Source organism: Pleurodeles waltl, chromosome 5 (genome assembly GCF_031143425.1).
Source record: "Pleurodeles waltl isolate 20211129_DDA chromosome 5, aPleWal1.hap1.20221129, whole genome shotgun sequence".
Classification (NCBI taxonomy): domain Eukaryota; kingdom Metazoa; phylum Chordata; class Amphibia; order Caudata; family Salamandridae; genus Pleurodeles; species Pleurodeles waltl.
In genome coordinates this window covers 95126145-96279577 of record NC_090444.1, presented here as the reverse complement: position 1 = coordinate 96279577, position 1153433 = coordinate 95126145, and the positions used below count along the sequence as shown (strand labels likewise).

The 1153433-nt window shown below is 47.1% G+C and overlaps 2 protein-coding genes across 3 annotated transcripts; one reads left to right on the top strand and one right to left on the bottom strand.

Moving 5' to 3' along the window:
• Nucleotides 1-248867: 248867 nt before the first annotated feature.
• On the bottom strand, nt 248868-845920 carry DRC1 (dynein regulatory complex subunit 1). Its single transcript, XM_069236516.1, has 17 exons — nt 845784-845920; nt 772268-772355; nt 740094-740206; nt 656149-656332; nt 645761-645898; nt 597946-598032; nt 528025-528147; nt 526941-527080; nt 463007-463141; nt 330198-330435; nt 321294-321308; nt 315861-315878; nt 313689-313706; nt 313272-313322; nt 291109-291198; nt 249339-249425; nt 248868-248966 (listed from the first exon to the last, which is right to left on the bottom strand). Exons 1-17 carry the CDS (start codon nt 845918-845920, stop codon nt 248868-248870), a joined length of 1761 nt encoding a protein of 586 aa, XP_069092617.1.
• Nucleotides 845921-1044836: 198916 nt separating this feature from the next.
• LOC138295407 (fucolectin-like) lies at nt 1044837-1150063 on the top strand. 2 transcript variants are annotated; one of them, XM_069233679.1, is made up of 5 exons: nt 1044837-1044985; nt 1047890-1047928; nt 1049552-1049619; nt 1087280-1087580; nt 1149569-1150063. In XM_069233679.1, exons 3-5 carry the CDS (start codon nt 1049553-1049555, stop codon nt 1149738-1149740), a joined length of 540 nt encoding a protein of 179 aa, XP_069089780.1. In that variant the 5' UTR covers nt 1044837-1044985; nt 1047890-1047928; nt 1049552; the 3' UTR covers nt 1149741-1150063. The 2 variants fall into 2 exon arrangements, with proteins under 2 accessions (XP_069089780.1, XP_069089779.1); XM_069233678.1 differs by having other exon boundaries at nt 1044838-1044985; nt 1087277-1087580.
• Nucleotides 1150064-1153433: the final 3370 nt, after the last annotated feature.

The window sequence follows — 1153433 nt, the reverse complement described above, 5'->3', positions numbered from 1 at the left end:
GTTTTGTTGGCCACATACAGGATGCGCTACAACGTGGCATCTTTAATGCTCTGTAACGGAAACATATCCAAATATGTTAATGGAGACCTGGGTGTATTCAGGTCTTTTGGGTCAACGCTGAGCTATTATGACCTGTGTATTTGTTTATCAGGTGATTTTATTCGCTTGTTGGTAATGGGGGCGCACTTAACGGTCTTACAGAATGTGCTGCAGACGCAAAACCTTTTTCTTACCTTGAGGGATGAGCGACGTAATGTAGCAAGGCTAATGCTGGAAATAAGTTTTGAGGAGAGGGTATGTGCACTGACGTTATCGTAATGCTTAGTATTGAAATAAATGAATTCCCTTTGCTGCCAGCCCCTGTCCAAATTCTTTCCGAGAGTTAGCCAGTACAAGGCTACATTGGTGACGAGATATAAAACTGTAGGCAGAACGGTGGTGAAAAAGAAGCTATATGCAGGGCTTTAAGTGGGATTCAAAAGGTGGAGGTCTCTAAAAGCGACATGGACCATGTAAATAATGACGTGGTTTAAATATGTAAACTCAATTTCTGGTATTCCCATGGTGTGCCAACCTTCCGGTATTTTAGTTCCTCTGAAAGTGTTGTTTTTCATCCAAGTACATAACAAAGCAACTGATATACACCTAAAATCAGACAGGACTATTGGCTTTGTCAAAGATTAAGATAACAGAGTAACAACCATGACATTTCGTCAAACTGAATTAAAAATTACGGAGGCCTGTGGAAGGGGGAGTGGTCTTCGGGGTGTCTCAACCACCCCCATTATGTTCACTCGGTTACACATCCACGCCCCTTTTCTCTCCACATGTCGCCCATCTTCCTTCACCCGCTTCATATTTCCTCTCTAGCACCCTCTTTTCACACACTCCTCGAAGCATTTCTTACATCCCCTTCACTTCGCCACCCTAAACAACACACCCACTCCGCTGTAAGAGTTGTATTTTCTTGGGCTTCTGTGTTGTTGATATTTTGGTGACCGTGTACCTCCTTCATACAAATTTGCATAGAATCACAGTTAAAACTAGAATACATGGCCATTGCTGTATGTACTCTGTAAATGACGCACAGACAAGCACTGTGAGAAACTCGTTTCAATGTCTGTTTTTAGGTCGAGCATAACAGTGCGCAAGGTTGCTTTTCTGACTTGTTACCTGTTTGGGTTTTTAACCACGCCCACCTCACACTCATCACTAACACTCGTTCATGGGTGTGCCCTTCAAAAATCCTTTGTTATCATTGATAAATGCTTTATGTTTGTCCCTGCTTGGGGAGGTTTGTTACCGCCTTGTCCATCGACCCTCTTACATGGATAATTGGACGATTGCTGATACATTTAACTGCGAGCAAACTTCTTTTTCCTTTTGTGTGTCTCCTTCATGCTGATGCTCATGGCGGCCGTGGCTCTTTGAATCGACTCTCTTATGTCAACTTTTTTACTTTTAATTTTCAATTTATGTGGCAAGAAAAGTCTGGTTAGGAGTTTACAAAGCTAATAGCGCCATCTTGAGCAAATGCAAGACCCACTGCATTGCAAATGCTTGTTTCTTTTGTCTCTCCCCTTCACGCTCCATGGGGCAATGGAAAATAAAAGATTTCAGGCACACTGCTTTGCCCCGAGCGAGGGACTTTATTTAATTGGGACTTGTGAAGTATAGATATTGGACTTATGAGACATAGATATATGATCAGTACACCCAGGCCATTCTTATGGCTATGGGTGACCTAGATTATTCCAAATTGTTACATTTGTCAGAGTGTGAGGAGTAGTGGGTAGCATTGATTTTTGGCATTTTGGGACAGTGCTTGGTGCAAAAAGCAATGGTTCTTTCGAGGTACATATTGGGCCAAGTGCATATTTTTTCACAAATTAAGCAGTGTTGTAGTATTTCTGGTGATCCAGCCTTTTTTAGTAGCTGATCCTCAGACTCATACTAGATTTATGTTGCTTCCATTACTTATTCAAATTGTGTTTGCCTGTGCCCTCTCTTGACTCACCTTTATTCAGTGCCTTCAGATGCCAAACTTTGGGTGCTTAGAAACCCAATGACCATCCCGATTAGGCTCTGCATGAAATTTTTGACATATTAAATTTCCTCGATCTGCTCTTAGTTGTTGCCTGCACTGGAAGAACCTGTTGTCTGAATTTCCCTTCAGAGATGTGCATATTTTAGTGCACGTATTTCCACGTATTTTGCTTTTCCCTCATACAGTTTTTTAGGATCGAGCCTGTGTCGCATTTGCTTGCGCATGCGTATAGCTCACAAGACGCTTTAGTAGTTATAAAAGGGCTCGGAGCCCCTTCCATGTTACGTCAGTGTCTTTCATTGGTACGTGGGCTTGCCTTTTAAAATCTGCTTCCTTTCATTAGTGGAAGGCATGAATACGTCATGCCTTTTCCGGTGGTTAGCCCTCCTTGAGAGCAGCAACCAAGTACTGAAAACATACGAGGCTCGCTGTTTTCCATCAGGTTTGTGGACTACTTTTTATCTTTATTTCACAGCGCGATCGCGCTTGGCAGAAGTCGAGCGCCTTGCATAGCATCGCCCCTGTTACAGAGTTAATTGCACTTTTGCGGGTTACGTAGATAATTGCACTTTTGCAGATAGGTTTCACTACGAGTGAACTGTGGCAGCACAATCGCGCTCTTTTTTTTCCATTTAATGTGGCAAGAAAAGTGCTAATAGCTCTAACTCGGAGGAATGCGAGACCCGTTGCATTCATGTCTAGCACTTCAATCACCCTGTACCCACCATTCATCTTCCTTTCAGGTTCCCCAGCAGCGTTTTTACTCTTTGTCTGAGAGTGAAAGAGTACCGTCTTGTTTCTTTATTTGTTTTTATGCCTTTATCATCGATGTGTGTCATTCGCATTGCAGCACAGCTTGCCCGGGGCTAAACACATCTGCTGCCCCCCAGGGAAACAACATCCTGCATGCTTCATCCCCAGGCCCAGGCCGCTCCCAAGCAGCACTCTACCAGTCCGGCCCCACATTCAGTATTTCTTCCATGGAGATCAGCCCTCCAGGATCGGGGGCTGTGTGTCCACACTGAAGGCTTCACCCACCGCTCTTCTCACGAGTGAGCAGGTCACCCACTGGGCTTCATCTTGCTTTCTGTGCCATTAGCCAGGGGCCATTTTCACCACGCCAGTACCTGATACCTCCACCTCACTCTGCGATTCTGTGCTCTTATGCAGTCCGTCACTCTCTGCTCAGTGGTAGTGGTGGATTGGAAGACAGTGCCCTGCAAACAGGCCAGGGGTGAATGAAACAGTGAGCTCAGAGGAGAGCAGCAGCTCTACATGCTGTCTGGCCTCAACCCCATTTTAAAACGTTTTAATTTTAAAATTATTTTTATTAAACAATATGCAGCATGCATTGAATCATTTGATTGAAATACAGCCATCATCATGTGTGCATGTGGTCTAAAACACAGAACACCCTTGAAAATAGCTGTAAGGATAAACAGTTGAGGTGTCATTTCTAGTCCATAGTGTACATTGAGAGTCTGATACGGCGTCACCCCCTTCTGAAACAGGAACCATCCATTCTCTCTCCCCCCCAACCCACCCTTCATAATAGCCTGTGTAGGGCGTTCCATGGGCCCCACACCCTTTCCCACTTCTTGGGGCAGCCTCTACTTTGATAGACCGCTCTATCCACCCTCTGGCACTGATCCATGTCTGCGTCCCACTCCGCCACACTTGGAGGTTGGGGAGCATCCCATGCCCTGGCCACGTTTCGCTTGGCCATTTCTGCTGCACCCGTTTTAAAACGTAAACTTTTTAAAATTGTATCTGATTTCTTCTGTAGTTCTAACTAGTGTGACTGATGCACGCTGTTCTGTTACTGGCTCTATTCTGTGGGCTTTAGCCATGCTCATCTCCCACCCATCACTTTATTCATTCCTGGGCCTGTCTTTCAAAAATCCCTAGGTGTCTTTGGTCAATGCTTTACGTTTGTCTCACCTTGAGGCTGTTTTGTTACACCTTGCTCTGTGGTTTCCCAAGGGCCATTTCTGTTGACAATGTGATGTTCAAATTTTTTCATTTTTATAACAATAGCCTTAGGATTACGAAGGCTAACTCTTGAATGGAAGGAACCAAATTATAAGGCAGGGTTGACCAATTTATGTGGCAAGAAAAGTCCAATTAGGCATTTACAACACTAATAGCTCTAACTCTCGCAAATGCGACACCTACTGCACTGCAAATGCTTGTTTGACAATGCAGTGTCAAAGTCTGTTTGAGAGGTCTGCTGGGTGTACAGATAATACTTTGGGGTGCACTTAAAGGGAAACCACACAGGATGGCATGACAATTCTTGTGTATCCATTTTCTGGTTACTGATGAACCCTGAGTTGTCTTACCAGACTTCTGTCTCAAGGTCTTACATATAACCCTTGGGGCACACTTGAAAGGGAGGAGAAGAGGATGCCAAGGCAGTTCTTGGGAATCCACAGTTTAGATGATGAAGGGCTCTGCTTTTGTCCTACCAGACGTCTGTCTCTGGGCTTATTGTGGATACAGTGACAGTCTCAAACTAGATTTTAGTGTTAGATGTGGGAGGACACTAGGATTATCATACTATACTCCTCACACACATTCACAGCCCTTAGAGCCCAAATTGAGTGCAGCTGAAGACTTTTGCCATCTTTAAAATGCCCATAGTGGGAAAGGGTCTGCCCCAGGAACTTTTACCCCATTGGTAGGGCATACCCAGGGGTTATTCCCAACCACTAGCTCATGGCAGCATAAATGTGGCATCTCAAGGCACCCACTTCAGAACACTGCTGGACCTGAGGAAGAGCAGAAGAGAAATTAACATGCTGTCTGTGACCTAAAAGGAGCCATAAAGGAAAGGACCTACTCCCTCTTGTACCAAGGGCAAAGAAGTGGACTCTAAGGGTCAGTTGCTTAGCCTTCCTTTAATGGTGGACAGTAAGGCCTTCAATGTCAAGCGAACTGCCTGCAACTCCAACTGCCTGCCGAGGGCCAAATCACTTCTCCAGCCCAAAAGTGATACATCTACAACCACTCAGCTCTGGCTGGTGTAAGTTGGGGTCTGCCACTAACACAGTTGCAGTCCAGCAATTACCCCTACGGATCTTTTGCAGTCTTCTCTAAAATCTGGACATAATCTGAAAGACACCCCTGGTGCTGTGCCGACTGGGGCTTCAGATCCCACTGCAAAGCCTGCATGTGCCATCTGGCTTGGTTTTCCAGAAGGATACGAAAGGCCAGCAATTTCAGCAGCATCAGAGCTATCCTTACCGACATGAAGGCCAGAGTCTTAAACATTAGGATTATAGCTCGAATGTCCTGGACTCTGCTGCGGTGGAAAAGCATAAAACTGTACTGTGCCTAGAAGAGTTCCAATGAATTGGAGCATCTGGGAATGGAAGCTTCTAGTTTTTCTCCTATGCTGGAGCTTTTTGGGCCTGTGTGCATAAGAGCCTTTTTCATGCTACATCAATCAATCCCTGATGCTCTCAATCAAGGGTGGACTTTTCATGTTTCGCTGGACATCAGAAGCATTATCATTAACATAGAGGATCCGTGTACCCGTTTGAGAAGTAAAAGGAGATTGCTTCCTATAAAGTATCTTATTATACAGCATTTGGGGTCTATCTCCCTCCAGGTGCCCTTCCGAAGTTGGGCACTCTTGGTCCTGTTCAAGTGGCTAAAGAATGTTATGTGGCCTGCCCATTCACCCCCGCTCAATGGGGATTTAATCTATCTCTGATGCATCTGGCTGTGCCCTGAACAAGTTGTACGATTGGCTGACCACTGTACACCAAAAAGTGTGTCGGCACCTACAGTTGAGTCTTATAGTCACCCCCAAAGCAATTTGTCATCGTATTGAAATTCTCTTTTTGTATACTACATTGGTCAATGCATTGGTTTTTGCTGAAACAATTCAGTATTGTAACACTTTGAAATTAATCATATTTTTCTATGAAATGTAGGTTTAATAAACCGTGACATCATGATTATGCTACCTTGAGAATATATCTACTCTTTTGAGAATAGAGGGTTGAATAGAGTGTGAAATGTGTGAATGGTTTGTGTGGAGGTTGTGAGCATGAGAAGTAAAATTTCTTAAATGTGTTTATGTCTGGGGGGATTGGGCAATCTAAAATATTTTTGATATGCGTATCCATGCTTTAAATAAGCTAAAGAAACAGTATTGTTGTTTACATCATATTGAGTTGCCAATTGTCATTTATGACTCCTGTAAGAGCGGATATTTGAAGGTGGGGTGTTTTATTTATGATTATGTGACACTTTCCCTGTCCCGTTCCAATATCAGTTTTACCTGTGGGGACCCCCTATTGTGTTTCTGAGCATTTGCAAAGGAGTAAGAAGTACAGTGGGACTTTTATAGTGAACCCCAGTGATATTAGGAGGTTCACCGTTGTCCAGAGGTGGTCTGTGACTACCTGGGTCAAGCCCACCTTCAACAGCCTTCAACAGCCAATCATTAAGGTAGGTTAAGACTGGAACACCCAACTTCTGAAGCTATGCAACGACCAACACCATCACCTTTGTGAATACCAGAGAGGCAATGGTGAGGCCAAAGAGGAGCACCATGAACTGAAAATGCTTCTGGACCACTCTGAACCAGAGATAGCACCTGTGTGCCTGCAGAACTGGGATGTGGAAATTCAGCGTCTTGCAGGTCCAAAGCTAGCATCTGGTCTCCTGAGTCCAGGGCAGACCTGACCTGGGCTAGAGGGAGCATCTTGAATTTGTACTTTCACAGGAAGCCTTTGAGAGGGTAAAGATCTAAACTAGGATGATGGCCTCTATCCATCCAGATCCTGCCTCTGTCGATGGAACCCCCTGTATGACCACTTTGGCTAGAAGGGCCTGCATTTCCTGCCACAAGATATATAAGTGGTCTTCCACTAGACACTCTGGTGGTGGTGAAAGGTGTGGTGGAGTGAACAGGAACGGAAGAGTGTAGCTCCAATGGACCAGTTGAAAGACCAATTTGTTTGAAGTGATTGCGTTCCACCCTGTGAGAAAATGTCAAATTCTGGCTCACTCAGGACACACTAATGTGGTATTTTGGCTGTGGTGGCTGCGGATTCCAGAGGACTGAGCTGCACATTCCTCCTGATTTTCCTGGCATTGCCTTTATGAACCACAGTCTTGGCCCAAAAAAACGGGAAAGGATGCTGCATCAGCAGTGTGGTCTGGCATTGACTATATTGAGAACACTTTCCATAGCCTAGGAGGGGTGAAATTGCTGGTGAAACTGTCTGACTGGGGAACACAGGCCCAAGGAACATGCTGTGACCCTGCTATCCTTAAACCTTTCCATGGCAGAGTCCACACTGTTGCAAAAATGCTAGAGCCATTAAAGGGAATTTCCATTAAGGATACTTAGACATCCCCAGAGAAGCCCATATACCCCATCCATGTGTAACTTCTTAGTGCCATATCAGCACAGATTTCCAGTCTTATGCAAACAGTGGGGTCCAGAACACAAAGAATAACAGATTTTGCCACATCACAGCCACCTTTTGTGGATGGCTTGAGTCATGGACACCCAGAGGCAAAACTTGGGACACTGTGCCAAAAGTACTCACAAGTAGGGACTTAGCAGCAGCTGATATTTCAGAGCGCAAGGAAAAACTGGCGGGAGAGAACATGTGCTTGCCAAATGTTTTGATGCACTTAGCCTCACAATCACATGGACTTATAGATACCCGTACCACCAAGCTCTCAGGTGTAGGGTGTTGAGTCAAAAATTATGAGTCCCCAAGTGGTGTGCAATGTTAACAGGCTATTTGCCAGTCAACTGCAGGCCCAGAGCATGGTTTTGCCCATGTGTCAAAAGAGTGTCTCTCAGAGCCTTGTTAAAAGGCAACAGAGGTTCCGTGTGGATCAGCCCTGACTGGAGGACTTCTGTAAGGACATTTATTTTTACTTTCATTGAGGGCAATTGGAAATGAAGCACATCTGCTGCTCTTCGTATAACTACAGCAAAGGAGGCAATTCCTCTGTCGCATTGCCAGGATGAGAGACCAGGCTTGTGTCTGGAGAAGTGTCCAGGCGACTAGTGTCTTGTAATTCCTCATACTAATTATTGTCTATATATTAAAGAGCACATTCATCTCCATGATCAAAACTGCTGCTGTACTAGTACGTGGCAAACATTTTACGGAGTTCTTGGGACCTGGTATGTGGTAAGGGCAGTGTCGCCAAATCTGATGGTTTGCCAGAGGGCTATGCCCTGGTAGGATGGGTGTACAGCCTCAGTTCAGGTCAAGATGAGTTTGGCTTGGAGTGGGAGAGCATGCTGGGGTGTGCTTCCTCCTCCGGCAGTGTCGATGTGAAAGCAACTGGTACAGACTGTGATTCCAGAACCAAACTTGTCGCCAGATGGAATCCGATGCGGGTTCAGAGGGTCCACATGGCACCGAAAATGAACTTCATGGCAGAAGTCCTACTGGAGGCCCTCTTGGATCCTTGGCATCCAAAGAAACACCAGAGGGAGCTGGTGGTGCCAAAAAGGGCAAGCAGTGTTTCATGGAAAGCCTCCACATATTGTGGCATCCTGTTGCACCTAGGCTGGATTTGGACTAAGCTTGGAATCCACTCTGATGGAGGTCAAGATCAGGAGCGAGACCGAGAGGAATGTTGATGCCCTCTGAGCCTTCTCTGGAGTTCAAGAGTGGTGGGAAGAGGTCAAGTCCCACTTTGACTTTTTATGCTTCTTTGTGGAATTACCTAATGACTTCAGCTGCCACAAAGACCTGCTGCGATAATGACTTCGGGAACAGGAAAGGGATCTTCCTTTTGACATTGATCAATTACAACATTGAGGGCCTGATTTAGAACTAGGCGGACGGGTTACTCCATCACAACAGTGACGGAAATTTAGTCAGTCGAAATCTAAATCCCATTATAGCCTATGGGATTTAGATTTTGGCGGAAGGGATATCTGCCACCATTGTAACGGAGTAATCCATCCGCCAAGTTCTAAATCGGGCCCTGAGTCGTAAAGTTTCACCTCAAAGTCCCTTAAAGCCTTCAAAGGTTTAGTCTTTAGAGTCTTTCGCTGTCATTTTCGGACAGAAAATATTTTTCTATTTTGCAAAAATGCACTTTCATTTTGCAAAGTGCTGTACTTGTGGCAGGAACATGGCAATACCAGATGCTCTTAGCAGGTCAGATTCTCGCATTCCTGACAGGTGTAAACACTGCAGGACATTCGCCTGCACTCCTAGTGCATTTTGAGGGACCGGGAAATGATTTATCTTCATTGTCAAGAACAGACATGAAGGAAGCAAGAGTCCATGTCTGAAAGAACTGGGAGCTCAGAGAAGCGAGCATACCTAAAGGCTTCAGCATGAGTAGCGTGTGGTCTGGATTGCTGCTGGTGCCCCTACAGGAAACATCTCCAGCACCAATTGAACCCCGCAGCAGTAAGTGTGGCCAAAAGACCTACATGTCCTTGAGAGATTCCCTGTCCTGCTGGGACGCTTCATCCCCTAGCAGCGGATAGAATGCTTTTTGCAATCCCCTGACTGCTGCTGCAAAGGGCTCCTCAGATGGTTTTCTGCCATTTGTTTAAGGTGCACTAGCAACCAATTGTCCCACTGATGCCTTTGGGGCCGTCCAGAAATGCAGAAATACTGTTTTACTTACTATTCTTTAACCTGTTTTCAACACCATCTTTCAAGTGCGGGCTGTGGAGAGGATGATTTCCTATTTCCCAACCTTGGGTGTCAAAAACACCCCTGCCAGTAAACTTACATAGATCACTCCTTAGTGCAGCACTAGATCAAAGCACTTGCACACTCAGTTTTCAAGCCTGCTTGCCAACATGTCATTTATGGAAAAGGGCAAGAGTGTGTGGAAGTAAAGATAGAAAAGGGGAAAAGGATGGCCCCTCCCATGGAAAAGGCTGGCAATGGAATGGACGAAAGCTGGCCTCACACTATCTAGTGATATATGGGGATGTCCCACTCATTGACTTTATTGTGATTTGAAGGTGGCTTTTAGGGCTGTTTTCTTAAACACTAAGAGAGAACGTCAAGGCTGGCCTCAATTTGAATCAATAAACACATACTGCGTGGTACCCTCTCACAATTACCCTAGACCTCTTCTTTTAAGTTAAGAGTTTTCCAGACATCCCTAAAATGTGGACGAGATGGGCTCACTCACCTGATGTGATATGTTTCATCCTCGGCTACCTTGTCCCACCCTGGTAAGATTATACTACCAGGGGGGACTCATCCTCAAGGGGTGCTCTGTTGAGGGAGTCCTAAGATATTATCTAACAGGACAAAGAACTCTGGTCCAGATGAAATTTTAAATGTCTCTGGCTAAACCACAAAAAGTATCCCTTTTATTAGGGTGGTATCCTTGATATGATTAAAACACTATGAAGGTATTACACTGGGGTCATTAGTTGGGTATTATGCCCGATTAAACCCCTAACTGTTCGAGTAGCTGTGCTTTACAAATACTGATTGATTGATTTAACTTTTGCCTGCCAACATGTTTCTGCCCGTTTATTAGCAGCCTAAAAAGGCCTAAGGCTTTCATGAGGGCTACAATATAAAATCTTAACCCAAACAATTATTCAGGAAGGTGAAAACACTGAGTGCAAGTGGTGGACCTACCTTACAAAATATTTTTGCTAATGTTTTGGTAGCACACCCCTGTAACATTAGAATAAAAAATAAAGGATAAAGAATAGGAAGGGTCGATAACTAAGTTAGTGACATATTGGTAGCCCTGCAATGGGGCAGAACTGCTCAGAAATACCCCCCCCTTTTTTGGGGGGGTACATTGATTTATTTGTACAAATAGTGATGGCACACATGCTCTAAGAGACACACGAATATGCATGGCACACGTAAAACAAGACACGTGTGAGTGAAAAAAAAAAACATAAAACTTTTAAACTGTATGTAAAATGAGAGAGAATTAACAATACTTTATGGCCTACGCGCCACATGGTCTATTCTGAGGGGACATCTCTTATAGTCACACACTGGACATAACCCACCCACAAGAGAGTCCCTAAATAGCCCAAAAAAGGGGCCTATCAGAGGGGGTCACTGACGTTATCTGCCTAACCTAACCAGTCAGATGCTCCCAGGGGCCTCCACCCATCTTTTTTTCAAGATGGCATAATCAATTGCCCACCTGGAGGAGCTCTGGGCACCGCTACTGGGGTGGTCACTCCCCTTTCCTATTTCCAGTTTATGCCAGAGGAGGGACCGGGGGCACACCGGATTATGCAAGGAGGGCACCAAATGTGCCCTTCAAAGCAAACTGGTGGCTTGGGGAGGCAACCCCCACCCCCAGAATTGTAGCACCTATTTCAAAGGAGGAGGAGGTTGCACCCTTCTCCCACAGGAAATTCTCTGTTCTGCCTTCCCCTGCTTGAGCTGGGCTGCTCACAGACCCTGGAAGACTGGTAGGAGCAATACTGGGAGGGTCCTCTAAGGAGCCCCAAGAGTGCATGAAATCATGCCACCAATACTGGCATCAGTATTGGGGTATGAATCTGACATGTTTGATACCAAACATGCATAGGTTCGGAGTTACCATTATGTAGCTGGACCATAGGTGGTGACCTATGGCCAGTAAATAGCTAAAATGGCTTCCCCACAATTATGAAGTCCAGGTAATTGGAGCTGGAGTTTGTAGAGGCAACTCTGCTCCTCTGCTCTTGCAGGGGTGCCCACACATGCAAGGACCTGCACCTTGTCCTTAGGGTTGGAAGGGCCTACCATAGGGGCGACTTACAGTGACCTGGTGCAGTGACCAGCAGTGAAAGGGTGCATGTACCTTTTAACACAGACTGCAAATGGCAGGCCTGCAGATGCAGTTTGCATGGTTTCCCATAGGTGACATAATACATTCTGCAGCCCCTGGGGAACCCCTGGTGTACCAATGCCCTAGATACCTAATTACCATACACTAGAGACTTACAGGGGTACACAAGTATGCCAATTGCGGGGTGTGAAGGGTACCAAGACAATAAAATTTAGAGGAGAGAGCACAATCACTGGGGTCCTGTTAGCAGGATCCCAGTGAAAACAGTCTAAGCACACTGACAACAGGCAAAAAATGGGGGTAACTGTGCCAAAAAGAGGGACTTTCCAAAATAATAAATTCATTAATTTCTAATAGAGCTACTTCTGTGTCAAATCCAGAACGGAAACCAGATTGGGAAATCACATATAGGAAAAAGTTACCTACCTTGAGTACAACCTTTCTGGTGAATATTCTATACACCTGTAGATTCCTCACCTTATTCCTCACCTTTCAATACTTCCAGGTGCAGGTTTAGTACGGAAACTTTTGCAATAGCTCTCTGATGCTGGTAGATGGATGCAACTCTGCTGTGACGTCAGATGACATCAGTGAACTGATAAAGCCTTGAGACCGGCATTATAATGGTAGTTCTGCTCTGTTTTTGCTGCAACTTTCGCAATATTTAGTTGCATAACTAATTTGGTTAAATATTAATATCTTCTATTATTTTAGAAGTAATTATTTTATCTCCATTAGCGGGGATTGTAGGCAGGGTCAACGAGGAATGTGCAGGTAGAGGATTGTAGTAAATACATTTACTATTTAATCTTAAACCATCTGTGACCTCTAAGTAATTTTCAGAAAACCCAATGTACTCTTCCCATTCAATTGAAGGTGAATCAGCTTGCAGCAAAAACATTGTAGGAGCTGTTACTGTTTGACTGCTTGCCATAATTACTTTCTAAATACCCAATGATAACACTTTAAAAATTCTATGTCAGGACCGGAGGCTTCTGATTATGCTTCCTCTCTCTTTACTATTCCAAACAGCAACCAATCAAAAACCAGTAAATACAACTACATTTCCCACATTGCTTTGAACCACTCCCCAATAATGCATCAATAACATATATTTTCCTTATATAAAACAGAAAGACACCATCTTGATTTCCTCTTTCTTTGTTGCTCCGAAGTCAAGATAAGTCTCTCTGCTTATAGCGTTTAAATATACATCTGTTTTATGTTGACGCTTTGTGCTTGGAGTGGGGTTTCAATACCACTGTTCGCACAATTGCTCTATTTCTCTGTCTAGGTGCCACTTGCTTCATAACATAGTTTGATGCCCGTAAGTTGTGTCTGTTCCTCAACACGTGTTCCACCTTTTTTTTCAGGTTCCTCGAAGAGCCCATGTTGCGCTTGCTTCCCCTGCTGCCTCAAGGTGTGCGTTCTAGTCTTCAAGGTCCTACTTTCTTCAGCGCTGCCGCTCAGGCAGTGACCCCTCCTGGGAGCAAGGACGAGTGCATAGCCCGATTGAGCTATACACGCGTATCTCAACAAATAAAATTATCACCGCACTCGGCTTTTGGAGACTGTAGAAGCTATGGGCATATTTACAAAATCCTAGCGCCTCCTTGCACCACATTAGCGTAATTTTGTTTTATACTAATGTGGCGTTCAGAGGGCCTTTTTGGGCACCAGATTTACAAAGTGGCGGAATTCATGCATTGCGCCACTTTGCACCCCCTTGCACCACATTATACCTGCGCCAGGCATAATACATGCAAAGAGGGTGTTCCGGCACAGGGAGGCCCAAAAAAATGGCACAGTGAAACCTACAAGATTTCAAGGACCATTGTTTCCCTCATTTTAACGCCTGCACTTTGCTGCACTAGTGTCAATATTTTTGATGCTAGTGCAGCAAAGCGGCACAATAGCGTCAAAACTTTTGATGCTATTGACCTAACAACTGCCATGGTGCACCGTATTGAAAATATGGCACACCCTTGGTGTAGTTAGGTTGGGCAGGGGCGAGGCAAGAAAACTGGTGCCTTAGTGCTGATGCGCCACTTTCTTGTAAATCTGCCCCTATTGATGGTGTTGTCTTTCCCACTTACTTACATATATTTATAGATTTTCCAGACTTTCCTGAAATTTCTGATATTTCAAGCCTAATTTAGGTGGACAGAGTCCCAATTAATTTTTGGAACGGCCTCACCTATTTACCATCCCTTTGGCTCCCACTGATGCCTTGTCTGGCCTAGTCCTCCTGGACTGCAATAATTATAATTTGAACTTTGGGTCATGTTGCCTTGCTTGATTGCTGACCTATGCTTCCCTCTGGAGATTTGGGAACTAAGTCTAAGCTCCTCCATCAAAATGTCTGACTACAAGCCCTTAGATCAAAGCTATGAGGCCTACGGGGCCTGCTGAAGATGAAGACTACGACTCGTCGGTCCAGCGCTCTTTGGATAAGGCACTTTCTTTTGCCCTACAACCCATTTCTAAGTGCCTCAAAGAACTTCCTAGCTGTGCTGATTCTGTTCCTACCCCTTCCCCACCTTCTGGCTCCTTCCCATGCTCTTCTGATCCCAAACCTTCCCAATGGCCTCATTCGGAAGCTATGTCCAAACTGTCCCAAGGTATTATTGGGGAGCATATTTATAGTGCCAACAAATGCCTGTGCTCCCATGCACAGGATTCCTGTTCCGACTCTGATACAGATTCCTAGCCTCCCCTGTATCAGATAGTAACAAACCCCGCACCTCCTAAGAATAAGAAGAAAAAGTGTTTTCCTTCCTCCCGCCAAGGTTGTTTCTGATCCCTCCCTCAAACTCCTTTTAATTTTGACCCTGATCACATTGTGCACACCAGATCCCCCAATCGGGACCCAGCCCCTACTGTGGCAGATTATTTGCAAGCACATCTTTGTAAGAGTATTGAAAAAGAAGTTCGCTCCAGATTGATGGTGGAATGCCTCAGGCCAGACCTCCCCAACAAAACAGCGCAAACCCCAGATATTGACCCTAGCAGCCTTACTTTCTTGAAGAAATATGCAAGAGATCCTAAGAAAGGCATTGACAGGGCGCGTCGAGCATGTCAAGACAAGTTGCTAGATGTATCTGGGCCTTTAGCAAAAATCCTAGGATTGGCCCATGATGCCCTAGATACAGGCTGCCCTATCAACCTGGAGATTCTGGCGGGTGGGCACAACAGGCATTTTGTCTTCTGAGCAATGCGAAATGTGCCTTGGCTTCTGAACGCCGCAAATCAGTGCTCATGCGGATTGACCCTAAACTGATGGAATAAACTACTTCAGAAGCTGGCCCGCTGGCTGATGGGAAATTATTTGGTGATCACTTTGTCAAAGACATTGGCAGATTGTGAACACTTTCGCATCTTTACAAAAATCCCAGACATCTTTAAAAAATATCTTTAACAAGCTTTTTGGATGGTCCGACCATGGTTGAGGATGACCGATTGGCTGTTTCAACCCTCAAGGTCCTCAAAGAGGCTATGGCCTCGGTCACAGAGAGGATGGCAAGATACCTCGCAGGTGGGCTTCTTCCCCTCAATATCTAGGGTCTTCAGAGGATGCTATAACAGGGGCTTCAAAGGAGGTAGACAAGCCTTCAGTATCCATTCCACAGGTAACACCTCCTTTTTCTGGCATTTCATTGGGGGCAGACTGCGTTGTTTTGCACAAATTTGGGCAAAGACATATTCAGATGCAAGGGTTGTGGAAACTGTACAAGGCTATCACATGGAACTTTCACAGGTACCGATCCAGACAGACCATTCCTCTCCTCTCCATTTTTCCCTACAAGACATGAGGTTTATACAAGCAGAAATTCAGAAACTCCTGATCACAAATGCTATTGGCCCTGTGAATCCACATTCCTAAGGTTTTTGCAGCACAATTTTTCTGGTTCAGAAAAAAGGTGGGGGTCAGAGGCTTGTGCTCAATCTTTGGCAATTCAATCAGTGGGTGGTGTCCCACCATTTCAAAATGGAAGGTATTCATCTGCTGCAAGATCTACTTCTAGAGAACGATTGTATGGTGTGCCTGGATCTCAAAGACGCCTATCTGACAGTTCCCATTCCCCCACCCTCATCGAAAATTTCTTCACTTCCAATGACAGAACAAATGGTCCTTCGGCCTGTCTTCAGCTCTTTGGATGTTCACAAAACTTCTCAAACCAGTGGTCAAACGTCTCAGGGAAATGGGTGTATGGATGATCGTTTACTTAGACAACATGATTTTGATGGCACAAGCGAAAGAACTTCTCACGCATTTGTCCTTGACAATGAGTCTTCTGAAACTTTTAGGCTTTGTGATTAATTCCAAAAAATATATGATGATTCCATCTCAACAGATGGAGTTCTTAGGTTTTCATGTCGATTCTGTCAAGACGCAGTTACTTCTTCCAACCTCAAAAATGAAATTGATCAAGAGAGAAATGAAGACAGCCATGTGCAAGCAGACGGTATCTTTGAGATCCCTAGCTCGGATTGTGGGTCTGCAAGCTTCTATTCAGGGGATATTTCTAGGCCATCTCCATTACAGGGCTTTGCAGAGATTGAAGATACACTATCTTCCGAAAGTTCTGATGTACGATTGCCTAGTTCTTCTGCCCCCCGAGGCGCAAGAAGAACTCTAGTGGTGGCTTCAACACATGAAAGTATGGAACAGCAGAGTGATTTTCGGTGCCGTCCTGGATATCGTCATAGAATCTGATGCCAGATGTTGGGGGACAAAGTGCGGGGACTTTTCCCAACCAGAGGTCGATGGTCCTCAGATGAACTCGGCATACACATAAATTGCTTGAAGATCATTGTGGGATCCTTCACAATAAAGTCCCTGTTGCCCAAGAAAAGCAACTGTTGCATCCGCCTTCAAATGGACAATGTGTCTGCACTCAGATATGTCAACTTTCTGGGAGGAAGCAGGTCACGTTTCCTGGCAAACATTGCCAAGGAATTTTGGCATTTCTATCTTGAGATTACAGTCATGGCAGAATACCTTCTGGGCAAAGACAACATTGTGGCGGATTACAAGTTTTCCAGATGACTCTGCAACTGTTTGGCCCTTGTCAGTTGGATCTCTTTGTGTCCAGACTGATTTGTCCATTGAACAAGTTTTACAGCTGTAGACTGGATCCAGTGGCCTTGGCGAGAGATGCCTTCCTACAGGATTGGTCTCAACAGGTAAATCATGCCTTTCTTCTGTTCGCTATGATTCCCAGAGTGGCAGCACAAATCAGGAGCCAGCTGGTGACAATTGTACCAGTCACCCCGTTTGGAAGACTCAGCCGTGGTTCTTGGCCCTTTTGGAGTTGTCTGTCTCTCCACCTCTTCTTCCTGTGTTTCCTCTTCTTCTAGTAATCAGATGGGCTCTCCACACCTCCTTCTTCTTCAAGGGCAATTGGTACTGATGGCCTGAAAAATATTGGGAGACATGGACAAATCGATGGCATTTCGCTGTCAGCTGCCAGTTTTATACAACAAGCTTGTGCCCCAGCCACCCACCAATGATACTCTTCTCCTTAGAAGAAGTCGGTGGGTTGGTGCCATCAAAGGAATGTGGATTCTGTAGGTTTAGCCCTAAAAGATATATTGAATTTCCTTTCCAAATGTGCAGAAGCAGGATTATGTGACAGGTAAGTAAATAATTTTCGATCAGCTTTATCGGCAGGTCATGTGCAAACTGATGGCAAATCAAGAAGGTATGCATCCTTTAGTGTGCAAACTACTCCGAGCAGGGGCATAGGAGACACTAAATTTCTGGGGGAGACAGGGACAACCTTGAGGTGGGCCCACTGCACAAGGTCTGCACCTAGAAGGGTTGCCGCGGGTGGGGTGAGGAGGGCACAGGGGTGGGAGGATACCCTCCATTATGGAGGGACCTACCCCAGGGCCACTTAGCCAGAGGGGTGGATCCGGGTCTGGGACTCATCGGGCCAGTCATGATCTCATCCGCAGTCACTGAAGTCGTTACGCAGCAACTGAATTTAGATAATATTAGGAAATCAGATTTATTAGCACCTGTGTTAAGGGTAGACATCTACACATGTAAATTAAGCTGAATATATGATCGGGTTACTACGTATAAATGTTTTAAGTGATTATTGATCTTAATTTGCTGTTTCACAAATAAAATACTGCCAGGGGTTTATGACACCTAACCCAAGAAGTATGTTTTATTGACTAAAACGTTGTAATGTGACATGTGGAAGGGAATACTCTGGGATGGGTGGGAGTCCTCAGCAGTACCTGGCCATATTAGGAGAGAGAGAGAGGGTTGAGAGTTGACAGCCAGACTAACTCTGCATCAGTAAAAAAAGATTGCGTCAAGACGCACCCTGTGTCACTGGTGAAGCCATTTGTTGTGCCAGAGTCTGTGTGACCCTATGTTGTTTATCAGGCCCCATTCTGCCTGCAAGCATTAGGACTTCTGTAAGGTATAAGGCAGTGTGCCCGGCACAGTGCCACTGACTTTAATGTCCTTAGTTGAATGCCAGGTAGTGTCAGGCTGCCTTGTACCACCTGCCTGTGAAACCCTCTATGTCCTGTACTGCCTGCGAAGTAATGTGCATCTTCCCTGTTAACTGCTGCTTAGCAGGCATTGCCTGGTAGGCGTGTTTCCACTTGTTGGGCCCTTCCTACTTGTCAGGCGGTGGCAGGCTGTGTTCTGGAGCCTGGCTATGATGTCCTTAAAAGGCTTCGCGGCCTGTCGGGCCCAGCGCTTCCAGTCGAGTCCTGTGAGGCCTGCAATTCCGTCTGCTGGGCCCTTTGCTGCCTGTTAGGCTGTGACAAGCTCTGAGTTGCTGTCCGGCTGTGAAGTCCTAATAGGCCTGTGCTGCCTGCTAGGCGCAGTGCTTCCTGTCGATTCCTGTGCTGCCTGCCAAGCACTGTGCTGCCTGTTGGGAGCTTTCTTTCTAGTCAGGCGGTGTCAGTCTCTGGGTCCCCGTCTTCCTATGAAGTCCAGTAAGGCCTATGATTGATGCTAGGTCCTTGTCTGACTGTCAAGTGGCAGTCTCTGTGCTGACGTCTTCCTGTGAACTGCTGTGCTGTGTGACAGGGCCGGCCTTAGTGCTGGTGGCGTCCTGTGCGACATTGTTTGTTGGCGCCCCTCCCCCCAATGACCACCTCCGCCACGGATTACCTCACTACCATCTCTCTCTCAGATGCATTTCATTAGCTTTGTAGCACCAGTCATACCAAGAAACATCACTTACAAGGCGATCAATGCAATGCAATGCATTGACCACGCTGCCATTACCACACATATGGGTCTAGCACGCATGCCTTTACCACACCTGTCTTTACTATGCATATGCGTGGTTACAGCATAGAGAGCGGTCTAGCTGTCCGGGTGGAACATGAAGGAGCAGAGGAGAGACAGGCAAGTAGGGCTGGGGCTGGGTTTAGGGTGGGAGATTAGGGTAGTTTTTAGGACAGGGTAAGGTTGGGATCGTTTTTAGGATAGGGTGGGTTAAGTTTTAGGGTTCAGAACAAGGGCGTGGGGGTCGGGGTAGTTTTTAGGACAGTGCAGGGTAGGTTTTAGGATACGGGGCAGGGGGTCATGTACTTTTTAGGACAGAGCGGGTAGGTTTTAGGGTTCAGGGTGGGGGCAGGGGTGTCAAGGTAGTTTTTAGGGCAGTTCAGGGTAGGTTTTAGGGTTCAGGGTGTGGTGGGGGCCAGGGTAGTTTTTAGGACAGGGCAGGGTTACTTTTAGGGCTCAGGGCGGGGGGGCTTAGGGCTTAGGGTAGGGGGTGCCACGGTCAGTTTTAAGTGCTTGAGTGGGGTGGAGTATGGTATTAGGTGTAAGGGGGCAGGGCGTGGAGAATTTACCACACATGTTCCTTTACCAAACATGCTTTTCCAACAAAATTTGTTGTAAAGGCATGTGTTGTAAAGGCATGCGTGGTAGAGACGCAGTCGTTGTTGAGACCGCGTTGTTAAGTCATGCATGATATACGCATGTGTTGTTCCATCTTACATCCCTCATACCAGTCTAAGGTGTCAGAGCACTTTACATCACACAGACATTACAGAGACAATCATCATATGTGTGTAGATCAGTGTATAGCAAATGTTACATAAGACAGAGGCCTACAATGTGTAGGAGTCACAGGTCATCCATACTGATAGCAGGTATAGTTTAAGAGTGCTTTGTCTGGAGAAGTGCAAACTCAGAATTTAAAACATAACACCATGGTTGGGGGCTCTCTTTAATAAAAGGAATTGGTTTGCACTCAAATGAACCTGCTTTGCAACATTAAGTCTATACCTTGAAGTTTGCATGCAGCTATTTGATGAGTTAATTGTTCACTGTTCTATATTAGGTTTTAATTTATAAACTGCAGGAGACAACAAAAGAGATCTCTGATGTAGGAAGCTGGCCTGATGTGTGGTGAGTACCTATAGTATTATCACCTTATACCAGGTCCAGGTATCCCCTTATTAGTGAAGTGTAGGGAGTGTCTACAAGCCAGGCTCTCTAGAGGTAGCTGTGGATGAGCAGCCAAAATGTATCTAGGAGACGTGCAAAGCTCATGCAATACCACTGTAGTCACACAGCACTTGCACACATGAAAGAAGCACTCAGAGTTGCGAAAATAAAGGTTCTTTATTACAATAACACAAACACTAAAGCACTAGATAGGTAATACTCCAATAGGAGGTAAGGAACATACTTTTATATGTAAAGCAGCAATCAGATATTGGCATAAAAAGCAATAGAAAACAGTGAAAAGCAGTAGGCAATACTGAAGGCCTGGGGGGACCAAACCATATACTAAGAAAGTGGAATGCGAAAGTCGGGTCCCACCCAAGGAAGTGGACTCGGTAGAGGGGAGCTGGAGGAACTAGGAAAACCCAAAGGTAAGTACCAGAGTGCCCCGCAAGCGACCAGGAGAAATGAGGTAAGTTACTTCAGAGAGGTAAGGACTTCAGAGAAGGATATTGTAAGACCCAGACAAGACTGCAAGAAACCAGAGGTGGATCCTGGAAGAGGAAGACTTGGAAAAGAAGGGGCCAAGTCCAGTTCACGTTAGCGTGTCCGGTCGTGGCAGGAGCCACCACCCACCCTATGTGCAAGAGTTGGTTGACGGGGAGACGAAGACAGTCAGCAATGCAGCACTGGAGCAGATGAAGAGTTCCTGTGTGATGCAGTTGATGTCCCACGCCGGATGAAGAGTTGCAGTCAGTCTGTGGTGTGAAAAAACCCCGAACAAGCCTTGGCAAAAGCAAATGTTGCCGTAGGAGAAAAGTGAAGCTGCGGGAACCAGCAAGGTCCAGGGGGACTCAACCCATGGAGGGGAGTCCCAGGTGACCCTCAGCAGTGCAGAGAGTCTGGAGAAGGAGAGGCAGCCCCCACAGTAGACCCACAGGCAAGGAGACCAGGAGTCACAGAGAGGCCCATGCAGCACACCTAAAGAAAGGTCCTACGTCGCAGGAGAAGCATGCAGAGGGCTGTGCCTCACAGGGAAGAGTGCTAGGGGATGTGGCTACACAGAGCTTGAAGATCCCTTGGAGGAGATGCCAACAAGCCTCTGTAGCTGGAAGAGATGCAGTGCCTGGGGGTAGTGTCCTGGTAGAAAGACAAGGGCCTACCTTCTCCAAAGTTTGACAGCTGGTAGAGAGGAACAAGGAAACCACTCAGACTACCACCTCTGATGCAGAATCCATGCAGCTCAGGAGGAGAGGAGATCCAGGCAGCCAGTCTTCATTGCAGTTGGTGCCTGAGGATGCAGGGAAGTGACTCCTTCACTCCAAAGGAGATTCCTTCTTTCTTCTCGTGCAGACTGAAGACTTGCCACCCTCAGAGGAAGCACAGCTGGGGAATTGTTGCAATTGCTGGAAGGAGCCGGAGAAACAATGTTGCAGGGTGAAGTCGTCACTGGAGCTGCAGCTTGAAGGTTCCTGTGAAGTCCATTTGTGGTTCCAGAGGCCAGAAGTCAAAGTAAACATTGCAGAGGAGTCCTGCTGGAATCTTGCACATCGAATCTGAGGACCCACCCAAGAGGGAGACCCTAAATAGCCCAGAAAGTGGGATTGGTCACCTAGCAAGGTGACCACCTATCAGGAAGGGGCTGTGAAGTCACCTGTCTGACCTGGGCACTCACATGCTCCCAGAGGCCTCTGCCCACCTTGGATTCAAGATGGTAGAATCAAATGGCCACCTGGAGGAGCTCTGGGCACCACCCCTGGGGTAGTGTTGGACAGTGGAGTGGTTACGGCCCTTTCCATTGTCCAGTTTCATGCCAGAGCAGGGACTGAAGTCCCTGACCTGATACAGACTGGTTTATGCAAGGAGGGCACCAAATGTGCCCTTCAAAGCATAACAGTGGCTTGGGGAGGCTACCCCTCCTAAGCCTTGTAACACTTATTTCCAAAGGGAGAGGGTGTTGCTTCCTTCTCCCAAAGGAAATCCTTTGTTCTGCCTTCCTGGGCTTGAGCTGCTGAAGCAGCAGGAGGGCAGAAATCTGTCTGAGGGGTGACAGCAGCTTGGGCTGCCTGGATAACCTCAGAAGGCTGCAGGAGCAATGATGGGGGTCCTTTAAGGAGCCTCCAGAGTGCACGGAATCATACAACCAATACTTGCTAAAGTTTTCCGGTATGATTCCAACATGTTTGATACCAAACATGCCTATGTTTGGAGTTACCATTATGTAGCTGGACATAGGTAGTGACCTATGTCCAGTACACATAAAATGGCGTCCCCGCACTCACGAATTCCAGGAATATGGAGCTGGAGTTCGTAGGGGCACCTCTGCTCCTACAGGGGTGCCCTCACACACAGGTACCTGCACACTGCCCTCTGGGCTAGGAGGGCCTACCATTGGGGTGACTTACAGTGATCTGGTGCAGTGACCTGAAGTTAAAGGGTGCATGCACCTTTTCCCGCAGGCTGCAATGGGAGGGCTGCAGACACATTTTACATGGGCTCCTATGGGTGACATAATACATGCTGCAGCCCATGGGGAACCCCTGGTCCCCCAATGCCCTGGGTACCTGGGTACCATATACTAGGGACTTATAAGGGGGCACCCATATTGCAAATGTGGGGTGTGTGTGGTGCAAGTAACCAAATTTAAAGGGAGAGAGCACAGTCACTGGGGTCCTGGTTAGCAGGATCCCAGTAAACACATTCAAAACATACGGACCACAGGTAAAAAGTGGGGGTAACCCTGCCAAAAAGAGGGTGCTTTCTTACATCTGACAAAAGCAGTAACCCACTGACCTAGTCACATTATATGCACTTTGTGATCTGCATGTAGACGTTTTTTGCAGCAGACATATTAACCCTGTACGTTATGATTAGTCAAAACTTCCACTAGACAAAACTTCATTCTCTCTCCAGGAAGACCCTTAATCACCGGAATTATCTTGAGATTTTTATTGTTGCCTGAAAACTGTTGGTGGAAAGGAATACCCAGCAGGTGCTTTTAAAGCCACAATATACTAGCAAACACAGCACCCCCATCCCAAGTCAGCACCCTGTGCGGTGGCACCGGTCACACCGCCCTAGAGACGGTCCTGCTGCCTTACCTGGCCCTGTTCATCTCTTAGGCCCTCTGATTCTTCCTGGGACCTTTGCTGTGTGCTGGTCTCTCCACTGTCAATCCGGAAGTGTCAGGCTCTGGTCCACAGCGGCCTGTGAAGTTCTGTAAAGCCTGTGAGTTGCCACAGTGCTGGCTTTGCATCCACAGGCCATGGGCAGGAAATTAGATTTACAGACAGCCCTTGGCCTTCAGAGCGGGCTGTCACAAATGCCAGGATGGCTGATGGAGAGACAGGAGTGTTGGGGGGCAGGATGTCTCCTTAGGGGGACAATAATCAGCACTGGGGCAGGCAAGCTCTATACAGATAAGAGGCGAGAGTGTTGACAGAAACGGGGGCCCTAACAAACATTGTCGCACAGGGTGCCACCAGCGCGCTAAAGCCTCCCCTGCTCATATCTCACAGTACCTCAACAATACTGTATTTAAAAAAGGAGAGACTTGGCAACAAAGCACCCTATTTAAAAAGAAAGGGAGATACTTGGCAATACCTTATTAATTATCCAAACCTCCTTGCCTTCCTCAAATCTTGCTGCTGTCTTCAGGGTTCGCTCTTCAAGGGACGGAAAGGGTAGGGCTCAGGAGGGACGGGATGCAGACAGCAATCAACAAAGGGCCTCTCTCGTCCCCCTTTGTTCTCAGAAGTGCAGACTGGCGGCAAGGTGTGAAAGAATTCCTTGTGTGCTGCAGCACAACAAAAGGGCAGAGGGTGAGTGTCCTGGAGGCAGGTCACAGGTCAAGTGCAGGGCCAGTATAGGTAGCGCTTTCACTGGCTAATGGCCCTGCAAATCACAGAAGAGAAGCGCTCCCCCCCACCCTTGTTCCCCGTGTCCCCCCCACTCCAAAATCTGGGGGGGACATATCCCCCGTGTCCCCCACACTTCCTACGCCCATGACTCCGAGGTATTAGTCACTAATTCACCCAAGCCTAATATGCTGAACTGTGGGACGTAAGCTGTGTGCTGTCCCTTTTTGATTGCAACCCGCATTATGTGACTTTAGCCATGAAACTACTTTCAGCAAAATTCACCATACTCTTTGCTTAGTCTCCTGCAAGAGGATTTCAGATGTTAAAGCTCTGGATTTAGCAGGTAGGTTATTTTCACCTGAAGGTGTTTCTTTTTTTATATATATGCAGGAGCACTAAGGCCATGTTAAGATCCACTGAATATCCGGCTTTTGCTCAAAATTAGAAACTATGTGTAGCTAAATGCTTAAAAACGTATGAAGCTCCTATTTTGTCATTTTCAACAGATCTTTTGGGTCCTTTGCCCATTGTAGGAGACTGGCCTGGTTTGCAGTGGGTACCTTGTGTACTTACACCTTAATCCAGGTCCAGTTATCCCTTATTAGTGAAGTAGTAGTGTTCTAGCAGCTGAGGCTGATAGAGGTAGCTATCGCAGAACAGCTTTGGCTGAACTAGGAGACATGTAAAGCTCATGCAATACCACTTATAGTTACACAGTACTTATACACAAGTAAAGACAATACTCAGTGTTACCAAAAATAAAGGTATTTATTTGGGTGACACAAGGCCAAAAATATCTTAGAGGCAATACTCCTTCTGGAGGTAAGTATTATTCACAATATATACACTAGGCACCAAAATTAGACAAGTAAATAGTCATAGAACAATGCAAACAGTAGGAAATCCTATAGAATGCAATGGGACAAAATGGGTCTAGGGGCAACACAAACCATATACTAAGAAAGTGGAATATGAATCACGAATACCCCCCCTAGACAAGTGTAGTGTGTGAAGAATTGCTGGGAGAGTAAGAATACAGTAAAGTTAAATAAATTACCCCACCCCAGAGCCCAGAAAATCAGGAGTAAAGTACTGCAAGTTTCCTTAGGACACACTACACCTTGTTTTGGGGATTTTGCAGCAGCCAACCAAGTCTACAAAGAACAACTGCTGGATTATTGGACCTGAAGACCTGCAAAGGAAGGGGACCAAGTCCAGAAGTCGAAAGAAGTTCCAGGAAGGACAGGAGCCCCTGCCAACCCAGAAGAAGGTGCAAACGAAGAGTCCCTGGTTAGTCAAAGATTGCAGAAATGCACCCTAAGAAGATGCCAGCAGGTTCCTGTGTAATGCAAAAGATGTCCCATGGCGTGAAGATTGTTGCAGATGAGATTGTGTTGGAAGGCGCCAACAAGCCTTGGCTACGACAAAAGTAAGTTTTGCAACAAAATGGTGCTGGATGGACCCAGGAGGGACCTGGGGGACTCAACTCTATGTGAGGAGGAGAGGGGGCTCTTAGCACTTTAGGGAGCCCTCAGGGTGCCAGCCTGCACCCCCGTGAGTCGCAGGATCTGGGGATAAAGGAGGTGCAAAATGTGGTTGATGCAGCACAACAAACGAAGGTCCCACACAGCCGGATAACAACTCAGCGAGTTGAGCATCGCAGGGTAGAGTGCTGGGGACCCGGGCCAGGCGGGGCATGAAGGAATTTTGCAAATGGTGCACAGAGGCCTCAGGAGGTGAAGAAGACGCAGTACACAGGGGTACCATCGCTCCCAGGGAAGGCAAGGTCTAACCTCCTCCAAATTGCGTCAGCAGGACCTCAGGACAGTCTGTCGATGATGTCCACCCTCTGTGTCCTTAGGAGCACACTCGTCGCCGTGAGAGGAGTCCAAGAGTACCGGTTGTCGTTTTGGAAGGTGCCTGCTTGGAGCAGGGGAGCGACTCCGCCACTCCACAGGAGATTTCTTTGGCCCTTCTGGTGCAGGATGAAGACAGGGAGTCCCCAGAGCGTGCACACCCTGGAAACTGTTGCAGTTTCTCGGAGAAGGCTGCGGTTGATCCGAGGTCAGAAGAGTCTGAAGTTGTTGCAGAGGATTCCTGAAGGAAACTTGCAAGCAGAATCTGAAGAGAACCCACAGGAGAGTCCCTAAATAGCCCTGAGAGGGGGATTGGCTACCTTATCAGGTATGGACCTATCAGGAGGGGTCTCTGACATCACCTGCTGGCACTGGCCACTCAGAGACTTCCAGAGTGCCCCCACACCTTGCAAAGCAAAATGGCTGAAGTCTGGAATACACTGGAGGAGCTCTGGGCACCATCTCTGTGCGCCAGAGCAGGGAACAAAGGGTCCCTGAGCCGGTGTAGACTGGTTTATGCAAGGAGGGCCCCATCTGTGCCCTTCAAAGCATTCCCAGAGGCTGGGGGAGGCTACCCCTCCCCAGCCTGTAACACCTATGTCCAAAGAGAGAGGGTGTAACACCCTGCTCTCAGAGGAAATGCTTTGTTCTGCCTTCCTGGGACTGGGCTGCCCAGACCCAAGGAGGGCAGAACCCTGTCTGTGAGGTGGCAGCAGCTGTAGCTGCAGTGCAAGCCTCAGAGAGCTGGTTTGGCAGTATTGGGGGTCCATGGTGGAGCCCCCAGGATGCATGGAAGTGGCTCCCCAATACCAGATTTGGAATGGGGGGGACAATTCCATGATCTTAGACATTTTATATGGCCATATTCGGAGTTACCATTGTGACGCTACATATAGGTATTGACCTATATGTAGTGCACGCATGTAATGGCGTCCCTGCACTCACAAAGTCCAGGGAAATGGCCTTGAACTATGTGGGCACACCTTTGCTAGTGCAAGGGTGCCCTCACACTTAGTAACTTTGCACCTAACCTTCAGCAAGTTAAGGTTAGACATATAGGTGTCTTATAAGTTACTTAAGTGCAGTGAAAATGGCTGTGAAATAGATTGTGCACTATTTCACTCAGGCTGCAGTGGCAGTCCTGTGTAAGGGTTTGTCTGAGCTCCTTATGGGTGGCAAAAGAAATGCTGCAGCCCATATGGATCTCCTGGAACCCCAATGCCCTGGGTACCTAGGTACCATATACTAGGGACTTATAAGGAGGGTCCAGTATGCCAATTAAAATTGGTAAATGAAGTCACTGGCCTACAGTGACAAATTTAAAAGCAGAGAGAGCATAAGCACTGAGGTTCTGATTAGCAGAGCCTCAGTGACACAGTTAAGCACTACACAGGCATGCACATTAGGCTATAAACTATGAGCACTGGGGTCCTGGCTAGCAGGATCCGAGTGAGACAGGCAAAACACACTGACATATTGTAAGGAAATGCCTCCTTGGCATGGTTACCCCCTGACTTTTTGCCTTTGCTGATGCTAAGTTATGATTTGAAAGTGTGCTGGGACCCTGCTAACCAGGCCCCAGCACCAGTGTTCTTTCCCTAAACTGTACCTTTGTCTCCACAATTGGCACAACCCTTGCACTCAGGTAAGTCCCTTGTAACTGGTACCCCTGGTACCAAGGGCCCTGATGCCAGGGAAGGTCTCTAAGGACTGCAGCATGTCTTATGCCACCCTAGGGTCCCCTCACTCAGCACATACACTCTGCTTGCCAGCTTGTGTGTGCTGGTGGGGAGAAAATGACTAAGTCGACATGGCACTCCCCTCAGAGTGCCATGCCAACCTCACACTGCCTGTGGCATAGGTAAGTCACCCCTCTAGCAGGCCTTACAGCCCCAAGGCAGGGTGCACTATACCACAGGTGAGGGCATATGTGCATGAGCACTATGCCCCTACAGTGTCTAAGCAAAACCGTAGACGTTGTAAGTGCAGGGTAGCCATAAGAGTATATGGTCTGGGAGTCTGTCAAACACGAACTCCCCAGCACCATAATGGCTACACTGAAAACTGGGAAGTTTGGTATCAAACTTCTCAGCACAATAAATGCACACTGATGCCAGTGTGCACTTTATTGTAAAATACACCAAGAGGGCATCTTAGAGATGCCCCCTGAAAACATACCCGACTTCCAGTGTGGGCTGACTAGTTTTTGCCAGCCTGCCACACACCAGACATGTTGCTGGCCACATGGGGAGAGTGCCTTTGTCACTCTGTGGCCAGGAACAAAGCCTGACCTGGGTGGATGTGCTTCTCACCTCCCCCTGCAGGAACTGTAACATCTGACGGTGAACCTCAAAGGCTCACCCCCTTTGTTACAGTGTCACAGGGCATCCCAGCTAGTGGAGATGCCTGCCCCTCCAGCCCCTACCCCCACTTTTGGCGGCAAGGCTGGACGAGATAATAAGGAAACAAGGAGGAGTCACCCACCAGTCAGGACAGGCCCTAAGGTGTCTTGAGCTGAGGTTACTCTTACTTTTAGAAATCCTCCATCTTGTAGAAGGAGGATTCCCCCAATAGGATTAAGGACGTGCCTCCCTCCCCACAGTGAGGAGGCACCAAGAGGGTGTAGCCACCCTCAAGGACAGGAGCCATTGGCTACTGCCCTCCCAGACCTAAACACATCCTTAAATCCAGGATTTAGGGCCCCCCAGAACCGAGGAAGATAGATTCCTGCAACCTAAAGAAGAAGAAGGACTGCTGACCTGAAGCCCTGCAGTGAAGACAGAGATGACAACTGATTTGGCCCCAGCCCCACCACCTGTCTCCCTACTTCGACAAAAACTGCAACAGCAACGCATCCAACAGGGACCAGCGACCTCTGAAGCCTCAGAGGACTGCCCTGCATCTAAAGGACCAAGAAGCTCCAGAGAACAGCGGCCCTTTTCAACAAACTACAACTTTCTGCAACAAAGAAGCAACTTTAAAGACCCCACATTTCCCGCCGGAAGCGTGAGACTTTCCACTCTGCACCCGATGCCCCCGGCTCTACCTGCGGAAAACAAACACCTCAGGGAGGACTCCCCGGCGACTGTGAGCCCGTGAGTAGCCAGAGTTGACCCCCCTGAGGCCCCACGGCGACGCCTGCAGAGGAAATCCAGAGGCTCCCCCTGACCGCGACTGCCTGTAAAAAGGGACCTGACGCCTGGAAACAACACTGCACCCGCAGCCCCCAGGACCTGAAGGAACTGAACTCCAGTGCAGGAGCAACCCCCAGGCGACCCTCTGCCTAACCCAGGTGGTGGCTACCCCGAGGAGCCCCCCCCTGTGCCTGCCTGCATCGTTGAAGAGACCCCCGGGTCTCCCCATTGCTTTCTACACAAAACCCTGACGCCTGTTTGCACTCTGCACCCTGTGCCCCTGTGCCGCTGAGGGTGTACTTTCTGTGTCTGCTTGTGTCCCCCCCCCGGTGCCCTACAAAACCCCCCTGGTCTGCCCTCCGAGGACGCGGGTACTTACCTGCTGGATGACTGGAACCGGGGCACCCCTGTTTCCTTTGAAGCCTAAGTGTTTAGGGCACCTCTTTGACCTCTGCACCTAACCTGCCCTGAGCTGCTGGTGTGGTAACTTTGGGGTTGCCTTGAACCCCCAACGGTGGGCTTCCTTGGACCCAACTTTGAACCCTGTAAGTGTTTTACTTACCTGTGAACTTAACATTTACTTACCTCCCCCAGGAACTGTTGATTTTTGCAGTGTCCACTTTTAAAATAGCTTATTGCCGTTTGTGTCAAAACTGTACATGCTGTTGTGATTATTCAAAGTTCCTAGAATACCTGAGTGAAATACCTTTCATTTGAAGAATTACTTGTAAATATTGAACCTGTGGTTCTTAAAATAAACTAAGAAAATATATTTTTCTATATAAAAACCTATTGGCCTGGAGTAAGTCTTTGAGTGTGTGTTCCTCATTTATTGCCTGTGTGTGTACAACAAATGCTTAACACTACCCTCTGATAAGCCTACTGCTCGACCACACTACCACAAAATAGAGCATTAGACTTATCTCTTTTTGCCACTATCTTACCTCTAAGGGGAACCCTTGGACTCTGTGCACACTATTTCTTACTTTCAGAGCGGGCTGTCACAAATGCCAGGATGGCTGATGGAGAGACAGGAGTGTTGGGGGGCAGGATGTCTCCTTAGGGGGACAATAATCAGCACTGGGGCAGGCAAGCTCCATACAGATAAGAGGCGAGAGTGTTGACAGAAACGGGGGCCCTAACAAACATTGTCGCACAGGGTGCCACCAGCGCGCTAAAGCCTCCCCTGCTCATATCTCCCAGTACCTCAACAATACTGTATTTAAAAAAGGAGAGACTTGGCAACAAAGCACCCTATTTAAAAAGAAAGGGAGATACTTGGCAATACCTTATTAATTACCCAAACCTCCTTGCCTTTCTCAAATCTTGCTGCTGTCTTCAGGGTTCGCTCTTAAAGGGACGGAAAGGGTAGGGCTCAGGGGGGACGGGATGCAGACAGCAATCAACAAAGGGCCTCTCTCGTCCCCCTTTGTTCTCAGAAGTGCAGACTGGCGGCAAGGTGTGAAAGAATTCCTTGTGTGCTGCAGCACAACAAAAGGGCAGAGGGTGAGTGTCCTGGAGGCAGGTCACAGGTCAAGTGCAGGGCCAGTATAGGTAGCGCTTTCACGGGCTAATGGCCATGCAAATCACAGAAGAGAAGCGCTCCCCCCCACCCTTGTTCCCCGTGTCCCCCCCACTCCAAAATCTGGGGGGGACATATCCCCGTGTCCCCCACACTTCCTACGCCCATGACTCCGAGGTATTAGTCACTAATTCACCCAAGCCTAATATGCTGAACTGTGGGACGTAAGCTGTGTGCTGTCCCTTTTTGATTGCAACCCGCATTATGTGACTTTAGCCATGAAACTACTTTCAGCAAAATTCACCATACTCTTTGCTTAGTCTCCTGCAAGAGGATTTCAGATGTTAAAGCTCTGGATTTAGCAGGTAGGTTATTTTCACCTGAAGGTGTTTCTTTTTTTATATATATGCAGGAGCACTAAGGCCATGTTAAGATCCACTGAATATCCGGCTTTTGCTCAAAATTAGAAACTATGTGTAGCTAAATGCTTAAAAACGTATGAAGCTCCTATTTTGTCATTTTCAACAGATCTTTTGGGTCCTTTGCCCATTGTAGGAGACTGGCCTGGTTTGCAGTGGGTACCTTGTGTACTTACACCTTAATCCAGGTCCAGTTATCCCTTATTAGTGAAGTAGTAGTGTTCTAGCAGCTGAGGCTGATAGAGGTAGCTATCGCAGAACAGCTTTGGCTGAACTAGGAGACATGTAAAGCTCATGCAATACCACTTATAGTTACACAGTACTTATACACAAGTAAAGACAATACTCAGTGTTACCAAAAATAAAGGTATTTATTTGGGTGACACAAGGCCAAAAATATCTTAGAGGCAATACTCCTTCTGGAGGTAAGTATTATTCACAATATATACACTAGGCACCAAAATTAGACAAGTAAATAGTCATAGAACAATGCAAACAGTAGGAAATCCTATAGAATGCAATGGGACAAAATGGGTCTAGGGGCAACACAAACCATATACTAAGAAAGTGGAATATGAATCACGAATACCCCCCCTAGACAAGTGTAGTGTGTGAAGAATTGCTGGGAGAGTAAGAATACAGTAAAGTTAAATAAATTACCCCACCCCAGAGCCCAGAAAATCAGGAGTAAAGTACTGCAAGTTTCCTTAGGACACACTACACCTTGTTTTGGGGATTTTGCAGCAGCCAACCAAGTCTACAAAGAACAACTGCTGGATTATTGGACCTGAAGACCTGCAAAGGAAGGGGACCAAGTCCAGAAGTCGAAAGAAGTTCCAGGAAGGACAGGAGCCCCTGCCAACCCAGAAGAAGGTGCAAACGAAGAGTCCCTGGTTAGTCAAAGATTGCAGAAATGCACCCTAAGAAGATGCCAGCAGGTTCCTGTGTAATGCAAAAGATGTCCCATGGCGTGAAGATTGTTGCAGATGAGATTGTGTTGGAAGGCGCCAACAAGCTTTGGCTACGACAAAAGTAAGTTTTGCAACAAAATGGTGCTGGATGGACCCAGGAGGGACCTGGGGGACTCAACTCTATGTGAGGAGGAGAGGGGGCTCTTAGCACTTTAGGGAGCCCTCAGGGTGCCAGCCTGCACCCCCGTGAGTCACAGGATCTGGGGATAAAGGAGGTGCAAAATGTGGTTGATGCAGCACAACAAACGAAGGTCCCACACAGCCGGATAACAACTCAGCGAGTTGAGCATCGCAGGGTAGAGTGCTGGGGACCCGGGCCAGGCGGGGCATGAAGGAATTTTGCAAATGGTGCACAGAGGCCTCAGGAGGGGAAGAAGACGCAGTACACAGGGGTACCATCGCTCCCAGGGAAGGCAAGGTCTAACCTCCTCCAAATTGCGTCAGCAGGACCTCAGGACAGTCTGTCGATGATGTCCACCCTCTGTGTCCTTAGGAGCACACTCGTCGCCGTGAGAGGAGTCCAAGAGTACCGGTTGTCGTTTTGGAAGGTGCCTGCTTGGAGCAGGGGAGCGACTCCGCCACTCCACAGGAGATTTCTTTGGCCCTTCTGGTGCAGGATGAAGACAGGGAGTCCCCAGAGCGTGCACACCCTGGAAACTGTTGCAGTTTCTCGGAGAAGGCTGCGGTTGATCCGAGGTCAGAAGAGTCTGAAGTTGTTGCAGAGGATTCCTGAAGGAAACTTGCAAGCAGAATCTGAAGAGAACCCACAGGAGAGTCCCTAAATAGCCCTGAGAGGGGGATTGGCTACCTTATCAGGTATGGACCTATCAGGAGGGGTCTCTGACATCACCTGCTGGCACTGGCCACTCAGAGACTTCCAGAGTGCCCCCACACCTTGCAAAGCAAAATGGCTGAAGTCTGGAATACACTGGAGGAGCTCTGGGCACCATCTCTGTGCGCCAGAGCAGGGAACAAAGGGTCCCTGAGCCGGTGTAGACTGGTTTATGCAAGGAGGGCCCCATCTGTGCCCTTCAAAGCATTCCCAGAGGCTGGGGGAGGCTACCCCTCCCCAGCCTGTAACACCTATGTCCAAAGAGAGAGGGTGTAACACCCTGCTCTCAGAGGAAATGCTTTGTTCTGCCTTCCTGGGACTGGGCTGCCCAGACCCAAGGAGGGCAGAACCCTGTCTGTGAGGTGGCAGCAGCTGTAGCTGCAGTGCAAGCCTCAGAGAGCTGGTTTGGCAGTATTGGGGGTCCATGGTGGAGCCCCCAGGATGCATGTAAGTGGCTCCCCAATACCAGATTTGGAATGGGGGGGACAATTCCATGATCTTAGACATTTTATATGGCCATATTCGGAGTTACCATTGTGACGCTACATATAGGTATTGACCTATATGTAGTGCACGCATGTAATGGCGTCCCTGCACTCACAAAGTCCAGGGAAATGGCCTTGAACTATGTGGGCACACCTTTGCTAGTGCAAGGGTGCCCTCACACTTAGTAACTTTGCACCTAACCTTCAGCAAGTTAAGGTTAGACATATAGGTGTCTTATAAGTTACTTAAGTGCAGTGAAAATGGCTGTGAAATAGATTGTGCACTATTTCACTCAGGCTGCAGTGGCAGTCCTGTGTAAGGGTTTGTCTGAGCTCCTTATGGGTGGCAAAAGAAATGCTGCAGCCCATATGGATCTCCTGGAACCCCAATGCCCTGGGTACCTAGGTACCATATACTAGGGACTTATAAGGAGGGTCCAGTATGCCAATTAAAATTGGTAAATGAAGTCACTGGCCTACAGTGACAAATTTAAAAGCAGAGAGAGCATAAGCACTGAGGTTCTGATTAGCAGAGCCTCAGTGACACAGTTAAGCACTACACAGGCATGCACATTAGGCTATAAACTATGAGCACTGGGGTCCTGGCTAGCAGGATCCGAGTGAGACAGGCAAAACACACTGACATATTGTAAGGAAATGCCTCCTTGGCATGGTTACCCCCTGACTTTTTGCCTTTGCTGATGCTAAGTTATGATTTGAAAGTGTGCTGGGACCCTGCTAACCAGGCCCCAGCACCAGTGTTCTTTCCCTAAACTGTACCTTTGTCTCCACAATTGGCACAACCCTGGCACTCAGGTAAGTCCCTTGTAACTGGTACCCCTGGTACCAAGGGCCCTGATGCCAGGGAAGGTCTCTAAGGACTGCAGCATGTCTTATGCCACCCTAGGGTCCCCTCACTCAGCACATACACTCTGCTTGCCAGCTTGTGTGTGCTGGTGGGGAGAAAATGACTAAGTCGACATGGCACTCCCCTCAGAGTGCCATGCCAACCTCACACTGCCTGTGGCATAGGTAAGTCACCCCTCTAGCAGGCCTTACAGCCCCAAGGCAGGGTGCACTATACCACAGGTGAGGGCATATGTGCATGAGCACTATGCCCCTACAGTGTCTAAGCAAAACCGTAGACGTTGTAAGTGCAGGGTAGCCATAAGAGTATATGGTCTGGGAGTCTGTCAAACACGAACTCCCCAGCACCATAATGGCTACACTGAAAACTGGGAAGTTTGGTATCAAACTTCTCAGCACAATAAATGCACACTGATGCCAGTGTGCACTTTATTGTAAAATACACCAAGAGGGCATCTTAGAGATGCCCCTTGAAAACATACCCGACTTCCAGTGTGGGCTGACTAGTTTTTGCCAGCCTGCCACACACCAGACATGTTGCTGGCCACATGGGGAGAGTGCCTTTGTCACTCTGTGGCCAGGAACAAAGCCTGACCTGGGTGGATGTGCTTCTCACCTCCCCCTGCAGGAACTGTAACATCTGACGGTGAACCTCAAAGGCTCACCCCCTTTGTTACAGTGTCACAGGGCATCCCAGCTAGTGGAGATGCCTGCCCCTCCAGCCCCTACCCCCACTTTTGGCGGCAAGGCTGGACGAGATAATAAGGAAACAAGGAGGAGTCACCCACCAGTCAGGACAGGCCCTAAGGTGTCTTGAGCTGAGGTTACTCTTACTTTTAGAAATCCTCCATCTTGTAGAAGGAGGATTCCCCCAATAGGATTAAGGACGTGCCTCCCTCCCCACAGTGAGGAGGCACCAAGAGGGTGTAGCCACCCTCAAGGACAGGAGCCATTGGCTACTGCCCTCCCAGACCTAAACACATCCTTAAATCCAGGATTTAGGGCCCCCCAGAACCGAGGAAGATAGATTCCTGCAACCTAAAGAAGAAGAAGGACTGCTGACCTGAAGCCCTGCAGTGAAGACAGAGATGACAACTGATTTGGCCCCAGCCCCACCACCTGTCTCCCTACTTCGACAAAAACTGAAACAGCAACGCATCCAACAGGGACCAGCGACCTCTGAAGCCTCAGAGGACTGCCCTGCATCTAAAGGACCAAGAAGCTCCAGAGAACAGCGGCCCTTTTCAACAAACTACAACTTTCTGCAACAAAGAAGCAACTTTAAAGACCCCACATTTCCCGCCGGAAGCGTGAGACTTTCCACTCTGCACCCGATGCCCCCGGCTCTACCTGCGGAAAACAAACACCTCAGGGAGGACTCCCCGGCGACTGTGAGCCCGTGAGTAGCCAGAGTTGACCCCCCTGAGGCCCCACGGCGACGCCTGCAGAGGAAATCCAGAGGCTCCCCCTGACCGCGACTGCCTGTAAAAAGGGACCTGACGCCTGGAACCAACACTGCACCCGCAGCCCCCAGGACCTGAAGGAACTGAACTCCAGTGCAGGAGCAACCCCCAGGCGACCCTCTGCCTAACCCAGGTGGTGGCTACCCCGAGGAGCCCCTGTAGGAAGATGGCTCTGTATGTGCTATTTCAAAGTAAGGAATAGCATGCACAGAGTCCAAGGGTTCCCCTTAGAGGTAAAATAGTGGTAAAAAGAGATAATACTAATGCTCTATTTTGTGGTAGTGTGGTCGAGCAGTAGGCTTATCCAAGGAGTAGTGTTAAGCATTTGTTGTACATACACATAGACAATAAATGAGGTACACACACTCAGAGACAAATCCAGCCAATAGGTTTTGTTATAGAAAAATATCTTTTCTTAATTTATTTTAAGAACCACAGGTTCAAATTTTACATGTAATAGCTCATTTGAAAGGTATTGCAGGTAAGTACTCTAGGAACTTTGAATCATTACTTTAGCATGTATACTTTTTACATACAACACAATAAGCTGTTTTAAAAGTGGACACAGTGCAATTTTCACAGTTCCTGGGGGAGGTAAGTTATTGTTAGTTTCAACAGGTAAGTAAGGCACTTACAGGTTTCAGTTTTTGGTCCAAGGTAGCCCACCGTTGGAGGTTCAGAGCAACCCCAAAGTTATCACACCAGCAGCTCAGGGCCGGTCAGGTGCAAAGGTCAAAGAGGTGCCCAAAACACATAGGCTATAATGGAGAGAAGGGGGTGCCCCGGTTCCAGTCTGCCAGCAGGTAAGTATCCGCGTCTTCGGAGGGCAGACCAGGGGGGTTTTGTAGGGCACCGGGGGGGACACAAAGTAGCACAGAAAGTACACCCTCAGCAGCGCGGGGGCGGCCGGGTGCAGTGTGCAAACACGCGTCGGGTTTCCTTCAGTTTTCAATGGGAGACCAAGGGGTCTCTTCAGCGATGCAGGCAGGCAAGGGGGGGGCTCCTCGGGGTAGCCACCACCTGGGCAAGGGAGAGGGCCTCCTGGGTGTCACTCCTGCACAGAAGTTCTGTTTCTTTAGGGGCTGGGGGCTGCGGGTGCAGGGTCTTTCCCAGCCGTCGGGAAATGGAGTTCAGACAGTCGCGGTCAGGGGGAGCCTGGGGATTCCCTCTGCAGGCGTTGCTGTGGAGGCTCAGGGGGGACAACTTTGGTTACTCACAGTCGGAGAGTCGCCGGAGGGTCCTCCCTGAGTTGGTTGTTCTCCACCAGTCGAGTCGGGGTCGCCGGGTGCAGTGTTGCAAGTCTCACGCTTCTTGCGGGGAGTTGCAGGGGTCTTTAAATCTGCTCCTTGTAACAAAGTTGCAGTTCTTTTGGAGCAGTGCCGCTGTCCTCTGGAGTTTCTTGTCTTTTTCGAAGCAGGGCAGTCCTCGGAGGATTCAGAGGTCGCTGGTCCCTTGGAAAGCGTCGCTGGAGCAGGGTTCTTTGGAAGGCAGGAGACAGGCCGGTAAGTCTGGGGCCAAGGCAGTTGGTGTCTTCTGTTCTTCCTCTGCAGGGGTTTGTCAGCTCGGCAGTCCTTCTTCTTGTAGTTGCAGGAATCTCATTTCTAGGTTCAGGGAGAGCCCTTAAATACTAAATTTAAGGGCGTGTTTAGGTCTGGGGGGTTAGTAGCCAATGGCTACTAGCCCTGAGGGTGGGTACACCCTCTTTGTGCCTCCTCCCAAGGGGAGGGGGTCACATCCCTAATCCTATTCGGGGAATCCTCCATCTGCAAGATGGAGGATTTCTAAAAGTTGGAGTCACTTCAGCTCAGGACACCTTAGGGGCTGTCCTGACTGGCCAGTGACTCCTCCTTGTTGCTTTCTTTGTTCCCTCCAGCCTTGCTGCCAAAAGTGGGGGCCGTGGCCGGAGGGGGCGGGCAACTCCACTAAGCTGGAGTGCCCTGCTGTGCTGTGACAAAGGGGTGAGCCTTTGAGGCTCACCGCCAGGTGTTACAGCTCCTGCCTGGGGGAGGTGTTAGCATCTCCACCCAGTGCAGGCTTTGTTACTGGCCTCAGAGTGACAAAGGCACTCTCCCCATGAGGCCAGGAACATGTCTCTAGTGTGGCAGGCTGCTGGAACCAGTCAGCCTACACAGATCAATTGGGTAAAATACAGGGGGTATTTCTAAGATGCCCTCTGTGTGCATTTTTTAATAAATCCAACACTGGCATCAGTGTGGGTTTATTATTCTGAGAAGTTTGATACCAAACTTCCCAGTATTCAGTGTAGCCATTATGGAGCTGTGGAGTTCGTTTTTGACAGACTCCCAGACCATATACTCTTATGGCTACCCTGCACTTACAATGTCTAATGTTTTGCTTAAACACTGTAGGGGCATAGTGCTCATGCACTGGTGCCCTCACCTATGGTATAGTGCACCCTGCCTTAGGGCTGTAAGGCCTACTAGAGGGGTGACTTATCTATACTGCATAGGCAGTGTGAGGTTGGCATGGCACCCTGAGGGGAGTGCCATGTCGACTTACTCGTTTTGTTCTCATCAGCACACACAAGCTGGCAAGCAGTGTGTCTGTGCTGAGTGAGGGGTCCCCAGGGTGGCATAAGATATGCTGCAGCCCTTAGAGACCTTTCCTGGCATCAGGGCCCTTGGTACCAGGGGTACCAGTTACAAGGGACTTACCTGGATGCCAGGGTGTGCCAATTGTGGAGACAATGGTACATTTTAGGTGAAAGAACACTGGTGCTAGGGCCTGGTTAGCAGGGTCCCAGCACACTTCTCAGTCAAGTCAGCATCAGTATCAGGCAAAAAGTGGGGGGGTAACTGCAACAGGGAGCCATTTCTTTACACAAGCCCCCCCCAGCCCACAGGCCAGGAGACTCAGCCAAAGCTGGGAGAGTCTTCCTAGTCTGTCAGGCGAGGAAGAGTAGAGGAAATAGGCTGGTTTGTTGCAGGGCCTACTCTGCCTTACATCCTCCTGTTCAGGTCATTCCCTCTGGGGAACTGACCCACTTCCACAGTGATAGGACCTAGTCTGAACTGCCTCTTGTATGTGCTTTTTATGTCTTCACCCATTCTCTCTATTTTGGGGTTAGAGGTATCCACCTCTGCTAATCTTATCTTAGCCAGGGTCACCCCTAGCTTACCCAAAGAGGTTACCCAGAGCTGGAGTAACCCCACCATGACCAACAGGGTCAGGGGGCCTAACTTGCTATTTGGCATGGGGTCAGACCACCATGCCAAGGATAGTGCAGCCATAAAGGCTAACACCCAGCAGAGGCCACTGACAGCTGTCAGTGCCCAGAACCACACCTTTAGCTCTTCACCTACAAGGGAAGGGGCTAAGTTACAGGCTTCTTTGGGTTCAGGGTGCCTGTCTGCTGTATTAGAGTGGGGGGTTACCACATCTTGTAGTAAACACCCTTCTTCCACTCTTTCTTCTGTTAGCTGAGGAGCCACCCACTCAGGCTGAACAGTTGCCTGACTAGCCAGGACTTCTTGTGGGTCAGGTTGGACTTTACCAGTGCCACTTTTGGAGTTCTCCCCTACTGGAGCAGAATCTCCTTGGCTTGCTGGAACCTTGGCTAAAGGTTGTCCACCCTTCCTACACTGTTTTCTTTTCTTTTTCTTCTGGGGCCTACTTGCATTTACTGCAGAGGCAGTAACTCCAGAATCCTTGGGAGAGGACTGGCACTGGACCAGCTCCTCTCTTGGGCTCTGACTAACCTCTGGGTAGTCATTTCCAAGGAGACAATCAAGGGGGAGGTCTGTACTGACTACCACCCTTCTCCAGCTAAAAGTCCCACCCACTTCTATGGGCACAAAGGCCACAGGCCTATCAGTGACCCTGTCTGGGCTAACTCTTACTCTGGCCATCTCACCTGGGATGTACTGGTTTGAGAATACCAGCCTGTCATGCACAATAGTGTGACTGGCACAAGTGTCTCTCAGGGCAGTGGCTGGGATTCCATTCACCTGTAGGTGGTGGAAGTGTCTACTTCCCTCTGGAATCTCCAACTCACCTGTTGGGCCCTTTTTCCAGTTGAAGGCTATGAAGACCTCCTCATCGGAGGAGTCATCTCCAATGGCTACACTGGTTACCCCTGGGATTTTGCTAGGGGGTTTGTTTTTGGGACAAGAAGTGTCCTTGGTGTGGTGCCCTGTCTGTTTACAGTTATGGCACCATGCCTTAGTGGCATCCCAGCTCTTACCCTGGTACCCACCTTTGTTTTGGGTTGTGTCTCTGGGCCCACCCACCTGGTCTGGTTTTTGGGGGCCTACAGGGGACTCTTTTTCTTTGTTTCTAGTGTCACCCACTTTCTCCTGGGGAGGCTTTGTAACCCCTTTCTTTTGGTCACCCCGAGTGGAAGTTTTGGTTACCCTAGTCTTGATCCAGTGGTCTGCCTTCTTTCCCAATTCTTGAGGAGAAATTGGACCTAGGTCTACCAGATACTGATGCAACTTTTCATTGAAGCAGTTACTTAAAATGTGTTCTTTCATAAACAAATTATAAAGCCCAACATAGTCATACACTTCATTTCCAGTTACCCAACCATCCAGTGTTTTCACTGAGTAGTCAACATAATCAACCCAGGTCTGGCTCGAGGATTTTTGAGCCCCCCTGAATCTAATTCTATACTCCTCAGTGGAGAATCCAAAGCCCTCAATCAGGGTACCCTTCATGAGGTCATAAGATTCTGCATCTTTTTTAGAGAGTGTGAGGAGTCTATCCCTACACTTTCCTGTGAACATTTCCCAAAGGAGAGCACCCCAGTGAGATTTGTTCACTTTTCTGGTTTCACAAGCCCTCTCAAAAGCTGTGAACCATTTGGTGATGTCATCACCATCTTCATATTTAGTTACAATCCCTTTGGGGATTTTCAACATGTCAGGAGAATCTCTGACCCTATTTATGTTGCTGCCACCATTGATGGGTCCTAGGCCCATCTCTTGTCTTTCCCTTTTTATGGCTAGGATTTGTCTTTCCAAAGCCAATCTTTTGGCCATCCTGGCTAACTGGATGTCCTCTTCACTGGAGTTATCCTCAGTGATTTCAGAGGTGCTGGTCTCTCCTGTGAGGGAACCAGCATCTCTGACTATTATTGTTGGAGTCAGGGCTTGAGAGGCCCTGTTCTCCCTAGATAGGACTGGGGGTGGGGAATCAACCTCCAAGTCACTATCATCATCATCTGTGTTGCCACCTACAGATGGGTTGGCTCTATCATACTCTGCCAACAGCTCCTGGAGCTGTAGTTTGGAAGGTCTGGAGCCCATTGTTATTTTTCTTATTGTACAGAGTGACCTTAGCTCTTTCATCTGGAGATGGAGGTAAGGTGTGGTGTCGGGTTCCACCACATTCATATCTGTACTAGACATTATTTTTCTAAAAGTTGGAATGCTTTTTAAGAATCTAAAACTATTTCTAGAATCTAATTCAAACATTACAAACTTTTAAACTCTAAAAGAAATGCTAACAGGGACTAACACAAGGCCCTAGCAGGACTTTAAAGAATTTAGAAAACTTTTCAAATTGCAAAAATCAATTTCTAATGACAATTTTGGAATTTGTCGTGTGATCAGGTATTGGCTGAGTAGTCCAGCAAATGCAAAGTCTTGTACCCCACCGCTGATCCACCAATGTAGGAAGTTGGCTCTGTATGTGCTATTTCAAAGTAAGGAATAGCATGCACAGAGTCCAAGGGTTCCCCTTAGAGGTAAAATAGTGGTAAAAAGAGATAATACTAATGCTCTATTTTGTGGTAGTGTGGTCGAGCAGTAGGCTTATCCAAGGAGTAGTGTTAAGCATTTGTTGTACATACACATAGACAATAAATGAGGTACACACTCTCAGAGACACTTCTCAGTCAAGTCAGCATCAGTATCAGGCAAAAAGTGGGGGAGTAACTGCAACAGGGAGCCATTTCTTTACAGCCCCCCCCTGTGCCTGCCTGCATCGTTGAAGAGACCCCCGGGTCTCCCCATTGCTTTCTACACAAAACCCCAACGCCTGTTTGCACTCTGCACCCTGTGCCCCTGTGCCGCTGAGGGTGTACTTTCTGTGTCTGCTTGTGTCCCCCCCCGGTGCCCTACAAAACCCCCCTGGTCTGCCCTCCGAGGACACGGGTACTTACCTGCTGGAAGACTGGAACCGGGGCACCCCTGTTTCCATTGAAGCCTAAGTGTTTAGGGCACCTCTTTGACCTCTGCACCTAACCTGCCCTGAGCTGCTGGTGTGGTAACTTTGGGGTTGCCTTGAACCCCCAACGGTGGGCTTCCTTGGACCCAACTTTGAACCCTGTAAGTGTTTTACTTACCTGTGAACTTAACATTTACTTACCTCCCCCAGGAACTGTTGATTTTTGCAGTGTCCACTTTTAAAATAGCTTATTGCCGTTTGTGTCAAAACTGTACATGCTGTTGTGATTATTCAAAGTTCCTAGAATACCTGAGTGAAATACCTTTCATTTGAAGAATTACTTGTAAATATTGAACCTGTGGTTCTTAAAATAAACTAAGAAAATATATTTTTCTATATAAAAACCTATTGGCCTGGAGTAAGTCTTTGAGTGTGTGTTCCTCATTTATTGCCTGTGTGTGTACAACAAATGCTTAAATCTACCCTCTGATAAGCCTACTGCTCGACCACACTACCACAAAATAGAGCATTAGACTTATCTCTTTTTGCCACTATCTTACCTCTAAGGGGAACCCTTGGACTCTGTGCACACTATTTCTTACTTTGAAATAGTATATACAGAGCCAACATCCTACACATATAGATTTTTATCTATGAGCACTGGGGTCCTGGCTAGCAGGATCCCAGTGACACAGTAAAAACACACTGACAGACACTCACAAACAGGCCAAAAGTGGGCGTAACCATTCTAGAAAGAGGTTAATTTCTCAAACCAATTGCTCTTCAAAAACCATTTAAACCATTCTCAGCAGCGACTCTTGCTTGTTGGGTCCAGTTGGGTAATAGCAGAAGCTGGTATTGATGCTTTTATAGATGGCGGTCACTCTGCTTGTGGTGCTATGGTGCCTAATGCTTTTGTATTAGGTTCCAGGTTAGATGATATTTTACATGCTGCTGACTGGTCCTCTGACTGTATTTAAAGTGTTTTATTATAAACCTACTGTGCATGCTTCTTCTGTTGATAAAAGTCAGCTTTGAACCAGCATTATTAGAAGCTTCCGGTCCTGACATAGAATAGAAAACGTTCTAGCCTTTACAACAGGAATTTTTGATTCTATTAAGGACATGGAGGCGAGGATTATCCCACCCATTGGGAAAAGTGTCTGTTATGTCATCTTGATGATGTGGTTTGTTTTAATGCAGTCTTTTTCGCATGCATTGCCCCACTCCCCCGTTTTGTTCCTTTTCATTAGCAAAGACATTGGGCTTATATTTCTTGTCTATTGCAGGCTCGGATCAGAAGCAAGAATGATGGCTTATGAGAAATCCTTTTCCAGATGATGCTGGTTGGCCTCTGATAAGTTACATTATTCCAGATAGTTTGGTTCAGTTCCTGTTGTTTTGTGGACTTTGTTCCGAGTATTTAGGTCTGCTATGTTGCAAAGAAAGAGGCAAAGAAGAGGGTGTCTCTCTATTTTACATAAGGAAAGTGCTATTGGTACATTATTGGGGCAGGGTCCAAAGTATTGTGGGACATGTAGTTGTATGTACTGTTTTTTGATTGGCGTAGTAAAGATAAAGAAAGTATAATCCTTGGCTCCATATCCTTAACAGAATCTAAAATCGAAAATGCTAGAAATGTTTCTACCCCTCTTTAGTGTTGTTATTATTTTTATTTCTTTATAAATTCAGTACTCTACGTAGTCCCTCTTCAGTGTTTACAGTACAGCACTCTGTAGTCCTTCGTCAGTTTCTACTACACTTGGCTCCGTCTTTCAGGGTGAGTCTGCCAATTTCTTCACCACAGCTCTGATAGCAGAGGTGCGGCGTAGAGGCTTGAATTTCTTGCGCCATGCGAGGACACAATGGGGCATATTTATACTCCGTTTGTGCCGAAATTGCGTTGTTTTTTTGACGCAATTTCTACGCAAAACTAACTCCATATTTATACTTTGGCGTTAGACGCGTCTAGCGCCAAAGTTCATGGAGTTAGCGTAATTTTTTTGCGTGAACACCTTCCTTGCGTTAATGATATGCAAGGTAGGCGTTCCCGTCTTAAAAAATGACTGCGATGCATATGCGTCGTATTTATACTCCCGGGCAAAAATGACGCCCGGGAGTGGGCGGGTCTAAAAAACCCGCATTTGCGCTGGATTTTAGCGCCTGGGTCAGGGCAGGCGTTAAGGGACCTGTGGGCTCAGAATGAGCCCAGAGGTGCCCTCCCAAGCCCCCAGGGACACCCCCTGCCACCCCTGCCCACCCCAGGAGGACACCCAAGGATGGAGGGACCCACCCCAGGGACATTAAGGTAAGTTCAGGTAAGTATTTTTTTTTTAAAAAAATTGTGGCATAGGGGGGCCTGATTTGTGCCCCCCTACATGCCACTATGCCCAATGACCATGACCAGGGGACAGAGGTCCCCTGGGCATGGCCATTGGGCAAGGGGGCATGACTCCTGTCTTTGCTAAGACAGGAGTCATTTCAATGGGGGATGGGCGTCGTAAAAAAATGGCGCAAATTGGGTTGTGGCGAATTTTTTGCCTCAGCCTGACTTGCACCATTTCTGGACGCCCATACGCCATTTTCCCCCTACGCCGGCGCTGCCTGGTGTATGTCGTTTTTTTTAACGCACACCAGACAGCGCCGGCAGCTAACGCCGGCTAACGTCATTCAATAAATACGGCGCCCGCATGGCGCTTTAGAATGGCGTTAGCCGGCGCTAATTTTTTTGACGCAAAACTGCGTTGGCGCAGTTTTGCGTCAAAAAGTATAAATATGGGCCAATGTGCCCTACGTTTCCGTTCCTGCCTATGTCACGCGCAGCTTCACTGTCTCCTCTGGCCGTGTTGCTTGGATTGCGCAGCCAGACGATGCTGCAGTGAGTGGAGCCACGCGCTATATCAGCCGCCTCTCCCCGCGCTCCTCTCCTCACCACGCGCTTTGAAGGAACGGAGCCCCACATGCTCACCGTGGGCGCCTTAGTAGCGTGCCAATAAATGGGCCTTGGGAATAGAAGCAGTACTTAACATCACACCACTGCCGAGCCCCGCTCATGCGCTATATCTGCCACTTCCCTTGGCCAGGTCGTGCTTAGTGATGAAACTTCATACAACGCTGCAGCGCTTCACCGCACAATGGTCGGATACACCCCGGACTTGGAACACTGCTGCTGTCTCATAACGCTGAAACCCTGCTAAGATCTTCACGGGTCTTCGCACCCTGTAGAAACCGGGCTCTTCACACGGCGTTGATGCAATCATTTTTTCACCAATGTCATAATGCCTCTGCTTTAGGTTCGGCTTTAGTGTGGCTGAACAGGCGCTCTTCGCCAAATTGTAGTAAATCCGCTTACTATTGCTTGATATCAAGGTATAGTTTATTCCCCATCAACCACAACATGAAGCTTCCTCGCCAGCTCATGTATAACTGTCACCACAACCGCTCGTGGAATTCCCATCCTGGTGGATTCCATTAAGCGCCATAGTAACTCACTAAAAGTATCCACCAGAAAGATTATTTCCGAAGGTAATTCACTTCTTCGTCTGATGGATACTTCTACCAGTCGGTTCCCCACTTTTTAATAGATTCCCAAGCAATATGCTGTTTGGGGATGGGGTGGAGAAACATACTTCTGTATCAGAAAATCCTGAAGTACAGAGCAGGTAATTGTCCATCTCTTTGTACTTCAGCATCCAGACGGTAATGTTTAACAAAAGTATGTAGAGAAGACCGAGTAGCACCTCTGCGTATGTCTGCTCAGGTACCCACCTCATTAATTCAGCTGTAGAAGATTTAGCTTTGGTAGAAAGAGCTCCCACACCTTCAGGTTGGCTCTTTTTTTTATCTAAAGCATAACAAATCTTGATACACAGATTAATCTATCTTGAAATTGTGCATTTTTGTATTGCTTTACCTTTTTTGGATCTCATATAACCAATAAAAAGTTAGTCATCTGATCTATGATCTTTTATACAGTTGATGTAATAATTCACAGCCCTTCTATGGTCTAATCTGTGCAGCCTTTCTCTCTCTTTAGAAGATGTGGAGGAGGATAGATGCTCAGTAGTGTAATGGATTACCCTAGAGCATGGGTACTCACAAACATTTTCCCAGGGGCCACAAAGTTTGGTTGGTGATGTGACCGGGGGCCGCATTGATGGTAGGTGGAAGGCGGAGGGTGCAGTATGGTGGGTGAACTGCATAATGTGAAACCAGAAAACCTGGTATGAATCCTGGCTTCCCCATTTTAGCAAAATGTGTGATCCTAGACAATTCTTTTATTTCACTTCTGCCCTTTTTCTTCATTAGTGCCTATAAGGGAACCTCAAAGTACTTGACTTTAGGATGTGCCCTGTGCAAAACCTTCTCCTGTGTTTAATTTAATAAACTATACTGTTCATGTGTAATAAGAACCCAGGCCACCCAAAGAGTGCCCATAACAACTGACGTGCCTATTAGTTTACTATTGGCATAGTTTTCAGGGTGGCGGGGTGAATGTTTCCGGATTTATGTTTGAAAACCATCACTTAAAAAGCAAATACTTCTCAATGCACTGATATAATCTGATGTACTAAGTTGAAACAACTCTGTATGTTAATGAAATACAGTTTTGATTTTTGAAGTGACCTTATTATATTTATACAATTTTGCTGCAGTAGGTCTTTAAAAATGAAAGCTTTCCTAAAGGTGCAGGACAACCTAGTTACTTCCTTTTTTTGCCTCCAATTAACATTTAAATAAGAGGTTTCCTTTAATTTAACATATTTTTAATCATTGTGCAGAGTTGAGTAAACAGCAGCCCAGTCCTGCTGTTAAGCAGAGGGCCGCATGTAAAGGTCAGGAGGGCCGCATGCGGCCCCCGGGCCGTACTTTGAGTATCACTGCCCTAGAGCAAACGAGAACGCCACCTTAGGCAAAAAAGGAGTCTTAGATCTTAGCACTATACTTGCCTGGGAAGAACCACATAAAAAGGAAAACCAACAGAAAGGGCTTGAAGCTCAGTAACATATCGAGCTGAACTACTTGCTACTAAGTAAACAGTTTTAAAAGTTACTACCATTAGGTTATATTTTTGTAAAGGTCTAAAAGGAGTACCCACAATAAACATTTGAACTAGACTAAGGCCCTCGTTACAACCCTGGCGGTTGGTGATAAAGCGGCGGTAACACCACCAACAGGCCAGCGGTAAAAAAAAATGGAATCATGACCACAGCGTAAGCCGCCAACACAGCCACTTTAACACTCTGACCACCACGGCGGTAGCAACAAACACCGCAGCGGTTACCACCAACACCCAGGCGGAAGACAATGTACCGCCCACTGCATTACAATCCGCCAATCCGCCAGTTTTTCTGGGGCGGTACCAACGCCATCAAAAGCACAGCAGAAACAGAACACAGAAGGGAAACGACTCACCTCTCGACACTCAAGGAAGAACCAGGATGCCATGGAGCCCGAGCTGCAGGTGTTCCCCATGCTCGTGTAGCTTCTCATACACCAGGAACATAAACGCCGGCAACGACGACCACGGTGAGTACTGCACCTAGCACACAAGGAAGGCGGGGGAGGAAAAAGAGAGTGACACGCAGCACCCCCACCTTCACTCCCAACACCCTACACATGCAACAACCTTACATATACACCCCGTAACCCTCTGGAAAAACGTAAGGACAAAAGGAATGGAGTAAAATGAGTGTAATATTTAGAAATATGTTCATAAAGAAAAAACTGTATGTACAATATATATACAAAAGGCGGGATAATGCCCACTCAAAAATTGTCCGTGGCCCACTGGGCCAAAACACATAGGCCAAGGGCTGACGGGTGCCTCCTTGGAGCCTCTCACAGCTGCAGAAACCACAGTGGCTGTGGACTGGGTGGCTGGGTTCTGGCCACCCTGGCCCGAGGCGAAGGACAGGGTAGGGAATAGGTCAATGGTGGCGAGGAAAAGCTTCTTAGGGACACTGGGGTGGGAAGAGGGTGAAGGTTTGGTAGTGGAGGAAGAGGTAGGGGTTGTAGGAGGTGTCAGTCTGCTGTGTTTGGGTGCAGGTGCATGGGCTGGATGCTGTTGTGAGGTGGATGCCTGTTGGGTGGGTGTGTGCTCGCGTTTGTGTACTTTGGGAGGAGGGGTCACAGACACAGTGGGAGAGGACACAGGGTCGTGTGCATGGATGTGGGGGTGGTGACTGCCAGTGAGGGGCGTGTAGTGATAGGCATGCTTGTGATGTAGGTAGTGGATGAGGATGTAGTGCATGCAGGTGTGAGTGGAGATGCTACTGGGAGGGGGGTGGACGAGGAGGAGGAGGGGGACACAGTGGAGGTAGTGGATGTTGGTGTGTCTGCATGGGGATGGTGCTTGTGTGAGTGCCTGTGAGATGAAGTGTGGTGCTTATGTTTGCCTGAGCCACTTCTGTGTGTCGATTTGGGTGATTGCTGGTCTGAAGGTGTGTTTGAGATAGGCTGGGGTTGAGGGGGTTGGGACTGGGTAGAGGAAGTTGTAGGGGGGATGCAGGGAGACAGGGACAATGGTTGCCATCAGTGCTGAGGCCAGAGCCTGGAATGCTCTCTGTTGGGCAGCCACGCCAGAGTGAATGCCCTCCAGGTATGCATTTGTTTGTTGCAAATGCCCTGCTACACCCTGGATGGCATTCAGTATGGTTGACTGCCCAACAGTGAGGGATCTCAGGAGGTCAATAGCCTCCTCACTGAGGGCAGCAGGGTTGACTGGGGCAGGGCCAGATGTGCCTGGGGCGAAGGAGATGCCACCCTCCTGGGTGAGCGGGCACGGGAAACACGCTGGAAGGCTGCTGGGAGGGGGTGGTGGCTGTACCTGTTGTTGGGGTGGGCACAGAGGTGTCTGCCACCGCCAGGGAGCTTCCATCGGAGAAGGAGTCGCTGTCAGTAGTGTCCCCTCCTGTCTCCGTTGTGGTGCTCCCCTCGCCCTCCGTCCCACTGGTGCTCTCACCGTCGGTGGATTCGGCCTCCAGGCCCATGTGGGATGCAGCTCCCTCAGACACCGGTGCCTCTGCTCCTCCGCCAAATGATTCTAATGCACATAAGGACAGGGTGACAAAACAAGAAGGGAGGGGAGAGACAGAGGATACACTTGGTTAATGCCAGCAACAACACTACCGTTGGCGTACACAACACACAGGGAACAGCCCTATGCACTAGGCCATGCACTACCAGTTACAATGCTAGTCACCAGCCCATGGGGTACAATGCCTAACACCATTAGCTGCACACCTGAAACCCACAGGACCCTCCCCAGTAGTAGATGCCCACTAACACTATTGAGGTCGGAGTGCTTCAGAGCCTGCCGAACAAGGGACCTACCCTGCCATGTTCGTCCTGGCCTAGGGGCACCCACAAGCCCACATCCGCAACCGAGGTAAAAACCTTAACACGCACAAAGTCATGATTCTGAATCTGTACTCACCCCCTTGTGGCTTCTGTGATGCCTTCAAGCGCCCATCCAACTCTGGACAGGCCACCGCCAGGTTGCGGGACATCAGGGGGGTCAGGGTACCATGGGCACCCCTTCCTCGTTGGGATGCCAGCCCCAGCTGGGCCTCCCCCGTCTTCCTTGCCCAGCGGTGCATATCCTCCCACCGTTTGGGGCAGTGGGTGCTCCGCCTATCAAGGACCCCCAGGGTCTTCACCTCCTTGGCGATGGCACGCCAAATACCCTTTTTCTGATGGGTGCTGACCTGCAGAAAAATATGCATAGAAAAAGGTATGAGTCATACCGTCCGGCCTGTTACACTCATGGCCCACCATATACCTCCCATCCCCTTACGCACAGGCATTGACCACCAGACATGCAGCACTCTGCCCAGGACCCCTCACCCCCCCACACAAGGCTTACACACACAACAAGCAATCCCTACATTCATGGCCCAAACATCATGCTCACAGTGTACTTACCTGTTTGTCTGGAGGACCATAGAGTAAAGTGTATTGGGGTAGGACCCCATCCAACAGTCTCTCCACCTCCTCCGAAGTGAAGGCGGGGGCCCTTGCCCCAGACACTGGAGCCATTGTCGCTTCCAGACACAGGTCACAGCAGCACTTGCAGTGTAGGTCCTCTCCTGTTGAAGGTCAGGTAGCAAGTGAGTGAACAGATAGAAAATGGCGTCCTGCAGCAGTGCGTACCGTTACCGCCGCCGTACATCGCCATTGGCTCCTGGAACCCATACGGCCCAATGCGAAGTTGCGCGGCACAGCATCGGCGCACAACGCCAGCGGAATTACCTCATTTCCACTTGTCTCTCTTCAAAGGTCAGGCAGCCGCCATTTCAGGGGGCCACAGGCCATGGCACCTAACTGCGTCACAACAGACATTGGCACATCAACTGACTCTCGAGTTCACATACTGTTTCTGTAAAGGAAGAAATACATATTTATTTTAAAATATTTGTGAGTATGACCCTCTGCTCACTGTTTTTCACCCTAGAGTTCAACCGCTGAGGATGACTAGGAGATGGAGACATCCCCCCCGTGTACAGACCCCTGGTGGACCTGGCGACAATGGAGATAACCATTCACTGTATCCACTATACAGCTTTGTTGAGCTAAGGACAGCACAAATTGTTATATATTGGAGAGTGATGCTTTCAGAGGATGTATCCCTAGATCAACGCACCAAGAAAAACATTTTTCCCTAAGCATACAGATTTTGTAGGCAGATAACGTGCAGAAAGGATTGTATCCACCACTTCTGGTGGAAGTTGAAAGGTACTCAGATTGCTTCGCTCAATCTCCACACACAAAGGTGTAATCTCTGAAGATTGGGGTACAGAATCTGCCACTTAAACAACTTCTCTCTGACCGGCAGACAAAGAGAGGCTGTTACAGCGAGGTGCCATAGGTCTATGTACCACACTGTTCTCAGCCAATTTGGGACAGTTAGAATGACTTGAGCCCCACATTTGCGAGTCTTTCTCAGAACTCAGAGAATCAAGGAGCTTATTTACAAGCCTCCTGTGCTACTGGTACATTGTGCAGGCCCATATCTTCAAGGCCACCTTACGTGTCTTTTCACAGCCTTGTAGATATGGTGTACAGCAATGCAGCAGAAGTCTCTGTGTTGCCTTACACTGAGTCAGGGAGGCATAATATCTTAATTTCTACTTGTTTTTCCTCTTTCTATGTGTGCTGCATCCTGCAGCACACATAGAAAGAGGAAAACACCTCCATGGATTGTTGTGAACTATCCTGTCTGCATTGCAGGCATCCATGCACCATGGTGCAAGGGTGCCTGCGTTGGTGCTAGGCAGCCCATTATGCACCAGCACAGGGGGAGAGGACAGAAATGCACTGTATCATGTAGATATGCCGCATTTCTGTCCTTTCGGCGCAGGACAGCGTAGCAAGGACACTTAGCTTATAAATAAGCCCCCAAGGGTATGGGAGAAAATGCATAGTGAATCCACAGAAACACATCCCCCAATGCTGCAACAAACACTGAAGGGCAGAGAACTTTAGGCAGTGAGCATTGCTCTGTGTTGCAAATAGGTCCAACCAGGGTGTGCTCACAGAGTGAGGATGTCTTGGATTACCTCTGGGTGAAAACGCCTCTCGTAGTCCGTCAGATGTTGCAAACTGAGTCTGTCAGCTGTGGTATTCAAGGAGCCCATGAAATGATTGGCTACCAGCCTGTGCATAATTTGTAAAATAATAGGTGCAGGTGCCGAAAATCTTTCTTCGGAGGCCAAACCCACTCCCCCTTCTCCACTCACTATCTCCATTGGCTCCACCCACATCCACCACTGGCACGGCTGAAAACCAGGTGTAATACCCAAATTGAATTTCAGCGAGTGAATCTTCCTCAAGAAAGGATCTTTCCTGAGAACATTTTGAAAAAAAAAACTGAAATCAAAAAGTGAATTCACATCACAGTGTTCACATAAATGTACTAAAAAGACACATGCACTGAAAGGGGACACATTTATTATTCCAGGACTCCATGTGCCGGTTTGGGAAAAGGGCAATACTGAGGTACTGGAAAAGTGATTTGACTTGTAATTTTTAGTAGAGTCTAATTGTGTGTAGTAAACTTGAATGAGGCACTTGTCACTTCCAGCAACTAGAGAGGTTTGGTTGATAATAAGTTGAGTATTCCCTCAAAGTGATTAATTTTACAGAAACAATTAAAAAAGTTTATTATCAGTTGTGCTTGTTACTACTACGGAGTCGCCCTGGAGCAAAATCTCTGTGTTTATTAGAAATTCAGACTAGAACTTCCAATTGAACTTAGTCTGCTTTTCTAAATGAAGTTCTGTATCATACAGAGATGACAAAAGAGGCACATGTCAAAGCTATTACTTTTTAATTAAAAGATTTTTGCACAGAATAATGTCATCAGTCAAAAGAAATCCTAGAACTTGGTCCAAAAATGAGGTAGCTGCTGAGCAGTTTGACTTTTTGACTTTGACCTGAGCTTAAGTCATACCTGTTAGTGCAAAATGACCAAAGAGCCATACAAAATAAATATATGGTGGCAAAACAAAACATAGCAAGTATATGGAAATCTTCCACCCCGCCCTTGATGTCTCAGTGGCGTAGTGGGGTGAACTGGTGCGCCCAGCAGGAAAACCCAGAGTATGATGCCAGGGTGCCCCAAGAAATATGCAAAGATCTGGTGTAAATTGTGGGACCACTTTGAGCTGGGCTTATTATGATAATTGTGTGGGAGACATCTCCCCCTTAGGGTTTATTGTGGACATGTTGCCTTGTCTGTAATAGTGATGGTATAATTTCTTCTGCTGATGACCAACGACAGCTGGAAGTGGTGTGGATAGTTTTGTTGTAAAGAAAACAATAAAGTTGTTTATAAAAAATATAAAGACAAATAACTAAAAATACAAGTACAGCAGTTTTGTATATATATATATATATATATATATATATATATTTGTATACACGTTCTAAAATAAAAAAGAAAAGGCAAATAAAGTATTATAACTAAAAAATAAATAGAATATATAATATAAAACAATAAATACAACATACCAACAGGGAAGACAAATTAAATAAACTGAAACTGTAAATAAGGTGATATAAATACAAAAGAATAACCTATATAAACTAGAATAATAAATATAATATCCAAACGAGAAAAAAAGTAACTTTTTAACTTAACCAGTTGGACTGGACTTGCATAAATTTTTCCAGAAAAGCCCACCGTGTCTTAATTGCTTGTGCATTCCAAGGCTTCCTCGTTCTTTGCTTTACTGCTAGATGCATATTTATTAAATATTCACACGATACAGCAAGCCAGCTTGCTAAATGAAAAGGAGAGGGCAGGAATGTGCTGTATTCTTCCTCTCTGCCTGTGCTTGCGCTGAAACTGCTGCCTAGCACCAACGCAGGCACCCTTACACCATGGTGCTAGAGTGCCTGCATTGTAGGTAGTTTTGTTTTTGTACAGGAAGGATTCCTTCCTGTACAAAACAATCCTCTGAGACTTCTTCCTCTTCCTACATGTGCTGACTAATGCAACACAGGTCGAAAGAGGAAAAAAATTATAAATAAGAATATTTCTCATCCTTATGCTTCCACTGGGAAGATGTGGCATTTTGACGCATTCCCAGGTCTTCTACTAAAGGCAAACCTGGGTATGCGCCTAAATCCATTGGTGGATATGTGTGAACATCCACGATCCTCCAGTGGAATGCCTCCCTGGAGCAGAGTAACACAAGGCAGCGACTTACGCTGCCTTGTATTACTCCATATTTACCAAGCCACGCAGGGCCACACAAGGTGTCCTTGCGTGACTTGGTAAATGTCATTCTAGGTTTTGTGTTGCCCTCACGCCCCCTTGCGTGGCTCAAGGGCAACACAAAACCATGATAAATATGCCCCTAGTGTCATCAGCCACTCTTTGTACTTTCACAAGCAATGACTAAACATAGGGGATATGGCTGAATCTCTTAAATGGTGGGCCAACAAGATTTAAAAACATTAAAGAAGATATTGTTTCAGTCAGCAGTAATGCTTTTGTAGACGTGCATATAAGATTCATTTGAGAGAAGCCTCACTCGCATTCTACAGTAGTGATAGAGAGTCAAAAGCTCCCTGAGCTGCCTTTTAATTTATTTCCCCCCAGATTCTTTATTGTGAGAAATTGTGATGTTGGTTGACTGGGGTGTGAGCCCTACTTAATCAGTAGCCACAATCCCTTGCAGGGTGAACTACAAAAAGACAGTAATTTAACCTGTGCTTAATCCTGGGTAGCTTGGCACAAAAAGCAGTCAGGCTAAACTTAGAGGCAATATGTTATGCATTAATACAGTACACCAACAGCAATATAGTGAAAAGGCAATGCAATGAAAGTCCCAAACCAAATTAGAAAAACAGAGAAACTTTTAACAGATAATTTGACAGTAAAACTACCAAATTCTAATTAGCAGAACTGGAGTTATGATTTTTTTATGTTTTAAGGGTAAAATAGCGCTTTATAACAAAAATCGCTAACCCGGGGACATCTGGTAACGCTAGATGGGTGCAAAGTCAAAGGTTAAGGCCGACCGCGATAGAGCGTGGGTCAGATACACAAAGTTGATTGGGCCCAGCCAGCGCTTACCTTCGGACTTAGAAAATGTTTGAAGAAAAAGTTTCTGAGAAGGTAGATGTTCTGCTTGGCAAGGCTGCAGGAGTGTCCGAGGAGGGCAATGTAGTCGGATAGCCGTGGAGTGAAGCCACAGTGAAAATCTTTACCATTGACTTAGCCGTCGAGATGGAAGTTGAAAATCTTCAATCTTGAGGCAGAAGGCTGTATCCAAAGGTAGTTCCACAGGGTCAGGCACCACTTTCATGAGGGGCCCCTGAAGAGGATTTGCTGCTGCGGAGAAGAACATACTGGGAGATGCTGTAATGTCAATCCGACCATGTTGGTCCCAGCCTCCTCCTGGGTCTCAGATGACTTTTGAGCAAAATTTTGTCTCAAGTTCTCACTTTTGGGAATGGGTCATCTGGGCACCTTTAGCACCACAACCAAGGGTCCAGGTTTGGGTGCAGACCTCTTGGGTGTCCAGGACTCACACAGGCCGGGTCCAGGTGCAGATTTAGAATAAGATACCAGCTGAACTAGCCCTTGGAGTCACTTCTGAAGTCATGGGTGCAGGTGGAGATGCAAGGCTCTACAGAAGGGCTGGCCTCTAAAGTGTCCAAGCAGGCTACAGGCAATAAAGAAGTCCTTCCAGGTAAAGCAGCAGTCTGGCAGAGTGCACAGCAAGTCACAGTATCAGGCAGTCCTCTGACAGGTCCTTCCGCATGCCTAGCAGTGAACTAATGAGCAGGTCTCAGAGCCTTATTTTTTATACCCTGATTCCCTGCTCCTAGAAGTTGGGTGAAGTTTCGAGAAAGGTTTTCGAAAGTTCCAGGAATTTCCCACCTCCCTACCCTGGCTCCTAGCTGGCTGCACTGACAATGCAGGGTTGGTAAGCTTATTGTGTAGCAGCAGAGCTCAGCCCATTAGATGTGAGTGGGGCTGTGCTCAGCTCTGCCCTCTTCCCCCCCGCCCCCATCCTGTGAGCTGGCTGCACTGACAATGCCGGGTTGTTAAGCCTATTGTGTAGCAGCAGAGCTCAGCCCATTAGATGTGAGTGGGGCTGTATCCAGCTCTGCCCTCTTCCCCCTCCCCCCCATCCTGTGAGCTGGCTGCACTGACAATGCAGGGTTGTTAAGCCTATTGTGTAGCAGCAGAGCTCAGCCCATTAGATGTGAGTGGGGCTGTGCTCAGCTCTGCCCCCCCATCCTGCGAGTAGAAAGGCCTTCAGGCTTTGCTAATCCCACTATTGTGTGACAAGTCCCAACTGTCAGTTACACCCAGTCATGTGTCCTAGGCAGCCTGCAGGCACAGAGGTCTAAGGTCAGGAAAATGCCAACTTTCTAAGAGTGTATCTGCAACAATGTCTCAACGGGAATCATTTAAAAGTTAATAAAGAAAACAAACCATGAATCAAATTATCAAGAAGAAAGTGAAACAAAATATATGACAATAGCCACATTTCTCAAAACAAAAATGGTGACAGTGAATTCAGTGCTCGTGAACGCCGCAGTAAAACAATAAATATATATACAATATATACAAAAAACAGCCTATGGGCTATCGTTGTGACCAATATTTTGAAAATGTCTTTGTTAAAATATTGCAATTGGAGGTCCAACCTAAAATAGCCCCATTTGGCTGTAGAATAGTCAACATTTCGACCCTTGCCTTATTTAAGGGTCATCATCAGGAGAGGAGACTAAAGAGTACATGGTGCTTAATCTAAACCTTCAACTACTTAGTTATGCTGTAGCCTGGATAAATGGTCAGATCAGCCTGCTTTCAGAATACATCAATAAGATGAATTAGCCAGAAAAAAGGCCGGCGGACAGGTGAAGAATAAACACGAGTCCTGATAGTGAGTTCAAGTGCACGTCATCCAGACTGAATTAATCAAAATCACTGCACAACGAACACCGGATGGCTGAATCGTGCTCGCTGTCCACAGGCACGATTCAGCCATCTGGCATTCATTATGCAGCATGTATTTTAAGGGAAAAAAGATGACAGCTGTTAATAGCAGCGAGTAGGTTACATTACTGGTGTAGTCCAGGTTGCAGAAGAGCGACCTGACAATATTTCACAATAGCATTCTAAAATCATGGTCTGCATGATGGCTGACAATAATGGATCAATTATTTCACAGTGGTGTTTTCCTTTTTTTTGTGGACCTGCAAAATGAATTTTCATTAACTAAATACAATGTTTTTAAGTATGGTGCAGGATTATTTCCATAAGCATAACAACAATATAACAAACATTTGCAATGCAATGGGTCTCGCGTTTGCTCGAGTTAGAGCTATTAGTGTTGTAAATTCCTAACTGGACTTTTCCTGCCACTTAAATTGAAAATGAAAAGTAATGCAGTTGACATAAGTGAGCCAATTCAAAGAGCCATGGCTGCCATGAGCATGAGCGCGAAAGAGAGACTCAAAAAGAAGTTTGTTCGCAATCAAACGTATCGGTAATCGTGCAGTTATCCATGTAACAGGGGCAGCGTGCAAGGCGGTAACAAAACCGTCCCAAGGAGGGACAAACATAAAGCTTTTACCAATGATAACAAAGGATTTTTGAAAGGCAAGCCCAGGAACGAGTGAAAGTGATGGGCGTGGGTTGGGTGTGTTTAAAAGCCTCAATACTTACAAAAAGGTCAAAGCGCTTCCGAGCTCGACCTAAAAAGGATCAAATATAAGATCTACTATACACAAGAATTTCTCTATTGATCAAGCAGAGGACGAAATAGAAATTACTGCACACAAATGGGCAAATATACGTGGACTGAATGTTAGTATCATTGAGATAGAAATTTTTTTCATAATGGGATATGGATATATTCAAAATACCAGGACTTTGACTTCAACAAGATATTAAACAGAACATATTACACACCAGACAAACTTTTTAAACATAAATGTTGTGAAGACTCTGAGGGCCAGATGTATGAAAAGTGGCACTACTTTACATGTACCTCCAATTTTCTTGCGGCCCCTTGAGCTCCCCCTACTGCCACCATGTGTGCGCCGTATTTAAAATACGGTGCACCATGGCGCAGGGTAGGGGGCAATGGCGTCAGAATTTCTGACTCTATTGATGTACTGTTCAGAGTTCGCTCCAAAATGTTGGCGCTAACCCTGAACAGTACACAGGGGCCCATTATAAACAATGGTGTGTCCCCTTTTAATGCCTGCTCTGAGCAGGTGTTAAATGTGGCAAAAAAAATGACGCAAACAAATCCCTTACATTTCTTTGTGCCATTTTTTCGCCCTCTCCCTAATGGGGGAACACCCCCTTTGCATACATTATGCTTGGAGCAGGCATAATGTAGCGCAAAGGGTTACAAAGTGGTGCAATGCAAGGATTATGCCACTTTGTAAATATGGCAATGGGAAAAGGCCACTTTAGCGTAAAAAAAAATGACACTATGGCGGCACTAAAGTGTCGCTAGGCCCTCTTAAATCAGGGCCTAAGTGCTCATGCTGCAATATGGAAGGAACAGACACTCTTCATATTCATATGACAGTGTAGAGGACTACAAATATTCTGGTCACAGATTACACGGGTAATAGCTGATCTATTGAAGAATGATCTTATTTTAACTGCTAAATAATCATTCTTGGCTTTGAGAATTAACATACTGGAAACCATATCTCATGTATTTATATGATGCGATTGTTGTTCCTGAACTATGTAGTGTGTAAGAATGGACTACCCTCAATGCCCTTAGTACTGAAAAATGGGAGAAATGAATGTACCAAACATATGAAATTTAAGCTCCTGTGCAAGAGATGAAAGAGGAACAGAGGAAAGAGACATCTGTCAAAAAATGGGGACCACTGAATTATGATTTATGATTTGCGGTGAAGCGGGTATATAACTTCATCAAATGCAGCTGTATAATTTCATGTATGCTTTTGTGTCCATGTAATTGATGTATTATAGCCTTCTTGTTGGACAAAAATATAAATGACTGTGCCCTTCTGCCACAAATAAATACATTTTAGACAAACCAGTATATTCATCCAGTAAAAGACTTACTTTTGAAGAAAGTTAAATTGTTTTTGGCAAATATCTTCCTCTTCATTTCTGAGGATATTTAGCGCTGTGTATTTTAGCGAGCCACATTGGACTACAAACAAAATTCTCCTTGTTTCAAGTCCATTTAACTGGTGGCAGTCTGTCTCTGTTTCAAAACCATATGCCGCCCTGTTCCGCCTTGCTAGTTTATAAACTATACCAAATATTCTGGCTGATACTGGCAGTTGTACTGCTTGCGCTTTTGCAGTTACTTGTAATAAAACATTTTTTTGAGTTGTCTAAGATCTTTAAAACTGCAACAAGGGCTTTGGTTTGTGCATGTTCCATTATCCTTTTCCTCAGTAGTTTTTGCTGTTGGTCTTTATTGATGTCATATGCCTTACAGTAGGCTCAGTCAACTCTTTGAACAATTTTACTACTCTGGATTTCTCAGCGCCTTGACCATGGACTTGGTGATAAGTAGTACAGTTGAGGTTAGGGCCTTTAACAATTAGCTATGTATGCTTACGTTACAAATACATTTTTGGTCATGTTTCCAACCTCTGGGAAGAACAGCATTCCTAAAAAGTTGTGGTAGCACGTGGTTTGATAATGTGTCAGACTGTTTCTAGTGCTTGATGCGCCCTTGTCTCTATATCAATCTCCATACTACATGCTGCTCATCTCTAAGGAGACCCCCTTGTGTCTTTCCTTCTGTAGGGATAATTACATTGTTGCTGGCAGCAGTATCACTCTCATCTAGTGCCTTCTCTTGCACTTCATAATCCTTGTTACCTTCATCTGTTATATGAAAGTAACTTTTTTGAGCAAATTTGAAGGTAGGCTACTCCTTATCTTTGGACTTAGATTTTGTGGTGGCTTGAAATACTGCTCTTTACAGTGTGTGACATTCTAGGATAGCAAATTGAAACAAAAACACTAGATATGTGTGAAGTGTTTTGTCAATCCATCTCAATCAGTCAATCTGTATTTGTAGAGCACACTATTCACCGATGAGTGTATCCAGGTGCTGAGGTGCTGCTGAAGGGCTCAGTCAAACAACCAGGTCTTGAGTCTTTTTCTGAATTCCAGCAGAGAGGGTGAGGCCTGTAGGTGAAGTGGCAGAGGTAAGAGAAAGTGTCCCCCACTGTTGCTGTGGCAGATGCGGGGGGGTGTTGGCGAAGCAGAGGGAGGCAGAGCGCAGGTGTCTGGAAGGAAGGTGGAAGTTCAGTCAGTGGTTGATGTATGCTGGTCCTTGGTTGTGGAGGGCTTTGAAGGCGTGGATCAGTATCTTGAACTGGCATCTCTTCTGGATGGGGAGCCAGTTGAACTTCTTGAGGTGGGAGGTGATGAGGGTCCCCTTGGGGAGGCCCAGGATGACAGTTCTGCACCTGTACCTCTACTGTCATGGCAGTGCCTTTTGGCATCCAGTATTAGTACAAAAGGAAAGTGGGATCCCATCTGGATGCTCACCGTTCAGTATGGCACAAGAAAGGGTTGAGGATAGCTTCCTCCAGACAGTGGAAGATAATTGCCTGTGTTCCTGTAGCTGGAGGGCAGAGAACCAGACATGGAAGTGAAGGGTTTCCCTTAGAAATTCATTGAGGGCCCCAGCCAGGTTAGCAAAGGGCAGCTTATTTGTTGTTCCTGAGAACTGCCATTTGGTGATTGATATGGGGAGATGTGAGACTGTTATGTATAGTTCAAGATGAGGATGTTTCTATGCCAACCTTGCCCTTTTGTCTCCCCTAATTGTTGCTTCAGGGAGGTTGATGGCAAGCAGGGGCAGAAATCTCATAAATCACTGTGCGCATGTAGTGGTTACTCCTCCTTTGAACCATCCCCAGTTTTACCAGCTTAACAAACATATGTTCCTGGAGGGCAACCTGAAAAGGACACTTAAAAAAGAACCAAACCAGTTCTGTAGAATGAGATAGTGAATGGACTCTCTATAGTGGACTTTGTTGTACTGTGACATGGGCTGCCGTGACTTTCCTTTGTGGTGGTTAATGGATCCGCTAAAAAAGAACACACAAGCACGGGGGAAGAGACAACATTTCACTCAAGGTGCAGCCAATTTGACTTCATGCAGCAAGTCATAACTTATTACTATAGGAATCAATAGACAGGTTGCCTGCAAGCCTGTTGACGCGCAGCTAGAAAAAAAAACATGGGCCCATGGGTTGGAAGGCAAGATAAGCAGCGCAGAGTCACCACTAGATGCTTCACAGAACAAAAATCAAGTCTTGCATATCAGTAACAAGATAATCGACAAGGAAATCATTTGATGTCATCGTATGTCAAGACCGTGCGCTCGCTCATGATTGCTCATTGCAGTCATAGACATTAGTGGGAGATCCAAACAAACCCCAGTGGTGTAATTTTTTTGGGAATCAGGTGGATTGGGATGTATTTCAGATTTCTTAAGTTACACCAGCTCACACACTCCCTACCATGTACCTTGGCGGTACATTTTGGAATACTAAGAAATAGACTAGACCCTGCATTAAGTGATCTGTATTTATCTGGGGTGCCACTCTTCTTCCAGAAAGTGCATCTCTTACTCTTGCATCATGCAGGTTGCTTACTTGCTTCATAGGATTATATGTCTGGCTGTTCAGTGTGTATGAAAAATAGTATTTGCATGGAAGATTGGTTATGCTTTTCACCCACACTGAGATAGCCAATCCAAACTATCAAAACCTTACGAAGTGACAGATAGTTTTTTTAAAGACAAATAATTTACTAATGTATACTACGATATACCTGATATAGTTCACAACTGCCTCTCTATCGCCATTTGACACTCATGCGGCCTTTTAGGAAATAAAGTTGGAAAACTACAGTAAAATGAAACATATAGTCAAAATAAATGTATCAGGGGAAAAAAGTGCTTAAACCCACCAGCTGGGGGTAGGGTCACCTGGTAATAGCCAGGTCTCGTTTTACACTATTTTTATGGTTCGCTTTGTGGATTGTGTCCACCTCTCAATTACATCGACAAAACAAATTATTATTTGTAAGGACACCGGATTTACAAAGGTGACACCACAATCAACAGAATGAAATTAATAGTGGATAAAATAAAATCTGCCATCAAGCCTAGTTTTAGTGGAAAGCACAATCAGGTGGAAAACGCCACCATTGGAGGCAACGATATCACTTGGGGCAAACACGACCCTAGGCCATCTCAAAGTATATCACTGCACCTTTCAGTCAAGCAAAAACAAATGTCTAATACAAAAATCAATTCTTTCCTGACCTGACAAACAAATTCTGAAGCAATTTTTAGCAAATACTACAGTTTTCAAGTTCACAGAAATGTAACCCTTTCTGTTAAAAAAAAATTCACTCCTCTGGTGCTCTTTTGCCAATACTATATTTGTATGTAACACATGTACAAAGAATCTGAATACAAATACTGTTCAATCCAGGACAGCCAAAGTTTTTCTCAATGTGCAATATATGTGATGGTTGTCGCATGTAAGGGGATAATGTAGCTCTGGGCCTGCCTTAAAGGGCTCTGTGAAGGGCACTGGCCCTTATACTTAGAGCGAAAGCTCAATGGACTGATTAGTAAGTGTAAGGAAATGCCTCTTTTTGTATGGTCACCCCCAGGTTTCTCGACTGATGCTACTGTTGTTTTTGACTCTACGAGTGCACTGAGGCCTGCTAACCAAACCTCAGTGCCGGTGCCCTGACCCCAAAGTGTATGCTGAGTTGGCTATACCCATTTGGGAATGGCTAATTTACCTGTAATTCCCTAGTAAATGGTACCCTTGTACTTAGGGCAAGTAAGTTAGATTGGTACCTCAGGGCTTGCAGAACTAATTGTGCCACCCTGTAGGTCCCCCAAGTAAAATAAGTCTCCCAGTCTGCCATTGCAGACTGGTAGAACAGTAGTGCACTGCTAATCTGACTTTGCCATTGAAAGTAATGGTAAAGCCCCCACTTCCCCTGGACATGTGTGTAAGTCACTTCTCTAGCAGGCCTACCTAGACCTAAAAGTCAGGATGCAAACATATGACAGAGGTAGGACATATACTTTGCACGTTCTGATAGTAAAACCTGCAAAACTGGCATTTCTTTTACTATGGAAAGAGTTGGTCGCCCAATTGGTGAGTACAGGGTTACAGGCTGACCCCTCCACTCTGTTAACTTTTGAATGGTGCGACCAAAGTAGGCACTCCAGGGTATTAAACAACTTGTTATATTAAGCCCGACTTGTATCTCAAGTCAAAAATTAAGGTAATTTGTTGAAGTGTGCCACTTTGTTGCCTTCAAAAGTCCTGTGCCTTCCCGGGCACCCATTGAGCCTGCTCCACAAGACAGCTTTTTGCCTTCTGGAAGAGACATTCCAACAACTCTCAGGAATGAGAAAAATTATGAACTGCAGGCCAGGGAGGTGTCACCTCCCTCCTGCAGGAAGCCACTTGAGTGTTGGCCCTAAAAGACAGGCTTCAAAGGTGAAACTGCCTTTTAAGGGAAGATGCATAACGCCAGGAGGAAGGGCTGCCCATTGTTGAGGCCTGCAGGCTAGCACATGAAGCAGAGAGGGGAAAACAGTTGCCTAACCGGTTTCATCATGGGTGTGTAGACCTGAGGTAGTCACACCTCAGCTAGGGAGGTCTGAACACCAAAGAAGGGGTCTCACCATCTTGGGAGTGTGCAGAATAGTGCACCCTGGGATAGCCAGATGCCACACTCCACAGGAAGTTGTCATCAGGTGGGAGGAAACCTGGTAGCCCATTTGCTGCCAACCGCATCCTGCCCTGAGGGAACTTTTCTAGCATAAAGTGGGCAACCATGGCACCAGACCTCAGATCTCAACCGACTTGGAAGAAGGACTGCCCTGCTGTACCACGGGACCACCAAAAAGAGGCTGCACTGACGAGGATTGCACCTGCCTCACCTGGTGGCTAGTGAAGAGAGTGATTGTGTCTGCCGTGTCCTGCTCTAGGAGAAGCTGTCTTCAGAGCCCAGTCAAACCAAAAGCCCTCAGAAGGTGAGTTATTGACCCAGGAAGGATTGGCCTGTGACCACGACACTGGGCGACTGGTAGACCAGTAGCTACTGGGCTTTGGCCAGACCGAAGAGGACTTTGTCGGATGTCACACCTGCAACTAGGACCCCCTCACCATCTTCGTGGACCAAGTAATCCTTGCATGAAGACCCCCATTGACTGCATCCTATCGACAGCATCCTTAAATCATCCTCAACATCCTTCATCCCTTGCATCAGGACAACTCCATAGGAATCCACTGCCACGCGGATAAGGTGCCTGGAACTGCTGAAGGACTGCTTCTTCTGTGAAGGTAACTGTCCTTGAGGACCTTGCTGGACCCAAAGACTAGTTCCCTGCCGGAGGTAATCGCCCAAAGGACTTCTAACCGACCACATTGACACTCATCTAATTCTTTTTTTTTTTAAAGGTTTCTGTGTCCTTTTTGTTGACTTTGCCAAGGCTTGTCCGCAAGGGAGTAAAATTGCTTTAATTATTATTGCTTGAAAAATCTGTATCTCCGGAACCCTCCGGTGGATCTTTTTAATTCTAGTGCCAAAATTCTTATACAAATACAGTCTATTTTTATAAATTAGTGTTGAATTTCTTGAGTGTTGTGTCAATGCCTTCTTCCATTGTTTTGGTGCTGTTTAAATGCTTAACACTTGTACCTCTGTGTAAGCCCTGATGCTCAGTGCAACAGCTACCCAGGGTTGAGATGAGGGTTTTTGCAGAGAAAACCTACTAGACCTAAAGGGGTTGATAAGTGTATTTCACTGTTAGGTTGCCCAACCATACCATAAAATACACTTTCCTCACAGGAAGCTATTAAATTTGTCAGTATGGCCAACAAAATGCTTTCTCTTTCAAATAAACAATAGTTTGAGTCTGTTATTCTATCTCACTTTTCACAATTTATTCTGTACAATAAAGGTTGTCCAGTTGCTCAGCTCTACATTAAACGGTGCATCAATTAAGGATGGATGAAAGCCAGAGTTGAACCCCAACCTGCAGCTTACACTACAGATCTCATTGAAGTATATAAAAAAGGATGGATTGAATGCTTGAATTAATCTCAGCCACTGGTAATTACGGAGATCTGCATCCCAGTCCATTGTTATTTTGCACACCATTCCACCTCAGTTTGGACCCAACCATATGTAAATCAGAATTGACCCTGCTCCAACAGAAGCAATTTAGTCCGAACTGCCAGTCCAAGTCCTTCCTATACATAGATCTCAGCAAAAGTACAAATCAGTTCTGAGTTACATTGATATTCAAAATTAACATTATTCCTTTGATTTAATTTTATCCTGGCAGCTGCAACAGTCTAGCACAAGCGGGTCTAAAAACAGTTCTGCAGGTTTATATACGTGCCAAATGCTCAGGAAAAACACCATGCAACAGAGCCCCACTGCTTTCATTGTAATGCTCTTTATAGGGCTGTCCTCAAAATCTGATCTGGAATGACCCAGATGGGCCTTTATGGAATACGCTTGCTGTAGGGTATGGAGATCTGAAGAACAAGTTACTTACTTTAAGTAATGTCTTATCTGGTAGTGACTCTGCCTAGCCGCAGATTCCTTACCTTATATATTGCCCAGGTGACAGACTTCACCCGGAGATTTTCGAGGAGTACCCTTGCATGCTGGTAGGTGGCGTCATTCGGCTCCATGTCAATGGTGGAAGTGGTGCCTATATAGGCACCACCCATCCATGCCTGCTGATGTCAGTTTCTTTCTGCGACTTTCCACGCCAAAAGCGTAGAGCTAAGAGAAACACTGACAAACTGCGGTGCATTTCTAAGGCCCTTAGAAGGGTGACCCCTACACTGTAATCAGTTCGCAGAATGGGGAGGATGGGAGGGTTGTTAAGGAATCTGCAGCTAAATATCATCTCTACCAGATAAGGTATTACTGAAGGTAAGTAACTTGTTCATCTAATAGAATCTCACAACCACAGATTCCTTACCTTAGAATAGATACCCAAGCAGTACCTCTCCGGAGGTGGGTCTGAGAAACAGTTTTTAGACCACTGAGTCCAGCAGGACTGAATGTGCCCATCACAATGGACCTGGCTATCCAGGTAGCAATGTTTGCTGAACATGTGCAATGAAGCCCATGTTGCTGCCTGAAATGTCCAGGACAGAGACTCAGCAAGGTAACACAGTGGTTGCAGCCTTGGCTCTGGTGGAATGAAGACGCAAGCCCCTCGGGGGTTGCTTCTTAGCCAGTACGTAGCAGATCTTTATGTAGAGCACTATCCTTCTTGAGATGGTCCATTTCTGCAAGGCCTTCCCTGTCTTGGCTCCTACATACTGTACGAAGAGTTCATTATCCATCTGGAACTCTTTTGGTGGTCAAGATGGAACAACATGCTCTTTTTGGGTCTAGGCGGTAGAGTCTCTCCTCTTCTTTAGAAGGATGACGTGAAGGACAAAAAGGTAGTGTAGGGAAGTACCATCTTGCCTGGCATGTTACCCCCATTTTCACTGTATGTATGTTTGTTTTGCCCATGTGTCACTGGGATCCTGCTAGGCAGCACACCAGTGCTCATAATGTATGCCCTGTATGTATTCCCTGTGTGGTGCCTAACTCTATCACTGAGGCTCTGCTAACCAGAACCTCGGTGTTTATGCTCTCTCTGCTTTCTAAAATTGTCACTGCAGGCTAGTGACTAATTTTACCAATTCTCATTGGCACACTGGAGCACCCATATAATTCCCTTGTGTATGGTACCTAGGTACCCAGGGTATTGGGGTTTCAGTAGATCCCTATGGGCTGCAGCATTTCTTTTGCCACCCATAGGAAGCTCAGACAATTCTTACACAGGACTAACACTGCAGCCTGGGCGAAATAACGTCCACGTTATTTCACAGCCATTTTTCCCAGCACATAAGTAACTTATAAGTCACCTATATGTCTAACCCTCACTTGGTGAAGGTTAGGTGCCAAGTTACTTAGTGTATGGGCACCCTGGCACTAGCCAAGGTGCCCCCACATTGTTCAGGGCAAATTCCCCGAACTTTCTGAGTGCAGGGACACCATTACACGCGTGCACTACACATAGGTCACTACCTATGTATAGCGTCACAATGGTAACTCCGAACATGGCCATATAATATGTCTAAGATCATGGAATTGTCACCCCAATACCATTCTGGTATTGGGGGTGACAATTCCATGATCCCCCTGGTCTCTAGCACAGAACCCGGGTACTGCCAAACTGCCTTTCCGGGGTTTCCACTGCAGCTGCTGCTGCTGCCAACCCCTCAGACAGGTTTCTGCCCCCCTGGGGTCTGGGCAGCCTGGTCCCAGGAAGGCAGAACAAAGGATTTTCTCTGAGAGAGGGTGTTACACCCTCACCCTTTGGAAATAGGTGCGAAGGGCTGGGGAGGAGTAGCCTCCCCCAGCTTCTGGAAATGCTTTGATGGGCACAGATGGTGCCTATCTCTGCATAAGCCAGTCTACACCGGTTCAGGGATCCCCCAGCCCTGCTCTGGCGCGAAACTGGACAAAGGAAAGGAGAGTGACCACTCCCCTGACCAGTACCTCCCAGGGGAGATGCCCAGAGCTCCTCCAGTCTGTCCCAGACCTCTGCTATCTTGGATTTAGAGGTGTTGGGGCACAATGAACTGCTCTGAGTGGCCAGTGCCAGCAGGTGACATCAGAGACCCCTCCTGATAGGTGCTTACCTCTTTCAGTAGCCAAGGCTCCTTTCTTAGTAGCCAAACCTCCTTTTCTGGCTATTTAGGGTCTCTCCTCTGGGCTATTCCTCAGATAACGAATGCAAGATCTCACCAGAGTTCCTCTGCACTTCCCTCTTCGACTTCTGCCAAGGATCGACCGCTGACTGCTCCAGGACGCCTGCAAAACCGCAACAAAGTAGCAAGACGACTACCAGCAACATTGTAGCGCCTCATCCTGCCGGCTTTCTCAACTGTTTCCTGGTGGTACATGCTCTGAGGGCTGTCTGCCTACACCCTGCACTGGAAGCCAAGAAGAAATCTACCATGGGTCGACGGAATCTTCACCCTGCCAACGCAGGCACCAAACTTCTGCATTACCGGTCCTCTGGGTCCCCTCTCATCCTGACGAGCGTGGTCCCTGGAACACAGGAGCTGGGTCCAGGTGTCTCCCACAGTCCAGTGGCCCTTCTGTCCAAATTTGGTGGAGGTAAGTCCTTGACTCCCCACGCCAGACAGCAAACCTGTGTACTGCGTGATTTGCAGCTGCTCCGGCTTCTGTGCTCTTCTCCAAGGATTCCTTTGTGCAAAGCCTAGCCTGGGTCCCCAGCACTGCGTCCTGCGTCCTGCATTGCCCAACTCGCTGAGTTGGAATCCGACGTCGTGGGACCCTCCTTTTGTGACTCTGAGTTCACAGATCTTCTAAGTGCCTGTTCCGGTACTTCTGCGGGTGCTGCCTGCTTCTGCGGGGACATCCTGATCCTTCCTGATCCCCAGCAGCGGCAAAAATCCTCAACCGTGACTCTTGCAGCTAGCAAGTCTTGTTTGCGGTATCTCTGCCTGGAAACACTTCTGCAACCTCCAGCACGCCGTGGGACATCTTCCATCCAAAGGAGAAGTTCCTAGCCCTTTTCGTGGTTGCAGAATCTTCTGCTTCCACCCGGAGGCAGCCCTTTTGCACCTTTATCCGGGATTTAGTGGGCTCTTGCTCCCCCCCACCCCCCCGGACACTTTTGTGACTCTTGGACTTTGTCCCCTTCCTTTACAGGTCCTCAGGTCCAGGAATCCGTCTTCAGTGTTTTGCTAGTGCTTGTGGTTCTTGCAGAATCCCCTATCACAACTATTGTGTCTTTCTGGGGTAGTAGGGTAACTTTACTCCTACTTTTCAGGGTCTTGGGGTGGGGTATTTTGGACACCCTTACTGTTTTCTCACAGTCCCAGCAACCCTCTACAATCTCCCATAGGCCTAGGGTCCATTCATGATTCGCATTCCACTTTTGGAGTATGTGGTTTGTGTTGCCCCTAGGCCTATGTCTACCTATTGCATCCTATTGTGATTCTACATTGTTTGCACCACTTTTCTAATTGTTACTTACCTGTTTTGGGTTTGTGTACATATAATTTGTGTATATTACTTACCTCCTAAGTGAGGGTATCCTCTGAGATACTTTTGGCATATTGTCACTAAAATAAAGTACCTTTATTTTTAGTAACTCTGAGTATTGTGTTTTCTTATGATATTGTGCTATATGATATTAGTGGTATAGTAGGAGCTTTGCATGTCTCCTAGTTCAGCCTAAGCTGCTTTGCCATAGCTACCTTCTGTCAGCCTAAGCTGCTAGAAACACCTCTATTTTACTAATAAGGGATAACTGGACCTGGCACAGGGGGTGTAAGTACCACAAGGTACCCACTATAAGCCAGGCCAGCCTCCTACAGGTAGGCAAGGTGATATTTTGGCCTACATGGAAGGGCATAAGAACCTTCGGAAGGAAGGAGGCATGTGTTTGAAGAACCAGTTTGGCTGGGTAGAAGGTGGTATAAGGAGGGTGCGCAGAAAGCGCTTGTAGCTAGCTGACCCACCTGGCTTATGTTATGGCCTCTAGGAAAGCCATATTGATGGTTAGCAAGAGAGTGGGCGGTTGTGCAGCGGCTTGAAGGACGCGCACATCAAAAAGCTCAAGACCAGGTTTAAATCCTACTGTGCCATAATGAATGGCCTGGGAGGAAACATGTATTGGAGACCTTTGAGGAACCTAGTCACAACGGGTGGCTTGAACAAAGAAGGTTGGTCCGGCCAACACAAAAATGCTGAAATGACTCATAAGTAACGTTTAACTGTGCAGAATGCAGAGCCCTGTTAGGCCAAAGATAGACCAAATAACACTTGAGAGAGAGTTGCAGAGAAAGGGTCAATGTCTTTGGATGCACACCATGCCACAAATTTGCCCCAACAGCAGGCGTATGCTGAGTTACTGGAGAATGCCTGGCTGCCAGAATAATGTCACATACTTTGGGAGGAAGGTCGAAAGCTGTCAACTGTCACACGAATGAAGGCAGAGGTGCACAACCTTCCCCTGTTGCTACAACAGAATATCCTCAAGGAAGAGGGTGTATCTCTGACCACAGAGCCAATGCTCTTGCTCAATAGCTCTGGATACCAGACCCTTGGTGCCCAGTCCGGATCCACAGAATGTCTTGGACCCAGTTGTCCTTGATCTTCTTAAGAACTCTGGGCAGGAGTGGTATCATGGAAAGGCTTACAGGAGGTCGGACCTCCAGTCAAGACGAAAAGCATCTCAGAACGAGAGCCGCCTAGGAAAATCCAGTGCACTTAACTGCTGACATTGCGTGTTCTCTGTGGTGGCAAACAGGTATAACCAAGGCTCTCCCCACTCTTGAAAGAGACCGTGCACCACCTCCGAATGGAGATGCCATTCATGATACACTAGACATTGATAGATGAGTTTTGACTGTCTTGGTGTTCAGACAGCCTGCCAGGTGTTGAGCCACCAGGGAAATTACCTGACATTGCAGCCATGTCCAGAGATGCAGGGCTCTTGGCAAAGGGTCCACAACCCCACCCCACCCTGTTTGTTGCAATACCACATGCCGGTGTTGTTGTCTGTGAACACCAGCACCAGCCTTCCTCTTGAGGAGAAAAAAGGCTTCCAATGCCAATCAGATCGCTTGAAGATCCAGCAGGTTGATGTGGAACCTAGACTTCGCCAGAGACCAGAGTCCTGTGATCTCCACCTCTCCCAGATGACCGCCTCAGCCCATGGGTGATGTATCTGTCACTACGGTTAGCTGTGATTAAGGAAGGGAAAGGGGTCTACCACTGATCTAAACGTGGTTTGTAGTCCACCACTACAGGTCTTTTGCAGGTCCCTCCAAGATCTAGAGCATGTTGGATAGATTATCCTGATACTGTGCCCATTGGAACTTCAGGTCCCACTGCAGAGCTTGCATATACCAACGGGCATGTGCTACTAGAAGGATGCAGGAAGCCATGAGGCCCAACAGCCTGAGTCACTCTCTCTGAAGTCCAGGAGACAGGCAGAAACATCAGTATCATATTCTGGATATCAGGACTTGCCACTGGAGGAATAGGCCAGAAACTGCACAGTGTCCAGAACGGCTCTGACAAAAGGAAGCATATGAGAAGGAATCAGGTGTAACTTCAGTGTGTTGATAGTGAACCCCAGCGAGTACAGAAGGTTTGCTGTACTCTGGAGGTGGTAGACTGGAAGCTCCAACCTCCTCAGGTGTGCGGCAACCACCACCACTGTCACCTTGGTGAACACCAGAGGGGCACTGGTAAGGCCACAATGGAGCACTGAAAACAGAGGTGCTCCTGGCTCACCGTGAACCACAGGTAATGTCAGTGGACAGGCAAGACTGGGATGTGGAAATACATATCCTGCAAGTCCAACGCCACCATCCAGTCTCCAAGGTCCATGGCAGACTGGATCTGAGCTAAGGGTGAGTATCTTGAAGTTCTTCTTTCTCAGGAAGAAGTTTAGAAGGCACAGATCTCTAGGGCAGGATAGAAGCCTCCTTCCTTCTTGTGCACCATAGAGTAGTTGGAGTAGCAACCAACACCTATTTCTGATGCCATCACCAAGGGATCCATCTTGTTGCCATCTTGGGAGCCATCTTGGTGGTTCCCTTGGCCAGGAAAGCCAAAGCTTCCTGACAGAGTAATGCTAGATGGTCCTCTGTCAGCTAGTACATGAGTAGCATGGGTGGAGGGGTGTCCAACAAAGAGAGGAATCTTCCCTTTGGCCTGTTTGTAAAACCCACTTGTCGGATGTTATTGATGCCAGTGGTGCAGTAGTGCAGGTGATGGCGTAGCCAGTCCCCCACTGGATTCCCATGATGGTAAGAGAGTAAACTAAAGGGATTTAGAAGCTGCCAGGGGAGTGGTGGACTGGGCCAACCTCTGGCTAGTGGCCTCACGTGTTCTGTGTGAACTGCATCCTGGGCCACAAAAAGGCTGGGAAGCCGGCTGATCGTGGAGGCTGGGAGGGAAAGAACGTGGCTGGGAGCCCCCTTCCACAGCCACAAAAAGAGCAGAAGGTGAACTGAGGTTGGCAAGGGGCCATGGATAGACCCCACGACCTGGCCATTCCTCTGCTATCCGTAAAGGGCTTCAGGACTAAGTTCACCTTCTCTCCATAAAGAAGAGAGCTATCAAAGGGCATGTCCATGAACGAAGTTTCGACATTCCCAGAAAAGCCAGTGGTCTCAGCCAGCCGTGGCACCTAAGGGCCACCAATGATGAAATCGCTCTGCCCAGCTAGTCAGTCATATCCAGGACACATCTTATGGTGAACTTTACTGCGTCCCTTCATCTGCAATTGCCTGTAACTCGGGACTCCTCTGAGACCATGAGCAGCATTTGCACAACCGAATCCCACATCGTATGGGTGTGTCAGCCTCAGAGGCACGTGGTGTCGATCTACCACATTGCTAGGCTGGAGGATGGGAACATCCTGTTTCCGAAGGTATCCAGCCTCTTGGATTCCATATAAGGGGGGAGTGGTAGAGAATGCACCAGGGTTGACTCAGGAAGTGGAGACTTGGACCACCAAGCTCTCTAGTGTGGGGTGCTGGGTGTAGGAACTAGAGTCCCCATGAGTTGGGTGATAGCAGAAGGCCATTGTCCTATGCACAGGGCTTGGACCAGGCCAGAGTAGGACATTTGTAATGGCTTCTCTAAGTGGGAGTAGGGGTTTGTAGGGGGCCACTGCTGGTTGAAGCACCTCTGTCAAGACATTCGTCTTGTCTTGACTACATGAGGGCAACTGAAGGTCTAAGACCTCAGCCTCCCTCTGCACCACCATTGCAAAGGAGGCTTCCTCCTCCTTAGTCAGGTAGGATGAGAGACCAAGCCAGTGTCCGGTGACATGTCTAATCCATTGCCATTCACATATTCTTCATAAAAGTTATAGGGGATGCTGGTGTCCATAAGGGTCATTAGATCACTCCCTCCTGTCACCCTCTCCAGGCCTGTCAAATGAAAAAGCACTGGCTCCAGCTGGGATGGCATGGTCCTTTTCGGTGTCAGAATCGTGTCTCACGACGGGGATTGCGCTGCGCTGGGAAAGGTCACAGTCTTGCAGCCAGTACCAGAGCCAAAAGGCCTGGCTGGCACCGAGAGAGAACCTGTCATTGGCAATCTAGTGAGGACCTATCCCAAACCCGTGTGGCCTGAAGGTGCTCCATAGGGATTGGGCCACTCAAATATGAGGTGCATGACCTTATAAAACTCTTTGAGCTGGGTGGCAGTTGCTCTGGTAAAATCAAGGCAGCGCAGAGCAGAGCCTGGCACGGGCTCTGCAGACGAGTGAGACCTAGAGTGCCATCACGCCTGTGCCTTGTCCGAGGACTTGGATGGGCGCTGTAAAGTCTAAGACCTCTTTTACTTTTTCCTCCTATGTGACTTACCAAACAAATTGGATTGAGATGACAATCATTGGGCGCGACTCCACGAGCAGTCCCCAAACCTTCCACTTAACCAGTATTGTGAATGTTGTGGGGTCGTCCACCGTCGGACGGTGAGGAGCTTGAGGGAACACTCCCTCAGCACCTTTGGGTTCATGGCATGGCAACCCTTGCAGGTCTTGGAATTGCAGTCCTACTCAAAGCACCAAAGATATACCAAGTGTGGGACTGTCACAGACAGCTGCCTGTGACTGGCACCACATGACTTGAAACCCATAGGTTTCTTAGGGGACATCCCTAGCACACCAGGAGATGAAAAATCTTGAAAAAAAGCATCAAGAGTTGAGAAAAGATTGATCAAAAATTGATTGGGAATATCTCTCTCGGATCTGCACTGACTGGCATGGACAGAAAAGAACTGACATCAGCCCGCAGGAGTGGCAACTATATAGGCACTGCACGTCACTTCCGGCACAGACGATGATACAGACACGGAGCCGAATGACCTCACATACCTGCACACAGGGGTACTGCTTAAAATCTCCCGATCCAGTCAGACACCTGGGGAATATTCTAAGGTAAGGAATCTGCGGCTAGAACTCTATCTGATGCACTGGACAATAAAGCCTTATGACTTTCATCTACTGCATACACTGCATCAAGATCTGGGCTGTGCCTGCAGTCTGTCTCACTGGAGAATGTGAAACACCCACCTTTACAAAGAACTTCACAGAAAAGAGTGACCTGGAGAAGGGAAAGGAAAGAGAGAAGGCAATGCTGAGATGAGAGAGTGGTCGGGAGAGGGAGGTGGGAAAAGAAGGCAATACTGAGACCAGAGCAGTCAGGGAAAGGGATAGTGAAAGAACAGGCACTGCTAAGGAGAGAAGGGCCAAGGGGTAAAAAAGGGACGAAAGCAGAGGGTTTGTCAGCAAGAGGGATTGGAGGAAGAGAGGGATCAAGACTTCAGAGGAAAGAATATCTAGACCAGGGAGGGAATAGGAAGAGAACAAGCACTGCTGAGGAGAAGGGGACCAGAGTAAGGAATGGAGAAAAAGTAGGTACTGCTCAGGAGAGTTTGGAACTCACAGTGGGGCATGCACGCGCCCCCCCGACCATGGCCTTTCCATCCTCTGATATCCAAAGACAGAGTCATTTATGCCACTAGGAGCTAATGAGTGAAGTCTCAATGTCTTTTTTACAATGTCGACATGTACCACAAACAGCAGCACTTGCCAGGTTCCAGCATTTATCATAGTGCTAAGGGATTTCAGACTTTCCAGTGCTCACCCTCACTGCTTACCTCAAACCTTCATTAAATGAGCTGCCAGCTTTTGGGAGAAGGAGGAGAGGTGTTCAATCTTTTTCATCCAGGGCTCTCATGTTTCTGAGGTCCAGGCAGCAGGATCTCATCCTGACCTTTTTCTTTACCATTGGTTACTTGTAATATTGCTTTCATAACAGATAGCGACAGCACTACAAAATCCCCTGTTCATCAGTGGCCAGTACTGAGTTAGGCCTTTGTCAGTCTCTAGTTGTCTTACATGTGAAGTATTTCTTCACACTGCTTTTACTGTGCTCAGCAGCAGTTCCTCCATAACAGAGGAGGAGCGTCACCTCCCACACACTCCTGCAAAAAGAGTGAAAAATAAAATGCTAATAAAATTATTTAATTACAATTTTATTTTTTACTCTGTCGAACGGAGTGTGGGGGCGGGACTAGTGCATCATTGGTGTTGATTGGCAGCAGTGAGGAGTGGCCACTTCAATTTGAAGTGCACATGTAGGTTTGGCCGGCTATCTTACCATGACCAGCCTGACTTGCACAATTCAAACCTCTCCAACCTGGCTGTCATAGACAGCTGGATGGTAGAGCAGACACAGCCCTCCAGTGCCTTTCGGAGTACTCAGGTACCCTGCTCCAACCAATCCAGATGCTTCACTCATGCTGCTTAACATTGTTAACAGCATGAGAGCAGCGTCTGGATTGGATAAGGTAGTTGGCTGTGTGACATCAGCTTGCGCTCTGAGGAGTCTGGAGCCAGGAACTGGAGAACATCAATGACGTGTTGCAGGATACGGTAAGTGAAACGTTTATTTTTTCTTTCTTAGATGTTTGTTTTAATGTACATCTTAATGAATGTATGTTTTAATGTATGTAGTGCCCCACCGTTTTTTTATGTGAACAACCGTCACTGGCTGTGCTGATTCTTCTCTTGACTGTGGTGGGTTCAGAGACGTCCGGGCCTGGACGATAATCATGTACTAGAATCCTTGCAAGCGAAATGTGAGCAAGCCGACAAATTAAAAGAGAAATCCGTGCATGTGCCAGCTCTGGCTCTAAGGGGCAGATTTATGAAAAGCGGTGCTGCACCTAGTGTAGCGCCACTTTTCTTGTGCCCTTTGGCTCCCCCCTAAAGTCGCCATGTGTGCACCATATGTCAGTAGTTAGGGGACTAGCGTCTGAATTTTTGACGCTAGATGGCGCTTTGCAGGATTAGCGTAAAAAATGTTGACGCTAAGCCTGCAAAGCACCCAGAGGTCCATTAAAACCAATTGGAGCGTCCTTTTAACGCCTTCTCTGTGCAGGCATTAAAAGTGCAGAAAATATGGCGCAAGGAAATCTCAGCTTTCCTGGCGCCATTTTTTGGCCCTCCGAACGGGATAACAACCCCTTTACATACTTTATGCCTGGTGCAGGCAAAACGTGGTGCAAAGGGTTACAAAGTGGCGTAATGCATGCATTGTGCCACTTTGTAAATATGGTGCAGCGTTTTTGGACTTCAAACGCCCCATTAGCATAAAAAAAATACGCTAAAGTGGTATTAGAATGCCCTTTTAAATCTGGTCCTAGGTGCCTTTTCAAGAACCAGGCCTTGGAAATATTTGGGATGTAAATCATGCAACAAATATTCTGATAAAATAGGATAAGCTATCTTCAAAAAACAAAAAAGTGTTTTTTTCTCTTTTTTGCTTCACATTAATACATTAGATTATTTGAAAAGTACTTATTAAAAGTGAGCGTTATTAACACGAAGTGAGAAACATTCAAGCCCCTGTGCCGATGACAGTTGTAATATGTACCCTGTATTTGGCCCAGATGCTTATTATAGACTAAGCAGTTTTCCAGACTATTAAATCAAAGACAAGAGACGTTTTTGTGCAGCATACATCCAGAAGTCATAAGGAAGGAAAGTTATCCCCTATGTGATAATGAACAAAAAGGTAGCATGGTGAAATAAAATATTTGCCTAGGATCATGTGCTTTGGTCAAGCAGAGGAGCCGGGATTGACCCCCAGGTTCTCTAGTTTCACACTGTACAATTCAGCCAACATGATGAGATGGCTATCTCTTCCTGACATCAAATGTTAAGGCTGTTTCCCCAATTCATATCAGATGAGATCAGAACAGCGATGACAAGCAGAATCCACATTCTATTTTTGACAGTATTGCATGACACAAACCCAGACCAAGGGCAGGCAAGAACTTCACAACTGACACAGACTAGCTTGTACTTTTTCAGGCAAAGGGAGAGTTGTCGGATCCACAGGGTGCAGAGTCCAGGGATTCAAGGCCAGTTCCCTATGGCTCAGGGTCGGCAGCTGCAGTCACTAGGCCACATGATTGCCTCTTGTGAAAGCTCAGCTGGTTTTCTTTGGGCATGTGGCTCTAGCTTCCAGAGGCATCAACCACCTCTATCACAAGGCAAGCACACACACAAGACAGAGTCAGCAAGGGCCCAGTGGTGGCAATGATCTGCTCCACTTACCCTCTTTGTGAGGGGTGATGGCTGGCCACAGCAGGTGACTATTGCTCTGGTCAAGCTGGTGATCTGATTAATTTGTGGAGGCCAGCCAGGCGCCTCAGTTAGCTTGCCCTGCCATCCCTGCTGCCGAGTGGCTTCATGTAATGCTGACAGGCTCAAGCCTGCTTCCAATTTGTAGACAGTGCAGAGCAGCACAAGCTCTCTAACAGGAGTGGCCGGACAGTGATTGCAGGGGGTGGTGGGTCACAAGCATGTCAAAGGCAGAATTATGGCCAGTTCCAGCTAGTTTCAGTTCAGTGTGAGCTGATCATAAAATACACATTTTCAATGTGCTCTACTCTTGAAAAGTGTCGTGAAAAGTTAGTTCTGTATTTTCCCAGCCTGACCTGTCCCGGCCACAAACATCCAATGGGACTCAGTAAATGTTGATGGTCTTTGTGACAGGCTGGTGTTCTTACATCACTGACTTGGTGATGCACATTCATCATGGCTGGATGAGGGGGGGCTAGCCTGTGAAGACATACCCGGCAGATACCATGAAGGACATGTACATTTCTTTTTAATAATTACCATGTCCACCGCCCATGGGACAAAAATTCTGTAGACCTGACCCTGTGGAATTAGTGCCGGTGCTGAGCACCAGAAAAAAAAAGGCACTGCTACCAGCCACTGACCATGTTAATGCACTCATTTACATACCTCACGGCTTCTCCACAGGCAGTCACAGATACCATTCCTCTCTGCTTGTTTGGCAGTGGTGTTGTCTTTTAAGATCTGAATTGTATGCCCTTGAATGAAAGGGAGAAAGGCATTGACAGTGCTTAATTTGAGCCAGTGGTTTCCAGTGCTCAGCACTAGCTCTTAATTGTCAATACCAGCACTTATGACAGTCTGCCACTTGGTGGTGCTATTTACAAAATACATTATGACAGTCTGCCACCTGGTGGTGCTGTTTACAATACTCATCAATAAAAATAACTAATACCTGCCGCCAAAGCCATTCTTATAGCTTTAGGGGCCTGGAATATTCAGAATTGTCACAATTGTAGGTGTGTGATGGTTCGAAGTTGTGTTGTTACTGTAACTGGCAGCGCTGACAGCGGCAATGGGTGGTGCAAGATTAAGTGGCCTCTTGAGAAGGACCCAGGCACTTATAGTTATACAAATTAAATACTGGGCCTTGAGTGTCAACCGGACAGCCTTCAATTCCAGAAGATCGATGCGTAAACTCTGTTCTTCTGGAGACCTCAAGCTCTGATCTCCAGGTCCTCCAGATGTTCACCCCACCCTAACAGGGATGCGTCCTTTACCACTGTGGTCACTGCTGAGGAAGGCCAAAAGGATCTTCATCCAATGAGGTTTTCCTCTTTTCCCTACCAGCCTAACTCACTACACTATCCCTGGAGATCGTAATCTGTTCCGTCAAGTCTCTGTGATGTTGGAATCACTGACTGAGGAAGTACCACTAAAAAGACCTGATGTTGCAGCATGCATGAGTGATCTGGAGGATGCAGAAAGCAAACAGACCAAGCAAACGTATGATCTTCAGGAATGGAACTCGAGCTCCCAGTCAAAAATTTGTAAGCATGTCCTGAATGTCTCAGATCCTCTGTGGAGGAGGGAAGGCTCCAAGTTTGGTGGTATTCTGTACTGCCCCATTGAACAGTAGGCATTGCGAGGGCTCGAGGTGAGATTTGGGACAATTCATAAAAAATGGTCAGGGGAGAAAACGAAAAACCATAGAAGAGACCAGCTTCTATATAGAAAACAGCCAAGTTTTCAGCGGTTTCTGAAATGTGGTTAATACAGATGTTGAATGAAGGTTGAGAGGAAGAGCATTCCAGTAAGTGGCTGCCAGATAAGTGAAAGTGTATCATCCCATGCAAGTCCTCATAACGTCTCTCCAGAAAATGGTGGCCTGATTTGCTGACTTGAGAGCTCTAGAGCACTTGTAAACAAAGAGTCACTTCCTAAAAGCCAGACAACCAGTAAGATAAACTTCCCAATTCACATGGCAAAGGAGTTTGAAGGTACCTCTGTTGCACACAGGTAGCCAGTGGAGAGAAGTTAGGTCAGCGGACAAAGGAGTTCTGGCAGGAAAGTTACAAGCCATATGCGCAGCCATATTTTGAATGCTTTGCAGGCATATAAAAAGATAGCCAGGGTGAGAAACTGGGTTGTTGACTGACAGGGGTGTGACCCCTGGTCAAGCAACAGCCACAATCCCCTGCAGGGTGGACCACAAAAAGTCACAAATTCAACATGTGCTTAACCCTGGGTAGCCTGGGACAAAAAACAGTTAGGCAAAACTTCAGTATTTATACATCACACAAACAGCAATACAGTTAAAACACAACACAAGAAATATCCCAAGCCAATTTAGAAAATTGGAGAACATGATAACAAAATATTTGACACCAAAACCATCAACATCCACGTAGTAAAACTAGAGTTATGAATTTTTAAAGTTTAGCATTCAGATAGAAAGTCCTCAGTTTTACAAAATGTGGCTACCTGGGCACCTTTAACACCGCATACGAAGGTCCAGGAATGGATGGAGACCTCTTGGCGATTCACTCAGGCTGGGTCCAGGTGCAGGTTTAAGATGGTGGGAGCCTGGTATGTCCCTGAGGCTCAGAACAGGAGACCAGCTAAACTAGCCTATGGAGTCCCTTCTGAAGCCCTGGGTGTAAGTGGTGATGCAGGACTCTACACAGGGCTGGCGTCTGAAAGTTCAATGCAGACTCCAGGCATCATAGCAGTCCTTCCATGTCCAGCAGCAGTCTGGCAGAGTACACAGCAGGTCACAGCAGTAGTCAGTCCTATGAGAGTCCTTCCTCAGGTCCAGTAGTGAACTGAGGATTAGACCTAAGAGCCCTATTGTTATACCCTGGTGCCCTGCTCCTAGAAGCTGGGAGAAGTTTCCAGAAGGGTTCTCTGAAGTTACAGCAATTTCCTGCCCTGGCTCCTAGCTTGCTGCACTGACAATAGTGGGTTGTTGAGCCTAATGTGTGGCAACAGAGATCAGCCCATTCAGATTTAAGTGGGGCTGTACTTAGCACCCCCCCCCCATCAACTCAGTTAATGGCCCATTAAGGCTCTGATAATCCCACTATTGTGTGACTGTCTGAAATGAATTCACAAAGTCTCAACTGTCAGTTAACCCCAGTCATGTGACTGAAGGTGGGCTACAGACACAGAGGGCAAAGGACAGGACAATGACAACTTTCTATAAGTGGCATTCTCAAACGTGTAATGATAAATCAGATTTTACCATTAAAGAGGGTTTATCATTACAAATTCATAGATATCGAAACATGACATATACCACCTCTGGTTTAGGAATTACAGCTTATTAAATATATTAAGGAATCCCCTATATTATTCTATGGGAGGGGTAGGCCTCACAGTAGTGAAAAAACGAATTTGGAGGTTTTACACTACTAGGACATGTATAACTAAAAGGTACATGTCCTACCTTTTCATTACACAGCACCCTGCCAAATGGGCTACCTGGGGCCTACCTTAGGGGTGACTTATGTGTAATAAAAGGGGACTTTAAGGCTTGGCAGAGTTTTAATTGGCAAGTCAACATGGGAGTGGGACACTGCCTTCAGGCTGCAATGGCAGGCCTGGGACAGGTTTTTACGGTGGCTCTATTAAGTGAGTGGCACAATAAGTGATGCGGCCCACTGGTAGCATATAATTTACAGGCCCTTGGTATATAAATGTAAATTAAATATGCTAATCAGGAGGATGCCAATCATATCATGTTTTAGGGAGCACAAGCACTCTAGCACTGGTTATCAGTGGTAAAGTGCACATAGTCCTAAGGCCAACCACCAAAAACTCCAGCAAAAAGTAGGAGGAGAAAGGCAAAATATTTAGGGGTGACCCTGTAGAGAGGGCTATTTACAACAGCCTGCCATTCCAACATATAAAGCATTACCATAATCAAGCCAATTAGTAATAGGTGCATGCATTATAGTTGTACACTAATGGATCGGAATCCAATTGGAAAGTCTGCAAAGTAGTCAGATAAGGCCAAAACAGCTCTCACAGACAGCAATGATTTGGCCTTTCATAGAAAGGAAATCACCAGTTAGAAAGCCTAGTTATTAGTTGCTTTTTTTAGGCTCCAGGGCAGGTCCTAGCAATACTGACCACCAAGAGTCATTCCAGATAGAATTAGCCTTCCCAAATAATAAGATCTCAGTTTTGTCACCAATGAGCTTCAAGCAATGGGATTGCATCCTGTGAGCCACACCCGTGAGACATCCCAGAAGATTCCTACGTTGATTCACAATTTTCATTGATGGAGACAATTAACTGGGTGTCATCTGCAAAAGATGTAAAATCTAAACCTCAATTTCTATGACTACTTGCCAAAGGAGCCATATAGACATTGAGCAGAGTAGAGATCAGCGACAATCCCTGTGGGACTCCACAGTTAACCACCACTGGCTTAGACATGAAGGGAGGAAGGTGAATAGACTGGGACCAGTTGTTCAAAAAGGAGTGGAACAATTTGAGAGTAGTTAAATGCAGTCCAATCCCATGTAATCTTGGCACCAGTGAATAATGGGGAACTGTATCAAAATCCGCGGACAGGCCCAGGAGGACGGGGGAGGCTGATTTCCTTTAATCTATAAGGAGCCTTATACTGTCCATCAACCCCAACAATGTTTTTTAGTGCTGTTAGTATTTCTGAATTCCAACTGGGAGAAATCGAGCAGATTGTTGTCTTTCAATTATTGTGTAAGCTGGATAGTAATAAGTTTGCACTTACTCAAGAGAACTGACTTTGGTGACCCACTCATGTAGATATGGGTATATTGCTATCCCCTCTCTTCTGAGATGTGCCACTACCATCACCTTTGTGAAGACTGGTCATCCTGAAGTCAACCCAAAAGCAAGCATAATAAATTAGTCATGCCAAAAATTCCTGAGCTAGGGACAACATCCTGAATTCATCCTTTCTTAGCAACCAATTCAGGCATCTGAGATTAAGGATCAGAAGAAGACCACCATCCTTTTTGGGAATCAGGAAATTTGCTGAATAGCACCTCTGTCCTTTTTCTTGCCCTGACACTTCACCCACTGCCCCTTTCTTCAGCAGGACTGCCACTTTCTTCCGCTGGATCCACTGCTTTTCCTCAAAACTGTGTAAAGGAGAAAGGGGCAACAGGGCAGATACCAGCAGGACAGCAGAGGGTATGTACCCCTTTTCCATATCTGAAGGACCCAACAGTCTGAAGTGATTGCCTTCCATGTTTGAGAATAAGGGATAGCCTTCATCTCACCAGAATGAAGTGCTCCTTCACAGTCAGACTACTGCTGCTTCCCTGGTGTTGCTTGAGAATAAGGGATACCCTTCATCTCACCAGAATGAAGTGCTCCTTCACAGTCAGACTACTGCTGCTTCCCTTGTGGTGCTGGGGACAATGAAGAGAAGGAAGATGGTTGCAGTTGGGTGGCTCATCCTTTTCCACTTCCTCTGTATTGACAAATGAAGAGATTTTGTTGCTACTGATGTTGTGATTGTTGCATTTGCTTGGGAAACCTCTCACAAAAGATCAGGGGTTTTGAAAGGTTGAAATGACCCAGAGGACTGTAGTCCTGAAATTCTAGCTGCTACTCCACCCGCTTTAAACCTTTTGTACCTGTGAACAATCTTGCCGCCCAAAAATCCAGTAGTCTCATTAGGATAATGAGAGCCTACGCGACATGGCGCCGCCAACGATTGGTCTGGCTCTAATTTTCGGGTCCACCAGTCTCTCTCAGTCTCATATACTATAATGATCCCTCAGTTCCTTTAACGGAGACGTCCGTGGCACTGAGGACTTCCACCACCACGGTATAGGTAACCCTAATTATAGCGGATGGTTGTTCAAGCTTGAACCTTAAAAGGAAAGACCCGTCTTGGTGTGCCTTCTCTGAACTGTCGCTGTTTTTCTAATGGCGAATCCCCAGGTAATACAAATAGCTCTCAATATGAGACAACCGCTCAGAGCACATTTGCTTGTGCATGGTCTTACGATCCAGGGTGGTCCAGTCACGTTTGTGGTGGCCGCCCACGCAGCCTATAGAACTGAACGTTTTTACTCTTGAGTTACATTTCCAGCAGCTGATGGGAATACAAATACATTTCACACATATACGGTTGCGAACGCACCTGGCCAGTACAGGGCGTACGTATACCTAGAGATACCTCTATCTTATTAAGAACATAATAATTGGCTTGATTGCGCCCTACCCCATACGATATTGCCAGTAAGGTTAGGTCCACTGAGTAATGATGGTCTGACCTGGCCTTTATTGGCCACATATACGCCACAACCGCAGTATCCCATAAAACATGAAGCAAAGGCACCGGTGAGAGAAATACTTACGCAATTAGAATACCAGTGGGTGATTGAACCCTGTGTCTCACCGATGAATAATCCCTTATTCCCTGTAGCTAAACCGAACCATTCATATAGAATAGTCTTAGACTACAGACATTTGAACGGACATACACGTACATACGCTATACAAAATTCACATAGCGCCGCACTGATGAATAACATTGTACGAAAAAAATATAAAACGACTTTAGACATCTCGAATGGATTCTTCTGCTTGAATATAGCACCCGAGAGCAGCGTTAGGCTCCCAGAAAAAATTCTGTTGTTTGCCTCAGGGGTATAAGAATAGCCCGGGACTGTTTGCGGCTTGTGTGACTGCAATTTTACACGAGTTGGACCCTGAAGCTTTGTCATATGTAGATTATATATATCTCACGGATGACGAGTTACTACAACATTTGAGACGGGTAGCCCGCATTGTTGTAGGGTTTGCCAAAATTGGCTACAAATTTAACTTCAAGAAATCTAAAATTGCCTTCCTCAGCGTCATATTCCTGGGATATGAGCTGTCGAATAAAGGTAAGAGCCTAGCGCCACAATTTTTAGAAAAGTGTGCACAATTGCAACCACCTAATACGATTAAGAAACTCCAATCATTGTTGGGCTTTTTAAATTTTGGCAGAACATACATTCCTGATTATGCTACACGCATAAAACCTTTATACAAATTAATCCGTCCTGATTTTTCAAGCAAACTTTGGACAATTGAACATACACATACTCTTCGGGAGTTACAAGCAGATCTAGCTGCAAAACATTTACATAATAAGACAATAAGACGCATTTGGTCATCAGGGTGATAGCTGGGGCCATTGGGTTTATGTATGTAACATTTAATGAAGGTGTGACAGCCCTGATTGGATACAAGTCCCACTTGTATTCGGCTGCTGAACAATGATTTGCACCCACAGAGAAAATTCTCACTGCTGTGCAGATGGCTGTTATTAAAGAACGACCTCTTGCCCAGGGTAAACGCATTATTGTCGTTTCCCCTATTCCGGCCCTGGAGGCTGTTACAAAAGCTAGCGTTCCGAATGCAAAAGCACTGCACCCGCGATGGATACAATGGGCTACGTCTTTGACAGCCACTGATGTAGATTACATTTTTGACCCAAAATTACAAACTCAAGAATTTCTGCAATGTGAAGTTGAATATCCTGTTCCCTCTGACACGTTGCCTATTGATCAATATCAAGTAGTCATGTACACCGATGGCTCTGCGCACCCGGCGGTAGGAACAAAACACCAATATTCTGCTGCATGTGCGGTAGTGAGCGGCCATATGGTGGGGGAGAAATTCTGCCCCAACATACTTATACACAAACCTTAGGGGATTGTACGGCACAATTGGCTGAGCTGAAAGCTCTATTGATGGCATTAGAACATACAGATCCGACACAGTTCCCACTGATTGTTTGTGATTCGTATTATTGTGTCCAGTCTTTTAATGAATACCTACATTACTGGCGTTTGAATGGGTTCAGAGATTCAAAAGGCAACACCATAAAACACAGACTACTGTGGGGGAAGGTAGCAGACCTGAAGGAGACGCTACCCAAAGTCCATGTTGTACATACTCTTGGATACCAGCGCGTTGGAATACACGTTGCTGGGAATACTTTGGCTGATGAAGCCGCAAAGTCGGCAGTGGCAGTTGCCACTGTGGCTGCAGTGACTCGTTCGAGTTCCAAACCAGACACAGAGATTCAGGCTGCCATAAAAGCTACGGGTGATGGCACGCCCTGTCCTAAAGGATTTCCTACTAAATATCAATACTTCATGGGAAGTAGGCTCAACGCTGAGGTTAAAATACCTAGTGTAGGCATACGCGAGATCCCCAATAAAGTAATAAGACCACAATTGATTAATGCAGCGCATGAGGGAGTGGCATCTGCACATGCTGACGTGGCCGCCACAATTTTGCTATTACAGGCCCGTTACTGGTGGCCTGGTCTCTATAAAGACACTAAGCAGAATGTCCTTTGTTGTGACATCTGTCAACAAATTAAAGTTTCAACAGCTAAGCGCCCGCGGCAGACACCCCTCTTAATATCCAACAGATCATTACAATGTGTGTACTTGGATCATTGCGGTCCACTCACACCGGATAGTGCATACAAATATATACTAATCGCTGTTGATTCTTGCTCCAAATTTGTGTGGGTGTGGCCACAGCGCTCGGCTGACGGTCGGACTGTTATTAAAGATTTGCGTGTCTTTGTCGGTACATATGCAGTTGCGGCATTCCATTCGGACCAGGGTCCTGCTTTTGCCTCAAGGGCATTCAGGGACACAATGGCTTCATTGGGGGTCCAGCTCCAGTTCTCGTCTCCATTTTATCCCGAGGGAAATTCTGTTGTGGATCGATTAAACCGCAACAGCCAGAGTCTTAGGTACGGGTCGTAGTTGGCTAACCGACCTGTATGGAGTTCAGAGAGCACTGAATAACCTGCCCAGAAGGTCCCTTGGGGGTCGTACTTCATATGAGTGCCTGTTCGGAACACAAATGTTTGTTCCAGATCTTGATGGTCCTGGTGTGGAGGCGGCGGAAACGCCTTTTGACATAAATTATTGTGTCACTGTTTTGCAGGAATTACAACAGTTGCGTGAAGATAACTCTTCTAAAAGTGTTGCCTCCACAGGAATTAAGGATGTGCCAGTAACACCTACTGGTTGGATTCCCAGAGTTGGGGATCTTGTGCGTGAAAAGGTCGCAGTGAAAAAATAATTTTGCCCTTCTTATCGAGCACCAGTCCCTGTGTTGGGGATACACGGAACGAGAACTGTTATTTTACCACCGTTGCCAGGGGCCAAAGAAATTCGTTTTGTTTCTATTGACAATGTCAAGTGACAACATGTGGCTGATTCTGCATAGCAGACCAAGAGGAACGTCCAGTAGTTCCCGAATCCCTCTCACTACGGGGGAAGATGTTCCGCTTCAAGTTATCTATACCAACACTGTTGCCTCTCCGAGTTTGGGGAGGGTGGATAATGATCTCGCATTAGTTCCACTGACAACAAATAACTAGGAAACGTCTGATCGAGTCACCATAACTACTGACGTGACGGATGGTGCTATCTACAGTGTACCACCGCGAGAAACACCAACTCCTCCATTGAATACGGCGACACCTTTTGCACAAACTGCCTCTGGGTACTTTACTAACAACAACGATGGTCTATCGGACTCGTTTGCCTCTTCAACTACTGACCCAGCTCCACGTAAGCTGATGTGTTGGCTTAAAGATACGTATTTTGTTTTTCCTTGGAACTATCTGTGGCTCTTATTGACTATGTCAGCATTTTTTCTCTGGATAGGGTTTGTCATTACCTTTTTTCTGTTAATACATGGTCATTGTCTTCCTGAGAGATCAGCTGTTGAACAGGTGGAGGAGGTGTTGAAGCCACATTTTTCATCACATAAGGTTCGAAGAGACTTGTCCTTTGTGAACATTTCTGCAGTGCCAATTCCGGATGGGATTGTGTGGGATAAAGTAATGTTTGATATATACGGTGCCACTGAGATAATTCAAATACCGTATGTCGTAAAGTTATCTATGAATGATATAGTAATACCAGGCATTGTATCTGATGATTGGGATGTAAAGACAGTTGATTCCATGATGACTGAATTACAATATTATACTGTCTATGAAAATGAAGATGTTTACTAGTTTAAAGACAATTATGGTGACATGTTTTGCTATAATTATTATGGGCACCATTTTATACATAAAGCAAGTAGTCCAAAAACGATATTTGACTATACGCAATGGGAGCATTGCCCAACTCCCCCGCAAGGGAGTTCCAAAACGTATTCTGACAAATTTACGTATTTTTCTGGGCATCATCAAATGAATGCTAAGTCATATTATTTTAACTCCGTCTAGAGACAAGCAAATGTGTTGACTAATACCAAATTCATATACTCAGATTCTTTTGTTTCCCGACTGTCGATTGAAGGTTATGAATATTTGTCAAATAATGTTGATTTGAAAAGTGTTTGGGGAACAAAACATTGGCAAGACAAAAGGTAGAGAAAAATAGTTTAGAGCATGTCTCATTCCCGTCCAAATTATTTTTTTAAATGAAACAGTACAACAGACTAGCTGTTTGGGCTTAGCAACGATTAGAGAATTAAACATGCCCAGTATACCTGTCCCTGCAAAAATTAATAACTGGCAGAAATACATAAATGCCACTTTTAGTGAGCTTACAGACTGGGTCCAGAATGGTACATTTAACACTTCATTGACATGTCCAGGCGGGTGGTTATTGTGGCCTATCGACACCAATGGGTGTCATCAACGCTTTGTCACCTCCTCGGGGGGTTTCAGGATGAGTCGGGCAGACCCTCGCTATATATCACCAGAACATGCTGAAATAATTACTACATATAGTGTTGGAAAATTGTGCCAACAATGGTTAAAATCGTCCTCGCAAGATGCAGTCAAGACACATCTCACTCTCCTGTCTAATAACACTGACTTGCAAGATTTTTTGTCAGGCCCGAAGACACCACGTAGGAAGCGTTTCTTGTACGAAGTATATAATGAAATATGGAAACTTTCCCAACAGGAGGCTGCAGCCCGATTAAGGCAGATAGATCAGGAAAATTTGAAAAAGGCATTAGCTGTTGTGGATAATGGAATTCACACCTTGTCCGACCGCATATATACGATTAACAACATTGTTTCTTCCGCTATAGACATTATCTGATCTAATATGTCTTCTTTATATCATGGACAAAGTCAGACCGGTCAATTATGCAGTTGGGTTGGACACTTCAAACACTGAAGGCGGGTTGCGTTCTGTGGCAGCACATCAGTGCCAGGGAGATATTTTTTTCCTTTAATTTAACGCGACAACAACAAATAATGGCTAAGAAGGAGGCGACTTATGTCATGCTTAACACTGAAAAATTAGAAAGATTACCTTTTACCGTGGCCGAAATACCGTCTGCTGAGTGGTTGTTACACGGGGTTATTAATCTGCCTATTTCTACGTTACAATTCACTTCTTGTTTGAAACATGTTCCAGTAGGCAGAAATGAGAAGTTGGGGGATAGTTATATGCATGAGGTGTGGGAGCTTCCCTTCTTGTACAAGTGTCTCAATGGCATGAAAGAGGTCTTTCTTAGCGGTAGTGAATGCAAGACTTCAGTCAGCCATGCGATGATTTGTAAGCAGCTGTCCTTGCATGGGGCATGTAATGCCTCGGTTGCGAACTTGCCTTGCTATCTGAAGGGAGTTCCGGTTCCCTTGATTAAACGCACATTCCAGGTGCTTTCAAACGGCAGCTACGTCCTCCTTAATAGTGATGACTGTTGTGGCATGCGGGCCGGAATAGTTTACGTTGTTTCGGTCACTGAGGTCGTTACTTGCTGCAGGAATGTGTTGTTTCCCCCCACTAAATTAAGGGAGGTAGCCGATATCTGGCCTCACATTGCAACTTCCAAGGTGAATTTTGACAAGTTAAGTAGACTAAAGGCTTTATTGTTTCAGAAGCATGTGGCCCTTACATCTGCACGCGAGACCTACGCACTTCAGGTGGCAAGGTTATCAGCAGAAATACAGTCCCTGTTAAATACCAACTTTCCGAGCCACTTTGGTGAACTCGTGGGATGTATATTTAATGCGTCCAGCACAGCTGGATTAGCAAATTTTTTCAAAGCCGTTGGTGTTGGTTTCGTTCACACCTTCTCTTCCATATTCGGTTTAATACCTTCGGCTATTCATTCAATTTTCGGAAGCATTTTTGGGGGATTTCCAATAACTTTGGCTTTATTAGCCGGCATTTTGCTGTTGCTGTTGTTTTTCCGCAATGGCTGTCCCACCGCAACAAGGACGAATGTGGGCGCTCCCATCAGCGCAGCTGTGTCGTGAACGCATGATGCAGCACTTTGGAGCAACACTCCTAGAACATTTGGGGTGTGACTGGTCTCTGTCATTCAGACCGGTTTTGGATTGTGTGCAGCCCGTGTTTCGGTGCCATTGGTGCGATTTGGAATATGCACTAGACGTCTGTCTCTCACAGCAACGCCCCCCAGTGGTTGATGCTGATCTGTTGATGTTCCCGATGAGGGATCATTCCCAGACATGCGCGCTGCGGCTGCGTTTGCGTGGTGAGGCTGATTACGAGATACCCTTCTTGGAGGAAGTTGATATTAACTCGTTCACAGGCTCTGTATGGGATGCCGCCTTGGTTGACACTGGGGCTTTGGAACACACCTGCTCCTTGATAGTCTTTGGCGTGGATTTTCCGGTTTTGTCATCTGCCGAAGTGGAGAACCTCCTGCTTTCCATGACCACTGTTTAAATTGGATTTGGTCTCAATTAACACTGTTACATGAATTTGGCTCTTAGCCGCATGCTTATTTTTAAATTGAGGATTAATGTGCTTTGGTGTCCTCTTGACTTGTTGAAATTCTGTAGGATTTTAATTATCTTTTAGCTTAGGGCATTTTTAGCTGCGGCTTAAACCACTTTCTACCGACAAGGGGAGGGTGTAGTGTAGCCATTTTTAATGTAGCTTTCTGCGCGTTTGCTTAAAGTATTAGGCCTCTGTGCACTTTGCCCCAGATGATTTTTTATTTAGCCTCACACTGTTATTTTACAATAACCAGTTTCACGGTCTTGTTTTATTTTCTTCTATCACACTGTTTAGCTTACTTCAGCACTGAAGTTCTCAAACAATATATTCTTGCTCGCTCTGTGCTTCAGTCAAGGATACAGTCTGGTACATTGCTGATAGACGTGGTAGAAGTTTAGTCTTTAGGGTTCATAGAAAGTACACATTCTTACGTAGGGACGTTTCTTAGAACACCGGCTTGTCAGTTATAAAAACACTTCCTAGTCCTGGTACACGTAAGAGGGAGATTCCGACCAGGAACCCACAACTAGATGCTGACTGCCCTGTTGCAGATGCTGATCCCGATAACAGGCCTTTGCTCAGGTATGAGGGTCGATGTCCTCCCGGGTGAACCTGAAAGGCAGGCTTAGAGCTTAACATGCTGTGCTCAAAATATAACTTAGAGAGAGAACGTAATCTAGTTGCACTATGATAGCATTATTCTTATATTTCACTCTCCTCGTTACTATTTCAATCCTACTGTGTTGTATGGTTCTGGTTATTGCGGCTCACGCCTTGTTATCTAAAATGCAGTAGTTTTATTAAACGAATCTTTAAAACTCAAAATGCCTTTCTCATTTATATATGAGACCACACTGTGTATGAGAGAACTGGTTGGGAACTGAGTGGCCACGACTTCCCTGGGAAGTACTAAGATGTCATGTGCTCGGCTGCCCAATTGTCTCTTCCCTTTGGGAGAGATTAGGCACTGCTAGTTAGCCGGAGCTCAACCCGGATTTGGGGTGACAAAGGTCCTTCGCCGTGGGTCAGACTTAGTCCCCCACACTGTGAACGATCTTGCCGGCCAAAAATCCAGTAGTCTCATTAGGATAATGAGAGCCTACGCGACAATGCAACATCCGCTTTCTGTCCAAAAAAACATTCCCTATTAAAATGACATATCCATTAAAGTATTCTCAACATCTGAGGAGAACAACATAGATTTGAGTCAGGCATGTCTTCTCAGAGTCAAAGTGGAACACATGGCTCTAGCTACAAAGTTGGTAGCATCCAAGCCAGGCTTAAATATATGTGTTGATGTGTCATGTTCATTCTTTACCACTTCCATAAAACGGTCTGTGACATGGTTCTATCAATTAGGTGCCACACACCATGACTGTTTTGATGCCTCCTTAAACGGAAGCAGTATTTCTGTGATAGGAGGAGTCCTCTATAAAATATCTGTTAGCCTGCTAAGTTGGTGCTCTACTGTTGGTGGAGGTAATTACAGGGCTTTTGCTGCTTTTCTTAGCACTGCATGGAATATGTCATCTCGGGTGGTGCAGGAACTGGTGTTGGCGATGCCAGTGTGTCACAACATGGACCATCAGCATCGACTGCTTGTTGATCTCCTGAACCTAAGTTTAGAAAAGATCTTTCTCCAAGTAATCATCCCTCCTGGATCTGCCTTTTCACTCCTAGAAAGAGTCTGACACAATCTACAGTGTCATAGGTGGAGCTGAAAGTGGCATGGTACACAGTGCCAGATATAAATGTATTTGATGGGGAGCGTCATCTGGTGCTTTCTTGGAGGAGTTGAAGGCTGACCTCGAATTATAGACATTAGCTCCAGAATCGCCAGCATCAGCACTGAAAAATCTCCTCCAATTCTGGCTCTGAAGTGGGTGGAACCAGACGTGACTTACCTTTTGACTTTTGTCAATGAGAAGAAGCAATTTCATTTTTTCTTTTTGTCACGTCCTCTTTTTTCTTTTGTAGACTTAGTTGATTTCACTACACAGATCACATGATGAGATGTCATGTCTAAATCCAAACACCGTAGACAATTGACATGTGGCTCTGCAATGGACATATGTTGATCACAAAACTATCAGGGCTTAAAGCCTAACTTTTTAGGAGGGTACATCGTTGTATGCACTAAATGTTTTTACATCTTGGATGAATGTGAAAAATCTAAAAGAGAGAGTGAAGCTCTGGAATTTGTAGTTAGGTGTGGAAGAAACAGAATTACCATTATGATGCCACTCTTGAGGCTATATATATCCACTGACCATGAGGACTCTACGTCTGATATCATAGATGTCATAATGTCATAACAGAGTCCCTTCCATTTACTGGCGTCAGAGAAGAAAAAGAGTTACTTACCTGTAACTGTAGCTCTCCAGTATTGGTATCATTCATAGATTCACATGCTTGAATCATTGCCCGTCGTCAAAGTAGGAGTCCCATGGTACAACCTGAAAGCAGTCTCTAATGATACACAGACTATACTGGTTAGAAAACATTCACTTCCATAACGTATCCACTGACGGAAATACTTTTTAATTGTGAAGGCTTGTATCTTTCTAACCCTTCTTGCAGATGTAAGAGCCAATAATAATGCTATTTTCCACGCTAAAAATGTAATATCTGCCTTGTGGATAGGTTCCAAAGGAGCCTTCATGAGTTGTGCAAGCACTGTATTGAGCTGCCAAGCTAAAAGAGGTGCCTTAATTGGAGGGAAGACTCTGAAAAGGCATTTAAGAAACTGCTTAATAATCCTACTAGACCAAAAAGATGGTGAACCCGTTGATCCTCCGTATCGTGAAATTGCTGCCAAATGCACCATAATGGAAGCACTGACCAAACCTGACTTTGCCAATAGTAAGAGGTAAGGTAAACAAAATTCTGGTGGTGCTAATACGGGATGGATGTCCGGTTTCTAGCACCATGAACAGTAAGATTTCCATTTCACTTAATACGTCCTACTAGTGGAATCAGCTTTGGCTTTCGCAAGAATGTCTCTGCAGTCTTGAGGGATGTGCATACTTGAAAACTCATTGTATTCAGGAACCAGACCGCTAAGAGGAAGGAGGTTGAAGAACCTGGTTGCGGTCCACTGCTAAAAGTTTCAGGAAAGGTTTTAGCTGAATGTGAGACCTTTCTGACAGAAGCAAGAGCTATGTGAACCAATGCTGTCTGGGCCATCTTGGAGCAACCAGAATTATCTGGCACAGTTCCCTCTTCATTTTGCTGAGAAGTCTTGGAATCAGGGGAATTGGGGGAAAGGCATAGGCAAAGATCCCTAACCATCTTATCGAAAATTCATTCCTCCACAACCCCTGCTGTGGGTGCCAACTTGCACAGAATAGGCACTTTTGATTCTCTTTTGTGGCAAAAAAGATCCAGTGTTGGCATGCCCCACAGAAGGAAGATCTTGTCCAAAATTGCCTGATTGAGCTCCCATTCATGGCAGCTGTTTTGGGGTTTGCTCAATGTCTCTGCCAGGATATTGTTTGTGCATGCAATGTGTTCCACTCTTATTATTATATGGTTCTTCAGCGCCCATTCCAAATGTGTTGTGCTGCCTGCGATAGGGACAGGGATCTTGTGCCTGGTTTCTTTACATAATGCATGCTGGTCCTGTTGTCTGTGCGGACCAACACTGACAAGCCATTTATCCATGGCAAGAAAGCTTGGAGGCTCAATCAAATGGCCTTGAGTTCTAGCAAATTTATATGCATTTTCATTTGTTGCTGAGACCATCTCCCACTTATTTTCAAGTCCTGCAGAGGAGCGCCCCATCTCTCTAAGGAAGCATCCACGGTGATTACGAATTCAGGAATGTGAGGCAAGAATGCTAGTTCCATTGACAGACTGCAATCAGTTGTCCACCAAGTTAGAGTTGCTGTTATGGTTGGAGTGATCTGGATTAAGTCACTGAATGATTCTTGGGTTGGAATCCATTGCTTGTCTAATTCTTCCTGTAAGGGCCTCATTCTGAGGCAGCAAAACTGAAGTAGGGAGATGTCAGGGAACATTGTCCCTAGAAGTGATTTGAGCAGGCGTACTGAAAAATACTTTCTTTTTAGTAGCCTTTGCGACAAACAGTTTGATTCTGGTTTGCTCTTCCTGTGATAAAAATGGTTTGTTTCTCATTATATCCAGAACTGCTTAGAGAAACGTTATCCTTGTTGAAGGATTTATCAATGGTTTTTGATGATTGACGGTAAGACCTAAATCTTTGAACATTGCTAGACAAGCTCTTGTTGAATTGATAATGAGTGCCGGCTACTCTGAATTTTAAGAATTTACGATGTTTTGGATGTATGGGTATATGAATGTAAGCATCCCGTAGATCCAAGGTTGAAATCTAATCTCCATGATTAAGGAGATGCAGGATGTCTTGAAGAGCTACCATGCAAAAAAAATTGTTTTTATGTACTTGTTGAGCTACCGCAGGTCCAAAATGGGTCACCATTCTCCTGTTTTCTCTCTTATTAAGAAGAATCAGGAATAGAAACCCACTCTTTTCTGGAAACGAGATACTTTCTCTATTACTCCCTTTTGTAGCGTGGTCAGAACTTCTCATTGGGGCAGATGAGGTGGAGTTTCGTTGAGTGTTTGGTGGCCTCCAGGTGAATTCTAAAGTATGACCGTAGGCAATCTAACATCCATCTTTCTGAACTTTTCTGATGTTATCCATTGCCAGTGGTGTATACATTTTGAAGTGTTTGCTCCAGTAGGTTGATGGGATGGAAAGGATATATATATAATAACACACAAAAGGAGAGCTCTGGGAGTGTTGTTCACCCACACCACCTCCCAAAGGAAACTATATCATCACTAAAGGTGTGGGGTAGTAGGAACTGAGGGTAGGAGTGGGTCGATATTCCCTCAGCGTACAGTGTTAGAATCGCTTTAGATTCTGAAGCAGGGAAGTCATGGTTGGAAAATGTCCAAGCATGGGGGTGCTGTGTTGTTCTACAGGTGGAGGGGGGAGTTCCCTTACGGACTAGGTGGTCTCACACACATAATAGTGTCTTGCTTCATCATTTGACCACCTAGCCCCACCCAAGTAAGATGAAACTACTTGGGCGGACTCAACCTCTTGGTTAAAAGAACCAGAGGGAGTGCTGAAATTAGACTGACTGGATAATTACAGAGATCCAGATGGGGTGAAAAATAAAATTACCAAGCAAGTCACCAATTGCTCCTGCTAGTTTTAATGAGGGTGCATGCTGGTAAGGATTAGAACAAGGGGGGAAAAAGGCTTGTTAGAGGATAATGTCTCTTGGAGTCTAAAAAGGAATACGTATGACCAACATGTTTCTGCCCTCGCAAAGTGCTGGTAGGTCAGGGGCATTCGTCAGGGTCGGAGCACAAGCAATAAGTGAAGTGCTCAAAGTGAAAAATGTATGGCCTACCTGAACAAGTAGTTCACGGTGGGGTAGGTCTAAAATATCTAATAAATAAACCACAAATTATTAGGAGTGAAAAAGTGGCAAACCACTGCACACAACACAGCAAAAGGTGATAATGTATTGGAAAAAAATCACACACACATGCAAACGTGACTTACCCCGGAGTTGGGGGCGATTTGCCTCTGGTCTGGCTAGTGCCTGGGGGTTTTTCCCTTGTAGTCACACTCTGAGGAGATTAAGGGTTTAACGTAGAGGAAGAGAAAGAAAAGCAACAAAAAGAAATAGAGCCAGGGAGGAAAAAAACCCGGGGGAAGGAGAAGAGGGGAGGGGGGCAAAAGAAAAGAAAAGGAAAGCCAAGCTTGAAAGAAGTACAGAAAGAAAGAAAGAGAGACCACGCTTGAGAAGAGAAAAGGAAAGGAAGAAAATATACAATGAAAAAGGGTGGGGAGAAAAAGAGGAGGAGGAACCAAAAAGGTGAAAGCCAAGCCAGGGGGGAACTGGAAGCAGGTTACAGGGAGAAAGAAAGAGATCCAAAGGGCACGGGGGCCCAGACTTACCACTCCAAAGGGAATACCATGGGGGGTACCTACATGCCGGAGCCAGGCCGCTCTGGTACTGACTGGAGGACTTGTCTGGTACTTATGGTGGACGATAGCCAATCGGTGTGAGGCTGGGGGCGGAGTCGAACCCCATCACAAAAGTGAATCAGGTGTACATGGTGTTGTTTTTCGGTAGGCGTACCGACTCGCGGAAGGTTTTCCGGCCCGCCCTTACCCCGGCCGCACCCTCTGTGGGGGTTGCGCCGGGTCGGGGACCAAGGACGGCCCTAATAGGCCCGGTGTGAGGAGACCAGCCACGGGACCCATGGGGAATGGAGTCCCGCGGGGTAGGCCGCGCCTGGACGTGACGTGGTAGAGAGAGGTGCTTCCTCCACGGTGCAGCTGGCACGCGTGGGAGAGCGTCCTGCGCTGACGCATCGCCGCTAGCGCGGCGCGTCACTAAAAACCACGAGACTCTGGGAAATGGAGTCCCGTGGAGGGCGCCCGGTCATCCGAGGAGGATGCCCGGGGAAGGAAGAAACAAAAAAGGGGGGGCGGGGTGGAGGGTCGGGGGGGGGAGGGAGGGATAAGGGGAGGGAAGGAGGAAAGGGGAAGGGGAGAAAGAAACAAGAAAAACGGGGAAAAGGAGAAAAAGAGAAAGAAAGACGCGGACAAATTAGTAAAAGGGGAAAAGAACGGGGAAAAGAACGGGGGAAAAAGGAAAAAAGGGAAAACACGAGAGATGAGAATAAGAGGGGGGGTAAGGGGGGGATAGTAACCAAGAGGGGGGGGTGAATTAGGATGGGGATGATGAAGGGAAGGGGATGCAGCCCGGGGGGGCTAAATAGTTAAAAGGAAAGATAATTGAAAGGGAAGAAAAAGAAAAAGAGAAAGAGCAAGAAAGCAAAAGGAGAAGAAAAAGAAAAAGGAAAAGCAAAAAAGGGGGGGAAGAGGGGTATTGGGCCACGAGGGACAGATTGGGAAAAAGGATATAAATAGAAGCAGGGATAGAAGAAAGAAAAGATGGGGGGGGGTTTAGTGAGGCGGGGGGCAATCAGTAAGAGCGGGGGAAGAGAGAAGAAAAAACTGGAGAGAAGTGAGAGACATACTAGAGGAGACTGAAGTGGTGTGTGCAAAACAGGGAAACGAGAAGGGAACAGAAAAGGTGTAAGAAGGTGGGGGGGGAAAGGGAAATTAAAGACAGGGAATGCAACAATAGCTATACTATCAGGGGAGGTGGGGAAACTACTCAGGTAAGCAGGGATGCTGTGCTGAGACAAGGACAAAAAGGATGCTAGGTCGTGATTACCATCATGGTGCATATCAGGGCACATGGAATAAGGGATCGTCAAGGAAGTTATCTGATACAGGTTAAGTGCTTGGTGGGGATTGTACGGGGTCTCTCATTGCAGGGAGGAAACCATATTGGTGTCTGGTGGTCAACCTAAGGCTGACCATTGAATGTTGTCATTCAATCCTATAGTATCCGTTCGCAGCCTCCATATCCATCTCTGTTCGTATAGTAGGAGTTTCTGTTTGGCATTGGTTGTTGTAGGTTTCAATTGGTCCAATACCACCCACTGCATGTGATCGGGATGGTGATTATTAGAGATGTAATGCTCTGTGAGTCTCGTGGCATCTCTTTTGCAACGAATGGTGCTCCTATGCTCGCAGATACGTCTGCCCACTCTTCTTGTCGTCATCTCAATGTACTTTTTGTCACAGGGGCATGTGATCATGTACACCACATTTTTGCTGTTACAATTCGTTAGTTGTCTGAGTTCCCAGGGTGTTCGTAATCCCAAGTCTAATGTGAGGTTTTTTTTGGTAAAGGCGCAAACACTACAGCTGCCGCATGGGAAGTGTCCTTTTGGGGGAGGAAGGTCCCAGAGGGTCTTTTGTCTGTTTGTGGCGGGGCTTACCCGTGGGTGGGTATGTACGATCATATCCCGGATACTTTTTGCCTTTCTGTAGGCATTCATTGGGACCTGAAAGGGAAGACCCCCTGAGGTGAGGATTTTCCAGTCTTTGTTTATTATTTTTTTGATTATATTGGACGCTGGGTTGAAAGTGGTTACACAGATCAATGGGTCTCCCTTATTGGTTCTGCTCCTAGACTGCAGGAGCGTCTCCCTAGGGCTCACGCGGGCACGCTTGTCGGCTCTCCTCAATAGGTGATCCGGGTATCCTCTTGCTCGAAGTTTGTCGGTGAGTTGTTGTGCATGTTTTTTGTAGTCCGTTAGTTTGGTACAGTTCCGCCGAAGGCAGAGAAACTGGCCCACTGGGAGGTTTTCCCTAAGAGGGCGTGGATGGAAACTCTGAAACTGAAGGAGAGTGTTTCGGTCAGTGGGTTTGTAATATACCTCTGTTATAAGTGAGCCATTCCTTTCAGTTATTAGTAGGTCGAGAAAGGAGACCGCCGGGTCACCCAGTGTGGCTGTGAATCTCAAAAAGGGATTCAGGGTGTTTAACCAAGTGATAAAAGTGGTTGCTTCTTCCTTTGTGCCTCTCCAGATGATCAGAATATCATCGATGTATCTTTTCCATAACCTGATATGGTTGACATATGAGTTCTCTTCAGTGAGGACCATTTCTTTCTCGAAGTGATCCACATACAGGCATGCCAGGCTCGGTGCGAAGGTACTCCCCATCGAGGTACCCTGGATCTGTAGGAAAAAGTTTTTATCGAACTCAAAGAAATTTCTGGTAAGAGCCAGATGGGCTAGGTCCGGGAAAAATTCTGGAGGGGTGATGTAGTTCCAGACACCCCTGTTTAGTAGGTCATTGACCACTTCTAAGGTTGCCTCCTGTGGAATATTGGTATATAGTGATTCCACATCCAGGGTCATGAGATGTTCTTTTTCTTTGTCAAATTCAAGGGTGTTTAGTAGCGCTAGCACATCTGTCGTGTCTTTGAGGTATGTGGGAATCTGTTTCACGAATGGTTGAAGGAACCAGTCGCAGAATTGGGACAATGGTTCCAGGATAGAGCCGATCCCGGAGACTATTGGTCTTCCCGGGGGTGGATGCTTATTCTTATGGATTTTGGGCAGGATATAGAAATACTGAGTTTTTGGGTCGGGTTGAGTGAGGAAGGAGGCCTCATGTTTGGTGATCCAACCGCTATTCATGCCCTTATCAATAAGGAAGGTGATCTCTTCCCTGACCTCTTCCGTTGGGTCCCTTGATAGTCTCTTATAGTGATGGTCATTGTTTAATAGACGTAAGCATTCAGCATTGTACATTGCCGTGGGCATTATCACTATGGCCCGCCTTTGTCGGCGGGTTTGATAGGGATGGAGGAGTCATTGCTAAGATTATGGAGGGCTGTGAGTTCTTCGGCGCTGATGTTGTGTAAGATCTCCCTCTGTGTATTCTGTAGATCGTCGATTCTCCTACTCACTGATTTTTCAAATGCCAATACTTCGGGTGGCATTAGGTGGGAGGTGGGGGTGAACTTAGATTTGGGACGTAGCCCGGTGTTCTTTTTTCGTTCAGTGTTGATTCGGGGTTCTGGAGAAAGAAGGTTCTCAGCCTGATCTTACGAAAGAACTCTGCTAGTTCAATCCTTAGTTTAAAGACGTCAAGTTTCGGGGTGGGGACGAAACCCAGACCTTTCTCTAGGGCTTGGAGCTCACTATTATTTAATACTTTTGAGCTTAAGTTAACAACGATGGTGGACCCCTTATTTATGTTCTGCTTGTGCTGGGGGATTCGTCGTCTGTTGGTCCTTCCTTTAGGTTCCAACTGACTCCCTTTTTCCTGCCCCTTCCCCGTCCGGGGCCTCTCCCAAAAAAAGGAACATTGGGGTAAGACCAGGTCGTTTGTGGCTGGGGATACAGAGGGGTTTGGAATTGGTTAGGTGGCCCGTAGGGAGAGGGCCAGGCCCAGGGAGGCATATTGAGCAGCGGGGGCGGAGGGCCTGTGAATGGCGCAGGCCAATTATTCTGAGTATTCCCCCTCCTGCTCCGCCTTGGCCGTGTTGGTTGTATCCGGCTGGTGTCGGAGTCCGAGCTGGAATAGCCCCCGGAGGACGTATCGGAGGGCAAAGAGGGTTGGGCTGCAAAGTCTTCCCTAGAGTAGGGATGTACTCTCTCTAGGGAGAACCTATCCAGGTCTTTCTGGAATTTTGCAATTTTTCGGTGAGTCAGGTAATCTTTGAACTCACCAATTGTTTTATTTGTTTCCTCTAGTTTCTTTTTGAATGCTGCGGCTGTAAGACCAGTTTTTAGGTTACTTTCTGCCGCTTTAATTTGGATCACCAGGGAATCTGATAGTCTGGAGGCTGTCTTAATGATTAAGATTAACCAGTCACGTGTGCACTTCCAGGCTATCAGTGACCAGTACTTCCTAAATTCTTTATCTTCTAGGAAGATACGTGGTTCAGTGGTAATGATCAGACCGTTCGGAGCTGCATTTTTTCTCAGATATTCGGTTAGGACAGCCCCGTGTAATATTGTTTTAACTTGTGTCCTTTTTAATTCAATCAATGTGTCCCAATCCCCTAATTGGGCTATTGTCTTGGAAAGTGAAGAATTTCCTAAGAGTGAAGGTGCGGCGAGGATGCCCTGGAGCTCCTCCTCGCTGAAGGCAAACCCTTCAGCCATGCTCGGAAAGTGTAAAAGGGGCTTCTAATACTCCTGTACGTGTGTCACAGGGTTAAGGCATATATAACAAGACTCTCGCAGCTGGCTGCTGCGCTAACTAATAACACACAAAAGGAGAGCGCTGGGAGTGTTGCTCACCCACACCACCTCCCAAAGGAAACTATATCATCACTAAAGGTGTGGGGTAGTAGGAACTGAGGGTAGGACTGGGTCGATATTCCCTCAGCGTACAGTGTTAGAATCACTTTAGATTCTGAAGCGGGGAAGTCATGGTTGGAAAATGTCCAAGCATGGGGGTGCTGTGTTGTTCTACAGGTGGAGGGGTGAGTTCCCTTACGGACTAGGTGGTCTCACACACATAATAGTGTCTTGCTTCATCATTTGACCACCTAGCCCCACCCAAGTAAGATGATACTACTTGGGCGGACTCAACCTCTTGGTTAAAAGAACCAGAGGGAGTGCTGAAATTAGACTGACTGGATAATTACAGAGATCCAGATGGGGTGAAAAATAAAATTACCAAGCAAGTCACCAATTGCTACTGCTAGTTTTAATGAGGGTGCATGCTGGTAAGGCTAAGAACAAGGGGGGAAAAAGGCTTGTTAGAGGATAATGTCTCTTGGAGTCTAAAAAGGAATACGTATGACCAACATGTTTCTGCCTTCGCAAAGTGCTGGTAGGTCAGGGGCATTTGTCAGGGTCGGAGCACACGCAATAAGTGAAGTGCTCAAAGTGAAAAATGTATGGCCTACCTGAACAAGTAGTTCACGGTGGGGTAGGTCTAAAATAGCTAATAAATAAACCACAAATTATTAGGAGTGAAAAAGTGGCAAACCACTGCACACAACACAGCAAAAGGTGATAATGTATGGGAAAAAAATCACACACACATGCAAACGTGACTTACCCCGGAGTTGGGGGCGATTTGCCTCTGGTCTGGCTAGTGCCGGGGTGTTTTTCCCTTGTAGTCACACTCTGAGGAGATTAAGGGTTTAACGTAGAGGAAGAGAAAGAAAAGCAACAAAAAGAAATAGAGCCAGGGAGGAAAAAAAAAACCCGGGGGAAGGAGAAGCGGGGAGGGGCGGAGGGGGCAAAAGAAAAGAAAAGGAAAGCCAAGCTTGAAAGAAGTACAGAAAGAAAGAAAGAGAGACCACGCTTGAGAAGAGAAAAGGAAAGGAAGAAAATATACAATGAAAAAGGGTGGGGATTAGGGGAGAAAAAGAGGAGGAGGAACCAAAAAGGTGAAAGCCAAGCCAGGGGGGAACTGGAAGCAGGTTACAGGGAGAAAGAAAGAGATCCAAAGGGCACGGGGGCCCAGACTTACCACTCCAAAGGGAATACCATGGGGGGTACCTACATGCCGGAGCCAGGCCGCCCGTGGTTTTTAGTGACGCGCCGCGCTAGCGGCGACGCGTCAGCGCAGGACGCTCTCCCACGCATGCCAGCTGCACCGTGGAGGAAGCACCTCTCTCTACCACGTCACGTCCAGGCGCGGCCTACCCCGCGGGACTCCATTCCCCATGGGTCCCGCGGCTGGTCGCGTCACACCGGGCCTATTAGGGCCGTCCTTGGTCCCCGACCCGGCGCAACCCCCACAGAGGGTGCGGCCGGGGTAAGGGCGGGCCGGAAAACCTTCCGCGAGTCGGTACGCCTACCGAAAAACGACGCCATGCACACCTGATTCACTTTTGTGATGGGGTTCGACTCCGCCCCCAGCCTCACACCGATTGGCTATCGTCCACCATAAGTACCAGACAAGTCCTCCAGTCAGTACCAGAGCGGCCTGGCTCCGGCATGTAGGTACCCCCATGGTATTCCCTTTGGAGTGGTAAGTCTGGGCCCCCATGCCCTTTGGATCTCTTTCTTTCTCCCTGTAACCTGCTTCCAGTTCCCCCCTGGCTTGGCTTTCACCTTTTTGATTCCTCCTCCTCTTTTTCTCCCCTTCTCCCCACCCTTTTTCATTGTAAATTTTCTTTCTTTCCTTTTCTCTTCTCAAGCGTGGTCTCTCTTTCTTTCTTTCTGTACTTCTTTCAAGCTTGGCTTTCCTTTTCTTTTCTTTTGCCCCCCTCCTCCCCTCCCCGCTTCTCCTTCCCCCGGGTTTTTTTCCTCCCTGGCTCTATTTCTTTTTGTTGCTTTTCTTTCTCTTCCTCTACGTTAAACCCTTAATCTCCTCAGAGTGTGACTACAAGGGAAAACACCCCCCGGCACTAGCCAGACCAGAGGCAAATCGCCCCCAACTCCGGGGTAAGTCACGTTTGCATGTGTGTGTGATTTTTTTCCCATACATTATCACCTTTTGCTGTGTTGTGTGCAGTGGTTTGCCACTTTTTCACTCCTAATAATTTTTGGTTTATTTATTAGCTATTTTAGACCTACCCCACCGTGAACTACTTGTTCAGGTAGGCCATACATTTTTCACTTTGAGCACTTCACTTATTGCGTGTGCTCCGACCCTCACGAATGCCCCTGACCTACCAGCACTTTGCGAGGGCAGAAACATGTTGGTCATACGTATTCCTTTTTAGACTCCAAGAGACATTATCCTCTAACGAGCCTTTTTCCCTCCTTGTTCTTAGCCTTACCAGCATGCACCCTCATTAAAACTAGCAGTAGCAATTGGTGACTTGCTTGGTAATTTTATTTTTCACCCCATCTGGATCTCTGTAATTATCCAGTCAGTCTAATTTCAGCACTCCCTCTGGTTCTTTTAACCAAGTGGTTGAGTCCGCCCAAGTAGTATCATCTTACTTGGGTGGGGCTAGGTGGTCAAATGATGAAGCAAGACACTATTATGGGGGTCATTCTGACCCACGCCGGCGGCGGATGCCGCCGGTCTGGCGGGATCCGGCAGAAGACCATACCGCGGTCGAAAGACCGCAGCGGTCATTCTGAGTTTCCCGCTGGGCTGGCGGGCGACCGCCAGAAGGCCGCCCGCCCGCCCAGCGGGAAACCCCCTTCCACGAGGATGCCGGCTCCGAATGGAGCCGGCGGAGTGGAAGGGGTGCGACGGGTGCAGTTGCACCCGTCGCGATTTTCAGTGTCTGCCACGCAGACACTGAAAATCTATGTGGGGCCCTGTTAGGGGGCCCCTGCAGTGCCCATGCCAATGGCATGGGCACTGCAGAGGCCCCCAGGGGCCCCACAACACCCGTTCCCTCCAGCCAGGTTCTGGCGGTGGAAACCACCAGAACCAGGCTGGCGGGAAGGGGGTCGGAATCCCCATGGCGACGCTGCTTGCAGCGCCGCCGTGGAGGATTCCCAGGGGCAGCGGGAAACCGGCGGGACACCGCCGGTTTCCCGTTTCTGACTGCGGCTGTACCGCCGCGGTCAGAATGCCCATGGAAGCACCGCCAGCCTGTTGGCGGTGCTTCCGCGGTCGTTGGCCCTGGCGGTCCATGACCGCCAGGGTCAGAATGACCCCCTATGTGTGTGAGACCACCTAGTCCGTAAGGGAACTCCCCCCTCCACCTGTAGAACAACACAGCACCCCCATGCTTGGACATTTTCCAACCATGACTTCCCCGCTTCAGAATCTAAAGCGATTCTAACACTGTACGCTGAGGGAATATCGACCCAGTCCTATCCTCACTTCCTACTACCCCACACCTTTAGTGATGATATGGAAAGGATATAGCCGGCACTTTAAAAGCGTCACTGTTTTCTGCAGTGTCCCTTTCTTGTGAGGTTTGTTTCCTTCATGGCACTTGCTTCATATAGGCTGCTGCTGGTGGTGATCCTAATTGCTGTTGTTGATAGGAACGGTGATATTGCTGCTGTCAGGGACATGGCTTCAGGTGGAGTGTCTGGGGTGTTACACCTGGTAAGGTGACGGTTCAGATTTCACCTGGGATTTTTAAATACTCACTCAGACAAAAACATACACACCACACACACTTTGAGGGTCGTAAAGCATTGTTATTTGACAAAATACTGTGTTTTAAGTACCCCTCACAATCTGCACTCTTTTACCTTTCCACTGGCTTCTAAGCCTCCCTCATGTACGGCTTCTTGTATAATGATTAATATGATGTGCCAGTGCAATTGTTGGAAAATCTGTAGCTCACCCCTCCCTTCCCAAGTCTTACTGTTCAAGCTAAAACCTTAATAGAACATTTAAAGTCTTGGGTTGCGGAAAACTCTGTCCTTCCTGTAGAACAGGCTGGTTTTAGGAAGGAGCACAACACTCAACAATATCTCAGTAGCGACAATATGGACAGATTAGGGGTGGTGGTGTCTATGCCGCATTTATAGACTTCTCCACTGTCTTCGAGAGAGTTGATCGCAAGATCCTGTGGAGAAAGCTATTTAACTTAGGCATCCTTGTAAATCTTCTATGCCTGATTATTGCTTTGCATTCCTCCACATGGTGTAAAATATTATTAGGTGGGTCAGGGCTTGTCTGCAGAATTCCCTACAAATAAATGGATTGAAGCAGGGGTGTCTTCTGGCACCGCTGCTCTTTTCACTGTACATCCATGACTTTCCATCCGCCCTAAGGAAAAAAGCAAGGGCTTTGCACCCAAAATTGGAGTCAGATATCTTGCCTATTGTATGCTGATGACATAGTGGTGATTGATCTCACTCCGAAAGGATTAAATAATTGTCTGGCAGCTCTTAACTGCTATACTGACAAGCATTGTTTTAAAGTTAATGTTTTGAAATAACAAGTAGTTTGCTTTCTAGGGAACAAAATATCTAAGAAAATAAACTTCTCTTGGTCAGTGGGTCATCACAAGCTTGAGCGGGTGAAGTCTTATTGTTTTCTGGGGAAACTTTTGTCAAGTTCACTTAGTGACCAGGAACATATATGTAATAGTGACAGAAAGGCACATTCTCAAGCACAAGGACTTGGGGGGTCATTCTGCCCCCCACCGGCGGCGGATGCCGCCGGCCTGGCGGGAACCGCCAGAAGACCGTACCGCGGTCAAAAGACCGCAGCGGTCATTCTGAGTTTCCCGCTGGGCTGGCGGGCGACCACCAGAAGGCCGCCCACCCGCCCAGCGGGAAACCCCCTTCCACGAGGATGCCGGCTCCGAATGGAGCCGGTGGAGTGGAAGGGGTGCCACGGGTGCAGTTGCACCCGTCGCGGTTTTCAGTGTCTGCCACGCAGACACTGAAAATCTATGTGGGGCCCTGTTAGGGGGCCCCTGCACTGCCCATGTCAGTGGCATGGGCACTGCAGGGGCCCCCAGGGGCCCCACGACACCCGTTCCCGCCAGCCAGGTTCTGGCGGTGAAAACCGCCAGAACCAGGCTGGCGGGAAGGGGGTCGGAATCCCCATGGCGGCGCTGCTTGCAGCGCCGCGGTGGAGGATTCCCTGGGGCAGCGGGAAGCCGGCGGGAAACCGCCGGCTTCCCTTTTCTGACCGCAGCTTTACCGCCGCGGTCAGAATGCCCCCGGACACACCGCCATTCTGTTGGCGGTGCTTCCACGGTCGTTGGCCCTGGCGGTCCATGACCGCCAGGGTCAGAATGACCCCCTAAGTGCTTTTTATAAAGCAGTTGATCTATGACATTTTACGCACCTATTGTTTGTCTTTCAAGCAAAGATTCCAGCCACATTATTATATGCAATAGAATGTATGAAAATTGCAAATTGGGAGTTTTTAGATAAACCAGAAGGGCACATTTTAATGTGCCTGATTCCCTGTAACATCTTGGCACCTACTGCAGCCTTATGACTTGAATTTGGCATTAAGAGTGCATTTGTGCAAGGTCTAGCTGCAGAGATCCGGAGGACATTTAGCCTATTCCATAGTGATGTATCTACCTTAAGGCATCTTGTGTATAAAGACGTCTTTGGTGTGCTAAGAGAGAAATCTCAGTTTTTTAGATGTTACAGTCATGCCTTAAAAATATTGGAGCTTGCCTCTGATCTAATCTTGGCTTCACCACCTCTTCAATTTAAACAGAGTTTGAAAGAGGCCACAATGCATAAACGTTTTCTGTTAGACATAGAGTTATGTTATCAAAAGAGGATTTTTGATGTTTTGATTAAGACAGCTATTCTGAAAATACCTCAGCCTTATCTATTTTGGAATATTCTGCAAGGGGTGAGGCGGTTTTACATACTGTTACGATTGAGTATGCTGCCTCCAAAAGATTTAGGGCCATATTTATACTTTTTTAGCACCGCATTTGTGCTGCTTTTTTACGCAAAAGCAGCGCACACTTACAAAATACAATTGTATTTTGTAAGTGTGCGCTGCTTTTGCGTCAAAAAGCAGCGCAAATGTGGCGCTAAAAAAGTATAAATATGGGCCTTAACCTCTAAATGGGATGATACTTCTAACGTGTGTGATTTTTGTTGTGCAGACATTCAGGATTGTAAGCATGTTATATTTGTTTGTCCCTCTTTAATTTTATTAAGGAAAAAATGGCTGAAAACCCTCTTTTTGAAACTCAATATTCACTCAGTAATTGAAGCTCTTGAAGCTTTGTTTAATCCTCCAAATGAAATATTCTGTTTTAAGGTTTTTCAATTTTTTATAAGGCATTTTTTATTTTACATTGACTTTCTTTTATAGGAGGATCTATTTTAGAAAATACTTATTTAAATGGATGTATGTAGTTTATCAGTTGTCCATGTGAACAGGAAATGTACTGTAACGTAAAATTAGTGGGCTGTGATATGGATGCATTTTATTTTGTAAATAATATGAATTATGATGCAGATTTTATGTAATTGTTTTTATACTGTGTTTAATTAATTATATTGTCTATATGGACCTCTTAGGAGTTCCAAAACATAAATAAATAGATTGAAGCATTATTGTTCAAACTACGCCCTGGGGGTTGATACTATTGATATTTTATGGTTAACAGCCTCCTCTGTTTGTGAACAATCTTCTCCCTCTTGCACCTCGAAAATGCATTTTTTTATCTGCAGGGTACCTAAGGCTTATGCGGTATCCATGTACAAAATCCATGTACCTGTAAGGCGTCATCGACGTGTTTTCCAAACAATGCCTCTCCATCATATGGCATGTGTAAGATCTTGCTCTAAATTTCCAGCCTATACAAAGTGGCCTTCAACCAACTGCCAAACCCTATTGACTCTATATCCATAGCGGAATCTGTTATTTTCGAAGAAGTTCTTTCACCTTCCTGAAGGATTTTCTTTGCTTCACCTTTTACCTTGTCAGGCAGGAAATCAATGTAAGTGGCGATGTCCAAACACATTTGCCTCTCACACTGGCCTAGTATGGCTAGTGATTTGGCAGCAGGAACCATTGTTAGTTACACAGATGAGAAATGTTTCCCAATGTTATCTAAGCATCTGCCCTCTCTATCCGGTGATGTGGAGATGGGCATTGAAGGATGCTTGGACAAGTGCTGAGCCATTTGTGTCACCACTGAATCTGGTCTTGGTTACCTACCAGACATGCAGGTGAGTTTTCTGGTGCTTTGTAATTTTTATCTAGCCTGGGCAAAACGGCAGAGACTGTTGCAGGGTTCTTCAATATCTTCATCCCTTCTTCTCCAATAAAAACTACTATTGGGATTACTCTAACTGATTTCTTAGTAGGCAGCTCTTTGAGCAGTCTGACTGGTAGTTAAAGGTAACTGAAACCTTTTTGCAGCTCTTCCCATGAGGTTATCGGAAACTCCGACATCATTGGGTAGAGAGGCCACCAGTTGGAGATGGTGTTGGAATCAAATAATCATCCCATTCATTGGAAGTAAATTTGTTGTTGGGGATTTTCCCTTCCTCTCTGTTTTACCCCTGAGGAGGCTGGTTTATCCTCAGGAGGCACTGCTATATTTGCAGCTGAAGTCGTCTTGGGTGTTGGAGGTGTAGCTACAGGACGCAGAGTTCTTGGGGTATGAGGCGGAGGCATTCATGAGGATTTTGGCTGCGAAGGTTCTGGAAATCTTTTGTAATAGTCTTGCAGCATGACTTGGAGGTCTTGAACAAAAGCTAATGGAACTTGAACTACACCTTCCTGAACTGGAGATTTACAATAATGTTGCAACTTTTCTGAATACTGTAAAGGCTTTTCTGCATATTGCTGTGGTCTTGAGGAACAATAATACTCATCGTAATATTCTTTATCATTCTCTTGGTATTTAACATTCAACTCTGAAGGACTGTGGGCTGCTCCAAATGGGCCTTCATCGTCTGAATCTTCTTCATCAAGCAAGTGACTTTGTGGAAGAGGAGAGATGTTGATTGGAGATGTATGTTTTGATCTCAGATATCTTGATAGTGTAGTTTTCTATTGTCAATGGCTCCAATGTTATCTTTGTTGATGGCAAGATCTCTTTTCCACCATGGAGAGCGCGTCAATGATTTTGTAGTTGCACGCTCCACCGCTGATGACAGTGTCCTCATCAGCGGTCCTTTCATGGATGGTACTTCTGTTAATGGTGTCCTAGTCAGCGTTGCCTTTGTCAATTGTGTTGTTGTGATTAGTCATCACTGTAGTTATCAGCGACGGTGTCATTGTCGTCAACCTAGTTGTTGACATTGCTGTCTTGGGTGTTCTGCTGATGCCATCGTCAGTATGGTTGATGGCAATATTGTCATCATCAACATTTTCAAGGTCGATTTAGAAGTTATCATTGAAGGTACTGAGGAAGATTTCTTCCAATGTAAAGCCAATCTGAGGAGACGTGGCTGGCTCAGACATCACTTTTTCTGTGGAGGTTTTTTCTTTGTTCTCTCTGTGAGAGCACACTGAGGGGGTCATTCTGACTTTGGCGGGCGGCGGTGGCCGCCCGCCAATGTCCCGCCGTCAGAATACCGCTGCGCGGTCAAAAGACCGCTGCGGTAATTCTGAGTTTCCCGCTGGACTGGCGGGCGACCGCCAGAAGGCCGCCCGCCAGCCCAGCGGGAAACCCCCTTCCATGAGGATGCCGGCTCCGAATGGAGCCGGCGGAGTGGAAGGGGTGCGACGGGTGCAGTTGCACCCGTCGCGATTTTTAGTGTCTGCTTGGCAGACACTGAAAATCTTGGTGGGGCCCTGTTAGGGGGCCCCTGCAGTGCCCATGCCATTGCCATTGGCACTGCAGGGGCATGGGCCATTGGCATGGGCACTGCAGGGGCCCCCAGGGGCCCCACAACACCCGTTACCGCCAGCCAGGTTCTGGCGGTCAAAACCGCCAGAACCAGGCTGGCGGTAAGGGGCCGGAATCCCCATGGAGGATTCCCTAGGGCAGCGGGAAACCGGCGGGACACCGCCGGTTTCCCGTTTCTGACCACGGCTGTACCGCCGCGGTCAGAATGCCCATGGATGCACCGCCAGCCTGTTGGCGGTGCATCCGCGGTCCCCGGCCCTGGCGGTAGTCAACCGCCAGGATCAGAATGACCGCCTGAGTCTCTTTCTAAGCCTTTCCTGTTGCCCCTGATGACCCATGGTCATGCGACCAGTCCCTTTTCCTCACCTCAGAATGACAAGAATAATCAATATCCTCTGGGAGAGATGGTCTCTTTTTGACAAGGTTATCCCCCCACTTTTTGTTTGATGTTGATGTGTCCTAGAAATTGCAGTGCCCAGAGACCCTGCTTACCGGGTTCCCTGGGCCAGGAATCTTTCCCTAAATCTGTTGTGATGCATTGGCACAATTGGATAACCCTTAACTGCCACTACAAGTCCCTAGTAAGTGGGTACCTATGTACCCGGGGCTCAGGGTACTAGGGGTAGGACCCTGAGGACAGCAGCACTGATTGTGCCACCCTCTAGGGCCATGCATCCAGATGCACCCAGCACTGCCATTGCAGGCTGAGTGTTCTGGTACAAATCTAAAACTCAAACTCTACATGGCACACCATGTGTGCCTGTCCACCATACACTGAATTTACTATAGGTAAGACTCCACCCTGGCAGGCCTCATAACCCTAAGGCAGGGTGCCCCATTTTGTATGTGAGAGCCTAGCTGAATGAACAATATGCCCCCACTGTGTCCTTGCCAAACCTGGGACATAGTGAGTGAACAGAGCAGACATACTTGACATACAGAATACATGTGCTGGACTCTGGTCAACACGAGTTTCCCAGCTACATGAATCCTGGGTTGTTTGGTATCAAACAACTCAGAATGATAAATCCAAACTAGTGCCAGTCTTCAATATACCCTAAATGTACCCAGGGGCCACCTTAGAGGTACCCCCTGCAAAAGCTAACTATCCTGGCATAGTTGCTGACTGTTCTTATCCAGCTGCCACCTCCAGACAGCCAATATACAAACCTTGGGGGAGAGCCCTGCCTCTCCGGTTTGTAAGACAATGCTCTTCAGGGTGGAGGAGCTAACACTCCCTCCCTCAGGAATGTGCACTGTCCTGGCAGTAAGCTTCAAAGGGCTTACTGCCCTTGAAACTCAACCCCAACCCTGCTGCTAGTAGCAGCTGGCATTTCCGCTTGCAAAGCCCCTCTTTTGGCAGAGCAAGGGAGGGAAACCTAACAAAGGTTAGGAGGAGTGGCTTCACCTGGCATGCACCACTCCTAAGGTGTTGCCTGCAAGGTGGACCCTCTTTTTCAGTTTCCTCTATCTTGGAATAGAGGAAAATAGCCAATGAAGTTTAGGGTAGTGACCAGCACCAAAGAAGATCCAAAGCAAGAGAACTGTAGAACTGCTGCACCAAGAAAAGGTGCCAAACCCTGCCTGCTGCACCCAGGACCCGAAAGTCTCCGCTGCAGAAGAGTTGGACACTGTACTGACCCCAAGAAACCCAAGGGACCACCAGGCTTCACAAATCGCCCCAGATCTCCCTTCTGAGTGGAGGCACCACTCTAACAAAGCAAGAACCAACAAGCCAGTGAGGGTCACTTCACTGACTGGCCAATATCTCCTGTACTGGAAGTCGCAGCCAGACCAGACCATACACTGATGACCGCCAGGACAAACCCCGCAAGTGTGCCAAATTTGGTGGCACTGCACCCTCCAGTGGCCAAGTCGTGCCAATATCCCAGGTACTGGTCAGTGGATGTTGGAAACCAAGTACAACAGCTCCCCCCGAGCTGCAACTGGACCAGAAAGAAGCCCCAGCCGAGGGACCTCAGGAACACCCCAGCCTTCCCGCCAGAGTACCCCTGTTGTCCTGCAAGTGACCCTGACCGCGACCTGCATCTGGACCAGAGAGACATCTTTGCGTCCAGCCCTTGGATCAACAACTCGCCCTGCACCAAGCAGGCCTGCGCCCTGCAACAAGAATCCAGCTGTGCCCCAAGGGCCCCTCATCCCTTGCGACCTTGACACCACAAGGGGATCCCAAGGCACCACCTTAAAACTTGCCCCTGCAGACCTTTTACAAGTGGACCCTCGCAGTGGCCCTGCAACAGCTCCAAGAGTTTTTCCAACGCTGCTCCCGCCAGGACGGGGAGCCACCCAAACTTCTCCTGCTGGCACAGCGTGCCCACTGACGAGTGCGACCAACTTGCCAAAGCTGAACTTGGTAAAGTGAACGCATGATTTTATATGCATTTTTCCAGATGGCCTTCCATTGATTCCTATGGTGCGTAATTACGCACAGAAAGACTGCATTTATTAAACCTTAAAAAATTAATAACTAAAGAAGTACTTAATCAATTTTGATAATCTTGGGCTCAAAAGTTAAATAAAAATCTGAAGTATTTTTTATAAAGGTCTTGAGTTATTCCTTTGAGTGTGTGAGGTGCATGATTAATACTGTAAGTACAACACATGCTTGAAACTTCTCCAAGATTAGCCTAACTGCTCAACCAAACTACCTAAAAAATTAGAGCATTAGATGATCTAGTTTTTGCATCTGGTAACCAACGTGTGGTTGCCTGGACCCCCTACACCATGTGCCTAGTTTGTACACTACATAGAGGGCCAGCCTCCTACTTCCTCCTCCTACGAAACCACAGCCTCCTTAGTTTTTAATTTCCAGAGCCATGTCAGAAGCCTCCCCTCTCTAACCTTAAGAATTTTAGAGGAAAGGTGCAGCAGATTTTCCACTCTTTTACCTTGTAAGAAGGGTGTAGGTAGTAAATACTCTTATGTGGATCTTCTGTATGAAGTTCCTTTTTTTCACAGGTTCTACAAAGTCTGAAGTCTTTTCTTTGCTGATTCTGACATCTTAGATTGTCAGATATTGGTAGATGTAGGTTAAAGTTGTCCTTTTTGATGACACAAGGGTTGAAATGAGAAATATTGTTGATCAACTGAGTTAAGCTCAGGGCGACTTCCTTCACAGGGCGTGCAGTAGAAAATCTGAGGGAGTGAAGCCTCTGTGGAGAGTGTCCTAGTGGTTGCTGATACCTGATTGGCTGAAGTTTGGTTTTTAGTAAATGATATGGATAAGTTATGAAAGTGAATGTCTTCTAACAATTATAGTCAATGTGTATCTTTATAGACTGCTTTCCGATTGTTCCATAGGACTTCAAATTCGACGACAGGGAATGATTCAAGCATGTGAATCTGTGAAAGATCCAATACTGGAGAACTAATGTGAAATTTTATGGATCCAGTCTGTGACTGGGAGGATTCAAAGGTGAGGAATCTTCAGGTAGAAGTATCTATCTGAAATAAATGCAGTTCCTTTTTCACCTCCCATAAAATAGAAAAGGGACATTATGTCAATAGATCCTGCATGGTCTTCAGCAAAACACCAACAGACCATGAAGGCCTGCAACAGGGTTTATCGAAACCTCAGAAGGGATACTGATTACGCAAAGTAGTATATCACCACTGATGAAGCTGCCCAAAGCACAGATCTCATCGGTACTCTAGTGATTGACATAGGTAAACCCATGTCGTCCATCGTTCAAAATACTGGTCGCCTCTTCTGATACTGTCTCAGGACAGGCATGGCAACTTTTTCATTCTCTGTCATGTTGAACACAAAATATAGCCCCATAATAGGCTATGCTGGGGACGCTCCAAAAAACTTCCATAAAATCTATCTTCAATGTGGTCAAAATGGTCCTGGAACAAGTGTAGAAATTAATTCCAATGCTACAGACCACATCCCATCAGAGGATATTAGTCTACATGACAGCCCATACAACATACCATTCTTGGTTAGAATTTACAAGTCTTAGTAAATAGTGTTAGGTTGCTGGGTCACTTTCATTGGCACTGGGTACCGCCAGCCATCTCAGCTGCTCCAATATGAACTTGAAGAAACAGTAAAGGATCTCAACCAACTCAAATTGTTTTAGAAATATGTATCATAGAACATTTACACTGAAATTAGTACAGCATTTTTTTTTCATAAAGACCTGTTAGTGATCCAAGGTGAGAGCTATGATATTTTACTAGATAGAATTGAAACCAATGTTGACAAATGGATTAAACCACCCATAACAATGGCAGGCCGTATTGCACTATTCAAAATGGGTTTGCAACCCCCAGCTCCCCTACCTTTTTCAAAATATCCCAATACCGCTGAACCAGGGTTTTTTCAGCCACTTTCAATCCTCATTAATCAAATTCACAGGGGCAGATAAGCAGCCCAGAGTCAGTCGGGCAACATTGCAGAGACCGTATGATCAAATGAGATTTGCTGCACCTCATTTAAAATTATACTATTACATTTCTCAGGCACAATTTGCCATACATTGGTTCTATAACCATAGACAAGCACCACACTGAAAGTTAGAACTGGGCTAAGCAAAATCCCATAGGGTTATTAATGATATTGTGCAACCCCTGACGAGACCGGGCCTGATATTCATATGGTACATTGCACGGTATGGGCATGGGCACGACTGGCTTTACTGGGCATACCATGACAGGCAGCTATTTCTGCTCTATTTAGACCATAACAGGTAAACTGTGCAATAATCACAGGAAAACTGTTTCTGCTTATCAGCATGCTTTGTGCTCCACATGCTAAAAACCGACCAGAGATGTGTCTGATAATTACTGACCTACCGCCCAGTGTTGCAGCTACAACAAAAACACCAGAGATCTTTGTTATTGAATAGTTTTCATATTATGCATTTTCAATGCTTATTGCTCTGATAGCTTTTTACCAAATACGCTACTTTACCCATATTGCATTTCAGTAACAGGAAATCAAGTTAGCACCAATCCTATTTAGCTACAAAAGGACCCCTCATCATAAGCCTCCACTTTATTTGCTGCTTGAACTATAAGAATATATACCTGCAATGCTGGAGTGTGGTCATGTTTTGTGGCTTTTTGAAGCATTTCTTATTTCTTTGGCTTAGTGAAAACATGAGACTGCCATCTATTACCTCCTGCTGTTTTCTTATCGTACACTAGCAGAGCTGAGTGAAAGACTAAGGGCCTGATTTATATATTGGCGGACAAGTTACTCTGTCACAACGGTTACAAATATCCCATCCGCCGAAATCTAAATCCCAAAGGATATAATGAGATTTAGATTTCGGGGGACAGGATAACCGTCACCGTTGTGAGGAGTAACTCGTCCGCCAATAGGGGCGCTCCTCCATTATGGCGGAGGAGCGTCGCCCCACTAATGAAAATGCCCCAGATGAAAAATAATATGGTAATAAGCATTATTACCATTTTATTTTTCATTAACTCTGCAAACCTGCATCCTGAGCTGAGGGTCAGGATGGGGCGGGCCTGCTGAGTTGCGTGACAGCAGCAGGCGTGGTGGGCTGCCTATGCGCTTGTGTAAACTGTACATGTCTCATTGGCTGGCTGTCTTGCGACGGCAAGCCCGACATGCACCCGTTAAACCTCTCAGCCCAGCTGTTTTGGACAGATGGGTTGAGAGCAAGCACAGGCCTCAAGCGCCCTTTGGAGCGCTGAGGGAGCCCGCTCCAGCCAATCTTGGTCCAGTTTTCATGCTGTGAGAGCAGTGCCAGGATTGGTTACGGAAGCTGGCTCTGCCCAGGCTGGAGAGAACACCGGTAACGGAGCGAGGACGTGCAGCAAGGTAACTTACTTTTATTTTCATTTTTTAATGTATTTCATATGTGCTTATATAATTGGTATGTATGCCCTTAATCGCCAACATGCTTTATATTACCTGGCAGCCGCTACTGTATGCCAATATCTAAATCAGACCCTTTGTTTTTTAACCGCGGGGATATCCATCCCTTTCAGAGGCACAACAAGGTTTGTTTATTGTTCCCAGCAGGGACGTTAGTTTTGGCCTAGCACGACTTCTGTTTACACTGCGTCTTCATTGCAGATGCGTGTATGGTTTCCTTTGTTTCCAGCAGAGAAGTCAATTTCAGTCCTGTCCCTCGCGTCTTAAATCCCAGCTGGTTCAATCCTATGCTCTTTTCCCTTTCACTCTTTGTCAGTGATCTTGTGCACCTGCGTGCAAGAGTGGTTGTTTCTGAGGCTTTCATTTTATGTTTTTCCCTTGCGATTACATATGGCTAAATCTTTTCTCTAGATGTTTTTGTGTATGCTCACTACTTTGTTGTGCACTGCTCTTGGTTTTCACTTGACTACGTTATTATTAAAGTAAAAAGAATATCCATAAGATATGAGTTTGTGTTTAGTTCCCTGGTTCATTTAGCTCCGTTTACACATGTGCAAATCTTTAAAAAATGTCAAATGCACTAACATGATTCTAATGTTAAGAAGGATTTATTTAGAATAAACCTTATTGACTTTCTTGATTCATCTGTATCCAAAGTGGTTGCTGCCTCCTTTAAGGGGGTAGCATCAAATCTAGGCCAGACAGTTGCCTATGTTAAAAGCCCTCCCAAGTACCACGCATCAGGCGATAGTTTAACGCATTTCAGTGTGGTGGTCTGCATCAACTGCACTGAAATGCAAAATCACTCTTTATTGCACCTCTGAGCTGTCAAGCCAGAGTGCTGCTATATTGCACCAAAAGCTGTAGTGCCAGTGCAAGGTGAGTGCTGCTGCCTGCAGGCTTGGGGGTTACTGGCACCACTGCTCGCTAGCTACTAGTGTGCAATAATGTAACACACACAACACACCATGCATCATGGAATGTCAGGAGTCGCAGCTGTCAGTGCCCAACAGCTGGCTACTACGGAGACAGAGTGAGTTTGTCAGACTCACATCAACAGGGTGGTGTCGGTCTGTCTGAGCACCCGCAGCACGAGAGGGCGGTATTTCAAATTAATTGCTAGCTGCTGCCTGCAGTGTGTTTGGGCTGTGGGCAATCTCAGCTGAGAGCATACTTGTAGGAAGTTGCCTCTGTATGTACTATTTCAAAGTAAGAAATAGCATGCACAGAGTCCAAGCGTTCCCCTTAGAGGTAAGATAGTGGCAAAAAGAGATAATTCTAATGCTCTATTTTGCAGTAGTGTGGTCGAGCAGTAGGCTTATCAGAGGGTAGTGTTAAGCATTTGTTGTACACACACAGGCAATAAATGAGGAACACACACTCAAAGACAATTCCAGGCCAATAGGTTTTTATATAGAAAAATGTATTTTCTTAGTTTATTTTAAGAACCACAGGTTCAAGATTTACAAACAATACTTTAAATGAAAGGTATTTCACTCAGGTATCTTAGGAACTTTGAATTATCATAATAGCATGTACAGTTTTGGCAAAAAATGGCAATAAGTTTTTTTGAAAGTGGACACTGCAAAAATCAACAGTTCCTGGTGTAGGTAAGTAAATGTTAAGTTCACAAGTAAGTAAAACACTTACAGGGTTCAAAGTTGGGTCCAAGGTAGCCCACCGTTGGGGGTTCAAGGCAACCCCAAAGTTACCACACCAGCAGCTCAGGGCCGGTCAGGTGCAGAGGTCAAAGTGGTGCCCAAAACTCATAGGCTTCAATGCCAGCAGGTAAGTACCCGCGACTTCGGAGGCAGACCAGGGGGGTTTTGTAGGGCACCGGGGGGGACACAAGCAGGCACAGAAAGTACACCCTCAGCGGCACAGGGGCAGCCGGGTGCAGAGTGCAAACAGGCGTAGGGTTTTCAATGGAGATCAATGGGGATACCCGGGGGTCTTTTCAACGATTCAGGTAGGCACAGGGGGGGCTCCTCAGGGTAGCCACCACCTGGGCTAGGCAGAGGGCCGCCTGGGAGTCGCTCCTGCACTGAAGTTCGGTTCCTTCAGGTCCTGGGGGCTGCGGGTGCAGTGTGGTTTCCAGGCGTCGGGTTCCTTGAAGCAGGCAGTCGAGGTCAGGGGGAGCCTCTGGATTTCCTCCTCAGGTGTCGCTGTGGGGGCTTAGGAGGGTCAACTCTGGCTACTCACAGGCTCGCAGTCGCCGGGGAGTCCTCCCTGTAGAGTTAGTTTTCCGCAGGTCGCGCCGGTGGCGTCGGGTGCAGAGTGGAAAGTCTCACGCTTCTGGCGGGAAACGTGTGGTCTTTAAAAGTTGCTTCTTTGTTGCAAAGTTGCAGGTTTGTTGAACAGGGCCACTGTTCTCTGGAGCTTCTTTGTCCTTTTAGATGCAGGGTAGTCCTCTGAGGCTTCAGAGGTCGCTGGACCCTGGGGGATGCGTCGCTGTTGCAGTTTTTCTTGAAGTGGGGAGACAGGTCGGTAGGGCTGGGGCCAAAGCAGTTGGTGTCTCCGTCTTCTCTGCAGGGCTTCAGGTCAGCAGTCCTTCTTCGTCTTCAGGTTGCAGGAATCTATCATCCTAGGTTCTGGGTGCCCCTAAATACTCAATTTAGGGGTGTGTTTAGGTCTGGGAGGTTAGTAGCCAATGGCTACTAGCCCTGAGGGTGGCTACACCCTCTTTGTGCCTCCTCCCTGTGGGGAGGGGGCACATCCCTAATCCTATTGGGGTAATCCTCCACCTGCAAGATGGAGGATTTCTAAAAGTCAGTCACCTCAGCTCAGGACACCTTAGGGGCTGTCCTGACTGGGGAGTGACTCCTCCTTGTTTTTCTCATTATCTCCTCCAGCCTTGCCGCCAAAAGTGGGGGCAGTGGCCGGAGGGGCGGGTATCTCCACTAGCCGGGATGCCCCGTGGCGCTGTAACAAACGGGGTGAGACTTTGAGGCTCACCACCAGGTGTTACAGTTCCTGCAGGGGGAGGTGAGAAGCTCCTCCACCCAGTACAGGCTTTGTTCCTGACCACAGAGTCAGCAACATGTCTGGTGTGTGGCAGGCTGGCAAAACTAGTCAGCCCACACTGGAAGTCGGGTATGTTTTCAGGGGGCATCTCTAAGATGCCCTCTGGGTGTATTTCACAATAAAATGTACACTGGCATCAGTGTGCATTTATTGTGCTGAGAAGTTTGATACCAAACTTCACAGTTTTCAGTTTAGCCATTATGGTCCTGTGGAGTTCGTGTATGACAGACTCCCAGACCATATACTCTTATGGCTACCCTGCACTTACAATGTCTAAGGTCTTGCTTAGACACTGTAGGGGCATAGTGCTCATGCACCTATGCCCTCACCTGTGGTATAGTGCACCCTGCCTTAGGGCTGTAAGGCCTGCTAGAGGGGTGACTTATCTATGCCATAGGCAGTGTGAGGTTGGCATGGCACCCTGAGGGGAGTGCCATGTCGACTTAGTCATTTTCTCCCCACCAGCACACACAAGCTGGCAAACCCTTAGAGACCTTCCCTGGCATCAGGGCCCTTGGTACCAGGGGTACCAGTTACAAGGGACTTACCTGGGTGCCAGGGTTGTGCCAATTGTGGAGACAAAGGTACAGTTTAGGGAAAGAACACTGGTGCTGGGGTCTGGTTACCAGGGTCCCAGCACACTTTCAAATCATAACTTGGCATCAGCAAAGGCAAAAATTGGGGGGGTAACCACGCCAAGGAGGCATTTCCTTACACAACCCTCCTCCCCCAAACGAAAGAGGATGAGACTAACCTTTCCCAAGAGAGTCTTCATTTTCTAAGTGGAAGAACCTGGAAAGGCCATCTGCATTGGCATGGGCAGTCCCAGGTCTGTGTTCCACTATAAACTCCATTCCCTGTAAGGAGATGGACCACCTCAACAGTTTTGGATTTTCACCACTCATTTGCATTAGCCATCCGAGAGGTCTGTGGTCAGTTTGAACTACAAAGTGAGTACCAAAGAGGTATGGTCTCAGCTTCTTCAGGGACCAAACCACAGCAAAGGCCTCCCTCTCAATGGCACTCCAACGCTGCTTCCTGGGGAGTAACCTCCTGCTAATAAAAGCAACAGGCTGGTCAAGTCCATCATCATTTGTTTGGGACAAAACTGCCCCTATCCCATGTTCAGAGGCATCAGTCTGCACAATGAACTGCTTGGAGTAATCTGGAGCTTTTAGAACTGGTGCTGTGCACATAGCTTGTTTCAGGGTGTCGAAGGCCGGTTGGCATTCTATAGCCCATTTTACCTTCTTGGGCATTTTCTTAGAGGTACGTTCTGTGAGGGGTGTCACTATGGATCCATATCCCTTCACAAACCTCCTGTAGTAACCAGTCAATCCAAGGAAGGCCCTGGCTTGAGTCTGGGTTTTTGGAGCTACCCAGTCCAGAATAGTCTGTATCTTGGGTTGGAGTGGCTGAACTTGGCCTCCAACTACAAGGTGTCCAAAGTAAACCACAGTTCCCTGACCTATCTGACATTTGGATGCCTTGATAGAGAGGCCTGCTGCTTGCAGGGCCTGCAAAAACTTCTTCAGGTGGACCAGGTGATCCTGCCAGCTGGAGCTAAAGACAGCAATATCGTCAAGATAAGCTGCACTAAAGGACTCCAAGCCAGCAAGGACTTGATTCACCAACCTTTGGAAGGTGGCAGGGGCATTCTTTAAGCCAAAGGGCATTACAGTAAACTGATAATGCCCATCAGGTGTGGAGAATGCTGTCTTTTCGTTTGCTCCTGGTGCCATTTTGATTTGTCAGTACCCTGCTGTCAAGTCAAAGGTACTCAAGTATCTGGCAGCACCCAATTTATCAATTAATTCATCTGCCCTTGGAATGGGATGGGCATATGTCTTGGTGACAGAATTAATTCCTCTGTAGTCCACACAAAACCTCATCTCTCTCTTGCCATCCTTGGTGTGAGGTTTGGGGACTAAGACCACTGGGCTAGCCCAGGGGCTGTCAGAGTGCTCAATGACTCCCAATTCCAGCATCTTGTGGACTTCCACTTTGATGTTTTCCCTAACTTGGTCAGACTGTCTAAAAATGATGTTTTTGACAGGCATGCTGTCTCCTGTGTCCACATCATGGGTACACAGGTGTGTTGGCCAGGGGTAGGGAAAAGAGCTCAGCAAACTGTTGTAAGTCTTTCCTACAGTCAGCTTGCTGTTGGCCAGAGAGGGTGTCTGAATAGATCACTCCATCTACTGAGCCATCTTTAGGGTCAGTGGAGAGGAGATCAGGGAGAGGTTCACTCTCAGCTTCCTGGTCCTCATCTGTAACCATTAACATGTTTACATCTGCCCTGTCATGAAAGAGTTTGAGGCGGTTCACATGGATCACCCTTTTGGGGGTCCTGCTAGTGCCTAGGTCTACCAGGCAGGTGACCTGACTCTTTCTCTCTAGAACTGGGTAAGGGCCACTAGATCTGTCCTGAAGTGCCCTGGGAGCCACAGGCTCCAGAACCCAGACTTTCTGCCCTGGCTGAAACTCAACCATAGCAGCCTTTTGGTCATACCACATCTTCTGGAGTTGTTGGCTGGCCTCAAGGTTTTTACTGGCCTTTTCCATGTACTCTGCCATCCTGGAACGTAGGCCTAGTACATAGTCCACTATAGCTTGTTTAGGCTCATGAAGAGGTCTCTCCCAGCCTTCTTTTACAAGAGCTACTGGTCCCCTTACAGGATGGCCAAACAGAAGTTCAAAGGGGGAAAACCCTACTCCCTTCTGAGGCACCTCTCTGTAGGTGAAAAGCAGACATGGCAAGTGGGCATCCCATCTCCTTTTGAGCTTTTCAGGGAGCCCCATGATCATGCCCTTCAATGTCTTGTTAAATCTTTCCACAAGACCATTGGTTTGTGGATGGTATGGTGTGGTGAATTTGTAAATCACCCCACACTCATTCCACATGTGTTTTAGGTATGCTGACATGAAGTTGGTACCCATGTCAGACACCGCCTCCTTAGGAAATCCCACTCTGGTAAAGATACCAATGAGTGCTTTAGCTACTGCAGGGTCAGTAGTGGACCTAAGGGGAATTGCTTCAGGGTACCTAGTAGCATGATCCACTACTACTAGGATATACTGGTTCCCTGAGGCTGTGGGAGGTTCAAGTGGACCCACTATGTCCACTCCCACTCTTTCATAGGGGACACCCACCACTGGAAGCGGAATGAGGGGGGGCTTTAGATGGCCACCTGTATTACCACTGGCTTGACAGGTGGCACAGGAGGCACAAAACTCCTTTACTTTCTGGGACATGTTGGGCCAATAGAAATGGTTGACTAACCTCTCCCAAGTCTTGGTTTGTCCCAAATGCCCAGCAAGTGGAATATCATGGGCTAAGGTCAGGATGAACTCTCTAAACTCCTGAGGCACTACTACTCTCCTAGTGGCACCAGGTTTGTGATCTCTTGCCTCAGTGTATAGGAGTCCATCTTCCCAATAGACCCTATGTGTTCCACTGATTTTTCCTTTGGTCTCTTCAGCAGCTTGCTGCCTAAGGCCTTCAAGAGAGGGACAGGTTTCTTGCCCCTTACACAGCTGTTCCCTTGTGGGTCCCCCTGGGCCTCAGAGTTCAACCTGATAAGGTTCCAACTCCATGGGCTCAGTTCCCTCAGAGGGCAGAACTTCTTCCTGGGAAGAGAGGTTCTTTTTCTTTTGCTGTGTTGAAGCTGGTTCCCCAGTCTTCTTTCCTTTTCTCTTGGAGGGTTGGGCCACGTCTTCACCCTGAGGTTTGCACTGTGCCCTTCTCTTGACACACACCAGTTCAGGGATACCCAGCATGGCTGCATGGGTTTGGAGTTCCACCTTAGCCCATGCTGAGGACTCCAGGTCATTTCAAAGCAAACAGTCTACTGGGATATTAGAGGAGACTACCACCTGTTCCAGGCCAGTGACCCCTCCCCACTCTAAAGTTACAATAGCCATGGGATGTACTTTAGTCTGATTGTCAGCGTTGGTGACTGGATAAGTTTGTCCAGTCAGGTATTATCCTGGGGAAAGCAGTTTGTCTGTCACCATTGTGACACTGGCACCTGTATCCCTCAGGCCTTCTACACTAGTCCCATTAATTAAGAGTTGCTGCCTGTATTTTTGCATATTAGGGGGCCAGGCAGCCAGTGTGGCTAAGTCCACCCCACCCTCAGAAACTAATGTAGCTTCAGTGTGAACCCTGATTTGCTCTGGGCACACTGTTGATCCCACCTGGAAACTGGCTATTCCAGTGCTAACAGCTACGACACCAGGCCTTTTTGGGATCAAAGTTTTTACCCTTGTACCCAAAATTGGATTGTGAAGAGGCTTTGGACCCTCCCTCCTGAGCAGGTTTTTGGGGCCCTGTAGAAGACTCTTTACTTTTACCCTTGGATGTCTCAACACTCTTCCCCTGGAGAGTCTTTGTGACCCCTTTCTTTTGGTCACCCCCTGTGGAAGTCTTGGTCACGCTAGTCTTGACCCAATGGTCTGCCTTCTTTCCCAATTCTTGGGGAGAAAGTGGACCTAGGTCTACCAGAATCTGATGCAGTTTATCATTGAAACAATTACTTAAAAGGTGTTCTTTCATAAACAGATTGTACAGCCCATCATAATCATTTACACCACTGCCATTAATCCAACAATTCAGTGTATTGACTGAGAAGTCAACAAAATCAACCCAGGTCTGGCTCGAGGATTTTTGAGCCCCCCTGAACCTAATCCTGTACTCCTCAGTTGAGAATCCAAAGCCCTCAATCAGGGTAGCCTTCATGAGGTCATAGGATTCTGCATCTTTTCCAGAGGGTGTGAGGAGTCTATCCCTACACTTTCCAGTGAACATTTCCCAAAGGAGAGCACCCCAGTGAGAATTCTTTACTTTTCTGGTTGCACAAGCCCTCTCAAAAGGCTGTGAACCATTTGGTGATGTCATCACCATCTTCATATTTAGTTACAATCCCTTTGGGGATTTTTAGTATGTCAGGAGTATCTCTGACCCTACTTAAATTGCTGCCACCATTAATGGGATCTAAGCCCATCTCTTGTCTGTCCCTTTCTATGGCTAGGAGCTGTCTCTCCAAAGCCAATCTTTTGGCCATACTGGCTAACAGGAGGTCATCTTCATTGAGGCTGCCCTCAATGCTTCCAGAGTTGCTGGACTCCCCTGTGGGAGAAGCAGCATCTCTGACTATCACTTGTGGAGTCAGGGTTGGAGGAGCCCTGTTCTCCCTAACTAGGTGTGGAGGTGGGAAATTTTCCTCCCCATCACTAGCTTCCCCCTCTGTAAGGGTATCTTCAGAGGGGTTGTCTCTAGCAAACTCTGCCAAGAGCTCCTAGAGCTGTACTTTGTTAGGGTTTGATCCAGTTTTTATCTTTTTGATTTTGCAGAGTCCTTAACTCTGACATCCTAAGATGCAGGTAAGGGGTGAGGTTGAGCTCCACCACCATCTCTTCTGCAGTAGACATTATTTCTCTAAAAGTTGGGATACTTTTAAGAATCTAAAACTATCTCTAGAACTTAATCCAACCTTTTACAAAACTTTTAAACTCTAAAAGAAATGCTAACAGGGACTAACACAAGGCCCTAGCAGGACTTTTAAAAATTTAGAAAAATAGCTCAAATTTCAAAAATCAGTTTCTAATGAAAATTTTTGGAATTTAATCCTGTGATCAGGTATTGGCTGAGTAGTCCAGCAAATGCAAAGTGTTGTACCCCACCGCTGATCCACCAATGTAGGAAGGTGGCTCTGTATGTACTGTTTCAAAGTAAGAAATAGCATGCACAGAGTCCAAGGGTTCCCCTTAGAGGTAAGATAGTGGCAAAAATAGATAATTCTAATGCTCTATTTTGTGGTAGTGTGGTCGAGCAGTAGGCTTATCAGAGGGTAGTGTTAAGCATTTGTTGTACACACACAGGCAATAAATGAGGAACACACACTCAAAGACAATTCCAGGCCAATAGGTTTTTATATAGAAAAATATATTTTCTTAGTTTATTTTAAGAACCACAGGTTAAAGATTTACAAACAATACTTTAAATGAAAGGTATTTTACTCAAGCATCTTAGGAACTTTGAATTATCACAATAGCATGTACAGTTTTGGAAACAAATGGCAATAAGCTATTTTGAAAGTGGACACTGTGCAAAAATCAACAGTTCCTGAGGGAGATAAGTAAATGTTAAGTTCACAGGTAAGTAAAACACTTACAGGGTTCAAAGTTGGGTCCAGGGTAGCCCACCGTTAGGTTCAAGGCAACCCCAAAGTTACCACACCAGCAGCTCAGGGCCGGTCAGGTGCAGAGGTCAAAGTGGTGCCCAAAACACATAGGCTTCAATGGAAATAGGTGTGCCCCGGTTCCAGTCTGCCAGCAGGTAAGTACCTGCGACTTCGGAGGGAAGACCAGGGGGGTTTTGTAGGGCACCGGGGGGGACACAAGCAGGCACAGAAAGTGCACCCTCAGCGGCATAGGGGTGGCCGGGGGCAGTGTGCAAACAGGCGTCGGGTTTTCAATAGAGATCAATGGGGAGATCTAGGGGTCTCTTCAACGATGCAGGCAGGCATGGGGGGGGCTCCTCAGGGTAGCCACCACGTGGGCTAGGCAGAGGGTCGCCTGGGGGTCGCTCCTGCACTGGAGTTTGGTTCCTTCAGGTCCTGGGGGCTGCGAGTGCAGTGTGGTTTCCAGGCGTCGGGTTCCTTGAAGCTGGCAGTCGCGGTCAGGGGGAGCCTCTGGATTTCCTCTGCAGGCGTCGCTGTGAGGGGTCAGGGGGGTCAACTCTGGCTACTCACGGGCTCGCAGTCGCCGGGGAGTCCTCCCTGTAGAGTTAGTTTTCCACAGGTCGAGCCGCGGGCGTCGGGTGAAGAGTGGAAAGTCTCACGCTTCCGGCCGGAAACGTGTGGTCTTTAAAAGTTGCTTCTTTGTTGCAAAGTTGCAGGTTTGTTGAACAGGGCCGCTGTTCTCGGGAGCCTCTTGGTCCTTTTAGATGCAGGGTAGTCCTCTGAGGCTTCAGAGGTCGCTGGACCCTGGGGGATGCGTCGCTGTTGCAGTTTTTCTTGAAGTGGGGAGACAGGCCGGTAGGGCTGGGGCCAAAGCAGTTGGTGTCTCCGTCTTCTCTGCAGGGCTTCAGGTCAGCAGTCCTTCTTCATCTTCAGGTTGCAGGAATCTATCTTCCTAGGTTCTGGGTGCCCCTAAATACTCAATTTAGGGGTGTGTTTAGGTCTGGGAGGTTAGTAGCCAATGGCTACTAGCCCTGAGGGTGGCTACACCCTCTTTGTGCCTCCTCCCTGTGGGGAGGGGGCACATCCCTAATCCTAGTGGGGGAATCCTCCATCTGCAAGATGGAGGATTTCTAAAAGTCAGAGTCACCTCAGCGCAGGACACCTTAGGGGCTGTCCTGACTGGGGAGTGACTCCTCCTTGTTTTTCTCATTATCTCCTCCAGCCTTGCCACCAAAAGTGGGGGCAGTGGCCAGAGGGGCGGGCATCTCCACTAGCTGGGATGCCCTGTGGAGCTGTAACAAAGGGGGTGAGCCTTTGAGGCTCACCGCCAGGTGTTACAGTTCCTGCAGGGGGAGGTGAGAAGAACCTCCACTCGGTACAGGCTTTGTTCCTGGCCACAGAGTGACAAAGGCACTCTCCCCATGTGGCTAACAACATGTCAGGTGTGTGGCAGGCTGGCAAAACTAATCAGCCCACACTGGAAGTCGAGTATGTTTTCAGGGGGCATCTCTAAGATGCCCTCTGGGTGTATTTTACAATAAAATGTACACTGGCATCAGTGTGCATTTATTGTGCTGAGAAGTTTGATACTAAACTTCACAGCTTTCATTGTAGCCATTATGGTGCTGTGGAGTTCATGTATGACAGACTCCCAGACCATATACTCTTATGGCTACCCTGCACTTACAATGTCTGAGGTTTTGCTTAGACACTGTAGGGGCATAGTGCTCATGCACCTATGCCCTCACCTGTGGTATAGTGCACCCTGCCTTAGGGCTGTAAGGCCTGCTAGAGGTGTGACTTATCTATGCCATAGGCAGTGTGAGGTTGGCATGGCACCCTGAGGGGAGTGCCATGTCGATTTAGTCATTTTCTCCCCACCAGCACACACAACCTGGCAAGCAGTGTGCATGTGCTGAGTGAGGGGTCCCCAGGGTGGCATAAGACATGCTGCAGCCCTTAGAGACCTTCCCTGGCATCAGGGCCCTTGGTACCGGGGTACCAGTTACAAGGGACTTACCTGGGTGCCAGGGTTGTGCCAATTGTGGAGACAAAGGTACAGTTTAGGGAAAGAACACTGGTGCTGGGGTCTGGTTAGCAGGGTCCCAGCACACTTTCAAATCATAACTTGGCATCAGCAAAGGCCAAAAGGCAGGGGGTAACCACGCCAAGGAGGCATTTCCTTACAATACTGCTCGCACCATGACCACCGGCATAGATCCCCACGGGCGGGCAGGGCAACCCTCAGGCTCACCTGATGTCACCCCATAGCTAACAGCCATTGTGATCCTCCTGCTGGCAACCTGTGAGGCCACCGCTTTTACTACAGCAGCATGATCCAGTGAGCTGCTGGCTGACCGACTCTAACCCGACCACAATGGTGCTGCTGGCCTGGCTGCTGGAGTGTGAAGGAGTGCTTTTGCAGCCATCCAGAGAGCACTGTCTCACGAGTGAGTCCACATTGAGGCAGTTGTTGTGTGCTACCAGAATGTGCGGTGGTGGCGGTGCTGTGCCGTAGGCCTCCGTCTCCTCCAGTAGTAGCAGGCCAGCCATGGGGGGCCCACCTGAGTGTTGCCTCGAGTGGAGCCGGCTCTCAGAGAAGTAAGTGCCTCAACTCGGTGTAATCATCTATTGCACTTTATAATGCTTTGAAATTTGCTTTTTTGCTGGTACGCAGTCATGATATCACTCATGAACTTCTGAGTTGAGCCTGCCTGCCCGATTGTCATGACCACGCTCCAACATACTGAGAACTGCAGTCACAGAGTCTATGTCCCTTCGCAGCTGAGCTCACTAGTTCGTTAGGTTATTTATATGTTTTCTGCGTCTTCAGTGCATGATTTTGCTTGCAAGAAAGTGTCACTTATACTTGTTGAAATGTCACTCATAATTACACTGACATTTTGAAAATGTCACACATAGCAATCAGAAACCTTGGCAGCTATGGCTACATCTGATACCTTCACAAGCAGGAGGGAAAAAGCACGCTAAAACAAAGCACTGTGACTTACAGACAGGCGTGACAGGTCACGCTGACGGATGCAGTGCTGATCTGCTAGTGGGTGTGGACTTTAATTCCGCACAAGTTGGTTAATTTATGAATCCTATGATAGGTCAACTGAAAAGGCCACTTGATTTGTCCAATAATATATGTATTGTGATGATGATAATATGTATATTATGCTGCTTTTCATAATGATGGAACCGTTTTGGATGCTGAAGGTAATACTATGCTCAATCCAGGCCTTTGTTCAGCACCCTAATTCCAATGAGTAGTTTCCTCCTACATTCATTGATAAATGTGTTAGTTCTAAGATCAAATCATCACTTGATATATCTACCAGAAAGAAAATGAGGGCCGAAGAACAAGCTACATTCCTTCTATCAGGCCTTATCTGGTAGATACTCTATCTAGCCACAGATTACTTACCTTAGAATATTTTCCAGGCATCAGACTGGATCCAGAAACTTGTAGGCAGTCCTCTTGTGCGGTGGTCGGTGGCATCATTTGGCTCTGCGTGGCTTCGTAACTCACCAGAATTGACATGCACGGTGCCTATATAGGCACCACCTCCGTGCCCTGACCTCAGTTTGTGACTATTTTTCCTGTGCCAGAAGCACAAACCCATACTGAGGTGGTGTGGCCAGTGTGCCAATATTAGGTCCTGAAGGATCTCTTGAAGGTGAAATGTACAGTTTGCAGAACAGGGAGTATGGGGTTGTCAATAAGGACTCTGCAATGAGATAGAGGTGGTCATTCTGACCCTGGCGGTCTTTGACCGCCAGGGCGGAGGACCGCGGGAGCACCGCCGACAGGCCGGCGGTGCTCCAATGGGGATTCCGACCGCGGCGGTAAAGCCGCGGTCGGACCGGCACCACTGGCGGGGTCCCGCCAGTGTACCGCGGCCCCATTGAATCCTCCGCGGCGGCGCAGCTTGCTGCACCGCCGCGGGGATTCCGACCCCCCCTACCGCCATCCAGATCCCGGCGGTCGGACCGCCGAGATCCGGATGGCGGTAGGGGGGGTCGCGGGGCCCCTGGGGGCCCCTGCAGTGCCCATGCCACTGGCATGGGCATTGCAGGGGCCCCCGTAAGAGGGCCCCTACAAGTATTTCACTGTCTGCTGCGCAGACAGTGAAATACGCGACGGGTGCAACTGCACCCGTCGCACAGCTTCCACTCCGCCGGCTCGATTCCGAGCCGGCTTCCTCGTGGAAGCCTCTTTCCCGCTGGGCTGGCTGGCGGTCTGAAGGCGACCGCCCGCCAGCCCAGCGGGAAAGTCAGAATTACCGCCGCGGTCTTTCGACCGCGGAACGGTAACCTGACGGCGGGACTTTGGCGGGCGGCCTCCGCCGCCCGCCAAGGTCAGAATGAGGGCCAGAGTCTCTACCAGATAAGGCGTTACCAAAGGTAAGTAACTTGTTCATCTGATAGAGACTTCTAGTGGCAGATTCCTTACCTTAAAATAGATATCAAAGCAATAATACCCTGTGGGTGGATCTGTGAATCTGTTGAACCAAATATTCCTGGCACACCAGACTGTCAAGGCAATAATGCTCAAATGTGTGGAGATGATCACGTAGCTGCCTTACAGATGTCCATGACTGTGACTCCTTGACCTAACACAGCGGTCGCTGGTTTGACTCTGTTAAAGTGAGCCCGCAAGCCAGGGAGTTTCTTCTTGACCATTGTGTAGTAGATTCTTATACAAAGGACAATCCACCTGGAGATGGTTCTCTTCTGTACTGCCTTTCTTTCTTCACACCCACAAATCCAATGACGAGTTTATCGTCCATCCAGAATTCTCTGATACGATCAATGTAGAATAACAACGTTCTTGTTGGATCGGGACAGTGGAGTTTCTCCTCTTCCCTGGTAAGATGAGGGGGTAAAGAAAGTAGGCAGCATAATGCTTTCCCTGAAGTGAAAAGGTCTGACCACCTTGGGTAAAGAGGCATGGGTCCTATAGAAAAAAGGCAAAATACAGGTGTTGATAGAAATCGCCTGCAGTTCACTAACCCTCCTGGCAGATGTTATGTTTTGATGGTAAGCAGTCTAAGAGGACAGATGTGCATGAGCTCAAAGGGTGAACATATTAAAAAAGTGAGAACTACATTTTGATCCCATTGGGGCATAATGAAAAGTGTAGGGGGAAATGTGCTCCAAATCTTTCAGGAAGCGAGTCAAACGGTTGACTTAAATAGGGAGGGTTGATCCTGCAACTTGAAGAAAGCCGAGATAGCCAAAAGATTCTCTTTAACTGTGCCCAAAGCAAGGCCTTGCTGGGCAAGAGATAAGGCAAACAAAAAGACTTTCGGCACAGGTGGAGACAGGGAATTAATGGACTTGGCAGCTCACCAAACCACAAATCTGTCCCATTGGCAGACGTACACCATTTTTGTTGTGGAATGTCTGGATGCCAGAATGGGGGATCACTGACACAATATCGGTAACAAAAATATTGTGTGGATAGAGTACTGTGTCAAAAATATAGAGGAACAAAATATTCAGAAGGTAAGTGCAAATAGGTAAGCATAGATTTACTATTCTTAACTCTACATCTATGCACCTTGAAGATATTTATATATTGTCAAGGCACATATATGAGGAGTTATATATAGTACAACATTGCTTACTTTCACAATATTTTTGTCCTCGATATTCCTGGCACAATATTTTGGCCATACAATATTTTATCTAAACACTCAGAATAACTTCACACACTTTTGAAGGGAGGTCAAAACTCTCAACTGTCACCACTCAATCTCCAGGCATTCAGATGAAGAGTGTGCAGGTTTGGATGCAGGATGCTGCCCTTTTGCTACAACAGAAGATCCTCTAGAAGAAGCAGATTGACCAGAGGACAGATGCTCATGCTTAGGAGATCAGGCTGCCAGACTCTGCACGCACAGTCCGGGGCCACTAAGAAGACTTGGGCCCGGTCGTTCCTGATCTTATTGAGAACTTCGAGCACAAGTAGTATTGCCAGAAAGGAGTCCTGAGCTCTACTCAAGATGATAGGCGGTGGCAAATATATCTAACCAAAGTTCTCCCTATTCTCTGAAGAGACCTTGCACCACCTCCGGATGGAGATGCTATTTGGGATTTGCAAGGAATCAATGGCTGAATTCTTCTGCCATGATGTTCAGAGAGCCTGCCAGATGATGAACCATCAGAAATACGTCCTGGCATTCTAACCTTGTCGAGAGAGGCAGGGAATCTTGACAGAGGGTCCACTACCCCACCCAGTTTGCTTGTTGCAATATCACATGGTGGTGGTGTTGTCTGTGAACACTCGAACTAGCCTCCCTTTCATTGAAGGAAGGAAGGCTTTCAATGCCAGGCAAATCAATCTCAGTTCAACAGTTTTATGTAGAGCTGAGATTTAGCTGGAGATCGGAATCCTCTGATCTCCACCTCTCCCAGATGGCCACTCCAACCCAGAAGTGACACATTTGTCACCACCGTGAGCTCTTGGTGGCAAAGGGAGAGGGGTCTGCCACTGACCTAATTTTGGTTCCTCAGCCACCACTGCAGATCTTTTGCAGTTCTCATCAATATCTGGACCAAGTTGGAGAGATTCCCCTGGTGCTGCACCCTTTGAGAGTTCAGATCCCACTGAAGAGCCAGCATATACCAATAGACATGTCTTCCAGTAGGATGCATGAGGCCATGAGATCCAGCAGCCTCAGAGTCAGTCTCACCAAAATCCAGGATAGAGGCTAAAACATCGGAATCATAGCCCGAATATCCTGGACTGTCCATTCTGGAAGATATACCCGAAACTGCATTGTGTCCAGAACAGCTCCGATGAAAGAAAACATCTAAGAGGGAGGGGCGTGTGACTTTGTTAGGTTTATAGTGAACCACAGCAAATGCAGGTCTGCTGTAGTCTGGAGGTGGGAGATGAATGCCTGCCTTCAACAGCCAGTCGTCAATGTAGGGGAAGACTGGAACCCATGATCTCCTCAGATGTGCTGCAACCATCACCATGACCTTGGTGAACACCTGAGGGATGCTGGTAAGGTCAAAGGGGATCACATCAGTGGGTAGGCAGGATGGGGATATGGAAGTAAGTGCCCTGCAAGTCCAGTGGTACCATTCAGACTACATGGCTAAGGGCAGACAGAACCTGAGCCAGAGTGAGCATCTTGAATGTTTCCTTCTTAAAGAAGTAATTGAGAGGGTATAGGTCTAGTGAAGGACAGAGACCCCATCTTTGTTTGTCACCAGAAAGTAGCAAGAACAGCAACCACAACCTCCTTCTGATGCCGGCACCCTTTCAATGGCTCCTTTGGCCAGAACAGCCAGTACATCTTGTCACAAGAGCGAAAGGTGGTCCTCGTTCAGCTGATCAGGGGACGGTGGCAAAGGTGGGTGGTACATGTTAGAATGCTAGAGCATAATACCCCCAGACAATCTGAAGCACTCAAGAACAGCAACCACGACCTCCTTCTGATGCCAGCACCGTCTCGATGGCTCCTTTGGCCAGAAAAGCCAGTATGTCCTGTCACAAGAGCGAAAGGTGGTCCTCGGTCGGCTGATCAGGGTCGGAGGCAAAGGTGGGGGGGCATGTTGAAATGGTAGGGCATAATCCCCCCCAGACAATCTGAAGCACCCATTTGTCAGATGTAATCTCCTGCCATTAGGACAGGTAGTGCTGAATCCTGCCACCAACTGGGTACCCATGATGGTGTGCGGGCAATGGTCCTGTGCACTGGAATGCCTTGGCGCAGGCTCCAGGCTCTGATCAGCACATCAGTCAGGGCTTTGTTGAAAGAGAGCAGGCGTTATGAAGTGGACACTGCAGGTTGAAGGACCTCTGTCAAGATGCTGATCTTGACGTCTACCACAGGCAGCATCAGGTCCAAGACCTCAGCCACCCCCTAGATCACCATCACAAAGTAGGCCCCTTCCTTCATAGCAACTATGGGAGGAGAGAGGAGGCCAGTGTCTGGTAAGGGGTCCAGGTCCTTCTACCAGTTGTCGTTTGCCATGGACTCTCCTAGGGGTTCAGAATAACCATAGGAATCCTCAGATCTCCTCCACTGTATTCCTCAGAGGGCCTGTCAGGAAAAAAGAGCTCCAATTCAGGCTGTGTGGGCCTGTTCAGCGCCAGAACCAACATCATGTGACACTGTTGAGGGTCCATATCGGAGTCAGGAATCACAATGAGTTTGGCACTGCCAAAGCGTGTTGACGGTGCCAGGAACAGTGCCACTGGAGCGGACTCCGTAGGAGGTCACAAAGTCATGGCCAGGTCTGAATCCGAATCCACCAATGGATCAAAAGGGCTCAACTAGCACCGAGGGCAAACCAGCCCACAGAACAGCAGTCAGTGTCCCTCCAGAACCTATGGGCCCGAAGGTGCTCTAAAGGGGTTGGGCTTCCCAAAAATGAGGCACATTGCCTCATAAAAAGTCTCTAAGTTGGGTGTGAGGGCGCTCTGTTTCTTGGACACTTAGGGAAGCGTGAATCAGACTCAGGCGCAGGCTCCACGGGTATGACCTGGGGGCAGGGCCTGGACTTGTGGAATTGTCCCCCCCACCTTTTCTGATAAATGAGAGTGCCATGGAGAAAACGAAGAACGCTTTGACTTTTTGGACTTCGTCTGAGGTTGCTATGATGACCAGTGCAAGCGACTCCGACCCTGACCTTGTGGCATTGTTCCTCCACCTTTTCTGATGAATAAGAGTGTCATGGAGAAAACAAAGAATGCTTTGTCTTTTTGGACTTCTTCTGAGATCGCAATGATGGCCAGCGCAAGCAATGATGACCAGTGCAAGTGACTCCGAAAGGGGTTCTGTGATCTCCCTTGCAAACAGGATCTGGAGAGGTGAGGAGTCGCGTTGCAAGCGGCCAGAAACATTTTGGCCTGCAAGTGAATGGTCTTTGGATTCCAAGTCCTGCAGCCTGGGTGGGCTTTAGAGTCGTGGTCCCGCTATTGCACCACATACACACCAAGTTGGGGTCTGTTACAGACATTTGCCTGTGATAGGCACCACAAGGTTTGAAACCAGTTGGTTTACTGGGAGACATTTTCAAAAAAGAGAGTGAAAAAGGCACACTGGTCAAGTGAAGTTGACAAACCGGTCAAAAAAGTAATCCATAAAGCAACTAAGGGGAGCTTGATTCGGATCCATGCTAATAGCGAGGAAAAGACGGAACTGAGGTCAGCGTGCTGGGGGGGCACTTATATAGGCACCGAACACATCACTTCAGGCATGGACAACTCAGCCGACGCCACAAGGAGCTGAATGAGACCACCTACCGGCGCACAAGGGGACTGCTCAGAAAATTCCAAATTCAGTCTGATGCCTGGGGAATATTCTAAGGTAAGGAATCTGATAGAAGTCTGATCGTCTGATTGTACTCCTAGATGGGATGATTTAATCTGGTTGGGACTTGCTTTACTTCTGTTATTTCAGTTGGTTAGTTTTATGGATGGACTTTGAGTGACCTTCTCGCATCAAGAAAAGACGTGGAGCTTATAATGAGGGGTTATTTATAATCACGGGATAGGTGATAATTTAGTCCCTCTTACCGAAATGCACTATGGGTAATGTAGTTTTGTTAAACTGCTATCATTAAAACAGATGAGAGAATGCACAATATTACTCTTGTCCTTAATAAAATCAGGACTCTCCTTCACAACTGGCTAGCGAATCTGCAAATAATCAAGAGCGGAAAACATTCTATTAACCAAATTACTGGACATCTTTTCTCTCTGCACATTTATTACCTAGTTCTGAATGAGAGTTGCATAGTTAGGAAATATGTACCTTTATAAAAGATAATATTATATTTCTAAATCAGAAATATGCAAGCTTATTTAGGAAGAATGGTTCCACAATGCGTTCTATTTACTTTTACTGGTTATTAGGAACATCAAATGTAACTTTATATAGTAGGCTCAAAGTTCCACGGGAATCCCTTCTGGGATTTCATGGAAGCACTTCCTCATGGGAAGACATCTGCCTGCTCTCACCTTGGAGTTGAGATACTGATGAAGTAGAAGCCGAAGCTCATTATTTTGCTGTCCCAGGCTCGCCGTCTCATCCAGCAATCGCGACCTCGCCAACAAGACGTTACTTTGTGGTTTAAATGAGCAAAAGGTTTAATTACATTACATTTTAATACGAAAAGAAGGAAAATATCACTCAACAAGATCATATCATAACAATTATCTCAATGCTGTTTAAAGAAGAAACTACAATAGTTTGGTCAGGTCATGGTTAGAGTTTAATGAGTGCAAAAGAACAAGTTACTTACCTTCGGTAACGCTTTTTCTGGTGGATACAATAGCTACCTGTGGATTCCTCACCTTATGAATTCGTCCTTGCGCCAGCATCCAACGGAAAGTCTTCTTCCTAGCTGTCCACGTCGACGAGGACGTCATAATGGCACGGCTCCACGTGACTCCGTCTGATGTCACGGTGCCAATAAGAGGTCCTCGTCGGCGTGCTGACGTCAGTTTCACCCCATTTTTTTACGTGCCTTTGAGGCGAACAGGTGAGAACCGACCCATAAAAAACTTAAAAATACATATACACAAGAACACTTCCCATTATTGCATATACTCACATGAAATATAAATATCAAATTATACACATATATACATATATATATATATATGTATATATATATATATATAAACCTTTGCAACAATAACTGTGCAATCAGGCAGGCAACGGGGAGGCGGGAGGGACTGTGAGGAATCCACAGGTAGCTATTGTATCCACCAGAAAAAGCGTTACCAAAGGTAAGTAACTTGTTCTTCTGATGGATACAAATACCTGTGGATTCCTCACCTTATGAATAGAGTCCCAAAGCAGTACCGCACTCGGTTCACCAAGAAATCCTGCAATACCGAGCGTGCCAAGTGGCCGTCCCTCCTCACCTCAGAGTCCAAACAGTAATGTTTTGTGAAGGTATGGAGGGACGCCCAAGTTGCCGCCTTACAAATGTCCACTATTGGAACCCCTCTTGCCAGAGCCAAAGTGGCCGACTTAGCTCTGGTGGAATGGGCCCTGATACCCTCCGGGGGAACTTTCTTCGCCAGTGAGTAGCAAACGTCTATACAAAGGATGACCCACCTGGAGATAGTTCGCTTCTGGACCGCTCTGCCCTTCCGCTGTCCAACATACCCCACGAACAGCTGATCATCCAGACAAAAGTCTTTTGTTCTCTCCAAGTAGAAACTAAGAGCCCTTTTAGGGTCCAACCGATGGAGTCTCTCTTCATCTTTAGAGGGGTGTGGAGGAGGGTAGAAAGAGGGAAGGGTAATAGTCTGTCCCATATGAAAAGGAGAGACAACTTTTGGCAGGAAAGCTGCCCTGGTTTTCATCACCAATTTATCAGGGAAAAACATGGCTAAAGGGAGGTTTAATGGAAAGGGATTGAAGCTCCCCAACCCTTCTAGCAGAGGTGATTGCAATCAAGAAAACAGTCTTAAGGACTAAGGGCCAGATGTAGGAAATCCATGAATTGCGACTCGCAAATTGCGAGTCAGTGAGACTCGCAATTTGCGAGTCGCAATTCAGGATGCAGAACGGTGTCTCAGACACCGTCTGCGACTCGCTATCGGGTCGCAAAGACCCACCTCATCAATATTCATGAGGTGGGTCGCATTTTGCGACCCCATAGCGAGTCCCTGCACTCACAGGGATGGTGGCCTGCTGTAGTCAGCAGACCTCCATGTCTGTGACTGCTTTATAAATAAAGCAGTTTTTTTTCCTTCATTTTGCAGCCCGTTTTCCTTAAAGGAAAACGAGTTGCATAATGAAAAATAAACCGAAACCATTTGGTTTTGTTTTTTTCAGAGCCCCATAGATTAAAGCAGAGTCTTGGTGAAAGAAAACAATACAGGTGAAAATGTCACTACTCAACCGAGGTGCCAAGAATAAGCCATGAGAACAACCAGAGTTTAATAAAACAGTGAAACTCCAACAATGAGCCTAATAAATGGAAACCGAAACATGATAACAGGTAACAATAGAGCTGACAAGTGTCAGTGCTCTACCGAAGTACCAAGTGTAAGTAAGCAATAAAAAAGGATTGCAGGAGTCTCGCAGAACTTGGGGCCAGATGTAGATAGAGATGATTTTGCGACTCGGAAACTGCAAAATCATATGCAGAATGGTGTCCATGACACCATCTGCGAATCGCAAGGGGGTCGCAAAGACCCACCTCATTAATATTAATGAGGTGGGTCGCAATTTGCGACCCCCTTGCGATTCCCTGCACTCACAGGGATGGTGGCCTGCTGGAGACAGCAGACCTCCATGTCTGTGACTGCTTTTTTAATAAAGCAGCTTTTTTTTTGTATTGCAGCCCGTTTTCCTGGAAGGAAAACGAGTTGCAATACAAAAGAAAAAATGAAACCATTTGGTTTCATTTTTTCAGAGTAGGCAGTGGTCCATTGGACCACTGCCTGCTCTGAAAAAATATTTTTGTCGACATTCACAAAGGGGAAGGGGTCCCATGGGGACTGAGTAGTGACGACTGAGACCGCCCGCACGCACATTCAGAACTCCGGCCAAATGATTTGCTATTAAGCAAATCTGATGGTCCTGAGCCCAGGACCAGAGTCGCAGAGCCTCTCTGCAGAGAAGGTACGACCCTACCCCTCCCTGCTTGTTTATGTACCACATCACGGTAGTGTTGTCCGTCAGGACCTCAACCGACTGACCGCGAAGGGAAGGGAGGAAGGCCTTGAGTGCCAAACGTATTGCCCGCAATTCCAACAGATTGATGTGCAACATCTGTTCCGCTGGAGACCAATGACCCTTGATCTCCAGGTCCCCCAGATGAGCTCCCCACCCTAGAGTGGAAGCATTCGATACCACTGTGGGTACTGGCGGTGGTAGCGAAAACGGTCTTCCTTGGGAAAGGTTGCCGTCCACCAATGAAGATCCACTGCAGTGTCCCTGGAGATCCTTATTGAATCCTCGAGATCTCCTTTGTGCTGGAACCACTGCCTGAGGAGGCACCACTGAAGAGCCCTCATATGCCAGCGTGCATGAGTGACCAACAGAATGCAAGAAGCAAACAGACCGAGTAGGCGTAAGACTTTGAGGACTGGAACAGCCGCTCCATTCTGAAACATTGGAATCAGCGCCTGAATGTCCCGAATCCGCTGAGGCGGGGGTAGGCCCGAAACAATGTTGTGTCCACTACTGCCCCTATGAACAGGAGGCGTTGAGAGGGCTCCAGGTGAGATTTGGGTACGTTTATCGAAAAACCCAGATCAAACAACAACTGGGTTGTCATCCGCAGATGAGACAGCACAAGCTCTGGAGACATGGCTTTGATTAACCAATCGTCCAGGTAGGGGAATACCACTATTCCCTTCCTTCTGAGATGTGCTGCAACCACTGTCATTACCTTCGTAAAAACTCGAGGTGCTGAAGTAAGTCCAAACGGAAGGACCGCAAACTGGTAGTGTTGCAACCCCACCACAAGCCGGAGATACTACCTGTGCGACTTGAGTATCGGAATATGAAAGTACGCATCCTGCAAGTCGACAGACACCATCCAGTCTCCTTCGTTCAACGCCAATAGCACCTGCGCTAGGGTCAGCATCTTGAATTTTTCCTGTTTGAGGAACAAATTCAAAATCCTCAAGTCCAGGATCGGTCTTAGACGACCGTCCTTTTTGGGGATCAGGAAATATCTTGAATAACAACCCTGACCCCATTCCTGCACCGGCACCAACTCTATTGCGCCCTTTGATAACATGGCCTGAACTTCCTGTTGCAGCAACAGAAGATGGTCTTCTGAACAAAATGAGGGACGGGGGGGAAGGGAGGAGGGGACTCCTGAAAGGGGAGAGCATATCCTTTTCCCACAATCTTTAACACCCAAGAGTCCGTTGTTATCGACTCCCACTTGTGGAGAAAAAGACTCAGCCTTCTCCCTACAGGAGAGGTATGAACGATAAAGTGGGGAAAACTAGGGCTGCCTCTGCTGTTGTCCACCAGAGGAAGAGGATGAGGATGAAGGCTGCTGGACTGGCCCTCTAGCTATACCCCTACCCCGCCCTCTAAGGGAACGATAGGGTGGTTTGGCAGGTTGCTGGGCTGAGTACTGGGGCCTCCGAAAAGCAGAACCACATGCAAACCCCCTGAACCTGCGAAAAGGTCTATAAGGAGTAGCAATGGTAGTCTGTAAGCCCAAAGACTTAGCTGTAGCCCGACTGTCTTTAAACCTCTCAAGGGCAGAATCTGCCTTTTCTCCAAACAACTTCTCTCCATCGAATGAAAGATCCAACAAGGTGGTTTGAACGTCCGAGGAAAACCCGGAGGACCTCAACCAGGCATGCTTCCTAGTAGCCACAGATGTTCCCATGGCCCTGGCTACCGAATCTGTTGTGTCCAGGCCAGACTGTATGATCTGCTGCGCAGCCGCCTGGATGGCGTGACAGGAAACCCGGATCCCCGGGTGCGACCCTATGTCTCCTCCCTACTGCCCTGTTCACCGCTGGAGTCGTAACCGGCTTCCTCCACAGGTCCAGAATGGGCTCCGTCAATGCCTCGTTGAAGGGCAGTAAAGGATCGGCAGTGGACATAGAGGGATGCAACACCTCAGTCAACAGGTTGGTTTTCACCTCCGCCACAGACAAAGGCAAGTCTAAAAACTCTGCTGCTTTTCTGATCACTGTATGAAAAGATGCTGCCTCCTCTGTAAACTCCACCGGAGATGCAATGTCCCATTCCGGGGAAGAGTCCAGTTCCCAAGCCTTGGTACTCATCCAAAGGCCCAATCTCACCTTCTTCTAACTGCCTGTACTCTTCCTCCTCCAGGAGTCGTAATGCCTTTCTCCGGGACCTAAGGCGTGACTCCAAAGTCGGCGTCGATAATGAATTTACCGACGCCGAAGACTTCGAATCCCGGTAGGGCACAGGAAGAGATGGATGACTTCTAGCATCACCCGGCGCCGGCGTCGACACGGACTCCAATGACGTCTTCCACGTAGTCGGCTGGCATGAAATCGATGGGGCCGGCCGGGAAGGAGACAACATAGACGTCGAATGACGTGGCGATGGTGTCGGCTGACGCGATGATGGAGCCACAGACCCAGCTGGTGAAGATCTTCCACGAGGCGACATCCTTGACGCCGAACCGACACCTTCAACTGGGCAAAACGGCATAAACGGAGCTGCCTTAAACGGCGCCGGGGAGCCCAAATCAAACGCCAATGGCCCGTGGGACCCACCGGTGCACCAGCAGGAGCCATGGACTGGAAAATGACATATATTGCATTTAAAAATGCTGCCGGATCCACTCCTGGAGCCAGGAAAGCAGGATATTGCTGTTCTTGAGCCTGCTGCACATCAGGCTCCTGTGGTGCCGGTGAAAACTGTAGGCTATGAGGAGTCACCTCATAGACCGACGGCGCCGGAGATAACTCCGGACTCTTGGGCTGAGGCGTCACAGTAGGTCTCACCTCCCATGTACTTTGGCGTCGAGTAGAAGAAGACCTCGACCGGCTCCGCTCCGACCGGCGCCGAGAGTCATGACGGCGCTGTGAATCATGGTGACGCCGTTTCTTATGCTTCTTTGGCAAAGCATTTGACGAAACCCTCTTATGGCCCTTCTTCTTGGCTTTTGCCATGAAAAGCTTAGCCTCTCGTTCTTTTAGAGCCTTAGGGTTCATGCTCTGGCACGACCTACACCCTTTGACATCGTGCTCAGAGGTAAGACACCAGATACAATGCAAATGTGGCTCGGTTACAGACATCCGACCTCCACATTCTTTACAGGGCTTAAAACCCGATTTCTTTGGGGGAGACATTGTAACCACCAAAAACGCAACAGTAATCAACGAGCCTGGAAAGAAATACCGTTGGCGTCGAAGGCACAGAAAAAAGGAAACTGACGTCAGCACGCCGCCGAGGACCTCTTATTGGCACGGTGACATCAGACGGAGTCACGTGGAGCCGTGCCATTATGACGTCCTCTTCGACGTGGACAGCTAGGAAGAAGACTTTCCGTTGGATGCTGGCGCAAGGACGAATTCATAAGGTGAGGAATCCACAGCTATTTGTATCCATCAGAAACACTTTTTTATGCCACACATTCACATGCTCCTGGCAACCTGCATCCAAAGTGTCCGTTTAAGAGCCTCCAGCAGTCTTTTGAGACAGAAGGCCAGAACTGCTAACGATTTTGGGGCTGTCTCCTGCGAATCACAAAAAAACAGGGTTTGCGACACCAACGTACTAAGGGCCAGATGTACCAAAGGATTTTACCCATTCTGTGTCTATAGGAAAAAGCTTTCGTACATATGGCCCTAAACTCCTTTTGCGTTTCAGAAAGCCTCTCCAAATCGCAGAATTTATGCCCACTATTTGTACATCTCTTACTACAGGTGGCCCAAACAGCATTGTAAAGTGCTCTGCTGCCCTGGGGAAGAGGTCTATTTCACGCTATATAAAACTGCAAATAAAAATAGAAAATCCTCAGTCTAAGTCAAGGGTCATTAGTAGTAACTAGTGAACCCTGAAATTGAGGAGGTGTAAAATCTTCAACAAATTGAACTGAGAGGAGTGAGCGAACCCAACTCCCTTGAGATGGCCACATGGGGGAAAACAACTGTTACTTACCTGTAACTCTTGTTCTCCAATATTAGTATATTTCATAGATTTGTATGCTTGAATCATTTCCCGTTGTCGAGGTGGGAGTACCACAGTACCTTCTAAAGCAGTAGACCCAGTATACATACCTTTCACTCAGAGACAAGTATTTGCAATGCAATATGTCTCACATTTGTGAGAGTTAAAGCTGTTGGTGTTGTAAATGACAGTGTCTTTTACCTATGTGTTTTAGTTTGGAGTAAAGTAGATGTATGCCAGGTGCCACAGCAAGCCTTCCAGGCCTGTCACTGCAGGAGAGAGGACACAACAAGGCTGCCATCTTGGGAGTGTTTTTGCCTCATTCCTACAGACTGACTGTGATATTATACAGAGGAGTCCAGAGGGTGATGGGGAAGAGCTCTGCGCCTGTGACAGTGACTGTGGGGAGTATTCCAGGTGGGGCCTCTTCAAACAGGATGCAGTGCTATTCGAGCGCTGTTTTAGAAATCGCTTCCACAAAGTGCATCTGCAAGGTCACATTAGCTGTGAGGGGGACTGTCAAAGCAATGACATCAGTGAATTCTGAGAGGGGGAAGTGAAGGAGTGTGCTCCACTTTTGTTCCCTATGATACGTTGCTCCTCTCACTGTGGCGCCCTTGTTTTAGCTTTTGTGTGCTACAGGGTTAGGAAAAGGCTGTAACTGTACTCTACCCGAAGAGGCCCAATTTACATCCAAAAGTTAGATGTTTTTTGCTATTAAGCTTGAGGCCGTGACTCGCTTTGGCCTGGACACATGACTCCTTTTCCACCATTTTGGAGACAATACCTTTTGCCAACTCGTTGCCTAGAAGTAACCTATGTACTTGGTTGGTGACCCTCAGGAGGTTGTCAACAGCACGTGCTATTGCCTAGTGTTAAGCTCTTCTCGAGTCAGTTGGTTAATGCACACACTGCAGAGGTCTTGACAGAACAAGAATGTCACAGATTACAATCCTGACATAGCTTTTTCACTTCTTCATCTCTGCAAGATCAATGCAAATTAATTATGGAGATTTTGTTAAGAATGGCACCTGCTTTGCAGTGCTATAAAATGGGAGAACCTGTATAACACTGCTACATTAAAAAAACTAGGTATTTTCAGACTGCCCCAACACACACCTGACGTAGAACACTAGGGAAGAGGATGTGGCGCAAGGGCCACAGCTGCCGAATTTGGATTTTGGTTCAAGTCTCGGTGCTGGCTCAACATCCTGTGATTCTGGACAAATCACTTAATCTCCCCTTTCTACCAAAAATGAATGTAACCAGTGCTCATGTAAAGCGCTATAATAACTTTGTATCGGGGTCGCACTATACAAACTACAAAAAAATTAAAATAAATAAAGCACTTCAATAACTTCATGTCGAGTTTGAGCTACATAAAACTGCAAAAAATAAAAATAAATAAAAGACCCTGCAGACATCACAAAGAAACAGCAAGATGCCCGAAAAAGAAGGGAGAGGAAGAAACAACATAAGGCCACGCAGTGCAAAATGACGAGGCAAAAGAGAAAAATAGTGCGCCACACTAAGGGCCAGATGTAGGTAGCCTTTTGCGCCTCGCAAACGGCGAAAAACGCAGTTTGCGAGGCGCAAAAGGCCTCACGCGATGCAGAAACACATTTTGCAAGTCGGTACCGACTCGCAAAATGTGTTTCCGAATCGCAAATAGGAAGGGGTGTTCCCTTCCTATTTGCGATTCGCACCGCGATGTAGAGTTGATTTGTGACTGCGAAAGTGGTCACAAATCAACTCGCAGTTACCATCCACCTGAAGTGGATGGTAACTCATTGGCAAACGGGAAGGGGTCCCCGTGGGACCCCTTCCCCTTTGTGAATGCTCACAAAATTATTTTTTCTGAGCAGGCAGTGGTCCTATGGACCACTGCCTACTCTGAAAAAGAACGAAACAAAAAGGTTTCATTATTTTTTCTATTTGCAGCTCATTTTCCTTTAAGGAAAACGGGCTGCAAAGAGAAAAAAAAAACTGCTTTATTGAAAAGCAGTCACGTACATGGTGGCCTGCTGTCTCCAGCAGGCCACCATCCCCGTGAGTGCCTAGACTCGCTATGGGGTCGCAAACTGCGACCCACCTCATAAATATTTATGAGGTGGGTCTTTGCGACCCCATAGCGAGTCGCAGAAGGTGTCTGAGACACCTTTCTGCATCGCGAATTGCGAGTTGCAATTTTCGAGTCGCTATGACTCGCAAATTGCAAGTCGCAATTTGTGACTTACCTACATCTGGCCCTTAGTTACATGGCTGATCGTGCAATAATCCATGTAACAGGGTCAGTCTCCAAGGTACGGACAGCTTATGCAGAAAAGTACCAAAGCACACACTATGCAGTGTTTACAAAAACTCCTTGTTAAGTAAGTACACGTAATCACGGGATCAAGTTGCTAAAGTTAATCTGTTTATTTATCCCAATCTTTTATAATGCACAGAGCTTTCTCCATGGAAGCAGCCAACACATGTTTCGTCCACAGGACTTTTTCAAGGCTGCAAAAATATATAGGAGGAATTCAACATGTGGTAAGGGTAATCTAAGACTACAGACACCCTACAGCCAACTGGCTGCAGTAATGTGGAAGTTACAAAGAAATGAGAGCAAATGTGGAGGACACTATAAGAAACAGTGCAGTGACAAAGTAGTCATCAGAAAAACAAAGCAAAAGCAGAATCTTGCCATATAATAAGAGATCGAGGTGTTTAAAAACTATCACCCACAGCGTAAGAGAAGCTGGCATTAATGATATACAAGAACCATGTATGAATAGAAAGAGAGTCATACCCCACAACAAGGTACCCCATCCACCCATGCTGTGGGCCAACCAAGTATCAGACCAAAGAGAGCTGTATAAGTATGGTAGTAAAACGAGAATAGGGTTACCTAATGATGTTACAGTGCCAAATACAAGACAATTCGGAGAAGCACAAACTGGTAAACTTAAAAAAAATCGTGTAATCCTACCAGTGTCAGCCAAGCGTATACCATATGGGTTAAAAAGTCACAGAGGCAACCCCAGCCCTCGCAAATGCTGTAAAAGATGTTAAATGTTTAAAAATGTGAACTCATAACCTACACAGGTAAAGAAAAAAAAGTAGAAGAAACGATGTGGGTGTCATGGCAAAGTGATACCCAAAAGTGAGCCCCATAGATTAAAGCAGAGTCTTGGTGAAAGAAAACAATACAGGTGAAAATGTCACTACTCAACCGAGGTGCCAAGAATAAGCCATGAGAACAACCAGAGTTTAATAAAACAGTGAAACTCCAACAATGAGCCTAATAAATGGAAACCGAAACATGATAACAGGTAACAATAGAGCTGACAAGTGTCAGTGCTCTACCGAAGTACCAAGTGTAAGTAAGCAATAAAAAAGGATTGCAGGAGTCTCGCAGAACTTGGGGCCAGATGTAGGTAGAGATGATTTTGCAACTCGGAAACTGCAAAATCATATGCAGAATGGTGTCCATGACACCATCTGCGAATCGCAAGGGGGTCGCAAAGACCCACCTCATTAATATTAATGAGGTGGGTCGCAATTTGCGAACCCCTTGCGATTCCCTGTACTCACAGGGATGGTGGCCTGCTGGAGACAGCAGACCTCCATGTCTGTGACTGCTTTTTTAATAAAGCAGCTTTTTTTTTGTATTGCAGCCCGTTTTCCTGGAAGGAAAACGAGTTGCAATACAAAAGAAAAAATGAAACCATTTGGTTAAATTTTTTCAGAGTAGGCAGTGGTCCATTTGACCACTGCCTGCTCTGCAAAAATAGTTTTCGCGACATTCACAAAGGGGAAGGGGTCCCATGGGGACCCCTTCCCTTTTGCGAATGAGTTAGCACCCACTTGACATGGGTGCTAACTGCGAATTGCTTTGCAACCGGGGTCTCAAAGCAATTCTGCATCACGGTGCGAATCGCATCCCATTTTGCGAGTAGGTACCGACTCGCAAAATGGGAATGTGCATCGCGATGCCCGTTTTGCATGGCGCAAACTGCGAATTTCGCAGTTTTCGCCATGCAAAACGGTTGCTACATCTGGCCCATAGAAACAAAGTTGCAGTAGGAGCCCTCCTACTGATTACAGTCTTGCTCTTAGTTCCAGCGAAGAACAGCAGCTGTTCCGGTGTCCATGTTGCAGAAGTGTGTTGCCGAGGAGACCTGCAGATGGATTCCTGAAGTCTTGCAGACAAACCTAGAGTCCCACCCTCAGTAGAGCCCCTAAGTATCTCAGGAAGGGGGTTGGACACTTACTGCAGTGACCCACCAATCAGAGGGGGGTCTGGGACGTTACCCAGCTAGACTAACCAGTCAGATGCTTCCAGGGGTCTCTGCTCATCCTATTTCCGAGATGGCAGAATCAAATAGCCACCTGGCAGAGGTCTGTGCACCTCCCTAGGGGAGGATCTGGACAGGAGGATGGTCACTCCCCTGTTTTTTGTGTGGTTTCGTACCAGAGCGGGAACCGCTGGTTTTTGCACTGGTGCAAACAGGTTTATGCAAGGAGGGCACCAAATGTGCTCTTCAAAGCAATCTGGTGGCACTCAGAGGCACCCCCACCCCAGCCAAGAGCACCTATTTCCAAGGGAGAGGTGTTGCATCCCCTCTCCCACAGGAAATCCTTTGTTCTGCCTTCCTCTGCTTGAGCTGGTCAAGCAGCAGGAGGGCAGAAACCTGTCTGAGGGGCCGCAGCAGCATGGGCTGCCCACAAAACTCTGGATGACTGGTAGGAGCAATACATTGGGGCCCTTTAAGGAGCCCCCAGAGTGTATGGAATCATGCAACCAATACTGGCAACCCTATTGGGGTATGATTCCAACATGTTTGACACCAAACATGACCAGGTTCTGAGTTACCATTCTGTAGCTGGACATAGGTAGAGACCTGTGGCCAGTACACTGGTAAAATGGCTTCCCCACGCTAACAAAGTCCAGTGCATTGGAACTGGAGTTCATAGGGGCACCTCTGCTCATGCAGGGGTGCCATCACACACACAGGCCTGCACCCTGCCCTTTAAGCTAGAAAGACCTACCATAGGGGTGACTTTCAGTGACCTGGTGTAGTGACCTGTGGTGAACTCCATATACTAGGAGCTTACAGGATAACACCAATGTGCCAATTGGGGAGTGTAATGGGTACCAAAGCAACCACATCTGGAGGAGAGCACAATCACTGGGGTCCTGGTTAGCAGGTCCCAGTGAACACACTGATAAACAGGCAAAAAGTGGGGGTAACCATGCCAAAAAGAGTGACTTTCCTACACCTTCAACAGCCAATCGTCGAGGTAGGGGAAGACTGAGACCCCTAGCCTGCGCAGATGAGCTATGACAACCGCCATCACCTTGGTGAACACCCGAGGGGCAGTGGTGAGGCCGAAGGGGAGCACGATAAACTGAAAGTGCTCATGGCCCACTTTGAGCCGCAGGTGACGCCTGTGGGCAGGCAGAATGGGAATAGGGAAATACGCATCATGCAAGTCCAATGCTACCATCCAGCCTCCTTGGTCTAGGGCAGACCAGACCTGAGCTAGAGTAAGCATTTGGAATTTCCTCTTTTTGAGAAAGAGATTGACATCCTGCAAATCCAGAATAGGGCGATGGCCCTTGTTCTTTTTGGGTATCAGAAAGTTGTGGGAATAACAACCACTGCCTACTTCTGATATCAGGACCCTTTCTATGGCTCCCTTGGCCAAGAAAGCCGCAATTTTCTCCCAGAGCAAAACCAAGTGATCCTCCACCAGCCATTCTTTTGAGGGAGGCACTGGGAGAGGGGAAGACTGGAAGGGGAGAAAATAGCCCTTCTGAATGATCTGCAAGACCCATTTGTCCAAGGTTATGGACCGCCAGTGAGGAAGATAAAACTGAATCCTCCCTCCAACTGGACATACTTGGTCTTGCAGAATCACACTAAGAGGGCTTGGATGCTGTAGAGGTCGGGGCAGGGTGGTGGACAACTTCTGGCCAGACCCTCTGGGTCTGAAGGCAGCACGACTGCGTCCCCACAGAAGATGTTGGCCTGGCGGAGGACGGTGGCTGATCTGTGGATGGGGTCGTGCCATGTCCCTTCCAATGCCTCGAAAGGGGCAATAGACAGACTGTTGGGGAGGAGTTGCTGAGAGTCCCAAGGACTTGGCCGTAGCCTGGGAGTCCTTGAAGCGCTTGAGTGCCAAGTCTGCCTTTTCGGCAAAAAGGCAGGTCCCGTCGAAGGGCATGTCCATAAGGTTTGACTGGACATCCCTCAAAAAGCCAGAGGTACGTAGCTAAGTATGGCATCGAAGGGCCACTGTCGAGGACATCGCCCTACCCAGCGAGACCCTTGTGCCCAAACCACACCTGATGGTAAACTTAGCTGCATCTCTCTCATCTTTGACTGAGACAAAAGAGAGTGGCCCACACATATGAGAAAAACAGCCCAATAGGCATGAGATGTTTACTGACCTCAATGCCAGGCTGGAGGAAGAAAACATCTTCCCCGAGTGCAGGCCATGTGCTCCCTCTCTTTGAAACTGTCATTTTGACCGCTTCCTTGAGTCACGGCTGACGAGCCTTGGGAGGCACCTGTGCGTCATGAGCGGTACTTAAACCTGAGAAGACATTTGGCGGCATTCCAAGCAAGCCCCTAGTCCACGCTGCTCCCTGCTGATGGCGGGCTAAACCCAGAAACACGTGTACGGGGATATACAGCACTTGCTGCACCTACGGAGGTGAAAGACTCTTTTTACTTTTTGAATGGACTACGAATTGACTGCATTTACCATGATGCTTTTGGGGTTATACTTTGTTGCTGGACTGCAGGCAGTGTGCTCCCTCTCTTTGAAGCTGTCTTCCCCAATTGGTACAGCCTTTTGGATTCCCTATCCGGGGGAGCAGAAGGGAAGACACCATGGGAAGTGGAGTCCTGGACCACCAGGCTCTCCGGGGTGGGGTGTTGCGTGAGAAAGCTAGGGTCGTCTGGAGTCGGGAGATGGTGATGGAAAATTGTCCTGTTTACAGGCGCCCCTGTGCAGGGTTTGGCCCACGTCCCCAGCAGGACATGTATGAGTGCATCATTAAGGGGCAACATTAGTTCCGATGACAAAGCCCCCGGCTGAAGAACCTCTGTCAAGATATTCGTTTTGACCTGCACCAAGGGTACCTCAAGGTCCAGGATGTCAGCTGCCCTTCGTACCACCATTGCATACAATGCACCCTCCTCCCTATCCTCAGACGAGGTGAAAGCATGCCAGAATCTGGAGAGGTGTCTAGTTCACTGGCCTCTCCTCATACTAGTCCATAGGTTCAAACTGGGACTCTAGAGGGTCCTGAGACCCCTCCCATTTCGCACCAGTGCATGGCTGTTCGTAGAAATGCTCAGGCAAAGATCTGGCACCTGTGGGCACCGTCGGCGCAGGAATCAGCATTGTGTAACGCTGTTCCATTTCCGGATCATCGGTAATAAGAACGGGGCTCGTGCCACTGGTGGGTGCCAGTGGGGTCGGGAGCATTGACGTCAGGAGCGATGCCAGAGGAGGTTCGACTATGTGGACCTGGCATCATTCAGGATCCTATATCAGATCCAAGAGACCTCATCAGCGCCAAGGCTGAAGCCGCCGATTGGAACCTGATGGGGCCTCTGCCGTCCCAGCCGGGCCCAAAGGCGCTCCAGGAGGGCCAGCCTGCTCGCATACGAGACGCATGGCCTCATAAAACTCTTTAAGTTGAGAGGGGGTCACTCCGGCTTCTGGAAAATGAGGAATTCACAGAATCAGCCCTGGCAATGGTTCTGCAGAGCTGTGCATGGAACATTGACATTCCTGACTCACCTTGTCGGCCGACGGGCAAGGTGAAGTCAAAGTCCGCTTGGGCTTCTTCTTTTTGTGCCTCTTCCCCGAGTGCCCAGAGGGCATTGAGTGGGATGAAGAGGACTTGGGGCGCGGTCCCGTGACTTCCTCCTCGACCAGGACTGTGACCTCCAAGGAGTCGTGCCCGCTGACGTTGACCCAGCAGTCCAAACATGACTTCGAGTCGTGGTCTCATTCTAGGCACCAGAGACATACCTGGTGGGGGTCCATCACTGACATGGCTCAGTGGCAGGTGCCACACGGCTTGAACCCCATCTTCCTCAAAGTCAACCTGCACAGACGAAAAAAGGGTCTCGACAAAAAGGCTGAAACAGGTCTGTCAAAAAAGAAAGAGGGTAGCTCGGTTCCAGATCTGCACTTTAACTGTCGCAGAAGGAAAACAACTGATGTACGCGTGCCTGGGTGGTGCCTTTATAGGCGACCTTGACATCACAGATGGCTCCAACGATGCGGATGATGCCACATGGATCCGAACAACGCCACCCGACGGCGCGCGCAACGGTATTGCTCTGCAAAAGTTCCGGATTACAAGCTGACGCCAGGAAATTCTAAAGGTAAGGAATCTGCAGCTGTAAGTCTCTATCAGATGAAAAAGATTCATGGATGTAGAAGCCAGTGGTTCATCTGAGAAATTAGAGTCCCCACTCATAGGACTGTTAATGTGGGAGACATCAGATGTACTATTCGGGGTAGCGAAGCCTGCCCCTTATCACTAGGGTCGAGTGTATCAGGCGGTGTGTGTGTTTTGATGTTATAAAATATACATCCTTAGGTATAAACCCTACCATTCTTATAGTGCCTTTCATACCTCATCGTGTGCATCGCTTTATCCTTAATATATAGTTGGAATTTAATGAGTACGTCCTTCAGAATCTTGTAATTCGTTCAGTAGCCTCACTTAAATTCATGTCCTGTATCTCATTCTCAAATGACTGTATCTCTAGTAATAGTTTACCCCCTTTTCAGTCCAGCATCCCTGATAAGGATGTCCATCATCCCAACTGAAGAAGTAAGAAGTTATTTCCATTCCTTCAAATGATTTTCATCTAGATTTTCAAAAGTGGGAAAAATGAGTATACGTAAACCCCTGCAGACTTGTTTTTTTTCAATAAATTTACGTAATACAGTGGTATCCCACCATCTGGACAATTCCTACTTTTTTAGTCTGATGAATTTCAGTTTAAGCCCCTCATTTTCACTACTGTGTGTGACCGCTGGTGTGGGTACAGAATTACACTTGAACAGTTCCTCAACTAATGAATCACGATTGTCTTCAAAGGTAGACATAATGTAATAAGAGAACTCAAACAGTATATATAAAGTCAAATATCCCCAAAGCGGAGTGCAGAACAGCATATACAAACGTTCATTCAGAAAAAAGGGTGGCTATGCTAAGTGCTCATACATCCCAATACCATGGCAAATGGTAACAATAATTCACATGAGTGAATGATTCCAAACAGCCACAAAGGAGATTCCCTGGAGTGGTGCTCACCTAGGGTGCGAGATTCCATTCTGTGAGACAGTCCAGACAGTTTATGCAGAAGGTACCGTAGGATACACTATGCAGTGTTTACAAAAACTCCTTGATATGAACACATAGTCACAGGATCAAGTTGCTAAAGTTAATCTTTATTCATCCCAGTCTTTTATAATACACAGAGGTTTCTACATAGAAGCAGCTGACACGTGCTTCGTCCACAGGACTTTTACTTGGCTCACTGTTGGAGTTCCACTGTTTTTTTAAACTCTGGTTGTTGTCATGTCTTCTACCTGACACCTCGGTTGAGTGGTGACATTTTCAACATTATCGTTACCTTTCACCAAGACTCAGCTTTAATCTATGTGGCTCACCATATGGAGTATCACTTTGCCATGACACCTGGGTCTTTTCTTCTACTTTTTTTTTTACCTCTGTAGGTTCGGAGTTCACATTTTTAAACATTTACCATCTTTTACAGCGTTCACAAGGGCTGGGGTTGCCTCTGTCACTTTTTAACCCACATGGTATACGCTTAGCTGACCCTGGTCCATGATTTAATTATTTTTTGGAAGCTTACCAATTGGTGCTTCTCCACTTGTCTTGCATTTGGCACTGTAGCATCATTAGGTAACTCTATTTATGTTTTACTACCATACTTATACAGCTCTCTTTTGTCTGATACTTGGTTGGCCCACAGCACGAGTGGATGGGGTACCTCATTGTGAGGTATGACTCTCTTTCTATTCATACATAGTTCTTGTACCACATTACTGTCAGTTTCTCTCACACTGTGGGTGATAGTTTTTGAACACCTCGAACTCTTATTATCTAAAGAGATTCTGCTTTTGCTTGGATTTCTTCTGATGATTTTACTTTGCCACACTGCATGGTTTCTTATGGTTTCCTGCACATTTGCTCTCATTTCTTCGCAACTTCCACATTAGTGCAACTACTTGGTTGTAGGGTGTCAGTAGTTTCAGATTACCCAACCATATGTTGTTGTCTCATACGTTTTTGCAGCCTTGAAAAAGTCCTGTGGACGAAACACATGTTGACTGCTTCTATGGAGAAAGGTCTGTGTATTATAACAGAAGATTGAGATGAATAAACAGATGAACTTTAGCAACTTGATCCTGTGACTACATGTACTTACTTATCACGGACATTTTGTAAACACTGCATACTATGTGCTTCTGTACCTTCTGCATAAGCTGTATACATAGCTTACAGTGGTAAAAAGACATTGGGGGTTATTCCAACTTTGGAGGAAGTGGTAATCCGTCCCAAAAGTGACAGTAAAGTGACGGATATACCACCAGCCGTATTACGAGTCCATTATCTCCTATGGAACTCGTAATACAGCTGGTGGTAAATCCGTCACATTTGGGACGGATTACCACCTCCTCCAAAGTTGGAATAACCCCCATTGACTTTAAAAGCTTACCTACATTGTTTATGAAGAACAAAACTCCAGGCAATCAGGCCAAAGCACCCTCTAGAACACTCCCTGCAGAGGCATCTTCCTTCAGATTTTCAAGTACTTGTGGGAATAGTCATCACTTACAAGAAGGAGAGCCTCTATAGGGAGGAGGGTGGGTTGCATGTGGATCTATGAAATATACCAATACTGAACAACAAGAGTTACAGGTAAGTTACACATATTTTATCCAGTATTAGATCTTTCATAGATTCACATGCTTGAATCAGAGTAGTAAGCAGTTCCATCATATATGATGTAATGTCATGTGTATTATACATTACAATAGCAGATGGTGGGTACAAACATACATGTATCATTATGCAAGGCTCACCTTATTGGAAAAGATGGCGCAGTGCCATTTGTCCCACAGCTGCATCACCGCATTGTGATGAATCTAAGCAGTAATGTTGAGTGAACATATACCTGTTTTTCCAAGTTGCTGAATGGCATATACTTTCAATAGGCACCCCAGCGAATTGGGTTGCCTCTGTAGAAATTGCCCTTACAATGCGCATTAGCCTTTTCCCTTAAAGGCCTACCAGCTCTAGTATAACAGAACTGAATAACTGTTTGTTGGACCTGTCCCTTTTTACAGGGTCATTCCCCAAACTTTTTGCCTTCCTCCTCCTAATTTGTCTGACCCTTTTTGCTGATGTTATGACTCTGGTCACTTTATTACTGCTGATCAGTGCTAAAGTGCATGTGCTCTCCCTTGTAAACTTGGTATGATGCGCTTATACTTCACTGGCACATTTAATTTACCTGTAAGTCCCTCGTACAGTGGTATCCCTATACCCAGGGCCTGTAAATGACATGCTATTAGTGAGCCTGCAGCGCTGCTTGCGCCACCCACTGAAGTAGCCTTTCAAACCTGTCTCAGGCCTGCTGGCGCAGGACCTGCGTGCGCAGTTTGCTGCCACAGGGACCTGGCATCAAAATTGATAAGCCAGGCTTGCAACTCCCCTTTTACTACGTATAAATCACCCGTAAGGTAGGCCCTAGCTAGGTCCACGGGCAGAGTGCTATGTATGTAAAAGGTAGGACATGTGCCTAGTTGTGTGGCCTGTCCTGGTAGTGACAAACAGCCTATTTTGTTCTCACTGCTGTGAGTGCTGCCTTGCTCATAGGATTGTATCGTAAATGTCCTCCTTATATCTGGGTGATATTGTCTGATCTATGAGGGATAGCATAGGCATGTTTGGTATGGTTGTAATGGTAGTGAGAAATGCTGCTTACCACGGTGTAGGTGGATTTTTTTTTACCATTCTCGAAATACCACTTCTAGAAAGGGGGCAGTTCTCTGTGCTTATAACTCTGGTGTTTCGCAGCTTGACTCCAATCCACGTCTGGGGCAAAGTGACAGCTGGGCTTTGTGCAGCAGTTACAACTGGTTGTATCCCGTTCTCCCCCTTTTGTGGAGACTGCGCAAAATGAATATAAGTACAGGGGGCTTTCCCCCACATTGAGGGACACTAATGAACTGAACTGGATGCTGGATGCTGCTGGAAGGACTCACCACAAACCGGCTTGGGACTGCTGCTGTTGCGTGACCTGGGACCTGCTAGGTCCGTGAGAAGGATTGCCACTGCCTACTCTGACCCCTGGTGCTGGCCTGATTGCTGGGTCCTGAAGCACTGTGGCACTCCACAAACTGTCCCCAGGGGCTGGGTGGTGTACCTCCCTGGTTTTCCCCTTGCAATCCTCTAAAAAGCCTCCTTCCAGCACGAGGAGAGCGCTATATGCTACTTTCACTTTTGGAGCGTGTGAAGAGCGCTCCCTTTGTTCTTCTGGGGATGTCAGTATTGACGGGAGCGGGGGCGCCACCTGCCTGGAGACTCCTTTATGCCCCCCCTACCGTGGAGAAGGACGAGTGCAGTGGTGTCCGGGGATGCGTGAACCAAGCGTGCACTACTTCGTGACCCCCGGGCACAAGCGGCAGCTGCTGACTGGCAACTGAAGTGCAGCTCTATGCGGGAGGCCTAGTAAGGTCTCCCCGCTGGGATGAGTGCTGCATCATTGTCCGTACGCTGGATCTTACGCCCAGGATCACTTCTCCATGATGCGGGAGTTGGGGTTGTCTCTCTGTTGGCCGTGCAGCCCCTCAACGGATGGGAAGGGAGCCTCGACGGAGGCCCTGCCGGGCTGGTGTCTATTATTTTTTAGAGGGGGGCCACCTCCCTTTATGGTACAGAATGGTGGATTCACGGGCAGCACCCCCCCATCACCTTTTGCCAGGTTACCTTGGACAGCTCCAGAGGGCCCCAGGCAGGCTGCCCCAGAGTAGTCTTTGGGGGCAGATAGCAGCCGTTCCACAGGCATTCAGGCGGCTGCGGGACGATTGCTTTTCTCCCTTGGCAAGGAGGGTCAGGGCTGGCAGGAGCTGGCACCCCCTACTTATGTTGCAGGATAACCAGTAAACTATGGCCCAGATTTATACTCTGTTTGCGCTGAATTAGCATAATTTTTTACACTAACTCAGTTAAAACTTAACTCCATATTTATATTTTGATGCTAGACTAGTCTAACGTTAAAATATTGGAGTTAAAGTCATTTTTTGGATGCGTGAAGCCACCTTGCGTCAATGAGATGCAGGGTGGGCGTTCCCATCCAAAAAATAACTCGAAGGCCCTAGCGCCTTATTTATCCTCCCGTGCAAAAATGGTGCACGGAAGGGAGGCGGCCCTAAATGATGGCGCTAAGCCTGCTTAGCACCATTATTCAATGCCTGGGCCAGGGCAGGCATTAGGGGACCTGTGGACCCATTTCCATGGTCAAACACCATGGAAAGAGCCCACAGGGGCCCTCCCCAAACCCCAGGAACACCCCCACCCACACCAGAGGGACACCAGAGAATGGGGGACCCCATCCCAGGTAAGTAGGGTAAGTATTTTACATTTTTTTCAAAGTGCCATTGGGGGCCCTGAAATGGCCCCCCCTACATGGCACCGGGTGCAATGGCAATGCCCAGGGGACCCTTGTCCCCTGTACTGGCCATTAGGGTGGTTTTTTTAAACTCTAACTAGCCTAATGTCCTTTTTTGGTGCAAAACCCCCTTCTCCCATGCTGCCACCCCGACCCCGATAACGTCATATTTTTTTACGTTAGCCCACCCTTTGCGCCGGATTGCGCCATTCCATTAATATGGCGCCCAGCTGGCTTCCTGGAATGGCACAAGCCGGCGCTATACTTTTTGACGCAAAACTGAGTAAACGCAGTTTTGCGTCAAAAAGTATAAATATGGGCCTATGCGTTTTATGCAACTACTGCTGGCTTTTGCAGAGTAATAGAACTGTGTAATGTTCTGACAACTGCTTGGGTAGCAGGGTATTACTAACATGCTGCGTTTTGTCTAATAATGTTGTGTACAATACAGTTTATTTTTATATATCTTGGTGTTGTGTTCCCTTTGTGGTGTATTTATTGCTTCGCGTGTGTTGTGCAATCGCTTTACACATTGCCTCCGGGTTAGGCCTATCTGCTCTTGCCAAGCTACCAAGGGGGTGAGCAGGGGTTATCCTGGGTGTGTAACCCCCCTCACCCTGCCAAGAGTGGGTGGCTTATGCCTGGCTTAGGTGCATACCCTAGCCAACCAGAAAACCAATTTCTAGCACTATTGATATTCATCTTGCTATGCTTGCCTTGGGCACCGGACTTCCTTTGTTGTGGTTTCCATATGCAACTAATATCTGATCTGTAGACCGTAAGTGCTTTGTATGATGCAAATAGAACTTCAAGCATCTGTTTACATCTGGGGTGTGCAGAGTTCTCTCCGCAGGTGTCAGCGGATTTGGCTTAAGTACAACAGGTTTGTAGAGATAGAAATATGTTGGAACTTTAGGAATTAACTTGGGATTATTTCTGAGAATCGCAGTATTATTCTTTAATTGTAAGAAAGGGTCCTTTATAGTCAATGCCTGGAGCTCACTTACTCTTCTGGTGGATGCCAGAGCTAAAAGTAAGGCTACTCTCCATGTTAGGAATTTGAGTTCTCCCTTTTGAATAGGCTCGCAGGGGCTGTTCATCAGCTGTGACAGTACTGTGTTAAGTTGCCAGGCTGGCGGAGGCGACTTTATTGGAGAGAATACTCTGAATATCCTTTTAAGAAATTGTGGTATGAGTCTGTTAGGCCATAACAAAGGGGACCCAGAAGTTCTTCTGTATCTTGAAATGGCCAGCAAGTGCACTTTAATCAAAGATTGAACAAGGCCTGATCTTGCCAGAGAGAGTAGGTCTGGTAAACCAGTTCTGGAGGTGATAATATACGATGGATCTTTGACTTCTAGCACCATAAGCAAACGCACTTCCATTTTAGTTTATATGTTTGGTTAGTGGTATCAGCTTTGGCTTTTGCAAGGATATCTCTGCAGTCCTCTGAGATGTCTAAGTGTTGAAGCTCATGGTATTCTGGAGCCAGGCTGAGTTCAGGTGAAGGACCTGCTTGCTGTCATGCACTCACCTGGTTACAAATGCAGGGACGATGCTGGACCTCCAATCCCAAATGGGGCTACACAATGTAACAAGCAACGACTGGTTCCACCAGCAGCCCCCAGTAGGAAAGGGGGATAGGATAAAACAAGAAAAAGAAGAACCCACAATACTGCAGAATAGCTCAACTGTCTCATACACTGTCTAGGCAACAGGGATTCTCTATGCAGATGCGATACAGTACAAACAACACAAAACAATGTTACTGACTATTCCTATTTGGAACCCATGAAAGATTATTTACATTTATGGTAAACTTACAGGTAGAATCATAAGTATTTCAGGAAAAAGAAAAGAGTAGTCAATTCAAAATTAACTTAATTACTTTTGGAACGCCAGAAAATTCAGAAATTCAGACTCTGAACAATTACAACAATAGTCTTTTGGAACCTATTCCTAGGTGAAAGATACAACTTATCCAGAACACAACGACAAACTTTCAGTTCAAATATGAAGAGTTCAGAGTGCTACAAAAGAGACTGAAGCGCTGGGCGGCCAGTGAAGAAGTCGATAATCCAACATTATTCAGGGTTCCAAAACAGGATCCCCTCGCAGGAAGAAAGTCTTGAAATATAGCAGGTCTAAGAATTAGTGCACACTAACCTGAGAGTTAAGTACTTAGCCTTAACAATACTGGAATTGGAGTCCAAAATTACAGGAAAAGACTTGGTGCTGGAATCTCAGCAGAAGCGGAGATGCAACTCGTGGAGGAAAACACTGGAAGCGTCGAAGACTCCAGAATCATAGAATCATCAGGTGGGCTTGGAAAATTAAAGCGCTGGAAACACTCTGCAGATCAGGAGACGATCGCAGGAAAGAGACTTGCGCTTGACTGGACTCTGGAAGATGAGTGCAGGAATGATGTTGGTGTACATGGGAACAGGTTTGAGGCCAAGCGCTGATGCAGATTCAAGGAGTATATTTATACAGGGAGCCAGGAGTGTTCTAGAAGGGCATGTGGCCCATGTGAAGGTGTAGAATATTCCAATGAATCTAAGAAGGGGGAAATACATGTGTTGCATACAAGGAAAATGTCAGGGGCAAAAAAGAGCAAACAGTTACTGACATATGACCATTACAAGAAAACTCAAGTGCATGATGGTAAAAAATAGTGTTCTTCAGAGGAAACATGGTTATTCTAACTGAGAATGTGATATATGCAAGTGCAAACGGGAAGAAACTTGCATAGCAGCACAACAGGAGGGGCAATGGTTCATACTTCAGCAGAAAACATAGAAAGAGCACAAGTCTGAGAGGCGCCACTAAGGAAGCCAGCTTGGCCGGAATTATTCAGGTTAGGGTGACGCCATAAAGGAAGGGTGACCCACAGTACAAAGGGCACAAGATGGAGTTGTGACACATGCAGCTTATTGATAGCAAACCTTTCCAACGCTCCAGCTGAATATGGTTCATAGCAGTATAAGTTCCTTGAACCAGTGTTGCCTGGGCCATCGTGTGGCAATCAATATCAGTCAGCACAGTACTCTCTTCATTTTTCTGAGGAGCCTGGGAATAAGAGGTATTGGGGGGAAAGCATATGCAAAGATCCCTGAGCATCTGATTAAAAACATATTCTCCTTCAACCCTTCTTGAGAGTGCCAGCTTGCATGAAACTGGCATTTCCAGTTTTCTTGAGACGCAAAGAGATCTAGTTTTGGCTTGCCCCATTGTTGGAATATTGTGTTCAGAATCAATTGATTTAATTCCCATTCAGGGCAGCTCTGACTTGTTCTGCTAGGAGAGTTCACCAAATTGTTGCTCACTCCTGGCAGATGTTCAACTTGTAGTGTATTTGATGCTCTAAGGCCCATCTCCATATCTCTGGTAGCTTGGCACTGAGCAGTCAGGCTTAACTTAGAAGGCAATGTGTAAAGTATTTGTGCAATAAATCATACAATAACACCATGTAACACCACAAAAATACACCACACAGTGTTTAGAAAAATATATAATATTTATCTGCTAAGGTGCAGGTCAAAACGATTAAAATGCAATAACAATATATATGTTGAGATATCACTGAAAAGTGATGTGAAGTGTCTTAAGTCTTTTTAAAAGCAAAAAAAGTATCTTTCAAGCACAAAGTACCTGGTTTGCGTGAAAAATCTCTGCAAAGAACCGCAGAGGAGGAGATGCGTGGAAACAAAGGGGTGTGCGTCGATTTCTCGGGCCGCACACGGCGTTGCGTCATTTAGTTTTCACGCAGGGGCGGCTGTGCGTCAATTTCCAGCGCTTGGTCATGTGTCCTCTTCGTGTTGCGGGGTTTTCAGATGCCCCGGGGATGATGCGTGGATTTCCAGTGCTGGCAGGACAAAGTCACAAGAGCTGCATCGATCCGATAGGCGGTGCGTCGAATTTTCTACCGCACGGCAGGCGCTGCATCGATTCCTCTCGGGTCGCCACACTGGGGCTGAGTCGATCTTCTCGTTGCGAAGTCAGGCTGCGTTGTTCCGGTTCGGCGTGCGGTGAAATGTCACTGCGGTGCAGGCTGCGCGTCATTCCTGGCAGGCTGTGTGTCGAATTTCGCCACACAAGGAATCCTTCTTGTAGAGATGAAGTCTTTTTGGTCCTGAGACCAAAAAGGCAAGGCAGCAGGGCAACAGCAAGGCAGCAGTCCTTCACAGAAAGCAAACAGGTGAGTCCTTTGAGCAGCCAGGCAGGTCTTCTTTGCAGGATGCAGGTTCTGGTTCAGGTTCTCTTCTCCAGGAAGTGTCTGAGTTGGTAGGGGCAGAGGCCCTGTTTAAATACCCAAATGTGCCTTTGAAGTGGGGGAGACTTCAAAGAGTGGCTTAGAAGTGTACAAGGTCCCCTTTCAGTTCAATCCTGTCTGCCAGGGTCCCAGTAGGGGTGTGGCAGTCCTCTGTGTGAGGGCAGGCTACTGTCCTTTGACATGCAAGTGTCAGGCCCTCCACCCTCCCAGCCCAGGAAGACCCATTCAAAATGCAGATGTATGCAAGTGAGGCTGAGTATCCTGTGTTTGGGATGTGTCCGAGTGAATGCACAAAGGAGCTGTCACTGAGCCCAGCCAGATTTAAGTGCAGAAAAAGGCCCACTTTCTAAAAGTGGCATTTCAAAATAGTAATATCAAATCCAACTTCACCAGTCAGCAGGATTTTGTATTACCATTCTGGCCATACTAAATATGACTTTCCTATCCTTTTAGATCAGAAGTTACCACTCAAACAATATATGAGGGTAGATATAATGTTAGCCTATGAAGGAGCAGGCCTCACAGCAGTGTAAAAACGAATTTAGGAGTTTTACACTACCAGGACATGTAAACTACACAGGTACATGTCCTGCCTTTTGTCTACACAGCACCCTGCCCTGCGGGTTACCTAGGGCATACCTTAGGGGTGACTTATATGTAAAAAAAAGTGGGAGTTTTAGGTTTGGCAAGTACTTTTAAATGCCAAGTCGAAGTGGAAGTGTAAACTGCACACACAGGCCTTGCAATGGCAGGCCTGAAGCATGGTTAAGGGACTACTTATGTGGGTGGCACAATCAGTGCTGCAGGCCCACTCGTAGCATTTAATCTACAGGCCCTGGCACATGTAGTGCACTTTACTGGGGACTTATAAGTAGATTAAATAAGCCAATTGGGTGTGAACCAATGTTACATGTTTGAAGGGAGAGAGCATATGCACTTTAGCACTGAGTAGCAGTGGTAAAGTGCGCAGAGTCCTAAAACGAGCAAAAACAGTGCCCAAAAAGTGAAGGGAGGCAGGCAAAAATTTAGGGGTGACCACCCTAAGGCTGTCAGGTCTAACAGAGAAGAAGTGATTTTAGAAGGCGAACAGAAACACTTTCTTTTTGACAAATTCTGTGCCAACATCATGAGTTTCTTTTGTCCTTCTTCTGACAAGAATGCCTTGTTTGTAGTCAGCATTGCTTCTAGGAAATTTATCTTTGTTGAGGGACAAAGGAGAGACTTTTGGTAATCGACTGCTAGGCCTAAGGGTATGAACGTCTGTAGACAGGTTATTGTAGTCTACAATGCTTGATGGGCAGATGGCACTTTTATGAGCCAGTCGTCGAGATACAGGAAAACCTTTAGGCCTTTTTGTCATAAGTGGGTAGCCAATAGGGCAAGTCACTTTGTAACAATCAGAAGGAGGTGACCTGAGACCAAATGGGAGTACTTTGAATTGGTAGTGAGTGCCAGTTACCGTTAATCTGAGAAATGTGTGATGTTTCGGATGAATAGGGATATGGAAATAGGCATCCTGCTAATCTAGGCTTGCCATGTAATCTCTGTGATTGAGGAGGTGCAGGATTTCTTGCAGGAGGGTGATCGCAGAAAAAGATTGCTTTTTCAGGTGTTTGTTTTATTTCCTGAGGTCCAGAATGGTTTGCCATTCTCCTGATTTCTTCTTGATGAGTAAAAAACGAAAATAGAGGGAATGTTTGACCTTTTCTATAGCAGCCTCGCGTACCAAAGCTAGCACTTCCTTCCGGAGTAGATATAGAGGAAGAGGAGGCGCTCGCTTTGCGGGAGTGGTAAGCAGAATCTGGGTGAACTCCAAAGTATGGCCAAATGCAATGAGATCCAGGTCCCATTTGTCTGATATTATCTCAGCCATTGATGGGAAAATTGTGACACTTTTGATCCCACAGTACGGTGTGCTGTAGTTGATATAACCAGCACTATAATGTTGTCATTGTTTTCTGCCAGTTTCTCTTGCCTGCGCTGTCTGCTACCTCCTTGGTGGTTGCTTGGAGTAAGCTGTCGCTGGCGGTGTCCTATATGGTTGGTGCTACTGGTAAGTTGGCCGAAAAGGCTGCTGAAAAGGTTGGTAAGACTGATACCTGTGGTATTTTCATCAATACAAATAAGTACCTCTTTTCTGCAGGCCACTCTAAAAGGTTTTTTTTTTCCTCAAAACTGTAAGGTGTGCAAAGATCTAGCGGTGTCAGTGTCCCCCTTGACTGCCTGCAAGGCATCGTTGACATGCTTGCCAAACAAAGCAGAAAATCAAGATATGTGGAGAAGTCTGACCACATCTGGCAGTCATACCTGTCCAGTATTGCCAGCGAATTAGCCATGCGTACAGTGCCTGTCTGACATAGTTGAGAACCTCTTATCAATGTATCAAGGACACCTTCTTTGTCATGGGTGTTGAAGTTGGGGTTGCTCTAATAGTTTTCCTAGATTGCTCTTGAAAAACATATCGGAAACAACTGAATTGTTTTACTGTGATTAGAACCTGGAAACACTTGGCCGCACTCTCCATAAGGTTATGGAAGCCACGGATATAATCTGGTGGGGTGTCCACCGACTGTGGTGCTGGAGGTGAAGGTGTTTGCGATAATGTAATCGTCCCATTCATTGGACACAGATTGATTATCATGAATTTCACCTTCCTCTACATCGTCGTCTGATGAGGATGGGTCTCCTCGAGGGGGCATAGCAATATTTGATAGCGGGGTCATTCTTGGAGTGGCTGATGGTGGCATAGGTTCAGGTGGTGTTGGTATAGGAGGTTGTGGACCATTGGAGATGATATTGTCCTTGCAGGTTCAGGAAAACATTTATAATAGTTCCCAACATTCCCTGTAATTCTTGTACCAGAACTACATGAATCTGAACCTTGCCCTATGGAGTTGGAGGAGGAGCAAAATGGTGAAATTGCTCTGCATATTGTTAAGGCTTCTCTTTAAATGGCTGCCTTTGATATACATGTTAATATTAGTCCCCTTCATCCTCTTCCTCTTGGTACTTCACATTAAGCTCTGAAGGACTATGAACTGTACCAAAAGGTCCATAATCATCTTCATCAGACTCCTCTACATCCAATAAATGGCTAGGTGGCAAGGAAGAACCTTGCTAGGTGATATATGTTCTGGGCACAAAATGTCCTGCACTGGTTTGTCCATCGTCAATGGTTTCGTCCACAAGGTCGTCGTTGGTTCCGGTGTAAGGCGTAACATGGGCTGTTTATTTGACAGTGGTTTTGTCGTAGATGACGGTGTTTTCTCTGCTGGTTGTGCCTTTGATGGACTCGTCAACGAGGTCTTCGACAACAGTGTCATCGTCAACAGTATTGTCAAAGTGGTCATCAACGAGATTGTCGTCATCAACGCAGTTGTTATCGACGGGGCTGTAGTAGTCGATGTGGTCATCGTTGATGTCGTTGTCACTGCCGTCAATGATGTTTTTGATAGTGGTGTCATCTTCTATGAGACTTTCATTGCCGGTTTAGATTTTGCCATGACAGGCTCTGAAGAGGATTTCTCAGGAGGTAATGCCCGAGCTAAGAAGGGGGTTGAAGGCTCTGATCTAGTGACCGTTGAGGAAACTTCTCCCTTTTTCTCTCTAAGGAAAGTACCTTTTGAAGACTCATGGTAAGTGTTTTTTATGGCTTTCCGGTGCCGCTCTGATTAGGTACCAGAATCCTCACTATCCTCTTCATCAAAAACACTAGTTGCTTTACATTTAAGTTTCTGTAGCCACAATAACAGCCTCCCCTCTCTATCCTCAAGAGTTTTAAAGGAAAGGTACTACAGATCTTAAATTTCTTTACCTTGTAGGCAGGATGAAGGCAGTAGATATACTCCTTATGACGATTACCAGAGTTCAGCCTCTTCTTTCCAAAGGACCCACAAGGTCTAAAAAGTCATTTCTTTAAGGGTTCTGACATGTTAGTACCAGGTGTTGAGAAATGAAACAGCAGAAGTCGTCTGGATGATCCAGATCTGGGTATAAGCTGAAGAACTGAGCAGAGCTGAGGGCGACTCCCTTTCACATGACGTGCAGTAGAAAATCTGAGGGAAGATACCTCTGCAGGGAGTGTCCAAGAAGGTGCTGTCACCTAATTGGCTTGCATTTGGTTCTTCATAATTGATGGAGATAAGCTGATTAAGTCAATATAGTTTTACCATTGCAATATATGTATACTGCTTTTAGTGCTTTGTGAGGTTCTGTGGGACTCCCACTTCGATGACCGGGAATGATTCAAGCATGTGAATCAATGAAAGATCCAATACTGGAGAAGAGGGTCTTCCTTTCACCATTTTGGAACAAGCATTGCTTAAACTAGTTGTTTTGGTAGTTGCATCATTTTTGTGTATGGATACCAATAATTTAACGCTCTGATTACTTACTGGTAATTTTCATTACTCTGTTCATCCTTTCTCATACCTGTTCTTACATAACAAGGAAAGTCCTGTCTCTCTTTGAGCAGTATCCCATACAAAAGCTTTCGTTATAGACATAATCACTTAAAACATGAGCTCACCCACCATTCCTTAATGAGTCTTACACAATCCCTGAACAGAACTGGCTTAATGTACAAGTTACTTACCTTCAGTAATGAAATATCTGGTAGAGACGTATTCTAGGTTGCAGATTCCTTACCTTTGAATTTGACGCCTGGGGAAATTCAAAGGTAAGGAATCTGCAACTAGAAGTCTCTATCAGATAAGCACTTCCGGGTAATGCTAAGTAAAAGAGCCCTAGATGGCAAATAAATCCTCACGTAGGAGGATGGGTGATTTGTAAGTACTGAGACGAGGAAGGACAAATCAGAATTAACAGTAGGCAATCTAAATATTACCTGCTGGTCTCTTTCCTTGTCCTATTCCTTATGTGATGAGGATTTACCAAACGAACGAGTTACTTACCTTCGGTAACAACTTTTCTGGTGGATACATTAGCTACCTGTGGATTCTTCACCTAATGAATTCCTCACCTAATGAATACTCCCATGGCGCCAGCATTCGACGGAAATCTTCTTACTAGTCTCTGCACGTCGACGAGGACGTCACTCTAGCCCACGCGACGCCGTCTGACGTCATACAGGCAATAAGAGGTCCTCGACGACGTGCGGACGTCAGTACCAATCATTTTTTTTACGTGCATGAGAACAACCAGGCAATGCAATGAAAGAGCAAGGCAACATCCCATTACATTGTAAAAATACACAAAATTGCATGAATAACTGTAAATCTTTCATATATATATATATATAACTCTCTCTTTTTAAAATATATATACACATCAAGTATATACACAAAGATATATACATATATACATATATATAAATATAATATATACAATATCTATTGCACCCTCAAAGACCAAGAGGAGCGTACTCAAGGATTACTTGGTAAGACCAGAAAGGCAACGGGGAGGCGGGTGGGACCGTGAGGAATCCACAGGTAGCTAATGTATCCACCAGAAAAGTCGTTACCGAAGGTAAGTAACTCGTTCTTCTGATGGATACAACTACCTGTGGATTCCTCACCTAATGAATAGAGTCCCAAAGCAGTACCACGCCCGGCGGTGGGTGCCTAAATGGTCAAACCAAGAAATCCTGCAGCACTGACCGTGCAAAATGGCCGTCCCTTCTAACCTCAGAATCCAAACAGTAATGTTTTGCAAAAGTGTGAAGGGACGACCAAGTTGCGGCCTTGCAGATGTCGACCACAGGAACACCTCTGGCCAAGGCCGAAGTGGCCGACTTAGCTCTGGTGGAATGAGCTCTAATGCCCTCAGGAGGATCCTTCTTTGCCAAAGAGTAACAGATTTTAATGCAAAGAACAACCCACCTGGATAGTGTTCTCTTGTGGACTGCCTTTCCTCTCCTCTTGCCCACGTATCCAATAAACAGCTGATCCTCCAGCCTGAAATCCTTTGTTCTATCAATAAAGAAGCTCAACGCTCTCTTTGGGTCCAGACGGTGCAGTCTTTCTTCCTCTTTGGAAGGATGAGGCGGAGGATAGAACGTGGACAAAGTAATTGCCTGAGCCAAATGGAAGGGTGAAACAACCTTCGGGAGGAAAGCAGCCTTGGTCCTCAACACCACCTTATCCCCATAAAAAGTTGTATAAGGGGGCTTTACTGATAAGGCCTGCAACTCACTCACTCTCCTTGCTGATGTTATAGCTATCAGGAAGACTGTTTTTAAAACCAAATACCTTAAGGGGCAAGAATGCATAGGTTCAAAAGGGGACCCCATAAGGAAAGTCAGGACCAAGGACAAATCCCATTGCGGCATAACGAATGGCTTTGGAGGATATTTATTTAGAAGACCTTTCAAGAATCTGATAACAATAGGGGATTTAAATAAAGATGGTTGGTCTGGAAGACATATGAAGGCTGACAAGGCCGATAAATAAGCCTTAATGGTAGCCACTGCACAACCTTTCTGCGCTATAGACAGAGCAAAAGACAAAACGTCCGATAGATGAGCATGCAAAGGATCAATCTGCCTCTCTCCACACCACGCAACAAATTTAGACCATCTATTAGCGTAGATAGATTTAGTGGAGTGTCGCCTGGCCGCTAATATAACATCCACTTCCTCAGGTGGGAGAGAGAAGGAACTCAGGTTGCCCCGTTCAATCTCCAGGCATGTAGGTGCAGACTCTGGAGGTTGGGGTGTAGAACCTGCCCCTGCGACTGCGAGAGGAGGTCTGCCCTGAAAGGGAGACGGAGCGGAGGGCACAATGAGAGTTGGAGAAGGTCGGAGTACCATACCCTCCTTGGCCAATCCGGAGCTATTAGGATGACTAGAGCCCGGTCCTGGCGTATCTTTCTCAATACTCGAGGAATCAAGGGTATGGGAGGAAACGCGTAAAGTAACTGGCTGCACCAGGTTATTTGAAACGCGTCCCCCAACGCTCCCTGCATCGGATACTGGAGGCTGCAGAATAACGGACAATGCGCGTTCTCTCGAGTGGCAAACAGATCTACCCGAGGAAACCCCCACCTCTGGAAGATTAAACGGACTTGATCTGGATGGAGACGCCACTCGTGGTCTGCCGAGAAATGGCGACTGAGACTGTCCGCACGCACGTTCAAGACTCCGGCCAGATGGTTTGCTATCAAGCAAATCTGATGGTCCTTTGCCCAGGACCATAGTCGAAGAGCTTCTCTGCAGAGAAGGTACGACCCCACTCCTCCCTGCTTGTTTATGTACCACATCGTGGTAGTATTGTCCGTTAGGACCTGTACCGACTGACCACGAAGGGAAGGGAGGAAGGCCTTGAGAGCCAGACGTACAGCCCGTAACTCTAACAGATTGATGTGAAACATCTGTTCCTCTGGAGACCAAAGACCTTTGATCTCCAGATCCCCCAGATGAGCTCCCCACCCTAGAATGGAAGCATCCGTTATGACTGTGGCCACTGGTGGCGACTGCTGGAACGGCTTTCCTTGTGAAAGATTGTTGCTTGCAATCCACCACTTCAAATCCACAGCAGCATCTCTGGAGATCTTGACAGTACCCTCTAGATCCCCTTTGTGTTGAGACCACTGCCTTCGGAGGCACCACTGAAGAGCCCTCATGTGCCAGCGAGCATGCGTGACCAACAGAATGCAGGAGGCAAACAGACCGAGCAGACGAAGGACCTTGAGGACTGGAACTACCGCTCCATTTCGAAACATTGGAACCAAATCCTGAATATCTTGAATCCGCTGAGGCGGAGGAAAGGCCCGACCCAATGTTGTATCCAGTACTGCCCCTATGAACAGGAGGCGCTGAGAGGGCTCTAGGTGAGATTTGGGCTCGTTCACCGAAAAACCCAGGTCGAACAACAACTGGGTTGTTGACTGCAGATGATGCGACACAAGCTCCGGGGACTTGGCTTTGATCAACCAGTCGTCCAAATAAGGGAATACTGCTATCCCCTTCCTTCTGAGTTCTGCCGCAACCACCGACATCACCTTCGTGAAGACTCGAGGTGCTGAAGTAAGACCAAACGGAAGGACCGCAAACTGATAGTGTTGCGATCCCACCACAAACCGGAGATACTTCCTGTGTGACTTGAGTATCGGGATATGAAAGTAAGCATCCTGCAAGTCGACAGACACCATCCAGTCTTCCTTGTTCAACGCCAAAAGCACCTGTGCTAGGGTCAGCATCTTGAACTTTTCCTGCTTGAGGAACCAATTCAAGATCCTCAGGTCCAGAATTGGTCTCAAACGACCAACCTTCTTGGGAATCAGGAAATACCTTGAGTAACATCCTCGACCCCTTTCCTGCTCTGGGACCAACTCCACCGCGCCCTTGGAAAGGAGGGCTTGTACCTCCTGTTCTAGCAACAGGAGGTGTTCTTCTGAACAATAAGAAGGGCGGGGCGGGATGAGGGTCGGGAACTCCCGAAAGGGAAGGGTGTAGCCTTTTCCCACAATACTGAGAACCCAAGTGTCCGTTGTAACAGTCTTCAATTTGGTGAGAAAATGCTGTAATCTTCCCCCTACAGGAGAGGAGTGAGTGGGAAATGGTGGAAGCCTAAGGCTGCTTCCCCTGCTGCACCCCACCAGAGGATGAGGAAGAGGCAGAGTGCTGCTGAGAGGCTCCTCTGGTGCGGACCCTACCTCTCCCCCTAAAAGATCTATAGGGATGGGAAGAGGCAGGTTGTTGATATCTTCCCCGAAAGGAAGAGGAGGAAGAGCCACGCCCAAATCCACGAAACCTCCTGAAAAATCTGGAAGAGGCCGTGGAAGAAGGAGCTTGGAGCCCTAACGACTTAGCCGTGGCCCTGCTTTCCTTAAAACGTTCCAAGGCCGAATCAGCCTTGGCTCCAAACAGTTTGTCCCCATCAAACGGGAGATCCAACAATGTGGACTGTACATCTGCAGAAAAGCCCGAGTTACGGAGCCAGGCCTGTCTCCTTGCCACCACAGTTGTGCCCATTGCTCTGGCTACCGAGTCGGTGGTATCCAGTCCCGTCTGGATAATCTGGGTCGCAGCAGCCTGGGCATTTGAAACAAGATCCAAAAGACCCTGGGGAAGCTCTGTAAACGATGAGGAAATGTCATCCATAAGAGCATGAATATACCTCCCCAGGATACAGGTTGCATTGGTGGCTTTTAACGCCAGACTGCAGGACGAAAAAATCTTCTTGGACTGCGCCTCTAGCTTCTTTGAATCTCTGTCCCCAGGCACCGTCGGGAAAGAACCAGGCGCTGACTTGGATGAACAGGAGGCCTGCACCACCAAGCTCTCCGGCGTAGGGTGCCTAGATAGAAAACCAGGGTCAGTCGGAGCCGCCCGATACCTCCTGGCCACGGCTCTGTGAACTGCTGGGGAAGATGCCGGCCTCTTCCACACCTCTAACACCGGATCCAGCAGAGCGTCATTAAATGGCAACAGAGGCTCCGCCGCAGCTGAGGCCGGATGTAGCACCTCTGTTAAAAGGTTTTGTTTAGCCTCCACCACCGGCAAAGGCAGGTCCAAAAAACTAGCTGCCTTCCGTACCACTGCATGAAAGGAAGCAGCCTCCTCAGTATATTCCCCCGGGGACGAAAGATCCCACTCAGGGGAAGTGTCCAGCCCACTGGCCGACTCCAGTCCATGCAGCCCATCACCCGAGTCCTCTAGCTCTCCTTCCTCCAGGGCTCGTTGGTGCTCCTGCTCTTCTAATACACGGAGAGCACGTCTCCTGGAATGAAGTCGTTGTTCAATACGCGGAGTCGACAATGCCTCCGCCAAAGTCGAAGATCGGCGCCGATCTTCAGAAGCCACCGACGCCGCGTCCGGCGCCACAGGTAACTTCGGCGCCGACGAAAGAGCAGCTGAAGCAGATGGACCCACCGGAGTCACAGGCCGAAATCCCGACGTCGATGGGATGGAAATCCCCGGGGCCAATCCTTCTGAAGCCACCGGAGCGGCCACCGGCGCCGACACTGGCGCCGAGCCCACGTTCACAAAAGGGAGAAAGGGCATAAAGGATGCCGGCCGAAGAGGCGCAGGATCACCCAAAGAAAAGGCCAAAGGCCCAGCCGGAGCACCCCCTGGAGCCATCTGTTGGAAGATGGCATACATCGCATTCAAGAATGCGGAACTATCGGCTCCAGGGGTGGGAAAAGCCGGATACTGAGGTGCCTGTCTCGGAGGCGACCCCGACGCCGGCCTCGACGTCTGCGCCGGAGAAAACACCTGAGGCTCCAATACCTCAATCACCGACGCCTGTCCAGGTGAAGTTGGAGACGCCGGAGAGGGCAACGGCGTCGAAGGATGCGGCGTAACCGTGGGACTGATCTCCCATGTCCTTCGGCGCCGATCCGAAAGAGCTGGAACGAGTCTCCTTCGAATGACGCCGAGATTCTCTACGGCGCCGGGAGTCTCGATGACGCCGATGTCTTGGAGAAGAAGACTTCTTGTGATGCTTCTCCTTCGATTTTGCCATAAACAGCTTCGCCTCACGTTCCTTGAGGGCCTTTGGATTCATGTGCTGGCATGAATCACAAGTCGAGACGTCGTGGTCGGAGCTCAAACACCAAAGGCAATCGGAATGAGGATCCGTCACCAACATCTTGCCTCCACACTCACGACAAGGCTTAAATCCAGACTTTCTCTGCGACATTATTACCACAGCGAAAGACTACGCAGCAAAAATACACTGTAACCAAAAAAGTAACAGTTGCTCCCTCGAAGATAACCGTTTCGAATGCACGGAAAAAAGGGAACTGACGTCCGCACGTCGTCGAGGACCTCTTATTGCCTGTATGACGTCAGACGGCGTCGCGTGGGCTAGAGTGACGTCCTCGTCGACGTGCAGAGACTAGTAAGAAGATTTCCGTTGAATGCTGGCGCCATGGGAGTATTCATTAGGTGAGGAATTCATTAGGTGAGGAATCCACAGGTAGTTGTATCCATCAGAAAGTATGCCTTTGTTGCACTCAACCAACCTGATCATAAAATATACTGAAATCCTGTGTGCTATAGTGCAGTATCATATCTGCACTATAGCATTACCAAAGATAAAGAGTGTTCAGATTAAGAAACACCCTATTAGAGTTGCTAGTGAAAAAGCTACTTCCAAAGCTACAAGTTATGTTGTGGCCAAATTAGCAGTCTCATGGGCACATTGATGCTGCTTTCATGTTCATTTTCCACCATGTGACCACCCCCCTGTCCAGCTCCTCCCCTAGGAAGGTGCACAGAGCCCTGCCAGGTGGCTACTTGATTCTGCCATCTTGGAACTAAGATGAGCAGAGGCCCTTTGGAGCATCTGACTGGTTAGTCTAGCTGGGTGATGTCCCTGACCCCCTCTGATAGGTGGGTCATTGCAGTTAGTGTCCAACCCCCTTCTTGGGTTACTTAAGGGCTTCCCTAAGGGTGGGACCCCAGATTGTCTGCAAGACCTCAGGAGCCATCTGCAAGTCTCCTCTTCAAGACACTTTTTCAACCTGGACACCGGAACCGCTGCTGCTCTTAGCTGGAACCCCAGCTGTAACCAGTAGGAGGGCTCATACTGCAACTTTGTTTCCAGGTTCTGTAAATACTTCTGCAACCCCAGAGCAGTGCATCCACCAGAGCCACTGGGACTCTGCCTGCACTAGGAAAGCAAGAAGGAATCTCCCTTGGAGTGAAGGAGTCACTCCCCTGCATCCGTAGGCACCTCAACAACAACGACCAGCTTATGGATCCTGCTGTCCCACTGACTCTCCAAGCCTCTGGAACACAGGTGGTGGTTCTGTGGTTCTCTAGAGGTCTGATCTATCTTCTTTGCAAATGGGAAGTTTGTGGTCCCTCGCTGGAGCGGCTTGGCCGGAACCCCTGTGCACTGCATCTGCTTGTCGTTGCCAAGGCTTGTTTGCTGTTCAGTTCAAAGGCCTCCTAGCTCCACAAAGCCCCAGCACTCTTCAGCTCCAAGAACAACATCCTCTCTGCAACTTCTGCGACGTGGGTATTCTTCTTTACTGTGCTGCTGAGGCCTCCTTGTACCTGCTGCCAGAGGTCCCTGCTGGGGGAGCTTCAACAATACCTGCTGGCTCTCCTGCTTCCTGAGGGTGGGCCCTAACCTACCTGCCAAGGTTGGATCGCCTGGACCTTGCTGGTCCTCACAAATCCTGTAAACTCCATGCAACGCTCCTCTGTATTTGCCAAGGCTTGTTGGTGGTCCCTCTGACCTCTCTGCAATTCGACGACTGGTGTGGGACAGCTTGTGGATGACTTCTGGGATCCTTGTGCAGTGTCTGGGCTCCACAGCTGCACTCCATTGTCCACCGTCCTACAAGACGCATCACTGAGACGGGTGGGCATTGCCCTCCTGCGCCGCCTGCGCACCTCCTGTGGTCTGGACTCTGTCCTCTCTCGCCTTAGGTGCTCTTCTTCCAGAATCCATGTCTGGGTTCCACCGACCTGGTCCATGGGTACAGCAGCTGGACAACTGAGATCCGCATTGACTTCAGTGGGATGTTCCAACACAACTTCACCCCTAGGCACCTGGGCTTCCTGGGCACTGTTCTGGGTATCCACAGGTGGGGGCACTATCCAACCTCCCTTGTCCCAACGAGTTTCCTCCCGGTCCTTTGGGAAGGGTCCTAAAACGCGAAAACTCCAACTGCGACTTCCCCCTGTTAGCCTATGGACACAGACCTGAGATATCTGCTTTGCACACGGGTGCCTGGGGAATCCTACCTACTTACCTTTGGGGTTTTAGTACTTCCCCAGTCCTAAGGGTCTTTGGGTAGCAGTGTTAGTTGGGAGTGAGCTTTGCATTCCTCTTTTGCATTATACGGTTTGCCCCTTCCCCCATAGGGGCCGAAGTTATTTTATGCCTTTACTTACCTGTTGGTAAGTATATTTTTGTATGATCATATCTCTGTTTAGGAGATAGACCAAAGTTAGTTCTAGAGTGTGTGTTATAATAAATATTACATATTTTTCGAACACTCGTGTGGTTCTTTCCTGTGTGTACTTCACTGACTAACCTGTGTAGTAATTGCAACTACTTTACACCCTCCTGGATAAGCCTTAGCTGCTCTCTACAGCCACCCTTATGAGAGCTCTGGTTATCTAGAGCTGCCTACACTATCGCTAAGGGTCGCCTGGACTCAGTACTGGGTCCTACACCTATAGGTGTACACCATATACTAAGCAAGCTTCCTACACTGGGCAGCTGTGGGTTGACTTTACCCGGCATCCTGGCCAGAGCCTGCAGTCTGTTTCTGAAAGTGATCTCCTTCATTGAATATCATTGGGCGTCCAATGCTGTATTGGCACTCTGCAAGCAGCCGCCCCTTTGCCGCTGAGGGTGTACGTTTGGTGCTCCCTTGAGGCCCCCCTTGTACTTACCTCAACTCAAGGAGATCAACCCCTGACCCCGCTTTTCTCACCTGTAAGCAGCACTTCAGTGGATACCCCGTCTCCATTGGATAGCATTGGGTCCTGACGCTGTGTTGGCACTCTCTCTGTACCCGGCTGCCCCTGTGCTGCTGATGGTGTAAGTTTGGTGCTGCCTTGTGGCCCACCCGGTGCTCACCTCAGCCCCCAGAGACCAACCTCTGACACCGCTTGTACTTACCTGGGAACAGCGCGTCTTCATTACCCCTAGTCTCCATTGATCAACATAGGGCACAGATTCCGACTTTGACCTGTGCACCTAGCCGCTCCCTTGCCACTGTGGGTGCACTTTTGGTACCAACCTGAACCTTGCCCGGTGCTAGTCTAAAAACAAGACTGGGATTGTAAGTTGTGTACTTACCTGTGAAACTGCATTCTTGTTTACCTCCCATAGGTTAACATTGAAGACTCTGAAAATTGCACTGTGTTGTGTTTTGAAATAGCAAAGTATTTTTTAAGATAAAAACTCTTATCTTATAACAAAGTTCTTTGGTTCAAAGGATATATAAAAGTGGCTGCTATTTTTCTAAATTCGTCTTGGATTTAATCTTTGAAAATGTGTGTCTCATTTATTGCCTTTGTGAGTACAACAAATGCTTAACACAACTCCTTGATAAGGCTAACTGCTTGCCCACACTACCACAAAAAAGCACTAGACCTATCCATTTCTGCCTCTGTAAGCCTTTGGAGATCCACTTTTTCCAAAACGGATCTCCCCCATTGACTTACATTGGGCGCTCGATAATGTGTTGGCACTCAGCACCCAGCCGTCCATGTGCCACTGAGCGTGTAAGTTTGGTGCTGTATCTTCGTTCACCCCCAGTCTCCTTTGGTTAACGTTGGGCACCCGAATCAGAATTTGACCTCTGCACCTGGCCGCCCCTGTGCCGCTGTGGGTGCACTCTTGGTACTGATTTGAAACTTGCCTGGTGTTGACCTTAAACCCCGGAAACTGGATTTGTAAGTTGTGAACTTACCTGCAAAACTGCAGTCTTGTTTTCCTCCCATAGGTTAACATTGCTGAACTGTAAAATTGCACTGTGTTGATTTTTGAAACTTGAAAGTATTTATTATTGAAAATCTACTTACCTGATTACGTAGTACTTGGGTTTGAAACATATATAAAAAGAATTGTTATTTTTCTAAATTTAGATTTATTATTTGAGTGTGTGTCTTATAGTGTGTGATATAGAGAGCCAGCTTCCTACTGTCTTCTTGACACTTTATGTGTAGCACAGAAGGACTGTGTTCTACCCCAAAGGGACCTTCATCCTCTGAGTCATCCTCGTTAAGTAAATGCATTGGTGGGAAAGGTGAAACTTTGTTTGAGGATGTACGAGTAGGAAGAATTGCATCTGTGTGCAATTTCTCAGTAAGGGTCATAATAGAGACAGTCATCAAAGATATTAATGGGGCCTTTAATGGTGGTAGTGTTGCCAGTAATGTAGATGTCTTCATCGATGGGAGTTCCATCCGTGTTGTCGTCAACAAGGCCTTCGTCGGCGTTGTCGTTGTTGTATGTGTCTTTGTTGATGGGGTAGTTGTTGGCAGTGTCTTCATGGATGGGGCTGTCATCGGCGGTGTCTTTGTCAACTGTGCCTCGTCGACAACATCCTTGTTAATAGTCTCATGGCTGGTGTTTTTGAAATCTTCACAAGCCCCCTTTTTAATGACAGTGCCACCGTTGACAGTAGTTTAGATGTTATTATCGTTGTTGACGCCATTGGAGACGGTGAGATTATCATTGGCAATGCTGCTGAAGTGGACGCTGTCATCAATGATGTCATCTTCAACTGTGATATTGTCGATGAAAATTATAATTTTTGTACAGAAACTATTTTTTAAATCTTTGTTGTAGATGGAAGGGATTTAGAAGACTTTTTCAGAGGTACTTCTTTCATTCAGTGATGGAGTTGTGGGTTAAGGTGGGTCATTTTGTGAGGAATTGTTTTTGGGGGGGGAATTTGTGAATGCGCCTCACATTTTTTAGACTGTCCTGATGGCTCAAGGTTGGTCTTCTTGAGAGCCTTTTTAGGTGGTTCTGGAGGTTCCTTCTCATGGGGTCTATCCCTCTAATGGGACATTTCTGTTTTAGAGGAGTTGTCACTATCCTCCTCAGGGAGAGGATGTTCTTTAGACTTCAGTTTCTGTCATAACAATAATCTTTGCTCTCTGTCCTTCAGAGTTTTTTGGGAGAAGGCGCAGCATATCTTGTAGTCTTTGACTGTATGCTCAGGCTGGAGACAGTAAATGCACTCCTTAAGGGGGTCTTCTGTGTGCAATCTCTTTTTGCCACAGGTCCTACATGGCCTAAATAGAGCTTTTTTAGGTTGTTCTGACATAGCCAGGTAGTCTAAGCCTAGATAATATAAATATATATTCGACCTCAAAAGAAATCTTTTTGAATATACATCTACTGAAGAAGAAACTGAGCAGAGCTCAGGGAGACTCCCATCACACGACATGTGGTAGAAAATCTGCGGGACTGGAGTCTCCTTGGTGAGGATTCCAAAGGTTGCTGCCGCCTGACTGGTTGGACTTTGGATCTTTTTAAATGATGTTAATAAGCTATTAAACTGAATGACCTAACGTTGCCTTCTATGTAGGTCTTTCACTACTGCGTTCTATGGTATCGTGCTACTCCCACTTCGAGGATAGGGAATGTTTCAAGCATGTTAATCCATGAAAGGTCCAATACTCGAGAAAAGATGTTAAGGTTGAATTAGTTCCTACTTTTCCTTACATGTGGGTTCTTTTAGATACATCGTCCAGTTGAGACCATTAGAATGTGTAAAATGTATTAACTTTGCTAGGAGTGTTGAGGCATTTTTCAGCCTTGCCTCTAAACTGGGGATAAAAACTTCCAAGGTATTGGTGTCAGTATACAAATTGAAATGCCTGTTAATTGCTCCCTATGAAGCAGGGTTCTAAGGGGTGCAAGACTACCCGCATTTACAGAAAATAGTGAACCTCCTGAAGAGGTTGTTAGCAGTGCCTTGCAGTGCCTCAAGATATGTTGTGCCATGCAGAAGTGGTATTAGACTACATTTCATATTACATCAAATTGTGACCTCTCATGCTATGGCTATCAGTGTGGGTCAAGCAAGATACTAATTTTAATTGATCAGAATTTAACTTTAGCATCAAACTAAATAGGGCCACACACATCCCATACCTTTGTTACATATAAAAGGTTTTTCTAGTCTGGATATGCCAGAGGTGTTCACCAACCTACAGGCTCTGACTTCTGCTTGCAAGGTCATTGTAAAGGCTTGTTTCTATGCAGTGTCGGTAATGTTAGGGAACAGAAGGAATTTTGTGAAACATATGGTACCATGTCAGCTATCTGGTTTACAAATGTGCAACATAGACATTTGCTTAGGAGTTTCAGGCTTGCAATAAATAGGTGATTACTTGAGTATTAGGGGTTACTAACTGAGTATTAATAAGGACTTCTGCTATAGGATCACTTACTGATAAGGACTTCTGGTATAGGATCACTTACTGATACTTGAGCATTGCTGCTTCCAGTGCGTCCCATTCCTTTAACCTTGACTCAGGAATAACATTTGCCATTGCTTCCCAGAATCCGGCATCGCGACTGCAATCTCGTGCTTCCACCTGTGGCAGGTTCAACTGGGACCGCTTTTCACTGGGTGATAAATTGTGAAATATTAGATCATATAATCTGAACAGATTATGCCTAAACTCGAAAAGAAAGAGCAACCATTACTAATAACCGCATGCTATTGTTCAAATATGGTGTCATAAAAGCATACCAGGTCAATTTAAGAAATAAAATGCAGGACTTTGTAGTGATGTGGTTTGTCCTGGGTGTTAGGCGTGGGAATGGTGTAATGACGTGATATATCTGTGTATGCATGGGTGGAGTGGCACTCTGTAGAAGGTTGAGTTTGGATGCTTTGAGAATCTGATAATTTGTGGAGTGTTGGTGTTTGTGTGCTGAGTGAAGCCTGGGAGTTGATAACAGGTGGGGGGAGAATGGAGCCCAGAAGAGATCATATCAGCCTGTGACTGTAACCTAAAGATCCAACATGAAATAAATAAATAATACAAAGAATTTGCCTCCTACCTGAGTGGCTCCGAACTCTTGGACAACAATCCTTCCCTCCAACTACAATGGACGTCTGTACTAGTCCAGAAAAACTCAAAATGTGGTGCTAATGTGGCTACAAATGCTCTTACACCATTAGGAACTCACTGAAAAGTTGTAATCACGTTTCTTGGAGACACACAAAATAAGGTTTTATTGAGAGATGTGATAATATGTAGATTAGACTGCACTAATGCAGTCTCCACTGGGCTTTCTGTCTGTTGAATCTGCAGGAAGAACTGCACAGCCAGAGCTTTGTAAAATGAAAATGTCAAGCATACTACCCTAGCACTAGTTAAGCTGCACTTGTCAGCAGTCAAAAGCAGAGTTAACTGTAACATGCAATCTTGTGTTTACATTGCCCCCTCTGAGGCACAGTCCCATACTATCTAGAGTTGCTTGTCAGATGCAAGCTTGCATTATACCTCAGGACAAGCACCGGTTGCAGCTGAAGAATGTCTGCACAAGACAACCATCTCCTGCAGACTGGGCCTACGTCTAGGAGAAAGGCAGAGGCACCTTGCTCAGGTGACCTGTGTAGAATACGAAGGCACACCTGTCTCCCGGAGGACTTGTACTGTGCCTGCCGGAAAAGTCAACGTGATACATAAGAAGAGCTAATAAAGCCCAGCTAACTGGAATGGTTGTATGACTTGAGACGGTTAGGATGTAGTGGATGCAATATTATTGTCATGTGGTTTGGTGGTGGTATGTAACTAGAGAACTAATGCCAAATACAGAGGATAAAAGTATCAGTCTGACAAAATATAATGCCCAATATTTTGACTAGCATTATCACTAGGGTAGGTTTATGCGGGTAGGTGTATGCAGGTAGGTGCAGGGTCACTCTTCGTTACTGGACATCAACAAACCTTGGTGGCCTATATATCGACATACATGTTTATACAGACCACACTGACCATCTTAGAATGGTCTAACAATAAATGTAGAAAATTACACTTTTGTTCCAAGATGGCTGTCACAATGAGTCTAGATGCAGCATGAAGGTCATCTTAGAAGTGAGCAAAGTAGCATTGCTCCACAATTTTACAAGCAAAGCCAGTACCAACTGCACCAGACAGTTTTGTGGGGTGGTCGTGGGGGGAGGAGGCAAATGCAAAGTCATATACCCCACCACTGATCCACCAATGTAGGAAGTTCGCTCTGTATTTACTATTTTAAAGTAAGAAAATAGTGTGCAGGGAGTCCAAGGGTTCCCATTAGAGGTAAGACAGTGGCAAAATTAGATAATTCTGATGCTCTATTTTGTGTTAGTGTGGGCGAGCAGTAGGCTTATGAGAGGGTAGTGTTAAGCATTTGTTGTACACACACAGGCAATAAACGAGGAACACACACTCAAAGACTTTACTCCAGGCCAATAGTTTTTATATAGAAAAAAATATTTTCTTCATTTATTTTTAGAACCACAAGTTCAAGATTCGAAGTAAATACATAAAGTGCAAGCTACTCCACACAGGTAAGTTAGAAACTTTGAATTAGAGCAATAACATTGACAGTTTCTGTTAAAATGGCAATAAACTATTTTAAAAGTAGAAAGTGCAAAAATCAACAGTTCCTGGGGGAGGTAAGTATTGGTTAGATTGTGAGGTAAGTAAGACACTTACAAACCTCAGTTCCTGGGCATTGGCAGCCCACCGTTGGGGGTTCAAGGCAACACCAAAGTTACCACACCAGCAACTCAGGGCCGGTCAGGTGCAGCGGTCAAAGAGGTGCCAAATACACATAGGTGCCTATGGCGAACAGGGGTGCTCCGGTTCCAGTCTGCCAGCAGGTAAGTACCCGTGTCCTCGGGGGGGGCAGACCAGGGGGGTTTTGTAGAGCACTGGGGGGGGACAGAAGTAGGCACACAAAGCACACCCTCAGCGGCACAGGGGCGGCCGGGTGCAGTGTGCAAAGCAGGCTTCTGGTTTTGTATTGGTTTCAATGGAGGGACCCGGGGGTCACTCTAGCGGTGCAGGCAGGGCACAGGTGGGCTTCTCGGGCCAGCCACCACCTGGGCTAGGCAGAGGATCACCTGGGGGTCACTCCTGCACTGAAGTTCGGTTCCTTCTGGTCCTGGGGCTGCAGGTGTAGTGCTTGGTACAGGCAGTCGCGGTCAGGGGGAGCTTCTGGATTCTCTCTGCAGGTGTTGCTGTGGGGGCTCAGGGGGGTCGTCTCGGGCTACTCACGGGGACGCAGTCACCAGAGAGTCCTCCCTGTGGTGTTGGTTCTCTGGATCTCGAGCCGGGCGCGTCAGGTGCAGAGTGTGAAGTCTCACGCTTCCGGCGGGAAGAGTAAAGTTCTTTAAAGTTTTAAGAAAGTTGCAAAGTTGTTGTTGAAGTTGAGCAGAGCCGCTGCTCATGGGTGTTTCCTGGTCCTTATGTTCACGGAAGTCCTCTGAGGCGTCAGAGGCCGCTGGTCCCTGTCAGATGCGTCACTGCTTGCAGGTTTTCGAGTCAGGAGACATGCCGGTAGTGCTGGGGCCAAGGCAGTTGTCATCTTCCATCTTCTTTGCAGGGATTGTAGGTCAGCAGTCCTTCTTGTTTCTTCAAGTTGCAGGAATCTGATTTCCTGGGTTCTTGGGTGCCCCTAAATACTAAATTTAGGGGTGTGTTTAGGTCTGGGAGGGCAGTAGCCAATGGCTACTGTCCTGGAGGGTGGCTACACCCTCTTTGTGCCTCCTCCCTGTGGGGAGGGGGCACATCCCTAATCCTATTGGAGAATCCTCCAAAACTAAGATGGAGGCTTTCTAAAGGCAGGGGTCACCTCAGCTCAGGGCACCTTAGGGGCTGTCCTGACTGGTGGGTGACTCTTCCTTGTTTTCCTAATTATCTCCTCCAGCCTTGCCACCAAAAGTGGGGGCAGTGGCCGGAGGGGCGGGCATCTCCACTAGCTGTGATGCCCTGTGGCGCTATAACAAAGGGGGTGAGCCTTTGAGGCTCACAGCCAGGTGTTACAGTTCCTGCAGGGGGGTGTGAAGCACGTACACCCAGTACAGGCTTTGTTCCTGGCCACAGAGTGACAAAGGCACTCTCCCCATGTGGCCAGCAACTCGTCTGGTTGTACCAGGCTGGCAGAAACTGGTCAGCCCCACACTAGAAGTCGAATTGGTATTTAGGGGGCATCTCTAAGATGCCCTCTGGGTGCATGTTACAATAAATTCCAAACTGGCATCAGTGTGCATTTATTGTGCTGAGACGTTTGATACCAAACTTCCCAGATTTCAGTGTAGCCAGTATGGAACTGTGGAGTTTGTGTTTGACAAACTCCCAGACCATATACTCTTTCTGGCTACCCTGCACTTACAGTGTCTAAGGTTTTGCTTAGACACTGTAGGGGCATAGTGCTCATGCACATATGCCCTCACCTGTGGTATAGTGCACCCTGTCTTAGGGCTGTAAGGCCTGCTAGGGGGTGACTTACCTAAGCCACAGCCAGTGTGAGGTTGGCATGGCACTCTGAGGGGAGTGCCATGTCGACTTAGTCATTTTCCCCCCACCAGCACACACAAGCTGTGAGGCAGTGAGCATGTGCTGAGTGTGGGGTCCCCAGGGTGGCATAAGGCATGCTGGAGCCCTTAGAGACCTTCCCTGGCATCAGGGCCCTTGGTACCAGGGGTACCCCTTACATGGGACTTATCTGAGTGCCAGGGCTGTGCCAATTGTGGAAGCAGAGGTACAGTTTAGGGAAAGAACACTGGTGCTGGGGCCTGGTTAGCACGGTCCCAGCACACTTTCAGTCAAAACTTGGCAACAGCACAGGCAAAAAGTCAGGGGGTAACCATGCCAAAGAGGCATTTCCTTACAGGGGTCCAGCAGGGAAGAGAGACTCAGAGAGGGGGAGAGAGAAACTGATTCAGAGCAGTGCTTTGTATCAACAGAGTAGAATGAGATGAGGAGGGAGGGGAAAGAGTAATACAACGGCACTGAAAATGGCAAGTGAGGGAAGGGAGGTGAAATGACATATAGGGGGTCATTCTAACTTCGGCGGGCGGCGGAGGCCGCCCGCCAAAGTACCCCCGCTAGAACACCGCAGCGCGGTCAAATGACCGCCGCGGTGATTCTGACTTTCCCGCTGGGCGGGCGGGCGACCGCCAAAAAGCCACCCGCCCAGCGGGAAAGCACCAGCAACGAGGAAGCCGGCTCCGAATGGAGCCGGCGGAGTTGCTGGTGTGCGACGGGTGCAGTTGCACCCATCGCGATTTTCAGTGTCTGCCACGCAGACACTGAAAATCAATGTGGGGCCCTGTTAGGGGGCCCCTGCAGTGCCCATGCCAGTGGCATGGGCACTGCAGGGGCCCCCAGGGGCCCCATGACACCCGTTCCCGCCAGCCAGGTTCTGGCGGTGAAAACCGCCAGAACCAGGCTGGCGGGAAGGGGGTCGGAATCCCCATGGCGGCGCTGCTTGCAGCCCCGCCGTGGAGGATTCCCTGGGGCAGCGGGAAGCCGGCGGGAAACCGCCGGCTTCCCTTTTCTGACCGCCGCGGTCAGAATGCCCCCGGAAGCACCGCCAGCCTATTGGCGGTGCTTCCTCCGTCACCTACCCTGGCGGTCTATGACTGCCAGGGTAGGAATGACCCCCATAGTGTGCACAGAGTCCAGGGGTTCCCCAGAGGCTTAACAGAGGCTAAAGTAGATATTACTAATGCTCTCTTTAGTGGTAGTGTGGTCGGTGCAGAGTGGGCAGGACTCGCAGTGTTGTTTCTTCTTGGACAGGGCTGCTGTCCACGGCAGTTCTTGGTCCTCTATGATACAGGCAGTCCTCTGGAAGCTTGGCAGAGGTCACTGGACCCGAAGCACACGTCGCCTTCTTTTGCAGGGCTTTTGATGCAGAAGACAGGCCAGTAGGGCCGGGGCCAAGTCTGTTTTCGTCTTCCTTCTTCTCTGCTGGGGTTTCAGCTTAGCAGTCCTTCTTCTTTCTTCTTGTGAGGTCACCAGGAATCTGACGACTTGGGTTCAGGGGAGCCCTTAAATCCTGGATTTAGGGGCGCTACAGGGGTTAGAGGGCAGTAGCCAATGGCTACTGGACCAGAGGGTGGGTACCTTGTGCCCACTCCCTTTGGGGAGGGGGGCACAACCCTAATCCTATTGGTCCCTGTTCTCCAAACCAAGAAGGAGGATTCTGCAGGGAAGGGGTCATCTCAGCTCTGGACACCTTTGGGGTGGCCCTGGCTTGGGTGGTCACTCCTTGTGTTTTCCCTAATTTTCCCATCTGACTTGCTAACAAAAGTGGGTGTCAGAGGCTGGCTGGTAAGTAAAACAGTCAGAAAGTAGTGCAAACACTGTAGAATACAATAGGATGCAATAGGCCTAGGGGCAACACAAACAATATACTAAGAAATTGGAATACGAACCACGATTGGACCCCTAGGCTAGTGTAGTGTGTAGAGGGTCGCCGGGAGTGTAAGAAAACACTAAGGATGTCCAAGATACCCCACCCCAAGACCCTGAAAATTAGGAATAAAGTGTTACTACTTCCCCAGAATCACACTAAACTCATGATAGAGGATTCTGCAAAGACCACAACAGACTGCAAAGTACTGAAGACGGATTCCTGGACCTGAGGACCTGCAAAGGAAGGGGACCAAGTCCAAGAGTCGTGAAAGTGTCCGGGGGGGCAGGAGCCCACTAAACCCCGGATGAAGGTGCAAAATGGCTGCCTCCGGATGGAAGAAGCTGAAGATTCTGTGACAACAAAAGGTGCTAGGAACTTCTCCTTTGTGCAGAAGATGTCCCACGGAGTGCTAGAGGATGCAGAGTTGGTTCTTTGGAGAAAGACCGCAAACAAGCCTTGCTAGCTGCAAAGGTCACAGATGAAGAAAAAGGGGGCTGTCCGGGCCCAGGAAGGACCAGGATGTTGCCACTTGGGAGAGGAGACAGAGGGGGCCCTCAGCAACACAGAGAGCCCAAGCACAAGAAGGCAGCACCCGTAGAAGTCCTTGAACACGGGTTCAAGAAGACTGATCATGGCTGTCGTCTCAACACTACAAAAGAGGGTCCCACGAAGCCAGAGGTCAACTCAGGGAGTTGAGCAATGCAGGACGGAGTGCTGGGGACCTGGGCTAGGCTGTGCATGAAGGATTCCTTGCAAAAGTGCACAGAAGCCCTAGCAGCTGGAGTTCACGTGGTGCACAGGATTACTTTCTGGAGAGGGGAGGCAAGGACTTACCTCCTCCAAATTTGGACAGTTGGACCACTGGACAGTCTGGGTCACTTGGGTCCATCACCTGTGTTCCAGGGGCCACGCTCGTCAGGATGAGAGGGGTCCCAGAGTACCGGTGACTCTGAAGTTTGGTGCCTGCTGAAGCAGGGGGAAGATTCCATCAAACCACGGGAGATTTATTTGTGGCTTCCAGTGCAGGATGAAGGCAGACAGCCCCCAAAGCATGCCTCTCCAGGAAACAGTTGAGAAAGCCGGCAGGATTAGGCACTACAATGTCGCTGGTAGTGTTCTTGCTACTTTGTTGCAGTTTTGCAGGCGTCCTGGAGCAGTCAGCGGTCGATCCTTGGCAGAAGTCGAAGAAGGAGATGCAGAGGAACTCTGGTGAATTCTTGCAAGTCGTTATCTGAGGAAAAGCCCATTGGAGAGACCATAAATAGCCATCAGGATTGGCCATCTAGTCAGGTAAGCACCTATCAGGAAGGGTCTCTGACGACACCTTCTGGCATGGCCACTCAGAGGCCTCCAGTGTGCCCTAACACCTCTGGATTCAAGATGGCAGAGGTCTGAGACACACTAGAGGAGCTCTGGGCACCACCCCTGGGGTGGTGATGGACAGGGGAGTGGTCACTCCCCTTTCCTTTGTCCAGTTTCGTGCCAGAGCAGGGACTGGGGGGTTCCTGAACCAGTGTAGACTGGCTTATGCAAGGAGGGCACCATCTGTGCCCTTCAAAGCATTTCCAGAGGCTGGGGGAGGCTACTCCTCCCCAGCCCTTAACACCTATTTCCAAAGGGAAAGGGTGGCAGCAGCGGTAGCTGCAAAGAAAACCCCAGAGAGCTGGTTAGGCAGTACCCGGGGTCCATAGTGGAGCCCCGGGGATGCATGGGATTGGCACCACAATACCAGATTTGGCATGGGGGGTCAATTCCATGATCTTAGACATGTTACATGGCCGTATTCGGAGTTACCATTGTGAAGCTACATATAGGTATTGACCTATATGTAGCACGCGCTTTTAATGGTGTCCCCGCACTCACAAAGTCCGGGGAAATTGCCCTGAACTATGTGGGGGCACCTGTGCTAGTGCAAGGGTGCCCTCACACTTAGTAACTTTGCACCTAATCTTCAGCTAAGTGAGGTTTAGACATATAGGTGACTTATAAGTTACTTAAGTGCAGTGTAAAATGGCTGTGAAATAACGTGTGTGTTATTTCACTCAGGCTGCAGTGGCAGTCCTGTGTAAGATTTGTCTGAGCTCCCTATGGGTGTCAAGAGAAATGCTGCAGCCCAGAGGGATCTCCTGGAACCCCAATACCCTGGGTACCTAGGTACTATATACTAGGGAATTATAACGGTGTTCCAGTGTGCCAATTAGAATTGGTGAAAATGGTCACTAACCTATAGTGACAATTTTAAAGGCAGAGAGAGCATAAGCACTGAGGTTCTGATTAGCAGAGCCTCAGTGACACAGTTAGACACTACACAGGTACACACATTCAGGCCACAAACTATGAGCACTGGGGTCCTGGGTAGCAGGATCCCAGTGAGACAGGCAAAAACAAACTTACATACATGTAAAAATGGGGGTAACATGCCAGGCAAGATGGTACTTTCCTACAGTGGGGCTTTATCCAGGGGGCGGGTAACTCTACTAGCTGGAGTGCCCTGGGGCACTGTAATCTGAGGCTTGACCCTTTGAGGCTCACCACAAGGTGTTACGGTTCCTGTAGGGGGGAGGTGTGAAGCTCTTCCACCCAGGACAGGCTTTGTTTCTGACCACAGAGTGCACAAAGGCTCTCACCCCATGTGGTCAGAAACTTGTCTGAAAGTGGCAGGCTGGCCAGTCCTACACTAGCATTTTGGCTAACATACAGGGGGCATCTCTAAGATGCCATCTGTGTGCATTTTGTAATAAATCCCACATTGGCATCAGTGGAGGTTTATTGTGCTGAGAAGTTTGATATCAAACTTCCCAGTTTTCAGTGAAACCATTATGGAGCTGTGGAGTTTGTAATGACAAATTCCCAGACCATATACTCAATATGGTGTCACTGCACTTACAATTTCTAAGAATTGACTTAGACACTCTAGGGGCATATTGTTCATGCAGCTATGCCTTTACCTGTGTTATAGTGCACCCTGTTTTAGGGCTGTAAGGCCTGCTAGAGGAGTGACTTACTTATTCCACAGGCAGTGGTTTGTGGGCATGGCACTCTGAGAGGGATTCCATGTTGACTTTGCTTTTTGTGCATGTGCTTGGTGAAGGGTCCCGCAGGGTGGCATGATACATGTTGAAGCCCTTGGGGACATTCCCTGGCCACAGGGCCCTTGGTACCATGGGTACCTTTCACAAGGGACTTATCTGGGTGCCTGTGCTATGCCAATTCTGTAAACAAAGGTACAGATTTTGGGAAATAACACTGGTGCTGGAGCCTGGTTAGCAGCATCCCAGCACACTCTCAATCAAAGTTGGCATCAATACCAGCAAAAAAGTGGGCGGTGACCATGCCAACAAGGGCACTTTCCTACAGGCTTGAACTACTCTGATGTTGATTATTCGCTTGGCAATAGAGTCTTTAATCACTTTGTTGCCTACAGTAAGATCATCATTGGGAAATAGGTACTCAGAGAGGCTAGCACGCTTAATCGCTTCCCCATAAAATGTTGCTGCTGTCAAGACATACACAGTGTCAAAAAATGTTTCATCAGAAGAAGAAAGAGTGCTAAATTGAACGATCAGGAGGATGGCACACAAAAATATGCATGATTGAGGTGAAGTGTAGATTCAAATTCCACTGAGAAGAAAGAACATTATAACAAGCATTTGCAATACATCAGATCTCGCATTTGCGAGAGTTAGAGCTACTGGTATTGTAAATGACAGTGTCTTTTACCTAAGTGTTTTGGTTTGGAGTGTAGTGGATGTGTATAACGCGGAGTGGAATTATATGGGTTGAATTAGGATTGTTACATGGACTCCTCTTGACTGGTCTAACCTCCATGCTTGCTCACCACATCAAATGCAATTACATGAAATAACACCACTGATAAAGTCAATAGACCTTGTCTTCTTCAGGAAGCTTTTTTATTAGCACATTTCATCTCAGCTAGTAATGCAATCAGTTCAGAATGTAAAACCTGGCACGCTTGCAAACACCTGCTTATTGTGGACACACAGAGTAAATTATGTACAATTTGTGTGACATATTCTGGGAAGTCAGACAGCGACACAGACAGAATGTAAACAATGCATCTATAGCAGTCGTCAGCCAGACTGTAAACACTGAATTATATGCATCATGCACCTGATACAAGCAGACTGTAGACATTTAGCGATTTATATCATGTGTGAAGAACAGGCACACTGTGTAGATTGCACCTTTTACTCCACGTGCTTATTGCAACCAGATTCTGGCTTTAAACAACATACACACACAGATTGAACGTAAACACTATGCTATTTCTATCAGGTGCTGAACATAGGCACGCCATCCATAGAAACATAAACCTAGCCTATAACTGAAGAGAATCTTATCTGAAAAAATCCTGCATTACTTCGTCCCTTCTTTGAAGTCCCATTATTACTGCATCGTTAAAATGTGTGATGAAGCCAGCACCTCCTCAAGGCAGACACAGTACAATTGCAAATTGTGGCTAGTGAAATTACCTATCTAGCATTTTTTTCATTTCAAATTTAGGGCAAGTTTGGGATCTGTGGTGGGCAAGATTTACCCAAGTCATCCATAGATGGCCAGATTTGGAAAGATGCACAGTTCTTGCAGTGTAGACAAAAAAAAAAACACTGCACTGGAAGAGGAAGTCTCCACTGAGGTTTAAAAATGAAATTGGAGTGCGAAGAACATCCTTCTCAGACCAGGGATGAGCGCTTTCCTATTACCCGTGTCACACGCTTGTGTCCTGTGAGTGCACAAAAGGTAAGGGAAAGCACGTTGGTCAAAAAAAATAAAAATTCAAGCATTCAGCCCATCTCAGGCTTTAGTCAAACAGAAATAAGCAACCCATAGATTTTCTTAAAATTCTTCTTCCAAATCAAAATGTAAATACCAAAATACGCTTTAACTAAAAAATAAAAAAAAATAAAAGCAAAACTCACCAATATAAGAAAAAGAGACAGACTGTTAGGCTTTATTGTCTGACAAAAACAGGTGACGTAATGCTGTGTTAAATGCAGGTAAGAACTAGACTTTCAAGTCAAGTAGGTGAGTTGTTATGAAGGGCCATTGGAATTATGTGGCAGTGGAGGATCAACTTATGCTGAACAGTTGACTAAATTATGCAACGAAGAAAGGCAAAATAAAAGAAAGTTATGCCGCCCTAGCGTTCAATAAAACAGCTCTGCAGAACAGTTTAGTACATTCATACAAACATCTCTCTGTAAGAGAGTTAGGGCAACCAGAGAGAAAAAAGAATTCGGAAAAATGGCCTGAACAAAGCAACGCGGCGTGCCCTGACCAAAGGAAACGCAGGTACCGTTGTCCCCGCTGATCTATGTTCCTAATGTTGCCAGCTGAGCCCCCCAAAAAACACAATCTCAAAAGAAATAAAACTAGCAATATTTAGAGAGAGGATGTGGTGTAACATCCGGAGCTGCTGACTTTGGAACTGGGGAGTTGCGTTTGAGTCTTGGTGTCAGTTCTCGCATGCCAAAAACGAAGATTTTAAATACATTGTAATTGTTAAGGAAACGGAAACAAAATGACAAATGCACACAATGCCTGCAAACAAACTCCTGTCGGGGTAGAGAAAAAAAAAGCACCTTTCGAAAACAGGGCAGGCGTACCTAACGAGTTGAGGCAGGAAATAATTAAAAAAGAGTTCCCCCAAACAACAGATAAACAATTCAAAGCGTAATGAAACTGTACTTGGACGGTGCTCCTCAGCCAAGCATGGAAGTGAGGTATTGGCTACCTGAACCAGTTAGGAGGCAGGAAAGAAGAGCAACACTTCAGTCAACCTATGGTAAGCTGCAGGCGAGATCAAAGTCCTTTTACTGAATACAGCAGGTCTAGGCTCGACCTAAAAATAAATGGTGCCTTACAATCTCATTCTGAAAAGAAGTAGTTTCAGTTAGTTTATTTACAGGATGTCACAGAGATTAACAATATTTACAGCACTCAGCTTTAATAGTAGCTGAAGCCAAGTGTCAAACTAAAGTCATAACATTATTTAATGATGCCATCAGAAGGTATGTGTCTGTAGCTTTGGGGCAGTTTTGTGTCAGCATGTTTTTGTGCATGTGAGTATGTGCCTGTCAGTGCCTATGTCATGGTGCCTCTGTGTCCCTGTCTGAGTCCCTCTGTACAGCTTTAGGAGCACGTGCCTCTTTGTGTCGGCTCAATTGCTTGTCTTTGCACCTTTGTGTAATTGTGGGTCAGTCTATTGCCTGCATGTTGTGTGCCAGTCTTTAAGCTTACATTTGTTGCCTGTTTGTGCCTCCACGCATGTCCTGCCTCGAGTCCCCGTCTGTGTGTGTACATTTCAAAGCTGCACTGAAAAAGGGCGTTGTATACACTGTGCATTACAAATTCACCGATGGATAAAGGATAGTATGTCCCTTATTGGAGCATTGTGAAAACTTGGTCAAAAGTGCACTTCTGCAACATCATGAACACTTCACAAATATGTGGATTACTGCTGTGTTGGGATTACTGAGTTACAGCCCTACTGCCTCGTTGTGAAACATGAGGAGATATGCGCACCTCATAGCAGCACTTGAGAATTGAACTTCTATGTGCATCACTGTGAAAATGGGGACAGCGAACACATATATATACATTACTGGCATTGGGCAGAGTAGTAATGTGCAAATCTAGCTTTGGGGCTGTTATTATGTTTCCTGTTGGCTGAGATTATTAATATTAATAATGTGTCAAACATAAGTGATTACATCTACAGGGAGTGCAGAATTATTAGGCAAGTTGTAATTTTGAGGATTAATTTTATTATTGAACAACAACCATGTTCTCAATGAACCCAAAAAACTCATTAATATCAAAGCTGAATATTTTTGGAAGTAGTTTTTAGTTTGTTTTTAGTTTTAGCTATGTTAGGGGGATATCTGTGTGTGCAGGTGACTATTACTGTGCATAATTATTAGGCAACTTAACAAAAAAAAAATATATACCCATTTCAATTATTTATTATTACCAGTGAAACCAATATAACATCTCAACATTCACAAATATACATTTCTGACATTCAAAAACAAAACAAAAACAAATCAGTGACCAATATAGCCACCTTTCTTTGCAAGGACACTCAAAAGCCTGCCATCCATGGATTCTGTCAGTGTTTTGATCTGTTCACCATCAACATTGCGTGCAGCAGCAACCACAGCCTCCCAGACACTGTTCAGAGAGGTGTACTGTTTTCCCTCCTTGTAAATCTCACATTTGATGATGGACCACAGGTTCTCAATGGGGTTCAGATCAGGTGAACAAGGAGGCCATGTCATTAGATTTCCTTCTTTTATACCCTTTCTTGCCAGCCACGCTGTGGAGTACTTGGACGCGTGTGATGGAGCATTGTCCTGCATGAAAATCATGTTTTTCTTGAAGGATGCAGACTTCTTCCTGTACCACTGCTTGAAGAAGGTGTCTTCCAGGAACTGGCAGTAGGACTGGGAGCTGAGCTTGACTCCATCCTCAACCCGAAAAGGCCCCACAAGCTCATCTTTGATGATACCAGCCCAAACCAGTACTCCACCTCCACCTTGCTGGCGTCTGAGTCGGACTGGAGCTCTCTGCCCTTTACCAATCCAGCCACGGGCCCATCCATCTGGCCCATCAAGACTCAATCTCATTTCATCAGTCCATAAAACCTTAGAAAAATCAGTCTTGAGATATTTCTTGGCCCAGTCTTGACGTTTCAGCTTGTGTGTCTTGTTCAGTGGTGGTCGTCTTTCAGCCTTTCTTACCTTGGCCATGTCTCTGAGTATTGCACACCTTTTGCTTTTGGGCACTCCAGTGATGTTGCAGCTCTGAAATATGGCCAAACTGGTGGCAAGTGGCATCGTGGCAGCTGCACGCTTGACTTTTCTCAGTTCATGGGCAGTTGTTTTGCGCCTTGGTTTTTCCACACGCTTCTTGCGACCCTGTTGACTATTTTGAATGAAACGCTTGATTGTTCGATGATCACGCTTCAGAAGCTTTGCAATTTTAAGAGTGCTGCATCCCTCTGCAAGATATCTCACTATTTTTGACTTTTCGGAGCCTGTCAAGTCCTTCTTTTGACCCATTTTGCCAAAGGAAAGGAAGTTGCCTAATAATTATGCACACCTGATATAGGGTGTTGATGTCATTAGACCACACCCCTTCTCATTACAGAGATGTACATCACCTAATATGCTTAATTGGTAGTAGGCTTTCGAGCCTATACAGCTTGGAGTAAGACAACATGCATAAAGAGGATGATGTGGTCAAAATACTCATTTGCCTAATAATTCTGCACTCCCTGTATACTTATGATTGGTTATGTGCATGAGCAAAGGTGGAGCCTTGGGGTGTTTTGGTCAAACAAAGGGCACTGTGTCTGCGCTGTATTTTTTGGGGCGGCGGCGGGTGGTTACAAGAGAACTAGAATGGGTTGGCTAATGTAGATTTCTAGCAAAGCTGCTGGTGGTCACTAGAAGTAACTATTGCACTCGTATAAGAAACTGCTGCAATGGCTACCAGTTGCAAACATTGTTTAACCTCCATTCTGCTTTATTAATATTTTTGCTTCCACAAAATTTGTCACTAAAGTTTCCAATGCGCTTGTGTGTGTGTGTGTGTGTGTGTGTGTGTGTGTGTGTGTGTGATGCAGTCCTCACTGTCGAGTTCTAAAGAGATCATGTTAATGTTGATCAATGATACAGCCTAATCAGCTTAAATTTTGTTTTATGCTTATATATTTGAATGATTTTATTTTGTAGATGTATTTAATGTGAACCAGTCCCCACAGTGTACAGGCCATAGGAAACCGAGCTATGGACCATAAAAGGTACCGATGGTGTACAGTAAACTGCAAATATTCTAACCCAAAAGGCAGCATTTCAAGTAGCCATCAGATTCTAAACACATTATTAAATATTTTAGACAGTGCATAGAACAAATATATGTAACTAAGCACTAGGAAACTAGATTATCAAGGAATGAGCTTAGTGCAGAGTCATTATTTCATCATTACAGGGAAGAATCGATAGAACAGTGAGTGCAATCATGCCCTTTGTGAAGATCTAAACAAGGGCAGGAGTCAGAATGCTGGGGAAAAGATCTCCAGGCCCCCGAGGACACCCCCATGCACAACTGATCAGAGGTTTGCTGCTTTTTCAAATGTGAACATGCCTGTCTTAGTACCGCAGCAATGGAGAGGGATACCTACTCCCAAAGAATCATAAATCATTTCCCACAACCTTGGCTAAATCTTGTGGAAATCCTCAAATATGGTGAAATACCTGTGTCCTTGCAAATCAAAAGCTAAGCTAAAGTTCACTAAATGAGACCCACAACAACTCTCCACCTTTCCATGAAATTGTCTTTTCTTCTTTGACCAATGGCAGTGACTTTCTGAGCCTTAAAATGCACTTTTTACAAACAAATATTTCCAAGCATGAGAGCTTCAGGCATCACCCACACAGTGTAGCACAGATCACAATTTGAGAATGTAGACTTTTACAGGTCTAGAGTTAGCCAACAACCTTTGCTTCCTTAAAAAATACAAAATATTAATAATGGGCTTTGGGTCAGGGTGCTTTAGCCATTGGCTTCTTTGATTCAGTAACCTTCAACCATTGGTTTGCTACATTCTTATTCACATTTTCCATCAGCTCATTAGAGTATTTTGATACCAATGTCTTTGGCATTTTGGGTGTATCCTTCGACCTCCAAGGGGATTTCACAGTTTTACTATTCCAAAATGGCCACCACATTTAGAAAGAACGCGGCATCCATCTGGGATGGTGCTCACCACACTGGATCATTGTTTTCGGGGGCCCAAAATGGCCACCACAATTATAATCAACTTGGCAGCTATGTAATTTCTCTTTGTTTGCAGCAGCTCAGCAACAAGCACTTTGTTACTGCTTTCATTCCCAAACCCAATTACGCAGGAAGTGGATGCAGCCTTGGAGCGGCAGTTCGCAAACAGAACGGTACTCCAGGACATCATGGAAATAAAAAAAAGAGTTACTTATCTGTAACAACAGTTCTCTAGCCACTGTATCTTCCATAGATTTACACGACATAATCAATATTAGCAAAGCAGTCCAGCAGTGGAAGGTGCGAAGGAGGCTCCCCAAATAAGAAATGATTCCAGAGCACTTGTCTCTCTGCTGAATCGTTTTAGGGCTCAGCATCAATGCAAAAATGTTTCATGGCATCATACGTCGTTATGAGGCTCGGGCAGAGAGCGTCATGGTTGCTCTGCTTCATGTTGAATGACCCTTAACATTTCTAGAAAGTGGTCTGGACTGCTCATCGAGGCGTGAGCCCGGCTTATGCATGCGACAACCCATCCAGCTCTTGTTTTGTGAAAGGGGCACCTTCTTTCCAGAGCCATAAACTATAAACATCTGGTACATCTGAACAAAATTCTTCTCTTTGTGCAGATAAAACTTGAGACATATTTTATTGTCCAGAGTATGAACTGCCCTCTCTGCTACAGTGGTAGGACCTGCAAAGAATGTTGATAAAGACATATTCTGATTCATGTAAAACTGCCGTAGGAACTTTAGGTATGAACCCAGAATTTATCGCCCAAAGAATCTGAAGTATGGTGCTTTATAAGGTAGTGCTTCTAATACACTCAGTCCCTAACAGATGATATAGCTAAGAAAACACGTGTTTTCCATTAAAGATCCTGTGTAGACGCTCTATGGATTGGCTCAAAGAATGTCTCGTTATCGCTTTTAAGACAGTGTTGAGCGTATATTGTGAGTATTCATCAATTCTGTAATTAAACTCATGATATGACTTATGAAAACTCCCTGACACTGTAAACAATGCTCGGTAAATTAATCCATGTTTTATCTTTGAATTAAGGACTGGATGATAAAAAAAAAAAATGTTTTTAGAATATCAGTACAAAACAAATTAATTTGTTTTCCTCTTCAAAAGATTTGCTTTTAGGTGGGCAACTGCTATGTCAATATGCTGAAACTGTGAAATTACTTCCGTCCCCAACTAATGTGTTACCTTTGTGGGATCCACACATTTAATATAAAGTTATTGTAATAAGGCAATAGAGTTAAACCACCTGGGAGAGTTTGAGTATTAGCATAATTTAACCATCAATAAAGATATAACTTATAAAACTTATAAGGTTGACGATTCTGTAGCGATCTCAAGGACCTCACCACTTCCATACCAGTCTTGCTTGAAAAGCTACATCAACATTTTTGCCAAAGACATTCTGTCAAAGAGAGGCATATCCAAATTCGTAGACTGTAATTCCAGCCTAAAAGCCATACTCTTCAGCCTCTCACAGACTCAGGACTGTAGAGTTTTTGATCTATCGAAACGCACCACAGATGTGACAATCATCGAAGTGAGGCCTGTTTGCCTTCTCTCAAAACTGCTCTTGTCTGTATCATATATTTATTCTGGAGCTTCTTAATAAATGGGACATTATCACTCCATAGTTGGCAGTCATATCTACCCACAACTGTAAAGGCACTGAAAATCTAGAGAGTCAATGTAGTACCATTTTTGACTCTCAATATCAGGAGGCACTGTACAAGATGTTAAAGTATTCATCTATATATGGTAAGCGGCGGTCAACACCTCTAAATCCACTTTAACTTGGTTAAGTATGCAGACAGGAGCGGTACTCGTTGCTTTATATTTCTTTCAAATGCAAGATAAATTCACCAAAGCTGTAGCAGGGTTTTTCATCATCAGCAAGTCATCTTCCCATATGTAGTCAAGGTTAGGAATTGCTCTAATGCTGCTCCGAGATTTCTCTTTGAATACGAAGAGAAAACATAGCTTCAATACAGACTGGGGACTGATTTGTTAAGAAACGTTCTCAATAAATGCAAGAAATTTCCCTATATCGTCAGGCAGAGTGTACCCTGGCACAGGCTCCAGACTTGATCCCATTTAGAATCTTTATTAGGTAAATATGCAAGGTCTGCAGATCTGTCAGTAGCATCACTGCCATTGTCATCACCTGCAGCCCTATCATTGTCTTTAATATCTCCAATTAAACCATCTTCACACTGACTGTCACTGTCATCTCCATCTTCATCACTCTCTACTTGCCTTGGGGATGGCAGTGCATGGGCTGATGGTACAGTCTTAGGCGGATGATTGGTTTGAATCCGCTGTCCCTAAGATGTTGGAGGAACAGGATGCAGAGTAGGATGTTATGCAGTAGACACCAGATCATACTGCAGTGGAACAGGGGCTACAGGGGGTAACCTCTGATAGCTATATTGAATTATGTTCTGTAGGATAATCAACAGATCACGAGGCACCTGTACCAGTAGCATCACAGGTGAACCTGCACACAATGAAGCATTCTTGGAGTCATATGTCTGATGACATAAAACCTCTCTTATTCATCTTCTTACTCTTCTGAATTTACACATTAGACATGCAGATATGCAGGGTTTGTGGCCCTCTGATCCTCAATGGAATCTTCCTATTCATTAATGAATACTTCAGTGTGATCAGGGTCCAGATCATTGTCCCTGTAATCTCTCTCCTGTGCGAAGACGCAAATTACATGATTACAGCAATGGAACGGGTGAAACTAGTGAAGATTAACGATGCTTAATGGAAGGCACAAGCAAGATTTCCAAAGCGGTCAAAATCAGTGGACCAGCAGATGCTGATAAAGAAGATATCGTGAATGCTTGGAAAGTCTACACAAAATCCATTGTCGCAGGTAAGGCAGTTGACAAATGAACAAGCAGCAACTGTTAGTCTACCACTATAGGTGGATGGTATGCTTACAAGGGAACCTTCTCTGTGAACAAATACAACATTGTCGACATTGGTATCACCGACCATGGAGTGAAGGTTTTCGACAAATTTCTTGTCAAAGATGGAGTTCTCTTTGCTGTCAACAATTATGTTGATTTCAACAACTGCTGACTCATTGACAGAGCTAGCGTCATGGGTGATCCTTCGTCATGGGGGCTGGTGGGCTAACTTGCCTACCATTGTCAATGCCACCTAGTCAACTTCATAGTCATCGATGTAGCCGTCTTACTTGTCATCCCTGACAGCTTGAGGTATGTCAAACCCACCTGTTAAGAAATTATTTTTTTCTGTCAATTAAGATGGTTTTATTTTCTTCTGCGGTAATTCTGAGTTTGTAGGCATTGACCTTTTTGTTTTTTGCGTATGTTTTCTGAAAGCCTTGTTGTCTGTCTGCTTCTGCTTTGATGATGGCAGCTGGCCATTTGACCCTTTTTGGGAGAGTTAGGGGGTCCTTTAACTGGTGCAGAAGTCTTAGGTGTTGAGGCAGGCAGGTATCAATCCCTGCATCTACAAAACAGTAGTGCATACCTCTACCTCCTTTTCCTGTCTCCCCGTGTATATGTAGAGAAAGTTCTGCATATTTCACACAGTTTAGGGTAATTATCTGGATGTAAGTAGTAGAGACATTTAGTACTACGATCATTCATGTAAATCTTCCTCTTTCCACTGGCCTTACAAGCCTTAGGTAGCGCTTTTCTCTCTGTAGCATCTGCCATCTCAGATGTCAAAAATTGGAAAAGTCTTAGAGAAAAAAAGACAGTACTTCTCTACCCCTACGGTTCTTGTTAAAAACACAATTGAACAGCTCCAGAAGATTCTTTATCAGTGAACATATGGTACAGTATCTGGCACCTGGAAGCCTGAGCCAGGGAATGAGTTATGAGTCCTGCACCTTATTGACTGAAGAGTGAGGCACATAATGAGTTTGACTGATGTAGTATATGCCTGTGTTCAATGGTATTGAGTGTGAAGGTACACTGATATATTAACATTGATTATTAGGATTTCTCAGCCTCACAGGAAAAATCAAGCATGTGAATCTGTAAAAATCCAGTGCTGAAAAACATAGTGTGGTGGGTTTGTTTGATTGTGTCATTGTGTAAATAACTTTTTATAGGGACTGAAAAATATTTTGATTTAAAAATATAGAACTTGATGACAGGCAACCCGAATGTTTCTAGCCTGGTCCGATTATGAAACTTTCTTTAAATCACTTATATTTACTTTCCTCATAAAACATAACTCAGCTGACTATATTTCATTAATGTATGGGCTGCGCTTGAATCTTGTACCATCGATTGCAACGTTTCACATGCGTGAGGGCAACAAAGTGTACTAATGTGCATATATTCATAGAGAGCTCTAATGCTAGTTCTGTTTTACCAGAGTCCATTCTTCTAGCACTGGCAGAACACTAGAAGTACTGCAAGCACTTGCCCCCAGTACAATCTGTGGCTCCTCATGAGTCATCTCAGGACAGACAATGGCTCAGGAGTGACTACTACAGCAACTGCAAAACACATTTATAACCCCTGAACACATCTACAGAGAAGAAAGGTCCGTGGCAACAGTGTCCCATCAAAAAGTGCTGGGGGCAGAGTGGTGCTGTCAAGGAGGGGGCGGGGTGTCTAGTCATAGCAGAGGGGGACAGGGAGGGGGAGTTATCTTGTAGAGGAATTGGCTTGTTGAAAGCTGAAAATAGGTCTGGTTCAGTTTTTAGAGCAGACCTGAAAAACAACAGTATAAGGTTGCTGAAAGATTACTGCAGAGCTCTGCCTGGGGACTTTCCTGACACACAATGTGCAGTAGAAATCTGAGCTATGGTGGCCTTCAGGGGTAGTGGGAGAGCTGGCACTTCCACCTCATGGGCTGAAGTTGAGGTTGCTTCAAATGAGGTGAATGTGCTACTAAACAAACACTGTTGTTGAGGCATATTGCCATTTTAATAATGTTTAGTACTATTTACGTTTACTGGGGACTCCCAGCCTGACCACAGGGAATAATTGAAGCATATGAAAAATCAAGTGCTGGAGAACTTACCTATTAATCCAAGTTATACCTCATTCATCAGTTTTTGCACTCACACATTGTAGGAAGTTGGCTCTGTATGTACTATTTCAAAGTAAGAAATAGCATGCACAGAGTCCAAGGGTTCCCCTTAGAGGTAAGATAGTGGCAAAAAGAGATAATTCTAATGCTCTATTTTGTGGTAGTATGGTCGAGCAGTAGGCTTATCAGAGGGTAGTGTTAAGCATTTGTTGTACACACACAGGCAATAAATTAGGAACACACACTCAAAGACAATTCCAGGCCAATAGTTTTTTTTTATAGAAAAATGTATTTTCTTAGTTTATTTTAAGAACCACAAGTTCAAGATTTACAATCAATACTTCAAATGAAAGGTACTTCACTCAGGTATCATAGGAACTTTGAATCAGAAAAATAGCATGTACAGTTTTGGCACAAATGGCAATAAGCTATTTTAAAACTAGACACTGCAAATTTCAACAGTTCCTGGGGGAGGTAAGTATTTGTTAGTTATGCAGGTAAGTAAACCACCTACAGGGTTCAAAGTTGCGTCCAAAGTAGCCCACCGTTGGGGGTTCAGGGCAACCCTAAAGTTACCACACCAGCAGCTCAGGGCCGGTCAGGTGCAGAGGTCAAAGTGGTGCCCAAAACGAATGGGCTTCAAAGGAGAAGGGGGTGCCCCGGTTCCAGTCTGCCAGCAGGTAAGTACCCGCGACTTCGGAGGGCAGACCAGGGGGGTTTTGTAGGGCACCGGGGGGACCCAAGTCAGCACAAAAAGTACACCCTCAGCGACATGGGGGCGGCCGGGTGCAGAGTGCAAGCAGGCATCGGGTTTGCAATAGATTTCAATGGGAGACCCAGGGGTCTCTTCAGCGAAGCAGGCAGGCAATTGGGGGGGAGGGCTCCTCGGGGTAGCCACCACCTGGGCAAGGGAGAGGGCCACCTGGGGGTCGCTCCTGCACTGGAGGTCGGATTCTTGAGGTCCTGGGGGCTGCAGGTGCAGTGTCTTTACCAGGCGTCGGGTTCTTGGAAGCAGGCAGTCGCGGTCAGGGGGAGCCTCTGGATTCCCTCTGCAGGAGTCGCTGGGGGGGCTCAGGGGGGTCAACTCTGGCTACTCACAGGGTCGCAGTCACCGGGGAGTCCTCCCTGTAGTGTTGTTTCTCCGCAGGTCGAGCCGGGGGCATCGGGTGCAGAGTGAAAAGTCTCACTCTTCCGGCGGGAAACGTGCAGTCCTTTAAAAGATGTTTCTTTGTTGCAGGTTGTAGTTTCTTGGGAACAGGGCCGCTGTCCTCGGGAGTTCTTGGTCCTTTTAGATGCAGGGTAGTCCTCTGAGGCTTCAGAGGTCGCTGGACCCTGGGGAGCGCGTCGCTGTTGCAGTTTCTCTCGAAGTGGGGAGACAGGCCGGTAGGGCTGGGGCCAAAGCAGTTGGTGTCTCCGTCTTCTCTGCAGGGCTTCAGGTCAGCAGTCCTTCTTCGTCTTAGGTTGCAGGAATCTGTCTTCCTGGGTTCTGGGGGCCCCTAAATACTCAATTTAGGGGTGTGTATAGGTCTGGGGGTTAGTAGCCAATGGCTACTAGCCCTGAGGGTGGCTACACCCTCTTTGTGCCTCCTCCCTGAGGGGAGGGGGGCACATCCCTAATCCTATTGGGGGAATCCTCCATCTGCAAGATGGAGGATTTCTAAAAATCAGAGTCATCTCAGCTCAGGACACCTTAGGGGTTGTCCTGACTGGCCAGTGACTCCTCCTTGTTTTTCTCATTATCTCCTCCGGCCTTGCCGCCAAAAGTGGGGCCGTGGCCGGAGGGGGCGGGCATCTTCACTAGCTGGGATGCCCTGTGGTGCTGTAACAAAGGGGGTGAGCCTTTGAGGCTCACCACCAGGTGTTACAGTTCCTGCAGGGGGAGGTGAGAAGCACCTCCACCCAGTACAGGCTTTGTTACTAGCCACAGAGTGACAAAGGCACTCTCCCCATGTGGCCAGCAACATGTCTGGTGTGTGGCAGGCTGGCAAAACTAGTCAGCCCACACTGGAAGTCGGGTATGTTTTCAGGGGGCATCTCTAAGATGCCCTCTGGGGTGTATTTCACAAAAAAATGTACACTGGCATCAGTGTGCATTTATTGTGCTGAGAAGTTTGATACCAATCTTCCCAGTTTTCAGTGTATCCATTATGGTGCTGTGGAGTTCGTGTATGACAGATTCCCAGACCATATACTCTTATGGCTACCCTGCACTTACAATGACTAAGGTTTTGCTTAGACACTGTAGGGGCATAGTGCTCATGCACTGATGCCCTCACCTATGGTATAGTGCACCCTGCCTTAGGGCTGTAAGGCCTGCTAGAGGGGTGACTTATCTATGCCATGGGCAGTATGAGGTTGGCATGGCACCCTGATGGGAGTGCCATGTCGACTTAGTCATTTTCTCCTCACCAGCACACACAAGCTGGTAAGCAGTGTGTTTGTGCTGAGTGAGGGGTCCCCAGGGTGGCATAAGACATGCTGCAGCCCTTAGAGACCTTCCCTGGCATCAGGGCCCTTGGTACCAGGGGTACCAGTTACAAGGGACTTACCTGGATGCCAGGGTGTGCCAATTGTGGAAACAAAGGTACAGTTTTAGGGAAAGAACACTGGTGCTGGGCCTCGGTAGCAGGCCTCAGCACACTTTCAAATCATAACTTGGCATCTGCAAAGGCAAAAAGTCAGGGGGTAACCATGCCAAGGAGGCATTTCCTTACACACATGCACTTATTTCTGTACTCATTCTTTCATGCAGTCATCGATTCATACACTCACCATGCCACTTCTCTACCATGCAAGTATCCACTCTCCCATGCATTCATTAGTCCATCTGTGCACAACACTGCACACTCATCCATCCAACTATGCACTCCCCAATCCACATCCACTGGCTGTTCTCTCCTTCACTCACTCCCCACTGACACAACTACAGAGACACTTGTCAATCAGTGAACACTCACATTCGCTGAAAAATTAGCCTGACCGTAATACATTGCCAATGTTTCATTTGGCTGGAATCCACGTCTACTTTTTGTCCCATCCAGAATTCTATAAAGATCTTGGTTAAGAATAAAGAAGGTGTTCCTGGCTTAAGTATCTAGATACAGTAGATATAGATACTCTGATGGATAGGTATTCAGGCAGATCTATGGACGTCATTTGGGGTCGCCAGGAGTCGCAGCTGCGACCCCTGGCTTGTCATTTGTGACCTCTGGCACTGTCTTTGCGACTCCTGGCCTCAGAGGTGGCAAAATCAATGCCAGGAAAACAGGAGCAGCTCCTCCTCCATATGGACGTCGGTTGGGGCTCCTTTCTCGTTGTTTTCTCTAATTTTTTATTATACTTATAGTAAATAATATTTAATTATTGTCTATTAGTGTAATAAAAATGGAGTTGATTAGCTTGATGGGCTATGGCCCTCCCTGGTAGCTGAGGTAAGTAAAAAACAGATGATTTTTAAATGTATGTTGTGTGCGTGCTTGAGGGTGAGTGTGTGTTTATGTGAGAGAGTGTGTGAATGTGTGTGTATGTAGGCATGAGTGTGTGTGAATGTAATTGAAGGTCAAAGGGCGTGTGATGTCAGCACTGGCATTTTGGTGAATTGACGTTCATGGGCAGACCCCCCCACCATATCGCGATTTCGTGACTCACACATTTTCAACAATATTTGTGAAGTCCTGCAACGCTCGCGTGAATAAATACCACGCTGTGAAAAATGGCAACAGTCTTTTTAGGGTCGAGCCTGCGTCGCATGTGCTTGGGCATGCGTATCGCTAGGAAGACGCGTTAGGTATTAGAAAAGGGCTCAGAGCCCCGTCGACGTCAGGTCAGTGTCTTTCTTTGGCACGTTGGCTTGCCTGTTAGAATCTGCTTGCTTTGATTAGTGGAAGGCACGCATACGTCATGCCTTTTCCGATGATTAGCCCTCCTCGAGCGCAGCGACCAAGTACAGAAAACATGTGAGGCTCGCTGTTTCCCGTCAGGTTTGTGGACTACTTTTTCTCTATTTTCACAGCGCGATCTCGCTGGGCAGAAGTCCAGCGCTTGGCATACTATCGACCTTGTTACACAGTTAATTGCACTTTTTCCGGTTACGTTTAGAAGAACAAGTTACTTACCTTCGGTAACGAGGTATCTGGTAGAGACTCTATCTAGCTGCAGATTCCTTACCTTAGAATTCCCTGGCGTCAGCTTCGAATCTGGAGTTTTTTCTGAGCAGTACCCTGTGCGCGCGCCTTCGGGCGGCGTCGTTCGGATCCACGTGCGCCGACCAGCTCCGCGTGCGTCGTTGGAGCCATCTATGACGTCACGGTTGTCTATATAGATGCCGTCTCGCTGCGCGTACGTCAGTTCTTTTCCACAACTTCCCATGCCAGAAGCGCAGAGTCATGGAAGAACTAACAATTATGGATTTTACCTCTTTGACTGCTTGAAGCAAAAATTCTTTCATGCTTTAAAAAAAGGCAAAAATGGCAAAATCATATATATACATATGTATATATAAAAAAAATATATATATATATCTGTATAAAAAATATCCGCAGAGCGGGGAGGCGTGGGTGGATGTAAGGAATCTGCAGCTAGATAGAGGTGGTCATTCCAACCTCAGCGGTAAAAGGCGCTTACCGCCAGACAGAAGACCGCCATAACACCGCCACGGTCGCGGTAAACCGCCACGGTCATTCTGACCCACACTAGGCAAACCGCTAAAATACCGCCATCCACAAAAGTCCGCCACACCAAAGGTCAGCGAGAAACTGGCGATGACCAAACCTCCACCGTCACGCCAACAGAAATACGCCCATGCCATTACGACCCACGAATCCACGCGGCGGTCTTTCAACCGCGGTATTCTATTGGCGGTACACACCGCCGCGGTCGAAATACACATACACCTACAAAACACTACCACATTGGACAATTCGAAATACACACACCTGATACACATACACACACCACTCCCACACACCCAATACATTATAAAACACACACCCACATCACCCACAAACCCTTGCGACCAGAAATATCGAACGAAGACCAGAGAGAGACACCACAATCTACAAACAAGCATCCACAGGCAAACAATATCAATACCCACAGAACTTCCACGCACCGCACACAACACACCACTAAATAGCACCCCACCTATCACTACACACTCCACCCCACACATCATCCACACCACCCCATGGCACCTCAAAGACACCCCAGGTTCTCAGATGCTGAACTCAGGGTCATGGTGGAGGAAATCCTACGAGTAGAGCCCCAGCTGTTCGGGACACAGGTGCAGCACACCACCATTGCCAGGAAGATGGAGCTATGGCAAAGAATAGTCGACAGGGTCAACGCTGTGGGACAGCACCCAAGAAATCGGGATGACATCAGGAAGAGGTGGAACGACCTACGGGGGAAGGTGCGTTCCATGGTATCAAGGCACAACATCGCGGTACAGCGGACTGGCGGCGGACCCCCACCTCCCCCCCCAGAATTTACAACATGGGAGGAGCAAGTCTTGAACATCCTGCATCCTGAGGGCCTCGCTGGAGTAGGCGGAGGAATGGACTCTGGTAAGTCTCATCTTTACTACTTCATCCCCCCCACCCCACCTGCATGCCAACTCATACCCCCACCCTCACCCTCTTCACAACTACCCCTTGCAAATGTCTCACCATCACAACCCACCCATCCCAAAACTTAGCCCTGCATGCGGCCCCAAAGCATGGACACCCATCACCAAAGCATGCCCAATGCACGTACCCATCACCCCCCCCCCAAAACACCGTCACAACAGCCCCCACAAAGGAATGCCAGCACTGGGGTACACGGCCACCCACCCATTGCACGCCATTGGCACACACAGAAGCAATAACCATACTTTTATACCCCTGCAGGACCCGAACGCCAGGTCACCGCGCAGGAGGGTCCACAAATGTCCCCTCCACCCCCAGAAGAGGCCCACAGTGATGACAGCAGCTCTGTCTCCCTGGATCTAGATGACCAGCCCGGTCCATCGGGGACCTCTGGACAGTCGGTTCCCCTCAGACAGGCACAGGCCACAGTAGACCTTCCCCCCTCTGGGAACACCAGCACAGCACCCACCCAGCGGGCCCATACCTCTGTCCCCAGGACACGTCAATCAGCGGTGTGTCCACCACTACAGAGAACCCAGGCTAACCCACCACCCCAACAACAACAGGGACCTGGGGGCAGTGGTAGTGGGCACACGGTCCAGGGGACGGAGGCCCAAGGAAACAGGGGAACTGGGAGGGCAGCTGTGCGACAGGGGGGGACAGGCCTAGGGAACCCACTCTCCACGAGGCCCTCTCCTCCATCATGGGAGCATACCACCACTCCCAGGAGACGATGGCGACGGTCCTGACCAGGTTTCAGGAAATCCAGCTTCTGAAGGAACAACAGTATATGGGGTTCAGGGAGGAACTGAGAAACATCAGTACCGCCATGGGTACCATCGTAGTGGCCCTGAATGAGTTAATCTCCACATTGCGGACCACTCTGGCACCTCAAAGGGCCCCTGACACTAGCATGGACCAAGAACTGGCTACCACCTCCGCCGGCGCTAGTGGACAGGAGGCCCCGACAGAAGACCAACAGGCCACCAGAACCCCACCCCCTGCAGAAGGAGAACCACCCCGCAAGCGGGCCCTGAGATCCAGGAAGAAGACAGAGTAACATGTCAAGACCCCCGCCAGCAAAGGATACCGCCCTGATTGTCATCCCACTGTCCCACATTGTCACCCTGTCCAACCTTAAACTGCCCCTGCTCCACTTCCCACAGGCATTTGGACAATGCACCTGTGAACCTGATAGTCTGGACTCTGCCATGGACAATCCTCCACCATCACCCCTCACCGATTTGCAACCACCCATCCAAATTAGAGCACTTGAATAAACACACTTATTGCACATAAACAATCAGGAGTCTGTCTGTGATTTTAACAAATGTATTAGACATGACAGTGCCACAATTGTTATTCACATAGTGATGCCAAAAAACCACTGTCACACAGCTGTAGTCCATGGGGAAACTAAGCAGATGTCACGCAGTGGGGCCCACAGCTCTGAAAACGGAAGGGAAAGTCACAACACAGTTACCATACACTGGGGGAAAAAGTCAGACAGTAGAGAGGTAGGAGTCTTTAAGTAAATGTAATATGCCGGTGTGTACTCTTACCTGTGTGTCACTGAAAGTATTGCTGTATTACTGTGTTCCTGTTGTCTATGTCGTCCTCTTCGGCTTCCTCTTCTTCACTCTCCACAGCTGCTACAACACCACCATCTGGACCATCCTCCGGCAGAAAAGGCACCTGGCGGCGCAAAGCCAGGTTGTGAAGCATACAGCAGGCCACGATGATCTGGCACACCTTCTTTGGTGAGTACATTAGGGAACCACCTGTCATATGGAGGCACCTGAACCTGGCCTTCAGGAGGCCGAAGGTGCGTTCTATCACCCTCATAGTCCGCCCATGGGCCTCATTGTAGCGTTCCTCTGCCCTGGTCCTGGGATTCCTCACTGGGGTCAATAGCCAGGAAAGGTTGGGGTAACCAGAGTCCCCTAATAGCCACACACGGTGCTTCTGGAGTTGCCCCATCACATACGGGATGCTGCTATTGCGCAGGATGTAGGCGTCATGCACAGAGCCAGGGAACTTGGCATTAACATGGGAGATGTTCTGGTCTGCCAAACAGACCATCTGTACATTCATCGAATGATAACTTTTCCTGTTCCTGTACACCTGTTCACTTTCTCTGGGGGGTACCAAAGCCACATGGGTCCCATCAATGGCACCTATGATGTTGGGGATATGTCCAAGGGCATAGAAGTCACCCTTCACTGTAGACAAATCCCCCACCTCTGGGAAAACGATGTAGCTCCGCATGTGTTTGAGCAGGGCAGACAACACTCTGGACAACACCTTGGAAAACATAGGTTGAGACATCCCTGATGATATGGCCACTGTTGTTTGAAATGACCCACTTGCTAAGAAATGGAGTACTGACAGCACCTGCACTAGAGGGGGGATCCCTGTGGGTTGGCGGATGGGTGACATCAGGTCTGCCTCCAGCTGGGCACACAGTTCATGTATAGTGGCTCGGTCAAGCCTGTATGTCAGAATGACATGTCGTTCCTCCATTGTCGACAGGTCCACCAGCGGTCTGTACACGGGAAGATTCCTCCATCTCCTCGCATTGCCAAGCGGACGGTGCCTAGGAAGGACAACAGCGAGCACAGAGTCAATCAACCCAAAGGTACGTTCCCACAGCTTGCACACAACACGATTCACTATGCATTGAATGGTGTGTATGAGTGTTGAGGAAAGGCCTAGGTATGTGTGACGCATGAGGAATTAAACCATGTGGGCCCTTGAAATGGCAGCTGCCTGACCTGTGAAGTGTGACAATGGGATGTGAGGTCAATGCGCTGGCGTGGCACACCGTGGCGGTAGGCGGTCGAAGACCGCGGCGCAAAGCTGCATTGATTCACATTGAATCCTTTGGGTTTCAGGAGCCAATGACGATGTGCGCCGGCGGTCGCGGTACGCACCGCCGCGGGCGTGACCACCATTTTCTATCAGCTTAATCACTCGATACCTGATCTTCCATAGGAGAGGACTTACACTACAAGTGCTGCTGTGACCTCGGTCTGGAAGAGACAATGGCTGCTGCGACTGGGGAAAGGGCCCCTGCCTTCACTTCTGAAGAATTGGAGAAACTCGTGGATGGGGTCCTCCCCCAGTATGCGCTACTCTACGGTCCTCCAGACCAACAGGTAAGTACACTGGGACCATGCTTTGGGGGCAATGCCTGGGTTGAGTCGGGTGGATGAAAGATGGTGGGGAGGGGAGCGATTGAGGCAGCATCAGACGACAGATGAGAGCATGTGCCACATGGCAAGGGTGGGCCACTCACATTGAGCATGCAGAAGGTGATGACAATTTTTCTCTCCCTGTACATGTCACATAGGTCAGCGCCCACAAGAAAATCGCGATTTGGCGTGCCATCGCCAAGGACGTCCGGACCCTGGGGGTCCACAACAGACGGGGCACCCACTGCCGGAAGCGGTGGGAGGACATCCGCCGCGGGAGCAGGAAGACGGCGGAGGCTCTGCTGGGGATGGCCACCCAACGTAGGAGGGGTGCCAGTCGTCAATTGACCCCCCTGATGTCCCGGATCCTGGCGGTGGCCTACCTCGATTTGGATGGGCGCGTGAGGACATCACAGCAGACACAAGGGGGTGAGTACAGTCTTATTCTGGTGACTTTGCGCGCAGTGGAGGTGTCTGGGTGGGGGAGGCGGGCTGTGGGTCTCCCTAGGCCAGGGCGAATTCTGTAGGCTAGGCCCCTCCGTAAGGCATGGCCCTGTGCCCCCGCCCCCCACCTCTGTAGGGTGCCAAGTTCAGGTATCCATGGCCCTGTGTCAACTATGTGTGCAGTGTCGTCCATAGGCTTGTAGGCCATGTCCCACGGATTGAATAGTCGACATCAAGTGCGCGGCAAAGTGCAGGGGGCTTCTGTGTCTGTCTTGTCCACCAACGGTAGCGGTAATCCATGCACTCAACATGTCTTTATTTCTCCCCCCCCCTTTTTTGTGGCCTTCCTGTTCATGTGTGCATCAGCATCATCAGGCGGAGGAGAAGTGGCATCGGAGCACGAGGGAGCTGCATCTCACATGGCCATGGCGGGCCATGCAGCTGAGTCGGATTTCACCAGTGAGACGGAGGGCAAGGGGAGCTCCACAGCGGGGACCCGTGCTGATGTCAGTGTCAGCGACTCGTCCTCTGAAGGGAGATCCCTTGTGGTGGCGGCAACATCCGTGCCCCCCCAACAACAGGTACAGCCGCCACCCAGTGCACCAGCACCGCCCTCCCAGCAGCCCCTTAGCCTTCGCCCCGTGCCCGCTCACCCAGGAAGGTGGGCAGCTCCTTCGCCCCAGGCACCTCAGGCCCTGCCTCAGTCACCCCTGCTGCCCTCAGTGAGGAGGTCATTGACCTCCTGCGGACACTCATTGTTGGGCAGTCTACCCTTTTGAATGCCATCCAGGGTGTAGAAAGGGAGGTGCACTGGAATAATGCATACCTGGAGGGCATTCATTCGGGTCAGGCTGCCCATCAGCGATCGTTCAATGCTCTGGCCTCAGCACTGACGGCAGCAATTGTCCCTGTCTCTAGCCTCCCCCCTCCAACTTCCTCCACCCAGACCCAGACCCAATCCCCAGTACCTCTGCCTATCCCAGACACACCTACAGACCAGCCTGCACACACCTCAACACCCAAGGGAAGCTCATCCAGACATAAGCACCACACATCACACAAGCATTCACACAAGCAACATCCACATGCAGACATACCAACAGCCACTGCCTCCACTGTGTCCCCCTCCTCCTCGTCTCCCTCCTCCCTCCCTGTGACGTCTCCACTCACACTTGCATGCACAACATCTTCAGCCACTACGTCCATCACCAGCTCACACACCAGAACACTCCACACACGTGCAGTCACCAACCCCACTACCATGTACACGTCCCCTGTGTCCTCTCCCAGTGTGTCTGTCACCCCCTCATCCAAACCACACAAACGCAAGCAGCCACCCACCCAACAGCCATCCACCTCACGACAGCCTCCAGCCCAAGCACCTGCACCCAAAGACACCAGACTTCACACTCCTACAACCACATCCTCTTCCTCTTCCTCCACTCCCATACCCACTACACCTACCCGTCACTCTCTTTCCAAATTGCTTTTCCTTGCCAACCTTAACCTCTTTCCAACAACTCCCCCACCCCGTCCATCTCATAAGACTGCTATCAGCACCTCAGCCACCACCAAACCAGGACCTATCAGGACTGTTGTCCAAGGACTGTGGAGTCCCCCACCCTCAAGGGCAACAACTCCGGCGAGGAGCCAAGGCACTCCCAGCCCACCCCCAGAAAAGCACCCAAAAGTGAGCAGTGCCCGGCGCGAGAGGCCACGGACACCAGGGACCAAAATCCCTACCCTGGCTCCGTCTGGAAGTGGGGTGCCACCTGGCACACCGCCAAAGGGGTCAAAGGGCCACAGACGACCAGGGAAGGGTGGGAAGGGCAGCACGCCCGACAACTCCGGCAGCAGGCCAGCTGCCCAGGAGTGCCCAACCAGCCCCCTCCCAGGTGTGCAGGAGGGCACCCAGAGGCCCGGTACGGCAGCCCAGGAGGGCCCCGCAAGCCAACGGACAGATGGGCAGGAAGTCCCTGCCAGCCACATGCCAGGTGGCGAGTGACACCCATGCCTGGGCCTGAACCGCTGAACTGGGCCCTTTCAAACAAGCACCGCTGAACTGGGCCCTTTCAATCAAACACCGCTGAACTGGGCACCGCCGTCTCAAGCACCGCTGAACAGGGCACCGCCGTCTCAAGCACCGCTGAATTGGGCCCTTCATCTCAAGCACCGCTGAACTGGGCCCTTCATCTCAAGCACCACTCCGCTGGGCACCGCCGTCTCAAGCACCACTGAACAGGGCACCGCCGTCTCAAGCACCGCTGAACAGGGCACCGCCGTCTCCAGCACCGCTGAACTGGGCCCTTCATCTCAAGCACCGCTCCGCTGGGCACCGCCGTCTCAAGCACCGCTGAACAGGGCACCGCCGTCTCAAGCACCGCTGAACTGGGCCCTTCATCTCAAGCACCGCTCCGCTGGGCACCGCCGTCTCAAGCACCGCTGAACTGGGCACCGCCGTCTCAAGCACCGCTGAACAGGGCACCGCCGTCTCAAGCACCGCTGAAGTGGGCCCTCCGTCTCAAGCACCGCTGAACTGGGCCCTTCATCTCAAGCACCGCTCCACTGGGCACCGCTCCGCTGGGCACCGCCGTCTCAAGCACCGCTGAACAGGGCACCGCCGTCTCAAGCACTGCTGAACTGGGCCCTTCATCTCAAGCACCGCTCCGCTGGGCACCGCCGTCTCAAGCACCGCTGAACAGGGCACCGCCGTCTCAAGGACCGCTGAACAGGGCACCGTCGTCTCAAGCACCGCTGAACAGGGCACCGCCGTCTCAAGCACCGCTGAACAGGGCACCGCCGTCTCAAGCACCGCTGAACAGGGCACCGCTGTCTCAAGCACCGCTGAACAGGGCACCGCCGTCTCAAGCACCGCTGAATTGGGCCCTTCATCTCAAGCACCGCTGAACTTGGCCCTTCATCTCAAGCACCGCTCCGCTGGGCACCGCCGTCTCAAGCACCGCTGAACAGGGCACCGCCGTCTCAAGCACTGCTGAACAGGGCACCGCCGTCTCAAGCACCGCTGAACAGGGCACTGCCGTCTCAAGCACCGCTGAACAGGGCACCGCCGTCTCAAGCACCGCTGAATTGGGCCCTTCATCTCAAGCACCGCTGAACTGGGCCCTTCATCTCAAGCACCGCTGAACTGGGCCCTTCATCTCAAGCACCGCTCCGCTGGGCACCGCCGTCTCAAGCACCGCTGAACAGGGCACCGCCGTCTCAAGCACCGCTGAACTGGGCCCTTCATCTCAAGCACCGCTCCGCTGGGCACCGCCGTCTCAAGCACCGCTGAACTGGGCACCGCCGTCTCAAACACCGCTGAACAGGGCACCGCCGTCTCAAGCACAGCTGAACTGGGCCCTCCGTCTCAAGCACTGCTGAACTGGGCCCTTCATCTCAAGCACCGCTGAACAGGGCACCGCCGTCTCAAGCACCGCTGAACAGGGCACCGCCGTCTCAAGCACCGCTGAATTGGGCCCTTCATCTCAAGCACCGCTGAACTGGGCCCTTCATCTCAAGCACCGCTCCGCTGGACCCTTCATCTCAAGCACGGCTCCGCTGGGCACCGCCGTCTCAAGCACCGCTGAACAGGGCCCTTCATCTCAAGCACCGCTGAATTGGGCCCTTCATCTCAAGCACCGCTCCGCTGGGCACCGCCGTCTCATGCACCGCTGAACAGGGCACCGCCGTCTCAAGCACCGCTGAACTGGGCCCTTCATCTCAAGCACCGCTGGCCAATTGGCGGAAGGGGCAGGCCCGCATCTGTGTCGGGCAGGGCTGCACGAAGCACTCTGGGCACTAGTCCCCCTCCAGTACCAGTGGAGACTGTTATCCACTTGAGAGACTGTGGCTTTGCACTCCCCAGGATTGGACAGTGGGCAAGCCACCCACTGTAGAGACTTGAGAGACTGTGGCTTTGCACTCCCCAGGATATGGCAGTGGGCAACCCACCCAGTGTGGAGACTTGTGAGACTGTGGCTTTGCACTCCCCAGGATGGAACAGTGGGCAACCCACCCACTGTAGAGACTTGTGAGACTGTCGCTTTGCACTCCCCAGGATGGAACAGTGTGCAACCCACCCACTGTGGAGACTTGTGAGACTGTGGCTTTGCACTCCCCAGGATGGAACAGTGGGCAACCCACCCACTGTAGAGACTTGTGAGACTGTGGCTTTGCACTCCCCAGGATGGAACAGTGGGCAACCCACCCACTGTAGAGACTCGTGAGACTGTGGCTTTGCACTCCCCAGGATGGGACAGTGGCCATGGAGGCCCCTTGTGGATCTGGCATCGTGTACTCATGTGGCTGAGGTGCCCCCCCTTCCCTTACCCCTGAGGTGCCTGTAGTTTTTCTATCTGATGCCCCTGCAGTGTTCTCTCCGTTTAGGTCAGGTATCTTGTGTGGGCCTTGCCCATGTGATTTGGGCCCAGTGGTCCACGGACAATGACAGCTAGAATTATCGGACTTTTAATATTTATGTATATATTAGTTTTAAATGTGTGATATTTTTATAAGGCAATAATCCAATATATTCGACTGTTTATGATCTATTCCTTTTGTCTTTGCATTCTTTCGGGGGGGCTTGGGGGTTGTAACAGTGATGTATTGCTATGCATTGATGTGTGTGTTGTAGTGGGTGGGGGTGGGGGTGGGTGTGTCGCGTATGTGTGTCCCCGTAATATTTTCTCCTCCCCCCTCCCCTGTGTCGTAGGTGCAGTACTCACCGTTGTCTTCTGCACCGGCGTTCGTGCTCCTGGTAGAGGAGCAGGAATACAATAGCTGGTAGGATGTGTAATTCGGGTTCCATGCTGTCCAGATTCCTCGTGGGGTGTATGGAGGTGAGCGTTTTCGGTTTGAAATGTCTGTTTCCGCCGTGTTTTTATCGGCGGGGCTACCGCCCCGGAAAAGGTGGCGGATTGGTGGGTTGTGATAGGGTGGGCGGTACATTGTCTCCGCCTGTCTGTTGGCGGTGACCGCTGCGCTGTTTGTTTGTCCCGCCGTGGCGGTCGGAGTGTTAAAGTGGCGGTCTCTGTTAGCGGTTTCCGCCAGGGTCAGAATTCCATTTTTTTAACCGCCAGCCTGTTGGCGGGTTAGCCGCCGCTTTAACACCGACCGCCAGGATTGGAATGAGGGCCAGAGTCTCTACCAGATACCTCATTACCGAAGGTAAGTAACTTGTTCATCTGATAGAGACTTATAGCTGCAGCTTCCTTACCTTAGAATAGATACCCAAGCTATAACCACTGGCGGTGGGTCTGAAGGAGATTTTTACACTAGGAAGTTCTGCAAAACAGACCCGGCAAAATGCCCCTCGCTTCTGACCTGGCTATCCAGGAAGTAGTGTTTTGCAAACATGTGCAAAGAAGCCCACGTTGCAGCCTGACAGATGTCCACCAGCGGTACGCCACGTGCTAACGCAGTGGTAGCAGCTTTCCCCCAGTAGAATGAGCTCTCAAGCCCTCGGGAGGCTGCTTCTTTGCCAAAGCAGAGCAGATCTTTATACAGAGAATGACCCAGCGCAAAATGGATCGTTTCTGCACTGCCCGACCCTTCTTTGCACCAACGTACCCCACAAAGAGTTGGTTGTCCACCCGGAACTCTTTAGTGCGGTCAAGGTAGAACGATAATTCTCTTTTTGGGTCTAGCCGATGGAGACGCTCCTCTTCCTTAGAGGGATGCGGAGGTGCAAAGAAGGTGGGCAGGGTGATATTTTGACCCAGATGGAAAAGGGTCACCACCTTGGGGAGGAAAGAGGCACGAGTTCTTAACACTACCTTGTCAGGATATATCATGAGATAAGGTGGCTTTGAAGATAAAGCCTGCAGCTCACTCACTCTCCTGGCATATGTAATAGCCAACAAAAATGGGCTGTTTTAATAGTGAGCAGCCGGAGAGGACAGTTATGCAAGGACTCGAAGGGAGCACACATAAGGAAGGTAAGAACCAAATTAAGATCCCACTGGGGCATAACGAAAGGCACAGGCGGGAACAGATGCACAAGCCCTTTCAAAAACCTCTGTACTATAGGTGATTTAAACAGAGATGGTTGATCGGGCAACTGAAGAAAAGCCGATAAGGCTGCAAGATAGCCCTTGAGAGTCCCCAAGGAGGAAACCTGCTGGGCAAGAGACAATATAAACAAAGGATGTTAGACAAAGAAGAAGAAAGAGGATCAATAGACCTCTCTGTACAATATGAAACAAAGCGTTTCCAACGGCAGGCGTAGATCGACTTAGTACAGGGACGCCTGGCTGCCAGAATGACCTCACAGACCTTGGGAGGGAGGTCATAAACCATCAACCATCAACCAGCTCAATCTCCATGCATGAAGGCGCAGAGTTGACAGGTTCGGGTGGAGAACCTTCCCCTGCTGCTGCGACAGAAGATCCTCCCGAAGAGGCAGCTTGATTGGAGGACCGATGCTCATTTTGAGAAGCTCTGGATACCAAACTCTCCGTGCCCAATCCGGAGCCACTAGGATTACTTGGGCCCGGTCGTTCTTGATTTTCTTGAGAACTCTGGGCAGAAGTGGTGTAGACGGAAAGGTGTACAGGAGGCCTGAACTCCACTCGCAACGAAAAGCGTTGCCTAGCGATAGCCCCCTTGGAAACTCCAACGCGCAAAACTGCTGACATTGCGCGTTTTCTACAGAGGTGAACAGATCTAACCAAGGCTCTCCCCACTGCTGAATGAGTCCTTGCGCCACCTCCGGATGGAGACACCCTTCGTGATCCTCTAAGCCTTTTCGGCTGAGCTCGTCTGCCCTGGCGTTCAGAGAACCTGCCCGGTGTTATACCACCAGGGTCATGCCCTGCTGTTCCAGCCATGTCCAGAGACGTAAAGCCTCATGACACAGGGTCCACGACCCCACACCGCCCTGCTTGTTGCAGTACCACATTGCAGTAGTGTTGTCCGTGAACACCTGCACCACCTTCCCTTTCACAACAGGAAGAAATGCTTTTAATGCTAGCCGGATCTCCCGAAGCTCCAGCAAGTTGATGTGGAGCCCGTATTCCACCGGAGACTAGTTGTAAGGAAATGGCTACCTGTTGCAGTTACCCCCCACTTTTTGCCTGATACTGATGCTGACTTGACTGAGAAGTGTGCTGGGACCCTGCTAACCAGGCCCCAGCATCAGTGTTCTTTCACCTAAAATGTACCATTGTTTCCACATTTGGCACACCCCTGGCACACAGATAAGTCCCTTGTAAAAGGTACCAGTGGTACCAAGGGCCCTGTGACCAGGGAAGGTCCCTAAGGGCTGCAGCATATGTTGTGCCACCCTAAGGGACCCCTCACCTAACACATGCACACTGCCATTGCAGATTGTGTATGTTGGTGACGCATCTGTCACTACCGTTAGATCTGGTTGGGGAAGGGAGAGGAGTCTGCCTTTGACCCAATCGCAGTTCACTAACCACCACTACAGATCTTTTGCAGTCCCCTCCTAGATCTGAACCAGTCAGTAAGATTTCCCTGATGCTGTGCCCATTGGAACTTCAGGTCCCACTGCAGAGCCCTCATGCGCCATCTGGCATGCTTGACCAAGAGGATGCAGGAAGCCATGAGTCCCAACAGCCTCAGAGTCTGTCTCACCGAAATCCAGGATAGAGGCCGAAACATCGGTATCATAACCTGAATATCCTGGACCCGCTGTTCGGGAGGATAAGCCAGATACTGCAGTGTGTCCAGAACAGCTCTGATGAAAGTGAGCTTCTGAGAGGGAGTCAGGTGTAACTTCGGCACATTTATAGTGAACCCCAGCGATTGCAGGAGGTCCGCCGTCGTCTGGAGGTGGGTGACGAGAGCCTGGGGCGTAGAAGCCTTCAACAGCCAATCGTCCAGGTAGGGGAAGACTGAAATCCCTGACCTGCGCAGAAGAGCTGCCACCACCGCCCTCACCTTTGTGAACACCTGAGGGGCACTGGTGAGACCGAAAGGAAGCACTGTAAACTGAAAGTGCTCGTGGCCCACCTTGAACCGCAGGTAACACCTGTGGGCTGGCAGCATAGGAATGTGGAAATACGCATCCTGCAAATCCAAAGCTACCATCCAGTCTCCTTGGTCTAGGGCAGACAAAACCTGAGCAAGAGTGAGCATCTTGAATTTCTCCTTCTTGAGGAAGAGATTGACGTCCCTTAAATCTAAGATAGGGTGAAGGCCTTTGTTCTTTTTGGGAATCAGAAAGTAGCGGGAATAACAACCACTGCCTACTTCTGATATTGGGACTCTTTCTATGGCTCCCTTGGCCAAGAGAGCCGTAACTTCCTCACGGAGCAAAGCCAGATGGTCCTCCATCAGCCATTTCTTTGTCGGAGGGATAGAAGGAGGGAAAGACTGGAAGGGAGTAGCCCTTCCGTATGATCTGCGGACCCACTTGTCCGTGGTGATGGAAAGCCAGTGAGGGAGATGAAAACGAATCCTCCCTCCAACTGGACGGACGTGATCCCCCAGAACCATACTAGGAGGGCTTGGGCGCAGTGGAGGGGGGCTGTGTGGCGGCCGACCTCTGGCCAGACCCTCTGTGTCTGATGGTACCACGACCACGTCCTCTTCCAGGATTCTGTGAAGCCTGAGGACGGTGGCTAAACTGTGGCTGGCGTGTTACCACGCCCCTTCCGAAGCCTCAAAAGGGGCGAAAGACAGACTGCTGTCGTGCTGGCGCTGAAAGGCCCAAGGATCTGGCCATGGCTCGAGAATCCTTGAACCTCTCAAGCACGGAGTCTGCCTTTTCGCCAAGAAAGGCGAGAGCCATCAAAAGGCATGTCCATCAAGCTGGACTGGACATCCCCTGAGAAGCCAGTAGAACGTAGCCAGGCGTGGCGACGTAGGGCCACTGACGATGAAATCACTCTGCCCAGTGAGTCGGTCGTGTCCAAACCACACCGCATCGTAAACTTGGCTACATCTCTCCCATCCTTGACAGCCTGGGTGAGAGTGTCCCGTACGCCCTCCGGGACCTGGGGCAGCACCTGTGCCACTGTATCCCATAAAGTATGGGAATAATGGCCCAATAGGCAAGAGGTGTTTACGGACCTCAATGCCAGGCTGGTGGAAGAAAACATCTTCTTCCCAAGCTGATCCAGCCTCTTGGATTCCCTATCCGGGGGAGTGGAAGGGAAGGCACCACGGGAAGTAGAGGCTTGGACAACCAAGCTCTCAGGAAACTAGTCAGGAAACTAGGGTCACTCGGAGCAGGCCTATGGCGGCAGCCGACCATCCTATTCACAGGAGCCCCTGTGCTGGGTTTGGACCACGTACCCAGAAGGACGTCTGTAAGAGCCTCATTGAAGGCCAACATCGGCTTTGATGTTGTCACCCCCGGCTGAAGCACTTCTGTCAGGATATTCGTCCTGACTGGCACTGTAGGCAAATCTAGGTCCAAGACCTCAAGTGCCCTATGCACCACCATAGCGAAAGAAGCACCCTCCTCCATAGCCACATTAGGAGGAGAGAGCATACCAGTTTCTGGAGACGTGTCCAGTCCACTGGCCTCCCCTAGTAATCCACATTCTAAAGGGTCCTCAGACCTCTCCCATTCCTCTCCTGCGTCTGGCTGATATAAATAATGCTCAGACAATGATCTGGGACGAATTGGCTCCGGTCCGGATCCAGTATCGGATCCTAGGGTCCCCAACGGCACCAAGGCCGAAGCCGCCGGCGTTGAATCCAAAGGGGCCACTGCTGACCCTGCGGGGCCCAAAGACCCACCCGAGGGTGCAGCCCGCTCAAAAACGAGACGCATGGCCTCGTAAAACTCTTTTATTTGATCAGGGGTCGATCCGGTCCCCGGAAAGGGGGGAAGACGTGGAGTTGACCCCGGCAACGGCTCTGCAGAACCGCGCTCGGAACGCCGACGTTCCCTAGACGCCTCGTTGGCCGACGGGCATGGCAAAGACAAAGTCCGCTTGGACTTCTTCTTCTTCGTGTGCCTCTTACCTTCGGATGACCTCGAATGCGAGGAAGAGGACTTGAGGCTCCGGGAGCGGTGCCGCAACCTCCTCCTGCTGCGGGACCGTGACCTCCGCAGAGTCGCGCCGACCGAAGACGAATGTCGGCCCGCAAGAAGCTTAAGGGATCTCTCCCTCAAGGCCTTCGGCGCCATGGCCCGACAGTCGGAGCACAAGGTGGAATCGTGGTCCTTCTCCAGGCACCAAAGACAAACACGGTGCGGATCCGTCACCGACATGGTGCAGTGACACGCACCACACGGCTTAAATTTAAATCCTGTCTTTCTCGAAGACATGACTTCAAACAGTCAAAAAAGCGTCGACAAACCGTCGAAGCAAGGTAGCTCTTTCCGGAACTGCGCTTAACCGGCGCGGAAGGAAAATAACTGACGTACGTACGCCGAGACGGCATCTCTATAAACAACCATGACGCCATAGACGGCTCCAACGACGCACGCAGAGCTGGTCGACGCACGCGGATCCGAACGCCGCCGCCCGACGGCACGCGCGCAGCGTACTGCTTAGAAAAAACTCCGGATTCGTAGCTGACGCCAGGGAATTCTAAGGTAAGGAAGCTGCAGCTAGAAGTCTCTATCAGATTTGCACTTTTGCCGATAGGCATTATTATGAGTGAACTGTAGCAGTGCGTTTTTTCCTTTTAATGCAAGAAAAATCCGGTTGGGAGTTTCCAACTGTGAATAGCTGTAACTCCGACAAATGCGAGACCCTAGTGCATTGCAAATGCTTGTTTTTTCTTCCCGTTGTATTTATATTGTTGTTCCCTTGTTTCCGTAGTGTAAAGATGGCACCTTGCCGCTGACTGACAAGTTGCATGCCATTAAGTGCCTCTGGGAGTCTTCAGTAAACCTTTCTGCGGGCATGACAGCACTGTTTCTTTTTACCTGCAGCATTTTGCCGCTGCCTAGCTGGGGAGTCGGCGGATGGGCAATCAGACAGAGACACTCAGCAGTGAGACAGCAGGTAAGGATGGAATTTATATGATGCCATCAATGACGGGTTTAAGCTGAAACCATGCATGTTTCTATAATCATCAGGAAGCGAGGATCTCGATGTAGAATTTGTCCTTGACTCCTGAAAAGCAAAATTAGCTCTTTCTTGAATTGAATTCGCCTGCCCACTGACCTGTTTCACAGCTCTGGAAACCATTGCTGCCTGTGCCATGCTCCCTGCCCAGCTTCCAGCTTTCACAGCAATCTGAAAATCACTGGGTTATGTAGAAACGCATGAAGCATCTTTCCAAACAATTTTGTTGAGAATAAATCTGATTGAAAGCCTGGGCACAGCCACCTGCTCTTGTAATGCATTAGGAATAGGTCCCATTCTGATCTTCCCCATCGTTAAAACACCATTTTAAATTGTTGTGGCTCAGCTCTCATTCATAACTCACTGCTCGAGGCATGCAGTGATATATTGGCCCATATGTTGTCTGTTCCAGGCACATTGTCTACAGTGATGTTCAACTTGTGCTTCAGTACCCATAGGCATAGGCGTTATGCTTCCTGAGATAGAGGAAGGGACCTTGATCTACCTTGCATCTGTATGTATTACACTATTGTTATGCTTTCTGTGTGTATTAGAACTTGTGTGTTTTGTATCTAAAGCAGAAGCCTGTCCACACTTTTGTTAACTCCTGCAAGTTTTTATGCATGGTTACCTTTATTGGGGACCAATGCCTGCTTCAGTAGAGGTCCTGAAGACTTGTTCTCCAACCTACGAGGTGCATGTATGTTCTTATTATATTTGTTTAACAGTAGGTATCAAGGAAAGACCTACAATGATGTTGCTTTTTTCCACTACATCTGAATTGTGTTCTCCCAATGTCCTGAGGTTTGAACCACTACTTGTGTGGCTCCTTCCGTGTTGGTCTCTTATAGAGACAGTATTGCAGTAAAGCTAGGTACAAGAAGCATGCAACCTGAGAGTCTTTTAAGATGTCCTAAAGACATGATATTTTCTGATCGAATAAGAGATGCCAAAGCCATTCGTTTTCACCCACTTTCCCTGAATGAATGCCTCTTCCATTTCTGGGTTATAACTCTTACACGTACAAAAGTCATGTTTGTTAAAGGTCAAACTAAGGGCATGACAACAATCCCAGTAAAGTTTTTAACTGCTGAGTTTGACTGACTAATGGTGCTTTTATAAACTAGTCATCTAAATATGGAGACACTGTGCAGCCTCTCTGCCAAGGGTATGCTGCTATTGTTCCCATGCATTTCATGAACAACTGAGGAGCAGGATTGAGACTGAATGGAAGGGATTTGAACTGTTAATGCTCCCCATACACCAAGGACCTCAGCAACTGACAATACTTTGGCCGTGCAGGGATGATGAAATAAGCATTTTCCAATTCCAATGAAATTAGATATTCAGCCTCATTAGTGAAAGGGTGGATCTCTTGGAGGGTCCTTGTTTCTTCATAAACTTGTTCAAACCTCTAAACAATAAGGATGACTCTCCATCTGTTTTTTTTTTTTTTTAAGTGAAGACAATTCTCGAATAATACCCCAGATTTCTGTGGAGTTTTGTCACTCTTTCTATGGTTTCCTTATGAAGAAGTTGCAAAATTTGTTCTTTGCGTTCTGTCAGATGTTTGTGTTTCTCTCCACTTGGTGGATGAATAGGAGGTTTCCCCAAAAATTCTGAAACATGTCCTTGGTGGACACCGTCCAGTAGCGAGGCAATCAATGATAGATATCCTGCCATTCCTGCTGGAAAACGTGAGTGTGCCTTCTCACCATCAGAGTAGATGAAGGGGCTACTTGAGTCCTGGAGTTCTGTTCGTGTGTTTTGAACCCCTTGAAGGCTAAAATGATATCCATGGCTTTTGGGATCTGCTCGTCCATGTCTTTTTCTCATCTTTGCTGACCTGATAATCTTTTTGCCCTTTTCATTTTTCTTGTGAGTGGTTGTATGTGTATGGTGTATAACCTTGTGCAGTTGATCTGTAATTTCGAAAATTAAACTGTGCTGTAGTAGCCTCCAAACTGAATGCGATGTCTGTAGGCAAATTAATCTTGTTCTTGTTTTCAATGACCCTAAAGATCTCACAATATCTGTATCAGATTTGTTTGCCTGAAGGGGGTTAATTGACCTACTTGTTGCAGTCAAATGGCACATCCAGACTCTTTGCTTGAACCTCTGGCTCAAAAGATGTTTAGCCAACTATACTGCCTTATAAAACCTGAATTAACAATCTACCAAAATCAGCTGAATGGAATGAAGAAAAAATTAAGTCAGTTGATGCCTTTTCTCCCTTTGGTCAGAATTGCCAAACTTGTGTTTTACCTTTATTTGACCATTTTTGGAGAAATTGGGCTATATTATTCCATAACTGCCTATAGTGTCTTGCAATAACTGCATAAGCACTGACCACTTTAATGGTTTTCACTGCCCTGGCATTAACGTTCTGCCCCATAGTGTCCAATTTGCAACCATCCTTATCCAGGGTTGCAGTGCAAGGAGCTAAGGGATTGCTCTAAGTCTGTCGGCCGCTGTGGAAATAACAGTCTGTCTTAGTTTTAATTTCACAAACATGTTGATGGAGCTTTACATTTCTTATCCAATCATGCAATATTTACAGAAGAACTGTGATTTGTTTATCTGGGTGAGTCTTTCATCTGCAAATGGTCTAAGGTCAGTATAGAACATATCATTCTCCAAGGCTTGCCTTTGAAATCATAAAGAAAGTATGATTTTCCCATTGCTGCAGTTGGAAGGCTAAATTTGCTTGAATCCAGTAAGGTGCGATAATGGCCAATATCATATGTCGATGAGTCCTGTGTGGACTACTTGTCATCCGGAGTTTTAAAGTCATCATCTGACAAGTGATTGGCATTCAGAAAATGAGAAGCATCCACATCTTGATCTTCTTTATTACGTGTATCATCATTCTTAGTGCAACTATCAGACACGTCAGAATCATTATAGGTTTCCTTACATACTCTGTGTGAGGAATGGATTCCAACCCATTCAGCTCCCTTTAAGACATTTAGGGGGTCATTCTGACCCTGGCGGTCATCGACCGCCAGGGTCGACGACCACGGAAGCACCGCCAACAGGCTGGCGGTGCTTCCTTAGGTATTCCGACAGCCGCGGTCGCCCAGCCGGGTCCGGCGGTTTCCCACCGGATTTCCCCCTGCTGTGGGAAATCCTCCATGGCGGCGCTGCTTGCAGCGCCTCCATGGGGATTCCGACCCCCTTCCCGCCAGCCTGTTTCTGGCGGTTTTCACCGCCAGAAACAGGATGGCGGGAACGGGTGTCGTGGGCCCCCTAACAGGGCCCCATAAAGATTTTCACTGTCTGCATAGCAGACAGTGAAAATCGCGACGGGTGCAACTGCACCCGTCGCACCCCTGCAACTCCGCCGGCTACATTCGGAGCCGGCTTCATTGTTGCAGGGCCTTTCCCGCTGGGCCGGCGGGCGCTCCTTTGGCGGGCGCCCGCCGGCCCAGCAGGAAAGCCAGAATGGCCTCCGCGGTCTTTTGACGAAGTTAGAATGAGGGGCTTAGGGCCTTATTACAACTTTGGAGGAGGTGTTAATCCCTCCCAAAAGTGACGGTAAAGTGACGGATATACCACCAGCCGTATTACGAGTCCATTATATCCTATGGAACTCGTAATACGGCTGGTGGTATATCCGTCACTTTACCGTCACTTTTGGGACGGATTAACACCTCCTCCAAAGTTGTAATAAGGCCCTTAGCTTTTTAGAGCACTTGGTTTTTGGATCTCTGACTCTCTCTGGGTATCACTCACTGTAAGCGCCGGTAAAATGCTTTTGAGTGCTGAACCCTAGTGCCTGCCTTTTAAAATAAGGCCCAGTGCTGCACAGCTGGGGTAAGAGTCTCTGGGCTGGTGGTACATGATCATGTATACACACGTGTAGGCTGAGCGAATGGGACTACTGTATACTATATGACTTTACCCGGGATCTGCACACAAGTAGCCTGTGCAGGCCTTATTTTTTAATTAGGCATTCAAAAATAAATTATCCCATTTCTTTTTGACTATAGTTTATCTATAATAATTCACTGAAAGTGGAGAAAGTGGAGTGTTTACCTATATTTACACTGTAGGTGAAAGCTACATCAGTGTATAATTTCAATTTGTTGTGGCCCATATAGAAGAACGTGTTTATCTAGGTAAGCAAGGGCCCGGAGGTCAAATATAATATTAGTTTAGTCATATTTTCATTCTTTCATGTACTTTTTCATAATTCTGTGAGTTACCCCTTAATTAGAATTGGGATTTGAGCTACACTGATGCGTTAAGGTAATCTCTCTGCTAGCTAGCAGGAAGCTCTAAGCCTTCCCCACAAAATAGGCCCACCCACAAGGGAAAGCCTTCCCCAAAAAACAGGAAAAATAGGTCCACCTACAAGCGAAAGCCTTCCCCACATAACAGGCAAAATAGGCCCACCCACAAGGGAAAGCCTTCCCCACAAAATAGGTCCATCCACAAGGGATTAAGCATCCTCTGAGGAGAGAAAGAGGGAGGAGACAGAATATGTATGAGCCACTTACACTCACACTGTTTGACAAGCCTGGGCATACTTGTCTCAGCAAACAATATAAGAGAAGCAAAACTGTCTTCAGCCTCACAAAGAGACATGTTTGTGGGAGAGAATTGGTTTGCCCGTGGCTGTTAGCAGTGGGGCTTAGAGCTCCCAGAGAGCTGTGACCACTTGAAATCACCATTTTGGAAAGTCTCAAGATGCTGTACAGTAGGAATGGTCAGCGGTGGAGTGAGGATGTATTACCTTTGGATTGGGAAGAGATACCCACTTTGTAGATCTTTCCACTTCCACATAAAAACTACTTCACAATGAAGACGCTTTCAGAAAGCACTGGATTATACATGAAACCAAGGACGGGCAAAGACTTCATGAATATACTCCTATCTGGAGTGGTGGGATATTCTGGACTTGTACTGACTTGGTCTGTGTGAGTCTGTCTCTCCAGGGCCAGTGGCAAAGGTCTCCCCTAACATGAAAACAAAGACTGTTGGCTTCAGTGCTGTTACAGGAACCAGCCACTTTTATGTGTTCAGTCTAATTCTCCTGTGGGAGTGAATTCATGATCCAAGGGGAGTTCTGTTTGCTGTTTCAAGCATTCCCAGAGTTAGTCCCTTTATTTTATGTTTTTGGAGTGCAGAAATCTGTGTTTGTAGGTCCTATACTGGTGTGAAAGTAGAAGAAGATCACGTACACTGTACATTATTAAATACTGAGGGGGTCATTAATGACGGAAGCACCGCCAACAGGCTGGCGGTGCTTCCTTGCCCATTCTGACCGCGGCGGTAAAGCCGCGGTCAGAAAACCGGGGCCGGCGGTTTCCCGCTGATTTAGCCCCAGTTGGGCGACTCCGCCAGGAAGAGGCCGGCGGGAACGGGTGTCCTGGGGCCCCTGGGGGCCCCTGCACTGCCCATGCCCCCGGCATGGCAGTGCAGGGGTCCCCTAACAGGGCCCAGGGCGGCTTTTTCACTGTCTGCTTAGCAGACAGTGAAAAGCGCGGCGGGTGCAACTGCACCCGTCGCACCGCCGCAACACCGCCGGCTCCATTCGGAGCCGGCTCCTGTGTTGCGGCCCCCATTCCCGCTGGGCCGGCTGGCGCTACCTTGGGTAGCGCCCGCCGGCCCAGCGGGAATGTTGGCATGCCGCCAGCGGTCTTTTGACCGCATGGCGGCAGATTGGAGGTTCCCGCATGGCGGGCGGCAACCGCCGCCCGCCAATGTAGGAATGAGGGCCTGAATGTTTTATTGACATAGTATCAACAGTGAATAATAGCAAATACTGATGAATGTGATTGAACGTGGTACCAATCTGCAATGTTTTAATACTGACAACATTTTGTTTTCTTTTACCTTAGCCTCTTGCTATTACAGCCTAACCTGTATTGACTGCACCCTCTGGCCCTCATTCTGACCCTGGCGGTTTGTAACCACCAGGGCAGAGGGCAGAGGAAGCACCGCCAACAGGCTGGCGGTGCTTCCGGGGCAATTCTGACCGCGGCGGTAAAGCCGCGGTCAGAAAAGGGGAACCAGCGGTTTCCCGATGGTTTTCCCCTGCCCCAGGGAATCCTCCATGGCGGCGGTGCATGCAGCGCCGCCATGGGGATTCCGACCCCCTTCCCGCCAGCCTGTTCCTGGCGGTGTAGGCTGGCGGGAACGGGTGTCGTGGGGCCCCTGGGGGCCCCTGCAGTGCCCATGCCACTGGCATGGGCACTGCAGGGACCCCCTAACAGGGCCCCATTAAGATTTTCAGTGTCTGCAAAGCAGACACTGAAAATCGCGACGGGTGCCACTGCACCCGTCGCACCCCAGCAAATCCGCCGGCTCCATTCGGAGCCGGCTTCATCTTTGCTGGGGCTTTCCCGCTGGGCCGGCGGGCAATCTGCTTGAGATCGCCCGCCGGCCCAGCGGGAAAGTTGTGATCACCGCCGCGGTCATTTGACCGCAGTGCGGTGTTTGGGCGGTTTCCGCCCGGCGGGCGGTGCCCGCCGCCCGCCGGGGTCGGAATGACCCCCTCTGTATTTTGTTAAGTACTTAAAGAGGGTATCGTGGTTTTTAGGGATCAGGGCTTGCTTCTGCACAGACCATTAGAGGACCCAACAGCGCAAAGAGATTCAAGGCACATCTAATTCCTCAAAATCCGGATCATGTGACAGAATTTCACCTTCTTTCAGGTCAGCATCTTGCTGTAAGCAGAAATACTGTTCTTCCTCCAGAAGCCATTGAACTTCTCTATGGGATCTATGCCTTGACTCCAGCAGCAGCCCTGTTGAAGACTGAATAGGTGCCAGCGACGCTTGTATTGGCATTGAGGATTTGGGCACTTGAACAGTGGAATTCACAGGGACCTGAGTCGAACAATGTGACGAAGGCATGAAGCCTTCCAACATCAACAAGGGAGCAATTTACACCGATGACTCCTGCCGAGCGTTGGCGAAGAAGTCATCTTCCTCGGTACCAGAGAAGGCTGCGACATCACCTGGCCACTCAGATGCTCCCAGGAGCCTCTGCCCACCATTGGATTCAAGATGGCGGAATCAAGAGGCCACCTGGAGGAGCTCTGGGCACCACTCCTGGGGTGGTGATGGACAGGGGAGTGGTCACTCCCCTTTGCATTGTCCAGTTTCGTGCCAGAGCAGGGACTGGGGCCCTGGACTGGTGCAAACCGGTTTATGCAAGGAGGGCATCAAATGTGCACTTCAAAGCATACCAGTGGCTTGGGGAGGCTACCCCTCCCAAGCCATGTAACACCTATTTCCAAAAGGAAATCTTTTGTTCTGCCTTCCTCTGCTCGAGCAGGCTAAGCAGCAGGAGGGCAGAAACCTGTCTGTGGGTTGGCAGCAGCGCAGGCTGCCTGGAAACCCCCAGAAAACTTGTAGGAGCATTGCTGTGGGTCCTCTAAGGAGCCCCCAGAGTGTATGGAATCATACAACTAATAGTGGCAACAGTATTGGGGTATGATTCTGACATGTTTGATACCAAACATGTCCAGGTTTGGAGTTACCATTATGTAGCAGGACCTGTGTCCAGTACACAGGTAAAATGGCTTCCCCGCACTTACAAAGTCCAGGAAAATGGAGCTGGAGTTTGTGGGGGCACCTCTGCTAGTGCAGGGGTGCCCTCACACACAGGTACCTGCACCCTGCCCTCTGGGCTAGGAGGGCCTACCACAGGGGTGACTTACAGTGACCTGGTGCAGTAACCTGAAGTGAAAGGGTGCATGCACCCTTTCACTCAGGCTGCAATGGCAGGCCTGCAGACACATTTTGCATGGGCTCCCAAGGGTGGCACAATACATGCTGCAGACCATGGGCAACCCCTGGTGCCCCAATGCCCTGGGTACATAGGTACCATATACTAGGGACTTACATGGGGGAACCAGTATGCCAGTTGTGGGGTGTACTAAGTAAGGAACAACCAAATGTAGAGGGAGATAGCACAGTCAGTGGGGTCCTGATTAGCAGGATCCCAGTGAACACAGTTAAAACACTGTGATAGCAGGCAATAAGTGGGGGTAACCATGCCAAAAAGAGGGAACGTTCCTACACTGTGTAATGCTGGCGCATTGGGGATATTCAAAAGTTGAGGAATCCACAGGTAGATGTAGCCATCAGAAACATGAAATGTCGGTTACACTGTTTTGTCTGTTCGCTTAGACATTGTAACTATATTGCCAGTTTTTGTAGGAACAGTAGATAGACCACTTAAAGGATCTTTTTAAGTCCTATTGCTGGCCACCATCTATCCATGCTTGGTAAACATCCATTCCATTTTCAGAGGCTAAGCTGTGGCAAATGCACGGTCATCTATTGTAGTCATGCTAGCAAGTCCACTGGTACTTGCATCACCAGGTGTAAAACCTGGTGGGATAAAGGCCTATCAAATTCAAATCTCGCACCAGCAGAAGAGCACATATAGCAAGTCTGATATTTCCTATATCTTATAGCAGTTGGTTTTGTTCATGCCTTAACGGATTTAAAAATTCAATGTGCAGCTGCCCCAGACTCTTCCCTGTCATGCTGTTTCTTTTCTTCCTTTTCCTCTAATTTAAACAATTCTTACACCTGTTCCTCTTCATCTTTCTCTTTGTTCTAACTTTTCCCATTCCCTCTGATCACTGTCTCTTGCAATAGGTGATGATGGATGCTGAAAAGACACATCCAGTGAGCGATAGCCACAGGCTGTACTGACAACATAAATGACCAGTAACTGATAGGTTGTGAAATTAGAAAAGGTTGTTTGCACAACTGAGAAGATGATTTCTCTGTTATCAAGGTACCATCAGTTGGGTGGAAACAGAGGGTTTATCTTTGGGAGGGCAACCATTACAACCTTCATCATCATGTTGATGAGGTTGTCATTAGTGACTCCTCTACATGAAGTAGAAGGCTAATCAGGTGACTAAACCATAGCAGGAGTCTCAAGTGAGGTGCTCTTTTGATGTTGTGTGGCCTCTTGATGAGGCTTGAAAATCCCAACTCCAGTTTCTGTATTCTTGGATAGCAATGGGCTTGAATGTGCAGATGTCCTCAACCAGCAGAGATTATGCCAGGCGTCTGTTGTGATGCTTCAAGTTCTTCTTTGGAAATGTGCAACAAGTATAACATTTATTGGAGTAATGGTCAGGTTGAAGGTAAGCTAGCCATAGTGTATGCCTATCCTATTAGTCTTTTGCCACAAGCAGCACACTTTTTAAACAGAGACTGCTTCCTCTTCTTCTCAGCCATTGTTGGAAATTGCCTTTCTGCAGGGTCACCACCAAACTTTTTGCCTTCCTCCTCTTCTTTTTCTGACCTCATTTTTGCCGGCTTTAGGACTCTGGACACTTTACCACTGCTAACCGGTGCTAAAGTGCATGGTCACTCTCCGTAAAAACATGGCAACATTGGCTCATACCCAATTGCCATATTTAATTTACTTGTAACGCCCTAGTAAAGTGCACTAAATGTGCCCAGGGCACTGATTGTGCCACCCACATAAGTAGCCCCTTAACCATGTCTCAGGCCTGCCATTGCAAGGCCTGTGAGTGCAGTTGTACTGCCACCTGGACTTGGCATATTAAAGTACTTGCCAAGGCCTAAAACTCCCCTTTTTCTACATATAAGTCACCCTTAAGTTAGGTCTTAGGTAACCCATAGGACAGGGTGCTATGCAGTTAAATGGCAGAACATGTACACGTGTTGCTTGTATGCCCTGGTAGGGGAAAACTCCTACTTGTGTTTTCCACTACTGTGAGGCTTGCTTCTTTCATAGGATAGCATTAGTGATAACCTCAAATACTGTTTGAGTGGTAGATTCTGATCAGAACGGGGTAGCCAGGTCAAACTTAGTATGGACAGAATGGTAATAGAAAATCCTGCTTATTGGTGAGTTTGGATTTTATATTACTATTTTAGAAATGCACTTTTAGAAAGTGGGCATTTGTCTGCACTTAAATCCATCTGTGCCTTACAGCCTGTCTCCAATCAACATCTGAGCTGGGCTGGTTGACAGCTCCCTTGTGCATTTCACCCAGAGAGACACAAACACAGGATGCTCAGTCACACCTGCACTTATCTGCATACTGAATGGGTCTTCCTGGGCTTGGAGGGTGGAGGGCCTGACACTTACATTTCAAAGACTAGTGGCCTGCCCTCACACAATGAACTGCCAAACCCACTACTGGGACCCTGGTAGACAGACCTGTACTGAAAGGGGACCTTATGCACTTCAAAACCACTCTTTGAAGTATCACCCACTTCAAAGGCATTTTTGGGTATATAAACTAGGTCCCTGAACTCAGACGCTTCTGGACCTGAACCTGCAACCTGTCAAGAGGAACTGCCTGGCTGCCCAAAGTACTCATCTGGACTGCTTTGCTGTGAAAGACTGCTGCCCTCGGACTCTGCTGAGAAGTGCTCTCCAAGGCCTTGGATTGAGCTTGCCTCCTGTTTTCTGACGTCTCAGGGCCAAAAAGACTTCATCTCTTCAAGGAACTCCTCGTGCGGCCTGACTTCTGAGTGAAAAATCGATGCAGTGCCTGCCTTGTGGCTGGAAATTTGACGCACAGCCCTACTGGATCGATGCACAGCTGAACCGTAACGAAGCAGCCCAACTGCCCGAGTGACTAATTGATGCAGCGCCTGCTGTGCAATAGAAAATTCTACGTATCGCCACACCAGATCGACGCATCGAACAAGTTACTTACCTTCAGTAACGCATTATCTGGTACATACTCTTTGTAGGAAGTTGCCTCTGTATATACTATCTCAAAGTGAGAGATAGTGTGCACAGAGTCCAAGGGTTCCCCTTAGCGATTGATAGTGGCAAAATTAGATAATACTAATGCTCCATTTTGCAGTAGTGTGGTCGAGCAGTAAGCTTATCAGAGGGTAGTGTTAAGCATTTGTTGTACACACACAGGCAATAAATGAGGAACACACCCTCAAAGACTTAACTCCAGGCCAATAGGTTTTTATATAGAAAAATATATTTTCTTAATTTATTTTTAGAACCACAAGATTCAAATTTCAGGTAAGTACAATAATTGTACCTGGGGGAGGTAAGTTTTGGTTAGTTTCTCAGGTAAGTAAAGCACTTACAAAGTCAGTGCCTTGGCATAGGCAGCCCCCTGTTGGGGATTCAAGGCAACCCCAAAGCCACCGCACCAGCAACACAGGGCCAGGCAGGTGCAGAGGTCAAAGAAGGGCCCAAAACACATAGGCGCCTATGGAGAACAGGGGTGCTCCGATTGCAGTCTGCTAGCAGGTAAGTACCTGCATCCTAGGGGAGCAGACCAGGGGAGTTTTGTAGAGTACTGGGGACACACACACAAGCACAAAAAACACACCCTCAGCGGCCCAGGGACAGCCGGGTGCAGTGTGCAAAGTAGGCGTCGGGTTTTGTATTGAAAACAATGGAAGGACCCGGGGGTCACTCTGGCGATGCAGGCAGGGCACAGGGGGGCTTCTCGGGCCAGCCACCGACTGGGCTAGGATGAGGGCCACCTGCTGGTCACTCCTGCACTGTTAGGTGGTTCCTCTTGGTCCTGGTGGCTGCAGGTGCAGTGCTTGGTCCAGGCGTCATGTTCCTTTGTTACCAGGCAGTCGCAGTCAGTGGGAGCCTCTTGATCCTCTCTGTAGGCGTCGCTGTGGTGGTGCAGGGAGGTCGACTCAGGGTGTCCACGTCGTTGAAGTCCTGGGAGTCCTCTCTTTAGTGTTGATTTCTCCAAACTTGAACCGGGGGTGTCGGGTCAGAGTGTGAAGACTCACGCTTCTGGCGGGAAGTTAGAGTCTCTTTAAAGTTGGTTTCTTGTTGCTGTTTTTGAACAGAGCCACTGTTCTCGGGAGGTTCTTGGTCAATTAGGTGCAGGGCAGTCCTCTGAGTCCTCAGATGCTGCTGGTCCCACTGGATGCGTCGCTGTGCAGGTTCTTTGAGTCTGGAGACAGGCCGGTAAGTCAGTTGTCGTCTCCGTCGTCTCTGCGGGGCTTTCAGGTCAACAGTCCTTCTTCTGTTGTTGGTTGCAGGAATCTGATTTCATGGGTTCAGGGTCGCCCTTAAATACTAAATTTAGGGGTGTGTTAGGGCTGGAGGGTAGTAACCAATGGCTACTGTCCCTGAGGGTGGCTACACCCTCCTTGTGCCTCCTCCCTGTGGGGAGGGGAGCACATCCCTAATCTTATTTGGGGGAATCCTCCAAAACAAGATGGAGGATTTCCTAAGGCAGGGGTCACCTCAGCTCAGGACACCTTAGGGGCTGTCCTGACTGGTGGGTGACTCCTCCTTGTTTTTCTCATTATCTCCTCTGGACTTGCCGCCAAAAGTGGAGGCTGTGTCCGGAGGGGTGGGCATCTCCACTAGCTGGAGTGCCCTGGGGCATTGTAACACAAAGCCTGAGCCTTTGAGGCTCACTGCTAGGTGTTACAGTTCCTGCAGGGGGGAGGTATGAAGCACCTCCACCCAGAGCAGGCTTTGTTTCTGGCCTAGGAGAGCACAAAGGCTCTCACCCCATGGGGTCAGAAAGTCGTCTCAGTGGCAGGCTGGCACAGACCAGTCAGTCTTGCACTGAAAGATTAGGTAAAATACAGGGGTGCATTTTTTAATAAATTCAGCACTGGCATTAGTGTTGGTTTATTATTCTGAGAAGTTGGATATCAGACTTGCCAGTGTTCAGTGTAGCCATTATGGAACTGTGGAGTTTGTTTTGACAAACTCCCAGACCATACACTTAATGTGGCCACACTGCACTTACAATGTCTAAGAATTGGTTTAGACACTGTAGGGGAATATTGCTCATGCAGCTATGCCCTCACCTGTGTTATAGTGCACCCTGCCTTAGGGCTTTTAGGCTTGCTAGAGGGGTGACTTATCTGTGCCACAGGCAGTATTTTGTGTGCATGGCATTCTTAGGGGCATGCCATGTCGACTTTGCCTTTTTCTCCTCACCAACACACACAACCTGCAATGGCAGTGGTCATGTGTTAGGGGAGGGGTCCTTTAGGGTGGCACAACATATGCTGCAGGCTTTAGGGACCTTCCCTGGTCACAGGGCCCTTGGTACCACTGGTACCTTTTACAAGGGACTTAGTTGTGTGCCAGGGGTGTGCCAATTGTGGAAACAATGGTAAATTTTTAGTGAAAGAACACTGGTGCTGGGGCCTGGTTAGCAGGGTCCCAGCACACTTCTTAGTCAAGTCAGCATCAATATCAGGCAAAAAGGTGGGGGTAACTGCAACAGCGAGCCACTCCTACACTCTTTCTAGCTGCAGATTCCTTACCTATGAATTTCCTGGCGTCAACTTAGAATCTTTTGTGAGCAATACCCTGGGCACTTCGTCGGGTGGCATCTTTCAGATCTGCATGCGTCACCTGGCTCTGCGTGGCTTTGTCAGCGTTGTTGTAGCCGTCTGTGACGTCACGGTCGCCTCTAAGGGCAACACCCTGGTGCGTGTACGCCAGTTCTTTTATCCACAGAATTTCCACGGCAGAAGCGCAGAGTCATGGATAGAACCAACATTTTGTCTGTGCAATACTAGCGCCCTGAAAAGAGATAAACCTTAACCCTGCTAGACATATTCGCAGAGCGAGTAGGCATGGGTGGGCTTAAGGAATCTTCATCTAGATAGAGTTGCTACCAGATAATGCGTTACCAAAGGTAAGTAACTTGTTAATCTGAGAGACTTCTAGCTCAGATTCCTTACCTTTGAATAGATACCCAAGCCATAACCTCCTGGCAGTGAGCTGCGGATACCTCTACTTACACTAAAAAGTCCTGTAGGACTGAACGGGCAAAGTGTTCGTCTCTCCGTACCTGTCTGTCCAGGCAGTAATGCTTTGCAAACGTTTACAAAGATGCCTAAGTTGCTGCCTGACAAATCTCCATAACTGGAACACCCCGAGCTAACGTACTGGTAGCAGCTTTGCCCCTAGCAGAATGAGCCTTCAGGAGGCTGCTTCCTGGCCAGCGCGTAGCAAACACAAATGATGGATGGAATGCGGAACCAATCAAACATTCAACCCCAGTCACAGATCTGGGTTTAATCCATCAATTCTTTTGCTTATCATGCCACCCCAGTTTGAACCCAGCCATGTGCAAATCAGTCTTGACCCTGTTCCCCATGGGAACAGTCCAGCCCGAACTGCCAGACCAGGTTCTCCCTGGACCGGAAACAAGCATCCTGGGACCGGTTTCAGGGTATCACCCTTCATCAGCCAGGCTATCTTGAATCCAGTGGCACAGTGAGCCCGGGACCCACGTCTGGGCATACCCGGCGCACTTATGGCGACAAAAGCAAAGCAAACACAAATGATGGACGGAATGAGGAACCAATCAAACATTCACCCCCAGTCCCAGATCTGGGTTTAATCCATCAATTCTTTTGCTCACCATGCCACCCCAGTTTGAACCCAGCCATATGCAAATCAGTCTTGACCCTATTCCCCATGGGAACAGTCCAGCCCAAACTGCCAGGTCAGGTTCTGCTGAACGTAGATGCACCAGGTGTCAGGTTCTCCAAAGCTGGGGGCTGCGGGTGCAGTGTGTCCTTAGGCACTGGTTATCTTCGCCCGGAGCTTTGCGGTCAGGGGGGTGCTTGGGATTCACTCTGCATGCGTTGTCGTGGAGGGGTAGAGAGGTCAACCCAGGGTGGGCACTTACTTGTAATCGCCTTGGGACCCGCTCTTGCTGCGTGGACCACCTGGACACGGGCCGGAGGCGTTGGGTGCACAGAGGTCAGGACTCCGGAATGAGGAGAGAGTCCTTGGTTGTGGGATTTTCTTAGACACAGCCACTGTCCTTGGGAGTTCTTGGTCCTTTTGGGTCCAGGGCAGTCCTCTAGAGTAGGGCAGAGGTCACTGGTCCTGCAGGAAGCGTGGCTGGTCTTTTGCGGGTACTTTGAAGCAGGAGGCAGGCCAGTAGGGCTGGGGCCAGAGCAGTTGTCGTCTTCCTTCTTCTCTGCTGGGGGTTTCCGCTTAACAGTCCTTCTTCTTCTTGTAGGTCACCAGGAATCTGGTGAGCTGGGTTCAGGGAGGCCCTTAAATCCTAGATTTATGGGTGTTTTTAGAGGTCAGAGGTCAACAGCCAATGACTACTGTCCCTGAGAGCGGCTACACCCTCCTTCTGCCCACTCCATTAGGGGAGGGGGCGCAAACCCCTTAGGGGTGGTCCTGGCTGGGGTGATCACTCCTCCCCATTTTCCCTAATTTTCCCACCAGACTTGCTGCCAAAAGTGGGGCTTTACCCAGGGGGCGAGCATCTCCACTAGCTGGAGTGCCCCGAGGCACTGTAACCCAAGGTTGTAAGGGGGAGGTGTGAAGCACCTCCACCCAGGACAGACTTTGTTTCTGACCACAGAGTGTACAAAGGCACTCAACCCATGTGGTCAGAAACTTGTCTGAGAGTGGCAGGATGGCACGGACCGGTCAGTCCTACACCAGCAGTTTGGCTAACATACAGGGGGCGTCCCTAATATGCCCTCTGTGTGCATTTTTCAATAAATCCCACAATGGCATGAAGTGGGTATATTGTGCTGAGAAGTTTGATACCAAACCAATGCCAATACCAATGGTATTCAGTGAAGCCATTATGGAGCTGTGGAGTTCGTAATGACAAACTCCCAGACCACATACTCAATGTGGCTACACTGCACTTACAATGTCTAAGAATGGACATAGACACTGTAGGGGCATATTACTCATGCAGGTATGCCCTCACCTGTCGTATAGTCCACCCTGTCTTAGGGCTGTAAGGCCTGCTAGAGGGGTAACCTATCTATGCCACAGACAGTGATTTGTGGGCATGGCACCCTGAGGGGGTGCCATGTCGACTTTGTCTTTTTCTCCTCATCAGCACACACAAGCTACAAGGCAGTGCATATGTGCTTGGTGAGGGGTCCCATAGGGTGGCATAATACATGCTACAGCCCTGAGAGACCTTGGGTACCTTTTGCAAGGGACTTAACTGTGTGCCAGGGCTGTGCCAATTGTGGATACAAAGGTACAGTTTTAGGGAAAGAACAATGAGGCTGGGGCTTGGTTAGCAGGGTTCCAGACCACTTTCAAACGTTCAAAGTTGGCTCCAACACCAGGCAAAAAGTGTGGGGTAACCATGCCAACAGTGGCACTTTCCTACTTAACCATGTTCAGAGGCATCTGTCTGCACAATGAACTGCCTAGAATAATCTGGAGCTGTAAGAACTGGTGCTGAGCACATTGCTTCTTTCAGGGTATCAAAGGCCTTTTGACAGTCAAGGGTCCAGTTTACTTACTTTGGCATCTTCTTTGAGGTCAGTTCAGTGAGGGGTGTTACAATGGACCTATATCCCTTCACAAATCTCCTGTAGTACCCGGTCAAGCCAAGGAATGCCCTGACTTGAGTCTGGGTTTTTGCAGCTTCCCAGTCCAGAATTGGCTGGATCTTTGGTTGTAAGGGTTGCACTTGGCCTCCACCTACAGGGTGGCCCAAGTATACAACTGTGCCCTGCCTTTTTGGCACTTAGATGCTTTAATAGAGAGCCCTGCTGTTTGCAAGGCCTGCAAAATCTTGCCCAGGTGGACCAGGTGACCCTGCTAACTGGTGCTAAAGACAGCAATATCATCTAGATATGCTGCACTAAAGGACTCCAAACCAGCAAGGACTTGATTCACCAACCCTTGGAAGGTGGCAGCATTCTTTAAGCCAAAGGGCATAACAGTAAACTGATAATGCCCATCAGGTGTACAGAATGCTGTATTTTCTTTGGCTCCAGGTGCCATCCTAATTTGCCAGCACCCTGCAGTTAAGTCAAAGGTACTCAGAAATTTGACTGCACCTAACTTGTCAATTAATTCATCTGCTCTGGGTCTGGGGTGTGCATCAAGTCTTAGTGACAGAGTTGAGTCCTCTGTAGTCCACACAGAACCTCATTTCTCATTTGCTATCTTTGGTATGAGGTTTGGGGACCAAGACCACTGGGCTAGCCCAGGGATTGTCAGAGTGCTCTATTACCCGTAACTCCAGCATCTTGTGGACTTCCATTTTGATGCTCTCTTTGACTTGGTCAGACTGTCTATAAATTTTGTTTCTGACAGTTAAGCTGTGTACTGTCCCCACATCATGGGTACACAGGTGTGTCTGACCAGGGATCAAAGGGAAAAGTTCAGCATACTGCTGTAGGACTTGCCTGCAGTCAGCTTACTGTTGGGCAGAGAGTGTGTCTGAATAGATAGCTCCATCTACTGACCCATCCATAGGGTCAGTTGAGAGGAGATCAGGGTGAGGTTCACTCTCTGCTTCCTGATCCTCATCGGTGACCATCAGCATGGTTATGTCTGCCCTGTCATTTTAGAGGTTCAGGTGATTAACATGATCACCCTCTTGGGTGTCCTGCTAGTGCCCAGGTCCACTAAGTAAGTGATCTGACTCTTCTTTTCTAGGACTGGGTAAGGGTCACTCCACAGGCTCCAGAACCTAGACTTTCTGCCCTGACTGGAATGTAACCATTGCAGCCTTTTGGTCATACCACAACTTCTGGAGTTGTTGGCTGGCCTCAAGGTTTTTGGATGCCTTTTCCATGTACTCAGCCATCCTGGAGCAGAGGCCAAGCACATAGTCCACCACATCTTGTTTAGGCTCATGGAGAGTTCTCTCCCAGCCTAGTTTAACAAGTGCCAGTAGTCCCCTTACAGGATGGCCAAACTGAAGTTCAAAGGGTGAAATCCTACACTCTTCTGAGGCACCTCTCTATAGGCGAAACGCAGGCATGGCAGAAGGACATCTCATCTCCTTTTGAGTTTTTCGGGGAGCCCAATGATCATGCCCTTCAATGTCTTGTTGAATCTCTCAACAAGTCCATTGGTTTGTGGATGGTACGGTGTGGTGATTCATAAGTCACCCTATACACATTCCACGTGTGTTTCAGGTAAGCTAATGTGAAGTTTGTACCTCTGTCAGAAACCACCTCCTTAGGGAAACCCACTCTGGCAAAATACCAATAAGGGCTTTGGCTACTGCAGGGGCAGTAGTTGACCTAAGGGGAATGATCCACTACCACCAGTATGTACTGATTCCCTCAGACTGTAGGTGGTTCAAGTGGACCCACAATGTCCACACCACCCCTCTCAAAGGGTACCCCTACCACTGGAAGTGGAATGAGGGGGGGCTTTGGGTGGACACCTGTCTTGCCACTGGCTTGACAGGTGACACTGGAGCTACAAAACTCCCTTACTTTCTGGGACATGTTGAGCCAATAGAAATGGTTTACAAGTCTGCTCCATGTTTTGGTTTGTCCCAAATGCCCAGCTAGGGGGATTTCATGGGGGAATGATACGCTCTCTAAACTCCTGAGGCACAACCACTCTCCTAGGTTTGGGATCTCTGGCCTCAGTTAAAGGAGTCCCTCATCCCAAAAGACCCCGTGGGTGCCACTGACATCTCCCTTCTCCTGTTCAGCACCTTGCTGCCTCGGGCTTTCAATAGTGGGACAAGTCTTTTGTCCCTGGCACAGCTGTTCCCTTGTGGGTCCCCCTGGGCTCATGAACTCTACCTGATAAGGCTCCAGCTCCATGGACTCAGTTCCCTCAGGGGATAAGACATCTTCCTGGGAAGAGATGTCTTGTTTCTTTTGCTGTTCAGAGGCTAGGCCCCTAGTCCTCTTAACTTTTCTCTTGGGAGGTCGGGCCATTATTCCAGGCTCAAACACTTATTTTTCATCCTGTGCTCTGCTCTGTGCTCTGGTTTTCACTCACACCAGTTCAGGGATTCCCAGCATGGCTGCATGGGTTTTGAGCTCTACCTCAGCCCATGCTGAGACTCAAGATAATTTACTACCAAACACTCCACTGGGATTACAGAAGAGACCACTATCTGTTTCAGGCCAGTAACCCCTCCCTATTCTAAAGTCACCATAGCCATGGGGTGGACCTTAGTTACATTGTCAGCATTGGTGACTGGATAAGTTTGTCCAGCCAAATACTGTCCTGAAGAAACCAGTTTCTCTGTCACCATGGTGACTCTGGCACCTGTATCCCTCAGGGCTTCTACCTTTGGCCCATTGATTAAGAGCTGCTGCCTGTATTTTTGCATGTTAGGCGGCCAGGCAGCTAGTGTGGCTATATCCACTCCACCCTCAGAGACTAGAGTAGCTTCAGTGTGAACCCTGATTTGCTCTGGGCACACCCCACCTGGAGACTGGCTATTCCAGTACTAACTGGAGTAGTGCTAGTGGGATTTTTCTTTGGACAGGCCATGTCTCCAGTTTGGTGTCCATGCTGTTTACAGTCGTGAAACCAGGCCTTTTTCGGATCAAAGCTTTTACCTTTGTACCCATTGGTGGACTGTGAAGAGGCTCGGGCTCACCCTCCTAAGCAGGTTTTTGGGGCCCTTGAGAAGACTATTTGTTTTTGTCCTTAGGTGTCTCACCACCCTTCCACTGGGGAGGCTTTGTGACTCCTTTCTTTTGGTCACTCCCTGCGAATGTCTTGGTCACCCTAGTCTTGACCCAGTGGTTTGCCTTCTTTCCCAATTCTTGGGGAGAAATTGGACCTAGATGTTGATGGAACTTGTCATTGAAGCAGTTACTTACCAGGTGTTCCTTCATAAACATATTATAAAGCCCATCATAGTCTTGCACTCCACTGCCAGTTATCCAACATCTAGTGTTTTCACTGAGTAGTCAACAAAATCAACCCAGGTCTGGCTCGAGGTTTTGTAAGACCCCAATACTCCTCAGTGGAGAATCCAAAGCCCTCAATCAGGGTAGCCTTCATGTGGTAATGGGATTCTGCATCTTTATCAGAGAGTGTAAGGGGTCTATCCCTGCACTTACCAGTGAACAGTTCCCAAAGGAGAGCTCCCTAGTGAGATGTGTTTAACTTTTTGGTTGCACAAGCCCTCTCAAAAGCTGTGAACCACTTGGTGATACCATCACCTTCTTCATATTTTGAGACAATCCCTTTGGGGATTTTTAGGAAATCAGTATTCTCTCTGACCCTATTTAGATTGCTGCACCATTATTGGGTGCTAAGCCCATTTATGCTCTCTCCATTTCTAGCTAGGAGTTGTTGCTCCAAAGCTAACCTTTTGGCCATCCTTGCTAAAAGGATGTCCTCTTCATTGAGGCTGCCCTCAATGTTCCCAGAGGAGCTGGACTCCCCTGTGGAAAATCCAGATCCAGTGAGTTCTATCCTTGGAGAGAGGGGTCTGGGGACCCTGGTCTCCCTAGTTACCAGGAGGGGGGAGGTTATCCTCCTCATCTCTAACATCTTCCTTGTCTGAGTGGAGTTCTTCCTCCTCAGCAGGGTGGTCCCAAGTGTACTCTGCCAAGCGCTCCTGGAGCTTGACCTTGGTAGGGTTAGAACCTGTTCTAGTCTTTTTCAGCTTACAGAGGGTCCTTAACTCTCCCGTCCCTAGATGGAGGTGAGGGGCGAGGTTGAGTTCCACAACAATGTCCTCTGAGCTGCTCATTATCTTACTAAAAGTTGTGATTACTTTTTGGAAACTAAAAACTACTTCTAGTAACTAAACCCTAACTTAAAAATAACTTTTAAACTTAAAAAGTGATGCTAAGGGGACTTAACAAAGGCCCTAGCCGGTCAAATTCAAAAATCAGTTTTCTAAGGGCAATTTTAGAATTTATTTGTGTGATCAGGTATTGGCTGAGTAGTCCAACAAATGCAAAGTCGTATTCCCCACCGCTGATCCACCAATGTAGGAAGCTGGCTCTGTATATACTATATCAAAGTGAGATATAGTGTGCACAGAGTCCAGGGGTTCCCCAAGGCATGACAGAGGCTAAAGTAGATAATACTAATGCTTTCTTTTGTGGTAGTGTGGTCGAGCAGCTTGGCCTTATCAGAGGGTAGTGCAAAGCATTTGTTGTACACATACAGACAATAGAAGAAGCACACACTCAATGACTGAACTCCAGACCAATGTTTTTTATGTATCAAAAATATATTTTCAGAACCATAAGATTCAAGTTGCAGGTAAGGACTTCAATAGATTTGTATTTCACCTATGTATCAACATTACTTTGTTTGAAATCAATAAGTTATACGGTTTTTGAATTATTGGCAATAATCTTTTTTAAAAATGGACACTGCACTTTTCAGAAAAAGTTCCTGGGGGGAAGAAATGTTAGATCGTTTTACAGGTAAATACAACACTTACAGTTTCAGTCTCCGGGTTTTAAGAAGTCCACTGGTTGGGGTTCAAGTTAACACCAAACATCCACCACCAGCAACAAGGGCCGGCCAGGTGCAGAAGTCAAAGTTTAGCAATTTTAACATAGACTCCTATGGAGACAGGGAGTACTTGGAATCAGGTCGGCCAGCAGGTAGGTACCCGCCTAGGTAAGTAAATCGTGTAGAGGGGAGCTGGGAGTACTAGGAAACCACACAGGTAAGTAATGCAGCACCCCCCAGCGACCAGTAATGCTGGTATAAAACACTAGATTTCCCAAAAACCACCCCAAAGGATGAAAAGAAGACACCAATAACAGCCTGCAAGGAACCATCAGTGGAAAACCGAAAATGGAGACCTGTGGAGAGAGGGGACCAAGTCCAGAAGTGTCTGTGGAGTCCAGGGGAAGTAGGAGATACGAGCCACCCAGAGGTACCTTTTGGAGTTGGTCGACGAAGAAGGAAAACAAGTCAGCACTGCAGCACAGAGGCTGGTGAAGAGTTCCTGATGCATGCAAAAGGTGTCCCATGCTGGAAGCTGGATTGCAGATGAGTATCGGATAAGGATTTCCACCAACAAGCCTTGGCAAAGGCAAATTCACGGTTGGAGGTAAAGAGGTGCTGCCGGGGACCAGTCCAGAAGGACTCTACCCAAGACGGGGAGTCACAGGGTACCCTTCGCCTCACAGAAGGGCCACAGGAGCAGAGGCAGCACCCAGAAGTGGCCCACAGGACGGGGACACAGAAGTCGCTGAAGCAGCCCACGCAGCACCACAGAAGTTGCTCCCATGTCACCGGAGGACCACACAGAGGACCAGGAGTTGCAGGAGGGAGTGCTGGGGGCTGGAGCTACACTTCGCCTGAAGTTCCCCTTGGAGGTGAAGCAAGCAAGCCTTGGCAGGTGCAAAGGACGCGGTGCATGGGAGTGTTGTCTTGCGTGGAGTGGAAAGGACTTACCACTACCAAAGTGTGACAGCTGGTAGAGACTCTCCAGACCACCACCCGTGATGCAGGACTCACGCCACTCAGGATGAGGGGAGATCCACGCAGCCGGTCGTCGATGCAGCCAGGTACCTGTAGTTACAGGGGAGTGATGCCTTCACCTCAAGGGAGATTCCTTCTTCTTCTTGTCCAGGCTGAAGAGTTGCAGTCTTCTGAGGGTGTACAGCCGGGGAAATGGGGCAAAGCTGGCAGGAATTCTGGATACAATGTTGCAGAAGAGTCTTCCTCTTGGATCTGCAGCTTGTAGGTTTCTGGAGGGTCCAGTCAAGGTTCCGGAGACCAGGAGTCGAAGCAGAGGTTGCAGAGGAGTCCTGCTGGAATCTTGCAAGTCAAATCGCAGGACCCACCACAGAGGAAGATCCTAAATAGCCCATAGAGGGAGCATGGTCACCTAACCAGGTAACTACCTATCAGAGGGTGCTCCTGATGTCACCTGCTTGGCCTGGCCACTTAGATTCTCCCAGAGTTCCCTGCCAACTTTGGAATCAAGATGGCAGAACCCAGGGACCCCTCTGGAGGAGCTCTGAGCACCACCACTGGGGTGTTGATGGACAGGGGAGTGGTCACTTCCCTTTCTATTGTCCAGTTTTGTGCCAGAGCAGGGACTGGGGTCCCTGAACTGGTGTAGACTGGTTTGTGCAAAGAGGGCTCCAAATGTGCCCTTCAGAGCATTACCAGTGGCTTGGGAGGCTACCCCTCCCAAGCCTGTAACACCTATTTCCAAGGGGAGAGGGTATAATACCCCTCTCCCAAAGGAAATCCTTTGTTCTGCCTTCCTGGACTTGAGCTTCTCAAGCACCAGGAGGGCAGAAACCTGTCTGAGGGGTGGCAGCAGTTGGGCTGCCTGGGAAAACCCGGTAAGACTGGTGGTAGCAATGCTGGGGGTCCTCTAAGGAGCCCCCAGAGTGCATGGAATCATATTTCCAATACTTGCAGCAGCATTGGGGTATGATTCTGACATGTTTGATACCAAACATGCCCAGGTTCGGAGTTACCATTATGTAGCTGGACATAGGTAGTGACCTTTGTCTACTACATATATAAGATGGCATCCATGCACTCACGAAGTCCAGTACAATGGGGCTGGAATTCGTGGGGTCACCTCTGCTAGTGCAGGGGTGCCCTCACACACAGGTACCTGCACCCTGCCCTCTGGGCTGAGAAGGCCTACCATAGGGGTGACTTACAGAGACCTGGTGCAGTGACCTGTAGTGAAACCAGGTGCGTACATGCGGTTCCCGCAGACTGCAATGGCAGGCCTGCAGAACCCTTTGCATGGGCACCCTATGGGTGGCATAATAACTGCTGCAGCCCATAGGGATTCCCTGGAACCCCAATGCCCTGGGTACCAAGGTACCACTAACTAGGGACTTACATGGGGCGACCAGTATGCCAATTGTGGAGAGAAAAAGGTACAGTTTGGAGGGAAGAGCAAAGTTACTGGAGTCCTGGTTAGCAGGAACCCAGTAAACACAGTCAAACATACTGACAACAGGCAGAAAATGAGGGTAACCATGACAAGAAAGAGGGCACTTTCCTACACCCTCATTAAAGGGTAACATTGGCTCTGATGTAGCAACCCCTGGCTTAAGCACCTCTGTCAGGATGTTAGTTATAGGAAGTTGGCTCTGTATACACTATCTCAAAGTGAGAGATAGTGTACACAGAGTCCAAGGGTTCCCCTTAGAGGTTGATAGTGGCAATAATAGATAATACTACTGCTCTATTTGTGGAAGTGTGGTCGAGCACTTAGGCTTATCAGAGGGCTGTGTTAAGCATTTGTTGTATACACACAGGCAATAAATGAGAACACACACTCAAAGACTTAACTCCAGGCCAATAGAACTTTATATAGAAAAATATTGTTTTCTTAATTTATTTTAGAACCACAAGATTCAGAATTCAAGTAAATGCATAAATTGTAAGGTACTTGACATAGGTAATTGTAGAACTTTCCAATAAAACAGTAATGTACACAGTTTTGGCAAAAATGGCATTAAGCTATTTTAAAAGTGGACACTGTGCAAAATTCAAGAGTTCCTGGGGGAGGTAAGTGTTAGTTAGTTTTTCAGGTAAGTAAAGCACCTACAAGTTCAGTCTCCGGGGAATAGGCAGCCCACTGTTGGGGTTCAAAGCAACCCTAAACACCCAGCACCAGCAACACAGGGCCAGTCAGGTGCAGAGGTCAAAGTAGGGCCCAAACAACATAGGCGCCTATGGAGATGGGGTGCTCTGGTTCCGGTCTGCTGGCAGGTAAGTACCTGCATCCTCGGGGAGCAGACCAGGGGTGTTTAGTAGAGCACTGGGGGGTCCCAAACAGGCACACACAGTACACCCTCAGCAGCACAGGGGCGGCCAGGTGCAGTGTGTGAAGTAGGTGTCGGGTTTTGTATTAAAAACAATTGAGGGACCCGGGGGTCACTCTGGTGATGCAGGCAGGGCACAGGAGGCGCTTCTCGGGTAAGCCACTGACTGGGCCTGAAGGAAGGTCGCCTACTGGTCACTCCTGCACCGGTAGCTGGGTTCTCTCGGACCTGGGGGCTGCTGGTGCAGTGCTTTTTCCAGGCGTCGGGTTCTTTATTACCAGGCAGTCGCAGTCAGGGGGATCCTCTGGATTCTCTCTGCAGGCGTCACTGTGGGGGTAGAGGGAGATCGTCTCAGTGTGTCCACATCGCCTGGGGGTCCTCGCTGTGGTGTTGGTTCCTCTGGACATGGGCCGGGGGCATCAGGTGCAGAGTGGTGGGGACTCCCGCTTCAGGAGTGAGACTGGAGTCCCTTTGAAGATGGTTTAGTTGTTTCTGTTTTGGACAGAGCCAATGTGCACGAGAGTTTCTTGGTCCTTTGGTTGCAGGTCAGTCCTCTGAGTCCTCAGAGGTCTCTGGTCCCGCTGGATGTGTCGCTGTGCAGGTTCTTTGAGTCTGGAGACAGGCCGGTAGGGCTGGGGCCAAGTCAGTTATCGTCTCCGTCACCTCTGCGGGGCTTTCAGGACAGCAGTCCTACTTCTTCTTTAGGTCATCAGGAATCTGTTTTCCTGGGTTCAGTGTCGCCCCTAAATACTAGATTTAGGGGTGTGTTTAGGGCTGGAGCGCAGTAGCCAATGGCTACTGTCCCTAATGGTGGCTACACCCTCCTTGTGCCTCCTCCCTCTGGGGAGGGGGGCACATCCCTAATCCTATTGGGGGAAATCCTCCAAAGCAAGGTGGAGGATTTTCTAAGGCAGGGGTCACCTCAGCTCAGGACACCTTAGGGGCTGTCCTGGCTGGAGCGTGACTCCTCCTTGTTTTTCTCATTATCCCCCCTGGACTTGCCGCCAAAAGTGGGGGCTTGTCTGGGGGGGCGGGCATCTCCTCTAGCTGGAGTGCCCTGGGGCATTGTAACACGAAACCTGAGCCTTTGAGGCTCACTGCTAGGTGTTTCAGTTCCTGCAAGTGGAGGGGGGGTGAAGCACCTCCACCCAGTGCAGGCTTTGTTTCTGGCCTCAGAGAACACAAATGGTCTCACCCCATGGGGTCAGAAACTCATCTCAGTGGCAGGCTGGCACAGACCAGTCAGTCCTGCACTAAAGGATTGGGTAAAATACAGGGGGCATCCTGCATTTTTTAATAAATCCAATACTGGCATCAGTGTGGGTTTATTATTCTGAGAAGTTTGATACCAAACTTCACAGTATTCAGTGTAGCCATTATGGAACTGTGGAGTTCATTTTGACAATCTCCCAGACCAAATACTTAATATGGCCACACTGTACTTACATTGTCTAAGAATGGACTTAGACACTGTAGGGGCATATTTCTCATGCAGCTATGCCCTCACCTGTGGTATAGTGCATCCTGCCTTAGGGCTGTAAGGCCTGCTAGACTGGGGTGACTTACCTATGCCGCAGTCAGTATTTTGTGTGCATGGCATCCTGAGGGGAATGCTATGTCGACTTTGCCTTTTTCTCCCCACCAGCACACACAATCTGCAATGGCAGTGTGCATGTGTTAGGTGAGGGGTCCCTTAGGGTGGCACAACACAGGCTGCAGCCCTTAGGGTCCTTCCCTGGTCACAGGGCCCTTGGTACCACTGGTACCTTTTACAAGGGATTTATCTGTGTGCCAGGGGTGTGCCAATTGTGGAAACAATGGTACATTTTTAGTGAAAGAGCACTGGTGCTGGGGCCTGGTTAGCAGGATCCCAGCACACTTTCAAGTCAAGTCAGCATCAACATCAGGAAAAAAGGTGGGGGGGGGGGGGGTTAACTGCAACAAGGAGCCATTTTCCTACATTAGTCCATACCAGCACCATAGGCAAGTCCAGGTCCAAGACCTCAGCTGCCTTACGCACCACCATGGCATATGATGCTCCCTCCTCTGTAGCCACAGAAGGAGGTGAGAGCATGCCAGCATCTGGAGAAGTATCCAGTCTGCTGGCTTCCCCTAGATCCTCATACTAGTCCTGCTCCTCTAATCCATACCTGTGCCTGGCTGATCAGAATAAGCATCAGGTATTGATCTGGGCCGTGTCGGCGCCGAAGTCGGAATCAGCGGCAGAGGAGGCCGACTGTGTGGAACTGGTGCCGGTCCGGATCCGATAGTAGATCCCTGGGTCCCCAACGGCGCCGAGGCCAAAGCCGCCAGCGTCGAACCAGATAGGGTCCCGTGGGGGCAGGCCACTAAAAAACGAGGCACATGGCTTTGTAGAAGTCTTTAAATTGAGCGGGGGTCACTCCGGTTCCCGGATAAGGGGGGGAGACGCAAAGTCGGCCCTGGCATCGGCTCCGCCAAACTGTGCTCAGAACATCGACTTTCCCGTGATGCCTTATCAGCCAACAGGCATGGCGAAATCGAAGACCGCTTGGACTTCTTCTTCTTGTGCCTCTTCCCCGAGTGCCCGGAGGACCTCGAGTGCGAAGAAGAGGACTTGGGGATCCTGAAGCAGTCCTGCGACCTCCTCCTCGAGCGGAACCATGACCTACTAGGAGTCGCGCCAACCAAAGACGACTGCCGGGCCGCCATGAGACCGCTCTCTCAAAGCCAAAGACTTTGCGTTGTGGTCTCTGTCGAGGCACCAAACACATACCTGGTGGGAGTCCGTCACCAACACGATGTGATGGCAGGCGCCACACGGCTTAAACTCCGTCTTTCTAGATGACTTCCTCACACAGACACGAAAAAATCTTTGACAAAACAGTAAAAAAAAGGCTTGCCAAAAAAGGCAAAGGGCGATCCCGGACCTGCGCTTAACCTGCGCAGAAGGAAAAGAACTTCATGTACGTGCGCCAGGGTGGTGCCTTTATAGGCGACCGTGACGTCACAGACGGCTCCATTGACGCTGACGAAGCCACACGGAGCCGGATGACGCACGTGGATCCGAACAACGTCACCCCATGGTGCGCACAGGGTATTGCTCAGCAAAAAATCCAGATTCGAAGCTGACACCAGGGAATTCAAAGATAAGAAATCTACAGCTAGAAGTCTCTATCAGATGCCTGTGACTTCATCCTGCACGCCCAGGATTTCCACACATCGTCCCTGGGCGTCAAAAAGATTGAGGAACCAAGCCTGTGCGCCAGAAATCAACGCATTTTAAGCAAACCTGGTACTTCGAAAAACCAAGAGACAACTGTTGATTTCTAAGATTTAAGACTCTTTTTAATTTTGAAAAAGTTATATCTCAACTTGTGCTTAATGAATGTATATCGTTTTGACCTTAATTTAGTCTCAGAGCCAAAAGGACTTAGGGCCAGATGTACCAAACAGTTTTGCCCATTCTGTGTCTATGGGAAAATGTGTTCGTACATATGGCCCCAAATCTCTTAAAGGAACTCCTTGTGCACCGAAAATAGACACACAGCCTGCTGGAAACGACGCACAGTCTGCCTTGCGACGATAAAATCAATGCACAGCTGAACCGCAACGACGCAGCCTGACTTCCGAGTGAAGAATCGATGCAGCGCCTGCGTTGCGGACAGAAATTCGCCGCACAGCCCTACCGGATAGGCGCACAGCCGAACCGGAACGACGCAGCCCGACTTCCCGAGTGAAGAATCGATGCAGCGCCTGACATGCAACAGAAAATTCGAAGCATCACCACACCGGATCGATGCAACACCTGTGACTTCGTCCCGCACACCCAGGATTTCCACCCCCTGGACGTCAAAAAGATCCCCACATCGCAGTGAGGAACCAAGCCTGCACACCGGAAATCGATGTAAAGCCCCTTGCAGCCTGGAAACGCATCATCTGTGCTGCGCTGGAAAATCCAATGCACACCCTATTTTTCCACGCATCTCCTCCTCTGCGGTCTCCGTGCATGTTATTTTTTACACAAACCAGCTACTTTGGGAAACCAAGAGACACCTGTTGATTTCTAAGATTTAAGACTCTTTTAAATCTTGCAAAAGTGATATCTCAACTTGTGCTTATTGAATCTATAGCGTTTTGACCTTAATTTATAAATATCTTATATTTTTCTAAACCTGTGTGGTGTATTTTTGTGGTGTTTTCACTGTGTTACCATTTGGTTTATGGCACAAATACTTCACACATTGCCTTCTAAGTTAAGCCTGACTGCTCAATGCCAAGCTACCATAGGGTGGGCGCAGGATAATTTGGACTGCGTGTGACTTACGCTGACTTGGACTGTGGTCCCTATTTGGACAGAGGTGAATACCTCTGCCAACTACAGACCCCATTTCTAATATTTGTGATCAGCGGTGAGGATAGGGCTTGTATTTGTGTAGTGACATACAATAGCTACGTGTACACTATTCACCAATATTTAAAGGCCATTATGAATTGTTTTCGCCTTTTTTCTCTCTATTGGTAATTTTTCCAAATTTGAATCCTACCTCTCCTTCATAAACTTGGGACTTTGTGTTGCGCCTATGATACCTTAATGGATTGGAAATGGATTCCAACTTCCCAGAGGACTACAATGAGATGGACCTTGTTCCCATTAAAGCCATCAACAAGGCTAAGCTGAGGCAGTTCTGCAAGGAAGAGGGCTGTCTGTGACAAAGAGGTCCACCAAGCAGGACCTGCAGGATGCCCTATATGTTTGTGCGGAAGCACGCTAGCTAAGGGAGGTGGCAGGGGACCAAAAGTGTGATGGCCCTGAGAAGGATAATGAGGAGGAGGAGGGGGAAAATGACTTAGCAGTGGCTCCACAGGAGAGAGGGGAGCCCACTGAGAGGGGTTCTGCTACTGGATCATATGCAGGAAGCAGTGTCTCCTCCCACATCCTGTCCCCTGAGGAACTGCCTCACACAATGGACTGCCAAACCCCCTACTGGGACCCTGGCAGACAGACCTGTACTGAAGGGGGGCCTTGTGCACTTCAAAACTATTCTTTGAAGTCTCCCCCACTTCAAAGGCATTTTTGGGTACATAAACTGGGTCCCAGACCCCACCAACTCAGACACCTCTGGACCTAAACCTGCAGCCTGTCAAGAGGAACTGCCTGGCTGCCCAAAGGACTCATCTGGACTGCTTTGCAGTGAAGGACAGCTGCCCTGTTGTTGCCCTGCTGCCCTCTGACTTTGCTGAGAAGTGCTCTCCAAGAGCTTGTATTGAGTTTGCCTCCTATTTTCTGAAGTCTCAGAGCCAAAAGGACTTAGGGCCAGATGTACCAAACAGTTTTGCCCATTCTGTGTCTATGGGAAAATGTGTTCGTACATATGGCCCCAAATCTCTTCAAGGAACTCCTTGTGTGCCGAAAATAGACGCACAGCCTGCTGGAAACGATGCACAGTCTGCCTTGTGACGATAAAATCGACGCACAGCCGAACCGGAACGACGCAGCCTGACTTCCGAGTAAGGAATCGATGCAGCGCCTGCGTTGCGGACAGAAATTCGACGCACAGCCCTACCGGATAGGCGCACAGCCGAACCGGAACGACGCAGCCCGACTTCCCGCGTGAAGAATCGATGCAGCGGCTGACATGCAACAGAAAATTAGAAGCATCACCACACCGGATCGACGCAACACCTGTGACTTCGTCCCGCACACACAGGATGCTGTGCTGGAAAATCCAATGCACACCCTATTTTTCCACGCATCTCCTCCTCTGCGGTCTCCGTGCATGTTATTTTTTACACAAACCAGGTACTTTGGGAAACCAAGAGACACCTGTTGATTTCAAAAATTTAAGACTCGTTTAAATCTTGCAAAAGTGATATCTCAACTTGTGCTTATTGAATCTATAGCGTTTTGACCTTAATTTATAAATATCTTATATTTTTCTAAACCTGTGTGGTGTATTTTTGTGGCGTTTTCACTGTGTTACTGTATGGTTTATTGCAAAAATACTTTACACATTGCCTTCTAAGTTAAGCCTGACTGCTCAGTGCTAAGCTACCAGAGGGTGGGCACAGGATAATTAGGATTGTGGTCCCTATTTTGACAAAGGTGAATACCTCTGTCAGCTAGAGACCCCATTTCTAACAGCCATTGTATCATCTTAATTTTTAATAAAAAAAATACAGAGAGTAATGCTAGATTTCACTATGTCTGAAGTCAAGCTGAGTTGAAAGTCAATAAAACTTAAAATACTGGAGTTAAGCTCCAGAGGAGTCCCTTACACAGATGTGTGTTAGAAAATCTGGTACTCTGAGCTTAAGGGGACATAAAATGATCTGTTACTCCACCACATTAGCCAGTTTTCGTATAACATATTGAGGTGAACAGACCCTACGTAGTTTATGGAGTTGATCTAATAGAAAAACTCCTATTTAACATTATTTTACCAAGGATTCCCAGCCTAGCAACGGGGAATATCCAAACATGTGAATCTATGAAAGATCCAGTGCTGGAGAATAGTGGTGTTACTGGTGTAGTATTTTGGTTATGGTAATGGTGTTGTGGTAGTGGTATTGTTACGCATGGTGTTAGAGCTGGCAATGGTATTGGTGGTAGTACTGTTGATGGTGGTATTTTTGGTATCAGTGGTGGTGGTATCCATAATGGTATTGCTAGTGGTATTGGTGGGCATAATGGTAGTGTTGTATTAGTGGTCCTTTTGTTGTTGTTGGTGGAATTGGAGGTGGTATTGGCATTGGTAGTTGTGGTGTTATTGGTAATGGTGAGGCTATTCATGGTGGGTCCAGTGGTAGGGGTGGTATTGTTGGTATTGGTTGTGGAAATGTTAGTAGTGTTGTACTTGTACTGCTGTGGGTAGTGTTGGTGATGACAGTAGTAATGGTTGGAAAGGGTGGTACTGATACTAGTGGTCAAATTGGTTGTATCAGTGATTGAATGGCTGGTCATATTGAGGTAGTGGTAGAGGTCACATATCTGTTTAAACACCACTGTGGTGATCTTTTTGCTGAATGACCTCCATTTGCGAATAAGGCTAAGTACTTTTCCAACCCACACTCATCTTTTTATTGGGAGAAATAACATACCCTTGTGAGTATTTATAATACCTATTCATGACGTTTCTAAATAAAAGTGGATGCCTTAAAAACAACCGTTATTTTGTTTGTTCCCAACAGTATAATGCATTCAGTCCTATAGTACTGATGTGTTGCACGTTTTGCAAGGCTTTCACATTATTATTAACTTTCTTTATCACTCTCTGGCCTCATAGTGAAGAGCAGCTCAGCAACTCCAACAAAGTCCACTAACCAGACATCCAGGTCACCTCCCTTCAAACTCTCTTCCTAACCTTTGTGTCCTGTAGTCCTTGACAAAGTCCCGAAGAGCACGTAGCACATCGTTTGGGTGGATGAGCTCGTCAGAGCTTGATTTTCCCAATTTTCTAGACTGGCTCTCACTTGCTTCTTGAACAATTTCCTTTATTTCTTCTTCACCCTATCAAAACCAATGGTAATTAAAGTCAAAGAAAAACAGACCATTCAATGTAGAATACTTATGTTCATCATCACTGTTGACACATGTGAATCACTGGGCTTCATATTGCTTTTTTAACAGGAGCAATAAGGATAGTTCTCAGTGTTAGCAATATTGCCCATATGGGAAACTGTTTAACCCTTTAAAGTAGGTCTAAAATATATCTATGTATTACCAACATTTGAGTTCTCAGTTTTTTTACTTTTTATATTTGTACATTTTTGATACAGTTCAGATCTAGCGTCAAAGCCAAAAAAAAACGTTTTACAGTGACTGCTGTCTGTTATTGTAGGAGTATTTCAAACTTCAAGTTCTATACATAAATATACAGATACATTAGTTTAGTTGCCTCAAATTGTTCAATTGAGCAGGGTCAGCTGCTGAAGCAGAGATTCAGATCTCCAGATTTTAATGTCAGCAACCTAACCACCGGATCACATTTGCTTCCCAAAAGGATAAACTTGCTAATCTTCTAGGGACAATGGCAAAAAGCAATCAGGTGACAACAGCACAAGACATACATAGAAGTGGGTCTTTCCGCCATTGCACCAGCCTGCCTGCATCATGATAACCTTATGTAAATACTTTTCAACGCTATCTTATTGTATACAATATTATTCAAAGTGTGTGATATCACACACGTTCAACAAGGCATTCTCTTTGGTGTACTAAAGAACTAACTTGATAGTCAATGCACACTGCTCTATCACCTTTCAGGAGCACTAGTAAAGTACATGTTTGTGACACATAGATGCTCTGTATGTGCTCTAGTCTCTAGAACGTAATTTGAACTTCTAATCAGATACATTGGGCACATCCCTCCTTGGAGACCTGCTCATCTTACCTGGTCTGGTGGTAAATGTTCAGCTCGGTACTTGAGGAAGAAGTCCACAAGCTTGTATACCTCATCTTCGTTTTCGATGCCCAGGGCCTGGAGGAAGTAAAATGTTTATGCAATCTTAGATTACATATAGTCAAGCAAAAAAAGTGCCCACCTTTGTCTGTAAACATGGGCTTAACATACAACTAAGCACTTGCGATTGATACCTTTTTAAAAAAAACAGTCTTAATGCTTTTGTTGTATATCTTTTACTTTTATTAACTCTTACAATAAGTCACACAATTTAAATCACAATAAAATGTCACATTTCAAATGATTAGCTGAAGGGCCTAGGTTCATTTGGGACAAAGTATCCTTAACACATGACATAGTTAATTAACCATCTTTCTTTGTACTTGAGCAGCACTTCAAGCATACTTTCGTAACTATAATCTCCACAGTAGATATGTATAACAACCATGTTATGACTACACTTAAGCCTGTATCATGATGATAGAACACACAGCAACATACATACCAGTTCTTACAAGAACGTCTCCATGGTGAAGGTTGAGTCATCTTTCTATGGGAAATCCCATTTTTGGACCTTAATTAGCATTGCCCCACAACCACCCCGACCCACCACCCAAAAACTTAAACCAAGCTAGAGTAACAGGCATATAAAACTACAACCAGATTTGGTGACAACGGCCAAAAGGGGGTTATCCACGTTTTAATACCAATCGAACAGTCTGCAAACATTAGTAGCCCCGAACATCGCCGTACACAAACACAACAACTGAAAACACTCTTAAAGTTGCATTGGGGAGATGTTCATAGCCTAGGAAAAGCTTATGCTTAAAGAACGAGTTACTTACCTTCGGTAACGACTTTTCTGGTGGATACATTAGCTACCTGTGGATTCCTCACCTCATGAATACTCCCATGGCGCCAGCATTCGACGGAAATCTTCTTACTAGTCTCTGCACGTCGACGAGGACGTCACTGTCTCGCACGCGACGCCGTCTGACGTCATACAGGCAATAAGAGGTCCTCGACGACGTGCGGACGTCAGTACCAATCATTTTTTACGTGCATGAGAACAACCAGGCAATGCAATGAAAGAACAAAGCAACATCCATTATATTGTAAAAATACACCACATTGTATGAATAACTGTAAATCTTTTTTATGTACATATATATATATATATATATACAAAACCTTTCTTTTAAAAATATATACACACACCAAGTATATACATAAAGATATATACACATATACCCATATATATATAAATATATTATATATATACATCTATTGCACCCTCAAAGATCAAGAGGAGCGCACTCAAGGATTACTTGGCAAGACCATAAAGGCAACGGGGAGGCGGGTGGGACGTGAGGAATCCACAGGTAGCTAATGTATCCACCAGAAAAGTCGTTACCGAAGGTAAGTAACTCGTTCTTCTGATGGATACAACTACCTGTGGATTCCTCACCTCATGAATAGAGTCCCAAAGCAGTACCACGCCCGGCGGTGGGTGCCTAAATGGTCAAACCAAGAAATCCTGCAGCACTGACCGTGCAAAATGGCCGTCCCTTCTAACCTCAGAATCTAAACAGTAATGTTTTGCAAAAGTGTGAAGGGACGACCAAGTTGCGGCCTTGCAGATGTCGACCACAGGAACACCTCTGGCTAAGGCCGAAGTGGCCGACTTAGCTCTGGTGGAATGAGCTCTAATGCCCTCAGGAGGATCCTTCTTTGCCAAAGAGTAACATATTTTAATGCAAAGAACAACCCACCTGGATAGTGTTCTCTTGTGGACTGCCTTTCCTCTCCTCTTGCCCACGTATCCAATAAACAGCTGATCCTCCAGCCTGAAATCCTTTGTTCTATCGATAAAGAAGCTCAACGCTCTCTTTGGATCCAGACGGTGCAGTCTTTCTTCCTCTTTGGAAGGATGAGGCGGAGGATAGAACGTGGACAAAGTAATTGCCTGAGCCAAATGGAAGGGTGAAACAACCTTCGGGAGGAAAGCAGCCTTGGTCCTCAACACCACCTTATCCCCATAAAAAGTTGTATAAGGGGGTTTTACTGATAAGGCCTGCAACTCACTCACTCTCCTTGCTGATGTTATAGCTATCAGGAAGACTGTTTTTAAAAACAAATACCTCAAGGGGCAAGAATGCATAGGTTCAAAAGGGGACCCCATAAGGAAAGTCAGGACTAAGGACAAATCCCATTGCGGCATAACGAATGGCTTTGGAGGATATTGATTTAGAAGACCTTTCAAGAATCTGATAACAATAGGGGATTTAAATAAAGATGGTTGGTCTGGAAGACATATGAAGGCTGACAAGGCCGATAAATAACCTTTAATGGTAGCCACTGCACAACCTTTCTGCGCCAGAGATAGAGCAAAAGACAAAACGTCCGATAGATGAGCTTGTAAAGGATCAATCTGCCTCTCTCCACACCACGCAACAAATTTAGACCACCTATTAGCGTAGATAGATTTAGTGGAGTGTCGCCTGGCCGCTAATATAACATCCACTACCTCAGGCGGGAGAGAGAAGGAACTCAGGTTGCCCCGTTCAATCTCCAGGCATGTAGGTGCAGACTCTGGAGGTTGGGGTGTAGAACCTGCCCCTGCGACTGCGAGAGGAGGTCTGCCCTGAAAGGGAGACGGAGCGGCGGGCACGTTGAGAGTTGGAGAAGGTCGGAGTACCACACCCTCCTTGGCCAATCCGGAGCTATTACGATTACTAGAGCCCGGTCTTGGCGAATCTTCCTCAATACTCGAGGAATCAAGGGTATGGGAGGAAACGCGTAAAGCAACTGGCCGCACCAGGTCATTTGAAACGCGTCCCCCAACGCTTCCTGCATCGGATACTGAAGGCTGCAGAACAACGGACAATGCGCGTTCTCTCGAGTGGCGAACAGATCTACCCGAGGAAACCCCCACTTCTGGAAGATTAAACGGACTTGATCTGGATGGAGACGCCACTCGTGGTCTGCCGAGAAGTGGCGACTGAGACTGTCCGCACGCACGTTCAAGACTCCGGCCAGATGGCTTGCTATCAAGCAAATCCGATGGTCCTTTGCCCAGGACCATAGTCGAAGAGCTTCTCTGCAGAGAAGGTACGACCCCACTCCTCCCTGCTTGTTTATGTACCACATCGTGGTAGTATTGTCCGTTAGGACCTGTACCGACTGACCACGAAGGGAAGGGAGGAAGGCCTTGAGAGCCAGACGTACAGCCCATAACTCTAACAGATTGATGTGAAAAATCTGTTCCTCTGGAGACCAAAGACCTTTGATCTCCAGATCCCCCAGATGAGCTCCCCACCCTAGAGTGGAAGCATCCGTTATGACTGTGGCCACTGGTGGCGACTGCTGGAACGGTTTTCCTTGTGAAAGATTGTTGCTTGCAATCCACCACTTCAAATCCACAGCAGCATCTCTGGAGATCTTGACAGTACCCTCTAGATCCCCTCTGTGTTGAGACCACTGCCTTCGGAGGCACCACTGAAGAGCCCTCATGTGCCAGCGAGCATGCGTGACCAACAGAATGCAGGAGGCAAAAAGACCGAGCAGACGAAGGACCTTGAGGACTGGAACTACCGCTCCATTTCGAAACATTGGAACCAAATCCTGAATATCTTGAATCCGCTGAGGCGGAGGAAAGGCCCGACCCAATGTCGTATCCAGTACTGCCCCTATGAACAGGAGGCGCTGAGAGGGCTCCAGGTGAGATTTGGGCTCGTTCACCGAAAAGCCCAGGTCGAACAACAACTGGGTTGTTGACTGCAGATGACGCAACACAAGCTCCGGGGACTTGGCTTTGATCAACCAATCGTCCAAGTAAGGGAATACTGCTATCCCCTTCCTTCTGAGCTCTGCCGCAACCACCGACATCACCTTCGTGAAGACTCGAGGTGCTGAAGTAAGACCAAACGGAAGGACCGCAAACTGGTAGTGTTGCGATCCCACCACAAACCGGAGATACTTCCTGTGTGACTTGAGTATCGGGACATGAAAGTAAGCATCCTGCAAGTCGACAGACACCATCCAGTCTTCCATGTTCAACGCCAAAAGCACCTGTGCTAGGGTCAGCATCTTGAACTTTTCCTGCTTGAGGAACCAATTCAAGATCCTCAGGTCCAGAATTGGTCTCAAACGACCATCCTTCTTGGGAATCAGGAAATACCTTGAGTAAACTCCTTGACCCCTTTCCTGCTCTGGGACCAACTCCACCGCGCCCTTTAAAAGGAGGACTTCTACCTCCTGTTCTAGCAACAGGAGGTGTTCTTGTGAACAATACGAAGGGCGGGGCGGGATGAGGGGCGGAAACTCCCGAAAGGGAAGGGTGTAGCCTTTTCCCACAACACTGAGAACCCAAGTGTCCGACGTAACAGTCTCCCATTTGGTGAGAAAATGCTGTAATCTTCCCCCTACAGGAGAGGAGTGAGTGGGAAATGGTGGAAGCCTAAGGCTGCTTCCCCTGCTGCACCCCGCCAGAGGATGAGGAAGAGGCAGAGTGCTGCTGAGAGGCTCCCCTGGTGCGGACCCTACCCCTCCCCCTAAAAGATCTATAGGGGTGGGAAGAGGCAGGTTGCTGATATCTTCCCCGAAAGGAAGAGGAGGAAGAGCCACGCCCAAATCCACGAAACCTCCTGAAGAATCTGGAAGAGGCCATGGAAGAAGGAGCTTGGAGTCCCAACGACTTAGCCGTGGCCCTGCTCTCCTTAAAACGTTCCAAGGCCGAATCAGCCTTAGCCCCAAACAGTTTGTCCCCATCAAACGGGAGATCCAACAATGTGGACTGTACATCTGCCGAAAAGCCCGAGTTACGTAGCCAGGCCTGTCTCCTTTCCACCACAGTTGTGCCCATTGCTCTGGCTACCGAGTCGGTGGTATCCAGTCCCGTCTGGATAATTTGGGTCGCAGCAGCCTGGGCATCAGAGACAAGATCCAAAAGAGCCTGGGGAAGCTCTGTAAACGAAGAGGAGATGTCATCCATTAGAGCATGAATATACCTCCCCAGGATACAGGTCGCATTAGTGGCTTTTAACGCCAGACTGCAGGACGAAAAAATCTTCTTCGACTGCGCCTCTAGCTTTTTTGAGTCTCTGTCCCCAGGCACCGTCGGGAAAGAACCAGGCGCTGATTTGGACGAACAGGAGGCCTGCACAACCAAGCTCTCCGGCGTAGGGTGCCTAGATAGGAAACCAGGATCAGTTGGAGCCGTCCGATACCTCCTGGCCACGGCTCTGTGAACTGCTGGGGAAGATGCCGGCTTCTTCCACACCTCTAAAACCGGATCCAGCAGAGCGTCATTAAAAGGTAATAGAGGCTCCGCCACGGCTGAGGCCGGATGCAACACCTCTGTCAAAAGGTTTTGTTTCGCCTCCACCACCGGCAAAGGCAGGTCCAAAAAACTAGCTGCCTTCCGTACCACTGTATGAAAGGAAGCAGCTTCCTCGGTATATTCCCCCGGGGACGAAAGGTCCCACTCAGGGGAAGTGTCCAGCCCACTGGCCGACTCCAGTCCACGCAGCCCATCACCCGAGTCCTCTAGCTCTCCTTCCTCTAGGGCTCGTTGGTACTCCTGCTCCTCTAGTACCCGGAGAGCACGCCTCCTTGAATGCAGTCGTTGCTCAATCCGCGGAGTCGACAACACCTCCGCCGAAGTCGGAGATCGGCGCCGATCTTCCGAAGCCACCGACGCCGCATCCGGCGCCACAGGTAACTTCGGCGCCGACTGAAGAGCAGATGAAATGGATGGACCCACCGGAGTCACAGGCCGAAATCTCGACGTCGACGGGATGGAAATCCCTGGGGCCAATCCCTCCGAAGCCATCGGAGCGGCCACCGGCGCCGACACTGGCGTCGAGCCCACGTTCCCAAACGGGAGAAAGGGCATAAAGGGTGCCGGCCGAAGAGGCGCAAGATCACCCAAAGAAAAGGCCAAAGGCCCAGCCGGAGCACCCCCTGGAGCCATCTGTTGGAAGATGGCATACATCGCATTCAAGAATGCGGAACTATCGGCTCCAGGGGTGGGAAAAGCCGGATACTGGGGTGCCTGACTCGGAGGCGACCCCAACGCCGGCCTCGGCGTCTGCGCCGGAGAAAACACCTGAGGCTCCAATACCTCAATCACCGACGCCTGTCCAGGCGAAGTTGGAGACGTCGGAGAGAGCAACGGCGTCGAAGGATGCGGCGTCACCGTGGGGCTGACCTCCCATGTCCTCCGGCGCCGATCCGGAGACCTGGAACGAGCCTCCCTTGAATGACGCCGAGATTCTCTACGGCGCCGGGAGTCTCGATGACGCCGATGTCTTGGAGAAGACTTTTTCTTGTGATGCTTCTCCTTTGACTTGGCCATAAACAGCTTCGCCTCGCGTTCTTTAATGGCCTTCGGATTCATGTGCTGACACGAATCACAAGTCGAGACGTCGTGGTCGGAGCTCAAACACCAAAGGCAATCGGAATGAGGATCCGTCACCGACATCTTGCCTCCACACTCACGACAAGGCTTAAATCCAGACTTTCTCTGCGACATTATTTCCACAGAGAAGAAGTACGCAGCAAGATATACACTGTAACCGCAAGAGTAACAGTTGCTCCCTCGAAGATAACCGTTTCGAATGCACGGAAAAAAGGGAACTGACGTCCGCACGTCGTCGAGGACCTCTTATTGCCTGTATGACGTCAGACGGCGTCGCGTGCGAGACAGTGACGTCCTCGTCGACGTGCAGAGACTAGTAAGAAGATTTCCGTCGAATGCTGGCGCCATGGGAGTATTCATGAGGTGAGGAATCCACAGGTAGTTGTATCCATCAGAAACATCCAATAAAATGCTTAAACAAACTCTCTCCATGATCAAAGATCCTGCCCTTGTGGACTCCAACTCTCAGAGTTACCCTTCCGCCCCCACCCATCCACACATATATTTTAGGTTGGATTAAAAAAAAAAACATAGACTATTGGTTACAAACATCCAACAATGAACATTAACAAACTTGTGGTGGAAGAAGTTCTTGCCCTAACATATCATACATACATGTTCCAATCATTGCAAATATTGAACTAAACCGTACACACCTTTACTATGGGAAAAGCTCTCACTTTTAACGGCCAATTGCCATTCCCACCAATTACACTAACATACAGCTGGTGATGCTGGATTATAAAAGTAAACATACTCAATGTTTGTGAACATCAAAGTAAAAACATCAATAAACTCAGCTTTATTGCAGACCTGGCCTTAGCTGGCCCAGTTATCATACTAATCACGTGTGCATGAACTACTCTTTTATGTACATAAACATCAAGCAAAGCCCTAAACCTAGCAAATTCATTATCAGGCCTTTACAACCCTCTCCTCCACTCTATTGTACCACACTCCGCTTAATGACACCACACTCAATGACAATAACTCTACGTTTTCCAAAACGTTTTATTCAAAATATTCATAAAACTCTTCCTTTTCAGAGGATACATCTTGATCGTGGATGGCACTCTAGCTGCGCCAAGTACACGTTTACAATTGTCAGGTAAATCTAGATGATTGAATTTTAAGTCTTGATAAGCAGTGCAGTCAATCACAGGGACTATGGATTGGAGGGAAAGTATTTGTCCCTTGTTCCTGGACAGAAGACTGGTGTCTAATTTGAACCACGCAGGGGGCGAAATAGACCTGTTCCACAACTCCGTTAACCAATGCTGTCTCTGCCAGGCAGGGACTGCCATAATCACTATGCCCCTCCCTTTTTGATCCTGCAGAAAACTCTTGGCATCAGGGTAGTTGGAGCAAATGCATAAATTAAGTTTCCAGGTCAGCACCATTTGCCAGCACCAGAGCCTTGCTTTTGGATCCTGATTAGTACCACTTGCACACAACCAGAGGACATTTTTTATTCTGATCAATTGGCAACATGTCCTAATGTGGTTTTCCCCACCTGTGAAAGATCAAATTCAACTGTTTGTCATCTACTTCCGTTTGTGTATGTCTGAATTATTTCTGCTGAAATATTTTAATCCAGATCGTGCTACATGGACAGTTCTATTTTGTGCTCGAACACCCGCATCCCTGGCTTTTGGGCTTCTTGTGACAATACAAGGACCTTGGGCCAGATTTACAAAGTCAGTTTGTATTTCTTAACAGTCTGAATCTCTATTTTGGACCATTAAGAAATGCAAAATGGGCTTTTCTGATGTACAAAGCCCTTTAGGGAATCACAATTAGGGATTACCTATCTGTGATTCCTATGCAGAAGTACAAAGCATTTAGAAAATGCAATTCCCATTGACTTCAAGTCAATGGTAACCATGTGCAATTAAAAAAAAAGCACCCCAACGAACAAGTTACTTACCTTTGGTAACACATTATCTGGTAGAGAATCTATCTAGCTGCAGACTCCTAACAATTAAATTCCCTGGCGTCAGCTTCGAATCTGGATTTTTTTGCTGAGCAGTACCCTGCGCGTGCTGTTGGGTGGCATTGTTCGGATCCGCTTGCATCGTTTGGCTTCGCATGGCGTCATCAGCGTCGTTGGAGCCATTTGTGATGTCACGGTCACCTATAAAGGCACCACCCCGGTGCGCGTACGTCAGTTCTTTCACACCAGAAGCGCAAAGTCATGGATAGAACCAACAGTTCGTCTCTGCAAAACTAGGGCCCTAAAAGGGATAAACCCTAACCCTACTAGACATATCCACAGAGCTGGGAGGCATGGATGGGTGTAAGGAATCTGCAGCTATATAGAGTCTCTACCTGATAATGTGTTATTGAAGGAAAGTAAATTGTTCATCTGATATAGACTTCTAGCTGCAGATTCCTTACCTTTGAATAGATACCCAAGCCATAACCTCCTGGCGACGGGCTGTCGATACCTCTACTTACACTAAAAAGTCCTGTAGGACCGAACGGGCAAAGCGTCTGTCTCTCCGTGCCTGATTGTCCAGGCAGTAATGTTTTGCAAACGTGTGCAAGGATGTCCAAGTTGCTGCCTGACAGATATCCAGGACTGGTATGCCAGAGCTAGCGCAGTGTTAGTAGCTTTGCCCCTGGTAGGCTTCCTCCTGGCCAATGCGTAGCAGATCTTGATGCAGAGACTGACCCAGCGCAAAATGGTTTGTTTCTGCACTGTCCGACTCTTCTTTGCTCCCATGTACCCCACAAACAGTTGGTCATCCACCCGGAACTCTTTTGTGCGGTCAAGGTAGAACGACAATGCTCTTTTTGATCCAGCCAGTGAAGTCGCTCCTCTTCCTTAGAGGGATGCAGTGGAGCAAAGAAGGTGGGCAGGGTGATATTCTGACCCTGATGAAATGGGTTCACCACCTTGGGGAGGAAAGAGCCATGATTTTTTAGAACCACCTTGTCTGAAAACATGGTGAGATACGGTGGCTTGGATGAAAGAGCCTGCATCTCACTCACCCTCCTGGCAGATGTTATTGCCACTAAGAAGGCTGTCTTGATTGTGAGCATCCGGAGGGGACAGTTGTGTAAGGGCTCGAATGGAGCACATATAAGAAATGTAAGGACCAGATTTAAGTCCCACTGGGGCATAACTAAGGGCGTAGTGGGAAACATATGTACAAGCACTTTGAGGAATCTATGTACAATGGGAGATTTGGAAAGTGAATGCCGATAAGGCAGAAAGATAGTCCCTGAGAGTACCCAAGGCAGAACCCTGCTGGGCAAGGGATACTATAAAGAGAAGGATATCAGAAAGAGAAGCAGAAAGAGGATCAATAGACCTTTATGTGCAATAATATACTAAATTTCCAACTGCAGGCGTATACCGTTTTAGTGGAGGGACGCATGGCTGCCAAAATAACTCTACAGACTTCAGGAGGAAGGTCAAAATCCATCAACTGCCACTGCTTAATCTCCACGCTTGAAGGTGCAGAGTTGACAGGTTCAGGTGGAGAACCCTCCCCTGCTGCTGCGACAGAAGATCCTCCCAAAGGGGCAGCCTGATCGGAGAATAGATGCTCATTTTCAGAAACTCAGGATACCAGACTCTCCGTGCCCAATCCGGAGCCACCAGGATTACTTGGGCCCGGTCGTTCTTGATCTTCTTGAGAACTCTGGGCAGAAGTGGTATGGGCGGAAAGGCGTACAGGAGGCCTGAACTCCACTTGTGACGAAAAGCGTTGCAGAGTGACTGCCGTCTTGGAAACTCCAATACACAATACTGTTGACACTGCGCGTTCACTGCGGAGGCAAACAGATCTAACCAAGGCTCTCCCCACTGCTAAAAGAGTCCTTGCCCCACCTCCGGGTTGAGATACCATTCGTGATCCACTAGGTGCTGACGGCTGAGTTTGTCTGCCCTGGCGTTCAGAGAACCTGCCACGTGTTGAACCACTAGGGTTATGCCCTGCTGTTCCAGCCATGTCCAGAGATGAGGAGCCTCTTTACAAAGGGTCCACAGCGCCACACCGCCCTTCTTGTTGCAGTACCACATTGTGGTGGTGTTGTCTGTGAACACCTGCACTAGCTTCCCTTTGACAACAGGAAGAAATGCTTTCAATGCCAGTTGGATCACCCGGAGCTCAAGTAAGTTGATATGGAGTCTGGATTCCGCCAGAAACCAGAGACCTCAGACCTCCACCTCTCCCAGTTGACCGCCACATCGGAGAAGTGACGCATTTGTCACTACAGTGAGATCTGGATGGGGAAGGGAGAGGAGTCTGCCTCTGACCCAATTGCAGTTCACTAACCACCACTGCAGGTCTTTTGTAGTTCCCTCCTTGATCTGAAGCGTGTCGGTAAGATTCCCCTGATGCAGCGCCCACTGGAACTTCAAGTCCCACTGCAGAGCCCTCATATGCCATCTGGCATGCTTGACTAGCAGGATGCAGGAGGCCATGAGTCCCAATAGCTTCAGAGTCTGTCTCACCGAAATCCAGAATAAAGGCTGAAATATTGGTATCATAACCTGAATATTCAGAAGTCGCTGCTCGGCAGGATAAGCCCGAAACAGCACTGTGTCCAGAACGGCTCAGATGAAAGGGAGCTTCTGAGAGGGAGTCAGGTGTGACTTTGGCACGTCTATAGTGAACCCCAGTGAATGCAGGAGGTCCCCCGTAATCAGAAGGTGGGGTCAAGAGCCTGGGGCGTAGGAGCCTTCAACAGCCAGTCATCAAGGTAGGGGAAGACTGAAACCCCCAACCTGCACAGATGAGCCGCTACCACCGCCATCATCTTGGTGAACACCCGAGAGGCACTGGTGAGACCGAAGGGGAGCACGGTAAACTGAAAGTACTCGTGGCCCACCTTGAACAGCAAGTAATGCCTGTGGGCGGGCAGGATGGGGATGTGAAAATACGCATCCTGCAAGGCCAACGCTACCATCCAGTCTCCTTGGTCTAGGGCATACAAGACCTGAGCAACAGTGAGCATCTTGAATTTCTCCTTTTTGAGGAACAGATTGACGTCCCGCAAATCCAGAATGGGGTGAAGACTCTTGTTCTTTTTGGGACTCAGAAAGGAGCGGGAATAACAACCACTGCCTACTTCTGACATTGGGACCCTTTCTATAGCTCCCTTGGCCAAGAGAGACATAACTTCCTCATGGAGCAAAATTAAGTGATCCTCCATCAGCGGTTCTTTTAATGGAGGCATAGAGGTAGGGAAAGACTGGAAGGTGAGGAAATAGCCCTTCTGTATGATCTGCAAGACTCATTTGTCCGATGTTATGGACCGCCAGTGAGGGAGATGAAATTGAATCCTCCCTCTAACCTGACCCGTGTGGTCTTGCAGAACCACACTGGGAGGACTTGGGCACTGTGGAGAAAGGGGGCTGGGTTGTGGCTGACCTCTGACTAGACCCTCTGGGTCTGGAGGTACCATGACTCGTCCTCGCACTGTGGATGCTGAGATGATGAAGGACGGTGGCTGATTTGAGATTGGCGTGGTACCTCACCACTTCTGAAGCCTCAAAAGGGGCAAAAGGCAGATTGCTGACGAGGTGGTGCCGAGAAGCCCAAGGATCTGGCCGAGCCCGAGAGTCCTTGAACTGCTCAAGCTCCAAGTCTGCGTTTTCTCTAAAAGACATGAGCCATCGAAGGGCATGTCCATAAGGTTTGTCTGAACATCCCCCAAAAAGCCAGAAGTACTAAGCCAGGGGTGGCGTATAAGGGCCATTGTCGATGAAATCGCCCTGCCCAGCAAGTCAGTAATGTCCAAACCACACCGAATTGTAAACATAGCTGCGTCCCTCCCATCTTTGACGGCTTGAGTTAGAGTGTCCCGTACGCCCTCCGGGACCTGGGGCAGCACCTGTGCCCCCGTATCCCATAAAGTATGGGGAAAACTGCTGTAGGAAAGTACCCTCTTTCTTGGCATGGTTACCCCCATTTTCTGCCTTTTATCAGAATGTTTGACTGTGTCTACTGGGTTCCTGCTAACCAGGACCCCAGTGGTTTTGCTCTCTCCTCTAAATTGTACCTTTTTCCCCCACAATTGGCATACTGGTCCCCCCATGTAAGACCCTAGTATATGGTACCTAGGTACCCAGGGCACTGGGGCTCCAGAGGATCCCTACGGGTTGCAGCAGTTATTCTGCCACCCATAGGGAGGCCATGCAAAGGGTTCAGCAGGTGTCAAAGCCCAGCTCACCTGAGTCCTTGTTCAGTTCTGATGGAGGTTGAAGACAATCCGACCCCACCCTGAAACTGCTTGTTCCAGCACACTAGTTTTTAAAACAGTGCACTAAGAACAGAAGCTCAAGGGAAGGGGGTAGTGGCTAAAATAAAATAAAGAGACAACACCGTTCTTGCGTTTCCACTGTTGAAGTGCTGCACAAATCTGCGGCCCTCTCTGACTTTTGTAGAAACTGGTGCCTAATGAAACATAAACAAAGAACAGATAAGTACAACCTATTGCTAACTGGGTTCCTGACTATCCCTTTATTTATTAGAAATTTTCTTCTAAAAGTACCTCTTGGATCCTGGTCTCTAGTTTCCAGGTTTGGAATGTGTTACTGCTCTGGGATGTGCTTTCTATTACTCTAAAGCTTCTAAAACATTAAACAAATACTGTTATCAGAATTACCAATATCAAACATTCATCTTAATATAACTAAAGCCTAAATTCCCAATAGCAGACTCACTTTTCCCATATTTCCAGAATCTTTTATAAAACAAATACTGTACTTTTACGTCAAAATACAGCATGTAATTTGTGCAAGTCCTTGATTTACTGTTTGCCTTGCTGTTAATGGTTTCCACGGTTCGATTCTTAAAAGTTCCATAAAAAAAAATAAAAAAATGTTTGCTTCACAAAGTTCCGCAAAGTATTCTTGTAACAAAGAGTTTGAATCACAATGTTCGTGGAAGGTATCTTGTTTCAAATTGTCTATACAGGAATCCAGAAATTGTTGTCAAAGTTCTTTCAGGTAATAAATGTTTTGCACTTACTTGTTGCTGGTAAGAGATACTGATCAGTCTAACCTTGTCTTCTTTCTCTTTTGCAGGTTGCTTGTAGGAGAGAGGCTAAGGCAAGGAGGAGCCGGAAACCGGAAGAAGGAAGAGCCAGCAGCTGCGCCCATTGAAGCCAATGAAAGTCTGTAGAGAGCAGGAGTGCCAGCGCCGAGGGATCTGTCCTCAGGTAAGCGGGAGGTAGACGAGCACAAGCACTGGGTGAGGCTCGGGGCTGCCTTTTATAGACAGGGCTGGGTGTGGTCCTCACATGCTGCACATGTTCTTGAAAGGTGTGCAGAGCTGGGTGTGGTTTGAAGAGCTGGGTGTGGTCCTCACATGCTGCACATGTTCTTGAAAGGTGTGCAGAGTTTCAGTTATTATGCAAATGAGTTAAATTAACACATGGCCTAGAGAGGAGTGTTTTAAAGAAGCCTTGGTAAAAGCAAGGCCCAATGTGTAAACAAAACAGCACATTAAACAACATACACAGAAGCCTGGGGGGGGGGAGAAGGTGAGATAACAAGTAAGGCTTTCAATAGTAAGTTTAAAAGGGAGCTATTACAGAACCCACTAGTGCAGTGAGAGGGGACATGCTCTTTGCTGTGCACAAACCCTAACAGTTGCCCCCCTCAAAGGCCCTCCTACAGGACGGGGTTTTCCTGGATTTTTTAAATAAAACCGTCTAATCAGCTGCGGGGCATGTACATATGATGCTGGTTCCCATGAATTCTCAGATTCATCATATCCTTTCCATTCTACTAAATAAAACAGACGTCCACTAATTCTTTTTGAGTCTTTTATGCTTTTCACTTCATATTCTAGATTTCCCTTAATTGGTATGGGTGGAGGTGGTGGTTCAGGTCGGGTTTTTGGATTGTACGCCTTAAGCAAGGACACATGGAATGTAGTATGTACTGGATATTCTTTTGGTAAATCTAATTTTACTGTTACCGTGTTTACTATGGCAGTTATACTAAAGGGTCCAATGAAACGTGGTTGCAGCTTTCGGGATCCCTCTATGTTTAGGTTCTTTGTGGAGAGCCATACCTTGTCACCGATTTTATACATTGGGGCCTCAGATCTGTGTTTGTCTGCTTGTCTTTTCATGCTTTCCTTGTACTTTAATAAATGTTTCCTGGCTTTGTCTTGTATGTCACCTAACCTCGTTAGTCTATCCGTTACTGTAGGTAACAGAGAATCTTCTAACAAAATGGGTATAGCTCTTGGATGATACCCCTGCAAGAAATAGAATGGTGAGCAAATTAGAGCTGAATGCTCAGTATTATTATAAACAAACTCCGCTACAGGGAGAGCTTCCAACCATTCACTAGAATAATCAGCCAATAAACAACGTAGCGTTTGAAGTAAGGTTTGGTTCAGTCTGTCCATCTGTCTCTGGGTGGAAAGCAGTGGATAATGCCACATCTATTTTCAGTTTTTTACATAATTTTTTCCAAAATTTAGAGTTGAACTGGCTCCCTCGGTCTGACACCACTTTGCTTGGCAAACCATGTAAACGCACAATTTCCCTTATAAAAATATCGGCAAATTCTGCCGCCGTGGGTAATTTCCGTAATGGTACAAAATGTGCCATTTTAGATAAAAAATCCACTATAACCAACACTGTTGTGAAAGATTTTACAGGTGGTAAACCTACAATAAAGTCTACGCTCACAGTGTGCCAAGGTTGTTTGGGTCTTGGCATTGGTATTAACAAGCCGTCAGGGGCCTTATGAGAAGATTTATGTCTTGCACAAATTGGACAGGTAGTGACAAATTGCTTAATGTCCTTTCTTATAGTGTCCCACCAAAAGTGTTTTTGCACATTTTCCAGGGTTTTTACCCAACCAGGATGACCTGCCAACGGTGAGGCGTGATGCCAAATTATCACCTGTGTTTGTAATTCAGAGGTGGGCACTAACAGCATGTTGTCGTGATACAATAAACCTCGTTGTATTGTGTTATGGGAATCCTTTAACCAATCCTGAGGTGCTATTTGCATGTGTGCATTATATAGATCTGTGATGAAATCCTTCTGTTGTACTGGTGCCAAAAACTTTTGGGGAGGAATAATGGGTTCTCCTATTTTATCTTGTTTCATGTCTGAAGTATGTCCGTATCTAGATAACACATCAGATTGAATTTGTTGTGCACCTGGTCTATAGGTTATTACAAAGTCAAATGTGCTAAAAAAAATTAACCAGCGCATCTGACGTGGTGTTAGTGCTTTAAGTGATCCAAAAAACTGTAGGTTCCAATGGTCAGAAAAGATTGTAACTGGGTACTTGGCTCCCATTAAATGGTGCCTCCATTCTGAAAAGGCTACTTTGATAGCTAGTAGTTCCCTTTCAGCCACAGTGTAATTTTGTTCAGCTGGTAATAACTTTTTGGAATAGAAGGCTATAGGATGTAACTGGCCATCTACTGCATCTCGTTGAGAGAGAACTCCTCCTAAAGCTACTTGTGAAGCATCCGCTTCAACAAAAAAAGGCAAGTCAGGATCAGGATGTTTCAGAATTGGGGCTGAAGTGAACTTTTGTTTTAGGAGTTGAAAGGCGTGTGCCGCCTCATCAGTCCAAAGAAATCGTTGCCCTTTCCGCAACAAGGTAGTTATTGGGGCCGCAATGTCTGCAAAATGTGCAATAAACCTCCTATAAAAATTGGCGAAACCCAGAAATTTCTGAATATCCTTTACAGAGGATGGTTCTGGCCAATCAGCAATAGCACTGATTTTCTTTACATCCATAGTTATTCCTTGAGGTGACAGGCAGTATCCTAAAAAGTCCACCTTGCTGACATTAAAAGTACACTTTTCTAACTTAGCAAAAAGATGATTTTCTTTTAACTTTGATAATACTGCACGAACATGTTGGGTATGTTCTTCTGAGTTCTTAGAGTAAATGAGGATGTCGTCTATGTATACTATGACAAAAACGTCCAGGAATTCGTGTAGGACCTCATTTATAAAGAACTGAAAGGCCGCAGGGGCATTACATAACCCAAAGGGCATTACTGTGTACTCAAATAAACCAAACTTTGTCTTGAAAGCTGTCTTCCACTCATCCCCCTCTTTTACTCGGACCAGGTGGTAAGCTCCCCGCAGATCTAGTTTAGTGTATACAGTAGAATGTCTTAATTGATCCAACAACACAGGTATTAGAGGAAGAGGATATTTATTCTTTATTGTAGCCTAGTCCTCTATAATCGATACACGCGCGCAGGGATTTATCCGGCTTCGGGATAAAAAAGAGTGGAGATGACACCGGAGATGTGGAATGACGGATGAACCCAGACTGTAGTAGGTCATCTAGGTAGGTTCTTAAGTATTTGGTTTCTTCGTCAGTCAAAGCATATACTCTGTTATTAGGTAAAGGGGCCCCTGGGATAAGATCTATACGACAGTCATAAGACCTATGTGGGGGCAGCACACTAGCCTTTACTGGATCAAAGACGTCTTTAAAGTCAGAATATTCAGGAGGGAGACTTGGTTCATCTTGTGTAACACTAGCACAGTGTAATACTGTGCTCTGTTCTGTACCTGCTTCTTGATAGCAATTGGTTCTACAGAAAGAGGAATCCAAAGTAACAGTTCTATTCACCCAATCAATTTTTGGGTTATGAGTTGTTAACCAGGGTACCCCGAGAATCAAACCAAAATTAGGAGTATCTATCAGATCAAAGCTAATCACCTCTGTGTGCCCGTTCTGACAGACCATAACAAGTGGACTTGTTTGTTTTGTGATGAATCCAGAGGTCAATTCTGACCCATCCACTGCACATACTGCTTCTGGACAAGGCTTTAGGCACATAGGAAGTCCTAAGTTTTCAGCTAACTTATTATCCACAAAATTTCCTGTTGCGCCTGAGTCCAGTAGGACAGGGAGAGAATGCCTCACTTGGGTAGTAACAATTAAAACGACCTGAATTATGAAATGTCTAGGTATGTGCGGTACCATGAAGGCTGCAGCATTAGAGGTTTGATTAAGATGTTTTCTCGAACAAGTAACCTCTCCCCTTGTCGAGCTTAATAGTTTCCCGATTCAGTTGAGGAGGTGGAGGAAACAGCACCCTTTCGTGGATTTTTAGGCTTTACTGGACATTCTCTGGCAAAGTGACCTGCCCTTCCACAATATAAACATAATTGAAGTTTTCTCCTTCTTTCTTTTTCCTCTGATGTGAGTGGACCTCTGAGTGTCCCTATTTGCATAGGCTCAGGTTCAGGGAGTTTATTATCTGGGTCTTTCTTCTCGTGTCTAATAAAAGTTAACCGTGATTCCAGTTTGTATTTATCTCCCTTTCTTTCTCCTAGTCTATGTTCTAATTTCACAACTAAATCTACAAAGTCCGAATAGTCTTCTGGCAAATCAACGATATGAGCCAGCGCGTCTTTTAACTCGTCTCTCAAACCTTTATAGAAAAGGGAGACACGCTTTTCTTCTGGCCACTGTGTCTCGGTGAGTAAACGATTAAAACTAGTGAGATAGGTCAATAAATCCTTGTTACCTTGTTTAAGATTTAAAAGCTCATTATCACTTGCCTGCATGAAAGTGTGTTTTGCAAAAAGGCTGGTCATGGTACGTTTAAATTGATTCCAATTATGGAGGATGGGATCATCTCTCTCCACGAAAGGAATTGACCAATTGGCTGCTGTGCCACCCAAATAAGACAAGACGAATGCCACTTTCGTAGCATCAGTAGGGAACTGTTGTGGCTTACAAACGAAGTGTAATTGACATTGATTGATAAAAACATGGAATTTGTTACTATCTCCATGAAAACGTTCAGGTGCTGCTAAGGGCACAGCATTAGGAACATTAACAGTGACCTCAACTGGGGGAGGCAAAGTTGTATGTTTTGATGGCGCCCCTGTCTCTGAGGAGGTTTTAAACAAAGGCGTAAAAGCTGTGTTCCACTGAGATACCCTAAATTTATACCTGCTTAAATCCTGTTTTAAAAAGGTATTCTCCATCTTTAATCTCTCTATTTCCTCTTGCATATGTTGCAAGATGCCAGACACTGATTCATTATGAGCCAAGTCCTCATTTAGGGCCTGCGCCATATCCGTGACATCAATGCCCTCTATTTCTTCCCCGATATTCATCGTCCACCAGAACTTAATTTTTTTTTTTTTTAAGGCTTGTGCTTCTGTCAAAGCCCAGCTCACCTGAGTCCTTGTTCAGTTCTGATGGAGGTTGAAGACAATCCGACCCCACCCTGAAACTGCTTGTTCCAGCACACTAGTTTTTAAAACAGTGCACTAAGAACAGAAGCTCAAAGGAAGGGGGGAAGTGGATAAAATAAAATAAAGAGACAACACCGTTCTTGCGTTTCCACTGTTGAAGTGCTGCACAAATCTGCGGCCCTCTCTGACTTTTGTAGAAACTGGTGCCTAATGAAACATAAACAAAGAACAGATAAGTACAACCTATTCCTAAATGGGTTCCTGACTATCCCTTTATTTATTAGAAATTTTCTTCTAAAAGTACCTCTTGGATCCTGGTCTCTAGTTTCCAGGTTTGGAATGTGTTACTGCTATGGGATGTGCTTTCTATTACTCTAAAGCTTCTAAAACATTAAACAAATACCGTTATCAGAATTACCAATATCAAACATTCATCTTAATATAACTAAAGCCTAAATTCCCAATAGCAGACTCACTTTTCCCATATTTCCAGAATCTTTTATAAAACAAATACTGTACTTTTACGTCAAAATACAGCATGTAATTTGTGCAAGTCCTTGATTTATTTTTTGCCTTGCTGTTAATGGTTTCCACGGTTCGATTCTTAAAAGTTCCATAAAAAAAAATAAAAAAAATGTTTGCTTCACAAAGTTCCGCAAAGTATTCTTGTAACAAAGAGTTTGAATCACAATGTTCGTGGAAGGTATCTTGTTTCAAATTGTCTATACACGAATCCAGAAATTGTTGTCAGAGTTCTTTCAGGTAATAAAAGTTTTGCACTTACTTGTTGCTGGCAAGAGATACTGATCAGTCTAACCTTGTCTTCTTTCTCTTTTGCAGGTTGCTTGTAGGAGAGAGGCTAAGGCAAGGAGGAACCGGAAACCGGAAGAAGGAAGAGCCAGCAGCTGCGCACATTGAAGCCAATGAAAGTCTGTAGAGAGCAGGAGTGCCAGTGCCGAGGGATCTGTCCTCAGGTAAGCGGGAAGTAGACGAGCACAAGCACTGGGTGAGGCTCGGGGGCTGCCTTTTATAGACAGGGCTGGGTGTGGTCCTCACATGCTGCACATGTTCTTGAAAGGTGTGCAGAGCTGGGTGTGGTTTGAAGAGCTGTGTGTGGTCCTCACATGCTGCACATGTTCTTGAAAGGTGTGCAGAGTTTCAGTTATTATGCAAATGAGTTAAATTAACACATGGCCTAGAGAGGAGTGTTTTAAAGAAGCCTTGGTAAAAGCAAGGCCCAATGTGTAAACAAAACAGCACATTAAACAACATACACAGAAGCCTAGGGGGGGGAAGGTGAGATAACAAGAAAGGCTTTCAATAGTAAGTTTAAAAGGGAGCTATTACAGAACCCACTAGTGCAGTGAGAGGGGACATGCTCTTTGCTGTGCACAAACCCTAACAGCAGGCCTGCCATTTCACTACAGGTCACTACACCAGGTCTCTATAAGTCACCCCTATGGTAGGCCCTCTCACCCCAGAGGGCAGAGGGCAGGGTGCAGGTACCTGTGTGTGAGGGCACCCCTGCCCTAGCAGAGGTGCCCCCATAAACTCCAGATCCATTTTCCTGGACTTTGTGAGTCCAGGGACACCATTTTACGCGTGTACTGGACATAGGTCACTACCTATGTCCATCTACGTAATGGTAACTCCGAACCTGGGCATGTTTGGTATCAAACATGTCGGAATCATACCCCAATACTGTTGCAAGTATTGGAAGTATGATTCCATGGACTCCTCTTCAACCTCTGCTTTGACTTCTGGCCTCCAGGACTGCGACTGGAACCTCCAGGACTTGACAAGCTGCTTCCAAGAAGAATGGAGTATTCAGAAACATTGTTTCCAGGGCCCCTGCCAGCTAAGCAACATTTCCCTTGCCATGCATCCTCAGAAGACTGCAACTCTTCAGCCTGCACAAGAAGAAGAAGGAATCTCCCTTGGAGTGAAGGAGCCACTTCCCTGCAACCGCAGTAACCTACTAGAAGCGACGACTGGCTGAGTGAATCCCCTCTCCTGCTGAGCTGCGTGGATCCCGCATTACACGTGGTGGTCCGGAGTAGTCCTTCTGGTCCTCTCTGCCAGCTGTCCAACTTTGGTGGAGGTAAGCCTTTGCCTTCCCACGCAGGACAGTACTCCCCTTCACCTCATCTCTTGCAGCTGCCAAGGCTTGTTTGCATCTCCTCCAAAGGATCTCAGGCAATGTGTAGCTCCATCCCCCAGCTCGCCATCCTGCAAAGCACATCCTCCTGCGTGGTTCTCCTGTGGCGTGGGTTCCTCTTTTGTAGCACTGTCTGCTGCCTCTGCTCCTTTGGACTCTCTGCAACGCTGAGGGTTCCCTGTGACTCCCCCTTCTGGGTTGAGTCCTCCTTGGCCTTTCTGGTCCCTGGAAGCACCTCTTTTCCACTAACTGTAATTTTGCCTTTGCCAAGGCTTGTTTGTGGAATTCCTGCAACGATACCCGTCTGCAACCTTCCTTCCAGCGTGGGACTTCATCTGCATCCATCAGGAACTCTTCTCTGGCTCCAGGGCTGCAGTGCTGACCAGTTCTTCATCACCGTCGACCAACTCCTGCATACACAGCTGGGTGGGTAGTAGCTCCTACTCCTCCTGGACTCCACTGTTACTCTTGGTCTCCTCTTTCTACAGGTCTTCTTTCTTCAGGAATCCACTGCTGGTTTTCTTGCAGTCTTCTCTGGGTGTCTTCTTTTTCTTCTTTTCCTCCTTTTGGGTGGTTTGGGGAAAGTCCAGTGTTGTACTCCTGTATTCCTGGTCATTGTGGGGTACTGTGTTACTTACCTCTGTGGTTTTCTATTACTCCCAGCTCCCTGCTACACATTTTACTCACCTAGGTGGGGGTACCTTGTTCGCATTCCACCCCCACTATGCAGGCCATCAGAGGGGTCAGGTTCCGACGACGCCCCTCCCTTGTTGGGAGGCCGTCCCCAGCTGGGCCTCCGCGGTATTCCGGGCCCAGCGTCTCAGATCCTCCTACCGTTTCCTGCAGTGGGTGCTCCACCTACTGCAGACCCCCAGGGTCTGCACATCCTTGGCGATGGCACGCCACAACCCTTTCTTTTGATGGGCGCTGACCTGCAGAGGAAACACAAACAGAGGGACACCATGAACCAGACAATCCAGCCTGGCACACATCTGGCCTACAAACTGCATTTGCCCCTCTTCAGGCACACACATGACCTGTACCTCTGCATTAACACTGCCACCAGCAATACCCTTCCCAAATGACACACTGCCAGCACACACACACATCTACATGCAGCCATGTGGCATGCAACGTACCCATGGTGTATTCACCTGTTGGTCTGGAGGCCCATACATCTGCCCGTTCAGGGGTAGGACTCCATCCACGAGCCTTTCCAACTCCTCCGATATGAAGGCTGGGGCCGTTTGACCTGTTGCACGGGCCATGGCAGGTTCCAGACACAGGTCACAGCAGCACACGCAGTGGAGATGTCGTCCTGTGGAAAGGCAGGAATCAAGTGAAATGGTAAAAATAAAAGGGCGGTCACAGCAGCGGCGTCACCGCCGGCGTTGATCATCATTGGTTCCCATACTCCATAGAAAGACCATGTTAGCCAATGAGGAATTGCACAGTGGTGCAGACCGCCTCCCCATGACGTAAACGCCAGCGGAGTGAGGTCACTTCCACCTGCCCCTGCATACAGGACAGGCGGTTGCCATTTTCTACTGCTAGTACACATGTACAGAGTTAAAAGTGTGTCATTGTAGTTGAATGTACACACCTAGGCAATTCCAGTGTCCAACATACAAGCATGCTCTGTGTACACTGCTGTAGTGTGTTCATAGTTCCTGTTGTCACTCCCTTCTTACTTTTGCATCTCTTAGGTACCAACCACTGCGGAGGAATAGGAGGAGGAGCCAAGCACCTGTGTACAGACCCCTTGTGAACTTGGCTACACTGGAGGACAGGCACATCATACTCACCTATCGTCTGGACACAACCACAATCACAGAGCTGTGTGCTCAATTGGAGCCTGATCTGCTACCTGCTATCCATTGCACAACAGTAATACCCCCTCTTATGCAAGTAATCTCAGTGCTCCATCTCCTGCCAACTGGCTCTTTCCAGGTGACAGTTGGCTAACCTGCAGGAATGTCACAACCAATGTTCTCTACTGTCTTGCAATGGCTTTGGCAGCCTTGCTCAAACACAGGTGCAGCTACATCGCATTCCGCCAGGTAGATGAATTACCCACTGTGAAGGCTGGATTCTATACAATGGGACATATATACTACATGTTATTGGGGACATTGACGGGACCCATATTGCCTTAGTCCCCCCCAGGGCCAATGAACAAGTGTACAGCAATATCCAGATGGTGTGCCTTGCTGACCAGTACATCTCCCACGTCACTACCAAGTATGCTGAGTCGGTGCATGATACCTTTGTCCTGAGGAATAGCAGCGTCCCACAGCTGATGGCACAACTACAGAGGCACAGAGTGTGGCTTATAGGTCAGCCTGAGTCCCCACCCAATGTATGTCAGTGTATCCCTTCAGGAGTCATAACCCATGCCATTGTGCAGGGCTAATGTGTTTCCCTCACTTCTTGCAGATGATTCTGGCTACCCAAACCTGTCCTGGCTCCTGACCCCTGTTAGGAATCCGAGAACAGGGGCTGAGAATAGATACAATGATGCTCATGGGCGTACCAGGAGGATTATTAAAAGGACCTTTGGTCTCCTGAAGGCCTGGTTCAGGTGCCTCTTTCTGATAGGTGGATCCCTATGCTACTCCCCTGAGAAGGTCTGCAGGATTGTTGTTGTGTGCTGCATGTTGCACAACTTGGCCCTCAGACACCATGTGCCCTATCTTCAGGAGGAGGGAGGTGACAATACACCTGTGGCAGTAGTAGACACTGAGGACAGTGAGGGGGAGGAAGAGGAGGAGGATGTGGACAACAGGACACATATGATATATCAGTACTTCCAATGACACTGAGGTAAGACTGTTGAACTAAACATTTTTCCATTTCAGTGTTGTTCTGTGTGGCTGTAGCATAATGCCAGTCATTACCTTTGCATCCCACCTGACTCTCACCAATGCCTTCCCTTACTGCAGATGTTGCTCTGGTTACAACAGTGTAATGCTGTGATATGTACAGACTGCTGAGACAAATTTGGAGGATGGATCAACATATTACTGGACATTTTCACAGGATCATGCAGTTCATTACAGTTCAGTGCATTGTACATTACCTTCAGATAAAGCACTATTACTCAAGTTGTGTCCAAGGTTGTTTATTAAAAATTGGTCTACAATCCGCAGAACCGTGCATGGAACGGCGACGTTCCTGAGCTGCCTCGTCAGCCGACAGGCATGACGAAGTCGAAGTCCTCTTGGATTTCTTCTTTTTGTGCCTCTTCCCAGAGTGCCCCGAGGACATCGAGTGCGAAGAAGAGGACTTGGGTTTCTCGAGCGGTCCCGCGACCTCCTCCTCGAGTGGGACCGTGACCTCCTAGGAGTCGCGCCAACCGACGTAGATTGCTGGGCTGCCATGAGCTTCAGAGACCTCTCTCTCAAAGCTTTTGGGGTTATGGCCCAGAAGTCGGAACACAACTTTAAGTCGTGGTCTCTGGCGAGGCACCAGAGACATACCTGGTGGGGTTCCAGCACCGACTTGGCACAATGGTATGAACCACATGGCTTGAACCCCGTAATCCTCGATGACATCTCGCACAGACTTCAAAAAAATGTAGATAAAAAGGTAAAAAAAGGCCTGCCAAAAAAGGCAGAGTGTAGCTCGATCCCGGATGTGAGCTTAACCGGCGCGGAAGGAAAAGAACTGACGTACGCACGCCAGAGGCACCAGAGACATACCTGGTGGGGTTCCAACACCGACTTGGCACAATGGCATGCACCAAACGGCTTGAACCCTGTCTTCCTCGATGACATCTCGCACAGACTTCAAAAAAACGTAGACAAAAAGGTCTAAAAAGGCCTGCCAAAAAAGGCAGAGGGTAGCTAGATCCCGGACGTGAGCTTAACTGGCACGGAAGGAAAAGAACTGATGTATGCGCGCCAGGGTGGTGCCTTTGTAGGAGACCGTGACGTCACAGACGACTCCAACGACCTGACGATGCCACACGGAGCCAAATGACGGACGGGGATCCGAACAATGCTAGTACTGCTCAGCTAAAAATTCCAGATTTTAAGCTGATGCCAGGGAATTGAAAGGTAAAGAATCTGCAGCTAGAAGTCTCTATCAGATATGCTTTTTTAAAATTGCAATAGAGCACACACATGCCCCTTGGAAATATGAGTGCTCTACATGTGCACCACCACTTTTGGGGTGCATTTCGGGGGGGGGGGGGGGGGGATTTTTCCCATGACCATCCTTGGTTTTGCATTTCCCAACTAGCGATTTCCTGCTAGGAAATCACTATTTGGAAAATGCAAAACCGGCCCATTGTTACAAATGGCATGGGATTTCTTACTTGCGATTTCCTAATAGCAATTCCTACCGAAATCGGTATCTTGGTACATAGCATTTTGCATTTCCTAAATAGCGATTTCGATGAAGTTGCTATTTAAGAGATGCAAAATTGCATTTTGTACATCTGGCCCTTTGTGCCTCCCTGTTTCTGAGTGTAATACATGATGGTAGTGTTTTTACACCATGACTCCAGGGGATCACGATGAAGGAACCTATCTTACTATTCAAAAATAATACTGTGGTTCTCCAAACTAATCCCAAGTTTTTACCTAAAGTTCTAACAGACTTCCACCTCAATTAACATTTTGTGCTTAAGACTTTTTTCCCAAAATCCGCAGATACCTGCAGAAAGAACTTTGCTTACTTTAGATGTAAAAAAAGATTCTTAAAGTCCTATTTACATCGTACAAGGCATCTACGAACTACAGACCAGACATTTGTGGATTATGGAAACCATAACAAGGGAGGTCCGGTTTCCAAAGCCAGCGTAGCGAAAATGGCACTAAAAATCACAAAGAGCCCACGGTGAATATCTGGTTGCGCCAGACTAGGACAATATCAGAAGGTCAGGCCGACCCAAATGGAGTGGAGGCCAGCTACAGGGGCCCAGTTAGGCCTGCTGAATAAAAGTGCCTTAAATCCTGGTTGTGGAGCGATGAGGAGCCCTGCATCGAGGATGCGTCACACAGAGATGATTCCTAGGAGCCGTGGAGCTGCTATGCGATGTCCTGTGTCATCTTCGAGGATGCCACCAATGAGGGGCTCATGATGTAAAGTCCTGCATAGAGATGCATTGTGCACCGGCTGGTTCCGCAGAAACTGTGGCTCTTATGACACAGACTCCAGCGTTGTTGTCGATGTAATCATTGGGAAGGAGCTTTCGATGCGAAGGCCTGCATTGATGATGCTTAGCAAAGCAGCGATCCCTGTAAGGGTAAACAGCAATGCGAAGACCTGCACCATAGCAAAACAACGCAGCAGTCCCTATGCGGAGTTTGGTGAGGTGATGTGTCGCGCTGTGGCTCCGATGGGGTTTTTCTGGTCCACGATGCGTCACGCTGTAGCTCCAATGCATCAGTTCTGCTGGGACCACAGTCAGGCCAGTAGAGGGTCCAGGACAGGGGTGGCACCACTTGGGAGGGTAGGACTCACAGCTGGCAGGGCCCAGGTGCTGGGCAGAAGGTGGAGGAAGCTTGTTCTGTTCCTGAGGCTTCTGATCAGGAGGCCAGCCAGCTAGCCCTTGGAGTCACTCTGGTGATCCTGAGTTCAAGACACAAGTCCAGTCCTTCAATCTGGCTGGAGGGCAGCAGGGCAACACAGCAGGGCAGCAGAGTGGCAGTCATTCTTGCAGCAGAGTAGCACAGCAGTCCTTCTGACTCTCGAAAGGATCCAGTTTGTACTGAAGAGTTGGGGGTCTGAGGTCCAATATTTATTCCTGGTGCCCACTTTGAAGTAGGAGAAGCTTCTAGAGGTTTTACACTGGCCAGAGGTGCTTGAAATTTCCTGACTCACTGCCCTGGCCCCAGGTTGTCTGGGGTCACAATAGACTAGTGTCAAATTCCTTAATGAGAGTGCTAGGCAGGGCCTTTGTGATGTACAAGTGTGGTAGGTGACAGCTCCTCCAGCTCTTTAACTCAGAGTGGCTCATCCTGCCAACACCTAGCTACCCTTTGTCTCACTGTCTGGTAGCAATATACAAACATCACTGCCAACTGCACCGAGTCATGTGAACCAGGCAGCAGACACCAAATGGTTGGGACACGAAAATACAGACTTTCTAAAAGTGGCATTTTCAGAATTGTGACAAAAAATCCAACTTTATTATTAAAGAGGGCTTTTAATTACAATCCTTAAAACACCACACTTGACCTGTCCACCTGCTGCCAATTTAAAATTATTACTTACTAACACTTATTAAATGTGATAAGGTAACCCAATGTTACCTGTGAAAGAGGAAGGCCTTGCATTAGTGAAAAACAAATGTAGGAGTTTTTCACTACCATGAAATGTAAAACTTAAGAATACATGTACAACCTTTAAGTGGGTAGATGGCACAATAATTGCTGCAGGCCCAATAGCAGTATTTTATCTGCAAAACATTGGTACATGTACTACCACTTTAATATGGATTTACAAGTAAATGAAATATGCCAATTGGGTGTAAGCCATTTCTACTATGTTTAAAGGAGAGAGCACAAGCACTTTAGCACTGGTTAGCAGTGAAAAAGTGCACAGTCATCAGGCCAACAAAATTGAGATCAGCAAAAATAAGAGGGGTGAAGGCTAAAGGTTTGGGGCAAGACCCCCCAAAGGCTGACAGGTCTCACAAGCACATAGGCCCTCATTACAACATTGGCGGTAAATCCCGCTTACCGCCGTGCAGAAGACCGCCAACACACCGCCGCGGCCGCGGAATGCCACCACTGCTATTACGACCCACAGCTCAGAATCTGCCAAAATCTAGACACCCACACAAGTCCGCCACACCAAAGGTCAGTGATAAACTGGCGAATTCACAAACCTCCACCGTCACGCCAACAAGAATACGCCTACACTATGACGACCAACGAATCCATGCGGCGGTCTTTCAACCGCGGTATTCCATTGGCGGTACACACCGGCGCTCAAAATACACCCACATCTCCAAAACACAGCCACATTGGACAAATCCAAATACACACACCTGATACACATACACATACCACTCCCACACACCCAATACAATATAGAACGTACACCCACATTACCCACAAACCCCTACACCCAATTTCTTTTTCGAAGGACAGAGAGACAGCAACCCCAAGACAACACCTGCATCCAGAGGCACACAACACCATCACACATACACATCCAAGCACAAAACACCACACACCCCTAAACATCACCCCACACATCACAACACACACCACCTCACACATCACCCACACCACCCCATGGCCCGAAAAGACACCCCAGGTTTTCTGAGGAGGAGCTCAGGGTCATGGTAGAGGAAATCATCCAGGTAGAGCCACAGCTATTCGGATCACAGGTGCAGCACACCACCATTGCAAGGAAGATGGAGCTATGGAGGCGAATCGTCGACAGGCTCAATGCAGTGGGACAGCACCCAAGAACTAGGGATGACATCAGGAAGAGGTGGAACGACCTATGGGGGAAGGTGCGTTCCGTGGTCTCAAGACACCACCTGGCGGTTCAGAGGACCAGCGGCGGACCCCCACCTCCTCCCCCACAACTAACAACATGGGGGGAGCAGGTCTTGGCTATACTGCATCCTGACGGCCTCACAGGAGTAGAAGGAGGAATGGACTCTGGTAAGTCAAAGCTTTACTATTACATCCCCCACCCTACCTGCATGCCATCACAAACCCCCACCCACCCCCTCACCCCCATCACCCCAACCCCTCACATATTTCCCACCATCACAACCCACACATCCCAACACCAAGCCCTGCATGCAATGCCAAAGCATGGACACCCATCACCAATGCATGGCAACTGCACATACCCATACAGACCCCGAAACAATTACCACACAAGCTCCAACACAGGAATGGAAGCACTGGGGTACAGAGTCACCCACCCATTGCACACCATGGCACACACAGATGCAATAATCATGCCTTTACACCCCTGCAGGACCCCTACCCAACGTCACCGGACAGGAGGTTCTAGCAATGTCCACTCCACCCACAGAAGAGGCCCACAGTGATGACAGTAGCTCTGTCCAACTGGATCTAGATGACCAGCCCGGCCCATCTGGGACCTCGGGACAGTCGGTTCCCCTCACACTGGCACAAGCCACCACAGAGCCTCCCCCCTCTGCCAACACCAGCACAGCACCCACCCAGCGGGCCCATACCTCTGTCCCCAGGACACGTCAAGCAGCAGTGTGTCCACCACTACAGGGAACCACCCCAACAACAGCAGGGACCTGGGGGCAGTGGCGGTGGGCACACGGTTCAGGGGACAGAGGCCCAGGAACACCGGGGAACTGGGAGGGCTGCTCTGCGACAGGGGGAGGACAGGCCCATGGAACCCACTCTCCACGAGGCCCTCTCCAACATCATGGGAGCATACCACCATTCCCAGGAGACGATGGCAACAGTACTGGCCAACTTTCAGGAGACCCAGCGGCTGCAGGAGGAACAGTATTTGGGGCTCAGGGAGGAACTCAAAGCCATCAATACCATCCTGGGCACCATTGTAGGGGTGCTGAAGGAACTCGTGGACACCAGGAGGGACATTGTGGCACAACAAGGGGCCCTTGACACTAGCCTGGATGATGAACTGCCCACCACCTCCGCCGGCGCTAGTGAACAGGAGGCCCCGCCACAGGACCAACAGGCCACCAGCACCCCACCCCCTGCAGAAGGAGAACCACCCCGCGAGCGGTCCCTGAGATCAGACAGAGAACAATGCCAAGACCCCCGCCAAGAAATGAGACCACCCTGATTGTCATTCCCCTGTCCCACTTTGTAACCCTGTCCATCCACCAACTGCCCCACCTCCACTTCCAATGCCCCCTTGGACAATGCACCTGTGAGACTAATAGACTGGACTCTGCCATGGACAATCCTCCACCATTACCACTGACCAATTTACACTCCCCTCCACTAATTAGCACTTCAAAAATAAACCTTAAATCACAAAACAATCTGGAGTCAGTCTGTGCTTTCGTAAATGTGTATTTGCAAGAACAGATTTTTAAAGCCATATCCATTGTATCGTCAACATACCTATGTCACACAGCTCTAGTCCATGAGGAAACAAAGCAGATGTCACACAGTGGGACCCACATCTGTGAAATAGAAAGGGAAAGTGACAACTCAGGGTCCATACACTGGGTGTAAGTGACAGACAGATGAGAGGTAGAACAAGGGTAACAGATGTAGCAGTCAGTGATGTCTTCTTACATGTGTCTCACTGGAAGTATTGTTGAATCACCGTGTTCCTGTTGTCGAGTTCCTCTTCTTCTGCTTCCTCGTCTTCACTGTCCACAGGCTCCACAGCTGCAACAACACCTCCTTCTGGACCATCCTCCTGCAGAAAAGGCACCTGTCGTCGCAAAGCTAGATTGTGCAGCATACAGCAGGCCACGATGATATGGCAAACCTTCTTTGGTGAGTAGAATAGGGATCCACCTGTCATATGGAGGCACCTGAACCTGGCCTTCAGGAGGCCAAAGATCCGCTCTATCCTCCTAGTTCGCCCATGTGCCTCATTGTAGCGTTCCTCTGCCCTTGTCCTGGGATTCCTCACTGGGCTCAGTAGCCATGACAGGTTGGGGTAGCCAGAGTCACCTGCAAATGTCGAGGGACAACTGTTAGACACACACTAACCCTTAGGGACTACCCCAGACCCAGACAAAGATTTACACTGGATAGGGTCCATGTCCTCACCTAATAGCCACACACGATGCCTCTGGAGTTGTCCCATCACATAAGGGATGCTGCTATTCCTCAGAATGTAGGCGTCATGCACTGATCCTGGAAACTTGGCAATCACATGGGAGATGTACTGGTCCGCCAAACACACCATCTGCACATTCATAGAATGGTAACTCTTACGGTTTCTGTACACCTGTTCACTCCTGCGGGGGGGACCAAGGCCACATGTGTCCCATCAATGGCACCTATGATGTTGGGGATATGTCCCAGGGCATAGAAGTCACCCTTCACTGTAGGCAAATCCTCCACCTCTGGGAAAACGATGTAGCTGCACATGTGTTTCAGCAGGGAAGACAACACTCTGGACAACACAATAGAAAACATTGGCTAGGACATCCCTGATGCAATGGCCACAGTTGTTCGAAAGGACCCACTTGCCAGGAAATGGAGTACTGACAGGACCTGCACTAGAGGGGGAATTCCTGTGGGACGGCGGATAGCTGACATCAGGTCGGGCTCCAACTGGGCACATAGTTCCTGGATTGTGGCACGGTCCAGTCTATAGCTGAGTATAATATGTCACTCTTCCATTGTCGCCAAGTCCACCAGCGGTCTGTACACCGGAGGATGCTGCCATCTCCTCACGTGCCCCAGTGGACGGGCCCTATGGACGAGAAAAGCGAGCATACAGTCACCCAACACTGAGGTATCAAATAGAATATTTATTTCACACATTTGTCAATCCGCTATGTGCCTGTCTTAGTGAGTATGCAAGGCCTAGATATGTGTGACGCATTTAAAACGTATGCCATGTGGCCCCCTGAAATGGTGGCTGCCTGACCTGTAAGGTGGGACAAGGGGATATGAGGTAACTGCGCTGGTGTTCTACACCTTCGCGGTACGCGGTCAAAGACCGCACGCAATCCTGCATTGGTTAACATTGGACCCTATGGGTCCCAGGAACCAATGACGATGTACGCCGGCGATGACGGTACGCACCGCCGCGGACGTGACCGCCACTTTCTCTCTGTACACTCACTTGATACCTGATCTTCGACAGGAGAGGACCTACACTGCAAGTGCTGCTGTGACCTGTGTCTGGAAGCGACGATGGCTCGAGTGTCTGGGGAAAGGGCCCCTGCCTTTACCACCGAGGAGTTGGAGAAACTAGTGGATGGGGTCCTCCCCCAGTACACGCTACTCTACGGTCCTCCAGACAAACAGGTAAGTACACTGTGTGCATGCTGTATGGGCAATGCCTGTGTGGGGTGGTGTGGATAGGAGATGGGGGGGGAGAATGAGGCGTGCATGAAATGACGGTGAGTGCATGTGCGTCATGGCAAGGGTAGGGACGTGGGCCAATGACTATGATGGTTCGGATGGTAATGTCTTCTCCTTTTTTCCTGTACTATTCCTGTAGATCAGCGCCCACCAGAAGAAGGATATTTGACGTGCCATCGCCAAGGAAGTCCGGACCCTGGGGGTCCACCACAGACGGAGCACCCACTGCCGTAAAAGATGGGAGGACATTCGCCGCTGGAGCAAGAAGACGGCGGAGGCCCAGCTGGGGATGGTCTTCCAACATGGGAGGGGTGCCCGTCGCACCATGATCCCCCTGATGTTCTGGATCCCGGCGGTGGCCTATCCGGAGTTGGATGGGCACTTGAGGGCATCACAGCAGCCACAAGGGGGTGAGTACACTCTAATTCAGCTGACCCTGCGCGCATTGGAGGTGTCTGGGTGGGGGAGGTGGGCTGTGGGTTCCCCTAGGCCAGGGCAAGTTTAGTAGGTAAGGCCCCTTTGTAAGGCAGGCCATGTGTCACCCCACCCCACCCCACCCCACCAGTGTTCAGAGCTACACCTAGTCAGGCTCCTGTGACATCCAGGTGTGCAGCAAGCGGGCATAGGCCTTGTACCCCATGTCCCTATGATTAATTAGGGAACCCTAAGTGCATGGCGTAGTGCAGAGGGCTGCTGTGTCTGTAGTGTCCGCCAACGGTAGCGGTATTGCATGCACTGAACATGTCTTTCTTCTGTCTCCCCCCCCCCCCTTTTTGTGGTCTCCCTGTTCTTGTGTGCAATAGCATCATAAGGCGGAGGAGCAGTGGCACCGGAGCAGGAGGGAGCTGCATCCCACATGGCCCTGGAGGGCGACACAACGGAGTCTGAATTCACCAGTGGGACGGAGGGCAAGGGGAGCTCCACGGCGGGGACAGGAGCTAAGACCAGCGATACGGACTCCTCCTCTGATGGGAGCTCCCTTGCGGTGGGGGGCCCATCTGTGCCCCCGCATCTACAGGTACAGCCACCACCCCCCTACCAGCGCCGCCCTCCCAGCAGCCTCTCAGCGTTTGCCCCGTGGCCGCTCACCCAGGAGGGTGGGCATCTCCTTCGCCCCAGGCACCTCAGGCCCTGCCCCTGTCGCCCCTGCTGCCCTCAGTGAGGAGGCTGTTGACCTCCTCAGATCCCTCACTGTTGGCCAGTCTACCATTTTGAATGCCATCCAGGGTGTAGAGAGGCAGTTGCAACAGACCAATGCATACCTGGAGGGCATTCATTCTGGTCAGGCAGCCCATCAGCAAGCCTTTCAGACTCTGGCCTCAGCGCTGATGGCAGCCATTGTTCCTGTCTCTAGCCTCCCCCTCCGACTTCCTCCACCCAGACCCAAACCCCTGTACCTCAGCCTCTCCCAAGAACATCATCAGACCAGCATGCACACATGTCAACACACAAGGGAAGCTCAGGCAAACATAAGCACCACACATCCCACAGGCACTCACACAAGCATCATACACATGCAGACATCGACAGCCACTGCCTCCACTGTGTCCCCCTCCTCCTCGTCTCCCTCCTCCCTCCCTGTCTCGTCTCCACTCACACCTGCATGCACTACATCTTCAGCCACTACCTCCATCACCAGCACACCCACCACCACACCCCGCTCACGTGCACTTACCACCCCCACTACCATTGACACATCCCCTGTGTCCTCTACTAGTGTGTCTGTGAGCCCACCTCCCAAGGTACACAAACGCAGCCACACACCCACCCAACAGCCATCCACCTCACGACAGCCTCCAGCCCATGCACCTTCACCAAAAGTAAGCAAACGTACACCTCCTACAACCAGTACCTCTTCCTCCACTCCCAAACCCCCTCCATCTACCCATCCCAGTGTGTCCAAAAGACTTTTCCTGTCCAACCTTGACCTCTTTCCCTCACCTCCCCCACCCCTTCAGTCACCTAGGGCCCGCCTCTCCAGGTCCCAACCCAGTACCTCAGCCACAACATCTGCGGGAACAGTGGTGCCAATAGTAACCGGGTTCTGGAGTGCGCCAGGCAGCAGGGCAGCCAGTGTGCCAAGGAGCCAGAGCACGGACAGTCCCCCATCTCAAAAACACAAAAAGTTGGCCAGTGCCTGGCGGGAGAGAGGAAAAAAATCTGCCACCAAAGCCGCTTCCTAGGGGTACAGTTGGGAGTGTGGAGACAGCTGCGCCACCATCCAAGGTGGGGAAGGGGCACAGTAAAACCGGCAAGTCTGGGAAAACCTGCACGGCGGACAAGACCGCCACAAGCACCGCTGAACAGGACACCGCCGCCACCAGCACCGCTGAACAGGACACCGCCATCACCAGCACCACTGAACAGGACACCGCTGCCACCAGCACCGCTGCCAAAGACACCACCGCCACAAGCTCTGCTGCCAAGGACACCCCCGCCACAAGCACCGCTGAACAGGACACCGCTGCCAAGGGCACCACCGCCACAAGCCCTGTTGCCAAGGACACCCCCGCCACAAGCACTGCTGAACAGGACACCGCCACCACCAGCACCGCTGCCAAGGACACCACCGCCGCCAGCACCGCTGCCAAGGACACCACCGCCACAAGCCCTGCTGCCAAGGACACCCCTGCAACAAGCACCGCTGAACAGGACACCGCCACCACCAGCACCGCTGCCAAGGACACTACCGCCACAAGCACTGCTGCCAAGGACACCCCCGCCACAAGCACCGCTGAACAGGACCCCGCTGCCACCAGCACCACTGAACAGGACACCGCCACCACCAGCACCGCTGCCAAGGACACCCCCGCCACAAGCACCGCTAGAACAGGACACCGCCGCCGCCAGCACCGCTGCCAAGGACACCACCGCCACAAGCCCTGCTGCCAAGGACACCCCTGCCACAAGCACCGCTGAACAGGACACCACCGCCACCAGCACCGCTGCCAAGGACACTACCGCCACAAGCACTGCTGCCAAGGACACCCCCGCCACAAGCACCGCTGAACAGGACCCCGCCGCCACCAGCACCACTGAACAGGACACCTCCACCACCAGCACCGCTGCCAAGGACACCCCTGCCACAAGCACTGCTGAACTGGACACCGCCGCAACAAGCACCGCAGGCCAGTGAGCGCCAAAAATTCCGACACTACTGAGGCCGCCACGAGCAGGATGAAGCACTCTGGGCACAAATCCCCCTCCAGAACCAGTGGAGTGATACATCGACTACTTCAGTCCTTGGCAGGATGAAGCACTCTGGGCACAAAGCCCCCTTCAGAACCAGTGGAGTGATACATCCACTACCTCAGTCCTTGGCAGGATGAAGCACTCTGGGCACATAGCCCCCTCCAGAACCAGTGGAGTTATACATCCGCTACCTCAGTCCTTGGCAGGACGAAGCACTCTGGGCACAAAGCCCCCTCCAGAACCAGTGGAGAATGACATCCACTACCTCAGTCCTTGGCAGGATGAAGCACTCTGGGCACAAAGCCCCCTCCAGAACCAGTGGAGACTGTTATCCACTTGAGAGACTGTGGCTTTGCACTCCCCAGCATAAAGCAGTGGGCAAACCACCCACTGGAGAGAATTGTGAGTCTGTGGCTTTGCACTCCCCAGGATAAAGCAGTGGGCAAGCCACCCACTGTAGAGACTTGAGAGACTGTGGGTTTGCACTCCCCAGGATAAAGCAATGGGCAAGCCACCCACTGTAGAGACTTGAGAGACTGTGGCTTTGCACTCCCCAGGATAAAGCAGTGGGCAAACCACCCACTGGAGAGACTTGTGAGTCTGTGGCTTTGCACTCTCCAGGATAAAGCAGTGGGCAAACCACCCACTGGAGAGACTTGTGAGTCTGTGGCTTTGCACTCCCCTGGATAAAGCAGTGGGAAGGCCACCCACTGTAGAGACTTGAGAGACTGTGGCTTTGCACTCCCCAGGATAAAGCAGTGGGCAAACTACCTACTGGAGAGACTTGTGAGTCTGTGGGTTTGCACTCCCCAGGATAAAGCAGTGGGCAAGCCACCCACTGTAGAGACTTGAGAGACTGTGGCTTTGCACTCCCCAGGATAAAGCAGTGGGCAAGCCACCCACTGGAGAAACTGTGGCTTTGCACTCCACAGGATACATCAATGGGCACGGAGCCCCCTCGTGGATCTGGCGTTGTGTACTCATCCGGCTGAGGTGCCCCTCCCTTCTCTTCCCTCTGAGGTGCCCCTTTTATTTCTATCTGATGCCCCAGCAGTGTTCTCTCCGTCTTGTTCGGGTATTGAGTGTGGGCCTCGCCCATGCATTTTGGGCCCAGTGGTCTAAGGACTATGATGGTGGAATCCCTTGGACTTGTATTCTTGATGTATATATTTGTTTATAGTGTGAATATCTTTATATATGTATATATCTTTGATTCAGGTATTTGAATATATTACAATAATTTGACTCATTTCCTTTTGTCCTTGCATTCTTCCAGGGGGGGTTGGGGGTGTAACTGTAATGTATCATGATGTATTGGTGTGTGTGTTGTCGTGGGTGAGGGTGGGGGTTTTGCGTGTTGCGTGTGTGTGTCACTCTCTTTTCCCTCCCCCCTCCCCTGTGTCGTAGGTGCAGTACTCACTGTGGTCTTCGCCGACGGCGTTCGTGCTCCTGGTAGAGGAGCAGGAAGATAATGGCTGGAAGAATCTGGAGCTCGGGTTCCATGGTGTCCTTGTTCCTTCTGGGTTGTGTTGAGGTGAGCGTTTTCCCTTCCAAGTCCTGTTTCCGCCGTGTTTTTATTCGCGGTGAATCCGCCCCGGAAAAGGTGGCGGATTGGCCTGTTGTAATAGTATGAGCGGTACATTGTCTTCCGCCTGTCTGTTAGCGGTGACCGCCACGCTGTTTGTTTGTACCACCGTGGCGGTCGGAGTGTTAAAGTGGCTGTCTATGTTGGCGGTTTCCGCTATGGTCATAATTCCATTTTTGTAACCGCCGGGCTGTTTGCGGTTTTACCGCCGCTTTAACACCGACCGCCGGGGTTGTAATGACCACCATAGTCCCTAATGAACAAGTTAATATCTTTGGTAATGCATTATCTGGTAGAGACAATGTCAAGCTGCAGATTCCTTACCTTTGAATTTCCCAGGAATCAGACTGGATGCTGAAGATGTTTGCTCAAGTAGTACCCCTACACGCAGGTAGGAGACAATGATCGGTTCAGTGTAGTGTCATTGGTGTTGTCCATGCTAGAAGTGATGTTGTGGTCACCTATATAGGCGCCACCTTGGCACACTGACATCAGTTACTTTTCACGGCAGTAGTGCTGAGCCATGAAGTGCACTTACATTTGGGTGTCCAAACTAGGGCTCTGAAAGGGAGTATCCCTAGCCCCAGAAATCTGCATGCAGAGAGGGAAGTATTGGTGGGTCAGTAGGGAATCTACAGCTACCAGGTAATTAATTATCGAAAGGTAAGTAACTTGTTCATCTGATAGACACATCTAGCTGCAGATTCCTTACCTTTGAACAGATACCCAAGCAATACTGCCCCCGGTGGTGGACTGCAGACAAATTTTCGACACTAAGAAGTCCTACAGGACCGAATGGCCGAAATGGCCATTCATGCGGACCTGACCGCCAAGGCAGTAATGAGCCTGTGGCCCTCAGGAGGTTGCTTTTTGGCCAATGCGAAGCAGATTTTCATCTGATCCAGCGCGAAATGCTTTGTTTCTGTACTGACCAACCTCTCTTGCTCCAAAATATCTCAAAGAGTTAGTTGTCCACCCGGAACTCTCGTGTGCTGTCAAGTTAGAACGGCAATGCTCTTTTTGGGTCCAGACGGTGGAGTTGCTCTTCTTCTTTGGAGGGATGAGGAGGAGCATAGAAAGTGGGCAGGCTGGCAGATTGGTCCACATGAAAAGGTTTCACCACTTTTGGAAGAAAAGAGGCCTTAGTACAAAGCACCAGTTTGTCTGGGGAAACAGACAGGAATGGAGGCTTGGATGACAAAGCCTGCAGCTCACTCACCCTCCGGTCAGTTTTTTTTGGCACTAGAAAGGCTGTCTTGATGGTGAACAGCTGGAGGGGACAATTATGCAGAGGATCCAAAGGACACTTTAGGAATGTGAAAACCAGATTACGGTACCACTGAGGCATAATGAAGGGTGAAGGGGGAAACATATATACAAGTCTCTTGAGAAACCTATGTTCAACAAGGGACTTAAATAAAGAGGGTTGGTCAGGCAGCTGCAAGAAGGCTTACAGAGCAAAAAGGTAACCCTTAGGGGTACCCATAGCAGAGCCCTGCTGGGCAAGGGTGAGAAGAAAGAGAAGAATATTATAGAAAGAGGCAGAACGAGGGTTGATAGACTTTTCTGTACAATCATTTAGAAACTATTTTCAAGGGCGGGCATGTACGGTCATGGTAGATGGACGCCTGGCTGCCAGAATGACATTACGGACTTCAGGAGGAAGGTTGAGATCTGTCAATTGTCGCCGCTCAATCACACGCAAGAAGGTGGGGAGTTGACTGGTTCGGGTGGAGGACCTTCCCCTGCTGCTGTGACAGGAGAACCTTCCGAAGGGGCAGTGTAGGAAGCTGGTCTGGTGTGTGATGGGTACCCAAGGTGCTTAAAACCTAATACCAGGTATCTCCTCTTAGTGAAGCGTAGGCACTGTCTAGAAGCCAGGCTCTTTAGAGGTAACTGTGAAAGAGCAGCCAAGGCTTATCTAGGAGACATGCAAAGCTCATGCAATACCACTGTAGTCACACAGCACTTACACACGTGAAAGAAAACACTCAGTTGTACAAAAATAAAGGTACTTGGACTGATATTCGTAAACACTGATAACAGCCTCAATCCCATCTAATTTAGGCTCTTCTTCTTTATCCTCCCCTTCCTGGCATGAGGAGACATATTGCAGTAACTTTGCAGGACTTTGAGATGTTACTGGAGAGACCTCTATTTATTCAGCTAAAGGTAACGCTGAGATAATTAATGCTGAAGACACCACTTAGATAATTCCTCTAAGAGGTATAAAAGAAATGACTGTTTGCTGCACATCTACCATTTGATGAGTCATCAATGACAATCCGATAAATGTTAATCCAACATCATGAACACACATAGAAACTGAATGGTGGAATAGGCTTACTACTCTTTCTCAAATACCACAAAGCCTTTCTTATTAAACAGGGCACATTATGGTTTTATAGCCAGGGGTGGCTCCATAATAGTGGAGGAGCATTGCACCCCCTGCTCAGGGTCAGGCAGTAAAAAATAAAATGATACTAAAACAATATTATTATCATTTTATTTATCACTGTCTGGCTGAGCCATGGAATCTAGGGTGGGGTGGAGCCAGACCATGGCAGGGAGGAGGAGTGGTGGGCTCTGTAAAGTGAATGTGTCGGTTTGGCAGGCCGTCTTAGGATAGCCAAACCGAAATGCGCGCTTACATTCCTCCAACCCAGCTGTGTTACACAGCTGGGTGGAGGATGGCCCAGGCTCCCTGTGCCTGAGAAAGCATCAGACCAGCCGGCTCAGGCCAATGCCAGTGCTTCGCTCATGCTTGGTATAGATTGAGAGCAGCGTCTGAATTGGGAGCCTGTGCTGCTGGGAGGAGAGGAGCACTAAGGCAGCCAGCAGCAGGACCGGAAGCAGCAGGTAAGCCCTAATTCGTCCACTTTGCCTGAATAGGCTGAAACAAAATATGAGCAAGCCATTTCTTTTACCAACTAGGTTGTCTGTCCCCAATTCCAATGTACATATTAAATCCTTTCCTGGCATTAAAACTGGACATTCACACTTATTTTTTTTTAAAGCAGTATCAAAGACTCTAACAAGACTCCATTGATGTATAATCCTTTAATAAAATTGTATAAGAACAGTAAATTTTGGTGTTTACAGATTGAAGGAAGGATTATCTACCTACATGATATTTGTCAAGGAGACATGTTTTTATCCTTCTCAGAGTTGCAAAGTAAGTTTAACATACCACCTTCAGATAATAGCAAATATGAATTATTATATAATACAGGGCAGCCATAACGTCACGTATAGAAATATGTCTGAATATTATTTAATAGCACATGGCATGCTGTTCCTAAAATATAGAAAAATACAATACTCTGATAGATCCAGTTTATCTATGATTAGGAATTTCTGGAATAACAAACTATTTCTCTTTTTACAGAAAAGGATTGGCAAAAGATATTGTTGTCCACCACCTTTTGTTCATTTCCTGTTATTTTATATCAAACCAATATTTATGTATTACAAAATTGTTTATGTACACCTCACAAGTTATTAATTGCCAGATTGATAGGTGTGTTGCTTTTTCATCATTGTAAATATCCTGAATGCTTGTTAAGGCATGTTTTATGTCAGTCTTCATATTTCAAAATTATGGTCAGATGCTTAGAATATTTGTAAAAAGATTCTTTACTGACATGTTATCATACAAATTAATTATATGTAAACCTTTATATTAATGAGTACACTTTCTCATCATCACAATGTTCTGAGCTATTAAATCAATACTTCTAATTGGAAAAATATAACTTGGCTGTCAGTATATAGACAGAGGTCTTGGATAACATTTACAAGGCAAGGGTCCCTTACAAATTCATCTTCGTTTCAAATGTTTTGGAAACCAATTGTTCCAATACTTGCAAAATAATATATATATATATATATATATATATATATATATATATATATATATATATATATATATATACATTATTATATATATATATTCAAAAATCCTTTGTTATCATTGGTAAATGCTTTACATTTGTCCCTCCTTGGGGCAGTTTTGTTACCGCCTTGGCCGTCGACCCTGTTACATGGATAATTGCACGTTTGCTGATACGTTTGAGTGCAAGCGTACTTCTCTTTCCTTTTGTGTGTCTCTCCTTTGTGCTCATGCTCATGGCAGCCGTAGCACTTTTAATCAGCTCGCTTATGTCAACTGTTTTACTTTTCATTTTCAATTTATTTGGCAAGAAAAGTCCATTTAGGAATCTACAATGCTAACAGTTCTAACTCGAGCAAATGTGAGACCCATTGGATTGCAAATGCTTGTTTTTTCTTGCTGGCTGCAGAGGGATTCTAATGGATTCATTGTTCTTGGCTTTGGGACAATAATGACTGTAAATTACTCACCCCTTTCGTATTTGCCTGAACAGGTAACGGACATCCAATATTAACATTATTACAGCTTATTTTCAAGGTCACTAACTTAATCTTATTCGTATTTGTAGCAATGTATGGCTGTAAGTCTCAATTACTAGAACAATAAGCAAACAAACATTCAGTGAAGGAAAGCAATATGCAAATCTACCCCAAAGTAGAAAAAAGGGCCAGAGCTTGACAAATAAACACCCTCATTGCCTGTTTTTAAACTAGCCAGCTTCAAATAGGAGTAGTCTAGCACTTACTGAGGAAACCTTATGAACCAGACATACGTGGTGATTCATTTTAAGTGGGTGGGAAGATGTTTATGAGAGAATTCTCACATGGGAATGTCTAATACGCCACAAGAAAAGTATGCTGAGCCAAGAGGGAACTACCAGCATATTTTATTGTTTTTAAATTGTTAAGAGTTTTGGCTAAGTCTGAATCCATCCAAGGAAGATAATTTCTGTAACTGCAGTGTGCAAAGGAACATGATGTAACCGGCACAGCTTGTTTGACTCTATTTTGTGTTCTGCTTAGTGCATCAACAAGATTTATCCAATGTATGTGCATTTCCTTAGGACACAAAGAAAATGGGCATGGGAGCAGAATGATGTTCTTCAGTAGATGTGATTGGCAGAACTACCTACCTAGGAAATATGAGCTTGTAAATCACATAAAATCTACTATTTTCAATACATATCAGAACACTTGCATCTTTCAAAAGCTCATCTTGGCACTTCATTAATTGAAGATGGCGTTCATTAGCATCTCGTTTGAAAATAAATTGCTCACTCATACACAGTACATACTGTCACTTTATCTGCTGATACCTCTATCAAAGAGAATAGTGAGAGACATTATTCTAAACTCACTTTAAAGATTGCATCCAGCTTAATCAGGGAGCGGTCATCTTTCTCCAATGGTGCAAGGAGTTTCAGCAGTCTCCTCTCGATTAGAAAGCCCTAGAAATGAAAGAATAAAACTAAGTGAATCACGCACAATGTATGTAAAGACAATATCAATCTTTTATGAGCTTAGCTGTAAGGAGTAGCATTAGTACCATGCTATGAAAAAGCTTGAGTTGGCAGGTTTGTGTATTCTGAGCAGATTCCCCCATTTCTTAGGTCTCCAGTCCCATTGCAGAAGGTGACTAACCTTATACAAACCAGTCTAAATGTGTCATAAAAGGTGCATTCCCACTTATACTGTTAGTTAATGCCTCTTCAACGCAGTCCCAGAAGCCTTAACAGGCTCTCTGAGGGGGAATCGTGTTGGCCTGCTGTGGGGTCTTAAGATTGGCTGCAAACCGATATGGAGGCGCTGCATTCGAGGCTTGATTACCTTCAAGATCAACTGCATCACCTATAAAGTCTTCTGAAAAGACATCCCGGAGTACTTGACTGAGAAATTACCCACATCAGGTGAACAACACCAAACTGAGAGGGAGGATTTCACTAAATAGCCGAAAGTACAGCAAGAATTAAAGCTACAAGCAACTTTACAGCTTTGACAAAATGGACACTGGAGCCACAAAGCAGGCATCCCTGCCCAACCTGGAACTACCAAGAAGAGCAGATGATTGGGGAACCCTGTTACGTAGCAAAATTTCCAACAAGACAATTGCTGCTGTCATGAGAGATCTGCACTAAAATAGATCACCAGAGGAGGATGGTTCCCTAGCAGAATTCTGCAAAGCAGACAAAGCTCGATTGGTGGATGCTGTCTACTAGTCGCATTCAGAATGAAGAATACAAGGAAGCTGAAACCACTAGCTCACTCTGTTTTACAACCAAAAAAGTGTTGATAATGTGTACCAAAACCTGGGAAAACCTCTTATTGTGCCTGTTACCACTCAAATACATAGGGTCTGATATATATGTTGGCGGTGTGTATACTCCGTCGCAACGGTGATGGAGTATACACACCACCAACATAAGGGTCAGCTTGCCTTATTTAATTGTCGGAGGACCATAGGTTTGGCTACGGTGGTTCACCTGCCTAATTTAGATGGGTGGACATGTAGCAATTGTTTCCCTGTCTGAGGGTGAGGGAAAGTAAACTGTAAGTAATGCCCTCCCTGCCATGGCAGTATGGCGGTCATTTATACATTTGGAGTGTGGTCTCTCCACTAGGGGGACAGAGTAATTTACTTCATCCAGTTGGTAGAACAACAAGCTGTCCGTCAACTAAATCTTCCACCAAATTCACATCATCTATTCTTCTGAAAAAGGATTTCTCTTCAGAAGGCTGTTACAAAACTACCTGAAAATTCTTATCTGCTCTGATACAGGAAAGACTCACTAGAATACAACAATGCCCTCTTGGGCTTGGCGCTACCACAATCCAGCAGCTCTGATAAATTGCAGGGGCTTTCTATAGTCTACATATGCGTGCTGCTGGGGCACGAGAATGTCTTATTTTCCCTTCACTGTTTTTACTGAAACTAGGACCACTCACAGGAGCTAGACAACTTTGTGATTATAGCCAAAGTCATACAAACAAGTTTGGGATGTAAAGGCACTACTTTACGCTGACAACATTAATATTTACATTCTACTTACAGTCACTGATCTAGAGGAGACCCTATTCTCCTTAATTCCATAATTACTAATACATTCTCTACCTTTACAAAATGTGAGTCACCTGTGGCAAAAGTGATGCTCTACTTGTGTCCACAACTGTCACCAGAGCATCTGTTGAAAACTTACATTTCCAGTGGAAACAACCTAGAGTAAAGTTTTTAGTCATTTTTGACTTAGAGAGCTTTACTGTATGTACGACGACAATCTAAATCCTCTGATCTCAACAACAAACCATGATTATGCTTGGTGGTTTCACATACAATTGTCACTTTATGGAAAGGCACATCCAGTAGAGAACAAGTTATTTACTTTCGGTAACAATCCTTCTGGTAGATACTCTTTCTAATTGCAGATCCCTCTCCTTTTGAATAGTTCCTAGGTGTCAGACTGGATGCTTTTTAAGCAGTACCCCTGCACTGGTAGATGGCATTTTGCAGCTCTATGCCAACACTGTTCCACTCTGGAAGTGACTGCAGAATTACAAATGGGTGCCACTCATGCGAAGGCTGTCAGCAAATTGGATTTTGCCAGTGTGCAGATCTGTATACTTATTACCTTTTTAGGTAGACAAGAGCGCAGATCACCCAGCGGGGAAGATGGGAGGATTGATGTGGTTAATCAGAGTATCTCCTGGAAAGAGCATTACCAAAGGTAAGTAACTTGTCCCCCTAACAGATATTTCTAACTATAGATTCTTCACCTTTTGAATAGATAGCAAAGCAGTATCACTACCAGGTGGTAGGTCAGTGAACTGCTCAAACCAAGAAGTCTTGAAGATCCCGGGGGGCAGTGTGCCCATCTTGACATACCTGGCTGTCCAGACAGTAGTGCTTTGTTAAGGTATGGAGTGACGCCCACGTAGCAGCTTGGCAAATATCCAGAACAGACACTCTGCATGCCAACACAGTGGTAATAGTCTTAGCTATGATGGAATGAACCCTCAAATTTTAGGGGCTGCATCTTGGCCAGTGCGTAGCAGATTTAAATGCAGAGCACAATCCACAAAGAGATAGTCACCTTCTGCACTGCCTTACCCTTTCTTCGCTCCAGCGAATGCCACAAAGAGCTTATCATTCACATGACGTTCACTATTACGATCAATGTAAAAGTTAGGAGAGCTTTTAGGATGCAGGCGATGGAGTCTCGCCTTCTCCTTAGAGGGGTAAGGTGGAGCAAAGAACATCGGTCGGGTGATGTTTTGCACGACGTGACAAGGACTCACCACTTTTAGTAGAAAGGAAGCACAGGTTATAACGACCAGCATATATGAAGGACATAGTATATGGCGGTTTGATGGGGAGGGATTGCAGCTTATTATAGTGATGAGGAACACTGTATCAATGGTGAGAAGACGTAGTGGGCAGCTGAGTAGTAGGCCAAAAGGAATACACATCAAGAAGGTGAGGACCAAGTTAAGGTCTCACTGTGGCATGATAAAGGGGGAGGATGGAAACAATGCTTCAAACGCTTCAAACAAAGCATCACAACATGTGATTTGAACAAAGAAGGCTGATCTGGTAACTGAAAAAAGGCTGAAAATGCAGACAGGTACTTTTCAACTATGCAGAAAGCAAGTCCTTGCTGGGCTATGGACAATGCAGAATGTAATACTTTGGATAACTTGGCTTGAAGTGGGTCAGTCTGCTGAGGTTCGCACCAACTACAAACTTGACCCAACAGCAGGTGTACACCAATTTTGTTGAGGGGTATCTGGCTGCCAAGGTATCATCTACAAGCTCGACAGGGAGATTAAAGGCAGTCTGCTGTCACTGCTTAATGTCCATGCATGGAAGTGAAGACTACACAGACCAGGGTGCAGGACTCGGTCCTGCTGCTGCACCAGAAGATCCACTCGAAGCGGAAGCCTGATTGGAGGAGTTCTAGAACCATACCCTCCATGCCCAATCTGGTGCCACTAGGATAACTTTAGCCTAGTTGTTCCTCATTTTTGTTTTAGAACTGAGGGCAGGAGAGGCAACAGAGAAAAGGCATAAAGGAGTCCTGAGTTCCACTCCAGACAGAACAGCTCCCTGAGGGAGAGACACCTTGGAAGCTCCTAAGAGCAAAGGTCCTGACATTGCGAGTTTTTGGAGGTGAATATATTAAGACAACGGTCTCCACATTTGGAGAAGAGACCGTGCGCCAAAATCAGGTGTATGTGCTATTTGTGATCTACTAGGCGTCAGTGACTGAGGTTGTCTGCCCTGCGTTTAGAGATCCCACCAGTTGGTGCATCACCAGGCATATCCCCTGGTGTTCTAGCCACTTACGGAGTTGTAGCACCTTGTCCCACAGGGTCCACGACTCTGCCCACCCTTTTGGTTGCACTACCACATGGTGTTGTCGATAAGAACATGCTGCACCCTCCCTGTAATGGAGGGTAGAAAGCTCTTCAACACCAAGCAGATGTCCCACAGCTTCAGAAGGTTGATGTGGCACTTGGACTCCACTGGAGACCAGATGTCTCTGATCTCCAGTTCTCCCAAAGTGACCGCCCCAACGTAGAAACAATAATTCAGTCACCACTGTTAGCTCTGGGTGGGGTAGGGAGATAGACCTCCAGTTGACCAAATTAAAGTCCAGCAATCACCACTGCAATTGTTTTGCACTCTCCTCCAAAATCTGGGCGGGATTGAAGAGGTCCCCATGAAGTTAAGGCCAATTGGACCTCAGATGCCACTACAGAGCCCGCATATGCCAACTGTTATGCTTGACCAACAGGATGCAGGAGACCATTAGTCCTAGCAGCCTCAGAGTCATCCTCATTGAGATCCAGGTCTGAGGCTGAAACATTGGGATCATAGGCAAAATATCCTGGACTCTCTATTCTGGGGGAGAAGGGGAGGCATGAAACTGCACCATGTCCAGAATGGCTCTGATGAAGGGGAGTGTCTATAATGGCGTCAGGTGTGACATCAGCATGTTTAAAGTGAACCCCAACAAAATGAGGTTTGTCATGGTCTGGATGTGGCGGGTGACTGCCTGGGATGAGCCCACCTTCAGCAACTAGTCATTAAGGTAGGGGAAGACTGGACCCTGTAATCTCTGAAGATGTGCTGCAACCAACACCATCACTTTCATGTACACCAGAGAGGCACTGGTGATGCCATAAGGGAGCACAATAAACTGAAAATGCTCCTGTGTTATAATGAGACACAAGTGGTGGGCCTGCAGGACATGAATGTGGGAATAATTGTCCTGCAGGTCCAAGGCTAGCATTACATTTCCAGGGTCAAGGGCAGACAAGACCTTCCCAGGGTGAGCAGTTTGAATTTGTCCACATGCATGAAGGCAGTGAGAGGACAGAGGTCTGAATTAGGATGTAGGCTTCTGTCTTTCTTCGGCACCAGAAAATAGCAGGAATGCCAACCAAAGATTACTTCTGATTATGGCCTCTCTGTGGTTCCTTTGGCCAGAAGGCGAGAGGGGCAGATGGTCCTTCGTCAGCCATTTTGAGGATAGTGGAAGATGTGGCGGGTGACAAGAAATGGTAGGGGGTAACCTGAATGGATAATCTGTAGGACCCACCTGTTCGAAGTTATTGTCTGGCACCCTCGCAGAAAATGTCCATGGTAGTTGTGCTTTTTGAAGGACCTATTAAAGAGGTTTTCAGGCTGTGGCAGTGGGCGGGAAAGAAGAGTGTGCTGCACACTGCCTCTATTAATCATGTGGTCTATGGTTACCTTATCCTTGTTCACAAAAGGGCTTAAGGATTTTCTGGACATATTGAACTTGATGGTATTATTGGAAGCCCCTACAATAGCTACAGAGGGAGGAAGCTGTTGGTGGGGCTGACATGATAGGGCGGACAGGCCCAAGGAGTATGCCGTTGCTCTACTGTTGTTAAAGTGCTCAAGGACAGAGTCTGCCTTCTCACCAAAAAGGCAGAAGCCATCAAAAGGCATGTCCATTGAACCTCGGTCCCCTGTTATATGACCATGGTTAAGGAGGCACTTTCTTCCATGACAGGTATCCAGAGATAAAACTAGTCTAATGTCTGGTGAGGTGTCCAGATCATTGGCATCCTGAAGGTCCTCATACTAATTGTCATCTATGTATAGTTGGGCAAATCGATCCCCAGCATCATATGCATCATTGTCAGAATCTATTCTAAATAAGGTATGAAAGGTTTAGGCCCATGCTTGGGGCAGGGCCAAAGTATTGAAATCAGAACACATGCTGCAGTCCAAGGGTATAAGGGTGAGGCCTCAGTTGAAGTCTAAGTAGCCCAGACTCTAAGTTGGAGAGCACATAGATTGCACTTCGTCATCCAGAGTTGAAGCTCCAGACTTTGGCGTAGGTCATGGCATCAGGATCGGAGTTGGCCATAAAGCTGATGCAGAGCTTATTGTGGATCCAGAGTGTCCAGCTGATGCTGAGAACAGATCTACTGATGGAGTTCCAGGTGGACACCCTGCCAGTTAACTGAGGCCCAGAAGCACAACAGAGGGAGCTGGTATTGTGTCAAACAGCCACGGAACAGCGCTTCATGTAATCCTTTGATTTGCTGAGACAATGGGATGGACTCTGAAATTTGGGTTGCCCCAGGACAAGGGTCAGAATGAGCTTTGAAGAGGAATGGCTTTGACAGTGAGACCAGGAGGCACGTTAACACCCTCAACAGTCACAGCATGGAGTCTTTCGATGTTTGATGACATCCCAGTATGGCCTTGGATTTCAGCCACTTCAGAAACAGAAACAGGGCCATCTCTCTACCCTATTTAGAAATCGCTGTCTACCAAGGATCTCTTTGATGTAATGGGAGCTGCTGCCACAACAGCTCGCATTATAGCACTAAAGGTTTTCCTGGTTTAAATCACCCTCTTTCAAGTCATTTTTGATTAGATTTAAAAAAAACTCCCAAAACAGTTTTTTTACTGACCAAAATATAGATGGCAACGAATACCTAGCATGGCAAACAGGGGCTGAGAACATAAGTGAAGGTCATCCCACCAACAGTAGGGGGTGGGCAACTGTCACAGTGACCTGGCGGCCCCTTGGGTGACAGGCTGTCAGATGAAAGCTTCACAGTAATTTTGACTCCACAAGTGTAAATCTTGTGCTAAACAGAGTGAGGGGACCGCAGTAGTATGCCTGAGCAGAGAGGTGACTGATTCAGAGAGACTTGCCCATTGACGAGCTATGGATCTGCACGTCCTGAGCAGTATTTGAGGAGACCCCCGGTCACTGCACAGAGGCACCGGAGCAGCTCTGCCCTGAGCTGCACAGAGCCACAAGGAGCTTGGTCTCTCAGAATGCTGGCTCCCTAGAGGTTTGCGGGCGCTTGGGGTGCAGCAGCAGTGCTTGGGGGTCCTGTATGTGGTGTCCTGTATGTGGCATCCCTGCCTAGCTTTCTGGACCCTGCAGGCCCATGTCGGCACTGTGTCAGCTGTTAGAGCAGCTTGGGGTGGACAGTGTGGGTGGACAGTGCGGTGAGTGTGGCAGACCAGCAGAACGCCACCTGTCCCCTTCTCCTGGGTCCAGGGTTTCTGTGCCCCACCTCTTTTGATTGTCTCACAGCTTCACCTCCTCAAGCATAGAGGCCTGGGTCCCTTGGTTCCTTTTGGTCTCACTCAGCACTATGGAAGGTGTTCTGTGAATGTGGATATCCGTGCACACAACAGTGGGGAAAACAATGACACCAGTGGTTGCACAGTGAGCATGCTCGTGCCCTCCTTTAATCTACAGGAGAAGGCAGCACCACTGCCCAGCCCTCAGGCCTGCCTGTCTGCCTGTCTGGCCTTAACTTAACCCCTCTTGTGGCATCCAGATTTTGGCCCTGCTAACACGCAGAGCAACGTGGATGCAGAGTTCCTTCTAAGCCTGCTGAGGTGCAGCACCTTCTGCGCCTTCTGCTTGTCTGCCTTGCCACCTCTCTTACCATCCCTGCTGTAGAGGGGTGTTCTGCTGGAGGGTAGGATGGTGTAAGAAGTGGGATGCCCCAGCCCATATCCAGTTCTTGATCCATAACCCTTAGAAGTGTCCAAATATAAATTTGATGAAAAAACAGGAAGGGTACAGTGGGACCATAGGATGATTGTGGATCTGAAAATTAAATTAGAAGCCATACTTGGTAATCATTAACGCTGGTTGGGAAATTAATTGGAAAAGTTGTCCACGTTTATTGAGCAGTTGCTCATGGGGTTCAGCCAGATGATTGAGGGCAAGTTCAAGGCAATCACCCCCCCACTACTACTAAATAGGGGGATCAATGTCCTTGTTCGGAAACAATGGGTATACTCCCCGGAAAGAAATGCTAAGGTGATCTTATTGAAAAGGAGAAGGAGGAGCCTTAATGCCCGTATAAAGAGAGATGCCAGTGATAGATTCTGGGTTAATATGAGGGAAGCAGCAGTAAAGGGTCAGTCAAGGCGATTCTGGTTGCTAGTTGTTGACGGCTGTGGCTCAAGAGCTACAACTCAACTAACGACTGAGATCGATCAAGCAATGTCATCTATTAAGCGAGCTGGATTGCTTTTGTCTCTGGTCTTTATGCCATGATTGGGGTAGTGGGTGAGCAGCCTGTAGTAGGAGGGGATAAATGTTCAATTGATTTTCCACCTGAGAAGGAGATTGAGGTGGCCATAGGAGGAATACGTTGCTCGGCCGTAATGGGGCCAGATGAAATTCCCATTTTGGCACTAAAACAAGATGCTTCTAACTGGGGTAAAATATTATTCCAGGTTTTTAGATGTTCTCTCATCCTAGAAGGGTAGTATTATTTTCTCACTATTTAAGAAGGGTGATCGAAAATGTCCTTGGAATTATCGTCAGATCGCCCTTTTAGATGCGGGGACAAAGTATTTACGAAACGTTTACTGACCCATATCGGTGAATGGGTGGAGGGAAACAAAATTATTCCATTGGAGCAAACTGGGTTTAGGAAGAAGCACAGAACTATTGACAACATACCAGCTCTTCAGGTGATTAATGAAAAACATGTCTTTGTGAGAGAAGAGGTGACCTATCCAGCTTACATGGATTTCTCCACGGGGTTTGATAAAGTGGATCGTGTGCAGCTATGGAAATAGCTTGCCATAATGGGCATGCCAGGTACTTTATTAGATTTGGTCATCTCCCTCCACTCTTCTACCTGATGTAGGGTGCTTTCAGGTGGTGATAGAGACCTTTCCCAGGAAATTCCTACCCTAAACAGGTTAAAACAAGGGTGTTTATTAGCCCTGTTGCTGTTTTCTCTATATCTTTCAGATCTGCGCAGCCATCTACTTCAGAGCGAGGGCTTTGCCCCATTAATCAAGGGGGGGCACCAATAGTCTGCCTTCTTTATGAGGACGACATCATTATTTTGGATCTCACTCCAAAAGAGTTCAATAGCCTTCTGCATGCCTTACAGCAGTTAGCAGAGGCCCACTATTTAAAGATAAATACTTCTAAAAGTAAGATCATGTTTTTCCATGAGAAGAAGAAACCTAATTATGGCAATTGCTCATGGTCCCTGGGAACTCAAACTTGAGAAATTATGAAATTGTACGCCTTTCTAGGGAAGATAGTTTGTGGAAACCTCAGTGACAAGGCTCATATAGAAAATAACTCAAGCAAGGGCAAGTCCTAAGCCAATGGCCTGGGCGCTCTTTATAGGGCAACTGACAGGAGACACTTTAAACATGTTCTACAGGTGCTTTAAGCAAAAATCCCATCCTCTCTGCTCTATGGATTGGAGCAGATTGAAGTTTCCAAGTGGGGGTTCCTAGGTAAGATGGAATGATGCGTCCTTAGAAAATTGTCCTCTACTAATTCAGCTACCCCGGTGGTAGCTTTAAGTCTAGAAATGGGTCTGAGAAATGTGTTTGTGTAGGGCTTGGCAGGGGTGGTCTGTTGGTTAGCCAACCTAGCGAGGAACAATGACAATACTTTAGGGTCAATTTTAAAGAATGAATTTCTGGTTGGTAACAAGGCAAAGTACACAATTGGTGTCCACATTCTAGCCACCTGAGTGTCATAGCACTACTCCTATGTTGTGGGTCGACTTGAGTGGGGTAGCTACTGATTTAGTGTGATTTACCCACAGAGTGGTTAAGGTCTTTTAAAAATATGGTATATCTTAGTGAGATGTCAAAATTTGGATTAACCCGTAATTGTTGTCCCCTCAGGGTAAACTGTAATTACCACTATGCGCTTGGAGAAGGTTCTCGGGTGGATTTTCCAAAAAAGAAGCCTCAGGAACTTTCAATGTTTCTTTACTATTGGAAAATTAAAGTATGTGTTCTTGAGGTCTATTGAGCACATATAATCCCTTTATGTAGCTACAGACAGATTTGATGAAGTGAAAGTATTCCCTATCCTCTTCTAGGAACCCATTTTGCAGTATGCTTTTGTAGAAGAAAGTAGATCTTTCTCCTGAAGATTGGAGTATCAAACCAAGAGGCTCTTGAACAGCGGGAGAAGATAACAAGTGCTCCTGCCAAGCATCTCAAGCAGTTATGGCCAGGATATGCTGTATCATGGACAACAGACCAGCACTGTTGAAAAGCCTCCACATCAGAAGCTGCTGACTACCTTTGATAGTGACTGACATCAACAGCTTGTGACTGGCAAAAAGACATCTGCTCTAGCAGTTAACATTGCGAGTTTCCACTCTTTGATCTGAGTGTGAGCCCAGAGGACACATTCTACGTTGACTGCAGTGTTTCAACACCTGAAATTCAGTGGAGCCTGGGAGCAGGTTTGGCACAGAATGCTTCTCTTCCATGACACTCCCTTCAGTTTGATGACCCTGCGTAAAGCCAATGTGAGTCTTTCATGGTGCTGCACAGATGCATTGTCTCAGTAATTGTGACAGTATAATTTAATCATAAGAGCAGATACGTTTAGAAGGATGCTACTACACTCACAGTGGTTGGTCTATTTTATACTTAATTATCTGCATAAACGCAGACATAATGTAACTGAATGATGCTACAGATGTCAATGCCATGGCGATTGCTTACATATGATTTGGTATTGTCCCTTGTTACAGAATTTTTGGGAACACATTTTTTCTCATCGTTCTGATTATTAAAGTAATTCTTGGTGCTACTTCTGTGCTATTGGGCTGCTCTAGCCATCTGGTATTGCACCAAAAGAGGCACATCGTTGGTGGGTTTTACCTATACTAACCACCAGATCTGTGATAGCCAGGCACTGGAAGACTTATGAATCTCAAAATGTTCACCATTGGGTAAAAAAAGATTTATACCCTGCAAGTAATTTTGAATTTTGAAATTGTATGAGAATTGTATTCAAATTAGTTAATTTGATTTTATATTTTTTTCTTTTACAAATTTACTTTTGGTTACCTCGAAGCTGAAAATTGCAACCTGAAACACAGCATATGAACTATGAAATAAATCTCTTGTAGTGCTATTATTGCCTTATATCAATTATGTAAGTGTGCTTGCATACTTATGGAAACCTAATAAAAAACATTTAAAGTTTTTCTCATGAGGCTGATTTAGATGTAATTTGCGGTAACTCTCACACTGTCTTTGGGGGAGAACTAGTTGGAAGATATGACATGAACCTCGTAGAGCAGACGTTTTGTGCAATATTCAGCACTTTTCTGATGCTTGTTACTTCGTGGCTTTTCATTGTGATGGTTTCTGATGCTCCCCCTTCCGGGTTAGTGAAGAACTAGGGGGAGGCTTTTGTGGCAGCAGACAGTTGCTGGGCTCCTCTCCATTTTTGATGAATTCCCAGGATGGAAATATTGCTTCCTCTGATGATGCTGTTGGTATTGCTGACAGACTGAGCACTTTGAGTCCTCTCCCAGGGAGGTCGGAGTTCAGAGGATTCAATAACAACCGAGTTGGAGAACTGTAATGCTGTGTCCATCCTATCCTCTTGCACACAGCATTACAGTTCTCCAACTCGGTTGTTATTCTTCACTTCTTTGTCTACAACTGACTCAATTAAAGTGTTAATGCTGGAAGATTTAAAATCCTTTGTTGGAATTCAGGATTGAGTCCAGTGACATGGCAAGGTTATGACATGAGCGACAACAGCTGAGGAATCAGCAGCAGTGCTGATTGCTTGGTTTGAGACCATCAATCTCTCATTCAAAACTTTGTGGATGTCTTCCCTGTCTTCACATGGGAGTGTGTCAAAAGTGCTGGAATCTCATAAGAAGCCACCAAGCTTACCTAGCTAGGCAGTAGCATTAGCAGCTATCATTGATGCTGTTGAGATCCCAAAAACATTTCTCCTCACTGCATCCAACTTTTTATTGTGAAGGCCGGAGCTGTAGCATTTTATTGCCTTATGGCTGACACTATGACAGAGGTTGGTGGGGTGTACGTCCGAAGATACAAAGATTTTGCTCTGGATGTGTGGATTTTTTCTACATCCTAGATGGAACAGACTTGCTAGAAGACGGAGTTAAGATATGCTCCATCAATGATTCCAATAAACCCGGGACCAGGGGTAAAAAGGGTAGATGCCAGTGGTATTGGTATCAGTAAGGTGAGCTTTGCAGCTCCTCCGACAAGAACATTAAAGGTATTTATGTCATCAACTGGGGAAACTTTGAAAGAAGACCATTCAAGAAAAGTAGAAGTACATCTATGGTTCAAGAATGATGAAAAACTTATATAAGACCTAGAATGGGATCTTAGACAAGCGGAATGCCTCCTGGAATGTCTAGAATGGTGCCTTGACCAAGAAAAATAATATTGTTCCAAAAAAGGTGGCTTTCGACTTGGTGAGAATAAAAACAAATGGTTTAGGAAGGTTTCTAAGGAAAAAAAAAAAAAAAAAGGCTGAGCTCAATGATCCAAGATCCTGTTGCCAGGAGCCAGAAATAAGAGCTGGAGCAACTGTCACTGACAAGGCATAATGGGACACTGGTGGAATGTACTTTCCTAAATGGCCAGTGCAAGTGTTCTTGCCTCTGTGGTTTGCAGCCTGTTTAGCTGCATTGCTCTACTTTTCGTGCACTTTTCAATCCAAAAAAGATCTATGAAAGTATTTTCTTCTCACCTTATCTTTCCTGATTTAGGGCATAGTTTAGAGCTTGGCAGGAATGGTCCCATTGTCGACTTTTCAACTGAAAACCCGTCCACCTCTGGGATGGTCTGCCAGTCTTATTTAGATGATGGCGGTCCTCTAGATGAAAGCTCTAATTCGAACCACCGTCTCCGCCAAGAAACACCACTCTAGTGGTCGACAGTGGTAGAGGGAAAGGTGGCTGATTGCAGGACCTCAGACACACTTCCTGCCGTGCAGATTTGGATATGCCTTACCGGCAAGAAAACAGTGGCGGTTCGACCTCCGTGTTTGAGTTGGTCGATTGGGGGGGTGAAAACTCACCTTTTCCCCCCATTCCACCCTCATCTTCAACTAGACACGACTGGACAACACTTTCCATCACTGCAGCCACCAACCCACGGAGAAAACATGACCACCCCGCAGCTGGAATCGAGGGTAGAGATACCGCATTGCCAGGGTATGCTGAAATGCCAAGGTCCATTGGGTGGGCACTGCACGGGAGGTCGGGGCCTCTGCAGACATACATTTCACAGTAATTTCATAAAATTATTGTGCCATGCATTTGTGGAGTACATAATGGTGTTATACATGGCTGGGGACACACTGGCACAACACGCATATCGCACACATAAACACCTGTCATTGTGATGTCATCATTCATTGCAAAATAAATGCTGGCACCACAATGAAGGTACACTCACACTGGACAACAGTGTCCATGTGTGCGCATTGCAAGGGGGCCTTTACGGGTAGGTTTGTGCTGGCTGTTGTGTATGTGTCTGTACATGTGTGTGTGTGTCTGTGTGTGTGTGTGCTTGTGTGTAGATTGGGTGATTGAGCTGGAAGGAGCTAGAGTGGGTGAAGAGGTTGTGTTGTATTTGTGTCACTTTCATGTGAGGCTGATATGTATGTTGTATTGCTGCGTGACGCATTCAGGTGAGTGTTGGCTGTTATTGTTGTGAGATGTGTAGTTGTGCTTGTGTGAGTGTGTTTGTGTACCTGAGTGTGTAGTTGTGTTGTTTGTCGTAGTTGTGTCATGTGTGGGTGCATGTGTCATGGATGTATGTCAATGTGTGTTTTTGGCCTGTACGGATTGTGTTGTTGTGGAATGGCAATGGATTATTGTGTGTATGTGGTGTGTTGTGTAGTGTGTAGTGCAGGGGTACACACATGGCCGCGTGACAGTGTATGTGTCAATTACCTCTATTCTATAGCCCTTGCCATTGTACGAAGTCCACTGGGATCCCCCTCCATCTCCCTCTGTCAGCAATCCGCCACCACTCAATCCTCTTGAAGTACTGTAACATCTAAATAGGGTAGGCGGAACACAGTTGGCTTGACGCTCTTTTTGGGTCTTACCGAAGGGAGACTATGCCCTACAGAATGAATTATGCAAAATGGAGTAAATATGGTGTAATCTGAGGAGCAGTTATGAAGAGAGGGTCCAGATCTTGGGCAGTAGACCATATGCAGAATATCTGCCATATTACTCTGTGAGTCTTTAAGGTAGAATCTCTTCTTGCAGCCTGCCTTTGATATGTATATACAGTTGCCAGGTATATCAAAGCTTCCAAACTCTAGATCGTCAGCAGCTAGACTGTTAGACCCAATGATGCTGGGTTGGGGTGTATTATCAATTTGTGTTGCCTTGCACAAAGCTGTTGTTCTCACTTGAAGGATAATGAAACCTAGCCTGGAGGGCTCATACCAAGTGTGAACCAATGATGTTAATATGACAGTGCACAGTTCCTGCTATATCATCCAAATTAGGCTCCAAATCAATGGGGTTCTGGGAAGGCATGTGTGATCAGACCTGTACATGGGATGGTGAACGGTTCTCCTTGACTCTCCAGTTGCCACCATCTGCTGTGAAGCAGATGGCATTTTGTGTTTTGTAACGAGGTACCAATGGAAATGACCCAAATGTTGAAACGCTTGCTCCATCTGCCTAGTGTTCCACTCCCATTTGTGGCTTCTTCAGAGTGCATGGGTCAGTCTTTCTACAGTCCTGAAACATGCCTACCTGCGAGAGACATGTCATGCTTGCCCATTAAATGTCACTTTTGTTAATCTTCTTAGGATAGGAGAAAGAACATTTCAGCTCCTTCACAAGTAAAATAGTCAGGACATACTGGCTGCATGGATTCTGATTTTTTCCTTTGATTTCGGCAAGAAGGTCTTGAGCCCTGAGCTACAGTGTGCATATGGGCAGCTTTAACTCTCTTTGAGACCAGTGAACTCTGTCTTGGATGTGTTCAAAGCAAAGCCAAACATCTGTATGACATGCAGTGTTGTTGACATGGCTGCAGACCTACTAGAAACTGTTATTGCTCACTGTCTGTGCTTTAGGGCATATAAATGTGAAAATAGGCATCCTGCAGACTTAATGATTATATACAATTAGTAAATTCAGCACATAAATTTTGTCTTAAATCATGATCATTATGCATCTTTGTTTTGCCAAAAATGTGTATCACCTTCGAAGGTGACTTTGTCTTCACCAGGAAGTATTAATAATAAAATTATTATCTCTGAGCTAAGGACATGTTTTGAATTGCTCCTTTAGGATCACTTTTTAAAATTCCCTACTGTAACTATCAAAGCTGCTAGTAACATGTCTTTCTGAAGGCATTTGAGGATTGTTAGTTCAAGCCCAGGTATTATGTCCGAAACCCATTTGGCCACTGTACTTTTCAGCCACATTCGGCTGATGGGGTCTGCACATGCTTGTCTGGAAGTGGGCCTTTTCTAGAACTAGAAGTGGGGTGGATCTTGAATTCGTGTGATCTGTAGGATCTCTGTGGCTAATGGTGCTAGTATTGCTGGATGGATTCAGTCTCAATATGTCATGTAGGAAGGAAAATGCCCATCTGACCCAGCTGGCTCAGAAGCATCTCTGTAGCTGTTGGACAAAATGCTGAGATGGACTGTTTTACAGTCAAGACTGAGAGCAAGCTGTCTCTGTTTCCATTTTAATAGTTTGCTGTGCCTCATCAATGGGAATCCAAGACCTTCTACTGTAAAATGCACATCCAAGCATTTTATTTGAACCTGTAGAAGGAATTATGTGCTTCTGAACCACCCATTACTGGGCAGAAACACAATGTTGGCTCTTTCTGCAAAAAAATGAATTTTTGTGATCCATAGCAGCATCAGTGATCACTATGAAGGTAAGCTCACCCTCCTTCGGAATGGATATTATTTGAGTTTAGTATTCATCATGTTACTGATTCAGTAGTACCATACCTGATCATCACAGCAGCTCAAAACTATGATTTATAGAAATGTCCCCAAACATATCAACTTACATCTGCCATTGCATCCTGCTTCTTCTCTTCTTTGTCAGGAGGAACATTAATAGATGATGCCAGAATACAGATATACTTTGTGTGGCTGCAGATATGAAGGATTCTATCTCAATTTGATCAAGTAAGAGGCAAGAGTCTGGGAACTGCCACTTCGGAGGAGTGGAGACTGAATTATACATTAGAAGAAGATCAAAGATCTGGATTTCCTTCAAAAGTAAATTGAGAAGCAGGTCTTTTGCTGTAGGGAAGGGTAGTTAAAACGTTCTTGAGGTGCTTTTGATTAGGCTGTAGAATTTGTCTATGCCATCAGATGGTGAATTCTATGGATTAGGATCAGATGTTCCATAATGTTGAGCCACATAATCATCTCATTCTGATTGGCAAGCACCTGATGACATGGCGGCTGATCATCAGGGCCACCCATGGATGCTGCTGTCACCATCATCATCCTAGTGCACTGGTATGCTAGATTTTGCAGGAGAAACCTGTGGAGTTGGCTGAGGTGGCACCAAAAGAATGAAAGGAACAGGTTGTAGCATTGCAGGCATTCATTGCATTTTTTTAAAGAGTGCAAGATGTCTGCAGGAAATTGCCTCATGGGGGGCAGTGGGTAGGGCATAGACCCAGGGTTGCACATAGGTTGACTGCCACATTGTGAACTATCTCTAAAATGGTTGTTAGGGTCTTCCCCGCTTGACTCGCCAAAAAGGATAACAATCTTGTGGTCACTGCACACTCCTTGAATCTGCATTATTAGAAAATTGGTACTCTTCAAACTCATACTTAACCAACAGCTTCACCCTCCTAACTAGATGAAGGCTCCAGTAGTATTTGGTGCAGTGAAAACAGAATGAGATGCAACGGTGAAACCCTTGGCAGAGCAATGGTAGCTGTAGTATCAAAAGGCCAGCTTGGAAGTGCCTAGGTAGCCGTCATCTACGACGTAGTGCAAGCAGTTGTGGTTGCAAAACATTACACTTGCCTCATTGATTCTGAAATGCTGATTGTAATCACAGATGAGGAACTACTGATAAGCACTGCTGATGAGCCAGGGCTGGTAGGAGTTGTCAACGAGGGAGTGATGACAAACATTGCCGATGAACAGGTGCAGACATCTGCCATCAATGGATGAATGATAACGGGTGGCATGTTTTCCTAGTGGTTGGCACTGAAGTGAGTTTGGTACATTTTTTACTTCAAAAATCGCAGATGAGTGTTCGACCCTGCTGTCAATAATCAAGTACCAGAGAAAGCCAAAGCAGACGTTGTCTTTAAATTTAGCTAAGCCAGGGATAGAACTTAAGATAATTTGGGTAACACAACAGAAGTCTGTAACTTACAAGCAGCAACGGACAGTTTAGAGGGCCAGTGTAATTGCCATCTTAAAATGTGAAGATTTACCCTGTTTCTCGACAGAAGAAACTAGATTAAAAGTTTTAATTAGAAGAGGTCTCTAGTCTTTTCTCTTGTCTCAAATGTAGACTACCTTCAATTTCTTACAAATATCTAAGTTTCTCAGTTTGTACTGATGTTGTAGGCAATAAATGCACTCTAAATGCAGTTTTCTACATCAATCTAAATGTCTGCAATTTTGTTTGTAAAAGAGTCTTCCTGCTACAGACCCCTAAAACAAGAAGAAAAACAGAAATTGTGAAACGGAAATATTGCCTCAACCTGCTACATTGATTGGCAGTATTCCAGTAAAATAATATTGACAAGACAAACATTATTTAATCATGTAGAAAAGTGTTCAGAGCACAAATATGAAAGCCTCTGTGGGGAGTGGAACTCAAAGTCTCATGACCTAATTGACTAGATGTCGGCCTCATAATGAAGTGGCTAGGCTACTTTAAGGTCTATTTTGTGACCATCTAAAAGTAAGTGATAACAGTAACTGCTAAGGGGATACCCTGCGTGAAGACCATGAATAATTCAACTATGACTCTATCAGAGTTCCATATTTGGTATCCCTGTGATATTTTCTGTGCTAGGGCATTCAAATTTACCAAAGCCACTAAGAGTTCAAAGAGTACCACTAGGATCTGATCCAGAGGAGCAGAGGCTCCACCATATTTTAATACGGCGGCAACTATTTACTCATGGACCAACTGCTGACATTGACAGCTTGAACCAAACCTACGGTCACTGAAAGCTTCTCGCATTTGTTTCTGACTTCACCATCCCTTAAATACTAAATGGAAGAAAAAGAACTTGATTCCTCAAGTATAAGGTAAGATTATAGCAGAATGAAGATCTTTAAATGGGTGAGCACATTTCATTTTTCATTCTCCAATTGTCAAGACACGGCTGCATAAAAACCTGAAGAAGTCTTTAGTAATGAAATGCTTGGCCATAAATGTTAACCTATAATTAAGTACCAATGAACAGTAAGCAGGAAGGGGGCCCAAGAGGTGTCTGTAGGGGCTCCGTGAACTGAAATTGACTAAGCTAATATTATCTTGGAGCTTATTCTTAGAGTGCAATAAGATGCTAAATAGACCACTGTTGTTTACATTAAATGTGTACCACATTATTGAGGTTAGAAGGCAAGACACAGACTCAGTATATCATTATCTCACATCCACCTTTCAGCTGCCACTGAAAATACCATCAATACTACCCACATACAACCACCTTTGCCAGCACTTAAAACAAAGTAACAAAAGGTAAAACAAGCATTGGCTGAGCCAATAGGTCTGGAGTTGTCAGACAGCCTTTTGGCAGATCTTGTTTTGTTTTGTCATAGGCTTTGCAAAATATTATTGTTCAGAAAGCTCCTGGGTGTTCATCAATCAGAGATAGCACTCCTTGGCATTGAAGGGAACTACTTGTGTGTGGTTTGCTCATTGTGAAAGGAAAACATGCCATAGATCACAGTGAAGTCAGCCAATGGCCAAAGTGGGATGGCATATTGCCCTATGATGCAAGCTTGAGTGGATTGGAGGAAAATGTGAATGACACACAGATTAATGGAAGAAGTGTGATTGAAAATCCCTAAACACACCTAACAAAGCCACTTGTTCTGCCCTTGGCTGCAAGTCGCTTGGGTTTGAGAAGGAAAGAAAGAGTGAAAGACAGAAGGAAAGAAGAAAATAAAGAATGAAAGATAGGAAAAAGAAAGGAAAGAAAGAAAGATACAAAGTAAGGAGGAAACAGAAATAAAGAAATAAAGATAAAAAGATGGAAACATGAAGGGAAAGGAAAAGAGAGTAAAGAACAAAAAGAAAGAAATGAAGGAAATAGAGAAGGAAAGATAGAAGATAAAAAAACAGGAATGGAAGCAAGAAAGAATTAAAGGAAGAATGAACAAAAGAAGGCTAGAATAATGGAAAGAAGTAAGGAAGACAGAAGGAAAGAAAGAAAAAGAAAGAAAAGAAGGAACGGACACAAGAAAGGAAAGGCAGAAAAAGGGCAGTAAAGAGAAAGAAGAAAAAAAGAAAGAAGGAAAGCATGAGGGCCAGAAGCAAAATAAGAAAGGAAGAAGCAAAGTAAGAAAGCAAGAAGCAAAGTAGCAAGGTGAGAAAGAAAGACACACATAAGGAAAGATAGAAGAGGAAAAGAAGGAAGGTAAGAAGGAAAGAAAGAAAGCAAGGGAGAAAAAATGGAAGAAAAACGGAAAGAAAGACACTAGGAAAGAAAGATGAAGAAAAGGAAGGAAGAAGCAAATAATATAGGGGGTCATTCTGACCCCAGCGGTCTCAGACCGCCGGGGCCAGGGTCGGCGGGAGCACCGCCGACAGACCGGCGGTGCCCCGCAGGGCATTCTGACCGCGGCGGTTCGGCTGCGGTCAGACAAGGAAAACCGGCGGTCTCCCGCCGGTTTTCCACTGCCCTGCGCCGCCATGGGGGATTCTGACACCCCCTACCGCCATCCTGTTCCTGGCGGTTCGCCCGCCAGGAACAGGATGGCGGTAGGGGGTGCCGCGGGGCCCCTGGGGGCCCCTGCAGTGCCCATGCCAGTGGCATGGGCACTGCAGGGGCCCCCATAAGAGGGCCCCACTGTGTATTTCAGTGTCTGCAATGCAGACACTGAAATACGCGACGGGTGCAGACTGCACCCGTCGCACATACCCACTCCGCCGGCTCCATTCGGAGCCGGCTTCCTCGTGGGGAGGGGTTTCCCGCTGGGCTGGCGGGCGGCCTTCTGGCGGTCGCCCGCCAGCCCAGCGGGAAAGCCTGAATGGCCTCCGCGGTCTTTCGACCGCGGAGCGGCCATATGGCGGTTCCCGCGAGGCGGGCGGCTACCGCCACCCGCCTCAATCAGAATCACCCCCATAGTGTTATGAGTGCTGCAGATTAACCACGATAAAGGCTGATTTTCCTTATGGGAATATTTATTAAAGGACACTGGGAAGAATGAAAGAAAGAAAGTAATACAGAATGAAAGAAAGAAGGGAAGAAAGAAAAAAGAAAGGAAGAAGGAAATAAAGAAAAAAGACAGGAATGATATTAGGAAAACAGAAGGCAAGGAAAGAAAGAAGGCAAAAAGGGGATGAAAGAACAAAAGAAAGAAAGAAAGACAAAGAAGCACAGAAGGAAGGAAGGAAAGAAAGATAGAAAGAAAAAGAAGTAAAGCAGGAAAGGAAAGCAAACAGAGAGGAAAGGGGAAGGAAGAAAGGAAAGAAAGATGTAAGAGAAAGAAAAAAGAAAAATGGAAAGAAAATAGGAAAGAAAGAAAGAAGGAAGGAAAGAGACAAAGACAGAAAGAGATGAGTAGAGAAGGAAAAAGAATGAAACAAAAAACAGTAGAAGGAAAGGATACAAACGAAAGAAAAAACAATTAAACAAATGAAGGAAAGAAAGCAAGAAATAATGAAAAAGTAATGAGAGCGATTAAGGAAAGCAAGGAAGAAAGGAAGGAAAGAAAAGAAAAGGAAAGAAAAAACAAGAAAGAAAGAAAAAGAACGAAACCAAAGAAAAAAGGAAACAAAGATGGAAAGAAAGTAGGGAAAGAGGAAAAACAGCAAGAAAGGAGGGATGAAAAAGAAAGATGAAGATAAAGAAGGAACGAAGTCATGAGTGAAAGAAAGCAATAAAGCAACAAAGAAATAAAGAAAGGAAGTAAAGAAAGAAGGAAAGAAGTAAATTAAGTTAATAAACAGTGTACGATGAAGGCCGATCTTGTTCCTGGGCAAAGTTTATTAAAGAGTCCAGTACAAATGAGTGCCGAAGAATTGTCTGCTTATGAATTCACATGTATGATATTGAAGTTTTCGGTTTGTGTACTGTATGCATAGTAAAAAGTTAACTTAATACAGAACAGTTTAAAATGGACACAATCTTTTATAATGTGAAATGGCAGCAGTCAGATAAACAAAGCCCCCTCAAAACCATTTGCAAGAGCACTGGCAGAAAACAGAAAGTGATAAAGTTTGGACTGTGGCCTATGATTACATCTGGTAGAAAGGTCCTGAGTTCACCTCAAGCTCCAAACACAAAGGCAACACTAAAGTAATTATACAGTAAAAACAAAAACAGTGGCACTGAAGATCCTTCTGTGCAGATATGCTCATTGTGAAAGAGCAAAATACAGTCACTCAAAGGGAAGTTAACTAGTGGCTGAAGTAGGTTGGCCTACCGACTCATGCTGTAGTGAGGAGACACAAAATGTGAATGACATAACAAAAGACAAATGGACAAATAGCCTTGGCTGAAATCCCCTTTAAGTATATTATATGTATAATTTTATAAAATCAAAAGGTCATGTGTAACATCAGACCTAAAAAGTTGCTGTAATCAGTGAAACAGGAGGATCAGGTTTCACCTCCACTTATTTTTCCAAAAGGTAAACTCCTGGTAAAACTCCCTTTAAAAAAAAAAAAGACACAGAAAATGAAACTGGGTAAAAAGAGGTGGACAGCAATATGGAAGCAGACCACAGCACAATTCTCAAATTCATTTGTCAGTCATTGCCTGCTCCCATGACAATATGACCCACCTATATTTGCCATGCATGCATCTGGTGCTGTCTTCTGAATCTGTGTGTGTCTGTAAGTGTGTATTTAACAACTTTGCTTACAGAAGTAGGTCTCCTGTACTCCTGTGGTTCTCCTGTTTTATCGCTCCTGGAGTATTTTTTCTCTTCATAGCAGAACAATTTTATTCCCTTCATTTCATGAAATGTTTTATTAGCAGATATTTTTCTTCAAAGATGTGACTCACCGATTCATCACTTAGTATTTCGAGGATCCGCTTTACAGTCATTGCTGAAAACTGATGTTCACCAATTCGATAACTTCTTTCTGTTAAGTCACTGTCTTCCTCAACACAAGACTGGCTGCCTTCTAAAAACATTACAAAAATATTTGAAATAATAGTAAAGAAGAACATGCTTCTCATAGATAATAATGGTTCTAAACATTGAAACAAATAATTAACTTCCAGGTCCATCCAAACTCCCATTTCTCTGCACCCAATAAAAAAACACACTGCACTCAAACAACAAGTTACTTACCTTCAGTAACGCTTTTTCTTGTAGAAAACCTTGAGTAGTTTCTCTGCGTGCTGGTAGGTCGCATCGGTCAGCTGTGCGTCGGCAGCGTCAAAAATGACTCAACAGTGCCCACATGAGCGCCACACTGGCACACTGACATCAGTCTATTTCCGTGCAAAAAATGCAGACCCACATAAAAAGAAAACACTATTTGACCAGTGTGCAGAATCGAAGGGGATCTTTTAGGTGAAGGATGGGGTGTTTGGGCGAGTCGGTGAGGAATCTGACGTTAGATAGAGTCTCTACCAGAAAAAGCATTACTGAAGATAAGTAATGTGTTCTTCGGATAGAGAATAGATACCCAAACAATACCTGCCTGTAGGTGAGTCTGAGAACTGGCTTAAATCAAAAAGTCCTGGAGGACCGAGAGGGTGAAATGCCCATCTTGACAAAAGTGACTGTCCAAACAGTGGTGCTTTGGGAAAGTGTGGAGTGATGTTTACATGGCAGCTTGTCCAATGACAAGGATAGGTACCCTGCACTAATGTAGTGATAGTAGCCTTGGCGCTTGTTGAATGGGTCCGCAAGCTCTCAGGGAGCTTCTTCACTTATGCATAACACATATCAATGCAGAGTATAATCCATCAAGAGATGTTCCACTTCTGGACATCCTTGCCCTTCTTTGCCTTAGTGAACCCAGTGAAGAGCTGATCATCCAATGGTCTTTGTTGCGATCAGTGTAGAAAGAGAGAGTTCTCTTTAAGTCCAGACAATGGAGTCTCCTTGTCTTAAGAAAGATAACGTCGAACAAAAAAGTTAGGTAATGTGATTTTGTGACCATCATAAAAGGGGTTGACCACCTTTCAAGATAAAAAGGCACACATCAGAAGGATCAGTTTGTACAGGACAAAGGTGGTGTACAGAGGGAACCGACAAAGCCTGAAGTTCGGTGACCCTCCTGGTCTACGTAATGGCCACCAGGAACACCATCCTGATTGTCAAGAGGCACAGAAAAATCCTAAATTGACTAGAGGGTAAATGTGCTCCTGCAAAGCCATAAAGTGTACCATTCAGATCACAGAGTTGGATTTTCTGTAGATAGTTCAGTGGGATACTCTTTTTGATTCAGAAATCCTTTAGTCACTTGCAGCTTATAAGTTACAATCCTACTACAGCACAGTGAGCTATGAGCAGTGTAGAGTGTGTCTTCGTGTGCAGTGAGTGCAGTGAAGAGACCTGGTGCATTCATGGCAGGGTTAGGTTAATGGGAGATGGAGGGCTAACAAAGGAACAAAAAAGACCTACTTAAGAACTAAAATATTCACTAACCTTTTTGTTGAAATGTTAAAATTAAACATGGTTCATCTATGGCTACTTGCCTGATAGAAGTTTTATCTAAAACTAAATGTTAAATTTGAATGTGAAAAAAAATAAATTGGCTGCCAAAATGAATGTGGTGTGCATGTCTTCAGTGCAGTGTTGGACTGTGTTGTGTTTTGTACATGGCAATTGTTACCACACCCGTTCTTGTCACACACCTGTACTCTTTTAGTTAACCTTGGAAGGATAAACGACTAATTGGACCTGGTCAGTTTCATAGTGACAGGATTTCCAAGTTCCACTCAGATCTCACCAGCAAGGACTTAGGGTCATGTCATGTGGCACCTCCTGTAAAAGTCTTAACCCTTGATAGTCTTGGTAATGATGTGATTATTTTTGTAACTATAGCTCTTATGCCAAAGGGAAGAACTCGTTGAGGGAAAGAGCTGGTGAGATGGCATCTAGTAGTGCCAATGACTTGTTGAAACAAAGGATGTGTGGAACTGCATCAAGTGATGGCAATTAGGTGATATGCAAGGTTTAGAATGTTATTGTGTTTAGGTTCTTGTAATCTACTATTTAGTTTACACTGTTTTTTTTTTAACATTTTGTTGCTGTTGTTATTCCTTTATGCAAATCTTGTATTTAGTTGTATTTCTTCTTGTATGACATAATGTATTTGTCTATAAGGGGGGAGATGTGTGGTGTTGTTAGGTTGCTTTGATACATAGCACCATTGTTATGCCGGTAAGTATACTATATTCACAGTATTTATTGTAGGCGGGGGAGAGCACAGAAGTACATCTACAGCAGAGGAGTACAGCCTTCCAACTGCCAGCCTCCCACTCTACATTTCAAACCAAACCCCATAAGAATGGTGCTATGTATCATAGCAACCTAACAATACCACAGTACCCAGGTCAGTGGTGCAGATTCGTGACATTTTCTCTCTGCTGAGACAATGTTTGAGTCTGCTTTAGTTCATGTTAAAGGTAAGCAGGGTCCTGCTCTGAAGGCTTATGTCTTGAAATAACCTTGGAGTCACTTTTTTGATTGTTGCAAGAGATAGAAACTTCTCCTCTGCTAGTTCAGCAAGCCCTGGGTTTAAGTAAAAGGGGCATGGCCAGGAAGATGACCTGTGAAAACCCTTTCCCACAGAGCTCTGTGAGCTGGGCCCCAACCTGACCCCACAATGCTGTTGAAAACCAGGCAACAAAAAAAATATTAGGATATATAGCCTTACGACCTGGATGTTAGGAGGAGACAACTGAAAATGACAGATCTTGGCCACCAATCAAAAAAGAAGCTGTGTACTTGGAGCAGCAGCCTTCAAGATGGGCACCATGGGAAGATGCTGTTACCAGCATACAACAGCATGAGGTATAAGATATATGATCTTGGTTTCCACAATCAGAAAGAAAAATAAGTACCACTCAGACAGAAAGACAGTCCACCTGGGGGTAGGCCAAAAAAACATGCTTGAGTGGTGTTTGCAGTAGACCCATACCTGTCCACCAGTAGGCTGATAGGTGGTGGTGACAATAGGCCTCAAAGTCAGTGGGACAGCGTCAGGCTGGAAAGGTTTGGGCGAATGACAATCACAACAGAACTCTGCCTAAAGACCCTAGGGCCAAAGGGTGGCTAACGTTATTGAGTTTTCTGATCGGACAGATGGGGGCAACCACTTTTTTCTTCCCGTAAGCAGAGGGGTAGGTCTACAACACATTAGGATACCAGCAATTCTAATGCTCTAATTTTGCCCACCAGATGCCCCTGATACTCTTAACTGGATCCCCGGTCCTGATGTCTAGATGGCATGTCTTTTTTTTCATTCATTTGCAAACATGGTGTGTGTGGAAAGCTATTCCACTTCTTTGTGAATGAGAGGGTGTACTGCCACCACTCCTAGGCAAACAAATTACTTAGGTACTAACTTAAGCCTCCAACTCACAAGACTACACATTATCGAACATCCTGTGGCATCGATTTGTAGACCCAAAATGTTTTGATAAAACTCCTTAATAAAACCTGCAAGATATCTACAACACCTAGATATAGGCTGGGCTAACCCAGTGAAACAGGGAGAAAGAAGCAGCCCGGAGCTGGAGCAATTTTATATTTCAGGAGCTCGCCACACCAAAACCAACTGTTAATAGTGACTGTTTGCCCACCATAGCAACAAGTCACGCAAAAAACACCTAAATCTGCATCCATTAAAGAGACAACTCACAAGTCAGATCATGTGCATCCAGAAGGAAGTGAACAATCCCTTCAAACATCTAATAAGCCTTTTATCATCAACCTCCATTATCCAGATACAAAAGCAGAAATAAAGACTCTTCTGTCTCAGTTTGGTAAAGATATTACTTCTCTGCGCCAGGACGTCAATAAAGCGTTATCATTTGCAACAAAAAGATCGAGTGGAGCTCACCCTGGAAGAAGCTCTTCAAACTGATATCTTAGAATAGCAACATCATATAATGCTGGAGAAACCTGCTGACATTGAGAATCTGTCACAGCACAATAACATAAGACTGCAAGGCATATCCCAAAAGTAGGCAATTCAGGCTTAGAATCTAATGCATAGTCAATGTTCTCCCAGTTGCTTCAACTTCCTTCAGACAAGTCTATCCGTCTGGTATAAACCCTCACAAAGTGTATTTGGCATTTCAACAGAGAAAGAATCTTCCCCAGATGTACTGCCCCTTGTCTATTACAATCAGAAAAAAGAAAGGATCCTTCTTGTGGCCCAAAAACAAAGCTGTTGCTTTTTGGAGACAATACTATCATGTTTTTCCAGAATGTCTCCACCTACACAAATAGATGGGTTTAATCAATGTGAAACACCAAAGAAAAGGGAAGTGGGACAGGCATGACTTATAGACAGCCCCCATCTCCATAACAAGAGGCTGAACAATCTGCTCCAGACGAAATTAAGTAAGGATGTTAATATCAGAAATCAAATGCAGCACAAAAGGAAAGTCAGCGAATACGATGCCAACCATAAAGATCTAGCCTTTTTGCCTATATGTTTATCATCAAGGGAAAAATCCAAGCCCTATCAGAAACGTATAGCCCCCCCATGGCTTTATATTTTGCCAATAGGATTGTACACTTGAAGCATCTTTTGCAGAGCGATGAGTCTTCTGATGGAAGACTATGGCCCTCATTACAACTGCCGCCCGGCAAGTTCTAACAGCCGCGCTGCCGCCAATGCTGCCACACTTCCGCGGTGGCCATTTCAACATCCCCACGGGGATGTTGGCCGCAACACGGAGCTGGCTCCAAATGGAGCCGGCGGTGTTGCGGCGGTGCGACGGGTGCAGTTGCACGCTTTTCACTGTCTGCTGTGCAGACAGTGAAAAGCTCCATGGGGCCAGAGGCATGGGCAGTGCAGGGGCCCCCAGGGGCCCCGCGACTACCCTTTCCACCAGCCTTTTCATGGTGGTTCCTACCGCCATGAAAAGGCTGGCAAGAGGGGGACTCGTAATCCCCTGGGCAGCGCTGCTTGAGGATTACAACCGCCGGGACCAACGTGGTGGTAAACCGCTGGTCCCAGCGGTGCGACCGCAGCACTTCCGCCGCGGTCGTAATTCCATGGATTGCACCGCCAGCCTGTCGGGGGTGCATCCGACGAAACAGCCCTGGCGGTCTTTGACCGCCAGGGTTGTAATGAGGGCCTATGTCTGCTCGACCTGTGCTACAACTAAGACTCAAGTGCTGCAAGGGGCACTTCGCCCAGTTGTTCAGGATACATAGGGGGTGATTCTGACCCCGGCGGTCAGAGACCGCCGGGGCCAGGGTCGGCGGGAGCACCGCCGACAGGCCGGCTGTGCCCCGCAGCGCATTCTGACCGCGGCGGTTCGGCCGCGGTCAGATGCGGAAAACCGGTGGTCTCCCGCCGGTTTTCCGCTGCCCATGTGAATCCTCCATGGCGGCGGAGCGCGCTCCGCCGCCATGGGGATTCTGACACCACCTACCGCCATCCTGTTCCTGGCGGGAGTGCCGCGGAGCCCCTGGGGGCCCCTGCAGTGCCCATGCCAATGGCATGGGCACTGCAGGGGCCCCCGTAAGAGGGCACCACTTTGTATTTCAGTGTCTGCTGTGCAGACACTGAAATACGTGATGGGTGCCACTGCACCCGTCGCACCTTCCCACTCCGCCGGCTCAATTCTGAGCCGGCGTCCTCGTGGGAAGGATGATTTGCCCTGGGCTGGCGGGCGGCCTTTTGGCGGTCGCCCGCCAGCCCAGGGCAAATCCCAAAATACCCTCAGCAGGCTTTCGACCGCGGAGCGGTATTTTGGTGGGGGAAGTCTGGCGGGCGGCCTCCGCCGCCCGCCAGACTTAGAATGACCCCCATAGTATGTGTTACAGCAGGGGTAAAATGCCTCAGCCACACGGTTAGGCCTAGTATCTCCTGCCCTCTGAAAGGGGTTCTGACAATTGGCGCCAAGTGTGGGACACCTAACGTTTAGGAGCCTTGGATACAGGTGTGTCATTGGCCATTTCTAATTTATGTAAGGACAGAGCCTTCCCAGGAGCAGAGACAGAAAGGTCCTTGCTAAATTCTTTAGGGGCCAGTTTGAACCTCTGGGCAAACGTGCAATGAACAAGCTACTTACCTTCAGTAACTCTATTTGGGGTAGAGAGACTATCAGACCACATATTCCTCACCCCCTGAATGTTCCGCAGGCATCAGACCCAATTCAGAAACTTTTTCAGCAGTATCTCTGTGCATCGGTATTTGGTGCCCCGTATGGATGCTGTTCCACTCCAGAAATGATGCGCAGAGCCTATAAAGTGGCCTTCCTGCTTGCTGATGTCAGCTCCTTTCGAGGCTGTCTGTGCCCTCAGATGCAGAGCTCCAATAACAAATTGGTTGTTAAAGAATTATTTGAAATTAAAATGTAGGCAATTTTGCCTCAATATTGGGACTGATTTAGTCTGTATGAGACCAGCTTCACCGCACTTGGTATGAAGAGGATTGGAAGTGGTTCTTAAAGAATATGCCTCAACACTGAAACATTTGACTGGGAGAGGCCTGGTAGACTGATGACCACGTCTTGAAGAGATCCTAGCAGTCACACGGGGTTGGAACCTCAACTAATCCTCCCTCGTGTTTGTTACGTGTAATTTAACTTCAAGGGATTCCACACTGACATATGCAAACCCTGTTATGAATTTTATAAGTCAAAACATACTACCACTGGGAATTGTACAGGGTCTGTTACCTATGTTCTTTGCATACATAGTCACCATTGGAACACTGAGTCATTTGTACTATGATCACTTATTTTTTTGATTGTTACTCTTGATTGGAGTTTAAACATTACAAGATGCTAACTATATCAGTCCTGTGTTTTGTCTTCTTTGTAAATATTATTGGTCGGATGAATAAGTCTGAGCTACTCTGGGTTCCTTCTAAGACACATAAGAAGGTACCACTTTTGAATGAGTCCCATGGGACAATTGTTATGTAAATACTTGTGATTCGCTAGGTGTCGCCAGCTCAGTTTATTCACCCTGGCATTCAAAGACTGCCTGGCAGTTCACCACCAGAAAATCTGTTTATGGTCCAATCATTTTCAGAGGTGTAGTGCCTTCTGGCACAGGGCCCATGACGCATAAAGTGACCTGTTTGTTTCAATACGACATGGCAGTGGTGTTGTCCATGTTACTGTACTACCCTCCACTTGGTGGATGGAAAGATGGCTTTCGTACCGAGCGGACTGCCCAGAGCCCCGGAAGATGGTTTAGAACTGTGCCTCCACTGCAGACCAGAGACCCTGATATTCACCTCTCCCAGGTGGCCATCCCAACCCAGAAATGACACACCGGTCACCACTGTCAGTTCAGTAGGGAGAGGGGTCTGCTGCTGATTTATTTGTGGTCCAATAACCACCACTGCAGATCTTTTGAAGTCTCCTCTGAAATCTGGGTGTGGTCAGAGGAGGTCCCCTTGATGTTGGGCCCACTGAGACTTCCAATCCTACTTCAGAGCCTGCAGTAGAATGCAGGAGGCCATTTGTCCCAGCATCCTCAGAGTCAACCTCACTGATGTCCAGAAAAGAGGCTGAAAGATCAGGATCACAGACTGAATTTCCTGGACTCCCCTTTTGGGGTGAAATGCTCACAACCGTGTCCAGAATGGCTCTGATGGAGGGAAGAGTTTGAGAAGGAGTCAAGTGTGACTTTGGCACATTGATAGTGAATTTCAAAGATGAGAGGAGGCTCCCCGTAGTTCGGAGGTGGTTGACAACTGCCTGGGATCACCTCACCTTCAACAGCCAGTTGTCGAGGAAGGGGTAGACTGGTGCCCTCGACTTCCAAAAGTGTGCTGCGACCAACGCCATCACTTTCGCAAACACCCAAGTTGCACCTATCACTTTTGCAAAAGCCCAAGGTGCGATAGTGAGATCAAAGGGGAGCACAGTGAACGGAAAATGCTTCTGTCCCACCACAAACCATAGGTAGTGAGGATGAACTTGCACGTCTAATACCACCATCCAGATTTCAGGGTTGAAGGCAGACAAGACCTGGGCCAGTGTGAACATATGGAACTTTCCCCTTTCTTGGAAACAATTAGTAGAGGAAAGAACAACCACAATCTACTCCTGGTGCAGGCACCCTCCTGATAGCCCATCTGGCCAAAAGGGCTTGCGCTTCCTGAAATAAAAGTGACAGATGGTCCTCTGTCATTCATTTTGGGGACAATGGAAGGTGTAGCAAAGAAGCAATAAAGGGCAAAGTGGACCTGTTGCTGATTATCTGCAGGACCCACCTGTCATCTGGGCAAGGATCATTAGAACCTGCCTCCAACCATGTGGCTGTGCTTCATTAAGAGCATGCGAAAGTGGTTACGGGGAGCGGGTGGTCTGAGTGGCTCACTGACCTTGACTCATGGGTGAGGTTGGCGCTGCAGCCTCAGCTGAGAAACTGCTGGGCACCTTGCTGAGGCTGAATTGGCTGCCTGAATGAGGCACCTCTGCTGAAACCATGAAAGGAAAGGTAGAGCTAATCCATCTGGTGAGGTGGGACAAATAATCCCAGGGAGTGTGCTATGGCCCTGCTCTCTTTGAACTACTCCAGAGCGGAAGTTTCCTTGTCCCTAAACAGGTGAGTCCCATCAAAGGACGTGTCATGAGGGGAGATCAGACTGCCTGAAAAACCTGTACCACAGCTAGGCATGGCAGTGAATGGCAACGCTGGTGCCAATGGCTTGCTCTATTGAATCAGTGGTGTCCAAGTCAAAAGAATCGTAAACTTGGCTGCATTATAACTGTCCTGTATAGCTTTGGCTAAGAAATATTGGATATCTTCCAAGGCAACTGAGAGGATTTGAGCTACCAAATCCCAAACAGAGTGCAAATAGCAGCCTAGCAGGTAACTGGAATTCACAGACCTGAGGGCCAAGCTGGTGAAAAAAAACACCTACTTCCCAGAAGTCTCCCCTTGTTTTGACTCCTCATCTGGAGACGTAGTCAGAAAGGTATTTAGGTTCGTCCAACTGGTAGACGCCTGCATCACAAAGCTTTCCAGGGAAGTGTGCTGAGACAAAAATGAAGGGCCACCCCGGCAGGGTGGTGGTGTCTCACAATTTGGTGACTGACTTGGGGGGGCGAGAGCAAGGTTTGACCCAGGCCTCTAAGACAGTATCTATAAGTGCCTCATTGAAGGGGAAGAAGGGTTCAGTAGAGGTTTGCCCTGGCTTGAGCACTTCTGTAAAGACATTCGTTTTGATCTCTAAAGTGAGGAGCTGTAGTTCAAGGACTTCGGCTGCCCTACACATGTCCACTGTGTAAGAAGCACTCTCCTTAGTGGCAGGGACTGGGGTGAGAGGAATTCTGATGCAGGGGAAGTGTCAAGGCCACTGTCTTCTTGAAGGTCAGTATAACAATTCGCTTCATGGTTTGGCTGCCCTATCTCAAGACGCACATCATAATCGTTGTCTAAATATGTACCAAATAAGGAATGCAACATATGCGTTCTTCCTTGTGGAGGTGGTAAGTTAAATTGGGTAGGCGGCATTTCAATGGAGAGCAAGCATAGCCTTGGTCTAGGTTGTAGCAACTCCAACTCAGATTCAGAGGGCATCAGGGCTCTTGGAACCGGAGTTGAGCATTGCACCGGAGGTGGAGATGGCACAGGAGTCAGGGAGGCCCAGTGGTGGATTCAGAGGGTCCAATTGACTTTGAGGGCAAATTCGCCGGCAGTACGCAGATGGAGAGCCTCTTGGCTCCATGGGGCCTGAAGGTGCTTGAGAGGAGTCAGTAAGAATCTAATGAATCAGAGCATGGCCTTGCAGAACTCTTAAATCTGCCTTGATGTCACAGGCAAGCCCAGAAATTGGGGTTGTTCAGGACAAGTTGTGGGATTGGCTCTGAGGTCAAGTGACTTTGGGAGTGAGATCAAAAGACATGGGGATGCCCTCAAATCAGAAGAATGTGAGTGGCAGGGAGGAGACGGTGTGTCGTTTGGATTTTCTATGCTTTTTCTGTGGCTTATCCAAAGACTTGGACCACCAACATGACCGATGTAGGAAATGGCTCCTGTGAGTTCTGCGAGTTTTCGACCAGGGACAGGACTGAAACTGAACCTTCAATTTGGCCCGGTCTCATCCAGGAGTCTTCTGGTGCTTCGTGACCTAGAGATTTGCCACCACAGACTCGTGTGGCTTTGGGATTCATCAATGCTCAGTCACCCAGATACCACTGGCAAACCTGACGAGAATCTGTCACAGATTTGTTTTGCGACAGTCTTTCCAGGGAGAGTTTAAAACATGTCATTTTGGGAAATTACATTTCTCTTGCATACAAAAAAAACATTTTTGAGGTAAAGTGTCTTAAAGAGGCAAGTAATAGCTCTGATCCGTGTCTGGTGGCATTTAAATAAAGAAACTGGCATTGGTGCATCAGAATGGCACCTATATTGGCTCCACACATTATTTTCGATGCAGAGCCATGCCAGTGCCGAGCCACATGGCTCCACCTACTGATGTGCAGAGGTACTGCTGAAAAAGTTTCTGGACTCCATCTCAGGCCTGGGGAATATTCAAAAGGTGAGGAATCTATGGTTACAAGTCTCTATAAGAAACTATAGTTCTCTTCAGTGAACAAAATAGTCGATTAACAACATCAAGCCTGCCACTCGTCCTAAACCCACCCCTTCTTGTAGCATCTCACAATGGTCCTCCTTTAAAGCCATATCTTTTTTACAGCTTGTCAACATAATCAACTCCCTGAATACTACTGCCTAATAAGAGGATGATCCTACGTTTGTCTTTCATTAAAGTTTTACCCATCAGACTCTCTCATCTCCACCTTGAAGTCTCGAATGAGATTCACTGACAATGTCAACTAGTTCACTTCGTGCCTTTTCAACGGACATCAGTTTGATCGCATGGGCACCTCCATGTCCTAAAATATTCTTATTGACTGCGGGATCCCCTAGGATTGCATCCTGCTTCCCGCCATCTCCAGCTCTACTTGAGCCACTTTGGCCTCTACTCAAAAATAGCAATTTCCATATTTACCAATGAACCTATAATACACAACTATGCTTTAAAGACCTTTCCATTCCAGGCATGCAACCCCTTATACACTGCACACCCCTTATCCAGACCCAGATATCCAGTATCTACCTGAAGCTTGACCCACACAAAGACTGGATTGCCGTCATTTTTCAACAACAACAAGCAACAACTAGTGCACAAATGGCTCAATGACATGAACCTTTATGTCTTTGAAGCCCAGTTTTCACCCAACCTCCTGTCACATGAATTTGCCATGGGCACCAGCCACACCCTGAAAGAACATATTGACAAGAAAACAGACAGCCTTGTACTAGCTCTATCTACTATAAAAGGGAAACCCGGTCCTCCATGACAGCAACTTTAGATTTGACAATGTATACCTATTAGGCAAAATGGCTTGAACCCCTAATGGACAAATTACTCCTCTATATCAGTTGGGTATGTAGTTAAAACGGGTACAGTACATAATTCATATGCAGTTTTTGCACGTATTTATCAAATTCAAGGAGGCGTGTCAGCATTTATGCACGCTGAGAAAGCATTTGATTTCCTGGAGTGGCCCATCTTTCTGATTTTTCTGTATAGAATGAGAATGGGGGGCTGGGGTATGAGCCCTGGCAAAGCAACAGCCACAGTCCCTTACAGGGTGAGCCACAAAAAGTCCCTAAATTAACCTGTGCTTAACCCTGGGAAGCTTGGCATAAAAAGCAGTCAGGTTTAACTTAGAGGCAATGTGGGAAACATTTATGCAGCACCCACACAGTAATAAAGGGAAATCACAACACAAGACCAATCCCAAACCAATTTAGAAAAATAGAGTACATTTTAATAAATTATTTAACACCAACATGGCAAAAATCTAATCAGTAGAACCGTAGTTATGAATTTTTTAAGTTTAAGGTTCAAAATTGCACATAAAAGAGAAAAGTGCCAACCGCTGCAATCAGGATTTTTACATTCGGACTTAGTCGTCGAAATGGAAGTCGAAAACCTCCAGCGATACAAAGCAGAATGCTGTAGCCAAAGACAGGTCTACAAGATCGAATACCTCTTTGACAAAGGACCACTAAAATGGATTTGCTGCTGCAGAGAAGAATGTAGCAGAAAAAGCAATGAATTCAATCCAACTGGTGATGCACCTTGGGCGGATAGGTGAGCAGCTTGGTCCCAGTCTCCTTCTGGTTTTCAGAGCACTTTTTGTCCTCAATTTTGGCAAATGGCCATCTGGGCACCCTTAGTACCACAACCAGGGTTCAGGAGTGGATGGAGACCACTTAGGGCAGTGGTCTCCAAAGTTTTTAATGCCGCGCCCCCCCCCCAGTTGAAAAATAAAAAATCATTGGGCCCTCCATCAGAATTTTTCACAATCATTTTATAAAGATGGCAATGTTTAAATATGTCTAGACCTAGTTTAACCTTGCAGTTCAGTACTGTTACCTTTTTAAAGATGCAATAACATGCTTCTGCTTAAAACAAAGCCCTGATTTCTGTATAATGCTTCTTATGGCTAGAGCCTGGTGCCCCCCCTCCCCCGGGATCACATGAGGCCCCCCTAGGGGGGCCCACCCCCCAGTTAGAAGACCTCTGACATAGGGGTTCAGGACTCACTCGGGCTGGGTCCAGGTACAGGTTGAAGATGGCGGGAGCTTGTTATGTCCCTGTGGCTAGGAACAGGAGGCAAGCAAATAGGAATCACTTCTGGAGGTCCTGGGTGCAGGTGAAGATGCAGGGACGAACCGCAGGGCTGGCCTCTGAGGCTTCAAGACAGACTCTAGGCAGCAAGGCAGTCCTTCCAGGTGCAGCAGCAGTCTGGCAGAGTGCACAGCAAGTCACAGCAACAGGCAGTCCTCTGAGAGTCCTTCTGCAGGGCTAGTAGTGAACTGAGGAGTGGGTCTTAAAGTTCTATTTTTATTCTGTGGTGACCTGATCCTAGAAGGTGGGAGATGTTTCCAGAAAGGTTCTTTAAAATTCTCGGAGTTTCCTGCCTCCCGTGCCCTGGCTCCCAGCTGGATGCCCTTACAATACATGGTTGTTATGCCTATTGTGGGGAGACAGGACACAGCCTATTCAATACAAGTGGGACTGTGCTCAGCTCTGCCATCTATCCTGCCAGTTGAAGGGCGATTCCGGTTCTGCTACTCCCACTATTGTGTGATCGCCTGGAGGGAATTCACAAAGTCCTAACTGTCAGTTACACCCAGTCATATGACCTATGACAGGCTGCAGGCACAGAGGGCTAAGTGCAGAAAAATGCCAAGTTCCTAAAAGTGGTATTTTCAAACTTGTAATGATAAATTTGACTTTAGCATTGAAGAGGGTTTATCATTACAAGTTCATAGTTACCAAACATGACATATTTACCTCTTCTCATTTAGGAATTACAGCTTTATTTAATGTAATAAGGAATCCCCAGTATTATCCTATCAGAAGGGTAGACCTCACAGTAGTGAAACATAATGTGGGAGTTATATATTACCAGCACATGTAAAACTCAAAAGTGCATGTCCAACCTTTTATTTACACAGCAGCCTGCCCCATGAGCAACCCAGGGCCTACCTTAGGGGTGACTTATATGTATCAAAAGGGGGGTTTAAGGCTTGGCAAGGGTGTTGAATGCCAAGTCACATGACAGTGGAATGCAGCATTCAGGGTGCAATTGCAAGTCTGGGACATGTTTGCAAGGGCTACTTGAGTGCTGCAGGTCCACTGGTAGCATTTAATCTATAGGCACTGGGTATATGGTCTACCACTCTACAAGGGACTTACAAGTAAATTAAATATGCCAATCAAACCATGTTTTGGTCGTGAGCACAAGCACTTTAGTACTGGTTAGCAGTGGTAAAGTGCACAGAGTCCTAAGACCAACAGCAGCAAACATCCAGCAAAAATAGGAATGGGAAGGCAAATGGTTTGGGGGTGAACCTGTAGAGAGGGCATTTTTCCAACAGGGACTATTTGATTAGACTAGTAAAACAACTTTATTCTGCTCTTGTGGGGATCAATGGATACTTATAAGAACCCTTTGCACTACCTGTAGTGTTTAAAATACACAATATACACAAGAGGCCAGTCTAGACTACCCTTTACAGTGGCATATACATATACCCAGAAATCAGAGTATGGTACTACCAGACGATTAAGACCCTGTGTTAGATTCCCTGAAACTGCCAGCAGCAATATGGATTAAACTACATCTGTCATTGGATGGAAAAGTGATCCTCATTAGAATGGTGGTGTGGCAGGTCCAGGAACACACTTCAGTCGTTGCTTTCATTGGGAACTCCAGGGCGAGCCCTCCTCTCAGAGATGTGCTGTAGACTTTGGAGCCAGTGGGGTTGATGTGGTAGCTTCAACTTGGTGACTGAAGCGACCACGGACTAGATTTCAGAGAGGTGACCTTAGCTGTCAGAATCTTCTTCCCAGTTTCAGTGTGGTGACCTTACTTATCAGATCTTCTCAGCTCCACAAAGTAGAGCTGCCACAACCAAAATGATGACAGCACCAAAATAAAAGGTAGAGTCACAGCAGCCTGGAAAGAGGAGGCAGAAAGACAATGACCATGAGAGAAACCTGTGCTGTGAGGGGACCTGAGGAAAGGATACTCTTTTGGTGCAGAGAGGTCTGGAGGAGAAGCCGAGCAGGAGGAAGCAGATGGGTGTATGCATTGGGAGCATGGCCTACGGCCCTAACATAGGGAGGACTGAGGTTGAAGGACTGTACATTTTTTATTTGGGGGGGGGGTATTGTAGAAGGCAAACATACACCGAAAATTGGGACTGGTAGAGCTGGTAGAATTTACAGATACATGAGCTACACAGAAAGATGGTATGATGGTAAAAAACAGCTAAGCATTTACAAATAACTAGGTCTTCAGAACTTTGCAGAAAGGTTTCAGAATGTAACTTTAGTGGTAGTGTGATCCAATGTGTTAAAACTTCCCCATAGAATGCTATGTCGCCTGTTGTCTTATTCCAAGCTGTAGGTACTACTAGGAGCATTTGATTACCAGATCTTAGGGCTCTCTTTGTGAGCAATGGCATAAAGAGGGGGTTACATGGGGACTTATGGACTGAGCACATTGCTTTAAGAAGGAGACACTCTGGGGGAAGCCAATGCAAGGAAACAAGGGTAGCAAACACATGGTCTCTGTCCTTCAAAACTAAGGGCTTGATTTAGAGTTTGACAGAGAATTTACTCAGTCACAGTGGTGACAGATATCCTGTCTGCCGAAATACAAATCCCATAGGATATAATGGAATTTATATTTCAGCATACAGGATATGTGTCACCGTTGTGACGGGGTAACCCCTCTGCCAAACTCTAAATCAGGCCCTAATGCTAACCCTCCAGTGAAATTTTGGATAAATTGCAGTTTCCAAAATTGATATTGTGGGAGATCGAAGTCACTTGAATTGCAATAGATGAGAGGAAGCAAATGCAATCAATATTTGGATTCTCTGCTTGACAGTGAACAGGAATATAATACAATTTAAAAATGTAGCTGAAAGAGAAACAGCACTGTCAATTTTCACTCCAAATGTCCCAGGCCCTCGTCAGCAGTAGACTAGACTACGGCAACGCACTCTACACAGGCATCCCAGCAAAAGACATCCGACGCCTCCAACGCATCCAAAATGCCTCCGCCCGACTGGTCCTCGACGTACCCCGCCGATGCCACATCTCCCACCACCTGAAAGACCTCCACTGGCTCCACGTGGACAAGAGGATCACCTTCAAGCTCCTCACCCACGCTCACAAGGCACTCTACAACGCCAGACCAGCCTACCTGAACGACAGACTCAACTTCTACGTCCCCTCCCGCCAACTCCGCTCCGCCAACCTCGCCCTCGCCATCGTTTCCCGCTTCCAACGCAAGACCTCCGGCGGCAGATCCTTCTCCTACCTCGCCACCAAGACCTGGAACACCCTCCCGACCCCCCTGCGGCAGACCCAGGACCTTCTCTCCTTCAGGAGACTCCTCAAGACCTGGCTTTTCGACCAGTACCAGCACCCCCCCCCCCTCAGCGCCTTGAAACCCTAACGGGTACGTAGTGCGCTCTATAAATATTGTGATTGATTGATTGATTGATTGACAAAATCCCACAGTGGAATCTGGCTGACAATCTCCATTTTGGGAGTACTCACAATGACGAAACACCTGTTTCACAGAAAGCTACTTATTTTCAAGGAAGAGTTATGCTACACCTAGGATGGATTCTGAGATGAGGTTTATGAATCTACATTTTTTTTAAATGTCTATTTTCGTTAAAAATAGGACTTTTAAACAAAAAAGATGACAGACAAAAAAATAAACCGGGTACCAATAGCCTTTCATTTACGTGTACCACGACCCTGATAAAAAGAAAAGGAATCTGGTAAAGGAAAAAAGAAGATACAAAGACACAAGAGAAGAAAGGTACGTAAAGAAGGAAAGAGCCGAGCAGGAGAAGAAAATAGATTTGAAGAGAGAAGGAAATACCACCCTCGGGTGGGGGTGGGAGGGAGAAAACAAGAAAGAGAGAGGGAGGGCGAATAAAAGGGGTATGGGAAGTTTGAAAGGGGAAGGTAGAGACATCGCCCGAGGAAAGTGGGAAAAGACAAGGAAAAGACAAAAAGAATGGCAGATTAAAAAAAAGAAAAACCAACCAGGAAAAACATATTTTACAAAAAAAAACCTTTGAGTAGTTTGGTTTCGGTAGCCTGGGGTGAGCAATTCTAGGTGAAAAATCTAAGGAAACATATTCAATATGCAAATTGAATAAAAAATTTCATCATAGAAACATACAACCCTGAGCAGCATCACACCCTTACCTCTTCCTAAGATTACTTCCTCTGCCAGCTCACTGGCAGACTTCTTCTTGTGAGTAAGAGGGCCAACACTGTCCATAAACCAGAGATCAGGGGGCGCCCAAGGCAGGCCCAACTGTTGCTCATAAATTATTTGATCAAGTTCCAGGGCTTTTCGTACCAGTCCTTTCATTTCCTCCTCATTCATCAGCCATATATCACGAAATTTATGTGGCTCCAATGATCCAAAATGCCTAGAAGGGTACAACCAACATGGCATATATTCAGCGGTCACAAATTCATCAAATAAAATATTAGCAATAAAATCTAAAGAAAGGCTTAAACTGCTCATCTATTTGTAAAAGAACATAGGTTTATTGTGATTTTTTTCAGGGGCAGCTGAAGTGTTGACCCCCCCCCCCCACCACCCTCTGCCAGCAGCAGCAGCTGCAAACCTTTTAGTACAAAACGCTAATAAACTATATTATCGTTTTTGTAGTAAAAGGGGCGGGGCATTGGTGATGACAGCCATGGAGCGGAGTGTACAGAACACTCCTCTCAGTGCGCATGTATGTTTGGCCAGCCGTCTCGGGCTGGACAAACACACATACGCACAGGGCTCTCTCCAAGCCGGCACTGTGTTGCCGGGTTAGAGACAGCAGGCACAGACTCCTAGTCTGCCTGGAGGTGCCCTGGCTGGGCGCTCCCAGACAATCCTAAAGCTGCTCTGAGGAGCGTCTGGCTTGGTCGCAGGGCAGGCTGGGAGCCTATGCCTCCTGTGAGGAAGAAGGAGCAGCGGAGCGGAGGTAAGTTTTACATTTTTTAATTTATTTTTAATTTAATTAAAATTACCCACCTCCGCCCCCCCACCCTCTGCAATCCCGGCAAGCCACAACTGGATTTTTTACTATACAAAATAACTGAGTCTCTAATCATATAGTTGGTGAAGTTACAGCATCAAAACAATGAATATCTCAAGGACACAACCAAGTGCCACAATTCTTCCATGCCTACTCGCAATGTTGTTGCACAATAACACACTGTGCCGACGTGAACTTTGCAATTTCTGCTTAAGTCCTCACATTACTTTTCATATATTTGAATAATCATGTATCTGAGTTCGCATTTTGTATTTACATACGTGTTCTGTATTTAGTATTGATTACATGTCTCTAACACATATTGTTTGCATTATACAGGTGGTTGCTCCATCAGTTATTAATATACATGTATTAATCTGAATTATAATGTGTAGTGTATTTATTGAATGTGCAACAACATTTGTAAGTGAATTCTTGAATTTTATATCATTCATCACAAGGTCTTTTAAAAATAATCAGAAAAGTGCCTGGTAAAGACACGTATTAGGTAGGCAGAGAGGTATCGTAAGCTTCCTGGGAGCTTCAGGGACACAGACATCTCCATGAAAAGCCCATTGCTCCTCAGAGCCAGGTCCTTATCATTTCAGGAGGTAATATCTGAGGCAGAATGCTACTGTCCCAAAGTACAAAAGCTAACAACAATTCTGTTGCTCGGCTATAGCATTCAGGTTAGAGACCATCTAAGAAAAGTCAGATATTCAGTTTTGGTGCTACAAAAGTTAAGGAAGGGGGGGCTGGAAAGGATGGGTGAGTTACCAAAAGACTGATATCATCACTGATAGCAACGAATCGTTCTAATATTATGTTTATTTAGCATTTCATTTTAATATTTTGTTTATTAATCACTTTCACTGGCACTGTTGTGTTTATTGTTATAGACATCTATTCATACAATCTGTAATACATTAGGACATTCCTTTTGATAGAGTGTTTAAAATATATATTGTGGTCTTCTTGTGTGTGTGTATATCCTTCGTTAAAAGAGTTTCAGAACTCACTAACACACAAATAATCCTGTGGTTTCACAAGACTGATTACTGCCCAGATCCTCCCATCCGTAAGTAAGGGGCAGGTGGTTTGAGGGTTAAAGTCCTCCAGGTCACCCGGCTTGAGTTAGTAAACTGGTTCAGCCTGCAGTTTGCCCGAGGGTTTAGGGTTTTTAAAACTCTGCCGTATTATGCTAAATTTGCAAAACACATATCAGTGCTAGTATGAAACCTGTGGCCAAAGTTTAAACTAAGCTTAACCTAAATGACAATTCGGAGACTGTAATTGTTGGTCTAATGTTGGATAGTTGTAGAGATCCAGGAACTTGGTGCAACATCCCTCTGAATTAATTTAGTCTACTCCTCGTCTTGTACATTACCTTTACCAAATTCACCAATTTAGAAAGTGCAGTCCTAGCACTTTCGGTTTGTGTAGCTTATCCTGTTCTATTAAAAAAATAAAATCTATTTTTTAGCTGCCATTATATATTTTTCCTGAGACAATTATGTTAGAAGGTTAAGGTAGACAACATATCATTGCAAATAACAATTTTTGTTCGAAATGAGAACTTCTTCTCTGTTTCTTAGCATCTTATTCCAGGGCCACATGGTACATCTGTAAACACCCACTCCATTCTTATACTTTTATCAGGTTCCACATGTTCGGACATGTCGTAAACCTTTCTGTCCTCAACCCCCTCTGGAAGTATACTGTAAATTATATGCCCATAAGAGGAACTGCAGAAAAAACCCAGAAAAGGGTAAAGAGAAATTCAGGGTGGCACTCACCTTGTGGATGGGTTTGTTTTGTTTGGTTGAGGCCTCAAACGGCTTCCACTAGGGGATACCAGGAACTTCGAGGAATTCAGGACCCGCTGTGTGGTAACTACAGAACCACAGCACTTAATACAGTACTACCATGAGCAAGTGTAGGAAAGTACCAGCTTTCTTGCCATGTTACCCCCAACTTTACATGGATATCAGTATGTTTGTGCCTGTCTCACTGGAATCCTGCTAGCCAGGACCCCAGTTCTCATAGTTTGTGGCCTTAATGTGTATGCATGTGTAGTGCCTAACTGTGTCACTGAGGCTCTGCTACTCAGAACCTCAGTGCTCTCTCTGCCTTTAAATTTGTCACTCTAGGCTAGTGATTACATTTACCAATTCTAATTGGCACATTGGAACCCCCTTATAAGTCCCTAGTATATGGTACCTAGGTACCCAGGGCATTGGGGTTTCAAGAGATCCTTATGGGCTGCAGCATTACTTTAGCCACTCACAAGGAGCTCAGAAAAAACCTTCACAGGACTGCCACTGCAGCCTGAGTAAAATAGTGTTCACACTATTTTACAGCCATTTTACACTGCACTTAAGTAACTTATAAGTCACCTATATATCCAACTCTGGATAGGTAAGCTACTAAGTGTGAGGGCACCCTCGCACTAGCAGTGGTGCCCCCACATTGTTCAGGGCCATTTCCCCAAAATTTGTGAGTGCAGGAACACCATTTTATGCGTGCACAACATATAGGTTACCATCTATATGTAGCTGCACAATGGTAACTCTGAATATGGCCATGTGAGGTGTCTAAGATCATGGAATTGCCCCCCCCCCCATTCCAGATCTAGATGGAGGACCCAATCCCATGCACCCTGGGGCTCCACTATGGAGCCCCAGTACTGCCAAACCAGTTCTCTGGGGTTTTCTTTGCAGCTACAGTTGCTGCCACCCCACAGACCGGGTTCTGCCCTCCTGAGGTCTGAGCAGGTCAGTCCCAGGAAGGCAGAACAATGTATTTCCTTTGGGAGGAGGGTGTTACACCCTCTTCCTTTGGAAATAGGTGTTACAGGTTTGGGAGGGGTAGCCTCCCAGAGCCTCTGGAATTGCTTTGAGGGCATAGATGGTGCCCTCCTTGCATATAGCAGTCTACACCAGTTTAGGGAACCCCTCTATCAGCTATGGTGCGAAATTGGACAAAGGAAAGGGGAGTGACCACTCCCCTGTCCATCACCACCCCAGGGGTGGTGCCCAGAGCTCCTCCAGTGTGTCTCAGACCTCTGCCATCTTATTTTCAGAGGTGTGGGGACACTCTGGAGGCCTCTGAGTGGTCAGTGCTAGCAGGTGACGTCAGAGACCCCTCCTGATAGGTGCATACCTGGGTAGGTAGCCAATCCTCCTCTCAGGGCTATTCAGGGTCTCTCTTGTGGGCTTCTCTTCAGATTTCGACTTGCAAGAATCCACCAGGGCTCCTCTGCACCTCTCTCTTTCACTTCTGTCCAGGATTGGCTGCTGACTGCTCCAGCACGCCTGCAAAAATGCAACAAAGTAGCCAGAAGACTACCAGCGACATTGTAGCGCCTAATCCTGCTGGATTTCTCAACTGTTTCCTCGTGGTGCATGCTCTGAGGGCTGTCTGCCTTCACCCTGCACTGGAAGCCATGAAGAAATCTCCTGTGGGTTGACGGAGTCTTCCCCCTGCTCCAGCAGGCACCAAACTACAGCCTCACCGGTACTCTGGGTCCCCTCTCATCCTGACGAGCGTGGTCCCTGGAACACAGGTGGTGGACCTAAGTGACCCCGACTGTCCAGAGGTCCAACTGTCCGAATCTGGAGGAGGTAAGTCCTTGCCTCTCCTCCCCAGACAGTATCACCGTGCAACATGTGATCTGCAGCTACAAGGGCTTCTGTGCACATTTCTAAGAAATCCTGCATGCACAGCTGAGCCTCTGTCCCCAGCACTCCATCCTGCGATGCTCAGCTCCCTGAGTTGACCTCCGGTGTTGTGGGACCCCTTTGTACAGTGTTGAGACGACCGCCGTGTTCAGTCTTCTTGAACCTGTGTTCAAGGACTCCTGCGGGTGCTTCCCTCCTTCCAGTGGGCTCGCTACGTTGCTGAGGGCCCCCTCTATCTCCCCTCCTGAGTGGCGACATCCTGGTCCTTCCTGGGCCCGGGCAGCACCCTTTTTCTTCAACGCGACTCTTGCATGTAGCAAGGCTTGTTTGCGGTACTTTGCCAAGGAAACCACCCTGCATCTGCCAGCACGTCGTGGGACATCTTCTGCACAAAGCAGAACCTCCTACCTCACTCCGTTGGTGCAGAACCAGCAACTTCTTCCAACCGGAGGCAGCCATTTTGCACCATCATCCGGGGTTTAGTGGGCCCCTGCCCCCCCGGACACTTTAGCGACTCTTGGACGTGGTCCCCTTCCTTTACTGGTCTTCAGGTCCAGGAATCCGTCTTCAGTGCTTTGCAGTCTTGTGTGGTCCCTGCAAAATCCTTTATCACAACTTTAGCGTGTTTTGGGGGAAATAGTAGTACTTTACTCTTGCTTTCCTGGGTCCTGGGGTGGGGTCTCCTCTATACCCATGGTGTTTTCTGTCACTCCCAGCGACCCTCTAAACACTACACTTGCCTAGGGGTGCATTTGTGGTTCACATTCCACTTACTTAGTATATGGTTTGTGTTGCCCCTAGGCCTATTGCATTCTATTGTGTTCTACAGTGTTCGCACTACTTTCTGACTGTTTTACTTATCTGATTTGGTTATTTGTGTATACTTTGTGTATGTTACTTACCTCCCAAGGGAGTATATCCACTGAGATATTTTTGGCACATTGTCACTAAAATAAAGTACCTTTATTTTTAGTAATTCTGAGTATTGTTTTTCAGTGATATTGTACCTATATGATATAGTGGTATTGCAGGAGCTTTGCATGTCTCCTAGTTCAGCCTTGGCTGCTCTGCTATAGCTACCTCTATCACCCTAAGGTGCTAGAACACTTCTACACTCTACTAATAAGGGATAACTGGACCTGGCACAAGGTGTGAGTACCACTGGTACCCACTACAAACCAGGCCAGCCTCCTACAGCAAGAGAGAACATGTTTTACCTGTTGTAATGGTGAATGGTACGGTAATGAGCTCCCGTGAACGTGGATACCAGACAGGACGCACAGGATGCCAAAAAAACAGCAAATGACAAGCTGGGTAGTCAGAGAGGTAACAGGGAACCAAGAGGAAACAAAGCTATAGATCAATCAAATATGTAGAGAACCAAAGTGAACCCTAATCACATGGGACCGGAAGAGAAGACAAAAAAAGGATGTAGAGGTGGAAAATGGGTAAAAATGTCATATGAAGTGGAAATCCTTAGCACCTCGCCAACATGTTTCCAGGTGTCTGCTTCTTCCTGGAAAGACATTACATACTGATTCTCCCAAACAGAAGCAAGGGTGTCCACTGAAAACGCTTTGTGTGGTTTAATGTATGCATGTGCCAAATCTCCATTTCTCCGACCTCCACAATTTCCAGTACTTTCCAACTGTGCAAATAATTTGATGTGTGAGTTCTGTTTCAATCTTGACAACTTCCAAAACTTGTCTGTCACAAGCAATTCAGCCTTTTCATTTTCTTTTGTGTCCAATGCAATCTATAACACATATTCTGGTATGTTCTAGATGATTCTAGATGGACTTTAGAAAAAAAAGCAATGCTTGCTTCCATTTTTGTCTGGATTTATACATTCATTTTAAAAACACTTCTATTGACATAGGAACTAAACCACAATATGAGAAGGAGGTGAAGCATCATGTCACTGCCCCTTTGGATTTTCCTTTCATTACTATACTAATGTTATTATCACAAACTGGAGAAAAATCCCTTTTTTCAACAATCCACCATAACCCACAATTACATTGGAGAACATCTGTCTTATTAGAAATTAACTGCTAAATTTACCTACGGGAAAATGTACTAGTGGTGCATTTTTCAAAATACATCTTTCAATTATGATCCATTAATCCATTTATGTACCTCTACTTTGTTTCCGACAACAGTACAGATTAAAACAAAGTATTCATAATAGGTTTGTGTACTGGGCACGCCAAATTCACCATTTCTGGCGGTGTCCAGTCACAAGTCAGATAGATCTATGCCCTCTATCAACACTACCTCAGGAAACTCAACATTGAATTCACATATTATTCAGAAGGTATGTGATATTACAATGTGTATTACCTAAATACAGGGAGTGCAGAATTATTAGGCAAATGAGTATTTTGACCACATCATCCTCTTTATGCATGTTGTCTTACTCCAAGCTGTATAGGCTCGAAAGCCTACTACCAATTAAGCATATTAGGTATGTGCATCTCTGTAATGAGAAGGGGTGTGGTCTAATGACATCACCACCCTATATCAGGTGTGCATAATTATTAGGCAACTTCCTTTCCTTTGGCAAAATGGGTCAAAAGAAGGACTTGACAGGCTCAGAAAAGTCAAAAATAGTGAGATATCTTGCAGAGGGATGCAGCACTCTTAAAATTGCAAAGCTTCTGAAGCGTGATCATCGAACAATCAAGCGTTTCATTCAAAATAGTCAACAGGGTCGCAAGAAGCGTGTGGAAAAACCAAGGCGCAAAATAACTGCCCATGAACTGAGAAAAGTCAAGCGTGCAGCTGCCACGATGCCACTTGCCACCAGTTTGGCCATATTTCAGAGCTGCAACATCACTGGAGTGCCCAAAAGCACAAGGTGTGCAATACTCAGAGACATGGCCAAGGTAAGAAAGGCTGAAAGACGACCACCACTGAACAAGACACACAAGCTGAAACGTCAAGACTGGGCCAAGAAATATCTCAAGACTGATTTTCTAAGGTTTTATGGACTGATGAAATGAGAGTGAGTCTTGATGGGCCAGATGGATGGGCCCGTGGCTGGATTGGTAAAGGGCAGAGAGCTCCAGTCCGACTCAGACGCCAGCAAGGTGGAGGTGGAGTACTGGTTTGGGCTGGTATCATCAAAGATGAGCTTGTGGGGCCTTTTCGGGTTGAGGATGGAGTCAAGCTTAACTCCCAGTCCTACTGCCAGTTCCTGGTAGACACCTTCTTCAAGCAGTGGTACAGGAAGAAGTCTGCATCCTTCAAGAAAAACATGATTTTCATGCAGGACAATGCTCCATCACACGCGTCCAAGTACTCCACAGCGTGGCTGGCAAGAAAGGGTATAAAAGAAGGAAATCTAATGACATGGCCTCCTTGTTCACCTGATCTGAACCCCATTGAGAACCTGTGGTCCATCATCAAATGTGAGATTTACAAGGAGGGAAAACAGTACACCTCTCTGAACAGTGTCTGGGAGGCTGTGGTTGCTGCTGCACGCAATGTTGATGGTGAACAGATCAAAACACTGACAGAATCCATGGATGGCAGGCTTTTGAGTGTCCTTGCAAAGAAAGGTGGCTATATTGGTCACTGATTGGTTTTTGTTTTGTTTTTGAATGTCAGACATGTATATTTGTGAATGTTGAGATGTTATATTGGTTTCACTGGTAATAATAAATAATTGAAATGGGTATATATTTGTTTTTTGTTAAGTTGCCTAATAATTATGCACAGTAATAGTCACCTGCACACACAGATATCCCCCTAACATAGCTAAAACTAAAACCAAACTAAAAACTACTTCCAAAAATATTCAGCTTTGATATTAATGAGTTTTTTGGGTTCATTGAGAACATGGTTGTTGTTCAATAATAAAATTAATCCTCAAAAATACAACTTGCCTAATAATTCTGCACTCCCTGTACCGGTTAGATTTATTCACAAAGTTTCTATTTGTAGACTTGTAATTGAGTCCAAGTTCTCCTCTGCCATCCTGTCTAGACCAAACCATTTAACAATTTCCAAATAAGGCACAGTCTTTTCTGCCCACATTTTAATCTGTCTAGTATTTTCCTTTCCTCGCTGTCACCCAGACATCTTGTCCTAATTAACCATGTAACCTGAAATGAGACCAAATTATGAGATTATCTCTGGAAACGCAGTGGAAGACTTCTCTGAATTTGAAAATAATAAGCTCATCAGTAAATAAATAATACTTTTTGAAATGCATGCCTACAAAATCATTCCACTATAATTTTCCTCTCCCTTAATGGTGCAATCATTTGTTCAACTACAATGTAAATATCAACAGGGGCCCTATCCATACATCAAAGAATTCAAATATGTCCCATTTACACCATCTACGCCCACAGATCCTCTGTATAAGGAGACGATGTTGTAACGTGTGCACAGCGCCCACTGTCTGAAGCACTACAATCAGCTTGCTTGTGGTGTCATTTGTAATCAGTCTAGTCTGCCCTCCTTGTCTCTGTCTCTCTCTCTTGATCTTGCTATATTGGACACCATTGTCATGGCTGCATATGCCTCTAATCAGTCCCACCCAGTCTATACCAACAATGCACCTTGACAATCATCTCCAACATATTACCAAGCACATAGCCTATATCTTAAGGTCTTCATTGAGAAAGGAGACTGAGCTCTAACTCTCTGAATTCAGAGGCTCTTTATTTCTCTTGTGGCTAGAGTTATTCATGTCTTCATAGAATACTTCCATTCATATATCATGATTATAGACTGTACCAAGTAATAGGCTTTTGTTTTTGCTTAAAGTTTTGTAAACTCCATCCGCAAACCCATTAACACCAGGTGAGTTCCTCCTTTGTAGTCTTTTGATTGCATCTTTTATTCTCACATAGTAAGGTGAGATAGCTAGCTTATTCGTAGGTAATGTTATTTAGTGATTCATTGCTCTGTGTTCACATTCATGTGGGCCATAGAGGTGTTATGAACGTTCTTCATTCATTTTCCTATTTTTACCTTCAGTTAGGCATGGCTGATTACAACCCCAACAACCAATATTGATAGTTCCAGTTCTTGGTTCAATCTTCAATGTACCCGCTGGCATCTAGATGCTGCTCCATTGTCCCAGCTGTCCTAGTTTTTCACAGCAGTAATGTCTCTAAGCAAATTTATGCCCGCCTGCTATTGACACTCTGAAATGGGATACATCAGTCTTAAAATCGTACTACTGAAAATATCAATACACTAATGTTTTCTAAAACGAAAACCCATATCAAATACCTCAGCTAATTCTACAATAACTATACTGTAATTGAAGTTACGCAAATTTCTAGTGCTAATTCTATGACTTAATAGCTTACACTTCTAAATTAAGATCTTAGGACCCACCAGAGTTAATGTCAGCTCACAAACACAAATTAGTTAGACATAAACACACCACAAAGTTATAAAACATTAAAAAATGCCTTTTATTTGAAAATTAGCCAACCCTAAGGCAATGGTAGTTTTCTCAAGGGAACTGTATTGTTTTTAGTTGATGGTCAGCCATTGTGATCCTTAAACAGGTTAACACTCGAAATGCTCCATCTGGATGTTGGTCCCACTATGGCACTATTGGCAATACAGATGGAAGGATACTATCTTCTGAGCCATGGCAAGACACCACAAGGGCAACTGTCCTCATCCTCAAGCAGACACTTCCATAAAAAAGATTGTCAGCTGTAGCAGAAAATGTGTATGATTGGCTCTAGAAGGCGAGGAAACAAAGGGGTAGAAAGATGGTCCCGTATCTTGGGGAAATGGTTCCCAGCCTGAAGACAAATCCATGAAAAGGGACCAGGAAGCAGTCACAGTTGCTCTGGAGTTTGTCCTAGTGTCAGAATCTTCGTCTGTTTAATGGTTTTGCCTGGCCTGTGGCTCTCAGTGATCATCTCTGGCCTCTTTTACTTTTGGTATGACTTAATTTTACAAAAGTAACTTACGCTTAATCATTTGACAGTCTTTGTGAATCAACCATTGGAACTATAACTAATAAGTCTATAACAAAGAAATGCTGTGACTTGTCAATCGAGAGAACTCTTAGATGATAGCAATGATTTTCTTATTATGAAATAGTCAAGGAAAGGTGGAGGATGGATGGAACCACAAAGAAAGCTCCACTCCTTCGCTCAGCTTCCTTTGCTTCCAGTTTCTGGATGTTGGGAAAATACTAGGTCCCTGAAGGCTGTGGCTATCAGGAGTCAAGTAGGCACAACCTCTGCATTGTACTTGTCAGCAGGGTAAGGCTCCTTGGCAGAAATCACTGTGAGGAGGAGATCTCTCCTAAAACCTGGCTGATCTGAAATTCTAATATTGTTAACGCAGATCCAAAAACTGACTGCTGCTCAAATGCCAAGGTTTTGGTCACAAGTGTGAGACTCCCTCCAAAATATTCAAGATCCAAATTGGCCCAAACCTCCACGGACACCATTGTTGTGATTTCTGAGGTTGAAGCTGCATGCGGCCAATATTCTCAAGTTTAGGAAAAAGCCTGATGCCCTCCTGTAACTCTGCTGACACACCCTGCATCAGACTTTGCATGCTTGGTAGCCCACATCCAATCCAACCTGCATTGTCTTACTGCACACCTTTGAATATGTGGGCTCACACACCTATTGGCTCAGTGGCCTGGAAGCCTTCTACCTCCCATCGATACAGAGCCCTTTCCCCTTAATTGTGGCACCACTAACCTGGAATATCTAGGGAGCCCAGGCTGCAAGATATCCACTGGCAGATCCTAATCCTGAACCAGGTGATAATCATCCTTTTTTAGAGGCGAGCACAGCTTCAAACCATGCCTATGTCACGTCAGTCACTTTCATTGGTTCGTGGGCTTGCCTTTTCAAATCTGCTTGCTTTCATTAGTGAAAGGCATACATACGCCATACCTTTTCTGGTTTTTAGCCTTCCTCGAGCGCACCGACCAAGTACTGAAAACATACGTAGCTCCATGTTTTCCGTCCGGCTTCTGGACGTTTTCTCTTTTTTCACAGCACGATCTCGCTGGGCAGAAGTTGAGCGCTTTGCATGACATCGATCCTGTTACATAGGTAATTGCACTTTTGCCGGTTACGTAGATAATTGCACTTTTGCCGGTTACATGGATAATTGCACTTTTGCCAATAGGTTTCATTGCGAGTGAACTTTTATTTCCCTTTGTGTGTTTGCTTTGCGCTGATGGTCGGCCGTCAGCTCGCTTATGTGAAACTTTTACTTTTCAGTTTATATAGCAAGAAGAATAAGTTACTTACCTTCGGTAACGCTTTTTCTGGTGGATACATTAACTACCTGTGGATTCCTCACCTAATGAATTCTCCCATCGCGCCAGCTTCAACGGAAATTTCTTCTAGCTCTGCACGTCGACGATGACGTCACAATAGCCCGACTCCACGCGACGCCGTATGACGTCATCCAGGCAATAAGAAACCCTCATCGATGTGCAGACGTCAGTTATCACCATTTTTTACGTGCCTTAGAGGCGAACAGGTGAAAATGTGACCTTGAAGAGATCATATCCACATCCAAAGAAGTGAAAACGCAACATTTATTACACTAAAAATAACAAGAAATTAAATATACCAGTTAAAATCAATCATGAGTACTTGAATTATCAAGACCAGAAAAAGAAATACATAAATACATGCTATAACTATATACATAAAATAGGCATATATATATACATATATACATATTTACAAGACAATTGGAGCTCACCCAAGGATTTCGTGGAACAACCATTCAGGCAACGGGGAGGCGGGCGGGACTGTGAGGAATCCAAAGGTAGTTAATGTATCCACCAGAAAAAGCGTTACCGAAGGTAAGTAACTTATTCTTCTGATGGATACACCTACCTGTGGATTCCTCACCTAATGAATAGAGTCCCAAAGCAGTACAACCTCCGGAGGTGGGTGCCCGAATGGTCAAACCAAGAAATCCTGCAGCACCGAGCGAGCAAAATGGCCATCCCTCCTAACCTCAGAATCCAAACAATAATGTTTGGCAAAAGTATGGAGGGATGCCCAAGTTGCCGCCCAGCACATGTCAACCACAGGAACACTCCTAGCCAAAGCCGAAGAGGCAGCCTTAGCTCTGGTGGAATGGGCACAAAGCCCCACAGGTGGTTCTTTCTTAGCTAAGGAATAACAAAGCTTAATACAGAGAATGACCCACCTGGATAGCTTTCTCTTGTGGACTGCTCTGCCTTTCCTCTTCCCCACGTATCCAATGAAGAGCTGCTCATCTTGCCTGAACTCCTTCGTCCTGTCGACAAAGAAGCTCAATGCTCTTCATGGATCCAGTCGGTGGAGCCTCTCTTCCTCCTTGGATGAATGAGGCGGAGGGTAAAAGGAAGAGAGAGTAATAGACTGCCCCAGGTGAAAGGGTGTAACAACCTTCGGGAGGAAAGGCCGCCTTGGTCCTTAACACCACTTTGGCCCTCATTCCGACCCTGGCGGTTTCAAACCGCCAGAGTGGAGGGCAGAGGAAGCACCGCCAACAGGCTGGCGGTGCTTCCCGTGCCATTCTGACCGCAGCGGTAAAGCCGCGGTCAGAAAAGGGGAACCGGCGGTTTCCCGCCGGTTTTCCCCTGGACCAGGGAATCCTCCATGGGATTCCGACCCCCTTCCCGCCAGCCTGTTCCTGGCGGTAAAACCCGCCAGGAACAGGATGGCGGCACGGGTGTCGTGGGGCCCCTGGGGGCCCCTGCACTGCCCATGCCACTGGCATGGGCAGTGCAGGGGCCCCCTAACAGGGCCCCACAAAGATTTTCAGTGTCTGCTTGGCAGACACTGAAAATCGCGACGGGTGCCACTGCACCCGTCGCACCCCTGCAAATCCGCCGGCTCCATTCGGAGCCGGCTTCCTCTTTGCAGGGGCTTTCCCGCTGGGCCGGCGGGCGATCTTTTGGAGATCGCCCGCCGTCCCAGCAGGAAAGTTGTAATGATCCCCGCGGTCATTTGACCGCGGTGCGGTCTTTTGGAGGTTTCCGCCTGGCGGGCGGCACCCGCCACCCGCCGGGGTCGGAATGACCCCCTTTGTCTCTAAAGAAGGAAAGGTATGGAGACTCTACACTAAGAGCCTGAAGCTCACTGACTCTTCTGGCCGATGTTATAGCTACCAGGAATACAGTCTTAAGAACCAGCAAACGCAAAGCACAAGAATCCATTGGTTCAAATGGCGATCCCATTAGAAATCCTAAAACTAAATTGAGGTCCCACTGATGCATAACAAATGGTGAGGGTCGGAAACTTATTAGTGAGCCCCTTAACAAACCTCAAAACAATTGGAGATTTAAACAAGGAAGGTTGATCAGGGAGGCACAGAAAAGCCGACAGTGCTGACAAATAGCCCTTAACTGTGGCAACTGCACAACCCTTCTGTGCCAAGGAAAGAGCAAATGACAATATATCAGACAAGTGAGCCTTTAAGGGATCAATTCGGTTCTCTCCACACCAAAGTACAAATTTAGCCCATCGACTTGCATAGATCGATTTGGTGGAGTGTCGCCTGTCCGATAAAATAACATCCACCACTTCCGGTGGGAGAGAAAAAGCACTCAGATTGCCCCGTTCAATTTCCAGGCATGAAGGTGCAGACTCTGGAGGTGGGGGTGTAGAATCTGCCCCTGCGACTGCGAGAGGAGGTCCACCTTGTAAGGGAGACGGAGCAGAGGGCACAGAGAGAGTTGGAGAAGGTCTGTGTACCACACCCTTCTTGGCCAATCCGGGGCTATCAAGATGACCTGGGCCCGATCTTGGCAGAACTCGAGGAATCAGGGGTATGGGAGGAAACGCGTAAAGCAACTGACCTTTCCAGGACATCTGAAACGCTTCCCCCAAAGCTCCTTGCACCGGATACTGGAGGCTGCAAAATAACGGGCACTGCGCGTTCTCCTGAGTAGCAAACAGATCTATCTGCGGACAACCCCACATCTGGAAGATGTAAAGAACCAGATCCGGATGAAGACGCCACTCGTGGTCGACCGAGCTGCGTCGACTGAGAACATCTGTGCATACATTCAGAACTCCGGCCAAATGATTTGCTACCAAGCAAATCTTGTGGTACTGAAGCCAGGACCATAGCCGAAGAGCTTCTCTGCAAAGAAGGTACGACCCACTCCTCCCTGCTTGTTTATATACCACATCGCAGTAGTGTTGTCCGTCAGAATCTGGACCAACTGACCGCGAATGGAAGGGAGGAAGGCCTTGAGAGCCAGACGTACTGCCCGCAATTCCAACAGGTTGATGTGAAATCTCTGTTCCACTGGAGACCAAAGGCCTTTGATCTCCAGGTCCCCCAGATGAGCTCCCCACCCTAGAGTGGAAGCATCTGTTACAACTGTGGCCACCGGCAGGGGCAGCGAGAACGGCCTTCCTTGCGACAGGTTGCGATCGCTGCCCACCACTGAAGATCCACCGCAGTGTCTCTGGTGATCGTGATCGAATCTCCGAGATCCCATTTGTGCTGAAACCACTGCCTGCGGACGCACCACTGAAGAGCCCTCATGTGCCAGCGTGCATGAGTAACCAGCAGTATGCAAGAAGCAAACAGACCGAGCAGACGAAGGACCTTGAGGATTGGAGCTACTGCTCCATTTCGAAACATCGGAATCAACGCCTGAATGTCCTGAACCCGCTGGGGCGGAGGAAAGGCCTGATTCAATGTCGTGTCCAGTACTGCCCCTATGAACAGGAGGCGTTGAGAGGGCTCCAGGTGAGATTTGGGCACATTGATTGAAAAACCCAGGTCGAACAACAACTGAGTTGTCGACTGCAGGTGACACAGCACGAGCTCCGGAGTCTTGCCTTTGATCAACCAATCGTCCAGATAGGGAAACACTGCTATCCCTCTTCTTCTAGCTCTGCCGCTACCACCGCCATCACATTTGTGAAGACTCGAGGTGCTGAAGTAAGACCAAACGGAAGGACCGCAAACTGATAATGCTGCGACCCCATCACAAACCGGAGATACTTCCTGTGCGATTTGAGGATCGAAATATGGAAGTACGCATCCTGCAACTTGACAGACACCATCCAATCTCCTCCGTTCAACGCCAAAAAAACCTGTGAAAGGGTCAGCATTTTGAACTTTTCCTGCCTGAGGAACCAATTCAAAACCCTCAAGTCCAGAATTGGTCTCAACCGACCATCCTTTTTGGGGATCAGGAAGTATCTTGAATAACAGCCCTGACCCCTCTCTTGCTCGGGAACCAACTCTACTGCACCTTTTGCCAATAGGGACAGCACCTCCTGTTGCAGTAACAGAAGATGGTCTTCCTAACAGAAGGATGGGCGGGGAGGGAAGGGAGGAGGGAACTCCCGAAAGGGAAGAGCGTACCCTCTCTTCACAATGTCGATGACCCAAGAGTCTGATGTTATAAACTCCCACATTGGAAGAAATTGGGCAAGTCTCCCCCCTACCGGAGACAAGTGAACAGGGAGTGGTGGAGGGCTAAAGCTGCTTTCCCTGCTGCACCCCTCCCGAGGAAGAGGAAGAGGCAGAGTGCTGCTGGGTTGTTCCTCTTGTACGTACTCTGCCCCTGCCTCTGAAGGATCTGTAAGGCAGGGAGCTTGCAGATTGTTGTGGCGCCTGGAATCTGCCACGAAAGGAGGAGCCACGTCCAAAACCCCTAAACTTCCTATATGACCTAAAGGAAGAGGAAGTAGCTGCCTGAAGTCCTCGCTGTGGCTCTGCTCTCTCTGAAACGTTCAAGAGCCAGAATCTGCCTTTGTCCCAAAGAGTTTTTCTCCATCAAAAGGCAGATCCGGGAGAGTCGCCTGCACATCCGTAGAAAAGCCTGATGAGCGCAGCCAAGCCTGACGCCTCGATACTATGGATGTGCCCATAGCCCTTGCCACAGAGTCAGAGGTGTCCAACCCAGACTGGATCACCTGGGTCGCCACCGCCTGAGCGTCCGCTAGCAAATGCAACACCTTTTGTGGCAAGTTTGGATGACCTTTTGCTTCCTCAATAAGGGCATGAATATAACGTCCCAAAATGCAGGTTGCATTGGTCGACTTCAAGGCCATACTGCATGACGGAAAGGCCTTTTTTGCAGCGTGGTCCATTTTCTCTGACTCCCTGTCCGCAGGGGTCCCAGGGAATGAACCAGGGGATGACGGGGAAGAACACGAAGCCTGAACAACCAAACTCTCCGGAGTTGGATGTCTGGAGAGGAAGTCTGGGTCACCTGGAGCCGCACGATAGCGCCTTGCTACCGGCCTGTTGACAGCTGTCGAAGTCACAGGCTTCCTCCAAATGTCCTTGATGGGGTCCAAGAGAGCCTCATTGAAGGGCAGGAGTGGCTCCGCCACCACCGAGGCCGGATGCATTGCTTCTGTCAAAAGGTTCCTTTTCACCTCAGCAGCCGGAAGAGGAAGATCTAAAAAGTCTGCAGCCTTCCTTATCACTGCATGAAAAGATGCAGCCTCTTCGGTATACTCCCCAGGGGAAGCCAAATCCCATTCAGGGGAAGTATCAATATCGCTTGCAGTGTCCAGACCCTGAAAATCACCCAAAGGCTCCAAGATTTCGCCTTCCTCCAGATGTTGCCTGCTATATTCCTCTTCCTCCAGGAGGCGCAATGCTAGGCGTCTGGACCGGAGTCTGGACTCGAGACCCGGTGTCGATAAGGTGTCGGCCGACGCCGAAGATCTTCGCCGGCGCCGTTCTTCGGATCCATCTGACGCCGGACCCTCGGGCGCCACAGGCACCTTGACAGTGGACTGGATGCGTGGAGAATCCACTGGCGCCAGAGTCGCAGACGTTGCAGGCGTCACTGGTCTCCTTGGCGACGCCAAGGGCATCGGTGCCGCAGCGGCTCCAGACGGCAAAAATGGCATGAAGGGCGTCGGCTTGTAAGGAGCCGGAGCACCCAAATTAAAAGCCAAAGGGCCCGACGGACCCACATGCCCTCCACCAGGTGCCATGGTGGAAAATATATTGAACATGAACATTGGCGTACCCGGCGCTGGGAAATCTGGGTATGCTTGCGGTTTCGGCACCGGCATAGAAGCCGATGATGGGCCAGGCAACTGCTGATGGAGATGCAGATCTGGACCTGGACCGACCTCTACTCGATCGGCGCCGGGAGTCCTGACGTCGCAGAGAGTCTCCATGACAATGATGAGTCCTCGAAGATTTCGAAGAGGACTCTCTCCGATGCCGCCTTTCCTTCCTCTTCTTTGAACGAGCCAGGAACAATTTAGCCTCTCTTTCCTAAAGCGCCTTAGGGTTCATCCGCTGGCAGGAACTGCATGACTCGACCTCATGGTCGGAACTAAGGCACCAGATACAATTTTCATGGGGGTCGGTGGCCGACATCCGACCCCCACACTGGTTACAAGGCTTAAAGTCAGATTTTCTTGGCTGCGACATTGTAACTACAGATGCGCAACTGTAGCTCCCTGTTAGCCTCGAAGAAAAACCATTATTCGAAGGCACGGAAAAAAGGGAACTGACGTCTGCACGTCGACAAGGGCTTCTTATTGCCTGGATGACGTCATATGGCATCACGTGGAGTCGGGCTATTGTGACGTCATCGTCGACGTGCAGAGCTAGAAGAAATTTCGGTCGAAGCTGGCACGAGGGGAGAATTCATTAGGTGAGGAATCCACAGGTAGGTGTATCCATCAGAAAAGTCAGGTTAGTTATGTGAAACTATATTACTTTTCATGTGGCAAGAACAGTCCGGTTAGGAGTTTATAGTGCTAATTGCTCTAACTCAAGCAAACATGAGACCCATTCCATTGCATTGCAAATGCTTGTTTCTTCTGTCAGCAGCTTCAGTAAAACAACATTCAACACCTCTACGCTACAAACATATGACCCATGACAGCAAATGAGCCTTCAACTTCCCGTAACCAATGGGCATAATCCATAAAAACAGATTCTTTCTTTGCTGCTGAGAGCAGATGGGTACTGTTTTATTTGTTCTTTGGTATTTGGCACATAGAGTGTATTGCTATTCTGTTGTTGATAGTAGACTTTATTGCAGCATTCAGATTTAAGTTACCATAAATTGGTGTCTGTATCTTTTGAGCTGTTTGCCCTGCTTTGTGTGTTTATCTTGGTGTGATCAATAACATGTGCCTGTCAATTACCACTCTGATGGGAGGGGCCTTTGGGCCCTCAGCTGGACCTGTTGGACACTCCGCATTGGGCCTACTCAACAGGTGCGGCACAGCATTCAGAGTCCAGATGCTGTGGTGCACATACAGAACGAGGGGGAACTTCCAGGCTGTCATACTTCGGTCAGCCATCATGTTGTTCGACAAAGATTTTGAGAGGCATACTGTGAAACCTAGTGGTCTTCTTTCACCCACAATTTAAACAGTAATTTCATTGCAGCCTAACATATATTTAAAGATGTTTACATCTATTCTAGGGGCAGAAAGCCATGGTTGGGCAGAGCTCTGCAGTGAAGGACACAATAGCAAGGATAGCAAAGATAAAGGGCCAAAGCCTTTTACACTATGCTAACACCGATAAATAATCACAATAACCGAAAGAATACCAAAGAGTTTCCATCTGGATCTCATGTGGAGGCTGGAAGTAGATAAAGATGGCCACAAACGTGGTGGGCCCAAACCTACTTGGGAAATTAGGCAGGGTAATTGTGGGGCGCATTAGTTCTAGCAAGTGTTACTTTTGAGTTGGCAGGACTCCACCCCCTGATCTGTGAAGGAAAACAATAAAGAAGAGGTGTATTCAGAACAAGAGGGTTCAGAGAGCCAGGCTTCGGAGGACTCAGAAAATGTAGGACTCTCCCACAAATTGGATCCTCAGAAGAACAAGAAAAGCAGGTGCAAAGAGGCAGAAAAAAATGACACTCATCAGGCATCCTTATGAATTCACTCAAATGCAGTCCTCCAACTGGACCTCAGCATCGAGGATGGAGTTATATGGGCATGCGCACAAGTGAACTCTTACACAAGGCTGTAAGGAACAGTTTTAGTGCCAAGTGCCCCAGAAGGGAAAGTGTCTGTCACCGCACATATTGATACAATGATGCTCACTTTCATGAGAAAATATGCCAGAATCCTAAGAATGATTTCAAGAGAGCTTGTCGGCATACCAGGACATGCTTCTACATTTTCCTGGACTCATAACAAACATATTTGACATAGGTAAGTCACTTAGGGACAGAGATACTCAAGTGGACCCTGGAATACTGGTGGGGGGAGCCCAGCACTCAATATGTTTAACTGGCAATGTCAATTGTATGGCTGGTATAGAGCATCAAAAGGTAATCTTAAGTACAGTGAATTTCCAAGCTGAGGGACCTGGCCTCTTTGGAGATGGCCTCAGTGAGACACAGATGGCTGTTTGGTGATTTGTTTGTCAAATACCTGGCCATGTCTGTCCACCCATTTACTGCGCCAGAGAAAGCTTAGTCATCACTGAATATTAGATGCAACACAAGGTATTGAAAACACCTAGGGAGCAATCCCAACTTCTTCCAATCAAGTGACAAGAGAACCTTGGCAGAGGCTCCTGAGGAGGATTGAAATAACAAGACTCCAACCAAGAAGGGATGAGATTTTTGTTTACTGTGGGGGGAAAAACTGATTTCAGTCACTTGGCTCTGCAGACAGTCCAAGAATTGCAACACAATGTTACATTTTTGGGAGCTTCATCATCATATTCACTGTTCTCAAAAGGATCATCTTCTCATTTCACACCACATAGGGGGATACGGCTGAAAAGGGTAATGGTGCACACCAAAGATCCCTCCTTCAGGTTTTAAATCTATCTTTCCGAGGTGCAGAAGAACAGGCAAGGAATTGGTGTGTATAAATGCTCGAGTCCTCGGTGCTTGGTTAGAGTACAGAAACTTTAACACAGAAGGTATTCAAATCACAGAAGTGGCAAACCAGCCGATTTGAGGCCAGCCCAGGAGCACGTCGCTCTTGCCAGGGTGAGGCTGCTAAGGAGTGTGCGCCGTTCCAGAGCAGGGAGAGCAGGTCATTGCCATTGTGTTGTCTTGGGAACTGCCTGTGCCTGCGACCCCTGAGGCAATGGAAGGCGTCCTCGTGACTTCCTGCTTGGGCAGGTTTCACCCCTGAACCAAGCTCCCGGCACCCCAGACTTTTCATGGACTGCTAATCTCGTAACAGTGCTTCATTTTTAGAACACTGATATGGGAGCAAGCGGCAAGCCCTTTTAGGGTCAAGCCTGCGAGTGCATGTGCTTGTGTCTCGCATGCGAGACACTGTTGTGTTCAGTAAAGGCTTGGAGCCCGCCTGTCACTCACCATTTGTTGGTTTACTTGGCACGGTACTTTACAGCCTCGTAATTCGTCCAGCAAGGTCTGGCATCATTTCCGTTCCTCTGTGTGGAGCAGGTATCAAGCACTAATTGATTTCAACTTAAATAGTGCCCATCTGCTGCTCCCAACGTGAGCGAGGTACTGTTTTGTACTAACTTCCAGTGCTGCCTCAACCAGAAGGCTTATACAAGACTCACTGCATTACAAATGCTTGATGTAATTCTTATTCCTCTTTTTTTAGTATTCAAGGAGGACAATGACTATTTTCCACTGAGTCACAACAAAGTCAAAGTAGTATTTTTTGATGGGTACATCACACTTTCCTCGCCTTGAATTTTGTCCCAATTTTTGCTTCTGCTGACTCCGGACTTGAAGTATGCTCTGCCCTGTTCTTGACAGGCCTGTTCCTGCTTTTTTTTGGTCTTCTCCTTCCACCAAAGAATTGTGTCCTTCATCATGTTCAGCATCCCTTTTCTACCTCCGAGGAGTAGTTACTGGCCTTCTCTACGGATTGAGTTTTCTTTAATGTCTTTACAACGTTTTCCTCCAGTTTTGGGATCCCTTCCTGCAGACAGCAGCTCTTATGTGTGCATGATTACTATATAGCAAGGTGGCTTCTGGGAGATGTCACATCCGTCTCTGACAGGCCAGAAAGAGACTAAAGGAAGTGCCCAGGCCTTGGCAGGTTGTGATGCCAACCAATGTATTCTGCTAGGAACACCATGGAATCCAATTTGGATTTGGCCTCAGCCTGCGACAAAGGAATAAAGAATTGAGAGAGCTCCGAGCAGAGAATGGAGATTAAGGCCCTCATCCTGACCTTGGCGGGCGGCGGAGGCCGCCCGCCAAAGTCCCGCCGTCAGGTTACCGTTCCGCGGTCAAAAGACCGCAGCGGTAATTCTGACATTCCCGCTGGGCTGGCGGGCGGCCGCCTTCAGGCCGCCCGCCAGCCCAGCGGGAAAGAGGCTTCCACGATGAAGCCGGCTCGGAATCGAGCCGGCGGAGTGGAAGCTGTGCGACGGGTGCAGTTGCACCCGTCGCGTATTTCACTGTCTGCGCAGCAGACAGTGAAATACATTTAGGGGCCCTCTTACGGGGGCCCCTGCAGTGCCCATGCCAGGGGCCCTGCAACCCCCCCTACCGCCATCCGGTTCCCGGCGGGCGGACCGCCGGGAACTGGATGGCGGTAGGGGGGGTCGGAATCCCCTCGGCGGCGCAGCAAGCTGCGCCGCCTTGGAGGATTCCAACGGGCAGCGGAAAACCGGCGGGAGACCGCCGGTTTTCCTGCACTGACCGCGGCCAAAGCGCCGCGGTCAGAATGCCCTGCGGGGCACCGCCGGTCTGTCGGCGGTGCTCCCGCCGACCCTGGCCCCGGCGGTCTAAGACCGCCGGGGTTAGAATCACCCCCTAAGTCTTGAGCAAGAGAATGGGGGACCTCTTACAAGTGAGTTCAAGCTCACCTCGATTTTCATTAAGTTACAAGAAATTTTAGATAGCCTTATAGAGAGCATTTTACATTTAGATCTGGTCACTTTTCTTCAGATTGATTCAGAGTGGGGAATCTTATGAGTTACTTTTCTAGAGCGCCCCTGTCTGGACGACACCATTAGTGCCTGCAGGGAATCTCTGCTTAAAAAGTTACTTATCTTTTTTGAGCTGAATGTTTGAATGCCCTACACAGATTTTTCAGTTTAAGAACTGCTGTGTCAAATCTCACCTAGGAAATATTGATGTGCCCTTCAAACAGCTGCTGAGACAACATCTGTAGCAAGATACTTCATTAAAGAACCTTTTTCATTTGGTTACATGGGGGACTAAAAGTGAAGATTAAGGTTGAACTTGTGAGATCTCCATAATCTGCTAATTGAATTTGCCTTGACTATCTAATACCGAGAGATGGAGAGGAAAAGTGACCTGCAGCTGGCTATGTTACAATAGTTTTTCATCCAGACACATCAAATCAGCTTCATCTCTTGCTCAATCCTTGTCGGAAGAATTTGTGCAAGTAGCCATGACTCCTGGTTGTCATGTTAGAACATTAAAGTCCTGTTATGGCTCTCTGCAGTTTCCTTGTCCTTTTCCTATGCTTATGGAGTCTTATATGTCCAGGAAAACATGAGACCCCCTTACAACCCTGACATGGTCCTCTTTCCTAGGTGGAAAAAGATAAACGATAAAAGGATAATTTAAGGATGTTAAAAGATTATCCCGGACATTTAACTGTGCAGTGAGACTAAGAGTCAGGGAAATGTCATAACCTGGCAGTAATGACAGAGGGCAGTACATGTAACGTCAAGTTCCCTAGCCTAAGTCAATCTTATGCTCCTGAAGGTGAATACTCACTTTTATTTATATTTCCAGTCCAGTTAAATATAATCAACGGGCCGAAGATTACAGTCTCAGGCCTTCTTAACTCTGGGGCCTCTAGAATGTATGTAGGGGAGACCAAGCCCTGTAGTCAGGAAATTCCTGTCTTCGGGGCCGGTGAAAGAGTTTTTTCTTTTATAGGATTATATTAGCTCGATAATGCAATTGTATCTTTTGACATACGTTAGACCTGTCAGCCTTCGGGTGGTTTTCCCGAAAACATTTGCCTGCTTGCTTCCCTTTTTCTGGATTTTTGCATCTGTTGGCCTTAGTACTCTGTGGACTTTACTACTACTAACAAGTGTCAAAGTGCTTGTGCCTGTAAATTAAATGTTACTAGTGGGCCTGCAGCACTTATTGTGGCCACCCACTTAAATAGCACTTCAAAACGTGTCCCATGCCTGCCGTTGCAGCCTGAATTAAGTGTCACACTGCCACGTCTACTTGTCATTTAAACCACCTTGCCAAGCCTTAAACTCCCCTTTTATTACATATACGTTACCCCCAAGATAGACCCTAGGTATTCCATAGGGGTGGGTGCTGTGTAATTAAAAGTTTGGACATGTACGTTTAAGTTTTACAAGTCCTGGTAGTGAAAAACTCCCAAATTTGTTTTTCACTACTGTGAGGCCTTCCCCTCCCATAGGATAACATTGGGGATTTCTTACTACATTTAATAAGCTGTAATTCCTCAATGAGTGGAGGTAGATATCTCATTTATGGAATCTATGGAATTGTAATGATAAAGCCCCATTAATGGTAAAGTTGGATTTTTCATTGGGTCACATGACTGGGTGTAACTGACAATTAGACTTTGGGGGTGATTCTAACCCTGGCGGTCGGTGTTAAAGCGGCGGCCAACCCGCCAACAGGCAGGCGGTAAAAAAAATGGGATTCTGAGCCTGGCGGGAACCGCCAACACAGACAGCCACCTTAACACTCCGACCGCCACGGCGGTACAAACAAACAGCGCGGCGGTCACCGCCAACAGACAGGCGGCAGACAATGTACCGCCCACACTATTCCAACTCACCAATATGCCACCTTTTCCGGGCGGGAGCACCGCCGATAAAAACACGGCGGAAACAGACTACGGACGGGAAAACGCTCACCACTACGCACTCCAGGAGGAAGGAGGACAGCATGGAACCCGAATTAAACATCCTACCTGCTCTCGTCTACCTTCTCATCTACCATGAGTACGAAGTCCGGCGCAGACGACAACGTGAGTACTGCACCTACGACACACGGGAGGGGGAGGACGAAAGGTTACGGGCACACACATATGCGACCCCCCCCCCCCCCAACTATGTACTCACCAATGCAGAGCACCAAGTCACAGTGACACCACCCAAACACCCCTGAAAAATGCTAGGACATAATCAAATTTGGAATAAATATTTATGTACCAAAAAGCTCCAGAAAATTATCGTACAACCATGAAAGATATTCACAACAAAACTAATGACATACACATCAGTGTATAACTGAAGTACCAAGTCCTGCACATCCTACGAATTCAGCATGTCCGTGGGCCAAAGTCTTGAGAAATAAGGGCAAAGCCCACACAGGAGACCTGAGTCCTTTGGAGAGAACACTGCAGGGGCATCAGATGTAAAAACTACAGGCACCTCAGGGGGAAGGGAAGGGGGGGGCACCACAGCCACATGAGTCCACGACGCCAGATCCACGAGGAGCCACCATGCCCACTGGACCATCCTGGGGAGTGCAAAGCCACAGTCTCTCAATGTCTCTACAGTGGGTGGGCTGCCCACTGGACCATCCTGGGGAGTGCAAAGCCACAGTCTCTCAATGTCTCTACAGTGGGTGGGCTGCCCACTGGACCATCCTGGGGAGTGCAAAGCCACAGTCTCTCAATGTCTCTACAGTGGGTGGGCTGCCCACTGGACCATCCTGGGGAGTGCAAAGACACAGTCCATCAGGTGGATGACAGTCTCCACTGGTCAAGGAGGAGGCATGGTGGGCACAGTGAACCATAAACGGTGCTTGAGACGGCGGTGCCCAGCGGAGCGGTGCTTGAGATGGCGGTGCCCAGCGGAGCGGTGCTTGAGAGGAAGGGCCCAGCGGAGCGGTGCTTGAGATGAAGGGCCCAGCGGAGCGGTGCTTGAGAGGAAGGGCCCAGCGGAGCGGTGCTTGAGATGAAGGGCCCAGCGGAGCGGTGCTTGAGATGAAGGGCCCAGCGGAGCGGTGCTTGAGATGAAGGGCCCAGCGGAGCGGTGCTTGAGAGGAAGGGCCCAGCGGAGCGGTGCTTGAGATGAAGGGCCCAGCGGAGCGGTGCTTGAGATGAAGGGCCCAGCGGAGCGGTGCTTGAGAGGAAGGGCCCAGCAGAGGGGTGCTTGAGATGAAGGGCCCAGCGGAGCGGTGCTTGAGAGGAAGGGCCCAGCGGAGCGGTGCTTGAGACGGCGGTGCCCAGCGGAGCGGTGCTTGAGAGGAAGGGCCCAGCGGAGCAGTGCTTGAGATGAAGGGCCCAGCGGAGCGGTGCTTGAGAGGAAGGGCCCAGCGGAGCGGTGCTTGAGATGAAGGGCCCAGCGGAGCGGTGCTTGAGAGGAAGGGCCCAGCGGAGCGGTGCTTGAGAGGAAGGGCCCAGCGGAGCGGTGCTTGAGAGGAAGGGCCCAGCGGAGCGGTGCTTGAGATGAAGGGCCCAGCGGAGCGGTGCTTGAGAGGAAGGGCCCAGCGGAGCGGTGCTTGAGATGAAGGGCCCAGCGGAGCGGTGCTTGAGATGAAGGGCCCAGCGGAGCGGTGCTTGAGATGAAGGGCCCAGCGGAGCGGTGCTTGAGACGGCGGTGCCCGGCGTAGCGGTGCTTGAGAGGAAGGGCCCAGCGGAGCAGTGCTTGAGACGGCGGTGCCCAGCGGAGCGGTGCTTGAGAGGAAGGGCCCAGCGGAGCGGTGCTTGAGATGAAGGGCCCAGCGGAGCGGTGCTTGAGAGGAAGGGCCCAGCGGAGCGGTGCTTGAGACGGCGGTGCCCAGCGGAGCGGTGCTTGAGAGGAAGGGCCCAGCGGAGCGGTGCTTGAGATGAAGGGCCCAGCGGAGCAGTGCTTGAGAGGAAGGGCCCAGCGGAGCGGTGCTTGAGATGAAGGGCCCAGCGGAGCAGTGCTTGAGATGGCGGGGCCCTGTTCAGCGGTGCTCTTCTCCACGGCGGGGCCCTGTTCAGCGGTGCTCTTCTGCACCGCGGGCCCTGTTCAGCGGTGCCTATCTCCACGGCGGGGCCCTGTTCAGCGGTGCTCTTCTCCACGGCGGGGCCCTGTTCAGCGGTGCTCTTCTGCACCGCGGGCCCTGTTCAGCGGTGCCTATCTCCACGGCGGGGCCCTGTTCAGCGGTGCTCTTCTGCACCGCGGGCCCTGTTCAGCGGTGCTCTTCTGCACCGCGGGTCCTGTTCAGCGGTGCCTATCTCCACGGCGGGGCCCTGTTCAGCGGTGCTCTTCTTCACTGCGGGCCCTGTTCAGCGGTGCTCTACTCCACGGCGGGGCCCTGTTCAGCGGTGCTCTTCTGCACCGCGGGCCCTGTTCAGCGGTGCTCTTCTGCACCGCGGGCCCTGTTCAGCGGTGCCTATCTCCACGGCGGGGCCCTGTTCAGCGGTGCTCTTCTTCACCGCGGGCCCTGTTCAGCGGTGCTCTACTCCACGGCGGGGCCCTGTTCAGCGGTGCTCTTCTGCACCGCGGGCCCTGTTCAGCGGTGCTCTTCTGCACCGCGGGCCCTGTTCAGCGGTGCCTATCTCCACGGCGGGGCCCTGTTCAGCGGTGCTCTTCTTCACCGCGGGCCCTGTTCAGCGGTGCTCTACTCCACGGCGGGGCCCTGTTCAGCGGTGCTCTACTCCACGGCGGGGCCCTGTTCAGTGGTGCTCTTCTGCACTGCGGGCCCTGTTCAGCGGTGCCTATCTCCACAGCGGGGCCCTGTTCAGCGGTGCTCTTCTTCACCGCGGGCCCAGGTCAAGGGAGCCAGACCTGGCCTGGACTCCCTGCTCAGTCGCCCTCGGACCGTGACGTTTCTGGACCCTTCAGGGACGGACTCCTGGCCTCCTTAGTGTCCTCCTTCCCAGCTGGGATGTGGCATGTGGGGTCCACCTTCTCCGCGCTCCTGCTGCCCTTCCGCTCCTTTGATGGGGCTCTCGGGCCCTTGCCTCCCCTACATGGTGTGGGTGGTGAAGTGGCCGCACATTGCTCCTTGGGGGCAGCCCTGTCGGTCCTCGCACGGCGGCCCTTGTTTTTGCGGGTCCTCTTGCCGGGGGGGGGGCTGGACGTGTCCTTGCTGCTGATCGATGTGTCACTGCTGGCAAAGGGTGGGCTCCAGAACCCAGGCACAACAGTGACACCCGAAGCTGGGCTGGTGGTGGCTGCGGTGCTCTTGGGACTCTTTGAAGATGGATGGGGGAGCTCATCGGGGGGAAAGAGGTTAAGGTTAGCCAGGAAAAGTTTTTTAGGGCCAAGGTAAAGGGTAGGAGAAGTGGAGATGGAAGTGGAGGTAGAGGAGGTGGTTGTAGGAGAGTCAGGTGTGCTGTCATTGGGTGAAGGTGCTGGTGCTGTAGGCTGTCGTGAGGTGGATGGCTGTTGGGTGGGTGTCTGCCTGCGTTTGTGTGTCTTGGAAGAGGGGGTGACAGACACAGTGGGAGAGGACACAGGGGACGTGTAAATGGCAGTGGGGGTGGTGACTGCACGAGCGTGGACTGTACTGGAGGGTGAGGTGGTGATGGAAGCACTGGCTGATGTTGGGGTGCATGCAGGTGTGAGTGTAGACGTCACAGGGAGGGAGGAGGGAGACGAGGAGGAGGGGGACACAGGGGTGGCAGTGGCTGTTGGCATGTCTGCATCTGGGTGTTGCTTGAGTGAGTGTTTGTGGGAACTGTGGTGCTTGTGTTTGGATGAGCTGCTCTTGGGTGTTGAGGTGTGTGCAGGCTGGTCTGATGGTGTGGATGGGATAGGCTGAGGAACAGGAGACAGAGAAAGGCTGGAGGCAGTAAGAAGAGGGAGGCTGGAAACAGGGACAATGGCTGCCGTCATTGCTGAGGCCAGAGCAGTGAACGCTCGTTGATGGGCAGCCTGACCCGAATGAATGCCCTCCAGGTACGCATTGCTCTGTTGCACCTCCCTTTGCACACCCTGGATGGCATTCAAAAGGGTCGTCTGCCCAACAATGAGCGTCCTTACCAGGTCAATGAGCTCCGCACTGAGGGCAGCAGGGGCAACAGGGGCAGGGGCTGAGGTGCCTGGGGCGAAGGGGACGCGCGCCTTCCTGGGCGAACCGGCACGGAGCGAAGACTGAGGGGCTGCTGGGAGGGCGGGGCTGGTGCGCTGGGTGGCGGCTGTACCTGTAGAGGTGGGGGGCACGGATGTTGCCGCCACCCCTAGGGAGCTCCCATCCGAGGACGTGTCGCTTTCGCTGCTCTCACCAGCGGTCCCCGTCGTGGTGCTCCCCTCGCCCTCCGGATCACTGGTGCCCTCGGTGTCTGTTCCTGGGCCCACCGGGGCCTTGTGTCCTGCAGCTCCCTCGTGCTCCGATGCCAAATCTCCTCCGCCTGATGATGCTAAGGCACACATGCACAAGAAGATGAAGAGAAAGGCGGGGGGGAGAAAAAAGAAGACCAGGTTGAGTGCATGCAATGTCAACACCGTTGGCGGAGAGGACAGACACAGGTGCCTAATGCACTAAGCCGCGCATTCGGGGTACACTACTCAGTACTACTGACTAAGACAACAGGCCAAGAGACGTCAAACGCGCACATGGGAGATGCTGGACCTTCAATGGCTGTACTTGTCACCCTACCGAGGTGGGGGCCGGGGGCACAGGGCCATGCCTAAGGGAGAGGACTACACTACAGAAAGCGCCCTGGCCTAATGTCACCCACAGCCCTCCTCCCCCACCCAGACGCCTCCACTGCGCAGAAAGATAGGAGAATGTGCTGATACTCACCCCCTTGTGTCTGCTGTGATGTCTTAAAGCGCCCATCCAATTCAGGGTAGGCCACCGCCAGGATCCGGGACATCAGGGGGGTCATGGTGCGACTGGCACCCCTCCTAGGTTGGGAGGCCATCCCCAGCAGTGTTTCTGCGGTCTTCCTTGTTCCGCGGCGGATGTCCTCCCACCTCTTGCGGCAGTGGGTGCCCCGTCTGTTGTGGACCCCCAAGTTCCGGACTTCCTTGGCGATGGCACGCCAAATCTCGATCTTCTGATGGGCGCTGACCTATTTGACATGTACAGGGTGAAAAGGAGGAAATCATGAATGACCTGCATGTTAGATGTGATTGGCCCCCCCCACCAACTTTGCCATATGGCACATGCTCTCATCTGTCGGGCGTTGCACTCCTCATTCGCCCCCCACCCCACCAACTTACATCCACCCCAATCCACACAGGCATAGCCCATTCCATGTGCACCCGGTGTACTCACTTGTTGGTCTGGAGGACCGTAGAGTAGCGCATACTGGGGGAGGACCCCATCCACGAGCTTCTCCAACTCTTCAGACGTGAAGGCAGGGGCCCTTTCCCCAGTCGCAGCAGCCATTGTATCTTCCAGACCAAGGTCACAGCAGCACTTGCAGTATAGGTCCTCTCCTGTGGATGATCAGGTCTCGAGTGATTAAGCAGATAGAAAATGGCGGTCACGCCCGCGGCGGTGCGTACCGCGGCGGTGCGTACCGTGACCGCCGGCGCACTTCGTCATTGGCTCCTGAAACCCATAGGCTTCAATGTTAACCAATGCGGCTTTGCGCCGCGGTCTTCGACCGCCTACCGCCACAGTGTGCCCCGCCAGCGCATTGACCTCACATCCCATTGTCCCACTTCACAGGTCAGGCAGCCGCCATTTCAAGGGCCTACATGGCTTAATTTTGACTGCGACACACAGGCCTAGGCCTTGCATTGCCACACATATACGCCTTTCAACCCATTGCCATTCTTTAACTGTGCAAGCTGTCTGTACGTACCTGTGGTTTGGCTGACTCTGTGCTCCATGTTGTCCTTCCTAGGCACCGTCCGCTGGGACTTGCGATGAGAAGGAGGAATCCTCGCGTGTACCGACCGCTGGTGGACCTGTCGACAATGGAAGAACGCCATATATTACTTCGATACAGACTTGACCGTGCCACTATCCATGAACTGTGTGCCCAGCTGGAGCCAGCCCTGATGTCCCCCATCCGCCAACCCACAGGGATTCCCCCTCTGGTGCAGGTTTTGTCAGTCCTCCATTTTTTGGCCAGTGGGTCATTCCAGACCACAGTGGCCATGTCATCTGGAATGTCTCAGCCTATGTTTTCTAAGATTTTGAGCAGAGTGTTGTCTGCCCTGATGAAACTCATGCGGAGCTACATCATTTTCCCAGAGGAGGGTGACTTGCCTACAGTGAAGGGTGATTTCTATGCCCTTGGACATATCCCCAACATCATTGGTGCCATTGATGGGACCCATGTGGCTTTGGTACCCCCAAAAGACGATGAGCAGGTGTACCGAAACAGAAAAAGTTATCATTCGATGAATGTCCAGGTGGTCTGTTTGGCTGACCAGTACATCGCCCATGTAAATGCCAAGTTCCCAGGGTCAGTGCATGACGCGTATGTGATGCGAAATAGCAGCATCCCCTATGTGATGGAGCAGCTACAGAGACAACGTGTGTGGCTAATAGGTGACTCTGGTTACCCCAACCTGCCGTGGCTACTGACCCCAGTGAGGAATCCCCGGACAAGGGCAGAGGAACGGTACAATGAGGCCCATGGGCGTACTAGGAGGGTGATTGAGCGAACCTTTGGCCTCCTGAAGGCCAGGTTTAGGTGCCTGCATATGACAGGTGGATCCCTAATGTACTCACCAAAGAAGGTGTGCCATATCATCGTGGCGTGCTGTATGCTTCACAACCTGGCTTTGCGACGCCAGGTGCCTTTCCTGCAGGAGGATGGTCCAGATGGTGGTGTTGTAGAAGCCGTGGAGCCTGTGGAGAGTGAAGAGGAGGAAGACTCAGAGGACGACACAGACAATAGGGACAGAGTGATACAACAGTATTTCCAGTAACACCCAGGTAAGAATCACCCACGCCATTTCACAATTGGTTCTAGCCTCCTGCATCTGTACTTTCTGTAGTTCCCACCAGATCTTTTTGGGTAATTTTTGTTTTTCCCTTCCCTTCTCAGTGCTGTATGACTCAGTGCCTGACTTCTGCTTGGTTTGCCCATGAACTACAGCGTATTGACATTGGTATGTTGTCATCACTAATTGACAGAACAGATATTGAACAGTAATATGTAATACATTTGCTAATAATACAGCATGACTCCAAACTGATTTGTGTGCAATATGTGATTTATTTACAGGGCTAGATATTGGTACATGTGATTATAAGGGTGATGGGTGGGGGTGGAGTAATGTCCATGGCAGAGTCCAGTTCTCAGTCTCACAGGTGCATTGTCCTTTTGCCTGTGGAAGGATGGAGCAGAGGCAGTTCATGGTTGGACAGGGTGGCAATGTGGGACAGTGGGAAGAGTTCAGGGGGTATGTCCTGCTGGCGGGGGTCTTGACATCCTACTCTGTCTTTTTTTTGGATCTCAGGCTCCTCTTACGGGGTGGTTGTTCTTCAGCAGGAGGTGGGGTTCTGGTGGCCTGCCATGGTGTTGGGGCCTCCTGTCCACTAGCGCCGGCGGAGGTGGTAGGCTGTTCCTGGTCCGGGCTAGTGACAGGGGCCCTGTGTGGTGCGACATGGTCCCGCAACGCGTCTTCTATCCTGTTGAGGGCCTGGACGATGGTCCCCATTGCGGTCCCGATGATTCTCAGCTCCTCCCTGAACCCCATGTAGCGTTCCTCCTGCTGTGCCTGGGTCTCCGTGAACCTGGCCAGTACCGTCGCCATCGTCTCTTGGGAGTGGTGGTAGGCCCCCATGATGGTGGTGAGGGCCTCTTGGAGAGTGGGTTCCCTGGGCCTCTCCTCCCCCCCCTGTCGCACAGCAGCCCTCCGAGCTGCCCGGTTTCCCCCGGCCTCTGTCTCCTGGACGGTGTGCCCGCTCCCACTGCCCCCAGGTCCCTGTTGTTGTTGGGGTGTTGGGTTAGCCTGGGTGCCCTGTAGTGGCAGACACACCGCTGATTGACGTGTCCTAGAGACAGAGGCATGGGCCCGCTGGGTGGGAGCTGTGCTGGTGTTGGCAGAGGGGGTCGGGTCTGGTGTGGCCTGTGTCTGGGTGAGGGGAACCGACTGCCCAGAGGTCCCCGATGGTCCGGGCTGGTCATCAGGTTCAGTGTCGACAGAGCTGCTGTCCTCACTGTGGGCCTGTTCCGGGGGTGGGATGGACATTTCTGGACCCTCCTGGCTGGTGTTTTGGCGTTCGGGTCCTGCATGGGGAAAGAGAGTTTGGTTATTGTTTCTGTGTGTGCAATAGCGTGCGTGTTATGGGTGCCCTCGTCCCCCAGTGCAGGCATTCCCTTAAGGGAGGTGTTGTGAGGGTAGTTAGTGGGGGGGGGGGTAAGTTCAGTGGTCATGCTTGGGTGATGGGTGTCCATGGATTGTGTTGGCATGCAGGAGTTGGTGTTGGGATGGGTGGGTTGTGCTGGTGAGACATTGTCAGGGAGGATGTGTGCTGGGGGGTTGGGGGTGAGGGTGGGGGTGTGGGTTGGCATGCTGGTGGGGTGGGGGGGATCTAGTAGTTGAGATTGGACTTACCAGAGTCCATTCCTCCGGCTACTCCTGCGAGGCCCTGAGGATGCAGGATGTTGAAGACCTCTTGCTCCCATGATGTAAATTCGGGAGGGGTGGGTGGGGGTCCGCCGCCAGTCTTCTGGACCGCGATGTTGTGCCTGGAGACCATCGATCGGACCTTCCCCCGTAGGTCGTTCCATCGTTTGCGGATGTCCTCCCTATTCCTGGGATGCTGTCCCACCGCGTTGACCCTGTCCACGATCCGCTGCCATAGCTCCGCCTTCCTAGCTATACTGGTGTGCTGCACCTGTGAGCCGAAGAGCTGGGGTTCCACTCTTAGGATTTCCTCCACCATGACCCGGAGTTCTTGGTCCGAAAAGCGTGGGTGCCTTTGGGGTGCCATGGGGTGGTGTGGGTGAGGTGTGGGGTGGTGTATGTGATGATGAGTATGTTGGTGTGTGGTGCTTTGTGCTACTATGTGGTGTGTGTGATGGTGTAGTGTGCCTCAGTGTGTATTGCTATGGATTGTCTGCTGTGTCTCTCTCTCCTTCTCTCAGTAATTGTGGTCGTAGGGGTTTGTGGGTGATGTGGGGGTGTGTTTTATAGTTGATTGATTGTGTGGGAGTGGGTTGTGTATGTGTATCAGGTGTGTGTATTTGTAATTGTCCAATGTGCCTGTGTTTTGGTGCTGTGTGTGTATTTTGACCGCGGCGGTGTGTACCGCCAATGGAATACCGCGTTGGAAAGGCCGCCGCGTTGATTCGTGGGTCGTAATGGCATGGGCGTTTTTCTGTTGGCGTGACGGTGGAGGTTTGGTCATCTCCAGTTTATCGCTGCCCGCTGATGTGGCGGGCTGCAGTGGAGGTCGGATTTTTGGAGGTTTGGCCGTTGTGGGTCAGAATGACCGTGGCGGCTTTCCGCGGCCGCGGCGGTGTTATGGCGGTCTTCTGACCGGCGGTAAGCACCTTTTACCGCCGAGGTCAGAATGACCCCCTTTGTGAATTCCTCCCAGCCAGTTACATAATAGTGGGATTAACTGAGCCTCAATGGACCATCAACTGGTGGTGCAGGGATTGGGGGAGGGGAGCAGCACGGGGCAAATGTAACTGAAGAGCCTGTGTCATGTCTCCCCACAGTAGGCCTAACAACCCTTGTTAGAAATGGGGTCTTTGGTTGGCAGTCAGGTTACCCCCTGTCCAACCAAGGACCCTCACTCTAGTCACGGTAAGTCACACACAATCCAAATTATCCTGTGCCCACCCTGTGGTAGTTTGGCACTGAGCAGTCAGACTTAACTTAGAAGGCAATGTGTAAAGTATTTGTGCAATAAATCATACAATAACACCATATAGCACCACCAACATACACCACACAGTGTTTAGAAAAATATTTAATATTTATCTGATAAGATGCAGGTCAAAATGATTAAAATGCAATAAGTATATGCTGAGATATCACTGTAAAAGTGATATAAAGTGTCTGAAGTTTTTTAAAAGCAAGCAAAGTCTCTTTCAAGCACAAAGTACCTGGTTTGCGTGCAAAATCTCTGCAAAGAACGGCAGAGGAGGAGATGCATGGAAACAAAGGGGTGTGCGTCGATTTCTCGGGCCACACACAGGGACGGCTGTTCATCGATTTCCGGCGCTCGGTCGTGGATCCTCTTTGGGTTGTGACGCCCCGGAGACGATGCGTGGATTTCCTGCGCTGGCAGGACGAAGTCACAGGAGCTGCGTCAATTCGGTGGGCGTTGCATCAAATTGTCTACCGCACAGCAGGTGCTGCGTTGATTCCTCTCTGGAAGCCGGGCTGCGTCGTTCTGGATCGGCTGTGCGTTGTTCCGGTCGGCCGTGCGTCGAATTTCTGGTCGCTATGCTGGCACTGCATCGACCTTCTCGATGCGAATTCGGGCTGTGTCGTTCCGGTTCAGCGTGTGGTGACATTTTCACCGTGATGCAGGCTGTGCGTCGTTTCTGGCAGGCTGTGCTTCGAATTTCGCTGCACCAGGAGTCCTTCTTGTAGAGATGAAGTCTTTTTGGTGCTGAGACTTCAGGGAACAGGAGGCAAGCTCTATCCAAGCCCTTGGAGAGCACTTCTTCACCACAGCCAGAGAGCAGCAGGGCAGCAGGGCAACAGCAAGGCAAAAGCCCTTCACAAAAAGCAGACAGGTGAGTCCTTTGGGCAGCCTGGCAGTTCTTCTTGGTAGAATGCAGGTTCTGGTTAAGGTTTCTTCTCCTTGAGGTGTCTGAGTTGGTAGGGGCAGAGGCCCTGTTTAAATACCCAAATGTGCCTTTGAAGTGGGGGAGACTTCAAAGAGTGGCTTAGAAGTGCACATGTTCCCCTTTCAGTTCAATCCTGTCTGCCAGGGTCCCAGTAGGGGGTGTGGCAGTCCTTTGTGTGAGGACAGGCTACTGTCCTTTGACATGTACGTGACAGGCCCTACACCCTACCAGCCCAGGAAGACCCCATTCAAAATGCAGATGTATGCAAGTGAGGCTGAGTATCCTGTGTTTGGGGTGTGTCCGAGTGAATGCACAAGGAGCTGTCAACTAAACCCAGCCAGACGTGGATTGTAAGGCACAGAAAGATTTAAGTGCAGAGAAATGCTCACTTTCTAAAAGTGGCATTTCTAAAATAGTAATATTAAATCCAACTTCACCAGTCAGCAGGATGTTGTATCATCATTCTGGCCATACTAAATATGACCTTCCTACTCCTTTCAGATCAGCAGCTACCACTCAAGCAATGTATGAAGGCACCCCCAATGTTAGCCTATGAAGGGAGCAGGCCTCAAAGCAGTGTAAAAACAAATTTAGGAGTTTTACACTACCAGAACATGTACACTACACAGGTATATGTCCTGCCTTTTGCCTACACAGCACCCTGCCCTATGGGTTACCTAGGGCATACCTTAGGGGTGACTTATATGTAGAAAAAGGGGAGTTTTAGGCTTGCCAAGTTCTTTTAAATGGCAAGTCGAATTGGCAGTGAAACTGCACACACAGGCCTTGCAATGGCAGGCCTGAGACAAGGTTAAGGGGCCACTTAAGTGGGTGGCACAATCAGTGCTGCAGGCCCACTAGTAGCATTTAATCTACAGGCCCTGGTCACATATAGTGCACTCTACTAGGGACTTATAGGTAAATGAAATAGTCCAATTGGGTATGATCCAATGTTACCATGTTTAAAGGGAGAGAGCATATGCACTTTAGCACTGGTTAGCAGTGGTGAAGTGCGCATAGTCTTAAAACCAGCAAAAACAGTATCTAAAAAGTGGAGGGAGGCAGGCAAATAGTTAGGGGTGACAACCCTAAGGCTGTCAGGTCTAACAACTCTGTATTGTCAATGCAGCCAGCTTGGAGCCAGGACAGGGGAGTTAGGAAACTCCAAGAACTTCAAAGAAACATTCCAGAAACTTCTCCCACCTTCAAGGAGCAGGGCACCAAGGTATAAAAATAGGACTCTTACACCCACACTTTAACTCACTACTGGACCTGTGGAAGAACTCTCAGACGACTGCCAGCTGCTGTGACTTGCTGTTCAATCTTCCAGACTCCTGCAGTACCTGCAAGGACTTCATTGCGTCCTGGAGCTTGCCTTGAACCCTCAGTGGCCAGCCTTGTTGGTGAGCCTAGCATTCACATCCGCACCCAGGACTATCAGAAGTGACTCCAAGGGCTAGTTTCCTGGCCTCCTGTTCAGAGCCACAGGAACACAACAGGCTCCCACCATCTCCTTCCACTCCAGGACTCTTGGTTGTGGTGCTAAAAGTTCCCAGGTGGCCGTTTTTGAAAACTGAGGACTTGGACAAAATATGGCCAAAAAGTGCTCTAAGAACCAGGAGAAGACCAGGATCAACCTGCTCACCTATATGCCCTAGGTGCGTCCTCGTTGGATTGACTTCGTAACTTTTCCTGCTACATTCTTCTCCACAGCAGTAAATCTGTTTCAGCAGTCCTTCGCCAAAGGGGTATACAACCTTGTGGAACTGTTTTCAGATACAGCCTTCTCCTGCATCCTGCTGGAGATTTTTGACTTCCATTTCAGTGACCAGGTCTGAATGTAAAAATCTTCACAGCGGCTTCATTCCACAGCCATCCAAAAATGAAGCTCTCTTCTTGGACACTCTTGCACTGAACTTCTACCTTCTGAGACATTTTCTCTTCAAAATGTTTTTAAGTCCGAAAGTAAGCACTGACCGGGCCCAACTCACTTCTTAAAGCCGAATCGCGATTGATCGCGGTTGGCCTTAACCTCTGTCTTTGCCCCGGCCTAGCACGACCAGATATCCGCTGTTGCCACTTTTATCTTTTAGGCACTATTTTGAACCTTAAAGTTTACAACTCATTGGATCTTTGTCATTTTGATAACTTTATTAAAATGTACTCTATTTTTCTAAATTGGTTTGGGATTTTTCTTGTGTCGGTTTCACTTTGTTACCCTTTGTGTGCTGCATAGGTACTTTCAACGATGTCTCTAGGTTACGCCTGACTGCTTTTTGTGCCAAGCTACCCAGGGATAAGCACCGGTTAATTTAGTGACTTTTTGTGGTTCACCCTGCAAAGGATTGGGGCTCTTGCTTGACCAGGACTCACACTCTAGTCAATCAACAACCCAATTTCTCACAACATCATAATCATCATATTCATCATAGTCCCTTCTAATTACTTAAAGACCTTTGGATTGTCCTGGATAGAACGTCACAATCCTTATATAAACTGGAGCATTATCTTCACTATGTTCCTGACACAGTTGCTATGCTAAAGAAGGTTATTGGTCTTCTGTTGAACAACCAGCAGGAGAGATAATGCCAGTTTCAGTTACAGCCTCTATTGAGATGGGCTCTGACAATTACTGAGAGAGTTCTTGGATAACATTTTAGAAACCAACAGTGCTTACTATTCCTCCTCACCAGGGATCTGTCTGCGCCTACATTACCCAACACACTCCTTCACTTTGAGTGAATTTACACTCTGTAAAAATCTTAAAAGGAGGTCCTCAAACAATATCTTGAGGGAAATTTGCAAAATCAACCTCACCAGGTTGAGCATCCATATTTTTCTTTCCTGCAAACAAAGGACCTATGCCCATGTATTGATTGCCAAACTTTAAATAAGATCACCACTAAGCATTGGTATCCTTTGTTATATTTCATTAAGGATATGTTGAAACTGGTTCCAAAAGCCAATATTTTTTTACAAATCGACATATTAGTTGGGCCTATCATCTCCATAGAATCAAGAAATAGTAACAAATGTAAAAGGGCATTCCGGACTTTACTTGGCGATTTTGAATATTCGGTAATGCTGTTTGGCCTATGTAATGCACCAGCCATTTTCCAAAGGTTCCTATACCATGTCTTTACCAGTGTTTTCAACCAATATGTTTCTAGTCTACCTTAATGACATCCTAATGTTCTCAAATGATCTTCAATAATAACACATGCAGTTAGTCTTGTCTCAGTGACAACACTGAACATTTCAGTTTATGATTCTCTGTCTTACAAAAAGTCAGAGATCCAAATAAGGGGTCAGCAATTTTGGACTAGCAATCTCTAACCTCAGTCAAATAAATTCAATGCTTCCTTGGATTAGCTATCTTGTATCACACAGTTATTTGTCATTTTGCTCACAACACATGCAACATTCTCCATACTCTGAAAAAGTAAATCTCTCTAAATGTTTTTGGACTCAGAAGCTGAGATATCCTTTAAAAGATTAAAGAAGGCTTTTACACAAGCACCAGTGCTACGGCATCCTCGACCCACTAAACAATTTATAGCACAGTTGAATGACTCTGAGAAGGGAACTGATGAACAAGTTACTTACCTTCGGTAACGACTTTTCTGGTGGATACATTAGCTACCTGTGGATTCCTCACCTAATGAATACTCCTACGGCGCCAGCATTCGACGGAAATCTTCTTCCTAGCTTCTGCACATCGACGAGGACGTCACATTTGCCCACGCGACGCAGTCTGACGTCATACAGGCAATAAGCGGTCCTCGCCGACGTGCCGACGTCAGTACCAACATTTTTTACGTGCCTGAGAACAATAATTCTATGTAATGAAAAATAAAGGCAACATTTCATAATATCGCAAACTACACATCATTGCAAGAAGATGGCTATAAATTTAATAAAACTTTTTTTTTTTTTTTTAAACAATAGATATATACACTAAATATGTATATATACAAATAAATATATATATACAAATATCCATATATACATAATCTACACCTGTCCTCAAAACCAAGAGGAGCGCACTCAAGGATTACTTGGTAAGACCAAAAAGGCAACGGGGAGGCGGGTGGGACCGTGAGGAATCCACAGGTAGCTAATGTATCCACCAGAAAAGTCGTTACCGAAGGTAAGTAACTCGTTCTTCTGATGGATACAACTACCTGTGGATTCCTCACCTAATTAATAGAGTCCCAAAGCAGTACCACGCCCGGTGGTGGGTGCCTGTATGGTCAAACCAAGAAATCCTGCAGCACTGACCGTGCAAAATGACCGTTCCTTCTGACCTCAGAGTCCAAGCAGTAATGCTTCGCAAAAGTGTGAAGGGACGACCAAGTTGCACCCTTGCAGATGTCGACCACAGGAACACCCCTAGCCAAGGCCGAAGTGGCCGACTTAGCCCTGGTGGAATGGGCTCTAATACCATCAGGAGGATCCTTCTTTGCTAAAGAGTAACAAATTTTAATGCAAAGAACAACCCACCTGAAGAGTGTTCTCTTGTGGACTGCCTTTCCTCTCCTCTTGCCCACGTATCCGATGAAAAGCTGATCATCCAGCCTGAAATCCTTTGTTCTGTCTATGAAGAAGCTTAACGCCCTCTTTGGGTCCAAGCGATGAAGTCTCTCTTCTTCCTTTGAAGGATGAGGCGGAGGATAGAACGTGGACAGAGTAATTGTTTGAGCCAAATGGAAGGGTGAAACAACCTTTGGAAGGAAAGCAGCCTTGGTCCTCAACACCACCTTATCCCCATAAAAAGCTGTATAAGGGGGTTTTACCGATAAAGCCTGCAACTCACTCACTCTCCTTGCAGATGTTATGGCCACCAGGAAAACTGTTTTAATAACTAAGAACCTTAATGGACAAGAATGCATAGGCTCAAAAGGGGATCCCATAAGGAAAGTCAGGACTAAGGACAAATCCCATTGAGGCATAACAAAAGGTTTTGGAGGGTATTTATTCATAAGGCCCCTCAAGAATCTAAGTACTATAGGAGATTTAAATAACGATGGTTGGTCTGGTAGACAAATGAAGGCTGACAGGGCAGACAAGTAACCTTTAATAGTAGCCACTGCACAACCTTTCTGCGCTAAAGACAAAGCAAAAGATAAAACATCCGACAAATGAGCGCGTAAGGGATCAATCTGTCTCTCTCCACACCATAACACAAATTTAGACCACCTATTAGCGTAGATAGTTTTAGTGGAGTGTCGCCTGGCCGCTAAGATAACATCCACTACATCAGGCGGGAGAGAGAAAGAACTCAGGTTGCCCCGTTCAATCTCCAGGCATGTAGGTGCAGACTCTGGAGGTTGGGGTGTAAAACCTGCCCCTGCGACTGCGAGAGGAGGTCTGCCCTGAGAGGGAGACGGAGCGGAGGGCACATTGAGAGTTGGAGAAGGTCGGAATACCACACCCTCCTTGGTCAATCCGGAGCTATTAAGATTACTCGGGCCCGGTCTTGGCGAATTTTCCTCAATACTCGAGGAATCAAGGGTATGGGGGGAAACGCGTAAAGCAACTGGTCGCACCAGGTTCTCTGAAATGCGTCCCCCAGAGCCCCCTGCACCGGATACTGGAGGCTGCAGAATAACGGACAGTGCGAGTTCTCCCGGGTGGCAAACAGATCTATCCGAGGAACCCCCCACAACTGGAAGATTAGACAGACTTGATCTGGATGGAGACGCCACTCGTGGTCGGCCGAGAAATGGCGACTGAGACCGTCCGCACGTACATTCAAAACTCCGGCCAGATGATTTTCTACCAAGCAAATCCGATGGTCCTTTGCCCAGGACCGTAGTCGAAGAGCTTCTCTGCAGAGAAGGTACGACCCCACTCCTCCCTGTTTGTTTATATACTACATCGCGGTAGTATTGTCCGTCAGGACCTGAACCGACTGACCGCGAAGGGATGGGAGGAAGGCCTTGAGAGCCAGACGTACAGCCCGTAACTCTAACAGATTGATATGAAACATCTGTTCCCCTGGAGACCAAAGCCCTTTGATCTCCAGGTCCCCCAGATGAGCTCCCCACCCTAGAGTGGAAGCATCCGTTATGACCGTGGTCACTGGTGGAGGCTGCGTGAACGGCCTTCCTTGGGAAAGATTGTCGTCCGCAATCCACCACTTCAAATCCGTGGCAGCATCTCTGGAGATCCTGACAGAACCTTTGAGATCCCCTCTGTGTTGAGACCACTGCCTTCGGAGGCACCACTGAAGAGCCCTCATGTGCCAGCGAGCATGCGTGACCAACAGTATGCAGGAGGCAAACAGACCGAGCAGACGAAGGACCTTGAGGACTGGAACGACCGCTCCACTTCGAAACATTGGAACCAACTCCTGAATATCTTGAATCCGCTGAGGCGGAGGAAAGGCTCAATCCAATGTTGTATCCAGTACTGCCCCTATGAACAGGAGGCATTGAGAGGGCTCTAGGTGAGATTTGGGCACGTTCACCGAAAAGCCCAGGTCGAACAACAACTGGGTTGTCGACTGCAGATGATGCAACACAAGCTCCGGGTACTTGGCTTTGATCAACCAGTCGTCTAGGTAAGGGAATACTGCTATCCCCTTCCTCCTGAGCTCTGCTGCAACCACCGACATCACCTTCGTGAAGACTCGAGGTGCTGAAGTAAGACCAAACGGGAGGACCGCAAACTGATAGTGCTGCGACCCCACGACAAACCGGAGATACTTCCTGTGCGACTTGAGTATCGGGATATGAAAATAAGCATCCTGCAAGTCGACAGACACCATCCAATCTCCATTGTTCAACGCCAAAAGCACCTGAGCTAGGGTCAGCATCTTGAACTTTTCCTGTTTGAGGAACCAATTCAAGATCCTCAGGTCCAGGATTGGTCTCAACCGACCATCCTTCTTGGGAATCAGGAAGTACCTTGAGTAACAACCTTGACCCCTTTCCTGCTCTGGAACCAACTCCACCGCGCCCTTTAAAAGGAGGACTTGAACCTCCTGTTCTAACAACAGGAGGTGGTCTTTTGAACAATAAGATGGGCGGGATGGGGGGCGGAAACTCCCGAAAGGGAAGGGTGTAGCCTTTTCCCACAATGCTGATAACCCAAGTGTCTGATGTAATAGCTTCCCATTTGTGAAGAAAATGCAGTAACCTTCCCCCTACAGGAGAGGAGTGAGTGAGAATTAGTGGAAGCCTAAGGCTGCTTCCCCTGCTGCTCCCCTCCAGAGGAAGAGGCAGAGTGCTGCTGAGAGGCTCCCCTGGTGCGGACCCTACCCCTCCCTCTAATTGATCTAAAGGTGAGAGAAGAGGCAGGTTGTTGGAATCTCCCCCGAAAGGAAGAGGAGGAAGAGCCACGTCCAAATCCACGAAACCTCCTAAAAAATCTGGAGGAGGCAGAAGAAGCGGCTTGCAGTCCTAATGACTTGGCTGTGGCCCTGCTTTCTTTAAACCTTTCCAAGGCCGAATCCGCTTTGGCCCCAAAAAGTTTGTCCCCATCAAACGGGAGGTCCAACAGGGTCGACTGCACGTTGAAGAGAACCCTGAGTTGCAAAGCCAAGCCTGTCTCCTCGCAACCACAGCCGTGCCCATCGCTCTAGCCACTGAGTCAGTTGTGTCCAACCCAGATTGGATAACCTGGGTTGCAGCAGCCTGGGCATCCGACACGATATTCAAGAGCCCTTGGGGAAGCTCCGTATGCGATGATGTTATTTCGTCCATAAGAGCATAGATGTACCTCCCCAAGATACATGTAGCGTTGGTGGACTTCAACGCCATGCTACAGGACGAAAATATTTTCTTGGATTGTGAGTCCAACTTCTTGGAGTCTCTGTCCCCCGGCACCGTCGGAAAAGATCCAGGCGCAGATCTAGAAGAACAGGAAGCCTGGACCACCAAGCTCTCCGGCGTAGGGTGTCTGAACAGAAAGCCAGGGTCAGATGGTGCAGCCCGATACCTCCTGGCCACAGCCTTATGAACCGCCGAGGAAGATACCGGCTTCTTCCAAACCTCCAATACCGGATCAAGCAAAGCCTCGTTGAATGGTAAAAGAGGCTCTGCTGCAGTAGAGGCCGGATGTAGGACCTCAGTTAATAAATTCTGTTTCGCCTTCGCTACCGGCAAAGGCAGTTCGAGGAAGTTAGCTGCCTTTCTTACTACAGCGTGAAAAGTGGCTGCCTCCTCAGTATACTCCCCTGGAGATGACAAGTCCCACTTAGGGGAAGTATCCAGCCCACTAGCTGTATCCAGTCCATGAAGACCCTCGCCAGAATCCTCAATTTCTCCTTCCTCCAAGACCCGTTGCTATTCTTGTTCCTCCAAGAGATGGAGAGCACGTCTCCTAGAATGTAGCCTCTCTTCAATACGCGGCATCGACATGGCATCTGCCGAATTCGAGGAACGACGCCGATCGCCGGATCCATCCGACGCCATGTCCGGCGCCACAAGAAGCTTCGACGCCGAGCTCGGAGCCGGATGAAGAGAGGTTCGTCTCGGAGTCTCAGATGGTCCTGTCGGGGTAACTGGCCGAAACCCCGAAGTCGACGGGATGGAAACCTCCGGGGCCGAAACCTCTGGAGCCACCGGAGCGGACACCGGAGCCGACACCGGCGCCGAGCCCACATTCCCCAAGGGGAGAAAGGGCATGAAGGGTGCTGGCCGTAGCAGCGCCGGAGCACCCAAGGTGAAAGCCAACGGCCCCGAAGGACCGGTAGGAGCACCGCCTGGAGCCATCTGCTGGAAGATGGTAAACATCGCATTCAGAAATGCGGAATTATCGGCTCCAGGGGCAGGAAAAGCCGGATACTGGGGTGCCTGGATCGAAGGCGACCCCGACGCCAGCCTCGACGTCTGCGACGCCGGAGAGAACACCTGAGGCTGCGTCACTTCAATCACTGAAGATGTCTGCCCAGGCGAAGTCGGCGAAGCCGGAGAAGGCAACGGTGTCGATGGATGTGGAGTGACTGTGGGACTGACCTCCCAAGTCTTTCGACGCCGAGCCGAAGGCGACCTCGATCGAGACCTCTCCTTGCTGGAATGGCGCCGTGAATCCCTACGGCGCCGGGAGTCTCGATGACGCCGATGAGACCTCGGCGAGGAGGACTTCCTATGATGTTTCTTCTCCTTCCTTTTTGACTTCGCCATGAAGAGCTTGGCTTCTCGCTCTTTTAGGGCTTTCGGATTCATGTGTTGACATGAATCACATGCTGCGACGTCGTGGTCGGAGCTTAAGCACCATAAGCAGTCCGAATGTGGGTCAGTAACAGACATCTTGCTCCCACACTCCCGACAGGGCTTGAAACCAGACTTCCTCTGAGACATAGTAACCTCAGAGAAAAACACGATGCAGAAAAACACACTGTAACTTCGAAAGCAACAGTAGCTCCCTCGAAGATAACCGTTTCGAACGCACGGAAAAAAGGGAACTGAAGTCGGCACGTCGGCGAGGACCTCTTATTGCCTGTATGACGTCAGACGGCGTCGCGTGGGCAAATGTGACGTCCTCGTCGACGTGCAGAAGCCAGGAAGAAGATTTCCGTTGAATAGTGGCGCCGTGGGAGTATTCATTAGGTGAGGAATCCACAGGTAGTTGTATCCATCAGAAACAGTCTTGCTGCAAGTTCAGGATGACGATGGTTTAGAATATACAATATATTATTTATCTCGCTTCCTAATGTCCAGTGAACAAAATTATTCAATATTGGACTGAGAATTGTTGGCCATTAAGCATGCTTGTATAGAACAGAGACACTTCTATACAGCAGCTAGGCAACCATTTAAGGTCAGGACTGAGTCTCAGAATTTTTTTGTGCAAAATATGCAATGTCAGAACAGTCTCCATCGAAGAGGGGTATATTCTTTCTCCCAACCTCACCCAATTCCCACTGTTTCTAAATAATTGGTCTGATGCTCTTTCTAGGAAACATTTTTAAGTTCAAGGACATATCTTAGGTGAGTTCCTGTTTATCTAAACTGATTTATTAAGGTGGTTTGATCCTTTCTTCAGAGAGATTGAGATGCTCATAAAAATGCAAGCCAAGAAGATTGGATGAAATCGTGTGCAAAACACACTTGGCCAGTCATCAAGATCTATACTCCAAACAGCAACCCTTATTCATTCCTACTAAGGCTTTTCAGACTGAAGTGTTAAAGATTTGCAATGACTCTGCCATCTCAGGTCACTGTGGAGCAAAATAAAACATACTGGGAATTACTCAGTGTAGGAAGTTGGCTCTGTATGCACTATTTCAAAGTAAGGAATAGTATGCACAGAGTCCAAGGGTTCCCCTTAGAGGTAAGATAGTGGCAAAAAGAGATAATTCTAATGCTCTATTTTGTGGTAGTGTGGTCGAGCAGTAGGCTTATCAGAGGGTAGTGTTAAGCATTTGTTGTACACACACAGGCAATAAATGAGGAACACACACTCAGAGACAATTCCAGGCCAATAGGTTTTTGTATAGAAAAATATATTTTCTTAGTTTATTTTAAGAACCACAGGTTCAAGATTTACAAGTAATGCTTTAAATGAAAGGTACTTCACTTAGGAACTTTAGGAACTTTGAATTAGCAAAATAGCATATACAGTTTTCACATAAATGACATATAGCTATTTTAAAACTAGACAGTGCAATTTTCAACAGTTCCTGGGGGAGGTAAGTGTTTGTTAGTTTTTGCAGGTAAGTAAACCACCTACGGGGTTCATGTTTGGATCCAAGGTAGCCCACCGTTGGGGGTTCAGAGCAACCCCAAAGTTACCACACCAGCAGCTCAGGGCCGGTCAGGTGCAGAGGTCAAAGTGGTGCCCAAAACGCGTAGGCTTCAATGGAGAAGGGGGTGCCCTGGTTCCAGTCTGCCAGCAGGTAAGTACCCGTGTCTTCGGAGGGCAGACCAGGGGAGTTTTGTAGGGCACCGGAGGGGACACAAGTCAGTACAGAAAGTACACCCTCAGCGGCACGGGGCGGTCAGGTGCAGTGTGCAAACAAGGGTCGGGTTCGCAATAGAAATCAATGGGAGACCAAGGGGTCACTTCAGCGATGCAGGCAGGCAAGGGGGGGCTCCTCGGGGAAGCCACCACCTGGGCAAGGGAGAGGGCCACCTGGGGGCCGCTCCTGCACTGGAGGTCGGATCCTTCAGGTCCTGGGGGCTGCGGATGCAGAGTCTTTACCAGGTGTCGGGTCTTTGAAGCAGGCAGTCGCGGTCAGGGGGAGCCTCGGGATTCCCTCTGCAGGCGTCGCTGTGGGGGCTCAGGGGGGTCAACTCTGGCTACTCACGGTCTCGTAGTCGCCGGGGAGTCCTCCCTGTGGTGTTTGTTCTCCACAAGTCGAGCCGGGGGCGTCGGATGCAGATTGCAAAGTCTCACGCTTCCGGCGGGAAACGTGTGTTGTTTCAAAGTTGCTTCTTTGTTGCAAAGTTGCAGTCTTTGGTGAACAGAGCCGCTGTCCTCGCTCTAGATGCAGGATAGTCCTCTGAGGCTTCAGAGGTTACTGGACCCTGGGAACGTGTCGCTGGAGCAGTGTCTTTAGAAGTGGGGAGACAGGCCGGTAGAGCTGGGGCCAAAGCAGTTGGTGTCTCCGTCTTCTCTGCAGGTTTTTCAGTTCAGCAGTCCTCTTCTTCTTAGGTTGCAGGAATCTATCTTGCTAGGTTCTGGGAGCCCCTAAATACTGAATTTAGGGGTGTGTTTAGGTCTGGGAGGGCAGTAGCCAATGGCTACTGTCCTTGAGGGTGGCTACACCCTCTTTGTGCCTCCTCCCTGAGGGGAGGGGGGCACATCCCTATTCCTATTGGGGGAATCCTCCATCTGCAAGATGGAGGATTTCTAAAAGTCAGAGTCACCTCAGCTCAGGACACCTTAGGGGCTGTCCTGACTGGCCAGTGACTCCTCCTTGTTTTTCTCATTATCTCTCCTGGACTTGCCGCCATAAGTGGGGGCTGTGTCCAGGGGGCAGGCATCTCCACTAGCTGGAGTGCCCTGGGGCAATGTAACACGAAGCCTGAGCCTTTGAGGCTCACTGCTAGGTGTTACAGTTCCTGCACGGGGGAGGTGTGAAGCACCTCCACCCAGAGCAGGCTTTTGTTTCTGTCCTCAGAGAGCACAAAGGCCCTCACCACATGGGGTCAGAAACTCGTCTCTCAGCAGCAGGCTGGCACAGACCAGTCAGTCCTGCACTGAACAATTGGGTAAAATACAGGGGGCATCTCTAAGTGCCCTCTGTGTGCATTTATTAATAAATCCAACACTGGCATCAGTGTGGGTTTATTATTCTGAGAAGTTTGATACCAAACTTTCCAGTATTCAGTGTAGCCATTATGGAGCTGTGGAATTCGTTTTTGACAGACTCCCAGATCATATACTCTTATGGCTACCCTGCACTTACAATGTCTAAGGTTTTGCTTAGACATTGTAGGGGCATAGTGCTCATGCACCTATGCCCTCACCTGTGGTATAGTGCACCCTGTCTTAGGGCTGTAAGGCCTGCTAGAGGGGTGACTTACCTATGCCACAGGCAGTGTGAGGTTGGCATGGCACCCTGAGGGGAGTGCCTTGTTGACTTAGACATTTTCTCCCCACCAGCACACACAAGCTGGCAAGCAGTGTGTCTGTGCTGAGTGAGGGATCCCTAGGGTGGCATAAGACATGCTGCAGCCCTTAGAGACCTTCCCTGGCATCAGGGCCCTTGGTACCAGGGGTACCAGTTACAAGGGATTTACCTGGGTGCCAGGGTTGTGCAAATTGTGGAGACAATGGTACATTTTAGGTGAAAGAACACTGGTGCTGGGGCCTGGTTAGCAGGGTCCCAGCACACTTCTCAGTCAAGTCAGCATCAGTATCAGGCAAAAAGTGGGGGGTAACTGCAACAGGGAGCCATTTCCTTACACTCTGGTTGCAAACCAATCGATCGTTTTCTGCCCACTATGCCACCTCTGATTAGACTCAGCCATACACAAATGAGCTTTGTTCCTGCTCCCTTCCTACTGTGCTAAAGGATTCAAACAACCCCCTACTGACGAGCCCCAAATAGGCCAAAAGTGGCATGTGTTGCTTCTCCTGGCAGCTCAGGGTGGACTGATCCTAAGAGGAGAAGGGTCGATAGTGATTTGTATAATGCATGCCTTTGTTTACAGTGGCATGGTGGGCAAAAAACGATGTACTGGAATGAGACCCAAGAGATTGCCAGTGGTTGAGATCAATTCAAACATTCCATCCATCACTTTGTTGTTGCACTGTGGTGTCATATCCACCTTGGATCTTGTATTTTGATGCATCTGGTAGTTGTCTATTAGTCAGGATATGGAGATCTATGTTCAAACATGCCCAGTCTGTGCCCAGAGGTAGGCTCCTCATGACAGATCTTCTGGATACCTACAACCCCTTCCTGTACTTACTCAATCATGATATGCAGTTTCTACGGATTTCTTCATTTATCTGCTTCATCAAGTAATTATGGTCTGTACATACTATTTCCAAGATGACACATTTCTCCTACCTTCAGTCCATTCTTTCTGTGACTCAGATGGCAAAACGATTCCTGGTTCATATGGGTTGCCAAACGCTATAAGATTTGACAGAGGGTCTCAACACATTTCTCCTTTTTGGAAATATCTTTGCTCATCTCTTGGCATCCACCAAGCCAGGCGGACAGGGTTGGTCAATTTTGTGAACAATATCTTGAATGCCACAGTAATATCCCTGGTCAGAGTATTTACTCTTAGTTAACATTGCTTATGACAATGCTACTCATTCAGTAACCAGAGTTCCACCATTTTTCTTCCTTCAAGGGATTCACCCTCAGTCATTTCCTTCCACTTCTCAGATGACTCATTGGTTCTAGTCGCCTCAGAATCTCTTGAAAACTTTGAGGCTTTTTACTCCAGTCATGGGATGACTCTTGGGAACATCAAATCTTAAAAGTGTGCCATTAGTGTGGAGAAAAGTGGCTTCATGAGGTTGTTCCCCCCATCTCCGACAGGCCAGGAAGAGACCAAAAGAAGTGTCATGGTGCCCAACCTTTGACAAGCAAAAAACCTGCAGAAAGGAGATTTGCTAGCTAGACTAATACTGAAGCAGTTCCTTTGGGAAAGGCAGGCATGCAAATTCGCTGTGTTACTTTTTGGATTAACCTCAACACCCTGGCCCTTTACCAAGCTTTCAAAACCTCTAAGAGGAGATAAGAAATGGAAGTCTTTGGTGGATGGAACACATGGAGGCTTTGAATGGCTGAAATATCTTCTGACGAACTCAATATCTGATTATAGTATCTGACACCAGCTTGGGGTACCAAATATTATCAATTGCAATGGACATTCAGAGGTTGCAGAACAAGCTGAATTTTTACACAAACTGCTTTCCGTTTCAAGTGAGCTCTTTTGCAGTGAGGTTTTTCAGAGACGACATGGTTTAGTGGTGCTGTGAATCAACAGTATTTCGGAGCTCAAGTAAGCCAAATGCCTAGGAGGCCTGAGTTGCAGGATTTTGGATGAATGGCCTGGAATTTCTGCAATTTCTGGCTTGCTAGGTGTATTTCAATGACAGTTTCAAACTTAGATTGGCAAAGCAGACAGTCGAGGTTTACCGGAGACTGGAGACTAGATAGGGAGATCTTCTGGGTCCTCAAAGAGAACTATAGGCCTCACACTGTGGATCTCTTTGCCCCACAACTGACTACTATCGATCACATTGATGCGGCTGTGGTTCACAGTCTGAATTGCCTTGCTCGTTTGCCTCAAGAGAGCAAAGAAGACAGGATGGTCAATTCTTTCTAATCTGAAATTTTAATTGGACAAGGTAGTCCATGAATGAGGACTTATTGGACATAGCATTTTATGTGAAACTGATTATTTGTATTTAATTAGTATCAGTTGAGAAGGAAATTGTGTACGCTAGATAGAATAAAGTTTAACACCTTCCAGAGAAGTAAGACCAAACAGGTTACATATTCAGTATTCCTGACCACCCTTCCTAGTATGTGTTGCAGTACCTAAAGAGATAGAAAGCAGTTACTATGGAATTGAGAACTGACCCAATAGGCAGCTACTGACCCCCATTAGAAAACTGTTTAGGCGAGCTTCTTCTCCCATTTTAACGAACTGGTATCACTGAGTGATAAAAAGGTAGGGGATAATTCAGGTTTGGATCACAGATCAACAAGGCTGCTATGAAATCAGAATCCCTTAGTGGGTTCTCAGTTGGAGGGCACGAGGGTGGTCGATTGATTTGGAGAGCGCACTTTAATGAAATTCTACTTCAGTCAGGGATCAAAAGATGGTGTGATTATATAAGCATAATCTTTGCTTCCGGTCCTGAAACAGAATTGGATTTTCATAGCTATTACAAAGGAAAATTCAGAATTTATTAAGGATAGTAAAGTGTGGATTACCCTAACAAGAACAGAGAAAATTAGTTGAGAACTATTTTTTGAGGATGATTTGATGATAACATGTATATTTGTCTGGTAACAGGTGATGTTTAAAATTGCAAAAGTTACATAAATTTGACAATATTTATAACTGATCATTTTTGGTCCCTCCTTATATCCTTCTGTTTTATTGTAAGATGTTTTGCAAAACAGAGAGAGTCTCATCATATTCTTTGCTTTCATATATTTTGAAGGGAACCAGAACTGAAATAAGAAATGTTATAGACAACCCAGGGTGATGGATTCAGACATTATGTTGAGAAGAAAAGTAATAGTCTGTTTTGGTCTGAACTTTGCCCTTATTGGTTAATAGCAAAGCTCATTGCATTTCATGTATTTACAGTTTTGCCAGCTGTGTGCTTCGGGTAGTGTACATTTTTCGAGATGGTTTTATTGAAGCTGGTTTTGGTAGAAAAGTCTCACTTTCAGGCTCTTAAGAGAGTAATAACTTTCCTTTATGACATCTAGAAACATTCACATTTCCCAGACCCACAATGCTTGATTATGAACATTTCATTGTACTATATTTTGACAAAGGGATTATGATCCACTGTGTTCTCTATGTTTACAAATAGTGAATTATTTTCTGTCAAGTTAGTGAGTGATCCAGATTGTCCCACTGGTGTTACTGCATTTGATTGTTTTAATATGTTGCTCTGTTCAATTTGTATGATTTATGTTTCTTAGTTTCACTTTTAATATACAAATACTCATATAGTTTGAGACAATAATAAACTTTTGTTGTTTCATACAAACTAGCAACTCTAGCTTTACTTTCCCATCTTTATTACAGTCATGATATGAGTGTTGTACTGCATCAAGACTCAACCTTCACTCCTTTTAGCTTAACTGCTCATCCAAGCAACCCCAAAGATGATACCTAGGAGGCCAAAATCAGTCACAGGCCAGTTAGATTGTGTTTTTGGCATGGAACATGCAAGTTTACATTTATTGTTGCTAAGCGTCACAGTGACCGTGAAGAGTACGGAACAATCTTGACAGAGATACTACTGTAGGTCTCTCCTATCTTAGATGTTCAGTGCTTGGATATTCTGTCCTCTGGTGCTCCCTTCTAAGACATCTCTCTTTTGGTAGCCTCTCAGAAGGCTTCCTCTCCCTCACTATCTTTTGCTTCTGTTTAGAACTTTCACCCCCAGGTGCAGTGAGGCTGCAAGTTCCAAACTAACAGGTAAGAAATGTTGGGTGGAAGCACATCTTCTGGAATGCATAACTCCAGTTGTTGAAAGGGTGCTGGATGTTCCTTTAAACAAATGTGAGAGCGAATGAGCGAGCAAGCAGGAGAACAAAGGGCTGTGTAAGACCTAATCCACTGTTGTAGATATGACATACTAAGGACCTGGTTTGGAGTTTGGCAGACGGATTAGGAGTGTTGTAGGTTATAATGCACTTGTTAGAAGCCACATGGGATATTCTTCACATTTGTGACTAAGTAGCCCATACACCAAACTCTAAATCAGGCCCTAAGTCTATGAGATGCAAGTATTGAGAAAGAGAGTATGAAGCAGTCAGACTCCATCGGCACCTGGAACTGAGTCAGTGAGAAATAATATATGGTTAAAGTAAAGTGTTTCTAGCAAAAGTCGCAGGTTCTGGGTTGGGGCGAACGGGGTTGGAGAGCTTTTAAAGTGGCTGAGAGAAGCAATGGTTAAAGATATTAAGAGCAGTCAGCCAGCATTTCTTTTCTTGTTCTTTAAAGTCTGAGGGCTGCTTGATAATGATGAGTGCAGCAGTGGAAGAGACTGGAGACCTGGGAGCCTGAGTAAAAATGAAGGGGAATAGAGAGGGGAATACAGATAGAGAAAGAGAGAACTGGGGAAATGGGTGAGGGAAAGGCAGAAGTTGTGAGGGAGGACTGGAGTACCAGAGTAAGGTAAAACCCAAAGGCATTTTAGAGGAGTTTGACACAAAGGAAAGGTATTGTTTACATCCAAACTGTAACAGTTAGAGCAATCTTGTTAGTACCGTTGCCATGGCAGAGTACTTTACTCCCACCATGGCAAGGGTACTCCGCCCACCAAATTTATAGATGTCCGCCAGCCCAGCAGACATCTCATGCATTTACTAGAACCGCTATCATGGCGTGCAGTCAAAATATTTCAGGGGGTTCTGTCAACATGACTGCATTGCACTACACACTTTCATTTTATTTATTTCAATTTCAAAAACAAAATCGCAAAGTGGAATTTTGTTTAAAAAAAAAAATGAGCCCCCTCGCTACGGGAGTTTTCTCTCATGGAGGTCACTGAAAAGTTTTTAGTTTTACACACCTTCACATTTTGGGTTGTGGTTTGTAAAAGTAAAAACTGGCCATGTGTCTGCCCACTCTATATCGGGCGAGTGGGCACATGCCAAACCTCCGACTGCCCTCACTCTTTTTCATTGACAGGTGCGTATGTAGGGTGTAGAGGACAGTGTAGTCTCCGCTGTTGACATCTTGAAGTTCCACTTTTATGTAAATCATGTGGGTGAACCTTTAGTCTGGCAGAGAGGGTACTCCGCTGCCTTTGCAACAGTACCCTCGCCACCGAACTCTAAATTTGGCCCTTTGACATTTTGATATCCTGGCCCCAAGAACCTTGGTTTCCACTGACTACAGAAATTGGCGAGGTATCATGAACTGCCCCTTTGGCATTGCCCCTCAAACCAAGTGACTAAAAGTGAAGTTCATAGTATGAAGATTCCACAACATATCTTAGATCATCTGTAAAAGCACACCTGCAGAAAATGCAGTTACCTACTCCCCTCTTACATCACAAATGGATGACACACAACATAAACTGCACCATGCGGTCTCACCTTCATTTATGCTGCAGCTGCAAAGAATGCAAAATGTAGCAGGGCCGGCTTTTAGCACTGGTGAAGCCCAGTGCAACAATAGTTTTTGGTTTCCCTCTTCTCTAAGACCTCCTCCACGGATTCCCTTACTACCACCCAGCAAAAGTGTCCTCCATCTCTCCCTAGCCCCTCTCTTACATACATTTAATGTGTTTTAAAGGGATGGTAAAGGCTGGCTTCACTTATCGCCTCTTCTAGCCACATAAAATACAGATCTATTCTTTGCAGCAAGCATACTAACCCTCTGCGCTCGTTTATGGCGAGTCAGAAGTGCCACTGGACAAAACGCTGATCTCACTCTCTCTAGCAGGAACATTAATTATAAGAATTATCTTGACATTTTTATTGCTGCCTGAAAGCTGGACAGACAAGGAACTCTGCACCAGGTGTTTTTGAATCATACAAATATTGCTCAACACAGCGCCCCCTTGACATCAGTGCCCCCTTCCAGGTCAGCGCCCAGTGCAGTCACACTAATCACACAGCCCTAAAGCCAGACCTAAGCAAGATAAATCCTACAGATAACTCCATAGGACCACATTTTCCATGTTTTGAAAAACCTTCTGTGGCTCCACATCACCAGAAGAACTGCTTTCAAGATTCTGTGCATTACACACAAGCCATAAGTGGTAAAGGTCCAGATTTCTTACAAGTAAAGCTCAAGAGATACTCTGAGAATGTCAGAAAGGGCCATTGTAATCCAGACCGACCTAATCATATTGACTTGCAAGAAGAAGGCTATAAGCATCTCTTTTTCCTCCATGCAAGCTGCAAAACTGGAATTTGCTTCCAGCAACCTGTCGCTTGTAGAGGAGGGTATGCTGGGTTCCATGCCCCACCTCTGTTTTTCCTGTACCCCTCTGCGCCCCACCACAGCAGATGCTGAATATGCAAGGTAGCAGCAAAGAAAAACAAACATACATTACACCTTACCACACATTAATTTGTCCAAATACCTTTCATGGTAAAGCTATGTTGCTTACTTAAAATGCATGCCTGACTTTGTATGCCTGTGTGCATATATTTATATATACATATAAAGATATATATATATACATATATATATATACATATACTGTACATATATATATATAAAACCAGAGGTATGCATGTCCAATGATATAGGTAAGTATAGCACCTAAAAGCACAAAGAGCCAAGTGTGATTATCGGGTCACGCCGGACAAGGACAAAGTCACAAGTTTAAGCCGACTGCAATGGAGAGTGGGCCAGGTACAGGACCGAGTTCGGCAAGTTGGGCAATATATCTGGTTGTGCTTATACTGAGATGCAAGGTCCTGAGTCGTGCTGCTTCGAGTGTTGTTGGTTCCTATGGGCCCACCGATCAGGAGCTCCAACGTGCTGCATTGAATTATGTCGTGCTGCATCGGTTCTGATCAAGCCGCCAAGAAGGAGTTGTGAGATGCTGCAATGCGAGGTTCTGCTTCGCGATGCGTCTTGCTGTGTCGGTTCCCATGAGGCCGCCAATCAGGAGCTTCGTGGTGCTGCGATGTGAGTTCCTGCATTGAGATGTGCTGTGCTGCGTTGGTTACGACAGGAATGCTGATCAAGAGCTGCACGGTGCTGCAATACAAAGTCCTGGTCGTGAAGCGCCACACTGCATTGGTTCCGATGAGGCCCACTAGTAGCAACAAATATACCAGCCCTGGATATATGGTTTACCACTTACAAGCAAATTACATATGCCAGTCAGGAGTAAGCCAATTTTACCATGTTTTAGGGAGTGAGCACAGGTTCTTTAACACTGGTTAACAGTGGTAAAGTGCAGTGCTCCATGGCTAACAAAAACACATTCTGAAAAATAGGAGAGGTCAAGGCAAATGTTTGTGGGGAATAGCACCCTGACAGTCTGAGCACTGGTAAAGACTCTGTTTTCTGAATTCTCTCTCCAGGTCCAGCAAGGCATGTCGTTTGAAATTGTGTCTAAAAGGCGGCCATACTGGAGTGAGTGTAAATAGGTAACTATCCCTGTCAGGTGGCACCTCCTGCCTGAGGGTGTGGGGCTCCGCCCACCCAGTTTTGTAAGTAATGCGAATGGTAATTGCTAACAGCATTCAACATCCACATGACAGTTCTTAATTAAACAAAGCATGCCTCCGTGCCTAGACATAAGAGTCAGGCAGCCGGGCACTTTCCAGAGGTCCATGCACTAGCGGGCTATGCGAACTCATGTTGTTATTCATTTGCTTAACTTCAGCAGGCTATGGGCTGATCTAGCTCTAGCCTGGGTCAGCAGTTCTGGGAGGGCTCAAGAACCCACCCTCTACTGATGCGCAGCAGCGTCACATTTAAAAGCAGCCCGGGGCGTCTAGGGCATCAGCCCTGCCTTTCCCGGGGTTTCTTGTCAGCCTTTGTAGCCCATTCAAACTCACCTGTTGGAAGAATGTGGAGTATTCAATTTATGGCCTGAGTGGATGGATGCCTCAAGTAAAGTATCAAGTATTTATTTATTTATGTTTAGGAACTCTAAACGAGGTCCACATATTAAAACAAAATAAAACATACATACACGAACAAAGACATAAAATATTAAAATATACATGTATCAATGCACAACTGCCCAAAGTGTACATATAATAATAATATAAACTAATAATAATAGTAGGAACAGTTTGATCAATTATGAACACATCACCTTACTCCCATATCTTTCTTTGACCACCCGAAAAGAATCATTATGCTTCTTAAAACAAGTGTAAAAAAACATTTAAAGAAATTAAAAACTCTATGACAAAACAATTCATTTGGAGGGATATACAAGGCTTGGAGAAACTCCGGTACAGACATCAGAGAGAGCTAAAGACAGATGGGTCTTAGCCATTTACGGCAATAGGGGGTGATGGAAGGACAAACAAATAAAACATGATTTAAGTCTTGAGTTTCGGCACAGCAGAAGTTGCACTCTTTAGTTGAACCATACCATTTTGTCAACAATACATTTAAAGGTACCAATCCCAATCGCAGAAGCAACCAAAAACGCCTCACCCTAGGCAGTAAGTTCCAGTTTACGTAAGGTTGTGCTTCCAAGTGAAAACTTGGTGGATACAGTAGCTACCTGTGGATTCCTCATAGTCCTAACCGCCTCCATGTTGCCTGTCTGGTCATATCAAGACTTCTTTTGCTAGATATGTATATACGTTTTTGGTGTTTTTTATATAAATGAAGATTGTGATTATATTTGTATTTGGATTGATATATATATGTTGTTCTTGTGAAGTCGGTATTCACCTGTTCGCCACAAAGGCACGTAACAAATGGTAAAAAATACGTTAGCATGCCGGCAACAACCTCTTATTGCCACGATGACGCCAGACAGAGTCGCGTGCTGAGCCGTGCAATTGTGACATCCTCATCGACGTGAAGAGCTGGGAAGAAAGTTTCCGTCAAATGCTGGCGCATTGGGAGAATTCATAAGGTGAGGAATCATAAGGTGAGGAATCCACCGGTAGTTGTATCCATCAAAATTGCCCGTATCTCCTGCACAAACACCTGTCTGTCATTTCCAGTTAATGAGACTTTAAGGGCCTGCATGTCCATCCTAGGTCTAGACTCATGATGGCCAGGCTGATTAAAGAACTCAGATACTGGATAGCAGTTTGTGGGCCTATCTAAGACGTTTCCCCCACCCCTCTTATCGCCCACCCCAGTAAGGCTAGAGCCATGAAAAGGAAGAAAACAAGTTACTTAACTGTAACTTCAATTATCCTTTATTGGTATCTTTCATAAATTCACATGCTTGAATCATCCCCGTCGTCGAAGTGGAAGTCCCACAGTATATCAAAAACGCAGTAAGTAAAAAATGTCCATAAGCTATAATGCTAGCAGAATCACACAAATAGCCTATCCATGTCCTTTTGTAAAAAAGAGCCAAACTTGACTTATGACCAATCAGGCTCCAGCACCCTCTAGAATATTCCCCAAAGAGACTCATTCCCTCAGATTTCCTAGCACAAGAGTGAAGAGTATGTAATCGATAGGAAATGTGAGCCGCACAGGGGAGGAGGGTGGTTCGCATGTGAATTTATGAAAGGTACCAATACTGGATAACTGTGGTTACAGGTAAGTAACTTGTTTTCTTATACAGTATTGGATCTTTCATAAATTCACATGCTTGAATCTGAATAGCCAGCAGTACTCCTAATAGCCGCTAGGCCCACAGTGGATGGTGGGTGCAAGCATTGTAATATTTCTACTTATATACCTCTATATATATATATATATATATATTCACACATTTCTACATATATACATTGAAACATATCACACAATAATTGCGTAGGAGTTTGAAACCAATACATATCAAATTAAATATGCACATTCAAGTAAAGATCTCACCTCAATGAAATAGATGACGGAGGACCGCCTGTCCAACAACTGAATCAGTTCTTTGTGTTAATTCCAAACAGTAATGCTGCGCGAAAGAATGTGTAGTCTTCCATGTTGCAGCTTGACATATCTTGTCCAAGGCGATCCTTGAAATAGAGCAACTGATGTGGAAATTGCTTTTGTAGAATGTGCCTTCGGACGGCTAGATAGTGGTTTTCCAGCGTTCGTACGGCAAAACTGAATGGTGGATGCAATCTAACGAGCTATCATTGCTTTGGTAACTCCTGTACCCTGACGACCCTGGCTATAGGAGACTAGTGGCTGGTTTGTCTTCCGGAGTTGTTTAGTACACTGAACATAGAACTTCAAGCATTGTTTGATGTCCAGTGTGTGGAGAGTCCTTTCCGCCACAGTTGATGGATTCAGGAAAATAGTTCTTAATATCACTGGTTCGTTCAGGTGAAAAGATGAAGGTACCTTAGGGATGTATCTTGGGTTTGTTCTGAGAAGAACAAAGCCGCCTGAGAAAATAAGGTAGGGTTCCTTAGTGGCAAAGGCCTGTATATCGCTGACTATCCTCGTGGACGTAAGAGCAAGGAGAGTTGCCACCTTCCATGTGAGATATTTCAGGTCCGCTCTGTGAATAGGCATGAATGGGGCTTTCATTAATTGCCAAAGGACAATGTATAAATGCCACTGAGGAGGAGGTGGTCGCACAGGAGGGAAAGTGTGAAACAAACCCTTCATAAACTGTTTTGTTAGCCTGGATGAACCGGGGGGGGCGGGGGAGCATATTGCAGCCTAATGGACCTTAACTGATGCATATCCGAGCCCAGTTTTTGATAGAGCCAGAAGGTATGATATAGGCCCTCATTATGACATTGACAGTAAGTGATGCTGACCGACATGCCGACTGCCACCAACATACTGCGGCGGTATACCGCTACCCGTATTATAACCCACTCATAGAAATCCGCCACTATACAGACACACACACAAGTCCGCCAGCCCAAAGGTCAGTGATAAACTCGCGGTGCCAAAACCTACACCGTTACGGCAACAGAACTACGCCCACAGCATTATGACCCATGCATCACCGCGGCGGACATTTAACCACGGTAAACCATTGGCGGTACATACCGCCGCCCTCAAAATACACACTACCTAACGAAACAACACTACGTTGGACAATTCAAACTACACACACCTGACACACATACACACCCCACACCCACACACCACTATAAAACACACACCCACGTTACCCACAACCCTTTACGACTCCAAAAAATGTACAACAGAGAGAGAGCCACATCAAGAGCACCCACGGAACAAGAGCCACAGAACACCATCACCCACACACCATCCACCCACCTCACAGCACACACCCCAACACATCACCCCACACACCCTCACACACACCACACATACTACACCCATGGCACCACAAAAATACCCCAGATTCTCTGAGGAGGAGCTAAGGGTCATAGTGGAGGAAATCATCTGGGTAGAGCCACAGCTATTCGGATCACAGGTGCAGCAGACATCCATTGCAAGGAAGATGGAGCTATGCCAGAGAATCGTGGAAAGGGTCAATGCCGTGGGACAGCACCCAAGAACAAAGGATGACATCAGGAGGAGGTGGAACGACCTACAGGGGTAGGTGCGTTCCGTGGTTGCAAGACATTAGTTAGCTGTACAGAGGACTGGCGGTGGACCCCACCTCCTCTCCCACAACTAACAACATGGGAGGAGCAAGTCTTGGCAATACTGCATCCTGAGGGCTTGGCAGGAGTAGCAGGAGGACTGGACTCTGGTAAGTCAAATCTTTACTACTTTCACCCCCCCACCTGCATGCCATCACAAATTCCCACCCCTACCCTCACCCCCATCACTCCCCCACCTCCCATATACCCCACCATCACAACCCACTCATCCCAATACCAAGCCCTGCATGCAACACCAATGCATGGACACCCATCACAGACCTGCATGGACAACCATCACCACTGCATGCACACTGGAGACAATCACTTAGCCAACCAAATAACAACTCACACAAGGCAAAGCTGCCATGGTAATAACAACCATAGACGGCAACATACCCATGCACAAGATTCAACATGCAGAAACAATAACACTGCATTTACATCCCCACAGGACCCCCACACAATGTCACCGGAGAGGAGGTGCCAGCAACATCCAGTCCCCCCAGAGAAGAGGCCCGCAGTGTTGACAGCAGCTCTGCACGCCTGGATCTGGATGACCAACCTAGCCCATCAGGGATCTCTGGACAGTCGGTTACCCAGGCACAGTCCCATCGCACCACAGAGCCTCCCCCCTCAGGAAACACCAGCACAGCACCCACCCAGCAGCCCATACCACTGTCCCCAGGACAGGTCAATCAGCAGTGTATCCACCACTACAGGGACCCCTGGACACACCACAAACACAGAAATCAGGGACCTGGGGTCAGTGTCAGTGGCAACACGGTTCAGGGGACAGAGGCACAGGACAAAAGGGAAGCTGGGAGGACTGCTGTGCGACAGGGGGAGGACAGGCCCAGGGAACCGACTCTCCATGAGGCACTCACTAACATCCTGGGAGCATACCACCATTCCCAGGAGACCATGGGCCAGATACTGGCCAAGCTGCAGGAGACCCAGCGGCTGCAGGAGGGACAGTACCTGGGGATCAGGGAGGACCTGAGGGACATCTGGTCACCATTGCAGGGGTGCTGACAGACATGGCCAACACCATGAGGGAGGAAGTGGCACACCAACGGGCCCCTGACACTAGCCACACTGATGAACTGCCCTCCACCTCCGCTGACACTAGTGGACAGGAGGCCCCTCCACAGGAACAACAGGCCACCAGCACCCCACCCCTCCAGAAGGAGAACCACCCCGCAAACGGTCCCTGCGATCCAGACAGAAGCCAGAAAACATTGCCAAAACCTTTGTCCTCACTCACCCCCTCCTTGCCAGAACGAAGCACACTGGGCACTAAGCCCCCTCCAGAACCAGTTGAAGAAGGCATCCACTCACCCCCTCCTTGGAAGGACGAAGCACACTGGGCACAAAGCCCCCTCCAGAACCACTGGAAGAAGGCATTCACTCAGCCCCTCCTTGGCAGGATGAAGCACACTGGGCACAAGGCCCCCTCCAGAACCAGTGGAAGAAGGCATCCACTCACCCCCTCCTTGCCAGGACGAAGCACACTGGGCACAAAGCCCCCTCCAGAACCAGTGGAAGAAGGCATCCACTCAGCCCTAACTTCCCAGGACGAAGCACACTGGGCACAAGGCCCCCTCCAGACCCAGTGGAAGAAGGCATCCACTCACCCCCTCCTTGGCAGGATGAAGCACACTGGGCACAAGGCCCTCTCCAGAACCAGTGGAAAAAGGCATCCACTCACCCCCTCCTTGGCAGGATGAAGCACACTGGGCCCCTCCAGAACCAGTGGAAGAAAGTATCCACTCCTGTTGTTTACACATTGATAAATGCGCGGCCACTGGTAACACATAAGACCGAAATTGCGGAAATGATTATCTCAAATAAAGTAGACTGCCTTTTTATAACTGAATCATGGCCCAAGCCTCTCCTAGTGGTTATTCCTTTTTCAGACTGGATAGGCCAGCAGGCATGGGAGGAGGGCTAGACATTATTTGCAGGTCTACTTTGTCCTGCCAGTGGGAACCAGCCAACGCTCCCCGAAAGTCTTTTGAGGGTCTGTATTTAAAAATTCGCCAGAATAATTACACTCTGATTGAGGGCCTCTTGATATATAGACCTCCAGGTTCTGCTGCTTCGTTTTTGCTAGATTGGCCCTGTCTTATTGAACCATTGATTGCGGCATCTAATTGTATTATTCTGGGGGATTTTAATCTACACTTTGATAATGTTCAGCTTCCCTATGTCAGAGAGCTGGTGAATCTTATGGCCTCCTTTGACTGGATTCTTTCAGTCACCTTGGCTACTCATCAGGCAGGGCATATCCTTGATGGGATTTTTGCTCGCCCAGAGGATTTGGTGACTGTGTCCAACATTCCTTTGGCTTGGACTGATCACCACCTTCTCTTGTTTAAAAGTACGAAGGGGTCCCCTAACCAACAGATAAAATCAGGTAATAAAACATTGAGATTATGGAATAAAATCACAGAGATTCAGCTGGACCCGGCAGTAAAGAAAGGTTGGGAGGCTGTAGGGAATCCTCATTTGCCTGCTCTGGAAGTTTTTTAATTCTGGTTTAGCCCTTGCCATGGATAAATTGGCCCCGGCGCTACTAAATTCTGAGGGTAGACCTAAGAAAACTAGTTGGCCCATGGTTTGAAAGTAATTTGAAGGTGCTTCAGAGGAAGTACCGTCAACAAGAAAGATGATGGAAGCTTTACCCTAATGAAATAGAGAAGGAGAAATTAAGAATTTTTTTTAAACTATACAAGGTAGCCTGTTTTGAGGCTAAATCAGCTTTTTTTTCTGCTAAGATTAAAAATGCGCCTAATGCGCCTAAAGAGCTAATCAAGGTAGTTCGCTCGCTTATCACGGCTTCGGTTCCCCCCACCACCTCTCCGAACTCTCAGGCAACTTGCAATCAAATTGCAGAATTTTTTTAAGCAAAAATTCGGCAAATACATGTAGATTTCCACTTGATGGATCCTTGGATAAACCCCCTTGATTCGCCAAATCAGGATATCCCGCTGCTTACATGCTTCCCCCCGTTGCTGCCGGACAGGATTAAAGAAATCCTTATGGGGATCAAATCGGGTTCACCTATGGATCCCAGTCCACCCAGCATTTTGCAGATGATTCCTGATTTGGTGGTTCCGAAATTAGCCACCATTTTTGAGGATGTGCTATCCTCAGGGGTCTACCCCTCGTTATGGAAGCAGGCCACCGTTATTCCCCTCAAAAAGAAGGCCGATCAAACTGCCTTTGATTTAAGCAATCTTCAACCTATTTCCTTGCTACCGACATTGGCTAAGATATTTGAAAAACACATTAATCATGAACTGTCCATATTTCTTAACCAGGCTGGAGGCTTTGATCAGTCTCAACATGGTTTCAGAAGGGCTCATAGCACGGAATCAGCGTTACTAACAACATCTGACTCCATCCGTAAACTTCTGGATGAGGGACACAGCGCAGTTCTTGTGCTATTGGATCTTTCTGCGGCATTCGATACCATTTCGCCTGATATCTTGGTCTCTCGCCTTTATAATGCAGGAATAAGACATGCAGCACTTAAAATCCTGGAGTCTTTTTTAAGTGACATATCTAACATTGTAAGCTGGGAAGGCTTGAAAGCACCAGCTTTCCATCTGCCTTGTGGGGTACCCCAGGGCTCGGCGTTGAGTCCTACGCTTTTCAATGCCTATGTGGCCCCCCCTTGCAAGACTTATTCGATCATATGGTTCCATCCCATCCTCCTATGCTGATGACACTCAGCTCATCATTCCTGTGTCTAGGAGCAACTGGGAGGAAGTGGCAGAGCAGTTTAATAGCTGCATGCAGGATATTAATCAGTGGATGAGACAGAATTGGCCTAAGCTTAATACCAACAAGACAGAGATTGTCTTGTATGGCTGCAGTAAAGATCTGTGGAGTCCGCGTTGGTGGCCGGATGAATGTGGGCAATTACCGGTCCCGTGCGGAGCTACTAGAAATTTAGGAGTGATCTTTGATGAATCATTAAGCTTCAAACCGCAAACTTGCTATTGGACCTTGAAAATCCTGAGGAAAATCTTACCGTTCTTGAAGCAGGAGGAAAGAGTCACGGTTATGTTAGCACTGATCATGTCCAGAGTGGATTATTGCAACTCTTTGTTATTGGATATTGATGATTGCACTTTGAGGAAACTGTAACTAATTCAGAATAACGCTGCTCGTATGATTTTGGCACTTCCTCGTTTAGCGTTGGCTTCCCTCAGCCTAAAGTGTCTTCACTGGCTACCGGTGGACAAGAGGATTATTTTTAAATCTCTCTGCCTTACCTTTAAAGCACTATATGGGGATGGTGCGGAACACCTGGTTGACAGACTCAGGTGGTATCGTCCAGGACGTGTCCTAAGATCGGAGAAGTCTTTCCTGATCCAGGTCTGTAGAAACCGTAGAGTTAGGTGAGGAGATAAAGCGTTCACAGTGGCGGCTGCCAGATATTGGAATGGTTTACCGCTTGATATCAGGAAAAAACAGAACTTCTCGAGCTTTAGGAAAAGGGTGAAAACCTGGCTGTTTCCACGGTAGGGATATAGGTTTTTCTGTTGTCCTCTTATCTTTTATGTCCTCAAGCGCTTCAATGCTAAGGCCGGAACACGCTATATAAATGCCCATATACATACATACATACATACATACATACATACATACATACCCCCTCCTTGCCAGAACAAAGCACACTGGGCACTAAGCCCCCTCTAGAACCAGTGGAAGAAGGCATCCACTCACCCCCTATTTGGAAGGACGAAGCACACTGGGCACAAAGCCCCCTCCATAACCAGTGGAAGAAGGCATTCACTCAGCCCCTCCTTGGCATAACAAAGCACACTAGGCACAAGGCCCCCTCCAGAACCAGTGGAAGAAGGCACCCACTCACCCCCTCCTTACCAGGACGAAGCACACTGGGCACAAAGGCCCCTCCAGAACCAGTGGAAGAAGGCATCCACTCACCCCCTCCTTGCCAGGATGAAGCACCCTGGGCACAAAGCCCCCTCCAGAACCACTGGAAGAAGGCATCCACTCACCCCCTACTTGGCTGGATGAAGCACACTGAGCACAAGGCCCCTTCCAGAACCAGTGGAAGAGGGCATCCACTCACCCCCTCCTAGCCAGGATGAAGCACACTGGGCACAAAGCCGCCTCCAAAACCAGTGGAGAAGCCATCCACTTGAGGGACTGTGGCTTTGCACTCCCCAGGACCAAGCAGTGGGCAAACCACTCACTAGAGAGACTGTGGCTTTCCACTCCCCAGGACCAAACAGTGGGCAAACCACCCACTAGAGAGACTGTGGCTTTGCACTCCCCAGGACAGAGTGATGGGCATGTGGCCCCCTCCAGGAGCACTGGGGTTGTACCATCTTCCAGCTGAGGTGTCCCCGTTTCCCTTACCCCTGAGGTGCCTGTTTATTTTCGTTCTGATGCCCCAGCAGTGTTCTCTGCATATTGAGGCAGGAGTCAAGTGGGGCTTTGGCCTATGTGATATGGCTCTGTGGCCCACGTACATTATGGACTGGGCAGTGTCCCTCCATTTGTATATATATGTAGATACTGTTTTGTGCTTTGAGGACGTATTTCTAGAACTTTTTATAATTATACTCACTTTAATCATTTCCTTTTGTCCTTGCATTATTCTTGAGGGGTACGGGGTGGATATGTAATGTTGTTGCATCTGTTTGTGTGTATGTTGTTGGGGGTGGGAGTGGGGTGGGGGTGTTGCATGCTGCATGTGTGTGTCACTCTCTTTCCCCCCCTTGTGTGCTACGGGCGGTACTCACTGTGGTCGTCTTCGCCGCAGTTGGTATTCCTGGTGTAGGAGGAGGTAAACCACCATTGGTAACACTTGTCGTTTGAGCTCCATGGCGTCGTGGTTCTACCTTGAGTGTCCAGAGGTGAGTCGTTTCCCTTCTGTGTACTGTTTCCACCATGCTTATGATGACGTTGGTACAGTCCCGGAAAAGGTGGCGGATTGGTGTCTCGTAATACAGTGGGCGGAACCTTGTCTTCCACCTGGCTGTTGGCAGTTACCGCCGTGGTGCTTGTTGCTACCGCCGTGGCGGTCGGTGTGTTAAAGTGGCTGTCTGTGTTGGTAGTTTCCGCCGTGGTCATAATTCCATTTTTTTTTACCACCGGCCTGTTGGCGGTATCATCGGCGCCTTATCACTGACCGCCAGGGTTGCAATTAAGTCTATAATTTGCTGTGGCAAGACCTTTGACGGATGCAAATTGTTTTGATGGCACCAGATACAAAACCACTTCCATTTGAATCTGCAAGTCTTGTTTGTACTGTTAGCACATGCTCTGGACAAAATGACTTTGAATTCTTCATCAATATTCATGCCCTGGAATTCACGGAGTTCAGGATCCATGCGTGCAATTGGAGAGATGCTGGATCTGGATGAAATATCTGACCTTTACTCTTCGTTAGAAGGTTGTGCTTGCCGGGAAGTAGTAAAGGATTGGCCACTGACAGAAGAAGGTGATCCATGTACCAATACTGTCTGGGCCACTTGGGTGCTATGAGTATGAGCTTGCAACCCTCTGATTTCATCTTCTTGAGAAGCCTGGGGATTAATGGGAAGGGGAAAAAGCATATGCAAAGATCCCGAACCATCGCATCGAAAGGGCATTCCCCCACGACCCTGGGCGTGGGTATCGACTGGTGTAAAATTGGCATTTGATGTTCTGATTGGAGGCAAATAGATCCAAGGTTGGCCGTCCCCAGCATAGAAAGATGTTGTCCAGTTCCCTCTGATCGAGTTCCCATTCCTTGCAGTTGTTGTCCGTCCTGCTGAGAGAGTCCGCTAGGGCGTTGTTGATAGCTGGAAGGTGTTCCACTCTCAGACAGATATTGTGAAGAGTGAGCCATTCCCACAGACATTGAGCATATCTTGAGAGGAAAAGAGATCTTGTTCCTCCCTGCTTGTTGACGTAGAACATGCTTGTTGTGTTGTCTGGGCAGACCAACGCTGAGGATCCTGAAATCCGCGGAACGCTTTTAGCGTAAGAAATACTGACTTTAACTCTAGGTGATTTATGTGCAGTCTCTTCTGTGAGCTTGACCATTTTCCTTGAATGCACATGTCTTGCAGATGACCTCTCCAGCCCTCCAATGAAGCGTCCGTTGTGATAATGAAGTCTGTCTTTGGGGCTAGAAAGGTCAATCCCTGAGAGAGTTGGTTGGTCGGGGACCACCACCGCAGAGCCTCCACCATCCTTGGTGTAACACTGATCAAATCCTCGAAGGATCCTTGAGACTGGGTCCATTGCAGCTGAAATTCCTCCCGTAATGGCCTCATCTTCAGCCTTGCTAGGTGGACTAAGGGGATTGATGAGGAAATCATTCCAAGGAGTGATTTGAACGCTTGTACTGAAACTTACTTTCTTTTTGTTGTTCAGCTTCTGCTGCTGTGCCATTGAAAGATATGCCTTGCTTTTGGTGGTGTTGAGTTCCGCACCCAAAAAGACTACCTTGCCAGAAGAGTTAACGATTTTTGGAAGTTTATTGTTAGGCCTAGGTTGTGTAATAGTGCTAGGCAGGCGGTGGTAGCTTTGGACGGCAGCTGTGAAGTAGGATCCTTTATCAGCCCATCGTCCAGGTACAGGAAGACTTGAAAACTCTTGTTGCGAAGGAAAGCTGCTATCGGAGAAAGACATTTTGTGAAGACTCTTGGTTGCTGACTTTAAACCGAACGGGAGAACTTTGAACTGATAATGGGCACCGGCTACAGTGAAGCGGAGATATTTGCAATGCTTTGTGTGTATCGGTATGTGGAAGTAGGCATCCTGGAGATCCAATGATGTTGTGTAATCTCCAGTGCTGAGAAGGTGCAGGATATCTGACAGTGTGATCATACGAAAGGATTGTTTCCTTAGGAACTTGTTCAATTTTCCGAGGTGTAGGATTGGTCTCCATTCCCCTGACTTTTTCCTTATTAGCAAGAACTAGGAATAGAATCCGAATCCCCTCTGTTGCACAGGGACCTCTTCTATTGCCCCCTTGGAGAGCATTAGGAAAACCTCTTGTTGAAGTAATTGAAGATGAAGTGGGTGCGATTTTCCCAGCGGGTGCTGTGGTGGTTTTTGTACGAATTCCAGCGTATGACCTTGAGCCACTATATCCAGCACCCATTTGTCCGATGTTATGTTTTTCCATCTCTGTAGATAGTTTAAGATGTTCATCCCGACTTGATGGAATTGTGGAGAATATGGGAGCGTAGCCGGTGCCAGACAAGGATCATTGCTTGCGAGGTTGATCCCGGGTTTGCAAGCTCTGTTTCCTTCTCCCACCTTGTCTTATGTAGGAGGTCGTGGATGGTTGTCTATAAGACTATTGATAGGCCGGTCTGTATTGTGGCTGTTGGTACTGCCTATGGGAGGAGTCTCGAAACGTAGAGAAACCCCTACCTCTGGCTCCCCGAAAGGGCTGCTTCTTGTGCTGCAGGTTACCCAGAGAACGAGCAGTGTCCGTGTCAGTCTTGATGGCCTGTAACGCATCATCTATATGTTTGCCGAAGAGAGTTTCTCCATCATAGGGCATGTCTAATATCCTGGACTGGACCTCTGGCCTGAAAGAAGTTTCTTTCAACCATCCCTCAGGTTGTTTGGCCTCAGGAATGAGCTCAATGAAGGCGTTCATGTCAGACCACATCTGGCTATCATAGCGACCCAATATCGCCAGAGAGTTGGCTGCACAGACAGTTATAGCTGACATGGACGAGAATCTCTTGCCCACGTTGTCCAGGTGTCTGCCTTCCTTATCTGGTGGAGTCGATATAGGCACTGACGGATTCTTGGAACTCCTTTGGGCAGCCTGGGAAATGACAGAATCTGGCTTGGATGCCCTGTCAAACACGCTGGAGAGTCCTGTGTAGCCTTGTACTTTTTATCCAGCTTCTGTGGAACTGGTGGAACTGTAGCTGGATTCTCCATAATTGTAATGCCTCCACTCCAAATAAAGTCTGTGATTGGAATTGTCCTCACCTACTTTCTTGCTTGTCCTTTAAAGTCATGGAGGAAGCATTCTGACTGTGAGACAGATGTTGGCGCTTCTTCCATTAAATTATGAAAGCCTCCTATATCTTCCGGTGGAGAATCTGATGGCTGAGAAGATGGTGGTGATGGTGTAGGAGCTAAATATTTGACCCATTCATTGTTGGGATGTTGGGGTGTTGAAATCTCTCCTTCTTCCCTTTCATCCTCTGAAGAGGAAACGTCCTCTCTGGGAGAGGTGGCTATTTTAGACTGAGGTGTAAGCCTGGGAGATGCTGGAGGTGGAGGTATACTCCTTGGTGTAGCAGGAGAGGAAGGAAGACGCGGTTGCGTCTCAGCTGCGGTTGGAAACCTCCTATTATAATCCTGTATCATAGACGGCAAGTCTTGAATTAAAGAGGCAGGCATATGCACAGTGTCTCTTGGCTGGTGTAAAGGCTCATAATAATGTCTTTGATGAGTATAATAAGACTGATACTGTTGTTCGTACTCATCCTCATCATCCTTCTCCACGTAACTGGGATGGGCTGTGCGCATCACCAAACGGCCCTTCATCTGACTCCTCCCAGTCTAGTAGGTGACTAGGAAGTAAGGTTGTTCCCTTACTTGGTGATGTATCTGCCAGGTAAACAGTAGATCTAGACATTGTCATAATCTTCATTGTGGCTTGAAGGTCGGGAGATCCAGAAGAAATGGGGATCACACTGCCTTAACTGACTGGAACTAGTGCCATCGTCGATGGAGTTGACAATGATGGTCCCGTCGACAGAATTGGTGTCATCAACGATTTTCCCTCCAGCGACAGTCTTGTCGACGGTGATGTCGTCGACGGCGGTCTCGTCGACGTTGTTGTCGTCGATGGTGCTCTCGTCGATGGTGGTGTCGACAACGGTGCCCTTGCCGTTGATGTTCTCGTCGACATACCCTTTAACTATGAGGTCTTTTCTGGAGCAGCTTTCGTAGAAGGATCCAACAATGGATGTGACTTAGCCTTGACTCTGACTGAAGGAGTTGGTGCCTTTATCACAGACGTCGACGTAGACGTAGTTGATGACAGTCTCGTCGACGAGACCGTGGAGACTGTAACTGAGAAAACCGTTGTTGTCATCTCTGTCGTCGACGGCTGTGTCGTTGTTGACTTGAATTTAGGTGAAACCTTTCTGGAAGTGGAAGACTCTGAGGAAGGAGAACAGTGGCAGGATTCCTTTTTGCGATGAGGAGAGGATGGCTCAGAGGAAATTGAGCTTTGTATGTTCTTGGCACCCTCCTTATGGTGCTTTTTGTGACGTTTTCTGGATTTCTCAGGCTGCCCCAGGTCCGCAGATCTGGACCTTTTATGAGGTCTTTCGGAATCACTCTCCTCACCAGAAGTACGGGATTTAGCCTGTAACCAGATTAACAGTCTTCCTTCTCTGTCTCTAACGGTCTTCGCAGAGAAGGTACAGCATATTGTACAGTCTTTTAACTGATGTACAGGATGTAGGCAATGTAAACAGTACTTATGTGGATCATCCACATGCAGCCTCTTATTGCCACAGGTCTTACAAGGGCAGAAAAGGCCTTTCCTGGAAGAATCAGACATCTTTTGAAGAAAAAAGTTGTCCTGAGAGAAAAAAACTGAGCAGAGCTCAGGGAGACACCCTTCACACGACGTGCGGTAGAAAATCTGAGGGAATGAGCCTCCATGGGGAATATTCTAGAGGGTGCTGAAGCCTGATTGGTCAAAGTCAAGTTTGGTTCTTTTTTACAAAAGGACATGGATAGGCTGTATGTGTGACTCTGCTACCATTATAGCCTATGGAAAATATTTACTTACTGCTTTTTTGATATACCGTGGGACTTCCACTTTGACGACGGGGATGATTCAAGCATGTGAATTTATGAAAGATCCAATACTGGATAACCACATCAATGCCCCGGCACTGCAGAAAGTCACCATTTTGGAGTAACAAGTTCATCACATGCTTACAGTGAAATGTCATCTTTGATTTGTAGCCTTCACCAGAGCAATATCATCACTTTGAATTGACTTCAGTGAGAATCTGAAAAGCAATTTATCATGGTAGATCTGTTCAAAATGAGGTCAACATCGAAGAGAGGGGAAAAATCTAAAGTGAGGGAAGCCCCATAGTGACCCCCTGAAGTGAAATCCTCCAGCCATAGAGCATCCTAAAGGTCTCCTGAAGGCCTCAGTGGCAAGAATACTGGAGCTGTTGGATTCAGAGCAGTAGACCACCCAAGAGGAAGGGGGGCACCGCCCTTCTGGGGTCCCATCCAAGCTCCTTTGGAGGTGGCAAAGTAGGTAAAGATAGCCCTAGAGAGGGGCAAGGCTCCATAGTAGGTTGAGCCATCGAACTTAAAGACTCCAGACAGACTTGTGAGGAATCACTTATCTCAGGAAAATGTACTTTTCTTCTGGCTTTTTTAGTAAACCTTTGGGTTGGCTTTTTTGAGATTATCTCACCTTTAAGGTTCTCCCTCTAACATTTCTTGTTTTTCTTATACTTTCCATTTTTATCTTCATTTTTAACATCAGCCTAAGGCAGGCATTAAAATGGCACTCCCATTGTTTTCAGTGGACCTTCTTTCCCTTTGAAGGATTAGCGTAAAACATGTTGTCGCTCATCCTGCAAAACTAGCATCAACAGTTTTGACTCTAGTTCCCTAACGTGCGCTGTGTCATAAATATGGCGCATGCTTGGTGGCGTTAGGGGGGGCGCAATGGGTCGCAAGAAAAGTGGCGCATCATGACATGATGTGCCACTTTTCATAAATTTGCCCCATGGAACACAGGAGCCTGCCACGTTTACCTGGTACACCTGGGGAGGATATGGGGCAGGGGGAAACTTCGGACACTGCTCTCATAATATCTGCAAATGTATTTCAGTCAGTCTGACAATATCTAAAATATGAACTCTGGCCCAAAGTGTGTTGACAAATTGGTAGTAGTTATCCTGTAACCAATGTGGGCCATATTTTATGCTCTGATGAGACGTTGGGGTGGGTAATCCCAAAAAGCGAATATCCAGGTCATTTTATGGGTATCTGCATTTTAAAAAACAGAAATTCCATGACACATTTATTAGTTTTACTTCATAAATGCCTATACAAGGTGTATTTTTTGGTCCATTTATCATAGAAATAGTTTTGGAAATTATACCAATTTTAACACATTTTCTCAAAGGAGAACCCTTCGAACTCCCCTGATATAAAATTTCTTACACCCCACCAGTTTCACCAGCCACCATACTAATCTAGTCTAGATGCAGAACTCCATTACATGAGTAACAATAACCAAAAGTGAGACATGTTTACTGCCCAAGTTCCTTGTAAGTTTAGAGAAGATTTTGTAAATAAGACATCATTAACTTACCTGCTCATGTGTCGCTTATAAAAATAATTTTTAAAAGATGGATTATCATTACCATTGAAACAAATCAGAATATGAAACAATAGGATTAGCAACGCATGCAGCATGGGGCACATCAATTAATGCTAGAGGCAGGTTAAAAATTCAAATTGAAAAACGACTTTGTTGCACACAAGGCACTGCAGTTATGTTACTGTGATGGATAAATGTTTTTGTTGGGTACTACTGTTCAGTAAAGGAAGGTGAACGCATAATCCTCTCGGTCCCTTAAGAAACCTGAAAACTTTCCGGCCCCCCAGCATTAACCAGGTGAAGGACCAGCCATGGTTCAGCAATAGATTATAGAGTGAAAACACAGATGTACAACTAGAATATGTCTCTACCAGATATATTGTTACCAAAGGTAAGTAACTTGTACATCTAATAGAGACTTCTAGTTGCAGATTCCTTACCTTTGAATAGATACCCGAGCAATACCATCCCCCGGTGGTGGGCTGCAAACCAAGATCACACCAAGAAGTCCTTCAGGACCGTACGGCCAAAGTAGCCATCCCTGCGGACCTGACTGTCCAGGCAGTAGTGTTTGGTAAAGTTTGCAGAGATGCCCACGTTGCTGCCTGACAGATGTCCATGACTGGAATGCCCCTTGCTAGCGCTGTGGTAGCAGCAGTAGCTCTGTTGGAGTGAGCATCCAAACCTTCAGGAGGTTGCTTCTTAGCCAGAACATAGCACATTTTGATGCATAAGGTCACTGTGAGGGTGGGTTCAGTGGTACAGAGGACTCGGACTCGGACTTAAGTGCTATATGAGCGTAAACGCCCTTTATTTATTTATAGTGAGGTAATTGTGGCGATACGGCTTTACTGTTTTACAGTCTCTCTTTGGTGTTTCTCTGTTGCTGGTTTGGGTGGCCTTGTACGTCTCTTTAATGTTCTTTCTCTCCCTCGAAGGTGGCGAACTCCAGATACCTTCTTCTTAGTTCCCGTGGGCTCTCGGAGAAACACAAGGACATGTCTAGGTAAGTGGGATGGTTGTTTACCATCTTTATTGTCGGTTAGCAAGAAGTGAGGGAGAGTGCGAGGGAAGGAACTTACAGGAGGTAGTGTCAGTGGGGTTAAATGAAGAGAAGAGGGAGTGGGTTTGATTATTACTATATCTATGGTGGACTGGTGATAGGGAGGGAAAAGTGATCTGTAGTGCCCCAATTCCAGATTCAGAACGACCTTCTCTGTTCCCCTCCTGTTCTTCCCAGCCTTTTATTCCTTCCCTCCACCTCCCCCCTCCCTAGCCCCTTTAGTGACGGTGCCCTTTTAATATGGCCCGTACCTTGTACAGCCACGACCCTCCTGGGCCGTGGCAGGGTTCCTCTCCTCTTTCTCGCGGTGTCTTCTTGGCTTCTCCACTGGTGCCGGGGCTCCTGTCCTCGGTCTCCCGTCTGATCTCCGTGGCCTCCTCCTCTCGTTGTTGTTCCGTCTTCTCCTCTCCTATTGCGCTCTCCTGTTGCTCCCCACATGCCTCTTGTCTCTCCGGTGTCTCTTTTGCCGCGGCAACCCGGAAGTCCGGTGCCGGGCGCGAGCCCCGCCCCCACGCGTCTCCCTGACAACGCGGGCCGGGGACGGAGAAGGTGCGCGGCCGGCGCCATGACTCCGCGTCTGTAGGGGAGGTGGAAGACACCCGCCTACAGTCACCCGTCTTGAAATGGTCCTCTTCTGCACCGCCTTTCCCTTCTTTGCACCCACATATGCCACAAAGAGTTGATCGTCCACCCAGAAGTCTTTGGTACAATAAATGTAGAACGCCAACGCTCTTTTTGGGTCCAGATGGTGAAGTCTCTCCTCTTCATGTGAGGGATGTAGGGGTGCATAAAAGGTAAGCAAAGTGATGGACTGCCCAACATGGAAGGGTGTCACTACTTTAGGTGGAAAAGAAGCCCTTGTGCGAAGTACCACTTTGTCAGTGTGTATTGCCAGGAAAGGTGGTTTAGATGAGAGAGCCTGGAGCTCACTTACTCTGCAGGCAGAAGGGTTTGGCAACTAAGAAGACAGTTTTCATGGTTAAGAGCCGTAAAGGGCAGTTGTGAAGCAGCTCGAACGGGGCACACAAGGTATGTTAATACTAGATTCAGATCACGTTGGGGTATGATGAATAGGATAGGTGGAAAAAGATGTGTGAGGCCTTTAGGAAACCTCCCAACAATGGGAGATTTGAATAAAGAAGGTTGATCTGGTAACCTCAAGAAAGCAGAGATAGCAGAGAGATATCCCTTAAGAGTGCCCAGGGTGGAGCCCTGTTGGGCAAGGGAAAGAACAAAGAGAAGAACCTGAGAGAGAGGAGCAGATAGAGGATCAACAGATTTTTCGATGCACCATGCCACAAATTTCTTCCAACGACAGGCGTATACGGTTTTGGTTGAGGGACGCCTGGCTGCCAAGATAACGCTACAGACTTCGGGTGGCAGGTCAAAAGATGTCAACTGTTGCTGCTTAATCCCCATGCAAGGAGGCGGAGGGTGGACAGGTTCGGGTGGATGACCCTCCCCTGTTGCTGTGACAGAAGATCTTCCAGAAGAGGCAGTCTGTTCGGAGGAGCTAAGGCCATGCTCAGGAGCTCGGGATACCAGACACTTCGTGCCCAGTCCGGAGCCACCAGGATTACTTGGGTCCGGTCCTGCCTGATCTTCTTCAGAACTCTGGGCAGAAGCGGTATGGGCGGAAAGGCATACGGAAGGCCTGAGTTCCACTCATGATAAAAAGCGCAGAAAAGCGAGGGCCGCTGTAAGGAAATGCCTCCTTGGCATGGTTACCCCCTGACGTTTTGCCTTTGCTGATGCTAAGTTATGATTTGAAAGTGTGCTGAGGCCTGCTAATCAGGCCCCAGCACCAGTGTTCTTTCCCTAACCTGTACTTTTGTTTCCACAATTGGCACACCCTGGCATGTCCCTTGTAACTGGTACCTCTGGTACCAAGGGCCCTGATGCCAGGGAAGGTTGCTAAGGGCTGCAGCATGTCTTATGCCACCCTGGGGACCCCTCACTCAGCACAGCCACACTGCTTGCCATCTTGTGTGTGCTGGTAAGGATAAAATGACTAAGTCAACATGGCACTCCCCTCAGGGTGCCATGCCAACCTCACACTGCCTACAGGTATAGATAAGTCACCCCTCTAGCAGGCCTTACAGCCCTAAGGCAGGGTGCACTATACCATAGGTGAGGGCATAAGTTTATGAGCACTATGCCCCTACAGTGTCTAAGCAAAACCTTAGACATTGTAAGTGCAGGGTAGCCATAAGAGTATATGGTCTGGGAGTCTGTCAGGCACGAACTCCACAGCACCATAATGGCTACACTGAAAACTGTGAAGTTTGGTATCAAACTTCTCAGCACAATAAATGCACACTGATGCCAGTGTACACCCCAGAGGGCACCTTAGAGGTGCCCCCTGAAACCTTAACCGACTATCCGTGTAGGCTGACTAGTTTTAGCAGCCTGCCACACACCAGACATGTTGCTGGCCACATGGGGAGAGTGCCTTTGTCACTCTGTGGCTAGTAACAAAGCCGGTACTGGGTGGAGATGCTTCTCACCTCCCCCTGCAGGAACTGTAACACCTGGCGGTGAGCCTCAAAGGCTCACCCCCTTTGTTACAGCACCCCAGGGCACTCTAGCTAGTGGAGTTGCCCGCCCCCTCCGGCCACGGCCCCACTTTTGGCGGCAAGGCCGGAGGAGATAATGAGAAAAACAAGGAGGAGTCACTGGCCAGTCAGGACAGCCCCTAAGGTGTCCTGAGCTGAGGTGACTCTGACTTTTAGAAATCCTCCATCTTGCAGATGGAGGATTCCCCCAATAGGGATAGGGATGTGCTCCCCTCCCCTCAGGGAGGAGGCACAAAGAGGGTGAAGCCACCCTCAGGGCTAGTAGCCATTGGCTACTAACCCCCAGACCGAAACACACCCCTAAATTCAGTATTTAGGGGCTCCCCAAAACCTAGGAACTCAGATTCCTGCAACCTAAGAAGAAGAGGACTGCTGAACTGAAAAACCTGCAGAGAAGACGGAGACACCAACTGCTTTGGCCCCAGCTCTAATTATAATTTTTTAGAGTTTAAAGAATTAGAAGAAAACCACTGATCAAATGATCGTGCAGTGAAGTTAATTGGGTGAGAGTTTTGTCCAGGACACAAATGAGCAAGTCACCTAGTACAACCCAATAATAAAACTCTTCACGCCAAGACTGAAAGAGAAAATATTAAAATAAACTCAAGTTACTTCCTCACATGACCAGCCACATTCATTAACTTTACTACAGTTCTCGATGCAGTGGTATCAAACACAATCAGTACACTGAAGCCCTTAACACTGAAGCCCTTAACCCCTCACGACCACCAAAACTTCGAACACTAACGTTAGGCAGATGTCACAGCCCTCACTGTGTAGTGTATCAGTGTGTTACTGAAATACGGGGCTGTCTCTCAGCAGCTTCAACAAGTACTCATAGTACAAGTGCTGAAAAATTCCAGTTCTGACCCTGACTTTCTCAATGTCTCCAAACTCATTCTAGCTTTTCTTGCCTAGTCAAGAGACTAGTCTGGAGAGACTGTGATGATTACCCAACAATCTTCCCAACTCGGCACGTGGTCGTAATGGCATTCAATTTGTGCAATGACAGTACCACTTCTAGACTAGCTACCAGCTCTCAACAATCTGTGGTCTTGAAGAAACAATCTGTCCATTCTTCACTTTCTTCCAAATTTGACCAGGGAAAATGGAATCCTACTCAACGACTTAGCAACATCACCAGCTGGTCCAACCAGGTTCAACAATATTTGTGACACTGTTTAAAACCTTTGAGGCCTATGTGACTGACATTCTTGGTGGTTTCAACAAGAGCTACCATGTAAGCAGGGAAAACCTAGATTAATATTCAAGTACTCAACAAACACAGGGACTGTCAAATGCGTGGACTGCCTCACACAAGTTCCAATGTGGATGCATCTGACTAGGCTGTGCTTAGAAGAACTAAGTCATGCTACAAGTTTTAGGTTTCACCTCTTTGCTTCCACTTCACTAGGCGCATTCATTGGATTCTGCACCAACTCATTCTCAAAAAGCCTGAACCCTGCAGAGCATGACTGGGCACCAAACAAATCATGTGTACCTCCTGTGTACACCTTCTTGAGGTCTGAGGATTGAGGAACTACTTTCTCAGGAAAGCCCACTTGTGCCTCCAAATGGCCAGAATAGAGGCAGTATGTGAAGAGGAGAGAAACAGAAAGCTATATTGTAGAGACCATGAGGCGTAAAAGAAATACAGGGCGCTCTGTAGCTAATGTCCTCCAACCCATGCATGGGCACTTTGTGGTAAAATAAGCAGCTGTCAAGAGGGCCGCCCAAGGTTCTTATGGTTGGGGTGGGGCAGTGGTTATCAGCTAGGGAGTAGACTGGTGCTCCCTTGGTGTGATTGAAGGTACATAAAGTGCCCAACACTGGCCTGACGCACAGCAGAGTGCAAGCGTTGCAAGAAGACCGAGAAAGGGTGGAAATGCAGTGTCAAGGAAGCAAAAGAGTTCCACCCAGGAGTGACGCTGGAGTTGGATTCACTGGATTGGAGCAGCCTGCTTCGCCCCAAGTGACCGTCATAGTATGAGGCACTGCTGACAAATTTTTAGTAGGTCCCCACGGGATGCACATGCATTCCTTAATGTAAAAAAAAGGACAGAAGTAGGATGGACATATGCTGTATGCTAAAAGCACCAAGGAGGACCTTTTTGTGGAGGTCTTACAACAAGCTGAGAAAGGCATCTCACTGCTGTTTATCAAACTTCACAATTTCTAAGGAGTTTCTACAGCACTGGTGGGGCCTGAATCACAGAATTAAGCATCAGTTTCTCCACAGGTGATTGACAGGCAGGTGGAAGCAACATTCACTTTCCCAGTTGAGGGATAACCCTAGGGAGTCAAAGAAACAGAAACTTGCCTCTGTGGAGATGGCTTATCATTGTAATCTGCCCTTTAGGAGCCTCTCTAGGCAAGGGAAGACCTGGTGGCCTTCTCTCTGTAGAAATTATGCCACTGGTGCTAGGTATTTTCTGAAGATCCTTGGAACTGACTTTAGGCCACAGAGTAAGAGTATGATCTTTTAAAGGCAGCAGTCGACATTGAACCACTGAAATGTGTTCTTTCTGAGATGGATAGGATCATGAATGTATATATCTTGTAGGTCACGTCATGAATTCTCGAGCACACCCCTGCATGCCTTAATGTGTGGCAGGTAACTACCCTTTGGGCCTTATTACGACATTGTCAGAGGAGTTTCCTCCATCACAAATGTGACGGATATCCCATCTGCCGTATTACGATCTCCATTGAATATAATGGGATCATAATACGGAGGACGGAATATCTGCCACATTTGTGATGGAGGAAACCCCTCCGCCAAGGTGGGAATAAGGCCCTTTATATTCAAATACTGCCAATGCATAAATAAACCCAACCAATGATCTGTACTTAGTAAGTTTTGCATGCATCTTCAAAATCGATATAATTGTTGATTTCCTGCGGGCAGGACCAGCTTTAGCACCGGTAGAGCCCAGTGCAACAATTGTTGTTGACACTCTGCCCCTAAAAAACTCCTTTTTCTGTGAATTCCCTCACTATCACACTCCACCAGTGCCCTTTATCTCTCCATAGTCCCTCTCACATGCATTTAATTTGTTTTATAGCACTGGGTGTCAGAGCACTTTCCATCATACACACATAAGGCAGAGCCAATGAATACCATGTCTGTAAATCAGTCTATAGGAAATTTTACATAAGTCAGTCAGGGTTAGAAGTTATAGCACTCACATGTCATCCATACTAGTAGCCTGTATATTTTAAAAGTGTTTGGTCTGGAGAAGCACAAACTCAGTGTTTAAAACGTGCCACAGTGGTTGGCTTTACTAATAAGAATAGATGTCTAACTGAATAAACCCTTTTTTAGCAACCTTAGGATAATGAAAGACTGGGAGGAAAAACACAATGTTCTAAACTATGTAGCTCTTTGATCCCAGTTCATAGGTCACTGTGCTATATTAGGATTTTAACTTATGAAAAGCAAGTAAGAAATTAGTTACTTCCTGTAACTGCAGGTATCAAATATTGGTATCTTTCATAGATTCAGATGCTTGAATCTTTCCCGCTGTCGCAGTGGGAATCCCACGGGATCCTATAAAGCAGTATACAATAACCACAGAGGCTACAATGCAAATAGGCCTTCAATTTGCTAGTGTACCCATGTTGTTTTTTAAAATGGACCAAACTTAACCATAACCAATCAGGCAACAGTACCCTCTAGAACAATCCCAAGAGAAGCTCCCTTCCTCAGATTTTCAGCACTAGAGTGAATTATGTATTCTGAGTTAATAAAGGGAGCCTCTAAGGGGGTGGGTCGCATGTGAATCTATGAAAGATACCAATACTGGATAACTGCAGTTACAGGTAAGTAACTAAGGGCCAGATGTAGGAAAATCCTGCATTGCGACTCGCAAATTGTGAGTCTGAGCGACTCGCAATTTGCAACTCGCAATGCAGGATGCAGGATGGTGTCCCTGACACCATCTGCGAGTCGCAAGGGGGTCGCAAAGGCCCACCTCATTAATATTAATGAGGCGGGTCGCAATTTGCGACCCCCCTGCGACTCGCAGCACTCACAGGGTTGGTGGCCTGCTGGAGACAGTAGACCACCATGTCTGTGACTGCTTACAAATAAAGCAGTTTTTTTTTTTGTAATGCAGCCCGTTTTCCTTAAAGGAAAACGAGATGCATTACAAAATGAAAAAATGAAACGTGTCAGTTTCATTTTTTCAGAGCAGGCAGTGGTCCATAGGACCACTGCCTGCTCTGAAAAAATGTTTTCAAGGCCATTCACAAAGTGGAAGGGGTCCCATGGGGACCCCTTCCCTTTTGCGAATGGGTTACCACCAGTGTGACACTGGTGGTAACTGTGATTGCTTTGCGACCGCGTTCGTATTCCCTTCCTATTTGCGACTCGCAGTCCCATTTTGCGAGTCGGTAACCCGACTCGCAAAATGGGAATGGGCATCGCGATGTGGGTTTTGCGCGTCGCAAACAGCGATTTTCGCTGTTTGCGACGCGTAAAACCCTTTCTACATCTGGCCCTAATTTCTTATCCAGTATTGGATCTTTCATAGATTCACATGCTTGAATCAAAATAACAAGCAGTATAAACTATGTAGTATAACAAAATCGTAGCGGATGGTGGGTATGAAACAATTTCATATATCATAACTTATTTAAAGTAGTCATAATAATCCAAAACTGTATCCAGAAAGGTTCTACTTATAACAGTAACAATAATAATAATAAAAATAATAATAATATAAATAATCACCAATATTAGAAATAAAATTTGTCACTGTCATAGAGGCTTACTTTATTGGAACAGGTGACGTAGGACTTCTTGACCCACAGCCGCATCAGTTGTATGCTTGGACTGGAGGCAGTAGTGCTTTGTGAATGAGTGGGTACTCTTCCAAGTAGCAGAACAGCATATTTGTTCTAACGAAACTCCAGCAAACAGTGCAGTAGAGGTAGACACTGCTCCTGTTGAATGTGCTCTAGGCCGCCTTTCTAGACGTTTTCCTATTGCAGAATGGCAGAACTGAATGGTTGCCGATAGCCATCTTGCTATTGTTGTCTTTGTTACTGCAGTGGCCAGTAGCACAGGCCCGTAGGAGAGTAATAATTGATCAGACTTGCGAAACGTTTTAGGCCCATATTTATACTTTTTTAGTGCCACATTTGCATCATCTTTTGACGCAAAAGTGGCGCAAACTTACAAAATACAGTTGTATTATGTACGTTTGCGCTGCTTTTGTGTTGAAAAGTGGCGCAAATGCGACGCTAAAAAAGTATAAATATGGGCCCTAGTTCGTTGGAGATAGAACTTAAGACATCTCTTCACATCCAATGTGTGGAGGAATTTTTCTGCTGGTGATGCTGGATTGGGATAATATAGCTGGAGAATAACTGGTTGATTGAGATGAAATTAAGAAGGAACTTTAGGAATAAATTTTGGACTCGTTTTGAGAATGACGTAATCCTCAGTAAAACGCAGAAAAGTTTTTTGTGTAGTGAAAGCTTGGAATTCACTGACTTTTCTGGTGAAAACCTATCTTCCACGTAAGAAACTTGAGGTCTGCCTTATGGATAGGTTCAAACGGAGATTTCATTAATTGTAAGAGTACAATGTTAAGGTGCCATTCCGGGGGAAGCAACATTACTGGAGGAAAGAACCTGAATAAACCTCTCATCAATTGCTTAATTAGTCATGATTAACAAAGGGAGGCCAAGTCTGAAGAGCGTCTGTATGTTGAAATTGCTGCCAAATGTACTTTCACTGAGGAATGCACAAACCCGGATTTCACTAGCATTAACAGGTAAGGTAATATTTGTTCCTAAGAGGCCTCATACGGGTGTAAGTTATGTTACTGACACCAACAACAGAATCGCTTCCATTTAAGTTGATGTGTTTTGTTTGTACTGTCCGCTCTAACTTTAGAAAGTATGTTTCTAGATTCTGGGGTGATCCTCAGATGCTGGAACTCATGTAATTCAGGAGCCAGGCATGCAAGTGCAGTGACGTCGGATCTGGATGCAATATCTCCCCTTGATGAACTGATAGTAGCTTTGGAGTTGGTGGGAGATGTATTGGTGTGGCTTCTGACATCAGAAGAAGCTCTGTGTACCAGACCTACCTGGGCCATTTGGGAGCGATTAGTATCAGGCAACAGGATTCCGCCTTCATCTTAGCTATGACTTTGGGAATTAATGGGATGGCGGGGGGAGCGTATGCATAGATCCTGGGCCATCAAATCGAAAGGGCATTCCCCCAAGACCCTGGTAGGGGATACCGACTTGTGTAAAATTGGCATTTAGTATTCCAGTTTGTTGCAAAAAGATCTAGAGTTGGCTCCCCCAATAGGCAAATATTTTGTCTAGTTGGGCTTCATTCAGTTCCCATTCATGACAATCGCTGTGGGCCCTTTTGAGTGCATCTGCCAATGTGTTGTGAGCTACTGAGACGTGTTCGACCTTCAAGGAGATGTTGTGACTTGCTAGCCAGTTCCATAGCTCCTGGGCTTCTGGTGAGAGTGTTAAGGATTTCGTGCCTCCCTGCTTGTTGATATAATACATGCTGGTTGTGTTGTCTGTCCGCATCAGCACTCAAGAACCTTGTATCCTTGGGAGGAATGCCTTCAGTGTGAGGAAGATGGCTTTGAGTTCCAAGCTGTTGATGTGCATCAGCTTTTGATGGTTTGACCATTTCCCCTGGATTTGCAGATCTTGGAGATGACCTCCCCATCCTTCCATTGATGCATCCGTCGTAATTATAAACTGTGGGACTAACAGGATATACGTGAGGCCTTAAGAAAGATGAGACTGGTGAGCCCATCAGTCCAATGCCTTTATCATCTTTGGAGTAACAAGAATGCGATCTTCGAACGATACTTGTGATTGGTTCCACTGAACTTGTAATTCCTCCTGCAACGGTTGTGGAAAATATCATACCTATGAGTGATTTGTACAACCTCACTGAAATGGACTTTCTTCTTGATATTATTGTGGCCAAAGATGTCAGCCAATTCTGTTGTTCCTGTGTAAAAAAAAAAAGCCTTGTTTTACTGTGTGTCCAGAACAACTCCAAGAAACGTAATTCTCTGAGTGGGTATTGTGAAATATTTTCTTTCGTTGACTGTGAGACCTAATTTTTGAAAGAGCATAATGCAGTCCTTTGTCACTTTGAGTATTTTTTGTGGAGTTGACGCGTTTAGTAGCCAGTCGTCTAGGTATGGAAAAACCTGATGACCTTGCTTCCTGAGAACGGCTGCTAGTGGGGCTAAACGCTTGGTGAAAATGCATGGGGCTGACCTGAGTCCGAAGGGAAGGACTCGAAACTGATAGTGAGTATCCGCCACTCTAAACCGAAGCTTACTTGCGATGCTTGGGATGAATGGGGATATGAAAACAAGCATCTTCCAAGTCTAGAGATGTCATATAGTCTCCGTGGTTTAGGAGATTTAATATATCTGAAAGAGTGATCATTCTGAAAGTTTGCTTGCGGAGGTATTTGTTTAGATGCCCGCAGGTCAAGAATATGTCTCCATTCCCCTGTTTTCTTTCGCACCATCAAAAAATGGGAATAGAATCCTTTTCCTTTCTGAGCCACTGTAACTTTCTCTATTGCTCCTTTGTAAAGTATCAATTTGGTTTATTTTTTTGATAAGTGAAGATGAGGGGAATGCACCCCTTTTGGGGTGGTGTTTGGTGGTTTTAGTGTGAATTCCAAGGTGTGGCCATAAGCTACTATGTCCAATACCCATTGATCAGAGGTGATAGATTTCCAGTTGCAGAGATATTTGGATATATTTGCCCCTACTTACTGCTGGGAAGGTTGACCAGATGGTACTTGGACTGGGTCATTGCTTACGTCCCGTGACCCTGGATTGATGTGAGGTTCTCCGGCGAGCTCCCTGTTTAGAGAAACCAGCTGTAGTTGGTTGATGAAACATTTGCGGTGCTCTATATTGAGATTGGTAAGGCTGAAACTGTCAGGAGTGGTAGTATGAACCTCTGTAGGTGGAAAAACCTTGCCCCCTTGCCCCTCTGAAAGACAATCTTCCATATTGCAAGGCACCTAGGGATTTAGTGGTGTCAGTATCTGTTTTAATGGCAAGAAGAGCTTTGTCTATGTGATTGCCAAAGAGCATATTCCTGTCATAAGCCATATCCAGAATCTTTGTTTGCACTTCAGGTCGAAATTAGGTGGCTTTGAACCAACACTAACGCCTCAGAAAAGCGGCGCCTGCCAGCTGCCTAAACCCTGTTGAAGCGATATCCATGGCAGTGTCAATAATTTCAGAAGAGGCTCGTTCTCCTTCTTGTAAGATCTTTTTTACGTCCTGTCTTTGGTCCTCTGGAATCAGATCTATCATAGGTTTGATGTCAGACCACATCTGCCTGTCATATTGTGCCAGGATAGCAAAAGCATAGGCAGCCCTCACTGTAGCAGCCGACATGAGGGAAAATCCTTTGTCTATAGTGTCAAGGTTTCGTCTGTCTCTATCTGGTGATACTGAGATGGGAGCTGCTGGATTTTTAGAACTTCTCTGCGCAGCTTGAGAAACATTGGAATCCGGCCTAGTGTGTTCCATGAGGCATGCAGGATAATTATCAGGAGCCCTGTATTTTGTTTTCAAAATGGGGCAGGACTGCCGGCACTGTAGCTGGGTTCTCCATAATTCTAATACCCTCCTGCCATAAGTGGTCAATGATGGGGAAGGACCTAACTGATTTCCATGTCTGGTCCTTGAAATCATATAAGAAGCACTCAGAATGCTTCACTGCAATGGGTATGTGAAATCTTTCCACTGCCCTTTCCTTAATACAATGAAACTCCCCAATGTCTCCCGGAGGGGAATTAGCCGGAGGGTGTTGAGGTGGAGATGGAGTAGGGATGATGTAATCATCCCAGTCGTCTGGTTGAGCCGGTAGTTCACCTTCTTCCCTGGCCTCATCTTCCAATGTGGAAGGATAGCCTCTAGGAGGGGAGACAACGCATGGTAGTGGTGTCATTCTAGGTGGCGCTGGAGGCGGTATATTTGATGTTGGAATAGAACGGGGTTGATGGTGGTACCCCGGTCTGTGGAAGGAAGCGCCGTCTGTAGTCTGACAACATGTCTTGAAGATCTTGTACTAGTGAGCGAGGGATAAATCCATGTTCCTGAGAGTGATGGGGTTCCGGATAGTACTGTTGGTGCTCATTGTACTTATGAGTAGAGGGTTGACAATAGTATCCTTCAAAGTCCTGACTTTGGTCACCCTCATAATACTCTTCCTCTTCCTCTTGATATTTAACATGGAGCTCTGAAGGACTATGAGCTGGTCCAAAAAGGTTCTTCCTCATCTGACTCTTCCATGTCTAGAAGGTGACTTAGGAGAAGGGGTGACATGTTCGCCGTGTATGCCTGGGTAGTTTTGTAGAATGTTTTCATTTTTAATCCCGTCGATGGTGTCGTAGGCACTGGCAAAGTCAACGGCATAGTGTTTACCGTCGTCGTTGGGGAAACAGTTGTCACTGGAACTGAAGTGCCTTTAATCTCCAAAGTTCTCGTGGACAATATGGGAACCTGAAGGGAAGATGTGGTTGTGGTCGTCAATGTAGATGGTCTCATCCATGATACCGTGGTGACGGTCGTCATCGACGATGTTGCTGTCAACGTCGATTTCGTCGTCAACGAGGTTAGGAAAGGTGATTTTTCTCCTGTTGTCGATGTGTCTGAGGCTGGCAACTTTAACTTTTTGCTGTTGTGGCTTACATGGGGTAGCTGGAGCCGATGAAGCTACCTCTGTGGAGGATTGCTTTTCTTTTTCTCTTTTCTTAGAGTCCCTCCATTTGTGGTGAATTTTAAGGGATTTTCTGCTCTCCTCAGAAGATCTCTTTAAAGATCCAACCCTTCTATGTGACTTAGGGGCAGAGTCACTATCTTCATTAGAAGATATTTTTTGGGCTTCAGTTTTCTGCAGCCACAGCAATAATCTGCCCTCTCTGTCTCTCAAAGTCTTAGGTGGAAAAGTACAACAGATTTTGCATTCCTTTACCTTATGAGTATGGTGAAGGCAAAAAATACACTTGTTAATGTGATCATCCATATGGATTCCCTTTTTCCCACAGGTCTTGCAGGGATGAAAGAGGCATTTAGAATCAGATAATAATTGGAATAAATGAAAGTCCAAACCTTTGTGGAAAAAACTGAGCAGAGCTCAGGGAGACTCCCTTCACATTCGATGTGCGGTGAAATTCTGAGGAAGGGACCTTCTCTTGGGAGTGTTCTAGAGGGTTCTGTTGCCTGATTGGTTATGGTTCAACTTTGGTCTATTTTAAAAAACAACATGGATACACTAGCAAATGGAAGGCCTATTTGCATTGTAGCCTCTGTGGTTATTGTATAGTGCTTTATAGGATACTGTGGGACTCCCACTTCGACGACGGGGAAGATTCAAGCATGTGAATCTATGAAAGATCCAATACTGGATAACAAAAGGATCCCTGTGACAAAAGCAGTAACCCACTTAGCTATTCACATCAAATACAGTACGTTTATTTGAGTGGTACACATAACAACAGGCTTCATGCCCCCATTTAGCAGTATGAAAAGGGTACTAGCCTGAAAGAACCTGCTATCATTGTGTCTCTCCTTGAATGGGAAGATGTGATGTAGTCTCTTAATAAATTACAGATTGCCCAAACTGGAATAGATCTAGAACCCACCACTCTGATGTGATTGATTGCTATTCCTGGAAGCAGGCTGACCTTCTTCCAACAACTAGACCATGCATGGAAGTAGTTGGGGAAACAGTGTCTTCTTCAGGTGGGGAGTTAGGTCTGATTGTGGATCTTTGTGACCTGAACTGATCTCCATTTCAGAAGGATCTCTGGAGCACAATACTTCTTTTGGGATATGAACTCCTAGGATAATAGGGATTATAGGGCAGGCAGTGATAGTGCAGTTATGGCTGTAGGTAATGATAAAGTTGATAGCCTTTGTGGGATAGTGGCCGGCTGCTCTCGGGTCATGAATAGGCTGCTGGTGTTGAAACCGAAGGACACCTACGGATCTCATTGTCTCGGTGTCAGACCAAGTGGTTGGTAAACATGACACACAAAAAAAGTGGTTCCTCATCAAAGGGCATAGCCAGTACTCTATTTTATGCTTCTAGCCCAAAGGAGGTGCTCCTCAGCCAACCTTGGAGGTGACGAACTGGAACTCCTGATAGTTGTTAGAAGCCAGTACTTGCCACATCCGTGGCTGCCTAAATCACAAATAATGAGATGTGCTTTTCATCTTGCAGAATGGCATTAGTCTCTTCTCTTTTGTCCTTTAGAAAGAGTTTCAACTAGGCAGCTATGTCTTTCCATCTGTCTTTCATCCCTGCCCACTGTAACCACAGAACCACAGAAAGTTGCTTTGGTTTGAGGTTGCAGCCATGGTGCTTAAACGTGTTTCCCAAAAGTATACACCCTTTTAACATCATGGTCAGGGGGTGCTGTAAGACACAAGATTTTAGGAGCTGGCGTTTGCGTCATCTTTCTTTCCTTCCTTGCGTATGTAGCCCAATATGGATATAGCCTTCCTGAACTAAAAATAAAATCCATCTCTTTGGTGGTGACTGGTAGGCTGAATCTTTTAGAGGCCCTCTTTACTAGAGAGTTAAACCTTACTGTATAGTCAGGTAGTGAATCAGAGAGAGGAGGAGGTGTCTTTTGTACCAGTCATCGGAGCAATGTTTTCTGTCCATTCATCCCCTCTGGCTCTTCTGTGTCCGCTTTTTTGTCCTTATTGTCCACCTAATTGTCCTCTGTTGTGTCATCTTCCATCGCTTGAGGGGCTGTATCAGGTGGCGGATGGACGGGCTGTTCAGGTCCCAGAATCAGCAGCTGCAGTGGTACTGGTGGTTGTGGAGAAGATAGAGGAGGTTGCGGCGCCAGATAAGAATGCTGGGGGATAAGAAAACCTGGAATAAAACTCCAGCTTCATTGCTTGTATGTCCCTGATGAGATTCACTGAGACCAGGTACATTGGTGGTTACTAGTATTGAGGTATATTCTCTTAGTAGCAGTTGTAACCTTCCACATAGCTTAGCCACTCAGTACTGTTCACAAGGGCACAAGTCGGGGGTCCACGAGGGTGGAAGGCATCCACCCACTATTTTCACAAGGAGGACACCACCCACCTTAACAAAACGTTGAGCTCTATTGTAAAATAGAATGAGTTTGTCTATGTGTAATTTTCAAACACAAGGATACATTCAGCAGCGCCTGCACATTGTCTGCATTCTAGCCGAGCAACAACGTGCAGGCAACAGGGTGCCTTTCTTATTTTAGGCTCCAGCTGGGCCGATAACAAAAGCCAAATTTAAGGAGCCATTTGGCCTCCTTTTGTTCGAGTATCCTGGCTGGGAGCTATCGGGAGCTTAACACATGATGTAAAAGCAGTGGAAGAGAAACAAAAGCACACAGTTTGTTAGTAGTTCACAGGTGCTTAAAAGAGGCATGATTTTGACTTTTTTCTGACCCTATATAAAATAGCCAAGCATGCACTGTAAGAATGTCAGATATGTTGGTCTGCCCCCAGTATGTACACAAAATAACAATTTAATTACCACAATCCTTTATTTCTTTTATAGCGCTATTTATCCCAATCAGAGTGCCTCACACAACATATACAGATTCTATTGACGATAAATCATACACATTTATACATCAATGTACAGGATATGTTACATAGGAAAGTGAGGGTTATACAATATGAGTCACATATCATCCTTTATAGCTCACTTTGCTATATAAGAAGGATTCAAATTCAATTGCAAGTAACAAAAGAATCTCTGTGTTAAAAGCAGCAACCCACTTACCTATCTACATAAAATAAAATCTGTTATCTGCATGTTATATAATGTGCTTTGCAAGAGATGTATTAACCCTGGCTGCTACTTTGAGTCAAAACTAGGACGATACAAAACAAAAATTGTTCCAGTAAATGCGTTAACCATCAGCATTATCTCACCATTATTATTATTTCCTTAGATTTACTAGGCACACAAACATTTCTGCAGCAGGTGCATTAACCTCATAAGGTATTTTAAAATTCAGACTTTTCAACCAGTTAAGCAGAACAGATTCACTGTCATGCTTCTCTTTGTTGCCAGTTTCTTTGTGGCAGAGTTTTAAAAACATAAATGTATAAATTGAGGCCCAGATTTTGTGTTGGAACTGTGTCACTTTTCTGGCACAACCCTGAAAAATATATTTTGGGATCTACAGTGTTCCACAAATTTCCTTTGTGTGGCTTTCTTAATAAAAAAACAAAAAATAAGACAAGGCAGCATATTGACTTACCTCACGTCAGATAGGCATTACATGGGTAGTTCTTGTGCGTTCCTGTGCATCCACCCACGTCTTTTGATGCAAACCCATACTTATAAAGACTTGCAAACATAGGTTTTCACCAAACTAGCGAGTCTATCCAAGGGTGGCATAGCAAGGATAAATATCTTTATTTCTCCTTGTTATTTCCTCTATGCATGTATGCTCAATGCTTTAAATGGAACTATAGTAGTGCAGGTATTCGCCCTCTAGAGTACCTGTTTGCTCTTGAGAAGTGTCAGTAAACTCCTAATAAATATATTGCAGCAATGGTGAAAAGTGCAAGTAGTCTCCCTTTCAAATTAAAAAAGTGCAGGTACTCAATACCGGACAGTACCTGCCCATTTAAAGCACTCTGTCTGCTGCAGCATGCCTGCAAACAAGGAATAGCCTCATAGGATAGTGTGTGTGTGGTTTTACACAAAAATCGAATGCAAGACAGTGCATTGTGCTGCCTTGCATTACAGAGCGTTACATGGGTGGTGCATGGGTGCTCGATGCGTGCCCTCAATGACAAACAGTGAACTACTGTCCCTGTCAGAGCTGTGGTGGCAATATACACAGTCTTCTTGAGGCAGGCACACTTGCTTTCCCTCCTTTATTTCTGATGGCACTTCTTGTGATGTAATTTCCTGTAAGGACATGGCTTGTAATGCCACATCCTCTGATGTCACTTCCTGTGATGTCATATGCAATTTCACGCGTAGTGATGCCACATGCGTGTTGTACTTGCATACTGCCTAACTTGCTTAACTTGCCTAACTTGCTTAGTCGCCCCACGTCTTTTTTTAGGACCTGTGCCCTGTTAGTCATCCTCCTCCTGAAAGGAGGGGTAAGGCGAACCCACTGCATTGCCCTCACTCCTTGGTCCTGCTGAGGATCCTGGTCAGAATAATTCTTGTCACTGTCATGGAAGATCTATACACACAACTATCATAAAAAAGTAAGCTTTCCGTTAGGGATTTGTCTCTTCTCCATTGTCTTTTGCCTCATTCTCCTGTGGGTATCCCCTATTCCAGTTTTTGATTTTGCATTTGGCCTAATGGTAATCAAGTGTGTACACAGAAGCCTAAGCAGTGATGTTCTGGACCTGTCCTGTGACCTGTTTGGGTGCTCGATGCGTGCCCTCAATGACAAACAGTGAACTACTGTCCCTGTCAGAGCTGTGGTGGCAATGTACCACATTTTGTGAATCCATAGTTGTGACCACACTTTTTTTATCTGTGACATGAGAGTGGGCACCTACTGGCAGACTCATGTAAAAGTCCACTACTATGCGCTTACCTGACTCTGAGCACTATCATTCCAAGTGTATGTTGTACCTCCTTGTGTTTTTAGTCTGTGTGATATAGGCATGTGTAGAAAAATGCCTCTCATGGCATGGTTACACCCTAATCTTTTGCCTTTCGTTGATGCTAGTTATGATTGAAAGTGTGCTGGGACCATGCTAACGAGTCCCCAGCACCAGTGTTCTTTCCCTAAACTGTACCTTTGTTCCCACAATTGGCATAGACCTGGCACACAGATAAGTCCCTTGTAACTGGTACCCTTGGTACCAAGGGTCCTGTGGCCAGGGAAGGTCTCTAAGGGCTGCAGCATGTATTATACCCCCCGGGGAACCCTTCACTCAGCACATGCATACTGCCTCACAGCTTGTCCTCAACCCACTGCCTGTGGCATAGGTAAGTCACCCCTCCAGCAGGCCTTACAGCTCTAAGGCAGGGTGCACTATACCACAGGTGAGGGCATAGTTGCATGAGAACTATGCCCCTACAGTATCTAAGCCAAATCTTAGACATTGTAAGTGCAGGGTAGCCATAAATGGTATGTGGTCTAGGAGTTTGTCAAACACAAACTCCACAGTTCCATAATGGCTACACTGAAATCTGGGAGTTTGGTATCAAACTTCTCAACACAATAAATCCACACTGATGCCAGTGTGGGATTTATTGAAAAATGCACACAGAGGGCATCTTAGAGATGCTCCCTGTGTACCAGTCCAAACACCAGTGTTAGGCTGACCAGTTCCTGCCAGCCTGCCACAACCAGATGGGTTTCTGACCACATGGGGTGAGTGCCTTTGTTACTCTGTGGTCAGGAACAAAGCCTGCACTGGGTGGAGGTGCTTCTCACCTCCCCCTGCAGGAACTGTAACACCTGGCAGTGAGCCTCAAAGGTTCATGCCTGTTGTTACAGCGCCCCAGGGCATCCCAGCTAGTGGAGACAGCCCCCACTTTTGGCGGCAAGTCCGGAGGAGCTAATGAGAAAAACAAGGAGGAGTCACCCATCAGTCAGGACAGCCCCTAAGGTGTCCTGGGCTGAGGTGACCCCTGCCTTAAGAAATCCTCCATCTTGCTTTTGGAGGATTCCCCCAAAAGGAATAGGGATGTGCCCCGCTCCCCTCAGGGAGGAGGCACAAAGAGGGTGTAGCCACCCTCCAGGACAGTAGCCATTGGCTACTGCCCCCAGACCTAAACATACCCCTAAATTGAGTATTTAGGGGCGACCCTAAACCCAGGAAATCAGATTCCTGCAACCTGAAGGAAAGAAGAAGGACTGCTGACCTGAAAGCCCGGCAGAGACGACGGAGACAACAACTGACTTGGCCCCAGCACTACCTGCCAGTCTCCAGATGCAAAGAACCTGCAGAGTGACGCATCCAGTGGGACCAGCGACCTCTGAGGACTCAGAGGACTAACCTGCACCTAAAGGACCAAGAACCTCCTGAGGACAGTGGCTCTGTCCAGAAACAACAGCAAATAAAGCAATTTTAAAGAGACTTCAACTGCACGCCAGAAGCGTGAGTCTTCCCACTCTGCACCCGACGCCCCCAGCTCAAGTTCAGAGCAACTAACACCGCAGAGAGGACCACCAGGTGACTCCAACGACGTGGACACCCTGAGTCGACCTCCCTGCACCCCCACAGCGACGGCTGCAGAGAGGATCTAGAGGCTCCCCCTGACCGCAACTGCCAGGTAACAAAGGAACCCGACACCTGGACCAAGCACTGCACCCGCAGCCCACAAGACCGAGAGTAACCACCTACCAGTGCAGGAGTGACCAGCAAGCTGCCCTCATCCTAGCCCAGTCGGTGGCTGGCCCGAGAAGGCATCATAGGGCCTGCCTGCACCGCTAGAGTGCCCCCTGGGTCCCTCTATTGTTTTCTACGACAAACCCGACACCTAGGCCCTCATTACAACATTGGCGGTAAAAGCCGCTAACTGCTGTGCAGAAGACCGCCAACACACAGCCGCGGCCGAGGAATTCCGCCACAGCTATCACGACTCACATCTCGAAATCCGACAAAATTCAGACACCCACACAAGTCCGCCACACCAAAGGTCAGTGATAAACTGGCGAAAACAAAACCTCCACCGTCACGCCAACAGAAATACGCCCATGCTATCACGACCCACGAATCCACGCAGTGGTCTTTTAACCGCGGTATTCCATTGGCGGTACACACCGCCATGCTCAAAATACACACACTCTTACAAAACACTACCACATTGGACAATTCGAAATACACACACCTGATACACATACACACACCACTCCCACACACCCAATACAATATAAAACACACACCCACATCACCCACAAACCCCTATGACAAAAACACAGAAAGAAGGCCAGAGACAGACACTACAAACTACTATCAAGCATCCACAGGCACACCAGACCATCACCCACACTACTTCCACGCACAAAATACCACACACCAGTACATATCACCACACTTATCACCACATACACCACCCCACACATCACCTACACCACCCCATGGTACGTCAAAGACACCCCAGGTTCTCGGAGGAGGAGCTCAGGGTCATGGTGGAGGAAATCGTCCAGGTAGAGCCAGAGCTATTTGGAGCACAGGTGCAGCACACCTCCATAGCTAGGAAGATGGAGCTATGGTGAAGAATAGTCGACAGGGTCAACGCAGTGGGACAGCACCCAAGAAATCGGGACAACATCAGGAAGAGGTGGAACGACCTACGGGGGAAGGTGCATTCCGTGGTCTCAAGACACCACATCGCGGTACAGCGGACTGGCGGCGGACCCCCACCTCCTCCCCCACAACTAACAACATGGGAGGAGCAGGTCTTGGAGATTCTGCATCCTGAGGGCCTCGCAGGAGTCGGTGGAGGAATGGACTCTGGTAAGTCAAATCTTAACTATCATATCCCCCACCCTACCTGCATGCTATCACAGACCCCCACCCTCGCCCTCTCCCCTATCACTCCTACTCCTCACAAATGTACTAACACAAACCACACATCCCAACACCAAGCCCTGCATGACACAACAAAGCATGGACACCCATCACTAAAGCACGCTCACTGCACATACCCATAACACCCCCCTCAACCATCATCACACAAGCCCACACACAGGAATGCTAGCACTGGGGTACACGGCCACCCACCCATTGCACACCATGACACACACTGATGCAATAATCATGCTTTTACACCCCTGCAGGACCCCTACCCAACGTCACCAGACAGGAGGGTCCAGACATCCAGGCCTAGGGAACCCACTCTCCACGAGGCCCTCTCCTCCATCAAGGGAGCATACCACCACTCCCAGGAGACGATGGCAACGGTCCTGGCCAAGTTTCAGGAGACCCAGCGCATGCAGGAGGAACAGTATTTGGGGTTCAGGGAGGAACTCAGAACCATCAGCTCCGCCCTGGGCACCATCATAGGGATGCTGAAGGAAATACTCAACACCAGGAGGGACACTGTGGCACTACAAGGGGCCCCTGACACTAGCATGGACGATGAACTGCCCACCACCTCCGCCGGCGCTAGTGGACAGGAGGCACTGCCACAGGACCACCACACCAGCACCCCACCCCCTGCAGACGGAGAACCACCCCGCAAGCGGTCCCTGAGATCCAGGAACAAGACAGAGCACGATGCCAAGACCTCCGCCAATAAATGAGACCACCCTGATTGTCATCCCACTGTCCCACTTTGTCACCCTGTCCATATTGAAACTGCCCCAGCTCCACTTCCCATGCCCATATGGGCAATGCACCTGTGAGACTAATAGACTGGACTCTGCCATGGACATTCCTCCACCATCACCCCTCACCATTTTACAACCCCCTCCAATATTTAGCACTTCAATAAACACCCTTGAAGCACGAAACAATCTGGAGTCAGTCTGATATCGAAAATGTGTATTAGCAATGACAGTGACAAAATGCATTTTCAAATGTAATGTCAACATACCTATGTCACACATCTCAAGTCCATGAGGAATCTAAGCAGATGACACACGTTGGAAACCACACCTGTGAAACCGTAAGGGAAATGTACATCTCAGTTACCATATACTGGTTGAAATCGACAGACAGGATAGAGGTAGAAGTGTGAAAGTACTTGTACTAGGCAGGAATGTGTTCTCACCTGTGTGTCACTGAAAATATTGCTGGATAACTGAGTCCCTGTTGTCAATGTCTTCTTCCTCTGCTTCCTCCTCATCACTGTCCACAGGCTCCACAGCTGCCACAACACCGTCATCTGGACCATCCTCCTGTAGAAAAGGCACCTGTCGTCGCAAAGCCAAATTGTGAAGCATACAGCAGGCCATGATGATCTGGCACACCTTCTTTGGTGAGTAGAATAGGGAACCACCTGTCATATGCAGGCACCTGAATCTAGCCTTCAGGAGGCCGAAGGTGCGTTCGATCACCCTCCTAGTCCGCCCATGGGCCTCATTGTAGCGTTCCTCTGCCCTGGTCCTGGGATTCCTCACTGGGGTCAGTAGCCATGACAGGTTGGGGTAACCAGAGTCACCTAATAGCCATACCTGGTGTCTCTGGAGTTGACCCATCGCATAAGGGATGCTGCTATTCCGCAGGATGTAGGCGTCATGCACAGAGCCAGGGAATATAGCATTTACCTGGGAGATGTACTGGTCTGCCAAACATACCATCTGTACATTCATCGAATGATAACTCTTCCGGTTCCTGTACACCTGTTCACTCCTGTGGGGGGGGACCAGAGCTACATGGGTCCCATCAATGGCACCTATGATGTTGGGGATATGTCCAAGGGCATAGAAGTCACCTTTAACTGTAGGCAAATCCTCCACCTGAGGGAAAACGATGTAGCTCCGCATGTGTTTCAGCAGGGCAGACAACACTCTGGACAACACGTTGGAAAACATAGGATGGGACATCCCTGATGCCATGGCCACTGTTGTTTGAAATGACCCACTTGCAAGGAAATGGAGCACTGATAGCACCTGCACTCAGGGATCCCTGTGGGATGGCGGATTGCTGACATCAGGTCAGGCTACAACTGGGCACACAGTTCCTGGATTGTGGCACGGTCAAACCTGTAGGTGATGATCAAATGTCTTTCCTCCATTGTCGACAGGTCCACCAGCGGTCGGTACACCGGAGGATTCCGCCATCTCCTCACATGTCCCAGCGGACGGTGCCTAGGAATGACAACAGCGACCACAGAGTCAAACAACTCAGAGGTATGTACCCACAGTCTACACAGAACACCATTCATACACAAAATCTGGCCTGTATTTGTGTTGTGCGACAAGGCCCAGGTCTGTGTGATGCAGTTGGTAATTAGGCCATGTGGGCCCCTGAATGGGCGGCTGCCTGACCTCTAAACTGGGACAATGGGATGTGAGGTAACTGCGCTGGCGTTGTACACCGTTGCGGTAGGCGGTCGAAGACTGCGGCGCAATGCTGCATTGGTTAACATTGGACCCTATGGATCCTAGGGGCCAATGATGATGTACGCCGGCGGTGATGGTACGCACCGCCGCGGACGTGACCGCCATTTTCTATCTGTTCAATCACTCGATACCTGATCTTCGACAGGAGAGGACCTACACTGCAAGTGCTGCTGTGACCTCGGTCTGGAAGAGACAATGGCTTGTGCGTCTGGGGAAAGGGCACCTGCCTTCACTGCAGAGGAGTAGGAGAAGCTCGTGGACGGGGTCCTCCCCCAGTACACGCTACTTTACGGTCCTCCAGACCAACAGGTAAGTACACAGGGAGCACATTGTATGGGCTATGCCTGTGTGGAGAGGACTGGTTGTAAGAATGAAGGGGGCACAGTTCTGCGTACATGAAGGACTGTGAATGCATGTGCACCATGGCAAGGGTAGGGATGTGGGCCACTCACTTAGAGGGTGCAGTTGGTAATGACTTCTCTTCTTCCCATGTACATGTCATGTAGGTCAGCGCCCACCAGAAGAAGGATATTTGGCGTGCCATCGCCAAGGACGTCCGGACCCTGGGGGTCCACCACAGACGGAGCACCCACTGCCGTAAAAGATGGGAGGACATTTGCTGCTGGAGCAAGAAGACGGCGGAGACTCAGCTGGGGATGGCCTCCCAACGTGGGAGGGGTGCCCGTCGAACCATGACCCCCCTGATGTTCCAGATCCTGGCGGTGGCCTACCCTGAGTTGGATGGGCGCTTGAGGCCATCATAGCAGACACAAGGGGGTGAGTACAACATCATTCAGCAGACTTTGCGCGCAGTGAAGGTGTCTAGGTGGGGGAGGAGGGCTGTGGGTTTCCCTAGGCCAGGGCGAGTTCCGTAGGCTAGGCCCCTCCGTAATACAGGCCATGTGGCACTCCACCCCACCTCTGTAGAGTGCCAAGTACAGGTATTAATGCCCCTGTGTCATCTATGTGTGCAGATGTCGACGATAGCCATGTAGGCCATATCCCAGGATTTGCATCTGTAGAGCCCAACAGTGCGACGTAGTGCAGGGGGCTGCTGTGTCTGTATTGTCCGCCAACGGTAGCGGTAAGCCATGCACTCAACCTGTCTTTCTTCTGTCGTCCCCACCCTTTTTGTGGTCTCCCTGTTCTTGTGTGCATCAGCATCATCAGGCGGAGGTACAGTGGCACCGGAGCACGAGGGAGTTGCATCCCACATGGCCATGGAAGGCCACACCACGGACTCAGAATACACCAGTGGGACGGAGGGCGAGGGGAGCACCACGGCAGTCACAGGATCTGCAGCCAGTGACACGGACTCCTCCTCCGATGGGAGCTCCCTTGTGGTGGCGGCAAAATCTGTGCCCCCCACTTCTACAGGTACAGCCGCCACCCCCCCTACCAGCACTGCCCTCCCAGCAGCCCCTCAGCCTTCGCCCCGTGCCCTCTCACCCAGGAGGGTGGGCATCATCTTCGCCCCAGGCACCTCAGCCCCTGCCCCTGTCACCTCTGCTGCCCTCAGTGAGGAGGCCATTGACCTCCTCAGGTCACTCACTGTTGGGCAGTCTACCATTTTGAATGCCATCCAGGGTGTAGAAAGGGAATAGCAACACACAAATGCATTCCTGGAGGGTATTCATTCTGGTCAGGCTGCCCTTCATCGAACCCTGCAAACTCTGGCCTCAGCACTGATGGCAGCCATTGTCCCTGTGTCTAGCCTCCCCCCTCCAACTTCCTCCACCCAGACCCAACCCCCTGTACCTCAGCCTATCCCAAGCACACCTACAGACCAGCATTCACACACGTCAACACACAAGGGAAGCTCAGGCAAACATAAGCACCACACATTCCACAGGCACTCACGCAAGCATCACACACATACAGACACACCAACATCCACTGCCTCCACTGTGTCCCCCTCCTCATCGTCTCCCTCCTCCCTCCCAGTCTCGTCTACACTCACACCTGCATGCACTACCACTACAGCCACTACGTCCCGCACCAGCACACCCACCACCACACCCCGCTCACGTGCACTCACTGCTCCACTACCATTTACACGTGCCCTGTGTCCTCTCCCAGTGTGTCTGTGACGCCCCCTCCGAAGATACGCAAACGCAGGCACACACCCACCCAACAGCCATCCACCTCACGATAGCCTCCAGCCCATGCACCTGCAACCAAATCCACAAAACTTACACCTCCTACAACCACCACCTCTTCCTCCACTCCCAAACCCCCTCCATCTACCCGTCCCAGTGTCTCCCAAAAACTTTTCCTGGCCCCCCTTAACCTATTTCCCACCACCCCCCGTCCAACTCATAGGTCCCGTACTAGCACCTCAGCCAAAAAATCTCCGGGACTAGTGGTGCCTGTAGTTACAGGTATGTGGAGTGCACTGGCCACCAGGACAGCCAGTGTGGCACGGAGCAACAGCACAGCCAGTCCCCCCCCGTGAAGCACCAGAAGTTGGACAGTGCCCGGCGGGAAAGGCGGAACACTCCAGCCAGCAAAGCCGCTCACAAGGGTCCCGGGGGGAGTGTCGACTCAGCTGTGACTCCTCCCAAGGTGGGGAAGGGGCAGAAGAAATCTCCAAAGTCTGGGAGGAGCAGCACGGCGGAGAGGACCGCCATCATCCCCGCTTCCCAGGAGGCCACCGCCAGCCCCATCGTCACTGCCCAGGAGGCCAGCCCCATCGTCACTGGCCAGGAGGCCACCGCCAGGGTCACTGCCCAGGAGGGCAGCCCCATCGTCACTGGCCAGGAGGCCACCGCCAGAGTCACTGCCCAGGAGGCCAGCCCCATCGTCACTGGCCAGGAGGCCCAGGAGGCCAGCCCCATCGTCACTGGCCAGGAGGCCACCGCCAGCCCCAGAGTCACTGCCCAGGAGGCCACCGCCAGCCCCAGAGTCACTGCCCAGGACCGCCTTGGCAAGCAGCGCTGAACAGGCCAGGGACCGCTGAACAGGGCAACGACCGCCATGGAATGCACCGCTGCACGGGTCTGACACTGGCAACTCAAGCACCGCTGAACAGGCCAGGGACCGCTGAACAGGGCAAAGACCACCATGAAATGCACCGCTGAACGGGTCTGACACTGGCAACTCAAGCACCGCTGAACAGGCCAGGGACCGCTGAACAGGGCAAAGACCGCCATGGAATGCACCACTGAACGGGTCTGACACTGGCAACTCAAGCACCGCTGAACAGGCCAGGGACCGCTGAACAGGGCAAAGACCGCCATAGAATGCAACGCTAGCCCATTTGCGGCAGGGGCAGTGGCGCAACTGGGACCGTCACGGGATGTGTGCTGCACTCTGGGCACCAGTCCCCCTCCAGAACCAGTGGAGACTGTTATCCACTTGAGAGACTGGGGCTTTGCACTCCCCAGGATGGTACAGTGGGCAACCCACCCACTGCAGAGACTTGAGAGACTGTGGCTTTGCACTCCCCAGGATGGTACAGTGGACAACCCACCCACTGCAGAGACTTGAGAGACTGTGGCTTTGCACTCCCCAGGATGGTACAGTGGGCAACCCACCCACTGTAGAGACTTGAGAGACTGTGGCTTTGCACTCCCCAGGATGGTACAGTGGGCAACCCACCCACTGCAGAGACTTGAGAGACTGTGGCTTTGCACTCCCCAGGATTGAACAGTGGGCAACCCACCCACTGCAGAGACTTGAGAGACTGTGGCTTTGCACTCCCCAGGATACATCAATGGGCATGGAGCCCCCTCGTGGATCTGGCGTGGTGCACTCATCCGGCTGAGGTGCCCCCCCTTACCTTCCCCCTGAGGTTCCTGTTGTTTTTCTATCTGATGCCCCTGCAGTGTTCTCTCCGTTTTGATCAGGTATCTTGTGTGGGCCTCGCCCATGCATTTTGGGCCCAGTGGTCCACGGACAATGAATGGTGCAATACCTGCACTACTAATCGTGGTGTATATTTTGTTTAATGTGTATATATATATATATGTATATATTTGGTTACTGTATTGTGATATATTACAATGGTTCAACTCATTTCCTTTTGTCTTTGCATTCTTCCGGGGGGTTTGGGGGGTGTTACTGTAATGTTTGGATATGCATTGGTGTGTGTGTTGTAGTGGGTGGGGGTGGGGGTGTTGCGTGTGTGTGTCCCTGTTTTTTGCCTCCCCTATGTCGTAGGTGTAGTACTCACCGTGGTCTTCGCCGCCGGCGTTGATGATCCTCATATAGGAGCAGGAAGACTATTGCTGGCAGAATATGGAGTTCCGGCTCCATTGTGCCCTCCTTCCTCATGGAGTGTGTAGAGGTGAGTGTTTTCCCTTTGAAATGGCTGTTTCCGCCGTGTTTTTATCCGCGGTGAATCCGCCCCGGAAAAGGTGGCGGATTGGTAGGTTGTGATACTGTGGGCGGTACATTGTCCTCCGCCTGTCTGTTGGCGGTGACCGCCGCGCTGTTTGTCTGTACCACCGTGGCGGTCAGAGTGTTAAAGTGGCTGTCTTTGTTGGCGGTTTCCGCCACGGTCATAATTCCAATTTTTTTACAGCCGGCCTGTTGGCGGTTTTACCGCCGCTTTAACACCGTCCGCCAGGGTTGTAATGACCACCCTACTTTGTACACTGCACAGGGCTGCCGCTGAAGGTGTATTTTGTGTGCCGGTGTGTGTCCCCCCCCCCCCCGGTGCTCTACAAAAAAACCCTGGTCAGCTCCCCGAGGACGCAGGTACTTACCTGCTAGCAGACTGGAACCAGAGCACTCCTGTTCTCCATAGGCACCTATGTTATTTGGGCCCGCCTTTGACCTCTGCATCTGACCGGCCCTGTGTTGCTGGTGCGGTGGCTTTGGGGTTGCCTTGAACCCCCAACGGTGAGCTGCCTATGCCCAGGAGACTGAACCTGTAAGTGCTTTACTTACCTGAGAAACTAACCAATACTTACCTCCCCCAAGAACTGTTGATTTTTGTAGTGTCCACTTTTAAAATAGCTATTTGCCATTTTTACTAAAACTGTGTATACTACTGTTTTAATTCAAAGTTCCATACTTACCTGGGTGAAGTACCTTACAATTTATGTACTTACCAAAAATGTGAATCTTGTGGTTCTAAAATAAATTAAGAAAATTAAATTTTTCTACATAAAAACCTATTGACCTGGAGTTAAGTCTTTGAGTGTGTGTTCTCATTTATTGCCTGTGTATGTACAACAAATGCTTAACACTACCCTCTGATAAGCCTACTGCTCAACCACACTACCACAAAATAGAGCATTAGTATTATCTAATTTTACCACTAGCAACCTCTAAAGAGAACCTTTGGACTATGTGCATATTATCTCTCACTTTGAGATAGTATATACAGAGCCAACTTCCTACATTGGGGGCTCAGCAGTGGGGTCTAAGACTTTGCATTTGCTGGACTACTCAGCCAATACCCGATTACATGATAAAATTCCCAAAAAATGTATTAGAAATTGATTTTTGCAATTTGACTATTTTTCTAAATTTCTAAAAGTCCTGCTAGGGCCTTGTTTAAGTCCCTGTTAGCATTTCTTCTGAAGTTTTAAAGTTTGTAAAAGTTAGGATCTAAGTTCTAGAAATAATTTTTAGATTCTTAAAAAGTAATCTCAACTTTTAGGGTGATAATGAATCAAGCAGATGAGACAGTGATGGAACTCCACCTCACACCTTACCTGCATCTAGGGATGTCAGAGTTAAGGTCTCTCTGTAAGACAAAAAAAAGATAAAAACTGGGTCCAACCCTACCAAGGCAAAGCTCCAGGTGTTCTTGGCAGAGTTCACAAGGGACCATCACTCTGATATGGAGGACCCTCCTTCAGATGGGGAAATTAGTGAACAGGAGGAATAACTCACCCCTTCAGTCCTAATTAGGGAGAACAGGGCTCCCAGAAACCTGATTCCACAAATCATAGTCAAATAACCTGGTTCTTCCCCAGGGGAGTCCAGTGCCTCTGTAAGCATGGATGACAGCCTCAATGAAAAGGACATCCTATTAGCCAGGATGGCCAAGAGATTGGCTTTGAAGAAGCAGCTCCTAGCCGTAGAAAGGGAAAGAAAAGAAATGGGTTTAAGTTACATAAATGGTGGCATCAACTTAAATAGGGTCAGAGAGAATACTGACATCCTAAAAATCCCCAAAGGGATTGTAACTAAATATGAAGAAGGTATTAATATCACCAAATGGTTCACACCTTTTGAGAAGGCTTGTGCTACAGGAAAGTAAGCAGATCTCACTTCGGAGCGCTCCTTTAGGACATGTTCACTGGAAAGTGTAGGGATAGACTCCATACATTCTCTGGTAAAGATGCAGAATCTTATGACCTCATGAAGGCTACCCTGAATGAGGGCTTTGGATTCTCAACTGTAGAGTACAGGATTAGGTTCAGGGGGCTCACAAATCCTCGAGCCAGACCTGGGTTGATTTTGTTGACTTCTCAGTCAAAACACTGGCTAGTTGGATTCATGGCAATGGTATAAGTGATTATGATGGTCTGTATAATTTAATTATGAAAGAACATCTGTTAAGTAATTGCTTCAATGACAAACTGCATCAACATCTGGTAGACCTAGGTCCAATTTCTCCCCAAGAATTGGGAATGAAGGCTGACCACTGGGTCAAGACAAGGGTAACCAAGATTTCCACAGGGGGTGACCAAAAGAAAGGGGTAACAAAGCCTCCCCAGAGTGGTGAAACATCAAAGGACAAAATAAAGAGTCTTCTACAGGGCCCTAAAAACCTGCTCAGGAGGGTGGGCCCGAGCCTCTTCACAGTCCACAAATTGGTATAAGGGTAAAAACTTTGATCCCAAGAAGGCCTGGTGTCACAACTGTAGACAGCATGGACACCAAACTGGAGACAAGGTCTGTCCAAAGAAAAGACCCACAACAACTACTACTCCAGTAAGCACTGGAATAGCTAGTCTCCAGGTGGGATCAACTGTGTGCCCAGAGCAAATCAGGGTCCACCCTGAAGCTACTTTAGTCTCAGAGGGTGAGGTGGATTTAGCCACACTAGCTGCCTGACCGCCTAACATGCAAAAATACAGGCAGCAGCTCTTGATAAATGGGAATAGAGTAGAAGCCTTGAGGGATACAGGGGCCAGTGTCATCATGGTGACAGACAAACTGGTGTCCCCAGGACAGTACCTGGCTGGTCAGACATATCCAGTCACCAATGCTGACAATCAAACTAAAGTCCATCCCATGGCGATGGTAACTTTAGAATGGGGAGGGGTCACTAGCCTGAAACAGGTGGTAAGTTCCTCTGCAATTCCAGTAGAATGTCTGCTAGGGAATGATCTGGAGTCTTCAGCATGGGCTGAGGTAGAGCTCAAGACCCATGCAGCCATGCTGGGCATCCCTCAACTGGTGTGTGTCAAGACTAGACACAATGCAGAGCACAGGGTGAAAAAGAAGTGGTGGAGTCTGGAATAATGGCCCAACCTTCCAAGAGGAAAGGAAAGAAGACTGGGGGACCAGATTCTTCACAGCAAAAGAAACAGAACCTCTCTTCTCAGGAAGATGTTCGATCCCCTGAGGGAACTGAGTCCATGGAGCTAGAGCTTTATCAGGTAGAGCTCTTGGGCCCAGGGGGACCCTCAAGGAAACAGCTGTGTAAGGGACACACGAGTTGTCCCACTCTTGAAGGCCTAAGACAGCAAGCAGCTGAGCAAGAAAAAGGTAATGTCAGTGGAACCCACAGGGTCTATTGGGAAGATGGACTCCTTTACACTGAGGCAAGAGATGCCAAAACTGGTGCCACTAGGAGAGCGTTAGTGCCTCAGGAGTTTAGGGAGTTCATTCTGACCTTAGCCCATGACATTCCCCTTGCTGGGCATTTGGGACAAACCAAGACTTGGGAGAGATTAATCAACAATTTCTACTGGCCCAATATGTCCCAGAAGGTTAAGGAGTTTTGCAGCTCCTGTGTCTCCTGTCAAGCCAGTGGTAAGACAGATGGCCATCCAAAGGCCCCTCTCATTCCACTTACAGTGGTGGGGGTCCCCTTTCAGAGAGTGGGGGTGGACATAGTGGGTCCACTTGAACCTCCCACCGCATCAGGGAACCAATATATTCTGGTTGTATTGGATCATGCTACCAGGTACCTTGAGGCAATTCCCCTTAGGTCCACTACTGCCCCTGCAGTAGCTAAAGCACTCATAGGTATTTTTACCAGAGTGGGATTTCCTAAGGAGGCGGTTTCTGACAGAGGTACCAACTTCATATCAGCTTACCTGAAACACATGTGGAATGAGTGTGGGGTGACTTATAAGTTCACCACATCATACCATCCACAAACCAATGGTCTTGTAGAAAGGTTTAACAAGACATTGAAGGGCATGATCATGGGGCTCCCTGAAAAATTAAAAAGGAGATGGGATGTCCTCTTGCCATGCCTGGTTTTCGCCTACAGAGAAGTGGAGTAGGGTTTTCCCCCTTTGAGCTTCTGTTTGGCCATCCTGTAAGGGGACCACTGGCACTTGTAAAAGAAGGCTGGGAGAGACCTCTCCATGAGCCTAAACACGATGGAGTGGACTATGTACTAGGCCTCTGCTCAAGGATGGCAGAGTACATGGAAAAGGTAAGCCAAACCCTCGAGGCCAGCCAACAACTCCAGAAGTTGTGGTATGACCAAAACTAGGCTGCTATGGTTGAGTTTCAGCCAGGGCAGAAAGTTTGGGTTCTGGAACCTGTGCCTCCCAGGGCACTTCAAGACAGATGGAATGGCCCTTACTCAGTGCTAGAGAAAAAGAGCCAGGTCACTTACTTAGTGGACCTGGGCACTAGCAGGACACCCAAGAGGGTGATCCATGTTAACTGCCTTAAGCTCTACCATGACAAGGCAGATGTAAACATGCTGTTGGTTAATGATGAGGATCAGGAAGCAGAGAGTGAACCTCTCCCTGACCTCCTCTCCACTGATCCTAAAGGTGGCTCAGTAGATGGAGCTGTCTACTCTACACCCTCTCTGGCCAACAGCAAGCTGACTGCAGGAAGATCCTCCAGTAGTTTGCTGAGCTCTTTTCCTTGACCCCTGGTCAGACACACCTGTGTACCCATGATGTGGACACAGAAGACAGTTTACCTGTCAACAATAAAATATTCAGACAGTCTGACCAAGTCAAAGAAAGCATCAAAGTGGAGTCTACAAGATGCTGAAGTTGGGAGTGATAGAGCACTCTGACAGTCCCTGGGCTAGCCCAATGGCCTTGGTCCCCAAACCTCACACCAAAGATGGAAAGAGAGGGATGAGATTTTGTGTGAACTTCAGAGGGCTCAACTCTGTCACCAAGACAGATGCTCACCTTCATTTCAAGGGCAGATGAGTTCATAGACAAATTAGGTGCAGCCAAATTCTTAAGTACCTTTGACTTGATAGCAGGGTACTGGCAAATCAAAATGTCACCTGGAGCAAAAGAAAAGACAGCATTCTCTGCACCTGATGGGCATTATCAGTTTACTGTTATGCACTTTGGCTTAAAGAAAGCCCCTGCCGCCTCCAAAGTTTGGTGAATCAAGTCCTTGCTGGCTTGGAGTCCTTTATTGCAGATTATCTAGATGATATTGCTGTCTTTAGCTCCAACTGGCAGGATCACCTGGTCCCCATGAAGAAGGTTTTACAGGTCTCCCCTATCAAGGCATATAAATGTCAGATAGGGCAGGGTACTGTGGTTTACTTGGGACACCTTGTAGGTGGAGGCCAAATTAAGCCACTCCACCCCAAGATCCAGACTATTCTGGACTGGGAAGCTCCAAAAACCCAGACTCAAGTTAGGGCATTCCCAGGATACTATAGGAGGTGTGTGAAGAGATATGGATCCATAGTGACACCCCTCACAGAACCTACCTCCAAGAAAATTCCCAGAAAAGTTAACTGGACCCTGGACTGTCAAAAGGCCTTTGACACTCTGAAAGAAGCTATGTGCTCAGCACCAGTTTTGAAAGCTCCAGATTATTCAAAGCAGTTCATTGTGCAGACTGATGCCTTTGATGGGATAGGAGCACTTCTATCCCAAACCAATGATGATGGCCTTAACCAGCCTATTGCTTTTATTAGCAGGAGGTTACTCCCCAGGGAGCAGAGTTGGATTGCCATTGAGAGGGAGGCCTTTGATGTGGTTTGGTCCCTGAAGAAGTTGAGACCATACCTGTTTGGCTCTCACTTCACAGTTCAAACTGAAAACAGACCTCTCAGATGGCTTATGCAAATGAAAGGAGAGATCCCTAAACTGTTGAGGTGGTCCATATCTCTACAGGGAATGGACTTTGTAGTGGAACACAGATCTGGGACTGCCCATGCCAATGCAGATGGCCTTTCCAGGTTCTTCCACTTAGAAAATGAAGACTCTCTTGAGAAAGGTTAGTCTCATCCTCTTTCGTTTGGGGGTGGTGTTGTGTAGGAAAATGCCTCTCATGGCATGGTTATCCCCTAACATTTTGCCTTTTGTTGATGCTAGTTATGATTGAAAGTGTGCTGGGACCCTGCTATCCAGGCCCCAGCACCAGTGTTCTTTCCCTAAACTGTACCTTTGTTCCCACAATTGGCACAGACCTGGCACACAGATAAGTCCCTTGTAACTGGTACCCCTGGTACCAAGGGCCCTGTGGCCAGGGGAGGTCTCTAAGGGCTGCAGCATGTATTATGCCCCCCTAGGGACGCCTCACTCAGCACGTGCACACTGCCTCATAGCTTGTGTGTGCTGGTGGGGAGAAAATGACTAAGTCGACATGGCACTCCCCTCAGAGTGCCATGCCCTCAACCCACTGCCTGTGGCATAGGTAAGTCACCCCTCTATCAGGCCTTACAGCTCTAAGGCAGGGTGCACTATACCACAGGTGAGGGCATAGTTGCATTAGCACTATGTCCCTACAGCATCTAAGCCAAATCTTAGACATTGTAAGTGCAGGGGAGCCATAAATAGTATGTGGTCTGGGAGTTTGTCAAACACGAACTCCACAGTTCCATAATGGCTACACTGAAGTCTGGGAAGTTTGGTATCAAACTTCTCAAAACAATAAATCCACACTGATGCCAGTGTGGGATTTATTGAAAAATGCACACAGAGTGCATCTTAGAGATGCTCCCTGTATACCAGTCCAAACACCAGTGCTAGGCTGACCAGTTCTTGCCAGACTGCCACAACCAGACGGGTTTCTGGCCACATGGGGTGAGTGCCTTTGTTACTCTGTGGCCAGGAACAAAGCCTGTACTGGGTGGAGGTGCTTCTCACCCCCCTACAGGAACTGTCACACTTGGCAGTATGCCTCAAAGGCTCATGCCTGTTGTTACAGCTCCCCAGGGCATCCAGCCAGTGGCGATGCCTGCCCCTCCAGACACAGCCCCCACTTTTGGTGGCAAGTCCGGAGGAGCTAATGAGAAAAACAAGGAGGAGTCACCCACCAGTCAGGACAGCCCCTAAGGTATCCTGAGCTGAGGGGAGCCCTGCCTTAAGAAGTCCTCCATCTTGCTTTTGGAGGATTCCCCCAATAGGAATAGGGAAGGAAAGGAGGCACAAAGAGGGTGTAGCCACCCTCCAGCACAGTAGCCATTGGCTACTGCCCCCAGACCTAAACACACCCCGTATTTGAGTATTTAGGGGCGACCTTGAACCCAGGAAATCAGATTCCTGCAACCTGAAGAAAGAAGGACTGCTGACCTGAAAGCCTTGCAGAGACGACGGAAACAACAACTGACTTAGCCCCAGCCCTACCAGCCTGTCTCCAGACTCAAAAAACCTGCATAGCGATGCATCCAGCAGGACCAGCGACCTCTGAGGACTCAGAGGACTGACCTGCACCTAAAGGACCAAGAACCTCCTGAGGACAGCAGCTCTGTCCAGAAACAACACCAAGGAAAGCAACTTTAAAGAGACTCCAACTTCCCGCCAGGAGCGTGAGTCTTCCCACTCTGCACCCGACACCCCCAGCTTGATTTTAGGAGCAACTAACACTGCAGAGAGGACCCCCAGGCAACTCCAACGATGTGGACACCCTGAGTCAACCTCCCTGCACCCCCACAGCGACACCTGCAGAGAGGATCCAGAGGCTCCCCCTGACCACGACTGCCTGGTAACAAAGGAACCTGACGCATGGACCAAGCACTGCCCCCTCAGTCCCCAGGACCGAGAGGAACCACCTACTAGTGCAGAAGTGACTAGCAGGCAGCCTTCATCCTAGCCCAGTCGGTGGCTGGGCTGTCAAGCCCCCATGTGCACTGCCTGCACCGTCAGAATGACCCCCAGGTCCCTCCATTGTTTTCTACGACAAATCTGACACCTACTTTGCACACTGCACCCAGCCGCCCCTGTGCCGGTGAAGGTGTATTTTGTGTGCCTGTGTGTCCCCTCCCAGTGCTCTACAAAACCCCCCTGGTCTGCTCCCCGAGGACGCAGATACTTACCTGCTAGCAGACTGGAACCGGAGCACTCCTGTTCTCCATAGGCGCTTTTGTTATTTGGGCCCTACTTTGACCTCTGCACCTGACTGGCCCTGTGTTGCTGGTGCGGTGGCTTTGGGGTTGCCTTGAACCCCCAATGGTGGGCTGCCTATGCCCAGGAGACTGAACTTGTAAGTGCTTTACTTACCTCGGAAACTAACCAATACTTACCTCCCCCAGGAACTGTTGATTTTTGCACTGTGTCCACTTTTAAAATAGCTATTTGCCATTTTTAGCAAAACTGTGTATACTACTGTTTTAATTCAAAGTTTTATACTTACCTGAGTGAAGTACCTTACAATTTATGTACTTACCTAAAATTTGAATCTTGTGGTTCTAAAATAAATTAAGAAAACAATGTTTTCTGTTTAAAAACCTATTGGCCTGGAGTTAATACTTTGAGAGTGTGTACTCATTTATTGCCTTTGTGTGTACAACAAATGCTTAACACTACCCTCTGATAAGACTACTGCTCGACCACACTACCACAAAATAGAGCATCAGTATTATCTAATTTTGCCACTATCAACCTCTAAGGGGAACCTTTGGACTCTGTGCACACTATCTCTCACTCTGAGAGAGTACAGAACCAACTTCCTACAGCATGTGTTTATGACTAAGCTAGAGCAGTAGAGGCCTGTGGAATCGAAGCTTGGCCTTGTGCACAAGATGGAGGTGAGGTTGTTTTCTCAGACAGTGGAAGTGTATTGCTGACATTCCTGAAGCTGGAGGGAGGAGATCTAGACATTCAAGTGAGGATCGTGAGGACAAGTCCCTTTTAGAAATTCAATTAGGCCTTTTGCTTGGCAAGACGTTGCTGATTAGTCTTCCTGAACACAACAATTTGGAGATGGTAAGAAAGAAAGGAGCAACTGCCGATTGTTGTGCAAAGTGAAGGGTGACCTTGTAGGTGAAGCCCAGCCTTTTCTTTTTGCAGTATCATACTCTCAGTTTGGCTTATGACAGTCAGATGCAGACAGCCTGCACCTCTTTGTGACTCTATTGAGGGCACTCCAAGCTGAAGACTACGCTGATGTAAGAAACACCACTCTACACAAAAGTCTGAAGAGCAGCCTTGAAAGAAGACTAGAAAGGAGGACCAACACAAACTAGTTCTGAAGAGAGGATACACATCTGCTGTCTAACTTTGCTGTATAAAAATGGACCCTACAACCCCATTTGTTGTTCCAGTCCCAAGTCCTCTATGGCCAAAGAGAGGAGCGCTACAGAGGGTGTTCAGATGACTGGAGAGCTACATACCTGACCTTAAGCACCCTAAAGCCTGCATGCTGTCTGATAAGAGAGGAAAGGAGTCTACCCTTCCATCCCTGCAGAAGAAGTGTCAGGAATACTCAGACTGTGATTGCAAAGCCTTTTTGGGGCTGTGATCCTGAACTGACATGCAGTCTGAGTATGGTAATTTCATCAATAGAAGATTGGTCTGTGCAAGGCTGCATTGCTATCTGAAATTCAGTCTGTGCTTGGCAGCATCACCATCATCAGCCTGTGCGTGGCTGTGTTGCCATCGGAACTGCGACTCGTGCATGGCTGTTTCACCAACATAAAATCAGCCGTGTGAGTGGCCACACCACAAGCATATCGGCCTGTGCTTGCTCGCATCAAGGCCAGAGAATAGGTCTGTGCAAGGTCACACCAAGCCCAGAAAATCAGCACATCTGGGTCTCAACTGTTTTTACAGTGATCTAACCTTCACTGGGTCTATAACTCCTCCCACTTGTCTGACAACCACAGAAGATCACCAGGCCTGCACTGAAGCTGGACAGGCAAATCCGCATCTACTGGGTGGTTGGGATCCAAGTGGAGTTGCTGGTAATAAGCCACCTCCCAAAAGTGGGTTAAGGGCAAGCGGGAAGGGATGGGTGCTGGTGGATGCGCTGTGGGTGGTAAGAAAGAAAATAAGTTACTTACCTGTAACTGTAGTCCTCCAGTATTAGAATCTTTTATAGATTCACATGCTTAAAACATTCCCTGTCGAGATGGGGGTCCTTCGGTACCTTATGATAGCAATGTAATGATAACTATATTGCATGAGGGCTTAGGCCTCTCACTTTATTAGCATATTCTTATCCTTCTAAAAAAGAGACCAAACATAGGTTTCAGCAATCAAGCTGGTTTGCCCTCTAGGACACTCCTGTGAGAAGCTCTCGTCCCTCAGATTTTCTAAAGCATGAGTGCTGGAGTACCTGAGTTAGATAGCGTTTAACAGTGAGCTTCTCATGGGAGGCAGGAGGATCGCATGTGACTCTATAAAATATTCCAATACTGGAGAACTACAGTTACAGGTAAGTAACTTATTTTCTTACTCCAGTTTTGGAACTTTCATAGATTCACATGCTTGAATCAGAGTAGCAAGCAGTAGTGAAGCACATTGTATATTTTATATTCATATAAAAATCGACAAAACCACTAATACAATTGGTAAACAAAACTATCGATTATGGATACTTATTAATACCCATATCCTCATCTACAATCTTAAATAAAAAAGAGTGCACTGTTAATTAGTATGCAATGTGCAGAACATATACTGGGATGGAGGGAAAGAGAAAATACGACCACCGTTACTGGAACAGATGTCGTAGCACCACTTGTCCTACTGCTACATCACCTTGTGGCGTTGCCTCCAAGCAATAATGCTTTGTAAAAGTGCAAGTGCTCTTCCAAGTAGCCACTCTGCAAATGTCCTGGATGGGCACACCAGCAAAGAGAGCAGTGGATGCTAGGATGGCTCTTGTTAAATGGGCATGCGTCAGTCTATGCAGAGGCTTTCCTGCAGCTTTGTGACAGTAATTGATTGCACTAGATATCCATCTAGCAATCCCTTGTTTGGAGAGTGGTTGTCCTTTCCTAGGAGCGCTGAACAACACAAACAGTTGATTGGATTATCTAAAGTCATTTGTTTTATCCAGATAACATTTGAGACATCTTTTGACGTCTAAGGAAGGAGTTGGAAAGTACAACTTTAGGATTACTGTCTGATTAATGTGAAATCTGAAAGGACTTTAGGTATGAACTTTGGATTTATTCGTAGTATTACATTATCTTCCTTAAACTGCAAAAAAAGGATCCTGTATAGTGAAGGCATGGATTTCACTAACTCTCCCAGCTGAGGTAAGAGCAAGAAGAATCGCGATCTTCCATTACAGGAACTTCAGGCCTGCTCTGTGTATAGGTTTGAATGGATGCTTCATTATTTGAGACAAAACTATGCTGAGCTGCCAAGAAGGCGGAGGTGGTCTGGCTGGCAGAAAAGATCGAAAAAGCCCTCTGAGGATCTATCTGCTCCGGTGATGATGAGAATGGGTGCACTTGAGCTTGTTATGCAAAATCTTTTTCATTTATGATTGTAAGTCCTGTTTGTACTATCCGCTGCAGGTCTGTCTTCTACAATACAGGGAGATGTCTTAGTGTGCGGATTTATAGTGTTCAGGAGCCCGGCTGTCAAATGAAGTGATGCTTAATCCAAATCCGGAGAACCTGACTGTTGCTCATTGTTAGCAGGCATGATGTTACTGGTAGAGGGATGCTGAACCTTTCTGAGAGGAGAAGTAGCTCCGTATACCAGCATTGGCGAGGCCATGCAGGGACTATCAGAAGTATTTTGCAGCGCTCGTTCTTGATCTTAGCTAGGACTCTTGGAATGAGGGAAATGGAAGGAAAAGCATAAGCATATTTCTTGACCATGCCATTGAAAATGCATTCCCCCAAGAGCCCAAATCGAGATCCCGACTTGCAAAGAATTGGCATTTTGCATTCTGGTACAGGCAAAATCATCAAGGTTTGGCTTGCCCCATTGAGAGAAGACGTGGTCTAGCATCTTCTGATCTAATTCCTATTAATGGTTGAATGTTGTTAACCTGCTGAGAGAGTCCGCTATAACATTTTGATCCCCCAGCATGTGTTCTGTCCGCAGATGCACTCCGTGGAGGATGGACCAGTTCTACATATGCTGCGACTCACGACATAAGAGCAGAGATTTGGTTCCCCCGTTCCGTGATATAGTGCATCATTGTAGAGTTGTCCATACGTATGAGCACTGGTGAATTCCTTATCTTTGTCCGGAAAGCTCAAAAGGCTAGGAGAACTGCTTTTAGCTCGAAATAATTGATGTGGAAGGTCTTTTGATGCAGCTTTCACCTGACTCTAATCCGTAAGTCCTGAAGGAAGGCTCCCCAAACTTCCAGGGAAGCATCAGTTGCAATCACCCACAGGGATGGCTGAGAGAGGAATGGGAGACCCACAAAAAAATGGGACCTCTGGATCCACCAAGATAGAGATGTGGTCATGGATTTCATAATTATTGATTGTATCATCGAAAAACCCAGTGGACTGCGTCTACTGATTGTTCAGTTGTTCTGGAAGGGATCACATTTTGAGATGGCAGGATGGAACAAGAGGGATACAGGAAGACATCATCCCTAATAGGGATCTGGAGAGGCAAACGGAAGTAGATTTTCTTTTTTGAACCAGTCTGGCCAAGGATATTAGTTTCTGTTGCCTCTCCCCTGTAGGAGCAGCCTTGTTGAGAGATGTGTCCAGAACTGCACCCAGAAAGGTAATCTTTTTCGAAGATTGAGAGGTTGATTACTTGTGGTTGATAGTGAGGCCTAATTCTCCGAACAGCTGTATACAGGCCTCTGTTGATTTCTGCGCATGCGACTTGGACTTGGCCTTGACAAGCCAGTCATCTAAATACGAGAATACCTGATGTTTTTGTTTCCTGAGGAATGCTGCGACTAAGCATTTGGTGAAAATTCTGGGGATTGATTTCAGGCCAAATGGAAGAACTTTGAATTGGAAGTGATCTCTGGCTACTGTAAATGTGAGGAACTTTCTGTGGGACAGATGGATAGGAATGTGGAAGTATGCGTCCCGGAGATCGAGAGTGGACATATAGGCCCTCATTATGACATTGGCAGTAAATCCCACTTACCGCCACGCTGACGGCCGCCAACTTACCACTGTTGTGGCGGATATCTGTTCACCATATTATGACACACACACACCAATCTGTCAGTATTCAGCCACATACACAAATCCGCCAGACCAAAGGTCAGTGTTAAACTGGTGGACCCAAAACCCACACCGTTATGCCAACAGAACTACGCCCACCTCATTATGCCCCACCAATCACCACAGAGGACATTCAACGGCGGTAAACCATTGGCGGTACATACCGCCGTGCTCACAATGGACACCCACGGACAAAACAAACCACATTGGACAATTTAAACAACACACACCTGACACCCATACACACACCACACCCACACCACTATAAAACACACACCCACATTACCCACAACCCTTTACGATTACAAACCATTGCCAGCAGAGAGACTTTAAGACCACAGACACAACTAGAGCCACACACTACTCACACCTATACACCACTTATGCACCCCACATCACACACACCACCACATTACCCAATACACCCTCACCAACACACATCATATAACACCCATGGCACCACGAAGACACCCCCGTTTCACGGAGGAGGAGCTAAGGGTCATGGTGGAGGAAATTGTCAGGGTAGAGCCACAGCTATTTGGAGCACAGGTGCAGCAGATATCTATAGCTAGGAAGATGGAGCTATGGCAGAGAATAGTGGACAGGGTCAACGCTGTGGGAGAGCACCCAAAAACAAGGGATGGCATCAGGAAGAGGTGGAACGACCTATGGGGGAAGGTACGTTCCATTGCAGCAAGACACCAGTTAGCGATCTAGAGGACTGGTGGTGGGCCCCCACCTCCTCCCCCACAACTCACAAGCATGGGAGGAGCAAGTCTTGGCAATACTGCATCCTGAGGGTCTGACCGGAGTTGGAGGAGGACTGGACTCTGGTAAGTCAACTCTCCACTATTATCACCCCCCTACCTGCATGCCATCACCTACCCTCACTCCCATCACTCCAATACTTCCATCAAACTCCACCATCACATCTCACTCATCCCAATGCCAAGCCCTTCATGCTGTACCAATGCATGGACACCACACACAGCCCTGCATGGGCACTCATCACTAAAGCATGCACAGCATAGATAATTAACTATCCCACCATACACTAACATACACAAGTGAAATCTGGCAGGGCAAATCAATCATCTACATCCCCACAGGTACCCCAGCCAATGTCAGCGGAGAGGAGATGCCAGCACTATCCAGCCCCCAACTGAAGAGGCCCACAGTGATGACAGCAACTCTTGTCTTCAGGATCTGGATGACCTACCTTGCCCATCAGGGAACACTGGACAGCCGGTTACCGAGGCCCAGTCACACACTACCACAGTGCCTCCCCCATCAGGAAACACCAACACAGAACACACCCAGTGTAGCCATACTTCTGTCCCCAGGACACGTCAATCAGTAGTGTGTCCACCTCTACAGGGACTCCAGGACACACCTCGCACCCAAAACAATCAGGGACCTGGGGTCAGTGGCAGTGGGCACACCGTTCAGGGGACAGGGGCACAGGCCAAAAGGGACACTGGGAGGACTACTGTGTGCCGGGGGAGGACAGGCCCAGGGAACCGACTCTCCAGGAGGCACTCGCAGAGATCCAGGGAGCCTATCAACATTTCCAGGACACGATGGGCCAGATCCTGGAGAATGTGCAGGAAAACAGGCGGCTGCAGGAGGGACAGTACCAGGGGATCAGGGAGGACTTGCAGGCCATTAACAACATCCTGATCTCCACTGCATGGGTGCTGGCAGACATGGCCAACATTATGGGGGAGGCAGTCTCACACCAGTGGGCCCCTGCCACTAGCCAGACATCTGAACAGCCTTCTACCTCCGCTGCCGCTAGTGGCCAGGAGGCCCCGCCACAGGACTCACAGGCCACCAGCACCCCTCCCCCTGCAGAAGGTGAACCACCCTGCAAACCTTCCCTGTGATCCAGACAGAAGCAAGAGATACTTGCCAAGACCCCGCCAGGTAATTTGCCACCCTTGTGTCCCACTCAGTCACCCTGTCCACCTTGAACTGCCATTGCTCCTCTTCCTATGTCCCCTTGGACAATGCACCTGTGCTACAAATAGACTGGAACAATACCCTGGACTTTCCTCCATCATCACCCCATCCCATTGCACTTGCCCCTCCATACGTTAGCACTTCAATAAACACCCTTTGAAAAAAAACATTGTGGAGTATGTTGTGTATATCAAGTATGTATTCATTGTAACAGGTACAAACATTGCAAATCAACTGTACAGAAAATGAGCGTAGATTAATGACCTGTAGCTGGCTGCAGTGATCACACCAGAAGTATATGTCAGGTCACCAACATCTGCAAAATGAATTGCCAGAGGGAACAGTAAGTGGGCCTAGAATTGGAAAATATCAATATGCCATTGCCACACAAATTAAAACAAAAGTAATTGAAATGCGAAGTAACACTGTCCTACCTGTGTGTCATTGGAAGTATTGTCGGATCACATATGTTCTGTTGTCCTCATCCTCATCCTCTGCCACCTCATTGTCACTGTCCACAGGGTCTACTGCTGACACACGGGCATCTCCAAACTCCTCCTCCTGCAGGAATGGGACATGGCGTCTGAGGGCCAGGTTATGCAACATGCAGCATGCCACCACTATCTGGCAGACCTTCTTTAGTGAGTAGCATAGGGATCCACCTGTTAGATGGAGGCACCAGAACCTGGCCTTCAGGAGGCCAAAGGTCCTTTCAATGATCCTTCTGGTTCACCCATGTGCCTCATTATAACGTTCTTCTGCCCTTGTCCTGGCACTCCTCACAGGGGTCAGCAGCCATGATAGGTTTGGGTAACTAGAGTCACCTGCAAATGTTGAGGGACAACATTTAGCCACACACTGTCCTATATGGCCCACACCATGCCCATGCACCAAAATATACTGGGTGGGAACCAGGGCTCACCTATTAGCCACACCCTGTGCCTCTTTAGTTGGGCCATCACATTTGGGATGCTGCTATTCCTTAGGACAAAGGCATCATGCACCGACCCTGGGTACACTTAGCATTAACGCGGGAGATGTACTGGCCCGCCAAGCACACCATCTGAACATTCATGGAGTGGAAACTCTTATGATTCATGAACACCTGTTCATTCTGCCGTGGACGGACAAATGCATTATGTGTTCCATCAATCGCCCCAATTATGTTGGGGATATGTCCCATTGCATAAAACTCGGCCTTCACTGTGGCCAAATCCTCAACCTGGGGGAAAACAATGTAGCTGTACATGTGTTTTATCAGGGCAGACAACACTCTTGTCAGCACTATTGAGAACATTGGCTGTGACATTCCTGCAGCCAAATCCACTGTCACTTGGAAAGAACCAGTTGCCAGGAAATGGAGTACATATAGCACCTGCACAAGAGGGGGGATCCCAGTGGGATGACGGATTGCAGATATCAGGTCAGACTCCAACTGGGCACACAGCTCTGTGATTGTGGTGCTGTCAAGTCTATAGGTGAGGATAATGTGCCTGTCCTCCAGTGTTGCCAAGACCACCGGGGGTCTGTACACAGGGGTATGTCTCCATCTCCTATTCATCTGCAGCTGTAGGAATCTAAGGGACTTAAGAGTGAGGAGCCGGTCACAAACTAAACAATGGAGCTACAACAGTAGTTTGCATCCTGTAAACATGTAATGGGTCATTGTGATTTGTCCAGTATGTGCTAATATCTCCTGTGACGCAGCATTATTCCAGGGCCTGCCCCCTCCCACCCCTGAAATTGCATCCGCCTGTCCTGTGTGGAGGGACAGGTGGAAGTGTGGTCATTCCGCTGACGTTGTGTGCCGTTGTGGGAGGCGGCTGCGAACCGCCCTGCAACTCCTCATTAGCTAACATTGGGCCCTATGGGGTACAGTGGCCAATGGTGATTTACGCCAGCGGTAACGGTATGCACTGCTGCAGACGTGACCGCCATTTTCTATCTGATTCCTCACTTGCTACCTGACCTTCCATAGGAGAGAACCTACACTGCATGTGCTGCTGTGACCTGTGTCTGGAACCTACCGTGGCCCGTGTGACCGGGGAAAGGGCCCCAGCCTTCACTTCGGAGGAGTTTGAGAGACTGGTGGATGGGGTCCTACCCCAGTACGGACTTCTGTATGTACAGTGGGAGCACGATGCATGTGGCATGAAGGTATGGGGTTGTGTGTGTGAAGGCCTTGTGTAAGGGGGGTGGGAGGATATCCTCTTGGTGGCGTACAGGTTGTGTGCTGGGCTATGTGTGTGTAAATGGTGATGGAAAGGGGTATGGTGGGCCATATGTGTAACAGGCAGGACAGTTTGTCTAATGGTATTTACCTGTGTGTATTGCCTCTGCAGGTCAGCGCCCATCAAAAGAAGGGTATATGGCGTGCCATCGCCAAGGAGGTGCGGACTCTGGGGGTCTATGGCAGGCGGAGCACCCACTGTCTCAAACGGTGGGAGGACCTGAGACACTGGGCACGGAAGACGGCGGAGGCCCAGCTGGGGATGGCCTCCCAACGAGGAAGGAGTGCCTGTCGAACCCTGACCCCCGATGGCCTGCATACTGGTGGTTGGCTTTCCAGAGCTGGATATGCGCTTGAGCGCATCACAGCAGCCACAAGGGGGTGAGTACAGTGCCCATCATTACAACTTACGGCTGGTGGGGTGGTATCCAGGTGGTGGATGTGTGTCAGTGGGTGCCCCTAGGCCAGTCCTGACATTGTTGCATAGGTCCCTGGTGACTAGGGTTCTGAAGGGATAATTTTGCTACCTATCTTGTAGGCATCCACTACTGGTTAGGGCTGCGTGGGTCCCAGGTGTGCTGCATTTGGCGTTGTGTGCCCCTCTCCATGCCATGGGGGCGAGCTATTTCGCTGGTAGTGCAACGCATATTGCGTAGGCTGGTCCCTGTGTGTGAGGGTGCTGTGTACGCCAACAGTGTGCAGCCATTGACCCAGTGTATCCTTTGTCTCCCCCCCCTCTTTTGTCCTGTCCTTATGTGCATTAGCATCATCTGGCAAAGGAGCAGAGGCACCAGCGACAGAGGGAGCTGCATCCCACAGGACCCAGGAGGCAGAGTCCACCGATGGTGAGGGCACCAGTGGGACGGAGGGCGAGGGGAGCACCACGGCGGAGACTGGAGGGGACAGTTAAGGCACAGATATCTCCTCCAATAGAAGCTCCCTGGTGGTGGCCGCCACTCCCGTACCAGCACTGCCCTCCCAGCAGCCCCTCAGTGAGTTGCCCGTGGCCGCTCACCCAGGAAGGTAGGCATCTTCTTCGCCCCAGGCCCTGAGTGAGGAGGCTATTGAACTCTTGAGATCCATCTCTGTAGGGCAGTCAACCATTGTGAATGCCATCCGGGGGCTGGCAGCCCAGATGCAACAATCTAATGCATTCCTGGAGGGCATTCACACTGGATTGGCGGCCCAACAGAGATCGATTGGCGGCACAACAGAGATCTAGCCTCCTCTCTGATGCAGCCATTATCCCTGTTTCTACCGTCCACCCCAACTTCCATTGCCCAGCCCCATTACCCACAACCCAAACCTATCCCAGGCACACATACAGACAAGCATGCACACCAGACAACACCCAAGAGTGTCACAGGAAAACACAAGCACAACACTTAATCCCACAGGCACTCACACAAACACCATCCAGTTGCATACACAACAACATCCACTATTTCCACTGTCTCCTCCTCCTCCCCCTCCACCACCTCCCTCTCAGCCATGTCTACCCTCGCACCTGCATGCACTACATCATCATCCACTACCAGCATCATCACCACACCTAGCAGAACACACACCTCACTGGCAGACACCCCCACAACATCCAAGCACACGTCCCCTGTGTCCTTTCCCACTGTGTCTGCCCCCCTCCTAAAGTACACAAACGCAAGCACTCAGACACCCAACAGCCATCCACCTCACAACAGCATACAGCCCATGCACCTGCACCCAAAATCAGCAGACAGACACCTCCAACAACCACTCCCTCATCCTCCACTCCCATTCCTTCTCCCTCTTCCCACCCCAGTGTCCCTACAAAACTGTTCCTATCCACCATTGACATCTTCCCTACCCCTCCCCCCGTCCTGCATGTATGGGTAGGGTATCACAAACCCAGCCAAGCACCTTAGCCACACAGTCCACGGGCTCAGTCCTAACCACACCCACTCATGGTGGAAAGGGATCCAGGCCACATGTACTGCAGGGGAAGGAGCCTGCCCCAGCAGGCTAGAAGGGCAAGGAGCCTGCACCTTCCAGTCTAAAGGTCAGGGAGCCTGCCCCAACAGGGAGGAAGAGCAAGGAGTCTGCACCAGCAGGCAGGAAGGGCAATGAGCCTGGACCAGGAACTGTGACGGAGCCCCACCACCAACCACGGTTGTGCATCCATCTGAGGGTGCAGGGGATGTGCAGGAGCCTCCCCCCACCAGCAGCACCACCACTGTACATCCATCCAAGGGTGCAGAGGATATGCAGGAGCCTCCTCCCACCAGCGGCACCACCTGTGTGCAGCCGTCAGTGCTGGCGGACACTATGTAATCCTGCCTTCATGGGCTGCTGTGCAGCCTGCCCCCTCCAGAACCAGTGGGTAAGACACCCACTCGAGAGACTGTGGCCTTGCACTCCCCAGGAACAAGCACAGGGCATTTTGCCTCCTCCAGAACCAGTGGGGTACACACCCGCCTGAGAGACTGTGGCCCATCACTCCCCAGGATCAAGCACAGGGCATGTTGCCTCATCCAGAACCAGTGGGTAAGACACCCACATGTGAGATTGTGGCCCATCACCCACCAGGATCAAGCACAGGGCATGTTGCTCCATCCAGAACCAGTGGGTAAGACACCCACATGTGAGACTGTGGCCCATCACTCCCCAGGATCAAGCACAGGGCATGTTGCCCCATCCAGAACCAGTGGATAAGACACCCACCTAAGAGACTGTGGCCTTGCATTCCCCAGGATCAAGCACAGGGCATGTTGCCCCCTCCAAAACCAGTGGGGTATTCACCCACCAGAGAGACTGTGGCCTTGCACTCCCCAGGACCAAGCACAGAGCATGTTTCCCCCTCCATAACTAGTGGTCTTGTTTCATCTCCCGGCTGAGGTGCCCCCGGCCCCCTGAGGTGCCTGCCTAGTTACCAACTGATGCCCCTGCAGTGTTCTCTCTGTGTTGAGGCAGGAGATAAGTGTGTCCGTGGACTTTTGGCCTGTGGCCATGTGGGCCACGCAAATTGAGGACTGGGCTGTGTCCCTTTTTCTGTAAATATGTATATATCTATTATCTTGCCTGACTTATTATTTCTACTGTGTTGATCTTATTACAAACACTTTGGGAAAATCGTTTTGTCCTTGCATTACTCAGCCGAGTTACGGGGTCAAATTGTTTTTGTAGTGCATCTGGTTGTGTGTATGGTGTGTATGTTGTGCCTGTGTGTGTCACTCTCTTTTTACTCCCCCCCCCCCTTGTGTGCCAGCCGGCTGTACTCACAGTCGTCGTCTTCTCCGGCATTGGTGTTTGTGGTGGAGCAGAACGTAGAATATCATCAGAAAAACATGCAGTTCTGGTTCCATGGCGGCGTGGTTTTTCCCTGTGTCTCCAATAGCGAGTCCTTTCACTTCTGAGCTCAGTTTCCTCCAGGCTTTTGATTTCGTTGGTACCTCCCCGGAAAAGGTGGTTGTTTCCTGTGTCTTAATATGGTGGGTGGAACATTGACGTCTGCCATGCTGTCAGTGGCTACCGCCGTGGTGGCTGTTGTTTCCACCCTGGTGGTCGGTGTGGTACATTGACTGTCTTTCAGATATCTTTCCGCCATGTTCATAATTTGGCGGTAGTTACCGCCAGCCTGTTGGCGGTATTACCGTCACTTTATCACTGACCGCAAGGGTCATAATGAGGGCCATAATCTCCTGGATTGAGAAGGGAGAGAATATTGGGTAAAGAATCATATGGAATGACTGCTTCTTGAGCTAAGTGTTCAGCTCTCTGAGGTCCAAGATTGGATGCCATTCATTTAATTTCTTCTGGCCAAGAAAAAATTGTGAATAAAATCCCTTCTTTCTGTCCAAAAATGGAACCTTTTCTATTGCTCCTTTCTTGAGCATTGTCCGGATTTCTTTTTTTAGAAGATGGAGGTGCCTTAAAGTGCATAGAGGAGGAGATCTTACTGGTGGAATTTGCAGGAATTGCAGGGTATGGCCGAATCGGATAAGATTTAGCACCCATTGGTCTGATGCAATGTCTTACCATCTACAAAAATGTTGAGAAATCTTTCCTCCTATTTTTGAATTTGAGGAAAGATCGGTAGCCGGCATCCGTCCGGAGTCATTGCCTACAGCCTGCATCCTTTGCTTTCAGTCCTGCCCTGTTTTTCTGTGTGGGCCTACTATAGGCTGCTTGTGGAGGCTGTCTCTGTAGGTATTGAGCACAAAAGGACTGGTAAGTAGAGGAGAAAGCTGGATATCTATATTGTTGGAATCTACCTCTGTGGAATGGAAATCCCAGTCTTCTGGCACCCCAAAAGGGTTGTTTCCTAAATAGCGGGGTTCCTAGAGATTTGGCAGTGTCCATATCAGCCTTTATAGTCTGCGGGGCATCACCAATTTGTTTTCTAAAAAAGGCTTCCCCATCAAAAGGCAAATCGAGAATCTTGTTCTGCACTTCAGGCCTAAATGAAGTTGCACAAAGCCAACCCTGCCTTCTTAGAACTGCCAGCTGTAAAAAGGCAGTGGTAGTGATGCCCATTACACAGTCAATGACCACAGCCAATGATCTTCCCCCCTCCTGTATTATTTGCTTTCCCTCTGCCTTTGAATCCTCTAGCAGCTGGACTAAGAGCGATGTCGACCCACAGCTGCCTGTCGTACCTGCCTATCACAGCTATGGAATTTGATGCCCTCACTGTAAGAGAAGACATTGAGGAGAATCTCTTTCTGATATTACCAAGCCTTTCTCCCTCCTTGTCAGGGGATGCAGATATTGGCGCAGAGGGATTCTTAGATCTGCGTTGGGCTGTCTGAGTAATAACCTAGTCTTGTTTGGGATGCCCGGTCATACTGGCTGAGGCATCTTGTGATGCCTTATATTTTCTGTCTAAGCGGGCAGGTTTGAAGTAACAGTGACAGGAATCTTCATTACTTTCAGCCCCTCATCCCATATATAGTCAACTATGGGCATGGAGCTTACACTTTTCTGGTAAGGCTCATTAGAATTGTAAAGAAAGCAGTCCATCTGCTTCGCCGGCATAGGCAGTGCAAATCATTTTGCGGCACGCACCAATAAATTGTGGAAACCCCCAATGTCACCTGGTAGAGAATCCACTGGAACAAGAGAAGGAGAGGACGGTGTAGTAATTTGATAGTCATCCTACTCGCAATGGTGTCTGGCAATTCCCCATCTTCTCTGTCATCATCAGAGGTTGATGGATCTTGTAATGGGACTGGCAGTGGCATATATGAGGGCAACTCAGGTAGAGTTACCCGCATCTGAACAGGTGTGGAAGCCGGTGGCACTGGTGATCTTGAATGTGTAGGTGTCTGCTGAGCCTCAGTAGTAACAGGTGGAAATCTCTTCTTATAATTTGCCAGCATTAACTGTAATTCTGATGTAAGGGATTCAGGTATAGGGATCATTTCCTCCTGATATAAGTACTGATCCCAAGGTGAATAAAAGGCTTGAGGATCATATTGATTGACATCATTCATATCCTGGCACTTTACGTGCAACTCTGAAGGGCTGTGGCAACAGCAAATGGCCCCTCTTCCTCCGAATCATCTTCCTCCAATAGATGTGCTGGAATCAAGGATGACACCTTACTCTGAGAATTGTGTGACGGTATCAAATACCTGGATTTTTGTAGTCTCTTGTTATTCTCCGTCGTCGACAGTATTGTCGACGATGCCAACTGCAACGATGTTATGACCTCCGTCGACGACTTCCTCAGAGATGCTTTTATCGTTGATGGTTTCATCATCATTGAAGGAGGCGAAGGGATAGTTATCTTTAATGTCGATGACTTGACAGAAGGGGCCGTTGACGAAGGTGTCATCATCTGTACAGTTGAGGAACTGCATGCTGTATATATCGTCGTCATTGTACAGGTCGTTGATGTCGCTGTAGATGCTTTTTCCGCTGATGATGCCGACGACCAGGGCCTCGTCAACAATGTCAGCGGCAGCATTTTTCCAGAAGGCTTCTTGAAAGAATGCTGAACCCTAGAAGGTGCTGTAGGGGGGTGAGAAGAAGTCTTTTTACACCATTCTGAGGAGGCAGAACACTCTTTCCTCTCTTTGTGGGAGGATGTAGATCTGCTGTGAGGTAAGCTAGGCTTTCTTTCTTGGGCTGCTCAGTAGTGGTACAAGAGTGAGGTGATGTTCCCCTTTTAAGAGTCTTTCTGGAGCATGTAATAGATGTCCTACAGCTGCATCACCACGGTGTGCCGATTCTAAGAATTAGTGCTGCGTGAATATGTGGGTGCTTTTCCACGCTGCAGCATGACAAATCTTCTTCAGTGATATGCCTGCAAACAGGGCAGTCTAAATGGACAGTCTAAATGCATACTGCCCTTGCGTGCTCTGGCTTTGGCTGTAAGTGGTTTACCTTCCTTTGAATGGCAAAACTGGTTTTGTCCTGAGAAGTACATAATCATCAATGAAATGTAGGAATGGTTCCTGCGTTGTGAAAGCCTGCATTTCGCTGACTCGCCTAGCGGAGGTGAGAGCCAATAACAACGCCACCTTCCAAGTTAGGAACTTTATGTCTGCTTTGTGAATGTGTACGAATGGTGGTTTCGTTAGCTAGGAGAGACTTATATTGATATGCCATTCCAGAGGAGGAGCGCTGATTGGAGGGAAAGCTCTGAATAATCCTTTCATGCATTGTTTAATTATCCTTGTGGAGCAAAGGGAAAGAAATTGAGATGAATGCCTATCCCTCAAGATTGCTGTGAGTTTAACCGGAAAGACGCATGCACTAATCGTGATCTAGCGAGCGATCCGAGATACAGAGGAATGGGATTGCATTCCGACGACAGAAGTGTTGCTGGGCCACATGTGAGCAAACAGGATCAGACGACAGCGCTCTCTTCTCACTTTCCTGAGGGCCTTCGGTATGAGAGGGAAGGAGGGGAAACGTATGCATAAATCCCTGACCATTTTATCAAAAGGGTATTCCACTATGGCCCTGGGAGCAGATACCAAATGGCATAGAACTGGCTTTTGGTGTTCTTGTCTGTCAGAAAGAAATCCAACGCTGGTGTGTCTCAGCTTAAAAATATCCTGTTTAGCTGTGATGGATCCCGTTCCTACTCTTAGGAACTGTCTTTTGCCCTGCTGAGTGTGTCCACTAGAGTGTTGCTGACTCTGGACACTTGCTAAGCTTTCAGTGATATTTTGTGAATAGTGGGCAAGTTTCACAGATCCTGGGCCTCTTGGGAGAGCGTTAATGATCGTGTACCCCCTTGTTTGTTTGTGGAATACATGCTGGTCATATTGTCTGTATGACCCAGCACTGAGGAGCATGCTATGCTCTGAAGAAAAGCCACAGAGAAGGAATAATGACTTTCAACTTCAGTCTGTTGATATGCATGGCTTTCTGTTGCGTCAACCACTTTCCTTGAATTTGCAAGTCCTGCAGGTGACCACCCCAGCCTTGCCTCTGAGGTAGAAACATAAGACCCTGTGAATAATGAGAAGCCTGGGACAAGCACACTAGGGCCTCCTTTATGTTTTGAGTGATAGTCACAATGTCATTGCACAATCCTTCAGTCTGGGTCCATTGCTCCTGTAATTCTTCTTGCAATGGTCTCATCTTCAGTTGTGCAAAAGGCACTGGATTGATTGCAGAAGACATCATGCCCAGAAACAACTTGTAAAGATTAACTGAAGTTGACCTTCTTTTTGATAGTTTGACTGCCAGAGCTCTTAGCTTGTGCTGTCAGTCCTGGGATAAATTTGCTTTGCTGTGTATCATATCCAGAACTGATCCTAGGAACATTATAGTTTGGTTTGGAATAGCTACTGATTTCTGGAAATTGACAATGAGACCCAGCTTGTGAAATAGCTTGAGAAAGGCTTGTGTGGCTCTGGACACTCGATGTGCTGTTAGGGCTTTGAGTAGCCAATCCTCCAAGTAGGGAAACACTTAGGCCCAGATTTATACTTTTTGCCACATAAATGCGCAAACGTAGTTTTGCAGCAAAAAGTATGGCGCCGGCTTGCGCCATTCCACAGCCCCAGCTGGCCCCCATATTAAAGGAATGGCTCACGCCAGTGCTAAACTTGGACTAGTGTCTTTAAAAAAAACACTAGCCGGGTGGGGGGGGGGGGGGGTGGCGGTAGGGAAAGAGGGGGTTTTGCATCAGAAAATGACGCTTGCCTGGTTAGAGGCAAAAGAACGAGTTACTTACCTTCGGTAACGACTTTTCTGGTGGATACATTAGCTACCTGTGGATTCCTCACCTATTGAATACTCCCATTGCGCCAGCACTCGACGGAAATCTTCTTCCTAGCTTCTGCACGTCGACGAGGACGTCACAATTGCCCACGCAACGCATCTGACGTCATAAGAAGTCCTCGCCGACGTGCCGATGTCAGTAACAACATTTTTTACGTGCCTGAGACTAATAGGCCATTGAGATAAACAATCAAATAACAATATTTAATAACATTCAAGATAATACATCATTTCAAAAACTCAAGATTTTTTTTTTTTAAATAAATATATATAGTATATGTACAAGCCCCCCAAAACCAAGAGGAGCACACCTAAGAACAACTTGGTTAGACCAGACAGGCAACGGGGAGGCGGGAGGGACCGTGAGGAATCCACAGGTAGCTAATGTATCCACCAGAAAAGTCGTTACCGAAGGTAAGTAACTCGTTCTTCTGATGGATACAACTACCTGTGGATTCCTCACCTATTGAATAGAGTCCCAAAGCAGTACCGCACTCGATGGTGGGTGCCTGAATGGTCAAACCAAGAAATCCTGCAGCACTGACCGTGCAAAATGGCCATCCCTCCTAACCTCAGAATCCAAGCAGTAATGCTTCGCAAAAGTGTGGAGGGATGACCAAGTTGCGGCCTTGCAGATGTCGACCACAGGAACACCCCTAGCCAAGGCCGAAGAGGCCGACATAGCTCTGGTGGAATGAGCTCTTATACCATCAGGGGGTTCTTTCTTTGCTAAAGAGTAACACATTTTAATGCAAAGAATGACCCACCTGGAGAGTGTCCTCTTGTGGACTGCCTTTCCTCTCCTCTTTCCCACGTACCCGATGAAGAGCTGATCCTCCAGCCTGAAATTCTTCGTTCTGTCCACATAAAAGCTTAGCGCTCTCCTCGGGTCTAATCGGTGTAGTCTTTCTTCTTCTTTCGAAGGATGAGGCGGAGGATAAAACGAGGAAAGAGTAATCGTCTGGGCCATATGAAAGGGTGAAACAACCTTCGGTAGGAAAGCAGCCTTGGTCCTCAACACAACCTTATCCCCATAAAAAGATGTGTAAGGGGGTTTAACAGATAGAGCCTGCAGCTCACTCACTCTTCTTGCGGAAGTAATTGCAACAAGGAAAACAGTCTTTAGGACCAATAATCTTAAAGGGGAAGAATGCATAGGCTCAAACAGGGAACCCATAAGAAAAGATAGAACCAAGTTTAGATCCCACTGAGGCATAATGAAAGGAGTGGGAGGAAATTTGTTAATAAGACCTTTTAAAAATCTAAGTACTATAGGGGATATGAATAGAGAAGGTTGGTCCGGAAGACATAGAAAGGCTGACAGGGCAGATAAATATCCCTTAACTGTAGCTACTGCACAACCCCTCTGTGCCAGGGACAATGCAAAAGACAAGATATCTGATAAGTGAGCTTATAAGGGATCAATTTGCCTCTCTTCACACCAAATCACAAACCTAGCCCACCTATTAGCGTAGATAGATTTAGTGGAGTGTCGCCTGGCCGATAAGATAACATCCACTACATCAGGCGGGAGAGAAAAGGAACTCAGGTTGCCCCATTCAATCTCCAGGCATGAAGGTGCAGGCTCTGGAGTTGGGGGTGTAAAACCTGCCCCTGCGACTGCGAGAGGAGGTCTGCCCTGAGAGGGAGACGGAGCGGAGGGCACAGTGAGAGTTGGAGAAGGTCCGAGTACCATACCCTCCTTGGCCAATCCGGAGCTATTAAGATGACTTGGGCCCGGTCTTGGCGAATTTTCCTCAAAACTCGAGGAATCAAGGGTATGGGGGGAAACGAGTAAAGCAACTGGTCGCACCAGGTCAACTGAAACGCGTCCCCCAATGCTCCTTGTCCCGGATACTGGAGGCTGCAGAATAACGGGCAGTGCGAGTTCTCCTGAGTGGCAAACAGATCTATCCGAGGAAACCCCCACAGCTGGAAGATTAGACGGACTTGATCCGGATGGAGACGCCACTCGTGATAGGCAGAGAAATGACGACTGAGACTGTCTGCACGTACGTTCAAGACTCCGGCCAGATGATTTGCTACCAAGCAAATCTGATGGTCCTTTGCCCAGGACCAAAGCCGTAGAGCTTCCCTGCAGAGAAGGTACAACCCTACTCCTCCCTGCTTGTTTATATACCACATCGCAGTAGTATTGTCCATCAGGACCTGAACCGACTGACCGCGAAGGGATGGGAGGAAGGCCTTGAGAGCCAGACGTACAGCCCGCAACTCCAACAGATTTATATGAAACATCTGTTCTACTGGAGTCCAAAGACCTTTGATCTCCAGGTCCCCCAGATGAGCTCCCCACCCTAGAGTGGAAGCATCTGTTATTACTGTGGCCACAGGCGGAGCTTGCGAGAACGGCCTTCCTCGGGAAAGATTGCCGTCCGCAATCCACCATTTCAAATCCGTGGCAGCAGCTCTGGAGATCCTCACCGAATCTTCGAGATCTCCTTTGTGTTGAGACCACTGCTTTCGGAGGCACCACTGAAGAGCCCTCATGTGCCAACGAGCATGAGTGACCAGCAGTATGCAAGAAGCAAACAGACCGAGCAGGCGCAGGACCTGTGGAACCTCGAATACCGAAGGAGGATTTACAGGCGACATCGGTGAAGTCGGGGAAGTCGGAGATGCTAACGGCGTCTGCGGTTGGGGAGAGATGGTGGGACTCACTTCCCAAGTCTTCCGGCGCCGAGTCGAAGGGGACCTCGATCGCGATCTCTCCCTACTCGACCGGCGTCGAGATTCATTCAATGACATCGATGCGACTTCGGTGAAGACGACTTGCGGTGATGTCTTTTCTCCTTTTTCTTAGACTTCGCCAAAAAGAGCTTGGCCTCACGTTCTTTTAAGGCCTTTGGATTCATACGTTGACAAGAGTCACACTTGTCAACGTCGTGGTCGGAACTAAGACACCACAAACAGTCAGAATGTGTGTCCGTAACCGACATTTTGCCACCGCACTCGTTGCAGGGCTTGAATCCTGACTTTCTTTGCGACATTGTAAACTGTCTCAAAGCAAAAACAGCAAAAATAACTGTAACTACGTCGAGTAGTAACAGTAGCTCCCTCGAAGGATAACCGTTGTTCGAATGGCACGGAAAAAAGGGAACTGACGTCGGCACGTCGGCGCAGACTTCTTATTGCCTGTATGACGTCAGACGGCGTCGCGTGGGCAATTGTGATGTCCTCGTCAACGTGCAGAAGCTAGGAAGAAGATTTCCGTCGAGTGCTGGTGCAATGGGAGTATTCAATAGGTGAGGAATCCACAGGTAGTTGTATCCATCAGAAAAAAGGCCTCCAACCAGACTAGCGACATTTCCTGGCGCACAACCACCAAAAACATGACTCCTGTCTTAGAAAAGACAGGAGTCATGCTCACCATCCCAATGGCCAGCACAGGAGACAGGTGTCCCCTGGGCATGGCCATTGCACCCTGTGCCATGCAGGGGGCCCCAAATTATGGCCCCCGATGGCACTTAAAAAAAAACAAACATACTTACCTATACTTACCTGGAATGGGGTCCCCCATACTCTGGTGTGGGTGGGGGTGTTCCTGGGGCTTGGGGAGAGCACCTGTGGACCCATTCCATGGTGTTTAACCATAGAAATGGGTCCACAGGCCCCAAACACCTGCTCTGACCAATGTGTTAAATAATGGTGCAAAGCAAGCTTTGCCCCATTATTTAGCACCTCCTCCCACCCATGCGTCATTTTAGCACAGGGGGATAAATATTAGGCTACGGGGATAGCAATATTTTTTAGATGGGAACGCCTACCTTGCTTCTCATTGACTCAAGGTAGGTGCATGCATCCAAAAAATTTGCAAACTCCTATATTTTGGTGTTAGACCTGTCTAACGTCAAAATATAAATATGGAGTTAGGTTTGTGCAGAATTTGCGTAAAACAAATGACGCAAATCTGGCGCAACTGAAGCATAAATAAGGGCCTTAGTGACCTTGGTTTCTGAGTGTAGGTGCTGCTGGTGCCAAGCACTTGGTAAATATGTAAGGTGCCGATTTGAGCCCGAATGGGAGGACTTTGAATTGGTAATAGGTACAGGCTATGGTGAAGCGAAGATATTTTCTTTGTTTGGGATGTATGGGGATTTGGAAATATGCATCCTGTAAGTAGTCATGAAATCTCCGCTGTTGAGGAAGAACGGGATATCGGAGAGGGTGACCATCTGAAATGATTGCTTGCGTAAGAATTTGTTCAGTTTTCTTAAATCCAGGAAGGGCCTTCATTCCCCTATTTTTTTTTGTATCAGGAAGAATCTGAAGTAGAGGCCTATGCTCTTCTGTGAAAACAGAACTCTCTTGATTGCATCCCTTTTCAAGCATGGGGAGGGTTTCTTTTCTCATGAGTGACCAGGCCTAATACCCATTTGTCCGATGTTATCTACTTCCACTGGGGTAGATGGTTGAAGATCTTCGCACCCACGGAATGGGATGTGGTGTATGTTGCTGGCACTGGGTGCAGGTCACTATTTACGAGCAGTGTCTCTACTCTAGGAGGGTTGCTTTCAGGGAGGGCCTTGCTTGGTATAGGCAGCTGCAGATGGATGATGGTACTGCTGTTTGTAACCTTGTCTGTATTGTGCTTAAAAGCGATGAAACGTCTGAGGATGTTGGTATAACACTTTATACGTGGAAAAAACCCTTCCACGACCTCCCCAAAATGGCACTTCCTCATACTGAAGGGTGCCAAAGGATCTCACAGTATAAGTGTCCGTCTTTATCGCTAGCAGCACATCATCGATGTGCTTTCCAATCATATGCCATGTCCAAAACCTTAGACTGGACATTCAGCCTGAAAGACATTGATTTCAGCCATCCCTGGCGTCTCAGGACTGCTGCTCCAGCCAGTTGACAGAAGCCTGCTGAGGCAATGTCCAATGTGCAATCTGTCATCTCAGAGAAGGCGTGCTCTCCTTGCAAGATCTTTGCTGCTTCTGCTTTCTTATCATCAGGGATAAGGTCTATGAGATTTCCAATGTCAGACCACATCTGCCGATCATAGCGGCTGAGAACAGTCAGAGAGTGTGCTGCTAGTACCACAATGGCAGACATAAGGGAAAACCACTTTCCCACCTTATCCAGACATCTACCCTCCCTCTCTGGTGGTGTAGAGATGGACACAGAAGGGCTTTTGGTGCTACATTTTGCAGCTTGAGATGTTACAGAGTCCGGTTTGGGATTACCTGTAAGGCAAGCAAGAGAATATTCTGGGGCTTTTTATTTCTTGTCTACCTGGGGTGGCACTGCAGCCACTGTAGCTGGGTTCTTCATTGTCTTTATCCCCTCCTCCCAGCTGTAGTCAATGATGGGGCTATATACGTGACTGATTTTCTTGCCTGGTCCTTAAATTCATAATGAACACAATCTGCCTGCTTGATTGAAATTGGGAAGTGAAACCTTTTGCTGCTCTGTCTATCAAGTTATGAAACCTCCTGATGCATGTGGTGGTGGCGGTGATGGTGTGGAGGGGCATGTGCTGGCCTCTCTCCTTCTTCTCTTTTATCCTCCGATGAAGAAGGGTTCTCCCTTGGTGGTTCCGCTATGCTTGGCCCTGGCGTCATCGTGGGAGTTACTGGCCGAGGAATATATTGAGGCATAGCTGGCATAGCTGGTTGAGGTGGTAGCCCCTGCTGTTCAGTTGATGGTTCAGAAAACCTCCTCCTATAACCCTGCAACATAGCTTGCAAATCCTGGACCAATGAAACAGGGAACTGTAGTTTCGCCTGCCTTGTTGAGGTTGCTTATGGTGTTCGTAATGTCTCCTTGGCAGAGGAGCATAGTATTGCTGATAACAGAGTTCCTCTTCTTCCTCAATGTCATAATCTTCTTGGCATTTAACCAATAATTCAGGTGGATTGTGCGCAGGCCCAAAGGGTCCATCATCATCTGACTCCTCCATATCCAGCAGATGGGATGGAGGAAAAGGTGACACCTTACTGGGAGACGTTAGCGCCGGAGTCCATGTCCTTGAAGCCACCCTTATTATCATCAGCGACAGTCTGTCGACGATGTCGTCAACAATGCCGCCGTCAACGCAATGGCAGGGTCTAGAGTTGTTTGGCGTCAATGAATGGTCTTTCAACATCAACTGTGTCTTTCTTTGTGTTGCCATAGACAGTGGTGTAATCAACAGCATAGTAGTTGACAGGAGCGTTGATGTTGGGTGAATCCTCGTCGACATATGGGAGTGGCGACGGCTGTTGTTATCGTTGTCCCTGCAGACGATGGCCTCATGGACGAGATGGTGATGACCGTCATTATCATTATTGTTGATGAGACTGACGTTGACGGAGATGTGCTGGCTTTTCTCCATTCTCAGAGGATCTTTATGGTGCATTTTCAAGGCCTTTCTACTCTCCTCAGATGTCTCCTGATCAGAGGATCATGCCCTTTTTCGTGACCACTTGGAGGTATCACTGTCCTCCTCAGAAGTGTATCCTTCTGTGTTTTAGACTTCTGTGGCCACAGAAGTGGCCTCCCCTCTTTGTCCTTCAAAGTCTTTGAAGAGAATGTTCTACAGATTTTACAATCCTTTACCTGATGGTTGGGGTAGACACAATAACACATGAAGTAATTTTCTTCCACAGGACTTGCAGGATCTGAAGAGACCTTTTCTGGAAGTATCAGACATTTTCAGCTGAATTCTTTAGTTTGGAGTAAGGAAAAAACTGAGCAGAGCTCAGGGAGGTTCCCTTCACACGACCTGCAGTAGAAAATCTGAGGGATGCAGCCTCTCTTGGGAGTGTTCTACAGGGTACTGTTGTCTGATTGGTCATAGCTCAAGTTCGGTCCTTTTTTATAAAGGACATAGATAAGTTATTCAAGTGACTGTTCATTCACATTAGGGAATATGGTAATGATACATACCGCTATATTATGGCACGGTAAGACTCCCACTTCGACGATGGGAAATAATTTAAGCATGTGAATCTATGAAAGATCCAATACTGGAGAATATATCATTTTTCCACAACCAGTGTGGCCTTATCAAAGTTTACTGAAGAGTATCTCCAGATCATTTTGTGAGAAATTTGTTCTTCAGTTTTGTTTCAATCACTCATAAAGAAGCTAAGATATTTTTGTACTAAATTTACTCAACAATGAAACTTACATTCCTGTTGAACTGGCCAACGGCACTTGGAGAGATCAATTTTTTTTAATCAGTTAGGTATGTATTAAGTACGACTGTGAAGCATGAGAAATCTACAAACAGCAATTTCTACAAAAAATAAACAAGGAACAATAAGTAACCACTTTGAAGAGCCAAACAATTTTGATATGTAAATAGCCAAGATTAAGTTGAAGGGGCAGGATGGGAGGGGAAAACATGTGACCAAATTACTAGGATGAGGTGCGGATCTAGTAGGATAGATCACTGCTGTTTAAATTACGAGGGATGCATAGTGCAAAAATTTCAGTGTTTATCATTTATAATGAAAAACCCTTGGGACTCCTAGAGGAGATAGCAATAATGAGAAGGCTGTACACATTTTGTCCTTTGTAAACACACAGTTACACAGCCTACCTAATTTTCTTCTGAAGTGACGTGTGTTGGTCAACTATCTGTGTATAGTGTTGTGTCAAGAGGTGATTCTCCTCATGGAATTTCTTTGCCTGTCTATTCATCTTTGCTCGTAGTTTGCTGAGGACATCCTGCATCCTGGAGAAAAGAAATGAAAACCCTTTACCAGGTGGAACAAAATACGATTTAGATCATTAAGTGACCAATTAAACACACACTTTTACTAGCAGAAAGTCTAGGCCCTTCTCCAAAAAATGGAGAAGGATAAATTGCTTACCTGTAATCCTAGTTCTCTTCCAGGGAACTCTTCATCAAAGGCACCAAATATTCCCACTACGTGCATGGACCCCAGAGCATGTTTTGAACATATATAATATATATATATATATATATATATATATATATATATATATATATATATAGCATCCCACTTCAACGCTGTCAAAGCAGCAAGACCCTGGCACTCCAGTAGAAGTGAACATTTTTTTATTGATTTATTTATTTATTGATCTTTTTAACCAACACGCAAACCCAGCCACTCCAACGCATTTCAGCTGTCTTCAGTCTTTCTCAAGGTAAATTACCCCAATTTCCCACAGAAAATAAGCCAAATGCAGTGATCGCCACTGAAGATAGACTATGACCATTTGACAATCAATTCAAATGATAAAGTCTTAATCAATATAGGTTTTTAAGAACTTCATCCCCACAATCTTGATTATTAGTCAAAAAGTATCTAAATGCAAATGTAGCAATAATTATCGGTCCTTTGATATGAAATTCATTGTATCACAATTCAGACGCTGAACAGAAGAAATGTTTTATAACAGTGATCAATTAGCAAAAAACATCTCATAATCGTGGGCCAGTGCCCTGTATCTGACCAAATTCATACAAAGGTCACATTAAAATATCTTGAAAACATTAACTATCATATCCAAAACAAACTCACATACACATGTGAGCCTCACAATAATTATCAATCACATAATTAATGAATTCCTTCATACTCATGCCATTATTCAAAAACTGAATAGGGGAAAATATATTTTGTAGTGATGTTGGAGAAAAACCTTTCACTATTGTGGGCCATTGCCCTATAGCTAATCAAATTCATTTGGCGCTCAAGGGAAACAACAATCCACTTTAAAGTTGCTCAATCCTAAAAAGGCACAAAAAATATAAATATACTCATACACAACAATTCCTATGCATACCCAGAAGATTCATCAAAAAAGCTAAAAAAAAAACATGAAAAAAGATAAATAATTGAGCAATACCAACTGGTCCACGTGTACTTCCATCTCCTTGTCCTTATTCAATTCATATGGGAATTTGGTGTGAAGGTCAAGGATGTAGCTAGACTCCAGTTTCGTCACATGTCTGACCCTATCACCACCCTTATACATTTTTCTCTGAATCCCATCATGCCCCACGGGTGAGAGTTAGGTCAGGTCTTTTTTACGTTGGCATGAAGATAACAGTACTAAGCATGTACATGCTGCTTTATGGCAGACTCGTCCCGGGAGGAGGGAGGGTAGCTTATGACTTTGTGACGATTCCCCTGGAAGAGAACTAGGATTAAAGGCAAGCAATTTATCCTTCTCTTCCAGGGGATCCTCCTCAATAGTCATGAGCGTTGAATAGAGTAGAAAGCCCATCCTACACCTCTGTGAACTAATATAGCTCAAACAAAAGTAGCTGTAACAATTATACAAAACCATGGACATTCAGAAGCTATAGTTAAAGTTATTTCAAGTAACTATCACTTGCACCCTAAGGTAACTATAACTTGTGTTCACAATGCACAGCCAATTACTCCGCATATTATATCAGTGATGACCTCTTCTTTGGGATCTTTGATATTATCACTGCAACATTTGCATAAATTATTATTGATAAGAAAACGGTGCATGGCGAGGGCGAGGGCGTGATTTTTAGTTATCGCAGGGTGCGAGTTATAGTGAGCTTTGTAAATCATTGTAATTAATGGTAGAAAAATCTACCATAGGCACTTGCTTTGGCACATTTAAAACTGCCCTTGTTACTCTATTCCATCAGGATGATGGAGGGGGAGCAGGAACAAAGGCTGAAAGTCCAGTATACTTTCTATAGTTTTTACTCATTCTCCTCCCAACCCCCTCAGTAGTGGACAGGAGGCTCTTGTGAGGGGTATGCATGGAACAGCAGGTCACCCCTGTGATGTGGCAGTGAATCAAAGGGTGGATGATATCTTTTCCACTACTCCTGACATTTTGTTGAATCAATGTCCGTGGTTCTGGCAGACAATGCATTATCAATAAAGATAAACATAACTTCAAATTTATATGGAGGAATGTGCTAATAATTCTTGAAAACCATACAAAACTGTACCTAGAACTCTTGTACTCCTATTCCTTTGGTTAATTCCTTCACATCTGTGAGACTTCCATTATGGAGTAATGAGAACATAGCAATTTATGTCCAGATCAAAAAACTTTTTCAAAAGTGATTGCTTGATACATATTGGTTTTTTTCATAACTCAAGCTTGCTCTTAAATGCAAATGCCTGTTTTAAAATGATTTGGATTTGGATACAGAACGGATAGCAGGTAGCATGCAGGTGTAATCTTGCAAAAGGAATACTCTGGAATGGGAGACTAATAGTCACTGTTGTGAAGAACTTGTACTCATTCCTACTACTAATCCTTTTTCTTCCAGGCTTTTTGAAGGCTACAAAAAACCAGAAAACCCTACGTGTAAGGCACCTATCAAACACTAGATTCTAGTGAAAGCTATTTGGTCAAACTGAGCATCCAAACTAAATCTGACACCCAGTTTAGTGTTAACAGAATGCATGTGTCATGCACATCTAGCCAAACTTGTGCTGGACAGCAGCTGACCTGCCTTTGGATCCGACTGGATCAGCATGGATGGCGACCAGAGTAGAGATCCTACTTAAACGTATCACATCATGATAGAAGATCCGCATTGCACATTGGAGGCTTTGGAAATCTGCTTGCTTGGGAGTTAGGTTCAGTATAAAGACAAATAGCCAGTGGTGTAACCCTTACACCAGCTAGGTGCTGTGCTGAGGGGGCCTCCTAGAGCTTGGCCCAACCCCCGCACCTCAGGGTTTGTGGGGGTCTTTGTTACGCCCCTGCAAATAGCATGGCAGGGGAGCTGAAGGCCTTCATAGCAGCCAAATACAAAATATGAAGGTCCTCTTTGTATGTAGACTGTGGTAGTTCATTTATGGATTCAAAGGAACTATTCAGAATGAAAGTAAAGAAGAATATCACCTGATTAATGGGAATGTCTTTCAGAAATTTTTATAAAGAGGAAGGAAGGAATCTTATTCCTGTAAGACACAGCATAAGGCACATCAATAGGCTGTAGCCCACTTGTACTCCTGGCAAATGTCAGAACCACAAGAAAGGCTGTAATACATTTCAGCAGTTTTGCGCCACGTGTTGTACAGCAAACAAACAAACAAGATGCTTACACTCAGTGATATCCATTCTAATGGATACAGTAGCTTATTACATTTTTCTTCCCAGGTATCAAACTGGACAAGGAAGGTGTTTCTTCAGTAATGCTAGGTCAGTTGGTGCTCTTTAATCTCAGGTGTGAATTTGCATGGCTTCACCAAACGTGATGTTTCAGATCCACAGAAGAGCTATAGGTATATCTAGCAATGAAGGAAGCATTTGAATCACTATCTGAAAATCAGAAATGGCCAAGTGTGAGACGATGGACAACACAAAATCTTATGGCACTCCAGGAATTAAACTTCTTACCCAGAACCTGCATTTGTACTGCCACTTGGTGGAAAGATTTCTGGCACACTTCAGGATGCCAAAAGAATTCTCAGATTACCCATGTTGTCTGTAGAATATGCCCTAAGGACAGTCAAAGTGGATGATAGAGAGCCAGCCTACAGAATAAACAGGTGGAGTGCCCCACATAAAGACGAATGTAGAGCTGCGAGGTTTAGAAAGTGTGAGAACATTACATGTCTGGCAAAAACGTATCACCAATCTTTCCTGACTTGGAAAAGTGATTGTGGTCCTCCTTGATCTATCAGCAACCTCTGACATTACTGAACATCAGAGAGAAATCCACACTTTGGAGAAGGCAATTTAGCTGGTCCAGACCCTTATTAGCAAACTGCAAAGACATTGTGGGGCTTGAAAATGTTACTTCTGGCTAAGAGCCTATTACTTGTGAAGTTCTGTGGTGTCAAGTTGTTTAACATTTACATTCAACCACGGAGAGACTTGATGGAAAATGTCGATTTTCTAATCTATCAATGTTATTCTAAAAACTCTTTCCAGTCAGTGCCAATGGATGTCAAATAATGTTCTTAGGCATATCCCAACAAAACTGAATTCACAAGTCCTAATTTGGTTCCATCTGTCTATTTGAACTCCACGACGTTTGCCTCTCCCCTGTGCCTGCCTCTGAGATCAACTATCTGGGTATCCAGTAGTTCCACCTCTCTGCTCGTACTCACATACCATGGACAACTCTACTCTCCTAGCAGAAATGAAAACCATTGCTTCGCTCAAAAGATTTTTGCCTTTTGTCCAAATGTTTGTAATATCACAATAGATTACTGTAATTGCATTTTAACATGCATCGACAAGTGCTCCTTTGCAGCCCTCAAAGCCCTGGAATATTCTGTCACCAGACCTATTTCCAGCACAAATAAATTCTAGCACATCGCCCCAGTCTATCATCATTTACTCCCTGCGGAAGCCAAAATTAATTTCAAGTTGGACTGCATCAGTTTAATGTCTTCAAGACTAGCTTTACTATCGGCCACCTTATCTCCAACAGCTGGAAAACTTACTACACTTCAGTAAAATATTACAAATATATCTGTTGAGACTCTGTTGACATATTGCTCTGATTCCTGTCCTCTTCTTTTGTGCAACTTCCTCAATCTACTGATTCCTCTTGCTTCCTCTACTTTTGTCGACCTCAACCTCTTCCTTTACTTGACACCTGCTCCTTTTTTACATCCAAGTTGTCCTAGCCCCTAATCTTCTCATCCATACTTAGCCTCAGTCTGCATTCTTTTTTCCTTACCCTGCCACCCTGCCCTCCTCTTCTTTCTGCCTTCATTCCGGTTATGTTTACTTCCTTGATTATCTGCCATTCTCTCTCGCCTTCCAAAAATGTCCTTCTCTGTTAAATTTAGAGCTATCGATCACTCCTCTTCTCGCTCTCTCCTTCTGTATCGCAGCCTTACCTGGAATTCCAAACTTTCCTGTGTTATAGCATGAAGTTCACTGTTTTATTTTTTTGTGACGATTTCCAAATTTCTATATTTATTCAGAGAAGTGCAGATTTTTACTTGTTGTTCCTTCTGTAAAGCGCACAAATACCTGACATGGTAGAGTTTCGCTACGGGAAAATGTGAAATAAATAAATACAGAGATGGGGCCCATAAACTAGTGGCACTCCAAAGACACACATATTTGCTCTCTGAATAGGCATTCGTTCCACAATCACAGAGGAAAGGGAAAAGTTAAATTAAATAATTTGATCCGCAACTCAGCAAGACCACATCCCATGATGCTAACAGACTGCAGTGAATCTGGAAGAGAAGAAATTTACCAGAGGATGCCCATATGATGAAACATCAGTGGAACTACCACAGTGTGCAGTTCCAACTGAAATCAGTCTGCTATGTCAGGGTGGCACATTCTAGACAGGTGAGCTGCAAAAGAAAAAAGCTACCTGTAACGGTAGCTCTCCAAGATTGGTATACCTCATAGATTAATTTTCCTGAATCACTCTCCATCACCAAAGTGGGAGTCTTTAACACATCTCTACTAGGCACTTTTTGGCTGGGGCCAAACAGTGCCTCTTTATCAGCACATTTCCCTTATTATGAAAGGCTCAAAATTCTGCCAATTTCGGGAGGACGGCAGACCACTTGTGAATTCATGAAACAATCCAGCGCTAGAGAACTACAGTTACACGAAAGTAAGTTCTTCCTCCTCCAGCACAGGATATTCATAGATTGACATGCTTGAATCAGACTAGCAAACAATATTAACAATTTAGATATACAGCATCAACAGGAGGGTGTGATAAAATAGATAGGATCACCTTATTTCCATACATCAGGTTTTTTTGATGACATTCAAGCTGGTTTTCATGCAGCACATAAAGCCGAAGCAGTTCTTCTTGCTGTTATGGATGATCCCCACATGGATAGCAATATGGGCTTCGGTAATAGTGTGGTCCTTCTGTACTTCTTGACTGCTTCTGATGCAGTGGATCATGATGTTGTGGGTCTCCTTTGGCGCCTAGGTTGGGCACCCTTATTTTAGCTCTAGGCCCATAGCTTGTGCCCTTTCACATACACATACGTTAAATTCATTTTATTATATTTTAGCACAATTCCCTTTTCGGCTTGTTGTTTTTATATTTTAATGAGATGCCTTTTCTGAGAAGGCACAGTTGCTTGTGTTGTACATTTTATCAGCATCTCTGCACGCATTTCACTCTGTGCCCTGTTCAGGAATGTCATGTTCGGTACATGCTATTCTAACACTGATTGCCTCTCCAGGAGTTAGGAGACAGTCCTCAAACACAGACATATTAATACGTCAGGCCTGTTCGTAGAACACTGTTCTATTTGTTATATAAACACCATGTAGGCTTAGGGAGAGCAGAGGGACTTCCAGCCATGCCTGTTAGAAGACATACACCATTCCAGTGATAGCTTCACTGATCTTGGTCCTGACTTTTCAGCCAATCAGGAGGATTGCCAGCAGACAACAGGCAGGCCCTTGTTCATTTTCCAGGTATGGGGTCAGGGCTCCTTCCATAGACTGGGACAGGCAGAGGGGCTAACACCTCTATGCTCTCAGTTTTTGGACATCAGAGCTTTGGGAAATCATTACTGGTAACCATAATCACTGTATTATGTTTCATCTGCCTAATCATCCCAACAGATGCTTTTATGATCAAATGCAATCCTTTCAATAAATACATTAAAACCCATCCTGCATTTCTTTGTCTGCCCTGGCATGTGTGAGGCTTTGTGTAACTGAGAGAAAAGGTATGATCTGTCCACCACGACTTCTCTGAGGAGGCAGAGTGTCATGTTTTTAGGCTGCCACAAATCACCTTCACTTTCTAGGTTTGGGTGAGGTGCTGTGAGCTAGCCGATGAGGTCAGGCCGACAGCTTCCAGACGGTGTAGGACCGACTCAGTCCCCCTCACTCTGTGGCATTGCCACCCTAACATGACGCAGTCCTACCCCCAAGGTAAGAGTACTACAACAATGTTATTCTTCTAATTTGAACCACAGTGGCAGGCCTGGAGGACACTGCCTTGACTTGGTTTTAGTTGTTTCTGTCTGAATGTAGACCAACAGCAAAGCTAATCAGTTATGCATCACCAACAGCGGGAGTATATGGAGTACCACTGGGCTCTTCTTTGTCGCTGCATCTTTTTAATAGATACATGTGTCCTTTGGTCAAGGCTTTGGCTTCAAAGGGCTTCAAAATGTATATATATGCAGACAACTCCAACATATTAAGACTGTCCAACAACCTGGCCACACATTAGGTCTTTCAATGCATCATGACATTTATCTGGGAGAGAATGGGCACAAACCTCATATTGTTAAAGGCACAGAAGACAGTAAATCTAATGATTATTGGCAATACCTATCTATTTAGTCAACATAATGGCAATCCCAATTGGGTTGATGCTCTGAAGCATTTCCTGTAAAGAGCCTAGGTCTTAAGTATGATGGAAATGTATTCCCTTCTTAACAGAAGCAGGGAAAATGTTAATGCTGGTGGTTACTGTTATGTGTAGATTGTACTGTGCTAATGGGTTATACTTAGCTTAAAGCAATATTCAATTAGGAAACTATAAGAAGTGTGGAATGTGGCACTTTTTCTACTAGTAACTAGGTTCTCTTCTGCACTTCTTTGTTGGCTTGATTGTACTGATTACCCATGACTGAGAGAGAGTATAACTCTCTCACTTTTAAAACTCTTAACAATCAGATCTCAATATTCCTCTTTAAAAAGAGTGAGTGAAATCGCCCCAGTCTCTGATCATCTTTAAAAATCTGTTAAAAATTCCCAAGAAACGCAGGGTAGGAGGGCCGAGATTTTTTTTTCGGAATCGTCAAACTCTGAAATTCATTGCCTGACTGTAGGAGGCTGGACTGGCTTGCAGTGAGTACCAAGGGGTACTTGCACCTTGCACCAGGCCCAGTTATCCCTTATTAGTGTATAGGGTGTCTAGCAGCTTAGGCTGATAGATAATGGTAGCTTAGCAGAGCAGCTTAGGCTGAACTAGGAGACGTGTGAAGCTACTACAGTACCACCTAGTGTCATATGCACAATATCATAAGAAAACACAATACACAGTTATACTAAAAATAAAGGTACTTTATTTTTATGACAATATGCCAAAGTATCTTAGAGTGTACCCTCAGTGAGAGGATAGGAAATATACACAAGATATATATACACAATAGCAAAAATATGCAGTATAGTCTTAGAAAACAGTGCAAACAATGTATAGTTACAATAGGATGCAATGGGGAAACATAGGGACAGGGGCAACACAAACCATATACTCCAAAAGTGGAATGCGAACCACGAATGGACCCCAAACCTATGTGACCTTGTAGAGGGTCGCTGGGACTATTAGAAAATAGTGAGAGTTAGAAAAATAACCCTCCCCAAGACCCTGAAAAGTGAGTGCAAAGTGCACTAAAGTTCCCCTAAGGACAAAGTAGTCGTGTTAGAGGAATAATGCAGGAAAGACACAAACCAGCAATGCAACAACTGTGGATTTCCAATCTAGGGTACCTGTGGAACAAGGGGACCAAGTCCAAAAGTCACAAGAAAGTCGGAGATGGGCAGATGCCCAGGAAATGCCAGCTGCGGGTGCAAAGAAGCTTCGACTGGACAGAAGAAGCTGAGGTTTCTGCAGGAACGTAAAGGGCTAGAGACTTTCCCTTTGGTGAACGGATCCCTCTCGCCTTGGAGAGTCGTGCAGAAGTGTTTTCCCGCCGGAAGGACGCCAACAAGCCTTGCTAGTTGCAAATCGTGCGTTTGGCGTTTTTGGACGCTGCCGGGGCCCAGGAGGGACCAGGAGGTCGCAAATTGGACCTGAAGAGAGAGGGGACGTCGAGCAAGACAAAGAGCCCTCACTGAAGCAGGTAGCTCCCAGAGAAGTGCCAGAAACAGGCACTACGAGGATGCGTGAAACGGTGCTCACCAAAGTTGCACAAAGGAGTCCCACGTCGCCGGAGACCAACTTAGAAAGTCGTGCAATGCAGGTTAGAGTGCCGTGGACCCAGGCTTGGCTGTGCACAAAGGATTTCCGCCGGAAGTGCACAGGGGCCGGAGTAGCTGCAAAGTCGCGGTTCCCAGCAATGCAGCCCAGCGAGGTGAGGCAAGGACTTACCTCCACCAAACTTGGGCTGAAGAGTCACTGGACTGTGGGGGTCACTTGGACAGAGTCGCTGGATTCGAGGGACCTCGCTCGTCGTGCTGAGAGGAGACCCAAGGGACCGGTAATGCAGCTTTTTGGTGCCTGCGGTTGCAGGGGGAAGATTCCGTCGACCCACGGGAGATTTCTTCGGAGCTTCTGGTGCAGAGAGGAGGCAGGCTACCCCCACAGCATGCACAAGCAGGAAAACAGTCGAGAAGGCGGCAGGATCAGCATTACAGAGTTGCAGTAGTCGTCTTTGCTACTATGTTGCAGGTTTGCAGGCTTCCAGCGCGGTCAGCGGTCGTTTCCTTATCAGAAGGTGAAGAGAGAGATGCAGAGGAACTCGGATGAGCTCTTGCATTCGTTATCTAAAGTTTCCCCAGAGACAGAGACCCTAAATAGCCAGAAAAGAGGGTTTGGCTACCTAGGAGAGAGGATAGGCTACTAACACCTGAAGGAGCCTATCAGCAGGAGTCTCTGACGTCACCTGGTGGCACTGGCCACTCAGAGCAGTCCAGTGTGCCAGCAGCACCTCTGTTTCCAAGATGGCAGAGGTCTGGAGCACACTGGAGGAGCTCTGGACACCTCCCAGGGGAGGTGCAGGTCAGGGGAGTGGTCACTCCCCTTTCCTTTGTCCAGTTTCGCGCCAGAGCAGGGGCTAAGGGGTCCCTGAACCGGTGTAGACTGGCTTATGCAGAATTGGGCACCTCTGTGCCCAACAAAGCATTTCCAGAGGCTGGGGGAGGCTACTCCTCCCCTGCCTTCACACCATTTTCCAAAGGGAGAGGGTGTCACACCCTCTCTCAGAGGAAGTTCTTTGTTCTGCCATCCTGGGCCAGGCCTGGCTGGACCCCAGGAGGGCAGATGCCTGTCTGAGGGGTTGGCAGCAGCAGCAGCTGCAGTGAAACCCCAGGAAGGGCAGTTTGGCAGTACCAGGGTCTGTGCTACAGACCACTGGGATCATGGGATTGTGCCAACTATGCCAGGATGGCATAGAGGGGGCAATTCCATGATCATAGACATGTTACATGGCCATATTCGGAGTTACCATGGTGAAGCTACATATAGGTAGTGACCTATATGTAGTGCACGCGTGTAATGGTGTCCCCGCACTCACAAAGTTCAGTGAATTGGCTCTGAACAATGTGGGGGCACCTTGGCTAGTGCCAGGGTGCCCACACACTAAGTAACTTTGCACCTAACCTTTACCAGGTAAAGGTTAGACATATAGGTGACTTATAAGTTACTTAAGTGCAGTGTAAAATGGCTGTGAAATAACGTGGACGTTATTTCACTCAGGCTGCAGTGGCAGGCCTGTGTAAGAATTGTCAGAGCTCCCTATGGGTGGCAAAAGAAATGCTGCAGCCCATAGGGATCTCCTGGAACCCCAATACCCTGGGTACCTCAGTACCATATACTAGGGAATTATAAGGGTGTTCCAGTAAGCCAATGTAAATTGGTAAAAATGGTCACTAGCCTGTTAGTGACAATTTGGAAAGAAATGAGAGAGCATAACCACTGAGGTTCTGATTAGCAGAGCCTCAGTGAGACAGTTAGTCACTACACAGGTAACACATTCAGGCACACTTATGAGCACTGGGGCCCTGGGTTACCAGGGTCCCAGTGACACATACAACTAAAACAACATATATACAGTGAAAAATGGGGGTAACATGCCAGGCAAGATGGTACTTTCCTACACTGACTCACTAAGAATGGAGACAGATTACATGGATTTTAGAAATGTGCTGGAAACCTGGCACTTTAAACAAGTGTACAGGTGTAGCAAATCTCTTTCCATGTCTGCTTACCTTTCAGAACAATGAGACCTTCGGGTGTATGTGTGCTAAATAGATTTTAATGGTAACATTCTTTGAGAACACATCATAGAACTGCTTGTCCCACTGCTGATTCTTTGTCTGCTATTGCTTCCAACCAGTAGTGCTTTCTGACAATGTGTTTGTTGTTCCATGTTGCCACTTTGCAAATATTTACTAGCGTCACACCTGCATGGAGTATTGACGAAGTTGCCATACTTCTTGTGGAATAAGTTTTACTGAGCCAGCTAGACGATTTACTGCTTTATCTTGGCAAAAAGTGATTGTTGCCAAAAGCTGGCTGGAAATCCCTTGCTTTGAGACAGGCAGTCCCTCACATAGGTTAGAGAAGGAGACCAAAAATTGGGTTGATTTCCTGAATTATTTAGTTTTCTCTAGGTAGAAGTTGAGACATATTCTGATAACAAGCAAATGTAAACCGTCTCTGAAGTGTTAGACGGATTTTGAAAGAAAGCATTCAGGACAACAGCTTTGTTCAGATGATAATGTGTTGGCACTTTCAGTATAAAATTAGGGTTAGTTCTTAATGGGTTTGTGTCTTTGGTGAATTGTAAGTAAGGTTCTACTGTGAAAGCTTGGATTTAAGTCATTCTTTTCACTGACAAGATGGCTAGTAGAGTTACTGCCTTCTTGGACATCTGCAATCTGTGGAGTGGTTCAAACGGATCAAACATCAACTGTGAAAGAATGATATTGAATTCCTATGCTATTGGTGGGGTTCTGTCACACAAATGTGACAGATATCCCATTAGCGGTATTATGAGTGCCATTGAATATATTGCACTTATAATATGGCGATTGGGATATCCATCACATGTGTCATGGAGTAACCCATCTGCCAAAATCTAAATTTGGCCCAGAACCTTCTCGATGTATTGGCATAGGTTTTATTATTGGCTAAAGCTCTGGACTGTGCTAAGGTATTTCTACAATTAACTGAATTCAGAAGCCAAGCTACCAACCTTAGAGGCTGTGGCTTATGATAAAATATTTGACCCTGGTATCTCGATTGTGACCAGCAGGATGGGTGGTACCTCTACAAGAAGTAGAAGACCGTAAACCAGCACTGTCTCAGCCGTGTGGGAGCTAGGAGAATGAGCTTGCAGGGCTCCCTCGTCATTTTGACATATTACTTTGGTCAGCAGGGGAATTTGTGAGACGGCACAGGCAAACATTGAGTGCCATTCTATTGAAAGGGCATTCTCTCTGGCTTTATGTGCCTGCTAGCATAGAAGCTGTTGCTGTGCACAGCAAAAAGATCTATGTTTATTTTCCCTCACACATGGAACACTTTGCTCAGAAAGTTGTCTTTCAGCTTACACTCAGGACAATTTTCAAGAGTTCTGCTGAGGTAACTCTCTTGGTCATTCTGTAACCCCATGAGATGTCTTGCTGCTTACGTGGCATGGTGGTGAATTGCCCAGTTGCATAGTCTCTGCGCCTCCAGTGACAGTATCTACAAGTGTGTTCCTCCCTGTTTGTTGAATAAAATACTACAGATGAGTTGTCTTCCTGGATCAGCACCATGGAATGTTGTATTAACGGAAGAAATTATTCTAAGGCTGTTCTTACAGCACGTACTTCGAAGATGTTTATGTGCAGGTTTCTTTCCTGCTAGGACCACAGGCCCTTGGGTGACAGTTCTTGAAGATGGCCACCTATTGTAATGACAAAGTTAGATAGAGATGGAAGAAATGTGAGCCCTGGTTCTCTGTTTTTTGGTAATGTCCATCAAAGGAGTGTTTGCTACATTGCACTTGTTGCAATAATAGTGTCTTTGAAAGATCCAGGCACCTGAGCCCACAGGCTGTCCAATTCTTCCTGAATGGGCCGCATGTAGAGTCAGCAGAAAGGGATTAGGACAATGCACAATGACATCATGCATAGGAGGTGCTTTAAGAGATATACTTTGACTTCTGACGGCTTCAGTATCTGGCCTGCCAATTTATTGACAGAGGATAGTTGGTCTGCTGTCGGATATGCAATTGTTCAACTTTAATCCATGGCTGCTCCTATGAATTGTAGTTAAGGTGTCAAATAGGATTCGCTTTTGTTTAGCTTGAGTGATAACGTTTTGAAGAGCTTGATGAAGGGTGTAATCGAGCATTTTGTAGACAGTACTGACGGGCCTCTGAACATGTAGGCATCTAGGTGTGGGTAGACCTGGTGTTCTACAGGTTTGAGATGAGCTACTATTGGGGCCATGCATTTGGCAAATATTCTGATAGCGGAACGGAGGCCAAAAAGTAGTACACAAAAACAATAGTGATGACCAGCTACATTGAATTTTAGGATTTTTCTGTGTTTTCTGTGGATGTGTCTGCGGAAAAACACATCTTTGATATCTAGGAATGCCCTGTACTTGTTCTTCACAAGTAACTGTAGCACTATTTGAAACTTTACCATTCTGAATGATTGTTTCCTTAGAAATGTGTTAAGTTGTCTTAGTTCTAGACTGTGCCTCCATTCTTTTAAAGGCCTGCTTCTTATAAGAAAGTACTTAAAATAGAACCTGGAATTTTGATGATGTTTTGGACTGGTTCTATAGCTCCCTTCAGTAGCATGTTGTGAATCTCTGCTTCCAACAAACTTAAGTGAGTAGTTTCACTCCTGGAGGATGTATTGTTGGGGGAGTAAATTCTAACATACTGGATGAATGGTGATTTCTGCCTACTTGTTGTTAAATGCAGAGATTCTTCTCACTACAAGGCCAACAATCTTGTATAAGATGGAAATCAGTGCCTTGGAGTTATCAATGACATTTAGGGCCTGATTACAACTTTGGAGGAGGGTGTTAATCCGTCCCAAATGTGAAGGATATACTACCAGCCGTATTACGAGTTCCATAGTATATAATGGACTCGTAATACGGCTGGTGGTATATCCCTTAGTGTCCTGACCAATCTGTTGTGGCTCTACTGTAGGGTTAGGTGTAGCATTGTCTACATGCTGGTTGTTGTTATTGTGGAGGTTGGTATGATAAGTATCAGTATGGCTGATATGACCCATTGTGTGGATGTTGTCTTCCTCTACCATGAAAGGATTGTGTAAGCAAAAAATGGGGTATTCAGTATCCCTAGGAACAAACGCAGGTAGGTATATAATTCACAGAAATAATGGTTACCTCAGGGGAAGTACACAGCCTTCACTTCTTAGGCAGTTATAATGATGAGTGATTTAGTGGAAATAAAAAAACTTTATTTTCAGATCTCAATTGTTTAGTAAGTACCAATATATTTTGGATGACCAAGCTTATGCAAGATTTGGGCATATATATTCCATGTGGACAATACGAAATAGTTTCTGTAGGAAGTTGGCTCTGTAGATACTATCTCAAAGTGAGAGATAGTGTGTACAGAATTCAAGGGTTCTCCTTTGAGGTTGATAGTGGCAAAATAAGATAATACTAATGCTCTATTTTGTGGTAGTGTGGTCGAGCAGTAGGCTTCCCAGAGGGTAGTGCTAAGCATTTGTTGTACACACACAGGCAATAAATGAGAACACACACTTAAAGACAACTCCAGGCCAATAGGTTTTTATATAGAAAAATACTATTTTCTTAATTTATTTTAGAACCACAAGATTCAGAATTTAAGTAAGTACCTAAATTGTAAGGTACTTCACACAGGTAAGTATGGAACTTTGAATTGAAACAGTAATGTACACAGTTTTGGCAAAATGTCAATAAGGTATTTTAAAAGTGGACACTGCAAAAATCTATAGTTCCTGGGGGAGGTAAGTATTGGTTAATTTCTCAGGAAAGTAAAGCACTTACAAGTTCAGTCTCCTGGGCATAGGCAGCCCACCGTTACGGGTCCAAGTCAACCCCAAACGGCCAGCACCAGCAACACAGGGCTGGTCAGGTGCAGAGGTCAAAGTAGGGCCCAAATAACATAGGTGCCTATGGAGAACAGGGGTGCTCCAGTTCCAGTCTGCTAACAGGTAAGTACCTGCGTCCTCGGGGAGGCACAGGGGCGGCCGGGTGCAGTGTGCAAAGAAGGCATCGGGTTTTAGATAGAAATCAATGGAGAGACCCGGGGGATGCAAGCAGGGCACATGGGGGTTTCTCGGGCCAGCCACTGACTGGGCAACGAGGAAGGCCGCCTGCTGGTCACTTCTGCACTGGTAGTTGGTTTCTCTCTGGCCTGGGGGCTGCGGGTGCAGTGCTTCTCCCAGGCGTCGGGTTCTTTGATAACGGGCAGTCGCGGTCAGGGAGAGCCTCTGGATTCTCTCTTCAGGCGTCGCTGTGGGGGTGCAGGGAAGTCTTCTCAGGGTATCCACGTCGTTGGAGTCGCCTGGGGGGTCCTCTCTGCAGTGTTGGTTCTTCTGGACACGAGCCGGGGGCGTCAGGTGCAGAGTTTGGGGGACTCACGCTTCCGGAGTGAGGCTGGAGTCCCTTTAAAGTTGGTTTATTGTTTGTTGTTTCGACAGAGCCACTATCCTCTGGAGTTTCTTAGTCCTTTGGATTGCTGGGCAGCCCTCTGAATTTGCAGAGGTTACTGGTCCCGCTGGATGCGTCGCTGTTGCAGGTGCTTTGAGTCTGGAGACAGGCTGGTAGGTCTGGGGCCAAGTCAGTTGTCATCTCTGCAGGGCTTTCAGGTCAGCAGTCCTTCTTCTTGTTTCAAGTCATCAAGAATCTGTATTCCTGGGTTCAGGTTTGCCCCTAAATACTCAATTTAGGGGTGTGTTTAGGGCTGGAGGGCAGTAGCCAATGGCTACTGTCCTGGAGGGTGGCTACACCCTCTTTGTGCCTCCTCCCTGTGAGGAGGGGGGGCACATCCCTAATCCTATTGGGGAGAATCCTCCAAAATAAGATGGAGGATTTCCTAAGGCAGGGGTCATCTCAGCTCAGGACACCTTAGGAGCTGTCCTGACTGGTGCATGACTCGTTCTTTTTTTTCTCATTTTCTCTGGACTTGCCACTAACTGGAGTGCCCTGGGGCACTGTAACACCAGGCTTGAGCCTTGGAGGCTCACTGCTAGGTGTTACAGTTCCTGCAGGGGGAGGTGTGAAGCACCTCCACCAAGTGCAGGCTTTGTTCCAGGCCACAGAGTGACAAAGGCACTCACCCCATGTGACCTGAAACCTGTCTGGATGTGGCAGGCCTGGCACTAGCAGTTTGGACTGGTATACAGGGGGCATCTCTAAGGTGCCCTCTGTGTGCATTTTTCAATAAATCCCACATTGGCATCAGTGTGGATTTATTGTGCTGAGAAGTTTGATACCAAACTTCCCAGTATTAATTGTAGCCATTATGAAACTGTGGAGTTCGTGTTTGACAAACTCCCAGACCATATACTCTTTATGGCTAACCTGCACTGACAATGTCTAAGAATTTGCCTAGACACCGTAGGCGCATAGTGCTCATGCAACTATACCCGCACCTGTGATATAGTGCACCCTGCCTTAGGGATGTAAGGCCTGCTAGACGGGTGACTTAACTATGCCACAGGCAGTGGGGTGTGGGCATGGCACTCTGAGGGGAGTGCCATGTCAACTTAGTCATTTTCAGCAGTGTGTTTGTGCTGAGTTTGGGAGCCCCAGGGTGCTATAATACATGCTGCAGCCCTTAGAGACCTGCCCTGGCCACAGGGACCTTGGTACCAGGGGTACCACTTACAAGGGACATATCTGGGTGCCAAGGCTGTGCCAATTGTGGAGACAAAGGTACCGTTTAGGGAAAGAACACTGGTGCTGGGGCCTGGTTAGCAGGGTCCCAGCACACTTTCAATCATAACTAGCATCAACAAAAGGCAAAAAGTTAGGGGGTAACCATGCCATGAGAGGCATTTTCCTACACAACCCCCTCCCCAAACGAAAGAGGATGAGACTAACCTATCCCAAGAGAGTTTTCATTTTCTAAGTAGAAGAACCTGGAAAGGCCATCTGCATTGGCACGGGCAGTCCCAGGTCTGTGTTCCACTACAAAGTCCATTCCCTGTAGGGATATGGACCACCTCAACAGTTTAGGGTTCTCTCCTTTCATTTGCACAAGCCATCTGAGAGGTCTGTGGTCAGTTTGAACTGTGAAGTGAGTACAAAACAGGTATGATCTCAACTTCTCCAGGGACCAAACCACAACAGAGGCCTCACTCTAAATGGCACTCCAACACTGCTCCCTGGGGAGTAACCTCCTGCTAATAAAAGCAACAGACTGGTCAAGACCATCACCATTGGTTTGGGATAGAACTGCTCCTATCCCATGCTCAGAGGCATCAGTCTGCACAATGAACTGCTTTGAATAATCTGGAGCTTTCAAAACTGGGCACATAGCTGAGCACATAGCTTCTTTCAGGGTGTCAAAGGCCTTTTGACAGTCCAAGGTCCAGTTCAACTTTATGGACATTTTCTTGGAGGTAGGTTCTGTGAGGGGTGTCACTATGGATCCATATCCCTTCACAAACCTCCTGTAGTAGCCAGTCAAGCCAAGGAATGCCCTGACTTGAGTTTGGGTTTTTGGAGCTTCCCAGTCCAGAATAGTCTGGATCTTGGGTTGCACTGGCTGAACTTGGCTTCCACCTACAAGATGTCCCACGTAAACCACTGTACCCTGCCCTATCTGCCATTTAGATGCCTTGATAGAGAGGCCTCCTGCTTGCAGGGCCTGCAAAACCTTCTTCAGTTGGACCAGGAGATCCTGCCAGTTGGAGCTAAAGACAGCAATATCATCTAAATATGCTGCACTAAAGGACTCCAAGCCAGCAAGGACTTGATTCACCAACCTTCGGAAGGTGGCAGGGGCATTCTTGAAGCCAAAGGGCAAACCAGTAAACTGATAATGCCCATCAGGTGTAGACAATGCTATCTTTTCTTTTGCCCCAGGTGCCATTTTGATTTGCCAGTACCCTGCTGTCAAGTCAAAGGTACTTATTAATTTGGCTGCACCCAATTTGTCAATTAATTCATCTGGCTTTGGTATGGGGTGAGCATCTGTCTTAGTGACAGAGTTGAGCCCTCTGTAGTCCACACAAAACCTCATCTCTCTCTTTCCATCCTTGGTGTGAGGTTTAGGGACCAAGACCACTGGGCTAGCCTGGGACTGTCAGAGTGCCCTATCACTCCCAATTCGAGCATCTTGTGGACTTCCACTTTGATGCTTTCCTTGACTTGATCAGACTGTCTGAATATTTTATTCTTGACAGGTAAACTGTCTCCTGTGTCCACATCATGGGTACACATGTGTGTCTGACCAGGGGTCAAGGAAACAAGCTCAGCAAACTGCTGGAGGACTTCCCTGCAGTCAGCTTGCTGTTGGCCAGAGAGAGTGATTGAGTAGACAACTCCATCCACTGAGCCATCTTTAGGGTCAGTTGAGAGGAGGTCAGGGAGGCTCAGATGCACTCCAACCCCACAAATGCAAGTGGGCATCTACTACTGGGCAAGGTCCTGTGGGTTTCAGCTGTGTTGCTATTGGCGTTAGGCATTGTACCCCAAGCTGGTGACTAGCATTGTAACTGGTAATTCATGGCCTACTGCATAGGGCTGTTCCCTGTGTATTGTGTATGCCAACGGCGGTGGTGTTGCTGGCATTGACCAAGTGTATCCTCTGTCTCTTCCCCCCTTTTTGGTTTGTCACCCTGTCCTTGTGTGTATTAGCATAATCTGGCGGAGGAGCAGAGGCACCGGTGACGGAGGGAGGTGCATTCCCATATGGCCAATGAGGCCGAATCCACCGAAGGTGAGGGCACCAGTGGGACGGAGGGTGACAGGAGCACCAGGGCGGAGACTGGAGGGGACAGTTCGGACAGCGACACCTCCTCCGATGGAAGCTCCCTGGTGGTGGCAGACACCTCTATGCCCACCCCAACTATAGGTACAGCAGCCACCCCCGTACTGGTGGTGGCAGACACCTCTATGCCCACCCCAACTATAGGTACAGCAGCCACCCCCGTAACAGCACCGCCCTCCCAGCAGCCCCTCAGCGTGTCTCCCGTGCCCGCTCACCCGGGAGGGTAGACATTTCCTTCGCCCCAGGCACCTCAGGCCCAGCCGCCCCAGTCAGCCCTGCTGCCCTCAGTGACGAGGCTATTGACCTCTTGAGATCCATCTCTGTTGGGCAGTCAACCATACTGAATGCCATCCAGGGGCTGGCAGGACATTTGCAACAAACAAATACATTCCTGGAGGGCATTCACTCTGGCGTGGCAGCCCAACAGAGATCATTCCAGGTTCTGGCCAACTCCCTGATGGCAGCCATTGTCCCTGTCTCTATCCTCCCCCCTCCAACTTCCTCTACCCAGTCTCAATCCCCTCAACCCCAGCCTATCCCAAGCACACCCTCAGACTAGCATGCACCAAACTCAACACACAGAAGTGGCTCAGCCAAACACAAGCACCACCCTTCATCCCACAGGCAATCACACAAGCACTATCCAGATGCAGACACACCAACATACACTGCCTCCACTGTGTCCCCCTCCTCCTCCTCGTCCACCTCCCTCCCAGTAGTGTCTCAACTCACACCTGCATGCACTACATCCTCATCCACTACCCCATCACCATCACGCCTATCACTACACACCTCTCACTGGCAGTCACCACCCCCACATCCATGCACATGTCCCCTGTGTCCTCTCCCAATGTGTCTGTGCCCCCTCCCTCCTCCCAAAGTACACAAATGCAAGCACTCAGACACCCAACAGCCATCCACCTCACTACAGAATCCAGCTGGAGCCTCCCCCACCACTGACAGCACGGCACCTGCACCACTGCCAGCAGCAGCAGCCCCAGTGGGCAGCCGTCCGAGGCTGTAGGGGAAGGGATGGAGCGTCCCCCACCACTGACAGCACCGCCACCTGCACCGGCAGTAGCACCACTGCCAGCAGCACCAGCCCCAGTGGGCAGCCGTCTGAGGCTACAGGGGAAGGGCTGGAGCCTCCCCCCCACCACTGAAGCACCACCGCCAGCCCCGCAACTGCCACCACTGGGCAGCCGTCGTGCCTACATGGGCTGTAGTGCGTCCTGGCCCCTGCAACAACTGTAGGTGTGACACCCAGGTGAGAGAGTGTGACCTTGCATCATCCAGGATCTGCATCGCTGGGCACAAAGCCCCCTCCAGAACCAGTGGAAGAAGACATCCACTCACCCCCTCCTTGGCAGGATGAAGCACACTGGGCACAAAGCCCTGTCCAGAACCAGTGGAAGAAGGCATCCACTCACCCCCTCCTTGCCAGGATGAAGCACACTGGGCACAAGGCTCCCTCCACAACCAGTGGAGAAGCCATCCACTTGAGAGACTGTGGCTTTGCACTCCCCAGGACCAAGCAGTGGGCAAACCACCCACTAGGGAGACTGTGGCTTTGCAGTCCCCAGGACCAAGCAGTGGGCAACCCACCCACTAGAGAGACTGTGGCTTTGAACTCCCCAGGACATCGCAGAGGGCATGTAGCCCCCTCCAGGAGCAGTGGTGTTTTGCCACCTTCGGGCTGAGGTGCCCCTCCTTCCCCTCCCCCCTGAGGTGGCTGTGTACCTTCGACCTGATGCCCCAGCAGTGTTCTCTCCATATTGAGGCAGGAGTCAAGTGTGGCCTTTGCCTATGTGTTATGGCCCTATGGGCCACGGACATTTTGGACTGGGCATTGTCCCTCCACTTGTATTTATTGTAGCTACTGTTTTGTGCTTTAAGGGCGTAGTTCTCGAAATTTATGTTATTACACTGGCTTTACTCACTTTCTTTTGTCCTTACGTTATTCCTGAGGGGTACGGGTGGATATGTAATGTTCTTGCATCTGTTTGTGTGTATGGTGTTGGGGGTGAGGGTGTTGTGTGTTGCGTGTGTGTCACTTTCTTTTTCCTCCCCCCTCCCTTGTGTGTTAGGTGCGGTACTCACCGTGGTCGTCTTCGCCGGCGTTCGTGTTCCTGGTGTAGGAGGAGGTATACCAGCATGGGGAAGATTTGCAGTTCGGGCTCCATGGCGTCGTGGTTCTTCCTTGAGTGTCGAGGGGTCAGTCGTTTCCCTTCCGTGTACTGTTTCCGCCGTGCTTTTGATGGTGTTGATACCTCCCCGGAAAAGGTGGCGGATTGGTGTGTCATAATACAGTGGGCGGTACATTGTCTTCCGCCTGGCTGTTGGCGGTTACCGCCGCGGTGCTTATTGCTACCGGCGTGGCGGTCCGTGTGTTAACGTGGCTGTCCATGTTGGCAGTTTCCGCCGTGGTCAAAATTCTATTTTTTTTACAGCCGGCCTATTGGCGGTATTACCTCCGCTTTATCACCGACCGCCAGGATTGTAATGAGGGCCTATGACTATAAATGGAAATCCTGACCACGATGGTGGTAGCAGCCGCCGGGCTGGAGATAACAATCTCCAACCCGGCGGCCGCTACTGTCCCACTGGCGGCATTATGACCATGCCTACCACCATGGTTTTCGTGCCGTTCGTACTGCCACGAAAACCATGGTGGTAGGCCCTACCAGTGACAGGGAATTCCCTCCCTGTCACTGGTAGGAGGCCCACCCCCCCAAACACTCCCCAGGCAACCCCCACCCCTCCCCTCCATCCACGCTCCCCCCCTTCAATCCTCCCCCCATACACGCACACTCGCAGGCACACACCACACATTCACACACTCACTCGCACAGGCATATACGCATTCATACATGCATGCATCCATTCATTCATGCACACATCCACATACACGCAGAAACACATTCACATTTGCATTCATACACGCATTCTCACACATGCACACACATGCAAGAAACACTACACACTCATTTGCATGCACGCACACACTCACACATTCATGCACACACCCCCACAAACACACACAACACCCCCTGACCACCTCCCCTGTCGGAAACCCGACTTACCTGAATTCAGGGGGTCTTCCGGCAGGGGACAGGACGGGGAGCTGCTACCGCCAGAAGCGCCCGCCAGCAGAACACCGCCAGGCCATATTATTTTTCCTAATACGGCTGGCAGTGGTCCACTGTCGTTGTGTTGCAACACCACCATTAACACCGTCCGCCACCATGGCGGAAATCCGGCTGTGGTCATAACATGGTGGACGGATGTTAGCCGTGGCGACAGTCTTTTGGCGGCCGTCGCCGCAGCGGTAGGCGGTACTTACCTCCAAATTAATTACTGCCTACCTCCAAAGTTATAATGCGGGCCAAAGTCTTTATCAGGACCAAAAAGTTAGCAACTCAGAAGTAATGTCATAATAGCACAATCAATCAGGGATAAACAGTTGTAGCTCCGTTTTTTAAATGTAATGCAACATGGCCCTGCATACACAGAGTGACTGACAGCTGCAGCGCTTTTTATAATAAAAGATTGGGCAGTATTTTGTTGATTGCATTCTGATGAATGTTCTCAATACATCAGGCTGAATAGCAGTCATTCTACTGTGTTGTCTAGCATAGGATGAACACAGTTGATATGCAGCCCATCAACATCATTATCCCACACAAACTTTGACCACCAATGAGTTTGAGTGATAGAGACCCCTTTATATTCTCAAACGGACAGATTTTTCAAGCTCATAATGTGCCGTATATTTATATGAGCCTTTTGAAGTAGGGGAGGAGGGTGGGTCACATGTAAATCTATGAAAGATACCAGCGTTACAACAAAGACTTTCACTTGGGTGAATGTCCACAGGCTATAAAAAGTTAACCTGATTTACAGAATGGTTTAGTTCTATCCAAATAAAACTTTAGATATCCTTTAATGACCAGTTTGTGTCTCTGTAACTTGTGTTGGGTTCAGAAAATAAGCATGCCTGCATATCTGCTTGATAAGATGAAACAATGTTGGCACTTTTGTCATGAATTTAGTATTATTTCTTAGGATGACTTTTACTTTGAAGAAATGTGAGCATGGTTCTTGTATTAAAAAGGCTTGACTCTTGATAACTCTTAATTGATAAGCAGAAAGTTGATTTACCTGATTAAATGCTGGATAGTTAAGGCATACATTGGCTTGAAAGATCCTTTATTAGAGTCATCCGCACAACATTCAAATTACTAGAAACATGGTAAAGTAACTACATTTTCAGTTATATGAGGCGGCAACCAGATCCACCCGAACTCCAACTCATGCTAAGGAATAGTTTCTTACCTGTAACTCCAGTTCTCTTGTAGGGGTATTTCTATGATAGTCATAAGCGTTGAATAGTTCCGCCCACCTGCGGGGACCCCTGAACACTTTTTTCCATATGTCTTCTTAAGTGTTGATATTCGCCTTACTTCAGGAAGTCCTGTATAGTCACCTAAGGATGTCCTTAAGCAGCCTGAAGGATTAGGCTACAGTGGCCAAGGTTCTTCATCTTGCTAAAACAAAAGGAAAATGGACTAATGGGACATGTATTCAAATGCATGAATAATTTGTAAAATAACAGAAAAAATCTTTCACAAACCCTTTTGTAATCTAAGAAAAGGATGAAGGAGTGTACAGCAGTGTAGCCCATAGGCTGCCATTATAAAGGAAGAAGGAGACTATGGCCCTCATTACAACCTTGGCGGTTGGACGATGCCGACCGTCAAGGTTGTACCGCCAGACGGCCGCCCATGCGGCCGGAAACCCGACGGGCGCAGTTGGACATCCCCGCCGGCCCAGCATGGATGTCGGCAGTAGCATTGCAGCCAGCTCCTAATGGAGCCGGCGGCAATGTGGCGGATCGGGGGGTGCAGCAGCACCCGTCACGCTTTTCACTGTATGCCAGGCATATAGTGAAAATCGCAACGGAGCTGTGCCTGGGGGCCCCTGTGCTGCCATGCTAAGTGCATGAGCAGTGCAGGGGCCCCCAGGGGCCCCACGACTCCCCTTCCCGCCAGCCTTTCCATGGCGGTCTCTACCACCATGGACAGGCTGGCGGGAAGGGGAGTCAAAATCCCCAGGGCAGCGCTACAAGCAGCGCTGCCCTGGCGGATTCAAACCGCCGGGACAACCATGGCGGAAAACCGCCGGTCCCAGCGGTGTGACCGCTGCGCTACCGCCGCGGTCAAAAGATGGCGATTGGACCGCCAGCCTGTTGGCAGTACGATCGCCACTTCAACCCTGGCGGTCTTTGACAGCCAGGGTTGTAATGAAGGCCTATGCCTTTAAGAACACCTGGACCTCCAGTATCCAATCATGTCTAGTGAGAGGCAGTTACCTCAGGTCTTTTTGTAGGCAGTATTATGCTGAATTAAAGAGAAAACATGATATATTATTTTGTCTAGTCCACCGAGGGAGGGAGCGGGGGGGAGAGTTGCTTATGACTATCATGGAAATACCCCTAAGAGAGAACTGGAGTTATAGTTAAAATATAATTTCTTCACTTGTAGGGGATTTCATGTATAGTGATAGCACTGAATCGAGTAGCAAGCCCATCTCACCGAAAGCGGTGGAGTGGGTAGAACAATATTGAAATAGGTAATCAAGCAGAGAGGTTTCTGAGAGAAACCTGCCCTACTTGAGCATCTGCCCTCGCATCAGAATCAAGACAGTAGTGCTTATTGAATGTGTGGGCAGACCTCCAGGTAGCAGCTCTGCAGATATCCGCTTAGGAAATATTTCTCATTAAGGCAGTTGTGGCTTACTTGCCTCTGGCAACTCCTCTAGGAACTCTTGGATCTTTCAAAATGTACAGTCTTCAAAGTGCCTGCCTCAATTTCATCCTTGCCATTTTATCGTCAGCATGAGAGCTGAACAGTGTGGATCCCACAAATGGTAAGTTCTGAATACGTTGCTGAACGTCCGTTTTTAGTGAAGTTAGTGAAAACCAAGCCTGCCTTCTCAAAGTCACTCCATGGCAGTATGCATGTGCTGAGAGCAAGGATAAATCGTCTGCCGTACTAATGATTTGATTAGAGACCATGGCACCTTCTTGGACGATCACCAAAAAATTCTCCCTCTGGTCCCTCAGGAGGTAGTCCGCAAAATGAATGATGGAGTCCCACAAAGCCCTTTCATATTTAATCAAAAGGGCCATTGCGCTGCCTGCTTTCATAGATGTTGCCGCAGAATTACAGACTTTGCGGCCTGTCTAATTCAACTTTCTACTCTCTTTGTCAGGAGGAGAAGAAGGAGATGTGGCATGAGATTTGCAGGCAGCCCAGATTACTACCAAGTCAGGTGGTGGATCGGAACGCAGAAACAAAGGATCTTGTTCCGAAGTGCAATACTTTTTTTGTAACCTGGAAGGTGCTGACTTAGTTGTAGCCGGAGTAAGGAAAACTCCCATGGCGTGTTTAAGAAGCCCCGGCACTAGTGGGAGCAAAGGCCTGGAGGCTGGGCGTTGATGGAGTGTTTCAAATATTACAGAGGTGGATGATATTGGAACAGCCATAGGAATATTGAGTTTAACTGCTCCCCAAACAAGAACCTCCTGAAAAGTGGTTATGTCATCCACCAGTGAGTAACGAGGCTGAGGAGAATCTGATAGTGTGTGCGAATAGTCTCTGATGGACGCTGACTAGTCTCCGTGATAGCATTGGTAGGATCGGGATCTTGACCTCTGTGGCAATCTGTGATGGGAGTGCCTTGATCTTGTATATGAGCGGCCAGATGTATGATGGCCATGATGGGAATAATGGTGCAGTCTTGAGCATGGTCTGGGAGCTGGAGTGGTGCTAAGCACATGCAACACCGGAGGAGGTGGAGGCACTGGTGCCGGAAGAAATGGAGAAGCCGGCATCACCGGAGACAGACCTTGAGGTAGAGGCTGAGGAGAAGGTGTCACAGAAGCTTAGGAGAGCTGGTCGGAGGCGGAAAAGGAGATGAAGGGAGGAACACCAGCGTAGGAGAAACATCTCTGGAATGCTGCAACTCTGACTAATAAATCCTTCTGCATTTTGAAGATTTTTCCCTCCTCAATGTCGAGGGACTCTCTGACGTCTAGGCATCGACATTGAATGGGACCTCAACGTCGAGCTGTGATGTCGGTGTTTCCCTCGCCGCAACGGCAAGGCCATTACTGTCAGTGCATTCCTCAATGTTGTGCGCTGAACAGCAGAAGTGCTCTTCATCGTGTAGTATCTTGACGTCGCATGGCGATGTTTGTCAAATGTCAAGCCAGTCTTTGACTGTGTAAATGTCGGCGCCGTTCCTCCTCTCGACGTCAGTCTCCTCGACATCAAACGGGACCAAAAGCGTTTTCTTGCAGAAAACTGGCTCTCAGAACTTCAAGATCCACTGGAGACTGAGAGAAGAGCTCTAGTGGAAGACTGACCTTCCCCTCGCTCAGAGGTCCAACTGGCTTCTTGCTGGCGTCGTCTCTCTGCTCTCCCTTGAGGATGAATCTTCTCCCTGTCATGCAGGATACATCTGGAAAATGACTTACAGATGTTACAGGAGGCAGGGAGGTGTGAAGACGGCAGGCAGATGATACAGACCTCATAGGAATCTGTTTTGGCCTTTTTTCTGCCACAACATGGGCATTTGTCAAAAAGAGAAGGCATTTTTGTCAGAGAAAAATGCCTGATTCCGATCAGAAAAAAGACAAAAACCAACAGGGAAAGGTAAAAGACGTTGAGTGAAGCTGTTGTCACTGATATTTTTTATCAATTTAAAAAGAAAAAACCTCAAAAGGTCAAGCTCAATGTTCCACTGTCACCGAGAGCTGTAAAAAAGAAATGAGGTAACTGCCTCTCACTAGGTATGATGGGATACTGGAGGTCCAGGTGTTCTTAATGATACAGTCTCTTTTTTCTTCCTTTTAAATGGAAGCCTATGGGCTACACTGTCCTACACTCCTTCATCCTTTTCTTAGATTACAAAATGGTTTGTGAAAGATTTCTTCAGTTAATTTACAAATAATTCATGCATTTGAATGCATGTCACCTTAGTCTATTTTCCTTTTGTATCCGTAAGATAAAAAACTTTGGCCACTGAAGCCTAATCCTTTGGGGTACTTAATGACACTCCTAAGTGACTATGCAGGTCTTCCTGAAGTAAGGCGAACATCAAGTCTTAAGAAGATATATGGAAAAAAGTGCTCCAGGGTCCGTGCAGGCAGGCAGTACTATTTAACACTTATGACTATGACTATACATGGATATCCCCTACGAGAGAACCACATTTCCTGGTGCTGATCTAGGCTTATCTCTCAGCTCCAATTATCCACTAGATAATTTCACACCTCTGGAAGATGTTTTGGTATAACATAAATGTCATTATTGATCTGACATTCCGAGATCATCAGGCACACCTGAGATAAAAGTGGAAAATTCACTTGCTTTTTATGCAGAACATTGTGGTGATGTTGTACATAAACATCTTTATTGCCTGACATTAAAAATTTAGTGGAAATGACAGCGGGAACAGCTAGAATGCTGTGGGTTCTAGTACAAGAACATGAACAATTAGGTGCATGATTGTTGACGTACATACCACTCAGGAACACACCTGCTTTGTGAACAAACTCTCCTATGATCCTTCCATGCTATCTGCTTTTGTGTTCACTTCTAAAAGTCTTGAGTTTACCAAACTACATTTCTAGCTTATTGCTATCAGGTGTGAATTTAATACAGTAAAATGTGTCCTGAGCCTCTACCAAGTCTTCCTTTGCGAGGCAGAATTCCTTAAATATGAGAATGCCCCAAAACTAAACTCCTGGTCCATATGACCCAGTGGAACTCAATGGTAAATCTAGCCCTCATTCACCTTGAGTATTATGTGGCATTGGTTTCAGGTTTGTAGCCCCAACAGTACAGAGATACTTCAGCTGCATGTTCTAGTTTATTTTCTTAATTTCAGTTCAAGTGCTTATACTACTGATTATTGAAGATAGGAATAGTGTGATCCATTAATATCTTGGACAAAATATCAAAGACCAAAATATTGAAAGATAAGTGCATATACAAGAAGTGTAGGAAGTTGTCTCTGTATATACTATATCAAAATGAGATATAGGCCCTCATTACAACCCTGGCGGTTGGTGGTAAAGCGGCGGTAAAACCGCCAACAGGCCGGCGGTAAAAAAAATGGAATTATGACCATGGTGGAAACCGCCAACATAGACAGCCACTTTAACACTCTGACCGCCACGGCGGTACAAACAAACAGCATGGTGGTCACCGCCAACAGACAGGCGGAAGACAATGTACCGCCCACACTATTATGACAGGCCAGTCCGCCACCTTTTCCGGGGCGGATTCAACGCAAACAAAAACACGGTGGAAACAGGACTTGGAAGGGAAACACTCACCTCTACAAAACCCACGAGGAACCAGGACGCCATGGAGCCTGAACTCCAAATACTCCCTGCAATAGCCTTCCTGCTCCTCTACCAGGAGCACGAACAACGGCGGCGACGACCACGGTGAGTACTGCACCTACGACACAGGGGAGGGGGGAGGGAAAAGAGAGTGACACACACATGCAACACGCAACACCCCCACCCCCACCCTCACCCACAACAACACACACACCAATACATGCTGAAACATTACATTTACACCCCCCAAACCTCCCCCGGAAGAGCGCAAGGACAAAAGGAAATGATTGTAACCGTTGTAATCAATAAACATCCATTAGTCCAAAATATATATACACTATAAACAAATATGTACACCAAGAATTCAAGTCCAGGTACTGCACCTATATAGTCTGTGGACCACTGGGCCCAAAATGCATGGGCGAGGCCCACACAAGATACCCGATCGAAACGGAGAGAACACTGCAGGGGCATCAGATCGAAATAAAACAGGCACCTCAGGGGGAAGGGAAGGGGGGGCACCTCAGCCGGATGAGTGCACGACGCCAGCTCCACGAAGGGGCTCCATGCCCATTGATGTATCCTGGGGAGTGCAAAGCCACAGTCTCTCAAGTCTCTCCAGTAGGTGGTTTGCCCACTGCTTTATCCAGGGGAGTGCAAAGCCACAGTCTCTCAAGTCTCTCCAGTGGGTAGTTTGCCCACTGCTTTATCCAGTGGGGTGCAAAGCCACAGTCTCTCAAATCTCTCCAGTGGGTGGGTGGCCCACTGCTTTATCCTGGGGAGTGCAAAGCCACAGTCTCTCAAGTGGATAACAGTCTCCACTGGTTCTGGAGGGGGCTTTGTGCCCAGAGTGCTTCATCCTGCCAAGGATTGAGGTAGTGGATATGATACTCCACTGGTTCTGGAGGGGGCTTTGTGCCCAGAGTGCTTCATCCTGCCAAGGACTGAGGTAGTGGATGTGACAGTCCACTGACGGTGGGGCAATATGGAAGCTGCCCAGGCCCCTGGAACTGACCACCAGCCACGTACGGATGACCACTGGGGATGGCAGCCATGTCTGCGGTGGTGCCACTGGCTCAGGTTGTTGTGGGTCCGCTGGTGGGGCTGGTGGCGGTGTAATTAGCGGAGGTGCTTGCGGCGGTCATTGTGGCGGCGGTGCTGGTGGCTGGCTTACTGACTGCAGTGCTGGTGGCTGGCTCACTGACCGCGGTGTCAGTAGCGGCAGTGCTGGTGGCAGGCTTACTAACCGTGGTGCTGGCGGCGGTGTCAGTAGCGGTGGTGCTGGTGGCGGGCTCACTGACTGAGGTGCTGCTGAAGGGCACAGTGTCTGCGCTGCTGGTGGCGGTGTCTGTGGCGGCGGTGCATGTGGCCGTGCCAGTGGCGGTCTGGTCTGCCGTGCAGGTTGGCGGCGACGTTGACTTGCCTTTCTTCTTCAGGCCCTTCCCCACCTTGGATGGTGGCACAGCTGTCTTGCCACTCCCCACAATTGTCTTGCCTGAGCCCTTGGTGGCAGGTGTTTTGGCCTTCTCCCTCCGGGATGTGGACAACTTTTTCTGTTTTGGAGGTGGAGGAATCTCCTTGGCCTCGTTCCTTGGGACACTGGCAGCCCTGTTGCTTGGCGCACTCAAAAATCCGGGTATTGCTGGCACCACTGTGCCCGGTGATGTGGTGGCTGAGGTGCTGGGTTGGGACCTGGAAAGGCGGGCCCTAAGGGACGGACGGGGGGGGAGGAGGGGTAGGGAAGAGGTCAACATTTAAGAGGAAAAGTTTTTAGACACACTGGGAAGGGTAGATGGAGGGGGTTTGGGAGTGGAGGAAGAGGTAGTGGTTTTAGGAGGTGTTCGTTTGCTGACTTTGGGTGAATGTGCGCTGTCGTGAGGTGGATGGCTGTTGGGTGGGTGTGTGACTGCGTTAGTGTACTTTGGGAGGAGGGCTCACAGACACACTGGGAGAGGACACAGGGGATGTGTGAATGGTAGTGGGGGTGGTGAGTGCACAGGAGTGGTGTGTGGTGATGGGCGTGCTGGTGATGGAGGTAGTGGCTGAAGATGTAGTACATGCAGGTGTGATTTGAGACGTGACAGGGAGGGAGGAGGGAGACGTGGAGGAGGGGGGCACAGTGGAGGCAGTGGATGTTGGTATGTGTGCATGGGTATGATGCTTGTGTGAGTGCTTGTGGGATGTGTGGTGCTTATGTTTGCCAGAGCCACCCTTGTGTGTTGAGGTGTGTGCCTGCTGGTCTGATGGTGTGCTTGGGATAGGCTGAGGTACTGGGGATTGGGTCTGGGTGGAGGAAGTTGGAGGGGGGAGGCTGGACACAGGGACAATGGCTGCCATCAGTGCAGAGGCCAGAGCCTGAAATGCTCGCTGTTGGGCTGCCTGGCCAGAATGAATGCCCTCCAGGTATGCATTTGTCTGTTGCAACTGCCTCTCTACACCCTGGATGGCATTCAGAATGGTAGACTGCCCACCAGTGAGGGATCTCAGGAGGTCAATAGCCTCCTCACTGAGGGCAGCAGGGCTGACTGGGGCAGGGCCTGAGGTTCCCGGGGCGAAGGAGATGCCCACCCTCCTGGATGAGTGGCCACGGGGCACACGCTGAGGGGCTGCTGGGAGGGCGGTACTGGTAGGGGGGGTGGTGGCTGTACCTGTAGATGCAGTGGGCACAGAGGGGCCCGCCACCGCAAGGGAGCTCCCATCAGAGGAGGAGTCGGTGTCGCTGGTCTCTGCTCCTGTCCCCGCTGTGGAGCTCCCCTCGCCCTCAGTCCCACTGGTGACTTCTGACTCTGTTGTCCCACCCTCCAGGGCCATGTGGGATGCAGCTCCCTCCTGCTCCGATGGCACATCTCCTTCGCCTGATGATGCTAATACAGACAAGAACAGGGAGACCACAAAAAGGGGGGGGGAGAAAGAAGAAAGGCATGTTCAGTGCATGCAATACAGTTATCGTTGGCGGACACTACAGACACAGCAGCCCTCTGCACTACGCCATGCACTTAGAGTTCCTAGATTAATCACAGGGACATGGGGTACATGGCCTATGCCCGATTGCTGCACACCTGGAAGTCACAGGAGCCTGACTAGGTGTTGATGGCTCTTACCAGTGGTGGGGTTGGGGTGCCACTTAGCCTGCCTCACAAAGGGTCCTTGCCTACAAAGCTCACCCTAGTCTAGGGGAACCCACTGCCCAGCTCCCCCACCCAGACACCTCCAATGTGCGCAGAGTCAGATGGATGTGACAGTACTTACCCCCTTGTGGCTGCCGTGATGCCCTCAAGCGCCCATCCAACTCTGGATACACCACCGCCAGGATCCGGAACATCATGGGGGTCATGGTGTGACAGGCACCCCTCCCACGTTGGGAGGCCATCCCCAGCTGGGCCTCCGCCGTCTTTTTGCTCTAGCGGCGAACGTCCTCCCACCTTTTACGGCAGTGGGTGCTCCGTCTGTGGTGTACCCCCAGGGTCCGGACGTCCTTGGCGATGGCACGCCAAATATCCTTCTTCTGGTGTGCGCTGACCTAGAGGAATAGTAAAGGGGAAAAGGAAAAACTTTAACCGTCCGGACCGTCACAGTCATTGGCCCACGTTCCCTCCCTTGCCCTGACGCACATACACTCACCGTCCGATCATGCAGGCCTCATCCCCCCCGTATCTTCCATCCACACTACTCCAAACAGGCATTGCCCATACAGCATGCTCACAGTGTACTCACCTGTTTGTCTGGAGGACCGTAGAGTAGCGTGTACTGGGGGAGGACCCCATCCACTAGTTTATCCAACTCCTCCGATGTGACACATGAGCCATCGTCGCTTCCAGACTGAGGTCACAGCAGCACTTACAGTGTAGGTCCTCTCCTGTCGAAGATCAGGTATCAAGTGAGTGAACAGACAGAAAATGGCGGTCACGTCCGCGGCGGTGCGTACCATCACCGCCGGCGTACATCGTCATTGGCTCCTGGGACCCATAGGGCCCAATGTTAACGGATGCAGGATTGAGCCGCGGTCTTCGACCGCCTACCGCGACGGTGTACAACGCCACCACAGTTACCTCATTTCCCCTTGTCCCACATTACAGGTCAGGCAGCCGCCATTTCAGGGGGCCACATGGTATTACTTTTAAATGCGTCACACATATCTAGGCCTTGCATATACACAGAGACGTGCACATAGCGGATTGACAAATGTGTGCAATACATTTTTATTTTTACTACCTCAGTGTTGGCTGACTCTGTGCTCGCTGTTCTCGTCCATAGGGCACAACCGCTGGGGCAGGTGAGGAGATGGCGGCATACTCCGGTGTACAGACTGCTGGTGGCCCTTTCGACAATGGAAGAGAGACATGTAATAGTCACCTACAGACTTGATCGTGCCACAATCCAGGAACTGTGTGCCCAGTTGGAGCCAGACCGGATGTCAGCTATCCGGCATCCCACAGGAATCCCCCCTCTAGTGCAGGTCCTGTCAGTACTCCATTTCCTGGCAAGTGGGTCTTTTCAAACAACAGTGGCCATAGCATCAGGGATGTCCCAGCCTATGTTCTCCAACGTGTTGTCCAGAGTGTTGTCTGCCCTGCTGAAACAAACGCGCAGCTACATCGTGTTCCCTCAGGTGGAGGATTTGCCTACAGTGAAAGGTGACTTCTATGCTTCTATCCTGGGACATATCCCCAACATCATAGGTGCCATTGATGGGACACATGTGACCTTGGTTCCCCCCCACGCAGAAGTGAACAGGTGTACAGAAACCAGAAGAGCTACCATTCAATGAATGTGCAGATGGTGTGTTTGGCCGACCAGTACATCTCCCATGTGAACGCCAAGTTTCCTGGCTCAGTGCATGACGCTTACATTCTGAGGAATAGCAGCATCCCTTATGTGATGGGGCAACTCCAGAGGCACTGTGTGCGGCTAATAGGTGAGGATAAGGACCCTATACCCTTTGAATAGTTGTCTGGGGTTGTCCCTAAGGGTTAGTGTGTGTCTAACAGATTTCCCTCGACATTTGCTGGTGACTCTGGGTACCCACCTGTAATGGTTATTGACCCCAGTGAGAAATCCCAGGACAAGGGCGGAGGAACACTACAATGAGGCACATGGCCAAACAAAGAGAGTGATAGAAAGGACCTTCGGTCTCCTGAAGGCCAGGTTCTGGTGCCTCCATATGACAGGTGGTTCCCTATACTACTCACCAAAGAAGGTGTGCCAGATCATCGTGGCCTGCTGTATGCTGCACAACTTGGCTTTCGAGGATAGGTGCCTTTTCTGCAGGATGGTCCAGAAGGAGGTCTTGTGGCAGCTGTGGAGCCTGTGGACAGTGAAGAAGAAGAGGCAGGAGAAGAGGACATGGACAACAGAAACAACGTGATCCAGCAATACTTCCAGTGAGACACAGGTAAGAAGACATCACTGCCTCCTACATCTGATAAAATTGTTAGACTTATCATCTGTTTGTCACTTCCACCCAGTGTATGGACCCTGAATTGTCACTTTGCCTTTCCATTTCACAGATGTGGGTCCCACTGTGTGACCTCTGCTATGTTACCTCATGGACTGGAGCTGTGTGACATAGGTATGTTGACAATACAATGGACATTGCTATTTTCCTCAATTATTGCAAATACACATTTGTGAAAGCACAGACTGACTCCAGATTGTTTTGTGATTCAAGGGTGTTTATTTAAGTGCTAAATGGTGGAGGGGGTTGTAAAATGGTCAGGGGTGATGGTGGAGGAATGTCCATGGCAGAGTCCAGTTAATTGTCTCACAGGTGCATTGTCCAAAAGGGCATATGAAGTGGAGCAATGGCAGTTTAAGGATGGACAGGGTGACAAGGTGGGCCAGAAGGATGACATTCAGGGTGGTCTAATTTGTTGGCGTGGGTCTTGGCACTGTTCTCTGTCTTTGTCCTGGGACTCAGAGACCGCTTACGGGGTGGTTCTCCATCTGCAGGGGGTGGGGTGCTGGTGTCGTGGTCCTGGGGCGGTGCCTCCTGTCCACTAGCGCCGGAGGAGGTGGTGGGCAGTTCATCGTCCAGGCTAGTGTCAGGGGCCCCTTGTTCTGCCACAGTGTCCCTCCTGATGTTCACAAGGTCCTTCAGCACCCCTACAATGGTGCCCAGGGTGGTGTTGATGGAACTGAGCTCCCCCCTGAACCCCAAATACTGTTCCTCCTGCAGCCGCTGGGTCTCCTCAAACTTGGCCAGTACCGTTGCCATCGTCTTCTGGGAATGATGGTACGCTCCCATGATGTTGGAGAGGGCCTTGTGGAGAGTGGGTTCCCCGGGCCTGCCCTCCCCCTGAAGCACAGCAGACCTCCCAGTTCCCCGGTTTTCCTGGGCCTCTGTCTCTTGAACCGTGTGCCCACTGCCACTGCCCCCAGGTCCCTGCTGTTCTTGTGGTGGTGGGTTTGCCTGGTGTCCCTGTAGTGGTGAACACACTGCTGCTTGACATGTCCTGGGGACAGAGATATGGGCCCGCTGGGTGGGTGCTGTGCTGGTGTTTCTGAGGGGGGAGGCTCTGTGGTGGCCTGTGACTGTGTCAGGGGAACCGACCGTCCTGAGGTCCCAGATGGGCCGGGCTGGTCATCTAGATCCAGTTGGACAGAGCTGCTGTCATCACTGTGGTCCTCGTCTGTGGGGGAGTGGACATGTCTGGAACCTCCTGTCCGGTGACGTTGGCTAGGGGTCCTGCAGGGGTGTAAAGGCATGATTATTGCATCTGTGTGTGCCATGATGTCCAATGGGTGGGTGACCCTGTACCCCAGTGCTTACATTCTTGTGTAGGACCTTGTGTGATCATTGTTTTGGGGTCTGTGTGGGTATCTGTAGTGGACATGCTTTGGTGATGGGTGTCCATGCTTTGTTGTTGCATGCAGGGCTTGGTGTTGGGATGTGTGGTTTGTGATAATGGGACATATGTGAGGAGTTGGAGTGATGGGGGTGAGGGCGAGGGTGGGGGTATGTGGTAGCATGCAGGTAGGGTGGGGGATATAATTGTAAAGATTTGACTTACCAGAGTCCATTCCTCCAGCTACTCCTGTGAGGCCCTCAGGATGCAGTATAGCCAAGACCTGCTCCTCCCATGTTGTTAGTTGTGGGGGAGGAGGTGGGGGTCTGCCGCCAGTCCACTGAACTGCAATGTTGTGTCTTGAGACCACGGAACGCACCTTTCCCCATAGGTCGTTCCACCTCTTCCTAATGTCATCCCGTGTTCTTGGATGCTGCCCCACTGCATTGACCCTGTCCACAATTCTGCGCCATAGCTCCATCTTCCTAGCTATGGTGGTGTGCTGCACCTGTGATCCGAATAGCTGTGGCTCTACCCGGATGATTTCCTCCACCATGACCCTGAGCTCCTCCTCAGAAAACCTGGGGTGTCTTTGCGGTGCCATGGGGTGGTGTGGGTGATGTGTGAGGTGGTGTGTGTTGTGATGTGTGGGGTGAAGTTTTAGGGTGTGTGGTGTTTTGTGAGTGGATATGTATGAGTGATGGTGTTGTGTGCCTCTGGATGCTGATGTGGTCTTTGCTTTTCTGTCTCTCTGCTTCTTCCAAATTTTTCGTTGTAAGGGTTTGTGGGTAATGTGGGTGTGTGTTTTATATTGTATTGGGTGTGTGGGAGTGGTGTGTGTATGTGTATCAGGTGTGTGTATTTCGAATTGTCCAATGTGGTTGCGTTTTGTAAATGTGTGTGTATTTTGAGCGCGGTATGTGTACCGCCAATGGCTTACCACGGTTGAAAGACCGCCGCATGGATTCGTGGGTCGTGATAGTGTGGGCGTATACCTGTTGGCGTGACGGTGGAGGTTTTGTTATCACCAGTTTATCACTGACCTTTGGTGTGGCGGACTTGTGTGGGTGTCTGGATTTTGGCGGATTCCGAGCTGTGGGTCGTAATATCAGTAGCGGAATTCTGCGGCCACGGCGGTGTGTTGGCAGTCTTCTGCACGGCGGTAAGCGGGATTTACCACCAATGTTGTAATGAGGGCCATAGTGTGTACAGAATCCAGGGGTTCCCCAGAGGCTTGACAGAGGCAATAATAGATAATACTAATGCTCTATTTGGGGTAGTCTGCTCAAGCATTTAGGCTTATCAGAGGGCAGTGTTAAGCATTTGTTATACACACACAAGCAATAGAAGAAACACACACTCAATGACTTAACTCCAGACCAATAGGTTTTTATATAGAAAAATATATTTTGTTAATTTATTTCTAGAACCACAAGAATCAGTTTGCAGGTAAGTACATAAAATGAAAAGTACATTGCATAGATATAATCAGTTCTTTGAATGGAATCAACAATTGTAAGGAAATGCTTCCTTGGCATGGTTACCCCCTAACATTTTGCCTTTGCTGATGCTAAGTTTTGATTGAAAGTGTGCTGGGACCCTGCTAACCAGGCCCCATCACCAGTGTTCTCTCCCTAAACTGTACCTTTGCTTCCACAATTGGCACAACCCTGGTACTTAGATAAGTCCCTTGTAACTGGTACCCCTGGTACCAAGGGCCCTGATGCCAGGGAAGGTCTCTAAGGGCTGCAGTATGTCTTATGCCACCCTGGGAACACCTCACTCAGCACATACACACTGCCTCACAGCTTGTGTGTGCTAGTGGGGAGAAAGTGACTAAGTCGACATGGCACTCCCCTCAGAATGCCATGCCAACCTCACACTGCCTAGGCATAGGTAAGTCGCCCCTCTAGCAGGCCTTACAGCCCTAAGGCAGGGTGCACTATACCACAGATGAGGGCATATGTGCATGAGCACTATGCCCCTACAGTGTCTAAGCAAAACCTTAGACATTGTAAGTGCAGGGTAGCCATAAGAGTATATGGTCTGGAAGTTTGTCAAAAACTAACTCCACAGTTCCATAATGGCTACACTGAAATCTGGGAAGTTTGGTATCAAACTTCTCAGCACAATAAATGCACACTGATGCCAGTGTGCAATTCATTGTAACATTCACCCAGAGGGCATCTTAGAGATGCCCCCTGAAACCTTAACCGACTACCAGTGTGGGCTGACTAGTTTTAGCAGCCTGCCACACACCAGACATGCTGCTGGCCACATGGGGAGAGTGCCTTTGTCACTCTGTGCCTAGTAACAAAGCCTGTACTCCCCCTGCAGGAACCGTAACACCTGGCGGTGAGCCTCAAAGGCTCACCCCTTTTGTTAAAGCGCCCCAGGGCATCCCAGCTAGTGGAGATGCCCGCTCCTCCGGCCACTGCCCCCACTTTTGGCAGCAAGGCTGGAGGAGATAATGAAAAAAACAAGGAGGAGTCACCCACCAGTCAGGAATGCCCCTAAGGTGCCCTGAGCTGAGGTGGCCCCTGCTTTTAGAAATCCTCCATCTTAGTTTTGGAGGATTCCCCCAATAGGAACAGGGATGTGCCCCCCTCCCCACAGGGAGGAGGCACAAAGAGGGTGTAGCCACCTTCCAGGACAGTAGCCATTGGCTACTGCCCTCCCAGACCTAAACACACCCCTAAATCTAGTATGTAGGGGCACCCCAGAACCCAGGAAATCAGATTCCTGCAACCTGTACTACAAAGGACTGCTGACCTACAAGTCTGCAGAGATGATGGACAACGACAACTGCTTTGGTCCCAGACGTACCGGCCTGTCCCCAGGGTCGAAAACCTGCAAACAGCGACGCATCCAACAGGGATCAGCGACTGCCCTGACCCCCAGGACCAAGAAACTCCAGTGAGCAGCGGCTCTGCTCAAAAACAGCTACATCTTTGCAACAAAGAAGCAACTTCCAAAGAACTCACTCTTCCCGCCGGAAGCGTGAGACTTCACACTCTGCACCCGACACCCCCGGCTCAAGATCCAGAGAACCAAGACAAAAGGGAGGACTCCCCGGCGACTGCAACCCTGTGAGTAGCCCGAGATGACCGCCCTGGACCCCCACAGCGACGCCTGCAGAGAGAATCCAGAGGCTCCTCCTGACCGTGACTGCCTGTAACAAGGGACCCGACGCCTGGACCAAGCACTGCACCTGCAGCCCCCAGGACCAGAAGGAACCGCACTTCAGTGCAGGAGTGACCCCCAGGTGACCCTCTGCCTAGCCCAGGTAGTGGCTGTCCCGAGAAGCCCCACCCTGTGCCTGCCTGCACCGCTAGAGTGACCCCCAGGTCCCTCCATGGAATCCTATCTAAACCCCGACACCTGCTTTGCACACTGCACCCGGCCGCTGGGGGTGTGTTTTGTGTGCCTATTTGTGTCCCCCCCAGTGCTCTACAAACCCCCCCCCGGTCTGTCCCCGTGGCAGACTGGAACCAAAGCACCCCTGTACTCCATAGGCGCGTATGTGTTTTGGGCACCTCTGAACTCTACACCTGACCGGTCCTGAGTTGCGGGTGTGGTATCTTTGGGGTTTCCTTGAACCCCCAACAGTGGGCTGCTTATACCCAGGAACTGAGACTTGTAAGTGTCTTATTTACCTCACAATCTAACCAATACTTACCTCCCCCAGGAACTGTTGATTTTTGCACAGTGTATACTTTTAAAATAGCTTATTGCCATTTTAACAAAAACTGTGGCCCTGATTATGACCTTGGCGGACGGCGGAGGCCGTCCGCCAAGGTACCGCCGCCAAATGACCGCACCGCGGTCAGAAGACCGCGGCGGCCATTCAGACATTTCCTCTGGGCCGGTGAGCGCTCTCCAGAAGAGCGCCCGCCGGCCCAGAGGAAATGCCCCTGCAACGAGGACGCCGGCTCAGAATTGAGCCGGCGTAGTTGCAGGGGTGCGACGGGTGCAGTTGCACCCGTCGCGTATTTCAGTGTCTGCTTTGCAGACACTGAAATACTTTGCGGGGCCCTCTTACGGGGGCCCCGCGGCACCCCCTACCGCCATCCTGTTCCTGGCGGGAGACCCGCCAGGAACAGGATGGCGGTAGGGGGTGTCAGAATCCCCATGGCTGCAGAGCATGCTCCTCAGCCATGGAGGATTCTGTAGGGCAGTGGTAAACCGGCGGGAGACCGCCGGTTTACCCTTTCTGACCGCGGCTGAACCGCCGCGGTCAGAATGCCCTCGGGAGCACCGCCAGCCTGTTGGCGGTGCTCCCGTGGTCGGTGACCCTGGCGGTCACCGGCCGCCAGGGTCAGAATGACCCCCTGTATATGTTATTGCTCTAATTCAAAGTTCCTAACTTACCTGCGTGGAGTACCTTGCATTTTATGTATTTACTTCAAATCTTGAACTTGTGGTTCTAAAAATAAATTACGAAAATATATTTTTCTATATAAAAACTATTGGCCTGGAGTTAAGTCTTTGAGTGTGTGTTCCTCATTTATTGTCTGTGCTGTGCGTGTGCAACAAATGCTTAACACTACCCTCTGATAAGCCCTACTGCTCGACCACACTACCACAAAATAGAGCATTAGAATTATCTATTTTTGCCACTATCTTACCTCTAAGGGGAACCCTTGGACTCTGTGCACACTATCTCTTACTTTGAGATAGTATATACAGAGCCAACTTCGTACAACAATGTATACAGTTTTCATTAAAATGGCAAAAAGCTATTTTAAAAGTGGGCACTGCAATTTTCAGCAGTTCCTGGGGGAAGAAAAGATTGTACAGTTTTACAGGAAAGTAATCAACTTACAGTTCCTATCTCTGGGTTTTAGGTAGACCATCGTTGGGGGTTCAAGTTAACCCCAAGCACCCACCACCAGCAACATGGGGCCGGCCGAGTGCAGAGGTAAAGGAGGAACCAAATTAACGCTGGCTCCTATAGAGACACAGGGGTATTCGGATTCTGGTCAGCCAGTAGGTAAGTACCCACGACTCGGAGAGCAGACCAGGGGGGTTCAAGAGAGAACTGGTGGGGCCCCAAGTAGGCACCAAACACACCCCCTCAGCGGCACTAGGGCGGCTGGGTGCAGGGTGCAAACAGGGCGTCGGGTTCTCAATGCACTTCAATGAGGGGACCATAGGGGTCACTCTGAGGCTGGAGGCGTGGTCCAGGGGGGCTTCTCGGGCAAACCACCAGCTGGGCAGGGAAGAGGGCTGCCTGCTGGTCGATGCTGCACCGGGGGTCAGGTTCTCCAATGCCTGGGGTCTGCGGGTGCAGTGTGTCCTTCAGGTGTCGGATATCTTCGTATGGAGCTCGTGGTCAGTGGGGTCCTCTGGATTCCCTATGTAGGTGTCGTTGTGGGGGCTTGGAGGTGTCACCCCAAGGTGGGCTCTTGTTCCCGATTGCCTGGGACCCTTTCTTGTTGGGTGGACCATCTGGACACGGGCCGTGGAGGTCAGATGCACGGGGTCAGGCCTAAGGCATCTGGAGTGAAGTGGGAGTCCTTAGTTGAAAGTTTCTATGGGACAGAGCGGCTGTCCTCAGGAGTTCTTGGTCCTTTTGGGTGCAGCACAGTCCTCCAGAGTTGGCAGAGGTCACTGGGCCCACTGGATCAATCAATCAATCAATCATAATACTTGTAAAGTGCGGCTAGTCACCCGCTAGGGTCTCAAGGCGCAAGTGGGGGGCAGTAAGTGAGAGGTCGTCTATGAACAGAGGATGATCAGGTGAAGAGCCAAGTTTTGAGGTATTTTCTGAATAGCGACAGAGAGGGAGATCTTTCTGAGGTGGATGGGAAGGGAGTTCCAGGTCTTGGCAGCGTGGTGGAAGAAGGACCTTCCTCTGGACGCGTGGGACAGCGGCAAGGTCAAGGTCGGTGGAGCGGAGCTGTCTGGTGGGCGTGTAGAAGTGGAGTCTTTGGTTGAGGTATTCTGGTCCGCCGTTGTGGAGGGCTTTGTAGGCGTGTGTGAGAAGCTTCAATGTGATTCTCTTGTCTACTGGGAGCCAGTGCAGGTCTCTCAGTAGAGCGGAGGTGTGGCTGTGTTTGGGGGTGTGCATGATGACATGGGCAGAGGCGTTCTGGATGCGTTGCAGTCTTTTCTGTACCTTGGTGGTGGTTCCGGCGTAGAGTTCTTTGCTGTAGTCTAGGCGGCTGCTGACAAGGGCCTGGGTGACTGTTCTTTTGGATTCCGTGTGGGTATCCATTTTAAGATCTTCTGGAGCATGCGCATGGTGTTGAAACAGGCGGAGGAGACTGCGTTGACTTAACGGATTATGAAGAGTGCTGAGTCCAGAATGAAGCCCAGGTTGCAGGCGTGGTTGGTGGGGTCCGGAGACCTCCGAGGGCAGTGGGCCACCAGTAGATGTCCCAGGCTGAGGGGTTGTTGCCGATGATGAGGACTTCTGTTTTTTCGGTATTAAGCTTGAGGCAGCTCTCCTTCATCCAGGCGGTGACTGCCCTAATTCCGTTGTGGAAGTTGGCTTTGGCTGTGTGCGGGTCGCTGGTGAGGGAGATGATTAGCTGAGTTTCGTCGGCGTATGAGACGATGTTGAGTGCGTGGTCTCTGGCAATGGTGGCTAGGGGGCCATTTAGAGGTTGGAGAGAGTGGGGTTCAGAGAGGAGCCTTGCGGGACGCCACTGATGATCTTGATGGCCTCTAAGTAGATGGGGGCAGTCTGACTTTTTGGGTCCTGTCGGAGAGGAAGGAGGTTATCCATTCTAGTGCTTTGTCTCGGATGCTGGCGTCGTGGAGACGAGTCTGTAGCGTGCAGTGGGAGAAGGTGTCGAAGGCGACGGACAGGTCAGGAAGGATGAGAGCCACGGTCTCACCCCTGTCTAGGAGGATGCGGATGTCATCTGTGGTGGCAAGGAGGGTGGTCTTGGTGCTGTGGTTGCTCCGGAAGCCTGACTGTGAGGGGTCCAGGATGTTGTGGAGTTCGATGTGTTTGGTGATTTGTATGTTGACAGGCTTTTCAATGACTTTAGCTGGGAAGGGGAGTAGAGAGATGGGCTGGAAGTTATTGAGGACGTCTGGGTCTGTGGTGGGTCTCTTCAGTAATGGCTTGATTTTGTCGTGTTTCCAGATTTCCGGGAAGCTGGCGGTTTTGAAGGAGCGGTTGATGATGTGCCGGAGTTTGGGTGCGATGGCGCTGCTTGCTTTTTTGAAGATGTGGTGGGGGTAGGGATCGGAAGGCGAGCCGTAGTGGATGGAGTCCATGATGTTGAGGGTTTCTTCTTCAGAGATGCTGGCCCAGCACAGTAGGTCGTGGGGGTTTGGAGGAGCTTCAGTGTTGGATAGGCCGATGGTGGGCGTGGGAAGGCCCTGAGTTAGGACGCTGTCGTAGATGTCTACTATCTTGCGGTAGAAGTAGGTGGAGAGGTTATTGCAGAGTTCTTGTGAGGGGAGGATATCTGTGGAGCTAGGTCTGGGGTTGGTCAGTTTGCTGATGATTGCGAAGCGTTCTTTGCTGTTGTGTGCGTTGTTGTTGATGCGTTCCTGGAAGGTGTTTCTCTCGGTGGTCCTGAGGAGTTGGTGGTGTGTGTTTATGGCTTTTTTGAAGGCTTCGTGGTTGGTGGGGGTCTTGTCGTGTGCCATTTTCTTTCGAGGCGTCTGCAGTTTTGTTTGGACTCCTTGAGGGGGGGATGAACCAATTGGCTTTCGTTGATGTGCGTCTGTTGGACGGTTTGCTGATGGGGGCTGAGGTGTTGGCGCAGTCAAAGATCAAGTTGATGAGGTCTCGGGCCGATGTGTTAGTGTCAAGGTCGTCTGGGGGGGGCGATTTGTTGAGGCTGGTGAGTAGCTGGCCCTTGGTGATCTTATTCCAGCTCTTGCGGAGGGTAGGTGAGTGAGGTGTCAGTCGGGGGATTTGCTGAAGGTAAAGTGGATACAGTGGTGGTCGGTCCATTGGAGTTCGGCGATGTGGCTAATGGAGATGTGGTTGCTGGCGGTGAAGATGGGGTTGAGTGTGTGTCCGGCGGAGTGGGTGGGCGAGGTTATGAGTTGCTTGAGTCCAAGGTTGGTGAGTTTTTCGAGCAGCATTGTGGAGTTGTTGTCATTGGGGTTCTCCAGGTGGAAGTTGAGGTCCCAGAGGAGTCCTTGGAAGCAAGTGTGTGAGTGGTGGCGAGGTCAGCGATGGTGTCGCAGAATGGGGGTGGGGGCCCAGCGGCCTGTATATGAGGGTGCCCCACAGAGTGGTGTTAGGGTTGGTTCCAATCTGGAAGTGGAGGAGTTCCATGTTGGTTGTAGAGTCTTCGGTGCTGGAGGAGAGGTGCAGAGACTCTTTGTGGACGATCGCGATACCTCCCCGGGGGCGGTTCATGCGGTCTTTGCGGATGATCTTGTAGGTGGGATGGCCTTGTCTGGAGCCAAGGAGGGGTTAAGCCAGATTTCTGTGAGGAACGAGACATCCGGGGATGTGGTGTCGATGAGGTTCCAGAGTTTGATGGCGTGCCTGTGGATGGAGCGAGTGTTGATCAGGATACATCTGAGGTTGTGTTCTGCTGTTTGAGTCCTCGGCGTGGGCTTTAGTGACGGAGGCTGCTGAATTTGCAGTGGCGACATATGAAGGGTCCCTTGGTGTTACAGGTGATGCCTGCTTACAGTTGTTGTCGTGTCCCGGGTTGAGATCGATGAGTGCTGCTGGCGTGTAGCAGTGGTGGGCGAGAGGTCCAGGGGTCCTGGCTCTGGTTGCGGATGGGCGCAGACCACTGCCATTAAGTAGGGAAGGGGGGAGGAGATGACAGCTGGGAGGTGTGAGCCGGAAATGGCGCAAAAAAGGGGGCGGTCTACAGGGGCAGTAGTGGCGGTGAGAATGAGAGAGAGGAGGCAGGGCTGTGGGGGCAGAGGCGGCGGGGAAAGAGAGAGAGAGAGAGAAGAAGGGGGGAGGAAAGGGCAGCTGGGAGGCAGGAGCGGGAAACGGCACGAAAAAGGGGGACGGGGCCATGGGGGCAGCAGCGGTGGGGAAAGAGAGAGAGAGAGAAGTAGAGAGGGGGGAGGAGAGGACAGCTGGGAGGCAGGAGCAGGTTATGCCGTGAAACATGGGAGCAGGACCATGGGGCAACAGCGGCAGGGAGAATGAGAGAGAGGAGGGGGCAGGGCCATGGGGGCAGCAGCGGCGGGGAAGGAAAGAGAGAGAGAGAGAAGCGAGACTGAGAGGAGTGAAGGGAAACAAGGAAAAAGATAGAGGAAGCGCAGAAGGGAAAGGCACAAAAGACGGCACAAAAAACAGCACAATAAGAATAAAAACGAGAGGAGAGGCTGGAAAAAGAGAATAGGTAGAGGGCAGCCTAGCAGAATAGCAGAGCTCTCCCACTAGACACCAGGGACGAGGCGCAGGCAAAGCCTGTGGGTAGAAGAGGGCCTCGAACTACTGACCAGGGTCAGAGTTCAGAGACAGACGGGGTTCACTTACTGGTGAAGCTACGCTGTGGCACAGCAGTTCACTGACCAGGTCAGTGAGGTTGCTGCGTCGCTGGTCTTGTTGCAGGTTCTTTGAAGCAGGAGACCGGCCGGTAGTGCTAGGGCCAAAGCAATTGTCGTCTTCCTTCTTCTCTGCTGGGGTTTTCAGTTTAGCAGTCCTTCTTCTTCTTTTAGGTCACCAGGAATCTGGTGAGCTCGGTTTAGGGAGGCCCTTAAATCCTAGATTTAGGGGTGTGTTAAGGGTCAGAGGGCAGTTGCCAATGGCTACTGTCCCTGAGGGTGGCTACACCCTCCTTGTGCCCACTCCCTTTGGGGAGGGGGGCACATTCCTATCCCTATTGATACCTTTCCTCCAACCCAAGATGGAGGATTCTGTAGTGGGGGCATTCACCTCAGCTCAGGACACCTTATGGGTGGTCCTGGCTGGGGTGGTCACTCCTCCCTGTGTTCCCTAATTTTCCCACCAGGCCTGCCACCAAAAGTGGGGCTTTGTCTGGGGGGCGGGCATCTCCACTAGCTGGAGTGCCCTGGGGCACTGTAATCCGAAGCTTGAGCCTTTGAGACTCACCGCCAGGTGTTACAGTTCCTGCAAGGGGAAGTGTGAAGCACCTCCACCCAGGACAGGCTTTGTTTCTGACCACAGAGTGCACAAAGGCACTCACCTTATGTAGTCAGAAACTCGTCTAAATATGGCAGGCTAGCACAGACCGGTCAGTCCTACACTAGCAGTTGGGCTAACATACAGGGGCATCTCTAAGATGCCCTCTGTGTGCATTTTTCAATAAATCCAACACTGGCATCAGTGTGGGTTTATTGTGCTGAGAAGTTTGATACCAAACTTCCCAGTATTCAGTGGAGGCATTATGGTCCTGGGGAGTTCGTAATGACAAACTCCCAGACGATATACTCAACATGGCTAGCCTGCACTTACAATGTCTAAGAATGGACTTAGACACGGTAGGGGCATATTGCTCTTGCAGCTCTGCCCTCACCTATGATATAGTGCACCCTGCCTTAGGGCTGTAAGGCCTGCTAGAGGTGTGAATTACCTATGCCACAGGCAGTGGTTTGTGGGCATGGCACCCTGAGAGGGGTGTCACGGTCGTCTTTGCCTTTTTTCCCCACCAGCACACACAAGCTGCAAGGCTGTGTGCATGGGCTGAGTGAGGGGTCCCCCGGGGTGGCATAATACATGCTGCAGCCCACAGGGCCCTTGGTACCATGGGTGCATTTTACAAGGGATTTAACTGTGTGCCAGGGTTGTGCCAATTGTGCAAACAAAGGTACAGTTTTAGGGAAAGAACACTGGTGCTGGGGCCAGGTTAGCAGGGTCCCAGCACAATTTCAATCAAAGTTAGCATCAACACTATGCAAAAAGTGTGTGTGGGGGGGCGGTAACCATGCCAACAGTGGTACTTTCCTACAAGAAGTATAAAGTCACATCTATATAACTTGAAGATATATATATCATCAAGGTACACATAGGTGAAGTTAGGTTTAGAAAATCTATATTTATTTACCTTTAAATATTTTGGTGAAGATATTTTGCTCTCTTTCTATACCATGATATTCTAGCTTCGATATTCAGGAGCCACACCAGTCCAAGCTAGTTCCCTCCAGCAGCTTCATTCCCAGTGGCAGGAATCATTCAGGGGAGTATCCTAGTTCCATCTTGCACGGCAATCACCCCATACCGACACCTGAGATTTCTGAACATTCAGAAAGACCAATTTTGTCTTAACCTATGAGTCCAGATAATTTGTGTCCCAAATTCCCTTCCCCCCTTCCTCGGCCTTTATAAAAGAAGTGGGTTCTGAGATTACTTTATGCAGCAAGAATAGTGATGGAATTTAAATTGTGGCAGATATCAAGCTCTGACACTGGCGGCTGAGCTAATGAGGTATGATTAATCTGGGAAGTTGCAGAGACATTGTTGTAGCAATTCCCAATTAAAATGGTGCAAGTGACCTACATAGAAGTGAAGGCTTACATTTGTCTTTCAGTGACCTGGTGAGAATAAGAGATTATAATCGCTGTAGTACAACTGACATAACTTTGCCATATGGGAGATGTGGGCCAACAAGCTTATTATTACAGTGTGAGTTGTAAACTGAACAGAGACTGTATTGGTACATTAATATTTGGCATCATTTCTCAGCCACAGATGGCTTAAGTTGTTTTTCATCGTTTATATATTATTCTATTATTCTATAGTATAAATGTCTTCTAATCTACAGCTGTGCATGGAAATCTACTTGAGCGTTACACAATTGAGTTCCAAATTAATAAGCATCTCCTAGTGTAGGAAAGTAGCCTCTTTCTAGCTTAGTTACCCCCACTTTTGGCCTGTTTGTCAGTGTGTTTGACTGTGTCTACTGGGATTCTGCTAAACAGGACCCCAGTAGTTATGCTCTCTCCCTTAAATTTGGTTGTCGGTTACTGTTAACACAGTATTTCACGCACAATTGGCATACTGGTGCTCCCTTAAAAGTCCCTAGTAAATGGTACCTAGGTACCCAGGGCATTGGCGTTCCAGGGGATCCCTATGGGCTGTAGCATATATTTTAACACCCAGATGGAGCCCATGCAAAGGCTTCTGCAGGACTGCCATTGCAGCCTGGGTGAAAAGGTGCAAACACCCTTTCACTGCCATTTACACTGCACCAGGTCACTTATAAGTCACCTGTTAGACCTGACAGCCTTAGGGTGGTCACCCCTAACTTTTTGCCTGCCTCCCTCTACTTTTTAGACACTGTTTGTGTTGGTTTTGGGCCTCTGCGCACTTTACCACTGCTAACCAGTGATAAAGTCCATATGCTCTTTCCCTTAAAACATGGTGACATTGGTTCATACCTGATTGGCTTATTTAATTGTGGCAGTGGGTATAGCGATAGGGATTAATGTGACACCCAGGTGGGGTTTATATAAGTGATTTTTATTTTAGAATATAGGAATCCTCGTCTCAGTCACTGTCTTTATTTTAGGTCTTGGTGATTTTCTTTGTTTCTTCTTTTCCAGGGTTCCTGGTGGTAGATGTGAATCCTCCCCGCAGAAGGCGTTGTCAGGTCGACCGGAAAAGGAACGAAAGGTAAGTCAGTGGGATGTCTGAGTGATGGGGTTTTCTTTTCTTAGTGCTGGGAGGGGATAGAGAGAGAGAGAGAGAGAGAGAAAAAGACAGTGGGTGTGAGGGAGTGGTGGTGGTGTGCGTCACGATTCCACCCCTAAAAAGAGAAAGAACGGATGGGTGTAGAGATAGGGCCCGTCCCGTCACCGTTGTGGTGCCAATAAAACATTCCCACCTCTGCTCTGTCTTAAGTGCCTTGTGCTCCCTTCAAGTCGGTGCTTTCTCTCCTAAACCTCCTCCCTCCCTCTCCTCTCGCCCCCTCCACCCTCCTCCCCTCCCACTATAGCCCTTATTTTATGTTTTAAACAGGACCGTACCTGCTGGAGCCACGTCCCTCCAGGGACGTGGCGGAGTTGTTGTTTTTCAGGACTTCCCTGTCCCCCTGTGGGGTCTCCTCCGGAGATACCGAGTCCCTCGTCCTGGGCCTCTTCTTCCCCGACGGCCGAATCTGTTTCCCCTGCGCCTTCTCCTTGCGCGACCTCCTCCTTCGTCTTGGCGTCTCCTTCCTCTGCGTCCTCTTCTTCCTTTGCGCTCCGCACGCATTGTCCTTCTTCTATTTTCAATACTTCGGAAACCCGGATATCCGGGTTTCCGGCTTCCGGGATGTTTTCTCCTGCGGGACCCCCGGGGCACTTGCCTGACGGGGAACCCGCGTCGCAGGTAGCTGGGAGTTCGGCTACCCAGCTACATTAATCTACTTGTAAGTCCCCAGTAAAGTGCACTACAAGTGCCCAGGACCTGTAGATTAAATGCTACTAGTGAGCCTGCAGCATTGATTGTGCCAGCCACATAAGTAGCCCCTTAACCATGGCTCAGACCTGCCATTGCAAGGCCTGTGTGTGCAATTTCACTGCCACTTCGACCTGGCATTTTAAGCCTTAAACTCCCCTTTTTTTCTTCAGATAAGTCACCCCTAAGGTAGGCCCTAGGTAACCCATAGGGCAGGGTGCTATGTAGGTAAAAGGCAGGACATATACCTGTGTAGTTTATATGTACTGGTAGTGAAGAACTCCTAAATTTGTTTTACACTGCTGTGAGGCCTGCTCCTCTCATAGGCTAACATTAGGGCTACCCACATATACTGTTTGAGTGGTAGATTCTGATCTGAAAGGAGTAACAAGGTCATATTTAGTATGGGCAGAATTGTAATACAAAATCCTGCTGACTGGTGAAGTTGGATTTAATATTACTATTTTAGAAATGCCACTTTTAGAAAATGAGCATTTCTGTGCACTTAAATCTTTCTGTGCCTTAATACCACTGGTGAAGGAATTCTGAACCAGAACCTGCAACCTGCCAAGAGGAACTGCCTGGCTGCCCAAAGGACTCACCTGACTGCATTTCTGCAAAAGACTGCTGCCCTGCTCTTGCCCTGCTGCCTTGCTGCCCTCTGGTTCTGCTGAGAAGTGCTCTCCAAGGGCTTAGATAGAGCTTGCCTCCTATTTCTTGAAGTCTCAGGACCAAAAAGACTTAATCCTGCAAAGAACTCCTTGTGCGGCAAAAATTCAACGCACAGACTGCATCGCGGTGAGAAAATCACCACACACCGAACCGGAAGGATGCAGCCCGGCTCCCCGAGAGGAGATCGACGCAGCACCAATGTTGCGACTGGAACTTCGACGCACAGCCCACTGGATCGATGCATAGCCGAGCCGGAACAATGCAGCCCGACTTCCTGCAAGAAGAATTGACACAGCGCCTGTTGTGTAACAGAAATGTCCCCGCATCGCCCACCGGATCGACACAGCTCCTGTGACTTCGTCCTGCACGCCCAGGATTTCTCTGCATCGTCCCCATGGCATTCGAATACCCCGCAACCTGAAGAGGATCCAAGACAGCGTGCCAGAAATTGACGCAAAGCCTTCCCTGGAAAATTAGCGATGCATCGTCTGTGTGCACTTGCAGAAACCGACGCACAGCTCCCCGTTTTCCAAGCATCTCCTCCTCTGTGGTCCCTTGTGGAGAATTGGATCACAAACCAGGTATTCTGTGCTTGCAAGAGACACTTGTTGCTTTTTAAAGACTAAAGACTCTTTTTATCATTCTCTGAAGTATGTACTTATCAAATCTTGATCGTTTGACCTGCATTTCACCAAATAAATATTCTATATTTTTCTAAACATTGTGCGGTGTATTTTTGTGGTGTTATACTGTGTTATTGCATGATTTATTGCACAATACGTTACACATTGCCTTCTAAGTTAAGCCTGACTGCTCAGTGCCAAGCTACCAGAGGGTGGGCTCCGGATAATTTGGACTGTGCATGACTTACCCTGACTAGAGTGAGGGTCCTTGCTTGGACAGGTGTAACCTGACTGCCAACCAAAGACCCCATTTCTAACATTAGTGATCAGCGGTGAGGATAGGACTTGTATTTGTGCAGTGACATACAATTGCTATGTGTCCACTATCTACCCACAGTTGAAGTTCAACTTGATTTTTTATCTGTCTCAAGCAGGAGCTGAAGATTTTGACCTAGCCAAACTGGAGACATATACTGTTAACTAACTGAAGGGGTTCTGCAAGAGGATGGGAGTACCTACCCAGGGTGTCTCCAGAAAGGAGGAATACCGAAAGGCGCTGAGAACCTGGGCAGAAGCCCATTTAGATGAGAATGTTGAGGAGGAAGGTCCAGAGGAGGGCCCCTCAGAGGATTTTCTGCCAGTAGTGGGGGATGTTACCCCTGGAATTGTGCCCCCTAGTAGACCAGGGAGCAGTGCCTCTAGCCATGGCCTCACTGCAGAGGAAAGGAGGGAGGAGAGAGAATTTCAACTACAAATGGCTTAGTTAAACATGGAGGCAGAGGAGAGGAAAGCAGAGAGAGAGGCCAAACAAGCTGAAGCTGAGAGAGCCTTGGTTGAAAAGAAACTTTTGTTGGCTCATGAACTGAGTCTCAAAGAGCTGGAGATCAAGACGAGGCAGTCCAGCAGTGATGGTGGCAGCATACTTGCAGGACCTGCTGGGGAAAGGAAGGATTGTATACCCCAAAATGTAGTGTCAAGTTATGTGGTGGGAGATGACATTGATAAGTGGTTGGCTGCTTATGAAGTTCCACTAAGGGCTCATGGGGTCTCTGAAGAGCAATGGGGGTGGGGGTGGCCTTTTGGTGGTATGTACCATTAGTGGGGAGGGACACACTTCTTGCATTGGATCCTAAGGCCTTCGGTGGAGACTTTTAGCTTCAGCCTTTTTTTTCGAGGTGAAAATCCTTCGACCTGACTCTTGATCCGACGTCCTTGTAGCCCTCCTCGGATACGCTGGCTGGGAGGTCCCGGTCAACTTCCTACGTTTGGACGCAGTCTCTTTTTTGGAGATTTTCTTCACCGGGACGTACCTGCAAGTCAGGCCGGGTTGCGGTTGAGGCAAGCTGGCTAGAGTTGCAGCGGCAGGTCAGTCCCTCTATGGAGCTTTTTTCCAAAAGTTCTCCAAAGTTCTCCCAACTTCTGGATCTTCTTCCAGATGTTATTTTAAGGTTCTTTTGAGGTCCACAGCTCACCCCGCGGTTCCGGAGGCTCTGAGATGCTCCTTGAGGGTGTGAACTACAACTCCCAGAATGCACCTGGTGCAAAAGTCTTTTTGGCCACTGGGCAGTGGTCAGCTGGTTGGTTTCTTCAGGAGTTGGTGCAGGGAACTCTGGTTAGCAATTTTTCACCTGTAGCAAACAGGGAGTCCCTCCTTGAACCAGTTGAAGCCAAGCAAAGTCCTTCTTGTGGTGAAGCCCAAGTATGCAGCTGGTGCAGTCCTCCAGAGTGCAGGGTCCAAGTGCAGGCCAGGGGCCCAGCAGGGCAGTCCTTCTTCTCCTGTAGTTCTTCCTTGTTGGAATCTGATGGGGATCTGAGGTGTGGGTGCGGGTCTGCCAGTTTTATCCTTGCTCCTGGGTGAAAAACAGGTGGGTCTTGGTTCTCCAACCAGGGGCAGGGTCCTTCCCCTGTGATGACCACTTTCTGGGAAGTGTAGCAAAAATCAATCTCAGGAAGCAACATTCCTCAAAAATCCATCATGGCTGAAAGTGATTTTTGGAAGTTACATCTGGCCCCTCTCCTGCCCTCTCCTAATCTAATCAAGGGGGCACCTAATTGTCTGGGTTTGCAGGATGTGAGGGTGTTGCTGGGTTGCTCCAAATGTCCTTCTCTGCCTTTGAAGACCAGTTTGGCAGCCTTTCCTGCTTCCCCATCTGCTGAGGGGAGATCTCCTCCCCCAGACACATCTCTTTGTGCTGAGCCAGGCCACTGCACACCTCATCAAGGCAGCCTGGCCAGGCTGCAAGAGGCTGGCCAATCAGAGCAAAGCAGAAAAAACACTGCAGGGCTGAAGTTGGCAGCTTTTCAGTTAAAGTTTAAAACTCTTTACCTGAACAAGTTATATTAAATCCAACAACTGGAAGTTGTGGGATCTATTATAACAAATAATTTGATACCAAACTTGTAGTATCTGTTACGTAAGGGTATTTTAAAAATTAAAATAGAGTCTCCCCATTTTAGCTTATGGGGGCCATTCACTACAATGAGGGAAAAGAAATTCGGCTGTTTTACCTTGCCAGGGCTTATAAAACTATTTTTATAAGGTCCTTGCTTATAGTTACATGGCACCCAGCCCTAGGGGCACATAGGGCACACCTTAGGGGTGACTTCTATGTAAAAATAAGGTAGTTTAAGGCTTTGAACTACTTTTAATTCCAAAGTAAAATTGCATGTAACTTTAATTTAAAAGCAGCCAGCAAGGCAGGCTTGCCTTTAAAATGACACTGGGCACCTCAGCAGTGCACCTATGCTGGGGTCCCTAAACCTACATGCCCTACCATATGCTAGGGACTTATAGGTAGGTTGACTTAGCCAATTATAATTAGCCTAATTTGCATACTGATTTTACACAGAGCACAGGCCCTGGGACTGGTTAGCAGTACCCAGGGCACCATCAGAGTCAGGAAAGCACCAGCAAAAAGTGGAAAATGGGGGCAAAAAGTTAGGGGGCCTCTGCAATCAGCCCTGTTCTCTCACACCCACTCTTGAGGGTCTCAGGCAACAGGCCTCAGCCCAAGCAGCAGGTGAAGCCTTTGGCAATCACCACATATATTGGGAGAATGATCTCCTCTACAGTGAGCGAAGGAACCGGCCGCTGGGTCAGCACATGTGCTGGTGGTCCCCCAGTGTTACCGGGCCTTCCTACTGGGCCTGGCTCATGACATCCCCCTGGCAGGACATTTGGGGCAAGACAAGACCTTTGCCAGGCTTGTCACCCACTTTTATTGGCCTCGAATGCGGGTAGCCTCAAATGTGTTCTGTAGGTCCTGCCCAACCTGCCAGGCTAGTGGGAAGACAGGGAAAAGGCTCAAGGCCCCCCTGATCCCACTCCCTGTCATTGGCATCCCCTTTAAAAGGGTGGGCATTGACGTCATTGGTCCCTTGGACCCCAACACCACCCTAAGCAACAGGTTTATCCTGGTTTTGGTGGACCATGCCACCAGCTATCCAGAGGCAATCCCTCTAAGTACAGTGACTCAACTGGTGGTGACCAGAGCTCTGATAGAGATATTTACCCGTGTGGGGTTCCCAAAGGAGGTTGTGTCTGACAGAGGCACAAACTTCATGTCAGCGTGCATGAAGTCCATATGGGATGAGTGTGGGGTAACCTACCAGTTTACCACCCCTTACCATCCTCAAACCAATGGGCTTGTTGAGAGATTCAACAAGACCCTGAAAGGCATGATCACTGGTCTACCTAAGGCCATGAGGTGTAAGTGGGAATTCCTCTTGCCATGCCTTCTCTTTGCTCATAGGGAGGTCCCCCAGAAAGGGGTGGGGTTTAGCCCCTTTGAACTTCTCTATGGTTACCCTGTCAGGGGACCCCCCTAAGCATAGTAAAGGAGGAATGGGAGAAAGCTCCCAAGAAACCTCCCAAGGATGTGGTCAGTTACATGCAGGCCCTCCGCAACCAGACACAGCGTTTCTGGAAACAGGCCCAGAGCAATCTCGAGGCCAGTCAAGAGGTGATGAAGGAGTGGTATGACCAGAAGGCCACTCTGGTAGAAATCTCACCTGGAGACAAGGTATGGGTGATGGAGCCAGTAGAGCCTAGAGCTCTCTAGGACCTCTGGACTGGCCCATTCAAAGTCAAGGAGCAGAAGGGGGAGGCCACACACCTAGGTGACTGGTGACCTCAAAACCCCTAGTAAACCCCTAAAGGTTCTCCACCACAACAGACTGAAGCTTCATTTTGAGAGGCCTGACGTCAGTATGCTTCTTGTGACAGATGAGGGCATAGAAGAGGAGAGTGAACCTCTCCCCGACATCCTCTCTGCCAAGGAAGGTGATGGGTCAGAGGAGGGTGTAGTCTCGCTGACGCCCTGAGTCTAGATCAGAGAGGAGACTGCTACAAGTTGTTTGAGCAGTTCTCTTCCCTGTTCTCCCTCACTCCTGGGCTCACACACTTGTGTGTCCATGACATTGATACAGGAGACAGTCCACCTGTGAAGAATAACATTTACAGGGTGCCAGACAAAGTGAGGTCCAGTATCAAGGATGAAGTTTCCAAGATGCTGGCTCTTCAGGTGATAGAGACGCCCGGTAGTCCCTGGTCCAGCCCAGTGATGTTGGTTCCCAAGGCTGCTGCTCCTGGCACCAAGCCACAACTTAGGTTCTGTGTGGACTACCGGGGTCTCAACTCTGTCACAAAGACAGATGCTCACCCCATCCCCGAGCTGATGAGCTCATAGACAGACTCGGCGCTGCCAAGTTCCTTAGTACCTTTGACCTCACGTCAGGGTACTGGCAGATCGCCTTAACTAAGGGGGCTCAAGCGAGATCCACTTTCTCTACTCCTGAGGGCCATTACCAGTTCAAAGTAATGCCCTTTGGATTGAAAAATGCCCTGCTACCTTCCAACGGTTGGTTAATGGGGTCCTAGCTGGAACGGATGCCTTCTGCGCAGCCTACCTAGACGACACTGCTGTCTATAGTTCCAGCTGGGAGGAACACCTGCTCCGCCTCAAGGAGGTGCTTCAGGCCCTGCAACAGGCAGGCCTGACCATCAAGGCCAGTAAGTGCCAGATTGTGCAGGGTTCCGTGATGAACTTAGGACACCTAGTAGGTGGTGGCAAGGTGCAGCCTCTCCAGGCCAAAACTATCAAGGCCTGGCAATCACCTAGAACCCAATCAGAGGTGAGAGCCTTCTTAGGTCTCACAGGATATTACCATAGATTTGTTGAGTAATATGGCACCATAGTAGCCCCCTTAACAGAACTGACATCCAAGAAACAACCTAGGTTGGTGAATTGGACAGAGGCTTGTCAGAAAGCCTTTGACTCCCTGAAGGAAGCCATGTGCACAGCCCGTGCTCAAGGCACCTGACTACTCCCAGGAATTTATTGGGCAGTTGGACGCTTCAGAGCATGGAATAGGGGCAGTTCTAGCACAGCTGAATGAGGAGGGCCTAGACCAACCAGTAGTCTTTATTAGCAGAAGACTATTACCACGGGAACAAAGGTGCAGGGCTTTGAGAGAGAAGCACTTGCTGTGGTCTTGGCACTTAGAAGCTGAGACCATACCTGGTTGGGACTCACGTCCGGGTTCAGACAAACCACAGGACAAAACAAGAGAATCACATTCAAACTCCTCACCCACGATTACAAGGCACTGCACAACACCGGACCAGAACACCTCAATAGACGGCTCTACTTCTACACCCGACCCAACAGCTTCGCTCTGCCGACCTTGTCCTCGCCACTGTCCCACGCATCCATAGAACGACCACCGGGAGCAGATTGTTCTCCCACCTCGCCGCCAAGACTTGGAACACTCTTCACACCCACCTGCGTCAGACACAGGACCTACTTACCTTCAGGAGTCATCTTAAGACATGGCTGTTCGAGCAGTAGAAGCCCCCTCCCCAGAGCCTTGAGAACCTCACGGGTGAGTAGTGCACTTTACAAATACTCTCATTGATTGATTGATTGACAGGCCCCTCAAATGGCTCATGCAGATGAGGGACGAAAATCCTAAACTCTTGAGGTGGTCCATTTCCCTATAGGGGATGGACTTTACGGTGGAGCATCGCCCGGGGATTGACCACGCCAACGCTGATGGTCTCTCCAGATACTTCCGCCTTAGCGATGAGAGCTCCCAGGAAGTTGGGTAGCTCTCCACACTTTCAGCTGAGGGGGGACATGTTAGACCAGACGGCCTTAGGGTGGTCATCCCTAACTTTTTGCCTGCCTCCCTCCACTTTTTGGACACTGTTCTAGCCGGTTTTAGGACTCTGTGCACTTTACCACTGCTACCCAGTGCTAAAGTGCATATGCTATCTCCCTTACAACATGGTGACATTGGTTCATACCCAATTGTCTTATTTAATCTACTTGTAAGTCCCCAGTAAAGTGCACTACATATGCCCAGGGCCTATAGATTAAATGCTACTAGTGGGCCTGCAGCACTGATTGTGCCACCCACATAAGTAGCCCCTTAACCATGACTCAGGCCTGTGTGCGCAGTTTCACTGCCACTTCGACTTGGCAGTTATAAGTACTTGCCAAGCCTTAAACTCACCATTTTTTCTACATACAAGTAACCCCTAAGGTAGGCCCTAGGTAACCCATAGGGCAGGGTACTATGTAGGTAAAAGGCAGGACATTTACCTGTGTAGTTTATATGTCCTGGTAGTGTAGAACTCCTAAATTCGTTTTACACCGCTGTAAGGCCTGCTCCTTTCATAGGCTAACATTAGGGCTACCCTCATATACTGTTTGAGTGGTAGATTCTGATCTGAGTTCATATTTAGCATGGACATAATGTTAAGACAAAATCCTGCTGACTGGTGAAGTTGGATTTAATATTACTATTTTAGAAATGCCACTTTTAGAAAGTGAATATTTCTCTGCACTTAAATCCTCCTGTGCCTTACAATCCACGTCTGACTAGGGTAGTTGACAGGTCCCTTGTGCATTTCACCCAGACAACGCCAAACACAGGATGCTCAGTCACACCTGCACACATCTGCATACAGAATGGGTCTTCCTGGGCTGGGAGGGTGGAGGGCCTGACACTTACATTTGAAAGGACTGTGGCCTGCCCTCACACAATGGACTGCTCAACCCCCGTACTGGGACCCTGGTAGACAAGGTGGAACTGAAAGGGGACCTTGCGCACTTCTAAGCCACTCTTTGAAGTTTCCCCCACTTCAAAGGCACATTTGGGTATTTAAACAGGGCCTCTGACCCTACCAACCCAGACACTTCTGGAAAAGATACCACTGGTGAAGAAACTCTGAACCAGAACCTGCAACCTGCCAAGAGGAACTGCCTAGCTGTTCAAAGGACTCACGTGACTGCTTATCTGCAAAGGACTGCTGCCCTGCTGTTGCCCTGCTGCCTTGCTGTCCTCTGGCTCTGCTGAGAAGTGCTCTCCAAGGGCTTGGATAGTGCTTGCCTCCTGTTCCTTGAAGTCTCAGGACCAAAAAGACTTAATCCTGCAAAGAACTCCCTGTGTGGTGAAAATTCAACGCATAGCCTGCATTACGGTGAGAAAATCACCGCACGCTGAGCCGGAACGACGCAGCCCAGCTCCCTGAGAGGAGATTGACCCAGTGCCAGCGTTGTGACCGGAACTTCGACGCACGGCCAACTGGATCGACGCATAGCCGAGCAGGAACGACCCAGCCTGACTTCCTGCAAGAAGATTCGACGCAGCGCCTGCCATGCGATCAGCCACCGGATCGACGCAGCTCCTGTGATTTTGTCCTGCAGGCCCAGGATTTCTCTGCATCGTCACCGGGGCGTCTGAAAACCCTGCAACCTGAAGAGGAAAGAAGACAGCACTGCAGAAATCGACACAAAGCCTTCCCTGCCTGAAAAAGTATCGACGCATCGTCTGTGTGCACCCGGAGAAACCGACCCCTCCTCCCCCATTTTCACACATCTCCTGCTCTGCGGTCCCTTGCAGAGAATTTGATCACAAACCAGGTACTTTGTGCTTGCAGGAGACACTTGTTGCTTCTTAAAGACTAAAGACTCTTTTTATCATTCCCTGGAGTGATATTTCAACGTATACTTGATCGTTTTGACCTGCATTTATGCAGATAAATATTCCATATTTTTCTAAACACTGTGAGGTGTATTTATGTGGTGCTATACTGTGTTATTGTATGATGTATTGCACAAACACTTTACACATTGTCTTCTAGGTTAAGCCTGACTGCTCAGTGCCAAGCTACCAGAGGGTGGGCACAGGATAATTTGGATTGTGTGTGACTTACCCTGACTAGAGCGAGGGTCCTTGCTTGGACAGGGGGTAACTTGACTGCCAACCAAAGACCCCATTTCTAACATCACCCCTATAACAGACCCTCCAGCCCTGATGGCTGGGTGCACAGTACCTGCAGGACCTCCAGGACCATTTTCCCGGACTTCGTGAATGCGGGGAAGCCAATTTACGTGTGTACTGGACATAGGTCACTACCTATGTTCAGCTACATAATGGAAACTCCAAACATAGGCATGTTTGGTATCAAACATGTTGGAATCATACCCCAAGGCTTTTGCAAGCATTGGTTGTTTGATTCCATGCACTCTGTGGGCTCCTTAGAGGACCCCCAGTATTGCCATTTCAGCCTTCTGAGGTTTTCCAGGCAGCCCCAGCTGCTGCCATCACTCTCAGACAGGTTTGTGCCCTCATGTTTCTTGAGAACCTCAAGCCCAGGAAGGCAGAACAAAGGATTTCCTTTGGGAGAGGGGTGTTACACCCTCTCCCTTTGAAAACAGGTGCTACAGACTTGGGAGGGGTAGACTCCCCAGGCCACTGGAAATGCTTTGAAGGAAACATTTGGTGCCCTCCTTGCATGAACCAGTCAACACCGGTTCAGGGACCCCCCAGTCCCTGCTCGTGCGTGAAGCTGGACAAAAGAAAGGGGAGTGGCTACTCACCTGTCCATCACCACCCAATGGGTGGTGCTCAGAGCTCCTCCAGAGAGTCATTGGGTTTTGCCATCTTGAATTCAAGGTTGGCGGGAACTCTGGGAGCATCTGAGTGGCCAGTGGCAGCAGGTGACATTACAGCCCTCCTCTGATAGGTGCTTACCTGGTTAGGTGACCAATCCCCTTTTCAGGGCTATTTAGGGTTTCTCCTTTAGGTGGTTCCTTGGATTCAGATTGCAAGACTCCAGCAGGAATCCTCTGCATCCTCCACTTCGACTTCTCACTGAAGAAACTGCATCTGGACCCTCCAGGAACTCTACAAGCTGCAACTAAGAAGCAAGACACCTTCTGCAACATTGTATCTCTGGCTCCTGCCATCATCTGTTTCCGGTCGTGCATCCTCTGAAGACAGCCCGTCTTCAGCCTGCATCAGAAGAGCAAAGGAATCTCCCTTGGAGTGAAGGAGTCACTCCCCTGCTTCTACAGGCACCAACTGCAAGGATAAATGGCTATGTGGATTCTTCTCCTGCTAAACTGCATGGATCCTGCATCACGGGTGGTGGATTGAAGTGGTCCTGACGGTCCTATCTTCCAAATGTCCAACTTTGGTGGAGGTAAGAGCTTGCCTTCCCACAGAAGACAGTACCCCCGTGCACCATGTGGTTTGCAGCTGACAAGGGTTGTTGGCATCCTTCCTCCAAGTTCTTTGTGCTTCTTGAAGATCCGGGCCCCAGCACTCTATCCTGTGACGCACAGCTTCCTGAGTGACTCTCCAGCAGCGTAGGAGCCTTTGTCATAGTGCTGTATGGGCCTCTTCCGCAACTTTCTTGTCCCCATGCTATGGGACTCCTGTGTGTGCTGCCTGGTCTTCTGTGGGCTCTCTGAGTTGCTGAGGGCACCCCTGACTTCCCCTCCTGGGTAGAGTCCACCTGGTCCTGGGCAGTGCCATTTTCTGCTACCAGCGAGCTTTGTGTGTACTAAAGCTTGTTAGCGGATTCCAGCAATGCTAACCAGACTGCAATCCTCCATCCGACGTGGGACATCACTTGCACCCTCCAGGAACCTGACTTTGTCTTCTTGGGTGCAGTGCTGACTTTTCTTCTTCATCGGTGGTTCTCCTGTTGCACCTTCTTCCGGGTTAGCAGGGGCTCCTGCTCTTCCTGGACTCTTCTGTGCTTCTTGGACTTGGTCCCCTTCTTCCACAGGTCTTCTTTTCCAGAAATCCACTGTTGGTGTCTTGCAGTCTCTTCTGGTTCTTGCATAATTCTTCTTTTAGTTCCTGTGTGTGCTATGGGAAAGTTACTGTGATTTACTCCTGCTTTCCTGTTCACTGGGGTGGGTTCTAGTACCTACATTTGGGGTTTTCTAGTACTCTCAGCTCCCCTCTACACACTACACTTGCCTAGGTGGGTGACCGACTTTTGCATTCAACTTTCTTAGTATATGGTTTCTGCCCCTCACCCCGGGCCCATTTCTAACTATTGTGATTTTCACTAATTAACTGTTTTTATGCCTATTTCTGTATACTAGTGTATATAATTTGAGTATTACTGACCTCCTAAGTGAGTACAGTCTCTATGGTATTTTTGGTATTCGTGTCACCAAAATAACTTACCTTTATTTTTGGAACACTGAGTATTTTATTTCATGTGTGTGAGTACTTTGTGACAACAGTGGTATTGCATGAGCTTTTCATGTCTCCTAGATAAGCCTTGGTTGCTCGCTCACAGCTACTTCTAGAGAGCCTGGCTTCTAGACATTGCCTACATTTCATTAATATGGGATACCTGGACCTGGTAGAAGGTGTAAGTACCCACTACAAACAAGGCCAGGATCCTACACCTAGGATCATCAGGTACCAAAAAGTAAACAATAAATGTGCCATGTCCACCAGCCAGGAGGCACAACCTTCCTGACATTTCTGTCATGCAGGTCACGATCATCAACATTCTCATTAATGTAACTCACATGTAGTAGATACATCATTATCATTATCTGTCTCGCTGTGATTGTCTTGATGGCTGACTGGCTTCTAATTGCTTAGGTACTGCTAATTTTGGTTCAGGCTGGTGAACGAATGTTCACAGCATCTTTAGTAGTAATGGTCACCTGGTGTTCAGGTTGAAAGACTTGAATCAACAGTGGATGATGAGCTGCTAGAGTTGAAATCATTCACTCTAATGATGATAGTAAATCTATAGAGACTTGCTCCATTGAAGACATGTTTGCCTTAACGATTCATAACTAACAGTAGCTGGAGTTCTTGAATAACCCACATTAAGTGCTGCGGCATGCTGAGGCAAAACATCATTATGCAACTGGTCTGTGCTAGTAGCCTATTGATCTTATTCATATTCATCTCCTGAAAAGAAAAATGCGTTCACTTGTTTTTTGTTGTTTCCCATGTCCTGGCTTTTGTCTTCATCTCTAGCTACCACTAGTTATTGCAACAGTAATTTTGGTGGTTGCAGGGCAATATTCAATGGTGAAATCGCCATGGATTGAATGGCTTATGAAGATGGCGTTGGCAATGCTGTTAAAGTTGAAAATGTATTCTTTAACCCAGTCGACAGTACTACTATTGTCAACTAAAAGGCATCCCTTGACAATGGTGGACACTATTCTTAATCAATGAAAGTATTTTGCTGTTGTCAGAAGTTGCAGCTGATCTTCCCTCATCAATGGTGCTGCTAAGAGCTTTCTATTCTAAAAGTATCTTCCATCAAAAAAGAGGAGTTTTGCTTTGACGATGGTTGTTCCTTCTTCTATGCTGTTTTATCGATCATCAATAGTTCTTCAGTCCTACGATTTTCTGCTGTGCAGCGAAAGTGTTTTATCATCACTGTGCAACTGTCTCAGGTTAACATTCTCGTCAATACCTGATCTGCTGATGATACCTAAGATGACGAGTGGCCTACCTTTTTATTCGTCGATAGATCAAACAATATTCCTATTTTTAGTTTTTGACTGGAACCTCAGCAGGAGCCGGGGAATCAATTCTAATGTCACTTTTCTTCGAATGTTTTTTAGGCTGTGCAGTGTATTTAATGAAGGAAGGGAGCTCCAATTCCATTTTCTTGACATTTGAAGTACTTCACTGACCAGGTGACTGGGCTTTAAGGGGTCACTTTGGTTAAGGTCTGAGCTTTACTGTTGGGGGTAATGATTTCAAATAATAATGTTCTCTTCCCCTATCACGCCTTCTATCCTTCTTTGTCTTTTTTTTGGGAATGTGATACCAATTTTTGCATTTCATTTAATTGTGGTCCTGATGTAGCAAAGTTATAAAGATGGTATGCTTGTCCTTTATATAGATTTGCCTAATGCCACACATTACACACTTCATAAAAAAACAATTTATTTTTATTTTTTCTGCCATGCTGGTAGTAGATGATGTCAAATAAGAAAATAATGCTAACTTACTCCATGTCCTGGCCAAAATAGTAGTTTTTAGGAGAAGATATTGAATTAGGGCTGGGCTCTTGAGGGTTCTTCACACAAGTGTAGCAGCTGGAGCCTCAAAAGAAGGGAGGAGGTCTCTGTTACTCCTCCTCAGTGACTACAATTTGGCTGGGAAAGCAAGGTGAATAGGCTGCAAATGTTCTGTGTTTATTCAATGTTAGTCACCACAGCAAAATAACTACTATTGAAACTAATGTAGCAAATGTTTCTAGCCTGACAAAGAGGAATATTGAAGCATATGAATCTATGAAACATCCAATGCTGGAGAAACAGCAGTTGCTTGCTTAGAACTATCCAGTACCTACTCACTGTCCCATAAATGGATGAAAAGACCTAAGACTTTGCTCTTCTGCTTCTCTTAGTTGCTTCAAAGTTTCACATACCCACTCCTGGTCTTCTTCACTGTCTTCTTCATAAATGTGTTCTTCATCTTCTAATGTATATCACCAAGATCATTAACAGGAAAGGAGCTGCAATCTACTGAAGCTGGCTAATTTGCTGTCACTTCCATCATTGATAGGGAATGATTTGACTGCTGAAGGCATTATTCAAAAGATGCACTGAACTATGGTGATCAACAAGATCATAGACAATGATGGATGGTTTAGTTTGATGATGCAGAGATAACTGGAGACATTAGTCTTGTGATAGACGTTGGAGGCTATGACGTTTGGGTTCAGGAAAAGTCAATAGGAGAGTTTTTGAGGTGTGAATGTCTATACTCTCATCAGTAGCCCAGGTCGGATCATTAACATTCACTTTTATATTCCTTTACCCTAATCAGCTATTTTCTACTAATCTCAGCTCTTTCTCTGAACAGATAGGCAGGGGTAAAAATTCCCAGCGTTCCCAGAGGAGGGAGAAGCTTTTTCAGTCAAGAAGATAAATAATCTCTGCCTGTTTCCAGAGTCTTGGTAGCCAATGGTTGGCAGAAGCAGAAGTCCTGTCGAATGTGTGGAGAATCCACTCAGACATTCATAGAGTTGCCATATCATTGATTCTAAAATATTTTGTGAATGAACTGTCAGATATTTATGATTACAGCTGTGTTCAAGGCACCCTTTTACGTGACAAGGAATACAAACCTTAAGATGGCTGCTGCAACTTGGCTTAAGGCCAAGCCTTCCATTGACTTAAAAAATAAAGACCCAAACTTCAGGATAATAGCTGAGTTATTAAATGGGACTCTAATAATACTGCTATTTCATTGATTGACCTGTGAACAGTTATCGAACAATTCAAAGTATGAGAATCGATGAACAATCCAGTGAAGCAGATAGAGGGCTACAGAGTTTCTACTTCCACACAAATATCCTAGAAACTCCAGGTAACTTTGTGGGCCTGAAAATGAAAAAGTGCCTCATTTAACAAAGAACCTGAAAGGAAATATCAAACACAAGATCAACTCAAGAGGGCCTGTGTCCAAGGTACTCCAAGCACAGACTTTGAACATCCATTTAAAACCTGACACTTAAAAGCATAGTTGGGAGCTTAGGAGCCACAATAAGTGGAATACACTCTTCCCTCAAGCAAAGAAAAAGGAGTGATAGATGCAGGATTGAAAGTGCTTTAGAGTGGAACACTACATGCGGTCATTCCATGATGAAATTATTTTTTGCATTTTGGATGAAATGTTTGTGTTTGCTCCCCCGAGAAATAGATGTCTTTTGAATCTAGATAAAGAGAGACCTGGAAAAGAGATATTTCCCATAGGTCGCACATGCTAAGGATAAGCTCTGTGTCGTTAATCAGGAGAAGACATGAAAGATAGTGATATTACCTAGTTATCTTTCTCTTTTGCTGCGATTTGGTGACAATATTTTCATCATCTCGTTTCTTGAGCACTTGGAAATTGTACTCCAGCTTCTCCTGGTTGAGTAGGTAGGCTGCTTTCATTTGCTGCAATTGCTGCTCAAGTATCTGTTATAAGACATCATTGGTTAGTGTGCAACGTTAGTGCAATGTGTGTGTTTGCACATAATAGCCAATTTGATACTGCACCTTCTGCTTAAGCACGAAGGGCCAGATGTAGCAACCGTTTTGTATGGTGCAAACTGCGAAATTCGCAGTTTGCACCATGCAAAACGGGCATCGCGATGCACATTCCCATTTTGGGAGTCGGGACCGACTCCCAAAATGGGAATGCAACTCGCAAATAGGAAGGGGTGTTCCCTTCCTATTTGTGACCGCACCGCAATGCAGAATTGCTTTGCGACCGCAAACGCGGTCGCAAAGCAATTTGCAGTTAGCACCCATGTCAAGTGGGTGCTAACTCATTCGCAAAAGGGAAAGGATCCCCATGGGACCCCTTCCCCTTTGTGAATGTCGGCCAAACTATTTTTTCAGAGTAGGCAGTGGTCAATGGACCACTGCCTACTCTGAAAAAACGAAACCAAATGGTTTCATTTTTTCTTTTGTATTGCAACTCGTTTTCCTTTAAGGAAAACAGGCTGCAATACAAAATAAAACTGCTTTAATAAAAAAGCAGTCACAGACATGGTCTGCTGTCTCCAGCAGGCCACCATCCCTGTGAGTGCAGGGAATCGCAAGGGGGTCGTAAATTGCGACCCACCTCATTAATATTAATGAGGTGGGGCTTTGCGACCCCCTTGCAATTCGCAGATGGTGTCATGGACACCATTCTGCATATGATTTTGCGACTCGCAATTTCTGAGTCACAAAATCATCTCTACCTACATCTGGCCCTAAATTACAACCTTGATCAGTTCAGTCAAAATGTCCATGATGTCAACCTGACAATCAAAAACTCCTAAACTTGAGAAACAATCTACAACCAGATGACAACCCTCCCCTCTGCCCAGCAGTGATGCCCTGTGAACCATGAAATCATGCTGGTCACAGACCTGCACGTCAGTCTCCAGTTTAATCTTGATTATACTGTACTCCTCGGCATCCTGCTCCTGCAGTTGCTTCAGCTGCTTTTCATACTCCTCCACTTTCCTCATGCGGGTCAACAGATACTCCAGCTAGAAAAACAGGCAAGCAGTGTACTTATGGCAATTATTTAGATGTACGACAATTGGCAGATTGTATGATACTTTACAAGATTAACCGATGTTGAAGGTTGGATTCATATAGAATACAATGCATTAGACAGCATACAAATAAAGATAATTATTAATTCAATGGTATTTCTTTTAAGATTAATATATATTTAAAATACAGTTAGAAAAAACTTAAAATGGAAAAAAGAAGCACATTAGTACTTATGGTTCAGGGTATAGAATCTGAATAGATTTGACATAATACAGCAGAACAACACACAACACAATTGTGTCCTTACATGATATTCTCACTTACAGGAAGAATGTGGGATGTGGAATGAGAGCGACAAAAGTACCAGCCAGGAGCTATTAGATGGATTCCAACAGCCACGTTTTTTTAAATTTGGTGAAAGATGGTACTACCTAGAAGATTCACAAGCGTGGGTCTAACAGAACTGTTGAAGCTTGATGCAAGATAGACAGAGCTTCAAAAATGACCCCTTGTTTTACTGGAAGCCAATGCAGAGCGTCTATTCCAGTGAAGATGTGGCCAAGATTCCTCAGGTCAAGGAGAAATCTAGCAGCTTTGCTGTAAACTCTTTGCAGATGGATAATATCCTTGTTTGGAGCTAGAAATATAGGGCACTTCCAAAGTTCAGCTTTGAGGCAGTGAGGGGAAAAAATAATGCAAATAAGGAACACACACTGGCATGGACTCTCCTATGAATGCTTGATACTACAATGATTGCGGCTGCAGGCATCTCCCACTATTGCATAGGCCCCAGCCAAAGGAGCAATTTCTATGTCATATGGTTTTGCTGACTACAGTTACAGATGAACATTATCAAAGTTGCTCATCTTTGTAAGTCCATCAAGAAAAATTCTGATACAGACGGACCTCAGGTACATTTAGGGGGTCATTCTGACCCCTGGCGGTCGACCGCGGAAGCACCGCCAACAAGCTGGCGGTGCTTCCGGGGGCATTCTGACCGCGGCGGTAAAGCCGCGGTCAGAAAAGGGAAGCCGGCGGTTTCCCGCCGGCTTCCCGCCGCCCCAGGGAATCCTCCACGGCGGCGCTGCAAGCAGCGCCGCCATGGGGATTCCAACCCCCTTCCCGCCAGCCTGGTTCTGGCGGTTTCAACCGCCAGAACCTGGCTGGCGGGAACGGGTGTCGTGGGGCCCCTGGGGGCCCCTGCAGTGCCCATGCCACTGGCATGGGCACTGCAGGGGCCCCCTAACAGGGCCCCATTAGGATTTTCAGTGTCTGCGTGGCAGACACTGAAAATCGCGACGGGTGCAACTGCACCCGTCGCACCCCTTCCACTCCGCCAGGCTCCATTCGGAGCCGGCATCCTCGTGGAAGGGGGTTTCCCGCTGGGCGGGCGGGCGGCCTTCTGGCGGTCGCCCGCCAGCCCAGCGGGAAACTCAGAATGACCGCCGCGGTCTTTTGACCGCGGTACGGTCTTCTGGCGGCTCCCGCCGGGCGTGCGGTTACCGCCGCCGGCGGGAGTCGGAATGACCCCCTTAGTTCTTTAGTATCCTGAGCGTGTAAAAGAAAGGCAGTCTTCACTTCATAAAGAGCTTGATTTAGAGTTTGGTAGAGGGGTTACTCCATCACAACGGAGAGGGATATCCTGTCTGCCAAAGTATAAATCCTATTGTATCCTATGGTATTGATATTTATATAGCCAGTCTGTGTGCACTGGCATGCTTCCATGCCCCATTTCGACAAGAAAACCTGTTTGGCTGTGGAAAAGGCTGGGGTGATGGCCCTCTCTCTGGGCGATCTCAAGGAGTAGGTCAAAGCATTGGAGAGACCCAATAAAATGTAACCTGAAAACCGGGGCAGCTTGCTGTCAAACGTTTTATCATTGTCGTAGAGGATATCAGTCCAGTAATGGTGCAATTTAGGGCAGCGCCATAAAAGGTGAGTCAACGTGCCTGTGTGTTTGCACTGGGGCCAGCAGCTGTCATCACTACCTCACTTCCACTTAGTAGTTCTTGCTGGCATATAATACCAATATTCTGCAATTTTAAATAGGGTTTCTTTCCCAGAAGCACTGTAGGCTGAAATGAAGGCACGCTGTAAGATATCCGACCATTCCTTACCAGAGAACTGGCATTCAGACGCCAGTTCCCATCATGAGTGGGCGGGTGAGGTGTTAGTACTTTGGAGGGTGTTGAGAAGAGCCTAGGTATCAGAGAGGGTACGTCTGTCACCATGTCGGGTGAGGAGACACTTTTCATAGTGTATGAGCAGTCTGCCTGCATGGGCACGTACTACAGGATGTGTTAGCCAGTGCTTGAGGGTGGTGTAGTGGCAATACTCAGTGTCAAGTAGGCCATAGTCAGCTTTGACCTGGGGGAAGTCAAACTAGCCCCATAGATCAAACAGGTCCCCAATCTGCTGACAGTTAGCCTCTTGCCAGGAGAAGAATGACGTGTCGTGAAATGCCGGGGGGCAGCCTGGGATCCCTATTATAGGTGTGAGCAGTGCTATTTAGCTAGATAGAGTCTGTACCATGTCCCAACAGTAGCCCTCACCACCAGGGAAATATATGCCCCTTGCTGGAGATGTTTCTTGAGAAGCCAGGGTAATTTCCATTTGTGTATGCCAGTGATTGCTTGGCCTATAAAGCACCAATGGTTTTCCGTACTCAGCTGGTGCCTTTCCATCAAGTATCTCAACCTTGCAGCCTGATAGAAGCGCACTATGTGGGGAATGCCCGACCTTCTTACCACCACTGGTAAGTGAGCATGTCTCCTAGCCATACATTGCCGCTTACCAACACAGATAATTGTTTCCATAAGCTGTTGGAGCTTCTTGGGGTTGGAGCTCCCCATCATGGGGTGGGTGGTTGGGGAGGAAGCGTCTGCATTAAGTAATTAATCTTCGGAAGTAGGGTTATGGTGATAGCTGCAATCCTCCCAAGCCATGATATTGGGACTCCTCGCCAGGTTTGAACTTTGAAAGGGGTAGTGGCTAGCAGGGCTTTGTAGCTGCAGTTCACTGTTTTGTCAAGAGTGGAAAACATTTGAATACCTAAGTATTGGACTCCTTGAGTCACCAAGAGAAAGGGGAAGAGGGTCTCAAGTTGAGTCCTCTCACACAACGGGACTGTGAGATTAAGGGTCTGGGATTTCCACACATTAAACCTGAAGCCAGAGACTCTGCCAAAAGTCTCAAGTTCCTGCAGAAGCAGGGAATGATGAGGTTGAGTGATGGCCAGCAGGACGTTGTCTATGTAGACGACTGTTTTATGGACCTGACCTCCCATAGTAATTCCCTCAATGAGAGGATGCACCCAGACCTGCTCGGCAAGAGGCTCCATGTAAACGGTGAAAAAAGTGGTGATAATGGACACCCCTGATGAGTCCAGCGGGAGATTGGGAAAGGCCTGGACAACAACCCATTGACATGCACAGAAACAGTAGGGCTGGCATAACTGGACCATACCCAGCTGCAGAAATGCAGACATGGGCCCTTCCTTTCTAAGGCTAGCTGGAGGAAGGGCCTATGCTCTTGGTCAGATGCTTTTTCAGCATCAAACGAGATTAACAAGGCTGGGATACGGGATTGAGTTGTTTTACCTGTAAATTGGAGGATGTGCTTGGTGTTATCGCTATAGTTTCTCTCAGGAATAAACCAGGCTTGGTTCAGGTCTATCAGCCCTGGCATGTACAGCCGTATGTGGACTGCAAGTATTCTAGTAAAGATTTGGGGGGTCATTCTGACCCTGGCGGCCGGTGGCCACCAGGGCCACCGACCACGGGAGCACCGCCAACAGGCTGGCGGTGCTCCCACGAGCATTCTGACCGCGGCGGTTCAGCCGCGGTCAGAAGCGGCAAGTCGGCGGGCTCCCGCCGACTTACCGCTGCTCGGGGGAATCCTTCATGGCGGCGGAGCGCGCTCCGCCGCCATGAGGATTCTGACAGCCCCTACCGCCATCCTGTTCATGGCGGGAAACCCGCCATGAACAGGATGGCGGTAGGGGGTGCCGCGGGGCCCCTGGGGGCCCCTGCCGTGCCCATGCCAATGGCATGGGCACGGCAGGGGCCCCCGTAAGAGGGCCCCGCAAAGTATTTCAGTGTCTGCCATGCAGACACTGAAATACGCGACGGGTGCAAACTGCACCCGTCGCACCCCTGCAACTACGCCGGCTCAATTCTGAGCCGGCGTCCTCGTTGCAGGGGCATTTCCTCTGGGCCGGCGGGCGCTCTTTTGGAGAGCGCCCGCCGGCCCAGAGGAAATGTTAGAATGGCGGTACGGTCATTTGGCGGCGGAACCTTGGCGGACGGCCTCCGCCGTCCGCCAAGGTTATAATCAGGCCCTTGGTATCTACATTGAGAAGTGATATTGAATGGCATGAAGAACAGAAAACATGGTCCTTCCCAGGCTTGGGTATGACAGTAATAATTGCTGTATTCATCATTTCGTGAGGGTTCCCTGCGCACTAAAAGAATTTTACAGCATGGTCAGTAAGAGCGCCAGCTGAGCAGCGAAAGCTTTATAGAATGTGGAAGTAAACCCATCTTGGCTGGGCGCTTTCCCTATGGCCTAATAACTTCCTCCACTGTGATGTCCCTGTGTAGGTGAAGAGTGTCCCTTTCAGGTAAGCTGGTCAAGGGAAATCGTGGTGTATACGCAGAGCCCTGGCGGTGACTGAGCTGTTCCGTTGAGTGTAGCTCGTGTGACCTGATGTCATTGGACTTGGGCTCTCAATTGATGGGTAAGGAGGCACCCTGCCTTATTAACCCCAGCATAGTACTTCTCCCTAGTGTGGGGTAGGGTGTGTTCCGCAGCATCTACATCTAATGCTTTTAATTGCTTTTGGCCATCCTGAGTTGGCGTCCTATGTTATGCGAATTTGATTGTCTATTGTCTACCCTCACCTGGTCCTCCAGAGATAACCACTTGTCCTGCCTATACTTCTTCGGTTGTGTGGCCACAGCTATAAAAGCACCCCTAACGACTGCCTTGAGGATGTCCCAGAGTAGTGCTACTGAAGCGTGGAGGGGTTTTCATTGGAAGTGAGGTAAGCCTGTATGGTTTGTCTAATTTCTATAACTGTGGGTTCGTAAGCCAATAACTTAGGGTTGAGATGCCAAATGTGTGATTAAGGGTGGGTGATGGGCATATGCTGAATAATCAAAATCGGGCATGGTCCGATAGGGCCACCACTCCAATGTCCGTTTGTGTAGTTGCCAGCACCAGGGAATGGATGGCTAGGAAGTAGTCAATCCTGACATATGTTTGCTGTGTGGCAGAAAACAAGGTGTATTCTTTTATTGTGGCATTCCAGGACCGCCAGACATCTGTCAGACCCACCTCTGTTAACATCAACACTAAAGAGGAGTGAGAAGTTTTTATGGGATGGACCATCAGCTTCCTAAATTGTAAACCAGAATATACACAAAGGAGCATTAACCCAGCTCTCTTAAATTCCATCTAATGCTCAGGTATGTATTTGTGACCTCACAAATATCTCAAGTGAGTAGTCGACAATGAGATAAATTAGTGCTCTCGCCACTTTTCTTGGATATATTTGTTGGGTCCTCTCCCACGGCTTATACCTGTGGACTGCTTCATCTTTGGACCCACATCACCTAGTGTGAGTCGGTGGGCTCTGCACGTTTGTAAGCGGAGCACTTAGAAATAAAAGGCAAGGAATTTGGTGATTTAAAATTGCCTCATAGATCCTAAAACTGTGATTTTTTTAAAACAAACTTTATTGCATTTTGATCATATACCTTAGAATGATTCAACATCTGAATCATGATTCAATAGCTACATCTGGCCCTTACTTCGTCAAGGGATTGCGTCTGTAGTGTGACCTAAAAGTATTCCTGCAACCCTGCATGTTAGCTTGCCTCACACTCAATGGCATTTTGGAAGGCTCAGCAGCTCCCATCAAGTGATCGCATTCCTTGTCACATGATCATGCTCCTTATTGTGGCTCTGCAATCTCTGATGACGGTTGTGTGTGGACGCTTCAGCCATACATCAGAGACAGGACGCTGGGAGTCGTAGTTTCTGCGCCTACAACCTTGGCAGCCTGCTCTTCTCAATGGTGACAGTGGCGCGCTGTACATAGGAATGGCAAAGGATGTTACTATAGTTTGACACTCACTCATTTCATCAGGCGGTACCCTTTCCTTTGTGCAAATTCAGTTTTATAGTTTGGGAAGCTGAGGGTCCATCCCATAAAAACGTCTCACTCTTCCTTAGTGTTGATGTATGCCGAGCAGCACACAGATGTCAGAGAAAGGGTTATTATTTGCCCACAATACCTCAATATCAATGGAAATCCCATTAGTTTGAGCTCAATGAGCTATAAATTAAACAATTTTAATCACACTTGAAGATACCCCTTTTGTGTACTTTAAAAAAAAGGAGAATTCCTACTTAGTTTTAATAAGGCACATATTAATACCTTACAAATAAACATGACAGACAACATTGGTTTGACATTCACAGACAATGATGTGAACCAAATCTTGGCAGGGCCATCCCTCCTGTCTGACATCAATGTTGCACAAACAATTGCACAAACTCAAAATTGGGACATACTAACCGAAAAGAAAATACAGAGGATAAGGGTAATATTACATGGTGTAATAATGACCGTGTATTTTAGATGAATGCGGCTTCAAGAGGCCTAATAGTTACCAATGCACCTAGAACTTTTCTAGGAGATGCAACTATCTGTAAGGAATGGGCCCACATAGCCTAGCATTGTACCAGAGACTCGTTATGTTTAATAATTAAGACAGCACAGAGACTATCAGAAGCCATCTTGGTGGAGATACAAGCCAGTGAAGGAAAGATGAGAGCTTTTAAGAAAAGGCTATATGAAATTAATAAAGGAACAAATGAGTATAAGGAATATCTCACACAATCCAAAAGAAAGAAGCTGCAGAAAGACGTGACATGGTTTTCCTTAAGTAAAATGTACCCTTATTCAACCCCTGAATATAAAGCACCTACAGATTTTAATTCACATGCATCTGGCACATCTCCTCATATGACAGATCTACTGACTCGGAATCATGGGAAATGACAATGAACATAAATGATGCAATAAAACAAGAAACCGGTGAAGGCCATGAACATTTTCTTGACAAGGGTATAACTACCCACCGACACCTTTTTACTAACCGCCTTTTCCCCCTCAAGGTCCAAACATGCTACCATGTGGTCCTCCTTTTAACCCAATAGCTGTCCTTCATACAGCCCCAGTCCTTTTGGAGAAGAAGAGTCTCTGGCCAGAGGCACATATCACAATGAGCCTTTCAACATTGCGAGTAGTGCCAGAAGTTTCGCTGGAGCATTGAGGTCCCGGACATTGAGGCTCAATACCTCAATCATAGCTACAGAGTGGGGGGTGGGCCGTCAGCAGTCCAACTCTTGTGAGGCGAGGTTCTCCTGGTCCGGCATGTCCACAGAAACAGTGTGTGGAAGGCGACAATTTAGGGAGAGTTGCAAGTATCAAGGGAACAGGGGAACAATCAAACTGGAGGAACCAATTGCTCCGAAGCATGGAGTCCAAAGTGTAGGGTGAACAGGGTCAATGTCACTGGAAGGAATCTGAAGCAGAGGATGAATAGATAGTCGGAATTCGGCTACACCCCAAGATGAGAACAGTGTGGGCAGGCAGCGTACAAGGGAGTTTCATCTGGCTGCAAGTGGAGAAACCGAAGAAATCCCCCCTTCTGGCAGTGCAAACAGCCAACAACCCTCCGAGGGCCGAAGCAGGAGCCTTTTTGTGGGCCATCAACAGTTTGAGGTATGGTCTGGAGAAGGGTCTCACTGATGAAGTTGTTGCAATAGAGCCAACCACTCTCTGTGGCTCTCTGCAGCTGAAGATTGCTTTCTTCTTCTGTGCCGGAGGCTGGAAGCTGAGGCCTGCCCACGCCACGAACAGGTGGAGACCAGAACCATTGCTGCTACAAAAGTGGAGAACAATCCTTCCCTTGCTCCAACCCCAAGATCGGTTGGGCATCCTCCAGGTTTCACACACCTTGCGTCAAGCAAAAATAAGACGGAGTGTATATGCCCCCATTTATAATTGACTACTTTCTCTCTGAGCAAGGTGGTGGCCAGCTTCAGTGCCCTATGCTGTTGGAGACAGAGGTGGGAGATGTCTTGATAGATCCAAAATTTTGATTCCTCAAAGGTGAAAAATGCTTGACCCTTCATAGCAAACAAGATCTGTTCCTTCTCATGATATTTATGAAAACAGGTCAATATATCTTGCAGGGTCCCAGGGGCACTGGAGGGGCGGCCCGCTCTGTAAGTGTGGTACTACATGGCAGAAAAGACAGAGGACATAATCTTCTAGATTGCCAGAGTCCGCCTGCAGAGGGACCCCTTTTATTTGGATATTCAATCTGTAGCACCTGCTCTCTAAATCCTCCAGATGATAATGGAGATCTGCGTTCTGATCTTGAAGTTCAGTCAGCTGGTGTTGGTACACCTTCAATTCCTCCTCCCTGACATTGCTGACCTGTTCCAGACTGTTGACCCGTTGGCTCATGCCATCCAGCTCACGACGGACCTCCTTGATATCTCCGGCTACTTCCTGCTTTAAGGCCGCTAAGTCGTCGCACAGTGTGAGGAATAGGGTTTCCATAAACCTGCATGTAACTGGGGCGTTGTGGTCAGTGTGGCCCTCTTGCCAGGTGGTAGAAAGGGATCGCGGAGGAGCTGCAGAATCTGGGGTTGGAACCGTACATCTAGAGGCAGACTTAGACAGCATGTCCTTTATGGTGTTGTCTCTCTTGCCCCGATAAGTCCCCATGGCAGCAGGAAAACCACCCACAATGTGGGGGCATTCGCTGAAGGGGATACTGTATGGCACGGTCCTCTGACACCATTCCGGTGCACCAAATCCAGAGGGGGGAGGGGCACAGAGAGGCACCTGCCCGGCAACGAGGCAGGTGCATACACTTGGCTGTAATAAGCAGCACACCCAGGCCACTAGGGTCACGCCAGCAGTGGGAATTCTCCACCTGAGTCAGGCTCTGCTGATCAGTGTTGTGCTAGGACCTGTGCTCATGTCGGAGAGCGCCCCTCACCCCCAGGGGATAAGGTAAGGGACCTTCTTTGAGTCGCAGCCCACAGGCCCTGCGTCTCTTCAGTGGTTCAATGAGGGTGCTGTCCAAGTCTGCTATCCTGCCCCTAACGAAAATACAATGCACAACAAAGGGAAGGTTGCAACTCCAACACTTTGTAAGTAGCGTCAGAGCAACCTTGTAATGCTTTGTGAGTTTTGACCACTGACTCCATGTTGTACTTAGCCTAGCAAACAGTCACATTAGTGACCACCAGCTTCATGTTGCCTATTGACTTTATGTTAGCATTAGCTATTGCCACGTTGATAGCTGCAAGTGATTTTCCACGTTGTACCATGTGCTCATGTTTTCATGCTGTCTTGTTTTCATGTATTCTTTCCCACCAAGGGCATAGGCTGATAAGAATGTACTCAGACAGCAGGGAACGGTTATGTTTTTGAACTGGCACCTTGGGATTGTGGCCACGTCCCGACGTGTTATTTTCAAAGCTAGCCAAAAGCAATCAGCATTTTTTTAAATAAATAAACTTCTGCAAGGAGAGGGAAGTTCTAGAATTTCTCTCTTGTTTGTTCAAAGTATAAGAGGCCGAGACCAGATGGACCGGGGACAGAGAGTGTTTGCAGATCTCAGGCACATACAGGATGCTGAGTGTGCCATCCTTCCCGTGAGGATAATTGATCTCTCCTCGATCAAATCTGGGATCTGGCGATCTGATGCTGAATAGGAGGGAGATAAAGCAGTTTGCCCTTGCCTCATGGTGATGCATACTTTTTTATTCATTATTTGCTTTGCATTATAATATAGGTACATATATTTGCTGTGTATATTGCAGCGGAGAATCATTTGTACATGTTTTCATTTTATTGCTGTGACTATTTTTAAACGTGTGCTTTCAGCATGCTAACCTCCTTTTAGTAACCTTATGTAGTGAAATAATAAATGTCTTCTTTGGACTAAGAAGCGCATTCCAGAGATTGTTGTCAGTGTTTCAGCTCGGTCATTAGTGAAGAGCAAAACACATCTCCTCCCCCAGTATCACCAAACCGTGCCTGTCCTGGGGTTGTCAGAGTGCAGACCCCCCCACGCTTGGGGGACCATCGTATTGGATCTGCACTGAGTACACTCAAGCCGGCCCCCACACTGGATTGTTAGAGTGGAGCTCCTTGTCCCAATCCGTGCTGTCTGGGAACTGCTTGGCAGATGGCTGCCTCCTGAGAGATGGTCTGGCTCAGTCTTATATAAATGCAAGGGGCACGCGAGGACCCCAGGCTCTGTTGTGTAATCACTAGCAGTCATCAGTTTGCATCCCTCTGTGTCGCTGGCCAAAACTGCAGCCCCGTGTGTGCTGGGGCATCACGGATCACTGTTGCTATAGTCACCTGTGCCAGGTCCCCCATTTAGTTGCCTGGAAGGGGTCCAGCGGCTTGATCTGTGTTGCTTCCAGGCTCAGCCTGGCAGTCAACAGCCTCCTGGGGGAGTCTGCCCCAGTCTCATGGAAACGTTGGTCTCAGGGCAGGTAGAAATTGCAGAATTAGGCAATGATTTCCAGAATGACAAACACATGCACCTGGTACTGCGTTTTTTGGGAAATCATTACCCGTTTCTGCAATTTCTGCTTGAGATTCTGCCCGTAACCTGATTTAGAACCCAGAAAAGATTTTGGCTACAAAGATGTGGGGCCTTCTTTTGAAGTACCTAAATCATCCAAAGCTCTTCAGGTGTCAACACCAGGACAATGCACGCTCTACGGGCGTCTAGAATGCAAAAATCAAACACTCTCAAGATAATGTAATCTATGCATTGTAATGATATGTTATTGTTTAACCTTTTGCATTGCATAATTCAATCCAAAAGATTCATTTTTAAGGTGCTTATAAATACTGTACATTTGCAATGTATTGCTGCAGGATTTCAGAGTGAGTCAGGGCCTTCTAGAAGCTTTCCCTGCAGCATGCTTGGGTGTGGCTGTGGGCTGGGCCAAAACTCTATAAAAGAGAGTTAGCCCAGCTCCACATGCTCACTATTCAGAGGTCCCGGTGCAGAGCAGCCGCAACTTCCTGAGCTCCTGTTCCGGTGGCCTACCTTGACCTCCCAGGCCTCTGTGCTTCATTCTTCAGTGGTGATTCCTAGTCAGGGCGGTAAGGCGGAGGTTGGGCTGGGCCCCCGACTCCGTATTCGTTGACGCTTTAATTCTTGGGCCTAATTTTGGATGATAATAACATTTTGCTCCTGCAAATGTAACAGTGCATTTAAAACTTTTCATGGCATTTGTATGCACGCTTTTGAATCGGCAAGACGCGCGATTCTTTTCTTGAGATTAATTTGTGTTATTCATTGTGCGCTACCATTCCTTGCCAGTTTCATGGTAGCATTAGAATCGGCAATGCGCGCGATTCCCTCATGGTGTGTAATTCTTGATATTCACTGTACGCTATCATTTTCTTGGCAGTTGCATGGTGACATCTGAATCGGCAAAATGCGCAATTCAACTCTTGTGTTAAATTCTTGGTATTCATTGTGCGCTACCATTTCCGAGACATTAAATGGTGGCATTTGAATCGGCAAGAAGCGCAATTCTTTTCTTGTGTGCCTTTCATGTTATTCATTGTGCGCTACCATTTCCGAGGCATTAAATTGTGGCATTCGAACCGGCAAGAAGCGCAATTCTTTTCTTGTGTGCCTTTCATGTTATTCATTGTGCGCTACCATTTCCAAGGCATTTTAATGGTGGCATTCGAATCGGCAAGACGCGCAATTCTTTTTCTTGAGAGCTTTTCATGTTATTCATTGTGCGCTACCATTTCATGGTGGCATTCGAATTGGCAACACGCGTGATTCCTTCCTTGAGTGTGAATTTTGATATTCATTGTACACTATCATTTCCGAGGCATTTTAATGGTGGCATTCGAATCGGCAAGTCGCGCGATTCTTTCCTTGTGTATAAAAGATGTCAATTACTGTGCGCTACCATTCTAAGACATTTCCTTGGTAGCATTTTTTGAGTTGACAAGTTGTGTGATTTATTTCCTTGAATATACATTGTGTAATTTCATGGTGCACAATACTTCATGGTGTTTAGTACACACATAAAAACCTGCAATGTGCGCAAGTTATTTTTCCCATGCTAAAGAAAGTACTTGAATCTGAAAGTTCTATTTAACTTTTTCTTGTCTCCTTTCCAGGTATTTTGTCATAAAAAATCCTAGTCAGTTCTAGAATTATTCTAGTGTTGTTTCATGTTTTCAGAAATGACAAAGCTTAGAGTTATAGCATGGTAGTAATTTCATGAGATGTAATTTTGATTTTGTGTTTTAACCTCTTGCTTCCTACAGGTCTCCTTCCCAGCTGTTCCCTTCCTAATCCCCTTTTCCCCGCTTGGACTCTGTTAGACTCTGTGATAAATCTAATCAGAGTATTGGAGCTGTCTAGTGGTGGAAGTGTTGGGAACGTGCACAGACCCCGAGGATTTGGTGACTTTTACATCAGGACCACATGCCTCTTCTAATTTTCCACAGGGACTAACCAAGATGCTTTGAGATTGATTCCTTCACAGGCTATCTATGATGCCCTAGGATTGATTCCTGTGTGATAGACATTCTTCCCAGATACCCGGTGTTCGCTGCCCTGTCCTTATGATGACCTCATAGTGATCCAAGGCTGAAATGCCATCAACAATAGACATTTGTAGCCCACTGTCAGCGAGACCGGATCCTCTGGGTTTGCGCCTGTTCCCAATATGTCCACCTCTTGGCCGCTCCAAACTCTACTAGCACAGAGTTAAAGAATGACCAAGCGGGGGATGGGGTTTTAGGTTGGGAACAGCGGGGAAGAAGACCTGTGGAAGCAAGAGTTAAGAACACAATAGCAAGGTTATTCACATTAATCTTCATGAACTTTGTTTTAATTATCTATGCTCTAATAACATGAAAAATCAAGACCTTTTCAATAACGTGACCTTTTTATAAGCATGTACTCTGAACATTGAACTCTCTCAAGTTAGTCCTTAGGATAGCAATTACGTCATAACAAGAATCAATGAGTACATTTGCTCCCAAATAATTAACTGCTATAGGAGTCATGAATGATACTGTAGAATAAGCAAATTGACTAAACTTGTTTTGTCTAGAAAGATCACACTCTGTTTGATCTGAGTTTCAAGATTCAATTGCCCAGAAATTATTGCACATCTTATTGCCAGACTACGCATCACGACTCAAATACCTGGAATGATCGCGCACTCTGCCGATCTGAACTGCAAGGATTAAATGTCAAGAATGAATCACGCACACTGTTGCTAATTCAACCATCAAGATTCAAATGCCTCAAAATGATTGCACACTCTGCCGATCTGAACTGCAAGGGTTAATTACCAAGAATGAATCGCGCACACTGTTGCTGATGCAACCATCAAGATTCAAATGCCTCGAAATTATCACGTACTCTGCTGATCCGAACTGCAAGGGTTAATTGCCAAGAATGAATCGCGCACACTGTTGCCGATTCAACCATCAAGATTCAAATGCCTCGAAATGATCGTGCACTCTGCCGATCCGAAATGCAAGGGTTAATTGCCAAGAGTGAATCGCGCACACTGTTGCCGATTCAACCATCAAGATTCAAATGCCTTGAAATGATTGCGCACTCTGCCGATCCGAACTGCAAGGTTTAATTGGCAAGAATGAATTGCGCACACTGTTGCCGATTCAACCATCAAGATTCAAATGCCTCGAAATGATCGCGCACTCTGCCGATCTGAACTGCAAGGGTTAATTGCCAAGAATGAATCACGCACACTGTTGCCGATTCAACCATCAAGATTCAAATGCCTTGAAATGATCGCGCACTCTGCCGATCCGAAATGCAAGGGTTAATTGCCAAGAATGAATCGCACACACTGTTGTCGATTCAACCATCAAGATTCAAATGCCTCGAAATGATCACGCACTCTGCCAATCCGAAATCCAAGGGTTAATTGCCAAGAACAAATCGCGCACACTGTAAATCACAAGGCCTAAACTCAAATGTTTCTAGAAACGGAGTCGAGGGAATAGCCCGTCCTCCGCCTTACCACCCTGCTTGAAGATCAGCAAAATAATGAGGACAGGGCCAGGTAAATGCCTAGGTAGGCCTCCGAAACAGGAATTCAGGAAAATGCTCCTGCTCTGCACCGGGACCTCTGAATAGTGAGCACGTGGAGCTGGGCTGGGTCCCTTAAATAGACCCATGCCCCGTCCACATGCCACACCCAGCCAGGCTGCAGGAAAGGCTTGAAAATTAACAATACATTACAAACAGCATTAATGACATTTCAAGATAAATGCCTGCAATGCAAAAGGTTAATATACAATATCAACACATAATGCATGAATTATTACATTGCATAAGGTTTATCATTTTGCATTATGCTTCCCGTAGAGCACGCACTGTCCTGGTGTTGACACCCACTTCTTTTGAACTCCACAAATTAATGGAAGAATTGAGGAGTCTTATGTCTTTTTAATTCTGATGCATTGTTTTCTCACTTGTCACTTTATTACTACATCACTTTTTTCACGTTTGTGAGCACCGGATCTTTTGACAAAAAAACTAAAATAACGAGATAATACTATTTTATTGAATAATTTGCTATAAACTAATCTCTTTGCCTACTCTATAATTTTTGTGCTCTGGGTACAACATAATGTCTAAATACATAATTCATTTGTCATGCATGTAAAACAATTTATCAAGGTACTGAGGCCAGTCATAGAACTTCTACAGTCCTGGGTTCAGACTAATAGTAAACCTGGACTACAATCTACAAATGAATTTAGACGAGGCTTGGTTATGTGAAGATCAATCTATGATAAAGTAATTGCTTAAGGATTAAGGATGTGGGTACTATTCCAAACATGCAGAAGTCAGTATGTGATTGTAGGTAGATTGTAGGTAGAATATAATGTACCTAGCGTAAGTGATACATGCAATACAAAAGAACTTGAATCTTCCACTCATTTGGAAGGAACTGAGGAAGACCTTACTAAAAGAAGGGATTTCTATGAGATGTCTACCCTGAATAGTAGGTCGTCTAGCGACATCAATTCAGGCTCTGTTATCAGGACTCCAACACTGTCAGGCAATGTAGAGAATGAAGGCCAATCATCTGAGGAAAGGACTGGCTTATGCAGCAGTAGTAGAGCTCTTGATGGAGGACAGGATGGAACTGCAATGCTAGCTCAACCATTTAAGATCTAGAACAGCAGGGCCATATTTGGGTCAACAGGATGTAGGAGGCCATTACGGGGAAGTAACCACAGGTGGTTTATGGACAGATCAAGAGAAAGGTCTGCACATCAATTGCCTGAAACTGCTGGCCAGCTCTTTAACAGTGAAATGTGTGATGAGGGACGAGGTTTTATGTTCCATACTTCTGAAAATGGGCAATGTGTCAGTGGTGCAATACATTAATGGTTTAGAGGAACAAGATAGAGAGCCCTTGTGGAATAAGACAAGGATTTCTGGCACTTTGGCCTATACAAAAGAATTTTAGTCACAGCAGAATATCTAACGGGGAGGCTCAATACTGTAACACACTGGAATTCCAGACACTTCAAATATTTCAACACATAGAAACTCGATCCAGAAGGGTTTCGAGAATAATGCACAAATGGGACGCATGTCAGAAAGACCTGTTTGTGTTGTTCCTCGACCATCAACTTCAGAGACTTTTCAGCTTGAGGTCAGATCATCTGGCAGAGCAAATGGATACATTTCCAAGGCACTGGGGCCAATGCTGAGGACATGCAATTCCTCAACAACAGTCATAAGACTGGAGAAGAGGGTAAGGAGAAGAGCCATTGCCTCTCTCTTTCCCTAGCTTACTATTCTACAACTATATTTAGCTGCTTAGTTGTGTAGTAATGCTAGTTAGCACTTATGTACGGAGGCCATTAGGAGACAGTTGTCTCCTGGAAAGGAAAGAAATGAAAGGTGACCTACAAGAGATAAAAATGGAGAAAAAAACTGCACATTGGCCCAGGTACTGAATTGTGTTTATTTTCAGGCAGATGTGTACATGTGATCATGGAATATGCCATTACTCATAGGGCAATTGAGAAATGGGCTAACACAGTGCCCCATTCAACATGCTGTAACGGGAAGGAGCAGAATGTTAAGGACACTTGAACAGAAAGAAAAGGGTTGACTGAAATACCCTATATGCATTTTAAAAAATGATTATATTGTAATGGGCTAGCAGAAAACTATACCTGTCAGATATTCTTAAAATGCTCGAGCAAGGATTATCACAGCGAAAATCTTCTGCCGCTAGCATTTGTCAAAGAAAGTAGCCAGCTCCAAAATCCTTGCTTATTAAACTAATCCGTGAGACTCCCTGTAACAATATGCCTGTCTACAGGCATTTACACAGTGTATTAGCTATTCACACTTAAAGGCCTATTGGCTTAAATATAAATTATTTTCACAATGAATAAGTCTGCTGTTGGACCTGGCCCTTTTTACAGGGTAATTCCCCAAATGCCTTTTCCTCCTAATTTTTCGGACCCTTTTTGGCTGACGTTATGACTCTGGGCACTAACTGTTAATCAGTGCTAAAGTGCATGTGCTCTTCCTTGTAAACTTGTATTGATTGGCTTTTACCTAATTGGCATATTTAATTTACATGTAAGTCCCTTGTACAGTGGTATCTCTACATCCAGGGCCTGTAAATTAAATACTACTAGTGGGCATGCAGCGCTGCTTGCACCACCCGCTGAAGTTGCCTTTCAAACCTGTCTCAGGCCTGCTGGCACAGGACCTGCATGCGCAGTTTGCTGCCACAGGGACCTGGCATCTAAATTTACTTGTCAGGCCCGGAACGCCCCTTTTACTACATGTAAGTCTCCCCCAAGGTAGCCCCTAGCTAGCCCTATGGGCAGGGTGCTATGTATGTAGAAGGCAGGACATGTGCCTAGTAGCGTGGCCTGTCCTGGTAGTGACAAACAGCCTATTTGGTTTACTCACTGCTGTGAGTGCTGCCTTCTCATAGGATTACATTGGAAATACTGTGCCTTATGTCCAGGGGATATTGTCTGATTTAGGAGGGGTAGCGTAGGCATGTTTGGTATGGTTGTAACGGTAGTGAGAATTGCTGCTTACTGGTGTAAGTGGATTTTTTATTACTATTACAGAAATGCCACTTCTAGAAAGTGAGCAATTCTCTGTGGTATTTTGCAGCTTGACTCCAATCCACGTTTGGGTAGAGAGACAGTTGAGCTTTGTGCATACTTTTCAGACAGCCTGTACTCAGGGAGAGTGGAGGTGTCACAGAGGTTCATCTGCATACTGAATAGTCTTCCTGGGCTGAGAGAAGGGAGAGGTGGGGCACGCATGCATTTGTAAAGGCTGTGCTCTGGCCTCACACAGCAGGGTCATTTATCTCCAACTGATGTTTGGAGCCTGTGCTGGAGGAGAGAGAGGACACTCCTAGAACCAGTTGTAACTGGTTGAAAACCCCTCTCCTCCTCAGTGAAAATGCTTTGCAGAACTGAGTATAAGAACAGGGGATTTTTCCCCACAATTTGGACATTTCTGGGAGACAGGAACTATACTAGGAACTGGACACAGAACGCTGTTGAATGGACTCACCAGGACCCACCTTGGACTGCTGCTGCTGTGTTGACCTGTGACCTGCTGTGTCACTAAGAGGATCTGCCACCATCTGCATTCCTTGTGCTGGCCTGTTGTTTGAGCCTGGTAGCCCTTTTCTCCTCCCCGCTCTTCTGTCTCCATGGGCAGGGTGCTGTGGCCCCTGACCCCTGAAACTATCAAAAGCATGAGGAGTGCTTCATCTTCTTTTTGGCAGTACGCTGAGTGCAGCGCTTTAATGGGTCCCTGGTGCTAGTAAGCGCTTTGCTATATGAGTGCCTGAATTCACTGCTGCAACCTCGTCTCTCTCTCTGTCCGAAATCCGAGTGTGTCAGAGACGCGCTACAGCAGGTGCCCCCGGGGCATGGATGAGCGAAGACAGAAGCTGCTGGGCTTCACCAAGTTTCCCCGGGGTGAAGCGTGCTGAGGGAGGCGCCCCTGGGGGACAAGCAGGCACCAACTTTGGTGCTGTCTCACCGCTGCGGCCCAGGGAAGGTCTGAACGGCATCACGCGCACCTCGTCGGGTGCGGCTGTACCCCAAGCGGGGCGGAAACCTCATTGGAGGCCCCCTGCTTTCCCAGGCCCCATTCCAGCCAGGAGCTGGGGCAGAGAAGGAGGCCTCAACGGAGGCTCCCCAGCCCCTCAGTGCCACAGGGAGATCGCGGACTAGTAGAAGCCTCATCGGAGGCCCCCGCCGGTCTCTCTATTCCTCCCATGGCAGGGGTTTCTGTTCTGTCCCCCCATTTGTGTTGAGGGCCCGTAGCGGCCCAGGGACAACCAGGAGATCCTGGGTCCCACAAGGGGCCCCAACCTACAAACCTGAGGGGGTGTGTACTGTCCCTCCCCCCAGGATCAACACACGGTCCCCATTTTGGGCATAGAAGCGCCGGGGGCCCCCCAGATTGATCTTCGTGGCACAGGAAGTGCCTTTTATATTAAAACAGGTGCTTTCTAGAGACTACCAATGCTTTTCTAATGTTCCTGTTATGGACATTAAGGGCCACAGATGTTAACCTGTTTATTGTGTATGACGTGCCATGTGCTCTCTAATGTTCCTCTTATGGACATTTATGGTAATACCATAATAAGTGTATTGGTTTAATGATGAGATTCCTGACTACTGCTTATGTTACAGAATTCTGAGTACTTACGTGTTCTAATGTAACTACTGCTTATTTTTGCAGAGCATTAGTAACCTGTGTAACGTTCTGACAACTGCTAAGGTAGCAGGGTATTTCTGACATGTTATGTTTGGTCTAATTATGTTTTGTGCAATACAGTTTAATTTTACATAACTTGGGGCCACATGTATCAAAGCTTTTTGCATCCGCAAACGGTGCTAATCTCAAAAATCGGCCGTTTGCGAATGCAAAAATGCTGTTTGCTATGTATGAAAGGCATTCGCAGTGCAAAAATAAGGAATCACTAAAATAGCGATTTTTTGCGAATGAGACATGATTTTGCATGTCGCAAACAGTGTATTGCAAAAAGCAATATGAATTACCGAATCGCTAAGTGCGAAACGCAAAAAGCAACACCGATTAGCGAAATCGGGATGCTATTTGCGATACACTGATTGCGACACGCAAAAAACGAATCGCAATGCTATGCATCAAAAAATCTCAAATTGCGATTATTCGCAGAATGGCCTTTTGCACATGCAATTTACCACGAATTAAAACCAGGTGGTAACCAGGTGCAACCTATATAAAGAGGCCCAGCAATGCCTCAGCTGGTTGCACTCTACATCATGGCGAGGAGAATGAGGATCTTTCATGTTTGAGGAGAGGGGGGGGTGAGGAGACAGGAGCGCATTTTCCTAAGTGCGCATAATCCTTTTTGACCAGACTGAGGATGAAATTTATGAGAAGTACAGGTTAAGCTCAGCCATGACACTTGACCTCATAGATGAGCTACAACCCATGCTGCAGTGCACAACACACAGGACCAATAGCTTAACCACTCATGTGCAGGTAACGTGCTCCCTGCACCTACTAGCCTCAGGGAGCTATCAAGGGGTCATAGCAGCAGCTGGAGGGGTATCACAGAGTGCCCTCTCTAAAAAATTTCAATGCTTTCCTCAATGCCATGCTGAGCAGATTACAACTGTACATAAGATTCCCCAACACCCCACAGGCATTACAACAAACTAAAATTAATTTCTACCATATAGCACAGTTCCCACATATCCTAGGTGCAATCGATGGGACAAATGTAGCAATCTGTTCACCATCAGCCAGCGAGTATGTGTATCGCAACCGTAAAAACAATCATTCTATGAACACACCAGTGATATGCAATGCCTCCCACATCATTACCGATCTCGTGGCCAGATACCTAGGTAGCACACATGACTCGTACATCTTTGGCCACAGCGGGATTCACACAAGACTGCTAGCTGGGGAGTTTGGTGAAGGATACCTACTAGGTAATTTGATAGTTTACAATGTTGCATTGATGTAAGTGTGACGTCAGCTATCACAAGTACTCATTTTACTCTCCTTGCATTCAGGAGACAGTGCCTACGCTGTGCACACCTTTATGCTGACGCCCTACCTGAGCCCTGCAACTCCAGCAGAAAGGCGGTACAATGCTGCACATAGGGCAACCTGCAATGTGGTGGAGCGCACTTTTGGGCTGCTGAAGAGCCGCTTCAGGTGCATCAATAAGAGTGGAGGTGCACTACAGTACAGCCCAGAGAGGATATGCAAAATTGTGGCCACATGTGCTATCTTGCACAACAAAGCAACCACCAGGGGCATAGCAGTAGAACTCACAGAGCTGGACTCAGATGAGGATGATGATCCCTTACCACCCCTTCAACAAGCCAACAGGAGCAGTACAGCAGAGGGCAGGCAAAGCTGTGCTGACATCACGCACAACCATTTTTGATGTAAGTAATGACAACTCCACTTCAATAATATGAATTTCTGTAGTCAGCACCTTTATTACGTTGACTTCAGGTAACAAATGTGTCAAAAGGACATAGCTATGCACAATAGTCAGACATTAACAATTAACAGTGTCACACTATTGGCATCATAGTATAACTGTAATGCTACATGTTTAGTTAGTCCCCTGTAGCCCGCAACATCACTTCTTACGTCCACGCACTCCACTTGAGTGCTCAGTGCCCTCGCTGGCACCTCTTGTAGCAGGTTTACATACAGTACTGTGTCTGGCACTGCAACGCCTCGGATCTATCACAGGGACTGTCAGACTGCTGAGGCTAGAGGACTCCTCACTATCCCCAACACCCAGTTCGCTGGTTGTGGCACTGCATGCTGTTTGCATTGCATCCACTACATTGGTTATTTGCACGAATCCCTGTGCAACATCCAGACTGCAATGTGCCATCTCCACCTGTGTGGCTACGGTGCGCCGTGATATCAAGGCTGTTGAACTTGCAAGCCGATTGACGGATCTACAGAAGCTATCAAACCTTCCCAAGAATTGGTGATGGTGCCTGCGCTGGCTGACGCGCTCCTGCCGTATCTCAATGCAGAGTTCCCCAATGGCGTGTGTCAACTCCTTAGTGTTTTCAGCTGCTGTTTGCTGTCCCTCAATCAGAGTCTCCAACTGCTTGTGTAGTAATCCCATATTGTAATTGTGAGACAACTGTCTGTGCAGTGACCTCATGTGTTTGCATTGCAGGCGCTGCACCTTCATCATAGAAGCTTCAAGGCCGCCAAAAATTGATGGGCCCTCTCCTTCATCTGTGCACTGTCTGCCTGCATCGTGGCGCCTCCTGAGGGGAGTTGACTGTCGCTGGCACTGGGACTACTGTCTTCCTATGGGACTAGCCTCTGGTGGTGGTGTGGGTTCATCTTGTGGCATCTCATCTGTGTCCAGCTTACACTCTGGGTGTGGTCTTGTAGGCGCAATACTGTAGGGCTCACTGGTATTTGAGTCAGACTGTGGCTGTGTTTCTGGTTCCCCCACTTTTTCAGATCCTGCAGCAGCAGGGACTGGGGCATATGCAAGGACAATGTGCAGCATGTCAGTTTTTGCATTTTTCACAGACTTTTGCATTGTTGCTTTAAATGTACAATTAAATCGTGTCACTGTAAGTCGTTTGTGGTGTTTCTCTATGCGGCTGACCACTATCTTGCTATTTATGTTGTATATTCACCTTAGGTTTGTGTACTACCATTCCCATAAGGCATAGTTGTGTTGTATGTAAGATGTGACATGGACTACTTTTCACTGTGCATCAAGCTAATAGCTATTTCCTAAGGAGCATTTGTACATGCATATAGGTGGATACACATAATTACTGGCCTTACCTTTGCTGGTGCTGGGTGTCCCTGGGGTGTCAATGTCAGTAACGTCACTGACAGCTTCTGGAAGCAATGTGGACTCGACCAGGTCTTCCATGGAGGTGGACGGTGTCTGGGTGGATGCTCCGCCTCTGGTGCTCCTTGCCTCCTTTAGCCTGCTGGCCACCCTCTCTTTGGCACGGGAACGCAAGTCATACCATCGCTTGCGTATCTCCTCCACAGAGCTCTGCGCAACACCCATTGCACATATTTTTGTCTGGATGTCAGACCAGAGTTTCCGCTTCTCACTCTCAGGTACTTGGAGTGACTTTTTGCCAAATAGTCTGTCATGATTCATGACAACCTCCTCAATGAGCTCCTCCAATTCTTGCTCACTGAATCTGAGCTTCCTCTTCCTGTCTCCCTTCTCCTTCCCATTTTCAGCATTGTCCATTTTGCTGTTAGGTCCTAGCTTGCTCACAATACTGGCTCCCTGGTGCTGGGCTGTGTCTCTCTCCCTGCTCCTGTGGGTGTGGCTCCTGGAAACAGCATAGGATGACTCACTTCCTGGTTGTGATGTCATCAGGCTGTTCCGGTTTGCAATTTTTGCTATTTGCGATTTTCAATTACCGAATCGCAATTTGTTTTGTGATTCGGTATTTGCATCTCGCAAATTGCGATTGCATTTCTTAAAAATCGCTAATTGAGAATCGCTAACAGGAATCTTGATAGATTTGGCCCTTGGTGTTGTGTTCCTTTGTGATGTATTTATTGAGTCACGTGTGTTGTGCAGACGCTTTACACATTGCCTCTGGGTTATGCCTGACTGCTTGTGCCAAGCTACTAAGGGGGTGAGCAGGGGTTATCTTGGACATGTAACTCCCTTGCCCTGCCTAAGCGTTTGGGTTCTGCCTGGCTTAGGTGCATACCCTAGCCAACCAGAAACCCCATTTCTAACATCTGTTTATTGTCTTTGTCATACTTTTTCATAATAAACATCTCAGTCATCTGACATAACTTTCCGAAATGAACCAATCAGGCCTATAACCTTTACCGTTGGCTTGTTACCATCACCATCTCAGAGCTACTATATCGAACATTAGCATTCTCACAAAGCAGACATTAGGCAGACAGTCACCAAAATTACAAATGTGAATACAATTACAGTTGCCAAAAGAATATGTAATCCCTGTTCAGAAGATCTACCAAGGATTATCATAGGGAAAATCTTGTACCACAAGTATTTATCTGAGGGTGTACCCAATGCCAGAAATCTTGCTTACTAAGTTAACCTGTGAGAGTCTATGTAACAAAATACCAGTCTACAATAGTGTAATAATGATACTCCACTCTTAAACACCTATTGGTTTTAATACTCCTAATTGGCATATGTAACTTAACCATAGGTCCCTAATATACGGTAAAAAGTGTACCCAGGGCATGTAGGTTAAATGTTAGTAGTGGACTGCAGCACCCATTGTGACATCCCCTAAAGCACCTGTGTAAGCATGACTGCAGGCCCACCATTTGTAGCCTATCTGTACAGTTTTAAATTGCAAATTCGACCTATTAAAATAACCCCTTTTCACAAGCCTCTTTTAAATATTGAGGCCTTATTGACCATAAAGCAGAGTGCATGAGATTTAAAAGTGAGGCATGTAAACGTTTAATCTTACACATGTCCTTACATGTTCCTAAAAGCAATTTTCACTGTAGCAAGGCTGGAAAACACTGGAATGCAATATAAAATACTAATACTGTATCTCAGGAATGGGATTAGCTAGAAAAACAATTAAGCAGACTACTGTTAATAGTTATTAAAAGTCCAGTCCAGATTTTTTTCTATCAACTTTATTTGCATTTTAGAACATAACACAGCAAGATATTGTAATATTAACATACCATGTAGGTAAATGAGCAATATTACAGGTGAGCACCAGCCGCATCAGGCTGATATGGGCTGTTCCAAATGCTGATAGTGTTGAGTATTAAAGAAAATTAACTTTTAGAAAGTTACAGTTTCTCTGACTGAAAATATGGAAGGCTAATCAGTATTTTGCCTCCCCACTTCTGCCAACCAGAAATTAGCATTTGAATAGCCCTTTTGAAGAGCTGTGATCTTTCTTTTAAAGTTGAGACAAAGCCCGTGGGTGTTAGGAAGTGTTGTTGTGCCTTTGCCATGATGACCTGTGCGCTGGGCCCAAGAAAGTAATAAACTTCAAAAGGCCTACATAGCCTCAAGCAGATGTAGCTAACAGCCAGGTCTACACTCTTCCTTTGTCCCTATGCCAAACACTTCAGAACACCCTTGGACCTGAGAAAGAGCAGAAGAGGACTGAACCTGCAGTCTGAGACCTGAGAAGAGACCTAAACGACTGGACCTGCTCTCCCTCATGCATCAAACACAAAGAAGTCAACTTCAAGGGTCATAAGCCTGAACTCCTGTTCAAGCTACAGGAGGCTGACCAATGGAAACTGGACCAGGACTGGACCTGTCCAGGACTAACCTGGTTGGTGTATTCGACCCAGGCTCCATCACAGTCAGCGTCAAATTGTGCCTAGGTCCTGTTCTAAGGCAACCGTTGACTATCATTGGGTCTTTGAGATTCTCATTGCTATTTATACTTAAAACTTTAAAAATTAATCGCTTCGGTTGATCCTATTGGAGTTTTGTCATTTTTGTGTAAATTTGTTTGTTAATTTGTACTCTGTCGTTCCAGTTTATTGTGGGATTGTTTTTGTTTTGCATTTAAACTTTATTACTGTTTTAGTATTACCTAAATACTTTACATATTGCTTCTAAGTTGATCCTGTCTGGGTGTTAAATACAGGTTAATTTAGTGACTTTGAGGGCTCACTGTGGCAAACACTACCCTCCTCGACTAATAACCCAATTTCTTATAAGAACCAACTGAGGCCTCTTGTATTGCACACAAGGCACATATGCTGGCAACCATTTGGCACACATTCATAAACTTACAAATATATACAAAATTCGATTTGGTAAAACAAAATACAATTCATCTTAAAAAGGCCTAACAAGGATTATCATAATGAAAATCTTAAATTCCAGGGTTTTTTTTCAGGGGGCTCACCAATATCAAAGCCCTTGCCTAAGGCACTAATATGAGAGTCAATGTAAGTAAATGAGTTACTTACCTGTAACTGTAGTTCTTCAGTACAGGAATCTTTCATAAATTCACATGCTTTATCAAGGTGGGAGTCACCGGTACATTATAATAGCAATGTAATGATAACTATAGTGTATGAAGGCCACTTTAGTAATGTATCCTTGTCAATTTGAGAAAAGAGACCAAACCTAGATTTCAGCCAATCAGGCTGCCCTTCCCTCTAGAACACTGCTGTGAGAAGCTCCAGTCCCTCAGATTTTCCAAAGCATGAGTGCTGAAGTACCTGAGGTTAGACAACAAGTAATGGTGAGCTTCTCAAGGGAGGAGGGAGGGTCGCATGTGAATCTATGAAAGATTCCAATACTGGATAACTACAGTTACAGGTAAGTAACTAATTTTCTTACTCCAGTATTGGAACTTTAATGGATTCACTTGCTTGATTCAGAATTGCAAGCAGTAGTGAAGCACATTGTATGATAAACAATACCATACTAACTGATAGAAGTAATTGTACGGATGGAAAAAGAAAGCTTTAAATGATCAATTGTTATGCAAACAAAAGATTACTACACAGTGCTAAAAAACAAACAGTGCATTGTCAAGGGAAGAAAACATCATCATACAATGTGCAGAATCTATAGTGGGTTTGAGGGAAAAAAGGAGAATACAACAGCTCACCGTTACTGGAACAAATGTCGCAGCACCGTTTGTCCCACTGCTACATCACCCTGTGACGTTTCCTCCAAGCAATAGCGCCTTGCAAAAGTGTATGTGCATCTCCAGGTGGCTGTTCTGCAAATGTCCTGGATGGACACTCCAGCGAAGAGTGCAATTTCCTGTTTGGAAAGTAACTGGCCTTTCCTAGGAGCGCTGAATGCTATGAACAGTTGATTTTATTTTCTAAACTCTTTTGTCCTGTCCATATAAAATTTGAGACATCTTTTGACGTCTGAGGAATGACGAGCCTGTTCCGCCGGTATTGAAGGATTTGGGAAATATGACTTTAGCACTACCGGTTCATTATTGTGAAAATCTGAAGGAACCTTGGGTATGAACTTTGGATTTGTTCGAAGGACTATCCCATTCTCTTTAAACTGCAAGAAAGGGACTGGAATAGTGAAGGCTTGGATTTCACTAACCATTCTAGCTGAGGTCATGGAAAGAAGAACTGCGACTTTCCATGACAATAATGTTAAGTCTGCCCTGTGTATAGGCTCAAATGGACGTTTCATTAACTAGGACAAAACTACGTTGAGTTGCCAAGATGAAGACGGTGATCTGACTCGCGGGAAAGAACGAAAAAGTCCTTTAAGAAACTGTTTGATAACACTTGTGAACCACAAAGATGGTGAGTTCTCCGTCTGTCTATAATGGGGAATCAAGTGAACTCTAATTGAAGCATTCGCCAAACCGGTTCTAGCTAATGGAGAAGATAAGGTAGTATCTGCTCTGGTGACTAAGAGAATGGGTACATCTAAGCTTATTTGCACCATATGCAAAACCTTTTAAATTTAAGACGATAGGATTTGTTGGTACTGTCCGCTGCAACTCTGGCAAGAATGACTCTACAGTCTGAGGGAATGTTTAAGTGTGCGAATTCATGGTGTTCAGGCGCCAGGCTGAAAACGAAGCGATGCTGGATCCGGGTGGAGAATGTGACCGTCACTCATTGTAAGCAGGCACGGTGTTACTGGTAGAGCGATGCTGTGGCTCTCAAAAAGGAGAAGCAGCTCTGTATACCAATGCTGCCAAGGCATGCCTGGGCAATCAGAAGAATTTTGCAGTGTTCGTTCTTGAACTTGGCTAGAACTCTTGGAATGAGAGGAATGGGAGGAAAGGCGTTAGCATACATTCATGACCATGCCATTGAAAACGCATTCCCCCAAGGGCCCAGATGGAGATCCCGACTTGCAAAGAATTGGCATTTTGCATTTTGGGGAGTGGCAAAGAGGTCCAGGTTTGGCTTGCCCCAGTGAGAGAAAATGCGATCTAGCACTCTCTGATCTAGTTCCATTCATGGTTGGATGTATTTACCTGCTGAGAGAGTCTGCTATGACATGCTGAGTGCCTGGTATGTGCTCTGTCCAAAGATGCACTCCTTGTAGTTCCAGAAACACTGAGATTCTCCTGATAAGAGCAGAGATCTGGTCCCTCTCTGGGTATTGATAAAGTGCACTGTTGTAGTGTTGTCCGTATGAATGAGTACTGATGAGTTCCTTATCTTTGGCTGGAAAGCTCAAAGCGCTAGGCAAACTGCTTTTAATTCAAGATAGTTGGTATGGAAAGTCTTTTCATGTGACTTCCACTTGCCTCTGACTCATATGTCTTGGGGGAAGGCTCCCCAACCTTCCAGGAACGTATTGGTAGGGATGACCCACGGAGCTGGTTGAAGAAGGAAAGAGAGACCCACTGACAGGTGAAATTCCTGGGTCCACCAAGACAGAGATGTTATCATGGATTTTGTTACTTTGATTACATTGTCGAAAGACCTCTTGGACTGCATCCACTGATTGTCCAGTTGCTCTTGAAGCGGTCGCATTCTGAGCCTACAGAATGGCACAAGTGGGATGCAGGAAGGCATCATTCCTAACAGGGACTTGAAGAGGCAAACTGAAACAGACTTTCTTTTTTGATCCTGTCTGGCCAAGGAAATTCATTTTTTCTGTCTCTCCCTTGTAGGAGTTGCCTTGTTGTTGGATGTGTCCAGAACTGCACCCAGAAAAGTAACTCTTTTCAGGGGTTGAAAAGCTGCTTTGCTGTGGTTGATAGTTAGGCCTAATTTTCCAAGCAGCTCCACACAGGCCTCAGTCGCTCTCTGCGCTTGCGACCTGGACTTGGCCTTGATGAGCCAGTCATCGAGGTACGGAAACACTTGGGGCCGTATTTATACTCTGGTTGCACCGAATTTGCGTCGTTTTTTTCGACGCAAATTTGACGCTAAACTAACGCCAACTAACGCCATATTTATACTATGGCGTTAGACGCTTCGGGCGCCAAAGTGCCCGGAGTGTGCGTCATTTTTTAGCGTGAACCCCTTCCTTGCGTTAATGATATGCAAGGGAGGCGTTCCCGTCTTAAAAAATGACTCCCAGGCCTTTACGTGGTATTTATACTCCCGGGCAAAAATGACGCCCGGGAGTGGGCGTGGCCAAAAACGGCGCATTTGCGCCGCTTTTTAACGCCTGGGTCAGGCATGGCGTTAAGGGACAAGTGGGCTCAAAATGAGCCCAGAGTGCCCTCCCCTGCCCCCAGGGACCCCCCCTGCCACCCCAGGAGGACACCCAAGGACGGAGGGACCCATCCCATGGACATTAAGGTAAGTTCAGGTAAGTATTTATTTATTTTTTTTGTGGCATAGGGGGGCCTGATTTGTGCCCCCCTACATGCCACTATGCCCAATGACCATGCCCAGGGGACAGAAGTCCCCTGGGCATGGCCATTGGGCAAGGGGGCATGACTCCTATCTTTACAATGATAGGAGTCATGTTGATGGGGGATGGGCGTCGTTAAAAAATGGGGCAAGTCGGGTTAAGACGATTTTTTCGACGCAACCTGACTTGCCCCATTTTAAGACGCCCATACGCCATTTTCCCCCTACGCCGGCGCTGTCTGGTGTACGTGGTTTTATTCCACGCACACCAGGCAGCGCCGGTCTGGTAGCGCCGGCTAACGCCATTCAATAAATACGGCGCCCGCATGGCGCTTCAGAATGGCGTTAGACGGCGCAAAATTTTTTGACGCTAAACTGCGTTAGCGCAGTTTTGCGTCAAAAAGTATAAATATGGCCCTCGATGTTTGGGGCTTCTGAGGAAAGCTGCAACTGGAGCTAGGCATTTGGTGAAAATTCTGGGCAGAAAGGAAGAATCTTGAACTGGAAATTAATGCTCTCCAGCTACTGTGAATCTAAGAAACTTCTTGTGGGATGATGTATAGGAATATGGAAGTATGCATCATGGAGCTCGAGAGTGGAAATATAATCTCCAGGATTGAGAAGGGAAAGAATATTGTTTAAAGTAATCATACAGAATGATAGTTTTTTGAGGTAAGTATGCAGGTCTCTGAGATCCAAGATTGGATCCCATTCCTTCCATTTCTTCTGGACCAGGAAGAAGCATGAATGAAACCCTCTCCTTTTGTCCTGAACAGGAACCTTTTCTTTAGCTCCCTTCTGGAGCATCGTTCAGACTTCTTTTTTTTAGAAGATTTAGGTATTTTAAATTGCGTGGAGGAGGAGGTCTTGCTGGTGGAATTTGTAGGAACTCCAGAATATGGCCAAACTGAATAAGGTTTAACACCCATTGGTCCAAAGTAATTTTTTGCCAATTGTGAAAATATTGGGAAATCTTTCTTTATTTTTACATTTGAGAAAAGATATGTAGCCAAAGTTAGTGAGAAATCATTGTCTGCATCCTGTTTCCCTTGCTTGCTGTCCCGCTCTTGCCCTATGGCGGGGTCCTAGTATATGTGGCTTATGGAGGCTGCCTATCTTGATATTGAGGACAAAAGGATTGGTAAGCTAAGGAGAATGATGGATATTTATATTGCTGAAATTCCCCTCTGTAGGATGGATATCCCCATTCTCTTGCACCCTGAAAGGGCTGTTTCTTAAATTGTAGGGTGCCAAGGGATTTGGCTGTGTCTGTATCAGTTTTTATATCCTGCAGGGCATCACCAATATGTTTCCCAAAAAAGGGCTTCTCCATCAAAAGGCAAGTTGAAAAGTTTATTTTTCACTTCGGGTCTAAAAGAAGTACCATGGAGCCAGCCCTGCCTTCTTAAAACAGCAGCACCTGCCAGCTGCGGAAAAGCTGCGGTAGCGATATACATCGCACAGTCGATGACTTCAGTGGAAGCTCTTTCCCCTTACTGCTATATTTTGCTTGCTTCTGTCTTTGAATCTTCAGAAGTTGGTCCAGGTAAGGAGCAATGTCTACCCATAACTGCCTGCCTATTACAGCTAATGAATTAGACGTGCTTACCATAAGAGAAGACTTAAAGGAGAAGCGTTTTCCTATATTATCAAGTCTTTTCCCCTCTTTGTTAGGCAGGGCAGATATTGGTGCCGAAGGATTCCTAGATCTACGCTGCGCTGCCTGAGTAATAACTGAGTCCGGTTTGGGGTGTCTGGTTAGGCAGGCCGGGGAATCATCTGGCGCCTTATACTTCTGATCTAAGTGAGGCACGTCCGCAGTAACAGTAGCACGATATTTCATTATCTACAGCCCCTCATCCCATATGGAGTCAACTATGGGCATTGCATTCACACTTTTTTGGTAGGGTTGCTTAAAGTCATAAAGAAAACAGTCCATCTGCTTTGTTGGCATAGGCAGGGCAAATCTCTTTGCAGCCCGTTCCAATAAACTGTGAAATCCCCTGATGTCACATGGTGGGGAGTCTACTGGGATAGGGGAAGGCGAGGATGGAGTTAGTATTTGATAATCATCCCACTCCGCAAAAGCATCTGGCAACTCCCTATCTTCTCTGTAATCAACGGATGCTGATGGATCTTGTGCTGGAACTGATGTAGGTGTATGCGTGGGTATGTCTAATGACAATACCCGCGACCTAACAGGTGTGGAAGGAGTTAGCACTGAAGAAGGTAGAGATGCCTGCTGGACCTCAGTGTTGACTGGTGGGAATCTCTTCCTGTAGTCTACTAGCATTAATTGCAAATCTGAGATTAGGGATCCAGTATAGGAAACATTTGCTTGTGGTAAGAATACTGTTCCCTAGGTGAATAATAGGATTAAGGATCATACTGATTGTCATTGTTTAAGTCCTGACACTTTACATGCAAATGAGAAAGGCTGTGAGCAACTCCAAACGGTCCTTTCTTCTCCAAGTCATCCTCTTCCAAAAGGTGTGTAGTGATTAATGGTGATACCTTACTTGGAAACGTGTGTGATGGTGACAGAAATTTTTATTTTGTGTTCTTTTTTACATTTTCCGTCATCAACGGTATCGTCGATGGGGTCGTCGGCGGTATTGTCAACTATGGAGTCGGCAGCAGTGGCAGCTGTACCAACGGTGCGACCCCCGTCGATGAGGGTGTCATCGGCGGTAGAGATGTAGCCATCAACAATGGTTTTGTCGTTGCTTTCGTCGATGGAGGTGAGGAAATGGATATTTTAAGAGTCAACGACATGAATGAAAGGGTTGTCGACGATGGCATCGTCGAGGTGTGCACATTGGAAGTACTGCATGCCGGGTAAACTGTACTTGTTGTAGAAGTTGTCGACAATGCCATACACACTTTCCTTGACGATGTCATCGTCGATGATGTCGCCGTCTTGTTATTTTGCCAGATGGTTTCTTGAACCGTAGGAGGTGGTGTAGGAGGCTCAGAAGAAGCTTTTTCACAATGTTCTGCTGTGTCACGGTTTGCACGTCGCTTCCCACTGTTGGCTGAAGAACTTGAAGGAGCACCCGGTCTTTTGCTAGTTCTGGACTGACCAAGATAAGGGTGACCCTTTCTAGTAGCCATGATGCTGCTTGACAGGAAACGCCTAAGCAGACCGTACTCTCCAGAAGAAGTCCCAGGCGAAAAAAAACAAAAATTTGGGAAAAACTCCTGAAAAAGAGGAAAATAAATAATAAGAAAAAGGGAATACATTGAATAATCCCTTGCTAAGAGCAACAGGAAGTAGAGAAAAAACACAAAGAAACAGGAGCGAGGATCACCACCAAGCGGAAGTGTTTGCAACACAAAGAAGACCAGAACTGAAAGGCTTATATACCAGGAGACAGGAAGTGACAAACAGGAAGAAAGAGCGACACCATCTTGGATTGAGAAGGCCACATAGGAAAGGATAGGAAAAAAGTAGCAGTATAAAAGGAAAAAGAAAAAAAGGCATGCTGGGGAAAAAGAACACTAAGGATAAGACAACATGGACACCAGAACAAGGAAAGAAGTAAAAGTGGAAGACAAGAAGAAGAAAAAAGGAAGAAAGAAGAGGATTTCCCCCAGGTAAGGACGAGAAGGTGTATCAGGTAGGCAGGTAGGAAAAGCGGCGTGACCGGGGGCACGAAATGTGCTTGCCGGCCTGTGCCGCGAGATAAGACATGCAGAAACGCAGGCTGCGGTGATGCCGGCACTCCGATACTCTGAGTGGCGGCCTGACCGCGGCTCGCAGAAGGGACGCCGCAGTAGAGCGCGGTGTCACAGTAGGTCCCCTCCCCGAGGCACCAGGTTTGTCGGGGAAACAAGAATAAAAAAGGCGAACCAAACTGGGTGCATGGACTGAAGAAGCATCCTCCCAAAAACAGTCACTGAGAGGATAACGTTTCCAGTGGATCCAAAACTGCAGTTTGTTCCGAAAAAATCAGGAATCACAGATCTCTTGCACCTCATACTCAGGATGGCCATCCACAGAGAGGGGAGGAGGACATGGGAAATGCTGATGGTATGGATCAGGAATAAAAGGCTTTAACTGGGATACATGAAAGACTGGATAAACCCCCCAAGTATGAGGCGACTTTAGCCTAACAGCAACATGATTCAACTATTGCAATATCCGAAAAGGGCCATAAAAATGAGGTTTGAACTTGTTTTGGGAGAAACAAGAGGGCAGAAATTTTGAGGAAAGCCAGACTTTGTTTCCTGGTTGATACAAAGGTGCCACTTGACGTTTATGATCCGCCTTTCTTTTCATAGCCTGTCTAGAGGCCAATAGGGTAGTATGGATCAGGTCCTGAATATGACAGATTCGTCGTGCAAATGAAGTGACTGCAGTAACAGACAGAGAGCTACGTGCAATTGTGGAGAAGGCTTTAGGATGGAAACCATAGGTGCAATAAAAAGGTGTTGCTCTAGTTGCGCTATGCACCGTATTATTGTAGGAAAATTCAGCTAGCGAAAGGAAGTCTGACCAGTTACTGTGAGTGGCATTACAGAAACACTGTAAGTATTGTTGAAGATCTTGATTCAAGCGTTCAGTTTGACCTTTGGTTTGTAGATGAAATCCTGATGAAAGGGATATATCAATGTTCAGTAAGGCACAAAAAGCTTTCCAAAAACGTGACACATACTGTGGTCCACGATCAGAAATAACCTCTTGTGGGAGGCCAGGGAAGCGAAAAATATCTTGCATGAATATACGACTTATTTCAGGGGCTGTGAGCAATTTCTTCAAGGCTGTGAAAGGAATCAACAGTTACCATGATGACATGGTGACCTGAAGAAGATGGTAGAGAACATATGAAGTCTGTGGACGGGGTACACCATGGGGCTGAAGGAACAGGTAAGGGCATCAATAATCCTGCTGGTTTGGTTCGGGGTATCTTGGTTTGAGCACATACAGGACAAACATAAGTTTCAGCATCTTTCTTAAGGGTAGGCCACCAAAAAGAACGTAAAAGCAGCTCCTGGGTCTTTCTAACACCACGATGTCCAGCAACAGGAGAATCATGGCACATCTGTAATGCCTCGGTTTGGACCTTCTTAGTAGGTAAGAAAAGAGCGTCTTGATAATAGAAATAATCTTGATCTTTTTGTAGCTGAGGAGACAACTTATTCCTCTCTTCAAGTGGAAGATACTGGTATTCAGGTTTTACTCAATCAAGAAAGGACTGAGGGACCTCGATGATTCAACTGGATTCTATGATGTTTGGGGAGGAGTTATTGGTGCCTTCAGGATAACGACGGGATAATGCATCAGCCACTAAGTTCCGGGATCCGGGAATGTAGGTTATGACGAAGTCGTATTGGCGGAAAAAGAAGGCCCGTCTTGCTTGACGGCTGTTTCGGCATTGGAAACTCCTGAGACATTGTAGATTATGATGGTCCATTCTAGCCTCAAAAGGTTCTTTAGTACCTATTAAAAAATATCTCCATTCTTTACAAGCTACCTTGAGAGCGAGTAACTCTTGTTCTGATAATGAGTAATTGAGCTCTGCTTCTGTCAGCATAGGGGAGAGGTAGAAGTTAGGATGTTCCAACCTACCGTCTTCTTGTCTTTGAAGTATGACTGCACCTATGGCTCTCTCAGAAGCATTGGTCACTATTATAACTTTCTTTGTAGTGTCAGGATGCCGCAAGATAGGCCCTTGGGTTAAGGATCGTTTTAGATCTCGAAAGGCCTTTTCTGCACTATCAGTCCAAACAAATCCTTTCTTCCGATTTTCTTTCTTAATTGTCTGGGTGATAAAACTTTGTTGCTGGGCAAAGTCATGAATAAACTGTTGATAAAAGTTTGAGAGCCCCAGGAAGCACTGAGTTTCTTTTACAGAAGAAGGAGAGGGCCAGTCCAGAATGGCTTGTACCGTGTCCTGATTCATGGCTATTGCCGTCTCATTGATGCAGAACCGTAGATACTGTCGGTCTGCCTTGTGAAATTCACACTTTTCTGGTTTACAATATAATTGATTCTGTCTGAGTCTTTCCAGAGCCTGTAGTACATGTGCAGTATGTTGATCAGGGTTACGGTAATATATTAGGATATCATCTAGATAAATCAACATGCTCTGATTTAATATATCGGAAAACACAGAATCCATGAAGCGTTGGAATATAGAAGGCGCATTGGTTAAGCCAAATGGCATGACACGATATTCGTAGTAACCAAATGGAGTACGAAAGGCTGTTTTCCATTTGTCTCCTTCTTTGATACGCAAGAGATGGTAGGCACCCCTTAGATCTAATTTAGTAAACATCTTGGCTCTTTGAACAGCATCCAATATATCCCTAATCAAGGGTAAGGGATAATGATCCTTGATTGTTATATTGTTGAGTCTGCGAAAATCAACACAGGGTCGCAAATCTTTTGTTTTCTTACAAACGAAAAGAGGAGCCCCTGATGAAGAGGGGGCAATTAAACCGTTCTGTAGATTGTCATCTAAGTATTCTTTGAGTACCTTCTTTTCTTGTTCTGTCAAGGAATACATCCGACCAAATGGAACAATTTTGTCCGGAATCAATGGAATAGCACAGTCATAGGCACAATGAGGAGGTAAGACAGGCTTGCTAGGTTTCTGGAAAACCTCAGAGAATTCCTGATAACAACTAGGTACTCCCTGTATCATATTAATAGAGCTGTCATTAGTCTTGGGAAACAGACTTAACCCTTTGGGAGACCAATAAGAGTTTGTGGAGTAGCAATTTTGTTGAAAAACTGAGATGTCAAAGATATGGTTCTTGTTTCCCAATTGATATATGGGTTGTGCCGAGTCAAACAGGGTATTCCTAAAATCATAGTATGGTTTGGTGGGGATATGAGGTTGAAAGTAATATTTTCCTGGTGGCTACCAAAACACAGACAGAGTGTAGACGTAGATTCCACCACTGCTCCTAAGGTCAAAGGAGAACCATCTACAGTGTGTACTTGTTCCAGCGTTTCTTTAGGAACACGTGGAATACCTTTCTTTTTGGCCTCGTCCAAATAGATATCACTGGCTCCACAGTCCAATAGAGAAAAAAGCTGCTCTTCCTGACCTTGTGAACATTGTAACGTAACAGATACTATAAACAAGGTGGAAATTTTCTCTCTGGAGGAACATATTGAAGGTAATTCTACTCCTCCCATCCCCTTCCTCCTCACAGGGAACGGGAGTTTGCTTTTCCCAAAGGACTGGATGGGCGAACAGGACAACTACGGATCAGATGACCAGCTTTGCCACAATAGAGACAAAGACCCTTTCGCCATATGTCCTCCTTTTCTGAGTCAGATAAAGGACCACAGACTAGATCAATCTGCATAGGTTCTTCCTCAGTGGAGTGTGGTACTTCAGGATGGACTTCATCTGCACAGCAGTATAAAAGGAAAAAGAAAAAAGGCATGCTGGGAAAAAAGAACACCAAGAAGAAGACAACATGGACACCAGAACAAGGAAAGAAGTAAAAGTGGAAGACAAGAAGAAAAAAAAGGAAGAAAGAACAGGATTTCCCCCAAGTAAGGAAGGGAAGGTGTATCAGGTAGGCAGGCTGGAAAAGCAGCGCGACCGGGAGCACGAAATGTGTTTGCTAGCCTGCGCCGCGAGAGAAGACATGCAGAAACTCAGGCCGCTGCAATGCTGGCGCTCCAGTACTCAGCTCGCAGAAGGGATGTCGCAGTAGAGCGAGGTGTCACATGATGAGGCAGAACACTCTTTTCTCTCTCTATGGGAGGATGCAGACCTCCTGTGGGGAAAACTAGAAGGGGCGACGAGTTTTATAAAAACCTTGTTTAGTCTTTTTTAAAGCTTTCTTAGGCTGATCCTTAGAACAACGAGCTTGAGGTGATTTGTACCTTTTATGAGTTTTCCTTGAGGATGTAGATGCTTCCTCACTATCCAAAACAGGGTTTGTCCTGGATTTTACCTTCTGGAGCCAAATGAGCAGCCTGTCCTCCTTGGCCTTAAGGGTTTTGCTAGAAAATGTCCTGCATACCTTACAATCCTTTGCAGAATTGTCTGGATAAAGTCAATATATTCAGTCCTTGTGCTGATCCTCAAAGTGAAGCCTCTTCTTGCTACAGGTCTTGCAGGCTCTGAAGAGACTTTTCTTCTCCTTGTCAGACATGGTGATTGACTGAGAAAATAGATTTCCTCTATACCAGATAAAAGTTTCAAAGCTTTCAAATGGTAGAAGTAATATTCTGAGGAAAAAAAGATACTAGAAAATATTTTTGGAAGGTGTGACTGAGCAGAGCTCAATGGAGACTCCCTAGCATGACGTGCAGTAGAACATCTGAGGGACTGGAGCTTCTCACAGGAGTGTTCTAGTCGGAAGGGCAGCCTGATTAGCTGAGACCTAAGTTTGGTCTCAATTCTCAAATTGACAAGGATAGATTACTAAAGTGGCCTTAGGCCTTCATACACTATAGTTATCAATACAATGCTATTAAAATGTACCGGGGACTCCCATCTCGACGATGGGGAACGATTCAAGCACGTGAATCTATGAAAGTTCCAATACTGGAGTAACAAAATACATTTCTACAGCTTTTACAGCTTAATGACAATCCGCCCTTAGTGGCCTATTTGTTTAACAAAAGCATTTCACATCAAATTTGCAAGTTGTACTACTTTTATCATAACCTCTCATAATTGTAATTGTAATTGCATTCATGTGGCAATTTCTACTCCTGAAGAGGTGTTAAATCGCTTTATGGCAGGCAGCACACTGCTCAAGAATCCAAGGTTAGTGGCTAATCTAGTATCATTGGTTAGTACTGGTTATTGGTATTAGTCGTGCATGCCCAAATAAACAATTCCATGCACTTACTCCGGGTTGTTTGCGGTGGATTAAATTAATTGGCGTTATTTGTGATCAATTTTGAGGGGGTATAAGATGTAACTAAATAAATGGGTACCAAATTAAAAGTAACAATTCTGCTGGAGTGGCTATCCCCTGCTGTTCATCCTCAAGTTTGGCTCGCAGTATTAATGATAAAAGCAAAATGGGATCCATTTGGTTGTCTTTGGTTTGGAATGGGACAAGATGAAAATAGTGATCATGTGTGGTAGATGGTGAATGGGCTCCCTTTAGCAATTCAATGAAGGCTTTGTTAGGGAAGGGCTGCTGATTAGACTTGCTGAAGCACTGTCTTTTGGTAAACAGTAGGGTGGAGAGGAGGAACTACAGATTCTGTTGTGCAAGTTTAAAGGGCCCTTAGGGCAAGGTACAGCCTTTTTTCTTCCTTTATCTAACTTTCAGTTGGGATGATGACAGACACTTCACACCACTTTGTGCCTCTGGTGTAGATGTTCTAGGCTGGAAACTATCCTGCTGTGAAGGGCATTACCACAAAAAGGTTGTGTCTGGAGCGCAGCCTGGAAAAGACTTTTGAAAGGAGGACTGCTCCAAGCCAGTTCTGATGCAGTTGCAGTTTGAATCAAGTAACATATCAGGGAAACACTAACTGCATCAAAATTAGCAAATATTTACAACTGGTTATATCAGACTCTCAGTGGCAATCAACGTTTCCTTGCCTGGCAGATCTATGTACATAATGTACCAACATTACAACACTTTGCTGTTTGAAATAACAGAATTTACTACAACTGCAATAATAAGCTGCTAGCTTCCTCCTTAACTTGCACATCACTAGAGAGGTTACAGCAAGAGACCAAACTTCAGCTGACATCGTTGTGTGTCTATCTGAGGCAGCCTTATACATAATGTCTGACAACAATATACATGGGGCTTCCAAGGACACAGGGAATTACTGGAACAATAAACTGCACACCAAACAGACAGCCGTCCAAAAACATAACATAGATTTTTAGAGGTGCCCAGTACTTGCTAACTCCACTGAATCAACTGTAGCACTAATGATTTTTCAGCTGTGCCACACAATTATCTTCCTGTGTCATCTATACATTTGATTTCATCCACTGATGGCCCCCTGCACTTGTTCTCTGCCAGCTTTTACATGGTGGTGAAACTGCCATGAAAAGGCTGGCAGCAAACAAGGTTGCAATCAGCAGGGTGGGGCTGAGTTCAGCACCGCCCTGGCTGATTGCAACCAAGACTGCCATAAACCCGCCGGGATTTAGGATCCTCGCAGAGATGGCGGTCCGACTGCCACAGAGAGACTGGCAGTCTTGCCACCTACCTTGTAATGAGGCCCTTAGTATGTAAATTGTGAACAATGTTTTTCAAACAGTCTTGTGAACTGTATTTAGGAGCTTTTCATTCATGTCCTGTGTTTTTTGACACTCTTGGACGAAGACTATTTGTAACAGCTGACCTCTCTCTTTTCTTGGAAACCTTGCCCCTTTTTTTACATTTTTCAAAAAATGATAGAAGCTAAGATGGGCTTTACCAATTGAACTGGTGAATGCACTATAGCAACCTTCAACAGCATTATTAGTTCTTGCCCCTCCCTATAAGCAGGTCAGAGAGCAGTTGCACTATTCAATGTGAAATGTTGCTGCTCTTTTGCTGTTAATCTGTTTAGATGGCAAATCCATGTTTCATCAAAGTAATTAAAATGTGGTGCTAAATGTTCTTCTTGTATAGAAAGTATGGTAATTGAAGCATGACTGTGTAGTGATCACTGAATTAAGCAGGAGGACCAAAAGCTGATTTCACATATATTACCAATTGGATATTGTAGTTTGCTATCAGGCATGTCATCAACTGTAAAGAGATTTTTTTTTGTAAATGTCCTGATTGCTTGTAAAAAAAAAAATCCCTCAATTTGGGGCTTAGAGTATATTTTGTAATCGTAGAGGTGAAGGCTAATTCAAAGTCCAAACTATTTTGTCAAGGTTTTGGATATTTACTTTTTCTTTTATAACATTAAAAATTTCAATATAAGTGGCTGCTTGCTTGTCTGGTAGCAAAGCACAGTAAATGTATTGACTTGTATTTAATTTTAGAGTGAATAGTTTATATTTTGGTGAATTAATGTAGAGTTAACATAAATGTTCCATCCATCATCCAAATAACATTATGGCCCTCATTACAACCTTGGCGGTCGGTGTTAAAGCGGCGGTAATAACGCCAACAGGCCGGCGAGAAAAAAAATGGGATTACGACCACGGCGGAAACCGCCAACATAGACAGCCACTTTAACACTCCGACCGCCACGGCGGTACAAACAAACAGCCCGGCGGTAACCACCAAAAGACAGGCGGAAGACAATGTACCGCCCACCCTATCACAAGATGCCAATCCGCCACCATTTCCGGGGCGGAACCAACGCGATCAAAAACACGGCGGAAACCGTACACAGAAGGGGAAATCACTCACCTCTCCACACCCCACGAGGAACCAGGACGCCTTGGAGCCAGAACTGCAGATCCTGCCGGCGATCGTCTTCATGCTCCTCTATCAGGAGCTCCAGAGATGGCAGTGACGACCACGGTGAGTACTGCACCTACAACAAAGGGAAGGGGGGGAGGAAAAAGAGAGTGACACACACACGCAACACCCCCACCCCCACAACACTATACACACAAATACATGCTGCAACATTACATATACATTCCCCCCTTCAATAATGCAAGGACAAAAGGAATTGATCTGAACGATTGTAATCAATAAAAATCCAGTAGTCAAAACTCTAAATGCAGTATATACAATTATGTACACCAACTACACAAGTTCGGATAATGCACCAATCATTGTCCGTGGACCACTGTGCCCAAAATGCATGAGCGAGGCCCACACTCGATACCTGACTCCAAACGGAGAGAACACTGGAGGGGCATCAGATGGAAAAAAAACAGGCACCTCAGGGGGAGGGGAAGGGGGCACCTCAGCCTGATGAACGCACAACGCCACTGCTCCACGAGGGGGCTCCATGCCCATTGATGTATCCTGGGGAGTGCAAAGCCACAGTCTCTCAAGTCTTTTCAGTGGGTGGGTTGCCCACTGCTTTATCCTGGGGAGTGCAAAGCCACAGATGCTCAAGTCTTTTCAGTGGGTGGGTTTTCCACTGCTTTATCCTGGGGAGTGCAAAGCCACAGTCTCCCAAGTCTTTTCAGCGGGTGGTTTGCCCACTGCCGTATCCTGGGGAGTGCAAAGCCACAGTCTCCCAAGTCTTTTCAGCGGGTGGTTTGCCCACTGCTGTATCCAGGGGAGTGCAAGGCCACAGTCTCTCAAGTCTTTTCAGTGGGTGGTTTGCCCACTGCTTTATCCTGGGGAGTGCAAAGCCACAGTCTCACAAGTGGATGACTTTCTCCACTGGTTCTAGAGGGGGCTTTGTGCCCAGAGTGCTTCATCCTGCCAAGAACTGAGGTAGTGGATGCCTTTCTCCACTGGTTCTGGAGGGGGCTTTGTGCCCAGAGTGCTTCATCCTGCCAAGGACAGAGGTAGTGGATGCCTTTCTCCATTGGTTCTGGAGAGGGCTTCGTGCCCACAGTGCTTCATTGGACGAATGACCACGGGGGACGGCAGCTATGTCTGCGGTGGTGCCACTGGCTCAGGATGTCGCGGGCCGCTGGCGGTGCTTGCGGCGGTGTCAGTCGCGGCGGTGCTGGCGGCGGGCTCTGTGGCAGCGGTGCTGGCGGTGGGCTCTGTGGCGGCGGTGCTGGTTGCGGGCTCTGTGGCAGCAGTGCTGGCAGCGGGCTCTGTGGCAGCGCTGCTGGCTGCGGGCTCTGTGGCGGCGGTGCTGGTTGCAGGCTCTGTGGCGGCGGTGCTGGCGGCGGGCTCTGTGGCAGCGGTGCTGGCGGCGGTCTCTCTGGCGGCAGTGCTGGCTGCGGGCTTTGTGGCGGCGGTGCTGGTTGCGGGCTCTGTGGCAGTGCAGGTGGCGGTCTTCTCCGCCGTACAGGTTGGCGTCGATGTGGACAGAAGGTGTGACACTGGTCCCTCAGTTGGTGCCACCATGCCCTCTCCTGACCTGCCCTTCAGTTTCTGGCCCTTCCCCACCCTGGATGGTGGCGCAGCTGTCTTGCCACTATCGCCTTTCGTTTTCCCTGAGCCCTTGGTGGCATGTGTTTTCTGCTTCTCCCTCCGGGATGTGGGGAACTTTTTTAGTTTTGCAGGTGGTGGAATGTCCTTGCCCTCGCTCCGTGGCACACTGGCAGCCCTGATGGTTGGTGCACTCCAATAGCCCGCAGTTGCTGGCACCACTGTGCCTGGGGATGTGATGGCTGAGGTGCTGGGTTGGGACCTGGAAAGCCTGGCCCTAGGGGACGGATCGGGAGGGGGAGGTGTAGGGAAGAGGTCAATATTAGCCAGGAAAAGTTTTTTAGACACACTGGGAAGGGTAGATGGAGGAGGGTTGGGAGTGGAGGTATAGGTAGTGGTTGTAGGAGGTGTACGTCTGCTGAATTTGGGTGAAGGTGCATGGGCTAGAGGCTGTTGTGAGGTAGATGGCTGTTGGGTGGGTGTGTGCCTGCGTTTGTGTACTTTGGGAGGAGGGCTCACAGACACATTGGGAGAGGACACAGGGGATGTCTGAATGGTAGTGGGGGTGGTGAGTGCACGTGAACGGTGTGTGGTGATGGGCGTGCTGGTGATGGAGGTAGTGGCTGAAGATGTAGTGCATGCAGGTGTGAGTGGAGACGAGACTGGGAGGGAGGAGGAAGACGTAGAGGAGGGGGACACAGTGGAGGCAGTGGATGTTGGTATGTCTGCATGGGTATGATGCTTGTGTGAGTGCCTGTGGGATGTGTGGTGCTTATGTTTGCCTGAGCCACCCTTGTGTGTTGAGGTGTGTGCATGCTGGTCTGATGGTGTGCTTGGGATAGGCTGAGGTACAGGGGATTGGGTCTGGGTGGAGGAAGTTGGAGGGGGGAGGCTGGACACAGTGACAATGGCTGCCATCAGTGCTGAGGCCAGAGCCTGAAATGCTCCTTGTTGGGCTGCCTGGCCAGAATGAATGCCCTCCAGGTATGCATTTGTTTGTTGCAAATGCCTCTCAACACCCTGGATGGCATTCACAATGGTAGACTGCCCAACAGTGAGAGATCTCAGGAGATCAATAGCCTCCTCACAGCAGGGCTGACTGGGGCAGGGCCTGAGGTGCCTGGGACGAAGGAGATGCCCACCCTCCTGGGTGAGCCGGCATGGGAAACACGCTGAGGGGCTGCTGGGAGGGCAGTGCTGGTGGGGGGGTGGCGGCTGTACCTGTTGATGCGGGGGCACAGAGGGGCCCGCCACCGCAAGGGAGCTCCCATCAGAGGAGGAGTCACTGTCGCTGGTTTCTGCTCCTGTCCCCGTCGTGGAGCTCCCCTCGCCCTCTGTCCCACTGGTGGCTTCAGACTCTGTTGTTTCGCCCTCCAGGGCCAAGTGGGATGCAGCTCCCTCCTGCTCCGGTGCCACTGCTCCTCCGCCTGATGATGCTATTGCACAAAAGAACAGGGAGACCACAAAAAGGGTGGGGGAAAGACAGAAGAATGACATGTTCTGTGCATGCAACACCACTACAGTTGGCGGACACTACAGACACAGCAGACCTCTGCACTACGCCATGCACTTATAGTTCCTAGATTATTCACAGGGCCATGGGGTACAAGGCCTATGCCCGATTGCTGCACAGATGGAAGTCACAGGAGCCTGACTAGGTGTAGATGGCACTAACCACTAGTGGGGTTGGGGTGCCACTGAGCCTGCCTCACAAGGGACCTTGCCTACCAAGCTTGCCCTGGCCTAGGGGAACCCACTGCCCACCTCCCCTACCCAGACACCTCATAATGCGTGCAGAGTCAGCTGATTGATAGTGTACTCACCCCCTTGTGGCTGCTGTGATGCCCTCAAGTGCCCATCCAACTTCGGATACGCCACCGGCAGGATCCAGAACATCAGGGGGGTCATGGTGCGACGGGCACCCCTCCTACGTTGGGAGGCCATCCCTAGCTGGGCCTCCGCCGTCTTCTTGCTCCAGCGGCGAATGTCCTCCCATCTTTTCTGGCAGTGGGTGCTCTGTCTGTGGTGGACCCCCAGGCTCCGGACGTCCTTGGCGATGGCACGCCAAATATCCTTCTTCTGGTGGGCGCTGACCTAGAAGAAAAGGGGAAAAGGATAATCTTTACCTGTCTGGACCGTCATACTCATTGCCCCACGTTCCCACCCTTGCCCTGACGCACATACACTCACTGTCCGCTCATGCAGGCCTCAGTCCCCCCCCATGTATCTTCCAGCCACACCACTCCAAACAGGCATTGCCCATGCAGCATGCTCACAGTGTACTCACCTGTTTGTCTGGAGGACCGTAGAGTAGCCTGTACTGGGGGAAGACCCCATCCACTAACTTCTCCAACTCCTCCGAAGTGAAGGCAGGGGCCCTTTCCCCAGACACATGAGCCACCGTCACTTCTAGACCCAGGTCACAGCAGCGCTTGCAGTGTAGGTCCTCTCCTGTCGAAGGTCAGGTATCAAGTGAGTGAACAGACAGAAAATGGCAGTCACGTCTGCGGCGGTGCATACCGTCACCGCCGGCGTACATCTTCATTGGCTCCTAGGACCCATAGGGTGCAATGTTAACCAATGCACAACTGCCCCGCGGTCTTCGACCGCCTACCGCAACGGTGTTGAGCACCAGCGCATTTACCTCATATCCCCTTGTTCCACCTTACAGGTCAGGCAGCCGCCATTTCAGGGTGCCACATGGCATAAATTATAACTGCGTCACACCTATCTAGGCCTTGCATACAGACAGTAACAGGCACATTGCAGATTTATAAATGTGTGCTAATGACATTTTGTGATTCCTCAGTGTTGGCTGACTCTCTGCTCACTGTTCTCGTCCATAGGGCACGTCTGCTGGGGCAGGTGATGAGATGGCGGCATCCTCCGGTGTACAGACCGCTGGTGGACCTGTCAACAATGGAAGAGAGACACGTAATAGTCACCTACAGGCTTGATCGTGCAACAATCCTGGAACTGTGTGCCCAGTTGGAGCCAGACCTGATGTCAGCTATCCGCCATCAGACAGGGATCCCACCTCTCGTGCAGGTCCTGTCAGTACTCCATTTCCTGGCAGTGGGTCTTTTCAAACCACAGTGGCCATTGCACCAGGGATGTCCCAGCCAATGTTCTCTAACGTGTTGTCCAGAGTGTTGTCTGCCCTGCTGAAACACATGCGCAGCTACATTGTTTTCCCTCAGGTGGAGGATTTGCCTACAGTGAAAGGTGACTTCTATGCCCTGGGACATATCCCCAACATAATAGGTGCCATTGATGGGACACATGTGGCCTTGGTACCCCCGCAGGAGTGAACAGGTGTACAGAAACCGGAAGAGCTACCATTCGATGAATGTGCAGATGGTGTTTTTGGCCGACCAGTACATCTCCCATGTGAATGCCAAGTTTCCTGGCTCAGTGCATGACGCTTACATTCTGAGGAATAGCAGCATCCCTTATGTGATGGGGCAACTCCAGAGGCACCGTGTGTGGCTAATAGGTGAGGACAAGGACCCTCTACACAGTGAATAGTTGTCTGGGTCTGGGGTTGTCCCTACGGGTTAGTGTGTGTCTAACAGTTGTCCCTCAATATTTTCAGGTGACTCTGGTTACCCCAGCCTGCCATGGCTACTGACCCCATTGAGAAATCCCAGGACAAGGGCAGAGGAATGCTACAATGAGGCACATGGGCAAACTAGGATTATAGAAAGAACCTTCAGCTGCCTCCATATGACAGGTGGTTCTCTCTACTACTCACCAAAGAAGGTGTGCCAGATCATGGTGGCATGCTGTATGCTGCACAACCTGGCTTTGCGACAACAAGTGCCTTTTCTGCAGGAGGATGGGCCAGCTGGAGGTCTTGCGGTAGCTGTAGAGCCTGTGGACAGTGAAGAAGAGGAAGCAGAAGAAGAGGATATTGACAACAGAAACAACGTTATCCAGCAATACTTCCAGTGAGACACAGGTAAGATGATACCACTGCCTCCCACATCTCATACTATTGGTTGACCTATCATAAGTCTGTCATTTTCACCCAGTGTAAGGACCCTGACTTGTCACTTTGCCTTTCCATTTAAAAGATGTAGGACCCACTTTGTGACCTCTGCTATATTTCCTCATGGACTAGAGCTGTGTTACATCAGTATGTTGACATTTAAATTGACATTGCTATATTCCATGGTTATTACAACTACAGATTTGTGAAAGCACAGACTGACTCCAGATTGTTTTGTGATTGATGTGTGTTTATTTTTGTGCACATAAAAGGAGGGGGGTTTAAAATGGTCAGGAATATCCATGGCAGATTCCAGTCTATTTGTTTCACAGGTGCATTGTCCAAAAGGGCATAGGAAGTGGAGCAAGGGCAGTTGAAGGATGGACAGGGTGACAAAGTGGGACAGAAGGATGACATTCAGGGGGTCTCATTTCCTGGCGAAGGTCTTTGCAATGTTCTCTGTCTTGTTCCTGGATCTCAGGGACCGTTTGCGGGGTGGCTCTCCATCTCCAGGGGGAGGGGTGCAGGTGTCGTGGTCCTGTGGTGGTACCTCCTGTCCACTAGCACCGGCGGAGGTGGTGGGCTGTTCATCATCCAGGCTAGTGTCAGGGGCCCCTTTTTGTGCCACAGTGTCCCTCCTGGTGTTGACAAGGTCCTGCAGCACCCCTACAATGGTGACCAGGGTGGTGTTGATGGACCTGAGTTCCTCCCTGATCCCCAGATAGTGTTCCTCCTGCAGCCGCTGGGTCTCCTGAAAGTTGGCCAGTACTGTTGCCATCGTCTCCTGGGAATGATGGTACGCTCCCATGATGTTGGAGAGGGCCTTGTGGAGAGTGGGTTGTCTGGGCCTGTCCTCCCCCTGTCGCACAGCAGTCCTCCCAGTTCACCTGTTTTCCTCTTCCTCTGTCCCCTGAACCGTGTGCCCACTGCCACTGCCCCCAAGTCCCTGATTTTCTTGGGGTGGTGGGTTTGCCCAGATTCCCTGTAGTGGTGGACACACTGCTGCTTGACGTGTCCTGGGGACAGAGGGATGGGCCCGCTGGGTGGGTGCTGTGCTGGTGTTTCCTGAGGGGGGAGGCTCTGTGGTGGCTTGTGCCAGTGTGAGGGGAACCGACTGTCCCGAGGTCCCAGATGGGCCGGGCTGTTCATCTTGATCCAGTTGTGCAGAGCTGCTGTCATCACTGTGGGCCTCTTCTGTGGGGGGACTGGACATGTCTGGAACCTCCTGTCTGGTGACGTTGGGTAGGAGTCCTGCACGGGTGTAAAGGCATGATTATTGCATCTGTGTGTGCCATCGTGTGCAATGGGTGAGTGACCCTGTACTCCAGTGCTTGCATTCTTGTCTAGGTCCTTGTGTGATATTTGGTTTGGGGTCTGTGTGGGTATCTGTTGTGGATATGCTTTGGTGATGGGTGTCCATGCTTTGGTGTTGCATGCAGGGCTTGGTGTTGGGATGTGTGGGTTGTGATAGGGGGACATATGTGAGGTGTTGGAGTGATGGGGGTGAGGGTGAGGATGGGGGTATGTAATGGCATGCAGGAAGGGTGGGGGATATTATAGTTAAGATTTGCCTTACCAGAGTCCATTCCTCCTGCGAGGCCCTCCGGATGCAGTATTGCCAGGACTTGCTCCTCCCATGTTGTTAGTTGTGGGGGAGGAGGTGGGGGTCCACCGCCAGTCCTCTGTACAGCAATCTGGTGTCTGGAGACCACGGAGTGCACCTTCCCCCGTAGGTCGTTCCACCTCTTCCTCATGTCATCCCGTGTTCTGGGGTGCTGTCCCACTGCGCTGACCCTGTCGACGATTCTGCGCCATAGCTCCATCTTCCTAGCAATGGATGTCTGCTGCACCTGTGATCCGAATAGCTGTGGCTCTACCCGGACGATTTCCTCCACCATGACCCTGAGCTCCTCCTCAGAGAACCTGGGGTGTCGTTGAGGTGCCATGATGTGGTGTGGGTGATGTGTGAGGTGGTGTCGGTTGTGATGTGTGAGGGGATGTGTTTGTGTGTGTTGTCTGAGGTGCGTGGATGTTGTGTGAGTGATGATGTTGTGTGCCTGTGGATGCTAGTGTTGTTTCTGGTGGTGTCTCTCTCTGGCCTTCTATCACAATTCTGGTCGTAAGGGTTTGTGGGTGATGTGGGTGTGTGTTTTATATTGGATTGGGTGTGTGGAAGTGGTGTGTGTATGTGTATCAGGTGTGTGTATTACGATTTGTCCAATGTGGTTGTGTTTTGTATATGTGTGTGTATTTTGAGCGCGGTGGTGTGTACCGCCAATGGAATACCGCGGTTGAAAGACCGCCACGTGGATTCATGGGTCCTGATAGTGTTGGCATATTCCTGTTGGCGTGACGGTGTCGGTTTTGTTATCGCCAGTTTATCACTGACCTTTGGTGTGGCGGACTTGTGTGGGTGTTTGGATTTTGGCAGATTCCAAGCTGTGGGTCGTAATAGCTGTAGCGGTATTCCGCCGCCGCAGCGGGGTGTTGGCAGTCTTCTGCACGGCGGTAAGCGGGAATTACCACCAATGTTGTAATGAGGGCCTATATTCTAAACAATGGAGGTTATGGAGAGTAGCAACATTTTGAATTCCTTTAGTAGGAAGTAGATTATAAAGGAAATGAAAAGATTTGTGCTTAAGCGTTTCTTTAAAATTGTTAGGAAAGCCAATATTAGAAAATGTTTTGGTTGGCAGCAACACGTACAGGTTTACTTGTTGACACCTCCCTTAAAACTGAATTGGAGGGTACAATATAGGGGAATTCAAGAGATTTAATTTGTTGTTCATTTTCCCCAGCTCCTATCTCAGCTGGAGAAGCAGAATGGTTATGCTTTGTAAAATGACTAAATGTGTGAATTATATCATTATTTTATTAAAAAGTAACTTTTTATAAAAACAGCAGTTTACATCGTTCTGTTGCTTTGATTATGTAGATTTATTTTAGATTTTCAAGGGGATCTTTTAATTCATTTATTTTGGAGTGAAATGCACAATGTTTTTTTCAGATTTTGTTTAGAGTTTAAATGTATTTCCTTTTAGAACCTGTAAAAGAAATAGATTGAATGTTTACCTAATGCAAGGTGTGAAAGGGATTGTCTTAGTATTTAAATTGTTGCTAAGTAGTTAGTTCTAGCTGGTAAAATAGTTTATAATTTCACTTTTACCAATAAAGAATATGTTGGGTCCAATATTTCTGTCAATATGAATAGTTTTCTTGTGATGTGGTGCCAATTTGATATATTTAATTTGATTAAATGAAAGGTCGTTATTTTTATTTAAATGTTTTAAACTGTGGATTTGAGTGACTCTGAAAAAGAAAATGTTTGTTTTCACTAAGTTCGCCAGGTTTTGGAAAAAAATAATAATTAGGTATTTTAAAAATAATAATAATAATTACCCTACTGATTTTCAAGTTATTCATAAAATGATTTGTACTACAATGTTTTTTCTATACTTGGTAGTCGTTATCACTTGTAGGAGGTAGCAATTAACTTACTTGAGTTGGTAGATAGGTGGCTCTCTCTTCTTGAGGCTGTATCCCCATCAGTCACTTGTAGTCAGAGGAATGATCACAAAATCAATGACTGTTATTTTATATGTATTTTGGCTAAAATCATGTTTTTTAAAAATATAAAAAATGTTTCAGTACCTACATTCGATTTTGCACATCTTTCTGACTGAAACATGTTTTTTTAAAGGAAAAATGATATTTAAATTATTATGGGCACCATCTTGGTGGGGGACTTTTTTGGACATATTACATGTCTGATTTTAAGAAATTGTAAATGAAGTGCTTTTAGTAATTTTTAAGCTATTGCTTTTAACAATATATAATGGTTTTAATATTTTACAAAATTGTGTTGTAAAAAAGTGTGGCAACAACTTGTGTGATAAATGTGTTTTACACAGAATTACATTATAACACATTATAAAGTCTTGTATTGTAAAAACTGTGTTGCAAAGTCTGTAAAATAATGTGTGGTAAAATCTGATATTTGCCAGTTTGCTTTATAGCACAAGTTAACTTTCTCCTTATCGGGTTTCCTTTTAAAGTGGGTCATTGTGTCTTGGAAGGACCTCTGGCACAGTGCACCCTTAAGTCTTTAGTCCTCATATAGGCCTTGGATGCTAGATGTTCTGCAATTCTACGTGATGTCTTTCCATGTGGCTTCTACGAGTTCATGACTTTCATTAGGACATGCGATATATCCTCTACAAGTATACACCCTTTGCATACACTAATGAAAGTGAAATAATAACTGCATCTAGCTTTTGTTCTTAGGTTCTCTGGTTACCCTAACATTGAGAAGAAGAGCCAGAAGCAGTAGGTTACATTAAGGCTGGCTCTCCCTTGAGGCCCTAAGCCTCTAGTTCCCCACCTTAGAGACTGTCCATTGGTTTTGTGGTCTGATACCATTTTACCTCTGCATCAGCTGTTTGACTGCAATACAAACCTCCAGCCAGGAACACAATTTCCCTGTAGTACTATATATGCACTCACAAGGAAAGAAAACATACATTGCTGAAATTATCTAGATACATTGTTACAGATAGTCTTCATTCCACCTTCTAAGTCTCACCTCTCTTCTCTGTCTCAAAGAAGGGGGAGGTGAGTTGAGAGCTTGTGTTGAATATAGGGCTTTAAATAAAGTGACTATAAACAATAGATACCCTTTGCCTCTAACACCTACCTTTCTGGGTTAACTCAAGAAGGCAACAATCTTCACAAAACTGAATTTCCGGGGGACTTATCACCTAATCAGAGTCAGAGAGGGTGGCGAGTGGAATTCAGATTGTATGAGTACTTTGTCATGTCTTTCAGTTTCTGCAATCTCTGCAGCATTTCAGTAGTTTATAAATTATGTTTTAAGAAGTTTTTTGGATATCGGTTCAGTCGTGTATTTAGATGACATTTTGATCTACTCATGTAACATAGAAGGTAATGTTCATCATGTTCATGCAATTTTCTCAATGCTTCTAAGAAAATCCCCTGTATGCCAAACTGAAAAAAAAAAAAAATCATACAAAAGAGGTGGAGTTTCTGGGGTTTATTTTATTGGTCCTACTGGAATTTAAACAGATGCTAAGAAAGTAGAGGATGTTCAGATCTGGCAGCCCAACAAACTGTTAAAAAGGTCTAAAGTTTTTTGGTTTTCACAAATTTTTAGGGATTCAGGGAACACTTTTCTGCAGCAGTAGCTCCAATTACCAAACTCGTTAAAAAGGAACAATCTTTAAATAGTCACCAGAAGCAGACAATGCCTTAAGAGTCCTAAAAGAGAAGTTTATTTCAGGCCCTATGTTTCAACATCCACACCTGTCACAACCATTTCCCTTAGAAGTAAATGCTTCTCAAGTGGCTACTGAGGGTACTCTCGCAAAGAAATGAAAATACAGGTCAACTTCATCCAGTAGCCTATCTCTCACAGGAGTTACATTTTGCTGAGAAAAATTATACCATTGCAGACAGAGAGCAACTGACAATTAACATTGTATTGTAGGAGTGGAGACATTGCCTTCTAGGAGCTCGTCACACATTTACTATACTCACAGATCACCATAATCTACAGTTTTTAAAAACTGCTAGAGTCTGCTAGACAACTATTTTTGTCTCAACTCATCAGTCAATATGATTTTATAGGACAATTTTGCCCAAAGAAGGGGCAATGGGAAAGCTGACACTTTGTATAGATATGGTTATGAAAATGAGTTGAAGAGGTCCCTCCATACATAATCAAACAGAAATGGCTCATCAACTCTGTGACCTCTTCTTAGTTTGTTCAGAAAGTATCTTAATCAGAACAAAATAATGATTTTGTTTTAGAGGAAGGAGGGAAGTCCATCAGGATTTGTGTCATTTTAAACAGGCCCTATAATTATCCACTAAGAACTTACATGAACAAGAAATAGATTGGTGTCACAATTCTCTTCTAGCATGTCACCCAGGACAAGACAAAACCTTGCAAATTATTCAACAACATATTTGGTGGCCTCAGGTGACTCAGGATATGAAAACGTTTGTAGCTAACTGTGGAATTTGTGCCCAAGTAAAAAGTGTGCATTTGGCCCCTGCGGGTCAGTTGCACCCAATATCAATACCCTAAGCCCTTGTCATACCGTGTCATTAGACTTTATTTTGGACTTGCCCTAAACCTCAAAAGGATATACAACTATCCTAGTAGTTGGTGATCACTGCTGTATCATGGTACATTTTATACCACTGAAAGGGTTATCTACAGCTTAAGGTTTAGCACAAGTGTTTTTACAATCATTAATTTGTCTCAGTGATATTCCATCAGTACTAATGACCTAGTGTGGATAACAATTTATATCTAATTTCTCGCAAGCTCTATGCACAAGTCTGGGAATAAATGCACAACTGTCATCTGATCACCACCCATGGTCAAACTGAGAGGGTGAATGAATGCATTGAGCAATACTTGTGTTGCTATGGCTTACAAGAAGAACAATATTGGCTTAAAAATTATTGGTTGAGTGAATTTGCATATAATAATGCCACTCATTCGGCTACTGGTTATTCAACCTAGTACATCACCGTCTGGTTAGATCCCAAAATGATCAATTGGGAAGGCCCAGTAAAAAATCACTATACACCCACAGTAGAAGAACTACATGAAAAGATACATCAAATTCAACAGCATTATCAGGAACTCTTAGAACAGGGTAAATTACAGTATAAACATTGTGCAGAACAACATTGTAGGAAATCTCCTGAATACAAGGATAGTGCTGAAGTTTGGCTTTCCACTAAAACTCCATTTGAAAGGGAAGAATAAGTTCCAACTTAAATTCATAGATCTATTTCATATCTCAAAGATTGTAAACCCGGTATCTGTAAAATTAGTTTTAGCAGTAAATCTACCCATACATCCTGCCTTTCACATGTCATTGCTTACACCAGTGGACACTAGGAAGTTAAAACACCCAGAGCCAACCTTAGTTGATGGACAACAAGAAATTTAAGTTGAGGCCATATTAGACTCTAAAAGAGTTGGAAATAAGCTGTGCTAGTATTTAGTCGACTGGAAAGGGTATGGCCTGGAAGATCGAACTTGAGAACTGCTCACACTCATACATGCATCCTCCCTATTATGCCAATTTAATCAATTATATCCTCACAAACACAATCCAGTGGGTAAGGTTTTGGGAGGGGTGTGTTCTGATATTAGTCTCAGAGGAGAAGGATGGTATAGTTGCACCTTGGGAGGCAAGTGTATTTTTAAGTAAATGGAAGCTCAATTAAAATATTTGTGAGGGCTGAATTGGTGCTAAAATTATTTAACTATTTGCTGTAACTTACTTGTTATTACTGCTTGTGAAAGGATTGGGGTTTGAGTAAAGTCACAAAGGTTTGCAGAGGTTAGTAAGTGTCAAGAGAAAGTTGGGAGTAGATAGGTTATTTATCCTGCACCCAAACGTCCACCTGCGCTCATTCTCACAAGTTCCGTAAGGGAGTAGGAACTCCTTGTTGCTGCTCTCAAGGAGAACCCCTTGAAACTCATCTTATGTTTAATTATTCCCAAGATCTCTTACAGAGTCTCTGCAGACTTCTGTTTTTGGAGCAGCCTGTAGTCGTAGACAATCAAGCTGTTGTTTTTTTTGTTTAAGTAAGGGGATGAACTTGCACAGATTTGTAAATTACCACATTGCTCTGTCAGCCTACTCCAACTAAATTCTACCCTTCATAGAGCTAAGTCACAATCTGAACTCTGTTTTATAGAATAAAATCCTGATAATCTATTCCACCTTCTCCCCTCAACCCTCTTTACACACTCTCTCTGTGCTCACTGGCAGGTTGGAGTCAGTGTAACTCACACACTTCACACAACCGTCCTCATAGGAGACTCTGGACCTGATACACAGTATGAGATCAGCCAGACACCTGCTCTGACAGCATCTTCTCTCTTGGCAAAGATGCATTTGGCCCTATTCTAAGAGATTTGTTGTCAGGAATACAGGCTATTACCTTTTCGCAGGAGTGAAATGGGCACATAGTAGTTCCCCACTTCCCTGTGAATCAAGTGGACCATCCAAAATAGTCAAGTCTGACCCACTGGCACAAAGGGGCAAAGGTTGGTCAAGGTGGACACCAGTATCCCACTGGACTACGTTGGGATTGGTTTTACGGCTTCTTGAAAAAAAATACACAGCTTAGAGAAAGAGTTAGAATATGCACAAATAAAGTTTTTGTAATAATGTGACCCACTCCTGCATACCTAATGCCCTCCCTTCTTCCTTTCATGAATAGGTGGTTCCTTTGGCTGAATCCACTCTTTGCTATAACTAGGAAATAGAACTGAGAACCATTAATTCATAGAACTCATACAGGGAAATATACTCCAAGTATGTATATAAATATACGCATGAATAAATATATATACATACGCATATATGAGTATGAATCATGAGCGACCTTACAACAATTCCTCACAGGATCATAATTCTGTATAAACACCATTCATAATTTTTCCATAGATGTGCATCTCCTGGTATACTGGGTTTGACAGTTTATCAACCATATACTATTTATAGTTTTAAATCAAGGTCCATCTCCTTCTAAGCCAATGTCCATCAGTTCATCAAGTCATACATCAAATAACATGTGTTACTCCCTAATCTGACAAATTATTGTCAGTTCATCAAACCTTAAGTAACAATACTAATAAATCTTTCTTGCCCCTTTTTGAATAGGAAAAAAACAGAAGACGGTTGAATTCACCAATTCCTCAATAAAGAAAAAACAATCAGATAAATCACTATAAAATGGTATCACAGGTTGGAATTATGCTACACAAACTGAAGAGATTGCCCCTTATTGCGATGCTCCTGTATTTTTATGTTTTACAGGTCGCTGAGAGGTCAGGAACGAGGATCCAGAGGAAACAGGGAGCCCAATGAACCTGACACCAGAGGAAAAACCTGCCGAATCAAGCAGGAGCTAAGGATGTCGCACGCACAGGCTAGAAGGAAGCAGAAGACTGAAGGAACGCTGATGGGAGAAGCAAGAGATGACTGCACAGATGCCAACAGGTAAGGAAAGGTGCGTGCGGGTAGAAGATGCACAACAACGAGTTGGCGTCCCGGTGCAGTGCACAGCCTTAAATGCTATGCATTTAACCCCTAAAAAGGACCGCACAGCCAGCACGGCGCACCCAACAGTACACCCCTCAAAGACCTTCTCAATAGGTTTGGTTTCATCAGGATATTGATGATGAAAAAGATGAAAAAGACGAGGGGCATGTACATGACACACAGGCTCCCAAGTGTGACGCTTGCATCTATAACCCTTCTAATGAATCAAATACAACAGTCTGTGACTTACACATTTGGAGTCCAGGACTGCCGTAACTCTGGTTCATTATCCACCACAAAAACTGGAGGTTTTTTAGGAAGTACACTTCCAGGGGCAATTGGTTTTAACAAGACACGTGAAAAACGGGGTGTACTTGTATTTGTGAAGTGTTTCATGGTGACATAATCGATTTTTTTTTATTATCGGATAGTTAACCGCCTCTGTATCATGGTTGGAATTTTCAGGGCCCCTTCAATTTGAGGAGTCATGTTGAAAGCCACACTTGATCTCCCACTTAATAGTCAGGATTTGCTCTTCTAATTTGATCTGCATGTTCCGTACATATCAGCTTTGCTTGCTTCCAGTTGGTTTGTGCTGTGTGTTGGAAAAACATTATTTATTCCACATGATTCTGGACTGCTGGAACCTCAGTAGTATGGGTGGCTGAAAGCAACAGAAAACAGGGATGCAGACTATAATTACATTGAAATGGGGTTACCATGGTAGAGCTATGTTGTGCATTATTATAGGCAAATTCGGCAGCCCAAGAATTGTGTCCCAATCTGTAGTATCACTCAATACTTGCCACCTAATGTATGGCTCTAAACATTGATTTATCCTCTCTATCTGACCATCTGTTTGTGGGTGATAAAAATTAGACAGATGGACTTCTATCTGTAATACCCCACACAAGGCTTTCCAAAATTTGAAACAAATTCAGTAACCCGATCGGCCACACATTTATGAGCAGTAGACCATGTAAACGTACTATGGATTCCGAAAATATGTCTGCAAGTGTCTTAGAAGTAGGCAAACCTGATAATGGTGTAAAATGAGCCGTTTTAAAAACGTCTACTGTGACCATAAACATAGTATAACTGTGGTCTATTTTGGGCAGTTCCACTATAAAATCCAGGGAGAGTGTATGTCATGGGTGAAGAGCAGTGGGTAAGGGGTGTAATAGGGCAGCAGGTGATTGATGTGAGTTTCTATTCTGAGCACAAATAGCACTTCTTTGTACAGACTGTTTTGTATCATTCACAAGTGTGAGCCACCAAAAATTACGCCTAAACAATTCTAGTGTCTTCTTTTCTTCAGGATGCACTGCTGGTATATGATTATGACACCAGTATAATTCCTGTTGCTGTAAGATTGTAGTGGGAACAAATACACCATTCTGTACATAAGACATATTGTTTAAAACCTTATTATCTTGTTTATTAATTATCTCCTATGCTTCTCTGCTTTGCTGTGCTACAGCTACATCTGCCAAAAAAAAAAGATTTCAGTTGTTACAGCCCCTAAGATACGGTCAGCGGGTATGATTGGAAGTGTTTAAGATTCTTGTTCTCCTCCTTCATGTCTTAAACATTACAATGCATCTGCTTTCCCATGTCTGCCAGCTTAGAATTGGATTAAAAAATCATATGCAGTAAAGAATTGGGTCCAGGGTATCTGTCTTATAGACAGAGCTTTAGCTGACTTCAAGAATTTGAGATTTCGGTGATCAGTGATTACAGTGACAGTATGCAAAGCAACCAACAAATAATGCTGCCATTCCTCACAGGCCTTCTTAATGGGGGGGAGATCCTTGTCACATACAGAATAATTCACTTTGGCTGGACTAAGTTTGTGAGAAAATAAACTATTGGATGAAGTTGACCAGTTTCTTTGTTTCTCTGCTATTAGACCCCCCAATTGCCACCTGAGAAGCATCTGCCTCCACAATAAATGGTTGTGAAGTGTTGGGATGTTGTAGAATGGGGGCATTTATAAAATAAGTTTTTTTCAGATGCTGGAAAACCTGTTCTGCTGCCTCAGTCCACTTAAAGACTACTCATTTTTTTTAACAACTGTGTTATAGAGGATACCATGGTGGAAAAATGATCTCTACATCACTGGTACACGTTAGCAAACCCAAGAAACCTTTGTACTTCTTTCACTGTTTTAGGAGATTTCAATTGCACAATAGCTGTAACCTGCTGTTGGTCAATACTAACCCCTTGTGAAGAGAGAACATACCCCAAAAAGGACACTTCAGAAGTATGAAACTCACATTTCTCCAATTTAACAAATAGCTCGTAACTCGTGTCTCGTAACTGTTGCAACACAACTCTTACATGTTTCTCGTGTTCTGTCATGGATGGGGAGTATATTAGGATTTCATCAAGATAAGTCACCACACACACACCAAAAATCTCTTAACATTTTATTAATGAAGAACTGAAAGGCAGCAGGGGCGTTACACAAACCAAACGTTATCTACAGGTATTCATACAAACTGAACTTAGTACGAAATATTGTTTTCCACTCAACCCCCTCCCTCACTCCCACTAGGTGGATAGGCCCCTGTCAGATCAAGTTTGGTAAAAACCAGAGCATCCTTTACTTTATCTAATAAACTAGAAATGGGAGGCAGAGGACAGCGGTTCTTCACAGTGACATCATTGAGTGCTCTGTAATCTATACAGGCGCATAGCTAACGCCCTATTTAGGTACAAAGAATGATAAGAAGAGGATGGGGAATGGGGTTGCTTGAAAAATACTATTCTTAACATTTTCTCTAGATATTCCCTGAGATGGATGTTTTATTTTTCTGTGAGTGCCTAGATCCTACTGCAGGGTAACTGGGCCCCAGGGATTTGATCGATCTAGCAATCATATGGGCGATGTGGGGGAAGAGTAACAGCCTTTTGTTTATCAAAAACATCTGCTGTAAAGACAATCCGAACGTTGTCTAGTGGGAGGCAGGTGTCTACCTTGACCAAGTTTGTCCCTTCTTCCCGGTGGGTCAGACTTGGCCATTTTGTATGGTTCGCTTGATTCACAGGGAAGTAGGGAACTACTTCATGCCCATTTCACTCCTGTGAAAAGGTAATAACCTGTATTCCTGACAGAACAATAAGCCTAAGTGGAAATTTCGCTCAAGTGAAATAGAGATAAGTGAGGTCACCCTGGCTGATATAACCCACATGATCGGCAATTTTCAAAAGGACTGTCCCACTGCAGCGTACAGCCTTAAAGGCTAGGTGCTCCATCCCTTAAAGGGACCACACAGCCGGGCGTACCGCATAGCCTGCGCAGTGCACCCGACATTTGTGTTTTCTGCCAGTGGGAACTGGCTCTGGCCCCTTGGCCTACATATATGTGAGAGATCCCCCCCATACTTAAAAAAAACATCAGCAGACCTTAAAACTCTGAATAAATTTAGGCCCATCTCACATTTGCCCTTACCTGCTAAATTGCTCATAAAGGCAGTGAACGGACTATCTTCTTTCCTGGAATCTAATGGATTGCTTGAACCTGCCCAGTCAGGATTCTGCTGTGATGAAACTACCCAAAGAATAAACTAAAGCAGTGACAAAAACATAGGTGGTCATTACAACCCCGGCGGTTGGTGTTAAAGCGGCGGTAAAACCACCAACAGGCCAGCGGATTTTTTTTTTAATTACGACTGAGATGGAAACCGCCAACATAGACAGCCACTTTAACACTCCGACCGTCAAGTTGGTACATGCAAACACCGCGGCGGTAACTGCCAACAGACAGGCGGAAAACAATGTACCGCCCACATTATTACAAGCCACCAATCTGCCACCTTCTCCGGGGCGGATACACCGCGAACAAAAACACGGCAGAAACAGGACTTGGAAGGGAAAACGCTCACTTCTACACATCCCACGAGGAACAAGGATTCCATGGAACCGGAACTTCAGATTCTTCCAGCCCTTATCTTCCTGCTCCTCTACCAGGAGCACGAACGCCGGCGGCGAAGACCAAGGTGAGTACTGCACCTACGACACAGGGGAGGGAAAAAACAGTGACACACACAAGCAACACGCAACAACCCCACCCCCACCCTCACCCACGACAACACACACACTAATACATCATGATACATCACAGTTACACCCCCCAACCCTCCCTGGAAGAAGGCAAGGACAAAAGGAAATGAGTCGAATGATTGTAATATATACGAAGACAGTAATCAAAAATATATACATATATTAAGATATTCACACTATAAACAAATATATACACCAAGAATACAAGTCCAAGGTATTCCACTATCATAGTCCGTGGACCACTGGCCCCAAAAGGCATGGGCGAGGCCCACACTCAATACCCGAACAAGACGGAGAGAACACTGCTGGGGGAACAGATAGAAATAAAACAGGCACCTCAGGGGGAAGGGAAGGGGGGGCACCTCAGCCGGATGACTACACGACACCAGATCCACGAGGGGGCTCCATGCCCACTGTTCAATCCTGGGGAGTGCAAAGCCACAGTCTCTCAAGTCTCTACAGTGGGTGGTTTGCCCACTGTTCAATCCTGGGAAGTGCAAAGCCACAGTCTCTCAAGTCTCTACATTGGGTGGGTTGCCCACTGCTATATCTTGGGGAGTGCAAAGCCACAGACTCTCAAGTCTCTACAGTGGGTGGTTTGCCCACTGTTCAATCATTCTCCACTGGTTCTGGAGGGGACTTTGTGCCCAGAGTGTTTCATCCTGCCAAGGACAGAGGTAGTGGATATGATACTCCACTGGTTCTGAAGGGGGCTTTGTGCCCAGAGTGCTTCATCCTGCCAAGGACTGAGGTAGTGGATGCCTTTCTCCACTAGTTCTGGAGGGGGCTTTGTGCCCAGAATGCTTCATCCTGCCAAGGACAGAGGTAGTGGATGTGATACTCCACTGGTTCTGGAGGGGGCTTTGTGCCCAGAGTGCTTCATCCTGCCAAGGACTGAGGTAGTGGATGTGATACTCCACTGGTTCTGGAGGGGGCTTTGTGCCCAGAGTGCTTCATTCTGCCAAGGACTGTGGTAGTGGATGCCTTTCTCCACTGGTTCTGGAGGGGGCATGGTGCCCAGAGTGCTTCATCCTGCCAAGGACCGAGGTAGTGGATGTGATACTCCACTGGTTCTGAAGGGGGCTTTGTGCCCAGATTGCTTCATCCTGCCAAGGACTGAGGTAATGGATGTGATACTCCACTGGTTCTGGAGGGGGCTTTGTGCCCAGAGTGCTTCATCCTGCCAAGGACTGAGGTAGTGGATGCCTTTCTCCACTGATTCTGGAGGGGGCTTTGTGACCAGAGTGCTTCATCCTGCCAAGGACAGAGGTAGTGGATGTGATACTCCACTGGTTCTGGAGGGGGCTTTGTGCCCAGAGTGCTTCATCCTGCCAAGGATTGAGGTAGTGGATGTGATACTCCACTGGTTCTGGAGGGGGCTTTGTGCCCAGAGTGTTTCATCCTGTCAAGGATTGAGGTAGTGGATGCCTTTCTCCACTGGTTCTGGAGGGGGTTTTGTGCCCAGAGTGCTTCATCCTACCAAGGACAGAGGTAGTGGATGTGATACTCTACTTGTTCTGGAGGGGGCTTTGTGCTTCATCCTGCCAAGGACTGAGGAAGTGGATGTGATATTCCACTGGTTCTGCAGGGGGCTTTGTGCCCAGAGTGCTTCATCCTGCCAAGGACTGAGGTAGTGGATGCCTTTCTCCACTGGTTCTGGAGGGGGTTTGTGCCAGAGTGCTTCATCCTTCCTGTGGCGGCCTCAGTAGCGTCGGAATCATTGGCGCTCACTGGCCTGCGGTGCTGCTGGCGGCGGTGTCCTGGGCAGCAGTGCTGCTGGCGGCGGTGTCCTGGGCAGCGGTGTGGCGGCGGTGTCCTTGGCAGCGGGGCTGGTAGTGCGGTGTCCTGGGCAGCGGTGCTGCTGGCGGTGGTGTCCTGGGCAGCGGGGCTGGTGGCGGCGGTGTACTGGGCAGCGGGGCTGGTAGTGCGGTGTCCTGGGCAGCGGTGCTGCTGGCGGTGGTGTCCTGGGCAGCGGGGCTGGTCACGGCGGTGTACTGGGCAGCGGGGCTGGTGGCGGTCTTGTCTGCCGTGCAGGTCTTCCCAGACTTGCTGGTTTTACTGTGACCCTTCCCCATCTTGGATGGTGGCGCAGCTCCTCACCCCCAACTGTAACCCTGGGAGCGGCTTTGGTGGCTGGTTTCTTTCCCCTCTCCCGCCGGGCACCGGCCAACTTTTTATGCTTGACAGGTGGGGGACTGTCCGTGCTCTGGCTCCTTGCCACACTGTCTACCCTGCTGCCTGGCACACTCCAGAAGCCGGTTACTACTGGCACCACTGGTCCCGCAGATGTTGTGGCTGAGGTGCTGAGTTGGGACCTGGAGAGGCGGGCCCTAGGAGACTGAAGGGGTCGGGAAGGTGAGGGAAAGAGGTCAAGGGTGGACAGGAAAAGTTTCTTAGGAACAGTGGGACGGATAGATGGAGGGGGTTTGGGAGTGGAGGAAGAGGTAGTGGTTGTAGGAGGTGTACGTTTGGTGACTTTGGGTGAAGGTGCATGGGCTGGAGGCTGTCATGAGGTGGATGGCTGTTGGGTGGGTGTGTGGCTGCATTTGTGTTCCTTGGGAGATGGCCTCACAAACACACTGGGAGAGGACACAGGGGACGTGTGAATGGTAGTGGGGGTGGTGACTGCACGTGAGCGGGTTGTGGTGGTGGGTGTGCTGGTGATGGACGTAGTGGCTGAGGATGTAGTGCATGCAGGTGTGAGTGGAGACAAGACAGGGAGGGAGGAGGGAGACGAGGAGGAGGGGGACACAGTGGAGGCATTGGATGTTGGTGTGTCTGCATATGTGTGATGCTTGCGTGAGTACCTGTGGGATGTGTGGTGCTTATGTTTGCCAGAGCTTCCCTTGTGTGTTGAGGTGTGTGCATGCTGGTCTGATGGTGTGCTTGGGATAGGCTGAGGTACAGGGGTTTGGGTCTGGGTGGAGGAAGTTGGAGGGGGGAGGCTAGAGACAGGGACAATGGCTGCCATCAGTGCTGAGGCCAGAGTCTGAAAAGCTCGCTGATGGGCTGCCTTACCAGAGTGAATGCCCTCCAGGTATGCATTGGTTTGTTGCAACTGCCTCTCTACATCCTGGATGGCATTCAAAATGGTAGACTGCCCAACAGTGAGGGACCTGAGGAGGTCAATGGCCTCCTCACTGAGGGCAGCAGGGGTGACAGGGGCCGGGTCTGAGGTGCCTGGGGCGAAGGAGATGCCCACCCTCCTGGGTGAGCTGGCACAGGGGAAACACTGAGGGGCTGCTGGGAGGGCAGTGCTGGTAGGGGGTTGGCGGCTGTACCTGTAGATGCGGGGGTCACAGATGGGCCCGCCACCGCAAGGGAGCTCCCATCAGAGGAGGAGTCCGTATCGCTGGTGTCAGCTCCTGTCCCCGCTGTGGAGCTCCCCTCGCCCTCCGTTCCACTGGTAAATTCAGACTCCGTAGTGTCACCCTCCAGGGCCATGTGGGATGCAGCTCCCTCCTGCTCCAGTGCCACTGCTCCTCTGCCTGATGATGCTAATGCACAAAAGAACAGGGAGACCACAAAAAGGGGGGAGAAGACAGAAGAAAGACATGTTGAGTGCATGCAATTCCGCTACAGACACAGAAGCCCCCTGTACTACGCCGCGCACTTGGAGTTCCCTATTCAATCCCAGGGACATGGGTTACAAGGCTATGCCCAATTGCTGCACACATGGATGTCACAGGAGCCTGACTAGGTGTACTTGGCACTGTACACGGGTGGGGTGGGGTGCCACAGGGCCTGCCTTAAGAAGGGTCATTGCCTACTAAACTCGCCCTGGCCTAGGGGAACCCACAGCCCACCTCCCCCACCCAGACACATCCAATGCGCACTGAATCAGCAGAATGAGAGTGTACTCACCCCCTTGTGGCTGCTGTGATGCAGTACCCATCCAACTCGGGATATGCCACCGCCAGGATCCTGAACATCAGGGGGGTCATGGTGCGACGGGCACCCCTCCCACGTTGGGAGGCCATCCCCAGCTGGGCCTCCGCCATCTTCTTGCTCCAGCGGTGAATGTCCTCCCATCTTTTCCGGCAGTGGGTGCTCCGTCTGTGGTAGACCCCCAGTGTCCAGACTTCCTTGGCGATGGCACGCCAAATGTCCTTCTTCTGGTGGTGGCTGACCTACAGGAATAGTACAGGGGAAAAAGATAAGTTATTACCGTCCGCACCGTCACAGTCATTGGCCCGCATTGCTACCCTTGCCATGACGCACATGCACTCACCGTCGTTTCATGCACGCCTGATTCTCACCCCCCCTAACTTTCATCCACACCACTCCACACAGGCATTACCCATACAGCATGCTCACAGTGTACTTACATGTTTGTCTGGAGGACCGTAGAGTAGCGGGTATTGGGGGAGGACCCCATCCATGAGGTTCTCCAACTCCTCCATGCTGAAGGCAGGGGCCCTTTCCCCAGACACACGAGCTATTGTCTCTTCCAGACTGAGGTCACAGCAGCACCTGCAGTGTAGGTCCTCTCCTGTCAAAGATCAGGTATCAAGTGATTGAACAGAGAGAAAATGGAGGTCACGTCCGCGGCGGTGCGTACCGTCGCCGCCGGCATAAATCGTCATTGGCTCCTGGGACCCATAGGGTCCAATGTTAACCAGTGCAGGATTGCGCTGCGGTCTTCGACCGCCTACCGAGATAGTGTACAACGCCCGCGCAGTTACCTCATATCCAATTGTCCCACTTTACAGGTCAGGCAGCCGCCATTTCATGGGCCCACATGGCATTATTTTGGACTGCGTCACACATATCTAGGCCTTGCCTAAACACTCATACAGGCATATGTCGATTTGCTAATATTTCTGAGTATGCTGTGTTTACGTACCTCAGAGTTGGTTGACTCTCTGCTCTCCTCCATAGGCACCGTCCGCTGGGGCATGTGAGGAGATGGCGGCATCCTCCGGTGTACAGGCCGCTGGTGGACCTGTCGACAATGGAGGAGCGACATGTGATCATCACCTACAGACTCGATGGTGCCACAATCCAGGAACTGTGTGCCAAGTTGGAGCCAGACTTGATGTCAGCTATCCGCCATCCCACAGGAATCCCCCCTCAAGTGCAGGTGCTGTCAGTACTCCATTTCCTAGCAAGTGGGTTATTTCAAACTACAGTGGTCATTGCATCAGGGATGTCCCAGCCTATGTTTTCCAACGTGTTGTCCAGAGTGTTGTCTGCCCTGCTGAAACACATGCATCGTTTTCCCTCAGGTGGAGGATTTGCCTACAGTGAAAGGTGATTTCTATGCCCTGGGACATATCCCCAACATCATAGGTGCCATTGATGGGACACATGTGGCCTTGGTCCCCCCCGCAGCAGTGAACAGGTGTACAGAAACCGGAAGAGTTACCATTCGATGAATGTGCAGATGGTGTGTTTGGCAGACCAGTACATCTCCCATGTGAACGCCAAATTCCCTGGCTCAGTGCATGACGCTTACATTTTGATAAATAGCAGCATCCCTTATGTGATGTGGCAACTCCAGAGGCACCGTGTGTGGCTATTAGGTGAGGACATGGACCCTATAAAGTGTGACTAGGTGTCTGGGTCTAGGGTTGTCCCTAAGGGTTAGTGTGTGTCTAACAGTTGTCCCTCGACATTTGCAGGTGACTCTGGCTACCCCAGCCTGTCATGGCTACTGACCCCAGTGAGGAATCCCAGGACAATTGCAGAGGAACGCTACAATGAGGCCCATGGGCGAACTAGGAGGGTTATAGAGAGGACCTTCGGCCTCCTGAAGGCCAGGTTCAGGTGCCTTCATATGACAGGTGGTTCCCTAATTCTACTCACCAAAGAAGGAGTGCCAGATCATCGTGGCCTGCTGTATGCTTCACAACTTGGCTTTGCAACGACAGGTGCCTTTTCTGCAGGAGGATGGTCCAGATGGAGGTGTTGTGGCAGCTGTGGAGCCTGTGGACAGTGAAGACGAGGAAGCTGCAGAAGAGGACATAGACAACAGGAACACAGTGATCCTGCAGTACTTCCAGTGAGACACAGGTAAGAAGACAACACAGCCTGCTACATCTGATTGAATTATACTACCTCTCATCTGTCTGTCATTTTCACCCAGTGTATGGTCACTGAGTTGTCACTTTCCCTTACGATTTCACAGATGTGGGTCCCACTGTGTGACATCTGCTTTGTTTCCGCATGGACTAGTGCTGTGTGACATAGGTATGTTGACATTACATTTGATGTATCATTTTGCCACTGTTATTGCAAATACACATTTTCTAAAGCACAGACTGACTCCAGATTGTTTTTTGATTTAAGGGTGTTTATTTAAGTGCTCAATAGTGGAGGGGGTTGTAAAATGGTCAGGGGTGATGGTGGAAGAATGTCCATGGCAGAGTCCAGTCTATTAGTCTCACAGGTGCATTGTCCAAAGGGGCATAGGAAGTGGAGCTGGGGCAGTTTACGTATGGACAGGGTGACAAAGTGGGACAGAAGGATGACAATCAGGGTGGTCTCATTTCTTGGCGGGGGTCTTGGCATTGTTCTCTGTCTTTGTCCTGGATCTCAGGGACCGTTTGCAGGGTGGTTCTCCATCTGCAGGGGAGGGTGCTGTTGTGGTGGTCCCTTGGCGGTGCCTCCTGTCCACTAGCGCCAGCGGAGGTGGTGGGCAGTTCATCGTCCAGGCTAGTGTCAGGGGCCCCTTGTTGTGCCACAGTGTCCCTCCTGGTGTTGACGAGTTCCTTCAGCACCCCTACAATGGTGCCTAGGGTGGAATTGATAGATTTGAGTTCCTCCCTGAAGCCCAAATACTGTTCCTCCTGCAGCCGCTGGGTCTCCTGAAACTTGGCCAGTACCATTGCCATCGTCTCATGGGAATGGTGGTAGGCTCCCATGATGTTGGAGAGGGCCTCGTGGAGAGTGGGTTCCCTGGGCCTGTCCTCCCCCTGTCACACAGCAGCCCTCCCAGTTCCCCAGTGTTCCTGGGCCTCTGTCCCCTGAACCGTGTGCCCACTACCACTACCCCCAGGTCCCTGGTGTTGTTGGGGTGGTGGGTTAGCCTGGGTTCCCTGTAGTGGTGGACACACTGCTGATTGACGTTTCCTGGGGACAGAGGTATGGGCCCGCTGGGTGGGTGCTGTGCTGGTGTTTCCAGAGGGGCAAGCTCTGTAGTGGCCTGTGCCAGTGTGAGGGGAACCAACTGTCCCGAGGTCCCAGATGGGCCAGGCTGGTCATCTAGATCCAGTTGGACAGAGCTGCTGTCATCACTGTGGGCCTCTTCTGTGGGTGGAGTGGACATATCTGGACCCTCCTGTCCGGTGACATTGGGTAGGGGTCCTGCAGGGGTGTAAAGGCATGATTATTGCATCTGTATGTGCCATGGTGTGCAATGGGTGGGTGACCGTGTACCCCAGTGCTTGCATTCCTGTGTAGGACCTTGTGTGGCAATGGTTTAGGGGGGTGTATGGGTATGTGTAGTGGCCATGCATTGGTGATGGGTGTCCATGCTTTGGTGTTACATGCAGGGCTTGAGTTTGGGATGTGTGGTTTGTGATATTGGGACATATGTGAGGAGTTGGAGTGATGGGGGTGCGGGCGAGGGTGGGGGTATGTGATAGCATGCAGGTGGGTGGGGTATGTAATAGTTAAGATTTGACTTAACAGAGTCCATTCCTCCTGCTACTCCTGCGAGGCCCTCAGGATGCAGTATAGCCAAGACCTGCTCCTCCCATGTTGTTAGTTGTGGGGGAGGAGGTAGGGGGCCGCCGCCAGTCCGCTGAACTGCGATGTGGTGTCTTGAGACCACGGAACGCACCTTCCCCGTAGGTCGTTCCACCTCTTCCTGATGTCATCCCGTGTTCTTGGGTGCTGTCCCACTGCGTTGACCCTGTCCACGATTCTTCGCCATAGCTCCTTCTTCCTAGCTATGGTGGTGTGCTGCACCTGTGATCCGAATAGCTGTGGTTCTACCCGGATGATTTCCCCCACCATGACCCTGAGCTCCTCCTCAGAGAACCTGGGGTGTCTTTGCGGTGCCATGGGGTGCTGTGGGTGATGTGTGGGGTGATATTTAGAGGTGTGTTGTGTAAGGTGCGTGGTTGTTGTGTGAGTGATGGTGTGGAGTGCCTGTGGATGCTAGTTTGTAGATAGTGGTGTCTCTCTCTGGCCCTCAGTAGCAATTGTGATTGTAAGGGTTTGTGGGTGTGTGTTTTATATTATAGTGGATGTGTGGGAGTGGTGTGTGTATGTGTATCAGGTGTGTGTATTTGGAATTGTCCAATGTGGTTGTGTTTTGTATATGTGTGTGTATTTTGAGCGCAGCGGTGTGTACTGCCAATGGAATACCGCGGTTGAAAGACCGCCGCGTGGATTCGTGGGTCATGATAGTGTGGGCGTATTCCTGTTGGCGTGATGCTGGAGGTTTTGTTATCGCCAGTTTATCACTGACCTTTGGTGTGGCGGACTTGTGTGGGTGTCTGGATTTTGGAGGATTCCGAGCTGTGGGTCATAATGAACGTGGTGGAATTCCACGGCCGCGGCAGTGTGTTAGCGGTCTTCTGCATGGCGGTAAGCAGCTTTTACCGCCAATCTTGTAATGACCCCCATAATGATAAGGTGAAAATCAGAAGCACTGGTTGTTTGTATCTTTCTGCCATGTTCATTACAGTATCTCATTCTATCTTGAGCTCCAGGCTTTTGAACATGTGTATTGGCAAGACCTCTCCAAAGTGTGTAGGTTATTTGTAGTCTGGAAGAACTTAAACTGTAGCCCTTCCTCTGTACCATTCTGACAGCCTGGTAGTTACCTGCAGGATACCTCAAGGCTCTTCACTGTACCCCTTCCTCCGTACCATTCTGATCCCCTGGTACTTACCTGCAGGGTACCTCAGGGCTCTTCACTTAAGCCCCACACAGTTTAATGTTTAGATCAGACCCTTGATCTCCATGATCCGCTTGGTCAGTATAGAAGTGATATCACATGTAAAGGACATTATAATCTACTTCTCTGTCACCAAACATCTCGCTGTTACAGCTATATGCATCTATCAATAAATGCAAGCTGTGGCAGGATGGATGTCCTCCAACCGCCTCAAGATAAATGTGGTAAAACTAAGTTTCTCTTCTTAGCCAAATAATCGAGAGATTGGTCTCCTCCTTGGTGATCTAAGGAGCTTGGCCCAACTCCTACTCCTTCTGCCAATAATCTCAGTTTCATATTTGACCACCACCTAAACAAATATGACAAGTGATGGCTACCTGCTTTGCTGTACTCAGGATGTTGGGAAAAATCCTACCTTTCCTTCCAGAAAACGCAAAGCATGCTGTTGTCAATACACTCTTAGACTTGACTATGGGAAATGTTCATACTTGGGACCCCGGATTATATGTCCCACCGGCTCCAAGCGCTCTGCAGCCGGGCTGCAACTAAAACTGCCTGTCAACTCTTCTGTCTCTGATAAAGTCAAAAATCTTAATTTGTTGCTGGTTACGAAGAGGATCATCTTCAGGTCCCTCTGCTTAGTTCACAACACAATTCACAGGGAAGGGCCCCACTATCTTTAATCCAAATTCTAGCTCTATGCCCCACTACGCTTCTTCACTCAGTTACTATGTGCTTCCCCTCCACACCAACCATCAAAAAGAGTCACCTCAGTGTTCATTACTCATGCTTCTTAGCCAAAACAACCTGTAATGCCCTGCCATTTAACCTTTGAAACACCCCTAGTCTCTGTGTATAAAACTCTCCTCAAAACCTGGCTTTTCAGTGTTTGATCCTTCTCCTATGCTATTCTCCGTCTTTTTAGATCCTACTGCTCGGGAAACAGTTTAACTCTGCACGTACCTTGCATGGACATAGACATTGAGAACCTGTTTACAACATTGTCTACTGAGGGTATCTAGGCCTGAGGAAGTTTTCCAGCATGTGCATCTATGAAAGTTCCAATGCTGAAGCACCTCTTGTTCCGCAAAGTGATCTAGAAAAACATGCAGACGTGTTCTCCCATCATTAAACTGAAAGATGTTGTCCACAACTAGTAGTGCAGAATATGAAGATAAAAAGAAAGCATAGGGATTCAGCCTGATTGAACTTTTTATAGAAGAGAACTACTAACAACTGGCAGTCTTCAATGCAGGTTTGAATTGATAGGGGCAAGACTTTAAGGTGTTTATGAAGACATTCAGGAACAAATGTACTATTTGCTGCACTGTGTTGCATGAAAAGGAGAGAGCAGGACAGCACCAGATCTAATAGTGTGCAAAGATGTTTAGGTGATGTGCAGCACTGAGTTTGTACTGGAAGACTGCCCTTGTACTGGAAGGGTATTCTTCCCAATTCAAGACTGTGTGGGGTTCAGCCACTGTTTGTGACACTGCAAAGCCTTAACACATAGGGTTCTGAGTTTCACATAGTGTAATTTAGGAAGTGTGCAGCCATCGATCCCGACCTTCCCCGTTAGTATCTAAAACCAAATGTTCGAGAGAGAAGCGAGTAGGGCTGTTACATGAAAGGAACCTCCCCTAGTTGCCACTCGGTACTGGCTGTAAAAAGCAAACTGGGGAGCAGAGTTCCTTGTCAAGGTTACCAAGGGAGGAAGAATGGATTTGTTTCTGCAATTTACAGGTCCTTGGTAACATCATATTGCATTGATTTGCATCTCCATAGCCAATGGGGTGACCTAGGGAGTTAAGAATTTGCTGATGAGATCTAGGTATATCCTGTTGGTCCAGTGCTTAATTTGTAAATTAAAAGGTGCTGGTGCCCAAAGCCCTCCTCTTAAACACGAGGCTGCTTCAATTAAAGTTGCGAGCAAGGAATACTGAGGCAGCTTAATCCTGAAGCCACCTCGGTCATCTTTGATCCATTAACAGCCACCCCCTACCCCTTCAGCTCACTCTTGCAGTTTTCTGTTTTCTCCCTTTGTGACGCGTTTTCGTTTTTCTCTTCCAATCTCTTTCCCATATGTGTCTTTTGCTCACAGGAACTCCTTGAGGCAGAAAAATAAGTGCCGGTGCTTGGCACCGGAAACAACAAGCACAAATTAAGCACTGTGTAGGTCACACATTTTAGTGCAAAGGAGCTGGCTCAATCTTTTCGTCCAGCACACATGGATGAAGTGAGCTTTGATTTGGATAATGGCTATCTGACAGCACACCGAAACTCCAAAATGAAGTTAGCAAATGTTAGGTAAAAATAGGTCAACGTAATTCTGTATATTAGCAAAATAAAAACAAAAAGCTGTTCTCGATACAAGGAGAACTTTAGTCTTTTAATCAATGCATTTACAGTACCTCTTGATCCCTGCGGGATTGCATTCCCTTTTCCCACTTATGTCTGTTTGCAGCCAGTAGTTCCCTCCGTTCCAATTCAAATGATTTCTATCAATAAAAAAAATATTCGAGGTGTTATTCAACTTTTTCAACAACTTTTTATTGAATTTTCTTAAAATAATAAACAAAAGACAAGAAAGATCCCAAGGGCAGCAACATTTGAAGTTTAAAGCTCAAACATATGCTAATGGGTAAATACACCAAACCCTCCCCACCCACTCCAGCTCTGAAATGGAAAAATCTCTGTATCACCAAAGTAAAACATTGTCAGAGGTGGTTGACCCAGGGTGGCTCAATGGAAAGCTGATGCAGATGTTCTATCAGCACTGCCTGACCCGTGCCAGAACAATATGAATTAGGGAGCATGGCTCCTTCTTGGTTTTGCTGGGCACATTCGGGTAAAGGGGTGAGGGTGGGAAGGTGTATGAAAACACCCTGAGCACACTCATTAAAAGATCTTCCCTCTTCTACCCTCTTCCCTCTTCTGGCGAAGTGTTGGCAATTTTCATTCTCTCTGGTTGCAAAGAGGTCTAACAGGGGTACCTAATTTGTTGAACATCGCCCCCTGGCACAATGTTGGCAGAGGTTTATGGCTCAGCAGCTGAGTGAGTTGGCTGAATAGTTCAGTTTTAACCAACAGATGCGCTGCAGGATGGCCACTTTCTTGCCAATCACTTCATCAAAAACAATGAATTGTTGTTCCATCCTGTTTCCTGATACACTGATGTCATATTATCGCTTTTCACCAGAGCTGGGTCACCACTGATGCAAAGCAAACAGCCCCGACGTCCAGGCCGGATAGCTCCTTGTCCCAAAACGGTGATATTCAAGGCACGGGTAATCCTAGTTCTCCTCCTCCTCTGGACAAGCAGTGGAGACAGATAAGTAGCAACATGGAGACCCAGCATTCAAATTAACATCGGCAATTAAAGAAGCACTGCTTTGTGGCGGGATGCCTGAAGTCTATCTCTGGGTCTATCTTTCAAGAGGCCCTGACCTTAAGTTACATAACCACAGACACCTCCATGGAAGGATCGACAGCAGGTTACAGGAGCTGTCTGCAGGGACAAAGGTCCCTTGAAAAAAAACAGTTCTTCTCCAGTAAATTTTCATTTATGGCATTAGGCACTGCAGAGTCCCGCCCATCTGCGGGATCCTGAAGATTATTTTTTTTATAAACATAAACATTATACTTTTTTTTTTTTTAAGTCAGTGTTTACATACAAAACACCATTTTTGATAGGCTGTTGCACGCAATATTTTCACTAATTTTCTTTGACAACAGAAGTCAATTTAAAAGGACAAAAATGCCACTGATAGGTTTAAATCTTTTCACTAAAGTCCAATAGCAAAAGGTAATATTGCACTGCGAATATCAATTACAAAAATAATACTTAGATTCACTGTGCACCCAGTGGGGGAATGCCACATTGTCCACCTCCAAGGTACATCACAATAGGCCTACTGACGTGGGAGCGACAGAAAGGTTAAAGACACTCAGAATCCGAAAAATCAAAAAGAAAGACAATGTCATAAAATTAAACCGTCGCCCACCTAGGAACCCCTTATGGAAGAGGACTCTGGTAAACAAAAATCAGACACACCCCTGCTCCAACACCATTACTACGGATCTGTAACAATGCAACCTAAAATGTCACAATCTATAGTGAAATGCTAGGAAACCTCTTCAGTAAACGCGTTTAAACGAAAAATGAGAGAAAGAAAGAGCAATGTAGCTAAATGGACTACAGCTTACAGAGCCCTAATATCTAGCACTGGTCCCTTAAGGAAAGTCATCCCGCCAATATCCCATCATGCCCTGCCAGCAACAGTTAGGTGAGTTCCTTTTTACAGGAATTGAGGATCCTGACATATTTGTATTTCATTTCCTTGACTGTTCTCCTGGGAAGAGGGGGGGTGGCTTACAGTAGTAAGGAAGATTCCCCTTGAGGAGAAGTACGAATACTTGTGAGTAAACAGTCCTTCTTACAGGGGATCTTCATTTATAAGCACTGAATTGGAGTATCAAGTCCATCCCTATCAAAGGCACCAAGAATAAAACGCCCAGGCTACCAGAAATGATTCTACAAATGAGCTTGGGCCAATTAGGCATCTGCCCTGGAATCTGAGTCAAGAAAACAATGTCTGCCCTTATCAAATGGGCTCTCAGCTTACTGGACAAAGTTCTATGATCACTACATTAACATGAGAGGAAACAAGAAACCATCCATCAGTTCCAGAGTGACCAAACCCCTTTAATATGGGCCCATGATTCAGAAAAAGGTGACTTGTTTGTCTAATGCCCCTACATTTACCGAGGTGGAACTTCAATACCCTCTTAACATCCGGAGAATGTATATTACTCTCGGATGGAGAAGAAGGATTTTGGAAATAGGTTTGAAATAGAATAGTTTGATTGACATAGAAGTCTGACACGGCCTTTAGGAGAAAACGTAGATGAGTTCTCTTGACAACTTTATTTTTTATGGAAAATCATATATGGTCCATTAGGGCATAGCGCTTGGATCTCACTAACCCTGGTATGTGAATTGATACTAGTTTACTAGAAAAGCTGATTTTCAAGAAATGTTGCAAGGTAGCCTTATGAAGTAGATCAAAAAGGGAGTACAACTATTTTGAGAGTCCTATATTAATTTCCCATGGAGGTGAATGTCTCTTTATAGGAGGCAAGACTTATTTAAACCATTCTGAAAAACGTTCACAACAGGGAATAACAAGGTTTTGAAGGATTATTTTCTTTAACCTATAAAGGTTGCAAAATGAACCTGTATTAAAGAATATTACTTTGCCCAGCTTTAACTAAATAGATATGGGTATCACCTCATCCTGGCATCTGGATATTGATATTCTATATTCAGAACCAGATACAAAATATTTTGAAAGAGCAGGACATCCTAATGGATGAACATTTTCTTTTAGAGAAACACCTGTCTCTAATAGATTCAGGGTGTATTTGATTTTTTTAACAAAAGCTTCCCATTTGGGATAGAAAATGCAGGATCAGAGGTCTGTTATCCCTTACAGACTTCCATTGCTATATCTGCAGCTATTCACAGGAGGCTGACGAACAAGTTACTTACCTTCGATAACATTCTTTCTGGTATTCAAAAGGTGAGGAATCCACTGGTAGATGTATCCATCAGAATAATTAATATTGATTAGGCAGGTTGTTTTGAAACTGTGCAAATGGACAATTTACTATGCCATCTATAGAAACACTGGTTGCATACCAAATTGTATTTCCATTCACAAACTAGTCAGTGCGCATATGGTACACTTGAAATACTTTGAGTAAGGAAACAGTACACAGGGCCCCTTGTCCCACCCTACCTGTTGGGATAATGTATTGTTGTAGTTTTGTCCGTCTCTACAAGCAGAGAGTTTGTTTTGAACCCAAGAGTAAAGATCTGAGAGCCAGGTGGACTGTTCTCAACTCTAGCAAATTGATGTTGTATATTTCCTCTTTTGCTGCCACAATATTCCCTGTGTTTAAAGAGAACTAAGTAGGGTAGTGCCCATCACAGTGATTTGAGCTGGAATCTCCTCATAAAAGGGGGCAGAAAGTACCACCAGGGAAGGGATTGAATTGCAGCCTGTGAGAGAGTTAGGCTACCTTCCTAGCTGACTGAGTATTACAACCACTGATCTTCCCGGCACTAGTGAACCTTTCTCTTGTGCAGTTGGACAATCAGGACTATAAATATGTAGGATGCCACTGATGAAATCTAACAAGTCGTCAGATGTGTTGTCTTTAGATGTTTCCGACACTCCAGACAATTAGGAGACTTTCCTCCTAAAGATACACTCTGCATGTTCAGAACTGCAGGCAAATAATGGATTGAATGAACTGGGATTGAAGTTGACTGAGTGGTTCTCTCTGAGACCTAAGCAATGGAGAATGCAAACTGTTATGTGGAAGTAATGCTAGACCTAACCTCCTGGAACATGGATGCATTTATTAGCCAGTTGTATAAGTAGAGGCTTATGAACATTTTCCTTTTACTTTTCCTGAGATGTGCAGTGACTACAGCCATGATCACTGAGAAGGTGGTCAGTTCCACTCATGCTTTAATATATTTTTTCAGTGCAGTTCTTTAACCTCATCTTTTTGAGGGATGCTAGATAACCATATGTGGCTACATGGTGGAGGAACTTATATGTGGCTACATGGCAGAGGAGCCCACAATCTCTGTCACAATGAAGGCTGTTACACAGGCTCCACCAAACCCACATGCGCTATTCATGCATCTATCAAATATTATCTCTCAGAGCATATTGTTTGAAAATTCTCACAGTGACAGGCCTATTCTGAAGGGAGCTTGCCATGGTTGATATCTTCCTGTGCCTCCACTCATTGCAGTTCTGGTGGGGCAACACCCAAGAACAACCTCACAAGTCACACCTTACTACTACATTACAGTGCTCAGTGTACCAAAATATCAATGTCAAAAATCTATTAACAAAATATCAGCTTTATAAACTTAGAATTCAAGTGACCATAATCTCTACTACTTACTAGAAAGAAAAAACCAAATATTAAAAATAACTAAAATTAATTAAAAACCAAAAGTAAACATTTTTAATTATTAGTAATTAAAGTTATTAAAAGTTGTAATTGTTTCAAATATATATGAAGATATTAAAGAGAGGCTTCCTAAACACAAAATTATTGGGACACATATATAGTATTAATTTTCTGACTGCAATAGGATAAACATCGGAGATAATAGGTCTCTATGTGCTTGTCCTCCAAGCACTCCACTGACACCATTGTTTTTAGATCTGGGCCTGAGACGCATAGCTGACCTAATCATTTTAAGACCGCTTCTATATTGGGTAAGGCTATGGACCGTACCAGAACTGGATGTTTATAAGACATCACTTCTAGATCTGTTAAAGTGCTCCAACTCAACCTCTACTCCCTGGGTTGAACATGTATTTAGATGGTTTAACAACCTGGGACTCGGAGATTTTTGGGAAAACCCCCACAAACTTGAGAAAGTCCACTCCAAAGTGTTGAAGCGTGTATACTGGTCCTATGTATGTAATGATTACATTACTCACAGAGCTCACGGTTGTTTAACAAATCACTTCACAGATTTTAAGTGGTATCCGCAATTTGAACCATATTTAGACATCATTCCCGACATTTTAGGTAAAAGCTTATATGCCAGATTCCGCTTCGGGTCGTTGCCGTTGAAGTCTTTGGTGTGTAGATGAGGTACAAAATCAGTTACTGATACATGTCCTGCTTGTGGCGCAACACCTGAAACAGTTGAACATTTTATGTTTTTTTGCCCCGCTTACTCTCCTCCTAGGTCTAAGTGGATTTGTAACATTTGCCGTGAAATGGGAATAAGAGATTGTGCTTCTGCCTTGAGGATTTTAAAAAGTCACCACTCCACGATTCTAATACATGCTGTTAGCAAGTATTTGCTAGCAGCATGGCGTACAAGCAAGTATTTGGTAGCAGCTTGGCGTACACGCAACTGTGCTATCAGAAATGTGTCTTAATTATGAGTGGATAACCTTCTTAAAGATTGTAGAGGGGGGTTTGCAGTTACATTGTGTATTGTTTGAATGGTCTTTTAACTGAACTGAATTTTATATTTCTTGATTTTACTATTTATTGTATATTCGCTTTGATGATCGACTGATCGAATAAAGCATGTGTTAAACAAGGATAGTATTAATGTTTTTAAAATTCCAAACTAAAATAAATTATAAGCAAATCAAATTACATAATTAATTAATATGTTCATGTAATAATGAAATTACTAATTTACACACATGTTCCCCCAATAAACCTCACAACCCAGAAAATGACATATATAAAATTAAATTAAATACCACAATATTTGAGTGAACAATATGCTAAACATTGATATTATTGTTAAAAATATATATATTTATCATCTTGATATTTGTGCACTCCAGATGTTTTGATCTTCATATTATGGATAAACAATATTCAAGAATCAACGTTCAGGAGCCATACCTGAGACGTATTTACCTTTTACCTGATTGGTAATGGGATCCCTACATCCAGCCAGCGTGCAAGGTGGAGAAGGATCCAATACTCAAAGGCACATCTCTAGCTTCCTTTCCTTAGAACCAAGAAAGCTTTATCTGCCACAGCAACCACAATCCACAATTCAGGAAGGACAATATAGTTTACATGTAACACTAGTTCCGTATCAAGGGTATGCGTGTTCAGAATTGTTCAGTTTTTATGAACATTAATGAAGATCCTTTGACAGAGAGAGAAATTGTCACATCATCAATGTCCATTTTCTACCTGTGTATTCTAGCTAGAAGAACAGGAGAAATACTTCAACTCTACTGTAAGTAGGAAATCATCAAATTTGTTTAACTTGTTAAGTCCTTCACTGAAGTGCTAAAACCGTCTGTGGTATTGGGCACTACAACTCTGGGGAACCCCCTCTCAGAGAGCCGAGTGGGAATTGTCACATCAGGTCAAATAATTCATATATGTCAGGATGAGGGAGTGTAAATAGTTTCATAACAATAATTTCACTGATTCTCTGTGCCCAAGTTCCAATGGGGGAATTTTTCTAGGAGCACATAATTTCTAAATCAGCAATTAGCAACATATGGGAAAACACCAGCCTATCTCACTTGGTTATATTGTCTAGTGAAAGGTCCCTCATACACAGGATTGAAGATGCAGGTTCTTCTGGAACGGGACAGCTTGGAGTCTTTTAAATATAGCTGAAGGCATCCTTTAAAAATTGATGACCATACAGAGAGTTTATCTTACTCCTCCTACATTCCATTCAGCATTTCCCACCCAGGTTAGGCTACACGGTCTTTAGCTTTCCTATGATCATGTACCAGACAGTAATCAATTAATTAAATGCCACTTTGGTCTGGATATACCTCAGGGATTTTGAAAAATCCACCCAAAACTGCTACCATTTGTAGGTTATAGGCATTTTTGATTGGGCAACAGAGATCCAATATATTGAGAATGTTAGAAATGAGACCCTGAGCTGATGCCTTAAAGTGTGTCAGCTACAGCGCACTAGGTCACTTGTTTTTCTAGTGTCTAAACAGTAACTACCATAGACAATCATCATTAAGTTTGAAATCTTGCTTGAAAATGTAAATTTGTCTGACAACTCCCTACATCACCAGCTTTCATTTTCTGAAGGACTCTGCCATCATAGACAGCATAAATTAGGGAGTGTGGTGAATTTATGTATATTGAAATGGGAACATGGAGAGCAAAAGCCCAGATGTGGCCTCAGCCTTTATGTGCTCCTCTTCTAAAAAGCTAGCTGTAGTTACCTTTCCCATCAGTCACAGTTTCTTAAGTCATCTGCTACAACATTGTGTAGTATTAGAACATGTTCCAGTTTTGGAGTGATTCCCTGTTGCAAAGCCCAAAGCCACTGGTATTGTCTTTTTCTTGGACAGCACTGTAGACCTCTTTCGGCCTTGCTTTCTGAAGTAGTGGAGTGGTTAGACTGTCTGTTTTGATAAGTACCTCCCAGGGACAAATGCTCTGTAAGAAGGCCTAGCAAGTTTGTCTGAAAGCCCTCACTTACGGGATGTTGATGTGTAGTACTTTCTTTTTGAGGTGTCAAGAAAATGCTTGTGTAACAAATCTTGTAGATGAGCTCCCCACCCTTAGAGGGAGGCATCCATGGTGAGTTAAAAATTAGAATTCACTGTATTCAGGTTCTGTTCACGTATATGTGATGTTTATTTTTGCATCAGGTCAGAGCCTGTTTGGTTTCAGGAGTGATCTAATTGAGCTTTTGCAGCTGGCACCTGACCTGATGCCATTGAAGGTCCACATGCTCCTGGAGTGAATGGCACTGAGGGACCAGGGTAATACACAACATCATCCCTTAAATGAGACTGTATCTATGAACTGTAATACAGGCCCAGGAACCAGTGAAAGTGCTGGGCATGAGATGTGCATGGTTAAAGCCCACAGAAGAGATTACGCGCTGCTATGATCATCCTAAAGATGGCCATGTTGCAGGTTCTCAGAAGCCAGGCAACCAGCCTCAGCGTGCAGGATAGACATCCTGGATAGAAGGTTCAGCTACAGAAGAAGTTAGGTGAAGTGATTGGTAAAGCAAATCTGGACACCACCATTGTCTCACCCAATACAGCATGATGAGGATCATTATCATCTTGCACTGCATCGTTTTGATGTTGAATTTGGGGAGCAGGGAAATGAGAGGAAAAGCATAAGCAAATGTCCATAACCAGTTTATCAATAGGAAATGTCCTATGGATCTGGCGTCTGGGACTCTGGATATGAAGGCATGGCATTTTGAATTTGCTCCTGTTGCAATCAAGTACATTTGTGTTCTGCCTCATTAAAGAAAGATGTTTTATAGAATGTTGTTTTTTAGTACCCACTCTTGTTGCTGTAGAAGACAGCTGTTCAACTTGTCCCCTTGCCAGTTTTGAATTTCCAGGGAAATTGCCCTCATGAGTGTCTAGTGCCAAATAAATTGTACTTCCTTTGACATGCTCTTGATCTTCTTGCCTTTGTTTGGTGACATAGAGAATGGTTGTCATATTGCCCATTTGAATCAGAATTGCCAATACAGAAATGGATGGAAGGAAAGACTTTGAATCCAGATGAACAGTTGTCAATTCTAGCACGTTTCTCTCTTGGAGACATTCTGTCTTGAGCAGCTAGATGCTTCAAGTGAGTTGCTCAGCCTTCCAACAATGGACTTGTGATGAATGAAACAGGATTAGGAGGTACAGAATTCCCTGCGGTTTGTTGACTCTGTTGTACCAGTACTCGAGAGACTTGGGGCCAGATGTATCAAAGCTTTTTGCATTCGCAAACAGTGCGAATGCCCGTTTGCGAATGCAAAAAGCCATTTTAGAATGTATCAAAGGCATTCTGAAAGCAATTTTAAGGAATCGCTAAAATAGCGATTCCTTAAAATTGCGACCCTGTTTAGAGAGTCGCAGATTGCGACTCTCTAAATAAGAAATCGCAAATAAGGATTCCTTATTTGCGATTTCTAAAGCACATGTAAGAAGCAATTCCTTAATGCGAATTGGGCATTAAGGAATCGCTATTTACCACCAAGTTGAGCTTGGTGGTAACCATGTGCAAAATTTTAAAATGCATTTAAAATGCATTTGTAAAATGTACATGTAAAGCACACATTCCCTTTTGGCATGTGTGCACCTTACATGTCCCCAAAACAATTTTGGGGTGCAGCAGAGGGTGTCTTAGGCCCCCAGCACCCTGGGGTTTTGCATTTCCAAAATTGTGATTTCCAGTTCAGAAATTGCAATTTTGGAAATGCAAAAAATGTGCAAATATGGGCCTACAGGCCCATAGGTGCGAATGGGGCCGGTATCGCAATTTGCGATTCGGTAATAGCATTTGCGATTTTTAAGAAATCGCTATTACCGAATCGCAAATGTGATACATTGCATTTTGCGAATCAGAAACAGCGTTTTCTTAAAAATTGCTATTGCCGACTCGCAAAAGGCATTCTTGATACACCTGGCCCCTAGTGGCAAAGCTGGTCAGGATTATTGTTTCACTAATATGTTCACTCTCTTGTACCAGTACTCGAGAGACTGAGCGGTCGAGCTGGTCAGGATTATTGTCTATTCCCAATATCTTGCCTTTTGATACCACTAATCTTCCAAAACTTACTGAAGAGAACATGTATGTAGAAATACTAGAAAAATTTACAATGTCATGGTTTCCAGAAGAGAAAAGACTTGTCTGACTGTCAAGGTTGTTGTTCCTTGCAGAGAAACAATCTTCAGATATATAGATGAAAGTCTTTGCTCTTAAGAGGACACTTTTGCTTGCAGTATTTCTGTTGTGGCCCCCAAGTATTGAATTCTCTACACTGGATGTAGAATTGTTTTCAATGAGATTATCTGTGGAACTACATTGCTTAGACCATCACAGGAGAGACAGGATGAAGTTCATGCCCTGTTGAAGTTTCAATGTGGAATTGACATTTACCAGCCAATTGTCTCAATAAGGGTAGACAAACATCCCCTTCTTCCACAGAGAATCTGCTCCAGCTGCCATACACTTGGAAAATAGCCATGACTAAAGGCTGAATTGAAGGACGCAATATTGAAAATGAACATGGCCTACTAGAAAGTGGAAAACCTTTTGATGAATCTCATGAATGGCAATGTAAAAATATGTTTCTTCTAGATCTATTGGTGCAATCTAAGCACCTTGGTGAAGGTGAGGAAATAATTAATAATGTGACAGCATGCAGAAGTTCTCCGTTTGATCCATTTGTTGTGCTGGCTGGCTGAAACTCCACGTTCTACTTTTTGCAGCTTGGGAAATTGCTCAATAGCTATTTTGAGAAGAGATTTCACTTCTGGGGTCAGACATTTCAAGTGTAGTCTCAATGTTATTGGAAGAATAGCAGGTGAATAAGAACACGTGGTAGCCGAGATGGTACAAACTTTCTTCTCTATAAAATCCACCCAAAAATGTGGCTCTCTTTTTCAGGCTGATGATGAGTCAGAAGCACTGTAGTGCCCTCTGGCAGCAGACACAAATCACAAGCCTGGAGGTGGTGTTACTCTTAAGAGGTGATCGGATGCTGAAGGTATGGTTTTTTGCCTTCATGACAGTCAGCAAGCTTGATAAAGCTAAATTCAGAAAGGTGTGCATTGTGGGTTCTAAGAGACTAGAACCACACCTGCCTTGGGTTTCACTTATGGTTTAGGGTGAATTTTGTTTAAAGAAATGAAAGTCTCATAACCTAGACCAGAACCATCTATAATCAAATTTTTAGCTGCATGTTACCTTGTGAAAAGCAAAAATGTCATCTTGAGGTGGAGAGTGTTGAGAATTTACGTAGAGCCCACTCATGCATGATCATGATGAGGGATGCCCCTTGCCTGCATAATTTGCAATCTTGAGCTATGTCACATGTCAGCACTTCTCTCCCTGCAACGTCTAGAATGCTGATCTTTAGTCCTCATGGTTTGGCAAGAACATGATCACTAGATCAGTTAACAACTTAGGGCCAGGTTTACAAGGCCCTAGCACCTCCTTGTGCCACTTTAGTGTTTTTTTTACACTAATGTGGCTCAATGAGGCAAAAATCGCTGTGCTATAATTACAAAGTAGCACCATGCATGCATTGCGCCACTTTTCGACCCCTTGTGCCACATTATGCCTGCACCAGGCATAATGCCTGCAAGGGGGGAGTTCCGGCTTTAGGCGGCCTGCAAAAATGGCGCAATGAAACCTACAAGATGCTTTAGTGTAGCAAAGCGTCAAAAATGTTAACCCCATTGGCCTAACATGCGCCATGGTGCTCTGTATTGTAAATACGGTCCACCAATGGTGTTGTTAGGTGATGGGGTGGGGCAAGAAAGCTGGTGCATCAGTTCTGATGTGCCAGATTCTTGTAAATCTGGGCCTTAGTTTTTCTGCTTTATACTTTTGTGGCATAGGTGGCATAATAAGATTAACATATGCAGGAGGCAAAGCGGATGGAGCAGCAGGACCCTCTCAATGTCAAGGCAACTGTGAGTCTCCTTTGCCTATGCCATTCGCAGTAGCTTTTCCATAGATGGTAGTCACTCCAGACCAGATGGAGCATCAACAATAAGCTTCCCGGTTCTGAACCTTTCACTGGATGTCGGCATCTGGCCTCTCAACGCAGTATGGTGAACTAAAACACCCATCGCAGCACTTGTGGCTCTTGAAATAGAAGCTGATCTCATTGAGGAAGAGCCACTGGAGGTTGATGGCGAACCTCCTGATACCATTGAAGTAAACTACAGCGACATCACCTATATCTGTGTTGTATGCATCAAAATCAAGCAAGAGTGCCAGTGACCTGAAAAATGGGCTGAGGGCCCTGAATGAGAACCAGACCAGGTTATGCAAAGAGCTACTACTGGAGGTGGCATGTCATGAGGCAGCACGGTCTGCTTCACTGTAAGAAAAAATCCCTTGGAGTCACTTGTATGCCATTTCCAGACAGATTTTGCATCTCATAATAAAGAGTAAGTTTGGAGACAGATGATGCAAACTTCATGTTCGTCTTTTCATATTTCTTTCCTCCACATGAGGGATACCAGTCAAAGAAAGGCAGAATAGTGGCTCATAAGAAAGGTGAGGAGAAAATCACCTCAGAAAAAAACACTAAAAGAAAGACACTTATGGGGGTCGTTATGAACACAGCGGGAAACCCTGCCATGCCCATGCTGGTGCTCTTATCACAGACCGCCAGTCCCCTTGGCACCCCGCCAGCTGAATAATATACATTCTGCTGAGCCGGGACATTGTCGACGGCTTCAGATGGAGCCATCCTCAATGTCGCTGTGCGGCAGGTGCAGTAGCACCCATCGTGCAGATCGCAGTGACCTGTGCGACGGGGCACTGCATGGGGGCCCCATAGAACCCCTTCTGCCAGCTTTTCCCTGGCAGGGGACCCCACCAGAGAAAGGCTGGAGGAACAAGGGTTGTTTATCCCGAGGGCAGCACTGCCCTGTCGGATAAAGTAATCCCCCATCGTCAGGCTGCCTGGGGGAGGTAGCCTGGCGGTGGCGGAGGTCCGTCTGTGGCAGCCCTCCCTTGTTCAGAATATGGCAGTTCAGACCTCCATGCCGGTGGCGGTATTTTCTGCCACCGCCGGCATGGCGGTCTGAACCGCCATGTTCGTAATGAGGGCCTTAATGCAAAAAAAGTTTCAGGAATATAAAGAAGATACTGAATGAAGCTATACTCCTGACGACTTACGAAATGCATGTTTCCAGTCAGAAAGAGCCTTAGGAAGGCAGCAGTGTTTGAGGCTCTCCTGGTGAGCTGGAAAAAGAACTTGCATCACTAACCCTGCCTGGCATGATGTGAAGGTTGGCAGCCACATAATTCCTTAAGGTGCAGTGTCTACTTAGCTTATTATGTGCTAGCTTATTAGAGACCAGATTTTCCATTTACTTGCTAGTACTAGGGTCTATTACACTCGTATGTTTAGCCAAGTGTGTTGTAGTTTGAACTAAGTTAGTTAGATTTACTTTTCAAAGCCAAATACTTGAATTCACTATATGGAAAATGTTGCCTTTTATAGACTAGTTTCTTATAATGTATCTTTTACAATTGGTGTTTGGTGGATCTTGCATGTGCATGGAGATATACTCCTGTCTATGGCTATTGAAAGGAATCCTATCATTGAGATTTAGCCTTTTGCTTGCCTAGTGCATTTATCCCTCCAGCGATTCACTGTAAATGTAATGTATACCACTGCACTGTGGGGGTGTCTCCAACTAGGTTCTCTTCAACAAAGAAAGCATCTACTGGAGAGATCTCGAAGTATCCTGAAGGTAACTAATTCAAATCTAGCCAGATATCTCAGTTGGTTAATAAACACTTTGTAGATATTTGAGTGTAACTTTTTGATCAGAAGTTCCATTCTTAGCCATGGATAAACAGATTATTGCATCTACCTGTCTCTTCTTTCTATATTGTATCAATCGGTCAGGCCTACCTGTACCCTTTATTTCACAGGTTCCAATCATAGTAAAATTGCTCCCTCTCAGTAGTGTACTGGTGTATGCTCTCTAAAGTCAGCAGAAAACCACAGTTAAAAAGAGGAAATTCAAAAGCACAAATAAACACAATTACTTCTAAAAGGCCCCAATGTCTCACCGAAGACCACCTCAAATCCCCTTGGTTCCTGACAATGTTTGCCAGGGTATCAAGTATCAAATGTGAGAGTTTTTTTTTTACATATGACATGCTCAGGACTGTAGTTTACTGGCAACAGGTCCCAGACTGGAGGATACCCTTCTGTGATGTTCACACACAATTTACACACAGCACCAAGACAATTCAAGGCATGTGCTAAGTCCAGGTGCTTTTCGGTTCATTGGAAAAGCTCAAATGAAATCTGATTTAACAACAAGTATACCCACACCTGCTGTAAAGCAACATTACAACAAATGTGCATGGATAGACTACATAATTTTGCATTGCACGTGTACTTGCATGTACACAGAACCAGAGCTTCCTGATGAAGATATTGCTCCAGCTCCCCACTGCCAGCCCTAAAACCTGGTCTGCCCCTGGGGTTAAGAGGCCTCATCTGTTCTCACTGCCGACTGACTCAATCATTGTCACTTGAGTGATTCTAATAGCAGCCTGCCCATGCCAATGGGAGGCAGCTTGGTCTGTGAACAATAATGACCATCCTAAATACGGATAACTAAGTTAAAAAATGTTAGGATTCTTACAAAGCAATATAAAATTGTGTTGATGTTTCTGGTCAGGCCCATATAGAGATTAGATGAGACAAGATGATTTCATTACAGACAAAGGAGATAACTGAACCATTTTTCTTCTTAGACAAGTATATTATTAGAATTAATCCACACCCCAGCTATGGTTGTTTCAGTCTGAGTGTATGTGCACACGGCTGTGTTAATATTATCTACCGAGGGGTCTTAGCCACAGCTATTACGACCCACAACTCGGAATCCGCCAAAATCTAGACACCCACACAAGTCCGCCACACCAAAGGTCAGTGATAAATTGGCGATAACAAAACCTCCACCGTCACGCCAACAGGAATACGCCCACACTATCACGACCCATGAGTCCATGCAGCGGTCTTTCAACCGCTGTATTCCATTGGCGGTACACACTGCTGCGCTCAAAATACACACACATTTACAAAACACTACCACATTGGACAAATCGAAATACACACACCTGATACACATACACACACCACTCCCACACACCCAATACAATATAAAACACACACACACATTACCCACAAACCCTTACAACCAAACATTTCGAAGAAGCAGAGAGACAGAAAAGCAAAGACCACACCAGCAGACAGAGGCACACAACACCATTACTCATACACATCCATGCACAAAACACCACACACCCCTAAACATCACCCCACACATCACAACACACACCACCTCACACATCACCCACACCACCCCATGGCACCGCAAAGACACCCCAGGTTTTCTGAGGAGGAGCTCAGGGTCATGGTGGAGGAAATCATCCGGGTAGAGCCACAGCTTATCGGATCACAGGTGTAGCACACCTCCATAGCTAGGAAGATGGAGCTATGGCGCAGAATCGTGGACAGGGTCAAAGCAGTGGGACAGCACCCAAGAACACAGGATGACATCAGGAAGTGGTGGAACGACCTATGGGGGAAGGTGCGTTCCGTGGTCTCAAGACACCACATTGCAGTTCAGTGGACTGGCGGCGGACCCCCACAACTAAACATGGGAGGAGCAGGTCTTGGCTATACTGCATCCTGAGGGCCTCCCAGGAGTAGCTGGAGGAGTGGACTCTGGTAAGTCAAATTTTTAGCTACCATATCCCCACCCTACCTGCATGCTATCACATACCCCCACCCTCAACCTCACCCCCATCACTCCAACTCTTCACATATGTCCCACTATCACAAACCACCCATCCCAACACCAAGCCCTGCATGCAACACCAAAGCATGGACACCCATCACCAAAGCAAGTCCACAACAGATACCCACAAAGACCCCAAACCAATTATCACACATGGTCCTACACAAGAATGTAAGCACTGGGGTACAGGGTCACCCACCCATTGCACACCATGGTACACACAGATGCAATATTCATTCCTTTACACCCCTGCAGGGCCCCTACCAAACTTCACTGGATAGGAGGTTCTAGACATGTCCACTCCCCCCACAGAAGAGGCCCACCGTGATGACAGCAGCTCTGTCCAACTGGATCTAGATGACCAGCCAGGCCCATCTGGGACATCGGGACAGTCGGTTCCCCTGACACAGTGACAGGCCACCACAGAGCCTCCCCCCTCAGGAAACAGCAGCACAGCACCCACCCAGCGGGCGCATACCTCTGTCCCCAGGACACGTCAAGCAGCAGTGTGTCCACCACTACAGGGAACCCAGGCAAACCCACCACCCCAAGAACAGCAGGGACCTGGGGGCAGTGGCAGTGGGCACACGGTTCAGAGGACAGAGGCCTAGAAAAACCGGGGAACTGGGAGGTCTGCTGTGCGACAGAGGGAGGACAGGCCAAGGGAACACACTCTCCACGAGGCCCTCTCCAACATCATGGGAGCGTACCATCATTCCCAGGAGACGATGGCAACAGCACTGGCCAAATTTCAGGAGACCCAGTGGCTGCAGGAGGAAGAGTATTTGGGGTTCAGGGAGGAACTCAAATCCATCAATACCACCGTGGGCACAATTGTAGGGGTGCTGAAGGACCTTGTGAACACCAGGAGGGACACTGTGGCACAACAAGGGGCCCCTGACACTAGCCTGGACGATGAACTGCCCACCACCTCCGCCTTCGCTAGTGGACAGGAGGCACCACCACAGGACCACAACACCAGCACCCCACCCCCTGCAGATGGAGAACCACCCCGCAAGCAGTCCCTGAGATCCAGGACAAAGACAGAGAACAATGCCAAGAACCCCGCCAAGAAATGAGACCACCCTGACCATCCTTAAACTGCCCTAGCTCCACTTCCTATGCCCCTTTGGACAATGCACCTGTGTTACAAATAGACTGGACTCTGCCATGGGCATTCTTCCACCATCACCCCTGACCACTTTAATACCACCTCCACCATTTTGCACTTAAATAAACACCCTTGAATCACAAAACAATCTGGAGTCAGTCTGTGCTTTCACAAATGTGTAATTGCAATAACTGAGGAAAATACCAATGTCCATTCAATTTGTCATCATACCTATGTCACACAGCTCTAGCTCATGAGGTAACATACCAGAGGTCACACAGTGGGACCCACATCTGTGATATGGACAGGCAAAGTGACAAGTCAGGGCCCATACACTGGGTGAAAGTGACAGACAGATGATAGGTCTTACAATTTTATCAGATGTAGAAGGCGGTGATGTCTTCTTACCTGTGTCTCACTGGAAGTATTGCTGGATCCGGGTGTTTCTGTTGTCTATGTCCTCCTCTTCTGCCTCCTCTTCTTCACTGTTCACAGGCTCCACAGCTGCTACAAGACCCCCTTCTGGACCATCCTCCTGCAGAAAAGGCACCTGTTGTCGCAAAGCCAAGTTGTGCAGCATACAGTAGGCCACGATGATCTGGCATACCTTCTTTGGTGAGTAGAAGAGGGAACCACCTGTCATATGGAGGCACCGGAACCTGGCCTTCAGGAGGCCGGAGGTCCTCTCTATGACTCTCCTAGTTCGCCCATGTGCCTTATTGTAGCGTTCCTCTGCCCCTGTCCTGGGATTTCTCACTGGGGTCAGTAGCCATGACAGGTTGGGGTACCCAGAGTCACCTGCAAATGTCGAGGGACAACTGTTAAACACACACTAACCCTTAGGGACAACCCCAGACAACTATTCACACGGTATAGGGTCCTTGTCCTCACCTATCAGCCACACACGGTGCCTCTGGAGTTGCCCCATCACATAAGGGATGCTGCTATTCCTCAGAATGTAAACGTCATGCACTGAGCCAGGAAACTTGGCGTTCACATGGGAGATGTACTGGTCTGCCAAACACACCATCTGCACATTCTTAGAATGGTAGCTCTTCCGGTTTCTGTACATCTGTTCACTCCTGCGTGGGGGGACCAAGGCCACATGTGTCCCATCAATGGCACCTATGATGTTGGGGATACGTCCCAGGGCATAGAAGTCACCTTTCACTGTAGGCAAATCCTCCACCTGAGGGAACACGATGTAGCTGCGCATGTGTTTCAGCAGGGCAGACAACACTCTGGACAACACGTTTGAGAACATTGGCTGAGACATCCCTGATGCTATGGCCACTGTAGTTTGAAATGACCCACTTGCCAGGAAATGGAGTACTGACAGGACCTGCACTAGAGGGGGGATTCCTGTGGGATGGCGGATAGCTGATGTTAGAAATGGGGTCTTTGGTTGACAGTCAGGTTACCCCCTGTTCAAGCAAGGACCCTCACTCTAGTCAGGGTAAAAGAGAATCACCCTCAGCTAACTCCTGCTTACCCCCTTGGTACCTTGGCAGAGCAGTAGGCTTAACTTCAGAGTGCTAGGGGTAAAGTATTTGTACCACCACACACAGTAACTTAATGAAAGCACTACAAAATGACACAACAACTTAAATAGCAAATATTGATCTAAACAAAACAAGACCAAAACGACAAAAATCCGACATACACAAGTCAAGTTATGAATTTTTAAAGATTAAACTCAAAAATAGCGCTTAGAAACAAAAATGCTTCGATGAGGTGTTAACAGGGCGTCGTGACAGAGTCGTTCCCAACAAGCCGATACCAGCGGTGCCGGACACGGAGTCGCGTAGACCCCCAAGTACAGTACCTTTGGTGAAGAGTGAAAACAAGTTGATGCGCGAAGTCGTGGATCGCGGCGTCGGTGTGAAACGTTGAATATGCGCACTTCGAGCGGCATCAGTCACGACATGGTGCGGCAACTTCCACGGAGTCGCGGACTTAAGCGGGGCTGCATCGGCGTCGGGCCTGCGAAGATCGTCGCGTTCCAGCGAAGGTCACGCGTCGGGTGCAGGCGGCGTCACCGGATTCAGCAGCGGCGCCGGTCCGAAGTCGATTTCCTTGGATTTCCACCAGCTTTCCTTTCAAGGGCCCAGGGACTGGATAGGGTACCACTTGTCAAAGCAGGAGTCTCTCTAGAGACTCCAGGTGCTGGCAGAGAGAAGTCTTTGCTGTCCCTGAGACTTCAAACAACAGGAGGCAAGCTCTAAATCAAGCCCTTGGAGATTTCTTCACAAGATGGAAGGCACACAAAGTCCAGTCTTTTCCCTCTTACTCTGGCAGAAGCAGCAACTGCAGGATAGATCCACAAAGCACAGTCACAGGCAGGGCAGCACTTCTCCTCAGCTCTTCAGCTCTTCTCCAGGCAGAGGCTCCTCTTGTTTCCAGAAGTGTTCTAAAGTCTGTGGTTTTGGGTGCCCTTCTTATACCCAATTTCTCCTTTGAAGTAGGCTTACTTCAAAGCAAAGTCTCTAGTGAATGTGAAATCCTGCCTTGCCCAGGCCAGGCCCCAGACACTCACCAGGGGGTCAGAGACTGCATTGTGTGAGGACAGGCATAGCCCTTTCAGGTGTAAGTGACCACTCATCCCCTCCCTCCTAGCACAGATGGCTTATCAGGAAATGCAGACTACACCCCAGCTCCTTTTGTGTCACTGTCTAGTGTGAGGTGCAACCAGCCCAATTGGCAAACTGATCCAGACAGGGAATCCGCAAACAGGCAGAGTCACAGAAATGGTATAAGCAAGAAAATGCTCACTTTCTAAAAGTGGCATTTTCAAACACACAATCTTAAAATCAACTTTACTAAAAGGTGTATTTTTAAATTGTGAGCTCAGAGGCCCCAAACTCCACATGTCCATCCACTCCCAAAGGGAATCTACACTCTAATCAGATTTAAAGGTAGCCCCCATGTTAACCTATGAGAGGGACAGGCCTTGCAACAGTGAAAAACGAATTTAGCAATATTTCACTGTCAGGACATATAAAACACATTACTATGGGGGTCATTCCAACCCTGGCGGTCATCGACCGCCAGGGTGGATGACCACGGAAGCACCGCCAACAGGCTGGCGGTGCTTCCCTGCCCATTCTGACCGCGGCGGTAAAGCCGCGGTCAGAAAAGGGGATCCGGCGGTTTCCCGCCGGATTTCTCCTGTCTGGGCTGAATCTCCATGGCGGCGCTGCAAGCAGCGCCGCCATGGAGATTCCGACCCCCTTCCTGCCACCCTGTTTCTGGCGGTTTTTACCGCCAGGAACAGGATGGCGGGAACGGGTGTCCTGGGGCCCCTGGGGGCCCCTGCACTGCCCATGCCAGTGGCATGGGCAGTGCAGGGGCCCCCTAACAGGGCCTCAGCATGATTTTCACTGTCTGCTAAGCAGACAGTGAAAATCGCGACAGGTGCAACTGCACCCGTCGCACCCCTGCAACACCGCCGGCTCCATTTGGAGCCGGCTTCTGTGTTGCAGGGCCTTTCCCGCTGGGCCGGCAGGCGCTCCTTTGGCGGGCGCCCGTCGGCCCAGCGGGAAAGCCAGAATGGCCTCCGAGGTCTTTTGACCGCGGAGCGGCCAAATGGTGGTGACCGCATGGCGGCCGGCTACCGCCGCCCGCCGCGGTCAGAATGATCGCTTATATGTCCTACCTTAACCATATACTGCACCCTGCCCCTGGGGCTACCTAGAGCCTACCTTAGGGTTGTCTGACATGTAGGAAAGGGGAAGGTTTAGGCCTGGCAAGTGGGTACACTTGCCAAGTCAAACTTACAGTTAAAACTGCACACACAAGACACTGCAATGGCAGGTCTAAGACATGATTACAGAGCTACTTATGTGGGTGGCACAACCAGTGCTGCAGGCCCACTAGTAGCATTTGATTTACAGGCCCTGGCACCTCTAGTGCACTTTACTAGGGACTTACTAGTAAATCAAATATGCCAATTATGGATAAACCAATCACATATAATTTACACAGAGAGCATATGCACTTTAGTACTGGTTAGCAGTGGTAAAGTGCTCAGAGTTTAAAAGCCAACAGCAACAGGTCAGAAAAAATTAGGAGGCAGGAGGCAAAAAGATTGGGGATGACCCTGCATCAGCAAAAAAGTCCAACACGACCCCCTACCAGCCTAAAGCCAGGGGAGAACAATCAATACCTTGACGTACTTCCCTGATTGGGGCGATAGAACAAGGATCCCAGGCCCACAACAGCAGGGGAATGTTCTAGGTCTACGCCTTCCTGACTCCAGTTGGATCCCTCTGTACATACTCTCAGGTCCCACTAAGCTAACCCATGGAGAACCCTTCTCCACATTTGCAGACACCATCTGTGCAGCACCTAACTTTACTTTGCTCACAGATGTATCCCAATGGGCAGATAGTACCACTAGGGCCAACACAGTGGTGTTGCTTACTCAACCCCTGGGGTGTGACTCTTGTCCCCCCCACAGGGGCAACTCTGCCCACCAGGACAGCAAGCCACAGTGACCCCTGACAACTGTCAGGGATGAGAGCCCGACCTCAGGCCTTTCCAACCACTGTGACTGTGGAGAGTGGGGTGCAGTAGCCCCAGGTGCTTGGCACCCTTTGACCACTCACTCTTCCACCAGGTCAGGGATAACAACCTGACCCTGGTCCTCCCCTCTGGGGCTCTGTACCCTCCCTGCAGGAGCGGCACCCCCAAAGTCCAAAATTGTCAGGGTGCTTGTATAAGCAGTCCTGCAAATTTCTGAGAGGCTTCCCTCTCCCTGCCCTCCCTTCTGGGGTCCTGCACCCCCCAACAAGGGGTGCCTCCCCCCAGAAGACAACATGGTAGGGGTACTGTTAGCAGTAGCCCCTTCCTCCAGGTCAGGGGGGACACCCTGACCCTGGCCTTCCAATCCAGGGTCTGTACCCCTAGATTGCACTGGGGTCAGGGGTGAGTCTCTCTCTCTCCCCTGCCCCTGCTCTCAGGGTTCTGCACCCCTCCTCAGGGATAGTACCCCTTGAAATCACACCAGGGGGGTGATTGGGCAAAACGCCCACCCCTTCAGGTCAGGGTTTACCCCCTGCACCTGATCCTCTAGTCCAGGGTCTGTACCCACAGACTGGACCACTGCCTGGCAACCCAGGACTTCCTGGGGGGCATACCTACCCCTCATCAGGTCAGAGTTTACCCTCTGAACCTGGTCATCCAACCCAGAGTCACCACCCTGCGGTTGAACCACTGCCTGGTGCACCAGGACTTCCTTGGGAGCACACTTACCCCCCATAAGGTCAGAGTTTACCCCCTGAACCTGATCATTCAACCCAGAGTCACCACCCTGCGGTTGAACCATTGCCTGGTGCACCAGGACTTTCAGGGGGGCACACTTACCCCCCTCAAGGGACACACCATCCCCAGGGGCCACACAAGAATCAGGCTGGTGCAGGTCTCCTGACCTCTGCCCATCTGACAGAGTCTGGATTCCCCCCAACCCAGAAATGGTCTCACCAAGGTCATTCCTGGGGGGATCTGCTCTCAGAGCTGACCCGACCCGACCCTCCAGGTTCTTCACTGGGGTCCGCAACCCCCTCTCAACCCTATGTCTAGACTTCTGCACCCCCTCACTAGGAGTGGTACTGCCAGACACCAGAACTGGTGGGACGCTGGCTACAGCCGCCCCCCCCAAGTTCTCCTGACACTGTGGGATCTCCCTCAACAGATGGCCCTATTGTACAGACTAGGCTCCCCTCCCGGTGTTCCCTCATGGAACCCTCCAGGACCTGGGACCGGATCTCGGGCACCTTGGACCTCAGCCCATCCCCATTCCCTCTCCTCTGAGACTGGACATGGGGTCCCTCACCCATCCCACTACACTGGGACCTACCTGGGACACTACAATCCTTCCCTACCACACCTGGTTGGGAAATACCTAGACCACTCCCCTTCAGACTCTCTGGTATTCACCCAGAGGTCTGCCTCCATTGTAAGCTCCCTGGGGTCAGAGAACTCACACACCACCTGGTGTTGGCGTAGATCTGGAAAATAAGGACTAGACTTATGCTCTCCAGCAATTACATCAATCAGCCCCTTACATGAATTAACCAAAGTACCCTTCACCCAACCATCCAGTGACTCTGCTTGGAAAAAGCACCCCACATCACCCTCCTGAGACCGGTGAGACAGTGTGCTGCTTTACTCTTCAGAATATCAAAACTATGCACTTCAGGATATTTTAAGGCACAATGTAAAGCAATCACTCTCAAACACCTTCGTAAGTAGAATAATCAAGTTTATTTAAGGGGCAAGTTCTCAGCTAGCAAAACTAAACCACACTAATATATATATATATATATACATCAGGAGAATAACATGAGAATAATGATAAAGATATAAGCACTCTGTGAATAATTGCAAGAGTAAGTGCATATAATACAAGCACACACAATATACCTCAATGCTCAATAGCATGAAAATGACTGCAAGAATAAGTGCATATTACGCGCGCACACACAATATACTTCAATGCTCAATAGCATGAAAATGACTGCAAGAATAAGTACATATTACGCGCGCACACACAATACACTTAATAAATTGAGAAGCTTCACCGAAAAGAGCGTCTGCATCCCTCAGCCGTACACAAAGCTGGGGAACCCAAATCAGCTAGCACAGGGAGCCTCTGTTCGGGACAATCAGTCCTCCTGGCGTTGCGTCCAACCCAGAAGAGAGTTCCTAAACCAGCCCATCCAGGCCCCCAACTTTTATAGTATTTACTAACGCCCAGGAGTCTTTTCTAGAAAAAGACCCCCTCCTTTACAAATTGTGCAATCGGCGGTACCTTGTTCACCCTTCGAGACGTCTCCTCAGAACGGGCCAAGTTCCCAGGAGAGGACTCCAAGGTGAAGCTTGCATTCCTCCTTGTGTACAGGCAGCTTGCATTCCTCCTTGTGTACAGGCGCATCCCCCTGTTGTTCTAACTGATAGCTCGTGGAATGTAAATAGCGCCCTTCGTACCAGGCAGATGGAGCGAAGTTGAGCAGAAAAACACCCCACCCTTCAGCTTGCCGAAGCTTGTGGAAAAACACAGAACAAAATGGAGTCGTGAACCAAAATGGAAGCGAAGGCCAATGAAAGCAGAGGCCAATGGTCCACACTCTGCACCACTGTTTACCTTGCACGTAGTGCTGCCACATGCACGTAGTGCATGTAGCAATACATTTCCACCCTTGGACCATTTGGCCAACTTACAACTAAGTATATCCTATAAGCTGAAATGGCAATGCTCTTGGGCGACACTGAGATAGAAGGTTAGGCACACACTGAATACAACAACATAATGAAATTAAAATAACTGTTATGATAATGATTACACCAAAGATATAACGCAGTTGGCCTAAATTAGGCAGCCATCCAAAAGCCCAATCCCACCACCCCTTGTCAACATCCTGCTGCACCCCCTTCACCAACTTATGCAGGGCCTCTATGTGGGAGTTGATTGATATGGAGTGGTCGGATAAATTGAAGCAACATAATCCTTCAAAATCACTGCAGCCATGGTTGTGTTTAAGCAGTAAATAATCAATAGCAGCGCGATTCTGCAAAGCAGCTCTTCTAATTCCCTGTACATCTAATAACAGCTCAGCTAAGGCAGCTGATGTATAGTTAATATTCTTGACTACTAAACATGCAAGTTTATTAATAACTCTGGTATTATATACTGCAAGTCCTGGCACCCCTACGATAGAACCAGCTAAACTAACATATTCTGTTTTGGACAGCAATGAAATTTCAGAATCACAGTCCGTAGGTAATTGAATAGTGTCTCTGGTATAGCGAGGGTGTAGAGCAGTATCCATAGGAAACATGAGAAAGCCTAAGCGTGACCAGGCACAAGGCCCTCCGGTTAGATTGGCTGGAATATAAGTAAAAGAAAGATTACCACAAGAAAAGAGCCAACCTTTAGGCAACTTAACATTTTGAATGTGGCTGGCAGCAGGCACCACATGTTGGCAAAACATCGAATTATTTACATTCAAACAGGTTAGGTCATTCCGTGAGTGGCACAACGTCCGTTGTGCAGCAGTTAAGTTTTTGTCTCTTTTCTCCAATTTGAGCTGAGCACATTTACCTATTTTCATAGGATCACAGGTCAATGAATAGCACACATCCCCATTTGAGATGTTAAACGTGAGTATAGATGTCATGTTCCTCCACAACCGCCTGCCCACCTCCGGGCAATGACGGCAGTATTCATAGAGTGACAGATGGGAGCGAACGTCACTCACATCCACCATTCCATCCTGGTTTGTATTGTTAAAGATGTGTAATAATACAGCAGCAGGAGTGGGCACTGCCACTAGACAAGTGGTAATCAAATCTTGAACGCTTTGCATGTTACTCATACAGAAGTGAGATATATTCAGCACTTCCTGCGCTAGATGAATCCAAACATTGTTCGGTTGATGCAGCAGCGTTGGCATCTGCGGCTGACGGTTGAATTTTTGGGCTATGAGCCCCTCCCGCTCCCCGGTGGAGTCTCCCGAACGGGCTCCATACACCACACTCATGGCACAGGCACTCCACAGGATGATCTGAAAAGAACAAAGGACAAAACACGTATTATCATTCTCGCAGATAGCATTTGTCAGCGGGAACATGTTCCCATTTGTTTTGACCAGGTCGCATAACTACCAGGACATTGTCTGGTCCAGTGGCGATGACATCAGCGGGTTGAGGAGGGTTATTTGGGGATTCAATCCACACTTTGGCCCCTGGGTTCTTGTCAGTAGATCCAAACCCTCCTTTGCCTCTCACAGTGAGAAGAGCTGGGGCGCTCCCCTTCTTAACAACACCTCCATAAACTGGCATGATGACAATTTGGGCAACGCGATCACCAGGTTGCACCACTAGGTCTGTGTCACCACTGTTCAAAAGAATGACTTTCAACTCGCCTTGGTAGTCTGCATCTATCACGCCTCCTAAAACTTGGATGCCCCTCAAGGCAAGCCCAGATCGAGGGGCGATCAGACCGTAATGCTCAGGGGGAATCTGAATTCCCACCCCAGTTTCAATCAGAGTGATGTCTCTAGGTTTCAATCGATGCATGTGTAAAGCATGTAAGTCAAGTCCTGCAGATTCTGGTGTAGCTCGATATGGGGCCAAAGCTCCTGGAGCTGTTTCCCAATACACAATGGTATTGCTCGTTGTAAATGGATTAATCTGTAAAGCAGGTGTCAGCATTCTCATGAGAGGTGTCTCGGCATTTGTTAGGGGTCGGTTGTTAAAAATTTGCAAAGCATCATACAAATTATCCCTCCACCCCTTCAGTGTCCCATCATTCAGTTTACGCAATTGTTCTTTCAGCAACCCATTCATTCTCTCAATCAGTCCCGCTGCTTGTGGGTAGTAAGGTATGTGAAAAATCCACTCAATATTGCGTTGTGCACAATAGTCCTGCACTAGTCTGCCCTTGAAGTGGCTGGCGTTATCACTTTGAATCTGGAGTGGCACCCCATAGTACAGAATCAACAGATCTAGTGTTTTCAGGGTGCTCTGCTGAGTTGCGCGCTTGCAGGGAAAGGCTATGAGATAACCAGAGTAAGTGTCTACCACAGTGCAGGCATACTGACACCCTCTGCTCACTGGCATTGGTCCAATGTAATCAATCTGCCAAATCTGTCCTGGCAATTTACCTCTACCTAGCTGGCCTCTCACCACCTGTGGGACCGGTCTGTGCTGTGCATGCTGACAAATGGGACATTCAATGATCGCTGTTTTAATCAAATCTAGGGGAAGATGCATCCCTCTAATCTCAGCCCACCTGTGAGTAGCCTTTTCTCCAAGATGTCCGCATTTCTGGTGTGCCCATTTAGCCATTCCCACCAAATCAGAACTCTGCGCCTCCACTTCAGCCTCTTGAATCTTGGCTCGATCGTCTGCAAGACAATTGAACCATCGGTCTAATGAATCAGTTGGACAGTGAGCGTCCACATGATAGACAGTCACGGTGCTTTGAGGTAACATTTCCCAGATCTCCTGCCATAACTCCTTCCCCCATACCTCTTTGTTATGGATTTTGTACTGATGTGCATGCCACGTGGGAAGCCAAGTAGCTAACCCATTGGCGGTAGACCAGGAATCTGTATAAATGTGACATTTTCCGGGTAGCTCCTGTTTTAAAGCCTGATACACGGCATAAAGCTCTGCATACTGGCTACTTTTTCCCTGTCCTGTAGTTGTCAAAAGCTTCTTGGTAACAGGATTATAGGACACTGCCTTCCAGTGCCTTTTCGCTCCAACATATTTTGCTGAACCATCTGTGAACCACACATGTTTTTTGTCATCTGCAGACAAGTCTGCGAACGGCTGGCCCCACCCTACTGGGGATTCACATACTGAAGGTACATCATGCAACATTTCGGAATTCTCCACTGGAGCCTGCGCTACCTGCTCATGCAAAACGGCGGTCCCTTTTGGACCCGCTCGTGCCCTGTCCTGGACATACCATTTCCATTTTATAATGCTGGCTTCTTGCGCATGTCCAATTCTATGAGTTTTTGGGGAACTCATCACCCACTGCATGATGGGAATTTCAGGCCTTAAAATCACATTGTGTCCCAGTGTAATTTGCTCAGTATCAACCAGGGCCCAATAGCAGGCCAGCAGCTGCTTCTCAAAGGGAGTATACCGCTCTCCTGCCTCAGGTAACTTCTTTGTCCAAAATCCCAGGGGCACCCTCTTTCTTCCTTGTTTTTGCCATAAACTCCAATTGGCATACTGCCCCTGGACTGTCACATTCAACTCAATGTCTCCCTCTCGAATCGGCCACAAATCCAAAGCATGCTGAATGGCGTCTTTCGCCAATTCAAACGCGCGCTGCTCCTGCTCTCCCCATTCAAACGCATTTTTCTTTCGTGTAACTTTGTACAATGGGGCCAAAATCTGGGACAAATGGGGTATATGTTGTCTCCAATACCCGAATAGTCCAATAAAACTCTGGGCTTCCTTCCGATTTCGCGGTACTGCGAATTCCTTAATCTTTTGTTTCACTTTTGGCAACACTTCTCTGTGTCCCTGATTCCACTGAATGCCCAAAAATTTCACGCTCTGAGACGGTCCCTGCACTTTCTCGGGGTTAATCTCCCACCCTTTATTCTGCAAATGTTCCACCACCCTGTCTAGCTGAATTTGCACCTGTTCTTGCGTCTCTCCCTGCATCATCACGTCATCTATATAGTGAGAAATTTGCACTCCAGGAACCACTGGTACTTCATCCAAATGCTCTGCCACCAGCCGGTGGCAGATAGTGGGGCTATGTAAATACCCCATGGGTAATCTACAGAAGGTGTACTGACGCCCCGCCCACTGGAATGCCAGCTGAGGCTGGCTCTCAGTTGCTATTGGTATCGTAAAGAAGGCATTGGCAATGTCAATGGTTGCATACCAAGTCCCACTGTGTTTCTGTATGTTCTCAATCAAGGTGATGGTGTCTGGGACCGCTGCAGTCAGAGGAGGTGTATGTTTATTCAATTGGCGATAATCAATGCAAATCCTCCAACTGTTATCACTTTTACGAACAGGCCAGAGGGCATTATTCCACGCAGTGGTGATGGGAACTATTACCCCGGCCTCTAGTAAATCATCTATAGTCTGGCTAATCTCCTCATGTCCTCCCGGTATTCTGTACTGTTTCATTTGAATCACCTTAGTAGCTTGGGGAAGTGTTACCGGAGGAATCTTCAACAGCCCCACCCTTGCGGCGGCTATTGATATAAATCTTTTGGAACCAAATTGATAACATCCATCTTCCAAATGTAGGGTCATCCCTTTCAAAATGTCAATTCCAATAATGTATTCGGGAATGGGCACAATCAGGACAGTGTATTCTCTCTTTGGAAGTGCCCCTATTTTCATGGGAACCACTATCTGCACTGCCGGGGTTTCTTTTCCGCCCAATCCCGTAATGGTGAAGTACTGTCCCCTGAATTTTCTTGGATTGCCATGAATCAAAGTGGCCTCCGCTCCGGTGTCAACGAGGGCTCGAACTTTTTGAACATTTCCACGTTTCCAATAAATTTCTACTTTGACATGAGGTCTGTTATCTTTGCGAGCCCATCCCTGCACCGGAAGTTGGCCTGTTTCCTAATCTATTTTCACTCTGCGCACATCAGAGTCTGCCCAAGTCAAATCTGGATACAGTTTGCGGTAATTCTCAGGGAACTCCTCCTCCCTGTCTCTGCTTCGCAACCTCTCTGAGCTTACCAGCTCCCTCTCCCACTCTCTTCCTCGAGTTTTCCCAGAACCTGTCAGTTCCCGGTCTCTCTCCCTGCTCCGGGTTCCCTCTGCGTTTCGGTGCTCTTCCTCCCAATTTCCGTCCTCTGGGGATCTCTCTCTACTGTGGGGTTCTCTCCCTCTCTCTCCCTTTTCACCCTCACGCTCCTCCCCTCCTGCCTTTCTCTGGTTCACCACTTTGTTATCCTTCTTGTTCCCTTTCCTGCTCCCCTCCTTTTTATCCAAACCGCGTTTGCGGTACATTTCCCACATGTCCTTGGTGCTTATCCCATCAATTTCATTCCTGGTCACCCCATCTCGCAGCAAGGCCTGAAACATGTCTCGCCTTGTCACCCTGTTGTTATCAGTACGATTCTCAGACCGTGAATTCCTCTCTGGCTTAGCCCATTCTCCTAAATCACTTAACTCACGCACCGCTTCTACCACCTGAGACAATGGGTTACCCGTCTGATTAATTAACAAAGTCATGATGACATGCTTATATGCAGGAGGAGCGGCCCTAATCAGCCGGTTTCGCACAGACACACTTAAAATTCCATTCATCAAATCATGGGCATTACCCATAAAGATAGCTGTTTTCATCCCTTCTTCCTTCAATCTCTGTACTGCATCTCTCAAAGTATACCAAGGTTTATCATTAGGCGGCCAGTCTGACTCTGTCGGATACTTCTGAGCACACCCTTGCGCAGCTAGCTCTAACAAATTGGTCATGGGACCATTCCCTGGATAGGTTCTAAACTCATTTTGAATAACCGGGTCTGTACTTAACATACAAAGCCTCGGGGCGTCGCCGTGATCCAATTGGACCCCCTGGCCCCCCATATCGTGCACCCGCACCAACCACGTAAGCAATGTTTCCCCAGACCTCTGTCGAAATCTGTCTATCACATCACTTAGTTCTTGCTGTGTATAATCCTCCAGGGCATCCAACATCACCCCTCCAGGATTAGCTGGGCTATGCTGTAACTTTCGCCGATATATGGGCTGCGCACGGACAACATTCCTGCGCTCTGTCTTCTCCTGTCTAACATCTTGGCAGTCATCGCCCCCGGACCCATCTGAAAAATCAGATGTATCCCAGATGTTTCCATCCCAAAATTCAGGGTCAAAGGCTAATCCTGCCTGAGAGATAGCTAAATGCACCTTCTTTTTATTAACTTTCCCTCTTCGTTTCTTGTGTTTATATTTAGCTACGCTAACGGCCGTTCTCTCTGCAACCAGTTGGTACATTTCCAACTTATCACTTAATAATTTATTTTGACAAGCTAGCATGGTAGAGGAATTTCGGGCTTCTACTAACTCCTTCCCCAGCTGCTCGTGGTCTTTTTGTAACTGTAAACATTTTTCATACAACTTTCGGTACGCAGAAAGCAAGATCCAGCCTCGCCTCCCCAACGCACAAATCTCCCTTCCCTTGTCAATTGAAACTTTCTGTAAACATATAAGAAGATCTTCAGGTTCTACATTCAACATACACGCATTCCAATTTTCACACAAACCAGCACAACGTGACCATTCCTGAGCTAAAAGTTTATACGGGGCAGTTTCCCACCCCGGTATTTCTATGTCTGGATTTGCTACATGAGAACCTGCTTTTGAGCTCGCTTTGATCTTATTAAGCATTTTCCCTTTTTTTTTTTTTTTTAATCCTGCAAACGACTACGCCAATTTGTGCTGCTTTACTCTTCAGAATATCAAAACTATGCACTTCAGGATATTTTAAGGCACAATGTAAAGCAATCACTCTCAAACACCTTCGTAAGTAGAATAATCAAGTTTATTTAAGGGGCAAGTTCTCAGCTAGCAAAACTAAACCACACTAATATATATATATATATATATATATACATCAGGAGAATAACATGAGAATAATGATAAAGATATAAGCACTCTGTGAATAATTGCAAGAGTAAGTGCATATAATACAAGCACACACAATATACCTCAATGCTCAATAGCATGAAAATGACTGCAAGAATAAGTGCATATTACGCGCACACACACAATATACTTCAATGCTCAATAGCATGAAAATGACTGCAAGAATAAGTACATATTACGCGCGCACACACAATACACTTAATAAATTGAAAAGCTTCACCGAAAAGAGCGTCTGCATCCCTCCGCTGTACACAAAGCTGGGGAACCCAAATCAGCTAGCACAGGGAGCCTCTGTTCGGGACAATCAGTCCTCCTGGCGTTGCGTCCAACCCAGAAGAGAGTTCCTAAACCAGCCCATCCAGGCCCCCAACTTTTATAGTATTTACTAACGCCCAGGAGTCTTTTCTAGAAAAAGACCCCCTCCTTTACAAATTGTGCAATCGGCGGTACCTTGTTCACCCTTCGAGACGTCTCCTCAGAACGGGCCAAGTTCCCAGGAGAGGACTCCAAGGTGAAGCTTGCATTCCTCCTTGTGTACAGGCAGCTTGCATTCCTCCTTGTGTACAGGCGCATCCCCCTGTTGTTCTAACTGATAGCTCGTGGAATGTAAATAGCGCCCTTCGTACCAGGCAGATGGAGCGAAGTTGAGCAGAAAAACACCCCACCCTTCAGCTTGCCGAAGCTTGTGGAAAAACACAGAACAGTGCCTTACGCACCGAACCAGACTCGACAAAATGGAGTCGTGAACCAAAATGGAAGCGAAGGCCAATGAAAGCAGAGGCCAATGGTCCACACTCTGCACCACTGTTTACCTTGCACGTAGTGCTGCCTCATGCACGTAGTGCATGTAGCAATACAGACAGTACCTGACTGTCCCTGACACTCAACCCACACTCTTCTGTCTCCCATGTCTTCACACTCCATAACCAGGACTTCTACCTGGGGGGAACCCCTCTCCCTATCACTCTCACCTAGTGTCAGTAGAGTGTCCCTCCCCCCAGTAGGAATATCACTCCCCATGCCAGTTCCCCAATCCACCTCAGGCACCCTGTGCATCACTGGAGCTATCTCATTCCCCTGAAACTCCTGGTGTGTGTTGACTCGCTCCTTCAAGTAGGGCACCAGATCTCTGGGCATGAGCACTTCTTCAGCAGCACTGGATATAAAATTGTTGCTGCCACCATTCCAGCTGGACTCAGCCCTTATGACTTCCAGCTCCTTCAATTTGAGCTCATAGGCCCAAATCCTCTTTTTGATCTCTAAGTCTCTCCTCCTTTCTTCCAACTTCTTCTCCCTTTGCATCCTCAGCTCTTTGAACTTCAACTGGCGAGCCCACTCTGCCTGTCTATCCTGTAACTCTCCAGGAGTCAGAGCCTTGGGTGACACCCTGCTACCCCTCCTGGGGACCCTCCCCCCAGGCGTAACAGGTACCTCCACTACACCACTGTGTATCCTCTGCACTTCCCCACCAACATCTTCCTCCTCTGTGTGCCCTCCAGCCTCCTTGACTGTCACCCAGGCCCTCTGTGCCTTTTGCAGCTCCCCCTCCCTGGTGGAGCTTTCAGTGAGACAGTCAAGATCTTTAGGGAACTGTTTCAATTGAGCAACTGAGTACTCCTTCAGTTTCTCTATTTCAAACACAGCTCCAGCTGTTGCATCTCCAGAATGAGACATGATGGTCACAAGTGCAAAGTTCCAAAGGCAGAAAATAAGTTCCCAATGAAGTCAAAAGAATCAGTCAAGGGATCAGCAAAATCATGGAAGTAGAACATAAAGGAGTCCTTAAGAGAAAAAGAAAAAGATCACCAAACAAATAGTATGTGGTCACATAGTGGTCTGAACTCAAACAGTAGTGTACACTTAATCACTGTATGTCAAGTCCAAATACAAGTCCAAATCCCAACCGCTGATCACCAATGTTAGAAATGGGGTCTTTGGTTGACAGTCAGGTTACCCCCTGTTCAAGCAAGGACCCTCACTCTAGTCAGGGTAAAAGAGAATCACCCTCAGTTAACCCCTGCTTACCGCCTTGGTAGCTTGGCAGAGCAGTAGGCTTAACTTCAGAGTACTAGGTGTAAAGTATTTGTACCACCACACACAGTAACTTAATGAAAACACTACAAAATGACACAACACCAGTTTAGAAAAATAGCAAATATTTATCTAAACAAAACAAGACCAAAACAACAAAAATCCGACATACACAAGTTATGAATTTTTAAAGATCAAACTCAAAAATAGCGCTTAGAAACAAAAATGCTTTGATGAGATGTTAACACGGCATCGTGACGGAGTCGTTCCCAACAAGCCGATAGTATTGGTTAGCAGTGGTAAAGTGCTCAGAGTTCAAAAGCCAACAGCAACAGGTCAGAAGAAATTAGGAGGCAGGAGGCAAAAAGATTGGGGATGACCCTGCATCAGCAAAAAAAGTCCAACAGCTGACATCAGGTCTGGCTCCAACTAAGCACACAGTTCATGGATTGTGGCACGATCAAGTCTGTAGGTGACTATTACATGTCTCGCTTCCATTGTCGACAGGTCCACCAGTGATCTGTACACCGGAGGATGCTGCCATCTCATCACCTGCCCCAGCGGACATGCCCTATAGACGAGAACAGCGAGCACAGAGTCAGCCAACACTGAGGTAGGAAAAATACAATTTTATTGCACATATTTGTCAATCCGCTATATGCCTGTCTCTGTGTGTATGCAAGGCCTAGATATGTGTGACGCATTTAAAATTAATGGCATGTGGCCCCCTGAAATGGCGGCTGCCTGACCTGTAATGTGGGACAAAGGGATATGAGGTAACTGCGCTGGCGTTGTACACCGTCACGGTAGGCGCTCACACAAGCATCGTACCCATGCAGATATGCCAACATCCACAGCCTCCACTGTGTCCCCCTCCTCCACGTCTCCCTCCTCCCTCCCTGTCACGTCTCCACTCACATCTGCATGCACTACATCTTCAGCCACTACCTCCATCACAGCACACCCATCACCACACACCGCTCACGTGCAGTCACCACCCCCACTACCATTCACACATCCCCTGTGTCCTCTCCCAGTGTCTGTGAGCCCTCCTCCCAAACTACACAAACACAGCCACACACCCACCCAACAGCCATCCACCTCACGACAGCCTCCAGCCCATGCACCTTCACCCAAAGTCAGCATATGAACACCTCCTACAACCACTACCTCTTCCTCCACACCCAAACCCCCTCCATCTACTCATCCCAGTATGTCAGAAAAGCTTTTCCTCTCACATGTTGACCTCTTCCCTACACCTCCCCCCCCGTCCGTCCCCTAGGGCCCGCATTTCCAGGTCCCAACCCAGCACCTCAGCCACCACATCACCGGGCACAGTGGTGCAAGAAATATCCGGATTCTGGAGGGCGCCAAGCAACAGGGCTGCCAGTGTCCCAAGGAGCAAATCCAAGGACATTCCCCCACCTCCAAAACAGAAGAAGTTGCCCACATCCCAGAGGGAAAAGGCCAAAACACCTGCCACCAAGGGCTGAGTCAAGACAACAGTTGGGAGTGGCAAGACAGCTGCGCCACCATTCAAGGTGGGGAAGGGCCTGAAAAAGAAAGGCAAGTCAACGTCGCCGCCAACCTGCACGGCAGACAAGACCGCCACATGCACCGCTGCCACGGGCACCGCCGCCAGCACGCAAGATACTGAGCCCTTCACCAGCACCACAGACACTGTGCCCTTCAGCAGCACCACGGTCAGTAAGCCTGCCACCAGCACCGGCGCGCATGACACCGCCGCCAGCACTGAGGTCAGTGAGCCCGCCACCAGCACCGCCGCTCATGACACAGCCGCCAGCACCGAGCTCAGTAAGCCCGCCACCAGCACCGCCGCTCATGACACCGCCGCCAGCCCCGAAGTCAGTGAGCCCGCCACCAGTACCGCTGTCCAATGACCGCCGCAAGCACTGCCGCTACTGAGGCCGCCGCCAGCACCGGCAGCGGCCACGCCACATCCTGAGCCAGTGGCACCACCGCAGACATGGCTGCCATCCCCAGTGGTCATTCGTACGAGGCTGGTGGTCAGTTCCAGGGGCCTGGCCAGCTTCCATGTTGCCCCACCGACAGTGGACTGTCACATCCACTACCTCAGTCCTTGGCAGGATGAAGCACTCTGGGCACAAAGCCCCCTCCAGAACCAGTGGAGAAAGGCATACACTACCTCAGTCTGGGCACAAAGCCCCGTCCAGAACCAGTGGAGAAAGGCATCCACTACCTCAGTCCCTGGCCGGATGAAGCACTCTGGGCACAAAGCCCCCTCCAGAACCAGTGGAGAAAGGCATCCACTACCTCAGTCCTTGGCAGGATGAAGCACTCTGGGCACAAAGCCCCCTCCAGAACCAGTGGAGAAAGACATCCACTACCTCAGTTCTTGGCAGGATGAAGCACTCTGGGCACAAATCCCCCTACAGAACCAGTGGAGAAAGGCATCCACTACCTCTGTCCTTGGCAGGATGAAGCACTCTGGGAAAAAATCTCCCTCCAGAACCAGTGGAGAAAGGCATCCACTACCTCAGTCCTTGGCAGGATGAAGCACTCTGGGCACAAAGCTCCCTCCAGAACCAGTGGAGAAAGGCATCCACTACCTCAGTCCTTGGCAGGATGAAGCACTGTGGGCACAAGGCCCCCTCCAGAACCAGTGGAGAAAGGAATCCACTACCTCTGTCCTTGGCAGGATGAAGCACTCTGGGCACAAGGCCCCCTCCAGAACCAGTGGAGACTGTTATCCACTTGAGAGACTGTGGCTTTGCACTCCCCAGGATAAAGCAGTGGGCAAACCACCCACTGGAGAGACTAGAGAGACTGTGGCTTTGCACTTCCCAGGATAAAGCAGTGAGCAAACCACCCACTGGAGAGACTTGAGAGACTGTGGCTTTGCACTTCCCAGGATAAAGCAATGGGCAACCCACCCACTTGAGAGATTTGAGAGACTGCAGCTTTGCACTCCCAAGGATAAAGCAGTGGGCAACCCACCCACTGGAGAGACTTGAGAGACTGTGGCTTTGCACTCTCCAGGATACATCAATGGGCATGGAGCCCCCTCGTGGAGCTGGCGTCGTGTACTCATCCGGCTGAGGTGCCCCCCATTCCCTTCCCCTTGAGGTGCCTGTTTTTTTCCATCTGATGCCCCTGCAGTGTTCTCTCCGTTTCGATCAGGTATTTTGTGTGGAGGCTTCGCCCATGCATTTTGGGCCCAGTGGTCCACGGACTATATTGGTGAAGTACCTGGACTTGAATTCTTGGTGTACATATTTGTTTATAGTGTATATAAAAAATTGACTAATGGATTTTACATGATTACAATCGTTCAACTCATTTCCTTTTGTCATTGCGTTCTTCCAGGGGGGTGTAAATGTAATGTTTCAGCATGTATTGGTGTGTGTGTTGTTGTGGGAGAGGGTGGGGGTGTTGCGCGTTGTGTGTGTGTGTGTCACTCTCTTTTCCCTCCCCCCTCCCCTGTGTTGTAGGTGCAGTACTCACTGTGGTCGTCGCCGCCATCGGTCGTGCTCCTGGTAGAGGAGCAGGAAGACAATCGCAGGTAGGATTTGGAGTTCAGGCTCCATGGCGACCTGGTTCCTCGTGGGTTGTGTAGAGGTGAGTCTTTCCCCTTCCAAGGCCTGTTTCCGCCGTGTTTTTGTTCGCGTTGAATCCACCCCGGAAAAGGTGGCGGAATGGCGTGTCAAAATAGTGTGGGCGGTACATTGTCTTCTGCCTGACTGTTGGCGGTGACCGCCATGCTCTTTGTCTATACCGCCGTGGCAGTCGGAGTATTAAAGTGGCTGTCTATGTTGGGGGTTTCCGCCGTGGTCGTAATCCCATTTTTTTTTCCACCGGCCTGTTGGCGGTCTTACCGCCGCTTTAACACCGACCGCCAGGGTTGTAATGAGGGCCCAAATGTTCTTGAACAACATGTATCTAATTTGCCAGTTGTGGGTTATGCGGTTGGAGGCCTTGAAATATTCAAATAGACTGGGTTTGTGTTTCTGGCTTCCCTCATGATCCTGGCATTAAGTGAAAACCTAGACAGTTTTATTGGTTTGGCCACCATTTCACAACCTACCTCTTTGGGCCCACACAATTATGATCTCAAAGTTGCCGTCCTCCTTTAGTATGCCACATATGACGGCGATCTAGGCCTTTTTTACACCTTGCATGCTCACATATCCTAACTTGAGCAGTTCTCCAGACAGTTGCACTTGTTTTTTCATTCCTGTTATATGTATGTCCATTTGCAGGGAAGCTCGCTTATTGTCATCCATCTCATTAACAAGGGAGGAAATTGTTCCTTCATTTGCATCAGCCCTGTCAACATTTTGCTGTATCTCCCTGTAAACATCACCACATCTTCCTTAACCTCCTTGATCTGTTCAGTAAATGTGTTCCTCAAATTATTCTGGAGGACATTTAGACAGCTCAGCAAAACATTTTTAATCAAAGGAGTATGGTCACCCTTTTTTGCTGCCTTGCCCAGGGTCGTTTACCACATCATTTTCTGTAGTCCTCCCTTCACTGGCCTATCAGCATGGGAGGAATCATATGGGACAATATGTGCTTCTGATGATGTAGATCACTTCTGGAGGGGAATGAGTTTTTGATTGAGATGTATCGATACTAATTGAATGCATCCTTTCCAGGTAACATAGTTCAAAAGGAATGTGTATGCTCTCATCCTAGGACCTAGTAAGCAGGAGGTATTTTACTACCAGGTGGCAATGACCAGCTCAGTCACCATTCATGGCCTAAGTCCAAAAGCAAGCCAACAGCACAGTTTCAACAGTGTCAGTAAGAAACTGGATAATTTGGGGTGGGTGACTACCCACCTAAAGGAATGATCACAGCTATTATCAGGGTGATTCCTCAAATTCACTAAATTAACCTGAGCTCAGCCCACTAATGGCTATGGCAAAGAGCAGACAAGCTTAAATTAGGGCAATGTGGGGGGCGCTAGAGGGCCAGCAAGCAAAATAGCGGGACAGACTTGAGGCTCCTGCAGTCTGGAGCATTTCTTCAACATTATCCTGCCCCACACATCAACATTGCCTGGGAAAGTACATCAATTCTGGAGTAACAGACTGTACAGGATAGAAACAGATGCCTTTTCTCCCCCAGTCAAAGGAAAACAGTGATAATTGAGGTAGTGTGCATCCTTCCGCTTCAGCGACTGAAATGGCGGCCATTAGGAGGAGCATACAGAAATAGCAGCCAAGGCACTGTGCGTGAACTAACTGGAGGTTGCGCTGCAGCAATAGAGAAACAGTATTTGGTTTTTGGAAGGGAGGTCCTGAGGTTCTGGGCGATTTAAGCAAAGGAGTGTGGCTGGGTGGTGCGAAGACGCTGGGAAGAGCGGTGGCAGGCATCGGCAAACTGCAGCCTTGTGTATGGGGGCGGGCTCCGGAGCTCAGCAGTCAAGTGCAAAAACACTGTGAGGACCTCTCTCTCACCTGCAATCACTTCTCATCGCAGCACTTCTGTCTCTCCTACATGATCCACTGGATGGCGATACACTGATGCTGCCTCAATAAGACCCTGCTGAACCTAGGGCAGAGAGACAATAAATGGGACTATATTTCCTACCTGGCAGTGTAATAGGAAATACACTGCCACTCTGTGTCGCTGGGCTTTCTTATGCCCCTCTGGATGAGGCAAAGCAGGGCCCAAGTGCGGCAGATCACACTAAACATCTTGACAAGAAGTGGGTAATAGCGCCGTCGCCATTGAACTTTCATATGAGCACACTGTACACTATCTGGACAATGGAGAAAGCCACACCCTGGGAGACAACTCTGAGCACATGACAATGGAAGACTCACAAAGCAGAAGCACTGCAGAAGAGACAGATATGAAGTCCTTACTAGTGGCTACGCAACAAAGCCTTTCATCCATAGAAAGTAAAATGGACAGCATCCGCACCAGAATGGACATTGTGACTAACAAACTGGAATGGCAAGATGGTCGCATCATGGAACCAGAAAACAGAATCTCAACAGTGAAGATACAATATTTGACTTGGAGGAGTAGCTGCTGAACATGGAGAAGGTGCTCAAAGTGATATCTGTGAAAAACAATGAATTAGAGGTAAAATCCTGTAGAAATAACATACGATTCGTAGGGATCCCCAAATTTACCAATATGGGCCAAGTGGAGGACTTTGTGGAGCACCTCCTTACCACAATTTTTGGCTCTGACACATTCTCCAGGATGCTAATGGTGGAACAAGCTCATCATGCACTAATGACCTGGCCACCGCCGGGTGCCCCTCCCTGGCAGATAATCGCCAGACTACTGAATTATCAAGACAGGGATACACCTCTCGCCCTGGGGCATGATAAACGCAACATGCAGCTCAAGGGTAATGGGGAATCCATTTATCCAGACTTCACCGTTGCGGAAAAGAAATGTTTTTCATCAACAAAAATTGAGGCAAGCCAACATCCCCTATGCGATGCTCTATCCGGCACGTCTACGTATTTCCCATAAGGGTAGAGACCACATCTTCACATCTCTTCAACAAGCTGAAGAATTTCTGAAACAGGACAGAACAAAAGGCTCCCCGATTAATCACTAAGCACCTCAGTTGAGGCCTGCCTGTCCTCTGTCAGAGCAAGGCTAACATGGAATCTACTGCAGCAGATATCCACTTTGACAGCAGTCTAATCCATTTCACCCCCAATGTCCAACTGGGCCAGTGGATTGCCCAAGGAACAATTCAAAACTATCAATGATTTTACGCACCTACTGGACACATTACAACTAAATAATGAATGCTACGCCTACCCATATAACTTGCAATAAAGAATTCAGATCCGGCACTGATGGAGATGTCAAGGGCACTTCATAATGCTCCTCGGACACCCTTGCCATGGCGAGGAGGAAACACCTGATTTTTGCTTGTTGTTTGGAAGTATTCTTTTTCCTTTTCTTCTTTTCCTCTTTGAATGCAGTTGATCTTACATTACAATGACTGACAATCACGGTACCTTTGAGGATGGAGTAGGCAAAGTCTTAGATTTGTGTTTGGATATTGAGGTTAAGGGACAGGTTACATTTCTGGTGGGATTGGGCCGCCAGTGTGGGAGGGAGTTGGGAAGAGAGGTATGATGTTTGCTCCATTGAACAAGCTTACCTCTATTGATATCAACACGCTCGCTCAGTATAATGCCCCAATACTTACCTCATTGCACAAACGGGCAGCTTGCACGAACATACTGTAGACAAAACAGACAACGATCATATGCAGCCCTTTGACCCTCATCGCCACATTAATTTTCTCTCATGGAACGTTAAGGGGCCTGGGTGACCCTCGCAAATGCAGGGATATACTTGCATAACTAGATAGGCATAATATACACGTGGCCCTGATGCAGGAGACCCATTTTGCTGGCACATCGCAAGACAGTGGAGCCAAATAGTAGATATCGGATCCATGTACATACTCTGGGGAGGTGATTTTAATTTGTTTTGTAATGTAATATAATGGCGCAACAGGGGCTGATAGATGCTTGGTGAGGTATGCACCCACACTTAGCAGAAGGGACCTATTATTCGGGTGTGCATGTAAGATGGTCTAGACCGTATTATGGGATTCTATCACGAGGACTTTGGCCATGGATGCGAGGGACCACACATTTGGCCCGTACCTGTTCCGATCACTCTCCAGTACTTCTGGAGTTGAGTCCCCCGGTTAATAACTCACCATATATACTGTAGAGACTTTCTCCAAAGGTGTTGCTGGACACTCCATGTAGGGAAGGGTTACGCCAAGAAATTAGTGACTTTTCCCATAGGAACAAAGAAACCGTTCATAAGTTGGGAACCATTTAGGAAGCCTTTAAAGTTACAGTACAAAGTCTATGCCTAGCCAAGAGCAGCATCGTACTGTGTGCTCTTAAAACTACACTTAACAATTTGGAGGAGAACATAATGGATCAGGAGGCCCAACTGGGGATGACTGATGATCCCGAGGTGACACAGAAAATTTGAAATATCCTGACAGAATTTCAAAAAACTGTTAACCGAGAACTTCTCTACCGCTGGAAATATGCGCCGGCAAGCTCATATGGGGGGAGAGCGACCTGGTCAGGCATTATCTTCCCTGATCCGTAAACCCCATTTTGCAAATGCAATCCGAATGATCAGAGTTCAAGCTGACATCTTAGTATGTGACAATTCAGATATATTACAGGTATTTGCTTCATATTATTGCACGTTGTATACCTCGACCAGGAAACAGGAAGCTGAGGTAGATGCCTATCTTGAAGATGTTGCACTGGGGTGGCTGAGCGATGCTCAGAGGCAGTTCCTAGCCACTGATATAGAAGATGAGGAAATAAGGGAGGCCATAATACAGTTAATTTGGGTTAGGCCCCTGGCCCTGACGGCCTACCCACAGACTTCTACAAGACCTACAGTGGTAGTCTCATACCAATGCTGAAAGCGGTCGACTGCAAAACAGGACAGAATCCTACCAGTCATCACGAGAGAGGCCACGATCATAACTATACTGAAGCCTAATAAACCGGCAGATACCTGTGATTCATAAGGCCCCTTTCGCTAATTAATTGTGATACTAAGATGCTGGCCAAGATATTGGCAAACCATCCGAGCCTCTTGATGGCATTCCTGGTCAGGCCAGACCAATCGGGGTTCATCCCCAGGAGGGCCGCTTCCCATAACCTGCACACCCTGTTCACTATTACAGGCTATAGATCAGGATTTATCTGCTGTCGCAGTCTTTCTTGATGCCACAAAGGCTTTTGATTCGCTGGAGTTGGACTACCTAATGATAGTACTTAGGCATATGGGCTTCCCCTTTGCATTCTTATCATAGATAGCCCTCCTGTACTCTTCTCCCACTGCCAAAGTCCAAATCAATGGTGAATGCGCAGCATCATTTACAGACAAGCGGGGCACGCAACAGGGGTGGCCTTTATCACCCCTGCTGTTTGCGCTTGTGGTTGAACCACTGGCTGCCAAGCTACAACAGCATCATCGCCAATATGCCGTCAGATGCCCTGACAGGCACATCTTGAGTATCACTATAAGCAGATGACATCACACCATACCTAAGGGACCCCCAAGAAAGGCTAAACACAGTGCTTCGACAATATGTACGATTTGGTGCACTGTCAGGTATCCAAATCAATTGGGGAAAATCTAGTATTTTTCCTCTGACCGCAAATACTCAGGAATTCCAACTAGACTTCCCACTCACGTGATGTGACTCCAGTCTCAGATATATGGGAATAGAGATTTCTAAGAGTAAAGAGGTACTTATACATGCTAATTATGGCACTGTGTTATCATACGCGAAGGACAATGTCACATGCTGGATCTCGATGCCCCTGTCCATGGCAGAATGCATCACTCTCATGAAAATGATTACCCTCCCAAAACGTTTTTATCTGTTCCTAAATATCCCTCACTTACCGGGGAGGCACTTCTTCAAGATGCTCAAGTCACAGCTAATCTGGCTGGCCTGGGCAGGAAAGCAGCTGCATCTGCAATGGGGACAGCTCACTCAGCCTTTTGAGAGGGGAGGTTTTGAGGCACCAGACAAGGAACTCTACTATTTATGTACTCAAGCTAACCATGCTGTTTATTGGTATAATCCGCCCCGTACATGTTGCACCTACCCATTGTACATGGATATATGGCCCGGATTCCCCCCCGCCGCATACTTTGGGCCTCGAGCATACACTTTAGCCCCTCCCCCCATTCTACTGTTAACTGCACAAATGCAGTGTGGGAAAGCTTGGCTGAAAAGGTTGGCAAACCACTAATATATTCATCTTCCACCGCAATCAGGTATCAGGCCTCTCGCCCAGTTACACACAAATCTAGCTGCCAGAACATGCTAGAGAAGGTTAGGGTGCACACCTAGGGAGATCTTTATAAAGATGGACAATTTATTGCTCGTGAGGTTTTGTTTGATGGAAAAAACTCAACACCTTTACAAGTATTACTATACATTAGATTGCGGCAGGAGATCAAGGCCTTTACCCCAGATTTTCCTCCGGAACCCCCACATTAAACACATTGCACAAACTACTCAACTCTGCAGGGCAGCGACACTTGGTGTCCATCCTCTACTATACGGCATAGCGAGAGGCAGCAGTTATGAGGAGCAGATCCTGGGAGAGGTGGGACATGAAACTGGAAAGCTCTCTTTCTGATGCCCAGCTGTATTGCCTTCAACAAACAGGGCATATAGCCTCAAGCAGTAGACTTTGCATAATTCATTATAAAATCCTACATAGGATGCATTATACCCCTGCAAGGTTATATAGATATCACCTTTGTACGGACAACAGATGTGCGAGGTGCAGAACTGAAGGGACGAACTTCCTTCATCTGGCCTGGGCACGTCCCCCAATAAGATCCTACTGGCAGAAAATTGAATAGACACTGACCCTAATGATCACTCAACCGATAACACTTACGTCGTTGGTGGCAGTGGTGGGATATACTGTTGACACTGAGCAGCATTTATGAAATTTATATAATTGGGCCTGCTTCTTGCCAAGAGGCAAGTGGTGTGTAAATGGGGAAGAGGTCAAGCAGCAAAATTTAAGGATTGGTTACAAGCTCTCATATGCTGTAGGGACCAGCTCAATACATATGAAGAACTGCTGCCTCCTAGCTCCAGACCCCAGGATATCTGGGAATCATTGAAGGTTTATCTCCTGAATCACACCACGGATGCTGAAAAAAAAACTCACACTGAATTAATAGCTTGCAATCCTAATCCAAGAGGGGTATATGTAAAGACTCCACCCTGATCCCCCGGGGTTGGAACGGACCCCTCCCCCTAGATACACTAGGTGATGATGCTAGGGGGTATGCACCTAATTCTTATTGATAATCGCTAAACACAATTACAAGACGTATCAAACTATACATATTGTCTGTCAATCTGCCTGTCACTGGTTTATGATGTATCCGGGACAAATCTGATGTCCAGAATACAAACTAACTTTGCGAACGAGATGCATTCTGTATAATTGTATGATGTTGTGCAGGAGCATGTGTATTCTTGTTCATGTTGAGTGATTTCTATTCCCATACATAATACATGTATCCTACATTGTTTTCACTGAAAAGCACCAAAACGAAATACTAAAAAAAAAAAAATTTAGGGCAATGTGTAAAGCATTTATGCAGTACCAAAACAGTAGTAAAGTCAAAATGCAAAACAATAGAAATTGCAAATCAAATTATAAGAGCAGAGTAAATTCTAATAAGGAAAAGGGCTCCAAAATTACAAAAATGTAGTAGAGGAACAGGATATATGATTTTTAAAAGTTTTAATTAGGAATAATGCAGTGAAACATAGATTAAATAGTCAATAGCTGTGGTAGACTGAGACCTGGTGCAATTTGACACTGACCGCAATGGAGTGTGTGTCGGATATACCTACAAGGGACGTCCTAATCAAAGATTTTACCTTCTGACTTTAGTCCTTTAAGTCACAATCCACCACAGCAGTACACTTATAAAGGCCCACCACCCTCTGACCTCAGGGGAGGTACTTGGAGACTCACAGAGTGTCAGACAGGAGCCAAACAGAAGAGTCCAGTCCAGGTCCAGTTGCCGTGGGTAGGCTGGGCAGTTTCAGCAAAAGGCCTCTTGTAGCTTGTTGTGTCCCTGTAGCTTTAACAGGTCAGCCTTATTATCCTTCGAGTCCACTTCTTTGTCCTTGTTGGAAATGGGGTCTATAGTTGGCAGTGGTTAGCACCCTGTCCCAGAAGGGACTCTCACTCTAGTCATGGTAAGGGAGTCACACAGCTAAAATTAACCCTGCTCCCCCTCTTGGTAACTTGGCATGAGCATTCATGCTTATCTCAGAGGTAATGTGTAAAGTATTTGTACACACACACAGTAACACAGTGAAAACCCCACCAGTTTAGAAAATAGCCAAAATTTATCTGAGTAGAACAAGACCAAAACGACAAAAATCAAACATACAAAAGCAAAGATATCACTTTTAAAATCTTACATGCAATTGTAGTTCCTTAAAATCAATGAAGCGCTCGACTGAGGCACAGTACCTGAAATAAGTAAAAAACAAAGACAATACTGGCTGCACTGGAGGTGATGCGTCGAAAGAGCCGGGGGTACATCATTTTTTTTACTGTTGCAGAGGAGGTGATGCGTCGGTTCCTTACTGCCACTGGGGAGATGATGCGTCATTTGCAGCATGAAGCATCAGTTCATTGCTGCGGTGCAGTGTCGATAAAGAAAACATTGCCTAGGAACGATGCATCGGTGATGCATCAGAAGTCAAGCCACAATGGGTCGACCTCACATCGATGAAGCTGGTGTTGGGTCGAAGTCAGGGCAATGTGTCACAGACTTCAGTGATGTTCAGTGATGCAGTGCTCGAAACTCACACAGCTGTGGTTCTTCTGACACACTACGGAAAGTTGGGGCCTGCGCTGAAAACTGTAGTAATTGCGTCAAATGCGGACCATGCTCCGGTGCGGGCAGCAGTGATGTGTTGAATCCTTACAGCAATGCGTGGGTTCAGAATAATGCAGTGGGTCAACGTATGGATTTTCTTCTTGTAGCACCAAAAACCTCCTGCAAGGGCCCAGACTGGATTTGGCACCACTTGACAGGACAGGGCTCTCAGCAGAGGAGCCCAGGTGCTAGCAGATGCAGGGGGTTATTACAACTTTGGAGGAGGTGTTAATCCGTCCCATAAGTGACGGTAAAGTGACGGATATACCACCAGCCGTATTACGAGTCCATTATATCCTATGGAACTCGTAATACGGCTGCTGGTATATCCGTCACATTTGGGATGGATTAATACCTACTCCAAAGTTGTAATAACCCCCGAAGTCTTTGATGTCCTGTGACTTTTTAACAGGAGGCAAGCTAAACTCAAGCCCTTGGAGAACCTTGGAAAGCAGGATGTAGAAAGCAAAATCAAGTCCTTTCACCCCCAGGACAGAAGCAGCAAGCAGCAGGCCAGCACAAAAAAGCAATGGGCAGAATGGCAGTCCCTCCTACTGCATCCAACTTTTCTTCTTGGCAGATGTCCTCAGTCCAGAAACTGTTCTAACTATGCGGCGTCAGAGATCCAGTACTTTTACCCATTTCTGCCTTCAAATTAGGTAAACTTCAAAGAGAAGCTTTTGTAGTGCACAAGTGTAGGAAGCTGGCCTGGTGTGTGATGGGTACCTAAGGTACTTACACCTTATACCAGGTCCAGGTATCCCCTATTAGTGTAGTGTAGCCGAGGCTAGAAGCCAGGCTCTCTATAGGTTGTTGTGGATGAGCAGCCAAGGCTGATCTGGGAGACATGCAAAGCTCAGCAGTACCACTGTAGTCACACAGCACTTACACATATGAAAGAAGACACTCAGGGGGTCATTACAACAGGCTGGCGGTGCATCCAGGCCAATTCTGACCGCGGCGGTAAAGCCGCGGTCAGAAAAAGGAAACCGGCGGTTTCCCGCCGGTTTTCCCCTGGCCTGAGGAATCCTCCATGGCGGCGCATGGGGGATTCCGACCCCCTTACCGCCAGCCTGGACCTGGCAAGTTGAAATGACAGTTTCAAACTGCACACACAGACACTGTAGTGGCAGGTCTGAGACATGTTTACAGGGCTACTCATGTGGGTAGTACAATCAGTGCTGCAGGCCCACTAGTAGCATTTGATTTACAGGTCCTGGGCACATACAGTGCACCTTACTAGGGACTTACTAGTAAATCAAATATGCCAATCATGGATAAACCAATCACCAATACATTTTAGACAGAGAGCATATGCACTTTAGCACTGGTCAGCAGTGCTAAAGTGCCCAGAGTCCTAAAGCGAACAAAAACAGGTCAGAAAAAATAGGAGGAAGAAGGCAAAAGGTTTGGCGATAACCCTGCAATAAGGGTTAGGTCCAACAGTCTAGGAGACAAGAGAGAGCAGGTCCAGTCTTTCAGGGCTATTCGCAGGTCACCATCCGCAGGTTCAGCCCTCTTTTGATCTTCCTCAGATCCAGGAGTATTCTGAAGTGGGTGCTATATACTTGGGACCTATATGTAAGTTAAATATACCAATTAGGAGTATACCAATCCGACCAGGTTAAAAGGGGGAGCACAGGCACTTTACTACTGGTTGGCAGGGGTAAAGTGCACAAAGTTCCATAGACAGTAAAAATACAAGATCCAGTATAAGACAAAAAAATGGGGTGACCACACAGAAAAGGCAGATTTCCTACACTGTCTCCTGGATGAAGTCTGATTCTGACGAAAGGGACCTCTTAGTCACCCACCTCACATATCACAGTGAGATACCCAGTAGTCCCTTCCCTGGCAGGTGTGGTTAATCTTCCACGTGGGAGTTAAAACAGGCATTTCTCAGACTGACGGGCGCTCTCTATGTAGTCTTTCCCCACTCTCACCACATGAACATGTTAGATTGCCTCTGTTGTGATAGGCTCCTGGCTTATAAAACTCTATTCCCTCTTGAGTCCACAGTGACTGCATACTCTAGAGGTGCTCAGGAATCCAGTCAGCATCCACACCAGTTTCTTCTCTTTGTTCCATTGCTGGATGGTATATTTGAAGCAAGATGTCGCTTCATCTTGATCACAGGTAGGGAGTCTTTTCAGACAAGATTTGCCTCAGTAGTCCAGCAGCTCCCAGGAGCGAGATCCTGGTGTAGCCCACCTTTAGCAACACCAAACTATGATGCCTAGAGTGCTGAAACCTTTCAAACCATCACCCCCAGTCACAGATCTGGGTAAAATCCATTGTTCTTTTGCTCACCATGCCACCCCAGTTTGGACCCAGTCATATGTATATCAGCCTTGACTCTGCTCCCCATGGGAACATTTGAGCCCAAACTGCAAAGCCTGGTCCTCCCTGGACCAGAAACAAGCATCTTCATTGTACCTCACATTTTCCTGTATGTGACGGAGTAGTAGGTGTTTCAGCTATGTGCTGTAAGGGAACAAAGGGTGAAATGAGAGGCCACATTTGTTGATGGTGAGGAAAAAAGGTTAAGACTTTTTCATACAGCTATCCAAAATACTTCCTTTCTAAACTCTGGTCTACCTCAATCTGCAAGAGTTCTTCAATGTAGGTCTTAGTCAGGCTTCTGATCTGTTCCTCCATCCTCTCAATTAGCAGATCAATGTCTTCTGCATGTTTCTTCAGGTCCTTTACATATTGTTCATCTTTCACTTTCAGCTCCTTCAAAAGTACAACATTTTATGTTATATGGCTAGTTTACAGCACATCACCATGCTAAAAAGGCTTCTCTGTGCTCATACCAGTTAAAACAGGTGAGCCACAAACAAAACAATTTTCTAACATTAACAATATTATGGATTACACATGCACCATATTATACTAATAGCAATTAACCTGCATGTTACATCTTATCCAATATATTTAAGCATGTTTTGGGAAGTTCTGATTGAAAGTTTCGTGATGCTTCACTTACATAAAGGTTTAAATTTAGCCATGATTGTTGCTCAGCTGGGTTAAGTTTTCAGACATGAGCCAGGTAATGATAGGGCAAGGAAATATAACTTGCCTGTAGTAACGTGTTAGTGATGGTCCATACTCTCTTGTCCTTTGTCAGAAACCAACATCTTATGGGAGCGTAGAAAACCATGCTTCAGTAACTAAAAATATGTGGTGCTAGTGGCTGCGTGGCACGGCATGAACCATCTGCCTGAAGACTGAGTGGAGGTCACCTCTCAGAAATGATTCACTCACTGTCCATGAGCTCCCTACAGCCCAGCTAGCCACAATCAGTCTGAGATGCTACATAACAGTGACTGTGGCGAGCCTGCCTTGTCCCTGATCCACTAGGTACCACCTCTGACCCACGGAAGTCATACCTCACAGTTTTCAGACCCAAAGGGACACATATATGTTTCCTCTTTACACCAGTCTATGCAGCAGTGTCCCATTTACATTTCTAGTTGGCACATGACTCTAAATGCCTACAGGAAATGTGATATGGACCCAATATATCTGGTACTTTTAGTGGGCATCGCTGTGTTTGCCTGCTCAATACAAGCACTGTGTCCCTCATGCATTAACTTGAGGACAGTTAAGGCCCTAATTTGTCTTCATACTCTGACTGTGGCCAATGCTTTGGATCCAACCTCGCTCTCAGCAGACAACAGGATCCCCAGGTGCCCTGTTAAATAGGCATCAAGACGTGTTTGAATGCAGCCTCTGGGATATAATTTGTGCCCACTCAGGATGTGCTAATGATGTTATTGCTCAATCCATATTACCAAATAAAGGAGTGCGGTGCTGGGCTTCTGCTTAGCACCTTCCAATCTGCATGGATCAGGGCTCTTCAAGGACACATACTCGACTGCCTTATGCAAAAGAGCAGCATTAATACTAACCGGTGCAGACTGCATGGGGGAGGAATTGCATGGGCACACTCTGGAACGGTTTGGGAATGGTCAGCTAAGAGACTTTCAGGATTTGGTTGATTATGAGCTCTCTGCACAGCACTTCCTATTATATGGGGAGGTAGGGGCAACAATGCAGAGTAAATGGGAATGTGAAGTTCCGGAACACAGCTGTCTTCGGAAATATGAACTACTAATTGTATTGTAATAGTATTTATATAGCGCTTACTACCCCTGACGAGGTGTCAAATCGCTTTTGGGCAAGCAGCACGCTACTCCGGAACCCAAAAGGATTAGTGGTGGATTAGTATAGGGAAATATGAGTAAAGTTTTAGTATTATTATGAGTTAATTTGAGCCGCACATATGTGAGTTTGTTAGTTGACTAGATTAATGGAGGGGTAGAGGAGGGAAGAATCCGGAAGTGTTAATTGGGAGTTTACAGTAATAGGATGAGGCTCGGGATGAGTAAAGGGGGGACGGAGGAGGGAAGAATCTGTGGAAAGGGAGATCATAGTAGGAGGAGGGATTTTGGATGAGTCAAAGGTGAGATAAATGAGGGAGAATTTAGTGGAGTTGTTTGGGAGATCATTGTAGTAAACTGAGGTTTGGGTGAATTAGATGTGGAAGAGAAGGGAAGAGCTTAGGCACGGTTATTTAGGAGATGAACGTAGTAGAATGGGTTTGAGATGAGTCAGAGTGGGGATGGAAGATAGATTGAATATTTTTTATTTATAATTTTATATATATGTATATATATATGCCAAAGGTAATCCTGTGTTCCTTCCAGCGCTCGCCTATCGAGGTTGGTGCTCAGTTAATGGGCACAGGAACCCATTTTAAACCATGTATAAACACATGTTTTGATCATTGTTTTAATTTAATTTATTTGTTAATTATTATTATTATATTATTTACTTATTTATGATTTATTGATAGATTGCATTTTATTTTTATTAAATTTTTCTCTAGTACAGTATGACTAGAGTAAGAAATATATAGATATGTATATACATAGTAAGGGTATATATGTTCAAGGAATATAATAATGGGTATAATATGAGAAAAAAGTAGTATTGTATAAACACAGACTTTCAAGATTTGTAATATTTGAAGTTAATTAATAAGTGTCCTTTTCTAACATTTATTTATCTTTCCTCAATTTTTGAACAGCGAAATGCCTATGATAATAAAACATTTGATCAGTGTGATATAAATGAGAACAGGGATTCATAAGTATCTAATATAACAACTTATCTAGGAGCTATGCTATGACCTATGAACATGTTAAGCATAAAATAACATACACACACACACATATATATGTATATATATATATATACATACATATACATATTTAAACCGCGAGAAAATATACATTAGTTAAACAGGTTTAAAGAGTCTGTGTGTAATTTATTGTTATGACATAGTAGCAATACATATTCCCTAAAGAACTATACATACCTAGAATATACACATAATCAGATTAAAAATATTTATCAACACAGGCATATGCAGTCCATTGCTGTTTGAATATGGTGGTTATGAAGGAAAGAGCCAACTCTTGAGTAGTCTTCTGAAGACAAGATAGTTATCTGTGGATCTTATATGTGGGGGTAATGAATTCCATAGTTTGGCTGCTTGAACGGTGAAGGACGTACCACCTATAGCCGTTTTCTTGTATGGTGGTGTTCTAAGGCGGGGTGCCAGTCATGAGCGGAGGTTTCTTTGTTGAATGTATTTGCTTATTTTGTTTCTGATAAAAAGCGGTCCTCTTCCATGTATTGCTTCGTGGGTGATACAAAGCAGCTTGAAGGTGCATCTTCTGGCAACGGGTAACCAGTGTAGTGCTCTCAAGGCAGGGGAGATGTAGGCTTGTGGCTTTACATGTAATAGTAGCCTGGCTGCGGAGTTCTGAATACGTTGTAGTTTTTTCATAATAGATAGAGATAATCCATGGTAGAGGCCATTGGCATAATCCAGTTTGGATAGCACAAGCGAGATAGTAGCCTGCACCTTGTGTGGATATCCGAGGTGGGGGAAGATGCGTCACAGAGTCTTCAAGGTGATGAACCTTGTTCGTGCTAATTTGCCCACTTGGGCATTTATTGTTAACTTGGAGTCCGTGGTAATTCCAAGGTTTTTAACTTCCTTGGATAATTGAGGAGGTGGTCCGAGATCGTCAGGCCAGGCGCACAGTGGGTCATAATTTTTCCAGTCACCACTTATGAGTATTTCTGTTTTGGAGGCATTTAGTTTGAGATGGCTCCAAGTCATCCATTGATCAACGACTCTGAGGCAACTGAAGATTTGTGAGTTTTCAATGTTTTTGGGGCATTCCAATTTAAGTAGTATTTGTGTGTTATCTGCATAGTTGTAGCATGTGAGTTGAAAATCATTGATCAGTTCTGGTAATGATATCATGTAGATGTTGAAAAGCAAAGGTGAGATGATTGATCCTTGGGGGACCCCTGCTTTTGTGAGGTAGGGTTTGGACGAGAAGGTGGGAAAATAGATTATATCAGTTCGGTTTTGAAGGTAGGATGTAATCCAGTCGAGAGCTGTCCCTTCTATGCCAGCTTCATGGAGTCTTTGGATTAGGGTGTCATGGTCAACCGTGTCAAAGGCAGCTGAGAGGTCCAAGAGAAGTAGTGCAGCAAATCCATTGCGGTCGACTGTGTTTTTAAAATCATCCCAGATTGCCATGAGTGCTGATTCAGTATCTCTTCCTGGTTGGAATCCAGTTTGGTAGACTGAAAGTATGGAATTTTCATCAATGAATTGTGACATCTGGGTGAATGCTGCTCTATGAGTTTGCCCAGGAAAGGTCCATTTGTGATTGGTCTGTAGTTGTTGGGGTCCTGCTGGTCTAGGTTTGTTTTCTTTAATAACGGTTGTATGTATGCCTTTTTCAGGTCTACAGTAAAAGTTTCTGTAGTTAAAGAGTTGTTGATGATTCTTCTTACAGGTGTGGCAGCAGAAGTAGATAAAAGAATTTTCTTGAAGATGTGTGGAGGACAAGGGTCAGAAGGGCAACCGGAAGGTCTGCTTGCTTTGACCAAATCCATAAATTCACCTCGTCATATTTGTTTGAAGGACTGTAGAGGCTGGGTTGGTTTATTATTAGAGGGTATTTTAGGAAACGGGTTGCTGCTTATGGTTTTCTTCTTCTGTTTTAAATAGGAGTCCAATGTGTCTGCCTTGGTTGTGTAATGAGTTGCCAGTTTGTTTGTGAAATCTTGAGTAGTGGGATGACTTCCTTCCATGCATTTAGGTTTTCGAAATTCAGTGAGAATTTTATAAAATTCATTGGTTGCAGATTTAGCATTTTGAATTACCTTTTTATTAATAGTGAACTTAGGGCCAGATGTATCAAAAAACGAAATTGCATTTCTTAAATAGCGAATTTTAAGAAATCGCTATTTAAGAAATGCAAAATGGTATGTATGAATTTTGCCATTCGGTAATAGCGATTTCTTAAAATTCGCAAATGCTATTACCGAATCGCAAATAGAGAATCCGACCCCATTTGCACCTATGGGCCTGTTGCGAACGTTTTTGCATTTCCTAAATTGCGAATTCCAGTTAGGAATTCGCAATTTAGGAAATGCAAATCCCATGGTGCTGGGGGCTTAAGGCCCCCTCTGCTGCACCCCAAAAATATTTTTACGGGCATGTGTGCACTACATGTCAATTTTAAAAATGCATTTAAAATGCATTTTTAAAATTTGCACATGGTTACCACCAAACCTTTGTTGGTGGTAATTGCATTTCCCAAATGCCCAATTCGCATTTAGGAAATGCTTGATACATGTGCTAAAGAAATCGCAAATAAGGATTCCTTATTTGCGATTTCCTATTTAGAGAATCGCAATTTGCGATTCTCTAAAAGGGGTCGCAATTTTAAGGAATCGCTATTTTAGCGATTCCTGAAAATTGCACTGCAAATGCCTTTCATACATTCTGAAAGGCATTTTTGCATTTGCAAACGGCCGAATTTTGCAATTCGCACCGTTTGCAAATGCAAAATCGCTTGATACATCTGGCCCTTAGTGCGATAGCCCTCTTATAGCAGGTGCTCTGAGCTCAAACTAAGTGTGAGCTGAATGGGCTGCTTGCAAACTGGGCCGCCGAAGTGGGACTTGTGCTTTCAGATAGCGCCTTTGATGATATTCTAAAATGTACTCCTCGCGCCTCTCGGAATACCCGGATTACTATCATCATAGGGTGAATTTTAACCCTAAAAGAATTAACCTTACATTCCCTGGGGCACATGCGGTCTGCCCCTGTTGTCATGTATGGGGCTGATTTCTACAATATTGTGTGGAATTGCCCGGTACATGCAAACTGTTGGGATACAGGGCCAGATGTACGAACACATTTTCCCATAGACACAGAATGGGCAAAACTGCTTGCTACATCTGGCCCACAGTCCTGAATTTTATTAACAATTCGATGGGTAGAAATATTATTGAGACTCCAGCGGTGTGCCTGCTTGGACTGTTTCCAAGACCTAAACATTATGTTGTCACTTCCAAATGTACAAATGTAGCCCTCATAGTAGCTCGCCATAAAATGTATTGGTTCTGGAAATTCCCAACCAGATCTGTCCCTCGGGCATGGAGGCGGGAATTACTCAAATGGGCAGAGTGCAAAGGAGCATTACTGAAATGGAAGCATAGTGACAGCAGTGAACTCCTGAGCATGACCAGGCTTGGGAAGCAATCCTGCAAGATTATCCATCAATGGATGCCACTGGATAGATATTTTCTTTACCAGATGTGGATGTATCTGAAGATTGATGGTTTTATACATCCCATGATAAAGGGACATAGATGAGCGAGTAGGCTGACCCCACTTTTTCACGACCTGCTACATGGACATGAAGGGGGAGGCGTTCTGCCTTCCTTAGTTATCCTCACCTTGCTATAGTACCATTGTTAATGTGACTGTGAAGATGCTTCAGTGGAATGTTGTTGATACTTCTATATTATTTTTAGGTTTGGTTTTCCCTTTCTCTTCTCCTTTTATGATGTGCTCTCACAACTTAATCTTGTACACACATGAAACAAACCGTTTATTAGTTGGTGATCTCATTTGTAAAACTATTGTACAACATCAGGTTGTGAGGAATTAGGGTGTTGGTTGACTTGGGTGTGAGCCTGGTCAAGTAAAAGCCACAATCGCTTGCAGGGTGGACCACAAAAGTCACTAAATTAACGTATGTGTAACCATGTGTAGCTTGGCACAAAAAGCAGTGAGGATTAACTTAGAGGCAATGTGTAAAGTATTTCTGCAGCACACAAACAGTAATGAAGAGAAAACACAACACAAGAAATATCCCAAACCAATTTAGTACATTTTAATACATTATTTGATACCTAAATGTCAAAAATGAAATCAGTAGAACCGGAGTTATTAATTTTTAAAGCTTAAGGTTCAAAATAGCGCCTAAAAGATAAAACCATGGACATCTGGTAACTCTAGACCAGGCCAAAGTCAAAAGTTAAGGCCGACTGTGACAGAGCGCAAGTCAGATACAAGAAGTAGATTGGGCCCAATCAGCACTTACCTTCGGACTTAATAAAAATATGAAGAGAAAATGTCTGAGGATGTAGAAGTTCAGCAGGGCAAAGCTGCAGGAGTGTCTGAGTAGGGAGCTTTGTCATCAGATAGCAGTGGAGCCAAGCAGTTGTGAAGATTTTTACCATCGGACTTACTCACCGAAATGGGAATGAAAATCTCCAGAGGGACTAGGCAGAAGGCTGTAGCCAAAGACAGTTCCACAAGGATGCATATATCCCTTTTGTGAATGACCACTGAAACAGATTTGCTGCTGTGGAAAACAACATAGCGAGAGAAGCCGCGTAGTCAATGCCACCAGCGATGCACCTCAGAGAAGATAGGCAAGCAGGTTTGTCCTGGATTCCTCCTGGTTCTCGGAGCATTTTTGGCCAACTTTTGTCCAGGTCCTCAGTTTTGGAAAATGGCAATCTGGGCACCTTTAGCACCACAACCAAAGGTCCAGGAGTGGATGGAGACCTCTTGGGGGTTCAGGACTCACTCAGTGTGGTTTCAAGATGGTGGGAGCCTGTTATCTCCCTGTGGCACTGAACATGAAGCCAGAAACTAGTCCTCAGAGTCATTTCTCGTAGTCCTAGGGCCAGGTGTAGATGCAGCTCTGATCTCTGAGAGATCGAGGAAGGCTCCAGGCAGCAAAGCAGTCCTTCTAGGTACAGCAGCAGTCTGACAGATGACACTATCATGACAGTATCAGGTAGTCCTCTGAGAGTCCTTCTGCAGGTCCATTAGTGAACTGAAGAGTGGGTCTGAGAGTCTTATTTTTATACCCTGGTGCCCTGCTCCCAGAAGGTGTGAGAAGTTTCTGGAACGGTTCTTTGAAGTTCTGGGTGTTTCCTGCCTCACCTGCCCTGACTGCAAGCTGGCTGCACTGAAAATACAGAGTCATTAGGCCTATTGTGAGGAGACAGGACACAGCCTATTCAGATGCAAGTGGGGCTGTGCTCAGCACCACCCGCAGCCCTGCCAGTTGATTGCCCATTGACGCTCAGCTAATCCCACTATTGCATGACTATCTGGAAGGATTTCACAAAGTCTAACTGTCAGATACACCCAGTCATGTGACCCAAGATAGGCTGCAGACACTAAGGGCAGAAAAATGCCAACTGTCTAAATGTGTAATTTTTAAAACTGTAATGAAAAATCCATGTCCTACCTAATATATACACAGCACCATGCCCTCTGGTCTGTCTACGGCCTACCTTAGGGGTGGCTTATATGTAGTAAAAGGGGAGTTTAAGGTTCGACAAGGAGGTTTAAATGCCAAGTCAACATAGTAGTGTGACACTGCATTCAGGCTGCAATAGCAGGCCTGGGACAAGTTTTAAGGTGCTACTTGAGTGGGTGGCAAATAAGTGCTGCAGGCCCACTGGTAGCATTTAATATACAGACCCTGGATATTTGGCATACCACTCCTCAATGGACTTACGAGTAAATTAAATATGCCAGTTGGGTACAAAACAAATAAACCATTTTGTAGTGAGAGTGCACAAGCACTGGTTAACAGTGGTAAAGTGAGTAGAGTCCGAAGGCCAACTAAAGCAAAAATCCAGCAAAAGTAGGAGGAGGAAGCCAAAAAGTTTGGAGGTGACCCTGTAGAGAGGGCCATTTCCAACGCAGGTCATTCCCAAAAATGTTTGTATCTGTAATGATTGATTATTCCTTGATTGTGGAGGACACATGTGTATTGCAACAATACTTCTGCAATGTTGTATATTATATTAGAAACCTAATCAAATGTGTTTTAAAAAAATCAAGATATTTTTGAACTGGTATTTGCTCTACATTCATAGCGACCCTCGGAGCCAGATGTTTACTTGTAAAGTTTTTGTTGCATACCCTTTGGCACCACTGTCCACTGACTGTCTAGGATAAGTACACTTTATACCAGAGCCAAGAACGCACAAAGGCTGCTGAGCATATTCCCAAAGGATACCAATGGTAATAGTGCACCATTTTATTTTTTACAGTGCATTACCATGCAAACAATAACTTTAGATTTTGAGTTGTATTATGGTTATCTATTTAAAGTACCACTGTATCCAAGGTGCTGATACACCGCTTGTTATACCTGGCATCCTTGACGTGGTTTCCCCTGACTTTTTGCCTCTTGACCTGTTTTTCTGACTTTCTATTTTTGCTGGCTTTAGAATTCTATGTACTTTATCACTGCTAACCAGTGCTAAAGTGCAGGTGTGCTGTACTCTCAAACATAGTGATATTAGCTTATCCACAATTGCCATATTTAATTTGCCTAGTAAAGTGGCCAGGGCTTGTCAATTAAATGCTATTAGTGGGCCTGCAGCACTGATTAGCCCTTTAAACATGTCTCAGGCCCGCCACTGCATGACACTGTGGCATCACAGGGGAAGTCGAGGTCGAAAAATCTCACCCCTTTTGCTTGTTAGCAAAAGGTCTCATAGACTGTGGTGTGATAAGCACCAACATCTGCATGCTATTCCCATAACAGTTGGAATAGGAAATAACAGTTGCAACTGATAAATTCAAAACAGCTCAGTGTTGGATGTTGTCGATGCCATAGTTATCATATCTCACAGGGTCCACTTGTCATCACGATCAAATACATTTAGATATTGCTTCTATGATTACTGATTTGTACTTTCTTCAGAAGGGTTTTTGTTTCGTAAGGATGTTTGAAGACTTGGTTGGTCGATAAGCATTGTTAGTAAAGTGAATTACCCTTCCTCTGCTCTTCAATATTTCTGAGAACTGTGGCTGACTGGGTTTCCTTCCAAGCTGTCTAGTTAACGTGGAACAAGTAATTTAATAGTTGAACCAGTGACTTCATTGTAGTTGGTGCACATGTTTTTTACGTCAGTTAGATGTATTCAAAATAACAATTTAGTTGACAGGATCTCTTTTTAAGTGTATAAGAAATGCATATTCGAAATAGGGAGTGGTGGAACTAGTCAATTGTCAGTGGTGGTTAGCAATTAAGAAGAGCTAGGTTGGCAAATACGAGGTAAATGTGCATCCTTTTGGGGGCTGGGGGTGGGGGGTATTGAGCATAAAGAGTACTGGTGCAGATCATGAACCAGAAGGGGATTTTCCGGTGATTTAAATCTTTGCAGTATTGGTTGCCGCAGTCAATATTAAAATCACCCAGAATGTGTTGGTAGCATGAGGTTTGCCCAACATTAATCCTCAACACACCCTCAGAACTTAAGGCTTACCCATCCTTCAGACACCCTTTTCTGGTCCTTAGCCACCTCCACAGTGCCCCACCCTCCTTCAGACAGTCAGACAACCCAAGCTGGGCATTAGATTCCACGAGACTACTTATTCCGTTGGAAAGGTAATACCTGCTAAAATTATAATAATCTATTAGATCGAATTGGTAACAGGTAACATTTTCATCAAAATGCCGTTAAAGAGGCTCTCGCTTGTAGCTCGAACAGTATCTATCCTGTCTTTGCCCAAACGCATTGATCATCCCTTTACTTAAAACCCCTCTTCATCCTACCTGCTGCAGTTCACTGATGAGATTGTTCTTCTCCTCAATGAGTTGTGCACACTGTTGTTGCTGTGTGTTCAATACTTCCCAAATATCATGAGGGATCTCCTTGTTCCTAGCAACAATCCATTTGTTGCTGATGTCTTCAAACGCCTCCAGGCTTGCCTTAGCTTCACTGTCGAGTTTCTCAAACCTGCCATCCAAAGTTAGCTCCTATTAGATTGATATATAAGCAGTACTTGAAAGAGGTAATCAAAAGGTTTTCTGGTTAACGTCCTACAGTGAGCCTGCTAAGTATATTTTGTGAGCTCGATTTTTCTAGCCTGAACCCCCTAAGACAAGATACGTTCATCCTGCTAAAAGCCTAATAAACTGGGTAGCGTGAACTACAATCACAATAGGTCTGTTCTGCTGCATTGCAGCCACCACCCCTGCAAGCACTAGAAGCTTGGATCCCTGCAATGGCTCCTCTCCATGAATGTTAATTTCGCTGATACCACAACAAGCTCCCATCTCAAATTTGCTTAGTTCTGTGTGCAGCAAAGATCTTCACAACAAGGAGTGTCTAAGCAAAGGTCAGATATGGTGACAACCTCTTAAACTTTTGAAGTCACATATACCCGACCTGAATCTAGCCACAGCTCTTGAGGTCAGTGCTCAAACCTTCCCCTATAGGAAACCTCACTGAAGCGGCTAGAAGGCCCTAAGAGCACGGGAGGGTCTGTGCCTCAGAACAATCCAAAAGAACGAGTTACTTACCTTCGGTAACGACTTTTCTGGTGGATACATTAGCTACCTGTGGATTCCTCACCTGATGAATACTCCCATGGCGCCAGCATTTGACGGAAATCTTCTTACTAGTCTCTGCACGTCGACGAGGACGTCACTCTAGCCCACGCGACGCCGTCTGACGTCATACAGGCAATAAGAAGTCCTCGCCGACGTGCCGATGACAGTACCAACATTTTTTACGTGCATGAGAATAATAATAACCCAATGCAATGAAAGAGCAAAGCAACATCTCTTAATATTGTAAATCACACAACATTGCAATAAAATAGCTGTAGATTTAATATAACCTTTTTTTTTTTTTTTTTTTTTTAAAACAAATAAATATATTTATACATACGAATCATGTATATACCCAATATATATATAGATTTATATATAAATATACACATATATACAAATATCATACATGCAAAATGTATTGCAACTTTGAAGACCAAAAGGAGCACACTCAAGGATTGCTTGGAGAGACCAAAAAGGCAACGGGGAGGCGGGTGGGACCGTGAGGAATCCACAGGTAGCTAATGTATCCACCAGAAAAGTCGTTACCGAAGGTAAGTAACTCGTTCTTCTGATGGATACAACTACCTGTGGATTCCTCACCTGATGAATAGAGTCCCAAAGCAGTACCACGCCCGGCGGTGGGTGCCTAAATGGTCAAACCAAGAAATCCTGCAGCACTGACCGTGCAAAATGACCGTCCCTTCTGACCTCAGAGTCCAAACAGTAATGTTTCACAAAAGTGTGAAGGGACGACCAAGTTGCGGCCTTGCAGATGTCGACCACAGGAACACCCCTGGCCAAGGCCGAAGAGGCCGACTTAGCTCTGGTGGAGTGAGCTCTAATGCCCTCAGGCGGATCCTTCTTTGCCAAAGAGTAACAGATTTTAATGCAAAGAACAACCCACCTGGAGAGTGTTCTCTTGTGGACTGCCTTTCCTCTCCTCTTGCCCACGTATCCGACAAACAGCTGATCCTCCAGCCTGATATCCTTCATTCTGTCGATATAGAAGCTCAACGCCCTTTTTGGGTCCAGGCGATGTAGTCTTTCTTCCTCCTTTGAAGGATGAGGCGGAGGATAAAACGTGGACAAAGTGATTGTCTGAGCCAAATGGAAGGGTGAAACAACCTTCGGAAGGAAAGCAGCCTTGGTCCTCAACACCACCTTATCCCCATAAAACGTTATATAAGGGGGTTTAACCGATAAGGCCTGCAACTCACTCACTCTCCTTGCAGATGTTATAGCTACCAGGAATACTGTTTTAATAACCAAATACCTTAAGGGGCAAGAATGCATAGGCTCAAAAGGGGACCCCATAAGGAAAGTCAGGACCAAGGACAAATCCCATTGAGGCATAACGAATGGTTTTGGAGGATATTGATTCAGAAGACCTTTCAAGAATCTGAGAACAATAGGGGATTTAAATAACGATGGTTGGTCTGGAAGACAAATGAAGGCTGACAAGGCCGACAAATAACCCTTAATGGTAGCTACTGCACAACCTTTCTGCGCTAGAGACAGTGCAAAAGACAAAACATGTGACAGATGAGCATGTAAGGGATCAATCTGTCTCTCTCCACACCACATAACAAATTTAGACCACCTATTAGCGTAGATAGATTTAGTGGAGTGTCGCCTGGCCGCTAAGATAACATCCACTACATCAGGCGGGAGAGAGAAGGAACTCAGGTTGCCCCGTTCAATCTCCAAGCATGTAGGTGCAGACTCTGGAGGTTGGGGTGTAAAACCTGCCCCTGCGACTGCGAGAGGAGGTCTGCCCTGAGAGGGAGACGGAGCGGAGGGCACAGTGAGAGTTGGAGAAGGTCGGAGTACCATACCCTCCTTGGCCAATCCGGAGCTATTAAGATGACTTGGGCCCGGTCTTGGCGAATTTTCCTCAACACTCGAGGAATCAAGGGTATGGGGGGAAACGCGTAAAGCAACTGGTCGCACCAGGTTATCTGAAACGCGTCCCCCAACGCTCCCTGCATCGGATACTGGAGGCTGCAGAATAACGGGCAATGCGCGTTCTCCCGAGTGGCAAACAGATCTATCCGAGGAAACCCCCACATCTGGAAGATTAAACAGACTTGATCTGGATGGAGACGCCACTCGTGGTCTGCCGAGAATTGGCGACTGAGACTGTCCGCACGTACATTCAAGACCCCGGCCAGATGATTTGCCACCAAGCAAATCTGATGGTCCTTTGCCCAGGACCATAGCCGAAGAGCTTCTCTGCAGAGAAGGTACGACCCTACTCCTCCCTGTTTGTTTATGTACCACATCGTGGTAGTATTGTCCGTCAGGACCTGTACCGACTGACCACGAAGGGATGGGAGGAAGGCCTTGAGAGCCAAACGTACAGCCCGTAACTCCAACAGATTGATATGAAACACCTGTTCCTCTGGAGACCAAAGCCCTTTGATCTCCAGATCCCCCAGATGAGCTCCCCATCCTAGGGTGGAGGCATCCGTTATTACCGTGGCCACTGGTGGCGACTGCGCGAACGGCTTCCCCTGTGAAAGATTGTTGCCCGCAATCCACCACTTCAATTCCACAGCAGCATCTCTGGAGATCTTGACAGTACCTTCTAAATCTCCCTTGTGTTGAGACCACTGCCTTCGGAGGCACCACTGAAGAGCCCTCATGTGCCAGCGAGCATGCGTGACCAACAGAATGCAGGAGGCGAACAGACCGAGCAGACGAAGGACCTTGAGGACTGGAACTACCGCTCCATTTCGAAACATTGGAACCAATTCCTGAATATCTTGAATCCGCTGAGGCGGAGGAAAGGCTCGACTCAATGTTGTATCCAGTACTGCCCCTATGAACAGGAGGCGCTGAGAGGGCTCCAGGTGAGATTTGGGCACGTTCACCGAAAAGCCCAGGTCGAACAACAACTGGGTTGTTGACTGCAGATGATGCGACACAAGCTCCGGGGACTTGGCTTTGATCAACCAGTCGTCCAAGTAAGGGAATACTGCTATCCCCTTCCTTCTGAGCTCCGCCGCAACCACTGACATCACCTTTGTGAAGACTCGAGGTGCTGAAGTAAGACCAAACGGGAGGACCGCAAACTGATAGTGCTGCGACCCTACCACAAACCGGAGATACTTCCTGTGCGACTTGAGTATCGGGATATGAAAGTAAGCATCCTGCAAGTCCACAGACACCATCCAATCTTCCTTGTTCAACGCCAAAAGCACCTGTGCTAGGGTCAGCATCTTGAACTTTTCCTGTTTGAGGAACCAATTCAAGATCCTCAGATCCAGGATTGGTCTCAACTGACCATCCTTTTTGGGAATCAGGAAGTATCTTGAGTAACAACCTCGACCCTTTTCGTGCTCTGGGACCAACTCTACCGCGCCCTTTGAAAGGAGGACTTGAACCTCCTGTTCTAGCAACAGGAGGTGTTCTTCTGAACAATAAGATGGGCGGGGCGGGATGAGGGGCGGGAACTCCCGAAAGGGAAGGGCGTAGCCTTTTCCCACAATGCCGAGAACCCAAGTGTCCGTTGTGATAGACTTCCACTTGTGGAGAAAACGCTGTAATCTTCCCCCTACAGGAGAGGAGTGAGTGGGAAACGGTGGAAGCCTAAGGCTGCTTCCCCTGCTGCACCCCTCCAGAGGACGAGGAAGAGGCAGAGTGCTGTTGAGAGGCTCCTCTGGTACGGACCCCACCCCTCCCCCTCCCTCTAAATGACCTATAGGGGAGGGAAGAGGCGGGTTGCTGGAACCTCCCCCGAAAGGAAGAGGAATAAGAGCCACGCCCAAATCCCCGAAACCTCCTGAAAATTCTAGAAGAGGCAGAGGAAGAAGGAGCTTGCAGTCCTAACGATTTGGCTGTGGCTCTGCTCTCCTTAAATCGTTCCAAGGCTGAATCTGCCTTGGCTCCAAACAGTCTGTCCCCATCAAACGGGAGGTCCAGCAGGGTCGACTGCACATCCGCAGAGAACCCTGAGTTTCGGAGCCAGGCCTGTCTTCTTGCCACCACAGCCGTGCCCATCGCCCTGGCCACCGAGTCGGTCGTGTCCAGCCCAGACTGGATAATCTGGGTCGCGGCAGCCTGGGCGTCCGAGACCACATCCAAAAGACCCTGGGGAAGCTCCGTGAATGAAGACGAAATATCATCCATCAGCGCATGGATGTACCTCCCCAGAATGCACGTGGCGTTGGTGGCCTTCAACGCCAAACTGCATGACGAAAATATTTTCTTGGACTGCGCATCCAGTTTCTTGGAGTCTCTGTCTCCAGGCACCGTCGGGAAGGAACCAGGCGCTGACTTTGAGGAACAGGAGGCTTGCACCACCAAGCTCTGCGGCGTAGGGTGTCTAGAGAGAAAGCCAGGGTCAGATGGTGCAGCTCGATACCTCCTGGCCACAGCCCTATGAACGGCCGAGGAAGACACCGGCTTCTTCCACACCTCCAACACCGGATCCAGCAAAGCCTCATTAAATGGCAAGAGAGGCTCAGCTGCAGCAGAGGCCGGATGCAATACCTCTGTCAGCAAATTCTGCTTTGCCTCTGCCACCGACAAAGGCAGGTCCAAAAAGCTCGCTGCCTTCCTCACCACAGCATGAAAGGAAGCAGCCTCCTCCGTATATTCCCCTGGAGATGAAAGGTCCCACTCAGGGGAAGTGTCCAGCCCACTGGCTGTATCCAGACCATGCAGTCCGTCTCCAGAGTCCTCAATCTCTCCCTCCTCTAGGACTCGCTGGTACTCTTGCTCTTCTAAAAGACGGAGAGCACGCCTCCTCGAATGAAGTCTCTCCTCGATACGCGGAGTCGACATGGCCTCCGCCGACGTCGAAGAACGGCGCCGATCTCCAGAAGCATCTGACGCCGCGTCCGGCGCCACAGGCAGCTTCGGCGCCGAGGCAGGAGCCGGAGGACGAGGTCTTGGAGCCGATGGACCAACCGGAGACACAGGGCAAAATCCTGACTTCGACGGAGGGGCAACCTCCGGGGCCGAAACATCCGAAGCCACCGGAGCGGCCGCCGGCACCGGCGCCGAGCCCACATTCCCAAAAGGGAGAAAGGGCATAAAGGGTGCCGGCCGAAGAGGCGCAGGATCACCCAACGAAAAGGCCAAGGGCCCCGAAGGACCAGCCGGAGCAGCTCCTGGAGCCATCTGCTGAAAGATGGCATACATCGCATTAAGAAACGCGGTACTATCGGCTCCAGGAGTGGGAAAAGCCGGATACTGGGGTGCCTGGATCGAGGGCGACCCCGACGCCGGCCTCGACGTCTGCGACGCCGGAGAAAACACAAGAGGCTGCACCACCTCAATCACTGACGCCTGACCAGGTGAAGCCGGTGACGCCGGAGAGGGCAACGGCGTCGATGGATGCGGCGTGACCGTGGGGCTGACCTCCCAAGTCCTCCGACGCCGAGCCGAAGGTGACCTCGAACGAGACTCCTTGCTGGAGTGACGTCGTGAGTCTCTACGGCGCCGGGAGTCTCGATGACGCCGGTGAGACCTTGGCGAAGAAGACTTCTTATGATGTTTCTCCTTCTTCTTTGACTTTGCCATGAATAACTTGGCCTCGCGCTCTTTGAGGGCCTTCGGATTCATGTGTTGACATGAATCGCAAGTCGAGACGTCGTGGTCGGAGCTCAAACACCATAGACAGTCGGAGTGAGGATCTGTAACTGACATCTTGCCCCCACACTCTCGACAGGGCTTGAAACCCGACTTCCTCTGAGACATTGTTACCGCAGAGAAGACTACGCAGCAGACAATACACTGTAACCACGAAGGTAACAGTAACTCCCTCGAAGATAACCGTTTCGAATGCACGGAAAAAAGGGAACTGTCATCGGCACGTCGGCGAGGACTTCTTATTGCCTGTATGACGTCAGACGGCGTCGCGTGGGCTAGAGTGACGTCCTCGTCGACGTGCAGAGACTAGTAAGAAGATTTCCGTCAAATGCTGGCGCCATGGGAGTATTCATCAGGTGAGGAATCCACAGGTAGTTGTATCCATCAGAAACGAGTCTGTTCTTGCTTGATCCTTTTAACTAGATGCTGGTTCAGCTAGCTGTTCTGTCCTCTGAGTTTAAGAATTCCACCCTATTAACCTATCAGTAAACTATGGTCTCCTCTATGAGGTATCAAATGCCTTGCTTTCCATTGCTTTTCCATCTGCCCTGTCTATAATTCTACCTTTGTTTAAGGGAATTATAGTACATCAGTCTCTCTGGTATGAGCGGGACGATTTGAGGTGGTTTCAACGTGGCCAGTGTGACTTGGCAAAAGTACAGTTTGCCAGGACCTGTCAGCTACTGTAGAAAGCAAACACTACTGACACAAGACAGCTGCAGACCTCAGCTGTCTCGGACCCTTTACGCACACTGGGACCCATTTATTGGCTTTTGGCGCAGGGCAGCGCAGCAAGTTACCTTGCTACGCTACCCTGCGTCAAAGGGCAGGAATGTGCTGTATTTATGGCATATGGCACATTCCTGTCCTTACCCACTACGCTGCCACTATATTGGCAGCCTAGCACCAACACAGGCACCTTTGTACTATGGTGCAAGGGTGTCTGCGTTGCATGCAGGATTGTTTTTGTGCAGGAAGGGACACCTTCCTGCTCAAAAACAATCCTGGAAGGCTTTTCCCTCTTTCTATGTGTGCTGCAGAATGCCATACACATAGAAAGAGGAAATAACAAGGAGAAATACAAATATTTCTCCTTGTTGCGCCTCCCTGTGGAGGCGTAAGGTTTTGGTGCATCCCCAGGTATACAAGATCTTGTAAATCTGGCGATGTGTCAAAATCCATGGGTGTTTGTGGGAAAACCCACTGCAACACCTTCCTTGCGCAGAATAAGGCAACACAGCAATTTGCGCTGCCTTGCCTTACTCCATATTTATGAGGCCATTCAAAGCCATGCAAAGTGGCTTTGCGTGGCCTCAAATATATGATTTGAAGGTATGTGCTGCCGTTGCATCACAAAAAGTGACGCAACAGCAGCATAAGGGGCTCTTAAGTATGCTTTTCTCTCCTATTGCACGCTTGCCCTCATGTGAACCATGTACCCCTTTGGCCTACTGTGGCTTAAAAGACATTGTGCATGTGCACAATTGGATATGATCATCTTTCTAGTAGAAGCCAACCAGAGATAATTGTGTACTGACCAAGCCAATAACCCTAGAAACTGAAGACAAACAGGTTTTGCTCTATTATAGATGGAAATAAGGACAGTGACCCCTGGGGGTCAGCACTGTTACCAATAATGTCTTTGTTAGACCTGACAGCCTTATTTTTTGCATGCCTCCCTCCATTTTTCTGACCCTGTTTTTAGGACTCTGTGCACTTTACCACTGCTGTCCAGTGCTAAAGTGCATGTGCTCTCTCCCCTAAACATGGTAACATTGGCTCCTACCCAATTGGCATATTTAATTTATATTCTGATCTAAAAGGAGAAGCCATGTCATGTTTAGTATGACCAGAATGGTAATAAAAAATCCTGCTTACTGGTGGAGTTGGATTTAATATTACTATTTTAGAAATGCCACACAGAAAGTGTGCATTTCTCTGCACTTTCCGCCATCTGTGCCTTACAGCCTGTCTCTAATTCACATCTGGTCTGTGCTGGTTGACAGCTCCCCTTGTGCATTCCACCTAGACAGCCATGAACAGAGGACACTAAGTCACATCTGCATTCATCTGCATACTGAATGGGTCTCCCTGGGCAGGAAGGGTGGGGGGGGCTCTCTCTTACACTTCAAAGGCCAGTGGCCTGCCCTCACACAAAGGACTGATAACCTCCCACGGGGATCCTGGCAGACTGGACTGTGTTGAAAGGGGTACCTGTGCACTCCAAAACCACTCTTTGAAGTTTCCCTTAGGGCACTTTTATGTGTATATATACAGGGTCTCTGACCCCACCAAATCAGATACTTCTGGATCTACAACTGGACTCTGTCAGAGGGACTGCCTGGCTGCTCAAAGGACCCACTTGGATTGCTTTGCTGGTAGAACTGCTGCCCTGATTGTTGCCCTGCTATCTGCTGCCCCTTGACTCTGCTGGAAGGACTCTGTCTTCACTACAATTGCTTCCCAAGGGCTAAGATTGAGCTTGCCTCCTGTTCTGAAGTCTCAGGTCCACAAAGACTTCACCAAAGAGAACAAAGGCCCTGATTCTAACTCTGGCGGGTGGCGGAGGCCGCCCGGCAGAGTTCCCCCCTCCAGAATACCGCACTGCGGTCGTAAGACCGCTGCGCTGATTCTGGGTTTTCCACTGGGCTGGCGGGCGACCGCCAAAAGGCCGCCCGCCAGCCCAGTGGAAAACAACCTTCCCACGAGGACGCCGGCTCCGAATGGAGCCGGCGGAGTGGGAAGGTGCGACGGGTGCAGTTGCACCCGTCGCGAATTTCAGTGTCTGCTGAGCAGACACTGAAATTCTTTGTGGGGCCCCCAGGGGCCCCACGACACCCCATACCGCGCCAGGAACAGGATGGCGGTATGGGGTGTCAGAATCCCCATGGCGGCGCAGCGAGCTGCGCCGCCATGGAGGATTCTTTTGGGCAGCGGAAAACCGGCGGGAGACCGCCGGTTTTCCACTTCTGACCGCGGCCAAACCGCCGCGGTCAGAAAGCCCTGCGGGGCACCGCCAGCCTATTGGCGGTGCTCCCGCCAACCCTGGCCGGGGTCAGAATGACCCCCAAAATCTCCATGCATCAGAAAATCTAAGCAACGTCTGCAAAAATCAACCTAGCGCCTGCCTCGCGGCTGAAAAATCACTGCATCGCCTACCGGATCAACGCAGCGCCTGCTCCTTCTTACCAGCGTGTCAAGGATTTTTAATACTTTGTCCCTGGGTGTCAAAATAGCCCTGTATCGCAGCTAGGAACCAAGGCTGCCTCTTGTAAACCGACGCATCCCCTTGCAGCATGGAAAGAAACAACGCATTCTCTGTACAGCACTGGATAATCTAATGCAGCACCCTATTTTTTGCCATATCTTCTCCTCTGCAACCCTGTGCATCGTTATTTTTGATGCATCCCAGGTACTGTGTGTTACACTGGTTCTTAAGGATTGAAACTCATTTAAACCTTTAAAAGGTGATATCTTGATTTGTGCATATTGGAGTTTTGTCGTTTTGGTCTTATTTTATTCAGATAAATATTATCTATTCTCCTACTCTGGGACGGAGTACTTTTTGTGGTGTTCTCACTGTGTTGCTGTATGAGTTATTGCACAAATACGTTACCATTGTCTTCTAAGTTAAGCCTGCCTGCTCTGTGCCAAGCTACCAAACGGTGAACACAGGATAATTTAGGTTGTGTAATGGCTTACTCGGACTAGGATTGTGGTCCCAAAAGGGTCTCAAGGCGCTTTAAAGTGAAGTTTCATATGCAAGGGATGACATGCACATGATCGCACAAACACAAACCCCTGATACTGAGCCAAAAGGCGCCTGCCCTTGAAACCAATATAACAGGCCCTCTGTAGGAGGCTGGACTGGCTTGTAGTGAGTACCAAGGGGTACTTGCACCTTGCACCAGGCCCAGTTATCCCTTATTAGTGTATAGGGTGTCTAGCAGCATAGGCTGATAGATAATGGTAGCTTAGCAGAGCAGCTTAGGCTGAACTAGGAGACGAGTGAAGCTCCTACAGTACCACTAATGTCACTTGCACAATATCATAAGAAAACACAATACACAGTTATACTAAAAATAAAGGTACTTTATTTTTATGACAATATGCCAAAGTATCTCAGAGTGTACCCTCAGTGAGAGGATAGGACATATACACAAGATATATGTACACAATACCAAAAATATGCAGTATAGTCTTAGAAAACAGTGCAAACAATGTATAGTTACAATAGGATGCAATGGGGACACAAAAGGATAGGGGCAACACAAACCATATACTCCAAAAGTGGAATGCGAACCACGAATGGACCCCAAACCTATGTGACCTTGTAGAGGGTCGCTGGGACTATTAGAAAATAGTGAGGGTTAGAAAAATAGCCCACCCCAAGACCCTGAAAAGTGAGTGCAAAGTGCACTAAAGTTCCCCAAAGGACAAAGAAGTCGTGATAGGGGAATACTGCAGGAAAGACACAAACCAGCAATGCAACAACAATGGATTTCCAGTCGAGGGTACCTGTGGAACAAGGGGACCAAGTCCAAAAGTCACAAGCAAGTCGGAGATGGGCAGATGCCCAGGAAATGCCAGCTGTGGGTGCAAAGAAGCTTCTACTGGACAGAAGAATCTTAGGTTTCTGCAGGAATGACAAGGGCTAGAGACTTCCCCTTTGGAGGACGGATCCACCACGCCGTGGAGAGTCGTGCAGAAGTGTTTTCCTGCTGAAAGACTGCCAACAAGCCTTGCTAGCTGCAAATCATGCGGTAAGCGTTTTTGGATGCTGCTGTGGCCCAGGAGGTACCAGGATGTCGCAAATTGCGCCAGTACACAGAGGGGACGTCGAGCAAGACAAGGAGCCCTCTCAGCAGCAGGTAGCACCTGGAGAAGTGCCAGAAACAGGCACTACGAGGATGCGTGAAACGGTGCTCACCCAAAGTTACACAAAGGAGTCCCACGTCGCCGGAGACCAACTTAGAAAGTCGTGCAATGCAGGTTAAAGTGCCGTGGACCCAGGCTTGGCTGTGCACAAAGGATTTCTGCCGGAAGTGCACAGGGGCCGGAGTAGCTGCAAAAGTCGCGGTTCCCAGCAATGCAGTCTGGCGTGGGGAGGCAAGGACTTACCTCCACCAAACTTGGACTGAAGAGTCACTGGACTGTGGGGGTCACTTGGACACAGTTGCTGGATTCGAGGGACCTCGCTCGTTGTGCTGAGAGGAGACCCAAGGGACCGGTAATGCAGCTTTTTGGTGCCTGCGGTTGCAGGGGGAAGTTCCGTCGACCCACGGGAGATTTCTTCGGAGCTTCTAGTGCAGAGAGGAGGCAGACTACCCCCACAGCATGCACCACCAGGAAAACAGTTGAGAAGGCGGCAGGATCAGCGTTACAGAGTTGCAGTAGTCGTCTTTGCTACTATGTTGCAGTTTTGCAGGCTTCCAGCGCGGTCAGCAGTCGATTCCTTGGCAGAAGGTGAAGAGAGAGATGCAGAGGAACTCGGATGAGCTCTTGCATTCGTTATCTAAAGTTTCCCCAGAGACAGAGACCCTAAATAGCCAGAAAAGAGGGTTTGGCTACCTAGGAGAGAGGATAGGCTAGCAACACCTGAAAGAGCCTATCAGAAGGAGTCTCTGACGTCACGTGGTGGCACTGGTCACTCAGAGCAGTCCAGTGTGCCAGCAGCACCTCTGTTTCCAAGATGGCAGATGTCTGGAGCACACTGGAGGAGCTCTGGACACCTCCCAGGGAGGTGCAGGTCAGGGGTGTGGTCACTCCCCTTTCCTTTGTCCAGTTTCGCGCCAGAGCAGGGCTAAGGGGTCCCTGAACCGGTGTAGACTGGCTTATGCAGAAATGGGCACCAAATGTGCCCATGAAAGCATTTCCAGAGGCTGGGGGAGGCTACTCCTCCCCTGCCTTCACACCATTTTCCAAAGGGAGAGGGTGTAACACCCTCTCTCAGAGGAAGTCCTTTGTTCTGCCATCCTGGGACAAGCCTGGCTTGACCCCAGGAGGGCAGAAACCTGTCTGAGGGGTTGGCAGCAGCAGCAGCTGCAGTGAAACCCCAGAAAAGGCAGTTTGGCAGTACCAGGGTCTGTGCTACAGACCACTGGGATCATGGGATTGTGCCAACTATGCCAGGATGGCATAGAGGGGGCAATTCCATGATCATAGACATGTTACATGGCCATATTCGGAGTTACCATTGTGAAGCTACATATAGGTAGTGACCTATATGTAGTGCACACGTGTACTGGTGTCCCCGCACTCACAAAGTCAGGGGAATTGGCCCTGAACAATGTGGGGGCACCTTGGCTAGTGCCAGGGTGCCCTCACACTAAGTAACTTTGCACCTAACCTTTACCAGGTAAAGGTTAGACATATAGGTGACTTATAAGTTACTTAAGTGCAGTGTAAAATGGCTGTGAAATAACGTGGACGTTATTTCACTCAGGCTGCAGTGGCAGGCCTGTGTAAGAATTGTCAGAGCTCCCTATGGGTGGCAAAAGAAATGCTGCAGCCCATAGGGATCTCCTGGAACCCCAATACCCTGGGTACCTCAGTACCATATACTAGGGAATTATAAGGGTGTTCCAGTAGGCCAATGTAAATTGGTAAAATTGGTCACTAGCCTGTTAGTGACAATTTGAAAAGAAATGAGAGAGCATAACCACTGAGGTTCTGGTTAGCAGAGCCTCAGTGAGACAGTTAGTCACTACACAGGTAACACATTCAGGCACACTTATGAGCACTGGGGCCCTGGCTGGCAGGGTCCCAGTGACACATACAACTAAAACAACATATATACAGTGAAAAATGGGGGTAACATGCCAGGCAAGATGGTACTTTCCTACACAACCCCCCCCCCCTCCCCCCCCAAACGAAGGACAATAAGACTAGCCATGACCTGATGAGTCTTCATTGTCTAAGTGGAAATATCTGGAGAGTCCATCTGCATTGGAGTGGCTACTCCCAGGTCTATGTTCCACTGTATAGTCCATTCCCTGTAGGGATATGGACCACCTCAATAATTTAGGATTTTCACCTTTCATTTGTTTTAGCCAAACTAGAGGTTTGTGGTCTGTCTGAACAATGAAGTGCGTGCCAAACAGGTATGGCCTCAACTTCTTCAGTGCCCAGACCACAGCAAAGGCCTCCCTCTCAATGGCAGACCAACGCTTTTCTCTAGGGGTCAACCTCCTACTAATAAAAGCAACAGGTTGATCCTGGCCCTCAGAATTAAGTTGTGATAGGACTGCCCCTACTCCTAATTCAGATGCATCAGTTTGGACATAGAATTTTTTAGAGTAACAAGGGCTTTTCAGGACAGGTGCAGAGCACATGGCCTGCTTCAGCTCCTCAAAAGCTTTCTGACAGTTTGCTGTCCATAATACCTTTTTAGGCATTTTCTTGGATGTGAGGTCATTAAGAGGGGCTGCAATGGAGCCATAGTTCTTAATGAACCTCCTGTAATACCCAGTGAGGCCTAGGAAGGCTCTCACCTGAGTCTGAGTAGTAGGGGGAACCCAATCAATAATTGTTTGGATTTTCCCCTGTAGTGGTGCAATCTGTTCCCCACCAACAAGGTGTCCCAGATAAACCACCTTTCCCTGCCCTATCTGGCACTTTGAAGCCTTGATAGTGAGGCCTGCCTTCTGCAGGGCCTCCAAAACTTTCCATAGGTGGACCAGGTGATCATCCCAGCTGGAGCTAAAGACAGCTATATCGTCCAAATATGCTGCACTGAAAGCCTCCAGCCCTTGCAGGACTGTGTTCACCAACCTTTGAAAAGTGGCAGGTGCATTTTTCAATCCAAAAGGCATTACTGTGAACTGGTAATGTCCTCCAATGGTTGAAAATGCAGTTTTAGGTTTAGCATCTTCTGATAATTTGATCTGCCAATACCATGCAGTCAAATCAAAAGTGCTTAGATACTTGGCAGATGCCAGTGTATCTATGAGCTCATCTGCCCTGGGTATAGGGTGAGCATCAGTTTTGGTTACCTGGTTGAGACCTCTGTAGTCTACACAAAACCGCATTTCCTTCTTTCCATCTTTGGAATGGGGTTTTGGTACAAGTACCACAGGAGAAGCCCATGGACTTTCAGAGTGCTCAACCACTCCCAGTTCTAACATTTTCTGCACCTCTTGCTTTATGCAGTCCCTGACATGGTCAGGCTGCCTATAGATCTTACTTTTGACAGGCAAGCTGTCTCCAGTATCTATAGTGTGCTCACACCAAGAAGTGGTACCTGGCACAGTAGAGAAGAGTTCAGAAAACTGACCCAGGAGATTTATGCAATGGTCTTTCTGCTCAGCAGTAAGACAATCTGCCAAAACTACACCTTCCACTAGAGCTTCTTGTTCTGTGGAAGAGAAGAGATCAGGTAGAGGATCACTGTCTTCTTCCTGTCCCTCATCAGTTGCCATGAGCAGGGTGAGATCAGACCTGTCATAGTAGGGTTTTAGGCGGTTGACATGGAGCACCCTAAGGGGACTCCTGGCAGTGCCTAAGTCAACTAAATAGGTGACTTCACCCTTTTTCTCAACAATTGTGTGGGATCCACTCCATTTATCTTGGAGTACTCTTGGGGCCACAGGCTCCAAGACCCACACTTTCTGCCCTGGTTGGTACTGAACCAAAACAGCCTTCTGATCATGCCATTGCTTCTGGAGCTCTTGGCTGGCCTGAAGGTTTTTACTGGCCTTTTTCATATACTCAGCCATCCTTGATCTGAGGCCAAGTACATAATCCACAATATCTTGCTTTGGAGCTTTTAAAGGTTGTTCCCAACCCTCCTTGACAAGTGTTAGTGGACCCCTGATAGGGTGACCAAAGAGGAGTTCAAAGGGGCTGAAGCCCACTCCTTTCTGGGGTACCTCCCTGTAGGCAAAAAGGAGGCATGGTAACAGGATATCCCATCTCCTGCGGAGGTTTTCTGGGAGACCCATAATCATGCCTTTGAGAGTTTTGTTAAATCTCTCCACCAGTCCATTTGTTTGTGGATGATAGGGTGTAGTGAACTTGTAAGTCACACCACACTCCTTCCACATGGCCTTTAAGTATGCAGACATGAAATTGCTTCCCCTGTCTGATACTACTTCCTTAGGGAAGCCCACCCTAGAAAATATTCCCAGGAGGGCCTTTGCCACTGCAGGTGCTGTAGTGGTCCTTAAAGGAATTGCTTCAGGATATCTTGTGGCATGGTCCACTACCACCAAGATAAACATATTGCCTGAAGCAGTAGGAGGGTCAAGGGGGCCAACTATGTCAACCCCTACCCTTTCAAAGGGAACCCCAACCACAGGCAGTGGAATAAGGGGTGCCTTTGGAGTGCCACCTGTCTTGCCACTGGCTTGCCAGGTTTCACAGGACTTACAAAATTCCTTTGTGTCCTCAGACATCCTAGGCCAATGAAACAGGGCAACAAGCCTGTCCCAAGTTTTCATTTGTCCCAGATGTCCAGCTAGGGGAATGTCGTGGGCTAAAGTTAGGAGGAACTTTCTGTACTCCTGAGGAATCACTAACCTCCTGGCAGTTCCAGGTTTAGGATCCCTTGCTTCAGTGTACAATAGGTTGTCCTCCCAGTAAACTCTGTGAGAGTCACTGACATCCCCATTAGCCTGTTTGACAGCTTGCTGTCTTAGACCCTCTAGTGTGGGACAGGTTTGCTGTGCCACACTCAGCTCCTCCCTGGCAGGCTCCCCTTCACCCAAAAGCTCAGCAGTGTCTGCTTCCAGCTCCTCTGGTGTAGGTTCTGCACAGGGTGGAAATTCTTCTTCCTCAGAAGTAGAATCCACTGTAGAGGGAGGGATAGTAGGAAGTGCTTTACGTTTACTAGCCCTAGCTTTAGGCAGCACTTGGTCCATTGTTCCAGGATCCAAGCTTCCCTGTCCTTTTTTTTTTTTGGCCTGAGCCCTGGTTAAAGCAAAGATATGCCCTGGGATGCCCAGCATTGCTGCATGGGCCTCCAACTCCACATCTGACCAAGCTGATGTCTCCAAATCATTTCCTAGTAGACAGTCTACAGGTAAATCTGTGGCTACCACAACTTTCTTTGGACCAGTAACCCCCCCCCCCAGTTGAGATTTACAACAGCCATGGGGTGGCTAAGTGTGTTGTTGTGAGCATCGGTTAGTTGGTACTGGTGACCAAGTAGGTGTTGTTCAGGGTGGACCAGTTTCTCTATGACCATAGTCACACTGGCACCAGTGTCCCTGTAGGCCTGGACCTCAACACCATTTATTAGGGGTAGCTGCTTGTACTTATCCATATTAAGGGGACAAGCAACTAAGGTGGCTAAATCAATAGCCCCCTCAGAGACTAACACAGCCTCTGTGGTCTCCCTAACAAGACCAACCCCAACTAAGTTACCAATAGTGAGCCCAGCTACTCCCTTGGATTGGCTATTAGTAGGTTTGCTCCCACCACCACTGCTATTAGTAGGGACACTAGGTGTAGCAGTAGGGGTTGTAGTGGTAGGAGGCTTGGTGCTTTTCTTTGGACAACTGGGATCTGTTGTCCAATGGCCTTTTATTTTACATAAATAGCACCATGGTTTCTTTTCCTTGTTTTGATTAGAAGAGGATTTGGGTCCAACACCCCCACCAGAGTGTTTTTGTGGGCCTGATGAAGACTCATTTTTAGATTTGTCCCCACCCTTGTCAGAAGACTTACCATCCTTCTTCTTGTTGCCATCTTTGTCACCCCCTGTATGAACTTTGTTGTTCACCCTTGTTCTGACCCATTTGTCTGCCTTCTTTCCCAATTCTTGGGGAGAGGTCAGATCAGAGTCCACCAAGTACTGGTGCAACAAATCAGACACACAATTATTAAGAATATGCTCTCTCAGGATCAAGTTATACAGGCTGTCATAATCAGTAACTTTACTGCCATGTAACCACCCATCCAAGGCCTTCACTGAATGGTCAATGAAATCAACCCAGTCTTGTGAAGACTCCTTTTTGGTTTCTCTGAACTTTATCCTGTATTGTTCAGTGGTTAAGCCATAACCATCCAGGAGTGCATTCTTAAGAACTGTAAAATTATTGGCATCACTTTCTTTCACAGTAAGGAGCCTATCCCTACCTTTTCCACTAAATGATAGCCATAGGATAGCAGCCCACTGCCTTTGAGGGACATCCTGTACAACACAGGCCCTCTCAAGTGCAGCAAACCACTTGTTAATGTCATCCCCCTCCTTATAAGGGGGAACTATCTTATGCAGATTCCTGGAATCATGCTCTTTTGCAGGATGACTATGGGGAATACTGCTGCTGCCACCATGGGTTTCAAAACCCAACTTCTGTCTTTCCTTCTCTAGTTCTAAAGACTGTCTATCCAAATCCAGCTGTTGCTTTTTAAACTTCAGTCTGGTTTGTTCCACCCTCAACTTATTGAGTTCCCTTTCTAACAATCTGTCTTCAGGGTTGGTGGGAGGGACATTCCTAGACACAGAAGTATGATGAGAATGAACAGAAGGAGACCTGTCCCTTACAGAGGGCACCCTAACAGCTTGGCTGACAGTGTAATGTGAGAGCACATCATCTGTATGATGTGACTCCACTTCAGTACCAACTATGCTAGACTGTCTAGTAATGGGCAGGCTAAGAAGTTTCTTTCCTGAATCTTTTCCTGGGGGAGTCCCTGGATCAGATTGGGAACCATTAGCTACTTTTTCAACAGATGGGGCACTTTAAGCCTTATCTTGTTCTCTAAGCATGTTAAGTAACAATTCCAAGGAAGGATTCTTCCCTACACTCAAACCTCTCTCTATGCAGAGACTCCTTGCTCCTTTCCAGCTAAGGTGATCATATGCAAGTTTGGACAGATCAACATTTTGGCCTGTGCCAGACATTTTTAGAGAGAGTTAAAGTGATAGAAAAAGAGAAAAAACTTTTCAGAACTTTTAGAAAGACAGAAAAAAAACTTTTTAAACTTTCTAGAACTTTTTAGAAAGTTTAGAAGTACTTTTCAGCACTTAGAAAAGAGTGAAAAGAGGAAATGCAAAACTTTTTGGTTATGTGTATATACACTGAACTTGTTTTGTATATTTTTCTCTTATGAAAAGTACAATGACAAGAGTGGTAAGTAGTCTCAAAGCACTTATCCCACCGCTGCACAACCAATGTAGGAGGCTGGACTGGCTTGTAGTGAGTACCAAGGGGTACTTGCACCTTGCACCAGGCCCAGTTATCCCTTATTAGTGTATAGGGTGTCTAGCAGCATAGGCTGATAGATAATGGTAGCTTAGCAGAGCAGCTTAGGCTGAACTAGGAGACGAGTGAAGCTCCTACAGTACCACTAATGTCACTTGCACAATATCATAAGAAAACACAATACACAGTTATACTAAAAATAAAGGTACTTTATTTTTATGACAATATGCCAAAGTATCTCAGAGTGTACCCTCAGTGAGAGGATAGGACATATACACAAGATATATGTACACAATACCAAAAATATGCAGTATAGTCTTAGAAAACAGTGCAAACAATGTATAGTTACAATAGGATGCAATGGGGACACATAGGGGCAACACAAACCATATACTCCAAAAGTGGAATGCGAACCACGAATGGACCCCAAACCTATGTGACCTTGTAGAGGGTCGCTGGGACTATTAGAAAATAGTGAGGGTTAGAAAAATAGCCCACCCCAAGACCCTGAAAAGTGAGTGCAAAGTGCACTAAAGTTCCCCAAAGGACAAAGAAGTCGTGATAGGGGAATACTGCAGGAAAGACACAAACCAGCAATGCAACAACGATGGATTTCCAGTCGAGGGTACCTGTGGAACAAGGGGACCAAGTCCAAAAGTCGCAAGCAAGTCGGAGATGGGCAGATGCCCAGGAAATGCCAGCTGTCGGTGCAAAGAAGCTTCTACTGGACAGAAGAAGCTTAGGTTTCTGCAGGAACGACAAGGACTAGAGACTTCCACTTTGGAGGACGGATCCTTCACGCCGTGGAGAGTCGTGCAGAAGTGTTTTCCCGCCGAAAGACCGCCAACAAGCCTTGCTAGCTGCAAATCGTGCGGTAAGCATTTTTGGATGCTGCTGTGGCCCAGGAGGGACCATGATGTCGCAAATTGTGCCAGGAGACAGAGGGGACGTCGAGCAAGACAGGAAGCCCTCTCAGCAGCAGGTAGCACCCGGAGAAGTGCCAGAAACAGGCACTACGAGGATGCGTGAAACGGTGCTCACCCGAAGTTACACAAAGGAGTCCCACGTCGCCGGAGACCAACTTAGAAAGTCGTGCAATGCAGGTTAGAGTGCCGTGGACCCAGGCTTGGCTGTGCACAAAGGATTTCTGCCGGAAGTGCACAGGGGCCGGAGTAGCTGCAAAAGTCGTGGTTCCCAGCAATGCAGTCTGGCGTGGGGAGGCAAGGACTTACCTCCACCAAACTTGGACTGAAGAGTCACTGGACTGTGGGGGTCACTTGGACACAGTTGCTGGATTCGAGGGACCTCGCTCGTTGTGCTGAGAGGAGACCCAAGGGACCGGTAATGCAGCTTTTTGGTGCCTGCGGTTGCAGGGGGAAGATTCCGTCGACCCACGGGAGATTTCTTCGGAGCTTCTAGTGCAGAGAGGAGGCAGACTACCCCCACAGCATGCACCACCAGGAAAACAGTCGAGAAGGCGGCAGGATCAGCGTTACAGAGTTGCAGTAGTCGTCTTTGCTACTATGTTGCAGTTTTGCAGGCTTCCAGCGCGGTCAGCAGTCGATTCCTTGGCAGAAGGTGAAGAGAGAGATGCAGAGGAACTCGGATGAGCTCTTGCATTCGTTATCTAAAGTTTCCCCAGAGACAGAGACCCTAAATAGCCAGAAAAGAGGGTTTGGCTACCTAGGAGAGAGGATAGGCTAGCAACACCTGAAGGAGCCTATCAGAAGGAGTCTCTGACGTCACCTGGTGGCACTGGCCACTCAGAGCAGTCCAGTGTGCCAGCAGCACCTCTGTTTCCAAGATGGCAGAGGTCTGGAGCACACTGGAGGAGCTCTGGACACCTCCCAGGGGAGGTGCAGGTCAGGGGAGTGGTCACTCCCCTTTCCTTTGTCCAGTTTCGCGCCAGAGCAGGGCTAAGGGGTCCCTGAACCGGTGTAGACTGGCTTATGCAGAAATGGGCACCAAATGTGCCCATGAAAGCATTTCCAGAGGCTGGGGGAGGCTACTCCTCCCCTGCCTTCACACCATTTTCCAAAGGGAGAGGGTGTAACACCCTCTCTCAGAGGAAGTCCTTTGTTCTGCCATCCTGGGACAAGCCTGGCTTGACCCCAGGAGGGCAGAAACCTGTCTGAGGGGTTGGCAGCAGCAGCAGCTGCAGTGAAACCCCAGAAAAGGCAGTTTGGCAGTACCAGGGTCTGTGCTACAGACCACTGGGATCATGGGATTGTGCCAACTATGCCAGGATGGCATAGAGGGGGCAATTCCATGATCATAGATATGTTACATGGCCATATTCGGAGTTACCATTGTGAAGCTACATATAGGTAGTGACCTATATGTAGTGCACGCGTGTAATGGTGTCCCCGCACTCACAAAGTCAGGGGAATTGGCCCTGAACAATGTGGGGGCACCTTGGCTAGTGCCAGTGTGCCCTCACACTAAGTAACTTTGCACCTAACCTTTACCAGGTAAAGGTTAGACATATAGGTGACTTATAAGTTACTTAAGTGCAGTGTAAAATGGCTGTGAAATAACGTGGACGTTATTTCACTCAGGCTGCAGTGGCAGGCCTGTGTAAGAATTGTCAGAGCTCCCTATGGGTGGCAAAAGAAATGCTGCAGCCCATAGGGATCTCCTGGAACCCCAATACCCTGGGTACCTCAGTACCATACACTAGGGAATTATAAGGGTGTTCCAGTAGGCCAATGTAAATTGGTAAAATTGGTCACTACCCTGTTAGTGACAATTTGAAAAGAAATGAGAGAGCATAACCACTGAGGTTCTGGTTAGCAGAGCCTCAGTGAGACAGTTAGTCACTACACAGGTAACACATTCAGGCACACTTATGAGCACTGGGGCCCTGGCTGGCAGGGTCCCAGTGACACATACAACTAAAGCAACATATATACAGTGAAAAATGGGGGTAACATGCCAGGCAAGATGGTACTTTCCTACACAACCCCCCCTCTCCCCCCCCAAACGAAGGACAATAAGACTAGCCATGACCTGATGAGTCTTCATTGTCTAAGTGGAAATATCTGGAGAGTCCATCTGCATTGGAGTGGCTACTCCCAGGTCTATGTTCCACTGTATAGTCCATTCCCTGTAGGGATATGGACCACCTCAATAATTTAGGATTTTCACCTTTCATTTGTTTTAGCCAAACTAGAGGTTTGTGGTCTGTCTGAACAATGAAGTGCGTGCCAAACAGGTATGGCCTCAACTTCTTCAGTGCCCAGACCACAGCAAAGGCCTCCCTCTCAATGGCAGACCAACGCTTTTCTCTAGGGGTCAACCTCCTACTAATAAAAGCAACAGGTTGATCCTGGCCCTCAGAATTAAGTTGTGATAGGACTGCCCCTACTCCTAATTCAGATGCATCAGTTTGGACATAGAATTTTTTAGAGTAACAAGGGCTTTTCAGGACAGGTGCAGAGCACATGGCCTGCTTCAGCTCCTCAAAAGCTTTCTGACAGTTTGCTGTCCATAATACCTTTTTAGGCATTTTCTTGGATGTGAGGTCATTAAGAGGGGCTGCAATGGAGCCATAGTTCTTAATGAACCTCCTGTAATACCCAGTGAGGCCTAGGAAGGCTCTCACCTGAGTCTGAGTAGTAGGGGGAACCCAATCAATAATTGTTTGGATTTTCCCCTGTAGTGGTGCAATCTGTTCCCCACCAACAAGGTGTCCCAGATAAACCACCTTTCCCTGCCCTATCTGGCACTTTGAAGCCTTGATAGTGAGGCCTGCCTTCTGCAGGGCCTCCAAAACTTTCCATAGGTGGACCAGGTGATCATCCCAGCTGGAGCTAAAGACAGCTATATCGTCCAAATATGCTGCACTGAAAGCCTCCAGCCCTTGCAGGACTGTGTTCACCAACCTTTGAAAAGTGGCAGGTGCATTTTTCAATCCAAAAGGCATTACTGTGAACTGGTAATGTCCTCCAATGGTTGAAAATGCAGTTTTAGGTTTAGCATCTTCTGATAATTTGATCTGCCAATACCATGCAGTCAAATCAAAAGTGCTTAGATACTTGGCAGATGCCAGTGTATCTATGAGCTCATCTGCCCTGGGTATAGGGTGAGCATCAGTTTTGGTTACCTGGTTGAGACCTCTGTAGTCTACACAAAACCGCATTTCCTTCTTTCCATCTTTGGAATGGGGTTTTGGTACAAGTACCACAGGAGAAGCCCATGGACTTTCAGAGTGCTCAACCACTCCCAGTTCTAACATTTTCTGCACCTCTTGCTTTATGCAGTCCCTGACATGGTCAGGCTGCCTATAGATCTTACTTTTGACAGGCAAGCTGTCTCCAGTATCTATAGTGTGCTCACACCAAGAAGTGGTACCTGGCACAGTAGAGAAGAGTTCAGAAAACTGACCCAGGAGATTTATGCAATGGTCTTTCTGCTCAGCAGTAAGACAATCTGCCAAAACTACACCTTCCACTAGAGCTTCTTGTTCTGTGGAAGAGAAGAGATCAGGTAGAGGATCACTGTCTTCTTCCTGTCCCTCATCAGTTGCCATGAGCAGGGTGAGATCAGACCTGTCATAGTAGGGTTTTAGGCGGTTGACATGGAGCACCCTAAGGGGACTCCTGGCAGTGCCTAAGTCAACTAAATAGGTGACTTCACCCTTTTTCTCAACAATTGTGTGGGATCCACTCCATTTATCTTGGAGTACTCTTGGGGCCACAGGCTCCAAGACCCACACTTTCTGCCCTGGTTGGTACTGAACCAAAACAGCCTTCTGATCATGCCATTGCTTCTGGAGCTCTTGGCTGGCCTGAAGGTTTTTACTGGCCTTTTTCATATACTCAGCCATCCTTGATCTGAGGCCAAGTACATAATCCACAATATCTTGCTTTGGAGCTTTTAAAGGTTGTTCCCAACCCTCCTTGACAAGTGTTAGTGGACCCCTGATAGGGTGACCAAAGAGGAGTTCAAAGGGGCTGAAGCCCACTCCTTTCTGGGGTACCTCCCTGTAGGCAAAAAGGAGGCATGGTAACAGGATATCCCATCTCCTGCGGAGGTTTTCTGGGAGACCCATAATCATGCCTTTGAGAGTTTTGTTAAATCTCTCCACCAGTCCATTTGTTTGTGGATGATAGGGTGTAGTGAACTTGTAAGTCACACCACACTCCTTCCACATGGCCTTTAAGTATGCAGACATGAAATTGCTTCCCCTGTCTGATACTACTTCCTTAGGGAAGCCCACCCTAGAAAATATTCCCAGGAGGGCCTTTGCCACTGCAGGTGCTGTAGTGGTCCTTAAAGGAATTGCTTCAGGATATCTTGTGGCATGGTCCACTACCACCAAGATAAACATATTGCCTGAAGCAGTAGGAGGGTCAAGGGGGCCAACTATGTCAACCCCTACCCTTTCAAAGGGAACCCCAACCACAGGCAGTGGAATAAGGGGTGCCTTTGGAGTGCCACCTGTCTTGCCACTGGCTTGCCAGGTTTCACAGGACTTACAAAATTCCTTTGTGTCCTCAGACATCCTAGGCCAATGAAACAGGGCAACAAGCCTGTCCCAAGTTTTCATTTGTCCCAGATGTCCAGCTAGGGGAATGTCGTGGGCTAAAGTTAGGAGGAACTTTCTGTACTCCTGAGGAATCACTAACCTCCTGGCAGTTCCAGGTTTAGGATCCCTTGCTTCAGTGTACAATAGGTTGTCCTCCCAGTAAACTCTGTGAGAGTCACTGACATCCCCATTAGCCTGTTTGACAGCTTGCTGTCTTAGACCCTCTAGTGTGGGACAGGTTTGCTGTGCCACACTCAGCTCCTCCCTGGCAGGCTCCCCTTCACCCAAAAGCTCAGCAGTGTCTGCTTCCAGCTCCTCTGGTGTAGGTTCTGCACAGGGTGGAAATTCTTCTTCCTCAGAAGTAGAATCCACTGTAGAGGGAGGGATAGTAGGAAGTGCTTTACGTTTACTAGCCCTAGCTTTAGGCAGCACTTGGTCCATTGTTCCAGGATCCAAGCTTCCCTGTCCTTTTTTTTTTTGGCCTGAGCCCTGGTTAAAGCAAAGATATGCCCTGGGATGCCCAGCATTGCTGCATGGGCCTCCAACTCCACATCTGACCAAGCTGATGTCTCCAAATCATTTCCTAGTAGACAGTCTACAGGTAAATCTGTGGCTACCACAACTTTCTTTGGACCAGTAACCCCCCCCCCAGTTGAGATTTACAACAGCCATGGGGTGGCTAAGTGTGTTGTTGTGAGCATCGGTTAGTTGGTACTGGTGACCAAGTAGGTGTTGTTCAGGGTGGACCAGTTTCTCTATGACCATAGTCACACTGGCACCAGTGTCCCTGTAGGCCTGGACCTCAACACCATTTATTAGGGGTAGCTGCTTGTACTTATCCATATTAAGGGGACAAGCAACTAAGGTGGCTAAATCAATAGCCCCCTCAGAGACTAACACAGCCTCTGTGGTCTCCCTAACAAGACCAACCCCAACTAAGTTACCAATAGTGAGCCCAGCTACTCCCTTGGATTGGCTATTAGTAGGTTTGCTCCCACCACCACTGCTATTAGTAGGGACACTAGGTGTAGCAGTAGGGGTTGTAGTGGTAGGAGGCTTGGTGCTTTTCTTTGGACAACTGGGATCTGTTGTCCAATGGCCTTTTATTTTACATAAATAGCACCATGGTTTCTTTTCCTTGTTTTGATTAGAAGAGGATTTGGGTCCAACACCCCCACCAGAGTGTTTTTGTGGGCCTGATGAAGACTCATTTTTAGATTTGTCCCCACCCTTGTCAGAAGACTTACCATCCTTCTTCTTGTTGCCATCTTTGTCACCCCCTGTATGAACTTTGTTGTTCACCCTTGTTCTGACCCATTTGTCTGCCTTCTTTCCCAATTCTTGGGGAGAGGTCAGATCAGAGTCCACCAAGTACTGGTGCAACAAATCAGACACACAATTATTAAGAATATGCTCTCTCAGGATCAAGTTATACAGGCTGTCATAATCAGTAACTTTACTGCCATGTAACCACCCATCCAAGGCCTTCACTGAATGGTCAATGAAATCAACCCAGTCTTGTGAAGACTCCTTTTTGGTTTCTCTGAACTTTATCCTGTATTGTTCAGTGGTTAAGCCATAACCATCCAGGAGTGCATTCTTAAGAACTGTAAAATTATTGGCATCACTTTCTTTCACAGTAAGGAGCCTATCCCTACCTTTTCCACTAAATGATAGCCATAGGATAGCAGCCCACTGCCTTTGAGGGACATCCTGTACAACACAGGCCCTCTCAAGTGCAGCAAACCACTTGTTAATGTCATCCCCCTCCTTATAAGGGGGAACTATCTTATGCAGATTCCTGGAATCATGCTCTTTTGCAGGATGACTATGGGGAATACTGCTGCTGCCACCATGGGTTTCAAAACCCAACTTCTGTCTTTCCTTCTCTAGTTCTAAAGACTGTCTATCCAAATCCAGCTGTTGCTTTTTAAACTTCAGTCTGGTTTGTTCCACCCTCAACTTATTGAGTTCCCTTTCTAACAATCTGTCTTCAGGGTTGGTGGGAGGGACATTCCTAGACACAGAAGTATGATGAGAATGAACAGAAGGAGACCTGTCCCTTACAGAGGGCACCCTAACAGCTTGGCTGACAGTGTAATGTGAGAGCACATCATCTGTATGATGTGACTCCACTTCAGTACCAACTATGCTAGACTGTCTAGTAATGGGCAGGCTAAGAAGTTTCTTTCCTGAATCTTTTCCTGGGGGAGTCCCTGGATCAGATTGGGAACCATTAGCTACTTTTTCAACAGATGGGGCACTTTAAGCCTTATCTTGTTCTCTAAGCATGTTAAGTAACAATTCCAAGGAAGGATTCTTCCCTACACTCAAACCTCTCTCTATGCAGAGACTCCTTGCTCCTTTCCAGCTAAGGTGATCATATGCAAGTTTGGACAGATCAACATTTTGGCCTGTGCCAGACATTTTTAGAGAGAGTTAAAGTGATAGAAAAAGAGAAAAAACTTTTCAGAACTTTTAGAAAGACAGAAAAAAAACTTTTTAAACTTTCTAGAACTTTTTAGAAAGTTTAGAAGTACTTTTCAGCACTTAGAAAAGAGTGAAAAGAGGAAATGCAAAACTTTTTGGTTATGTGTATATACACTGAACTTGTTTTGTATATTTTTCTCTTATGAAAAGTACAATGACAAGAGTGGTAAGTAGTCTCAAAGCACTTATCCCACCGCTGCACAACCAATGTAGGAGGCTGGACTGGCTTGTAGTGAGTACCAAGGGGTACTTGCACCTTGCACCAGGCCCAGTTATCCCTTATTAGTGTATAGGGTGTCTAGCAGCATAGGCTGATAGATAATGGTAGCTTAGCAGAGCAGCTTAGGCTGAACTAGGAGACGAGTGAAGCTCCTACAGTACCACTAATGTCACTTGCACAATATCATAAGAAAACACAATACACAGTTATACTAAAAATAAAGGTACTTTATTTTTATGACAATATGCCAAAGTATCTCAGAGTGTACCCTCAGTGAGAGGATAGGACATATACACAAGATATATGTACACAATACCAAAAATATGCAGTATAGTCTTAGAAAACAGTGCAAACAATGTATAGTTACAATAGGATGCAATGGGGACACATAGGGGCAACACAAACCATATACTCCAAAAGTGGAATGCGAACCACGAATGGACCCCAAACCTATGTGACCTTGTAGAGGGTCGCTGGGACTATTAGAAAATAGTGAGGGTTAGAAAAATAGCCCACCCCAAGACCCTGAAAAGTGAGTGCAAAGTGCACTAAAGTTCCCCAAAGGACAAAGAAGTCGTGATAGGGGAATACTGCAGGAAAGACACAAACCAGCAATGCAACAACGATGGATTTCCAGTCGAGGGTACCTGTGGAACAAGGGGACCAAGTCCAAAAGTCGCAAGCAAGTCGGAGATGGGCAGATGCCCAGGAAATGCCAGCTGTCGGTGCAAAGAAGCTTCTACTGGACAGAAGAAGCTTAGGTTTCTGCAGGAACGACAAGGACTAGAGACTTCCACTTTGGAGGACGGATCCTTCACGCCGTGGAGAGTCGTGCAGAAGTGTTTTCCCGCCGAAAGACCGCCAACAAGCCTTGCTAGCTGCAAATCGTGCGGTAAGCATTTTTGGATGCTGCTGTGGCCCAGGAGGGACCAGGATGTCGCAAATTGTGCCAGGAGACAGAGGGGACGTCGAGCAAGACAGGAAGCCCTCTCAGCAGCAGGTAGCACCCGGAGAAGTGCCAGAAACAGGCACTACGAGGATGCGTGAAACGGTGCTCACCCGAAGTTACACAAAGGAGTCCCACGTCGCCGGAGACCAACTTAGAAAGTCGTGCAATGCAGGTTAGAGTGCCGTGGACCCAGGCTTGGCTGTGCACAAAGGATTTCTGCCGGAAGTGCACAGGGGCCGGAGTAGCTGCAAAAGTCGTGGTTCCCAGCAATGCAGTCTGGCGTGGGGAGGCAAGGACTTACCTCCACCAAACTTGGACTGAAGAGTCACTGGACTGTGGGGGTCACTTGGACACAGTTGCTGGATTCGAGGGACCTCGCTCGTTGTGCTGAGAGGAGACCCAAGGGACCGGTAATGCAGCTTTTTGGTGCCTGCGGTTGCAGGGGGAAGATTCCGTCGACCCACGGGAGATTTCTTCGGAGCTTCTAGTGCAGAGAGGAGGCAGACTACCCCCACAGCATGCACCACCAGGAAAACAGTCGAGAAGGCGGCAGGATCAGCGTTACAGAGTTGCAGTAGTCGTCTTTGCTACTATGTTGCAGTTTTGCAGGCTTCCAGCGCGGTCAGCAGTCGATTCCTTGGCAGAAGGTGAAGAGAGAGATGCAGAGGAACTCGGATGAGCTCTTGCATTCGTTATCTAAAGTTTCCCCAGAGACAGAGACCCTAAATAGCCAGAAAAGAGGGTTTGGCTACCTAGGAGAGAGGATAGGCTAGCAACACCTGAAGGAGCCTATCAGAAGGAGTCTCTGACGTCACCTGGTGGCACTGGCCACTCAGAGCAGTCCAGTGTGCCAGCAGCACCTCTGTTTCCAAGATGGCAGAGGTCTGGAGCACACTGGAGGAGCTCTGGACACCTCCCAGGGGAGGTGCAGGTCAGGGGAGTGGTCACTCCCCTTTCCTTTGTCCAGTTTCGCGCCAGAGCAGGGCTAAGGGGTCCCTGAACCGGTGTAGACTGGCTTATGCAGAAATGGGCACCAAATGTGCCCATGAAAGCATTTCCAGAGGCTGGGGGAGGCTACTCCTCCCCTGCCTTCACACCATTTTCCAAAGGGAGAGGGTGTAACACCCTCTCTCAGAGGAAGTCCTTTGTTCTGCCATCCTGGGACAAGCCTGGCTTGACCCCAGGAGGGCAGAAACCTGTCTGAGGGGTTGGCAGCAGCAGCAGCTGCAGTGAAACCCCAGAAAAGGCAGTTTGGCAGTACCAGGGTCTGTGCTACAGACCACTGGGATCATGGGATTGTGCCAACTATGCCAGGATGGCATAGAGGGGGCAATTCCATGATCATAGATATGTTACATGGCCATATTCGGAGTTACCATTGTGAAGCTACATATAGGTAGTGACCTATATGTAGTGCACGCGTGTAATGGTGTCCCCGCACTCACAAAGTCAGGGGAATTGGCCCTGAACAATGTGGGGGCACCTTGGCTAGTGCCAGTGTGCCCTCACACTAAGTAACTTTGCACCTAACCTTTACCAGGTAAAGGTTAGACATATAGGTGACTTATAAGTTACTTAAGTGCAGTGTAAAATGGCTGTGAAATAACGTGGACGTTATTTCACTCAGGCTGCAGTGGCAGGCCTGTGTAAGAATTGTCAGAGCTCCCTATGGGTGGCAAAAGAAATGCTGCAGCCCATAGGGATCTCCTGGAACCCCAATACCCTGGGTACCTCAGTACCATACACTAGGGAATTATAAGGGTGTTCCAGTAGGCCAATGTAAATTGGTAAAATTGGTCACTAGCCTGTTAGTGACAATTTGAAAAGAAATGAGAGAGCATAACCACTGAGGTTCTGGTTAGCAGAGCCTCAGTGAGACAGTTAGTCACTACACAGGTAACACATTCAGGCACACTTATGAGCACTGGGGCCCTGGCTGGCAGGGTCCCAGTGACACATACAACTAAAGCAACATATATACAGTGAAAAATGGGGGTAACATGCCAGGCAAGATGGTACTTTCCTACACAACCCCCCCTCTCCCCCCCCAAACGAAGGACAATAAGACTAGCCATGACCTGATGAGTCTTCATTGTCTAAGTGGAAATATCTGGAGAGTCCATCTGCATTGGAGTGGCTACTCCCAGGTCTATGTTCCACTGTATAGTCCATTCCCTGTAGGGATATGGACCACCTCTATAATTTAGGATTTTCACCTTTCATTTGTTTTAGCCAAACTAGAGGTTTGTGGTCTGTCTGAACAATGAAGTGCGTGCCAAACAGGTATGGCCTCAACTTCTTCAGTGCCCAGACCACAGCAAAGGCCTCCCTCTCAATGGCAGACCAACGCTTTTCTCTAGGGGTCAACCTCCTACTAATAAAAGCAACAGGTTGATCCTGGCCCTCAGAATTAAGTTGTGATAGGACTGCCCCTACTCCTAATTCAGATGCATCAGTTTGGACATAGAATTTTTTAGAGTAACAAGGGCTTTTCAGGACAGGTGCAGAGCACATGGCCTGCTTCAGCTCCTCAAAAGCTTTCTGACAGTTTGCTGTCCATAATACCTTTTTAGGCATTTTCTTGGATGTGAGGTCATTAAGAGGGGCTGCAATGGAGCCATAGTTCTTAATGAACCTCCTGTAATACCCAGTGAGGCCTAGGAAGGCTCTCACCTGAGTCTGAGTAGTAGGGGGAACCCAATCAATAATTGTTTGGATTTTCCCCTGTAGTGGTGCAATCTGTTCCCCACCAACAAGGTGTCCCAGATAAACCACCTTTCCCTGCCCTATCTGGCACTTTGAAGCCTTGATAGTGAGGCCTGCCTTCTGCAGGGCCTCCAAAACTTTCCATAGGTGGACCAGGTGATCATCCCAGCTGGAGCTAAAGACAGCTATATCGTCCAAATATGCTGCACTGAAAGCCTCCAGCCCTTGCAGGACTGTGTTCACCAACCTTTGAAAAGTGGCAGGTGCATTTTTCAATCCAAAAGGCATTACTGTGAACTGGTAATGTCCTCCAATGGTTGAAAATGCAGTTTTAGGTTTAGCATCTTCTGATAATTTGATCTGCCAATACCATGCAGTCAAATCAAAAGTGCTTAGATACTTGGCAGATGCCAGTGTATCTATGAGCTCATCTGCCCTGGGTATAGGGTGAGCATCAGTTTTGGTTACCTGGTTGAGACCTCTGTAGTCTACACAAAACCGCATTTCCTTCTTTCCATCTTTGGAATGGGGTTTTGGTACAAGTACCACAGGAGAAGCCCATGGACTTTCAGAGTGCTCAACCACTCCCAGTTCTAACATTTTCTGCACCTCTTGCTTTATGCAGTCCCTGACATGGTCAGGCTGCCTATAGATCTTACTTTTGACAGGCAAGCTGTCTCCAGTATCTATAGTGTGCTCACACCAAGAAGTGGTACCTGGCACAGTAGAGAAGAGTTCAGAAAACTGACCCAGGAGATTTATGCAATGGTCTTTCTGCTCAGCAGTAAGACAATCTGCCAAAACTACACCTTCCACTAGAGCTTCTTGTTCTGTGGAAGAGAAGAGATCAGGTAGAGGATCACTGTCTTCTTCCTGTCCCTCATCAGTTGCCATGAGCAGGGTGAGATCAGACCTGTCATAGTAGGGTTTTAGGCGGTTGACATGGAGCACCCTAAGGGGACTCCTGGCAGTGCCTAAGTCAACTAAATAGGTGACTTCACCCTTTTTCTCAACAATTGTGTGGGATCCACTCCATTTATCTTGGAGTACTCTTGGGGCCACAGGCTCCAAGACCCACACTTTCTGCCCTGGTTGGTACTGAACCAAAACAGCCTTCTGATCATGCCATTGCTTCTGGAGCTCTTGGCTGGCCTGAAGGTTTTTACTGGCCTTTTTCATATACTCAGCCATCCTTGATCTGAGGCCAAGTACATAATCCACAATATCTTGCTTTGGAGCTTTTAAAGGTTGTTCCCAACCCTCCTTGACAAGTGTTAGTGGACCCCTGATAGGGTGACCAAAGAGGAGTTCAAAGGGGCTGAAGCCCACTCCTTTCTGGGGTACCTCCCTGTAGGCAAAAAGGAGGCATGGTAACAGGATATCCCATCTCCTGCGGAGGTTTTCTGGGAGACCCATAATCATGCCTTTGAGAGTTTTGTTAAATCTCTCCACCAGTCCATTTGTTTGTGGATGATAGGGTGTAGTGAACTTGTAAGTCACACCACACTCCTTCCACATGGCCTTTAAGTATGCAGACATGAAATTGCTTCCCCTGTCTGATACTACTTCCTTAGGGAAGCCCACCCTAGAAAATATTCCCAGGAGGGCCTTTGCCACTGCAGGTGCTGTAGTGGTCCTTAAAGGAATTGCTTCAGGATATCTTGTGGCATGGTCCACTACCACCAAGATAAACATATTGCCTGAAGCAGTAGGAGGGTCAAGGGGGCCAACTATGTCAACCCCTACCCTTTCAAAGGGAACCCCAACCACAGGCAGTGGAATAAGGGGTGCCTTTGGAGTGCCACCTGTCTTGCCACTGGCTTGCCAGGTTTCACAGGACTTACAAAATTCCTTTGTGTCCTCAGACATCCTAGGCCAATGAAACAGGGCAACAAGCCTGTCCCAAGTTTTCATTTGTCCCAGATGTCCAGCTAGGGGAATGTCGTGGGCTAAAGTTAGGAGGAACTTTCTGTACTCCTGAGGAATCACTAACCTCCTGGCAGTTCCAGGTTTAGGATCCCTTGCTTCAGTGTACAATAGGTTGTCCTCCCAGTAAACTCTGTGAGAGTCACTGACATCCCCATTAGCCTGTTTGACAGCTTGCTGTCTTAGACCCTCTAGTGTGGGACAGGTTTGCTGTGCCACACTCAGCTCCTCCCTGGCAGGCTCCCCTTCACCCAAAAGCTCAGCAGTGTCTGCTTCCAGCTCCTCTGGTGTAGGTTCTGCACAGGGTGGAAATTCTTCTTCCTCAGAAGTAGAATCCACTGTAGAGGGAGGGATAGTAGGAAGTGCTTTACGTTTACTAGCCCTAGCTTTAGGCAGCACTTGGTCCATTGTTCCAGGATCCAAGCTTCCCTGTCCTTTTTTTTTTTGGCCTGAGCCCTGGTTAAAGCAAAGATATGCCCTGGGATGCCCAGCATTGCTGCATGGGCCTCCAACTCCACATCTGACCAAGCTGATGTCTCCAAATCATTTCCTAGTAGACAGTCTACAGGTAAATCTGTGGCTACCACAACTTTCTTTGGACCAGTAACCCCCCCCCCCAGTTGAGATTTACAACAGCCATGGGGTGGCTAAGTGTGTTGTTGTGAGCATCGGTTAGTTGGTACTGGTGACCAAGTAGGTGTTGTTCAGGGTGGACCAGTTTCTCTATGACCATAGTCACACTGGCACCAGTGTCCCTGTAGGCCTGGACCTCAACACCATTTATTAGGGGTAGCTGCTTGTACTTATCCATATTAAGGGGACAAGCAACTAAGGTGGCTAAATCAATAGCCCCCTCAGAGACTAACACAGCCTCTGTGGTCTCCCTAACAAGACCAACCCCAACTAAGTTACCAATAGTGAGCCCAGCTACTCCCTTGGATTGGCTATTAGTAGGTTTGCTCCCACCACCACTGCTATTAGTAGGGACACTAGGTGTAGCAGTAGGGGTTGTAGTGGTAGGAGGCTTGGTGCTTTTCTTTGGACAACTGGGATCTGTTGTCCAATGGCCTTTTATTTTACATAAATAGCACCATGGTTTCTTTTCCTTGTTTTGATTAGAAGAGGATTTGGGTCCAACACCCCCACCAGAGTGTTTTTGTGGGCCTGATGAAGACTCATTTTTAGATTTGTCCCCACCCTTGTCAGAAGACTTACCATCCTTCTTCTTGTTGCCATCTTTGTCACCCCCTGTATGAACTTTGTTGTTCACCCTTGTTCTGACCCATTTGTCTGCCTTCTTTCCCAATTCTTGGGGAGAGGTCAGATCAGAGTCCACCAAGTACTGGTGCAACAAATCAGACACACAATTATTAAGAATATGCTCTCTCAGGATCAAGTTATACAGGCTGTCATAATCAGTAACTTTACTGCCATGTAACCACCCATCCAAGGCCTTCACTGAATGGTCAATGAAATCAACCCAGTCTTGTGAAGACTCCTTTTTGGTTTCTCTGAACTTTATCCTGTATTGTTCAGTGGTTAAGCCATAACCATCCAGGAGTGCATTCTTAAGAACTGTAAAATTATTGGCATCACTTTCTTTCACAGTAAGGAGCCTATCCCTACCTTTTCCACTAAATGATAGCCATAGGATAGCAGCCCACTGCCTTTGAGGGACATCCTGTACAACACAGGCCCTCTCAAGTGCAGCAAACCACTTGTTAATGTCATCCCCCTCCTTATAAGGGGGAACTATCTTATGCAGATTCCTGGAATCATGCTCTTTTGCAGGATGACTATGGGGAATACTGCTGCTGCCACCATGGGTTTCAAAACCCAACTTCTGTCTTTCCTTCTCTAGTTCTAAAGACTGTCTATCCAAATCCAGCTGTTGCTTTTTAAACTTCAGTCTGGTTTGTTCCACCCTCAACTTATTGAGTTCCCTTTCTAACAATCTGTCTTCAGGGTTGGTGGGAGGGACATTCCTAGACACAGAAGTATGATGAGAATGAACAGAAGGAGACCTGTCCCTTACAGAGGGCACCCTAACAGCTTGGCTGACAGTGTAATGTGAGAGCACATCATCTGTATGATGTGACTCCACTTCAGTACCAACTATGCTAGACTGTCTAGTAATGGGCAGGCTAAGAAGTTTCTTTCCTGAATCTTTTCCTGGGGGAGTCCCTGGATCAGATTGGGAACCATTAGCTACTTTTTCAACAGATGGGGCACTTTAAGCCTTATCTTGTTCTCTAAGCATGTTAAGTAACAATTCCAAGGAAGGATTCTTCCCTACACTCAAACCTCTCTCTATGCAGAGACTCCTTGCTCCTTTCCAGCTAAGGTGATCATATGCAAGTTTGGACAGATCAACATTTTGGCCTGTGCCAGACATTTTTAGAGAGAGTTAAAGTGATAGAAAAAGAGAAAAAACTTTTCAGAACTTTTAGAAAGACAGAAAAAAAACTTTTTAAACTTTCTAGAACTTTTTAGAAAGTTTAGAAGTACTTTTCAGCACTTAGAAAAGAGTGAAAAGAGGAAATGCAAAACTTTTTGGTTATGTGTATATACACTGAACTTGTTTTGTATATTTTTCTCTTATGAAAAGTACAATGACAAGAGTGGTAAGTAGTCTCAAAGCACTTATCCCACCGCTGCACAACCAATGTAGGAGGCTGGACTGGCTTGTAGTGAGTACCAAGGGGTACTTGCACCTTGCACCAGGCCCAGTTATCCCTTATTAGTGTATAGGGTGTCTAGCAGCATAGGCTGATAGATAATGGTAGCTTAGCAGAGCAGCTTAGGCTGAACTAGGAGACGAGTGAAGCTCCTACAGTACCACTAATGTCACTTGCACAATATCATAAGAAAACACAATACACAGTTATACTAAAAATAAAGGTACTTTATTTTTATGACAATATGCCAAAGTATCTCAGAGTGTACCCTCAGTGAGAGGATAGGACATATACACAAGATATATGTACACAATACCAAAAATATGCAGTATAGTCTTAGAAAACAGTGCAAACAATGTATAGTTACAATAGGATGCAATGGGGACACATAGGGGCAACACAAACCATATACTCCAAAAGTGGAATGCGAACCACGAATGGACCCCAAACCTATGTGACCTTGTAGAGGGTCGCTGGGACTATTAGAAAATAGTGAGGGTTAGAAAAATAGCCCACCCCAAGACCCTGAAAAGTGAGTGCAAAGTGCACTAAAGTTCCCCAAAGGACAAAGAAGTCGTGATAGGGGAATACTGCAGGAAAGACACAAACCAGCAATGCAACAACGATGGATTTCCAGTCGAGGGTACCTGTGGAACAAGGGGACCAAGTCCAAAAGTCGCAAGCAAGTCGGAGATGGGCAGATGCCCAGGAAATGCCAGCTGTCGGTGCAAAGAAGCTTCTACTGGACAGAAGAAGCTTAGGTTTCTGCAGGAACGACAAGGACTAGAGACTTCCACTTTGGAGGATGGATCCTTCACGCCGTGGAGAGTCGTGCAGAAGTGTTTTCCCGCCGAAAGACCGCCAACAAGCCTTGCTAGCTGCAAATCGTGCGGTAAGCATTTTTGGATGCTGCTGTGGCCCAGGAGGGACCAGGATGTCGCAAATTGTGCCAGGAGACAGAGGGGACGTCGAGCAAGACAGGAAGCCCTCTCAGCAGCAGGTAGCACCCGGAGAAGTGCCAGAAACAGGCACTACGAGGATGCGTGAAACGGTGCTCACCCGAAGTTACACAAAGGAGTCCCACGTCGCCGGAGACCAACTTAGAAAGTCGTGCAATGCAGGTTAGAGTGCCGTGGACCCAGGCTTGGCTGTGCACAAAGGATTTCTGCCGGAAGTGCACAGGGGCCGGAGTAGCTGCAAAAGTCGTGGTTCCCAGCAATGCAGTCTGGCGTGGGGAGGCAAGGACTTACCTCCACCAAACTTGGACTGAAGAGTCACTGGACTGTGGGGGTCACTTGGACACAGTTGCTGGATTCGAGGGACCTCGCTCGTTGTGCTGAGAGGAGACCCAAGGGACCGGTAATGCAGCTTTTTGGTGCCTGCGGTTGCAGGGGGAAGATTCCGTCGACCCACGGGAGATTTCTTCGGAGCTTCTAGTGCAGAGAGGAGGCAGACTACCCCCACAGCATGCACCACCAGGAAAACAGTCGAGAAGGCGGCAGGATCAGCGTTACAGAGTTGCAGTAGTCGTCTTTGCTACTATGTTGCAGTTTTGCAGGCTTCCAGCGCGGTCAGCAGTCGATTCCTTGGCAGAAGGTGAAGAGAGAGATGCAGAGGAACTCGGATGAGCTCTTGCATTCGTTATCTAAAGTTTCCCCAGAGACAGAGACCCTAAATAGCCAGAAAAGAGGGTTTGGCTACCTAGGAGAGAGGATAGGCTAGCAACACCTGAAGGAGCCTATCAGAAGGAGTCTCTGACGTCACCTGGTGGCACTGGCCACTCAGAGCAGTCCAGTGTGCCAGCAGCACCTCTGTTTCCAAGATGGCAGAGGTCTGGAGCACACTGGAGGAGCTCTGGACACCTCCCAGGGGAGGTGCAGGTCAGGGGAGTGGTCACTCCCCTTTCCTTTGTCCAGTTTCGCGCCAGAGCAGGGCTAAGGGGTCCCTGAACCGGTGTAGACTGGCTTATGCAGAAATGGGCACCAAATGTGCCCATGAAAGCATTTCCAGAGGCTGGGGGAGGCTACTCCTCCCCTGCCTTCACACCATTTTCCAAAGGGAGAGGGTGTAACACCCTCTCTCAGAGGAAGTCCTTTGTTCTGCCATCCTGGGACAAGCCTGGCTTGACCCCAGGAGGGCAGAAACCTGTCTGAGGGGTTGGCAGCAGCAGCAGCTGCAGTGAAACCCCAGAAAAGGCAGTTTGGCAGTACCAGGGTCTGTGCTACAGACCACTGGGATCATGGGATTGTGCCAACTATGCCAGGATGGCATAGAGGGGGCAATTCCATGATCATAGATATGTTACATGGCCATATTCGGAGTTACCATTGTGAAGCTACATATAGGTAGTGACCTATATGTAGTGCACGCGTGTAATGGTGTCCCCGCACTCACAAAGTCAGGGGAATTGGCCCTGAACAATGTGGGGGCACCTTGGCTAGTGCCAGTGTGCCCTCACACTAAGTAACTTTGCACCTAACCTTTACCAGGTAAAGGTTAGACATATAGGTGACTTATAAGTTACTTAAGTGCAGTGTAAAATGGCTGTGAAATAACGTGGACGTTATTTCACTCAGGCTGCAGTGGCAGGCCTGTGTAAGAATTGTCAGAGCTCCCTATGGGTGGCAAAAGAAATGCTGCAGCCCATAGGGATCTCCTGGAACCCCAATACCCTGGGTACCTCAGTACCATACACTAGGGAATTATAAGGGTGTTCCAGTAGGCCAATGTAAATTGGTAAAATTGGTCACTAGCCTGTTAGTGACAATTTGAAAAGAAATGAGAGAGCATAACCACTGAGGTTCTGGTTAGCAGAGCCTCAGTGAGACAGTTAGTCACTACACAGGTAACACATTCAGGCACACTTATGAGCACTGGGGCCCTGGCTGGCAGGGTCCCAGTGACACATACAACTAAAACAACATATATACAGTGAAAAATGGGGGTAACATGCCAGGCAAGATGGTATTTTCCTACACCCTCCACATGGCTAATTCAGATGAGCTGAAATTAATATGTATTTTAAGCATAAATTGTTAAGGTATATTTCAAACTGCAATTTCAACGGTGAAATAATCGGAGTGGATCCACAAATAAATATACTAAAATGTAAAGTATAATTTACTAAATTACCCTTTTGGGTAAACAAGCATGAAAGTAAATATTGAGCTCCAGTGCGCCCCAAGGAGAATCCTCGTAAATATTAAGGATCAGGACCCTCAGCCATATATATTTATTGGTACTACACTGCACCTGTCATAGCGAGACTTGTGAATTGCTTTGTACTTGCGTGTACCCGTCTGAGTACTTGCTAGACCTCTAAAAATATGTGCTTAATTTGAGCTGGTGTTTTTTGGTGCGGGGCACCGACAATTATTTTTGAAGGCTGGTACTTATTCTTCTGCCTGAAGCATCTACTGCTAGCAAAAGACACACATAGGAAAGCCGGAGGAAAAGAAAAACGAAAAAGAGTCACAAAAGGTGAAAACAGAAAGCTGCAAGAGTGAGCTGAAGGGGCAGGGAGTGGCTATAATGAATTAAAGAGGTGAGTTCAGGATTGCTGCCTCAGTATTTTGTGCTTGCACATTTAATTGCACCAGCCGCATGTTTCAGAGGAGAGCTATGGGCAACGGCACGTTTTTTATTTACAAATTAAGCACTGCTAAAATGTTAAACAAAATAGGCGATTTTTGTGTTTGTTATAATAAAACTCCAATATTTAAATATGATGGAAAGGAAACAAAGATATATATTACACCTACAAACCACAACAGTGCTCGTGTGCCAGCACCACACTGACGGGAGAGGTATGTTTGCTGTTCAGGTTGAAGCTTACTTTTTTATACATCTGCAGTATTTTATCTGTTCCTTTACAAGTCAACTGTTTGTCCTGCAGCACCAGTAGTGCAGAGCAACACAATGTTGTGAGCTTGACCTTAGCAGAAGTCTGAGGAATAAATCTGATGGTTTCTGCATGAGCAAAGACGTTTTACAGACCAGACCGACGGTACTTTATATCTTCTGTACATTGTGAAAGATCACTTTGGGAAATTAAGGGCCATATTTATACTTTTTGACGCAAAACTGCGCTAACGCAGTTTTGCGCCAAAAAAATTAGCGCCGGCTAACGCCATTCTGAAGCACCATGCGAGCGCCGTATTTATTGAATGGCGTTAGCCGGTGTTAGCCGACCGGCGCTGCCTGGTGTGCGTGAAAAAAAACAACATACACCAGGCAGCGCCGGCGTAGGGAAAAATGGCGTTTGGGCGTCCAAAAATGGGGCAAGTCAGGCTGAGGCAAAAAAATCGTCTTAACCCGATTTGCGCCATTTTTTTTGGGCGCCCAGACGCCATTAACATGACTCCTGTCTTAGCAAAGACAGGAGTCATGCCCCCTTGCCCAATGGCCATGCCCAGGGGACTTATGTCCCCTGGGCATGGTCATTAGGCATAGTGGCATGTAGGGGGGCACAAATCAGGCCCCCCTATGCCACAATTTTTTTTTTTTTTAAATACTTACCACAACTTACCTTTTCTTCCCTGGGATGGGTCCCTCCATCCTTGGGTGTCCTCCTGGGGTGGGCAAGGGTGGCAGGGGGTGTCCCTGGGGGCAGGGGAGGGCACCTCTGGGCTCATTCTGAGCCCACAGGTCCCTTAACGCCTGCCCTGACCCAGGCGTTAAAAAGAGGCGCAAATGCGGAGTTTTTTGCTCCGCCCACTCCCGGGCGTCATTTTTGCCCGGGAGTATAAATACCACGCACATGCCTGGGAGTCATTTTTTAAGACGGGAACGCCTACCTTGCATCTCATTAACGCAAGGAAAGTGTTCACGCCAAAAAATGACGCTAACTCCATGAACTTTGGCGCTAGACGCGTCTAACGCCAAAGTATAAATATGGAGTTAGTTTTGCGTCGAATTTGCGTCGAAAAAAACGACGCAAATTCGCCGCAAACGGAGTATAAATATGCCCCTAAATTTACTTGAGAGACTTCAGCTTCGCGTGATTGTCCCCGAACAAATAAACAGACGTTAATTCAGGCACAGCTGACAGATGTTGATGATCACAATGAGGACTTTCCAGGTGGACATTTGGAATAACCAGGAGGTAATAAATGGTCAGCGCCCCTCAACTTTAATCTTTCTATTACCATGCCCAGTACATTGCCAATATTCAACTACCAGTGGCCCAAAATGAAGAGTCTATTTTTGGAGTGCCGATATGGCTGGACTGGGCAGCAGGGCCAGTGGGCAATCCCGGGGAGGCTGGAGCCCCAGGAGGCCGGTTTCGGCCTCCAGGAATGTTGGTGCAAGTTACGCTGCGAGCAACGCCCATAGGGGCTAAAATGATTCAGGCCTCCTGCGGCTTCTGGGACACACATAGTTCTTGAGCTGCTGTGCACTCCCCTGGTCAGTGTCAGGCATCTAATCTCGGCCTCACCGAGTATTTCACAGATCTTTTCTTTAAAAGATCATTTCCATGCCTTTGTGAACTGGCTAAGGAGGCTTTGTTTTGTTTTTTTTCACTGGTGCCTGAGCCCCTGAGTCCCTGCCCAACCTAACTGCCGGCCATTTGTTGTTGTTTAGAGTCTGCAAAAGCCTGGAAATTGTGCTAAATAGGGCTGTAAACAATGTCACGTATTCATTTGTAACATGACTTTTCTACCTCTGTTTGCTTTAATTATTAGTCATGGATCATTAATTCAGCCCCAGAACTTATTTAAAAGTACTTTTAATTTATATTTGAAGTAGGTCCTAATAAAGGCTAAAAATACGGCTTCATGTGATGTTGCTTATTTTTGTACCAGCGAGACATCAAAACACCGGTGGTCCTGCTAAAAACCCGGTCAACTAATATTATGCCTGTGTGCAATGCATCGGGGATCACTCACTTGGTGCAAATGGGGACTGGATCTATCATATTTTGCGGGGGCTGTTTTAAATTCCCATCTCCGCCCTGTTTGCTAATCCCATTAACGCCTTAACTGCTATTGCTTCAAATCCCCCCGTCCCCACCCCCATAGCGCTGAGCCCTTTTTTTTTGGCTATTTGGGGAATTTCACACTTACGGCTCCATAACGTTTTTCCAGATAAGGTATCCATGCCAAATTGGTGTCCTTTTTTTCTAACATCCTTGGGATTCTAAAAGTAGGTAGGGTTTGTGAATTATTACCCTGGAGGAGATCGGAAAATTGCTAAAATATAGTTACATTTTGAGATTTGTGGAAAAAATAGGAAAAGGGTGCTTTGCAAAAAGTTTATGCTCTTTTCCTAACATAGGCAAACGGTTTGCTCTGCTAAACTCACCATCTTCCCATCTTTCCAATACATACAGAGCTGAATCAAATAATCTATTTTCCTACCACAGTTTAGCATTTTTAGAAGAGCAAGCCCATTTTTCCTATTTTCTGTGCTTTCACCCTACTTCCAGTTTAGGGTGGAAACCAGTGTGAAACCCATGAGTTATCCAGAACAGCTACAGATTTCTGAAAAGTAGACCCAATTCTGAATTCAGCAAGGGAGTATGGCGGTCATTCTGACCTTGGCGGACGGCGGAGGCCGTCCGCCAAGGTACCGCCGTCAGAACACCGCACCGCGGTCGAAAGACCGCGGCGGTGATTCTGACATTTGCCCTGGGCTGGCGGGCGGCCGCCAAAAGGCCGCCCGCCAGCCCAGGGCAAATCAACCTTCCCACTAGGGTGCCGGCTCAGAATTGAGCCGGTGGAGTGAAGGTGCGACGGGTGCAGTTGCACCCGTCGCGTATTTCAGTGTCTGCTGGGCAGACACTGAAATACTTTTTGGAGTGCACAGGATGGCGGTAGGGGGTGTCTGAATCCCATGGCGGCGGAGCGCGCTCCGCCGCCATGGAGGATTCAGACGGGCAGCGGAAAGTCGGCGGTAGCCCGCCGGCTTTCCGCTTCTGGCCGCGGCTGTACCGCCGCGGTCAGAATGCCCGGCGGAGCACCGCCAGCCTGTTGGCGGTGCTACCGCCGACGTCCGCCCTGGCGGTAATTACCGCCAGGGTGAGAATGAGGCCCTATGTGTCTATTCTCAAAGAAACTAATATTTCAAATAAAGAAATATTGGGAATGAGTAAGAAAAATCAGCCATTTGTGATAATGTTTTCATCTGTAACTTTTTGTCAAAATGGCCAATTTACAAAAGCAATATACCACTATGTCAACTACACCCTTCTGGTTAATGGATAAATAGGGTTTGTAGGTTCTCTAAGAACCCAAAGTATCCAGAGCCAGTAACTGTACCATACAATGGTTTTCATTGTGTACTGGATATAGATCAATTTATATGATGAAATATGGAGAGTGAAAAATGGGGATCAAGGAAGCCTATGTGTTTCTGAAATGTGCACAAGATATGGAGGCTAGGAACAGTGTTTATTTTGTCCATTCCTGAATTTCAGGTTTGGGAAATGAAATTTCCTTGGGAGAATTAACCTTGCTTGATTGCCTCTGAGGAAATAAACAGATGCTAATTCAGGCACAGATAGTAGCTCTTGGTAATCACAATGGAGACTTCCCATGTGGATATTTGGGACAGCTAGGAGGTAATGAATGCTCAGTGCCCCTCAATTTAAATCTTTCTATTACCATAACCAGTAGACAATTTACAGTTGCCAATATTTAACACTCAGTGACCCAAATGGAGAGTTTATTTTTAGATTGCCAACATGGTCGGACTGACCAGTCGGGCAAGCAGGCAATCCCCGGGGAGGCTGGTTTTGACACTTGGAGGCCGGTTTCGGCCTCCAGGAATGTCGGTGCTGTAATCTGCAGGAAGCTACAAACGTCCTCCCATCCAGCATTCCCCTAAGTCTCCTGTGAACAATGGTAGCTCACTTGTGAGGTTAGGACTAGTCACTGTGACAGGAAACGGCCCAAAATGCAATATGGCTACATCTCATTTTTCCACTCAAAACTGATCTTCAAAGTGGGTAGCTAACCTGTACATTTTTTAAAACTAGATACCTGGAGGAATCCAGGATGGGGTGACTTGATGGCTCTAACCAGGTGATTTTACACAGAAGCCCTTGCAAACTTCAAACTCTGGTAAAAAAGACACACATTTTCCCCACATTTGTGATAGAAAGTTCTAGAATCTTCAGGGAACCACAAAAATCCCACCATCCTGAGTTCTCATATGTCATACAATATTGGGCCAAGAGACCACTACACAAAGGTGCTAATGTTCTACATTGATAGATAAGAAATAGGGGTAGTTGTGGTATTTGGAGCCATGTGGTGTACACTGCCGACAAGTTCCTACCACCCAGCGTTACCTTACCCAGTAGTGCTCCTACCAGTCATTCAGGTTCTGCAAGCAGCCCACGCTGCTGCAGACACTCAGACAGGATTCTTCCCTCCTGCTGCCTGACCATCTTGACCAGCTCAAGTAGAGGAAGGTAGAACAAAGGATTTCCTTTGAAAGAGGGGTGCAACCTCCCCTCTCGACAGGAGAAGGAGAAGACCAGCTGTGGAGCCCAGGAGCTGAGGAGGAGTCCTTGGAGCAGTGCAGATGGTATCCCACGTGGGTAGTCGGGTCACAGATGGTCAGTGGTTTAGGATAACCACCAACAAGCCTTGGCAAATGCAAGAAGAAGCAAAAGAAGAGTTGCAAGGCTGAAGAGGACCAGCAAAGTCCAGGGGGCTCGACCCTTGGAAGGGAGTCCAGGCTGACCCTCCACATTCGGGAGAGCCAGTAGAAGCAGTCGCAGCCCCCACAGGCAACCCACTGGCAGCAGGCATAGTAAGTCACAGTGAGGCCCAATCAGCACACCTGGAGCAGCAGAGGGGAGACTGTTCTTGGCAGAATGAAGTGATGGAGGTCGGGGCTACTTGGAGCCTGAAAATCCCTTTGAGCAGGAGACAACAAACCTCAGTAGTAGCAAGAGTCCCAGTGCTTAGGGGTACTGTCCTACAAGGAGATGCAAGGGCTCACTGTCTCCCAAGTTGGACAGCGGGCAGAGAGTACCAAGGTGACCACTCCAGACCACCGCCTGTGATGCAGCATCTACGCAGTTCCAGAGGAGAGCAGACCAACGCAGCCAGATGTCGTTGCTGTAGGTGCCTGCAGATGCAGGGGAGTGACTCCTTCACTCCAAGGGAGATTCCTTCTTGCTTCTTGGTGAAGAATGAAGTCTTGCTGACCCCAGAGGATGCACAGCCAGGACAATGTTGGTGTAAGGAGCCGGAGAAACAATGTTGCAAGGCGAGGTCGTCTCAGGAGTTGCAGTCTTGTTGCTTCCTGAAGAGCCCAGTTGCAGTTCCAGTGGCCAGAAGTAGAAGTAAACAATGCAGAGGAGTCCTAGTGAAGTCTTACACATCGAATCTGGGGACCCACCTTTGAGGGAGTCTCTAAATAGCCCTAAAAGGGAGTTTGGTCTACCTGCAAGGTGACCACCTATCAGGAGGGGTCTCTGAAGTCACTTGTCTGACCTGGCCACTCAGATGCTCCCAAGGGCTCCCAGGGGCTTCTGCACATCTTAGTTTCAAGATGGCAGAATCGAGTGGCCACCTGGAGGAGCTCTGGGCACAACCTCTGGGGTGATGATGGACAGGGGAGTGGTCACTCCCCTTTCTTTTGTCCAGTTTCATGCTAGAGCAGGGCCAGGGGGGCCCTGGGCTGGTGCAAACAGGTTTAAGCAAGGAGCACACCAAGGGCCAGATGTAGCAAACAGTTTGCGAGTCGCAAACGGCGAAAATCGCAGTTTGCGAGTCGCAAACCGGAGTTTGCTATGCAGAAATGCATTTTGCGAGTCGGAACCGACTCGCAAAATGCATTTCAGAGTCGCAAATAGGAAGGGGTGTTCCCTTCCTATTTGCGAGTCGCAGTGGTATGCAAAATGGAGTCGCAGTTACCATCCACTTGAAGTGGATGGTAACCCACTCGCAAACGGGAAGGGGTCCCCATGGGACCCCTTCCCCTTTGTGACTGGACCCCAAATTATTTTTTCAGGGCAGGTAGTGCCCTGAAAAAAATCCGAAACAAAAGGTTTCGTTTTTTTTTTTTAAGTGCAGCTCGTTTTCCTTTAAGGAAAACAGGCTACACTTGAAAAAAAAACTGCTTTATTTAAAAGCAGTCACGGACATAGAGGTCTGCTGACTACAGCAGGCCTCCATACCCGTGAGTGCCCATAGTCGCTATGGGGCCGCAATTTGCGACCCACGTCATTAATATTAATGAGGTGGGTCTTTGCGACCCCATAGCGACTCGCAAACGGTGTCTGAGACACCGTTCTGCATTGCAAATTGCGAGTTGCAATTTGCGAGTCGCTCGGACTCGCAAATTTCAAGTCGCAATTTGCAAAGTTGCTACATCTGGCCCCAAATGTGCTCTTCAAAGCAAACCGTTGGCTTAGGGAGGCTACCCCTAGCAAGCCTTGTAACACCTATTTCCCAGGGAGAGGGTGTTGCCTCCCTCTCCCACAGGAAATCCTTTGTTCTGCCTTCCTCTGCATGAGCTGGTCAAGCAGCAGGAGGGCAGAACCCTGTCTGAGGGCTACAGCAGCACACGCTGCCTGGAAAACCCTAGAAGACTGGTAAGAGCAATATTGGAGGGCCTTCTAAGGAGCGCTCAGAGTGCATGGAATCATACAACCAATACTCACAACAGTATTGGGGTATGATTCTGACATGTTTGATACCAAGCATGCTTAGGTTTGGAGTTACCATTATGTAGTGACCTGTGTCCAGTACCCTGGTAAAATGGCTTCCCCACACTTACAAAGTCCAGTGCAATGGAGCTAGAGTTCATAGGGGCACTTCTGCTCATGCATGGGTGCCCTTACACACAGGGACCTGCACCCTGCCTTCTGGGCTTGGAGGACCTTCCATATGGGTGACTTACAGTGACCTTGTGCAGTGACCTCGGTGAAAGGATGCATGCACTTTTTCACACACGCTGCAATGGCAGGCCTGCAGCCACATTTTGCATGGTCTCCCATGGGTGGCACAATATATGCTGCAGCCCATGGGGGACCCCTGGTGTCCCAATGCCCTGGGTACCTATGTACCATATACTAGGGGACATCAGTATGCCAATTGTTGAGTGCACAAAGGTCCTACGCAACTAAATTTAGTGGGAGGGAGCACAATCACTACAGTCCTGGTTATCAGGACCCCAGTGAAAACAGTCTAAGCGCACTGATAGCAAGGTTAAAGCGGGGGTAACCATGCCAAAAAGAGTGACTACATAGATACCCAAGCAATACCATCCGTGGAGGTGGGTCTGAAGACTAAGATCATACTAGAAGTCTTGCATGACCGAACTGGCAAAGTACCCGCCCCTTCGTACCTGATTGTCCAGGCAGTAGTGTTTGACGAACAGGTGCAAGGAAGCCCACTTTGCTGCCTGACAGGTGTCCAGGACTGGAATTCTGTGTGCTAATGCAGTGGTTGCAGCTCTTGCTCTGGTGGAGTGAGCACGTAAACCCTCTGGGGTTGGTTTCTAGTCAATGCGTAGCGCATTTTAATGCAGTGAACAACCCATCTAGAGATGGCTCTCTTCTGCACTGCCCGACCTTTCATCGCACCTACATAACCCACAAAGAGTTGGTCATCCAACCAGAACTCTTAGGTATGCTCAAGTTAGAACGCCAACGCTCTTTGGGCCCAGGCAGTGGAAGGATGTGGGGGCACATGAAAAGTAGGCAAGGTGATGGATTGGCCTACATGAAAGGGCATAACCACTTTAGGTAGAAAGGAAGCTCTAGTTCGAAGCACTACGCCGTCAGGATGGATGGAGATGAAAGGGGGCTTCAAGGAAAGAGCCTGCAACTCACTCACTCTGCGGGTAGAAATGATGGCTACAAGGAAGGCTCTCTTTAGAGTAAGTAGCCGAAGAAGGCAGTTCTGAAGTGGCTCAAAAGGAGCACACATCAGAAAAGTAAAAACTAAGTTCAAATCCCATTGGGGAATTATGAATGGGGAAGGAGGAAACAAATGGGTAAGACCCTTTAGAAATCTTCCAACAATGGGAAATTTAAACAAGGAGGGTTGGTCAGGCAATCTGAGGAAAGCTGAGATGGCAGACAAATAACCCTTGAGGTTGCCCAGGACAGAGATTTGCTGAGACAAAGGAAGGACAAACAAAAGAACCTCAGAAAGAGGGGCAAAAAGGCGGTCAACAGACTTGTCTGTACATCATGCCACAAATTTGTTCCAACGACAGCCGTATATCCTTTTGGTGGAGGGACGCCTGGCTGCCAAGATAACATTACAGAAGGTCAAAAGTTGTCAACTGCTGCCACTCAATCTCCATGCAAGAAGGCGGATACTGGACAGGTCCGGGTGGAGAACTGTCCCTGCTGCTGCAACAGAAGATCCTCCCAAACAGGCAGTCTGAGTGGAGGACTGATGGCAATGCGCAGTAGCTCGGGATACCAGACTCTTCATGCCCAATCCGTAGCCATAAGGATTACCTGGGGCCGGTCGTTCTTGATGTTCTTGAGAACTCTGGGCAGAAGTGGTATGGTTGGAAAAGCGTACAGGACACCTGAACTCCACTGCTGACATTGCGTGTTTTCTATGTAGGCGAAAAGATCTAACCAAGGCTCTCCCCACTGCTGAAAGAGACCTTGCTCCACCTCTGGATGGAGACACCATTAGTGATCGACCAGGCACTTTAGGCTGAGTTCATACGCTCTGGCGTTCAGAGATCCTGCCAGATGTTGAACCACCAGGGATATGCCCTGCTGTTCCAGTCATTCTCCAGAGGTGAAGATTCTCTTAACAAAGGGTCCACAACCTGCTTGTTGCAGCACCACATGGCGGCAGTGTTGTCCGTGAACACCTGCACCACATTCCCTTTGAGAGAGGGAAGAAATGCTTTCAATGACAGTCTGATCGCCCGGAGCTCCAAAAGATTGATGTGGCGCCCGGACTCCACCTGAGACCAGATGCCTCTGATCTCCGTCTCTCCCATGCGGGGTTTTCGGATGCCCCGGGGACAATGCTTTGAAATCCGGCGCTTGCAGGACAAAGTCACAGGAGCTGTGTCAATTTGGTGGGCGTTGTGTGGAAATTTCTACCGCACGGCAGGCGCTGCGTCGATTCCTCTCAGGAAGTCAGGCTGCGTTGTTCCGGCTCGGCTTTGCGTCGATCCAATGGGCAGTGCGTTGAATTTCCAGTCGCTATGCTGGTTCTGCATTGACCTTCTCCTTGCGAAGTTAGGCTGTATCGTTCCGGTTCAGCGTGCAGTGATTTTCTCACCGCGATGCAGGCTGTGCGTTGTTTCTTGCAGGATGTGCGTCAATTTTTGCCACACAGGGAGTTCTCTTGCAGGAATGAAGTCTTTTTGGTCCTGAGACTTCAGGGAACTGGAGACGGCAAGCTCTATCCAAGCCCTTGGAGAGCACTTCTCAGCACAGCCAGAGAGCAGAAAGGCAGCAGGGCAACAACAAGGCAGCAGTCCCTCTCAGAAAAGCAGTCAGGTGAGTCCTTTGGGCAGCCAGGCAGTTCTTCTTGGCAGGTTGCAGGTTCTGGTTGAGGTTCCTCTCCAGGAAGTGTCTGAGTTGGTAGGGGCAGAGGCCCTGTTTAAATACCCAAATGTGCCTTTGAAGTGGGGGAGACTTCAAAGAGTGGCTTAGAAGTGCCCAAGGTCCCCTTTCAGTTCCATCCTGTCTGCCAGGGTCCCAGTAGGGGGTGTGGCAGTCCTTTGTGTGAGGGCAGGCAACTGTCCTTCGAAATGTAAGTGTCAGCCCCTCCACCCTCCCAGCCCAGGAAGACCCATTCGATATGCAGATGTATGTAAGTGTGACTGAGCATCCTGTGTTTGGGGTTTGTCTGAGTGAATGCACAAGGGAGCTAACAACAAAACCTAGCCAGGCGTGGATTAAAAGGCACAGAAGGATTTTAAATGCAGAGAAATGCTCACTTTCTAAAAGTGGCATTTCTAAAATACTAATATTAAATCCAACTTCACCAGCCGGCAGGATTTTGTATTACCCTCTGGCCATACTAAATATGACCTTGTTACTCCTTTCAGATCAGAAGCTACCACTCAAACAGTATACGAGGGAAGCCCTAATATTAGCCTATGAAAGGAGCAGGCCTCACAGCAGTGGAAAACGAATTTAGGAGTTGTATACTACCAGAACATGTAAACTATACAGGTACATGTCCTGCCTTTTGTCTACACAGCACCCTGCCCTATGGGCTACCTAGGGCCTACCTTATGGGTGACTGATATGTAGAAAAAGAGGAGTTTTAGGCTTGGCAAGTACTTTTAAATGTCAAGTCGAATTGGCATTGAAACTGCACACATAGGCCTTGCAATGGCAGGCCTGAGACATGGTTAAGGGGCTACTTAAGTGGGTGGCACAATCAGTGCTGCAGGCCCACTAGTAATACTTAATCTACAGGCCCTGGGCACATATAGTGCACTTTACTAGGGACTTATAAGTACATTAAATAATCCATTTGGGTATGATCCAATGTCATCATGTTTAAAGGGAGAGAGCATATGCACTTTAGCACTGGTTAGCAGTGGTAAAGTGCGAAGAGTCCTAAAACCAGCAAAACAGTGTCCAAAAAGTGGAGGGAGGGGCAAACAGTTAGGGGTGACCACCCTAAGGCTGTCAGGTCTAAAAGTCTAGAACAGCTCTGTTAAAAGGGAGCATCCGAGAGGGAGTCAGGTGTTCCTTTGGCATGTTTATAGTGAACCCCAGCGAATGCAGAAGGTCCACCATAGTCTGGGTGTGGGAGACGACAGCATGGGGCGAGCCAGCCTTCAACAGCCAGTCGTCGAGGTAGGAGAAGAATGAAACCCCTGACTTGTACAGATGAGCTGTGACCACCACCATCACTTTGGTGAACACCCGAGAGGCAGTGGTGATGCCAAAGGGGAGAATGGTGAACTGAAAGTGCTTGTGGCCTCCATGAACTGCAAATAACGTCTCCTGGATCCACGGCAGATAAAACCTGAGCTGGGGTAAGCATTTTGAACTTCTCCTTGGACGCTGGATCCCACGTCCCCACTGCACAGAGGCTGGGCAGCATGCACGGCACGGTGGCTGGCAGGGAATGAACATGGCTAGGTGCCCCTTCCGTAGCCACGAAAGGGTAAAAAAGCAGACTGAGGGAGGCAAGTTGCAGCTGCAAGGCCTAGGGCTGGGTTGTAGCCCGGGACTCCTTAAAGTACTCGAGCGCCGAGTCTACTTTGTCTCAGAAGAGACGAGTTCCAGCAAAGGCATGCCCATAAGAGTGGATTGGACATCCCCTGAAAAGCCAGATGTCCTTAACCAAGTGTGAATCCTGAAGGCCACCGTCAAAGCAACCGATCTGCCGAGAGAGTAGGTCGTATCCAGCCCACATCGGATTGTGAACTTTCCCCCATCTCTCCCGTTAGCAACAGCTTGAGAGAGAATTGTACGGGCCTCCTCCGGGACATGTGGCAAAACTTGTGCAACTGTATCTCATAAAGTATGGGTATAAAGGCCCAGAAGGCATGCAGTATTCACGCACTGCAATGCCAGGCTGGAGGAAGAAAACAGCTTCTCACCAAGATGAACCAGCTTATTGGATTCCCTATCCAGTGGTGCAGAAAGGAATGTGGCATGGGATATTGAGGCTTGGATAACCAAGCTCTCAGGGGTAGGGTGCTGGGTCGTTAGGCGCAGGCCTATGGGGGTGGGCTATTGTCCTGTTCACAGGAGCCCCTGTGATGGGATAGGACCTGGCCCCCAGCAGGACATCGGTGAGGGCTTCATTAAAGGGCATAAGGGGTTCGGATGTGGAAGCCCCATTCTGAGGCACGTCAGTCAGGAGGTTAGTCCCGCGACAGCCACCGAAGGCAGCTTGAGACCTAAGACCTTGGCTGCTCTTCGCACCACCATGGAATAAGACACCCCCTGCTCAGTAGCCATGGTAGGGGGAGAAAGCATGCCAGTGTCAGGGGAGATGTCTAGACCGCTGGCTTCACCCAGTTCTGAGCTCAGTCCATAGGGTCTTCAAGCTGGTATTCTAAAGGGTCCAGCGACTCCACCATACTCTTACCCAACGTGTACCCATAAGAATAAAGATCAGAATCTTACCTAGAGAGCAAAGGCACTGGCAAAATTGGAATCGGAGTGGAGCGACACGGTCCGGCTCCGTGTTGGAGTCAGCAATAAGTATGGGATCGACACCAATCGCGGGCCTGGGCAGCGTCAGGGGTGTAGATGTCAGAACCATCATCTGGGAAGGTCGCAATAGTACGATGGATGCCGGTTAGGAACTGAAAGTGGGTGGCCCTCGGAGCTGAGGCCAAGGCTGCTGGCGTGGAACCCAAGTGGGCCCCTTCTGACTCTGTGGGGCCCAAGGGAGCTCCGACAGGGGTGGACTGCCCAAAGATGAGGCTCATTGCCTCGTAACATTTCTTCAAATAGGCAGGGGTGGCTCCAGCTCCTAGAAACTCAAGGAGGCACAGAGCTGACCCAGAAGTAGGCTCTGAGGACAGAGGCCTAGAGCGACACCGCTCCTTCTCCTGCGTCATATCATCCGACCGAAGAGGTGAAGTCGGAGAACCGTTATGCTTCTTTGAGTTCTTTTTATGCTTACCCGTGTGTCCCAAAGATTTTTAAAGAGACGACGATGAATGGTGAGGGCTCGGGATCTTCCTCTCGACTGAGATGCAATGCGGAGCCGAGCGCCGGGTCGTGAATAGTTTTAGGAAACATTCCCTCCAAGCCTTCAGTACATGGCCCGGCACTCAGAACATGACTTCGAGTCGTAGTGGCGCTCCAAACACCACAGACACACGAGGTCCGCCACGGACCTTATCTAGTGACAGGAGTCACAGGGCTTGAAGCCGGTCTTCTGTGCCAACATCCTCAATGCACCAAGAAGTCAAAAAACTTTTACAAAAGTCCAGACAAAAAGTGACTGGGGTGGCGCCTATATATGACCCGTGACATTATATCCAGTGACCACAATGCCAACAGTGTATGCAGAGTCGACTTATGCCACCTGCTGATAACAGTGTGCAGAGGTACTATGCAACCAGCCACACCTTCTTGAAACATCTGCAGTCACCAAATGGCAAATTTTTTAAGATATTGAGTGACGTATCAATCAAAGCAGCTGATGCAACTTTACCTTCTCTATTGATTGCTTCTGCTTGCTTGCAACAGTCTTTTGGTAGCTTCTATATAAGAGGGGTGATGCAATGCCACAATTGTCAGTTCTACCAACATAATATGGCACTTGCGTTAGCTATCGTCACAGACATTGCTGCAAACAGTACAATACTTTTGCCCATGGTCAATAATTTCTTGCCTTCATGGTCCAAAGGGACAACACACAGAGATGCTGGATTTCTAGACCATCTCTGTGCTGCAGCCAGTATCAAATAATCAGCCTTTATTTGACTTATGGAAATGGTAGAGCTGATTCAGGTGCCTTCTACTGTTTCTCCAGTATGGAAATCAGAGCAGAGCCAGTAGCTGGATTTTGCATACTTGCCAAGAAAGACTGAACAGATTAAATACACAAATGGATATGGCTATTATAAATCATTTACATTTGTCTTCAGAATAAAAAACACAATTTCTTCTCCACAGAAGTAGATTACATTTTTGTAACATACATTCTTCTAGAATGTGAAATCTTTAGATGCCATTCAGGTGGTAACTGTACATTCTGGGCTTTGCTCTTCAGCAGCTCCAAACATTATCCTCTTGCTGTGTAGCATTACCCTTATCATCATCATCAGCAACAGCAGCATCTTGCCATACATCACGTCCGAATAGTTGAGATCGTTGGTTTCAAAGTCTTTTTGGTGGAGGTATCTGAGAGGGTAATGAAGGAATTCCTGCTGGTGGCTATGTTGTTTGAAGTGGCTGAGGGGTTACCTCTGCTACAGGAATGTTTTGCAGAGGGGCTTGATATTTTGGTGGTAGTCTGTTGTAGAAATCCTGCATTCACTGTTTCATGGAGTTTCCAAAATCCATTGACACTTATACCATCTGTGCAAATAGTTCTAATGATACCACTTCTTGAGAGAAACATCTGTAATATGATGGCTGTAGGTAACCATATTTTTCTTCCTCCTCCATGTCATCAGGCACATAATGGAGGTATAAATCATGAAGACCTTCTGCCTAAGTAGCTGCATGGGACTGAAGGAATAGTTTCTTACCTGTAACTCCAGTTCTCTGGTAGGGGTATTTCTACATATAGTCTTAAGCGCTGAATAGTTCTGCCCACCTGCGGGGACCCCGGAGCATTTATCTGAAAATATCTTCTTAAGTGTTGATGTTCGCCTTTCTTCAGGAAAGCCTGCAAAGTCACTTAAGAATATCATTATGCAGCCTAAAGGAGAGGCTACAAAGGCCAAAATTCTTCATCCTGTTTGGTTGAAAAAAGGTCCTGCCAGGCAGATATGCATTCAATTGCATAAATATTTTGAATGTTTTACAGAAAACATCTTTCACAACCCTTTTTGCAATATTACATAAGGGTGAAGAAGTGCAGGGCAGTGTAGCCCATAGGCTGCCATTATACAGACTAAAAAGTAAAGCTGTGCATTTAAGAGCAGGTTGTCCTCCCATATCCCATCATGCTCAGCAAAAGGCAGTTACCTCAGTTCTTTCTGTAGGCTCTACTAGCTGAGATGAAAATGTGTTTAAACTATTATTTTGTCTATTCCCCCAGGGAGGATAGAGAGTCGCTTATGACTATCATGGAAATACCCCTACAAGAGAACTGGAGTTACAGGTAAGAAACTATTCTTTCTCTCGTAGGGCATTTCCATGTATAGTCATAAGCGCTGAATAGAGTAGCATGCCCATCCCCCTGAGAGCGGTGGATTAGACAGAGCAATAGAGTGATATTTCTTTATGCAAAGAGATTTCTAAGAGAAGCCTGTCCTACTTGAGCATCTGCCCTAGCATCATAATCAAGACAGTAGTGCTTAGTAAAGGTGTGGACAGTCCTCCAAGTAGTAGCTCTGCAAATATCTGCTAAGGGAATGCTTCTCATCAAAACAGTCATAGCTGCTTTGCCCCTGCTAGAATGTGCTTTAGGTCTGCCAACAAGGGGCTTATTGGCTAACTGGTAACAGAGCAAAATACATGACACAATCCACCTGGAAAGAGATTGCTTGGAGGTGGCAAGGTCTGTTCGAACTGGACCATAGAATGAACAGTTGCTCTGACTGGCGAAAGGATTTAGGGGGTCATTACAACATTGGCGGTAAAAGCCGCTTACCGCCATGCAGAAGACCGCCAACACACCGTCGCGGCCGCGGAATTCCGCCACAGCTATTATGACCCACATCTCGAAATCCGACAAAATTCATACACCCACACAAGTCCGCCACACCAAAGGTCAGTGATAAACTGGCGTAAACAAAACCTCCACCGTCACGCCAACAGAAATACGCCCACACTATCACGACACACGAATCCACGTGCCGGTCTTTCAACCGCGGTATTCCATTGGCAGTACACACCGCCGCGCTCAAAATACACACACACATACAAAACACCGCCACATTGGACAATTCGAAATACACACACCTGATACACATACACCCACCACACTCACCCAATACAATATAAAACACACACCCACATCACCCACAAACCCCTACTACCAAAAATTCCGAAAGAAGGCCAGAGAGAGACACCACCATCCACAAACTAGCAGCCACAGGCACTCAACACCATCACCCACACAACTTCCACGCACAAAACACCACACACCACTACATATCACCACACACACCACCCCCACACATCCCCCACACCACCCCATGGCACGGCAAAGACACCCCAGGTTCTCGGAGGAGGAGCTCAGGGTCATGGTGGAGGAAATCGTCCGGTTAGAGCCACAGCTATTCGGAGCACAGGTGCAACACACCTCCATTGCTAGGAAGATGGAGCTATGGAGGAGAATAGTCGACAGGGTCAACGCAGTGGGACAGCACCCAAGAAATCAGGACGACATCAGGAAGAGGTGGAACGACCTACGGGGGAAGGTGCGTTCCGTGGTCTCAAGACACAACCTGGCAGTATAGGGGACTGGCGGCGGACCCCCACCTCCTCCCCCACAACCAACAACATGGGAGGAGCAGGTCTTGGCGATTCTGCATCCTGAGGACCTCGCAGGAGTCGGTGGAGGAATGGACTCTGGTAAGTCAAACATTTAACTATCATATCCCCCATCCTACCTGCATGCTATCACAGACCCCCACCCTCACCCCCTCCCCTATCACTCCAACTCCTCACAAATGTACTAATAACACAAACCACACATCCCAACACCAAGCCCTGCATGACACAACAAAGCATGGACACCCATCACTAAAGCATGCCCACTGCACATACCCATAACATCCCCCTCAACCATCATCACACAAGCCCCCACACAGGAATGCTAGCACTGGGGTACACGGTCACCAACCCATTGCACACCATGACACACACAGATGCAATAATCATGCTTTTACACCCCTGCAGGACCACTACCCAACGTCAACAGACAGGAGGGTCCAGACATCTCCACCCCACCCACAGAAGAGGTCCACAGTGATGACAGCAGCTCTGTCCAACTTGATCCAGATGACCAGCCTGGACCATCGTAGGCCTCGGGACAGTCGGTTCCCCTCACACGGGCACAGCCCACCACAGACCTTCCACCCTCTGGTAACACCAGCACAGCACCCACCCAGCGGACCCATACCTCCGTCCCCAGGACATGTCAATCAGCTGTGTGTCCACCACTACAGGGAACCCAGGATAACCCACCACCCCAACAACAACAGGGACCTGGGGGCAGTGGCAGTGGGCACACGGTCCAGGGGACGGAGGCACAGGAACACAGGGGAACTGGGAGGGCTGCCGTGCGACAGGGGGCGGACAGGCCAAGGGAACCCACTCTCCACAAGGCCCTCTCCTCCATCATGGGAGCATACCACCACTCCCAGGAGACAATGGCAACGGTCTTAGCCAAGTTTCAGGAGACCCAGCGCGTGCAAGAGGAACAGTATTTGGGGTTCAGGGAGGAATTCAGAACCATCAGCTCCGCCCTAGGCACCATCGTAGGGGTGCTGAAGGAAATACTTAACACCAGGAGGGACACTGTGGCACTACAAGGGGCCCCTGACACTAGCATGGACGATGAACTGCCCACCGCCTCCGCCGGCGCTAGTGGACAGGAGGCACCGCAACAGGACCACCACACTAGCACCCCCCCCTGCAGACGGAGAACCACCCCGCAAGCGGTCCCTGAGATCCAGGAACAAGACAGAGCACGATGCCAAGACCCCCGCCAAGAAATGAGACCACCCTGATTGTCAAACCACTGTCTCACTTTGTAACTCTGTCTATATTGGAACTGCCCCAGCTCCACTTCCTATGCCCATATGGGCAATGCACCTGTGAGACTAATAGACTGGACTCTGCCATGGACATTCCTCCACCATCCCCCCTCACCATTTTACAACCCCCTCCAATATTGAGCACTTCAATAAACACCCTTGAAGCACAAAACAATCTGGAGTCAGTCTGTGATTTAGAAATTGTGTATTAGCAATGACAGAGACAAAATGCTTTTTCAAATGTAATGTCAACATACCTATGCCACACATCTCAAGTCCATGAGGAATCTAAGCAGATGACACACGTTGGAAACCACACCTGTGAAACCGTAAGGGAAAATGACAACTCAGTGACCATACACTGGTTGAAATCGACAGACAGGATAGAGGTAGAAGTGTTAAAGTACTTGTAGTAGGCAGGAATGTTTTCTCACCTGTGTGTCACTGGAAATATTGCTGGATGACTGAGTCCCTGTTGGCAATGTCTTCTTCCTCTGATTCCTCCTCATCACTGTCCACAGACTCCACAGCTGCCACAACACTGCCATCTGGACCATCCTCCTGCAGAAAAGGCACCTGTCATTGCAAAGTCAAGTTGTGAAGCATACAGCAGGCCACGATGATCTGGCACACCTTCTTTGGTGAGTAGAATAGGGAACAATATGTCATATGGAGGCACCTGAACCTGGCCTTCAGGAGGCCGAAGGTGCGTTCGATCACCCTCCTAGTCCACCCATGGGCCTCATTGTAGCGTTCCTCTGCCCTGGTCCTGGAATTCCTCACTGGGGTCAGTAGCCATGACAAGTTGGGGTAACCAGAGTCCCCTAATAGCCACACCCGGTGCCTCTGGAGTTGACCCATCACATAAGGGATGCTGCTATTCCGCAGGATGTAGGCATCATGCATAGAGCCAGGGAACATGGCATTTACCTGGGAGAGCACTGATAGCACCTGCACTTGAGGCTGGGATTCCTGTGGGATGGCGGATTGCTGACATCAGGTCAGGCTCCAACTGGGTACACATTCCCTGGATTGTGGCACGGTCAAACCTGTAGGCGATGATCAAACTTCTTTCCTCCATTGTCGACAGGTCCACCAGCCGTCGGTACACCGGAGGATGCCGCCATCTCCTCACATGTCCCAGCGGACGGTGCCTATGAAGGACAACAGCGACCACAGAGTCAAACAACTGAGAGGTATGTACCCACCGTCTACACAGAACACAATTCATACAGAAAATGTGGCCTGTATATGTGTTGTGAGACAAGGCCTAGGTATGTGTGACGCAGTTGGTAATTAGGCCCTGTGGGCACCTGAAATGGCGGCTGCCTGACCTCTAAACTGGGACAATGGGATGTGAGGTAACTGCGCTGGCGTTGTACACCGTCGCGGTAGGCAGTTGAAGCCCGCGGTGCAATGCTGCATTGGTTAACATTGGACCCTGTGGGTCCCAGGAGCCAATGACGATGTACGCCAGCGGTGATGGTACGCACTGCTGCGGACGTGACCGCCGCGGACGTGACTGCCATTTTCTAGCCGTTGAATCACTCGATACCTGATCTTCGACAGGAGAGGACCTACACTGCAAGTGCTGCTGTGACCTCGGTCTGGAAGAGATAATGGCTTGTGCGTCTGGGGAAAGGGCCCCTGCCTTCACTGCAGAGGAGTTGGAGAAGCTCATCGACAGGGTTCTCCCCCAGTACACGCTACTCTACGGTCCTCCAGACCAACAGGTAAGTACACAGGGAGCATGATGTATGGGCTATGCCTGTGTGGAGAGGGCTGGTTGTAAGTAGGAAGGGGGCACAGTTCTGCGTGCATGAGGGACTGTGAATGCATGTGCCACATGGCAAGGGTAGGGATGTGGGCCACTCACTTTGACAGTGCAGTTGATAATGACTTCTCTTCTTCCCCTGTACATGTCATGTAGGTCAGCGCCCACCAGAAGAAGCATATTTGGCGTGCCATCGCCAAGGACGTCCGGACCCAGGGGTTCCACCACAGACGGAGCACCCACTGCCGTAAAAGATGGGAGGACATTAGCCGCTGGAGCAAGAAGACGGCGGATGCTCAGCTGGGGATGGCCTCCCAACGTGGGAGGTGCCCGTCGAACCATGACCCCCCTGATGTTCGGGATCCTGGCGGTGGCCTACCCTGAGTTGGATGGGCGCTTGAGGGCATCACAGCAGACACAAGGGGGTGAGTACAATATCATTCAGCGGACTTTGTGTGCAGTGAAGGTGTCTGGGTGGGAGAGGAGGGCTGTGGGTTTCCCTAGGCCAGGGCGAGTTCCGTAGGCTAGGCCCCTCCGTAAGGCAGGCCATGTGGCACCCCACCCCACCTCTGTAGAGTGCCAAGTACAGCTATTCATGCCCCTGTGTCATCTATGTGTGCAGATGTCGTCCATACCCTTGTAGGCCATTTCCCAGGAATTGCATCTGTAGAGCCCAACAGCGCGACGTAGTGCAGGGGGCTGCTGTGTCTGTATTGTCCGCCAACGGTAGCGGTAAGCCATGCACTCAACCTGTCTTTCTTCTGTCGTCCCCCCCCCTTTTTGTGGTCTCCCTGTTCTTGTAGCATTAGCATCATCAGGCGGAGGTACAGTGGCACCGGAGCACGAGGGAGCTGCATCCCACATGGCCATGGAGGGCCACACTATGGACTTAGAATACACCAGTGGGACGGTGGGCGAGGGGAGCACCACGGCAGTCACAGGATCTGCAACCAGCGACACGGACTCTTCCTCCGATGGGAGCTCCCTTGTGGTGGTGGCAACATCTGTACCCCCTACCTCTACAGGTACAGCCGCCACCCCCCCACCAGCACCGCCCTCCCAGCAGCCCCTCAGCCTTCGCCCCATGACCGCTCATCCAGGAGGGTGGGCATCACCTTCGCCCCAGGCACTTCAGCCCCTGCCCCTGTCACCTCTGCTGCCCTCAGTGAGGAGGCCATTGACCTCCTCAGGCCCCTCACTATTGGGCAGTCTACCATTTTGAATGCCATCCAGGGTGTAGAAAGGGAGTTGCAACACACAAATGCATTCCTGGAGGGCATTCATTCTGGTCAGGCTGCCCTTCATCGAACCCTTCAAACTCTGGCCTCAGCACTGATGGCAGCCATTGTCCCTGTGTCTAGCCTCCCCCCTCCATCTTCCTCCACCCAGACCCACTCCCCTGTACCTCTGCCTATCCCAAGCACACCATCAGACCAGCCTGCACACACTTCACCACACAAGGGAAGCTCAGGCAAACATAAGCACCACACATCCCACAGACACTCACGCAAGCATCACACACATACAGACACACCAACATCCACTGCCTCCACTGTGTCCCTCCTCCCTCGCAGTCTCGTCTACACTCACACCTGCATGCACTACCACTACAGCCACTACGTCCCGCACCAGCACACCCACCACCACACCCCGCTCACGTGCACTCACCACCCCCACTACCATTTCCACGTCCCCTGTGTCCTCTTCCAGTGTGTCTGTGACGCCCCCTCCGAAGATACACAAACGCAGGCACACACCCACCCAACAGCCATCCACCTCACGACAGCCTCCAGCCCATGCACCTGCACCCAAATCCACAAAACTTACACCTCCTACAACCACCACCTCTTCCTCCACTCCCAAACCCCCTCCAGCTACCCATCCCAGTGTCTCCAAAACACTTTTCCTGTCCACCGTTAACCTATTCCCCCTCCCCCGTCCAACTCATAGGTCCCGTACTAGCACCTCAGCCAAAAAATCTCCGGGACCAGTGGTGCCTGTTTTTACAGGTATGTGGAGTTCACTGGCCACCAGGCAAGCCAGTGTGGCATGGAGCCACAGCACAGCCAGTCCCCCCCTGTGAAGCACCGGAAGTTGGACAGTGCCCGGCGGGAGAGGGGGAAGACTCCAGCCAGCCAAGCCACTCACAGGGGTCCCGGGGGGAGTGTCGATACAGATGTGACTCCTCCCAAGGTAGGGAAGGGGCAGAAGAAATCTCCAAAGTCTGGGAGGAGCAGCACGGCGGAGAAGACCGCCATCATCCCCGGTGCCCAGGAGGCCTCCGCCAGCCCCATCGTCACTGTCCAGGAGGCCACCGCCAGAGTCACTGCCCAGGAAGCCACCGCTAGAGTCACTGCCCCAGGAGGCCACCGCCAGAGTCACTGCCCAGGAGGCAACCGCCAGCCCCATCGTCACTGCCCAGGAGGCCACCGCCAGCCCCATCGTCACTGCCCAGGAGGCGTCTGCCAGCCCCATCGTCACTGCCCGGGAGGCCACCGCCAAAGTCACTGCCCAGGAGGCCACCGCCAGCCACAGCCCAGCTGGCCAGGAGGGCCCCGCAAGCCACAGCCCAGCTGACCAATGAAGGACCACCAGCCACAGCCCTGCTGGGCAATGAAGGACCGCCTTGGCAAGGACCGCTGAACAGGGCAAAGACCGCCATGGAAAGCACCGCTGAACAGGTCTGACGCTGGCAACTCAAGCACCGCTAAACAGGCCAAGGACCGCTGAACAGGGCAAAGACCGCCATGGAAAGCACCGCTAGCCCATTTGCGGCAGGGACCGTCACGGGGTGTGTGCTGCACTCTGGGCACCAGTCCCCCTCCAGAACCAGTGGAGAACAGCATCCACTCCGTCTGTCCTGCACAGGATGAAGCACTCTGGGCACCAGTCCCCCTCCAGAACCAGTGGAGAACAGCATCCACTCTGTCTGTACTGCACAGGATGAAGCACTCTGGGCACCAGTCCCCCTCCAGAACCAGTGGACAACAGCATCAACTTGAGAGACTGTGGCTTTGCACTCCCCAGGATTGAACAGTGGGCAAGCCACCCACTGTAGAGACTTGAGAAACTGTGGCTTTGCACTCCCCAGGATTGAACAGTGGGCAACCCACCCACTGTATAGACTTGAGAGACTGTGGCTTTGCACTCCCCAGGATTGAACAGTGGGCAAGCCACCCACTGTAGAGACTTGAGAGACTGTGGCTTTGCACTCCCCAGGATTGAACAGTGGGCAACCCACCCACTGTATAGACTTGAGAGACTGTGGCTTTGCACTCCCCAGGATTGAACAGTGGGCAAGCCACCCACTGTAGAGACTTGAGAGACTGTGGCTTTGCACTCCCCAGGATTGAACAGTGAGCAAGCCACCCACTGTATAGACTTGAGAGACTGTGGCTTTGCACTCCCCAGGATTGAACAGTGGGCAACCCACCCACTGTTGAGACTTGAGAGACTGTGGCTTTGCACTCCCCAGGATACATCAATGGGCATGGAGTCCCCTCGTGGATCTGGCGTGTTGCACTCATCCGGCTGAGGTGCCCCCCCTTCCCTTCCCCCTGAGGTGCCTGTTGTATTTCGATCTGATGACCCTGCAGTGTTCTCTCTGTTTGGATCGGGTATCTTGTGTGGGCCTCACCCATGCATTTTGGGCCCAGTGGTCCACGGACTATGAATGGTGCAATACCTGCACTACTAATCGTGGTGTATATTTTGTTTATTGTGTGTATATATATGTATATATTTGCTTACTGTATTTTGATATATTAGAATGGTTCAACTCATTTCTTTTTGTCTTTGCATTCTTCCAGGGGGGTTGGGGGGTTGTTACTGCAATGTATAGATATGCATTGGTGTGTGTGTTGTAGTGGGTGAGGGTCAGGGTGGGGATTGGGGTGTGGAGTGTGTGTGTCCCTGTGTTTTTGCCTCCCCTATGTCGTAGGTGCAGTACTCAGCGTGGTCTTCGCCGCCGGCATTGATGATCCTCGTAGAGGAGCAGGAAGACTAGCGCTGGCAGAATATGGAGTTCCGGCTCCATGGTGCCCTCCTTCCTCGTGGAGTGTGTAGAGGTGAGCGTTTTCCCTTTGAAATGGCTGTTTCCGCCGTGTTTTTACCCGCAGTGAATCCACCCCGGAAAAGGTGGCGGATTGGTAGGTTGTGATACTGTGGGCGGTACATTGTCTTCCGCCTGTCTGTTGGCGGTTTGTTTATACCGCTGTGGCGGTCGGAGTGTTAAAGTGGCTGTCTTTGTTGGCAGTTTCCGCCACTGTCATAATTGCAAATTTTTTACCGCTGGCCTGTTGGCGGTCTTACCGCCGCTTTAACACCGTCCGCCAGGGTTGTAATGACCACCTTAGTTTTGAATAAGTAAAATTTTTAAAATTTCTTCAGATCAAGAGAGTGAAGTGTTCTCTCTGCAGAAGTAGATGGGTTTTGAAAGAAGGTTGGTAAAGAAATAGTCTGGTTTACATGGAAATCAGATATAACTTTTGGTAGGAATTTTGGATGTGCTCTGATTACAACCTTGGAAGAATGAAAAATAGTATATGGTTCATGAGCACAAAGTGCCTGGATCTAACTAACCCTGCGAGCTGATGTAATTGCTACAAGAAAGGCCGTTTTCAAAGTGAGATGTTGGAGAGATGCTTTGTGTATCGGCTCAAAAGGATGCTGCATTAGATGTGAAAGAACTACATTAAGCTCCCATGGCTGAGATGGACGCCTAGTAGGAGGAAAAACCTCTTTTAACCCTTCTAGGAAGTCTTTAAAGACTGGAATTTTAAAGAAAGAGGTTTGTGAAGGACCTTCCCTATATGGAGTGAGAGCTGCTAGGTGTACTTTTATGGACGAGAATTACAAACCAGATTTTGCTAGCTGCAATAGGTATGGAAGAATAACATCTTCTCCGCATGCTGTGGGATCTATGTTCTTGTCCAAACACCAAATGCCGAACCTTTTCCATTTTAAGGCATATGCTGATATGGTAGATTGTCATTTTGCTTCTCTTAGAACGTTCATACAGTTTTGTGGCAGATTAAGGTGACCATACTGCACTAGCTCAGGAGCCATGCTGCCAAATACAACGACGAGAGATTGGGATGTCTCACCTGTTCTCCAAATTTTGTCAGAAGGTGTGGCCTGTCTGGCAGCCCTAGATGTGGACGGAGTGACTGGTGAAGAAGGTCTTGAAACCACCACTGTCAGGGCCATTTCGGAGCGATGAGGATCATTTTCGCTTTGGAGATGGACAGTTTGATCAGGACTGCCGGGATCAGGGGAAGTGGCAGAAAGGAGTAGAGAAATGTGTTTGTCCAGTCTATCCATAGGGCATTCCCCAATGTCCCTGGATGATAGTACCTGGAGGTGAAGTTTAGACATTTTCTGTTGTCTGCTGTTGCGAACAGATCTATAGAAGGTTTGCCCACATTGAGAAGATGTACTGTACAATGTCGTTGTGCAGCACCCAGACGTGGTTTTCATTCATCGCTCTGCTGAGAGCGTCTGCCTGTACATTCTCTATGCCAGGGAGGTAAGTCAATGTTATTATTAGGTTCCTGGCCAGAAGCCAGTTCCATATTGTCTGCGCCTTCAATTACAGAGTTCGGGATCTGGTGCCCCCCTGCTTGTTCAGGTAGTAATGGTGGCTGTATTGTCTGTCTGAACAAGTAGGGTGTTCGTGGTGAATGGCGGGAAAAAGGCTTTGAGTGCCAGATGAACTGCCCGTAGCTCAAGGAGATTGATGTGATACAATCTCTCATTCTGAGACCAAGAGCCTTGAATCTGCAGATGATCCATATGGGCACCCCATCTTAGCAACGATGCGTCCGTGACTATCGTCTGCGAGGGGACTTGCTGGTGGAAGGACATCGCTTTCAGAAGATTGTTCTGAGAACACCACCGTTTGAGGGACTGTGTTGCATGTGGGGAGAGAGCAATCCTGTCCTCCCAATTGTTTATTAGTTGATTCTATTGATTTTCTAGTCACTCCTGCAAGGGTCTCATGTAGGCGAGCGTTGGGAGTGAGGTGGATGTCAGAAGCCTTTGATCCTAGAAGAGATTAGACTATTCTTGCTGTTGACTGAGGCGCTTTCTCAAGAGCTTGACATTTCAGAAGGATCGTTAAACATCGCTCCTCTGAAGGAAACACCTTTGCTTGAATGGTGTCGATGGTGGCTCCTAAATAGTGCAACCTCTGGACAGGTGATGACGTTGACTTGACGAGGTTGACTTGAAGGCCCAATTGTTGAAGAAGTTGTTAAGTCCAATTGAAATGTAGTTGGGCTTCTTGAGATGTGGATGCCTTTATGAGACAATTGTCTAGATAGGGATAGGCAAAGATTCAATATTTTCTTAGATGGGCTGCCACCACAGCCATGCATTTGGAGAATGTTCTGGGTTCTGACTTGAGGCCGAATGGGAGCACTGCAAATTGGTAATGGTCTTGTCCCACAAGAAACCTTAGAAACTTCCGATGATTTCTGGGAATGGGAATGTGGAAGCATGCATTGGTAAGTTCGATGGAACATAGCCAATCTCCCTGCCGAAGCTGGGGATATAGCTGATGCAAAGCCAGCATTCAGAACTTCTTCTTTCGGATCCATTTGTTGGCTATTCTTAGATCGAGACTAGATCTGAATTCATGCCTGTCTTTCTTTGGTACTAGGAAATACTTTGAGTAAATCCCTTTTCCACATTGATCGGTGGGAACTGGTTCTATTGCCTTCTTTTGTAATAGGATGTTGACCTCTGCACTGAGAGAATCGAGATGGGACATGGAGGGCTTTGGTGGAATAGAAGGCGGAGGGTTTGTAAACCTGAGACAAAAACAATTTTGCATACTATTCAGTACCCAGGCGTCTGATGTGATGCGTTGCCACTCTGTCAGGTAATGCTAGATACTCCCCCCTACTGGAGTGGGTAACGGAAGATGGGGAAGGAACGGCTCAGGGCTTAGACGCAGATGGTTGACATCCTCCTTGGGTGGTTTGTTTAGTGGAACGACCTCGCATTTGCTTGCGCTGAGTTTGGTATGATCTCTGGTGTTGTTGGTGAGTGTTGTTGAGATCTAGGTGGCCCCCATTTCGGAGCTTGGAATCTCTGTGATAAAAACTTGCAGTGGTAAGGACGGAACAACTTACGCTGTTCTGTAGGTTTTTCAATGCCTATAGCTTTAAGAGTGTCCAGTTCTGATTTAATTCTAGACATCTCATCATCAGAGTGAGGACCAAACACAGTAGAACCTGTAAATGGAAGGTTCTGTATTCTTTATTGTGCTTCTGGCTTCAGAGAAGTAAAACAAAGCCATGTTTGACTTCTCAGGGATATTCCATGACAATATCCATGCGCCGCTAATATAGAAGAATCCACTGCTGCGCTAATTATCTGATTAGAAACCATAGCACCTTCGTTAATGACTTCAAGGAAATCTTCTTTATTATCTTTGAGAAGATTGACAGCAATTTGAAGGATGGAGTCCCAAAGAGTACGGTCATATCTGCCAAAGAGGGACGTGGCACTGGCTGTCTCATGGAAATGGCAGATGTCAAGCAAACTTTGCGGCCTGCTGCGTCCAGTTTTTTGCTCTCCTTGTCTGGTGGAGGATGAAGGAGAAATAGAATGTAACTTCTTAGCGGCTACAATAACCACAGAATCTGGTGCTGGGTCTGCCCTTAGACATAAAGGATCCTGTTCTGGAGGATGATATTTCTTTTGGAGCCAGACTGCGCAGACTTGGCTGTGGCTGGTCTCAGGAATAAGTCCATCGCTGGTTCTAGGAGGCCTGGGACCAGTGGAAGCAATGGTCTTGCAGAAGAGCATTGGTGTAAAGTCTCGAAGATCACAGATGTTGTGGGCGTAGGTGCTGCCATAGGAATATTAAGCTTTGTAGTACCTCGGACAAGAACTTCCTGAAATGTGTTCACATCGTCAATTAGAGAGACTCGGGGTGTTGGAGAGTCAGACAGAGTTATGGAATAGTCTCTGGTAGATGAGGAGGAATGACGTCGATGAGATCGAGAACTTGATCTATTGTGATGGTGGTGATGTCTGGAACTAGAGGAACGTCTAGATGAACGGTGACGCATCTGTCTTGATGAGGCTATAGGAGTTGTAGGAGCCGGTTCAGAGGGTGGTACCGGAGGAGGCGCTACATGAGTAAGAGGATCAGGTGGAGGGAGTGAAAGCAGTGAAGGCATTGTGGTATGTGGAGGAGGAGATGGTTGAGAAGTTGATGGAACCATCACGAGAGAAGGATGTAGAGTAAATCCTCCTCCTCTTCCTTGGTGACCTCCTCGACGTCGACAGGCTCCAGGACGTCAATGTGCGACGTCAACATGTACCTCTCGACGTCGATCCTTCATGAAGTCGGGTTTCCCTCAATGTCGACCGTCCATGCCGTGCCAACGACGACCTCGACAGAGTAGTACTTCTGGACGTCGGATGACCATATCTCTTCGACTGCATGTTGACTCTCGACGTTGACTAACGTCGAGACGACTCGCAGTGTCGCTTCCTCGCCGTCGAACTTGCTCTCGACGGCAAACATATCGGCGTTGTTACTTGTTGTTACTCGATGTTCTCAACGTAGACCGGGACCTACGTCACTTCTGGCCAGAACTACGTTTCTGGGATGTTCTGTGTCCACTGGCCGATGAAGTGAGAGCCTTGGTGGAAGACTGGCCTTCCCCTCGTTCTAAGGCCCTACCGGTAGGCTGCTTTCTTCTTCTGCTGTCCTCTCTGGCCTGGAGACGAATTTTCTCTTTCACGCAGAGTGCGCCTGGAGAAGGTTTTACATATATCACAGGCATCAGGTATGTGTGAAGACGGAAGGCAGATAATAGAGATCTTGTGTGGGTCTGTTTTGGCCTTCTTCATGCCACAACAAGTGCACTTGTCAAAAAGTAAAGGCCTTTGGATAGTGAAATATCCTGATTTTCTGTCAGTATTTTACAAAAAATTACACAAAATAGTCAGGCAAAATGAAAAACGTCAAATGAAGATGTAATCTAAAGTATTTGAATAGAAATTTGTGTGAAAAAGCCGCTAAATAGGTGGAGCTCAAGCTTCAGGGTCCTGTCAGCAGGAGCCGGAAAAAAGAACTAAGGTAATTTGCCTTTTGTTGAGCATGATGGGATATGGGAGGACCACCTTCTCCTGAAGGCACAGCTTTGCTTCTTAGTCTGTATAATGGCAGCCTATGGCTACACTGCCCTGCACTTCTTCACCCTTATGTAAGATTGCAAAGAACGATTTTTTGTGCAAAAGATTCAAAATATTCATGCATTTGAATGCATATCTGCCTGGCAGGACCTTTTTTCAACCAAACAGGATGAATAATTTTGGCCTTTGTAGCTTCTCCTTTAGGCTGCATAATGACATTCTTAAGTTACTTTGCAGGCCTTCCTGTTGAAAGGCGAACATCAACACTTAAGAAGATATTTTTGGAGAAATGCTCCGGGGTCCCCGCATGTGGGCGGAACTATTCAACGCTTATGACTATACATGGAAATCCCCTACGAGAGAATTTCATCTTCCAAATGAACAAGTTACTTACCTTCGGTATTGTTTTTTCTGGTGGATACAGTAGCTACCTGTGGATTCCTCACCTTATGAATTCTCCCAATGCGCCAGCATTCGATGAAAATGTTCTTCCTAGCTCCTCACGTCGACGAGAACGTCACAATTACACCACTCCGCATGCAACTCCGCCTGACGTCATTGAAGCCATAAGAAGTCCTCGCCAGCGTGCTGACGTCAGTTTCACCATTTTCTACATGCCTTCGAGGCGAACAGGTGAAAGAATACCGACCTCACAAGCACAACATGTTCCAATCCAACAAAAAAAGCAAAAAAAAAAAAAAAAAATATATATATATATATATATATATATATATATATATATACATTTTATAATAAACAAAGTCTTGGTATGACCAGACAGGCAACGGGGAGGACTGTGAGGAATCCACAGGTAGCTACTGTATCCACCAGAAAAAGCGTTACAGAAGGTAAGTAACTTGTTCTTCTGATGGATACAACTACCTGTGGATTCCTCGCCTTATGAATAGAACCCAAAAGCAGTCCTGCACTCGGAGGTGTGTGCCTGACTGGTCAAACCAAAAAGTCCTGCAAAACAGAACGTGCAAAATGGCTATCCCTCCTAACTTCTGAGTCTAAGCAATAATGCTTTGCGAAAGTGTGGAGGGAAGCCCAAGTTGCTGCCTTACAAATATCAACAACTGGTACACCTCTAGCTGAAGCCGAAGTGGCAGACTTAGCTCTGGTGGAATGGGCCCTAATACCTTCAGGAGGAACCTTCTTTGCTAGCGAATAACAAATCTTTATGCAAAGAATGACCCACCTTGAAAGGTTTCTCTAGTGGACGGCATTGCCCTTCATTTTGCCCACATATCCAATGAAGAGTTGATCATCAATTCTAAAGTTTCTTGTCCTCTCAATGTAGAAACTCAGAGCCCTTCTTGGATCCAAGCAGTGCAGTCTTTCCTCCTCCTTTGATGGATAGGGAGGAGGGTAAAAGGACGACAGTGTTATAGGTTGTCCCAGATGAAAGGGAGTGACTACTTTAGGAAGGAAAGCCGGCCTGGTTCTCAGCACCACCTTGTAAGCATGAAAGGTTGTAAAAGGAGGTTTCACACTAAGAGCCTGAAGCTCGCTCACACATCTAGCTGATGTGATAGCTGTCAGGAAAACCGTTATTAAAACTAAGTCTCAATGGGCAAGAATGCATAGGCTCAAACAGTGAACCCATTAAAAAAGTCAGAACTAAATTCAAATCCTACTAAGGCATTACAAATGGAGTGGGAGGAAACTTGTTAGATAAGCCCTTAAGGAACCTAGGAACGATAGGGGACTTAAATAAGGAAGGCTGATCAAGAAGGCAAAGTAAGGCCAAAAGCGCTGACAGCGCTGACAAATAGCCTTTTGCTGTTGCAACTGCACAACTCTTCTGCGTCAAGGAAAGGGCAAAAAGCAAAATATCAGACAAATGGGCCTTTAAGGGATCAATTTGTCTCTCTCCACACAAAGGGCCAGATGTATCATTATATCTAATAACGATTACCTAATTTCGATTTTTTGCGAATCGCAATTAAGTAATCACTATTGGACAGTGTGAAACTTCAGGAGTTTCATAATGCGATTCGCAAGGGGTCGCAAATGGACCTATCTCATTAATATTCATGAGGTAGGTCACAATTAGCGAGCCATTGCGAATGGGTACAATCACAGGGATGGTGGCCTGCTGGGCTCAGCAGACTACCATGTCTGTGATTGCTTTACATCTTTTTTTTTAAAAATGCAGCCGGTTTTCCTTAAAGGAAAACAGGGTGCATTTAAAAATGAAAAATGAAAAGTTTTCTTTTCATTTTTTTAAGAGCAGGCAGTGGTCTGTTGGGCCATTTGCGATCGCAAAAATGTTTGATAAATCTGGCCACTAGAAACAAATTCTGCCCATCTGCCGGAATAGCCAGTCTTGGTGGAGTGTCGCCTGGTCGATAAGATAACATCCACCACTTTTGGAGGGAGAGAAAAGGAACTCAGATTGCCCCATTCAATCTCGAGGAATGTGGGTGTGGAGGTGGGGGTGCAGAACTTGCCCCTGCGACTGCAAGAGGAGGTCTACCCTGTGAGGAAGACGGAGCGGAAGGCACAGTGAGAGTTGAAAAAGGTCTGTATACCACACCCTTCTTGGCCGCTCCGGGGCTATTAAAATGACTTGAGCCCGTTCTTGACGAATCTTCCTCAGAACTCGAGGAATCAAGGGTATGGGAGGAAACGCATAAAGCAGTTGGTCGCACCAACACAGTTGAAACGCGTCCCCCAAAGCCCCCTGCACCAGATACTGGAAGGTGCAGAACTACAGGCAGTGTGTGTTCTCTTGAGTGGCAAACAGGTCTATCTGAGGAACTCCCCACATCCGGAAGACGTGCAGAACCACGTTCGGATGGAGACGCCACTCATGATTGGTCGAGAAGTACCAACTGAGACTGTCCGCACGTATGTTGAGAACTCCGGCTAGATGGTTTGCTACTATGCAAATCCGATGGTCCTGCGCCCAGGACCAGAGCCGCAGAGCCTCTCTGCAGAGAAGGTATGACCCTACTCCTTCCTGCTTGTTCATGTACCACATCGTGGTAGTGTTGTAGGTCAAGACTTGAACTGACTGACTGTGAATGGACGGGATGAAAGCATTGACAGCCAGACGTATCGCCCGCAATTCTAACAGGTTGATGTGAAACATCAACTCCACTGCAGACCAATGGCCTTTGATCTCCAGGTCACCCAGATGAGCTCCCCACCCTAGAGTGGAAGCATCCGTTATGACTATGGTCACTGGAGGTGGTAGACAAAACAGTCTTCCTTGGGAAAGATTGCCGTCCACAGCCCACCATCGTAGCTCCACTGCAACGTCTCTGGAGATTGTTATCTACTCCTCGAGATCCTCTTTGTGTTGAAACCACTGCTTGCGGAGGCACCACTGGACAGCCCTCATGTGCCAGCGTGCATGAGTGACCAACAGAATGCAGGAAGCGAACAGACTGAGCAGATGTAGGACATTGAGGACTAGAACAGCAGCTCCCTTTCGAAACATTGGGATCATCGTCTGAATCGTCTGCAGAGGAGGGTAGGCCCGATTCAATGTTGTGTCCAGTACTGCCCCTATGAACAGGAGGCATTGAGACGGCTCCAGATGAGGCTTGGGCACATGGGTTGTCACCTGCAAGTGATGCAGCACAAGCTCTGGGGACCCGGCTTTGATCAGCCAATCGTCCAGGTAAAGGAATACTGATATTCCCTTCCTTGTGAGGTCCGCTCCCACCACTGCCATCCCCTTCATGAAGACTCGAGGTGCGGAAGTAAGACCAAAAGGAAGGACCGCAAACTGGTAGTGTTGCGGCCCTACCACGAACTAGAGATAATTCCTGTGCGACTTCAGAATAGGGATATGAAAATAAGCATCCTGTAAGTCAATAGACACCAATCAGTCTTCCTTGTTCAACACAAGAAGCACCTGTGCTAGGTTCAGCATTGTGAACTTCTACTGTTTGAGGAACCAATTCAAAATCCTCAGATCCAGGATAGGTCTCAATCAACCATCCTTCTTGGGAATCAGGAAATACCTTGAATAACATCCCTAACCCTTTTCCTGCTCTGGAACCAACTCCACTGCACCTTTTAATAAAAGGGCATGCACCTCCTGCTGAAGCAACAGATGTTCTTCCATGTAAAATGACTGACGAGGAGGGAAGGGAGGGAGAAACACCCGAAAAGGTAGGGCATAACCTTTTCCCACTATACTCAGCACCCAAGAGTCCGATGTAATTAACTCCCACTTGTGGAGAAAATGTAACAGCCTTCCCCCTATGAGTAAAACATGCTGGAATATGGAGAGAAAACTAGGGCTGCTTTCCTTGATGGGCTCCCCCAGAGGAAGAGGATGAAGTGGAAGGCTGCTGTGTAGCTCCTTGCATTCTAACACTCCCACTGCCCCTATAAGACCTGTAGATAGGGTTGGCAGGCTGCTGGACGTTGGATTGTAGCCTTCCACAGAATGAGGACCCACGGCCAAATCCTCTGAATCTCCCTGAAGACCTAAAGGGAGCAGACGATGATGCTTGGAGACCCAAAGATTTTGCAGTAGCCCTGCTTTCTTTAAATCGTTCCAAAGCGGAGTCCACTTTAGTCCCAAAGAACTTCTTGCCAACAAAAGGAAGGTCCATCAGCGTAGCCTGAACATCAGAGGAGAAACCAGAACCTCTAAGAATCGCATGCGTCCTGGTTGCTACAGAAGAGCCCACAGCCCTGGCAACCAAGTCTGCAGTGTCCAAATCAGTTTGAATGTCCTGCTTTGCTGCCGCTTGACTGTCCAGTAGGAGTTCATTAAAATGCCTCTGACCATCCTGAGGCAACTTTGGCACAACTGCTCTTGCCGTGTCCATTAGGGCATATATTTATCTCCCAAGCACAAATGTAGCAGTTAGAGACTTTAAGGCCATACTGCCTGAGGAGAAGCACTTCTTAGCTGTCTGCTCCATATGTTTAGACTCCCTATCAGATGTAGTCGTAGGGGACGAACCAGGAGCCGACCGCGCAGAACAAGAGGCTTGCACCACCAAGCTCTCAGGCGTTGGATGCTGTGATAGGAACTGAGGATCCCCTGGAGCAATTCGGTGCCTCCTAGCCACACTCTTGAAAACCACCGGTGTCAGGACAGGCTTCCTCCAAATTTCTAAAATGGGCTCAGTAAGGGCATCATTGGAAGGGAGGAGAGGTTCAGAAGACGTAGCCTCAGTTAAAATGTTTGTTTTCCTCTCCAATGCCGGTAGTGGTAAGTCCAAAAATTCAGCAGCCTTTCTTATCACACTGTGGTAAGAAGCTGCCTCCGCTATGAGTTCACCTGCAGGGGATGAGAATTCCCACTCAGGGGATGTACCCAAACCACTAGCAGAGTCTAGGCCCTGAAATTCACCTACATGCTCTGGAATTTCCCCTTCCTTCAATAGCTGTTGTTGATACTCTAGCACCTCCAAAAGTTTCAAGGCCCTCCTTCTCGACCTCAGCCTGGACTCCAAATGTGGCATCAACAGAGAGTTAACCGACATTGCAGACGCCAGTTTCAAAGTAGAAAGTAGCTCTGGTAGAGGAAAGGGAGGCAAATCCATACTGTGTGCTGATCGGGATCCATCCGGTGCCACTGGCACCATCATTCAGGGTAGAGGTGGCGACATCATCTGCGCCCAACCCGTATCTTCACATGGAAGAAAGGGTACAAACGGGGCTTGCTTGTATGGTGCCGGTGACCCCAGTGTGAATGCCAATGGACCTGTGGGATAAGCAGGTGCATCAGAGGGGGGCCTTAGCTCTGTTAAATATGCTAAACATAGCACTGAGGAACGCTGATGGATCTGCTCCCGGAGCCAGGAAGGCAGGGGACATTTGCTTGTCCTGAGGTGGCTGGACTGGCTCCGATGCTTGCACGTCCAACTCCTGATCATGAGTGGACGCAGGAGAAAATGAGTCACTGGGCTTGCCAGGGACTCAGAGATTTCAATTAATGTCGGCGCGGAGAAGCCTGTGGACTCTGAGGCTAAGGAGGCACTGTAGGGCTGATCTCCCACACCGTGTGTCGCCGTCTCAGAGGAGACCAAGACCGATCTCTGGACGAACAACGTCGAGATTCATATCAGCGTTGCTTCTTATGTGACCTTGAGGATCTATGCAACAAAGTGTCCCTCGCCTTTGATCTTCGTCAACCTCTCTGCTCCTTCTGAGCTTTTGCCAAGAAAAGCTTAGCCTCTCTCTCTTTCAAGGCCTTCGGGTTCATCCACTGGCAGGACACGCACCCCTCCACGTCGTGATCCAAGCTCAGGCACCACAGGCAATTTTCATGCAGATCTGTCACCGACATGTGACCCCGCACTCGCTACAAGGCTCAAATCCCGATTTTTTCAGTGGAGACATTGTATCTCTCTACAACAATTCCCTCTAAACAGTAACTGCCAAGAGTTAGGAAAAAAAACTTTAGCGTTGAAAGCGTGGAAAAAAGGGAACTGACGTCAGCAGTCCAGCGAGGCCTTCTTATGGCTCCGATGAGATCAGACAGAATCACTTGCGGAGATGTACAATTGTGACGTCCTTGTCGACATGAGGAGCTAGGAAGAAAACATTTCCTTCGAATGCTGGCGCTTTGGGAGAATTCATAAGGTGAGGAATCCGCAGGTAGTTGTATCCATCAGAAATATAGATACTTCACTGTCCCCTACTTTACTGATGTGAACATGGTATCCTTCTTCACAATGTCATCCAATAGTTGTGAAGGTATCTCTTGACTAATCTTTATCAGACATAAGTACTAATGTTGATGAGATAGGTCGCTGTCGTTGTCAGTGTTGTAGACAGTATTCTCATCAAAAAAGTTGTAATTGATCAACATGGAGCCAAAACACGAATCGCCAATAAAGATGTTGGTGCAAGAGGTGTCAGGATACTTCAATTCGATTTCCTCAGAAGCAGAAGATAACTCCTCAGTCCCGACCCGAGCTACTCACAACAAATTTTAATCCTTCGTGCTGAGTACCCCGGTGGGGAAAAGGGGAATGGGATTGTAGAGAGACTGCCACAAAGATGATGAACGTCAGTACTCAGTCTGCCTCTTCACGTCTAAGATTGGATGCAGCACCTGCAAGAGTCACAGTCGCAATTACTAGAGACATACAACATCAGTTTTACGCTTTCTACTCTTAACACTTAATTCTCTTTAATTCTATTATTTCTTCACTCACCCTGAGTTCTCTGTAGCCTTGCTTCTCTCTATGAATGATAAGCTCTTCTTAAAAATGCTTATTACTGATTCTGGAAGAACTTCTCAACCTTTGTTAGAGATTGGTTTTATGTTGCTATATATATGTAGTTGGTGATAATGCGTTCTCCAAATCAGCTGATGTTAGTTGGTTTCTACTTTACATTAGAGAGTTCAATTACGTTTATTGCATTGGTAATTCTTGCTTGCGAAAGTTTGCTTCTCCTGTCTTATTTTGACTTCTGTCAATACTTGTATTTTAAATGCTTGTTTATTAAACTTCGTTTCTTCTTTCTTACTTCGACATCTGTCGATAACTTGTATTTGTAAATGCTTGTTTATTAAAGTTCGTTTCTCCTTTCTTACTTCAACATCTGTTGATAATTTGTATTTGTAAATGCTTGTTTATTAAAGTTTGTTTCTCTTTTAAACTCTACTTTGGTTTATTACCGTTGCATTTGTAAATGCTTACTTGTTAACATTCATTTCTCTGTTAAACTCGGCCTTCATTTATAACCTTGGTATTTGTAAATACTTGCTTGTTAAAGTTCGTTTTTCTTTTGACTTTGGTATCTTAAACAGGAACCTTGTAAACATAAGGTTTATTCATACATTAAACTCTGTAGCCTTGCCAACCCTCCATTGGAACGGTCTACTATCAAACTCCTCGAATAAACCTTGACAATATTTATCACGTTTTCTGTAAAATAGTCTTCAAGGGTAATTTTACCTCACAGGAGTTTCTGCTCTGAAGCGCGCTCTCTCTCCACACAGCTGATTCCTGTCAGACCTCAGTTGAAGTGTGAAGCTTCCAGCTGGTGAGCTCGTAACATAGCAACCAACCGATTGCAAGACTAGAACTGTAACTAACCTTCAGGACTCACGACGGCCATCTTGAATCTTCTCTTCTTGATTCTTTCTTTGAAATAAGCGCAAGATTACTCTGCAAACCTTCTTCCAGTTTGGGCTTTGCTGTCTACACTGAGGATATCTCTTTGCTTTTCTCAAGCATTTCTTTGATTTGATTTGGCAAGTTTGTGTGGTCATGACAGTACTCCCCCTCAAGGAACAGTTCTCCAATTTAGGTTTGATTGGGTAGGTTCTATGAAAGTTTCTCACTAATCTTGAAGCATGTACATACTCATGTGGCTCCCAGGATCGTTCCTCTGGACCATAACCTTTCCAATCAATTAGATAATAAAGCTTGCCATTACGGATTTTGGAATCTAAGATTTGATTGACCTCATACTCTTCTGCAGAGCTAATCTGGATAGGACTTGGAGGGGAGTTTTGACGTACATTTGGAGGACTGTTCTTTAACAAGGAGACATGGAAAACAGGATGTATCTTTAGATGAACTGGCAACTGCAATTTAACTGCCACTGGATTGATCATCTTGTCAACTTTAAATGGGCCTATAAATCGTGGCTGAAATTTGCGATTTCCTTTGAGATGTAAATGATGAATGAATAACCAAACTTTGTCTCCTTTCGAATAAATGGGGCTCGAGGGATTTCTTTCAAAATAATAAAATGCGCCATTTTAGTGAAAGTGTCTACTAACACTAGGATAGTGTTAAAGCCTTGGCTACTAGGGAGGTCCACTACAAGATCCAAAGTAACAGTATGCCAGGCATGGGGTGCAGTGGGCAAAGGTCTTAACAGACCTTGTGAAGCTGTTCTATTTGATTTTCCCTCTTTGACATTTGTCACAAGTTGACACATATTGTCTTATCTGAGTTTTCATTTTTGGCCACCAAAATTATCGCTGTATCAGATTTTGAGTTTTTTTAATTACTTTGTGTCCAGCCAATTGATCATCATGATAAGCCTGAAGAATTTTTTCTTGCAGCTCCACAGTCGGAACATACAGTGCACCTTTAAAGTATGGCAAACCATTTTTGATTTCTCTTCCTTGGCCTTCTTTGGACCACTTCAGCATTCCTTCGAATGTTAAGTTTTCTTGAATTTCTTTGGTTAAATCTTCATACAATATGTCAGATATTAACTTCTCTTGTGGAATAATCAATTATTTTTCTGGAGGCTCTTTAACTGCACCGGTATCAATTCGAGATATTGCATCTGCCTTCCCATTTACTTTTCCTGGTCTGAAAGTGATAACAAAATCAAAGTTTGCAAAATATAGGGACCAACGCAGTTGCCTAGCTGTTAGAGTCGAGCTGATTTTAAAAACTGTAAATTTCGGTGGTCCGTGTAAACGGTCACTTTATGCTTAGCTCCCAAAATGTAATGCCTCCACTCACAAAAAGTTTCTTTGACTGCCAATAGCTCCTTATCCACAATTGAATAATTTATCTCTGGTGGTGTTAATTTTCGAGAGAAATAGCCCACTGGATGTAATTGACCTGTATCTTTATGATGCTGGGAAAGGATACCTCCTATGGCAACATCTGAAGCATCTGCCTCCACATAATATGGCTCATCCGGATTGGGGTGGAGCAAGATTGGAGCTGAGACGAAGGAATTCTTCAAAAAATTAAAAGCATTTTCAGCTTCTTTTGTCCACTCAAACTTCACTCCTTTCTTCAACAATCGAGTGATGGGTGTAACTGTTTGAGAAAAATTGGATATGAATCTTCGATAAAAATTAGCGAACCCCAAGAAACTCTGGATCTCCTTGACATTGCAAGGAGAAGGCCAATGTTGCACTGTCTTTATCTTGGTAGGATCCATACTAACTCCTTCTGGTGACAAAATGAATCCTAAGAACTCAACTCGTTCCACATGAAATGCACACTTCTCCAATTTTACATAGAGATGGTTTTCTTGCAACCTTGTGAGGATAGATCGAACATGGGAAATGTGCTCCTGTAGATTGTCGGAAAAGATTAAAATGTCATCTATATAAACCACGGCAATCCGGTCAAGGAATTCTTGTAATATATAATTAACGAAATGCTGGAAAGCAGCGGGAGCATTGCATAACCCATAAGGCATCACTTGATATTCAAATAATCCGTATCGAGTCCGAAAAGCGGTTTTCCATTCATCCCCTGAAGCCACTCGTACCAAATGATATGCTCCTCACAGGTCCAATTTGGTGTAGATTCTAGCATTCTTTACTTGATCTAATAAAACTGACACTAAAGGCAGTGGGTATCGATTCTTGATGGTAACCTGATTGAGGGCTCGATAATCAATGCAAGTTCGAAGACCCCCATCCTTCTTTGGTATGAAAAATAGTGGGGATGACACTGGGGATTCAGAAGGACGAATAAAACCATTAGCAAGATATTGATCCAAATACTCCTTTAAATGTTGGTTCTCTGCTTCGATCAATGCGTATATTCTGCTACATGGCAATATTGCACCTGGCTCCAGTTCAATTTTGCAGTCGTAGGGTTGGTGTGGCGGCAATTTCTCAGCCTCCTTTTCATCAAAAACAGCGACTAAATCCTCATATTCTTTTGGGATTTCTGTTGTTTTTAGTGCACAGATCATTGAAGAGTGTGATGATAAACAGGCCGCTTGGGACTTAGTGGACACTTCCACTCCATCATGAAAGCAATTCTCTTTGCAGTAAGAGGAATTCATCTTGATCGTTCTCTTGCTCCAATCAATTTGTGGATTATGTTCTGTAAGCCAGGGAAGACCCAAAATGAGTTGAAATTGTGGAGCATCTATCAAATTAAAGATTATCTGCTCCTGATGCCCACCAAAACCTTGCATCTGAATTGGTTCGGTCTCATGGGAAATGGGTCCTGAAGAAAGATTGGTTCCATCCACAGCTCTTACTACTTCCAAAGTAGATTTCTTGATAAATCGAATACCCATTTTACGAGCATATTTGATATCACAGAAGTTGCCCGTAGCTCCAGAGTCTATCATAACTGAGATCCCTTGAATTTCCTTCTCAAAGGTCTTAACTGATACTGTTTGTACCAAATGTGGTGCAGCGGTTTGTAAGGTATTTGCCACTCGTTGATCTAAAGGAGTTGTCTTGGGTTCTGCTTTCATCAAGGCAACTCCCTCTACTGATGAAGCTGGCCTTTTCCCGACTGAAGAACTTAGGGTTTCTTGGGACAGTTTTTAACAAAATGCCCAGATGTACCACACTATAAACATAGTTGATTCACTCTTCTTTTCTCTTTTTCTTCCTTAGATAAAGGACCTTGGATGGAACCAATTTGCATTGGTTCTTCTATCGTTATCCCTTCTCCGGCTCCCGTATGATCATTTCTTACACGATCAATTCTCAGGGGAAATGGTCAATATTCTCTTCTCTTTTCTGCTCTTCGTTCGGTTAACCGGTGGTCAATCTGGAACACAAGATCAATTAACTCCGAAATTTCGGTGGGTCTCTTTGGAACTTGTGCTAAGGCATCTTTCAATTCATCTCTCAGTCCACGATAAAATATGGCGTCTCTTTTTGACTCCGGCCAGGCAGTCTCTGCAATGAGTTTATTGAAATGAGCCAGATAGGCTACTAGATCTTTATTACCTTGCCTGATTTCCAATAGTTCATTGTCAGTGGCTTGAGTTGCAGTTCGCCGATCAAATATTCTTAAGAACTCTTCCTTGAAATTTTGGAAATTATATAAAACAGGATCATTTCTGGAAATTATTAGCATGGACCATGCGGCCGCATCACCTGTCAGATAAGACAATATAAATGCCACTTCGGACTGGTCTTTGGAAAAAATGACTGGTCTACATAAAAAATGCAATGATCATTGGGTCAGAAAAATCTGCGCCTTATTTGGATCCCCACCGAAGCGCTCGGGTAGAGCCAAAGGCATAATAGGGGAAACCGCATGAATTGCTTGAGTGGATATACCTGCAGACTGTGAAGGGCTAGGGATTTGTGAAAACATAGATTCATTTGATTTAGCGGTGTTCCCTAACTCATTTATTCGCTGTTTTATTTGGACTGTTTCTACTATGGTGTTATTTAATTGTTTCTGTAACCCTTCCAAAACGGTGGCTAATGCTTTTATATCAATTCCTTCTGCCATTCTGCTCAGGAGGAAATCTGTTTTTTTTCTCCTAAAATTAGGGTGAAGGCACTACAATCTGTCAGGATACTTCAATTCAATTTCCGCAGAAGCAGAAGATAACTCCTCAGTCCCGACCCGAGCTTTTCACAACAAATTTTAATCCTTCATGCTGAGTACCCCGGAGGGGGAAAGGGGAATGGGATTGTAGAGAGACTGCCACCAAGATGCTGAACGTCAGTACTCAGTCTGCCTCTTCATGTCTAAGATTGGATGCAGAACCTGCAAGACTCACAGTCGCAATTACTAGGGACATACAACATCAGTTTTACATGTTCTACTCTTAACACTTAATTCTCTTTAATTCTATTATTTCTTCACTCACCCTGAGTTCTCTGTAGCCTTGCTTCTCTCTATGAATGATAAGCTCTTCTTAAAAATGCTTATTACTGATTCTGGAAGAACTTCTCAACCTTTGTTAGAGATTGGTTTTATGTTGATATATATATATATATATATATATATATATATATATATATATATATAGTTGGTGATAATGCGTTCTCCAAATCAGCTGATGGTTTCTACTTTACATTAGAGAGTTCAATTACGTTATTACGTTGGTAATTCTTGCTTGTGAAAGTTTGTTTCTCCTGTCTTATTTTGACTTCTGTCAATACTTGTATTTGTAAATGCTTGTTTATTAAAGTTCGTTTCTTCTTTCTTACTTCGACATCTGTTGATAACTTGTATTTGTAAATGCTTGTTTATTAAATTTCGTTTCTCTTTTAAAGTCTACTTTGGTTTATTACCGTTGCATTTGTAAATGCTTACTTGTTAACATTCATTTCTCCGTTAAACTTGGCCTTCATTTATAACCTTGGTATTTATAAATACTTGCTTGTTAAATTTCGTTTTTTTTTTTTACTTTGGTATCTTAAACAGGAACCTTGTAAACATAAGGTTTTATTCATACATTAAACTCTGTAGCCTTGCCATCCCTCCACTGGAACGGTCTAATATCAAACTCCTCGAATAAACCTTGACAATATTTATCACGTTTTCTGTAAAATAGTCTTTAAGGGTAATTTTACCTCACAGGAGTTTCTGCTCTGAACCGCGCTCTCTCTCCACACAGCTGATTCCTGTCAGACCTCAGTTGAAGAGCGAAGCTTCCAGCTGGTGAGCTCGTAACCTAGCAACCGACCGATTGCAAGACTAGAACTGTAACTAACCTTCAGGACTCACAACGGCCATCTTGAATCTTCTCTTCTTGATTCTTTCTTTGAAATAAGCGCAAGATTACTCTGCAAACCTTCTTCCAGTTTGGGCTTTGCTGTCTCCACTGAGGATATCTCTTTGCTTTTCTAAAGCAATTCTTTGATTTGATTTGGCAAGTTTGTGTGGTCATGACAAGAGGCCTTGTCACTGTTGATGTGGTATTAGTCATCAGCAGTGTAGGCTTTGCTGACAACAATGTCTTTGTCTTTGAAGGACTAGGTTTTGTCAACGGTGTCTTCATTGATGAAGTGAGTGTTGACAGTGGACCTGGCATTGCCGACAGAACGATTGTCATTGAGGGAGTACATGTTGTTGATATCCTCATCAATGGGTTGATTTTAACAGTGGGTAAGTAATGCTTGTTGGTAAGGTTGTCAACAATGGGATTTTACTAGTTGACAGCAAAGTCTATGGCTTCTTTTTTAACCAAATAGGTGAGGACAAAATCACTCAACAAAGGCTTAGTTCTGGATTCTCTTGTTGAAACATCACCACAACCAGAAGTCTTCATTTTCAAAGCACAGGTTACCTTCGTGGGGGCTACATAAGGCTCTACTGAGATGCCTATGATAGGTTCCTTAGAACCTACAAGTTCCAACTTGTGCTTTCTAGCTTTTGTAGTGCTTTCTTTCTGAAAATTGTTCTGGAAAATCAGCACTTTAAAGTGGCAGCAAATGCCTTCTCTGTCTTTGAAAGTCCTTTTGCTGAAAGTGACGAAACAGTCCCTACATATATGTCAGAGTTGTAGTGACAAAATATGCATTTGGTGTGTGGATCTTCTGCAACAATCTTTTTCTCTCAAGACATCTCACATGGTTTAAAGAGGGATTTGGGATATGAAGCCTCCAAGTACAAGCAAGCATTGGCAATGCCAATAGGTCTAGCTGATGAATGAGGTGCCTCTTGGGTCACTGATGAGTTTAGGCACTCAATACACTGGTATTGAAAATAGTCTATCGTTGTTTTAAAGTTCCAGCATAGCCGCCACATTTAGAACCATTGGGTTGGCTATCTTGGCATGGCAAAACAATGATGCACTGCATCATAGTTTCCTGGAGCCAAAGACTGACGTGGACTGAATGATTACCCTATGCAGTACGCTGTGATGAATGGACTAAAATCCTTCATCCGTAAGGTAATCTGTTACACTTCATTCACCAAAATACCTACTGGTAAGCTTTAATATAGAGAAGTAACAATCAAATCTTAAATGCCTATTGATTTTACTACATGCGTTTATCATAACTTTCCATAATAAACTGATCAGATCAATTGCATCAAAAGTATTTTTTCGTAGTGAATCAGTCAGGTATCTAGCTATTATCATTGGCTTTTCACCATAAGCAATTTAGACCTATTATGCTGGTTATAAGCCTTCCCACAAGCCAACCATCAGATATCCCATAATAAACTTAAAAATAGGTGCAAAATGTGGTTGTTAAAGCAATATAAAATCCCAATTTATAGATTACCATAGTGCAAATTGTCTGTCCCTATGGTTTGTTCGGTTAGATCACCAACACCAGATCCCTTGCCTATTAAGGTAATCTGCAAGATTCCATGTAACAAAATACTTGCCTCAAGGCTTTAGCAAAGTGTAATAACAAATTGTCCTTAAAGCCTATTGCCTTTAACACACACTCTTCAAAATAAGCAAGGCAAGGCCTAATTGCTTTGTTAGAATTTTTCCTTATAAACAGATCACACCTAAGGAATCTGACATAACTTTTCCCCATGACCCATAAAGGCTTCAAGCCTTTACCAATAGCTTAACACTATGTACAAAGCAGGCCTGCTTAAGTGTGCTTGAAGTGGCAGCCATCATGCAAACAGTTGTAAAATTATGAATATGTAGACAATTAAAGTTGGGAAAACAATATACAACGCCTCTAAAGAGGGCCTAACTAGAATATTCAAAGTGAAACTCTGCTCTTTGCTTTGTCGGAATGGGTAACCAACACCAAAACACTTGCCTACTATGGTAATCTGTGAGGTTGCATGTAAGCAAATACCTCTCTATGGACTATAATATAATGTGGCAACAAACTACTGTTAAAGGCCTATTGGATTTACCATATATATGTTTTCACAATAATAAACCAGGCGTGCTACATTTGCTATACCTTTTCACAATGTGGAGGCCAGACCTTTGGCATCTGGCAAAAGATTTCCCTGCATACCAATGAAACCTTTTGGCTCATTGGTTGTGACCATAATCAACTCAAGCCTACAGTACTGAGTGTAAGCTTTACTGCAAGGTCATCATCAGGCATACAGTCGTAAAAGTGTTCTTGTATACAAAATTGTAGTTGGCAAATCAAAATACTGTCTCTCCTAACAGGGTTAAACAAGGATTTTCAGAGCAAACTTGCTATACTCATGGTTTGTCATGGGGTAACCAACAGCGTTGCCTAGAAAGATAACCTGTGAGATTCCATGTAACAAAAATTCTTTATGTAGGCTTTAATTCAGAGGAATACAAATAGACCCTTAAATTTCTATTGACCTTAACACGTTTCACAATCAGTATGTCAGACCTACTGCTTTTATCCTACCGTTTCCTAATAAACATTCAGTCCATAGCCTATATCATTGGCTTGTCACCAAAAGCAACACAAGCCTACTCTACTGAGTGTAAGCTTTCTACAAGGCAACCATCAGGCACAGTCATAAAAGTTCAAATGTATAAAAAAAATAATTACAGCTGGCAAAGCTAAATAGTATTTCTCCAAAGAGAGACTAACAAGGATTATTGTGGGGCAAGTCTTCTATCCTCACTGTTTGTTTAGGTGACTCACCAACACCAAAAGCCTTGTCTAATACAGTAATATGTGACATTCCCTGTAGCAGAACATATTCCCACAGGCTTTAGCACAGTGGAATGACAATTCACCTCTAAAAAGTCTGTTGTTTTTAACACATTTTTGCAATAAGTAGGTCACGAATACTGGTTTTGTTATAATGTTTCACATGAACAGATCAAATCTATAAAATCTGACATCATTTTTCCCAATCAACCGATAAAGCCTTTAATCTTTATCATTGGCTTTACCCCTTGCCTACTATTAAATTACCTGTCTTCAGCCTGTCACACAGTGTGATAGCAACCAACGGTTAAAGGCTTGCGGGCTTTAACAAATGTTTTCACTATTAATAAGCTAGACCAAATGCCTTTGTCATAACGTTTAATGGGAAGCAGGCCGGGCCTATGGTATCGGAGACACACACATGTACACACACACACACACCAACGCAGACACACCCACACACTCTCTCTCACCTCTGACGTTTCAGCTCCTCTTCTTCTGCTCTTCGCTGGGTCTCCCTGCCATCTGCCGCCACCTGGACATTAGTTACAAACTGTGTTCCATCCCTGACCAATTTACCCAATCTCTGTGGATACAAATACAGGACAACCAAGAGAAAATGAGACTTTTTGACAGGACAATGTTTTCTACCATCAACCTCAGTGCAGAAATATTTTTCAGTTGTACTCAGTTTTAATATGTGCACTTCCTGAAATGTTTTGCAGGAGGGCGATTGAAAATAAAAACAAACATTGTGTTTTTCAAAGTTGTTGAGCCAGTTAAGCAGAAAAAAACGATGCATGTCAGTTCTCCCGATTTGGGCATGAAATTATGGACTGTGGATATGCGGCACAAAGGGAAGACCGGAGAGATGACTTGGGGAGGAAATTGTTTATTTTGAAAGTAAAGAGGACCTCAGGGAGTTAGAAAATTGAAGGGCCTTTCCAGAAGGAACATTAACATAATAAGTTAAAAGTGTGAAACCTAATTTTCATTCATTAATTGTTAAAGTAACTTGGTATAAAACTGAGCAAATATATTTTTCAATGCATAGCAGAACAATCAAATTAAATCAAAGACTTAAATCAAACTGAGTAGACTAGACCTGGGCCTGCTCTGACCTGGCCAGCATGGAAGCGTGGAAATGTTTATGTATTAATCAAGAATTTATTGACAATGCGCAGAACAGCAATCTACACTGCAGTTCACATATGTACACTGATATGAAGCTATTGCCTTTGAAAAGATTTTGACATGACCTGTTAAAGTGCATTTTCCTGATTAGGCTACCAATGCCTGATCTAGGCCTCCACACCAGCTTGTCCAAAATGGATGCCACATTCAGTGTTGATTGTTTCTGCTGCACGTAGTCAATCAAGACATGCCTGTTTATTTCTGAATGACACTGTTGTTGAGGAAGAGCTAGCATGGGCTTACTAATGTAAAATTTTTCCAATGACCTTCGTCTTGCATGTAGTATTGAATTCATTCACAATTGGTCACTTTGGTTCATGTAAGTAGTTTGTTCTGACACCTCCGGATGACATTAGGTTAGAGGTGCTGAAGCAATATTCGTGCAGTGGCCATTGCTTATACCAGACGTCTTCAAACTGGGGGACAGGGACCCTTCCCCCCAGGTAGGTCCTTAATAGTGGAGGGGTGGAGGGAGTTGCCGTGTTCTGGCCAAGAAAAGAATCATGCTAATAACAGTGCTTTGTTTTGAGTGAAAAAAAATGATTGGCAGTAAGCCGCTTTGTAATGGGCCATCATTAACATCTTTTGTCATTTATATCCTGGCTGGGAGTAGGTGTGAAAATGGAACAGACTCCAAATATTTCTCAAACCACTCCCACCCATTTCTGATAACCACACTGTGGATATTTTTAGACTTTAGTAAGGCCTGGCTGACCAAAACAGTATGTTTGACAATCATGTATTTGACTGCATTTTTGAAAAACATTACATAATTTAAGTGCAATGTTTAAATATGTTTAGACATATTTAAACATTGCCAATTTAACAGAATAATTGTGAACAATTGTGGGGGGGGGGGAGGTGATTTAAAAAAAAAAATTGCATGCGGAGCATGGCATTAAAAATTTTGAAAGCTTTTGGGTTAGACGGCAAGGCTGTATGATGGTTTAAAAATGTTGCTTTTTGCCCATTATTCTGCATTATTCTATTATTGAGAGCCTTCATGGCAATGGTTTCATGCATATAAATGAGATTTGCTGCATCTACACTTTATTATCTCCGTATTGGACCTTTAACATTTTTAAATAAATCCCCCTACATTTTCTAAATCTGTCTAGAATTACCTTACTTCGTCATTCCTTTCTTATTGGACTGTATGCTTATCTGCTGTTTGTTTTGTACTTTATGTTAGGAAAACACTGCTTCATGAAATTGAGGTTAACACCATCCCCTATTCACTCAACCAGTGGGTGTGTTTTTGAGGTGTAAGATTTTAAGAGCACAGTGCACCCACAGAGGTCAAATTTACTTGAGCATTAATTCTGAAACTGCTGGGCTTCAATAATCAACACGTGGCCACTGGATTATAGCACCTGCAACTAGATTATTCTATCATATCAAATGACAATCTTATTGGGTAATGCCACCACTAATTTTCAGAAAATAGTATCCAAGTGACTGCATCTTCATTTTATACATGATGTTATAAGATTCCTACAGACTGCAGAGGAGCTGAAGAACAATATATATGGCCACAGTGTAGGATGTCATGAAATTCAAACTTTACTTAGCAATATTAGATTAATGAACATCTGTGAGCATTTTGGGCCAAATGTACAAAGAGCATTGGCAAACTCTCTGAATTGGTAAATCACAGGGTTTGCAAATGCTAAAACCATTTTTTCTTGTATTCTAAATGCATTTAGCGAGACAGAAAAGTGTTTCTGAATCGCTACATGGGTATAGAGATGGATATCAATTCGGTATTTGGAAGGGGAGTGACATAGGCGTCCCTTCCGAATGCCAATTCAGTATGCTATGTACCAATGTTTTCAGACCGAAATTCGGTCAAAAAACATTGATATTTTAACAATACCTCAAAGGAGATGGTTAGTCATTCGCAAAAGGAAAGGGGTCTATTTTGGGTACTCTTCCCCTTTGTGAATCCACAGGACATCTGCCTCCTCTTAAACAAACAAAAAAGAGAAACTTTTCTTTGTGAATGCAGTCCCATTTCCTTAAAGAAATCGGATTGCACTTTAATACAAAATTTGCTTAATTATAAAGCAATCACAGACATAGTGGTCAGCTGATTCCAGCAATCCTCCATTCCTGTTATGTCTCAAATAATAGTCAATGAAAGTGATCACTACTCAGGGTTAATACAGTTTGACCTGGAGCTCCCTGCTGCTATATTAAACATATTAGATGAGTCCATAGGTCTGGAAAAAGCCTCACTGGTCCCAGCGATTGAAGTGGGGAAAGATACAGCAGGACACATTCAACAGGTGAAGATGAAAGTGCCAACAACATTTGCCAACTCAGGGAATTTACAACACAACTGGGATCTAATCATTGACTCAGTGTTCTGCAATTTGGAAGGCAAGATAAATCACTGCCCAATAAGTACTAAAGATCACAGTTCAAAGAGCTAAGATAACGTACATGACGGACAAAAGCAACCAGGGTGCCTTATAGGAGCTATGGAACAAAAGGAAAGCTCATCGCACCCTACAGTGGAAGTCAAAAGCAAAGCCAGGGGATCAGAATGGACTCATTTGTTCTCTCTTTTTTCTTGCAGAAATCAAGAAATGGTTTGGATCTACATTAACACAATAAATAATAAATTTGTGTAGGAAGTTGGCTCTGTATATACTATCTAAAAGTGAGAGATAGTGTGCACAGAGTCCAAGGGTTCCCCATAGAGGTTGATAGTGGCAAAATTAGATAATACTAATGCTCTATTTTGTGGTAGTGTGGTCGAGCAGTAGGCTTATCAGAGGGTAGTGTTAAGCATTTGTTGTACGCACACAGGCAATAAATGAGGAACACACACTCAAAGACTTAACTCCAGGCCAATAGTTTTTAAATAGAAAGATATTTTCTTAATTTATTTTAGAACCACAAGATGTAAGATTTGAGTTAAGTACATAAAATGCAAGGTACTTCACACAGGTAAGTATAGAACTTTGATTTAAAACAGTAGTACACACAGTTTAGGTTAAAATGGCAATAAGCTATTTAAAAGTGGACACAGTGCAAAAATCAACAGTTCCTGGGGGAGGTAAGTTTGGTTAGGTTTCTCAGGTAAGTAAAGCACTTACACAGTCAGTCTCCTGGGCATGGGCAGCCCACCATTGGGGGCTCAAGGCAACCCCAAAGCCACAGCACCAGCAACACCGGGCCGGTCAGGTGCAGAGGTCAAAGGAGGGCCCAAAACACATAGGCGCCTATGAAGAACAGGGGTGCTCCGGTCCTAGTCTGGTTATAGGTAAGTACCTGCGTCCTCGGGGAGCAGACCAGAGGGGTTTTGTAGAGCACTGTGGGGGGACACACAAGCCCACAAAACACACCCTCAGCAACACAGGGGCTGCCGGGTGCAATGGACAAAGTAGGCGCCGGGTTTGCTATTGAAAGCAATGGATGGATCCAAAGATCACTTAGGCGATGCAGGCAGGGCACAGGGGGGCTTCTCGGGCCAGCCACCAACTGAGCTAGGAAGAGGGCCACCTGCTGGTCACTCCTGCACTGGAAGGTGGTTCCTCTCGGTCCTGGGGACTGCGGTGCAGTGCCTGGTCCAGGCGTTGGGTTCCTTGTTACCAGACAGTCGCAGTCAGGGGGAGCCTCTGGATCCTCTCTGCACGCGTCGCTGTGGGGGTTCAGGGGGGTCAACTCAGGGTACCCATGTCGTCATAGTCACCTGGGAGTCCTCTATGCAGTGTTTGTTCCCTTGAACTCGAGCCGGGGGTGTCAGGTGCAGAGTGTGAAGTCTCACGCTTCCGGCGGGAAGGGAGAGTTCTCTGAAAGTTGTTTCTTTGTTGCAAAGTTGTTGCAGATTTTGAACAGTGCCGCTGTTCTCGGGAGTTTCATGGTCCTTCAGGTTCAGGGCAGTCCTCTGAGTACTCAGAGGTCGCTGGTCCCTGTCGGATGCGTCGCTGTGTAGGTTCTTTGAGTCTGGAGACCGGACGGTAGGGCTGGGGCCAAGTCAGTTGTCGTCTCCGTCGTCTCTGCGGGGCTTTCAGGTCAGCAGTCCTTCTTCTTTTTGTAGGTTGCAGGAATCCGATTTCCTGGGTTCAGGGTCGTCTTTAAATACTAAATTTAGGGGTGTGTTAAGGTCAGGGGGAAGTAGCCAATGGCTACTGTCCTTGAGGGTGGCTACACCCTCCTTGTGCCTCCTCCCTGTGGGGAGGGTGCACATCCCTAATCCTATTGGGGGAATCCTCCAAACTCAAGATGGAGGATTTCTAAAGGCATGGGTCACCTCACTTCAGGGCACCTTAGGGGCTGTCCTGACTGGTGGGTGACTCCTCTTTGTTTTCCTCATTATCTCCTCCAGCGCTGCCAACAAATGTGAAAGCAGTGGCCGGAGGGGTGGGCATTTCCACTAGCTGGGATGCCCTGGGGTGCTATAACAAAAGGCATGAGCCTTTGAGGCTCACCGCCAGGTGTTATAGTTCCTGCAGTGGGAGGTGAGAAGCACCTCCACCCAGTAAGGCTTTGTTCCTGGCCACAGAGTGACAAAGGCACTCACCCCATGTGGCCAGAAACTCGTCTGGTTGTGGCAGGCTGGCAAAAACTGGTCAGCCTAGCACTAGGAGTCGGACTGGTATTCAGGGGGCATCTCTAAGATGCCCTCCGGGTGTATTTTACAATAAATCCCACACTGGCATCAGTGTGCATTTATTGTGCTGAGAGGTTTGATACCAAATTTCCCAGATCTCAGTGTAGCCATTATGGAACTGTGGAGTTCGTAATCAACAGACTCCCAGACCATATACTCTTTATGGCTACCCTGCACTTACAATGTCTAAGGTTTTGCTTAGACACTGTAGGGGCATAGTGCTCATGCACTTATGCCCTCACTTGTGGTATAGTGCACCCTGCCTTAGGGCTGTAAGGCCTGCTAGAGGGGTGACTTACCTATACCACAGGCAGTGAGAGGTGGGCATGGCACCCTGAGGGGAGTGCCATGTCGACTTAGTCATTTTCTCCCCACCAGCACACACAAGCTGAGAGGCAGTGTGCATGTGCTGAGTGAGGGGTCCCCAGGGTGGCATAAGACATGGTGCAGCCCTTAGAGACCTTCCCTGGCCACAGGGCCCTTGGTACCAGGGGTACCATTTACAAGGGACTTATCTGTGTGCCAGGGCTGTGCCAATTGTGGGAACAAAGGTACAGTTTAGGGAAAGATTACTGGTGCTGGGGCCTGGTTAGCAGGGTCCCAGCACACTGTCAATCACACCTGGCATCAACAAAAGGCAAAACGTCAGCCAAGGAAGGCATTTCCTTACAATCTGCCATCAGAGGGCATGGTGTCCCAGCAACAAAATGGATATATATATATATACACAGAAACTATATGCAGACCCAGGCTCCACGTCACAGGGTAGCCAATATGAGAAATGGATCAGACCTGAACAGCGAAGAAGTGGTAACTGGGTCTATAATATTCAAGTGAGACTTTGGGCCTGCTTTAGAGTTTGGCGGATGGGGATACTTTGTCACAGACGTGATGGATGTTTCGTCCGCCGTATTACAAAACCAATTTATCCTATAAGAATAGTAATACGGCGGCTAAGAGGAGTTTGTGTCGAAGTAACCTGTCCGCCCAACTCTAAATAAGGCCCTCTGTGTCTAAAGCCATCAAGGCTAGGTGAACCAACGGGCTTCCAGTCTTAACTGCCTCCTAAGTGCACTGTTTAGGTCCGATGTAAGCTTCTGGGTTGACTGCCTCACTCTGCTGTATGTGGACAGTTTTCAAAACGAAAATGTCCCACAATATTGGGATACAACCTTCATGTAAGGTCCAAAAAACGCCAGGAAAAGAGTACCCTTTTTGGCCACCGTATACTTCTGGATAAGTAGATGTAAATTCAAGCTCTGATCGGTGGTACTCAGGCAAGGCCAGAACCCATTCTGTGAGGTGAAGATAATGTGATTTTCCTCTGCCCACAAAGATAATCTTTCCTGGGCTGTGTGACCCAAAACCTTGACAGTAGTGTCAATCAGAGATATGGGCCTGTATCATCTAGGGTTGGCTCAGTCCCCCTTTTTAAAAATTGGTGCAATGATGGAATGTGACCTAGAACCAGGTGGGCCTATTGACAATGAGAATTTAGAATGTTTGACAAGAAGTGGGCCCAGATGACTATGGGGGGCATTCTGACCCTGGCGGACGGTGACCGCCAGGGTCACCGACCACGGGAGCACCGCCAACAGGCTGGCGGTGCTCCCGAGGGCATTATGACCGCGGAGGTTCAGCCGCGGTCAGAAAGGGTAAACCTGCGGTCTCCCGCCGGTTTACCACTGCCCTACAGAATCCTCCATGGCTGCGGAGCGTGCTCCGCAGCCATGGGGATTCTGACACCCCCTACCGCCATCCTGTTCCTGGCGGGTCTCCCGCCAGGAACAGGATGGCGGTAGGGGGTGCCGCAGTGCCCATGCCTATGGCATGGGCACTGCAGGGGCCCCCGTAAGAGGGCCCCGCAATGTATTTCAGTGTCTGCAAAGCAGACACTGAAATACGCGACGGGTGCAACTGCACCCGTCGCACCCCTGCAACTACGCCGGCTCAATTCTGAGCCGGTATCCTCGTTGCAGGGGCATTTCCTCTGGGCCGGCGGGCGCTCTTTTGGAGAGCGCCTGCCGGCCCAGAGGAAATGTCTGAATGGCCGCCGCGGTCTTCTGACCGCGGTGCGGTCATTTGGCGGCGGTACCTTGGCGGACGGCCTCCGCCGTCCGCCAAGGTCATAATCAGGGCCTATATCTCTCCTGAAAAGGTGTGCCAGCAATTTCAATGTCAGGTGCCTAATTGCAGGCTAGGTGCCTGATGGCGCATGCAATTTCATTGGTCAACAAGAAAAGATCAGGGTTACCCATTGTCTTATTACAAGTATTGTAAGTTACAGGCACCACCCCAAAATTGCAGGAATACATTTGGGAGAAATGGTCATGCCACTTGGCTTCAGCTATCAGGAAGGGATGATTGAGGTCCCTCCAAAAGGTGGCACTATTGTTAAGATCATTGGATCTAATTAACTATTGTCCGTTAAGGACCCTTTTCTCTCCTTTGTGACCTTCTTGTAGATGGCATGTAATCGTTTCATCTCTCCCCTTTCCGTAGGAGAACATTTAAGGGCCATACCTTCATTAAGGCGGGGCTCATTAAACCAGCGAGCTCCCCAGAAGGCAGCCAGGACATCAGTTGGAGCTATATTGGGTTAAGGCTGTGTTCCAGCTCCTGGCTCCTCTGTCTAAACAAATTGCCACAGAACTCCTCTGGTATCATTTTGGTCCAGTTCAGACATGTTTTGCTGGAAAGGGCTCATGTTTGTGATCTCTGACACTGATATTCTGAAACTAACATTAATGGGTTATGGTCGCTCCAGCTAGACCAGTTAGTCTGGTAGTCCACTAAAGAACTGGAGATGGGCAAAGAAATCAAGATCAAATCCACAATTCATTCCCACACTCTTCCAACATATGTAGGAGCTACCTGAATACTGGGTATAACCAGGTTAAAAGATTGAATGAATGCATTCACCTGGTTCCCTTGGGTGGTATGTTCAAAATGAGCCAAATAGAGGTCATCTCCAAAAGGGAGACCATGACAAATGTGGCAAGTTTTTAGACAAGGGTGGATGTTAAGATCGCCCAATACAATGATTGCGGTATACGAGATGGAACTTTGGTCAGAGACCAAAGAAACAATCATATTTTCTTTGTCTGACATTTGAGGGGCAAACCCAACGCAGGTTGCTGTGCTGGTTCCTTTGTCCCAAGGCAGCAGAAAAAAACAGGATTTATCTCAATTGCTGTTGATACCGGCCCTTTGTCCAAAGTATTGGAGCTCCTGCATGATTTCGGCATTTTGTTTATTGTATGGGGTTCATAAAGAGCAGTAGGGTGACATCTACGTATAGGGATATCATGTGAGTGATGTGCACAATCTGATGCTAGACAATCAAAAAAAAAAGCACACACGTGACACACCTGTATAGTACGAACCCTGGCAGTCTGTTGCCGGTATAGCAGCTGAATCCAGGTTAGGACGACCCTGCCCAAAGTCATCTTTCAAACAAATAGTCTCAGAGTAGGGGGTTGAAAGCCGCAACCGAAGTCCAACCCAATTTTGCAAGGCCCCGTCCACTACATGAAACTGAAGTCTGAGATTGACATGGGAAAATCCAATGTCTTTAAAGGAGTGCACTGGTGCTGGTTTCACAGCTCCGTACTATGGAGGCCAGTCATCAGACAAGCCATAAGCTGCAGGTCAGCGCCCCGGGTCGGCCCTTACCTCCCTCCTGGCCACACTTCGAAGTCTGTGCTGATATCTGCAGGAGCCAGAGCTGAGCTTCTTTGTCTATCATTGTTTTCTATTGGGTGGTACAGTTGTAGTATGTTGATTTACAGATTTACCTATTTGGAGACTCCCAAAAGGTAAAAAAGATGTTTCAGAGAAAATCCATTTTGTTAAATAACTGATACCGATGATATATCAAACTCCTAATAACAAGAGTCAAGAAGATCTCAAATACAATTTGCAAAACCCACCTATAATTTAACAGGTTCTGAATAAAAAGGAATTTAAAATTGTTGTAGAATACACATTTCAAAAAATAGGGAGAATGTAAGTAAAACGTTAGAGGCTCAATATTCTGTTTCCTATTTCTACCTCAACCCTAAACTGAAAGCAGGAATTAGTTTCAAGTTTCAAGTTTATTAACCATTTGATCTCATGCCAAAAGAGCAATACAAACATTACACTTACATACATTACAATTAGTAAAACACATAATACTTCTTAAAACTTCATTCATTATAAATACCCTTTTTAACCCCTTTATACAATTACATCTTAAAACATTATCTTGTTTAAAAGAACATCACATTTAACAAATAAAAGAAGAGGAAAACCATCAGCTTAAAATACCTTAAAATAACAAGTACTTATATATCGCAAATTGCTAATTATTATATTTGCAAAATATGTATGTGTCCATTTAACAATAGAAACAGTCTATCACGAATATTTGTATAGAAAGCAAATATTTTGAACAAAAACACAGTTATAGCTGTGCCATTTGTGCTAATATAATTACATCAGTGCTAATAAAATATGGAACCCTCCTAATTCTGAGTCATATTCACGAAAACTCCAGAACATACTTTTGTGAATGAATAGTCCACACCGCGGGATTCCATAGAAGAGATAAATCTAATCTAATGCTATTGGATACTCAGATCCGCTAAATATTCATCAGTTTCAGACAGAAATGTCCCAATAGCATAGCACAGTGTTATATTATTGCACTTAAAACTTACAGACATTAAATCACATATTAGCCACACCTGAAGACTTCTGAAAACATGGAGCAACAAACTTCTTCTAGGTGCATTTAAACAAGTACAAATACAATTATGTGCGAAAAAGACATGGTACATTTTGTCAAACAGGACAGGTATTGCTAACCCTCTTTGACTGTCTAGCTATCTTCCAATTATTCCAGGCTGGGACCTGTCCCAACCTAACCTTAAGTGCCCACTTCCTGAGGTGACCACTTTTTATATTCCGCAGATAAGGCTGGATATGACCATCTTAGTGCGACTCCCTTAGATGATTCAGATTAACTCTATTGTATACATCATCTTTGTCACTGCGTCTGCAGAGCTCTGTTGTAAACTGTTTTATTACAAGCTTTTGCTAACAGACCTTATTTCCACTTCATACCCAAATATCTAGGAGATTAAGCACCCACTGCCCTACAGGCTTCTCCAGAAAATACGATTTTAATCTTTGCCTTAAAAAGCTCTCTTTTGCCTTTAGAAGACAAGCCCAGCAGTTAAGAATCCGCTGTTTGTATTTGAATAATATATTAAAAAGGACCAGTTCCAAACTCAGGGCATTACTCATGGACCCTCTGGGCACGCCGAGCCAATTTTCCAAGTACTGGAGTCAACAGTCTGTAACCTCCTAATTTACTTTACAGGTATAACTTCACAGCAATTCAGTAATAGGTTTACAATTTTTGCATTATAGGTTTCCTCAAAACTTCAATAGATTTATGACCCAAAGCAAGGTCCAATCTACGTAAAGCACCTGCAGTGGCTTTAGTGCAAGCTTCCTGACACTCTGTATGTGGCTTGAAATTTAGGTTCTGTCTAAAAAGAAGACCTAAATATCTGTACTCTTCGCCACCTCCACTTGATCACCATTTAACCAACACTTATATCTAATGGGTTGCACCCTTCCCTTTGAGAAAACCATAAGAAATATGTTACTTACCTGTAACTATAAATCTCCATTATTGGAAACTTTCATAGATTCACATGCTTGAATACTTCCCTGTCGTCGAGATGGGAGTCCCCGGGGTAATACATAAGCTATGTTTAAATGTATACCTACATTACATGCATTACGCCTTTAGCTTATTAACATATCAAAGTCATTTTGTAAAAGAAGACCCAAGCTCAAAATGCAACCAATCAGGTTGCACCACCCTCTAGAAGCCTCCTGTGAGGAACTGCCTTCCCTCAGATTTTCCGAGCATAAGTGCTGCAATATTAAGAAACACTGAAAAAAGAGAAGGTGAGCTCCGCAGGGGACGTGGGTAGGCTGCCTGTGAATCTATGAAAGTTTCCAATACTGGAGAACTACAGTTACAGATAGTAACTTATTTCTTACTCCAGTATTGGAACTTTCATAAATTCACATGCTCGAATAAGAATAGCAAGTAGTGACTAGCACATTTTCTGTATTTGTAATAACAACATTCTACCCTATATATAAGATAGTATCAGCATTTAGATAAATTCATGCCTGATATATATGTAATATACAAGCAAATGTATTATTATTCAGAAAACGTGGTACTAAACAGTAGGAGCGGATGGCGGGTATAAAGAAATGGCTCACCTTCTTAGGAACAAATGTCTAAGGACTGCTTGGCCTACAGCTGCATCTCAAAGCATTTCAGCATCTAAGCAATAGTGTTTCGTGAAAGTATGTGCCGTTTTCCACGTTGCCGCTCGGCAGATGTCTGGAAGGGATACGCCCAAGAACAATACACAAGAGGTGGAAACCGCTCTAGTGGAATGTGCACATACTTTCGTGTCCAAAAGTCGACCAGCCTTTCGATGGAAAAAGACTATCGTGTTCGAAATCCACCTGGAATTGGTCTGTATAGTAATTGGATCCTGAATGACTGTTTTGTGTAAGTAGAATTTGACGCATCTTTTCAAGTCAAGAGAATGGAGAGATCTTTCTGCTCCAGTTTGAGGTTGTGGGGAGAAGGACTTCAGTGCTATTGGCTTATTAATATGAAAGTCTGATGGTACTTTGGGGATACATTTAGGGTTGGTACGTGAGATAACTCTATCTGAACTGTAGAAAAGGCTTTTGGTTTGTAAATGCTTGTATTTCGCTGACTCTACGAGCAGATGTTAGAGCTAAGAGGAGCACTACTTTCCATGTGGCGTATTTGATGTCCGCTTTATGGATGGGCTCAAATGGTTCTTTCATCAGCTGGCCCAAGACTGTATGAAGCTGCCAAGCTAGAGGAGGGGCTTTGCTAGATGAAGTAGGTAAGGTAATATTTGTTCTAGAGTGAAAGAAAGGGGGTGTATGTTCTTGGTGACACACCACAGGCAGAAGCGTTTCCTCTTTAATTGGTATGTTTTACTTGTACTATCTGCATGCGTCTTAGCCAGGATGTCCTTACAGTCGTTATGAATGCCTAAGTGGACGAACTCATTGAATTCAGGAGCCATGCAAACAAATTGAGAGATTTGGGATCCGGGTGTCTCACCTGGCCTTGGTTGATGGTTAGCAACTCCAGAATCGGTGTTATCCTGATGAGTGGACATGACAGCAGCAGTGGTAGCTCCGTATACCAAGGTTGACGCGGTCAGGCAATTAGGATTATTTAGCAGGGCTCCGATTTGATTTTTCTGATCACTCGTAGTAGGAGAGGAATTGGAGGAAAAGCATAAGCATAAATCCCTTACCATGCTATTGAAAAAGCATCTCCCACGATCCTAGTTGGTGATGCCAACTTGCATAAAATCGTCATTTGGCATTCTGACGTCACCAAGATGTCCAGATCTAGTTTTCCCCGCTGGAGGAATATTCTGTCCATCGTTTCCTGTTTCAATTCCCATTCATGGGGGGATGTGTTTAGCCTGCTCAGCGAATCTGCAGTGGTGTTCTGAAGTCCTGGGAGATGCTATGCTTTTATGTGCACTGAGTGTCGAATGCACCAGCTCCAAATGGTCTGTGCTTCTTTGGATAGCAGATGCGACCGAGTCCCTCCTTGCTTGTTGATGTAGTGCACAGTGGTCGTATTGTCCATTGGAACAAGCACTGAAGAGCCTTGGATTCTTGGAAGGAAGGCCTGCAATGCCAGATACACTGCTCTGAGTTTGGGGAGGTTGATATGAAGAGTGGTGGCAGAGGGGGGCCATTTGCCGCTTACTTGAAGGTCTTACAGACATGCACCCCATCCCACCATTGATGCATCTGTTGTTATAGTTAGCGGAGGGATCTGGGTTAAGAAGCATAGGCCTCTGGAAATGTTTTCAGATATTATCCACCAATTGAGAGAAGCTTTTCATACGTGGGGTTATTTGTATTGTGTCCTCAAAGGAGCCTTGTGTCTGCTTCCATTGTTTATCTAGCTCCTCCTGGAGTTGACGCATATGAAGGCGACAGTGGGGAATAAGATTTATGCAAGATGACATCATCCCCAGCAATGATTTGTAGCGTCAAACTGAAAGAGACTTTTTTTGTTGCATTGTTTTTGCTAGCTTGACTAGCTTGTGTTGTCTGTCAACTGTTGGATAAGCTTTGGTTTGGACTGTATCCAGTATGGCACCCAGGAAGACTATGCTTGTGGATGGCTGGAGCAGGCCTTTTCTTGGTTGAGGAGTGAGGCCCAATTGTTTGAAAAGAAGTAAGGTAGCCTAAAGAGATCTGCGTACTGACTGGATGTCGGAAGCCTTTACTAACCAGTCGTCTAGGTATGTAAAAAATTGATGTCGCTTGCGCCTTAGATATGCTGCAACAGGGGCTAGACACTTGGTAAAAATCCGGGGAGCGGACTTGAGCCCGAAAGGGAGCACCTTGAATTGAATGTATTGTATTGTATTGTATTGTAATCGTATTTATATAGCGCTTACTACCCCTGACGAGGCGTCGAAGCGCTTTTCGATGAGTAGCACGCTACTCCGGAACCCAACAAGAATTAGTGATGGATTAGTATAGTTTAATAATGAGTACAGTTTTAGTATTATTATGAGTTAATTTGAGCCACGGATATGAGAGTTTGTTAGTTAGATTGACTGGAGTAATGGAGGGGTGGAGGAGGAAAGAAATCCAGAAGTGTTAATTGGGAGTATATCCTTCATTTACTCAACCCAAAGGCTTGGGATGAATAAAGGGGGGTGGAGGGGGAAGAGTATGTGGAAGGGTTAGGGAGAGCATAGTAGAAGGGTGAGATGAATGCAGGAGAATTTAGTAGGGTTGTGTGGGAGGTCACAGAGGTAGAGTGAGGTTTGGTGAGTTAGATGTGGAGGTGGAGGGAAGAGCTTAGGCAGAGATATTTAGGAGATGAAAGTGGTAGAAGGGATTTGGGATGAGTCAGAGTGAGAATGGAGGATAGTTTGATAGAGACATGACATAAGAGTGATGAGTAGATAAGTGTGATAAGATGAGAGCAGGAATTCATAGATATCTAGTATAACAACCCAAAACCAGGAGCCATGCAATGATCCACGAACATGCCAAGCACAGAAACAACATATACACATACATACACATATAAATATATATATATATACACACACATGAATACACACACATATGCACATACAATACATAATTAGAATCATGGGTAAAAAATACTTAGTCAGACAGGTTTAAAGAGTGTGTGTGTATTTTATTGTTATGACAGTAGCAATACATATTTTCCAAAGAAACTATAAATAAATAGAAATATACATATAATCTGTAAAAAATATTTATCCACATAGGCATATGCAGTTCATAGTTGTTTGAAAAAGGTGGTTATGAAGGAAAGAGACAACTCTTGAGTAGTTTTCTGAAGACAAGAAAGTTATCTGTGGCTCTTATAGTTGGGGGTAATGAATTCCATAGTTTGGCTGCTTGGACGGAGAAGGATGTACCACCTATAGTCTTTTTCCTGTATGGTGGTGTTCTAAGGCGGGTTGCCAGTCTTTAGCGGAGGGTTCTTTGTTGGATGTATTTGGTCATTTTCTTTCTGATAAAAAGCGGTCCTGTTCCAAGTATAGCCTTGTGGGTGATACAAATCAGCTTGAAACTGCATCTTCTGGCAACGGGTAACCGGTGTAGTGCTCTCAAGGCAGGGGAGATGTGGGATTGCGGCTTTATATGTAGTAGTAGCCTGGCTGCGGAATTCTGGACATGTTGTAGTTTTTTCATAACAGATAGAGATGATCCATGGTAGAGGCTATTGGCATAATCCAGTTTGGATAGTACAAGCGAGATAGTAGCTTGCACCTTGTGTGGAAATCCGAGGTGGGGGAAGATGCGTCGTAAAGTCTTTAAGGTGATGAAGCTTGTGCGTGCTAATTTGTCTACTTGGGCATTCATAGTTAACTTGGAATCCATGGTGATTCCTAGGTTTATAACTTCCTTGGATAATTGAGGAGGTGGTCCGAGATCGTCAGGCCAGACGCATAGAGGGTCATAATTTTTCGAGTCACCACAAATGAGTATTTCTGTTTTGGAGGTATTTAGTTTGAGATGGCTCCAGGTCATCCACTGATCAACGGCTCTGAGGCAACTGAAGATTTGGGAGTTTTTTGGGGTCTTCTAATTTAAGTAGTATTTGTGTGTCATCTACATAGTTGTAGCATGTGAGATGGAAATCATTGATCAGTTCTGGTAAAGATATCATGTAGATGTTGAAAAGCAAAGGTGAGATGATTGACCCTTGGGGGACCCCTGCTTTTGTGGGGTAGGGTTCGGACGAGAAGGGGGGCGAGTGGATGATATTCGCTCTTTTTTGGAGATAGGAAGTAATCCAGTCGAGAGCAATCCCTTGTATGCCGGCTTCGTGGAGTCTTTGAGTTAGGGTGTCATGGTCAACCGTATCAAAGGCAGCTGAGAGGTCCAAGAGAAGTAGTGCAGCAACTCCATTTCGGTCGACTGTGTTTTTAAGATCGTCCCAGATTGCCATGAGTGCCGATTCAGTGCTTCTTCCTGGGCGGAATCCAGTTTGGAAGTCTGAAAGTGTCGAATTGTCTTCAATGAATTGTGACATCTGGGCGAATGCTGCTCTTTCTATCAATTTGCCCAGGAAAGGTCCATTTGTGATTGGTCTGTAGTTGTTGGGGTCTTGTGGGTCTAGGTTTGTTTTCTTTAATAATGGTCGTTTGTATGCCTTTTTCAGGTCTGCAGGAAAAGTTCCTGAAGTTAAAGAGTTGTTGATGATTCTTCTTACAGGTGTGGCAGCAGAAGTAGATAGCAGGATGTTCTTGAAGATTTGTGGTGGGCAAGGGTCAGAAGGGCAACCAGAAGGTCTGCTTGCTTTGACCAAATCCATAAATTCATCCTGGGATATTTGTTTGAAGGACTGTAGAGGTTGGGATGGTTTATTCTTAAAGGGTATTTTAGTAAAGGGGTTGGTGCTGATGGTTTTCTTCTGCTTTAAATAGGAGTCCAATGTGTCTGCCTTGGTTGTGTAGTGAGTGGCCAATTTGTTTGTGAAATCTTGAGTGGTGGGATGACTTCCTTCCATGCATGTAGGTTTTCGAAATTCATTGAGAATTTTATATATTCCTTGGTTGTAGATTGAGCCTTTTGAATTCTGTCTGAGTAGTATCTTTTTTTAGCTTTTTTGATTGATGATTTGTATATCCTGTTAAGTTTGTGTAGCTGCAGTTTGTCTTGACAGTTGTTTGTTTTGAGCCACATCCGCTGCAACTTTCTGATTTGTTGCTTTATCTTTTTAAGTTCTGTGTTTCTCCAAGGTGTTGGTTTTCTTTTGTCGTGTTTAGTTTTTCTGAGTGGTATTAGGAAAGCTTCCTGTAGCCACTCATAAAGTTTTGGTACAGAAGAATAAGTTACTTACCTTCGGTAACGCTTTTTCTGGTGGATACAGTAACTACCTGTGGATTCCTCACCAAAATAATTCTCCCCTCGCGCCAGCCTTTGACGGAAATTTCTTCTAGCTCTGCACGTCGACGATGACGTCACAATCGCCCGACTCCACGCGACGCCACATGACGTCATCTAGGCAATAAAAAGCCGTTGTCGACGTGCAGATGTCAGTTATCACCATTTTTTTACGTGCCATAGAGGCGAACAGGTTAACCTAAAGAGCACACATTAATCCAGAATAGACGAAAATAAAACATTTAATATAAAACTCAATATAAATCACAGTTAAGAATACTCAATTCGAGATAGAAATAAATAAATATTTATGTACAATTCCAGTCCAAAATGTCCTTTTCACTATCTTAAAATGCAAAGGAAAAGTATATACAATGAATACAACCATATGCATGTGAAAGCTATATACATATGTATACAAGTCCAAGGATGCACACCCAAAGAGATCCTGGTTTGACCAGTCAGGCAACGGGGAAGTGGGTGGGACCGTGAGGAATCCACAGGTAGCTACTGTATCCACCAGAAAAAGCGTTACCGAAGGTAAGTAACTTATTCTTCTGATGGATACACCTACCTGTGGATTCCTCACCAAAAGAATAGAGTCCCCAAGCAGTATAACCTCCGGTGGTGGGTGCCCGAATGGTCAAACCAAGAAATCTTGCAGCACCGAGCGAACAAAATGGCCATCCCTCCTGACCTTAGAGTCCAAACAGTAATGCTTGGCAAAAGTATGGAGGGATGCCCAGGTCGCTGCCCTGCAGATGTCAGCCACAGGAACACCTCTAGCCAAAGCCGAAGAAGCTGCTTTGGCCCTGGTGGAATGGGCACGAAGCCACACAGGTGGATCTCTCTTCGCCAAAGAATAGCAGATCTTGATACACAGAATGACCCACCTGGATAGCGTTCTCTTGTTGACCGCTCTACCTTTCCTCTTCCCCACGTATCCAACGAAGAGCTGTTCATCCTGTCTGAACTCTTTCGTCCTGGCGACGTAGAAGCTCAGTGTTCTTCGCGAATCCAGCCGGTGGAGCCTCTCTTCCTCCTTGGATGGGTGAGGTGGAGGGTAAAAGGAAGAGAGAGTAATTGACTGCCCCAGGTGAAAGGGTGTAACAACCTTCGGTAGGAAATCCGCCTTGGTCCTCAACACCACTTTGTCCTTAAAGAAGGAGAGGAATTGGGTTTCTACAGTTAGAGCCTGAAGCTCAATAACCCTTCTGGCAGATGTTATTGCCACCAGGAAAACAGTTTTAAATACTAGGAACAGTAAAGAACAAGAGTGCATGGGTTCAAACGGGGCCCCCATAAGAAAAGTTAAAACCAAGTTAAGGTCCCACTGAGGCATAACGAATGGCGTGGGTGGAGCTATTAAGATGACTTGCGCTCGGTCGTGGCGGACCTTCCTCAGAACCCGAGGAATTAAGGGTATGGGGGAAAACGCGTAAAGCAACTGACCCTTCCAGGACATCTGAAACGCGTCCCCCAGAGCTCCTTGCACCGGATACTGGAGGCTGCAAAACAGTGGGCACTGCGCATTCTCTTGAGTTGCAAACAGATCTATTTGTGGATATCCCCACACCTGGAAGATATACAGAATCAGATCTGGATGAAGACGCCACTCGTGGTCGACCGAGCTGCGTCGACTGAGAATGTCTGCACGCACATTCAGGACTCCGGCCAAATGATGTGCAATCAAGCAGAACTTGTGGTCCTGAAGCCAGGACCAGAGTCGAAGAGCTTCTCTGCAGAGAAGATACGACCCCACTCCTCCCTGTTTGTTTATATACCACATTGCGGTTGTGTTGTCCATTAGAACCTGGACTGACTGACCACGAATGGAAGGGAGGAAGGCCTTGAGTGCCAGCCGTACTGCCCGTAGTTCTAACAGATTGATGTGTAATTTCTGTTCTACTGGAGACCAAAGGCCTTTGATCTCCAGGTCCCCCAGATGAGCTCCCCACCCTAGAGTGGAAGCATCCTTTACCACTGAGGCCACTGGTGGGGGTAGCGAGAACGGCCTTCCTTGAGACAGGTTGTCGACCGCTGCCCACCATTGAAGATCCACTGCAGTGCCTCTGGAGATCTTTATCCAGTCCTTGAGATCCCCTTTGTGCTGAAACCACTGCCTGCGGACGCACCACTGGAGAGCCCTCATGTACCAGCGTGCATGAGTGACCAACAGTATGCAAGAAGCAAACAGACCGAGCAGAAGAAGGACTTTGAGGATTGGAACTACCGCTCCATTTCGAAACATTGGAATCAAAGCCTGTATGTCCTGAACCCAGTGTGGCGGAGGAAAGGCCTGATTCAATGTCGTGTCCAATACTGCCCCTATGAACAGGAGGCGTTGAGAGGGCTCCAGGTGAGACTTGGGTACATTGACTGAAAACCCCAGGTCGTACAGCAATTGAGTCGTCAACTGGAGATGGCACCACACGAGCTCTGGAGTACTGGCTTTGATCAACCAATCGTCCAGATAGGGAAACACAGCGATCCCCTTTCTTCTGAGCTCTGCCGCTACCACTGCCATGACCTTCATGAAGACTCGAGGCGCTGAAGTAAGACCAAACGGGAGGACCGCAAACTGATAATGTTGTGATCCCACCACAAAACGGAGATACTTCCTGTGCGATCAGAGGATCGGAATATGAAAATACGCGTCCTGCAAATCGACCAACACCATCCAGTCTCCTTCGTTCAACGCCAAAAGAACCTGTGAGAGGGTCAGCATTTTGAACTTTTCCTGTTTGAGGAACCAATTCAAAATCCTCAAGTCCAAAATCGGTCTCAGCCGACCATCCTTTTTGGGAATCAGAAAGTATCTTGAATAGCACCCCTGACCCCTCTCTTGCTTGGGAACCAACTCTATTGCACCTTTTTGTAATAGGGATAATACCTCTTGCTGTAACAGGAGAAAATGGTCTTCCCAACAGAAGGATGGGCGGGGAGGGACGGTGGGAGGAAATTCCCAAAAAGGAAGAGCGTACCCCCTCTTCACAATGTTGATGACCCAGGAGTCTGATGTTATGACCTCCCACATTGGAAGAAAAAGGGTAAGTCTCCCCCCTACAGGAGACGAATGGACAGGGACGGGTGGAGGACTACGGCTGCTTTCCTTGCTGCACCCCTCCTGAGGAAGAGGTAGAGTGCTGCAAGGTGGCGCCTCTCGTACGGACTCTGCCCCTGCCCCTGAAGGATCTGTAAGGCAGGGTAGAAGCAGTTTGTTGTGGTCCTTGCAATCTTCCTCGAAAGGAACCACGTCCAAATCCTTTAAATCTCCGAAAGCCTCTAAAGGTGGATGAGGCCGACGACTGGAGTCCCAAGGATCTAGCTGTCGCTCTACTCTCTTTAAAACGTTCTAAGGCTGAGTCAGCCTTAGAACCGAAGAGCTTTTCCCCATCAAACGGAAGATCAAGGAATGTAGCCTGCACGTCCGTCGAGAAGCCCGATGATCGAAGCCAAGACTGCCTCCTAGAGACTATGGTCGTGCCCATAGCCCTAGCCACCGAGTCCGAAGTGTCCAAACCAGACTGGATCACTTGCATCGCAGCCGCTTGAGCATCCGAAAAGAGTTGCAGCATCTCCTGTGACACATTAGGATGGCCCTTTGCCTCTTCCATAAGGGCATGTATGTAACGTCCCAGTATGCATGTGGCATTGGCAGATTTTAGGGCCATACTGCACGATGAAAATGTATTTTTAGCAGTATGGTCAATCTTTTTCGACTCTCTATCAGCAGGAACCCCAGGAAACGAGCCAGGAGAGGATCTGGAGTAACATGAAGCTTGGACCACAAGGCTCTCCGGAGTTGGTTGCCTGGAAAGAAACACTGGATCCCCAGGCGCCGTTCTGTAGCGCTGAGCCACCGCTCTGTTGACCGCCGCAGTGGATACAGGTTTCATCCAAATATCCTTAATAGGGTCCAGCAGAGCCTCATTGAATGGAAGAAGAGGCTCAGCAGAAGCAGATGTCAGATGGAGGACCTCTGTCAATAAATTTCTCTTAACCTCCGTGGTAGGAAGAGTAATATCCAAAAAGTCCACAGCCTTACGAATGACATTATGGAAAGAAGCTGCTTCCTCTGTGATCTCTCCAGGAGAAGCAAGATCCCATTCTGGGGTAGTGTCAAGGCCACTAGCTGAGTCCAGACCCTGGAAGTCACCTGAGGGCTCTACAACTTCCCCTTCCTCCAGGTGTTGCCTCAGGTACTCCTCCTCTTCCAAGAGATGAAGGGCCAGGCACCTTGATCTAAGTCTGGGCTCCAAGCCTGGAGTCGACAAGGCGTCAGCCGACGCCGAAGATCTCCGTCGGCGCCGAACCTCGGATTCGTCCGAAGCCGGAGGCTCCGGCTCCACAGCGTTCTTGGACGTCAATGGGATCTGAGGCGAATCCGACGCAGCAGACATAAACGGGGTGAACGGCGCCGACTTGAAAGACGCTGGAACACCCAAGTCGTAGGCCAAAGGACCAGACGGACCTGCATGACTTCCACCCGGCGCCATGGGAGCAAAGATGTTAAACATAGCTGCAGGATCCGATCCCGGAGTCGGAAAAGCCGGGTACTGTTGCTGCTGCACCGGCGCCGGCAAAGCTGCCGAAGAGGGTCCAGGTAACTCCTGGCTAGGAGAACCTTCAGGCCTTTGGAGAGGCTTGACCTCAAAGACCGACCCAGGTGACGTCGGGGTCGCCGGAGGTGGAGGGGTGACGGTCAGGCTTATCTCCCACGTCAGACGACGCCGAGCCGACGGAGAAGCCGATCTAGACCTGGACCGTCCTTTGCTCGTTCGGCGGCGAGATCCATGACGGCGCCGAGAACCACTATGGTGATGACGAGACCTAGAGGATCTCGACGAAGACTCCCTCCTATGACACCTCTCTTTCTTCTTCTTGGACCGGGCCAAGAATAATTTCGCCTCTCTTTCTTTGAGTGCCTTAGGGTTCATGCGCTGGCACAAACCGCATGCCGCGACCTCATGATCGGAACTAAGGCACCAGAGGCAGTTTTCGTGGGGGTCGGTAACCGACATCCGACCCCCGCATTGGTTACAAGATTTAAAGCCGGATTTTCTAGGCTGCGACATCGTAACCGTCCGTTGGTAACAGTAGCTCCCTGTGAGCCTCGAAAAAACAACCGTTATTCGGGCACGGAAAAAAGGGAACTGACGTCTGCACGTTAACAACAGCTTTTTGTTGCCTAGATGACGTCATGTGGCGTCGCGTGGAGTCGGGCGATTGTGACGTCATCGTCGACGTGCAGAGCTAGAAGAAATTTCCGTCGAAGGCTGGCACGAGGGGAGAATTCTTTTGGTGAGGAATCCACAGGTAGGTGTATCCATCAGAATTAATTGTATCTAGATCTGTGTTTGCTGTTAGTTGTGTTTCTAAGTGATCCAAATTGAGTTTGCTCCATGGTCGATAGGTGTATGTATGTAAGTAGTTGTGGGGTGTGTTGATTTGTGGAGTTGTATGTCGTAAAGTTATTATTAGGTGGTCTGACCAGGTGGTTGGTGTGATGCTATGAATAGTAACGAGTTCAGGCTTAGCAAAAATGACATCTAGGATGTGACCAGCGATGTGTGTGGGATTGTGTACAATCTGATGTAGGTTTAATGCGAGTAGGCCAGTGGTGATAGCTTTTGGATGTGGCATATTGGGTTTGTCAAACCAAATGTTTAGATCCCCAAGAATGCATAGATTGGAGTATAGTGTAATAAGGTTTGAGACTGTGTCAAGAAAAGCATCTGGAGTTGTTAGGTGGAGGTCTGTAAAGGAGGAGAAAGTTACAGGAGGAAGTTGGAGTAGGGTGGCATCTGGTAAGGAGGGCTTCACAACCTTGTATGGAGATGTTGTCTGTTTTACTGAGGTTTATTGCCTGTTTGAATATAATAGCTAGTCCACCTCTTCTCTTACCTATATGGTTTTGTGTGATGGTTTGATAGCCCGGAGGAAGGGCTTCGTGCAACACTGGTGCCATGTCATCTCCCAACCAGGATTCCGTAATGAATAGTAAGTCAGGTTGTGTGTCTGTGAGCAGGTCGTAGATGTGGTGCTTGTTGTTTGAGAGTGATCGAGCATTTATGAGCTGGCAGTTTAGATAAGGTGTGTTAATGGTAGTGTTGTTTTGTTTAGTTGAAGTGTAAGTAGTGTAATGTGAGCCTGAAGCAGGAGTGTTGCTAGTTGTGATAACTGTTTGAGGCTCACAATAGTCTTGCTTTTCAATATAGTGTTCCTCTTCCAGCAGGTTAAGGAGGCATTTTGTTGGGTCTGTGTGTGTGGGTGGTGGACTTGGTGGCTGAGAGAGCCATGAGGAGTGTTATGTTTTTTGTAGGGTAGTTTTATTATGTAACAGACAAGGGGATGCGAGGTTGCTATGAGTGGCATGTTTTATATTTTGTTTGCGTTTGTTTAGTGTGGATGGAGTATGGGTTAGGGGTGGTGGAGGAGCATGTGGATCATGATGTAAGGCTCTAAATTGTGCAATGGAGGAGAGGCGAGTGAATGAAAGTTGCTGGGTTGGGGTGCTTGTGGTAGGTGTTTGTGAAGAGTGGGGGGTAGGGGTGGAGATAGGATGGAATTTGTATCCTTTGTGTAGTTCTGGGGGTGGGAGTGGGTATGACGATGAGTGTAATGTAAGTTTGTGTTGCTTTGATGTGCTGATGTTTGTGGTCGGTATTGTTTTTGTGGAATAATGAGAGGGGATATTAGTGTAGTTGTTTTTGGTGAGGGATTTGTATGTGAGTTAGTGCTGCTAAGTGGAATTTGAGTGTTAGATGGAGTGTTGATGTGTTTTGGAGATGAATCTATGAAGTGTGTAAGAGGTGATGGGTGTGTGTGTCAGGGAAGTAAGTATTAGTTGAGATGACCGGAAGAGGTAATATGTGTGGTGGAGTCAAATGTGGGGATTGTATGGTTGTGTGTAATTGGTGAGGAGAGGGGAAGAGTGTTTGTAGATGATGTGTTTGAATGCAGTGTTTGGGCATTGTTATGATGACAGGTGGTCTGTGTGGAGCGAACAGCGGATAGTGTTGTTGGTTAGGATCAGCAGAGAGTGTGTATCTGGGAAACTGAAACTGAGAGAAATGTATGTTGTAGTTTTGTATTGTGTGGGTGGTGGCAGGTAGTGTTAGTGGGAGTGGACAGAGTAGTGTTTGCTGTGAGAATGAAGGTGTTTGACTGTAGTAGTTGTGGGGGGTATGTGTATATGTGTTGTATGTTGGGTATTGTGTTGGGTGGTGGGGCAATGCAATCTGTCTGTGGTCAGTTTGTGATACATGGTTTGGATGCCTTTGTAGAATATGTGCTTGCATGTTGAGGGATGTGTAGGGGTTGACACCATTCCTGGCCATATGTGAATTGGGCAGCATTTCTGTCCCTAGTCCCTAGTCCCTAGTCCCTACCTGTCCCGAACAGGCCCAAACAGGCAACTGCCCTTATCCTCTCTGCCCTTTGCCTCTCCGCCCGGGCTGAGACGCCCTGAATCCTGGCCTTTTATAGCCCTATCGGCCAATAAGAAGCTGGTCCTAACCCTAGCCAATCCTATTTTAAACCCTGATTTAGCCAACTAATGGGAGACCCAGCCCTAATCACCAGTCATAGCCCTATTCCTGACCACCAATCACAGCCCCAGCCCTAAAACCAGCAACCAATCAGAATCCCAGCCCTATCTACCAATCACAGCCCTAGAACCAACAGCCAATCAGAATCTCAGCCCTATACACCAATCACAGCCCTAGAACCAACAGCCAATCAGAATCTCAGCCCTATACACCAATCAGAGTCCTAGAACCAACGCCCAATCAGAATCTCAGCCCTATCCACCAATCACAGCCCTAGAACCAACACCCAATCAGAATCTCAGCACTATCCACCAATCACAGCTCTAGAACCAACAGCCAATCAGAATCTCAGCCCTATCCACCAATCACAGCCCTAGAACCAACAGCCAATCAGAATCTCAGCCCTATCCACCAATCACAGCCCTAGAACCAACAGCCAATCAGAATCCGAGCCCTATCCACCAATCATAACTGCATCCCTGGAGCTAGCAACCAATGAAACACCATCTCCCAACAACCTATCACAACAGCATATGCAACAACAATGAGGAACTTATATAAGGAGCAAGTTAACTAAACTCCAGTCCCTGTGGGCAGGGGGAAAGGCAACTGCTGCTCTATTCAGAATCTCCTTGGATACAGACAGGCTGAATCCACACTTCCAAGCTAGCAGAGTCTAAATCACACAAACAGATTAAAACAGTCTCCTAAAACCACACTCTGAAAGATGTATGTAGCCTTTTTTAATCAGAATAGGGGGAAAAAAAAAAAAAAGCCTGCCTGCTACCATAAATCTTAGGAACTTCCTGTGTTTTGGGTGGATGGGTATGTGGAAGTAGGCGTCTTGCAGGCCTACGGAAGCCATGTAGTCCACTCTGTTGAAAAGCTGCAAGATGTCTTTCGATGTCACCAGGCAGAATGACTGTTTTTTCAGGTACTTGTTCAGCTCCCTCAAGTCTAGGATGGGTCTCCATAGATGAGATTTTTTCCTGATTAGAAAGAAGTGAGAATAGAAACCCTTTCCTCTTTGGTATAGGGTACAAATTCTATTGCTCCTTTGGTTAACATCACCTCCACTTGAGAAAATGGAGATGTCTTTGATGTACTTGGGAGGGAGGAGTCCATGGGGCATATGTATACATTTTAGAAGGTGACCGAATCGTATTATGTCTAGGACCCACTTGTCGTTCGTTATCTGACGCCAACGATGAAGGTGGTGTTTCAGTGAAGAAGGAGATGTAGCCGGCATTTGGAGGTTGTCATTGCCTGCTTGAGGGATCTGCTATATGCTGCTGCAGGCAGTTGTCTTTGGTGATATTGGGGTCTGGTAGGTTGGAATTTATAGGAATGAGCTTGGTACCTATATTGCTGGTATCCTCCATGAAAGGAAGACTGCCCTCTGCCTCTGGCACCTCGAAAGGGTGTTATCTTATATTGTAGGGTGCCTAGCGATTTGGCAGTATCTGTATCTGCTTTGATTGACTGGAGGGCGTCGTCGACATGTTTGCTGAAGAGGGCTTCCCCATCATAAGGAAGGTCCAGAATCTTCGTTTGGACTTCGGACCGAAAGTTAATGGCTTTAAGTCATCCTTAGGGCCTTAACACTGCTGATCCAGCCAAAAGCCTAAAACCCATAGCAGCAATGTCTAGCGCGCAATCTATTATCTCTGAAGAAGAGTGCTGCCCTTCCAGAAGAATTTTCCTAGCTTCTGATTTATTCGTTTCTGGAAGCTCGTCTAAGGAGTGAGTGATGTCTGACCATAGTTGACCATCATACCTGCCAAGGAGCACTAAGGACTTTGCTGCACGCACCACAATGACAGACATTGAGGAGAATCTTTTCCCGATGTTATAAACGCATCTACCTTCTTTATCCGGGGATGCAGTCAGAGGTGCAGAAGGGTTCCGGGAACGTCTTTGTGCCACTTGGGAAATGACTGAATCTGCTTTGGTTAACCTGATAGGCGGGCAGGTGCGTCATCTGTTGATTTGTACTTTTTATCCATCTTAGGCAAGACTGCTGGCACAGTAGCAGGGTTACGCATTATTTTCAAACCCTGATTCCACACATGGTCTATTTTTGGGATAGCTGTGATGACCTTCCTATGAGATTCTTTAAAGTCATACAAGAAACAATCTTGCTGGGTTGTGGGCATTTGTAATTCAAATCGTGTAGCAGCTTTCCCCAATAGATTATGGAAGGTACCAATATCTTCTGGAGGGAACTCGACAGAAGGTGGCACCGGAGAGGCAGGCGTTGGTAATATAATTTTGGCCCACTCATCCTGTGTTGTAAGGTTTTCTCCGTCTTCTACTTCATCATCTGAAGAAGCATGGATTTGTGGATCCTGCTGAGAAGCATGCTGAGTGGTAGATTGTACCTGGAAGTGTAGTGATTGTGGAGTACTTGGTGCGGAAACCACTGGCTGTTGAATGTTTGTAGGCTGTGGGTGGAAGTGTCCTTTATAATCTGCTAGCATGGCTTGCAGATCAGAAACTAGACCGGAGGGCAAACATGCCATTTCCTGCTGCTGTTGTTGAGGAAGTGGTTCATAGTAGTGCTGGTCATAATATGAGTCATCGTCAGAATTGTTCCTGGCACTTAACTCGTAATTAAGAAGGACATCTTACCACTCCATATACACCATCATCATCTGAATCATCATCCAAGAGGCGTGATGGTAAAAGCCTTGATACCTTACTTGGGGATGTTCTGGATGGTGTTAGATGAGTCTTGGACATCCTTGTAAGTGGCGTATATTCCTTTGACGGGTAAAGAACCAATGAAGATCGTCTTGTTTTTTGTAGGCATTTGATTGATCATCGACGATAGAAGAGTTGCTGTCGTTGACGGTGGCTTCGATGAGAAGGTAATCGTCTGCAAAGGCGTCGTCGACGGGAGCATCGTTGATGAAGGTATCGTTGACGGGGGCGTTGTCGACCGAGGCGTCGCTGGAGGTATTATCGTCAGCAGGGCCGTTGACATGAGGTCTATAGACGAGACCATCGATGGAAGGGTCATAGACGAGGTATGAAACAACGGCGAGTAGATCTGTGGTGATGAGAGGGGCCGCCCCGTCACCGAGGATGAAATCTTCGTTGATGAGGATCCTGAGGCCGCTGCCGTCGACAAAGAAATAGTGACAATGGTTGATGTCACTGTTGATGATAGGGTCATCGATAAGAATGTCGTCGACGATGGTGCCACTAAAGGCGCAGATCCTGGCTTCTTGAATTTATCTTTAATTTGAAGAGGTGGCGTTTGGGGCTCAGAGAGAGTTTTCTTTTTGGGTTTTATGAGGGAGTCTGACCCTATTGTTGTGCCAGACTGCATTTTCTTGGCAGGGCTGTGAATTTTTGAAGAGCCATTTTAGGAGGTTCCTTAATAGCTGAGCCATCATTATGGCGGTCATTCTGACCTTGGCGGGCGGCGGAGGCCGCCCGCCAAAGTCCCGCCGTCAGGTTACCGTTCCGCGGTCGAAAGACCGCGGCGGTAATTCTGACTTTCCCGCTGGGCTGGCGGGCGGTCGCCTTCAGACCGCCCGCCAGCCCAGCGGGAAAGAGGCTTCCACGATGAAGCCGGCTCGGAATCGAGCCGGCGGAGTGGAAGCTGTGCGACGGGTGCAGTTGCACCCGTCGCGTATTTCACTGTCTGCACAGCAGACAGTGAAATACATGTAGGGGCCCTCTTATGGGGGCCCCTGCAATGCCCATGCCAGTGGCATGGGCACTGCAGGGGCCCCCAGGGGCCCCGCGACCCCCCCTACCGCCATCCGGATCCCGGCGGTCGGACCGCCGGGATCTGGATGGCGGTAGGGGGGGTCGGAATCGCCGCGGCGGTGCAGCAAGCTGCGCCGCCGTGGAGGATTCAATGGGGCGGCGGTACACTGGCGGGAGCCCGCCAGTGGTGCCGGTCCGACCGCGGCTTTACCGCCGCGGTCGGAATCCCCATTGGAGCACCGCCGGCCTGTCGGCGGTGCTCCCGCGGTCCTCCGCCCTGGCGGTCTTTGACCGCCAGGGTCAGAATGACCGCCTATGTCTTTTAACAGGTGTTTTTGTGACACAGATAAAATATGAGGCACTGTCATCGTCAGAGGCTGGATGGCCAGATTTACATTTATGTAGCCACAAAAGAAGACGACCCTCTCTGTCCTTTAATGTCTTTGTAGAAACTTTTTAACATACCTTGCAGTCTTTGGTCTTGTGATTTGGGTATAAGCAGTATATGCAATCTTCATGTGGGTCATCCACACATAATCTCTTTTTCAGACAGGTCGCACATGATTTTTGGTGTCTCTGACATGGCAGCCAGTTTAAAGCACCAGAAGAAGAGATGTAAATTTGGAAATCCTTGGGAATACATTTCTGAGAGAAAAAACGGAGCAGAGCTCAAAGGACACTCCTGTACGACGTATGGTGGAAAATATAATGGAAGTAAGTTCCTCACAGGAGGCTTCTAGAGGGTGGTGCAACCTGAATGGTTGAATTTTGAGTTCAGGTCTTTTTTTACAAAATGACTGTGATATGTTACTAAGCTAAAGGCCTAATGCATGTAATGTAGATATACATTTAAGCATATCTTATGCATTACACCTGGGACTCCCATCTCGACGATGGGGAAGTATTCAAGCATGTGAATCTATGAAAGTTCCAATACTGGAGTAACTTGTGTTTTATCCATGTTTATTTTCAGATCATTGGCCCTATAGTAATCAGCAAAAACATTCAGTTGCCTCTGAAAGCCAACCGGTGTAAGGTCCAGTACTACAATATCATCTGCTGAATACTGCAATGGTCTCAGGACCAAGTTTAGGAGTAAAAGACCTAACCTAGTTTAATCCTACCATAGCATCTCCAATGTATATAGAAAACAAGAGCTGAGCCAATATGCACCCCTGCCTGAGTCCATTAGGAGTGTGTATTTGTCTAGACAGAACCCCATTCCTCCCTGATTCTACTCTTGTTCAGGAGCCTTTGTGTATTCCATTTATGCATCTTTTCCCAAAGTACAGCCCTATGTATGGTGTTAAATTGCATTAGACAAATCGATATACAACACATAGGCCCTTATAATGAGCTTGATGGTGTGAACCGCCATGCCGGCGGTGGCAGAAATTACCGCCATCGGCATGGCGGTCCGGACCGCCATATAATAAACACAGAGAGACCACAACAGGTGGAACTCCGCCACTGCCAGACTTCTGCCGCCAGGTAGCCTGACGATGGCAGAGTTCCCTATTCAACAGGGCAGGGCTGCAAGCAGCGCTGCCCGCCGGATAATGCACCTGTGTTCCCCCAGCCTTTCCCTGGTGCACTTGGCATGGGCAGTGCAGGGGCCCCTGTGCACAGCCCGTCACGCATGTCACTGCCCGATTTACGGGCAGTGATATGCTCGACTGGTGCTGCTGTGCCCGCCGCACTGCTACATTGACAATGGCTCAATGTGGAGCAGTCGGCAATGTACAGGCCCAGCATTCCACAGTGCCCAGCAGAATGTTGTTTATTGGGCCGGCAGCGTCTTCAACGCGCTGGCGGTCGTTGTTCCAACCGCCAGCACCGAACTCGGCTGGATTTTTTGCCGACTTCGTAATGAGGGCCATAGAGTGGATGTTTCCTTCTAATAGTGTATTTTTCATCCAAAAGATTTAGCACTAGACGGTTATCCGTTATTGAATACCCTTTACAAAAACCCATTTGAACCTTTGGTAAGATTTCTGCATCACTTACCGAATCCTCCAAAAATCACAGCAGATATTTTGCATTGATCTTGCTAGGGATATCTAGCAGGGTAATAATGTGATAATTTGAAGGCCGATACTGTTCACCTTTTATAAACAGCGGGACCCTGATACCTCCTTTACAGGTTTTTGGTGAACCAGATCCCCTAGTTATTACTGCAAACACCGGCGCCAACACTTGAGCCCACAGACTGGGGTTAAGTTTAATAATATCAGAAGATAGGCCATCAGGGCCTTGAGCCCTGGAGCTTTTCATCCCTTTTATTTTAACTTCAATACAGCTTACTGAGGGAGCCAAGTGACTCTCCCAGAGCCCTATTTTGGAAAGCTGAGCACACATGCTCCCCATTATTTCTTTCAGTTTGTACAGCTCTGTTATGTACTTCACCCATACTTCTTTGGGAAGCGGTGCTGCAACAGTTTTGTTAGACAACCCGTCTCACGCCTTTCATATAGGATTTCCTATGTAATTTAATTAGCCTGACTACTGGGAAAATCAAAGGTAAGAAATCTGCACCTAGAAGTCTCTATCAGATACGACAGTATAGGATTTAAGGTATGGAGACAAGGAAAAATAGGACAAAAAGGAGAAAGACCGTTGGTAACAGGACAATACAAGGGAAAAAAGGAATACTGTGCAGAGCAAAGTGAGGAATAAAGCCAGAAGAATGGGGTTGTCCTACTCTTCCATTATGAAAGAAACAGTATAAAATAAACAATCTGTGGAAAACCTTAATTGTGACTACCTCACTTGGTACTTGTGTTGTACAACAAAGAGAGTGGTGTCCCACTTTGACTCAATCACCTCTAAGTATTTTTGTCAACTATGAGAGTGTAGTCTTATTTTAAACTGACCTGTATACCTAAAAGGTTGGCGATCTCCCACACCTTTTACCAGACATAGGGCCTGATTTAATTGTCGTGGATGGAGTAATCTTGAATGGCCTGGGGTACGGCACTAATTCCACCAGGTCGAGATTACTCTGCCCTCCAAATGTAGAAGTGACCATCCATGTGGCTGTCATTTCTGAACCATTGACAAGAACCCCCGTCACAGCAGTTCCAGTCAACGCTGTTTACAGTTTTGTGCACAGCTCCGTCAACATGATGGAGCCATACACTAAACTGTTTTCTTTTTTCTTTAAAAAAAGAAAATACCCCTCTCGACATAGTAGCATTTAGAAAGTTTCCCTTCCTCTTACTTGCAGGGTTTCCCTGGCCGTGAGGGGCAGTGAAAACTGACCTCTAATTCTGCCCATCTAAATTAAGTGGGCAGAATTAGAAGTCTGCCTCCAATGACCCATACTCCGTAGGGCCGTCAAAGGGGTTTAATCACGGCGGAGATGAGCGCAGCATCTAAATTTGGTGGGCGCACAATTATCTTTGCTGTGTAGATACTCTGTCACCATTGTGATGGAGTATCTTTATTGGCGATATAGAAATCAGGTCTTAGTTCCCGTTAACTAGAAATGGAGACTCTTGGAACCCTAAAGTCTCCATCTTACATGACTTTGGGAAGATCCCTGTTGTTTGAGGGCAGGTTTCTTATTTAAGCGAATTCTGAAAATTTCAACAGAAAAATGAACACTTTCAGTTATTTTCCTTTATCATAGTTTGAACTGCCTACTTCACTCATCTTTTAAGAAAAGCCCTGTTTTTCTTTGAAGTAATAGGATAGAATTTACTGTATGTTACTTGTTGTGTCCCACTATATCAGAGTATCTGTATTCATGTATCTAATCCGAGTTCTAATCCCTATTAACTACAACAGAACATCTTAATGAACACCTCTGTTACTCTGGAGTGGAACCTTAACAAAGGGAGCTACTGGTGAACTAACTTGTAGTATTAGTGGCACTGGGACACCAGCGGTAATTGACAGCACTTACAATAAGGCCTCACAGAAGCGCCACAGGACCCACTCCACACAGGGTGCTGCCTCTATGATGCCAAATCCATTGTATTCAGGCCCTTTTCTCATATTCTAAGTCCAGGTGTGACCTCACCTGTCTGCTGTCCTCTATCTGCTTGTGGCTCCTTCTTGGCGCTTCGTTCACTTGTTCCCTCGCGTTAGTATCTTCTCCAAGGGCCTCTCTATGGCGCAAACACATCGATTTTAACTCACAATATCTCTTTTGAGGCTTTCAGGTGCAATTGTACATAGCAAATGAAATAACTCATCTCAGTGCCACTCAGCAAATATAGAAGACGTTTTTCTAGGACCGAAAATTGCTTGTTAGTGGATAAAGACCCCTTCAAAATTTATTGAGAGGCCCACGCACACAACTTTTTACCAAACATATAAAAATATCAACTTGCTTCTTAAACATATGCTACATATGTTTTAAATGACATGTTCGACTTAAGCCTTCTATAGTTCTGGAAATAGCCTGGGCACAAGTTCTGTAACTTATTTTAGCTTTTCAGCTAAAACCGAGCATCAAAATACACCAGCCTATTGTCTTCATTTGAGCCAAAATATATGTTGATTTTATTACCTAGGGTCTCGTGAGCGTTTTGTCGGGGAGCAAAAGGCTGGTTGGAGGAATCTTCATAGCATTTATGTTAAATTTGTCATAGGACTCTTCCCAGCACATCGTTTTCCCTCCTTTGCCCACTCTCTTCCTCTCTAACAATTTGTCACCATCTATTCCAGCTGTGCATCTTCATTGCTACCCCATTTTTGTGCATGATTTTCTTTTGATACTTCCTTATGACCACCCTGCTCCCCACTTCCAGCTGAGGTGCATTTCCCTATCCATCTCTAATGTCCCCTTGTGGAGGTTGTGCTACCTCAACCCCCTTCTGTTGTGTTCTCCTCTCCTTATCTGCCCACTTAGCAGTCACTCATTTCTCAATCTAATGCCCATCAATAGTAAATTGTGATGGGGTTTCATCAATGGTTAAAAATGCTATTTTCAAAAAAAGTTGCAATTGCGACTGATTTTGACAAGCTCTGTCTCACGATCAGTACTTGAAATGAAAAAATAGAAATGCAGGTATTCTCAACCAGAGTACCTGCTTGTTTCTGAGAAGTGCTGGTACTGTCCAATGAAAAGTATCACATTTATCTTGAGAAGTGCAGGTACTCTTCCTCTCAAAATAAAAAAGTACTGGTACTCAGTACCGGACAGTGCCAGCCCATTAAAAGCACTGCTCACGATACAATTACAAATCCAGCACATTTTTGCCAGTTTTTGTGGCTCAATGTGTTGTAAAACTGAAATTTGCCAATATTTAAAATTAATTCTTAGAGAAGAGTCCACTCCCACCAATATTATAGAATATCCAGTTCTTCAATTTGATATTGTGCAAATCTTCTTTTTATTCATTTTTTCTTTTCTTTTTCTTTACTCTCTCTTATCTGATAATACATAAATTCACAGCAGCAACAGCCAACACGTTTCATCCTTTTACATAGGACTTTGTTGCGTAGGCTCTCATTATTCTAATGAGACTACTGGATTTTGAGCAGCAGAATCGCCTGCGGTGTGGGAGACTGGGTCTAACCCACTGCAGGTGACACCTGTCACTCCAATCCGGGTTTTGCTCCGGCCAACTAGCAGTGCCTTATCCCTACCAAAGGATAGTGATGATTGGACAGCCGAGCACATGACATACTAGGCTTCTCAGGGAAGTCGTGGTCACTCAGGTCGCATCCGGTTCTCTCATTTACAATTCAGTCTCATATATAAATGACAAACAGAGGCGGTATATGTATCAATAATGAGTTTTAATAAAATGACTGCATCTTAGATAGCAAAGCTTGAGCTGCAATAACCAGGACGACACAACATGACAGTATTAAAATTGTGACAAGAAGAGTGAAGCATAAAAACAACGCTATCATACTGTCACTACAATCGATGGACTATTTCCTATCTAGGTTATAATTTGAGCACAGCATGTTAAGCTCTAATTCTGCCCTTCAGGTTCCCCTGGGAAGACATCAACCCCCATACCTGAGCAAAGGCCTGTGGTCTGCGTTAGCATCTGTAGCGAAGCATTCAGCAATAAGCATACAGTTGTGGTTCCCTGGCTGGAATCTCCCTCTAACGTGTAAGGGACAAGGAAGTGTTTATAAAATAACACAGCTGATGTTGTGAGAAAATGTCCCTACGTAAGGATGTGTATTTTCTACGAATGTTGGAGACGAAACTTCTACTACGTTCACCGGCAATGTACCGAGCTGCAGCCTTGATTGAAGCACAGAGTGATCAAGAATGTCTTGTTTGAGAACAGAGTGCTGGCCTAGGCAAAAACAGTTAGATAGATGAAAATAAACAAGACCGTAAAAATGGTTATTGTAATAATAACAAAGCAAAGCTGAATAAAATATATCTAGGTTAAATTGCACATGGCCTAGTGTGTTAAAATAACGTGCATGGAGCTATAACTAAAATGGCTACACAACAACTTCGTCAGGGCTGTAATACAACATGTATGACACACATTCAAAGAAACAAATACAAAATACAAACAAATACCCCATTATGTAAAATCACAATATTATAACAAATACATAGATTTGCACAGTGCTATAAAAGAGAAGAGACCGGCAAGGGACCGTCATGATTATAAGAAACAGACACAAATCTAAAAATATTAAAACTACATATAAACAACCATGGAGATATTACATATACAATATACACATAAAACACCCACGTACATAGGACATGTATACACATTACTATAACATCATAAAAAAATATATCCCAAAACCTTCAGTACAAAAAAATATATATCTATTAAATATTTATGAAAAAATATTTTAAAAATATATACAAAACACCCCCAGAATCATCATTCTAAATATTATTAATTACACCCACCCTTAATATGGCACAAATTCATTCGCCATTAATAACTTAAAACCTCTTGCCCAAACCATGTGATAAAGAACACCATTCCATATATGTACACCTACCAATTTATAATTCATAACTAAAAACAATTTTATAAACCTACCTAACCAATTGTCCTCAATTTTATGACAAGACCGGAGGCTCCTATTATGCGTTCTTTTCTTGCTTTAATTTAGACAGCAGCAAGTGAAAAAACTACAAATCCCATGGGTGCAGAAAAGATCTGCCAATGGGAAGCATTCTGAAGTACATAAACGATAACCAATGAACATGGATGTATGGCATTATGACGTAACTGGACTGCAAGCAGCCCTCTTTTCTTGCTGCTCACAAGCCAGTTAAGTCATATTTTCTCTATTCCGTATTATTTGTGTTTTTCTAAATGTCGTTCTTTATATTGAAGCGTGGTTTGGAAAGCTAATGCATTTATTTTGTCTCCGTCACGTCCTGAACAGTCGGCAAGTTGCCGCACGTTTACAAAACAATTTTATTTCCCTGCTTCGCGCTCCCTTCGCGCGCGCACCGCATTTCCCAGCGTTTCTCACGCTCCTCAAGCGGTCAGCCGTTATTTTGGCTCGCGCTTGAGGAGAGAGGAGTTTTCCTGCCGTCGCACGTCCCGGATAGCCCTTTCAACCGTGTTTTCAAGAAAAATTTGTTTTTTTACCGGCCCGGTTTTTTCCTCTTTTCTTCTCTCGTTGTTTGCCTCTCTCAGAAATGTCTTAGCCTACACCCTGGGGAGGGGCTTATTGATTATTTACACTCCCCCTCTCTTTCCATTAACCCTTAAGCGGTATTCTAACAAGTTTGTTTATTTTTTTCCTAATATTTCACTTTGCTGGCACGAATGGAGTCTGGCAGTTCCCCTTCACCCCAGGTTGACCAGGAGGAAGTGTCTGCCATTAAACAAGATATTAATATGTTTATTCAGAACTCTGTACAACAAGCTGTAAATACTTCTATGAACAAATTAACAAAAAATTTAGAGGGTTCAATGTTGAAAATGTTAAACAAGACTTTATCTACCCAGTCTGCAGGGCTTTGCAGACAGCGCCTTTCACCCAAGTCAAAAAGTGTACAAAAATTGGCGCTAAAGACTGGTGAGGTTTCCTTACCCATGGCAGAGGACGCAGCTCCTCAAAAGACTCCAAGTAAGGAGAATAATACGTCTGATGGTACATCACTTAAACGTAAGGCTAAAGCTAAACATGTTATATCCCCATTAATAATTTCCTCTATTCCCGATACCGACGACGATGTACCTGACACAGATTCAGATGTGGACCCATCTGGCCATGATGACGTGGGTTCTTCGCCCATTCCCAAGAAACCTAAGTTTTCCTCCTCTGTCCCAGACACCTCCAACCCTCTTTTAGATTGCGAAGGCGTACCTATGTTTGACCCTTCCTTTATTTTACATCCTAATTCCACGGAATGGTATCCAGCAACTCATGTCGGAGATTATGTTTCAGCCAAGTTATTTAGCTCATTGGATAAACAAACTCGAGCTAAGCTCAGATCCGAGTGCACCCGTCCCGTTTTGGTGCACAAGTCTTCCACTACCCCTGTTCTAGATCAACCCATTCTAACATTCTTTTCCAAATTTGGCAAAGATCCTAGAAAAGGAATTGACAAAGCCTGGTCCTCCTGGCAGGATAAACTTCTGGATGTTATTGGTCCTCTTACCCGGATTTTTGACATGGCTGAATCCGCCAGGATTGATGGGTCTTTTATCGATCCCGAAGAACTGTCATTATGGGTCCAGAGATCGTTCTGTCTTCTGGGAAACGCTAATTCCGCTATTTCTCAGGAAAGACGCAAGGGCATTCTCCTTAAACTAGATTCCAAATTGGTTCATCTCGCCTCTCTCCAACCCCAGACAAAAACAGAGGGTTTTTATTTGGCGAGAATTTTATTAAAGTAATAGGCAAATACGTCGCCACCTTCACATCGCTTGATAAGGCTCAACAGTCTTTAAAGAAAGTGTTTCATCAGCGGGTTTTTGTCAGGGCCGGCAGAGGAAGGAGCCGCTTTGCCGGCCGCTCCTACTCAATCAAGGTTCCCGTTGCAACTTCAACGCAGGATACTAAGAATTTAGACCTCAGTTTTACCCGCAAAGATCCAGAGGATTTCGATCCAGAGGATTCAAGAATACCAGAAATACCAATCAAACAGGTAAATCTTTTCCTTTCTCATGTTCCCGTGGGCGGCCGGATTTGTCATTTTCTACCAAATTGGCTATTGATCACCTCAGATCCTTGGGTGTTAAGCACGGTTCAGGGTTATATGATAGAGTTTTATTCAATTCCAACACAATACATCGCCCCTCCTCTTCCTCATTTTTCTACAGACATGTCCGCTCTTATTTCTTCGGAGGTTCAGTCCCTTCTCCAGAAGCAAGCTATCGCTCTCACTCATCCAGATCCCACAGGTTTCATCAGCTCCATTTTCCTGGTCCAGAAGAAGAACAAGAAGATGCGACCGGTTATCAACCTCAAGCTTTTCAATCAGTTTGTGGTTTACCGCCACTTCAAGATGGAAACCATACTCCATCTCAGAGACTCACTATTGAAGAACGATTGGATGGTTCGCTTGGACCTACAAGACGCTTACTTAGTCGTCCCAATACATCCAGATCACAGAAAGTTTCTCCAATTCCTCGATCAATTCTTCCACTTTACATCTCTTCCTTTCGGTCTGTCCTCAGCACCATGGTGCTTCACCAAACTCTTAAAGCCAGTGGTGGCTCACCTCAGAGCTCAGGGTGTAAGGCTCCTCATTTACCTAGACGATATTCTCATCATGAGTCAACCACCACACTTGCTCAAAACGCACCTCAATCTAACATGTTCTCTCCTATCGGACTTGGGATTCATTATCAACAAGGAAAAGTCTCTTCTTCTCCCTTCCCAAAACATAGAATTCTTAGGTTTTCTTATAAACTCAGTTTCGGCCAATCTACTTCTCCCCTCTGCAAAAATAAAGTCTATAAAGTCAGAGGGGGTCATTCTAACCCTGGCGGTCGGTGATAAAGCGGCGGCCAACCCGCCAACAGGCCGGCGGTCCAAAAAATGGAATTCTGACCCTGGCGGCAACCGCCAACACAGCCCGCCACATTAACACTCCGACCCCCACGGCGGTACAGACAAACAGCGCGGCGGTCACCGCCAACAGGCAGGCGGCAGACAATGTACCGCCACAGTATTACAACTCACCAATCCGCCACCTTTTCCGGGGCGGAAACAGACTACGGACGGGAAAACGCTCACCAAAACACACTCCACGAGTACGGAGGACAGCATGGAACCCGAATTAAACATCCTACCTGCCCTCGTCTACCTTCTCATCTACCACGAGTACGAACGCCGGCGCAGACGACAACGGTGAGTACTGCACCTATGACACACGGGAGGGGGGAGGACGAAAGGTTACGGGCACACACATATGCGACCCCCACCCCCCCAAACTATGTACACACCAATGCAGAGCAACAATGCACAGTGACACCAACCAAACCCCCCTGAAAAATGCAAAGACATAATTAAATTGTGAAGAAAACTTTATATAAAAAATAGATATGTATCGGTCAACTATGCAAAATATCCATAACAAAATAATACTATACACTGCCATGGAGAACCGAGGCAATTAGTCCTCTACATCAAAGTCAAATAGAACAGTCCGTGGGCTACAGTGTAGCGACACAAGGGCAAAGCCCACACAGCCCACACAGGAGACCTGAGTCCTTTGGAGAGAACACTGCAGGGGCATCTGATGAAAAAACTACAGGCACCTCAGGGGGAAGGGAAGGGGGGGCACCATAGCCACATGAGTCCACGACGCCAGATCCACGAAGGGGCCACCATGCCCACTGTGCCATCCTGGGGAGTGCAAAGCCACAGTCTCTCAAGTCTCTACAGTGGGTGTGTTGCCCACTGTTCCATCCTGGGGAGTGCAAAGCCACAGTCTCTCAAGTCTCTACAGTGGGTGTGTTGCCCACTGTGCCATCCTGGGGAGTGCAAAGCCACAGTCTCTCAAGTCTATACAGTGGGTGGGTTGGCAACTCTGCCATCCTGGGGAGTGCAAAGCCACAGTCCATCAGGTGGATGACAGTCTCCACTGGTCAAGGAGGAGGCATGGTGGGCACAGTGAACCATAAACAGTGCTTGACAGGAAGGGCACAGCGGAGCGGTGCTTGAGACGGCGGGGCCCAGCGGAGCGGTGCTTGAGACGGCGGGGCCCAGCGGAGCGGTGCTTGACAGGAAGGGCCCAGCGGAGCGGTGCTTGAGATGGCAGGGCCCAGCGGAGCGGTGCTTGAGACGGCGGGGCCCAGCGGAGCGGTGCTTGAGACGGCGGGGCCCAGCGGAGCGGTGCTTGAGAGGAAGGGCCCAGCGGAGCGGTGCTTGAGACGGCGGGGCCCAGCGGAGCGTGCTTGACAGGAAGGTCCCAGCGGAGCGGTGCTTGAGACGGCGGGGCCCAGCGGAGCGGTGCTTGACAGGAAGGGCCCAGCGGAGTGGTGCTTGAGACGGCGGGCCCAGCGGAGCGGTGCTTGACAGGAAGGGCCCAGCGGAGCGGTGCTTGAGACGGCGGGGCCCAGCGGAGCGGTGCTTGACAGGAAGGGCCCAGCGGAGCGGTGCTTGAGACGGCGGGGCCCAGCGGAGCGGTGCTTGAGACGGCGGGGCCCAGCGGAGCGGTGCTTGACAGGAAGGGCCCAACGGAGCGGTGCTTGAGACGGCGGGGCCCAGCGGAGCGGTGCTTGAGACGGCGGGGCCCAGCGGAGCGGTGCTTGACAGGAAGGGCACAGCGGAGCGATGCTTGAGACGGCGGGGCCCAGCGGAGCGGTGCTTGAGACGGCGGGGCCCAGCGGAGCGGTGCTTGACAGGAAGGGCCCAGCGGAGCGGTGCTTGAGATGGCGGGGCCCAGGGGAGCGGTGCTTGAGACGGCGGGGCCCAGCGGAGCGTTGCTTGAGACGGCGGGGCCCTGTTCAGCGGTGCTCTTCTGCACGGCGGGCCCTGTTCAGCGGTGCTCTTCTGCACGGCGGGCCCTCTTCAGCGGTGCTCTTCTGCACGGCGGGCCCTCTTCAGCGGTGCCTATCTTCACTGCGGGGCCCTCTTCAGCGGTGCTCTTCTGCACGGCGGGCCCTCTTCAGCGGTGCCTATCTTCACGGCGGGTCCCTGTTCAGAGGTGCTCTTCTGCACGGCGGGCCCTCTTCAGCGGTGCCTATCTTCACGGCGGGGCCCTGTTCAGCGGTGCTCTTCTGCACGGCGGGCCCTCTTCAGCGGTGCTCTTCTGCACGACGGGCCCTCTTCAGCGGTGCCTATCTTCACGGCGGGGCCCTGTTCAGCGGTGCTCTTCTGCACGGCGGGCCCTCTTCAGCGGTGCCTATCTTCACGGCGGGCCCTGTTCAGCGGTGCACATCCAGTAGGTTCAAGGGAGCCAGACCTGGCCTGGACTCCCTGCTCAGTCGCCCTCCGACCGTGATGTTTCTGGACCCTTCGGTGACAGAGTCCTGGGCCCTTTGGTGTCCTCCTTTACAGCTGGGATGTGGCATGTGGGGCCCACCTGCTCCGCGCTCCTGCTGGCTGACTTCTCCGCCCTGCTGCCCTTACGCTCCTTAGATGGGGCTCTCGGGCCCTTGCCTCCCCTAGATGTTGTGGCTGGTGAAGTGGGCGAACTCTGCTCCTTGGGGGCAGCCGTGTCAGTCCTCGCTCGGCGGCCCTTGTGTTTCCTGGTCCTCTTGCCGGGGGGGGAGGGCTGGATGTGTCCTTGCTGCTGATGGAGGTGTCACTGCTGGCAAAGGGTGGACTCCAGAACCCATGCACAACAGTGACACCCGAAGCTGGGCTGGTGGTGGCTGTGGTGCTCTTGGGACTCTTTGCAGATGGAGGAGGGAGCTCATCGGAGGGAAAGAGGTCAAGATTAGCCAGGAAAAGTTTTTTAGGGCCAAGGTAAAAGGTAGGAGAAGTGGTGATGGGAGTGGAGGAAGAGGATGTGGTTGTAGGAGAGTCAGGTGTGCTGTCATTGGGTGAAGGTGCTGGTGCTGTAGGCTGTCGTGAGGTGGATGTCTGTTGGGTGGGTGGCTGCCTGCGTTTGTGTGTCTTGGAAGAGGGGGTGACAGACACAGTGGGAGAGGACACAGGGGACGTGTAAATGGCAGTGGGGGTGGTGACTGCACGCGTGCGGACTGTACAGGAGGGTGTGGTGGTGATGGAAGCACTGGCTGATGTTGGTGTGCAAGCAGGTGTGAGTGTAGACGTCACAGGGAGGGAGGAGGGAGACGAGGAGGAGGGGGACACAGGGGTGGTAGTGACTGTTGGAATGTCTGCATCTGGGTGTTGCTTGGGTGAGTGTTTGTGGGATCTGTTGTGCTTGTGTCTGGATGAGCTGCCCTTGGGTGTTGAGGTGTGTGCAGGCTGGTCAGATGGTGTGGATGGGATAGGCTGAGGAACAGGAGACAGAGACAGGGTGGAGGCAGTCAGAAGAGGGAGGCTGGAAACAGGGACAATGGCTGCCGTCAGTGCTGAGGCCAGAGCAGTAAACGATCGTTGATGGGCAGCCTGACCCGAATGAATGCCCTCCAGGTAGGCATTGCTCCGATGCACCTCCCTTTCTACCCCCTGGATGGCATTCAAAAGGGTAGTCTGCCCAACAATGAGCGTCCTCACAAGGTCAATGAGCTCCGCACTGAGGGCAGCAGGGGTGACAGGGGCAGGGGCTGAGGTGCCTGGGGCGAAGGAGACGCCCGCCTTCCTGGGCGAGCGGGCACGGAGCGTAGGATGAGGGGCTGCAGGGAGGACGGGGCTGGTGCGCTACGTGGCAGCTGTACCTGCAGAGGCGGGGGGCACGGATGTTGCCGCCACCGCTAGGGAGCACCCATCCGAGGACGTGTCTGTGTCGCTGCTCTCACCACCGGTCCCCGTTGTGGTGCTCCCCTCGCCCTCCGGCTCACTGGTGCCCTCGGTGTCTGTTCCTGGGCCCACCGGGGCCTTGAGGCTTGCAGCTCCCTCGTGCTCCGATGCCAAATCTCCTCCGCCTGATGATGCTAATGCACACATGCACAAGAAGATGAAGAAGAAGGGTGGGGGGAGAAAAAGAAGACCTGGTTGAGTGCATGCAATGTCAACACCGTTGGCGGACACTACTCAGTACTTCTGACTCGGACAACAGGTCAAGAGACGACGAACGCGCACATGTGTGAGGCTGGACCATCAATAGCTGTACTTGTCACCCTACAGACGTGGGGGCCGGGAGCACAGGGCCATGCCTAAGGGAGAGGACTACACTACAGAAAGCGCCCTGGCCTAATGTCACCCACAACCCTCCTCCCCCACCCAGACGCCTCCACTGCGCAGAGAAATAGCAGAATGTGCTGATACTCACCCCCTTGTGTCTGCTGTGATGCTCTCAAGCGCCCATCCAAATCAGGGTAGGCCACCGCCAGGATCCGGGACATCAGGGGGGTCAGGGTACGACTGGCACCCCTCCTAGGTTGGGAGGCCATCCCCAGCAGTGACTCGGCGGTCTTCCTGGTTCCGCGGCGGATGTCCTCCCACCTCTTGCGGCAGTGGGTGCCCCGTCTGACGTGGACCCCCAGGGCCCGGACTTCCTTGGCGATGGCACGCCAAATCTCGACTTTCTGATGGGCGCTGACCTATGTGACATGGACAGGGTGGGAAGGAAACATTCATCAACTTACTGCATGTTAGATGTGATTGGCCCCCCCTCCCCAACCTTGCAATATAGCACATGCTCTCATCTGTCGTGCGTTGCACTCCGCATTCGCCCCCCACCCCACCAACTTACATCTACCCCACTCCACACAGGCATCGCCCATTCCATGTGCACCCGGTGTACTCACCTGTTGGTCTGGAGGACCGTAGAGTAACGCATACTGGGGGAGGACCCCATCCACGAGCTTCTCCAACTCTTCAGACGTGAAGGCAGGGGCCCTTTCCCCAGTCGCAGCAGCCATTGTCCCTTCCAGACCGAGTTCACAGCAGCACTTGCAGTATAGGTCCTCTCCTGTGGATGATCAGGTCTCGAGTGATTAAGCAGATATAAAATGGCGGTCACGCCCGCGGCGGTGCGTACCGCGGCGGTGCGTACCGCGACCTCCGGCGCACATCGTCATTGGCTCCTGAAACCCATAGGCTTCAATGTTATCCAATGCGGCTCCGTATAGCGGTCTTCGACCGCCTACCGCCACGGTGTGCTCCGCCAGCGCAGTGACCTCACATCCCATTGTCCCACTTCACAGGTCAGGCAGCCGCCATTTCAAGGGCCCACATGGCATAATTTCTACTGCGACACACAGGCCTAGGCCTTGCATTGCCACACATACACGCCTTTCAATACATAGATAACCGTGTGCTATGCAAGCTGTGGTGAACGTACCAGTGATTAGCTTGACTCTGTGCTCCATGTTGTCCTTCCTAGGCACCGTCCGCTGGGACTTGCGAGGAGAAGGATGAATCCTCGCGTGTACCGACCGCTGGTGGACCTGTCGACAATGGAAGAACGCCACATCATACTACGATACCGACTTGACCGTGCCACTATACATGAACTGTGTGACCAGCTGGAGCCAGCCCTGATGTCCCCCATCCGCCAACCCACAGGAATTCCCCCTCTGGTGCAGGTGCTGTCAGTCCTCCATTTTCTTGCAAGTGGCTCATTCCAGACAACAGTGGCCATGTCATCTGGAATGTCTCAGCCAATGTTTTCTAAAGTTTTGTCTAGAGTGTTGTCTGCCCTGACGAAACACATGCGGAGTTACATTATATTCCCTGAGGAGGTTGATTTGCCCACTGTGAAGGGTGATTTTTATGCCCTTGGACATATTCCCAACATAATTGGTGCCATTGATGGGACCCATGTAGCCTTAGTCCCCCCAAAAGACGATGAGCAGGTGTACAGAAACAGGAAAAGTTACCATTCTATGAACGTCCAGGTGGTCTGTTTGGCTGACCAGTACATCTCCCATGTGAATGCCATGTTCCCTGGTTCAGTGCATGACGCGTATGTGATGCGTAATAGCAGCATCCCTCATATGATGGAACAGCTACAGGGACAACGTGTGTGGCTAATAGGTGACTCTGGTTACCCCAACCTGCCTTGGCTATTGACCCCAGTGAGGAATCCCCGGACCAGGGCTGAGGAACGGTACAATGAGGCCCATGGGCGAACTAGGAGGATCATAGAAAGGACCTTTGGCCTCCTGAAGGCCAGGTTTAGGTGCCTGCATATGACAGGGGGATCCCTGATGTACTCACCAAAGAAGGTGTGCCAGATCATCGTGGCCTGCTGTATGCTTCACAATTTGGCATTGCGACGTCAGGTGCCTTTCCTGCAGGAGGATGGTCCAGATGGTGGTGTTGAAGCAGCTGTGGAGCCTGTGGAGAGTGAAGAGGAGGAAGACTCAGAGGACGACACAGACAACAGGGACAGAGTTATCCAACAGTATTTTCAGTAGCACACAGGTAAGAATCACACACGCCATTTTATTTTACCTGAAAGCCTCCAGCTTCTCAACTTTGTCTATGACCCCCCAGTTCTTTAAAACTGATGTTTGATTTTCCCTTCCCTTTTCAGTGCTGTATGACCCACTGCGTGACTTCTGCTTGGTTAGCCCATGGACTAATGCTTATTGACCTCGGTATGTGTTCAGCACAAAGTTAACAGAACATAATTGATCTGTAATGTGTTATACATTTGTAAATAATACAGGCTGACTCCTGATTGATTTCAGTGCATTGAGTGATTTATTTTTTGTGCTAGATAATGGTACATGATATTAACACGGTGATGGGTGGGGGTGGAGTAATGTCCATGGCAGAGTCCAGTTCTCAGTCTCACAGGTGCATTGTCCATATGCCTGTGGAAGGATGGAGCAGGGGCAGTTCAAGGTTGGACAGGGTGGCAATGTGGGACGGTGGGATGACTTCAGGGGGTATCTCATGCTGGCGGGGGTCTTGACATCCTACTCTGTCTTTTTTTTGGATCTCAGGCTCCTCTTGCGGGGTGGTTGTTCTTCAGCAGGAGGTGGGGTTCTGGTGGCCTGTCGTTGTGGTGGGGCCTCCTGTCCACTAGCGCCGGCGGAGGTGGTAGGCTGTTCCTGGTCCGGGCTAGTGACAGGGGCCCTGTGTGGTGCCACATGGTCCCGCAACGTGTCTTCTATCCAGTTGAGGGCCTGGACTATGCTCCCCATAGCGGTAGAGATGTTGGTGAGATGATTGGTGAACCCCATGTAGCGTTCCTCCTGCTGTGCCTGGATCTCCTAGAACCTGGCCAGTACCGTCGCCATCGTCTCTTGGGAGTGGTGGTAGGCTGCCATGATGGTGGTGAGGGCCTCTTGGAGAGTGGGTTCCCTGGGCCTCTCCTCCCCCCCCTGTCGCACAGCAGCCCTCCGAGTTGCCCTGTTTCCCCCGGTCTCTGTCCCCTGGACGGTGTGCCCACTACCACTGCCCCCAGGTCCCTGTTGTTGTTGGGGTGGTGGGTTAGCCTGGGTGCCCTGTAGTGGCAGACACACTGCTGATTGACCTGTCCTAGAGACAGAGGCATGGGCACGCTGGGTGGGAGCTGTGCTGTTGTTCCCAGAGGGGGTTGGGTCTGCTGTGGCCTGTGTATGGGGAACCGACTGTCCAGAGGTCCCCGATGGTCCGGGCTGGTCATCAGGTTCCAGGTCGACAGAGCTGCTGTCATCACTGGGGGCCTCTTCCGGGGGGTGGGAGGTGGACATTTCTGGACCCTCCTGACCGGTGTGTTGGCGTTCGGGTCCTGCATGGGGTAAGAGAGTATGGTTATTGTTTCTGTGTGTGCTATTGTGTGCGATTTATGGGTGCCCTTGTCCCCCAGTGCTGTCATTCCCTTGGGGGAGGTGTTGTGGGGGTGTTTGGGGGGGGTATGTGCAGTGGTCATGCTTAGGTGATGGGTGTCCATAGTTTGTGGTGGCATGCAGGGGTTGGTGTTGGGTGGGTTGTGCTGGAGAGACATTCTCAGGGAGGATGTGTGATGGGGGATGGGGGTGAGGGTGGTGGTGGGGGTTAGCATGCTGGGGGGGGGGTGAAGTAGTTGAGATTGTACTTACCAGAGTCCATTCCTCCGTGTACTCCAGCGAGGCCATCAGGATGCAGGATGTTTAGTACCTCTTGCTCCCATGCAATGAATTCGGGTGGAGTGGGTGGGGGTCCCCCGCCAGTCTTCTGCACTGCGATGTTGTGTCGCGAGACCATCGAGCGCACCTTTCCCCGTAAGTCGTTCCAGCGTTTGCGGATGTCGTCTCGATTTCTGGGATGCTGTCCCACCGCGTTTACCCTGTCCACGATCCGCTGCCATAGCTCCGCCTTCCTGGCTATAGTGGTGTGCTGCACCTGTGAGCCGAAGAGCTGGGGTTCAACTCTTATGATTTCCTCCACCATGACCCGGAGTTCTTGGTCCGAAAACCGTGGGTGCCTTTGGGGTGCCATGGGGTGGTGTGGATGAGGTGTGGGGTGGTGTATATGGTGAAGAGTGTGTTGGTGTGTGGTGCTTTGTGCTTCTATGTGGTGTGTGTGATGGTGTGGTGTGCCTCTGTGTGATGTAGCTCTCTATTCTGTGATGTGTCTCTCTCTCCTTCGTCTCTGATCTTCGGTCGTAGGGGTTTGTGGGTGATGTGGATGTGTGTTTTATAGTTGTTGGATGTGTGGGAGTGTTGTTTGTATGTGTGTCAGGTGTGTGTATTTCAAATTGTCCAATGTGGCTGTGTTTTGTATATGTGTGTGTATTTTGAGCGCGGCGGTGTGTACCGCCAATGGAATACTACGGTTGAAAGACTGCCGCGTGGATTCGTGGCTCAGAATGGCATGGGCGTGTTTGTGTTGGCGTGGCGGTGGAGGTTTGGTCATCTCCAGTTTACCGCGGCCCGCTGATGAGGCGGCCTTCCTTGGATGTCGGGTTTTTGGTGGTTTCACAGTCGGTGGTCAGAATGACCGTGGCGGTTTACCGCGGCCGCGGTGGTAGTATGGCGGAGTTCTGACCGGCGGTAAGGGCCTTTTACCGCCAAGGTCAGAATGACCCCCAGAGATTCTTCAAGTTTTACGCCATTCATTTATCTCCCTAAGATCTCTCGCTCGCATCAACGGGCTCCTGTCCTCTTCCATACAGGCTATATTTCCAGGTCCCTTGCATTACCGGGCTCTTCAACGTCTAAAAATTCAGCATCTCCGCAAAGGGCTTTACTACGCGGACGTTATTCCTCTAGATTACGATTCCCGTACAGAGTTACAATGGTGGACAGACCATTTAGATGCTTGGAACGGGAGAGCTATTTTTCCATCAGCCCCAGATCTTGTATTAGAGTCAGATGCAAGCCTAACCGGCTGGGGGACGCTGTGGCTCAATCTCGACTGGAGGTTTATGGTCGTTAGAGGAGTCCAAATTGCATATCAATTGTTTAGAGATGCTTGCAGGCTCCTTTGCAATCAGAAGCCTTGCAAAGAACAGGGTCTGTTGCGCCATTCTTCTCAGAATGGACAATATTTCCCAGATCTTTTCTGCACCCATGGGATTTGTAGTTTTTTCACTTGCTGCTGTCTAAATTAAAGCAAGAAAAGAACGCATAATACTCGCCTCCGTGTCTTTAATAAAATTAAGACTTTCCGTCATTAAAAACTAGGAAAATCTACATTTACTTGTTGTTCTTATGTCACTCATATCTTTAAAGTACGTATCTAATATGAGGAAAAAGAAGTCTTATATCACCTATTTAAACAAAGTAATCCTCATTTTTATAAAGTATCCAAAAGTTAATATCACAAATGTTGGTTAATATTCTTCCAATTAACCAGGCAATATGCAAATATCATCATACAAAAGATCTGACAGAAAAGGCAGCGCGCCAAATGTCCGATTCACATATATAAACTTCTCATAGTTTCCCAATGTATATAATGCAAGTAAACACATGTGCCATAACCAGGCATTCTCATCGTATATAACAACATTGTCATTCTAACATCCCTTCTTCCTCCACAGGTTGGACAATATGACAATCACGAAATGCGTAAAGTCAGGCAACACAAAAAGCGCATGAGACACCCAATTTGAATATACCACCTTTTTGAGCAACGATACATGCACAAGCTTCTCATAATTTACTGATGCATGTAATATGAATATGAGAATGCCACAATCCAGCACCCTCATAATATATAACCAGAACATCATTCAAGTACCTCTTGTTCCTCCAAGGTAGGGCAATACAGCAATGACGATATGAATAAAATCCGGCAAAACAAGCAGCGTGCAGGACAAACGATTTAAATACCCCACCTTCTTGTGCACTGGTGTAACCAATCAGATTGAAGAAACGCCGTCATCAAATCCCTCGATCACGTATACTGGAAGTTGTAGTTCACCCCGTGCAGAGATATTCATGACCACTGTCTTGAATGAGCAAATACCTATTCGTAAGAACTCGCCTGTTCTAAAGGTCCCACATATAATCAATACTCCAAACGAACCTGACTAAGTTTATGATACCATCCTTACATGCCCCGGTCATTCATATCAGAGGTTGTAATTCACTAAATCCCACGATACTCACGGCCACCATATTGAAAATAAACAAATCTGTTTATATAAATTCACTTATTGTAGGTATTCCTAAATTTCATTGGAACTACAGACGGGACTCGCTGAAATATTTACCATTACACATAACCAATTCATTATTACACCAGTTTGTTAAAGCTACCAATAAACTTAAATTGAATAGGGTGCCGCCATGGCCACACACCCTAATTACATATGCCGAAAGTTAACATTCCTTGTGTACAGAAATATTAACGGCGGTCATATTGAAAGAAAACCACTATCTTCATATGCTTTCCTCTTTTTTCTTTTTATCTCTCACATTGTCAAGAATATCAATATAGCTAGCTGGGTCGATCCGCCACTCTGTCTAACAGATCCTATTAAGAAATGGGGTCAAAATATCATCACAAATATTGACTTTTTACACCAATTCCCATTTCTTCATTATATCATTTATCAGTATTATTCTACTCACAAATTATTAAATCATACTTGCATAACAGTCAAATGTTCACAATAATCATCATAATAAAAAGTGACACCAAGATCTATGATCTCATTTTTCACAGAAATGGTCACCACCCCCATTTCTCACATATTTAATGATAACCAAATGGCTATTTATAAGCCTCACACTCTCCTATTACATAAAATAATACAACAAGAAAGCATTATCCAACAATTTACAGTTCAACCTCCGTATTATGGCCCAATTCAACAGAACGTAAACGGCAAATCCATGCAGCCTCTTTCTGACGTAACGTTAATTCTCTATTTCCGCCCCTTTGATCAGGTGGTACATAGTCCACACCATGGAACCAAATAGAACTATCATCACAGTGAAGTTCCATCATATGTTCTGTTAGAGGGTATTTAATATCTTGGTTTCTTGTGTCACGGACATGTTCTTGTATTCGGAATTTCAAAGATCTTTTAGTACTCCCTACATAAACTTTGTTGCATGTGTATCCTATAATATATACCACATATTTAGTCTTACAATTAATAAAGTGTCTGATCTCATAATTTCTTGTAGTATTATAACAAACGTTCTTCATTTTGTCAAGACCAAGACTACACATATTACACTCATGACAAGTGAAAAATCCTTTCGGTGTGGTAGGCAACCATGTTTTTTTTTTGCTAGTAGTAATATAGCTAGGACATAAATGATCTCTTCATGTCCTACCTCTATGATGAGTAATTTTGGGTGATTGAGATACACACCCCTTTAATCCAGGTACTTCTGTAAGTAATGACCAATGTGGTCTTAAAATCTTGTAAATTTCATCACTTAGCAATGAATATTGAGTTGCAAATGCTAATGTAGCGGGTTTCTTGCTATTATTCTTTTTCACAGATGGTGTTTCCTTTCTAGTGATTTTTACAATCCGTTTTGCTGCCTTACATAGCACTTTTTCATCATAACCTCTCCCCCTGAATCTCATTTTTGCATTGTCGGTCTGAGCAGTAAAATTATCCCCAGTGCTGCAAGTCCATCTTATTCGTACCATGTCGTCAAATGGGATGTTGCGAACAACTGTCTTAGGATGAGCGCTTGTTGCATGTAAGATACTATTACATGCCGTGGCTTTTCTAAACATCCTACTCTGTATTTTATTATCTTCCACAAAGAACTGAATATCCAAAAAATCTATTTTCGTCCTTACTGTATTGGATACTGAGCTTCACATTATAAGGATTATCTTTCAGATAATTGTGATACCTCAAAAGTTGTTCAGCCGTCCCATTCCATAACATAATGATATCGTTGATATATCTCCCCCAAAAAACAATAAATTCTGTCCAGGGGGAGGCATATCTGCCCATGCATGTTCTCTTTCATACCAGCCCATAAAAAGGCAGGCATACGATGACGCAAATCTCGAACCCATCGCAGTACCCTGTATTTGATAAAACCAACTACCATCATGTAAAAAATAATTCTTAGATAGAATGATATCAATCATCTCTATAATCATATTATTATGCTCAAATTGATCCGCTGTTCTATTATTTAGAAATTATTCAATTGCCCTAATTCCAAATTGTTTTTGTATACAAGTATATAGACTATTAACATCCATTGTCACAAAAAGCAAGTCATCTGACCATGTAAAATCCTCAAATTTATTTAAAATATCCTTACTGTCCTGTATATCTGAGGGCAGGTTGCATACAAATGTACGTAACCTTAACTCCACATATTCTGACAATCTCTCAGTGGGTGAGGAGATACCAGATATTATCGGTCTCCCAGGTGGAAAACCACCTCCCTTGTGTAGCTTTGTTAAGATATATATATATACATGGATAAAGGGGATTCCTTACCAATAGGTAATTATATTCCTCATTGTTAATGAGACAGCTTTCACGCCAGTCAACCAATTTCATATTGATATATTCTCTTAGTCTTTTAATAGGATTACCAGGAATACGTTCATAACACATAGAGTCAGATAATTGTCTGTATATTTCTCCAATGTAGTCACACTTGTTCATCACAACCACATTGCCCCCTTTATCAGCTTCTCTGATAACTATTTTTGATCAGTTTTTAAAGAGAGTAAGGCTTTTTTCTCTATTTCGGTTAAATTTCCATCCAAATACTTGTCATTTTTTATTTTTATTTCTAGTTGTAATTTTCTCCAAATATTTATACAGGTCTTTCTTCACATTCATGCTGAAAAGATCAATATTGTGATGCGTTCTAATCGGCATAAATTTAGAACGGGGTTTCAAACCACTGTTTAAATTCAGATTTTCCTCTATCCCCAAATCAGCTCTCAAATCATCAATATTCATCAATTCATCATCAGTCAATGACATTATAAGATATAAGTCATGTAAATCAGAAACAAGATGTATTGGTGACAGTGTGTCATCAACTTGTGTATCTTCTGGCACCTCTCTAGGGATAGCTGGTACTTGGAGAGAATTAAAATGATCCTTTAATTTTAGTAAACGAGTAAATTTAAATACATCAACAAAGACATCCACCGGATCATTTATTTGTGTAGGGCAAAACCCCAAGCTTTTACTCAACAAATCTGCTTCTTCTTTTTTAAGGGGACGATCAGACAAATTGACAATAACCAATTCATTTTCATTTGCTAGATGATTCTGGGAATCTTCCTCTATTAGTTCCTCTTGGAGCGTGTTTGTAGTCCTTGGTTCTCCGAACCTTTGTTTTTGTTTCCATCTTTTCCCCACCTCTTCTAGTCTTTGATCTTTTCAAATTAATTTTGTTCCTAGACATAACCTTTCAATTTGTACTAAAAAATTAGATACACCTTGAGTGGTATTAGATGTAGTTGGGCTCACTTCATTAGATCTCATACTATCCAATGAAGTCATGGAGCTGCCACTAGTTAAATCAGTATCAGATATCCTTCCCTGTGTTCTTTTTCCTACTTCTGGAATCCTCACAGTGTCATATTTGCGGGCAAATGTTTAAATTCTCCCTTCCATGTAGTCCAAATCATCTTGTTTAACTTTTCGTAACTTTTTGTCACATATGTACAGCTGGTAATCCTCCATTATTTTATCTAAGATTTCATAGTTCTTTTTAATTAAATCTTTTTGAGTGAACATCCACTCCCACTGTATCTTGATCTTTAAACTAAATGAAATGTTGGTCCTGTCTGGCTTACATTACTCTCTGAAATGCAAAATGGTCTCTACTCTAAAGGACTCCCCAAGTACTGCTAATTAGTGTTTTTTAATAGATATTAATTTTCTATATTATGTTCGTTAGAGGACCGGTTCATGCATCAATCATTTTACCAAGACATCTATGCTTCATATATTTCATATTTTTGGGGTGTTACCCATCATTTTCACTGACACCCAAAATGTGGCCCATTGCTTAAAAAAGTTTTGGGGCCCTCTGGTTCAACACCTGGGGCCAGGCCTTATAGATTAGCCACAGGAGTCACATGAGCATGACTCCTGGGCCTGACCTCAATTACCTGGTCAGAATGTCCTCCTCCCCTGCAACTCCAGGTTAGGGTTCTCACCAGCCTCTTCCCATCCACTTCCAATTATCCTCAATAACCAGTCTCTTACCTTGTGTCTTGACTCCTCCTGCTGTGCATATGGCTTGTCCACCTCACACTTCATGATATTTCCTTTAGAGCCCCCCAATGACCTCTACTGTCTCCCCTGCTGTGCAATCCCATTCAATCCCCGTTGTGCCTAACATTCTACTAGATGTCACTTATGGCCACACCCCTTTCCATCCGAACTTACTCAATTCTACACCCGTTATGTCTGATCTTTCCTCTGAAGTACTGATACAGCCTCAGACCCCTTTTGCTGCATGCCACCTCCATCTCCTATTATACTTAGTGTGCTCTGTCCTCCTTTATGCTCTCCTTGCTCACTTCTACCCCTGTATCCTTCTTCTGTTCTGTCTTATGATTGATCCTTCCTTTGATACTCCATGAAAGGTACGCTCTCTCCTGCGTCTCTTCGGCTGTGTTTCCTCCTCCTCTGTCTTTTGTGTCAGGTCTCCTCTGTCCTCATTTATGGTCTCTCTCACCCTCTGCTGCTGCTGTAGCTTTCTTCTGTTGACTATCTCATGATTGATCATGTTGTGAATAGCATATTTCCAAATTGGAGTGTTGATCTAGAACTGTACCTACCTGTGAATGGTTTTCTTGACGTTACAGTAAATAATAAAGAATATATATTTTTAAAAATGTCTGAGCTTTTCATAATAAACAGCTGAGATATATGGCGTCTGAGACAACATTTACCAGTGAAGTAATCATTATCATTGGATTTTTACCATAGCCAATACAGCCTAGTGAATCAAGTGTACACTTTCTCACAAGGCAAATATCAGGAATACTGTAAAAAAAAAAGGCAAATGCATACAAATTAGAATAGGCAAAACCAAGGACGGCTTTAGCGTTGGTGGGGCCTGGTGCAACATTCAGTGATGGCTCTCCCCACCCAATGATCTCCTTTACAGATTCCTTCACTACGACCCTCCAATGGTGACCCTCATCACTTCTCAGCCACACTCTCAGATTTATTTTATAGTGATACTCATCCCAATTTATGATGTCTGAGTGCTTTACATCACAAACATATTATAGAAAGACAATGAAACATGCAAGTGTGTGAATCAAAGTGTAGGAAATGTTACTTAAGACAATGAGGGCTATAAGGTGTAGAAGTCACATGCTATCAATACGGCAGGCATTATATGTTAAGAGTGCTTGGTCTAGAGAAACAAAGAGTCAGATTTACTAAGTTTCAATGCAGCATGGTAACCAATTTTGCTGTGCTACATTACATGAAAACTTAAGAATAGCACCATATCTACGGAAATATGGCACTGTTGCTCTCTCTGCTAGTGCTGGGCTACCTTGGTCTGCTTTGGGCAATGCACCCCCCTGGCACAATAATGGCAGGGTGTGTGTTTGATGCCAAGCATAGGTTTTAAACTGAAAGAGTACCCTTCCAACACAAACCTCTATGCTTTGATGGAATGTAGTGCATAATGCTACACGGTGTTACTCTAGGGCTACTTTCCAATACAATTCAGGTTTTGTTCTAGAAAGTGAATCTCAAAACAAAACTTTACAGCATCACCTATGTGACACAAAACAGGCCCCATACACTACGAATTTGAAACATAACACACGGAGGGTGTCTAAACTAATAAAAAAGTATCCCTACCCAAGGGATCCTTTTTCTTTTTGCTTTTGTCATCCTAAGAGGGAAGGGTATGGCCAGACATGGGTCCCGTGCTCACTGTGCCACTGGATTCAATTTAGCCAGGTTGATGAGGGGTGATACCCCAAAACTGGTCCCATTATGCTTGTTTTCAGTCGAGGGAGGTCCTGGCCTGGCAGTTTGGGCTGAACTGTTCCCATGGGGCACAGGGTCAAGACTTATTTGCAAATGGCTGGGTCTAAACTGGAGTGGCGTGATGAGCAAAAAAATGATGGATTATACCCAGATATGTGACTGGGGCGAATGTTTGCATTGTTCAGCATTCCTTCCATCATCTGTTCTTTTTGCTTTTGTCACCCTAAGTGGAAAGGGTATGCCCAGATGTAGGTCATGAGCTCATTGTGAAACTGGATTCGAGCTGGCATGGTTGATGAGGATTGATACCCCCAAACTGGTTCCAGGATGCATGTTTCCAGTCCAGGGAGGACCTGGCCTGGCAGTTCAGGTTGCACTGTTTCCATGGGGAACAGGGTCAAGACTGATTTGAATATGGCTGGGTCCAAACTGATTTGGCGTGGTGAGCAAAAAAAATGGTGGATTAAACCCAGATCTGTGGCTGTGGTGAATGTTTACATTGTTCAGCATTCCATCCATTATCTGTTCTTTTTGCTTTTGTCAACCTTTTTATACAACCTTAGAACATTTAACAATTGAGGAAAAAAAAAAAAGGCCATAAAACTATGATTTGCTGTTTGCATGTAGTTCCTTGGTGCCAGTTCATAGCTTTTAGTGCTATATTAGAAGGTTTATAACTTCTGAACTCCTAGTAACCAAAGGAGCTCCAGGACAAAAACACTGAGCTATCCACATGAAGAACAGATCTGTGACCTGTACGGCACATGTTGTGCTTTGTAGCAGAAACATTAACCTCTCTCTGCTACTTTATTATGAACCACAACTGGCAGTTTAAAAATCATAGATATCTCTATCAAGTGCCTTAGCCACACGAGGTATCATGTTGTTGCTATTAACTCCTGTAATTGCCAGGCACTAAAAATCACTACAGGCTGTTCTTATCTTGACTGAGTCTACCACTTAAACAACACCCCCTCGACAGTACCAGTTGCAGCACCTTAAAGTCGGCACTGGGCAAACCAATATGCAACCACACTTAAAAGTGATTAACAAGGATTTTTGAAGTTGACATTTTCTACCCCCAAGGTTGACAGAGCACCAATTCCCTTGCCTATTATGTTAATCTGTGAGATTTCATGTAGCAAAATACCTGTCTACAGTCTTCAATTAAGTGTGATATTAAAAGCATTTAGCTTTTAGCCTGTGCATTTCACGCTAAAAATTCAAAGCTTACTAGCTTTGCAAGAACGTTTCATAAGTAACAGATCAAACCATAGGTGTGTATTGTAGTTTTTTTTCCAGCAAATCAGTTGAGGGTTCCTAAATGGCTTGCCACTGCACAACAACTCAGGCCTACTGAATTGGGCACAGCATATTTTACAGGGCAAACATCAGTCAATCATAAAATTGCACATATGGACACAATTAGAGTTGGCAAAGGAAAATACAATCCATTCTAAAAGGTCCTATGAGGATTAGCAGAGTGCAAATCTTCTATCCCCAGGGTTTGCCAGAAGGTGTGACCAACAACAGAACTCATACTTACTACTGTAATCTGTGAGATTCCATGTAACAAAATACCCATCTACAGACTTGAACACAATATACTAACAATTCACCCATAAATGTCTACTGGCTTCAACAAATGCTTTTCACAATACATATGGCAGGCCTGCTTCCTTTCTCACAACTTTTCATAATAAACAGATGAGACCTATGGCATGTGATGTAACTTTTCCCAATGAACCAATTCCACCTATAGCCTTTGTCACTGTACTCAGTTCCGCTGTATTGAGAATTGCTAAAACAAAAATTGTAATATGAGCATTTTTTCCATGGAAACACACAACTTCTGCCTAATCTAACAAGATGCTTATCTTCAGTAGCGCGCTTTCTGGTAGAGACTATCTAACTGAAGACCTATTGAATATTCCCCAGGCATGAGACTAGATTCGAAAACTTCTTCAACAATGCTGCAGTGTGGCTCTGCTGTGACGCTGTTCCTCTTTGGAAATTGGTGCCACTCCCATGTACTGATGTCAGGTGCTTTCAAAGCTGTCCAAGCCCTCAGATGCAGAGTTCAAATAGCAAATGTCTTGTGACAAATGTGAAGTGTCCTAGAATTGTGACATCATTAATGGATTTGGAGTCCAGTCCACAAATGGAGGAGGATGGGAGGATCGGTGATGAATCAGCAGTAAGACAGAGTTTCTACCAGTAAGAGCATTATGATAGACAACTAACTTTTTCTTCCAATAGAAACTTCTAACTGCAGATTCCTCACCTTTGGAATAGATGCCAAAGCAGTACTTATTTGGAGGTGGGTCTGTGGACAGACTCAAACAAAAAGTCCACTAGGACCAAGCCAGAAGAATGCCCCTATTGGCAAACATAGCTTTCCAGATAGTAGTGCTTCATGAACGTACGTAGTGCTGTTCATATAGCCACCTGGCAGATGTCCAGGACAGGAACTCGGCGTGGCAAAGCAATGGTAGCATTCTTGGCCTTGGTTGAACCAACACCCAGTCCTTCTGGAGGCTGCTTTTTGGCCAATGCAAAGGAAATCTCGATGGAGGGCACAGTCCTGCGCAGGATGGTCTGTTTCTGACTGAGCTTGCCATTTTTCACTTCAGCGAACCCACAAGCTGACCATCCACCAGTTGTTCTCTGGTATGACTGATGTAAAAACTCAGAGCTCTTTTGGGCTTCAAGTGATAGAGTCTCTCCTTCTCCTTAGAAGAGTGAAGCAGATAATAAAATGCCAGCAGAGTGATTGTTTGACCAACGTGGAACAGAGTCACAACTTTGGGCGCACTCAGGCATGATCCTTTTCAGAACTCGGGGCAGAAGAGGTATTGATGGGAAGGCTTATATGAGTCTAGAGTTCCTCTCTAGGTGGATCTCACCTCCTAGTGAGAGATACCTTTGAAACTCTGATGCGCAGAACTGCTGACATTGTGCATTCTTGTGGTGCCAAACAGATCGAAACAAGGTTCTCTCCAATCGCAGAAGAGCTTTGCACCGCCTCCAAGTGTAACTACCATTCATGTTGAAAACTGAGATGTGCACCCTAGTATTCAAAGATCCTGCTAGGTGGTTCATCACTAGGAAAATCTCTTTATGGTCCAGACATTTCCAGAGGAGTATTACCTCCTGGCATGGGGCCACCACCCCACTCAGCTCTGTTTGTTGCAATGCTACATGGCAGTGGTGTTCACTGTAAGCACCTGTACGAGCCTACCATTGATGGACGGAAGGAATGCTCACAATGCCAGGTAGATGACCCGTTGCTCCAGGAAATTCATATAGAGCCAGGTCTCTGCCGTAGACCAGAGGGCTCTGATCTCTACCTCTCCCATGTGGTCGCCCCAACCCACAAGTGATGCTTAGATCAACACTGTCAGCTATGTCAGCTATGAGTGGGTAAAGGATAGGGGTCTGCGCTGACCCAATCCCAGTCCATTAACCACCACTGCAGATCTTTTGCAGTTTCCTCTGAAATCTGCACATGGTCAGAGAGTTCCCCTTGATGTTAGGTCCACTGAGACTTCAGATCCCACTGCAAAGCCTGCATATGCAACCTAGCGTGCTTGACTAGCAGGATGCAGGAGGCCATCAGTTCCAGCAGCTTCAGAGTCAACCTCACTGAGATCCAGGACAGAGAAAGATAGGGATCCTAGCCTGAATGACCTGGACTCGTCTTTCCTGGGGGAAAGGCACAAAACCAAACCATGCCCAGAACGTGAAGCAGCAGAGATGGGACTTGAGCACATTGATAGTAAACCCCACAGATGACAGGAGGTTTGCCATAGTCTAGAAATGGTTGTTGAACTGCCTGTGGTGAGCTTGCCTTCAACGTCCAGTTGTCAGGGAAGGGGAAGACTGGGACCCCTGACCTCCAAACGTGTGCTGCCACCACTGACATTACTTTCTAGAACACCTGTGGCACGCTGATGAGACCAAAGGGAAGAAGTGAACTGAAACTGCTTCTCGCCCCACCACAAACCACAGATAGCGCTGATCGGCCTGCAGGATAGGCATATTGCAATAGAGATCCTGTAGGTGTCACATCTGTCTCCAGGGTCACGGGTAGACAAGACCTGGGCCATTGTGAGCATCCTGGAGTTTTCCTTCCTGTGGAAGGTATAGAGAAGGTGCAGGTCTAAAATAGGACGAGGGCCTCTGCCCTTCATTGGCACTAGAAAGTAGCGGGAATAACAACCAGGACTTACTTCTGATGCAGGCACCCTCTCAATAGCCCCTTTGGCCAAAAGGGGCTGCGCTTCCTGCCATAAAATGAACAGATGGTCACCAGTTAGTTGTTCTGGGGACAGCAAAAGGTGTGACAGAGTCAATGAAGGGTACAGTTTACCTCTTTGGACTATCCGTAGGATCCACCTATCCGATGGTATCGCCTGCCAACCAGACAAGAATTGTTGGATCCTGTCTCCAACCAGGATACTGTGTTCCACTCAGGGCACGCTCTAAGGGTTTGGAAGGTGGGACAGTAGATGGAGTGGCTTGCTGGCCTTGACTGATGGGGCACTGGGAGCTGCAGCCTCACTTGCAAAACAGCTGGCCATGCTGTTGTGGCTAAATTGGCCCCTGGTATGGGGTACCTCTGCCGACGCAGTATAAGGAAAGCTAGGGCGGATGCTGCCAGATTGGCTCAAGGAGTGTGCTGTGGCCCTGCTCTCTCTGAACCGCTCCAGAGAGAAAACTACCTTGTCTCCAAACAGATGAGCCCAGTCATAGGGAATGTCCATGAGGGACGAATAGACATTGCCTTAAAAACCCACTGAGCGCAGCCAGGAGTGGCTGTGAATGTTGACAGTGGCTCAGCCAGTGGAATCGGTGGCACCCAAGCCACAACGAATTGTGAACTTGATCTCCTCACAACCATCCTGTATAGCTAAAGGTAGGATAGGTCAGAGATCTTTCGGCATACCTGGGAGGACATCAGCCACCAAATCTGAAAGGGCATGGGAAAAGAGGCCCAGCAGGCAACTAGCCAAGGTAGATGAAGAAAATATCCTCTTCTCCACTCGCTTGGATTATGTATCAGGGGGAGTATTTGGAAAGGTATTTGGGTTCATCCAACTGGTAGATGCCTGCACCATCAAGCTTTCTGGGGATGGGTGCTGAGATAAGAATGCGGGATCGCTGAGGACAGGGTGGTGGTGTCTTGCAATTTGATGACTGATGGGGTACCAGAGCAAGGTTTGACCCAGAGTATCCGTTGGTGCCTCATTGAAGGGTAGAATAGATGTTTGTCCCGGCTGAAGCACTTCTGTCAAGGCATTGGCTTTTACCTGTAAGGTGGGAAGCAGGAGATCAAGGCCTCTGGCTGGCGTATGCATGAAGATTGCATAAGAAGCGTACTCCTCAGTGGAAGGACCTGGGTTTGAGAGGAGTTCTGACTCAGGGGAAGTTTCAAGGCCACTGGCTTCTTGAGGTTCCTCATGTAATTGTCCATTTGCTTCTAGGTGGACTAAAATATTATTTTTGAAATTGAGTTCCAAAGAATCCCTAATACTTGTACCTGGGCATACCCATAACTATTTTAGCTGTAGAGGTTACTCTCTAAATTTCTTATTTTGTAACTTGATACACCTCACAAATATTCTACTTGCAATTGTGCTTTCTCCATACTCATGTTATATGCATCAAGCAACATCTCAGTAACAATATTTAACAATATTTAACAATATTTAACTGTGTAATCCCATCTCTGGATCCACTTTCTTCCAATTTTCTATCATGTACTACTCATTTCACCCAAAGTGACCACACTAAGAAGCTGAACCAACACCACTTTTAGATGATTGGTGACAATCTACACCATTTATCTGGCCAAAGCAAGAAAGGCCATTCTCTAAATTACCACTGATCATCTCTTCATCCCTGATATACATCATCTACACTTCAGTGTCCAGTGATCAGACACAACTGGCTCACATAGCTTGCTATACCTACCAAAGGCTAATACAGTAATACCCCTCTCATTTTTATGACAAAGAAATTCATACAATGAATCTAGACATATCACTTCTGGTTTGAAGTAAGGTTTCTGTAGTGGTGAGAGTCAATTGGGTGTGAAGCCCTTCAGTCTACCCTATTTTCGTGGATCTTGGCACCTGGGATTCTTGGGCCACATAGCAGTGAAGGGTGGATGAGATAGCTCTGAGCATGGGCCTCTCTTGTTTCTGGGGTGTTTATGCTAGGCCAAGGTGACAGTCTCCACTGTAGCTAGGTAGGCCTGGCACTGTTTCTGGGGTAGGATGGCTGTTGGACTGTCAGGGTGGTATAGCTGGGGCTGTCTGGTGTGAGACTGGCGTTGGAAAGGCCTCAGTTAGCGGAACTATTAAATCAATGTTGCAAATATATTATGTTCTCAAACTGTCCAATATAAATGTGGCTGTGTGAGGATGCCATCCCATCTTAATTGTGCAGATATTTGTTGGGTGGTGAGTCAATTCAATTCAAATAAGCTTTAATCGACAGATGTTGTCATAAAAGCATATATAAATAAAACAAAAGCAATGCATTAACCATAAACGAAACATTAAAACAAGCATCTAAGACTCAGGTAGAATACATGATGATAGGACCGTATGAGACAGTAAAATACAAGATTTTGTAGTTAAAATCCAGAAAGAGGAAAGAATAGAGGTATGAAACCTGTGAGGATATATTCTGTTCAAAATAAAATCATAAAAGCAAAAAAATAAAAACAGTAATACAATAATTAAGATCACCCAACAGGTCTCATATGGCTATAGATATAAAATTAGCCTCTCAGTCATTGATAAAATGCATTAATTTCCTGTGTCTAAGAATGGCCCATAAAATTTTAGACATGACGTTGTAAATGTACATGGTTGGCAAAGTCTGTAAAAATACATAAGCTGGTCAACATTGTAACAAGTCTATAGATGTTAATAATGGTAGCAAAAATTTCTTTCTTGGCGAATTATACAAATTGCTAAATAAAACCCTATGGAAAGTACTTTACTCAGTAGCCATGTTGCACAGGTATTTAGCCATAGGCCTCAACCAGTCGTTTGTGGTTGGAAAACTCACCAAGTGGTGGAAAAAATCTAGCCTAAACCTGGTTAGAACACATCTGTGCTGTTCATTGCTCACCTCCTTTAGGTATAGTCGGATGCCAAGCGAGGTTAAATAAACTGGTTTTTAGGAACACTTGGCTTAAGCAGTCCAGCAGATAGACTTAGGGGCATATTTATACTCCGTTTGCGCCAAATTAGCGTCGTTTTTTTCGACGCAAATTCGGCGCAAAACTAAAGCCATATTTATACTTTGGCGTTAGACGCGTCTAGCGCCAAAGTATGGGCAAATAGCGTCATTTTTTTGCGTGAACGCCTTCCTTGCGTTAATGAGATGCAAGGAAGGCGTTCCCGTCTAAAAAAATGACTGCGACGCAAATGCGTCGTATTTATACTCCCGGGCAAAAATCACGCCCGGGAGTGGTCGGGTCAAAAAACCCCGCATTTGCGCCACTTTTTAACGCCTGGGTCAGGGTAGGCGTTAAGGGGCCTGTGGGCTCAAAATGAGCCCACAGGTGCCCTCCCCTGCCCCCAGGGACCCCCCCTGCCACCCTTGCCCACCCCAGGAGGACACCCAAGGATGGAGGGACCCATCCCAGGGACATTCAGGTAAGTTCAGGTAAGTTCAGGCCTTATTTGTGCCCCCCTACATGCCACTATGCCCAATGACCGTGACCAAGTCCCCTGGGCATGGCCATTGGGCAAGGGGGCATGACTCCTGTCTTTACTAAGACAGGAGTCATGTAAATGGCGTCTGGGCGTCGTTAAAAATGGCGCAAATCGGGTTAAGACGATTTTTTAGCGTCAACCTGACTTGCGCCATTTTAAGACGCCCTAATGCCATTTTTCCCAACGCCGGCGCTGCCTGGTGTACGTGGTTTTTTCCAAACACACCAGGCAGCGCCGGTCTGCTTGCGCCGGCTAACGCCATTCAATAAATACGGCGCCCGCATGGCGCTTCAGAATGCGTTAGCGCAGTTTAGCGTCAAAAAGTATAAATACGGGCCTTAGTTCTTCTAAACGTGACAAACATTCTTTTTTCAGGTTTTTTCTTTTGACAGCTTGTAGTGTTTCTGGTTTATAATAATAATCTGGGTGTCCCAGATCACACATAAAGTTGTTTACATATCCCATTCATTTTACTCTTCCTACATGAGAGGACCCGAGACAATACCCTATAATCTCTTGGTTCAACTTTGTATACTCAGAGGTCCATACTTTATGCCATAGCAGAATCGGTTGAATTTAAACTAGGTTTGAAATACGCAGGACCCCTAGTTCCAAGTGGCAAACATATGATAGACTACTCTGTGGGAGAGAGAGAATATACTTCAGGAAGGCGTTCTCTATCAGCTGCAGGGAATCATGATTTACATTCCTGTAAGGAAATGCCTCCTTGGCATGGTTACCCCCTGACCTTTTGTTGATGCCAGTTATGATTGAAAGTGTGCTGGGACCCTGCTAACCAGGCCCCAGCACCAGTGTTCTTTCCCTAAACTGTAACTTTGTTCCCACAATTGGCGCAACCCTGGCACCCAGATAGGTCCCTTGCAAAATGGTACCCCTGGTACCAAGGACCCTGATGCCAGGGAAAGTCTCTAAGGGCTGCAGCACGTCTTATGCCACCCTGGGGACCTCTCACACAGCACATGCACACTTCCTCACAGCTTGTGTGTGCTGGTGGGGAGAAAATGACTAAGTCGACATGGCACTCCCCTCAGAGTGCCATGCCCACCTCACACTGCCTGTGGCATAGGTAAGTCACCCCCTAGCAGGCCTTACAGCCCTAAGGCAGGGTGCACTATACCACAGGTGAGGGCAAGTGTGCATGAGCACTATGCTCCTACAGTGTCTAAGCAAAACCTTAGACATTGTAAGTGCAGGGTAGCCATAAAGAGTATATGGTCTGGGAGTTTGTCAAACACGAACTCCACAGTTCCACAATGGCTACACTGAAATCTGGGAAGTTTGGTATCAAACTTCTCTGCACAATAAATGCACACTGATGCCAGTGTGGAATTTATTGTAAAATGCACCCAGAGGGCATTTTAGAGATGCCCCCTGAATACCAGTCCGACTCCTAGTGCTAGGCTGACCAGTTTCTGCCAGCCTGCCACAACCAGACGAGTTTCTGGCCACATGGGGAGAGTGCCTTTGTCACTCTGTGGCCAGGAACAAAGCCTGTACTGGATGGAGGTGCTTCTCATCTTCCCCTGCAGGAACTGTAACACCTGGCGTTGAGCCTCAAAGGCTCATGCCTTTTGCTACAGCACCCCAGGGCATCCCAGCTAGTGGAGATGCCCGCCCCTCTGGCCACTGCCCCCACTTTTGGCGGCAAGGCATGAGGAGATAATGAGGAAAACAAGGAGGAGTCACACAGCCCTTAAGGTGCCCTGAACTGAGGTGACCCCTGCCTTTAGAAATCCTCTATCTTGAGATTGGAGGATTCCCCCAATAGGATTAGGGATGTGCCCCCCTCCCCTCAGGGAGGAGGCACAAAGAGGATGTAGCAACCCTCCAGGACAGTAGCCATTGGCTACTGCCCTCCTGACCTAAACACACCCCTAAATCTAGTATTTAGGGACGACCCAGAACCCAGGAAATCAGATTCCTGAAACCTACACAAAGAAGAAGGACTGCTGACCTGAAAACCCTGCAGAGACGACGGAGACGACAATTGACTTGTCCCCAGCCCTACCGGCCTGTCTCCAGACTCAAAGAACCTGCACAGCGACACATCCGACAGGGACCAGCAACCTCTGAAGCCTCAGAGGACTGCCCTGAACCGAAGGACCAAGAAACTCCCGAGAACAGCGGCAACATTATTGCAACTTTAAAGCAACTTTTAAAGAACTCACTCTTCCGGCGGAAGCGTGAGAATTCACACTCTGCACCCGACGCCCCCGGCTCGAGCTCCAGAGAACCAACACTGCAGAGAGGACTGCCAGGCGACTGCGACCTCGTGAGTAACCTGAGACGACCCCCCTGCATCCCTACAGCGACGCCTGCAGAGAGGATCCAGAGGCTCCCCCTGACCGCAACTGCCTGGAACAAAAAAACAGATGCCTGGACAGAGCACTGCACCCGCAGCCCCCAGGCCCGAAAGGAACCGACCTCCAGTGCAGGAGTGACCATCAGACGGCCCTCTGCCTAGCCCAGTCGGTGGCTGGCCCGAGAAGCCCCCCTGTGCCCTTCCTGCATCGCTCAGGTGACCCCTGGGTCCCTCCATTGATTTCTAAAGAAAACCCGATGCCTGCTGAGCACACTGCACCCAGCCGCCCCTGTGCCGCTGAGGGTGTGTTTTGTGTGCCTGTTTGTGTCCGCTCCAGTGCTCTACAAAACCCACCTGGTTTGTCCTCCGAAGACGCAGGTTCTTACCTGTTGGCAGACTGGAACCGGAGCACCCCTGTTCTTCATAGGCACCTATGTGTTTTGGGCCCTCCTTTGACCTCTGCACCTGACCGGCCCTGTGTTGCTGGTGCGGTGACTTTGGGGTTGCCTTGAATCCCCAACGGTGGGCTGCCTATGCCCAGGAAACTGAGCTTGTAACTGCTTTACTTACCTCAGAAACGTAACCTTACTTACCCCCCCCAGGAACTGTTGATTTTTGCACTGTGTCCACTTTTAAAATTGCTTATTGCCATTTTAACCTACACTGTGTGTACTACTGCTTTAATTCAAAGTTCCTTACTTATCTGTGGGGAGTACCTCACATTTTATGTATTTACTTCAAATCTTGAATCTTGTGGTTCAAAAATAAATTAAGAAAAGATATTTTTCTATATAAAAACTATTGACCTGGAGTTAAGTCTTTAAATGTGTGTTCCTCATTTATTGCCTGTTTGTGTACAACAAATGCTTAACACTACCCTCTGATAAGCCTACTGCTTGACCACACTACCACAAAATAGAGCATTAGTATTATCTAATTTTGCCACTATCAACCTCTAAGGGGAACCCTTGGACTCTGTGCATACTATCTCTCACTTTGAGATAGTATGTACACAGCCAACTTCCTACAATTCCCCCAAATGCCTGCCCCATACATGGCTGTTGACATGCATTTGGCCTTGTACACTGTTAACCCCAGGGGGTTTCTTTCCAACCTTGCAAGCAAAGTTTCGCAAGGCTGCAACAGTTTTCTGGAAGGGTAGCCATCTGGTTCTAATTGCCATCCACATATCCCTTTTGCGTCGAACATGATCGCCAGATAGGAAAAGGATGCAACATAATCTATTCTGGTGTCTTTTTGATCATGAGGCTGGGGTTTTTCGGTATCACTTTCCCACACCTCATAGCAAATGTCTTACTTTTATTAACTGATAGCCCCAGGTCTTCCATATAGGATACAAAGCACGTTAGTAACTGTTGGAGTGCAAGGGGGTACGTGTCATAAGAATAGCATCATCAGCATATAATAGGGTGGGAACGGTCCAGGACCCTATTTGGGGTAGGTTGTTACAGTTAGCATCTAATACTTTACCCAGACTATTAATGTATAAGCAGAAGCGGAAGGGTGCCAAAACACAACCCTGCCTTACACCCCTCTCTATGCTAAAAGGCTGGATACATTCGCCCATCAGACCATATCATACGCTGCACCCATGATATGTTTCCCTGAGAAATTGTATGATCGGTTGGTCTACCCCCATGTTACCCATGATTGTCCACAGTTTACTATGGATTACGCAGTCAGAAGCAGCAGTTAAATCAACAAAGACCAAGTACATTCTCCCTTATTTGATGATGGAGTATTTCTCGATCAGCATGCTTAGATTCAGACCCTGTTCCAAGGTTCCTACTCCCTCCGGAAACAAAACTGTAGGTCCAATAAGACGTTCTCCTGGGCCCATTCTTTCAGTCTGTTCAAAATAACGGGACCTGCCACATTCAGCATTGAGTCTAGGAGAGAGCTAGGACGATAACAGGTGGGACTGTGTCTAACTCTCTTTTTTAAAAATTGGGACAATAATTGATTTCCTCCAAGACCTCAGTAGGCCAACTTAACAACATGCATTTGGGACTTGGGTAAGCAGTGGCCCCCAGAGGGTCGTGTTGACTTTAAACAAATCTACAGGGATGAAATCTGGACCCGGTGCTTTGCCGGCTTTACTTGTGTTTAGGGCAGTAATTATCTCACCCAAGGTAAATGCGAGTTTGATAGGGAAAATAACGGGAGAAAAAGAGTCATTGTCGATCATATCCCTTACTGTCAGCCTTAACCTGTTGGTAGGATTACAATAAATGGTTGAGAAGTGGGTAATCCAGTCTCCCTTGCCAATGGCCATTTCAAGGCGTGGTCCAGTGTGAGACTGAAGATAGGGCGAATTAATTACCGCCAAAAAGCTGCAGGGTCCTTACTAATGTTCGCTTCATGCAATTTATCCCATAATTCCTTATTTAATACTGTTTTCCTTTGCATTAAAACATACTTATAGTTTTTTTGTGGCAGCCCTGACTTCATTTACGCAGCTTGGTTGTTTGTGTAGGGCTAGTTTCAGCATTCTATGGGCTTTGGTACAAGGTTCATCAAACCACCCTCTCATCCTGTTGTTGCTTCTGTCCCTACCTATAATCACTAGTCCCTCCTTGATATCCCCAGCAATCTTTTGAAAACTCTCAATGATATCCTTGGGGTCAGAACCCACATCTAGACAACTTTTGAAAGCCTGCGCACATCCACAAATCAACGTTTTAAAAAAGTTTTGGGGATCAATCTTTGACCAGCGCGGGGTATACTCACTGAGCCTGTTAATGTTCATAACACCCACTGTGCAATAGTTGGGGAGTGGTGCTTGGGATAAAAAAAAATCCTTGATGCCACATCCAGATCTATACTCAGAGGACAGTGATCGCTGCATGCAATGGTGTGGGTGATAAAATTTCCAACCCTGGCGGCATGTCTATTTGTGACCAATATGTAACCTATCACAGAGTTTTTTCCTCGGCCATTGAATGTAGTTGCAAATGGGATTGGAGGGCAACAGATCTCGTTACAGAATGCAAGGGCAGTGCTAAATATAAGTTCATTCAATTGCTCCCCCACAATGGTATGTTTAAAGTGTGAGTACCTAGCGTTCCCCCTTTCACTTAGACCGCAAATCTTCTATGAGCCCCTAGTACAAACTTCAGTATTAAAGTCTCTCCCCCCATAGGAATACCAAATCCTGGAATTTCCTAATCCCGAGGGCTTCGGCGTCCCTTTTTAGTAGAGTCAAGGCTGTTTTTACCTCAGCTTTCGGGATGTTATTATAAAAGTTAATTAATGCCAGCATGCATGTAGCTGAAGTTTCGACAACAAGAATCTGATGGTAGGGTTGCAGTGCCAGCAAAGTTATACTAAATGCCCTCGGGGTGTTTGATACGTAGGTGCAGATCCCCACATTTGCCCTCCCTGAGTTTGATGGTTCCGCAGGGGTCTGATAGGTTCTAAAACCATTTAGATGGATTGGGTTTACTGCCCATGTTTCTTGTACACAGACTACAGTAAATCTGTTAACAAAAGCACACCAATCTGCTATTACCACCCTGGATAGTAAGCCTGCCACATTCCAGAATGCTATCCTTGTCTTCCCCTCAGGAACGGTATTTTCACAATTGACCAAATGGACCTCAGTAGGTAGGTGGGGTCTGCCCAGAAGGGGAGGGAGGATGTTTTTAAAGTCAGCAGTTGAAAGAGCAGTCAAACCAGGGGTAGTTATATCATTTGGGTGGGATGGTAAATCAGCAGGGATTACAGATGGTACTCGGAGTCAGTCGTTTTGATCTAAAGTAGAAGAGATGCCTGCTGAATGGTTGGTGAACCTGGCCCCCTGACACGAGGGGACCCTGGGATACTTAAACTGAATGCAGGAGTACCCTGATGCGCTTGTGCTTGCGTCTAAGGCTTCCAAATTATCAACCAAGCTCCTGCCCCTAAGTGTCAACTCAATTGTGTCAAAACAGGTGTCTGGATCTGGCCTTCTAACTGCATCGATTATGTCCTTGCGTATTATGGAATAGTAGCCCCTCACATGTCGGATCCAGTGGCTCGCCTAGTTTTTAACAGATTTTCCACCTTCTGTCACGACTCACGTGCTGCTTGCGCCTGGAATTTGCAGATCTGGGTGCGTGAATCTTCAATGTTCGGCTTTGGCCCAAAAAGGGGCGACTCTTTCTGGTAGCCACGGTGCTGTAGGCAATGGAGACACCAAGAACAGACCGTGCCCTTCAGAAAGTAGCGCCAGAGGGAAAAAAACCCTTAAAAAGGGGAAAAAACCTCCAAACAGGAAGACTCCTGGAGAAAAACAAGAACAAACAAACAGGAATCCAAAAGGAGCAAAAATCAGAAAACACAGAATGCTGAATCCAAAACCAAAAGGCAAGGAAATCAGGAGCGAAGACACTAACTGAGCAGAAAGTGTTGCAGCGCAAAGAAAGAGGAAAAACACAGCCCTTATATACCAAAAAACAGGAAGTGACCCACAGGAAGTAAAAGGACACCATCTTAGATAGGGAAACAATACATAGAACAGAATAGTAGAGGAACCATAGAGAATAGGGAACAAGGAATGCTGGGAAAGCACAGGAATCTGGGAAGGAGGAAAAAACATAAAGAAAGGCACACAACAGACTGCAAAAAAGAAGAAAGGACAAAGAAACGAAGAAAAACAGGTAAGAGGGTTCAGAGACCCCTGGGACAGTGAAAGGCAGAAGGAAGAACGAGGCCCCAAGCAAATCTGGGGCCTCGAAACGCGCAGGAGAGGCTGGGGGCGCGCCGCGTCTTAATAACGCGGTGCGCGGCCCGAGCCGAACGCCCGGCAGAAGTCGAGCTCTCGGCTCGCGCCGCGCGGTGCGGCGCGACAGTAGGTCCCCCTCCCGAAGGCCCAGGTTTAAGAGGGAATAAACAGTGAAAGCGTTGAATCAAGAGAGGAGCGTGAACGGAAGAGGCATCTTCCCATGAACATTCACTGAGAGGATAACCCTTCCAATGAATCAGATACTGAAGTCGTTTATGAAAAAGACGAGAGTCACAAATTTCCTGCACTTCATATTCAGGAACATCATCCACAAGGACAGGAGGTGGACAAGGAAACTGACGTGAGTAAGGATCAGGCACATAAGGTTTAAGCTGAGAAACATGAAAAACCGGATGGATCTTCCATGTATGGGGTAAGTGAAGACGGACAGTGACAGGATTGACCAACTGGAGAATACGGAAAGGCCCATAGTAACGAGGTGTGAACTTGTTTTGAGAGAGACGTGAGGGCAAGAATTTGGAGGAGAGCCAGACTTTATCTTGCAGATGATAATTTGGATTGGTTGTACGTCTCTTGTCTGCAGCCTTCTTCATATACCTCTTGGTATGTAACAAATTAGATCGAATTAGTTTATGGAGTTGGAGAAGGCGTTTGGAGAAATAGGTAATAGCAGGTAGAGGAGAGTTGGATTGTGGAGAAGTAGGGAAAGAGGTAGGATGAAAACCATAGGAACAGAAAAAGGGAGTGACCTTGGAGGCACTATGGACTGAGTTATTGTAGGAAAATTCAGCTAAAGAGAGGTAAGTGCTCCAGTTACTTTGGGTAGAATTGCAAAAGCATCGAAGATATTGCTCTAGTCCTTGGTTCAGACGCTCAGTCTGTCCGTTGGTCTGAGGATGGAACCCTGAAGACAGGGCTCTATTTATATTCAGTGTTTTACAAAAATGCTTCCAAAATCGGGAGATGTACTGAGGTCCTCTATCAGATATTATGGTATGTGGAAGTCCATGGAGACGGAAGACATGATCTATGAATATTTGACTTAGTTCTTGAGAAGTAGGCAGCCTTTTTAGGCCAGTGAAATGAGCCATCTTTGTGAAAGAATCCACTGTGACCATGATAACCCGGTTTCCTGCTGATGGTGGGAGTGAACACATAAAATCAGTAGAGATAGTATGCCATGGGGCCGATGGAACAGGCAAAGGCTGTAGTAATCCTGCCGGTCTGGTGTGAGGTATTTTGACTTGGGCACATATGGGACAGGCCTGAACGTATTTTTCCACATCCAGTTTCCAGGTAGGCCACCAGAAAAATCGTGAAAGTAGTTCTTGTGTGGCTTTGATGCCTCTATGACCAGCTACAGGGGAATCATGGCACATTTGTAATGCTTTCTTTTGCACCTTGTTTGTAGGGAGGAATATCAGGTCTTGGTAATAAAAATATCCTTGTTTCTTGTACAATAATGGTCTTAGTTCTTCTATGTCATGGTCCGATAGATTGGCGTATTCTTGTTGTACTTCTTCCAGGAAAGACTGAGCCACTCCAATGATCTTACTGGGTTCTAGAAGATACTGGGATGAGGAAGGAGAACACTCTGGATATCGGCGAGACAGAGCATCAGCCAGAATGTTTTGAGATCCTGGAATATATGTAATATAAAAATCGTACTGACTGAAGAAAAAGGCCCAGCGGGCCTGACGACTATTCTGGCATACAAAATTTCTTAAACATTGTAAATTACGGTGGTCTGTCCTCACCTCAAATGGTTCCTTGGAACCCATCAGAAACTGTCTCCACTCAAGGCAGGCTGTTTTCAGAGCCAATAATTCCCTTTCAAGTACGGAATAATGTTGTTCAGCTGTGGAAAGGATATGAGACAAATAGAAAACAGGATGTTCAAGGCCATCATCCTCTTGTCGTTGGAGTAAGACAGCTCCGATGGCTCTCTCAGAAGCATCAGTTACTACTATAAATTGTTTGGTGGTATCTGGATGTCTTAAGATGGGGGCTTGGGTGAAGGCTCTCTTTAAGCTTTGAAAGGCTGCTTCAGCAGCCTCAGTCCAGACAAACCCCTTCTTTAAATTGTCCTTCTTTAAGGTGTGAGTTATGTGGCTAGTCTGACTGGCAAAGTCTAGAATGAATTGTCGATAGAAGTTTGCTAAACCTAGGAAACATTGTGTTTCTTTTATGGTAGAAGGAGAAGGCCACTCTAGGATAGCTTGTACCTTTTCTTGATCCATAGCTATGCCGGTGGGACTTAAATGATAGCCCAGATATTTGACTTCCGTCATGTCGAACTCACATTTCTCTGGTTTGCAAAATAGTTGATGATCACGAAGTCTTTGAAGAACTTGTTTCACATGGGAAGTATGGAGTTCAGGATTTCTAGAATAAATAAGAATATCATCTAGGTAGATCACGACTGTCTGATTCAGTAGGTCTGAAAACACTGAGTCCATAAATCTCTGGAAGATTGCGGGGGCGTTAGTAAGACCAAACGGCATAACCCTATATTCAAAATGGCCAAATGGGGTCCTGAATGCTGTCTTCCATTCGTCGCCTTCTCTTATGCGTAAAAGGTGGTAGGCTCCTCGTAAATCCAATTTAGTAAAACGTTGGGCCCCTCTGATTGCTTCCAGTATGTCCCTGATGAGAGGCAAAGGATAACGATCTTTAATGGTAATTTTATTCAGACCTCGAAAATCCAGGCACGGACGAAGATCCTCAGTCTTCTTGGGCACAAAAAAGAGAGGGGCCCCAGCCGGAGACGATGATGGAACAATAAGACCACTCTGTATATTTTCGTCCAGATACTCCTTTAGAACTTCCTTTTCGGGTTCCGTGAGGGAGTACATCCTCCCAAAAGGAACAATTGTGCCGGGTTCCAATGGAATTGCACAATCATATTCTCGATGTGGAGGTAGCACAGGTTTTGACGGTTTTTGGAAAACATCCTGAAACTCCAAATAGTGGTCTGGGACCCCTTGGACCGTATTAATGGACATACCAGTGGCACCTTCAGTAGCTAAGGATCTTTTCGGAGACCAATACTTGTCGGAAGTAAAACAGTTCTCATGACAAAATTGCGAAGACAAAGAGACTGTCCGGGTAACCCAATTTATATATGGGTTATGTCTGATGAACCACGGAATTCCAAGAATGATGGTATGGTTAGGGGACGTAATAAGATCGAAGGAGATGTGTTCTTGATGGTTTCCCACCTGTAGACTTAACATCAGGGTAGTGGTGTCTACAGGACCAGAGGATATCAAAGATCCATCCACAGTGTGTACCTGTTCGGGTACTTCTTTTGCTTGAGTAGGAACTAGGTTAGCAGCAGCCCACGTCTTGTCCATGTATATACCACTAGCACCACAATCTAGTAATGCCATAGTCTTTTCTTGACGACCGTCAGGAAGTTGTAACAGGACAGGAAAGATGAACAAGGCAGTTGTATTGTCATTAAAGGAGCTGATGGAAGGTATAGCTGTAGATCCCGTCCCCTCCCTTCTTACAGAGGACGGGAGGTGGCGTTTCCCGAAGGCCTGGACGGACGTACTGGACAGGTACGGAGCATGTGACCAGCAGAACCACAATACAGGCACAACCCTCTCTTGCGTCTGTCTTCTCGTTCACTAGCAGAGAGCGGACCTCGGGTAGTATCCACCTGCATGGGTTCCCCTTCGATGTCTCTAGCAGGAGTGCGAGGTTCCTCGGAACGCTGCAGGTATGCACGTGAGCTACTTGGCTGGGCAAATCCTCTACTCCTTTTCTTTTCCGATCTCCGTTCCTGAAGACGATATTCGATGGACAGTGCTTGATCCATCAGGCCACGAAGATCTTCCGCTCTGGTAGAATGCACTAGTTCATCCTTTATTTCTTCTTTGAGTCCTCTACGAAATAATGTTACCAGAGTACGTTCCACCCAAGTGGTCTCTGCCGCCAGCTGACGAAAACGGGTTATATATTGCAGGACGTCTTGGGAGCCTTGTTGGATGTCGCACAAGGCTTCTTCAGCGGAGGCTTCCAATCCAGGACGGCTAAACATCTGTTTGAAGCGACTCACAAAGGCGGAATAGTCTGACAATACAGGGTCGTTGGAGGACACCGTCGGGGTTGCCCAGGCCAAGGCTGGACCGGATAAGGCACTGATAAGATAACTCACCTTGGTCCTGTCGTGGGAGAATTGAGTAGGTCGGAAGGCGAAATACACCGTTAAAGCATCCAAGAACTCGCGAAGCTTGGTTGGTTCACCAGAGAAACAAGGGGTAGAAGCGGAGACTGTCGGAACATCACTGGTGCGGAGGGCCAAAGCCTGTCGTAACGCAGCATTTTCATTACGTAGTTGTTGCAATTCCTGGGCTTGTTGCTGAATCATGGTCAACAGAGATTGCTCCGGATCTGCAGCAGCCGCCACTGTATTATCCATGGTGTTTGAGGACGTCGGAATGGTTGGGCGCTGCAATCTGTCACGACTCACGTGCTGCTTGCGCCTGGAATTTGCAGATCTGGGTGCGTGAATCTTCAATGTTCGGCTTTGGCCCAAAAAGGGGCGACTCTTTCTGGTAGCCACGGTGCTGTAGGCAATGGAGACACCAAGAACAGACCGTGCCCTTCAGAAAGTAGCGCCAGAGGGAAAAAAACCCTTAAAAAGGGGAAAAAACCTCCAAACAGGAAGACTCCTGGAGAAAAACAAGAACAAACAAACAGGAATCCAAAAGGAGCAAAAATCAGAAAACACAGAATGCTGAATCCAAAACCAAAAGGCAAGGAAATCAGGAGCGAAGACACTAACTGAGCAGAAAGTGTTGCAGCGCAAAGAAAGAGGAAAAACACAGCCCTTATATACCAAAAAACAGGAAGTGACCCACAGGAAGTAAAAGGACACCATCTTAGATAGGGAAACAATACATAGAACAGAATAGTAGAGGAACCATAGAGAATAGGGAACAAGGAATGCTGGGAAAGCACAGGAATCTGGGAAGGAGGAAAAAACATAAAGAAAGGCACACAACAGACTGCAAAAAAGAAGAAAGGACAAAGAAACGAAGAAAAACAGGTAAGAGGGTTCAGAGACCCCTGGGACAGTGAAAGGCAGAAGGAAGAACGAGGCCCCAAGCAAATCTGGGGCCTCGAAACGCGCAGGAGAGGCTGGGGGCGCGCCGCGTCTTAATAACGCGGTGCGCGGCCCGAGCCGAACGCCCGGCAGAAGTCGAGCTCTCGGCTCGCGCCGCGCGGTGCGGCGCGACACCTTCCCTTTGGGCTGGTAGATGTAATTTAGGGACGTTGACCATTAGGACAGTGTTGTTGGATTGGATTGATTAGCTTCAGACTGGGCAGCATGATTTGTAACGTTATCTTTCATTGTTCTGGAAAACTGGTGGTGAAGTCTTGGTTTGTTGCCCGTGTTTCGGCTACTGCATTGAGACAGAAGTTCTCAGTCCCACCGGCTTCTGATGGATAGCCAGCACTGGCACAAGGCTTGCAGCAGCAGGGGAAGGAGCGCAATTGCATTCTTGTTACCGATGTTCAAGGGCAATTTGGGCAACAATGTTGAGAGACATAGGGGATTAAATGTGGAACTACTGTTGCGATCCCTGTTGAATGATGCATCTACAGGTGTTAACTGTTTGACCATAGTAATTAAAGAATTAACCACGGACTTGAGCTCAGACACCCCATTTTTTAAATCATTTATACATGAAATGTACTGATCATTAGGCAGGTCTGGGCTTATGTTTATTGCTCCTGTGTCTGCTGTCCCACCCATCAATATAGTTAGGTCAGGATCATCATGTGATATATCGTTTAGTGGGTTGAAGCAATTGGTGCAATGGGGGTGACCGCTACCAGCAGGTGATAGCTCATTTGCGGGTACTGATGGAATGTGAATAATAGCATTTCTCGCTACTTCCTGCCCTGTGGGAGCTAGAACCTGTGACCCACAATTTTTTAACATATCTAGGATTTTCCTGCGGCCCTCTCTTGACCTTACTGGGGAACACTCACTCCGAATACCTTTGGAGGCTCTATCAGGAGAGGAAGTCAAGATGTCCTCACAATCAACCAGAAGATTGTCTATCCTATCCATTACACAGTTACTTGCTGCATGATTTTGCCGTGTGTGTTTTTTCCTGTGTGCCACCCCAGCCTCGCCGTCGTGCGCTTTCCTTTTAGCCATCGCAATTGATTTCATCAGAAGGTGAGCCCTTAGAGGTAAAGTGAGTCAGTAAAGCCGTCCCCAGAGACTATGACAAGACAGTCACTCTGGCAAAGTGTGATAAGTAATGGATGTTGGGGGGGTGGCCCAGCCCAGCTCCTTCGGGCTCCGACAGGCCCGCCCTTGGCCATGGTGCACCCTGCGCGCGTCCTGCGCTGCCGAGTGCCCCTTTGTGCTTTATAGCGCTCGTTGGTCTGTTCAAGTGGGAGCAGGTGCTGAAGAAAAAGGACGCCTCCTGGGGCCACAAAGCACTCTGGGATATGTAGTCCCTCTAGGAATGGCTAGCACGTCCCACGCTGCCGAGTGCCCCCTCACACTTTATAGCGCTTGTTGATCTGGTCAAGTGGGAGCAGGTGCTGAAGAAAATGGCAGCCTCCTGGGGCCACAAAGCCGTCTGGGATATGTTGTCCCTCTAGGAATGGTTAGCTCGTCCTGCGCTGCCGTGTACCCTCTCGCGCTTTATAGCGCTTGTTGGTGGTGACTCCCTCAATTTAGAAGAATATGTTGGAATTGTCCAATGATCCTGGCTGTCACTGCACCAAGCTGCCCATCCAATTACTTGTTTGAGATTAAAGGAGTGAGTCCACGTTCTAAAAGGAATAAATACAATGTAATAATTTTCTTTCTTGGTATTTCCTTTCAAATATAATTATAGGTATAAGAGGATGTATCTTTTCCCTAAAGGCTCCTACTGCTCCTGTCCTTTGTGCTTCCAAAACTCCATGTTCTTTTGCAGGGTGGTGACAAGTGATTATTGGCCCAATATATGAATGACTCTCCAACCACAAAAGGTTTGAATCCTATATGCAGTCTTTCAAACAGACTTTGACACATTGTCCTGAGGATGGCCTCATGGATGGTTTCAGGCTTGGGAGACCGAAACGTCAGCCTTATAATCTCCATGAAGCAATTCATCGCATGAGCTGCTGGAGTCCATTAGGAGTGATTTCTGATTGTTTGAAAGACTGCATATAGGGTTAAAACCTTTTGTGATTGGCGAGTCAAGAGGGTTGGTGCTCTCCTTCTGTCCCTTGGATGTAAAGGGATTGGGGAATAGAGGGGTCACCAGTGTGTTTGTATAGAAACACTAAAAATTCTCTTTGTTGCTTTGTTATATTGATGAATATACTATTAGTGAATATATAAAAATTCTTCATTTTTCCAGAAACGAATTACACGCTGTTTGAAGATTTATTAATTTATGGAATTGAATTTATGGTTAATTACAAACATTTTTACAAAAAAAACTTTATTTTTGCATTTTTTAACTTTCAGTACATTCGGAACATTGCACCATAACCACATGCGCACACATCGGCTGGTCCCCCCACAATACATTATATGATAAAATGTCTGATGTAGTCCGTTTCCCAGCATGCAAAAATGCAACGTGTTCCACATTATTATTCATCCTATTCACAGTTCCTCTGCATAAACTGCTCTTCATAAGTTGGGCTGCCCCATCGCTACTCCTGTGTGCTCAGGGAAACCTCCTGCCCGTGTCCTCCTGCTCAGCAATACTTTCAATCATCTCGCGCCATGCCTGCATATCCCCCTCAAGGTGTTAATCCCTCCTAGCCCGCCTTAAGCAAATTTCTTCTGCGAACGCCCATTCCTTGATGTCTGTACGCCAGCGCCACACATCTGGACCCCGTGCACCCATCCAGGTTATCGCAACCCTTCACTTGGCCAACATCAGCACCAATTGTACAAATTTCCATTGCATTTTTGTTTCCTTTTTTTCTTTTGACATATCCCAAAAGGCACTGGACAGGGGTTTGTTCTACTCTCAACACCCCCACCTGACCCAAAACTCATACCACTGCCTCCCAGAAAGTGTGTACTATGTGACAGTTCCAGGCTAAGTGCAAGAAAGTCACTGATCGCACATTGCAGCGGGGGCAGCCGTCATCTCTGCTAGGATCAATTTTGTGGAGGAAGGCCGGAGTGACATACGTGCAATGTATATAGTTAAAGTGTATCAACTTAAATCTGGCATCACAGGTCCCCCGACGGAGCAATGCACATATTGCGTTCCACAGCTCCTCCCTCAGCGGTTCAGACAGGTCCTCTTCCCATGCCACCTGCGCTCGCAACACAGTCTTGGGCATGTCTGCTATCATGGCTTTATATATATGTGATACAACATGACCATCCCCCCATATTCCAGGAGCGCCCGGAGCAGGACCGAGGAGGGCGGGGCCTCCGGGTGAGTGAGCCATATCTCCTGGGTGATATGCTGGATGCTAGCGTACGTTAAGAACTGTCCCTGATGTAACCCAAAAGTATCCTGCACCGCCTCGTACATGTGAAATGTCTCTCAGGGGTATAAATCATCTAGAGTCAAGCACCCAGCGCTCTGCCAAGGTCGAGGATCCACAGTGGCAGCCAAGTGTCGGAACGCCAGAAGGTCCCAGAACACCAATTCCTGTGCAAAGGGCACGCGCCGCATGATTATTTTTACTGCACGCACCTAGACCTTTGCCGTATGGTGTATTAGGTATGGAAGTGGTTGTTCCCCTCTGCCCCCCACGTGCAGCAGCTGTGCCAGGGTGTTGCACCGGGTCTCATCCCTCAGTTGGGTTTTTTCCCAGTTATCACCCTCCCTTACCCAAAGGGCCGCGTATTGTAGCTGGGAGGCTAAAGAGTAATACTCCAAATTAGGTAATGCCAGCCCCCCTCCTCAAGGGGGAGCTGAAGGGTCTCCTGTTTTATTCTGCAGCAGCCCTCCGCCCAAACCAAGGATATCAGCAATGAGTGAAGATGTTTAAAGACCAAGTGAGGGGAGTATCAAGCGGATTTTGCAAAGTGTACAGGCATTGAGGCAAAAATACCATCTTTGCGATCGTGACTCATCCCATTATTGATAATGGGAGGGAGTTCCAGAAGCGCACCGAGCTCTCCAGGCCCGAGCTCACCCTCTCAATATTGAGCTGATTCAGATGCTGAGATGGGTGGGCCACCATTAACCCTAGATATCGGAAATGGTCAGTTTCCTATTACAGAGGCATGGTCGGCAGAGCATCCGTTGGGATCCGTTTTAAATTCCCCAGAGGGAATATCAGAGACTTGTTTTCATTGATTCTTAGCCCAGACAAAAGGCCAAAAATCTCCAGCTCCTGCATCAAAACAGGCAACGAGACCACAGGGTCCCTCAGATAAAACAGCATATCATCAGCATAAAGTGACATCAGGTGGCATGTCCCACAGATCCAAATCCCCCACCTCTCCATGACCCGCCAAAGTTTACATGCTAAGGGCTCCAGGGCCATCGCAAAGAGAAGTAGCGACATGGGGCACCCCTGACAGGTCCCCCTCCATACCCTGAAACTGTCCGAGCACTGTCCCCCCATCCGAACCCGCGCCTACGGTTCAGAGTATAGGATTTCGATCCATCGTTGAAATTGAGGCCCCACCCCAAAGGCTTTCAGAAGCCGGAGGAGATACGCCCAGTTTACTGTGTCAAACACTTTTCCAGTCTGTCTCTCGTTTCACCTGACATAGCAAGTTAACTTCCTCCCCCTGAGCATTGGGCCCCGCCCCTCACCATGCTGAAATGCAGCCAGGACATCCTCCCTTTCCGTCAGTTCTGCCTGGAGGGTTTTCTGCACTCCACATGTACAACCTCCCCGAAGCACCATCTTACATGCGTCCCATTCTGTTGCGCAGCTGTGCGTTGACTGCCAATTATGTTCCATGCATTCTGTTAGTAATTGTGTCAGTGTGTCTTTCTCCACCGGATCCTTAAGTATCTCTGAGGGGAATCTCCAGCTATAAAGAGTGCGAGAGGGACGGCCCCACTGAAAGACACATATCACAGGGGCGTAATCCCACAAGTATCGTGTAAGGTGAGACATCTGCTGCACCCCTGGGGCAGTATGCTGAGTGAGAAATATGCGATCGAGCTGACTGAACGTGCCGTGAGTGTTTGAATAACACATGTATTCCCTGGAGTTTGGGTGGGTATCCCTCCAAATATCTGTGAACCCAAGATGTGACATTGTGGTCTTCAAGTCTGTGGTCATTCTTGGCTTGGTCCCCTGTCTGAGGGGGTGTCTGTCCAGGTTCCCATCAATAATACAATTGAAGTCCCCCACCCAAAAGACATCAGGCCCCATGTGTCTGGACAGTTCACTAGCTATGGCAGGGTAGAATGTGGGGTCGTCGGAATTCGGGGCATATGAATTAAGTATTTCTAATGGGTGACCATCTAAGGTCCCTCTAAGCAGGATGTATCTGCCTTCTATATCTGCCTCCATTGAGCACAGCCCAAAAGGGACCCCCCCGGGCCACCCATATGTGCACTCCCCGAGCAAAAGACGAGAAAGTAGAGGAATAATTATTTCTGCTCCCTCCATTTTTCAGCCAATTTCTGCGCTTCCCCGTCAGTCACATGAGTTTCTTGGAGGCAGGCTATACTGACCCCGCAGTGTTTAAGCAATGACATCACCCTATATCGTTTGGTGGCTGTGCCAAGTCCCCTTACATTCCAAGTGAGGAGTTTATAAGTGTTTCGGACTGCCATCATGTATCATGTGTTACATGTATCCCTAGTGTGGGTGCCCTCCTATCCTCCCAGCTATAGTGTGCAATAAAAAGCAACCTGTAAAACATCAAGAACCGGAACCATAACTGCCTCCATTCCCTCCCCCCTCCCATGGACAACTGTAGCACTAACATACTTCTATCGGAGCCCACCCACTGTAGTGTCTGGACGCTGATGCACCCCTTACCGGTCCAACCGGACCTTCCCACTACTAGATCTACTCCCCCAAACCTGTTTCTTGCACCATCAAGACATCCTGCTATCTGCTTACTGTAGTGTTTAGCCACACTTTTACACCCATCCATTTCTCTCAACCCTACCATGCAGTGGCTCACAACCCTTCCACCCCTGAAAAGGCCAGTCCAGTGTGACCGCCTGGGCCGCTCTTGGTCATCTCTGCATTACAGACTCCACAGTGCTGCAACCTAGCAAGTCCACTCGTCCAGGACCGTTTCTCTCAGCCCTCCTGCAGACACGTCCCCCGGGAGGACTCACCCGCCATCATCTCCGGGTCAGGACCCCGGTCGCACGGAGCAGGCCCTCTGCAGGGCTCCTGCCCCGAAGACCGGTCCGGCCTCTCCCGAGGGTTCACCTGTGACATGTACATGGTGTCATCCTCCTCTGGTTGGGTCTCTGGTGTGGTTGATGCTCCTCGTCTGCGGGGTTCATCGCCAGGATCAATAGGGGCTGCCCCCTGCCGCTCGTGTCGTGTCTTTTTCCCTTTCTCGACTTCTCGGCCGCGGCCTGCAGCACCGGGGACCCCAATTTCTAAGCAATCCCACACCTCTTGTGGAGCTTCGAAGAAGTGTGCCTTGCCATTGTGGATGACTTTAAATTTGGCAGGATATAGCAGCATATATGTAAGCCCCATGGCCCTAATTTCTGTTTTGCTGCCAAGAAGGATTTGTGTTGTTCCTGCACCTGTTTGGTGTAATCGGGGAATATGGCAATAGTACAATTCCCATATTGTGGGGCTTGCTGTTCCCAGGCCGCTCTTAGGAGGCAGTCTCTATCTCTATAGTTGAGGACCTTTGCAGTAATATTCCTCAGTGGGGCCCCCAGAGGCGGCGGCAGCGCCAGGGCCCTGTGCGCCCTTTCAATGACAAAAAACTCTGAGAAGCCACAGCTCTGATCTGATCCAATCTTCCAGAAAGCGCTCTGTTGTGGTCCCTTCCGATTTCTCCGGGAACCCCAACACCCGGATGTTGCTGCGGCGGGAACGGCCCTCCGCATCCTCCGCCCACCTGCCAAGCTCGTCCACCTCTGCGCGCACGGTGGTCATCTGCTTTTTCAGTGATGCTATGTCCCCCTGTAGGGACCCTATATTGGTTTCCACAGTGTTGAGCTTCTCCGAGACCTTGCGGAGGTGTGCTTGCAGTAAATTGAGATATGGATTCAGTCTCTATCTGTTGTTCCAACGCCGAGCGTAGGCCTTGAATGGCATTCATCAAGTCCGCCCTTGTGGGCTGCACTGTATCGCCTCCCGGGGGATCGTCTTCATTTTCGCTGGCACGCAGGGTTAGCCGCTGCGTAGATTATCTTGGGGTGGTGTATTGTGTAATGGCACGTGTACCAGTTGCCTTTGCAGTTTTGTCTTTCCCCATCTCCGCACTGTCTAGGTTCCCCAGCTGTGTCAGGGCAGGGCCCTCAAGGGAAAACGTTCTCCTCCCTCCGCAAGTTTGCCTCTTCTTCCTCTGGCTGTGGATGGGCCGCACTAACTCCCGTGCAGGGCCAACTCTCGTGACCCCCAGCTCTCACCAAAGCACACTCCAGAGGAGGGGGGCACAGTATGACCCCCCGCTGCAGGGAGGCTGCTGCCCACCGCCGATGTACTTCGCCCAGTAGGGGCTGTCGACCCCTCCTGAGATTGGCACCTGGGGCCCCCCAATGTCTCTCATGCACGCATGGGGTGAGAGCCGCAGCCTCTGAACGCCCGTCACTGGGGCCCTCGGCGTTCCTCCTTCCCTGCCCCCCATCGTCAGCTCTCACCTCCAGCGCAGGCCAGCACTCTGCTGAAGCAAAGGTGAGGTGGGGGCGCGTCAGGCAACACAGGCCACAGGGCGGCCCCCTACAGGATCCCTTCACCACCTGGGGGGGCAGGACACCCCAACCCCCCGGAATGCGTGGTCGCGGCCTCCGAATCAGGCCCGCCGGCCACAGCACCACATCTGGCAGAGGGAGGGCCTCCCAGATGTCAGCCGGCCCCGCAGACCCCAAGGAACACCGCCGCCTCGCCGACCGCGTCTGGCACGCTCCTGTGGCTCTCCGTGTCTCGGAATGGGGCCCCCTCTCCTCCACTCCAGAGGGCCCCCAGGGCCGCCCACTCACCAGCTGGCTGCCGCTCCCCTCCTCGATGTGCCTGGGGGAGCAGCGGCATCTCAGGCAGCTGTCACAGGCGGGTCCCCCTCTGCCTGACCGGCAGGATCAGCAATGCCCCAGAGAGCAGACCCACTGCAGCCCCAGTCCTCAGTCCCCTATCGCGACATGCCATACACCAGCCTCGTGGCTCTGTGACCCTGGGCACTGCCCGAGGCCGCAGAGAGACGCCGCTCGAGACTACGGGTCCCCCAGGGGCTACACTCCTCTTCGGCTTAGGATACGTAGCAGGATGTCAGGATTTATGCAGGATTAGCTCAGGATTCTCCGTGGTAGGGGAGAGTGCACGGGGATCACATCCTCACGGCCATCTTGCCAGGCCACGTCCCCATTAATTACAACATTAACCGTATTTAATATCGCTGAAATATTTGCATGCAAATGTTTCCTCCATGAACATTGTGTGCTTTACAGTATCTATGACATATGGCACATTTCTGTCCTTGTCCCCTGCCCTGCTGCAGAAATTGCTGCCGAGCACCAGTGCAGGCACCCTTGTGCTATGGTGCAAGTGTGCATGATTTATTCATGCACAGGAGGAAGGGACACCTTCCTGCAATTACACAATCATTGATAGCGTTTTCCTTTGTCTATGTGTGCTGTAGAATGCAGCACACTTAGGCAGAGGAACAACGTGGAGAATTAATGTAATCACTTCCCTTTGTCCCACTGTGATGCCACCCCTGAGGTGGCATAGGTATCTGATGCATTCCTAGCAGTGTGAATATGCATTGGCACACTGTGCCACCAAAACGTCAAGAAAATGATGCTCCGGTGTTTCAGAGTTCTGCTTGCCCTTGTAAATGAGGCCCATAGTGTCAGTGGTCCAGATATGTCAGGGCACAAAAGACAGATTTTTCATTGATAAAACATGACATAGAGGCTTCAGATTACTGGACTGTCATGCGCCCACACTGAGCAGTGGCCCTAGCATACATGTTGCCCAGATTCTCTGGTGGCCTCACTGAGCACGTGTTAGCAGATATGCTGTGCGCAACCTTAGGAAGTGTGCACATTTACAATACATGGCCTGCTGCCAGGAAATTTGGTAACTTGTGCTGCCCTGGGGTATGTCCTTTTGTAGGAGCTGTCCTATTTTGTGACATTCCAGTTGATCATGTCTCATGTAAATGAGGTATTATGTATGTGACTATGTATATACTTCTGACTTGCAGACTGTCATACATCTGTACAATCTGAATCTAATGAAGCAATGACAGATACCAATGTTTGTTAAATGAGGGTACAAGGATGTCTAACTCATGAGATATGTAGCATGTACATGTAATGAAAAGAGTAAGGCAGGGGTATAGCTAGTCCTGGCTGAGTGTGTTCTATGGGTCATTTAGGTGCAGAGTGCCATTAAACTCAACTACCCTTGCAACATCTTGGGATTGTGAGTCATATGAAATGGTTCAACAATATGCCCAAGACATGTATGTTAAGTTTTATCATATGTATGTACATTTCAGCCTGCCCAAACAATGTATATCATTGAGCCATGTCAAAAGAGTAATTTAAGCTGTTACAACCAAAAGGGTTCTATGGCCATTTGTAAGTCTTGTGTAATGTTCACTATCTGTTCACAGTGTTTTTTTCAACATTTACCATGCTATGTCTCATGAAGATGGTCCAGAACCTTATACCACTGGAGAGGTGGAGAGCTTCGGTGACCCAGAAGCTACCAGTGAATGTCAAAAGGGTAGTGCAAGGATTGTGTGTGATGTTGGATGCTTTGTGCAATGGCATAGTCAATGTGCATCTATTTCAAATCAAACACCATGTTACATATGAATCTGGACAGGGAAGTGGAGGTTGTGTCCTGGATGTGCAGTTGCCTCTGACTAATGTCAAGGAGGATCTGATTGATGTCACTGAGAACCCACATGTTTGCTGGTATGACCAAAGTGCAATGACCACTGTGCCAGGATCTGTGAACATATGTGTTGGTAGATTCCTAGTTGAACATGGTAGAGGATGTTAAACCTAACAAATGTATTTCAGATGCAGAGATACGCTGTTGTTACTCACAGTGCAATATATGTCCGATGTGTATGGCCCGCCCACACAGGGGGAATGAGCAACAACACAGTAATGACAGTAAGGACATGTGTCAGAATTAGAGAGTCTCTACAAGCCATGCAGGGTAACATCATGTTGTTTTCAAATTATGTTCCTGCTGTTGGTGCCACAGGAGCATCACAGAACATTATTTTCTTCCTGGACTGATGGGCTTGTGAATAACATCCTATGTGTAGCACGACAGAGGTCAACATTCCACACTCGGGACCGCAGTTAAAGTGCCCACACATGTGGTGTGATGCCCCATACTCTATGTTGAATTGATCAACATTGCTTTCCTGTCATCCTCAGTGATATGGCAATCTGTGTTGTAGCAGAGGAATGTCTGCACAGCATTGTCATGCAACATGCCAAAGCACAATCCATCTTCGGATAGTGCTGCCCATTGTAGCCTGCAAAAACGATCATGTTGGGTACAGCATTAGCCATTGCCATCCGAAGATCCATGTTCAGATGAGATTTAAAGCATGCGTGCACACACATCAAATGGATGTGCTGAGTGGTGGTGTGCAGCAAGGTGACATGAATATCTGACACATATGTACAGGCAATGGGCTGTGTAATGGGACAGATGCACTTACTTGGAGAGTATGTCCGGAGGTGTGGCACAGACCACTGTGTAGTAATAGGGATTAATATAGGAGTTGTTTCATACATCTCTGTGTGATGTGAGTGAGTTATCCACCCTCTAGTGTCACATGATACCTGGCACATATAAATTCTATATAGCAATGTGTCCAGATATGTGTCCTTGCCATATCATGCACCCAATGTTGTGATACAGCACATGTGACTTGCAATCCATGCTCAACTTACTTTGGCTAATGCCAATGGTATCAAGGGCATTGCAGAAGGGACACTGACGATCCATACAACATGAACATTGTGGCTCACCATGGTCACAAAACAGCATTGTTCCTAAGAATTCCCAATGTTGACATGGTCATGTCTAGATGTTTTAAGATGGTGCATTGTTATTATGCAACATTAGCTTAGCCTTGGTACTTTGACCATGGTAAATTGTGAGATTATGGATATTGTGCAGATGTATGAGCAATTTGTACTTCAAGATGTATTTGGGACATGAAAACTGCAACATGTGATGTCTGAAGATAGTATTTACATGGCATGGTTGATGTTCAGTTACCAAGTTAACCTTTGTATGACATGTTTTCTTTGTGATTGCGCAGTGAGCATGTCCCCAGCCCAGAAAAATCAGTACCAGCTGAGGGAGGAATTAAACAGGCACATTTGCAAAATGCAAAAGGCCTTCAAGAAGATGGGCAAAACCTTCAACAAAGAAAAAGCATCAGGGCCCTGGAAGGTCTTTCCCCAATGTGTACCGACAATGAAACCAGCTACCACCAGCAAGATTAGGGTGCAGACAAGGGTAGATCTGCAGGAGTAGTTCAAAAACAGCATTCAAAGATCCATGCCTTCCACTAAAATACGCTCAAAGCAGATGACCCCACACTTCTCAATTGAATAGAATGAAAAAGTGACCAGAAAGGAATAATGTTGGGAGATCCTTTACATAATGCATCTGTCCTATCTCTGCTGGCAACCAGGTGCAGCCCCATGGTGATGTGCTCTTCCCAAAGATCATGATTTGTTTTTTTTTTGTTTTTTTAAACAACTTTTATTTAGGTATTTTCAAACAGTTAACCACAGGCAGCAATGCAGTCAAATTACATTTACAGCAATAGTGTAGTAGTGGCATACAATGGGATACTTTCCAAGTGTAATCTTTAAGCAAAGGACACCTCAGGAAGGGGAACGTGAAATCGTACATCTTCTTGTGTAACGCTCAGCAGTAGATGACGAGGCTGACGTTAGCCCGTCAAGTCTCCTCTGTGAGTGGGGGTTGGCAGGCCAGCAAATACTGGTATAGCTGGCCCCATATGGCTGTGGGTCTGCAGGCCGTGGTAACATGGTACCATAAATCTTCGAATGTGTGGCGCAGGCATGAGATCACTTAGCCATTGGGAGTAACTAGGGGGGAAGGGCCTCCTCCAGCGTATTGGCACTCTGTGCTTCCCCATCAAGAGGGCCATTGCTACGAGAAGCCTATAGGAGTTGGGGACATCCTTAACATCATAGGAGAGTAATCAGATGCTGAGGGTAAGGAAGGTCTCTTTCTTCAGTTTAATCCAATAGATCTGGATCGGTGTGCACTCCCAAGCCATGTGGAGAAAATCAACATCAGTGGCCCCACATTGCCAATACTTGGTGCCTGTAGCCAAAGCAACTCTGTCTGTGGATTTCGGGGTATAATATATCCTATGTAGGAACTTGAGGTGCAAGAGGAATAGTCTGACATAATTTATTAACAGCAATATCCCGAGGTATCAAGTTGGATATCGAAACCCAGCTCAGTCTCACATTTATGTTTTGCATTTGGGGGGATAGAGAGCTCAGCCATGGCAAGGTTATTATATATCCTGCTGATGAGTTTATGCAGGCTAGAGTTTTCTACTATCATTGTAAAGAGCGACCATTCCTTAGGCTCGCCAGGGAAGGTGGGCCAGATGCCGCATATAGTGCTACAAAGTCTATTATATAGTAATATCTGCATAATGGAGGGTTTGCTCTTGGACAGGAACTCCCCTAAAGGTAGGAACTTGGAGTTCACAAACATGCCCACCATCCTCTGCAAACCCTTGGTTTGAAGCTGCTGAATCACCCCCTTCTCTGTCGTCATGTGTAGAGAGTACATGTCTGTGTAGGCTGTGTAGGAAGCTAAGTGGGACCATATCAAGACCATGTAGTGTACTGTATGAATTTTGGTACTGGGAAATACAGGACACAACATAATTGCAGTCCTGAGTGATGTTGGGGCAGCCAGCCCAGCTTCTAAGTTGCAATGTGGAGACTGTCATGTGTTGTGCATCATATGGTACTATTACCTTGGCCCAAACAATTCTAGGTTGCTTCTGGCCCATGCACGTATAACCATGAGGGAAGTTATCTTCATAATAAAGGCCATCCGGAGCAGGATGGGGGGATTCTGGAACAAATACAATAACTTAGGGAGGACCACCATTTTCATTATTGTCACTCTTCCTGCTAGAGTTAGAGGAAGTTTGATCCAGCACTTGACCTGGTGCTCCAGCCTGGAAAAGCAAATCTTGCAGTTTTCTCTAATTAGCATTTCAGTATCACTATATGATTTTGGTCTTGTCTGTGTTCAGCTTTAGACAGTTGGTCTTCATCCAGTTGGTGATTTCGGCCATGCAGGCATTGAACTTGATCTGGGTACTGTGCATTTAGTTTGTGAGTGGGAGAATGAGTTGTGTTTTGTCAGTGTAATACAGGATGTTAAATTTGTGAGAATGAATGATACCGGCTAGAGGGATCATGTATGCGTTGAAAAGGGTCAGGGTCAGGGAGGATCCTTGCGGATCTTCGCAGATGAAGTCGTGAGCATCTGAGTTTACAGTGCCAGGCTGACTGGCTGGGTCCTTTCAGTCAGGAAGGATCAGATCCATAAGACCCGCATGTCCTTGGATTCCGATGTCATGTGGGCTTTAAATAAGTATGGGGTGGTAGACAGTGTCAAAAGCTGTGGTGAGGTCCAGGAGAATGAGGTGCCTCCTCTGTCCCAGAGTCATGTGGATGTCATCAGTGGCGACGATAAGGGTAGTTTCTGTGCTGTGGTTGAGTCTGAAACCAGACTGAGTGGTGTCAAGCAGTTAGTGGTCATTGAGGTATTCATTGAGGTGTCAGTTGATGACCTTCTTTAAGACCTTGCCTAGAAATGGCAGCAGGCAGATCAGTCTGTAGTTGTCGAGCATAAAAGGGTCGCCAGAAGGTTTTGTCAGCAATGAGAGGATAGTAGTCGATTTCCAGGTATCCGGGAAGGTTGCAGAAGAGGTGTAGGCATTCAAAATGGGTATGAACATGGCACCAATGAGATGCAGTCCTCTGAAGGCAGGGATCCAATGAGACCCCAAAGTGGATGGACTTCATGGTGGCAGTTGTTTCTGCTGGGGTGATGACAGGCCATGTGGGCACTGGTTCTTTGCATAAGATCAGGAGGCATTTGGTAAGGTCTGTTGGGTCCAGTTGAAGGTTGAAGTTTCTGTAAACTGCAGTGATTTTGTTGCTGAAAAATTGAGAGAGACTGTTGCAGAGGTCCTGCGAGGTGGTAAATGAGGTAGAAGCGGCCGATTGTGAGGTGAAATCTTTACAATGGTGAAGATTCATCTGCTTTTGTTGGTTCTGGCATCAATGTGGTACACCAGAAAGGCACGTTTGGTGGTACGGATAATTTGGTGGCAGCTTCTTAGGGCTGAATTGAACGTGCTCCTGTCTGCATTGTCCTGGCTCATTCTCCATTTGTGCTCTACTTGTTTGCAGTGGTGGTTCATCCCTCTGTATTCCTTTGTGCACCAACTGACCTGGGGTTTAGATGTTCTTGTATTGCTGTTTTTTCAAGGTGGGGGCCACGGAGGCGGCACAAATGGTGATCCAATTGTTCACATCTTTGATGGTTTTGGGGAGGCTGTTGCTGTGTTTGGGTATGTGGGTTTTGAAAGCAGCATTCCTGTCCTTGTCAGTGATGCTGTTCCAGTTTCAACAGGCTGGTCTGGTGGTGGTGTGCATGCGTTGGACCAGGATGGGGATGCTGAACTTGACATGGGTGTGGCCTGTCCAGGGGATTGATGTGAGCTTGTTGACTTTCATTTTGTCAAAGTTGGTGAAAATAAGGCCCGGGAGGAGTGCAGTGACATGCGTAGGTCCTTTTACTGGGTAAGGCCTAGGCTTCCAAGGTCTTTGATGAGTGCTTTTGAGTTGGGATTGGCATGGTCTTTCAGGTGGAAGTTTAGGCCTCCACGTAGGATATAATTGCTAGCACTGAGAGAGAGAGTGGAGCGATGAAGTCCATGATGGTGCAAGTGAAGTTGGTGTGTGGTTCCAGTGGTCTGTAGATGAGAATGCCACTTAGGGACTTAGGGTAAAGTTGGTTTTGACATGGAGCTTGAATGACAGGTGTTCCATAATGAAGGATGAAGTGTACATGGATGTGGTGCGGCTGATGGCATTCTTGTGAATGGTGCCCTCCAGGCTTGTAAAGTTTGTCCTCCCTTGCAATCTTGCAGCTGGGAGGGGGGGGGCTGTGGAGCGATGTGAGGTGCCTATGGAGGGTTCAACCAGGTTTCCGCGAGGAAAAGTAGGAAGGCTCATTGTCATGCACCAGGTCTCAGATCTTTGTGGCATGTTTGGGGAGTGAGCGGGTGTTGAGGAGCATAAATGCAAGTGTGGAATGTTATGTGGGTGGTTGTAGGACTGTCTGAATGTGAGAGAGTGAGGTGTTGGGTGCTATAGGTGTGGTGAGTGCTGAGCATGGGTAAGTGCATGAAATCTTGCATCACAATCAAACACTGGCCTAGCTCTTACACCCAGTTTGCAGTGCCTTAAAAGTCTGTGTTGCTGAACTAAAGGCCTTCTGCTATGTTGTGGAATAGGTTGCTTTTGTGGCATTTTATGTTATGTGGAACAACTTTACAATGCTTTGATTCCGACTCGTTAGTGGAGGTACAAGTGGGGCTTATTTACTGTCCTGAGTTTTCTCCACATCCGCTTCTTCTTCTTTTTCACCTGCAACTTCTTCTGCTTCTATAGTCTGAACATCCAAGTTTTTAATGTATTGGTAAATGTAATTTGTTTTGTACCATTAATAACAACATTTATATAACACTACTTTCAATTTTAATAAGTTTAAATAGTTTTCAAAGTTTTTATTTTTAAATTTACAAACAAATAAAAAAACATTTATGGTGATTTAATGAAAAACTACAAAACTCAAAATACAATGTGGAATTTTTCAAATATGAATTAAGAACACAGAACACTTTTTAAAACTATATTGTTTAAAATGTGAGGAATTATTAATTATTCCTAATTAAGAAAAGATTTTTGGAATAATTTTACACTTACCTAGTGGTGGCTGTGTTGGCAACAATAGGTCAATGTCAGATAATATATAAATTGCTTGTGGCAACAAGGGGGCCGATCTCTATTTCAGCTGTATAGATACTCCATCACAATGGCGACTGAGTATCTATTCTGCCAAGATAACAGTCCACCTGTCCAATTTAATTTTAATCTGTCTCTGCCGTGATTAAACCCTTCCGACGGTCTGTGGAGTAAGGGTCACCTGAGGCAGACCTGTAATTCTGCCCACCTAATTTAGATGGGTGGAATTACAGGTCAGTTTTCACTGTTTGCCACCACTAGGAAAATCCTGGTGGCAAGGGGCAGTGAAAACTGTTTAATACTCCCCTCACCAAGGGAGAGGACTCCCAAGGCGAAGGGAGTATTTCCTTTTATATTCAAAAATAAAATCCAGTTTTGGGATTTTCTTTTAAAAAATAATAAAAGAAAACTGTTTGGTGCAGGGCTCCCTCATGTCAACGAAGCCCTGGACTGAACAGTAAAATACATTGACAGGAAACACATGGACAGAGATTCCTGGCAATGCTTTATAATAAATGACCAGCAGCTTGGTGGTCATTTATAAATATGGTGGGCGGTCCCTTCACCAGGGTGACGGAGTGATTTACTCTGTTGCCCTGGCGGAACAACAGACCATCAGTCAGGATTTAAATTGGCCCCAAGATTTTCTTAATTGCCTGTTTCATCTGGGTTGGTGGCAGTTCAGTTGACTGTTTAAATCTGATTATTAATATTTTCAGTTTTCAAGTACACAGCGCATATATAGCAATGTCAACAATATTATATAATCACAAATAAGTTGTGTTAATGGACAGGTAAGTAAAGACAGCATAGCGTTTATCAAAGCATAAGAAGATGACTTCTGCGGAGCACAGAGCATGTGATCCAAATGAAAACAGCACATTATGTAAAGCTGATATGCAGTTGCAAAGCAGAGCTGTCAGTCCATGACCTGAGCAATACATAAACAGATCAAAACAGATGTACAATATTCAAACAATGAGAACCATGAACTGATCCACACCCATCCATATTACATAATAAAGAGTTGTGGTAGATCCAGCATGTGGAATGTTTAAAGGTCTGTGGCACGGGGCAGGTAGGGGAAAGCTCCATATATGGGTAGTGTGGGAACCAGTACCACAACAGACTAAGAGGATCAAGTAGGGGAATCCACCGGAGGCAGAACAGCAGTATGGAAGTTCGCTAAGATGGCATCCAACAGGTCGCCAAGGGGTATTTGCATGGTCCCAGTGTGTCCTTGAGAAGGGCAACACTTTCTGCCTCAGTCCAAGCAATCATGGAGTGCTCCCAAGCAGTAAGCAGAGAAGGGGTAAGGGACTTCTGTTTGCGTATAATGAGACGATTGGAAAGCAAATTACCTAGGTCGAGGAACCTGTCAGTGGCTTTATGCTTTTTACTGAGGTGGCATAAACTCAATATACAGATTTACCAGATGTGTAATGAAGAGCACCCTGTACAGGGTGCCAGATGGGAATTGACACCATGCCAATACTGGGGAGGTGATGGACAGGAGCACAGCACGTGTAACATATTGGCATCAGGAAACAACAGCAGGGACAAGTGGCATCTATACTAATGAAGTAAGGGTTGATTTTCCATGGGTAAAGTAGGCCCTACTGAGTATGTAGTAATGAATTAGGCGAAAGCAGGCGTTTTGCAGAACTCAGACAAGGGGTGGTGGCTCAGTTGATAGGCCCCTCTGGAGGTGGTTGTTTCTTTTCTGCAGCTTGCCATTTTTCTTTGGTACCAGAGTATAAATCGAACCAAAGTATTCCTATTTTGTCAGTGATTCTAGATATAACTACCAAAGCATCAGTGCACTCTTGAATACCATGACCTGCTGTTCCACAGAGGCACTCGAGATGCTCTCCACATCTTCCTTGAGATGTCAGATGCCAGCTTCACACTCTCCTACCCTCCAGCGCAAGCAATTCCAATGGTTCCGTAACAGAGCACGTGTAAGCACCAGGAGGCCCTCTATACAAAATCTAGGAGACAGAACCGTGTAACTCACAGGATAGCACCAATACTTCCTTGTAGTCCCAGCTGTACTCTGCTTCATTAAGGGACTTGTACAAAAATCAGCAGGAAGTTGAAATGTTTTCACTGCACTTATGGCCTTTACCTTTAGCTCCTCAGTTCTCCAAGATGTCCCAACGTTTGTTGTGATATATCTAAAGGATAACGGAGATGAAGAGCCAGCTTTAAGGTAAATTGAATCCACAACTGAAGCACAAAGAACCAAATGCTCTGCTCCAGCCTTATAGCCAGCATGCTTCAAGCATCCCTCACAGAATCCTCCTACCTTACAACTGAATGTACCCATGCCAGGAATCCAAACACACGCGCATATAATCCTTCACAACAAACCATTATGGTAATGGGTGCATTTAAAAAAAAGTGAGGTTCTAACTCTTTTTAGTCATAGGATGACAATAAGTATGAAGAATGAGAATAAAAGTGGATTTCTTTAGGAAATACCATGCGTGGTATAGTCTTAGATTTTTGCCTCAATTGTTTTTGCTGGCTGTATAACTCTGTGTGCATTACCCCTAATAACCAGTGGAAAAGTGTGTGTGCTCCCCATTTCAACATGACATAATCGGTCATATTTAACTTACGTATAAGTCTCTAGTGTATGGTACAAAGTGTACCCAGGGCCAGTAAGTTAAATTACATTTCACTAATGTACGTATTGGGCCATTTACTACAGTAACAGTGTAAAACATGGCTTCATGCCAACCACTGTAGCCTGACTGTGGCAATTTAAACACTGCAGTTCAACCTGTCACAATAATCCCTTTTGGCAGGTCAAAGCTTTCTTTTTAAATATTTATGTTACCTCTAATTAGGCCGTATTAGCCATTAGGCAGGGTGCATGGTATTTAAAATTAGAACATGTAAAGGTTTAATATCAAACATGTCCTTACATTGAAAAGGTCCCTAAAGCTATTTTCACTGTAGCAAAATGAAAGTTCCACAGGAAAACACTGTCAGGCACTGATCTGTTTGATCTTGCTGGAGTGAGGTGGAAGTCCGATCTGCTAGTTCCCAAATCCTCTTCCCACATCTCCTCCTCTCCGTGGAAATAATACAAGAGAGTAGTGGGTCAGGAAAGGGAAAGGGGAATGAGATGAAGATACAGAGAGAGTGTGCAAGACGTTGGTTCCTTGCCCTGCTGCTGTTCATTTCTTCTGCCTTGTAATTTTTCCATTATTATTGGTCCTGCTGGATTGTTATGCACAGAAGGTTCTGTAACATAGGGAAAGATGATTACTTTTCTGTTTACACACTACTTACATTACATTAGCCCCTCCTAGAGAGTATGGCACCTTGTATTCCCTCTTTCCATTTTTCTGATTCTCTCCCTCTCTTATTTCTGCAATGTGTGTGCATCTTCAAGTACTTCCTTAGAAAAATAATGTACATGTTAGTTTGGTGTGAAACCTTTAGATACAATAGTTACAACATATAAAATTCTAGATTTTGAAACTGTTATACTTACCAGAGTCTCCTCCACTCCTCGCTCAATGTAAGGTAACTTGTTTAAGCAATATTCTCTTGTTGACTTCCTCAAATCACATTATAAAACTACAAATCAATTGCATCAATTGGTATTTTTCAACATGACGTCACTAAATTCACATTGAGGCATATGTCACTGGTATCATCATTAGAAAACTCTACCGTATCAGTTCAACAAGTTCTTGAACATCTAATAAAAATTGTTTCTTTATCTTACAGGTTCTTGCTCAAGAATAGTTCAAGCTGAGGTAAGTAAACAACAGCCACCTTTTGCGCATTTCAAACGCTAGCTTAATACCGCACCTTAAATATGCTTTTGTTCTGTCCTGATCTTGTCCTTCCTTTCTTTTCCAGAAGTCTCATCGGTGAGAGGAGGCTGGCACAGTAAGAAAGTCAAGGACATAGGCTGAAACTGAGCTTTTCAGGAGCGGCAACAGGCATGTGGACTCCTTCCAGGGTTAGTCTTTAACAGCAAGCAGGTTCTAGAACAAGGGCACAGCCTTCAAAGTCAGCTATGCCCAAGATGGCCATCGAGTCTCGCAACAATTTGAGTGGTTTCTTGTTTTTTGTCCACACAGCCAGGACCTGAATGAGCCCAAGAGTCCAACACTCAGTTTGTCTGGGCAATGTTCTTTTTGCAGAATTAATCCCCTTAACTAACCACTATGTCAGCTAAGAGAGGTGTGTTATCTGCAGCAGGATAGCTTGCACTAGACTTGTAGGTTTGACACAGTGGGTTATAGTATTATATGTAATAATGCTATTTTGGTTTGGAAACAGCTAAAGATATAATTCAAAGACTCTTTTTAATTGTTATTTTAATTCAAGTTACTGATAGAAACAAATGGTTTATTAACTGTTAAGTAAAAGGTACTTTTAGAAAGTTAAATTTTCCGTCCTTAAACCCTGCAGAGGCCCATTTGTATGAGCTCTAACTGTTGCAAAGCAGCTGAATAGCCTTGCTGATGTGGTGTGAAAATTGCTCCTAGGGCTGTGACAAAGGGCTTGAGGTGTGGAGAGGTGTTGTTGTGCCCTTGACAGGATGTCTGTGGGCTGTGTCCAGGAAATTTATTAAATTCTGATGAGCCTCTCTTGTCACCAGCAAATGCACGTAACACCTGAATGGGCCCCTTTCTTTGCTCCTGCTGTCAGACAGACACCAATCCCAGTAGGGGAGGGAAGCAGTCCCCAGAATTGGTTCAGATTGACCACAGAGAAGGAGCTCCTCATTTTCCTGACTACAGCTCTGGGGTGGGCACAAAAGCTTTGTACAGTGGAAGAGAGGTTTTGCTTTCTTGGATTTAGGCAGAATGGGGCACTGTGGAATGTTTGCAGTAAGGCACACATTAAATTTTGCAAACGTCTGTAGGGTTGATCCCTGAAACTTTTACTAGATTGGTTAGGGAGTGGCCTGGCGTTTCCCCCACCAGCAGCGTGTTGCTGGGTATAAACGAGGAATCCCTAGTTCACTTCTCAGAACACTACTGGACCTGTGGAAGAATCAGAAGAGGACTGAACTTGCTGTCTGTCACCTCTGAAGACTCCTAAAGAACTGGACCTGCTCTCCCTTGTACCCAGGACCAAGAAGTGACTCAAAGGGTCAGTTGGCTGACCTCCTAATCAAGCTACAGGGACACCACAAGCTACAAAAGGCCTTTTTCTTGCAACTGCCTATCAGACTAGTTCCAAATAAACCTACCCGCAACCCTGCTATTGGCTTCTCGTGGAGTGAGTCTTGAACCCCAAGTGCTAAACCTTGTATAGTGTCAAAGTGTACTCCTCCTGTCACCCCTGAAAACCTTGGTTTCAAAAACTTCCGGAGGACTGAGACAAATCTGCCAAGCCGATCCAACAAAGGTGCCTTGCTGCAGAGTCAGGCTTCTCCTGCTCAGAACTTTTGCACAGCAGCAAATCCTTGTCAGTGGTACCTCGCAGAGAAGGCATCCGGCCTTGTGGAGCCCTCTTTGGCTCTGCCTAAACCCCTGCCCTTCGGGAAAAATCAGAGATCCAAAAAAGTGGCTAAGTCTCAACGTTGAAATCTTAACCAGCTGAAGGCACTGAAATCTGGCTGGTGAGGGTCCTACTCTGGGAGTTTCACATTTTTCCCTCTCAGAGCTTTCCCACAAAAAAACAGTGGCTTCATCAGGACCTTGTCCGTTGGCTATTTGATGTTGTGGAGCCCTCCTTGACCAAAGCATACTGCCCTGCCCCGCTAGAGATTTTTGACTTCCATTTTAGAGACGAAATCCAAAGGTAAATCTGTTTCCACCCGTGCTCCATCACAACTGGCCTTAAATTACTCCTAAGTACTGGTCAAGTTCAGCCACTTGCAGCAGCGGTTTCTTCATGAGGGTAGGGGAGTGTCGCCCCCCTGCCCGCTGAGAGCCGTGCTAAGTGTTAAAAATAAAATGGAAATAAAACAATTTAATTGCCATTTTATTTTTAACCAAGTCATTCTGCTAGCTTGCCCCTGAGCCAGGAGTGCGTGTCCTCTGCTGCGGACTGGCAGCATGGAGGAATGGAGAAGTCGTGACCAGACACTTCAAAGTATGCATGTTACTTTGGCCACCTATCTTGCGCCGCCCAAAGTGACATGCGCACTGTGAAGCTCTTCACCCCACTGTCTTAGACATCTGGGTGGAGACCAAGCACAGGTCTATAGGGCCTGAAGGAGCGTCAGGCCAACCCGCTCCATCCAGCCCTAGCGCTGCTCTCATGCTGCTTGACAGCATGGGAGCAGCGTCTAGATTGGTTTTGTGGGGTTCTTTGTTCCACATACTTAGGAATAACAGTGAGGAGGACACAGAGCCCCTGAGTAAGTACAATTTAATTTTATTTAATTAATATAAAATGGGTAATGCATGTACTTTAGTTTGTGTTTGTTTTATTTTTGAGGGAGGGGTTGTTTTTTATTTGTTCTTTTGAGGGAGGGTTTTTTTTTTTTAGTATGGCCTTGTGTATGGAGAGATTTTTTTTTTGGAGGTGGTGGGGCACTTCTCCCGCCCCACTGCTCTGAAAGGTCATCGGCCGCTCCTTCGCAGTTGGCGCGTAATGCTTTTGGATGCTATTTTCAGTTTCAACTTTAAAGATTCAAACCTCCGATTTTTCTTAGTGTATTTTTGTTGTTTTTGTGTCATTTTAATTATTAAAATGTACTCTATTTTTCTAAATTGTTTTTTTTTTTTTTCTGTTGTTTTGTTTTGAGTTTATTACTGTTTTGGCACTGCATAAATACTTTACTGACTGCCTCTAGGTTAAACCTGATTGATCTGTGTCATAGATATCGGGGGAGGGTTGACCTCACATTTACCTAGTGATGTTAGTGGGTCACCTGACAAGGATGATGATTATAATATGAGGTGGGTACTTTCCCCCCTCCACTGATGCACCAGTTTCTTTCAATATATATTTTATTCAGAAAATTAATGATACTCATAGTCAGTGTAAACTGTCACATAATCAGTGATTGATTTGAGACGGTGATTTCTGGTGCTCGGCACCAGCACTTAATGGTCAGCACCAGCTCTAGTGACAGCCTACCAGATAGTGGCTGTTAGAAATTGGGTTTCTGGTTGGCAGAGGTATGCACCCTTCCAAGCAGGAACCACAATCCTATTCAAGGTAAGTCACAAACACACCCTAAACTAGCCTGTATTCACCCCCTGATAACTTGGCACAATGTAGCCAGGCTTAACTTAAGAGGCAATGTGTAAAGTATTTGTGTAACACACCAAAAACAGTACAACAGTGAAAACACCACACAAAAAGATACTACACCTGGTTAGCTAAATAGAATGTGATTTAATAAATAAAGAAAGACCAGAACGTCAAAAATCCAATAAGTAGAACGTAAGTTATGAACTTTTAAAGAATAAACAATAGAAAAGCGCTTAGAAGCAAAAAGGACCAACCAGGGCTATCTGGTCATGCTGGGCAAGGACAAAGTCAAAGTTCAGGCCGACCACGATGGAGTGCGGGCTGGCTAAAGGAATTCAGTGAGGCCCGCTGAACAAAAGTACTTTAATCCTGGATGTGTTGATGTCGAGGAATGCAGGGAGCATGCTGAAGCGATGCACTGGTGTTGATCTCCAGAGTGGGGGCAATGCATCGATCCTTCCCATGCAGTAGCGAAGATGCGTTAATTTTTTCAACGCAACAGTATCAATGCATCGGGCCTAAGATGTGGTGGTTTTGAAGGCAATGTGCCAAGGTTGATCCGCGCTGAAGAGGCGATGCATCAACTCTAAACCATGTAATGTGGCTGATGCGCCAGTTCCTATCCATGCAACAGAGGTAATGCACCAGTACAGATCTGTGCAGTGGCGTAAATGCATCGTTTCAGCTACAGCAAACACCTTACGGCCACTTCCAAGGATAAAAGACTCGGGTGGCACCACTTGGCAGGGCATACTCACAGATGGCAGAGTCCAGGTGTAGATGTAGGTGAGTTGCAAGTCTTTTATGTCAATGAGACTTCAGAAGACAGGAGACCAGTCAGTTGGCCCTTGGAGACACTCTGTGTTCTGGGCTTAAGTGATGTGGGTCTGGTCTTCTCACCGAGGCAAGGAGGGCAACAGGTCAGGACAGCAAGAAAACAGTTCCTCCAGAGCAGCAGTCCAGCAGAGTGGAAGTCTTTTACCAACACAGAAGTCCTTCCTGGCAGAGTATCCACAGGTCGAGAAGAGCACTGAGGTTCTGAGGTCCAGTTCCTATACCCAGTGGTGCCTGGGAAAAGGGGAGACTTCAGAGAAGTCTTTGAAATGCAAAGAGGTCCTACTGTTCTGCCCTGGGTCTAGAGACATTACAGGGGGCATGTAGCTCTTTGTGTGGGTGACAGGACATGGCCTATTCAGGTGTAAGTGTGAGGCTGTGGCTAGCTCCTCCCGCCCATCCTGTCCTGATGGCCCAACAGTAGCCATGAAGTCACACCTAAGCTCCCACTGTGTGTGGCTGTCTAGAGGGAAAACACACAGCCAAACTGTCACCCACCCCAGACAAGGATACACAGGTAAATGCTAATTTTCTAAAAGTGGCATTTTCTAAATTGTAACAATAAATCTGACTTTACCTTTAAAGAGGATTTATCAATATAATTCCGTAGGTACTAATCATGACAGATCGACCTCCTCTCAATCAGGAATTACAGCTTACTAGAGGCAATAAGGAATCCTCAGTGGTATCCTACGAGGGCGCATGGCTCACTGTAATGAAAAACTAATTTGGGAGTTTTTCACTATCAGGACATGTAAAACTTAAAAGTGCATGTTATACATTTTAATTGCACACCATCCTGCACTATGGCCTGCCTACAGTATAATCTCAAAGAGGAGGGACAGGGAGAATTATGGTCCAGTGCACTGTCTCCCAACAGACTACTAACAACAAGCAAAGTGCACTTGTTCTCAAGGGGGGGCACAGGGAACCCAAAGATATTAGGAGCAAGAGCCCTCACACTCCCAATAGCTGTCATGCTTTATCATTGGGAGATGCTCCTCGTCAGACCGGCGCTGCAATGTCTGACGGACTCCCCAGTGAGGGGGCTCCTTTGCCGTAGATCTTTTATGCAGGTTGCCAAGAGGGTATCCAGGCAGACTCGTGTCAAACACAAGAGAGAGAAAAAATGTTAATTGGTTCTAAACCTCAATGCCTGAGTAATTTACTGACGGAAATCAGAGGTCTGGACCAAGATTAAAAACAATGCGAAAGTGTCCATGTGAGGTATAATGCTCAACCACTTTCTGAAAATAAGTCAGGGCGAGAGAATTATCACTAGGCCTCTAGGCATGGGTCAACATGTTTTGCGTCTGTTGGTCCAAAAGGATCCAATGACGCTTCATCAGGACCAAAAAGAGAAACAACCTTCTCCTGAGAAATATTTAGAAAATCGACCCTATAAGGTCTCTATGAAAGGACAAAGAAGGGTTTTAGTTACCCTTCATGTAACTTACATTGAAGTCTATTGTCCATCCGGTCACCTAAACATACGGTCACCCTGTAGATTTTTTTTCTTTTTTTTAAATTAGAGAAAAGAGTGTGTTTATAAATTCAAGCACAACCCGTGTTCAAGAAAAGTGCACACATGAATGTGGAAACCATCATGCACAATAAAGAATCATTCAAGGCTTACCATCCCAGATTTTAGGACAAGGCTCCCTGGGAAGAGAAGGCCTAGGACTGTGGCTGCTAATGTCAAAAAAACGTAACAAGTAATGAAACATTCGTAGCAAACTGTATCCTGTCAAGTCCGCCAGTGCTGAGTAAAATATGCTATGTCACATACAGAATATAGGCAATTAGTAACCAGTTTTTTTGGTATATACAAAAAAGAGGGAGAAAGAACTCTCTGCAATTGCTGGAAAGTCATTATCAACACAGAGTCTAAAAAAACCACACACCACCGACGGGATGTATTCACAAGCAAGGCCTTCTCAGCAAGATGTTTCTTTTAAGTAGGCCCCATGGGAGGCGAAAACAACATTTGTTAAAGCATCGGGAGGTAAAATATGTTATAATTAATCTAAGTAAGGCATCTGTGAAAACCCAGTAAGTGAGCAAAAAGGTTGCCGGTCCATGGAAGTACCGGGAGCCAGAAAAGGAAAAAAGGGAGAGTTTGAACTTACTATTAGTGCAGCCGTCCGTACTCCTTGCACCTACCCCGGCCGTTCTTCCCGCAATGACGTCTGTCTGGGTCCCCGGTCGTTATTTAAACCCAGGCAGACGCGGGAACCTCGTATTTCTGGGAGGCATACGGCAAAGAATAAAAACAAAAGACGGCTCAACTAGAGCCGACTTCCTGAGGATATGGCACAGAAATAGACAAAGGACCATAATTACACAGGTCTTGTCGGGTGCCATGTTGGAAGTAAAAAAAAACGCTCTCAGTTACTAAATTAAAGTGGATAAGAACCTGGTAACAGATCTAATTTTGAAAAACGTGGGATTGTAATGTAATTTACTCTTGTCCCACCATGAATCCACCTCATCCCCAGTATTTACAGAGGGGGAGAGAAAACAAATTGTGGGGCATACAAATCAAGAATATAGACATGCTACTTTATTTAATGTGATGTAAGTATATAATCAAGATATTAACCAGAAATGTTCTAAGTTGCGAAGCCAGGGTGATCTAATACTCAATAGGTGGGAGTTGGTACTAAATCAACATCACAGTATTAGTAGAAGGAAGTTACATATTGGCAACACTGGTGACTGGTGGCTCAAGGGAGTAATCCCATATCAATCCAATGGGATTACATTCGCCAGAGAAGTAGATCATTGAGAAAGGGAAACCCAAGGTATGTCATCATTTAGCCCAGTGGCATGAGTCTTAAGTCTGAAAACCCAGCGTTGTTCCAGTCTGTACAGAGAAAGCACACTGTCGGTGCTCAGTTTGGGGACGTCCAACACTGTCCATACGAGATCATCGGGAGTGTGTGGTGCGGATAAGTAGTGAGCACATAGTTTAGTTGTCACACGTCCACATCTAATATTGCTCCTGTGTTCACTGATTCTCGTCTTCACCGGTCTGGTTGTCATACCGATGTCCCGTAAATTGCAAGGGCAAGTAATCATGTAGATGCAATTTTTGGTGTTACAGTTAGTGTGTTTGGTAAGATGCCACTGTCCAAAGGGGGGTAAATCTAGAGATTTAAAATGTCTGGTGAGTGGGAAGACACTACATTGGCCACATGGGTAGTGGCCCTTCATGGGGGGAGGATTCCAAAGGGTCGTCTGAGTAGTATCCCTTGTGTTAATGCGGGGACGAGTATGTACTACCATATCTTTGATATTGTGTGTTCTTTTGAAAGAAAATAGTGGTTTCGGTATCGACTCTCCCCCGCTATTTAGGATCGACCATCTAGAGTTGATTATTTTTTTAATCTGGTTGGAAAAGGGATGAAGGTAGAAACACAGGTCATGCGCATCTGTTGTGCCTTATTGTTAGTTTGAAGGAGGGCCTCCCGATTGTTGTTTCTGGCCCTTTTCCGGGCCTGATTAACAATACGGGGTGGATATTGACGTGCATGTAGTTTGACCTCCAAGTCTCCAGCTTGCATCTCATAAATATTAGATGAACTTGCGTTGCGTCTCAGTCGAAGAAATTGTCCAAAAGGTAGATTCTCCCATAGGGATTTTGGGTGATGACTATCAAATAGAAGTAGACTGTTGCGATCCGTCGGCTTATGATAGGTGCTTGTAAAAAGTTTGCCCTGGTTATTGTTGATCAGGAGATCTAGAAAGGCTACCTGGGTAGATTAAACCGTTGAGGTGAATTTCAAAAAGGGGTTGAGTGAATTTATCCATTCCGTAAATACAGGGACTTGATGAAGGACCCTGCCACACAATCAAGATATCGTCAATATAGCGACACCAAAGTATAATGAAGTTGGAAAAAGGGTTCGAGGTAGTGAGAATAAATTGTTTCTCGAAGCTGTACATATAGAGGCAAGCAAGACTAGGCGCAAAGGTGCTGCCCATTGAAGTACCCCGGACTTGATGAAAGAGCTGATCCTCGAACTGGAAAAAGTTTTCCGTCATAGCTAATCTAGCACATTGCAGGATGAAAGCAACCGGGGAAGATAAATTCCCAGGGGCTTCTTGTAGGGCTGTTTCTACTACTTGCAATGTTGCTTCCTGTGGAATATTGGTATATAAGGCCTCGACGTCAAGGGTAATCAAACATTGTACCTCCTCTGTGTTGTTGATGTTCTCAATCAAGTTCAAGACATCTTTAGTGTCCTGTAAATAGGTGGATGATCCTTTGACGAGTGGCTGTAGGAAGTGATCACAGAAGATAGATAATGGTTCCAGTAAAGACCCCAAGCCAGAAACTATCGGTCGTCCTGGGGGTGGATATGTCCCTTTGTGGATCTTCGGTAAACAGTAAAAGTATGGGACCCGGGGGTTGGAGGTATCCAGGAAAGCAGCCTTTTTAGGAGAAATCCAAGAGTGGTTCAGCACCTCCTCTACCAAAATCCTGATCTGTGTTTGAAGTCTCGGAGTAGCGTCCGTGGAAATGGGAACGTAATATGAGGCATCACTCAAAAGGCGTAGACATTCTTGTCTATAGTCCTCTGTGTTCATTATGACTATAGCAACACCCTTATCGGCTTGCTTGATAACAATGCTATTATCATTGGCCAATATCCCTAAATATTTATTTTCAGGGGTAGAAATATTGATGAACGGATGTTTCGGATGTAAATTGGAAATATCTGACAACACTGCCTTCTCAAATGTGAAGCCTTCACAAGGTATTGCTGTAAGGGGGGAACAAAGGTAGAAGGTTTTCGCAGGCCAGAATCCTGAAGGGGTGGCTCCATGGGTCTGTTCAGGAAAAAGACATGTAGGTGTATTTTGCGGAAAAATTGAGACAGTTCACAGTTGAGTCTGAAAAAGTCTTCCGTCGGGGTCGGGACAAAGCCCAATCCCCGGTTCAGAACGCAAATCTTCTCATCAGAAAGTTGTCTTGAAGATAGATTCACCACTAAATTCTCTGAGGTGGGTTTTTTCCTTTGCTCCTGGTCACCATCTGTGGCTCTTCTCTGGTCCATTGCACGTGCTTGCCTCTGCCTCTCCTTCTGCCTCTTCCTATGCCCCGTCCGCGGCCTAAAAAAGGCATGTATGGCATTGGAGTCCGTGGCTGAAAAAAAGGATACGGTGTCTGCCAGGACATAGGATGATTGGCTGGGAAAGGAGGGTAATGGTAATAGGCTTGAGGGGGATTCTCATCTGTACTCCAACAGTCTGAGGAGGAGCTATTGCTGTTATTGCGTTGTTTCTTGGAAGAGGTCTGTGAATCATCAGATGAGCGTGACTGAGTATCCCCTTCAAAGTCTTCTTGAATATAAGGATAGACTTTTTCTTTGCTCAACTTGTTGATATCTTTTTGCAGTTTGGAGATCTTTTGGTGAGTTAAAAACTCCTTAGTTTCATTTAGTTCGGTATTGATCTCAGCCAGGCGGCTTTTGAAGGCTGCCAAGGTGACAGTAGTTTTCAAAGTGCTCTCTAGAAGATTAATTTGTATGGTAATGGAGTCAGCCAGACGCCTGGAAGCATTGATAATCAGAACTAGCCAGTCCCTTGTGCATTTCCAGGCTATCTGGCCCCAATCTTTTCTGAAAGCGAGATCTTGGAGAAAAATTCTAGGTATATTAGATACAAGTAAGCCGTCAGTGGCTATATTGGCTCGTAGATACTCAGTCATTATAGTCCCGTGCATAATGGTCTTAATCAGTTCACGTTTCAGTGTGGACAACTTGTCCCAGTCTTCTTTCAGACTGCCTGAAGGTGCAGATCCATCATTATTCAGGATTGAAGGGGTTTGCAGGATTGCTGCTACCACATCTTCGTCAAAACTCTGGCCTTGAAAATCCTCCATAGTTGGGAGGAGGCAAGGTCGGGACGGTTAAACTAAAAAAAGGTTACTCCCAAGGAGTGGAAGAAGTCCCACAGCACAGCTGCTGTACTTACACAATCTCAAAGAGGAGGGACAGGGAGAATTATGGTCCAGTGCACTGTCTCCCAACAGACTACTAACAACAAGCAAAGTGCACTTGTTCCAAAGGGGGGGCACAGGGAACCCAAAGATATTAGGAGCAAGAGCCCTCACACACCCAATAGGGTGTCATGCTTCATCATTGGGAGATGCTCCTCGTCAGACCGGCGCTGCAATGTCTGACGGGCTCCCCAGTGAGGGGGCTCTTTGCCGGAGATCTTTTATCCAGGTTGCCAAGAGGGTATCCAGGCAGACTCACGTCAAAAACAGGAGAAAGAAAAAATTAAAATTGGTTCTAAACCTCAATGCCTGAGTAATTTACTGACGGAAATCAGAGGTCTGGACCAAGATTAAAAACAATGCGAAAGTGTCCATGTGAGGTATAATGCTCAACCGCTTTCTGAAAATAAGTCAGGGCGAGAGAGTATACCCTAGGGGTGACATATGTAATAAAAGGTGATTTTAAGGCTTGGCAAAGGGTTTTAAATGCCAAGTCGATATGGGAGTGTGACACTGTATTCAGGCAGAAATGTCAGGCGTGGGACATATTTTAAAAGGCTACTTAAGTGGGTGGCACAATCAGTGTTGCAGGCCCACTAGTAGCATTTAATGTCCAAGCCCTTGGCACAAGTAGTGCACTTTACTAGGGATTTATAAGTAAATTAAATATGCAGATTAAGCATATACCAATCAAACCATGTTTAGAGGAGTGAGCACAAGTACCTTAGAACTGGTTAGCAGTGGTAAAGTGCAGAGTCCTAAGGCCAAAAAAAACAAATTCAGCAAAATGGGATGCAAAAAGGCAAAATGTTTGGGGGTGACGGGCCCATTACCAACAGTGGCTTTATCTGTCAAATTTTGAAATGAGCACAACAACAGTGTTTAATAAGTCAACACACAATAAAAATGAATGACATGCTGCCTACACCATTATTATAGCTTTGGGTGGTTTGGAATAGTCTGAATTTTTACTCCTGATAGTGATGGTTGGTGATGATTATGGTGATGATGGTTAGTACTTGTGTTGGTACTATCGTTGCCAGTACTGGCAGTGGCAATGGGTGGTGAAGGCTGAAGTGGCCTCGCGAGAATGGCCATGGAATTTATTTTTTTAACAAATTAAGCACTGCACGCATTTAAAAATTTAACCTAATAGCTATTGGCTTTCTGTGACGAGTAAGCTTTGTAACTGGACATTGGCCATGGCAACCTCTTACTAAAGCTCACCTCCGCTTGGCCTCCTGCCGTTCAGCGACGCGCATGCGTCTCGCCTTCAGCCTTTCCTGCGGGTCCTCCGAGTCTGTGGAGGGAGCAGGCGGCGGGTCATCGCTTTCCTCCCAGCCTGGAGGCTCCGCGCTCCCCATGTTCATCACCCCACTCCCGACCCCGGGCTCACGTCGGTTATTGCCGAGTCGCTGCGTGAAGCTGAGTTCGGCTTCTGGTTGCTAGGCAACTACTGGTTTGGAATAGACTCAAAAAGACAAACACTCTAAACTATTAAAATCAATTGAAGTATGAATTTCTATGCGGGGACCATCTTAAAAGATATGGTGTTGGTTATACCTTAAGGCCTCCAAAGTAGATCGTGTCTGGAATTATGTTTTTTTAGGGATTCATGAAATGTAGCTTCTTCCGTTCACATGATTGTTTATTTTACTTCTGTGAAATAATCAGTCACGAGAACCAGGGCATGCGAGCAAAAAGGTTGCCGTAGTGGAACTGCATTCCCTCAAAACAGTTATCACAAGGTACACATAATTTTGATTTTGTTTGGATAATGAACTGTTTTCTAAGATTAAAAACGTTTACATTTCTCAAGTGTGTGAAAGATGGAGCGGCGCCGCGTGTTAGGTTGAAGTCAATGTCAATGGCGCTAGTCAATGATGGCTTCTACATAGAGTTGCTACCAGTGCGAGGCTCCGCAGTGGTAATGACAGTGCCTATGGGAGAGCGAGACTCGGTTTCTGGAGCAGAATAACTGAATTGGCTGTCGGGTGAGAAGCACTCTAGTGCTCGGGCACACACGGCTTCGGCTCAACATCCTTTGATTTTGGGCAAATCACTTAGGGGGTCATTCTGACCTCGGCGGTAAAAGCCGCTTACCGCCGGTCAGAAGACCGCCACAATACCGCCGCGGCCGCGGTCAGCTGCTACGGACATTCTGACCCACAACTGCCAAACCTCCAAAAATCCGACCTCCATTGCAGTCCGCCACATCAGCGGCCAGCGATAAACTGGAGATGACCAAACCTCCACCGCCACGCCAACAGAAATACGCCCATGCCATTACGATCCACAAATCCACGCGGCGGTCTTTCAAACGCGGTAGTCTATTGGCGGTACACACCGCCGCGCTCAAAATACACACACCTTTACAAAACACTACCACATTGGACAATTTGAAATACACACACCTGATACACATACAAACAACACTCCCACACATCCAATACAATATAAAACACACACCCACATCACCCACAAACCCCTACAACCAAAAATCAGAGACGAAGGAGAGAGAGACACATCAGAGAATAGAGAACCAGACACACAGAGGCACACTACAACATCCCACACACCACATAGTAGCACAAAGCACCACACACCAACACACTCATCACCACATACACCACCCCACACCTCATCCACACCACCCCATGGCACCACAAAGACACCCACGCTTTACGGACCAAGAACTCAGGGTGATGGTGGAGGAAATCCTAAGAGTGGAACCCCAGCTCTTCGGCTCACAGGTGCAGCACACCACCATAGCAAGGAAGGCGGAGCTATGGCAGCGGATCGTGGACAGGGTCAACGCGGTGGGACAGCATCCCAGAAATAGGGACGACATCCGCAAACGATGGAACGACCTACGGGGGAAGGTGCGCTCGATGGTGTCGCGACACAACATCGCGGTGCAGAAGACTGGCGGAGGACCCCCACCCACCCCACCAGAATTCACAGCATGGGAGCAAGAAGTATTAAACATCCTGCATCCTGAGGGCCTCGCTGGAGTACCCGGAGGAATGGACTCTGGTAAGTCCTATCTCATATACTTCATCCCCCCACCCCACCAGCATGCCAACCCACACCCCCACCCTCACCCCCAACCCCCCATCACACATCATCCCTGAGAATGTTTCCCTAGCACAACCCACCCAACCCCTCACCAACCCTTGCATGCCACCACAAACATTGGACACCCATTACCTAAGCATGACCACTGCACATACCCATCCCCCCCACAAACCATCCTCACAACACCACCCACAAGGGAATGCCTGCACTGGGGGACAAGGGCACCCATAAATCGCACGCTATTTCACACACAGAAACAATAACCATAATCTCTCACCCCATGCAGACCCCGAACGCCAACACACCGGTCAGGAGGATCCTCAAATGTCCATCCCACCCCCAGAACAGGCCCCCAGTGATGACAGCAGCTCTGTCGACCTGGAAGCTGATGACCAGCCCGGACCATCGGGGACCTCTGGGCAGTGGGTTCCCCAAACACAGACACAGGCCACAGCAGACCCAAACCCCCCTGGGAACAACAGCACAGCTCCCACCCAGCGGGCCCATGCCTCTGTCTCTAGGACAGGTCAAGCAGCGGTGTGTCTGCCACTACAGGGCACCCAGGCTAACCCAACACCCCAACAACAACAGGGACCTGGGGGCAGTGGGAGTGGGCACACCGTCCAGGGGACAGAGGCCCAGGCAAACAGGGCAACTCGGAGGGCTGCCGTGCGACAGGGGGGGGAGGAGAGGCCCAGGGAACCCACTCTCCAAGAGGCCCTCACTACCATCATGGGAGCATACCACCACTCCCAAGAGACGATGGCGACGGTACTGGCCAGGTTCACCGAGATACAGGCACAGCAGGAAGAACGCTACATGGGGTTCAGCAACCAACTCACCACCATCGCTACCGCCATGGGGAGCATGGTCCAGGCCCTCAACAGGATAGAAGACACGTTGCGGGACCATGTGGCACCACACAGGGCCACTGTCACTAGCCAGGAACAGCCTACCACCTCCGCCGGCGCTAGTGGACAGGAGGCCCACACACAACAACAGGCCACAAGAACCCCACCTCCTGCTGAAGAACAACCACCCCGCAAGAGGAGCCTAAGACCCCAAAAAAAACCAGAGTAGCATGCCACGACCACCGCCAGCATGAGATACCCCCAGAAGTCATCCCACTGTCCCACATTGCCACCCTGTCCAAACTCAAACAGCCCCTGCTCCATCCTTCCACAGGCATATGGACAATACACCTGTCAGACTGAGAACTGGACTCTGCCATGGACATTACTCCACCCCCACCCATCACCGTTTTCATATAATGTACCATTATCTAAGCACACAAAATAAAACAATTATTGCACAGAAAACCGTTTGGAGTCATGCTGTATTCTCAAAAAATTGTACAACACATAACAGTTCACAATATGTGATGTCAGTTAGTGATGACAACATACCAATGTCAATACGCTGTAGTACATGGCCAAACCAAGCAGAAGTCGGGCTATGAGTCATTAAGCACTGAGAAGGGAAGGGAAAAAGAATATGTTATTTAAAAGAGCTGGGGGGAAATACATAAAGTTGAGATGCATGAGGCTCTAAGTAAATGGGAAATGACGTGGCTGTACCTTACCTGTGTGCTACTGAAAATACTGTTGTATGACAGCTTCCCTGTTGTCTGTTTCCTCACCGTCGTCTTCCTCCTCTTCACTCTCCACAGGCTCCACGGCTTCTACGACACCACCATCTGGACCATCCTCCTGCAGGAAAGGCACCTGGCGTCGCAAAGCCAGGTTGTGAAGCATACAGCAGGCCACGATGATGTGGCACACCTTCTTTGGTGAGTACATTAGGGATCCACCTGTCATATGCAGGCACCTAAACCTGGCCTTCAGGAGGCCTAAGGTCCTTTCTATGACCCTCCTAGTACGCCCATGGGCCTCATTGTACCGTTCCTCTGCCCTGGTCCTGGGATTCCTCACTGGGGTCAATAGCCACGGCAGGTTGGGGTAACCAGAGTCACCTATTAGCCACACACGCTGTCTCTGTAGCTGTTCCATCACATAGGGGACGCTGCTATTACGCATAACATACGCGTCATGCACTGACCCAGGGAACATGGCATTAACATGGGAGATGTACTGGTCTGCCAAACAGACAACCTGCACATTCATAGAATGGTAGTTTTTCCTATTTCTGTACACCTGTTCATCGTCATTTGGGGGTACTAATGCCACATGGGTCCCATCAATGGCACCAATGATGTTGGGGATATGTCCAAGGGCATAGAAATCACCCTTCACTGTGGCCAAATCAGCCTCTTCTGGGAATATGATGTAGCTCCTCATGAGTTTCATCAGGGCAGACAACACTCTGGACAGAATCTTTGAAAACATAGGCTGAGACATTCCAGATGACATGGCCACTGTTGTCTGGAATGAGCCACTTGCAAAAAAATGGAGGACTGATAGAACCTGCACTAGAGGGGGAATTCCTGTGGGTTGGCGGATGGGGGACATCAGGTCTGGCTCCAGCTGGGCACACAGTTCATGTATAGTGGCTCGGTCAAGTCGGTATCGGAGTATTATATGGCGTTCTTCCATTGTCGACAGGTCAACCAGCGGCCGGTACACGGGAGGATTCCTCCTTCTCCTCGCAAGTCCCTGCGGACGGTGCCTAGGAAGGACAACATGGAGCACTGAGTCAATCAACTCACAGGTACGTACAACACAGCTTGCACAGTACACGAAAATGTTTTGATTGCTATGTTTGTATGTGTGCAAAAGCAAGGCCTAGGCCTGTGCGACGCAGTAGAATTTAAGCCATGTGGGCCCTTGAAATGGCGGCTGCCTGACCTGTGAAGTGGGACAATGGGATGTGAGGTCAATGCGCTGGCATGGCACACCGTGGCGGTAGGCGGTCGAAGACCGCTGTACGAAGTCGCATTGGTTAACATTGAACCCTATGGGATTCAGGAGCCAATGACGATGTGCGCCGGCGGTCGCGGTACGCACCGCCGCGGGCGTGACCGCCATTTTCTATCTGATTAATCACTCGAGACCTGATGATCCACAGGAGAGGACCTATACTGCAAGTGCTGCTGTGAACTCGGTCCGGAAGTGAAAATGGCTGCTGCGACTGGGGAAAGGGCCCCTGCCTTCACGTCTGAAGAGTTGGAGAAACTTGTGGACGGGGTCCTCCCCCAGTATGCGCTACTCTACGGTCCTCCAGACCAACAGGTGAGTACACTGAGTGCACATTGAATGGGTAATGCCTGTGTGGAGTGGGGTGGCTGTCAGTTGGTGGGGTGGGGAGAAAATGAGGAATGCAACGCACGACTGATGAGAGTATGGGCCACATGGCAAGGGTGGGGAGGGGGGGCATGTACTCCAAACATGCAGAAATGTGACGTTTTCTCTTTCCCACCCTGTACATGTCAAACAGGTGAGCGCCCATCAGAAAATCGATATTTGGCGTTCCATCGCCAAGGAAGTCCGGGCCCTGGGGGTCTACACCAGACGGGGCACCCACTGTCGGAAGAGGTGGGAGGACATCCGCTGCGGAACCCGAAAGACCGCCGAGTCACTGCTGGGGATGGCCTCCCGACCTAGGAGGGGTGCCAGTCGTACCCTGACCCCCCTGATGTCCCGGATCATGGCGGTGGCCTACCCTGATTTGGATGGGCGCTTGAGGACATCACAGCAGACACAAGGGGGTGAGTATCAGCACATTCTCCTATCTATACGCGCAGTGGAGGCGTCTGGGTGGGGGAGGAGGGCTATGGGTGACAGTAGGCCAGGGCGCTTTCTGTAGTGTAGTCCCCTCCCTTAGACATGGCCCTGTGCCCCCGCCCACCACCTCTGTAGGGTGCCAAGTGCAGCTATCCATGGTCCAACATCACCCATGAGCGCGTCTGTTGTCCCTAGACCTGTTGGCCTAGTCAGAAGTACAGAGTAGTGTACCCCAAGTTCGCGGCTTAGTGCATGAGGCACCTGTGTCTGTCCTCTCCGCCAAGGCTATTGACAAGGCATGCACTCAACTTTGTTTTCTTTCTCCCCCCACCCTTATTCTTTGTTTCTTGTGCATTAGCATCATCAGGCGGAGGAGAATTGGCGTCGGAGCACGAGGGAGCTGCAGGTCACCAGGCCCCGGTGGGCACTGACACAGACACCGAGGGCACCAGTGATCCGGAGGGCGAGGGGAGCACCACAACGGGGGCCGGTGGAGACACCAGCGACACGGACACGTCCTCGTTTGGGAGCTCCCTAGCGGGGACGGCAACATCTGTGCCCCCCGCAACAACAGGTACAGCCGCCACCCAGCGCACCAGCACCGCCCTCCCAGCAGCCCCTCAGTCTTCGCTCCGTGCCCGTTCGCCCAGGAAGGCGCGCGTCTCCTTCGCCCCAGGCACCTCAGCCCCTGCCTCTGTTACCCCTGCTGCCCTCAGTGCGGAGCTCATTGACCTCGTGAGGACGCTCATTGTTGGGCAGACTACCCTTTTGAATGCCATCCAGGGGGTGCAAAGGGAGGTGCAACAGAGCAATGCCTACCTGGAGGGCATTCATTCGGGTCAGGCTGCCCATCAACGAGCGTTCACTTCTCTGGCCTCAGCACTGACTGCAGCCATTGTCCCTGTCTCCAGTCTCCCTCTTCTAACTGCCTCCAGCCATTCTCTGTCTCCTGTTCCTCAGCCTATCCCATCCACACCATCTGACCAGCCTGCACACACCTCAAACCCCAAGGCCAGCTCATCCAAACATAAGCACCACAGAACACACAAGCATTCACCCAAGCAACACCCAGTTGCAGACATACCAACAGTCACTACCACCTCTGTGTCCCCCTCCTCCTCGTCTCCCTCCTCCCTCCCTGTGACGTCTACACTCACACCTGCATGCACACCAACATCAGCCAGTTCTTCCATCACCAGCACACCCTCCACTACAGTCCTCACACGTGCAGTCACCACCCCCACTGCCATGTACACGTCCCCTGTGTCCTCTCCCACTGTGTCTGTCACCCCCTCTTCCAAGACACATAAACGCAGGCAGACACCCAAACAACAGCCAACCACCTCACGACAGCCTACGTCTCAGTCACCTGCACCCAAAGACAGCACACCTGACTCTCCTACAACCACAACCTCTTCCTCCACTTCTATCTCCACTACTCCTACCCTTTACCCTGGTCCAAAGAAATATTACCTCTCAAATGTTGACCTCTTTCCCTCCCCTGACCCACCCCCTCCATCTGGGAAAAGTCCCAAAGGCACCTCAGCCACCACCAGCCCAGCTTCCAAGGTACAAGTGGTGCATGGAATATGGAGTCCACCCTTTGGCGGCAGTGACACTTCACTGAGCAACAAGGGGACTGGCAGCCCCCCCCCAGGCAAGAGGACCCGGAAAGTGAAGGGCCGCCGTGAGCGGACTGAGACGGCTGCCCCCAAGGAGGTGACTTCGGCCACTTCACCTGCCACAACAGCCAGGGGAGGCAAGGGCCCGAGAGCCCCATCTAAGGAGCGGAAGGGCAGCAGGGCGGAGAGGCCAGCCAGCAGGAGCGCGGAGCAGGAGGGCCCCACACGCCCCATCCCGGCTGCAAGGGACGACACCAAAGGGCCCAGGACTCCGTCTCCGAAGGGGCCTGACACTGCACGTTTGGAGGGCGAGTGAGCAGGTTGTCCAGGCCAGGTCTGACTCCCTACACTGACTGGAAGAGCACCGCTGAACAGGGCCCCGCCGTGCAGAAGAGCACCGCTGAACAGGGCCCCGCCGTGCAGAAGAGCACCGCTGAACAGGGCCCCGCCGTGAAGACAAGCACCGCTGAACAGGGCCCCGCCGTGCAGAAGAGCACCGCTGAACAGGGCCCCGCCGTGCAGAAGAGCACCGCTGAACAGGGCCCCGCCGTGCAGAAGAGCACCGCTGAACAGGGCCCCGCCGTGAAGACAAGCACCGCTGAACAGGGCCCCGCCGTGAAGACAAGCACCGCTGAACAGGGCCCCGCCGTGAAGACAAGCACCGCTGAACAGGGCCCCGCCGTGAAGACAAGCACCGCTGAACAGGGCCCCGCCGTGAAGACAAGCACCGCTGAACAGGGCCCCGCCGTGCAGAAGAGCACCGCTGAACAGGGCCCTGCCGTGAAGACAAGCACCGCTGAACAGGGCCCCGCCGTGAAGACAAGCACCGCTGAACAGGGCCCCGCCGTGAAGACAAGCACCGCTGAACAGGGCCCCGCCGTGCAGAAGAGCACCGCTGAACAGGGCCCCGCCGTGCAGAAGAGCACCGCTGAACAGGGCCCCGCCGTGCAGAAGAGCACCGCTGAACAGGGCCCCGCCGTGAAGACAAGCACCGCTGAACAGGGCCCCGCCGTGAAGACAAGCACCGCTGAACAGGGCCCCGCCGTGAAGACAAGCACCGCTGAACAGGGCCCCGCCGTGAAGACAAGCACCGCTGAACAGGGCCCCGCCGTGAAGACAAGCACCGCTGAACAGGGCCCGCCGTGAAGACAAGCACCGCTGAACAGGGCCCCGCCGTGCAGAAGAGCACCGCTGAACAGGGCCCCGCCGTGAAGACAAGCACCGCTGAACAGGGCCCCGCCGTGAAGACAAGCACCGCTGAACAGGGCCCCGCCGTGAAGACAAGCACCGCTGAACAGGGCCCCGCCGTGAAGACAAGCACCGCTGAACAGGGCCCCGCCGTGAAGACAATCACCGCTGAACAGGGCCCCGCCGTGCAGAAGAGCACCGCTGAACAGGGCCCCGCCGTGAAGACAAGCACCGCTGAACAGGGCCCCGCCGTCTCAAGCCCCGCTCCGCTGGGCCCTTCACCTCAAGCACCGCTCCGCTGGGCCCTTCATCACAAGCACCGCTCCGCTGGGCCCTTCATCACAAGCACCGCTCCGCTGGGCCCTTCCTGTCAAGCACCGCTCCGCTGGGCCCTTCCTGTCAAGCACCGCTCCGCTGGGCCCTTCATCTCAAGCACCGCTCCGCTGGGCCCTTCATCTCAAGCACCGCTCCGCTGGGCCCTTCATCTCAAGCACCGCTCCGCTGGGCCCTTCCTGTCAAGCACCGCTCCGCTGGGCCCTTCATCACAAGCACCGCTCTGCTGGGCCCTTCATCACAAGCACCGCTCCGCTGGGCCCTTCCTGTCAAGCACCGCTCCGCTGGGCACCGCCGTCTCAAGCACCGCTCCGCTGGGCCCTTCATCACAAGCACCGCTCCGCTGGGCCCTTCCTGTCAAGCACCGCTCCGCTGGGCACCGCCGTCTCAAGCACCGCTCCGCTGGGCCCTTCATCTCAAGCACCGCTCCGCTGGGCCCTTCATCACAAGCACCGCTCCGCTGGGCCCTTCCTGTCAGGCACTGTTCAGGGTTCACTGTGCCCACCATGCATCCTCCTTGTCCAGTGGGGACATTTATCCACCTGATGGACTGTGGCTTTGCACACCCCAGGATGGCACAGTGGGCAAGCCGCCCACTGTAGAGACTTGAGAGACTGTGGCTTTGCACTCCCCAGGATGGCACAGTGGGCAATCCACCCACTGTAGAGACTTTGCGAGACTGTGGCTTTGCACTCCCCAGGATATGGCAGTGGGCATGGTGGGCCCTTCGTGGATCTGGCGTCGTGGACTCATGTGGCTGTGGTGCCCCCCCCTTCCCTTCCCCCTGAGGTGCCTGTAGTTTTGTCACCAGAGCACGGGAGTCCTGGTAATCTCTCAACAAGATCTCCTTCAATCAACCTACTTGAGCAGTGTCGTGTTTCACACTCGTGCAACCGCTCCCTGCATTCAAAACCACCCTCATATTCCCTTCAGGCCATGAGCGCCCTCGGACTCGAGACAATCAATCGAGCTCAATGAGACCACCCGTGCATATCAATATAATATAACACATCCCTCTCCGTCGTCGATTACCAACAAGAATATAGCAGTTTGCAACAGAATTTGAAAAGAACAAACTCTCAATAGAAGGAAATAATAAAAACAATTACAGAAAAATAACACTTTTTTTCCCCTTCCCCTTTCCATCCATTACTTTATGAAAGTTTTCATGTGTTTTTTATATCTCTTACATAATCATTCAAATATGAAGGTGGTCTTCTCTCTCTTACCACTCTGTTCTCCCTCTTATCTCTTTCTTTTTCCACACCGCATTGTTCACCCGAACCATCCCTCTCATCATCACACATAGAAAAACCTGGTAAAACGTCACACTCTGGTTTCTCAACCCCTCCCTCGGATAACATAAAACCACTATATTCATCTTCAGCATCAGCGGCGTTCATTTTACCCTTATTTACACCACCTTTCTGATACAAGGCCACACTCCGTTTATTCCACTTAGTACCATTGGCCAAAACAAGATAGAAATTGTTCTCTTGCTTTACTTCGAAAGGACCCCGAAACTTAGACCAACCTGTACCACTACGTCCAACCTTGACTTTCACCCAATCTCCAACTTGTATACCAGAACCTCTACCCAACTGTGGAATTTCCCCATGATTCTCGAACCTAGTCAGACCATCCTTCAGCCAACTAGGAACCAACTTCATTCTGGCCTTCCGCCCCCTCATGAACTCAAAAGGTGTTTTCCCCCTGTCTTTCAACTGCGTGGTACGATGAGCCTAGATCGCCTCTTGCACAGCTGAACCAATGTTTTGATTTCCCTGCACGGCCAACTGGATTGTACCTTTTCACCATACGATTCATACGCTCAACAATGCCATTGGCTTGGGGATTATAAAGTGCAGTAAATCTTTGAGCAATGCCATAAGCTAACAAAAACTCCTTCATCTTAAGAGATGTCAGTTGCGTACCATTGTCAGTAATGATGGTATGAGGACAACCTTCCCTCCGGAAGAGTACTTTAAAAACAGAAATAGTGCTTGTTGACACTTCCCTCCTAAACTCCACCTCCATCAGTTTAGAAAACACATCTACCAAAACTAAAGCAAACCTTCGATCATGACCTACCCCAGGCAGCGGCCCAAAAAAGTCCATATAGACAGTATGCCACACCTCACCAGGATCTTCAATATGACCCATCAAAGACTTCTTGACAAGTTTTAATCTTTTTTCACTCTCCCTACACTGTACACACTCTTCCACCCACTGAGCAGTTTGCATGTGAACACCAGGCCACCGAAAAAATTCCGTAACCCTCCTTTGACTAAGCTAAGTTCATCCAAAACCTTGATATAGGGTCTCACAGATACTGCCACAGCACTCTCCCTCCTTCCTCTATCAACAATCATCTTACTCACACACTGCAGCACAGAATCATCCATCATCCCTTGCAACTACTCTGCTTTAGAGAAGACTCCCACACCATGTTGCACTATATCCTCCATCCATGCCACCGCTCAATCTTCTCCCTTCATCAGTAGTGCCTCGCCATCAACCAATTTCCAATCCAATGCTAGCCGTGAAAGAGCATCAGCCTGAACGTTTCTCCACCCTTGAATGTATTCAACAATGTACACATACTCCTGTAAACGAGCCACCAACTGGCCAACCTTGCAGAACCATTACCCGCACCTCCTGCTGATAACACCTTAACTAAAGGTTTCTGATCTGTTCTTAACTTGAAACAAATGCCCCACAAAAATGTTCCAAAATATTCCACTGACCAGACAGCCGCTAAAGCCTCTCGCTCAATAACCGAGTAATTTCTTTCACTTTCAGTGAGAGAGCGCAAAGCAAAAGCCACCGTCCTCTCCACACCTTGGTGTATTTGCGACAAAACCGCACCTACTCCAGACACACTTGCATCCACAGTGAGGATGGTAGGGGAAGATGTATTGAAGGGTACCAGAATTCTCACAGCACACACCTCTCTCCTTATATTGTCAAAACATTCTTGTTGCAAATCTGACCATACAAAATTGCAACCTTTGCACAACAACACTCTGAACCCTTCTGTTTTGTCAGCAAAATTCTTAACAAATTTTGAGTAGTATTCTATGAGACCCATAAAGGATCTCAATTCATCTTTGTTCCTCAGACACGGAGAGAGCTTGATGGCTTCCAACAAATCTTTTTTAGGCTTTACTCCTTCTCCAGAAATGGTGTGTCCCAAATATTCAATCCCCTTAGTCAAGAAAACACACTTCTCCTTTATGTTCCACTACAGTTGAAGCAAATACTAAAATGTCATCCTGAAAAAATAAAACGTTGTTAAAACCCTCGAACACACATGACATCATACGCTGAAAGACACTTGCAGCAGACGATAAACCAAAGGGCATTCTGACAAAACGGAAGGTACCATCCATGGTGATGAATGCAGTAACGTCCCGCGAATTGTGATGTAGCCGTATTTGATGATAAGCACTCTTAAGATCCAATTTGGATTTTCTTTTTTCTCCATTCAGTAACATAATGAGTTTATTGATGTTTGGTAGGGGTAAATTATCTGTCACAATGTTCTGATTGACACTGCGGAGGTCCACACAAAATCTTAACTGGCCATTCGATTTTTTTGTGATGACAACCGGAGAAATCCATTCGGGAGCTTCAACAGGTTCAGTAACCCCATCTTTTAACATATCCTTCAACAACTTGCTCACCTCCTCCCTAACAATAATAAGTACCTTTCTCACCTTATGTTTCACTGCAACAGCTCCTGGTTTCATACAAATTTTATGCACATAACCTTTTAGCTCCCCCAACTCCCCTCGAAACACATCCCTTAGTACCTCAAGAATAACATTGACATCCACATCATCAACAATCAATATTTGTTCAGTACCTCTAGAATTTACAATTATGTTCAAGTCATATTGGTGCATCCAACCCAATATTGGTGGCCTGGACTCGGCCACATATACTTTACCAAAGGTTTCTCTTGTTTTGAAGCTAATGACGGTTGAAAAGAAACCCAAGATCTCAATCTCTTCTCCTTGGTAACCCCCAGAACAGATATCTGTAGCCATCAACTCAAGCTGCAGCCAATTCTTCATAAAAACATCCTCAGGAATATTTGTGTATTTTGATCCAGTATCCGCGATCAACTCAACACTCACTCTTTCAGCAGTGAACCAATCTTTGGGCCTACTTTCTCTCTTGTCACAGTTCACTTTGTCATCATCACCTAAACTAAGTATGCGATTCGTCGTCTCACATCTATCTTCACATGTCATCACACCTTTGGACTTAGGCCATTTAATACACATCTGCGCATCCACACCTTCTGCACTCCTTACCAACAGCAAAACACCCCTTAAAGTCACTGTTGTATGAACTACTACCACATCTGTTACACCTCTTCTGATTCACATTCAATCTCTGAATTTTATGAATCTCTTGTGTTTTCCTTTCTACAGCTTACACATTACTACCTTTGGTTTCCACATCTCCTGCAACTTCCTGCGATAGTTGTTGTTCCCTACCACCATTAATATACCTTCCCATTTCTTTCATGCACAAGTCTGACTCTTCTACTACTTTGGCCATGTCAACCGCATCTTTCAAACTAGGATTCTTCGAAGTCCACAACCTTTCTTGAATTTTCCTACTTTTGCACTGAACCATTAATTGATCCCTAATAATTTCCTCACACATTTTTCCAAAATGGCATTTCACAGACAACTCCATCAGTCTGGACACAAATTCCTTAATTGACTCACCCACCCTCTGTGGCTGAGTATAGAACTTATACCTTGCCAAAACCACATTAGTCTCCTTTGCAAACCTATTACTTAATCTCAGTCTACCTTCCCCGTACTAATCAATAACGCAAGCCCCTGTAGCCACTGGCATAAATTTAAAAAGTCTATGCGCTTCCGAACCCAAACAGTTCAATAAAATTGCTTTTTTTTAAGCAGCAGTAAACTCTTCGCTGTCTAACACCAACAAATAATTGTCAAACATGTCTATCTAGTTTTCCCACTGGATTGCAGGTACACCTTGATGTGGAAGAAAACATGGTGGTGCAGTAATTGAAACGTGCTCCATAGCGCAAATCCAAACTTAAGCCAACACTTCTCAATGTAAACACTCTGCAGAGGCGTGAAAATCCCAGACGCACACAATAAAAGTTAAGGTGTGCACATCACCGTATGTGCAACAGAAATGCACTCACGGCTGGTCCAAGTAGTGTAAGGTGTGCGTGTCACTGTGAAGGAAATTCCTCAAATATCCACACCTGTTAACTCCTTCAACTGCGAGTGTGCGTGTCACTGTGTCCCTTGACACACTGCAAATGTGCACATCACTGTACCAAGTAACAATGTGCACCCACTCCTGGAAGTGTGAAGAAATTCAAGGAGAATAAAGCACAGCGTTTTCCAAGGCACAAATACTGCTCCAGAAGAAAAAAATAACTCAGTCACTTTAAATCCACACTTCCCATTTAAGTCCAGGAACACCAGGCGCTTTAAGAAGCAACCTCCCCTTTACATTTTGGCAAACTGCAAAGCGCCGCCTCCGTATCTCCAAAGACACGCCTCAATCTTCAGAAACGAGGCGTCTTCTCCGCCACGTTGTTCCTGGCTCATAAGTGGCCATGAAAAGGGCCACCCGCATCAACGCGCTGTACCTGAAATCTCCGCATAGACAGGTACGCAAAACATCCCACCAATAATCCATCGTCAAGCAGGTGATTGCCGCTCAGTAGGTCGATAACCTCTGCGCTCCTCACCAAACAATGTTGTACAAATAAAGCACGGGAGTCCTGGTAATCTCTCAACAAGATCTCCTTTAATCAACCTACTTGAGCGCTGTTGTGTTTCACACTCGCGCAACCGCTCCCTGCATTCAAAACCGCCTTCACATTCACTTCAGGGCACAAGCGCCCTCGGACTAGAGACAAGTGCTCGAGCTCAAGGAGACTGCTCATGCATATCAACATAATATAACAGAATCCTCCAGGGATCACGAATACTCCCAGTATTATGACACAGGAGGAATGGCCCACTGAGGAGCGACGTTTTCCTGTGGAGATCAATAGACTCCTTAGGCAATATGAAAATCTCTTTTCCCATTACAGGAGGAAGTAGACAGAGTAGCTTGGCAAATACCAAGGATCGCCGGGGAGACTAGCACAGCTGTGACAAGTCCCAGTGGACACTCTAACTCATTAAGTAAAAAGGCTACCAGTTGTGACGAGAGGCACCTGGATGGCTTCGACAAACTTCATGAAGTTTTCAAGAAAAGTGCGTTCATGCTCAAGAACGCACCCTACCGGAAGGAATGTTTTCCCTAAGAAAACAGTGATGCATTTGTGCCAAATTCCGACCCTGATTCACGGTTTTCCGTACGAGTGGAGAGTGATACTGATGATGATGGCTCTTCTGAGGAAGGACCAGGTTGCAGCAGACCTTGGTGCCCCGGTTCAGGTGCATCAGGTTTGCAAGATGGGGAGCCAGGTCTATTCAATATGTTTGAGCCTGAGAGCCTTTCTCACCCCCATCCCTACAGCGGACCCCTGAACAGAAAGTGGTGGATATTGTCACCAGGGAGATAATACAACTCATGGAGAAGGATTTGTGAGTAGAGTGTCCGAGACCTTCACTTGGGGAGATAGTAGCAGTCACTCTGGTTATTGACACAAAAAAGTGCACTTTCTTCAGAAAGTACTTGAGAGGTCCCAAGAAAGGTCTTAATCGCTTGTGGCGGGTCTGCTGGGACAAGCTCCTGGACGTGGTGGGTCTTCTCACTAAAATCGTGTTAGCAGAAAAGTCCAAGACTTCGGGGTCTCCCATACCCACTGACATAGTTGCAGGCTGGGTGCAAAGGGCAGTTTGCCTTTTGGGCAACATGAATTGCACCCTATCAGTGAAAAGATGTTTTTTGGTTCGCAGTAAAACAGACCCTAAGCTGAGAGAACTGTCTAAGTCTGAGGCAGAAGCCTTGGCCAAGGGAAATCACTGTGGGGAACCTTTTGTTACAGAGCTGGGCAAATTTGTTGCCACGTTTTCTGCACTGGAAAAGGCTCTGACATCCAGAAGAAAATATTGCGAGGGAAGGTTTTGCCAGGGACGGACGAGGCAGGGGTGGCTCCTCCTGCTGTCCTTGCCAACAAGGCTCCTTTTGAGGATAGAGCAAAAGACATAATGGGTAGCCCGATGGACGCCAGGCAGGGACCTTCTTCCCACTATAGAGAATCTGGCAGAGGCAACAGGAAGCAAAGGTGGAGCAAACGTCCCAGGAGGGTTTTCTGGTAAGGACCACTTCATCTCCTCGATACCTGGGGGAGGCTACGTTGGTTTGTAAACAAATGGCTGGAGATCTATTCAGACCCATGGGTTATAGAAACAGTTCATGGGTTCCACATAGAATTCCACAGCTCTCCAGTGCAGATCTCCCAGCCAAGGACCTTGAGTTTTTCTGTTCAGGAAATGAGTCTGGTAGACCCCGAGGTCTACAAGCTCCTATCCATTGGAGCAATTTACAGGTCAGTACACCACTCAAGGGTTTTTCGAGCAATATATTTGTGGTGAAAAAGAAGGACAAGGGCTTCAGACCTGTCATAATTTTAAAGGAATTCAATGAGTGGCTGGTGTATTGCCAATTCAGAATAGAGGGTATTCGCCTCTTGAGGACAGTCCTCTTGGCAGGGGACTGGATGGTGGGGTTAGACCTGAAGGATGCATACTTGACCATTCCTATGTGTGCCCCTCACAAGAAGTTCCTCTACTTTTCTTGTAGGGGACAGATCTATTAGTTCCTGGCACTCCCATTCAGGTTATCCTCAGCTGGCGGTGTTTCACTAAACTCATACACCTGGTGGTGGAGGTATTCAGGATAAGAAGAGTCAGAGTGGTCACATATATGGATGATGTCGTATTGATGGATCAATGACTTTATCAGTTACAATCCAGTTTGAACATAGCTTTTGCACTTCTACAGGAACTGGAATTTATAAACAATGAGAGAAAATCAGAGCTGGTTCCAACACAGGTAATGTCCTTTTTGGGTTTTGTGATAGATTCAACCCAGGCCACCCTGAGTCTGCTAGAGACAAAAATCACAAAAATTAAGAAGGAGCAGAGGAATGTCTTGTGACGGGCAGGATATCACTCTGATAGTTGGCAGGGATTGTGGGACTCTCATCTTCATTGATACAGGCTATCTTTCTATGCCCACTTCACGACAGAGTTGTGCAGAGACCCAACTGATTTTGTTGTCGCCAAAAACCCAAAACGGAAATGCAATGTTGAATAGACCATTTGGATGCCTAGAATGACCTTCAGAACCCCACCAGGCTTGATGATAGAGTCAGACGCCAGCTGTTGGGGCCGGGGAGCCAGGTGCGGCAACATCTTGATGGGAGGCTGATGGTCAAAATAGGAACTCTCACTCCATATCAACTGTCTGGAACTTCTAGTGGGATCTTGTGCGACCAAGTCTCTGACCAAGGACAGTGTCTGCTGCTGTAGTGTTTTCCTGAAGATGGACAATGTGTCGATGGTGAGATACATAAACCGCTTATGGGGTACGAGATGGAAGAACCTGTCAGTTCTAGTAAAAGACTTCTGGCATTATTACCTAGAGAAACTTATCTCAGTAACAACAGAATATCAGAACAGGATTGCGGCTTGAGATACATCATGGACAACAGTGACTTGTGATTGAATTGCAAGATATTTGAAGCCCTGCTGGCCAGATGGGGAACTATTGACTTGGATCTTTTTGCATCACACTGAACAATCAACCATCAAACTATGTCAGCTGGTGACCGAATCTAGGGGTGAAAGCGGTTGATGCTTTTCTACAGGATTGGTCAAACGAACAGTCATATGCCTTCCATCGTTCCATGCTGATTCCCAGGGCAGTGCCTTAAGTCAGACATCAGAAGGCAATGCTGGTTCTGATGACACCTATATGGAAGTTGCAGGCCTGGTTCCCGATTTTGAAGTAGTTACCATGGGACCTACCAATAGAACTACATCATCACCCAGCATGTTGTAGGATTACCAGGACTGTCGCATCCTGTGGTCACTGCAAACTTCATTTAACAAGCCTGGGCCTCTGGCACCATCAGGAGCTAGTGTACAGCATGGAGACAATGGGTTCGTTGGTGTATGGAAAGACCTTGGGATCCCATGGGGGTGAAGTTATGTATGTCCTAATTTGTCTGGTGAATCTTGCACAGTTTGGCCTAGCCTATCGCATGGTAAACTGCTTCCAATCATCTATCTCCGCAGGCCATATTCCCATTAATAATGTACCAGTCGGAGAACATCCTTGAATTCGTAAATTGATAAAAGGGATCCAACTGACAAAGCCCCCGGAACCCAGATATTCCTGCTTGTGGGGTGTTAATTTCACTTCAAGACTCCTTTTGGGGTGGCAGGATAATGAATACTATAACTGAAAAGAATTGTCAGCTAAGCTGGTGATGTTCTTGTGTTTGATTTCAAATGAGAAAGTTTCTGAAATGAGAGAGTTGGATATATCTGCAGGCGTGTTCACACTAGAGGGTGTGATGCGTACGGAGTCTAGGAGGACGAAATCAAATACCAGGCTGGTATCTTATCTGCCTTTTAATGATACCCCTAACTGTGTATGGTTAGATGCATCTAGGCCTACGAGTACAAGACAGTAGTTGTAAGGCAGATGGGAGAAGGGAAACAGCCCATTTCAGCAATGAAGCTGTTCAAGGCAGTTTCTTCCCTTCTATCGCGAAGTGGGTAAAGTGGATTATGGTGGAGGCAGGTATAGATGTCAAAAAGTTCTGCACCCATTCCACAAGAATGGTTAAGGCTTCTAAGGCAGTTCAGGTAGGTGGTAGACTGGAGGGCATTATGAATGCCACAGATTGGTCCTCTGAATCAACCTTTAAGAAATTCTACTTTAAGCCTATTTCCGATGCAGCAACTTTGGGGATAAGTAAGCGTTGAACATGCATAATCCTTGCCTCCGGTTCTCGCACAATATAAAACTTCCTGGTAAACAAGAAGGAAAGTTTAAATTGTAGTAAGAAATCGGAGGCAAGGATTATCCCACCCAGAGATCTTACATTGGAAGATCCTCCACCCTACCTGGTAACACTTAGATTGACAGGAAGTAGAAACTTTACTGAAATGTATGCTATATTTCAACGGAGAATGGTGCTTCTGAATGATAGAAATGATGAGACAGATTTGCATTTAATGACTCTGAGATTAGAATATCATGTGTTTTCTTAATGGTGTAGCTCATGCTAGAGTAAAAATGTGCAAGTAAGAAGTGGGTAATGTTTTGCTTTAATCCTTAGAAGCCCAGAAGAATGAATAGTGCATGTAGCATCTGATAACTTCCTCATGTGCAGAAGAGGAACAGGAAGGGATGTGACAACATTATGTACAAGGACCTGTCCTGTGATTGGAGGACTGTTACTATGGTTATCGGCTGCTAGGATATGTAGTTTAGTATTTTTTAATTTGAATAAAATAGTGTTCTTTGGAAACGACTGCTATTTAATAAAGTGGAAAATTATATAATTAATTCTCGCCTCATATAGCCCAAGTCAACCAATAAGTAGCTGAAATATATCCCAAAAGTGCAGCTGTACAAAAGGAGCGGCCAGTGCACTAGGAAGTAAGCATGAATGAGTATTGGTGGCTGGACTCGCATACAGAGGTCCAGGTGCTGTGCATAGTGCCTCCTTCTGTTGAATGCTTCTCTTGTCCCAGGACTTTTAAGGCTAGCTAAAATGTGTGGGACAGCAGCAGTTAGTGCAAATGAGGCACCGGTCATGACGCCCCTGTGCCGAGTTGGTTTCTTGACTATGCATCCATCTGAACATTTTGAAGAAGCTTGGTGAGTGAAACAACCAATTTTGGTGGGTGACTCCTGTTTTTTTATTATTCAGTCCTTTCATCAGTGTGTCTTTAAAAATACAAACCAGATTAATATTTATTTACGTGGGCTGTGTCAGGTTGGTGGCATCCTTCTACCACCTCTGAAAATGACCATCAAGCTGTGAGACTCATAGCTCAATGAGTTCAACAAGCATGACTTTCACAAAATGATGACCCGGAGCAGATCACAAGTTTCAGTACTTACAGGCCGACAAACTCAAGAACTTCAAAGTAGGTCATAGCAACATGTTGTATCTACAGCTCTGTGTGAAAGAGATTATTGTCAGTGTAGGTGAATAAGGGAGGCTCGGAAGCAAGGAGATTTTGCCAATTGGAAAAGGGCTGGGCCAGAGATGAATAGCTGACCTTGCTGGTAGGCAAGTCCGAAGGACAGCAAGGCCAAGAGCACACGTGGCATCAGGCAACCTGGGCAACTCGGAGTAGTCCTTCTTGAATCAGGTCCATGAGTGGTCCGCAGCGCAGGTAAAAATGGGGAAGTAGGGGGGGTGAATCCCAAAAATAAATTGCCGAAAGGTGTGTGGGTGGGGACGGAGAGGTGTTAACCCGCTCACCCAGTGACACATGAATGTTACCACAATTGGGTCACTTACAAGCAGATCAGTAGAGTCATGGGGGTAGGTCAGAGGTCAAGGCAAAACCCTCATAGCTAGTATTTTCCAGCACAACAAAAGATGGACAGCCGTGCGTTTTTTTCTGTTGGTGGATGACACAGCTCCACACACCTAAATCATGAGGCTGGGGCAAGGTGAGTCAATCCTGGGTGATAGCACGGCTACATCGCACAATTCTCTAAATCCACCACACACCGGGCAGATTCTAGCCTAAATGTTCTTTACCCAACTAACTTGCTTTTTCCTCGCACAACCAGGCAAAATATTGCCCAATTGTGCAAGAACTAGCACCACCTACCTACCCCCGTCGGTGTGTGTAGGTCGCCCAGTGTTACCAGATTTTCAGTCCCTTGTCTAGCCCAAAGCAAAATAAAAAGTAACCCAAATCTATCCCAAAAGTGACGCTCTAGGGAAGGAGGGCTGGGTCTCTGTGGAGTAGATAGGAATGAGCACTGGTTGCTGTACTGGCATACAGAAATCGAAGTGCGCAGAGTGCCTCTTTCTGTTGAATGCTTCTCTCATCCCAAGACTTTTAAAATTAGCAAAAATGTGAGTGACAGCAACTTTTAGTGCAAATAAGGCACTGGTCATGATCCCCTTGTGCCGGGTTGACTTTTTGACCGATACATACATCTGAACATTTTGAAGTAGCTTGGTGGTTAACACAACTAATTATGGCGTACAGCTCACAATTTGTTTTTTGTTCTTTCAGCAGTGTTGTCGTAGTTGGACTCTCGCTCCTAGGCAAGACTGCTGGTTTAGGGATGACAGCACTTTTGTTTGTAGGCGATTGAGTCACTCCTACAACAAGTCGCAACTGTCGGCCTAACCATCCCGGCTCACAACCAGTACCTCACCAAAAACCCAAACAGTAAAATCACCTTTTACTGTTATTACACATGAACTCTAGAGTGCGACATCTGAGGAGAGTCGTGGTGGAACAGAAGTTACCCTTTTCTCTCGTTAGCAACAAGTCTTAGTCATACACACGCAATAAAGAAGATGCAGGAAAGTTTTCAATATATTTATTGAAAAGACTGCAATCTACAGTAAAATGCATGAGCTGCAATGATTAGGATAATGAACAATAAAAAAAGCATAATTGTGAAGATGAGAGTTGTGAATACAAAGAACCCCCACCATCTTGCAATAAACATGAAATGTGAAATCCCTAGCATAAAGTACCTAATCTCTAACCTAATGAGAGCTAGGTATGATTAACCTAATCTACCAGTACCATGTCCATGAGAAGCACCCCACAACCCTCGTTACCTTGGAATGAGGTCACTAGTCAGACTCTGTGGTGACACAAAGGCTGAGTTCAGCAGCGAGGTGACATGCAGCATAGATGGCATCTGGGAGAAATCCCTCTGATAACCTTGTCTGTGTGGGATGTATTTATACAGATCATGTAGGACCCCTGACACCATTATGTTCCCAACCAATTGATAAGGAGGCTGACTTGTGGCGGCAATTATATAAACAATGCCTAACAAGTGTACTTTATGTTCCTGTCACACGTAAGTGAGAAAGGGACATGATGTGAATACCTACGTACATCACTTGATCATTACGCTGATAGTAACACCTTCACAGAGTGGCAGTAATAATGCAAACCACAACATTTTATAACTATAAACAATTGCAGCCATCTTAAAATAAATAATAAAATAAATGGACTAAAAAAGAGCGAGCTAACTAGGTTAAAAGTCACCAGGTGATGGCGATACAGGCCTGCAAGCCAAAAGGCTAAGCTAACCTCCTGAGTCCCAATAAAACTAAATTGTATTTACTACAATGTGTGCTTAAAAACAAACCATCTGGTGACTCGTGTTTTTTTTATTTTTGTCCTTTCAGCAGTATGTCTTTAAAAACAAACCAGATCAATATTTATTTACATGGGCTGTGTCAGGTGGCAACCTTCTACTACCTCTGAAAATGACTAGCAAGCTGTTGGACGCTAAGCTCAATGGGTTCAATGAGCATGACATTCACAAAATGCTCTGGTTACTTACCAGGAATCTTCGTTACTCCAGGTCCAAGTCTTCCCCAATACAGTCCTCACAAGTGAGATCCCATCTCCTTCTGGCAGACCCTATTCCCTAGCCGACTCAAAATACTTCCCCCCAACATGGCCGCCGTTACCCAGGCACCACTACAAAGGGGAAGTAGTCAATCCACTCACCCTGTAGTAACAAGCAAACCACAGAAAAATAGAACTACATATAATCAATCCCCACCATTGGGATGGGAAGGGGGGAATCTCAGTACTGTACTGGGGAAGACTTGGACCTGGAGTAATGAATATTCCATGTAAGTAACCGGAGCATTACCTCCATGTCCATCTTCCCCAATCCAGTCCTCACGAGTGAGAAATACCCAGCTTGATTATATGCACAGAAAAGCATAACACAGCGGACTGTGAAGTACAAATGCAGAAAGAGTTTAATAAGAGGAAACCTAAACAAAATTATGACGATACCGCAGACAACACATGATCTGCAAAAGAAGAAGAAAACCCCTTCCCCAACTGAACCTAGTAATGGGACAGAAAAGTATGAGGGGAGGACCACGTGGCAGCACAGCAAAAGTCTTTCAAAGAAGCACCTTTAAAGGAAGCCCAAGAGGCAGCCACTCCCCTGGTAGACCTGCCTTGCACTTGAGAAGGGACATCACAGGCAGACAAATCATAGGCACACAAAAAAGCTGCTTTAATCCAACAGGAGAGGGTAGAATTAGAAGGAAGAGAGCCTCTATGACCCACCCCAAAGGTAATAAACAGGGAAATGTAAAGAAAATGACAATGCCATGTGAACATCCAGCGTGTGCCAACAAACCTCCGAAGAGGAGGACAGATTAGTGCAAAACAGATGAAGAACAATATCATGAGAGTAGTGAAAAGAGGAAGGAATCTCAGGTAAAAATGTGTGACTGGAACGTAACTTATCAGGAAAAAAACAAATGAAAGGCGGAGACAGAAAGCAAAGCACCAATTTTGCCAATCCTGCGTCCAGAACAAATAGCCACCAAAAACACAACCTTTTGCGTCAGACACTTAAGTTCCAGGGAATCCAGAGGCATAAACCGTTAAGGACTAAAAGTAAATCTCAAGGAGGAATTGGGGACCAGATAACTGGGCGCTGCAGAAAAAAACGGCCGGGAAACCAAAGGAGCAAGAGTTAACATCTCCTACCCACGAACAGCTTGAATATCTGCCCACTGAACCCGAATGGTGGAGACAACCAAACCCAGGACAAAGCCATCCCTCAAAAAATCATAAATCAAGACAGGGTCACAACTAAGGGGCAACAACTGTTTGGAGGCACACCATTTTTCGAAGTTCCCCCAATGCCTGCTGTACGAATTCCTAGTGGAAAGACGTCTGGACCGTTGAATGGAGTGCGCCACAGCTGATGAACAACCCAGAGCTAACAACCTCAACCATTCAGAAGCCAAACCCCGGGATTCAACCGACAGAGGGACCACTGAGAAAGAGTTGAGGGGAGCAGTGGGGGAGGTTGAAGAGGTAAGGTCCAAGGAGGAGCCACCGCCATTTCTCTCAGCAGGGGAAATCTAAGTCCTCCTTGTCCAGCCGGGGACCACTAAGAGTACCCGGGCATGATCTTCCCTGATCTTCTGAAGGACCCTATGGATCAAAGGGAAAGGAGGGAATCAATACAGGAGACCGAGAGGCCACCAGACAGAGAAGGCATCCGTCGCCCACACCCCCCTGGCTGGAATCAGAGAGCACAACTGAGGGAGGAGTGAGTTCTCTTTAGTGGCAAACAAGTCCAACTATGGGAAGCTGAACCAAAGAGTGATGTCCCATGCATGAAAAGTTGCATGCACCATTTTACTACTGGTCAATGCACAAGGCCACTATAAGTCAACCCTATGGAAGGCCCTTCTAGCCTAGAGGGCATGGTGCAGGTTCTTGTTTGTGAGGGCACCCCTGCGTGAGCAGAGGTGCTCATACAAACTCCAACTCCAATCCACTGGACTTTGTAAGTGCGGGGAAGCCATTTTTACCCGTGTACTGGCCACAGGTGGTCCTGCTAGATAATGGTAACTCCGAACCTAGGCATGTTTGGTAACAAACATGTCAGAATCATACCCCAGTACTAATGCCAGTATTGGTGGCATGATTCCATGCACTCTGGGGGCATATTAGATGACCCCCCAGTATTACTCTTACCAATCTTTCAGGAATTGTGGGCAGCCTGTGCCGCTGCAGCGCCTCAGACAGTTTTCTGCCCTCCTGCTGCTTGACCAGCTCAGGCAGGAGAAGGAGGAACAAAGGATTTCCTGTGGGAGAGGGAGGCAACACCTTCTCCCTTTTAAATAGATATTACAAGGCTGGGGAGGGATAGCCTCCCCTAGCCACCGGTTTGCTTTGAAGGGCGCATTTGGTGCCTTCCTTGCATAAACCGGTTTGCAGCAGTCCAGGCATCCCCGATCCTTGCTCTGCCGCGAAACTGGACAAAGGAAAGGGGAGGGACCCCTCCACTATCCATCACCACCTCAGGGGTGGTGCCTAGAGCTCCTCCAGGTTGCCACTTGATTCTGCCATCTTGGAACCAAGATGTGCAGAGACCCCTGGGAGCATCTGAGTGGCCAGGTCAGGCAGGTGACGTCAATGACTCCCTCTGATAGGTGGTCATTGTGCAAAGTGATCAAATCCCCTTTTAGGGCTATTTAAGGACTCCATTGCGGGAGGGTCCCTTGATTCGGTGTGCAGGATATTCCACCAGGACTCCTCTGCATCGACCTCTTCCTCTCTTGGCCACCGGAACCGCAGCTTGACAGTTCAGGAACGGACAAGACTGCAACTTCAGAGGCGACCTCACTTTGAAACATTGTTTCCCCAGCTCCTTCAATCAACTGCAACATTTCTACAGCTGTGCATTCTCTGGGGTCGGCAAGAGTTCAGCTGCACCAAGAAGCAAGAAGGAATCTCCCTTGGAGTGAAGGAGTCACTCCCCTGCATCTGCAGGCACCTAGGGCAACAACATCCAGCTGCGTGGATCTGCCCTCCTGTGGAACTGCGTGGGTCCTGCAACACAGGTGGTGGTCTGGAATGGTCCCCTTGGTCCTCTCTGCCTTCTGTCCATTTTGGGAGATGGTGAGCCCTTGCATCTCCTTGTAGGACAGTACCCCTGTGGACCACGACTATTGCAGCAACCAAGGCTTGTTGACTCCTGCTCCAAGGGATCTTCAGGCTCCAAGTAGCCCCAGGCTCCAGCACTTCATCCTTGCAAAGACAGTCTCTCCTCTGCTGCTCAAGCGCCGTGGGACTTCTCACCAGATGTGCTGATTGGGCTTCACTGCAATTTACTGTGCTTGCTGCCAGTGGGTTGCCTTTGGGGGTTGCGACTGCTTCTGCTGACTCTGTCAACTGCTGAGGGTCAGCCTGGACTCCCCTCCGAGGGTCAAGTCCCCTGGACCTTGTTGGTTTCTCTAGCCTTGCAAATCGTCTTGTGCTCCAACTTGTATTTTCAAGGCTTGTTGGTGGTCCTTATGACAACTCCCCGACTGCGACCTGGGACATCATCTGCATGACTCCAAGGACTTCCCTACAGCTCATGGACTCCACCGCTGATTTTCATCTTCGCTTGTCGACCCGGATCTTCATCCACAGAAGTGTGGGTAGTGTCTCCTGCCCCGCCTGGACACTCCATTGTAGACTGGACTCTGTCCAATTCTTTCGCTGGTCCTCTTCTTCCAGAATGAATCCACCCTTGGGTTGCTCTGGTGAGGTCCTGTACTTGCAAAGTTCCATGTCTAAGTCCTCTTGTTAGTCCTTGGGAATACCACATACTTACCTCTGCTCTCCTAGTCGCTGGGGGTCACTCAGGTACTCACCTCTTTGGGGTCTTGAGTTATTCCAACCCCCCTCTAACTACTCCATGTCCTTGGGCAGAGGGCTTCACTTCGCATTCCACTATTTTAGTATATGGTTTGGCCCTCCCCTAGGACGCTAGCTGTTTTCTACTATTTCTTGCCAATGCTTCTTGTTTGTTATGCTAATTCCTAACTATAACTGTGTGTATATATAGTTTGTACTTACCTCCAGTTGGGGGACTGCCTATAAGTAATTTAGTTCAGTGTTACTATAATAAAGTATCTTTATTTTTGCAACACTGTGTGGTTCCTTTGAGGTGTGAAAAGTTGCTATGTGACTGCTGTGGTATTGGAAGTGCTTTACAGTTCTCCTAGATAAGTCATGGCTGCTCATCCACAGCTACCTCTAGAGAGCCATGGCTTCCTAGACACTGTCTTCCTTCACTAATAGGAGTTGCCTGGACCTGATATAAGGTACAGTCACCATAGGTGTCCACCACACACCAGGTGAGCTTCCTACATGCCCAAGCACAAATTTCGCTGGCCAACCAAGAGAGGAAACCATCCCCGTCTGTTGATATAGGCCCTGACAATATGGTTGTCTGTCTGAACACAAACAGGACGCCCCTGTATCAGAGGATGGAACCACAGTAGGGCTGCCTACAGAGCCGCCAACTCCCTACTATTGGAGGAATTGAGTGCCTCCAGGCTGGACCACCGGCCCTTGGCTTTGAGGTCTCCAAAAACTGCACCACAACCCCTTTTGCTGGTGTCCATGGAGATAACCAGAGGAATGGCCTCTGCCAACTTGAACCCCTTCTGCAAGTTCCCCAGAACCAACCACCAGTGCAAATCTGCCCTGATCTGAGGAGAAACAGGAACCAATGCCTCAAAGTCCTGGGAGAGGGGATTTCACAGGCACAACAAATGAAGAACTAAGGAATACAGATACAAATGGCTCCAAGGAACAAGGTCCAGGGTTGAAGCCATTTCTCTTTGGCTTTGCAACCCCAGGCAGGCGGATGCCTGAGGACACTTCAACAGATCTGAAAGATGATCCACAAGCCTTGTGGTCCTTGTCTGGGTAAAGAAACGCCAGCCCGTTGTCCAGAGCCCCGATGAACTGGAGTGCCTGGACTGGATGCAGATTGGACTTGGCCAAATTTAACAGAAATCCTTGGCCCTTCAGAACATGACACACTTCCATGACATCAGCTTTGGCCTTGGAAAAAGAAGAATTGATTAGCCAGTCATCCAAATATGGGTACACCCGGATACCAGCAGAATGTAATTTACCCACCACAAGAGCCAAAAGCTTGGTAAAAACTCTTGGAGCTGAGGTTAACCCAAACAGTAGGACTCACAACTGGTAATGGTGGTCTCCAAGTGTGAAGTGTAGAAACCTTTACTGCCTGAGGAAGATCAGCACATGAAGGTAGGCATCCATCATATCCAGAGAGCCCAGAAACTCCCTCCGTCTGAGCAAAGGGAACATGCTTTGCAAGGTTGTCATTTTGAACGTCTGGTGAATCAAAAACCTGTTCAAGTCCTTCAAGTCCATAACTGGACGAAGGTCCCCTGAAGGCTTGTGTGAAAAGGAACAGAATGGAATAAAACCCACCCAATCTGATTGAGGAACTGGGACAATAGCCTTCTTTTACAACAACATCTGCACACCATCCTGCAGTGCCTGTCATTTCAAAGGGTATCTGGGCAGCGGGGTAACTTTGAAAAAACCCTTGCAACGTTTGTGAACTCCAAACGATAACTGCTGGAAACCACTTGGACTGCCTAAGCATCTGACACGGTGGAAGCCCAAGTCTCTCTGAAATGCCACAGATGACTCCCCACTGGAACATCCAGCATATAGCCAGGACTTTGGCGGCACTGAGCCTGAGGAATCAGTGTCTGAGGGCTGAAACCAGGATTTGTCAGAGTGAGGGGCCCCCTGGGCCACGACCCCTAGCCCGAAATGGCTGAGATGTCCCCCTGGAGGATGAAAAAGGAAAGGCTTTCGTCTAAGCAAACCCTTTGCCCATAGTAAAGGATTTCATAGGTGCAATCAGTTTCTTGTTCTCTGCAGTCTTTTTAACCATATCTTCCAATTGCTTCCCAAACAACTTAACACCATCAAAAGGAAGTTTCAACAAAACAGCTTCCTGAGAAGCATCAGCTGTGCATGTACGTACCGACGAGTGACAGTGGGCTGAAACAGCTGCCCCAGAGGCCATTGCAGAGGAACACAAAGTATCAAAAGAGATATCTGAAAAAAAACACTTGTTCTATCAGAGCAAGGAGGGCAGAACAGTCTAACCCTTCAGTCATCTTGTCCACAAAGGACTGGAAAACCTTGAGCAAGGATTGAACTGTGTATATGGAATATGCGTTTGCCCTCACTGCAAAACTGTCTGCTGCATATGCTCTCTTGATTGACCCCTCCATCTTTTTATCCACAGAGTCAGAAGGGGAGGCATCTTCAACAAATAACATTGTCCTAGGCAGATAAACCCGCCATAAGGTTGTCGACCTTAACCGAGGCAGGAAATTCCTCTAAAAAGTTGGCAAAGGGATACTGCTTGGCCAAAAACCGAAGAAAACAAGACTTGTCAACTTCCTTCCATTCATGTTGCAACACCTTCTTAATCGCAGCATGCAAAGGTACAGAGTCAGGTTCTGGCCGCAAATACTGTGCCAAAAAGTCATTATCCCCAGGAGACTAATCTACCCCTGAAAAATCCAAATTAATGAGCAAATGCTGCAAAACCTCAGCAAGCTCAGCTTTCTGAATAACACAGCCCTTTCTGTTGTCCTCCTCCAAATCACCAACATCCCCCATAGCCTTGACTGAATCTTGCCTTCGAGGGATTTTAGGGGCAGGAAGACCTTCCCAAGTTTGAAAAGCAGCCTCCACCGCCATAGTAATCATTTCCTGCAAGGAGGGCTGTGAGGCGGCGTCTCCAGATGGGCCAGGGGCATCCCCATGGTCAGAATCCATAATGTCAAACAAGCCAACACCACTGACTCCACCAATGCCAAAATGAACCCGACTGACTTCCCGCTTGTCGGGCAGTTTCTAAGCAACCCAGTTCACAAAAAAAACTTGCAAGATTTGCGGGGACATGTAAAGAAAAAAGGGGACGGGTCCACCCCTGAACATGAACCAGAAGCGCTCAACACCTCATGTCATACGGGCCAGAAATGCAGCAAAACCTGGCACTTAGCTGATGTAGGAAGAATAGGAACACATCACATACATCACATACAAACAAACATAAGTTTTCAAATCCCAATACAAACATTTTAGGCTAGAGATAGTTGTAAACTAATGTAAGTAGCGAAAGGCTTAATACATGACATGCTAAAAAAAAGAGAGACTGTGGGTTCAATAGAAAAGGCAGGTCATATTTAGGACAAACAAACACCTATTACTTAGGAAACTTATACACATGCTGCATTGTTAAGTTAGCTGTGCTGAAACACACAAGAGGCCCAAGCCACGTTAGATTGAGAGTTTTTCTTTAAAGCTGCACCAACTGTCACTTTCAAAATGTTTACTTAGCACAAACAGGGTGGAACAAAAGGGTGTATCCTGCCTTAGCACAAGGGTCCTACAAACCACAAGTCATTCATAGCTTGGTGAGGGGAACTGTGTAAGGGGCAGATAAGCGTTAGCACAAGGCAGGGCTACCGTAAGCATCATGTAACATATAATCACTGGTTGTGCAGGAAAGCTAGAGATGCTGAATGACGTCAGTGTTACTTACCCACCCATGAGGTGACCAGTAATCGTGCATGTGCTCTTGTCAAGAGGTCCCTCTCCCCTATCATCTTATCTGTACTGCTTGTTCTTGCTTACGTCAATGCTGAACTTGTCAGCATAGTTTTTTAGTGTTTTTTACAGTATAAATACCACTGCTTGTGAACTAGAACTTTGAACTTCAGTCATGGCCTCTATGTTGAGACTACCTGTTGTTCCCAGATGAAAATCGATTAAACCTTTATTATTGTGTCAAACTTATCTGTCTTATTTTATTAACAGATTTCCCTCTAATACAGCGTTGAAATAATCAAAAACGCGGGTGGGAAACCCACACAGCACCTCCCGACTGCTAGAGCAGGTCTGGTAGGGCGCTGAAACCTCCTGTGTTGAACACAAACCCTGCATCCCTTCCCTACTGCTAAAGCGAGTAGTGGGAAACGCAAACACAGGAATCCCTGACTGCTGTAGCCAAGCCCTGGGATATGTACAAAGAAAAAAGAAGGATGCTAAAGCAGTACCTTCACCCCCCAAAACAACAAGACATAAGATCGTACAGCCCCACTTACCTGAGCCATGGAACCCGTCTGCAGAGAAAAATGACAGGATATGTGGATTGACTACTTCCCCTTTGTAGTGGCGCCAGGTTAATGGCAGCCATGTTGGGGGTAGTATTTTAGGGCCGGCTAGGGAATAGGGTCTGCCAGGAGATGGAATCTCACTTGTGAGGAATGGATTGAAGAAGATGGACTTGGAGGTAATGATGAGCAGCAGCAGATTAAGTTTCAGCTGGCCAGCAAAGTCAAGGACTTCAAATTAGATCATAACGACATGTATCTACAGCTGTGTGTGAAAGAGATCATTAAACTAATGTTGTTCATAGACACTACTGTCAATGTAGGTGAATAAATGAGCCCCGGAGTCAGACAGATTTGCTGAATGGGAAAGGTCTGGGCCAGGGATGAACAGCTGATTCTGCTGGGCAGCAAGCCCGAGGGATGGCAAGGCCAGAGCACACATAGCATTACGCAACTTGGGCAACTGGGGTTGGGGGGGGGGCACAGCACAGGTGAAAAGAGCAAGGTAGAAGGTGTGTCCAAAAAGAAAGGACAGAAAAGGTATGAGGGCGGGCCGGGAGGTGTTGACACATCCACACAGTGATGCCTGGATGTAACCAAAATTGTGTCAAAGTCACTAAGAGGCAGGTCAGCAGGGTCATGGGGGCAGGTCAGAGTTCAAGACTGGGCCCTCATAGGTAGCATTTAATCACACAATAAAAGATTGACAACCTTGTCTGTGTTGCTGTGTGCAGGCAACACAGATCCACACCTAAATCAGGAGGAAATGGCATGGTGAACGAGGCAATCCTGGCCGGGAGAACACCCAGTTCTCTAAATCCACTGCTCACTGAGCGGATTTGAGCCCAAATTTTGTTTAACCGCTCAAGTTGCTTGTTCCTTGCACAACTGGGCAAAACACTGCCCAACTGAGTGAGAGCTAGCCAAATCAGGCAACCTTGATAGTAGGAGGTGCATGCAGCAATAAGTGTTCCCCGCCATCACAAGTCAGCCCTCTCAGAAATGTCATAGGGGGTGTTTCTTTTCACACACACTGTTTTGGGAATAAACATGAAGGATTCCAAACAAAACAGCATGGTGGCCATCATTCCATTATTTCTTATTTTTTTAAGCAGCGCAAAGTCGACCCAAGGCGTTCAAGCGTACTACATGAGCACTAGGTACATTACACAAGTGCATTCCCTTTAAGACAAGGGGAGATTAATCGATTTTCTCAGAATCACAGTATATTGAACAGATGCGGGACTCGAGCCTGGTTCCCCTAGTTCCAAAGTCGGCAGCTCTGCCAGGAGGGAAGGCTGAAGGTGAGACGCATGTGCATCGCTGAACGGCAAGAGGCCAAAAGGAGTTAAGCTCTAGGAAGAGGTTGCCATGGCCAGTGTCCAATTGCAAAGCATCTACATCACAGCGAGTCAAAAGCTATTCAACACAATTTATAGTTGTGTGCAGTGCTTAATTTGTAAAAGTAAGTGCCAAGGACCTTCTTGGGAGGCCACTGCAGGCTGCACCACCCATTGCCCCTGCCGGTGCTGGCAACGATAGTATCAACTCAAGTACTAACCAGAACCATCACACTTCTACAAGAGAGACAATTCAGACTATTCCAAGCCACCCAAAGCTATAATAATGGTTTGAGCGACACGTCATTCATTTTTAATGTGTGTTGACTTATTAAACACTGCTGTTGTGCTCATTCCAAATTTGACAGACAGAGTCACTATTGGGAATTGGCCTATTGGTAGGGTTTTGCCTTTTCCCCTCCCATTTTACTGAATACCTTTTTGTTGCCCTTAGGACTTTGTGCACTTTACCACTGAAACCAGTGCTAAAGTGCTTGTTCTCACTCCCCTAAACATGGTTTGATTAGTATATATACTTACTTGGTGTAGGAAAGTGCCCCTTTTAGCATGGTTACCCCCTACTTTTTGCCTTATATTGATGTTGACTTGACTGAGAGTGTTCTGGGATCCTGCTAACCAGGCCCCAGCACCAGTGTTCCTCCCTAAAGCTCTACCATTGTTTACACAATTGGCACACCCCTGGCACACAAATAAGTCCCTTGTAAAAGGTACCGGGGTACCAAGAGCCCTGTGGTCGGGGAGGGGAGGGGGGGGGTGTCCCTAAGGGCTGCAGCATATATTGTGCCACCCTAAGGAACCCCTCACCAAACACATGCACACTGCCATTGCAGCTTGTCTGTGCTTGATGGGGAGAAAAAGGTAAAGTCAACATGCCATACCTCTCAGGGTGCCATGCCCACCAACCACTGCCTGTGGTATAGGTAATTCACCCTTCTAGCAGGCCTTACAGCCCTAAGGTAGGGTGCACTATAACACAGGTGAGGACATAGCTGCATGAGCAATATGCCCCTACAGTGTCTTAATCTATTCTTAGACATTGTAAGTGCAGTGTAGCCATATTAAGTAATTGGGTTGGGAGTTTTGTCATCACGAACTCTACAGCTCCATGATGGCTTCACTAAAGGCTGGCAAGTTTGGTATCAAACGTCTCAGCACAATAATTCTACACTGATGCCCCCTGTATTTTAGCCAACCCTTTAGTCTAAGGCTGACCAGTCTGCGCCAGCCTGCCACTAAAAGAAAGGTTTCTGACTTCATAGGGTAGGAGCCTTTGTGCTCTCTTAGGCCAGAAACAAAGCCTGCTCTGGGTGGAGGTGCTTCACACCTCCCCCTTGCAGGAGCTGTAATATTTGCCGGTGAGCCTCCTGTTACAGTGCCCCAGGTTATCCCAGCTAGTGGAGATGCCTGCCCCCTGGACAAAGCCCTACTTCTGGCAGCAAGCCTGGCAGGAAAATTAGGTAACACAGGGAGGAGTGACCACTCAAGCCAGGACCACCCCTAAGGTGTCCAGGGCTGAAATGACTCTCTCCCTGCAGAATCCTCCATCTTGGTTTGGAGGACAGGGATCAATGGGGTATGGAGTGTGCCCTCCTCCCCAAAAGGAGTAAGCACAGGAAGGGTGTAGCTACCCTCAGGGACAGTAGCCCTGGGCTACTGCCCTGTGGCCCCTGTAACGTCCCTAAATCTAGGATTTAAGGTATCCCTTGAACCGAGCTCACCAAATTCCTGGTGACCTCAAGAAGAAATTAAGAAAGAAGAAGGACTGCTAAGCCGACCCCAGCAGAGAAGACTCCAGACACCAACTGACGTGGCCCCAGCCCTACTGGCCTGTCTGCAGCTTCAGAAGCCCTGCTACAAAAAGGCAATGCATCCTGCAGGACCAGCGACCTATCCAAAACCCCAAAGGACTGCTTGCCCACCAGAGGGCCAAGAACTCCAGAGGACAGCAGTCCTGTCCACAGGAAACCTCAAGAAGGACTTCAGAACCGCCCCGGATCCACCAGTTCTGTCCATTCTCCGAGTACTTACCCTAAACTACACTAACACTCCTCCACCCAGGACTGTGTTGAAAATTGCAGTGTCAACTTTTCAAATAGAAAATTGCTATTTACTTGTAAACCGTTTTCTTTGCCAAATCTAACCAGTGTCTTTGATATATATGCTTGATACTTACTTGCAAATGTACCTACCTGCAACAAGATCCTTTTGATTCTAGAAATAAAGTAACAGAATAGATTTTTGCTATATAAAAACAATTGGCCTGGAGTTAGTCATTGAGTGTGTGCTTCTTCTATTGTCTGTGTGTGTACAACAAATGCTTTGCACTACCCTCTAATAAGCCTTACTGCTCGACCACTGTACCACAAAAGAGAGCATTAGTATTATCTACTTTATCCTCTGTTAAGCCTCAGGGGAACCCCTGGATTCTGTACACACTAGTGGGGTCATTACGACCCTGGCGGTCAGTGCTAGTATGGCGGTAGTACAGCCAACAGGCTGGCGGTACTTACTGCCATACTATGACATTGCCGATATGGCTGGAGCCATACCGCCAATATACCACACCGACCGCCATGGCGGTAACAGCCACAGGGTGGAGATATGTATCTCCAACCCGGCAGCTGTCTCTGTACCGCCGGCGGTATAATGACCCTGCATACCACCATGGTTTTCGTGGGTTTTTTACCACCACGAAAACCATGGCGATTGGCACAATCAATGCCAGGGAAATTCCTTCCCTGGCACTGATAGGGGTCTCCCCTTTTCCCCTCCCCCTCCCCAGAGTTCTCCTCCACCCTCCCCCTCCTAAACCCCAATATACACACATACACACACAAACATACACACTCATACACACACGCATACCCACATTCACCCACGCATGCATACATTCATACACACACACAGTAACACTCACTAACATACATGCAGACACACGCAATCACACAACACAACATACATGCACACTCACACCCATTCATGCACACATGCATTACACATGCCTCATACCCGCATGCACGCAGACAAACACACTCACACACACCCACCCCCCTCCTTTGTCGGAGTACCCACATACCTGCTTGCAGGGGGTCCTCCAGAAGGAGACAGGCTGCCACCAGTGGAACACCACCAGGCCCCATCATGAATCATAATGCGGCCAGCGGCGCTCTTCTTACGTGGTGCTGCAGCTGGCAGCAGCGCCACCTTACCACTGTCCGCCGCCATGACCGTAGCCGGAAGTCCGCCAGCCTTCTGGCGAAATTCCAGCTACGGTCATAATATGGTGGACGGTAGGTAGCCACGGTGACGGTCTTTTGGAGGTCGTCGCCGTGGCTACCTAAATACAGAGTCAGCTTCCTACAATTGGCATATTTAATTTACTTATAAGTCCCAAGTAAAGTTAAATACTACTAGTAGGCCTGCTGCACCGATTGTGCCACCCATGTAAGTAGCCCTGTAAAACATGTCCCAGGCCTGCAATCGCAGTCTGAATGCAGTGTTGCACTGCCATGTCGACCTGGCATTTAAAACCTTTTGCCAAGCCTTAAAAAGCTCTTGTATTACTTATGTCACCCGTAGCGTTGAATCCTTGTCAGTAAGCACCATTTTTTGCAGAGCTTTGAATACTGTAATGTTTCATTAATTGATTAGCCTTGCCCTACATTGTTTTTACTTTCCTTTTTACTTCGCTTTGCTGTGAGGTTTTGGTTTTCTGGTCCACCGTGGGTTTGCCGAATGAGCAGAGAAAGCCAAAACCAACTGATCTCACTTCCGCGTGTTCGCCACCATTAGAAAGGCTGCGGTCTCGTTCACCGCACTCCCTTCTACAAAAGACGATGACAGGACGGGCACGCACAGGTTACCATTACTGTTGAACCCTTGTCAGTAAGCACCATTTTTTACCTGTGTGTATTATAATGTTTTATTAGCTGATTAGTGCTGCTCTACATTGTTTTTACTTAGCTTTTTACTTCACTTTGCTTTGAGGTTTTGGCTTTCTGGCCTGCCATGGGTCTCCTGACCGAGCTGAGAAAGCCAAAACCAACTACTCTCACTTCCGCTTGTCCGCCACCTTTAGGAAGGCAGCGGTCCAGTTCAACGCAACCCCTGCTACAAAAGCTGGCGACGGGTCGGGCGCACAGTGGTTACCGCTAGCATTGAACCCTTGTCAGTAAGCACCATTTTTTACAAAGCTGTGTGTATTGAAATGCTTTATTAGCTGATTAGTGCTGCTCTACATTGGTTTTACTTTCCTTTTCACTTTGCTTTGCTTTGAGGTTTTGGCTTTCTGGTCTGCTGCGGGTCTCCCGATTGAGCAGAGAAAGCCAAAACCAACTGCTCTCACTTCTGCTTGTCTGCCACCATTAGGAAGGCAGCAGTCTAGTCCACTACACCCCTTGCTACAAAAGCCAATGAGGGGGGTGGCGTGCACCACTGGCGTGCAAAAGGCAAGCCCATCTGCACCCGTCTCTGCCTGACCATCGCCAGGAATCAGGACCCCTGCTTCTTTGTCCCTTAAAGCTGACCTCTCTAGCATTACCTACTCCTCTACAGCTCTGCTTAACATGTGTGAGAGGTGTATTCCTTACATCATCAAACTAAGGCTGCACAAATGTTAGATCGCCCTATGAGCAGCTTTGAATGTAAATATACCTGCAAGCTCGACATTATGAGCAATACAAAATTAGGAGACAAGCCATCTTGCAAAGCACTAGCTTCAGCTATTGCTGGGGCATGTACCTCACCATATCCTCCACAATCTTCTGAGGGTTTTAGGAGTTTTTTGTGATGTCAGGTCCTTACCCAAACATGCCACTGAATCTTGGGATCCCCTTTCCTCCCTCATACCTGATATAGGCTTTCTAGCGGAAATTTGGCTGAGCCTCACCACCTTCCCTGCCATTACCCAAGTTCTGCCACATAACTACCATATGATTAAGGTGGATCAAGAGGAGAGACCAATGGGTGGCATTGCTATTCTTTTTAGAGACCCTGTTAGACTCCCCCTCATTGAATCCTTAAACAAGGACTGGATTGAAATGTGCATTTTTAAAATATAATTTTTCCTGACAGCTCACTGGAGACGTGCCCAGCTCTACGGCCCCCCAGGGCCAAGAAAAGTCATCATCTTATTGAGAGCATTGTCACCCATGTGATATCTGCCCAAAATGTTTTACTCTTGGGAGATTTTAATTATTACCTTGATGACCCCTCTGATACAGACACGTCTCAGCTTTTAGCAGATTTAGATACTTTGGGGCCTACTCATTCAGCTGGCCACACTTTGGATTTTATTTTTACTAATTCGAATGCATTACAGTGTGAACCACCTCTGACTTGGACTGACCATACTTTGATACATTTCCAGATTGACAAGAGGGGAAACCCAGATCGGAGATTACCCAGTAATAAAGGTGCGACGAGACAATGGGAGCGTGTAAGGAAATGCCTCCTTGGCATGGTTACCCCCTAACTTTTTGCCTTTGCTGATGCTAAGTTATGATTTGAAAGTGTGCTGGGACCCTGCAAACCAGGCCCCAGCACCAGTGTTCTTTCCCTAAGCTGTACCTTTGTCTCCACAATTGCCACAGCCCTGGCACTCAGGTAAGTCCCTTGTAACTGGGACCCCTGGTACCAAGGGCCCTGATGCCAGGGAAGGTCTCTAAGGGCTGCAGCATGTCTTATGCCACCCTGGGCACCCCTCACCCAGCACATGCACACTGCCTCATTGCTTGTGTGTGCTGGTGGGGAGAAAATTACTAAATTGACATGGCACTCCCCTCAGAGTGCCATGCTAACCTCACACTGCCTGTGGCATAGGTAAGTCACCCCTCTATCAGGCCTTACAGCCCTAAGGCAGGGTGCACTATACCACAGGTGAGGGCATATGTGCACGAGCACTATGCACCTACAGTGTCTAAGCAAAACCTTAGACATTGTAAGTGCAGGGTAGCCATAAGAGTATATGGTCTGGGAGTTTGTCAAACACGAACTCCACAGTTCCATAATGGGTACACTGAAAACTGGGAAGTTTGGTATCAAACTTCTCAGCACAATAAATGCACACTGATGCCAGTGTGCAATTTATTGTAACATACACCCAGAGGGCATCTTAGAGATGCCCCCTGAATACCTACCCTACTTCTAGAGTAGGCTGACCAGTTTCTGCCAGCCTGCCACACATCAGACATGTTGCCGGCCACATGGGGAGAGTGCCTTTGTCACTCTGTGGCCAGGAACAAAGTCTGTACTGGGTGGAGGTGCTTCTCACCTCCCCCTGCAGGAACTGTAACACCTGGCGGTGAGCCTCAAAGGCTCACCCCTTTTGTTACAGCGCCCCAGGGCATCCCAGCTAGTGGAGATGCCTGCCCCTCCGGCCACTGCCCCCACTTTTGGCGGCAAGGATGGAGGAGATAATGAGAAAAACAAGGAGGAGTCACCCACCAGTCAGGACAGCCCCTACGGTGTCCTGAGCTGAGGTGACCCCTGCCTTGAGAAATCCTCAATCTTGAGTTTGGAGGATTCCCCCAATAGGATTAGGGATGTGCCCCCCTCCCCACAGGGAGGAGGCACAAAAGAGGGTGTAGCCACCCTCAAGGACAGTAGCCATTGGCTACTGCCCTCCCATACCTAAACCAGGAAATCAGATTCCTGCAACCTGAAGAAACAATAAGGACTGCTGACCTACAAGCCTGCAGAGAAAGAGGAAGACGACAACTGCTTGGCCCCAGCCCTACCGGCCTGTCTCCAACTTCGAAAACCTGCAACCAGCGACGCATCCGACAGGGACCAGCGACCTCTGAAGCCTCAGAGTACTGCCCTGCACTAAAGGACCAAGAAACTCCAGTGAACAGCAGCCCTGTTCAAAACCAGCTACTTCTTTGCAACAAAGAAGCGACTTCCGAAGACTGGATGTTTCCCGCCGGAAGCGTGAGACTTCTCACTCTGCACCCGACGCCCCCGGCTCGAGATTCAGAGATCCAGCACCTCAGGGATGACTTCCCGGCAACTGCGAGCCCGTGAGTAACCAGAGAAGACCCCTCCAAGCCCCCACAGCGATGCCTGCAGAGAGAATCCAGAGGCTCGCCCTGACCGCGACTGCCTGTAACAAGGGACCCGACGCCTGGAACCAACACTGCACCCGCAGCCCCCAGGACCTGAAGGAACTGAACTTCAACGCAGGAGTGACCCCCAGGTGACCCTCTGCCTAGCCCAGGTGGTGGCTGTCCCAAGAATCCCCCTCTGTGCCTGCCTGCACCGCTAGAGTGACCCCTGGGTCCCTCCATTGTTTCCTACCTGAAACCCGACGCCTGCTTTGCACACTGCACCCGGCCGCCCCTGTGCCGCTGAGGGTGTGTTTTGTGTGCCTACCTGTGTCCCCCCCAGTGCTCTACAAAACCCCCCTGGTCTGCTCCCAGAGGACGCAGGTACTTACCTGCTGGCAGACTGGAACCGGAGCACCCCTGTTCTCCATAGGCGCCTATGTGTTTTGGGCACCTCTTTGACCTCTGCACCTGACCGGCCCTGAGCTGTTGGTGTGGTAACTTTGGGGTTTCCTTGAACCCCCAACGGTGGGCTGCGTATGCCCCAGAACTGAGAATTGTAAGTGTTTTACTCACCTCCTAATCTAACCTTTACTTACCTCCCCCAGGAACTGTCGATTTTTGCATTGTGCCCACTTTGAAAATAGCTTATTGCCATTTTTACAAACACTGTACATGATATTGTTTTCATTCACAGTTCCTAAAGTATCTAAGTGAAGTACCTTACATTTAAAGGGTTTACATTAAATCTTGAACCTGTGGTTCTTAAAATAAACTAAGAAAAGATATTTTTCAGTATAAAAACCTATTGGCCTGGAGTAAGTCTTTGAGTGTGTGTTCCTCATTTATTGCCTGTGTGTGTACAACAAACAATTAACACTACCCTCTGATAAGCCTACTGCTCGACCACACTACCACAAAATAGAGCATTAGAATTATCTACTTTTGCCACTATCTTACCTCTAAGGGGAACCCTTGGACTCTGTGCACACTATTTCTTACTTTGAAATAGTATATACAGAGCCAATTTCCTACAGAGCGCAACTCTTCAAATTATTTTTCTGTGTTGTTTTTATTTTTCCGCACGTAGACAGGATCTAGAAGTAAATCGTATGCTGGCAGAATTCCAGTCTTCCTTAAATCACGCCTTTGATAGTATCACTTCTTTAAGAATCCAGACAAATACTCCACAGAGACCTTTTCCCCCCTGTATACCACAGAGCTTAAAGTTGAGAAAGCGCTCTGAAAGAAGCTAGAGAGACTATGGTGGCTGACCTATGCTTCAGAGCATAAAATCACATATAAGAAGACCCTCTCTATCACCGGAATATTAAAAGGGTGCTAAACAGTTATATTAGCAAGAAAATTGATCAGGCAGGTAATACCTCTAGAGAATTGTTTGAGGCTCAAGGCTTTTATCCATTCGCCTGCCTGTGCCCAGCCACTTAAGGCTTTGCAGGAATTATGTGACTCTGTTGCTGAATACTTTGAGGATATGATTAAGCTAATCTTTCAAAGTTTCGCTAGTGAGTCTCTCAAAACCTTTGTTGAGGCAAATTGCTGCCATTCTCCTGAGGAAAACTGCAGTCTTTCTCTTGATTCAAGGTGCATTAGGCTGGAAAAGTTTCAAACTTTTTCACTGGAACAAAAAAAACAGATACTTGAAAGAGCGAAATTTGGCTCCCTAAGAGACTCCTGTCAACCTAGTATTGTAGCCTTATTGGCTAGCCATATTGCCCCAACAATAGGATTGTTATTCAGTCTATCGATTAGGACAGGGAAAATTCCTTCAGCCTGGAAATCAGTGTTGATTATCCATATTCAAAAGAATAGCAATGTGGAACCTTTGATTTTCTCAAACTTCAGACCCATCTCAGTACTTCCGTCTTTTGGACAAGCTGCTGTAACATCTAATTAACAAACAATTCACTGATTATCTTGAAGTGAATCAGATCTTGGATTCTGTGCAAGCAGGTGTTGTATAGCCACTTTAGTAATGTTTTTAGGCCCCTTATTTTAGCAACTAGGACTGCCGCTTGTGCCCTTTAGCTCGTTACATTTTATTCTGCTTCATTTTTATCATTTCCACCTGGGCCACATTCGTGGTGCTGTTTTATTTTCTTTATCTAGTTGTTCTTTCGCCTGGGAAAGCATTGCGTCTTTAACAAGACATTCTTTTCACTTTGTGCTTTCCTCAAGGCTGCAGCGAGATAGGATTGCCGGCAAAGTGGTATACTGCATCTGCAACACTCACAGAAACATACACATCCTTACATGGGAATATTTTCTCAGAACATCAGCTGTTTTATTATAAAAAACACTTCTCTATCCCACGTATGTTAGAGGGAGATTCCAGCCAGATGACCACAACCGCATGCTGATTGACTTCGCTACAGCTGCTTGCTTAGACTACCGGTTCCCTGGCCTACATGGGGATGGTGTCTCTCTAGACAACAGGCTTACTTGCTCAGGTATGGGGGATGATGTCTTCCCAGGGAAGGAACCCTGAAGGACGGATTAGGGCTTATCATGCTGTGCTCTAACATAGCTTAGATAGGAACCACATATATTATGCATAATGACAGTATGGTGGGACTTTTCCTGTGTTTCACTTTTCTTGTCACCATTTTGCTTCTAGCATGTTTTATCATCCTAGTTGTTGCAATTCATGTCATTTTATCTAAGATGCAGCTGATTCAATAAACCTTATTGAACGATTCTCTGCCTCTGTTTGTCTTTGCATTTGTGAGACTAATGTAACTGAGAAAAAAGGATGCGATCTGATACACCATGATTTCCATGCAAAGTCATTCTTGTCATGCGCCCGGTTGCCACAAATCACCCCTGCTGTTGGGCAGAGGTGAGGGGCTGCTAGTTGGCTGGAAAACAGATTAGGCCAACAGTTGTCATATGGTGTGGAATTGGACTCAGTTCCCCACAACTCAGGTGATTCTACCACCCGAATCCAGCAGCTTCATTAGGATAATGAGAGCCCATGCAACATGGTGCTGCCAATGTTTGGTCATGCACTGATTTTCAGATCCTCCTGAGTATCTCTGTCTCAGTATGTGCTAAAGGCACTTCAATACTAAATACAGAGAAGTCAGTGTTATTGAGGATTTCCTCCTCAGCTAGGTAGATAGTATCTATCCAATGCTGTAGGTTGTTCAAGCTTGAACCTTAAAAGAATCCATCCCCATTTGGAGTCCTTATCTCTGAACAGGTATATTCACTATGGCGAACCCACAACGGGTTGTAATTGCATTAAACATAGGACCTTCCCTCACTGCTCATTTACTTGCAAATGGCTTCCCAGCCCAGGGGGGTCCTATAACATTTGTAGTTGAGGTTCATACAGCCTATAGAACAGAAATATTCTACTCTTGGGTCACTTTTCCAGCAGTTGATGGGAACCCTAATACATTTAATCATTACACATCTGCTAATATTCCTGCAAAATACAGATCTTATGCATACTTAGAGGTAGCTCTATCTGATCGAGACCATAATATCTGGCTTGATGGCACCCTACCACACACAATATTACACGTTAGGTTAGGTCCTCTGAGCAATGATGGTCCTACCTGGCCTTTATTGGCCACATATACACCACATCCTGATGCAATCAATCAATCAATCAGTTTTTGTAAAGGGTGGCTACTCACCCGTGAGGGTCTCAAGGCACTGGGGGGAAGGGGTCTCATTTGAAGAGCCATGTCTTGAGGTTCTTCCTGAAGATGGTGAGCAAAGGGCTTTGTCTGAGGTGCAGGGGGAGGTTGTTCCAGCGCTTTGCTGCAATGTAGGTGAAGGATCGTCCTCCGGCGGTGGTATTTGAGTGTGCAAGGGATGGTGGCCAGGGCCGTCTGGGTGGATCGGAGGGATCTGGCAGGGGTGTGGAAGGAGATGCAGTGGTTCAGGTAGGTTGGTCCTGCATTATGTATGGTCTTGTACGTGTGGGTGAGTAGCTTGAAGGTGATTTGCTTCTGAACCAGTAGCCAGTGGAGGGTACTAAGGTGTTGGGAGATGTGTTATTGGTGTGGGAGGTCCAGAATGAGTCTTGCAGCGGCGTTATGGATAATTTGTAGTTTTTTTATGTTTATAGTTGAGGTGCCGGCATAGATGGCATTGCCGTAGTCGAGCTTGGTTGTGACTTAGGCGTGGGTGACTGTCCTGTAACAGTCTACTGGGATCCATCTGAAGATCTTCCGAAGTTTGCGGACTGTGTGCCAGCAGGAGGAGGCAACTGAGTTTACCTGGTGTGTCATGGATGGGGAGGAGTCAAGGACGATGCCTAGGTTGCGGGTGTGTTCAGTCGGTACGGGGGGGGCGCTGAGGGATGTGGGCCACCAGGAGTCGTTCCAAGCTGAGGTGGCGTTTCTGAAAATGATGAGCTCAGTCTTGTCGGAGTTGAGCTTGAGGCAATTTTCTCTCATCCAGGTGGCGAAGGCTTCCTTTCTGAGAGGAAGTTCCTTTTGGGAGAGTGCGGGTCTTCGGTGAGGGAAATGACGAGTTGTGTGTCATCGGCATATGACACAATGTTCATACCATGGCTTCTGACGATGGCTGCAAGAGGGGCCATGTATACGTTGAACAGTGTGGGACTCAGTGAGGATCCTTGGGGGAGTCTGCAGTTGACTCATATGGGTCTGGATGTGTAGGGCGGTAGTCTGACCCTCTGTGTCCTCCCGGAGAGGAAGGAGTGAATCCATTCCAGGGCTCTTCTGCAGATTTCTATGTCGTGGAGTCTAGTGCCCATGGTGCAGTCGGAGACCGAGTCGAAAGTTGCTGAGAGGTCGAGGAGTATGAGCGCTGCAGTGTGGCTGCGGTCTAGGAGTAATCAGATGTTGTCAGTGGCTGCCATGGGGGTTGTCTCTGTGCTGTGATTCGTGTGGAGCAGTCCAGGGAGTTGTTGGCCTCGATGAAATTCCGTAGTTGTACGTTGATTGCCTTCTCCAGTACTTTGGCTGGTTAGGGTAGCAGCAAGATGGGCCGGAAATTCTTTAGTACTGATGGGTCGCCGAAGGTTTGTTCAGGAGAGGGCGTATTTTGGCATGTTTACAGTCCTTGGGATAGGTGCCAGTGTTGATGGAGCAGTTCGTTGTGTTCTGGAGCTCGGGGGCGTTGGATGCACTGGCTCTGATGTATATGTGGTGCGGGCAGGGGTCCGTGGGGGCTCCGGAGTGGGTGCTGTTCATGATGCTGACTGTTTCCTCTGTGGAGAGCGTGGACCAGCTGTGGATGGTCTGGGCATGTTCTGGGGGGGAGGTTCGGTCACAGGTTCTGGTGCCAGTATTTTCCTGGAGGAAACTGTTGTAGATATTCTGGATCTGGCGGTAGAAAAAGGTGGCAAGTTTGTCGTAGAGGTCCTGCGATGGGGGGATGCTGGTATCTTTAGAGGGGGGTCTGTGAACTCGCTGGTGACTGAGAAGAGTTCCTTAGAGTTGTGTGGGGAGGAGTTGATGCTCTCCTGGAGTGCGTCCTTCCTAGCGTCCTTGATTTTTTGGTGGGGGGCAGCTGTAGCGGCTCTGAATGAGGTGAGTTTGGTGGTGAACCAGCCGGCTTTCTCATTTACGCGTTTGGCCGATGTCAGCCGGAGGGGGGCTAGATTGTCAGCGCATTCGGTGATCTATGTGTTGAGATTGCGCGCTGCTGTGTTGACGTCATCGGAGGGAGGACGGAGGGATGTGGTGATCGATGCAGTTAGTTGCTCGTTGGTGATTTGTTTCCATTTCCTGTGGGGGGATCCTGGGGGTGCAGGCGTGGCTGCTGGGTGCAGTGATTGTGAAGTGTATATAGCAGTGGTCAGTCCAGTCTGAGGTAGAGATGGTCTTGATGGTGATCCGGTTGCTTGAGGTGAAGATGGGGTCCAGTGTGTGTCCTGTGATGTGTGTGGGTGCGGAGACCAGCTGTCTGAGGCCGAGGGTGGCAAGGTTGTCGAGTAGAGTGGCGTAGTTTGGATTGGCGCGGTCCTCGAGGTGGAAATTCAAGTCGCTGAGGAGGAGGTAGTTGTCTCACGCCAGGGCCTGGGGGGTAGCGATGTTTACAACATCGTCTATGAAAGCTGGGCGGGGGCCGGGTGGCCTGTACACCAGAGTGCTATGCATGGAGGAGTTGTGGTTGGAGTGGACCAGGAAGTGAAGGTGTTCCATGGTCGTGATCTGTTCTTCTGGGACGGCCTTGACACGTAGTGAGGACTTGTGTACAATAGCTAGTCTTCCCCCTGGCCGGGAGGGCCGGTCCCTCCTTAGGATGCTTTATCTGTTGGGAATGGCGATGGTGATGTCTGGTCCCCAGTGGGGTTGGTCCAGGTCTCCGTAAGGAAGGTGATGTCCGGTCGGATGGTGTCGATCAAATCCCAGAGTTCAGTGGCGTGCTTGTGGGGGGAGCAGGTGTTCAGGAGCAAGCAGTTGATGGGATTGGGGAGGTTGCTGTTATCTCTGTGTGTACAGAGTACTTTCAGCTTGCTGAGGCTGGTGCTGAAGTTGCAGTTCTTGCAGGTGAAAGGTTCATGGGTGTCCTAGTGGGGCAATGATGCAGCAGGTGCTGAGATGTCCGGTTTTGAGGCAGAGGGTGGTCTTGGCATCGTAACGGATGGAGCAACCCAGGCGGTAGCTGATGTTTGCCGCTTATACACTGAGCTTACAGCAATATGTAGACTATTAGTACACTTTGTAATGCAGGCATTAAATACTAACCCAGCACGTGCTGCCCCAGTGCAACCACATGCAGTCTCCCTAGGCATTAATCCTGCGACTGTACATTCGATCATGGGTAAAGAAGCTGCCAAACTGGAGGAGGTTCCATTCTGGTTAGCTCAAAAAACAAAATGTGCTGGAAGTAGTTTTTCCCCATATGGGACCTCAGTATAAACATAGAATTCTCACTATGTGCTTGCTATTTGGGATGGTTCCCATATTAGCTAACTGCAATACTTGGGGCACGGTATTTGCCACAGTCAATACTATCGCACACAGTACATCAACACTTGCCAATTTTCCAGAAGTGTTAAAACCGATTAAAGATGAATACGGGGCTGCCTCAGCCCTGGACTTGGGGGACGGAATTAATGGGCAATTTTGCCACAGTATCTTCAATTATATTAAGTAACCTTAAACAGGATGAAGTTGCACCAGCAGTGCACATGTGACTACAAGACATTCCTGCACAGGATCAGGAATGCAAGCTGCCAAAGATAATCGCTGAGACCTACTCTAGCATTGGTCAAGATAGTCTGTAGGGGCCAGACATATCAAACCACAATTATAGGGTAAATCTAATAAAGACTCTTCCAAGCAAGCACCTGAGCGTTCTAAGAAACTCTGAGATGAACAAAAACAAACTCCTAAAACAGAAAGTGGGGAATCTCTGCATTCAGAGACCCCTCAGAATTGCTATAATCTTAGAAATAGAGATAGTATAAAAACGCCTGATAGATATCAATATACTGATACACAACAATCTTTCTCCTATCAAGGACACCAGATAAACGCAGTGAGAGAGGTGGGCAGTGAGAGCAGCGAACAGAGTACATGAAACTGAGAAAGGACTCAAAATGCTTGTCTGAAGTTTCTCTTCCCAAACAAAAACCCCAATTCAAAAAGAAAAATGTGGCAGTGATTTCTATACGAAATACCACCCAGGATGAGAGCTTTACTGAAGAACAGGAAGTGGGCACTGGCACTGCTAGACAGTACGGCAGAGGTCACTGGAATCTTTAAGAGCATCTGGAGGTGAAAGCAACTGATGAATTCTTACAAGTGGAGACTGTGGACATGAGCGTTTCCATACACAATAGGGTGTATAAATTAAAATTACAATTAGAAGGAGACTGTGCGCGCACAGTAGACACTATCTTTCAGGACCGCGTAATTACCATTTATGATATCTTGTTGGCCGAAAAGGATTGGCCACCAGATTTTGCCCTATTCTCCCACATGGGAAAGAGGTAATTGAACCCTCCTTCTCGCCCCTTGTTCCCAGAGAGCTAAGGGAACCTAAGGCCATCGAGAGGGCATTGGCACAGGCATCCGTGTTATATTGCAACCACCTAGGTTGGCTGTTAGAAATGGGGTCTCTTGTTGGCAGAGGTATTCACTTTTGTCCAAATTGGGACCGCAATCCTAGTCATGGTAAGTCACACAATCCAAATTATCCTGTGCCCACCCTCTGGTAACTTAGAACTGAGCAGTCAGGCTTAACTTAGAAGGCAATGTTTAAAGTATTTGTGCAATAAATCATACAGTAACACAGTGAAAACACCACAAAATAATAAAGATTCAATAAGCACAAGTTGAGATATCACTTTTGCAAAATTAAAAAGAGTCTTAAATCTTAGAAATCAACAGTTGTCTCTTTGTTTCACAAAGTACCTGGTTTGCATAAAAAATAGCACACAGAGACAGCAAAGGAGGAGATGCTTGGATAAATAGGGTGTGCGTCGGAGTTTCTAATGCGGCACAGACGTTGTGTCGCTTCTTTCCACACTGCAATGGGCTTTGCGTCGATTTCCGACACGCAGTTCGGCTCCTCACTGCGATGGGGGGATCTTTTTGATGCCCAGAGCTGATGCGTGGAAATCCTGGGCATGCAGGATGAAGTCATAGGCACTGCAACAATCCGATAGGCGATGCGTCGAATTTGCTGTTGCACGTCAGGCGCTGTGTTGATTCTTCACTCGGGGAGTTGGGCTGCATAGTTCTGGTACATCTGTGCAGCGATTTTCTCATCGCAAGGCAGGCTGTGCGTCGTTTCTGGCAGACTGTGGGGCAATTTTCGGGGGCATCTCCAAGATACCCTCTGTGTGCATTTTTTAAATAAATCCAACACTGGCATCAGTGTAGGTTTATTATTCTGATAAGTTTGATACCAAACTTCCCAGTATTCAGTGTAGCCATTATGGAGCTGTGGAGTTCATTTTGACAACCTCCCAGGCCATATATTTAATATGGCCACACTGCACTTACAATGTCTAAGAATGGACTTAGACTCTGTAGGGGCATATTGCTCATGCATCTATGCCCTCACCTGTGGTATAGTGCACCCTGCCTTAGGGCTTTAATGCCTGCTAGAGGGGTGACTAACCTATGCCACAGGCAGTATTTTGTGTGCATGGCATCCTGAGGGGGATGCCATGTCGACTTTGCCTTTTTCTCCCCGCCAGCACACACAATCTGCAATGGCAGTGTGCATGTGTTAGGTGAGGGGTCCCTTAGGGTGGCACAACACATGCTGCAGCCCTTAGGAACCTTCCCTGTTCACAGGGTCCTTGGTACCACTGGTACCTTTTACAAGGGACCTATCTGTGTGCCAGGGTATGCTAATTGTGGAAACAATGGTACATTAGCAAGTGAAAGAACACTGGTGCTGGGGCCTGGTTAGCAGGATCTCAGCACACTTCTCAGTCAAGTCAGCATCAATATCAGGCAAAAAGCTGGGGGGGGGGGGTAATGCAACAAGGAGCCATTTTCCTACACAAGCCCCTCCAGCCCACAGGCCAGGACACTCAGCCAAACCTGGGAGAGTCTTCCTAGTCTGTCAGGCGAGGAAGAGTAGGGAAAACAGGCTGGCTTGTTGCAGGGCCTACTCTGCCTTACATCCTCCTGTTCAGGCCATTCTCTCTGGGAAACTGACCTACTTCCACAGTGATAGGACCTAGTCTGAATTGCGTTTTGTTTGTGTTTATAGTGTCTTCACCCATTCTCTCTATTTTGGGGTTAGAGGTATCCACCTCTGCTAATCTTATTTTAGCCAGGGTCACCCCTTGCTTACCCAAAGAGGTTACCCATAGCTGGAGTAACCCCACCATGACCAACAGGGTCATGGGGCCTAACTTGCTATTTGGCATGGGGTCAGACCACCATGCCAAGGACAGTGCAGCCATAAAGGCTAACACCCAGCAGAGGCCACTGGCAGCTGTCAGTGCCCAGAACCCCACCTTTAGCTCTTCACCATCAAGGGAAGGGGCTAAGTTATAGGCTTTTTTGGGTTTAGGGTGCCTGTCTGCCATGGTAGAGTGGGGGGGGGGGGTGGTGGCTACATTTTGTAGTAAACAACCTCCTTCCACTCTTTCTTCTGTTAGCTGAGGAGCCACCCACTCATGCTTAACAGTTGCCTGACTAGTCAGGACTTCTTGTGGGTCAGGTTGGACTCCATCTGTGCCACTTTTGGAGTTCTTCCCTATTGGAGCAGAATCTCCTGGGCTTACTGGAACCTTGGCTAAAGGGTGTCCACCTTTCCTGCACTGCTTACTTTTCTTTTTCTTCTGGGGCCTACTTGCAGTTACTGCAGGGGCAGCACCTCCAGAATCCTTGGTAAAGGACTGGCACTGGACTGGTTCCTCTCTTGGGCTCTGACCAACCTCTGGGTGGTCATTTACAAGGAGACAATCAAGGGGGAGGTCTGTATTGACTACCACCCTTCTCCAGCTAAAAGTCCCACCCACTTCTAGGGGCACTAAAGCCACAGGCCTATTAGTCACCATGTCTGGCCTAACCCTTACTCTGTCTGTCTCACCTGGGATGTACTGGTTTAAGAGCACCAGCCTGTCATGCACAATAGTGTGACTGTCACAAGTGTCTCTCAGGGCAGTGGCTAGGATTCCATTCACCAGTAGGTGGTGGAAGTGTCTACCTCCCTCTGGAATCTCCAACTCACTGGACTCATCCCCAGTGGCTACACTGGTCATCCCTGGGATTTTGCTAGACAGTTTGTTTTTGGGACAAGAAGTGCCGTAGGTGTGGTGCCCTGTCTGTCTACAGTTGTGGCACCATACCTTAGTGGCATCCCAGTTCTTACCTTGGTACCCACCTTTGTTTTTGGTTGTGTTTTGGGTCCACCAACCCGGACTGGTTTTTGGTGGCCTACAGAGGACTCTTTTTCTTTATTTCTAGTGTTACCCACTTTCTCCTGGGGAGGCTGTGTATCCCCTTTCTTCTGGTCACCCCCACTGGAAGTTTTGGTTACCCTAGTCTTTATCCAGTGGTCTGCCTTCATTCCTAATTCTTGGGGAGAAATTGGACCTAGGTCTACCAGATGTTTATGCAACTTTTCATTGAAGCAGTTACTTTAAATGTGTTCTTTCATAAACAAAGTATAAAGCCCGTCATAGTCATGCACTTCATTTCCAGTTACCCAACCATCCAGTGTTTTCACTGAGTAGTCTACAAAATCAACTCACATCTGGCTCAAGGTTTTGTGAGCCCCGCTGAACCTAATTCTATACTCCTCTGTTGAGAATCCAAAGCCGTCAATCAGGGTAGCCTTCATGAGGTCATAGGATTCTGCATCTTTACCAGAGAGTGTGAGGAGTCTATCCCTACACTTACCAGAAAACACTTTGCACAGGAGAGCTACTGTCAGAGTTACTTGATTTGATTCCCTCAGGAGCAGAGGATAAATCCTCAGTCCCAACCCAGACTACTCGCAAAGAAATAGAATCTCCGTATTGAGCACCCTGGAAGGGGTAAGGGGCAAGGGGAACGGGATTTAGAGAGACTGCCTCAGAGATTATGTTTTGTCAAATACTCAGTCTGCCACCTCACGTCTTTTTTGACTGGATATCGGCACCTGAAAAATCACATTCACAATTACTAGGGACACACTATCATATGTTACTATACTTTCTTATTAACTAACAATTAATTTTCTCTGACATCCAATGTTATACTCACTTACCCTGAGCTCCCTGAGGATTTGCCTCTCTGTGTGTAAATGTTTAATATTGATATGATAATGAACTTCTTGAAATAGTTTTCAAATTAACACGAAGAGTTGTCTGCTTCTTGACTCTTGTGATGAGATTTTCAATTCTGAATACGTTTCCTTACACGTTCTTAATTATTCAGCAGGGTTGCTATCTATCTATATATATATTCTTTTTCACTGAAGCATAACTGAAGCCATTAACGCTTAATGGTTTGAAACGCATACTGTGGAAACCTGTTTTTCGGTTTCGGTCTTTGAAGTACGAAAGACGGTGGAGTGCGCGTGCATTTCTTTGAAGAACTCAGCATCCGAAACACGCGGCTAAGCTGAATAAACATAGAATACGGCAAAAGAAACCTTTCAAAACCCGTTTTCTCTATTGTTTCCCCTATTTTTGCTTTTATCTGGAAATACGATAGCCGAGTGAAAGCCTGTAATATGCACATGTCTTTCTTGATATTTTTAAGACATAGCACGCGTTTTAGAGTGCATGCTTGACAACAAATGATGTAATAAAGGTGACATCACATTAAGTCAAGTAAGTTTTCAAGCCACATTTCCTACATTTTCCACACTTTCTACGAATGTTCACATTCTGATATAAGTTGGGTATAAAGCAGCGGAATAAACTGTGAATATTCACAGTGTTTTGCTATACACAATCATGGATGCTCAGGCAGAAAACACCATGGGATTGGACAAAAATGTTTCACGATTGGCAGCAGCTGAGGCATTATTCAATGCAGTCGATGTAAGTGACCAGAGAGTTGCGAATACAGAAGGAGGATCAAAAAATCAGTGGTCATTATGGAATAAACTATGGAAAACCTCTAAGAAAGAACAATCAAAATGGTGGGAAGCTGTCACTCTGCAAAAATACATAGACTGTGGAAGAATCCCTAGAGGCTTAAGGATTTTCATAACACCAACTCATGAAAATCCCGATCCAGAAATGGTGGTGGAATGGATGGAAAACAACCACCAGTGTAGTATGAATATGCTAAAAATATTAGTTAACTATGCATGGAAAGTTCAATTAAGATTGAATGATGAAATTACAACAATAACCAAGGATTTGAAAGAACTATGGGCCAGATGTACGAAAAAAGCAATTTGCGACTTGCAAATTGCGAGTCCCTGCGACTCGCAATTTGCAACTCGCAAATTGCTATGCAGTACGGTGTCTCAGACACCGACTGCAACTCGCAATGGGGTCGCAATGACCCACCTCATGAATATTCATGAGGTGGGTCGCAAATTGCGGCCCCATTGCGAGTATAGGCACTCGCAAACATGGAGGCCTGCTGTCGTCAGCAGACCTCCATGTTTGCGACCTGCTTTTCAATAAAGCAGGTTTTTTTTTTTTAAAGTGTAGCCCGTTTTCCCTAAGGGAAAACGAGCTGCACTTTAAAAAAATCCGAAACCTTTAGTTTCGGTTTTGCAGGGCAGGGAGTGGTCCCTTGGACCACTCCCTGCCCTGAAAAATTAATATCTGGTCCAGTCACAAAGGGGAAGGGGTCCCATGGGGACCCCTTCCCGTTTGCGACTGGGTTACCATCCACTTCAAGTGGATGGTAACTGCGAGTCCATTTGCGGCCGCTTTCGCGGCCGCAAATGGAATTGCATACCAGTGCGAGTCGCTAATAGGAAGGGAACACCCCTTCCTATTAGCGAGTCTGAAATGCATTTTGCGAGTCGGATCCGACTCGCAAAATGCATTTCTGCATAGCAAACCCACGTTTGCGAGTCGCAAACGGCGATTTTCGCCGTTTGCGAGTCGCAAACGGGTTGCTACATCTGGCCCTATGTACTGCAGAAGCCTTTGAGAAAGAGATGGAAAAATGCAATGAAAAATTACGTAAAATTGAGGATTCTTTAAAGGTAAAAAAACAACAGAAGTTTGTACGAGATCTGAAAGATTACGAAAGAGGACAGATTCTAACCTTTGGTAGAAAATACGAAGCCATTAGGAACAGGTCTAAAGAGTATTTTTCCAAGATTAAAATTGGAAAGGATATAAACATAACGCCAGGAGGAGTAAGCGATAAAGAACAATTAGATGGGACCCGAGTAGCACATGATAGTGAGGGATGTGAAAGTGATATTTCCTCCCAATCAGACTGTGGTGGAGTAAAAGATGGTGTTTTAAAGGAGTTCGACCTGATTGCCCAAGGGAGATCAATGGGCCAAGCAGTACGAGGAAGAGGAGCTCAACAAGGTCGAGGAAGAGGAGGAAGATTAAGAAGAGGCTTCAGAGAACCAAGGGATGGCTCACAAGGAGTACAGACAAGAGGTCAACTATCAATGAAGTAAATCATGAAAATGACAGTTGTCAACCTTTCTAACAGAAATATTTCGGAATTGGAACGTGACGTATTGTCATTAGGACTATCGTTTTGTCCACTCATGCCCTTCAATTACACACAGAGTCGTACTGACTTTTTTCATTTTGTGAGAAAACTCAAATTGAAAAAATGGTTTGAAACAAAAATTAAAGACCAAGACGTAAGTAGCACCAATAAGGTATCAAATTTGACAATTGGAGATATTGGACTACTACATACGTTATGTGAATTAGATGAGAGTACTGTGGCTGAACAGGATCCGATTTTAAACCTATCACAAATGGGTATTGAAGTTGATAGGAGGTGTCCTAGTAATTTTAAATCCAAATCAACCTTCTTACCACAAGTCAATTGTGATGCGATTAATGTTTTTGAGAAGGGAGTAATTGGCTGTTTAAAAACTTTAAGATATTCAAGGAGATCTAGGTACGATAACTTATCGAGAAATCAACGTGAAGCGAAAGAATCCTTCCGAAAAGATGATAGTATTGTAATTAAGAAATCCGATAAAGGTGGAAATATTGTGATTTTATCCAGGGATGACTATATATAGGAAGGTTTAAGACAACTGCAAGACAAAGAAAACTATTTGGTGGTGGATAGAAATGAAATGTTAATGGCCAAGAGGAAAGTTTTTGAGAAACTAGATGAATGGAAGGAATTAGGACTGATTGAGTGGGAAGAATATCAATTTTTAAAGGTCGAATTCCCTATAACAGCTGCTATTTATTTTTTACCCAAATTACACAAAAATTCAAAAAATACCCCTGGGAGGCCGATTGTATCCTCTATGGGGAGTTTATTGGAAAATGTCTCTAAATATGTAGACTATTTTTTGTGTCCCTTTGTGGAGGCTTTACCCTCTTATATTAAAGATACAAGAGATTTTCTACGCATAATCAATGGAATTGGATGGGGAAAAGACTATCTTTTATTAAGTCTAGATGTGACTAGTTTATATACTTGTATCCCTCATGAAAAGGGTATAGAGGCAGTTAGATATTTCTTAAGGGCGAGGTCACTGTCTTACCTTCTGCATACAGAAATGTTAGTAGATATGGTGCAGTTGTGTTTGACTTACAACTTTTTCACTTTCAACAATATTCTATACCGTCAGGACCAGGGGACTGCAATGGGAGCCTGCTTTGCCCCCAGCTATGCGGGTTTATACCTTGGCTGATTGGAAGAGTAGGTTGTCTGGAACATCTCTGGTTTTGAAAACCAAGCAGTCCTGTGGGTGAGATATATTGACGACATTTTCTGTATCTGGAAAGGAAGCAAAGAATCAGCTCTCAGATATGTGGAGGAATTGAACAGTAACAATCTGAACCTTAGGAATTTTTGGACATAAGAATAATGGTAGTGAAAGACAAATTGGAATGTGAATTATATAGGAAAAACATGTCAGGTAATAGTTTATTACATGCTATGAGTAGTCACCCAAAGAATTTGATTCATAGTATCCCCTACGGGGCACTATTAAGGGCTAGAAGAAATTGCAGTTTGGATACTGCATTTGAAAATGAGATTAAAGTGATGACTAAAAGATTCATCGAAAGAGGCTACTCACAAACTGTAATAAATGAAGCTGTGAAGAGGGTCAAATAGACCAAAAGGGAGGATCTACTGGTAGAGAATGTAGAAAATATGAAGAAGGAAAATACTAAAATAAGATTTATAACTACATTTCATGATAAAGTAAATGAAATCAGAAAAGCGTTTGTTAAATTTTGGCCAGCCCTTAAGACGGATGAGCATATAGGTGAATTATTGGACGAGTATCCGGCGTTTACTTTTAGAAGAAGTAGATCTTTGAAAGATATACTAAGCCACAGCACAATATCTAAAAATGAGATAACACAACCCATTCAGGGTTTTTATTTCTGTGGTAAATGTAAGGCATGTAAATTTAGCACCAACTGTAAGGAGGTATCATTCCCAGGGACCAACAAAGTGTTTAAAATAAGAAAGCATGTTTCGTGCACATCAGATTACAGTGTTTATGCTCTCAAATGTCCTTGCAATAAATTCTATATTGGGAGCACCATACATATAGCACAAAAGTGTATTTTGGAACATTTAAGAGCAATTAAAAATGAGGACAAATCTTATCCGGTGGCGAGACATTTTAAAGAATTTCATAACAAAAATGAAAAGATGTTACAATTTGTGGTCCTTGATAGGGTTGTATTAAAAACAAGAGGTGGTAAAGAGAACGCTGGACTTGAGAAAATTAGAATCAAGGTTGATATAAGTTGTAACACAATGGAACCCATTGGTTTGAACAAGGATAAAGAATTATCGGTACATTTACATTGATTGATTAAATAAAATATAAGTACATTTAGAATTTAATAGGTTGTAACTACATGTCGAAGTTCTGCTATTCCTGAATTTATTAATCTCTAATTTTATTTTTCTCTTTTTTTCTTTCCAGATGATGTAAATTTATAAGAAGCAAAAGAGCTATTATATCTTCAGGGTATTGTTGAATTACCCACAAATATATGGCTAATAATAAGGTGAGTATCTCTATTGAAGTAATAATAATTGGTTTCCATACTGCGATATGATTAAGGTGTAACTTAAATATGTGTATATATTTATATTTTTTATTTAGGTTGATTGCATCAATTTGGAGTATAAGAAAGTGCAATATGCAGTAATTGTTAGTAAGGTTTATTAATTACTGATCATTAATCCCAATTCTATTTTTATTTTTAAGTTTAATTTCAGCTACATTGATCATTCAAAGACCAAGTGTTAAGATGGCTGCTAGTGGTTTCAGTTAGTAACTGTAGTCCACTTTCTATGCCTATTGAGTTAGATATAAGGGAAAGAGAAAAAGGTTTTCAGAATATCTCTGTGATCAAGGGAGCAGAGTCTCCCGAAACGCGTTGGAGTATTTTGTTTTGTTTTGTCTCTCATGGTGTTTATCTGCCTGAATAAAGAATACTGGGACTGAAGCAAGTAAGTGGCTGCGACATTGCCTTCTTTTCTAAGAAGTGTTCCGGATGATTTACAGGCGTTCGTGACCCTGTCGCAGCCTGCCGTGCTGGATGCTAACCCACACGAAAATCTTAACAATTAATATATATATATATATATATATATATATATATATATATATATATATATATATATATGTATAGTTATTTATGGTTGCATTAGGTTTGTTAAAGATTTCCTCTTGACTGTCTTTTAATTACTTTTTCTATTATGAATAACTTGTGTGCCCTGTTGAAAAAAATGCGTACTGAACTTCCTGTTGTAGATTTCTGAAGTTTTGTTTGTATATTATTGACTAGATTATTTGGTTTGTTGTTGGAATATCTTAATATTCTTTGAATGTTCTTAATAGTCCTTTCCAGCTGAAAACTCTTTAGAGCACTAGAAAAAACGTTCTGTATCCGTAAATGCTTTTACTCCAAGAATTGTTATTATCTGCACTTAACTCGTTATTTGTACAAATACATGTGAAGTCTAGTTTTCCTCACAAAGACGTTTACCTCAAAAAGATGCGCTCTCTCTGTACACCTGGATTCCTGCCAGATCACAGTTGAAGTGCAAAGCTCTCAAACGGCGCATGCGTATCCTAGCAACTAAACTGAATACAACACTAGAAGTACAACTTAACCTTCCGGCTTCTCGTCAGCCATCTTGGATTCCTTTCTTTGGCCTTTTCTTTGTAACAAACACATCGCTGTCTCCACTGTGGATACTTCTTTGCCTGCATTCTTATTGCTTTTCTTGAACTTTTCACCATTACTGCATGGCAGGTTTGAAGGTTCTTGACAGTACTCCCCCTCAAGGAACAGTTCTCCAATTTAGGTTTGTTTGGATAGGTTCTGTGGAAGTTATTTATTAATCTCGAGGCATGTACGTAATTATGAGGTTCCCAACATCGTTCTTCTGGGCCATAACCTTTCCAATCAATTAGATAATATAACTTGCCTTTTCTTATTTTGGAATCTAAAATTTGATTGACCTCAGACTCTTCTGCAGAGCTAATCTGAATAGGACTCAGAGGAGTGTTTAGATGCAAATTCGGAGGACTGTTCTTTAGCAAGGAAACATGAAAAACTGGATATATTTTTAGATGTGATGGCAACTGTAATTTAACTGCCACTGGATTGATCATCTTGTCTACTTTAAATGGACCTATGAATCATGACTAAAATTTTTGGTTTCCTTTGAGATGTAAATGACGAGTAGACAACCAAACTCTGTCTCCTCTTGCAAAAGTTGGAGCTTCTCTTCTTTTCTTATCTGCCCGAGCTTTATATGAGTCTTTTGCTTGAGTGATGTTTTTTTTAGTGCTAACTAAGGTGGTCTGTAATCTCTTTATCATTTATTCTACTGCAGGCATTGTGTCATCTTCTTTACCTAACATTACATTAGAATGCCTACCCTGATTTAGATAAAAGGGAGTGAACCCAGTGGTGGAATGCACAGCGTTAATATAAGGAAATTCAGCTGCCCAAACCAACTCTGGTCACTCCTTCTCTTGATCAAACAGATAGAGGCCCTCATTACAACCCTGGCGGTCGGTGTTAAAGCGGCGGTAATACCGCTAACAGGCAGGCGCTAAAAAAAATGGAATCATGACCATGGCGGAAACCGCCAACACATACAGCCACTTTAACACTCTGACCGCCACGGCGGTAGCAACAAACACTGCGGCAGTAACCACCAACAGCCAGGTGGAAGTCAAGGTTCCGCCCACCTTTTCCGCCCACCTTTTCCGGGGCGGTACCAATGCCATCAAAAGCACGTAAACAACTCACCTCTTGACACTCAAGGAAGAACCACAACACCATGGAGCCCGAGCTGCAGGTCTTCCCCATGCTGGTTTATCTGCTCATACACCAGGAGCAGCAACGCTGGCGACGACGACCACGACCACAGTGAGTACTGCACCTAGCACATAAAGGAGGGGCGAGGAAAAAGAGAGTGACACACACACGCATCACGCAACCCACCCCCACCCCCAACACCATACACACAAACACATGCAACAACATTACATATACACCCCATAACTCTCAGGAATAACGCAAGGACAGAAGGAATGGATTCAAATGAGTATACTATTAGAAATACTTAGGAATACGTTCAGAAATCAAAAACAGTATTTACAATATATACAAAAGGTGGGACGATGCCCACTCAAAAATGTCCGTGGCCCACTGGGCCAAAACACATAGGCCAAACCCACACTTGACTCCTGCCTCAATACGGAGAGAACACTGCAGGGGCATCAGGTCGAAAACACACAGGCACCTCAGGGGGACGGGAAAGGGGAGGGCACCTCAGCCGGAAGATGGTACAACGCCACTGCTCCGGAGGGGGCTCCATGCCCACTGCTTGGTCCTGGGGAGTGCAAGGCAACAGTCTCTCACGTGGGTGGCTTGCCCACTGCTTGCTCCTGGGGATTGCAAAGCCACAGTCTCTCAAGTGGGTGGTTTGCCCACTGCTTGGTCCTAGGGAGTGCAAGGCCACAGTCTCTGGAGTGGATGGCTTCTCCACTGGTTCTGGAGGGGGCTTTTTGCCCAGTGTGCTTCATCCTGCCATGGAGGGGGTGAGTGGATGCCTTCTTCCACTGGTTCTGGATGGGGCTTTGTGCCCAGTGTGCTTCATTCTGCCATGGAGGTGGGGAGTGGATGCCTTCTTCCACTGATTCTGGAGGGGGCTTTGTTCCCAGTGTGCTTCATCCTGGCAAGGAGGCAGTGAGTGGATGCCTTCTTCCACTGGTCCTGGAGGCGGCAACATGCCCTGTGATGCAGATGTTTTGGAGTGCAAGGTCACAGTCTCTCACTTGGGTGTCATAACAACAGATTTTGCAGGGGCCAGGACTCATTGTAGCCCATGTAGTCACCACTACACACTGCTCTCCGGCAGTGAGGGCCGCTCATTGAATCGCAGTTGCGCTGCAGGTGGCGGTGCTGGCAGTGTTGGTAGCCTCCAGGCCTTCACCTGCAGCCTCAGACGGCTACCCACTGGGGCTGCTGCTTCTTGCAGTGGTGCTGCTTGCGGTGGTGCAGGTGGGGGTGCTGGCTGCGGTGCAGGTGGCAGTGCTGGCGGTAGCCTCCCGGCCTTCACTTGCAGCCTCAGACGGCTGGCCACTGGGGCTGATGCTTCTGGCAGTGGTGCTGCTTGCGATGGTGCAGGTGGCGGTGCTTGCGGCGGTGCAGGTGGTGGTGCTGGCCCCGGTGCAAGTGGTGGTGCTGGTGGTTGTGGTGGTAGCCTCCAGGCCTTCACCTGCAGCCTCAGACAGCTGCTCACTGGGGCTGCTGCTGCTGGCAGTGGTGCTGCTCGTGGCAGTGCAGGTGGCGGTGCTTGCAGTGGTGCAGGTGGCGGTGCTGCCCGCGGTGCAGGTGGCTGTGCTGGTGGTTGTGGTGGTAGCCTCCAGGCCTTCACCTGCAGCCTCAGACGGTTGAAGTGCCCTGTCTGGTAGTCTGTGCCCCTTCCTGCCCTTGGCAGATTGTGGTGCCTCCTTGCTTCTGGCTGCTGGAGTCTTTAACTTGGCCTTCTCCTTGCTGGATGCTGTCCCCTTCTTGCCCTTGCCAGGGGGCGGAACCTTCTTGGCCTTGGCAGTTGTTGGTGGCACACTGGCTGGACCGACGGGTGCCTCCTTGGAGCCTCTCACAGCTGCAGAAACCACAGCGGGTGTGGACTTGGTGGCTGAGGTGCTGGGCTGGGTCTGGACATCCTGGCCCGAGGTGAAGGACGGGGGGAGGGGTAGGGAAGAGGTCAATGTTGCCTAGGAGAAGCTTCTCAGGGACATTGGAGCGGGAAGAGGGTGAAGGTGTGGGAGTGGAGGAAGAGGGAGTGCTTGTAGGAGGTGTCAGTCTGCTTTATTTGGGTGCAGGTGCATGAGCTGGAGGCAGGTGTGAGGTGGATGGCTGTTGGGTGGGTGTGGGTTTGCATTTGTGTACTTTGGGAGGAGGGGTCACAGACAAGGTGGGAGACGACATAGGGGACGTGTGCATGGATGTGGGGGTGGTGACTGCCAGTGAGGGGAGTGTAGTGATAGGCGTGCTGGTGATGGAGGTAGTGGATGAGGATGTAGTGCATGCAGGTGTGAGTGGAGACACTACTGGGGGGGTGGACGAGGAGGGGGACACAGTGGAGGCAGTGGATGTTGGTGTGTCTGTATGGGGATGGTGCTTGTGTGAGTGCCTGTGAGATGAAGTGTGGTGCTTGTGTTTGCCTGAGCCACTTCTGTGTGTTGATGTGGGTGATTGATGGTCTGAAGGTGTGCTTGGGATAGGCTGGGGTTGAGGAGATTGTGACTGGGTAGAGGAAGTTGGAGGGGGGAGACTGGAGACAGGGACAATGGCTGGCATCAGTGCGGACGCCAGAGCATGAAATACTCTCTGTAGGGCCGCCACGCCAGAGTGAATGCCCTCCAGGTATGCATTTGTTTGTTGCAAATGCCTTTTGATACCCTGGATGGCATTCAGTATGGTTGATTGCCCAACAGTGAGGGATCTGAGGAGGTCAATAGCCTCCTCACTCAGGGCAGCAGGGCTGACTGGGGCAGGGCCTGAGGTGCCTGGGGCGAAGGAGATGCCCACCCTCCTGGGTGAGCGGGGATGGGAAACACGCTGAGGGGCTGCTGGGAGGGTGGTGCTGGTACGGGAGTGGCAGCTGTACCTGTTGTTGGGGTGGGCACAGAAGTGTCCACCACCGCCAGGGAGCTTCCATCGGAGGAGGAGTCGCTGTCGGTAGTGTCCCCTTCTGTCTCCGTCGTTGTGTTCCCCTCGCCCTCCATCCTACCGGTGCCCTCACCGTCGGTGGATTCGGCCTCCAGGCCCATGTGGGATGCAGCGCCCTGCGTCGCTGGTGCCTCTGCTCTTCCTCCAGATGATGCTAATGCACACAAGGACAGGGTGATAAAACAAAAAGAGGGAGGAGAGACAGAGGATACATTTGGTCAATGCCAGCAACAACACTACCGTTGGCGTACACAACACACAGGGATCAGCCCTATGCACTAGGCCATGCACTACCAGTTATAAAGATAGTCACCAGCCCATTGGGTACATTGGCCAACGCCGTTAGCTGCACACCGGAAACCAACAGGACCCTGCCCAGTAGTAGATGCCCACTAACACTATTGGGGTTGGAGTGCTTCAGAGCCAGCCCAACAAGGGACCTACCCTTCCAGTTCGCCCTGGCCTACGGGCACCCACTGCCTACAGCCCCCACCCAGGTACAACCTTAACGCGCGCAAAGTAATGATTCAGAATCTGTACTCACCCCCTTGTGGCTGGTGTGATGCCTTCAAGCACCCATCCAACTCCGGATAGGTCACTACCAGGATGCAGAGCATCAGAGGGGTCAGGGAACGACAGGCACCCCTTCCTCGTTGGGAGGCCAGCCCCAGCTGGGCCTCCGCTGTCTTCCTTGCCCAGCGGCGCAGGTCCTTCCACCGTTTGCGGCAGTGGGTGCTCCGCCTGTCAAAGACCCCCAGGGTCCGCACCTCCTTGGCGATGGCACGCCAAATACCCTTTTTCTGATGGGCGCTGACCTGCAGGAAAATATGCATAGAAAAAAGGGATTAGTCGTACCGTCCAGACTGTTACACTCATGGCCCACAATATCCCTCCCATCCCCTTACGCACAGACATTTACCACCAGACATGCAGCACTCTGTCCAGGACCCCTCAGTCCCCCCCTACACGAGGCTTATACACACAGCAATCCATACATTCATGGCCCACGCATTATGCTCACAGTGTACTCACCTGTTTGTCTGGAGGACCATAGAGTAAAGTGTACTGGGGTAGGACCCCATCCACCAGTCTCTCCAACTCCTCTGAAGTGAAGGCAGGGGCCCTTTCCCCAGACACTCGAGCCATTGTCGCTTCCAGACACAGGTCACAGAAGCACTTGCAGTGTAGGTCCTCTCCTGAACAGATAGAAAATAGCGGTCACGTCTGCGGCAGTGTGTACCGTCTCCGCCGGCATACATCGCCATTGGATCCTGGAACCCATAGGGCCCAATGATAACCAATGCGAAGTTGCGTGGCGGTCATCGACTGCCGGCCGCAACAGCACACAACGCCAGCGGAATTACTTCATTTCCACCTGTCTCTCCTCACAGGTCAGGCAGCTGCCATTTCAGGGGGGCACAGGCCATGTCACCTAACTGCGTCACAGCAGACATTGACACATCAACTGACTTTCGTATTCACATACTGTTTCTGTAAAGGAAAAAAAGCATTTTTAATTTCACATATGTGTGAATATGACCCTCTGCTCACCGTTTTCCACCCTAGAGTTCAACCACTGAGAATGAATAGGAGATGGAGACATCCCCCCCTGTACAGACCCCTGGTGGACCTGGTGACAATGGAGGACATACACATTATCCTTACAGACTTGATAGAGCCACAATCCAAGAACTGTGTGCCCAATTGGAGCCAGACCTGATTTCAGCTATCTACCAGCCCACAGGTATCCCCCCTCTAGTGCAGGTCCTGTCAGTGCTCCATTTCCTGGCAAGTGGTTCCTTACAAGCAACAGTGGCCATGGTATCAGGGATGTCTCAGCCGATGTTCTCCAACGTGTTGACCAGAGTGTTGTCTGCCCTGCTGAAACACATGCGCAGCTACATCGTATTCCCCCAGGTGGAGGATTTGGCCACAGTGAAGGCTGTCTTTTATGCCGTGGGACATATCCCCAACATCATTGGTGCCATTGATGGTACACATATAGCATTTGTCCCCCCATGGAGAAATGAACAAGTGTTCAGGAATAGAAAAAGCGTTCACTCTCTGAATGTGCAGATGGTGCGTTTGGCGGACCAGTACATCTTCCATGGGAATGCCAAGTATCCTGGCTCTGTGCATGATGCCTTTATCTTGAGGAATAGCAGCATTCCATATGTGATGTCTCAACTCCAGAGGCACTGGGTGTGGCTAATAGGTGAGCCCATGGTCCCCACCCAGTTGATGTTGGTATATGGGTGTTGGGTTGTCCCTAAGGATGAGTGTGTGGCTAACAGGTATCCCTCGATATTTACAGGTGACTCTAGTTACCCCAACCTCTCATGACTACTGACCCCAGTGAGGAATGCCAGGACAAGGGCAGAGGAACATTACAATGAGGCACATGGGCGAACAAGGAGGATAATTGAGAGAACCTTTGGCCTCCTGAAGGCCAGATTCCAGTGCCTCCATCTGACAGGTGGATCCCTGTACTACTCACCCAAAAAGGTATGCCAGATCATCGTTGCATGTTGCATGTTGCACAACCTGGCCTTGAGATACCAGGTACAGTTTCTGCAGGAAGATGAGCCTGGATATGGTCTTGTGGCAGCGGTGGAGCCTGTGGACAGTGACAAAGAGGAGGCAGAGGAAGAAGATGTGGACAACAGAAGTTCACTCATTCAACAGTTCTTCCAGTGACACACAGGTAAGACACTGTAAATTCACTTTACATTGCAGTTTTTTGTTAGACATTGAACATGGCAGCCTGATTTCCCTATGTCTATGGCCATCTACTGTACCCTTTGGCATCTCTATTTTCAGATCTCCGTGCCCCACTCTGGCTCCTGGTGTGTTTACTGCTGCCCACTACAGATCATACCTATGTATATATAACTGTACATTTGAGTTGCAATGTTTACAGCTTGTTAAACTGATACATTTTCAATAATTTGACAGACTCCATACTTGTATTTGTTCCAAGTGTGTTTATTTATGTGCTAATAAGTGGAGGGGGTATTGCAATGGGCTGGGTTGCTGGTGGAGGAAAGTCCAGGGTAGAGTCCAGTCTATTTGTATCACAGGTGCATTGTCCAAGGGGGCATAGGAAGGGGAGCAATGGCAGTACAAGGTGGACAGGGTGACAGAGTGGGACACAAGGGTGACATTCAGGAGAGTCTTATTTACTGGCGGGGGTCTTGGCAATGTTCTCTGGCTTCTGCCTGGATCGCAGGGACCGTTTGCGGGGTGGTCCTCCTTCTGCAGGAGGTGGGGTGCTGGTGACCTGTTGGTCCTGTGGCGGGGCCTCCTGTCCACTAGCGCCGGCGGAGGTGGAGGGCTGTTCTTCAGTGTGGCTAGTGTCAGGGGCCCATTGTTGAGCCACTGCCTCCCTCATGGTGTTGGCCATGTCTGCCAGCACCCCTGCAATGGTGACCAGGGTGGTGTGGATGTGTTTCAGGTCCTCCCTAATCCCCAGGTACTGTCCCTCCTGCAGCCGCTGGGTCTCCTGCAACTTGTACAGTATCTAGCCCATGGTCTCCTGGGAATGGTGGTATGCTCCCAGGATCCCTGCAAGTGCCTCATGGAGAGTGGGTTCCCTAGGCCTGTCCTCCCCCCTGTTGCACAGCAGTCCTCCCAGCTTCCCTGTTGTTCTGTGCCTCTGTCCCCTGAACCGTGTGCCCACTGCCACTGACCCTGGGTCCTGATTCTCTTGGGTTTGTGGGGTTGCCTGGGGTCTCTGTAGTGGTGGACACACAGCAGATTGAGTTGTCCTGGGGACAGTCATATGGGCCCGCTGGGTGGGTGCTGTGCTGGTGTTTCCTGGGGGGGAGGGTCTGTGGTGGTATGGGACTGTAGTAGGGTAACCAACTGACCAGAGGTCCCTGATGGCCCAGGTTGGTCATCGTGATCCAGGCGTGCAGAGCTGTTATCATCACTGTAGGCCTCTTCTGTGGGGGGACTGGATGTTGGTGGCACCTCCTCTCAAGTGACGTTGATTATGGGTTCTGTGGGGATGTAAATGCAGTGTTATTGTATCTCTGTGTGCCATCTTGTGCATGGGTGTGTTTCCCTGTATGGCTGTGATAGCCCTGTCAACTTTGCTTTGTGTGCATGCTTTAGTGATGGGTGTCCAGGCAGGTCTGTGATGGGTGTACATGCATTGGTGTTGCATGCAGGGCTTGGTATTGGGATGGTTTTGTGATAGTGGGGTATATGTGAGGTGGTGGAGTGATGGGGGTGAGGGTAGGAGTTTGAGATGGCATGCAGGTAGGGTAGGGGATATAGTAGTAAAGATTTGACTTACCAGAGTCCAGTCCTCCTGCTACTCCTGCGACGCCCTCAGAATACATGATCGCCAAGACTTGCTCCTCTCATGTTGTTAGTTGTGGGGAGGAAGTGGGGGTCCACCGTCAGTCCTCTGTATGGCTACCTGGTGTCTGGATACCACAGAACGCACCTTCCCCATAGGTCGTTCCAACTCTTCCTGATGTCATCCCCAGTTCTGGGGTGCTGTCCCACGGCGTTGACCCTGTCCACGACTCTCTGCCATAGCTCCATCTTCCTTGCAATGGATGTCTGCTGCATCTGTGATCCGAACAGCTGTGGCTCTACCCAGATGATTTCCTCAACCATGACCCTTAGCTCCTCCTCTGAGAACCTGGGGTGTCTTTGTGGTGCCGTGGGTGTAGTGTGAGTGGTGTGTGTGAGGGTGTGTGGGGTGATGTGTTGGGGTGTGTGCTGTGAGGTGTATGGATGGTGTTTGGGTGATGGTGTTATGTGGCTCAGATTCAGTGGGTGCTCCTGGCATGTCTCTCAGTTGGCAATATTTTTTTTCATTGTAAGGGGTTGTGGGTATTGTGGGTGTGTGATTTATATTGCATTGGGTGTGTGGGTGTGGTGTGTGTATGTGTGTCAGGTGTGTATAGTTTGAATTGTCCAATGTGGTGTAGTTTTGTTAGTGTGTGTGTATTTTGAGCGCAGTGGTTTGTACTGCCAATGGTTGAACGACCGCTGCGGTGATTCTTGGGTCATGATGCTGTGGGCGTATTTTTGTTGGTGTAACGGTGTGGGTTTTGGTACCGCCAGTTTATCACTGACCTTTGGGCTGGCGGACTTGTGTGGGTGTCTGTATGGTGGCGAATTTCTCTGTGTGGGTCATAATACCCGTAAAGGTATACCTCTGCGGTCACGGTATGTTGGCGGCCGTCAGCATGGCGGTCGGCGGCATTTACTGCCAGGGTTGTAATGAGGGCCAGAGTCTTAAATATTGTTCCAATTCTTGATTCACTCTCTCTGTTGCCCATCTGTTCCTGGATGATAACTGGTAGAGAAACGTGACTCAACTCCCAATCGCTTAGTAAAAGCCTTCCAAAAGTGAGAAACAAATTAGGACCCCCTGTCAGAAACAAGAATTTTTGGAATCCAATGAGCACGTATTATATGTTGTGTAAACAACTGGGCAATTTGTGGGACTCAATGAATTTCTTTTAAAGGAATGAAGTGTGCCATTTTAGTGAAAGTGTCCACAAAAACTAAGATAGTGTTAAAACCTTGACTACTAGGAAGATCTACATTGAGATCCATAGTAACAGTATGCCAGGGATGGGGTGCTGTGGGTAAGGGTCTTAAAAGACCTTGTGGAGCTGTTCTATTGGATTTCCCTCTTTGACATTTTTCACAAGTTGACACATAGAGGGTCATTCTGACCCTGGCGGCCGGTGGCCGCCAGGGCCACCGACCACGGGAGCACCGGCAACAGGCTGGCGGTGCTCCAATGAGCATTCTGACCGCGGCGGTTCAGCCGCGGTCAGAAGCGGAAAGTCAGCGGTCTCCCGCTGACTTTCCGCTGCTCTTTGGAATCCTCCATGGCTGCGGAGCGCGCTCCGCAGCCAAGAGGATTCTGACCCCCCCTACCGCCATCCAGTTCATGGCGGGAAAGCCGCCATGAACAGGATGGCGGTAGGGGGGGTCGCGGGGCCCCTGGGGGCCCCTGCCGTGCCCATGCCAATGGCATGGGCACGGCAGGGGCCCCCGTAAGAGGGCCCCGAAAAGTATTTCAGTGTCTGCCTTGCAGACACTGAAATACGCGACGGGTGCCACTGCACCCGTCGCACCTTCCCACTCCGCCGGCTCGATTACGAGCCGGCATCCTCGTGGGAAGGTCGTTTTCCCCTGGGCTGGCGGGCGGTTTTACTGGAACCGCCCGCCAGCCCAGGGGAAAACTCGTGATACCCGCCGCGGTCTTTTGACCGCGGCGCGGTAATTTGGAGGGCGGGATCCTGGCGGGCGGCCTCCGCCGCCCGCCAGGGTCATAATGAGGCCCATATTGTCTTATCTGAGTTTTCATTTGTGGACACCAAAAATTTAGCTGTATCAAATTTTGAGTCTTTCAAATTCATTTATGTCCAGCCAACTGATCATCATGACAAGCCTGAAGAACCTTTTCTTGTAATTCTAAAGTCGGTATATACAATGCATCTTTATAATATGGCAAGCTGTCCTTGATCACTCTTTCTGGGGCTTCTTTGGACAACTTCAGCATCTTTTCGGGTGTTAAATATTTTCGAATTTCTTTGATCAAATCTGCATAATGAACTTTTCTTGTGGAATAATTGTACCTTTTTCTGGAAGTTCTTTAGATGTATCAATATCAATTTGAGACGGAGCATCTGCCTTGCCAGTAGCTTTTCCAGGTCGAAAGGTGATGACAAAATGGAAGTCTGCAAAATAAAGGGACCAATGCAAGTCGTCTTGCTGTTAATGTACAAGCTCATTATAAAAACTGTAGATTTCAGTGGTCAGTGTAGACAGTTGCTTTATGTTTAGCTCCTAAAATATAATGTGACCACTCACAAAAGGTTTCTTTGACTGCCAAAAGCTCCTTGAATAGTTTATCTCTGGCAGAGTTAATTTTCAAGAGAAATAGGCAACTGGATGCAATTGACCTGTATCTTTATGACGCTGGGAAAGAATATCTCCTATGTCGACGTCTGGGGCATTTGCTTCACATAATAAGGCTCATCTCGATTGGGGTGTAGCAATATTGGACCTGTGGTGAAGGAGTTTTAAAAAAAATTAAAAGTGTCATCTGCTTCATTTGTCCACTTAAACTTCACTCCTTTTTTAACAAAAGAGTGATGGGAGTGACCGTTCGAGAAAAATTAGATATGAATCTTCGATAAAAATTGGTGAATCCCAAGAAACTCTGAAATTCTTTGACATTACAAGGAGAAAGCCAATTTTGAACTGTTTTTATCTTAGCTGGGTCCTTGCTAACTCCTTCTGGTGATAAAATGAATCCTAGGAACTCTACTCGTTCTATATGGAATGCACACTTTTCCAATTTCACATAAAGATTGTGCTCTAGCAGTCTTGTGAAACATGTTCCTGCAGATTGTCGGAAAAAAATAAAATATCATCTATATTTACCACACCAAATCTGTCGAGAAATTCTTGTAATATGTCATTGACAAAATGCCGTAAAGCTGCAGGAGTATTGCATAATCCATATGGCATCACTTGATATTCAAATAATCCATATCGAGTTCAAAAGGCTGTTTTCCATTCATCTCCAGATGCCACTCGTATCAAATGATATGCCCCTTGCAGATTTAACATGGTGTAAATTTTAGCATTTTTTACTTGATCTAGAAGAACTGACACCAAAGGCAGCGGGTATCGATTCTTGATGATAACTTGATTGAGAGCTTGGTAAACTATGCAAGACCGGAGTCCCCCATCCTTCTTGGGTATGAAAAACAGCAGGGAGGAAACCGGAAATTGAGAGGGGCGAATAAACCCATTAGCGAGATATTGATCTAAATACTCCTTCAAATGTTGGTTTTCCGCTTTGGTCAATGCATATATCCGACTACATGGCAATATTGCTCCCGGCACCACTTCAATTTTGCAGTCATATGGTCGATGTGGCAGCAATTTCTCAGCCCCCTTCTTGTTAAAGACTGTAACTAAATCTTCATATTCCTTCGGAATTTCTGTTTTTTCAAGTGCACAAATCATTGGAGAATGTGATGATAAACAGGCCCCTGGGACTTTGTGAACGTTCCTACTTCACCATGACAGCAATTCTCTTTACAACAGGAGGAGCTCATTTCTATTGTTCTTTTACCCCAATCAATTTGAGGATTATGCTCAGTAAGCCAGGGCGGACCCAGAATTATTTGAAATTGCAGAGCATCTATTAAATTAAATATGATCTGTTCCTGATGTCCACCAAAGCCTTTTAATTGAATTGGTTCGGTCTTATGAGCAATTGGACCTGAAGAGAGAGTGATACCATCTACTGCTCTTACTACTTCCAGAGTTGATTTCTTGACAAATCGAATTCCCATCTTACGAGCATATTTGATGTCACAAAAATTGCCTGTAGCTCCAGAATCAATCATAACTGATATTCCCTGAATTTCCTTCTCAGGAGTCTTGACTGACATGGTTAGTACCAAATGTGGCGCTGCCGTCTGTAAAGTATTTGCCACTCGCTGCTCTGAGGGAGTTGTCTTGGGTTCTGCTTTCATCAGGGCAACTCCCCCTACTGATGAAGCTGGCCTTTTTCTGCCTGACCAGTCTTTGGTTTCTTGGGGCATTCTTTAACACAATGTCCAGATGCACCACAGTATAAACACAGTTGATTCACTCTTCATTTTTCCTTTTCTTCCTTAGATAACGGACTATGAATGGAACTGATTTGCATTGGTTCTTCCACTGTTATCCCTTCTCCTACTCTCATATGATCATTCTTTGCTCGATCGAATCTCAGTAGCAGGGGGCGATAATCTCTCCTCTTTTCTGCTGTTCGTTCAGTTAACCGATCGTCAATTTGCAATACAAGATCAATTAATTCTGAAATTTCAGTGGATCTATTTGGAACTTGTGCCAATGCATCCTTTAATTCATCCTTCAACCCAGATAGAATATGGTGTCCCTCTTTGACTCTGGCCAATTGGTTTCTCCTATGAGTTTATTGAAATGACTCAGATAAGCTACTAGATCTTTATTACCTTGCTTAATTTCCAAAAGCTCATTGTCAGTGGCTTGGGTTGCAGTTCGGCGATCAAATATTCTTAAGAACTCTTCTTTGGTAGCCTTCATGAGGCCATAGGATTCTCCATCTTTAGCAGAGAGGGTGAGGAGTCTATGTCTACACTTACCAGTGAACATTTCGCACAGGACAGCTCCTGTCAGAGTACCTTGATTTGATTCCCTCAGGAGCAGAAGATAAATCCTCACTCCCAACCCAGACTACTCACAACGAAATAGAATCTCTATATTGGGCGCCCTGGAAGGGGAAAGGGGAATGGGATTTAGAAAGACTGCTCAGAGATGTTTTGTCAAATACTTAATCTGCCACCTCACGTCTTGTTTGACTGGATAATGGCACCTGAAAAATCACATTCACAATTACTAAGGACACACTATTATATGTTACTATACTTTCTTATTAACTAACAATTAATTTTCTCTGACATACAATGTTATACTCACTAACCCTGAGCTCCCTGAGGATTTTCCTCTCTCTGTTTGTGTAAATGTTTATTATTGATATGATAATGAACTTCTTGAAATAGTTATCAAATTAACACAAAGGGTTGTCTGCTTCTTCACTCTTGTGATGAGATTTTCAATTCTGAATACGTTTCTTTACATTAATTAATTATTCAGCAGGGTTGCTATATATATTATATATATATATATATATATATATATATGTATGTATATGTATATATAGTTAATAGTTATTTATGGTTGCATTAGGTGTTTTAAAGATTTTCTCTTGACTGTCTTTTAATTACTTTTTCTATCACAAATAACTTGTGTGCCTTGTTGAGAAAATGCGTACTGGACTTCCAGTTGTAGATTTCTTAAGTTTTGTTGTTTGTATATTATTGACTAGATTATTTGGTTTGTTGTTAGAATATCTTCATATTCTTTGAATGTTCTTAATAGTCCATTCCAGCCGAAAACTCTTTAGAGCACTCGAGAAAACGTTCTGTATCCGTAAATACTTTTACTCCTTATTATCTGCAGTTAACTTGTTATCTGTAAAAATACATACTAAATCTAGTTTTACTCACAAAAGACGTTTACCTCAAAAGACGCGCTCTCTCTGTACTTTTGGATTCCTGTCAGATCCCAGTTGAAGTTCGAAGCTCTCAAGCGGCGCGCGCGTATCCTAACAACTAAACTGAATGCAACACTAGAACTACAACTTAACCTTCCGGCATCTCGTTGGCCATCTTGGATTCCTTTCTTTGTAATAAATGCAGCATGACTCAGCAAACCTTCTTCCAACTAGGACGTCTCTTTCTCCACTGTGGATACTTCTTTGCTTGCATTCTTATTGCTTTTCTTGGACTTTTCACCGTTACTTCATGGTGAGATCTGCTTACTTTTCTGCTTGCACAAGCTCTCTCAAATCATCACCTTCTTCATATTTATTTACAATCCCTATGGGAATTTTTAGGATGTCAGTATTCTCTCTGACCCTGTTTAAGTTGCTGCCACCATTTATGGGTGTTAAACCCATTTCTTTTCTTTCCCTTTCTATATCTGTCCTCAATGCTTACAGAGGGACTGGACCCACCTGTGGAAGAAACCCCGCTCTCTGACTATGATTTGTGGAGACAGGGTTGTAGGAGCCCTGGTCTCCCTAATTAGGACAGGAGGGGTGAGTTAATCCTCCTGTTCACTAATTTCTTTCCTATCTGAGGGAGGATCCTCCACCTCAGAGGGGTGGTCCCTTGTATACTCTGACAAGAGCTCCTGGAGCTTGACCTTGGTAGGGTTGGACCCAGTTTTTATCTTTTTTATCTTACAGAGAGACCTTAGTTCTGACATCCCTAGATACAGGTAAGGGGTGAGGTTGAGTTCCATCACCATCTCATCTGTGCTAGTCATTATGACTAAAAGTTGGGATTACTTTTTAGGAAACTAAAAACTACTTCTAGTACTTAAATCCTAACTTTTACAAACTTTTAAACTTAAAAAGAAATGCTAACAGGGACTTACAAAAGGCCCTAGCAGGACTTTAAAAAATGTAGAAAAATAGTCAAAAATTCAAAAATCCGTTTCTAATGGCGATTGTTGGAATTTTGTCGTGTGATCAGGCATTGGCTGAGTAGTCCAGCAAATGCAAAGTCTTAGTTCCCACCGCTGATCCACCAATGTAGGAAGTTGTCTCTGTATATACTATCTCAAAGTGAGAGATAGTGTGCACAGAGTCCAAGGGTTCCCCTTAGAGGTTGATAGTGGCAATAATAGATAATACTAATGCTCTATTTGTGGTAGTGTGGTCGAGCAGTAGGCTTATTAGAGGGTAGTGTTAAGCATTTGTTGTAGACACACAGGCAATAAATGGGAACACACACTCAAAGACTTAACTCCAGGCCAATAGGTTTTTATATAGAAAAATATTATTTTCTTAATTTATTTTAGAACCACCAGATTTAGATTTCAAGTAAGTACATAAATTGTAAGGTACTTGGTATACGTAAATATAGATCTTTGAAGTAAAACAGTAATGTATACAGTTTGGCATAAAATGGCAATAAGCTATTTTAAATGTGGACACTACAAAATTCAATAGTTTCTGGGGGAGGTAAGTAAAGGTTAGTTTGTCAGGTTAGTAAAGCACTTACAAGTTCAGTCTCCGGAGCATAGGCAGCCCACCGTTGGGGGTTCAAGTCAACCCCAAACACCCAGCTCCAGCAACACAGGGCCGGTCCGGTGCAGAGATCAAAGAGGGGCCCAAGTAACATAGACCGGGGAGTTTTGTAGAGCACTGGGAGGGTCCCAAACAGGCACACAAAGTGCACCCTCAGTGGCACAGGGGCAGCCGGGTGCAGTGTGCAAACACAGTGTTGGGTTTTCTATTGGAATCAATGGAGGGACTCAGGGTCACTCTGGCAGTGCAGGCAGAGCACAGGGGGGCTTCTCAGGCCAGCCTCCGACTTGGCAAAGATGAGGGCCACCTGCTGGCCACTCCTGCACCGGTAGTTGGTTCCTCTCAGGCCTGGGGGCTGTGGGTGTAGTGCTTCTTCCAGGCGTCTAGTTCTTTGTTACCGGGTAGTTGCGGTCAGGGGGATTCTCTGGATTCTCTCTGCAGGCTTGCTGTGGGGGTGCAAGGAGGTTGTGTCAGGGTAGACATGTCGTGGGAGTCGCCTGGGGGTCCTCGCTGCAATGTTGGTTTCTCTGGACACGGGCCGGGGGCGTCAGGTGCAGAGTGTTGGGGACTCATGCTTCAGGAGTGAGGTGGGAGTCCCTTTAAAGATGGTTTCTTCTTGGTTGTTTTGGACAGAGCCACTGTCCACGGGAGTTTCTTGGTCCTTTGGGCTGCAGGGTAGTCCTCTGAGTCGGCAGAGGTCACTGAGCCTGATGGATGCGTAGCTGTTGCAGGTTCTTTGAATCTGGAGACAGGCTGGTAGGGCTGGGGCCAAAGCAGTTGTTGTCTCCTTCTTCTCTGGGTTTTTCAGGTCAGCAGTCCTTCTTCTTGTTAGGTTGTGAGGAATCTGATTTCCTGGGTTCAGGGTTGCCCCTAAATACAAAATTTAGGGGTGTGTTAAGGTTGAAGGGCAAAGGCCAAAAGCTACTGTCCTTGAGGGTGGCTATACCCTCCTTGTGCCTCCTCCCTTTGGGGAGTGGGGCACATCCCTATTCCTATTGGGTAAATCCTCCAAAACAAGATGGTGGATTTTCCAGGGAGGGGGTCACTTCAGCTCTGGTCACCTTAGGGGCTGTCCTGGCTGGAGGGTGACTCCTCCTTGTTTTTCTCATTATCTCCCCAGACTTGCAGTCAAAAGTGGGGGCTGTGTCCGGGGGCGAGCATCTCCACTAGCTGGAGTGCCCTGGGGCATTGTAACACAAAGCCTGAGGCTTTGAGGCTCACTGCTAGGTGTTACAGTTCCTGCAGGGGGGGAGGTGTGAAGCACTTCCACCCAGTGCAGGCTTTGTTTCTATGCCTCAGAGAGCACAAAGACTCTCACCCCAGGAGGTCCCTCATTGGCAGGCTGGCAAAGACCAGTCAGTCCTGCACTAAAAGATTGGGTAAAATACAGGTGGCAACTCTAAGATGCCCTCTGTGTGCATTTTTTAATAAATCCAACACTGGCATCAGTGTGGGTTTATTATTCTGAGAATTTGATACCAAACTTCTCAGTATTCAATGTAGCCATTATGGAGCTGTGGAGTTCGATTTGACAGCCTCCCAGACCATTTACTTAATATGGCCACACTGTACTTACAATGTCTAAGAATGGACTTAGACACTGTAGGGGCATATTGCTCATGCAGCTATGCCCTCACCTGTGGTATAGTGCCGCCTGCCTTAGGGCTTTAAGGCCCGCTAGAGGGGTGACTCAACTATGCCACAGGCAGTATTTTGTGTGCATGGCATCCTGAGGGGGATGCCATGTCGACTTTGCCTTTTTTTCCCCACCAGCACATGGTGAGGGGTCCCTTAGGTGGCACAACACATGCTGCAGGCATTAGGGACCTTCCCTGGTCACAGGGCCCTTGGTACCACTGGTACCTTTTACAAGGGACTTATCTGTGTGCCAGGGGTGTGCCAATTGTGTAAACAATGGTACATTTGTAAGTTAAAGAACACTGGTGCTGGGGCCTGGTTAGCAGGATCCCAGCACACTTCTTAGTCAAGTCAGCATCAATATCAGGCAAAAAGTGTGGGGGAGGGGGAAGGAGGTACTGCAACAAGGGGCCATTTTCCTGCACCTGGTTACCCCATTCTGATCAGAATCTACCACTCAAACAGTATATGAGGGTAGCCCTAATGCTAATCTATGAAAGTAGCAGGACTCACAGTAGTGGAAAACAAATTTAGAAGTTTTCCACTACCAGGACATATAAAACACACATGTGCATGGCATGCCTTTTACCTACATAGTACCCTGCCCTAGGGGTTACCTAGGGACTACTTTAGGGGTGACTTTATTTAGAAAAAGGGGAGTTTAAGGTTTGGCAAGTACTTTTAAATGCCAAGTCGAAGTGGCAGTGAAACTGCACACACAGGCCTTGCAATGGCTGGCCTGAGACATGGATAAGGGGCTACTTATGTGGGTGGCACAACCAGTGCTACAGGCCCACTAGTAGCATTCAATTTACAGGCCCTGGGCACATGTAGTGCACTTTACTAGGAACTTATAAGTAGATCAGATATGCCAATGGGGAATGAACCAGTGTTAGCATGTTTAAGGGAGAGAGCATATGCACTTTAGCACTGGTTAGCAGTGGTAAAGTGTGCAGAGTCATAAAACCAGCAAAAACAGTGTCATAAAAGTGGAGGGAGGTAAGCAAAAAGTTGGGGGATGACCACCCTAAGGCTGTCAGGTCTAACATTGGGATCAAGATTTCCACTACCATATAATACCTATTAGATCTCAACTCCAACCTCAACCCAACATCCAATAAGGCATGAAGCTAAAGCATCTTTGAGAGAAATCCTCACACAGGTAGAGTACCAGGGCATAATCGAACCATGCGTCTCACCAATGAACAATCCTTTGTTCCCCGTAGCCAAACTAGACCATTCATATAGAATAGTTTTAGACGACAGACATTTACACAGCCATACACACTCATCTGCCATACAGAATGCACACAGTACAGCACCTATTAACAACATAGTGCGCAAAAAAATACAAAACAACCTTGGATATTTCCAATGTGTTTTTCTGCCCAAACATAGCGCCTGAAAGTAGGGACTTAACAAGTTTTAGCGCTTTCGGCTCTCAGAAACAATTTGCAATCTCCCACAAGGGTAAAAAAACAGTCCAGGATTGGTTTCAACTGGTGTTTTTGGGATACAAATTATCAGATGAAGGTAAAAGCCTAATGCCCCAATTTTTAGAAATATGCACACAACTACAACCACCAAACACTATCAAAAAGCTCTATTCATTGTTGGGCTTATTAAACCTTGGCAAAACATACATTCCAGTGTTGTGTAGCCATTTTAGTTTTAGCTCTCTGCATGTTACCTTAGCACAAAAGGCCTGTCACTGTGCACTTTAACCTAGATATATTTTATTCAGTTTTGTTTACTATTTTAACAATAGCCACATTTTGCGGTCTTGTTTTATTTCTCACTAGCTACCTATTCTTTGCTTAGGCTAGCACTGTGTTCTTGAACAAGGACTCTGTGCTTCTCTCAAGGTTACAGTAAGATAGGTTGCCGGTGAACGTGGTAGACATTTTGTCTCTGGTATTCATAGAAACACACACATCCTTACGTAGGGACATTTTCTCAGAACATCAGTTGTTTTATTATAAAAACACTTCCTTGTCCCATACACGTTAGAGGGAGATTCCAGCCAGAGGACCACGACTGTATGCTGATTACTGAATGCTTCGCTACAGCTGCTTATGCAGACTTCAGGCCTTTGCTCAGGTATGGGGGATGATGTCTTCCCAGGGGAACCTGAAGGCAAAACTAGAGCTTAACATGCTGTGCTCTAATATAGCCTATGTAGGAATTAGTCTACTTGACTCTAGTGACAATATGGTAGCGTTATTTCTATGCTTTACTCTCCTTGTCACAATTCTAATTCTGTCAAGCCTTATCGTCCTGGTTATTGCAATACATGCGTTATTGTGTAAGATGCAGTCACTTCATTCAAACCTTATTGAAACATATACTGCCTCTGTATATGTGAGACTAATGTAACTGAGAGAAACGGTTGAGACCTGAGTAACCATGATTTCCTTGAGAAGTCAATTGTGTCATGCGCTCGGCTGCCCAATCATCCCTGCTCTTGGATAGAGATGAGGCACTGCTAGTTAGTCGGAGCAAAACCCGAATTAGGGCTGCAGGTGTCATCTGTAGGGGGTTAAGACTCAGTCTCCCACACCGCAGGTGATTCTGCCTCTCAAATCCAGTAGTCTCATTAAAATAATGAGAGCCTACACAGCATTGCGCCGCCAACGTTTGGTCAGGCTCTAATTTTCAGGTCCTCCTGAGTATCTCTGTCTCACTATATACAAAGACACCTCAGTACTATATATGGAGACGTCCGTGGTATTGAAGATTTCCTCCTCAGCTAAGTAGGGAATATCTAACTAACACTGTAGGTTGCTCGAGCTTGAACTCTAAAAGGATAATCCCCATTTGGTGTGCTTATCTCTGAGCAAATTTACCATTTAATATGGCAAATCCACAAACAGGTCGCAATTGCAGTCAATATGAGACCACCCCTTACTGCACATGGCATAACGGCCCAGGGGGTCCAGTCACATTTGTTGTTGACGCACACGCAGCTTATAGAACAGAACTTTTCTATTCTTGGGTCACATTTTCAGCAGTTGATGGGAACACACATACATTTCATCACTATACACCTGCAAATGTACCTGCACAATAAAAAGCATATTCATATTTAGCAATACCTCTGTCTTATCAAGAACATAATAATTGGCTTGATGGTGCCCTACCCCACACAATTTTGCACGTTAGGTTAGGTCCTCTAAGTAATGATGGTCCTACCTGGACTTTACTGGCCACTTATACACCTCACCCAGCTGCAGCGAACCTAACAGTAGCTGAAGTCCGTTGCTTATATGCTGATCTGACGGCAATATACAGACGATTAGTAAAGTTTGTAATACAAACATTAAACTCAAACCCAGCACATGCTGCACCAGCGCAACCACATGCAGTGACGCCAGGCATTAACCCTGCAATTGTACATTCGATCATGGGTAAGGTACCCACCAAACGAGAAGAAATTCCGTTTTGGTTAGATCAAAAAATAAATGCGCTGGAAGCAGTATTTCCCCACATGGGACCTCAGGATAAACACAGAATATTAACAATGTGCTTGCCATTTGGGATGGTTCCCACTGTAGATAACTGTAATACATGGGGCATGGTATTTGCCACACTCTATACATCCGCACACAGTATTCTGACACTTGCCAATTTACCGGTAGTGTTGAAACAAATTCAAGATAAATACGGGGCTGCCCAGGCCCTGGATTTGGGGATGCAGTTAATAGGCAACTTTGCCACGTATCTCCATGCCTGGCAGGGTATATAAAGTAACATTACAGTTAGAAGGAGACATTGAACGCACAATAGACACAATCTTTTGGAACCGGGTCGTAAACATACATGTTATTTTGCTGGCCTAACAAGATTGGCCACCTGAATTTGTCCGTGCATGCCAAAATGGGGAAGATGTTATCAAACCTTCTTTCTCACCCCTTGAGGAGCTCGCAGAATCCTACGCCATTGTTTGGGCATTGGAGCACCCGCGTTATATCGCAACCACATAGGATGGGACAAAGATCCCCCCTGCCATGTAATTCCTATTAAAAATCAATCCCAACCTCAACCTCAATATCCAATAAAACACGATGCTAAAGCACCCGTGAGGGAAATCCTCACACAATTGGAGTACCAGGCCGTAATTGAACCCTGTGTCTCACCTATGAATAATCGCTTATTCCCAGTAGCTAAACCGGACCATTCATACAGAATAGTCTTAGACTACAGACAATTAAACAGCCATACATGCACATATGCTATACAAAACTCACATAACACAGCACTCATGAATATCATAGTGCACAAAAAATATAAAACAACACTGGACATTTCCAATGGTACTTCTGCCACAATATAGCACCTGAGAGTAGAGACTTAACAAGTTTCAGCGCACTAGGCTCCCAGAAAAAATTTTGTTGTTTACTCCAGGGGTACAAGAACAGTCCAGGGCTGTTCGCAGCTTGTGTGACTTCAATATTGCACGACATTGACCCTGAAACATTGTCCTATGTAGATGATATGTATCTCACGGATGATGAATTACTGCAACATTTAAGACGGGTGGCGCGCATTGTTGTAGGATTTGCAGAGTTTGGTTACAAATAAAATAAAAAAAAATAAAAAAAATAGCCTTACTTAGTGTCCTGTTTTGGGGATATGAGCTATCAAGTGAAGGAAAGAGCCTAGCGCCACAATTCTTGGAAAAATGCGCACTGTTACAACCTCCAAATACCATTAAAAAACTCCAATCTCTATTGGGTTTCCTAAATTTTGGCAGAACTTACATTCCTGATTATGCATCACTCATGAAACCTTTATATGACTTAATATGTCCTGACCTTTCAAGTAGATTTTGGACAGTCGAACACACACATTCTCTGAGCTTTGGAAACAGACATGCTTGTAGCGCAACATTTACACACAAGGGACAACAAAACACATTTCGTCATCAGAGTAATTGCTAGTGCCATTGGTTTCACTTATGTAACTTTCAATGAGGGTGAGACAGTCCTGATTGCACACAAATCACATTTGTACTCATCAGTAGAACAACGGTTTGCTCCCACTGACAAAATTCTCACTGCTGTTCAGATGGCTGTCATGTTCATGAAAGAAAGACCACTAGCCCAAGGCAAACGCATTATTGATGTTTCCCCAATTCCAGCCCTTGAGGTTGTTACCAAAGCCAGCGTTTCAAATGCTAAAGCATTACATCCACGTTGAATTAATTTCTTTGACAGCCACTGATGTAGACTACATTTTTTACCCAAAATTACAAACTCAATAATTTTTGCAATATGACCTATAATACCCAGTTGCAGCAAACACACTGCCTATTGATCAGTATCAAAGAGTCATGTACACCGATGGCTCAGCAAAACCTGCAGTTGGCACAAAGCATCAATACGCCGCTGCTTGCGCAGTCGTAAGTGGCTATATGGAGGATAATAATTTTTGTCCCCAACATACGTATACCCAAACCCTAGGGGATTGCACAGCACAACTAGCAGAGCTAAAGGCTGTGGTGATGGCACTGGAACATACGGATCCTGCACAGTTAACACTGATTGTTTGTGATTCGTACTTCTGTGTCCAGTCCTTCAATGAATGCCTGCGTTACTGGCACCAGAATGGGTTCAGAGATTCTAAAAGCAACACCATTAAACACAGACTTCTGTGGGGGAAAGTATCAGAACTGAAGGAAATGCTACCCAGTCCATATTGTTCATACACTGGGACATTAACGTGTTGGAATACACGTTACTAGCAATACCTTGGCAGGTGAAGCAGCCAAGTCAGCAGTAGCTACGGTTTCTGTTGCAGCAATAACTCGTTCACGAACAAAGTGGGACAATGAAACACTGGCTGCTGTAAAAGCTTTGGCTGACAGCCAGCCCATGCCAAAGGCATATCCTCCCGCATATCTAACCTTAATATTGCCCTAGTAACAATACCAGGGGTGGCTGATCGTGTGATCCCCCAAAAAAATCAAAGACCAGAATTGATTAAAGCAGCTACTATTTCACCGCTACAAGCATGTTACTGGTGGCCAGGTCTATACAAACAGACCAAGCAGCATGTCCTTTGTTGTGACATCTGTCAGCAAATAAAAGGGTCCACTGTCAAACGCCCACCACAGACACCCCTCCTACTTTCCAACAAACCTTTACAATGTGTGTACTTGGACCACTGTGGTCTCCTGACACCTGATAGTGCATACAAACACATCTTAGTCGCTGTTGACTCATGCTCCAGATTTCTCTGGGTTTGGCCACAATGCTCAGCTGACGCTCGAACTGTTATTAAAGATTTGCAAGTCTTTATCAGCACATATGAAGTTGCGGCTTTCCACTCAGACCAGGGCCTTGCTATCACCTCAAGGGCATTCAGGGATGCCATGGCTTCGTTAGCTGGCTTAATCACGTGTATGGAGTCCAGAGAGCACTTAATAATCTGCCTAGATGGTCCCTGGGGTTGGGGGGGCATACCTCATATGATTGTCTGTTCGGAACAGAGATTATGTTCCAGATCTTGATGGTCCTGGTGCGGAGGCAACAGATACACCTTTTGATATATATGCAAGCTACCCAGGGTTAAACAAAGGTTAATGTAGTGACTTTTTGTGGTTCATCCTGCAAGGAATTGTGACTGTTGCTTGACAAGGGATCACACCCTAGTCAACAAGCCACCCGATTTCCCACAGTATGGCTTGTCATTGTGTAGTATGGTATGTCATAGTATTACATGACCTGTCCAAAAGTATGTGATGGTATTGTAAGGCCTGTCATTGTACTTAATGTTATGGCATGGTATGGTATGGTATGATATGGTACTGTATGGTATGGTATGGTATGGTATGTCATGGTATGGTATTGTATGGGCAGTCATTGTACAGGATAGTATGGACTGTCATTGTATGGTATGCTTTGGCATGGCCCGTCATTATATGGTATAGTATAGTATGCCATGGCATGGCATGGTACTATATGGCCTGTCATTGTATAGCATGGAATGGTATGTCCTTTCATATAGCTATTAAATAATATGATATGGCATGGTATAGCATGTAGTGGCCTGTCGTATGATAGGATAACGCTTGTCCTTGAATAATATGGTATGGCATGGCGTGTCATTGTATGGTAATGTATGGCATGTTATTGTATGACCTGTTGTTTCATAGTAACTACAGCCCACGGGCCACTTGCAGTCATCCTCATTTTCAGATACAGTCACCTTCTGTGCAAACTATCTGGGCTGCTGTTTACTCAAGAGAACTTTAACTTCTAAGAGTACTGTGAGAAAACAGGGCTGATTGCAGAGGCCCCATAACTTTTTGCCCCCATTTTCCACTTTTTGCTGGTGTTTTCCTGACTTTAAAGGTGCCCTGGGTACTGCTAACCAGTCCCAGGGCCTGTGCTCTGTGTAAAATGAATATGCAAATTAGGCTAATTATAAGTGGCTAAGTTAACCTACCTATAAGTCCCTAGTATATGGTAGGGCATGTAGGTTTAGGGACCACAGCATAGGTGGTGCACACCTAGGTGCATTGCTGAGGTGCCCAGTGTCATTTTAAAAGGAAGCCTGCCTTGCTGGCTGCTTTTAAATTAAAGTTATATGCAAATTCGACATTGGAATTAAAGGTACTTCCAAAGTCTTAAACTACCTTATTTGTACATATAAGTCACCCCTAAGGTGTGCCCTATGTGCCCCTAGGGCTGGGTGCCATGTAACTATAAGCAGGGACTTTATAAAAATAGATTTATAAGCCCTGGTGAGGTAAAAACAGCCAAATTTGTTTTTCCCTCATTGAAGTAAATGGCCTTCATAGGCTAGAATGGGCAGACTTTATTTTAAATTTTAAAGTCTCCTTAAATGTTGCATACCAAGAATTTTGTATCAAATTAATTGTTGTAATAAATCCTACAACTTCCAGTTGTTGGATTTAATATAACTAGTTCAGGTAAAAAGTTTAGACTTTACCTAAAAAGTTGCCAATTTCAGCTCTGCATTGTTTTTGCTGCTGTGCTCTGATTGGCCAGCCTGCAGCAGCTTCTGCCAGGCTGCCTTGATGAGGTGTGAAGTGGCCAGGCTTCACACAAAGGAATGTGCTTGGGGGAGAGAATCTCCCCTCAGCAGATGGTGAGGCAGGAAGGGGGAGGGCTGCCAAACTGGTCTTCAAAGGCAGAGAAGGACATTTGCAGCACCCAGCAACACCCCCACATCCTGCAACCCCAGACAGCTAGGTGCCCCCTTGATTAGATTAGGAGAGGGCAGGAGAGGGGTGTGTTTATGATTTTTAGCCACACCAGTGGGTGGGCTCAGCCAGATGTAACCTCCAAAAATCCGATTCAGCCATGTTGGATTTTTGGAGACTGTTGCCTTTTGGGATGGATTTTTGCCACACTTCCCAGGAAGTGGTCATCACAGGGGGACGACCCTGTACCTGATTGGAGGATCAGGACCCCCCTGCTTTTCACCCAGGAGCAAGGAAAAAACTGGCAGACCTGACCCCACACCTCAGATCCCCTCCAGAATTCAACAAGAAAGGAACTAAAGAAGAAGAAGGACTGCCCTGCTGGACCCCTGGCCTGCACCTGGACCCTGCACTCAGAAGGACTGCACCAGCTGCACACTTGGGCTTCACCACAAGAAGGACTTTGCCTGGCTTCAACTGGTTCAAGGAGGGACTCCCTGTTTGCTACAGGTGAAAAATTGCTAAACCAGAGTCCCCTGCACCAACTCCTGAAGAAAGCGACCAGCTGACCACTGTCCAGTGGCCAAAAAGGAGTTTGCGCCAGGTGCATTCTGGGAGTTGAAGTCCGCACCCCCCAAGGACCATCACAGAACTTCTGGACCCTTGGGGTGAGCTGTGGACCCCAAAAGAACCTTAAAAGAACATCTGGGTGAAGCCCCAGAAGTTTGGAAAAGATTTGAGAATTTTTGGAAAAAAGCTCCAGAGAGGGACCGACCCGCCGCGGAAATTCTAGCCGGCTTGCCTCAACCGCGACCCGGCCTGACTTCGTGGTTTGTCCCGGTAAAGAAAAACATCCAAAAAAGAGACTAAGTCCGAACGTAAAAAGTTGACTGGGACCTCCCAGCCATCGTATCCGAGAAGGGCTCCATGGACGTCGGATCAAGATCCAGGTTTACCCCGGTCGAAGGATTTTCATCTCGAAAAAACGACTAAGTCCGAAGGTAAAAGTCTCCACAGAGGAAACCCACATCGCGTATCCGGACAAGGGCTCAAGGAGGTCGGATTCAACTGGCAGGTTCGTCCCGGTGAAGAAAAACTTCAAAATAAAGACTAAGTCAGAAGGTAACTTTTTAACCGAGGCCTCCCGCGACCTGTAGCCGAGCAGGGCTCCATCGCGGTCGGCCTGAAAGTTTGACTTTGCCCCGGTCGAGGTGCAACCAGATGACCCGATTGGCGCTTTTTGTTTCTAAGCGCTAGAAAAGTAATAATTCTTTAAAAATTCATATCTCCGGTTCCCCTGAACCGATTTTAATCGTTTTTGTGTCATTTTAAAGATAAAAATATAAACTATTTTTATAAATTGGTTTTGGATTTTTAAACTGTTTCCTGTGTTTTATTTAATTACTGTTTTGTGATATTTGAATGCTTTACACTTTGTCTCCTAAGTTAAGCCTTGACGCTCGTTGCCAAGCTACCAAGGGTTGAGCTGGGATTAATTTACTGAGACCTAACTGTACCTATGTGGAGGTTAGTGGCTTGTTGCTAGGTGTAGGTACCTACCTGCCCTACCAATAACCCATTTTCCAACAAGTACATTAAATAAACAGGCGTTTATTTACAAGATCACTGAAGTAGACGGAAATCAGCAAAAAAAAGGTGTTCTGCACCACTTGACTTTAGGGACAAATTATTGTTTTAAAACATCTTGCAACAACGTGTAACAAAATGATAGTCTCTTCTGAATTCAAAACTTTTACTCATTAACATGCAGACATGTTTCACCTTAGTACATCAGATTACATCAGTGCATTGAGAAGTAAAACAAAGGCAAAAGGCAAGCCCACAAACCAATGAAAGTGACAGGCGTGACATGGACGTGGTTAAAAGCCCACAGAGAGATTACAACAGGGGCCAGAGCGCTTGCGATGGGAAGACTTGACGGAAGAAGGAGCAGGGTGGAGAGCAGACCGAAGGAGCCCCTTGGTGAAGGGAAAAGCTGGTGGATGAGAAGGCAGACTTGAATCATGCTCTGAAAGGGGAGTATAGGAGAAACAGTGAGCACATAATGAAAGAAGGAGAAGAAGAGAAGATGAAGTCTATAATGAGAACAAGATACAGGGGAGGAGAAGAGGGACAGAGCTTTAAGTGGAATAAAAGCATAGAGAGAAAAGGAGAAAAAAAGAAGAGAACTGGAGCTTGTGATGAAAGGAGGAGCAGGTGGAGAACTGACAACACAGGGAGCCTGTTAAGAAAAGACAAATAGAGAAAGCGTGACGTCAGCCAAGGGACCTGTAATGAAAGGAGGAGCAGGGGAAAGAATAGACCCATGGAACCCTCTTGATGAAAGTAAAAGCTGGTGGATGAGAGGGAAGGCTGGACTCATGATGAAAGGGGAGGATGAGAGAGACAGGAAGCACATGATGAAATAAGGAGAAGAAGAGTTATATGGAGTCTGTAATGAAAGAAGATTCAAAGGAGGAGATGACAGGGAGTTGTGATGGAAAAGAAGGCATGGAGAAAAATGAGGGAAAACGGAGTGAAATGGATCTTGTGATGAAAGGCGGAGCAGGTGGAGGGAGCCTGTTGAGAAAGACACGCAGGGTAAGTGGGGATAAGACAGAGAGCCTATAATAAAAGGAGTGGCAAAAGGGCTGTCGAAAAGGAGGGCCAGAGATTAAAAGTGGAGGAGCAATAGTGGGCCGGAGACAAAAGCAGGGGGGCCAAGGGGTAGAGGAGGTAAGAACCAGGGAGAATATAATGAAAGTGGGGAAAGAAGGGAGAGGGTGAGGCATTTGTTCAGTGTGCTGATTTGTTTTGGGGAGAATACACAAAATCAATTACATTTCAGGTACATCTGGAATGAGTTAGTATCTGGGAAACTGCTCACCACTCTCACAATATGATGTCATGTTTTATGGTATGTTCTATGTGATGTGGTGTTTTCTTATGCGGCTCCATGATATGTTATATTTTACTGCGTTACTTTAGTTTGTATAGCACAATAATTTGCGCTGTCTGTTTTATGGTATGTGGTGTGCTTTGTTTAGTCTTATGGTGTGTTTCGTTGTGTTGTATCACATACAGGGAGTGCAGAATTATTAGGCAAGTTGTATTTTTGAGGATTAATTTTATTATTGAACAACAACCATGTTCTCAATGAACCCAAAAAACTCATTAATATCAAAACTGAATATTTTTGGAAGTAGTTTTTAGTTTGTTTTTAGTTTTAGCTATGTTAGGGGGATATCTGTGTGTGCAGGTGACTATCACTGTGCATAATTATTAGGCAACTTAACAAAAAAAAATGTATATACCCATTTCAATTATTTATTATTACCAGTGAAACCAATATAACATCTCAACATTCACAAATATACATTTCTGACATTCAAAAACAAAACAAAAACAAATCAGTGACCAATATAGCCACCTTTCTTTGCAAGGACACTCAAAAGCCTGCCATCCATGGATTCTGTCAGTGTTTTGATCTGTTCACCATCAACATTGCGTGCAGCAGCAACCACAGCCTCCCAGACACTGTTCAGAGAGGTGTACTGTTTTCCCTCCTTGTAAATCTCACATTTGATGATGGACCACAGGTTCTCAATGGGGTTCAGATCAGGTGAACAAGGACGCCATGTCATTAGATTTCCTTCTTTTATACCCTTTCTTGCCAGCCACGCTGTGGAGTACTTGGACGCGTGTGATGGAGCATTGTCCTGCATGAAAATCATGTTTTTCTTGAAGGATGCAGACTTCTTCCTGTACCACTGCTTGAAGAAGGTGTCTTCCAGGAACTGGCAGTAAGACTGGGAGTTGAGCTTGACTCCATCCTCAACCCGAAAAGGCCCCACAAGCTCATCTTTGATGATACCAGCCCAAACCAGTACTCCACCTCCACCTTGCTGGCGTCTGAGTCGGACTGGAGCTCTCTGCCCTTTACCAATCCAGCCACGGGCCCATCCATCTGGCCCATCAAGACTCACTCTCATTTCATCAGTCCATAAAACCTTAGAAAAATCAGTCTTGAGATATTTCTTGGCCCAGTCTTGACGTTTCAGCTTGTGTGTCTTGTTCAGTGGTGGTCGTCTTTCAGCCTTTCTTACCTTGGCCATGTCTCTGAGTATTGCACACCTTGTGCTTTTGGGCACTCCAGTGATGTTGCAGCTCTGAAATATGGCCAAACTGGTGGCAAGTGGCATCGTGGCAGCTGCACGCTTGACTTTTCTCAGTTCATGGGCAGTTATTTTGCGCCTTGGTTTTTCCACACGCTTCTTGCGACCCTGTTGACTATTTTGAATGAAACGCTTGATTGTTCGATGATCACGATTCAGAAGCTTTGCAATTTTAAGAGTGCTGCATCCCTCTGCAAGATATCTCACTATTTTTGACTTTTCTGAGCCTGTCAAGTCCTTCTTTTGACCCATTTTGCCAAAGGAAAGGAAGTTGCCTAATAATTATGCACACCTGATATAGGGTGTTGATGTCATTAGACCACACCCCTTCTCATTACAGAGATGCACATCACCTAATATGCTTAATTGGTAGTAGGCTTTCGAGCCTATACAGCTTGGAGTAAGACAACATGCATAAAGAGGATGATGTGGTCAAAATACTCATTTGCCTAATAATTCTGCACTCCCTGTATATATATATATATATATATATATATATATATATATATATGTTTATATATATATATTGTATATATATATATATTGCTTTCTTGACTGTGGTGCAGTGTTGTTCCTGTTGGGCTACTCTGTGTGGCATGGTCTTGTTTTGTGCCACACTGTTTAAAATAATGTGTTAATGTGTAAAGTGATGCTAGGAATTTGTGGCTTCACACAGTTATGCCTTGTTCGCGAGTGCTGTGTTATTTGGGATTGCTGCATACAAAGAGAGCCCAAAATGAGGATGTTCCACAAACATTGAAAGCAGGACTACACTCTAAAATCGACCGAGGGTCACAGAATGACTCGATTAATAATACTGTCTAACGAAGAAAACACATACAATGTGTAACTTACAGGAATTAAATGCAAATATTTTGAACAACCTTCTGTGCTAAATAAAATATGTTTTGCTTGTGGCTGATGACAAATACTGCGTTGGAACAAATAAAGTCTTGCCTCTACCTGTGCTGAGTCGTCCCTGTCAAAAAATCATTGATAAAGCCAATAGGTCTCAGCTACACTAGAGCTATTCACTTTGTCAATGCCTTTTAGTCATGTTGTACATCAGCGTGGCTATGCATCATGGCTAAAATTAAAGTTATCAAAAAAGCACTATGACACGGGCAGAGCTGGCGCTGCATCATACCGCTTTTTATTTTTGGGTGTAAGTGTGGGACAGGAAAGCATGGATGGACTGGGGGAGGGGGCTGGTATGAGCAAGCAAGAAAGGTGAGGACGAAGGGGACAGCTACATGGAGAAGTGGTGGAAGGAGAAAGCAGCAAAATGGGTAAAATAAATAGCACTTCAATCAAGGCACAATCAGCGAATGGACACCAATTAAATATAATCAATCTAAGCTTGGTCCCTGCGCCAGAGAAAGGAACGAAAGTGACGCATGGCCTTTGCTGGCCATTTAGGATGCAGCAAAGCAGAGTAACATGGACTGTTAACAAATCGTAAGCAGTGGGCAGATTACAAGCCCTATATTGTGTAAAACAGAGTCTCGCTAGCGAGAGTGCATATTCATGAGCTATCACAGGCTCGACCCTAAAAAGTTGGTTGTTATGAGACTTGAAGAATATGCCTTAGCATATTACTTATGTAAAATGTTTTAAAAAGTTGCTTGTTATGCAACTTAAAATAAGACATGTTGCAACACGTTACTTACCTTACGTTTAAAAAGGAGGGTAAGTAGGTGGCTCAAACAAACATTGGCAAAACCAATAGGTCTCGCATTTGCAAGATTTTGTTATTTTTGTTGTTGTTATACAGTAGTGTGTGTTTGTGTGTGTGTGTATGGTAAGTGCAGATTGTGTGTGCTGTTGTCAATAAAATAGTCTTTAATGTTTTGCTGGCTGACACTGATGATGTTGGAAGTTATGTGTTTGTAAATATTGCGACCCAACAATTCTTTTTATTTTAACTTTTATTGCATATAAACATTAATTTTAAATTGTGAGAATTAAAATATTTTGAAAGTTGTAAAATGTATTTACAGTAACGTTTTATTTCAATTTTTTAGTTTTTCATTTACAGTGTGGAATATTCTTTAAAAAATGTTAATGCATCTATTACAAAAATAATTTCACATGTAATTGGTGGATGTGGCATTAATACATCTGCAAAGTCTTCCACTTGTGGATTAAAAAGGAACCAATCCATTAATAGTTCGTTATTGATGTCTATTAACTGGAATTTGTCATTATTAGCAACTTGTGATGTTAAAGTGCTTATTTCTGGGGTCATATTTTCTCTGCCATATATAAGGGTCATTATTGTTTCTGGTGGTGCTTCTGTTGTATGTGAATACAATTTGGGTAAATATTAATATAAATAAATAAGCATTGATACTGGGCGTTTAGGATGGTTCTGAACTTACTAGAAGTAGGCTGTGTTTTGTCATGTTCAAAACTTTCTTTCTATTGAATTCATGTACTGTCACATGAGGGATTTAATATATTCCCCAATTTTTATCGGAAGCTGACTTGCTTCTCTCCATAATGTCATTTTTACATAGTCTGTCAAGTCCTTTATCGTTATGGATTTCAGTTGTGTTTCCTGCCCTGCTATGAAGACATTTTTATAGCATCCTCCTATAAAATATAAAAGTGTAAATGTTAATTTTGTAAGTACTTTCTATTATAATGTAAGTTGAAAGTGGTGGAGAAAAGGAGGAAGTAGTAGGTGTTTTGTAAATTAAGAGAAAGTGTGTGAAAGTAGATGATACGTATAGATGGGGTTAGTATGGAGCATTGTAGATTGGTTTAGAGTTGAGTGGGGTAGATCGGGGTACCATGGTATAGAATAGATTGGTTTAGAGTGGAGTGTGGTAGAGAGGTAGATTTGAGTGGGGTATGTTGGGGTAGAGTGAGGTAGAATTAGGGGCATAATTTGGGGAAGAGTGGTTTGGTTTTAAGTGAGGTTGATTGCACTGGACTACATTGGATTATATTGAAATGGGTTAGATTGGGGTTGGAGTGGTTGAGATTGGACGGAAGAGTGGTAGATTGGAATGTGATAGATTGGAGTTAAGTGGAGTGGGATAGTTGATTGTCGAGTGGAGTGTGGTGCTTTGGGTTAGAGTGAAGTGATTTAGATTGTTGTGGAGTAGAGTGGCATTAATTGGTGTAGTAAAAAAAAAAAGTCCTCACTGTCTTGCTTTCGAAATATCTGTGCATTCTTCTATTGCTTTGTGCTTTAAAAAATGCACTTTAGTGAGTGGTTTAATAAAATTTAAAAATAGGTTCAAAATGTGTAAGCAGTATAAGGAAACAAGCACTTTGTCTATTCTCTGGGAGGGTTACATGTAAGAAGAAGGAAGTGTTAACCACAGAATTGTCTTGCCTGTTGCAAGTAATTTAAAGTGGTTTTGAAGCTTAGTAATGGTAGTGTTCGAATTCTATAGTTTTTGTGTGTTATTACGGTTTTTGTAATGATGAAGGAGAGTGTGCGGTGTTGTGCAAATGGCATGTGTCAAATGAATGTCTTACTACTGTTTCACAAACTGTCAATAGCGATTTTAAATGAGCTTTTTTATGGCTTTTATTGGTGAAGGTGGTGGAGCTGGTGGTTGCAATACATATTCTGCCTCTTTGATAATCATATTTTTCATTGTAATTGGTGGTATTCTTGTAACATTGGATTGCTTTGTTATTAATATTGCATTGTTCCTCACTAGAAAATTCTGAATTATTATCCTATTATTTTCTTTTGTTTAGTGTAGTAGTCTTCATTGTAGCAAGTTGCTTTGTTATCCTGTTTTGCAGTTTTATGGTTCAAATCTCTTTACTGGCATTTCTGATATGATAACATTATGAAACAATAGTGTGGGCCAACAATGTCGCCTGCAGTGTCTCTTGAAAAAATAAACAAAAAGCCCCAAACGAACAAACAACCACACCCCGCCCTTCCGCACCCCGCAACTCAAAAAAGCAGAAATATCATAGCACGACTTGTGTCAACCATCATCTTCCTCAGGTGACTCCAAAGGGCAAGTGTCAGCAGCAAGATCTGTAAGTCTGAGCAGACAGAAGTACTTAGGGCAAGTGAGTTCCTGCAACTTAGCCAAGAGTAGCATGAGGTAGTGATGCCATAATTCACTATATGAGTCTCCCTGTGCAATGAAAGATAGGGTCAGTTTTTCCATCTCCAGGATGTACCATAAGCAGTGGAACCATCCCTGGTGTGTAGGTACCCCACCTGTGCCCCAGTGCGTTAGAATGTTCTGAAAGGCTGCACCAAGAGCCAGTCCTATCTGTCGGCCCCTGTGAGATTTGAGGGGGAAAGTAAACACACTGGGTAGCGTCAAAATAGTGTAAGCAGGGTAGCTATGTATGTAGGTGTGTGTCCATGTCATCTAGAATCTTAGTCCAGTAAGCAATAAGTTTCGGGCAGTCCCACAGCACAGAGGGTCCTGAGTGAGCTACAGCCACACCAACAGTCAACAGTGAGCATTGCATATGGGGTTATCTTTGAGGAGGCGCACTGGATAATCTGTGACAGTGGAGAGCAGAATAAGGTCAAGGCTCTCCGCTCACTCACCCGATCCCAGACCTCCATCACAGATTTAGGGGCTCATAATGACCACGGCAGGAATCCCCGCCATGTTCATGCTGGCAGTTCTATCACAGACCGCCAGCCCCCTTGAGACCTCGCCGGCCGAATAAGAAACATTCCGCCAGCCGGCCCAGCATTCTGCTGGGCCGGGACGTTGCCAACGGCTCCACATAGAGCCATCATCAATGCTGATGTGCGGTGGGTGCAGCAGCCCATAAATTGGGCAGTGATCTGCGCAACGGGGCACTGCAGGGGGGCCCCGGAGCACATCTTCCTCCAGACTTTCCCTGGCAGGTGAACCCGCCAGGGAATGGCAGGCGGAACAAGGGTTCTTTATCCGCAGGACAGCGCTGCTTGCAGCACTGCCCTGTTGGATTAAGAATTCCGCCATCGCCAGGCTGCCTGTCGCGGTGGCCTGGCAGTGGTGGAAGGCCGCCTGTGGCGGTCCCCACTGCCTTCATTATGTGGCGGTCGAGACCGCCATGCCGGTGGCGGTAATTTCTGCTGCCACTGGTATGGTGTTCTCGACCGGCAGGTTCATAATGAGGGCCTTAGTGACAGGGGATAAGTAGAGTGTCACAGTGCCCTTTACTCGGGATCTGCACGCTGCTGAACAAAAGTCCCACCTCCCAGTGTCACCAACTCAGAAGGCTATCATAGCACAGAGTTATGATGAAGCCAGACGGGGGGAAGGGACGTAGGGTAGGGAACTGAAGGGAGAGAGATCTGAAAAGAAACGGTTAGAACAAATATACATACATTCATTCATAACAGTATAACTCACCAATAGACTCTTGAATAAAGGCGTCTCCGTGATATCAGATTGAGACCCTTTGTGAATTGGGCGTAGCCCCTTCTTTGAATCATAGAACAAGAACAAACTGCAACCTCTAAACCTAGAGATGGCAAGAGCTTTGGGCTATGGTCATACTCTAAATATCAATCATGTAACAATTCATAAGATACACTTTTGATCTAAGCCTAGAAATTCTCAAAGACTTAAATATGTATCTCACATATTATGTTTTCTCAAAAAAACAATGAAAGTATAATTTGCTTATCTCTGAAACGTTTTCACATTTACTACCAAGGCCTGAAAGTTTACTTGTTGAACTTGAAGCGTTTTGTTCATTGGGCATAAGCGTCTTGCTTTTTGTTCATGAAGCGCTTTGATTGAAGCGCCTTTTTCATTATGCCAGAGAGCGCTTTTACTTGCTTTTTCTGAAGCGCTACACTCGTTATGCCAAGCGGTGCTTTGCTCATGAGGCCTGAAGCGTTTTGATACTCATGCCCAGATCGCTTTACTCATGTAGCCTGAAACGCATTGATTGTCGTACCAAGGGCGCTTTACTCTTGTATCTTTAAGTGCTTATCTCGTTGTGCTAAGGGGGGCTTTACTCCTGTGATCCAAAGCGCTTTGATCGTCGCACCAAGGCCGCTTTACTCTTAGAACTGGAAACGCTTTGCTCGTTGTGCTAAGGGGCGCTGTACTTTTGGAAGTAACCACTTCCTTCAAGATTGGGCTCATCAAGACCTTACACAAGTACGACCTACTCATATCTGAATTCACCATGGAAACAAGGATACTCTGACTTGCTGTCAATCTGCCATGCAGGAAATCTGCTCTTCTTCAGAGGAACCCCCACGAGGTCTGACTGCATCGAAATCTTCAAAATAGTGAGCAAGGTGCTTGGGCGTGGCTGGGCTTTATAGGCCTGCCACACCCCAAGATGGCCGCTGCCTCTAAAAACTTGGGAATTGTAATCCCTTCATAGGATAGCACTGATAAGTGCATCTTGTCCACCAATGTCCTGACCCTGCAGCTACATGAGCTTTACCACAGGGCAGGCGATGCTGATGACCACTTTTAGAACAGGAAGGGATGACAAGTGGTGCGCAGGAAGCGCCACAAATGCACGCAGCGGAGTTTCGGGCGGGGCCTCGACGGCGCACAGCCTTATTCCTGATATTACACCACTCTCCCAAGCGCGGTCCAGGGCCTAGCTTATCAGGATGGAGGAGATGAAAGCGTCACACTAAATGTTGTGCATGGACATGTCATGCAGGTTCCCAGGATTCATTTTCCGGTCCGTATCCTTTCCAGGACACTAAGTACCAAACGGAAGACCCACGATATCTGGACACTAAGATAGGTCGCACCTCATACTCCCAGTGACCTTGGACTAATAGAGGAGCAGGTTGTGTGACACTTAAGGGTGAAGCAGGTTTAAGAAGTGAAGTGTGAAACACCGGATGAATTTTCAAGGATGATGGCAATTTTATTTTATATGTTACTGGGCTCACTTGCCGCAGAACTTCATAGGGCCCTATGAATTTTGGATGAAACATATTTTTATTTTTAATACAAAGTTTTTCATGGATAACCAAACTCTATCTTTTTCTGTATACTGAGGACCAGGCTGGTGTTTTTTGTCATATTGCATTTCATATTTTGTCTTTGCTTGGTGTAGATTTGTTTGCAATTGTGAATGTACCTTTTTCATGTGTGTTAACATGTCCATGACTGCTGCAGTGGTTGGAGTAGAAACAGGTAGCATAACTGGCAAAATGTACAGATGACGCCCGTATAAACCATAGAAAGGAATTGAGTTTATTGAAGAGTGGTGAGAGTTGTTATAAGCCAGTTCTGCAAGCCACAAAAGATCCAGCCATGTTTTAGAAGACTTTGTTGCATAACATCGTAAGTATTGTTTTAGAGTTTGGTTTAATCTCTCTGTTTGACCATCCATTTGTGGATGATAACTAGTGGATAAAGTCGAATCAATTCGTAAAGCCTTGCACCATTGCTGTTAAAAACGTGTTCCTCTATCAGAGAGGATGACTCTTGGAAGTCCATGAAGGCATACAATGTTTTCTAAGATGATAGTTGCTAAGGTGTCAGAGGTTGGGAGACCTTTACAGGCAATGAAATGAGCATATTTTGTAAGACTATCCACCACCACTAAAATGGTTGTAAATTGCTTTACTTGAGGAAGACCAGTAATAAAATCCATAGAGATATGTTCCCGTGGATTATTGGGAACGAGTAGAGGTATCAATAGACCTTTGGGCTTGTTATGTTCGCTTTTGCATCTTGCACATACTTCACATGATTGTAGCATTTGTTTTAAGTCATGAACTAATGTAGGCCACCAAAAATACCTTTTCATGAGTTCTAGTGTTTTTTGAGGACCTGGATGACCTGCCAGAGGATGACTATGCAACCAATAAAAAGCTGTCTGTCTTAACTCCTCAGTGGGCAGGAATACTCGAGATTCGTGTAGAGGTAGGCCTTGTTGAATGGACCTTTTGGTGTCTTGCTGTAACCACTCTTACCACTTGGTGATGTGAAAATGATTACGAATAAGATCAAAGAACTTTTCGGCTGCTATTAAACACTTTTGAAGGGGTTATAATAGGCATGGGTTTTTGTTCAGTATGTGTGATCAAAGAATCTTGCCTAGACAATGCGTCGGCCTTACGATTATCTACTCCTGGTCTAAAAGTCACTATGAAATCAAATTCTGCAAAGAATAGCATTCATCTCAGTTGCCTGGGAGTTAGTAGTCTGGCGGAGCTCATAAATTGTAAGTTTCTATGATCAGAGTATAGAGTTATGGTGTGTTTTGCTCCCAATAAATAATGTCTCCATTCCTTGAAAGCATTGCGAATTGCTAGTAATTCTTTTTCTGCTATGGTGTAATTTTGTTCTGCTTCATTCAGTTTTCTTGACACATATGCTATAGGGTGCAATTGTCCAGTTTCTCAGTGACGTTAGTATAGGATGGCCCCAACAGCGACCTCGGATGCATCGGCTTCCACAATGAATGGTTCCTCCACATTGGGATGAGCTAGAATGGGAGCTGCAGTAAAAGCCTTTTTAAGTCTTGAAATGCTTCCTCTTTCTCTTGGGACCAGTTGAAGATGGCTTTTTTCCTTAGAAATTTGTTAATTGGTGCCATCTTTTGGGAGAAGTGATGGATGAAGCATCGATAAAAATTTGCAAAACCCAAAAAACATTGGATGTCACGTACTGATTTTGGTGTGGGCCATTCTGATACTGCTTGAATTTTATTTTCTGTCATTTGCATGCCGTCAGGTGTTAAAATGACTCCCAAAAATTCAACTTTTTTGGTATGGAATTCGCATTTACTTAATTTGCAAAACAAATTATGGTTTTGTAGAGTTTGTAATACCTTTTTTACATGTTCTTCATGTCTTTCTTCAGAGTTTGAATAGATCAATATATCGTCAATATAAACGATGGACAAAGATGTCGAGGTATTCTCTCAGAACATCATTTAGGAAATATTGGAAAGCTGCTGGAGTGTTACATAGACCAAACAGCATCACTAGATACTCAAAGTGACCATACCGAGTCTTAAAAGCTGTTTTCCATTCATCTCCCTCTCGAATTCAAACTAGGTGATAAGCACCTCGTAAGTCAAGTTTGGTGTAAATAACGGCGGATTTCACCTGGTCTAACAAGACTGGTATGAGAGGTAGTGGATATTTATTTTTAACAGTGATCTTGTTTATCGTTCTGAAGTCAATACAAGGTGTCAATTCGCCATTAGCTTTGGGGACAAAAACAGCGGAGAAGCCGCTGGAGATCGTGATGGCCGAATTAGCTCGTTGGCTAAGCATTGATCAAGGTATTCTCGTAGGACTTGATTTTCTTTCTCTGATAATGCATAGATTATACAATTTGGTATATTGGCACCTGGTACAAGGTCGATCTGGCAGCCGTACGGCCTGTGAGGTGGTAAGGAGCTTGCTTTCTTTTCACAGAAAACGTCAGTATATTCTGAATACTGTGGCAGCTCAGTTTCCTTCTCGACTGCAGTAGCAATAGATTGTTGAAGATTTTCTTCTTTGTCTTGTCTTGGTTGAAGAAATTATTTTGAACAAGAAGAAGAAGAAAAACGCAAAACCTGGTTGCGCCAGTCTATACATGGATTGTGTACATTAACCACGGAATTCCTAAAATAAAACCATATTGGGCTGCTTGGATTATATCAAAGCGAATTATCTCACAGTGGTTCAGATTCTCATAATCTTTGCAAATCATTTGTATTCATGAGGTTTATTTAGTAACGGGGCCTCCTGCCAATTCACTACCATCAACTGCATAATCAACTTCAGGAACCTTTTTCTTGACACTGGGTATTTGTAAATCTAGTGCAGTCTGTTGGTCCACAAAATTTCCTGTTGCCCCTGAATAAATTAGAACTTGTATATTATGTATTTTTCCCTGTACAGTCAGTTGTACTAAAATTCGAAAATGTTTGAGATAGCAATTTGTGCAAGAACACACTGAAGGGATTGTCAATTTGCCCTTAGTTTTTTCTTGGGCACTTTAGTTTTTCCTGTGAATTTTCCAAAGCAATCGTTATTTTTCGTTGTCACAAATGTTGGATCAATTTTACCTTTGGGTTGCTTTTGACATTCCTTTACAAAATGACTCTTCTTTCCACAATACAGACACTGTCCATTTCTTTGCTGCATATCTTTCTCCTCTTTGGTCAATGTTGGGCAAACAGTTCCGATATCCATCGGTTCTATAATAGGATCTGAGGACAATTGAAGGTGTCTGGACCTTTCCACTCGCCAGTTGGGTTTTTCCCATTTTTTCCTTACAGCTTTTCTCACTGAGAGTCTATGATCTATCCGCAGGGTTAGATTAATTAAATCAGTACAAGTTTCCGGTTGTGGTTCAACTTGGGCCAATACGTCTTTCAGTTCGTCTTTTAGCCCTTGATAAAATATTGCTGACCTTTTTTCCTCTGGCTAAGCAGTTTCCACTACTAAACGGTTGAAGTATGACAAATAGGTTATCATGTCTTTGTTTCCTTGATGTAGTTCTAATAACTCTTTGTCTGCAGACATAGTTATTGCGCGCCTGTCGAATACCTTTACAGATTCTTCTATAAAACAACACCAATTATACAAAAGAGGACTGTCTAATCGGACTAATGGCACTGCCCAAGTAGCTGCATCACCATTCAGATATGATATAAGGAATGCAATTCTAGATTGTGCGTCCGGAAAGGCACTGGGACGACATGTAAAATGTAATTCCACCTGTGTGAGAAAAACCTGAACCTTATTGGGGTCCCCAGAAAATCTTTCTGGTGCAGCTAGAGGAATCTGTGTTGGCACGTTCACAGCTATGTTAGTAGGTGTGGAAAGCGTAGGACGAGACTCAGATTCAGAACCATCCACCTTACTCTGTAACTGGGTTACTTTGTTAACTAAATCGTCTGTAACATTTTTTGAGTCTGTCAAATCCCTTTGCATTTGAGTGACTACTTGCATAAGGGTGTCTAAGGTGGCCCTTTTGCGCAGCCCATGTACAGACCAAGAGGAAAGTATAAACTTGTGGGCTCACTATTTTGTCACAGTGCCCATTCCTCGGGATCTGCACGCTGCTGAACAAAAGGCCCACCTCCCGGCATCACCAACTCAGAAGGCTATTATAGCACAGAGTTATGATGAAGCCAGGCAGGGGGAAGGGAACTAGGGTAGGGAACTGCAGGGAGAGAGATCTGAAAAGAAACGGTTAGAACAAACATGCATACATTCATTCATAACAGTATAACTCACCAATAGACTCTTGAATAAAGGTGTCTCTGTGATATTAGATTGAGACCCTTTGTGAATTGGGCGTAGCCCCTTCTTTGAATCATGGAACAAGAACAAACTGCTACCTCTAAACCTAGAGATGGCAAGAGCTTTGGATTATGGTCATACTCTAAATATCAATCCTGTAACAATTATGCATTCATAAGATAAGCTTTTGATCTAAGCCTAGAAATTCTCAAAGACTTAAATATGTATCTCACATATTATGTTTTCTCAAAAAAACAATGAAACTATAATTTGCTTATCTCTGAAACGTTTTCACATTTACTCCCTAGGCCTGAAAGTTTACTCATTGAACTTGAAGCGTTTTGTTCATTGGGCATAAGCGCCTTGCTTGTTGGTTATGAAGCGCTTTGATCATCATACATGAAGCGCCTTATTCATTATGCCAGAGAGCACTTTTACTTGCTTTGTCTGAAGCGCTACGCTCGTTATGCCAAGGGGCGCTTTACTCATGAGGCCTGAAGCATTTTGATACTCGTGCCCAGATCGCTTTTACTCATGTAGCCTGAAACACATTGATTGTCGTACCAAGGGCGCTTTATTCTTGTACCTTGACGCACTTTGCTTTTGCGCTAAGGGGGCGCTTTTACTCATGTGGACCAAAGCGTTTTTGATCCTCGTGCCAAGACAGCTTTACTCATATGGCCTGAAACGCTTTGATTGTCGTGCCAAGGGCGCTTTACTCATGTGGCCTGAAACGCTTTGACTGTCGTGCCAAGGGCGCTTTACTCATGCGGACTGAAACGCTTTGATTGTCGTGCCAAGGGCGCTTTACTCATGCGGACTGAAACGCTTTGATTGTCGTGCCAAGGGTGCTTTACTCATGCGGACTGAAACAATTTGATTGTCGTGCCAAGGGCGCTTTACTCATGTGGACTGAAGCGCTTTGCTCGTTGTGCTAAGGGGGGGCTTTACTTCTGTGAGCCGAAGCACTTTGATCGTCGCACCAAGGCCGCTTTACTCTTAGAACTGGAAACGCTTTGCTCGTTGTGCTAAGGGGTGCTGTACTTTTAGAAGTAACCACTTCCTTCAAGATTGGGCTCATCAAGCCCTTACCGCTATGAGTACGACCTACTCGTTTCTGAATTAACCATGGAAACAAGGATACTCTGACTTGCTGTCAATCTGCCATGCAGGAAATCTGCTCTTCTTCAGAGGAACCCCCACGAGGTCTGTCTTCAAAATAGTGAGCAAGATGTTTGGTTGTGGCTGGGCTTTATAGTCCTGCAGACACCCCAAGATGACCGCTGCCTCTAAAAACTTTGGAATTGTAGTCCCTTCATAGAATAGCAGTGATAAGTGCATCTTGTCCACCAATGTCCTGACCCTGCAGCTACATGAGCTTTCCCACAGGGCAGGCAATGCTGATGACCACTTTTAGAACAGGAAGGGCTGACAAGTGGTGCGCAGGAAGCACCACAAATAAGCGCAGCGGAGTTTTGGGCGGGACCTGGACTGCACACAACCTTATTCCTGACATAGAGGCTCTGTGGTCAGACTGTCTTATGTAAGAAGGGCACGGTCCACAAATGCAGACTTGCAAATGCCCGGTCCATAAAATGCCAGTGCTTTTCAGACTCCCTCCTGAACCATTCAACCAGGAACCGGAATTTTGCCTTCTGGAAGTAATGTAGAATGTTCAATATGCCCAGGCCTCCTTCTCTCAGGAGTCTATCAGTCAGGTCCCTCCGAAACCAGTGCCAATTACCAGCCCAGGCAAAGCAATTAATATTCAGCTGAAGGGCTTGAATGGAGGCAGGGGTGATAGGGGTGGGGTTCTACTGGAAGATCCTGAACACAAATAGAATTTTTCTGCAAAACCAACATCTTCAGGGTGGCTATCTGCCCAAGCCAAGAGAGGAGGTGTGGGCGCCATCGATGCAGGTCAGCTTTAATGTATGTGTGGGGGGATTTGTAGTTCAGGAGTACATTTGCTTTAACTGTGGGGCCAATTCAATCCCTAAATAGGGAAGCGAGGTCATCGCCCATTGGATTGGACGTTGTTGAGCAATTGTGGCCTCAGTAGTTAGGGACAGAGATCGATTTAGTGCCTAGGACTTATGAAAGTTAATGTGAAAACCGGTTGCCTTTCTGAAAGCCTCCAGTTCCACCAAAAAGATCAGGAGTGACACAATTGGCTCACCGAAGGTCACTATCACATCATCTGCATAGAAACTAATAGTGTGCCCTCACCCCCAAAAGGAATCCCCTTAATGGCAGGCTTGTCAAGAACATGTTGGGTCATGGGTTCCACATAGAGGGCGAACAGCAGTTGTGAAAGTGGGCACCCCTGGTTGGGGAATGGATTTGAGGCTTGACCATTTACTCTAATGGATGCAGATGGGCAGCCGTAGTTACTAAGAACCCACGCGAGAAATCTCTCACGGAAGCCAAAGAGATGGAGTGTAGTTATCAGGTAGGGCCAGTGGACCCAATCAGATGCCTTCTCAGCATCTATGGCCACAAGCATTCACTCTCGATTAGAATTCTGGGCCTTATCGATCAGATGTAGGAGGCGTTTCGTACTGTCACTGCACTAGTGGTTTGGCACATATCCCGCCTGATGCAGAGCAACGAGGCCCAGCATAAGGGGGTTAAGATGGACGGCCAGAATACTGGTAAATAATTTGATATCTACGTTCAAGAGGGATATGGGGCGGTATCAATCAGTCAATCAGTCGCATTTATAAAGCGCGCTACTCACCCGTAAGGGTCTCAAGGCGCTGGGGGGGGGTCAGTGCTCGAAGAGCCAGGTCTTGAGCTGCCTTCTGAAGGGGAGGTGGTCTTGTATGGCACGAAGGTGACTGGGGAGAGAGTTCCAGGTCTTTGCTGCTAGGTAAGAGAAAGACCTGCCTCCGGCGCTGGCTTTGCGAATGCGAGGTACGGCTGCCAGGGCTTGTCCGGTTGAGCGTAGGGTGCGAGGAGGAGTGTAGAAGGAGATGCAGTGGTTGATGAGTTTTGGTCCGAGGTTGTGCAGGGCTTTGTGTGCGTGGGTGAGGAGTCTTAAGGTGATCCTCTTGTTGACTGGGAGCCAGTGGAGTTTCTTCAGGTGTCCGGAGATGTGGTGGTGGCGGGGTATGTTCAGGATAAGTCGTGCGGCGGCGTTCTGGATTCGTTGAAGTTTCCTCTGTAGCTTGATGGTGATGCCGGCGTACAGAGCGTTCCCATAGTCCAAGCGACTGGTGACGAGGGCGTGGGTGACGGTCTTCCTGGTGTCGGTGGGGATCCAGCGGAAGATCTTGCGGAGCATGCGGAGGGAGTTGAAGCATGCTGAGGTCACCGAGTTGACCTGTCTGGTCATGGAGAGGGAAGAGTCCAGGATGAAACCGAGGTTGCGTGCGTGGTCGGTGGGTTGGGGAGTGCTGCCTATGGCAGGAGGCCACCAGGAGTCGTCCCAGGCGGTTGGTGTAGGGCCGAGGATGAGGACCTCCGTCTTCTCTGTGTTCAGTTTAAGCCGGCTGTCTGTCATCCAGTTCGCTACTTCCTTCATGCCTTCGTGTAGTCTGGTTCTTGCTGAGGCGGGGTTGTTGGTGAGGGATAGGATGAGCTGGGTGTCGTCTGCGTAGGATATGAGGTTGAGTCCGTGTTTGCGTGCGATGTTCGTCAGGGGGGTCATGTAGATGTTGAAGAGGGTGGGGCTGAAGGAGGATCCCTGGGGGACGCCGCAGATGATCTCCGTAGCTGTGGATCTGAAGGGGGGGAGGCGGACTCTCTGGGTTCTTCCGGAGAGGAAGGAGGTGATCCATTCCAGGGCCTTGCCTCTGATGCCGGCGTTGCTGAGGTGACGTATCAGGGTACGGTGGCAGACCGTGTCGAATGCTGCAGAGAGGTCCAGGAGTATGAGGGCCACGGTTTCTCCTTTGTCGGTCAGGGATCTGATGTCGTCCGTGGCTGCGATGAGGGCGGTCTCGGTGCTGTGGTTGGCTCTGAAGCCGAACTGTGAGGGGTCGAGTGAGTCGTTGTTTTCCAGGGCGGTGGTGAGTTGAGCGTTGACTATTTTCTCAATCACTTTGGCGGGGAACGGTAGGAGCGAGATGGGCCGGAAGTTTTTGAGTTTGGTGGGGTCTGCTGTTGGTTTCTTTAGGAGGGCGTTCAGTTCGGCGTGCTTCCAGTTCTCTGGGAAGGTGGCGGTGGAAAAGGATGTGTTGATGACGTCTCGGAGGTGGGGTGCGATGATGTTGTCGGCTTTGTTGAAGATGTGGTGCGGGCAGGGGTCGGAAGGTGATCCTGAGTGGATGGAGTTCATGACGCGGGTGGTTTCCTCTGTGGAGGTTGGGTTCCAGGTGTGGATGGTGTTGTCGTCGGTGGCGGGTTCCGGTGGAAGGCTCGTGTTGGTTGTGGTGAAGCTGTTGTAGATGTTGGTGATCTTGTGGTGGAAGAAGGCTGCGAGGGAGTCGCAGAGGTCCTGTGAGGGAGGGATGGAGTTGTTTTCGGCGTCGGGTTGGAGAGCTCTTTGACGATGCCAAATAGTTCCTTGCTGTTGTGGGCGTTGCTGTCTAGTCTGTTCTGGAAGGCTGATTTTCGTGCTGCGCGGAGGAGTTGGTGGTGTTTGCGGGTGGCGTTTTTGAGAGCAGACATGTTCTCGTCGGTCTGGTTGAGGCGCCAAGTTTTCTCGAGGGTGCGGCATCCTTTTTTGGAGTCCTTGAGGTCGGGGTGAACCAGGAATTTTTCTTGTGGCTGTTTCTGTTTGCTTGGGTCTTCAGGGGGGCCAGGAGGTTGGCGCAGTCTGAGATCCAGCTCGTGAGGTTGTTGGCGGCTTCCTTGGGGTCTGTAGTGCTGGTGGGAGGGTTCTGAGAGAGGGTCGATGCGAGTTGTTCCGAGGAGATTCGGTTCCACTGTCTTCTTGGTGGTTGTTGGGTGTGGTGGTGTACGTTGGTCTTCTTGAAGCTGAAGTGGACACAGCTGTGGTCTGTCCAGGAGAGTTCGGTGGTTTGGCTGAAAGAGATGTGTTTGCTGGAGGAGAAGATGGGGTCGAGCGTGTGTCCGGCGTAGTGGGTGGGGGTGTTGACTAGTTGTTTTAGTCCCAGGTTGACGAGGTTGTCCAATAAGGCGGTGGTGTTGTTGTCGGTGCGATTCTCCAGGTGGAAGTTGAGGTCCCCTAGGAGGATGTAGTTGGTGGACGGGAGTGCGTGTGGGCTGATGAAGTCTGCGATGTCTTCACTGAACTTTGTGCGTGGTCCTGGTGGTCTGTATATGAGGGTGCCTCTGAGGGTGGTCTTGGGGTCGCTGTTGATTGAGAAGTGGAGGTGCTCGGCGTAGGGTAGTGAGTTGACGGTGTAGGTTGCGATGCGGATGGAGCTCTTGTGGGCGATGGCGATGCCTCCTCCGGTGCGGTTGGTGCGGTCTTTCCTGATGATTTTGTAGCCGTCGGGGATGGCTATGGCGATGTCGGGTGCCGAGGAGGGATTCATCCAGGTCTCGGTGAGGAAGGCGATGTCCGGGTTTGTGGAGTCGATGAGGTTCCACAGTTCGATGGCGTGCCTGTGGACGGATCTGGTGTTGACCAGGATGCTGTCGAGGTTGTTTCCGGGCAAGTCGTTCCTGTTGGGTGTGGTGTGGGTTCGTAGGCAGGTGAAATGGCAGTTGCGGCAGGTGAAGGGTCCGTGGGTCCGCTTCGGGGTGGCGCGGCAGCAGCCCGGCATGCGGCCGGGGGTGAGAGCGGTGAGGGCGGCGGAGCTGTGGGTCAGACGGGGGAGGTGGGGGTCGCGGGGGCCAGGGGTTGTGGCGCTAGGCACGGTCCAGGCGCGGACGGGCGCAGACGGGCTTGCCTTAGGCGCGCCTTTGGCGCGCCAGCGGCGCGGCCGCCATTTAAGGGTAGCCGGGGAGGAGGGGTCAGCTGGGAGGCGGGAGGCGGGCGGGGGAATCTGGAGGCGGGAAAAGAAAAAGCGGCAAAAAAGGCGGCAAAAGAACGGCGGCAAAAAACGGCGAGAAGGCCAAGAAAACTCTAAAGGGAGAGGCTGAGAAAAGAGGAAGAGCGGCGGGAGGGGGCACACAGCACTCAGGGGTACACGCACGGGATACACGGGGAAAAGGAGGATTCCGGTCAGTCCGTCAACACAAGCACTCGGGGTACACGGTAAAGAAGGAGCACACTTGCACACACTCACAGGAGGAGAACGGTGAGGAGGGTAGTCAGGGACTGGTGGCGCTGCGTGAGCAGGGGAGCGACCTACCCGAGGGTCAGTGGTCGCTACCTCTGCCTCGCAGCGGCCGCCATTTAAGAGTAGCCGGGGAGGAGGGGTCAGCTGGGAGGCGGGAGGCGGGCGGGTGGGGGAATCTGGAGGCGGGAAAAGAAAAAGCGGCAAAAAAGGCGGCAAAAGAACGGCGGCAAAAAACGGCGAGAAGGCCAAGAAAACTCTAAAGGGAGGGGCTGAGAAAAGAGGAAGAGCGGCGGGAGGGGGCACACGGCACTCAGGGGCACACGCACGGGATACACGGGGAAAAGGAGGATTCCGGTCAGTCCGTCAACACAAGCACTCGGGGTACACGGGTAAAGAAGGAGCACACTCGCACACACTCACAGGAGGAGAACGGTGAGGAGGGCAGTCAGGGACTGGTGGCGCTGCGTGAGCAGGGGAGCGACCTACCCGAGGGTCAGTGGTCGCTACCTCTGCCTCGCAGCGGCCGCCATTTAAGGGTAGCCGGGGAGGAGGGGTCAGCTGGGAGGCGGGAGGCGGGCGGGCGGGGGAATCTGGAGGCGGGAAAAGAAAAAGCGGCAAAAAAGGCGGCAAAAGAACGGCGGCAAAAAACGGCGAGAAGGCCAAGAAAACTCTAAAGGGAGGGGCTGAGAAAAGAGGAAGAGCGGCGGGAGGGGGCACACGGCACTCGGGCACACGCACGGGATACACGGGGAAAAGGAGGATTCCGGTCAGTCCGTCAACACAAGCACTCGGGGTACACGGGTAAAGAAGGAGCACACTCGCACACACTCACAGGAGGAGAACGGTGAGGAGGGTAGTCAGGGACTGGTGGCGCTGCGTGAGCAGGCGAGCGACCTACCCGAGGGTCAATGGTAGGAAGGAAGCACACTGTTGTTTATCTTTACCAGGCTTTGGTATAACCACTATGGCTGCTTCCAGCATGGAAGGTCCTACAGTATCCGGACCCTGGATAAAAATGAAGAGTCAGGTTAGTATAGGAGCTGAGCACTGAAGGTTTTATAGAAAAGGGTGGGAAAGCCATCCGTCCCCGGAGATTTAAGGAGCTTTTGTCGGGCAGTTGCGGAAATGACTTCCTTGATCTGGATCGGCTGATCTAAGATAGCCATCTGATCCTGCCTAAGTCTCAAGGTGTGGGCCTCCCAGAGATATAGGATCTGGTGCATCTGAAGGTAAGGTCTGTGCGGTGTAAAGCTCCTTATAAAAGTCTTGAAAAGCAGAGGCAATGGAACTTTCGCCCTTGAGTTTTGTTCCATCAGCTGCTGTTAGGGATTGCATGTTCGTTGCCTGTTGTTGTGCCCTCAATCAATTATCCAGACGGCACCCACATTTATTATCTCCAATGTAGAATGTGTGACGAAGTCTGAGGGTGGTGTATTATGCTCTATCTAGGTCGAGGCTCACCAGTTGCTTGCGCGCCTCTTCCAGCTGGCGCCAAATTCTCAGTGCTCTGTACTATGGTGAATGTGTTAGAGTTTCCATACTCGCTGACGCAGTTGCGCTCATTTCTAACATCAGAGTTTATTATCTGCTGCAAAGACCGCTATTAGCTCCCCTCTGACAACAGCCTTTCGGGTGTCCCAGAGAGTGGAGGTATAGACATCCTGTGTGTCATTGAGCTCTAGGAAGTTCACCAGTGCCCGGGTGATCTGAGTGACAACCTCAGGCTGGTGCAGGATAGTTTTATGCATCTGCCATGGCCCATAGGGGTGACATAGAAGGGGGAAGGCTATTGTGAGAGAGAGTGCTGCATAGTCCAGCAGGGATCAGGATTCTATTTCAGCAACCAGGGATTGGAGGTCTCTGGTGCCTAGAAAATAGTCTATACGGACATGTGATTTGTGGCTGTGGGAGTAAAATGTATAGTTCCTAGTTTGTTGGTGAAGGTCAGGCCAGAGGTCCCCCAGCCCCATATCCTGTAGCCAGGCTGTCAATATTTGCGGGTGCATCTGTCCAGGTTATTGTCAAAGACTAAGTTATGCACCCCTCCACAAGAACCAACCAGTCCCGGGTGGACATGACCTCCGCTATAGCACGGCGTATAAATTGCTCCTGCCTGTCATTTGGGGCATAAATGGTCACTAAGGTGAAGGTGCAGTTGCCTAAGGTCACTGAGTGGGCTAGCAGCTGGCCCTTGCTTTCAGCCAACTTGGGGACCCTTAGGGCCATGGAATGAGCGGGCCGCTAGCATGGCCATCCCTACAGCTTTGGATGGACTAGAAGAAAAGTATTAGTGTGGAAAGGCCTGGGAGCACATTCTATGCCAATCACTGGGGGCTAAATGAGTCTCCTGGAGGAGACACACGTCTGCTGTAGAGTGTTTTAAGTAGGATAGTATAGGCCAGTGTTTAATAGGGTGATTTGGTTCCTTGACATTAAGAGTAAAGATCTTTACAGTGTCATGCAGTACAGAGGCATTCAGGATCTGCTGTAGAATTACTATGGGTCAGAGTCCTGGTCCCCCAACCGGAGAGTTGAGAGCTGTAGTGGTCGAGTCACTCTGTGTGCATATGACATCAGTCAGACAAAACTACAGTCTGCAGGTTCCCTTCTAAACAACCAAAAAATACTTAACAAAATAGTAAGAACAAGACAGTCCATTAATGGGTGCCCTCGAGGAATCAGAAGGGTCCACGGAAGTTGGGATGATCGGGTATGTGTGGTGGCTCAAGAAGGCTGCCCCTGCCTTTCCCAAACAGCCCCCCCCCCACATGAAGTGTGAACGTCATCTCAGAGGGCTTTGTATCGTTCACAGGGTATCAGCCCCAGCGGCGTCACCAGAGAGAGTCTCTAATACTGCTTGTCGTTCCAACACCATGGTCTCCGGGTCTGGAGGAAGGTGACCGGGGAAGGCCTGTTTCCCTGTTGTGAGCGTCTGTTGAACTTCTGGTTGTGATGAACAGACTGCGGATCCATGGCAGAAAACTCTTTGATGTTGAGCAATTAATAGGCTTGTTTGATGGAACGAATTGGTGGAGCCTGCCATTAAGGTGGAAGATCACCCAGAAGGGGTTTCCCCAAGAGTATGATATACCTTTGCTTCAGAGGAAGGCAGTGACCGTGCAGAATTCTCAGTGTTTCTGGAGTGTTGATGTTGCAAAGTCCTAGTACAGCATTGGCTTGTGCTCTTGAAAGTGCACTGGTTGGCAGTCCCTGGCCTCTCAGAGAATGCGCTTCTTGAGCTGGAAATCATGAATGCACACAAATATATCTGCTGGGGTGCAGAATCTGGCCTCCGGAGTCCCACTCTGTGTACTCTATCTAGCTGAATGTCCATTTCAGGCGAAGAGTCCAAGTTGCTCAGAACAGGTCCCTGGCGTACGCCCCCACATCTTTCCCTCCATCACTGTTGGTATTCCTTTGATGCAGATGTTGTTACGCCTCGAGTGATTTTCTAAATTCTCCTCTTGCAGGTCTATCTGTTGGTCTCGGAGCCTGATTATTTCCTGTTCTTCCCTTCTGTTCTTCTGTGTTCTTCCGGTCTTCTGTGTTCTTCTTCTCTGTTCTTCTCGGTGCTTCTGTGTTCTTCCTCTCGGTTCTTCTCTGTTCTTCTCTGTTCTTCTCTGTTCTTCTCTGTTCTTCTGCTCTTCCGATCTTCTGTTCTTCTGTCCTTCTGTTCTTCTGTTCTTCTGTCTTCTGTTCTTCTGTTCTTCTGTCTTCTGCTCTTCTGTCTTCTGTTCTCCTGTCTTCGGCTCTTCTACCTCCTCCGTCTTCTTCCCCCGAGCCTGCCCTCCTGCTCCTTCCTCATCCCCCTCCCTCACTCGCCTCCCCCTCTCTCACCCCTAGCTAACCCGTTCGCTATCTACCTCCCTCACTCCTCCTATCTTCCTATCTCTCTAGCTCCCTATCTCACTATCTAACTCCCCCACTCTCCACCTCCTCCTACCTACCTATCTGTCTATCTATCTATTTCCCTATCTATCGACTTCTCTATCTATTTTCTCTATCTATTTCTCTATCTCTCCCCCCTCCCGCCACCCCCTCTACTACCTATCTCCCTATCCTCTCACTCTACCTCTCTCCCTCACCCACCTCTACAACCCCCCCTCCCCTATCTTCACAACCCTACTCCTATCTCTCTCCCTAATCTCCAAACCTCCTAACACTCACCCTCCTCCACCCTAAACCCCCTCCCCCAGCTCCTCTCACTCTACCTGTCCCCCCCCTCCCTCGCGCTTTCCCGCCGCGACCTCCTGCACGCCCCCGCCCCCCAGCTCCCATTCGCCCCCAGCTGACCCCTCCCCCCCCCTCCTACCTCTTATGGCGGCCGCTGCGCGACTGCGCAGCGGGCGCGCGCAGCGGGCGCACGCCGGTGGCGCGCCAGAGGCGCGCCAGAGGCAAGCCCGTCTGCGCCCGTCCGCGCCTGGCCCGCGCCCAGCGCCACGACCCCTGGTCCCCAGCACCCCCAACCCCCGCTGATCCGCTACGACCCCACCACCCTCCACGCCCTCAACCCAGGGCGCTCCAAAACCTGCTTCCTAGCTCACCCCAAACGCACCCATGGACCCTTCGCCTGCAACTCCTGCAAACGCATCTTCCACCACGCAACTACCACGACCACAAGCCCACGCGCCATCAACCACCTCAAGTGCATCCTGATCAACGCTCGTTCCGCCCACAAGCACGCCGTTGAACTTTGGGACCTCCTGGACTCCACAGCCCCGGACGTCGCCTTCATCACGGAGACATGGATGAACGCCTCCTCTGCTCCAGACATCGCTACCGCCATCCCCGAAGGCTACAAGATCTCCAGAAAAGACCGCACCAACCAAGTAGGAGGAGGTGTCGCCATCATCTTCAAAGACTCCATCAGCGTCACCACCTCCACCGAAGACCCCCCCCTCGCCGCTGAACACCTGCATTTTCAGATTCGCACCGACCCAAGGACCACCCTCAGAGGATCCCTCGTCTACCGTCCTCCCGGACCTCGCGCCTCTTTCAGCGACGCCATCGCCGACTTCATCTCCCCGCACGCCCTCGCCTCACCGGACTACATCCTCCTAGGCGACCTCAACTTCCATCTGGAACAAAACAACGACCCCAACACCACCACCCTGCTCGACAACCTCGCCAACCTCGGCCTCAAACAACTGGTGAACACCGCCACCCACATCGCCGGACACACGCTCGACCCTATCTTCTCCGCCAGCAAACACGTCTTCTTCAGCCACACCTCTGCCCTACACTGGACCGACCACAGCTGCGTCCACTTCACATTCCGACGCGAGACCTCCCACCTCCGCACTCAACCCACCCCTCGTCGACAGTGGAACAAGATCCCTGAAGAGCAACTCTTCTCCGCTCTCGCCGCCAACCAACCCACCCTCACCACCGACCCCAACGACGCAGCTCTCAACCTCACAAACTGGATCTCCAACTGCGCTGACAACCTTGCTCCCCTCAAACGCACGCATCGACAGACCAACACCAAAAAACCTCTCTGGTTCTCTGACACCCTCAAAGAATCAAAGAAAACTTGTCGTGCCCTTGAGAAGGCCTGGCGCAAGGACCACACCGCGGACAACATGACCGCCCTCAAGAACGCTACACGCGAACACCACCACCTGATCCGCACTGCCAAAAGGAACTTTTTCACCGACAGACTAGACAAAAACAGCCACAACAGCAGAGAACTCTTCAGCATCGTCAAAGAGTTCTCCAACCCCAGCGCCAGCGCCAACGCCGTCACGCCCTCACAGGATTTGTGCGAATCCCTCGCCACTTTCTTCCATCGCAAGATCAGCGACCTCCACGACAGCTTCGGACACCAGACCCAACCATACACCACTGAACCCGCTTCCCCGGACATCACCCTCAACAACTGGACCCACATCAACACGGAAGAAACCAAATCCATCATGAACTCTATCCACTCCGGCGCCCCTTCGGACCCCTGCCCGCACTTCATCTTTAACAAAGCCGACGACATCATCGCCCCGCACCTCCAGACCGTCATCAACTCTTCTTTTTCTTCTGCTACCTTCCCCGAATGCTGGAAGCACGCTGAAGTCAACGCCCTACTAAAGAAACCTACGGCTGACCCAAGCGACCTGAAAAACTTCCGCCCCATCTCTCTTCTACCTTTCCCAGCCAAGGTAATAGAAAAGACCGTCAACAAACAGCTGACCACCTTCCTGGAAGACAACAACCTGCTCGACCCTTCACAAACCGGATTCCGAACCAACCACAGCACGGAAACCGCCCTCATCTCAGTCACAGACGACATCAGAACCCTGATGGACAACGGTGAAACAGTCGCCCTCATTCTCCTCGACCTCTCGGCTGCCTTTGACACCGTCTGTCACCGCACCCTAATCACCCGCCTACGCTCCACCGGGATCCAAGGCCAGGCCCTGGACTGGATCGCATCCTTCCTCGCTAACCGCTCCCAAAGAGTTTACCTCCCTCCGTTTCGCTCAGAACCCACCAAGATCATCTGCGGCGTACCTCAAGGCTCATCGCTCAGCCCGACACTCTTCAATGTCTACATGAGCCCCCTCGCCGACATCGTACGCAAGCACAACATCATCATCACCTCCTACGCCGACGACACCCAACTTGTACTCTCCCTCACCAAGGACCCCGCCAGCGCCAAGACCAACCTACAAGAGGGTATGAAGGACGTCGCAGATTGGATGAGGCTCAGCCGCCTAAAGCTGAACTCTGAAAAAACGGAAGTCCTCATCCTCGGCAACACCCCGTCCGCCTGGGACGACTCCTGGTGGCCCACGGCCCTCGGCACCGCACCGACCCCCGCAGACCACGCCCGCAACCTCGGCTTCATCTTGGACCCTCTTCTCACCATGACCAAGCAAGTCAACGCCGTGTCCTCCGCCTGCTTCCTCACTCTCCGCATGCTCCGCAAGATCTTCCGCTGGATCCCCGCCGACACCAGAAAAACCGTGACCCACGCCCTTGTCACGAGTCGCCTGGACTACGGCAACACCCTCTACGCCGGGACCACGCCAAACTCCAAAACCGCCTGCAACGCATCCAAAACGCCTCGGCCCGCCTCATCCTCGACGTACCCCGCAACAGCCACATCTCCGCACACCTGAGACACCTGCATTGGCTCCCAGTCAGCAAAAGGATCACCTTCCGTCTTCTCACCCACGCACACAAAGCCCTCCACAACAAGGAACCGGAATACCTCAACAGACGCCTCAGCTTCTACGTCCCCACCCGCCCCCTCCGCTCCGCTGGCCTCGCACTTGCTGCCGTCCCTCGCACCCGCCGCTCCACGGCGGGTGGGAGATCTTTCTCCTTCCTGGCGGCCAAGACCTGGAACTCCCTCCCCACCAGCCTCAGGACCACCCAGGACCACTCCGCTTTCCGGAGACTCCTAAAGACTTGGCTGTTCGAGCAGCGATAACCCCCCCTTTCCCCCCTAGCGCCTTGAGACCCGCACGGGTGAGTAGCGCGCTTTATAAATGTTAATGATTTGATTTGATTTGATCTTCAAGCTCTTCAGTCTCCTCATCCCAGCTCATGTCATGGTCTTCCAGAGAGGAGACTCTTTCCCCTATTGCATCCATATTATGGCGGACCTCCCAGAGGTCAGTGGACAGATCCTTGTTGACTCTTTGGAGGTCCTCTTGCAAGGAAGTGAACAGAGCCTCCAAGAAGGAGCGAGTCACAGAGCCTTCCATCTCCTTGCCAACAGGCAGGGGGACGGGAGCTGGCATCATTGAGTGTTCTCCGGCCAGGGTTTCCACCACCTTGGTCAGCATGTCCTTCAGGTTGCGATCTTTCTTCCTTTGAGCTGCAGGCATGCTTCCCAGTGGTAGCCAGAAACTGAGCAATAGTACTGTCACCCTCTTCTGCTGCGACAGGGCCCAGAGCAGCCAAGGCTTCTCCTCTAGTGGGCGAGCGCCTCTGCATCAGTGTCATAATAACCGCCTTCAGCAACTCTCCTGCCTACACTGGGTACGTTGCAAGGCAAGGAGTAATACAGCAGTGTGACGTACATTGTGTAGGACATATGCAGTCAGCATTTTGCGAGAGGGAACTTCAAGGGTGAATCATCCAGCATTGAGGGGCACTAGCCCGAGCCCAACTCTCAGCACATCTTCGCAGAGAGTCGCAGTATCCACTGTATTCAGGGCAGTGTTGTTGGTCCCATGAACCCCGGCGCGGTCCTATGGGTTTAATTGTGGGTGCCCACCCGAGCTCCGTTAGCTTGCCGGCTGCTGTTCAGAAATAGTCGCAGGGCCCCGCTTCTCAGTGGGATAATGCAGCAGGCCCAGGTGTTGTTCTGACAGGGCCCCAGGAGTGACACATCCCAAGCTGTGAGCTGACTCGCAGAAGGGTTTGGCATATAAGCACTGTGAGGTCCTCCCCGTCAGGTGGCTCTCCTAATGTAAGGGGAATGAGGCAGTAGGGCTGTTGCTGTCTCCCCAGTCTAGTAGATAGGCGGCCAGCCCGCCAGGCCACACCAGGGTCTTCTGAGAAGGCAGTGAGGGGCACAGCGCTAGGGTACCTGAGGTCCAGCGATGCAGGTCCTTAGGGCTTGTGGGGCTCCCAGCCTCAAGCTTCATCGGTCCCTCGGAGGCACGTGGCTGGGACTCGTTGTGCGGAGTAGCAGTTTTTTTCATTAATATGTCATATGAAATGTATAATGTAAATTCCTTGTGCTTCGTAAATTTGTAGTATGAAAGGCTCTAATGCAATTCCATGTTTTGTTTGTTCATTGTGGTGTTTGCCAAATATTATATGATGATATTGTTGAATGGAGAAATCATAATTTGGTGCTTTTCTAGTAGTGTATATTTCATTTAGGCAAATAATGTCTGCATTCATGATATTATTGGCTGTTGATTTGAAATGCATCTGAAGTGAACGTATATTATTAGTATTTAAATGTGTGCTGTATGGGCCTATTTGTGGTACTGATATATGTAATGGCATACTTGTTCTTGATTGTTGCATTTCCTCCTTTACTTTGAGATGTACGATTTATTTTCATTAAAGATTTGAAAATATATGTTTGATATTGACTTTTGCTGTGTTTAAAGCTACATAATGCAAGTGATGTCGTTTCCTATTGTTAAAGTGTATATAAAGTGGTTCAAAAGTTTCACCTTGTGTTCTATGTATATTTGATGCGGATGCTTTGCATAATGGAAATTATGTGTGGCCAATAGTTATACATTTTTGTATGTATTGAAATTGCCTTGAGATTGGATGTGTAGGTGTCCAATTAGCTGAAATTTCTGTGTGATGTTAGTGTTTGTTTTGTTCCCTTGTACTTTTGCCAACTGTTTCATTAAATGCAATCCAAACTATAAATGGTGTATTGTTGATAGCTTCTATTAATTCTACTACACCTGAAGAAACCATTGTTAACAGCAACATTACAAGTTAGATTATAGCGTAGTTTTATAACAATGTGTAAGGTGTGTGAAAGTCCCTTAGTTTTTTTGGGATATATTGGGAATTGTTGTAATATTGTTTGCTGTACCTTTTCTGTAAGATAAAACTCACTGAATCATTTGCTATTGTTGTGTAAACTGCATATTGCTGTATATGTTGTATCAAAACTTTATAATTAATGTTATTTACTTCTTTGTTTGTTGACAAGATACATGGTATATTTTTGATAAAACTGTAATTTGGTTGTATTTGGAGTTGTTTAATGCCTTTGCTGCCAGGCCTTTTCCCCCTCTGGTGCCAGGCCTATTTTTTGGCTATTTGGGACAGTTTGCACTTAGGCCCTCATAACTTTTTGTCCACATAAGCTAACCATGAATTTGCGTCCTTTTTTTCCAACATCCTAGGGATTCTAGAGGTATCCAGAGTTTGTGGGTTCCCCTGGAGCAGAACAAGAAATTAGCCAAAATACATCAAAAAATTAGTTTAAAAAACAAAAAAAACAAAGGGAAACAAGGGCTGCAGAAGAAGGCTTGTGGTTTTTCCCCTGACAATGGCACCAACAAAGTGTTTGAGTTGCTAAAATCACCATCTACCCAGCTTTCAGGAACAGGCAGACTTAAATCAGAAAACCACATTTTTTAACACAATTTTGCCATTTTACTGGGACATACCCCATTTTTACTATTTTGTGTGCTTTTAGCCTCCTTCCAGTTAGTGACAGAAATGGTTGTGAGACAGCTAAACATTCCTGAAAAGTAGCCAACATTCTGAATTCAGCAAGGGGTCATTTGTGTGGATCCTACAAGGTTTTCCTACAGAAAATAAGAGCTGAAATAAAACAAATATTGAAACTGAAGTAAAAAAACAGCCATTGTTTCCACGTTTTACTCTGTAACTTTTTCCTGCAATGTCAGATTTTCAAAAGCAATATACTGTTACGTCTGCTGGACTCTTCTGGTTGCGAGGATATTTAGAGCTTGTAGGGTCATCAAGAACCCTAGGTACCTGGAGCCAATAAATGAGCTGCACCTTGCAGTGGTTTTTCATTGCATACCGGGTATACAGCAATTAATTTGATGAAATATAAAGAGTGAAAAATAGATATCAAGGAAACCTTTGTATTTCCAAAATGGGCACAAGATAAGGTGTTGAGAAGCATCTCTGAATTCTGGGGTCCCCATACTAGCATGTGAATTACAGGGCGTTTCTAAAATAGACTTGTTTTTTACACACTGTCTTACATTTGGAAGGATAAAATGTAGAGAAAAGCAAGGGGCAATAACACTTGTTCTGCTATTCTGTGTTCCCCCAAGTCTCCCTATAAAAATGGTACCTCTCCTGTGGGGGTAGGACTAGTGTCTGCGACAGGAAACGCAACATGGACACATCACATTTTTACATTGAAATCTGACATGTTTTTTGGAAAGTGCCTAGCTGTGGATTTTGGCCTCTAGCTCAGCCAGCACCTAGGGAAACCTACCTAACCTGTGCAGTTTTTAAAACTAGACACCTAGGGGTATCCAGGATGGGGTGACTTGTGGGGCTCTCGCCGGGTTCTTTTATCCGGAATCCTTTGCAAACCTCAAAACGTGGCAAAAAAACACTTTTTCCTTACATTTCGGTGATAGAAAGTTCTGGAATCTGAGAGGAGCCCCAAATTTTCTTTCCACCCAGCATTTCCTCAAGTCTCCCGATAAAAATGGTACCTCACTTGTGTGGGTACACCTACTGCCAGCGACAGGAAATGCCCCAAAACACAATGTGGACAAATCACATTTTCCAAAAGAAAACTGACCTGTTTTTTGCAAAGTGCCTAGCTGTGGATTTTGGCCTCTAACTCAGCCGGCACCTAAGAAAACCTAGCAAACCTGGACATTCCTGAAAACTAGACACCTAGGGGAACCCAGGATGGGGTAACCTGTGGTGCTCTCACCAGGTTCTGTTACCCAGAATCCTTAGCAAACCTCAAAATGTGGCAACAAACACATTTTCCTCTCATTTCGGTGCTGCAAAGTGCTAGAATCTGAGGGGAACCACAAACTTCCATCTACCCAGCATTTCCCCAGGTCTTCCCATGAAAATGGTCCCTCACTTGTGTGAGTAGGCCTAGTGCCCGCAACAGGAAATGCCCCAAAACACTATGTGGACACATAAAAATGATCAAATACAAAACTATGGGGGTCATTTGGCCACCGACCGCGGAAGCACCGCCAACAGGCTGGCGGTGCTTCCATGGGCATTCTGACCGCGGCTGCAACGGGAAACCGGCGGTGTCCCGCCGGTTTCCCGCTGCACCAGGGAATCCTCCATGGCGGCGCTGCTTGCAGCGCCGCCATGGGGATTCCGACCCCCTTACCGCCATCCTGTTCCTGGCGGTTTTCACCGCCAGGAACAGGATGGCGGTAACAGGTGTCGTGGGGCCCCCTAACAGGGCCCCACATTGATTTTCAGTGTCTGCTTGGCAGACACTGAAAATCGCGACGGGTGCAACTGCACCCGTCGCACCCCTTCCACTCCGCCGGCTCCATTCGGAGCCGGCATCCTCGTGAAAGGGGGTTTACCGGTGGGCGGGAGGCCTTCTGGCGGTCGCCCGCCAGCCCAGCGGGAAACTCAGAATGACCGCCGCGGTCTTTTGACCGCGGTACGGTCTTCTGGCGGTTCCCGCTTGGCGGGCGGCTCCCGCCGCCCGCCAAACATAGAATCAGCCCCTATCTGCTTTTGCAGGCGGACACCTGAGTTTTTGGTCCTGGGCTCAGCAGCCATCTAGGGAAACCTACCAAACCCAAACATTTCTGAAAACTAGACACCTGAGGGAGTCCAGGGAGGTGTGTCTTGTGTGGATCCCCCAGTGTTTTCTTACCCAGAATCCTCAGCAAACCTCAAATTTAGCTAAACAAAACCACATTTTCCCATATTTCTGTGTGGGATCAGCGCACCAGGAGAAACTTACTACCACCCAACATTCCCCCTAATCTCCCGTTAAAAATGATACCTCACTTGTGTAGGTGGGCCAAGTGCCTGTGACAGGGAAGAGCCAAAAACATGTTGAAAATGAGAGGGAACCAAAGCAGGTCCAAAAGGGCAGTTTGAAAAAAAAGGTTTTCAGGCTGACAGATGGGAGACAATTTTTATCGGTATGGATGCAACAATGCTGGGTGGTAGGAACTTTGTGGATTCCTGCAGATTCCGGAAGGTTCCATCACAAACATGTGGGAAAAATGTGTGATTTCAAGCAAAGTTGAAGGTTTGCAGGACATTGTGGGTAAGAAAATGGTGCGGGTGCATGTGAAGCACACCACCCTGACTCACCCAGATGTTTAGTTTTCAGATGTGTCTAGGTCTCGTAGATTTTTCTACATGGGAGCGTCCCATAGTCCAAAAAGTGCAGCGCTCACCATTCCAAGTGGGACAATTTTGAGAGTTGCTTGCCGTGGGATAAGATGTTTTAGTGTGCGGGAGGAGAGCTGAAAGACTCTTACTACCTTCAGTTGGGGTGGGGGCATAACCATGCCCATATTGGTTTGTAGGCACCACCCCACTATTTGTTTTTTTTTTATTCCTAGCATATAGTAGGCTTTCTGCCCCTCAGGGAGTGGATCAGGGGTAATTGCCCCATCTGCCCAACAGTGGGCAGAACAACGTTGTCTCCATTTATTTGGGGTGGGAGTATTGCTGTACCCTGAAACTCTTTTTTTGAAAAAAAAAATCTTCCCTGGTCTCTGATGGGCTTTCTACCCAAGGGGCTGCACCCCCAAAAAAGCACACACAAATCCCTTGTGCATAAGTGGTTTCTGCCCCCCCCCCAACGGGGGCAGATCAACCTAATAGAAATAGACAGCAGAAATGGCCTAAAATAAAAGTGCCCCAGTGGAGTGACCCTTGCCTAAGTGGTCACTCCTGCCTAAGGGGTCACTCCCCATTAGTAAAAAAAAATAAGAAAATAAAAAAATCCAGAGTGCATGGTGGTTTCTGCCTCTCTTGGGGGAAGATCAAATTGGCCTAATTAAAATAGGCCGATCTGCCACGAAGGAGGGCAAAAATGGCCTAAAATACATTTGCCCACCAGGGGAGCGACCCTTGCCTAAGGGGTCGCTCCCCTTTCGTGAAACTGGGGTAAAAAAAATCCCTGGTGTTTAGTGGTTTCTGCACCCCTTGTGGGCAGATCGGCCTAAAACAAACCGGCCGATCTGACACTAAGGTGGCAAGAAATGACCTAAAATAAAATTGTCTCCCCAGGGGAGCGACCCTTGTCTAAGGGATAGCTCCCTGTCTGTAAAAAAATAAAAATCCCATGTGCCTAGTGGTTTACGCCCCGCCCCCTTTGAGGGCAGATCGGCCTAATTAAAATAGGCCGATCTGCCCCCAATGGGACAGAAATGGCCTAAAATAAATGTTCCCCCCAGGGGAGCTACCCTTGCCTAAGGGGTCGCTCCCCTTGTATGAAAGTGACATAAAAAAAATCCCTGATGTCTAGTGGTTTCTTCTCTCCTTGGGGGCAGATTGGCCTAAGAAAAATAGGCATAAATGGCCAAAACATATTTTGCCCCGAGGGGAGCAATCCTTGCCTAAGGGGTTGCTCCACTCCTGTTAAAAAAAAAAGTAAACAATCCCTGGCGTCTAGAGGTTTCTGCCCCCCCCCCCGGGGGCAGATTGGCTAGATCGGCCTAATTACAGTAGGCGGATCTGCCCTGAGGAGGGGCAGAAAAGGCATTAAAAGAATTCCCACACTGGGGAGCGTCCCTTGCCAGAGGGGCCGCTCCCCCATGCACAAATATTTTTAAAAAAAAAGAAAACTACCTGGTGTCTAGTGGGCATTTCTGCAGCCCGATCGCTTCACGACCGGGCTGCAGAAACGCTCAGAGGAAAGGCCTTTTCTTTCCTTTGATGCCTCTCCCGACTCCAGCCCCTGATCAGAAAGAGAAATGCTTTCGTTTCCCTTTCCGATTTACACTGGAAGCTCAGCTTCCAGCACAGTAGGAGGCGACCTCTGATGAGGACAGTGCGCCATTGCGCGCTGACGTCATCAGACATCACAGGGGTGGGTTTTGAAGGTCGGGGTGGAAGGGGAAGCGATTTCGCTTCCATCCCTGATGGGGGGTGTGGGTGAGAGGCCCATGGGGGTAGCGCTAGTGCTCCCCTTTGGGCTGGGTGCAGGACGAGCTGGTCTCATCCCCAGCACACGGGAACCATGGCCGAGGACGAGGCCACCTCGCCCCAGGCACCCAGGGGGTTAATGTATAAAATATCTATTTGTGTATGATTTCACTCTCTTAATCAGTTTAGTAACTCTGCAAATAGAAGGTCATTTAGGTGTCTCACAATTTTTGTATGTTCATATAGTTTAAAATGTGTTATCCATTAGTTAGTACTAAGTGGTCCATGTGAATGTTTTGAATTTTCATGTGTTGAAAACTGGTTTTAATTGATAAAAGTCTTGGACAGCTGCAATGGAGATGCCTGCAAATATCTGATTAGATACTCTTATTTCTGGCAATCTGTTATGTACAAAATTGAACATATATTTGTCCCAATCATTAAAAAATTCTGTGTTCATCAGTTAGTGGTTTATAAGTGAACGTTTATGTCACAGGTATTTTGAATGTGCTATGTGGTGTTTTTCCATTAATATTACGTGCTGCTTTATCTGTTGGTACTGGAAGCAATATATAAATGTTGTCTGGATCTTGACCTGTTTTAGTATTGTTTGAAAAAGTGCTGTAATAAGAAAGCTCTTTCCAACTCCTGCCCCACCAGTACAGAATGTATAGGATGGTGTTTTTTTGGTTTTGATCCAATGTAAATGATGATAAAGTTTAGTTGTTCTGCTGTTAAATTATGCATGATATTATAGTATTTGTCATTTGGTAAGCAAGAATTAGTTAGTCTCCCTTCTTCAGCATTGCCTCAAATACCTAAATCTAGTGACAAGTCATGTAAAATTTGTGATCACATGATGTTGCATAAGATGGTATTGTGTTTTGCGTGGTATAGTTATTGGTGATAGAGGAGACCTCAGTGCTCTTCTATTCTTGATGTCAATATTAAAATCTAAAATCATTTCATTATGTTTAATATACCTGTGATGTTTATTAACAATGTTTTGTGTTGGAAATGTAAATCTAAAATCATTTCATTATGTTTAATATACTTGTGATGTTTATTAAGAATGTTTTGTGTTGGAAATGGTCCTTTCTGTAAGGTTTTCCCCAAACATTTTGCTTTCCTCATTCTATTTTTCCAACCATCTTTTTCCTGGCTTTAAGACTTTGGGCACTTTCCCAGTGCTAATCAGAGCTAAAGTGCATGTGCCTTCTCCCCTACAACACTGTATGATTGGCTTATACGTTTGGCATATTCACTTTACTTGTTTGTCCCTTGTAAAGTGGTATTCCTTATTCCCAGGGCCTAAACAATTGAATGCTACTACTGGGCCCACAACATTGATTATGCCACCCAAAGAAGTAGCCTTTCAATCCTGTCTCAGGCCTGCCACCACAAGACCTGAATGTACAGTTTACTCCCACCTTTACTTGGCAATTCAAACTACTTACCAAGGCCTAAACGTCCGTTTTACTACTCCTAGGTCAACCAAAGGTAGTTCTTAGGTAGCCCTGAGTGCAGGGTGCTATGTATGTAAAAGGTAGGACATGTAAGTTAATGTTTTATATGTCTTAGTAGTGACAAACAGCCTATTCTGTTTTTCACTACTGTGAGTGCTGTTCCTCTCATAGGTTAGCATTGGGAATTCCCTTATATATTTATATGTGTTAATTTCTGACCTGAAAAGAGCAGCGTTGCCATGTTTGGTATGTTTGGCATGGTAGTGAGAAATCCTGCTTACTGATGTAGGTGGATTTTACATTATTATTTTAGAAATGCAACTTTTATAAAGTGGGCATGTCTCTGTGCTTATAATTCTAGTGTGTTGCAGCTTGACTCCAATCCACGTCTAGGGCAGAGTGACAGCTACACTTTGTGCATACTTTCCACACAGCGATAACACATGAGGGTGTGGGTGTGCCAGAAGAGGCATCTGCATTCGTCTGCATACTGATAGTTTTCCTGGGCTGGAAGGGAGGGAGGTTATTCCACCTCACATGTCAATAGATTGCATCCTGCCTTCCACAAAAGGCTAAATTACCCCTTGCTGTTGTCTGGAGCAGGGTTGTGTTGTGTTGACTGCTGCACTGCTCAAAGGACTTAACTGGACTTCACTTCTACTGTTGCCCTGCTGCCTGTTACTTGCTGGGTAGCCTGAAGGACTCACTGGATTGCTTTTCTGTTTGTTGCCCAGCTACTCCCTGACCATGTTCTACCAAGCTACTGTGGCGTTGTCAGCGGGACCTCTCATTTGAACTACTTGCTTGCTGTGCACTGGTCTGCCTGCCTGTTAAGCTGCTGAAGAGACTGCCACCAGACTCTTGTGCTGGCCTGTCTGGCCCCTTTGTGCCCCCAGTGTTCTTCTGGGACTAGTGGTTACCCCAGAACTGGAGGTGGGACTCCAAGTCCAGCCACTTAAGCTGCCTGCAACTAGCGCCTGGTGAGGGCTTCACTTTGCACTACTGCATGACCAGCGCATGGGGAGCGATTCATACTTCATTTTCTTCGTGATCAGCGCATGGGAAGCACTTTGCTGTTTCGACATGCATGTTATGTGCTATGTGCTCTCTAGGATAGTCATAAGGATCCATTTGTTTCTATTTGTTTGTTTGTGTGTTGAGTGCTCTCTAAGAAGTACCGGCATATGCCCTTTTGGACCCACTCCAAACAGGCACATGAGCCGAGTCCAGAAGGGACTTTTTTCTCCAGTGGCATGCACCGTACCCCAAAGTGGTATTCCCACCCGCGCATGGCCCGAGCAACAAAGATTTCCCTGATGGCCGCCCTCTTTCTTCATCCGGAAAAGAATCCCTTCACTGTGACTTGACCAGTTGTGGCATCACAGGCCAGGGGAAACCCTCAACAGATGCCCCAATTGCCACAGGAAAACTCACCTCATTCAGGAAGGGTCTGTGGATGTGTGACTGGATTACCATAACCCAACAAGTAGACACAGGTGCTCCTGCGGACTACACCTTGACTGCTCTGTGCCAAGCTACCAAGGGAGTGGGCACAGGTTATCTTTAGTATGTATCTGACTTGCCCTGACTAGAGTGGTGGGTTCTTTGCTCAGGTGCATACCCTAGCCAACCAGAAACCCTGTTTCTAACATGTTATTGAAAATGATTTTGTTTTCTTCTCTACATGGATATATTTTAATATGATACTGTCAACTTGAATGTTAGTTGATGTATTTGGTAATGAATTTATATTATCTAGGTCTCTCATCAAAAATGTTCTTTATTTCTGGTGGGTTAGTGTTAATAAATAGAAATGATTGTGAACTTTTGCGCAATAGAATTTGAAGAATGAGGTAAGCAGCTTCCTGTGCTCTTATTTCTGTACAGTTTAAAAATTAGTTGCCTATGTGCTTAAGGTATTCTTTTATATTAGTATTGTAATATATTTATTTTCCTGCTTGTGTAATTATTTTACTCATTCCCGTTTGTGATTTACTGATATATGTAGGCAGGATAAGCATAAGCCTCTAATATGAAATAAAGGCCTGATTACGACTTTGGCGGTCCCACCACAGGATCCCCAAAACAGTGGGGAGGATGCCACTGACATGGTGGTGGCGTCTCCCCCATGCGTATTACAATGTTCCCGCCGGGCTGACTGGTGGAAACATTGCAATATGCATTCCCGCTGGGCCGACCAGCGGGAACAGTGTTAGGATATTGGCTTTGGCTCCTTTAAGGGAGCTGAGGCCAATATCCTAGCACTCCAGCACCCTTGCTTTGCAGACCATACGCATTCTGAAGGTGCTGGGCAGGGGGGCCCCTGCGCTGCCTATTACATGGGCAGTGCTGGGGCCCCCCTGTGGCCACCAACACTGGCTTCCCACCAGCCTTTTCATGGCAGGGTTTCCTCTATGAAAAGGCTGGTGGAAAGTGGGGTTGTAATCAGCCAGGCAGTTGCAAGCCCGACCGGCGTCAACCCGTTCGGATCTGTGATCCTGGCAGGATGGCAGTCTTTAGGCGTGTCCATCTGCCTAAGTCGTCATTGGGCGGTCGGACCGCCTGGGGTCTGGCCGCCTGACCAACGCGTTAGACCGCCACACTTGTAATGAGGACTTAAGTCTGTGATTGCTTTCCAAGATTGTTAAACATTTAATTATAGTTATTAATAAACCATTCTCCTGGCGTTCTCTTTAAGAAATAGTTGTTTTTTCTATAATTGATCTTATTCATGTAATATATTGTTCTCCATTTAAATGTATGATTAGTAAAAAAAAAAAATGCTTAAAATCTAAAGTATTATATTGAGGTGTTTTCGTAGTTTCATGAATGTTTCAAATCTGTTCTTGCAACTGTTTATCTGTTTTGTCAAGTGTTAAAGGTTCAAGGATCATAGTTTATGGCGCTGGGTATTTAGGGTATTGATATTTGCATGTTCTTTTGTTTTTTTTATGGCAGTGTTTGTGTGCATGCCTTTGTATTGATAATAAAGGGTCTACTTGTGACTCTTGTGATTTAACACATGTTATATATTTATCAGTATATCAAATTACTTCTTGCAGGTTTAATTTTCCATTTTCTCAAGCATTTGCAATCCATATTAAAGCATGTATATTTGGTGAACCTCTGTTGAAATTCTACCCTGTAAAAGTAATAAATTGATTTGTGGATGGGGTTACTTTCATGCACTAAAATGCCATTCAATAATTTCTGTGCTTGAAAGTCAAAATGTCTTGCACATGTAATTAGATCTTGTTGCATTCATTCACACTTTGTTTCCCAAGGCATATTTTGTAACTGTTCCTGTGTGTATTCATTCAGTTTTTTAATTCTTAATAGTATATTAACTAAATAATGCTAATTTGTTTCAGCTGCAGTTAAAGTTTGGAAAAATGTTGGTATTGCAAGTTGTCTTATAGTAAAAATATATTTTTTGCAATGTTTCCAATATGGTGAGGAACTTCAAATCGTTTTTACTATTTTGTATCCTTCGTTGTACTGTAAGATGTTTTCTAAATTATATTTTATGACTTTTTCAGTAATGATTTTTCCATTGGCAAAATGTTTTTGGAGTGATATGTAAATTGTACCTTGAATTTATTTGTTTTATGTGTAATGTTTTTAGCTTAAAGAAAATATTAGTGATAGATTTTGCCACTCCTCATTCACAGCCTCTTAATTTCAATAGACATATTGTACTGTACTTTGCAGGTAAGTGCCTATCTTTATTGTTCGGTTTTCGTTCTCCACAAACAATTGTTGGAAAAGCTAAAAGTTCAGAATCTTTGCCTTCATGAATACCTCTGGTTGTGTTGTGTTCTGCAGGTGCTAACTTAAGATATTAACATTATCAGCAGGGATACTTTGATTTTTTAACATTATTGCCCTCATTCTGACCTTGGCGGTCTTTTCGCAAGACCGCCGAGTTACCGCCGCGGTGAAGACCGCCGACCGCGGCGGTGTGCCGCTGTGCGCATTCTGACCGCTGGGAGCGTTCCGCCGGAAAACCGCCAGCAGCCACACTGGCGGTCGGCGGGAAAGTGGAGACTGGTCAACCTCCACCGCCACGCCAGCAGAACACCGCCCACAGAATTACGACCCACATATCTGTGTGGCGGTCTTCTGTTGGCGGTCTTCTGTTGGCGGTCACGTCCCTATGGCTCCCGTCGCCTCCCGGAGGACCAACGCACAAGGTAAGTTGATCGTCCGTGAGGGGAGGGGGTGGGGGGGTGTTGTGTGATGTGGGCGTGCATGGGGGTGTGCGTGTGAGTGTGTAGAGGGGGTGTGTGAGTGCGTGTATGCGGGCGGGGGGTGCTGCTGTGTCTATGGGTAATGTGTGCTGTTCGGCGGGTGCGCATGTCGGCATGTATGTGTGCGGGTATGTGTCCCCGTTGTGTATGTGTGTGTAGGGGGGGTGTATATGTGCATGTTGGGGGTGTGTGCATGTCGGGGTACATGTATGTGCATGTCGGGGTGGGGGTGGGGAGGGGGTTCGTACCACCTCTGGGGGGTGGCAGGGGGGTGGAGGGTGTGGGGGGAGGACTCGGGTGGGTAGTGGGGGGTGGGGGAGACCCCTATCAGTGCCAGGGAAGGAATTCCCTGGCCCCGATAGTGCTTACCGCCATGGTTCGCACGGCGGTTCCCGCTCGCAAGAAACCGCGGCGGTAGGCAGGGTCATAATACCCTTGGCGGTCTTGGGACGACCGCCGGGCCGGAGTGCGCAAACTCCAGCCCCGCGGTCATGACCGCCGCGGCGGTCGGAGTGGAGAAGTAGCGGTCGGTCGCGGCGGGGACCGCCGCGGTCAGAATGCCATTTTTAATACCGCCGGTCTGTTCGCGGTCCGACCGCCGTCTCTCCGCCGACCGCCAGGGTCAGAATGAGGGCCTATATCTAGATTTCCTGCTGCTGTGTTGCCTGAAGTATCTGATGAATCAATAGTTTCTGATGTTTCACTGCAGTAGTTGATTTGTTGTGGTATGTAGTTCCAATCTGGATTAACGGTGAATCCATATTCTTTGAACATGTTACTATTTATTGCTAAGCATAGTGTTGCTTGTTTGAATTTATTTGGCCTAACACTTTTGAAATGTATATAAGATTTTTAAGCTAAATTTCTTTTTAATTTATAGGAATTTTCATCTCATCATTAATTTGTCTTTGTAATATTGTAATAGTTGTCATAACATCTGCCGGTACATTAACAAAAGTACCTGTTAGTGATTTCTTAAAGCCGTGTAGCAATGTTCTAATTTGTAGAAATGGAATTCTTGGTGGAACTAATCTTTCTTCCAAATCATGTAAGTGTAATTGGGTTGGGCTATTTGGAAACTTCATTCCATTGATAAATGAACAGGGTGGAATTTTATTGTCGCTAATGTGTGTATATCAAGTGTTGCAAATATAGTTCATTGGATTTGGGGTTATATTATATTGTATGAATGCATGCTAATGTTGTTGATATTTGTTAACGATTATTTATGCCATAATTGGTTACAAATAGTACAAATATACTCTGGACCAATAATATTTATTTATAGGAAAGTTGCTAATTATATCATTTGTTGTTTGTTTGTTTGTATGTTTGACTGATTGTTTGCTGTGTTGTATAAATTGGTATGTTGTGTATGTACCTTTTTGTTGGAACGTACTAATTCTGATAAGGAAATATTTATTTTTCTTTTAAGTGCATTTGCAAATGTTTGTATGTTTCTGAATACTAATTCAGAAGCTAACACATTTGCAAATGCACTAAAATTATGCACTAAACAGAGTTTAAAGAAACCTAATAATAAAGATAGAAATTGTTTTGTTTGTAGATTTGTATATGATATAGCCATTGCTTTGATGATGAGTCTAAACTTGTAATTGTATTAAAATTAATATTTATATCTAAAGCATTTTCTGTACGTGAATCAGATGTGACTGTGTTGGTAACTGTATTTATATATGTGTGTGTTTCATTTACAAATATTTTTTTATTAGAGTATTTTCTGTTTTTCTTTTGTATCTTAGGTGTGCAGCCTGAAGTGTTTTTTTTAAATTGTATATATATGTATGGGAGTTAGTTCATAAGCAATATAATTTTCATGTAGAACTTTAAAATTGTTTGCAAGTTGAAAAATGTATTACTTCAAATATTAGAATAGTTATACATTTTCCATTTGGATGAGGCATTCCTTTGTCACCTCAAATATAAATCGAAAAAAAAGTAGGTATGTGCATTTGTGAAAATTGAAATTGTGTATGCATTCATTTAAAGCATTGTACCTCAATACAAATTCACGGTTGCATTTAATGCAGTTTTAATATTAGGGACCAATACAATGTAGTATGTCACCATAATAAGGTGTTCCCAGTTTAAGAGAATATATGGGTCATTACGAGTTTGGCAGTCTTTTGGCAAGACCGCCGTAGTGGTGGCTCACATGAGTCAGTACGCCACACCACGTTGGATAGTTTGAATACCCAACACCTGACACACATCCACACACACAACACACTGCACTATATAAGACACCCCTACACAACCCACAGTCCTTTGCAACTAAAACACCACACACAGCCACAGACAAGCAACATTTTTTTCAGAGATCCAAAAACCGTGAATACGCACCCATACACATTTCACTCACCACACATCCCAGACCTGCACAACATACAATTTACTATCCCACACAGTACACAACAACTGTCATCACAGCACCCACACCTCATCACTAATATTTAGTTTTCCCCTTTTTTCACTACCTCACCGTATTTTCCATCACTACCATGTCCCCACAAAAACATCCATGTTTCACTGATGATGAGTTGAGGGTCATAGTGGATGAAATTGTCAGGGTAAAGCCATACCTTTTTGGAATACAGGTCCAGCAAACATCAATAGCCAGGAAAATTGAGTTGTGGCAAAGGATAGTCGACGGTGAATTCTGTAGGTAGTTACCCACGCACAAGGGAAAACATCAGGAAGAGGTGGAACAACCGCAGGGGGAAGGTGCGCTTCATGGCTGCCAAGCACCAGCTGGTGATCCTCAAGACTGGCGGTGGACCCTCATCCCCTCCCCCTACTTTCACAAGTTGGGAGGAGAAGGTCTTGCACATCCTACATCCTGAGGGCCTGACAGGAATACCTGGGGGAGTAGATTCAGATAAATCACTACACCATTCATGCCACCAAACTGTTTTGTCTTGCATGCTCACTGATCACCTTTCCCCATCTCAATAACCAAGCCACGCACCACCCCTCTGTCCAAATACCCCCCTCTGGCATGCCACATGTCAACTAAACTCACCAGGGGCCACAGTGTTTAGGAATGGCGTGTGAAGTACTGGGAACTGACAGCACTACAAATCCCAGAAGGCACTTTTTCACCTATAAGAAAACCATAACAGTGTACTAAATTAAAATGTCTTGCATGTGAAACTAACAATCAAAGTAACTCTTTTGAATGCACCACTGTTTAACGGTTCAGGACAATGACAGCAATGCAATGGCCCACTATCAGTACCATTATAAGCAAAACACAGCTACAGCTGTGTCTCATACCAAAATGGCCTTTGAAAAAACCTTCCTAACAATTTCATATACTCACCTGGAGTGAAAAGGGGGGCTAAATGGCAAACTGGTTGCAGATGCAGTACATCCAGACAGAGGTCCAGGTCAAATGGTAACTCCCATACTGTTTTCCACCTCTGACACCGTTGTGCATTGTTCAGCTTTTAGTTGTATCAATTATGCCATACACCTTACTAGGAGAGAAATGTCATTACTCAGACAAGATATGAGGTTATCAGCAGTAATCTAAACACCAACATACTCCAAGAGCTTGGAGCATGGTGTACGCAATTGCCACTTTCTGTGTCCCACACAGCTCTAACCCAGATTTGGAAGCAGATGTCATTATCATATCAGGGGATTATGTGAAGGCAATGTGTGCATCTCATATACCATGTTTAGGTGTCAAAGTTAAACATCACTTGTTGCATCACTTCCAGCAACTGTGTCTTCCACCTCACTTCTCCTACGTGAAACCTGCCATTTTCAACATGGAGAGGACCCCAGAGACTGCCACTATCCCTCTGGATGAAGGGCCCAGAGAGGAAAACATCCCTGGATGTTTGGACACTGAGGACGAAGCTGGCCCATCAGGGACACCTGGTCAGTCAACAACTGTCAGCCTCACACTGCCCACACGACTCCTCCCAGCCCTGTTGCATCCACATCACAGGCAACCATTGGCCCCCAAACCTGTGTGCCAAGGACAGTCTCTTCCATCGTGTGCCCCCCAATACAGGTACCCGAGTCTCATGTTGTCACCCCTGACAATGATAGTCCTGCCACCAGTGTAAGTGGGCACACTGTGCCAGGGGCACCGGTACGTGGGGTAGGGTGCATGGGAGGGATGGTGTGGGCCAGAAGATGGGGACTCCAAGGGACACAACTGACCAGGACTCTATCTCCCAACTCTTGTGAGCCTAACAACATTCCCAAGGCATGATGGGCCAGGTGCTCACCTTGATGGGAGAAATCCAGCAACTGCAGAGGGACAACCACCAGGAAGCTGCGTAGCAATGGCAGGCACAAACTGCCATGCTGGCTTCCATTGCTGGGGTGCTGAGGGACATGAGTACCACCCTGAGTAGGTGTTGTACCCAACATCATGCCTCTTCCACTAGCAATGAAACATCAGGCCATTCTACATCTGTGGCTACTAGTGGAATTGAGGCCCTGCCAGAGGAAGAGAATGCCTCAGACACCCCACCCTCTGTAGCAGAAGAACCCTCCCACAAACGTGGATGTCCACCAAGACATCCAGGAAGAGCGGATGCCAAGACCGAACCCACTATCTGGAAGTGAACCTCTACTGATTGGTTTTGTGCCACTGATACACCCTGTTGACAGTCCTAAAACCTAACTCTGTTCTCCTCTGTTGCAAAGACACTGGACTTAAGTTTCCAAATGGTGTAGCAGCTACCCTGATGATTTCATCCACCATGGCTGAACCCTTCACTGTTTACTTTGAGTATTTGTGTTTTCATTTTACTCATTGTTCTGTGCACTCCCCAGTAAATACCACTTAACCACAGATCATGTGTAAGTATGATGTATCAACCATATACAACTGTCATGTATGACAACTCTTGTAGCAAAATGTTCCTCCATATTGTAAAAGCTTTGTCATGTTCATCACACATGTACTGTATAACCACAATACATATTGCATTGAGAATGTAATATATACATGACACAAATCACTTGTATTGTACATCCTCACATATTTATTTGGAGAATGCCAATCACCAAATAGTGAAGTACTGCTGTGGACTTCAGTGTTTCAGCATAGGTGTCGTTCACTACCAACCCACAGACCACTGAAGTTAGGGACATGTCAGTCTTTCACCATCCCAGGAAGCAACATATTGGTTCAATGTATCATCAGTTAAAGCCATACCCACACTACAGCTCACAAAAGACCATACCCCATGAAACAGACAGAGGTCAGTACTAATGTCTCCAGTCATGAAACCTTTCACTTACCATGGTCAGGTATCTGTAGGTTTGCCACTCACCTATGTCAGTCTTCAGTGACATGTGCATTGGTTTGCAAAATGGAAGCACACTGACAGTTATGTACACGTTTATTCATATAGAACACAAACTATCATGATGTTAGAGAGTCTGGATACCACATTATGACATGTATCAGACACAAATGAACACACGCACATGGCACCATTGGTTCTACCTCCAATAACAAACAGGTCTTTAGTGTGGACAAGGACACTACCATCCCACTGTCCTGACAGTCTGGGCATAGAACTCACACACCACAAATCTCATGCTAAACAGTACCTGGTTTAATCCATGTTCACTTCACATCAGTCTGCAAACCCGATCTGTCTATGACTCTGTCTGATATTGCCAAATGAGGGTGAGCCAAACAATCTCAATATATCTGCAATCTGTACTTGACAAACATAGGTTTTAGGCCGCAGTGATACAGATATATTACACTGCCAATTCATATGTACAAATGTGACTTTGAATGTGCATTTTGAAAACATTAGACTATGTACATAACAGTTCTGTACACAACTCTATGGAACAATATGCATGCATATCTGAATCATGGGCTTTGGAACCACTTCTGAGCTCTCTGATGGTGGTAAAAAAACATTATATGGCATGCATAACCTCACCAATACCCCTTTGAATCTCTTTTGTAACATCACATCCCTTTAGTCAGGTGAAGTACTAATTGATGAGATCAGCCCAGATGTCTCCAGCTTCATCCTCGTCACGCTCATCCTCAATTGGCAAATCTGCATTTCCACCCACAGGATCTGCTGGCTCCTCCTTATCTGGTATGAATGGTATATGACGTCTCGGGACGAGGTTGTGAAGCATTCACCACGCAACAATAATTTGACAAACCTTGAGGGGAGAGTAGAGGAGGGCTCCTCCAGACTTGGCAATGCTGTGAAATCTTGCCATCAGGAGCCATCAGGAGCCTAAAAGTCAGCTCCACAACACACTTCCGTGGGCCTCATTGCAGCAGACTTCCCCTGGCGTGGTTGGGTACCAATAACCAAGGACGGTTTGGGTAGCCAGAGTCACGTGTAAGGTACGGTTACACCAATCCAAACATTAATCTTGGACATCCACATAAATGGTAGCAGGAAAAAAGGTACTGACACACCTGACATATATGACTTACGAACCAGCCAGACCCTTTCTGTGCACTGTCGTGTCATCAGCAGTGGGATATTGCTGTTGCGCATGATGAATGAATCATGGACTGACCCAGCATACTTTGCATAAACTTGTGAAATGTAGAGGTCAGCCAAAGAAACCACTTGGTGCTGATGGAGTGGATGTTTTTCCTGTTCCTATATACCTGTTCATTGGCACTTGGAACCAAGGCTACTTGCGAGCCATCTCTGGCTCCAACCACATGTAGAATATGTCCCAAAGCATAGAAATCTGCCTTCACATGGGCCAAATCCTCATGTTGGGGGAATCTAATGTAGCTGTCCAGGTGTTTTAACAATGCAGACAGTACAGCATTCAACACCAGACTGAACATGGGCTTTAGGGCCACTGTATTTTGAAAGGACCTAGTGGCCAGGAAGTGTAGCACTGACATGACTTAAATGAAGGAACGGACGGTGAGGAGGAGCGGGTAGGAGCCGCAGGGGACTCAGCGGCTGGGGAAGCTGGAAAAACAAGGGAACGAACGGTGAGGACGTGGCGCTGGGCGGCGGAGCGGGGAGCGACCTGCCTGCTAAAGCACAATGTTACGGGAGATTGAATCATCACCTCATAGAGTTTAGTAAATATGCCAAGGCTCTGTACTACCTTCATGGCCTACAGTTCATTTGTGTCAAATCTCAAACCCTCAGATGTGTGTCACATTCTGCCACCAGGGTGGCCACCATGGGAAAGTGGTCTGATATCTCACGAGATAGGTTCTGGCCCTGTATCAACTAGGTGAAGAGTTAGTCAGCCCTCAATATGCACCTCCAAAACCTATTGGTCTCAGTTTTGGTTGTTATAAATCAATCTCTAAAAGTAGTAAAATAATGTGAAGTTTTGTTCCAGCAATGCTTGCTATAATATATGAAGCATGTCTTAAAAATATGTTTTATAGGAGGGGGTGCTGCAAGGATAAAATTGTAAATTGCCAATTTTGTGTGGGATATAATATAGCAGGACGAATACATTACAGTGGGACATTTTATTCCTTTTTTTGTTTTCAGTGAACAAATAATGCTGCACTACTGTGCATGAAAAATGATGGCTCACTGACAGAATATCAGACTCAAAAGTGTTGTGTGGACAGAGTATTTTGTCAAAAATAATGAGGATCAAAATATTGAAACGGTAAGTGCAAATAGGTAAGTATAGATTCACTATTTTTAACTCCACATCATCGTCAATTGAAGATATATATCTTGTCAAGGTACATATATGTGTAGGTACATAGAGTAAAACTTTGCTTACCCTATAGAAACTTACCTTCACAATATGTTTGTCCTCGATATTCTTGACATGATATTCAGTCCCACAATATTTTTGGTTCAGATATTCTGCCTAAACACCAAAAATGATAATAACACAAACTATGATATTGCATGCAATAAGTAACACATTGAGCAACTGTATGAGCGCAGATGAAGTGTAACACAGAAATCAAGAGGGAGCTAGGCTGGCCACTTGTTAATACTGATGCACAGCAGGTATGGAAAAATCAAATGACACAGATGAACAGACATATACAGGGTGGTTTAGGAATAATAACACTGCCTGAGAGAGTTTCCAGCTACTCACAGTGAAGGCAGCAAGTCGGGTATGTAGATAATACTCACAAGTGGAACAGAAAACAGAAGTTTGGTTAGCCCAGAGCAGCAGAAAGTTTGGGTGAAAATCATTGAGCAAATAGTGGTTGTGCAGCAGTTCACTTTCTGGCCTAATACATAAATAATTATAGGGATCCTTTATTGTGTAAAGTTTCAAAGGAAGCTTTGCAAAATAAGCTCCTGTTGACACTTTCCACATCAAAGGAATAAAACACAGTCTCCCAGTGACTTACAGAGCTAACGAGATGTGAAAGTAACATAAAAAATTTAATCTAAAGGTGACAAAAATATAGCTCCTTGAGGATACTGCTTGTTCATCGTTACTCATAGTTTCTCTAAGAAAACCCATACACAATAAAATTACAATGCGCTCTCAATGAATGATTATAGAAAACCAACCAGTGTAGACAGGGGCTTGGAAGCCACGCCCTTTTCTAGTCTGCTTGAAACTTTGTAAGAAACAGGATCAGCGCAGGGGCGTATCTTGGTCAGTAAGAATGAGGGTGGCATGAGGGTCAGTGGAAAGGTAGAGCAGTGCATATGGCAAGGGTACTTAACACACACTATTTTTATTTTGTAAAATAACCAACATTTTTTAAAAACTTCAAAAGAGAGGAGAAGAGTGTGTGTGTATGTTTAGGTCTCGCCTAGGCGGTGCACGCGCTGTCTCTTTGAGACGTGTTGTAATTAGAATAAGGGCTTTAAGTACCACCCATATTAGTAATTGAGTTGTTTGGATGTCTTGGATAAATGCTTCGTTTACATTGGTGCAAATGTTCCTTACTCCCTCCCTTTGCCTTTTAGTAACCTCCCATAAGGACTGCCCCTGTTACATGTGCCTTTACTCTTGATGTTATTTATCTTACTTTGTCAGCACTCGTTTTTTTTGGTCAGTTACCTTGCTTTTGAAGCCACGAGAGGAACAAATTTCACAACATGTTTTTTACGTTTGATTTTGTTTTTGAACTACCGACGTGCAGTTAGAGGCTTGTTATCGTACTTGAAAAAAATGTGGTGACTTGTGTGTCTCTTTTTTTATTTGGGTTGCTGGTTGAGCTACAAGAATATTGCACTTTGTTGAGCGGAAACCACTTTTTTTGTTTTTTGTTTTTGCATCAAACACGTAATATTTTTCCTTTGAAGCTACAAATGTGAAGAAAAAAAATGCTGTAAGAGTGAGATGAAGGGGCCAGGAGTGGCTGGAATTGAAATAAAGTGGCTTGAGATTGCTTTACCTTAGTATTTACTGATTTACATGAAGCAGCCGTGTTTCTGCATAGCACTTTAAAGATACTTTCTGCTTTGAAGATGGTCTGTATTTTGAAAGAGTTATTTATTTTGGCGCAATATTGCAACTTTAGACAAATCTTTAAATAATACCTTTTACATTTGCGCTTCCAAACTTTGGGTCTGATTATGACCTTGGCGGAGGGGATTGTCCTTCCCAAATGTGACGGAGATCCCGCCCGCCGTATTACAAGTTCCATTATATCCTATGGGACTTGTAACTCGGCGGATCGGATATTTGTCACATTTGGGATGGAGTAATCCCCTTCGCCAAGCTTGTAATCAGGCCCTTTTGTGCAAGCAGCCAATCCTAGCTTATGAGTTGTAGCTGCAGTCCATAAAGAAAATAGTTAGGTAAGGTGCTGAAATCATGGCTTTCCAAGAACAATGCAATTTTTCTTGCTTGCTTTGTATTACTAATTTGTGCTAAAGCATTTTATATTATAGGCTGTTCTATTTCTCTGACTGTTTGCTGTTTAGAAAAGGGATATTTGTATTATTTTACCGAGCGCCTTTGACTTTTAATTAGTTGGTGCTTTCATAACTTTGAAAAGTGTCAGAAATGTAAAAAATAAAACGCTGTAAGAGTGAACTGAAGGGGCCGGGAATGGCTGGAAATGGAATAAAGCGGTTTGAGATGGCTTTAATATTACATTGCCTCAGTATGTACTGCTTTCCTATGTAAATGTAGTAGCGGTGTTACTGCAGAGCGCTTTAAAGATAATTTCTGATTTGGAGATGTTCTTTATTTTGGGCCTCCAAGAATAATGAATTATTCATTCGAGTGCAATATTACAACTTAACGGCGGGTATGGTGGCAGTCATATGAAGGGCTGTTAATAGAATAAAGAGGCCCGAGATGGCTTTACAACTACGCTGCCTCAGTAACTTGTGATTTCACATTTACATGCAGCAACTGTGTTACTGCATCACTCAATAAAGCTACTTTCTGCTTTAAAAATGTTTATTTTTTTGGCTTCTGGAGGTGTTTCTTTTTAAATTTAGATTTGTGGTAATAATGTGGCATTTCTCCCATCACAATTTTTTTAATTTTTTTTATCAAAAACGTGATTTCTGTTCTTTTGAAGTGACTTTTGCCTTTTTTTTGCCTTTGCTTTTCATGGACAGTGTGTGGCTTAAGATGTACCGTACTCCAAGAAGAACACAATTATTCTTGCTGGGTTTGTATTACTAATCTGTGTTTAAGTATTTTATACTAAAGTGCTTTAAGGTTACTTTCTGCTTTGAACATGTGCATTTTTTAGGCTTCCTGGCATTATGAGGTAATTGTTTGAGCACAATATTACACATTTATAATACTCCTTAATAAATAACTTTAAAATTTGTGCACTGCGGCCCTTTCAAACCTGGTGTCAGGTAAGGTGTTGGAATCTTGGCTTTACCGTGTTTTTACATATTCAAGAGGGCATTTCAAATGTAATATTTTAAGATTCATAGCCAGCCCTTGTAGCACTATTCGTAGAGTTCTACAGCTCCCTAGATCTATGCGTGATTCGCTCATTTACTTTATGTTTCTGCTTTGCATTCTGGGACTTGTAGTTTTATATTTATAACATAACACAAGCTGCGAATACAAAGCAGAAACCTATTGAAATAAATTACACACGTTGCAGTCTGTAAAACTTAATCCGTGTCCTCCTCTTTCTCTCTCTAGGGGCTAGATGTATCAAAAAACCAAATTGCATTTGGTAAATAGCGAATTTTAAGAAATCGCTATTTAAGAAATGCAAAATGGTATGTATGATTTTTGCGATTCGGTAACAGCGATTTCTTAAAATTCGCAAATGCTATTACCGAATCGCAAATAGAGAATCCAACTCCATTTGCACCTATGGGCCTGCTGCAAATGGTTTTGCATTTCCTAAATTGCGAATTCCAGTTAGGAATTAGCAATTTAGGAAATGCAAATCCCAGGGTGCTGGGGCCCTGAGGCCCCCTCTGGTGCACCCCAAAAATATTTTTACGGACATGTGAAGCACACACATGCCTTAGGGGCATGTGTGCGCTACAAGTCAATTTTAAAAATGCATTTAAAATGCATTTTTAAAATTTGCACATGGTTACCACCAAACTTTTGTTGGTGGTAATTACATTTCCTAAATGCCCAATTCGCATTTAGGAAATGCTTGATACATGTGCTTAAGAAATCGCAAATAAGGATTCCTTATTTGCGATTTCCTATTTAGAGAATCGCAATTTGCGATTCTCTAAATGGGGTCGCAATTTTAAGGAATCGCTATTTTAGCGATTCCTTAAAATTGCACTGCGAATTCCTTTCATACATTCTGAAAGGCATTTTTGCATTCGCAAACGGCCGAATTTTGCAATTCGCACCGTTTGCGAATGCAAAATCGCTTGATACATCTGGCCCTAAATCCTCTCTCTCTTTCGTTCTTATTATTTCAATCCTTTTCTCTCTTTCCATATATTTCTCTGTTTCAATCTTTTTTCTCTCTCTTCGTATGTATGTCTCTCTCTTTCTGGCTCTCGTCCTCTTCTCTCTCTTTGTATCTCTCTACCTCATCTAACACTCTCTCTCCTCTTGCTCATTTTTCTTCTTTTCCTCTCTCATTATCTCTCTTTTTCTCTCTCTTTTACTTTATTTCTCTCTCTATCTATTTCTCTTTCTCTTTCATTCTCTCACTTTTTCTTTCTCTCTATCTTGCTCTCCGTCTCTTTCTTCCTCTCTCTCTATTTCTCTCTCACTATTTCTTTATCTCTGCCTCTGCTCTCTCTCTTTTTTTACTCCTCTTTCTCTCTTTTCCTCCTCTCTCACTCTCCCTCTCTCCTGTTCTCTCTTTCTATTTCTTTATGTCTCTTTTTCATTCTTTTTCTCTTTATTTCTCTTTCTGGTTTACAATTTTAGATATATTACAACATAAGAGTAAAACAACATTTCTGCTATTTTATTCACAGCAAATACAACCCCCAGAAGAAACTTTAACAATCCATATATAAGAAATTGAATACACTACACCAAAAATGACAACATTAACAATGCAGATTGAAAATGATGAAACCTTCCAATCTATGGACATACAAAATGAAATATTAATAGATTGTTTCTTTATCAATCCACAAGCAGAAAACTTTGATGATGAATTAATAGAACATCTACCAACAACACTGGAAATCATTTTCTGCAATGGATGTATCAAGGAGATTGTAAAACAAATTGACACAGTTTAAACAATTGTACACATGTAAATAAGTGAATTGGGTAAAATTTAAAATAAATAACTTTTTTTACTGTTATAACTATTTTATACTACAAATAATAAAAAAGGAAACATTACAAGTTAAAACAACAAAACAAAGTCTACTTTATTTCTAATATTTGATTATAAAACAAGGTACATGCATGCATACATACCATCATACTATCTGTTTTCATTTGGTTAGGCCCTCTAGTGGTTGACTGTAAAGTTACATGCCCATGTTTCTTGCAAATAGTACTTTTATTATGGTACACTCTATAGGCTGTTTTCAGCCTTGCAATCTAATAACAAAAGTTTATTTCTGTTACAAATTGCAGCTGCTACAGTATTCACTGCACTCAAGACACTAACCCCATAATGCTTTGCGGGGCATTCCTTTTACACTTGAAAGTAGTTTGTGTTTTAAAGCCCTTTTTTAAAATAATATTCCAGTAGACATGCCAAACCAAAAGATATGTAGTACACTACACCCTTTCCTATAGTGACCTCTAGGGGCTATTTGCAACATTACAATCTAATACAAAAAGTATATGTATAGAAAAAGGGTTTTACAGGGCTTACATAATAATTGAATAGATTTTATTAATCTCTCTTTATTACAATTATAAACATAATTTAAACCAACATAACACCCTTATAACACTAACACTGTTTAAACACTCTTAATACATTTGGGTAACCTTTCTAGTTTATTTAGCTCGTCACTCCTCCATGGCTGTCTTGTATCTTTTTTTCAGAAATGATATTAGCCAGCCAGCAACTCTAATAATAGAGTGGTGAAAGTGGAATTTGTTTTAATTAGCATAACAGTTTAAATTAGGATGATAAATAGCAATCTTTAAATATTTTGCTGCAGATAGAAGAAACAAATTAATTGAAGTGCTTTCATTATATGCAGGGCCAGTGGAATTATGTGGCAGAAAAGGACCAATTTATGTGGCAAGAAAAGTCCAATTAAGCATTTACAACACCATTAGCTCTAACTTTCACAAATGCGAGACCTATTGCATTGAAAATGCTTGTTTTATCTATGTCTGCATGTATGAATCCCAGGCGATATCTGACAGACACCTCACCATATCCGACTGAATACACCTGTACCCAACTATTCACCCCGGAATACATTTATTAAGGAGGTGTAACACCCCAAACACACTCCCTTTACATGTGCGTCACTTCACTGAGCACTTTACATGAGTGGGACATTGTGTCATACATAATTAAGCGTGCTGAACCACAACAGCTCATTCTGCTACTAATATAAAAGCTAGCTGGTCAGGGGTTGAATAGTTTGTAAATATGGCGATCTTGGTAATATCACAAACGAGATACAACAAAGTAAGTCTTCCATGCACTTAATTTATCAGAATGCAAAATGAGAAGGGAGTGTTAAAGAGTCACAAAAGAACGTCAATGTGTGTGCATGACCAAGAAGAAGATTTTTTTCAGGAATCAAAACCAAAACTTACTGGGACATCATTGACTGTAAACTGTAATGAAAGTTAATTCCCTTTACTTGAAAGATATGTTAAAGAAAGGTTTCAGAGGTGTTTTGGGCCATGGACCAACTGCCCGATTTAAATGTGACAATAATTACAATAATCTCACTGTTGTGGCGCTCCTCACCTCTTAGGGTTCACCTTTCCTTAAAGTGTGTGTGTGCCTGCTCAAAAGGCTGCCCGCAGATAAGCTTTATTTAATGTCCCTCTGAAACTTTAAAGTGATTGTTTGGAAAATTCACTCGTCTTGAACAGATTACTCCTGATGCTCCAGCAACACCAGAACTTGTACTGCAGGCATTTCATGTTTGTAACATCCACATATTTGTTAAAATAATGAATTAAGTTGTAACCTGGGACACAGGAGAATGAAAGACGGAGGAAGGGGATGGCAGTCTTTGCAGCAGCCCTGGGGTTCTTCACAAAAAAAAAAAATGCCCTGTTGCACGGGAAGAGAAAAAAACGTTGGAAAAGAGTAAGTCTCACCTATTGACTTTGGTGAAAAAAGCACTATGATGCAGTGATCCATTTTCTTAGTATGGCATTATTATCTGCCTTCACAAAAAAAAAATATTCTTTATCTTATTTCTGAGTTGAAGTTCACTTTGTTGGGCTTACATGAAGACAGTGCCAAAAAGAGCAGGGAGCGCAGTGCTGTCTGCATCTTTGTAGCATCTTGAGAGCTGCTTTTTTCTGGCAGCTGAAAACCAGGTGGCAAGCAACAAAGGGGAAGGGGGCGGGGGTGGACAGGGCAAGCAACAATGGGGTAGAGGCAGACTGGTCAACCAACAACGCAGAAAGCAGGTGGGTGGCCAGGCAAGCAATAATACGGGAGGAAGGAAGGGAGTGCAAGTAAAAGGAAAAAAAGTACCTCACAAAGCTGCAAGAAGTAGAAGGACACTGGGCAAGGGAAGCAGTATGTTTACCATACTGCAAGGTAAGGACTAACACATGAAGAGGAAGTGAAGCCAGCACTCTCTGGCCAAAGAGAAGCAAAGAAATGAGAGTGACAGTGAAGCCAACCAATGGAAAGCAATGGTGGGTTCTAAGTCCCATGTAAGTAAAAAAATGTCTTGCAGCGACAGTGTATGTGCTGCTTCAGGTGAGACCTAAAGTACAGGGTTTGTGGGGGGAGGGAGGGAACAAACTGTCAAAGAGGCAAAAGTACACAACAAACATACTGAAGGGCATTAAACAACTGACAGTGCCCTCAAGACATTTAGGGGTGGTAGGGTGAAGGCAGGAGAGTGTTTAAGGAAGGGGCAAGGATGTGTCCTGCCCGAGAGGAAACAGCCTTTACCTCGCAGCCTTTACCAATCAGGTCCTTTACCATGCAGCCTTTACCATGCAGGTAAGTATCACTCGGGTAATTATTTGTACCATTACCATGCAGTTCTTTTTATGCTATTTAAAAATGGTGATTTTAGTGTTTAGGTAGGAGTGGCGGTAAAGGGACATGAGTGTGACTTGAGAGTTCAGTAGTGGGTAGAGGTAAATGGAGGTGAGGGTGACTTGAGGGTTCAAGGGTGGGTAGAGGTAGAAGAAGGTGAGGGTGAGGGTGACTTCAGGGTTCAGGGGTGGCTGGAGGTAAAGGGGGTGAAGGTCACATGAGGACTGAGGGTTGGGTAGAGGGAAAGGGAGGTGAGGGTGACTTGAAGGCTCTAGGGGTAGGTAAAGGATAAGGAAAGTGAGGGCAACTTGAGGGCTCGGGGTAGATGTAGAGGAATGTGAAGGTGACTTGAGGGCTCAGTGCTGGTTAGAGGTAAATGGAGGTGAGGATGACAAGGTTATGGAGTAACTAAAGATAAAGGGAGCTGAAGGAGACTTGAGGGTTTAGGGGTGATTAGAGGTAAGGGGAGGCGAGGGTGAGGGTGACTTGAGGGTTCAGGAGTGGGTAGATTGAAGGGGAGTTTGAGCGTTGTAGGAAGCTGGCTTGGTGTGTGTGGTGGACACCTATGGTGTTATCACCCTATACCAGGTCTAGGTATCCCCTATTAGTGAAGTGTAGGTAGTGTCTAGGAAGCTAGGGCTCTCTAGAGGTAGCTGTGGATGAGCAGCCAAGACTTATCTAGAAGACATGCAAAGCTTATGCAATATCACTATAGTCACACAGCACTATCACATATGAAAGAACCACACAGTGTTACAAAAATAAAGGTACTTTATTATAGTAACACAAATACTAGAATACTGAATAGGCAATCCCCCAACTTGAGGTAAGTAAACACACTAATATATACATCTTAACAATCAGTAAAGAGCATAGAGAAAAATAAGCATCAGCAAAAGTATAGGTAAACAGTGAGCGCCTCAGGAGAGGGCCAAACCATATTCTAAAAAAGTGGAATGTGAAAGGCAGTCCACCACCCAAGGAAGTGGAATCAGTAGAGGGGAGCTGGAGTAAGTATGAACCCCAAGAGGTGAGTACTAGAGTGACCCTCATCTACCAGGAAAGAAAACGTAAGTACCTGGTTTTCCCCAAAACCAACAGGAGAATTGTGGAAAAGGATTATACAAGGCCCAACCAAGACTGGAAGAACCCAAAGGTGGATCCTGGCAGAAGAGGACCTGCAAAGGAAGGTGACCAAGTCCAGTTCGTGATTGAGTGTCGGGTTGTTGCAGGAGCCACTACCCACACTTCTATGGATGCAGGACAAGGTCGACGGTGGACGAAGAAGGTCAGGAGTGAGCACTGGAGATGACGTGAAGTCCTAGAAGTGATGGAAGTGATGTCCCACAACTGCGGTCACAATGCAGTCGGTTAGTGGTGCTGTAATACCACCAACAAGCTTGGGCAAATGCAAGAGATGGAGAAGAGGGTTTGTATGGCTGAAGCGGCCCAGCAAGATCCAGGGGACTCAACCCAGGATACAGGGGAGGGGAGTCCGGGGTCACCCTTAGTAGCTGGGAGAGTCACAAGGAGAGTAGGCAGCCCCCACAGGAAACCCACTGGCAGCAGGCACAGCAGTCGCAGTGAGGTCCACACAGCACACCTGAAGATTAGTCCCAGGTCGCTGGAGCAGCAGGCAAGAGCCTGTGCTTTGCAGGAAGAAGTGCTGGGGGCCGGGGCTACATGGAGCCTGAGGATCCCTTGGAGGAGGAGCAAACAGACCTTGGTAGCTGCAAGAGTTTAGGTGCACCGGGTACTGTCTTGCAAGGGGAGGCAGGGGCTTACCGTCTCCCATGTTTGGACAGCTGGTAGAGATTAGCAAGGGGACCACTCCAGACCAACACCTGTGATTCAGAATCCACGCAGTTTTGGAAGAGAGCAGATCCACACAGCCGGCCTTGGTTGCCTGCAGATGAAGGGGAGTGACTGCTTCACTCCGAGGGAGATCCCTTCTTACCTCTTGGGCAGGTAGAAGACTCGCTACCCTCAGAGGATGCACTGATGGGGAAATGTTGCAGTTGTGGAAGGAGCCGGAAAAACAATATTGCACAGCGGAATCGTCGCTGTAGTTGCAGATTGTTGGTCCCTGGAGGGTCCAGTTGCAGTCCCAGTGGCTAGAAGAAGAAGTAAACGATACAGAGGAGTCCTGCTGGAATCTAGCATGTCAAATCTGAGGATCCACCCAAGAGGGAGACCATAAATAGCCCAGGAAGGGGGAGCTGGTCACGTAGCATTGTGACCAACTATCAGGAGGGGGCTGTGACGTCACATACCTGACCTGGCCACTCAAGTGCTCCCAGGGGCCTCTGCCCACCTTGGATTCAAGATGGCAGAATAAAGTGGCCACCTGGAGGAGCTCTGGGCACCACTCCTAGGGTAGTGAGGGACAGGGGGGTGGTCACTCCCCTTTCCTTTGTCGAGTTTCGTGCCAGAGCAGGGGCTGGGGGTCCCTGGACTGGTGCAAACCGGTTTATGAAAGGAGGGCACCAAATGTGCCCTTCAAAGCAAACCGATGGTTTAGGGAGGCTACCCCTCCAAAGCCTTGTAACACCTGTTTCCAAGGGAGAGGATTTTACCTCCCTCTCCCACAGGAAATCCTTTGTTCTGCCTTCCTCTGCTTGCCCTGCTCAAGCAGCAGGAGGGTAGAAACTTATCTGAGGGGTGGCAGCAGTGTGGGCTGCCTGGAAAACCCCAGAAAGCTGGTAGGAGCAATGCTGGGGGTCCTCTAAGGAGCCCCCAGAGTGCAAGAAATCATACAACCAATACTGGCGACAGTATTGGGGTATGATTCTGACACATGCCCAGGTTCGGAGTTACCATTATAGAGCTGGACACAGGACCTATGTCCAGTACACGGGTAAAATGGCTTCCCAGCACTTACAAAGTCCAAGGTAATGGAGCTGGAGTTCGTAGGGGCACCTCTGCTCATGCAGGGGTGCCCTCACACACAGGTACCTGCACCCTGCCCTCTGGACTAGGAGGGCCTACCATATGGGTGACTTACAGTGAGCTGGTGCAGTGATCTGTAGTGAAAGGGTGCATGCACCTTTTCATGCAGGCTGCAATGGCAGGCCTGTAGACACATTTTGCATGGGCTCCCATGAGTGGCATAATACATGCTGCAGCCCATGGGGAACCTCTGGTGCCCCAATGCCCTGGATACCTAAGTACCATATACTCTGGACTTACAAGGGGGAACCAGTATGCCAATTGTGGGTTGTGCAATGTCTTAGGCAACCAAATTTAAAGAGAGAGAGCACAATCACTGGGGTCCTGGTTAGCAGGATCCTAGTTATAACAGTCAAAGCATACTGATAGCAGGCAAAAAGTGGGGGTAACCATGCCAAAAAGAGTGATTTTCCTACAAGGGTGACTTAAGGATTCAGGGAAGGGTGGAGGTGAAAAGAGGTGATGGTGACTTAAGGGTTCAGGGGCGGATAGAGCTAAGGGGATGTGAGGGTGACCTGAGGATTTAGGGGTAGGTAGAGGTAAATGGAGATGAGGATGACTTTAGGATTCAGTGATGGGTTAAGGGAGGTGAGTGTGATCTGAGGGTTCTGGGGTGCGTAGAGGTAAAGGAAAGTGAAGTTTCTTGAAGGTTGATGGGTTATGGGGTGGGGAGAGGTAAAGGAGGGTAAGGGTGACTTGAGAGTCCTGGGGTGGGTAGAGGTAAAGGAAAGTGAAGTTTCTTGAAGGTTGATGGGTTATTGGGTGGAGAGAGGTAAAGGAGGGTGAGGGTGACTTGAGAGTTCGGGGGTGGGAAGAGGTAAAAAGCATGAGGGTGACTGGATGGTTCAGGGGTGGGCAGAAGTAAACATAGCTGGGGTGACTTGAAGGTTTGGAGTGGATAGAGGTATAGGGAGGTGAGGGTGACTTGAGGGGTCAGGGGCGGGCAAGGGAAACAGGAGGTAGGGGATTTGGGGGCATGGAGGTAGATAGAGGTAAAGGGAGGTGAGGGTGACTAGAGGGTTCTGGGGTGGGTAGAGGTAAATGGTAGTGACTGTTACTTGAGGGTTTGGGAGGTGGGTATAGATAAAGCGAGGTGAGGGTGATGTGAGGGTTCAGGGGTAGGTAGAGAAAAAGGGGTCAGGGTGACTTGGGGACTCAAGGTTAGGTAGAGGTAAGGGGATGTGAGGGTCACATGAGGGTTCAGAGGTTGGTAAAGGAAAAGGAAGGTGAGGGTGACTTGAGGCTCAGGGGTGGGTAGAAGTAAAAAGATGTGTGGATGGCTTGAGAGCTCAGGGGTAGGGAGGTAAAGGTGGATTGAGGTTATGGAATGAGTAGAAATAAAGGGAAGTGAGGGTGACTTCAGGGCTCAGGGGTGGGTAGAGGTAAGCGGCGGTGAGGGTGATGTATGTGAGGGATTCAGTGGTGGGTGATTTGAGGGCTCTGTGTGGGTAGAGGTATTGGAAGGTGAGGGTGACTTGTGAGGGTGACTTGAGGGTTTAGAGTTGGGTAAAAGTAAATGTACATGAAGGTGACTTGAGAGTTCAAGGTTGGACCCAGGGCAAAAGTGACTTAAAGGTGAAACATAAAACTTTTGAAACCACTGTGTACTTGATGATGAATGAAACGTCCTCCAAATTATAAAAGAAATAACCAACAAACAAGAAAATGTGACACAGTGCAAATGTTAATTTTTAAAATTACACACTGTAAGGTAACAGCCTTAAATTAAGGGAGTATGCTCACAGCTTCATCATCAGTAAGAGTGACAGGTGGCTGAAATGCATGTTTTGGAAATAGGTCACATGCGACATAGTTTTCTTATTGCTAGTTGTTTGAGTTCCGCTCTTGGAAATATTCTGAAGCATTACCTGCACTTGGTGGTTTCAAGTTGTTTTGCAAGCAAAAGCAAAGAAAAAGTTCTACAATCTGAGGGCACGCAGCTTGAAATAATACTAGTCAGGAAATGTCAGTAATTGGTCCATGCTCTGGGGAACAAAAGAAACACAGGACCAGGAAGAGAAGCCCACATGCGCTGACATGTGTCCACCAATGAAAGGTAAGAATATAAGATTGCCAATGAAGCCAACCAATGGTATGTAATGGGAGGGCTAAAAGCCCTTTTTGGAGTTTTTGTTTAAGAAATAATAGATTGTTGCAAGTGACAGTGCATGTACGGGGTCTCAGGCTGTAGGAAACTTCTCTCTTTTTTGCATGGTTACCCCATTTTTCTGCCTGATGTCAGTGTGTTTGACTGTGTTCACTGGGATCCTGCTAACCAGGACCCCAGTGATTATACTCTCTCTCCCAAAACTCTGTATTTCATCCAAAATTGGCACTTTGGTGCCCCACTATAAGACTCTAGTATATGGTACCTAGGTACCTAGGACATTGGGATTCCAGGGGATCCCTATGACCTGCAGCATATATTTTGTAACCCATGCACCGCGTCCTTTGCAGCTGCCAAGGCTTGTTGGCATCCTTTCCACAAGATCTTCAGGCATCTTGAAGCTCCGGCCCCCAGCACTCCATTCTGCGAAGCATAGCTTCCTGAATGGTTCTCTGGCGGTGTGGGAGACTTTGTCGTAATGCTGTGTGGGTCTCTTCCTCAACCTTCGTGTCCCCGTCGTGTGGGACTCCTGTTGGTGCTGCCTGGTTTCTGTGGGCTCTCTGTGTTGCTGAGGGCCCCCTCTGACTCCCCCTCCTGGACAGAGTCCACCTGGTACTTCCTGGTCCCCAGCAGCTCCACGTTCCGCTAACCGCTAGTTTTGTGTGTACCAAGGCTTGTTGGCATTATCCCAAGTTGCAAACCCAACTGCAATAGTCCTTCCGGCATTGGACATCACTTGCATTCTCCAAGAACTTGACTTTGTCTTCTTGGGTGCAGTGCTGGCTCTGCTTCTTACACGTCGACTCACTTCTTGCACCTTCAGTCTGGTGGGTAGGGGCTCATGCCCTTTCTGCACTTGTCTGTGCTTCTTGGACTTGGTCCCCTTCTTCCACAGGTCCTCTGGTCCAGTAATCCACTGTTGGTATCTTGCAGTCTCTTCTGGGTTTTGCATAATTCTTCTTTTCTTCTCTATGTGTGTTCTGGGAATCTTGCTGTGATTTACTCCTGCTTTCCTGGTGGCTGGGGTGGGTCATTGTACTTACCTTTGGGATTTCTTAGTACTCCCAGCTCCCCTCTACACACTACACTTACCTAGGTGGGGGACTGACTTTTGCTTTCCATTATTTTAGTATATGGTTTGTGCTCCTCCTAGGCCTATTTCCCTCTATTGTGATTTTCAGTAATTGCACTGTTGTCTAACTGTTTTTATGCCTATTTCTGCATACTAGTGTTTATAATTTGTGTTTTACTTACCTCCTAAGGGAGTATAGCCTCTATGGTACTTTTGGTATTTGTGCCACCAAAATAAAGTACCTTTATTTATGTAACACTGAGTGTTTTCTTTCATGTGTGTGAGTACTGTGACTACAGTGGTATTGCATGAGCTTTGCATGTCTCCTAGATAAGCCTTGGCTGCTCATCCACAGCTACCTCTAGAGAGCCTGGCTTCTAGACACTGACTACACTACACTAATAAGGGATACCTAGACCCAGTATAGGGTGTAAGAACCATAGGTACCCACCACACACCAGGCCAGCTGCCTATTCAGGCAAGACCTAAAAAGGGATGGGGAAGGTGTGCTGGCTGTTGTGTAGAGCTTGTAAGCTTTTTTTCATCAGCCTAGCTGTAAGAGATACAACAGTGGGCTTGGCACATACCAACATCGGTAGTAGCCACTGATCATACAGAACTGCTTAGGCAACAGGATTCACAACATAAGCAGTGGGAAAGTGTTGGGTTTGGCCCTCTCTGCAGGGTCACCCCAAGCTTTTTGCCTTCACCTCTCCTATTTTTGCTGAATTTGTTTTTGTTGGCCTTAAGACTCTGTGCGCTTTACCACTGCTGACTAGTGCTAAAGTGCTTTTGCTCACTCCCTAAGACATGGTAAAATTGGCTTCCGGCTAATTGGCATATTTAATTTTTCCCTTGTAGAGTGCTATACAATATACCTTGGGCTGGTAAATTAAATGCTGTGAGTGGGCCTGCAGCACTCATTGTGCCACCCACTTTAGTAGCCCCTTTGGACATGTCATAGGCTTGCCATTGCAGCCTGAATGCAGTTTTAAACCACCAATTTGTCTTGGCAATACAATCCCCTTGCATATAAGTCACCCCTACAGTAAGCCCTAGGTAGTCCATAGGGCAGGGTGCTTTGTAAAAAAAAGGTTGTACGTGAGTTTTTAAGTTTTACATGTCCTGGTAGTGAAAAACTCCTAAATTTGTTTTTCATTACTGTGAGGCCTACCTCTCCCATAGTATAACATTGGGTTGCATTATTACATTTAATAAGTGCTAACTTTTGATTGGGAAAAGGTTAACATTTCATGTTTAGTAGCTGAGATATTGTAATTAATAATCCTCTTTAATGGTAAAGCCAGATTTTAAGTTACAATTTTGAAAATGGCAATTTAAAAAAGTTGGCATTTTCTTCCCCTTAACTATTTAGTTCCTGCAGCCTCCCCAGTGTCACTGCCAACTACCCCATGATGGATGGCAGATGGAATTTTTTTTATTCCTTCCAGACAGCCACAAAATAGAGGGATTAGGTGTGCCTGGATGCACTATCAACTGTCAGGATTGGCGGGGGGGGTACAGAGCTGGGCACAACCCCACTTACAATTAAATAAGCTATGCTCTGCCTTCACACAAAGAACTTGTCAACTTTGCATTGTTCATGCAGCCATCTTGGAGCCACAAAACTTCAAGCACGTCAAGGGGAATACTCTAGAAATTTCTACTTCAAAGAAGTAACCATGTTTAAAAAGGGTACCCTCGGACCTACTCTTCAGTTCACCTTCTTGACCTGCTGAAGGACGCTCAGAGGACTGCCTGCTGCTGTGTCCCACTGTGTACTCCACAACACTGCTTTGCTGTACCAGAAATGACTGCTTTGCTGCATGGGACTTGCTTTGAACTTTCAGGGACTTGCCCTGCTGCTTGAGTCCTTCTTCATGATTGGTACCCAGGACTACCAGAGTGACTCCAAGTAGTTTGCTGGCCTCTAGATCAGAGCCTGAGGAACATAAAAGACGTCCATCATCATGAACCCGCACCTGGACCCAGCATGAGAGAGTCCAGAACACCCCAAGTGGTGGTGCCCCTCCAGTTCTGGAACTTTGGTTATGGTTGTTCTTGTTAAAGTTGCCCAGATAGCCAAAACCCAAAATTTGGGACTTGGAACATTTTTGGCTAAAAACTGCTTTTAGAACCGAGGCAAGACTGCAACCAACCTGCTCATCTATCTGCCCAAGATGCATCGCCGGTCAACCTGACATTGTGGTACCTACTGCTGCATTCTTCTCAGCAGTGGCAAATCCTGTTCAGCAGTCCTTCGCCAAAGGAGTATCCAGCCTCCAGGAATTCTCATTGGCTACAGCCTCTTGCCTTGTCCCACTGCAAATTTTCAACTTAAAAAAAAAAAGGCTTAGGGTCTGATTTAGAGTTTGGCGAATTAGTTACTCTGTTACAAACATGACGGATATCTTGTCCGCCGTATTAAGATGTCCATAGGAAATAATAGAAGCATAATAAGGCACAAGAGTCCCTAAGTCCAAATGTAGACATTATCACTGCAACTTTGTCCAGCTGCTCCCCGGGATGATACCTCTTCCTTGGACACTGCCTATAGCCTTGCCTGGCTGAACTTTACCTCTTCAGAACCTTTTCTTCAAAATGTCTTCAAAGTCAGAAAGAAAGTGCTGACCAGGCCCAATCCACTTCTTGTATCCGACCTTGCTCTATCGCGGTCGGCCACATTTTTTTACTTTGACTTGGTCTTGTGTGACTATATACCTGGCGTTGCTGCTTTAAGCTCTTAGGTGCTTGTTTGTACCTTAAGATTTAAAAATTTATAACTCCGGTCCTACTGATTGCATTGTTGTTGTTTTGATATTCTATTTTTCTAAATTGGTGCGTATGAATTGTTTATTGTCAGCAAAGGTTTTAAAGTACCAGGGTGCTAAACATTCAGGTTTACACTTGTGTGTTTTTATTGGCTTATGGGTGTTCCCACCACTTTGGATTGAAGTATTTCCATAATGAAGCAGACATTGTTGCAGGAGCTACCCACAGCTTTGTTAAAAGCAAACATTTCATGGTGGGCCACAATGTAATTGCTGGTTTATGCTGCTGCATTCCCCAACGCTATTATTCCTCACAGATGGAGATATTGCCTTTTTTCAACCACTCTACAAGCAGGCTGATTGATTGATCGCTATCTTTGATATGCATGCAAAAATATAAGCAAAATATTTATTGCTAGAAATATGGATTGAAGAAAGGACCTTCGCCCTTTTTATCAAACGTAATTAGAGCTAAATGTAACTTAATAAATAATGTCCTTGCTGTACCAATCTTAATTCATCAGATCTAAACATTAACGGAGTGTCTAAATCAGTGGTTCCCAACCTTTTGACTTCTTTGGACCCCCACTTTATTGTTACTGGAGCCCGGGGACCACCACTGAATCTTTTTTGGAGTCCAGGGACCCCCCCACTAAGTCATTATTGAAAGGTGGGAACCTAATCTGGTAATATTATTTAATTTTCTAAGCAGTCACGAACCACCTGCAGAGGCTTCGCGGACCCCCAGGGGTTCCCGGACCACAGGTTGGGAACCACTGGTCTAAATGCTTTTTTTGTGGCTTACAGTGCAGACTTTGACAATGGTAATTCAAGATAATCTAATAAAAGCAGTTAGATAGCACTATGAAGAAGCATGGGTGTTTGCAAATCTACCTAGAGTAATCAGATCTTTGGTTATATCCTGCCAAAAAAGGTCTAAAATAGCAGTGTGGGTTGAACCCTGTGCTGTTTAGCTCCTATATGGCTGTCCTGGGACAATATCTGCAGAAGGCAAAACCTTTGCCACCAACATTGGGAAAGATGTACAACCAATTTTTCCAATACATGAATGATCTCAGTTTTGATCAGACCTGTATTAGTATGGTAAAATATTTGATACAGTTAGATACATATAATGATGTAACTTGCCTGTATGCTAATACCAGTAAAACAAAGATCATGACCTGTGGGAAAAATCAGAAACACAGCTATGAAGAGTCTTTAGAAAAACAAGGAATTCTATGCACCTGAACATGTCTTTATATGGGTGTTTTCGCTCAGTGACACAGGCTCTCTGTGATTTCACTTAGCCTCTGTTAAAAAGAAATGTGCTTCATTACCTTTTGCCTTGTATCAATAATATAAATGTAGCAAATCTGCCTTTTCTGTAGATTACCCCAGATTTTTCTTCTTTTTTGGACTCTATTTTGTTGTTTTTGAATTCTGTTAACTTTATCCTTGCTAGACAGGAGTGAAGCACCTGTGTTATTCCTTTGTACATAGTTAAATTGACGTTCCCCGACTTACATATTTAACTTGCCTATAAATCATAGTATATGGTGTATAAAGTACTCCCAGGGCCTGGAATTAAATGCCACCTGTTGACTGCAATGCGTATGGTGCAATTGAGCGGGTTGGCCTGTAAAATATGCCTTAAGGCCTAGCATGTGTATCCTCACTGCAACAGCCTAAAAGGCTTTTGTCCGTCCAGTCAAAATAACCCTTTTTGATAGGCGGGAAACCCTGCTTTAAAATCGTATTAAATCAGCACTAAGTACACCTTGTCAGCCACAATGGCGAGCGACCGTAATTAAAAAGTGAAACATGTGCAAAATTAAAATTGGCATATTCCTCCAGTGACTAGCCACCAAAATATATTTCACTAGCAGGGCTGCAGCTGGATTCTAGAAAATGTCAAAGTACAGATTATAAACCTTAATCTGTAAATTTTGATAGTTAATAGATGACATATTTATTCAAAGACTATTTCTCATATTTATTAAAAGTCCAATTAATTGGTGCAGTTAGACATTTAGGCCCTCATTACAACCCTGGTAATAAATCCCGCTTACCACCACAATACAGATACCCCCACAAGTCCGCCACACCAAAGGTCAGTGCTAAACAGGTGATAGCAAAACCCACACTGTCACGCCAACAGGAATACGCCCACAGTCTCACGACCCACTAATCAACGCAGCGGTCATTCAACCACGGTAATCCATTGGCAGTACACACCGCTGCGCTCAAAATACACACACATTTACAAAACACAACCACATTGGACAATTCAAAATACACACACCTGACACACATACACACACCACACCACTATCAAACACACACCCACATTACCCACAACCCCTTACAATGAAAATTTTGGAAGAAGCAGAGAGAGAGAGAATAGCAAAGACAACACCAGCATCCAGAGGCACACAACACCATTACTCATATAACATCCATGCACCTCAAAGAACACACCCCAACACATCACTGCACACATCACAACAAACATCACCTCACACATCACCCACACCACATCATGGCACCTCAAAGACGCCCCAGGTTTTCTGAGGAGGAGCTCAGGGTCATGGTGGAGGAAATCATCCGGGTAGAGCCACAGCTATTCGGATCACAGGTGCAGCAGACATCCATTGCAAGGAAGATGGAGTTATGGCGGAGAATTGTCAACAGGGTCAACGCAGTGGGACAGCACCCAAGAACACGGGATGACATCAGGAAGAGATGGAACGACCTACAGGGGAAGGTGAGTTCCGTGGTTGCAAGACACCAGGTAGCCGTACAGAGGACTGGCGGTGGACCCCCATCTCCTCCCCCACAACTAACAACATGGGAGGAGCAAGTCTTGGCGATCATGCACCCTGAGGGCCTCGCAGGAGTACCTGGAGGACTGGACTCTGGTAAGTCAAATCCCCCCCACCCTACCTGCATGCCATCACAAACTCCTACCCCTACCCTCACACCCATCACCCCAACACCTCACAGATACCCCACTATCACAACCCACACATCCCAATACCAAGCCCTGCATGTGACAACAATGCATGGACACCCATTACAGACCTGCATGGACACCCATCACCAAAGCATGTCCAGTAGAGAGACTAACCCAGGCCACAAAATCACCACTCACACAAGGGCCAAGGCAATATTGCAAGCACAGGATTATAGGGAAACTCACCCATTGCACAAGATGGCACACACAGATACAATAACTATGCATTTACACCCCAACAGGACCACCACCCAACGTCACCGGACAGGAGGTGGCAGGTATATCCAGTCCCCCCACAGAAGAGGCCCACAGTTACGACAGCAGCTCAGCACGCCTGGATCAAGATGACCAGCCCGGCCCATCAGGTTCCCCTGCCACAGTCCCAAACCACCACTGAACCTTCCCCCTCAGGAAACACTACCACAGCACCCACCCAGCGGGCCCATGCCACTGTCCCCAGGACACGTCAATTAGCAGTGTGTCCACCACTACAGGGACCCCAGGCAACCCCACAAACACAGGACGATCAGGGACCTGGGGTCAGTGGCAGTGGGCACACGGTTCATGGGACAGGGGCACAGGACAACAGGGAAGCTGGGAGGACTGCAGTGCGACAGGGGGGGACAGGCCCAGGGAACCCACTCTCCAGGAGGCACTCTCCAGCATCATGGGAGCATACCACCATTCCCAGGAGACCATGAGCACGGTACTGGCCAAGTTTCAGGAGACCCAGCGGGTGCAGGAGGAACAGTACCTGGGGATCAGGCAGGACTTGAAGTCCATTAACACCACCCTGGTCACCATTGCAGGGGTGTTGGCAGACATGGCCAACACCATGAGGGAGACAGTGGCACACCAACGGGCCCCTGACACTAGCCCGAACGATGAACATCCCTCCATGTCCACCGGCGCTAGTGGACAGGAGGTCCCACCACAGGACCAACAGGCCACCAGCACCCCACCCCCTGCAGAAGGAGAACCACCCCGCAAACGGTCCCTGCGATCCAGGCACAAGACAGAGAACATTGCCAAGCCCCCCGCCAGGAAATAAGACTCTCCTGATTGTCACCCTTCTGTCCCCCTATGTCACCCTTACCACCTTGAAATGCCACTGCTCTACTTCCTATGCCCCCTTGGACAATGCACATGTGATACAAAGAGACTGGACTCTACCATGGATATTCCTCCACCATCACCCCAGCCCATTGCACATCCCCCTCCACTTATTAGCACTGAAATAAACACCCTTGAATCAGAAAACAATCTGGAGTCTGTCTGTACTTTCACAAATGTATTACAACCTCTCTGACAAATATCAATGCCAATGTTCATTTGCACATACCTAAGTATGACAGTTGTTGGGCAGCAATGAACATAGCAGAAGGCAGAATGTGGTACCCAGGGCTGTGAAAAGGAAAGGCAAAGTGAACTGTCAGGGTCCATACACAGAGGTAAAAAGGCAGACTTATACAATGTCCTACAGTAGTCTGATATGAGAGAAGCAGTGCCAATCTCTTACCTGGAAGTATTGCATGATGATGTTGTTTCGGTTGTCAATATCTTCTTCTTCTTCCTCCTCTTCTTCACTGTCCACAGGCTCCACAGCTGCCACAAGACCAACATCAGGCCCATCCTCCTGCAGAAAAGGCACCTGGCGTCTCAAAGCCAGGTTGTGCAACATACAGCATGCAACGATTATCTAGCACACCTTCTTCGGTGAGTAGTATAGGGAGCCACCTGTTCGATGAAGGCACCGGAATCTGGCCTTCAGGATGCCGAAAGTCCGCTCTATAATCCTTCTTGTTCGCCCATGTGCCTCATTGTAGCGTTCCTCTGCCCTTGTCCTGGGATTCCTCACTGGGGTCAGTAGCCATGACAGGTTGGGGTAACCAGAGTCATCTGCAAATATTGAGGGGTATCTGTTAGACATACACAAACCCGTAGGAACTCTCCCATACCCACACACCTATTCAAACTGTGTGGGGACCTTGCGCTCACCTATTAGCCACACACGGTGCCTCTGGAGTTGCCCCATCACATAAGGGATGCTGCTATTCCTCAAAAGGTAAGCGTCATGCACAGAGCCAGGATGCTTGGCATTCACATGTGAGATGTACTGCTCTGCCAAACACACCATCTGCACATTCATTGAATGGTAGTGTTAGAAATGGGTTTTTTGGTTGGCAGTCAGGTTACCCCCTGTCCAAGCAAAAGCCCTCACTCTAGTCAGGGTAAGTCACACACAATCCAAGATTATCCTGTGCCCACCCTCTGGTAGCTTGGCACGAGCAGTCACGCTTAACTTAGAAGGCAATGTGTAAAGTATTTGTGCAATAAATCATACAATACCACCATATAGCACCACAAAAATACACCACACAGTGTTTAGAAAAATATATAATATTTATCAGGATAATTGTAGGTCAAAAAGAATAAAGTTGCAATGGGAAATTGTAGAGATATCACTGAAAAGTGATATAAAGTGTCTTAAGTCTTTAGAATATAAACAAAGTCTCTTTCAAGCACAAGTACCTGGTTTAGAGTGGAAAATTTTCCTCAGAGGGCCACAAAGGAAGAGGTGCGTGGAAAAAGGGTGTGTGCGTCGATTTCTCCCCAGCACACACGGATCCCGTCGTTATTTTCCACGCGGGGAAGTCGTGCGTCATTTATCGGCGCGCGGACAGTCTCTTTCTGTGGATCGCGGGGATTACCAGATGTCCCGGGTCTGTGCGTGGATTTTCCTGCTTGTTCTCCGGCTGCGTGTCGGTCTGTGGGGCTGCGCGTCGAAATTACGATCTCACGGCAGGCGTCGCGTCGATTTCTCCTCTAGAGGTCGGTCTGCGGGACGGCGCGGCGAAATTACGATCTCACGGCAGGCGTCGCGTCGATTTCTCCTTTAGAGGTCGGGCGGCGTTGTCCTTGCGAAGCCGTGCGTCGGATTTTCGGTCGTCGGAAGAGCGTCGCGTCGATCAGCGTCGGTGTGCAGCGTTTTTCTCGCCACGGAACAAGCTGTGCGGCGAAATTGTCGGCGCACGGAGCGTCCAAGTGAAAAAGAGAAGTCTTTTTGGTCCTGAGACTTCAGGGAACAGGAGGCAAGCTCTATCCAAGCCCTTGGAGAGCACTTTCACAGCAAGACAAGAGTTCAGCAAGGCAGCAGGGCAACAGCAAGGCAGCAGTCCTTTGTAGAAAGCAGACAGGTGAGTCCTTTCAGCAGCCAGGCAGTTCTTCTTGGCAGGATGTAGTTTCTGGTTCAGGTTTCTTCTCCAGCAAGTGTCTGATGAGGTAGGGCGGAGGCCCTGTTTTATACCCAAATGTGCCTTTGAAGTGGGGGAGACTTCAAAGAGTGGCTAAGAAGTGCACCAGGTCCCCTTTCAGTTCAATCCTGTCTGCCAGGGTCCCAGTAGGGGGTGTGGCAGTCCTTTGTGTGAGAGCAGGCCCTCCACGCTCCCAGCCCAGGAAGACCCATTCAAAATGCAGATGTATGCAAGTGAGGCTGAGTACCCTGTGTTTGGGGTGTGTCTGAGTGAATGCACAAGGAGCTGTCAACCAAGCCCAGCCAGACGTGGATTGTAAGGCACAGAAAGATTTAAGTGCAAAGAAATGCTCACTTTCTAAAAGTAGCATTTCTAGAATAGTAATATTAAATCCGACTTCACCAGTCAGCAGGATTTTGTATTACCATTCTGGCCATACTAAATATGACCTTCCTGCTCCTTTCAGATCAGCAGCTGCCACTTCAACAGTGTATGAGGGCAGCCCCAATGTTAGCCTATGAAGGGAGCAGGCCTCACAGTAGTGTACAAACGAATTTAGGAACTTTACACTACCAGGACATATAACTACACAGGTACATGTCCTGCCTTTTATCTACACAGCACCCTGCTCTAGGGGTTACCTAGGGCACACATTAAGGGTGACTTATATGTAGAAAAAGGGGAGTTCTAGGCTTGGCAAGTACTTTTAAATGCCAAGTCGAGGTGGCAGTGAAACTGCACACACAGGCCTTGCAATGGCAAGCCTGAGACAAGGTTAAGGGGGCTACTTAAGTGGGTGGCACAACCAGTGCTGCAGGTCCACTAGTAGCATTTAATCTACAGGCCCTAGGCACATGTAGTGCACATTACTAGGGACTTATAAGTAGATTAAATGGTCCAATCAGGTATGATCCAGAGTTACCATGTTTAAAAAGGAAGAGAGCATATGCACTTTAGCACTGGTTAGCAGTGGTAAAGTGCGCAGAGTCTAAAAGCCAGCAAAACAGGGTCCAAAAAGTGGAGGGAGGCAGGCAAAAAGTTAGGGGTGACCACCCTAAGGCATGCCAGGTCTAACATGTGTCCCCCCCAGCTGAAAGTGGGGAGAGCTACCCGACCTCCTGGGAGCTCTCATCGCTAAGGCGGAAGTATCTGGAGAGACCATCAGCATTGGTGTGGTCAACCCCTGGGCGATGCTCCACCGTAAAGTCCATCCCCTGTAGGGAAATGGACCATCTCAAGAGTTTTGGATTCTCACCCCTCATCTGCATGAGCCATCTGAGGGGCCTGTGGTCTGTCTGAACCCGGAAGTGAGTCCCAAACAGGTAGGGTCTTAGCTTCTTCAGTGCCCAGACCACAGCAAATGCTTCTCTCTCAATAGCACTCCACCTTTGTTCCCGTGGTAATAGTCTTCTGCTAATAAAGACTACTGGTAGGTCTGAGTCCTCCTCATTCAGCTGTGCTAGAACAGCCCCTATGCCATGCTCTGAAGCATCTGTCTGAACAATAAATTCCTGGGAGTAGTCAGGGGCCTTGAGCACGGGGGCCGTGCACATGGCTTCCTTCAGAGAATCAAAGGCTTTCTGACAGGCCTCTGTCCAATTCACCAACCTAGGTTGTTTCTTGGAAGTGAGTTCAGTCAAGGGGGACACAATGGTACCATAGCCCTTGACGAACCTGCGGTAGTATCCAGTGAGGCTCAAAAAGGCTCTCACCTCAGTCTGTGTTCTAGGTGGTTGCCAAGCCTTGATAGTTTCAATCTTGGCCTGGAGCAGCTGCACCCTTCCACCACCTACGAGGTGTCCCAAGTACACCACGGAACCCTGCCCAATCTGGCACTTACTAGCCTTGATAGTCAGGCCTGCCTGTTGCAGGGCCTGAAGCACCTCCTTGAGGTGGAGCAGGTGTTCCTCCCAGCTGGAACTGTAGACAGCTATGTCGTCTAGGTAAGCTGCACATAAGGCATCTTTACCAGCTAGGACCCCGTTAACCAACCGTTGGAAGGTAGCGGGGGCATTTTTCACCCCAAATGGCATCACCCGGAATTGGTAATGGCCATCAGGGGTGGAAAAAGCAGATCTTTCTTTAGCCCCCTCAGTCAGGCCAATCTGCCAGTACCCGGAAGTAAGATCGAACTTACTCAGGAACTTGGCAGCGCCTAGCCTGTCAACGAGCTCATCAGCTCGGGGGATGGGGTGAGCATCAGTCCGGGTGACTGAATTGAGACCCCGGTAGTCCACACAGAACCGGAGTTCTGGTTTCGCACCTGGGGCAGTAGCCTTGGGAACCAATACCACAGGGCTGGCCCAGGGACTACTGGATTTCTCAATAACCCCCAAAGTAAACATCTTGGAGACCTCACCTTGATGCTGGCCTTCACTTTATCTGACAACCTGTAAATTTTGTTGTTTACAGGAGCACTGTCACCTGTGTCAATGTCATGCACACAGAGGTGGGTTAGTCCAGGTGTAAGGGAGAACAGGGGGAGAACTGTTCTAGCAGCTCATAGCAGTCCCCTCTCTGTGTTGGAGTCAGGGAGTCAGAGAGAATGACACCACCTACTGACCCATCCCCTTCTTTGACAGCGAGGAGGTCGGGGAGAGGTTCACTCTCCTCTTCCATGCCCTCATCAGTGACTAGGAGCATACTGACCTCAGACCTCTCAAAGTGAGGTTTGAGCCGGTTGTGATTGAGGACCCTTAGGGGTTGCCTAGGGGTCTTGAGGTCCACTAGGTAAGTGGCCTCCCCTTTACGCTCCTTGATCTCAAAGGGGCCAGTCCAGCTGTCCTGGAGAGCCCTGGGCTCTACTGGCTCCATCACCCAAATTTTGTCTCCAGGTGAGAACTCAACTAGAGTGGCCTTTTGGTCGTACCACTCCTTCATCACCTCTTTACTGGCCTCGATGTTACTCTGGGCCTCCTTCCAGAAGCGTTGGGTTTGTTTGCGGAGGGCCAGCATGTAGCTGACCACATCCTGGGGAGGGGCCTGGGGAGCTCTCTCCCAGCCCTCATTAACGATGCTTAGGGGTCCCCTGATAGAGAAGCTCGAAGGGGCTGAACCCCACCCCTTTCTGGGGCACCTCTCTATAAGCAAACAACAGTCAGAGTAAGAGGACGTCCCACTTACGCCTCATGGCCTCAGTCAGACCACCAATCATGCCTTTCAGGGTCTGGTTGAATCTCTCAACCAGCCCATTGGTTTGAGGATGATAAGGGGTGGTAAACCGGTAGGTCACCCCACACTCATCCCACAGGGTCTTCATGTATGCAGACATGAAGTTTGTGCCCCTGTCAGACACGACCTCCTTAGGGAATCCCACACTGGTAAATATTCCCATCATGGCTCTGGTCACCACCATTGCAGTCACTGTTCTCAGAGGGATTGCCTCTGGATAGCGGGTGGCATGGTCCACCAAAACCAGGATAAACCTGTTGCCCAGGGCAGTTTTGGGGTCCAAGGGACAAACAATGTCGATGCCCACCCTTTCAAAGGGGGTGCCAACGACTGGGAGTGGGATCAGGGGAGCTTTAAGCCGTTTCCCTGCCTTCCCACTAGCCTGGCAGGTGGGGCAAGCTCTGCAGAAGTTATCTGAGGCTTTCCTCATTCTGGGCCAATGAAAGTGGGTGTTAAGCCTGTCAAAGGTCTTGTCTTGGCCCAGGTGTCCTGCCAGGGGAATGTCGTGAGCCAGGCCTAGTAGGAATTTCTGGTAACACTGGGGGACCACCAGCACACAGTGTGGCCCAGGACCTGGAATTCTACGCTCACTGTAAAGGAGATCATTCTCCCAGTAAATATGGTGAGCGCCAGAGGCGTCACCTGCTGCGTGGTCTGTGGCCTGCTTCCTCAGACCCTCAAGGGTGGGGCATTCTCTCTGCGCCTTGCAGAATGCTTCCCTGGTTGGCCCCCCCTCTACTTGCCAGCCAGCAAGTTCAGGTAGGTTACCCAGGGCAGCTATGTCCTCCCCGGTTGGCTCGGGGGCCTCCTCTTCCTCAGGGACCTCGTCTACCACCGTGGGAACATTGGAGGCGGGTTTCCCGCACCCCCTGACCCCCCTCTTGGGCGGCTGTCTGGGCCATTTTTCCAGGCTCCAGACGCCCTTGACTCCCTTCCCGGGCAGCCATGGACCTGGTGGTCATGCAGACCCACTCAGGGAACCCTAACATCTCCAGGTGAGATCTGAGCTCTACTTCTTTCCAAGCAGTGTGCTCAAGATCATTGCCTAACAGACAATCTACAGGCATGGCAGGACTCACAGCTACTTTCAGAGTACCAGAGACCCCCCCCCACTCAAAAGGAACCAGAGCCACCGGTAGGTGACTCTCACGATTGTCAGCGACTATGACCTGGTGGAATGTATTAGGGACTATCTGCTCTGGGGACACCAGCTGACTCTGGATAGTAGTCATACTGGCTCCTGTGTCACGCAGAGCCTCCACCTTCTGCCCATTAATGGTGACCCACTGCCTGTACTTGGAAGTATTTCGGGGCATGTGGGCTTTGGGCACCATTTCTCTTTCTCCCAGGGACACTAGGGAAATCTCTACTTGCTCCCCAAAGCTATCTGGGTCCATCTCCCCTCCAGGCGCTACACTAGTTATCCCAGGTGTCTGTCCGGTAGTGGACGGTGCCCTTTTGGAGCACTGGGGGTCGCCTTTATAGTGACCATACTGGTAACACTCCATACATTTGGGGTTGGATTTCCCTGACTTATCAAATGTCCCTGGCTTCTTCCCAAATCTAGAGAAGGAATGGTTGCCACCCCCTCCCTGGGAATTCTTTTGGGGGCCTTTTGAGAGTTCCTTATCTGTAGGTTTATCTCCCCCCTCTTTCTTCTGTTGGGAACCCTGACCACCATTGTGGGAGTCCCCCCCAGGTACCTTTTTGGACACTCTGGTGCTAACCCAGAGGTCCGCCTCCTCAGCAAGCTTCCTGGGATCAGTCAGCTTACTATCTACCAAGTGCTGGCGCAACTCTGTAAAAGTAGTATTAAGCATATGCTCTCTCAGAATCAAGTCATATAACCCTTTATAGTCATTTACTTTGTTGCCCCGCACCCATCCATTCAGTGCCTTACTGGAAAAGTCAAAGAAATCTACCCATGTTTGTGTGTGCTGTTTGGTGCTGTCCCTGAACCTCTGACGGTATCCCTCAGGGGTCAGCCCAAACTTGGCAAGTAAAGTGGCTTTCTGAAGTGGGTATGTGTTTTGATCAGGTTGATCCAATGTGAGAAGTGTGTCCCTCCCCAATGGCGGCACATAACCCCACATAGCTACCCCCCATTGCCCTTCAGGAACCTCATGAGCCCTTAGTGCAACTTCATAAGCAGCTAACCATTTATCTATGTCATCTCCCACCACAAAACTGGGCACCACATTTTTGGGTATACGAACCTTCTTTTCTCCAGCAGGTCCTGTCTGTATGCTGCCACCATTATTGCTGGATTCAGACTGTCTCGCCTTGATCTCCAGCTCCTTGAGACTCAGTTCATGAGCCAGCAATAGTTTCTTTTCAGCCAAAGCTCTTTCAGCTTCCACCTGTTTGGCTGCTCTTTCAGCTTCTGCTTGTTTGGCTGCCCTTTCAGCTTCTGCTTGAATCTGTTTGGCTGTACTTTCAGCTTCAATCTGTTTGGCTGCTCTTTCAGCCTCAGCTTGTTTGGCTTCTCTCTCTGCCCTTCTCTCCTCCTGTTGAGCCTCAATTTTCAGTTTTGCCATTTGCAATTGGAACTCCCTTTCCTCTCTCCTTTCCTCTGCGGTCAGGCTTTGCATAGAGACACTGCTCCCTGGTCTGGAAGGGGGCACAATTGCAGTGGTAACACCATCCACAGATAGTGAAAATTCCTCTGAGGTGCCATTTTCTGGCTCCTCTTCCTCATCATCCTCTAAATGGGCTTCTGCCCAGGCCCTCAGCGCCACTTGAAAGTCCTCCTTTCTGGAGGCCCCTTGGGTGGGTACCCTCAGTGCCCTGCAGAATCCTCTTAGTTGTTTGACCGTATATGTATCCAACTGGACTAGGTCAAAGTCCCCTGTCTGAGACACAGTCAGAGACATGTTGAGTGAGGATTTCGTTTTTGAAAATTGTCAGGAAAAAAAACGGATTTGCAAAAAGAGATAAAAAACCAAGTTGACCTTCAACTGTGGGTAGGTAGTGAAATACTTAGCTACTGTATGTCACTGCACAAATACAAGTCGTATCCCACCGCTGCCACCAATGTTAGAAATGGGGTTTTTGGTTGGCAGTCAGGTTACCCCCTGTCCAAGCAAAAGCCCTCACTCTAGTCAGGGTAAGTCACACACAATCCAAGATTATCCTGTGCCCACCCTCTGGTAGCTTGGCACGAGCAGTCAGGCTTAACTTAGAAGGCAATGTGTAAAGTATTTGTGCAATAAATCATACAATACCACCATATAGCACCACAAAAATACACCACACAGTGTTTAGAAAAATATATAATATTTATCAGGATAATTGTAGGTCAAAAAGAATAAAGTTGCAATGGGAAATTGTAGAGATATCACTGAAAAGTGATATAAAGTGTCTTAAGTCTTTAGAATATAAACAAAGTCTCTTTCAAGCACAAGTACCTGGTTTAGAGTGGAAAATTTTCCTCAGAGGGCCACAAAGGAAGAGGTGCGTGGAAAAAGGGTGTGTGCGTCGATTTCTCCCCAGCACACACGGACTCGCGTCGTTATTTTCCACGCGGGGAAGTCGTGCGTCGTTTTCCGGCGCGCGGACAGTCTCTTTCTGTGGATCGCGGGGATTACCAGATGTCCGGGTCTGTGCGTGGATTTTCCTGCTTGTTCTCCGGCTGCGCGTCGGTCTGCGGGGCTGCGCGTCGAAATTACGATCTCACGGCAGGCGTTGCGTCGATTTCTCCTCTAGAGGTCGGTCTGCGGGGCTGCGCGTCGAAATTACGATCTCACGGCAGGCGTTGCGTCGATTTCTCCTCTAGAGGTCGGGCGTCGTTGTCCTTGCGAAGCCGTGCGTCGGATTTTCGGTCGTCCCAAGAGCGTTGCGTCGATCAGCGTCGGTGTGTGGCGTTTTTCTCGCCGCGGAACAAGCTGTGCGTCTAAATTGTCGGCGCACGGAGCGTCCAAGTGAAAAAGAGAAGTCTTTTTGGTCCTGAGACTTCAGGGAACAGGAGGCAAGCTCTATCCAAGCCCTTGGAGAGCACTTTCACAGCCAGACAAGAGTTCAGCAAGGCAGCAGGGCAACAGCAAGGCAGCAGTCCTTTGTAGAAAGCAGACAGGTGAGTCCTTTGAGCAGCCAGGCAGTTCTTCTTGGCAGGATGTAGTTTCTGGTTCAGGTTTCTTCTCCAGCAAGTGTCTGATGAGGTAGGGCGGAGGCCCTGTTTTATACCCAAATGTGCCTTTGAAGTGGGGGAGACTTCAAAGAGTGGCTAAGAAGTGCACCAGGTCCCCTTTCAGTTCAATCCTGTCTGCCAGGGTCCCAGTAGGGGGTGTGGCAGTCCTTTGTGTGAGAGCAGGCCCTCCACCCTCCCAGCCCAGGAAGACCCATTCAAAATGCAGATGTATGCAAGTGAGGCTGAGTACCCTGTGTTTGGGGTGTGTCTGAGTGAATGCACAAGGAGCTGTCGACCAAGCCCAGCCAGACATGGATTGTAAGGCACAGAAAGATTTAAGTGCAAAGAAATGCTCACTTTCTAAAAGTGGCATTTCTAGAATAGTAATATTAAATCCGACTTCACCAGTCAGCAGGATTTTGTATTACCATTCTGGCCATACTAAATATGACCTTCCTGCTCCTTTCAGAGCAGCAGCTGCCACTTCAACAGTGTATGAGGGCAGCCCCAATGTTAGCCTATGAAGGGAGCAGGCCTCACAGTAGTGTACAAACGAATTTAGGAACTTTACACTACCAGGACATATAACTACACAGGTACATGTCCTGCCTTTTATCTACACAGCACCCTGCTCTAGGGGTTACCTAGGGCACACATTAAGGGTGACTTATATGTAGAAAAAGGGGAGTTCTAGGCTTGGCAAGTACTTTTAAATGCCAAGTCGAGGTGGCAGTGAAACTGCACACACAGGCCTTGCAATGGCAAGCCTGAGACAAGGTTAAGGGGGCTACTTAAGTGGGTGGCACAACCAGTGCTGCAGGTCCACTAGTAGCATTTAATCTACAGGCCCTAGGCACATGTAGTGCACATTACTAGGGACTTATAAGTAGATTAAATAGTCCAATCAGGTATGATCCAGAGTTACCATGTTTAAAAAGGAAGAGAGCATATGCACTTTAGCACTGGTTAGCAGTGGTAAAGTGCGCAGAGTCTAAAAGCCAGCAAAACAGGGTCCAAAAAGTGGAGGGAGGCAGGCAAAAAGTTAGGGGTGACCACCCTAAGGCATGTCAGGTTTAACAGGTAGCTTTTACGGTTTCTGTACACCTGTTCATTCCTGCGGGGTGGGACAAATGCCACATGTGTACCATCAATGGCACCAATGATGTTGGCGATATGTCCCAGGGCATAGAAGTCACCTTTCACTGTGGGCAAATCCTCCACCTGGGGGAAAACGATGTTGCTGTGCATGTGTTTCAGCAGGGCAGACAACACTCAGGTCAACACGTTGGAGAACATTGTCTGAGACATCCCTGATGCCATGGGCACTGTTGTTTGAAAGGAACCCATGGCCAGGAAACGGAGCACTGACAGGACCTGTACTAGAGGGGGTGTTCCTGTGGGATGGCGGATAGCTGACATTAGGTCAGGCTCCAACTGGGCACACAGTTCATGGATTGTGGCACGATCAAGTCTATAGGTGATAATGATGTGTCTGTCTTCCATTGTCGACAGGCCCACCAGGGGTCTGTACACCGGAGGATGATGCAATCTCATCATCTTCCCCAGCGATTGTGCCCTATGGAGGAGAATGGTGAGCAGAGGGTCATATACCACATAGGTTGCATAAGGGTGTTTTGCACTATTGTGATTTAATTGGTGTGTGGCGCTGTCTGTCTGTATTCCTGCTCAAATGTGCTGTGACGCAGTTAGGTGCCCTGCCATGTGCCCCCCCGAAATGGTGGCTGTCTGACCTGTAAGAAGGGACAAGTGGAAATGAGGTAACTGCGCTGGAGTTGTGCAGCGTCACGGTAGGCGGTCAAAGACCGCCGCGCAATTCAGTATTGGCTATCATTGGGCCCTATGGGTTCCAGGAGCCAATGACGATCTACGCCGGCGGTGACAGTACGCACTGACGCAGACGTGACCGCCATTTTCTATCTGTGCACTCACTTGTTACCTGACCTTCAACAGGAGAGGACCTACACTGCAAGTGCTGCTGTGACCTGAGTCTGGAAGCGACAATGGCTACAGTGTCTGGGGAAAGGGCCCCTGCCTTCACCACGGAGGAGTTGGACAAACTGGTGGATGGGGTCCTCCCCCAGTACACGCTACTCTCTGGTCCTCCAGACAAACAAGTGAGTACACTGTGAGTATGATGGATGGGACATTAATGTATGGAGTGGCCTGGATGGAAGATATATGTGGGGAGGGGCTGTGGCCTGCATGTAAGGATGGTCAGTGTATGTTTCAGGGCATGGGTGGGAAGTTGTGGCCAATGAGTAAGAAGAACCGGACGGGGGAGTAAGATCCATTCTTACTTTACCTTTCCTGTAGCTCAGCGCCCACCAGAAGAGTATTTGGCGTGCCATTGCCAAGGAAGTGCGGGGGTCTATCATAAACGGAGCACCCACTGCCGCAAGAGATGGGAGGACCTGCACCGCTGGAGCAAGAAGACGGCGGAGGCCCAGCTGGGAATGGCCTCCCAACGTGGAAGGGGTGCCCGTCGCACCATGACCCCCCTGATGTTCCAGATCCTGGCCGTGGCATATCCGGAGTTGGATGGGCGCTTGAGGGCATCACAGCAGCCACAAGGGGGTGAGTATAGTCTCATTCAGCTGACTCTGTGCACTTTACGAGGTGTCTGGGTGGGGGATGTGGGCTGTGGGTTCCCCTAGGCCAGGGCGGACTTGCTAGGGTAGGTCCCTTGTTAGGCAGGCTCTGTGGCACTCCAACCCCAATAGTGGTAGTGGCCATCTACAACTAGTCAGGCGTTCCAGGTGTGCAGCAAATGGGGTTAGACATAGTCCCTCATGGGCAGGTGATTTTCCTAAGAACTGTTAGTGCATGGCCTAGTGCATAGGGCTGCTCCCTGTGTGTTGTGTCCTCCAACGGTAGTGGTGTTACTGGCATTGACCATGTGTGTCCTCTGTCTTTCCCCCCCTTTTTGTTTTGTCACCCTGTCCTTGTGTTCATTAGCATCATCTGGCGGAGGAGCAGTGACACCGGAGCAGGAGGGAGCTGCAACCCACATGGCCCAGGAGGGTGAATGTACGGAGTCTGAAGGCACCAGTGGGGCGGAGGGCGAGGGGAGCTCCACGACAGGGACAGGAGGGGACACCAGCCACAGCGACTCCTCCTCTGATGGGAGCTCCCTTTCAGTGGCGGGCTCATCTATGCCCACCGCAACAACAGGTACAGCCGCCACCCCCCTACCAGCACCGCCCTCCCAGCAGCCCCTCAGCGTGTTTCTCGTGCACGCTCACCCAGGAGGGTGGGCATCTCCTTCACCCCAGGCACCTCAGGCCCTGCCCCAGTCAGCCCTGCTGCCCTCAGTGAGGAGGCTACTGACCTCCTGAGAACCCTCACTGTTGGGCAGTCAACCATTTTGAATGCCATCCAGGGTGTCGAGAGGCATTTGCAGCAAACAATGCCTACGTGGAGGGCATTCATTCTGGTGCGGTGGCCCAACAGAGAGCATTTCAGGCTCTGGCCTCAGCACTGATGGCAGCCATTGGCCCTGTGTCCAGCCTCCCCCCTCCAACCTCCACTACCCCGACCCAATCTCCTCTACCTCAGACTATCCCAAGCACACCATCAGACCAGCATGCACACCATCAACACACAAAAGTGACGTAGGCAATCATAAGCATCACACATCCCACAGGCACTCACACTAGCACCATACCAATGCAGACAAAACAACATCCACTGCCTCCACTGTGTCCCCCTCCTCCACGTCATCCACCTCCATCCCATTCTCATCTCCACTCACACCTGCATGCACTACATCCTCTGCCACTACCTCCATCAGCAGCACGCCCATCACCACACACCGCTCATGTGCAATCACCACCCTCACTACCATGCACACGTCCCCTGAGTCCTCTCCCAGTGTGTCTGTGATCCCTCCTCCAAAAGTACACAAACGTCGGCACACACCCACTCAACAGCCATCCACCTCACAACAGCCTCCAGCCCTGGCACCTTCACCTACACTCAGCAGACGTACACCTCCTACAACCACTACCTCTTCCTCCACTCCCAAACCCCCTCCATCTTCCCATTGTGTGTATAAAACACTTTTCCTAGCTAACTTTGACCTCTTCTCTTCACCTCCCCCCCATCCTTCCCCTAGGGCCAGGATGTCTAGATCCCAGCCCAGCACCTCAGCCACCAAATCCTCGTCCAGTGTGGTCCCTGCAAGTCCGGGAACATCAAAGGGGACACCCATCAGGGCTGCCAGTGTTCCTCCTAGTGCGATCAAGGACCACCCTATTCCACCACCTGCCAAGGTAAAGAAGGGTAGCAGAAATAAGAATGGAGCACACGGAAAACAATTAATTAGATGTAATAGCTAAATCCATGGATCCTTTGATTCTTTGATGTAGTGTAACACAAGTGAATATCAATTATGTGTAATGGCTTCAAGACTGCATTATTGAAATGACAAATTTAATACAAAACCACAAATAACAGTAAATCATAAATGTGTACATGAACATAACTAAAAACAAGACAACATGTATATCACAATACTAATACATTACACGTATGATTGACACAAATCTAACATAACTCGTCTAATTATATAACAAACAGTTGTTCTCCAAAGACTCAAAGTCCATACACACAGGCCCAATTGGTCCATAGAACGAGTGTGCACTATCCAATAAGTTTGAATTGAGGCAATGAAGGTTCTGTCATCCAATGTAAGAACTTAATTGCAAACTTCGAACCAGACTCAGCCGACACGTGTTTCGTCCCTTGAAGGACTTTATCAAGGCTGACAAAACAAATTATCAAAGTTCTTATTATAATTTTATATCCCATTGTTTCCTCAATACATATCTATTATAATCTAAAAACACACAACAAAACCCATCTTCATAAAAATCACCACATGCGTGTCAAGTTCCTAAAACTATGATCATTGTGAACAAAGAACCATTACACCAAAGTCTCGTAATCATAAAATTCAGTCTATGTGACCCGCAAATGTATGAGAATCAGTCCACCAGATCTTGACCAGTGATATCTCTAATATTATAATCTGAAAGAGTGATGTGCAATTTTAGTTACCATGCAGGTGAGCATCAGGTATGTTGTTTCCATATTAGTTAGTATTAATCATATCGCCAAAAGGGAGTGAAAAAGAAAAGGCCTCAAATATCTGATACCATCTATAATTATATCCTAGTTGACACCTCGGTGCCACAGTTCTGTACCTTGTCCTCCTATAATAGTTGTTTACTGCTCAAGCTACATTCGTCCAATGGAGTTCAGGGGCACTGTTCATCTGTAAAATGAAAAGACAGTGTCCCATATGTAATTAAGCCACCCACAGTATTAAACCACAAAAGTCTGCCAGGGGTTTAACCAACCTATATTAATTTGACTCCAATGTAAGAATTCCGAATAAAATAAGCTCAATTGGCGTGACCAGAGCGTCCTAAAGTTCTCAAAGATTGCTCCCAAACTCAGACACTGTATAGTCTGAAACAGATATGGAAATGCAAAGGTATGGTAGCATTATCGGCAATGTTGTTAATACATTATCATACAACAAGAAGTCAGTAAAATATGTGACTCCCCACTAGTTTCAAAAGTCTCCAAAATGCCAAATTGTAAGACATGTCTACTGTTCAATATGCATATTAATATGCATATGTGACTCCCCACTAGTTTCAAAAGTCTCCAAAATGCCAAATTATAAGACATGTCTACTGTTCATGATGAATAAAAGCCCCATCCCTTTAGCTATTGGAGCTTCCACTCCTACCTTGTAAGTAACGACCTCCACGTAGAAAAATGTCCTTCCATGTACACCGCGCGAAACCGACTATCTATCAAGAACAACTATATATGGTCTATCGGAATGGAAGTAGGACTCATTTTTAGAAACGCTAGTTTGTAATCTCGCCCTAAACGCTATCCCACCGTAGCAATGTGTTGTCCGCCATCTTTAAATTGTGTATTAACCCTGTCATGAGGGCCGATTACAAAGAGCGACCATTTAGAGCATGTCCCATTCACCAGTTTATTATATACCAATAAGGTCCACATACCTCCTTCACTGCTGCCGTCAGGTACCCGCATTATAGGCAAGGACAGTTTGATGTTGAAGTCAACGTCTGCGCCCATACGCGCCGACTACATCCGAATCCGGACGCCATCTTGAGTGAACTCACGATGCATTTAAAATGTATTTATATCCAAAATACGGAAAACACCCTGTCCCGTTTGGGAGAGAGTGATCGATCTAATTTCCATAGAAGGCAGATTGCCGAATCACATCAAACCAACCTTTTCACGAAAGCCCATTTGTTATGTAAGACACCATCTTAGAGTGGTTACCTGCCAAAGTCGATCTGATTTCAATAAGTGGCAGGTTGTTAATCCACATCCAAACAAGCTTTATACAGAATCTCATATGTCGTTTGAAAACAACAAATGGCAATAACTCTCTGCCAGAAACAAACTGATTCCAATCAATGGCAGAATGTTAAACCATGTTCAAACAAACTTTTCAAGAGACCATCTATGTGGTTCAAAATGCCATCTTGAAATAATTGTCTACAAGAGAATAAGAACCAGAGCTGCAGCAAAAAGAGCCAAAAACTAAGTACACATCTCCACAACATGTGACACAATATGAACTATGCTAAACTCCATTGTGAGTATTATCCTCTCCCTACTTAATCAATCAGTATAAATAATAACCAAGTCACCCCCTGATTAGTCTGGATCATAGTCCACTCAAATAAGTGACTATGGATATTAGCTGTTCATAATTGGCATATTTACTTGGATGTACCCAAGAAACTTCTTATGTCCATCTAATAAATGTGGCAATTGCCACCAGTAAATTTGGTGTAAAATGATGTTAATATCCAGGCAAATCATGTTGCAGATGTGTTGGTTAGTAGAAGTGACCATGTGTCATGCAAGATTTTAGTGTGCCATGTTTGATCGTATAGTTAACTTTCTCAACCCTTGCTGATCTGACATAATAACAGCATTAGATACTGTTGAGGAGCATGAACCTTTGCGTAATGACACAACTAAAAACATATGTAATCACAAGAAATGGTGCATTTCATGATCTAAATTCATGCCCAGTTGTATACCCTTCAATCTCAATATCCATTTTGACTCACTTCTTCTAAGTGCTAACTCACGATTGCCCCCTCTCGAATGTGCTCTTGTCTGACTGATGCCTATGTATTTTAAGATAGGGATCTCCAATGTGGAGTGTTCCTTCATCACATGTCGTACCAATGGAGAAAAGGCATCATTATTTCTCAAGGCCCGTACATGTTCTTGAATAATCTCCTTCAGAGGTCGAATAGTACTCCCTACATAGATCTTTGTACATTCACATATCAAAACATAAACCACATATCTAGTGTTACAGTTGATAAAGTCTTGGATCTTGTATGTTTTGCTGCCATTGAAATGGAAACTGAAAGTCTTGTGTAGTGCCAAATGGCATATGTTGCATCTGCTACAATTGAAGAAACCCTTCGGTTTTTCAGGTAACCAGGTTAAAGATTTGTCCTTGAGTGGTGGTAAAAAGCTCTTACATATTAAATAGGTAAAGAAGGGGCCTGCATGCCAAAGAGAAAAGCTGCACCAACCACCCAGCAAGGCGTCTTCCAGAACCAAAGAGGACAGTGCCAAGGTCCCAGCAGTGACTTCCAAGGTGGGGAAGGGACACAAGAGCAAAGGGAAGTTCGCTCAGGGCACAGAGCCTCCGGGTGAGGGACTGGTGTCACCCCTTTTGCAAGACAGAACAGCAACCTGTACGGCGGTGGGCACCGCCGCAACGCCCGCCACCTGCACCGCCATCTGCACCCCCACCTGCACGTCTGCTGCCTCTACTGCAGTCACCAGCATCATCCCCAGTGGGCACCCTTCAGAGGCTGCAGGAGACAGCCTGGTGTCTCTCTCCACAAGTGCAGACACCTGCACCACCAGCAACATCTCCGCCGCAGACACCGCCGCAGCCACCGCCACCTGCCCTGTGACGTGCCCAGCCAGTGCCACTACAGCGACATCAGCAGCATCCCCAGTGGGCAGGCTTCTGAGGTTGCAGGAGACGTCCTGGACCCTGCACACACTCCATGAGGCACCACCACCAGCACTGGCACTGCCAGCAGTTTGCAGCCTTAGTCGTCGCAAGGAGGAGTGTGGCTCTGCCTCCATGGAGTATCATGCTACCTGTTACAGGTAAATCTCGTGGCTCAGACTCCCATGTCTGAGAATGGGAACTGGCACACCTCTGGTGCAGCATCACTGGGCACCATGCCCCCTCCAGAACCAGTGGAGAACAGCATCCACTACCCCAGTCCTTGGCAGGATGAAGCACTCTGGGCACCATGCCTCCTCCAGAACCAGTGGAGAACAGCATCCACTACCCCAGTCCTTGGCAAGATGAAGCACTCTGGGCACCATGCCCCCTCCAGAACCAGTGGAGAACAGAATCCACAACCCCAGTCCTTGGCAGGATGTAGCACTCTGGGCACCATGCCCCCTCCAGAACCAGTCGAGAACAGCATCCACTACCCCAGTCCTCGGCAGGATGAAGCACTCCGGGCACCATGCCCCCTCCAGAACCAGTGGAGAACAGCATCCACTACCACAGTCCTTGGCAGGATGAAGCACTCTGGGCACCAGGTCCCCTCCAGAACCAGTCGAGAACAGCATCCGCTAGAGAGACTGTGGCTTTGTACTCCCCAGGACCAGGCAGTGGGCAAACCACCCACTTGAGAGACTGTGGCTTTGTACTCCCCAGGACAAAGCAGTGCGCAACCCACCTACTTGAGAGACTGTGGTTTTGTACTACCCAGGAGCAAGCAGTGGGCATGGAGCCCCCTCGAGGAGCAGTGGCGTCGTCCCATCATCCGGCTGAGGTGTTCCCCCCTCCTCTTCCCCCTGAGGTGCCTGTGTTTTTTTCAACCTGATGCCCCTGCAGTGTTCTCTCTGTTTTGAGGCAGGTGTCATGTGTGGGCTTCGCCCATGCTTTTTGGGACCACTGGTCCACGGACATTTAATGGGACAGTATACGGACTTGTGTACTTGCTGCAAATATTTGTATATACTGATGATTTAAAGTTATCTTGGCCTATCTGAATGTTCGATTATTACACTTGTTAAACTCATTTCATTTGGTCCTTGCGTTCTTCCAGGGGGTGACGGGGTGTATATGTGATGTTATTGGATGTGTGTGTGTGTATGTTGTTGTGGGTGGGGGTGTTGCGTGTGTGTGTCACTCTCTTTTTCCTACCCCCCTTCCCTGTGTGCTAGGTGCAGTACTCACCGTAGTCGTCGCGCCGTCTTTGATGCTCCTGGTAGATCAAGAGGTAAACCAACATGGGCAGGACCTGTAACTCGGGCTCCATGGCATCCTGGTTCCTCGTTGGGTGTCATGAGGTGAGTGGATTCTGTTCCAAAGACTGTTTCCGCCGTGCTTTTGATGGTACCACCCCGGAAAAGCTGGCAGATTGGTGCGTTGTAATAGTGTGGAGGTACATTGTCTTCCACCTGTCTGTTGGCGGTTACCGCCACGGTGTTTGTTTCTACCGTCGTGGCGGTCGGGGTGTTAAAGTGGCTGTCTGTGTTGGCGTTTCCGCCATGGTCGTGATTTCAATTTTTTTTACCGCTGGCCTGTTGCCAGTATTACCGCCGCTTTATCACCGACCGCCAGGGTTGTAATTAGGGCCTTAATATATTCATTTGGAAAGTCACTTTTACAAATTTGCCTTTTTCATGACTGGCACTCCTGGAGGCTAATTTTAGCCTGCCCGTAGCTGCCCAGCAAGTGCTTGACTTTTGAGGTGAGAAAACCACTCCCAGAGCAGAACAATGATTTAGGTCTGGTGATAGGATAGACTTGGTGTGGGACATTTGATCTCTATCAGCCCAGGGAAGACGTCTGGGATGGACCTAGGGAATTCATTAATTTGAAAGGGACAGCAGCATGTCCATTCATAGTTTAGTGTTAGGAGAGACCTGAACAACGGAAGTCCTTTGTCCCCAAGACACACATTAGCCAGGCTGACTCCGAACCCAGAAAGAGGTAAGCTACCCTCAGCCCTCAGAATTGGTTTTGAGTGGAGAGGAAGAGCAAGAGACCGCTCATTTCCCTAACAACACATTTGGGTAGATATAAGAGCTCTCCACAAAGGTAAATGAGGTTCTTCATCTTGGATTTTACGAGTGAGGGGCATTGTGGTATAGTCTGCAGTACGGCAAACAAAGAGGAACTGCTAAGGAATTAGGTAGGATTGCCCCTGAGAATTTTTCTCCATTGTTTAGGGAGTGTCCAAGAATCACACTCTCACCCACTGACCAGTGCCAACCATAAATACGGCACTCCAACCCTTTCTGGATCTGAGGACGATCAGAAAAGGACTGGACCTGCTGTATGTGAGCTGAGAGGAGCCCTGAAGGACTGGACCTACTCCCCCTTGTACACAGGAAAAAAAAGAGGACTTCAAGGGTCAGTTGGCTGACCTGTGTGGTTATAGAGACACAATAAACTGCAAGAGGCCTTTTTCCTGAAGTGAACAGTTGACCAGTGGTAACTTGACCCTGACTGGAAATTTTGGGTAGCTTTTGTTGGAGTGAGTCCTGCCCCCTAAGTGCTGTCCATGAGTTCCCGGGAGTCTTAGAAGTTACCCAGAACAGCTGCTCCATAAACCCTAACACGCTAAGCTTCAGAAACTTTTTGGACTTGCAAGAACTGAGCCCTTAGGGGGCCTCACAGCAAAAGTGTCCCATTTTGATGCATCTTCCTCAGAATGGTCCTGCTGGAGGATTTTGAGCTCCATAAAAAAGACCTGAACAAAGAAATGATGTATGTACAATAGAAACTGCTTACTTTTTAGAGAGTCGTTATTCATTCAGTACACTATTTAGGTAATGACATTTTGCGATTTCCTAAATTGCTAATTCATTTGCAATAAGTGAACACTGCTTTTAGCATTGAATGATGACATCACCCCCAGGAAGTGACGCTCAGTGTAAAACTGTATGTCTGTGCAAATGGTCTGGCAATTTGAATAGAAAATGGTCTGTCTGTAAAGAACAGTGCGTTGCCATGCAATGTTTCAAGTACATGAAAAATATCACCTGGATTGCGAAAGTTTGTCATTCTAAAAAAAATGGGTTGTAGTTCTAAAAAGCTTGGGAAGCACTGCTGTAGGAACAATGCAAACAGCACAAATTGCAAGTGGAACTCAAATTGGAGTTGTGGAAAGTGAGGATCAATCCAGTGTCAGCAGCATTTTGCAACAGATAATATGACTCTAAGTAGAAGAAGTAGTGACAGTGGACCCTGGGAAATATAGGATCAAAAACATCAGCTCGAGGCTAGCAGGAGACTTAAAAACTTGTGTTACATTATTTAACTTTTGTTCTTGTTATAACCAAACAGTGTGTTCATTTTTGTTTACAATACAAACATTAAAATAATTAATGTATACTTTATCTTACCACCATTAACACACCTGAAAAAAAAGTTTATTTTGGTTTTTCAAAGCCTTTTTCACGTGATTTCATCATAATTATTCAAGTTACGGAAGGGGAATTAGGAGAGCTGGGTGACACAGATTGGGTAGCTGCCCTGATGCACCCGTGGAAGGTGGCAATTAAATCCAGGCTATGACTGGTACAATTCAGAATCTTACACAGGGTGTTCTATGACCGGGCTTATCTGCTCAAGTTCGGAAAAGCAAAGTCTGTGGGGCAGACAAGGGATCATTCCTGCACACACTCTGGGACTGTCCCCTATACAATCCTACCAGTCAGCAATCTTGAGAGAGCTGGGAACAGTGCTGGGTGAAGAAATCCTTGCAGATCCAAAATATAAATTACTGGAAATTCCAAATTATGTAGCTGTCCCTAGACCCAAGCTTCTTTTTAGCAACCTATGACTAATAGAGGCCAAAAGAGATATTGCCAAATACTGGGGAAGCTCAGAGGTGCCAAACCTTTGGCAATGAAAAACAATAATGGACTTGTGTATGGTGCCTGAAAGGATAACATATAAAGCCAGAGGGTGTCCAGAGAAGTTTTACGAGATTTGGGACCCTTGGAGGAAACACTATGGCATTAATGAAGGGTACAGGGAGAATGGGCTGCCGCTTAACATGGATCCAACAACACACATTGACAGAGCGCCTAGGGCATAATATCTTCGTACGACTGACTGATTGTCCCACTTTACTTGAGTTGAACTGTACTGTTGTGAACATTGAAAAAAGGCAGAATCACTCCAATGTATTTGCTGTTCTCGCTGCACACTCGGGCACCAAGTTATGTTTTGATGAAAAGCAAAATACAAATATATTTTTTAAAATAATTATTCAAGTTACCAACTTACTGTGAAAAAAATGCTTTTGTGGCTCACCTGACCCTTCTGCTACTCTAGACTCATCATGTGCTTGAAGTGGCGCGATCTGTTCTTCCTTCTCATAAGTCTCTGAATCTGACATCGTAACTTCTAAACCCGCACATGGGTGGGGATGAAATTATGAAGCAAAGTACTACTTCCAAGTTGTGGCTTTAAATCAGCTATGATATCCACAATTACAGAGCTACATAGCCTGTACTTCACATATATTCTACTTCTGTTTGTTCAAATATAGTAATTCTGAATCTTAAAATCCTCTTCGTCTCCTCCTTCTCCTCCTCTGCAAAAAAGCAAGTATACACATCTTCTTGCCATCACAAACAAAGCCACCACTGTTGAAGCTGCAGCACTGTGAAGCTGTTTTTAACTTTGCATATTGTTACCACCTGCTTTGAGTTGGTGGTAAATTGTATGTGCAAAATTGTGTTTTTGCGTCAATCTGCTATTTGGAACTCGCAAATAACGATACATTAAAAGCGACTCACTGTTTTGAGACACAGAAATAACGCTTCGCTGTTCATTTGCCACGGTTATAAATTACTCTGCTGATGGCGTTCGTACAGACGAAAATGCGTTTTTGCAACCAGTAACTAGTTTCGACTGATTACTGAGTCACAATGCTTCCTACATCTAGCCCTAAGTCATAATGTTAAGTCTTTGAGCAGAACAATCCTGTTTGATGCATCTGATCTGTATTTCATCACGGTTTGAAATCACGCCTAGTGCTGTTTGGTGCTATTTTTACTTACACCTTTATAACTTTATATTTCTCATTCTCCTTATTGTAGTATTTGTCATTTTGGTGTAATTTTATTTATTACATTTCACTCTATTTTACTAATTCGGTTTGAGATTTTTATTGTTCTGTGTGTTGACTTTATTACTATTTTGATACTACACAAATACTTTACCCATTGCCTTAGTTAAGCCTGTCTTCTCTGTGCCACAGCTACCAGGCAGTTGAGATAGGTTAATTGAGTGACTTTGATGTTACCCTGACAAGTTAGTCTTATTATTCCTTGAGGTGTGGACCATCCACCCCAAATAATAATTCACTTTCTTCCATTCTTGGAGATATACATTTCTACTTTGTTTAATTGGCAGTTTGCCTCTGTCAGACAAAGGTGCTTTTGCCTGCCCCGGGCAAAAGCAAAAGGTAAAAAGTGCTTTGGACACAAAGGTGCTTTTGCCTGCCCCATCCGCTAATCAAGCACAGGTGAGACAGGCGTAAAATCTAGATAAGCAAACACTGGTAGTAAAAACTGCCTGTTTGAAATGTTATCATTGTCTCATAAATGCTCATGAGGAACTGCTATTTAGGGAGTGTTCACCCATCTGTAGCATACCAGTGGTTTGTCGCAGCAGAATGATTAGGATCAATATTTAGTAAATGCTCTTGTCTTACAACAGGGCCATTTGTAGTAGGACTTGTGGCTTTCTTATCCAAGCAAACAAAAATGTATCAAAAATCAATGGACTGCTTGGAGATCAACTCAAAGGGACATCTAGACTATGGTGGTCATTACAACCCTGGCGGACGGTGTTAAAGTGGCGGTAAGACCGCCAACAGGCCGACGGAAAATAATTTGCAATTACGACCGTGGCGGAAACCGCCAACAAAGACAGCCACTTTAACACTCTGACCGCCACGGCGGTACAAACAAACAGGGCGGCAGTCACCGCCAACAGACAGGCGGGAGACAATGTACCGCCCACACTATTATGACAGGCCAATCCGCCACCTTTTCCGGGGCGGATTCACTGCTGATAAAAACACGACGGAAACAGGAATTTCAAAGGGAAAACGCTCACCTCATCACACTCCACGAGGAACGAGGACACCATGGAACCGGAACTCCAAATCTTACCTGCGATAGTCTTCCTGCTCCTGTACCAGGAGCACGAACACCGGCGGCGAAGAGCAAGGTGAGTACTGCACCTATGACACAGGGGAGGCAAAAAACAGGGACACGCAACATGCAACACCCCCACCCCCACCCTCACCCACTACAACACACACACTAATACATGTCTATACATTATAGTTACACCCCTCCAACCCCCCCGGAAGAATGCAAAGACAAAAGGAAATGAGTGTAACCATTGTAATATATTAAAATGCAGTATGCAAAAATATACATATTTACACTATTAACAAAATATACACCAAGAATAGTAGTCCAGGTATTGCACCATTTATAGTCTGTGGACCACTGGGCCCAAAATGCATGGGCGAGGCCCACACTCGATACCAGATCAAAACAGAGAGAACACTGCAGGGGCATCAGATAGAAAAACAACAGGCTCCTCAGGGGGAAGGGAAGGGGGGCACCTCAGCCGGATGAGTGCACGACGCCAGATCCACGAGGGGGCTCAATGCCCACTGTTCAATCCTGGGGAGTGCAAAGCCACAGTCTCTCAAGTCTCTACAATGGGTGGTTTGCCCACTGCATTATCCTGGGGAGTGCAAAGCCACAGTCTCTCAAGTCTCTACAATGGGTGGTTTGCCCACTGCTGCATCCTGGGGAGTGCAAAGCCAGTCTCTCAAGTCTCTACAGTGGGTGGTTTGCCCACTGCATTATCCTGGGGAGTGCAAAGCCACAGTCTCTCAAGTCTCTACAGTGGGTGGTTTGCTCACTGCATTATCCTGGGGATTGCAAAGCCACAGTCTCTCAAGTCTCTACAGTGGGTGGTTTGCCCACTGCATTATCCTGGGAGTGCAAAGCCACAGTCTCTCAAGTCTCTCCAGTGGGAGGGTTGCCCACTGCTTTATCCTGGGGAGTGCAAAGCCACAGTCTCTCAAGTGGATAACAGTCTCCACTGGTTCTGGAGGGGGACTGGTGCCCAGAGTGCTTCATCCTGTGAAGGACAGAGGTAGTGGATGCATGTCCAGAGTGCTTCATTCTGTGAAGGACAGAGGTAGTGGATGCATGTCTCCACTGGTTCTGGAGGGGGACTGTTGCCCAGAGTGCTTCATCCTGTGAAGGACAGAGGTAGTGGATGGATCTCTCCACTGGTTCTGGAGGGGGACTGGTGCCCAGAGTGCTTCATCCTGTGAAGGACAGAGGTAGTGGATGCATGTCTCCACTGGTTCTGGAGGGGGACTGGTGCCCAGAGTGCTTCATCCTGTGAAGGACAGAGGTAGTGGATGGATCTCTCCACTGGTTCTGGAGGGGGACTGGTGCCCAGAGTGCTTCATCCTGTGAAGGACAGAGATAGTGGATGCATGTCTCCACTGGTTCTGGAGGGGGACTGGTGCCCAGAGTGCATCACTCACCCGTGATGGTCCCAGTTGCGTCAGTGCCCCTACCGCTCATGGGCTAGCGGTGCTTGAGTTGGCGGTGCCCTGTTCAGCGGTGCTTGAGTTGGCGGTGCCCTGTTCAGCGGTGTTTGAGTTGGCGGTGCCCTTTCAAGCGATGCTTGAGTTGGCGGTGCCCTGTTCAGCGGTGCTTGAATTGGCGGTGCCCTGTTCAGCGGTGCTTGAGTTGGCGGTGCCCTGTTCAGCGGTGCTTTAGTTGGCGGTGCCCTTTTCAGTGGTGCTTGAGTTGGCGGTGCCCTGTTCAGCGGTGCTTGAGTTGCCGGTCCTTCATGGCCCAGCGGGTCTTGTGCTGGCGGTCCTTCATCGCCCAGCTGGGCTGGGGCTGGCGGTCCTTCATGGCCCATCTGGGCTGGTGGTCCTTCATGGCCCATCTGGGCTGGGGCTGGCGGGGCCCTCCTGGGCAGCTGGGCTGGGGCTGGCAGGGCCCTCCTGGGCAGCTGGGATGGGGCTGGCTGGGCCCTCCTGGGCAGCTGGGAGGGGGCTGGCGGGGCCCTCCTGGGCAGCGGGGATGATGGCGGTCTTCTCCGTTGTGCTGCTCTTCCCAGACTTGCCAGGTTTCTTGTGGCCCTTCCCCACCTTGGGAGGTGTCACAGCTGAGACCACATTCCCACCGGGACCCCTGGGAGCTTCCCCCTCTCCCGCCGAGCACTGGCCAACCGCTGATGCTTCACAGGGGGGGAATTGGCTGTGCTGTGGCTCTGTGCCACACTGGCTGTCCTGGTGGCCGGTGCACTTCACATACCTGTGACTACAGGCACCACTGATCCCGGAGATGTTGTGGCTGAGGTGCTACTTCTGGACCTATGAGATGGACATGGTCGGGGTGATGTGGGAAAAAGGTCAAGGCTGGACAGAAAACGTTTTTTGGACACACTGGGACGGGTAGCTGGAGGGTGTTTGGGAGTGGAGGAAGAGGTGGTGGTTGTAGGAGGTGTACGTTTGGTGAGTTTGGGGGAAGGTGCATGCGCTGGAGGCTGTCGTGAGGTGGATGACTGTTGGGTGGGTGTGTGCCTGCGTTTGTGTATCTTGGGAGGGGCGTCACAGACACACTGGGAGAGGACACAGGGGACGTGTGAATTGTAGTGGGGGTGGAGACTGCACGTGAGCGGGGTGTGCTGGTGGTTGTGCTGGTGAGGGACGTAGTGGCTGTAGAGGTAGTGCATGCAGGTGTGTGTGTAGACGAGACTGGGAGGGAGGAGGGAGACGACGAGGAGGGGGACACAGTGGAGGCAGTGGATGTTGGTGTGTCTGCATGTGTGTGATGCTTGCGTGAGTGCCTGTGGGATGTGTGGTGCTTATGTTTGCCTGAGCTTCCCTTGTGTGGTGAGGTGTGTGCAGGCTGGTCTGATGGTGTGCTTGGGATAGGCAGAGGTACAGGGGATTGGGTCTGGGTGGAGGAAGTTGGAGGGGGGAGGCTAGACACAGGGACAATGGCTGCCATCAGTGCTGAGGCCAGAGTTTGAAAGGATCGGTGAAGGGCCGCCTGACCAGAATGAATGCCCTCCAGGAATGCATTAGTTTGTTGCAACTGCCTTTCTACACCCTGGATGGCATTCAAAATGGTAGACTGCCCAACAGTGAGTGACCTGAGGAGGTCAATGGCCTCCTCACTGAAGGCAGCAGGGATGACTGGGGAAGGGCCTGAGGTGCCTTGGGCGAAGGTGATGCCCACCCTCCTGGGTGAGCTGGCACGGGGCGAAGGCTGAGGGGCTGCTGGGAGGGCGGTGCTGGTAGGGGGGTGGCGGCTGTACCTGTAGAAGTGGGGGGCACAAATGTTGCTGCCACCACAAGGGAGCTCCCATCAGAGGACGAGTCCGTGTCGCTGGTGTCAGCTCCTGTCCCCGCCGTGGAGCTCCCCTCGCCCTCTGTCCCACTGGTGAATTTTGAGTCCGTAGTGTGGCCCTCCATGGCCATGCGGGATGCAGCTCCCTCGTTCTCCGGTGCCACTGCTCCTCCGCCTGATGATGCTAATGCACACAAGAACAGGGAACCCACAAAAAGGGGGGGGAACAGAATAAAGACATGTTGAGTGCATGGATTACCGCTACCGTTGGCGGACAAGACAGACACAGTAGCCCCCTGCACTACGCCGCGCTCTTGGGCTCTACAGTGCAATTCCTGGGAAATGGCCTACAAGGCTATGGACGACATCTGCACACATAGATGACACAGGGGCATGAATAGCTGTACTTGGCCCTCTACAGAGGTGGGGTGGGGGGCCACAGGGCCATGCCTTACGGAGGGGCCTAGCCTACGGAACTCGCACTGGCCTAGGGAAACCCACAGCCCTCCTCCCCTACCCAGACAACTCCACTGCGCGCAAAGTCAGCTGAATGAGAGTGTACTCACCCCCTTGTGTCTCCTGTGATGCCCTCAAGTGCCCATCCAACTCCGAGTAGGCCACCGCCAGGATCCTGCCCATCAGGGGGGTCATGGTTCGATGGGCACCCCTCCCACGTTGGGAGGCCATCCCCAGCTGAGCCTCCGCCGTCTTCTTGCTCCAGCGGCGAATGTCCTCCCATCTTTTCCGGCAGTGAGTGCTCCTTCTGTGGTAGACCCCCAGGGTCCGGACGTCCTTGGCGATGGCACGCCAAATATCTTTCTTCTGGTGGGCGCTGACCTACATGAAATGTACAGGGGAAGAAGAGAAGTCATTACCAACTGCATCGTCAAAGTGATTGGCCCCCATCCCTACCCTTGCCATGTGGCACATGCACCCACCGTCTTTCATGCACGCAGAACTCTGCCCCCTTCCTTCTTACATCCAGCCCTCTCCACACAGGCATAGCCCATACGACATGCTCCCTGTGTACTTACCTGTTTGTCTGGAGGACCGTAGAGTAGCGTGTACTGGGGGAGGACCCCATCAACGAGCTTCTCCAACTCCTCCGCAGTGAAGGCAGGGGCCCTTTCCCCAGACGCACGTGCCATTGTCTCTTCCAGACCAAGGTCACAGCAGCACTTGCAGTGTAGGTTCTCTCCTGTCGAAGATCAGGTATTGAGTAATTGAACAGATAGAAAATGGCGGTCACGTCCGCGGCGTACCATCACCGCCGGCGTACATCGTCATTGGCTCTTGGGACCCATAGGGTCCAATGTTAACCAATGCAGCACTGCGCCGCGGTCTTCGACCGCCTACCGCGACGGTGTACAACGCCAGTGCAGTTACCTCACATCCCATTGGCCCACTTTAGAGGTCAGGCAGAAGCCAATTCAGGGGCCAACATGGCCTAATTTCCAACTGTGTCACACATACCTAGGCCTAGTCTCAACACACATACAGGCCACCTATTGTGTATGATTGGTGTTCTGGGTAAACTGTGTGTACGTACCTCTGAGTTGTTTGACTCTGTGGTCGCTGTTGTACTTCATAGGCACCGTCCGCTGGGACATGTGAGGAGATGGCGGAATCCTCCGGTGTACCGACCGCTGGTGGACCTGTCGACAATGGAGGAAAGACATTTGATAATCACCTACAGGTTTGACCGTGCCACAATCCAGGAACTGTGTACCCAGTTGGAGCCAGACCTGATGTCAGCAATCCGCCATCCCACAGGAATCCCCCCTCAAGTGCAGGTGCATCATCATCACCTCCTACGCCAACGACACTCAACTGATACTTTCCCTCACCAAGGACCCCACCAGCGCCAAGACCAACCTGCAAGATGGAATGAAAGACGTCGCAGATTGGATGAAACTCAGCCATCTGAAACTGAACTCAGACAAAACAGAAGTCCTCATCCTCGGAAACACGCCGACCGCCTGGGACGACTCCTGGTGGCCCACGGCCCTTGGCACCGCACCGACCCCCTCAGACCACGCACGCAACCTTGGTTTCATCTTGTACCCACTTCTCACCATGACCAAACAAGTCAACGCTGTATCATCCTCCTGCTTACTCAGCATGCTCCGAAAGATCTTCCGTTGGATCCCCGCCGACACCAGAAAGACCGTGACCCACGCCCTCGTCATGAGCCGCCTGGACTACGGCAACACACAATACGCAGGAACCACCGCTAAACTCCAGAAACGTCTGCAACGAATTCAAAACGCCTCCGCCCGCCTCATCCTCAACATACCCCGCAACAGCCACATCTCCGCCCACCTGAGACACCTGCACTGGCTTCCCGTCAACAAAAGGATCACCTTCCGACTCCTCACCCACGCACACAAAGCCCTCCACAACAAGGGACCCGAACTCCTCAACCGCCGCCTCAGCTTCTACACTCCCACCCGTCCTCTTCGCTCTGCCAACCTCGCTCTCGCCGCCATCCCTCACATCCGCCGCACCACGGCGGGTGGGAGGTCCTTCTCCTACCTGGCGGCCAAGACATGGAACTCCCTCCCCACCATCCTCAGGACCACCCAGGACCACTCCGCTTTCCGGAGACTACCCAAGACCTGGCTCTTCGAGCAGCAGTAACCCCTTCCCCCTAGCGCCTTGAGACCCGCACGGGTGAGTAGCGCGCTTTATAAATATTTATGATTTGATTTGATTTGCTATCAGTGCTCCATTTCCTTGCAAGTGGGTCTTTTCAAACAACTGTGGCCATGGCATCAGGGATGTCCCAGCCTATGTTTTCCAACGTATTGTCCAGAGTGTTGTCAGCCCTGCTGAAACACATGCGGAGCTACATCGTTTTCCCTCAGGTGGAGGATTTGCCTACAGTGAAAGGTGACTTCTATGCCCTTGGACATATCCCCAACATCATAGGTGCCATTGATGGGACCCATGTGGCTTTGGTCCCCCCCACAGGAGTAAACAGGTGTACAGAAACCGGAAGAGTTATCATTCTATGAATGTACAGATGGTATGTTTGGCAGACCAGTACATCTCCCATGTGAATGCCATGTTCCCTGGCTCAGTGCATGATGCCTACATCCTGTGGAATAGCAGCATCCCTTATGTGATGGGTCAACTCCAGAGGCACCGTGTGTGGCTATTAGGTGAGCCCCTGCAAGCAAGACAGTGGGAATGGTTGTCTGGGGTTATCCCTACAGGTTAGTGTGTGTCTAACTGTTGTCCCTCGCCATTTGCAGGTGACTCTGGTTACCCCAACCTGTCATGGCTACTGACCCCAGTGAGGAATCCCAGGACCAGGGCAGAGGAACGCTACAATGAGGCCCATGGGTGAACTAGGAGGGTGATCGAGCAGACGTTCAGCCTCCTGAAGGCCAGGTTCAGGTGCCTGCATATGACAGGTGGATCCCTATTCTACTCACCAAAGAAGGTGTGCCAGATCATCGTGGTCTGCTGTATGCTTCACAACTTGGCTTTGCGACGACAGGTGCTTTTTCTGCAGGAGGATGGTCCAGATGGCGGTGTTGTGGCAGCTGTGGAGCCTGTGGACAGTGATGAGGATGAAGCAGAGGAAGAAGACATGCAGAACAGGGACTCAGTGATCCAGCAATATTTCCAGTGAAACACAGGTGAGAATACATTCCTGCCTACTACATGTACTTTTCAACTACTACCTCTCTACTGTCTGTCGTTTTCACCCAGTGTATGGTCACTGAGTTGTCACTTTCCCTTACAGTTTCACAGATGTGGGTCCCACTGTGTGTCATCTGCTTAGATTCCTCATGGACTAGAGCTGTGTGACATAGGTATGTTGACATTACTATTTCAATAACATTTTGTCACTGTAATTGCAAATACACTATTTCGAAATCACAGACAGACTCCAGATCATTTTGTGCTTTAGGTGTGTTTATTTAAATGCAAAATATTGGTGGGTGCTGTAAAATGGTGAGGGGTGATGGCGGAGGAGTGTCCATGGCAGAGTCCAGTCTATTAGTCTCACAGGTGCATTGCCCATATGGGCATTGGAAGTGGAGCTGGGGCAGTTTAATTATGGACAGGGTGACAAAGTGGGACAGTGGGATGACAATCAGGGTGGTCTCATTTCTTGGCGGGGTCTTGGCATTGTGCTGTGTCTTGTTCCTGGATCTCAGGGACCATTTGCGGAGTGGTTCTCTGTCTGTGGGGGGTGGGGTGCTTGTGTGGTGGTCCTGTGGCGGGGCGTCCTGTCCACTAGCGCCGGCAGAGGTGGTGGGCAGTTCATCGTCCATGCTAGTGTCAGGGGCCCCTTGGAGTGCCACAGCGTCCCTCCTGGTGTTAAGTAGTTCCTTCAGCACCCCTACGATGGTGCCCAGGGTGGAGCTGATGGTTCTGAGTTCCTCCCTGAAGCCCATATACTATTCCTTCTGCATGCGCTGGGTCTCCTGAAACTTGTCCAGTACCGTTGCCATTGTCTCCTGGGAGTGGTGATATGCACCCATGATGGAGGAGAGGGCCTCGTGGAGAGTGGGTTCCCTTGGCCTGTCCGCCCCCATCGCACGGCAGCCCTCCCAGTTCCCCTGTGTTCCTGGGCCTCCATCCCCTGGACCCTGTGCCCACTGCCACTGCCCCCAGGTCCTTGTTGTTGTTGGGGTGGTGGGTTATCCTGGGTTCCCTGTAGTGGTGGACACACAGCTGATTGACGTGTCCTGGAGACCGAGGTATGGGCCCGCTGGGTGGGTTCTGTGCTGGTGTTTCCAGAGGGGGGAAGGTCTGTGGTGGCCTGTGCCTGTGTGAGGGGAACCGACTGTCCAGAGGTCCCCGATGGTCCGGGCTGGTCATCTAGATCCAGTTGGACAGAGCTGCTGTCGTCACTGTGGGCCTCTTCTGTGGGTGGAGTGGACATGTCTGGACCCTCCTGTCTGGTGATGTTGGGTAGTGGTCCTGCAGGGGTGGAAAGGCATGATTATTGCATCTGTGTGTGTCATGGTGTGCAATGGGTGGGTGACCGTGTACCCCAGTGCTAGCATTCCTGTGTGGGCCCTTGTGTGATGATGGTTTAGGGGGTTGTATGGGTATGTGCAGTGGGCATGCTTTAGTGATGGGTGTCCATGCTTCTTTGTTGCATGCAGGGCTTGGTGTTGGCATGGGTGGTTTGTGATATTGGTACATTTGTGAGGAGTTGGAGTGATAGGAGTGAGAGCGAGGGTGGGGATATGTAATGGCATGTATGTAGGGTGGGGGATGTGATAGTTAAGATTTGACTTACCAGAGTCCATTCCTCCACCAACTCCTGCGAGGCCCTCGGGATGCAGAATCACCAAGACCTGCTCCTCCCATGTTGTTAGTTGTGGGGGAGGAGGTGGGGGTCCGCCGCCAGTCCGCTGAACCGCCATGTGGTGTCTTGGGACCACGGAACGCACCTTCCCCCGTAGGTCGTTCCACCTTTTCCTGATGTCCTCCCGATTTCTTGGGTGTTGTCCCACTGCGTTGACCCTGTCGACTATTCTTCGCCATAGCTCCATCTTCCTTGCAATTGAGGTGTGCTGAACCTGTGATCCAAATAGCTGTGGCTCTACCCGGACGATTTCCTCCACCATGACCCTGAGCTCCTCCTCCAAGAACCTAGGGTGTCTTTGCCGTGCCATGGGGTGGTGTGGGTGATGTGTGGGGTGGTGTGTGTGGTGATAAGTGTGCTGATATGTAGTGGTGTGTTGTGTGAGGTGCGTGGAAGTTGTGTGGTTGATGGTGTTATGTGCCTGTGGATGCTGTTGTACTAGCTGGTGGTGTCTCTCTCTGTGCTTCGTTCTCAATTTTTGGTAGTATGGGTTTGTGGGTGATGTGGGTGTGTGTTTTATATAGTATTGGGTGTGTGGGAGTGGTGTGTGTATGTGTATCAGGTGTGTGTATTTTCGAATTGTCCAATGTGGCAGTGTTTTGTAGGAGTGTGTGTATTTTGAGCGCGGCGGTGTGTACCACCAATGGAATACCACGTGGATTCGTGTGTCGTGATAGTGTGGGCGTATTTCTGTTGGTGTGACGGTGTCGGTTTTGTTTTCGCCAGTTTATCACTGACCTTTGGTGTGGCGGACTTGTGTGGGTGTCTGAATTTTGGCGGATTCCGAAATGTGGGTCATAATAGCTGTGGCTTTTACCGCCAATGTTGTAATGACCGCCTATATACTTAATTAATATCTGAGTAGGGTACTTGTACTTCACTCTCTCCAAAAGGTTATGGATAAAATAGTCAAGCTATTATTCTTAATAATCCTCATCAAGCATTTGAGATGCTAATGGTTTTCTCTTGGGAACAGGATCTGAGTTTGTAGGAAGGGTCAATATGGAGCAGAGTGTGAAAAAAACTCATACTTGGAAAAAGTTCATAAAATCGAACATAGCCGTCACGTATCAAAAATATTTTAACTGGAAATTGCTATTTCAATGGGCCAGTTTTCTCCCGTCTGACCAATTTGGAGCATGAAATGTTAAATTCTCTACTTTTTGGTGCTACATTTATGCAGTTTTTGTGTATGCAATTGTTAGACCTGTCAGCCTTAGGGTTGTCTTCCCCCAAATGTTTTGCCTGCTTGTCTCATATTTTTGCTGATTCTTTTTGTTGGCCTTAGGACTTTACCGCTGATGACCAGTGCTAAAGTGCATGTGCTTCTCCCCTAAACATGGTAACATTGGTGTATACACAATTGGCATATTTAATTTACTTCTAAGTCCCTTATAAATTGGTATGCCAAATACCCAGGACCTGTAAAATGAATGCTACTAGTGGGCCTTAAGCACTGATTGTGGCACCCACATAAGTAGCTCTTTAAACATTTTTCAGGCCTGTCACTGCAGAACCTGTGTTCAGTTTTACTGCCACCTCAACTTGGCATTTAAAACTCTTTGCCAAGCCTTAAACTCCCCTTTTATTACACATATGTCACCCCTAAGGTAGGCCCTAAGTAGCCCACAGAGCAGGGTGCTGTGTGCGTAAAAGGTAGGACACATACTTTTAAGTTGTGCATGTCCAAGTAGTGAAAATCATCTAAATTTGTTTTTCACTACTGTGAGACTTACTCCTCTCATAGGTTATCATTTGGAATTTCTTAATACACCTTTAAGCTGTTATTCCTGATTAGAAATGAGTGGCTGTATCATGTTTCATATCTTTGGAATGGTAATGATAAATTACTGGTAAAGTCAGGTTTAACATTACTATTTTAGAAATACTACTTTTAGAAAGTGGGCATTTCTCTGCGCTTACAGCTCTGGGCGCCTGCAGCTTGTCTCCAATACACATCGGGGATAGGTAGGGACAGCTACACTTTTTGCATTCCCTCTAAATAGCCATAAACACAGGAGGGTTAGCTGTGTCTGAGTACTCTTCTACATTCATCTGAAGTCTGATGGCTCTTACTGGGCAGGAAGGGCCGAAGGGGCTGACACTTATACCTGAATAGGCAGTGCCTATCCCCACACAAAGGGCTGACTATCCACTAATGATAATCTGGAGCCAGGGCTGAGGAAGAAAGGGTACTTGTGCACCTCAAAGACCCTTCTTTGAAGTCTCCTCCACGTCAAAGGCACATTTGGGTACTGGGTCTCTGACCCCATCAAATCAGACACTTCTGGACCTACAAATGGATTCTGTCTGAAGAACTGCTGTGCTGCTGCATCAAGGACTGACACTCTGCTGGAATGCTGACCAGGAAGGACTGCTTTTATGCTGTGCTGCCCGGCTGCTCTCTGACCTTTCTGAGGGAGAGCTGGACTCTGCCTTGCACCCCAAAGTGATCTCTAAGAGCTTGTTGGCTTGCCTCCTCTTGCTAGAGACTCAGGGATATCAAAGTCTCTATCCCTGCTTCTGTGTCTGGTTCAAAGGAAGTGGTCCCAGATACAGTAAAATCAACGCATCCCCTGCCTGCTGGAAACGGCAACCGAAGCATCAACCCTGTTGCCGGTGTAAAACTGGCACATCATTCTTGGGGCCCAAACAGCACTGCCGGAACCGCTGCATCGACCAACAGTTTCTGTGCCTGCTGGAAGCGACACTTGGTGCATCGGCAACGATGCAGGACTGAAACTACTACATTGCTGCCATCACTGAAAGACGATTGATGCATCCCTTCAGCAACGTGGAAAAACCCGGTGCATCAGCTTCGGAATCAACGCATCACGGCTTTGACACTCGTCTTCAGAAGCCAGTGAATCAACATCAGCGCCTGGCAAAAATCAAAGCATCCCTTGACACGGGGAATGACATAGATGCATACACAGATGCATCGCCTCTGCATGTCGTGCTTGCCACCAGGCTCAAGGTACTCTGTTCCCCTGGCTTGCGTGACTCCGGTATCTGTCCCGCGCCCCATCCGGGTTGGCTTCAACTGTTGACTTTGCCACAGTCCAGCGTGTCCTCAAGTAACCCCTAAAGTGCTATTGGCTTTTAAGCGCTAGAGCTCTTTTATTTTTCTAAAATTCATAGCTGAACTTCTGTTCATTGGATTTTTGTCGTTTTGATCTTAAATTTTTTATAAAAGCATAATTCTACTGTGATGTGAGTCTTTTTGCAGTGTTTCCATTGTGTTACTGTGTTTCCTTTGTATCTTTGTATGCTCCCAACATCACTCGGGCCGGTTTCTTGCAGTCCCTCACAACAGCCCTGCTCAATAATGTACAGGCACCCACCTACTGGGGGGGACTTCAACTGTGTACCAGATATAGACAAGGACCGCTCTCAGCCGCTGCTGCCAGGGGCACAATCAGTATCACTCACCCAACACCTCACAAGTTGGGCAGGCATACACAGGTGACAGATGCATGGTGAAGTCTACATCCCTTACTCAGAGAATATTCTTATCATTCTGGGTTGAATGACATACATACCAGGATCAAACTAATATATTGCAGCAATGAGGCCTTCGCTAGGGTGTCCAAAGCAGACTATCTGGGCTGCACTGAATCAGATCATTGCCCCTTACAACTCCAGTAGCTATGGGGCCATGGACACCGCTGTATCCCAACATGGCGCCTACCAGCTAATGCCTTTCAGGACAAGGCCTTCCGTGCTGACATTTCCAACCATTTCACCACATACTTTACAGATAATGAAGGTACAGCCTCGGACCCGGGTATAGAATGGGACGCCGTTAAGGTGGTACTACAGGACACACAAATCGGTGTTTGGCTCGAAGTTGACATTGCGCAGGGAACTGCACATACTGGAAACAGACATTAGACACCATGAACGTTGGATACCAGAAGATCAGACGGCTGCTGACTCTTTAGCAGGCATGCGATTGGCATACAACACAACATTAACACAACTGTGCCGAAGAGATTGCACTGAATATCGGGCCCAAAAACATGCTGAGGTAGACAAAGCGAGTAGACTACTGACTTCTCTGCTCCGAATTGCTGAGGCCCCTCATCACCGCAATACGGGATAGGGCAGGCACACTCCTCAGCATGCAAAAGGACATCAACACCACAATTCAAGCTTAGAATGTAGAGCTATACACTGCTTCACAACACACTGACACCTCTCAAATGAATTACTTCTTAGATACATTAAAACTTCGAGCATCACGACGATCAGACCTTAAAACCCCCATAGCTGAAACTGAGATCACAGAGGTGATCAAGCAAATGGGCATGGGTCAAAACTCCAGGAGCAGAAAGCTGGCTACTAGAATTCTATGCAGCCTTCAGTACCAAACTCACCCCTCACCTACTTAAAATGTATAATACAGCCCTCTTGAAGGGAAAGCTCCCTAACTCACTTTGTCAGATACTCTTAGTAATTCTTCCCAAACCTGACATGGACACATTGTTATTGGGGTCATATAGACTACTCTCCATATTGAATTCAGACTACAAGATATTGGGCAAGGTGCTGACCAACCATCTGATCCCCATAGTATAAACCATAGTACATCCAGATCAAAATGGGTTTATACCTGGACGAAACACCTTTCTGAACTTACGTCGCCTGTTCATGCTAATGGACTGGGCACGTCCAAAACACACATTTGTGGGTGGCATCACTAGATATAGAAAAGGCCTTCAACACCTTGGGATTGGAATACCTAAGGGCGTCTTGGCAAGAACAGGAATAGGTCCCAAATTCCCTAACTGGATATCGCTGCTTGATAAGACACCACTAGCTCCAGTCAAAACAGGGCACATCATATCAGAACCATTGAAAATAGAGTGCGGCTCACGTCAGGGATGCCCACTGTCACCAATTATATCTGCCCTGGCAATGAAACGGCTAGTGTGTGCACTCAGAGCACATGTTCCACAGTGGGGGATCCAAGCCAATGGTCGCTGGCTCATAATATCACTATAGACCGACGATGCATTGGTCTAACTAAAAAACTATGGGCCAGATGTGTGATTCTGGCCCATTGCGATTCGGTAATTGCGATTTTTAAGAAATCGCTGTTACCGACTCGCAAAGGGCCATGTATCACATTTGCGAATCGGTAATAGCGATTTCTTAAAAATCGCAAATGCAATTACCGAATCGCAAATTGCGATACTGGCCCCATTCGCAGCCTGTTGGCCCATAGCTGCGAATTTTTTGCATTTCCAAAATTGCGATTTCTGAACCAGAAATCGCAATTTTGGAAATGCAAAGGGCAGGGTGCTGGGGGCCTAAGGCCCCCTCTCCTGCACCCCAATTATTATTTTTTTTAACATGTAAAGTACACACATGCCAAAAGGGCATGTGTGCTTTACATGTTACATTTAAAAATGCAGTTTTACTGCATTTTAAATTTTTGCACTAGGTTACCACCTGGTTGCAGACCATGGCATTTTGCATGTGCAAAATACCATTCTGCGAAAAATCGCAATTTGCGATTTTTTGCAGAATTGCCTTGCGACCTGGATTTTGCGAATCACAAATTGCGATTCGCAAAATCCAGGTCGCAACGCAAAAAATCGCAATTTTTGTGATTTCTATTTTGTGGTCTGCAAATGCCTTTGATGCATTGCAGACCACTATTTTGCACTCGCAAAAGGCCGATTTTGCCGTTTGCGAGTGCATATTTTTTTGATACACCTGGCCCTATATCACAATACTCACTCAGATCATTTACCTTTTCCAAAGTGAACTGTGCCAAATACCATCTATTCCCAATGACGGCTCTATCAGTAGCCCAACAGACAGCACTACCGCTCACCTCTCTTCCATGGTCCTGTCGGGCTAATAAATACCTAGGGGTCATGGTAGCCCACTGGGAAATTGATCACTGGGCAGAACCATAGCCATCACGAGATCCTCCCTCTCATTCTGGATGTCACTACTGCTTGCACCGGCGGGAAGAGTGGTTATCTCCAAAATGATACTCCTATCCAGACTGCTATATTTCTTCTCCGCCTTGCTAGTGACACTGCTTAAACGACCATTTGCAGATTTGTAAACATGCCTTACCAGTCTAATAGGGGGTAAAGGTAAAAGATGAGTGGCACTATCCAAATTACACGCTCCTCCAGAACGTGGGGAGGGGCTGGGTGCGCCAAACTACCAACACGATAATGCAGCCACCCAGCTACAATGGCCTATGCGCTGGATTAACGGCCATAATACAATTGAGCTGGGACACTGGTTTGGGGAAAACTCTGTCCCCCCCCAGTGTTGCAGTGGATGCTGGGATCAGATTCAGAGGTACCTAAAAAAAGATAGCAATGTGCTCATGAAGAAGCCCAAAAATGACGGACCAACTATGTGTCTAACTCAAGTGACTACCCTCCATATGCACCGGAACTGTTGTTGTGGGCACTGCTGGGTTATTGGGCATTGCAGGCGCACCCAGAAGCTGTGGCTCAGACCGGTGTGGGTATCACTGTCTGGGTGATCTATTCACAGTTAAAATACTGACCACGTTCGATAGTCTGGTAGATGACTTTGGTATTTTCCGGGGGTCCTTCCTGCTGTAAGCGGCTCTCACAAGACATCTGCATGAAACTTGGCATAAAACACATGACAAACCACAGACCTCCCTACTCCTCCAGACCCTGCTAGTATATGGGGGTAAGCGTAAAGCAGTCACAAGCATGTATGGCTCCCTTCGTTCTGGCGGGGAGGCACCATTTATTCAATTATGCACGTACTGGGAAACCGTGCTTTACCACCTTAACAGACAAGCAGTGGATCTAATGTATGGAAAGGACAAAATTGGTCTCCACAGATTCCTGCCTAAAATACACACAATTCAATTATTTACATCATACCTACCTCACTTCTGAACATCTGGCGTGTATGAACTCAGGGTTATCGGACACTTGCCCCACTGTCTTTGCGCCCCTGCTGACTTCCTGCACATGGTGTGGAGGTGCCCTCAAATATCTTCTTTTTGGGACAAAGTTACAGAATTCCTTGCAGGGGCTGTAGGTACCACCTGCAGGAGATGGACATGCACTATTAACTGGGACTTACCTCCCGTTTTGCTGTCCGTAAACCGCTTATTAGATTCACAGATTTAGCTCAGGTACTGGCAAAGCGTCAGATAGCAATGTGCTGGAAGTCCGTTGTACTCACACGACGTAACATGTGCCACTCTCGCAGAACAACAAGCACTGACAACTGGGAGACTGGGTTGCACAATGCTGACAACACCCCGGAACTGGCAGGAATATCTGCAAAAGGTGGAGACTGCTATGACACCAGCAGCCACACGACAATACTCACCTGTGCGCCACCACACCAAAGACAGCGCTGTCATGTCAGACTCACGTGGCTAGTCACCGCGCAACATAAAGACGTCAAACTACACCAATGGCTATCCCCCATTCCCGCTTAGACGCACACAGAACCTATACATCTGACACTGGATCACGCATAGTTGATGGCGAGATTCCTCCCCCGCTACATAAACCTCTGCAGAATGAGCGTATATTCGCCCCGTCCCCAGGATACCTAATATTTTTTTAATGGATACCCACACAGATAGCAGATGCTCCACTGCTATAAATGCAAGGTCAATGCTCTACAGGGAGTGGTACGCACTTATGTGATAACTTTAAAAAGCAGAGATGTACGAAGAGAAATTGCCACAGCCAAAGGTTACATATGCCCAGGCATTGTGTTTTCGCTTAATGTACCTGTACCTGCGACATGTAACTGTTCCTTGCTTGGTTGTTTAAAAAAACAATAAAGAAAGATGTGTTTTAAAAACATAATCACTACAACACTTGATGCATTAGGTACTGGTTAAGGCCTATGTTGTTGCACCTAGTATCAGAACTAGTTAAAATCGTGTCAATTTCATTTTGAACTGTCATATTCTACAGACTTATGTAAGGTTGTGAAATTCATGGACGTTGTGTGCACAAAACTAACAGAAGCAAAAATGCAGATTTGTTGGCATGTTATCCTATATTTATTTAAATACACCTTTTATGCGCTACTCCTTTGACAAATGTATTCAGCAATCAATCGATGCATTTAATGACTAGCTTGGCCACCTTTCTAGAGAGGTTTGTAAAGAGAAGAAGCTACAATCAAGCAAACAACCAGTCTTGTTTTTTGATGATCTGAGAGAAATTGTAAAAAATATTACAATGAGAGCGCTAAAGCATAGCTTAATTCCTTCGGAAAGACTTATAAAAATAAAAAAATCAATGTTAGAGATCAAGGTCTGATTATCAGTGGGCAGAAGTTTTATTAACCCTGTCCAATCTCCTGTTTGCACATGGGTCGGAGTTCCAATTTGTGTGGAGTTTACCATATCCAGTATTTATAAGGCGTGATAAAATCTGCACCCTTGCTAATATTGGCAGGTCAAACCTACCTGGGGAAAAGTTACAATATTTATTGTGGTATATGGATTTTGGTGCTGTAAGCACTGAAATCCACATATATTATTTGTCAAAAACTCAGAATATGTACAATTTAGTGTATCAAATACATTCTGAACCCTATGGAGTCAGATTTAATCATGGGTCAGACCCTGTTCAGAGGACCACGGGGCACACAGTGGCTACTGAGCTTCAGCTGTGGGTCTGGGACATATACCTCTGATCTCCAGGGGTCCGTCCTACAACAGCTTTGCACAACTATGCCAAATACAACGCTTTTGGCACTTGACTTTAAGTGTTAGTAATCACAAGAAGACTCCGGGAACTAGTGTGCTCAAGCTCAGAACCTGCAATCACCAGCTGTGCAATAGCAGATTGCTCAGGTCAATGCCTTACTTTGATACACTCAGTGATCCACAGAATAGGCTACAGGTAGAAATGCTTCTCTGGCACTTGCGCAACTGCATCAGGGGTCCTGCCACTCGACCCTCTTGCTCACCTCATCCCAGATGTCCCTCCTGCGTAGGATAGGTAGATTCCCTGCCGGTTTTGATTTTTTTCTGGGCAGGTATCAAGGTACAGGTGCAGATGATCGCTTTTTATGAGTTCAGGCATTACCTTCTCTCAGCAGTCCTGAAGTGTTATTTTTCACTGGAGTCACATAGTCTTTCTTGGGCAGTCACTGCACATATCAGGCTCAATCTTTCTTCTGAGAGGAGACATGCTGGAAAGAGGTTCTCTCGCACTTAGGCTCTGACTGCAGCAGACGAGGTTACCACCATGGTCGGTGCAGATGTGCAGGGCTCCGGCAAGGACTCATGCTGCTGGTTTACAACAAACCTTAATATTGACTTCTAATGAGGTGGGGGTTTGAGCAAATGGTCAGAGATCATGATCTACTTCGGTATAGTCTTCTGGGGCGGCGCAAGACTGACATGGACACAGTTGATTGATGCAGCAGCACAGTCAGTTCAGGTGCAGTTCATTGTTGGTACTTGGCTACACTTCATTGATGCTGCGGCAAAGTCCACTCAGCGATACTTCTTTGATTCAGTGGCACAGGCAGCTTATGCACACTTTATTGATGCTGCAGCATAGTCTGCTTAGGCACACTTCATTAATGCATGGGCACCGTCCACTCAGACACACTTGCAGTGGCACTAGCTGATGGTACTGCAGTTCCTGTCTAGTACTGCTCACCCAGAGAGACTTCGCTCATGTGGCCCCAAGAACACAAATCGTTTTCCTCAGTCTTCCTTCTCAAATGGACCAACACACCACTGGGGTCAAGCTTCTCTCTCACAGTCACACTTCCAGCAGGGTTGTCAGGCTTCTTCCCTCTCTCAACAGGCAGGTTTGCTTCCAGGCATCTAAGGTCAGGGCAACAGCTTCTTCCCACAAGGCAAGATGTGATTCCCTCTCACCTCTAGGTAGTTGGCTGTCGGACAAACACTAACTCTGGTTCCACAGTAGTCCTCTGAGTACTCTGCAGAGCACTTCTTTTCTTGGTAATAGAGGACAAGAACAAAATAATGGTTTGTGGCTCTTATTTTTACACACAAAGCAGAAACAGGATGTGGGTCATTGTCAGTACTTTCAGAACCGGTTTGGGGTAGTTCTTCTTTCAAGTGTCCTCTCATAGTGTGTTCTCCAAAAGCAACCTTTGTGTATAGTGATACTGCTCAAAAATGGGTGGTCTCCAGCCTGGAGCAACCGCAAAAGTGGCACAAAGAGATGTGAGTTTTCTTCACCTTGCTATCAAAAGCCATGCTGAATAATGAGCAGGAAAGAAGAAAAATGCCGGCCTCAGCTTAAGGACACGTCTCACCCTGAAAAGAAACTGCACCTACCAAATGCCAATGCTCAGGAAGACTAATCATCAGCTCCTGAGAACTGAGTTTCTAAAGGAGTCCTTTCACCACTTTCCCCACTTTAATGCCCAGTTCCCTCCAGCTTCAAGAATGCAAGCAGTACACTTGCACTATATCAGAAAACAACCTCTCCTCCACTTTGTGCATAGGAACACGTCAGCGGTTCCCAAGATGGAACCTGAAGGCCTCCAGTATCCTGGTTCTTTCCTATAGATAATGAATGTACAACACAGTTCATACATACACACACGTTCATAACATGCACTTGGAATATTATTGATAAAATGTGGGGTATTGCATAGAAGCGGGACCTTGCACAAGTATGCCAGTAGGCCTTGAAAGATTAAAAAAGTCTGGTGACACTACTGATTCACAAAGCATGATACACTTTTATTACCACTCTACATGCGTAACCCTTGACAGGGACCATAGTCAACTGTGAAACAATCGAGAGCACACCTGGTGAAACCCTCTATGTCACAGGACATGTCCCGGATGTCACTTATATAAAGAGGAAGACCTAGGCCTACCTGCACACACTAGATTAGATGAGCCTGGGACCAAAATAAAAAAACAGATACCCATGGGAGGAGAACATAAATGTACACTACTTACAACAAGGACAAAAGAATTGCTTGAGTTAACAGATCAGTGAGGCCTCTAATTCCACCACATCCCTATTTAAACAGTTGAAGGAAATAGCTAAACCTAGAACACTGGTCAAACCCCTTGATGTACCAGGCAACTGTCGAAATACGGGCCTAGACTATTTTCAAGATAAGAAACAAGACAAGATAAGAGCAAAGATACCTATTCCTGTGACTGATCAAGTTTTAAATCCGGATCAAATTACATCTAAAATCTGTGCTGCTGTCTTTCAATTATTATAAAATTCCTGCCGAGGGGATCTCAGCCATAATGACCTCCTTAGATCACTCTTTGTCTAGGAGATCACTGTTCAGCAATGCCAGTCAAGAATGGCTATAAGGTTCTGGCTCACTTTGAAAGTGAAATCATCAACAGTTTTTTGATGATGTGAAGAATCCTCACATTTTAAAGGCATCATGTATTTCAACCCTGTTGAAGCAGCCATGTCTTAACAAACGGGACTCTAAAAACGAATGTACCATGGCCGCCGAAGAAACAGCTTTGATGTAATCACAGAATCTTTTCAAAATCAGTGTGATTGTGGTGGTAAGCAGGCAGGCTTCTGCTCTAAGTGAGGCACAGAGACAACTTTGATCAATGTCCATACTGATTATGGAGGAGACTTGGCTTTATTGATGTACTGATGGGGGAAGGAGTGATGGGGACTTCTCTAGATGGCTGAATTTATTTTTGTCTGAATGTAAGGCAAGTGTGACAGTTGTGGACAATTTAAACTCCATTACAGTGGATTGGGGTATCTCATGGGTTGTTACTGTTGAGTCCCCACTCAGGAAATCCCTCCTAGGAGTTCTTCAATTTCTTTATTTGCACGTGTTCCTAGGTATAGATAGTGGTCTGGTGCTGACAGTGCCAATCACATCCAGGCGTCCTTGTTCCATGCCAGCGCCCAACTATTCCCTTGCCCCACTTTCTGTTGTGTGACCTCATTTAGGAAGGGGTATCAGAGGCTGGACTGTTGCTCCTGCAGTCCTCAATTCTTCTGGGCTAAATGGGAGACATGACAGTGTCTTTCACTTATCCTTTTCAAAATCTATGTACAATCTCGACATCGCTTGCTAGTTAATCCTGGAATAAGTTTACAAAGCTATGCCAAACGATAACATAGTTGTGCTTGCCCGCTTTGGCTATCCCAGATGGTAGGCAAAAGGTAGCTGAGATGTCTGCTATCAAGAAGGACTGGTTAAATCAGAACTCGATGAGTCTAAACACCCAAAAAACAGTTCTGTATTTGTTGGCACAGTTCGCTGGCTAATAAATAGTAGCTCTGAAAATCATATTTTAAATAGTGGAGCTCTGGGCATCATGCTTTTTGGGTAGGTGCAGTTCTTAATTTATAAATGCATGAGAATGAAATGCTGGTGCTCTTAGCTCAGACACATACGTCAGTGCTATTAAATGTCACTGTGCCCAATACCAAGGCTGCATAGTCTTGAAACCACTTCATACCTATTTAATCAACCACCAGGCAGTCCCTGCCCATTCATCTCATTCATGCAGGCTATTGCTTTCTCGCTTTGTGAAGGTTTTTAAGTCCTGCTCTTCCTCCATCTTTCCACTTTGTGTGTTTTGCCCTCTCTTGTTCACAGTAAATATCTGGTGTGGGGAAAAAAGGCAGATCCACAAAAATGAGTGCCAGTGGATCCCATCGGCAACCACCGGCTCAAATTGAGCACTTGGTAGGTGGCATTGGAAATCAAGGCCAAAAGAAAGTATCAACGACGGGAGCCATTTTGAACAAGAACTTTAGCATGGATTATCGGGTGAAGCAGCCCATTCGGTCCTCTAATTACCATGAGACATTTATGTGTAAATCCTGCCATTTAAAAGTGCAAGAAAATAGAGCGGTCATTGCCTGTGCTGTGGTTGGATCAAAGATTGACTGTGCAGAGCAAGTTTTGGAGCAAATTAAAATATAACATTCAAAAGCTGCAAGTCTTGCAAAATTATGCAGCATATAGTTTACCAAGGTGCACTTACATCATTTCATCCTCCATAAACTGCATTTTAAAGCCCCACAGTGTTATGCTATCCCTGGATATTTCAAGAGGCATATCTGAGCGCCATTGCCTAATTTTTAAATACAAACCTGCCAGTGCCCGAAGCTCTCCTCTGAAACACGCGGCTGCTGCATTTAAATGTGCGAGTAGGCATTACTGAGGCAGCGCAATCCTGAAGCAATCTGGGGCCTCTTTAATCCATTTACAGCCACTTCCTGCCCCTTCAGCTCCCTCTCGCAGCTTTCTGCTTCCTCCCTTACGCTTTTCCGCTTTTCTTTTCCTCCGTTTTTCCCATATGTGCCTTTTGCTCGCAGTAAATGCTGGAGGCTTAAAAATAAGTGCCCGGACTAAAAAATAAATGCCGGTGCCTCGCACCGGAAACCACCGGCTCAAATTAAGCACTCATGAGCTGTATCCTTTCCGGAAAGCTGTCAAGACTCGGCTCTTTTGAACTGCTCCTTTGAATTTTTGTACTTTAATACCCTTTTCAGCATTTATACCACTATATACATTTTGATTTAATTTGAAGTTTAAGGAAGTTGATATATTTTTCGTTGTGTTATCTCAGCTACTGATCACTCAATCAGTTTTAAATTAGCTTTAACTTAGGTTGTTCAGTGAATATTTGTGAAAATGACCGCACGCATACGTGTATATATGGCTGTGCGTTGTATTCGAATGTGATTGTGCTTATAGGTGCTTCTGCTCGAGTATGATTTGTGTTAGTATTTTTAAGACATTTGTATACATGTCTGTGTGCAGTTGTATATGTGTATATCTGTGATTGTGGCAAGCAAGCATATGTGTATATTGTGTATTGTGCGTGGGAGTATTTATGTATTTGTGCCATGACTTGCATATGTTTAACTGACGTGTTCATGTGTGTACATGTGTATTTGCAATACTTGACAGTGATAATGGGTGTGGATGTTTCATTGCTGTGCTTCAGTCCGTGTCCATGTTTGGAGGCACAGTTGTGGGTATATGTACACGTTTAAGCCATAATGCATGTATGTGTCTTTGAGTGTTGTGTAGATATGTCCATTTGCCTTCAAAATAATGATGTATCTTTGCGTAAGGGTGGTTACCTGCATATGTGTTCATGATTGTGCTTTGGAGTGTGGCAGTGTATACGCTTTGCATGCAGTTGTTTGCTTATTATTTGAGTGTGCGTCTGTCTTTCGGTTCAGCTAGCATGACGAATCACGTCCCATTGATGCAGAAGAATGCATAACAAATCTTTTACTGCAAGCTTCACAAAGAAAATACGTATAGAATGAATGGTAGAGGAACCCCGGTTAGGCCTGTTTACACCTTTTCATGGAAGTGGTTCTGTTAATTTTCGAAGATCGGCAAGGTTAATTCTGGGAACACTTCTATGAATTGACGGAAGGAAGTGTCAGCTCCACCATTTCCCCAGGACTTCCCTTCACCAGGGTCCAGCCACTGGTCTTCATAGCAGTGAGGAGCGGGGACTGAACAGAACAGAAACAAAGCTGAAGAACCCTCGTGCTCTTCCCATCTCGCGAGAGCAGTAGAGTTGATACAGGTCTGAAGAGCCTGTCTCAGGTACCCACTTGGACTCTTCAGAAAGGTGAGATCTGTTACATGCTTCATTTTATTTCTGTATTTTATTTTTATAGCACCACGTGCCTCACTGGCTATCTAAAAGAGCTTCATGGTTAGTCAGCCATGATGTGGAGTGGCAGTGGTCATAATAAGAGACAGGGATTAGATGTCCGCTTCAGTTTAAGGCCGCCTGTGTACCCTTCTGCTTATCCAAGTCTGAGTGTATGAGGGTGGATTTGGATTTGTGGGTCTGTTAACCAGTGCTTAATTTGTAAATAAAAACGTGCCGTGCCCAAAGCTCTCCTCTAAAACACGCGGCTGCTGCAAAATTAAATGTGAGAGTTTGGAATACTGATGCAGCGTAATCGTGAAGCCATCTTGGGCCTCTTTAGTCCATTTACAGCCACTCCCTGCGCCTTCAGCTCGCTCCTGCAGCTTTCTCCCTTTGTGATGCTTATTCGTGTTTCTCTTTCTCCGTCTTTCCCGTAAGTGTTGTTTTCTCGCTTACTTTTGTAGTTTTGTGCGTGAGTCTACACTACATTTCGATTGTGTGTTTGTGTATACGTATTTGAATGTGGCTGTAAATTCAGATAAGTTTGAGTGCAGATGTATGTCTCTGATTGTGGCTGTGTACAGATGTATGTTATGACCTGCATCCGTAGGGTTAAACGTATCACTCTTTTGTCTCACACTTTATTAATTTGAACAATAATAGGGGACAATAACAAATTGCACAGATAGATGATTTGAACTGCGTGTAAAACCCATACCTTGGCGATTGTAAAACAAAGCCAATTCTCAAGGAAGATTGCACCGTGTAAGGTACTCTTTGGCCTTATTTAACCCCTGGAAAGGATCAGGCTTGAGTAGTCCACCATGTATTGAATTAAACCATTTGTATCTCTTCAGAATTGCCAGACAAACCGATGACTTTCATAGCTAATTTGAGGATTATGCCGCATAACACTTGCCCTGTTTGTTTGTAAAGAGGGCACCTCTATGCATGTATGGGTGCACAAGGCATTTTATACCGCAAACCTGGCCCTAATGCAGCAAAGCACAGTAGAGAGTGAAAAGCAAAAAAAAAAAAAAAAAAAGCCAAAGAACGCTTGGAGGCGTGCCTGGCACCTGCATCCTGAAAGCAGCACTGGAATGTGACTGCATCACTTTAGTGTTGTGATTTGGTATGGACGGTTCCATTTCTGACTGAGACCAAGACTGAGTTGCATATGGCTGGCTGACGCTACGGAGAGGTTTTAAAAATCCTCTAGTGCAATGCACCGAAAGATTTTTTTCCCCTCCCTCACCCATCTGTGACGCGCTGACTGTCACACCTTTTCCCCACCGAAGGATCTCCCCTTTCCATCAATGCCTTCCTTGCACTGTTTCCTGGCCATGAATCGCAGTGCAGCTGTGATCCATGGCCAGGAAATGGAGTTAGGGGCACCAGGGATCTTGTTTTGGAGGATCGGCAGCCGTGTAAGTAGGCCCCCGACTGTGGGGGCACAATTAAAAAAAAAAAAAGATGTTGGGGTTCTTCTGGGGGACGATTGCGCCCCCCAGATACTAAAATTACCCCTGGGGGAAATATATAATAATTAAAAAAAAAAAAGTGTTTCCCTGGGGTGTGGGGACGATCGCACCCCAGAGGGAATATTAAAAAAAAAAGAAGAAAATGTTGGGGTCAGCCCTTGGACTGACCCCCAATGGGGGCATTTTTAGGGTCGAGCGCAAAGTGCTCTCACCCTGGTTTAATCTCGCTGTGGGCTTTTAACCACACTTTGTCAAGCCCATGAGTTTGGTTGTTTTGTGGGCTTGCCTTTTAAAATTAGCTTGATTTAATTAGTGAAAGGCATGCATACGTCATGGCTTTTCCCGTGTTTAGCCCGTCTCAAGTGCACCAGCCACCTACAGAAAACATACGAGGCTCTGTGATTTCTGTATGGTTTCTGCACTACTTTTTCTCTTCATTTCATAGACAGCGCGATCTCACTGGGCAGTAGTAGAGGCTTTGCATGACATTGACCCTTTTACATGGATATTTGCACTTTTGCTGATAAATTTCACTTCAAGTGAACTTCTGTTTCCTTTTGTGTGTTTGCTTTGCGCTCATGGTGACCATCGGCTGGCTTATGTGAATCTGTTTTACTTTTCAGTTTATGTGGCAAGAAAAGTCCGGTTAGGAGTTTACAACGCTAATACCTTTAACTCGAGCAAAAGCAATACCCATTGCATTGCAAATGCTTGTTTTATACATGTGTGCTTTGCCATGGGGTCACGATCGGCCCCAGGGAAAGCACACATGTATAAAAAAGAAGTGATGTAGAGAATGAGTCTCTCTCTCTCTCTCTCTCTCTATATATATATATATATAAAATAATGAGAGACATCTTTCTATGGTATGGATATATATATATATATATATATATATCACTTTTTTACATGTGTATGTGTTGTTTTCTGGGAGCCACTATCGGCTCCCAGGGAAACTATATATATATACTGTATATATATATATATATATATATATATATATATATGTAGAGAGAGAGAGAGAGAGAGAGAGAGTTAGATTCTCTCTATATAGAAATAGATCTGTCTTTTGTCTAGTGGCAGTTTTGACGCCATAAAGTAGCACAGATGGTTTATATGCTTGCTACAAAGGATATACATGTATTTAGCTGAGTGGATTAGCAAAGCCAGGCGATACCTGTGCTTTAAAACAAATGAAATGTATGTGGATGGGGGCTATGGAGATATGAGGGGCACTTTTGCTGGGTGGTTCTGAGGGAATTAGAAGAGGAGGTCAAGGGAGGCAGAGGACCAAAAATGACTGTCCCACTGGGTGCCACCAGCACTAAAGGCTGTGATGATGGGTATGTGGTAAGGTGAAGTAATAGTGATAGTGTCTTTTTTTGATTTTTTTCAGTGTCTTCAGAGAATCTGCTGAATCAGAGAAGAAGCGAAGGTAAGGTGAAGACATTTACTATTGGACACATCACACACACACATGAGCAATTTTGTGACTCTGTCTGCCTTCTGCGTAGGCTAATACTTTAGAGGGACAGTTTAGCCAGTAGCAGAGATGGCGTCTTGTTGGATGACTGCTGCTCAAACCCTAACTCAGGTCATGGAGGATAGCTCTGAGGCAGGATCAGAGACTGAGACGGCATCTGAGGGAGAGGACAATGGGGCAGAAACAGGGAGTGATTTTTCAGTTGGCGTCCCATCTGACGATACCTCTTCCAGTGATTTTGAGGGAGACAATGAGGACAGTTGAGCTGTCCCTTCGCAAGCACAGTCTGTGCAGCGAGACAACAGCGGTGTTAGCCCAAACCAGACAGCAGGTGCATGCGGTGGCAAGCACAGAGAGTGTGCTCTCTTGGCAGCCCCCCAATTTAGTTCAGCTCCAAATTCCACCTTTTACGGGTGACGCTGGATGTAAAGTTGATACGGCCAACTTTTTGCCAGTTGACTACTTCCATATATTTTAGGATGTTGACTTCTTTCAGGAAATTGTGCAGCAAACAAATTTGCATGCAGACCAATTTCTGACGAAGCATGGAGGCACTCTAGGGCCCCGTTCTAGGGTACGGCAGTGGGCTCCCACTTCGCTGGCGGAATTGAAGATATTTTTGGGCCTTATGCTCAACATGGGGTTACTACAAAAACCCACCTTGCCGTCCTACTGGACGAGTTGCACAGTTTGGGTAACCCCCATCTTCGCACCATACATGAGCAGAGATCCTTTTTTGCTTCTGCAGCGCATGCTGCATTACAATGACAATTTTGCTGCATTGCCCCGGGACCATCCAGACCATGACAGGTTGTTCAGAATTCAGCCTGTTGTGGAACAGTTGTCTGCCAGGTTTCCAGAGATCTATACACCTGAAAAGAATATAGCAGTTGATGAGTCCTTGATCCTGTACAAAGGACGGCTGCTGTTCAGACAGTACATTGCGAGCAAAAGAGCTCGCTATGGCATAAAACTGTACATGCTGTGTGAGAGCTCTTCTGGCTATGTGTTTTCAAAAATGTGGTATTCTGATTCAAGTCTGCCTGTTCCTGAAAGCTGGGAAGATGGTGATTTTAGCACAGCAAACCCTTTGTTGAAGCCATTTTCAGGGAAAAACACATGCTTTCTTCTGCAGCCCTTTTTTCCAATTTTTCTGAAAAAAACGAATGTTAGAAAAAATGACGCAAATTTGGCATGCATAGCTTATGTGGACAAAAAGTTATGAAGGCCTACGCGCAAACTACCCCAAATAGCCAAAAAAGGGCTCAGTACTGTGGAAGGGTGGGTTTAACCAGCACTGTAATTGGAATATTACTTTATGTTTCATAATAATTTATGTTTCTTAATTTAAGATTGATATTTAGTTTGAATTTCTAAAAAGTACATGTACCCAGCTACAAAATGCAAATTTCCCCATATTAAATGTTACAATGTGCCTTATATGATATGATGTTGCAGTACCTCATTATACTTCAGAAATATTTTATACTATTTGTAGAAAATGTATATCGTACAATTCCTGAAAGAGTTTCAATACTTTACATTAGGCTAAGCATACTTTATTTCTTCTTCCAGAATGAAAGTGCTCCTTGCATTGTTTATTGTCTGTGTTGTGTTCTTCAGCAGCTCTGCAGGATACCAAGGTAATATTACTGTCAGATGACAGTTTAGATTTTCACAAACATGTACATTTAATGACCGATGAGTTATTGCTGTCTGAATGTAAAACAGTAAAATAAGATTTGACAATATACTATTTGAATATAGATCTTGACATGATGTGTTCCATTTATATGTTGTGGTTATTTAACATATAGAAAGATAATTAATATGCAATGTGTTCCATTGCATAATTCCTAACATCATATAAAACATCGTCAATTGTGTTATTCTTGATTGTATTATTTATATAATAATGTAATGGAGTTTATTTAGTGGTCCTCATTCAAATTAAAATGCCATGATTTGCTGGCTTAGCTAAGAGGATGACCTTCACATTCCCCAGTGAAACATTTAGGCCCATATTTTTGGAAAGTTATGGTTGCCTTAGCATAATTTTTTTGGCGCTAACTTAACTCCATATTTATATTTTGACGTTATACCCATCTTGCGGCAAAATATATGTTAGCGCCATTTTTAAGAAGCGCCAACCCACCTTCCGTCTCATTGCGACAATGATATGCAAGATAGGCGTTCCCTTCCTAAAAAAAGACGCTAGCCCCCCAGTGCCATATTTACTTCCCGACGCTAAAACGACACACACCTAGGAGGAGGACCTAAAGAATGGCACTAAACCAGATTAGCGTCAAAATTTAATGCCTGGTCAGACCAGGCATTAAAGTGATGGTAGGCCCATTTCTTTGGAGAAACACCACAGAATGGGCACATAGATGCCCACCCCAACCCCCACCATCACCACCACCCACACCACAGGGACAGTACTGAAGGAGGGAGCCCATCCCAGGTAAGTTTAAGTGTATGTGTGTTGTGTGCCACTGGGGGTCCCTTACATGGGGCCCCCTAGCTGGCACTGGGTCTGTTGGGGTTGTCCTTGGGACACTGGTCCCCTGTGGTGGGCATTGGGGTTGTGGTAACGAATCCGGTCTTTACTTAGAAAGGAGTCTTCTTTTTTTTGGCTCCTTGTGTGTCAAAAAATGAAGCTAGGCTGACTCGCGGCAGGTATTTTGCCACTAATCAGCCTACCGTAATTTTTGACCCACTAGCGCCATTTCCCTTAACGTCGTCCATCACCGGCTAGTGTCTTTTTTTGAGACGCTAACCATTTTTTAGCGCCAACATGCGTCTTTTTAAAATATGGCGCACTAATGGTGTTAGGGAATGGCATTAGCTTGCGTTAAAAAAATGATGCACAACAGCGCTAGCGCAGCTGTGTGCCATTTTTCATAAATATGGGCCTTAGTAGTATGTACGTAACTTTTTTTCGCATACATTTTCAAAGCTGTCATTAACTTACACTGACGTTCTAACCTTAACGTACCGTGACAACTTAGTATTGAGTACTTGTTTGAAATACGCATCACAAAAGAGATGCTTAATAGTGTTTAAATGTGTAGAAACTGTTGCATCGTTATCATGATCAACAAACTTTATTTGTCTTATTAGGTCATAAAAGTACATAGTTTAAAAAAACGACAATTAATGTACATGAACAAAAAAACTTAAAAGTAGGCAGGAATATCATATCTAAAACAGATCTCATAATCTGTACATCTTTATAAAAACGAAAACATCAGATCACAGGGTATTTTACAGAGTCACATATCTATTTTCTAATCACCAGCGCATAATGGATAAAATATGCCACAGCAGCACACAGTTCCATGTTGCATAATTGTTGCAAACACATTAAAGCTTCCTTATGTAGTCTAATATTAGTGGAGCGCAAAGTTGGTACCAAGTAGCGTTTCCGTGTGTAGAAGTACAACTGACAAAAAAGTGTGAAGTGGACTGTGCTTTGAGACAAAGCATTATCACATGGACACTTTGGGAGTGTAGAGTTCCAATCAGCCTTTCTAGGGAATTCCGCTACAGAATGTATTGTGCTAAAATGAAATCTTGTAAGATAAACCTAGAATTAACATTACCCCCTTCGCTGCCAGGCCTTTTACCCCTCAGGTGCCAGGCCTTTTTTTGGCTATTTGGGGCAGGGCACGCTTAGGCCCTCATAACTTTTTGTCCACATCAGCTACCCACGCTAAATTTGCATCCTTTTTTTCCAATATCCTAGGAAATCTAGAGGTACCCAGACTTTGTGGGTTCCCTTAAAGGAGACCCAAAAATTAGCCAAAATACAGTGAAAATTTAGTTTTTTAAAAACAAAATGGAAAAAAGGGCTGCAGAAGAAGGTTTTTGTTTTTTTCCCTGAAATTGGCCTCAACAAAGGTGTTGCAATGCTAAAATCACCAGCTTCCCAGCTTTCAGGAACAGGCAGACGTGAATCAGAAAAATAAAGTTTTCAACACAATTTTGGCATTTTACGGGGACATACCCCATTTTTATGTTTTTTTGTGCTTTCAGCATCCTTCCAGTCAGTGACAGAAATGGGTGAAAAACCAATGCTGGATCCCAGAAACCTAAACATACCGTACAGAGGAGTGGCGTGCAGTGGAGGGGGTAGAGTGGAATAACATATTGTAGAGTAGCCTACAGTGGAGTGGTGTACAGTGGAGTGGTGGAGACTGTAGTGGCATACGGTGGAGTGGGGTCGAGTGTAGTAGCATACAGTGGAGTGGCATCCAATGGAATAGTGTAGAACAGAGTGGTGTGGAGTGGCATAAACTGGAATGGCATTCAGTGGAATAGCATTCAGTTGAGTGACGGAGTGGAATGGCATAGAGTACAATAGCGTATAGTGGAGTAGCATATACAGGAATAGCATTCAGTGGAATGGCATACACTGAAGTGGCGTATAGTGTAATAGCGCAGAGTGAACTTGTGTAGAGTGGATATGCGTACAGTATAACAGCATAGGGAGTTTAAGTTTAAGTTTAATTTTAAAGGATTTCTAAAGTGCATGGCTAACCGAAGGCCTCCCAGAGCTACAGCAGAGACAGAACAGACTGCAAGGGAGAGGCTTATACTGTGAACAATAGAGTCTTCGAACTCCTATGGAAAGGGAGTTCTTGGCTATCTTTACGGAGCTCCAAGGGAAGGGAGTTCCAGAGATTTGCAGCTTTATATGCCAAGAATCTGTCCCCCACCTCGCTTTCTTGAGCCGAGGGACCTTAATCAGGGGGGATGTCGAAGATCTGAGAGACCTGTGGGGGATATAAGGCGCTGCGATCTGCCTAAGAAAGCCCGGGCCCCTATTGCATAGGGTTCTGTGCAAAGTACAAAGAGCTTTGAAGTTGATCCGTTGTTCTACAGGGAGCTTGTGGAGGGGGGCTAAAGCGGATTTCGTGGACAGGTGTCTAGGAATATTCATAAGTAAGAGCGCAGCGGCATTCTGCACCACCTGCAGTCTCTTTAATACATATCAAGGTGAATTCAGATAAAGGACATTCCCGTAATCCCTGCGTAAAATTATAAGAGCCTGGGTGATGAGTCTTTTGGCTTATGAAAGTACCATAAAAACCTCTCTAAGAAGTCTTAATAAACTGAAACAAGTGGCCTCGAGCTTTTTAGATTGGTAGTCCATGGTAAGACGGGAGTCCAGCCAAAAACCTAAGCTATTTATATTTTCTTTTGGCAGAGGCAAGTCTTCCAGTTCTTCAGACTGGGGAAGGGGCCTATGGAGGACATAGTTCCCCACTAGCATTACGTCTGTTTTGTCTTCGTTTAATTTGAGTTTACCGTCGGCCAGCCATCTGGCTACTGTTTGGAGGCAAGGTGTTAGACTGGGCTGATCAGAGCTAGAATTAGTGGAGAATGAAAAAAACAGCTGAGTGTCATCGGTATAGGACACTAGTGACAAACCATAAGGTTCTACAATCTCAGCTAATGGAGACATATAGATATTGAACAGGGTGGGGCTCAGGGAGGAGCCCTGGGGAACCCCACAGCTGCGAGAAAAACTATTGGAAAAAAGGAATGATCAAGGACTTGAATGGTCCTATCCCCCAGGAAAGAAGAGATCCATTTCAAGGCGAGCTCCTTGATGCCTGCATGAGAAATTCTTTGAAGCAAAGTGATGTGGTCTACGGCGTAAAATACCACGCTTAAATCCAATAAGATGATAGCCGCAGAGCCCCTGAATCAAGCCGTCGTCGTTAGTCTTCCACAACTGCCAGAAGGGCAGTCTCAGTGCTATGTTGGGGTCTAAAGCCCATTTGAGTATGATGAAGGATCTTGTGGTCCTCAAGAAAACACGACCGATGTCGATTAACACTGGGGAAGTGGCATAGAGTCGAGTGTTGTATAGTTTAGTGGCGCAGAGTGTAATAACACAGAGAAGTAACGTACAGTGGAGTGGTGTACAGTGGAGTGATTTAGACTGGAGTTGCGAACAGTGAAGTAGGGTACAGCGTATTAGTATACAGTGAAGTGGGATACATTGGAGTGGCATCCACAGGAATAGGGTAGAATGAAGTGTCGTAGAGTGCAGTGGCATACTTTGGATTGGCATAGAGTGTTGTAGGGTAAAGTGGAGTGGCATACACTGGAATAGTGTACAGTGGAGTGTTGTAGAGTGGAGTTTGCATACAGTGGAACAGCGTAGAGTGGAGTGGGGTACAGTAAAATGGTGTAGAGTGGAATAGCATATTCTGGAGTAGCATCCAGTGGAGCGGGGTAGACTGGTAGAGTGGAGGTGCGACAGTGTAATAGCATAGAGAGTAGAAGAGTACAATGGAGTTGCAGACACTGTAATAGCATAGAGTTGAGTCTCGTACAGAGGAGAGGCATAGAGTGGAGGGGCATAGATTGGAATAGTGTGTAGTGGATTAGCAACAGGCAGAGTGGTATTAAGTGGAGTGGCATAGAGTGGAATGGTGTATGCTGGAGTGGCGTATACTGGAATACTGTAGTGTGGTGTGATATGTAATGTGGTGAATACAGTGGAGTTGCATACGGATGTGTCTGAAATTTAGCAGCAATGTAGATTATGGTGTGCATTGCCCATCCATCACCATGTGTGACTCAAGGGTACTGCAATACTGTAATACAGCTAGGTTATATTTTGATATAAGTAGGCATATTTTGAACCACAGTAACTTTGCGGTATACTGTAGTACATGGTGATGAAACGCCTGTATATAATTGGGTAATGGCTATTTTTAGAAATTAAACTATATTGTTTTACTACACTTTGGCTGTGTTCTGTGTCAAGGCATTTCATGTAGGTATGTTGTATTGTAGTTCCTTGCCTATTACCACTTTAGCAAAATGTTAATAGGTAGGTAAATGTACATTTTTGGAGATATTTTTAAATAGGTTTATGAAGTACTATGCTAGTACCTAGTGAGTACTGTACTTTTTAGGACATGTTTTTTTAATTTTCTTTAAAGTTGTACGGTATGTTTTAGGTTTTTCTGCAGTACTCCATACACTTTTTTTTCACAGAATTAAATAAGTTAAAAAATTTAAATACACTGCACTACACTATATGTGTGAAACATAGTGTATTTTCAGTTTTTGAGATGTTTATTTATTTTTCTTTTTTAAAGTATTGTGGCACTTCCTAGTTAGTACCGCTGTACTCTGTTATATTATTTTTAAATGTATAGAAATTTATAATTATTTCCCTGACCTATTACCACTTTTCTAAAGTGGTAATGGATAGGGAAAATACATAAAACCTAGTAAATATCTAAGGCCTTAAGCCAGAATACTGGCAAAGTGGCTTCAAAACAACATGACTGCCTTAAAGTTTTATCCAATCAGAAGATGACCAGTCATTGCCATGTACAACGGCAGCGGCCAGGTCTCATGCCGATTATTTTAATCTAACGGGGGAAGCATACAATGCTTTACCCTGTTACAAAAAAATACTTCCACTTTTATTCCACCACCCCAAATCCCTCCCATCCCACCCATGCACTGACCCCCAGGAGGTGGGAGGAAAAAAGAGTGCACCTAAGTATGCATGTGTATTTGGCCGGCCGTTTCAAGCCAGCCAAACATACATGCAGACTTAGGTTTCTCCAGCCCAGGTGTGTTGAATAGCCGGGCTGGTGAAACTGCAAAGACCCAAAGGCTGTGTCTGAGAGGCAGTCCAAGCCACTTAGACCAATACTGCTGCTGCTTTCATGCTAGGTTTAGCATGAAAGCAGTGCCAGGATTGCTGGGGAGCCTGTGCTGGTGTAGCAGTGAATGCTCGGACACCAGAAGAAGAGGAGCAACGAGTGAGGCAGCAGGAGACGGCACAATGCGAAGAGGTAAGGTTTTTAAAAATTATATTTTTATTCTCCCCCCTCAATCCCTTCCCCCTGTCTGCCCCTCCCCTTGAGATTTACGACACTGAATCTAGAACCTATTATTAGCAGCCAAACACGTGGTGCTTTAACTGTGTAGCACAGCTCAGGTGTCCTTGATGGATCTGTGGCTGCAAAGAGTTTGGCCTTTTCTTGGAAATGAGAAATTAATCTAAGATGCCCAGCACAAAGCTAAATGTTCTAGAACATTGCAAAACTCTATGGTTCAGTTTGTCAATATTTTGTGTGAGGATAACGGGGCAGATTTGTCCCAAGATGTTGTAGATGCTGTATGTGTTGGCCCAATACTTTGGAATTAGAAGAGATAGGAGGTCATGGCCAATGGTGGGGAGCACTGCTATGTTGCAGCAGATGAAGGGTGAACTCGACTCAGGTACTGAGAGGGCACTGAGAGGGTGGGCACAAGATATTGCTGATAGACAGGTAAGAGGGTTGTGTGAAGCAGGGGAGTGTGGCGTTCAAAGGACATATGGCCTTTTGAGAAGATGGTAATGTCTAACACACTGCTGTATTTTTATATGGAAGAATAATGGAACAAAATACTAAAGACTAAGGTGGTCATTACAACCCTGGTGGACGGTGTTAAAGCGGCGGTAAAACCGCCAACAGGCCGGCGGTCAAAAAATTGCAATTACGACCGTGGCGGAAACCGCCAACAAAGACAGCCACTTTAACACTCAGACGGCCACAGCGGTACAAACAAATAGCGCGGAGGACACCGCCAACAGACAGGCAGGAGACAATGTACCCCCCACACTATTATGACAGGCCAATCCGCCACCTTTTCCGGGGCGGATTCAACGCGGATAAAAACACGGCGGAAACAGGAATTTCGAAGGGAAAACGCTCACCTCTACACACTCCACGAGGAACGAGGACACCATGGAACCGGAACTCCAAATCCTACCTGCGATAGTCTTCCTGCTCCTTTACCAGGAGCACGAACGCCGGTGGTGAAGACCACGGTGAGTACTGCACCTAAGACACAGGGGAGGGGGGAGGGAAAAAACAGGGACACACACACGCAACACCCCCACCCTCACCCACTACAACACACACACTAATGCATATAAATACATCACAGTTACACCCCCCAAACCCCCCCGGAAATATGCAAAGACCAAAGAAAATGAGTGTAATCATCGGAATATATTACAAACAAGCAGGCAGAAATATATATATATATATATACACCATGTACAAACTATATACCAGGCATAGTAGTCCTGGTACTGCACAAAGAAAGTCCGTGGAACACTGGGACCACACAAGATCCCCGACCATGACGGAGAGAACACTGCAGGGGCCTCAGACAGCAAGAAAACAGGCACCTCAGGGGGAGGGAAAGGGGGGGCACCTCAGCCGGTTGAGTACACGACGCCAAATCCACGAGGGGGCCACATGCCCACTGTACTGTCCTGGGTAGTGCAAAGCCACAGTCTCTCAAGTCTCTACAGTGGGTGGATTGCCCACTGTACAATCCTGGGGAGTGCAAAGCCACAGTCTCACACGTCTCTGCAGTGGGTGGGTTGCCCACTGTACAATCCTGGGGAGTGCAAAGCCACTGTCTCTCAAGTCTCCCAGGTGGGTGGTTTGCCCACTGTACAATCCTGGGGAGTGCAAAGCCACAGTCTCTCAAGTCTCTACAGTGGGTGGTTTGCCCACTGTACAATCCTGGGGAGTGCAAAGCCACAGTCTCACACGTCTCTGCAGTGGGTGGGTTGCCCACTGTACAATCCTGGGGAGTGCAAAGCCACTGTATCTCAAGTCTCCCAGGTGGGTGGTTTGCCCACTGTACAATCCTGGGGAGTGCAAAGCCACAGTCTCTCAAGTCTCTACAGTGGGTGGGTTGCCCACTGTACAATCCTGGGGAGTGCAAAGCCACAGTCTCTCAAGTGGATGACAGTCTCCACTGGTTCTGGAGGGGGCATGGTGCCCAGAGTGCTTCATCCTGTGAAGGACAGAGGTAGTGGATGACAGTCTCCACTGGTTCTGGAGGGGGACTGGTGCCCAGAGTGCATCACTCACCCCGTGACGGACCCAGTTGTGTCAGTGCCCCTGCCGCTCATGGGCTAGCGGTGCTTGAGTTGGCGGTGCCCTGTTCAGTGGTGCTTGAGTTGGCGGTGCCCTGTTGAGCGGTGCTTGAGATGGCGGTCCTTCATGGACCAGCGGGGCTTTTGCTGGCGGTCCTTCATGGCCCAGCGGGGCTTTTGCTGGTGGTCCTTCATGGCCCAGCGGGGCTGGTGCTGGCGGTGGCCTCCTGGGCAGCTGTGCTGGGGCTGGCGGGGGCCTCCTGGGCAGCTGGGCTGGCGGTGGCCTCCTGGGCAGCTGGACTGGGGCTGGCGGTGGCCTCCTGGGCAGCGGGGATGATGGCGGTCTTCTCCGACGTGCAGCTCTCCCCAGACTTGCCGGGTTTCTTGTGGCCCTTCCCCACCTTGGAAGGTGTCACAGCTGACTCCACACTCCCACCGGGACCCCTGGGAGCGGCTTTGGTGGCTGGAGTTTACCCCTCTCCCGCCGGGCACTGGCCAACTTCTGATGCTTCACAGGTGGGGGACTGTCTGTGCTGTGGCTCCGTGCCACACTGGCTGTCCTTGTGGCCGGTGCACTCCACATACCGGTGACTACAGGCACCACTGGTCCCGGAGATGTTTTGGCTGAGGTGCTACTTCGGGACCTATGAGATGGATGGGGTGGGGGAGGTGTGGGAGAAAAGGTCAAGGGTGGATGGGAAAAGTTTTTGGGACACACTGGGACGTGTAGCTGGAGGGGGTTTGGGAGTGGAGGAAGAGGTGGTGGTTGTAGGAGGTGTTCATTTGCTGACTTTGGGTGAAGGTGCATGCGCTGGAGGCTGTCGTGAGGTGGATGGCTGTTGGGTGGGTGTGTGCCTGCGTTTGTGTATCGTGGGAGGGGGCGTCACAGACACACTGGGAGAGGACACAGGGAACGTGTGAATGGTAGCGGGGGTGGTGACTGCACGTCGGGGAGCTCCACTGCGGGGACAGGAGCTGACACCAGTGACACGGACTCTTCCTCTGATGGGAGCTCCCTTGTGGTGGTGGCAACATCTCTGCCCCCGCATCTACAGCTACAGCCGCCACCCCCCCTACCAGCACCGCCCTCCCAGCAGCCCCTCAGCCTTCGCCCCATGCCCGCTCACCCAGGAGGGTGGGCATCACCTTCGCCCCAGGCACCTCAGGCCCTGCCCCAGTCACCCCTGCTGCCCTCAGTGAGGAGGCCATTGACCTCCTCAGGTCCCTCACTGTTGGGCAGTCTACTATTTTGAATGCCATCCAGGGTGTAGAAAGGCAGTTGCAACAAACTAATGCATTCCTGGAGGGCATTCATTCTGGTCAGGCGGCCCTTCACCAAGCTTTTCAAACTCTGGCCTCAGCACTGATGGCAGCCATTGTCCCCGTCTCTAACCTCCCCCTCCAACTTCCTCCAACCAGACCCAATCCCCTGTACCTCTGCCTATCCCAAGCACAACATCAGACCAGCCTGCACACACCTCAACACACAAGGGAAGCTCAGGCAAACATAATCACGCCTTCTGTCCCACTGGTGAATTCTGAGTCTGTAGTCTCGCCCACCAGGGCCATGTGGGATGCAGCTCCCTCGTGCTCCGGTGCCACTGCTCCGCCGCCTGATGATGCTAATGCACACAAGAACAGGGAGACCACAAAAAGGGGGGGGGACGACAGAAGAAAGGCATGTTGAGTGCATGGACTACCACTACCGTTGGCGGACACAACAGACACAGAAGCCCCCTGCACTACGCGGCACTCTTGGGCTCCACTGTTTAATTCCTGGAAAATGGCCTACAAGGCTATGGACAACATCTGCACACATAGATGACACAGGGGCATGAATAGCTGTACTTGGCACTCTGCAGAGGTGGGGTGGGGTGCCACATGGCCTGCCTTACGGAGGGGCCTTGCCTACGGAACTCGCCCTGGCCTAGGGAAACCCACAGCCCACCTCCCCCACCCAGACACCTCCACTGTGCGCAAAGTCAGCAGAATGAGAGTGTACTCACCCCCTTGTGTCTGCTGTGATGCCTTCAAGCGCCCATCCAACTCCGGGTAGGCCACCGCCAGGATCCTGAACATCAGGGGCGTCATGGTGCGACGGGCACCCCTCCCACGTTGGGAGGCCATCCCCAGCTGAGCCTCCGCCGTCTTCTTGCTCCAGTGGCGAATGTCCTCCCATCTTCTCCGGCAGTGGGTGCTCCGTCTGTGGTAGACCCCCAGGGTTGGGGACGTCCTTGGCGATGGCACGCCAAATATCTTTCTTCTGGTGGGCGCTGACCTACATGAAATGTACAGGGGAAGAAGAGAAGTCATTACCAACTGCACCGTCAAAGTGATTGGCCCCCATCCCTACCTTTGCCATGTGGCACATGCATTCACCGTCTTTCATGCACGCAGCACTCTGCCCCCTTCCTTCTTACATCCAGCCCTCTCCACACAGACATAGCCCATACAACATGCTCCCTGTGTACTTACCTGTTTGTCTGGAGGACCGTAGAGTAGCGTGTACTGGGGGAGGACCCCATCCACAAGCTTCTCCAACTCATCTGATGTGTAGGCAGGGGCCCTTTCCCCAGACGCACGAGCAATTGTCTCTTCCAGACCAAGGTCACAGCAGCACTTGCAGTGTAGGTCCTCTCCTGTCGAAGATCAGGTATTGAGTGATTGAACAGATAGAAAATGGCGGTCACGTCCGCGGCGGTGCGTACCGTCACTGCCGGCGTACATCGTCATTGGCTCCTGGGACCCATAGGGTCCAATGTTAACCAATGCAGCATTGCGTCGCAGTCTTCGACCGCCTACCGCGACGGTGTACAACGCCAGCGCAGTTACCTCACATCCCATTGTCCCACTTTAGAGGTCAGGCAGCCGCCATTTCAGGGGCCCACATGGCTTCATTTTCAACTGCGTCACACATACCTAGGCCTAGATTCAACACACATACAGGCCACCTTTTGTGTATGATTGGTGTTCTGGGTAAACTGTGGGCACGTACCACGACATTTGATAATCACCTACAGGCTTGACCGTGCCACAATCCAGGAACTGTGTACCCAGTTGGAGCCAGACCTGATGTCAGCAATCCGCCATCCCACAGGAATCCCCAATCAAGTGCAGTTGCTGTCAGTGCTCCATTTCCTTGCAAGTGGGTCATTTCAAACAACTGTGGCCATGGCATCAGGGATGTCCCAGCCTATGTTTTCCAACGTATTGTCCAGAGTGTTGTCTGCCCTTCTGAAACACATGCGGAGCTACATCGTTTTCCCTCAGGTGGAGGATTTGCCTACAGCGAAAGGTGATATCTATGCCCAGGGACATATCCCCAACATCATAGGTGCCCTTGATGGGACCCATGTGGCTTTGGTTCACCCCCCCCCACAGGAGTGAACAGGTGTACAGCAACCGGAAGAGTTATCATTCTATGAATGTACAGATGGTATGTTTGGCAGACCAGTACATCTCCCATGTGAATGCCATGTTCCCTGGCTCAGTGCATGATGCTTACATCCTGCGGAATAGCAGCATCCCTTATGTGATGGGTCAACTCCAGAGGCACCGTGTGTGGCTATTAGGTGAGCACCTGGAAGCAAGTCAGTGGGAATGGTTGTCTGGGTCTGGGGTTATCCCTCCAGGTTAGTGTGTGTCTAACAGTTGTCCCTCGCCATTTGCAGGTGACTCTGGTTACCCCAACCTGTCATGGCTACTGACCCCAGTGAGGAATCCCAGGACCAGGGCAGAGGAACGCTACAATGAGGCCCATGGGAAAACTAGGAGGGTGATCGAGCGGACCTTCGGCCTCCTGAAGGCCAGGTTCCGGTGCCTCCATTTGACAGGTTGATCCCTATTCTACTCACCAAAGAAGGTGTGCCAGATCATCGTGGCCTGCTCTATGCTTCACAACTTGGCTTTGCGATGACAGGTGCCTTTTCTGCAGGAGGATGGTCCAGATGGCGGTGTTGTTGCAGCTGTGGAGCCTGTGGACAGTGATGAGGAGGAAGCAGAGGAAGAAGACATGCACAACAGGGACTCAGTGATCCTGCAATATTTCCAGTGAGACACAGGTAGGAATACAAACCTGCCTACTATATGTACTTTGACACTACTACCTCTCTCCTGTCTGTCGTTTTTACCTAGTGTATGGTCACTGAATTGTCACTTTCCCTTACGATTTCACAGTTGTGGGTCCCACTGTGAGACATCTGCTTAGATTCCTCATGGACTACAGCTGTGTGACATAGGTATTTTGACATTACTATTTAAAAAACATTTTGTCACTGTAATTGCTAATACACTATTTCGAAATCACAGACAGACTCCAGATCATTTTGTGCTTTAGGTGTGGTTATTCAAATGCCCAATATTGGAGGGGGTAGTGAAATGGTGAGGGGTGATGGCGGAGGAGTGTCCATGACAGAGTCCAGTCAATTAGTCTCACAGGTGCATCGCCCATATGGGGATAGGAAGTGGAGCTGGGGCAGTTTAATTATGGACAGGGTGACAAAGTGGGACAGTAGGATAACAATCAGGGTGGTCTCATTTCTTGGCGGGGGTCTTGGCATCGTGCTCTGTCTTTGTCCTGGATCTCAGGGACCGTTTGCAGGGTGGTTCTCCGTCTGCAGGGGGTGGGGTGCTGGTGTGGTGGTCCTGTGGCGGGGCGTCCTGTCCACTAGCGCCGGCGGAGGTGGTGGGCAGTTCATCGTCCATGCTAGTGTCAGGGGCCCCTTGTAGTGCCACAGTGTCCCTCCTGGTGTTGAGTACTTCCTTCAGCACCCCTACGATGGTGCCCAGGGTGGAGCTGATGGTTCTGAGTTCCTCCCTTAAGCCCATATACTGTTTCTCCTGCATGCGCTGGGTCTCCTGAAACTTGGCCAGTACCGTTGCCATCGTCTCCTGGGGGTGATGGTAGGCTCCCATGATGGAGGAGAGGGCCTTGTGGAGAGTGGGTTCCCTTGGCCTGTCCGCCCCCTGTCGCACAGCAGCCGTCCCAGTTCCCCTGTGTTCCTGGGCCTCCGTCCCCTGGACCGTGTGCCCACAACCACTGACTCCAGGTCCCTCTTGTTGTTGGGGTGGTGGGTTATCCTGGGTTCCCTGTAGTGGTGCACACACAGCTGATTGACGTGTCCTGGGAACGGAGGTATGGGCCCGCTGGGTGGGTACTGTGCTGGTGTTGCCAGAGGGGGGAAGGTCTGTGGTGGCCTGTGCCTGTGTGAGGGGAACCGACTGTCCAGAGGTCCCTGATGGTACGGGCTGGTCATCTAGATCCAGTTGGACAGAGGTGCTGTCATCACTGTGGGCCTCTTCTGTTGGTGGTGTGGACATGTGTGGACCCTCTTATCCGGTGACGTTGGGTAGGGATCCTGCAGGGGTATAAAAGGATGTTTATTAAATCTGTGTGTGTAATGGTGTGCAATGGGTGGGTGACCGTGTACCCCAGTGCTAGCATTCCTGTGTGGGAGCTTGTTTGATGATGGTTTTGGGGGTGTATGGGTATGTGCAGTGGGCATGCTTTGGTGATGGGTGTCCATGCTTTGTTGTTGCATGCAGGGCTTGGTGTTGGGATGTGTGGGTTGTGATGTTGGGACATATGTGAGGAGTTGGGGTGCTGGGGGTGAGGGTGGGGGTATGTGATAGCATGCAGGTAGGGTGGGGGATGTAATAGTAAAGCTTTGTCTTACCAGAGTCCATTCCTCCAGCTACTCCTGCGAGGTCCTCAGGATGCAGAATCGCCAAGACCTGCTCCTCCCATGTTGTTAGTTGTGGGGGAGGAGGTGGGGGTCTGCCGCCAGTCCGCTGAACCACCAGGTGGTATCTTGAGACCACGAAACGCACCTTCCCCCGTAGGTCGTTCCACCTCTTCCTGATGTCCTCCCAATTTTGGGGTGTTGTCCCACTGCATTGACCCTGTCCACTATTCTTCGCCATAGCTCCATCTTCCTAGCTATGGAGGTGTGCTGCACCTGTGATCCAAATAGCTGTGGCTCTACCCGGACGATTTCCTCCACCATGACCCTGAGCTCCTCCTCCGAGAAACTGGGGTGTCTTTGCCGTGCCATGGGGTGGTGTAGGTGATGTGTGGGTTGGAGTGTGTGGTGATCAGTGTGGTGATATGTAATGGTGTGTTGTGTGAGGTGTATGGAAGTTGTGTGGGGGATGGTGTTGTGTGCCTGTGGATGCTGTTGTTCTTGCCGGTGGTGTCTCTCTCTGGCCTTGTTTCGGAATTTTTGGTAGTAGGGGTTTGTGGGTGATGTGGGTGTGTGTTTTATATTGTATTGGATGTGTGGGAGTGGTGTGTGTATGTGTATCAGGTGGGTGTATTTTGAATTGTCCAATGTGGCTGTGTTTTGTAAGAGTGTGTGTATTTTGAGCCAATGGAATACCGCGGTTGAATGACTGCCGCGTGGATTTGTGTGTCGTGATAGTGTGGGCGTATTTCTGTTGGTGTGACGGTGGAGGTTTTGTTTTCGCCAGTTTATCACTGACCTTTGGTGTGGTGGACTTGTGTGGGTGTCTGACTTTTGGCAGATTCCGAGATGTGGGTCATAATAGCTGTGGCGTAATTCCGCGGCTGCGGCGATGTGTTGGCGGTCTTCTGCACGGCGGTAAGCGCCTTTTACCGCCAATGTTGTGATGAGGGCCTAAATGTAGTAATATAGAGATGTGGGTACAGGTGTGTATATTAGTTAAAGAAGTGTTTTGCATTGCTAAGTAAAAAGAGGTTTAATGCTGGCCCGGGCACCTGTACAAAGATGACAAATTACTGAATGAAGGGGATAGAATGCTGATGGAAACATTAAAAATGTGAAACTGTGATGAACAATATCTTGTTTGATGTGTCATATTGTCAGAAGATGAAAAAGGGTTTCCCAACAGTGTGCAAAACAATGTCAATGTCACTCTACATATTATTATTTTATTTTTAGAATGTGATAGGGCAGTTGAAGGACATTTAAATGCACTATTTCAGATGGATGTCTCTATGTAGGTCTATATAGATATTTTATAAAAGATGTCACATACTGCAGAATGCAACAGTGCGGAAGTGCCCGCAGCTACCAAGGAGTGGGGCAGGACTATATTGCCCACAAGCCCTGTGAGTCAGCTGAGAGGAGGAGGGGCCGTGGATTTATGCAGGTGAGGGGCTATATATTGTGGTTTCCCTGCCCACGGCACAGGACGCGCTAGCAGCCACCAAAGATTGGGGCAGGACCACATTGCCCAAAAGCCCTGTGAGTCAGCTGAGAGGAGCTTTCCTAGGCCAAGAGCGGGCCAAAGGCAGCCTGTCTGTCTCTGCCCACATCTGGATGAGGTTGGGCTGGGCCCACGCTTTTGGTTGGTTGACTATCAGTGGCTGAGAGGAAGGCGAAAGGTATAGTCATGTGAAATCTTTTTTGGGTGTCGATATACGCCTGGTTCTCTTTGCAGTACAGGCAAGACGATCTTCTATTAAGGCTATCATCGATTATCTGACCACTGCTATGAGGGCCATCAACCCAGAGATTGGCTCGGTTGAAGGTGGAATTTGTGCTGCAGGAAAGCCTCATGCAAGGTGCATAAGGCTCATTCAAGTCCGTTAGGATGCCAAAGTATAAAAACTGTGAGTCCCGCTGTCAATCTATTGGGCAAGTAATTGGGTGAAGCGCAGGATGCAGCGCTAGCTCATTTTGAGGGAAAATCTGGAAAGGGGGATTTGTGAATTTAAAGAGGGTGGCCAGCTAAACATCCCCCCATCTAAAAGGAAAAAAGGAGTTGTACTCCCACATGTGACTTTGTGGTCGCTCCAACCTTAGTCCTGAAATTAAAAAAGGAGAAAAAGGTTGTTCTATGGCCATCAAAAAGAAACAAACTGTTAACTTGAAGGTCCTATCTGTTAAAGATCTACAAGATTTTGAATAACAACTCCCCATTCAAACTGGATTGACAAATTGGAGGCTATGTTTAAAGACTTTTGTGCTACAGTTGTGCCAAATTTGGAAAATCTAAAACGCAAATTAGATGAACTTGTGGGAAACCAGCCAAATCATCCCAGTTGAGGCGAAGATGAGCACAAGGGGCAGGCTGAGAAATCCGTTTGAAAATAACAGGGATTAAATAACTGGTATTGGTGAAGGCCAGAGAGTCTCTGAGATTATGAAAAATACTTTTTGGCAATTACCACCGTAGTGTACTCCGTACATAATAGTTCTAAAAGATGTCCCATCTTTATCATCATCTGCAAATTAAGATTATTCAGGTTTCAAAAATAAGACAATTCACTGGCTAAGAAAAAAGCTCTGGGAGACCCTATGATTTCTCAGCTGAGGTTCTATTGGTAAATAAACCCCTGGATTGGCCCAGGCAAAAAGGAGGCAACTGGAGACTGTGATTATTAATTTAAAATTCCTTAACATGGTAATCCACTCCTCAATTGTTTGTATAATCAAAATTGAATTCCAGGATCAATTCAAGCGTTACATCTGGAGTATTTCTGCAGACCCTCGGTTCTCCTAATTTATAATGCCACCCAAAATGCCACTCCCCATAATAGAAAGGTCAACATTTAATTTGGAACTCTGAACTTTTTTTTCAAGTATTGGTCTCCCTGGAAGATTTGGACTGACTTTGTCCCACAGTTGATTTAGTTGCCCAGAACTGTTCCCAAACTGATGTACCACAAAAGGGGGGGGGGGGTAATGAGTTTGGGGTGTGAGGTGTTTCCCAAGGGAAATTATGTGCTGGGCTTAGGAGATCCTGAGGACACACCAAGGTGAACTGTGGCTGATCGACTAGGGCTTACGATTCTCTCATGGAACATTGCTGGCATTGATTCGAAATTATCATATCCTGACTGGTTCCCTGTTATTAATGACACAGACATTGTGTGCTTGCAAGAAACCTAGTCCATTGAGAGATTTAGCGTAATAGTTTCAAACCCTGTGTAGTGCAGCTGTGCCACCTTGGGCAGGAAGAGCTAAGGGAGGTCTAACCATCTTTCGTTCTGTAAAACAAACCAAACTGGTCTATCTGTCAGAATAATTTGTTTTACACTGTATTTCCAGTTGGTGTGTTACAGATCCCTTACTCCTTTGAAATTATGTTAGCCAACTTTTATAATACCATATTTGACACAAGTGTTGCCACTGTAATAGATGAACTTGAGGACAGATGATGAAATTTAAAGATGGTTACACAAAAGAGACACTAGTAGTTTGAGCACAGGATTTTAGTATGCAACGTTTTGAAAATAGCGAACCATCAATTTGTGGAACACAATTGTTGGAGGGGACAGGTATGCTACACTTTCAGCATGTCCCATATGGGAGGCCTTGAATAGGGTTTTAGTGACCACTAATTAGGCATTTCCAAAGAATGCAGCACCCCTACCTCCTATCTACAGTAGGGCCAATACTGGTGGTAAGATTGAGTTTATTATATTGTCCCTGGATCTAACTGTATTACTGTTGGATTATATTGTCATAATTTTCTATGTAAGTGACCAAAATGTGCTTGTTTTGGTACGTGATTTACACCTTTCAGGTGGTACAGGGCAAAAGGAGAACTTGCCTTGTACACCTTCACATAACAAGGGCATTAGAATAAAATTGGGCAGAATAGATAAGGAGGCATTTTAGCATAAGCTTCTTAAAGATAATAGCCAAGCAATTATATTATTGACTTCCTTTGATGAAATCCCCAGAGAACATACTAGCAGCCTTTAATGCCTTATGGACTGCTACAGATGAGGGTTTTACTTTATATAAAGTATCTAAAAAGTCACCACCTCAAGGTTGGTTTAATCAGTCCTGTACAGCGGCTCATAATTCTTTTTAATTAGCACTGTCCAAAAATCCAGCACTCTAAGGAAGACATTATGGGGGTCATTACAACCCTGGCGGGCGGTGTTAAAGCGGCAGTAAGACCGCCTACAGGCTGGCGGTCTTTTTTTGAGTATTATGACCATGGCGGTTACCGTCATGGTCATCCGCCGCTTCTCCGTTCCGCCCGCCAGGGCGGAGACGACCGCTGGGCTGGAGACCTGGTCTCCAGCCCGGCGGGCGTGACAATACCGCCGCCGGTATTTTGACCCGCCTTACCGCCGTGGATTTCCAGCGGTAGGAACCGCCATGAAATCCATGGCGGTAAGCACTATCATTGCCAGGGAATTCCTTCCTTGGCACTGATAGGGGTCTTCCCCACCCCCACCCCGACTCCCTCCCCTACACCCCCCACCACCCCTGCCACCCCCCAAAGGTGGCAGGGGCCCCCTCCCCACCCCGACCCCCGACATTACCTTACACATACACACCCGACACGCACGCAGGCACCACCAACACACATACACGCACACACACCGACATACATGCCAACATCCACACACGCAGTCAGACACGTACACCCACATTCACACATTCACTCACACATCCACACAGACATACCTACAGACATACACGCATTAATTCCCAAAACACGCAACACCGCCGCAAGCATACACGCACTCACACCCCCCCTACATACACAGACGCACACCCCCTTGCACCCACACAACACCCCACCACCCCCCTCCCCTAACGGACGATCGACTTACCTGTTCCGTCGATCCGCCGGGAGGGGACGGGAGCCATGGGGGCAGCTCCGCCGACACCACACCGCCAACAGAACTCCGCCGCGCAGAATCACAGGACGTGATTAGCTGGGCGGTGTTCTGTTGGCGTGGCGGTGGAGGTGGAGCAACCTCCACTTCCTCGCCGCCCGCAAGTATGGCTGTTGGCGGCTCTCCGTCGGAAAAACGACAGAGGGCAGCCAACGGTCATATTACGCCGAGCGGCAAACCGCCACTACTGGCGGTCTTCCGCACGGCGGTCCCTCAACGGTCTTGTTAAAAGACCGCCAAGGTTGTAATGACCACCTATGTGTACCAGGAAGTTTTATCAAGTTACCTGTGAAAATTGCGCTCAGAAGGGCAGCATGGGGGGGGGGGGGGTAGAAAAGGCAGCTAAACTGAGGGACAGTGCTGTTAATCAACCTTTCTTGTCTGGGTATGAGAAGCCCTCATTGGACCCCGTTATATCTGTTCAAGCCTAGATGGGCTGTTTTACTAATAATTTTGACCCAGACAATAAGGATATCATGCTAGGAAATAGGGAAGTAGTAGGCTGTACATCTGAGACATAATCCAAATTTAGCGAACCATTGAGGTCAGGGATGTAATTACCACTATTAACCGGAGCTCCCCTGGTAAGGCCTCTGGGCCTGATGGAGTGCCATTTGAGCTCTATAAAGATCAATTTTCTTCTGAGCTCCAATATTAACAAATATCTTTAGGGACACTATAAAGGGGCAGCTTGTTCCATCTTGGAGGAAAGCAGTAGTTGTCCATCTTTGAAAAAGAGGATAGGCATTCTCTGTCTTGTTATCGCCCAACTTCCCTCTTGAATAGTTCTTTGAAAATAATAGGTGGCTTTTGACAGCCAAACTGGAAGCTTGGATGGAGGAAAAACAAACCCTGTCCAGAGTGCAGTATGGGTTTCATCTAGGGGTAGGCACAGTGGAACAGTGCCTAAACCTGCAGCTGATTATGAGCAAATATGTTAAAGCCATGAGGGGATCCATTCATCTTGCATTTATGGACCTCTCCTGTGTCTTTGAGATGGTGAACAGAGTTAAGCTTTGGATTATTATAGCGAGGATGGGGATTGATCAGGCTCTGATTGGTTTCCTTCAAAGGATGCATTGGGACACCGTGGCAAGGATCAGATATGGAACAGATGGTGAACTTTCCCCTATAATTAAATCCTCATTAGGGGTTCGTCAAGGAATAGCCTAGAACAGCACTTGTGCAATATAGAGAAAGACCTACCTAAAATGAAGTCTTGTGCAATACCAGTTTTACTCTCTGAAGATGATGCAGTTTTAATCTCATGAACGGTAAATGGTCTACAACTCCTTATAGATGCCTTTATTATTTTATGTGCTGGGGGGCTGAATCTTAAAATAATCTCAGCAAATCATTTTCCATGAGTATAGGCCCATAAATTGTTAAAACACGGTCATTTCAACTAGGAGGCAAATTTTCAATGTAATTTCTTTTTAGCCTGTATAGATATAGGACATTGGAAGTGAAGCCACATGCTTCTTTTAGGATATTCATGTGTATACATCTTATCATGGGCATTATAGTAGGTGTTCCCACCTAACACTCATGACATTTGACACATTCCCAGATTTAAAAGAAATCATCAACCTGGGAATGTGTGAAAGGCCTCTATCTCGCTAGGATGGTGCAAGGGAAGCACACAGAAGGAGGGAAAAGCCTCCATTGATTATTTTTGTGCAGGAAGGTGTCCCTTCCTACACTAAAACAATCATCCCCGCAATGCAGGCATCCTTGCACCACAGTGTTGGCGCATGAAAGCCATTTGTGCGCCAGAGCTGGGGAAGAGGGCAGAAATGCACCGTATCTTGTGGGTACCGCACATTTCTGTCCTTTCCCAGTGGTGCAGGGCAGCAGAGCAAGGCACTTCCTGCACTGCCTTGCGCCGTGGGGGTGTAAATATACCACTTCGTACATATGCCTCGGTACAAGCAGGTGGCTGCTTTGATCCGACCCATTGTGGTACAGAGCAGCTGACAGCTATAGTGTGCCACAGGTTCTGATTCCCCAGTACTCCAGTGATCTCTTCTCAAAGTCACTTTTGCCAGGTATAGTAAAAAGTGGACATCAGGAATGTCAAATTCCATAGCCAGGTCCTTGAAGGGGAGTACTTCTCCATCCCGTTATAGGTCTCCCATTCAGGTTACTCCATAGACAACGTACCACACTATTCTTCCAAGTGCTCCCTCACAAGCCACCAGCTCCAGCAGTGTGAAGTCTGGTGAGTAAGGTGTTCAGGTATGAGTGTGCTGCAAACAGCATCGCCAGGTAAGCTGTGTCACCAGGAGTTCCTTGGAAGCAGTGGGTAGGCAGCTCCAGGGAGACAGGAGGTCCAGCACAAGGTCTTTCCGATCCGGCAGTGATCCTTCAACCCCCTGTCTAGGTGCATTCTACTATGAAGCCATGGGTTAAACCATTGGAACTGTGCTGCCAAATAATACACTTCTAGATCTGGGACCGCCATCCCTCTCTCGGTTTCAGGGTGCTGCAGCTTAGCCAGTGCCACTCTGCGTCTGCCTCCCCCCCAGATAAGCTCCAATAGTAGGGAGTCCAGGTCCTGAAACAGGCGGCGAGGGACAAGTAGGGGAAGTGCTTAGAGCAAATAAAGCAGCTGCAGAGCGCCACCATTTTGGCTACTGCTATTCTACAAGCAACAGATAGGGGTAATGATACCAGACGCGGAGACTCGATCTAAGTGCTCAGATTGCCGCTACCATGTTACCATCTAGTAGGTCTTGATGATCGAAATATACCTTAACTCCTAGATATATCTGGCAATCTGCATTCCAGGTGAGGCCATATAGATCCTTGACCGGGGGTATCCCTGCCAAGTGGGAATATCTGGGATTTCTGACAATTAATGTGCAAGCCAAACACTGCACTAAAGCGCCCCAACAGGTCTACTGCTCCAGGCAAGTCTTGTCCCAGATCTCTGGGGAACAACAACATATCATCAGCATAAAGTGCTGCATAATGAGATTATCCCCGGGCCTCCAATCCATGATATAAACCTACACTATCGTGCACTGCAGGCCAGCGGTTCTTCCACTATGGTGAATAGCAATGGGGTGAGTTGGCAGCCCTTCCTAGGTCCCCCTCCCACTGTGTAAGAGTCGGATATTATACGACCAGTGCGAACCCGGCAGTAGGACCTGAGTAGAGGAGTTTAGTCAATTGTGTAAACCCAGGGCTATCAAAAACCTTTTCTATATTTATTGCCATCACAGTCTGGGAATAAATCCTGCTTGATCGGAATGTATCAAGGTGGTCATGTGGGGTAGACGTCGGGCTGCCAGTATTCAACAGAGAATCTTTAGCATGGACGAAGGACTGTAAGCCCGGACATCAGTGGGAGGGTGACCAGGTTTCAGGAGAGGGATGACCAGGGCTTTGCATGTGATTGGTGGGAGGTAACCCAAGTCACGGGCTGCGATGTAGAAGTCACCACAGTGTCTATCTTGAGTTTGAGTGCCTCCTGGAGGCAGTGATGGCCTATAAGATGGTGGTCAGGGTAGGTCCCGGATAGCCTCCTCTTGGGGTCTCCAAGTCAAGAGCAGGTCTGGCCTCCTCCTGTGACCCCAGTCCCGGGAAGGCACAAGGCCTAACTGCCTTCTTCCTCTTGGTGGACTTACCCATGGTGCAGACACCCATTTCAAAGGTAGCGCCCTTCTTTCTAGCAAGGGTACAGGGCATGTCAGCTCAGGGTTAGCAACGGACAGAACGCACAGTAGGCAAAGAGGAGAGAGATTCCAGCAGCAGTGGTGTCTATAGCTTTGGTGCACCGGGTAATGTCTGATGAGTTAGTGTAAGCAGAAGTCGCATATGTGACGAAGGTCGGGCTCCACGTCCAAGATAGCCAGAATTCTACTTCCAGTCCAACCAAGAGCCAACGCAGGAGCAGTCGAGGATGCCAACCTGGAGGTCTGGTACTTTAGTCAGAGTGGCAAAAATAAATGAGTGGGAAGACGTGGCAAGCATGGGTTCCCCGTTCATTCCATGCCGCCTTGTAGTAGGCTGGCACCAGCATCAGAAAAGTAGGGCGGAACAGGACTGTCCAGTCACTTCAAGCCCAATTAGTCTGAGACCCTTAGCATGTGTGGCATTAGAGCACTGAAGGGAAGTGCCCTCCAGCAGCGTGCCTCAATCTGTACCAATCCCCAATGGTGCTCTCCCGGGTTATTGAGGAGTTATATTTGGAGAGGAAGGGCACCAATTACAGTCCTAGGGCATTATCAAGGTCCTTCGGGCCTCTCTGCAGTCCCCAGGTGGGTCACCCACAAGGCACAATGTCCTTCAGTGTCACTTTGCAGAGCCCCAATCTCCCCCAGCAGCAGGCTCATAAAGACACACTAGGCCTGTTGGCCCTAGCCCTGGCAGCAAGGGAAGTGCTAGTGTACCAGCAAGTAAGCTCCAGGCCTCCGCCCTCGTAATTTCAGCTTCAGCAATTTATTTGGGGGAGCAGGGCCTCTGGGATGGGAATCTTCTCAGGCTGGTGGAGAGGTCGCAATACTGGGGGAAGAAGCAATCCCTAGGTGCCCCCGCAGATTGGTTTCCAATCTCCCAAGTCCACAGGTTCCAGACTGCAGCCTACCGGGTTCCGCCGATGCACCACTGCAGGCCTCATATTCAAGTAGTCACCAGTCGCCACTCCGGTCTCGGCTAGGTTGTGCGTGGGGCAAGCGCAGCAGGATAGCAGCGCTACCCGCAGAAAAGCACCCCCCCACAGGCCAGCAGGTGTCTCCAGCAAGGGCAGCATACATCAGGTGCCTCATCTCTATGTCACAGCCTGCGAGGCAGGGAAGCTGCCATTTTGGGCGTAGTTGTTGTGCCCACTGATCATGATGAAATATAGGAACCCCTGGCAACTGTTAGGTTTATGGCGTTGGCTGACAGACTCCAACATGTCAGTGTCCCCACACATCGAGTAAAAGGGCCAAATGTAGCATCTGGAGGGCAGGATACCTCTAGATGGCGGATGGCGGCCAGAAGCCCCTCAATCCATGTCCTGCTCCATTGGCTACAAGCCATGTTCCCCCAGGGACAGAAATACTTGAAGTAAGAACTTTTATCTATTTAGGTTTTCCCCCAACTCAAATTTAATTTGGAATAGCTTATTCAATACCAGGGTCATCCAATGCCAATGAGCTGTAGAATCAGTATTCAGTTTGCACGACAACTTGGGCATAAACCTATACAAGAGTTGGTCAATAATTACAAAAACAAGTGTTTATCTTTGGTGGTATATGGTGCTGGTGTTGGGGGTTCAAGGGTGCTAACCAACTACAGCAGGTTGAAAATAAATTTCTGTGTAGAGTTTTAGCTGTCCCTCAATCCACGCCATCTTTTAGGTGATATTCTGACGTACGTCTGGATCCCATGGTGGATAGAATTAAATTTGAGCCCTTACTTCTCTGGATAAGGATTTGGGGAAATCTGGAAGCCCATTTTTCGAGGGAATTTTTGGCAGACTGTGTTTCCTTGGACAATGCCACAATTCCCTGGATGAATTATCTTAAACATAGCTTTTTAGATCTAGGCTCACCTGAGCTTTTTATAATCCAGAGATTGTAGAGGTGCTAACAAAGTTGCAGGTGAAATAATTGTTTATGAAAAAGCAAGCCAGATTTCATCAGGAAGAGTTCAATAAATTGCGACACCAGCACTAATTATAGACTAATCAAATTGCTCAAGCGTTGTGAGTTTTTGCTTGACATCGGTTTTTAACACCTAGGGTGCCCAGGATGAGCTGGTCTCGCCCTCGGCAACGGTTGCCTGGTGACGAGGACGAGACCAGCTCGTCCTGCTATGGGCCCCCAAAGATGGAAGGGGAATCGCTTCCCCTTCCACCCCGACCCCTCTGACCCCCCCGGGGCGTTGAAGGAGAAATGCAAAAGCATTTCTCCTCTGATCACGTGGAGGGGGCAGAGAGGTCTTTCCTCTCCTTTCATGTCTCTCTGAGCATTTCTGCTGCCCGATCGCGATGCGAATACCCACCAGCCACCTGGGATTTTTTTTGTTTGTTTGTATTTCAATAAGGGAAGCGGCCCCTTGGGCAAGGGCCGCTTCCCAGGGGGGGGCAAATTATTTCTAGGCCATTTCTGCCCCCGGGGGCAGATCAGCCTGATATGATTAGGCCCGGGGGGGCAGAAATCCACTAGACACCAGGGATAATTTTATTTATTGGTTTTTTTTTTGTTTTTTTTATGTTTGGGGAGCGACCCTCTTAGGCAAGGGTTGCTCCCGGGGGGGGGAATTATTATTATTATATAATTAGGCAGATCTGCCCCCAGGAGTGCAGAAACCTCCAGACACCATTTCAAAATTTCAAAATAAGAGGTTGGGGGTATGGCCATAACCCCACCCCAAATAAATGGGGCCAAAGTTATTATGCCCACCAGTGAGCAGAATGGGCAATTACCCCCAATCCACACCCCGGGGGGACAGAAAGTCTACTAGATGCCAGGGAATAAAAAAAATAAAAGAAAATAGTGGGGTGGTGGTTACCAACCAGTATGGGCCTGGTTATGCCCCCACCTGAACTGAAGGGGCTAACAGTCTTTCAGCTCTCCCCCGCACACTAAAACATCTTATCCCATGGCAAGCAAGAGGGCATTTGAATATTTTTCGTTTTTGTTTTACATTTGGGCCATGAGAGCTTGGTAACTCTCAAAATCGTCACACTTGGAATGGTGAGGGCTGCACTTTTTTTTACTTTGGGACGCTGCTATGTAGCAAAATCCACAAGACCTAGACACATCTGAAAACTAAACATCTAGTTGATTCCAGGGTGGTGTGCTTCACATGCACCCCGCACTGTTTCCTTAACCGCAATGCCCTGTAAACCTGCAACTTTGCTGGAAAGCACACATTTTTCCCACATTTTTCTGATGGAACCTTCCGGAATCTGCAGGAATCCACAAAATTCTTACCACCCAGCATTGTCTCATCTATACCGATAAAATTTGTGCTGCACTTGTCAGCCTAAAATTTTTTTTTTTTTCAAACTGCCCTTTTGAACCCACTTTGGTTCCCCCTTATTGCGATGTGTTTTTGGCTCTTCCCTGTCACAAACACTTGGCCCACCTACACAAGTGAGGTATAATTTTTACCGGGAGACTGAGGGGAACGTTGGGTGGTAGGAAATTTGTCCTGGTGCGGTGATCCACACCATGTGGGAAGATTTTTTAGCTAAATTTGAGGTTTGCTCAGGATTCTGGGTAAGAAAGCATTGGGGGATCCACGCAAGTCACACCTCCCTGGACTCCCTCAAGTGTCTAGTTTTAAGAAATGTCTGGGTTCGGTAGGTTTCCCTAGATGGCTGCTGAGCCCAGGACCAAAAACGCAGGTGCGCCCACCTGCAAAAACAGGTTGTTTTCTATTTGATAATTTTGATGTGTCCGGATAGTGTTTTGGGGCATTTCCAGTTGCGAGCATAAGGCCTACCCACACAAGTGAGGTACCATTTTTATTCGGAGACTTGGGGGAACGCTGGGTGGAAGGAAATTTGTGGCTCCTCTTAGATTCCACAACTTTCTGTCACCGAAATGTGAGGAAAAAGTGTTTTGTTTGCCAAATTTTGAGGTTTGCAAAGGATTCTGGGTAACAGAACCTGGTGAGAGCCCCACAAGTTACCCCATCTTGCATTCCCCTAGGTCTCTAGTTTTAAAAAATGCACAGGTTTGGTAGGTTTCCCTAGGTGCCAGCTGAGCTAGAGGCCAAAATCAACAGGTAGGCACTTTGCAAAAAAATCCTCTGTTTTCTTTGGGAAAATGTGATGTGTCCACGTTGTGTTTTGGGGCATTTCCTGTCGCGGGCGCTAGGCCTACCCACACAAGTGAGGTACCATTTTTATCGGGAGACTTGGGGGAACATAAGATCATGGAATTGTCCCCCCACGCCAAATCTGGTATTGGGGTGTCAATCCCATGCATCCCCGGTGCTCCAACATGGACCACGGGTACTGCCAAACTAGCTCTCTGGGGTTTTCACTGCAGCTACCACCACTGCCAACCCACAGACAGGCTTCTGCCCTCCTGGGGTCTGGGCAGCCCAGTCCCAGAAAGGCAGAACAAAGGATTTCCTCTGAGAGAGGGTGTTACACCCTCTCCCTTTGGAAATAGGTGTTAAGGGCCTGAGAGGAGTAGCCTCTCGTAGCCTCTGGGAATGCTTTGAAGGGCACAGATGGTGCCCTCCTTGCATAAACCAGTCTACACCAGTTCAGGGATCCCCCAGCCCCTGCTCTGGCATGAAACTGGACAAAGGAAAGGGGAGTGACCACTCCCCTGTCCATCACCACCCCAGGGGTGGTGCCCAGAGCCTCTCCAGTGTGTCCCAGACCTCTACCATCTTGAATGTAGAGGTGTGAGGGCACAATGGAGGCCTCTGAGTGGCCAGTGCCAGCAGGTGATGTCAGAGACCCCTCCTGATAGGTGCTTACCCCACTAGGTGGCCAATCCTCCTCTGAGGGCTATTTAGGGTCGCTCCTGTGGGCTTCTCTTCAGATAACGAATGCAAGAGCTCACCAGAGTTCCTCTGCATCTCCCTGTTCAACTTCTGCCAAGGATCGACCGCTGACTGCTCCAGGACGCCTGCAAAACTGCAACAAAGTAGCAAGAAGACTACCAGCGACATTGTAGCGCCTAATCCTGACATGTTTCTCAACTGTTTCCTGGTGGTGCATGCTCTGGGGGCTGCCTGCCTTCACCCTGCACCGGGAGCCAAGAAGAAATCTCCCGTGGGTCAACGGAATCTTGCCCCTGCTAATGCAGGCAACAAACTTCTGCTTCACCAGTCCTCTGGGTCCACTGTCATCTTGACGAGCGTGGCCTCTGGAACACAGGAACTGGATCCAAGTGACCCCGACAGTCCAGTGGTCCATCGGCCCAAATTTGGTGGAGGTAAGTCCTTGCCTCCCCACGCCAGACAGTAATCCTGTGTACTGCGTGAACTGCAGCTGCTAGGGCTTCTGTGCACTTTTGCAAGGAATCCTTAGTGCACAGCACAGCCCAGGTCCCCAGCACTCTGTCCTGCATTGCTCAACTCGCTGAGTTGACCACCGGCTTTGTGGGACCCTCCTTTGTAGTGTTGAGACAACCGCCATGCTCACTTTTCTTGAACCCGTGTTCAAGTTCTTCTGCGGGTGCTGCCTGCTTCTGCGTGGGCTCTCTGTGTTGCTGGGTGCCCCCTCTGTCTCCTCCTCCAAGGAGTGACCTCCTGGTCCCTCCTGGGCCCAGGCAGCACCCATTTGTTTCAACAGCGACCTTTGCAGCTAGCAAGGCTTGTTTGCAGTGTTTCTACGTGGAAACAACTCTGCATCCCCCAGCACACCATGGGACATCTTCTGTGCAAAGGAGAAGTTCCTGGCATCTTCCATTGTTGCAGACTCTTCAGCTTCTTCCACCCGGAGGTAGTCATTTTTCACCTTCATCCAGGGTTTAGTGGGCTTCTGCCCCCCCCCGGACACTTTCGTGACTCTTGGACTAGTCCCCTTCCTTTGCAGGTCCTCAGGTCCAGGAATCCGTCTTCAGTGCTTTGCAGTCTGATGTGGTCTTTGCAGAATCTCCTATCACGACTTTAGTGTGTTTCTGGGGAAGTAGGGTAACTTTACTCCTACTTTTCAGGGTCTTGGGGTGGGGTATCTTGGACACTCTTAGTGTTTTCTTACACTCCCAGCGACCCTCTACACACTGCACTAGGCCCGGGGTCCCTAAGTGGTTTGCATTTCACTTTCTTAGTGTACGGCTTGTGTTGCCCCTAGGCCTATTGCATCCTATTGTATTCTACAGTGTTTGCACTACTTTTCTAAATGTTTACTTACCTGATTTTGGTTTGTGTGTAAATTTTGTGTATTTTACTTACCTCCTAAGGGAGTATATCCTCTGAGATATTTTTGGCACATTGTCACTAAAATAAAGTACCTTTATTTTGAGTAACTGAGTATTGTGATTCTTATGATATAGTGCTATATGATATAAGTGGTATAGTAGGAGCTTTGCGTGTCTCCTAGTTCAGCCTAAGCTGCTTTGCATTAGCGACCTCTATCAGCCTAAGCTGCTAAAAAACTACTAATCTACTAATAAGGGATAACTGGACCTGTCACAAGGTGTAAGTACTATCAGGTACCCACTATAAGCCAGGCCAGCTTCCTACAGTAACCAATACTTGCATGAGTTGCAGGTGCAACATAATCTCACCCTAGTGGGAACAATGAAAATAATTTTGGATCCTGATCTCCTAAACTTCTTCATAGCTGTAAATATCAGTGGAATTAGTGGAAATACATACAATGGTATCCTGGACCAGTGTATCAGCAGTGGATTGGCCAGTGATCACTAACCTAGCCATTTGGATGCATCAAGCAGGCAATTTGTTTTGTTCTGTAGCAAACAGAACTATTAGCACCTCACCTCTGGAATCGAACATAGAACAAACAATGTCTGGCTCAAGCTCCCACTGTTGATCATGTAAAGCGCTTGCCCGGAGTACCTGTTCTCTGAATGCAACTGAAATGTTTTGCATTATGCTGTAGGTCCAATGCCAGAGTTGCTAGGCTTCACTGGACAGGATGCTTCACCTTGCCTTCTTTGCTTGCGAACATCTGATGTTATGTTTTTTGTCTATCAGGACCAACACTTCCTTGCACTGTTACATAGAAAGGCCGAAGGAGAGTCAACGTGGTTGTCTTGAGCTCCAGAATGTAGATCTAATACAGTGTCTCATGGGAAGACCAGAGGCCTAGGACTGTCAGTACTTGTGGAAGGGCCCGCTGCCAGTTAGAGAAGCAGATGAAAACTCCTTAAGGGTATTTTTGAAATCCGTTCACCAACTCAGGCAATCCAGTTCTCAGGGGACAGAATTAGGCTGTAGTTTCAAAAAGAGCAGGAGATATTACACAATATTGACCCAGCATATTTGGGGGCAGGAGGAATGAGAGAGAAGAGAGTCACAGCTACGTCTGCATTCTCCCAAATGTTACTATTATCATACAAAACAAGCGTAGCATTATTGAGGCTAAATGGTGAAGCCCCTATGTTACTGATTTCTGGACTAAACATTATTCCTATTACAACTCAAACACATCTTGTGTCAACAAATGCAGGACCATTTGAATATTCTTAAAGATTTACAGCCGGAACCCCTGTGCCGTTGAAATTTACAAGGTAAGATATAATCATGAGCCTCACCCAGCACACCATAATGGATTTTTGTTGCCACTGTCAAATAATTTATTATAATGTACTCTATTTTTTCTAAATTGGTGTGGGATTTTTCTTGTGTTGTGTTTTCACTTTATTACTATTTGTGTGCTGCATAAATACTTTACACATCGCCTCTAAGTAAAGCCTGACTGTTTTTGTGCTAAGCTATTAGAGGGTTTAGCTTGGGTTCATTTAGTAACTTTAGTTGATCTCTCTGACAGCAATTGTAGCTGTCACTTGAGCAGGGTTAATACCCCATTCAACCAACAACCCAATGTCTTGCATCGTATCCAATTGCTGTGTTTGTGCAGTACCAAACAGTAATTGGTGTAACACAAAAATATCATATAAATAATTTCATACAATAGTTGCCTCTCTTTAAATTCTCCTTAGTTTCTAAATTGCTATTTTTCTCCCTTTCCCAAATGTAATCTTTTGCCACCCCTTTTTCGTCTTCAGTGAAGATGGCACTGCTTAATGTTGACAACCTCAGCAGGGCTGAGCTGCGGAGGCTCTGCAAGGAGAAGTGGCTAAATGCAAGCAAGAGGGGCACAAAGTTGCCCCCCTAGATAGCCTTCCATGCTTATGATGAGGTCAAGAGGATGGAGTCCACACCAGAAGAGCAAAAGGATGACAAACCTTAGGAGGATGGACTGGGCTTGGATAAGTAGGAGGGCCCGCCATGGGTCCTGAGCTGCAGAAGGATCACAACTCACTTCCTGGAGAGGAACCCCACAGGGGGCATTGTGTCTGCCTGGGGTCTGTCATTAGAGGAGCGGAAGGACAGGAAAGCAGAGGGTGAGATCAAACTGCAGCTGGCCAAGCAGAGGAGAGAAGGGCTGAAGCAGAGAGGCAGATGTAGGAGAAAAATACTGAGTGGGCCTTGGCTGAAATGAGACTGCTTATGGAGCATGAAAAAAGCATGAGGGAGTTGGAACTAAAAGCCAAGCAAAGCTCAGAATCCAGCAGCAATGGTGGCACCATAGCTACAGAGTAGTCTGTAGAGGTGAGGGTCCCGATACCACAAGACCTGGTGCCCAGTTATGTGGTGAAAGATGATATAGACAAATGTTTTTCTGTCTGTGAGGTAGCCATGAGGATGCACAGGGTCCCAAATGAATATTTGGAGGTTAGCTTAAGAAAACACATGCCCACAGTGGGGAATGGCATTATCCTTACACTGGAGGTGGGTGACCAGATGAAATACTTCCCTATGAAGGCCATACTTGTCTCTAAGTTTGGGTTGCCCCTGTGAAATACCGAAAAGGTTCAGGGACAGCCAAAAGCTTCCAAACCAGTCTTGGGTAGATTTATTTGACCATTCCAGCAAGGCACTGAGTGGCTCGGTGAGGGGCATCAAAGTTGATGATTATGTTTGGCTATACAGGGAGCACATGTTCAATATTTGTTTTATAGTGCTGCGCCATCACCTAGTGGATAGTAAGCTTACTGCCCCCTAGGGAGCTTGTTAAGGAGGCAGATCTCTGGATCAGTAACAGAGTGTCTAAGAGTGTAACTGGGAGTGACCCAAAAAAAGGTGGTTCAGATTCCTCCCAGCGGAGTGAGGGAAAGGTTAAGGAAGACTCAGACAAGCCCCAGGGTAAGCTAAGAGAAAGGGTTCCCAGGCGCCTTCTGAGAAACAGGGGTTGGAGTTCTTGTGGACGATGGCCCAGGACACCCCATTTCCAACCTGTTTTGAGTGTTCTAAGGTAGGATGCAAGCAGGAGGACTCTGTCTTTCTAAGAAACCACCCCCTGCTGGGACCTCTACAGGGGTGGCCAATGTGGGCTTAGGGGTAAGTAGTCTGCAGGGGCAGGTGATAGACTATGCCCTAGTCTCTCTTTGTTAGGAGGTAGATTAAGAGGGTGAACTGTGATCCCCGAGGGTAGGAGTCATCACTTCTACCAGGTTGAAGTGAATAGGATCCCTGTCACTGCTCTGAGGGACCCCAAGGCCAGTCAGACCATGGTAGTGGAAAGGTTGGTTTCTGCAGTGCAGTACACTGGACAGATGTATAGGGTAACTGTAGAAGGCTGGACTGGCTTGTAGTGGGTACCAAGGGGTACTTACACCTTGCACCAGGCCCAGGTATCCCTTATTAGTGTAGAGGGGTGTCTAGCAGCTTAGGCTGATAGAAAAGGTAGCTTAGCAGAGCAGCTTAGGCTGAACTAGGAGACGAGTGAAGCTCCTACAGTACCACTAGTGTCATATGCACAATATCATAAGAAAACACAATACACAGATATACTAAAAATAAAGGTACTTTATTTTTATGACAATATGCCAAAAGTATCTCAGTGAGTACCCTCAGTATGAGGATAGCAAATATACACAAGATATATGTACACAATACCAAAATATGCAGTAATAGCAATAGAAAACAGTGCAAACAATGTATAGTCACAATAGAATGCAATGGGGGCACATAGGGATAGGGGCAACACAAACCATATACTCTAGAAGTGGAATGCGAACCACGAATGGACCCCAAACCTATGTGACCTTGTAGAGGGTCGCTGGGACTGTAAGGAAACAGTGAGGGTTAGAAAAATAGCCCACCCCAAGACCCTGAAAGTGGGTGCAAAGTGCACCTAAGTTCCCCAAAGAGCACAGAAGTCGTGATAGGGGAATTCTGCAAGAAAGACCAACACCAGCAATGCAACAACGATGGATTTCCTGACGAGAGTACCTGTGGAACAAGGGGACCAAGTCCAAGAGTCACGATCAAGTCAGGAGTGGGCAGATGCCCAGGAAATGCCAGCTGTGGGTGCAAAGAAGCTGCCACCGGATGGTAGAAGCTGTGGATTCTGCAAGAACGACAAGGGCTAGAAACTTCCCCTTGGGAGGATGGATGTCCCATGTCGTGAAGAGTCGTGCAGAGTCGTGCAGAGTCGTGCAGAGGTGTTTCCGTGCAGAAAGACCGCAAACAAGCCTTGCTAGCTGCAAGGGTCACGGTTAGGGTTTTTGGATGCTGCTGTGGCCCAGGAGGGACCAGGATGTCGCCAATTGCGTGAGGAGACAGAGGGGGCGACCAGCAAGACAAAGAGCCCGCTCAGAAGCAAGCAGCACCCGCAGAAGTGCCGGAACAGGCACTACGAAGTGGAGTGAACCGGAGCTCACCCGAAGTCACGAAAGAGGGTCCCACGATGCCGGAGGACAACTCAGGAGGTCGTGCACTGCAGGTTAGAGTGCCGGGGACCCAGGCTTGGCTGTGCACAAAGGAAATCCTGGAAAAGTGCACAGGAGCCGGAGTAGCTGCAAAACACGCGGTTCCCAGCAATGTAGTCTAGCGTGGGGAGGCAAGGACTTACCTCCACCAAACTTGGACTGAAGAGTCACTGGACTGTGGGAGTCACTTGGACAGAGTTGCTGAGTTCAAGGGACCCCGCTCGTCGTGCTGAGAGGAGACCCAGAGGACCGGTGATGCAGTTCTTTGGTGCCTGCGGTTGCAGGGGGAAGATTCCGTCGACCCACGGGAGATTTCTTCGGAGCTTCTAGTGCAGAGAGGAGGCAGACTACCCCCACAGCAAGCACCACCAGGAAAACAGTCGAGAAGGCGGCAGGATCAGCGTTACAAGGTCGCAGTAGTCGTCTTTGCTACTTTGTTGCAGTTTTGCAGGCTTCCAGTGCGGTCAGCAGTCGATTCCTTGGCAGAAGGTGAAGAGAGAGATGCAGAGGAACTCTGATGAGCTCTTGCATTCGTTATCTAAGGAATTCCCCAAAGCAGAGACCCTAAATAGCCAGAAAAGGAGGTTTGGCTACCTAGGAGAGAGGATAGGCTAGCAACACTTGAAGGAGCCTATCAGAAGGAGTCTCTGACGTCACCTGCTGGCCCTGGCCACTCAGAGCAGTCCAGTGTGCCAACAGCACCTCTGTTTCCAAGATGGCAGAGGTCTGGATCACACTGGAGGAGCTCTGGGCACCTCCCAGGGGAGGTGCAGGTCAGGGGAGTGGTCACTCCCCTTTCCTTTGTCCAGTTTCGCGCCAGAGCAGGGCTGAGGGATCCCTGAACCGGTGTAGACTGGCTTATGCAGAGATGGGCACCATCTGTGCCCATCAAAGCATTTCCAGAGGCTGGGGGAGGCTACTCCTCCCCAGCCCTGACACCTTTTTCCAAAGGGAGAGGGTGTAACACCCTCTCTCTGAGGAAATCCTTTGTTCTGCCTTCCTGGGCCAAGCCTGGCTGGACCCCAGGAGGGCAGAAGCCTGTCTGAGGGGTTGGCAGCAGCAGCAGCTGCAGTGAAACCCCGGGAAAGGGAGTTTGGCAGTACCCGGGTCTGAGCTAGAGACTCGGGGGATCATGGAATTGTCTCCCCAATGCCATTCTGGCATTGGGGTGACAATTCCATGATCTTAGACATGTTACATGGCCATGTTCGGAGTTACCATTGTGACGCTATACATATGTCGTGACATATGTATAGTGCACGCGTGTAATGGTGTCCCCGCACTCACAAAGTCCGTGGAATTTGCCCTGAACAATGTGAGAGCACCTTGGCTAGTGCCAGGGTGCCCACACACTAAGTAACTAAGCACCCAACCGTTACCAGGTAAAGGTTAGACATATAGGTGACTCATAAGTTACTTAAGTGCAGTGGTAAATGGCTGTTAAATAACGTGGACGTTATTTCACTCAGGCTGCACTGGCAGGCCTGTGTAAGAATTGTCAGATCTCCCTATGGGTGGCACAAGAAATGCTGCAGCCCATAGGGATCTCCTGGAACCCCAATACCCTGGGTACCTCAGTACCATATACTAGGGAATTATAAGGGTGTTCCAGTATGCCAATGTAAATTGGTGAAATTGGTCACTAGCCTGTTAGTGACAATTTGGAAAGAAATGAGAGAGCATAACCACTGAGGTTCTGGATAGCAGAGCCTCAGTGAGACAGTTAGTCATAACACAGGTAACACATACAGGGCACACTTATGAGCACTGGGGTCCTGGCTGGCAGGGTCCCAGTGACACATACACTAAAACAACATATATACAGTGAAATATGGGGGTAACATGCCAGGCAAGATGGTACTTTCCTACAGAAACGCAGCCCCAGGGGCCGGACATTTTCTCCCCAATGGCTCTGGCATCACTGGAGGCGACCTAGCGGAGGGTCATAGTTAGTCCCCAGATGCCCATTGACTGCATACTGAGAACTGAGTTGCCACCAGTGTTGGAGGAGCTGGGATGGGGGTCGCCCAGGGAGACCTGAAAGCTCAGGTTTCTGGAGGTAACACTCCCAAACCGAGGGTACAGAGGCCCAAATAAAGAGGCAGGGAGAAGAAAGGCTCATCCATGACTCCTGTTCAGCCTCAGGGTACAGACCCTGGGCTGGAAAACCATTCGCAGGATACCACCTCTTAATTGGTGGAAAAGGGAATGGAAGTAGGGTGCCTAATATCCAGGGCTATGGAAAGCTCCGAGGTCGGGGACCCCAGGATGGCTTGTGACCTGGCTCTTCACACTGACAAGCTGTCAGTGACTTCTGCTGGTTGCCATCTGTATGAACAGAGTTTTCCATGGGTTGGGGCAGATGTACAATATAAGGGTGGAATGGGCCACATCACTTGGATGGCCTTGGTGGTTGTATCGGAGATGCATCTGTGAGCACATTAAAGTGGATGCTGCACAGATGGGGCCACAGGTGAGGAGAAGGGTTACCTGTGGGTCAGTTCTGTGGCTCAGGAGAGTGTAGACAGAGGGATCCAACTGAATTCAGGAGGGCACAGAACTGGCAAGGGCCTCTGCAGGACAGGGACATTGTCCGTGTTATATCTTCTAAGCCGGGAATCCCATCAAGGTATTGACTAGTCTTCTTGGACTTTTGGCTGGAGGGGGATCTTGTTGGACTTGGCCCTCTCAGCAGGGTCACCACCAAACTGTGTGCCTTCGTCATCTATTTTTCTAAACCTGTTTTGGCTGGTTTTTAAGATTCTGTGCATTTTACCACTGCTAACCAGTGTTAAGGTGTTTGTGTTGTATATGTCAAACATGGTGTAAGGCTCTAGTAAAGTGATGCTACATGTACCCAGGGCCTGTAAATTAAATAGTACCAGTGGGCCTGCAGCCCATATTGTGCCACCTCTTTAAGCAGCCCCTTAAAACATGTCTCATGCCTGCCACTTCAGTCTGTGTGAGCAGTTTAGACTGACATTTTGACCTAGCAAAATAAAACTTTTGCCAGGCCTAAATCTTCCTTTTTAATACATATCAGTCACCACTAGGATAGGCAGTGTATTTAAAAAGTTGAACATGTAGTTTTAAGTTTTACATGTCCTGGTAGTGAAAAACTCTTTTTAACATCTTTATTTATTGTATTATTAATTTGTTCATACAACATATGGAGCCAACACACAGCCTCTTCCAATCAGTGGAAAGTGCTGGAATAAAGTCCTTTATAAATACAGTCTCATCATTCAAGAGTTTACGTCCATGTGGGGTTATCACATTACAGTACCCTTCTTCCCCCTCAATTCCCTGAGCTCCCTCCGGACTCTCTCGTCCATGATTATCCCAACAGGGGGTGAGGAGTCCCACTGGCACCCGACCCCCTAACTATCCCTTGCCAGACTGAAAAAATATTAAATCTGTTTTTCACTACTGCAAACCCTACCTTTCCCTTAGGATAATATTGTGTTACCCTATTACATTTAACAAGTGATAGCTTTCAATTGGGAGCAAGTAGGAAAGTTATGTTTGGTATTTAAAGAATTTTAATTTAATACTCTCTTTAATTGTAAAGTCGGATTTTAAGTCACTATTCTAAAAAGGCCACTTTTAGAAAGTTGGGGGTCTTTCTATATTACTCCCATACAGTGACACAAAGGGGGGATAGGTATTGGCAGGGTGGACCATGTCTGACTTGATAGGGTATAGATCTGTCACCTACCACACTTGCACATAACAAAGACTCTGCCTCAGCACACTCATAAAGGATTTCATACTAGTCTTTTGAGACCACAGGCAAGCTATGTATGCAGCACGCTGTTTATGTGCTGCATAAACATTTTGCACATTGCCACTAAGTAAAGCCTGAATGCTTTTCAGCCAAGTTACCAGAGGGTTAAGCGCAGATTAATTCAGTGATTTTTTGTGGTTCACCCTGCAAGGGAGTGTGGCTGTTGCTTGACCAGGGCTCACACCTAAGTCAACCAACAACCCAATTTCTCACAAATACCATATACTTACTGTAACTATTAAGAAACTCTACTTACATGTGGCCAATCAAAACCTGATATGGGGTCAGCTGAAAGAAATTAACAATGTATCCAGTCATTTCATCATGTGAAGGTCAATAAATGTTTCAAAAAGTGTGGTGCTTCTAGACAAAAAATGTTTTCAACAAACAGCACTAAACACAATAATTTAAAATCAGAAATATTGTCCCTCAGCTTCAAGGTCATATAGGCCTTTGCAGTAATGTTTCTTTCGTTTTAAGAACTGTTGACATTGCTCATTTACACAAGAAAAAAGGACACTTTTAGGATACATTGTACATTCTACTATTAATCTAACGTGTATTATGCTCTCACCTGACATTTTCTCTTCTTCAGTAGAAAATGTAGCTCTTCATGGTCGTGCAACCATGTCAACCCTACTTGCTGGATCAAGTGCATCTGTCGGTTACCTTGGACATGCTATAAATGCCATTGATGGGAACCAGAATCCGAATTTCTATCATGGATCTTGCGCTCACACAGATCGTGAAATGTCTCCATGGTGGAGGGTGGATTTGTTGAAGCCACATAAGATTCAGTATGTGACCATCACTAATACACTCACTGCTCCAGAAAGGATGAATGGCGCCGAACTTCTCGTTGGCAGCTCCCTGGCAAATAATGGGAATAACAATCCCAGGTAAAGTCTAGGCTTCACTTAATCCCTTCTACAAAACTGTTGTCGTAGAGAATATAGGAGTACAGTGCAGCAAACCAAGTTTAGAAATATTACTTTTACTAAATACAAGGGTGCTATTTTTCCGAATCAAGATTATTTTAAAAAAATAATGCATTTTGTGAGAAATCTATAAACTCTGGTTACACAAAAGTGTACCATACGCCTATGTTGTTTCCTATCCTTTGTTTCCCTCTTGCACTTTTCGGTTCCCCTTTCTACTCTTTCCCTTTTCAGATCACTCTGTATTAAAGAATTATGGTCCTTCTTGGATAAGAACTTTGAGGCTGCCAGTATTTCATTTTACACCTGTAAGGCAGTTGGTACCAGAATACCAGCCGTACCATATATAATTATTATTTAGATGTAATAAACTACTTTGTTTCCACCATATGCAGTGATCCACATGCAGCAGACTAGAGTTCTGTTGCCTGCAGCCTTGTTATGCACTGACCCATGATTTCATGTGTCCTGCCATCCAGTAGGCTACTGACAGCAAACCACCTGCCCAGACGTAAATCTCCCAAACTGCCAAACTACTGTGAGGAACTCTGACACACTGTTTTCCGACTCCCCAGTGGTCCAGGCCTTGCTCTCAAGTTGGTGACCATTTTAAAATTCCATTATTTTCTATGGACGCTTAACTGATCAACAGTGTCAGCTATCTTAAAACAATTTCAGATTTTTCCTGTTACCACCGTTTCTGTACAACCTATACATCAATATAATGTTGTGGGGTGAACACACAATTACATTTACCATTTTTAAAGCATTCCAGTTAAGGTAACGCCTTAATTCATAGATGACTAAATAAACCAAACTTGGGCAATACTGTTTTTGGGGGGGGGGGGGCATCAGACTGGCAAGTATGGTGCAGAATCAAATGGTTGGAAAGTTACAAGGGGGTCTCAGCTAACGTTTTCTCTTGCTTTTAAAATGTAATTTCCTGTAGGAAAGTTTTCTCAGCGCACAACAAAAAAAAAAAACTGAAGGAATAGTCACAATGTTTGTATGGCACAACAACCTTTCAGTCATTTGGTGGCTTTTCTTGGGTGGCTGAACCTAAAAAAACAGCTGTTTTGGAGCTAAAAGCCAAAATGTAAGCGCTGAGTAAATGTTTGAAAACATTCACTTAACTTCTGTACATATTTCAGAACATTGATGGAATGTTTTCGAATACATTGCACTCATGATTAAATGTTCAGGAACAATGCAGAAATGATCGGGAACATTGCACACACTTACGTAGGTTATGATAAACTTGCATTACCACCACTAATATTACCACCATCATCCTTACAACACCTCCGTTACCACTACCATTAGAAGTACCACCATAACCACCACTGCCATTACTACCATCAAAACTACCTTTCCACCAATACCACCACCAATATTACCATAGCAGTGACTGACTCTTTTGGAATGTAAAACACATCAGGCTTCTAATTCTGGTTGTCCTTCTACCTCAATTGTCTCAGGAGCAGGTTTGATCTGTGTCCCTCCATAGACTGGTTTAATTAGTGAACCATGGAATACTGGATACACTTTAATGATTCTGAGTAACAACCATCACCATATGTTCACAAATTTCACAATCATATGCCAAGCTAGAAAAGCAAACACATTTATGAAAAATACTTTAAAAGGGAGATAAGGTTGATAATTAATTTACTAAATGTAAATAGACATGAAATTGAAAAGATACTACCTTCACCTTTTCTCCTATCTTCACCATTTGAACTTAACCTTAATTTCCACCCACCATATACTCTTTTAAAAGTCAAACACATTTTCACACACAAAACAGGCAATCTACAATATCATAAATTATACGTATGCCAATTGCACATGGATAAATTCAAAATTTGAAAGACAACTTAAAACACCATTATTCCATACTCAAAATACTATTACACACTGGCACTCCAAACAATCTCAGACATGCTCTCTCACACGAGATACCTCCTTGGATCTGTGGATTTTTGATGATACTAAATACATTTGGATAGAAGCCAAGTTCAACACCTGTAATACAATTCATATCAGACACTTTAACAAATTAAAAAATGCATTCCAAAACAAAGAAAGTAATCTATAATTTCCATTTCTTTTGCGTGTCACTACAGCTACTTATTCATACAATTGTTTACACACCCATAAATACTCACTCCGGCCCATTTTATGTAAAATGGTGCACAACTGCGCTAACGCAGTTGTGTGTCATTTTATTTAGCGTGAGCTACCACCATTCCATAGTGGCAGCCGTGCACCATATTTAAGTAATGCCACAAGATGGCACTAAGGAATGGCTAGCGTAAAAAAAATGACGCTAGATGGGGGGGCGGGGGGGTGGTGGCGCTAGGTCTAAGCTTAGACTTCAGGTCTAAAGTTAGACTTTAAGTTTAAACTTAGACTTCAGGCCTAAACTCAGACTTCAGGTTTAAAGTCGGACTTCAGGTGTAAATTTAGACTTTAGGTCTAAACGTAGGTCTAAACTTTAGATCTGAAGTCTAAAGTTAGACTACAGGTCTAAAGTTAGAATACAGGTCTAAAGTTAGACATTAGGTCTAAACTTTAACTTTAAGCATAAAGTTAGACTTTAGATCCAAAGTTAGACTTCAGGTCTAAAAGTAGACATCAGATCTAAAGTTTAACTTTAGGTCTAAACTTAGACTTCTGTCTACAGTTAGACTTCAGTTCTACGTTTACCATTGTGAAATGGGCCCTCAATGTTGAATGCTGTACTCAGGGAAGATGTCAAGAATGTGTGGGAGAATTGTGGGAACTACATTTTTGTGATGAAAAGATAATGGGGGTTATTCTAACTTTGGAGGAGTGTTAATCCGTCCCAAAAGTGACGGTAAAGTGACGGATATACCACCAGCCGTATTACGAGTTCCATAGGATATAATGGACTCGTAATACGGCTGGTGGTAAATCCGTCACTTTTCCGTCACTTTTGGGACGGATTAACACCTCCTCCAAAGTTAGAATAACCCCCAATTTATTTTGTGGTCATGATGAGATTAACAATCTCTGTGAGTGACTTAATGCTCTGTGCGTGGTGGTGAGTATGATTTTAAGGTGGTGCGAGGTGGGTTGTGTGTGTATTTTAGGAGTGGTAAGTGACTGATTTTTTGGTGTTAGATGCACAATTATAGTGAGTATGTTTAAGGGGCCTTGTTTTGAGACGAGTTATGGTGTGAATAGTGGTGCTTGAGAAATACATGATCATGAGGATGGGTGGCTTACCTTGGTCGCAGGGATTATGACCCTAGGTCTTTCAGTTCCAAAGAGGTACTAACAGGTCACGCTGTTGTCATGGTCCCTCTTAATTTGGGATGCTCATTTGAGGGACATCCGAGGATGGGGAGTGGGTCAACAGAGCTAAGAAGGCTGAAGATTGTAGATAAATGCAGTGATGTAACTTCTCCTAAAAATTGATGCTGGGAAATGCAGTGATACCTGTTGAGGTGAATGCTGGGGAATTTGGCTATGCCTTCTTGTTGGGATGAATCCTGGGAAATTCCGCTTGAATGGCTTCTTTTCAAGATGGTTTTGTGGGAGCAATCACAAAATCATAAAAATGGTAAATGGATAAGTATGCCCTTTTAATAACAACCTTAATCATTCAGTTGTAGAGAAGATGACTGAGTGGGGCTGCCCTCTAAAACATGCACAATTAGAATCCCCATCATTGAATGATACAGCAAGTGAATCACTGGGGTGGTTCTTACTAAAGAGTACAGCAATAAGCACAATCCAGGAGAAAGGTGAATGAACAGGCCTGCCCTTTATTAAAGAGCACAACAAACTACAGCCAAGGAATCAGATAGAAGATAACTGGCTGGGTTGGCCCTTCAATAAACAGCACTCCAATAAGCTTATTTGTGGAATTACGTGGAAGGTGAATGACTGGGAGGACCTATTACTAAAGAGTGCAAGAGTACCCTTAGGCCAGTAATCAAGTACAAGAGGAATGGTCAACCCACCCTTTCCTAAACAGCACAACAATAAACACTGCCAAGAAATCAAATAGAAAATTAAGGACTACATTTACTCTTTACATCATGAGTTTGAAATTTAAATATCTGTAACTCTGACTGTGTACAATAGGTCTTTGTTGTAAAGCACTGACCAATGCTCCTTAATCCAGTTTTGCTGTTTCTCTTTTTCACTATTAGGTCTCAAAAGAGAAAAGTGCTTAGAGCAGAAAACTGAAATTCCAAGCTGCCTAACAGAAATTAATTATACAGGAAGTATGCAAAGTTGTACTGTGTGCCATGGACAAACCATGATATAGACATGGGGATTTAACTAGAGAAGTTTAGTTTTGATGCTGTCAGATATTCTACATTCACTAAGAAGCATTATTTTTACCAAACCCAAGAGATCAAGGCTCTCATTATGACATTGGACATTGGTGGTAAATCCCATTTACCGCCACGCTGACTGCCGCCAACTTACCACATCGGCGGCGGATATCAGTTCACCATATTATGACATACACACACCAATCCGTCAGTATTCAGCCACATACACAAATCCACCACACCAAAGGTCAGTGATAAAGTGGGGGCATCAAAACCCACATCGTTACGCCAACAGAACAACGCCCATCACAGTATGACCCACGAATCACCATGCGGACATTCAAAGGTGGTAAACCATTGGCGGTACATACGTCACACTCAAAATGGACACACACAGACAAAACACCACCACATTGGACAATTCAAACAACACACACCTGACACCCATACACATACTTCACCCACACACCCGCACCAGTATAAAACACACACCCACATTACCCACAACCGTTTACGACTACAAAGCATTGCCAATAGAGAAACACCAAGACCACTGACACAACTAGAGCCACACACTATTCACACCTATACACCACTCACGCACCCCACATCACACACCCCAACACATTACCCAACACACCCTCACCAACACACCTCACACAGCACCCATGGCACCACAAAGACACCCCCGTTCCACAGAGGAGGAGCTAAGGGTCATAGTGGAGGAAGTTATCAGGGTAGAGCCACAGTTATTTGGAGCACAGGTGCAGCAGATATCAATAGCTAGGAAGATGGAGCTATGGCAGAGAATCGTGGACAGGGTCAACGCCATGGGACAGCACCCAAGAACTAGGGATGAAATCAGGAAGAGGTGGAACGACCTACGGGGGAAGGTACGTTCCATAGCAGCAAGACACCAGCTCAGTATACAGAGGACTGGCGGTGGACCCACACCTCCTCCCCCACAACCTACAGCATGGGAGGAGCCAGTCTTGGCAATCCTGCATCCTAAGGGCCTGGCCGGAGTAGGAGGAGGACTGGTCTCTGGTAAGTCAACTCTCCACTACTACTAACCCCCTACCTGCATGCACTCACATACCCCCACCCTAACTCTCATTCCTATCACTCCACCACTTCCCACACACCCCAACATCACATCTCACTCATCCCAATGCCAAGCCCTGCATGCTCTACCAATGCATGGAAACCACTCACAGCCCTACATGGACACTCATCACTAAAGCATGCACACTTTAGAGAATTAACTATCCCACCCTACACCAACGTACACCAGTGAAAGTTGGCAGGGCACATCCAACCAAAGAGGGAAAATCACGGATGCACAATATGTCAGACACAGAAACCATAACACATCGTTTACATCCCCACAGGTACCCCAGCCAATGTCAGCGGAGAGGAGGTGCCAACACTATCCAGTCCCCCAGTGATGACAGCAACTCTGGTCTTCAGGATTTGGATGACCTACCTGGCCCATCAGGGACCACTGGACAGCCGGTTACCCAGGCCCAGTCACACACCACCACAGAGCCTCCCCCGTCAGGAAACACCACCACAGCACCCACCCAGCGTACCCACACCTCTGTCCCCAGGACACGTCAATCAGCAGTGTGTCCACCTCCACAGGGACCCCAGACCACACTTCATACCCAAGACAATCAGGGACCTGGTGGCAGTGGGCACATGGTTCAGGTGACAGAGGCACACGCTAACAGGGAAACTGGGAGGACTGCTGTGCACCAGGGGGAGGACAGGCCCAGGGAACCGACTCTCCAGGAGGCACTTGAGGAAATTCTGGGAGCCTACCTACATTCCCAGGACACGATGGGTCAGATCCTCGACAATGTGCAGGAGAACAGCCGGCTGCAGGAGGGACAGTACCGGGGGATCAGGAGGACTTGCAGGCCATCAACAATACCCTGATCTCCTTAACAGGGGTGCTAGCAGACATGGCTAATATTATGAGGGAAGCAGTCTCACACCAGCGGGCCACTAGCCAGACATGTGAACAGCCTTCCACTTCCACTGCCGTTAGTGGCCAGGAGGCCCCACCACAGGACTCACAGACCACCAGCACCCCTTCCCCTGCAGAGGTTGAATCACACCGCAAACGTTCCCTGTAATCCAGGCAGAAGCCAGAGACACTTGCCAAGACCCCCACCAGTAAATGACACTCTCTTGATTGTCCCCCTTGAGTCCCACCCTGTCACCCTGTCCACCTTGAACTGCCATTGCTCCCTTTCCTATGTCTCCTTGGACAATGCACCTGTGCTACAAACAGACTGGAACAATACCCTGGACTTTCCTCCATCATCACCCCATCCCATTGAACTTGCCCCTCCATATTTTAGCACTTCAATAAACACCCTTGGAAAAAAAGAAGTTTGTAGTATGTCATGTATATCAAATATGTATTCACTGAAACAGATACAAACATTGCAAATCAACTGTACAGAAAATGAGCATAGATTAATGACCTGTTGCTAGCTGCAGTAATCACACCAGGAATATATGTGAGGTCACCAACATCTGCAAAATGAATTTGCCAGAGGGAACAGTAACTGGGCATAGATGTGGGAAATATCAGCATGCCATTGCCACACAAATTCAAACAAATGTCATTGAAATGTGAAGTAACACTTTTCTACCTGTGTGTCATTGGAAGTATTGTCGGATCACAGATGTTCTGTTGTCATCATTCTCATCTTCTGCCTCCTCATCCTCACTGTCCACAGGGTCCACTGCTGGCACACGGGCATCTCCAGCCTCCTCCTCCTGCAGTAATGGAACGTGGCGTCTTAGGGCCAGGTTGTGCAACATGCAGCATGCCACCACTATCTAGCAGACCTTCTTTGGTGAGTAGCTCAGTGAACCACCTGTTAGATGGAGGCACCGGAACCTGGCCTTCCGGAGGCCAAAGGTCCTTTCAATTATTCTTCTGGTTCGCCCATGTGCCTCATTATAATGTTCCTCTGCCCTTGTCCTGGCATTCCTCACAGGGGCCAGCAGCCATGATAGGTTTAGGTAACCAGAGTCACCTACAAATACTGAGGGACAACATTTAGCCACACAGTATCCCATATGGCCCACACCATACCCATATACCAACGTATACTGGGTGGGAACCAGGGCTCACCTATTAGCCACACTCTGTGCCTCTGTAGTTGGACTATCACATTTGGGATGCTGCTATTCCTCAGGACAAAGGCATCATGCACCGAACCAAGAGACTTAGCATTGACGTGGGAGATGTACTGGCCCGCAAGGCACACCATCTGTACATTCATTGAGTAGAAACTCTTCTGATTCCTGTTCATTCTGGCAGGGGGGACAAATGCAATATGTGTTCCATCAATCGCCCCAATTATGTTGGGGATATGTCCCATTGCATAGAACTCGGCCTTCACTGTGGCCAAATCTGCAATCTGGGGGAAAACAATGTAGCTGCACATGTGTTTTATCAGGGCAGACAATACTCTTGTCAGCACTATTGAGAACATCGGCTGTGACATTCCTGCTGCCAAGCCCACTGTCACTTGGAAAGAACCAATTGCCAGGAAATGGAGTACAGATAGCACTTGTACAAGAGGGGGGATCCCAGTGGGCTGACGGATAGCAGATATCAGGTCAGGCTCCAATTGGGCACACAGCTCTGTGATTGTGGCCCTGTCCAGTATATAGGTGAGGATAATGTGCCTGTCCTCTAGTGTTTCCAAGTCCACCAGGGGTCTGTACAGAGGGGTATGTCTCCATCTCCTATTCACCCACAGCGGTAGCAATCTAAAGGACAAAAGAGTGAGGATTTGGTCACAAACTGAACAATGGAGCTACAACAGAAATTTGCATCCTGTAAACATGTAATGGGTCATTGTGATTTGTCCAGTATGTCCTAATATCTTGTGTGACCCAGCATTATTCCCCCCCGAAATGGCGTCCGCCTGTCCTGTGTGGAGGGACAGGTGGAAGTGAGGTAATTCCGCTGGCGTTGTGCGCCGTTGCGGGAGGCGGACGGGAACCGCCGTGCAACTCCTCATTGGTCATAATTGGGCCCTATGGGGTAAAGTGGCCAATGGTGATCTACGCTGGCGGTGGCGGTATGCACCGCCGTGGACGTGACTGCCATTTTCTATTATATTCCTCACTTGCTACCTGACCTTCCATAGGAGAGGACCTACACTGCATGTGCTGCTGTGACCTGTGTCTGGAACCTACCATGGCCCATGTGACTGGGGAAAGGGCCCCAACCTTCACTTCAGAGGAGTTGGAGAGACTGGTGGATGGGTCCTACCCCAGTACGGACTGTTGTATGGGCCTCCAGACCAACAGGTGAGTATACTGGGAGCACATTGCATGTGGTAAGAATGCATGGAGTTGTGTGTGTGAAGCCCTCATGTAAAGGGGGTGGGTGGATGTCCTCTGGGCGACATACAGGTTGTGTGCTGGGGCATGTGGGTGTATATGGTGATGGAAACGGGTATGGTGGGCCATATGTGTTAGTGGCTGGACTGTTTGACTAATGGTGTTATCCTGTCTGTATTGCCTCAGCAGGTCAGCGCTCATCGAAAGAAGGGTATATGGCGTGCCATCGCCAAAGAGGTGCGGACCCTGGGGGTCTATGGCAGGCAGAGCACCCACTATTGCAAACGGTGGGAGTACCTGAGGCACTGGGCACGGAAGACGGCAGAGGCCCAGCTGGGGATGGTCTCCCAACGAGGAAGGGGTGCCCGTCGAACCCTGACCCCCCTGATGGCCTGTATACTGGTGGTGGCCTATCCTGAGCTGGATGGGCACTTGCGGGCATCACAGAAGCCACAAGGGGGTGAGTACAGTGCCCATCATTACAACTTACACATGGTAGGGTGGTATCCGGGTAGGGGATTTGTGTCAGCGGGTGCCCTTAGGCCAGGCCTGACATTGCAGCGTAGGTCAACTGGTGGCTAGGGTGCAGAAGGGCAAATTTAGCTACCTAGCTCGTAGTCATCCACTACTGGTCAGGGCTGCGTGGTTCCCAGGTGTGCTGCATTTGGCGGTGTGTGCCCCTCCCCATGCCTTGGCCGCTAACCTTTTCTCTGGTAGTGCAATGCATATTGCGTAGGGCTGTTCCCTGTGTGGGAGGGTACTGTGTACACCAACGGTGGTGTTAGTGCAGCCATTGACCAAGTGTATCCTTTGTGTTGAGACGGGGCCACTCACCTGAAAAGCAGGATGTCTGCAGGGGCGATGGTATGCCCCGACCTCTTGGAACACCTCTCAGCACTTCCTGGTGGACACAGAAACCCTGGCAGGTGTCCCAAAAGGAAAGTGGGAGTGGAAGAGAAAGAGACAAACACTGCCACGTCTTGCTGGTCCAGCCAGGCACCCTGTATCTTCAGGGGGCAGGTTGTTGTTGACAGAGTGATAGTAGAGTTCGTGCACTCAACTTCCTTGAAACTGAATCTCTCTTTCTGATATGGGCATGGAAGCAGTAGAAGAACACCGGGATGCTCTAGCACTTTTCTTGGATAATAATAACTGTTGGCACAATTACTAACACTGCATTACCAAAAACCCAAACTGAGTACCATAACAATAAGTACTGCGACACTAGAGCCGGCTTCAGAGAGATTCACTGTTTCACACTACAATTAGAACTGTGGTTGCACTTATCATGCACAAGAAAGGCAAACAAGGGCATTAATTATATCATGTATAACTTTTCTGCATGCATAGGGTTAAACTAAAAGGAACAAAAACAGTCCAAGAAACACAAATGTTCACTGTGGGTTTAAACAGTTAGGGTGGCACAGTTTGATTTGGTTTCACTGTGTGTGTGAAAAACCATTCAAAAGTAAATTCCTCAAACCTGAAACACAGGCATGAATGACACAATTTTAGTCCAAGAGTTATGCTATTAGAGAAAGAAAAGTCATGTAAATGCTCTTTTAAAAGTGCACTGTCACTTTTTGTAGTACTTGAGGTCAAGCAGACTTCCTGAAGCACATTTAGGCAAGTAACTACAATAATAATGTAGAATGTTCAGAAATGCATTTGTCTCTTCAAGATAAGCACAAAATACAAGGACTGAAATACTCTTTTCCAAAGTGCTGGAGGAATGCCTGGTGTCAGCTGGTACAGGAATGAAGAAAATAATTGCCTCAAAAGTCCTGAATACGAGGATGACAGCAGGGGCTGGACTGCCAAATCAGATGCTGAGATCAGGAAGCAAAAACAAAGCCAAGCAGGGAGGCATGCTTCACTCTGCTATTTATAGCCTGAGTTTCCACATGTGGATGAGTCACCACACCTAATTAGAAGCACAGTTCTACACCACACCCAATTAGAAGCACATGTCTACACCTGTTCACATTAGCAAACAAGCATTGGTAAAACAAGCATTGATAAAAACCAATTGTGTAACACAGCACATTATTTTTACTTAGAAACATGAAGGTTTAACCAAGAACAGAGATTACATTTAACCCTAATCCCTGGGGATGCTGAGAGATAACGCAGGAGGCATCTTGGGGATTCTTGACACTTTGGCCCTCATTCCGACTCTGGCGGGCGGCGGCGGCCAAAATACCGCTTCCCGCATTCGGACATTCCCGCTGGGCCGGCGGGCGCTAACCAAGTTTGCGCCGGCTGGTCCAGCGGGAATGGGGGCTGCAACACAGGAGCCACCTCCGAATGGAGCCGGCGGTGTTGCGGCGGTGCGACGGGTGCAGTTGCACCCGTCGCGCTTTTCACTGTCTGCTAGGCAGACAGTGAAAAGCATCATGGGGCCCTGTTAGGGGGCCCCTGCACTGCCCATGCCAATGGCATGGGCAGTGCAGGGGCCCCCAGGGGCCCCAAGACACCGGTTCCCGCCAGCCTCTTCCTGGCGGTGACAACCGCCAGAAACAGGCTGGCGGGAAGGGGGTCAGAATCCCCATGGCAGCGCTGCTTGCAGCGCTGCCCTGGCGGATTCGCCCAGCCGGGGGAAAACCGCCGGGAAACCGCCGGTCCCAGTTTTCTGACCACAGCTTTACCGCCGGGGTCAGAATGGGCATGGAAGCACCGTCAGCCTGTTGGCGGTGCTTCCGTCATTCGCTTCCGTCATTCACGAACCTGGCGGTCTCGGACCCCCAGGGTCAGAATGACCCCCTTTGTCTCTTCCCCCCCCATTTCTGTTTTGTCATCTAGTCCTTATGTGCATTAGCATCATCTGGCGGAGGAGCAGAGGCACCAGCGACAGAGGGAGTTGTATCCCACAGGACCCAGGAGGAAGAGTCCACAAACGGTGAGGGCACCAGTGGGACGGAGAGCGAGGGGAGCACCACGGCGGAGGCTGGAAGGGACAGTTCTGACACAGATACCTCCTCCGATGGATGCTCCCTGGTGGTGGCGGACACTTCTGTGACCACCGCAGCTACAGGTACAGCCGCCACCCTGTACCAGCAACGCCCTCCCAGCAGCCCCTCATCGAGTTGCCCGTGCCCGCTCACCCAGGAGGGTGGGCATCTCCTTTGCCCCAGGCACCTCAGACCCTGCCCCTTTGAGCCCGGCTGCCATGAGTGAGGAGGCTATTGACCTCCTGAGATCCATCTCTGTAGAGCAGTCAACCATTGTGAATGGCAACCAGGGGCTGGCAGCCCAGATACAAAAATCGTATGCGTTCCTGGAGAGCATTCACACTGGATTGGCGGCCCAAAAGAGATCAATTCAGGCTCTGGCCTCCTCTCTGATGGCAGCCATTGTCCCTGTTCCTACCGTTCCCCCTCCAACTTCCACTGCTCAGACCCATTCCCCTCAACCCCAGCCTATGCCAAGCACACACACAGACGAGCATACACACAAGACAACACCCAAGAGTGTTACAGGCAAACACAAGCACCACACTTCATCCCATAGGCACTAACACAAACACCATCCAGTTGCAGACATACCAACATCCACTATTTCCACTGTCTCTCCCTCCTCCTCCACCTCTCACCCAGTTAGATCAACACTCACACTTGCATGCACTACATCATCATCCACTACCAGCATCACCACACCAAGTAGAACCCACACCTCAGTGACAGACACCTCCACCAAAGCCATGCACATGTCCCCTGTGTCCTCTCCCACTGTGTCTGTCCGCCCTCCTAGAATACACACACGCAAGCACTCAGGCACCCAACAGCCATCCACCTCACAACAGCATACAGCCCATGCACCTGCACCCAAAAGCAGCAGACTGACACCTCCAACAACCACTTCCTCATGCTCCACTCCCATTCCTTCTCCCTCTTCCTGCACCAATGTCCATAAAAAACTGTTCCTATCCACAATTGGCCTCTTCCCTACCCGCCCCCCGTCCTGCACGTAAGGCCAGGGTAGGAAGAACCCAGCCAAGCACCTCAGCCACACAGTCCACAGGCCCATTCGTCACCGCACCCACTTGTGGTGGAAAGGGATCCAGGCCACATGTCCTGAAGGGGAAGGAGCCTGCACCAGCCAGCCTAAAGGGGAAGGAGACTGCCCCAGCAGGCAAGAAGGAAAAGGAGCTTGCACCTGCCACCCTAATGGCCAAGGAGCCTGCACCAGCAGGCAGGAAGACCAAGGAGCCTGCCCCAGCAGGCAGGAAGAGCAAGTGGCCTGCCCCAGCAGGCAGGAAGACCAAGGGGCCTGAACCAGGAACTGTGATGGAGCCCCCACCATCAACCATGGTTGTGCAGCCATCCAAGGTTGCAGGGGATGGGCAGGAGCTTCCCCCCACCAGCAGTACCACCACTGTGCAGCCATCAGAGGTTGCAGGGGATGGGCAGGAGCCTCCCCCCACCAGCAGCACCATTACTGTGCAGCCGTCTGAGGTTGCAGGGGATGGGCAGGAGCCTCCCCCCACCAGCAACACCACCACTTTTTCAGCCGTCCGAGGTTGTAGGGGATGGGCAGGAGCCTTACCCCACCAGCAGCACCACCACTGTGCAGCCGTCACCACCTGCAGACGGTATGTAATCCTGCCTCCAGGGGCTGCTGTGCGGCCTGCCCTCTCCATAACCAGTGGGCGAGACACCCAGCTGAGAGACTGTGGCCTTGCACTCCCCAGGATCAAGCACAGGGCATGTTGCCCCCTCCAGAACCAGTGGGTATGACACCCACATGAGAGACTGTGGCCCATCACTCTCCAAGATCAAGCACTGGGCACGTTGCCCCCTCCAGAACCAGTGGGTATGACACCCAGCTGAGAGACTGTGGCCCATCACTCCCCAGGATCAAGCACAGGGCACGTTGCCCCCTCCAGAACCAGTGTGCATGACACCCAGCTGAGAGACTGTGGCCTATCACTCCCCAGGAACAAGCCCAGGGCATGTTGCCCCCTCCAGAACCAGTGGGTATGACACCCAGCTGAGAGACTGTGGTCCATCACTCCCCAGGATCAAGCACAGGGCATGTTGCCCCCTCCAGAACAAGTGGGGGATCAAGCACAGGGCACGTTGCCCCCTCCAGAACCAGTGGGTATGACACCCAGCTGAGAGACTGTGGCCCATCACTCCCAGGATCAAGGACAGGGCACGTTGCCCCCTCCAGAACCAGTGGGTGACACACCCACATGAGAGACTGTGACCTTGCACTCCACAGGACCAAGCACAGGGCATGTTGCCTCCTCCAGAACCAGTGGTCTTTTTACATCTCCCGGATGAGGTGCCCCCTCGTCCCCCGTCCCCCGTCCCCCTGAGGTGCCTGCCTATTTACCAACTGATGCCCCTGCAGTGTCCTCTCCGTGTTGAAGCAGGTGACATGTGAGGCCTTGGACTTTGGCCTGTGCCCATGTGGCCTATGCAAATTGTGGACTGGGCTATGACCCTTTTTCTGTACATATGTATATATCTATTATCTTGCATAACTTATTTTTAATACTGTGTTGATCTCATCATATTCACTTTTGCAAAATTGTTTTGTCCTTGCATTATTCAGGGGAGTTAAAGGGTAAAATTGAAAATTGTTTTTGTAATGCATCTGGCTGTGTGTATGGGGTGTGTGTTGTGCGTGTGTGTGTCACTCTCTTTTTCCTCCCCCCTCCCTTGTGTGCTAGGCGGCTGTACTCACCGTCGTCGTCTTCACCGGTGTTAATGTTCGGGGTGGAGCAGAACGTAGAATATCATTGGGAAGACATGCAGTTCAGGTTCCATGGCGGCGTGGTTGTTCCCTGTGTCTCCAATAGTGAGTCCTTTACCTTCAGAGCTCAGTTTCCGCCAGGCTTTTGATGTTGTTGGTACCGCCCTGGAGAAGGTGGCGGTTTGCAGTGTCTTAATATGATGGGCAGAACTCTGACTTCTGCCTGGCTATAGGCGGCTACCGCTGTGGTGGCTGTTGTTTCCTCCCTGGAGGTCAGTGTGGTACATTGGCTGTCTATCGGAGATCTTTCCGCCATGGTCATAATTTGGCAATAGTTACCGCCGGCCTACTTGTGGTATTACCACCACTTTATCACCGACCACCAGAGTCGTAATGAGGCCCTAAATGTTCCTCCACAGTAGACACTGCAGTAAATATATCGCCTGATGCATTTTACTTGAGACTTAGGAGTTGAAAATCAGTCCAACAGGAGTTGGGTGTGAAAAGTAAAGTGAAGATGTACATTTGTGTCTGCCAACATACAGAGATAAAGGCCAAGAGGTGGATACTTTACATATTTGCATTGAATCTTCCATATTTATACATTAAGGGTGACAAGTTTGAAATTATACTCAAACGTCCTGAACAGGGCATTGGCCACTTGACATTTATGACACATTCTTACCATACTTCCCATAAACACACACTTCCTAGCTGATGGGGCCATTTGTGTTGCAATATAAACAAATATTGATTCAGTTTTATTAGATAGCAAATATATATCAAAATGTGATTAGTTTGTTTTCATAGCTATTGGGCCCTGCAAAAAGCAATTCTACTATCTGCATAGCTGTTATTACTCTGTCACATTAACTTTCGTAGCATCCAAAGATGACTAGCCAATTATTACAGGAAGTTAAACAATAATGCTGTCCCATGCCACTGTGTACATGTGGCATTTGCTAAATGTAGTCTGTCTACAAAGCTCTGGCTTGAACTCTGCTTTCCTTCATCACATGCACATGACACAGAACACTGATACAGTCACACATATATAAGCCATGTATGTTAAATGCTTCTTAGGCTGCACAAGGTAGACACAATAAATCACACTAGCTGGTTTGGTGGGCTGCCAGAATGCAGCAAAAAGCTTGGGATTGTAGCTCATAAACTAGCAGGCCTTTAGAAATAAGATTGTGCCCTTTACAGATAAGCAGAGGAAATTCCATATGATAAAATAAAGCTGTTTGCATTAAATTGTGAAGACTATTCGAACAAGCATTGGCAAAGCCAATAGGGTCAGTCCTATTTTTAATAACTGAAGGGACAGTGCGTGTTCACATCACCAGTTCTCTAACACACATATACAACACTGTTGAACAAACAATGCTCTTTCACAAATACAGACATATAAGAATTTGATTGTGATTGGATTACTGGTATAGTGGCGGTGGCTATAGTAGTGGTAATGTGATGAAGTATATTTATGGTAGCAATAGTGGTGGCAGTAATGGAGGCAATGGAGGCAAAACAGAAACTAGTAATGATGGTGGTATTAGAGGTGGTGGCAATGGATGTGATGGTAATGTTGGTTATTGTGATGGTGTTATCACATTTTAGTTGTCGTGGGGGTGGAAGTAATGGTTGTAGTGATAGTGGGAGTAGTGATGTACTGGAGGTGGCGGTACTGGTAGTAGTAACAGTTGTGACGGTGGTAGTAGTCATGATAGAGGTACCAGTGTTGATGATAATGGTGCTGGAGAAGCTGACAGTGGCATTAGCAATGGTGATAGTAGGAGTGATGTTGGTAGCGGCAAAAATGATGATGATGGTGGAAGTAGCAGTGTGGTGCTAGTGGTGATGTGGCAGTAGTGGTGATAGTAGCCCTTGACACTCTTTTAGAGCCACTGTTCACACTTTACAAATTTGTATTGTATTGTAGTGGTGATTCTGGTAGTTGAGGATGGTGAAAGTGCTTGTAGGGATATTGCTAGTGATCTTAGCAGTGGTGTTAATGGTAATGGTGTTAGTAGCAGTGATAATGTTGATCGTGATGCTTGTGTTAGTGGTGGTGGTTGTGGTGGTAGTAGTGTTGATGGTGCTGATAGTGGTGGTGATAACGGTCATATTGTTGATGGTAATCATAGTATTGGTGATGGTAGTAGGGGTGGTGACAGTTCTACTTGCAATACTGGTGATCGTAGTGGTGGTGACGATGGTGATAGCGGTGTGATGGTGGCATCAGTGTATGTTATGGTAGCAGTGTTAGCTGGAGCGGTAGTGGTGATGGCAGAAGTAAAACTGATGTGTGATAAAGGTAGCAATGGTAATGTTGCTGATAGTCTACTATCACCCTGTCTTTAACATTTAAACAATTATACTACAGCTGCAGAAAGTGGACAATTCATATATAGAAAGTGGAAGCACAAAGAGCATGTCATGCTAAATAGCATCCCTATTAATATCATAACTTACAAAAAAAGTGCACCTAAAAGTGGCCATACACTGCTGCTGCCCAAGATCAACCATGGAGAGCAGAATGAGACTAAGACTAAGGACAACTGCTTGATATGTAAACAAAACTATATAGCAGGGAGAGCTTCATTATGTTAAGAGACATTTGGCATTCATGCACACTACTTTAAACAATAATAATGCATCTGGAGAAAGCTGACTATGTTTATATAGAGGCATTAATCATAAATAATAACAATGGTATTACCATGGTCTGCAATAAATTGCCTATGCACCTAACTGCCAGTATACACCGCCTGTCCAAGATCACATATGGATCGTGGAATGAGTCAGAAGCTGAGGGCAGACAAAGGAATGGTGTATATGTACACTGCGCTGAATATCTTAACAATAGAGCACCTGCCAAAGGCTACAAGAAAGTGCCTCTACAAATAGCAATATACCTTTCCTATCCCAAACCACACCAAACTCAAAGGTAAATGCTTGCTAAAGGAAAACAACTTTTACACGAGAACTGCGTGTACAATTACTTTGCACTTGCAGCTAGAATGTGTTTAGAGATAAATTAAATAGTATAATTAACATTATTACCTTAACCCCTATTATAAGTATAACCTAAAGAATACTTGCAAGCATTTATATGATAAGTACAGAAACAAAATTAGCATCAATATTAGCCATGTTAATATTAGTCTATGCTACAGTCAAACATGTTTTAACACTCATAAGTTCCAGATCACTTAAAGTAAACACATGGACAGAAGAATAAAATGCACGTTCAATCACTAATATTTTTATTAACAAAAACAGATTACTGTTAAACATACTTACCATGGACTGCAGTGAAGTGTGGCCACAACAAATGGAAAGAAGTTTGCAGGAAACAGAAAAATACAACAAAGCTCAAAGGAAGAAAGCTTCTAAATGTTACAAAACTAGTATTATCTGCAATCTCACATATACAGCTGGTGTCAATGAAGACAGATCAAGGAGGAAATAAGAGCAAATTGTAAGCAAGATTTGCTAAAAAAAAATAGAAAAACCATATTTTTGCCTTTGTCTACTTTAAATTGCATTTACAAGAACCATTATGCTTCTCTTCTGCACAAACTAACCAATAGCAAACCACACTGCTCCAAGGGCCTGACAGAGTGAGAGAGCTGCCTGAAGGCTGGTTGAACTGGCCAGATTCCTTGCCCCTTGCTGCAAACTGTGGTAGGGTGAAGCAAAATGTGACAGACACCTTAACAGAACTATAGATGAAGTCAATTGATCAAAAGCATAGTGAACAGCTGCAACTGCCTCAAAACTGACCTAAAAGCATCTCAGAAGAGAACAAGTGTTGTCTAAAGATCTTAGTAGAAAAAAAGAAATAGGTGGTAAAAGGAGAACCATCTCTTAAGAAGTGGGAATAGAAGAAAAGCAGGAATGAGAAGTTTATTCACTAAATATAACACCTAAAAATGGATTACAGTAAAGGCTAAAGACAATTGTAAGGTAACAGGAACAGAGAGGCAAAGTATCAAAAACTCTGAAATGTATTTCCTGGAAGTCATCTCGTGACACTACACGTGTTTAGAGAGCCAAACAACATTTACACTTGGTAACCTCACATGAAGGGATATAATTAAATAATGCTTTGTAATAAATAACTAATAAGCCATTCAAAATATTAACAGATAAGAAATACCAGGAAACCTTTGACCTGTGCGCTTTCACTGTTAAAATACTATTTAAAATCAGCTAGTAGAAATATAGGCCCATATTTATGAAAAACTATGCACAAGTGCATCAAAAAATATAGCGTGAGCTAAAGCCATTCCCTAGTGGCATCCGTGCGCCATATTTAAAAAAAGACGCACAATGGCGCTAAGGACTGTCTAGAATCTGAAAAAAAAACGCTAGCCGGGCGGAATAGTGTTAAGGAAAATGGCTCTAGTGGGCCAAAAATGATGCTAGACTGGTTAGCGTCATATATTTTGCAGCTAGTCAGCCTAGCATCATTTTTGGCCCACTAGCGGCCAAAAAATTATGCCTGTTAAAGTATTGGCAGGAGCCATTATCACAACCCCAAAGTCCAACACAGGAGACAAGTGTCCCCAGGACTATCCCAACACAACCAGTGCCATCCAAGGGACCCCATGGCACTCAACACACATACACATAAACTAACCTGGGATGGACTCCCTCCTTCAGTAGTGTCCCTGTGGTGTGGGTGGTGGTGATGCTGGGGGTTGGGATGGGCATCTATGTGCCCATTCCATGGTGATTCCCCATGGAAATGTGCCAAAGAGCACTTTAACGACTGGTCTGACTAGGCATTAACATTTCACGCTAATTGGCCTTAGCATCATCCTTTAGGTCCGCCTCCTTAGTGTGTGTCGTCTTAGCCTCGGGAGGTAAATATGGCGCTGGGGGGGCTAGCGTCATTTTTAGGAAGGGAGCGCCTTACTTGCATATCATTGTCGGTATTCGACGCAAGGGGGTTGGCGATTCGTAAAAATGTCGCTAACTCAGATATTTTGACGCTAGAAGGGTCCAGCATCGAAATATAAATATGGAGTTAAGTTAGCTCCGCTTTAGCGTTAAAAAAACTACGCTAAGGCAGCGTTAAATTTCCATAAATATGGCATAGTGTCAAAGGTGCAAAGATGGAGTTCAAAATAAAATTACACAGATGCAAGAAAGGCAGTACAGAAAGATTAAAGCGTACAGCTTAGTCACTGAGGCATGGCGTGTGCAGTGTAAAACTATATATGTTAATGTCTTCTCAGGAAGAATGGAAGGACATGGGCAAGAACATTTATAAAGGTTACAAAACCAGGACAATGTAAAATAGTATATAATTAGCGGGATTCACTCAACTCCAACAAATTTTAATATAAATTTAAAGGATGTGCATTCCTAAGCCTGCTCAAGTAAGGGTGAAAAATGTACAAAATAAAAGGAATGTTAAAGAATAAGCCCAAATAAAGTAATCAAGTAGCACAGTTCTTAACCTTTTTGGCTTCTGTGCCTCCTCCACTCACACCCTTTAGCTTTACTGGAGTTAGGGGCCCTCAATGAGTCATTATTGGAATCCGAGGATCCTGAATGAGTCATAATGGAATCCGAGCACCCTGGCGTAAGCAATTTTGATGATTTGAACCACAAAACAATACACAAATTTACAGAAGCAGACATTCATCAAACAAATACATAAATTATGAACTGTTTTATTTAGTTCACAAACAAATATAAAACTTCATAGGTTTAATTTTAATTGGAATGTTAAAGCTTTTTCAAATTCAATTTAAGCCAGCCATCATCCATACTATGTTGTGTTTGATGTACTTGCACTGCTCTCTCAAATCAATCTGAGGCTACTAACAATGTGTAGTCTCCAATTATAAATCATTTTACATTTACAGAACTTTTTTAATTTTTCAATTTTACATTTTGCCTTTTTATTAATATACACTTTATCGATCTGTTAATATTATTTTATTTTCTAAGCAGTCACAGACTTCCTGAGTAGCACCAGTGATCTAGCACATACATTGAACAAGCAATGCACTTCAAAAGACATAACCCAATGGCATATGTCAGTGGTTCCCAATCTGTGCGCCGCGGCTCGCTGGTGCGCCATCATAACTAGCCAGGGGCGCCGCACACAGTTTGGGAACCACTGAGCTATTTATAGCCCTTGGGCCAGTTCGAACAAAAAAAAACTAATCAGTTGTAGCAGCTCTTTTTTAATTTTGTCCTTGAGCGCCCTCTGGTGGTTAAACACAACTAAAGGGATTCTACATTTCACAATATTTAAACAGTTATGTTATAACTACATAAAAATGACACCTGCACCTTTTACTAGGGTTACCGTCAACCAATATTTTCCCCTTACTAAAAAACCCTATGCATGCTGTAATTAAACTACTGTTACATTTTTATTTTTTACAGTTATATATAGAATTACAATACCTTCATTGGCGTCATCCCAATTCTTTTCAGGGAGAAAAATGGATGTACTCCCTAGGCCAGGCTTACATCCCCCACCCGCCAACAAAAAGTAACATAATGGGGAGCCGCAGCCAGTGGCCAATAGATCAAGGGAGCCGTGGGTCGAAAATGTTTGGGAACCACTGGCATATGTTATGAGGCACTAACTATAAAGCATAGCAATTTAGAATAATACAAGACGGTTTGTGTAAATATAAGATGTTTTGTGTAAATAAAGTGGATCTGTTTCAAACAGAAACTTAGAAGGCTTAATCAGTTGTGCTAGCAACCTATGGGTCTTAGGACTATCAGAATGTGCTTTAGTCAGATAAATCTAGGCATCCTAATTTCTCTTAGAGGGCTGCATGCTTCATCCTAGCTTGCTTAAGTACTCCAACGACATTGCTTGAGCTGCCGCTACATGTTCTAATCTTAACATAGAATCTTCAAGTTTTTGTAGCTCATGCATTATTGTTTTGGGGCCCCAACTGTTGTCTGTATGCAGAGATCCTGATAGTCGCTTTACATGCTTACCACTGGATTAATGGAGAGACAGCAGATCCTTCATACATGCTGAAGAAGTTATCTGTAGTTTTATTCAGTGAATGTTCGAAGGCTTTATCGTCCATCACTTTACACTGCATTCTTCACATGGGGATGGGATTCAGTTCCTTGCCCATTGGATGTCCACTTCCGGCAGGTTATGATCTGAGATTGTTTTTGTTTTATACAAGGCATGGCATACCATATGCTCTGGAAGCAGAGCCAATATAACCATGCTGATGTTCCGAAGGTGAATAAGCAATAAACAAGCCTTTAATTTAGTTTTTATCTTGTCACATTCGCTGTGTGTTCAAATATAGCGGTCAAATATCAGGCTATGTCTTCTGACAAATTGCTGCTTATTCTTTTAACATAGAGATTGGTGTTTACTTTTCTTTCTCTGACTGGAAAGATTTTGTAAAGTGAACTATCCAACAATCTTGCTGGGGTACAGGGAAATGTAAAAGCAAAGGCTTTAGGATGTTAGTTGTTTTCTAACACACAAAATATAAATGTCTGTAAATGAACTGTTCAAATACTTCAAAATAAATCATCAGTTAGCAAAGTACAAATTGAAAAATGTTTTGTAATTCTGAAGGGTGAAGGAAACAAAGGGCCTCATTATGAGTTTGGAGGTCCCACCACGGGACTGCCAAACTCATGGGAGGGCGTCACCGTTATATCAGTGGCGTTCCCCCCGAGTGTATTACAATGTTCCCGCCAGGGGGACCGGCAAGAACAGTGTAATATGCGTTCCCGCCAGGCTGACTGGTGGGAAAACTACACTCCAGCCCCCACCATGGCTGGCTGCAAGCCCAACCTCCATCATGCCGCCGGGAACCATCCTAAAATCACCATCTTCCCAGCTTTAAGGAACAGACAGACTTGAATCAAAAAAACTAATTTTTCAACACAATTTTGGCATTTTACTGGGATATACCCCATTTTAACTATTTTTTGTGCTTTCATCCTCCTTCTAGTTAGTGACAGAAATGGATGTGAAACCAATGCTGGATCTCAGGAAGCTAAACATTTCTAAAAAGTAGGCACAATTCTAAATTCAGCAAGGGGTAATTTGTGTAGATCCTACAAGAGTTTCCTATAGAACGCAACAGCTTAAATAAAAAAATATTGACATTGAGATGAAAAAAACAGCCATTTTTCTCCACGTTTTACTCTGTACCTTTTTCCTGCTATGTCAGATTTTTTAAAGCAATATACCATTACGTCTGCTGGATGCTTCTGGTTGCGGGGATGTACAGGGCTTGTAGGTTCATCAAGAACAGTAGGTACCAATATCAATAAATGAGCTGCACCTTGCACTGGATTTTCATTCTATGCCGGGTATACAGCAATTCATTTGGTGAAATATAAAGAGTGAAAAATAGGTATCAAGAAAACCTTTGTATTTCCAAAATGGGCACAAGATAAGGTGTTGAGAAGCAGTGGTTATTTGCACCTCTCTGAATTCTGGGATCCTCATGCTAGCATGTGAATTGCAGGGCATTTCTCAAATAGATGTCTTTTTAACACACTGTCTTACATTTGGAAGGAAAAAATGTACAAAAACATAAGGGGCAATAACACTTGTTGTGCTATTCTGTGTTCCCCCAAGTCTCCCGATAAAAATGGTACCTCACTTGCGTGGGTAGGCCTAATGCCTGCAACAGGAAACGTAACATGGACACATCACATTTTTTAATCGAAAACTGATGTGTTTTTTGGAAAGTGCCTAGCTGTGGATTTTGATCTCTAGCTCAGCCGGCACCTAGGGAAACCTACCAAACCTGTGCATTTTTGAAAACTAGACACCTAGGGGAATCCAGGATGGTGGTGACTTGTGGGGCTCTCCCTAGGTTCTGTTACCCAGAATCCTTTGCAAACCTCAAAATTTGGCCCAAAAAAACTTTTTCCTCACATTTCGGTGATAGAAAGTTCTGGAATCTCCACAAATTTCCTTTCACCCAGGATTCCCCCAAGTCGCCTGATAAAAATGGTACCTCACTTGTGTGGGTAGGCCTAGTGCCCACGAAAGGAGATGTCCCAAAACACTATGTGGACACATCAAAATGATCAAATACTAAACTACTTGTTTTTGTGGGGGGGGTGGATGTGTGTTTTTGGTCCTGGGCTCAGCAGCCATATAGGGAAACCTACCAAACCCAAATATTTCTGAAAACTAGACACCCGAGGAAATCCAGGGAGGTGTGACTTGCGTGGATCCCCCAATGTTTTCTTAAACAGAATCCTCAGCAAACCTCAAATTTAGATAAAAAATCTAATTTTTCCCACATTTCTGTGTGGGATCACCGCACTGGGACAAATTTCTCAATACCCAACGTTCCCCTCAGTCTCCCGGTAAAAATGATACTTCACTTGTATAGGTGGGTCAAGTGCCTGTGACAGGGAAGAGCCAAAAACATGTCTGAATTGAGGGGGAACCAAAGCGGGTCCAAAAGGGCAGTTTGAAAAAAAACATTTTTAGGCTGACAAGTGGGGCACAGTTTTTATCGGTATAAATGAGACAATGCTGGATGGTAGGAATTTTGTGGATTCCTGCAAATTCCGGAAGGTTCCATCATAAAAATGTGGAAAAAATGTGTGATTTCCATCAAAGTTGGAGGTTTGCAGCGCATTGTGGGTAAGAAAATGGTGCGGGGTGCAAGTGAAGCACACCACCCTGGACTCACCCAGATGTTTAGTTTTCAAATGTGTCAAAAAAGCAAAGGTAAGAGCATTTTCTATGGCAGTTGGTGTCTCAATTTGTGTGAGAGAATTGCTGTGTCTGTTTAGCCAAACCCCTAAATATTTGAAGGTAGCGGCCCTTTCAATACCCCATACCTAATCCTCCTTCTGCCAAAAACGAAAATTTTAGTTTTTTGACTTGTTGATACAGAGCGTATTAGCTTTGTACTAAACTGCCAGGCTGGTCAGATATCTTTATAGCGCTGGTGCAGTTTGATCCATTAAAATGGTATCATCTACATACTGCAGATGGTGCAGAGCAGTGTCGCCGCCTTTTAGGAGGGAAAGCTTATGCAGCACTTATGTAACCATTCAAATTCACCAAATACAAATTGAAGAGTAGAGGTGCCATTATATAACCCTGCCCAAGAACACTAGTAGTGCAAATCTTTGCAGAGGTAGACATTTTGATGGAAAATGACATCTTTGTGGATTTTTCTACATGGCAGCATCCAAAAGTCCAAAAAGTGCAATCCTCACGATTCCAAGTGGGACGATTTTGAGAGTTAGCCAAGCTCTCATGGCCCAAATGTAAAACCAAAACCCAAAATAATCAAACATCCTCTTGCTTGCTGTGGGATAAGATGTTTTAGTGTGCAGGGGGAGAGCTGAAAGACTGTTACTCCCTTCAGTTAGGTTATGCCCATACTGGTTGGTAGCCACCACCACACTATTTTTTTTTAATTCCCTAGCATCTAGTAGACTTTCTGCCCCCTGGGGTGTGGATTGGAGGTAATTGCCCCATCTGCCCACTGATGGGCAGAACAACTTTGGCCCCATTTATTTGGGGTGGGGGTATGGCCATACCCCCAGCATCTTATTTTGAAGAAAAAAAATCTTCCCTGGTCTCTGGCGGGCTTTCTTCCCCCCTTGGGGGCAGATGGGCCTTCCAAAAATAGGCCGATCTGTCCCCAAAAGGGGCAGATATGGCCAACAGTAATGTGCTCCCATGAGGAGCGACCCTTGCCCAAGGGGCTGCCCCCCAAACAAAACACACACATACACACACACCAATCCCTGGTGCCTAAGTGGTTTCTGCCCCCCCCCGGGGGCAGACTGGCCTAATAGAAATATGCCGATCTGCCCCCAAGGGGAGCAGAAATGGCCTAAAATAAATTTGACCCCCAGGGGAACGATCCTTGCCTAAGGGGTTGCTCCCCATACATAAAACAATTAAGTAAAGAAAAAAATATATATTCCTGGTGCCTAGGGGTTTCTGCCCCCCTCCCCCAAGGCAGAGCAGCCTAATTATAATAGGCCGATCTTCCCCCAGGGGGGCAGAAAAGGCCTAAAAATATTTTGCCCCCCTGGGAAGCGATCCTTGCCTAAGGGGTCACACCCACATATAAAAAATAATAAAGAAAAAAAATTATCCCTAGTGTCTAGGGGTTTTTGCCCCCGGGGGCAAATCGGCCTAATTATAATAGGTCCTCATTCAATAATGTAAAAAAAAAAAACAATCCTGGTGTCTAGTGGTTTCTGTCCCCCTTGGGGGCAGATTGGCCTAATAAAGGTAGGCCAATCTGCCCCGAAGGGGGGCAGAAATGGCCTAAGAGTAATTTTGCCCCCCGGGGAGCGACCCTTGCCTAAGGAGTCGCTCCCCACATATAAAAAAACTAAAATAAATACAACTTTTTTTTATCCCTTGTGCTTAGCGGTTTCGGCCTAAAAGTAAATTGCCCCCCTAGGGAGCGGCCCTTGCCCCAGGGGCCGCTCCCCTTATTCAATAAAACAAATCGCGATCGGGCAGCAGGAATGCTGAGAAAGACATCAAAGGAAAGGAAAGGCTCTTCCTTTCCTTTGATGTCTTTCCTGGCACCTCCACGTGATCGGAGGAGAAATGCAGGAGCATTTCTCCTCTGATCTGCGCTTGAAGCTGAGCTTCCAGCGCAGAGGGGCAGGCCTCTGATGAGGTCAGCGCGCGATTGCGCGCTGACCTTATCGACACCATGGGGGTCAGGGTTAGTGGGGGTGAAAGGGGAAGCGATTCCCCTTCCATCCCTGCCTAGGGGAGGGGGGTGTGAGGCCCCCAGGGGGAGCACTGGTGCTTCCCCCGAGGGCCCCTAACTGGACGTAATGGTTACATCCTGGGCACCCGAGCGGTGCTGCCCAGGATGTAACCGTTGCATCCAGGGCACCCGAGGGGTTAAAGATCGAAGGCTTTGAACACCCAGGAACCCGATCTCATCAAGGTTTATTACAAACTGCTAAAATAAGGGCAGGATCTGAATATTAGAAGACTCAAGTCATACACATTCCTTAGAGGTAAATAACTAGTATCAATCTAAGTGCCATCAAAGAGGCAGCAAAAAGGGAGCTAAAGGGTACTCACAAAATGAACAATTAAAGTGCAATTGCTTTGAAAACTCAGGAACTCCATTTCATCAAGTTCTACTAAAAACAGCTGAAATAAAGGCAGGCTGTGAATGCTAAAAGACGCCCTGTCATTCATTAGACGTGAACAACTAATGTAAATCCTAGTGCCATCAAAGAGGTAGCAAAAAGAGAGCACAGCATTTAAATAGCACCTCAAAGAATACAAGGCTCAGACACCCCATTTCAAAATATACTATTTAGACACAAGATTCAGCAGTTATTGCTCAGTGAAACTGCAGCCAAAAGAAACAGGGTGTCAACATTCCCACACTTAAAACAGGTCAAGTGCAAGTGCTAATTTACCACCATATTCAACATCGTTATAGCAGACTTTGTAGATTTTAAAAATCTTAGAGATAATTGACAAGAGTCCCCCTTTAAGCATTCAACTACAGGATCTTTACAAGATTTAATGCTCAGCTTTCTGAAGATTGGTGCTAGATGATATGCTGGAGAGTTTCCATCGAGGATCGACTGCCCCTGCAAAGAAGGTCCTGATCGTCACCCAGACTTGTATCCTTTCTGCGGGATCAGACCAACTCATAAGAGAAGTGCTTGAATTTTAGCAAACAGCTCACATGGGCTAGAAAGATATGATGATAGGATTAGAGGCTGATAGAAATCCGAAGTATGTGTTGTATAAGCCCTTGAGGGGATGACTTCCAAATAGTCATGAGCTGATAGCAGCTTTTTGCTAGCTTTTTCTCGGTGGAAGTGGGGGTTGCATGAGGTCTTAAGCAGAAAGCACATCAATCAAAGCCTGATAAAACTTATGAATTTCTGAGTCCTTGTCTTGTATGACACCATAGGGGGAAATGGCCTAAACAACGTGGGCTAAGCCATGCGTGCAGGTTCAACGCAAGTGTAACAACGCTTGCCTGAACCTCAACTCTCCCATTCTCTGCCTTAACCATGCATGTGCCTAAACTACGCATATGTGTGGTTAAGGCAGAGAATGGTCTGCGGTCTAGCTGTGCGGTTGGGCGGAGAAGAAGAGAAGAGGAAGAATTGTGAGAGGTAATTGGGGCTTGGCCTGGGTTTTGGGGAGTAGTTTTCAGGGGTGGGGAGGGTTTTAGGACTCAGGGCGGAGGGGGTGGGGTAGGTTTTTTGACAGGAGGAAGGGTTTTAGGGTTCAGGGTTTGGGATGGGGTAGTTTTAAGAAGGAAGGGACAGTTTTCATGGATGGGGGAGAATGTTCAGGCTGAGGACGGGGGGGAGAGGGAATGGAGTTGAGGTCATTTGGTGGATCAGGGTAGTTTTAAGGGCATGGCAGGGTCAGTTTTAGCATTTGAGGGATCGGGGTAGTTTAAGGGCAGGATTTGTTCAATTTTAGGGCTCAGGGCAGGGGGTTGGGGTAGTTTTAAGGGCAGGGCAGGATCGGTTTTAGGGCTCAGGGCTGGGGGTTGGGGTAGTTTTAAGAGCAGGGCAGGGTCACTTTTAGGGCTCTGGACGGGTGAGGGGGGCCTGAGTAGTTCAAGAGGGGGCAGGGTTTTAGGTCTCATTGGGTTAATTTTTTTTAAAAGGGGGCAGGGTTTTAAGGCTGTAGGCGGGGGGTCGCAGTAGGTTTAAAGGCAGGGTGGGGGTGAGTTTTAGGGCTCAGAGGTGAGGGGGTCGGTAGTTTTAAGGGCTAGGGTATCAGGCGTTAGCGGCAGGACGGGGGTGCGACGGGGTGCGATATATAAAGCATATTAATTTACCAAACATGCTTTTACAACAAAATTCATTGTAAAGGCCTGCATGGCAATGGCATGCATGGTAAAGATGCGATTGCGGTTCTGGACATGTTGTTAAGGCATGTGTGGTTCAGGCATGTGTGGTTGTGTCATACAACCTTCCAAAGGAGATGGCTAATGGACTCCAAATCAGCATAAAGAGAATAATCCTGGCGGGTTAGATTGAATTTAAGTCAGATTTGAGCCTAAACTGTACACAAAAGAAGCTGAAAAAGAGGTTTATAACAGTGGCATTGGGCAAGATACAACCAGGATTTTAAGGGTTTTTTATAAATGAGGACACCATATGTCAGAGTGGGCATCAGTTTGCAGAAAGATCTGGACCCGATAGATTACTAGAGAGGTACTGAAAAGCAAAGGTAAGAGCATTTTCTATGGCAGTTGGTGTCTCAATTTGTGTGAGAGAATTGCTGTGTCTGTTTAGCCAAACCCCTAAATATTTGAAGGTAGCGGCCCTTTCAATACCCCATACCTAATCCTCCTTCTGCCAAAAACGAAAATTTTTGTTTTTTGACTTGTTGATACAGAGCGTATTAGCTTTGTACTAAACTGCCAGGCTGGTCAGATATATTTATAGCGCTGGTGCAGTTTGATCCATTAAAATGGTATCATCTACATACTGCAGATGGTGCAGAGCAGTGTCGCCGCCTTTTAGGAGGGAAAGCTTATGCAGCACTTAGGTAACCATTCGAATTCACCAAATACAAATTGAAGAGTAGAGGTGCCATTATATAACCCTGCTCAAGACCACTAGTAGTGCAAATCTTTGCAGAGGTAGACATTTTGATGGAAAATGACATCTTTACCAAAATATTTTAATAAAGACTTATGATGGCTGCCTGCAGGTGGGAGAAATGCCCAAGGGTGCTAATTTAGACCAGAACCACCTCAGTTCACCTTATCAAAAGCTGTGGCAAAGTCAATGAAAGCACTGGATAGAGAGTGTGCGCCCATTTTTATGGAGCGGTCAGTTAGTGCTATTAAGCATAAAAAGTTAACCTCCATCCCATTGCTCCTTTGAAAGCCTGTTTGAGTACCAGGGATAGGTTTTTTCCTCAGTCGCCCACTCCTGAAGTTCTTTATTCAAGGTTTTTGTGAGCACGTTCCCTCCATGTCAAGTAAGGCAACAAGGCAGGAGTAAAAGAAAGCCCCTCCAACTCCCCAGTATCTAGTTCCGTCAGGCATTCATTAAAAAGCGGCTTGAGAGGTCTTGTCCATTCTGCTTTTGCTGTCTTAAACAAGCTGACGGGAAGCCCATCCAGATCAGGAGAACCACCAGGGTGCATCTTAACCCGTGCCAGCTGTTATTTCCTCTGTTATTAAACTCAGTGCTGGGAGGGGGCACATTCCCTGTTTGATATTTGAACATTTGCTGAGTCACACAACAGAATAGAAGGATCAACGTGTAAAGTGGAAATATAAGCAGACAATCCAGATGCAGAAATGTTAATTAAATCCCTTGTGGAATAGTCACATGAACATTTATGGGCCATTAGCCATGACATCTTAGGGCTGTTAGACTGAATTGCTTCAAATACAGCAGTCCATTGCTCTTCTTACAACTTATTTTGTTCTTCATACAAACAGTGATGATACCTCTTTTTTACAGCCTTGAGTTCATTTTTCCAGGTAAAATTGGTTTTGTCCTTGTTCACTTTTCTTGTGTTTCTATTCAATTGTCTTTTTAGCAATATAAGACCTTGTTTTTTTTAAGGAGAGTTTGGATCAATGCAAGGTTACTGAGGGAAAATGACACCAAAATGAATTAAATCCACACAGTAGAACCAGAGATTGAATTTCAAAGTTTTAGGTAAGTATAGCACCTAAAAGCGCAAAGTACCACTCGTAGTCTTCTGGTCATGCTAAACCAGAGAAAAGTCCCAAGTTCAGGCTGAACTTGATGGAGAATGCACTGGATACAGGGACCAAGTTAGCCCACTGAAAAAGTTACCTTCTCAAACTAAAAACAAACATTTAGTGCAGCAGGTGCTACCACCTTTCTGGCTTATGGACGCTGGTACATTTGCAGTCACCTTGGATCACTGTCCCATTATCAATAAGTTGAGAGTGCAGTTGGTTGTAACTGTACAACACTGTCATGTGGTAGCATTGTCTGCAATAAGTGAGTCTGTGTTGCTAGGTGGGGTTAGTATTTTGAGATTTTTTATTGCAGTGTAATATTTCATATTGTACTGTACTGTAACTGCATTATCTAACGCTTACTACTCCTGGTGAGGCACCAAAGTAAGCAGCATACTACTCTGGAACCCAAGGTGTTTGGGTAATCCTGTGCTTATTAGTTATTTTTGGATAGTTGGATTAGCTTTGTGCTTTCAATCTTAATAGTAGTTAGGTATAGCACTAAAGGTACATATTTTGCAACAGGTATTTTTTCACATTTGTTCATAGCTGACTGGAACACACGTATGTGTAAAACCTAGACAAGATATAACACAGATACATGAATGGAAACAATGAACAATTGTAACTAAGATTGATTCAGGCAGAATGTTTAAGGGAAATATGTGATAGTTAACAGCTAGTGGGGATGTAGATTCAGGGGAAATCAGTTTTTGTATTAGTGGCTAGTGTTTACAAGTTGTGGTGTGTAATCTGGTGGTTCTCTTCAAAGTGTACGCAATAGTATTCTGGAGATGTGAGGCCCTCATTTATGGTGTTGATGTTTTCTCCTTGATGGCTTAATAGATTTATGGAGGGAATTCATTGTGTATAGACCCAGTGGCATTTGTGCTGTGCCTTATGGTTTTTGAAGATGACTCCTACGTATGCTTTCTGGTGAATCTGCAGGAGATTGACAGATCTTCATTATTCTTCTGAACTTCAGAACGTGCTCAGTTCTCATTTGCAAGTAGTGGCAGTTTTGTAATTTGGCAGCCTGTACAATGAAGGAAGTGGCTCAAAGTTTTTTCATGTGCAGTAGAATATTAGAGCCAGTGCTAACCTGAAACGTAAGTCCCTCGGCTGGGTTTATTTTCAGATTTTTTCCTCGATGAATTACTATTTACTGCCCCCCAGGAAGGCTAGAGGTTCAGGTGAGGCACTGTGATCTACCTAGGAACTGGGCCAACAGTCCCTACATTCGGATGTTCTAATATACAGTCCTACTTCTTCTAGAGGGAACAGTATAACACCGTCTTCTATTGATTGATAGTGAGGAGCCATGGTACAGAACCATATGCAATGTCCATTTTTGGAGGATGAGTGATGTATTTGCTTGAATACTGTGAGGAAATCCTAAGTGTGAGTCGATATGCCAAAGTATTTTCATGAAGAAGAAAGAGGATTTAGATAGTTTATCCAGTGGGTTTTCATTCAGAGTTGCAAGACAATGATAACTCCAAGGTTTTGTACCCATATAGATGTATTTTGCTGCCACTTTGTATGACCAGGCAACCGTATATTTTCCAATAACCAAAGGTGAGTGGTTTGAAGCATTTAATTTGAGGTGGTGTCAAGTCATCCATTGGTCTATTGCTTTAAGGCAAGCAAAGAATTTTGATCTTCATATGCCCGTAAGGTTTTCCAATTTCAGTATTATCTGTGGGGCACCAGCATATTATTAGCATATACTTTTATCCCCTTTAGCCACTGGGCCTCCCCCCTCAACCCAGTGCTGAGCCCTTTTTTGGCTACTTGGGGTAGTTCATGCTTAGGCTCCCATAACTTTTTGTCCACATAATCTATCCTCGCCAAAGTTGTGTCCTTTGTTTCCAGCATCCTGGGGTTTCTAAAGGTACCCAGAGTTTGTGGGCTCCCCTGGAGGAGACCGAGAAAGTAGCCAAAATACAGCTGAAATTTCGTTTTTGGGGGAAAAATGGGAAAAAGTGCTGCTGAAGAAAGCATGTTTTTTCCCCTGCAAATGGGATCAACGAATAGTTTGTGGTGATGAAATCACCATCTTCCCAGCTTTCAGGAACAGACAGACTTGGATCAGAAAACCAAACATTTGGCATTTTACTGGGGCATATCCCATTTTCACTATTCTTTGTGCTTTCAACCTTCTTCCAGTTAGAGACAGAAATTTGTGTGAAACAAATGGTGGATCCCCGACAGCTAAACATTTCTGCAAAGTAGACAAAATTAAAAATTCAGCAAGGGGTCATTTGTGATCCTTCAAGGTTTTCCTATAGAAAGTAACAGTTGAAGTAAAACAAATTGAAATTGCATTGAAAAAACAGACATTTCTGTCTACATTTTCTTCTGTAACTTTTTCCAGCTATGGCAGATTGTTGAAAGCAATATACCATTACATCTGCTGGACCCTTGTGGTTGCAGAGATATATAGGGCTTGTAGGTTCATCAAGAACCCAAAGTATCCAGAGCCAAAAAATGAGCTGCACCTTGCAATGGGTTTTCATTATATACATGGTATACAGAAAGTCTTTGGTAAAATATAAAGAAAGAAAAATAGGTATCAGGGAAACGTATGTAGTTCCAAAATGGGCACAAGATATGGGGTTTAGAAGCAGTGGTTATTTGCACATCTCTGAATTCGGGGTACCTATACTGTCATGTGAATTACAGGGCATCTTTCTTACACTGTCTTACATTTGGAAGGCACACATTTACAGAAAGACGTTTAGCAATAACATTTGTTCTTCTATTCTGTGTTCTTCCAAGTCTCCCATTAAAAATGGTACCACACTTGTGTAGACCTAGTGCCCCCGACAGGAAACGCCCCAAAAGAGTACATGGACACATCACATTTTTCCAATGAAAACGGACACGTTTTTGCAAAGTTCCTATCTGTGGATTTTAGGCTATTGCTCAGCCGGCACACAGGTAAACCTAGCAAACCTATATATTTTTAAAAACTTAGGTGGTCATTACAACCCTGGCGGTCGGTGTTAAAGCGGCGGTAAGACCGCCAACAGGCCGCAGTAAATATTTTACAATTAAGACCGTGGCGGAAACTGCCAACAAAGACAGCCACTTTAACACTCCGACGGCCACAGCGGTACAAACAGCGCGGCGGACACCGCCAACAGACAGGCGGACGACGAAGTACCGCCCACAGTATCACAACAGGCTAATCTGCCACCTTTTCCGGGGCGGATTCACCACGGATAAAAACACGGCAGAAACAGGATTCCGAAGGGAAAACGCTCACCTCTACACACCCCACGAGGAACTAGGACACCATGGAGCTGGAAAACCAAATTCTACCTGTGATAGTCTTCCTGCTCCTCTACCAGGAGCACGAACGCCAGCGACGAAGACCACAGTGAGTACTGCACCTACAACACAGGGGAGGGGGAGGGAAAAAAAGGGACACACACACGCAACACCCCCACCCCCACCCTCACCCGCTACAACACACACACAAGTACATGTTGATACATTACAGTTACACCTCCCAACCCCCCCTGGAAGAATGCAAAGACAAAAGGAAATTAGTGGAACCATTGTAATATATTAAAACCAAGTATGCAAAAATATATATCTATACCATTAACAAAATATACACCAAGCATAGTAGTACAGGTAGTGCTCCAATTAAGTCTGTGGAACACTGGGCCCACACGGTATGGGCGAAGCCCACACAAGATCCCCAACCATGACGGAGAGAACACTGCAGGGGCATCTGAGAGCAAGAAAACAGGCACCTCAGGGGGAGGGAAAGGGGGGGCACCTCAGCCGGTTGAGTGCACGGCGCCAAATCCACGAGAGGGCCACATGCCCAACGTGCAAAACCACAGTCTCTCAAGTCTCTACAGTGGGTATGTTGCCCACTGCCATATCCTGGGGAGTGCAAAGCCACAGTCTCTCAAGTCTCTACAGTGGGTGGGTTGCCCACTGCCATATCCTGGGGAGTGCAAAGCCAAAGTCTCTCAAGTCTCTACAGTGGGTGGGTTGCACACTGCCATATCCTGGGGAGTGCAAAGCCACAGTCTCGCAAGTCTCTACAGTGGGTGGGTTGCCCACTGCCGTATCCTGGGAATGCAAAGCCACAGTCTCTCAATTCTCTACAGTGGGTTGGTTGCCCACTGCCATATCCTGGGGAGTGCAGAGCCACAGTCTCTCAAGTGGATAACAGTCTCCACTGGTGAGGTGGATGGCTGTTGGGGGGGTGTGTGCCTGCGTTTTTGTATCTTGGGAGGTGGCGTCACAGACACACTGGGAGAGGACACAGGGGACGTGTGAATGGTAGTGGGGGTGGTGACTGCACGTGAGAGGGGTGTGGTGGTGGGTATGCTGGTGATGGCAGTAGTGGCTGTAGATGTAGTGTATGCAGTTGTGAGTGTAGACGAGACTGGGAGGGAGGAGGGAGATGAGGAGGAGGGGGACACAGTGGAGGCAGTGGATGTTGGTGTGTCTGCATGTGTGTATGCTTGCGTGAGTGCCTGTGGGATGTGTGGTGCTTATGTTTGCCTGAGCTTCCCTTGTGTGTTGACGTGTGTGCATGCTGGTCTAGAGGTGTGCTTGGGATAGGCTGGGGTACAGGGGATTGGGTCTGGGTGGAGGACGTTGGAGGGGGGAGGCTAGACACAGGGTTGAGGCCAGAGTCTGAAAAGCTCACTGAAGGGCCGCCTGACCAGAATGAATGCCCTCCAGGAATGCATTGGTTTGCTGCAACTGCCTTTCGACACCCTGGATGGCATTCAAAATGGTAGACTGCCCAACAGTGAGGGACCTGAGGAGGTCAATGGCCTCTTCACTGAGGGCAGCAGGGGTGACTGGGGAGGGCCTAAGGTGCCTGGGGCAAAGGTGATGCCCACCCTCCCAGGTGAGCAGGCACGGGGCAAAGGCTGAGGGGCTGCTGGGAGGGCAGTACTGGTAGGTGGGGTGGCGGCTATACCTGTAGATGGGGGGGCACAGATGTTGCCGCCACCACAAGGGAGCACCCATAAGAGGACGAGTCCGTGTCGCTGGTCTCAGCTCCTGTCCCTGCCGTGGAGCTCCCCTCGCCCTCTGTCCCACGGGTGAAGTCAGAGTCCGTAGTGTGGCCCTCCATGGCCATGTGGGATGCAGCTCCCTCGTCCTCCGGTGCCACTGCTCCTCCGCCTGATGATGCTAATGCACACAAGAACAGGGAGACCACAAAAAGGGGGGGGACAACAGAAGAAAGACATGTTGAGTGCATGCATTACCGCTACCGTTGGCGGACACGACAGACACAGAAGCCCCCTGCACTACGCCACGCTCTTGGGCTCCACTGTTCAATTCCTGGGAAATGGCCTATTAGGCTATGGACAACATCTGCACACATGGATGACACAGGGGCATGACTAGGTGTAATTGGCACTCTACAGAGGTGGGGTGGGGTGCCACATGGCCTGCCTTACTGAGGGACCTTGCCTACGAAACTCGGCTAGGCCTAGGGAAACCCACAGCCCACCTCCCCCACCCAGACACCTCCACTGCGTGCTAAATCAGCAGGATGAGAGTGTACTCACCCCCTTGTGGCTGCTGTGATGCCCTCAAGCACCCATCCAACTCCGGCTACGCCACCGCCAGGATCCTGAACATCAGGGGGGTCATGGTGTGACGGACACCCCTCCCACGTTGGGAGACCATCGCCAGCTGAGCCTCCGCCGTCTTCTTGCTCCAGCGGCGAATGTCCTCCCATCTTTTCCGGCAGTGGGTGCTCCGTCTGTGGTAGACCCCCAGGGTACGGACGTCCTTGGCGATGGCACGCCAAATATCTTTTTTCTGGTGGGCTCTGACCTACATGAATTGTACAGGGGGAAGAGAAACTTATTACCAACTGCACCGTCACAGTCATTGGCCCCCATCCCTACCCTTGCCATGTGGCACATGCACTCACCGTTGTTTCATGCACGCGGCACTCTCCCCCCTTCCTTCTTACATCCACCCCTCTCCACACAAGCATAGCCCATACAGCATGCTCCCAGTGTACTTACCTGTTTGTCTGGAGGACCGTAGAGTATTGTGTGTGAAGGCAGGGGCCCTTTCCCCAGACACTCGAGCCATTGTTGCTTCCAGACCGAGGTCACAGCAGCACTTGCAGTGTAGGTCCTCTCCTGTCGAAGATCAGGTATCGAGTGATTAAACAGATAGAAAATGGCGGTCACGTCCGCGGTGGTGCGTACCGTCACCGCCGGCGTACATCGTCATTGGCTCATGGGACCCATAGGGTCCAATGTTAACCAATGCAGCATTGCGCCGCGGTATTCGACCGCCTACCGCAACGGTGTACAACGCCAGCGCAGTTACCTCACATACCATTGTCCCAATTTACAGGTCAGGCAGCTGCCATTTCAGGGGCCCACATGGCTTCATTTTAACTGCGTCACACATACCTAGGCCTAGACTTAACACACATACAGGCCACTTTTTAGATTATGATTGGTGTTCTGTGTAAGCTGTGGGTACGTACCTCTGAGTTGTTTGACTCTGCTCGCTGTTGTCCTTCATAGGCACCGTCCACTGGGACATGTGAGGAGATGGCGGCATCCTCTGGTGTACTGACCGTTGGTGGACCTGTCGACATTGGAGGAAAGACATGTGATCATCACCTACAGGCTTGACCATGCGACAATCCAGGAACTGTGTAACCAGTTGGAGCCAGACCTGATGTCAGCTATCCACCATCCCACAGGAATCGCCCCTCAAGTGCAGGTGCGGTCAGTGTTCCATTTCCTTGCAAGTGGGTCATTTCAAATAACAGTGGCCATAGCATCAGGGATGTCCCAGCCTATGTTTTCCAACGTGTTGTCCAGAGTGTTGTCTCCCCTAATGAAACACATGCGGAGCTACATCGTATTCCCTCAGGTGGAGGATTTGCCTACAGTGAAAGGTGATTTCTATGCCCTGGGACATATGCCCAACATCATAGGTGCCATTGATGGGACACATGTGGCTTTGGTCCCCCCCCCCCACAGGAGTGAACAGGTGTACAGCAACCGGAAGAGTTATCATTCTATGAATGTACAGATGGTATGTTTGGCCGACCAGTACATCTCCCATGTGAATGCCAAGTTCCATGGCTCAGTGCATGACGCATGACGCCTACATCCTGCGGAATAGCAGCATCCCTTATGTTATGCGTCAACTCCAGAGGCACCGTGTGTGGTTATTAGGTGAGCACCTGGAAGCAAGACAGTGGGAATGGTTGTCTGTGTCTGGGGATATCCCTACAGGTTAGTGTGTGTCTAACAGTTGTCATATGACAAGTGGTTCCCTATTCTACTCACCAAAGAAGGTGTGCCAGATCATCGTGGCCTGCTGGATGCTTCACAACTTGGCTTTGCGACGACAGGTGCCTTTTCTGCAGGAGGATGGTCCAGATAGCGGTGTTGTTGCAGCTGTGGAGCCTGTGGACAGTGAAGACGAGGAAGCAGAAGAAGAAGACATGGACAACAGGGACTCAGTGATCCAGCAATATTTCCAGTGAAACACAGGTAAGAATACAAACCTGCCTACTACATGTACTTTAACACTACTACCTCTCAACTGTCTTTCATTTTCACCCAGTGTATGTTCACTGAGTTATCACTTTCCCTTACGATTTCACAGATGTGGGTCCCAATGTGTGACATCTGCTTTGATTCCTCATGGACTACAGCTGTGTGACCTAGGTATGTTGACATTACAAATGAAAGAGCTTTTTGCCAAAGTGACTGCTAATACAGTATTTCGAAATCACAGACTGACTCCAGATTGCTTTGTGCTTTAAGGGTGTTTATTTTAGTGCTCAATATTGGAGGGGGTAGCAAAATGGTGAGGGGTGATGGTGGAGGAATGTCCATGGCAGAGTCCAGTCTATTAGTCTCACAGGTGCATTGCCCTAATGGGCATAGGAAGTGGAGCTGGGGCAATTTAAGGATGGACAGGGTGACCAAGTGGGACAGTAGAATGACATTCAGGGTGGTCTCATTTCTTGGCGGGGGTCTTGGCATGGTTCTCTGTTTTTGTCCTGGATCTCGGGGTGTTTGCGAGGTGGGGTGCTGGTGTGGTGTTCCTGTGGCGGTGCCTCCTGTCCACTAGCGCCGGCGGAGGTGGTGGGCAGTTCATCGTCCAGGCTAGTGTCAGGGGCCCCTTGTAGTGCCACAGTGACCCTCCTGGTGTTGAGTACTTCCTTCAGCACCCCTACGATGGTGCCCAGGGTGGAATTGATGGCTCTGAGTTCCTCCCTGAAGCCCACACACTGTTCCCCCTGCAGGCGCTGGGTCTCCTGAAATTTGGCCAGTACCGTTGCCATCGTTTCCTGGAAGTGGTGGCAGGCTCCCATGATGTTGGAGAGGGCCTCGTGTCGAGTGGGTTCCCTGGGCCTGTCCGCCCCCTGTCGCACAGCAGCCCTCCCAGTTCCCCTGTGTTCCTGGGCCTCCTTCCCCTGGACCGTGTGCCCACTACCACTGCCCCCAGGTCCCTGTTGTTGTTGGGGTGGTGGGTTAGCCTGGGTTCCCTGTAGTGGTGGACACACTGCTGATTGACGTGTCCTGGGGACCGAGGTATGGGCCCGGTGGGTGGGTGCTGTGCTGGTGTTTCCAGAGGGGGGAAGCTCTGTAGTGGCCTGTGACTGTGTGAGGGGAACCGACGGTCCCGAGGTCCCCGATGGGCCGGGCTGGTCGTCTAGATCCAGTTGGACAGAGGTGCTGTCATCACTGTGGGCCTCTTCTGTTGGTGGTGTGGACATGTGTGGACCCTCCTGTCCGGTGACGTTGGGTAGGGGTCCTGCAGGGGTATAAAAGTATGTTTATTACATCTGTGTGTGCCATGGTGTGCAATGGGTGGGTGACCGTGTACCCCAGTGCTTGCATTCCTGTGTGTGACCTTGTGTGATGGTGGTTTAGGGGGGTGTATGGGTATGTGCAGGTGGCATGCTTTAGTGATGGGTGTCCATGCTTTGTTGTTGCATGCAGGGCTTTTTGTTAGGATGTGGGGTTTGTGATGTTGGGACATTTGTGAGGAGTTGGAGTGATGGGGTGAGGGTGAGGGTGGGGGTATGTGATGGCATGCAGGTTAGGGTGGGGGATGTAATAGTTAAGATGTAACTTACCAGAGTCCATTCCTCCACCTACTCCTGCGAAGCCCTCAGGATGCAGAATTGCCAAGACCTGCTCCTCCCATGTTGTTAGTTGTGGGGGAGGAGGTGGGAGTCCGCCGCCAGTCCGCTGAACCGCAAGGTGGTGTCTTGAGACCACGGAACGCACCTTCCCCCGTAGGTCGTTCCACCTCTTCCTGATGTCCTCCCGATTTCTTGGGTGCTGTCCCACTGCGTTGACCATGTCCACTATTCTTCGCCACAGCTCCATCTTCCTTGCAATTGAGGTGTGCTGCACCTGTGCTCCGAATAGCTGTGGCTCTACCCTGATGATTTCCTCCACCATGACCCTGAGCTCCTCCTCTGAGAACCTGGGGTGTCTTTGCCGTACCATGGGGTGGTGTAGGTGATGTGTGGGGTGGTGCGTGGGGTGATAAGTGTGCTGATATGTAGTGGTGTGTAGCCTGAGGTGCATAGAAGTTATGTGTGTGATGGTGTTGTGTGCCTGTGGATGCTAGTATTGTTGATGGTGGTGTCTCTCTCTGGCCTTCTCTCAGTAATTGTTGTCGTAGGGGTTTGTGGGTAATGTGTGTGTGTGTTTTATATTGTATTGTGTGTGTGGGAGTGGTGTGTGTATGTGTATCAGGTGTGTGTATTTCGATTTGTCCAATGTGGCTGTGTTTTGTATGTGTGTGTGTATTTTGAGCGCGGCGGTGTGTACCGCCAATGGAATACCGCGGTTGAAAGACCGCCGCGTGGATTCGTGGGTTGTGATAGTGTGTGCGTATTTCTGTTGGAGTAGCTGTGGAGGTTTTGTTTTCGCCAGTTTATCACTGACCTTTGGTGTGGCGGACTTGTGTGGGTGTCTGAATTTTGGCGGGTTCCGTGCTGTGGGTCATAATAGCCATGGCTGATTTCCGCTGCCGCGGTGGTGTGTTGGCGGTCTTCTGTACGGCGGTAAGCGGTTTTTACCACCAATATTGTAATGACCGCCTTAATGCCTAGTGAAATCCAGAATGGGGTGACTTGTGGGGCTATCACCAGGTTCTCTCTCCCAGAATCCTTTGCAAACCTCAAAGTTTGGCTAAAAAAACACTTTTTCCGCACATTTCGGTGATGGAAAGTTCTGGAATCTGAGGGGAGTCACAAACTTCCTTCCACCCAGCATTCTCCCAGGTCCCCCTATAAAAATGTTGCTCCACTTGTGTGGGTAGGCCAAGTACACGCAACAGGGAAGGTCCCAAAACGTACTGTGGCGATAATGATATCTAAGGTGAGTGGGGTAGCTTTTTTATCAGGACAAGTGGGGAAATGCTGGGTGGTAGGAATTTTTGTGGGTCCGTGCATATTCCTGTAGTTTGTGTGACAGAAATGCAAGGAAAAATAGAGTTTTTATTCAACTTTTCACCTCTGCAGGATATTCTGGGTAAGAAAACTTTGGGGAATCCAGACAAGCCACATCTCCGTGGACTCCTCCGGGTTTCTAGTTTTCAGAAATATCTAGGTTTAGTATCTTTCCCTATATGGCTGCCGATTTGGGGCTGTCCTTGTCTTGGCCCTGTGTGAAGATGGGGGTTACCCAAACCTTGCAAGTTGTCTAGCAGGACTTCAAGCTTTCTGCACTAACCCCATGTTGAGCGTAAAGCCCAAAACTATCTTCAACTCGGCTAGAAAAGTGGGTGTCCACTGGCGTGCCCTAGAATGGGGCCTTAGAGTGCGTCCATGCTCCCTCAGAAATTGTTCTGCACGCAAATATGTCTGCTGTACAATTTCCTGAAGGAAGTCAACATCCAAAAAGAGATGGATGTAGGTGACCCGCAAAAAGTTGGCCATATCGACTTTACATACAGCATCACCAGTAAAAGGTGAAATTTGGGGCTGAACTAAATTGGGGGGCTGCCAAGAGAGCACTTTGGGCCTCATTATGAGTTTGGCGGTCAGCGGAGACCGGAAAACCACCACTCAGGTTTTCTGCTCGCTGGCCCTATTACGAGTTTCCAGCTGAGCCAGCGGACGGAAACAACGTTTCTGCATGATGTCCCGGGGGAAACTCGGGACAACATTGGCGCCGGGTCTTTATCGAGCCGGCAGCAATGTTGCAGTGCATTGGGTGCGACAACACCCGTCATGCTTTTCACTGCCTATAATTCACGCGACGGGGCTGTCCATGGAGGCTCCTGCCAAGTGCATGGACTGTACAGTGGCCTCCCTGGGGCCCCCGGCACCCTGTCTCAGGCAGCCTTGGCTGGCAGACACGGGGGTCGTAATCCCAGGGCAGCGCTGCCCTGCAGATTAAGACTGCCGACACTGTCAGGTCATCAGCCGGCCCGAAAGTGGCAGTGCTGGCGGTCCGACCGTGGCGCTTTCACCACAGTTCGTGATATGGAGGTCAGACCGCCACTTTGGCGGTGATCCGACCACCACCGCAAGTGTGGCTGTTTTAAGACCACCACGCTTGTAACGAGGGCCTCTGTCTGTGTTTACCGCCTCATGCACCTACTCACTGGTTTGGGCTAACCCGCTGTTGTCCCACTGCACAGACTGTGCTTGAGAAGGGACAGAATGACTGTCCTCATTGTTTCCCTCAGAATTATACGAAGAGGTGTTGTCGAATGGGACTCCGCCGACTGAAAAAACACTCCCAGATTCTGCTCCATTGTCCTCTCCCTCAGATGCTGTCTCAGTCTCTGATCATGCATCACAGCTGAGTTACAGCTTCAGCAGCAGTCATCCAATGAGACACCATCTCTGCTACTGGCTAAATTGTCCCTCCATAACACTAGCCTTCGTAGGTGGCAGATATGGTGACAAAATTGCTAGTGGATGTGTGTGTGTGTGTGTCATGTGTGCAACAGTAAATGTCAGTCACCTTACCTTCACTTCTTCCCTCAACCAGCAGGTTCTCTGAAGACATTGAAAAAGCCCAAAAAAGACACAGTATTACTTCATCTTGCCACAAACCCATCATCACAGCCTTTTGGCGCTGGTGGCGCCCAGAGCAACAAGCTTTTTTGACGCTCCCCCTCCCATGACCCTTACTACCACCCAGCAACATTTCCCTTCATCTCTCCATAGCCCCCCTTACACATACATTTCATTTGTTTTAAAGCGCAGGTAATGGTTGGCTTTACTAATCCACTCAGCAATTCACATAAAATACAGATCTGGTTTTTGCAGCAGGCATATAAACCTTCTACACCTGTGGTTCCCAACCTTTTGACATCTATGGATCCCCACTTTATCATTACTGGAACCCGGGGACCCCCACTGAATCATTATTGGAATCTGGGGACCCCCTATTAAGTCATTACTGAAAGCTGGGGACCTAATTTGTTAATATTATTTAATTTTCTAACCAGTCGCGGACCCCCTGAAGAGGCTTTGTGGACCCCCAGTGGTCCCCGGACCACAGGTTGGGAACCACTGTTCTACACTATGGGCCAGATGTAGCAAAACGCCAATTTGCGAGGTGCAAAGTGCGAGTCCATGCGACTCGCAATTTGCACCTCGCAAATTGGTATGCAGTACGGTGTCTCAGACACCGACTGCAACTCGCTATGGGGTCGCAATGACCCACCTCATGAATAATCATGAGGTGGGTCGCAAATTGCGGCCCCATAGCGAGTATAGGCACTCGCAAACATGGAGGCCTGCTGTAGTCAGCAGACCTCCATGTTCGTGACTGCTTTCAATAAAGCAGTTTTTTTTTTAGTGTAGCCCGTTTTCCTTAAAGGAAAATGAGCTGCACTTAAAAAAAAAAAAAAAACCTTTAGTTTCGTTTTTTTTTCAGGGCAGGCAGTGGTCCCTTGGACCACTACCTGCCCTGAAAAAAATGTTTTGGGTCCATTCACAAACTGGAAGGGGTCCCGTGGGGACCCCTTCCAATTTGCGAGTGGGTTACCATCCACTTGAAGTGGATGGTAACTGCGATACCCTTTGCGACCGCATATGCGGTCGCAAATGGTATTGCATTCCATTCCGAATCGCAAATAGGAAGGGAACACCCCTTCCTATTTGCGATTCTGAAATGCATATTGCGAGTCGGTACCGACTCGCAATATGCATTTCTGCATAGCAAAGAGGCATTTGCACCTCGCAAACTGCGATTTTCGCCGTTTGCGACGTGCAAATACTTTGCTACATCTGGCCCTATGTCTGTGGTATATATATATAGATATATATAGATATATAGCTACATATATATATATATATATATATATATAGATATATATATATATATATATTTTTTTTATAGCTATGTGGTTTTCCTTGGGAGAGCGATTGATGCCCCCATGAAAACCATACATCTATAAAAAATAAAATTGACCCCACAGGGGGTCAGTCCTGCTCGCTGGCGACCCCTTGTCAATTTCTTTATTTTTTTAAGTTATTTTGTATTTTTAACCCCCTGGGGTAAACCAAATTAATTTTAATAAAATAAGGGGCAGGATCCCCATCCCCGCAAGTGTAATGCCTGGTGCCTAGTAGGGTTTCCTGGCCGTGGATCGCAGTGCAGCTGCAATCCACAGCCAGGAAACCATTTTAAGAAGGCGTTATTTGAAAGGGGAGAATCTCCCCTTTCAAATGAGGCCTTCCTGAAAGGTTATGAGGCCCTTTTGGGCCCGTTTTCTCCACTGGAGCAGAAAGCGGCCTTACCTGCTGCTCCCTGCACCGGTGGGGAAAACAAACGGTGATGTCAGCGCACCTCGCGCTGCACCAGTGTCACAGATGGACAGATGGGGGGAGACACGGAAGCTCTTCCGTGTCTCCCGAGGGGTTTTCAATTAAAAAAATAGGCTTCGGTGCTTTTTTAAAACCCCTCCCTGGAGTCGGACAATGGTCGTGGCCTGCACCACGGAGGGTGTGGGTGTGTCAGCCATTGGCTGACCCACGCACTAATGGGGTTAAAGCAATTGATTTGCTCTGGTAGCAGTGTCATGTAGATGCTGAACAAAAGGGGTGAGATGACTTGATTCTTGTGGAACTCCTCGTTTTATGGTATAAAGTTTTAAGATGAAAAGCAGGTATGAATCATATTAGTCCTGTTTTGTACGTAAGATTAAATCCAAGCAAGGAAGATATACTCTTATACCAGTTTCTTTGAACCTAAGAAATAAGGTGTCATAATGGGCCATGGCGAAAGCTGCTGAGAAGTCCAGAAGAAGCACTGCAGCTGCATCATTTTTGTTAGGCTGAGTCCTGTTTGGTGGTCTGCGAGTAGACGATTGTCTTCTATGTATTGTGAGATCAGGAGGAATGATGCTCTTTCCATTCATTTGCAGAAGAATGATTTGTTAGCTATAATCTATAGTTTTTGTGTCTTAGGGTCTATATCAATGGTTCCCAACTTTTTGACCTCTGTCCGCATCACCCGGGGACCCCCATGGAAACATTACTGGAATCCGGAGACCCCCACTGAGTCAGTACTGGAAGCCAGGGACCCCAGCCCAAACATTGTTGATGATTTGAACCACACAACAATACACAAAAAATACAGAAACAAGCATTCAAACACATACACATATTATAACACATTTTATTTAACTTGCAAACAAATATAAATAAAAAAATAAAAAATGTAATTTAAGTAGGAATGTTGAAGCTGTTCTAAATTGAATTGAAGCTACACATCGTCCATAGTGTATCCTGTTTGATGCACCTGCACTGCTCCCACAAAACAATCTGAGAATACTAATTTAATCTTTAGCCTTCAATTTCAAATATCTTGACATTTACAGGACGTTTTAAAATGTTCAATTGTACATTTAGGCACTTTATTTATGTACACTTTATCTGTTACTAGTATTTAATTTTCTAAGCAGTCGCTGACCCCCTGACAAGGCTTCGCGGACCCCCAGCGGTTCCCGGACCACAGGTTGGGAACCACTAGTCTTTTGCCTTTTGTGAGTAATGAGCATATGCCTGCATTCTTTACATTCTCTGAGAAAATTACTTTTGGTAAGACATGGGTCAGATAGGCAGCTCGACGAGTGGCTGGCTTTTACAAGAAACTCAGCCTCTGTGATTTCTTGAAGACATGTAAGGTAAGGCAACATATTTTCAGTGGTGGTTGTTTTTGATTGGGCACATTTCGGGCAGTTTGATTTCTCGAGGACCAGATGTGAGTGCAATGTTTCTGTTTTGTTTATGTATTAAACCACTAACACAAATTTTGTGAGTTGCGGGTATTGGTTTGATTGAATTCTGGATTATGAATTTTGCCACCGTTTTATTGTTCTTTTGAGGAGCACATGGCAACGTAGATAGACCCTGTCTGAGTTGTGGGATTTTGTAGTCTTTTTTTATCATTGATTTGTACATCCTGTTGTGTTTGTATAAGGCAATTTTGTCATGATAGTTCTTGGATTTATGCCAAATCCTTTACAGTATAGAGATTTGTCCTTTTATTTTACTTAATTCGTCATTTACCCAAGTTGCTTTGTTTTTCTTGTTGCTTTGCATTACTTTTTGGGGAATTAGTATGTAAAAAGCTGAGGCCAGCCATCCAGATAGTTTCCATATTGAGTGTATCCTTTCCTTGCCGGTGATAGAAACTAGCTGAGCTTCCATGTTCAATGTATTCCATGGTCTGTTGAATGATGGATGTCATGAGGTCAGAATGGCTGACACTTTTGAGGAATTATGCGTGTGAAGGCAACAATATGGTGAGTGGACCATGTAACAGGAATGAATCTTTTGATAGGAAATAGTTGATGTTTGCAAAAGATGACGTCCAAGCTATGACCTGTTGCAAGAGTTCATGTGGGGAAATTTGCTCTAAATTGTGTGAGTAGGCTGGATATGATACACTTTGATTGAGGAATATTAGGTTTGTCAAACCAAATGTTCAGGTCACCAAGGAAACATGCATTGGAATATTTAATTGATAGATCTCAAACTACCCCTCAGAAAGGCACATGTAAAGGCTTTGCTTTTGGCAGGGGTCTAAAGAAGTGTATAAAATGACAGGTGGGGATAGTGCAAGGATCGCAAGTGATCAGCAGGGTTTGCTAACCTTTTCACATTACAACATCTGCCTGGAGAGTATTTTGGAATCCGTCACAGCTGCAAATTGCCTCTGCCCTTTCCTTGTCGGTTATGAGTCATTGTATGGTATCCAAATGGGATAGCTTCATGAAAAACAGTTGCCACGTCCACTCCCTGACATGTTATAAGTAAAATGTCAGAGTCTGTCATTATATCACAGATATTGTGTTTGGTTTTACTCACTGAGCAGAAATATATCAGTAAGTAGTTTACGTAGAGTAGCTTGATTTTTGGGCTGTTTCTATATGTAATGTAATCTAGGATTGTTCAAGCCAGAATTGCAACCGGCAAAGACAGGTAATGTTGCAGTGATTGCGTGAAGTGCACATTTTCTGCTATAGTTTATACACTTCAATAAGAAATGTAATTATTATTTGGGGTGGATCACTACCATCTTCAATGAACAAACATAACCCTTGTCAGGGTAAACTCTGAAAGTCACTAAATTGCTCTGAGCTCAACCCCATAGTAGCTGTGGAACAGAGCAGTCAGCCTTAAATTAGGGCAATGTTTAAAACATGTATACCGTACCAAAACAGTAATAAAGTCAAAATGCAAAACAATAAAAATCCCAAACCAACTAGAACAAGAGTAAGAATAATAAACAAAATAATACCAATACAACAAAAAGTTTTAAGTGAATATAGCGCCCCAAAAGCACTGCTCACTAACATTAGTCTATGAAAGCAGTAGATAGGGACTTGGGTGTGTTTGAGGCAGGCTACCATGAAACAATGGTCAAACACAACACATGGATTGGTCCCTGTAAAAGCCTGGAAGTCAATAAGTTAATGTTCAAAAACATTTCTATACCCCACTTCAGAAAGGGACTTTGGGCCAAATGTACGTACATCTGGTGGCCCCATTCTGGTCACAGATTTCCAACCAGTATTTTTGCGATCAGTGTGGTAATTTAATAACTGACCTATGTTGTTGGAAGGTGGTTTATTAGTAGGTGAAGGTAGGTACCTACAGCAAGTAATAACACAACAATCACACTAATGTCCAGTCAAGTCTCAATAAATTAAACCTTGCTCAACCCTTAGTAGCTTGGCTGATGAGCTGTTGGGCTTAAATTAGGAGACAGGAATGTAAAGCATTTAATATCACCAAAATAGTAAATAAGTAAATGATACAACACTATAACAATCCAACACCAATTTATTAAAATAGTGAATATTTTTATCTTTAAGATAACACCAAAATCCAATGTAGGGAACTGGAGATATGAATTTTAACAGTTTAAATGACAAAAGGTGCTTTCTAGCACCAAAAAGTGTATGGTGGCAAGTGCAGCTATCTAGTTGTGCTGGAGTGGGACAAAATCAAAGTTTCAGGCTGACCACAATGGAACGCGGGTTGGATACGATAAGGGGTTGAGCCCAGTTAAGATTTTACCTTCGTACTTAGTCACTTTTATGGAGCTCTCGATGTTGAGCAGATCCTTGGATCTAGACTGCAAGTCGGTGACGCGGCCTGCTGCAGCACGATGCCTCAGTGAACCCTGGAGGTCTTTGTCTTCGTTGTCGATGGCAAGGAGCTTCAGAGCTTTTAGTGGGGCAAATCTGTGTGGTCAAGCCGAATTGCAGTTCAGTGTTGCTGGCTTGACTCTCGCCGTAGTTGCCGGTCCATTTCTGGAGCTTTTTCACAAAAGTTTGCAAAATGTCCCCAAATTTTCAGATATTCTTCTGAAAGGTTCATTGAGGGTTAGAAAGGGACCACATGCTCTGGTTTGCTTTTTGGGGTCTGGAACGCCACCTTCCACAATGCACCTGGTCAATCCAGGAAAATCCCGTTGAAGCTGGTCACCTGGAGTTGTCTTCTTAGTGGATGTTGCAGGTGGCAGTACTTTTCTACCTGTTGTTGCTCAGGAGTCGACTCCTTATCGTTAGAGACAGGCAAAGTCCTTCTTGTGTGGAGCCTCTAGAGTGCAGCAGGTGCAGTCCTTCTGAGTTTAGTCCTCTCTTGTGCAGTCCAAGGGCCCAGCAAGGTAGTCCTTCTTTTCCAGATGTGTAAGTCAGGGATCTACGGTGCTCTTGCAGCTGTCCCATATTTATTTCTCATTCTGGGATGGCAAGGGGGGGAGCACCCCTACCAATGCGGTTCAGGTCACCACCCTCTGCAATGACAACTTCCTGGGAAGGGTGACATATTTGTGTCCCAAAATACACATCTCTTCAAAAATCAAAATGAAGAAAATCTTTTCTTGGAGTGCATGTCTGACTAACCCAACCTAACCCACGGTGTGGCTAACTTTTCCCTACACTCAGTTTCCAGACCCTCTCCTAATCTAATTAGAGGGGCTCCCATCTGGCTGGGGATCAAGGAAGTGAGGGCTGGTCTGGGTCCTGTGACATCTGTGCTTCTACCTTTAAAGTCCACTTTATCTCCCCAACCCCGTTCCTGTCCCTGCCTTCCCCATCCCACCAAAGGGCTGTATTGTTTCATCCCCAGGCTCCCTCACACATACTTAGAAAGCAACTTGGCTCAGGCTGTAAGAGGTTCGCCAATCAGAAGAGACTACTACAGGGCTATTTTACGTAACTTCAGGAAGGTAAGCTCTAAAACCACTTTCCTGCAATAGTTATAATAAATCAGACCTTGGCAAGTTGTTGGATGTATTGTAACTATTATCTTGATACTTTGAATAAGTTACTAGCTAACTCCTTTCAAAAGTTAGACTTTATTAAATATTAATAAAGCCTTCCCATGTTAGCCTATGGAGCTAGCAGAACTACAGTGGGGGAAAAGACTGGCTGTTTTTGCCTCATCAGGGCATATAAACATATTTTATAATGTCTCTGCTTTTTGGAACAAGCCACCATACCATTGGGGCACCTAGGACAGGCCTCAGGGGTGACATATGTAATAAAAAGGTAGTTTTGGACTTTGGAAGCACTTTTAATTCTAGAGTCGAATTTCAATCAATCAATCAATCAGATAATTTATAAAGCGCACTATGTACCCGTCAGGGTTTCAAGGCGCTGGGGGGGGGGGGTGCTGCTAGCGTTCGAAGAGCCAAGTCTTGAGGAGTCTCCTGAAGGTGAGGAGGTCCTGGGTCTGGCGAAGAGAGGTGGGGAGAGAGTTCCAGGTCTTGGCGGCGAGGAAGGAGAAGGATCTGCCGCCGGAGGTCTTGCGCTGGATTCGGGGGACGATGGCGAGGGCGAGGTTGGCAGAGCGGAGTTGACGTGTGGGGATGTAAAAGTTGAGTCTGGTGTTGAGGTAGGTGGGTCCGGTGTTGTGTAGAGCCTTGTGGGCGTGGATGAGGAGTTTGAAGGTGATCCTTTTTTCCACGGGGAGCCAGTGGAGGTCCTTCAGGTGGGGGGAGATGTGACATCGGCGGGGCATGTTGAGGATCAGGCGGGCGGATGCATTCTGGATGCGCTGGAGTCGTTTGATGTCTTTCGATGGGATGCCTGTGTAGAGTGCGTTGCCGTAGTCAAGTCTGCTACTGACGAGGGCTTGAGTCACCGTCTTTCTGGTTCCTGTTGGAATCCACTTAAAGATTCTGCGGAGCATGCGGAGGGTGTTGAAACAAGAAGAGGAGACGGCGTTGACTTGTTTGGACATGGTGAGATCGGAGTCGAGGATGAAGCCGAGATTTCTTGCGTGGTTGGCTGGGGGTCCGAGGGCAGTGGGCCACCAGGAGTCGTTCCAGGCCGAGGGGGTGCGTCCGAGGATGAGGACTTCCCTCTTGTCGGAGTTGAGCTTCAGGCGGCTATTGTTCATCCACTCGGCGAATTTGGATACTGTTTTATTTTAGGCAGGACTGACTTTAGAATGACACCTGACACCACAGCAGTACACACTTAAGTCTCTAAACCTACATGCCCTACCATATACTAGGGACCTTCTAAGGACAGAGCAATGGCCCTGGGCCTGGTTAGCAGAGCCCAGGGCACTTTCAGAATCAGTAACCACCACTATCAGTTGAAACAAAATGGGGGTGATCAGGGCAAAAAGAATGACTTTCTTACATATGTACTAATAGGTTAGTTTGCAAAAAACTGATTCGTAGTGAGTCGCTATTTGACCTCCCTTATGAATATTATGTAGTAGGTCACAAATTGCAAACCGCTATGAATTGCAGCCATTACAGGGGTGGTAGCTAGCCGGGGTCCGCCGACCAACATGTCTGCGATTGTTTTTTAATAAAGCAATCTTTCCTTTAAATGTTGCCCATTTCTCTTAAAAGAAACAGTATTGCGCTTATAAATAAACATATATATTTTTTTTGTTTAAGAAGACGCAATGGCCTCGTGCACCACAGCCTCTCAAACACTTTTTTTTTACATTCACCAAAGGAAAAGGCTCATTTTGGAATTGGTAATTGTTGGACTTGGACCTTTCTGGATGGCCATCCCCAAACGTTTTGCCTTCACCATTCTTTTTTCTGAGACCATTTTTTTGGCTTTTAGGACTCTGCACCCTTTGCCACTGCTAACCGGTTCTAAGGTGCTTGCAATCTCTCCTTTAAACGCAGTAAAATAGTCCTACACCCAACTGATACATTTAATTTACCTGTAATTCTATAGTAAAGTGGTACTACATGTACCCAGGGAATATAAATTAAATGGTACTAGAAAGCCTGCACAACTGATTGTGCCACCCACTTAAGTAAACATGTTGCAGGCCTACCATTATAGTCTGTGTGTGCAGTTTAAACTGCCATTTCAACCTGTTAAAGTAAACCTTTTGTCAGACCTGCACTTTCATTTTTAATACATATGTCACCCCTAGGGTAGGCCCTAAAGAGCCCATAGGGCAAGATGCAGTGTATTTAAAAAGTTGGGCATGTACTTTTAAATTTCACATGTCCTGATAGTTCGTTTTTACTACTGCAAGGCCTGCCTTTCCTATAGGATAACATTGAATGGCCTTATTACATTTAATAAATATTAATTTTCAATTGGGAGGAGATGGGAATGTTGAGTTTGGTGTCTAAAAAATTGTGATTCAAAGCCCTCTCTAATGCTAATATTGGATTTTGAGTCGCAATTCTGAAAATGCCACTTGTAGAAAGTTGGTATTTTCTCGTCCCAAACTTTGGTGCCTGCAGGTTGTATCCTGGGACACATAAAAAGATATAGCTGGCAGTGTTTTGCTCCCAGACAAGAGGAAGGGGAACTTATTGTTGGCAGGCTTGGCAATCTCTGACTTGATCAGCTCTTACCTACTACACTTGCACATCACCAAGGCTTTGTCTAAGCACACTCAAAAAGGGTTTGACACTAGTCTTTTGTGACCTCAGATAAGCTGGGGCCAGGGCAAGGAGGCAGGAAACTCCAAACACCAAACACTCCAGAACCTACTCCTACTTCAAAGTGGACACCAGGTATAAATAATGGATCCTCAGTCCCAACTCTTTAGTATACTTCTGGACCTTTGGAAGACTCAGAAGGACTGCTCTGCTGCTCTTTAATAAGGATTACTACTTTCCTTCTCTGCTGCCTTAGTGAAAAGGACTAGACCTCCATCTTGAACCCAGGACTACCAGAGTGACTCCATGGGCTAGTTGGCTGGCCTCCTGATCAGACCCTCAGGGACAGAAAAGGCTCCCACCACCTTGGACCCAGCACCTGGTCTGCTATGAGTTTTGCCCCCAAGGTGGTGCCATCCTAGTCCTTGACCTATGGAAGAGGACCTTAAGGTGCTCTGCCAGCCCAGCTGTGGTCCTGTGAGCAGAACCGATGCAGCGCAACGCATCTCCTTGCAGCTCAGCTTTGGAACTGCTGCAGCCTGATGTCAGTTCTATACCTTTGATTCCCGATTCAGATCTTCATGACGATTGCGAAAGTGCTGCTGACAAAGGAACGTCGGAGCAGACTGTACCCTCCCGAAGGAGTCCCAAGAGGAAAAAAAAAAAACGGAAAACCTCTGCGCAGACTGGAACTTCTGAGAAGAAGAAAGGACCCAATTAGAAATCAAAGAGACACTGAGAACAACCATATAGAAAAGGCGGAGTAGGTCATTAAGAAGATTCAAGAGAATCCTGGAGAAGGAACAAGCCAATAGGAATGTGGAACAAGCCAATAGGAATGTGGATACACCACGCATGAGCTAGATGAACCAACGGAGCAAGAACACCTCAACTGGAAGCAAAGAGTGTTGCAACACAAGGAAAATGAAGAACGCAGCCACTTATGTGCCTATAGAAAGGAAGTGACACAATAGGAAGTAAAACAGCATCCATCGTAGATAGGAAAGGAGCAATATGAAACCAGGGAGAAGCCGCCATGTTGAAAAGGTGAGTACAACTATTGTCCCCTAAGCATCCAGGGAACAAGAAACGGAGATGGAAAGAACAGAACACGGCCCCAAGAGAAGGCAACAACAATATTAAATAAACATAGGAATTGAATCTCCAATCAGAGTTGCAGTGTCAATTTAATGAAATAGTTGTAAGACAGGCGCTGCGGAGCTCCTCCACAGCGCCAAAACAGCCACAGCGGGCCGCCGCGTTAACATGTGATGCTTCTGGGCAGAAGAGAGAAGCGCGCAGCCCGCGTCGTGCCTGGAGCGGCATGTCAGGTCATGTTGCGGCCCGAGTCGGGGCCTTGACGTGACACGGGCAGCATTCCCAATGCTGGACCTCACATCGCAGCCTGTAGCCTCCTTGGAACTGCCTCTGTGAAACACATCATCGACACAGGCCTTCACATCGCAAGCCCCTCATTGACCACACAATACTCCGTATCACAGCCCCACAGCTTCTTTGGAATTACTGCTGCGTTATGCATCTTCGACACCGGACTTCACATTGCAAGCACCTGGTCAACGGCATCCTTGACGATGATGCAGGACTCCCCTTTGCAGCCCCACATCTTCCTTGGAACAACTGCTGTGCAACGCATCCTCGATGTGGGATTTCGCAAAGCTCCACAAACCAGGATTTTTTGGTACTTTGTTTAGCGCGCCTTACTTGATCCCTTTGTCCAGGCTGCACTCCATCAAGGTCAGCCTGAAATTGTGACTTTGTCCCAGTCCAGCGTGAACACATAACCACAATAGAAGCTTTGTGCTTCTAGGCATTATTTGTACTTAAAATTTTGAAATTATAAATCTCCGGTTCTACTGATTTAATTGTTGTCATTTTGATCTAAAATAATTAATTACATTTTACTCTGTAAATTGGTGTGGGATTTTTTGTGTGTTGTGTTTTCAATTTATTACTGTTTGAAGTGCTGCATAAGTACTTTACACAAGGCCTCTGAGTTAAGTTTGCTTTATTCCAAGCTACCAGAGGATTAAGCACAGATCAATTTGGAGTCTTCTTGTGTTTCACCCTGACAAGTATTGTGGTTGCTGCTTTAGTATGGTTTCACCATCTCTACCTGTAAGCAAATTTCCAGCAGTTATCCTACATGTTTATAGTTGGTAAAGTATTAGTACATACCATTACAGTTTGGTATTTGGAAGAGACGCCCTGAATATGCCCCTTCTAAATACCAAATTGGTATTTGGCCGCAAACCCAAACTGTGGCATATTAATGTGTTGCCGAATTGCATTTTGGGTTTCGTAATACCAAAATGCTTTTTTTGTGGGCGCAAACGAGCTGATTCTGCCAAACGGCCTGTTTGCAAACGCAAAGAAGGCTATAAGATCTGGCCCTTTCAAAAGCATTGAAATTTCTTCAAAGTCTGATCACAGGGTGAAATGTACTATTCCCAAACAGCACAACAGTGTGGAAAGTGTTGAACTGCAAAGAGGCTAATTTTACTATTCCTACTGCAGACTAAACAAAAGTAGGCAAAGTCCTTCAAACACATTATTATATATGTAAATAACACCATGAATGTAGAAAAAATTGTAAACTCTTAACATAAAAATGACCAATTAACATGAAGAAATGTATATTTATATGTGTGTGTGTGTGTGTGTGTGTGTGTGTATTAAAAAAGCCTAAAAGCAATAATCAATTTACAAAATTACTATTCAATAAAGTAATTAATTAGCAATTAATAAATAACTGTTATTCAATTATTAATTATCCTCCCACCCTGTACCCCTACAAACCTAGCAGCCTGCACCTAGAACAAAAAACCTAGGTATGCCAAAGTTGATATATTTATAATCAATTAAATAATTAATTGACAAATGATAATGAATTGTTAAATAATTATTACCTAATTAACTTCCCACCCTACATCCCGACAACCCTAGCGGCCCACACCTAAAATATAAGTAAAATGAATAAGTATTCCATGATATACATAATATTTAAATAATTAATTAACAATGTATTAATTATTACTTAATTAACTTCTCATGCTATACCCTTACAAACCTAACAACCCACTAATAACATAACAGAAATAAATCAGAATTTCCTAATTTAATCATATCATTAAATAAAATGTATTAAATAATTCTGAATTATTTATAACCTAATTAACTTCCCACTCTCAACACCTATAAACCCAACAACCCTCTACAACACTATTAATTGCTAAATAAAAAATTCTAAATCATTAATAATTACAAACTATATTTTTACAAAATTAATATATAAAGCAAAAGTAAAACATAAAATTCATGTATATGTTAAAACACATTCAAATAATTAAAAACAATATTTTTAACCACTATATTTTTGAAAGCGATATTACTTACCTTCAAAATGATATTCTTGTGAACGATATTTGTGCATCATGATATCTGTGTGCCATGATATTTAATTTTTGATATTTCTGTCTTCCGATATTTTTAAATCAATATTTTGTCCAAACTCCTTTCTAGACATGACAATGCAGGAGTATTTTACATGATTAAATGCACGTAGTATTCATTTGTGAACGTGCTCTCCAAGTGCACTTCTTATCTTTTTTTTCCTTCATAGGAAAATATTTTCTCTTTTGATAAACCTCTTGTCGTTGACATCACCATAATTTTTTGAATTTTAAATACATACAGCGGGTAGAATAGCCATTGCTACCGAAGTAACAAATAAAGGTAGAACAGATCTACAGAACCATAGCTACATTTTGACGTGTCTCCCCCACCCCATCCACTCCCACTCCCTGTATGTTCAATATATGAGTCCGAGGCTACCTCTGACTGCAATTTATTCCAGCGAGTCTGCAATTGTGTGCCCACTGTAGGCGTGTGTGTCCATGTCCAGGGATTCAGACCGATCTGGTCCAGAAGTTATCATGATCCTTCGGTACTCTGACCATGTGCCCCAGATGTTTACATATTTCGTAGGACAACCTTGAGCTTTGTAAATGGCCCTTTCCATACTCACAAAAAAGTTGATTCTCCTCTTCCATTTGTCAACTGAAGGGGATATTTGTGTTTTCAGGAACAATCGATTTCCCGATTGGCATGGGTAAGTCTCAGCCACAGAACTGTCAACTTGTAGGTGTTCCCACCCAGGGTTCTGTTAATATGCTGGAAGATAAGTTTGGGGCGTTATGGGATATACCAACTCAGAACCTCTTTTAAGCAGGAGGTCACCCGGCCCCAGAAGGGTACTATCTTTGGATAGCTCCGTGTTGTGTGGAGTGAATCTCTGCCAGGCGCCTGGCAGTGGAGGCAGTCAGGGGAAGCTATTAAACACATGTCGTACCATCTCTGTCTGGTGAAATACACTCTATAAAGATACTTCGGTTGTACCAGCCTCAACCAAGCCGAGACTGTGGGGTGCCATGGGGAAGCCCTAGTGTCTGTCTACTCTTTGTCTCAGATTGGGCCTAGGTAGTGCGTCAGAGTTGCGCAAAGTGCCCTGAATGTGCCTGGCGTGTGATATATTATCATATGGTAGACCTGAGAAATCACATGGTTGCCTAGCGTCTCGATCAATAACTTTGCCACTAGTGGGTTAAACTTGGGTAAATCCCCTAGACCATGAATGTACGGAGTTAAAGCATGTTAGATCTGGAGATATCTGAAAGACTGGCTACGGTGGAAGTTGAATTCATCACATAAGGTTTGGTAGGATTTGATGGTAAGTCCCTCCATGAGATCTCCAAGGGTAGAGATACTGATGAGATCCTATCTCCGGAAGCCCTCCAGTCAAGCAACTTGAACCCGGTCCGTACCCTCCCAAAGGGGGGTCTGCTCGGTCAGTTCCTAGTGTCTCCCAGCGTGCACTAGGGTGGATTGCCAGAGGTGGAGAACTACCCCTCGTTGCTGATGGAAGGGCTTGCTGCACTTCACAGCGATACAATAAATTGAAAACTGGAGTAACCTGAAGCCCCCACTCTTCTCATGCATATGTAGGGTGATGCTGTGTGTCTAGGAGCCATAAGCTGCTTTTGAGGAGGTGAGATACCCTGTAATATGTCTCAATGTCAACTGTTGCTATGCCACCTTAGATTTGAAGCACCTTGCCAGGTATATGCATGGTAGACTTGCACAAGAACCTTGGAGCATCTCATTAATATGACGGAACAGGAGGTTAGGGATGTTGTAGGGTAATTCTGTAATTTATACAGCAACCGTGGGAGGTATACTATTTTATATGTGGCTGAGCACCCCAGCATCATAATCGGGAGCGCCGGCCATTTCCGGATGTCTGTGGTCAGCTGGTAGAGCAGTGGCTAGGTGTTGTGCCTCCAGGTTTCAGCTTCAATGGGTGTAATGTGTACTCCTGAATAGCGGAATCCCTGTGTGGCTACCTGAAGAGCCCAGCCCAGGCTCATCAGACTCAAATGCTTTTTCGATGTGTGCCAGGATGATAACCCCTGGGCAGTGCAGTGTATCCGCCAAGGCAAGGGCATTGTGCAACCTACAAGTATTGTGCCTAGTGGCAGGCGCCACAAGGGAATGACGCCCAGCAACCATTGCATGTCGGCCAGTGCTTTAGTAATGATTTTGACTTCAGTGTTGAGGAGGGAAATATGGTGGTAAGAGAATCATTGATCAGGGGTCTGCCTGGTTTTGCCATGACAACTATCTAAGCCCCGCGATGGTCAGGGTGAAGGTTTTTGACTTCCACAGCCTCTTCTAGGATCTGTGCTAATAGTATGCTTAAGTCATACATGTAAGCTTTGTAAAATTCAGGGGGAAACCATTGGGGCTGGGAGTCTTCCCCAAGGTGATGTGGGCCAGAGCCAATGTCACTTCTTCCGCAACTAGATCCCCTTCAAGGGCCTGCCTCTGCTCTTCTGTGAGGATGCAGAGGGATAAGTCCCGTCCAAAGTTATGAGTCAGGGCAGGGGACTGCAATGTTCAGCATGCGTATAAAGTGTCACAGTATTGTGCAAAGGTGTTGGTGAGTGCTTGCTCACCCCTAAATTGTTCGCCATGGGGCCTATCAGTGCTAGGACTTGGGGCGCTGATGAATATTGCAGCAGAGGTGGTGTGGTATCTTACGGGATTTGTCACCTCAATGAAAGATATGGCCCTGCGATGCCATCCATTAACTTTTGCCTCCATCTAGGAGAGTTTTCTGCAGCAGCTTCTGGTTGTACAAAAGCTCCCTATGGATCAGTGAATTGGGGGTGGTTCTACATCTTCTTTCAAGGGTTTGCATCTTGGACTCTAGGTCATTTATCAGTTGCAACATTCAGCGTTTCTCTCCTGTAGAGTAGCTAATGATGACTTCTCTCAGGGTAGCCTTTAAGAACTCCTATAGGACCACAGGGGAGAAACCCGATCTGCAGTTCCGTGGGTATTAGAGGCCAAATGATTCTTCTACATGCGCACAAAACGACTGGTCTCTGAGACACCAGGAGAAAAATCTCCAACGCATAGGTGATCTCACAAGTCCAATGTGGATATGTATCACTGTCGGGGAGTGGTCAGAGAGTCCGCATAGATATGGGCCCCTGCAACTCTTTGCATGTCAGCTGGGGGCAAGAAGAAGTAATCAAGGGTGTTGTGGGCCCCTGAGTGAAATGTATATTCATGCTCTGCAGGGTGTAAGAGATGTCAAGCGTCACAGAGACCCAGGAGCTTTGTGAAGGGTACAAGTGGAGAACGGTTGGTGGTCATCCCATTCCCACCCCCTAAGTATAATTTTTTTCTCGGCCATCACTCCCAATGTGAGGACATGGTCTAGAAGGTCACTCAATAGCTCCGTAAGTCCATCTAAGAAGGAGGGGGACAGCAGCAACGAAGCATAGATACAGATCAGTCTTAGGGGTAGTCCTTATAATGTGCCACTCACTACTACGTTTCGTCTCCATCTATCGGTTCACTGTGCTTGTACTGTGAATGGTATCTGGTGTTTAATCAGAATGGCTGTGCCTCTGGAACCCCGGCTAAACCATGAGTAGAATAGTTGAGTGAACTCATAACAAGTTAGGAAGGGGACCTTGTTGCCCAATAACTGAGTCTCTTGAATGAATAAAATATCTACTTGGATGTTCCAATGACAGTGGTCCTCCTAACAAGGAGGTCATTCACTTTCCAGGAAATAATCTGTAGAGGTGTATCCCAGGGACTGTCTACATGGCCAGTGGGTAGGGGAAGGTGGTGGAGCCATTGGGCTGGAGTCAAGGGGATAGGGACCTAATAAGGTAATCTGCCAGCACCTGCAAAAGAATAGAAACATTGCAACATAACTAAAACTTCCCCACCCATCTGACCCAACACTTTGAGAACATGAAACATCTGTTGCAGTAGTGGTCCCTGGGTGGTGCCACCCGTGCACCAGTGAGGCTGGGTCCCAGCAATACCCAAACTCTGACAATTTGAAAGAGGAGTCATATACAGTTCCCCTGGCAAATTTCAAAGTACTATGGCCAGCAGAGTGCTGTGAGTTTCCAAATAGGGTGTGAGCCTCTGCAGCTCTCTGGAGTGGGGTGCCCACTTTGGAAGACCAAGAGAAGGAATCTCCTAGGACCGAAGTGAAGGCAACATTGTAGTTCAACTAAGTAAATCCATGGTTAACTAGGTGACTAAGATTCCAGTGAGGCCGCCCCCTCAAAATCACCCCCCACCCAAGCTCTATTCATCTCAGAGTTGCACAAGGCCACCTAGAGCAGGTCTCGACCTGAAAGCTGGTCATTCCTTGTGTTGTGCCATAAGGATCTACACCAGTTTCATGTAAGTCCACAGAGTGTTGAATTCCCTGGGGGTGATCAGGCCGATCTGCCCATTCGAGATGTGGGGGGTAAACCGTCTCCTCTGCCCACCGGAAGACCTCCTCCGGCATCTTGTAGAAGGACAGTGGCTGATAGATGACCTTAAGTTTGGCTACATAGAGGAGCATTAATCTGATGTTCAGTTAATTTAATGTCTTCTTGGCTGCAGCAAAGGTTTGCCATTGTGGTTGCACCATACAGGTATAATCCAGGAAGATCATGATGGTGTGTGATTGGAACATAAGTGAATACTGAGAGCACCCATATTTCAAGATATCATCTCTGTCAGTATAGTTCAGCAGGCTTGCTATCATCGGTTGGGATGGCAGTGGGTTCAGGTGGCTTCTAAGCCACAGCTCTGTGTTCCCTTTCGATCACAAAGTAGGAGGACAAGGAAGATTCAGGGAGAAGTGATCGCACCCACCAGTCCAGGAATTGCTCAGGAGAGTCACCTTCGCACCCCTCAGGTTGTTCTGCTGTGCTCTCCCTTTACAGTCCTTCACCCTTGTAGCCAGCTCCTTAGATACTACAGTCAATCGTGTGATGGTTTTCCTCTACTCTTGAGATTTAGTTTTCCACCCTGAATACCCTAACTTCAGCCGCAGAGATCGTGCCAACAGCTGCCGGAGATCCTGGCACAGTAACGTCGGTGCCCACCGCGCCAACCTTTGCTTCTAGTGCCTCCCTAGATTGATCGATAGCTGCCAGGATTTTCACTGTATCCTTAAGGGTAGCGATGGCGATCCGGGGATGTGCTCCACATCAGATGGAGATGTGGGTGGCAGCGGCCATCCCAGGAGGCATATTTATCAAGGGTGCTTTGTATTGTGTGGTGGTGGGAGGTTTTGTCCCTCGCTATGATGGATGCTGAATGATGTAAGCAGCTGCTGTGGGCCCGGCTGAAGCAACGAGTAAGGTGGAGCTCACCCGCTAGTGCCTAGGCCGCTAGGATCCCTGTCTGGACAGCAGAAGCAGTCAAAACTGACCCTTCAGGCACATGCATTCCTGCCATGGGCAGTCCCCATCACTGGTGATCAGAGGGGCACAACAGGTGGGAAGAAATGTCTGATGAAGCCTGAAAGCAAGAGCAGAGCCCCCAGCAGCTCTGGGACCAGGTGACCAGAAGTCCCCAGTAGCCCTTAAGGTCCACTCCTAATTTAGCTGCCAGTGCTCCTAGGGGCCTTAACCAGGAGACCTAGTACGGGCCACACAGTTAGTGATCCTCTGGGCCAACTGAGTCAGCTCAGTGGTAAGGAGGAGAGTGGGGGCCCAGGGGAATGGCGTTAGCAACCTGGGTCCCATGCCTGGGCCAGCAGCACCTCACCACAAATCAGGGCTGAGGGTCCACGCGCGGGCCAGGGCTCGGCTGCTTCAGCATCAGTGGGGAAGGGAGGTAAGATACAGAGTGGGCAGGAAGCGCATCTTCACCAAGGGTTGTGGACCTTCCCCAGGGACCGGGGCTCAGAAGTCCGCACTTGGCCCAGGAGGCTACCAAGGGAGGCAGGTGACTGGCTGAAAGAGAGTCTCAGCATTGGGCAGCCCTCAGGGAAGTCTGCTGTCCCCAGCGGCCCCGGAGTCAGTTAAGGCAGGATCTCACCGCCAAGCCACCCTTTTCCACTGGGCGCTCCAAGTGCGGCCTTGCGGTTCCTGGGCTGCCACGCAAAATTCAGCTCGCCGAGAGCAAAGAAGAAAGGACCCCTGGGTGGGGACCTGGGGTATTCCCCAATGGGGCCTGATGCGTGGACCTGATTCCTCAGTCTGAGGAGACAGAATGCCTGCCATTTGGAGTGGGCGATGCGGAGCTGGCTAGATCATGTCCACCATTTTCATCTGCAAGCCAAGCTCGGCATCAACAATTTTGAGGGCAATGTTTCCCCATTCTGATGCTGAACACAGATGATTTACTCCTGCCCTTAAAATATCAGTCCTTATCCAAAGTGCAAATGGGTCTTGCAGACATCTCTGAATAGCCACAAGCTCACAAGTTTGTTGTGTTCACCTACTTTGAATGGTATTCTTACCTCCAAACCCTCTTTCATCGAAACCCCCTTTTTGCCTATGTGACTATCTTTACTACAACTTATTATTACACCACACAGGTGTACTATTAAATTGTATTAAATAGATTGTAAAGTGTTAATTGACATTTTGTGAAAACAAAAATAAAAACATGCATTTAAATGCTCAACTGGCTTTTCGAATCAGGCCATCAGCCTTCAAGGAAAGATATTGTTTTTGGGTAAAGGAATAAATACCTCCCAATACATTCATTTTACTGGGTTACAGAGTTGTTATAAAAAATGGGGCAGGTGGAGGATCAAATATGCTATGTCTTCTGCGTCCATCAAGTGTTTTGGCCACAACTGTACAACTGTACTGGGGTTTTGCTTTGCTCTCTTTAGTCACCTCTACATATACGTGGAATAATCCACACTGTCCAGTTCACCTAACTTAAGTTCTAAATGTGCTTTTTATTCTAATAGTAATAGTATCAATTTACATTAGATAACAAGATGTATTTCACCAGCCTTACAAATGGGACAGGTTTTCCACTATCCTATGTGCGTTGAAGCTCTTTTTTACACCAGTCAATCAATCATGGCAAAATCTTCATATCTAATCGAACATATTCTCATTTCTGCTGTGGGCTTCTCATTTCAGGTGTGCGACCATTTCATCAATCGCGTCTGGAGCAACACAGACATTTCAGTGCGATGGAATGGTTGGTCGTTATGTCAGCATCATCATAAGAGGCAGAGATGACTATCTGACACCCTGTGAAGTGGAGGTCTTTGGATACCCTGAAGACCAAGCATCCACCTGTGTGTGTTGAAGAATGAGATCAAGTACACATACAAAGCTGATCACATTTGTGGAATATATTAAAACAATTAAAGCTTTAACCGACCATGTATAATTGACATGTACTGATTAATATATAATATTCATTATTTTAGTATATTTGCAACTTATTATAGATGGTTGTTCCCTTTATCGATTATTCCCAAAGTATCTTAAAGTTTGTATAATTTGGTTGAAAGATGTAATATATATGTGAAAACCTACTTCACTTGTGCAGCCAGGAGCATGGTAATTATTCATCTAAGTCATGGTTTCTATTTGCAAAGCTAATAAAAGTTCATCCTTATATATTTACATTTCAGGAGCTTTTGGTAATGAGATTCCTATAACGTTCCTCATTTAAGGCCTCATGTGGCAAAATGCATTTGGTAGCAGTGGTCACAATTTGCGTACAGACTTTCATCAAATGCATCTGTATTTTGTGAATCGACCTGTGTACTAGGTCAGTTCAGAAAATACAGAATCATAGTGGGTCGCAGTTCGACCTACCTCATCATTATTAATGAAGTATGTTGTAGATTGTGACTCACTAAGATTGACTCCAAACCCCGAATGGTGGCCTGGGTGGGGTCAGCAGACCAAAATGTCTGTGATTGTTTTTAAATAAAGCAATCGTTTTTATTTAAACACAGTAGGACATTTCCATCTCAAAATGAAAACGGACTGAGTTTAAAATAATATATATAAAGTTTAACAAACTAGACTACTGCCAGCACCTAAAATGATTTTGATAACATTCATAAAGGGAAAGGAGTCCCCTAGGGAGATTGGGGTACCATTTCCCTTGAGGTGGTGGTAAAATACCATAAGGAATCCACTTAATTCAGAAAACCTTTTCTGCATTGTTAAATGGGCTTAGTACATTTCAAAAAGGGTTTCAGCATTCACAGGTTCTCAGATTTACTGAATCAGAGGGTTTGTAAACGCTAAAACCTTTAGTACCCAAGGCCATTACTCTCATCTAAAGCCCTCATTCTTAATAGAGGAAGAGACTTATTGAGCAAAGCAATAGATCTCTCTTTGTGAAGTAAATCATAGTATAAGTGGCTCATTAACTCCCTCACATGTACTTTATGTGATGCCACTCATCTAAAAGACAGCAGGGCCTCACCAACGTAATGTCTCCATCTGAAACAAAGCAGGACCTCAAGGAGACCATCAATGTGATGTGTACAATCTGAAACAAAGCAGGACCTCATTGCTCACCATTAAGGTGATGTCGTCCTTCAGAAACACAGCAGGAGCCTATCAAGGTGACGTCTCCATCTAAAACAAAGGAGGACTTCATTAAGGTGATGTCGTCCATCGAAAACACAGCAGGACTCCATCAAGGTGAAGTCTCCAAATTGAAACACAGCATGACCTTTCCATCTCAAAAGCATCAGAATCTCACCAAGGTGAAATTGCCCTTCTGAAACACACAAGTGCCTCATCTAAGAGATGTCTCCCATCTGAAATGTAGTTGAACCTTACCAAAGTACTCATTCATATCCCAATTTTACCAATGGAGCTTGAAGCAACCAGATATGGCTGCAATACATTCTTCTCTGCCCTGTTTTAAACCTAATAAACCTTACTCCAAAAGTGAGTCAAAGCTCAACAATTTTGCCCCTTCCTCTGAATGCATGGTTAGCTCCCCACCTTTTGCCTGATGTTGGTGTGTCCTAGAAGTTGTAGTGCACAGGGCCCTACAGAAACCAGTGCACGTCGGACTACAACAAAAACAGCTCGCCGAGAGCTGCAACCGGACCAGGAGAACGCCCCAGTCAAAGTACTTCGGGAACATCCCAAACCTCCCACTAGAGCGCTTTTGTCACTCTGCAAAGCCCCTGGAAGAAGACTTACCTCCAGCTCCAAAGGGTTCCATTGTGCACAGTCTACAAGACCTCCAACTCACCCTGCATCCGGCCGCCCTGAGCCCTGCATTGCGGAACCAGCTGTGTGCCACAGGTTCCTATCCCCTTGCAAAATCAACAGCCCAAGGGGACCCTGATGCACCACCTTTAAATCTGCAAACCACCTCATTTTCCAGGTGTCCCCCCTAAAAGGCCCTGTGCCAAGATACTTTCCAGCACTGCTCATGTTGGAACCGGGAGCTACCAGAGGCTCTCCAGCTGGCACAGTGTGCTCACCCTCCTCATCGACCATCCTGCAAAAGAAGAGACTGGTAATTCAATTGTGTGATTTTATATGCGTTTTTACAGGCGGCCTTCCATTGATTTCAAGGTGGTCATAGAAAGTAAAGGAGATGACTGCCTTGATTTAACTTAACAAACAATAACAGGTTAAGTAAACCAAAGGTTCTTTTGATCAGGCCTAGGGAAATGGTCTTGAAAATTACAACATACAGGAACATCCTGGACATGTCTTCCTTGGAGGAACACATTGATACAATTGCTTTTTTTTTTTTAAGTAAACATCATTATGAATGATACTTCTATTTTGCTACTTTTCTGAAATGGAAAGGTACTTAGGGGAGTTACTCATTTTTAAAAACAAAATTCTTTATTGCATTTATAGTGTAACATATGACATAGGGCATAGTAAATATACCTGTGTCTCACATATTTGCATTTAACTTCAATACATAACAGGGAACTTGTGGGGTAACTAAACGCAGGCAAAACAGCTCCACATACCTACATTGCAGAATTCAGGAAAATTGTTATACAAATCATAAGCGCTCAAGACACTGTACATCCATGTCCATTGGCTTTCATACAGCATAGTGTCCTGTAATCCGGAGCGAGTGTCTATTCGGCTCATTCATATATACAGGCATGTAACATGGTTAAACTGGATAAATATTTACATTGATCATCATTACTTGCAACAGAGGGATCAAAGCTGATCAGGCTCGAGCGCCAATGGAGTGGAGAGATCCACTAACATGAGTTCCCATTGTGCCGAGAGGGGATATTTGCGTAGCCCCAGTGCATCAGCACACCGGAGAGCTGTGTACTCTGCTCCCGCCCAAACAGAGAAGGAAATTTCCCATGCCTCATATGTCGGTGGCTCAGGAAACCACCATTTGCGGGTTATAAGGCGTTTGGCTACCACGAGCCCCAAGTCCACAAAGCGGGACATGGCCTTCAGCTTCTTACCCCTAGGAAACAAGCCCAGGATACAAATATCCCACGTCAGTAGTAAGGGCCGATCTCTGCAATGCATTAAGCGCGCTAGGATTAAGAACCAGTAATGGCTCAGAGTGGGGCACAACCACATCATATGCAGAAGGTCTGCTCCTATGCTTTAACAGCGCGGGCAAGTGGCGTCTGTTCGGACAAAATATCTGTAAATTTTTTCCGGTGTGAGCTCTTTGTGTAACATAATATTGGATGAGTTGAAATTGAATATTGCGCGGGATATATGTGGGAGTTTCCAATATGGTTACCCATTCTTTGTGAAAGGCCTCCCCCGTCACCCTCCCAGTGCGCCTGCAGACCCAGTAGTGGTCCGGATGTATACAGCCGTAGAGAATCCGCAAACCAGTGTACAATATGCCTCCCTTCTCCAAAGACATGCATATACTGTAGCGTGTAGTGCATTTGGGGTTCCACCGTGATGTCGCCCCATGCACGCTGCAAGGCCCGCCTGATAGAGCCATACAAAAGAAAAGTACCTGCACCCAGTCTGGTAGTCTTCCTCAGTGCGTCATGTGTAT

Bases quoted from the DNA above. Each gene is read 5' to 3' on its own strand.
- DRC1 (XM_069236516.1), bottom strand. From the start codon at position 845,920: ATGGGGAGCGCGGAGCCTCCAGGCTGGGAGGAAAGCGATGACCCGCCG. The intron at 598,033-645,760 runs GTAGACCAGAGT...TTTTATTGATAG, and splicing joins AAGAACTCTTGCAGATTGAG to AAATCATTTGAATTGGAACG. The intron at 249,426-291,108 runs GTGAGTTTAGAA...TACTTCCTCCAG, and splicing joins AGCTGGATGCAATCTTTAAA to GCCCTGGGCATCGAAAACGA.
- LOC138295407 (XM_069233678.1), top strand. From the start codon at position 1,049,553: ATGAAAGTGCTCCTTGCATTGTTTATTGTCTGTGTTGTGTTCTTCAGC. The intron at 1,049,620-1,087,276 runs GTAATATTACTG...TCTCTTCTTCAG, and splicing joins CAGCTCTGCAGGATACCAAG to TAGAAAATGTAGCTCTTCAT. The intron at 1,087,581-1,149,568 runs GTAAAGTCTAGG...TTCTCATTTCAG, and splicing joins AATGGGAATAACAATCCCAG to GTGTGCGACCATTTCATCAA.